This window comes from Phalangium opilio, unplaced genomic scaffold, assembly GCF_054372755.1.
Source record: "Phalangium opilio isolate 3A_F unplaced genomic scaffold, DU_Popi_V2 ptg000013l_1, whole genome shotgun sequence".
Lineage (NCBI taxonomy): Eukaryota > Metazoa > Arthropoda > Arachnida > Opiliones > Phalangiidae > Phalangium > Phalangium opilio.
Window position 1 is genome coordinate 5,620,661 of NW_028324148.1, and position 1,083,682 is coordinate 6,704,342.

A 1,083,682-nucleotide genomic window follows, 5' to 3' on the forward strand; every position below is an offset into this window, starting at 1 on the left:
ATAAAAACGCAGGGCGCTACGCGATTGGTCGGAGGTCCTTATTTAAAATTATTCATGAAATTTCAAACTAATCGTATGGTTCGGTGTTATTTCCTGGAGGTTTCACTATGCAGATTGGTCTTATAGAAGAATCAATAAAAAATTACTTTATTTTCCACTTCACCATCCCTTTAATGAACGTCTGATTTGTTTCAGAGTATTGCGCCACAAGACCAATCATATATATACGCATAAGGTGCCATAACATCTAACAAGCATTATTACGACAAAGATTCGATACTCGATTATGAATTATCGCCACTCTAACCAAGTTTGTCAGATTTTGAATAAAGGCTGTTTACTCGTGACCTATTCATCCGAATTGAATTTGGTGAAAACTTTTCAAATATGAATCGACCCCAAGCAATCCGAAAATTGCCTTTATATCCTCGAGAAATCAATATTTTCAAAGTTGATAATTTTGACATTTCCGGTTTCCGGTATAAGAATGCAAAGGACAACTTTGGAACGGGTAAAATATGAAAGAGAAATGCAAAACTTTTATAACGCACTTTATTCCAGAGCGCTAGCTTGAATAGTTTTTGAAATATGGTAAAATATGTGCGAAAACGCAACGCGCAAAGACTTTTTTAACAGTCTTTACATAAATTATATACAAAATTTGGAATTGCAGCTACAATTAAACTATATATTTTGGTTTCTATTTAGGTTTGGACTAATGAGCAAAGAATGTTACTGGACTCTTTGAAAGGAAAAAACCTAGTTATTGGTGCTGATGGAAGATGTGACAGCCCTGGTTTCTGCGCCAAATATGGCAGTTACTGTTTTTTAGAAAGTGGAATTTAAAAAGTGGTACACCTTGTTATGCTGCAAGTATGTGTTGGATTTTTTAGGTGTTCGTAAAACAATTAATTTACATTTTGATTTAACTAACAAATACGTAGAGCAATGCAGTAAAGAACAGCGTAGCAATGGAGTTAGAAGGCTGTAAACGTGGACTGAATTATTTAAAAGATCAAGGTTTGAAAGTCGCTTACATGGTGACTGACAGACACAAGCAAATCAGATGCTATTTACGAAACCACCATAAGGAAATTGTTCACCTCTTTGATGTTTGGCATTTGGTGAAATGTAAATTCATTTTGGGGCAGTTGACAAGTTACATCACGTAAAAAGTTTGATTTTTTGACCTCCCTCGTCACATGTATCTAAACCTTTACCCTAAAATTGCATAACAAAAATCTTACCCCCTCTATCAAATTGAACTAGCCAAAACTAGTGGTCGGCGTTTGGACAAGATAATCCACAGAATTTTGGTTAATCAGTTATTCATGAATAATAATCAGATAATTATTCGTGATTACATTACATTAATCATAGACTTCCCGTGGATAATTTCAAATTATGAATAAAGATAAAACAAACAGATATTATCCTATCCAAATGCCGACCACTAGCCAAAACTATCAAAATGTGGAATTTTTCCAAAAAATTACTCTTCTTTTCAGTATGAACATGAATTAGTGAAGGCCCCCTCAAGCCCTGCACGCGTGACGTAATTTATGAAGGGCCCCTGATAATTAAGATGAAATTTTAAAAAACGAGTGGGATCACAATTTACTGTTCATTATAGCTGTGAAAAGCAAAATTGCAGCAGCGTGTGGAAAAAAGACTATGGCAATTTTATTAACTTGGAGTAAAAGTATCCAAAATCATCTTTATTGGATAGCTAATTCAAGTGGAGGGGTCAGTGAACTCATGCAAGCTAAATGGCAATCGATTTTACGGAATGTCTTGAACTTACACGAGGGACATGAACCACCTTTTGAGGCTTGTGCTCATGAAGAGTTGATTGGGGAAGGACCCAGAAAATGGATGAAGGCAGCGAAAAAGCCATATATTGCATTATCAGCCATTGTTAAAGACCTCAAAACAGACATTGGTCAACTGGCTTGGGTATGCCAAACTTCATCAGTTGAAGCTTTTCATGCTGTAGTTATACTATTTGCACCTAAACATACATATTATTCTTTTCATGGCATGAGAGCTCGGTAAGAATTAAATTTTAGAAAGTAACTTAAAAATACAATGAAAAGTACCATTATTTGTAGGCTTCTGTTAGCAGCGCTACACTACAATGAAAATTCAACCAAAATGCAGGCTATAACAAAGAATGGGAAACGCAGTTGGAATATTTTCTTTCCAAAATTTAAACCTGGAGAATACTCTGTAAGACCAATCATGACAGCATCAACCTTTGGTAAATATACATTTAATCATAATTGAAAATTAGTAATGTAAACTTATTTCAGAATATGTTGAAAATCTTATGGAAATGGTGAGTATATCGGCAATAGCAGAAACGTATCAACAAGGGAACGGAAGGAGTTGATTGGAACTAGGTGAAGCACCAGAACCATTAACTTCTAAATATGTGAAACCTAACAAAGATGATGCGGTGAAAAGCTATGCAGACGCTAAAAGATTTTGAAGGAAACATTTGTATCATTTTTAAGATTAAAAAATATGTGATACTCGTAAATAAATAATTTGATATTTTAATCAACAAAATAAACGAAGTCCCAATAAGCCAGCATGAATTCATCAATAAAGTCTTTGTCTTCGTCGAAGGGCAGGAATAGGTTGGAAACCACATTACTCGTCGGAGGGAAAAGCAGATCTAACTTTTACAACCACACAGCTCGGTATCGGTATTCTTCTATTTGGTAAAAACCAATAGATCCATCTCATGAATCGACGATAAGCAAGATATCTATATGTTCTATAAACATTTAAGCATACAGTTATGGCATGACAAGGAATTTAATAATGTTAACTTACTCGTGTATCAAACCTTGAGGGGGTTCATTTATTTCTCTTCCTTCGGGATTAACGAATTCCAAGTACGCAAGCCTTAATTGCGGTTGATGGATACATGTACCATAAAATTCATCATGCTGGGTTATACATGTACCATGGATAATCTCTTCGTTTTCTTCTTCCTGCTCTCTACAACACACACTTTCCACTATTGTGTCCATCCTTTGGCAAGATCCGCATGTACACCTATAATGGCCAAATTTTTAGCACAACCAACAAACCTAGCTAATGTACCAGTCCGTGTTTTCAAGTCCATTAATGTGAGCTTCATTTGGTTGTAGGCCTATTTCTTCATTTTCATCTATCTCTGACGATGCTAGAGGTTCAAATTGATATGGTCTTATACCATGAATTTGACCAAGGCCTAACGTGCCACCCATTGCTTCGGCATCATCAGAACTCTGAGACGATGAAAATAAGTTTTCATAAGGGTCTTCTTCATCTTCCGACCGATTAGAATAATATATATAGGAGCCCGAATCAGTTTCAGAATCAGACATTATTATAATCACGCTAAATAACTGATTTTAAGTGAAGAAATGAGTCAAATGACACTGGAAAAATCTTAGAAGCCACCGTGACTCCGTGAGTCACGTGCCAAAAACAACCTATCAAAATAGAGAAAGAAGCAAACCAATCGTGTTTAGTTTGATCACATACGTCATTTTAAACCACGCCTACAACACTGAATTCAAATTGACCCAAACGTTGTACTAAATTTAATATCGCTTATTCCCTAAATTAATAATATTAAAACATAAAAAAAATCGCACAGGATATTTAAATCTTATGAAACTATTATTTAGACAAGAAAGAAACAACTTTGAAAAATGACTGTCAGTATTCCTTTAACTGTATTTTATTACTTTTACTTCTTTTATTGAATCAGCTAGGAGCTACTACCCTACTACATTACACTGGCATTATAATCTAAACTACCCATTGCAGGGCCAAATTAATTGGGGGCGAGGGACACCCTCCATAGGAAAAGCATTACACCTAACTTTGGATGCTCATAACTTTGGTTCTACTAGAGATTGGGAGATGCCCTTTGAGTAGTCCTATTTGCCCCCCCATCCTACCATAGCAAAAACTTGGGGATCGAGTAGAAACGAGCCGAGTAATTTAGAAAAATGTACTTAAACATACCCTCCATAGGAATAGCATTACACCCAACTTTGGAGGCTCATAACTCTGGTTCTACTAGAGATCCGGGAATGTCTTTTGAGTATGTTATAGTCCTATATATATAATTAAATAATAGTATCTGAAAATTATTGGGTGTTTTCCAAAATGGGAGGGTAATTATAAGACTGAAGAACATGAAGTGGGATTGTTCTATGGGACTTCAGTCAATCTCGAGTCGAAAATGTTCAATACTCCTCTGCCCATTTTGTTCTACTTGTCATCGCTTACGAGTTACGAATTCGCTGTTCTACCGATGACCCCTTAAAATTAAGTAATAAACCTTAATATAATGCTGATTTAATAAAGGGGTCATCCATAAAACACTACAATTACAACTTGTAAACCCGTTTCCCTTAGGGGCAAAATGTCATCGAACATTTTCGACTCAAGTCTCAAAATTTTGAATAAAATCCGCCTTACTTCTACCATCCTTTATAAGAACAATCTCTATTTGTGGTCTGTATTATTTAAATATTTTCTAAACTAATTAATTTCAATTTAGATTATGAAAATTTTGAGTAATCACTATTGAGACGCTTTCCGATTATAATTAAATAACATTCACATTATAGGGTTATCTCGCTTCACTTATTTCTAAAATTCCATGAGTCATAATTTTTATTAAACCAATTTTCATTTGAGGAATATTTTACGTTTCAAAAACCGCAACTACTTTATACTCAATTTAAGATTAGTTTAATCATTTTTGGAGAAAACGAAGGTGTTGTTCAAGATGGAAGACTGCATAATGAAGGGGTATTTTCCATCCATTTCACGTAAAAATGTTTTACCTTCTACGCAAGTCCCTTCTGAGTCAAGAGTTCAAGGCGTCATACTGGGGTTATGAGAATTTTGGTTTGAGAAACATTTTCCTTCCAACAAATCTAAATTTGTAACATTTTGTGACCCCCGATGTTTTTCTCTTTAAATGAGTTCATAATTATCAGTATTTTTTAATTAGTGTGCTGATATCGCAGAAAAAATGATTGACATATTTCCATGTAATACTGAATATACATTAATATTTTGAATTATATAATTGTAATGTTATAAAAGGAATCTCCGTAATATTAAATTTAAATATATGCTGCGTGAACCCTTCAATATTGATCCCATAATGCCTCAGTTTCTTTGAAGATTCCAGTTTCCATTGCCATTTCGAGCAGCTGTAATTAAATTAATGTATGTTAGAAGATCTTATAACGTCTTGTTCTGAAAAAAAAACTGTTGAGTTTGCTATAAATATATCTAGGGTTACTTGTACTTAATACAAGTCGGTATGTAGTTATTAAAATAAAAGAAGGAATGAACCTAAGGAACCGGAGTCGTTTCATTTGAGTATTAAGGCCCGTTCAGATTACCCACCTTTAGCCAGCTGACAAATCATAGACTTGTCCGGCCGACTTGTCAAGCAAATAAGTCAAGTCAGGTCACTCGTTCACACCACCCAACTAGTCGGGTTGACTAAATTTGAACCACAAGAGGGCGCACAAAGCGGTAGATAATACTAGGAGTGATTGTTTTGGATTATAAATGAACTCATCCTCTCAAAGAAATTCGGTTAATTTAAGAGCATCAGAGCTATTCCAACAAAATTTCTGCAGTTCAGAACATAATAACGGTCAATAACATCAGAAGTATTATTTTTTGATGAAAAAGCATAAAAACGTAATAATTAACACATGTTAAAAATGACCAAGGCTCGAAATCGTTTTTAAGGATTTCAGCGACAATTAAATAATGGCCGCTACTCTCGGTTCACTCTCTTGAGCTAAAAAAAATCGACAGGTGTCCCATGACGTAGTAGTTCGCCTATTGTGATCGGTTTGCTCCGTATCTGACTTTAGTCGGTCCGACTCCAATCGCCTACCTGCCCGATTAAAATCCGAGCTTCGACCTGGCAATAGCACAGTTGGGTGAAACGTTCATATTTCCTGACAATCTGTCCTGACTGGTCAGTCCGGCTTTGTCAGCTGACTAAAATTGGGTAATCTAAACGGGCCTTAAGAAAGATTAAAGCTTTTTTAAGTAAAAATTATTTTCCAAGGCCAAAATGATGATATCTTCGGATCTACTGATACCAGGAGCAGATGACAAAGGAGTCTCGGACGCTAGCTTCCTTAATGTAGAGGGCAATGGGATCCGCGAACGTCACGGTTATTAACCAAAATCATTACGCCAGTGCCACCTCTCGTAGGAAATTTGAGCTTTATTTTCCAGCCAATAGCGTGGCTGCAAAGTCTCGAAAGGAGATCTGGGAAATCGCGTCTGGAGCCTCTCTTTAAAAATACGTATCATCTGCTTATAATTAGCCTAGGCTTAACGAGTATTAGAGTTTAAAAATGGATTTCAACGGCTTTTTAATCTTTTTTTTTAGACTAAAATTGATAATGAAAAGCCCAGCGAGTAACGTATGTACACCATTAGAAAACTAAAATGTGTTTCAGTGCCAATTTTTCTAAATTTTTTCTTGAATTAATTCATAGCTACAAGAGGCTGGGAAAAGAAATCGCTCACGATCTTTTAAAACCCAACAAGTTGGGAAAACCAAAATATTACCTCTCTGTGTCGAGAAGATTATACAGGGTGTTTCTGGAAAGTCTGGCACAAATTAACAGGCATGTTCCTTGGGTCAAAAGGAGACCGAAAGGTCCTATGACGTTTTGGGGTAAAGCGCTCCGTTGCGACGTTATGGGCTCTCAAAAGTAAGCCGAAAAACAAGGAGATTTTGCAGAATTGTAGCACTAGTATTGTGGTTTTGACCCAATTGTTTTCGATTATTGAGCATAAGGCAATGATCGAAATAAGTTCAAACCTAGTGGAAGACAATGAACGTGTTAAACGGCCAAAAGCGTTAATCACTTTGTTTTTATTAATGATTGTAATTAAAGGTAAGGAAAGTAGCTCAGATATCGGTTACTTGTTTGTTCAGATGTACTGGTAACTGACCAGTCTTTTATTCTTTATTTGAATTGGACACATTACTTTTACAATATTAATTCGAATGAACCCCTTAAGTTTTACAATATTACTTCGAATGAACCCCTTAAGTTTTACAATAATTCGAATGAACCCCTTAAATTTTACAATAAATCGAATCGAACCCATTAATTTTACAATAATTGGAATCGAACCCATTAATTTTACAATAATTGGAATCGAACCCATTAGTTTTACAATAATTGGAATCGAACCCATTAATTTTACAATAATTGGAATCGAACCCATTAATTTTACAATAATTTGAATAGAACCCATTAATTTTACAATAATTCGAATCGAACCCATAACATTTACAATAATTCGAATTGAACCCATTACATTTACAATAATTCGAATCGAACCCATAACATTTACAATAATTCGAATTGAACCCATTACATTTACAATAATTCGAATCGAACCCATTACATTTACAATAATTCGAATCGAACCCATTACATTTACAATAATTCGAATTGAACCCATTACATTTACAATAATTCGAATCGAACCCATTACATTTACAATAATTCGAATCGAACCCATTACATTTACAATAATTCGAATTGAACCCATTACATTTACAATAATTCGAATTGAACCCATTACATTTACAATAATTCGAATGAACCGCATTACTTTTACAATAATTCGAATGAACCGCATTACTTTTACAATAATTCGAATCGAACCCCATTACTTTTACAATAATTCGAATCGAACCCCATTACTTTTACAATAATTCGAATCGAACCCCATTACTTTTACAATAATTCGAATGAAACCCAATTACATTGTTCTACAAAAATTGTTCAAAATGGGCACCATCAACGTTTAAGCAAACTTGCGCGCGTACGCCATGAAGCACGTTAAATTACACACATTTAAGCCGTCTGTAAAAAACCTACAACTTCTGACGTTGAAAACTACCCTAATGTTTAGACCAACACAGCAGGGGGGAAATTCGAATTATTGTAAATGTAATGGGTTCAATTCGAATTATTGTTAATGTAATGGGTTCAATTCGAATTATTGTAAATGTAATGGGTTCAATTCGAATTATTGTAAATGTAATGGGTTCAATTCGAATTATTGTAAATGTAATGGGTTCAATTCGTATTATTGTAAATGTAATGGGTTCAATTCGAATTATTGTAAATGTAATGGGTTCAATTCGAATTATTGTAAATGTAATGGGTTCGATTCGAATTATTGTAAAATTAATGGGTTCGATTCGAATTATTGTAAAATTAATGGGTTCGATTCGAATTATTGTAAAATTAATGGGTTCGATTCAAATTATTGTAAAATTAATGGGTTCGAATCGATTTATTGTAAAATTTAAGGGGTTCTTTCGAATTATTGTAAAACTTAAGGGGTTCATTCGAATTATTGTAAAACTTAAGGGGTTCTTTCAAATTATTGTAAAAGTAATGTGTCTAATTCAAATAAAGAATAAAAGACTGGTCAGTTACCAGTACATCTGAACAAACAAGTAACCGATATCTGAGCTACTATCCTTACCTTTAATTACAATCATTAGTTAAAACAAAGGGATTAACGCTTTTGGCCGTTTAACATGTTCACGGTCTTCCACTAGGTTTGAACTTATTTCGACCATTGCCTTATGCTTAATAATCGAAAACAATTGGGTCAAAACCACAATACTAGTGCTGTAATTCTGCAAAATCTCCCTGTTTTTCGGCCTACTTTTGAGAGCCCATAACGTCGCAACGGAGCGCTTTACCCCAAAACGTCATAGGACCTTTCGGACTACTTTTGACCCAAGGAACATGCCTGTTAATTTGTGCCAGACTTTCCAGAAATCCAATGAAAACGTCGACCTTTTTGCCCTCATCCTTTCCCGCGCTTTACGCTTCCGCATTTCATCCTTACTCTCAACATTATCTTCCTCCATTTTACATACAAAAATTAAAGGCCGCGTCTATTTTGGCCCGGTTTCCGGGCGAAATTAGGCACAGACTATTTTGGCCCGGTTTTCGGGCCTAAATAGCTGGCATTGTAAAGATTGATATTTTGGCCCGGAAACCGGGCCAAAATAGCTGACGATTGAGGGTCAGCTATTTAGGCCCGGTTTTCGGGCGTCAAATTTTCCAGGTTATTAAAATAGTCGTGGTTCGAGCTACAACTATTTTGGCCCGAAAAACGGGGCTACCTTTTTCCAGGCCTAAATAGACTCGGCCGCGCGGGCCAACTATTTTGGCCCGGTTTCCAGGCTTAAACACTCTCTGTGATATAGGCCATATTTTAGCCCAATTTCTGGGCTAAAATATCTTCCAAATGCTTTTCAGTTATTTTGGCCCGGTTTTCAGGCCCAATGGGCACCACATTTTTGGGCCCAGTTTCCGGGCCTAAATAGTTACTCTTCAAAAAGATAGTTAATTTGACCCGAAAACCGGGCTAAAATAGCTTTTAGGCATTTGATAGCTATTTTAGCCCGGTTTCCGGTCCAAATTAACTCCTATTAAAAAGAGGGCTAAATTGGCCCGGAAACCAGTTTTAAATAGCTAAAAAATGTCTGAACGTCTGTAAACTATTTTTGCCCAGTTCCGGACCTAGCTAGTCCCAATTCAAAAGATAGTTAATTTTGGCCCGGAAACCAGCCTAAAATAGCCATTAAGTACCAGCCTTTTATAATAGAAATACTTTGGTGAAGATTGTCGGGATTTGAGATTTTGGTAAGGCTCGTATCATAGCCCATTTAATCAAGCGCTGTAGTTCGTAAAATCTGCCACTTTTTTTTTGCTCTGCGTCCGGGACTTGGCTATAGGGCTTAAAGCCATATAGCCAGATTATCGGCGGGAAATTCAAAGGAGCCGAAACTTGAAATGTTCTTTTGAAGGAGCTAAAATAATTTTTGTCAACATCTAAATTTCTTACAATGAACTTCATTTATTTACACCCTGTATAAGTGGTCTAATTTTTCGTATGTTGACGTCATCCAATGGCAATATTGGGGGCCGTGCACAAAGGGAGGTGTTTGGTCTGATCTTTTCCTCACTGTATAACGTTTGATAATGAAAACATCGGCTTCTGAAAAGGCCTACAATATTTTTAAATAATTTTTTCGTGACTTTGGCTATAATATTAAGTATTATACTCCCTTTGCTCCCTTGTATGACAAAAGGATCTCTGTGATACATTTACTTCTTGAACGTGCCCAAGGTCTCTGAGGAGGTAGGAAGGTGTCTAAATGCTCTTCTTGTAAAATTAGCAAATTGGCCCAAAAAGGTTTATAATTATTGGGCAACCCATTGTAACCAAACCTAACCTAACCTTAATTAGCACGAAGTGCCGTACTAGAGTATTTTATGGAATTGGAATATTGTGAAACTAAAAGAATGACCGTCAGAGACGACACAAATCGTAAATTAAAAGAAGTGTTCATTTGTAAACTTTGTTAATTAGCTTGTTCGAGCGTTACATCTTTTACCAATAAGACTAAATCCTTCAGTTAATATGTTAGTGTAGTGACTAAATATATTTATTTTCAGTTTTTACAGAAATAGAAAAGAACATGATAATTTTATCTTATTGATGAATTAATTCAATTCAACCGTTTCAGTATCACAGCGGAATTCGCAATACCATTCGTAGCCCTTCATGGGTTTTTTTTCGAAGTGCTAAGTGCTAACGCATGCTTCATGAAACCATTCGGAGCATCTGTCACATTGCATCATTCGGTCTCCGGTGTATGGTTTTCGGCAAACACAATAAACAAGACTGTGTGTGCTTTCGTGGCACACCTTTAAGGAACTTGGGTGCTTCGCTCGAATCAGGAATAGCGATAAATACTTCTTTTCCAGACAATCATGGAGATGTTTCCTCATAACATCATTTGCCGTATCGTATTGAATGCAGTCGGGCTCAGCATGTAAGCACATATTAAGAGCATTCAGCTACAGCGTGCGCCCCGCATTCTACCTCCAGTTGCTCGGTAACTTCGATGAATTTTGATCTCCAAGCTTTCAACGAGTGTATTTTTAAATTGTGCGCTTAATAGCGATACAAATTGTGGTAATCTCGAGATTCTGTGACTTAAGGATAGATATTTCAAAGAATCATATATGGAAATCGTAGCCACTTCGTCTTTGTAAAATCCCGCTGCGCAAATGAAATGTGAAGAAATGTTATAAATTTGGACAAAATATCCTTCGTTTTGCACCGTATTTTGAATGAAAGGAATGCGATATTTTCCAAAATCGACATTGGTCTTAAATAAAGAGTTTAAACCGGCAGTAACGTTCTTGAATTGAGATTTAAGAATTAATTGCGCAGCATCTAGAATCTCATTGTGCATATATGATCTCGAAATCAATGCTGCTCTGTGCTCTTCAGTTAAAATTATCGGTTTTTAAGCCATATTTTTGCTTCTTTAATTGTTTCCTCATTGTCAGGATAATCTTCATCTTTTATCTTAACTGGTGATAGAGAATGTCAGTTGTTTTTTACTCTCACAGGACTTTTTTCTTTAATTGACGGGACTCTTCTTAGCCTACCCTTACAAAAATCTTCTTAAGAACTCTTAAGAAAATTCCTTGGGAAATTTCTTTGGAAATCCTTAAGGCGTTCTTTAGGAAATTGGGGAATATTGGCCTTTTTTTCTTTGGAAATTACTTTGGAAATATCTTTGGAATTTTCTTGGGAAATATCTTTGGAATTTTCTTGGGAAATATCTTTGGAATTTTCTTGGGACATGTCTTTGGAATTTTCTTGGGAAATGTCTTTGGAATTTTCTTGGGAAATGTCTTTGGAATTTTCTTGGGAAATGTCTTTGGAATTTACTTGGGAAATGTCTTTGGAATTTTCTTGGGAAAAATCTTTGCAATTTACTTGGGAAATATCTATGGAATTTTCTTGGGGAACATATAGAAGGTTATGGGGTAAATTAATTTGGCCACTAGAAACGAGGATAGTTCTCACATGGAAAACCATATCCCAATACAGGGAGTGCAGTTCTTATATGCTGAACTACAACCTTTATGGCGAGGGAAGTTCTCGCATGCAGTGTGAAACTGCTTATAAAGTCAGACATTTAATCGACTTTAAAACATCCGGCAGAAAGTTTTAACCTTGTGCAATTGTATAGGGTACTAAGTGGGTTTTGGAGGCTTTAATGGTCAAGCAGTAGATACGGACGTTGTTGTTAAATTTAATAATGTATATTCATTGAGAGTTTTTCGAGTATCAGAGACGTGTTTAACCTAATTTTCTCTACAATATTTTTAAAAAAATATTTATTTTGGACTCTAAATACGCTCGAAATAAAGATACAACATGCCATAAGAGAATTAAGCAACAATTCCGACTGCCAGCTAATATTCCCTGTAAATCTAAACATAGCTATTTTAATTACTCTTATTTTACTTTTAATCTATTTTATCCTTTACATAAACATTTCACGGAATATTAAAGGCAAAAAGAAAAATAAAAAAAATTGGTAAATATAACATTCCATTTCAGCGCTTGCTGAGCCTTAGCTACGGGACAAGCCTTCGTGAAACGTTTTTAAATTTTTTAAACCATCAAGTTAATGTCTAACTAGGAAAACCTTAGCTAAACAATTTGGGTAAAAATGTTTTGAGATAACTATATGTAAAGCATAATTGCAATATATCTGGCCCTTTGAAATTCATCTCTAAAATTCTTAACTAATTTCGTTGTAAAATAAACCCTAGATCTTCTTTGGAAATTTATCTCTGGAATTCTTATCGAATTTCTTTGGAAAATAAACCCTAGAGCTTTTTTGGACATTTATCTCAATAATTCCTAACGGATTTCTTTGGAAAACAACCCCAAGCCATTCTTTGGAAATTTAGCTCTAGAATTCCTAAAGAATTTCTTTAGAAAATAATCCCTAGACCTTCTTTGGAAATTTATCTCTAGAATTCCAAAATAATTTCTTTAGAAAATAATCCCAAGACATTCTTTGGAAATTTATCTCAAGAATTCTTTAGGAAATTCTAAGGAAGTCTTTGGAAATAGTTTCTTTACAAAATAATCCCAAGGGCTCCGTAGGGTTCCAAAGAAATTCCTTTAGAACTCTTAAGAAGATTTTTGTAAGGGATATTTCTTTTCAGACCAATAACTGTTTGAAAAATTCCCTTAGGCCTTCCCACGACACTAAGTTTCATAGGTTCTTTAACTTCAGGCAATTTGAAGTCCTCTTTTCCATCGTCATCTTTTTGATGTTCTTTTCTGGGGAGTGTGATTTTACCTTTCTTTTCGGTTTTAGTGAAATCTTCTGTTAGGTTACTCTTAATCTCGTTAGGGTCTAGTTTTCGTTTTCTTCCGTGGCTCTGGTTTCTTTTGTGACTTTTCTCTATCCTTCCATATGGATTCTCCTCTTCGTCCCTATCTTCACTCTCCTCTTCGTCCCTATCTTCACTCTCCTCTTCGTCCCCATCTTCATTCTCCTCTTCGTCCCTATCTTTATTCTCCTCTTCGTCCCTATCTTCACTCTCCTCTTCGTCCCTATCTTCATTCTCCTCTTCGTCCCTATCTTCATTCTCCTCTTCGTCCCTATCTTCATTCTCCTCTTCGTCCCTATCTTCATTCTCCTCTTCGTCCCTATCTTCCTTCTCCTCTTCGTCCCTATCTTCAGTCTCCTCTTCGTCCCTATCTTCAGTCTCCTCTTCGTCCCTATCTTCAGTTTCCCTTTTCGACCCTATCTTCAGTCTCCTCTTCGACCCTATCTTCAGTCTCCTCTTCGACCCTATCATCAGTCTCCTCTTCGTCAGTACTCGACCTTTCGTCTTCATCTTCAGTCTTATTTTCGTCTTTATCTTGGTCTTCATTTTCACTCTTATTTCCGTCTTGATCTTCTCTTGCTTTACTATCTTCGGTCTCGTCATCGTCAGTGTTTTCGTCAGGATCATAATCTACATTATCAATAACAATTTTGAAATCTTTTCTTTCCGCCCAAGTTTTGCATATTTTATTTATCATTTTCAATCTCCTTTGAAACGTCTTTTGGCCACAGCAAGACAAAACATTTCCTAGAGCTTGGAGCGCTGGCATTGCCTTGCTATAGTTTTCCTGTGATGTCTTACATTTATTTGGTCTCGGAGGGTGCCGATTATGAAAATCCTTTCGCTTTTGATTAACACTCCATCCAAAAATCTTTGGATATTCTTTTTGAAATAATTTCCTCTGTGAAAATATCCTTTTCCAAATATCTCCTTGAGATAAAAATATGGGGGCACGGGATTCCTTTAGTGACAAAAGTGGAACAAGAGCAAGTAATGCCATTAGTGATTGCATCCGGAAACTTGTCAATGTTGACGATAATAGAGTCACAGTTGTCAACTGGGCTGGAAATACTTTTACAGGACACTGCTTTTGAGAAATTTTGAATAATCTGTTCAGCATAGGCTGGGACAACTTTATCGTAAATACTCCGAGCCGCATCTCGTAAATCATCATCATCAATTGTGGTAACACTGAATGCTTTCTTAGTTTTCGCCTTAAACTTTTCATGATCATTTAGGTTCTCAATATAGGCACAAAAAACTTTCATGTCCCTGTAGAAATCGTCTAAGGCAGCGTTTCGTCTGCATATACCTTTTATTTTTTGATTGTATGATTCCAACCGGTTGTTCGTTGCTTCACCTAAATTGAAATGTTGAGGGCGATAGGCTGCCACCCACATCTCTTTGATTGATATCCAGTTATCAAGCATATATTTTATAAATTCGGGGTAACTAGCTAGTTTCTCGTTGGCCAGCATTGCTTCAACATTTTCTTTAAAGGTATTTATTGTGAAAGAATATGCCAGTTTTTGAGCGTGAATTCGCGCTGATTGACTAGCGATTGATGTCATCTTAAGAGATGATATTTTTGACTTCATGGCCTTTAAGACGTGAAACAAGCAAATTTCAACGTCAGCTTCAGGGAAAAGTTGTTGGAGCAGGGATATCTCGCCTAAATCTTTATTTACCATGACCGTTTTTGTGCCTTTCCAGTTTTCATTGTAGGTCTGAAAAGTCTGGAAGAGCTTTTAGACGTACTCTTTTATTCCATTTTTTGTTAAGCATAAGCCAACTATTTCACTTTTGAGATTGCCATCTACAGCCATTATTATGTATAACGGCATGCCACATCGATTTAAGCAAAACGTCGCGTCACAAAGCAAGTGCTCAGGATATTTTTCAAATATTTCTCTCATGCGACCGGTTTGCCAAAATACGAATTCTAAGCACTTGGTCGAAGCATCTGTAGATACATTGACCACCTATATGCAAAGAACATAGGAATCTCTATACAGGGTGTTTCTGATAAGTCTGCCATAAATCAAGGGGCGTGTTCTTTGGGTCAAACTGAGTGGAAAGTGTCAAAGAACATGGGGTGTACAAGAATTTGCAACGAAGATATGGCCCCCCAAACATTGGCCCCTAAAACAAGAAAATATTCGAAAATGTAGACTAAAACAAATTCAGCCTTATCAACTTGTTTAGAAATATGAGACAATTTCAATAGTTTCCCTCTAACATCGTTATTGAACTTTCACCTGGCAGAAGTGTATTAAATGAGTAGAAGTATGCCTACTCTAGTTAAGTAAATTCAAAGTATCATGGTACCTTTCGGTTGGTATTACTTTTATTCTTAACAAGTTAACATGGACGTTACAGGTATTGTTCAAAATGTCCACCAACGGCGTTAAGACAAACATGAACCCGTCTTTCGAAAGATTCTTGGACATGTTGGAAGATTCCTGGCATGTTCCTGATTGTTTGATAACCTTCAATAATTCGTCTTCGCAAGTCTTCCTCATCACGGACTTCATTCTTGTACACGATGTCTTTGAGATGACCCCAAAGATAGAAATCGCACGGATTTAAATCCGGAGATCTGGCTGGCCACGCAACTGGTCCTCCACGCCCAATCCACCTCAAATTAAACGTAGCATTAAGATGTTCTCTAACTGCACGGCTGAAATGTGGGGGTGCCCCGTCGTGCATAAACCACATGTCACGAAGTAATGCTAACGGTATGTCCTCGAGTAGTTCAGGTAAAGTGTCTCTTAAGAACGTGAGATATGCTTCACCATTTAGTCTGGGTGGAAGAAAATGCGGACCTAGTAAATGATTACCGACAATGCCGCACCATACGTTTAAAGAAAATTGCTGATGGTGACTTCTAACACTAGTTGCGTGTGGGTTTAATTGGCGCCATTCGTGGTGGTTGTGATAGTTCAGAATTCCATCCCGGGAAAAATGTGCCTCGTCGGTTACTAAAAGGACCCGTGGAAATTGATTGTCCTCTACTCTGGCCAAAAACCACTCGCAAAAGTCGATGCGTCTTGGATAATCTGCCGGGTTAAGAGCTTGCACCTTTTGAATATGATACGGGTGAAACTGATGTCCGCGGAGAATTCGCCAGACCAAAACGTGATTAACATGTAATTGTCGTCCAACTTGTCTGGTACTTGTCGAGGGGTCCTCATCGAACATGGCAAGGACGTCTTCCTCGATTTCCTCCATGTCTTCTGGAATGTCTCGCTCTCGAATGTTGTTGGGTTGTACTTGTCCGATGTCCCTCAAGCGCCTGTCAACAGCCTCGAACGTACGACGATTTGGTATGCGTCGTTGCGGAAATTGTTCCTGGTATCGCCGCTGTGCTTCCACTGAATTGCCCTGCGCCAGTCCATACATGAGATGCATGTCTGCATATTCTGCATCGGTATACGCCATACTGTACTACCACACGTTCGTTCGAAGTGATACTGTGACGTTATCAACAACATCGCGTTACTTTATAGCAAACCACCGTTTAGTTTTTACGTTTGCGTCATGACTGTCAGCATTGTTTTTTATTCACGGACTTCATTCTTGTACACGATGTCAAAAAAATCTTTGAGATGACCCCAAAGACTTTTTAGCAAACCACCGTTTATTGTTTACGTTTGTGAATAAAAAACAATGCTGACAGTCATGACGCAAACGTAAAAACTAAACGGTGGTTTGCTATAAAGTAACGCGATGTTGTTGATAACGTCACAGTATCACTTCGAACGAACGTGTGGTAGTACAGTATGGCGTATACCAATGCAGAATATGCAGACATGCATCTCATGTATGGACTGGCGCAGGGCAATTCAGTGGAAGCACAGCGGCGATACCAGGAACAATTTCCGCAACGACGCATACCAAATCGTCGTACGTTCGAGGCTGTTGACAGGCGCTTGAGGGACATCGGACAAGTACAACCCAACAACGTTCGAGAGCGAGACATTCCAGAAGACATGGAGGAAATCGAGGAAGACGTCCTTGCCATGTTCGATGAGGACCCCTCGACAAGTACCAGACAAGTTGGACGACAATTACATGTTAATCACGTTTTGGTCTGGCGAATTCTCCGCGGACATCAGTTTCACCCGTATCATATTCAAAAGGTGCAAGCTCTTAACCCGGCAGATTATCCAAGACGCATCGACTTTTGCGAGTGGTTTTTGGCCAGAGCAGAGGACAATCAATTTCCACGGGTCCTTTTAGTAACCGACGAGGCACATTTTTCCCGGGATGGAATTCTGAACTATCACAACCACCACGAATGGCGCCAATTAAACCCACACGCAACTAGTGTTAGAAGTCACCAACAGCAATTTTCTTTAAACGTATGGTGCGGCATTGTCGGTAATCAATTACTAGGTCCGCATTTTCTTCCACCCAGACTAAATGGTGAAGCATATCTCACGTTCTTAAGAGACACTTTACCTGAACTACTCGAGGACATACCGTTAGCATTACTTCGTGACATGTGGTTTATGCACGACGGGGCACCCTCACATTTCAGCCGTGCAGTTAGAGAACATCTTAATGCTACGTTTAATTTGAGGTGGATTGGGCGTGGAGGACCAGTTGCGTGGCCAGCCAGATCTCCGGATTTAAATCCGTGCGATTTCTATCTTTGGGGTCATCTCAAAGACATCGTGTACAAGAATGAAGTCCGTGATGAGAAAGACTTGCGAAGACGAATTATTGAAGGTTGTCAAACAATCAGGAACATGCCAGGAATCTTCCAACATGTCCAAGAATCTTTCGAAAGACGGGTTCATGTTTGTCTTAACGCCGTTGGTGGACATTTTGAACAATACCTGTAACGTCCATGTTAACTTGTTAAGAATAAAAGTAATACCAACCGAAAGGTACCATGATACTTTGAATTTACTTTACTAGAGTAGGCATACTTCTACTCATTTAATACACTTCTGCCAGGTGAAAGTTCAATAACGATGTTAGAGGGAAACTATTGAAATTGGCTCATTATTTCTAAACAAGTTGATAAGGCTGAATTTGTTTTAGTCTACATTTTCGAATATTTTCTTGTTTTAGGGGCCAATGTTTGGGAGGCCATATCTTCGTTGCAAATTCTTGTACACCCCATGTTCTTTGACACTTTCCACTCAGTTTGACCCAAAGAACACGCCCCTTGATTTATGGCAGACTTATCAGAAACACCCTGTATATGTTCATAAACTCCTTGTTCCTTTCGTCGGACCAACCGTATTCACCTTCGTATGACATGCAACCGTTAAGAATCGAGCATGTTTGCTATGAAGTTTTCACATTCAAACTCCCGGACTATTCCAAGTTTTCCCTGGCCCTTTCCCTGACGGTTTGAACCCTAAACTTTAACGTTAAAGTTAACGGAACGTTTTCACTTTCTAAACTTTCCTAAACGAGCGAGTAGAGCTCCTAAATTTCGATGTCTGGTTAAGTAAGCAGTTTCGTTCTAATCATTTTTACAATGTCACATGACTCGAGACTCTTAACATAATCACATGACCTCCCAAGTCATGTGATCCGAGTTTAGATAGAGGCTCCGGTATATTGAATCTAGGCAGTAACGTCGTAACCTCTTAAAAGACTAGGTCTTTATTTAGACTGTAATAGATTTTAATGTAGCTCAATAAAGTATATTTAAAACTTTACAACATGGTGATAGAGGTGGGATGCCTTTAACCCACGATCCGAAAACAACGCCAAAGTATATTACCCAAGTTACTCCACTCGCCAAGGCCCAGCAGCTACAGTACCTCAATACAACAATACAGTTAGTACTACGCAGCCGCAACGATGACGTCATTTAAAAGTCCTCCGCAATTCGTACCTGGATCGGATCCCGCCACAACTTGGAAAGAGTATAAAGAAGGTTACGAGATATTTGCCACTGCCGCTAAACTAGATAAGGAAACCATTGCGACCCAGAGAGCCACGTTTCTCCACATACTGGGCCCAGTTGGACGAAAGATCTACAATACTCTACAAATTGCAGAAGTTGATGATGCAAGAACAGTCAAGGTGATTATAAAGGCTTTTGATACCTATTATAAACCTTATCACAACTTGCTATATTCAAGATATGTATTCCTCACTACAAAACAACTAGAGAATCAAACCTTTGATAATTTTTTTACGGACCTAAAGGCCAAGGCTTATGAGTGTGATTTCGCTCCACTGACAGATCAGCTTCTCGTCACGCTTATAGTAGTCGGAATAAATAATGAGAAATTACGAAAACAACTTCTCGCCATTCCCAACTTAACACTGAACATAGCAGCAGCACACTGCCAGGCCGAAGAGACTTCTAGTATACACGCAAACATGATGAGCACTACACCGACAATCCAACTGAATACAGCTCTTGAACCTGCCAACATCGACGCAATGAGCCGCCAAAGACATCATAAGCAACGACCTCGTGACAGGGGACCTCCCAACGTACCACGTTACCAACATCCTCAAAGATCACTGACACGACCGTACAATAATCGACGCAACCACAACCAAGCCTCTACCTATGAATCTCAACGTCAGCACATGTGTCCCAATTGCGGCACTAGTCACCTTGACCGCCCTTGTCCTGCCAGAAACACAAAATGTTTAGGCTGTAATACCAGGGGTCACTGGCGCGCCCAATGCCGGAAGACCTGTTCCCTTCAAGAAACCGGTCGTTATACAGAGCAGTATACCCCAGATGTAGAGTACTATCAAGATCCGGAATACGAAGACCACACGCATCATCTGGATGCTCTTACCTATTGCATCACTTTGGAAACTGACTCTCTTCACGTTCCACAGGAACGTTCACCGCGCTCACTTCGATGTCACGCCGAAGATGAAATTTATGACCAACTTTACTTATTCGATAAACCCACAACGTTTAAAGTGGACACCGGGTCGCAAGTTAATATTATTATGACACAAATGTTCAATACGCTGCCCAAACGCCCCACCATGCGTCCATCCACTCATACAGTAATGGCCTATTCAGGCCACCCGGTCCCAATTGAGGGTATAGTGGATCTCCCCTGCACATCCTATAACGCAACAGCCATCTGCCCATTCTACATCGTTAAAGAAGATCGCACCCCTATATTGGGAGCTGCAGCAGCGTTCCATTTAGGACTTATCGAACACCATCGCCAACCGCTGGGTCCACCACCAAGATATATCGATGTATCACCACCGGATCAGAAGTTTGCCAAGCTACGCTTCAGCGCATCTATCCTAAAAACACTTTCCTGAGGTCCACATCTCCACAGATGATTTCTTAATCGGCACCACGGATTTGCAATCCCACAATCGTTCATTAATCAAGATCCTAGAACGTGCCTATCAAGTGTGTTTGTGTTTCAGCCACAAAAAGATCCAACTGGCCGTCTCTAGAACAACCTACATCGGCCACGTCCTCACGTCAATGCCCATGATGGCTCATCCAATACCCGCACGACCATGGGAAACGGCGGGCACCGACATATTCACGATCGCATCACAAAAGTATATCATCCTCGTTGATTACTTCTCGCACTACGTCGAATTACAAGAACTACAACATACCAACAGTCACGCTGTAATACAATTCTTAAAGCCAATTTTTGCTAGACACGGCCCACCACAGCGATTAATTTCGGACAATGGCCCACCGTACAACAGCAACGATCTAGCCCTATTCCTGAACAGTTGGGGCACAAGCCACATTACATCATCTCCCTACTATCCACAATCCAACGGATTAACGGAAAGGATGATACAGACTATGAAAAAAGCTATCATCAAAGCGCAGCAAGACGGAAAGGATCTAGAAACGGTATTATTAGAACATAGAACCACACCAAAGGCGAACTGTCCGTCGCCAGCTGAACTATCGATGGGTCGGAAGCTACGAACGCCGCTGACAATGATGAGCAAACACTTAGAACCTCAATATCCTATTCAACGGGCTAAAGAGACCATAACAAAACAACAACAAGAAATGGTAAACCGATTCAACGCAAAACGAACAACAGCATTGGCCCCACTCAACCCAGGCCAAGCCATTTACGTCCAGAAGGGACGACGAGATTGGGTACCAGCGACAATTACAGCCAAAGCGCACGAACCACGTTCATACCGAATAAAGACCACCAACGGAAAAGAGTACCGACGCACAAGAATGCACCTCAGACCAAGATACGACCTTTTCCCCAACAACAAAACTTCATTACATCAACTTCCAGACCTCAAAGCACAAAGCAACAATAACGCAGCTACCTACCATACTAGAATTTTTCAACGTAGACGGTCCCCACCACGTCCTGCACCTTCAACACCTATGCTAAACCCGATTGATCAATATCCACCGAGGACAGGAACAACACCGACTCAGACAAAAACATCTATGACAACTAACAACACATCGCCACCACCAGAGGGCTTACAGAGAACCAACCCAAGCGACAACAGCCACGTTACCACGTCACCACCAGTACATCACGCAATCACCACTAACCATAACAACGACATCCCAAAAACCTTTCACACATACGAAAGAATTCAACGCCCAGATAACAACTCAACCTTAGCCGTATCTGACAAACCTGCAACACGCCACATCAACATCCTACCAACCCAACATACGGCAGTGCAGCCACATCGAACCACCCAACGTGGACGACCCATTATACCAGCAAAGAGATTCCAATAGACTTTAAAAAAAAAAGAAAGATGTTACAATGTCACATGACTCGAGACTCTTAACATAATCACATGACCTCCCGAGTCATGTGATCCGAGTTTAGATAGAGGCTCCGGTATATTGAATCTAGGCAGTAACGTCGTACACTGTTAGTGTAAAAAGTTCAGAATTGAACCTTTTCGGGTTCAAAGACATGCAACCCATTCTGAACCTTAAAAGGCGCAAGGATGAACCTCAAAAAAAGGTTCAGTGAAGAACCCTAAAAAAAGGTTCAAATAAGCTCCATCCAAAGGTTCAAACAAGCTCCCTCTATAGGTTCAAATGCGATCGGTCTGAAGGTTCAAATGCGATCCACCTAAAGGTTCAAATGCGATCCACCTAAAGGTTCAAATACGATCCGTCTAAAGGTTCAAATAAGATCCGTCTAAAGGTTCAAATAAGATCCGTCTAAAGGTTCAAATAAGATCCGTCTAAAGGTTCAAATAAGATCCCTCTACAGGTTCAAATACGATCCCTCTACAGGTTCAAAAACCATCCCTCTACAGGTTCAAATACGATCCCTCTACAGGTTCAAATACCATCCCTCTACAGGTTCAAATACGATCCCTCTACAGGTTCAAATACGATCCCTCTACAGGTTCAAATACGATCCCTCTACAGGTTCAAATACGATCTGTCTAAAGGTTCAAATACGATCCCTCTACAGGTTCAAATACGATCCCATACAGGTTCAAATACGATCCCATACAGGTTCAAATACGATCCATCTAAAGGTTCAAATACGATCCATCTAAAGGTTCAAATACGATCCATCTAAAGGTTCAAATACGATCCATCTAAAGGTTCAAATACGATCCATCTAAAGGTTCAAATACGATCCATCTAAAGGTTCAAATACGATCCATCTAAAGGTTCAAATACGATCCATCTAAAGGTTCAAATACGATCCATCTAAAGGTTCAAATACGATCCCTCTACAGGTTCAAAAAAGCTCAGTCTAAAGGTTCTAATCCGAACCATGGAAATATTTATGTATGAGCTTTTGAAAAGTTTAAATAGGAACAACTGACAGGTTGAAATAAAAGCCCTTGAATGGTAGAATACATAAGTAAAAACTTTTTATTCTGCACAAGATACAGCTTACACTCTAACACCCAGAGAGTGAATTGACAATAATTTAAAAAGAGGCTGGGATGCGTTTTGGAGGATCAATTTTTAAAATTGCAAATTGCACGAACTCTAAAGTTCTCTTCACCTTAGTATTGTATTCTAAATTGAACACATAGTAACAGGAGAAGTTCACAGCTATGGCATGAAGTACATCACTACATTGAATTCTTTCCTCTCCTATTGTAACACTAACTGGTTTAGTGAAATAACTGTCGTGAACAACTCTGACCAAAGGGCTTGCTGATGCGTCATCCTTGCATAAGATATTTCAAGGAGATGCATATTCAAAAAAAAAACTATAATCACAACTAATTTCAAAACATGTACCTTTTCAGAAACCCAAGGAGTTATTTCCTCATTGAATAAATAAGGCAAACCAACCATAGCTGCAGAGATCCTAACATCTAAATTTAATGAGGGTTGACTAATTTTTCAACAGTATAAATTAAAGTAATAAATAGTACCTTTAGTCTTTTCGCTACTTAAGGCATCACAGTAGTCATCCAATTTTTTGATAAAATGTTTCCTTTTCGGCTTTTTACCAATTAAAGTTAAAATTTTCTCATGGTGAAGTTCAGCAAACTTGATAACAATTTTTTCTATAGGGCTACTAAGATTTGCCCGTCGGTTCATTTCTTTATACATCTGTAATATAATTTAATTACATAAAAATTTATAATAGTTTTAAAATAATTTTCACCCACCTGTTTTTCACAAAACAAAGTTGGAAATTGCGCAAAAATATCTGATATCAGGACATTTTCGTCAGCAGCTAGGGCTTCCCTATACACCAGAGTTACGGACATCTTTAGATCTATTGTGATATCATCTGGTTGACTTTTGCTCCACTCTTTTTGGAGTTGGGAAATATGAGCTTTCACACTCTTTTCGTCTTCGCCCCTATAATCACCATTTGACGGATTCTGTAGTAGAATATGCATATTAGATTAGTTTTATATTAAATATGATTTTTTTTTCAAGCGGAAAGCATACCCCAAGTCGTTTTCTCTTTGGTAAAATTGCATTCATATTTAAACCATCTGAATCGCCTGGTTGCGAGTCATCTGGTTGCAGATCTTTAGCTTTTCTTTTTTTTTGTACCGAGGCCCCATGGTTTAATTTTGCCTTCGCTATTTCCGAATCCCCAATTAGTGGAAATCTTTCATGCTTAAATTTATTTTTTAGCGACTGCCACCATGTTGTCTGTGTAATAACAATTAGCATCATAAATATAATCCCAGTGACCAGTGTTCTTACATATGCCTTTGTGAGTTGATGTGCGTTTCCGTGTTCATCACGATCACTCAAAAATTTGTGTTTTTGAATAAGTCTTTTCACAACTTCAATATATTGTTCATGTGAAGGATACCTGTAAATAGACATTATTATAACCAGGGAAAAAGCCTCTCCAAGGGTATACAAGATCATACTTCGTATAGCGGGACAAATCTTCATACAAAGTGTTTATGATTTTTGATCTCATCTTTCTTGAAAAGACATCTTCGTCTTTTTTAGAAATCATATTTTCAACGTCCACAGCAAACCTTGGCACAGAATACACAAGAGGAAATATCGGCCTCGTTTGCAAACATTTTCAATTGAGGTTAAATTATTTAAAGCACCTTGAGCATCCATTAACTGATTCTACAGCTTCATTGTCGTTGATTTCAGGTGTACTGGGACTACATTCAGCTGCCGCGATGTCATCGGTTTGAGATTTAAGTGTAACTTTCAGACGTGAGCCATCTTCAGGTAATTCGTGTTCTATGTCCAACCAATCGTCATACTTAGTTTGAAAAACTTGTAACAAGAGGCTGTCGCTCGAGTTACTTATTTTGAATGAATTCAAAATATGCTCTAATAAATCAGAGTAATCAGCATTCTCTACCAGTTTTAGCAATTTTTTGGACAAACCATAAGTAACATGGTACTCCGGCATCTATAAGAGGGAATTAACTAGTTATTTGAAGGAAAAACATAAAAACTGGAGTTTGAAATATAATAAACATTCAAAGGAACACACATACAATATACGCAACATTTACAAATTAGTCCATTTGCTCAGACAGTGTCGTAGTGGAATATATAGCTTTCCATCTTTTGAATAGATTTCGAGAGAGTAGAAACCATTTCTTTCACAACCCGGTTCTATGATTTTCCAGTATTTCGCATCATATAATTCATATGAGTTGTAATGACTGTTAAATCGGCTTGGAACAAAAACTCTTCCACAGAGAAGCCATATATTGCAACATTGTATGATATTTGTGATTTTGAAAAATAATGGGATATCTTCACTGTGCAATAGGTCCATGACTACAACTGTTTCTTTTTGGTATTTAACTCCGTTAAGTTGAAGCGTTGGCGATTGATAAAGGTTCTCAACAATTTTCGATGGATAATTAGCTTGCATGTGTAGTTTTACCTTTTCCAAAAGGCTTTTTGGTAACACTGAGTTCTTTATTAAAACTGATTTGCCGTCATCTATTGAATCTTGTATTAGACCGTTAAGTCCACTTAATTCATAACACTGCAGAAATTGGTGACGTTTAGCAGCTGTTCTTGGGACGTTAATGAAATTTCGGCACCGCTTAATAATTTCTTTAAAATATTGGTGCTTTGCTTCATATCTCATACACCACAATTTAATAAGAGGTCCGAATTCAGCCAATAGCCGTGGATAATGGATCAGATAGTGTAACTTGGGAATGAAAATATCTAATTCTTGTTCTACCGCTAATGCTAGGAAATCATCTATAATTATCTTAAGATATGGAAGCCAAGATTTTTCTACTAAGGGGGAACAAATAATTTCAATTATCTCGCTTAAAAGTAATATACACTTCCATGTCTCGTTTCCTTCACTAACTAAATCCCCAAACATTAACGGAAATAACTGAAACAAGCACTGCTTTTGGGAAGCTGAGCCACTTATATTCGATTTCCCTTGAATAACGCCGTCCGAGATGGTACTCGGAATTTTTGATTTAGTTATTGGCCCGTATTTGAAATTAAGAATTCTTTCGTTTATTAGTTTTAGAGTGAGAGATTCGTCCCTAATTAATTTAACTATTAAAACGCGGAGGAATTTTGGTACAATACCCTCGAATAAATCGTGCATGCAGTCAGGAGGGAAAGATTGAGAGACTTTAAAGTCTAGTAGTTGTTTGAAGCAACATTTGTTTTTAACCCCATATATGGAGGAATTTTGAAAATTATCTTCGACATTTTTAACATGGTAATTTATGATTTCTTCCGTTCTTAAAACGTATTGACTCTCCTTAAATTTCCTGGAAATTTCCTCGTGCGAGGCCATACAGAACCTACAGACCCGCCCTTTCGAAAATGATTGTGTAAAGCCAGCAATAGCGTGACTTGATAAGTTATCACCTGACAAAGTGAGTACAGTTCCATGAAAGGTCTCAGTTATTGAGCCATTTGATACGGTTAAGCCTTCTGTTTCTAGTTTAGAAATATCATCTATTAAAGGCTGATAAACTTTCCCATACCCATATTTTTTCAGATGCTTATCCAAAACTGCCACCAACAAATAAATACTCGAGAGTTTACTACGATATCTAGAGCTTATATTTCCAAGTGTCATGTAGGTCATGCTCAACTTATGTGTACCCTTTTCAGCCCCTATTGGATTAGCTACTTCTATTTCGTCTGTGTAGAGCTGTATTTGCAGGGCTTTCCGATTTGTTGAAAAAAGCCAGTGAGATTGAAAATTTGACCCATCTTCTATATCAGAAAGATATTCTTTTTCTTTTGCAGACGTTCCGTTTTTGTCTTTTGTTACTTCTTCCCAAATGTCATTTTTGCTAAGCAACAGCTCTAGAAGCTCTAATATAGGGACATACTGAAAGGTTTCCATTCTGAGCTTTCCACTTTTTGCTGTTTTATTTGAAAAACCAAGATTGTATTCAACGGGTGCAATCATGCGTAAATTGGTTAGGCAATACTTTTCCAAAGCTTCGGGATTTTTTATAGTTTTAGTGAAGCTTTCTACAACATCAATAGGGTCCGAAAAGCTACTGGTTGGAATTTCTAAAGCTTGCGCTAGTAGACTGGCAACCCCTTTTGAAATTTGACCAGCAACTGACACGGGTAGTTTGTGAACTTCTCGCACTTGTAAAAGAAACCGAACAGCACTGTTACTCAATTCGTTTAAACTAGTACAAGTACCCTTGTATAACTCATCATGTGACTGGAAATAGTTATGATTTTCCTCCTGAGTTATTTCGTGATCAACGTCTATCGTTTCAACTGCCAAATTTGGTACTACTTTTAGGTTTTTGTTCTTTTTAATTTCTACCTTGTGCCCTCTGTATATATGCGATTTAATAGCTGAATAGCTTTTGAACTCTTTAGGACAGCCTGACACACAACACTGTATTTTCATATTTGGTTGGTGGTTGTGAAGGTTTCGTAAATGGGCTAAATAAGTTGAAAGTGATGGTCTTTTTGTGTGACAATAAGAACATTGAAAAATCTCCTGTTCCATCGTGATTATTCAATAACTTTCGTTGCAACAGAATGATAAAAAGCTATTTAAAAGCATTTGCAAAAAATTAGAACCTTAATCATGACTGGCTGAATATGGGATATAAGAAAACAGTCATGCCCGCAGGGAATTTGGGTTAAAATATTTTTCAATGCTGAAGATATTCCTATTTAGGAAAAGTTAAGAATTGTCCTAGGACTCTTTAGTTTATGGAGGAAGAACTTGGTTCCAAAAACTGAAACTGAGTATGGCGTTCTAGTTTTACTTTTTTTTTTTTGGAAAACCTAACTGTCGATAGCTAACTGTTGAGAAAGAGGTAAAGGTAGTATGACGTCATTCAGCGCCCTCTCTGCAGGCGAAATAGGGTTTCCAACCAGTGGAAGGAGTCAAACACCAGTAATTGCTGTGACGTTGCAATGTCTGAACTGTTAGCTTCCTATCCCCACTTTCTGCTGGAGCCGCCTTTCTTAACCGTTAAAGGGATATTTCAATGGTGAAAAAAGTGATTTTCAATTTATTCAGGCTTGTAAAATAGTGTTTAAAACCATGATTCGAATTAATTTGCCGTAATTAACGAAGTTATGATCTAAACTCCCTAAATATATCTCTAGTAAAAGTTGAATTATAAATCAACAAAAAATATAGATTTTCCTAACTTCCAATCAGATAAGAGTAATCATTGCGCCTATATAATTAAAAAACGTATTGTAGCAGAGAACAGACTAATTTTATTCCCGTTACTATCCTCAATGAATCCCGAGGTAAGCCTAACTTCTGGCGATAGGGAGTAGGTTTGATCAAAGAAGTTAAAAGTAAGGAATGGAAACTATGCCTCAAGACTTCGGGTTGATATCACGTGGTACGATTATCGCAATATAAAAGCCTCCACAATGGACCAATCACAGTCTACTGGAAATCAGGCGACAAAACCCCCTAACATACTCCCATCAGATGATTTCCATATACCATGGATGAAGGATGCGCGTGAGGAAATTTGTTTTCACTCTACAGGATAGGCAACTCCCTATCTCGAGCGACAGAATATTCTGTATACACTCTGTTACAACGTCGGTTGTCAGCACGCGCAAAGCTATTTCTCTATGTAACGTAGCTTTGTACGTGCTGTCAAGAGACAAAAAACTTCAGGATCTTCAGGATTTAAAATATCCGCGAGTTTTTTAGCTCGAGTGCACGGACCTCTAGGCCTTAGTTTCAAATACGTGTGAAATTGCATACAGTCTACTACACGCATTTGAAACTTAGGTCTAGAGGTCCGTGCACTCGAGCTAAAAAACTCGCGGATATTTTAAATCCTGAAGATCCTGAAGTTTTTTGTCTCTTGACAGCACCAAAAGCACTTTATGGTTTTCTATACGCTTTTGACAGCACGTACAAAGCTACGTTACATAGAGAAATAGCTTTGCGCGTGCTGACAACCGACGTTGTAAAAGAGTATATACAGAATATTCTGTCGTTCGAGATAGGGAATTGCCGATCCTATAGCGTGAAAACAAATTTCCGCACGCGCATTCTTTATCCATGCATATACTGTGGAAGGCAGAGGGACGGGAGAGTTTCCATTCCTTACGTTTATATTTTTTGGTTGGATTATTTCAAATCACACGCTCCTGATCACGTTTTAAAACGGTGAGGCTTAATACTTGAATTGGATACCAGAAGGGTTCTCTGATTAGCCTCAAAGGAAATCATATATATATATTTTTTTAATTTTTCAATTTACAATATCATTTCTAAAATAGATTTGCTTAGGGAGCTTAGATCAGAGATTGTTAATTAATTGCAATTTAACACGAAATATTTGGTAAGTCAAAGTATGGTTTTTAATTTTACACGGAATTTTAATTCCTGTAAAATTTAAGAAAGGGCCCAAGCGCGATTTGAAGGGAGAAAAGCGAGGGGAAAGCGCCTCTCCCTCGTACAAGTGAGAGGGGGATTCCGCTCGGAGAGAATAGAGAGAGAGAAAGAAAGAAATTTATTTTAGATTTCGCGGGCTTTTTCAGCGAGGGAACACCAAACATTTCTGTGCACTTCGCGCACGTGATAGAATGCCGCAGAAGAAAACTTTCCATTAAAAAATTCCCAGTAAAATCTAGAGCTGCTCTGGATGGGGATTTCCAGAGAACTGGCCATCAGAGCCACTGCCCCGCCCCGTTTCTCTAAGCTTTAACACTTAAATTTGTTTAAAACAAATACGTTTAACGGTAAATATTTTCATGCAGGGTTTTCTTATATAAGGATTTTCATTACAGATTTAGACAGAAAATATCGTACTCACGTTAAGGATATTCGTTGATTCCCTTGGTGAAGTTGATGTTTTATAACTATATTAGAGGCGGCGACCCGAATCTCTGAATTTGAAGCTCCTCAGTAGCCAGTACCAAAATATGGCGATGTTCATAAACCTCGCTACGGCGGGGTCCTTTTGTTTTCGAGACACTAAACTTAATTCTGTAAAACAGATATTGCCTTAATTAGGAATTAAACGGTTTCATAATATAAATATTGATATGTTAAAAGTACTCACTAAGTTCTTCGTGTTCTTCTTTCTTTCATACGCAAATAGTTTGTTGAAAAACGCTTAGCCGTTTAGACTTCGTAAAGTAATTAATTATGAACAAACTAAAAAAATTCCTAACCCTTTTTAAACACGCGGTCTCACTGGCCGATCGCGTTGTCCCTATGGGTCCCGACTCCCGAGAAGGCGAGAAACTTTGGTACAGTGTAGGCACGGAGCCGTTTTTAGGTAGGGAGGGGAATTTTACTAGTTTCTGTGCAAGAGAGGTGTAACCTGGGGGTCAACGGTCAACACTTTAGCGGGGGGGATCTTGTTCTTTTGAATATAAAGAAAACCGGTTTTGAAAATGCTCTCTTGTACATTTCAAAAGCATAGTGTAGCGAAAATGTCAAACAGGTGTGTGATGTTGTGTTAGATTTTTACAGATAGAAATATAAACTGTGAAAGTACATAAAGTAATTAAACACTGTTAAAGTAAGAAATAAAATTGTATTTGAAGGCCTCTATAGGCACGTTTTTAAAAATTTGGAGGCCCTCCAAGTAGGCCAAAATTTTCCAACGTAGGCACGTACCTACCCGTGCCTACTACTGGCAGCACTTTTTAATGTTTAATTGCTATAATAATTGGTACAATTTTAAAAATTAAAATGGATTGCGATTACAATCAGTTAGTAAAAGGGAAGAAGAAATGTGTTTACGGAAGCATAAATATAACATTTCTTGACACACTCAAGCAAACTTCAACACCTTCAACGGAATTTCCTGGTGGAATTGAAAATTTTCTCTTTTACAAAAATAAATAAAAATATTGTATTTAGGAAAAATGTAATGAGCCCGCTTAATTTCCTCACACTAAATAAAAAAAGGGTATCTAGGATTTATTTGGTATTGTTAAAAATTGGAATTTCAGCGTTTAATTAAATATAACTCCAAAGTTTTTTCTATTATTTTGCCATAATTATAGTACTATGCGTGTATATCACGCGCATATTTTTGCAGTAATATTGAACCATCATGGGATGATAATCCTTACGTTGTTCATACTGGAACCATCATTGAACATTCTTAGAAAATTGAACCAAGCAAGGTTCATTCTTGAACCACCATTGAACCTTCTTAGAAAATTAGGCCTAGCAAGGTTCATTCTTGAACCATCATTCAACCTTCTTAGAAAATTGAACCTAGCAAGGCTCATTCTTGAACCATCATTCAACCTTCTTAGAAAATTGAACCTAGCAAGATTCATTCTTGAGCCCCATTGAACCTTCTTAGAAAATTGAACCTAGCAAGGCTCATTCTTGAACCATCATTGAACCTTCTTAGAAAATTGAACCTAGCAAGGCTCATTCTTGAACCATCATTGAACCTTCTTAGAAAATTGAACCTAGCAAGGCTCATTCTTGAACCATAATTGAACCTTCTTAGAAAATTGAACCTAGCAAGGCTCATTCTTGAACCATCATTGAACCTTCTTAGAAAATTGAACCTAGCAAGGCTCATTCTTGAACCATCATTGAACCTTCTTAGATAAATGAACCTATCAAGGTTCATTCTTGAACCACCATTGAACCTTCTTAGAAAATTGAACCTAGCAAGGCTCATTCTTGAACCATCATTGAACCCTCTTAGATAAATGAACCTAGCAAGGCTCATTATTGAACCATCATTGAACCTTCTTAGATAAATGAACCTTATGAGGTTCAGAATTTAACCTTATTTTTCATTGAACCTCTACTGGTGCAAATTCCAACCCCAATTGAACCTTTTTCAATAACAGTGTAACCTCTTAAAAGACTAGGTCTTTATTTAGTCTGTAATAGATTTTAATGTAGCTCAATAAAGTATATTTAAAACTTTACAACAATCATATGTTATTAACTCGACTTGTCCTAGATTCCCTCACTTTCCCTGACCTCTTTCAGCCATTTTTAAGTTCCCTGACGTTTCCATGCCTCCTCTGTGCTAACCTTGTCGGGGTATTTCAAAAGCAAAGCCTTAGCGAGTTCTGACTAATCATGTGACATATTGTATTGGTTAAAGCCGGAAGACTAAACTAAAAACTCATACTCTTTCCTAGTTATACAGAATATCTCAAAAATCATGGTAGGACCGGACTAGTGTGATGTGTTCTGAGTCGAAAAGGCGCTACGACGTTTTACATTTCTTTTCGGGCCAATTTTTGAACAAAGTGGTTTACATTGAAAGTAACATATTGAAAGATAATGCATTTACTGTTTGGGGGGGGGGGCTTGTGCTATGAATATCATATTCTACAGTATTTTATTCTGGACTTTCAAAAGTTTTTAGTCTGTATACTTTCTTTTGAGTTTCATTGGGGTCATCTGTAAATCACTTAAGTCATAACCCCGAAGCTTTGGGCCGGAAAATAAAATTTCATAGCATATTTTCAACTGAAAATAGCCAGTGTACCCACACTACTGCAGTTCTAACACCAGCTTTTATGGAAATCTTTCATATAGGAGAGCCGCAAAATGTTCCTTCTTACACCCTTATTATTAGTCCGTAAATTCAGTGTTTGAACAAGAAAAATACGAAGGTGAACAATGTTACGGACCACCCTTTTAGGGTGATAAGGTCCAACACTCTTAAGTAATGTCAGAAGAAAATAATATATAGCTCCCTATAAGTATGAAAAGCCCCAATGAAACCATATAAACAGCATTTTCTTCCATCGAAATTTACAGATAGTTTCTAGTTTAATTTAAAAAGAGATGTTATAATATTATGTGTTTTAAATAGTAGAATCTTAAATTGCAATTAAATCGTTCAGCATCTTAAAGTTGCTAATATATAATAATTACAGGTTTTTAAATGCCCAAACCCACTGGTCTCTACACTAAAATCGGAGGGTAGGAGGAGTCTAGCCTTTCGCTCCCTCTTTATCCGTATAGGCAGAAGTAATGTAACCCATAATTATGGGTTACGTCACTTCTGGTAGAGCCAAAATATCTCCCACGGGAGCGCAAAAGCGTGAGCGCTCCAAAATCGGAAGGAAACGCTGTGGTGTGAAAATTTACGTTTCATACTTATAGGGAGCTATATATTATGTTCTTATGGTAATGTATATAATAATAAGTTCATAAGATATGTTCCATAAGTTTGTCACTGTTGTGAAGTGATAAGTGTATTTGAAACGTCATAGATTCTCGTAAAACAACGTACGCCTGGTGAGGCGTTGTCAGAATAAATAGGAAGATGAAATGCAAAACCCTCTATGTATAGTATCGCTTTTCGTTCTCTAACTAGCTCTCAGTAAGTCTCTAGAATGACGTAGTATAAGAAGAATCATACTTATGGAACATATCATATAATCTTATGATTATATAAACTGCTTACGAAAGTGAATAATAATTTAAGGATCAAATTTACCATTTGCGAGTCATCCTTTTGGTCTTTTTGTAATTTTAAAATTAGTCTCTGTGCTGAGTCTACAACTGCTCTATCCCCGCTTTTGAGCGACTGTTGTGCTTTAAAGTTTTGTAATGATTTCGGTATTTCGTACCTCCCGGTTGTTTTTCTAATTTCATCAAGAACGAGTTTGTTATCACCTCTAACTCTAACGAAATCTAAAACTTTAGCTTTTTGTTCCCAATTTGCCTGGCGCAGTGCTCAGTTAGCTGGATAGTTTTCGTAAAGCTCGGGTCCGATGTCATGATTATGATTTAGCTCGATAGAGGATATGTACAGGGCTTGAACTTTAGCATTTGCTGAGTATGTCACATGGGCAGGGCAAGAATTGGCAAATGTTGACGATTTTCTGTGCCGTTTCGCTTTGGTCTCATACTGGCCATAATGTACACAAACCATTTTTACTTTAGAGTACTTAAGTTTTTCTTCCAATGGCGTATAAACCTTTTTTTCGTTTTTTAACAAGCAGTTTTGTTGTGACATTCAACGGATGTGGCATGTTTGTATTTACTTAATATTGGTGAAAAGTTCTTATTACAGTAATCATAATGGTTTTTTTCGCAAGAAATCCAGTCTTCAAATTGTTGTTTTAATTTTAACTCCATAATAATATTTTCTCAGCCGTCTCATCTACTGAGTCTGAGAAGGATGATGACACCCAAAGAGAACCAATGAATAAGTGCCGGAAAACAATATATTTAAAACGAGACGGGCTTCGGCCCAGAAATTGCAACAATAACGCTAAAGGTTAAATAGTAAAAATTGTGGACGAATTTCACACAATATACTCTAATATAAATAGAAATGGTCAAAAAACTTTTTAGAATTGTTCTGACTTTAGCTACAGGGATCGTTCCTCACTTGACACGAGTAAGAAAAGGTCTGCTAGCCATGACGTTTTAACCGCGGTGCCATGAGCCCGAAAAGTCATAATGAGGTCTTATCTAAGAGAGCTACCGCTCTCTCAAAATTTATCATCTTTTGGCTACCATAAGTTTATAAGATATGTTCCATAAGTATGACACTTCCTATATTTCGTAATGCTACAGACTTTCCGAGAATATCTAGTTCAAGAATGACGCCAGAATTGATACTACACGCGGATGGTTTCCCAATCTGTCAATTCCTATTTGTTCTGTACCAAGTCTTTGACAGCGTATCAACAGGCGTACGTTGATTTACGAGAATCTATGACTTTTCACCTATGACAAGCTCTCAGTAACTAGTAGGACAAACTTATTTCCGATTAACATCGGCGAAGTTTTTAGAGAGGAGCAGCGCAACAGTAAAAGTCAGGTTGTTTTTATTTAGCCAGGGGAAATATGCTACCCAGGGGATATGACTATCACCGGTTCCATTGTGTAAAGATGATACTTCGAGAAGTGGGCGAGTATAACGATTGAAACCGTGTCACTGACCCTTTCCTTTCGTGTCAGTTCCCCTTTTGTTTTCCATCCCGTTTTAACTTTTATTGCTTTGCTAAAAGCGTCCCCTTATTTCCGATTTCACCCGTCACTGTAACCCCAGCGGCTCCTTTATTATAGTTCATAGCCTTCGCTCTCCTATTGACCTTCACTCCTTGTATCCCCTCTTTTAATAGGCTCTATAGTGTTAATTTTTGTTTTCGTTTCCCTTTCTTAGCCGAACTCTCCTTTCCTTATCTGAAATTCTCAGTTTTGGTTTTATGTTAAAACATAAGTATGTTAGAATTATCGGCTAAGAAAAGACACAACCCATCTTTATGACAGCAAAAGAGAACTAGAACTTATTTATTATATACAAGAGGGGCAAAACAATATAAAGACTACAAAAATAAGGAGGACGTGTTGCCATCTATTGGTAAATGTTATTGGCGGCATGTTTGAATATCGTAGGCTATGTCTTGAACGAGTATTCGCGACTGTTAATCCAATAACAAAGTATATAAGACATGTTCCATAAGCATGACCCTTCTTAATGCTACAGACTAACTAAATCTCTAGTTCGAGAACGAATCGAGAATTGATACTTAACAGTATTCACCTTCAAAATGTTTCTTCTTCAAACACTGAATTTACGGACTAATAATAAGAGTGTAAGAAGGAACATTTTGCAGCTCTCCTATATGAAGGATTTCCAAAAAAGGTTTTAGAACTGAAGTAGTGTGGCTCTATTTTTATAGTCTCGAAAAAATGCTTTAAAAATATTGTTGACATTTTCTTAAGCCGATGTTTTCATTATTAAACCATGGATAAAGAATGCTCGTGAGGCAAATAGTGTTCGCGCTTAGAGGATACGCAACTCCCTATCTCGGACGACAGCTTATTCGATATCTACCACGTAACGTGGTCCACGTTAAAGCGTTGGTTGTTAGCACGGGCGAAGCTAGGTCCCCTATCTCGGATCATAATAAAGATAAACTATAAAGCAGCTTTGTTCGTACTGACAACGGAACTTGAAAAATTACAGTAGCGCCACCTGAGAACCAGCGCTGGAAACCTGGCGAAGCTTAGCATTATAGAGCAACGCTGCAACGTGATATATATCGAGTATTCTGTCGCTCGAGATAGGGAGCTGCATATCCTCTAAGCGTGAACACTATTTGCTTCAAGCGCATTCTTTATTATTACCATCTCAAATTCTTACAATGAACTTCATTTATTTACACCCTGTATAAGTGGTCTAATTTGTCGTATGTTGACGTCATCTGAAGGCAATATTGGGGGCCGTACACAAAGGGAGGTGTTGGTCTGATCTTTTCCACACTGTATATTATTAAACTTAGAATAGTGGGACGAAATTGAAATAAGACATTGGTTGTCAAGTTTATGTATACTTGAAGATCAAATGATCGCGCCATTCTATAATACCAGACGAACGTAGTAATTTTACGCATAAAATAAGCAGCATAAATTGAATACAGTGGGGAATGGCGCACTCTCTCAGAGAAATGTCGGCCATATGTGAGCCTCTAAAGATGCATATCTCATAAAATCTTCAGATCATTTGCATAATTGCATCAATAGAAAGAGATATGTTGGCCAAAATTATTTTAGCTCCTTCAAAAGAACATTTCGAGTTTCGGCTCCTTTGAATTCCCCGCCGATAATCGAAGGCCGATTTTACGAACTACGGCGTGATTGTGGCGCGTGATTAAATGGGCTATGATAAGAGCCTTACCAAAATCTCAAATCCCGACACTCTTGACCAAATATTTTTATTATAAAAGGATGGTACTTAATGGATATTTTAGGCTGGTTTCCGGGCCACAATAAACTACCTTTTGAATTAGGACTGCTAGGCCCGGAAACTGGGCAAAAATAGTTTTCAGGCATTTAATAGCTTTTTAACACTGGTTTCCAGACAAAATTAGCCCTCATTTTGAATAAGAGCTAATTACGCCCGGAAACCGGCCCAAAATAGACACTTCGAAAATTAAATACAATAAGAAGCGGCAAAAACCTGCTGGCTCTTTACAACCACTTAATTTGACTAAATATCCAACTTCCAAACACAAATATTTACTGGTAGATAAATTGACAACCTACAAGCAAAGAAAATTTCTCAAGAATGGCTCCCGCAAAGTTAAAAGGTCTATTTTCAACTAGGTGGGCGTATCTGACTAGATTTAAAATATATATTTTTGAAATTTTTGGTCTGACTGTTATCTATACCTAGCTGGTTATCAGTCAAACAAACAAGGACCATAAACACAATAGTGGAAAATTCAGTCTTATTTAAAACATGTAAAACAATTATCATCTCTGCAAATAGCTTACACATGTCTTTTTTACCAATGCTTAACCGTTTGGATTTTTCTAAAGCAATCTCAGCACCAAAAAATATTTTTGCATACAAAATAAATGTTTTATATTCTTATTCAGAATAAAACGAGAGGATAAAAAAGGTCTGTTCTCTCGTAATTTTTTAAGCTTTTATAATGATTACTCTATACAACAGTAACATTAGTGGAAGCAGTATATTTTTTTCCGAAACAATCTCGCTTATGTTTATCCTCTCTAGACTTCGCTAAAAACGTATTACTCCTACGTAAAATATTAATAGACAGGCAAGGATTCATACCATTAAAGAAGGAGCGCAATATTATCCATATTTTCATTTCATATACAGAGAAAAGAAATTATTATGTTTCTGAGAGGAGCTTCCCATTTTTGTTGTTGTTTTGAAAATATATCGCAATGCACGGGCCTTGATAGATATAGGAGGCAATCAATGAAATATATCAAAATGCACGGGCCTTGATAGATATAGGAGGCAATCAATGAAATATATCACAATGCACGGGCCTTGATAGATATAGGATGCAATGAAGGAAATATATCGCATGCACGGGCCTTGGTAGATATATAGATATAAGAGGCAATGATAATCTCTCGCTTTGCACGAGAGGTTTATCTTTAATATTTAAATAAATATAATTATTTTTAATTATTTTAATCTTCAATAATTATCATTAATAATAGTTAAGTCGTTCAAAATAAAGTTATACCTATTATCTTCTCAAACTTTGCTAATATTGACGTTTAAATTGAAGCGTACCCCTCTTACCCGATTCTTTTAAAATTTTGGTATATATATTGTCGCGCAGCCCAGCGCAGAGCCAAGCTAATTTAAAACTCGCGCCAAAATAGTTAGAGAACTCCCTCCAGGGGCCCACCAACAAAGGCGCGCGGCTATAAATCGGCGAGATGCCCGCCGCGCCGCCCGTACACCGATAATCCCTTCGTCCCCTTGCCGGCTCGCCTCGCCATGCGTTCCCGCTGATGTTCGAACCGCAAGCCCTCTGACGAAGTATGGTATATCGCTACCAGCCCACGACCTTCTGACCTTCCGGGATCTCCCTCACGCTGCCGCGGAACTCGGTCCATCAGCACTTCCGTCCCTTGTCTTGGATTTCTATTTACAACACCGCGCCCACAACCTAGCGATGTTCACAGCGTTCACGTATCCCTCCAAGTTTGCTGGTTTTCTCACTAGCCACTCGCCATCCAGCGCCAAGTGTTTTACGTCTCACGTGCCCAAACTCTTCGCTCACAAAATCCTGGCTTTCCCGTACCTCGAAAATAATCGTTGGAACCTCGTGGTCCTCGATCTTTCCCTCTGCCGCCGCCATCTTGTGGGTCCCACACCGCAACACCCCTTCCCAGCTTTGGTATTCGACTATCTTAGCACGGAAGCCCAATTTCGCGGCGTTCTGGACTTCGATCCCGACTCATTCGTGACCCTTGCGTCAGCCCAACCCCCCGACAACGACATTTGTTGGAATTTGTATACCCCTGTTTCGAGAACAACGCTCACTCCAGGGGTCATAAGAGCGGCCGCTTAACTTCATTAGAAAAGACGGCTTTGAATAAAGTGGTATATATGTGTGCGACTTCGCCTCTCAGTGTTTTCAGGCCGTCGACCCGTACGCTTACCCATTCGAGGCGCTCATCAGTCGCCGCCGCATCCTCCACGAAATCACATCCGACTCCATCGTTCCCTTTTAATTTATGTATTAATTTTTTTTTCAAGTCAATTTGTCATTAAATTCGCGTTTTCGTTATTTTAGTCTCCTTAATTGTAGTGTTCGCCGGGACGCCTTATTCCTAAGGGGGAGTTGTCGCGCAGCCCAGCGCAGAGTAAGCTAATTTAAAACTCGCGCCAAAATAGTTAGAGAACTCCCTCCAGGGGCCCGCCAACAAAGGCGTGCGGCTATAAAAGGCAAGTTAACGGAGAGAGAAAGCGAACTTTTAGTGGGATCTCAAGACTGAAAAGTCCAGCCTACGAACGGTTCGCTTCACCTCTCACGGTGATCACAAGGCTGAAAAGCCCAGCTTCGTGAGAGAAACTTCTCCGGCAAAACCATCGCGTCGCCCGGCCAATATATCTAGTTCTCCCGCCGTTCTTACGTTCTATTTTCTATATATTTTCAACGACCAATAAAATAAATTCATTACTACTCCAAATCCACCGTCTCGTACTTTACATACGTGACAAAATAGAAATCGTTTCCCAAATAATAGTAAGGAAAAAGCGCAATTGCGAAAACCTTTGGTGGCCGATCCCACCTTAGGGAGGCTAGACGTTTCTCGTAACCCTAGCTGATCGCCGCTTATATCCTAAAACCAAACGATGATAATGGAGTAGAAGCCAATGATACAGATTGCTGTCTAGGTGGAATAGACGGAAGACCAGTGGATGGTGGTGTTAGAAGCCAGTGTAAGTGCAGACTGGTGTCAATGTGGGATTGACAAAGAACAGAAGATGGTGGGGTTGGAAGAAGACCAAACATGGTGGTGTGAGAACTCAGGTATAGAGTAGTCAACGGAGAGAAATACAATTTTCCAAATTTCTGTGAACTGTCAATGCGGTCCGGAAATTGGGAACACGTTTGCTCCGATACGCAAACTGCGAACGCGGTCACGTGGGTGTAACAACGGACAGACAGACACACAGACACGGCCGTTACAGAACCTCTCCTGGACTACGTCACACGGAGAGGTAAAAAGTAAGAGACAGTGATTTCGTTTCCAACCTCTTGTAGCAGACAATTAATTCAAAAGAAAAACGGAATATTTTGGCCCTAAAACACATATATAACACTGTGTATCGGCATCTTTTAAAACCTTGCTTTTATCTTTTCACAAGTTGGAAAAACCAAAATATTACCTCTCCGAGTCAAGAGGAGCACTACTTTTACAAACTTATTAACCTTGATATAGAATTATTTCTCTTTTTTGAAGTTAACATTTACGAATTATTAAAGCAGTATTCCAAGAATAGCGAGTATACAGTAAAGCAGACGACATTTACATCCAATAAAGATATGTCTTGGACACATGGAAATCAGTAAATGGGAAAGAGCGGAAAAAGAAGTGTATAAATTTTGGAGAGATATAACCTTTGTGTTTGCTCGGAGGAACCAACTTAACTGGAGGGGAAAAGCGTATACCTTTTACAGAGAGGTCTTACACCCACGGTTGTCAGTATAAAACACCCAGCATGCATCTCGCGTAAAGTGGGCCTACTCTTTAGGTAGCACCTCGTGGACAAAATTGTAAATAAGTTCCACCAGAGAGGTTTTTTTTATAATTTACTGGCGTCTGCTAAATTTTAAATTTTTGGAAGAGGTTCAACTTTCAAGTTTCAACCGTCGGGATTAGTCGTGTCACTTGTGTGCTTATTATGTGGTAGAATTAATTTGAAAATAAGTATTACCACTTATTTAAACTACTAATTAATAATGAATTATTGCTGTTTCCAAAAATGTAAAAGTGATTCAAGGTATCACAAAGATCGTAAATTTTATCCCATACCAAAGCCTGGTAGGAATCCCCTAAATTATGATAAATGTCTTAAATGTCTTAAATGAATTGAGGCTATTAACCGTGATGATATAACGGTGGATAATGTAAAACCACATCATCGTGTATGTAATCTACATTTTGCTGACAGTCAAGGTCCATCACTACAAAATCCATATCCAAGTTAAGGTCTTTGTGAACACACGGTAAGATTGAATGTTCGTGAGCCGTTACAAGAATTTCAAGTTAACAAAACTAATGACACTAATTACTCAAAAACAAGGGTAAATGCTTATTTATATGTATTATTTCATCTTGCAAAGTTTATTTAGTTTCAAAATTTCTAGGAGATATTGAAAAACGTGCAATCACATTTAGTTCCTAGCAACTTGACAACTTTTAGTTTTTTGGACACGGAAATGGATATTGAGCAAACTCCACCAATAGAAGCGAATTCCGACTTTATTCAAGGGTCGTGCTTAAATACAACTATGGTAAAGTATTAAAAATAAATAAGCAAACCAATTTCAAATAGTATTTGATTAAATAGAGAGTGAATGGTAAAGAGGAGATCGCAACTAAAGAAATACCTTTCTTGCCTTCATTTCTAACAATATAACTATGGTAAAGTATTAACATTAAATAAGCAAACCAATTTTAAATTATATTTGATTAAATAGAGAGTGAATGGTAAAGAGGAGATCACAACTAAAGAAATACCTTCCTTGCCGTCATCTTCAAACAATATTAACGCTGATAGCAATTCTGTTGAAAAATGTCAAAAACCATTAAGAGAATTGAAAATTTTACTTTTGAAGAACTAAGTCAAAAGATCCGAACACACCATGAAAAAAATAAGACAACCTTTGAATGGTCAATATCCTTGGAAACAGATAAACTTATTTTATCAAAACAAAGCACAATTACTACAGCAATTAGGATTGAAATTGATAAAACAATAGCTTTTGATATAACCGTATTTGAGAAGAAAATTGATAGAAGACATGAAGTTTATGCAAGTGAAAACCTTCGCGTGAAATCATTTGAAGAGCTTGTAGACTTACTAAGTAATTTTGATAAGAATTGGAATGTGTGCTTGGGTGTTTCTGGAAGTAGTTTTGAACCTTATTTTCGTCATAAACTTAAAACAGCATACTATTGCTCAAAATCCAACAGCCTACGCTCTAATAAGTGTGAGTTTTTGAAAAGTAAATCTCACAGTTGGTGTGCAAAATGTTTTCTACTTCGAAATTGCCTCCTAAAACGAATACGTCGAAAATCTAAAAATGTCCATTGCCCGAAAAGTACTAATATTCGCTACTTGAACCTTGAAGAAATAAGACGAGCAATAGCTGCCAGAAAACAGAAAAATAAAGCCCTTTAAAACAGAGAATTCAGAACCTAATTCAGAAAGATGGAGTTCAGGTAACTCCTGAAGAAAGTGAAGATTTGAAAAAGGTTATAGATGAGAATCCTTTTGAAACGCCAAGCAAGTTTCAAAGATTTTTCCTACAACAACAGTTGAAATATATCGATTCTAAAACCAGACGACCTCAAAAGTGGCATCCAGCAATAATACACTGGTGTTTATATTTGAAGAGCAAATCTACAACAACATACGAAGCTCTGCGTCAAGTTTTCACACTGCCAACCAAAAGAACGCTCTACAGTTATTCCGCAAATTTGAGAGCAGAGAGTGGTTTTCACCCAGAAACAATTATCGAAATGAAGGAAGATATAAAATTTGACACGTTAAAACCACACCAAAAATATATCTCAATCATGATAGATGAAATGACCATAAAAAAAGATTTAATGTATCGAGTTAGCACCGGGGAAATAGTTGGACTTACTAACTCAAATGATAGCCAAAATAAAATAAAGACCCTAATGAATAACGTGGGAAATAACACAGTGGAAACTCCAGAGCTCGCTACTCACGTGATGCAATTTATGATTCGGGGTTTAACTACAAGTTTTAAGTATCCATACGCTTATTTCCCATGCGACAATATGAAAGCCGATGAACTTTACAGTCTTTTGTGGGAGGCTGTGGAAAATTTGCAACTCGGAGGTTTTAACGTTCTGACAGTCGTGTGTGACAAGGCTGGAATTAACCAGAAACTTATTAAAATGTGTTGTGCTTATGATGGAAACCGTTTCCAAGTTGGATATAAAACTAAGAATCTCTTTTCTAAAGGAGAGTATATTTATTTTATATCAGATGTGCCACATTTGATTAAAACAATTCGCAATGGATTAGAAGCCAGTGGTAATTGTAAAAATACACGGTTTCTCAAGAAAAATGGGAAACACATGCTATGGTCTCACGTTGAAGAAGTCTTCAAAAAAGACTGTGAACTGGAATCTGGTTTAAAATTAGCATCGAAAATAAAATATGACCATATATACCTCACATCTTTTTCAAGAATGAAAGTGAACTACGCAGCGGAGGTTTTAAGTAAAACAATGGCAAGTGCTATGAAAATGCTGGTGGGAGACGAGGCCTCCGAGACTATCACTTTTATTGAGCTCGTAAACAACTTTTTTGATGCTGTAAATGTTACAAATCTCACCGATGGGAAACATAACCGCGACCATTTCAAAAATCCATATACAAGCATATACGATTGGCGTTTTAAGGTAAATATTTAATCCTATCACTAAAAAAGGGTCAATTCCTTTTTTTATTATTAATTTATTGAAATATATATAATTGATTATTTTTGGTAGTGGCTCAAAGAAACCTTTTTGGGATACTTTGAGGAATGGCAAGTTGAAGTTGAAAACCTAGTTGTGCCCAAAGGCTTTGATAAATCAAAAATGCTTCTAAGCCGTGACACTCGAGATGGTATAACGATTACAGGTAATTTAATTTCCCTCCTTGAACCCCAAGTGTGTAAATGGAAGAAGTTTAAAAGTCTAATTGTTTGTGTAGTTAATTCAATAATTGAAGCAACTCAGACCTTGCTAAAACAAGGAGCGGACTTTGTTTTGACTGAAAGATTCAACCAAGATCCACTGGAAAGATACTTCGGAAAACAAAGAGCAGCATCAGGAGCCAATGATAATCCAAATGTCCTGAGTTATCAACAAAATATCCCAAACATTAAATGCCTGAGAAAGAGTTTTCCAAATGTTAGAAATGGAAACATCTCAGTAAAATCAAAAAAGGTCAAAATACTCCGAAGGCTCTTGATTGAAAATATTAAAGAATGAGATAATAAAATTCAACATTGAACTTTTGTTTTACTGAAACTATTTTTGTTCATATTTACACTTTTGTGCCCTTAAATGTGACACGAAATTAATGTTTCTATAATTCATTAGAATAAGTTTTAACATTCACAGTCTGATAATATCACATTTTAACTTTTTAAGGACCTAGAAATCATTTCTGAAACTTTTTAAACATATCATAAACTCTTTTCGGAACATTTGTACCTTCAAATCATGAGATTCAGATTTAATACTATCAGTAATTAATGATATCACATTTTAAGGAGCTAGAAAACATTTCTTAGTTTTCTTAACTCGAGGAACTTTAACTTTGTTTTCATTTGGCACATCCTTGCATTTATCACAAGCCTTTTGATTTTTCATTTGCTTTCGCAAACTACTTGACTTAAGAGAAGCTTTTTTATCAATTTGTACATTTGTTTTAATTTTTCCCACATATCCCTTCCCCAGACAATTTAAAAATATTTGGTATGCCTTTTTCTTCGCAGCTTGCGAAACTTTACCATCCCCTCAAAGCTCTAACCATGTTTTCTCTAGAAAATCATTACTTTCTAAATCTTTAAAAGCTTTCGCTAATCTATATTTCATGGTAGCATTTCCATTCTGAAAATTCACTTTTGAAAGAACATTCAGCTTAAACATAAAGTTAAATGCTTTGGGTTTTAACTTAATTAAGCGGCCATTGCTTAACAGCTGTGTCCATTTTGAGTAATTTTCAGTTTCTTCACTTGCATTAGCAGGTGTAGTAATGGAATTTCTTACAAACAAACGTGCATCGTTCCCGTATTGTAGAATCAGCTCGTGAGCAATGTAACCACCAATATGGTGAACCACATTTTCTTCCTTCTCAAGAGAATCTTTTATGGACATAAGAGGATATGGCCGGACTAGATTTGATTTTTTTGGTAATAACGAGCATTCTATTTCGACTTTCCTAACCAAAGCTTCATTTAGGAACCTTCTATTAAAGCATTGAACGAACTGATACCTTTCCATTTCAGACATTGACAAAAATCCCTGTTTAAAGACCATTTGACATGATTTAGAGTCCTTGTCCTATTTTTGGTCAAATCGTAACATACCTTAATATCTTTAAATACTATTTCCATTGCATCAGTAAACTTATCGTTGCTCATCAGTTTGTGAATGGAATGGATGAAAGTTGGTCTATCACTAACGTTCTTTTCACTGAATATATCAAGAAACATGTAAATATCTTCACTGAACGTAACTCTCTCTGGAAACTCTGCGATGTCTATTACACATCCCTTTAAAATATATATATTGAATATTGGCCCAATTAATTCATAAATATTTCAACTTCATGAGCCTTGTTTTATGGTCGTCACAAGTCGTTACTGGCTTATTGTACCAAACTCTCAAATAAATAAATAAATAAATGATTCGAATACTTACTTTAAACTCCTCGCTAACATTTTCTGAAATAGCACTTTTCATTTCCTGAGTGATTTTCTTTAATATAAGATTCCCGTTTTCAAGAAAGAACGAAGAATGTATTACTTGACTACCCTGACTAGGTTCAGCTTTTCTTTTTACAACTCCTTTGGTCACATCTTAAATTATAACAGTGTTAATCTTTTTAACAATATGAATATATTATTCATATTCTTCAAAATTTATGAAACAAATGTAGTCACCTTTTCTTTCCTTAGTAGGCATTTTCGAATTCTTCGTGTAATTATGATCATGTAAATGATGAATTTCCATTATCATCGACCAAGGCCCGACAAGCTGAGCTCGGCTGACGGAACCTCGAGAGTCGAGACTGACCCTGAACCGTGAAAATAAATAACTCCTGACCCGAAGTCCCGAGGCTCGCAATAGAAGGCGCTGCAATCTTAGGCCCACGTAAACTAAAGCATCATGGGTAACTTATACTGCCGAGCGCGACGCACGAGATTCCGGCATATTTTCCCCTCCAGTTAAGTTGGTTCCTCCGAGGTGTTTGAAAAGGCCCAACTGTTAACACTATATTCTCATAGCTACATTCACAACTGGTTTTCAGTATAAAGACTACTGTCTCGTTTCACCTCAACGATATTCTTAGTTTGCTAACATGAGTGTTAACGTTAAATATGCCAAAAATGACTTGTGGTTAGACGCACCAAAGAGGGGGAGTTGAAGCTAGCGGCTTTGGCAAAGCATTTTGGGTGTTCTCGCTTTTCTTCTTTATTTATTTGTTTTATTTCCCTCCTCATATCTGGTTCACTGTAAGAGGGCAGAGAAAGGTGCGCGCGCACACCGTAAGCTCAGATGTAAACTTTCGAGGCGAGAACACTCCAGCCAAGCCTTCTACTCCCCCTCTTTCGACGCACTGAAAGTCAATGCGCACCATAACAAGAAGGAAAACTTCAAAGCTATAACCCGATAACGATTAGCCCTTTCACTGATCTAATTGCTACCATGGTGCTTTCTTCTATTATAAAATCTACATCTGATTAATTAATCGTGTATTTAACTTTCGGCTCACTCTGAACCGTTAATGTCCCTTCATTACAGGCACGATAATCAAAACCCAAAGTTTACTCCACCTCAGGTCTCAATTATTTACTCTTTAGTTCACTAAGCCTATTGCGGATCAAACTTGATTTACCCGACAGAATCCAGGCCTTAGCTTTCTTCAAGAAATAACTTGAACCAAGGATTATTCTATATACAGATGTAGTATAGCTTAAGTAATATATAAACAGCCAGTTCAAATAATAATATTAAAAAACATCCTTGGAATATCAAAATGAAACAGAGCTTTAAAGCTACAAAAGTACTAAATGCATCGTAATTACGAAAATGATTTCCACATATTCACTTTATATTATGGAAAAAGTGAATATTAAAGGGAGACTCTCAGCTCAAAATCTTAGTGCCATGTTTTATTTTTTCCTGGTTCGTTTCAATTAAATATGAAGTCTCAAATTTTTTTCTGATTTTTCAAACAATTTTTTCAATGAAAATTAAATTTTTTAAAATTTGTTAGGCTTAGCAATGGGTCTCGATTTTAGCGCACTTACCTACCGGCCAATAAAAACCTCTTTAGAGATAGAGCCAAATCAGCCAATCCCGTGAGGGTTAGAAAATATTAAGAGGTATGTTGTCTGCTTCAAACAGGAAAAGCCGAGTTCCCAAGGGCGGGAAATAAGTATTTTTTTAGAGTGGCCTCGTTACCAGTGACTCCACGGGGCCCGTCGTCTGCTAAAGTTTGAGGAGGATAGTAATTGTGTTGCAGCTTGACTCTGCTGAAGTGTAAAAGATGGGTTTTTAATTTTTTCCATCTCGAAGATCAGAAAAAATAATGGTAACAATAATCTAAGAACACAGATCTTCCCATTCCAAAGGCTAATAACTAGACACTCAAGATATACAACAAAATACGATCCGTCACATTTTAATATAATAAGATTACGAGAGTAATTTGAGTTTAAGTGAAGCGTATAAAAGCATAAACCTGCTGATTACTAAAGTTCCTAATCCGCTTATCGTTAGACGATCGAAAAAGCGTCTTTCTTTCGAGTGCTAAAAAGTAGAATACATATTTCTGAGAATCTGAACCAAATGCAGACGACGCAAATGAGACTCGCCCAAGAAAACCTTGGGGGGTTGAACTTGACTCTTATAAATCGCGGGCGCTGATTGGCCGGTAGGTCGCTTTATCAAAATTCAAATGCATGTTTTGGATACAGAACTTCAAATATTGTTTAATACTATAAATAGCGCTTCAAAAAATCAGAAAAAATTCAAGGCGGCATATTTTAACATAAGGAATCAGAATAAAAATACTTAATTTTTGCCAATAGTGTCCCTTTAAGGTTCTGTAGGATTTCTTAACACATCAAACCAAAGACAACTGCTAACGCGGCGCACTAGTGTGACAACGGACAGACACACAAAGACAAAAAATAGACTGCTTTTTAACTCTTTCCGTATTAAACTTGAATTGAAAAACAAGATTATCTTAAATATTAAAATAAATATAATTAATATTGAATATTTTCTTCGTTAGTTGTTCGCCTTATTGAGCGTTTCATCGTTTTAAGAAAGAATAATTAAACAACCTTGAGAGACTTGACTATTATTGACGTTTGAATTGAAGCATCCTCCTGTTGCTTCGCCTTACTCAAATAGGTAGTATATGAAGGATTCGAATCGCAGCTGTAGATAAGAACATCGCAATTGCGTGAACCTTGGAGGAAGACCCCTCCATTGGAAGGTTAGACGTTTCTCGTAACCCTAGCCGATCGCCGCGTATGGTTTAACCTCAAGGATGATGATGGAGTAGAAGCCAGGTGTACAGACTGGTGTCCATGTGGGATGGACAAAAACAAAGTAAAGAAGAATAGAAAATGGTGGTGTTTAGAAGCCAGCAAGTACAGACTGGTGTCCATGTGGGATGGACAAAAACAAAGTAAAGAAGAATAGAAAATGGTGGTGTTTAGAAGCCAGCAAGTACAGACTGGTGTCCATGTGGGATGGACAAAAACAAAGTAAAGAAGAATAGAAAATGGTGGTGTTTAGAAGCCAGCAAGTACAGACTGGTGTCCATGTGGGATGAACAAAAACAAAGTAAAGAAGAATAGAAAATGGTAATGTTTAGAAGCCAGCAAGTACAGACTGGTGTCCACGTGGGATGGACAATTGAGCAGAGTTGTTAGAGTAATAGCCTGTAAGTGGAATACAATTTCCGGGAACTGAAAATACGTTTGCTCCGATTTGCAAACTGCGAACGCGGTCAAGTGGGTGTAACAACAGACAGACAGACACACAGACACGTCGAAATTAGAACCTCTCCGTGACATACGTCACTCGGAGAGGTAAAAACCCGAGTTAAAATCCATTAAAGCATTACAATAACACTAACTAGTTCCGCGTCATTTTTCCAGAGTGATCTCTAAAGGCTATATCTAGAGATCCCTGACACGCCCCTATAGGTCAACTCCTGAACTAAGTCTTATCAAATGTAGGTGTAATCTGTAGGTATAATTACGTTGTTACAACAAATAAATCTTGTATTTTAGGTTTCTACCTCTTCTAGACGTACCTTAGAATTTTCATGATCGGTCAGGAAGCGAAATAATGAAAATTTGACTTAAGGTATTTCGTAAACTATACAGGGTGGAAGAAATCAGACCAACAGCTACCTTTGTGGACGACCCCCAAAACTGCCGAAAGATACCGTGAATATACTACATTTAGACCTATTAAACAGGGTGTAAATAACAACGCCTTGGGATTCACATCAAACAGGGTGTAAATAACAACGCCTTGGGATTCACATCAAACAGGGTGTAAATAACAACGCCTTGGGATTCACATCAAACAGGGTGTAAATAACAACGCCTTGGGATTCACATCATTTTATTGAAGTAAGACAGTACAAACGTGATAATGGGGAGTATGTCCGAATGCTTCACATATTGAATTGTCATACCCCTACACTTTAGCCTATGAACTTAGGCCGCACACTGAAACGTACAGTACAATCTGTTTAGCAAACATATCAGCGTAGATGTTCAATGTGTCTTCCATCGTGGTGAAGGCACTCTTCAAGGCGGCTGTCCAGGTCCTGCAACACATTTTCCAGCATTTGTGGTGTGATACTGTTAATTGCCGCTCGAATCCGGTTCTTCAAATCGTCTACATTTAACGGTTCGATGCTGTACACCTCGCCCTTGACATAACCTCATAAGAAAAAGTCAAGTGGAGTAAGGTCAGGAGACCTTGCCGGCCACGGAATTGGTCCGCCTCTGCCGATCCAACGATTGTGAAAGTGTTCGTCTAGCCATTGAAGAACTTGAACCGCCCAATGTGCTGGTGCTCCGTCAAGCTGAAGCCACGGGTCTCGAAGCACTGCTAATGGTAACTCGTCAATCGTTTCACTAAATTCGCGACGCAGGAAGTCCAAGTACGTGTTCCCGGTGATGTTCTCATCGAAAAAGAACGGACCGATAATTCTAGTTTCAATAATGCCCACTCAAACATTTACTTTCCATCGAATTTGATGGTAATGTTGTCGTAACCAGTGGGGATTTTGTTGGGTCCAGTAATGGACGTTATGCCGGTTAACCGTACCATTCCTATGAAATGTCGCCTTGTCGGAGAAAAGGACCTTACGCAAGAATAACGGATCGGCTTGAATTAATTCACGCATGGTCAGACACACATCTTGCCATCTTAAGTAATCATCGTCCGTTAAGGGTTGATGGAGATGGATATGATATGGCTGATAGTGGTGACGATGTAAAATAGCAAGAACGGTGAAATGGCTCAGTCCGACCTCTTGTGCGACCGCTCTACTACTTGTGTGAGGATTACCTTCAAACTGTGCTAGGATGTCCGCCTCCCTACCTTCATCACCGACTATACGGCCTCGTCTACGTGCACGGTTGTGCACGACGAAAGTACCGACATCACGAAGATTGTCTCTAATGTTAACGAAGGTGCTACAAACCGGATGTTGGCGTTCTGGGAAACATCATGTCCAGTTTATCGCTGTTAGAATAGGCTGGCATTCTTCTACGTGACAGAATGAACAACACTAATAAGATACTAGCGGCACTGTAACTCGCGCACTTGTGATTACAGAATGTGTGTATGTGTCCTTATCTAGGCCACACCACGGGCTATGGGCATAGACATAGCCCGTAGATAAGGATCCCATACGTGGGATCTTTAAAATAACCCGTAGAGAACTGTAGGTCAGAATTGCCTGTGTAACTCTGATCTACAGTACTCCTTTCTAAAGAAACCTCGTATGGATGTCTTATCTACTGGTATGCTTTTTACAGTAATGTTACACTGAATGGCGAGGTATAGCCGGCCCTTTAGAGATACAACGTCGGCCGTGATAGTATTATTGTATCAAACACCCTGTTAAAGATAAATTAGTGTACACAACATAGCAGTAATGATTTCGTCGTGCAGGACCGTGAACGTAGGAGATCCGTGTAATCGGTAATGAAGACAGAGAAGAGAATATTCTAGCACGTTTTGAAAAAAATCCTCGTAACAGTGGTAGATCGGTTGGACTAAGCCATACAGATATTCTTGCCATATTAATCGACACCATTTCCTACCCTATCGTATCCACCGCCATTAAGCCTTAAAAGAGCACGATTTAATAAGACGGCATTACATTTGTCTTACCATGCGTGAACTATTAATTGCAGCCGATCCACTATTCCGGCAAAAGGCGCTACGTATTTTCTGACGAGGCGACATTTCACAGGGATGGTACGGTAAACCGTCTTATCATGCATTACTGGTCCCATCAAAAAGCCTATTGGTTACGACACAATTACCATCAACTACGATGGAAGGTAAATGTGTGGCTTGGCATTCATGGGTACCGACTTAACGGATCCTTCTTCTTCGGTGAGAACATTACTGGTCGAACGTACTTGGACGTCTTGCGTCACGAGTTTAGTGAAGCGATAGACGCATTACCATTAGCAGTAATTCGTGAGCTTTGCCACCACATTGGACAGTCAGTGTTCGTTAATGGCTGAAAGAACTTTTACATAACTGTTAGATAGGTAGAGGTGGACCAGTTCCGTAGTTAGCAAGGTCTCCTGGCCTTACCCCACTTGATGTCTTCGTAAGGGGTTATGTTAAGGGAATATCGTAGTATTAACGTTGTTAAATAAGGTCGCTTGGGGTTCCGAGGCTGGTAGCCTTCAGACATGTTCCAAAATAAACTAGAAGGCGTCCAACGCAAATTTGTTGAGTTTTGCCATACTTTCTTTAAACCACGTTCAAACTATAATTATACTTCATTGTTATCCATTCTTGATATTCTAAAAATTTCTGATTATGTTAGTATGAACGATTTTACCTTTCTCTTTAAATTATTACATAACATAATTCCCCTATCTGATCTATTAATGACACTTCAGTTTTCAACTCACCAAAATTTGCGTAGCCCGGCCACTTTCTACATAAAACGAAATAGTATAAACCCATTAGTTAGAATGCAAATTACATGCAATAAATTTATAAACATAATTGACATTTTCTCTGACACCCTGCAAGATGCCAAGCGCCTTATCCGTCTCGAGTTTTTAAATCAATATTAAATAGAAAGTTAAACTTTAGTATTGTAAAGCGTAATTCCATGTTGCTTTGTACATTCATGTTTTTTATATAATTTTATATAGTTTCGTTTTATTCTCCATAATCTTGTTTAGTTCCGTTTGCTTGTCCATAGTTTTCATTGATTCTCCATAATTCTGTATAATTTCGTTTAATTCTGTATCCTGTAGTATAATTTGAATTTTGTGTTTTTGTATTATCCAAACTGTGTATAATCCCGTGAGTTGTTAACCAACTTTTATTATGCACATTAAACTTCTATTTCATTCATATTAAACCATCTCTTTTGCCTACAATGCTACGTAATTATTTACACCCTGTATACGAGGTCTACTCTGCAGTATTGTGACGTTACCCGACGGCAATATTGGGGGCCGTCATCAAAGGTAGCTGTTGGTCTGATTTCTTCCATCCTGTATTATGTACATGTACAGGTACAAACTTGTAATTTGCAATAGAGGTAGGCTCTGTAAGCAAATATTAGTTAATGAAATTTCAGACTTTAGCCTTTAACTGAAACGAAGATACCGGGTCTTAAAAGTGCCTAAACAGCTACGAGAAAAGAGTTTAGTTTTTTTTGTTTGGAGTGCTTTTGGCCAGTGCACGGAGCGCTAAATTTGGCGGACCCACTGCTGTGCACCCAGATATTATCCGCCCAATGAGTTGGTGAGTTTTTCAAGGGGCCCGACCCACAACTTTTCCCGGGGCCCGCAAAGTCTCTCGACGGCCCTGAAGGCCAGTGAGTGTAGGTTTTTTTAATGTTGAACAATTGCCCGAAAAAATCACAGCATAGCTATCAATTTAATCACAAGTAGAATAATCTTACACCAAGTTCCTATGTAAGATTTTTTGCCGTAGCCTCTGTGTCTGAAAGTTCTGACGTTAAGCTTTTTAAAGTTCCCAACGGAGCTCGCGTGAATGATGAGATAAAATTTCTAAAATATCGGCCACGACCGAGAACGAGCTTTTGAAGCAGCGCTCCACAGCAGTGGAGAGTGAAGTAAAACAGGCGGGGTTAATTTTTTTATCCGAGTAAGTTCAAGCATGGAGGGTTCATCCAAGTGCACGGTGTTTGCGTTTTTTATGGCAACGGTGTATCGTGTACGTGGAGTGCAAACGTTTTTAAAGAAAGCCGACGAAATTATATTTTTCTGTCGCGGAAATACTCTGAGTTGGTTTTGAGAGCCTATTATCCATTTCTAAATTAAAACATTTACACCCGATTCGTTATATTCGTAACTTGCTCCGCCATAATGTGTAGCAAAATACTATACTACATTTATTATTAAGGCTAAATTATATTGATTTTTACCTCAAGTTATTTACTTCACCCTAGTTTAAATATAGTTCGTTACTATGGGTTTTCAATAGGCCTCGTGATAAACATGTTTTTCACTCCACACTCAATATAGTAGAATAGAAAGTTGACTATAGCCTATCCTTTTCCCTTTTCACGTATTTATTTTCAAAACCACAAAAACTGCCATACCTAGGGTCATAGGAATTCTTTACGGGTATTGATATTTTGCATGCTATAAAAATATACCTTTAGAAAGTACGCTTTGCCAGTACGATGCCAGTAGAGTTAAAAATTAGACACGGTAACAAGTGCACGTGCAAAACCCTTTACAATATTATCGAAAGGTCACAAGTGCACGTGCATCGCAAGAGAGAGAGAAACAAATCCTTTACAATATCATAGAAGGGTCACGAGTGCGGGTCGTGACCTAGCAAACACTCGGAGAGAGGATGTCAACCCGAAAATTATAGAAAGAGGAAAGGGGTAAACAAGCGCCTCTTGTGGACTGGTTGATGATTGGCCAATAAGTTCATCCGGAGGTCCTAGAAGCCCAAGAACCGACCAGATACCATATGATAAAAAAGCGAGATGAAGCGGCTAACAATAATCACTCTTGGAATTGGACTTGAACTCTTAAGTTCTTAATCGCTCGCTCCGGCCGGACACGACTACCTGACAATGCCGAGTTCCTGAAGATAACCCTAAAACCCAAGCGCTGGTCGCCAACCTTTATCCGGGTTCCCGAAGGTTCCTTGCCGTCTGACCATGGTCCAACTGCCGTCACCAACTGCGAGCCGAATACTACAGTTCCTAAACTTCTAAAACTAGCCAAGATGCCGCAACTACTCGCCACTCAACACCAAGATGCCGCAACTACTCGCCACTCAACACCAAGACACCGCCTCTCTCTCTAACACGAAACAGTGATGAGTACTCATTAATTTAATTACCGTTAAAGACAATAACAGAACAATAATAGTAGTTAATAATAGTATAAAGAATAGTAGATAAAACTGGCATCGTTAGCTTAGGGTTGCATGATATTTTGGGGGATTGTGTCGCGCCAAGTTTATCATTTTTGTCGCGTATACACGTAATCATTATGTCGCGTATATTATATATTGTTAAGTTTAAGTTAAGATATTAGTCCACTAGTTGTTAGGGACTAGTTAAAACCAAAACCTATGCGCATAGAAACTCCGGCCAATAGAACGCCGAAATAGTAAATAGTAGCATAGTAATAGTTAATTCATTGTTTTAAATAAAAATGACTCACTAGGTATGGCAAATTACGTTTCCGAGTTCATTTTTACAATCTACACTCTAAGAAATCGAAGTGTTAAAAAGGTGTTAAAACGGTGTAAGCACCGTAAAAACACCCAAAAGAGAGTTTTATTACCTTGAGTTTTTAGGGTCCAATTTAAAGTGTAAATTCGGTGTAAAATAACACTATTAAAACACTGTTCGAAATTAAACATGAAAAATTATAATACTGCGGGTTTCTTAAATAAGGTCTTTCATTTAGTTTTCATTAATGTTTTAATATCAAAGTCAATACAAACAGTAAAAAATTATTGAAAAACGTACTTGTTAAACCTTTTTTAAAGATGATATTTATGAAAGAAAACAGTTTTATCCTTTAAATAAAATTAACAAAGAAATTGGTAATCTGGCGGTGTTGTACCTTCATAAAACTATACTAAACGTGTTAGGCGACACTCTTACAGGTGTTAAGCGATACTCTTAAAAAACGAGACTAGGTTAGATACTGGCCTCACAGTAGGGCCAGCTTGAGAAGCCAAAGTGGGGCACTTGCTTTTGTGACATGTTTTATCATTATTTAGAGAAGAATTAGAGTACTAAATGGATTTTTTTTTGTAAAATCTGTAGTGCAAATTAGATTAAACGCGTTTCTGGTGCTCGAAAAACTCTTAGTGAAAAGAGATTATTAAATTTAACAAGAACGTCTATATCTACTGCTTGAATATTATAGCCTCCAAAACTAATTTAATACCCTATGCATTTGGACGAATTGAAAACTTTCTGCCTTTTTCAGAAGTTTATAAACCCGTAAAAATGACTTTATATGCAACAACTCTCGCTTAAAGAGGTATAGTTCTGCATGTGAGAACTTTCCTCCCTATAGGTGATGAAGTTCTCTCAAGATGGAACCCTGCTATGAATATAGCATTAATTGCTAATAATACTGCGGAATGGCGAATAATCAAAATTTAATTAAACAGGAAAACCATACTCGATATTTGAGTTATGCCTCATGAGTGGTCAAAATGTAGCTACTATAGTGTTTTTTACGTCATCGGTTTTGCTCTTAAGTCTAGGAAAAGTACTAGAATTTCCACTACTATCCTACCAAAACATTTCCCCCTCTTAAGGGTGTTACGCGACACTCTTAAAGGTGTGAAGCGACACTCTGAAAGGTGCTATGCCGCACCCTTTAAGGAGTTGCACAACACTAATATGAGAGTAAAAATTCACTTTCAGTGCGATATAAGAGTTAAAAAGGTGTTAAACTGCACCTCTGTTGCACAATTTTATACTTATCTTTTCCACCAATTGCTCAAATAAGTGTTATTAAACCCTTTCAGGGGTGTAAATGAACACCTGTAACGGTGTCAAATTTGGACCCATATAAACTACTTTTAAAGGTGTTAAAGCACACCCCATTTCCTTAGAGTGTAAGTGTGATTAAATCCCTTCAGGGGTGTAAATGTACACCAGTAACGGTGTCAAATTTGGACCCATATAAAGTACTTATAAAGGTGTTAAATCACACTCCAATTTCTTAGAGTGTAGGGTTAAATTTAAAACCCAACTTAATAGTAGTAGAATGTTAACGGGGAATAAGCGTTTAGTAGAAAAATACCGTTACAAACGTAAACTCCGATCGTCTTATAAGATCTCCGTCTCTCAATTGGCTGAGTAACTCACCACAAGCGGACCCAACCTCCAATCCAAAAATTGAAGTTTCGTACATTTTTTAAGGGGGGTGGAATTTTTTAGTGAGACCCAGCTTTCCGCGGCTGATGTTAGTTGGCGCCGAGAAAAAATGTTAGTAGAGAAAAACTTTGGGTGTTCAACTACCATTTACTCTACAGTAAATACATTCGGCCTAGCCTCGGGATATCAAGTTTTAGGAACACTCGAGATGAGACGTTCGTTAGAGAGAACCTGACACACAATACCCTCATTCCTAGGCTGGAAAGCTATGTCCTTTTAGATCATCTCCTTTTGATTTAATTGAAAGGTGCGTTTGAAGGTATGGTCCCATTTCTCCCAATTCTGTGTTTCCCAAAATACATTTTTATCCCAAACTTTCCGATTCCCAGTTCTCCCAATCTTATATTTCCCAATCGGAATTTTTATCCCAAACTATTTAATTCTCATTTCTCCCAATCGAATGGTTTCGTCTAATATTTTATGCTGCAAAGGGTTGCTTTCAAAACGACTTTGATTATTTTTAATGCGAATAGGTTAGGTTAGGTTAGGTTAGGTTAGGTTTGGTTAGGTTTGGTTAGGTTTGGTTAGGTTTGGTTAGGTTTGGTTAGGTTTGGTTAGGTATGGTTAGGTTTGGTTAGGTTTGGTTAGGTTTGGTTAGGTTAGGTTTGGTTAGGTTAGGTTAGGTAAGGTTAAATAATTTTCCTACCAATTAATGTGAAGTGTTATTCTATATGTATTATATTTTTCTGCTAGATCCACGAGAAAGTTCGTGTTTTATAAATCATTTAACTATGGTACGCCTTTTACAAAATATTAATGTTTAACTTCATTGACTTCTCAAATAATATGCCTTTTCCAAAACATTACTGTTAAGTTATGTTAGGTTTGGGTTGGTTAGGTTGGTAATCTTTATAGATCATTTAACTATGGTACGCCTTTTCTAAAATATTGATGTATAGCTTCATTGACTTCTCAAATAATATGCCTTTTCCAAAACATTACTGTTATGATAGGTTAGGTTAGTAATATTTTATAAATCATTTAACAATGTTACGCCTTTTCCAAAATATAACGTTTAGCTTTATAGACTTCTCAAATAATATGCCTTTTCCAAAGCATTACTGTTATATTATGTTAAGTTACGTTTGGTTTGGTTAGGAGGACGTCTCTTCCTCTTTGGAGTGGTTATACACTTCAAGTAAGTGTATCCCTTATGAAATGAAAAAATAAATAAATAAAACCATCAAATTCTACTCTATTTGAGTCTTTTTGTGTATGCAATATTGGGTTAATTGGAATAGGAGAACTGGGAATTGGGTTGAATGATGTTTGGGTAAATAGGAATTGGGTGTTTTAAATTGGGTGAAAGGTGGGGTAACCTGTTCGACCACCAAACAGAAAATACAAGATTCAGGAGGAAAAAATAAAACCACTAAAAAGGGAACTGGATGCGGGGAGAAAAACTCCATTTGAATATCTAGAAATCATAAAGTGGAAATTCAAACTAAACTGAATATGTAAAACTTATCATTGTTAATAAAACAAAAAAATTCTCTTTGAACTTATTAACATATGTTTTATACTGAATTGGGAGAAAAGAAATTGGGGGAAAACACATAGTGTTGGGTCAAATGGGATTGGGAGATATGGGAATTGGGAGAAACGGTTTGGGTTAAATGGGAGTAAATCCGTTTGAAAAGTAATAAAAATAAGATTTTTCTACAGAAATTACTTTTCCATATCCTATTAACTCTTTTTCCTAGATCTCTAGTTAAACAGTTTTCTTTTTTTTTTTGAATATTAAGGAGTTTGGTCAGTCATTTTGATGTCCCAATATAAAAAAATGCCTAATGCAGCAGAGCTCTATAATATATCTTTTCCCCTTTTTCATGCACTCAAAAATTACAATGAATTTCACTTATGAAATACGTCATATTCTTATCGTTGTGAATTAAAAGGTACATGTAAAACGTAATTGAAATTAAAATTTTCAAGCGAAATTTTCGATATTGTTTCTTCAAATTAGTAACATGATAGGATCGTTAATTTAACTGTTGAATTTGATAAAAGTGTTTTGATAATAATGACCAATATAGAGAGTCCAAGAAAATCAAAGCATTCTCGTTATTAGTCATAAGACTAGTTTCCGGGATTAACGTAGATAATAAAATCACGTAGTAAAATAAAACTCCTTCGCAATTTGAAGCGGAAATTAAATACAACGTTTATTACGAATGAAATGTGAACTAAAATTTTAATTGTTTTCATTCGTGCCATCATCAAAATTGGAGTATTTTTAGACCGACTATCGTAAATAGACCAAAAATAACGCCGAAGTCCTGTATTTTGGAAATGAAATGTTTCCGCTTATTGCCTATAGGTGGCGCTACTAGTATCTCCAACTCAGTCGTGAATCTGGTTCTGAGAAGCATGCGTCGACAAACCGTTCAAAATAGTGCCAGCTATCGCCACTAAGTTGAATCATAATGCGTTTCCAAATTCTTTTCCCCCATAATTTACTTGACGTAATTTTTGGCCTTTGGACGACACTCGGTCTTTAGATACTCCGATCAAAATGAGTAAATTACCCGATGTCGCTACCTGATATCGAACTGTTTCTGCAACCGATACTGATTTTAACTTAGAAAAAGTTTTATTGAAGAGCGTCGACTTCCAAGTGGACGCTTAAGTTCTCCAAAAATGGAATGATTTTTACGTCCGCAAAATATGGCCTTTAATGCAATGTTGTTCGAGAGAGATGGTGATAAATTTTATTATTACAAAATGTTTTCCTTATTTTCGAAAATTTCTTCTCCATCTACAGGCCATTATTAGATGGTGCTAGAACATATGTGCCACTGTGTTGAAAAACTGAAAGGAGATTATGGTACAGTACCTAAGAATAAATACACGATTACACTATCAAGTCTCCATAATTTGAAACATTTTGCGAACCAGCAATTTTCTTCCCTTAAATGGGTTTTAGGAATGTTCATAATTATCAGTACTTTAATGCACTATAATCGGTTCAAAGACGATTAACAAACTTGCGAATAATGCTGAATATATTTTTATATCGAAGTGCATTATAATGTTTTAAAAGGAATCTTCATAATATTAAATATGTGCTGCGTGTCCCCTTGAATATTAATCCCATGGCTTTAGTGTCTTTGAAGATTCCAGTTTCCAATTAGCGTAACTTTTCAGTTTATCCACTTCTACTTTGACTATCTGTAATTAAATTAGTATAGTAAAAATATTAACAAATCATGCCGCGTCTTGTTCTGGACTCAACGTTGCGCTTTCATTATAGGGTCATTGCACACCGATTCGAACGACCATGCCACCATGGGTCGGCCTATCTTAATGAAATTTTAACCACATTAACTAGCAACCATCTTATCATTGTGAAATTAACGATGCGTGTAAAAGATACTCAAAAGTAAAGTTTCCCCCTCGTTTTTAGTCACGTAATCTTATCATTGTAAATTAAAAAATGTGTGCAAAAGATATATAAAACTAAAGCTTTATCCGTTTTTTAGCGTTTGATGAAAACATTGAGGTTCACTTACTCGCTCCTTATCACAGAGATTTTAAAGGTGCGTGTAAAAATGATGAAAATTAGAGTTTGTCCGCGTATATATAAATATCACTTACCCCCGCCTTATCATTGCGAATTAAAGAATGTGTGAAAAGATATCTAAAACTAATGCTTAATCCGGTTTTTTGCTCTTAATGAAAAGATGGATACAACTTACCAGCATCTTTTCATTGTGAATCAAAATATGCGTGTAAAAATATTAAAAATTAAAATTTTCTCCGCGTTTTTATGCTCTTCCTGAAAATTATGAATATCACTTACTACCACCTTATCATTGTGAATTAAAAAATGTGTGTAAAAGATAAAACAAAAGCTTTATCCGATTTTTTGCTCATAATAAGAAGATGAAGTTCACTTACCAGCACCTTATCATTGTGAATTAAAAAATGTGTGTAAAAGATAAAACAAAAGCTTTATCCGATTTTTTGCTCATAATAAAAAGATGAAGTTCACTTACCAGCACCTTATCATTGTGAATTAAAAAATGTGTGTAAAAGATAAAACGAAAGCTTTATCCGATTTTTTTGCTCTTAATAAAAAGATGAAGTTCACTTACTAAAGCCTTATCATTGTAAACTAAAAGATGCGTGTAAAAGATAAATAAGACTAGAGTTTTCTGGGCGTTAAAATTAAAGTTTTCTCGCTTTTTATGCACTTAGAGAAAAGGATGAATTTCACTTACCAAAACCAACTTATCAATGTGAATTAAAAGGTGCATGTAAAAGATAAGATTTTCTCCACGTTTTTAAGCACTAAATGAAAAAGAAAAATATCACTTACATCCACCTTATCATTGGGATTTTAAAGGTGCGTGTAAAAATGATAAAAATTAAAGTTTAGTCCTTGTTTTCATGCACCTAATGAAAACGATAAATATCACTTACCCCCCATGCCTTATCATTGCGAATTTAACGATGTGTGAAAAGATAGTTAAAAGTAAACTTTATCCGGTTTTTTTCCTCTTAATAAAAAGATGAAGTTCACTTACCAGCACCTTCATTATGAATTAAAAGATGCGTGTAAAAGATAATTATAATCAAAATTTTCTTCGCGTTTTTATGCTCTTACTGAAAAATATGAATATCACTTACCTTGATCTTTTCATTGAGAAATAAACGTTGCGTGTAAAAAATACTCAAAATTAAAGTTTTCCTCTCGTTTTTATGCACTTAATCAAAATGATGATTTTCACTTACTAGGACCTTATCATTGTAAATTAAAAGATGCGTGTAAAAAATAATTAAAACAAGAGTTTTCTCCACGTTTTATGCACTTAATGAAAAAGTTCATTTTCTCTTACTTGCACCTTATCAAAAATAAGAATCGTGTAAAAATAGTTTAAATTAAAATTTTCTCTACTTTTTTATGCACTTCATCAAAAAGATGGATATCACTTACTGCCATCTTATCATTGTGAAATTAACGATGCGTGTAAAAGATTCTCAAAATTATAATTTTCCCCTTGTTTTAAGTCACTTAATCAAAACAATGGATATCACTTACCGCCATCTTATCATTAAGAATTAAAAAATGTGTAAAAGATAATTAAAACTGACACTTAATCCAATTTTTTTTGCACTTGATAAAAACTATGAAGTTTACTTACATGGTCCTTATAATTGACATTTTAAAGGTGCGTGTAAAAATGATGAAAATTAAAACTTTCTTCGCGTTTTTATGCACTTAATTAAAAAGAAAAATATCATTTACCTCCATCTTATCATTGTGAAATAAAAAAATGTGTGTAAAGATAATAAAAATTATGCTTAATCCCGTTTTTTTTCTCTTAATGAAAAGATGGATACAACTTACTAGCACCTTATTATTAAAAATCAAAAGAAGCGTGAAAAAATATTTAAAATTAAAATTTTCTCCGCGTTTTTATGCACTTAATGAAAAAGATGAAGTTCACTTACCAACACCTTATCATTGCAAATTAAAGGATGCGAGTAAAAGATAATTAAAACTAGTTTTTTCTCCTCGTTTTATGCACTTATTGAAAAAGTTTATTTTTTCTTACTTGCACCTTATCAAAAATTAAAAGGTGCGGGTAAAAACTGGTTAAAATTAAAGTTTTCTCAGCGTTTTTATGCACTTTGAGAAAGGATGAATTTCACTTACTAAAACCAACTTATCAATGTGATTTAAAAGGTGCATGTAAAAGATAAGATTTTCTCCGCGTTTTTATGCATTAAATGAGAAAGAAAAATATCACTTACGTCCTCCTTGTCATTGTGATTTTAAAGGTGCGAGTAAAAATGATAAAAATTAAAGTTTGGTCCTTGTTTTTATGCACCTATTGAAAACGATAAATATCACTTACCCCCCTTGCCTTATCATTGCGAATTAAACGATGTGTGAAAAAATAATTAAAAGTAAACTTTATCCGGTTTTTTCCTCTTAATAAAAAGATGAAGTTCACTTACCAGCACCTTCATTATGAATTAAAAGATGCGTGTAAAAGATAATTATAATCAAAATTTTCTTGGCGTTTTTGTGCTCTTACGGAAAAATTTGAACATCACTTACCTTGATCTTTTCATTGAGAAATAAACGTTGCGTGTAAAAAATACTCAAGATTAAAGTTTTCCTCTCGTTTTTATGCACTTAATCAAAATGATGAATTTCACTAACTAGCACCTTATCATTGTAAATTAAAAGATGCGTGTAAAAATAATTAAAACTATAGTTTTCTCCGCGTTTTATGCACTTAATGAAAAAGTTCATTTTCTCTTTACTTCTACCTTATATCATTGTGAATTAAACGTGCGGATAATAAATTAAACACTTCAAAATCCATACACAAATAATTTACGGGACAAAATTAAGTAGAATGTAAACCGTTTTTTTGGAGGGAGGGGGCTGATCTCTAATGTTTCCGGAACTCTTTGACGGATTTATTTTCGTATCTTCAAGGAGCAGTCACCCCAAAAAAACGTTGTTAATTTCCGAAACAAGGGAAATCGGGTATAACATTTTAAGAATAAAATAATAACTCAAAAGTCAAAACTCGAAACTTGGTGAAGTTGCTTGTGATAAGGAAACATTTCCTTCATTTCGCCTTTGACTCTAGTTCTGAAATTTACGACGTTAAGGTTGCGTAAAGAACCCCACTGAAAGTGTTCAAATAAGGAGAATACATTTGGCCAGTAGAACACTGGAGATGAGACATTCGACCGAGAGGATCTGACACAATATACCGTGAGTTAAAACATAACCCTATATTTTGTTTTTCTCGTATCAAAAAATCGTTCCCCAAGTTTTTCTTCAGCATCCACTTTTCATACAAAATTTTATTAATTAGAATCGCTTAATATTTCCTGAGCTATGTTGTTAATTTTAACAAATGGTCCATTGAGAAAAGGCTATGCGAATAGTCATATTCCTTAACCATTTTCTTAGTCTTTGTAGCGTACACGCAGAGTAGTTGACAAAATGCCCTAATGCATCAGAGCTACACTACCATGCAAGTTTTTTCCCTCTTTTACGCGCTCAAAGATAAAGATGAATTTCACTCATTCGATTCATTCGTTCCATCACAAATTAAACGAATTTTTTCATATCTTAGGGTATAAAGTGAGTAACATGTCAATGGACGAGTTACACGATTTATTCTAAGCTCCTAGGAAAGAACCTCTCCACACACGGAGGAAAATAATTCGGTAACGTGACTCCTTACGCCTTCTCTACCTTGAGAACCGATTTACCAGGTGCATGAATTTGAGAACTACTATAAAGACCGAGTAGGGTTTCTAATATTCTTTAGTTAAAACTATTCACAATAGCAAAATTATTTGGGAGTAAGGCACGAAGATCTTATCCATCTGGGTAACTCTTGCTTAGACTATTTAAGACGCCGTGAATTAGAGTCCGACGCCGCCGATAGTACGCCGGCGCGCCGCCACATTTCTAGTTTTTAACCCCGCCGCCACCGTATGTACTTTTAAACAGCGCGCCGCCGCGCCGCGACGCCGAAATATCACCGGCGTACGCCGGCGTGCCAACCAGTCTTGGAAATAGCACAGGTCCAAAACCAGTTTATTAATTGCTCGGACCAGTTTTTTTATTCTAAATCTGGGGGTTACTGGTCCTTGGGATCAGTTTATTAATTGAGAACTTTTAAGAAAATTGAAGAGGGACCAGTTTAAAAATTCTAGTCATTATAAATTTGTACTCCACGGATCTAGACTCCTAGCCTTGCCTTCCTTGCTACAACCACAGCCCACTCGATCACTCTTAGGCTTTACACGCCAATGTTTTTCCTGTGTAAAAGCGCGTGTTGGTAATTTTGGGCTTTATCGCTCGAAATCGAAGGAGCCATTTTTAGCATAGTCGGCCATGGGAGGAACGCAGTTATTTAGCTAGAATTTTGAAACTACTGGTTCAAATCTCTTGAAATTTTAAAGAGATGTGTAAAACAACGTTTGCTAGTTTTTGGAAATTTTCCAAACATTTCCTTTTATAGTTTTTTTTATAAATATTAGAACGAAAATTAGCCCTAATTAAATCAAATCTCTTGAAATTTTAGTGAGAGGCATATTGCACGGTTTCAAATTATGATGCAATGTTTCAAAGTTTTCAAACGAACAATTTTCTTCACAAAATTCATTAAACTTTTGTTTGTGCATAATCCTACAACCTATTTAGTCGCTTAGGAAAATTTTAGGAAAAGAACTATTCGTTTCAAATTTTTGAAATTTTGTACGATAATTTAAAGTCTTTCAATATGCCTCTCACTAAAATTTCAAGAGATTCGAACCAGTGAAACTGAAGGAAACAAATTTAAACTGTTTGAGACAAGGCCGTGGTTAATTTTCGTTTTAATGTTCTTACAAAAAGCTAGGAAAGAGAAACATTTTAAACTTCGCACAAAAATACCAAACATTATTTTCCAAATCTCATTAAAATTTCAACAGATTTCAACCAGTATTTTCGAACATGGACTGATCTTGTGCACACCACCACTTCACAACTGAGAACTACATACGACATTAATCACTCGTTGTGAACATACACGCCTCTAACGCCGCCGCCGCCATTAAAATTGTATGTAACGCCGCCGCCGGCTTATAGAACGGCGCGCCGGCGGCGCGCCGTCGCCAATATGCCTAAACTGTGCAAACGCCGCCGCCGACAACTTTTTGGCGGCGTCGGACTCTACCGTGAATCTGTTTTTTTAAAGGAATTTTTACTGTTCTCGCGGCTGCAGCGGGCCCGGCAGCAGGCGACTCAAGATGGACCGCTCAGGCTCAGTCGCTGATACCCAGCCAAGGCTTAGTATAGTTTTCGAGTATAATTTTATTCTTGGAGCTACTTTTCTGTTGATATTACACTAAAGAAATCTTAAAATATTTAGTTGAAGACTTATTAAATGACTCGAAAATTTTCGAAACTTGAGCTTTAAAACGTTGAATATTTTACGTCTACCGAACGATACCGCAAATTATCCTTCCGAGCCCAATGCAAGGTTATCTACGGTTAGAGGCTTATGATTGGTTTAAAGCTCTTTTGTTCGTCTACTAGTTTTTACTTTAGGAAAGTCATAAAATTCATGACCAAAGCTATGGAAAAGTTAGACTCACGTACTTCATGTGTGAAGCCTAATCATTATATTAACTCTTTTTCTTAGATCTCTAATAAATTAGATTTATCCCCTTTTCAAAATAAATACGAGTCTGATCGGTCATTTTGATGTTCCAATATCAAATAAGTTAAAGAAAAAAGGCCTAGTGCGGTGAGTTATATAATATAGTTCCCCACCTCATTTTTTTCTCGCGCTCAAAGAACATGAATTCCACTTACGAACTGCACCCTGTCATTGTAAATTGAGATGTGCGTATAGTAAGTGATAACAAGTTGGGAAAACCAAAATATTACCTCTCCGAGTCAAGACGACTACTTACAAACTTATTTACCCAGATATGAAAATGTTTCTTAAGTTAAAATTTATGAAATATTAAAGCAGTATACAAAGCATAGCAAATATACTGTAAATCAGACGACATTTTACATCCAATAATGATATACTTGTACACATTAAAATCATCCGATGGGGGAAGAACGGGAAATGAAGAGATAAAACTTTGGAGGGATATTACCTTTACGTGTTTGTAAAGGCCCAATTTTCTACTCCTCAACTGTATGTTCTAAGCCATATTCACAACAGGGTTTCCATATAAACACTATCCTCTCGTTTCACCTCAACGATTTTCTAAGTTTGTCAACATGACTGTTAACGTTACATAACACCAAAGCTTATTTGTGGCTACACACACTGAAAGTAAATGCGTACCATAAAAAGCATGAAAACACGAAGCTATTATTATCAGACCTTTCACTGGTCTGGGCTGCGTTCAGCAGAGCTCACCAAAAAAGACAGCGGAATATGGAAATTTTACCGGTGAGCTCTGTCGTCATAGCTTTTCTCCGGTCATCGGCGTTTTATAAATGACGCTAGCGCAATAAAGCGTGCAAGGTACCAAGGCTTAACAAAAATTGTATGATAACATATTTATAGAGATAGATAACAACTTTTTTAATTAAAATTAGAAACTAACATATCCCTTAAAATTCTCGCGTGATCAACTGGTTTCACGCCAATTAAATAGCTGTAGTCCCATCAAAGAAGATACACGCCCCAGGAATGGAAAGTGTAGCTTCCTCTAGTGTAAATTTTAGTCTGGCCCCTCCTAGTACGCTCCAAAGGCAGGCTCGGTTGACCGAGGTATTTCCGGCTACATTGAAATAGCATAGACCGGAAGTTCCTTGGTCAACCCAACCCCCAGACATAGCTTCCATTCCTGGAGCGTATATTTTCTTTGGTCCCATAGAGCTATTCGTATTAATTCCTCCATGGTTTTTCTTCAAGCTGAGAAATACGCGTTTTACGTCACGTTATCCAAAGAGCCGACTATTTTCTTTGAAGACCGCGCTAGCTAAGCGCTAAGCGCTAAGCACCGTGACGTCAAAATTCAAAAACAAAATCCCGTTATATAGGACACTGCTAACAGCGCTGGGCTCTGCTGAACGCGGCCCAGATTTCCACCATGATTATAATATCTAAGCCTAAAGTGTATTTAACTTTCGGCTCACTCTGAACCGTTAATGTCTCTGCATTACAGAAACGAAATCCAAACCCAAGCGTTTACTTTTTGGTTCACTAGGCCTATTGACAAATAAAAGTTCAATTGACCAACATAGTATCGTTGTGCTTGTATTCACTTTAGAAAGGATTATGCTATAAACAGATGTAGTATAGCTTAAGTAATATATAAACATCCATTTTAAATAATAATATTAAAAAAAATCTTTGGAATATCAAAATGAAATAGAGCTTTAAAGCTACAAAAGTACTAAATGCATCATAATTACGAAAAATATTTCCACATATTCACTTTATATTAAGGATAAAGGGAATATTATGGTTCTGTAGGATTTCTTTACACATCAAAACAAAACGAACTTCTAACGCAGCGCACTACTGTAACAACGGACGGACACACACAGACAAAAACATAGACTGCTTTTTAACTCTTTCCGTATTAATTTTGAATTGAGAAACAAGATTATCTTAAATATTAAAATAAATATAATTAATATTTAATATTTTCTTCGTTAGTTATTCGCCTTATTGAACGTTACATCGTTTTAAAAAGAACAATTAAAAATTCTTGAGAGACTTGACTAATATTGGCGTTTGAAATGAAGCATACGCCGGTTGCTTCGCTTTACTCAAATAGGTAGTATATAAGGGTGTCGAACTACAGTTAAAAGCAAGAACAACCGCAATTGCGAAAACCTATCGTGGACAACCCACCCTAGGGAGGCTAGACGTTTCTCGTAACCCTAGCTGATCGCCGCGAAAGTCTTAAACCAAATGATGACGATGGAGTAGAATAGAGAGCTGCAACTCCGTGGAAGAACTCCGAAACCCACTGGGTTCCGCGTTTAAGCGATGGGAACTCCAGGAGTTGGAAATGTTTTTCTGAGATAAAATTGGATTGGGTGGCAGTGGAAGTTTTCGTGTGCGGAGTTGGGAGGCACTGGGAATAATGATATTTATAATTGCGGAGTTGGGAGGCAATGGAAAATTATCTTAAAACATGGAAATCTACGGAGTTGGAAAACTTAAGTCTGCCAAGTGGCAGGGCTCCAATTTAAAAGCGGACCTTAGCGTTGTTTGTCTTTTGAAGCTTCGTACGAAATTCTTTTTTCACCCTTAACCCCACGTGACACGCCCCCTCAGTGAGTCTCTCACACAATGGGGCCGCGGGCGCTTTCCTTTTCTCTTAAACCCATTGACAAGAGTCTCCTTTCTAGCTTTGAGGCATATTAAAGTAAGGCAGTAGGCATATTAGCAGGCACAACTTATAACAGAATGAACTCTAGTGTTAGTATTTCTTGATTCGTGAAGTTTGTGGACTTGTCCTTTAAAATAGCATTTGCGAAGCGAATCAGTCCAATTTTAATTAAGTAGCTAATTTAAGAAACTAAGCGTAAAATATGACTCAACGACAACGCGTAGCGCCTTTTTCCCCAAATCTTAAGTTTTAAAATCTAAATATTATTCCTTATTTGAAAATCATAATTTATAAGCACTCGTGATATCAATCTCAGGCCAAGTTTGAAAGAAAACTAATGAGCTACACGTTTTACTTGAACTTTCTATTTTTCCAATTCTAAAGAGTAAAGAAATCTTCCAAAGTCTAGAAACTAGAAAGGTTTTAATGGACGAAGTTAGGAGTTGGGAGGAGTTTAAGAAATTTTAATTTCCATGGAAGGAATTAGGAGGTGTTTAAGAAATTTTATTTTTCATGGAAGGAGTTGGGAGGAGTTTAATAAATTTTAATTTTCATGGAAGGAGTTGGGAGGAGTTTAAGAAATTTTAATTTTCATGGATGGAGTTGGGAGGAGTTTAAGAAATTTTAATTTTCATGGAAGGAGTTGGGAGGAGTTTTACATTTCGCTTGGCGGAGTTCTGCGGAGTTGAAACTTTTGATTATGGCATTGGGAGGAATTGGAGTCATTGTTGTGTATCGCCTTGGAGTTGGAAGGAGTTGGAGGTTAATATTTTCATTTTGCAGCTCTCTAGAGTGGAAGCCAGGTGTGCAGACTGGTGTCCATGTGGGATGGACAAAAACAAAGACCAGAAGATGGTGGTGTAGAAGCCAGGTGTACAGACTGGTATCCATGTGGGATGGACAAAAACAAAGACCAGAAGATGGTGGTGTTAGAAGCCAGTGTGTACAGACTGGTGTCCATGTGGGATGGACAATGACCAGAAGATGGTGGTGTTAGAAGCCAGTAAGTACAGACTGGTGTCCATGTGGGATGGACGAAAACAAAGACCAGAAGATGGTGGTGTTAGAAGCCAGTGTGTTCAGACTGGTGTCCATGTGGGGTGGACAATGACAAGAAGATGGTGGTGTTAGAAGCCAGTAAGTACAGACTGGTGTCCGTGTGGGATGGACAAAGACCAGAAGATGGTGGTGTGAGAACTCAAGTAGAGTAGCCATTTCTGTGACTGTGAAAGCAGTTCGGAAATGGCGAACACGTTTGCTCCGATTTGGATACTGCGAACGCGGTCACGTGGGTGTAACAACAGACACACACAGACACCCAGACACACAGACACACACGATCGTTACAGAACCTCTCCGTGACATACGTCACTCGGAGAGGTAAAAAATAAGGGACTGTAATGAAGTCGGCGGACGGTTATTTTTTCTTTTTTGAAAAAAGCAAACTAACCCCCCCCTCCCAACAATCGTTGACATGTGTAAAACGCGTCAAAGAGAAATTATTTCGCGACTGTAAAGCGGTTGCTCACATCCGGTTAATCTCTCTTGTGATTTGGTGTGATTAGCCCAATTGTATCACCGGCCGGATGATGCTGAATAACACAAAAATAGGAAATTTCTAGGCCTGTGAGAGTCCAGATTTTCGTGGTTTGAGTCGAGTCTGGAGTCCTAAAAGAAGCTCTTATAGAATCTCGAGTCGAGTATTTTAATTGGTATCGAGTTGAAGGTAAATATTTTTGGACTTGATAAGGCGCGAATTCTCGTTACTACCTTCTAAAGTTTTCAACAGTAACATCTTCCAACACAAAAGGTATCTCTATCACAATAGCTTCTAAGAACTCGTTTGCCCATGAACAGTGCGTTTTCATTGTTTCGAAATTAATTTCATTCGTAGCGGTCATTTTATTGATGGCGAAGTATCATAATTAATGCCGCTTATATTTTATCTATACTAATACTAATTTTTTTCTTACTGTAAAGAATTATTTGGTCAATTATTTTACCAGGGGGCTGGGGCCCATGGCAACACCGGGGAGTAAGCCAAAGATTTTAATTCCTTATAGGATAATATGAATTATAGGATTTTATACGAGAAAAAGTGGTGTCCCCCCATATCACCCAATCTCATTTGTCCCAATCAGAAGAATTTAACCCAAATCATATATTCCTGATTCACCCAAATGTATTTCTTCCAATTCCCGTTTGCCACAAAAGGCGATAACACAGGAATTTGGCACGAATAACATACCCGTTTTATTAATTCGTATTTTCCATTAAAAAAAGCAATATTTTAAAATTATTATATAAGAGACTGTTGATCAGTGTAATTTATTAAATATGGAAGTCGAATGGCTGTAAACTTCGGAAGGGAAATATGCCCCCGTAATTCTGAGTTTGGGTTAGGTAGGTTAGGTTTGGTTAAGTTAGATTAGTAATATTTTATAAATCATTTAACTATGGTACGCCTTTTCCAAAATATTGATGTTTAGGTTCATTGACTTCCCAAATAGTATGCCTTTTCCAAAACATTACTGTTATGTTAGGTTAGGTTAGGTTTGGTTAGGTTTGGTTAGGTTAGATTAAGTTTGGTTAGATATGGTTAGGTTAGTAATATTTTATAAATCATTAAACTATGGTACGCCTTTTCCAAAATATTGACGTTTAGCTTCATGTACTTGTCAAATAATATGCCTTTTCCAAAACATTACTTTTATGTTAGGTTAGGCTAAGTTAGGTCAGTAATATTTTATAAGTCATTTAACAATGTTACGCCTTTTTCAAAATATCGATGTTTAGCTTCATTGACTATTCAAATAATATGCCTTTTCCAATTCATTACTGTTATGTTAGGTTAGGTTTGGTTTAGTTTGGTTTGGTTTGGTTAGGAGGACGTCTCTTCCTCTTAAAAGCGGTTATACTCTTCAAGTAAGTGTATCCTTTATGGAATGAAAAAATAAATAAATAAAACCATCAAATTCTACTCTATTTGAGTCTTTTTGGGTATGCAATATTGGGTTAATTGGAATAGGAGAACTGGGAATTGGGTTAAATGAGGTTTGGGTAAATGGGAATTGGGTGTTTTAAATTGGGTGAAATGGGGGGTAACCGAAAAGGTGTTTTTTATAGGAAATATAGTACTAAAAAGTCTCATATGTAACCCTATTTTAGCCCAAACTATGTAGAAAACAAACTAATCGGATTTTACTTTGAATACAAAAACCTAATGAAAATATTATGTATAAAAAATCCAGAGCGAGCGAAGAGAGCTCCGCTATTCCACTGTCTATAAATTTCATCTCGATAAAGTAATGACAAGAAGTATTATCAAGTTTATTAGGGAGAAGCTATAAGATGCCTAAGTATTCGCGGGCCATTGTCCCAGTCCCGTTTCAAAATACAAGGGGGGGGGACGTAAAAGGAGGCCAGGCTCTTTGCCTCTGCTCAGTCGGAAAAGACGTAATTTTCGTCATTCGCGTCGTGCTGACGTGAGTTTTCAAGAACCAATGTGATGTTGGCTGTAATTTAGAGGCGGCGATTAACTCTGAACCTACGTTTGGACTGGAGATAAAGCTGGAAATGTGGCGAATTTATACATTCTCCCTAATAAACTAGATACCACTTCTCGGTAATGAATATTTATAGAATATAGGAAAAGAGCAAAGGGATGGGCTTCACGAAGGGCAATAACTATTTGTAATAATTCCGCCATGTTTTTTTCGCCAAGCTAAGAATTACGAATTACGTCACGCGATCCAAAAAATCGACTCCTTTCTTGGTGTCCGCGCTGGCTCAGCGCTGAACAGCGTGACGTCAAAATCAGTTTTAAACAACAAATCTGGATTTAAACAAGGAAAACCACAACATTTGTATTTTTTCTTTAAATAAATTTTTGCCAACCCTGACGAAGGCTCCTCCTTTTTACCTCTACATTGGGATTTCTGTCGCTCTGAACTTCTGTAATAAAAATTACTTGAGTTTGAGTATTGAAAATTTAATTGGTCTTAAAAACGATAACCGCCATTGATTTAGTGGTGTCTGCTAGTCAGACTCTCTTATCCCTATGGGATTGGTTGAATTCTCACAGACTGAAAATTGTAAGGGTAAAGGTTCTGGCTAGCAGACGCCACTAAACCAATGGCGGCGCAGAAATTGTCGTTTTTAAGACTAATCAAATGCAAATTATTTTGTAAAAGAGATCACTTAAAATTTTTTAATAAACGTTTTCTGACATGTCCTTGCATATTTTGAAAAAGGTTGTTCTGTTAAGATATAATGTTATGTTACCTTAAAGGGTATGGGAATTTACAATTTCATATCATATTTTAGCACGAAAGTGGTATTATATTACACTTTCAAGTCTCTACTTTCAAAATATAAAGTTTTTAATATAATTGAACCAAAGTTTCTATTTTAAAAATCCATTGGAATATCACGAAAACTCAGTTTCGATATATAAATCATTTTGTATTGTCAGCTTGTTCGGTTGGTTTATGCAGGGAGCACATTATCCAAAGGAGAGTCAGAGATAGAAGAGGGAAGGTACTTTATAACGGCCGGGCACCCTGGCTCTTACGCGCATCTACCTCGGCGCACATCCGAGGAGTAAGACGTCACGTGATCCTTTGAGAGGGAAATTCAAAAAGGGTAAACCCGAAAATACGGTTAGAGAAAGGCTAACATTACACACAAGAGATCAGCATTCAGCGTGGTTACTGTAGCTTTGTCTACGGTTAATTTACAATTTTTAATAATTTGTAAGCCTAATAATGGTTTCCTATAAGAAATGTTGTTACAAAAACTGTTACAATAATACGAAAAACTGTAGCCCCGATATTATATTCTTTTCATTCCGGCATTCCCCAAACATAAAACCATATTTGACCTATGTAAAAGATGGATTATTTCGTACGGTAGAGCAGTGTCCCAATGCCTCGAATTATTGCGACAGCCACGGTAATAACAATACTTTATTATAACCATATTTATTATTTTTCTTTGAATATTGAGAGGTTATAAATAAAACACTGGAAAGGGTCAGTAGATTAAAAACAAGAAACAAATTTGATAAGTTTCGTCGCCGAAGCACTGTAGGCACGCACGATTCGCGAAGCGGCTCGAGTATCGGAGTATCGCCGAGACCCCGACACCGTAAAACTCAAGCCTCGGCCGTAATAATGTATACAAACTTCTCTGACTTTTTTCTCTCTCGGTTGCGCCGATTGCGCATGTGCGCCACGCTCCTAGAGAGCCACTGGCACTGGTAACGTTTTTGAAAGGGGTGCTGACGGAGAATTCGGTCTCTCCGACTCTCCTTTATTTTCGTACTCACTGGTTTATGACATCACACGGGGAAACCCATACGCGCGAGAGCGAGCTATACGCGTCTCGAGCTCTGTCCATGCTTTGATAGCGGAGAGAGTGACGTCAAAAACAAGAAAACGTTGTAAAACGTTGTAGCGGCTGTAGCCTTTCTTAAAAAGTGGATTTTAAATAATTTCATATGAAGCATTTTCAAATGCATATTGCCAAATAACTAGAAATCGGAGAATTAAAAGTTTGATATTTTTGAATTCACAGTAATTAATTCTATCTTTTGCTATATAAATCAGGGGTTTTTCAATCGTAGCTTCTGAAACCCTTTAAATTCAATAAAATCCAGAGAAATTAAGTGTGAAATTTTGGTTCAATTAACAATTACTCTTCCTTAGATTATTTTTGTGAGTAACAATTACTTTTATGGTTACGTTTACCATTTTACATTTAACATGGATGGATTCCAAAGAGCGTGTCATGTGAAAAAATAGTCTCGAAGACTCTGACAGCATTGAAGTAACCCCCACCCTACATCTAAACCGATGGAGGTTTTTTCTTTAAAGCTTACCGCACATTTAACCCTAAATCAAGCAGACGACACTGAACACCCTCCCTCTAAAAGGCCCCGTCAATTTGACCCTGGAATGATGACCTATCCATCTATGTCTAAATGTGTGGAAACTATATTTTAATATAAAAAAGCTAATTGTATCTTTTATTTAACATTTGATTTCATTAAAGGCGCTAGAGCTAAATCCGTAGACGGTAAAGAAATATGTGAGTTATCAGTTTTTAAATAAATCTAAAAGCACAATAAGCCTCTTCGATGTTGGGAATGGGCAACCCTCAGTATCGGGATATACAGAGGGGTTGATCCATGACCGTCACTGTGCACTCTCATGACACAAAGCGCCTAGAGCGCAGGGGACAAAAAGTGAGATGGAAGGCACAGTTTTACCCCTTGGTTAACATCGAAGAGGTTTATGCCATAGAAGATACACAATTGAGGAGTAGACAGTTGTTGTATTCAGTTCTTGTTAAATCTTATGGGGCTACTTCCGGCATTCTGTTTCTTGGTAAACACATGGCTACCTTAGTCTAAATATCACTTTTCGCCTCTGTTGTGTTCGTAGGTCTTGAGAGATGAAACTTAATCGACTAGTTCATTAAAAATTGATACTTTATTTACATTCTAAATCAGAAAGTGCTACATCGTCAAGAGCGCGGGTCGGACTGAATGCGGAGATATGGAGTAAACGGCTCTTATAACAATAATGTAGTTTTTTCCTAACCGACAGCTATGGTATTTTTATGGCGAAAAATAGGCGTCGTATTATCTAATGTCTATATACAACAATTTACCTAGTGCTCGACATTTTTTGTCCTTTATCCACAAATTGGTGGATAACCGATTATTTATAAACAAAGTTGTGGTTATAATACGATTTAACATGTTAGTTTTGAGGATAATTTTCGAGTATGGATAAAGATAAAATTACGTGGATAATGGATAGATAATGCCGAGCTCTATCCATGGCCCAATGGGTAAAAAATGGAAATGAATTGCAAACATTTGGCGTTATATTCCATTATGTAATGCTAAAGGCTATAGTGTCTACTCCTCTATGCTTATTAACGTTTTCATAATAAAAAGGAGTGTAAAATTCTAGTGTATCAAAAAAGAACGACATTATTTTACTTTTTGTTCACGAATAAACTACTATTACCAGAAGCTGATTAGGCTTTACACATGAAGTACGTAACATGTGCCTGGGTGAGCTACACGATATTCTCTAAGCTCCTAGGAAAGAACCTCCCCTTACGCGGACGAAAAAATTGGGGAACGCGGCTCTTTCGGATCTGATTCCTTGCGATCCTTCCGCCTTAAGAACCAATTTACCAGGTACATAAATTAAACTACTATAAAGACTGAGTAGGGTGTCTAAGATATTCTTTAGATAAATCTATTCACAAGTCAATACCAAAGATTATTTGGGAGTAAGGAACAAAGATCTTATCAATCTGGGTAGCTTTTGCTGGGACTATTTAAGACGCCGTGTATCTGGTTTTTTTTTCTTACGAGGAATGTATTCTGGTCTCGCGGTTACGGCGAGCTCAGCCGCCGGCAGCTCGGGAATCGGGATACCGCTGATACCTAGCCAAGGCTTATAGTAGTTTTCGAGTCTACTATTATTCGCAGACCTGTCCACCATCGCTTGGGCTCAGCTCAGCTCACGTTACTTTATAGAAATTGACAACGAGCTCACCTCAAGCTCAAAATTGAAACAATGTTCCCTTAGAGTTCAATGTGAGCTCAAGCTCAGTTAGTTTTTATAAATGAGCTCGCCTCGGGCTCGGGTTCATTCGCATAATTTTGATGGGCTAAGCTCGAGCTCAAGCTCTCTAATATCTTTCGCGGGCTCAGCTCGGGCTCAAAATCGCAAGAATTTAAGGCTCACCTCGAGCTCGGGCTCATTCAATTTAGTAAGCTCAAGCTCGAGCTTGGTCTCATATTTCCGGAGAATATTTCTTCCAAACAGTGTAGATGTTGAAATAAATAATTTTGCAGCTATTTATACGCGATAAATGCAAAACTACAATACATATTTACTATCCAAATGACTTGCACTACATTTGTATTATAAAAATTTCAAAACTTCATCTACCAATGAGTTACGCTAGTTTCTGTTGGCACTGAATACGGCGTTGAGCCAAGCTGAGCGCAGTCTCAAAACAGTGAGCGCCCTTTCAAAATGAGCGGTCTCATAGTTTTCAGTTGGCCTCGCTCGAGCTCAGGAAAGCCAAAACATTTGTAAGAGAGCTCATCGCAAGCTCTCGTTGATTTTACAGTTGAACCTGGGCTCAGCTCAAGGCTCACTTTGTTTGTGACGTATTGTGAGCCCGGGCTCAAGCTCAGAAAACTTTTTCATAAACTTTCGGGCTCGGCTCGGGCTCGTGACTTTATCAATTATTTCGAAGAGCCTCGCTCAATTCGCGCTCGGGCTCGCTAAATTGAGGTGAGCGCGGACAGCTATGTTCGCAGAGCTATTTTTTTTTGTTGAAACTAGGGAACTACTATAAATATTGAGTAGAATTTCTGAAATATTCTTTGGTTAAAACTAGTCACAATACGAAAAGATTATTTGGGAGTAAGGCTTGAATATCTTATCAATCTTGGTAGCTTTTGCTTGAACTATTTAAGACGCCGTGTATTTGTTTTTTACGAGGAATGTTTTCTATTCCCGCGGCTACGGCGAGCTCAGCCGCCGGCGGCTTGGGAATCGGGATACCGCGGATACCTAGCCAAGGCTTAGTGTAGTTTTTGAGTCTACTATTATTCGCAGAGCTATTTTTCTGTTGAAATTAAAAAATCTTATAATATTTAGTTGAAGACTTATTAAATGACTCGAAAATTTTCGAAACTTGAGCTTTAAAACGTTGAATATAATATAACGACTAAATCCTTACTTTTTTAACATGCCCTACATCATCCTATAATTTCCTGAAAGGTCCTATAATATCCTATATTTTTGACTTAGTTTGGGATGTTTTCGTATAGTTTAGCATCAAATTTACAAAAATTTAGTTCGCTCTTTTATCGAGATCACAATTGACTAGATAGCGAAATGTTTTGAGATTTTTATGTATGGTTTAAGCGAAAATAGTAAAATATATGAGCATTTTTGGTCCTATATTTTCCTATAAAAACACATATTGTACTATAAAATTCTATAAAGAAATAATTTTTTTCTGGGTTCCTCCAAGTTGAAATTTAACAAAAATATTATTCAAATTAGTGCAGATAAGCTGCTTCATTTTTGGCTTTTGATTTTGATTAAAATATTTTGATAATAATGACCAAAAATTAGAGTGTTGATAAAAAACAAAACATTTTCGTTATTAGTTGGTTACTTTCGGTTCACTATTTTTAAAATAATTAGTCACTTTTTCACTAACTAGTATTATCAGGCATGCGTATTTTACAATTATTTCGACAATTATTTATAATAACTAGTTTCAAAGTTCGCCTTGTAAGTTATTGCTAATGGTCAAATAAATTTGATGATTTAAGACAAGGAAATTTGATGAATTTAGATAAGGAAAATTGTTGAAATTAGACAAAGAAATTTGATGAATTTGGTCAGGGAAATTTCATGAATTCGGTCAGGGAAATTTGATGAATTTGGTCAGGGATATTTGATGAATTTGGTCAGGGATATTTGATATATTTGGTCAGTGAAATTTGTGGAATTGAGTCAGTAAAATTTAATAAATTTGGTCAGGGTTTGAAATTTGGGGGGGCTAAATCTGGGCAAACTAGCTATTATAAGAATTTAATAAAAAAAATTGCATAATGGGTTCATTGGATAATGTGTAGACCTTTAAAACCACGTAATTTTGTGTCAACGTGAAATTATTATGAAGGATTTTCACTCGCCTTAAGTTTATATTGGGTTTTGGTTAGCTTTTAGTCCACACTATTGGGACTCCTTTCGAAAGAACATGAAACATTTTACTTGTCTCCATCTGTTCTTTTCTTCAAAATTGTACTGTTTGATATTGAAATTCATCTCTGCAGAGATGAAACTTAACGAATCTATCATTATAATTTTTTATATATTGCTACAGAGTACAGAATTTTAGGATGCTAACAGCATTTTTTTGGTAGGGTTTACGGATATTTTTTTGGGGGGGGGGGGCTAAGTTTGGAATTTGGGGGGGCTATAGCCCCCCAAAAAAGGCCTAGACACGCCACGGTGTAACGCGACAATTTGGTCTCGCGGATTTGGTCTTGGGACAAATTAGTCTCAGGACAATTAGGTCTAGAGACAAATTTTTCCCGGTTCCCATTGGTTCTCGGGACAAATTAGCCCCGGAACAATTTGGCCACTGGACACGAAAGTATCGTTTTAAAAAATATCAGCCCTTAATCATGTTTTTAACCAGCCAAATTTAACCGAACCAAACCAAGGCTTACCTAACCAAACCTAACCTAACCCAACCCATTCAAATCAAACCTAATATAACGAAACCTAACCGAATCTAAACTAACCAAACCAAACTTTGTTTGGATGTAAGAAGATTATTTATATGAGTATTAAAAGCTCGCCTCTTAGCACGAACAATTTATTAGCAATAATAGAAATATTTTGGAAAAGGTGACAGCTAATTAATAGGAAAATATTTTGGAAAAGATGGCAGCTAATTAATAGGAGAATATTTTGGAAAAGGTGGCAGCTAATTAATAGGAGAATATTTTGGAAAAGGTGGCAGCTAATTAATAGGAGAATATTTTGGAAAAGGTGGCAGCTAATTAATAGGAGAATATTTTGGAAAAGGTGGCAAGAATTATTGGAACCATTGTTTTGCAAAAGGTGGAAACGAATTATTGGGACCATTGTTTTGGAAAAGGTGGCTACTAATTAAGTGGCTAGTGCCAGTGGGGTGGCGTAGCGGTTAGCGCTTTCGCCTCGCAGCAAGAGGATCCCGGGTTCGATCCCGGACTGTGGCACCGGGTGAAAATCTGAGAACAAATCCTTCTGCGTAGAGTTTGCAAGTTCTCTCCCCACTTGGTAAAAGGAGTTTTCCTCCGCGGTCTAACCCGGTTTCTCCTTTCCATCAAAAACTTGCCGAGGTTAACGGTAATAGTTAGTATAGGGCGCTGTAGGTTAGCTGTGGCATAGGGGCTAGCCACCACCCCTCTATGCATTGTAAAGGGACCCACCTGTAAACAAGCCACAGGCTTAGTGTGGAAATCCCTTCTTAGACAAAGCTTAGATTATTATTATTAAAAAAAAAAAAAAAAAGGTGGCTACTAATTAGGAAACCAAATAATCACGAGACAAACCGTCCTGAGACCAAATAATCACGATACCATATAGTCCCGAGACAAAAAATCACGAGACCTAATATTTCCGAGACCGTAAAGTCACGAGACCAAATAGCACCGAAACCAAAAAGTCGCGAGACCAAAGAAATCAAGAGACCAAGAAATCACCGAAACCAAAAAGTCGCGAGACCAAGGAAATCACGAGACCAAAAAATCACGAGACCTAATGGTTCCGCGACGAAATCGGTGAGACCAATTAGTCCCGCGACCAAATCAGCGAGACCAATTCAGCTAGGACATATTTTCCTGTTCAGGTTTGATGAATTTTGACAAAGAAATTTGATGAATTTCGTGAGGGAAATTTGTGGAATTTAGTCAGGGAATACCTGAAAAAGTCAGGGAATTACATTCCAAAAGTCTTTTACGAACCCTGAGTAACATGATACTGCATTACTACGTGTCGCTAGGCAAAATTTGGTTTCTAGTTGGAAAAATTTGGTCCCCCCCCCCCAAACCTTGTCCCTTCGGAACGCCCCTGGCCTCCTTGCTCTGCTCTAGCCTCAGGAGTTTGTTTATAATTTTGAATATATCTCGTTTTCAACAACGATCATTTCGAGACGACCATTATACATGCTCCTTGACTAGACGAAATATCTCAAGCTCTCCAAACAAACTAAGTTCAGACTAGCGTAACGTTTTTCAAGTGTTGAATTTTGAATTGTATTTTAAAACTAAGTTTTCTACTTACTTTCGTATCCTGAATGGGCAAACTGCACGAGAGTGGCAATAGTGAAGACAGCAAAGAGGAGAAACATCTTTGAAATATTTTCCATTACTGTGATCGACTCTAATAACTAATATATAAATAATACCCTGTATTAAAAGTATTGTGTGACGTTACTAGTTAGCACTTGGATTAGAGTGATATTTGCTGATCTGGCCGGGTTTTATTTAAAAAAAAAAAGCCCAGCTCAGCCCAGCGGGTTTTATTGCGTGTATCTTTAAAACTAAATTATTTTGCACTTTATGTTATCAAAATTGAAGATGTAAGTGTTGCGTTTTTATTAAGCGGGTTTTTTTGTGGGTCAAAACCAATAAACCCGAGGGTTTTGGGCTGGATTTTATTTATTTATTTTTTTTTTGTTTGAGAAATTTTATTCAATGTTTTTCTATAAAATCTAATTCTTAAAGGAATAGCGACGTGATTTAAAAATTATCTCAAATCTAAAGAAAACCATACTTTTTTGAGAGTTTAAACTCTTCTGATTCCAAAAATATGCTTGATTAATATTTAAATATGAAGGAAAACACAGAAAAAACACTTTGAAAACTTGAAATTTGGAGGGCAAAAGCAAATTTGCAGAGAAGATTTTTGGCGGGTTTTCTCCTTGCTACGTCACTCACGGCATCTCGCGGAAAAGCCAAGCGCGTGCGCCCGAGACTCCCGAGTCTACTAATGCCGCGCGAATCTGAATAAAATAGGCTTAACGCGGCGCTGAGACACTTATAGGCCTCACGTGAGCGACATCTAGAGTGAAAGTTTCTCCTTACTACGTCATCAAGCGAAACAAAATTTTAACTAGGCCTTTTCCAAACACAAAACTTTGATTACAATTTTACAAATTTCTACGAAACCAAATTCAAAAGTAGACATATCATAATAAACTAGATTTTTCAAGGATTTTTTTAGCATTTTATGTTTGTGGGTGACGAAAATTATGTCGCTAACACTTTAATACTTTGAAATAAACAAATTGTACTATTTTTCTTGTATTAAATATAAATTTTTGGACAGAGCTTTAGGTGGGTGTGTTTAAAATCACTAGTGATGGCCGATTTAGTAAATTAAACGATATCGAACTTTTACTGGAATCGATACTGATTCTAACCAATTATTTAAGCTCGGCAAGATAACCGATTCTTTAACCCAATGAAACCGATATCGACAGGATTTTTACCGATTAACAAAAGCTTTTTACCGATTATCGACCTTTTTTCAACGATCATCAAGCATTTTTTACCGATAATTATCCGATAAATCGGTAAATCAACCTCGAACTGATTATTGGTAAAAATTGAAAAATTATGCTCGATCCGATACATCGGTTTATGCCCATCTCTAAAAATCACTAACGTAAATGCTTGGCTAGCCGCCCGACTAATATTTGGACACACGAAAAAAAGTCAGTTTTCTTACCGGCAACTAGTTGCAGAGCGTAGAGTTTCAAGTTGATGTTGAAGGGTTCTCCAAAGATGAAATTACTTTTCCATCCACGAAATATAACCTTTTATACTATGGTCTTGTTGACGACAAATGGTGGTTCTTTTTATTATATAAAATTTTATTGCTTAGTTTTCTAAATTTTCTTGTCCATCTACAGTTAATTAGCCTAGAATTTAATGTTACAGAGAGCGCATTTGCCGCCGCTGTGTTGGAGAGGACATTAACGTACACTTACTCTGTATATTACATGGTCTAGTCTGCAAAACCAACTCGTGAATAATTACATTTACCTCTATGTACTATTATCGTTTCCACAATAACAAACAAGTTGGGGAAACAAAATTAACCTCGCCAAGTCGAGTCGAGGGCAATCTACCCAATTAAGAGGTTTTTCTTAAATAAATAAATATAATTAATATTATTCATTTCAATTTACCTTAATTCTAGTTAAGTCGTTTTATGAAACTTAATTTCTAAAATCAATTTCAAAATAGCTATTGTTGACGTTGGAATTCTAGCGTACGCCTCTTTCACAATTTTTGGAAATTTAGAATACATAAGTTCGTCGCAATTGAGAACCTTTTCCATTGGGAAGCTTAGCTCGGCATTATCTGTCCATTATCCACGTTATTTTATCTTTATCCATACTCGAAAATTATCCACATAACTTATATATTAAATCGTATTATAATCCACAAATTTGTTTATAAATAATCCGTTATCCACCAATTTGTGGATAATGGATAGAAAATGCCGAGCTCTAGCCGAAGCTAGATGTTTCTCTAACCCAAGCCGATCGCTGTGTACATCTTAACCCTAACGATGATAATGGAGTAGTAGTCAATATTGCTTACCCCGAACGCGGTTTGGATATTGCGAACACGTTTGCTCCGATTTGCCAACTGCGAAGGCGCTTACAGACAGACACACACACAGACTGATCCAGTGTAATACCTCTCCGTGATTTCATCGTCATTCGGAGAATTGAAAATCAAAATAAAAGTACGTCTTTCAAGTACAGGTTATAATCTCCACAGTATATTGTGCGAGCCTTGAGTTATTCGATTCGAGACGAGCCTCGAGTATTGAAATTTTCCCTTATCGAGTATCGAGCCGAGTCCCCAGTACTCGAATCAAGTATCGAATAATTGGAAAATTTGTTTCGAGTATTTATCGAGTAATTGGGAATCGGTTTTCTAGTATTTCCAGACTTTCTGTTAATTTATCGCTCTCATAATAGACATTTTGAGTAATTTTGATGATTGAAAACTACTTCAAACAACTCCCAGACTGTATTAGTCTTCTTCTCTTTCAATTTAACAAACTTAATTCCTCATAAATATCTTCTTCGGAATCTCATTCCTCACCGAAGTCACTTCTAGCCGTTGTTATACTTCGCTCAAGTCCCAAACGAAAATTACTGTGCTGAACTTCAAAAACAAAAGCAAAGAAAAATTATAATTACATTAATAAAAAAAAATAATAATAATAGTCAACGCGCCTTTAACTGTATTTTATTACTTTCACTTCTGTTATTGAATCAGCTAGGAGCTACTACCCTACTACATTAAACTGCCATTATGATCTAAACTACCCATTGCAGAGCCAAATTAATAGGGGGGCGAGGGGACACTGGCCCCCGGGCGCAATACTTGATGGGGGCGTATTCAATTCCCCATCCAAGCATACTAAAATCTTGGGGATCGAGTAAATAGGGGCCAATTATTTGAGGAAAGTGTTCACTAACAGACCCCCTCCATAGGAATATCATTACACCGAACTTTGGAGGTTCATAACTCTGGTTCTATTAGAGATACGCGGATGTCCTTTGAGTATGTTATAGTACTATTTGACACCCATTCCAACCATACTAAAAACTTGGGGATCGAGTTAAACGGGGACAAGTAATTGAGAGAAATGATCATAAACAGATACTCCATAGTAATAGCATTACATCTAACTTTAGAGGCTCATAACTCTGGTTCTACTAGGGATTGGAAGATGCCCTTTGAGTAGGTTATAGTCCTATTTGCCCCCATCCAACCAAAGTAAAAACTTGGGGATCGAGAAGAAAGGGGCCGAGTAATTGAGAAAAATGTACTTAAACATATCCTCCATAGGAATAGCATTACACCCAACTTTGGTGGCTCATAACTCTGGTTCTACTAGAGATCCGGGAATATCCTTTGAGTATGTTATAGTCCTATTTGCCCCCCATCCAACCATGCTAAAAACTTGGGATTGAGAAAACAGTGGCCTAGTAATTGAGGAAAATATTCACAAACATACCCCCCTCCATAGGAACAGCATTACACTCAACTTTGGAGGCTCATAACTCCGGTTCTACTAGAGATCCAGGGATGTCCTTTGAGTATGTTATATTCCTATTTGCCCCCATACAACCATACTAAGACCTTGCGGATCGGTTAATCAGTGGCAAGCAATTGAGGAAAAAATTCAAAAACATACCCCCTCTATAGGAATAGCATTACACCCAACTTTGGAGGCCGCGACAAATTGTATCAAATTTTAGAAAAGTGCGTCACTTTCAGACGATACAACTTTTAGACTCATTTAGACGAGTCAGCTTGAGTAAACTAGCTGCGACGTGTTAAAAGTTGAATCACAAAATTATAAATTGATCACTGACCAATTTTTGCTGTCTGAACATTTTCACCCATATAGTTGAGTCAAAAGTTGTATTAATTTATAATCTATATCTACATAAATCAACGTCCTGGCTGACTGACTGATTGACTGATAATCAACGCCCAGCCCAAACCGCTTGCCCTAGAAGGCTGAAAATTTGCAGGAACGTTACTGAGAAAGATTTTTCAAATCCGCCGCCATCTTAAAAAATGGCGCCCAGAAATGTAAAAATTCTTCTCTATGCAACAAAGTCCGCGCGTTTAGCCAATTTTGCAAATATTTAGTACACTGATTTCCTTTAACCTATAGACGGGTTGAATGGTCTTTCGGGTTCAATTTGTTGCCATCTTTTTAAATGGAGGCCAAAAACTTAAAACCCTTCTTTATAGAATAATGTCCGCGTTAAAAATAATATAAAAATGTCCCAACGGGCTGACGGGCAACGTAGAGTGCCTTCGCTTAAACAAAATATATAAGTCATCAGTAAAATCTACCCATTCTTTATATCATTTTGATGGTACCATAAGTGGATCATATAACAGCTCCCTATAAGTACTGGACGTAGGTTGTGCTTTTGTAAACAGCGTTTTCTTCCAAGACATCCCAGCCCGCCATCTATAGCTCAGTTTTACAAGTATAGTGTTCCCGTTAACCCGGATCTGGAGTTACGTTAACTTACGGAAGTTCCGGTTAATGGTAATGGCTGTCAGACAGCCATCAGTGTCGTGATTAGTGTGAAGCGTTATAATTTTGTTTAGAATGGCTTATGTTCCTTTGCTAATTAGGAAAAACACCTAGGCACCTTGGATCAATGTAACTAATTACAATCGTCGCATGCCCAAATGAAAGACGCATCTGAACACGATTTGTGTGATATTAAAAGCGACTAAAAGGTTTTGTAAAGCTGAAAAATATTGATGCCATTTTGAGCATTTGAATTCATATTAATGTCCTTTTCAACACAAGCGTTTAAAAATTGCGCGAAATACCTATAGACCGCCAGTTATTTTTTAAAATCGGAAAAATGAAGTGGACTTCTACTATTACATTCACAACCCAACACTATATATGGAACAACTTGTTTCCTTTCGCGCTCTTCTCTCTCAAACCTTTTCTTATTGGCTACGATATAGTCCCATTGGACCGAATCCCATTCGACCGCAACCGCTTTTTGGTTTTTTATGGAGAATATATTTAAATTTCCAGCCCAATGGCGGGCTTCTGCTGAATGGAAATTTATTAGTTAATTAAATGTCTGTGAGGATTTCGAATCACCGCAGCAGCATGGTAGAATATCAGGCTTTTAATTCAGAGGATCGGGTTCAAACCGCGAGAAGGAAATTGTAAGATTGGTTAGGTTAGGTTAGGTTAGTAATATTTTACTATACTATGGTACGCCTTTTCCAAAATATTCATGTTTAGCTTCATTGACTTCTCAAATAATATGCCTTTTCCAAAACATTACTGTTATGTTACGTTAGGTTTGGGTTGGTTAAGTTAGGTTAGTATTATTTTATAAATCATTTAACTATGGTACGCCTTTTCCAAAACACTCATGTTTTGCTTCATTGACTTCTCAAATAATATGCCTTTTCCAAAACATGACTGTTATGTTACGTTAGGTTTGGGTTGGTTAAGTTAGGTTAGTAATATTTTATAAATCATTTAACTATGGTACGCCTTTTCCAAAATATTCATGTTTAGCTTCATTTACTTCTCAAATAATATGCCTTTTCCAAAACATTACTGTTATGTTATGTTAGGTTAGGTTTGGTTTGGTTAAGTTAGGTTAATAATATTTTATAAATCATTTAACTATGGTACGCCTTTTCCAAAATATTGATGTTTAGCTTCATTGACTTCTAAAGTAATATGCCTTGTCCAAAACATTATAGTTCTGTTAGGTTAGGTTTCGGTTGCTTAAGTTGGGTTAGTAATACTTTATAAATCATTTCACTAATGTACGCCTTTTCCAAAATATTCATGTTTAGCTTCATGGTCTTCTCAAATAATATGCCTTTTCCAAAACATTACTGTTATGTTAGGTTTGGTTTGGTTAAGTTAGGTTAATAATATTTTATAAATCATTTAATTATGCTACGCCATTTCCAAAATATTTATGTTTAACTTCATTGACTTCTCAAATAATATGCCTTTTCCAAAACATTACTGTTATGCAAGGTTAAGTTTGGTTTGGTTAAGTTAGGTTAGTAATATTTTATAAATCATTTAACAATGTTACGCCTTTTCCAAAATATTGATGTTTTATACCTTCAATGACTTCTCAAATAATATGCCTTTTTCAAAACATTTCTGTTATGTTAGGTTAGGTTTGGGTTGGTTAAGTTAGGTTTGTAATATTTTATAAATCATTTAACTATGGTACGCCTTTCCAAAATATTATTAATGTAAAGAAAGCCGCCATTATTAGCAATTCTCTCCATTATCAATCACTCTTAAAATTAAATTTTGCATTTCAAATATCAACATACATACAACGAAAACTGTAGGGTAAAAAAAATTCCTTAAAAAAAGTGGAAACGTTTGCCTGTTAAATTTTGATATATATTTTCCCAAAACCGCACATTTGGGCTGTTTTCGGTTGAATGGAAAACGCGTTCGATCGAATGGGATTCGGTCGAATGGGACACAAGGTTGGCTACCACTTACTTCCGTTTGCTAGCCCCGCTTTTAAAAATTCTTTTGCGCCAAAATTATTCCTCTGGTTTAGTTCACAAATTAGCCGCTGCGTTTCGCAAATACCCTTTTCCTTTCAGTGCTGGGAGACAATGCCGATGCACAGCGATGTTATATCGTCCTGTACTTCTAGGGAGCTGTAATATGATCTACTTCTGATGGTACTTCTTATTACACGCGAGCGACGCCGCGGGTATCAGCTAGTTAACAAATAAGGGTCCGCGACTAATTCAGTCTCTAAGAACCAGTTAATAAAATAAATGAATCTCGAGAATTATAATTAAATAATAGTATTTGAAAAATTATTGGGTGTTTTCCAAAATGGGAGGGTAATTATAGGACTGAAGAACATGAAGTGGGATTGACCTATGGGACTTCAATCAATCTCGAGTCGAAAATGTTCGATACTCCTCTGCCCATTTTTGTTCTACTTGCCATCGTTTACGAGTTACGATTACGCAATTTTACCGATGACCCCAGTAGTGATAGCTATACAAATACGCATGAATCCAAGATGGCCGCCACCCCAAGATGGCCGCCCTCTCCCCATCCACCAGACTCAAACCAAACTTTTCAGACAAGTCTAGACTAGCCCGAGCTGTTAGTTTCATCCCTCCCATGACATCATCTTCTTAACTTAAACTAAAACTAAAACTATAGTCAACCTTGACGTCATCCCTGGCTTGCTAACATTGGGTGTTACCCTTTTTTCTCTGTAAGCCTAAAGTTAATAAAAACACAGATTTTAAGACATCAAATATTTACTTTTTATAAGATGTACAGATATGGGTGATAAATAAATACAGAATATATATTACAAAATAATCAACAACCAACAAGGATAAACAAACATGTTTTAAAGAGTTCATTTTTCACGTTGACCCTGTATCGTTATTTGACTCGGAAGTGCAATCGGCGGAGGGACGTTTGGGCTTATTTTCTAATTGTTTTCTGCTTCGCCGTTCAATTTCGTAAAGAGTTAACAAAACGTTGACTATTAACCCGTAAACAAAAAAGAAAATGAGGCACAACATATTGCGAGGGCTATGATAGCAAATGATATTTAAATAGCTAGTACATGCTATATGTAACATACTAGAGAGTTAAGCGGCAGTTGTAATTGGATCCTATTTGTCACATTAGGCGGAGCGTAAGTAAAGAGCTAATATCATTGGATAGGCTAATTAAGGTGGAGTTAGAAAATAAGCCTATAATTATAAGTCTGACAAGAATAACAAATATAGAAATAAAGATTTTTTAATAACAAACAATATAATATATACAATAACAAATATTTATATGAAAAAAACCCACCACCATTTAAAAAGATTAAACACCGGTCGACCCAAACCCCCCACTGCCGCGTGACGTCGGGGTCAAAGTCTAGAAACAACATAAAAATGTGTTACGTGCTGAAACCTAAATTAAAAACTTGAAAATATTTACCGCCGTTTCCACCGGTCTTAGCAATATAACCGGGGTCACTATCAATTGGGCAAGCCTATTGCCCCGCCGAATATTGTAGGCGGTGTCCCCGACGTTGGCTATGACGACTTTTATGGGTCCCCGATAGTCGGCGTCTATTATTGTTAAGAATTATTATACTTTTAAGCACTATAAAATAACTAATAAACATACCTATCGTCCCCTCGGCGACAAACAGCCCTTGGGCTGTTAAGCTGCTACGGCCAACAAGGCGGCCGTAGCTGTTCTCGGGCAGCATCACGCCTAACCCAGTCGACACGATTTTGATACCGTGAGGGTCGATTACGGTATCCACTGGACAATATAAGTCCAGTCCGGCCGACTGGGGGGTGGCACGACGGGGAGTAAGCGCTGCCGGATGGATTTTAATCACGGGCAGGCAGGGCAAACGAGGAGCGGTAGAGAAAGACATCTTAAAGTTTTTGGGACTGGTGTTTCAGAAACAGAAGTTAAACAACTGATAACTTTCATTTTGAAACCTGGGGCTTATATACAAAATTAGCGAGGTCAAATCTAATAGTGTCTAGGCAATACTTTCAAGATTCTTAAAATTCAATAAATAGCCAAAAAGTTAATTAGATATATAGGCATAAAATTACAAAATCTCTCCGAGGTCTAAGTTTTTTTTCGTATGCAAAAAAGTTGTCTAGGTGTGTTTTAAATAATTCAAACGAGATCGTGTTATATAAAAAACCCTTTAGCGAAGGTTAAAAAGAAGTTACTTTGATAAATGCCTAAGGGGACAAATATTATTCGTATGCAAAAGCTTGTTTAGGCGTGTTTCGAATAATTTGAATAATTCTCACGAGATCGCTTTATATAAGAAAAACAATTTATTAGTGAAGGTTAAAACTAATTACTTTGGGAGGGACGGAAATTGTTTTTTTGACATGATTTAAATCTAAATAAATGTATATTAATATTAAACTATAGAGGTATTTTTTATATAGATAGATATCCTAATGTCTTCTATAATCTTTAGTACCAACTCCACAATAAAAAAATGTTTTTAGGTCAAATTAAAAATAGCGTATCAGACATAATTATATTTTTTAAATTCTTAATAAAAAAAACCATGTCTAAGCCTGTATTCTAAAAAAAATGGCCCTGAGATTTTGGGTATAAAAGCTTGAGCATGGGTATTGGATTCTCACAATCGATCCAGCCATGAACAAGTACCAAGAGTCTCAATCTATGTTTGAATCTCCACCTTCTTCTCCTAATAATCGACAAGGATCCAGCAGCGGTCAACGAACGCTGAGTCAATTTGTAAAACCCGACCCCGTTGAGATCCTCCTCGATTCTGACGACGAGGAGTTTGTCCAGGACGTGTTGCAGAAACACGTTGTCGGCGTCAACGGGGTTGAGGGGTCCTATCGCTTGAGAAGCGACGGGCAATATTTCGAAACTAAAATCCCCCCGCGAAAAGGGGACTATTTTGTAGACATAAGTGTCTACAAATTTAAAGACATCAAAGACGCCCAGGCGGACAAACTGTGGGAGTGTAGACATAAGCGGCTAAAAAGAGTCGTTGACGCTAAAAACAAAGACGCCATCAAACTTCTAAACGCTTTCCATCGCTTGGTGGACGACGTGAAGAACGACGCAGAAGCCGCTCAGCAGCCGCCAAGCAAAGTAAGTATCTTATTAACAATAAATTTACAAACCAAAAATTTTGTTCCAATTTTTTTTTATTTCTGATAGAGATTCAAAAAATGAGTTCGAGCAGCGGCAGCAGCGGGAGTGACTCGGAGGGTAGTGGCGGAGAGGAACACGCACAGGTAAACCGGTACTACACAATTGAGCGGCAGATTGACAAAACGAGTCGCAAGTGGCATTGTAAACAAATCGATTTGCGTATAGCTTTTAAAAATTTGAATGACATTCCAACGCGAGATTTTTTTCGAATTTTTCGAAAAATTCTCGACGAAGTTATACGTAAATTAGTAACCGAGAATCCCGGGTATAATCGGGTTCGATTTGTTTTAAGCTCCCCCGGATTGACGACCCCTGTTAATATTAAATTTATAAAAATTGACAAATTCACCAGTAAGCGAATTATGCGCACCATCTATAGAGTAACGCAATCTAGTCGGGACTTTGTCTTTAATGGGGAAGATTTTCAGTTTGACATTATTTTTTTAAACCTCGACGCGAATATAGGAGTTTATTATAAGTCCATAAAAAATAGAACTTTGGTTAATTTGGATTATTTCGTTAAACAAAATAACCAATTTATTTTTATGGAGAATAATGATAACCTTTGTTTTGCTCGGAGTTTAGTTTTGGGTAAAGAGCTGGCCGATCGCAATTTTTATCGACAAAAAAAGCAAGGTCAACCATTTAACCGGAACAATTTTGACAAACTGAGACGCAATAGCGACCTTCAAGGTAATATTGCAAAAATCTTGCACAGGAAAGCCGGAGTCCCCGAAGGTTTCGTTACTCTAGAAGATATTCAAAAATTTCAAAATTATTTAGCTCCCCATTATCGAATCGTAATCGTTGATGCTACGAATAATTTTACCATATTTTTCAAAGGCCCCCAAGCTCCTAAATTTATCTATTTATTAAAAATTGGCGACCATATCCACCCCGCGAAAACTTGGCACGGCATGATGGGGGGTTGTATCTCTTGCGATTTATGCTTGAGATCTTTTTACAAATACGAATTGTTAAAAGAGCATAAATGCCCCGAGGATACAAAACCCTATATATGCTTTCGGTGTCAAGGAGAAGCTTTTCATTTAACCAACGACGACGATATTCTAAAACGTTGCGACGAATGCCACCGCTACTTTTTCCCGGGCCCCTGCTACGAAACTCATTTACTTAATGGCACCTGCGCGAGCCAAAAACGATGTTTAGAATGTGGGCGACTGATGGGTGACGATCACGACTGCAATCCCAAATGCTCTCAGTGTAAAATAGTTCATCCGCCAGGTGAACATTTTGTTATGCCTTTGGAAACCAAAATGAAAGCCTCGCGGTTTATTTATTACGACATTGAGACTATTCTTAGAAATAATATCCACGTCCCCATTTTACTAGTTTGCGACGTAGAGACTGAAGCCGGCTTTGAAACCAAAATTTTTTACGGCGCCAATTGCGTCGAGCAATTTTTAAATTATTTATTTAGCGTAGAGCAGGTAGTTTTGACTGGACAGAAACGTAAAACGTACCAACCGCGCTTTACTAACACTCAAGTCGTAGCTCATTACGCGAAAGCTTTTGATAACTTCTTAATTCTTAACGCTTTAGTCCATAGACACGTCACCCCTGCCGTTATTTTTGACGGCAGTAAAATTCTCATGATTCATCTTGAGGGACCGCAAATTAGATTCCTCGATAGCTTTAATTACATTAGTCAACCTCTGCGTAATTTCACTAGCATGTTTAGCCTCGGCGATGTGGCGAAAGGATTCTTTCCATTTGATTTTCATACCGAAGAAAATCTTAATTACATTGGCGTCATCCCTGAAGCTTCGTACTTTAATGTAGCTCAAATGAAAGCCAATGATTATCGAGATTTTCAAACTTGGTACGCGTCAATGGAAGGATCTATTTACAACATCAAAGAGGAGCTTATTAAATATTGCATTCAAGACGTCAAAGTCCTAAGACAAGGCGTCGAAGCTTTTAGAAAAATTTACGTAGATCTAACCAAATTAGACCCTTTTTGCTTGAAAAATATTACTTTGGCGGGTGCTTTAACCACTATTTATCTTAACAATTACTATAAACCTTACAGCATGGGTATTGTTCCTTCTAACGGCTATAACGCAAAATTTAATCACAGTCAAATTAGCTTAAAATATCTCGCTTGGGTGGAGAAAACGGAAAATATAAAATTGCGAACGGCTTTAAGCTACGGGGGCGAGTATCGGGTGGGGCGCTATTTAGTCGACGGCTATAGCGAAACTCCGCCCAAAATCTACGATTTCCACGGTTGCTACTTTCACGGTTGTCCATGCCAAAAACTCAATGCCTACAATACCCAACTCAAAGCCAGCAACAGATTTCTGTACGAACGGACTCTAGATAGAGAGCTGTTTATTAAAGAGAAAATGGTCGGGTATGAATATACCTCGATTTTTGAGTGTCAATTTGCTAAGCTTTTAAAAGAAAACGCCGAAGCAAAGGCTTTCTGCAAAAGTTTAACTTTTCGACCTCAAATATCAGCCCGTAGCGCTCTCTATGGGGGACGAACGGAAAATTTTGTTCTTAACTGCCACGTGCAAGGTGAGGAGAAAATTTTCTACAAGGATATTATTTCTTTGTACCCAAAAGTTTGTCGCGATTGTCCGTATCCTAGCGGCCACCCCATAATCTATAACAGAGATTTTGACAAATCGCCAGGGTGGTATTTTGGCGTTATGAGTTGTCGTCTGCTGCCCCCTCAAGATCTCCACATCCCCTTAATTCCCTTCCGCAGCGGTGGTAAATTAGCCTACGCCCTCTGTCGCACGTGCCTAGAATTGCGAGCGGAAATCTGCGATCACACTGTCAACGAAAGGGCTTTCGAATCAGTCTGGCCAACGGTCGAAGTCTATGCCGCTATGGAACATGGTTATAAACTCCTCGATATATTCGAAGTGTACCATTATCCAAAAACGGAATATTTCTTTGCCCAGTACATGACTGATTTTATCGCCCTAAAAGTGAAGAATTCCGGATTTCCCGCTCACGCGCAAACGCCTCTGCAAAAAGAGGCGTATATCGCCGATATAAACAAGAATGAAAAGCTTTCTCTGACCGTGGCGGATATTCAATCAAATCCTTCCCTGCGTAATATCGCTAAAATTAATTTAAATTCTCTTTGGGGTCGCATGGCTCTGAATACGGGAAAGATTCGCAGCATCTTTATCAACAATTATTACGAATTGATACGATACGCGAGCGATTACACTCTGGAATTAGTCGACTTACGGCCAGTTACGGAGTCGATCGCTCTCTTATCGTACAAAGCCAAAAGCGATTACATTCTAGACTACAAACTGGGGTCGGCCATTGTGGGGAGCTTCGTTTCTTGTTACGGGCGACTCGAATTGAACAAGATGCTGCTTCAATTAGACCGCGCAGCTTTGTATTGTGACACCGACTCGATAATCTACCTCCATCTACCGGGAAAGTTTGACATTCCAACTGGCAATCATATTGGTTGCTGGGCGGATGAACTCGGCGGTGATTATATAACTTCCTTTTGTAGTACCGGTGCCAAAAGTTACTCGTTTCGCACTAGCAAAGGAAAAGAAGTCAAGAAAATTAAAGGGTTGACGTTAAATCGAGAAAATCTTGAAAAACTTGACTTTGAAACCTTTGAAAGTGTAGCGATGAACCCGGAAAAGGAAGTTACAGTCAATGTCCCTTTTAATTTTAAACGGGATAAATACAAGCTGCAGCTAGAGGCCGTTAAAATCACCAAAAGATTTCGCCAAACCTCGAATAAGAGATTGTTGAACGCCGATTTGACAACCAGTCGACCCTACGGTTTCAAAGAGGCAACACCCGCTTCAACATCTCTCTCGCATGAATTACGAGGCTAGGCGAAGGCATACTTTTGAGGGCTTGTGGGAATCTTGCGTTCCCATCGAAGCCCTGGCCAAAGACGGTTTCTATCTTGCAGATGTAGAAACACAGACGACGCGCTGCGCCTTTTGCGGCATCGCCTTGTACCAGTGGCGTTGCACGGACCATCCATCGAGGGAACATCGGAAACACAGCCCATCGTGTCCGATGGTTTCCAAAAAACCGTGCAACAACAAACCACTGCGTCAGGGGTTTTCCGAATTCCCGACCAGCGAGGGCGAGGATGTTTGCGAGCCTCTAATCCAAACATGCCCAGCCACCAACAAAGAGCGGTCGGGAAACGAAAAAGTGCGCGTGCGCATAAATCCGTCGTGTTTTCTTCTGTAGTGCGTGTGTACCAACTACCCTCCGAGTCTCGCGTCAACTTTAACCTCCTCAACGTTCAACGCTTCCGCCAGCGTTGTCTGGAATTAGAAGAGAAACTTTTTAAAAAAACAATTACTTCATAGGGGATTTTTTTTTGGGTAAAAGGGTTTCGTTTATATTGTTTAAATATTTTCTAATTTGTGTTTATTAAGGGTCTTTGGGTTTTGGGTTAATTGTATTTTTGATTATATATATAAACTGTCAATTAAAATAAAAATGTTTATTAATCAAGATGAATCCAACCGAGTCAGTCTCGCATTCTTTAAAGTTCCAAACACCCGCCCAGTTTCTAATCGTGGGGCCAACGCAAGCGGGGAAAAGTTTTCTTTTAAGTAACTTATTGCAAAATCATCAGCTTATGTTTGACCCACCACATAAAAAGGTTATTTATTGCTACGCCGCCTGGCAGCCAAACTATGAAAAATTGAAACAATTGATTCCGGGAATTCAATTTATTCAAGGCTTGCCAACGGCGGATCCGGACTTTTGGGAAATGAATCGCGACTCCTACTTGATACTAGACGACTTAGCTAGCCAATTATTTAAACAAGCTCATATTGCCGATTTAGTGTGCGTGACGTCGCATCATTTAGGGTATACGGTTATTATTATTACTCAACAACTGTTTCCCAAGGGTAGCCAATCGCGGATAATTTCTCAAAACTCTTCCTATTTTATAATAATGAAAAATCCTCGAGATGTCGCCTCTATTAGATATTTGGCGCAACAAATAAGTCCAGATAACCCGAAGCGTATTACGGAGGCGTACAGACTAGCCACTAGAGAACCCTATAGCTATTTGTTAATTGATTTAAAACAAGAAACTCCGGAAAATTTACGATTAAGGTCGCGAGTTCTACCTCACGAATCACCTATGTATGTCTATGTCGATTAAATTTAATTGTCATTTGAATAATGGCCCCACGCGTTAAACGTCGATCAGCAAAACGCTCCCGGCTCGTCGTAGCGCGTCCCTCAGCCAAGTTTGCCAAATTTGTCCCTTATTTACAGAGCTTGCGTCAAACTAGCTGTAAACAACGGCGAACCCTCTTAAACAATAGTAGTGCGCCTCAATTAAAGAGCATTCAGACAATTTGTAAGAATTTAAAGGGAGGGGGTATTTTTTTGAGTAAAGACCGCAAGAAAAAGCTAGCAAAGTACAAGAAAATTATTAGACAACTCGGATCAAGTACCTTGTCGCAGAAAAGCAAAAAAAAGCTGTTGTTGCAGCAATCAGGTGGTTTTCTTACGACGTTGCTTGCCGCAATCTTGCCTTCGATTGTCCAAGCCATAGCTGCTAAACTATGAAACAAATGGTTCTTGTGCCGGCTAGCGCAGTAACTTCAACAGCTGCCCAAGAGCACTCGGCTTTGGACCGAGAGATTGAGGATATTTTAAAATCGCCATTGAATGCCTACGATAAATTATATAAATATTTAGACGCTTTTAAGAAATATTTAAGTATCGAGAAACAAATTCCTTTACCTAAATTTGAGGTCGTAACACAGGCAATGTCTAATGTCCCCACGCCGCCATTACCGGTCACCCCTAAAATGCCCCCGCGAAAAAAACAATTGTCATGGCCGAGCTATGCCACGTCATCACCGACAACAAGCGCTTCGGGCAGTTCTTTTACTACGCCTAAACGAGCCGAGCCTCGGCAAAAGGTTTTCAAAAGCGAAACGGCTGCGGGGACACCAACGCCCGAAGATTTTTACCAACAATTTGGGCCGACTTATGTTGGAGATATGGTGAAACGGCAAGCCGAAGTTCTTGCAAATCATTTGCAAAACACATTTTTCACGCCAAAAAGAGAGCTAGAAGAAGGAGCTGTCGGTTATGCAAATCGTGACGACGATTTACAAGAGGAAATTGTCGATGAGCAAGAGAATTTAGCGGAGGAAAACGGGGACAATTTAACGGACTTGGAAAACTTGTTTGAGACGGCCTCCGCTAAACAGAAAAACAAGAAAAAAAAGAAAAAACCTCGGAAAAAGAAAGACGAGCTTCAAAACTTAGGACCGCTGGTTCCATCTAACGAGAGGAGAAAGAGGCATAATAAATGGCGCGATATTGATTAATAAAAAAAAATGTAATATTTAGACAAATAAAAAATTGTTTTATTGCGAACAATATCTGTGTACATGTTTTTTTAAATGTAAAGATAAATATAATAAAGCGACATAGTCGTTAAGTTTAAGATTCTGGTCATAGATGGCGTCTAATATCGTCTTTCTAGCTACGCCCTTACAGCGGAGTGATAGGTACAGACAACAATGGACGCCACACAGTTGAAAAAATGGATGTTGAATTTGTTGTTTATTGTAAACAACTCGTTTCCCGTATCGTTTTAAATTAACTTTATAGTATCGCGGCGACTTTCCGTAAGTGCAAAACATTTCCACCGTGTCATTGTTAGAAAAGCACGCTATCCAATGTTCTCCAGCCTCTCCAGCTGCTTCATTATTGAATATAAAGCAAAATTTGGACCTTTTTGGCCGTTCTGGGAGTCTGTTTACTGGGAAGCATCCTAAATAGTAGGGTCGCGTTCTTTTGTCGCAAGTTAAGAGAGCGTTTATTTGCGAAGTGTTCATAATTTATTCTTGACAAGGCCCGTCTCGGGTAACGAGACTTTTTGTAATTCGGCGCTGTAGAAAACACCCAGAATTTGCTCCCCCTTTAAATCTGCTACGCGATAGACGGGTGGTGACCTGGGTATGACGTCAACAACGCGAAATATTTCGTCAGTAAACGTGCCTCCCGAGCTGGTTTTTCTAAATACTCTACTAGCTATAGAAAGACGCACGTGATCGCCAACTTTAAGCCTCGGTGCGTATCGAGTAATGCCGTTTGATTTCCCGTACAGTTTATTCCAAATGATTGATTCGTTATCTATATTAACATGAACCGGTGCAATTCCAGTAGTTGAATGAACCCGTTCATTATAGGCTTGAGTAATTAAAGGTAAATATTTAACGTAATTTTTATTCCCCGTGGCCGTAATAACCCGGGCAATTTGTTCCTTAATTGTTCTAATAAAGCGTTCCGCGAGACTGGCCTTATGCTGACTCCGGGCAAAATGTATTTGCACATTGTTTCGTTTCAAGAAGGAGGCAAAGTTGCGCGAACTAAATTCCCCACCGTAGTCCGTGTATATTTTTAAAGGGATCCTCTCTCGAAATATTTTTTTAAAAGCTTCGATAACCTCGCCAGATGTTTTGTTTCTAAGAGGTACTGTCCATCCGTAGCGGCTTAAGACGTCAATGACGCACAAAACATAGCGAACATTTTTATTAAAACGTTTTAATTTCGGTAGATCCAACAAATCAGCTTGAAAAACGTCATCGATAGTTGAGGCGTACACTTGGTTAGTTTTGAATCGGAAACGTCGAAATCGATGTTTCGTATAGGCGGGCTGTTTCTCGAGAAAGGCGATTAATTTTGCTTTTGGCACGTCCGGTAAGGCCTTTTGTAATCTGGCTAGCGACCCATAAGCGGCCGGATTAGCCACGTCGTAATAAATTTTTCTAATTTTAGCATCCATGTCTTGACAAGTATAAATAACGACTAAATGGTTTCCCAATAAACAACTTTATTTAATACACGCAAAGGTATTTTATAAAAACAATATCAGTTAAACAAATACGATATATCAATACATTTATCTTAATAGCCATAAATCAAGGCATTCTTTAAATCGGCAAAACTGTTGACAAAATAAGCGTAAATATCCTCTTGGTCCTCGATCCATCCGTGTTCGGTCTCAAATTGATGCAAAATTTTCTCACGATCCAGTTGAGGCAGCGCTTCGTGCAAATTACGCTCGACTCGATCGCTGAAATTTGTGTCAAATTCCGAGCAGCTTTGAGAGTGGCATATTTGTTTTCGACACTCGACGTTGGCGCAAGTGGAAGTGACGTCAAACAAGGTGGTAGTGAGCTCGTTTAAAATTAATTCGCGCATGCGACAGACAGCTATCCCTTTAGCCTTGAGATCCTCGTCAATCAACGGCTTTAAGTCGATCAACGTCTGCCATCCTGTTTTGTTCAGGCTAAATCCTTCGCTGGTGCTAAAGTTGAGGAAATAACGACTGCCGCTGCCTCGTTCATAGTATCGAAGATCGATTAGACGTTCATCTTTCGAGTTGACGAAGCATTCCAGCTTGATGCGCTCTTTGACGGGCAACCAAATATGATAGCGAGGTATTTTTCCGTCAAAAAAGGACGTGAGTTCATTTTGAAACCGAAACAAAGCGTACCAGGCGTTAGGTTTTAATATAGTTTTTGTACGCGTATCCGATCTTTGAATTAATATTTTAGGTTCAATAGATTCAATGACGCAAATGTCGAGCTTTGGCGTAACGGTGTGTACTTGGTGCATCTTGGCTCTCGACTGATATTGTATTTATAAAGTTTTAGTCTTTTATACGTTGGGGTGATTATAAATAATTTCTCTGTTTTTAGATATTATTAATTGGTTGTTTGGAAATTCGGCCATGACAATGCACGTGACGTTTTCGGTTAGCGGAGAGCTAAATCTTAACGATAATCGCAAGTTACCAGTCTGGGGCATGGAATTTAGACCTAACGAAGCGAGATGCTCTCTACTCAAATCAAAAACAACGACAAAAAAGCCCTTCTTATATAAATCGTAAGAAATAATATTTCCTCGGTCAAGACCTAATATCTCGAGACCCTCGAATAAAGAATTGTAACATCTAACGTACTGGTCGTCGTCAAAATTGGGCGTAAAGGGGATATCGGGATAATTTTGCGAATTTAAAGAGAATTGCATGAAATCGAGTTTGAAGTGTTGGAGATCCAGGGGGTTGGAAGTTGCTTCCCCTACAAATTTTTTATTAGTAACGAAAGCCACGACAGTTCGCGAGGGTAATTGCCCCGTAAACAAGCTGTCCCTAATAAAATCTTGCGTTCCGGTGGTTATTAAGAAATTTTTCATAACAATAGAGTTTACTTCGTAGCGAGCGTTTATTCCCGAGTTTAACATCTGGGCGTGAGCTAGTTGCAGTTCGGGATTAACCTCAATTTCGCGCGTAAACAAAGTGCATTCCGTTAAATCAATCTTATACTTTTTGCCCTGCTCATTGTGAATAATAGCGAAATCCGTGGAGCTTCGATGAAGTCTAATTCGCACCTCGATATTATCTAGTAAGAATTTGGGCGTTTTGAACATATCCAAAAATAATTCGCCAATTACATCGCACGTCTTTGATTGGGCCACGCGTTTAGCGCGACGACCAATACCATTATCTTCTTTGTTAATATTGGCGTTATCTAAAGCCGTCGCCGGTTCGATAATGGTATCCAAATAATATAACATAGAAGTTAACCAGGAATTGGCCGCCGTTTGTCCATAATTTAAAAGTATTTTAAAATAGGCCATATATGGGTACATATTATTAGGTTGCTGGACAGCGACGCCATTGAGAAATAATTCTACTTGACAAAATAGCGAGGCAATTATTAAATTTGTCACCGAGACTTTCTTTTCCGCATCTGGAACGGCCGTGCCGTCCTCGTGCAAAACGCGAAATTTTACTCTCAAAAGAGTTTTAGTCAAATCATGATAATTGTTAGAGGGGGGAATGATAAATTCTACATATTTAGCATTAGTTAGTGGGGCAATGGGATAATGAGCAGTCGTTTTAGTCCCAACAATATTATTATTCACCACTGGCTTTTCAAATACTTCAAAGTCGGAAAGAACACTTTCGTAGGTCGACATGTTTAGTCTAGAAAATCGCGTTTAGTGCGTCGCTTAACACGTTTGCTCCGGCTTGTTTTAGCAGTCCTCTTTCGTTTTCGGCCCGTCCCGCTTTGAGTGTTGACGAACCGGTCCACGCCTTTATGTAGTAGGGAATTTATAGATTGTTTGACATTTCTTTTAATCGATTCTCGAGGTGATATTCCGGGGTTTTGGGCATCGCTAATTACTCTACTCGTTAACCCAACAGCTTCGGACGCTAAAGTACTAATGGCCGGCCTAATAAAGGGTGTAATTTTGCGCAATAAAGAATTAAAGATACCGCCAACACTAAAACGACCTCCGGATTGGAAAACGTTTGCGTGTAAAGCCGGAAGGGAGGATCCTCTTTGGAAATACAGAGTGTATCTATTAGGTACCATTGCTTCTGGGCTATTGACGTCGACGCCTAAAAAACAGTTTAATATATACTTTGCCCAAATTAAACGGAATATTTTCCCCGTAATCGGATTTCAATTCAATTTCAATTTCTTGTATATCGCTGGTTGAAATTGGATAAAAGTCGATATTATTAAATATTTCCTGGTTCTCCTCGTCTAGCAGCGAAAAAGCCGGCATTTTTATGAAACGTAGCAGAGGAGCTTGACCACCACCCACTACTTGTTGACGGATAATATTGGTATAAACAAACATGGCATCGACGCCTCTCATGATATCAGCGGGATACTCCGAAGTCTCGTTATTGATATACCGATCCAACTGATTACTACTAAAACCTAGCAATCGTCCCAGTCCTCGGCCGGGTGTTGTTTTGGGAAACAAAATGGAAACCGTATCGTTCAGTTTTGAAACCGTCACGGTTCCGTCTACATTCTGCGTAAATTTTAGACTTTTCCTATGCGCCGGGGACATAGCTTCGCTCATAGCACTTAAAACATCGCTAATATGATAATAAACCCCGGGAGGAATTTCACATGCAAAATTGTCAACTCGTTTGCCTTGAGGGTTATCCTGTTGATATCCGGGTAGGGACGGCTGGTCAGCCATATTTGGGTCTTCTGGAAATCTATCCACATCGTATTCGCTAGTCCAAAAATTATTATCCGCTGTCAGGGTCATTATTCTTAATCGAGGATTTACCAGAGCCACTCCCGAATGACTGTGTTGAAAAAATTCTCCCTCTTCGGGAATGTTAAATAACTTGGCCATTGGTCCAGCTACCGAGACGCGAACACCTGGCTCTATTTCGATACGAACATAAAATCTATCTTCCAGAGCATTTTTGAGAATGTACATTTTAAAATACTGGCGAGGCATATATTCTTGAACCCCCAATAACTGGTTTATGATTTTTAAATGTAAAGAGAAGGGAATTACGGCCCCGCTTGCCGTAAAATCGCAAATATAATCGCCCGCGGGTATTTTGATTTTTGCGACACTAGTCTTAGTAAATAGATGCATTAGTGAGTCATGAACGCGATAATTTACAAATGTGTCATTAGTTGTTTTGAAATGCGTAAAATTACGCTCTAAAGGTTTAGTGGATAGAAACGTCCCACCAACGTATTCAGCTTCTAAATTTAATATATCACGCAATTCCTTTGGGAAGAGCATTTCAATTTTTGCCGGACAATGGATTCTAAAATAATGCTCCGCTCCTTGCTTAATAACGCTAAATTCGGCCTGATGTAATCTTAAAGGGTCAAAATTGCGCGCAGTTATTTGGAGGTTTTCGGCAATTTCTTCATAAATCTTATAATCATCTGTCGATCTAAACTCGCCTGACACTTTAAAAAAGAAATAAAGCCAGGGTTCTTCCCAGGGGGTATAGCGCTTTATGGTTCTATTGACTCGATATTCTATGTATGCATTGTCTTTGTCTATAGTATATTCTTCTAACGTCATGCTCAAGGGTCCTAGTTGGTGTTTTCCGGAGTAATATCTATCGGGGTCAGCGCCAAGCAATTTAGCTACTTGGGGAGAAAATTTAATTTCCACCCATTCTGGTGTTTTGAAATTATACACGATAGCATACCCCCAATTATCTACTGTGTGGTATGTTACTTGAATTTTTTTAAATACTAATTTTTCTAAAGTGTTGGCTACGGCTCGATAAAGCCCTTCGGCGTTTTTCTCTGGCGTTTTACTGGCTTTAAAAGTTTGAGGTAAGAACAATACTGTGTAATTGTCATAATCTTCAGGGTTAATAGGCTTAGGCTCTTCGGGAATAATTGGTTCAGGCTTTTTTTTCGGCGGATCAACCGGCTGCGGAAACAAGGGTTTTTCATCAACCGGTGGTGGGGAGGGAGTCGGTAATACGGGTAGCTCTGGAGATGAGGGGGGTGTGGGCGAAGGTGTGGGTGTTAATGGTTCAAAGGGGGCGAGGGGTCTTGAGCGTGGGGGCGGTGGTGGAGTGGAGGGTTTTGGGGGTGGTGGCGGAGAAGAGGCTTTCGGGGGCGGTGGTAGGGTTTGTTTCGGGGCTGGTGGTGCTGGTGCCGGTGGAGGAGAGGGAGGTTTTGGGGGTGGTGGCGGAGAAGAGGCTTTCGGGGGCGGTGGTAGGGTTTGTTTCGGGGCTGGTGGTGCTGGTGCCGGTGGAGGAGAGGGAGGTTTTGGGGGTGGTGGCGGAGAAGAGGCTTTCGGGGGCGATGGTAGGGTTTGTTTCGGGGCTGGTGGTGCTGGTGCCGGTGGAGGAGAGGGAGGTTTTGGGGGTGGTGGCGGAGAAGAGGTTTTCGGGGGCGGTGGTAGGGTTTGTTTCGGGGCTGGTGGTGCTGGTGCCGGTGGAGGAGAGGGAGGTTTTGGGGGTGGTGGCGGAGAAGAGGTTTTCGGGGGCGGTGGTAGGGTTTGTTTCGGGGCTGGTGGTGCTGGTGCCGGTGGAGGAGAGGGAGGTTTTGGGGGTGGTGGCGGAGAAGAGGTTTTCGGGGGCGGTGGTAGGGTTTGTTTCGGGGCTGGTGGTGCTGGTGCCGGTGGAGGAGAGGGAGGTTTCGGGGGTGGTGGAGGAGAGGAGCGTCTCGGGGGTGGTGGAGGAGGGGTTATTTTGGGTGGTGGTGAAGGTTTTCGTTTTGGAGGAGGGGTTATTTTGGGTGGTGGTGAAGGTTTTCGTTTTGGAAGAGGGGTTATTTTGGGTGGCTGTGGTTGTACAAATACTACGGGTTCAGTCGTAGCAATAGGTATCGGAAGAAAAGGCGTAGTTCGCGGTAAAATAGGTATAGATGGCGGTACAGGTCTATATTCTGGCTGGGGCTTTTTTCTTATCGACGGAACCTCGTGGCTTGTTTTACGTTTAATGGCAGCTTTAGGAATGTACTTGTAGTCAAATTTTTTTTTAAAACTATCTCCAACATTATCAATTTCGATTTCCACGTAATTATTAGTGTAATTTAAACTTATATTTTTAGCATGCTTTGATACAGGATATTTGGATATATATGGAACATCTTCGTAATTATTCTCTTTAAATTCAAATAGCGTGGTCAAGGGGGAATCAGCTGGTATTTTGAACCGTATGTTCTCCTCTCCTAAAACTTGCAGGTAAACGGGAAAGTTTGTATCTAACTGTTTTCCCAGGGCCCCGTCCTTATATTTATTGACTAATTTAAAAGATAATTTGCCTTTTAAATACGGATGACTGTTTACATCATCATTTAACAGCTCGACAAAATTTTGGGGTAGTTCGTACTCTTTGGTCTTGGTATAACGATTGACAGGTATCTCTATTTTTTGATATTCAACAGGCTCTCTAACAGCTGCATCGTTGCCATGGTTTGGGTCACTTACAACCTGAATTTCAAACTTGTTAAACTCTTCGCTTATATTCACCCAATGATTTGGAAATATGATTTCTGCCAACCCAACTTCATAATCGCTACTCAAGTTAAGAGGTTGATGCAAATAATTTTTAAAACTTGATTGGGTATTGTTTGGGTATATATCTAAACACGTATTAGACGCTAAAGTTAAAAAGAAGTCGTCATTCATGACTAACGCCTGTTTATCAACTAACCCCAACTTCTTAAACAAACCTTATTTTATACATAAATTTCATAAAAAGATCGGCCATAGCTCGGTAGACTGGCCGGGATTTGAACTCGCCACCTTTTTAGGTATTACATTAGTAGACCCTGCCTTTAACCACTGAGCTATGGACGATCTTAAAATACACGCCGTTTATCTTCATCAAAAAAAAACTTAAATTCTTAAACTTTTAAAAGTCGTTACCCTTGAAAAATCTACGTAGCTAGGTAATTGACCTTACCCGATTCCGATAAAAAAGACAACGCCCTGGTTAGATTGAGCCGGTTTCAACCTGTTTTCAAGCGGTTATTATATAAGACGTCGGGCTTTAATAGTACGTTTCAGGGTGTGGTCGACAGGGTGTGGTCGGTAAAAAATAATTTTTTTATCTAGAGAAATTGTTTAATATTAAATCTGCTCTCGGTCATTTAGTATATAAGCTCTGTGTTTCGCGGAGAAAGTTATCAGTTGCCCAGCTATGCTCTTAAAAGTCCAACTAAAGATGTCTTGCTTTAACTCGTGCCGCTTTTGTTGGGTGAGTAAAGACCAAACTCAATTTTCCAACGGAAAAGGGACCAATTTCGATTTTTCTAGCTGTCTCTTCTCAGGCATTGCCTGAAAAGGGACCAATTTCGATTCATGGGCTAGATTTACGTAGCTTTTCGGTGCAATCTCTGCTTTGCTACATGTGGCTGCACAAAAAGTTGCGTAAATTTGTGTGAAGTCGCATTTTTTTTTCGCGGCCCACCACTCAACGTCGGCCATAGTTCGCGACCAAATGCAAGAGATTTACGTCAGAAATCCAGAAAATTTGGTCCCGGATGATGTTGAGGAGGTTCATGAATCGCCCTTCATTGCAGTGTGATATGCGTCCACACAACGGACTATACTATTGCAATGAAGGAAAATCGAGTTTAAGTTAAGTCCTGCTACTTCTTCCGTGGCAAGACTTAATTTGACGTGTTTTCCATTGGTCTCTTGAAAGTTGCGTAAAATTTGTGTGAAGTCGGCTCAGCCATAAGAATGCACGAGCAAAGCTTTTTGGTTGTGGTTCGATTTCATTCGCAAGGTCGGGCTGACACTGCAATGAAGGAGAAGTTCTGGCTCAAACAACCAGACCAGAACAAGACGACCAGACCCCACAGTGGCTCGGATGTAACTTCCTTCGGGAGGTAAAGGGTCAACGAAGAATTTTATAGGACATGGCCCGTACAACCCGACAAGCCCTGCCACCGCATAAGGTTCTGCGTACCCTGCACCAAATGGAGCACGTTCTCTTCAGTGAGGCCTTGACTTCGATGTCCTTCTCAAACTTAACAGCTGTTCGCTCGATCAACGTGGATAGGATTCGGAGCCGAAAGGCCCAAGATCTTCATGAATCAATGGAGGCATGTACCACCAGAGTGCCTGAAAAAAAGCTAGTGGCCAACGCCCCGCTAGAGTGAATGCCACGTTGATGTCGTGAAATTGTTAATAAAACGCGGCGCTAATTACGATTTAAAGAGCGGCTTTCAGTTAAGATTTTGACTAAAATATCAAGTTTTGAAAATCAAAATGTCACTTTGAGCAAGATGCTTTTTACGCCAGAGATAAAAACAACTACCTTCAAAATTTCGATTTAAAGACATTAGCGGTAAAAGTAGCGGTAAATATTTCTGGTTTTAATTTAATTTTTGTTTATATTTATATTCTTGTTATTCTCTATTTATATTCTTGTTATTCTCTATTTTATTGTATATATTATTTGGTATTTGTTATTAAAAAATCTTTATTTATATGTTTATCTTTGTTTCTCAGACATACTTTAAAGGTTTTATGGCGGGAAATTCAAACAAGAATCTTACAAAATAACTAGACTGGTTTATTAAAAGAACTACAGCTTGTTTTGGGGGAAAAATGGGTAAAACCCCTCTAAAGAGTCATAGCATGCTGGAAGGTAGGGTTGGTCAGGTAGGAGTTTAGCTTAATCTTTGTTTGCAAGTTTGGTGGATGAGGAGAGGGCGGCCATCTTGGGGTGGCGGCCATCTTGGATTCATGCGTATTTGTATAGCTATCACTACTGACCCCTTAAAATTAAGTAATAAACTTTAATATAATGCTGATTTAAAAAAGGGGTCATCCATAAAACACTACAATTACAACTTGTAAACTCGTTTCCCTTAGGGGCAAAATGTCATCGAACATTTTTGACTCAAATCTCAAAATTTTGAATAAAACCCGCCTTACTTCTATCATCCTTTTTAAGAACAATCTCTATTTGTGTTTTGTATTATTTAAATATTTTCCAAACATATTAATTTCAATTTAGATTTTGAAAATTTTGAATAATCAGTATTGAGACGCTTTCCGATTATAATTAAATAACATTCACATTATAGTTAGGGTTATCTCGCTTCACTTAATTCTAAAATTCCATGAGTCATAATTTTTATTAAACCAATTTTCATTTGAGGAATATTTTACGTTTCAAAAACCGCAACTACTTTATACTCAATTTAAGATTAGTTTAATAATTTTTGGAGAAAACGAAGGTGTTGTTCAAGATGGAAGACTGCATAATGAAGGTGTATTTTCCATCCATTTCGCGTAAAAATGTTTTACCTTCTACGCATGTCCTTTCTGAGTCAAGAGTTCAAGGCGTCATACTGGGGTTATGAGAATTTTGGTTTGCGAAACATTTTCCTTCCAACAAATCTAAATTTGTAACCCCCGATGTTTTTCTCTTTAAATGAGTTCATAATTATCAGTATTTTTTAATTAGTGTGCTGAAATCGCAGAAAATATGATTGAGAAATTTCCATATAATACAGAATATACATTAATATTTTGAATTATATAATTGTTATGTTATAAAAGGAATCAAAATAATATTAAATTTAAATATATGCTGCGTGAACCCTTCAATATTGATCCCATATGCCTCCGTGTCTTTGAAGATTTTGGGGAAAAGAACAGGAAATGAAGTGTATAAATTTTGGAGAGATAAAACCTTTATGTGTTTGTAAAGGCCCAATTGTCTACGCTTCAGCTGTTTACCCGATATACTCATAGCTACATTCACAACTGGTATGCAGAGTAAACACTATCGTCTTGTCTCACCTCAACAATGTTCTTAGTTTGCCAACATCCGTGATAAGGTTAAATAATACCAAAGCTGATTTGTGGCTAGACGCACTGAAGGTCTTGCGCACCATAAAAAGAATGAAAACTCCGTAGCTAAGACCTGTTTACCATTTGCCCTTTCACTGGTCGAATTGCCACCATGATCTTTTCATCTATTATAATATCTACACCTGATTATTTAAACGTGTATTTAACTTTCGGCTCACTCTGAACCGTTAATGTCTCTTCAATACAGACACGAAAATCAACACCCATAGTTTACTACACCTTGGGCCTCAATTATTTACTCTTAAGTTCACTGGGCCTATTACGGATAATACTTGATTTAACCGACAAAGTGTAAGCCTCAGCGTTCTACTTGATATAACTAAAGCAAGGATTATTCTATATACAGATGTAGTATAGCTTAAGTAATATATAAACAGCCATTTTAAATAATAATATTAAAAAATGTCTTTGGAATATCAAAATGAAACAGAGCTTTCAAGTTACAAAACTACTAAAGGCATCGTAATTACGAAAAATACTTCCACATATTCACTTTATATAATGGAAAAAGGGAATATTAAGGTTCTGTATGATTTCTTAACACATCAACACAAGGCAAACTGCTAACGCGACGCACTAGTGTAACAACGGACGGACACACACAGACAAAAACATAGACTGCTTTTTAACTCTTTCCGCATTAATTTTGAAATGAGAAAAACGATTATCTTAAATATTAAAATAAATATTATTAATATTAAATATTTTCTTCGTTAGTTGTTCGCCTTATTGAGCGTTACATCGTTTTGATAAAGAACAATTAAACATTGTTGAGAGACTTGACTAATATTGGCGTTTGAAATGAAGCATACGCCGGTTGCTTCGCCTTACTCAAAAAGGTAGTATATAACGGTGTCGAACTACAGTTAGAAACAAGAACAAAGAAAAACCTTTGGTGGAACCCTCACCCTAGGGAGGCTAGACGTTTCTCGTAACCCTAGCTGATCGCCGCGAATGTCTTAAACCAAACGATGACGATGGAGTTAGAAGCCAATGAGACAGATCGGTGACTATTTGGAATAGACGGAAGACCAGTAGATGGTTGTGTTTAGAAGTCAGTATGTACAGACTGTTTTCCAAGTGGGATGGACAAAGACCAAACATGGTGGTGTGAGAATTCAAGTATAGAGTAGCCAACGGAGAGAAATACAATTTTCCAAATTTCTGTGAACTGTCAATGCGGTCCGGAAATTGGGAACACGTTTGCTCCGATACGCAAACTGCGAACGCGGTGACGTGGGTGTAACAACGGACAGACAGACACACAGGCACACAGACACGGCCGTTACAGAATTTCTCCTGGACTACGTCACACGGAGAGGTAAAAAGAAGGAATGAACTAGAGAGCTGCATGGAAACGGTAAATTTCCATTTCCCGGGGTAACCATGGAAATCCGTGGGAATGGATGGTTTTTCTAGTAATATCACATATTCGGATCGGGAATGGATGGAAAACAACCAATATGGATTGGAAGTGGTTAAATTGATATACTTTTGAGTTTGGAAATGGTTGGTAAATGGATGGAACCTATTTTCTACGGAATATCCTAAAATAGAGTAATTTCAGTTCTACGTATGCAAACGTCATATCCTTCTATCTCTTAGCTCAGTGTCATCCCCCTACCCGGCGCGTACAGTATCCCCTCTTACAAAAGCGTGCCTAGAGGGAGGGATACACAGTCTACTCGCCTCTCTACCGACACTACTCTATTCTAAAAAGACTTAAAAAGGTTTTCGCCACTGAGTAATGGCAGCTCTCTGCCTTTGACTGTATTAGACGATATATGGCAACATAATATTGGTACCTCTACTACTCATGTCACTTAGTTTGTTGTAGCCTAGCTGGCTAAGCTAACAGTACCGTCTTCTAGCTCATCCTCCTATTACTTTAGCACACAAGATTCACAGTTATTGTAGCTGTCAATCAGTCCATTGTAAGTTTTCGCGCTAAATTCTCGGAATAAATATTTTGGGAAGTGATTCATGGTACTTGGCGACGGGCGAGCAGGAGTCCCTCAGTCCAGTCAGATCTTAGTACAGTTGCTCAGACCCCTTATTTTTACTAAAATTCCCGATGAAGAACCTGTATTTCAGTGGTAGTTCTGGGCCAAACCAAGACGCTCAAGGGTTATATTCTTTCGAACACTATGGTAGGGAAATGGTTTTTTACTATTGTTCATTTCGGTAATGGTTGGAAATGCAATAACGTTTCTTAATAGGGAATGGGAATGGTTGGTATTTGGAAACCACGGATCGGTAACGGATGGGGACTCTTGGGGAGGTTGATGAAATCTATGGGTGGAATTGGTAAACAAAAATATGAACAAAAATGGTATGGAAATGGTAACGTTTGAAACTGAAATGCAGCTCTCTAGAATGAACCTAAGGAACCGGAGTCGTTTCATTTTAGCCAAGGCTTTTATGGCCACGTGGCGGGCAAGTTTAGAAATCTAGCAAGCGCGGTTACAATATTTTTGCTTTTGTGCCATCTTGCGGATGCGCAAAAGGTTTAGTCCGACTATTGGTAGAAACGGCTGGGCGTCTTTTTCCCCCATTCCCCCCTTTTTTCCTGTGCGGAATTGGGAAATTTTTAAATAGTACTCAGAACCACACTTGGATGGCTCTGCAACTTGAAATAATTTAATTTTTTTTATGAAATTATCTTCCTCCTCCACCGGGTATCGATCCCGCACCATCTCACAGAGCAGGTGACGCCTTTACGCTCTCGGCTGTCTAGACCTATTACCAAGCTCGAGTTATGTTGCTTAAACATAGCATCTCTTGCACGTCGGCGCAGTGAGCTCACTGGTCGGCGGCCGGCGTGTTCCTCTCACCTCTTGCTTAGTTGGGGAAGGGAGGAGGGAACTTTGTTCAAGCCGGTGAGTCTCGCGTTTTCATGGTAACGCGCGTATACATGCCGAGAATTGAGAGGTAAACTGACGAGCAGCGGCTCTAGCGGACTGAATTGAAATCTCTTGGCGGGAAATTCGCAAATGGTAGATTGGCAGTTTAAAATTGGGGAGCGGTACAATTATAAAATACGTCGCGTTTTTAGCATTAGATGGATTACAAAATTATTTTAAGAATTGTACTCGTCGGAAAGTCTAAAATATAATAAAAACTAAACACATTTTTAACGTAAGAGATAATTGATTTCGAAACCAAAAGAAGTTAATACCGTAGTCTCTGGAGAGTGTATCGGGGAAACTTCCATAACTAAGCAAGTTTATGATATTACCATCTCTATAAGTGTTCGAATTAAATAAATATGTTTATATTGTAAATTAAAAACACATTTTTAACGTAAGAGATAGTTGATTTGTAAACCAAAAGAAGTTAATACCGTAGTCTCTTAAGAGTGTAACAGGGATACTTCTGTAACTAAGCAAGTTTATGATATTACCATCTCTGTAAGTGTTCGAATTAAATAAATATGTTTATATTGTAAGATAAAAAAAAACACTTTTAACGTAAGAGATAGTTAATTTGTAAACCAAAAGAAGTTAATGCCGTAGTCTCTGGAGAGTGTAACAGGGAAACTTCTGTAACTAAGCAAGTTTATTAAATTACCATCTCTGTAAGTGTTCGAGTTAAATAAATATGTTTATATTGTTAGTTAATTAAATTAACTTGCAAGTGCTTCTAGACAGACACATTTTTGAGGTATAATAAACCTGTACATTTAATTTGGGTTTTGGGATTAAATAAGCTAAAGTCTAAAAACTTACAATTTGGACAAAAAAAGTGATAATTTGATGTTTAAATTCAAGTATTGGCATTCGCAATAAAATCTTTCAATTAACGTTTGATTACTCAAACAATCCTAATTATAAATTTTACAAAGCACAAGCACTTTCTAAGGTTCTTTTCACTTTTCAGTAACAAGTTTTGACAAAGAAAAATTATCATTTCAAGTTTAAATTTGCCTAAAAACGATAATGATAATTTATTTAATTAACTCTTAATTGGGTTCTTGTCAGTTACATATTTGCCAAAGACAAAAGTATCGTTTCGAGTTTAGATTTACCTAAATACGATAATGATAATTTATTTAATAAACTCTTAATTTTAACTAATAAGAGTAATCAATTACTAATCATCACTTATGATCACTAACTTTAATAAAATAAGTTCAATATTATTTTTATAAACGCAATCAAAACAAGCATTGGTAATATAATAATTAAAAACCTAATACTACAACTTCACATTAAGTAATGAGTTCAGAAGCAAATGTACTTATTTGGGTCTAGGACATCTCGGTGTAGGACATTTTGGTGTGGGACATATCGGTGCGGACAATTTGGTGTGTGGACAATTCGTAGTTAGGACAAATCGGTGCGGACATTTCGGTGTACTAAGTAATTTGTATGGGTTAGACGCAAAAACTTTATTTGTCATAATAAATAAATATATAAATAAATAATAACTGAATAATACAATAATAATAACACTAATAATAATGGTTAAAATGAAATGTTGTGAGCCACTCCTTTCAAGTACCGAATGATGTTATCTTCGTCGAAATTACGCGCAGCTTCTTGTAGTCTCTCAGCGCATTTGTGGTACTTGTTTCTTCGCTTTTCAATGATTCCTTTGGACAGATGTTCGATTCGCATGGATGATAGAGATTCTTGTTCTTTTATAACTTTGAGCAATTTCCGAATGCTGGGGTGGTGACACGACACGTGCGCGAGCATTCCGCGATGCCAACCTTCGACTGCGTTGTTTGTTTTGTTTCCGCCGGACCGTTTCGTAGTGATTCCACTGTTCCATTGGGTATCTTGCTGTTGTTCTTCGTTTTGCTGCTCGTAACCTGCCTATAAAGTTATCTTCAAAATAATTAAGTACTGGCTCCAAGTTTTCTGGCAGTGTTTCAACAAGGGCTTCAAATCCAGCAACTGCATATTCCTTAGGCACTAAAGCTACTGACGGGATCATCTGACACTTTAAGGCAAACTCCGGGTCGCTGATGTATGCTTGTTGCAAGCCCTCCGCTTGTATCCTCCGATAAATGCACTGAGTAAGGTGAAAGAAGCAGCCTTGAATTTTAGCTTCGGGATAAACTTCTTTAAAGGCAGCTGTGTGAGCCATCTCGAAGTTGGCCATAACTGACTTTGGATTTGCAGTTGGACAAAGATCCTTCACTTTCCTTATGACACGGATGTACTGCTCTTTGGTCTTGCTGTGCATAAGGACGTAAAGGACTGGAATGACAGCGTTATTTATTTGCGAATGGATGGAATAAAGCTGAAAAAAGAGTTGTGGCACGATTTTAAAAGTCCCGTCAGCATACCAACACTTTGAGGAAGATAGAGCCTGTAATGAGCTATCTCCGCTGAATATAAGAAACCGGTTAGAGTCTTCTTTGCCCGAATCATAGTACAAAAATCTGCCGCCCAATTCAGTTCTCTGATATATTTCTGGTACATCCATGGTTGAAAATGACACATTAGAGGAAGGCGTGTCAGAATGTTCATGTAGCTTTTGTCTAGTCCTTCGCAGAGTTCGCTTAACGGTATTCGATGGCGGTAGTTGGGCCCTTGATGTTTCTGTCATCTGAACAAAAACCGTCCCAAGAATCTTTTTGTTACTTGAGTCTGTGGTTTTTGCCTGAATTTTCATCTCATTATATGCAAATTTAGCCTCGACCATGGCTGCGGTTGCAACGTGTGTGTGGTCATTTACTCGTTTTACAATTTCGTTCCCAATTGTGTGTATCCTGGCTTTGCACTCTTTTTTTAAAAAGCACTGCCAATACACCTGTGAAGTGAAATTATTATTAATAAAATTATTTACAATGTTATATCTGATATAACAATTTTACCTTTTGTTTTATTTGTCTTTCTCTGACATATTCAAAATAGTCGTCGTCAATTAGTTTCTTACCACCACGCGAACTATCTAGAAACAGCGGTATAATTAATATACGTGAGACTGCGGTTGCGTCTTAAATATATAATAGAGTTAAAAAACTCAGGTAAGTTTTTTAAAAGAAAGGTTTTTTACGTGAGTACACCGAAATGTCCTGACTACGAATTGTCTACACACCGAATTTCCCATACACCGAAATGTCCCCACCGAACTGTCCATACACCGAAGTGTCCACACCGAAATAGCCGGTTCCACTTATTTCTATCGCCAGAAGGAAAATAATTATCTAGACATCAAGAAACAATATCAATATCATCATCCCATTCTTAAACGCAACAGTTGTGAACCAAATTTCAAAATTTGAACAAACCATCTTCGAATTCACTTCCTTGCAGATTGCAGACGCTTTTCTATGCTTACCGGCGTTACCCTAATGTACCGTCAAAGAGGAGAGAAAAGGGGAGATTATTTTTATTATTATTATTGAGGTGGGGCTCACGCCCTGGCACCGATGCCAAAGGCATATTGTGCAACCTCATAGTCAGGCCTTGAATAGGCCCGTAGCCGCCGCGTAGCGAAGAATTCGTTCCACCGTAGAAGAGGAGACCCGCGAAGGCTCCACAGTGTGTGAATCAAAATGTTCTAGTCTAAGCGAGGCGAAGCAGTCGCACTCGCAAAGTACGTGAGCGGATGTTTCTTCCTTCTCCTGGCACGACCTGCAGATGGGGTTGTCAGCAAGACCCATCAGATGGAGGTGCCTATTAAGCCGACAGTGTCCGGTCTGAAGACCGGTGGCCAGCCTAATATCCCATCTGCTGAGCGAAATTAGGTCTCTAGCGCGACACCTGCAGGGGCCATTGACTAACTGTTTTGTCTGTCTCTGGCCCTCCATGTTATGCCAGAGCTGGTTTTGTATGACAGTCAGCCAGTCATGCAGACTCCGTTTGACATACCCGTAGGGGATGGGGACGGCCGGCACCGACCCCAAGAGCTTGGCCTCCGCGCCCCTTTTCGCAAATCTATCGGCTTGCTCATTGCCATAATATCCGCTATGCCCTGGCACCCAGTACAACAGAACCCTGTTGCAGGACGCCAGTCGCGCTAGCAGATCAAGGCAGCTACGCACCAGTTGAGAGGTAATCGGACACTGATTCAGCGCATTCAAGGCGGCCTGACTGTCAGAGTAAATTCTCACAGTCGTTCGGTATACCCTTTGTTAATACAGTAATCTGCACACAGATCGCGGCAATTTCCGCCTGGAACACACTAGCAAAGGTGCCCAGGCAAGCAGAAAAACCGACCCTTGTGGTTTGGCAGTAATAGCCGGCGCCAGCGCCGGAATCAGTCTTGGAACCGTCGGTGAACCAAATAGTTTCACTCCCAGTGCCAAGAGGCAGCAGGTAACTCCACCTGGGAAAGTGGATGCTGAATGGCTTACTGAAATCAAAACTGGTAACGGTTTTTTCAGAGCACATCGTAAACGACGGCTCGAGTGCGGCGTACTCCCGAAAGAGCTTCGTATGGCTGTAATCTCAAAGTCTAAGAACCCAACAGCCATTAATGGGGAGCCTGTAGGCCCCCATGACAGCTTCCTCTTCAATGAAAAGATGAAGAGGAAGCATGTCAAGGAGCACCTCCAGGGAAGCAGTTGGGGTCGATCTCATGGCCCCCGTAACACCGATGCAGGCAAGCCTTTGAAGCTTGCGCAGGGCAGCCTGCACCGTCTTGAGCCGGACCCTTGTCCACCAGACAAGTGCCCCGTAGGATAATATGGGTCTGATGATCCCAGTATAGAGCCAGTGTACAGCCTTGGGGTTGAGGCCCCAAGTCTGTCCGACAGAGCTCCTGGTCCTCCAGAAAAGCATTTTGGCCTTCTTGATGCACCGATCATGATGCGGCTTCCATGTGATTCTGCAATCAAAAGTCACCCCCAGGTATTTCACCTCGGTGGACTTTGTCAGGACCTGGCCAAAGAAAGAGATATCATTGAACAGATCCTTCGTATTCTTCCTCGTAAAAGGAACAAGGACAGTCTTATCGGGATTAGCAGTGAGGTTGACCGCCTGACACCAATGCTCCACGTTAGAGAGAGCAGATCTCAAAAGTGCGGTGACAGTAGCCGGTAACCTCACGGTAAAGACTATCGCTACATCGTCCGCTTACCGGAAGCAGCGACAGCCCCCAGCACCCCCGAGCCTCCCCAAGAGTTCGTCCATTACCAGGCACCACAACAGGGGGAGAGCAATCCACCCTGAGGACAGCTCCTGCTGATAGTCACCCCTAGAGAGTCCCCAAGGAGGGACGCCGACACCTCGCGGTCGGTGAGCATGGACTTGATCCAGCGCCCAAGAGTGTCGCTGATGCCAAATCTCTTAACAGCTTCAGTAATAACCGAGCTAGAGATCTTATCAAAGGCCCCCTCTATAACGACGAAGATGGCCAGTGAAATTTCCTGAAACTCGAATGCCCTGTCCAGGCAATTCGTAAGGCCGTGAAGGGCCGTCTCAGTGGTTTTACCATTTGGTAAGCGAATTGTGAAGAAGATAGAGGAGTTACCAAAAGTACCTCGTCTCTAATGTACCTGTCCACCAGCTTCTCCAGAGTTTTGAGGAAGAAGGAGGTCAGGCATATGGGCCTAAATGCCTTCGCCTCGAGATAGGAAACCTTCCCGGGCTTGGGAATAGAGATGACCCAAGAGCGCTTCCAGTCACGAGGTATGTGACCGAGAGCAATGCAAAGTCTATAGATCTTGCATAACGGAGAGGCGATGTGGTCTAAACTCTCCTGCAAAAGCAGAGGGAATACCCCATCGGGTCCCGGAGACTTGTAGGGCTCAAAACAGTTGACAGCCCACCGAAGCTTGGGAATCGTAACAGCCTGTCTGGCTACAAGCCAGTCATCCCTCTTCGCCCTGTGCAGAACAGGGTAGAGAGAGTCAGGGTTTGTTGGATTGATTAAAGTAGAGTCAGGAAAATGGACCTCCAGCATATGCTTGTGTTAACGTTGTTTTCGGGTTAAATAATGAGGCTTCATTGAATTTAATTAAATAGTTTAATGATTAAAGTAATATAAAGTAATAGTCGTTACATTGTGTCGTCGCCGTTTCCTACGTCTCGTACCAACGTCTCGGGGAAAAAGTATGTTGCCTCTGTAACGGTAAAGCTCGCCTAACCTCTATCGTGTATCTATCTCGTGTTACCTGGGGTACTCGCGCCATCTAGGGGAAAATATGGAGGTGGCTATGGGCGCCGTTAACATTCGGCTACCCTGAAAAATTAGGCTCCTGACTAACGTAGGGGGTACGTTGTTACGAGAAATCGTTAGTAATATCCATAAACAAAAGAAATCATATAACATTGACGTGGATAATACTGAAACATTGGTTTTAAGAACCTTCAAATTGTGCGTAACAAACGTGGTTTTAGGAACCTTAAAAATTGTACTAACAAACGTGGTTTTAGGAACCTGAAAAAAATTGTACTTTAGAGCGTTTTGCAAATCATTTTACGATAGTTCATAGTCCTTTAAGTGGGCAGGCATCTGTCGACGTCGGGAACTGGTACGGTTCTGGGGTTCGGTGATATCGTCTGCTTCCGTGGCTGAGGAGCAGGGTTCCATTGGCTTCGGGAGATTATGTTTTGGCGGGTCGTCGCTAACATCTTTCTCTGGGGCCGTGGCATCGTCTCTGTCAGACTCGTCGCTTCAAGCTGCCGTCGCGTTACTGTTCGGAATATCGTCGGTTTCGTCTTCATCAGAGGACGAAGCTAAATCGTCATGACCATCAAAGATAATCCATCGTTTAAGTTTATCTGCTGGTGCGGTGTTACGGTAGAACCGCTGGCTGCGTTGGATCGTAAGGGAGTTTCTGTGCGATGACGTAGGGTCTCTTATATTTCGCGTTAGTTTTGTATGGTTGTCCCGTTGCTGTCTGATCTCTTTCAACCACTACCATGTCGCCTACTTCATACGTGGGAGCCTTTGCTCTTTTAGCATTGTAACGCTGGCGTTGTCGTGCTTGGTCTACCTTGATGTGCTCTAGGGCTTGGTCCCTCTTCCGTCGGAGCGTTTCATCAACTGGCTGATCTAGTGCGTCGATCAGTGCGTGTCCTCTTGGGTGTCGTGACGGGAAGTTGAAGAGAACGGAGAATGGGGTACATTTCGTAGCTCTATGCATCGTATTATTGACGCCCCACTGGATTTGCGTGAGATGGGCGTCCCAATCCTTCTCGTCAGCACGAGTGCATGAACTCGCTATGGCTGGCGTTATGGTCCTGTTATATCGTTCGACTTGGCCATTCCCCAGGGGAGTGGCTGTTGCGTTTTTGACGTGGACGATATTGGTCTCCTTGCAGAAGGTCTCGAAGATTCTGCTCGTGTAACAGGTGCCTTGGTCTGTTATAATTCGTCTGGGAGCTCCAAAATTTCCGATGACGTCGTCCAATACCCTTCGTGTTGGTCCGGCGCCCGTATTTCGTACCGGACGCAGGATGGTGAATTTCGTAAAAGCGTCGACGATGACGATGAGATACGCGTTCCCTTTTGTGCTGGTTACAAATGGGCCTAAATGGTCAACATGTAAGGTGTCCATGGTTTTCCCTATTTTGTCGATTGAGTGTAGAAGGCCTGGTTTCTTGCCTCCTGGATATTTGTGGTAAAGGCACTCCAGACAGGACGTGATATACCTTCGGACGTATCGTTTCATTCGTGGAAACCAAAATCTTTCTTGTAGTTTCGCATACGTCTTGTCAAGGCCAAAGTGACCGATGTCGTCGTGGTTTCGTTTCACTATTTTCCAACGGGCCTTGTCTGGTACCACCCAGCGCAATGTTGCAATTGCAGTATCGTCGTGGTACGCGAGTCGGTAGAGTCGCCCGTCCTTCATCGTGAAGTCCTTTTGGGTCTGAAGTTCGCTTTTCGTTAGGTTAGTTTTCTTCGTGACCTGACGAATCATTTCCTGTATCTTCGGATCTTGTTTCTGGGCTGTTACTAACCAGTCTTCAACCGTGAGTGACATGTGTCAAATTTGAAGTCCGCTGACTGTGTCGACTTCTTCGGGTTCGCCAAATGGGGCGCGGCTAAGTGCGTCGGCGTGCATCATGGACGTACCAGGGCGGTGAATGATATCGTAATGTATGTCTTCAAGTTTCAAACACCATCGTCCTATTCGTGGGACGATATTTTTCTTGCCAAATGTGTTCCTGACAGCGTTGCAATCTGTTATAATCGTGAAGTGTCTTCCCAACAAGTACACTCGAAACTTCTCTATCGCCCAACAGATTGCGAGGGTCTCCATCTCGTAGGAGTGATATCTGGCTTCGTCTGGGGTAGTCCCGCGGCTTGCATAATAGACAGGGTGCGTTCTTCCGTCTTGCCCCTTCTGCATTAGGACTGCTCCCAGTCCCAATTGGCTTGCGTTAGTATGCAGTTCCGTTTCCGCCTTGGGGTCGTAAAGTGCCAGAATTGGTCTTTCAATCAGTCGTGATTTTAACGTGTCGAATGCTCCTATCTGTTCCGTATCCCAGACCCACGTGGCGTCCTTCCTTAATAATTGATTCAAGGGTCCGGCGATTCGGGCGAAGTTTTTGATAAACTTCCTAAAATATCCAGCTAATCCCAGAAACCGTCGTACTTCGTGGACGTTTCTTGGCGTTGGGAACTTCTGAACGCATACGATTTTGGTCAGTCCGGGTTTCACCCCATCGTAGCTGACTTCCGAACCAAGATAATCGATCTTGTCCATTAAAAAGTGGCATTTCTTTCGATTGAGCGTTAGTTTTGCTTTTCGGAGTACGTCGAATACTTGGCGCAAATGACTGAGGCTTTCTGGCACCGTGCTCGCTGGTACCAGGACGTCATCCATATGCCATTGCTATAGTGTATCGTAGTTGTCCCAAAATCCAGTTGATCATCCGCTGAAATACTGCGGGACCGTTAGTGAGGCCGAATGGCATTACCTCGAATTGGCAGTGGCCATCTGGTGTCACAAATGCAGTTTTCTCCTTTGATGAAGGGTCTAGCGGGATCTGGTAGTAGTATCCTGACGCTAAGTCTAAACTTGAGAAGAATTTGTTTCCTTGCAAGCGCTCCATTTGATCTTCTATTCGTGGAAGCGGGTAAGCGTCGCGCTTGGTGATTCGGTTCAGAGCCCGGTAATCTATACATAGACGTTCGTCCCCATTTTTCATTTTAACGATTAAAATTGGGCTCGCGTAAGGGGACTCTGATTCCGTGATGATTCCCATCTGAATGAGTTCCTTCATTTGCTCGGCCACCTTTTCTCTTTCCGAATGGGAGAGGCGATATGGGCGAAAAGTGACTGGCTTCGTGTTCTCCAGCTCGATTTTCATCGTTGCCCGATCCGTTCGTCCTAAATTAGCCATCCCGTCAGAGAAAATGTCTCGGTATTCGTTGATGAGTTCGATTAGTAGTTTCTTCTCTTCGTTCGTAACGCTGGGTCCAATGGTTAGTTCTTGTTCTACGATTGGCGTTAATGTTCGTTTTTTCGTCCGCAAGACTCTCAGGGGCAAGTTTCCTTCCTCTGCCATGCAAATCTCTGCCTGGACAATCTTCTGTCCTCGTTGAAAGGTTAATTCCTTATCCGACAGATTCATTATAGGTATCGCTGATTGTCCTAGAGCGTTTATTCGGGTGATGCTTCTGGGGATGCAATGTTCGTAACCGGGCGTTTCGCGCCTGTGCATTTCAACGAAAAGGTTGGCTTCCGGTTCTTTCCGCTCTCCGACGTGAACATCAATAAATCCTACGTATTTTGGAGGTATGATGTTTGCTTCTTTGGCCCAAAGCTTCAAACGCGGTTTTGGGAGGTCTGGTATTTGCAGTTGCCTTAGGCAGTCATCTTCTTCCTCGACTGGTTTATTTTCTTCAAAGATGCGAACCGTGTTCTGGCGACGGACGATTACGATGTGTGGCTGTTCCGAAAAGGGTTGCCCGACCAAGAGTGGAATTTGCCGAGATACGTCGGGAACTACGTGGACTTCTACTTCAGCCGTTGCTTGATCAAGTTCTAGGGTTGCCGTGAAAACGCCAAAATCTTCGTGACTCCTGAGCCGTAACCTTCAATCACCGCTCCACCTTCCGGCGGGTTATGATCTATGCCAAGTCTGTGGGCATCGCTGGCTCTTAGGGCAACGCATTTGCTGCCAAGATCTAAATATGATCTTACTTCGTGTCCGTTAAGGATAGCATCTTGGAAATACTTTTCGTTAGCATCGTCGTTAGTCTTATAGTCTACGTGACCGATTGTTTTCGTCTCGGTTTTGCGACAGTCCTTCGATTCGTGGCCAGTTTTGTTGCATTTCTCGCAACGTTGTCTACTCTGGGGCTTCGGACAATCTCTGGAGACATGTCCGTATTCTCTACAATTGAAGCATAGGATCTCGCCTGTGCCGTTTCGATCTGGCTTCCTCCTGAATTTCATTCGTTCGAGTTCCTTCTCGTTTGCGTAGCCGTGCGTTGGCTTCGGGTTCAGGCTCGATTGTTGGAAGTTACGGGGTCTGAAATCCCTTTTATCCTTGTCAAATCGTTCAGACTTACTTCTGTCCTTATTTTCTTGAGCCAGGGTTAATCTTTCTTCCATGGTCTTAATGCATTTCAGCAGTTCTTGTGGCGTGTTGTAGTCTCGATTGCTGAGGGACGTGATCAAACGGTCGTCGTTAAGGCCCGTGATGATATAATCTATCATGTCGTCTTCTCGTAGCCCGCTTAGTCTAGCCTTGGCTACTTTATCGTGGTAGTAGGCTTCGATGGTTTCGTTGGGCTGTTTCATTCTTCTCTCCATTTCACGGTGAAGAGACTGATTGCCTTTCACGACGGGAAACCATTCCCTTAGCAAACGCTTCCATTCGTCCCAGGTATGGTTTACTGTGGCCAAGCCTTCATACCATACCTTGGCCGTCCCTTGAAATTTCGGAATTGCGTGGTTTATCTTCATCGTTTCATTCCAGTTGTACGCGTCACCCGTGTCGTCGACTTTATTGATCCAGGAATCGACGGTTTGATGCGGAGATTTGACTGGGTCGAAGTCGGGAATTAATTTGCTCCCATCTTTGTAATGGTGGTGTTGTACTGGATTTGCCGCAGGCACGTTTCGAGGACTATTGGCTTGAAGAGGTTCTAATTGTAACTGATGAGCGTTCATAAGTTGCGTTTGTTGTGCGAGGTGCGCTTCCGACATGGCAGAAATGAATCGTTGTACCGCCGCCTCAACTGCTCTCTGTACGGAGTCTGAGAAGTCGTTTATGGAAATGAAACCCATAGGAGCAACCTGCTCACTCTCAGCTCCCGTTCGCGGCATGCTGTTATCTCGTGTCTCGTGAGTATGCAAAAACGTGGTTCCTCGCGATTCACCTTCGCGTATTTCCGCCAAAGGTTCGTCTTGGCTGTTGATTTCGCTTGCGATGTCTTGATTATCGTGTAATGATCGCTGGTCTTCGTTTTCGTTGGAAAAGTCCCAAGTTACGTTTAGAAAATTTCGTTCGTTGAAATTATCTGGATGGTTTTCTGTTACGCTGTCGTAGGATGAGTCAGAGTCGTTATCGCAGACTTTGTTTCCCTTTTCCTCCATATCGTTGGAATAATATAGATTCTCGTCGTTTTGCTGAATCGCGGCTTTATCTACGTCGTCCAGGGTGTTACCGATATCGTTGGTCACTTCGTCTAAGGTATCGTTAGTCTGCAGATCAGCTTCCCGAAAACGTTGGGGCTTCTAAGACTTTCCTTTGTTAGTTTCCCGGCTTATTGGTAATTCTGGATTTTCGCCTTTCAGTCGTCTACTTCGTCGTGTTGAATCTTCGTTATATTTGTTTCCTTTCACGGAGGTTATCATGGGCGTCGGCGTCGTTGTTGGTTCATAGGAAAACTTCCGTTGTTTTCTCAACCGATTGTCTATACATGGCTAGTATCGGCAACGAGTTCGTTAGGCTTAGCAGAGCAAGCCTCGTGCGTGTTAGGGCCGGTGCCGTTCTCGATCTCGCGTGGGGTACGGGTTAGGCTTAGCGAATAAAATCCTCGCGCGGCGTTAGGGCCATTAAAGTTCGTAGTTTTCGCGTATTTTACGGGTCAATCCCACTTCTGAATTGTTAACGTTGTTTTCGGGTTAGTGAGGCTTCATTGAAGTTAATTAAATAGTTTAATGGTTAAAGTAAAATAAAGTCATAGTCGTTACATTGTGTCGTCGCCGTTTCCTACCTCTCGTACCATCGTCTCGGGGAAAAAGCATGTTGCCTCTGTATCGGTAAAGCTCGCGTAACCTCTATCGTGTATCTATCTCGTGTTACCTGGGGTACTCGGGCCATCTAGGGGAAAATATGGAGGTGGTTATGGGCGCCGTTAACACTTGAGAGTCTCAGCCCCAGACTTAGTGTACACACCCTCCTGCAACTTAATAGTATTAAGTCGATGTGTGTTATCGTGCGCTTGGATCTTCATGACCCTAGCCGTGGCAGGGACATTGGAGACTTGCTCACAGAAGGTCCGCCAGGAGTCCTTCTTAGCAGCTCTAATGGCCCTGTTGTAGGTATTAAGGGACTGCCTATAACCAGTCCAGTGACCCGTACGCTTGGCTTTGTTAAAGAGCCTGCGCGTGTATTTCCGAAGCCGGCTGAGATCCACGATCCACCAAGGGACAAGCCTCGAGCGGTTAACGGTCTTAAGTGGGCAGTTCCGGTGAAACGACTCAATAATGGAGCGCTGTAAGTCACCAGCAGCCCCATCAAGATCCTTAGGTGAAGTAAGTTTAGGGGTGTGACCATCTCCGTAGCGTAGGATTAGGTCTTCCCTATAGCCGGCCCAATTAGTCCGTTTTGGGTTGCGTATCTCCGTCCCCGCTGGGACAGAGGTAATCGCGACAGTGAAGCAGATATGCCTATGATCCGACAGAGACGGCTCCTTAGACACATGCCAAGTTAGACACGGAAGACGCGAGGTTTTCTGTGGCTAGCGTGAGGTCAATTACCTCCCTTCTATTAGAAGTAAAAAAAGTAGGTTCATTGTTTTGATTGAGAATATACACAGAAAAAAAAAGTGTTTAGGTTTGCAACATCTGAACATGCTATAAAGTTAAACATTGGTGTGAGGTAATGTTTATTTCTTCAATGTTGATGTCTAATTACATCTCTGTTTCTCTAAGGATCCTTAAAATGTGTTCCAAATAGAAACACCTCTTATTTTATCACGTTTAAGAGGTAAACACAGAATAATCTTAACACTAAGCTAAACATCAACGCTTACCAGGTGTTATTTAATACGTTGGTATATAGCTTAAATTTTTTTAAATCTTTATTTTAAGAAGAATTATAATATTTTGGAAAAACAACTTAAAAGTGGAGGTATATTTTACCACAAGGTGAATAATCTAACACCTTGTGGCTATATTCATAATGTATATCCCATGGCTTTCATTTTATATTGAGAAAAGGACTTCCTTGACTCAAATTTTGAGCAAAATATATGCTTAAAGTGATGGTTCGACATGAAGAATAAATAAGCTTTCTTGGCTTTAATACTAGAACAACATTTCCAATAGATCGGCTAGATTTGATTAAATAGGTATATTCCCATTGGTTAGAATTCCATTAGGCCGAATCCCGCCAAAGTTTCTAATGAATTTAGCCCAACCGCGGGTGTTGGTATTTACAATTCAAACGATTTCATATGTTGCTGATTTATTACTATTTCGTTCTTATAATCCTTAGTTCTAAAATAATAATTTAGAAAATGTTTGGATCTAGTGTTCATTTTACGTAGGCCGTGAATTGTTTTAAGTTAATTTAATTTCGATCGGGAAAACCCGAAGTGAAGGTTTTTCGGTGCAATCGAATTGTCCCATTTTACAGCATCGTAAATCCTCCGAAGTGAGAGTTTTTCAGTCGAATGGGGTTGGTTCGGTTGAATGGGACTCGGCACAATGTTACTAAAGTGTTTAAATTAAGCTAAGTTGAAGTTCACCGGAAATTGTGTTTTCCCACGAGGAGCGGCACGGGTTTTTCTGAAAACAATGTGTTTTCCCACGAGGAGCGGCACGGGTTTTTCTGAAAACAATGTATCTTATTTCGCAGCAATTATTTCACCCTATGTATTTAAAGCGACGCAGGTCGTAACATCATTCAAAATATTTCAAGATAAACCTGCAAATATCTTTAAAACTAAGCTTATAAACCCTTAAACATGATAGGAAGCTAAGCTTATAAACCTTTAGTCATGTTTAAAACCTAAACTTATAATCCTGAAAACATGTTATACAACTAGGCATATAATCGTGTAAACACGTTTTGTTACTAAGCATTATAGCACAATAACATGACAAATACCACCTTAAACATGTTTAAATACTAGATATGACAAGCGATCAACACATTTTGAACCTAAACATAAGGTGTTGCAAACCTAAACACCATTCTTATTTAAACATGCGTGTTTTTAAACATGATAAAATATCTGTTGCATTTTCGTGTTTAGGCAAGTGTTTAGTTTCTAAACACTTTTTTTTCTGTGTAGTTTATAATGAGTTGAATGAGCCCCCCTCTCCCTCTGGCCCTAGAGCGACACCAGCGACCTCCACAGCGAGATCCCCCATCTCGCTAGTCCCACCCCCTGCCACAGACTCGGCTGCAGTGGTTTTTGTGGTTTTCGTGTTTGACGGAACCCTTGTCCACTCCAGTAAAGCCCACGAAACCAGCATTCTTAATGGCTTCCAATGAGGAACCATCAATGGACAGTACCCAGTACCGTACGGCCCTGTCCACGTACGTCCGGATACATTTCCAACGTTCCGTGGCAAAACCAAGGTTAAGGGCCTTTAGGCGCCGGAACAGCTTCGCCGACTCTTTAGTGATCTGGTCCCTGGTGCGGAACATTACCTTAAACGGCTTAGGGAGTTCGCTAGCTCTCATTACTGAGAGCACCGTATCCCCCACCACCGAGTAGGCTAAATTATCCTTCAACCATTGCCCAGTGAACGAATCCTCACAGGAGAATACTAGGGCCCCGGCCGTCAGGCTAGAATTCGCAAGGCGCGGTAGAGGGATCCCCGAAGGTATCCCATCCAGCGCCCCTAGAATTGCCTTCTGGATTGGGCCCACGTCTTCCTCCGCGATGACTGCCGTCGTATACCCTTTTTTAATAATGACCATCTTCTCTGAGCTGGCGGCGTCTCTATAGAACTTAGCCTTTTTCGAAGCCGCCTGCAAGAGGGAGATAGAAACGCGTTTTATAAAAGCCGCCGAAGAATGGGGAAAAAATGGGGTGGTAAAAACAATTTTCGGAACGTTTAGTTTTAGGACGCACATCCTTTGCGCAAGGGGGATTGACCTCCTCGCCTTATCTCTGTCATCCACTACGTCAACTGTGCGCGAGAAAGCAGCGCTGAGGCACCGCGGTGTACCGTAGATTTACCCCCGTTTTCACCACGCATGGATCACGACTGATCACGACTGCCTATAATGATTCTCTGATTTCTCTCTCCCTCTTTCTCTCCTCTTTGGTAGCGTCATCTACGTAAACTACTATTTTAGCAACAATTTGGAATAAATAGTTATTTTTGTTAACTCTCTATTAAATTTAGTTTTTTAATTGTAAATATTATGTATGATCAAAACAGTTTAAAAATACTTCATATGTATTTAAAATTAGGCCTACATGATGGCGCTAAATATAGCCTAGAATCCCTAGATCTGACTTAGATAACCCGCCTTCATTCCGACTCTCCGAGTATTCCACCCCTATTTTTGCTTACATTACTCCCCCAGTTCAGCGCGACTTTTGAAGAAAATTCGAAGGAACCGAAAATTAACATTAAGTTTTATGGGAGGATGTAGGTTTTTTTGCCAGATCTTTTGTCCTATTGATCCAAATGACCTTAAATTGTAGTGAGACGTGTCTTCCAATGAGTTTTATTATACTAAGAAAGATTAAAGCTTTTTTATGTAAAAATTATTTTCCAAGGCCAAAATGATGATATCTTCGGATCTACTGATACAAATGTCCTGAAATTTTACTAGAGCTCGGCATTATCTATCCATTATCCACGTTATTTTATCTTTATCCATACTCGAAAATTATTCACGGAGCTTACATGTTAAATCGTATTATAATCCACAACTTTGTTTATAAATAATCGGTTATCCACCAATTTGTGGATAATGGATAGATAATGCCGAGCTCTAAATTTTACCCTGAGGTGTGTTTACAATCTATTCTATTATATTAAATTGGATTCAAGGTTTTAGCGTGGATAAATATTTTAATAAAAATTAATGTCTAATGTAAAAATATTTAATTCAGTATTTAATCCACAATATCGTTGGATTTAATGGTCTAAATACCCTGAAATGTAAATGAGAGGTATGTTACAATATATTCTATTCTACTAAAAAGGAGTCGATAGATTTTCTAAATAAAAATTTATTTCCAATGTCAAAATTGTAAATTCAGTACTGACAACCGTTTTCCAAGAAAAAAAAACCCATCCCCATCGTTGCCAAAACAGGTCTTTTAGAGAGTAATAGATTATACTGAATTTTCAATTTTGACATTGGATATTATTTTTTAACAAGTGGAAAAAAAATTATACTTGAACTTCATATGATATTATTTTTGTTTTGCTTTTGCGCTTCGAGTTGCAAAAGTATTGGTCTGACCCTTGCTGGCAGGCTGGCTGGGTGCCTTTCCCCCCTTTTTCACGTGCAAAATTAGATTTAAATTTATGTATAGCATTTAGAACCATACTTAAGTGGCTTTGCAACGTCAACGTATTTTATTTATTTAAGAAACTATTAAGATTAGTCATGGTAAGTAATTGATTACTCTTATTATAAGTTAAAATCAACAGATAATTAAATAAATTATTAAGAACGTTTACAGGCAAATTTAAACTTCAAATAATAATTTTGGTTTGTCAAAAATTGTATGTGAAAAGAACCGTTAATAGAACGTTTTTGTTGCGAATACTAATGCTAATAATTAAATCTTCAAATTATCATTTTTGTTTATAAAAATTGTAACTGAAAATAACCGTTGAAAATGCCTTGTTGAAACTATCATTAAGTTTATCAAACCGCAATAGAAAGATTTTATTGTGAATACTAATCCAAAAAAAACTTTGTATAATATAAAAGCAACTGTAATTGTTTTGTTAAAGAATTTATTTTAAGATAAAATGATCAGTGATGTTTATATTAAACTAAAGCCATACTAAATTCATTTTGTTCATAATCGAAAGGATATTTGATAAAGAAGAAGAGAATACCGAAGAAAAATTTGCCGGAATCATACCAGTTCTAGCCACTAGAGGGCGCCGCAAAATTATAATATGGCCGGGGCCATCTTGTTAAAAATAACATCCTATAATTCACTTTACGTGACTCCGCGGCCCATACAAAGTTTGAACTCTGATATTGAAATATCAGCAATGTTTTACTTATAACTTTTTTAGGAAACGCTCACCTGTTTTGCTTTAAACTAGCCTGGCAGCTTACATTAGCCCCTGACTGTGGATTTTGATTTTTAAATGTAGAAAATGCACACCATATGAGGCCGCGATGAGACTTTTTATTACGTGATCTTAAAGGGATAGAATCAATTTTTTCCGACTAGTACAAGATGAGGGCAGTTTTAGGTAAAAAAATGTGTCTAAAATTATGTGTGCCAAAAAAAATCGAATTAAAACGTTTAAAATTAAGAAAAGTACGTTAGATATTTTGAAATTCAAACTAACCGCGAAATACCGCCCAACTTGTTTTTCACACAATGACGTTGCAAATGTCTCTTGATTCATTGGTTGTTTGGAAATAGGAGAATGAAGGGAGCTCTAGACCACTGTATAGTAGGTAGGGTGGCGTAGTGGTTAGCGGTTAGCGCTTTCGCCTCGCAGCAAGAGGATCCCGGGTTCGATCCCGGACTGTGGCACCGGGTGAAAAATCTGGGAAGAAATCCTTCTGCGTAGAGTTTGCAAGTTCTCTCCCCGCTTGTTAAAGGAGTTTTCCTCCGCGGTCTATCCCGGTTTCTCCTTTCCAACAAAAACTTGCAGAGGTTAACGGTAATAGTTAGTATAGGGCGCTGTCGGTTAGCTGTGGCATAGAGGCTAGCCACCACCCCTCTATGCATTGTAAAGGCGTTAGATAAGTGGCAATAAGTCGCAAGATGACTTGGTCCAATTAGCTAGCTGAACTTTTCACCGTCACTATTACTGGGGAAGCGGCGCATATTTGAGAAGACCTTTGTAAACATAATTCTGATTTTTCATGTTTATTATCCTTTGTTCTCTTAACTCTCGGTTACGTTGTAGAGTAAGGATGATAGAGATTTGTCAAAATTGTTACAGGTAATGTCCAAAACACCACATTTTTGCGCTATTTTGGCAAAGGCTTAGCTTCCATGTATAATAATGGTATGGCCATATTTTAGCCTAATGGCCCTAATCTAAGCTTTAACATGTTTTAAATTGTAATTAAACATAGTAAAACTATTACTTTGAACACCAAAATCACAGTGAAACTATTTACCTTCCTTTATAACTTTCAAAGCATCCCCGTATCGAAATGAATTAAATTAATTTGGCGAAAATGCAGAATAGTATGAAAACTACTTTTAGGAGTAAATCTACTGTACCTCCGAGCGAGAGGAAAGTCCCTGGAGTAATTTAGATTTTTCGCTCGTGTTTTTGCAAACGCCTGTAGAGGGGGCAGTGATCGGAGCGGCGCCGAAAACTAATACTTTTAAAAATTAATTAAAAATAGTTAAGTTATTAAAACTATCAATATCTATATATTTTTGAAAACGTAATTTTAGGTTCTATCTGATTTAAAAAAGAAAGCTTTTCATTTGTAGTCAAAAGATTGATTCTATCACTTTAAAGGTTTAAAATTTAAATCTTGGTCATATTCTTTTACAGAGGAAGCGTAATTATTAATTAAATTGGAGCTTGTATTTCACATTTAATTGCTCATCATATTATTGAAATTCAATGGTAGAATTAAGGGATTTAATAAGCAAGAAATGGCTATACTTACGAATCCTTACTAAGGAAGCATATTTGTTGATTTATATAAGCGTGTAAAAGAGAAATTTCACAGTTAAATTAGGTTGGTCTTATAATTAGTATAAGAATTGACCAAAAAAACATCACCTAATTTTCCTTTTTCACCCTCCCATTCAGACATGTGGAAATTGTTATTCTTATTGTTATTTTATTGTCTACGCAAAGAGTTACGATAAATTTGTCATTTTTCCTTTCTCTGAGAAGTATGTAGTTTTTTAAAAGTTCCAAAAAAAGACTTAAGGCGACTCGCTTAAGGCACTTTAAGACGTAGATCAAATAAAGTGGATAATTGATCGAAAATGCCGTGCTCTATCAAACGATCCAACATTTTGACTCATCTTGAAGGGTCAACTCGAGTTGAATCAACTAGTTGGATCGTGTGAAGAGACGCTGGATGAGTTGAGTCACCAAAAAAGTTGGCTAGGTATAATTGGATCAGTGATCCAACTTTGCTGACTCAACATTTTAATTCCATTTTTTCAGCCAATCAAAATTAATTACAAAAAAGCCTTTTTCGCGGGTTATTTCGTAAGTTCCAAGGTAGGTGGCGCTGAAAAAATTCCATTTCACGGTAAAAGTTTAGTCGTGTGAAAAGAAGGATTTACTTTACTTTTACCTTCAAAGGTTGGGTTAGTTGATACAACGTTTTGAACCATCAAGCTGAGTCAAAAAGTTGGATCGTCTGAAAGAGCCTTTAGTGTATTCAGTGCACTTATTTAGTTTGTATTTGGGGGCACAAACCAAACCCCAAGCATTTTAGGCTTGTTAGCATAGCGTTTATCACTATTGCACTTAGGGAATATGCAATGCTTCATACCCAATGTAATAAAACGGTTAAACTAAAACCCTGAACACGTAACACTATACTCCTGGGTAAAAATTTAAATAACTAAGCGCGCAGGACCAGTGGACCACACTATAAACTGTAGCGGAAGACCAAGTCAAAGTTCACGGATTAAATCTCTTTCAGGGTAGATGGCGCTGAGGTTCGTGTTACTAGTTCCAGTTCAACCCCCTTTCCCCTCACAACTCACATAGAAGCCCGTTATTTATTAGATACTGTTAGTCACGTGGAAATAACTAAAGGTGGGTCTGCATAAAACAGGTGATTTGCAGTGAAATCGTCATGACAAGTGTTTACGTAAATTTAACATGAATAATATCTTTTAAAACTACGATTTTTTTTCTCTCAGTACATATCTTGGCCCTTGCCAAATTCTTCATTGCCACTATGCCTTGATGCGAGCTGTGTAATTCTGTTACCATCTCTGCTTGACAAGCTTTCGGAATTATAATTCGGTTTCCTCGTAGTATTATGTTTTCGTAGTTTGACAATTCCAGTCTTGCTCGATGGTAGGTCTCTAGGTTTGTCGGAATCTTCCTGCTCGGCCATCCTTCCCTCATGTATTTTGCTACCAGCTTTAGGTCGGGATCTTGTTGTGTTGCAAGTTCGAGTTCCTTAACCGATAAGGGACCCTTATCCATCTCTCTTAGTAATAGGACATACTCCATTGGTACTGGCGTAATATTTTGTTCCATCGGTAGAGGTAATCGAGCGTCGGCATTTCCGTTTAGCGAACCCTTCCTAATTTTTAACTCATAGCTATATGACGATAGCAAAAGAGCCCAACGCTGTATTCGAGCTGCTGCCATTTGTGGAATTTGCGTCTTCGCTCCGAATAGCGTCACTAGCGGATGGTGGTCCGTATGAAGCGTGAACTTCTTCCCATACAAATATTTACGAAATTTAATTACTCCAAAAATTATTTCCAAAGCTTCCTTCTCTATTTGTGAGTAGTTGCGTTCTGCCGTCGATAGACTTCTAGAAGCGAATGCGATCAAAAATAAATAGGGGAAAGTGTCGGACTCTCTCCTTCGTCTGTGACATGCATTTGGAGGGGTGAATGCATACTCGCGAAATCTGTTTCATCCCCCTCGCCTATTCACCATGTACCTAAGATAATTTGTGATATTGCGCGTGAAGAAATAGTGTGGTTTTATTTTACATTAGTTGCTTTTGACTGAGGCTAACCGTGGCCACAATTTAATTTGATGATGTACATGATTGTATTAATTTAGTTTGCTAATATTGATGTTATTTACTAATATTAAAACCATTTAGCTTATAATGACAACCCAGGGCCTAAGTTTGAACGAAATTCTGAAGGATTTTACCCATGAGTTTTTTGAAATAAATGATGATTTTCGGCGTGCTAACGTTTTAAACAAATTTTAACCTCGTTCAAACGCGAAAATAACACTAAAGAAAATAGAACAGAGCGCTGAGGTCCGAGGTTGTGACTCTTCCTTGAGATACGCCTATGCCAAATTGTCCCGTTTGGTGGCGTACGAGCGTTATTTTCGGGAAGAATGACATCATCAACTTCAAATTTGATTGGCTAAACACCTCTCGCGCGCTTGAGCATCTCGAAATGCATGTCAAGCTAAGGCAAAGGCAGGAAAATATGGCAGTCCGACACTTTCCCCTATTTATTTTTGATGCGATTCGTTGATCTTCCCCCTTGTCGTTCAGGTGAGAGATCACGGCTCCTAAACCTACCGGCGAGGTGAACTTCTCGTGAAACGTCGTAGTGTACCAGCAGATTCGAGGTTAAGATAGATGTTCCATTTTTCTTCCTTTTGTAATAACTCGTAGAATGGTGCTAATTTTGTAGCGTTGTTTGGTAAAAATTTGGAGTAATAACTGAATAGTCCCAAGAAAGCGCGAAGTTGTTCAACGTTTTCTGGTAGGGGTGCTCTTTTGATTGTTGTTAATTTGCTTTCTTGTGGATGCAATCCGTCTTTAATTGACTAGGAGGTGTCCTAAGAATTCGACATCTGTTTCTAGGAATTTGAATTTCTCTTTCTTTAACTTCAGTCCACTTTCCCGTATTGTTGTCAGAACGGCATCGAGGCATTTTAGATGTTCTTCGCCGTTTTGCCGCCAAGCAATATGTCGTCCAAAAATGGCGAGACATTACGGTGATGTTGTAAGATTCTTTCCATGTGTCGCTGGAAAATTGCTGATGAGGAAGATATTCCTTGAGGTAATCGGGTATATCTGAATAGACCCTTTGTCGTGTTTATCACCGTGAATTCTCTAGAGGGTTCGTCGAGCTCAAGTTGGCTATATGCTTCATTTAAATCTAATCTGGAGAAGTATTGAAAACCCCACATATTCTTATGGAGTTCCTTTTTGCTGTTATACGTTGGCCTTCATTGTCTTTTTTCTGTGTCTGAACCTTCTGGACTGGTACCATTGGTGACGCATACTCTGAAAAGGCTACTGGCTCCAGAATTCCAACTTTGACCATTCTTTGAATTCCCTCTTCTACATCCTCTTTCATTGCATACGGTATCGACCACGATTTTCAATATTTCGGTATCAGGCTTCAATTGTAGATGAGCTTGCACGTCCTTTAACTAGCCGAGTTCCGGCGTGAAAAGGTCTGTGTTCTTGTCCAAAATGGTCTGTAATGACATTCTTGGTCTCATCTATAGATTTTCTCCTGTCTCGAGGTCTGGTTCACTCTAGCGGAATGGAAGATCGATGGGAGAATGTTCAATGACGAGTATAACCACTTCCTTCCACATTGGTTTGGTCCGGGCCCATGTACTATTAAGACTGGAAGATCAGCCGTTTTTCCGTTGGATTTTACTGCAACCTTTCGTTTCGCCTGTAATTTTTAGGCTATGTCCGGTGTAGGCTTGCAGCGGTGCTCGATTAAAAGGCTGAACCTTATTCTTGTACCTCATTTTGTCGAACCAAGCCTTTACTTCTTTAATCTTGTATTAAAGTTTTTTCTAAGCTTTCGTAAGACGTAAGACTTGACTCCACTAATTTAATTTCCTTTGTCAGACGTCCTTAAATATAGTTGTAACTTGTAACTCACGAGCGTGTTGTTGAAAAAGTTCTAAAATCCATTAAAGCATTACAATAAAACTAACTAGTTCCGCGTCATTTTTCCAGAGTGACCTCTATCGGCTCTAACTAGAGATCCCTGACACGCCCTCATCGGTCAACTCGTGAACTAAGTCTTATCAAATGTAGGTGCAATCTGTAGGTGTAATTACGTTGTTACAACATAAATAAATCTTATATTTTAGGTTTCTACCTCAGAATTTTCATGATCGGTCAGGGAGCGAAATAATGAAAATTTGACTTAAGGTATTTCGTAAACTATATTAGGTACAAACTTGTAATTTGCGATAGAGGTAGGGTCTGTAAGCAAATATTAGTTAATGAAATTTCAGACTTTAGCCTTTAAATGAAACGAAGATACCGGGTCTTAAAAGTGCCTAAGCAGCTACGAGAAAAGAGTTTAGTTTTTTTTTGTTTGGAGTTAAATTTAACGGACCCACTGCTGTGCACCCAGATATTATCCCTCCCAATGAGTTGGTGAATTTTTCAAGGGGCCCGACCCATAACTTTTCCCGGGGCCCGCAAAGTCTCTCGACAGCCCTGAAGGCCAGTTAATGTAGGTTTTTTAAATGTTGAACAATTGCCCTAAATTATCACAGCTTGGCTATCAATTTAATTGAAAGGTGCGTTTGAAAAGTAATAAAAATAAGGTTTTTCTACACAAATGACTTCTCCATATCCTATTAACTCTTTTTCCTAGATCTCTAGTTGAACAGTTTTAACTTTTTGAATATTAAGGAGTTTGGTCAGTCATTTTGATGTCCCAATATAAAAAAAAAATGCCTAAATGCAGCAGAGCTCCCCCCCCCCTTCATGCACTCAAAACTTACAATGAACTTCGAGTCCTGTATTTTGAAAATGAAATGTTTCCGCTTATTGCCTATAGGTGGCGCTATTAGTATCTCCAACTCAGTTGCGAATCTGGTTCTTAGAAGCATGCGTACACAAACCGTTTAAAATAGTGCCACTTATCGCCACTAAGTGGAATCATAATGCGTTTTCAAATTCTCTCCCCCCAAAATTTACTTGACGTAATTTTTGGCCTTTGGACGACACTCGGTCTTTAGATACTCCGATCAAAATGAGTAAATTACCCGATGTCGCTACCTGATATCGAACTGTTTCTGCAACCGATACTGATTTTAACTTAGAAAAATATTTATTAAAGAGCGTCGACTTCCTAGTGGACGCTAAAGTTCTCAAAAAATGCAATGATTTTTACATCGGCAAAATATGGCCTTTAGTGCAATGTTGTTCGAGATAGATGGTGATTAATTTTATTATTACAAAATGTTTTCCTTATTTTCGAAAATTTCTTCTCCATCTACAGGCCATTATTAGATGGTGCTAGAGCATATGTGCCACTGTGTTGAAAAACTGAATGGAGATTATGGTACCTAAGAATAAATACACGATTACACTATCAAGTCTCCATAATTTGAAACATTTTGCGAACCAGCAATTTTCTTCCCTTAAATGGGTTTTAGGAAATGTTCATAATAATCAGTACTTTAATGCTCTATAATCGGTTCAAAGGCGATTGACAAACTTGCGAATAATGCTGAATATATTTTTATTTCGAAGTGCATTATAATGTTTTAAAAGGAATATTCAAAATATTAAATATGTGTGAAAATTAATCCCATGGCCTTAGTGTCTTTGAAGATTCCAGTTTCCAATTAGCGTAACTTTTCAGTTTATCCACTTCTACTTTGACTATCTGTAATTAAATTAGTATAGTAAAAATATTAACAAATCATGCCGCGTCTTGTTCTGGACTCAACGTTGCGCTTTCATTATAGGGTCATTGCACACCGATTCGAACGACCATGCCACCATGGGTCGGCCTATCTTAATGAAATTTTAACCACATTAACTAGCAACCATCTTATCATTGTGAAATTAACGATGCGTGTAAAAGATACTCAAAAGTAAAGTTTCCCCCTCGTTTTTAGTCACGTAATCTTATCATTGTATATTAAAAAATGTGTGCAAAAGATAAATAAAACTAAAGCTTTATCCGTTTTTTTGCGCTTGATGAAAACATTGAGGTTCACTTACACGCTTCTTATCACATGGATTTTAAAGGTGCGTGTAAAAATGATGAAAATTAGAGTTTGTCCGCGTATATATTAAATATCAATTACCCCCGCCTTATCATTGCGAATTAAAGAATGTGTGAAAAGATATTTAAAACTAATGCTTAATCCGGTTTTTTGCTCTTAATGAAAAGATGGATACAACTTACCAGCATCTTTTCATTGTGAATCAAAATATGCGTGTAAAAATATTAAAAATTAAAATTTTGCTCATAATAAAAAGATGAAGTTCACTTACCAGCACCTTATCATTGTGAATTAAAAAATGTGGGTAAAAGATAAAACGAAAGCTTTATCCGATTTTTTTGCTCTTAATAAAAAGATGAAGTTCACTTACCAGCATCTTATCATTGTGAATTTAAAAATGTGTGTAAAAGATAAAACGAAAGCTTTACCCGATTTTTTTGCTCTTAATAAAAAGATGAAGTTCACTTACTAGCACCTTATCATTGTAAATTAAAAGATGCACGTAAAAGATAAATAAGACTAGAGTTTTCTGGGCGTTAAAATTAAAGTTTTCTCGCTTTTTATGCACTTAGAGAAAAGGATGAATTTCACTTACCAAAACCAACTTATCAATGTGAATTAAAAGGTGCATGTAAAAGATAAGATTTTCTCCACGTTTTTAAGCACTAAATGAAAAAGAAAAATATCACTTACATCCACCTTATCATTGGGATTTTAAAGGTGCGTGTAAAAATGATAAAAATTAAAGTTTAGTCCTTGTTTTCATGCACCTAATGAAAACGATAAATATCACTTACCCCCCATGCCTTATCATTGCGAATTTAACGATGTGTGAAAAGATAATTAAAAGTAAACTTTATCCGGTTTTTTTTCCTCTTAATAAAAAGATGAAGTTCACTTACCAGCACCTTCATTATGAATTAAAAGATGCGTGTAAAAGATAATTATAATCAAAATTTTCTTCGCGTTTTTATGCTCTTACTGAAAAATATGAATATCACTTACCTTGATCTTTTCATTGAGAAATAAGCGTTGCGTGTAAAAAATACTCAAGATTAAAGTTTTCCTCTAGTTTTTATGCACTTAATCAAAATGATGAATTTCACTTACTAGGACCTTATCATTGTAAATTAAAAGATGCGTGTAAAAGTTAATTAAAACTAGAGTTTTCTCCACGTTTTATGCACTTAATGAAAAAGTTAATTTTCTCTTACTTGCACCTTATTAAAAATAAGAAGCGTGTACAAATAGTTTAAATTAAAATTTTCTCTGCTTTTTTATGCACTTCATCAAAAAGATGGATATCACTTACTGCCATCTTATCATTGTGAAATTAACGATGCGTGTAAAAGATACTCAAAATTAAATTTTCCCCTTGTTTTAAGTCACTTAATCAAAACGATGGATATCACTTACCGCTATCTTATCATTAAGAATTAAAAAATGTGTAAAAGATAATTAAAACTGAAGCTTTATCCAATTTTTTTGCACTTGATAAAAACTATGAAGTTTACTTACATGGTCCTTATAATTGAGATTTTAAAGGTGCGTGTAAAAATGATGAAAATTAAAACTTTCTTCACGTTTTTATGCACTTAATTAAAAAGAAAAATATCATTTACCTCCATCTTATCATTGTGAAATAAAAAAATGTGTGTAAAGATAATAAAAATTATGCTTAATCCCGTTTTTTTTCTCTTAATGAAAAGATGGATACAACTTACTAGCACCTTATTATTAAAAATCAAAAGAAGCGTGTAAAAATATTTAAAATTCAAATTTTCTCCGCGTTTTTATGCACTTAATGAAAAAGATGAAGTTCACTTACCATCACCTTATCAATGTAAATAAAAGTATGCGAGTAAAAGATAATTAAAACTAGAGTTTTATCCTCGTTTTATGCACTTAATGAAAAAGTTTATTTTCTCTTACTTCCTCCACCTTATCAAAAATTAAAAGGTGCGGGAAAAAAGTAGTTAAAATTAAAGTTTTCTCAGCGTTTTTATGCACTTTGAGAAAATGATGAATTGCACTTACCAAAACCAACTTATCAATGTGAATTAAAAAGTGCATATAAAAGATAAGATTTTCTCCGCGTTTTTATGTACTTAATGAAAAAGAAAAATGTCACTTACATCCTCCTTATTATTGTGATTTTAAAGGTGCGTGTAAAAGTGATAAAAATTAAAGTTTATTCCTTGTTTTCATGCACCTAATGAAAACGATAAATATCACGTACCCCCCATGCCTTATCATTGCGAATTAAACGATGTGTTAAAAGATAATTAAAACAAATTTTATCCGGTTTTTTCCTCTTAATAAAAAGATGAAGTCCACTTACTAGCACCTTCATTATGAATTAAAAGATGCGAGTAAAACATAATTATAATCAAAATTTTCTTCGCGTTTTTATGCTCTTACTGAAAAATTTGAATATCACTTACCTTGATCTTTTCATTAAGAAATAAACGTTGCGTGTAAAAAATACTCAAGATTAAAGTTTTACTCTCGTTTTTATGCACTTAATCAAAATGATGAATTTCACTAACTAGCACCTTATCATTGTAAATTAAAAGATTCGTGTAAAAAATAATTAAAACTAGAGTTTTCTCCGCGTTTTATGCACATAATGAAAAATTTCATTTTCTCTTGACTTCCATCTTATCATTGTGAATTAAACGTGCGGATAATAAATTAAACACTTCAAAATCCATACACAAATAATTTACGGGACAAAATTAAGAAGAATGTAAACCGTTTTGGGGGGGGGGGGTCTGCTCTCTAATGTTTCCGAAACTCTTTGACGGATTTATTTTCGTATCTTCAAGGAGCAGTTACAGCACCCCAAAGAAAAAGCTGTTAATTTCCGAAACAAGGGAAATCGGGTATAACATTTTAAGATAAAATATTAACTTAAAAGTCAAAACTTGGTGAAGTTGCTTGTGATAAGGAAACATTTCCTTCATTTCGCCTTGGACTCTAGTTCTGAAATTTACGACGTTAAGGTACTCCTTACGCCTTCTCTACCTTAAGAACCGATTTACCAGGTACATGAATTCGAGAATACTATAAAGAACGAGTAGGGTTTCTAATGTTCTTTAGTTAAAACAGAAGTCCATTAAATTAGCCTAGGAAGTAACCAAAAGCGGGGTTTGGGACTCCCCTCTCTTGTGTAGCAATACTGAAGAGGGGCGACACACTCGCCACCTCGCGGTAATTTTTCTCAGATCTCCGGTTTAGGTGCGACTCGTACGCCAAAATTTGCCCTATCGAGAGAGAAAAAACTATTGGCCGAAAACGCCCCCTTCCACTGTAAAACCGAGCCCTCTTTAGCATAGGAGAAGGGATGAGGGTGTGAATTTTGGAACAGTCAAGGTCATTCAGTTTTTTGTGACTCTTCATAAACCTATTGAAAAAAAACTATTTAAAGGGAGGGTGAAGTAGAAAATCAAGTGATTTTTTATCGATTCTTCTACTAATTACAAGACCAGTCTGCATAGTCAAACATTCAGGAAATACTTCCCAATGATTTTAAAATTCAAATTTGGTTCAGATTTAAAGGATAATTTTAAATAAGAACGTCCGACCAATCGCGTACCCCCTGCATTTTTATTAACAAAATTCTCGTGGCACGTTCCGTGTCGATTGAAATTTATCACGAGATTTGATAAAATTTGGGCGTGAGACATGGAGCGTGCCACGAGAATTTTGTTAATAAAAAGGCGAGGCGTTACGCGATTGGTCGGAGGTTCTTCTTTAAAATTATCCTTAAATCTGAACCTAATTTGAATTTTAAAATTATTCGGAAGTATTTCCTGAATGTTTTACTATGCAGACTGGTCTTATAATTAGTAGAAGAATCGATAAAAAATCACTTGATTTTCTACCTCACCCTCCCTTTAACAACCGTGGCAGTTCCTTTTTATTTTTTTATAAAGCAAACAATCCAGCGTTCATGGGCTGAAGAAGTCACGCCCCGCTCACGTCAAGAAAGACTTCCTAGAGAGGAGCTCGAGATTTCTAACAGTGTTAGGAAAGGGGGAAAAAATTTAACCCCCTATCCATGAAGTTAGAAGGAGTTCTTATCCCAGCAGAGACGTACGCCATACCAGCTATAGTAATTGTTCACTTCCAATGCTAATTTAATGGACTTCTGGTTAAAACTATTCACAATACCATAATTATTTGGGAGTAAGGCACGAAGATCTTATCCATCTGGGTAATTTTTGCTTAGACTATTTAAGACGCCGTGAATCTGTTTTTTTAAAAGGAATTTTTACTGTTCTCACGGCTGCAGCGGGACCGGCAGCAGGCGACTCATGATGGACCGCTCAGGCTCAGTCGCTGATACCTACCCAAGGCTTAGTATAGTTTTCGAGTCTAATTTTATTATTAGAGCTACTTTTCTGTTGATATTACACTAAAGAAATGTAAAATATTTAGTTGAAGACTTATTAAATGACTCGAAAATTTTCGAAACTTGAGCTTTAAAACGTTGAATGTTTTACAACGACTACCGAACGATACCGCAAATTTGCCTTCCGAGCTTCGCGGTTAGGTCTCGATTTGAGGTCCAATGCAAGAAAATAGCATTGGAGCCGTCGCCGATTGGTCTGGTATTAAAGAAGTTATCTACGGTTAGAGGCTTATGATATGTTTAAAGCTATTTAGTTCGTCTGCTAGTTTTTACTTCGATAAAGTCATAAAATCCATGACCAAAGCTATGGAAAAGATAGACTCACGTACTTCATGTGTGAAGCCTAATCTTTATATTAACTCTTTTTCTTAGTTTTCTAATAAATAATATACACAACTGGTATTTCGAATAAAATGCCAAGTTGCCAACTGAAGTTCAAATTTGAGTTAAAGGTGTCACTAGCCCTGCCATCAAAATTATTACTAGGATATATAAGAGGGGAATATATCGAAGTCAGAAAAAATGCACGTAGTCACCCGTTAATGAAATGGTACTGTGCCTTTTCCCGGTTATCATGGTTTCCGCTACCCCTTCGCGGCAAGAGTGTCCGTTCTCTCGCATGCGTTCAAGCCTCCTTCAGGGACGATCCCTTAGGGGTCAAGGGGGAGGCTCCCCCCTCAAAATTTTGTTGAGTTGGCAAATTGAGGCGCACTTCGCAAAATCAAAATCAGGGAAATTAAAAATGGACCTAAAAGGTCAGGGAAAAATATTTTGGAGTGAAACTGAGAGTCTGGATAACAGTATCAGAGTGACCGGAAAATGTGTTATCTGAGATTGGAGCAGAGCCCAACAGTGCCGTCGAGAGAGGGGGTCAATTCGGTCAATTTTCCCGGGGCCCGTACCTCTCGGGGGCCCGGCCGGGTCTCGACCTTTGTTAACTCTAGTGGATAATGGTTGTGAAAATATAAATATAGAAATAAAATTTTTTTTTCTTCAACTGAGGTTAAGGGTGGACAGTTGAATTAGTTGTGAAAGAAACACCCGACCCCCTCCCTTCACAATCTTTGACGTCAGCAGCTGATGAAAACGCTTCAAAGAGGAAAGATTTCGCGATTCTTTAGCAATTCCTCACATCATGTTAACTTCTCTTGTGATTGGCTGTGAGCCACTCCGCACCGGCGTTTCCCCAGTCCCTACTTCCAAGAGTCCGAAACCCCTGCTGCGTTTGTACCAGCGATCGTACCAATAGCAAAGGAGCAGGGATTGGCCCAATAGCTCGATCCATAAAATTATGTCATAGACGTAACATGGAGGCTGTATCCTATTCAATGTTGGACGGGAAACTGTTGTTACTCATGTAGTCCTTGCTTTTTAAGGGAATTTTATTAAACATGGCTGCCAGTCAACGTAAGATTCATTTATGTCGTCTGATCGCGGGTCATAGGTCGGGGGACTCGGGGTTTGTTTTGTTTTCATCGTTTCGAACTTAGAAGAGCTTATTTTTAAAAATTATTAATAAATCTAATAACAGAAAGACGGGTAATTCTTAGGGTTCTAAATCGGTAAATTACCATGGTAATTTACACGGTAATTTACCACGGTAACTGTACCATGGTAATTTACACGGTAATTTACCACGGTAACTGTAATTTACGATTATCTCGGGTAAATTACGAAAACGGTAATTACCCTGGTAATTACCGTGGTAATTTACGCTGGTAAATTACCACGATTGTAATTTACCACCGAATTTTCATTTCTTTCACTTGGAAAACGGTCTAAAAGCTCCATATTTTGCTCTACCCGTGCATGCACACATTTCTTCCCATGAGACATGAGTAAGTCATAAAAGGTCGAACGGCAAGCGTGGGAAAAATTTGATTAAGGAAATGAAATTTGATTTTCTCGTCTATTATTGTTGTCGAGTTCGTTTACGTCAGCTGGAAAGCTGTAGTTGTTAGAAATTTCTAGAGATGGGCCAATACCAATATCGGTACCGAAATTTGACTAAACCGATATATCGGTATCGGTTTAAACTGGTTTCGGCCCTTCTCTAGAATTTTGTTCTAACATCGTGAAATAGCAATAATTCGCAAAATTGGTAAGAAGAAGCAAGTGGATGTTGCTGTTCAAAAGTATTTGGAGCTGCAAACATCAAAACTCGGTTTTTAAATAATGTACGATACTATGCTATAAAAATAATAGCAGTTCAAGTGATATTTTTCATTATTTAGCTTAAAAACGATCAACATAATTTAATTTTTGAATTTCGTAAATTACCGTGAACGGTAATTTACGCGGTAAATTACGGCGTAATTTACCATTTTCCAAAATTACCGTAATTTTCGAACCCTAGTAATTCTACAGGGCCGGTAGGCCCTTGTAGATATGACTTGATACTCTTTTGTAACGTTAAAGCAAAATTCACATGCTTTTACCAATTTTCCTATGGAGATTAACATGGGGTTTTTCGTGATACTTAACCACCTCTAACTGAATAACTGAAAAACTAGAGAGAAGTTACTTTTCGGAATACTCTTCATTTAACAATTAAGTATTCAGGGTGTGCGATCGGCTAGTCTAATCAGAAAAAATTAAGTCTATGTTAATTTTAGTTAATCACGGAAGTACGGCTCTTGAGTTAAACGTCAGGTTAACCTGTTAGCGCGCTGATACCCATTTCTTCAATTTTCAACCAGATTGAGAACAAGGGAGGACCTAGCTTTGTGCCTGATAACAAGTTAAGTTGACATTTTCAGTTTGCTTCATTCTGTGGAAGTTGAACCTATAGCGCGAGCAGCCTGCGTCCGCGAGTCGCGTGATCCAGGATCAAGAAGTTATATCAGTATCTCAGAGAGAAGATATAAATTCGCCAGATTTCCAGCTTTATCTCCAGTCCTAACGTAGGTCCGCAGTCAATCCCCGTCTCTAAATTACAACCAGCATCTCATTGGTTCTTGAAAACTCACGTCAGCGCGACGATGCGAGTGAGGAAAATTTCCGACTGACGAGAGCGAAATAGCCCAGCGCCTCCTTTTACGTCCCCCCCTTGTATTTTGAAAGGGGGACTGGGACTATGGCGCGCGAATACAAAGGCATCTTATATCTTCTCTCTGAGATACTGATATAACTTCTTGCCAGGATGCTATGATCTTAAGAACTTGTTTTTGAGCAGTCGACGCTTGTTTAGTATTTTCCGAGCTTGAATAACTTTATTTGGATTTTCTAACTAACTATAACACCCTTAGAAACAAATACTTATCAGGTCGAATTTTCGTCTAAAAAAGTAATTCAGGTAAATAATTACAGTTAATAGAGGTTTTTATATCGTTTGAAATACGTTTTTCGACGTTCTTTACGGCCAAGGCTTAGTAAGTCTCTGTGAAGACTGTAATATAGTATTTATAGCAGGCTGGGAAATAGCACACTTCCTCTGGTCCAAAACCAGTTTATTAATTGCTTGGACTAGTTTTTTTAATTCAAGAAGTGGGGGTTACTGGTCCTCGGAACCAGTTTATTAATTGTAAATCTATTGGAGAACAAAGGCTGAGACCAGTCCGGAGACCAGTTTATTATTTAGGACACTAGGGGACTAGTTTAAAAAATGTCCTTATTTCCCATACTGCTTTATAGTGTCATTCCTCTTTAAAGATTATTAAAAAAAGCTAATTTCCAGCTCCTTTTTGGAATTCTGTTATCTGTAGTCTGCTTCGTTTCCTGCTAGAAACATATCCTAGTAAGTTATGTGGCGAGGTATCGCTACATAAGTTTTTTTTATCGCGGGAAATAAGGAGAGCGTTTTAAATATAACATCTTTATTCCATCCAAGCCAAAACTGAAGTGACCTTTTTTCTCTCTTTCGACCGATCACCCCTTTAATCCCCAAAAAACCCCAAAATTTCCCCAAATACATCTCCGGTGGTCGAAAGCCCGGCGTCAGTCTTTTTACAGAAGGTTTACCAAATAAGGGCATAAAGTGCAAAGAGGGACTTTCACTAAAGTAAGAGGGACTTTCACTAAAGTCCCCGTTACAACACCCCCCCACCAAAATTGGAGCACCACTGCGACAATAATAAACAAAATGCAACAGTATACAATAAAAAGAGTAATGGGCTGAACAAGCCAATAAAACAACAAATACAAATACAGTATACAAAAAAAAAGTATTAAAAAAAAACAAAAAAAAACGTAACTTATGGTAACAAATCGTGGTGTTTTTTTTTTCTTGAAATAGATTGAAAACAAGTTATACAAACAAAACAAACGCGTTACATTAGAACACTGATCATAACATTATAATATTTAAGGGAAGCCATATCTTTCGGGTGCCTTAACGTGCCGTTTTGGTCTAGAATAAAGTTCAGCATCAGTCTCACGGTTATTAACGTCATTAAGTTTTCCGTCAATCTGATCTTTTTCCCTCCCCTCATAATAGAGTTTTAAATTGGTCACGTGGAAGGTACCAATGCTAGAATTATCCGATACGTCTTGCAATTCGTAATTGACGTTTGATTTCTTTTTTGAGATTATAAATGGACCGTCCCATTTCGGTGCCAATTTCTAAGTGAAATGCTTGGCTTTATTTGATTGAGGATGCGTTCGAACTAACACTTTATCCCCCACATTATACAATACTTCCCGATGATTTTTATCATAATAGAACTTTTGTTTCGCGAAAGCGTCCTCTTTGAAAGCAACGGAATCTTTTATTTGGCGCGAAATCTTTTCCTTTAGATTTGTGACATATTCGTTCACATCAGAGGTTACCACTGGGTTTCTACCCAAACTTCGCTCGATTGGCGTTATCAATTCCCGACCAGTTATAATTTGGTTTGGGGTATATTTATTGGTTGCCTGGGGGGTACTGTTCATGGCCATAGCAACAAAATGTAAATTTTTATCCCAGTGTCGGTGTTCCTCACCGACGTAACATGCAATAATGGTCTTAATAGTTTTGTTTTCTCTTTCAACAAAGTTTGTTTGAGGGTGATACGCGGTCGTATAGGATACCTTTGATCCCCAATCATTTACTATACTCCTAAATTGATCCGAAATGAACTGTGGCCCGTTATCGCACAAGACAGCTCGCGGGACACCGTGACGTGCAAAGACTTGCTCTACTAGTTTGCTAACTATAGCTTTAGCCGTAGCCTTCCTAAGGGGAAACAACTCAACGTATTTTGAAAAGTGGTCTACTATCACTAAAAGATATTCATTCCTGTTATAACTCAGGGGAAATGGACCCTGTAGATCGAGAGCAACGAGTTCCCATGGCTCAGAGGGGGGTATGGTCTGCATTAACCCAGCGGGTTTCTGTGTAGGACTTTTATACCTTTGACAAACTTCGCACGCCCTAATATAATCTTTGCAATCAGAAAACATGCCATCCCAGTACGCGCTCTTTTGTAGCTTCCAATAAGTTTTTTCCACCCCCAGATGGCCAGAAATAGCAACGTCATGGCAAATTTCAAGCATCTTTAGCCTTAGTTTCTCGGGTATAACCGGACGGTAAACAATTTGACTTTCTGCCTTGCCTTCTCTACGACATGGTCTAGTTTCTATTAATCGGTATAAGACGTTCTCCGATAGTACATATCGATGGGCTTTTCGTTTAACTTTTCGCGCTAATTTATCAATTTTTGGTAGCTGGGAATTTGTCAGGTATCTTTTTAAATCGGAGATTTCTTGATCGTTATCTTGACACTGGACAAAAAAATCTCTATCGAAAGTGAGAGCCAAGTTCTCGAAACTTAACCCTCGGTTTGTGGCCCGAATACTTAAGACATATTGGGTTGATTCTACAAAATCGGGACTCATGACCTCTTCGAAATACGTTCTATTTGACGTATCATCGTCTTCTCCTTCTCCACTTAAGGGGTCCACAGGAGCCCTTGACAACGCGTCGGGAACCACATTATCCTTCCCTTTTCGATGCACCACCACGAAGTTAAATTCTTGAGTTTGGATAGCCCAACGAGTCAATCTAGACGACAAATCTTTCATTTTGTGCAGCCACTGCAAGGCGCTGTTGTCGGTTATAAGCGTGAACTCTACCCCCTCTATATATTGTCGTAACTTCGAGAGGGCCCACACTAATGCTAACAATTCTCTTTCCGTAGCGTGGTATCTTTGTTCGGCATCTTTCAATTTTCGGCTAACAAAAGCTACTACCCTCTCTTTCCCTTCCTTTGTAATTTGATATAAAACCGCAGCTATACCAATTAAACTCGCATCCGTTTGGACAAAAAATTGTGATCCTGGGATTGGGTACCCTAAAATCGGAGCCGTCACTAAACAGTTTTTTAAGTTCACGAAAGACTCCTCGCATTCCATAGTCCAGTCCCATTTTTGATTTGACTTTGTCAGCTCCGTTAGAGGTTGAGCAACCTCCGAGAAGGCCGGAACAAACTCTCGATACCAACCCGCTAGTCCTAGAAAAGCGCGAATTTCTTTGACCGTCTTTGGCCGGGGGTAATCTATTATTGCTCTTATCTTTTCTGGATCCGCGGCAATACCCTTCGCGCTGAGTACATGACCTAAATATTTGATTTCTTCTTTTAAAAAGTGGCACTTCGCTGCCTTACAGGTAAAACCCCCCTCTCCTAAAACTTCCAACACCACGCGCAGGTGGTTCATGTGATCCTCTAATGATTTTGAATAGACTAATATGTCGTCGATGTAAACTATTACAAATTTGCCCAACTGTTCCCTAAAAACATACGCCATACACCTTTGAAATGTAGCCGGACTATTCCTTAAGCCAAAAGGCAGCACATTAAATTCGTACAACCCTTTGTGCGTGACAAATGCTGTATACTGCTTTGACTCTTCCTCTAAACCTATTTGCCAAAACCCATCCTTGAGATCGAGTATCGAAAAATAACACGATCCAGCTAACGAGTTTAATTCTTCCCTAATATTGGGCATGGGATAAGCGTCTGGTACAGTTACCGAATTGATTTTTCTATAATCCCCGCAGAACCGGTGCGTGCCATCCTTTTTTGCCACGACAACTATGGGTGACGCGTATGGAGAATGACTGGGACTTATGATTCCCTTATCTAGCATTTGCTCAATTTGAACATTAACGATCTCCTTTTTGTAAGGAGACAAAGGGTAAGGTCTCGCCCGAATGGGAACATCGGTGTTCAATTTAATCTTGTGCTTTACTACGCTTGTATGGGCCGGTTGACCCGAAAAAACAACCTGAAATTCGTCTATCAATTCCTGAACACCAGAAGGAATATCTCTGTTTGCTACATTTGCTATTTCCCTATCCAAATGTGCGGCTTCTAGTTCTACTGAAGCGACAGCGCTCCCCTCCCCATCTCTATTTTTCAGTGGATAAAGCGTTTCATCCGATCCAAAACAATAAGACGAAAGATGGGGTTTGACGTACAACCCGGTGTATAAACGAAAATCCCATCCTAGTATAAATTCACTCTCTAACATTGGCGTAACTATTACATCAAACCTCCATGATTTATCTTGTATCTTTACAATAACACTAGCTTTCCCAGAGATCTCCAAATTACCTTTATTTGCTACCTGCACTGTACCCCCATTCCAAGGTTTCAATTTGCAATTACCCTTCGCCTTGTCCCACACATCTTTGGGCATCACTGTTACGTCCGAACCACTATCAAGGACCGCAAATCCATCCCATGAACCCACTGACACGGGAATGTTTGGTCTACCCTGTTCTTTTATCAGTTTTCTCACTGCTAGAATATTCAAGTCAACGTCCTTTGAAAGGTTTAACGCCGGAAATGGCGTCATTTCATCCCATATTTGGTCACCCATTTCTCTACATTCACTCATTTCACGCGGGGAAACCTCAACGACCCTTATCAGGCTAGAGTGAAATTGATGACCCTCGTATTCCACCTCCTCCGAAGCCATTTGGTTCTGAAAACGTTGCTCTTCATGGTCTACTTCTACCGCATTATCGGGTTGATTGTCATGGTCCCGCCCTTGACCGATGGAAGATACTTTGGGCATAGGTGGTCTTTGGTTATTGTTAATCCTAACAGGGCAACTAAAAGATCTATGCCCGAACCTGTTACACTTATAACACTGTAAGCCCGAATCTGGTTTTCTCTGTGAATAATTATTCGCTTTAATTTGATTATTTCGATTAACAGGATTAGGTTTTCCATAATGTCCTGAGTTTTCGCTCCCCGGCAAATTTTGCCTATTTTCGTTATACCTTTGATTTGGTAGAGCATTAAGTCTAAAATTTTGAGTGTTTCTATACGTTGAGCCACTTCCATTAGCAGACAAAGACGTAGGTCTAGGAGTGAAAATTCTATCATATTCTGAAACTTGTTCATTGAGCCTTTGTGCCCTTTGAGCTGCCTCCTGCACTTCCGAAATTGACGGGCTATGCGATAACCGCATTGTTTGCAATAAGTGCGGGTTCATCCCACTTAATATTTTACTAGCAATACTAGTTGAACTCATCTTCGGATCAATTTGGCGACATAAGCGCTCTTTTTCTAACATATACGTCAGAACGCATTCATTTGGCTTTTGCCTCCTACGCGCTAATTTACCTTCAAGTTGATATCGGTAGTCGATACCAACAAAAGCCCTGCAAAAACGGTCGCGAAATTCCTCCCACGTACCCAAATCGACGTTTGCCCTATCCCACCAAAGTACTAGATCCCCCTCTAACATGCATTCCATTTTTTGAAAAATTTCCTTATCACTAAATCGAGATAGTCTTCTATACCTTTCCACGTCGTTTAGAAAACCCAGAGCATCTTGTCCAATGGAGAACCTGGGCATCGTTACATTTGCACTTGCTGGAGTCAGAGTTGAAAAGTGTCCAGCTCCATTCTCAGGATTAGGTCTCGCATGGTGAAATGGCTCGACGCTAGACCTCGCAGTGTTGAATGGTTCGGCACCAGCGTTCAATTCACTATTAAGTTCATAAATTTGGGTACCCGAAGTCGACGAGTTGTGGGCTTCGCGTACCGTCTCGAAGTTCGGTGGTTCTGAATCCGCGGTCCCGTCCTTTTGTATCGAGGTGGCTAAACTTTCCAGTGCCACAGTGTTTAGATCTACGAGCTTTCTTTGTTCGTTCATCACTTGCTTCATCATTTCACCCATTTGTTTGGTGACCTGGGTAGTTACGGCAGTTAATATGCTGGTCAAATCGTTTGGGGTAAAACTCGAATTTGTTGGGCTTCTAGCCGTACTAGTCTCTTCATTATTAGACTGACTACCGTCTTCGTCTGTCGCTCTAGGATCATCACCCACTTTTGAAGATTGATTTCGCGTCATCATTATTAACCCTTTTTCTTTTACTTTTTTTTTTTTTTTGTCGCACCGTCTCGTTCCAATTTTTTTTTTCTTCCAACGCAACGTTCTTCCTATAGTCTTCGGTATTCAAGGTTTGAATTTCCCCAACTCTCGGCTCAGAGATCACCGCTTTTTGGCTATGAAATTCCTCTTGGCTTTCCTTTTGATGATTTCTTTGTATTGTTCCAACTATCGGCTCTGAAGAAACCTCGGTATTCTTCCCCGCTTTTTGGGTCGTGAAAATTTCCGCTTTCGCGACTTCAGTTGTTTATATCTTACTGGCTTATTACTGTTTTTCCTTTCTATCCTATTAATTTTTTCTTCGGTACCGTCCTAATACAAATTTGCCCCGCGCCTCCACCAAGTTATGTGGCGAGGTATCGCTACATAAGTTTTTTTTATCGCGGGAAATAAGGAGAGCGTTTTAAATATAACATCTTTATTCCATCCAAGCCAAAACTGAAGTGACCTTTTTTCTCTCTTTCGACCGATCACCCCTTTAATCCCCAAAAAACCCCAAAATTTCCCCAAATACATCTCCGGTGGTCGAAAGCCCGGCGTCAGTCTTTTTACAGAAGGTTTACCAAATAAGGGCATAAAGTGCAAAGAGGGACTTTCACTAAAGTAAGAGGGACTTTCACTAAAGTCCCCGTTACAATAAATCATGAAATAATTAATTTCATGATAGAATGTTTTCGGAAAATGGAATTGTTCTTGAAAAAGCGTAGATATGCAATTTTTTGAATAAATTTAGAGGGAATAAATCGATTAACAGTAAAATCAGTTGATAGAAATAAATTGCGATTAAGGATTAAATTAATAATAATAATAATAATAATAATAATAATTAAAGAAAAATTGCAATATCTGAAACTTCAGTCAATTGATAAACCTCACTCATATCGTTTGTTTTTCGGCCTTGGTTCAAACCAATACATTTTTGTATAATACATATTGACGTTGGTAGTTAAATTATTAAAATTAAATTGTTACATAGATTTTCAGTCTAAGACTGTCAATTTGAGTTACTAAGCCTCGGACTTAAGCAGCCGAACTAGACCGTTGAAAATCTCTCCCGCCCAAGTAGGCACCACCCACTTTTAAAACGGGGAAATTTGGAGATTCAGTCGGGAAATATTTTCTACGAAAATACGCTAAATCTATGGCAGCCCTGTGACTCAGTTTTGTCATAGATTCTCACCTTGCCTCAAACAGGGATGGAAAACACTTCTGCCGCATTTTATGGATCGAGCTATTGTATCACCTGCCGGATAAGGCTCAATAACACAAAAATAGGAAAATGCCTTAACACTGTTTTCTCCCGGGGGGTTGTGACATCAATAACGATATTTCCCAAATAAAAATTCAACGGTCCGCTGGCTATTTTACAGACCCTTTAAACAGTAAAAGGCCAAAAAGAGAATGAAGAGTGGTAGTTTTATAACAGCTTCCTACGTTCAAAGCTGATGGTTATGGGTTTAGGTTTAAGCAAAGTAGTCTAATAATTTAACAAGACAAAAAGTAGTACGGACAGCGTCTCGCAGTCACTCATAAATGGGTTGCTTAAAGGAATAGCGACGTTGTTTAAAAATTATCTCTAATCTAAAGAAAACCTTATTTTTGAGAGTTTAAACGCTTCTGATTCCAAAAATATGCTTAATCAATATTTAAATATGAGGGAAAATACAGAAAAAACACTTCAAAAACTAGAAATAGGGGGGGGCAAAAGCAAATTTGCGGAGAAGATTTTTGGCGAGTTTTTCTCCTTGATACGCCACTCACGGTATCTCGCGGAAAAGCCAAGCACGAAAGCCCGAGACTCCCGAGTCTACTAATGCCGCGTGAATCTGAATAAAATAGGCTTAACGTGGTGACATTAACAGGCGTAACGTGAGCGACATCTAGAGAGAAAACTTCTCTTTACTAAGTCATCAAACGAAACAAATTTTAACTAGGCTTTTTGCAAACAGAGTACTTTGATTGCAATTTTATATATTGCTATGAAACCAAATAAAGAAGTAAACATATCATAATAAACTAGATATTTCAAGTATTTTTTTCGCATTTTAAGTTTGTGGATGACTAAAATTTTGTCACTAACACTTTAATTGTAACTTGATATTTTGTGGGTTAGCCAAAAGAGTATCATATATGAACTTCTGAACTAATTATCCGTACAAAAACAATAACTTGTAAAAATATGCGAAGATTCGCTTTCGACCTGCTACACGTAAAATGTTCTGAGATCCCATCCACAGCGAAGTTTTAAATAAAATTTTCTACAGTTCCTTTGTATAATGCATATCTTCACTTGGTTATAATATTGTTATTATTATCTCATTTTTGCTGTGTTATAACCAAGTGATAATAATTTTTATATAAAGAGTATAAAATTCAAAAATATTTATATGAAACTTGGTCGTACATGGGATCTCGGAACTTTTACGGTGTAGCATATTTTTGCACGTTAGTGTTTTTGTTATGATCTGACTTCTTTTCATAGGTTTAGTTTTTGAAGTGAGAACTTGAAAAATGTTTAAAGAAATTTCAGTATTTTTAAATTTTTTCTAAATATTTATATATTTAATACTAAATAAATCCGAAATTTTAGGTTTATACCTCTTCTAGAAGTGCGTTGGAATTGTCATGATCGGTCAGTGAGTGAAACAATGAACATTTCACCTAAGTTATTTTGCAAACTATATTAGGTACATACAGGGATCGATAAAATTTTAGAAGAAGGAATGGAGAACGGTTAGTACTTACTTCAGTCCGACTCATAGCTCAGTATAGAGCCCCTCCCTCCAACGCGTAACGAAAATTTTTATTTATCCCTCGAATATATCTTATTGGCTCACTTAAACTACGTTTTGATGACGTTGCTGACGGGGACGGCGAACAATGCAGTATTCCTTTTTACCCCTGCCGCTATGACCCGCCTCTTCTTTCATAACCCCCCTTCCCGGGGAAGGAGGTCCGGAACTTTGACGCGCGCCCAAATTACTCTGTTCTCCATTCCTGCTTCAAAAATTACATCTTTCCCTGGTTTAAATTTGTAATTTGATGATAGAGGTACGCCCAATAGGTTCCATTAGTTAGTGAACTTTCAGAATTTTACCTTTAACCAGAAAGAAGATACCGGGGCTTAAAAGTGCCTAAGTTGCTACGGGAAAAGTGTTCGGAAAGCTTTTGGCGAGCGCAAGGAGTGCTTAATTTTGCGGACCCGCAGCTGTGCACCCAGATATTTTCCCTCTCAATGAGTTGGTGAATTTTTCTAGGGGCCCGACTCATAACCATTCCCGAGGCCCGCAAAGTCTCTCGACGGCCCTGGAGCCCAAAATAGCGGAGCCCACTCCGAATATAACTTTGATGTAGTTTAATTCCAACAAAATAGCTTTCTTATTTCTGTAATAATAATCACTTTTGTCAAAATGATTCGAGTGATTTTATTAATATTCGTTGTATGAGCGAGCATTTGTTCTAAAAATCTCGACCCATACACTGTGTTTTATTACGAGAAACATTTTATAACGTCTTTAAATACTTTCGGTTCGCTATTTTTAAAATAATTAGTCACTTTTTCACAAACTAGTATTATCAGGCATGCGTATTATCAGAAGTTCATAATAACCCCCTTCGGGGGGGGGGAAAGTACGAAACTAGTTAAAAAGCCCGTAACAACAAAGTTTCGCCGTAAAGCTCAGCGGATTTATACACCGCTTAACTCCCAAAGAAATAGTTACCCCACGCGCATTAATTTCCCATATTCCGGGTTAGCACTATTTTTATCTTGTGATTTTGGGAGCGAAAATGGCTCACGAGTCGCGTCTGTCGGCGCTGTCAGCCGCGGTGTACTGTACATTAAGCCTTGGCTAAGAAGTTGGCTTTGCGTTTTCTACAAAACATTTAAACGATCGTCAATGATGTTTTGTTGTGATATGTGTGAGTGAGAATTCCGTGGTTAAATTAAAACGGTATGGACAAATTTATTCGCAGTATCTTTAATATAAGAATTCCATCGTGTTTCTACGTCCACATACTCGCCATTTTTCTTAACGACGGATATCCCAGGCTCCCAGCCAAGTTTTGGAACGAAAACCAAGGAGTATAGATACTACTACAATCTATTGTAAAGTTGTATGTCCATCAACAGGCTAGTCCTTTCTATGCGCAACGACAAAATCTTGTTGTTCGCGATTTTTACCATTAGCTCTATGGCAAGTTTCGTACTTCCCCGAAGGGGGGTTATTATGAACTCCTGGTATTATGCTATTATTTCGACAATTTTACATCATAACTAGTTTCAAAGTCTATGTTCGCCATGTAAGTTATTGCAAATGGTCAAGGAAATTTGGTGAATTAAGACAAGGAAATTTGATGAATTTAGACAAGGAAATTTGATGAATTTAGACAAGGAAATTTGATGAATTTAGACAAGGAAATTTGATGAATTTAGACAAGGAAATTTGATGAATTTAGACAAGGATATTTGATGAATTTGGTCAGGGAAATTTGATATATTTGGTCAGTGAAACTTGTGGAATTGAGTAAGTGAAATTTGATAATAATTTGGTCCGGGAAATTTGATATATTTGGTCGGTGAAATTTGTGGAATTGAGTCTGTGAAATCTGATGAAGTTTGATGCGGTACGAGACAATTTGGTCTCGCCGTTATTTTGTCGCCGATTTGGTCTTGGGACAAATTGGTCTCAAGACAATTGTGTCTTAGGGCAAATGGGTCTCGGGACACTTTGGTCTAGAGACAAATTGGTCCCGGTACAATTGGTTCTCAGGACAAATTGGTCCCGGAACAATTGGGTCTCTGGACACGAAAGTGTCGTTTTTAAAAAATATCACACCTTCAGCATGTTTTTAACCAGCCAAATTTAACCGAACCAAACCAAAACTTACCTAACCACACCAAACCTAACCTAATATAAACAAGCCAAACCTAACCTAGTATAACCAAACCTGACCGAACCTAAACTAACCACCCCTAACCTAACCACACCTAACCTAACCCAACCTTGTTTGGAGGTAAGAAGATTATTAATATGAGTATTAAAAGCCCGCCGCTTAGCACGAACAATTTATTAGCAATAATAGAAATATTTTGGAAAAGGTGGCAGCTAATAAATAGAAGAATATTTTGGAAAAGGTGGCAGCTAATTAATAGGAGAATATTTTGCAAAAGGTGGCAGCTAATTAATAGGATACTATTTTGGAAAGGTGGCAGCTAATTAATAGGAGAATGTTTTGGAAAAGGTGGCAGCTAATTAATAGGAGAATATTTTGGAAAAGGTGGCATCTAATTAATAGGAGAATATTTTGCAAAAGGTGGCAGCTAATTAATAGCATACTATTTTGGAAAAGGTGGCAGCTAATTAATAGGAGAATGTTTTGGAAAAGGTGGCAGCTAATTAATAGGAGAATATTTTGGAAAAGGTGGCATCTAATTAATAGGAGAATATTTTGGAAAATGTGGCAACGAATTATTGGAACCATTGTTTTGGAAAAGGTGGCAACTAATTAGGAAACCAAATAATCACGACACCAAACCGTCCCGAGACCAAATAATCACGACACCAAACCGTCCCGAGACCAAATAATCACGATACCATATAGTCCCGAGACAAAAAAATCACGAGACCTTATAATACCGAGACCGTAAAATCACGAGACCAAATAGCACCGAGACCAAATTGTCCCAAGACCAAATCGGTGAGACCAATTAGTCTTGCGACCAAATCAGCGTGACCAAATAGTCTTGCGACCAAATCAGCGAGACCAATTAGTCTTGCGACCAAAATCAGCGAGACCAATTAGTCTTGCGACCAAATCAGCAGGACTAATTAGTCCCGCGACCAAATCAGAGAGACCAATTAGTCCCGCGACCAAATCAGAGAGACCAATTAGTCCCGCGACCAAATCAGAGAGACCAATTAGTCCCGCGACCAAATCAGAGAGACCAATTAGTCCCGCGACCAAATCAGAGAGACCAATTAGTCCCGCGACCAAATCAGCGAGACCATATTTTCCTATTCCGGTTTGATGAATTTAGACAAAGAAATTTGATGAATTTCGTCAGGGAAATTTGTGGAATTTAGCCAGGGAATACCTGAAAAAGTCAGGGAATTTCGTTCCAAAACTCTTTTACGAACCCTGAGTAACATGACATTACTACGTGTCGCTTGGCAAAATTTGGTTCCCCCCCCCCGAAACCTTGTCCCTTCGGAACGCCCCTGGCCTCCTTGCTCTGCTCTAGCCTCATGAGTCATGAGCTTGTTTATAATTTTGAATATATTTCGTTTTCAACAACGATCATTTCGAGACGACCATTATACATGCTCCTTGACTAGACGAAATATCTCAAGCTCTCCAAACAAACTAAATTCAGACTAGCGTAACGTTTTTCTAGTGTTGAATTTTGAATTGTATTTTAAAACTAAGTTTTCTACTTACTTTCGTATCCTGAATGGGTAAACTGCACGAGAGTGGCAATAGTGAAGACAGCAAAGAGGAGAAACATCTTTGAAATATTTTCCATTACTGAGATCGACTCTAATAACTAATATATAAATAATACCCTGTATTAAAAGTATTGTGTGACGTTACTAGATAGGACTTGGATTAAAGTGATATTTGCTGATCTGGCCGGGTTTTATTTAAAAAAAAAAAGCCCAGCTCAGCCCAGCGGGTTTTATTGCGTGTATCTTTAAAACTAAATTATTTTGCACTTTATGTTATCAAAATTGAAGATGTAAGTGTTGCGTTTTTGTTAAGCGGGTTTTTTGGTGGGTCAAAACCAATAAAACCGAGGGTTTTGGGCTGGATTTTATTTATTTCTTTTTTTTCTGGATACCCTAGTATACAGGGTGTTTCTGAAAAGTCCATCACAAATTAAGGGGCGTGTTTATGGGACCAAACTGAGCGGAAAGTACCAAAGAACATGGGGTGTACAACATTTTGTTACGGAGATATGGCCTTCCAAACATTCGCCCCTAAAACAAGGAAATATCCAAAAATGAGGAGTAACACTTAAGACCGACTAACCAGCTTGTTTAAAATTACTAGACAATTTCAATAGCCTTTAATCGAACAATTGATTTCTACCTTTACTAATCAGAAGCGTATAAATGAGTAGAAGTATGCCTACGGTGGTAATGTAAAATTAATCCCAAGTGACATGATGTTTCAAGATCTTCCCAGCACCAAGTAAAATGGTTCTGATTGAAGGGACTTTTATTAGCACAGCGTAAACAACGTTATTTTCAGGAATTAGTCCAAATGTCCACGGGCGGCATTACAAAAACGAGGCAGTCTTTCGAATGATACTTGGACATGTTGGAAGATCCCTGGCTTGTTCCTGTTATCTCAAACCGTAAAAAGCTACGCAAATCTTCATCATCACGGACAACACTCTTGTACGTTAGGTATGACCTTGAGAAAACCTAAAAGGACATCTCGAATGTATTTGAAAAACCCATCGCCAATTAAGGGGCGTGTTGTTTGTTTCCAACAGAGTAAACTCGCCCAGAGAACAATTACAATGCAGAGCCACGTTTCGGCGTTAATGGCCCACAAAGGTGGTCCCAAAAACAAGAACAAACTTTAATTTGTTTCGTTCAGTAAGTGTTTCATGTGTCATAGATAAAACGCCATGATTAATGCACGAAGAAAATGAATTTATTGACAAGTTTTAACATTTAATTGCAACTAGTTACAAAAATTGTTCAAAGTGTTCACCACCCGCGTTAAGGCACACATTAGCACGTCTTACAAATGATTCCCTTACACGTTGAAAAATGCCTGGAGTTTCGCGAATTGTTTGACAGCCGTGAATTATTCGTCGACGTAGCTCTTCAACATCGGGCACTTCAGTCTGATAAACTAAGTCTTTCAGGTGGCCCCAAAGAAAGAAATCACAAGGGTTCAGATCGGGTGATCGAGCAGGCCACTCCACAGGTCCACCTCGACCTAACCACCGCAAAGGGAAGGTCGCGTTAAGATAATTTCGGACCGCGATGCTGAAATGTGGTGGTGCACCATCGTGCATGAACCACATTCTGTTTACCAAACCTAAGGGTACGTCTTCGAGTAGTTCCGGTAAATCGTCCCGTAAGAACTGCAAGTAAGCCACACCGTTTAACCTGGGCTCTAGGAAATATGGCCCAATTAAATTGTCACCCACAATACCACACCACACGTTTAAACTGAATTGTACTTGGTGACTTCTAACGCAAGTTGCGTGGGGGTTTAGCTGGGACCATTGATGTTTATTATGTAAGTTAATAATACCATCCCGTGAAAAGTTAGCTTCGTCAGTAACCAACAAATCCCGTGGGAAATCGATATCGTTTACTTTAGCCAGAAACCACTGACAAAACGCCGTGCGTCGTGGGTAGTCCGCTGGATTCAAACCTTGAACTTTTTGAACATGGAAAGGATGAAACCGGTGGCTTCTGAGGATTTTCCACACGAGCGTGTGGTTTACGCCTAATCGGCGACCAACTTGGTTGGTACTTGATTCAGGCTCGTCCTCGAAAATGGTGAGAACTTCGTCTTCTACGGCCTCTGGGATGGCTCTCGCTCTAGGTTGAGGTCCAGCCGGTTGGATTCGTCCATCTTGCCTCAAACGTCTGTCCACAGCCTCGAACGTCAGTCGATTTGGTAGTCGCCTCTGCGGAAATCTTTCCTGATACAAGCGTACAGCTGCAGCGGCATTCCCCTCGGCTAGTCCATACATTAGGTGCATATCCGCATATTCGGCATTTGTGAAGAAAGGCATTGTAACAGACTTCGTTGAATTATGAGTTTAATAAAACAAACACATGTACGTGAAACCTCTTTTATTCCTTTCTTAAAAAACATAGTGCTCTGTTTTAGTGCTCTGTTTTTTAAGAATAGGCGAAGTTCTCACTATTTTCGAGGACGATCCAAAAACAAGCAGCCGCCAATTGGTTTGCTGATTAAGAAAAAACCACACGCAACTTGCGTTAGAATTCACAAAGTACAATTCAGCTTAAACGTGTGGTGTAGTATTGTGGGTGACAATTTAATTGGGCCATATTTCCTAGAGCCCAGGTTAAACGGTGTGGCTTACTTGTAGTTCTTACGGGACGATTTACCAGAACTACTCGAAGACGTACCCTTAGGTTTAATAAACAGAATGTGGTTCATGCACGATGGTGCACCACCACATTTCAGCATCGCGGTCCGAAAACTTGTCAATAACATTTTCTTTGTGCATTAATCATGGCGTTTTATCTATGACACATGAAACACTTACTGAACGAAACAAATTAAAGTTTGTTCTTTTGTTTGGGACCACCTTTGTGGGCCATTAACGCCGAAACGTGGCTCTGCATTGTAATTGTTCTCTGGGCGAGTTTACTCTGTTGGAAACAAACAACACGCCCCTTAATTGGAGATGGGTTTTTCAAATACATTCGAGATGTCCTTTTAGGTTTTCTCAAGGTCATACCTAACGTACAAGAGTGTTGTCCGTGATGATGAAGATTTGCGTAGCTTTTTACGGTTTGAGATAACAGGAACAAGCCAGGGATCTTCCAACATGTCCAAGTATCATTCGAAAGACTGCCTCGTTTTTGTAATGCCGCCCGTGGACATTTGGACTAATTCCTGAAAATAACGTTGTTTACGCTGTGCTAATAAAAGTCCCTTCAATCAGAACCATTTTACTTGGTGCTGAGAAGATCTTGAAACATCATGTCACTTGGGATTAATTTTACATTACCACCGTAGGCATACTTCTACTCATTTATACGCTTCTGATTAGTAAAGGTAGAAATCAATTGTTCGATTAAAGGCTATTGAAATTGTCTAGTAATTTTAAACAAGCTGGTTAGTCGGTCTTAAGTGTTACTCCTCATTTTTGGATATTTCCTTGTTTTAGGGGCGAATGTTTGGAAGGCCATATCTCCGTAACAAAATGTTGTACACCCCATGTTCTTTGGTACTTTCCGCTCAGTTTGGTCCCATAAACACGCCCCTTAATTTGTGATGGACTTTTCAGAAACACCCTGTATTTGAGAAATTTTATTCAATGTTTTTCTATAAAATCTAATTCCTAATCCTTTGAATTAAACAAATTATACTATTTTTCGTGTATTAAATACAAATTTTGGTGGGTGTGTTTTAAATCACTAGTGATGGCTGATTTAGAACGTTTACTGGAATCGATACTGATTCTAACCAATTATTTAAGCTCGGCAAGAAAACCGATTCTTTAAACCAATGAAACCGATATCAACAGGATTTTTACCGATTAACAAAAGCTTTTTACCGATTATCGACCTTTATTCAACGATCATCAAGCATTTTTTACCGATTGTTATCCGATAAATCGGTAAATCGGTAAATCAACCTCGAACTGATTATTGGTAAAAATGTATAAATTATGCTCGTTCCGATATATCGGTTTATACCCATCTCTACAAATCACGAACGAAAATGCTTGGCCAGCCGTCCGACTAATATTTGGACCCACAAAAAAAAGTCAGTTTTCTTACCGGCAACTAGTTGCAGAGCGTAGAGTTTCAAGTTGATGTTGAAGGGTTCTCCAAAGATGAAATTACTTTTCCATCCACGAAATATAACCTTTTATACTATGGTCTTGTTGACGACAAATGGTGGTTCTCTTTATTATACAAAATTTTATTGCTTTGTTTTCAAAAATTACTTCTCCATCTACAGTTAATTAGACTAGAATTAGTTGTTACAGAGAGCGCATGTGCCGCTATGTATAGAGGACATCAACGTACACTTACTCTGTATATACGAATAAATTCACTATTACATGGTCTAGTCTGCAAAACCAACTCGTGAATAATTACATTTACCTCTATGTACTGTTATCGTTTCCACAATAACAAACAAGTTGAGTCAAGGGCTATCTACCCAATTAAGAGGTTTTTCTTAAATAAATAAATATAATTGATATTAATCATTTCAATTTACCTTAATTCTAGTTAAGTCGTTTTAAGAGACTTAATTTCTAAAATCAATTTCTAAATGTTGACGTTGGAGTTCTAGCGTACGCCTCTTTCACAATTTTTGGAAATTTAGAATACATAAGTTGGTCGCAATTGGGAACCTTTGGTAGATACTTTGCCATTGGGAAGCTTAGCTCGGCATTATCTATCCATTATCCACGTTATTTTATCTTTATAAATACTCGCAAATTATCCACAGAACTTACATGTTAAATCGTATTATAATCCACAAATTTGTTTATAAATAACCGGTTATCCACCAATTTGTGGATAATGGATAGAAAATGCCGAGCTCTAGCCGAAGCTAGATGTTTCTCGTAACCCAAGACGATCGCTGCGTACATCTTAACCCTAACGATGATAATGGAGTAGTAGTCAATATTGCTTACCCCGAACGCGGTTTGGATATTGCGAACACGTTTGCTCCGATTTGCCAACTGCGAAGGCGCAAGTTACAGACAGACACGCACAGTCGCACACACAGACTGATCCAGTGTAATACCTCTCCTTGATTTCATCGTCATTCGGAGAAGTGAAAAACCATAAAAAGTACGTCTTTCAAGTACAGGTTATAATCTCCACAGTATATTGTGCGAGCCTTGAGTTTTTGGATTCGAGTCGAGCCTCGAGTATTGAAATTTTCCCTTATCGAGTATCGAGCCGAGTCCCCAGTACTAGAATCGAGTAACGAATAATTGGAAAATTTGTTTCGAGTATTTATCGAGTAATTGGGAATTGGTTTTCTGGTATTTAAAGACATTCTGTTAATTTATCGCTCTCATAATTAGAGCTCGGCATTATCTATCCATTATCCACGTTATTTTATCTTTATCCATACTCGAAAATTATCCACAGAACTTATATGTTAAATCGTATAATAATCCACATATATGTTTATAAATAATCGGTTATCCACCAATTTGTGGATAATGGATAGAAAATGCCGAGCTCTACTCATAATAGACATTTTGACTCTTTTGAGTAATTTTGATCATTGACATCTACTTCAAACAACTCCCAGACGGTATTAGTCTTCTTCCCTTTCAATTTAACAAACTTAATTCCTCATAAATATCTTCTTCGGAATCTCATTCCTCACCGAACTCGTTTCTAGCCGTTATTATACTTCGCCAACGTACCAAACGAAAATTATGCGCTGAACTTCCTAAACAAAAACAAAAAAATAAAAAAAATATAAATATATTGATAAAATAAAAATAAAATAATAATAATAGTCAATGCGCCTTTAAATGTATTTTATTACTTTTACTTCTTTTATTGAATCAGCTAGAAGCTACTACCCAACTACATTACACGGGCATTATGATCTAAACTACCCATTGCAAGGCCAAATTAATAGGGGGCGAGGGGACACTGGCCCCCGGGGCGGAATACTTGTTGGGGGCGTATTGAGTTCCCCATCCAAGCATACTAAAATCTTGGGGCCAATTAATTGAGGAAAGTGTTCATTAACATACCCCCTCCATAGGAATATCATTACACCTAGAGCTCGGCATTATCTATCCATTATCCGAGTTATTTTATCTTTATCCATGCTCGAAAATTATCCACAGAACTTATATGTTAAATCGTAAAATAATCCACATATATGTTTATAAATAATAGGTTATCCACCAATTTGTGGATAATGGATAGAAAATGCCGAGCTCTAATTACACCTAACTTTGGAGGCTCATAACTCTGGTTCTATTAGAGATTAATAAAAAATGTCTTAGTAGACAAAGACTAGAAAAAGTAAATGATAAGAGAACAAAATGGAATGACCGAAGTACAGATATTCAATTTTTTTCAGTTTAAAGACATGATTATAAAACATCAATTATTTGAAAGAAATACTTATCTTCGTTTTTTTTCACCAAAATTACATTTGCATTGTTTTCGAAAGACAGATTATTCATTCTATATATCCTTTTTGGTATTAACAGTTTTCGAATGAAAAGTATAAGAGTAAATATCCTAGTATGGATTAGGGTTATTTTTAAAGGTTTCTCTTTTCGAACTATAAGAGAACGTTGTTTAAACCGACTAAAAGGAACCGAATGATGAAATTTTATCTTTCATCATGATTGACATTTTAAACGTCGCTTTAGGGTGCTTTGGTTTTGCGTCTGCATTTATACGACCACGATTTGATTGGGTCCCATTTTTTGGGTCGACGATTTAAAATGTTTTATAAATCAATCATTAAAATTTGGATAAAAGATATTAACAATAAACCTTTGGTATATTATTCACTCTTAAAACTCATGAGTTGAATGAGTTGGGCTATTTGAATTTGAACTACAATTTGGTTAAAAAATAACCCAGTAGCAGTTGAAGAAATATTTCCTGGTAGTTTGGAATGGGGTTGTTTCAAACCCAAAAAATGTGGTTATTGCAGTAACCCAAATTGGATCATTTGCAATTTTACACTAGATAGATGTTTAGACAACTTTGCAATACCAGTTATTTAAGTAATATATAAACAATTATTTGAAATAATAATATAAAACAATTATTTGAAATAATAATATAAAACAGTTATTTGAAATAATAATATAAAAATGATTCTTGGAATATCAAAATGAAACAGCTTTATAGCTACAAAACTACTAAAAATATTTCAATATATTCATTTTATATTATGAGGACAAGGCAAACTGCTAACTCGGTGCACTAGTGTATCAACAGTTTAAGATTATCTCAAACATTAAATTAAATATAATTAATATTATATATTTTCTTCGATAGTTATTAACTTTATTGCGCGTTACATCGTTTAAAAAATAACTATTGAACATTCATGATAGACTAGACTAATATTGACCTTTGAAATGAACCATACGCCTGTTGTTGTCTTTCTCAAATTGGTACATAAGGTTTCGAATCGTAATAATGGATAAGAACAGCGCAGTTACGTGAACCTTTGGTGGAAGCCGCACCATTGGGAGGCTAGACGTTTCTTGTAACCCAAGCCGATCGCCGCGTACATCTTAACCTTAACGATGATGATGGAGTAAAAGCCAGTAAGTACACACTGGTGTCCATGTGGGATGGACAAAAGACCAGATGATGGTGGTGTTTAGAAGCCAGTAAGTATAGACCGGTGTTAATGTAGAATGGACAAAATAATAGTGGGTTATTTTTCAACTGTTTGCTTTGTCAGTATTTAACCGACCCATTTTTTGGGTTGTTGTTCCTTGACCCTAGAATTGTTTGTTTATTTAACCCAACGTTGAGTCAACGTAAACGATATCTCAGATTTGGACTAAACAGTAACCCCATTACTGGTTAAATTGTAAAATTACATTTGGTTAAGAAACAACCCTAGTAAGGGTTAATTGTAATTTTGACGCAACTTTGGGATAAAAAGTAGCCACAAATTGGTTTAAATTCTTACATAATTTTGAGTTGAAAAAACTTGTTTGTGTTGTTTAAAACCTCACAAAATAGAACAATAATTTGTTTTGTTTAAAACATCTCAAAACAGAACCCAAATTGCTGTTTACTACATAGCTAAGCGTTTTTTCCCCAACCTTGCGTTCCTTATTTCAGCCTCAACGATATTGTAAGATCGCTGCTTAATTTTACCTGACGTATGTCACGGAGAGGTTCTAATTACGACGCGTTTGTCTGTATTTACACCTCAGGGGACCGCGTTCGCAGTTGGAAAATCGGAGCAAATGTGTTCTCAATTTCCGGACCGCATTTACAGTTCCCGAAAATTTAGAAAATTGTAATCCACTTATTCTGGCTACTACTCCATTGTCTGTCTAACACCACGATCCTTAACTCATATGTCCATCCCACATGGACACCAGTCTGTAGTTACTGTCTTCTAAACACCACCATCATCATCTATTATTTTGTCCATTCTACATTAACACCAGTCTACACTTACTGGCTTCTAAACACCACCATCATCTGGTCTTTTGTCCATCCCACATGGACACCAGTGTGTACTTACTGCCTTTTACTCCATCATCATCGTTAAGGTTAAGATGTACGCGGCGATCGGCTAGGGTTACAAGAAACGTCTAGCCTCCCATTGGTGCGGCTTCCACCAAAGGTTCACGCAACTGCGCTGTTCTTATCCATTATTACGATTCGAAACCTTATGTACCAATTTGAGTAAGACAACAGGCGTATGGTTCATTTCAAAGGTCAATATTAGTCTAGTCTATCATGAATGTTCAATAGTTATTTTTTAAACGATGTAACGCGCAATAAAGTTAATAACTATCGAAGAAAATATATAACATTAATTATATTTATTTTAATGTTTGAGATAATCTTAAACTGTTGATACACTAGTGCACCGAGTTAGCAGTTTGCCTTGTCTTCATAATATAAAATGAATATATTGAAATATTTTTAGTAGTTTTGTAGCTATAAAGCTCTGTTTCATTTTGATATTCCAAGAATAATTTTTTATATTATTATTTCAAATAATTGTTTATATATTACTTAAATAACTGGTATTGCAAAGTTGTCTAAACATCTATCTAGTGTAAAATTGCAAATGATCCAATTTGGGTTACTGCAATAACCACATTTTTTGGGTTTGAAACAACCCCATTCCAAACTACCAGGAAATATTTCTTCAACTGCTACTGGGTTATTTTTTAACCAAATTGTAGTTCAAATTCAAATAGCCCATCATTCAACCCATGAGTTTTAAGAGTGTAAAAGTCATGAGAAGTTTTTTGGATAAACGCCTGCCTGAACGTCTTTTAAGTGTTCAGCATATGAAAATGTTAAGTACCTCTCTCATTCTACAGTCCAAGAGGGATATGTACGGGAATTTCTTACTGGTCGTTAATAATTAATAGGTATTGCCATGAATTTATTCATTTAACATGAATATATATCTGCATTGACTAGTTAAACTACATATTCTGGGATGGGAGGGGCTTAGTTTGAGTGACGTCAGAGAATTTCAAGCGGCTTGTTTTTGAAGCTAAAGCTCTTGTCATGCGAAAGGCTAATTATGCTTATAAATTGATCAACTACTGCATTAATTTTAACTCCAAAAGCAAGGAAAAAAACCAGAAAGATAAATTCTCACCATTTCATATGTTGGTAGTTAATTTTCATTCGTTTCATTTTCTTTATGGCCAAGGCTTAACACCAACAGTTTTCAGTTTTAGGTTAGGAAAAAAATTGTACGCACTTAATATTATTTCCTTTAAAAGATCAATATCACCTTCGGACATCGAGTTGAGATATTTATTCACGTATCGGCGATCACTTTAAATATTCAGTTGATGCAGTTTTGAAAACCTAACCGAAAATTTAATACCTCATACAATTTTTATTAAACTGGTCGTCAGCTTTTCGAACTTCCAGGTGTCTCGATTTTGATTGGTTACCGCGATGACGTTAAACGCGTTAGTAATAGAAAGGTCCCTCCCATCCCTGAATAACATGATAGAAAGGCTAATGACTATAACAGTTTTAGTTCTAAGATTTTGGTTCCCATGCCATGAACCACTTTTCCAAAAACTTTCTCATACATTTTCTTAGAACTGATTTTTATCTATGGCTCTCATCAACTATATACTATATTGTTGTCCGTTCCCTCTCTGCGTGGACCGCACCTTAGGCGGCGCGACAGAGAGGAACCTTTCTCTTACTGCTGGTAACCCGTAACCCCTTTAAGCTGGTACCCGAAAATGGGCGCCAGGATACCTGGACGCCAGAGTGTCCCATTAATAACACTTTGACAGTTGTTGGGACATAATTGCTTCGGCGTGTGTGTGCTCGGCCCTGTAGGGTCGAGACACCAAAATTTCAAGAACAGAAAGAGTTCAGATTTGAAAGTAGCACCGGCCAGAAGACCTTTCTCGACCTCCGGGAAAAACGCTTGCGATATGCGAATGCATAAAAGAGTTAGTGCGGTCAGCCGGTGACTCCCGCGGTTACCACGCGCCTCCGAAGAGTATCTCCTGTCGGGTGATGGACGCTACGCGGTGAGTTTGAACACTCTAATTAAAACCAGGGTACCAGCAACCCCAGTTATTAATTTACTAGTTATGAAATAGCCCCATGAGGTGCACCATGGGTTTTACCAGAAGTAATATAAGAAACCTGCCTACGGGAGAGAAGTATACAAGACGCCAACGTTAAAACACGCGAGACATCCTCGAACCGCCAAATACCATACTCTGACACTATTGCGCATGGACAAGGTACGGTAGATCTTAGTCATTTGATATGGTCGTTGGAAAGGGAAAGAGCAAAAAGAGCAGTGTAGTCTGCTAAGCCGTCTGTCGTAAGAAATAGAGGATTCCTGATTTTACTAATAAATATTCACAAACGGTTATTTAGAAGAGAAAATCTAGTTTTTTGTGAAGCCAAGAAGATGAAAATGATGAATACAAGAATAAAATTTCGAGATAGATGATAACACCATTTTAAAATCTATCTATGCACAGTGTTAGGTATATACCTTGGCAAGGTAAGGGTTTAATTCAAATTTTATGCAAAGACCGATGAAAATCCTATAATTTAGTCACTTCCTGATTATTAATGATTGATTATCATCAAAATCTAAGAATGCAGCATGAATTCCTTCTTTGGAAATGTTTAAAATTACAATGAGTCTGTGAGATTCACTAACACTAACTTAAGCAGCCGACGCAATCGCGAGATCATAGAATGTATTCCTACGCTCTACGCGCCGCGGGCGCGGCCCTATTTTTTGAAACATTGTTTACGACCGTATAAGTGCGCGGGGACATTCGCGGTACGAGGATGTATCGGCAAAAGTTCGCCTTTGTACACTTTCCTCCCGTAGGGAGGTTCTTATATTACTTTTGGTTTTACGTATGTAAATTACAAAAGTTGATGAGTAGCCAGTTGTTTAATTAATTTTACGTTAAATAATTAAATACTGTTTAAACAATTCTACACATGTCTATTTTTATTAAACCTATACCCAATGGCAACGATTCTCCCTCTGCAATCCTAATTATTTCCCCTAGACTGTATTGACTTTAATGGACCACTACCCCACGGTAGCTTTACCTATAAGATTTAAAGGACCGAGTGGAGAAACGTTTCATTTTTGGGGGTCCGTCCGGGATATTATTCCCATTTAAATAATTAAAAGAACCCGTAATTAATTTTTTTTAATAATGATGCATAGGTGTAGCGCAGTGCACAACTGTTTGCCATTATTAATATATCTCTTTTAATTTCCTTTAACCCCTACGATATATTGTTCATTTTGATCGATGCATGTTTTTATGGTCGTAGAAGTTAAGGTAATGAAGTAATGATAAGTTAAAAATACATTATTTTCTGTAGCTCTTCGGTTAATTGTTAAATTTTGACTTATTTGGTACGTAATTCTTAGGGAAGGTTACCGAAATTTAATTTGTTTAACCGTCGAGTTCGAATTTGTTTTTCTTATCATAAATCAGAAACTATTTGTTTTGAAGGGTCAGAACGTTTATTAGTTTCTAAAGTATTTCTTTTTGTTTATTTTGAAGGGTCAAAATCCTAACTTTTATGTTAATTTTATTTTGAAGGGTCAAAATAACTACTAACAATTTTTTACCTCTCCGAGTGACGTATGTCACGGAGAGGTACTAATTTCGACGTGTCTGTCTGTCTGACTGTGTGTCTGTTTCTGTCTGTTGTTATTGACTTACACCCCAGGGGACCGCGTTCGCAGTTTTCTAATCGGAGCAAACGTTTTCCCAAATTCCGGACCGCATTTACAGTTCCCGGAAATTTGGAAAATTGTATTCCACTTACCAGAGCTATTATCCATTACCTGACTAACACCACAATCCTCTGGCCATTTGTCCATCTCATATGGACACCAGTCTTTACCCACTGGCTTCTATAGTCCACCATCATTTTGGCTCTTTTTCCATGCCACATGGACACCAGTCTGTACACACTGGCTTCTACTGTAACGGCCATATCGCAAACGCGAAATGGCGTTACCCCTGGTAGGCCGTTGCTCCTCATAACGTTAAAATTAGCGAGCTTGGGGTGCCAGCGGAACGAGCATACGCTTGTAAAACTATCAGGGGGGTCTAAGAAAGTCCTATTGCACCGCACAACTGTCCTCGTCGGAATCCCGACAGAGACTTAACCCCTTGACCAAAAGTCATGGGGGAAGGAACTCTTAGACCCGACTCGAAACCCTGTGTCTATAAAAGGAGGGGCCGGGAACCAGGAGGAGCTTTATTTTTTGGCTGCTCACCGAAGAGAGGAAGCTCTGCTTTTTACCTTGTATTTTATTTTGTACATTTTATTTTAAACTTTAAACGATGACTGGGTGAGTGAGAATAAATTATTGGTTGCTAAAACAGTGCTGTATTACTCTAGGGTAAGCCTACCAGTTTTGTAGGGCTTACAAACTGGCGCCCAACGTGGGGCTTTGAGAACATAGAGTAATACATGTACTTAGTTTAATTTTTCTCTAAGTTTAATTTAAAAGCGTGTTGTGGTCGCGAGCCGATTTAGTTGATTGAAAGTTAGTTTAGTTTAGAAATTAGTGATTTTAGTATAGTGATACCACTATATTGAATTATGCCGGAAACTAGATCCGGGGTTTCCACTAATAATGACGAAGGCGCAGTGTCCGGAGATCCGGCGCTACAAATGAGTCAACTTATTAGTGATGCCCTGCGTCAAGCCCTCCAAGGTTTTGGCTCAGGTAGTGGGGCAGCTAACGTTGGAAATCCAACGCAAACTCCCCAGGTAAGGTTGCGAGTAGACGCTCCAACCTATTTAGGACCCGCAGATGAGAAATCTCCGATGGATTTCCTCGAGGCTCTTCTGCGGTATCAATCAGCGACCGGCTATAGTGATAAGGATATCCTTTTTCAAGTGATCCCTTTTTCTTTACAAGGGCCGGCCGATCGCTGGTTTAAATTTGTGGGGGGTTCAGCCGCTTTCAAAAAGCTTTCGGAATTCCGAGATTGTTTTAGAAAAGAGTATCAGGCTACTGATTACTCTAGGCGCATTCAAATTGAGTTGGATAACCGAACTCAAGGAGAAAATGAACCATTGACTCAGTACATCCATTGTTTATCGGAGTATTCTCACCGATTAGAAACGCCGGAGTCTGAGTCGGTACAAATTCAGCGCGTCCTACGGCAGTGTCATCCGACATACCGTAGAATGCTAAGGGGGAAAGCTTTCGCTACCCTAGCTGAATTGGCTGAGGAGGCTAAGATTATTCAATCTGACCTCCTAGCCGAGGTAATGTACAGACCCCCACCGTCAATGGCGGAATCTTTAGAGCCTGGTCTGGCATATGGGGCAGGTATTTCGATTGAGCAATCGCTTCAATCGGTTAATAATGCCGTTAGTATGTCAGTTTCCTCAAATGTAAACGCATTTTCGGAAAATCAGGTGGGAGTAGGTTTATGGGAGAAGTTATTTGAAGTTTTCTGTCGATTTGGATTCCCAAAGGAACTGATTACTGATAATGCTTCTGTGTTTTCGAGTCCGAAATTCAAGGAGACATGTAAAAGATTGGGTATACGCCCGAAAAATACATCTCCGTATCATGCTCAGGCAAACATTACTGAGCGCATGAATAGGAATATCAAGCCTATGATTATTTCTTATATTGAGAAACATAGGGATTGGGATGCTCGTATTCCTGAGTTGGGCTTCGCCTTAAGGTCAGCTGAAAACAGCTCGACTGGGTTCACGCCCGCGGCGATGAATTTCGGTAGGGAGCTGTGCGCTCCGTTAGATTGGGAATTGGAACCGGTAAATACTTACCAGAACCGAGACCCAGATCTGTTTGCTGAGAGACTGAAGGTTAGACTTCATGATGTGATCGATCATGCAAGGCATAACCTGCAGGACTCGAAGCTGAAGCAGAAACTGCACTGCGACAAGCGTCGGAGACACGTGTATTTTCGACGTGGCGACCTTGTTTTGCGCCGTACGCACCCACTTTCCGATGCGAGTCGTGGTTTCACGGCTTCGCTCGCGAAAAAGTACGACGGCCCATTCGTAGTGCAGGAAAGAACTACCCCGTTGACGTACAGGTTGGAGGAGAAAACTACGCGAAAATTCGCTGGTATCTCTCACGTATCAAACCTGAAACGGTACACTCCACCTTGGACGGGAGACTCTCCGCAGGATAGCGAAATCGCAGGTGAAAACTCACCCATCGATATAGCTAAGCCTAAACGTAGGAGGAGAGAGCGGAGAGAGAGCGAAAAGAGCCCCCCTAGGCATTCGTACCATTTAAGTTCTAACAGAAGAAACCCTTTGTAAAGTTTTTGGGTGGGGGAACACTCTTTTGATTTGCGATTTCCGTGTTTTATAGGAACCCCTATAAATATTCGATGACTAATTTATTTGGCGCATACGCGCAATTTAAATTGAGTGAGGGGAATGGGGGGGGGCTGCAGCCGCGGTTCCCCGGTGGTCGGAGACGTCATCGGTCCCGTCGAGTTCGTCCGAATTCTCGGACGCGTTGGAATAGCACAGCCCTACCCATTAAGTATTTTTTGGGTGGGGGAGTTGTAACGGCCATATCGCAAACGCGAAATGGCGTTACCCCTGGTAGGCCGTTGCTCCTCATAACGTTAAAATTAGCGAGCTTGGGGTGCCAGCGGAACGAGCATACGCTTGTAAAACTATCAGGGGGTCTAAGAAAGTCCTATTGCACCGCACAACTGTCCTCGTCGGAATCCCGACAGGAACTCTTAGACCCGACTCGAGACCCTGTGTCTATAAAAGGAGGGGCCGGAGACCAGGAGGAGCTTTATCTTTTGGCTGCTCACCGAAAAGCGGAAGCTCTGCTTTTTACCTTGTATTTTATTTTGTACATTTTATTTTAAACTTTAAACGATGACTGGGTGAGTGAGAATAAATTATTGGTTGCTAAAACAGTGCTGTATTACTCTAGGGTAAGCCTACCAGTTTTGTAGGGCTTACACTACACACCACCATTTTCTGGTCATTGTCCATCCCTTTTGGACACCAGTCTGTACACACTGGCTTCTACACACCACCATCTTCTGGTCTTTGTCCATCCCACATGGACACCAGTCTGTACACACTGGTTTCTACTCCATTATCATCCTTAAGGTTAAGACATACGCGGCGATCGGCCAGGGTTACGAGAAACGTCCGGCCTTCCTAAGGTGGGGCTTCCACCAAAGGTTCACGCAATTGCGCTGTTCTTATCCATAGGTGCGATTCCAAACCCTTATATACTACCTATTTTAGTAAGGCGAAGCAACCGGCGTATGCTTCATTTCAAACGCCAATATTGGTCAAGTCACTCAGGAATGTTTATTTGTTCTTTTTTAAAGCGAAGTAACGTTCAATAAGGCGAATAACTAACGAAGAAAATATTAATTATATTTATTTTAATATTTAAGATAATCTTTTTTCTCAATTCAAAATTAACACGGAAAGAGTTAAAAAGCAGTCTATGTTACTGTCTGTGTGTGTCCGTCCGTTATTACACTATTCTGATTGCTTCGCTCTGCACAACGACTTACTTTTACTAAACCATTGGTGAACCTCAAATAAAATACCAATTAACGCCGACAGAACGGTCGTAGTATCGTACACTAGGAAAACAAACCCGATATACTTCAATTACAGGATGGACCAGAACATATTGCAGCGGCGAGGCGTCATCAAAGATCTGGGGTTCCACTTCGACAGTAAATTACTATTCTCCCGCCAAATCACAGAGATAGTCAACAAAAGTAACAAAATATTAGGAGCGTCAGTCAAACTATCAAAGCAAATAAAGTCAGGATCCTGCTTCTTACAATTATATCGCTCACTAACACTCTCAGTTATATTATATGGTTCTATAATTTATGGCAATACCTGTCCCACCAACACCTCAAAACTGGAATCCATACAGAAAAAATTTATATATCTATACAAAATACTATTCGACAAAAACTCCACAAAGGAGTACAGACTGTTAAAAAAGTCTTTGCGCGTTGCAGTTTTCGCACATATTTTACTATATTTCAAAAACTATTCAAGCTAGCGCTCTGGAATAAAGTGCGTTATAAAAGTTTTGCATTTCTCTTTCATATTTTACCCGTTTCACAGTTGTCCTTTGCATACTTATACCGGGAACCGGAAATGTGAAAATTATCAACTTTGAAAATATTGGATTCTCGAGGATATAAATGCGATTTTCGGATTCCTTGGGGTCGATTCATATTTGAGAAGTTTTCACCAAATTCAATTCGGATGAATAGGTCACGAGTAATCAGCCTTTATTCAAAATCTGGCAACTTCGATTTAAATGGCGATAATTCATAATCGAGTATCGAATCTTTGTCGTAATAATGCTTGTTAGATGTTATGGCACTTTATGCATATATAAATGATTGGTCTTGTGGCGCGATACTTTGAAACAATTCAGACGCTCATTAAAGGGATGGTGAAGTGGAAAATTAAGTAATTTTTTATTGATTCTTCTATAAGACCAATCTGCATACAGTTCATAGTGAATTATCCAGGAAATAACACCGAACGAATTTTATACGTCAATTAGTTTGAAATTTCATGGATAATTTTAAATAAGGATCTCCGACCAATCGCGTCCTTTTATGAACAATTTTCTCGTGGCACGTTCCGTGTTGAATCAATTTATCGCGAGATTTGAAAAAATTTGCGCGATGTGACAATTGTGGCGCGAGACATGGAGCGTGCCACGAGAATTTTGTTAACAAAAAAGCACGGCGTTACGCGATTGGTCGGAGGTCCTTATTTAAAATTATTCTTAAAATCTTAGCCTAATTTGAATATTAAAATCAATGGGATGTATTTCCTAAATTTTTCATTATGCAGACTGGTCTTATAAGAACCGATAAAAAATCACTTTAATTTCTACTTCCCCCTCCCTTTAAGAGAAAACTCGCGTCTTTTGAAGAGGATAAGCGGTTTGAAAATATTGTTATTTGGGCCATGATATCATAATATTTAGAACTCATTAATTACGTCTAGGTCTTCAGCCCGACTCATTGCAGCCTAGTGAAAATCTCACTCATGATGGCATATGCGCTTCACGAGATCCCTTCAAATAGACATATTCGACTATTCCATTTAAGAAACAACTTCAGAGGAGATGGCTTCTATGCTAGGAAGGTTCTCTAAGCGATTGAGCTTCGCTAAACGGAGCCTGGGGTTGCCTATAGCCTCATGCGTATAGAGCAAATGTCAGGCCATTGAAAGATTTTATTTAAGAGGTAGGAATAGGGAACAGAGTAATCTAGGCGCGCGTCAAAGTCCCGGACCCCTTCCTCGGGACGGTGGGATATGAAAGAAGAGGCGGGTCATAGCGACAGAGGTAAAAAATAATTACGTATTTTTTGCCGCCCCAGTCAGTAACGTCATAAAAACCTAGTTTAAGTGAGTCATTCTGAAATTTTAAACTTTTTATTACGTATTGGAAGGAGGGGCTCTATACTGGGCTATGAGTCGGACTGAATTAAACACTAACCGTTCTCTATTCCTACTTCTAAAATTAAATATATCTCTGGTGAGGCTTAATAATAAAGCCGACCACAACCAAAGCATGGGCAAAGGCGTATTTCACAACTGACGTTCAAAGCTACCGATGGAAAAGCCTAAAAATTAAATGAAAAAAAAATGAATGCCGGTAAGAATGATCACAACTGAAAATAACAGCTAACAGCTAAAACGAACCCGAACGGTAAAAACTTGAAGTTAGTCTCTGCGCTGCTGGTCTGCTACTCCTTTTGTTTATTTTCTATGGCAAAAACACTAACTTAGGGAGGTATTGGGATATTAGGGCATTTTGTGTTTTAAAAAATTTATTGTGAAGGAAAGAAAACAAGCCTGTTTAAAGATAACTTTTAATATCTTTAAAAGTTGAAAAATATCTATAAAATTATTTGGACGAAAATTTTCAAATAACAAGACTTCCTTCGAGTTTCAAATTGAAGAATGTTCGTGTGCTTTATTGAACTATTTTTTACAAACAAGGCCGTCACTTTCAGTTTTAATTATTGCTTGATTTTTTATTGGACCTCCCCTAGCCTTTAAAGGGAGGATGAAGAGGAAAATAAAGTGATTTTTTTATCGATTCTTCTTCCAATTATAAGTCCATTTTGCATAGTGAAACTTCCTGGAAATAAAGTCTCCGAATGATTTTAAAATTCAAATTAGGCTCAGATTTTATAGATAATTTGAAGTAAGCAAGTCTGACCAATCGCTTAACGCCCTGCCTTCCTGCTAACAAAATTTCCGTTGCCCGCTCTATATCACGCACCACGATTGTCACATCGTGAGAAACTTTTATTAAATCTCGCGATAAATTCCATTGGGCATGGAGAATTTTGTCAATAGGAAGGCAGGGCGTTACGCGATCGGTCGGAGGTTATTACTTTAAATTATCCATAAAACCTAAACCGAATTTGAATTTTAAAATCATTCTGAGATATTTCCTGGATGTTTCACTATGCAGAATAGTCTCATAATTAGTAGTAGAATCGATAAAAACACATTTTTTCACTTCACCCTCCCTTCAAAAACATTCTTAGTCTTATTCTTAAAGAGAGACATAAAGTCTAGTTAATAAAGCAAACGAACTATCTTTAATTTAAAACTCGAAGGAAGTCTTGTAATTTGAAACTCGTAGGAAGTATTGTTATTTGAAAATTTTCCTCCAAATTTTATTAATATTTATCAGCTTTTAACTAATTATTAACAAAGATAATAAAAGTTTTCGAAAAATTCTTCAAAAAAGGCATGTCTTCTTTCCCTCATAATAAAAGTCTTAAAACACAAAATTGCCTAATATCCCCATTACTCCCTAACTGCATTTATCACGCCCGAAGTAATATATTTATATAAATGATCGAGCAAGTAACTGCATTGATGTTCTTTTTTTCACTACCCCTCGATGCCCAAAAATAGTGTTTTTGCCATAGAAAATAAACAAAAGGAGTAGCAGACCAGCAACGCAGAGACTAACTTCAAGTTTTTACCGTTCGGGTTCGTTTTAGCTGTTAGCTGTTATTTTCAGTTGTGATCATACTTACCGGCATTCATTTTTTTTTTCATTTAATTTTTAGGCTTTTCCATCGGTAGCTTTGAACGTCAGTTGTGAAATACGCCTTTGCCCATGCTTTGGTTGTGGTCGGCTTTATTATTAAGCCTCACCAGAGATATATTTAATTTTATAAGTAGGAATAGAGAACGGTTAGTGTTTAATTCAGTCCGACTCATAGCCCAGTATAGAGCCCCTCCTTCCAACACGTAATAAAAAGTTTAAAATTTCAGATTGGCTCACTTAAACTAGGTTTTTATGACGTTACTGACTGGGGCGGCAAAAAATACGTAATTATTTTTACCTCTGTCGCCATGACCCGCCTCTTCTTTCATATCCCACCGTCCCGAGGAAGGGGTCCGGGACTTTGACGCGCGCCTAGATTACTCTGTTCCCTATTCCTACCTCTAAAATAAAATCTTTTGATGACCTGACATTTGCTCTATACGCATGAGGCTATAGGCAACCCCAGGCTCCGTTTAGCGAAGCTCAATCGCGTAGCGAACCTTCCTAGCATAGAAGCCATCTCCTCTGAAGTTGTTTCTTAAATGGAATAGTCGAATATGTCTATTTGAAGGGATCTCGTGAAGCGCATATGCCATCATGAGTGAGATAGGCTGCAATGAGTAGGGCTGAAGACCTAGACGTGTAATTAATATGAGTTCTAAATATTATGATATCATGGCCCAAATAACAATATTTTCAAACCGCTTATCCTCTTCAAAAGACGCGAGTTTTCTCTTAAAGGGAGGGGAAGTGGAAATTAAAGTGATTTTTTATCGGTTCTTATAAGACCAGTCTGCATAATGAAAAATTTAGGAAATACCTCCCATTGATTTTAATATTCAAATTAGGCTAAGATTTTAAGAATAATTTTAAATAAGGACCTCCGACCAATCGCGTAACGCCGTGCCTTTTTGTTAACAAAATTCTCGTGGCACGCTCCATGTCTCGCGCCACAATTGTCACATCGCGCAAATTTTTTCAAATCTCGCGATAAATTGATTCAACACGGAACGTGCCACGAGAAAATTGTTCATAAAAGGACGCGATTGGTCGGAGATCCTTATTTAAAATTATCCATGAAATTTCAAACTAATTGACGTATAAAAATCGTTCGGTGTTATTTCCTGGATAATTCACTATGCACTGTATGGAGATTGGTCTTATAGAAGAATCAATAAAAAATTACTTAATTTTCCACTTCACCATCCCTTTAATGAGCGTCTGAATTGTTTCAAAGTATCGCGCCACAAGACCAATCATTTATATATGCATAAAGTGCCATAACATCTAACAAGCATTATTACGACAAAGATTCGATACTCGATTATGAATTATCGCCATTTAAATCGAAGTTGCCAGATTTTGAATAAAGGCTGATTACTCGTGACCTATTCATCCGAATTGAATTTGGTGAAAACTTTTCAAATATGAATCGACCCCAAGGAATCCGAAAATCGCATTTATATCCTCGAGAATCCAATATTTTCAAAGTTGATAATTTTGACATTTCCGGTTTCCGGTATAAGTATGCAAAGGACAACTGTGAAACGGGTAAAATATGAAAGAGAAATGCAAAACTTTTATAACGCACTTTATTCCAGAGCGCTAGCTTGAATAGTTTTTGAAATATAGTAAAATATGTGCGAAAACTGCAACGCGCAAAGACTTTTTTAACAGTCTGTACATCTACTCAAGCTAAAAATGGACACCATACAGGCGCTATTCTTCAAAACAGACATAAAATTTTTGCACAAGCTCCTGACTGGTAGAGTCGACTGTAGTGAAATACTACAGACGGTCGCATTTAACTGCAAAACAAGAACGCATAGGACCCGTCACCTCTTTTACCCCACAGCAAATACTCCTCCCAGTATGCTCAGAATGATGAAAGTTTATGATAAACATGGTAGTGATAATGACCTTTTAGACTCGAGAAAATTAAAATATTCTGATATTATCTTAAAATTTTAAAATTTTAAAAATGTAATAACTAAAGCAAAAAAAAAAACAGATAAAACTTTCATGCAGTGTTCCGATCTAATTTAATCATCCCCCCACACTGTATTGTATACATGACCTATGTCCCCTGTTCGCCAACCAGCTGGTACCAATGTACTGTTTTGGGAACATTAAACAATTATTATTATTATTATTATTAATTATTATTATTATTATTGCCGCAGTGCGCTGCATTAGAAGTTCGTTTTGTTTTGATGTGTAAAGAAATCCTACAGAACCATAATATTCCCTTTATCCTTAATATAAAGTGAATATGATGAAAAAATTTTCGTAATTATGATGCATTTAGTGCTTTTGTAGCTTTAAAGCTCTGTTTCATTTTGATATTCCAAAGATTTTTTTTAATATTATTATTTGAAATGGCTGTTTATATATTACTTAAGCTATACTACATCTGTATATAGAATAATCCTTGGTTTAGTAATTTCATGAAGAATGCTAAGATTTAGACTCCGGCGGGTATATCTAGTACTACTTGCAATAAGCTTAGTGAAATATAGAGTAAATAATTGAGGCCTGAAGTGAAGTAAAGTTTAGGTTTTGATTTTCGTGTCTGAAAATGAAGAGACATCAACGGTTCAGAGTGAGCCGAAAGTTAAATACACTCTTAAATAATCAGGTTAAGATTTTATAATAGAAGAAAAGATCATGGTGGCAATTAGATTAGTAGGGCTAAGCTACAGAGTTTTTATTCTCTTTATGGTGCGCATATTGACTATCAGTGCGTCTAGCTACAATTTAGCTTTGGTATTATTTAACGTTAACACTCATGTTTGCAAACTAAGAATATTGCTGAGGTGAGACGAGACGATAGTGTTTACACTGCCAACCAGTTGTGAATGTAGCTATCAGAATACAGGGAAACAGCTGAAGCGTAGACTTCATTTCCTGTTCTTTTTGCCATTAACTGATTTCCATGTGTCCAAGATTTATCCTTATTGGAAGTAAAATGTCGTCTGCTTTACTGTATATTCGCTATGCTTGGAATACTGCTTCAATGTTTCGTAAATTTTTACTTCAAAAAAGAGAAATAATTCCATATCTAGGTAAATAACCTTGTAGTAGTAGACCTCTTGACTCGGAGAGGTAATATTTTGGTTTTCCCAACTTGTTTTTATATAAAGTCAATTTACGGTGTAATTTGATTTTTGAGTTTCGATCTTGGGTTTATATATTCGTGCCACTCACATGCGTTTCAAGCCCAAGCACGATTATTGTTTTCCCCAATTTAACCGAGATCTAAGCTGTGCGATTTGCTACAGGGATTTTAAGAATTTTGAGAGAAGCGAACGAAAAGAGCGTAGGTCGAAGTTTCCTTTGTTGTACCTTCTAAGGCTAATAGGCAGAAGTTATCAAAACGTAACATGACGTCAACAAGTAGGCCTAATTCTGCTGCTTCCAATGGTGGAAACCAATCAGTTGCGAGCACTCCGCAACCTTTACCCACTAATTCGCGTCCGCCTTCCCCTGTAGTAAACCCAACGGTACAAAACCCTGTACCGGCTAGCGACCCTGCAATAGTTGCAATGCAGGCGCAAATGCAAGCCCTTATACAACAAGCCTCTTTGTTGACTCAGCAGATGGCTTCATATCAACAAGGTAGCGCTGCACCTCCAACTGTGGCACCCCTCGTACAGCCCTTGGCGCAAGCGCCTAACTCGCCAATTTTAAATTCAAACGCGAATGTTCGCCCAAACACACCAAATAGTGTTTCGAACGCGTCGGTGGTACCCCCAGCGGTAACTACTCCAATTTTTAATAGTTCTGGTGCGAATGGGTCAACCATTTCGCATAATCAGAATAACATGATTAGTAGCCAAGAGCCAGCACAAGCACAATCTAACATGACAATCCCAAGTTCGTGGGTTCCCTCTGTTTCAATGCCCAACTTTTCAGGCGCCACTAGTGGGTTGGGAACAAAAGAATTTTTGTTAAAAGCGCGTCAAATTTTAATAAGTAGAGACTGCCTAGAAGGTCTATTTATAAAGCGTTGGGTCCCGACTATGTTAACGGGAAGTGCTTTAGAATGGTTGGATACTCAACCTTCATTTGCCACTTTTAGGGAGTTTTCTGATGCTCTGAAAGACGAGTTCCTTAGAGAGTCTGATGAAGACTTTTTATTGGAACAAATAGATGGTAGGTTCCAAAAACCTGGAGAATCATCCAGTACCTACGCGGAGGCAATGCAAGCCTTAATGCGAAAATTGTCAGAGCCCCTCTCAGTGCGCGAACAGATTCGTTTAATTAAGCGAAATCTTCGCACTGATATCAGAAAACCCCTGGCATTAAAAAAATATTCACGTGTACGTGAACTAATTGCTGACGCAGTAGCGGTCGAACAAGTCGATCAAGACCCACGTGGCAGAGACGCGGGGTCTTCTAGTCAGAAAACTTCAGCTCCTAAGAGAAAACCTGAAGTAATCTGCATGAAATGTGGAAAACATGGCCACTATCAAAATTTTTGCCCCGAAAGGCGCGAAAATTCAAAAGCCTATAGCCCACCCGTGAGCTCTTTGGACCCAAAGGCAAAACCCTTTTTGCCAGTTTGTATCCGCTGTGGTGTAGAGGGCCACATCAAGCCAAATTGTCCCAAAAGACACCATAGTAAGGGAAACGCTCACACCGGGGGAAAAGAGAAGGCCGTTCCCCCCGGAAATCGTCAATAGCCATATTGCGGGAGAGTCAATTCTTCCCCAATTGGCATGGATTCTAATTAAAGTAAATGGTCAGGAGAAAATCGCACTGGTCGACCCAGGATCCTCTGTGACGTTAATAGATAGTAGTTTTAAGGGAAAGATAGCCCCCCTATCTAAAACCCGTCAGCGGCATCGCTTAGGATTTAGACTAGCCAATAAAACTCGCGTGACGTCAGCTGGGTCGGCGAAAGTTTCATTCTCCTTTCCTGGTTTAACAGAATCCACCCTTGTATATTTTGTAAATAATTTAGTTTATCCTGTTATTATTGGTATGGATTTTATCCCAAAATGTGGCATGGTTGTCAATTATCGTGATATGCGGTTTTACTGGTGCGATGAGCCCGGTGTAAAATACTTCTTAAAAAGTCCTATTTCTGACCCACATTTGAAAGAGTTACCGAGTCCCCTACTTTGTGTCCCGTGGAGATTGACGGCGACGATCTAAAGAAAGCCTTATCGGTAGCCAAAGTATCGGAGGAAGAGAGAGACGCTTTAGAAAATCTAGTCTATAATTACCAAGAACTTTTTGCCTCCGTACCAGGTCGGACAAAAACCGCTTCACACTATATTGACACTGGCGATGCCAACCCGATAGGGTGTGCCCCCTACCGCTATTCTTCTTGGAAAAAGGAGAAAATAGATGAGATAGTTAAGGAAATGCTTGTGGACAATTTGATAGAACCCAGCAATAGTCCTTGGAGCGCACCTTGCATTTTAGTAACGAAGAAAGACGGTGGTTATCGGCTGTGCATTGATTACCGGAAGCTGAATTCTGTAACTATTAAAGATTCTTATCCGCTTCCGAGAATTGATGACATATTAGAATCAATTAAAAGACCGAAATTCATAACCACCCTCGATCTTAAAGCGGGATACTGGCAGGTTCCTTTGGACCCCTCTAGTCGCGACAAGGCCGTATTCGTTACCCATAAAGGCTTATTTCGCCCCAAGGTACTTATGTTTGGCTTGTGTAACGCCCCCGCCACATTCCAACGCATGATAGACCGATTGTTCGGTCCCCTCAGACAGGAAGGCGTTAGTGCCTACCTAGACGATTTGGTAGTTATATCTGAAAGTTTTGAAAAGCATTTAGCTACCCTAGAAAAAGTTTTTAAAATACTTTTAGATGCGGGTCTTACTGTAAAAGCTAGTAAGACTAAGTTTTGTTTAAAAGAGGCTCCACTCTTAGGTCACATTGTAGGACCGGAGGGTATTAAAGTGGACCCCGCCAAAACCACCGCACTGAGCAAGTTACCACCTCCAACTTCTATTAAAAAGTTGCGCTCATTTTTAGGTTTAGCTAATTACTACCGACGCTTTATTAAAGGGTTCGCAACGTTGGCAACTCCTTTAACAACTTTATTACATAAAGATGTCGAGTGGGTTTGGACAGAAACCCAAGAAAATGCTTTTCAGACTATCAAGACTGCTTTAACATCTGCACCTATCCTAGCTGCCCCCGATTTTACTATCCCCTTTATTGTCCAGTGTGACGCTTCAAACACCGGTCTTGGTGCCGTTTTGATGCAAAAGAGGGACGGTAAATCACATGTAATTCAATATGCTAGTCACACACTATCTCCCACGGAACGCAAATATGGCACCACTGAGCGCGAAGCCATGGCTGCAGTATTTGCAGTTGAGCAATTCCGTCCATATATAGAAGGTACACATTTTGACCTTTATACTGACCATTCCGCATTAGTTTGGCTATTAAAAACTCCCGATCCAACCGGTAAATATGCCCGTTGGTATGCTAAACTTCAGGCATTTTGCTATACGGTTCACCATATTCCAGGCGCTAAAAACGAGGTAGCGGACGCGTTATCCCGTTTAACCTCGGCTACAGAAGACGATTCGCTGGCGATTCCGATTCTGGAAACCGAGGGTGTAACAGCCGCGCTCTTAAACACCGAACCTGAACCCATTGCCTTTGATAGGGAAATTTTAGTAAGCGAGCAGGCTAAGGACGATCGACTTGGCCCCATCGTTAGTTATTTATCGAACAACATCTTGAATTCAGACGATACGTCAGAAGAAATAGCCAAATTAGCGAAACAATGTAAATTAATTAATGGAATTCTCCACCGTGGTATTTCAAATAAAGCCGATGTTTCCGAGGAAAATTTTAAAATTTGGGTACCAAAAGCCTTATATAAGACCGTACTCGCGTTAAATCACGATATACGCTCCTCTGGACATTTAGGTAATTTTAAAACCTTAAAGCGTGTGCGCCAAAGATACACCTGGGACGGTATGATTCGCGATACGCGAGAATACGTTCGTTCGTGCGAACTCTGCCAAATGCATAAAGTCTCCCAACAACCCCCTGCCGGTCTATTGAAGTCAGCCACTATCAGCGACCCATGGACCGTTATAGGGATTGATTTGAAGGACCCGTTCACACCCAGTAAACGGGGTATGACACAACTTTTAGTTGTAACAGATATTATGACAAAATGGGTGGAGGTTTTCCCACTTCGGCACGCCACAACTAAGAACGTAGTAAATGCCCTCGTGGACAACGTTTTTAGTCGCTTTGGGTTGCCACTGACTGTTGTAAGTGACAACGGTAAACAATTTGTCAGCAAAATTATGCGTGACACATTTAAACTTTTAGGCATTCGTAACCGGTATACGTCATTTTATTCCCCCCAATCTAATGCTCACCCCGAACGTACTAACCGTACCCTCGGAACTATGATTGCGACATATGTCCAAAATAACCATAGGGATTGGGATATTGGAATACAGCAGTATGCTATGGCGTTACGTACAGCGACCCAAGAGTCTACAGGATTCAGCCCCGCCTTTTTAAATTTCCGTCGCGAAATTCGCACTGCTGCCGATATTGGCGACGCAGTCCCACCTGATAGCGTTGGTGACGTTAAGAGTCTCAACTCTTACGCGCTATCTCTTAAAGAGAGAATGTCAACTGCCCTTGCCTCAGCCAAAGCGAACATAGCCGCTCAGCAGGCTCGCCAAGCTAGCTACTACAATAAACACCACCGTGATGTCGATCTAGCTGTGCTTCAGTTAGTATGCAAGCGAACTCATTTTCTCTCATCCGCTGGAGCCCGTTTCTCTTCAAAACCTGCCCCACGTTTTGATGGTCCCTTTGTAATCGCACAGAAATTGTCCCCCTTAACTTATCGTTTAAAGCGTGTTAAAGGTGGAAAGCTGTTGAAGGGTACTTTTCATATAACCCAGTTGAAACCATTCGTCGCGCGTCAGGCCGACGTTACACCGTCTGTTGATAGTAAAGACAATATCATTTCAGACGATAAGGTTGCGCGTACTGCCGACCAGATTGATAGGCCAGATAGCGTTTTAAGTGAAATTAGCGATGATACGACCGATGGTCAAAATGAACACGTCCCTAATGCACGTAACCTTAGGCCTCGTGATCCCGTTACCGGTAGGGTCACTTTAAAGAAATAACTATATTTCATTAATTTGGGCGAGTTATCCCCAAAATGGACTTAGTCCCTAGTTGTTTTAAACACTTGTGCACACATTATTTTTGAATTTGCTTTGTTTTGATTTGTTGAACATTTGTATTATAGTTAATTACGATCTACTTAGTCAATGTTCATTGTCAATGTCAAATGATACTTATTTGTAGCTACAATTTACATATTGCGATCGCTGTATATAAATTAATCAAAACGCGTCTAAAAAGTATCGATAAGAACAAGGTTAATCACTTGACTGAATGCGCAGATATTGAAACTTTTTTTTTAATCAAAACTTACATGCTTGAGAAAGTATGTTCCATCACCCTATTCCATTGAATAAACTTACTTTACTGGTACTAATTTTTTCCCTCTCAATAATTTGAAAAATTTACTTATCTCGGGTTTTCGAGCACAATTCCATTCCCCGAAAACATTTTATAACTACATTTATTATCACTTTTAAGAGAGTACGTGTATGACATTGTGTCGTTAATAGGTTGCTAACATATCCCCGTTCATGCCTTGAACGCTCCATTGTGAAACCTTTTGTTAATTTTAGTGCAAATTTCAACAATGGCAGCACATTCAATAGGGACGTTATGATTTTTACTCTTTGTTAAACTGAATCCTATGAAAAACATTAACATGTACAAAAATGGGCCAAGGCTCGCCTCGTGCCCTTTCCGCCGTAAAACGTTCTGAGATCCCATGAAGAGCCAAGTCTGCCTTTTTGTTCTTATTCAATCGCCAATTGAACAATTATGTTATAAATTAAGTCCTTTTACTAATTAATAACCAATATTCTTTGACTATCATTTTTATACATCTTTGTTCGTATCAAAAATATCGTGACTTGGCAATCGCAGATAAGTAATATTAAAAGGGAGTCGAGGGGATATTCACTAAATCGTTTATGGTCGAGTAGATATGTACAAGTTTATAAGGCGAGTTATGCTTAACCCTATTTAAAAGTCTATAAGGCGAGTTATGCATAACCCTATATGCAAGTTTATAAGGCGAGTTATGCATAACCCTATGTACACGTTTATAAGGTTAATACATGCGATTAAGCGTGGTCGTAGCCTGAAAATTATGACTTGGTTATTTTGAAAATAGCCTGCGTTCACCGAGTCGGGTGATCTACGACGCTGTGGCTCGACTCTGCTACTTAGTCTGTATATCTTCAGGAACAAGGATAATGTATTAACGGTTTTTAAAGGAATATGGGATTTTTAAACTTGTCGCTGCGAATCTTCCTATAGTAAATGTAGTATTTCTAGTAGCCCCAGAGACTTCTGGTAGCCCTCTGTATGCATTTGGTAGAACAGTTTTATAGAAATTGAAATGGTAGAAGATATTTATAAAATAAGATTTGTTCGAATATTTAAACTTCAATTTGGTCTAATTATTTTGTAGTTGTCCTATTTCAAGGCGAGGAATGCTCTCAAAAACAATTACTATTTGCTGACCTTAAAAAGTAATTCACACAGAATTCTCGAGCAGCTTAACGCGTAATTGAGTGGGCTATTGCCTTGGTGACAAGGTCAGCGAAAGACAAGGCATGAGAATGGCACAAGGCGTACTTCTATCAAGGGGGTATACAACTATACATCCTCCTTGTTCGTATCGGGCGCAGCAGAGACTAAAGCAGACTACCCTAAATCGTTTTGTCAAATTTGTCATTGTTACCGTTACGTGTAGTTACTAGTTATATGGTATTTTTCCTCACGAAAACTCTTAAAAGTGATAATAAATGTAGTTATAAAATGTTTTCGGGGAATGGAATTGTGCTCGAAAACCCGAGATAAGTAAATTTTTCAAATTATTGAGAGGGAAAAAATTTAGTACCAGTAAAGTAAGTTTATTCAATGGAATAGGGTGATGGAACATACTTTCTTAAGCATGTAAGTTTTAATTAAAAAAAAGTTTCAATATCTGCGCATTCAGTCAAGTGATTAACCTTGTTCTTATCGATACTTTTTAGGTCTTGGTTTAATCCAAGACGCGTTTTGATTAATATCTGTTACTTCGGTCTTAATTTTTATTAATTTTGCGTACATGTGGTGGTGAATTTATTTCAGTGCTCATTCCCGCATGCTGCAGAAAAGGAAATAGTTTGTCTTTCAATAGACTGAGAGCTAGTAGCTAAGGGGACGTCACATCAATATTTTTATCTTAATTTGAGCTGATGAAGTAAGATATACGAGGATGTGATGTCATGACAAAGATTTTAGTTTGACTTTCTGATGAACCCAGACCAGAATGTACCAGTTGCTTTCAGGCTAATTTTGAACCCCATTTCCAATGTCATTGTGTCAACAACATCTTATTCAGAACGGATATTTCTCTTAACCTTTACACGAGATTCAACATTTAGAATACCATATTTTGTGGTGCTCTAACTTTAACCTAATTTAAGAAACTAAAATATTAATTGTTTTTGTTAAAAATGACATTAAATAAGACAACTAGCAATAATTTGGCAATATTTCGGGGGAAAAGAAATACAATTTTGTAGTATTTTGGAAAAGATGGCAATTTCATAATAATTTGATATACAATAACAGGAATGCATTTAGCCATTCACTTTTAATGCAAAGGGCCCCTCCTTTGGCGCGTCTTAAAAAGATCTTCTCTTGTGTGGTAGTTTGGCATATTTTATTTTTAGCTCTGACCTTAAGTACAATCTTAATTGGATTTAGCCATGATAAATGATTAGCCAGCATACTAGGGGAGTCTGGCAATGGAACTGTGCTTAGATTTATCATTGAATATAGGAAATACCAGGATCAACAAATTATTTACTAGTATTTATGAAACTAATGGTAACTATTTTACCTTTGATAAATAAAGTCAAATGAGAGTTACAGTAGTTTATTGATGACAAAGTTAGGGTTAATAATATTATTTATTTTATATAATAGTTAAAATATAAATTGTATTTTTTTAAAGTTATGGCTGTTCAATAATTACTTATCATTAAAACAATAAATTGCTTTAAGAATATTTTGGTTAAACTTTTTGTCAAGGTTTAAACACGCATGATTATTATTGTTATGTGCTAAATATTTATTTTAAAAACACATTTGGATTGATAATTGTTTTGTTTATTTATAGCACGCAATTTGGAATTGAATTTCCCTGGTTGTTATTTATTTATGGTATTCATTATAATTATTTTCCAGTAAATAAAAATTTTGTTTTTCACGTTTAAAGCTAATAGTTGCGTATTTTTTAAAGGGTTTCATTCATAACTTTATAAGGAAAATTATTTTGGACACCAGAAAGGCTTTTGAGGATAATTAGTGATTGTGTCCTAACTGGCAAAAAATAGACCTTAACAAGGAAAAGCTATGAATAACTATAATTAATTTTAACTGAATCTAAAATGTAAGTTTCACTTTGAATACATGAGAGGGATTAAAAAAATGTTCAAAGACAGTCATACGTGAAGGTTGGACTTAAAAAGTGTGAAAAGTTCAACATTAACGTTAGAGCACCAATAATCATTTTGTTAATCTCTCAAGTGAATAATTCAATGATGAAAAAATATTTATACACATTTAATCCTAGGACTGTAAAATTGAGAATATATAATAGCCAGAAAAATAGTAAGCATGGGTTTTAATGTTAAATTATTTTAGGTATAAAAAAGGGAAGGGGGAGTTTGTTAAAATACTGCTAATATACTTAAAGATGCTTTTTAAAATTGGTGGTGATTTGTTGGTGTAGAATCTGCAGTTTAGCTCAGAGAGTTAATGAAGCGCCTTGTATTTCGTTAGTGGCATCTTCAATCCAGTTGATTTATTTTTTTTTCTATATTTAATACTATTGAACTAAGATGGCGTAAGTGGTTAATGTCATTAATTGGTAGCTTTTTTACTGGTTCCATCGCGCTTCGTTTTGTTTTATTGATGTAGAGTCTGCAGTTTAGTTCACAGTTAATGAGTAGCCTCGTGTTTCACTATTGAACTAAGATGGCGTTAGTGGTTAATGTCATTAATCGGTAGCTTTTTTACTAGCTCCATCGTGCGTGATTTTGTTTTGATAATGTAGAATCTGCAATTTAGTTCAGAGATTTAATGATGTGCCATGTGTTTGGTAGCGACATCTCCAGTCCATTTTTCTTTTTTTTATATATATATATCTATTACTTTTGAACTCAGATAGCATTACTGCTTAACGTCATTAATTGACAGCTTTATTTTACTAATTCCATCGAGCTTGTTTTGTTTGGCAAACGTCCGTAAAATAACGTTCATAAGGCGTTTCGATGGAAATTTAAATTGAAGTCCAAGGTGATTATGCGGTTAATCACAGTTGGGTTTTTTTGAGTTACGAGTGAAGTACTTGAGGTTTAATCGGGTGGTGAAGGAGGGGGGATTTGGGGTATTTCACCAGCCGCGGACACGGGGTAGTCAGTTCCTGTAGGGTAGGCATGCTGACAAGTCCCTTATTCCCTCAAAACTTTGTCGCCCAGAAGCTTGGCTTACAGGAGTGCGCCCAAACTCCCAACATAGTAAAGTATATAATTTTAGTAACAAACCATTGCTGTTCTAAATTTTAAAAACGTTGAAGCAACTTTTGTTCAAAAAAGCTTTTTTTAGCGAATTCATATCTGTTATGAACTTCTATTGTGTTGATGAACTTGAAGGCAAGGCTTGCCAAGCCGTTATATAATTATGCAGGGAAACCAAATAATTGACATGTATTGTTTGGCCTTGGTACAGCTTGAAGTTCTATAGACACTCGCTTAACCAATACGAGGGTTATTTCTTTGATATCTTTGCTTTTTTAATCCAAAGTCGCTCTCATTCTTTGAACACGCCAGTCTAAAGTGTCTGTTGTTTCGGCATAGAAGTTGAATATTTATATTTCTTGATCTGTCTATCGAAGTCTTGTGGTGTTGTTTTTTGTAATGATGATGATCATATTTTTTAGCTGTGTAGTTTTAAACTTTTAATTTACTGGTAAAGGCTATGATGAATTATCTTTCTGTTGAAGCTTAGCAGCTGGCACGTGTTGAAACAATACGCTTGTAATTGTACGAAAATAGTCTTTAAAGGTAGCGTCGGCGAGGTTTATTACCGATGTAGAACGCTGGATGGCGCTCGCGTTGGGGGCGGTGGCCTAAAATTTGAAAAAAGGACCATACCCTACGAGTGGATGAATCGCGTCACGTGGGTTACAAAGACTCTATTTGCCCCTCAACCTGGACTCCACGTATCAATATAAATGAAGCTCGCCTAGAGCGCAAAACCTTGCAGTCCATTTTGCACCCCTTTTCCTCATTCTTTCGTGACAGCGAGGAGCGGTTTTTCTTTTTCGCACCTGGGAACTTCTTTTATTCTTGGAATTTTTCTTTTTTTTTTGTACTATGCTGTTATAGTCATAGGAGAGGGGAAATTCGCGGAATTGAGAAATCATTCGACTTGGTTTGGTTGGGGGCTTGGGGCCGGGCGCGTTTAGCGATCGGTTAGGTATCTTTCTTAGGGACGGGATTTCAGAAAGACGGTTAGTAAGAAACGAATTGAGCTTTCTTCATATCGCATGAAGTCAATTGTGTTCGGAACTGTTTTATATGAAGGTGATAGGTAACTATTAATAAAAGAATCAAAACTATATCCATGCCTGGTTTTAATTCATGCTTTGTTTTATCAGGATAATTATTTTAGTGGTGTTTGGTAATGAACATCAAAAATAAAATGAGGTAAAAATCGAATGTTAAGTTTGTCCAATCTAAAAGATTAGTGACTAAACATTTTGTGACTTTTATATAGTACGTATACACCAGGACGTTACTGATAATTTAACAGGACGTGTGAATAATGTTTGAAATTATTGAGGTGGGAGAAGTTTCTCCCTCTCAGCTTTATCTTCAGTGCCATGTTTTGATTGTGAGGCATTCTACGTCAGCCAAGATGGTCAAACTGAACTGTAGCCTTTCTCCCTGCAGCCTCTTGGCTTAGTAACACTGGGAGAACCAAAATGAAATTGAACTGGGTTACTGGACGCTTGGCAAAATTTAAATGGACGCTCGCGATATTTTTAATGGACACTCGCGATATTTTAAATGGACACTCGCGATATTTTAAATGGACACTCGCGATATTTTAAATGGACGCTCGCGATATTTTAAATGGACGCTCGCGATATTTTAAATGGACACTCGCGATATTTTAAGTGGACAGTCGCAATAGTTAGAATATTTTTTCAAACTTCGTATTTATAAAAACTTTTTGAGGATACAGTGTATAGGGTGTTTCCGCGAGAGTAAAAAGGGAGAAGAAATAGGGGGCGAAAACCGGTTTTCAGGGGATGTCAACATGGCTTGCTAACGTGGCCAGAGCGGGCAGCCGGCAAGGGGAGAGGAAAGGGGGTAGGTAACTTGACGTCACGCGCAAAGACCCTATAGACTAATGGTGGTAGAGAGGGGTGAAAACCGTGTATCCCTCCCTCTGGGCGCGCTTTTGTAAGAGAGGATACTGTACGCGCCCAGTAGGGGCATGACACTGAGCTAAGAGATAGGAGGTATGCCGTTTGCATAGGTAGTACTGCCATTACTCTATATCGGGCCTGACTTCAGTCTTACAACATCAGAACCAGTTTGTGTACCTGTACATGTATATAGACAAGCCTTTAGCAACTAGGGTTTTCTATACAATGTTGTGATTCTTTCTCGTATAACCGTGTCTAATCATAGAGCTGTTAAACTGGCAGCTTCAAGAGGGAAAGGGTGTAGCGCTTCAAACTATTGTATCTATAAATCGAGACAGGTTTGGGAGAGAATAGGTAGGCTAAAGACATTTTCTACGATTTAGGAAAGGAGAAAAAACTTATGCGTCATGCACTGCACAGCCTTAGACCATTGTTGGGTATTGTACAACCTTAACACATTGCAAAATAATTTTGGTCTTTGTTAGCAACACCGAATGATAGATAATACCAGGTGGTAATTAGCAAAGGAGATGTATGTATTCATCCTTATTGGCATTAAGGGGTAGTATGGACTGGTACTTGCTTCGTTACTTTGAGTGGGGTAAGGGTGTGATGGTGTTGGAAAATTTTTGTGCCGGCTCGCTAAAAGCAAGGAGGATGAAAAAGAGAGAAGACTCGTTTTGGAAATGTGGAAATAAAAACATGCATCGGCGCGTAAGCCGTTGGTAAAGGCGCACGTCACGTGATCGTTCTTGCAAACGAGGAATATTCAAAATTATAAACAAGCTGATGAGGCTAGAAAAAGGGGGCTTGAACGCATGGGCGAGAACGTACGCCCTCTTGCCGTGAGGGGGTCGTGGTAATCATGGTAACTGGGGAACGCCACAGTGTAATTTTATGAACTGCGGACTACGTGTATTTTGTCTGACTCTGAACCTCCTCTCTTTTAAATCCGCCTTGTTACCTACCGTATAGACCATTTCGGAAATTAAATACGGTACCATTGCGGTATCCTCCTTGGCGCCAAGAAACCCCGCTAGATTCAGTGCGAGTTGGCTAGCCTCCCGCGAGCAGTGAACTCGGGCTCATTCTGGCGTCTCTTCTTGGCGCGAGGGAAAATACCCCAATGGCCGCCTCTCCCTTGTGGGTTGGTTACTCAGTATTTATATTCCGAAATTTTCTATAGTTTGTAGGTAAAGGGGCTCTGTAAACCAGAAATGTGGTTTTATTTTTGTTTGGGTTCTAAGAATTCCCTCCAGATCCATGAATGTATACCATTTCTCAGTCTTGGCGGATGGTGTTAATTTCGGGAGGGTAATTGAGGTTTTCCTACCCTTTTCTTAGTATCAACTCTGCTTTAAAGTGAAATTCCGGGTGGCTAGTGCTTCCCAAACACACCCATAATATCGGCCGGTTCTGACATTTCTACCTTGAATACAAGTTCATTCGTTCATTATTTTAAAAGGAGATAAAAGAAATGTTTAGGTGCATTGGAATGTGGTCACCGAAAAAATGGAGATAGAATTCAGTCTCGTCGAGGGGCTACTCACTATTATGGTTACTGCAGTGATTATAACATTATTTAATCGCCACTTGTACCCGGAACAACTCGCCAATTACACATGGCAAAGGTAATTGTAAAGCGATTAACGAGTCATTTCATTTCAGAAAGAAGTATGTTCGAAACACTTCGCAATTATCACACGATATAAGGAATTAGATCGAGATAACCAAATCATTTCACGTCAGGTGTTCACAGGATATAAAGAAGGATCACGTCCCTTTCGTTTGAAGAACGTTCAAACCAATGTACTTTTTCAGTTTTTCCAAGAAATAAATAAAAATGATCATTATATACTCTTATTCAACCTCACTTGACAGTATTGTAAAAGTTGAGGAGCATTAGCCAATATATAATGACAAGTACGGTTTCTCAAGTGCGGATAAACAGGAGTATAGATATTTGCCTCCATAGTTTCATTTTAAGTTAAAAATATCGAATCGAAAAAAATAGTGAATCTTTATAAAAGACCTTTCTATTCAAAGCTACTAGCCTTTAGCACATAGAGAGTGAGAAAATGGATTGAAAGGCGTGTGTATGGCATTGGGAAAAGGGAATAAAGGAATCAACTATAGGTGATTGGTTGTCAAACTATTCAGGTGGTCAAAGCTACCCTGCCCTTATTTGAAAAAAAGGGGGGGAGGTACCTCCTTCTTACAGAGAAAAAACTTAATAGTATTGCAATGTTAGGGGGTTTCAGTTTAAACCTTTGCCCTCTTAAAACTCCGAACCCCTTCTTGGTACCGCAGTCCCCAGGATAATCATGGCAGTAAGACTATAGAGTAATGGCACCTCCCTGCCTTTGGCTACGTTACGCTCTATGAGAAATTAACATGGAGTGCCACTACTCCATATAGGGGCAAAAAGAAAACCCAGTCTGGCGTTTTTCGTCCCCCCGTTTAACATTCTTAAGCTATCCCTACCATCAACGGTCACGTGGCGCGGGCATCATCCATGGGGGAGGGGGGTTTGGCGAACCTAAAGGAAGCGTGGCTTCGTCGTTGGTGCGGTAACGGATGGGGGAAAGGGGGGAGTAGAAAATTCGTTAGAAATAAACTGAGTTGCAAGCTTTTTCGCCTAGGCGGCAGCACATTTTCTCGGCGTTTGGAGCTACACAGGAAAGTTTCACTAAAGGGGCGCCAACCGAGCAGAGTTCCCCTTTAAGTATTGTTTTTAATAGTTTTAAGTACCTGCTCCGAATTACGTGGTTTACCTTTAAACTGTGGAACTTAAGATTTTTTTGCTTGGGTTAAGTAATAAAGAAAGTCATTCTAGGACTTACGTCGTTTTACTGCGGATAATTAAATTGGTAGGGCAATTAGCTAGCTTAATTGTCATTATAACTATTGCGCGTCCAACTAATTTAGTTGCGAAGTACAGATTAAACTTAATTAAACCAAATAAGCAATTAAAGATAATTAAGCAAAATAAGCAATTAAAGATAATTAAGCAAAATAAGCAATTAAAGATAATTACCGAATTCACCTACACCAAGCGTTAACCGGGGATGACTATCTTAGGCGTCAGGACTTTTGTATGGCAATGCGGTTCCTCGATGAAGAAATGCCAGGTTTCCTTATAGCAAGGTTATGTTCTATGACGAAGCTACATTCCATCGAGATGGAACAGTCAACCGACATAACCTTCACTATTGGTCTCAGCAAAATCCTCACTGGCTTCGGGAGCATTACCATCAGGTGCGTTGTAAAACCAATGTGTGGGTTGGCATCATTGGCGACAGAATCAGTGGGCCATTCTTTTTTGATGAGAACATCACCGGGCAACGTTACTTGGAGTTTTTGCGTCAAGAATTTACTGATGCCATTAATGATTTACCATTGGCAGTATTGAGGGATATGTGGTTCCAACAGGATGGCGCGACACCGCACCTCGCCGTACCCGTAAGAGAGTGGCTGAATTTTTGAAATTACATTAAGTTAAATGACATTAAATTTAAAGTTACTAATTCCAATATATCTTGTCTTTCCGTCGTTTAAATTGCATAAAATTTTGCATACACGCGCATTTACACCTACGCTAGTGGTTAATCGAGACATTTTTGCAAAATGTCAATTATGTAACTAATTAAGCGAATAAATTAATTTAATTAGTGACTTAATTAGTTAAATAATTGACATTTTCCAAAACTGTCTCGATTAACCACTAGCGTAGGTGTAAATGAGCGTGTATGCAAAATTTTATGCAATTTAAACGACGGAAAGACAAGATATATTGGAATTAGTAACTTTAAATTTAATGTCATTTAACTTAATGTAATTTCAAAAATAAAAGTTTTTCACAATTTTGTTGTAATCTTTGAAATGTTGTCTTTCGGTTTGTAAAGTCTTGAAATTTTTTAATTGAAACACTTGCTTGGAAATGAGCAGAAACTAAAGGCATATGAACAACCCCTCCCTCCTTCCCAACTTGGCTTTAGCTCGACCTTAAATTACAAAATATTACGCTAAAAGTTAGACTTCAAAGCATGTGGATTTTATAACATGAAATATTTTTAATTTAACCGATCGTAGAGTACGTCCCTTTTTTCTACATAATTTTTTTTCGAAAAATTTTGTCGATTGCATACATTTGTCGGTTAAAATCTCACTAAGATTATTCAATCTCAAGAAATATCATCTAAAATGGTTTAAACGAAAAAACTTCTGAATAGTTTTCGATTATTTGTAGTTAATCGTATTTTTCGAAAAAATCAACCAAAAAACCCCGAGCCCTAAGTAGATGGAGAATACCGATATGGGCCCACTGGCGTCAGACAGTGCCAGATCTGGCACATGGCACATGTAAATATGGCGTCAATGGACGCCCACATCATTTTTCTTCTTATGGCGCCAGTGAATCAAACATTTTTCTCACAATCCTGTTGTGACGTCAGTGAAACGTACATGATGTGTATGGCGTCAGTGAATCAGACGTCAATGTTAGACCTATTTGTCATATTACCTTTCGGATATATTGGTTCAAACGTATATGACGGTAGAACCGATATCGTAACTAACACTGTATTTATGTTCAAGTGTATACAACTCTAAAAAATCCGTGTAATACACAAATTTACAATCAATACAAATTTAATACTTTTTCATTTACCTAAATATAAGCATATTTCAATATATTTAAATTTAATACTATTTCAGCTTAATACTTCTAAATATAAACTTTAGAAATTATTTCAACTTTAACCAATTCCTCTTTATTGATAGACCTATTTCAAGGATAGGAAATGTAAATAAAGAGGTCGGTGAACGGGGATAGAGAAACTCGGATGGTAAATAAACGTATTATGTCAATAATTTGAAATCATGATAAGCGCTTTAAGGAAACTTGTAAGTAAACAAACTAGATTGAAACTCAGTGTGAATTTCGAAACATGGCGCGAATTTTCGACTTGGCGCCAATGGAAAAAACCCATATGATAGCTCGGGCAAAGATTAAATGTACGACGTTAATAGTACAAAAGCCCGGCACGTGTTCAAACTCAGTCACTTCTGTTCCTGACTTCAGACGAGTTACAACCTGCTCCTTAGTTGCTTTATAGTATTTTTCAATACTTGGTAACATTTGCTGTTGCAAGTTATTTTGCAGAGGGTAAGAGAAAATTTACGGGCTAGTACCGAAATTACTTGTGATTTTTACAAGTACTTGCGATTTTTTACAAGTACTTACGTATTTTTTTACAAGTACTTGCGTATTTTTACAAGTACTTGCGATTTTTCTGAGATTGTCTTTATCTCATTCATTCTTTGAGAATGTTTAAGTGTAATATTTGTGAGCGTTCCTACCAAGGGAACATGGAACTTTTGAGACATAAAAGGGAGAAACACGGGGATGTTAAATACCCATGCTCGCAATGTCCGGCCGTTTATACCAGACTTGCGAATTTAACGTTGCATTTGGCTGCCCGACACTCTACCTTTAAGGTTCCACTCCCCCTCATGAACAATGCGGGTCCATCAACTTCTACCTTTGTCCCATTCTTGGGTCCATCTACTTCTACCTTTGTTCCTCCTTCTATCCCATTCTCGGGGCCATCAACCTCTACCTTTGTTCCTCCTTCTATCCCATTCTCGGGACCATCAACCTCTACCTTTGTCCCATTCTTGGGTCCATCAACCTCTACCTTTGTTCCTCCTGTTATCCCATTCTCGGGTCCCTCAACCTCCACCTTTATCCCTCCTGGGACGCAGAGGCCGAAACGGTCCACGTCCGACCCATCCACTCCTGAGACGAAGCGGCCGAAACGGTCCACGTCCATCCCTATTCCTTCCCTAGATGAACTGTCCGACGATGAGAATCGTGCCCTGGACGCGTTCATGAACCGAGAGGAAGGTCTCATCTATGGATCTCTACTGGGAACTCCTCCACCTACCGTTTGCGAAAATCTGGATGAACTGTCCGACGATGGAAATCGTGCCCTGAATGAGTTCATGGACCAGGAGGATGACTTCCCAGCCCTTTCCAGCCAGGAGAATCGCGACATCCATCGCTTTATGGATCAGCAGGAGGGTGGCGGTGGCCAAGAGCAGGAGGAGGAACCCATCGTTGCGTCACCGGAAGTTCCTCTTCACGACGAGCTAGAGGAACTGGAAGTACTCGGTAGGGCTATTTTTTGTGCACGTTTCACACCCGTAGCGACTGAGACAGACGTAGAGCTGTACGTGGGTAGACATAGGGCAGCGATTGAAAATTACTTACGTAATAAACTGGCTAGAGATAGAGGGATTAAGTGGTATTTAACTGTCAGGGCTCGCTACACCCGTCAGTTAGCCGACACTGACGAGGAAGTAGAAAATTTAATTTATCACAGAACCCGAAACCTCGCTATTTTGAACTCCGACGTTATCCCCGGACAGATAGATTTTAGTATTAGGACTCTGAAACGTTTAATGGAGGAGTACGAAGCGCAAGGTAGTGGGTGGGTTCTAGATAAAATTCTCTTCCTGCAAATTAATATCATAGCGTACCTCCCGCTTCACGGGGGTACGTACTTTGAAACCCCTAAAAATCTCCTAGCTAAGATGGCCCTTTTAAATGTGCAAAATACGGACAATAAGTGTTTCCTATGGTCAATTTTGGCGCATTTACACCCTAAAAACAATAACCCACAACGTGTAACAAAGTACCTAGAGTATAGTAACGAATTGGACATGGCCGGTATTACGTTCCCCGTGGAAGTAAATACCGGTAAATTAGAGAATTTCGAACGGGTGAATAACCTTTCGATTAATGTATTCGGATATGAGAAAGAGGTCTTCCCCCTTTACGTGAGTTCCAATAGAGTTGAGGAACCACGTCAAGTAGATTTATTGCTACTAACCGAGGGTGAGAAGAAGCATTTCTGCTTAATCCGAAGCATGAGTCGACTTCTAGCAAAGGCGTTCACCGCATACGGACACAGGGACTATTACTGCCGTTATTGCTTGCATCGATTCTCCGGTGTAAACTCGGAGAAGAACTAAAGGGAACACATCAAGGAGTGTAGTATACACGGACCCCAGAAGATCGAGATGCCGGTAAAGGAACCTATTCTGGAATTCAAAAACGTCGCATGGCAACAGAAGGTAAACTAAAACTTTCGTTTTTATCAGGGTATTTTGAATATCGCGCCAAAATAGTTTACTGAGGGTAACGTTAGACGGCGCCCATAGCAAGATAAATAAAGCAGACGATAAGATGCATGGAGAGTGAGAGAATGTTTTGTTTACATTTTATCTAATATAGTTTTATTTCTATTTTTCACAGGTTAAATACGTCATCTATGCCGATTTCGAGTCTATTCTCCGTAAAGTTCACAGATGCGATCCCGATGTCGACCTCTCTTCAACCACGAAAACTTCGCAGCATATCTCCTGTGGGTTTAGTTATGTCATCGTTAGTCACGACGGTACAGTCTCTAAACCAGTTACTTATCGAGGGATAGATGCCACGGAAAAGTTTTTAGAAAACCTTTTGCGTGAAGACGCGATTATTCAGCGTAAGATTAAAGATAACGCCCCCATGAATCTATCAAACTTAGAAAAGGCGCAATTTACCTCGGCCCAATCCTGTTACTTATGTAACAAGCCCTTCACTGTAAATGACTGTAAAGTTCGTGACCACGACCACACTAACGGAGCCTACAGGGGAGCTGCTCATAATTCGTGTAACCTGAAACTGAGGACCCGGAATTTCGTTCCGGTCTTCATGCATAACTTATCTCGTTACGATGCACATCTTATCATGGACAAAATTGGATTGGTCAAAGATCACAAGATTACGTGTATCCCCACGAATTCCGAAACGTACATTTCGTTTTCTTTGGGTAATTTACGATTCTTAGACTCAATTAGGTTCATGCCGGCATCGCTAGAGACACTCGTATCGAATTTGGCTCGGGGAGGAGCCGATAAGTTCAAGTGTTTAAACTCTGCCTTCAGCGCTGACGAAGTTCCGCATCTGCTGAGGAAGCAGGTTTACCCCTATGACTACTTCGACTGCGAGACTAAATTCGACGAGACCGAGTTGCCACCCAAGGATGCCTTCTTCAATTCCTTAACTGACGAAGAGGTTAGTGAGGAAGATTATTCTCAAGCTCAAAAGGTTTGGGAAAAATTCCAACTCACTAACCTCGGTGAGTACCATGATTTATACGTTAAGACCGACGTTCTGCTCCTAGCGGATGTTTTTGAAAGTTTCAGGGCTATGTGTCTAGAATATTACAAGTTAGATTGCGCGCATGCATATACAGGTCCTGGTTTCGCTTGGCAAAGCGCACTTCACATGACCCAAGTGAAATTGGAACTACTCCAGGATCCTGATATGCATCTCTTTATTGAGAAGGGTATAAGAGGGGGCGTTTCTTTAATTACACATAGACTAGCCATAGCCAATAATAAGGATCTCCCCGAAACATTCAACCCAGCAGAACGTAGCTCTTACATTACCTACCTAGACTGTAATAACCTTTACGGCACCGTAATGTGTCATCACCTGCCGATGAGAGGATTTCGATGGATTCAACCATGTCAAGATTTCACTCGTGAAATTATCTTGAATCACCCAGACGATGATCCTCAGGGATTTATCCTGGAGGTTGATCTTGAGTACCCGGAAAGTTTGCACGAAGAACATAACTGTCTACCCTTAGCACCCGAACGTAGAGTTATTAACGCGGATGAGCTTTCACCGTATTCGATTGAACAGTTGAATAAACTGAAAATTAACGTACATGATAGCCTTCCAAAGTTAGTTCCCTCGCTCTACAATAGGGAAAAATATGTTCTCCACTACCGGAACCTCAAGTTTTACATCGCTAAGGGGATGAAATTGGGGAAAATCCATCGAATACTCACATTCGAGCAGGGTGCGTGGTTAAAACCATTCATCGAGTTCAACACGGAGAAGAGGAAGCAGGCAGTGAACGACTTTGAGAAAGATTTTTTCAAGTTGGCCAACAATAGGTACGCATCTACGCTACGCTAAGTTATTATTTCACACGTAAATTAATGAAATTTTTTATCTATTAACAGTGTTTTCGGGAAGACGATGGAAAACCTCCGCAACAGGATCAACTTCGACCTTGTCCAGACCCGGGAGATGGCAATCAAGAAGGCCAGTTCACCGACATTCCAGAAGTTCACCATCTTTAGGAACGAGCTGGTCGGGATCCATCGTCTGAAGAAATCCCTCAAGTTGGACCGACCCATTTATACCGGTTTCGCCATCTTGGATCTCTCAAAGTTGGTCATGTACGACTTCCATTACAACACTATGAAGGCTAAATATGGCGACGGCCTCAAACTTCTTTTTACCGACACAGGTATGATTTTTTTTTAAAAACGTTTACTAGATTTAAATCGTTTTTCTACTTTCAATTTTAACTAATTAAATGTTTTTACGTATAATTGCAGACAGCCTGACCTATCAGATTTTCACCGACGATTTGCCTCGGGACTTTGCCCAGATGAAGGAGATGTTTGACTTTTCCGCCTACCCCAAGGAACATCCACTCTTCAGCGAGGAGAACAAGAAGGCCCTCGGAAAGTTCAAGGACGAACTCAACAGCGTCCAGATTCAAGAGTTCTGCGGCTTGCGACCGAAAATGTACAGCATCCTGTCGGCAAAAGGTGAAAAGAAGACGGCGAAGGGAATCTGTCGTCGCGTAGTCAAAAAGAAGATACGTCACGCCCAATACAAGGAATGCCTGCTTCAACGTAAACTCACCACTGAGGAGATGAAGAGGATAGTCAGTGTTAAACACGAACTATTTTCCATCACTCAGAAGAAACTCGCTCTTAACCCCTGCGATGATAAGAGATTCATCATCGATGGGGTGTCTACATACGCTCATGGTCATTTTAAAATTAAGGAATAATTCCAAATGTATAACTTTCTGTAACCCTATCCCCTCCCACTCCCTCCTGGGGGCGAAGTGGCCGAACCGGTCCACGCCCTCCTCCCATACCCTTTTGGTGCGAAGTGGCCGAATCGGTCCACGCCCAATTTCCCCTCCCATACCCTTTTGGTGCGAAGTGGCCGAATCGGTCCACGCCCAAACCTTTTCCTTTAAAATTTCATAGTTCTATGTATAGTTTAATTTAATGTATATATATTTTCAATGTTTAATTGTATAGTTTTAAGTTGTTTTTTCTGGAATGAGTTTTACTCCGTGATTCTACGGTTTCTCATTCAAAATAAAAATTTTTAAATACAAATTTTCTCCCTCTTATTTCATACAACTTAGGCAAATTTCTTTTTTTTTTATTTTTCCCATTTAAAGGTGCAGCGCGAGGGTCCAGCCGCGTACGCGTGTTTGAATTTCCCGCGTGTAGGAATAAGTTCGCGCGCGATTTAAAGAATCACTTATAGATGTGGGTATTTATAGGATTTTCATGCGAGGGGTTTCAGCCCTCGACCAATGACAGGGCTACTATTTTTGGTGAAGTTGAGTTCAACCATACTTGTCCTCGACCTGTAGGGTGGGTATATGGGTTTTACTTACAAGTTTCCTAACATAAACAAACATTGTAACTCCGACTATCATCCCATGTCAACACTCAGCGACGAAGTTTCCTGCAAACACCTATCATGATTTCGAATTATTGACTTAGGATGTTTATTTTCCATCAGAGTTTCTCTATTCCCGTTCTAAAGTTTGAAACATGCGTATAATTGGAGGAATTAAATTTTAATAATAAGTTGAACTCCTAAAATTTGGGGTACACACATATTTTGTGAAATAGCATTAAATTTGTATATTAAGTAGAAATAACTCCTAAAATTTGGGGTACACACATATTTTGTGAAATAGTATTAAATTTGTATATTAAGAAGAAATAACTCCTAAAATTTGGAATATGCCTACATTTAGATAAATGAAAGAAGTATTAATTTTGAATATTTATTATTATTTATATTCAATGTATTATTTACGTGAATTTTTAGAGTAGCATACACTTAGAGAAACCATTTGCATACAGAATTCTAGTACACTGACCCCGTTTCCACATTTCCTACACCTGAAACGGCGAATTAAATATCAATAAAGAGAGATTGATGAATTTGAATATTTAGGTGAAAATAATACCTGAAATTTGAAATATGCCTATAGGATTTTGAATATATATGTCTAAGTTGTATGAAGTAAGAGTGAAAGAAAATTAGTATTTAACGGAATTTTATTTTAAATGAGTAAAACTCATTCGAGAAAAACATAACTTAAAACTATACATTAAATGATTTAAACATTATACATGGGGAAAACTAACTAATATTTAACGAAATTTTATTTTGAATGAGAAACCGTAGTGTCACGGAGTAAAACTCATTCGAGAAAAACATAACTTAAAACTATACATTAAATGATTTAAAAATTATACATGGGAAATACTAACAAACTTTGAAATTTTAACTAACTATTAAACTTTGTGGTGGGAAGAGGGGTTTCCGATGGATCGACGATAGGATCGGGCTCATCCAACTATTGTCCACCGACTTCCTGTCGGTCCATAATTCGGTGAATGTCGCGGTTCTCTTGGCTGGAAAGGTCCGGAAAGTCCTCGCCCTCTTGGTCCATAAAACGTTGAAGATTACGCTCCTCCTGGCTTGTCATGGTATCCATCTCGTCATCTTCAACGATCGGGAAATGTTCGCGCATGTGGAGACTCGATTCATCCGGACCGTCGAACCATTTGTCGCAAATACTGCATGCAACCCTCGGAGGTGGTGGTGTAGGTCCATCCAGCGAAGAACCGTCCAACGTGATGACGACAGGACTGTCCACTTCTTCCTCTTCTTCAAGGTCCATGAATTCGTTAAGGACGCGATTCCCATCGTCAGACAGTTCACCTAGATGAAAGGAAGAAAGGTCCGACGACACCCTACGGGTGACGGCGGAAAGAGAGCCAAAAACAGAGGGAGGGGTGGGGAAAATAGGGTTGGGTGTGGAGTGGTGAAGTTTCGGCCCTTTCGTCTCGGGAGGGGATGGGTCGGACGTGGACCGTTTCGGCCTCTTCGTCACGGGAAGGGGTGGGGAAATAGGGGCTGACGTGGACCGTTTGGGATCCTTCACCTCGGGAGGGGAAGGAGATGGAGTTGGAGGGGTCAAACGATTTCCTCTACATATCAGGTCGTTTATAATTTGGCTCTCCGTACTATTCAACTTTTCTACACTAATAGAACCCTCGGAGAAATTAAGGGATAGTCTACTATCGTACTCAGTAAAGTGTTGGGTTGGGGAAACAAGAGGAATAGAGATTGATGGACTCGAAGTTGGGACAGCTGGGGTGATAGTGGGTGGGGTTGAGGAACCTGAAATTGAGACAACATGCGAAAAGAAAGAAGAGGTTGAAGAGTCCGAAGTTGGGGTAACAGGGGGAGGGGATGGGTCGGACGTGGACCGTTTGGGATCCTTCACCTCGGGAGGGGAAGGGGATTGGGTTGGTGGAGTCAAACGATTTCCTCTGCATATCAGGTCGTTTATAATTTGACTCTCCGTACTATTCAACTTTTCTACACTAATAGAACCCTCGGAGAAATTAAGGGATAGTCTACTATCGTACTCAGTAAAGTGTTGGGTTGGGGGAACAAGAGGAATAGAGATTGAAGGACTCGAAGAGATAAGGGGAGAGGAAGAGGGACCCGAAGTTGTGGTAACATGCGAAAGAAAGGTAGAGAATGATGAACCTGAAGTTGGGGTAGCGAGAAGACCCTCTTCACGGTTCATGAACGCGTTCAAGGCACGATTCTCATCGTCGGACAGTTCATCTAGGGAAGGAATAGGGCTGGACGTGGACCGTTTCGGCCGCTTCGTCTCAGTGGGGATAAAGGTAGAGGTTGAGGGACTCGAGAATGGGATAGCAGGAGGAACAAAGGTAGAAGTTGACGGACCCAAGAAAGGGACAAAGGTAGAAGTTGATGGACCCGGGGATGGGATAAAGATAGAGGTAGATGGACCCGAATTGTCCATGCGGGGGTGTGGAACCTTAGGGGAAGCTTTAGAGTGTTTGGTATACATATGTATCTTTAAATTCGCAAACCGGGTATAACTAGCTGAACACTCCGTACACGGGAAGGAAACACCCTCATGTTTCTCCCTCTTGTGCCTATAAAGTTCCTTCTTCCTGAGATACGCGCACTCACACATATTACACTTAAACATCCTCAAAGAATGAATGGGATAACCTTAATCTCGGGAAAAAAAAAATCGCAAGTAACTTAAACTCGGAAAATTTAGTAATTTCGGTACTAGCCCGTAAATTTTCTCTTACCCTCTGCAAAATAACTTCCAACAGCAAATGTTACCAAGTATTGAAAAATACTATAAAGCAACTAAGAGGCAGGCTGGAACTCGTCTGAAGTCAGGAACAAAAAGTGATTGAGTTTGAGCACGCGCCAGGCTTTTATACTCTTGGCGTCGTCCATTAAATCCTTGTTTCAACCATCATACAAGTTTTACATTGACCTCACGTTGAAATCCTCATCATGTTTCGAAATTCGCGTCAAGTTCAATCTAGTTCGTTTACTTGCAAGTTTCCTAACAAAAACAAATATTGCAACCTCAACTATCATTCCATGTCGACACTAACCGCTTTCTACAAGTGTGTATCACGATTTCAAATTATTTACTTGGATCGTTTATTTACCATCCGTGTTTCTCTATTCCCGATCACCGACCTCTTTATTTACATTTCTTATCCTTGAAATAGGTCTATCAATAAAGTGAAATTGGTTTAAGTTGAAATAATTTATAAAGTTTGAAATTTAATTAGAAATATTAAATGAAAATATTTAGTTGGAATATGTCTATATTTAGTGGGATAGTATTAAATTTGAATATAAATAACTCCTAAAATTTGAAATATGCCTATATTTAGATAACCTACGCCTCTGTTTCGGCTTACGTTAATGATACGGGATTTGAAGCGTGTGTCGGGAAACTATTTAAGATAGCGGTACCGCTGTCATATTCAAGAAATTCGAGCCAATATACTTCAACTTAATACTTCTAATATAGTATTAAATTTGCATATAATAACACCTAAAATTTGAAATACGCCAATATTTAGATAACTGACACCTCTGTTTCGACCTACGTTAATGATATGGGATTTGAAGCAGGTGTTGGGATACTATTTAAGAAAACGGTACCACCATCATATTTCAAGAAATTCGGGTCAATATACTTCAACTTAATACTTCTAATATAGTATTAAATATGTATATAATAACTCCTAAAACTTTAGAAATTATTTCAACTTAAACCAATTTCACTATAGACCTATTTCAAGGATAGGAAATGTAAATAAAGAGGTCGGTGATCGGGAATAGAGAAACACGGATGGTAAATAAACGATCCAAGTAAATAATTTGAAATCGCGATACACACTTGTAGAAAGCGGTTAGTGTCAACATGGGATAATAGTTGGGGTTGCAATATTTGTTTTTGTTAGGAAACTTGCAAGTAAACGAACTAGATTGAACTTGACGCGAATTTCGAAACATGATGAGGATTTCAACGTGAGGTCAATGTAAAACTTGTATGATGGTTGAAACAGGGATTTAATGGACGACGCCAAGAGTATAAAAGCCTGACGTGTGCTCAAACTCAAATCACTTTTTGTTCCTGACTTCAGACGAGATCCAGCTCAATCACTTTTTGTTCCTGACTTCAGACGAGATCCAGCTCAATCACTTTTTTGTTCCTGACTTCAGACGAGTTCCAGCCTGCTCCCTAGTTGCTTTATAGTATTTTTCAATACTTGGTAACATTTGCCGTTGGAAGATATTTTGCGGAGGGTATGAACCGAGAAATGGATGACATCATGAATATGAACTCTCAAGGGTGAGTAGAAATTAAACCTTATTATTTTTTTTCTCCTGCATGAATTTACTCTACCAGTTTGTCAGAGTTTACTAATTTATATTTATGTTTATATTTATATTTAGGCCGAACACCCTTTCAAATCCTCCTCAACCTCTACGCATCAGGCTGCCACGCGCAGGCTCGGCGAAACGGCGGGAAAAGAAGATGAAGAACGTTTCGGCGTCGCCACTACCTCCTCCGCGTCCAAACTCCGAGTCATCGGGGTGGGATGCCCGACCACCACCACCACCGGCGTCGAAAACAACGTTGATGCCACCTCCACCGCTCGACCCTATACCTTTGGATCTGCCGACAACACCAAGAGGTGCACCTATGTGCGAGAGGGAGCTCGGCATGGGTGCATCGATAGCTTACCGCGATGGATTCGAGGAGGACGTTACGATCGGCAAACTATTGTCCGAGTTTGAGGGACTTTACGAGGAAGTTAACCGGAGACTTCCTCGTAAAGTTTTCTACATTTGCGAAAACCGAAACTTTTTAAATTACTCCTATGGGACGACATCCCATAGGAGTATAGCTGAGTGACCTAAAAGCCTGCGAGGCTTAAAAGAAAAAGTGGAGACGCAGTGCGGGGTGCAATTCAATGCCGCGGTTGTGAATTTGTATCGGAATGGGAGGGATAGTGTTGGGTGGCACTCCGATGATGAATATGGAGTGCACTCAACTATCGCCTCCCTATCCTTCGGTGCTGAAAGGACATTTCAGATGCGGCCTAAAGGCGCATCTCGGGCAACCATTTCGGTTGTTTTAAAAAACGGTTCCCTTCTTTTAATGAGGGGTTTGAAGTGTCAAAAAGATTGGGAGCATTCCGTTCCCAAGGATTTCAACCCCTCATTAAAAGAAAGGGTAAATGTTACCTTTAGGTACATGGGGGACATAAGACGCGGATATGCGAAAGAAAATCCCTCATGCGTGTGATTTTTTTTTTTTCATATAATAATATGCTGTAATATGTCTATATATATATATATTTAAATAATGAGAAAGTATTAAATTCGAATATTTATTATTTAAATTCAAAGTATTATTTACAGGATGAGTTACATACACTTTTAGAGAAACCATTTGCCTACAGAATTGAAAACTTAAGTACAATTATTAAACATCTATTTTAACCAATAAGTTAAATAAAGTCTGCGAAATAATTATTGGCGAAATAATGATTCGAACCGTTGGATCTCATATGATAATGAACTTCGTAAAACATTAAACTGTGGGTGTTATCATACAGACACTCGGCTAACTTGCAAATATACATGGCCTTGTACATATAATGCATGGCCGTCTCGTTTTTATCCTTATAGTTTTTTCTAACTGCCTTGTTAGTTTTATAAACCATAAACATACACATATGAAGAGCTAAGTTCAAAACTCTTAAGTACTGATAGGGGCAATGAAATTCGTATCCCCCGTAGTAAAAGGTGCGAAATTTACATTCCTCCTCATTGCGAGGATGGCAACTACCTAACTGACAAATATTTGGGTTGGGCATTCCGTACATTTTGTGGGGGGAGAGATGTACATAATGTGCATAGATAGAATCCCCCTCGAATTCTTCCAATTTGAAATAATGAGTCCTATTATTTATGATACATGGAAACTGTCTAGCAAACATGTCGATTAATGTCCCTGGTGGGAGTTGGGCGGAGACAGTTAGTAACTTGTACAACGCTAAGTGCTTCAAACCTAAATTTATGTGGGGGGCATTAACGTATTGTAATGTGTAATATTCGCCACAATCATGTAAATTAAAGACTTCATTCGGTATGGGGTTTATCACTAAATCCCCCGTTTCTGAATCTATAGTACGTTCGGCTCTCCCGTAATCCTTATCCCGTCCGATGGTTTTGAATTCTTTAATTCTTCTTAAGTTCTTTCGTCTTACGGTAGATTCTACAATAATCGGATAATTCTTTCTCGGATCCACATTACACCGATTAGAGTTGGAAAGCCCGTTCTGTGTATTACTGGTTTCAAAGGATGATAAAGGTTCAACCCTGTTGTGGTAGAAACCCATATTCATAAATACGGGCGAAATTAACTACCATAAATATATGAAAATAATTATACTTACATTTTTCGGATCTGGGTCGGTACTTCAAGGAAGGATATAGAATGTCTTATCTTTAAACCGTCCTCGTCTTTTATACTTTAATGTCACGTGACTTTCTGACCATGTAAACATGACGCTCTTTTAGACCAATCACGTTCTTATAGTGAACATGGCGTTTAAACCGCGTGTTGATAGAACATAATTACAGTGTTAATTGCGATAACGGTTCTACCGTCATATACGTTTGAACCAATATATCCGAAAGGTAATATGACACATAAGCCTAACATTAGCGTCTGATTCACTGACGCCATACACATCATGTACGTTTCACTGACGTCACAACAGGATTGTGAGAAAAATGTTTGATTCACTGGCGCCATAAGAAGAAAAAGTGCTGTGGGCGTCCATTGACGCCATATTTACAGGTGCCATGTGCCAGATCTGGCACTGTCTGACGCCAGTGGGCTCATATCGGTATTCTCCATCTACTGCCCTAATAAGCGAAACCAAGAAAACAATGAAAGCTTTAATTCTACCTTTGTTATTTTAAATAAGAAAATGCTATTTCGTTGTGTTTCGCTTTAAAAACAGAATGTGTGCGAGGGTAATATCGTAGGAAACTACTTTTAAAATTAGTTTAATTATTTATGTAGAACACTAGAGTGTTTGTTTGTTAATGTTCAAGAGTTAACACTGTACAAAGAAGCTGTATTTTCTATTCATTTCTTGTAAAAATGTTTCTCTCTCTGAGCATGCCCGTCCTATCTGGGTTAGGACGTCCTGCTGGGGCAACGCTCTTTTTCGTTTTGTGCAATATTTCCTTAGAAACATTTTTGAAGTCCAAATTTATGTTTTTCTCTTAAAGTGTTTTAGGAAATGTTCATAATTGGCAACACTGTTAATTAATGTACTGGACTCGATGACATAATGATTGACAAATTTGTGTAAAATGCAGAGTATATTTTATATTTCTAACTGTATAATTATAATTTTATAAATGGAATCTTCATAATGTTAAAAATGTGCAATTGAATATTTATCCCATGGCCTTAGTGTCTTTGAAGATTCCAGTTTCCAATTAGCGCAATTCATCAGTCACTGCCACTTTTATTACCTGCAATTAAATTAATATTGAATAAATATTAGCAAATTATGCCACGCCTTATTCTGGAGTCTACGTTGAATTCGTATCTAGGATTATACTGAATTATATATATTTTCATCTTGATAGAAAGAACAAAAATCTAACAGAATGAGAACGGGTGTTTGCTCCATCAGTGAGGACGTAGAACTCAAGGAGAGTCGAAGGGAGAAGGTAACTATAACGGCACAGCCTGATATTTGTCTCAAGCGCATATACCGCGGAGCCAGAAGTCACGTGATCCGTTAAGAATACTGGCCTTAAACAATATGTTTTCCTCCCTTTGGCGCGGATTGCGCATGTAAGTAACTGTGATACCGGTACCGGTTTTGAAAGGGAGGCCGTCGTAGAATTTGGTCTCTTCTATTCTCCTTCCCATACGTGCTCACCTAGTCCATTAATTGTTGCGCACAAAACTTTCTGGGCGAAGACACTGTTGTGATTATAAAAGCATCAAGCAAATAGTAACAAAAGCAAACTTCAACGATTGCTTAGACAGAAGTTGACTTAGCATATTTTTCACAATCTTATATAGAATGTATTTCATTTATAATAACATTTTATACGTTTGTCAAGACCTTGATAGTAGAAACCTTTTTATAAAGTTAGGATAGGTTAGCGTACCAAAAGTATATAGAATAAAAACAAAAAGTAGAATTCGTTGAAACTTGCTCGCGCCGTGTAATATGAGAAGCCGTTCTTTATCCCAGAATAGTGTCGACCCCCCTCGGCGTATGATTACCTTCCTGGCCGTGGCACAGAGAACAAGCCTTGAATAGGCTCATAAAGTAGCAGATTCTAGCTCTAGTACCAAAAATGAACGATCTGATCGCCATCATCATGTACTTTCTATTCTTCTTCTTAGATAAGACTTCATACTGCCTTTGATGTATAAGGGAGGTTTTTGATTGGATGTAAGTTTTTAATATTCTTTTTACTAAAACCTATGACGTCAAGAAGCTCCTCCTGAGCGGAGGGTAGTTTGTTTCTCAGTTAACAGCCAAAGGATGGGAATTGTAATGAAGTTTACTTTTTGTTTTATATCTTTACACTTTTGGTTGTTCTTAATAGGTTAGGTACACTATATGGTTAAGAATAATTCAAAACTCAGCTAAAATCTGTAATTTCCCAAAAACAGCAGCCGCTATGTCTAAAACAGCAGTTTTTGCAACCCCACTGCTTTTATGGAGTCGCGGTTGCTATTTCGGGAACTGCTCTGTATATGCATATTTTAAAATTTCCAGTTTCATTAGAAATAGTCTGAAAATAGGGAGGAAGCAATGCTCCTAATAACTGTAAATATGGGATGGAATATAAACAATTGACAGCAATCATTGAGCCCCCGTGTGACGCACATCAATTTCAATATTTTCACTTTTTCAAATTGAAATATGGTTCTGATCGGTCTCTTCAATGACCCATTATTAAGATCGTCATTCAAATAAGTTAAAAAATGCCTTAATTCAGCAGAGCTATAAAATATAATTTGCCCCTTTTTTGCGCGCTCAATGAACAAAATTAAAATTCACTTACCTTATCATTAAGAATTAAAAGGTGGGTGTAAAAATAATTAAAAATTAAGTTGTCTCCACGTATTTATGCACTTATAATGAAAAAAAATGAATTTCACTTACTCAAAACTTATAATTGTGAGTTAAAAAGTGGGTATAAAAGATAATTAAAATTAAAGCTTTCACCGTGTTTTATGCACTTAATGAAAAAGGTGAATTTCACTTACTCGGTACTTATCATTGTGAAGTAAAAAGTGCGTGTAAAGATAATTAAAATCAAAGTTTTCACCGCGTTTTAATAATGAAAAAGATGAATTTCACTTACCATTAACTAATCATTGTGAATTAAAAGATGCGTGTAAAAGATTTAAAATTAAAGTTTTCTCTGCGCTTTTATGCACTTAATGAAAAAGATGAATTTCCCTTACCATCTTATCATTGTGAATTAAAATGTACGTGTAAATGTATATAAAATTATATTTTTCTGCACATTTTTATGCACTTAATGAATTTCACTTACCCCCAGCTAATCATTGTGAAATAAAAGTGCATATAAAATATAATTAAACATAAAGTTTTCTCCGCGTTATATGCACTTAAAGGAATGACTCCCCCATAAACATTTCTCTCTTAGCGTCAATAGTACTTTTATAAAGATAGTGGTACTACTGATATTAAATTTTTAGCGATAGTTTTCATTTTATAATTAAAATAAAATATTATATGGACATCACCATTAACCCCTTCACTGTCTTGCTTGGCAAGACCTGCCAGATGGTTGGCTGGTTTAAATAGACGTTTAGCCAAAGAGATTTTAGCACTCCAAGCAGAAGAATTTAGGTCGGTTTTTTTTTAATGTGACAACTTTGTCTTCAAGTATGTTTAGCTCTCGTTTGTCGATTTTGAATCAAAATTAATTGCCGAAATTCCAAGTTGTATTAAAAAAGACTGTCAGTGTTAACTCTAGGTGTGCGGTTAGTTTTTATACTGTTCACGATCACTTTAAGTACGCTGATATTGCATCAAAATGGTTACGATATGCCACGATTCGCTAGGCCTTGGCTACGGCGCTCTGCGGCGCTATCATAATATCTCTACGGGCGCTACCAACGTAACTTGTCGACTGTCTAGCGCTCAAGCGCGCTTAATAGTCGAGTTTACTTTTTAGTAGAAGCGTGTCCTATAGATACCTGGGCTAATAAGATGGAGGGCTGAACTAATATATGAGAGTGACGTATCGCACTCTCTCTGACTTTGCGGAAAGCACCATACAGGCGTCATAAGGTCCTCAATGCAATTAGTTTTTCTGGTTTAATTTAAAATATACTTAAAGTAAATTTTTTTCAACTCTCGAAATCTTGGTTTTGGGTGAAATTAAAGGGATTACGTTTATGGGTCAACCATTCCTTTAAGGAAAAAGATGAAATTCACCTACCATCAACTTATCATTGTGAATTAAAAGGCGCATGTGAAAGATAATAAAAATTTAAGTTATATTGAAGTTCGTATGCATTTAATGAAAAAGATGAATTTCACCAGGAGTTCATAATAATCCCCCTTCGGGGGGGGGGAAGTATGGAACTGGCCATAGAGCTAATGGTAAAAATCGCGAACAACAAGATTCTGTCGTTGCGCATAGAAAGGATTAGCCTGTTTATGGACTTACAACCTTACAGTATATCGTAGTGGTATCTATGCTCCTTGGTTTTCGTTCCAAAACTTCCGTTGGCTGGGCTCTCCGTCGAAAAGAAAAATGGCGATATGGTGGACGTAGAAACACGTTGCAATTCTTATATTAAAGATACTGGCAATAAATTTGTCCAAAACGTTTTAATTTAACCACGGAATTCTCGCTCACACATATCACAACAAAACATCATTGACGATCGTTTAAATGTTTTGACTAAAAGCCAACTTCTTAGCCAAGGCTTAATTTACACCGTTCCGACAGAAGCAGACGTGAGCCATTTTCGCTCCCAAAATCACAAGATAAAATAGTGCTAAACCAGAAGTGTGTAAGTTAATGCGCGTAGGCGCTAAAAAATGGGGTAAGTATTTCTTTGGGAGTTAAGCGGTGTATGAATCCGCTGAGCTTTACGGCGAAACTTTGTTGTTACGGGCTTTTTAACCAGTTTCGAACTTCGGGTTATTATGAACTCCTGATTTCACTTACCCTTAACTTATCATTGTGAATTTAAAGGTGCGTGTAAAAGATTGTTAAAAATAAAGTTTTCTCTAAGTTTTATGCACTTAATGAAAAAGATGAAATTCACTTACTCGGAACTTATCATTGTGAATTTAAAGGTGCGTGTAAAAGATTGTTAAAAATAAAGTTTTCTCTAAGTTTTATGCACTTAATGAAAAAGATGAAATTCACTTACTCTGAACTTATCATTGTGAATTTAAAGGTGCGTGTAAAAGAATTAAAAGTAAAGTTTTCTCCGAGTTTTATGCACTTAATTAAAAAGAAGAATTTTACTTACGCACTTGTCATTGTGAATTAAAAGGTGCATTTGAAAAATAATTAAAATTAAAGTTTTCTGCAGAGATACTTCAAAATTATAATTAATGCCGCTTATATTTTTTGTTAATATAACTAGATTTCTTTTCATTTTGAATAGTACCAATTATTTGTGCAAACAGAATTGCAAATCGAACCTTTTTTGAAGTTGTTTCCATTTTCAAAAATGGTTTGCATCTCCTTCTGCCAGGGTTCAGAAAACCTGAATTTTTTTAAAAAAATAAACCCAGCCCACCGGGTTTTATTGGGTTTTTGGATTTTATTATCTTTAACAGTTGCGTGCATTGTATAAATTTTCATTCAAAAGTAACCACTTAATATAAACAGTCTTAAAATGTTTCATAAAAATAATAAATGTTATTAAGTAATACTTTTGAAGTTGAAACAACAAATATTCTTTAAAATCAAAATTATTCTAGCATTCAAATTCATCCAAATGAATATCTTAGTGATGGGTTTTAAGTGGGCTTTTTTTGGTGGATAAAACCCGTAGGCTTTTTTGGGCTGGGTTATTTTAAATTCGAACCTGCTTTCTTCTCTCTGTCACTCGTAAATTGACCGTACAGACGTGAAACAGCATTTTTAAACTAGGGTTATTTCACGGCTTTCTTACCCATAGGAAGTGAATACGCCAACTGCGGTATCATGAGAATGGCAATAGTGAATACAGCAAAGAGGAGAAAAATCTTGTTGGAATGCATCTTGGAAACAATTTATATTTCTAATCGTCTAAATTAACTATAAGATTCCCCGTATTAAAAGGATAGAGTTACGTTCGTTAGTCAGCACTTGGATTAAAGTGATATTTGTTAGGCTTAAGGGCGCTTTTATACTCTTTAAAGTTCAAAACTAGGCTATGCAAAATAGCGAGAGCTCACGCAATGGCCCATTTTCATATCTCTCTGACAAGGTTCTCGATCCCATGGAGAACCTATGCAGGAGAGTTGTAGTTCAATTTAACACTTTATTTGCCCCTATAGTTCGCTGGGAAAATATTGTTGGCAAGTTTCATAAAATTCCTCTCCATTAGTAGATTATCGTAAATTATATTACAAGGTACGTTTCATCGAAATGGGGCTATATTTTCAAATAAATTGCGTTCCACATATTTTCATTTTAGTGTGTTGTTGTTGTGGATAAAATAATCGTGCCACGGCTCTCTACTGTCAAATATGGAGCACAACCCTATATTATAATTTGAGTTCATTGAGCTAACGAAAAGCAAAATTGGGACCTATTTTCGCCTATAATTTTTAATTTTAAGCGTAATTTCATATTTTTAATTACGGTGGTTTTCATCGAAAGGAAAAGTTCAGGTAACAACATTTTTTTTTAAATATAAATTTAAATTTAATTTAAAAAAAATTAAATCATCTGTTATTACAAAATAATTAGCTTCTTTGATTTCGCGATTTCGCCAAAGATTTCATGATTTCTTCTTTGATTTCGCGATTTCGCCAATGATTTCTGGATTTCTTCTTTGATTTCGTGATTTCGCCAAAGGTTTCGTGAATTGTTCTTTGATTTCGCCAAAGATTTCGTGATTTATTCTTTGATTTCGTGATTTCACCAAAGGTTTCGTGAACTGTTCTTTGATTTCGCCAAAGATTTCGTGATTTATTCTTTGATTTCGTGATTTCACCAAAGATTTCGTGATTTAATAATAATAATAATCTAAGCTTTGCCTATGAAGGGATTTCCACACTAAGCCTGTGGCTTGTTTACAGGTGGGTGACCGTGGGTCCCTTTACAATGCATAGAGGGGTCTTTGATTTCGCTATTTCGCTAAAGATTTCGTGATTTCTTCTTTGATTTCACGATTTCTCCAAAGATTTCGTGATTTCTTCTTTGATTTCGCAATTTCGCCAAAGATTTCGTGATTTCGCCAAAGATTTCATGATTTCTTCTTTGATTTCGCGAGTTCGCCAAAGATTTCGTGATATCGCCAAAGATTTTGTGATTTTTTCTTTGATTTCGCGAGTTCGCCAAAGAATTCGTGATTTTTTCTTTGATTTCGCGATTTCGCCAAAGATTTCGTGATTCATTTACAATTTATACCTGTTTGTTGAAGATTCATTGATGTTTTTTTCGTGATCATTAAATGAAAGACGCGATTACTTTTTTTACTGCTATATAACCAAATGTTATTTAATATTCATTTAGTCAGTCATGTTATTGAGTTAAGAATAAACGTTTAAGTTCTTCTTTTAAACGGCCGTGTCTTACCTGTTTGATTAGAAACTTCATCCCTGTTTTATTTTGTTAATTAACTACCGTAGGAATTAGTAATAATTAATTTAAAATTATTACAAAGGCATTTTGGTTTATATCATGTTTCTATTCTAGTATTTTCACAGTACTTCTCTAATTTTGAACGCTCTGTATTATTTAGAAGCCTGCTTATTAGCGTATAGTATAGTTCAACAAGTTGGGAAACCAAAACAAACCTCTCCGCGTCGAGACGAGGGCTGTTTACCCTCTTATAGTTTCTGAATATGCAACTATCGCTATTTATAGATAAGCAATTACAGGCATTAAAATTTTAAATAATGAATTATGCAAGCATAATTAAGAGTTGTATTGACAAAAATTTAGGTCTTGTATGAATTAGAAATATCAAAAGATATGTTCCATAAGTATGACAATAGTCACAATACCCATACTGTGAGCTAGTTCGCGTACGACAAGCGAGAATGAACTACACTCGGTGGTTAATTCTGCAGTTCATCTTCCTATTTATACTGCACTCGAGTCTGCAATACTAAGCCTTTGACAGCGCCACACCAGTCCTCGCTTTACCCTGAATCTATGACCAACGTCACTTCATGACAAGTTCTCAGTAACCAGTGACAAACTTGTGGAACATATCTTACGAATTTATGGTGTAAGTAATTTATTTGAGTATCAAGAAGCGAAACCAATAAACAATGAAATCTTTAATTCTATCTTTGTTATTTTAAATAATAATAATCCAAGCTTTCTCTATGAAGGGATTTCCACACTAAGCCTATGGCTTGTTTACAGGTGGGTCCCTTTACAATGCATAGAAGGGTGGTGGCTATAACCCCTATGCCACAGCTAACCTACAGCGCCCTATACTAACTATTACCGTTAAGAAACTGCTACTTCATGGAATTCGTTAAAATTATATGTTTATTTACAAACTTAAAATTATTTTGGGAGCTTTCGGACCACGGTCCTTTTTCAGCCAAGTTTTAAATCTACGTTTTTAACGTTAAGTGCGTCATAGACTCATAGTTTTTATTAAACCAATTTCATTCGAGGACTGTTTCGCTTTAAATAAAGAATGTGTAAGAGGGTATTATCGTAGGAAACTACTTTATTCTGCTTTTAAAATTACTTTAATTATTTATGTAGAACACTAGAGTGTTTGTTTATTAATGTTCAAGAGGGAACACTGCACAAAGAAGATGTATTTAGTATTCATTTCTTGAAGAAATGATTCTCCCTCTGAGCATGTCCTTTCTGGGTCAAGGCGTCCTACTGGGGCAACGCGCTTTTTCGCTTTGTGCAATATTTCCCTTCAAACATTTCTAAAGTCCAAATTTATGATTTTCCCTTGAAATGTTTTAGGAAATGTTCATAATTGGTAATACTTTTAATTAATGTACTGGAATTGAAGACATAATGATTGACAAAGCTGGGTATAATGCTGAATATATTTTTATTTTCTAACTTTATAATTATAATTTTATAAATGGAATCTTCATTATGTTAAAAATGTGCTGCGTGTGCATTTCCCCTTGAATATTGATCCCATTGCCTTAGTGCCATTGAAGATTCCAGTTTCCAATTAGCGCAATGCATCAGTTTATCGACCTGTAATTAAATTAATATTGTATTAATATTAGCATATCATGCCACGTCTTATTCTGGAGTCTACGTTGAGTACGTTTCTTGGATTGTATTGAATTATAAATGTTCATGTTGATTGAAAGAACAAAAATATAACAGATTAAGAACGGTTTTTTGTCCCATCAGTGAGCACGTGGAAGGACTCAAGGAGAGTCGAAGGGGGAAGGTAACCATAACGGCACAGCCCAGTCAGGGTCGGAAATAAGGAAAAATTCTTATAGGACATCTGTCCAGTGACGCCCCCTTTGACTGGAAAAATCATAGAACATTGTCCACTGGAGTGAGCAAAAATAGTGTCGCATCTTCATAGTCAAACTATTAAAACTCCGAAAACTTTATAGGTCAAAATGTCCAGTGACCCCCATAGCTTTTACGGGACATTTTAAAATTTTATTGGACAATGTCCAGTGTCCTGTGCTTATTTCCGGCCCTACAGCCCAATATCGCTCTAGTACAGCCGAGAAGCGAGACGTTACGTGATCCGTTAAGGATACATCTCCATTTTTTTCCCTCTCTGTTGCGCTGATTGCGCATGTGCAAAACTCTGATGTCGAGCTACAGATCGGTAGTGGTCTAGCGGTAGAGGTGGTGTAGACGGTGTATCCCTCCCTCTGGTCGCGCTCTTGTATGAGGAACTACTTTGCGCGTCCAGTAGGGGGATAACACTGAGCTAAGAGATAAAAGGGTGTGACGTTTGCATACTTAGTGCATTACTCATAGAGTAATGTCAGTTCTACGTATGCAAACGTCATACCCTTCTATCTCTTAGCTCAGTGTCATCCCCCTACCAGGCGCGTACTGTATCCCCTCTTACAAAAGCGCGCCTAGAGGGAGGGATACATCGTCTAATCCTCTCTCTACTCTATACAGTGGCTCGCATACACTATACAGTTTCGAAGAGTGCCACATAAACTTGAGGAATTCATGCCCAATTCAATGCACGCAAAATACAGTGACCACGACACTATAAAGTGCCATTTCTAGTTTAGCTTACATTTTTTCTCTTTCTGTAAATCGTAGAAAATCAACACAATCAGAAATAAACCCTCGCAGTAACCAATTTCAGATTTTCTTGCCAAAAAAAAAAAAAAAAAATCAATCCATCAACTTACGGGTCTATTGAACGTGTACCTGATGTCTATGTAATTTAGAAAGGAACCCCACCGTATCGAATCACCCCTCAGTCAGAGAAGGCTTTCTATACATGTATATGCATACAAAAACTGGTTCTAGTGGAAGTCAGGGACAATATATACTCATATACGGGACTATCAAAAAATGCGAAATTATTCATTTCTAGGACGAGTTTAAAAATCATTCTACACTTCTGTAAACTATTAAAAGATACGTTTCGCAACTCCTTTTAGAACCCAAGCTTTATAATTAAATTCAAAACCGTACTCTTGCCAAGATTTTTGAACTATCAAAACTAGAGATGGGCCGATACCAGTTTAAACCGATACCGATATGATCCGATACTTGGGAAACCGATACGTACCGATACCGATATTTTACCCGATCCTTCGATTAAACCGATATCAAACCGATACCGATATGGTATCGGTATCGGCCCATATCTATTGATGATTCTCGATCCAATTTCGGTACTTGAAACTATAAAACTGGCTTATCATACGAAAAACCCATTTTAGACACTATAGTCTGTCAAACGAAAGAAGAGCCCTGAGAAATTTGTCCAAATTGGTGTCGCCACCATCGACCCCATAGTACTTTATCAACTTGTTTTGTTTTGTCAATAGTCGTCTGTAATATAGTCTGCTATAAACAGATAGGCTTAATCGCAATAGAACCAATAAATTTTGCTATATATATTTAATATGTTTATGTTTCATGATTTTTTACGATCATCGAGTATTAAAGAATAAAAAACAAAATTAACGACAAGACACCAGTTTTATCTTTGTTGAACTAGCATTGCAATATATTTTAATGACATAAGTTAAAGTACTTGTCCATAAGTAGCTCAGCATCAAAGCGTCTTCAGTCCACGTTTTCATCAGATTCTTCGCTGTTTTCTTGCATATTAATTTTAAGAGGTTCAATTGTGGTTTCGATGATGGGATCTTTTTCCCAATACTCATGCATTATATTCTCGACGTGCTCTATTGCCTTACGCCAATTCTCTGGTGTCACACGTTCAATGGCCCTTAATGTTGCATCTTTGACCGTCGAGAGTTTGAAACCAGAATTATGCTTCGCAACGTCGTTCTTCACTTGTGCCCATATTAGTTCAATCGGGTTAAACTGGCAATGGTACGGTGGAATCCTCACTACCGTGTGACCTCTACTTTTAGCAACCTCGTCAATTTTGTACTTCAGGGTTCTGGACTTGTGACGCTTTATTATTTCATAAAGTTCACGTCGAGAATATAATGCATGAGTGTTGGGAAAAAGATTCCATCATCGAAACCACAATTGAACCTCTTAAAATTAATATGCAAGAAGACAGCGAAGACTGATGAAGACGTGGACTGAAGACGCTTTGATGCTGAACTACTTAGACTTATGGACAAGTACTTTAACTTATGTCATTAAAATATATTGCAATGCTAGTTCAACAAAGATAAAACTGGTGTCTTGTCGTTAATTTTTATTTATATTCTTTAATACTCGATGATCGTAAAAAACCATGAAACATAAACATATTAAATATATATTGCAAAATTATTGGTTCTATTGCGATTAAGCCTATCTGTTTATAGCAGACTATATTACAGACGACTATTGACAAAACAAAACAAGTTGATAAAGTACTATGGGGTCGATGGTGGCGACACCAATTTGGACAAATTTCTCAGGGCTCTTCTTTCGTTTGACAGACTATAGTTACGTTATCCAAAAATAGATGAAAAACTGTGCTGTCTCAGAGTTTAGGTCTTATGGCGTCATCAACTCTCAACATAAGTATTTATTTTCTTCAAAAAATATCGGGTAGAAATATCGGTTCATTTTTAACCGATACCGATATATCGGTTAAGGCCAAATATCGGTACCGATACCGATATGGGACCATCTCTAATCAAAACGGTCTCTTTTACCAGTCCCCTTTACGATTGCAATAACCATGTAATCGCGTGCATTTGTCAACCACATAAGCAGTCGTTCAGAGACAAATAACAAGGTGATGGACACTCCCAAAATACTTGTACACCTGAATTTCTTTCTACACTCTACACACACTACAATAAATCTAAGCTTTCGTTGTAGGATTTTCTTTTCAGTGTTTTGTCTTCGAAGTTATAAATATCATTAGATTTTTAACATAATTTAATAATCATGGGTTTAAAAAGGTTTTGAGTGGGAGGGTGAAGTAGAAAATCAAGTGATTTTTTATTGATTCTTCTACAAATTATAAGATCAGCCTGCATAGTGAAACATTCAGGAAATACTCCCGAGTGGTTTTAAATTAAAATTAGGTTCAGTTTTTAAGGATAATTTTAAATACGGACTCCGACCGATCGTGTAACGCTCGCCTTTCTGTTAACAAAATTCTCGTGGCACGTTCCGTGTCGAATGAAATTTATCACGAGATTTAATAAAATTTCCGCGCGACGTGACAATCGTGGCGCGAGACACGGAGCGTGCCACGAGAATTTTGTTAACAAAAAGGCAGGGCGTTACGCGATTGGTCGGACGTCCTTATTTAATATTATTCTTAAAATCTGAACCTAATTTTAATTTTAAAATCACTCGGGAGTATTTCCCGAATGTTACACCATACAGACTCTTCATATAATTAGTAGAAGAATCGATAAAAAATCACTTCATTTTCTACTTCACCCTCCCTTTAAAGGTTAAGCATAATCCTTATATTGCAGTAAAAGGTACAGCGTCTACACCGATTACTTTTTCCTTATCCATTGGTTATTAGGCACGAAACCAAAAGTGATCACCCCCTTTGATTTTAACGCCAACATGCTAAAATTGCTCGCTTCACTTTTTCCCACGGCCGAATCAGGCATGCCGCATAACCAACACTTCATTTCATTTTAAAACTTGTGTTCTTGAGAGTAGAAAGTTAAAAAAAAAATGGAAGACTTCCCAATTCCTATGAAATCTGGTTCATCCGACCCGTTTTCTAATTGTTGTTCGTGTCGGTCCGTGTGTACTCGAGCCCATGGGCGCCTAGGGTGCCCATGTAAGGTAAATGGTGTCGAGTGCACCGATCGCTGTGGGCAAAAAGGTGCTAGTTTGCACGAACCAGCAAATTCCTAGCACCTCACGCGCCCAGACTCCCAAATAATTGTCGGAAGAGCAGGGGAGCCAACTCGGGATCTCATCGAAGAATTGGAAAGAGGTATCGAGGATTCGCATTCTCAAGATGAGGATCCCAAAGAAGTTACCTCCTCAGAAGAACTTCCCGAGCTGGAGGTTAGGTTTTTGAATTTTTAAAATTAATATAAAATAAGGCCAGTTTGACGGTCCGGGACATTTAGTGTTGCGACCGCCGCATCAAGCGTGGCATAGCGTAAAATTAGCCTAAGTCATTCTTTGTTAATTGGCCAGATTTCTTAAAAGACCATTTTAACATAAAGCATCTGAGGATAAATATTGCATGCACGCATGATTTGAATGACAGCCCTATTTTTTTAGTTTTCATATGATGTAAAGGACAAAATATAAATTTTATAGCCCACCCCTGCTGAGGCGCGGTGACCGTTCAAGACGCGAACCAGACTCCGTGACTCAACCGGCTCAAAAAAGGGTGCGACAAGCCCAAGACCCGGCGATGAGGGGGGCATTTTCAGCTTTGGTAGTGTCTGCCGAGGCAGGGCCGTCTATTAGTGAAAATATATCTAGAGCCGTTGATGTACGTGTAAATATGTATATATCTTTTTTAAATTAAATCCAAAGGTAAACGACATTTTTTGTATGTTATCGACGGTCTAGATATTACCACTAAAGTTAGACTTCTTCGAAGATTGGCCCGGTTGATTCCGGAAACGGAAGCCATTTTAAAAGAAAGTAAGACATTTTCTAATTGTCTAACAACAGAGACTTTCCGTGTCTCTTTCCACAGACATTTATAGCTGTGTTCAATTGGACTTCAGTAGTATTATTTTCTATACTTCTGACGGTCTTTGCGTGAAAAAATGGGATAAGAAGTAGGGGTCAAAAGCCGGTTTACGGGTTAGTGAATATGGCGTTGAAAGAACATACTCCTGTAAACAGCAAGGGGACAAGAAAGGGAGAATGAAATGACGTCACAGGCGAGGACCCTATACTATAAACGAAGAGGATAGAAAGAAGAGAAGTAGAAGCTAACGGCTTTGACAAGGCATTTTTAGAGTTCTCGCTTTTCGTTATTAATATTACACTGAATTATAATTACGGTAAAATTTAACAGAGGGTCCAAGCGTCTGTCCTTTCCCGGACGCGCGCACGATTTGGAGAGAGAGAGAGAGGTAAAGCGCTGGCGCGTGCTGGCGCTCCGAGTGAGAGAAAGTTACTCTACCTTACTCTCCGGTTATTATATTTCAACCAATGTGAGGGCAAAGAAAGATACGCGTGCGTGCTGCAAAATGCACAAAGCGAGAACTCTCAACCTCAGCCTTCTACCCCTCTTCATGATACCCTCCTTGCTTTGAATAAGCTTCCCGAACCAAGGGTAAACGCTCATTGACCAACCCTAAGTAACACGCACACACTTCTACTAAAATCAGTTTCAAACTTCCATGTTTCTTTCATGCAATTTTAGTTGCAAAGCCTAAAATATGAATGGTTGATAATATTCAATGTTTTAATGAAATAGTTTTACGTGAAAACGACGACCCTGGCCTCGGAGACGCACCACAAACAGACGCACAAACTAGCGATAGATTGCGGGAATGTCCCCCTCCTTCCTCACCTCCCGCGCAGGGGCAACAGTTCTGCCTAAGCGGAATCTGTATGCAGGGCCGGATTAAGCCGTTTTGCGCCCGGGGTCTGAGATAATGTGCGCCCCCCCCCTAAGCCAGGAAAATAGGAACCTCAATTGTTGTTTATTATAAAATGAAATGCAATTTATTAAAAATTACGTTTTCGCGCTTTCGATACAGAAAATTTGTTAATAGTTTCCTCCCAACTAAGGCTATTTAAAATATCTGACTCTATAGAAAGTATAGATAGAGAATTAAGTCTTTCCTGATCGATTGTAGAACGCAAGTAGTTTTTTACTCTCTTCAGTGTTGAGAAAGATCTTTCTCCCGAACAGTTAGAACAGGGAAGGCATAAATAAATCCTTAAAGCAATTTCGACATTGGGAAAGGAACTACTTAACTGTTTCTCTAATAATAGCTTTAAAATTTGCTAAGCTGTAATATTATCAGTCTTCAAACCGAAAGCAGGAAGTAATCCTTTTAACTGTAGTAACTCGTGGTAAATGTCGGGCTCAATATCGCTAGAATAATACTCTGCAAGCAATGTGGGACCGCCTTCAATTTCGTCGTTAGTGAGCATAGGCGCTTTAAGCAATACCTTGAAACGACTTTGCAGGGAATGATAGGCATTAGCCCTATTAGAAAGTTCATTCTTGAATGTATCAATTATGACTAGAAATGTCTGAATTTTCATTTTGTCTTTCCCAGTTAATACAACTTCCAGAGCTTTACCTTCATCAACTGCTCTTTTTCGTGTTTTCGTCCTACTTATTTCCCATTTGTATATGCTTTTTCCACACAAAGCTTCGGCTTCGGCTTGAAAGCGATCAAACTCATCCCGCAATGAACTTATGTACACCATCAAGGAGTTATACAGACATGTTACAGTTGATAACTCTATTTTTTCTTCTTGAAGAGTTTTGCTAGTTGAATTTATTCGATTTAAGACAGGAGTCCAAAATGCGATCATAAAGGCGATTTCCAAGGTACACATTTTTTCAAGAAGAGATTTAGCTTCATGAAGTGTGGCCGATTTTTGCATTGTGTCCTTTGATATTTCAAGTAATGCTTCCTTAATTTCACCATATCCACACGATAGTGAATTGCACGCGTCTTCTCTGACTGACCACCTTGTGTCCGAAAGTGATTTTATGGTTTTAGTTTCTTTTTTTTTCTTTAAATGACTAGATAGAACTTCCCATCGGTGAGTTGAGGAGGAAAAAAACACGAAAATGGCCTGAAGAAACATGAAAAAATCTGTAGATATGGTGGTACAGTCAGCGGCGCATGTTCCAACCAGATTCAAAGAGTGTGCAGCGCATGGAATGTAGTCGGCAAATGGAGCTTTCTCTCGAATCAATGCTTGAAGTCCGGCATACGCACCTGACATATTCCGAGCATTGTCATATGACTGACCTCTACAGTTTTTGATGTCCGTTCCTTGCGCTTCTAAATCTAAAATGATTGCATCTCGCATTTCTGCGCTTTTGTGTCCAACTGAAGGGAGGAATTTGAAAAATCTCTCTACTGGGTCGCCATTGGGAAGAACATATCGAAATATCAACGTTAGTTGATCTATCTTTGAGATATCAGGAGTGGAGTCTACGCTTATAGAAAAATATTTCGCGGACTTAATTTCATTTACGATTACTTCTTGTACTCTCTTGGCCATCAGTTCTATAAATTCATTGCAAATGGAAGAAGACAAATAAGAAACATGACCACGACCTAAATTTCCCCTATCAGATAGGTGTTTGGCTAAAAACGGATCAAACCCTCCTATAAGTTCTAATAAACCCAGATAGTTTCCGTTGGATTTTGATCCAATGATTTCATTTTGTCCTCGAAAAGCTAGGCCTTTTGTGGCTAAAAACTTAATAGTCGCGACAACTCTTCGTAAAACATTTCTCCAATAATCAATTTCGGTTTCAAATTGTTTTTTTAAATGCATGTCAATCGCCGTCTCAGAGTTTACGCTATTAACTCGTAAAATTAATTTATATTGACTCGATAAATGACTAGCACTCTTTTCGTGCGATTCAACTTTCTCAAACTGTTTTTTTCAGTTGGTAAATCCGTCTTTCAGAGTGGCAAACGGAGACTTTACACAATTAGGGTTCGTATCTGTCGCAAATAAAAGACATGGAAAACAATACAAAGCATTTGCAGTTTTCGAGTATAATAGCCATTCTCTTTTGATTTTTTCACCATTGACTAGATCTCTCTCGAAAATGTTTTTCGATAAATATCTGATTTTTTCTCCAAATTTTCGTTCTGTTCTGCCAAAATCGATATCATCAACATTTTGTTTTACAGGATTGGCCAAAAGCAACTTTTGAGTTTCCGAATTCATTTCCCAAAGAGCTGGATCATTTCCAATGTGTTTATATTAAGACAAGAATCGGGCAGCTTTTTGGATTGGTGTAAGGCTTCTATATGTTCAGGTGGTTTTTCTTCGGAATTGGAATTGAATATCGTTTTTGTTGATTTTGAACAACAAGCGAGAAGAGGATGTGGTTCTTCACATTCTTCTTGTGCATCCTATTATGTTACGCAAATCACAAATCCGGAATTAAAATATAATATTACCAAGCGAAAAGCAGCGGTAAGAGATAAGGGCACTGACGTGACCGTCGTGACGTCATTAAACTAGTTGCCTCTTACTCTTGGCAGCTTGGTCAGTAGTACAAATAATAGATCCAATTTAAAATCTTGTCTCTAAAAGTATGATATCTCAAATAATCCTTTACCATTAACGGCAATAATATTTCGCCATCCCTTGGAGCTCCTTCATTTTTTTGGCACTGGCCCCCCCCCTTAATCCGGCCCTGTCTGTATGCCTATGCCAACAGCTCTTGAGAATGTGTGCTGTCGCACCATCCAGGGCACCATTCAATGCGAAACCCTCGGGCCACAATTTCAATTATTTTAATTGGAACGAATGGTACGTACTCATATTGACGATGCGCCTCAGGGGCGAGTTAATCCTAGAGAGGAATAATGCACGACTATGCAGTGCAAGAAGGGTGGTAGAAAATGCATTTGGCATACTGGCTCAAAAATGGCGCATTTTTTACCGACCCATAGAAACAAAGGTGGCGACTTCAATTCTTATTGTAAAGGCCGCATGCGTCATGCACAATTATATACGTACTAAGGACTGCAATAGTGCCTTGCTTACACCTTTGAATCCTCCTGAGGCAGAACTTGGCGCTTTTGGTGCTGTTGAAAATGATCCCAGACGTGCCACTACCATTGCATTTGCAGTTCGAGACGCATTTGTAACCTATTTCAATGCCACGGTCACAGACCCAAATGCCACATAGGTGTGTTATTACGAACTTTCTGTAGTAAACCGACAACATATTTCACACTTGCAAAAGGATATCGCGTGCTTTTGTAACCACCAACTGTAATTATGCTTACTCATTAACTTTTAACTATGCCTGAAAAAAAGAGTCTTGATACGCTAACTGCAGTCTCATTCCCCAATATATTTCCATACATCCACCTTAGGCTAATCAGGAAGTTAGGCTTACCTTAGGATTCATGGCGGCAGACCCGGGCAGAGTGAATTTACAAATTTACAATTTGTAAATTCTCTCTGATGGCGGCGAATAACGAGAAAAAGTCTGTCGTCTGCTACAAATTGATTGAATCTTCCCGTTACTCCTGTCCCATCTGCTCCATGAATCACGAGATTAGCCGCACTTCTGGGGATAGGAAATAATATGGATTAGACAGTGAATTTGTTTGACGTTCAACCAATGGACTTATCCACTTCCAACATCTAGGCCTACTCCTAGTAAGCTACGTTAAATTACCAGTAATACCAAAGGATATGTCAATTCTACTTTGGTGCTTGCTTACAATACAAAACATACTACTTACCACTTTCATTTAACGTAACGCCTATATCGCGCCATATTTTGTCCTTTTTGCGTATGTTTTTATAGTCCTCGTGTGACAAATCGTAAAGGCAGTGGTGTCCTCTGACCAATTCTATGAGTTGTTCGGTTTTTGCCGTCGTCATTTGACATGCAGATGCTAACTTCACTTGGTAACGTTCTTTGGTTTATGAAACGGTTCTTTGCCGCGTCGTTCGCAGCGCGACATTAATTTCAGTAGATGGCGCTGTTTAATGTCCTTTGGTCGTCCAATGGGGAGCGCGCCCGTTCACGTGACTTTCTTTGAGGCTGCGGCAAAAACGGACGTTGGTGTGGGCAACTACGCGAATTGAGTTGCCGCGTCGATCGCGATTTTTCCGTCGCCGCCACCGCTGCGACACTTTCGTCTTGGAGTGGGGGAACCTTTATTCTTTGATATCTCTTTTGTCCAGACGGATCAATATATCATGTGAACTTAGAACTCGTTTTTAAATTCCGAGTTTTAAATTTCACCTTTCTCTTCAAGTAGTTATGAACCTTCCAATATTCGAGCTTGAATCGACTTTCTATCGATTAAATCATAGAGGGAATCAATGTAAGAATAACTCTCTGCCATCAGATCTGATTGCATATACGATGTCATGAAGATGACAATAATGACAGAACCCAAGAGCCAAAACAAACAAATGATGCAATCCAGAACTCGATTCCTGATTAGTGGATAAGCTGGAATGGAGAAATATTATACCAGAAGTAGGATAAGGGACTAGCAGTAAAGAGCTATAGCATTGGTAAAAGATCCTGGCACTAGTGAACAAATTTGAGGATTTTATGCCGCTAACATCGCGCCTACACTAGAGTGAAAAAATTGGTTGAGTTCCAAAAAAAATCCCAATCCCCTTCCCCTCAAAATAAAGTGGCGGAACACGGACGCCGGTGCTTGAATCTAGTTCGGCCGTATACCGCCGCCAGCGTCTGACGTTTTGGAGGGAAAATCCAGAAACCGCTACCAGAGGGCCAACCGTTGGTGTGTTATCAAGAATATTCACTTTCGCCAAGTGAAGAATTCTGTTGCCTAGATACTTCTAGTCCCTTATCCTACTTTTGATAATACTGAATGGTGCATTTGCCTCATTTTAATAAGACTTTCCGATGTGAAAAGGGGGATAGGCAACCTTCAGTATCGAGACTAGGTCGAGACGTACAAGGGTGTTGACCCATAGCTATCCCTGCGCACTCTCTGGACACAAAACGTCTAGATCGCAGGCACTAAAAGGAACATGGAAGGCAGAATTTTACCCCTGGTTTTTCCCTCTTAGTTAGACCGAAGAGGCTTATTGATGCTATTCAAATACTCACGTTCAGCGAAAAATAAGAGACAGTGTCCCATAAATGAATGACGAAACGATAGGTCAGTGTTAGCAGACATTGTTGGCTAGGAATTAAAGGGAATTCCCCGTAAATTACGCGACTTGCCGTCAAAATGAAAGCCACTGTCATCAGAGCAGCCAATATGAGGTGTTTCAGCTAATTATTAAATTCATTATTACACGTGATGTTTTGGGCGGAACAGGAAAATTTTCTCTCGCCGATTTGGTCGCGGGACTAATTGGTCTCGGAACTATTTGGTATCGTGATTATTTGGTATCGTGATTATTTGGTCTCGGGACTATTTGGTATCGTGATTATTTGGTCTCGGGACTATTCGGTATCGTGATTATTTGTTCTCGGGACTATTTAGTATCGTACACTCAAAAAAAATGTAGTGTTTATTCAGTGTGAAAATGGTGTAATTTTTAATTACACCTTTAATACACCTAACAATTTCACGTGAACAGCCAAAAGGGTGTTACATAGGTGTTTTAAAGGTGGCCATTATCTTCGAAAAAAAGCTTAGTTAATAAAGGTGTAAAATCTATCTGGAATTACGCCATTTTTTCGGATAGGGTGTTGTTAGGGTAGATTTCAGACTTTATATTTAAATGCCATGAAAAATTGATAAACTGTTATTATTTGCAAAATTCGGTAAATTTTTCATTGCCACATATAATGAAAATGACTTGTTCTCATCCAGTACCATACACAAACGTAACAGAAAAATTTCGCAAAATACATCAATCTTTTTTCCATATATGAAATACTTTGGGGGAGATTAAACCACTTTTTTTGCAAGAGATAATGCAATTTTATATAATATAAATGATAACTTTGCTTTTGTTAATTTTTAAAAAAATTACGTATAGTTCTTTAAAAGCATCGTAATATTTTTAGTTTATTTTAAGTAAGAATTTAGGTGATGCTAAGAATGCGAATAATAACTAGATGGACGAATGATTGGAAGGGGTCCTTTATGATGGAATTTCACTGCTTACGGACCGATGATCTTTTATTTTTACCACAGAATATACAGTTTTCTGTTGCGAAGAAGTGAGTGGGAGAGAAGAATAGACCATTCCATTACTGACATTGGTCAAGAGAACTTTACACAGAGTGTAGGGGTCCGCCAAGAAGCACCGCTAGAGGCAGTTTAAGTTGGCTAGCCTCCCGCGTATAGTACTGAACTCTGGCTCCATCTGGCGTTGCCTCTTGGCGAGTCGGAAAAGACACCACCGCCCCTGCGCGTCGGTTTGTCTACAAGTAATTACAGGAATGGTCTATAATAGAAAGCTATATATTATTTTCTTATGTTTATACGGAGCCTACGTTAATAACGTAGGCTACGGTTTATACCTGTAGCTATCTTCTACAGTGCATTGATCCTATACATTTATTATTTTATTCCTGTAACAAATGTATCTTATAATACTTTAAAAACATTGATTTTACTATTTCTTTTCACTTCACTTCTGAGCTTTATTGCGTATACAGCCGTAATTAAGTTACAAATATACATTTACTTTAGAATACAGTACATCTTGGTGAGACATAAAATTTACTGTTAATTTTATACTTGTCAAGGATATGATAATGTAGCTCTTTACCAGCCGGAAAAAGCGCCCAGCGGTCTGAAGTAGTTTCAACTTCAAATGAATGTAGGTTCACATCAAAAGATTTGGTTTTTAATATTATACCACATATAAATAGTTCTGAATTAACAGAAAATATGTATCTGATTTCAAGAAACCAAGTTTTGTCGTCGGTAACCAATAAAAATAATATACCCCCTTTGGTGTAAGTTACATTATCATAAGTGGCTGTAGAAACTACATACAAATAAGGGCTATGAGGAAATTTCTCGTCTAAAATGTTTTGTAAGTTATTTGGAAAATCTCCCCGATTTACAAATTTTCCATTTGAGGTTTTTTGGATACCATTAATTTTAGTTGTCATAGAATTATAACATTCAAACATTTGCTGTCTTACAAATAAAGTTTTAGTTATATTTTTGAAGTTTCGACTATTAGCGGCAATGGTTTTGAAAAAAAGCGTGCTTGGCTTCGAATCTCATGCAAGATATTGGAAATAATGGACCGCATTTGCGAATGTAGCTAGGGTAGTGTATCAAATAATGAAACTTTGGAGTTAGACTCGAAGGCCCAAATAGATCTATAACACTTTTTAGGAATTCAGGAATTTGATTTTCCAAAGACTCAATTTGCGCCATTGAAATTTTTTCAGTGAAAAGGAAATCACAAAGCTTACGCAATTTTAGGTAAACGAGCCAATATTCATTTTCGGGATTAATGTGATTATAGAACATTAACGGAAAGAGTCTGAAAAGGCAAAATAACTCACTAGCCGATCCCTTTAAAGTTCCATTACCACAAATTGCATTTTTAATTTGAGGCTGGGGCCTACTAGTTTCGCTTTTTTCGTAATTGAAATTTGAAATTACACAGTTAATCTCGTCCATAGTTAACTTATGCTCTGAAACATAATTGCATACAACTTGTTTTAAAACAAATGGTATAATTCCTTCCATAAGGTCGTGCATTATATCGGGTGTAAGTTGTTGAGTTAAATCAAAATACGACAATTTCAACAATGGGCTTTCACTTTTAACACCATAAAGTGAAGATTCCCTAGGATCCCTTACAACATTAGATATATGGTATTTATGTCTTTTCATCGTCCTCAATACAACATCTTTTTCTGACATTTTTTCTGGGATCTCAGTTTTGTCTGTCATACAGAATCTACAGATTCTACCCGAATTAAAAGAAGCCGTAAAACCTCCAACTTTATGTTGACCGAGATTATCACCTGTTATTATAGACGCATACCCTTTTATATTACGGTTTAAACATTTTACATAAACTCCTTCTTTAGCTAAAGTTTCTAATTCAGAAATAAGCGGTTGAAGAATCTCAGACCAGCCAAAATCGTCAACATCTTGAGATTTGGAAAGTGATATTAGATGAATATCTTCGAGTTTAGACCGATATTTATATTTTCGGTTTAGAACTGAAAAATAGCAGCCTAAAACTTTATGTTTCCCGCGTTTGGAACCTAACGGATTGACAAGTTCGAATTCATCAAAATAGATCTGTAAGTGAAGGGCGTCCGGTGCTACTTTCTTGCAAAAGGAGCCATTTAAAAAATGGGAAAAAAATTGTCCTTCCGGTTCAGGGGTAGTATTTTCATGATAATCAAACGCCTCTAACTCCTGGTATATATTTTCAATTGTTCTTAATATTGGAACATAATGAAAGTAATGTTTTTTAGTGCTTTCTGCAGTTTGTGCAAATGTCATTTGTGTCGGTCCAATCATTCCCATTTCCGTGATGCATGCGCGTTTCACCTTGTGAATAGAGTTTAAGCTGTCAAAAACTCCTGCTAGAGCTTCAATGTCGTCTGTTGTTGCTTTCTTTCTGGATTCATAGCCCAAAGTCTCGTCAAACATTTTGTTCGCTTGAGCCGTCAACATTTCTTTGCATAACTCCAGTAAATCGTTACACAAGTCCTGGACAGTTGAGTGTGCCAATTTATTTTGCTCACAATATTTTAATAATATTAATAATATTGCATTCTTCAAAACAAATGGACGTGTTTGGCGTGTGGTCGTTTCCTCATTTGACCGAGTGTCAGGGTCTGAAAAATCATGCTCAAGATCCATTAGGATTTCAGCTTGATCGTTAGGCCCAGGTGATTCATTGCGAAATTCGTCCAACAGTGCCGTTGGATGATTATTTCGAAGATGACGTCGATAATATAACACTTTCTTGTATGTTTTACCACACCCTCCTATGTTTACCACACCCTGCTGGAAATCAGATTCGTCTGAGCTGGATATCCCATAATAAAGCCATCTTATTATTATTATTATTATTACATATAATCCGATGATGAGGTTGGTTTTCGTGGTTCAGCTGAATGTGTGTTAGCAATAGAGAAAGTTTTTTGCAGTAGTAAGTACACTTATCACAACTATAAAGCTTTACATTTTGGTCGTCCATTTTGTGGCTATTATTAAAATAAATAATCTACTTATGAAGTTATGATATTAACTCTTGCTATAAAAATTATTTCTAACGTTTTAACTTAAAGGATTCTATTGAAGACATTTTTTTTCTAAAAACGTTCTACATGCATACCAATGTGGCAGAAACTTCATTTTATAACTGTCGTCCACTCCCCTCTCCTATTCCACCTTTCGAATAAAAAACACAAGAACCCAGTAAAGGGGGAGAAGGGCGTACGAATATCTTTTTTGTTATGAATTTTTTTAATGTTTTATACGGTGGTTAGGAAAACCGAGATAAGAATCTTTAACGCAAAAACCTTTTAAAAAACACAGAAAGTGACCGAAGTTCAAAGATGTAACCGTTTTTACGAGCATTAACCTCGCCAAAGTAAAGGTTGAATCACTTAATTGGAAGGTGTTGGACCCCTTAGATATCGGATCACTCTGTAGCAAAAGTATGAAATGTATACTTATTAAAAAATAATTCACTTCTCAGAAGATATTGGACATGTAAGATGCGCAAGCTTTCTTTCTAAAGAAAATGTACCAATGTTTTTTTGTTAACCCTAATATTTCTTGCATATTTTAAGAGCCAGTTAATTTTAAGTAACACCCGAATTCGCATACCAAAAAATAAATTTAAGGTTGAAATCTCTGGCAGACTCGCAGTTGCATCGCGCCGGGCTCCAAATAGCATGTAGAAAGGAAGGAAAGATGCCGGGAGTGTGGCGCACTCCTGTAAGCCAAGCTTCTGGGCGGCAAAGTTTGAGGGAATACGACACATGTCGGCGTTCCTACCCTATAGGTGCCGACTGTCCCGTGTCCGCCGGAGGTGACTTACCCCAATGCCACCTTCCGTCACCTCCCAAGTAAACCTCATTTCCTTCCCTGCTTACACACATACGACCTAGCGGCCCCCGTCAGTGCTGGGCCGCGTAGGGTCTCCCGCTCAATTCTTCCTGGTGCTCAAGGCCTAACGGCTAAGCACTAGTGCTAGTAGGTGGAAAAAAAAAAAAAAAAGGAAGGAAAGATAATTCATGAATAGTGCTAATTTAAGATTTGGAAATAATGGCATCAGACTTCACCGAGGTTCTTCTATGTAAAGGAGATGATAGAACCATCATTAATTTTAATGGAAATACATTAGACAATCTAAAAGATTATATTGCTCGAAACAAAGACGAGCTCTCTCAATATCATGGAGGAAACGTTGTGTATCAGGTGAGTCATTCAAACAAACTAGAGTTAAGTACTAGAGAACCTGACATAATAGGGAAGCTTAACTGTGGTATAAATTAAAATTAATAAGAATTCTTATTATATCATTTTGGTTTTTGATGATAATTACAAAGTGAATGTTAATATCACGAAGAACACAGCGCTCAAAAATAAAATGATAATTCAAGTTGTTGAAAAAGTGAATCAGGTAAATATTTTTAATTTATTATAAAATCGAACTCCCCCAACAATGCCTTCCATCTCTGCTTTTTCCGTGTCTCACTTTAAAGGGCAAGTCTCATTTAAAATATATTTTCTAAATCCAATTTAATGATGCAGGGAGTAATAAACGTTTTTACTAACGTACTTAAAATTTACAATTTAAATGGGCCCTGCTCTTTTCATCGACCATTGTCTAGGCATTTTTAAAACATAAAAATCGTCCACTCCCGGGTAAACACTCACGTCAGTGAGCTCGTATAAGCGATAAGAGGGCACAGAAAAGTGCACACATACAGCGCAAACTTAGAGAAAAACGTTCAAAGCGTGAACACTCCCCCTCACCTCTTCGACTTTACTAACGTATTTAGCTCACAAAGGGCCTGGCAACACTGCTCCGAATGTAACGCTGATATACTAATGAACTATCTCTAGCCTCTTTAGTGACACTATCTATAAGCCTATGTGGTGAAGTGAATATATCTTTCTACAAAAAAAAATATTTAGTATCCTTATTTCTTTACATGCACGGTATCATTAATGTAATGATAAAATGTTTTGGGGGAATGGAATTGTGCCCGAAAACCCGAGATAAGTAAATTTTTGAAATTGATTACCTGTAAAATAAGTTATTTCAACGGAAAACGGTAATGGAACGTTGTTTTTTCTTAAGCATGCCTTTAAGTTTCAATTAAAAAGAAAAATTAATATCTGATCCTTCAGACAAGTGATAACCTCAGTCTTATCGATACTTTTTAGGACTTGATTCTAATCAAGACATTTTTGATTAATATCTGCTCCTTCAGTCTTCATTTTAATTAAGATTGTTAAGAAACTGTTTTACATTTTCAAAATCTACACTAAGCAGAAACATATAAAAAGGGGACCGTAACTTTAGCTCAATCAGTCATTTATTTATAATGATACTCCAAAAAATAAAAACGAAACTCATTGAAAAATTGTATTCTTATTGTAATTAACATAATACAATTTTTTACAACCCTTTATTGAAACGCGAGGCGCTCCCCTAAAAATTCCACAAATAGGACCAAATTGACAGTTTTACACAATTTTTTAAAACGCTGATTTATGTCTGTTTAACCTTTAGCTCAAACTTTTCAAAAGCCCAATATGAAATTCGGATATCCTTAAAACTTCTCAAAGACGATCCGAGATTATCAATTTCGAACTTTTTTTGTAGCATTAACTAACGTCTGTTTGATATTAAGCTTATAAACCTTAAACACAAAATAGTCAGGGCAATGCCGACTCAGTTTATAAGGGCTACCCTAAAAGTCCACAAAGGTGATCCAAGATTGTTAATAAATACGCCTAAAAAGTGCCCTCTTCAAAATATGTAGCCGGGGAAAAGAGAGCGTGATCGAGTGGGCTATGCTAGTGGATATTTTGGTAGTAAGTAACGGGGGTTGGGACTCCAGGCATAGCCCGCTCCATCACGCACTCGACAACGCAAAGCAACTCGCGCCAGCGTGGGAAATAAGGCGGTAACACAGGGCAAATGACGAGTTTAAAAATTGCCTGGTACAGTTCAAAAATTAAATCGGAGGGGGGTCAGAGGTCCACGAGACTACTAAAAAATTCAAGGGTAACCAGAGTCCACACATTAAAATTCTAATATTTTAATTATCCACTTCCTTAGCTTAGCAGACGACGTGCTCTGGCCAATTGTCACGGACCAGTTTATTTATTCCAAGTCAGGAGGGTCTCTGGCCTAATGTCCAGTTTAAAAAAATCCTTATTTCCCACCCTGACTCGCGCTATAGCCAGGGCCGGATTAAGCCGTTTTGCGCCCGGGGTCTGAGATAATGTGCGCCCCCCCCTAAGCCAGGAAAATAGGAACCTCAATTGTTGTTTATTATAAAATGAAATGCAATTTATTAAAAATTACGTTTTCGCGCTTTCGATACAGAAAATTTGTTAATAGTTTCCTCCCAACTAAGGCTATTTAAAATATCTGACTCTATAGAAAGTATAGATAGAGAATTAAGTCTTTCCTGATCGATTGTAGAACGCAAGTAGTTTTTTACTCTCTTCAGTGTTGAGAAAGATCTTTCTCCCGAACAGTTAGAACAGGGAAGGCATAAATAAATCCTTAAAGCAGGAGCAGATGACAAAGGAGTCTCGGACGCTAGCTTCCATAATGTAGAGGGCAATGGGATCCGCGAACGTCACGGTTATTAACCAAAATCATTACGCCAGTGCCACCACTCGTAGGAAATTTGAGCTTTATTTTCCAACCAATAGCGTGGCTGCCAAGTCTCGAAAGGAGATCTGGGAAATCGCGTCTGGAAACTCTTTTTAAAAATACGTATCGTCTGCTTATAATTAGCCTAGGCTTAACGAGTATTAGAGTTAAAAAATGGATTTCAACGGCTTTTTAATCTTTTTTGGGGCTAAAATTGATAATGAAAAACCCAGCGAGTAACGTATGTACACTATTAAAAAACTAAAATGTGTTTCAGTGCCAATTTTTTCTAAATTTCTTCTAGAACTGAATGATAGCTACAAGAGTTTGGGAAAAGAAATCACTCACGATCTTTTAAAACCCAAAAAGTAAGAGACAGTGATTTCGTTTCCAACCTCTTGTAGCAGTCAATTAATTCAAAAGAAATACGGAATATTTTGGCCCTAAAACACATATATAACATTGTGTTTCGGCATCTTTTAAAACCTTGCTTTTATCTTTTGAAAACCCGACCCCAATCATTCCAGTGGGTACAGATTGTTAATTAAGCCTTGGCTTACCTGGGTTTCTCTGCTAGTTGGGACTTAATTTGACTATTTAGTAGGTTGAAGTCACAAAATGTAGTTTCTTTTATCTTAATACCAACGGTTACAGCTGTTTGAATAATGTAATTATATTGTGTATATTTATGTCGCGATCGGATAAGACGAACCTCAGTATCCACCGTTAGTCCGTTCATAGCCCACTAGCTATAGCGCGAGCAGCTTGCGTCGTGACGCGCGTGATCGAGTGGGCTATGGTCCGTTATTACAAAAAAAAATTCCCAGCAGACTTTGGTGCCAGAAATAGTCCACCAAAAACATCGTCTGCTATAATGTCTGACAGCGCCTCTATGGCAAACGATACCGCTACAGCTGTGACGTACGCGGGTGCCATTGCCCTCTATATTGGGGAAGCTAGCGTCCGAGACTCCTTTGTCATCTGCTCCTGCTTAAAGCAGGAACTACTTAACTGTTTCTCTAATAATAGCTTTAAAATTTGCTTAGCTGTAATATTATCAGTCTTCAAACCGAAAGCAGGAAGTAATCCTTTTAACTGTAGTAACTCGTGGTAAATGTCGGGCTCAATATCGCTAGAATAATACTCTGCAAGCAATGTGGAACCGCCTTCAATTTCGTCGTTAGTGAGCATAGGCGCTTTAAGCAATACCTTGAAACGACTTTGCAGGGAATGATAGGCATTAGCCCTTTTAGAAAGTTCATTCTTGAATGTATCAATTATGACTAGAAATGTCTGGATTTTCATTTTGTCTTTCCCAGTTAATACAACTTCCAGAGCTTTACCTTCATCAACTGCTCTTTTTCGTGTTTTCGTCCTACTTATTTCCCATTTGTATATGCTTTTTCCACACAAAGCTTCGGCTTCGGCTTGAAAGCGATCAAACTCATCCCGCAATGAACTTATGTACACCATCAAGGAGTTATACAGACATGTTACAGTTGATAACTCTATTTTTTCTTCTTGAAGAGTTTTGCTAGTTGAATTTATTCGATTTAAGACAGGAGTCCAAAATGCGATCATAAAGGCGATTTCCAAGGTACACATTTTTTCTAGAAGAGATTTAGCTTCATGAAGTGTGGCCGATTTTTGCATTGTGTCCTTTGATATTTCAAGTAATGCTTCCTTAATTTCACCATATCCACACGATAGTGAATTGCACGCGTCTTCTCTGACTGACCACCTTGTGTCCGAAAGTGATTTTATGGTTTTAGTTTCTTTTTTTTTCTTTAAATGACTAGATAGAACTTCCCATCGGTGAGTTGAGGAGGAAAAAAACACGAAAATGGCCTGAAGAAACATGAAAAAATCTGTAGATATGGTGGTACAGTCAGCGGCGCATGTTCCAACCAGATTCAAAGAGTGTGCAGCGCATGGAATGTAGTCGGCAAATGGAGCTTTCTCTCGAATCAATGCTTGAAGTCCGGCATACGCACCTGACATATTCCGAGCATTGTCATATGACTGACCTCTACAGCTTTTGATGTCCGTTCCTTGCGCTTCTAAATCTAAAATGATTGCATCTCGCATTTCTGCGCTTTTGTGTCCAACTGAAGGGAGGAATTTGAAAAATCTCTCTACTGGGTCGCCATTGGGAAGAACATATCGAAATATCAACGTTAGTTGATCTATCTTTGAGATATCAGGAGTGGAGTCTACGCTTATAGAAAAATATTTCGCGGACTTAATTTCATTTACGATTACTTCTTGTACTCTCTTGGCCATCAGTTCTATAAATTCATTGCAAATGGAAGAAGACAAATAAGAAACATGACCACGACCTAAATTTCCCCTATCAGATAGGTGTTTGGCTAAAAACGGATCAAACTCTCCTATAAGTTCTAATAAACCCAGATAGTTTCCGTTGGATTTTGATCCAATGATTTCATTTTGTCCTCGAAAAGCTAGGCCTTTTGTGGCTAAAAACTTAATAGTCGCGACAACTCTTCGTAAAACATTTCTCCAATAATCAATTTCGGTTTCAAATTGTTTTTTTAAATGCATGTCAATCGCCGTCTCAGAGTTTACGCTATTAACTCGTAAAATTAATTTATATTGACTCGATAAATGACTAGCACTCTTTTCGTGCGATTCAACTTTCTCAAACTGTTTTTTCCAGTTGGTAAATCCGTCTTTCAGAGTGACAAACGGAGACTTTACACAATTAGGGTTCGTATCTGTCGCAAATAAAAGACATGGAAAACAATACAAAGCATTTGCAGTTTTCGAGTATAATAGCCATTCTCTTTTGATTTTTTCACCATTGACTAGATCTCTCTCGAAAATGTTTTTCGATAAATATCTGATTTTTTCTCCAAATTTTCGTTCTGTTCTGCCAAAATCGATATCATCAACATTTTGTTTTACAGGATTGGCCAAAAGCAACTTTTGAGTTTCCGAATTCATTTCCCAAAGAGCTGGATCATTTCCAATGTGTTTATATTAAGACAAGAATCGGGCAGCTTTTTGGATTGGTGTAAGGCTTCTATATGTTCAGGTGGTTTTTCTTCGGAATTGGAATTGAATATCGTTTTTGTTGATTTTGAACAACAAGCGAGAAGAGGATGTGGTTCTTCACATTCTTCTTGTGCATCCTATTATGTTACGCAAATCACAAATCCGGAATTAAAATATAATATTACCAAGCGAAAAGCAGCGGTAAGAGATAAGGGCACTGACGTGACCGTCGTGACGTCATTAAACTAGTTGCCTCTTACTCTTGGCAGCTTGGTCAGTAGTACAAATAATAGATCCAATTTAAAATCTTGTCTCTAAAAGTATGATATCTCAAATAATCCTTTACCATTAACGGCAATAATATTTCGCCATCCCTTGGAGCTCCTTCATTTTTTTGGCACTCGGTTGCTTCAGTCGGAGTCCCTTTTTCTTCAAGCTGGGCAACTTGGGCAAGCTCACAATTTTTTTGCTTCCCGATGAAAAAGTTGTCTATTTTTGAAACTTTAGTTAAAAGGTCTTTTTCCCGTTTTGTTTTCTCCAAAAGTCTTTTCCTATTTTGCGCACCACTTGATTTCTTTCCGAATTCACTCATTTTTAAATGAAAAAATTTAAAAATATTGAAACAGTCTTATTTCTTTGGGTGCTACCGCACTGCACCTGCACTCGAAAAATATGGATAGAGGGTTTTGAAACATAGTCACGGGGTCTTACGCCCTCCAATCAACAATCGTATAACGATATAAGCGTTAGCTGAGTCTCTCTCCTCTCTTAGGGGAGTCAAAGAGGGAAGGTAACTTAAACGGCAAGGTTTACTGTATGTCATACGCGCCTGCCTCGGCGCAAAGCCGAGATCATCGTGGTTTTTGATTTTTTTTCTCTCTCTGTTGTGCTGAAGAGAATGGCTGAAATCCTCTGCTATAAGTTATAACTCGATATTTTAGCCCTCACTATCATTCTTAATGGGCTCCAGTTTTCGTATTTACAGGGCCCGTCTCCCACATACCTCCAAAATTCTGACGGAACACGAGAGGAACATAATTTAATTTAATAATAAACTGAGGAAATTGAAATTCAAAAATTTAACTCTATGCAAAATTTAGGAAGCCCTAGCTTGAACTCAATGCGCCCCCAACAAGCCTTGCGCCCGGGGGCCAGTGCCCCCCTGCCCCCCCCTTAATCCGGCCCTGGCTATAGCGCAAGCAGCTTGCGACGTGTTGCGCGTGATCGAGTAGGCTATGGTCCGGTCAAAAGAAATCTTCAGTTCAGCGTTGCAAATAAGGCGGTGGCACAGGGAAAATGACCAGTTTAAAAATTAAATCGAAGGGTGAGCAGTGGTCCACAGGACCACTAAGGAAATTCTAGGGTAACCAGGGTCCAGACATTATCTCAACTATTTTAATTACCCACTTCTTTAGTTTAGCAGACGCCGCGCCCTGGTCAATGGTCATGGACCAGTTCATTTATTCCTGGGCAGGGGGTCGCTGGCCCAATGTCTAGTTTTAAAAAAATCCCTATTTCCCACCCTGATTCAGTTGGGAGTCCTGGAGCTCCTAAAGTCCAGAGATGCATATGACAAGGATTCATTTCTCATAAGCGAGAATGGCCAACTCTGTTGTGTAAAGAGACAGCCTGGCAGCCTGGTATTTGTTTACTTCTCAGTCAGCTGGGTTTTCACCTTTAAAAGTTAATACAGCCCTTTGAATTTAAATAATTAGAAATCAGAAATGTTAGTAAATGAATAAATCTATACGGTTGCAGTTGTGTCGAAATGAGAGCAATTAAATATGTCTTTGATATTTAGCTCTGATAATTTCAGAAACTTAATAAAAAGTAGTGTTATGTATTTAACCAGAATTTATTTTATTGAAATTTATTAATAATTATTTAATTAAAAAAATTGTAATACTATTTTATTTTTTAAATTTTACAAATAAAATTCAAAACAGTAAACATAGGGCAAAGGCTATATTGTATTATAAATAGCCAGTGGGATTGATTTTAGCTATATCGCAATTAGAGCTCGACATTTTCTATCAATTATCCACAAATTAGTAATTAATTTGAATGAAAATAGGTGGATATCTTTTATTAATTGGGAAATAATGCACACACTTTACATTTAAATTTTAGAAGTTCATTTATTATTTACTTTGTGTATATAATATTCAGCATTAATTTCACTAAGGAAATAAACTAATTACCTACGAGGAATTAACTAGTATATATGTTTAAAATTATAATTTAATCGTTTCAAAACTAATATGGTTTTGAACCGGTCTTTGTAATTTAGTTATTAAAATTTTTGATTGTCGATTGGTCAATATTGAAAATTAACCAATGGTGGAACTAATTTTTTTTAAACTCAATGAAACTGAAATATGAATGAATAATCTACTGAAAGAGGTATCAACCTATTATTTTTTTTCAAAAGAAGGTAAATAAGGATTAGATGGCTTGCTGCTTCAAACAAGATTTTTAACCATGAATAGAATATTTTGTTAATTTTAGTCAAATTTAGATATTCGGTAATCGAGTTGATATGAATAACGCCCTTTTTGCTCATGTCTATTTTAAACTTTAATCACAGATTTCGCTTACCATTTCACAAGCATAATAAACACTACTGAAGGGCGCAAATCTATCTGTGATCGGTAATGGTGACCAATATAGCAATTTGCCCAATTAATCAGTTTGAACTTCAATTGCACATTTCTATTCGTTAATTTGAAATGTTGCGAGAAATTTGAATGGAATATAAGTAGATATCTCTTTCAGAAGATAATTTTTGATGTTGATATTTAAGATTCATTGAGTTAAAAAAATTGGTATTGGTATTTCAAGTAAGCTTAGATATGAACATCGGTGAATTTACGATATGGGCTTATGATGTTAGTCTGTTTATAAGATTAAGTCGTTACTTTAAGTGTCACTAGACAGTATCTACCTCCAAAATCGAGAGTTAGTAACTTTATAACCATCTCCTAGTCAGAGGATATCCGAGGGTCAATTTCTTATATCATTGACTGACGAAGGCTCACTATAGCAGCTTAGTCAACTTCTGGCAAGGCCTAATACCGTTTTTGCATGACTGTCGCCGTCAAATTCCTTTTAAAGCATAGATCATTAGATCATATAGTATCCACCCTTGATTTTCATTACGCAACACACGTTGGATTCGTAAACCTCGACGTGCACCACGATTAGAAGCATTAAAATGCAAAAACAACACACTGACCGCATACATTTTTGGTAAATAACAGACTCAAACAGAGTCACTACAGCTGTTTTCAGGGCTGAACGAGCGACCGAGAGGGCTTTAAAGAAAAAGCCTCCGGCGGCCGGTCTCTTAAAGGGGGTAGTTTCGAGGGAACGAAATTCAAATGCAAGGCGCGTCCCTTTGACGCATTGAAACATTGAATTCGTTAATACGGACGTTTTAGGCAATTATAATATTGAAATTTTATACAATTAAGTAATATTTAAGAAAACTAAGCACTACTTTCAAAGTCTAAACTTTAAAAACACGACGATACGAGAAGGCGAAGTAACAACAAGAGGTAAACATTTTTATAAATGGCAAAAATTAAAGGTAAGCCAAGGCTTAGCGCAATTTCACCGCCTTAAAGAAAGTGCCAAGTTTAGAAATAGATTGTGGGACAATAAAAAGGTGGAAAATTATGAAATTAGGCTTATATTAAAGCTTGAAACCTACTTTATATTATATTTAAATTCCATCCATGAGCAAATCCTCAAAAAATATGAAAATGGCAACGAAAAAGGACCCACTCTCAAAATTTTTTTCCCCTTAAAAAAATGGCGGCCACAAACGGGGTAATTTGTCACGGCGGCAATATTAAAGCAGTCTTATCTCACTATCGATAGGCCATTTCAACCAAAAGGCATTAAGAAAAAACAATCGGATTATTATGACGCAACTATACGTAAAAAAAGGCCAATATCCATGCTAAAATATCGCAGATTGGGGTAGTTTTTAAAATTTAAAATTAAACATACTTAAAATTAATTTTTCTCAAAAACCTTAAAAATGGTCCTAGAAAAAGGTCCTAGAAAAAGGTTTAAATTTTGATATAAAACCGTTCCCAAACGTAACAAACGAATATTTCATTTCAAAAGGGTGGCGACAAAATGGCTAAATTTGAAAAAAACTCCATGTTATTTCTATGGGAAAATTTAACTTTTTCACCAAAAGGGCTGATTAATTTTATGGAAATGAAAACCACCCTTAGCAACTTCATTTCTTATACAATAAACTAATGGGTGGATCTTCTTGAAATTTTAACCACATATTGAGGGCCCGAATTGTAGTTCTGTGGAATTTTTTCAAAGCAGTTAATACGATACAAAAAAAGTTATAACCAATCAAAAAACCATCCTTATACATTAAAGTCGGTATGAGGTCTTATCTAAGAGAGCTATCGCTCTCCTAGAATACAGTCCCCAAACTCGTTTGTGTCCTGTTAGAAAAAGAAATTGCACGTATCACATTAATATTGTAGAGAGGCACAAATTTCCAGTTGTAAATATAAATTTTTTGTGCTTTTTCTAATTAAAAAAACCAGGTGCTTAAATTTAACAACCTCTCACAAACATAACAATTCCAATAATTTAATCAATACTTCCATGCTTTGGATTAAAACAAACTTTTGCAATTAATTCTTGTGTGTCAGTGTGTGAAAATCAATAGTGTGGGAACCAACCAAATGTTTCTGGTTTTATTTCGTTTCATGGCAAGAAAGTATGGATTTGCTTACTGTATAAATTATATTTCTATTTTTTTTTTCATACAAGTGGGTTAGGTCAATTAAAGCAAGACTCTGCAGAGGTTTAGTTTAAACAATTGCCACAAGATACTTCCGTAGCCGAGGGTTGGAATTAACTGGCCCGCTAAATTTAGCGACGACTATGTTTTAGCTCCGCCTTCGTGGGCAATTTCTAATTGGATGCCATCATGTTTGGGCAAAGAGGGGAAGTATAAGGTTTGGCTGGAGTGTTGAAAGTTTAACTCTGAGCTTGCGGTGTGCGCGCGCACCTATTTCTGCCCTCTTTTTGATTGAAATGGGCGAACCGGAAAATAGGAGGAAATTATAACAAATAAATAAAAAAGAAAAGTGAGAAAATGCCTTACCAAAGCTGCTATCTTCAACTCCCCTCTACATACCCTCTTTGGTTAGAGGGAAGCCGACATTTTCTTTAAATGCATTTGAATACCTCAACCCTTCAATTTGTTTCTGGTGGCTTGACTCCACTAGGCTTCGTGCGAACCTAAACTTAAATGGGTCCATTATTTATAGTTAAAGCTAAACTTGTCAAAGGTAGTTGACGTTAAAGGTCTGTATTTGGATAAACTCAGAGTTATCATAACTCAGTTATGACTTAACCAGATCGAAAATAGAAACGACAAAAAAAGGGAATTACTGGTGTTGTTTCCCAAAAACAACTGGATAAAGCCACGCGTTGTCGTCGATATAGCCAGTGCTAAATCATTCCGTTAGAAACTGTTATAAGTTTAAACATTTACTGATTTCCTTCTTTTTCAAGTGTTGGGTAATTAGGTCTTATGTTAATATTTTTCGTAACTAATTGTCTGCGAAACAATTCAAAGGCAGTAGGCGTTTAATTTCATTTACTCTTCATTTTAAACACGACTTGAGATAGTGGAAATTAAGCCCGTTAATAGGATAGATACACAGCGCATTTGAATATATTTTCTACTGAAGATTACATCCAGAAATTCAATACTTTCTCATTTAGCAAAAACACGCAAAGATATTTTCTACTTAAGATTACATCCAGAAATTCAATACTTTCTCATTTAGCAAAAACACGCAACGTTTGTTTGGATAGATCCGCCCTAGATATTTATTCTCTGTATTATTTGAACGCCAGTGTTCAAATTTGATAAAAGCCTTTTCAAGTATGTCGAAATTCGTTTCCAAACACCCATGATTTTCGCGGTTGACCAAAACACACAATGGTTATTTCGATATTATTGCGATAGATACTTCACTCAAAAGTTAACTCAGAAAAGGACTCGAAATAATTGTACTCTGGCAGAAAATATTTTATTAATTTTCGGTAATTTTTCACATTTTTGCGTTGAAGTGAAAACTTTTAATCTACAGTATTTTTAGTTTTAGACTTTGGTTTGAAAAATCCTCGATGAATCACCATTCAATGCGAATAGTAATCTCATTAACAATAATATTATTAATGAAAGGTAAGCATGTTGTGTTTTGACGTCTATAGTGGTTGATTTCTGCTTACCGAAAGCCCTCGTTATATGTATTCAACCCCTCATTGTCGTGGTGAAAGTGATGCAAACAATGTTTTCTTCTCCCTTTCATTTCCATAAGATCTGTGTTGTACAGTTCTTTTCCCATTATTCACCGTTACGTCTCAACATACTGGCAAGCATAAACGACCGAGTACTCATCGTAATTCTGTTATCATTAATAATAATTATGTAATCACACGATAGTAAAGGGAGTCAAGATAATACGACGACGGTCGAGAATGTTCATATAATGACATCAAAAGTCTGAACAGAACAAGATATTATAAATCCAGATTTAACGAAGTTATTTTAACGGTTTTCTCATAAATGAGCTCTTTAAATTTATAGAAAATAAATTAAAACTTTAAAACTCAAAATAAAAATTGCTTTTGCGATTGAACATGCCTTTATAAAATGGTGGAGAATAAAGTAAGAACCATGTTCTGATAGGCAACCCTGGCTGGCTACATCTCATACTAGCAATAAAGGAGATCGGCGTTGTGCATCGGCATTTGGATTATTTTTATTACTTTTCTTGAAACCATTTAGAAAGATTCCTGCAAATCGCCCTAAAATGTCATCCCGTCTATAACATATAGAAACCTGTGAACTAAATATTAGTGAAATCACTTGAGACACGTTGAAATTATTTCAGAAAGGTGTATTAATTTGTATTAATGTTCATTTAATTTGTTGTAATATTCATTTAATTTGTTGTAATATTCATTTAATTTGTTGTAATATTCATTTAATTTGTTGTAATATTCATTTAATTTGTTGTAATATTCATTTAATTTGTTGTAATATTCATTTAATTTGTTGTAATATTCTTTTAATTTGTTGTAATATTCATTTAATTTGTTGTAATATTCATTTAATTTGTTGTAATATTCATTTAATTTGTTGTAATATTCATTTAATTTGTTGTAATATTCATTTAATTTGTTGTAATATTCATTTAATTTGTGTGATTTTCATTTAAGTTGTGTTAATATTTATTTAACTTTTGTTAATATTTATTTAATTTGTGTTAATATTTATTTAATTTGTGTTAATATTTATTTAATTTGTGTTAATATTTATTTAATTTGTGTTAATACTTATTTAATTTGTGCTAATATTTATTTAATTTGTGTTAATATTAATTTAAAAATTTGTTGATATTCCCGAACGTTATTTCATAAAGGTTTTTTTTTACATTTTGGGCGGCGGTTTTCAAGATGGCGGCGAATTGTAAAAAAAAACCTTTGTGAGCGCATGCCTACTACTTAAAAGTAACATTCCTGCAAATTTTACATAACAAACTTCCCGTACATTCACAAACACTTAGCTTTTGATATGGATTTTCTAAAGACGGACCTTGATCGTCAGCTACATGTATATTACATATACGACGATGGGGTTTTACATTATCCACCGTTATATCATAACGGTTAATTGCATCAATCGGCAATATTTCAGTATTACAGAATTATTGTTGTAATTCTAGCACATTAAAATAACAAGAGCTTAAGCCGTTAAAAAATTCAAAAACTTAGCAGAAGCCATGATTATGCGTGACTATTTCACGAAATTTGTGATTACAAAAGATTACTAGTAAAACATGTGATAAGTTCTGATTTTCTCAAGATTTTACGTGATTTCCAGAGATTATCGGAGATTTCTGATAACCTTCGATTACCCACAAAAATGAATGTGATCATTTTCTAAGTATTCTAGAAATCAAATAAACGATTTCTGCGGTTTTGTGCACCTGGTTATTCAAGTGTCTACCTCCTAGCACTTTTGCAAAAAATTCTGGAAGGCACATATTTAGTTGTAAATATAATTTTTTTGTGCTTTTTTCAATTAAAAAATAACCAGGTGCTTAAATTCAACAACCTCTCAAAAACATAACAAATTAAAACGAATTAAATAAAACTTTTGCAATGAATTCTTGTGTGTTAGTGTGTGAAAATCTATAGTGTGGGGACGAACCAGATGTTTCCGGTTTTATTTCGTTACATGGCAAGAAAGTATGGATTTGCTTACTGTATAAATTGTATTGCGTTCCATAATTATTGGTTAGGTCAAATAAAGCAAGTCTCTGCTGTCGTTTAGATTAAACAATTGCCACTAGATGCTTCCATAGCCGACGGTTGGAGTTAAATTAAGCGAAGGCTAGTTTTAGCTCCTCCCTCGTGGGTAATTTCTAATTGGTTCATGCCTTTGGCAAGGAAAATTAGTTGCGTAGAAAATTAACCATCATGTTAGAGCAAAGAGCGGAAGTACAAGGGGTAACTGGAGTGTTATCGTTTGAAAGTTTACCTCTAAGGTTCCGGCGCGCGCGCATCTATTTATCTGCCCTCTTATTGGTTGAAATACGGCGAACCCGATATATATATATTACAAATAAATAAAAATGTCTTGTCAAAGTTGCTATTGCTATCTACAACTCTTCCTCTTCATACCCTCTTTGGTTAGTGTTATGTATTCTATTCTCATTATATATGTATACTTGCACAACCTACAGGTGGCGCCTAAGTCACGTAAATAAAGAATGTTTTTGTCTAGAACTTCAGTAGTCATGACGTGTAGAATTCTAGTCTCGATATTCTGATTAACTTCCACTTAAATTACTCAAGACTAATATATAACATGGTGTCAGAATAGTGATAATGAACCCTGCCTTCTCGCCTACTGTGTTTTCGCTCGCTCCCTGGGTTTTTTTTTCTCGCTTTGCGGGTAATGGACTTCGTCTAGCCTCGCCCTAACTAAGGCTTAACTTTTCGATCTCACGCCGTACCTCTCTGAGCGTCGTGCTCGATTTGACTCAATAAAAATGGCAGCGAATATCCCCACAATTAAACCGTTTCTGGTGGGAACTAATCCATCCGAGTCTTGGCGTTTTTGGAAGCAGGACTTTCAGGACTATTTACAAGCTCTAAAATACGATACTGAATCTGCTGCGACACAAACGGCTTTATTCCGTTACGTCTGTGGTGACGAATTGAAACAACAATACTGTGGTTTTGCACTTGCTCCTATTGCACCTGCTACTGATATCACTTTGAAGCAAATACTGGATGAATTTGACAAGCACTATAAGGACTATCAGAATGAAATCTTTGCGGCATTTGTCTTTCTTGAAATCAAACAAAACCCGTACAAAATTTTAAGCTGTAATTCATCTGCATACGCGCTTTTTTTATCGCTACCACGCTGTAATATGTATACATTAAGGCTACATTTTCTGCAGCTCGAAAAACGCGAACATTTCACAGTAATTCCAGAACTGCAAATTGGCTGCCGTTTCTACATTTTCTGTTCATTAACTGTTAATTGTCTGTACTGGCAGAAATATGCAGCGCGATTCTGCAAACGCGATGCAAAAGTAGAAATAACAGCTGCTAGTTTAAAACTGTAATTTGACCACAGTTATAGACATGTTACAGGTCTGCAAAAGTGATGAAAAAGTAGAAATACCAGCTGCTAGTCTAAAACTGCAACTTGACCACATTTATAGACATGTTACAGGTCTGAAAAAGTGATGGAAAAGTAGAAATCCAGCTGCCAATTTAAAACTGTAATTTGACCATATTTATAGACATAATACAGGTCTGCAAAAGTGATAGAAAATTAGAAATCCAGCTGCTAATTTAAAACTGCAATTTGACCATATTTATAGACATGTTACAGGTCTGCAAAGTGATAGAAAAGTAGAAATCCAGCTGCTAATTTAAAACTGCAATTTGACCACATTTATAGACATGTTACAGGTCTGCAAAAGTGGTGCAATGACCCGGCAAAGTATCTGAAACGCGCCTGCAATGACCCTGCAAATTATCTGAAACGCGCCTGCAATGACCCTGCAAAGTATCTGAAACGCGCCTGCAATGACCCTGCAAAGTATCTGAAACGCGCCTGCAATGACCCTAAAAAGTATCTGAAACGCGCCTGCAATGACCCTGCAAAGTATCTGAAACGCGCCTGCAATGACCCTAAAAAGTATCTGAAACGCGCATGCAATGACCCTGCAAAGTATCTGAAACGCGCCTGCAATGACCCTGCAAAGTATCTGAAACGCACCTGCCATGGTCCTGCAAAGTATCTGATACGAGCCTCCAATTATCCTAAAAATATCTGAAAAGCACCTGCAATTATCCTACAAAGTATCTGAAACGCGCCTGTAATTATCCTACAAAGTATATGAAAAGCGCCTGCAATTATCCTACAAAGTATCTGAAAAGCACCTGCCATTATCCTAAAAAGTATCTGAAACGCGCCTGCAATGATCCTAAAAAGTACCTGAAAAGCACCTGCAATTATCATACAAATTAAAGTATCTGAAACGCGCCTGTATTGGCCCTTAAAAGTATCTGAAACGCGACTGTATTGGTCCTTAAAAGTATCTGAAACGCGCCAGTAATGATCCTGAAGAATTAAAGGAGGAAGAATTAAAAAGTTATAAAGGTGCACTATTAAAATATCTAAGTCGCGAATGCGGCGAAACGTCAAGTGGCACTGCTCCGGATACTGTTGTTGTTTCACCTGTTCCTGATAATGAAGCAATATTCGAGGAGCCCAAAGCCAAATCATCGTCAGGGTCAAATGATTCTTCAACATCAAGCGACGAGCTGTGTAACATAGCAAAAATTCCAGCAACTATCACTGACTTAAGGGATGTTGGTCTTTGGCCAATTAAAATTAACGATGATACACGAGTATTATTGGTACGACAAGGTTCGTCTGTGGTTCAACATCTAGATTCTGATTTTGGTGAAGTCATTCGTGAAGGTGCGTCAGTGAAAGGACAACATAGAAAACTTACACGTGATTGGTTTTTTCGAATTTTACAAAGTAAAGAGAAAATGCTGAGGTCGTGGTTGGTGTACTCTCCATCTAAGAGAGCTCTTTATTGCATTTGTTGTAAACTTTTTTTGGACAAAAGTCATTCAAAATTTGATTCTTCGGATGGATTCACAACGTGGTGGAAACTTAATCCTAAAATTGGCGATCATGAAACTAGTGTGACCCATATTCGATGTTTCACACGATGGAAGGAATTGGAAATTCGACTCCGAAGTGGAGAAACGATTGATAAAAAGAAGCAAGAACAAATGCTAACAGAAGTACAGAAGTGGAGGGCGATACTTTCAAGGCTGTTAGATATCATTCGTTTCCTTGCTAAACAAAATTTGGCTTTACGAGGCCACCGAGAAGTAATGAACGTAGATGAAGCTCAATCATCAACGGGAAATAGAGGAAATTTTTTGGAATTGGTCCATTTGTTGGCGAAGTACGATCCAGTGCTACGTGAACATATTCTGAGAATCAATCTGGGGAAAAAGTATGCTAAATCTTATTTTTCGCCAACAATTCAAAACGAATTCATCGAAATTTTTGGAGAACAAGTAAAAAGCAAAGTTATCGAACAAGTTAAGGAAGCCAAGTATTTTTCAATGATGTTCGACAGCACCCCTGATATTTCTCATATGGATCAAACGAGCCAAGTTTTACGCTATGTCATGATTGTTGGAAATGAAGTAAAGGTAGTGGAGTCGTTTGTCGATTTCATTAAAACAAAAGGTAAAACAGCCGAGAATATTTCAACAATGATCTTGCAAAAACTACAAACAGACGGAATTGATATTCAAAATTGTAGAGGACAAGCATACGATAATGCAGCTGTCATGGCTGGTCAACATACTGGCGTTCAAAAACGCATCAAGGAAATTAATGGAAAAGCTGATTTTAATAATAATAATAATAATAATAATTTTTATTTTTCAGTAAAAAAAAATACATTTTACTGATGGCAACTAGGTAAAGGACAAGTCCCATTTTTTCACTAGTTACCAGTACACACACACAAAAAAAAGAATAATAATTTAATTTAACATAAAAAAAGTGCATTAGACCTGATATGGCTGCGCTTTAAAGTGTATACTGAGGTCATTTTTAAAAGTATACACCGACGTACAACATCTTATTTTAGCAGGAAGTACATTCCATTGTCTTATAGTGCGACTAAAAAATGAATATAAAAACGCGTCACATCTACATTTGGGGATATAAAAGTTTAAAATTTCATGCCGTTCATTGATTTTAACATAGTATAATAAAGGTAGATAATAAAAACCATTAATGATTCTAAATAAAAATGTGAGACAGGCTTTTTGTTGTAAAAGATACATAGGTAAAATGTTCAAATGTTTAAGACGCGTACAATAATCCATTCTGTTATTTAAACTATTAACAGGCAAGTTTATACAAGGCTGTCCAACAAAAAATGAAGTAAAATGCCGCAGTACTCTCTCCACCGAATTTTTATCTTTCACCAAATAGGGTGACCATACCTCGACCCCGTATTGTAGTAAAGGTATAACAAGAGCGTTAAATGAAATCAAACTAGCCTTGGAACGGCCGAAAATTCTGCGTATCATACCCGAAATACGACGGGCTTTCGCAGTTATGTAAAAAACATGATTCGCCCATTTAAGGTCACTCGTAAAAATAATACCTAGTAATTTACAATTAAAAACACGAGGCAAGACAGTGTCACTTATCCTATAGTCAAAATTAATTACTTGTCTCCTTCTAGTGAAAATAATATAGGAGCATTTTTTAATATTCAAGTTCAAAAGATTAACCGTGCCCCAATCAACGATTGCATCAATGTCCTTTTGTAAATTAAGGGAATCCTGTTGGCAAGTAACCGCACGAGATAAAAAAGAATCGTCCGCGTACTGCCAAAGAGTGCTATGCGGGGATATATTATGTGGTAGGTCATGTGCATATAGGTTAAAAAGTAGCGGACCAAGTATTGAACCCTGAGGGACTCCAGAGGTAACAGGAAGAAAACAGGAGGATTTACCCTTATAAACTACACGCTGTGTCCTTTCCCTAAGAAAATCAGCTACCCAACGTAAAGTATTCCCCTTAATTCCCAAGACTTTAAGTTTCATCACCAGTCTATCATGAGGTACCGAATCAAAAGCTTTTTTCCAATCGAAAATGACCACATGTACGTCGGGCGGGTTTCTTTTGTCTAAGATAGAGGCCCAAGAGTGAAAGGCTTGAACTAGTTGCGTTGAGCAACTGAACCCCTTGCGGAACCCAAATTGACGTTGCGGAAGGATCTCATTTTCAGAGCAATAACTTCCAATTTGATCACTTATTATTGACTCCATATCCTTACAAAATACCGATGAGAGAGAGATTGGCCTATAAGAGGCCAGCTCGGACCTACTGAGGGAGCTACCTTTAAAAAGGGGGACCACATTAACTCTTTTCCAGGCTAAAGGGAGTTTACCCAATCTATAAGAGTAGTTGAAAAAATCTGACAAAGGTTCTGCAATACTCGTAGCACACAACTTAATTAATTTAGAGGACACGCCATCAGGACCAGCTGAAGAGCTAGACTTAAGGCGCGCAATAGCCGCAGCCACCAAACTGGGAGTAAAGATAAAGTCAGCATCAGCAGTGTTGTTAAACTCACTGTCCGTTAAAAAAGAACTGGACTTAGTAAAACAAGACTGAAAAAAAGAATTGAACATTGACGCAATCGTTTGCGCGTCAGTGATAGGCGTATTATCAATATTCATAAAGTTAGGAATTGGGATTTTAGTTTTTTGTGCAACGAATTTCCAAAATGTTTTAGGTTCCGTTTTGAGCTGAGAGGACAAGCCATTAACATAATCTTTGTAATTCGAACGAGTTTTAGCTTTAATCCTGTTACAAACTCTTCTATATTTGTATCTATTGACACTAGTTGGTTTTGATCTGTATATTTTGAACAAAGTTCGCTTGAGATTGGCGAGGTGAACAATGTCTCCAGAAATCCAAGGCTGCCTAGACCTTCTTGAATAAACCATCTTTGAGGGAATAGCGTCTTCCACACAAGACCAAAATAAATCCGACCAAAAATCCCAACTTTCATTAATATTTCCACCAAAGGCAAGATGCCAAGGTGCATGGTTAATTAGCCCATTTAAAGAAGTTGCATCCGCTTGCTTCCACTGCAAAACACGCATAGGAGCACGCATAGCCCTTACGTACTCACAGGAAATTCTACCGCTAATCGCATGGTGATCACAACCGGGAAGATTATCAACTACCTGAATATCATTGATAAATCGGCGCTCATTAATGTAAACCAAGTCGAGGATTTTGCCGTTTCGAGTTACATCGGATACAATTTGAGTAAGTCCAAGATTAGAAATACATTCGAAAAAATCCATAGCAGGAAGACTGTCCGGGACAGGTCTAGTTAAACCCAAACATGCCATGTTAAAATCACCAAACAAAATAAAAATATCATGACCGTTGATAATATCAGTTATAGCGTTAAGTAGAGAGCATAAGCTCATTATATAGTCTTGAGTGACCGGTGGCGGAACATAAACGCACCCAAAAAGAATTGTTCGAGATTCACATTTAGCAGAAGAAAAGACAATCTCAAGACTTTTCCCTAAGGCAGTTTTAAAAAGTTCAGTGTTGATTACGGTTTCTACAGGCGAGAGATTTTGATTAATTGCCAAAAGAGCACCACCACCCCTTATAGATTCTCTGTCATTTCTAAAAACGACATAATCGTCATTAAAAAACTCTGTACTAGACACGTCACGATTAAGCCAGGTCTCCGTAAGACCGATAACGTCCGGTAAATTCTGCTCCACAAAAACCGAAAAGTCGAGAGATTTATTTTTTAAACTACGCACGTTCGCCACATGAAACGAAACTAGTGACCGGGATAACTTTTTTCCCACTGTGTGGTCCGCAACCTTTCTTGGCTTACAAGAAACACTATTTTCCGTAAAGAATGAGTCGCTAAAAGGTGGTAGTCCGCAACTAAGACACACGAAAGATGAGTCTAGTAGATGAAAAGATTTCTTTAAGACATTAGGGTATACACACTTCGCGTGAAATTCAAACAAACAGACACAGCAGCGAAAACGTTTTTGATTCTTACGAATCAGTTTTTGGCAAGCTTTGCATTGTCTTTTAGGCAAAGGCCCGGGATTCAACTCAACATCACCAGAGAGTAACAGCACGGAGACGGAAAAAAGCTTACCGCAAAAGTCATAACCCTGCTTAACCGCCGGAGACTTCCTTTTGATAAAATACCGTCCATTGAGAGTTAAGCTAAATAAAAAACTCGACGGCAAAAAGCAACCAGCAAAAAGAGACGAGACGCGATCGTATAACTGTAATTCAAAAGAAGCACTACACGACAAAAACAGTAGCGAAAATAATCCAAAGAAATAATTTCCAGCGAAACCCGTTTCACGATATAACATACTGATAAGATAACGCTTATCGGAGAGAAAATTAAATGCGACCGCACGGCACGAAAACAAATCTTAATTTTCACGTGTCGCGTGTACAAATCACTCGCTGAATTTGGCGGGTGTTCACGCGGCTTCGGTAGCGGTAGATTCTGTTACCTTTTTTGGAACCTTAGAGCGTGTTTACACTTATTTTTCTTCCTCAAACCATCGCTGGGATATTCTGATTTCAACCACTGGACAAAGTGTCAAACGTATTGTAGAAACTCGATGGAGTGCGCGGGGAGATGCAGTGAGTGTTGTTAAGAATAATTACAGGAAAATCTTAACTGCTTTAGAAAGTTTAACTGGTGAAGCAGAAAATAACCTTACCCGATTAGATGCTGGCGTGCTGCTTGTTTCATTAGAATCGTTTTCCTTTTTGTGCTTTCTTGGCGTGTGGGCCCCTGTCCTTGTAGAAATTAACGACACACAGTCATACCTCCAAACCCAAGGATTGAATATCGAGCAATGTAACACTAAAGTCGGGGCTTTAAAAGTATTTTTAACTGATAAAAGGGGAGAATTAGTAAACAATGCAGTAAGATATGCCAAGGAAATTTGCGAGGATTTAGGTATAGCCATGAATCGTCGGTGTAGAAAAAAGAAACGGATGGCAGGAGAAAAGTCACACGATGCATCGTTGTCGTACGAAAATGAGTTAAGAAGAGAAATGTTTCTTTCAATGGACAGAGTGATCGAAGAGATAAACACTAGATTTAAACAGCTCAATATTCTTGCGGAAAAATATGCCTTCCTTACACCATCAAATCTTTTGAGTGATAAGTACGAATGCCGACTAAAAGATGATCATGATGACATTAACAAGGAAGAGTTCGTTTTGGAGAGAAAAAGACTTCAGAGCTTTATTTCTGTTGCTCACGAAACAGAGACGTGGAAAGACGGTCGTCACGGGCCCCTTGAACTTTTGAAATTTATTGTTAGATTTAGTCTTCAGAACTCAGTTCCAAATATTGTAATCCTACTGCGAATTTTTCTCACAATTGCTGTAAGCGTTGCTAGTTGCGAGAGAAGTTTTTCAAAACTAAAATATATTAAAAATTATCTAAGATCAACAATGAGCACTTTACGCTTAAGAAATCTTGCCATTCTGTCTATAGAACAGCAAATGGCTGACGAAATTGATTTTGACGATGCAATAAATACTTTTGCAAACCGAAAAGCCAGAAAAATAACAGTTTAAATTTCGGAATTAAATTTAACTTGAAAACAAAAAACTAAAACTTGAAAATAAAAAACTAAAAAAAAACAAGTGTTTAAAATTTTTTCTTTAAGTTATTTGGACTCTTTTATTTAATTCCAGCATTGCAGCGCACCCAATGGTATACCAATTTAAACGTGAGAGTATAAGGGGGCGGCAAACTCAGACACCGCCCCGGGCAGCAAAACCTCTAGCTACGCCACTGCTGTTCCTCAGTATTAAAATTCATTATTGTTCTAAACTATGTATATTGATTAACCTACAAAAATTAAACATAACACAAATCAAAGAGAATATACCAAGAGGAGCGGAAGCTCTAGCATTTTTGGTAGCCCTGAGTTTTAGGGTTCTAGTTCCGGTGAGTCACGTGATCGAGAAATTCGCGTCCTATATTCCGTAGTCTGCTAAAGTAGGGTTAGCTTTCTTAGATCAGACAACGATGTCGTTAACACTATGGGATGGTTTAAAAAATGTTGAAGGTAAGTTAATAATACAAAAATATTACAATTTAAAAAATGTACCTACTTTTCTCTCGAATACTAGCGCATTTGAGCGCATTAATCAACTGTTCTGTAGCTTCTGTTAACACTAAGACTCGGCTCTAAAGTTTTGTCGATACGCAGACGACATATTCTAACCAATGAGAGGTGTAGCGAATAAGCCAATCACGAGAAACCGGATGTAGTTCCCTAAAACTCAAAGCCACCAATTTTAAAAGCCTTGGCAAAGGCTAAAGCTTCCGCTCCTCTTGGTATATTCTCTTTGCACAAATGTACCTGAAAACTCCGATATCTATTACATTGGAGAACTCAAACACGTCAATTACCTCCACACTACTGACTCTAATTCAGAATGGTTCCAAGATCTTTCCTTGAATGGCAACACGGTCTCTGTCAAGCTTGATACCGGAGCTCAAGTGAACGTCTTGCCAGCAGTGATTTTGGCCAATTGGCCAGGAGCGACAGTGTTCTTCACTATTCTTCGATCCGACGAGAGTGTCATCAAAATAAGGATTGACTAGTGGTTCCGATTCGAACGTTTCATTCATTGCTCGCTGAAATTCTTCAGGGGCGTTCACTAGCCCAAATGGTAATACTAAAAAGCGATAGCGGCCCCAGGGAGTCGCGAATGTTGTTAAATAAGTCGAATCTTCATCCAAAGGCAAATGCCAAAAGCCATTTTTTGCGTCCAATAGAGTAAAAACCTTGCTACCTTGAAAGCTTGCGAAGAGTTTGTTTGGACTTGGAATGGGATAGTATGCTCGCTTAATTGCTTCATTTAAAGGCCGAGGATCCAGACAGATTTTAAGTTTTGTGTCTTTTCGGATCTCATTGTCTTGTCAGTCTCATGTATTTCATCTTTACAATGCCAATAAACCCGTGTTGAGAGATGGGCTCGGCTTTTAGTAAGTGGCCATCCGTTTCGTACAGACTGTTAAAAAAGTCTTTGCGCGTTGCAGTTTTCGCACATATTTTACTATATTTCAAAAACTATTCAAGCTAGCGCTCTGGAATAAAGTGCGTTATAAAAGTTTTGCATTTCTCTTTCATATTTTACCCGTTCCACAGTTGTCCTTTGCATACTTATACCGGAAACCGGAAATGTCAAAATTATCAACTTTGAAAATATTGGATTCTCGAGGATATAAATGCGATTTTCGGATTCCTTGGGGTCGATTCATATTTGAAAAGTTTTCACCAAATTCAATTCGGATGAATAGGTCACGAGTAATCAGCCTTTATTCAAAATCTGGCAAATTCGATTTAAATGGCGATAATTCATAATCGAGTATCGAATCTTTGTCGTAATAATGCTTGTTAGATGTTATGGCACTTTATGCATATATATATGATTGGTCTTGCGGCGCGATACTTTGAAACAATTCAGACGCTCGTTAAAGGGATGGTGAAGTGGAAAATTAAGTAATTTTTTATTGATTCTTATAAGACCAATCTGCATAGTGAATTATCCAGGAAATAACACCGAACGATTTTTATACGTCAATTAGTTTGAAATTTCATGGATAATTTTAAATAAGGATCTCCGACCAATCGCGTAGAGCCCTGTCCTTTTATAAACAATTTTCTCGTGGCACGTTCCGTGTTGAATCAATTTATTGCGAGATTTGAAACAATTTGCGTAATGTGACAATTGTGGCGCGAGACATGGAGCGTGCCACGAGAATTTTGTTAACAAAAAGGCACGGCGTTACGCGATTGGTCGGAGGTCCTTATTTAAAATTATTCTTAAAATCTTAGCCTAATTTGAATATTAAAATCAATGGGAGGTATTTGCTAAATTTTTCATTATGCAGACTGGTCTTATAAACCGATAAAAAATCACTTTAATTTCCACTTCCCCCTCCCTTTAAGAGAAAACTCGCGTCTTTTGAAGAGGAGAAGCGGTTTGAAAATATTGTTATTTGGGCCATGATATCATAATATTTAGAACTCATATTAATTATGTCTAGGTCTTCAGCCCTACTCATTGCAGCCTATCTCACTCATGATGGCATATGCGCTTCACGAGATCCCTACAAATAGACATATTCAACTATTCCATTAAGAAACAACTTCAGAGGAGATGGCTTCTATGCTAGGAAGGTTCGCTACGCGATTGAGCTTCGCTAAACGGAGCCTGGGGTTGCCTATAGCCTCGCGCCTATAGCCTCCCGCGTATAGAGCAAATGTCAGGCCATTGAAAGATTTTATTTTAGAGGTAGGAATAGGGAACAGAGTAGTCTAGGCGCGCGTCAAAGTCCCGGACCCCCTTCGTCGGGACGGTGGGATATGAAAGAAGAGGCGGGTCATAGCGACAGAGGTAAAAAGGAATTACGTATTTTTCGCCGTCCCAGTCAGTAACGTCATAAAAACCTAGTTTAAGTGAGCCAATCTGAAATTTTAAACTTTTAATTACGTGTTGGAGGGAGGGGCTCTATACCGGGCTATGAGTCGGACTGAATTAAACACTAACGGTTCTCTATTCCTACTTCTAAAATTAAATATATCTCTGGTGAGGCCTAATAATAAAGCCGACCGCAACCAAAGCATGGGCAAAGGCGTATTTCAAAACTGACGTTCAAAGCTACCGATGGAAAAGCCAAAAAATTAAATGAAAAAAAAAAATGAAAGCCGGTAACAATGATCACAACTGAAAATAACAGCTAACAGCTAAAACGAGCCCGAACGGTAAAAACTTGAAGTTAGTCTCTGCGCTGCTGGTCTGCTACTCCTTTCGTTTAGTTTCTATGGCAGGATTACTAGCTTTGGGAGGTATTGGGATATTAGGCCATTTTGTGTTTTAAGACTTTTATTGTGAAGGAAAGAAAACAAGCCTGTTTAAAGATATTTCGAATAACTTTTAATATCTTTATAAGTTTAAAAATATCTATAAAATTAATTGGACGAAAATTTTCAAATAACAAGATTTCCTTCGAGTTTCAAATTCTACAGGGCCGGTAGGCCCTTGTAGATATGACTTGATACTCTTTTGTAACGTTAAAGCAAAATTCACATGCTTTTACCAATTTTCCTATGGAGATTAACATGGGGTTTTTCGTGATATTTCGCCACCTCTAACTGAAAAACTAGAGCGAAGTTACTTTTCGGAATACTCTTAATTTAACAATTAAGTATTCAGGGTGTGCGATCGGCTAGTCTAATCAGAAACAATTAAGTCTAAGTATGTTAATTTTAGTTAATTACAGAAGTACTTGTTTCGACCATCGTGATTGGACATAATAATAATGCTAGAGCTCTTCGAAAACTCAAAATAACCAAGTATCTATGGTGTAGTGGTTATCACGTCCGCTTTACACTCGGAAGGTCCCAGGTTCGAGCCCTGGTAGATACGTGACTTGACTATCGTTATTGGACACAATAATAAGCTAGATCTCTTCGAAAACTCAGAATAACCAAGTATTCATTGTGTAGTGGTTATCACGTCCGCTTTACATGCGGAAGGTCCCGGGTTCGAGCCCTGGTAGATACATGTTTTGACCATCGTGATTGGACATAATAATAAGCTAGATCTCTTAGGAATCTCAGTATTACCAGGTATGTGTAGTGTAGTGGTTATCTCGTCCGCCTAACACGCGGAAGGTGCAACGTTCGGGCCCTGCTAGATGCATGTTTTGACCATCGTAATTGGACATAATAATAAGCGGTAAAGAAAACATAATTACTCAAAATTTAATTACATTAAGACTGAAGCGACAGATATTATATATAAACGTCTTGGTTTGGACCAAGGCCGAAAAAACAAACGATATGTGTGAGGTTTATCCAGGGGTAAATAACGAAAGGAGTTAGAGACGCTAGCTTCCGTAGTGTAGAATACATTGGGACCTTGAAACGTCATAGAATTTGTAACTAACGTAGTGCCGTCTTTGGAACTGTACTGTAAATAAGACCAGAACCTTAAAAGTTTTGCCTTAAAATCTCGCGCCGCAAGGTATTCTGGGTAAAGTAAAATGGCGGGTGTCGATGTTGTGAAGTCATCTCATAAATCAACCCAATAAAATTATTATATTCAATCGCGAGTTAACAGCGATTTAAAGAAGAAAGATAAGTCAACAATTTGCAATTTGAAGCCGGGGAAATCCTCAAAATGTGTTCAAACTTGTTTTGCCGTAAGTGCGTGGTTACAGAGTCGGTCCAGTGAGCCAAGGCTTAGTGATTTTTCCGAGTCAGTGCCAGTGGAACTGTGGGATCAGGATCATCGACTGTATCTGTATCTGTGACTAAAGAAATTAAAACAACTAAAACTGTATTGAAGGATGCAAAAACGACATTTAATTCCATTTCATTATCGAATAAGGAATTTACCAACTTAAAAGTTGCCTGTTTCTAATTCAAGTGCACATTAATGAATAAACTTTACTCTTAGCCTAATTGTCACTTAGTCGTAAGCAGACGAACACTAGCAGACGAAAACTAGCAGACGAAAACAAGCAGACAGGAGAAAATCGATATCCCAGCATGACTTTCGAATATTTGCTGCCACGCTATTGGTTGGAAAATATCATACTTATTTTGAATTATAGACGGCGCGACCGAGGCGCTTTCTCTTTTCTGTGTCTACGTTTGAAAGTCCCACTGTACTCTACACTACGGAAGCTAGCGTCTCTAACTCCTTTCGTTATTTACCCCTGGTTTATCAATTGACTGAAGTATCAGATATTGAAATTTTTTCTACTTATTTTTATACACTCAATCCTTAATCAATATTTAATTCAATCAACTGATTTTACTGTTAATCGACCTAGTCCCTCTAAATTAATTGAAAAAATTACATATCTACGCTTTTTCAAGAACAATTACATTTTCCGAAAACATTTTATCATGAAATTAATTATTTTGAAGGGATTTCGTGTCGATGCTCACTAACTTGTGAGCATCTTGACCGACATAGTTTTAATTGTTGCTGGCTTGTCAAATTTTCAAGTTTGCACCAAAAGAAGTTTAAATCTGTTTTAAGTTGTTGATAAGACTGTCGTTTAGAGTGAATGTCGTCTACTTAAGACAAAGCAACAAAGTTTTATCCTGTGTGGTAAAGGGTAAAGATCACATAAACAGAAATACTTCTCAGACTTGTTATATTCATTTCCCGCGGAAATAATATGGTTAAAAACATCATTCATTACTAGTTATGCCAAGAAGGTCACATTTAACTCCGACACCCCCTCCCTTCCTCTATTTTCAAAATATATGGCATTTTATAATCACCAGTGGTTTCAGTGTATGGGTCATCTGAGCCGTCGCAACACACTCAGCCAATATTACCATAGACTGAGTTATGACCAAGAAATTCTTAAGTACGGAAAAGGAAGTTCCAGTGCAACTTTACCATCAAAGAGGCGACAATAGAAATGTAGCATTTCGATATACGAAATTAAATGTATAAATTCGCGCAACACCCTTGTTTGGCATCCACGATCAAATATTTACATTTTCCATTCGAGTTATGCCAAAGTTCGCTTGCTTTTTTTAGACATCCAGTAGAACACTTCAAATTTTCAATACTGTATCCTCAACATGATAAATTAATTTCACGATAAAATGTTTTCGGAAAATGTAATTGTTCTTGAAAAAGCGTAGATATGTAATTTTTTCAATTAATTTAGAGGGACTAGGTCGATTAACAGTAAAATCAGTTGATTGAATTAAATATTGATTAAGGATTGAGTGTATAAAAATAAGTAGAAAAAATTTCAATATCTGACACTTCAGTCAATTGATAAACCTCACACATATCGTTTGTTTTTTCGGCCTTGGTCCAAACCAAGACGTTTATATATAATTGAAGAGTGTTCGTGTGCTTTATTGAACTATTCTTTTACAAACAAGGCAGTCACTTTCAGTTTTAAATGTTGCTTGATTTTTTATTGGACCTCCCCTAGCCTTTAAAGGGAGGATGAAGAGGAAAACAAAGTGATTTTTAATCGATTCTTCTTCTAATTATAAGTTCATTTTGCATAGTGAAACCTCCAGGAAATAAAGTCTCCAAATGATTTTAAAATTCAAATTAGGCTCAGATTTTATAGATAATTTGAAATAAGCAAGTCTGACCAATCGCTTAACGCCCTGCCTTCCTATTAACAAAATTTCCGTTGCCCGCTCTATATCGTGCACCACGATTGTCACATCGTGAGAAACTTTTATTAAATCTCGCGATAAATTCCATTGGGCATGGAGCGTGCCACGAGAATTTTGTCAATAGGAAGGCAGGACGTTACGCGATCGCTCGGAGGTTATTATTTTAAATTATCCATAAAACCTAAACCGAATTTGAATTTTAAAATCATTCTGAGATATTTCCTGGATGTTTCACTATGCAGAATAGTCTCATAATTAGTAGAAGAATCGATAAAAACACATTTTTTCACTTCACCCTCCCTTTAAACACATTCTTAGTCTTATTCTTAAAGACAGACATAAAGTCTAATGAAATTTGGAGGTAAAGCATTGTAATATTCAACAGATCCGCCCGGTTCGCTGGTATTCTTTTCTGCGTAAGATTAACCAGCCCTAATCGTGACCGGTATTAATATAATTAATAAGCTAACAATTATTCTTATCTAACATAAAAAATTGTTTTAGTGTATGGTTTCAGGCTATGAAGGACAATTGGCCAGCCCATGCGTCCCGACTAACTTTAATTTTTACCGTTCGGGCTCGTTTTAGCTGTTAGCTGTTATTTTCAGTTGTGATCATTGTTACCGGCTTTCATTTTTTTTTTCATTTAATTTTTTGGCTTTTCCATCGGTAGCTTTGAACGTCAGTTTTGAAATACGCCTTTGCCCATGCTTTGGTTGCGGTCGGCTTTATTATTAAGCCTCACCAGAGATATATTTAATTTTAGAAGTAGGAATAGAGAACCGTTTGTGTTTAATTCAGTCCGACTCATAGCCCAGTATAGAGCCCCTCCCTCCAAAACGTAATTAAAAGTTTAAAATTTCAGATTGGCTCACTTAAACTAGGTTTTTATGACGTTACTGACTGGGACGGCGAAAAATACGTAATTTAAGCCAGTCGACAGACTGGCTGATATATACGGGTCGTTCGAGTTTCCTGCCTTTGTACGGGCAAATTTTTGGAACGGGAGAGTAGATAATTTTGACGCCAGAAATGGCAGGCCTATGGCTTCAAGCGAATAAACGCCAATTCATTTTTAACCGTTGTGTTGCAAACAGGACCCCTCAGCGTAAGTATTTTTGAGGTGCAGAAATGGCAACCCTACGACTGCACGCGAATAAACGACAATTCGTTTTCAACCCTTATGCTGCCACGAGCGTATAGGTCGCGTAAGTCGCGTAGGTTTTTCTCGAGGGTAGGCTCTATCTATCTCTCATCATGGTGGGGGATCTTTTAACGACGTACTTGAGTTCAAAATTCTCCTAACTCCAAGGCATTGAGGTTAAAATGCACGTATCTTCGATTCGTTTATTGAGACTTGGACTCTCTTTGAGTTACAATGCACGTATCTCTGTCGTTCTCCGATTCGTTTCATTATCAGTAAGACCAAGCCTTTCATGAAAGGGACACATAAATATCCATTCCGTTTGAAATTAATCATTTCATATTTCATTATTAGTAAGACCAAGCCTTTCAAGGAAGGGACACATATTATAAAAAAACCGTTTTTACAAACGGAAAAAACCTGATATATACTACATCGTTGATTTTGGGTCGCCACTCACTGTTCTTGTCACGGCTTCTAAGGGACAGATATTATTTATTCTAACCGTTTCATATAACACCACCATTTATTAAAGCGGTAACATTGCGTCATGACAATTAATATCACATGTCATGACAGCACCAACTATTAATGCGGTAATCTTAACACATTTTCTTTACTTTTTATTTCGGCTGACATTTTTACCATAACTTCGTTGTTATGGTAAAAATTATTTATTTTTAGCTTCAAAAAATGTCAGCCGAAATAAAAAGTAAAGAAAATGTGTTCAGATTACCGCATTAATAGTTGGTGCTGTCATGACATGTGATATTAATTGTCATGACGCAATGTTACCGCTTTAATAAATGGTGGTGTTATATGAAACGGTTAGAATAAATAATATCTGTCCCTTAGAAGCCGTGACAAGAACAGTGAGTGGCGACCCAAAATCAACGATGTAGTATATATCAGGTTTTTTCCGTTTGTAAAAACGGTTTTTTTATATTCCTTTTTACCTCTGTCGCTATGACCCGCCTCTTCCTTCATATCCCACCGTCCCGACGAAGGGGGTCCGGGACTTTGACGCGCGCCTAGATTTCTCTGTTCCCTATTCCTACCTCTAAAATAAAATCTTTCAATGGCCTGACATTTGCTCTATACGCGGGAGGCTATAGGCGCGAGGCTATAGGCGCGAGGCTATAGGCAACCCCAGGCTCCGTTTAGCGAAGCTCAATCGCGTAGCGAACCTTCCTAGCATAGAAGCCATCTCCTCTGAAGTTGTTTCTTAATGGAATAGTTGAATATGTCTATTTGTAGGGATCTCGTGAAGCGCATATGCCATCATGAATGAGATTTTCACTAGGCTGCAAAGAGTCGGGCTGAAGACCTAGACATAATTAATATGAGTTCTAAATATTATGATATCATGGCCCAAATAACAATATTTTCAAACCGCTTCTCCTCTTCAAAAGACGCGAGTTTTCTCTTAAAGGGAGGGGGAAGTGGAAATTAAAGTGATTTTTTATCGGTTCTTATAAGACCAGTCTGCATAATGAAAAATTTAGCAAATACCTCCCATTGATTTTAATATTCAAATTAGGCTAAGATTTTAAGAATAATTTTAAATAAGGACCTCCGACCAATCGCGTAACGCCGTGCCTTTTTGTTAACAAAATTCTCGTGGCACGCTCCATGTCTCGCGCCACAATTGTCACATTACGCAAATTGTTTCAAATCTCGCAATAAATTGATTCAACACGGAACGTGCCACGAGAAAATTGTTTGTAAAAGGACAGGGCTCTACGCGATTGGTCGGAGATCCTTATTTAAAATTATCCATGAAATTTCAAACTAATTGACGTATAAAAATCGTTCGGTGCTATTTCCTGGATAATTCACTATGCAGTTTGGTCTTATAGAAGAATCAATAAAAAATTACTTAATTTTCCACTTCACCATCCCTTTAACGAGCGTCTGAATTGTTTCAAAGTATCGCGCCGCAAGACCAATCATATATATATGCATAAAGTGCCATAACATCTAACAAGCATTATTACGACAAAGATTCGATACTCGATTATGAATTATCGCCATTTAAATCGAAGTTGCCAGATTTTGAATAAAGGCTGATTACTCGTGACCTATTCATCCGAATTGAATTTGGTGAAAACTTTTCAAATATGAATCGACCCCAAGGAATCCGAAAATCGCATTTATATCCTCGAGAATCCAATATTTTCAAAGTTGATAATTTTGACATTTCCGGTTTCCGGTATAAGTATGCAAAGGACAACTGTGGAACGGGTAAAATATGAAAGAGAAATGCAAAACTTTTATAACGCACTTTATTCCAGAGCGCTAGCTTGAATAGTTTTTGAAATATAGTAAAATATGTGCGAAAACTGCAACGCGCAAAGACTTTTTTAACAGTCTGTACATAGTAAAGTACATGCTGAAGTGTTGGATCGGTGGAGGTAGCCGTACTCAGTTCGGTCCATTTAGATGGCGTAGCCTGTACTAAAAGACAGTTCTTTGTAGCAACAGTTCGCTCAATGGGAATGTCAAAAACCATGTCCTGTAATTGAGCGCGAGATAGGGCATCCGCAATGACTAGATTTTTTCCCGGAACGTACGTGAGCGTTACGTTGTAGCGATTCATTCTTAGCAGTAGGCGTTGTAACCGTGGAGAAATGGTGTCATAGGGTTTTTTACTTAGTCCCAGTAATGGTTTATGATCTGTTAGAATTTCAACTGGACGTGCGTAGACATAGTAATTGAAGTGTTCTAACCCATATATGACAGTGAGTAATTCCTTTTCGATTTGCGCATACTTTTGTTGAGTTGTAGTTAAAGCTGCGGAGCCATATGCGACAGGGCGATCATCCTGAAGGAGTACAGCACCAAGACCATTCTTGCTAGCATCAACAGCGACTGTGACGCTTTTCTTGTCATCAAAGAGCTGAAGACAAGGAGTTTCAGCTAGGACGTTCTTCAACGCCTGAAAATCTCGGTCCATATTTTCATCCCAGATCCATGCAGTGTCTTTTCTCAGGAGTTGTCTGAGATTGTGTGTCTTGTCCGAAAGATGCGGAGTGAACTAAGAGTGATACGTAATCATTCCAAGGAATCGAGAGAGATCATTTTGGTATTGTGGGGTAGCATATTCGAGTATAACTTTGACTTTAGACGGATGAGGAGTGATTCCATGTTCATTAATTACATGTCCAAGAAAGGAAAGCGACGACTTGGCTAATTGAAGTTTGTCGAGATTGAATTTCAGATTAGCTTCACGCGCTATTGTCAAGGTACGTCGAACTCAAGGGTCAACATTATTTACTTATGATTGATTACTTCTCAAAATACAACAGCTCCAGCTGTAATTAGTATTATGAAAACGATCTTTGCCCGCCATGGCATCCCCAACGAATTAGTCACTGATCAAGGTCCGCCGTTTACCTCTGCACTCATGGCTGCCTTCTTTCGGTATTGTAACACTCAACATAACCCAACATATCCACATTATCCACGCTCCAATGGACAGGTTGAACGCGCTGTCGGTACCATGAAAGCTTCATTACGCAAGGCTTTGGACGATGGTCATGATCTCAATATAGTCCTCCTGGACTATCGCATCACCCCGTCAAATGGACTCCCGTCCCCATCAAAACTCTTAATGGGACGTCGTCTACGCTCATTAATTCCCAGTCACCCGGATAACTTTCAACCGGCTTTCGATGTCTCCGTCACGTCACGCGAACTCCGCCGTCGCCAGCTTCACCGAGCGAACCACGCAAACATTGGTTCCCGACCTCTCCCTCCAATAGCGGAAAACTCGTCCGTCTGGTTTCGTCACGACCCTCACGCCAAATGGACTCGCGGAACCATAATCAAAATTGGTCCTGGTCCACGCTCGTACACGATCCGTTCTTGCCAAGGTCGTATTTATACGCGCAATCGTTTTCACATACGCGTTGATGCTACCGCTCCCAATACTGCACCACGCGGCGTACCCACCGATATCAAACCACCAATACGCACTGCTGAACATTACTCATCAATACGCACTGCTGAACACTACTCTCCCAGCACGCATTCCGACTCCACCGAATCTGTCAACCCCACCGTATCTGTCAACCCCGCACCAGCCTCCACCATGCCAACAACTACCCGCTGCTGTCGCGTTGTCAAGAAACCTTCTCGTTTTGAGATCATTCCACTCTCAATTACCTCATTGTATTAAATTAAGTATTACTGTTTATTCGTTTAGCTTAAAGCAAAACGTCTTACTGTTTTTTAAGTTTAAAAAAAAACTTTTTGTTTAATGAAAAGGGCGTGTTATGTATTCTATTTTCATTATATATGTATACTTTCACAACCTACAGGTGGCGCCTAAGTCACGTAAATAAAGTATGTTTTTGTCTAGAACTTCAGAGGTCATGACGTGTAGAATTCTAGTCTCGATATTCTGATTAACTTCCACTTAAATTACTCAAGACTAATATTTAACAGTTAGAGCCAAGCCGACATTTTCTTTGAGTGCAATTCAATATCACAACCCTTTCCTTTGTTTCTGGTGGTTTGACTTCACTAGGCTTCGTACGAACCTAACATTGAATGGGTCATATAATTATAGTGTAAACTACACTTATTTACGTTATGCGTCTGTGTTTGGGAAAACTCAGTGTTATGGCTTAACCAGATATAAATACCAACGACAAGAACGGGAATAACCTATTCGTTGTTTTCCAAAAAGAACTGGACAAATCGTTGGGTTCAAGCCAGTGGTAAATCATTTGGTAAAAAACTATCACAAGTTTATACACTTACTGATTACCTCGTTTTGAAGCTTTGACAAGTAAGTGGAGGGTAATTTGCTCTAATTTTAAGTAAAACTTTGAATGCTAAACAATTCAAAGGCAATAGGCGTTTAATTTCACTTACCACTCATTTTAAATACGACTAGAGATAGTGGAAACTAAGCCCAATAATGAAATAAATACACAGTCCGCTGTTTGTCCAATTGTCGGTGTAAACTATGTGTTTCGTAATTGACATTTGCTCTACAGCGTGTTACTCGCAAAATAGCTAATCAACGTCTAACTGGCGTCACATTCCTCTTGGGAGGTAACTTTTTTTAATTGTCTCTTTTATTCAAATTTGAATGATCGATTTATAAGTCGATATTAAAACCAGTGGAAGTACATTCGCGAAACGAAAGTACAACGCAGCGGGTAGTAATTAATTTTGTTAACTCTAACACTTTTAATATCAAAAGTGAATGTGAAATGAATACTGTCCTCTCACGAAAATAATGCAAAATTCGGTGATAAAATATTAGGGAAAATGGATATTTGGAAAAAAAGAACACAAGAAATTTTCTCAAATAGTTGATGTGCTATAATTATGTCTCTAAACCGAAAATTTCGAAAATATGGAATATCAATCATTCACTTTTGTTCACTTATCATTTACTTTTTCTTGTCTTTTTCCACATAGTTTTTAATAATAATTATTAGGTTATTGATTTTGAAGATATTTTCTACTGAATACCTTTTCCAGAAATTCAATACTTTCTCATTTGGGAAAACACGCAGCTTTTATTTGGATAGATCCGCACTATTTATTTATTCTTTAAATTATTTTAGCGTTAGTGTTTAAATTTGAAAATAGCCTTTTCCCGTATGACGAAATTCGTTTCCAAGCACCCAATATTTTCGCGGTTGACCAAAACACACAATGGTCATTTCGATATTATTGCGATAGATACTTCACTGAAAAATTAACTCACAAAAGGACTCGGAATAATTGTACTCTCCCAGCCAATATTTATTAAATAGCGGTAATTAATCAACGTCTAACCGGCATCGCATTTCCCTAAAATTTCTTGGGAAATAAGTTTTTTTAAATTATTTCTTTTAAAATTTCTTGGGACATAAGTTTTTTTTAAATTATTTCTTGGGACATAATTTTTTTTTAATTATTTCTTTTATGAGAATTTGTAAGTCGTTGTTAAAACAAGTGGAACAATATGACCGTATAAGAGCATTCGCGGGACGCAAGTACAGTGCAGCGGGTAATAAATAATATTTTCCATTCTAACACTTTTAATCTCAATAAGTAAATGTAAATTGAATACTCAGTCCTCTGACGTGATATTTCGAAAATAATACAAAATTCCGTTATAAAATATTTCGAGAAAATGCAACTGAGTCTAATCTGAAAAGTTTAAAAATATGGTATTTGAGTCATTTCTATTAATTCTTTTATATTTTTCTCGTCTTTTCCCACACACTTAGACCGCATTTAATAATTATTAGTAAATCATTGATTATAAAGATATTTTCTACTGGAGGCTACTTGCACATAAGACCATTAACAATGTTGTTTATGGTCTTTGCTTGCTCAAACTAAATTTTTTCTCATTTAGAAAAACATGCAACTTTTATCTGGAAAGTTTTGCGCTAGACATTTATTCTTTGTTTTAGGCTTATTTTAACGTTAGCGTTTAATTTTGCAGAAAGCCTTTCCAAGTATGTCTACATTCGTTTCCAAACACCTAATATTTTCGCGTTGACCAAAACACAATAGTCATTTCGATATTATTGCGATAGACACTGCCGTGACAAAGTTTCTTATAAAAGGATTCGAAAAAAAACTGTACTCTCAAAGCGAAGGTTTTATTAAAACGCGGTAATACTTCACATTTTCCCCTTGAAGTGAATATCTTTCATCCACGTTTACTTTCAGGCTTCAATTTGAAAAACTTACGATGAATCATGATTCAAGGAGAACTATAATTTTACTAACATTATTAATGAAAGGTAGGCATGTAGAGTTTTAGTAGCCATATGGGTGGATTTATGTTGACCAAAGGCCCTCGTTAAATACATTCAACCCATTAGTATCGTGGTGAAAATGATGTCCACAATCTTGATTTCTGTCTTTCATCTCCATAAGAACTGTGGTGTACAGTTTTTTCCCAATTAATCTCAGTTACGTCACCAGATACTGGCAAGCATATGACCTAATATGATAGCTATGACCATGACTAAACATATTATATGTAATCCTTGGTGCTCATTCGTAATGCTGTTATCGTCGTTAATCACGCGTTATCATTCGTAATTATTGTGTAATCACTTCACATGTACTCAAGCCTAATATACATGTGTATATAGTTCTACACGAGAAATCAATATTGTCACCGTACTCATCGTAATCACTTCGTACACATAGAAATCATACCTAATTACTTCATACTCATAATCAAAAACATTTCGAAATCATTTCATACTCACAATAGAAAACATACAGTACTCATTCATTTCGTAATCATAATCGAATGCATACCGAAATCGGTCCGTACTCATTCATTTCGTAATCATAATCGAATGCATACCGAAATTGGTCCGTACTCATCACCGAAATCATTTCGTACTCGTCGAACGACTTTGTAATCAGTATAATAATTTTTACTCATTTTCTGCTCAATGATTATGAAATCAGAGTACAGCCAAATTCTTACTGGCTAAATATTCATGCGTTCTCAGGTGTTATTCTTGATTTAACAAATAGGTATCATGGCTGATGACATCTTCCCAAACGTTAAAATATCTGACACTCAATTTATTAAATACTCGTATGAGTTATTTTTATGCACAATAAACTTCCATTTCATTTCATTTCATTACAAGTAAGTGGTACATCGTCTTTCTGTCCTTCAATTATGAAACAGCAATTGTTTATTACAAAAGGTTTTCAAACGTAACAAACCTAAATCTGGGTACCATTTCCGTGAGTATAGATGAGCAAATGATAGATATTAGTAAATGCGTTCATTCACTACAGGAACTCACCTTAGTAGACGCTTTGCGATTTGAGATTAACGGCATGCTGCAGTACTTAGAGAGAATGCACAATATCCAGTAAGTTTAAACGCATCATCAGGTTATTTCATTTGCATTGTCAGACTTTAATGAAATTCATAACTATTCACATCTCGAAGCTTTCAATGGGATTTAATCAATTTAGATACCGTTCTTGAAATATATAAAAACCCGCAAAAATATAACGTACGTTTGCCAAGAAAAGGTCTCACAGAAAAGTCTGATTCTAAGAAACGTTCCCATATATTTAATTTCTCTTCAGCATCCACATTTCGTGGCAATACCATGGGAACTAAGTCTGTTCGAGAATGAAACATTCTGGGCTTCGTCTGGTTTGGCCGGAGCGACGGAAACCATCATCATGTCCAGTGCGCCTCGCAAATGCATCACGACCAATCTTGATATTCTGCAAATGGATTGCACGGCAAGTTGCAACTACATCCCAAAACACGGTACGCGACAATTTGGTCTCGCCGTTTTGGTCTCGGGACAAATGGGTCTCGGGACAATTTAGTCTCGGGACAATTGGGTCTCGGGACAAATGGGTCTCGGGAAAATTGGGTCTCGGGACCTAACCCAACCCAACCTTGTTTGGAGGTAAGAAGATTATTTTATGAGTATTAAAAGCCCACCTCTTACCACGAACAATTTATTAGCAATAATAGAAATATTTTGGGAAAGGTGTCAGATAATTAATAGGAGAATATTCTGGAAAAGGTGGCAGCTAATTAATTGGAGAATATTTTGGAAAAGGTGGCAGCTAACTATTAGGAGAATATTTTGGAAAAGGTGGCAGCTAACTATTGAGAGAATATTTTGGAAAAGGTGGCAACGAATTATTGGGACCATTGCTTTGGAAAAGGAGGCAACTAATTAGGTAAGCAAATAATCACGAGTCCAAATAGTCCCGAGACCAAATAGTCACGTACACTCTTAAAACCAAAGGTGTGATTTAGCACCTTTTTTCCTAATTTTTATGGGTCCAAAAACAGCACCATTAATGTGGTTAAATAACACCTTTGAAAGCGTTAAATGGCCCATTTTCAACACTTTGGATCTTAAAAATATTTTCTACCGACACATTTATTACACCTTATTGAGCTTTATCTTACACCTTTTAAGAACCATATTTTTAAAAGGTGTTCTTAAAGTGTCTGTATGTTCTTCTAATATTCTTTAAATGGTGTGAATTTGGGCTATTGAAGTGTGAAATAGTGCAGAAAAGGAGTATTATAGTGTGACATTGTTGCAGTTTGACACCTTTAACACACCGTGCTACTCTAAAAAACGGTGTTATTTACACTTTTAATTGTATGCAGTTAAAGCAAAAAGTGTGATTAAGCACCTTTTGTCCTAATTTTGACTGGTTTAAAAACAACACCATTAATATGGTTAAATAGCACCTTTGAAAGTGTTAAATGGCCCATTTTTAACACTTAAGTGTTAAAACCAAAGGTGTGATTTAGCACCTTTTGTCTTAATTGAGACGGGCCCAAAAACAGCACCATTAATATGGCTAAAGAACACCTCTGAAAGCGTTAAGTGGCCCTTTTTCAACACCTTGCATCTGAAAATATTTTCCACCGACACATTTATTAAACCTTATTGAGCCTTTTCTTACACCTTTTAAGGACCATATTTATAAAAGGTGTTCTTAAACTGTCTGAATGCTCTTCTAATATTCTTCAAATGGCGTGAATTTCAGCTATTGAAGTATGAAATAGTGCAGAGAAGGTGTATTATATAGTGTGATTTTGTTACAGTTCGACACCTTTAACACAACATGCTACTCTCAAAAAAGGTGTAATTTACACTTTTAACTGTAGAATTAAAACATTCTGAGAGTTAATTCAAAATATCTTGTTTATTAATCATTGAATTTATCTAATGTTTTTTTCACTGGTTTACAAGGCTTTGTATCATTTAAATTTAAAAACAAATGTTCTATGAAGGGCAGGGTCTTGAATAAAGTTTTAATGTACGCCACATTAAAAATCCAATAGCTACACATGTAGCTAACAATGGCGGTAATTATGTCGTTGCACGTGTTTACAGCAACACCATCAACGAACACGGTAAATTCTGATGACTCTAGAATTTTGACACCATTATAAACAATAATGGGCTCCACTGGAATATTTTTGACGTCCTATTGTTTGAAATTGATAATAAATGAATTCCCAAACATATTAGTTAATTCAAAGTCGGAAAAATTGCATTTAATTCGGAAATACTTGGCTCTAATTTGGAGCAGGTTGGTTTTAAATCGGAACTAGTGATTTTAAATCGGTACACAGGCTTTGAAAAGCCGAAAACTGACTTTCAATTGGATGAGTGAAATACAAATAACGAAAAGGCCAAGCGGTGTATTTGACACTGTTCCGAATTAGACGTCACCACCCTACGTTTTAATCTAGTTATTAACTTACTTTAAACGAGCAAAAGAAGTTTTGATAATTTTCTTTAAACAGGGCTGGAATCATCAACAACGAAGCGCTATATTTAAGCCCTGTGAAAGATAATATTGTTTTTAGTTAGATAATATTGTAAAATCTCTTAAATTTACGTTTTTTCTCGCGTTTGGAGTCTTCTAAGATTATTTTTCCCGTAATTTCAGCCTTTAGATCTTTAGTACTTTTTTTGGGTACTTTTTCCCAAATTGTATTGCTATGCGTTTTCAGTGATTTAATGATTTTCTCATCCGCATTTACATCCGTAATTCTTTGAAACTCCAAGTTTAGCTGTAATAAGAAAACCATTTGTATAAAATAACATTGAGGAAAATGCGTGTGAATAACATAATTTCAAATTTATTTCCTTAGAGAGATAGTGATAGCATAAGTGAATTTATGGTGGTAGTAATGTCATAATTTAGGACTAAATTGAATCTAATTACAGACATATTCACTCTAACTCATTAATTTCCTGTCTGACAAGTTATTCTGGCTGAATTTCGTGTCATTTTAACGTTTTTTTAGTTGCTTTTAATAAGATAGTAATGTACTAATAATGCACAGCTAAACCGTTTCTTAACAATTCAGAGTGGATTTAAACCACCGACCACAATCACCACTTCTCTTTTCCCTTTGAACTGCTGTAATGGTTAGGCCTAATACGAATTTGAAAATAAAATTACTTGTCTATAGTCCTTAAAAGCTGGATAGTCTTCCATGATCTCCAATACGCTTGTTCCTTCACGAATAGCTAATGCCCTGGCCGAAAATGTTCTTTCCATTCGGGAGTCCACCGCGGCTATATCTACTGTTTTCTTTTTAAGTTCAGCTTCCATGAACTTAATATGGTTTCTAATACTAATTTCGTCCTCCATGCTTTCTTCTATCTAAATGGCATAATTGTAAAAAATGTTAATATAGGGGTAAATTTAGATTGCTAATTAAATGAAAAATATACTTCAAATCTGATCTTTTTTTTTCATCGTTTTGGTGTGGATTCATTTGTTTTTGATTTCAAAATTTTAGGAGAATCCATTTCTTTCAAGGAGTCTCCCTCATGATTCGTTTTGGGCGTGGAATCGGTTTTTTCAGAACGAGCCCTTTCAAAAGAATCCATTTCATCTGAATAGTGCTCTGTTAGCGGCTCGTCCACTTCTAAGTGTGGAATTTCATCCCGGTTCATCTCTTGTGTTGCGTCACACTTTTTACGCGATGCCTTTCTTTTGGCATAAATTTGTCGTTTCTTTTCTACAGTCTTTGTATTTATGTTTCTTCTGAAATTCTTGAATTTATGGATTAACCTTTTGCTCCATTTTTCCTGAATCATGAAACGAATTAAGTTATACGTTTCTCAAAATCGACAAATAGTATATAATAAAATAACTAATTATTATTAATAATGAATAACAACAATTAATAGTTAATGAATAACAACAATTAATAGTTAATGAATAACAACAATTAATAGTTAATGAATAACAACAATTAATAGTTAATGAATAACAACAATTAATAGTTAATAAATAATAATCATCACAATTAATAACATTAATAAAAAATTAAGCAACTTGAATATCCACATCCTGGCTCATCATCCAAATGAGGATATTTCCTAACTAGTAATTTTGATGTCCACACGTGAGAAGGCGGATATCTATAAAATGTTTCTCAAATCTGTATAGTATTTATAAAAAAACTTAAATTTAACTATAGCTTATTTTGACATCTGATGATTGAAAATTATTGAAGTAACTTCTTTACGAACTTGATTTTTGATTTTGGCGGAGAGTTCGTTATATATATTAGGATCAGAAATATGATTTGGAAATACAGGAAGGACGTATTCCAGCATAAAAGTAGATCTCGATGCATATTCCTTAACGGTTTTCCTTTGCATTCCAATTTACATTAAAACAATAATATATTTTTAAATTTTTTCTCTATATTTACTGATTTGATATTTCACTCCCCCTTTAAGTATGTTTCATTTAGAAAGAAATTTCCTACCACGTTGGTTCCGGCTCCTCTAAAATAAAGCTAGGTGGTGATAATTCAGAAGAACTGAAGCTTGGGGATATTGAACCAGAATTAATCAATCCAATTGTTGATGAACCAGATGAAATCAAGCTGGGTTGTGGTACAGCGTTTTGAACAGGGCCGGATTAAGGGGGGGGGGCAGGGGGGCACTGGCCCCCGGGCGCAAGGCTTGTTGGGGGCGCATTGAGTTCAAGCTAGGGCTTCCTAAATTTTGCATAGAGTTAAATTTTTGAATTTCAATTTCCTCAGTTTATTATTAAATTAAATTATGTTCCTCTCGTGTTCCGTCAGAATTTCGGAGGTATGTAGGGCTCGGGGATCGGTTAACTATTATTCAAACATATTAACATACCACAAGTTGGGAAAGCCAAAATATTACCTCTCCGAGTGGTGATGACTATCACTACCCCTTAAACAACCTAAATATATGCATCTATCGCTTTTTTTAATTCTTTGCAAGTGCAGGAATTCAATTTTAAAATAGTCAATTGTTCAAGCCTTTTCAATATCTCTCAATTGCTGTGGAAACTCTACTCTCTCGCTATACCTCAACCGTATTCTTAGTCTACCAGTATGATTTGTAACATTTGTCCATATCAAAGCTGAATCATACCTCGCCACACAAAAAGCAAATGTCCCCAAAACATGGAAGCCACAACCCAATCACACATAAGCTAGGCTCGTACTTGTTCATCGCTTTCGATGATTTCACTAATATTAGCATTAACATTTTGTACATTATTGGGTTCCTTATTAATAGATATGCCTACGCCTACAGTGTTTTCAATAGAACATTTATTTAATGCATTATCTTTCGTACGATCATGGCCAACTGGCCTCGTGGTAGGACCAACATTTTGCGTGCTAGAACCTGTTCCAGAAACAGCCTTTTTTACCGCGGCTAACGCTCTTCTCCTTTCATTTTCGCGTTTCCTAAATTCGGGATCTGACCTTTTTGCCCTCATTCTTTCCCTTGCCTTTCGTTTTCTGATTTCCTCTTTACTTAAATTATTATCTTCCTCCATTTTATTATTCAGTTAAATACTCACAAATGATGGCAAAATCAATCTCCTTAAATACTCACGCAGGTTGGCAAAATCAATCTCCTTCAGTAATACGTAAGGCTTAATTATATTATTTGCCGAACAAAATTAATCGAGCAAATCTAACACTTAACTTCTTCCTTCGAAATTCTATCAAAAGAATGAATCAACTGTTTAAAAAAAGGTTTTTTCGCAAATAGGGCGCTATCATACCAACAGCAATTCCGTCATATTTAAAAAATATACATTGCCAACACTTTTTTCAAATAAAGAATGATAAAAGTGCGTAAAAAAGGTCTTTCACAAATAGGCCTAGGGGGCGTATAAACTAAACAGCAACAACGCTCTACAGCTACACTAATCTTACACAAACAAGGAGTACTATAAACCCACTACTGGAAGCGGTATTTTTATTCAAACGTAAAACAATTTCGCTTAAGCTTAACATCTCTAGACATCGGTAAAAATGTCTCTATCACTCCTAGGTAACTGTATGCACAGGATTTTACGACATTATAACTCAAATTCATCTGATTATGTTTTAACAAGGTTAAATCTAACTGGGAGTAAGATGAAAGGAGTAGAAGCTTATCTGTCTTAGGAAATATGAAATTTTATCTTAACAGTTCGTTAAATCATAAGTTTATAACGAAAAAACGCGGAAGGGGAAAACGAGCAGACAACAGCGATTTTTGGGGGTAGAAGGTTAAGAGCGCCATCTGTCGTCCGTGCCAAAGTTGAACTTCCACTCGAAACGCAATGAGAAAGTGGATAAAATAATGCCATCAGCTATTTAACTGCGTCGATATATTTAACGACTTGACTGATGACATGCCCATAACACTGGCTTCTATGAATCCTATTTATTCTTGGATGCTAGGAAACTTGGTAGACGTAACAGTCTGTACCAAGTACCCAAGCATCCTTCAATAAACGCCTGGCAACATTGTATTACGCATGGTACAACTAAAAAATAGGATGTGTATCTATCTTTCCAGTCACTCCAAGTCGTTAAGCGCTCATTACAGAGGATTTGAAACACTATCGTAATTCCAAGTGTCTCGAATCTCTACGTTCCTGTCCATTATGAACAGTGCTGAGAGAATGATACATCAGAAAGAGCCATTCAAATAGAATTGCCGAAAATATTATCCATATTTTCATTTCATATAACAGAGAAAACAAATTATTATGGTTCTGAGAGGAGCTTCCCATTTTGGTTGTTGTTCTCAAAAATATATCGCAATGCACGGGCCTAGATAGATACAGGAGGCAATGTAGGAAATATAACGCAATGCACGGGCCTAAAAAGATATAAGAGACAATGTACGAAATATAACGCAATGCACGGGCCTTGATAGATATAGGAGGCAATGATTTAACGACTTCGGTACTTGGGTTTATCTTTAATATTTAAATAAATATAATTATTTTTAATTAATTTAATCGCCAGTAAATAACTTTAAAAATAGTTAAATCGTTTAAAATAAAGTTGTTCCTATTATCTTTCGAAACTTTGCTAATATTGACGTTTAAAGTGAAGGGTACCCCTCTTGCCCGCTTTTTACCTCTCCGAGTGACGTATGTCACGGAGAGGTTCTGTAACGATCGTGTGTGTCTGTGTGTCTGTGTGTCTGTGTGTCTGTCTGTGTGTCTGTGTGTCTGTGTGTGTGTCTGTTGTTACACCCACGTGACCGCGTTCGCAGTTTCCAAATCGGAGCAAACGTGTTCGCCATTTCCGAACTGCTTTCACAGTCACGGAAATGGCTACTCTACTTGAGTTCTCACACCACCATCTTCTGGTCTTTGTCCATCCCACATGGACACCAGTCTGTACTTACTGGCTTCTAACACCACCATCTCCTGGTCATTGTCCATCCCACATGGACACCAGTCTGTACACACTGGCTTCTAACACCACCATCTTCTGGTCTTTGTTTTTGTCCATCCCACATGGATACCAGTCTGAACACCTGGCTTCTACACCACCATCTTCTGGTCTTTGTTTTTGTCCATCCCACATGGATACCAGTCTGTACACCTGGCTTCTACACCATCATCTTCTGGTCTTTGTTTTTGTCCATCCCACATGGACACCAGTCTGTACACCTGGCTTCTACACCACCATCTTCTGGTCTTTGATTTTGTCCATCCCACATGGACACCAGTCTGCACACCTGGCTTCTACTCCATCGTCATCGTTTGGTTTAAGACTTTCGCGGCGATCAGCTAGGGTTACGAGAAACGTCTAGCCTCCCTAGGGTGGGTTGTCCACGATAGGTTTTCGCAATTGCGGTTGTTCTTGCTTTTAACTGTAGTTCGACACCCTTATATACTACCTATTTGAGTAAAGCGAAGCAACCGGCGTATGCTTCATTTCAAACGCCAATATTAGTCAAGTCTCTCAAGAATGTTTAATTGTTCTTTTTTAAAACGATGTAACGTTCAATAAGGCGAATAACTAACGAAGAAAATATTAAATATTAATTATATTTATTTTAATATTTAAGATAATCTTGTTTCTCAATTCAAAATTAATACGGAAAGAGTTAAAAAGCAGTCTATGTTTTTGTCTGTGTGTGTCCGTCCGTTGTTACAGTAGTGCGCTGCGTTAGAAGTTCGTTTTGTTTTGATGTGTAAAGGAATCCTACAGAACCATAATATTCCCTTTATCCTTAATATAAAGTGAATATGTGGAAATATTTTTCGTAATTATGATGCATTTAGTACTTTTGTAGCTTTAAAGCTCTATTTCATTTTGATATTCCAAAGATTTTTTTTAATATTATTATTTAAAATGGATGTTTATATATTACTTAAGCTATACTACATCTGTTTATAGCATAATCCTTTCTAAAGTGAATACAAGTACAACGCTACTATGTTGGTCATATGAACTTTTATTTGTCAATAGGCCTAGTGAACCAAAAAGTAAACGCTTGGGTTTGGATTTCGTTTCTGTAATGCAGAGACATTAACGGTTCAGAGTGAGCCGAAAGTTAAATACACTTTAGGCTTAGATATTATAATCATGGTGGAAATCTGGGCCGCGTTCAGCAGAGCCCAGCGCTGTTAGCAGTGTCCTACATAACGGGATTTTGTTTTTGAATTTTGACGGAACGGTGCTTAGCGCTTAGCTAGCGCGGTCTTCAAAGAAAATAGTCGGCTCTTTGGATAACGTGACGTAAAACGCGTATTTCTCAGCTTGGCGAAAAAACCATGGAGGAATTAATACAAATAGCTCTATGGGACTACAGCTATTTAATTGGCGTGAAACCAGTTGATCACGAGAGAATTTTAAGAGATATGTCAGTTTCTAATTTTAATTATAAAAGTTGTTATCTATCTCTATAAATATGTTATCATACAATTTTTGTTAAGCCTTGGTACCTTGCACGCTTTATTGCGCTAGCGTCATTTATAAAACGCCGATGACCGGAGAAAAGCTATGACGACAGAGCTCACCGGTAAAATTTCCATATTCCGCTGTCTTTTTTGGTGAGCTCTGCTGAACGCAGCCCAGACCAGTGAAAGGTCTGATCGTAATCGGATAATAGCTTCGTGTTTTCATGCTTTTTATGGTACGCATTTACTTTCAGTGTGTGTAGCCACAAATAAGCTTTGGTGTTATGTAACGTTAACAGTCATGTTGACAAACTAAGAAAATCGTTGAGATGAAACGAGAGGATAGTGTTTACATGGCAACCCTGTTGTGAATATGGCTTTGAACATAGAGGGCATACAGTTGAGGAGTAGAAAATTGGGCCTTTACAAACACGTAAAGGTAATATCCCTCCAAAGTTTTATCTCTTCATTTCCCGTTTTTCCCCCATCGAATGATTTTAATGTGTACAAGTATATCATTATTGGATGTAAAATGTCGTCTGATTTATAGTATATTTGCTATGCTTTGTATACTGCTTTAATATTTCATAAATTTAAACTTAAGAAACATTTCCATATCTGGGTAAATAAGTTTGTAAGTAGTCGTCTTGACTCGGAGAGGTAATATTTTGGTTTTCCCAACTTGTTTCAAATTTTGGGGTATATATACGTTTCGATTCCATTATAATAATAGATAAAAACGCATTCGCGTGAACCATTGGTGGAAGCCCTGCCATTGGGAGGCTAGACGTTTCTCGTAACCCTAGCCGATCGCCGCGTATATCTTAAAACCAAATAATAGATAAAAACGCATTTGCGTGAACCGATGGTGGAAGCCCTGCCATTGGGAGGCTAGACGTTTCTCGTAACCCTAGCCGATCGCCGCGTATATCTTGAAACCAAACGACGGAGGAAAAGAAGCCAGAATGTACTGACTGGCGTCCATGTGGAATGGACAAAAGACCTGAAGATGGTGGTGCATTGAAGCTGGTGTCAATGTGGAATTGACGAAGAACAGAAGATGGTGGTGCATAGAAGCTGGTGTCAATGTGGAATTGACGAAGAACAGAAGATGGTGGTGCATAGAAGCTGATGTCAATGTGGAATTGACGAAGAACAGAAGATGGTAGTGTATAGAAGCTGATGTCAATGTGGAATTGACGAAGAACAGAAGATGGTAGTGTATAGAAGCTGGTGTCAATGTGGAATTGACGAAGAACAGAAGATGGTGGTGCATAGAAGCTGGAGTCAAGGTGAAATTGACGAAGAACAGAAGTTGGTGGTGCTTGGAAGCAAGCACGTACAGACTAGTGTCCATGTGGGATGGACAAAGACTACCTGATTGTGGTCCTTAGAAGCCAGTTAGTAAAGACTGGTGTTGGTAGATGAATGACCAAATTTCCGTGAACCGCGAACGCGTTCCGGAAATCGGGTATTTGTTTGCTCCGATTTGTAAACTGCGAACGCGGTCACGTGGGGTCTGACAGACAGACAGACACACAGACACACAGACAGACACGGCCGGTGTAATACCTCTCACGTGACATACGTCACTCGGAGAGGTAAAAATTTGTTAAACGAAGATTATATAAAAGTATTTCGTCTCGATTTGTTTTGAAAAAAGGTAGGGTGATGCAATTATTAATCGTTAGTATTTTTTCCGAAAAACTAAACTTTTCAACATAATCAGAGGAATTTTACTCAAAAAAGATTTTTTGCGATACGTTTTATTCGATTTCGAATAAAAAATTATGATCCATACGATTCTTGATACAAATGTGCTTTTCGTTTCTTTTATCGATTAGTATTTCCACGAGTAACCGGCACTATAATTTTTTTTACGATAAACTTTGATCTTTTTTAAATTTTTCAAGGTCTATATTAACGAAAAAACGCAAAGTTTTAATCATTGACAAGTATTAGTATTTAAAAACCTGATAATGGTAAGAACTATCAATAAAAACATTGTGATTGTCAATACTATCAGAAGTATATAATACTTCTCTTCGAGAGAAGTGTACCACAAAGCGTGGTAACATGAGAACATTAAAAACAAGGTTACATATCGAATCACATACACGATAAATAGTACCCTCATCATTACTCTATTAGCACTTGAATATTTCCCAAGGCGTGCACTATTAAAAAATGTTGTCCAAAATTGGATGTAAATGGATCCACACGGCTGACTCTGAGACAGCACAGTTTTTCATCTATTTTTGGGTAACGTAACTAGTGTCCAAAAAGGGATTGTCGAATGATAAGCCAGATTTGGAGTCTCATCCAAAATTGGATTTAGAATCATCTATTAAGGGATCAGTTATTACCCAGAAATGGTCAGGATATTATTCACACATCAATCAAGCCCACATTGGACAAATTTCTAACCGATATAAGACTAAAATCAAACCCTCATTTGGAATGTAGGACATAATCCCCCGGACATAATCCCCCCATTTGAGAAGAAAAGGACATAATCCCCTCAGGTAGGAGACAAAATCCCCCGGACAATTTCCCCCCGAATGGATGCCAAAGACAAAATACCCCCAGCCCCAGGACAAATTCCCCCTAGCCCCAGGACAAATTCCCCCCAAACTGTGTTTATGACAAAATACCCTAGAGAACGATTTCAATTTATATGAAGATTTATAAGGAAAAAAAAAAACATCAATTCATGCGTTTAATAATTATATTCTTTAATATTGAAAGTAGATTTTCTTAATTCCAAAGCCAAATTATTTCCGATACAGTTCAAGAACTCTTGCATGTCAACCCAACCCAACCCAACCTACCCTAACCTAACCTAACCTATCCTAACCTAACCTAACCAAACCTAACCAAACCTAACCTAACCTAACCTAACCTATCCTAACCAAACCAAACCTAACCTGGTTCACGGGTAGTTGAGCGGTTTTCAAAAGAGCGTTTTGGAATAAAGCGGTGCCCAAAACAGCGGTTTGCAAAACCGCGTGGAAGCAAAACCGCGGTTGCTGTTTCCGCGTTTCTCAATACAGCGCTATTTCCCAAAACAGCGGTTGCTGTTTCCGCGTTTCTCAATATAGCGCTATTTTCCCAACCAGCGGTTTAGCACTACAGCGTTTCATAACCGTTTGCGATCCTCAGGTTATGGACTGGTTCGCGGAATATATTTTGGAAAAGGTGGCAGCAAATTAATAAGAGTATATCTTGGAAAAGGTAGCAGCTAATTAATAGGAAAATATTTTGGAAAAGGTGGCAGCTAATTAATTGTAAAATATTTTGGAAAAGGTGGTGCTAATTAATAGGAGAATATTTTGGAAATGGGGGCAGCTAATTAATAGGAGAATATTTTGGAAAAGGTGGAAGCTAACTATTAGGAGGATATTTTGGAAAAGGTGGCAGCTAATTATTAGGAGGATATTTTGGAAAAGGTGGTAGGTAATTAATAGGAGAATATTTTGGAAAAGGTGGCAGCTAATTATTAGGAGGATATTTTGGAAAAGGTGGCAGCTAATTATTAGGAGGATATTTTGGAAAAGGTGGTAGGTAATTAATAGGAGAATATTTTGGAAAAGGTGGCAGCTAATTAATGGGAGAATATTTTGGAAAAGGTGGCAGCTAATTAATAGGAGAATATTTTGGAAAAGGTGGCAGCTAAGAGGAGAATATTTTGGAAAATGTGGCAGCTAATCAATATCAGAATATTTTGGAAAAGGTGGCAGCTAATTAATAGAAGGATATTTTGGATAAGGTGGAAGGTAATTTATAGGAGTTCAAATAACCCATCCCAACCAAACATTAAAACGCATTAACACACTAGACCACGAAACTGTTTGTTTGACAACCATTAAAATTCAAACCTAAACCTGAAATCAATACTAATTAGAGCTCGGCATTATCCATCCGTTATCCGTAAATAAGTGAATAATCGATTATTTATGGATAAATGTTGTGGACATAATTCGATTTAATATACAACTTCTGTTGATAATTCTGGATTATGGATAAAATAACGTGGATAATGGATAGATAATGCTGAGCTCTAATACCTTCAACAAAACGAAACAACGCTCAAGATATAAACGCTGTAATCAAAATGCGCTGAAACGAGAAATGGCTATAATGACAAACGCGTTTATGAAAAAGCCATTTTGGACAATGCTGTTTTGATAACACGCCCAATCGATAACATACCACCTAACCTAACCTAACCAAACCAAACCTAACTAAACCTATCCTAACCAAACCTAACCTAACCAAACCAAAGCTAACCTAGCCTAGCCTAACCTAACCTAACCTATCCTAACCTAACCTAACCAAACCGAACCAAACCAAACCTAACCAAACCTAACCAAACCAAACCAAACCTAACCAAACCAAACCAAACCAAACCAAACCTAACCAAACCAAACCAAACCAAACCTAACCAAACCAAACCTAACCTAACCTAACCAAACCAAACCAAACCTAACCTAACCTAACCTAACCTAACCTAACCTCACCTAACCAAACCTAACCTAACCTAACATAACCTAACCGGGGATTATGACCGGGGAATTTTGTCTAGAGCGTAGGTGGATTTTGACTAGAGTACGGGGATTTTGTCTACAGAGTGGGGGGATTTTGCCTTGATTGTGGGGGAATTTTGCCTTGATTGTGGGGGGATTTTGCCTTGATTGTGGGGGGATTTTGCCTTGATTGTGGGGGATTTTGTCTTGATGGTGGGGGGATTTTGTACTCTTAACTTGGATGGGGGGAAAATGACCGGGGAATTTTGTCTTGAGAGAGGGGGGATTTTGTACGTTTTTAAAAATGGGGGGATTATGACCGGGGGTCTTTTGTCTTGGGGGTATTTAGTCCGTATACCCCTCATTTGGGCAAATTTCTAACAGATATATTGGACTCATATTAAAGCCAATATAGAGGCTAGATTTTTTACTTCACTGAGTGAAGATTGTTTTTGAAACGTTCTGTTCTCGACGTATCCATCTGTCTGTGTTTTAGTTGGTCTGTCTGAATGTTGTTACACCCCAGGGAATCGCGTTCGCAGTTTCCTAATCTGAACAAAAGGGTTCGCAATTTCCGGATCGTATTCACAGTTGACGGATATCTGAAAAACTGTACTGACCACTATTCTATTAACTGTCATCAACAATCTAACTACACAAATTAATTAATCTATGTCTATATAAATCAAAGTACTGACTGACTGACTGACTGACTGATTGACAGACTGACTGATAATCAACGCCCAGCCCAAACCACTTGCCCTAGAAGGCTGAAAATTTGCAGGAACGTTACTCATAAGTAGCAGGCGCGTACTACGAAAGATTTTTCCAATCCGCCGCCATCTTAAAAATGGCGCCCAGAAATGTAAAACATTTTCTCTATGCAACAAAGTCCGCGCGTTTCAACCGATTTCAAAAATATTTAGTACACTGGTTTTCTTTAACCTATAGATGGGCTGAATGGTCTTTCAGGTTCGATTTGTTGCCATCTTTTTAAATGGCGACCAAAAACTTAAAAACCCTTCTTTATAGAATAATGTCCGCGTGAAAAGTAATAAAAACTATCCCTAGGGGCTGACGGGCAACGCCGAGTGCCTTCGCTCCTAGGGTGCTACAAAATATTAGTCATCAGTAAAATCTGCCCATTCTTTATATCCTTTTGATGGAAGTTCTTATTACACGCGAGCGACGCCGCGGGTAACAGCTAGTATCATATAATTTTAATAAATTAGTTGAGAAAAACCTCTCTTAACTGAAAAATCTGTAGTCAAAGTTTATAAAGGACGAGTAACGAAGATTGGGTATGAAGTCGAAAGACTGGATACATTTAATAGTTTGTATAAAGCGAGATATTGAGACTTTACTCCACTGTACCATGAAACTCTTTCCAAAGTTAATAAAGGATGAGTATTGATATCATTAGTTAATAAAAACGGAATAGAGAAGTCTTTTAGAAGTAAATGATCAAAAGATGTTTCAAGTGTGTGACTCTCTGAAATATCACTGCCTTCTCTAATACTAGGCCTTGAAATGTACAACAGAAGCATTTTTTATGTGACATTTTGAATTTGCGCTTAGTATCCGTTAGATGGCTCTTTTCTGAGGCAAATTTTCCGGATGACGAAAGTAAATTCGTACTGCGCACTCTCGCATGATGTCACGTCTTTCGCTTATGGCGGACCAGGAAGGGAAATAAGGCTTTTTTAAACTGGACTAAATAACCTGGTCCATGACCATTGACCAGGGCACATCGTCTGCTAATCTAGAGAAGTGGATAATTAAAATATTGGAGATAATGTCTGTGTCCGAATTCAGCCGCCAAAGAAATCTCCTCCTATCTCTCCTAAGCTCGCTCATTGGGCAATCCAAATCAAACTTAAGGTATTTCATTGGCAGTGGCAGTTTTTGGGAAAAACTTAAGGGCTGTGATGGGTTGAAATTTCCATGCATGCGCCATTGACACCTGTCAAAACATACACCAAATTTAAACTAGTATTTTTCGAACTTGGAAACCGTTCAGCATCATGAACCGATTTATTGACCGGTTTTTTGCTTTCTTTTTCGAGACGAACTTAGGAGATTACACTTCGTCGTAGCTAACAATTTCCCATAGTTTTAAATTTTCCGCCAGTTTGAAACGTCAGTAAAGCGACATCTAGTGCCATTTGTGAAATCCTAACATCCACCCCCCCCCCTTTTATTCCTATCGCAAGGCCTAGTATTAGAGAAGGCAGTGGAAATATAGTAGGCGGTAGGGACGAGTGCATTTCTACTTCTCCTGAGAGACAGGCTATAGAGAATAGGTGTGTTGGTGATCCTCAAATATTGTTTCACTTCCCATTTTTACCTTGACCCTTTTATAATACACTAACCCCTCTTTGTTCGAGTCTCGGACGTTTATGTTTAGATAATATGGTTGGGTTTCGCAACAAGAATCGAAGGCATCCAATTTCGAATTAAAAAGATAGCATTATCTATTATTGCCTTCTGATGTTACACATTAATTGTTGCTTTTATCGCCATTTCGACGATACGATAAGGAAAAGTAATTTTCAAGCCCGGTAATCAAAGACGTTAAGTTCATATAAACCATGAGTTGATAATATGTTAGTTCCCTAGGGAGCTAACATATTATTAACTCATGTAAAAACTTAATTCAGTTTGACCACTAAAACCTGTGTAATTTTGCTACTAGTTTAAGGTGGTATCGCGAGATCCCTATGGCGAAAATATCACAGATATACGCTTTTGATTCTTGGAGGAAAGTATTTTGCTATAGAATCCACTAACGTAATAACTATGGCTTTTTGGAATTGATGGAATTGGGTTTTATCGAAAAGATAGTAACAATAAGCGAGTTAGGCAATCTTATCGTAAATAACTGATACGGAGAAAAACGTTAACATGTTAAATTCTAATAAAAATAATAGTGACAATATTCCAGATGAATGTCTACTACAAAAAAAATGATTTTGATATTTTTTACAAAGCTTAAATTTCAAAATATTACGCTTAAAGTTAAACTTCAAAGCAAGTGGATTTAGAAAATAGAAAATATTTTTAATTTAACCGAACGTAGAGTACGACCCTTTTTTCAACATAATTTTTTTTTTCGGAAAATTTTGTCGATTGAATATATTTGTCAGTTAAAATCTTACTAAGATTATTCAATCTCAAAAAATGTCATCAAAAATTGCTGTATTGTTTAAACGAATAAACTTCTGAATAGTTTTCGATTATTTGTAGTTAATCGTATTTTTCGAAAAAATCGATCAAAAAACCCCGAGCCCTAGAGGTATGTGGGAGAGGGGCCCTGTAAATACGAAAACTGGAGCCCATTAAGAATGATAGTGAGGGCGAAAATATCGAGTTATAACTTATAGCAGAGGATTTCAGCCATTCTCTTCAGCACAACAGAGAGAGAAAAAAATCAAAAACCACGATGATCTCGGCTTTGCGCCGAGGCAGGCGCGTATGACATACAGTAAACCTTGCCGTTTAAGTTACCTTCCCTCTTTGACTCCCCTAAGAGAGGAGAGAGAGTCAGCTAACGCTTATATCGTTATACGAATACGATTGTTGATTGGAGGGCGTAAGACCCCGTGACTATGTTTCAAAACCCTCTATCCATATTTTTCGAGTGCAGGTGCAGTGCGGTAGCACCCAAAGAAATAAGACTGTTTCAATATTTTTAAATTTTTTCATTTAAAAATGAGTGAATTCGGAAAGAAATCAAGTGGTGCGCAAAATAGGAAAAGACTTTTGGAGAAAACAAAACGGGAAAAAGACCTTTTAACTAAAGTTTCAAAAATAGACAACTTTTTCATCGGGAAGCAAAAAAATTGTGAGCTTGCCCAAGTTGCCCAGCTTGAAGAAAAAGGGACTCCGACTGAAGCAACCGAGTGCCAAAAAAATGAAGGAGCTCCAAGGGATGGCGAAATATTATTGCCGTTAATGGTAAAGGATTATTTGAGATATCATACTTTTAGAGACAAGATTTTAAATTGGATCTATTATTTGTACTACTGACCAAGCTGCCAAGAGTAAGAGGCAACTAGTTTAATGACGTCACGACGGTCACGTCAGTGCCCTTATCTCTTACCGCTGCTTTTCGCTTGGTAATATTATATTTTAATTCCGGATTTGTGATTTGCGTAACATAATAGGATGCACAAGAAGAATGTGAAGAACCACATCCTCTTCTCGCTTGTTGTTCAAAATCAACAAAAACGATATTCAATTCCAATTCCGAAGAAAAACCACCTGAACATATAGAAGCCTTACACCAATCCAAAAAGCTGCCCGATTCTTGTCTTAATATAAACACATTGGAAATGATCCAGCTCTTTGGGAAATGAATTCGGAAACTCAAAAGTTGCTTTTGGCCAATCCTGTAAAACAAAATGTTGATGATATCGATTTTGGCAGAACAGAACGAAAATTTGGAGAAAAAATCAGATATTTATCGAAAAACATTTTCGAGAGAGATCTAGTCAATGGTGAAAAAATCAAAAGAGAATGGCTATTATACTCGAAAACTGCAAATGCTTTGTATTGTTTTCCATGTCTTTTATTTGCGACAGATACGAACCCTAATTGTGTAAAGTCTCCGTTTGTCACTCTGAAAGACGGATTTACCAACTGGAAAAAACAGTTTGAGAAAGTTGAATCGCACGAAAAGAGTGCTAGTCATTTATCGAGTCAATATAAATTAATTTTACGAGTTAATAGCGTAAACTCTGAGACGGCGATTGACATGCATTTAAAAAAACAATTTGAAACCGAAATTGATTATTGGAGAAATGTTTTACGAAGAGTTGTCGCGACTATTAAGTTTTTAGCCACAAAAGGCCTAGCTTTTCGAGGACAAAATGAAATCATTGGATCAAAATCCAACGGAAACTATCTGGGTTTATTAGAACTTATAGGAGAGTTTGATCCGTTTTTAGCCAAACACCTATCTGATAGGGGAAATTTAGGTCGTGGTCATGTTTCTTATTTGTCTTCTTCCATTTGCAATGAATTTATAGAACTGATGGCCAAGAGAGTACAAGAAGTAATCGTAAATGAAATTAAGTCCGCGAAATATTTTTCTATAAGCGTAGACTCCACTCCTGATATCTCAAAGATAGATCAACTAACGTTGATATTTCGATATGTTCTTCCCAATGGCGACCAAGTAGAGAGATTTTTCAAATTCCTCCCTTCAGTTGGACACAAAAGCGCAGAAATGCGAGATGCAATCATTTTAGATTTAGAAGCGCAAGGAACGGACATCAAAAACTGTAGAGGTCAGTCATATGACAATGCTCGGAATATGTCAGGTGCGTATGCCGGACTTCAAGCATTGATTCGAGAGAAAGCTCCATTTGCCGACTACATTCCATGCGCTGCACACTCTTTGAATCTGGTTGGAACATGCGCCGCTGACTGTACCACCATATCTACAGATTTTTTCATGTTTCTTCAGGCCATTTTCGTGTTTTTTTCCTCCTCAACTCACCGATGGGAAGTTCTATCTAGTCATTTAAAGAAAAAACAAGTTGGGAAAACCAAAATATTACCTCTCCGAGTCAAGACGACTACTTACAAACTTATTTACCCAGATATGGAAATGTTTCTTAAGTTAAAATTTATGAAATATTAAAGCAGTATACAAAGAATAGCAAATATACTGTAAATCAGACGACATTTTACATCCAATAATGATATACTTGTACACATTAAAATCATCCGATGGGGGAAAAACGGGAAATGAAGAGATAAAACTTTGGAGGGATATTACCTTTACGTGTTTGTAAAGGCCCAATTTTCTACTCCTCAACTGTATGCCCTCTATGTTCAAAGCCATATTCACAACAGGGTTGCCATGTAAACACTATCCTCTCGTTTCATCTCAACGATTTTCTTAGTTTGTCAACATGACTGTTAACGTTACATAACACCAAAGCTTATTTGTGGCTACACACACTGAAAGTAAATGCGTACCATAAAAAGCATGAAAACACGAAGCTATTATCCGATTACGATCAGACCTTTCACTGGTCTGGGCTGCGTTCAGCAGAGCTCACCAAAAAAGACAGCGGAATATGGAAATTTTACCGGTGAGCTCTGTCGTCATAGCTTTTCTCCGGTCATCGGCGTTTTATAAATGACGCTAGCGCAATAAAGCGTGCAATGTACCAAGGCTTAACAAAAATTGGATGATAACATATTTATAGAGATAGATAACAACTTTTTTAATTAAAATTAGAAACTAACATATCTCTTAAAATTCTCGCGTGATCAACTGGTTTCACGCCAATTAAATAGCTGTAGTCCCATAGAGCTATTTGTATTAATTCCTCCATGGTTTTTTCGCCAAGCTGAGAAATACGCGTTTTACGTCACGTTACCAAAGAGCCGACTATTTTCTTTGAAGACCGCGCTAGCTAAGCGCTAAGAACCGTGACGTCAAAATCCAAAAACAACATCCCGTTAAGTAGGACACTGTTAACAGCGCTGGGCTCTGCTGAACGCGGCCCAGATTTCCACCATGATTATAATATCTAAACCTAAAGTGTATTTAACTTTCGGCTCACTCTGAACCGTTAATGTCTCTGCATTACAGAAACGAAATCCGAACCCAAACGTTTACTTTTTGGTTCACTAGGTCTATTGACAAATAAAAGTTCATTTGACCATCATAGTAGCGTTGTGCTTGTATTCACTTTAGAAAGGATTATGCTATAAACAGATGTAGTATAGCTTAAGTAATTTATAAACATCCATTTTAAATAATAATATTAAAAAAAATCTTTGGAATATCAAAATGAAATAGAGCTTTAAAGCTACAAAAGTACTAAATGGATCATAATTACGAAAAATATTTCCACATATTCACTTTATATTAAGGATAAAGGGAATATTATGGTTCTGTAGGATTCCTTTACACATCAAAACAAAACGAACTTCTAACGCAGCGCACTACTGTAACAACGGACGGACACACACAGACAAAAACATAGACTGCTTTTTAACTCTTTCCGTATTAATTTTGAATTGAGAAACAAGATTATCTTAAATATTAAAATAAATATAATTAATATTTAATATTTTCTTCGTTAGTTATTCGCCTTATTGAACGTTACATCGTTTTAAAAAAGAACAATTAAACATTCTTGAGAGACTTGACTAATATTGGCGTTTGAAATGAAGCATACGCCGGTTGCTTCGCTTTACTCAAATAGGTAGTATATAAGGGTGTCGAACTACAGTTAAAAGCAAGAACAACCGCAATTGCGAAAACCTATCGTGGACAACCCACCCTAGGGAGGCTAGACGTTTCTCGTAACCCTAGCTGATCGCCGCGAAAGTCTTAAACCAAACTATGACGATGGAGTAGAAGCCAGGTGTGCAGACTGGTGTCCATGTGGGATGGACAAAAACAAAGACCAGAAGATGGTGGTGTAGAAGCCAGGTGTACAGACTGGTGTCCATGTGGGATGGACAAAAACAAAGACCAGAAGATGGTGGTGATTAGAAGCCAGTATGTACAGACTGGTGTCCAAGTGGAATGGACGAAGACCAGAAGATGATGGTGTTTAGAAGCCAGTATGTACAGACTGCTGTCCAAGTGGGATGGACGAAGACCAGAAGATGGTGGTGATTAGAAGCTGTATGTACAGACTGGTGTCCAAGTGGAATGGACGAAGACCAGAAGATGGTGGTGATTAGAAGCCAGTATGTACAGTTTGGTGTCCGTGTGGAATGGACAAAGACCAGAAGATGGTGGTGTGAGAACTCAAGTAGAGGAGCCATTTCCGTGACTGTGAATGCAGTTCGGAAATGGCGAACACGTTTGCTCCGATTTGGAAATTGCGAACGCGGTCACGTGGGTGTAACAACAGACACACACACAAACACACACACAAACACACACACAAACACACACACAAACACACACACAAACACACAAACAGACACACACGATCGTTACAGAACCTCTCCGTGACATACGTCACTCGGAGAGGTAAAAAGAAACTAAAACCATAAAATCACTTTCGGACACAAGGTGGTCAGTCAGAGAAGACGCGTGCAATTCACTATCGTGTGGATATGGTGAAATTAAGGAAGCATTACTTGAAATATCAAAGGACACAATGCAAAAATCGGCCACACTTCATGAAGCTAAATCTCTTCTAGAAAAAAATGTGTACCTTGGAAATCGCCTTTATGATCGCATTTTGGACTCCTGTCTTAAATCGAATAAATTCAACTAGCAAAACTCTTCAAGAAGAAAAAATAGAGTTATCAACTGTAACATGTCTGTATAACTCCTTGATGGTGTACATAAGTTCATTGCGGGATGAGTTTGATCGCTTTCAAGCCGAAGCCGAAGCTTTGTGTGGAAAAAGCATATACAAATGGGAAATAAGTAGGACGAAAACACGAAAAAGAGCAGTTGATGAAGGTAAAGCTCTGGAAGTTGTATTAACTGGGAAAGACAAAATGAAAATCCAGACATTTCTAGTCATAATTGATACATTCAAGAATGAACTTTCTAAAAGGGCTAATGCCTATCATTCCCTGCAAAGTCGTTTCAAGGTATTGCTTAAAGCGCCTATGCTCACTAACGACGAAATTGAAGGCGGTTCCACATTGCTTGCAGAGTATTATTCTAGCGATATTGAGCCCGACATTTACCACGAGTTACAACAGTTAAAAGGATTACTTCCTGCTTTCGGTTTGAAGACTGATAATATTACAGCTAAGCAAATTTTAAAGCTATTATTAGAGAAACAGTTAAGTAGTTCCTTTCCCAATGTCGAAATTGCTTTAAGGATTTATTTATGCCTTCCCTGTTCTAACTGTTCGGGAGAAAGATCTTTCTCAACACTGAAGAGAGTAAAAAACTACTTGCGTTCTACAATCGATCAGGAAAGACTTAATTCTCTATCTATACTTTCTATAGAGTCAGATATTTTAAATAGCCTTAGTTGGGAGGAAACTATTAACAAATTTTCTGTATCGAAAGCGCGAAAACGTAATTTTTAATAAATTGCATTTCATTTTATAATAAACAACAATTGAGGTTCCTATTTTCCTGGCTTAGGGGGGGCGCACATTATCTCATACCCCGGGCGCAAAACGGCTTAATCCGGCCCTGGTATCGTGTGATTACATAATTATTATTAATGATAACAGAATTACGATGAGTACTCGGTCGTTTATGCTTGCCAGTATGTTGAGACGTAACGGTGAATAATGGGAAAAGAACTGTACAACACAGATCTTATGGAAATGAAAGGGAGAAGAAAACATTGTTTGCATCACTTTCACCACGATAATGAGGGGTTGAATACATATAACGAGGGCTTTCGGTAAGCAGAAATCAACCACTATAGACGTCAAAACACAACATGCTTACCTTTCATTAATAATATTATTGTTAATGAGATTACTATTCGCATTGAATGGTGATTCATCGAGGATTTTTCAAACCAAAGTCTAAAAGTAAAAATACTGTAGATTAAAAGTTTTCACTTCAACGCAAAAATGTGAAAAATTACCGAAAATTAATAAAATATTTTCTGCCAGAGTACAATTATTTCGAGTCCTTTTCTGAGTTAACTTTTGAGTGAAGTATCTATCGCAATAATATCGAAATAACCATTGTGTGTTTTGGTCAACCGCGAAAATCATGGGTGTTTGGAAACGAATTTCGACATACTTGAAAAGGCTTTTATCAAATTTGAACACTGGCGTTCAAATAATACAGAGAATAAATATCTAGGGCGGATCTATCCAAACAAACGTTGCGTGTTTTTGCTAAATGAGAAAGTATTGAATTTCTGGATGTAATCTTAAGTAGAAAATATCTTTGCGTGTTTTTGCTAAATGAGAAAGTATTGAATTTCTGGATGTAATCTTCAGTAGAAAATATATTCAAATGCGCTGTGTATCTATCCTATTAATGGGCTTAATTTCCACTATCTCAAGTCGTGTTTAAAATGAAGAATAAATGAAATTAAACGCCTACTGCCTTTGAATTGTTTCGCAGACAATTAGTTACGAAAAATATTAACATAAGACCTAATTACCCAACACTTGAAAAAGAAGGAAATCAGTAAATGTTTAAACTTATAACAGTTTCTAACGGAATGATTTAGCACTGGCTATATCGACGACAACGCGTGGCTTTATCCAGTTGTTTTTGGGAAACAACACCAGTAATTCCCTTTTTTTGTCGTTTCTATTTTCGATCTGGTTAAGTCATAACTGAGTTATGATAACTCTGAGTTTATCCAAATACAGACCTTTAACGTCAACTACCTTTGACAAGTTTAGCTTTAACTATAAATAATGGACCCATTTAAGTTTAGGTTCGCACGAAGCCTAGTGGAGTCAAGCCACCAGAAACAAATTGAAGGGTTGAGGTATTCAAATGCATTTAAAGAAAATGTCGGCATCCCTCTAACCAAAGAGGGTATGTAGAGGGGAGTTGAAGATAGCAGCTTTGGTAAGGCATTTTCTCACTTTTCTTTTTTATTTATTTGTTATAATTTCCTCCTATTTTCCGGTTCGCCCATTTCAATCAAAAAGAGGGCAGAAATAGGTGCGCGCGCACACCGCAAGCTCAGAGTTAAACTTTCAACACTCCAGCCAAACCTTATACTTCCCCTCTTTGCCCAAACATGATGGCATCCAATTAGAAATTGCCCACGAAGGCGGAGCTAAAACATAGTCGACGCTAAATTTAGCGGGCCAGTTAATTCCAACCCTCGGCTACGGAAGTATCTTGTGGCAATTGTTTAAACTAAACCTCTGCAGAGACTTGCTTTAATTGACCTAACCCACTTGTATGAAAAAAAAATAGAAATATAATTTATACAGTAAGCAAATCCATACTTTCTTGCCATGAAACGAAATAAAACCAGAAACATTTGGTTGGTTCCCACACTATAGATTTTCACACACTGACACACAAGAATTAATTGCAAAAGTTTGTTTTAATCCAAAGCATGGAAGTATTGATTAAATTATTGGAATTGTTATGTTTGTGAGAGGTTGTTAAATGTAAGCACCTGGTTTTTTTAATTAGAAAAAGCACAAAAAATTTTTATTTACAACTGGAAATTTGTGCCTCTCTACAATATTAATGTGATACGTGTAATTTCTTTTTCTAACAGGACACAAACGAGTTTGGGGACTGTATTTGTCTTAGACTTAAACCCGAGAGGGCGTATGTGACCAAGAAGTGTAAGCAAACGTTTTATTTAGTGCACATTAACTAGGTGTTTGTGAATGTACGAGAAGTTTGAATATAATCTTGTAGGGACGTTACTTTTAAGTAGTAGACACGCATTAAGAAACGTTTTTACAAATCGCCGCCATCTTGAAAAACGGCGGGCCAAAATGTAAAAACCTTTATAAAACAACGTCCGTGAAATTCAACAGATTTTTAGATGAATATTAACACAAAAAATGAATATTAACACAAAAAATGAATATTAACACAAAAAATGAATATTAACACAAAAAATGAATATTAACACAAATAAATGAATATTAACACAAATAAATGAATATTAACACAAATAAATGAATATTAACACAAATAAATGAATATTAACACAAATAAATGAATATTAACACAAATAAATGAATATTAACACAAATAATATGAATATTAACACAAATAAGATGAATATTAACACAAATAAGATGAATATTAACACAAATAAGATGAATATTAACACAAATAAGATGAATATTAACACAAATAAGATGAATATTAACACAAATAAGATGAATACTAACACAAATAAGATGAATATTAACACAAATATGATGAATATTAACACAAATAAATGAATATTAACAGAAATAAATGAATATTAACACAAATAAATGAATATTAACACAAATAAGATGAATATTAACACAAATAAGATGAATATTAACACAAATAAGATGAATATTAACACAAATAAGATGAATATTAACACAAATAAGATGAATATTAACACAAATAAGATGAATATTAACACAAATAAGATGAATATTAACACAAATAAGATGAATATTAACACAAATAAATGAATATTAACACAAATAAGATGAATATTAACACAAATAAGATGAATATTAACACAAATAAGATGAATATTAACAGAAATAAGATGAATATTAACACAAATAAGAAGAATATTAACACAAATAAGATGAATATTAACACAAATAAGATGAATATTAACACAAATAAGATGAATATTAACACAAATAAGATGAATATTAACACAAATAAGATGAATATTAACACAAATAAATGAATATTAACACAAATAAGATGAATATTAACACAAATAAGATGAATATTAACACAAATGAAATTAATGTTAACACAAATTTAACATGTTAAATTAATGATAGCACGTATTAAATGAATATTAACACAAATTAAATGTAAATTAACAAAAATAAAACCAGAATTAACACAAATTAAATGAGTATTAACAAAAATTAAATGAATATTTACAAACATATGAAAATATAGCTTTTTGAAACAATGTCTACGTGTCTCAAGCGATTTCACTAATATTCAGTTCACAGGTTGTCTATATTATTATTATGTCTTTCCGGGGCGATTTGCAGGAATTGTTTCCCGAAAAGTAATACAAATAATCCGAATGCCGATGGACAGCGCCGAGTGTCTTTGCTGCTAGTATGAAAGGTACCCTGGTTGCCTATCAGGGACATGGTTCTTACTTTATTCTACACCATTTTATAAAGGCATGTTTCAACCGCAAAAGCCATTTTTATTTTGAGTTTTTAAATTTTCTTAGGAGAAAACCGTTAAAATAACTTTGTTAAATTTTGATTTAGATTAGCTGGTTCTTTTTAGATTTTTGATGACATTATATGAACATTCTCGACCGTCGTTGTATTTTCTTGACTCCCTTAAACTGGCCAATGATGCACGCCACGAAAATTTCCAAGACGAAAATCACAATGCAAAACAGATATCCAATAAATAAAATGTGGAAAAAGAAAGCCAGTGAAGTCAAATTCAGCGTGAAATCTTCCTTTTGAGATTTTCACCAAGTTTCGAAATCCACAGATGCGTGAATGAGATGGTACAAGTACGCGAAAGGCTGGGTTTCGAAGAGTACTAGCATTCTGAAAGTCAAGTGTGCGTTAATATTGGGTCGGGCTTTAATGTACAAATGGTTAGTTCCCGGAATAATTGCAATTCAATTTGTAGCGGCAAAGGCAAAGGAAGGCCGTAATCCAGCTTGCTAGTAAACGTACGTATCGCGAGATTGAGAAAAATATGCTAAACATGTGACAATATTCATAGAGATAAATATGAACAACATAAATTATTAAATAGGTAGTCCCATCAGCATCAGCAAGGGCTATTTGTAACAATTGCCCCATTTTTGTTTTTCGTCAAACTGAGAACTACGCGTATTACGTCACGTGATCCAAAAACCCGACTATTTTCTTGGTGACCGCGCTGGCTCACCGATAAGCAGGGTGACTCAGCGGCGAGCTCTGCTGAACAACAGCCTTTGCAAACACTTTTCAGACACACCAAATCTTTTCTGAGCACCAACCACGGAGTCTGTGTTTTAAGAAGAGCGGTCAGCATTAGCATTCCACTGTTCAATTTTTCTCTCCCCAATTATCGCTGATGTATTGGAAACTAAAGCAACAATCCTACTGACTTAGGATAAACCGTAGCTTTCCTGAAACAATGGGATGTTATTCTGAAAAGATTTGTTGACGAGGTAAGCAGTGTATTCATGACCACTGGGTTTTGAAAAATACACTCCTTAACAAAGTTCCTTCATTTGGAATCTTTCCTCAGCATTCTCCGCCAACAATCTGCCGATGCTCCACAAAAAAGTTTGTTTATCGAAAATGAACGATTTCGTTCCGTCGCAAATTTCCATGAAATACTTGAGATCAATATAGTCGACGACACTTCCGTAATTCGACTCGTTTAATCTACTCATCTAGTATTTTATTTTGTCGTCTTCTAACGCCTAAGTCCCAAAATCCAAGGGTTGAGTTAATTAGACTTAAAATTGAGCGACGGACCGAAACATTTCCAAGTTATTATTTGCTATCTCGTTTCCCCACACTGATCAATATATTATCTGAACTTTGAATTGTACGACTCCGACACCCAATGAAGTTTTTCATTAAAATTCCAAGTCTTTAAATTTCACAATTCTCTTCAAGTAGTTATGATCTATTGAACCTTCCAATATTCGGGCTTGAATCGATTTTCTATCGATTAAATCATAGATGGAATCGATGGAAGAATAACTCTCTGCCATCAGATCTGATTGCATATACGATGTTATGAAGATGACAATAATGACAGAACCCGAAAGCTAAAACAAACAAATGATGCGATCCAGAACTCGATTCCTTATTAGTGGATAAGCTGCAAATGAGAAATATAATACTGAATGGTGCTTTTGTCTCATTTTAATTAAAGCGATTCAAATGCCCACGTTCAGCGAAAAATACAGAAACAGTGTCCCATAAATGAATCACGAAACGATAGGTCAATGACAGTAGACAATGTCGGTTAAAAGTTAATGGAAATTCCCCGTAAATAACGGGACTTGCCGTCAAAATGAAAGCCACTGTCAACAGAGCAGCCAATATGAGGTGTTTGACCTAATCATAAACTTGATTATTACAAGTGATTTTTGGGGTGTAATTGCAACTTGCTGTGGAATCCAGTGGCAGAATAACAAGATTGGTCGTGAAGTATTTGCGAGGCGCACTGGACATGACGATCGTTTCCGTCACTCCGGCCAAACCAGACGATGCCCAAAAGTATACGATAGGCTTTTAGTTTGACACGAGTCGTAGTAGTAGTGGCCGGGGTTGTCGCTTTCTTTATCGTTAGATTTTAGCTTAAAAGGAACTCGACAGTACCTCAACCCACCCATAGGGGTAACTGAGCTCGGTTAGAGATTTTATTTAAATTGAAATTTTTTTTGGTCGCAGCCGTGATTTGAACCCTGGTCTCTCACGCAGAAGTCAGACATTCTACCACTGAGCCATATAGACTTGATAGCAATCGCGAGGTTTTATCGTTTAGTTTTATCTCTAAAATGTCGGGGTGATGTGGGGGGGTACCTCTTAATCTGTGGGGTCGGACTTTTTTTTATTTTTTTAGGGTCTTTTGATTTTTTTTTCTTTTTATTTATGTACTAATTAAATAGATAACGATGTGGCTACTATTAAGGACCTTGGGCCATCTTGTTTTAATATGATGTAACGCTCAATAAGGTGAATAACTAACGAACATATATAATATCAATTATATTTATTTTAGTATTTAAGATATTCTTGTTTCTCAACTCAAAATTAATACAGAAAGAGTTAAACAGCAGTCTATTTTCTTGTCTGTGACGGCTAGATATTCATGCGTTCTCAGGCGTTATCCATGATCTAACAAATAGGTATCATGGCTGATGACATCTTCCCATACGTTAAAATATCCGACACTCAATTTATTAAATAGAAGTAAGTGGTACATCTTTTTTCAATTAAATTCGGTTATTTTCTGTTCCTCAATTATGAAACTGTAATGATTATTATGAAAGGTTTTCAAACGTAACGAACCTAAATATGGATGTTGTTTCCGTGAGTATCCTCGTAAAGATGTGAAAATAATAGGTTTTAGTAAATGCGTTCATTCACCACAGGAAGTCACAGAAAGAAACATTTTGGGCCAAAATGTTTCTTTCTCGAATAGACTTAGTTCCCATGGTATTGCAACGAAATGAAGATGCTGTGTGATATCAAATGTATGGGACCGTTAGTTAGAATCAGACATAGCAGAGAGACCTTTGTTGACAAACTTACGCTATATTTTTGTGGGTCTTTACATATTTCAAGAACGGTATCTAAATTGATCAAATCCAATTGAAAGCTTGGAGATGTGAAAAATTATGAATAACTTAAAAGTCAGACTTTGAAAATGAAATAACTTGTTGATAAGTTAAAACTACGTACTGCAGCACGCCGTTAATCTCAAATCGCCTAACGTCTACTAAGGTGACTTCCTGTGGTGAATGAACGCATTTACTAAAACCTATTATTTTCACATCTTTACGAGGATACTCACGGAAACAACATCCATATTTAGGTTCGTTACGTTTGAAAACCTTTCATAATAATCATTACAGTTTCATAATTGAGGAACAGAAAATAACCGAATTTAATTGAAAAAAGATGTACCACTTACTTCTATTTAATAAATTGAGTGTCGGATATTTTAACGTATGGGAAGATGTCATCAGCCATGATACCTATTTGTTAGATCATGGATAACGCCTGAGAACGCATGAATATCTAGCCGTCACAGACAAGAAAATAGACTGCTGTTTAACTCTTTCTGTATTAATTTTGAGTTGAGAAACAAGAATATCTTAAATACTAAAATAAATATAATTGATATTATATATGTTCGTTAGTTATTCACCTTATTGAGCGTTACATCATATTAAAACAAGATGGCCCAAGGTCCTTAATAGTAGCCACATCGTTATCTATTTAATTAGTACATAAATAAAAAGAAAAAAATCAAAAGACCCTAAAAAAATAAAAAAAAGTCCGACCCCACAGATTAAGAGGTACCCCCCCCCCCCACATCACCCCGACATTTTAGAGATAAAACTAAACGATAAAACCTCGCGATTGCTATCAAGTCTATATGGCTCAGTGGTAGAATGTCTGACTTCTGCGTGAGAGACCAGGGTTCAAATCCCGGCTGCGACCAAAAAAAATTTCAATTTAAATAAAATCTCTAACCGAGCTCAGTTACCCCTATGGGTGGGTTGAGGTACTGTCGAGTTCCTTTTAAGCTAAAATCTAACGATAAAGAAAGCGACAACCCCGGCCACTACTACTACGACTCGGGTCAAACTAAAAGCCTATCGTATACTACCAGTGGCGTAGCTAGAGGTTTTGCTGCCCGGGGCGGTGTCTGAGTTTGCCGCCCCCTTATACTCTCACGTTTAAATTGGTATACCATTGGGTGCGCTGCAATGCTGGAATTAAATAAAAGAGTCCAAATAACTTAAAGAAAAAATTTTAAACACTTGTTTTTTTTTTAGTTTTTTATTTTCAAGTTTTAGTTTTTTGTTTTCAAGTTAATTTTAATTCCGAAATTTAAACTGTTATTTTTCTGGCTTTTCGGTTTGCAAAAGTATTTATTGCATCGTCAAAATCAATTTCGTCAGCCATTTGCTGTTCTATAGACAGAATGGCAAGATTTCTTAAGCGTAAAGTGCTCATTGTTGATCTTAGATAATTTTTAATATATTTTAGTTTTGAAAAACTTCTCTCGCAACTAGCAACGCTTACAGCAATTGTGAGGAAAATTCGCAGTAGGATTACAATATTTGGAACTGAGTTCTGAAGACTAAATCTAACAATAAATTTCAAAAGTTCAAGGGGCCCGTGACGACCGTCTTTCCACGTCTCTGTTTCGTGAGCAACAGAAATAAAGCTCTGAAGTCTTTTTCTCTCCAAAACGAACTCTTCCTTGTTAATGTCATCATGATCATCTTTTAGTCGGCATTCGTACTTATCACTCAAAAGATTTGATGGTGTAAGGAAGGCATATTTTTCCGCAAGAATATTGAGCTGTTTAAATCTAGTGTTTATCTCTTCGATCACTCTGTCCATTGAAAGAAACATTTCTCTTCTTAACTCATTTTCGTACGACAACGATGCATCGTGTGACTTTTCTCCTGCCATCCGTTTCTTTTTTCTACACCGACGATCCATGGCTATACCTAAATCCTCGCAAATTTCCTTGGCATATCTTACTGCATTGTTTACTAATTCTCCCCTTTTATCAGTTAAAAATACTTTTAAAGCCCCGACTTTAGTGTTACATTGCTCGATATTCAATCCTTGGGTTTGGAGGTATGACTGTGTGTCGTTAATTTCTACAAGGACAGGGGCCCACACGCCAAGAAAGCACAAAAAGGAAAACGATTGTAATGAAACAAGCAGCACGCCAGCATCTGATCGGGTAAGGTTATTTTCTGCTTCACCAGTTAAACTTTCTAAAGCAGTTAAGATTTTCCTGTAATTATTCTTAACAACACTCACTGCATCTCCCCGCGCACTCCATCGAGTTTCTACAATACGTTTGACACTTTGTCCAGTGGTTGAAATCAGAATATCCCAGCGATGGTTTGAGGAAGAAAAATAAGTGTAAACACGCTCTAAGGTTCCAAAAAAGGTAACAGAATCTACCGCTACCGAAGCCGCGTGAACACCCGCCAAATTCAGCGAGTGATTTGTACACGCGACAAATTCAGCTTTTCCATTAATTTCCTTGATGCGTTTTTGAACGCCAGTATGTTGACCAGCCATGACAGCTGCATTATCGTATGCTTGTCCTCTACAATTTTGAATATCAATTCCGTCTGTTTGTAGTTTTTGCAAGATCATTGTTGAAATATTCTCGGCTGTTTTACCTTTTGTTTCAATGAAATCGACAAACGACTCCACTACCTTTACTTCATTTCCAACAATCATGACATAGCGTAAAACTTGGCTCGTTTGATCCATATGAGAAATATCAGGGGTGCTGTCGAACATCATTGAAAAATACTTGGCTTCCTTAACTTGTTCGATAACTTTGCTTTTTACTTGTTCTCCCAAAATTTCGATGAATTCGTTTTGAATTGTTGGCGACAAATAAGATTTAGCATACTTTTTCCCCAGATTGATTCTCAGAATATGTTCACGTAGCACTGGATCGTACTTCGCCAACAAATGGACCAATTCCAAAATATTTCCTCTATTTCCCGTTGATGATTGAGCTTCATCTACGTTCATTACTTCTCGGTGGCCTCGTAAAGCCAAATTTTGTTTAGCAAGGAAACGAATGATATCTAACAGCCTTGAAAGTATCGCCCTCCACTTCTGTACTTCTGTTAGCATTTGTTCTTGCTTCTTTTTATCAATCGTTTCTCCACTTCGGAGTCGAATTTCCAATTCCTTCCATCGTGTGAAACATCGAATATGGGTCACACTAGTTTCATGATCGCCAATTTTAGGATTAAGTTTCCACCACGTTGTGAATCCATCCGAAGAATCAAATTTTGAATGACTTTTGTCCAAAAAAAGTTTACAACAAATGCAATAAAGAGCTCTCTTAGATGGAGAGTACACCAACCACGACCTCAGCATTTTCTCTTTACTTTGTAAAATTCGAAAAAACCAATCACGTGTAAGTTTTCTATGTTGTCCTTTCACTGACGCACCTTCACGAATGACTTCACCAAAATCAGAATCTAGATGTTGAACCACAGACGAACCTTGTCGTACCAATAATACTCGTGTATCATCGTTAATTTTAATTGGCCAAAGACCAACATCCCTTAAGTCAGTGATAGTTGCTGGAATTTTTGCTATGTTACACAGCTCGTCGCTTGATGTTGAAGAATCATTTGACCCTGACGATGATTTGGCTTTGGGCTCCTCGAATATTGCTTCATTATCAGGAACAGGTGAAACAACAACAGTATCCGGAGCAGTGCCACTTGACGTTTCGCCGCATTCGCGACTTAGATATTTTAATAGTGCACCTTTATTACTTTTTAATTCTTCCTCCTTGGCCTTTTTCTTTTTCCTAAAGGCTGCACCACTTTCTTTAACTCGCTTCATTTTATTATTTTTATTTAATAATTATTAATAAATGTTAAGTGACTAAAGTAAAAGACAAATAAAGACTAGTTCTTCTGACCATAAAGTATAATAAACTAAATGTTTCAGTTGACTTACGGGGAAGTCTCGGGTTTAATGCCACTCAGAATTACTACCAGTTCAAAGAGTAGACCACTTTTGGCGAAACTAAACCAAAACTAAAACAAATTCCCAATAATCTCTCTTTTGAGTCTTTTCTACAACACAAAGTCCACTTTTATCAATACAAGGGGTTATAGTGCGATCCCCCATCCCCAAGTCACCACTCCTATGTTTTATGACTTGACTATATTTAACACCCCAGTATCAAGACCCATTAGTCTAATGCCGTAAATATTACTAATACTTTCACAACAGTACAGTATATCTTTGCAAATAGAAGCGGCGCCATACGACAGTTCTAATATTGGTTTGTAGTACCTTGTTATTCCTAAACTTAGGGTAGCACAATCAAAGGCAACCTTTCTTAGCATGACTCTTAAGCAAAACCAACATAATCGTTCAATATTGTCACGCTGAGCACGCTCATTTTTTTAACAGGGGTCGGTATCTCCTCCCTCCTATTTTATAAAGACCTAAACTCTTTCTACTCTCCCCCTCTGGAGTGGAAAATAACCTGGGCCACACAGGAGACTAAAAAAATAACCCAACTGTACCGAAATTCGGAAAACTACTTCACTTGTATTTTTGATTTTAAGAAAGATGGTCGTAGAAATAAATCGTGTTCTTAATAAGTGCTAGTCTCTCTCTAATTCTTAAAAAACCCGCGTAACAATATAAGTAAATCATATGCAAATTCCAACCATAAACACCCATAGCTTATACGGAAGAAAAGGTTGTGGGAAAGCCGATATTTCTGCTAAAAAATATACTTAAAACCATATAGATTTTGTGGACCTTCGAAAGGATTTAATGGTCTCACACAGAAAATGCCGCCCCTAAAAATATGCCGCCCGGGGCGAACCGCCCCCACCGCCCCCCCTTAGCTACGCCACTGTATACTACGATGTGGCTGAAAAGAATAATTAGACATTCTTGAGAGACTTGAATAATAATGATGTTTGAAATGAAGGAAAGGCCCGTTGCTTCGCCTTACTCACGTCGGTAGTATATAAAGGTTTCAAATTTTAGCTATGGATAAGAACAGCGCAATTGCGTGAACCTTTGCGCGGCTAGACGTTTCTCCTAACCTTAGCCGATCGCCGCGTATATCTTAACCTTAACGATGATGGTGGTGTTTAGAAGCCAGTAAGTACAGACTGGTGTCCATGTGGGATGGACAAAAGACCAGATGATGGTGGTGTTTAGAAGCTAGTAAGTACAGACTGGTGTCCATGTGGGAGGGACAAAAGACCAGAGGATGGTGGTGTTAGACAGACAATGGAGTAATAGCCATCATAGGTGGAATACAATTTTCCAAATTTCCGGTTCGGAAATTGAGAGCACATTTACCCCGATTTGCCAACTGGGAACGTGGTCCCCTGGGGTGTAGCAACAGAGAGACAGACACAGACAGACACGTCGAAATTAGAACCTCTCCGTGACATACGTCACTCGGAGAGGTAAAAATTATTTAATAACTTATTTTAAAGATGATATTCATGAAAGAAAATATTTTAGCCTTTAAATTAAATTAACTAAGAAATTGGTAATCTGGTGGTGTTGTACTTTTATAAAACACTGCTAAACGTGTTGTGAGACACTCTTACAGGTGTTAGGCGACACTGAAACGTGTTAAGTGACACTCTTAAAAATGTTATGCGACACTCTTACAAAACGAGACAAGGTTAGGACGTTAGGTACTGGCCTCACAGTAGGGCGACTATAGAATTGAGAGGCCAACATGTGAGGCACTTGCTTTTGTGAGATGTTTTATCTTTATTTTGAGAAAATTAGAGTAAAACATTATTTTACTTTGTAAATATTGCAGAATAAATTAGGTTAAACGTATTTCTGGTGCTCGAAAACGCCCGAGTGAAAAGAGATGATTCAATTTAACAAAAACGTCTATATCTACTGGTTGAATACTATGGGTCCAAAAACCAATTTAATATCCCATGCATTTGTACAATTTGAAACTTTTCAACCTTTTTCAGATGCTTAAAAGTCTGTAAAAAGGACTAACTTTTCATGTAGTTTCACACTGCATGCGAGAACTACCCTCCCTTAGTGGGGTATAGTTCAGCATGTAAGAACTTTCCTCCCTATAGGGGATTAAGATCTCTCAACATTAACGTTATCTGCATTGAAAACGTTTGCTTTATATTTCTACCCTTTATTGATTGCTTTGTTGCATGCCAAAAATATAAAACTATTACTGAAACAATACACTCGCCGTCCACTCTATATTTATATATTCAATTAAAAACTCAATTAACTCAAACCAGCCTCGAAAGGCTTTCTTAGTACAATACTTTTCCAGAGATAATGTTTTCCTTAATTATCTTCACTATCATGAGTTACATAACAGCAATAAGTATAACAACCAAATACGCTAAACGGAGGGTGAAATGGAAAATCCTACTATTTTTATCAATTCTATCCTAATTATAAGACCAATCTGCATAGTGAAACATGCAAGAAATAAAACCCAATGATTTTAAAATTACAATTAGTTTGTAATTTCATGGATAATTTTACATAAGTATATCCGACCAATCGCGTAACACCCTGCTTTTTTATTAACAAAATTCTCGTGACACGCTCCGCGACGAAAGAAATTTATCGCGAGATGTGATAAAATTGGCGCGCGATATGTGACAATTGTGGCCCGAAAAATGGAGCGTGCCACGAGAATTTTGTTTGATCGGAGGAACTTATTTAAAATTATCCATGAAATTTCAAACTAATTGTAATTTTAAAATCATTCGGTTTAATTTCTTGCATGTTTCACTATGCAGATTGGTCTTATAATTAATAGAATCGATAAAGAATCACTTGATTTTCTGCTTCATCATCATCATGTGTGTTCCGACTAAAATATGATTTCCTTCGACAATCTTGTTATGTGTTGAAACGTTCATAGGAGCAGAAGTGAGATGAGACTGGAAAAGAATTGCTCTATACTAGCATTGATAATAGAACCTGGCTCTAGTGAACAAATTTGAGGATTTTATGCCGCTTCCATCTCGCCTACAATAGAGAGAAAAAAATTGGTTGCGTTCCAAAAACATTTCCTATCCCCTTCCCCTCAAAATAAAGCCGCGGAACACGGACGCGGGTGTTTGAATCTAGTTCGGCCGTCTACCACAGCCAGCGTCTCACGTTTAGGAGGAGGGGAAATTCTGAAACCGCCACCAGAGGGCCAACCGTAGGTGTGTTATCAAGAATATTCACTTTCGCCAAGTGAAGAATTTGGTTAGCCCAGTACTTCTAGTCTCATCTCACTTCTGATAGAAGCAAAGAGAATATACCAAGAGGAGCAGAAAGTCTAGCCTTTCATAAGGCTTTTGAAAAGTCCGGCCAAAGTTTTGGAGTAACTAGATCTGGTTTTTGTTGATTGACTTAGCAGCGGCGCCTTTTATTGGTTAAATTATGTCAGATAGAAGCCACCGCTGGTGTGAGTATCATATATTAATATATCTTCAGAATCTCCTGGAACTTGCCCATTTCGTTTTCACATAAATACTATCTCGATAACATGGAAACAACCGACCTTAAGAACAATATTACGGCACTGGTAAATGTCATACCTTTCGCTATAATGTTACCTATGATATTGCAGCAAAATCAAACAAGGAATATGTTTAATTCAACTTTGGATATGATATATGAACGTGGACCAATATTATCTAGCTTTTTAGCCACATCGTATATACGATGGGCTATTAGTTTGACCTGGTGTGTAGAAGAAGAAGTTTCGTTCGTTATTTTTAAATAGTACTTCGTGAAACCACTTCTAAGTGGTGGTGGCTCCATAATTTTTATTCAACTATTTTTAAATTTATAATATTTATTTCCTTCTCCACGACCACCGGGATCCGAACCCCGGCACCTACGGAATGCCAGCCTGATACTATACTTCATCCTCTACAGTCGCTTGGTGAAATAGGGTTGCAGAGATGGTGGGAGAGAGAAAGAAAGTATATAGGAGCTGTGCTTAGTGACTCGCGAGCTCCAAGAGAGAGAGAGGAATGGGAAGGATGTAGAACCGGTCCGAGTGGGCGAGAATTCTAGAAGCGCGCTTGTCAATTTTTTGGTTTCTACTTAGCTACAAGGTATCGATGGGACTAATAGTTTTACCCGAAGAGTAGTATTAGTAATTAAAATTTAATTAACGGGCGTTGGCGATACGTGATTCACTTTGCCAAGCAGCCATTGAAAAATTATTCCCCCTGACTGGTATATTAGGGGATATTTCACTACAAGTATATTTATTGTGGTAGGGATAGCGAGCGTACGTAAACGATGTGGCTTAATTATGGGCTACACTGTAAAAAAAATAAGCGTGCTTTTGGCATTCAAAAATGATAGTGAATGTTCAATTTTTGAAATAGCCTCTATTGACGCGTTTACATTTAACAATTGACATTCAATTTTGAACAAGGAGTGTTTTAGGCGTTCAAATTCAACCATGAGCATTCATTTTGGATTTTGAACAGCTTATATATTACCATTCAAAAATGAATCCTTATCCCATTCAATGAAGCGTTTTGGCGTTCTAATATGTTTGTATTAGTATTAGTTTTAAAACAAGAGCGTTTTAGGCTTTCAAATAAGAACTTTTTTGCTTTCAAAACGAGATTGCTTTTGACGTTCAAATAAGAACTTTTTGACTTTTAAACGAGATTTTTTGACGTTCAAACGAGTGCATTATGGGCGTTCAAACGAATACAATATGGGCATTCAAACGAGTGCGATATGGGCGTTCAAACGAGTGCGATATGAGCGTTCAAACGAGAGCGATATGGGCGTTCACACGAGAGCGTTATGGGCGTTCAAATGAAAGTGTTTTTGGCTTTAAAACAACATTCTAAGAAAAAAGCGTTTAATGGGTATTCAAACGTGAACGAAATTGTTCAATCGCAAAAGGTGTGCAAAACAAAATTAATACTGCCCTAAAATTACTTGATTCCGCTGCTGTAAATTTGTACTGCAAACAAAGCTTTCATTAAAAATACAATAATATCTCAACAATTGACTATAACTTGATTATTTACCGTGAATTAAATATATATTTGTCTGTATGAACATCATTATACAATAATAGAGTGCTGTCAGAAGCGCCGGTGTGACGTCACCCATGCTGTTTTCCCATAAAGAAAAAACGGTAACTGTCATGGCCGCCTATTGCTAAACGCAGACTCGTGATGTTTAACCTTGGATCTGACGTCACAACTGACAGCACTCTATATGAAAGGAAATGTTACGGATTATTGCGTATTTCACTTTTCCCTTATATTTACATAGGCCTTCAAATAGTTTGATTACCTACAACGTTATAATAGGCAAGAACTTGATAATGAACACTTTCCTTAAGTGCAGACTTTCTTCGTATAACTGAATTATTATTTAACACAACGATTATAGTTTGTGTTTCAAATTCACCCGCCCTCAGAAGATGTATAAGCTTTAAACACCATAGATTTCTTCCATATCAGTGCGTATATTTAATATAGTGTGCCCTACCATAAGGCATTCAGCGATGAAATTTGAAATCAAATTTCACTATTCAAAATTTAACGCTATAACTGTCAAATTTCAATGCTTCATCAAACGCTTGTCCACCATGTATTATTAACTGCTCAATTTTGAATTTAAGCAATTGAATATGAAAGCTGGATCAAACTCTCCGAGGTAGCTCAAAAATGAATGCAATCAATGCATAAAGATACAATATTAAACGTTTAATTTTCCAATTAAATTTGAGCGGTTTCGTGCTTAAATTTACACGATATACTAACCTCTTACGAACCGTTCAAATATGAATGCGTGAGCGTTTAATTTTGAAAAATAGTGTTCTGTTCAAATCTGAACGCAAAGAAAATATTCAAATTTGAACGCAAAGACGTTATTCAGATTTGAACGCAAAGAAGTTATTCAAATTTGAACGTTAAAGCGTACCACCACAGTGTCGGGGCTATGCACGCCTAAGCATTCAAAGATGAGCGTCACTTTTTTACAGTGAAGACCATCTTGTTTTTTATTGCGTGCCCCTATTCCACAGAAAACCGGCAGCGCCCTATGCTAATAAATATTACCATTAACATCGGCAAGTTTCAATGGAAAGGAGAAACCGGGTAACACCGCGGAGCAAAACTCCTTTAACGTAGAAGGGTTTGTTCCTAGGTTCATTATTATGGTTGAAGTGAATAAAGACGCTCAAGCCATGTAATAAATATTTCTACATTATTGTTACCACCACTGTCTCTGCAATTCTGAAAAGCGATTGAACATTTTCACGCAGTTCTTAATGTTTTACCGAAGGACGCGGGTGAATCAAACTTGGATATTATACAAAATGTTGACCGAATTTAAGAATAAACTTATCATTTATCTCGGCATTAAGCCAAAACCAATTGTTCTCCGAGATAGAGGACAGTTTCGAGTGGTGAAAAACAACTTCATGTTTAACTTTGCGTTCAATTTCCTACATTTTGTCGGTTTGCTTAACGTAAACAGACAGATGAACGCCAAAAAGTGCATCACCCTCTTGCTACTCAACTCTTACTGTGGAATTCAAACGTACCTTTTTATCTTTGACGTGTACAAACTATATAGAAAAGGTACACTCACAGACTTTCTTGACCCGTTTGGAAACATGATACGACTATACGCCATCACGTTTTTCGCCAATTTATTTATTTTTCGCAAGACCACAGTGCAAAAATGGTTAAAAGCGTTACGTGTTTGTTCTGATGTCGAACTGAAGTTACCAACTTTACTTAATTTTGTATTCGCTTTGGAAGTAGTATTATTTATTGTTCTAGTAATAATTTCGTTCAAAAGTGCATGGACCAGTCAATATATCGACTTTTACGTTAAGCGTATATTATTCGATTGGGAATATTTAAAACCTCCTTGGTTTCTCACATATTTTTTAATTAATTTAGACACACTTATGTGGAATTTTATCTTATTACTAACCTTGGTTGCTAAAGGAGTTTTATCTTTTACGGTAGAATGTATTAGAATGAGGGTTAAATATTTATCGTTGGATTTGGTTAATAACCATGATATTAAAGCATTTAGCCAAAAACATACGCAAGTTTTGGTTGTGTTGGAAGGGTTAAACGACACGTTCAAATACGTCTTTTTTCTGTGGATGATTGAATGGGTAACCACTTTCTGTTTACAAATACCAGTTATGATAGAACTTATGGCAGACCCTGAAGTATTGAATATAATAATATTTACATTCGACCCAATATTAGTCTTATTGAGTGGCGCAACTTTGTTTTCAACAATGAGCATCTTGGGTGGCGCCAAAGATTTGTTATTATCAGCCTGTCACCTAAGATTACTCAAAACATCAAATGATTTATCCGACGAAGATAGGGCTAAGGAAAACTATTTATGGGTTAAGATTAACAATGGATGTTTCCATTTTACAATTTTGAAATGTGTCTTGATCAACCAGAGTTCACTCGGTAGTGTTTTCTTTGGTGTCATATCGTACTTGCTTTTCATTTTATCTTATACTCAAGTGCAGACTAACACTAACGGTACAAATTTTACATCTACAGATGTAAACATGTAGTAAACGTTACTGATATAACATAAATGGTTATTAAAGGGAGGGTGAAGTAGAAAATAAAGTGATTTTTTTTCGATTCTTCTACTAATTATAAGACCAGTCTGCATAGTGAAACATTCAGGAAATACTTCCCAATGATTTTAAAATTCAAATTAGGTTCAGATATTAAGAATAATTTTAAGGACCTCCGACCAATCGCGTAACGCCCTGCCTTTTTATTAACAAAATTCTCGTGACACGTTCCGTGTCGAATGAAATTTATCACGAGATTTGATAAAATTTGCGTGCGACGTGACAATCGTGTTGCGAGACATGGAGCGTGCCATGAGAATTTTGTTAATAAAAAGGCAAGGCGTTAAGTGATTGGTCGGAGGTCCTTAAAATTATCCTTAAAATCTGAACCTAATTTGAATTTTAAAATCATTCGGAAGTATTTTCTGAATGTTTGACTATGCAGACTGGTCTTATAATTAGTAGAAGAATCGATAAAAATCACTTGAATTTCTACTTCACCCTCCCTTTAATGTAACTAATTAACATTATTATTAGAGCTCGGCATTATCCATTATCCAGGTTTTTTATCTTTATCCATACTCGAAAATTATCCACAGAACTTACGTGTTAATCGTATTATAATCCACATATTTGTTTATAAATAATCGGTTATCCACCAATTTGTGGATAATGGATAGTAAATGCCGAGCTCTAATTATTAATGTTAATATATTACTTTTCCGTGCTCAGTGTCATCTTATGACACTCCTTACACCAAAACTCTAGCTTTAAATGAAAAATAAGTTCGTATTTCAAATAGTTTGAATGTTGAAATTATAAATCTTTGGTGTAAAAGGGTTCTGTTCTCAACCTCAGCCTGTGTTTTAATATGGCGAGCCAAAGCGGACAAAATTCGAAATTCGCTCTCCCTCCTTAGATATTTCGCGCTCTCCCTCCTTATAATACCCTCGCTCCCTCTCTTTAAACCTCGCACCCTCCCTTCAAAACCTTCCCTCTCTTTCAAAACCTCGCTCCCTCCCTTCAAAACCTTCCCTCTCTTTCAAAACCTCGCTCTCCCTCTTTTTAATACCCTCGCTCCCTCTCTTTAAACCTCGCTCCCTCCCTTCAAAACCTTCCCTCTCTTTCTAAACCTCGCTCTCCCTCCTTATAATACCCTCGCTCCCTCCCTGCAAAACCTTCCCTCTCTTTCTAAAACTCGCTCCCTCTCTTTAAACCTCGCTCCCTCCCTTCACAACCTTCCTTCTCTTTCTAAACCTCGCTCTCCCTCCTTATAATACCCTCGCTCTCCCTCTTTATAATACCCTCGCTCCCTCTCTTTAAACCTCGCTCCCTCTCCTTATAAAAGCCTCGCTCTCCTTCCTTATAATACCCTCGCTCTCTCTCCATATAAAAGCCTCGCTCCCTCTCCTTATAAAAGCCTCGCTCTCCCTCCTTATAATACCCTCGCTCCCTCTCCATATAAAAGCCTCGCTCCCTCTCCATATAAAAGCCTCGCTCTCCCTCCTTATAATACCCTCGCTCCCTCTCCTTATAAAAGCTTCGCTCCCTCTCCTTATAAAAGCTTCGCTCCCTCTCCTTATAAAAGCTTCGCTCCCTCTCCTTATAAAAGCCTCGCTCCCCCTCTTCATAATAGACTCGCTCCCCCTCTTTATAATAGACTCGTTCCCCCTCTTTATAATAGACTCGCTCCCCCTCTTTACAATAGCCGCGTTCTCTCCCCTCAAGATAACGGTCGCTCTCTCCCCTCAAGATAACGGTCGCTCTCTCCCCTCAAGATAACGGTCGCTCTCTCCCCTCAAGATAGCGTCCAGCCTTGCTTGTTTTTTATCGTTGCCTTCCACAGTACATTTTTTTGTTGGGATGCGCTATTTTGCAAAGCCATGCAGTTGCGGTGAAGATATTCAAACAGCTCGTGCTACTATGCAGACCGTAGTTCAGGAGACTCATACTGCAGACTCTGTATAGGTTGGAACTATATACAAATTATTACGGATAATTACAGATAATTATAAAATAAAGTGCAAAATAAACTAAAATCGTATTATCAATAATTTTTTCATGTAATACCATGCCAATTTTCTGGGTAATTTTAAAATAAAGTGACGTAGTTTATGTTTAAAAAGACATAGCTCTGGTGCTTAACTATGTAAACGTTAGCTCACACGATTGTCAGATATTGAAGAGGTAATTTCGGAAATTACTCGGGTACAAGCATGCTTGTTGTAGTGTTTTTCGACAGTCATTTAGGCGGTCCAATACAGTCCGAAAATTAGTGAGTGCACTTTTTGGCAAATTGCAAAATGAATTAATTAATCTTCATTAACAAATTAATTCTAATATCAATTTTGTCTGTAAGTTGTACTCAAGCATTTATTGTGCAACTTTAGAAATAATTGCTTTTGTGTTATGAATTTAATTAACTTTAAGGTATGTTTCCATTTCTCCCCATCTCAGATTGGTGGTTGCCCTTTTCCGCAAAGTTTTATTTTTCACACCTTAAAAACCCATAGCCCGTTTCCGCACAATTTTTCATAACCCATTTCCGCAAAGTTTAATAAAAAAAAAACCATTTTTACTTTCTTTTAGAAACCTTAAGCTTGGGCTGCTGACTCATTGGAACGTAAATAGGAAAAAGATGAGGCTTTATGATTATAAAATTTTCGATACTATTTAACGATAGATTTAATTTTGATACAGATTTTACAAACGGTATTTAAAAAATGCTCCTTTTACTTCTATTTTTTTTTAACAAAAACACACTTAATTTAATGCTAACATCTATCAATACACTTTTCTTTATAGATAGTGATATTGCAATGGTCAAATCACAAGTTTAATAGGATACCTCTATTGTAGCATGACCTAACTGAACCAAACCGAACCCTAACCCCAACCGAACCAAACCTAACCTAACCGTAACCGAACCGAACCAAACCTAACCCTAATCGAACCTAACCCCAACCGAAGCCGAACCAAACCGAATCCAACGCTAAACGAACCGAACCTAACCTAGCCAAAACCTAACCGAACCAAACAGAATCTAACCTAACCTAGCCAAAACCTAACCGAACCAAACAGAACCTAACTGTGTGGGAATGGGTTATGGTAAAAGATGGTGAACTAAAATTTTAATGTAGAAATGGGTTATAAAAAGTGTGCGGAATTGGGCTATGATTCTCGAAAATTGTACGGAAATGGGCATCCTCGCTCAGATTTCCCAATCGGATTTTTTCTCCCAATTTTTCAGATTCCCATTTTCCCCGAAACCACATTCCTCCCAAAGCGCTTAGATACAGAATTTAGTAAGGTGGAATTGATTAGGTTCGTTGCAGTTGTAATTGATTACTTTAGGCTATGTTTGGTTGTAATTGATTAAATTAGGTTAGATTTGGTCGGAATTGATTAAATTTGAAAAGGTTGGATTTGGTTGGCATTGATTAAAGTAGATTTGGTTATCTTTGGTTGGAATTGAACAAATTAGATTAGTATTGGTTTGATTTGACTGGATTTGATTTATTGAAGTAATGTATCACTGGGTTTGAATAAATAAATTCAGGTTAGGTTTGGTTGAAATTGATTAAATTAGGTTAGGTCAGGTTTTTTTAAATTGATTAAATTCGTTTAGGTCAGGTTTGGTGGTAAGTGAATAAATAAGGTTAGATTTGGTTGGAATTCATTATTATAAAATTTCCGTCAGATGCGCGGCGCTCGAGCCCTGGCGGTGATTCTGCAAACCCGTGTATGGCGCCCTAGACTTAATGGGAGTAGTTTTCAGACCGTCCGCAAGTGGCGCGGATTAGAACTTGCAAGAAACTCTTTGGAATTCAATAGAACACGCAAGAAACTCTTTGGAATTCAATGGAACTCGCAAGAAACTCTTCCGAATTCAATAGAACTCTCTCGTATTCAGAAGATCTCTTGCGAACTCAGAAAAATTCGAACTCAGGGTTACACAAAAAAATGAAGTGTCTACCCCCTCGCAATTAAGATTGTACGAACTGTACTTCTTTTTGTTCTAATATCTTTATACTTTTGGTAATACCATAAGTTTATTATCCTCCTCTAAGTACACAAAACGCTATGCTTCCTATGGCAATAGTGTCTGTCTGGATTCCTTTACAAAGACCCTATACCCTATCCGTAACATGTATCAACTCAACATTAATACAAAATTGTGCTGTATGAGCTAGCGCTTCCTACATATTCTTTACTACGCTTTAGGCCTGAAACCTGCTTCGAACTCGCCAGAGAGAAGAATTTTTGGGTTCTGTTTGAAAAATGCTTTCCCCCCAATACCCTACGCGAGAGATAAAAATACGAAGTTTTGAGATAGCGGGAGGGAAGGTTCACCTGCCAGCTTGACTACTAACAGAAATACTACTAGTGAACTCTCCCAAAATATAGCTCCACACATTTAGTAACCGTCTCGGCCGTTCGGTGGCTGCACCTCGACAGAATTTTCTCTCTTTCGATCTTAGAGCCATACAAGTTCTGACGTCACGCTACCCTGCCGAAGATAAACAGCCGAACCCCCGCATTTGTGTACTTAGAGGAGGATAATTAACTTATGGTAATACACAGGTTTTTTCTTCGTACTCGGAGAATCTTTTTATATCCAACTATGTTCAGTTACCTTTTCGTCGGTATTTGAAAATTTTGGGAAAAAATGTAACGGAAATATACCGGTAAATTAAGTTTTATAGGATACGGCCCGCTAAAATGATCTGCTCTACGGATTCAACGGTTCAAATATCTTGAAAATTTACAGAGACGTGTAATGAAGGTTTCTAAATTGTCGTCCAAAGTTTCAAAGTTTAAAACCAATAGTTATTTTTCCCGAAATTCCTAAAAATTTGGTTTTTGAGTGAGCGCAACATTATTAATTGTATCAATTCCAACCTAACGAAACCTGCCCTATAAAAGAAGCAATATTTTGCTAAAGAAGGTGTATTCGACCAAAATAATGACTTTCCAAATATAGTTAAAAACGTATAGAAAACATTTCCAATAAGAAAGCGGCCTAACCTAACCTATTTTTTCAATTCCAAACTAAATTAATTAATTAACCTTATTAACTATAATACAACCAAACCTAACGTAATTTAATCAATTCCAATTAAACGTAACCAAACCAAATTTAATCAATGCCAACCAAATCCAACCTTTTCAAATTTAATCAATGCCAACCAAATCCAACCTTTTCAAATTTAATCAATGCCAACCAAATCCAACCTTTTCAAATTTAATCAATTCCAACCAAACCTAAGATAATGTAATCAATTACAACTGCAACGAACCTAATCAATTCCACCTTACTAAATTCTGTATCTAAGAGCTTTGGGAGGAACGTGGTTTTGGGGAAAATGGGAATCTGAAAAATTGGGAGAAAAAATCCGATTAATAAATTAAAACACAATCGTGTGAGCTAACGTTTGCATAGTTAAGCACCAGAGGCTCAGAGCTTTGTCTTTTTAAACATAAACTACGTCACTTTATTTTAAAATTACCCAGAAAATTGGCATGGTATTACATGAAAAAATATGGATAATAAGATTTTAGTTTATTTTGCACTTTATTTTATAATTATCTGTAATTATCCGTAATAATTTGTATATAATTCCAACCTATACAGAGTCTGCAGTATGAGTCTCCTGAACTACGGTCTGCAAAGTAGCGCGAGCTGTTTGAATATCTTCACCGCAACTGTATGGCTTTGCAAAATAGCGCATCCCAACAAAAAAATGTACTGTGGAAGGCAACGATAAAAAACAAGCAAGGCCGGACGCTATCTTGAGGGGAGAGAGCGACCGTTATCTTGAGGGGAGAGAGCGACCGTTTTCCTGAGGGGAGAGAGCGACCGTTTTCATGAGGGGAGAGAGCGCGGCTATTGTAAAGAGGGGGAGCGAGTCTATTATAAAGAGGGGGAGCGAGTCTATTATGAAGAGGGGGAGCGAGGCTTTTATAAAGAGAGGGAGCGAAGCTTTTATAAGGAGAGGGAGCGAAGCTTTTATAAGGAGAGGGAGCGAAGCTTTTATAAGGAGAGGGAGCGAAGCTTTTATAAGGAGAGGGAGCGAGGGTATTATAAGGAGGGAGAGCGAGGCTTTTATAAGGAGAGGGAGCGAGGCTTTTATATGGAGAGGGAGCGAGGGTATTATAAGGAAGGAGAGCGAGGCTTTTATAAGGAGAGGGAGCGAGGTTTAAAGAGAGGGAGCGAGGGTATTATAAAGAGGGAGAGCGAGGGTATTATAAGGAGGGAGAGCGAGGTTTAGAAAGAGAGGGAAGGTTTTGAAGGGAGGGAGCGAGGTTTAAAGAGAGGGAGCGAGTTTTAGAAAGAGAGGGAAGGTTTTGCAGGGAGGGAGCGAGGTTTAAAGAGAGGGAGCGAGGGTATTATAAGGAGGGAGAGCGAGGTTTAGAAAGAGAGGGAAGGTTTTGAAGGGAGGGAGCGAGGTTTAAAGAGAGGGAGCGAGGGTATTAAAAAGAGGGAGTGCGAGGTTTTGAAAGAGAGGGAAGGTTTTGAAGGGAGGGAGCGAGGTTTAAAGAGAGGGAGCGAGTTTTAGAAAGAGAGGGAAGGTTTTGCAGGGAGGGAGCGAGGTTTAAAGAGAGGGAGCGAGGGTATTATAAGGAGGGAGAGCGAGGTTTAGAAAGAGAGGGAAGGTTTTGAAGGGAGGGAGCGAGGTTTAAAGAGAGGGAGCGAGGGTATTAAAAAGAGGGAGTGCGAGGTTTTGAAAGAGAGGGAAGGTTTTGAAGGGAGGGAGCGAGGTTTTGAAAGAGAGGGAAGGTTTTGAAGGGAGGGTGCGAGGTTTAAAGAGAGGGAGCGAGGGTATTATAAGGAGGGAGATCGCGAAATATCTAAGGAGGGAGAGCGAATTTCGAATTTTGTCCGCTTTGGCTCGCCATATTTTAAGATATAGATAAAGTTTAGTACTTTGCCTTACTTGTTTCTTTGCACATCTATAATAGGGCATCATTTAATTGTTGCTATTATAACTTGATATAATGAAATTAAAGTAATTTATTGATTAAATAAATCGCTTCATAAGTCTTTTTTCTGTATCTAAAAATAAGAATCAAATATTGTTTTAAAAACTCATTCGTACGCATCATTTGAAAACAAACTTTTGTAGTGCAATTTATGATTCCACTCCTTATAACGAAGCTTGAAACCAGTGGACTACAGAACTCATACTCAAGGCTAATAAATCATAAACAAAACACCCCGTAACACCCGTGCAATGTACTCAACAAGAAAGGACCTTTTATTTTATAACTAGTTATCGAAAATTGCAATGATCCAATACCTAATTAAAACCCACACAATTTTCTTTCCAAGTTTTTGAGTTATGTTAGGTACGTTTATGCTGAAGTAGGATGAGGACTAAAAGTAAAGGACTGTAGATCCTGGCTATACTAACAAAATTTCGGTACACTAGAGGGCCGGTAGATGAGAACCCACCCTCTTGTAATCTTAAAGAAAACAAGGTGGTCTAGCCTTAATTAAGCCAGATCGTTTTGGTACTCTCTCTATCCCAACTACTATAAATATACTTGAGAGGTACCGGGATCGATACCCGGCGCCTCCAATCGAAATTTATCATTCGTAAAGCGGCAAAAATTAAATTAATGAGTGTCCAAACCCTTCAAAATAATGTAGAAGGGGGCGTAGCTCAGATGGTAGAGCGCTCGCTTAGCATGCGAGAGGTACAGGGATCGATGCCTGGCGCCTCCAATCGAAATTTATCATTCGTAAAGCGGCTGAAATTAAATTTATGAGTGTTCAAACCCTTCAAACTACAGGGGAGGGGGCGTAGCTCAGATGGTAGACCCCTCGCTTAGCATGCGAGAGGTACCGGGATCGATGCCCGGCGCCTTCTATCGAAATTTATCATTCGTAAAGCGGCTGAAATTCGATTTATGAGTGTCCAAACCCTTCAAACTACAGGGGGCGTGGCTCAGATGGTAGAGCGCTCGCTTAGCATGCACGCTTGCAAGAACTGTTACGGTATATTACGGGCGCCGACGCGCAACGTACGTACGAACTGGCTCAGTATATGTTGAGTCCTTCTTTTCATGCCTCGGACCCGGGATTTGACATTTTGCAGTCCACGCCCCCTGTCTCGTATGTCGCGAGGCTCTCACCCCGGTATCGTGAGCTTTGGCTGGCTTGGTCTGAATTCTGTGCCACTCAGAATCTCCATTTTCCGGACCGGCCCGATTTAATAAATTCGGTTTTATTCTTCAACCCGCGTATTGACATCTCCGGACTTAGTCAGCGTGCTCGTGCGGTTTTTCTTTCTCGCGGTCTGTATCGCTTACGGGATTTTCCATACGAAGTGGTTCCGGGTTTTTTACCCAGCCCCGCGATTGCTGAACTGTGTGGGCTTACAACTGCGGTTCAATATATCCAATCTGTTCTCCCGGAGTCTTGGCTTTCTCGCGTTCGGTCGCGGCGCCGTTTCTGTCGTACGGTCGGAGTGACGTTAGTCGATCATACGGGTGCGAATTTCGACTTGACTGCCCTGACTAGCAAGGTCATCTACGGTCGTTTTGCGCTCACCACAGTTGCTGAGTCCCCAGGTGAGCATGCCTGGCGCCGCTTATTTGAGGGTCCCCTGCCTCGCCCTGCCTGGTCAACGTTACATTCGTCTTTGCTTCGTCCTTCTCATCGCGACGTCAACCTTCAAGTGGTGCATGTGCACCATGTTGCTATCTTTACGTCTGAGCGTCTTTTCGCCATCGGCCTTTCGTCTAACCCCACTTGCGTGTTTTGCATTCAAACTGTCGAAACTTAAGAGCATATTTTCTTGCGCTGCCCCTTTTCGATTCCGCTCTGGCAGTCCCTAATTGTCACTAAATTAGGCTTGGCCCTTGACAGTGTGCTGGGCAGTTGTACGCCCGGTAGGGACTCTTATATCGTCTTTCAACATTGTTCGGCTGGCATTCGCCCTAAATCCCGGGTGAAATTCGTACATTTCTTAACGTCACTCTTTAAATGTCTGGTTTTAAATGCACGTTCCTTTTTAATTAGTACTGCCAAAGTCTCGTTAAATATTTAAGAAAAACGATGTTACGCCATTTTAAAACGCGAACTACGACTCACCTACAGCTCCCATTTTTTGTTATTGAATCGTGATGAACATTTGTTAAAGCATATAAAAGAATTCTTAAACTGGTTATAATTGTTCGATAAGTGCTTATTTGTAAAATGTGGCATTGATTAACTTTGACGTTTGTATCAATTTTGTTTTATATAAAATAGAAAAAAAGCGCTCGCTTAGCATGCGAGAGGTACCGGGATCGATGCCCGGCGCCTCCAATCGAAATTAATCATTCGTAAAGCAGCTGAAATTCAATTTATGAGTGTCAAAACCCTTCAAACTACAGGGGAGGGGGCGTAGCTCAGATGGTAGAGCGCTCGCTTAGCATGCGAGAGGTACCGGGATCGATGCCCGGCGGCTCCAATCGAAATTTATCATTCGTAAAGCGGCTGAAATTCAATTTATGAGTGTCCAAACCCTTCAAACTACAGGGGAGGGGGCGTAGCTCAGATGGTAGACCCCTCGCTTAGCATGTGAGAGGTACCGGGATCGATGCCCGGCGCCTTCAATCGAAATTTATCATTCGTAAAGCGGCTGAAATTCAATTTATGAGTGTCCACACCCTTCAAACTACAGGGGAGGGGGCGTAGCTCAGATGGTAGACCCCTCGCTTAGCATGTGAGAGGTACCGGGATCGATGCCCGGCGCCTTCAATCGAAATTTATCATTCGTAAAGCGGCTGAAATTCAATTTATGAGTGTCCAAACCCTTCAAACTACAGGGGAGGGGGCGTAGCTCAGATGGTAGACCGCTCGCTTAGTATAAGAGAGGTACCGGGATCGATGCCCGGCGGCTCCAATCGAAATTTATCATTCGTAAAGCGGCTGAAATTCAATTTAGGAGTGTCCAAACCCTTCAAACTACAGGGGAGGGGGCGTAGCTCAGATGGGAGGAGGCGTAGCTCAGATGGTTGAGCGCTCGCTTAGCATGCACGCTTGCAAGAACTGTTACGGTATATTACGGGCGCCGACGCGCAACGTACGTACGAACTGGCTCAGTATATGTTGAGTCCTTCTTTTCATGCCTCGGTTCCGGGATTTGACATTTTGCAGTGCACGCTCCCTGCCTCGTATGTCGCGAGGCTCTCACCCCGGTATCGTGAGCTTTGGCTGGCTTGGTCTGAATTCTGTGCCACTCAGAATCTCCATTTTCCGGACCGGCCCGATTTAATAAATTCGGTTTTATTCTTCAACCTGCGTATTGACATCTCCGGACTTAGTCAGCGTGCTCGTGCGGTTTTTCTTTCTCGCGGTCTGTATCGCTTACGGGATTTTACATACGAAGTGGTTCCGGGTTTTTTACCCAGCCCCGCGATTGCTGAACTGTGTGGGCTAGCTTCGGACGCCCCTTGCCCGTCGTGGCTTACAACTGCGGTTCAATATATCCAATCTGTTCTCCCGGAGTCTTGGCTTTCTCGCGTTCGGTCGCGGCGCCGTTTCTGTCGTACGGTCGGAGTGACGTTAGTCGATCATACGGGTGCGAATTTCGACTTGACTGCCCTGACTAGCAAGGTCATCTACGGTCGTTTTATGCTCACCACAGTTGCTGAGTCCCCAGGTGAGCATGCCTGGCGCCGCTTATTTGGGGGTCCCCTGCCTCGCCCTGCCTGGTCAACGTTACATTCGTCTTTGCTTCGTCCTTCTCATCGCGACGTCAACCTTCAAGTGTGCATGTGCACCATGTTGCTATCTTTACGTCTGAGCGTCTTTTCGCCATCGGCCTTTCGTCTAACCCCACTTGCGTGTTTTGCATTCAAACTGCCGAAACTTTAGTGCATATTTTCTTGCGCTGCCCCTTTTCGATTCCGCTCTGGCAGTCCCTAATTGTCACTAAATTAGGCTTGGCCCTTGACAGTGTGCTGGGCAGTTGTACGCCCGGTAGGGACTCTTATATCGTCTTTCAACATTGTTCGGCTGGCATTCGCCCTAAATCCCGGGTGAAATTCGTACATTTCTTAACGTCACTCTTTAAATGGCTGGTTTTAAATGCACGTTCCTTTTTAATTAGTACTGCCAAAGTCTCGTTAAATATTTTAGAAAAACGATGTTACGCCATTTTAAAACGCGAAATACGACTCACCTACAGCTCCCATTTTTTGTTATTGAATCGTGATGAACATTTGTTAAAGCATATAAAAGAATTCTTAAACTGGTTATAATTGTTCGATAAGTGCTTATTTGTAAAATGTGGCATTGATTAACTTTGACGTTTGTATCAATTTTGTTTTATATAAAATAGAAAAAAAAGCGCTCGCTTAGCATGCGAGAGGTACCGGGATCGATGCCCGGCGCCTCCTATCGAAATTAATCATTCGTAAAGCAGCTGAAATTCAATTTATGAGTGTCAAAACCCTTCAAACTACAGGGGAGGGGGCGTAGCTCAGATGGTAGAGCGCTCGCTTAGCATGCGAGAGGTACCGGGATCGATGCCCGGCGGCTCCAATCGAAATTTATCATTCGTAAAACGGCTGAAATTCAATTTATGAGTGTCCAAACCCTTCAAACTACAGGGGAGGGGGCGTAGCTCAGATGGTAGACCCCTCGCTTAGCATGCGAGAGGTACCGGGATCGATGCCCGGCGCCTTCAATCGAAATTTATCATTCGTAAAGCGGCTGAAATTATATTTATGAGTGTCCAAACCCTTCAAACTACCGGGGAGGGGGCGTAGCTCAGATGGTAGACCGCTCGCTTAGCATACGAGAGGTACCGGGATCGATGCCCGGCGCCTCCAATCGAAATTTATCATTCGTAAAGCGGCTGAAATTCAATTTAGGAGTGTCCAAACCCTTCAAACTACAGGGGAGGGGGCGTGGCTCAGATGGTAGAGCGCTCGCTTAGCATGCACGCTTGCAAGAACTGTTACGGTATATTACGGGCGCCGACGCGCAACGTACGTACGAACTGGCTCAGTATATGTTGAGTCCTTCTTTTCATGCCTCGGACCCGGGATTTGACATTTTGCAGTCCACGCCCCCTGTCTCGTATGTCGCGAGGCTCTCACCCCGGTATCGTGAGCTTTGGCTGGCTTGGTCTGAATTCTGTGCCACTCAGAATCTCCATTTTCCGGACCGGCCCGATTTAATAAATTCGGTTTTATTCTTCAACCTGCGTATTGACATCTCCGGACTTAGTCAGCGTGCTCGTGCGGTTTTTCTTTCTCGCGGTCTGTATCGCTTACGGGATTTTACATACGAAGTGGTTCCGGGTTTTTTACCCAGCCCCGCGATTGCTGAACTGTGTGGGCTAGCTTCGGACGCCCCTTGCCCGTCGTGGCTTACAACTGCGGTTCAATATTTCCAATCTGTTCTCCCGGAGTCTTGGCTTTCTCGCGTTCGGTCGCGGAGCCGTTTCTGTCGTACGGTCGGAGTGACGTTAGTCGATCATACGGGTGCGAATTTCGACTTGACTGCCCTGACTAGCAAGGTCATCTACGGTCGTTATATGCTCACCACAGTTGCTGAGTCCCCAGGTGAGCATGCCTGGCGCCGCTTATTTGGGGGTCCCCTGCCTCGCCCTGCCTGGTCAACGTTACATTCGTCTTTGCTTCGTCCTTCTCATCGCGACGTCAACCTTCAAGTGTGCATGTGCACCATGTTGCTATCTTTACGTCTGAGCGTCTTTTCGCCATCGGCCTTTCGTCTAACCCCACTTGCGTGTTTTGCATTCAAACTGCCGAAACTTTAGAGCATATTTTCTTGCGCTGCCCCTTTTCGATTCCGCTCTGGCAGTCCCTAATTGTCACTAAATTAGGCTTGGCCCTTGACAGTGTGCTGGGCAGTTGTACGCCCGGTAGGGACTCTTATATCGTCTTTCAACATTGTTCGGCTGGCATTCGCCCTAAATCCCGGGTGAAATTCGTACATTTCTTAACGTCACTCTTTAAATGGCTGGTTTTAAATGCACGTTCCTTTTTAATTAGTACTGCCAAAGTCTCGTTAAATATTTTAGAAAAACGATGTTACGCCATTTTAAAACGCGAAATACGACTCACCTACAGCTCCCATTTTTTGTTATTGAATCGTGATGAACATTTGTTAAAGCATATAAAAGAATTCTTAAACTGGTTATAATTGTTCGATAAGTGCTTATTTGTAAAATGTGGCATTGATTAACTTTGACGTTTGTATCAATTTTGTTTTATATAAAATAGAAAAAAAAGCGCTCGCTTAGCATGCGAGAGGTACCGGGATCGATGCCCGGCGCCTCCTATCGAAATTAATCATTCGTAAAGCAGCTGAAATTCATTTTATGAGTGTCAAAACCCTTCAAACTACAGGGGAGGGAGCGTAGCTCAGATGGTAGAGCGCTCGCTTAGCATGCGAGAGGTACCGGGATCGATGCCCGGCACCTTCAATCGCAATTTATCTTTCGTAAAGCGGCTGAAATTAAATTTATGAGTGTCCAAACCCTTCAAACTACAGGTGAGGGGGCGCAGTCCAGATGGTAGAGCGCTCGCTTAGCATGCGAGAGGTATTGGGATCGATGCCCGGCGCCTCGAATCGAAATTTATCATTCGTAAAGCGGCTGAAATTAAATTTATGAGTGTCCAAACCCTTCAAACGACAGTGGAAGGGGGCGTAGCTCAGATGGTAGAGCGCTCGCTTAGCATGCGAGAGGTACCGGGATCGATGCCCGGCTTCTCCAATCGAAGTTTATCATTCGTAAAGCGGCTGAAATTAAATTTATGAGTGTCCAAACCCTTCAAACTGCAGGGGAGGGGCCTAGCTCAGATGGTAGAGCGCTCGCTTAGCAAGCGAGAGGTACCGGGATCGATGCCCGGCGCCTCCAATCGAAATTTATCATTCTTAAAGCGGCTGAAATTAAATTTATGAGTGTCCAAACCCTTCAAACCACAGGGGAGGGGGCGTAGTCCAGATGGTAGAGCGCTCGCTTAGCATGCGAGAGGTACCGGGATCGATGCCCGGCGCCTCCAATCGAAATTTATCATTCGTAAAGCGGCTGAAATTAAATATATGAGTGTCCAAACCCTTCAAACTGCAGGGGAGGGGGCGTAGTCCAGATGGTAGAGCGCTCGCTTAGCTTCGAGAGGTACCGGGATCGATTCCCGGCGCCTCCAATCGAAATTTATCATTCGTAAAGCGGCTGAATTAAAATTTATGGGTGTCCAAACCCTTCAAACTACAGGGGAGGGGGCGTAGTCCAGATGGTAGAGCGCTCGCTTAGCATGCGAGAGGTACCGGGATCGATGCCCGGCGCCTCCAATCGAAATTTATCATTCGTAAAGCGGCTGAATTAAAATTTATGAGTGTCCAAACCCTTCAAGCGAGAGTGGAAGTGGGCGTAGCTCAGATGGTAGAGCGCTCGCTTAGCATGCGAGAGGTATCGGGATCGATGCCCGGCGCCTCCAATCGAAATTTATCATTCGAAAAAGCGGCTGAAATTAAATTTATGAGTGTCCAAACCCTTCAAACTGCAGGGGAGGGGGCGTAGCTCAGATGGTAGAGCGTTCGCTTAGCATGCGAGAGGTACCGCGATCGCTGCCCGTTGCCTGCAATCGAAATTTATCATTCGTAAAGCGGCTGAATTAAAATTTATGAGTGTCCAAACCCTTCAAACTACAGAAGAACGGGCGTAGCTCAGATGGTAGAGCGCTCGCTTAGCATGCGAGAGGTACCGGGATCGATGCCCGGCGCCTCCAACCGAAATTTATCATTCGTAAAGCGGCTGAATTAAAATTTATGAGTGTCCAAACCCTTCAAACTATAGGGGAGGGGGCGTAGTCCAGATGGTAGAGCGCTCGCTTAGCATGCGAGAGGTACCGGGATCGATGCCCGGCGCCTCCAATCGAAATTTATCATTCGTAAAGCGGCTGAAATTAAATTTATGAGTGTCCAAACCCTTCAAACTGCAGGGGAGGGGGTGTAGTCGAGATGGTAGAGCGCTCGCTTAGCCTGCGAGAGGTACCGGGATCGATGCCCGGCGCCTCCAATCGAAATTTATCATTCGTAAAGCGGCTGAATTAAAATTTATGAGTGTCCAAACCCTTCAAGCGAAAGTGGAAGTGGGCGTAGCTCAGATGGTAGAGCGCTCGCTTAGCATGCGGGAGGTACCGGGATCGATGCCCGGCGCCTCCAATCGAAATTTATCATTCGTAAAGCGGCTGAAATTAAATTTATGAGTGTCCAAACCCTTCAAACGGCAGTGGAAGGGGGCGTAGCTCAGATGGTAGAGCGCTCGCTTAGCATGCGAGAGGTACCGGGATCGATGCCCGGCTTCTCCAATCGAAGTTTATCATTCGTAAAGCGGCTGAAATTAAATTTATGAGTGTCCAAACCCTTCAAACTGCAGGGGAGGGGGCGTAGCTCAGATGGTAGAGCGCTCGCTTAGCATGCGAGAGGTACCGGGATCGATGCCCGGCACCTCCAATCGAAATTTATCATTCGTAAAGCGGCTGAAATTAAATTTATGAGTTTCCAAACCCTTCAAACGAGATAGGAAGGGGGCGTAGCTCAGATGGTAGAGCGCTCGCTTAGCATGCGAGAGGTACCGGGATCGATGCCCGGCGCCTCCAATCGAAGTTTATCATTCGTAAAGCGGCTGAAATTAAATTTATGAGTGTCCAAACCCTTCAAACTACAGGGGAGGGGGCGTAGCTCAGATGGTAGTGCTCTCGCTTAGCATGCGAGAGGTACCGGGATCGATGCCCGGCGCCTCCAATCGAAATTTATCATTCGTAAAGCGGCTGAATTAAAATTTATGAGTGTCCAAACCCTTCAAGCGAGAGTGGAAGTGGGCGTAGCTCAGATGGTAGAGCGCTCGCTTAGCATGCGAGAGGTACCGGGTTCGATGCCCGGCGCCTCCAATCGAAGTTTATCATTCGTAAAACGGCTGAAATTAAATTTATGAGTGTCCAAACCCTTCAAACGACAGTGGAAGGGGGCGTAGCTCAGATGGTAGAGCGCAAGCTTAGCATGCGAGAGGTAACGGGATCGATGCCCGGCGCCTCCAATCGAAGTTTATCATTCGTAAAGCGGCTGAAATTAAATTTATGAGTGTACAAACCCTTCAAACTGCAGGGGAGGGGGCGTAGCTCAGATGGTAGAGCGCTCGCTTAGCATGCGAGAGGTCCCGGGATCGATGCCCGGCGCCTCCAATCGAAATTTATCATTCTTAAAACGGCTGAAATTAAATTTATGAGTGTCCAAACCCTTCAAACTGCAGGGAAGGGGGCGTAGCTCAGATGGTAGAGCGCTCGCTTAGCATGCGAGAGGTACCGGGATCGATGCCCGGCGCCTCCAATCGAAATTTATCATTCGTAAAGCGGCTGAAATTAAATTTATGAGTGTCCAAACCCTTCAAACTGCAGGGAAGGGGGCGTAGCTCAGATGGTAGAGCGCTCGCTTAGCATGCGAGAGGTACCGGGATCGATGCCCGGCGCCTCCAACCGAAATTTATCATTCGTAAAGCGGCTGAATTAAAATTTATGAGTGTCCAAACCCTTCAAACTACAGGGGAGGGGGCGTAGTCCAGATGGTAGAGCGCTCGCTTAGCATGCGAGAGGTACCGGGATCGATGCCCGGCGCCTCCAATCGAAATTTATCATTCGTAAAGCGGCTGAAATTAAATTTATGAGTGTCCAAACCCTTCAAACGACAGTGGAAGGGGGCGTAGCTCAGAAGGTAGAGCGCTAGCTTAGCATGCGAGAGGTACCGGGATCGATGCCCGGCGCCTCCAATCGAAGTTTATCATTCGTAAAGCGGCTGAAATTAAATTTATGAGTGTACAAACCCTTCAAACTGCAGGGGAGGGGGCGTAGCTCAGTTGGTAGAGCGCTCGCTTAGCATGCGAGAGGTCCCGGGATCGATGCCCGGCGCCTCCAATCGAAATTTATCATTCTTAAAACGGCTGAAATTAAATTTATGAGTGTCCAAACCCTTCAAACGACAGTGGAAGGGGGCGTAGCTCAGATGGTAGAGCGCTAGCTTAGCATGCGAGAGGTACCGGGATCGATGCCCGGCGCCTCCAATCGAAGTTTATCATTCGTAAAGCGGCTGAAATTAAATTTATGAGTGTACAAACCCTTCAAACTGCAGGGGAGGGGGCGTAGCTCAGATGGTAGAGCGCTCGCTTAGCATGCGAGAGGTCCCGGGATCGATGCCCGGCGCCTCCAATCGAAATTTATCATTCGTAAAGCGGCTGAAATTAAATTTATGAGTGTCCAAACCCTTCAAACTGCAGGGAAGGGGGCGTAGCTCAGATGGTAGAGCGCTCGCTTAGCATGCGAGAGGTACCGGGATCGATGCCCGGCGCCTCCAACCGAAATTTATCATTCGTAAAGCGGCTGAATTAAAATTTATGAGTGTCCAAACCCTTCAAACTACAGGGGAGGGGGCGTAGTCCAGATGGTAGAGCGCTCGCTTAGCATGCGAGAGGTACCGGGATCGATGCCCGGCGCCTCCAATCGAAATTTATCATTCGTAAAGCGGCTGAAATTAAATTTATGAGTGTCCAAACCCTTCAAACTGCAGGGGAGGGGGCGTAGCTCAGATGGTAGAGCGCTCGCTTAGCATGCGAGAGGTCCCGGGATCGATGCCCGGCGCCTCCAATCGAAATTTATCATTCGTAAAGCGGCTGAAATTAAATTTATGAGTGTCCAAACCCTTCAAACTGCAGGGAAGGGGGCGTAGCTCAGATGGTAGAGCGCTCGCTTAGCATGCGAGAGGTACCGGGATCGATGCCCGGCGCCTCCAACCGAAATTTATCATTCGTAAAGCGGCTGAATTAAAATTTATGAGTGTCCAAACCCTTCAAACTACAGGGGAGGGGGCGTAGTCCAGATGGTAGAGCGCTAGCTTAGCATGCGAGAGGTACCGGGATCGATGCCCGGCGCCTCCAATCGAAGTTTATCATTCGTAAAGCGGCTGAAATTAAATTTATGAGTGTACAAACCCTTCAAACTGCAGGGGAGGGGGCGTAGCTCAGTTGGTAGAGCGCTCGCTTAGCATGCGAGAGGTCCCGGGATCGATGCCCGGCGCCTCCAATCGAAATTTATCATTCTTAAAACGGCTGAAATTAAATTTATGAGTGTCCAAACCCTTCAAACTGCAGGGGAGGGGGCGTAGCTCAGATGGTAGAGCGCTCGCTTAGCATGCGAGAGGTACCGGGATCGATGCCCGGCGCCTCCAATCGAAGTTTATCATTCGTAAAGCGGCTGAAATTAAATTTATGAGTGTACAAACCCTTCAAACTGCAGGGGAGGGGGCGTACCTCAGTTGGTAGAGCGCTCGCTTAGCATGCGAGAGGTCCCGGGATCGATGCCCGGCGCCTCCAATCGAAATTTATCATTCTTAAAACGGCTGAAATTAAATTTATGAGTGTCCAAACCCTTCAAACTGCAGGGGAGGGGGCGTAGCTCAGATGGTAGAGCGCTCGCTTAGCATGCGAGAGGTACCGGGATCGATGCCCGGCGCCTCCAATCGAAATTTATCATTCGTAAAGCGGCTGAATTAAAATTTATGAGTGTCCAAACCCTTCAAACTACAGAAGAACGGGCGTAGCTCAGATGGTAGAGCGCTCGCTTAGCATGCGAGAGGTACCGGGATCGATGCCCGGCGCCTCCAACCGAAATTTATCATTCGTAAAGCGGCTGAATTAAAATTTATGAGTGTCCAAACCCTTCAAACTACAGGGGAGGGGGCGTAGTCCAGATGGTAGAGCGCTCGCTTAGCATGCGAGAGGTACCGGGATCGATGCCCGGCGCCTCCAATCGAAATTTATCATTCGTAAAGCGGCTGAAATTAAATTTATGAGTGTCCAAACCCTTCAAACTGCAGGGGAGGGGGTGTAGTCGAGATGGTAGAGCGCTCGCTTAGCCTGCGAGAGGTACCGGGATCGATGCCCGGCGCCTCCAATCGAAATTTATCATTCGTAAAGCGGCTGAATTAAAATTTATGAGTGTCCAAACCCTTCAAGCGAAAGTGGAAGTGGGCGTAGCTCAGATGGTAGAGCGCTCGCTTAGCATGCGGGAGGTACCGGGATCGATGCCCGGCGCCTCCAATCGAAATTTATCATTCGTAAAGCGGCTGAAATTAAATTTATGAGTGTCCAAACCCTTCAAACGGCAGTGGAAGGGGGCGTAGCTCAGATGGTAGAGCGCTCGCTTAGCATGCGAGAGGTACCGGGATCGATGCCCGGCTTCTCCAATCGAAGTTTATCATTCGTAAAGCGGCTGAAATTAAATTTATGAGTGTCCAAACCCTTCAAACTGCCGGGGAGGGGGCGTAGCTCAGATGGTAGAGCGCTCGCTTAGCATGCGAGAGGTACCGGGATCGATGCCCGGCACCTCCAATCGAAATTTATCATTCGTAAAGCGGCTGAAATTAAATTTATGAGTTTCCAAACCCTTCAAACGAGATAGGAAGGGGGCGTAGCTCAGATGGTAGAGCGCTCGCTTAGCATGCGAGAGGTACCGGGATCGATGCCCGGCGCCTCCAATCGAAGTTTATCATTCGTAAAGCGGCTGAAATTAAATTTATGAGTGTCCAAACCCTTCAAACTACAGGGGAGGGGGCGTAGCTCAGATGGTAGTGCTCTCGCTTAGCATGCGAGAGGTACCGGGATCGATGCCCGGCGCCTCCAATCGAAATTTATCATTCGTAAAGCGGCTGAATTAAAATTTATGAGTGTCCAAACCCTTCAAGCGAGAGTGGAAGTGGGCGTAGCTCAGATGGTAGAGCGCTCGCTTAGCATGCGAGAGGTACCGGGTTCGATGCCCGGCGCCTCCAATCGAAGTTTATCATTCGTAAAACGGCTGAAATTAAATTTATGAGTGTCCAAACCCTTCAAACGACAGTGGAAGGGGGCGTAGCTCAGATGGTAGAGCGCAAGCTTAGCATGCGAGAGGTAACGGGATCGATGCCCGGCGCCTCCAATCGAAGTTTATCATTCGTAAAGCGGCTGAAATTAAATTTATGAGTGTACAAACCCTTCAAACTGCAGGGGAGGGGGCGTAGCTCAGATGGTAGAGCGCTCGCTTAGCATGCGAGAGGTCCCGGGATCGATGCCCGGCGCCTCCAATCGAAATTTATCATTCTTAAAACGGCTGAAATTAAATTTATGAGTGTCCAAACCCTTCAAACTGCAGGGAAGGGGGCGTAGCTCAGATGGTAGAGCGCTCGCTTAGCATGCGAGAGGTACCGGGATCGATGCCCGGCGCCTCCAATCGAAATTTATCATTCGTAAAGCGGCTGAAATTAAATTTATGAGTGTCCAAACCCTTCAAACTGCAGGGAAGGGGGCGTAGCTCAGATGGTAGAGCGCTCGCTTAGCATGCGAGAGGTACCGGGATCGATGCCCGGCGCCTCCAACCGAAATTTATCATTCGTAAAGCGGCTGAATTAAAATTTATGAGTGTCCAAACCCTTCAAACTACAGGGGAGGGGGCGTAGTCCAGATGGTAGAGCGCTCGCTTAGCATGCGAGAGGTACCGGGATCGATGCCCGGCGCCTCCAATCGAAATTTATCATTCGTAAAGCGGCTGAAATTAAATTTATGAGTGTCCAAACCCTTCAAACGACAGTGGAAGGGGGCGTAGCTCAGAAGGTAGAGCGCTAGCTTAGCATGCGAGAGGTACCGGGATCGATGCCCGGCGCCTCCAATCGAAGTTTATCATTCGTAAAGCGGCTGAAATTAAATTTATGAGTGTACAAACCCTTCAAACTGCAGGGGAGGGGGCGTAGCTCAGTTGGTAGAGCGCTCGCTTAGCATGCGAGAGGTCCCGGGATCGATGCCCGGCGCCTCCAATCGAAATTTATCATTCTTAAAACGGCTGAAATTAAATTTATGAGTGTCCAAACCCTTCAAACGACAGTGGAAGGGGGCGTAGCTCAGATGGTAGAGCGCTAGCTTAGCATGCGAGAGGTACCGGGATCGATGCCCGGCGCCTCCAATCGAAGTTTATCATTCGTAAAGCGGCTGAAATTAAATTTATGAGTGTACAAACCCTTCAAACTGCAGGGGAGGGGGCGTAGCTCAGATGGTAGAGCGCTCGCTTAGCATGCGAGAGGTCCCGGGATCGATGCCCGGCGCCTCCAATCGAAATTTATCATTCGTAAAGCGGCTGAAATTAAATTTATGAGTGTCCAAACCCTTCAAACTGCAGGGAAGGGGGCGTAGCTCAGATGGTAGAGCGCTCGCTTAGCATGCGAGATGTACCGGGATCGATGCCCGGCGCCTCCAACCGAAATTTATCATTCGTAAAGCGGCTGAATTAAAATTTATGAGTGTCCAAACCCTTCAAACTACAGGGGAGGGGGCGTAGTCCAGATGGTAGAGCGCTCGCTTAGCATGCGAGAGGTACCGGGATCGATGCCCGGCGCCTCCAATCGAAATTTATCATTCGTAAAGCGGCTGAAATTAAATTTATGAGTGTCCAAACCCTTCAAACTGCAGGGGAGGGGGCGTAGCTCAGATGGTAGAGCGCTCGCTTAGCATGCGAGAGGTCCCGGGATCGATGCCCGGCGCCTCCAATCGAAATTTATCATTCGTAAAGCGGCTGAAATTAAATTTATGAGTGTCCAAACCCTTCAAACTGCAGGGAAGGGGGCGTAGCTCAGATGGTAGAGCGCTCGCTTAGCATGCGAGAGGTACCGGGATCGATGCCCGGCGCCTCCAACCGAAATTTATCATTCGTAAAGCGGCTGAATTAAAATTTATGAGTGTCCAAACCCTTCAAACTACAGGGGAGGGGGCGTAGTCCAGATGGTAGAGCGCTAGCTTAGCATGCGAGAGGTACCGGGATCGATGCCCGGCGCCTCCAATCGAAGTTTATCATTCGTAAAGCGGCTGAAATTAAATTTATGAGTGTACAAACCCTTCAAACTGCAGGGGAGGGGGCGTAGCTCAGTTGGTAGAGCGCTCGCTTAGCATGCGAGAGGTCCCGGGATCGATGCCCGGCGCCTCCAATCGAAATTTATCATTCTTAAAACGGCTGAAATTAAATTTATGAGTGTCCAAACCCTTCAAACTGCAGGGGAGGGGGCGTAGCTCAGATGGTAGAGCGCTCGCTTAGCATGCGAGAGGTACCGGGATCGATGCCCGGCGCCTCCAACCGAAATTTATCATTCGTAAAGCGGCTGAATTAAAATTTATGAGTGTCCAAACCCTTCAAACTACAGGGGAGGGGGCGTAGTCCAGATGGTAGAGCGCTAGCTTAGCATGCGAGAGGTACCGGGATCGATGCCCGGCGCCTCCAATCGAAGTTTATCATTCGTAAAGCGGCTGAAATTAAATTTATGAGTGTACAAACCCTTCAAACTGCAGGGGAGGGGGCGTAGCTCAGTTGGTAGAGCGCTCGCTTAGCATGCGAGAGGTCCCGGGATCGATGCCCGGCGCCTCCAATCGAAATTTATCATTCTTAAAACGGCTGAAATTAAATTTATGAGTGTCCAAACCCTTCAAACTGCAGGGGAGGGGGCGTAGCTCAGATGGTAGAGCGCTCGCTTAGCATGCGAGAGGTACCGGGATCGATGCCCGGCGCCTCCAATCGAAGTTTATCATTCGTAAAGCGGCTGAAATTAAATTTATGAGTGTCCAAACCCTTCAAACTGCAGGGAAGGGGGCGTAGCTCAGATGGTAGAGCCCTCGCTTAGCATGCGAGAGGTACCGGGATCGATGCCCGGCGCCTCCAACCGAAATTTATCATTCGTAAAGCGGCTGAATTAAAATTTATGAGTGTCCAAACCCTTCAAACTACAGGGGAGGGGGCGTAGTCCAGATGGTAGAGCGCTCGCTTAGCATGCGAGAGGTACCGGGATCGATGCCCGGCGCCTCCAATCGAAATTTATCATTCGTAAAGCGGCTGAAATTAAATTTATGAGTGTCCAAACCCTTCAAACGACAGTGGAAGGGGGCGTAGCTCAGAAGGTAGAGCGCTAGCTTAGCATGCGAGAGGTACCGGGATCGATGCCCGGCGCCTCCAATCGAAGTTTATCATTCGTAAAGCGGCTGAAATTAAATTTATGAGTGTACAAACCCTTCAAACTGCAGGGGAGGGGGCGTAGCTCAGTTGGTAGAGCGCTCGCTTAGCATGCGAGAGGTCCCGGGATCGATGCCCGGCGCCTCCAATCGAAATTTATCATTCTTAAAACGGCTGAAATTAAATTTATGAGTGTCCAAACCCTTCAAACTGCAGGGGAGGGGGCGTAGCTCAGATGGTAGAGCGCTCGCTTAGCATGCGAGAGGTACCGGGATCGATGCCCGGCGCCTCCAATCGAAATTTATCATTCGTAACGCGGCTGAAATTAAATTTATGAGTGTCCAAACCCTTCAAACTACAGGGGAGGGGGAGTAGTTCAGATGATAGAGCGCTCGCTTAGCATGCGAGAGGTACCGGGATCGATGCCCGGCGCCTCCAATCGAAATTTATCATTCGTAAAGCGGCTGAATTAAAATTTATGAGTGTCCAAACCCTTCAAGCGAGAGTGGAAGTGGGCGTAGCTCAGATGGTAGAGCGCTCGCTTAGCATGCGAGAGGTACCGGGATCGATGCCCGGCGCCTCCAATCGAAATTTATCATTCGTAAAGCGGCTGAAATTAAATTTATGAGTGTCCAAACCCTTCAAACGACAGTGGAAGGGGGCGTAGCTCAGATGGTAGAGCGCTCGCTTAGCATGCGAGAGGTACCGGGATCGATGCCCGGCTTCTCCAATCGAAGTTTATCATTCGTAAAGCGGCTGAAATTAAATTTATGAGTGTCCAAACCCTTCAAACTGCAGGGGAGGGGCCTAGCTCAGATGGTAGAGCGCTCGCTTAGCAAGCGAGAGGTACCGGGATCGATGCCCGGCGCCTCCAATCGAAATTTATCATTCTTAAAGCGGCTGAAATTAAATTTATGAGTGTCCAAACCCTTCAAACCACAGGGGAGGGGGCGTAGTCCAGATGGTAGAGCGCTCGCTTAGCATGCGAGAGGTACCGGGATCGATGCCCGGCGCCTCCAATCGAAATTTATCATTCGTAAAGCGGCTGAAATTAAATTTATGAGTGTCCAAACCCTTCAAACTGCAGGGAAGGGGGCGTAGCTCAAATGGTAGAGCGCTCGCTTAGCATGCGAGAGGTACCGGGATCGATGCCCGGCGCCTCCAATCGAAGTTTATCATTCGTAAAGCGGCTGAAATTAAATTTATGAGTGTCCAAACCCTTCAAACTGCAGGGAAGGGGGCGTAGCTCAGATGGTAGAGCGCTCGCTTAGCATGCGAGAGGTACCGGGATCGATGCCCGGCGCCTCCAATCGAAATTTATCATTCGTAACGCGGCTGAAATTAAATTTATGAGTGTCCAAACCCTTCAAACTACAGGGGAGGGGGAGTAGTTCAGATGATAGAGCGCTCGCTTAGCATGCGAGAGGTACCGGGATCGATGCCCGGCGCCTCCAATCGAAATTTATCATTCGTAAAGCGGCTGAATTAAAATTTATGAGTGTCCAAACCCTTCAAGCGAGAGTGGAAGTGGGCGTAGCTCAGATGGTAGAGCGCTCGCTTAGCATGCGAGAGGTACCGGGATCGATGCCCGGCGCCTCCAATCGAAATTTATCATTCGTAAAGCGGCTGAAATTAAATTTATGAGTGTCCAAACCCTTCAAACTGCAGGGGAGGGGGCGTAGCTCAGATGGTAGAGCGCTCGCTTAGCATGCGAGAGGTACCGGGATCGATGCCCGGCGCCTCCAACCGAAATTTATCATTCGTAAAGCGGCTGAATTAAAATTTATGAGTGTCCAAACCCTTCAAACTACAGGGGAGGGGGCGTAGTCCAGATGGTAGAGCGCTAGCTTAGCATGCGAGAGGTACCGGGATCGATGCCCGGCGCCTCCAATCGAAGTTTATCATTCGTAAAGCGGCTGAAATTAAATTTATGAGTGTACAAACCCTTCAAACTGCAGGGGAGGGGGCGTAGCTCAGTTGGTAGAGCGCTCGCTTAGCATGCGAGAGGTCCCGGGATCGATGCCCGGCGCCTCCAATCGAAATTTATCATTCTTAAAACGGCTGAAATTAAATTTATGAGTGTCCAAACCCTTCAAACTGCAGGGGAGGGGGCGTAGCTCAGATGGTAGAGCGCTCGCTTAGCATGCGAGAGGTACCGGGATCGATGCCCGGCGCCTCCAATCGAAGTTTATCATTCGTAAAGCGGCTGAAATTAAATTTATGAGTGTCCAAACCCTTCAAACTGCAGGGAAGGGGGCGTAGCTCAGATGGTAGAGCGCTCGCTTAGCATGCGAGAGGTACCGGGATCGATGCCCGGCGCCTCCAACCGAAATTTATCATTCGTAAAGCGGCTGAATTAAAATTTATGAGTGTCCAAACCCTTCAAACTACAGGGGAGGGGGCGTAGTCCAGATGGTAGAGCGCTCGCTTAGCATGCGAGAGGTACCGGGATCGATGCCCGGCGCCTCCAATCGAAATTTATCATTCGTAAAGCGGCTGAAATTAAATTTATGAGTGTCCAAACCCTTCAAACGACAGTGGAAGGGGGCGTAGCTCAGAAGGTAGAGCGCTAGCTTAGCATGCGAGAGGTACCGGGATCGATGCCCGGCGCCTCCAATCGAAGTTTATCATTCGTAAAGCGGCTGAAATTAAATTTATGAGTGTACAAACCCTTCAAACTGCAGGGGAGGGGGCGTAGCTCAGTTGGTAGAGCGCTCGCTTAGCATGCGAGAGGTCCCGGGATCGATGCCCGGCGCCTCCAATCGAAATTTATCATTCTTAAAACGGCTGAAATTAAATTTATGAGTGTCCAAACCCTTCAAACTGCAGGGGAGGGGGCGTAGCTCAGATGGTAGAGCGCTCGCTTAGCATGCGAGAGGTACCGGGATCGATGCCCGGCGCCTCCAATCGAAATTTATCATTCGTAACGCGGCTGAAATTAAATTTATGAGTGTCCAAACCCTTCAAACTACAGGGGAGGGGGAGTAGTTCAGATGATAGAGCGCTCGCTTAGCATGCGAGAGGTACCGGGATCGATGCCCGGCGCCTCCAATCGAAATTTATCATTCGTAAAGCGGCTGAATTAAAATTTATGAGTGTCCAAACCCTTCAAGCGAGAGTGGAAGTGGGCGTAGCTCAGATGGTAGAGCGCTCGCTTAGCATGCGAGAGGTACCGGGATCGATGCCCGGCGCCTCCAATCGAAATTTATCATTCGTAAAGCGGCTGAAATTAAATTTATGAGTGTCCAAACCCTTCAAACGACAGTGGAAGGGGGCGTAGCTCAGATGGTAGAGCGCTCGCTTAGCATGCGAGAGGTACCGGGATCGATGCCCGGCTTCTCCAATCGAAGTTTATCATTCGTAAAGCGGCTGAAATTAAATTTATGAGTGTCCAAACCCTTCAAACTGCAGGGGAGGGGCCTAGCTCAGATGGTAGAGCGCTCGCTTAGCAAGCGAGAGGTACCGGGATCGATGCCCGGCGCCTCCAATCGAAATTTATCATTCTTAAAGCGGCTGAAATTAAATTTATGAGTGTCCAAACCCTTCAAACCACAGGGGAGGGGGCGTAGTCCAGATGGTAGAGCGCTCGCTTAGCATGCGAGAGGTACCGGGATCGATGCCCGGCGCCTCCAATCGAAATTTATCATTCGTAAAGCGGCTGAAATTAAATTTATGAGTGTCCAAACCCTTCAAACTGCAGGGAAGGGGGCGTAGCTCAGATGGTAGAGCGCTCGCTTAGCATGCGAGAGGTACCGGGATCGATGCCCGGCGCCTCCAACCGAAATTTATCATTCGTAAAGCGGCTGAATTAAAATTTATGAGTGTCCAAACCCTTCAAACTACAGGGGAGGGGGCGTAGTCCAGATGGTAGAGCGCTCGCTTAGCATGCGAGAGGTACCGGGATCGATGCCCGGCGCCTCCAATCGAAATTTATCATTCGTAACGCGGCTGAAATTAAATTTATGAGTGTCCAAACCCTTCAAACTACAGGGGAGGGGGAGTAGTTCAGATGATAGAGCGCTCGCTTAGCATGCGAGAGGTACCGGGATCGATGCCCGGCGCCTCCAATCGAAATTTATCATTCGTAAAGCGGCTGAATTAAAATTTATGAGTGTCCAAACCCTTCAAGCGAGAGTGGAAGTGGGCGTAGCTCAGATGGTAGAGCGCTCGCTTAGCATGCGAGAGGTACCGGGATCGATGCCCGGCGCCTCCAATCGAAATTTATCATTCGTAAAGCGGCTGAAATTAAATTTATGAGTGTCCAAACCCTTCAAACGACAGTGGAAGGGGGCGTAGCTCAGATGGTAGAGCGCTCGCTTAGCATGCGAGAGGTACCGGGATCGATGCCCGGCTTCTCCAATCGAAGTTTATCATTCGTAAAGCGGCTGAAATTAAATTTATGAGTGTCCAAACCCTTCAAACTGCAGGGGAGGGGCCTAGCTCAGATGGTAGAGCGCTCGCTTAGCAAGCGAGAGGTACCGGGATCGATGCCCGGCGCCTCCAATCGAAATTTATCATTCTTAAAGCGGCTGAAATTAAATTTATGAGTGTCCAAACCCTTCAAACCACAGGGGAGGGGGCGTAGTCCAGATGGTAGAGCGCTCGCTTAGCATGCGAGAGGTACCGGGATCGATGCCCGGCGCCTCCAATCGAAATTTATCATTCGTAAAGCGGCTGAAATTAAATTTATGAGTGTCCAAACCCTTCAAACTGCAGGGAAGGGGGCGTAGCTCAGATGGTAGAGCGCTCGCTTAGCATGCGAGAGGTACCGGGATCGATGCCCGGCGCCTCCAACCGAAATTTATCATTCGTAAAGCGGCTGAATTAAAATTTATGAGTGTCCAAACCCTTCAAACTACAGGGGAGGGGGCGTAGTCCAGATGGTAGAGCGCTCGCTTAGCATGCGAGAGGTACCGGGATCGATGCCCGGCGCCTCCAATCGAAATTTATCATTCGTAAAGCGGCTGAAATTAAATTTATGAGTGTCCAAACCCTTCAAACGACAGTGGAAGGGGGCGTAGCTCAGAAGGTAGAGCGCTAGCTTAGCATGCGAGAGGTACCGGGATCGATGCCCGGCGCCTCCAATCGAAGTTTATCATTCGTAAAGCGGCTGAAATTAAATTTATGAGTGTACAAACCCTTCAAACTGCAGGGGAGGGGGCGTAGCTCAGTTGGTAGAGCGCTCGCTTAGCATGCGAGAGGTCCCGGGATCGATGCCCGGCGCCTCCAATCGAAATTTATCATTCTTAAAACGGCTGAAATTAAATTTATGAGTGTCCAAACCCTTCAAACGACAGTGGAAGGGGGCGTAGCTCAGATGGTAGAGCGCTAGCTTAGCATGCGAGAGGTACCGGGATCGATGCCCGGCGCCTCCAATCGAAGTTTATCATTCGTAAAGCGGCTGAAATTAAATTTATGAGTGTACAAACCCTTCAAACTGCAGGGGAGGGGGCGTAGCTCAGATGGTAGAGCGCTCGCTTAGCATGCGAGAGGTCCCGGGATCGATGCCCGGCGCCTCCAATCGAAATTTATCATTCGTAAAGCGGCTGAAATTAAATTTATGAGTGTCCAAACCCTTCAAACTGCAGGGAAGGGGGCGTAGCTCAGATGGTAGAGCGCTCGCTTAGCATGCGAGAGGTACCGGGATCGATGCCCGGCGCCTCCAACCGAAATTTATCATTCGTAAAGCGGCTGAATTAAAATTTATGAGTGTCCAAACCCTTCAAACTACAGGGGAGGGGGCGTAGTCCAGATGGTAGAGCGCTCGCTTAGCATGCGAGAGGTACCGGGATCGATGCCCGGCGCCTCCAATCGAAATTTATCATTCGTAAAGCGGCTGAAATTAAATTTATGAGTGTCCAAACCCTTCAAACCACAGGGGAGGGGGCGTAGTCCAGATGGTAGAGCGCTCGCTTAGCATGCGAGAGGTACCGGGATCGATGCCCGGCGCCTCCAATCGAAATTTATCATTCGTAAAGCGGCTGAAATTAAATATATGAGTGTCCAAACCCTTCAAACTGCAGGGGAGGGGGCGTAGTCCAGATGGTAGAGCGCTCGCTTAGCATGCGAGAGGTACCGGGATCGATTCCCGGCGCCTCCAATCGAAATTTATCATTCGTAAAGCGGCTGAATTAAAATTTATGGGTGTCCAAACCCTTCAAACTACAGGGGAGGGGGCGTAGTCCAGATGGTAGAGCGCTCGCTTAGCATGCGAGAGGTACCGGGATCGATGCCCGGCGCCTCCAATCGAAATTTATCATTCGTAAAGCGGCTGAATTAAAATTTATGAGTGTCCAAACCCTTCAAGCGAGAGTGGAAGTGGGCGTAGCTCAGATGGTAGAGCGCTCGCTTAGCATGCGAGAGGTATCGGGATCGATGCCCGGCGCCTCCAATCGAAATTTATCATTCGAAAAAGCGGCTGAAATTAAATTTATGAGTGTCCAAACCCTTCAAACTGCAGGGGAGGGGGCGTAGCTCAGATGGTAGAGCGCTCGCTTAGCATGCGAGAGGTACCGCGATCGCTGCCCGTTGCCTGCAATCGAAATTTATCATTCGTAAAGCGGCTGAATTAAAATTTATGAGTGTCCAAACCCTTCAAACTACAGAAGAACGGGCGTAGCTCAGATGGTAGAGCGCTCGCTTAGCATGCGAGAGGTACCGGGATCGATGCCCGGCGCCTCCAACCGAAATTTATCATTCGTAAAGCGGCTGAATTAAAATTTATGAGTGTCCAAACCCTTCAAACTACAGGGGAGGGGGCGTAGTCCAGATGGTAGAGCGCTCGCTTAGCATGCGAGAGGTACCGGGATCGATGCCCGGCGCCTCCAATCGAAATTTATCATTCGTAAAGCGGCTGAAATTAAATTTATGAGTGTCCAAACCCTTCAAACTGCAGGGGAGGGGGCGTAGTCCAGATGGTAGAGCGCTCGCTTAGCCTGCGAGAGGTACCGCGATCGATGCCCGGCGCCTCCAATCGAAATTTATCATTCGTAAAGCGGCTGAATTAAAATTTATGAGTGTCCAAACCCTTCAAGCGAAAGTGGAAGTGGGCGTAGCTCAGATGGTAGAGCGCTCGCTTAGCATGCGAGAGGTACCGGGATCGATGCCCGGCGCCTCCAATCGAAATTTATCATTCGTAAAGCGGCTGAAATTAAATTTATGAGTGTCCAAACCCTTCAAACGACAGTGGAAGGGGGCGTAGCTTGATGGTAGAGCGCTCGCTTAGCATGCGAGAGGTACCGGGATCGATGCCCGGCTTCTCCAATCGAAGTTTATCATTCGTAAAGCGGCTGAAATTAAATTTATGAGTGTCCAAACCCTTCAAACTGCAGGGGAGGGGGCGTAGCTCAGATGGTAGAGCGCTCGCTTAGCATGCGAGAGGTACCGGGATCGATGCCCGGCGCCTCCAATCGAAGTTTATCATTCGTAAAGCGGCTGAAATTAAATTTATGAGTGTCCAAACCCTTCAAACAACAGAAGAACGGGCGTAGCTCAGATGGTAGTGCTCTCGCTTAGCATGCGAGAGGTACCGGGATCGATGCCCGGCGCCTCCAATCGAAATTTATCATTCGTAAAGCGGCTGAATTAAAATTTATGAGTGTCCAAACCCTTCAAACTACAGGGGAGGGGGCGTAGTCCAGATGGTAGAGCGCTCGCTTAGTATGCGAGAGGTACCGGGATCGATGCCCGGCGCCTCCAATCGAAATTTATCATTCGTAAAGCGGCTGAAATTAAATATATGAGTGTCGAAACCCTTCAAACTGCAGGGGAGGGGGCGTAGTCCAGATGGTAGAGCGCTCCCTTAGCATGCGAGAGGTACCGGGATCGATGCCCGGCGCCTCCAATCGAAATTTATCATTCGTAAAGCGGCTGAATTAAAATTTATGGGTGTCCAAACCCTTCAAACTACAGGGGAGGGGGCGTAGTCCAGATGGTAGAGCGCTCGCTTAGCATGCGAGAGGTACCGGGATCGATGCCCGGCGCCTCCAATCGAAATTTATCATTCGTAAAGCGGCTGAATTAAAATTTATGAGTGTCCAAACCCTTCAAGCGAGAGTGGAAGTGGGCGTAGCTCAGATGGTAGAGCGCTCGCTTAGCATGCGAGAGGTACCGGGATCGATGCCCGGCGCCTCCAATCGAAATTTATCATTCGAAAAAGCGGCTGAAATTAAATTTATGAGTGTCCAAACCCTTCAAACGACAGTGGAAGGGGGCGTAGCTCAGATGGTAGAGCGCTAGCTTAGCATGCGAGAGGTACCGGGATCGATGCCCGGCGCCTCCAATCGAAGTTTATCATTCGTAAAGCGGCTGAAATTAAATTTATGAGTGTCCAAACCCTTCAAACTGCAGGGGAGGGGGCGTAGCTCAGATGGTAGAGCGCTCGCTTAGCATGCGAGAGGTACCGGGATCGATGCCCGGCGCCTCCAATCGAAATTTATCATTCGTAAAGCGGCTGAATTAAAATTTATGAGTGTCCAAACCCTTCAAACTACAGAAGAACGGGCGTAGCTCAGATGGTAGAGCGCTCGCTTAGCATGCGAGAGGTACCGGGATCGATGCCCGGCGCCTCCAATCGAAATTTATCATTCGTAAAGCGGCTGAATTAAAATTTATGAGTGTCCAAACCCTTCAAACTACAGGGGAGGGGGCGTAGTCCAGATGGTAGAGCGCTCGCTTAGCATGCGAGAGGTACCGGGATCGATGCCCGGCGCCTAAAATCGAAATTTATCATTCGTAAAGCGGCTGAAATTAAATTTATGAGTGTCCAAACCCTTCAAACTGCAGGGGAGGGGGCGTAGTCCAGATGGTAGAGCGCTCGCTTAGCATGCGAGAGGTACCGGGATCGATGCCCGGCGCCTCCAATCGAAATTTATCATTCGTAAAGCGGCCGAATTAAAATTTATGAGTGTCCAAACCCTTCAAGCGAGAGTGGAAGTGGGCGTAGCTCAGATGGTAGAGCGCTCGCTTAGCATGCGAGAGGTACCGGGATCGATGCCCGGCGCCTCCAATCGAAATTTATCATTCGAAAAAGCGGCTGAAATTAAATTTATGAGTGTCCAAACCCTTCAAACGACAGTGGAAGGGGGCGTAGCTCAGATGGTAGAGCGCTAGCTTAGCATGCGAGAGGTACCGGGATCGATGCCCGGCGCCTCCAATCGAAGTTTATCATTCGTAAAGCGGCTGAAATTAAATTTATGAGTGTCCAAACCCTTCAAACTGCAGGGGAGGGGGCGTAGCTCAGATGGTAGAGCGCTCGCTTAGCATGCGAGAGGTACCGGGATCGATGCCCGGCGCCTCCAATCGAAATTTATCATTCGTAAAGCGGCTGAAATTAAATTTATGAGTGTCCAAACCCTTCAAACTGCAGGGAAGGGGGCGTAGCTCAGATGGTAGAGCGCTCGCTTAGCATGCAAGAGGTACCGGGATCGCTGCCCGTTGCCTCCAATCGAAATTTATCATTCGTAAAGCGGCTGAATTAAAATTTATGAGTGTCCAAACCCTTCAAACTACAGAAGAACGGGCGTAGCTCAGATGGTAGAGCGCTCGCTTAGCATGCGAGAGGTACCGGGATCGATGCCCGGCGCCTCCAATCGAAATTTTTCATTCGTAAAGCGGCTGAATTAAAATTTATGAGTGTCCAAACCCTTCAAACTACAGGGGAGGGGGCGTAGTCCAGATGGTAGAGCGCTCGCTTAGCATGCGAGAGGTACCGGGATCGATGCCCGGCGCCTAAAATCGAAATTTATCATTCGTAAAGCGGCTGAAATTAAATTTATGAGTGTCCAAACCCTTCAAACTGCAGGGGAGGGGGCGTAGTCCAGATGGTAGAGCGCTCGCTTAGCATGCGAGAGGTACCGGGATCGATGCCCGGCGCCTCCAATCGAAATTTATCATTCGTAAAGCGGCTGAATTAAAATTTATGAGTGTCCAAACCCTTCAAGCGAGAGTGGAAGTGGGCGTAGCTCAGATGGTAGAGCGCTCGCTTAGCATGCGAGAGGTACCGGGATCGATGCCCGGCGCCTCCAATCGAAATTTATCATTCGTAAAGCGGCTGAAATTAAATTTATGAGTGTCCAAACCCTTCAAACGACAGTGGAAGGGGGCGTAGCTCAGATGGTAGAGCGCTAGCTTAGCATGCGAGAGGTACCGGGATCGATGCCCGGCGCCTCCAATCGAAATTTATCATTCGTAAAGCGGCTGAATTAAAATTTATGGGTGTCCAAACCCTTCAAACTACAGGGGAGAGGGAGTAGTCCAGATGATAGAGCGCTCGCTTAGCATGCGAGAGGTACCGGGATCGATGCCCGGCGCCTCCAATCGAAATTTATCATTCGTAAAGCGGCTGAATTAAAATTTATGAGTGTCCAAACCCTTCAAGCGAGAGTGGAAGTGGGCGTAGCTCAGATGGTAGAGCGCTCGCTTAGCATGCGAGAGGTACCGGGATCGATGCCCGGCGCCTCCAATCGAAATTTATCATTCGTAAAGCGGCTGAAATTAAATTTATGAGTGTCCAAACCCTTCAAACGACAGTGGAAGGGGGCGTAGCTCAGATGGTAGAGCGCTAGCTTAGCATGCGAGAGGTACCGGGATCGATGCCCGGCGCCTCCAATCGAAGTTTATCATTCGTAAAGCGGCTGAAATTAAATTTATGAGTGTACAAACCCTTCAAACTGCAGGGGAGGGGGCGTAGCTCAGTTGGTAGAGCGCTCGCTTAGCATGCGAGAGGTCCCGGGATCGATGCCCGGCGCCTCCAATCGAAATTTATCATTCTTAAAACGGCTGAAATTAAATTTATGAGTGTCCAAACCCTTCAAACGACAGTGGAAGGGGGCGTAGCTCAGATGGTAGAGCGCTAGCTTAGCATGCGAGAGGTACCGGGATCGATGCCCGGCGCCTCCAATCGAAGTTTATCATTCGTAAAGCGGCTGAAATTAAATTTATGAGTGTACAAACCCTTCAAACTGCAGGGGAGGGGGCGTAGCTCAGATGGTAGAGCGCTCGCTTAGCATGCGAGAGGTCCCGGGATCGATGCCCGGCGCCTCCAATCGAAATTTATCATTCTTAAAACGGCTGAAATTAAATTTATGAGTGTCCAAACCCTTCAAACTGCAGGGGAGGGGGCGTAGCTCAGATGGTAGAGCGCTCGCTTAGCATGCGAGAGGTACCGGGATCGATGCCCGGCGCCTCCAATCGAAATTTATCATTCGTAACGCGGCTGAAATTAAATTTATGAGTGTCCAAACCCTTCAAACTACAGGGGAGGGGGAGTAGTCCAGATGATAGAGCGCTCGCTTAGCATGCGAGAGGTACCGGGATCGATGCCCGGCGCCTCCAATCGAAATTTATCATTCGTAAAGCGGCTGAATTAAAATTTACGAGTGTCCAAACCCTTCAAGCGAGAGTGGAAGTGGGCGTAGCTCAGATGGTAGAGCGCTCGCTTAGCATGCGAGAGGTACCGGGATCGATGCCCGGCGCCTCCAATCGAAATTTATCATTCGTAAAGCGGCTGAAATTAAATTTATGAGTGTCCAAACCCTTCAAACGACAGTGGAAGGGGGCGTAGCTCAGATGGTAGAGCGCTCGCTTAGCATGCGAGAGGTACCGGGATCGATGCCCGGCTTCTCCAATCGAAGTTTATCATTCGTAAAGCGGCTGAAATTAAATTTATGAGTGTCCAAACCCTTCAAACTACAGAAGAACGGGCGTAGCTCAGATGGTAGAGCGCTCGCTTAGCATGCGAGAGGTACCGGGATCGATGCCCGGCGCCTCCAATCGAAATTTTTCATTCGTAAAGCGGCTGAATTAAAATTTATGAGTGTCCAAACCCTTCAAACTACAGGGGAGGGGGCGTAGTCCAGATGGTAGAGCGCTCGCTTAGCATGCGAGAGGTACCGGGATCGATGCCCGGCGCCTCCAATCGAAATTTATCATTCGTAAAGCGGCTGAATTAAAATTTATGGGTGTCCAAACCCTTCAAACTACAGGGGAGAGGGAGTAGTCCAGATGATAGAGCGCTCGCTTAGCATGCGAGAGGTACCGGGATCGATGCCCGGCGCCTCCAATCGAAATTTATCATTCGTAAAGCGGCTGAATTAAAATTTATGAGTGTCCAAACCCTTCAAGCGAGAGTGGAAGTGGGCGTAGCTCAGATGGTAGAGCGCTCGCTTAGCATGCGAGAGGTACCGGGATCGATGCCCGGCGCCTCCAATCGAAATTTATCATTCGTAAAGCGGCTGAAATTAAATTTATGAGTGTCCAAACCCTTCAAACGACAGTGGAAGGGGGCGTAGCTCAGATGGTAGAGCGCTAGCTTAGCATGCGAGAGGTACCGGGATCGATGCCCGGCGCCTCCAATCGAAGTTTATCATTCGTAAAGCGGCTGAAATTAAATTTATGAGTGTACAAACCCTTCAAACTGCAGGGGAGGGGGCGTAGCTCAGTTGGTAGAGCGCTCGCTTAGCATGCGAGAGGTCCCGGGATCGATGCCCGGCGCCTCCAATCGAAATTTATCATTCTTAAAACGGCTGAAATTAAATTTATGAGTGTCCAAACCCTTCAAACGACAGTGGAAGGGGGCGTAGCTCAGATGGTAGAGCGCTAGCTTAGCATGCGAGAGGTACCGGGATCGATGCCCGGCGCCTCCAATCGAAGTTTATCATTCGTAAAGCGGCTGAAATTAAATTTATGAGTGTACAAACCCTTCAAACTGCAGGGGAGGGGGCGTAGCTCAGATGGTAGAGCGCTCGCTTAGCATGCGAGAGGTCCCGGGATCGATGCCCGGCGCCTCCAATCGAAATTTATCATTCTTAAAACGGCTGAAATTAAATTTATGAGTGTCCAAACCCTTCAAACTGCAGGGGAGGGGGCGTAGCTCAGATGGTAGAGCGCTCGCTTAGCATGCGAGAGGTACCGGGATCGATGCCCGGCGCCTCCAATCGAAATTTATCATTCGTAACGCGGCTGAAATTAAATTTATGAGTGTCCAAACCCTTCAAACTACAGGGGAGGGGGAGTAGTCCAGATGATAGAGCGCTCGCTTAGCATGCGAGAGGTACCGGGATCGATGCCCGGCGCCTCCAATCGAAATTTATCATTCGTAAAGCGGCTGAATTAAAATTTATGAGTGTCCAAACCCTTCAAGCGAGAGTGGAAGTGGGCGTAGCTCAGATGGTAGAGCGCTCGCTTAGCATGAGAGAGGTACCGGGATCGATGCCCGGCGCCTCCAATCGAAATTTATCATTCGTAAAGCGGCTGAAATTAAATTTATGAGTGTCCAAACCCTTCAAACGACAGTGGAAGGGGGCGTAGCTCAGATGGTAGAGCGCTCGCTTAGCATGCGAGAGGTACCGGGATCGATGCCCGGCTTCTCCAATCGAAGTTTATCATTCGTAAAGCGGCTGAAATTAAATTTATGAGTGTCCAAACCCTTCAAACTACAGAAGAACGGGCGTAGCTCAGATGGTAGAGCGCTCGCTTAGCATGCGAGAGGTACCGGGATCGATGCCCGGCGCCTCCAATCGAAATTTTTCATTCGTAAAGCGGCTGAATTAAAATTTATGAGTGTCCAAACGCTTCAAACTACAGGGGAGGGGGCGTAGTCCAGATGGTAGAGCGCTCGCTTAGCATGCGAGAGGTACCGGGATCGATGCCCGGCGCCTAAAATCGAAATTTATCATTCGTAAAGCGGCTGAAATTAAATTTATGAGTGTCCAAACCCTTCAAACTGCAGGGGAGGGGGCGTAGTCCAGATGGTAGAGCGCTCGCTTAGCATGCGAGAGGTACCGGGATCGATGCCCGGCGCCTCCAATCGAAATTTATCATTCGTAAAGCGGCTGAATTAAAATTTATGAGTGTCCAAACCCTTCAAGCGAGAGTGGAAGTGGGCGTAGCTCAGATGGTAGAGCGCTCGCTTAGCATGCGAGAGGTACCGGGATCGATGCCCGGCGCCTTCAATCGAAATTTATCATTCGTAAAGCGGCTGAAATTAAATTTATGAGTGTCCAAACCCTTCAAACGACAGTGGAAGGGGGCGTAGCTCAGATGGTAGAGCGCTAGCTTAGCATGCGAGAGGTACCGGGATCGATGCCCGGCGCCTCCAATCGAAATTTATCATTCGTAAAGCGGCTGAATTAAAATTTATGGGTGTCCAAACCCTTCAAACTACAGGGGAGAGGGAGTAGTCCAGATGATAGAGCGCTCGCTTAGCATGCGAGAGGTACCGGGATCGATGCCCGGCGCCTCCAATCGAAATTTATCATTCGTAAAGCGGCTGAATTAAAATTTATGAGTGTCCAAACCCTTCAAGCGAGAGTGGAAGTGGGCGTAGCTCAGATGGTAGAGCGCTCGCTTAGCATGCGAGAGGTACCGGGATCGATGCCCGGCGCCTCCAATCGAAATTTATCATTCGTAAAGCGGCTGAAATTAAATTTATGAGTGTCCAAACCCTTCAAACGACAGTGGAAGGGGGCGTAGCTCAGATGGTAGAGCGCTAGCTTAGCATGCGAGAGGTACCGGGATCGATGCCCGGCGCCTCCAATCGAAGTTTATCATTCGTAAAGCGGCTGAAATTAAATTTATGAGTGTACAAACCCTTCAAACTGCAGGGGAGGGGGCGTAGCTCAGTTGGTAGAGCGCTCGCTTAGCATGCGAGAGGTCCCGGGATCGATGCCCGGCGCCTCCAATCGAAATTTATCATTCTTAAAACGGCTGAATTAAAATTTATGAGTGTCCAAACCCTTCAAGCGACAGTGGAAGGGGGCGTAGCTCAGATGGTAGAGCGCTCGCTTAGCATGCGAGAGGTACCGGGATCGATGCCCGGCGCCTCCAATCGAAGTTTATCATTCGTAAAGCGGCTGAAATTAAATTTATGAGTGTCCAAACCCTTCAAACTGCAGGGGAGGGGGCGTAGCTCAGATGGTAGAGCGCTCGCTTAGCATGCGAGAGGTACCGGGATCGATGCCCGGCTTCTCCAATCGAAATTTATCATTCTTAAAACGGCTGAAATTAAATTTATGAGTGTCCAAACCCTTCAAACTACAGAAGAACGGGCGTAGCTCAGATGGTAGAGCGCTCGCTTAGCATGCGAGAGGTACCGGGATCGATGCCCGGCGCCTCCAATCGAAATTTTTCATTCGTAAAGCGGCTGAATTAAAATTTATGAGTGTCCAAACCCTTCAAACTACAGGGGAGGGGGCGTAGTCCAGATGGTAGAGCGCTCGCTTAGCATGCGAGAGGTACCGGGATCGATGCCCGGCGCCTAAAATCGAAATTTATCATTCGTAAAGCGGCTGAAATTAAATTTATGAGTGTCCAAACCCTTCAAACTGCAGGGGAGGGGGCGTAGTCCAGATGGTAGAGCGCTCGCTTAGCATGCGAGAGGTACCGGGATCGATGCCCGGCGCCTCCAATCGAAATTTATCATTCGTAAAGCGGCTGAATTAAAATTTATGAGTGTCCAAACCCTTCAAGCGAGAGTGGAAGTGGGCGTAGCTCAGATGGTAGAGCGCTCGCTTAGCATGCGAGAGGTACCGGGATCGATGCCCGGCGCCTCCAATCGAAATTTATCATTCGTAAAGCGGCTGAAATTAAATTTATGAGTGTCCAAACCCTTCAAACGACAGTGGAAGGGGGCGTAGCTCAGATGGTAGAGCGCTAGCTTAGCATGCGAGAGGTACCGGGATCGATGCCCGGCGCCTCCAATCGAAGTTTATCATTCGTAAAGCGGCTGAAATTAAATTTATGAGTGTACAAACCCTTCAAACTGCAGGGGAGGGGGCGTAGCTCAGTTGGTAGAGCGCTCGCTTAGCATGCGAGAGGTCCCGGGATCGATGCCCGGCGCCTCCAATCGAAATTTATCATTCTTAAAACGGCTGAAATTAAATTTATGAGTGTCCAAACCCTTCAAACGACAGTGGAAGGGGGCGTAGCTCAGATGGTAGAGCGCTAGCTTAGCATGCGAGAGGTACCGGGATCGATGCCCGGCGCCTCCAATCGAAGTTTATCATTCGTAAAGCGGCTGAAATTAAATTTATGAGTGTACAAACCCTTCAAACTGCAGGGGAGGGGGCGTAGCTCAGATGGTAGAGCGCTCGCTTAGCATGCGAGAGGTCCCGGGATCGATGCCCGGCGCCTCCAATCGAAATTTATCATTCTTAAAACGGCTGAAATTAAATTTATGAGTGTCCAAACCCTTCAAACTGCAGGGGAGGGGGCGTAGCTCAGATGGTAGAGCGCTCGCTTAGCATGCGAGAGGTACCGGGATCGATGCCCGGCGCCTCCAATCGAAATTTATCATTCGTAACGCGGCTGAAATTAAATTTATGAGTGTCCAAACCCTTCAAACTACAGGGGAGGGGGAGTAGTCCAGATGATAGAGCGCTCGCTTAGCATGCGAGAGGTACCGGGATCGATGCCCGGCGCCTCCAATCGAAATTTATCATTCGTAAAGCGGCTGAATTAAAATTTATGAGTGTCCAAACCCTTCAAACGACAGTGGAAGGGGGCGTAGCTCAGATGGTAGAGCGCTCGCTTAGCATGCGAGAGGTACCGGGATCGATGCCCGGCGCCTCCAATCGAAATTTATCATTCGTAAAGCGGCTGAAATTAAATTTATGAGTGTCCAAACCCTTCAAACGACAGTGGAAGGGGGCGTAGCTCAGATGGTAGAGCGCTAGCTTAGCATGCGAGAGGTACCGGGATCGATGCCCGGCGCCTCCAATCGAAATTTATCATTCGTAAAGCGGCTGAATTAAAATTTATGGGTGTCCAAACCCTTCAAACTACAGGGGAGAGGGAGTAGTCCAGATGATAGAGCGCTCGCTTAGCATGCGAGAGGTACCGGGATCGATGCCCGGCGCCTCCAATCGAAATTTATCATTCGTAAAGCGGCTGAATTAAAATTTATGAGTGTCCAAACCCTTCAAGCGAGAGTGGAAGTGGGCGTAGCTCAGATGGTAGAGCGCTCGCTTAGCATGCGAGAGGTACCGGGATCGATGCCCGGCGCCTCCAATCGAAATTTATCATTCGTAAAGCGGCTGAAATTAAATTTATGAGTGTCCAAACCCTTCAAACGACAGTGGAAGGGGGCGTAGCTCAGATGGTAGAGCGCCTGCTTAGCATGCGAGAGGTACCGGGATCGATGCCCGGCTTCTCCAATCGAAGTTTATCATTCGTAAAGCGGCTGAAATTAAATTTATGAGTGTCCAAACCCTTCAAACTGCAGGGGAGGGGCCTAGCTCAGATGGTAGAGCGCTCGCTTAGCAAGCGAGAGGTACCGGGATCGATGCCCGGCGCCTCCAATCGAAATTTATCATTCGAAAAAGCGGCTGAAATTAAATTTATGAGTGTCCAAACCCTTCAAGCGAGAGTGGAAGTGGGCGTAGCTCAGATGGTAGAGCGCTCGCTTAGCATGCGAGAGGTACCGGGATCGATGCCCGGCGCCTCCAATCGAAATTTATCATTCGTAAAGCGGCTGAAATTAAATTTATGAGTGTCCAAACCCTTCAAACGACAGTGGAAGGGGGCGTAGCTCAGATGGTAGAGCGCTAGCTTAGCATGCGAGAGGTACCGGGATCGATGCCCGGCGCCTCCAATCGAAATTTATCATTCGTAAAGCGGCTGAATTAAAATTTATGGGTGTCCAAACCCTTCAAACTACAGGGGAGAGGGAGTAGTCCAGATGATAGAGCGCTCGCTTAGCATGCGAGAGGTACCGGGATCGATGCCCGGCGCCTCCAATCGAAATTTATCATTCGTAAAGCGGCTGAATTAAAATTTATGAGTGTCCAAACCCTTCAAGCGAGAGTGGAAGTGGGCGTAGCTCAGATGGTAGAGCGCTCGCTTAGCATGCGAGAGGTACCGGGATCGATGCCCGGCGCCTCCAATCGAAATTTATCATTCGTAAAGCGGCTGAAATTAAATTTATGAGTGTCCAAACCCTTCAAACGACAGTGGAAGGGGGCGTAGCTCAGATGGTAGAGCGCTAGCTTAGCATGCGAGAGGTACCGGGATCGATGCCCGGCGCCTCCAATCGAAGTTTATCATTCGTAAAGCGGCTGAAATTAAATTTATGAGTGTACAAACCCTTCAAACTGCAGGGGAGGGGGCGTAGCTCAGTTGGTAGAGCGCTCGCTTAGCATGCGAGAGGTCCCGGGATCGATGCCCGGCGCCTCCAATCGAAATTTATCATTCTTAAAACGGCTGAAATTAAATTTATGAGTGTCCAAACCCTTCAAACGACAGTGGAAGGGGGCGTAGCTCAGATGGTAGAGCGCTAGCTTAGCATGCGAGAGGTACCGGGATCGATGCCCGGCGCCTCCAATCGAAGTTTATCATTCGTAAAGCGGCTGAAATTAAATTTATGAGTGTACAAACCCTTCAAACTGCAGGGGAGGGGGCGTAGCTCAGATGGTAGAGCGCTCGCTTAGCATGCGAGAGGTCCCGGGATCGATGCCCGGCGCCTCCAATCGAAATTTATCATTCTTAAAACGGCTGAAATTAAATTTATGAGTGTCCAAACCCTTCAAACTGCAGGGGAGGGGGCGTAGCTCAGATGGTAGAGCGCTCGCTTAGCATGCGAGAGGTACCGGGATCGATGCCCGGCGCCTCCAATCGAAATTTATCATTCGTAACGCGGCTGAAATTAAATTTATGAGTGTCCAAACCCTTCAAACTACAGGGGAGGGGGAGTAGTCCAGATGATAGAGCGCTCGCTTAGCATGCGAGAGGTACCGGGATCGATGCCCGGCGCCTCCAATCGAAATTTATCATTCGTAAAGCGGCTGAATTAAAATTTATGAGTGTCCAAACCCTTCAAGCGAGAGTGGAAGTGGGCGTAGCTCAGATGGTAGAGCGCTCGCTTAGCATGCGAGAGGTACCGGGATCGATGCCCGGCGCCTCCAATCGAAATTTATCATTCGTAAAGCGGCTGAAATTAAATTTATGAGTGTCCAAACCCTTCAAACGACAGTGGAAGGGGGCGTAGCTCAGATGGTAGAGCGCTCGCTTAGCATGCGAGAGGTACCGGGATCGATGCCCGGCTTCTCCAATCGAAGTTTATCATTCGTAAAGCGGCTGAAATTAAATTTATGAGTGTCCAAACCCTTCAAACTACAGAAGAACGGGCGTAGCTCAGATGGTAGAGCGCTCGCTTAGCATGCGAGAGGTACCGGGATCGATGCCCGGCGCCTCCAATCGAAATTTTTCATTCGTAAAGCGGCTGAATTAAAATTTATGAGTGTCCAAACCCTTCAAACTACAGGGGAGGGGGCGTAGTCCAGATGGTAGAGCGCTCGCTTAGCATGCGAGAGGTACCGGGATCGATGCCCGGCGCCTAAAATCGAAATTTATCATTCGTAAAGCGGCTGAAATTAAATTTATGAGTGTCCAAACCCTTCAAACTGCAGGGGAGGGGGCGTAGTCCAGATGGTAGAGCGCTCGCTTAGCATGCGAGAGGTACCGGGATCGATGCCCGGCGCCTCCAATCGAAATTTATCATTCGTAAAGCGGCTGAATTAAAATTTATGAGTGTCCAAACCCTTCAAGCGAGAGTGGAAGTGGGCGTAGCTCAGATGGTAGAGCGCTCGCTTAGCATGCGAGAGGTACCGGGATCGATGCCCGGCGCCTCCAATCGAAATTTATCATTCGTAAAGCGGCTGAAATTAAATTTATGAGTGTCCAAACCCTTCAAACGACAGTGGAAGGGGGCGTAGCTCAGATGGTAGAGCGCTAGCTTAGCATGCGAGAGGTACCGGGATCGATGCCCGGCGCCTCCAATCGAAATTTATCATTCGTAAAGCGGCTGAATTAAAATTTATGGGTGTCCAAACCCTTCAAACTACAGGGGAGAGGGAGTAGTCCAGATGATAGAGCGCTCGCTTAGCATGCGAGAGGTACCGGGATCGATGCCCGGCGCCTCCAATCGAAATTTATCATTCGTAAAGCGGCTGAATTAAAATTTATGAGTGTCCAAACCCTTCAAGCGAGAGTGGAAGTGGGCGTAGCTCAGATGGTAGAGCGCTCGCTTAGCATGCGAGAGGTACCGGGATCGATGCCCGGCGCCTCCAATCGAAATTTATCATTCGTAAAGCGGCTGAAATTAAATTTATGAGTGTCCAAACCCTTCAAACGACAGTGGAAGGGGGCGTAGCTCAGATGGTAGAGCGCCTGCTTAGCATGCGAGAGGTACCGGGATCGATGCCCGGCTTCTCCAATCGAAGTTTATCATTCGTAAAGCGGCTGAAATTAAATTTATGAGTGTCCAAACCCTTCAAACTGCAGGGGAGGGGCCTAGCTCAGATGGTAGAGCGCTCGCTTAGCAAGCGAGAGGTACCGGGATCGATGCCCGGCGCCTCCAATCGAAATTTATCATTCGAAAAAGCGGCTGAAATTAAATTTATGAGTGTCCAAACCCTTCAAGCGAGAGTGGAAGTGGGCGTAGCTCAGATGGTAGAGCGCTCGCTTAGCATGCGAGAGGTACCGGGATCGATGCCCGGCGCCTCCAATCGAAATTTATCATTCGTAAAGCGGCTGAAATTAAATTTATGAGTGTCCAAACCCTTCAAACGACAGTGGAAGGGGGCGTAGCTCAGATGGTAGAGCGCTAGCTTAGCATGCGAGAGGTACCGGGATCGATGCCCGGCGCCTCCAATCGAAATTTATCATTCGTAAAGCGGCTGAATTAAAATTTATGGGTGTCCAAACCCTTCAAACTACAGGGGAGAGGGAGTAGTCCAGATGATAGAGCGCTCGCTTAGCATGCGAGAGGTACCGGGATCGATGCCCGGCGCCTCCAATCGAAATTTATCATTCGTAAAGCGGCTGAATTAAAATTTATGAGTGTCCAAACCCTTCAAGCGAGAGTGGAAGTGGGCGTAGCTCAGATGGTAGAGCGCTCGCTTAGCATGCGAGAGGTACCGGGATCGATGCCCGGCGCCTCCAATCGAAATTTATCATTCGTAAAGCGGCTGAAATTAAATTTATGAGTGTCCAAACCCTTCAAACGACAGTGGAAGGGGGCGTAGCTCAGATGGTAGAGCGCTAGCTTAGCATGCGAGAGGTACCGGGATCGATGCCCGGCGCCTCCAATCGAAGTTTATCATTCGTAAAGCGGCTGAAATTAAATTTATGAGTGTACAAACCCTTCAAACTGCAGGGGAGGGGGCGTAGCTCAGTTGGTAGAGCGCTCGCTTAGCATGCGAGAGGTCCCGGGATCGATGCCCGGCGCCTCCAATCGAAATTTATCATTCTTAAAACGGCTGAAATTAAATTTATGAGTGTCCAAACCCTTCAAACGACAGTGGAAGGGGGCGTAGCTCAGATGGTAGAGCGCTAGCTTAGCATGCGAGAGGTACCGGGATCGATGCCCGGCGCCTCCAATCGAAGTTTATCATTCGTAAAGCGGCTGAATTAAAATTTATGAGTGTCCAAACCCTTCAAGCGAGAGTGGAAGTGGGCGTAGCTCAGATGGTAGAGCGCTCGCTTAGCATGCGAGAGGTACCGGGATCGATGCCCGGCGCCTCCAATCGAAATTTATCATTCGTAAAGCGGCTGAAATTAAATTTATGAGTGTCCAAACCCTTCAAACGACAGTGGAAGGGGGCGTAGCTCAGATGGTAGAGCGCTCGCTTAGCATGCGAGAGGTACCGGGATCGATGCCCGGCTTCTCCAATCGAAGTTTATCATTCGTAAAGCGGCTGAAATTAAATTTATGAGTGTCCAAACCCTTCAAACTACAGAAGAACGGGCGTAGCTCAGATGGTAGAGCGCTCGCTTAGCATGCGAGAGGTACCGGGATCGATGCCCGGCGCCTCCAATCGAAATTTTTCATTCGTAAAGCGGCTGAATTAAAATTTATGAGTGTCCAAACCCTTCAAACTACAGGGGAGGGGGCGTAGTCCAGATGGTAGAGCGCTCGCTTAGCATGCGAGAGGTACCGGGATCGATGCCCGGCGCCTAAAATCGAAATTTATCATTCGTAAAGCGGCTGAAATTAAATTTATGAGTGTCCAAACCCTTCAAACTGCAGGGGAGGGGGCGTAGTCCAGATGGTAGAGCGCTCGCTTAGCATGCGAGAGGTACCGGGATCGATGCCCGGCGCCTCCAATCGAAATTTATCATTCGTAAAGCGGCTGAATTAAAATTTATGAGTGTCCAAACCCTTCAAGCGAGAGTGGAAGTGGGCGTAGCTCAGATGGTAGAGCGCTCGCTTAGCATGCGAGAGGTACCGGGATCGATGCCCGGCGCCTCCAATCGAAATTTATCATTCGTAAAGCGGCTGAAATTAAATTTATGAGTGTCCAAACCCTTCAAACGACAGTGGAAGGGGGCGTAGCTCAGATGGTAGAGCGCTAGCTTAGCATGCGAGAGGTACCGGGATCGATGCCCGGCGCCTCCAATCGAAATTTATCATTCGTAAAGCGGCTGAATTAAAATTTATGGGTGTCCAAACCCTTCAAACTACAGGGGAGAGGGAGTAGTCCAGATGTTAGAGCGCTCGCTTAGCATGCGAGAGGTACCGGGATCGATGCCCGGCGCCTCCAATCGAAATTTATCATTCGTAAAGCGGCTGAATTAAAATTTATGAGTGTCCAAACCCTTCAAGCGAGAGTGGAAGTGGGCGTAGCTCAGATGGTAGAGCGCTCGCTTAGCATGCGAGAGGTACCGGGATCGATGCCCGGCGCCTCCAATCGAAATTTATCATTCGTAAAGCGGCTGAAATTAAATTTATGAGTGTCCAAACCCTTCAAACGACAGTGGAAGGGGGCGTAGCTCAGATGGTAGAGCGCTAGCTTAGCATGCGAGAGGTACCGGGATCGATGCCCGGCGCCTCCAATCGAAGTTTATCATTCGTAAAGCGGCTGAAATTAAATTTATGAGTGTACAAACCCTTCAAACTGCAGGGGAGGGGGCGTAGCTCAGTTGGTAGAGCGCTCGCTTAGCATGCGAGAGGTCCCGGGATCGATGCCCGGCGCCTCCAATCGAAATTTATCATTCTTAAAACGGCTGAAATTAAATTTATGAGTGTCCAAACCCTTCAAACGACAGTGGAAGGGGGCGTAGCTCAGATGGTAGAGCGCTAGCTTAGCATGCGAGAGGTACCGGGATCGATGCCCGGCGCCTCCAATCGAAGTTTATCATTCGTAAAGCGGCTGAATTAAAATTTATGAGTGTCCAAACCCTTCAAGCGAGAGTGGAAGTGGGCGTAGCTCAGATGGTAGAGCGCTCGCTTAGCATGCGAGAGGTACCGGGATCGATGCCCGGCGCCTCCAATCGAAATTTATCATTCGTAAAGCGGCTGAAATTAAATTTATGAGTGTCCAAACCCTTCAAACGACAGTGGAAGGGGGCGTAGCTCAGATGGTAGAGCGCTAGCTTAGCATGCGAGAGGTACCGGGATCGATGCCCGGCGCCTCCAATCGAAATTTATCATTCGTAAAGCGGCTGAATTAAAATTTATGGGTGTCCAAACCCTTCAAACTACAGGGGAGAGGGAGTAGTCCAGATGATAGAGCGCTCGCTTAGCATGCGAGAGGTACCGGGATCGATGCCCGGCGCCTCCAATCGAAATTTATCATTCGTAAAGCGGCTGAATTAAAATTTATGAGTGTCCAAACCCTTCAAGCGAGAGTGGAAGTGGGCGTAGCTCAGATGGTAGAGCGCTCGCTTAGCATGCGAGAGGTACCGGGATCGATGCCCGGCGCCTCCAATCGAAATTTATCATTCGTAAAGCGGCTGAAATTAAATTTATGAGTGTCCAAACCCTTCAAACGACAGTGGAAGGGGGCGTAGCTCAGATGGTAGAGCGCTAGCTTAGCATGCGAGAGGTACCGGGATCGATGCCCGGCGCCTCCAATCGAAGTTTATCATTCGTAAAGCGGCTGAAATTAAATTTATGAGTGTACAAACCCTTCAAACTGCAGGGGAGGGGGCGTAGCTCAGTTGGTAGAGCGCTCGCTTAGCATGCGAGAGGTCCCGGGATCGATGCCCGGCGCCTCCAATCGAAATTTATCATTCTTAAAACGGCTGAAATTAAATTTATGAGTGTCCAAACCCTTCAAACGACAGTGGAAGGGGGCGTAGCTCAGATGGTAGAGCGCTAGCTTAGCATGCGAGAGGTACCGGGATCGATGCCCGGCGCCTCCAATCGAAGTTTATCATTCGTAAAGCGGCTGAATTAAAATTTATGAGTGTCCAAACCCTTCAAGCGAGAGTGGAAGTGGGCGTAGCTCAGATGGTAGAGCGCTCGCTTAGCATGCGAGAGGTACCGGGATCGATGCCCGGCGCCTCCAATCGAAATTTATCATTCGTAAAGCGGCTGAAATTAAATTTATGAGTGTCCAAACCCTTCAAACGACAGTGGAAGGGGGCGTAGCTCAGATGGTAGAGCGCTCGCTTAGCATGCGAGAGGTACCGGGATCGATGCCCGGCTTCTCCAATCGAAGTTTATCATTCGTAAAGCGGCTGAAATTAAATTTATGAGTGTCCAAACCCTTCAAACTACAGAAGAACGGGCGTAGCTCAGATGGTAGAGCGCTCGCTTAGCATGCGAGAGGTACCGGGATCGATGCCCGGCGCCTCCAATCGAAATTTTTCATTCGTAAAGCGGCTGAATTAAAATTTATGAGTGTCCAAACCCTTCAAACTACAGGGGAGGGGGCGTAGTCCAGATGGTAGAGCGCTCGCTTAGCATGCGAGAGGTACCGGGATCGATGCCCGGCGCCTAAAATCGAAATTTATCATTCGTAAAGCGGCTGAAATTAAATTTATGAGTGTCCAAACCCTTCAAACTGCAGGGGAGGGGGCGTAGTCCAGATGGTAGAGCGCTCGCTTAGCATGCGAGAGGTACCGGGATCGATGCCCGGCGCCTCCAATCGAAATTTATCATTCGTAAAGCGGCTGAATTAAAATTTATGAGTGTCCAAACCCTTCAAGCGAGAGTGGAAGTGGGCGTAGCTCAGATGGTAGAGCGCTCGCTTAGCATGCGAGAGGTACCGGGATCGATGCCCGGCGCCTCCAATCGAAATTTATCATTCGTAAAGCGGCTGAAATTAAATTTATGAGTGTCCAAACCCTTCAAACGACAGTGGAAGGGGGCGTAGCTCAGATGGTAGAGCGCTAGCTTAGCATGCGAGAGGTACCGGGATCGATGCCCGGCGCCTCCAATCGAAATTTATCATTCGTAAAGCGGCTGAATTAAAATTTATGGGTGTCCAAACCCTTCAAACTACAGGGGAGAGGGAGTAGTCCAGATGTTAGAGCGCTCGCTTAGCATGCGAGAGGTACCGGGATCGATGCCCGGCGCCTCCAATCGAAATTTATCATTCGTAAAGCGGCTGAATTAAAATTTATGAGTGTCCAAACCCTTCAAGCGAGAGTGGAAGTGGGCGTAGCTCAGATGGTAGAGCGCTCGCTTAGCATGCGAGAGGTACCGGGATCGATGCCCGGCGCCTCCAATCGAAATTTATCATTCGTAAAGCGGCTGAAATTAAATTTATGAGTGTCCAAACCCTTCAAACGACAGTGGAAGGGGGCGTAGCTCAGATGGTAGAGCGCTAGCTTAGCATGCGAGAGGTACCGGGATCGATGCCCGGCGCCTCCAATCGAAGTTTATCATTCGTAAAGCGGCTGAAATTAAATTTATGAGTGTACAAACCCTTCAAACTGCAGGGGAGGGGGCGTAGCTCAGTTGGTAGAGCGCTCGCTTAGCATGCGAGAGGTCCCGGGATCGATGCCCGGCGCCTCCAATCGAAATTTATCATTCTTAAAACGGCTGAAATTAAATTTATGAGTGTCCAAACCCTTCAAACGACAGTGGAAGGGGGCGTAGCTCAGATGGTAGAGCGCTAGCTTAGCATGCGAGAGGTACCGGGATCGATGCCCGGCGCCTCCAATCGAAGTTTATCATTCGTAAAGCGGCTGAAATTAAATTTATGAGTGTACAAACCCTTCAAACTGCAGGGGAGGGGGCGTAGCTCAGATGGTAGAGCGCTCGCTTAGCATGCGAGAGGTCCCGGGATCGATGCCCGGCGCCTCCAATCGAAATTTATCATTCTTAAAACGGCTGAAATTAAATTTATGAGTGTCCAAACCCTTCAAACTGCAGGGGAGGGGGCGTAGCTCAGATGGTAGAGCGCTCGCTTAGCATGCGAGAGGTACCGGGATCGATGCCCGGCGCCTCCAATCGAAATTTATCATTCGTAACGCGGCTGAAATTAAATTTATGAGTGTCCAAACCCTTCAAACTACAGGGGAGGGGGAGTAGTCCAGATGATAGAGCGCTCGCTTAGCATGCGAGAGGTACCGGGATCGATGCCCGGCGCCTCCAATCGAAATTTATCATTCGTAAAGCGGCTGAATTAAAATTTATGAGTGTCCAAACCCTTCAAGCGAGAGTGGAAGTGGGCGTAGCTCAGATGGTAGAGCGCTCGCTTAGCATGCGAGAGGTACCGGGATCGATGCCCGGCGCCTCCAATCGAAATTTATCATTCGTAAAGCGGCTGAAATTAAATTTATGAGTGTCCAAACCCTTCAAACGACAGTGGAAGGGGGCGTAGCTCAGATGGTAGAGCGCTCGCTTAGCATGCGAGAGGTACCGGGATCGATGCCCGGCTTCTCCAATCGAAGTTTATCATTCGTAAAGCGGCTGAAATTAAATTTATGAGTGTCCAAACCCTTCAAACTGCAGGGGAGGGGCCTAGCTCAGATGGTAGAGCGCTCGCTTAGCAAGCGAGAGGTACCGGGATCGATGCCCGGCGCCTCCAATCGAAATTTATCATTCTTAAAGCGGCTGAAATTAAATTTATGAGTGTCCAAACCCTTCAAACCACAGGGGAGGGGGCGTAGTCCAGATGGTAGAGCGCTCGCTTAGCATGCGAGAGGTACCGGGATCGATGCCCGGCGCCTCCAATCGAAATTTATCATTCGTAAAGCGGCTGAAATTAAATATATGAGTGTCCAAACCCTTCAAACTGCAGGGGAGGGGGCGTAGTCCAGATGGTAGAGCGCTCGCTTAGCATGCGAGAGGTACCGGGATCGATTCCCGGCGCCTCCAATCGAAATTTATCATTCGTAAAGCGGCTGAATTAAAATTTATGGGTGTCCAAACCCTTCAAACTACAGGGGAGGGGGCGTAGTCCAGATGGTAGAGCGCTCGCTTAGCATGCGAGAGGTACCGGGATCGATGCCCGGCGCCTCCAATCGAAATTTATCATTCGTAAAGCGGCTGAATTAAAATTTATGAGTGTCCAAACCCTTCAAGCGAGATTGGAAGTGGGCGTAGCTCAGATGGTAGAGCGCTCGCTTAGCATGCGAGAGGTATCGGGATCGATGCCCGGCGCCTCCAATCGAAATTTATCATTCGAAAAAGCGGCTGAAATTAAATTTATGAGTGTCCAAACCCTTCAAACTGCAGGGGAGGGGGCGTAGCTCAGATGGTAGAGCGCTCGCTTAGCATGCGAGAGGTACCGCGATCGCTGCCCGTTGCCTGCAATCGAAATTTATCATTCGTAAAGCGGCTGAATTAAAATTTATGAGTGTCCAAACCCTTCAAACTACAGAAGAACGGGCGTAGCTCAGATGGTAGAGCGCTCGCTTAGCATGCGAGAGGTACCGGGATCGATGCCCGGCGCCTCCAACCGAAATTTATCATTCGTAAAGCGGCTGAATTAAAATTTATGAGTGTCCAAACCCTTCAAACTACAGGGGAGGGGGCGTAGTCCAGATGGTAGAGCGCTCGCTTAGCATGCGAGAGGTACCGGGATCGATGCCCGGCGCCTCCAATCGAAATTTATCATTCGAAAAGCGGCTGAAATTAAATTTATGAGTGTCCAAACCCTTCAAACTGCAGGGGAGGGGGCGTAGTCCAGATGGTAGAGCGCTCGCTTAGCCTGCGAGAGGTACCGCGATCGATGCCCGGCGCCTCCAATCGAAATTTATCATTCGTAAAGCGGCTGAATTAAAATTTATGAGTGTCCAAACCCTTCAAGCGAAAGTGGAAGTGGGCGTAGCTCAGATGGTAGAGCGCTCGCTTAGCATGCGAGAGGTACCGGGATCGATGCCCGGCGCCTCCAATCGAAATTTATCATTCGTAAAGCGGCTGAAATTAAATTTATGAGTGTCCAAACCCTTCAAACGACAGTGGAAGGGGGCGTAGCTTGATGGTAGAGCGCTCGCTTAGCATGCGAGAGGTACCGGGATCGATGCCCGGCTTCTCCAATCGAAGTTTATCATTCGTAAAGCGGCTGAAATTAAATTTATGAGTGTCCAAACCCTTCAAACTGCAGGGGAGGGGGCGTAGCTCAGATGGTAGAGCGCTCGCTTAGCATGCGAGAGGTACCGGGATCGATGCCCGGCGCCTCCAATCGAAGTTTATCATTCGTAAAGCGGCTGAAATTAAATTTATGAGTGTCCAAACCCTGCAAACTACAGGGGAGGGGGCGTAGCTCAGATGGTAGTGCTCTCGCTTAGCATGCGAGAGGTACCGGGATCGATGCCCGGCGCCTCCAATCGAAATTTATCATTCGTAAAGCGGCTGAAATTAAATTTATGAGTGTCCAAACCCTTCAAACTGCAGGGAAGGGGGCGTAGCTCAGATGGTAGAGCGCTCGCTTAGCATGCGAGAAGTACCGGGATCGCTGCCCGTTGCCTCCAATCGAAATTTATCATTCGTAAAGCGGCTGAATTAAAATTTATGAGTGTCCAAACCCTTCAAACAACAGAAGAACGGGCGTAGCTCAGATGGTAGTGCTCTCGCTTAGCATGCGAGAGGTACCGGGATCGATGCCCGGCGCCTCCAATCGAAATTTATCATTCGTAAAGCGGCTGAATTAAAATTTATGAGTGTCCAAACCCTTCAAACTACAGGGGAGGGGGCGTAGTCCAGATGGTAGAGCGCTCGCTTAGTATGCGAGAGGTACCGGGATCGATGCCCGGCGCCTCCAATCGAAATTTATCATTCGTAAAGCGGCTGAAATTAAATATATGAGTGTCGAAACCCTTCAAACTGCAGGGGAGGGGGCGTAGTCCAGATGGTAGAGCGCTCCCTTAGCATGCGAGAGGTACCGGGATCGATGCCCGGCGCCTCCAATCGAAATTTATCATTCGTAAAGCGGCTGAATTAAAATTTATGGGTGTCCAAACCCTTCAAACTACAGGGGAGGGGGCGTAGTCCAGATGGTAGAGCGCTCGCTTAGCATGCGAGAGGTACCGGGATCGATGCCCGGCGCCTCCAATCGAAATTTATCATTCGTAAAGCGGCTGAATTAAAATTTATGAGTGTCCAAACCCTTCAAGCGAGAGTGGAAGTGGGCGTAGCTCAGATGGTAGAGCGCTCGCTTAGCATGCGAGAGGTACCGGGATCGATGCCCGGCGCCTCCAATCGAAATTTATCATTCGAAAAAGCGGCTGAAATTAAATTTATGAGTGTCCAAACCCTTCAAACGACAGTGGAAGGGGGCGTAGCTCAGATGGTAGAGCGCTAGCTTAGCATGCGAGAGGTACCGGGATCGATGCCCGGCGCCTCCAATCGAAGTTTATCATTCGTAAAGCGGCTGAAATTAAATTTATGAGTGTCCAAACCCTTCAAACTGCAGGGGAGGGGGCGTAGCTCAGATGGTAGAGCGCTCGCTTAGCATGCGAGAGGTACCGGGATCGATGCCCGGCGCCTCCAATCGAAATTTATCATTCGTAAAGCGGCTGAAATTAAATTTATGAGTGTCCAAACCCTTCAAACTGCAGGGAAGGGGGCGTAGCTCAGATGGTAGAGCGCTCGCTTAGCATGCAAGAGGTACCGGGATCGCTGCCCGTTGCCTCCAATCGAAATTTATCATTCGTAAAGCGGCTGAATTAAAATTTATGAGTGTCCAAACCCTTCAAACTACAGAAGAACGGGCGTAGCTCAGATGGTAGAGCGCTCGCTTAGCATGCGAGAGGTACCGAGATCGATGCCCGGCGCCTCCAATCGAAATTTATCATTCGTAAAGCGGCTGAATTAAAATTTATGAGTGTCCAAACCCTTCAAACTACAGGGGAGGGGGCGTAGTCCAGATGGTAGAGCGCTCGCTTAGCATGCGAGAGGTACCGGGATCGATGCCCGGCGCCTAAAATCGAAATTTATCATTCGTAAAGCGGCTGAAATTAAATTTATGAGTGTCCAAACCCTTCAAACTGCAGGGGAGGGGGCGTAGTCCAGATGGTAGAGCGCTCGCTTAGCATGCGAGAGGTACCGGGATCGATGCCCGGCGCCTCCAATCGAAATTTATCATTCGTAAAGCGGCTGAATTAAAATTTATGAGTGTCCAAACCCTTCAAGCGAGAGTGGAAGTGGGCGTAGCTCAGATGGTAGAGCGCTCGCTTAGCATGCGAGAGGTACCGGGATCGATGCCCGGCGCCTCCAATCGAAATTTATCATTCGAAAAAGCGGCTGAAATTAAATTTATGAGTGTCCAAACCCTTCAAACGACAGTGGAAGGGGGCGTAGCTCAGATGGTAGAGCGCTAGCTTAGCATGCGAGAGGTACCGGGATCGATGCCCGGCGCCTCCAATCGAAGTTTATCATTCGTAAAGCGGCTGAAATTAAATTTATGAGTGTCCAAACCCTTCAAACTGCAGGGGAGGGGGCGTAGCTCAGATGGTAGAGCGCTCGCTTAGCATGCGAGAGGTACCGGGATCGATGCCCGGCGCCTCCAATCGAAATTTATCATTCGTAAAGCGGCTGAAATTAAATTTATGAGTGTCCAAACCCTTCAAACTGCAGGGAAGGGGGCGTAGCTCAGATGGTAGAGCGCTCGCTTAGCATGCAAGAGGTACCGGGATCGCTGCCCGTTGCCTCCAATCGAAATTTATCATTCGTAAAGCGGCTGAATTAAAATTTATGAGTGTCCAAACCCTTCAAACTACAGAAGAACGGGCGTAGCTCAGATGGTAGAGCGCTCGCTTAGCATGCGAGAGGTACCGGGATCGATGCCCGGCGCCTCCAATCGAAATTTATCATTCGTAAAGCGGCTGAATTAAAATTTATGAGTGTCCAAACCCTTCAAACTACAGGGGAGGGGGCGTAGTCCAGATGGTAGAGCGCTCGCTTAGCATGCGAGAGGTACCGGGATCGATGCCCGGCGCCTAAAATCGAAATTTATCATTCGTAAAGCGGCTGAAATTAAATTTATGAGTGTCCAAACCCTTCAAACTGCAGGGGAGGGGGCGTAGTCCAGATGGTAGAGCGCTCGCTTAGCATGCGAGAGGTACCGGGATCGATGCCCGGCGCCTCCAATCGAAATTTATCATTCGTAAAGCGGCTGAATTAAAATTTATGAGTGTCCAAACCCTTCAAGCGAGAGTGGAAGTGGGCGTAGCTCAGATGGTAGAGCGCTCGCTTAGCATGCGAGAGGTACCGGGATCGATGCCCGGCGCCTCCAATCGAAATTTATCATTCGTAAAGCGGCTGAAATTAAATTTATGAGTGTCCAAACCCTTCAAACTGCAGGGAAGGGGGCGTAGCTCAGATGGTAGAGCGCTCGCTTAGCATGCAAGAGGTACCGGGATCGCTGCCCGTTGCCTCCAATCGAAATTTATCATTCGTAAAGCGGCTGAATTAAAATTTATGAGTGTCCAAACCCTTCAAACTACAGAAGAACGGGCGTAGCTCAGATGGTAGAGCGCTCGCTTAGCATGCGAGAGGTCCCGGGATCGATGCCCGGCGCCTCCAATCGAAATTTATCATTCTTAAAACGGCTGAAATTAAATTTATGAGTGTCCAAACCCTTCAAACTGCAGGGAAGGGGGCGTAGCTCAGATGGTAGAGCGCTCGCTTAGCATGCGAGAGGTACCGGGATCGATGCCCGGCGCCTCCAATCGAAATTTATCATTCGTAAAGCGGCTGAAATTAAATTTATGAGTGTCCAAACCCTTCAAACTGCAGGGAAGGGGGCGTAGCTCAGATGGTAGAGCGCTCGCTTAGCATGCGAGAGGTACCGGGATCGATGCCCGGCGCCTCCAATCGAAATTTATCATTCGTAAAGCGGCTGAATTAAAATTTATGAGTGTCCAAACCCTTCACACTACAGGGGAGGGGGCGTAGCTCAGATGGTAGTGCTCTCGCTTAGCATGCGAGAGGTACCGGGATCGATGCCCGTTGCCTCCAATCGAAATTTATCATTCGTAAAGCGGCTGAATTAAAATTTATGAGTGTCCAAACCCTTCAAACTACAGGGGAGGGGGCGTAGTCCAGATGGTAGAGCGCTCGCTTAGCATGCGAGAGGTACCGGGATCGATGCCCGGCGCCTCCAATCGAAATTTATCATTCGTAAAGCGGCTGAAATTAAATTTATGAGTGTCCAAACCCTTCAAACTGCAGGGAAGGGGGCGTAGCTCAGATGGTAGAGCGCTCGCTTAGCATGCAAGAGGTACCGGGATCGCTGCCCGTTGCCTCCAATCGAAATTTATCATTCGTAAAGCGGCTGAATTAAAATTTATGAGTGTCCAAACCCTTCAAACTACAGAAGAACGGGCGTAGCTCAGATGGTAGAGCGCTCGCTTAGCATGCGAGAGGTACCGGGATCGATGCCCGGCGCCTCCAATCGAAATTTATCATTCGTAAAGCGGCTGAATTAAAATTTATGAGTGTCCAAACCCTTCAAACTACAGGGGAGGGGGCGTAGTCCAGATGGTAGAGCGCTCGCTTAGCATGCGAGAGGTACCGGGATCGATGCCTGGCGCCTAAAATCGAAATTTATCATTCGTAAAGCGGCTGAAATTAAATTTATGAGTGTCCAAACCCTTCAAACTGCAGGGGAGGGGGCGTAGTCCAGATGGTAGAGCGCTCGCTTAGCATGCGAGAGGTACCGGGATCGATGCCCGGCGCCTCCAATCGAAATTTATCATTCGTAAAGCGGCTGAATTAAAATTTATGAGTGTCCAAACCCTTCAAGCGAGAGTGGAAGTGGGCGTAGCTCAGATGGTAGAGCGCTCGCTTAGCATGCGAGAGGTACCGGGATCGATGCCCGGCGCCTCCAATCGAAATTTATCATTCGTAAAGCGGCTGAAATTAAATTTATGAGTGTCCAAACCCTTCAAACTGCAGGGAAGGGGGCGTAGCTCAGATGGTAGAGCGCTCGCTTAGCATGCAAGAGGTACCGGGATCGCTGCCCGTTGCCTCCAATCGAAATTTATCATTCGTAAAGCGGCTGAATTAAAATTTATGAGTGTCCAAACCCTTCAAACTACAGAAGAACGGGCGTAGCTCAGATGGTAGAGCGCTCGCTTAGCATGCGAGAGGTCCCGGGATCGATGCCCGGCGCCTCCAATCGAAATTTATCATTCTTAAAACGGCTGAAATTAAATTTATGAGTGTCCAAACCCTTCAAACTGCAGGGAAGGGGGCGTAGCTCAGATGGTAGAGCGCTCGCTTAGCATGCGAGAGGTACCGGGATCGATGCCCGGCGCCTCCAATCGAAATTTATCATTCGTAAAGCGGCTGAAATTAAATTTATGAGTGTCCAAACCCTTCAAACTGCAGGGAAGGGGGCGTAGCTCAGATGGTAGAGCGCGCGCTTAGCATGCGAGAGGTACCGGGATCGATGCCCGGCGCCTCCAATCGAAATTTATCATTCGTAAAGCGGCTGAATTAAAATTTATGAGTGTCCAAACCCTTCACACTACAGGGGAGGGGGCGTAGCTCAGATGGTAGTGCTCTCGCTTAGCATGCGAGAGGTACCGGGATCGATGCCCGTTGCCTCCAATCGAAATTTATCATTCGTAAAGCGGCTGAATTAAAATTTATGAGTGTCCAAACCCTTCAAACTACAGGGGAGGGGGCGTAGTCCAGATGGTAGAGCGCTCGCTTAGCATGCGAGAGGTACCGGGATCGATGCCCGGCGCCTCCAATCGAAATTTATCATTCGTAAAGCGGCTGAAATTAAATTTATGAGTGTCCAAACCCTTCAACCTGCAGGGGAGGGGGTGTAGGCCAGATGGTAGAGCGCTCGCTTAGCATGCGAGAGGTACCGGGATCGATGCCCGGCGCCTCCAATCGAAATTTATCATTCGTAAAGCGGCTGAATTAAAATTTATGAGTGTCCAAACCCTTCAAACTACAGGGGAGGGGGCGTAGTCCAGATGGTAGAGCGCTCGCTTAGCATGCGAGAGGTACCGGGATCGATGCCCGGCGCCTAAAATCGAAATTTATCATTCGTAAAGCGGCTGAAATTAAATTTATGAGTGTCCAAACCCTTCAAACTGCAGGGGAGGGGGCGTAGTCCAGATGGTAGAGCGCTCGCTTAGCATGCGAGAGGTACCGGGATCGATGCCCGGCGCCTCCAATCGAAATTTATCATTCGTAAAGCGGCTGAATTAAAATTTATGAGTGTCCAAACCCTTCAAGCGAGAGTGGAAGTGGGCGTAGCTCAGATGGTAGAGCGCTCGCTTAGCATGCGAGAGGTACCGGGATCGATGCCCGGCGCCTCCAATCGAAATTTTTCATTCGTAAAGCGGCTGAAATTAAATTTATGAGTGTCCAAACCCTTCAAACTGCAGGGAAGGGGGCGTAGCTCAGATGGTAGAGCGCTCGCTTAGCATGCAAGAGGTACCGGGATCGCTGCCCGTTGCCTCCAATCGAAATTTATCATTCGTAAAGCGGCTGAATTAAAATTTATGAGTGTCCAAACCCTTCAAACTACAGAAGAACGGGCGTAGCTCAGATGGTAGAGCGCTCGCTTAGCATGCGAGAGGTCCCGGGATCGATGCCCGGCGCCTCCAATCGAAATTTATCATTCTTAAAACGGCTGAAATTAAATTTATGAGTGTCCAAACCCTTCAAACTGCAGGGAAGGGGGCGTAGCTCAGATGGTAGAGCGCTCGCTTAGCATGCGAGAGGTACCGGGATCGATGCCCGGCGCCTCCAATCGAAATTTATCATTCGTAAAGCGGCTGAAATTAAATTTATGAGTGTCCAAACCCTTCAAACTGCAGGGAAGGGGGCGTAGCTCAGATGGTAGAGCGCTCGCTTAGCATGCGAGAGGTACCGGGATCGATGCCCGGCGCCTCCAATCGAAATTTATCATTCGTAAAGCGGCTGAATTAAAATTTATGAGTGTCCAAACCCTTCACACTACAGGGGAGGGGGCGTAGCTCAGATGGTAGTGCTCTCGCTTAGCATGCGAGAGGTACCGGGATCGATGCCCGTTGCCTCCAATCGAAATTTATCATTCGTAAAGCGGCTGAATTAAAATTTATGAGTGTCCAAACCCTTCAAACTACAGGGGAGGGGGCGTAGTCCAGATGGTAGAGCGCTCGCTTAGCATGCGAGAGGTACCGGGATCGATGCCCGGCGCCTCCAATCGAAATTTATCATTCGTAAAGCGGCTGAAATTAAATTTATGAGTGTCCAAACCCTTCAAACTGCAGGGAAGGGGGCGTAGCTCAGATGGTAGAGCGCTCGCTTAGCATGCAAGAGGTACCGGGATCGCTGCCCGTTGCCTCCAATCGAAATTTATCATTCGTAAAGCGGCTGAATTAAAATTTATGAGTGTCCAAACCCTTCAAACTACAGAAGAACGGGCGTAGCTCAGATGGTAGAGCGCTCGCTTAGCATGCGAGAGGTACCGGGATCGATGCCCGGCGCCTCCAATCGAAATTTATCATTCGTAAAGCGGCTGAATTAAAATTTATGAGTGTCCAAACCCTTCAAACTACAGGGGAGGGGGCGTAGTCCAGATGGTAGAGCGCTCGCTTAGCATGCGAGAGGTACCGGGATCGATGCCCGGCGCCTAAAATCGAAATTTATCATTCGTAAAGCGGCTGAAATTAAATTTATGAGTGTCCAAACCCTTCAAACTGCAGGGGAGGGGGCGTAGTCCAGATGGTAGAGCGCTCGCTTAGCATGCGAGAGGTACCGGGATCGATGCCCGGCGCCTCCAATCGAAATTTATCATTCGTAAAGCGGCTGAATTAAAATTTATGAGTGTCCAAACCCTTCAAGCGAGAGTGGAAGTGGGCGTAGCTCAGATGGTAGAGCGCTCGCTTAGCATGCGAGAGGTACCGGGATCGATGCCCGGCGCCTCCAATCGAAATTTATCATTCGTAAAGCGGCTGAAATTAAATTTATGAGTGTCCAAACCCTTCAAACTGCAGGGAAGGGGGCGTAGCTCAGATGGTAGAGCGCTCGCTTAGCATGCAAGAGGTACCGGGATCGCTGCCCGTTGCCTCCAATCGAAATTTATCATTCGTAAAGCGGCTGAATTAAAATTTATGAGTGTCCAAACCCTTCAAACTACAGAAGAACGGGCGTAGCTCAGATGGTAGAGCGCTCGCTTAGCATGCGAGAGGTCCCGGGATCGATGCCCGGCGCCTCCAATCGAAATTTATCATTCTTAAAACGGCTGAAATTAAATTTATGAGTGTCCAAACCCTTCAAACTGCAGGGAAGGGGGCGTAGCTCAGATGGTAGAGCGCTCGCTTAGCATGCGAGAGGTACCGGGATCGATGCCCGGCGCCTCCAATCGAAATTTATCATTCGTAAAGCGGCTGAAATTAAATTTATGAGTGTCCAAACCCTTCAAACTGCAGGGAAGGGGGCGTAGCTCAGATGGTAGAGCGCTCGCTTAGCATGCGAGAGGTACCGGGATCGATGCCCGGCGCCTCCAATCGAAATTTATCATTCGTAAAGCGGCTGAATTAAAATTTATGAGTGTCCAAACCCTTCACACTACAGGGGAGGGGGCGTAGCTCAGATGGTAGTGCTCTCGCTTAGCATGCGAGAGGTACCGGGATCGATGCCCGTTGCCTCCAATCGAAATTTATCATTCGTAAAGCGGCTGAATTAAAATTTATGAGTGTCCAAACCCTTCAAACTACAGGGGAGGGGGCGTAGTCCAGATGGTAGAGCGCTCGCTTAGCATGCGAGAGGTACCGGGATCGATGCCCGGCGCCTCCAATCGAAATTTATCATTCGTAAAGCGGCTGAAATTAAATTTATGAGTGTCCAAACCCTTCAACCTGCAGGGGAGGGGGTGTAGGCCAGATGGTAGAGCGCTCGCTTAGCATGCGAGAGGTACCGGGATCGATGCCCGGCGCCTCCAATCGAAATTTATCATTCGTAGGGCGGCTGAATTAAAATTTATGGGTGTCCAAACCCTTCAAACTACAGGGGAGGGGGAGTAGTCCAGATGATAGAGCGCTCGCTTAGCATGCGAGAGGTACCGGGATCGATGCCCGGCGCCTCCAATCGAAATTTATCATTCGTACAGCGGCTGAATTAAAATTTATGAGTGTCCAAACCCTTCAAGCGAGAGTGGAAGTGGGCGTAGCTCAGATGGTAGAGCGCTCGCTTAGCATGCGAGAGGTACCGGGATCGATGCCCGGCGCCTCCAATCGAAATTTATCATTCGTAAAGCGGCTGAAATTAAATTTATGAGTGTCCAAACCCTTCAAACGACAGTGGAAGGGGGCGTAGCTCAGATGGTAGAGCGCTAGCTTAGCATGCGAGAGGTACCGGGATCGATGCCCGGCGCCTCCAATCGAAGTTTATCATTCGTAAAGCGGCTGAAATTAAATTTATGAGTGTACAAACCCTTCAAACTGCAGGGGAGGGGGCGTAGCTCAGTTGGTAGAGCGCTCGCTTAGCATGCGAGAGGTCCCGGGATCGATGCCCGGCGCCTCCAATCGAAATTTATCATTCTTAAAACGGCTGAAATTAAATTTATGAGTGTCCAAACCCTTCAAACGACAGTGGAAGGGGGCGTAGCTCAGATGGTAGAGCGCTGGCTTAGCATGCGAGAGGTACCGGGATCGATGCCCGGCGCCTCCAATCGAAGTTTATATTTCGTAAAGCGGCTGAAATTAAATTTATGAGTGTACAAACCCTTCAAACTGCAGGGGAGGGGGCGTAGCTCAGATGGTAGAGCGCTCGCCTTGCATGCGAGAGGTCCCGGGATCGATGCCCGGCGCCTCCAATCGAAATTTATCATTCGTAAAGCGGCTGAAATTAAATTTATGAGTGTCCAAACCCTTCAAACGACAGTGGAAGGGGGCGTAGCTTGATGGTAGAGCGCTCGCTTAGCATGCGAGAGGTACCGGGATCGATGCCCGGCTTCTCCAATCGAAGTTTATCATTCGTAAAGCGGCTGAAATTAAATTTATGAGTGTCCAAACCCTTCAAACTGCAGGGGAGGGGGCGTAGCTCAGATGGTAGAGCGCTCGCTTAGCATGCGAGAGGTACCGGGATCGATGCCCGGCACCTCAAATCGAAATTTATCATTCGTAAAGCGGCTGAAATTAAATTTATGAGTTTCCAAACCCTTCAAACGAGAGAGGAAGGGGGCGTAGCTCAGATGGTAGAGCGCTCGCTTAGCATGCGAGAGGTACCGGGATCGATGCCCGGCGCCTCCAATCGAAGTTTATCATTCGTAAAGCGGCTGAATTAAAATTTATGGGTGTCCAAACCCTTCAAACTACAGGGGAGGGGGAGTAGTCCAGATGATAGAGCGCTCGCTTAGCATGCGAGAGGTACCGGGATCGATGCCCGGCGCCTCCAATCGAAATTTATCATTCGTACAGCGGCTGAATTTAAATTTATGAGTGTCCAAACCCTTCAAGCGAGAGTGGAAGTGGGCGTAGCTCAGATGGTAGAGCGCTCGCTTAGCATGCGAGAGGTACCGGGATCGATGCCCGGCGCCTCCAATCGAAATTTATCATTCGTAAAGCGGCTGAAATTAAATTTATGAGTGTCCAAACCCTTCAAACGACAGTGGAAGGGGGCGTAGCTCAGATGGTAGAGCGCTAGCTTAGCATGCGAGAGGTACCGGGATCGATGCCCGGCGCCTCCAATCGAAGTTTATCATTCGTAAAGCGGCTGAAATTAAATTTATGAGTGTACAAACCCTTCAAACTGCAGGGGAGGGGGCGTAGCTCAGTTGGTAGAGCGCTCGCTTAGCATGCGAGAGGTCCCGGGATCGATGCCCGGCGCCTCCAATCGAAATTTATCATTCTTAAAACGGCTGAAATTAAATTTATGAGTGTCCAAACCCTTCAAACGACAGTGGAAGGGGGCGTAGCTCAGATGGTAGAGCGCTGGCTTAGCATGCGAGAGGTACCGGGATCGATGCCCGGCGCCTCCAATCGAAGTTTATCATTCGTAAAGCGGCTGAAATTAAATTTATGAGTGTACAAACCCTTCAAACTGCAGGGGAGGGGGCGCAGCTCAGATGGTAGAGCGCTCGCTTAGCATGCGAGAGGTCCCGGGATCGATGCCCGGCGCCTCCAATCGAAATTTATCATTCGTAAAGCGGCTGAAATTAAATTTATGAGTGTCCAAACCCTTCAAACGACAGTGGAAGGGGGCGTAGCTTGATGGTAGAGCGCTCGCTTAGCATGCGAGAGGTACCGGGATCGATGCCCGGCTTCTCCAATCGAAGTTTATCATTCGTAAAGCGGCTGAAATTAAATTTATGAGTGTCCAAACCCTTCAAACTGCAGGGGAGGGGGCGTAGCTCAGATGGTAGAGCGCTCGCTTAGCATGCGAGAGGTACCGGGATCGATGCCCGGCACCTCAAATCGAAATTTATCATTCGTAAAGCGGCTGAAATTAAATTTATGAGTTTCCAAACCCTTCAAACGAGAGAGGAAGGGGGCGTAGCTCAGATGGTAGAGCGCTCGCTTAGCATGCGAGAGGTACCGGGATCGAGGCCCGGCGCCTCCAATCGAAGTTTATCATTCGTAAAGCGGCTGAAATTAAATTTATGAGTGTCCAAACCCTTCAAACTACAGGGGAGGGGGCGTAGCTCAGATGGTAGTGCTCTCGCTTAGCATGCGAGAGGTACCGGGATCGATGCCCGGCGTCTCCAATCGAAATTTATCATTCGTAAAGCGGCTGAAATTAAATTTATGAGTGTCCAAACCCTTCAAACTGCAGGGAAGGGGGCGTAGCTCAGATGGTAGAGCGCTCGCTTAGCATGCGAGAAGTACCGGGATCGCTGCCCGTTGCCTCCAATCGAAATTTATCATTCGTAAAGCGGCTGAATTAAAATTTATGAGTGTCCAAACCCTTCAAACTACAGAAGAACGGGCGTAGCTCAGATGGTAGTGCTCTCGCTTAGCATGCGAGAGGTACCGGGATCGATGCCCGGCGCCTCCAATCGAAATTTATCATTCGTAAAGCGGCTGAATTAAAATTTATGAGTGTCCAAACCCTTCAAACTACAGGGGAGTGGGCGTAGTCCAGATGGTAGAGCGCTCGCTTAGCATGCGAGAGGTACCGGGATCGATGCCCGGCGCCTCCAATCGAAATTTATCATTCGTAAAGCGGCTGAAATTAAATATATGAGTGTCCAAACCCTTCAAACTGCAGGGGAGGGGGCGTAGTCCAGATGGTAGAGCGCTCCCTTAGCATGCGAGAGGTACCGGGATCGATGCCCGGCGCCTCCAATCGAAATTTATCATTCGTAAAGCGGCTGAATTAAAATTTATGGGTGTCCAAACCCTTCAAACTACAGGGGAGGGGGCGTAGTCCAGATGGTAGAGCGCTCGCTTAGCATGCGAGAGGTACCGGGATCGATGTCCGGCGCCTCCAATCGAAATTTATCATTCGTAAAGCGGCTGAATTAAAATTTATGAGTGTCCAAACCCTTCAAGCGAGAGTGGAAGTGGGCGTAGCTCAGATGGTAGAGCGCTCGCTTAGCATGCGAGAGGTACCGGGATCAATGCCCGGCGCCTCCAATCGAAATTTATCATTTGAAAAAGCGGCTGAAATTAAATTTATGAGTGTCCAAACCCTTCAAACGACAGTGGAAGGGGGCGTAGCTCAGATGGTAGAGCGCTAGCTTAGCATGCGAGAGGTACCGGGATCGATGCCCGGCGCCTCCAATCGAAGTTTATCATTCGTAAAGCGGCTGAAATTAAATTTATGAGTGTCCAAACCCTTCAAACTGCAGGGGAGGGGGCGTAGCTCAGATGGTAGAGCGCTCGCTTAGCATGCGAGAGGTACCGGGATCGATGCCCGGCGCCTCCAATCGAAATTTATCATTCGTAAAGCGGCTGAAATTAAATTTATGAGTGTCCAAACCCTTCAAACTGCAGGGAAGGGGGCGTAGCTCAGATGGTAGAGCGCTCGCTTAGCATGCAAGAGGTACCGGGATCGCTGCCCGTTGCCTCCAATCGAAATTTATCATTCGTAAAGCGGCTGAATTAAAATTTATGAGTGTCCAAACCCTTCAAACTACAGAAGAACGGGCGTAGCTCAGATGGTAGAGCGCTCGCTTAGCATGCGAGAGGTACCGGGATCGATGCCCGGCGCCTCCAATCGAAATTTATCATTCGTAAAGCGGCTGAATTAAAATTTATGAGTGTCCAAACCCTTCAAACTACAGGGGAGGGGGCGTAGTCCAGATGGTAGAGCGCTCGCTTAGCATGCGAGAGGTACCGGGATCGATGCCCGGCGCCTAAAATCGAAATTTATCATTCGTAAAGCGGCTGAAATTAAATTTATGAGTGTCCAAACCCTTCAAAATGCAGGGGAGGGGGCGTAGTCCAGATGGTTGAGCGCTCGCTTAGCATGCGAGAGGTACCGGGATCGATGCCCGGCGCCTCCAATCGAAATTTATCATTCGTAAAGCGGCTGAATTAAAATTTATGAGTGTCCAAACCCTTCAAGCGAGAGTGGAAGTGGGCGTAGCTCAGATGGTAGAGCGCTCGCTTAGCATGCCAGAGGTACCGGGATCGATGCCCGGCGCCTCCAATCGAAATTTATCATTCGTAAAGCGGCTGAAATTAAATTTATGAGTGTCCAAACCCTTCAAACGACAGTGGAAGGGGGCGTAGCTCAGATGGTAGAGCGCTAGCTTAGCATGCGAGAGGTACCGGGATCGATGCCCGGCGCCTCCAATCGAAGTTTATCATTCGTAAAGCGGCTGAAATTAAATTTATGAGTGTACAAACCCTTCAAACTGCAGGGGAGGGGGCGTAGCTCAGATGGTAGAGCGCTCGCTTAGCATGCGAGAGGTCCCGGGATCGATGCCCGGCGCCTCCAATCGAAATTTATCATTCTTAAAACGGCTGAAATTAAATTTATGAGTGTCCAAACCCCTCAAACTGCAGGGAAGGGGGCGTAGCTCAGATGGTAGAGCGCTCGCTTAGCATGCGAGAGCGCTCGCTTAGCATGCGAGAGGTACCGGGATCGATGCCCGGCGCCTCCAATCGAAATTTATCATTCGTAAAGCGGCTGAAATTAAATTTATGAGTGTCCAAACCCTTCAAACTGCCGGGAAGGGGGCGTAGCTCAGATGGTAGAGCGCTCGCTTAGCATGCGAGAGGTACCGGGATCGATGCCCGGCGCCTCCAATCGAAATTTATCATTCGTAAAGCGGCTGAAATTAAATTTATGAGTGTCCAAACCCTTCAAACTGCAGGGGAGGGGGTGTAGGCCAGATGGTAGAGCGCTCGCTTAGCATGCGAGAGGTGCCGGGATCGATGCCCGGCGCCTACAATCGAAATTTATCATTCGTAAAGCGGCTGAATTAAAATTTAGGAGTGTCCAAACCCTTCAAGCGAGAGTGGAAGTGGGCGTAGCTCAGATGGTAGAGCGCTCGCTTAGCATGCGAGAGGTACCGGGATCGATGCCCGGCGCCTCCAATCGAAGTTTATCATTCGTAAAGCGGCTGAAATTAAATTTATGAGTGTACAAACCCTTCAAACTGCAGGGGAGGGGGCGTAGCTCAGTTGGTAGAGCGCTCGCTTAGCATGCGAGAGGTCCCGGGATCGATGCCCGGCGCCTCCAATCGAAATTTATCATTCTTAAAACGGCTGAAATTAAATTTATGAGTGTCCAAACCCTTCAAACGACAGTGGAAGGGGGCGTAGCTCAGATGGTAGAGCGCTAGCTTAGCATGCGAGAGGTACCGGGATCGATTCCCGGCGCCTCCAATCGAAGTTTATCATTCGTAAAGCGGCTGAAATTAAATTTATGAGTGTACAAACCCTTCAAACTGCAGGGGAGGGGGCGTAGCTCAGATGGTAGAGCGCTCGCTTAGCATGCGAGAGGTCCCGGGATCGATGCCCGGCGCCTCCAATCGAAATTTATCATTCTTAAAACGGCTGAAATTAAATTTATGAGTGTCCAAACCCTTCAAACTGCAGGGAAGGGGGCGTAGCTCAGATGGTAGAGCGCTCGCTTAGCATGCGAGAGGTACCGGGATCGATGCCTGGCGCCTCCAATCGAAATTTATCATTCGTAAAGCGGCTGAATTAAAATTTATGAGTGTCCAAACCCTTCACACTACAGGGGAGGGGGCGTAGCTCAGATGGTAGTGCTCTCGCTTAGCATGCGAGAGGTACCGGGATCGATGCCCGTTGCCTCCAATCGAAATTTATCATTCGTAAAGCGGCTGAATTAAAATTTATGAGTGTCCAAATCCTTCAAACTACAGGGGAGGGGGCGTAGTCCAGATGGTAGAGCGCTCGCTTAGCATGCGAGAGGTACCGGGATCGATGCCCGGCGCCTCCAATCGAAATTTATCATTCGTAAAGCGGCTGAAATTAAATTTATGAGTGTCCAAACCCTTCAAACTGCAGGGGAGGGGGTGTAGGCCAGATGGTAGAGCGCTCGCTTAGCATGCGAGAGGTACCGGGATCGATGCCCGGCGCCTCCAATCGAAATTTATCATTCGTAAAGCGGCTGAATTAAAATTTATGGGTGTCCAAACCCTTCAAACTACAGGGGAGGGGGAGTAGTCCAGATGATAGAGCGCTCGCTTAGCATGCGAGAGGTACCGGGATCGATGCCCGGCGCCTCCAATCGAAATTTATCATTCGTAAAGCGGCTGAATTAAAATTTATGAGTGTCCAAACCCTTCAAGCGAGAGTGGAAGTGGGCGTAGCTCAGATGGTAGAGCGCTCACTTAGCATGCGAGAGGTACCGGGATCGATGCCCGGCGCCTCCAATCGAAATTTATCATTCTTAAAACGGCTGAAATTAAATTTATGAGTGTCCAAACCCTTCAAACTGCAGGGGAGGGGGCGTAGCTCAGATGGTAGAGCGCTCGCTTAGCATGCGAGAGGTACCGGGATCGATGCCCGGCGCCTCCAATCGAAATTTATCATTCGTAACGCGGCTGAAATTAAATTTATGAGTGTCCAAACCCTTCAAACTGCAGGGAAGGGGGCGTAGCTCAGATGGTAGAGCGCTCGCTTAGCATGCGAGAGGTACCGGGATCGATGCCCGGCGCCTCCAATCGAAATTTATCATTCGTAAAGCGGCTGAATTAAAATTTATGGGTGTCCAAACCCTTCAAACTACAGGGGAGGGGGAGTAGTCCAGATGATAGAGCGCTCGCTTAGCATGCGAGAGGTACCGGGATCGATGCCCGGCGCCTCCAATCGAAATTTATCATTCGTAAAGCGGCTGAATTAAAATTTATGAGTGTCCAAACCCTTCAAGCGAGAGTGGAAGTGGGCGTAGCTCAGATGGTAGAGCGCTCACTTAGCATGCGAGAGGTACCGGGATCGATGCCCGGCGCCTCCAATCGAAATTTATCATTCTTAAAACGGCTGAAATTAAATTTATGAGTGTCCAAACCCTTCAAACTGCAGGGGAGGGGGCGTAGCTCAGATGGTAGAGCGCTCGCTTAGCATGCGAGAGGTACCGGGATCGATGCCCGGCGCCTCCAATCGAAATTTATCATTCGTAACGCGGCTGAAATTAAATTTATGAGTGTCCAAACCCTTCAAACTGCAGGGAAGGGGGCGTAGCTCAGATGGTAGAGCGCTCGCTTAGCATGCGAGAGGTACCGGGATCGATGCCCGGCGCCTAAAAGCGAGATTTATCATTCGTCTAGCGGCTGAATTAAAATTTATGAGTGTCCAAACCCTTCAAACTACAGGGGAGGGGGCGTAGCTCAGATGGTAGTGCTCTCGCTTAGCATGCGAGAGGTACCGGGATTGATTTCCGGCGCCTCCAATCAAAATTTATCATTCGTAAAGCGGCTGAAATTAAATTTATGAGTGTCCAAACCGTTCAAACTGCAGGGAAGGGGGCGTAGCTCAGATGGTAGAGCGCTTGCTTAGCATGCGAGAGGTACCGGGATCGATGCCCGTTGCCTCCAATCGAAATTTATCATTCGTAAAGCGGCTGAATTAAAATTTATGAGTGTCCAAATCCTTCAAACTACAGGGGAGGGGGCGTAGTCCAGATGGTAGAGCGCTCGCTTAGCATGCGAGAGGTACCGGGATCGATGCCCGGCGCCTCCAATCGAAATTTATCATTCGTAAAGCGGCTGAAATTAAATTTATGAGTGTCCAAACCCTTCAAACTGCAGGGGAGGGGGTGTAGGCCAGATGGTAGAGCGCTCGCTTAGCATGCGAGAGGTACCGGGATCGATGCCCGGCGCCTCCAATCGAAATTTATCATTCGTAAAGCGGCTGAATTAAAATTTATGGGTGTCCAAACCCTTCAAACTACAGGGGAGGGGGAGTAGTCCAGATGATAGAGCGCTCGCTTAGCATGCGAGAGGTACCGGGATCGATGCCCGGCGCCTCCAATCGAAATTTATCATTCGTAAAGCGGCTGAATTAAAATTTATGAGTGTCCAAACCCTTCAAGCGAGAGTGGAAGTGGGCGTAGCTCAGATGGTAGAGCGCTCACTTAGCATGCGAGAGGTACCGGGATCGATGCCCGGCGCCTCCAATCGAAATTTATCATTCTTAAAACGGCTGAAATTAAATTTATGAGTGTCCAAACCCTTCAAACTGCAGGGGAGGGGGCGTAGCTCAGATGGTAGAGCGCTCGCTTAGCATGCGAGAGGTACCGGGATCGATGCCCGGCGCCTAAAAGCGAGATTTATCATTCGTAAAGCGGCTGAATTAAAATTTATGAGTGTCCAAACCCTTCAAACTACAGGGGAGGGGGCGTAGCTCAGATGGTAGTGCTCTCGCTTAGCATGCGAGAGGTACCGGGATTGATTTCCGGCGCCTCCAATCAAAATTTATCATTCGTAAAGCGGCTGAAATTAAATTTATGAGTGTCCAAACCGTTCAAACTGCAGGGAAGGGGGCGTAGCTCAGATGGTAGAGCGCTTGCTTAGCATGCGAGAGGTACCGGGATCGCTGCCCGTTGCCTCCAGTCGAAATTTATCATTCGTAAAGCGGCTGAATTAAAATTTATGAGTGTCCAAACCCTTCGAAGTACAGAAGAACGGGCGTAGCTCAGATGGTAGAGCGCTCGCTTAGCATGCGAGAGGTACCGGGATCGATGCCCGGCGCCTCCAATCGAAATTTATCATTCGTAAAGCGGCTGAATTAAAATTTATGATTGTCCAAACCCTTCAAACTACAGAAAAACGGGCGTAGCTAAGATGGTAGAGCGCTCGCTTAGCATGCGAGAGGTACCGGGATCGATGCCCGGCGCCTCCAATCGAAATTTATCATTCGTAAAGCGGCTGAATTAAAATTTATGGGTGTCCAAACCCTTCAAACTACAGGGGAGGGGGAGTAGTCCAGATGATAGAGCGCTCGCTTAGCATGCGAGAGGTACCGGGATCGATGCCCGGCGCCTCCAATCGAAATTTATCATTCGTAAAGCGGCTGAATTAAAATTTATGAGTGTCCAAACCCTTCAAGCGAGAGTGGAAGTGGGCGTAGCTCAGATGGTAGAGCGCTCGCTTAGCATGCGAGAGGTACCGGGATCGATGCCCGGCGCCTCCAATCGAAATTTATCATTCGTAAAGCGGCTGAAATTAAATTTATGAGCGTCCAAACCCTTCAAACGACAGTGGAAGGGGGCGTAGCTCAGATGGTAGAGCGCTAGCTTAGCATGCGAGAGGTACCGGGATCGATGCCCGGCGCCTCCAATCGAAGTTTATCATTCGTAAAGCGGCTGAAATTAAATTTATGAGTGTACAAACCCTTCAAACTGCAGGGAAGGGGGCGTAGCTCAGATGGTAGAGCGCTCGCTTAGCATGCGAGAGGTACCGGGATCGATGCCCGGCGCCTCAAATCGAAATTTATCATTCGTAAAGCGGCTGAATTAAAATTTATGAGTGTCCAAACCCTTCAAACTACAGGGGAGGGGGCGTAGCTCAGATGGTAGTGCTCTCGCTTAGCATGCGAGAGGTACCGGGATCGATGCCCGGCGCCTCCAATCAAAATTTATCATTCGTAAAGCGGCTGAAATTAAATTTATGAGTGTCCAAACCCTTCAAACTGCAGGGAAGGGGGCGTAGCTCAGATGGTAGAGCGCTCGCTTAGCATGCGAGAGGTACCGGGATCGATGCCCGGCGCCTCCAATCGAAATTTATCATTCGTAACGCGGCTGAAATTAAATTTATGAGTGTCCAAACCCTTCAAACTGCAGGGAAGGGGGCGTAGCTCAGATGGTAGAGCGCTCGCTTAGCATGCGAGAGGTACCGGGATCGATGCCCGGCGCCTAAAATCGAGATTTATCATTCGTAAAGCGGCTGAATTAAAATTTATGAGTGTCCAAACCCTTCAAACTACAGGGGAGGGGGCGTAGCTCAGATGGTAGTGCTCTCGCTTAGCATGCGAGAGGTACCGGGATTGATTTCCGGCGCCTCCAATCAAAATTTATCATTCGTAAAGCGGCTGAAATTAAATTTATGAGTGTCCAAACCGTTCAAACTGCAGGGAAGGGGGCGTAGCTCAGATGGTAGAGCGCTCGCTTAGCATGCGAGAGGTACCGGGATCGCTGCCCGTTGCCTCCAGTCGAAATTTATCATTCGTAAAGCGGCTGAATTAAAATTTATGAGTGTCCAAACCCTTCGAACTACAGAAGAACGGGCGTAGCTCAGATGGTAGAGCGCTCGCTTAGCATGCGAGAGGTACCGGGATCGATGCCCGGCGCCTCCAATCGAAATTTATCATTCGTAAAGCGGCTGAATTAAAATTTATGAGTGTCCAAACCCTTCAAACTACAGAAAAACGGGCGTAGCTAAGATGGTAGAGCGCTCGCTTAGCATGCGAGAGGTACCGGGATCGATGCCCGGCGCCTCCAATCGAAATTTATCATTCGTAAAGCGGCTGAATTAAAATTTATGGGTGTCCAAACCCTTCAAACTACAGGGGAGGAGGAGTAGTCCAGATGATAGAGCGCTCGCTTAGCATGCGAGAGGTACCGGGATCGATGCCCGGCGCCTCCAATCGAAATTTATCATTCGTAAAGCGGCTGAATTAAAATTTATGAGTGTCCAAACCCTTCAAGCGAGAGTGGAAGTGGGCGTAGCTCAGATGGTAGAGCGCTCGCTTAGCATGCGAGAGGTACCGGGATCGATGCCCGGCGCCTCCAATCGAAATTTATCATTCGTAAAGCGGCTGAAATTAAATTTATGAGCGTCCAAACCCTTCAAACGACAGTGGAAGGGGGCGTAGCTCAGATGGTAGAGCGCTAGCTTAGCATGCGAGAGGTACCGGGATCGATGCCCGGCGCCTCCAATCGAAGTTTATCATTCGTAAAGCGGCTGAAATTAAATTTATGAGTGTACAAACCCTTCAAACTGCAGGGAAGGGGGCGTAGCTCAGATGGTAGAGCGCTCGCTTAGCATGCGAGAGGTACCGGGATCGATGCCCGGCGCCTCAAATCGAAATTTATCATTCGTAAAGCGGCTGAATTAAAATTTATGAGTGTCCAAACCCTTCAAACTACAGGGGAGGGGGCGTAGCTCAGATGGTAGTGCTCTCGCTTAGCATGCGAGAGGTACCGGGATCGATGCCCGGCGCCTCCAATCAAAATTTATCATTCGTAAAGCGGCTGAAATTAAATTTATGAGTGTCCAAACCCTTCAAACTGCAGGGAAGGGGGCGTAGCTCAGATGGTAGAGCGCTCGCTTAGCATGCGAGAGGTACCGGGATCGCTGCCCGTTGCCTCCAGTCGAAATTTATCATTCGTAAAGCGGCTGAATTAAAATTTATGAGTGTCCAAACCCTTCAAACTACAGAAGAACGGGCGTAGCTCAGATGGTAGAGCGCTCGTTTAGCATGCGAGAGGTACCGGGATCGATGCCCGGCGCCTCCAATCGAAATTTATCATTCGTAAAGCGGCTGAATTAAAATTTATGAGTGTCCAAACCCTTCAAACTACAGAAGAACGGGCGTAGCTAAGATGGTAGAGCGCTCGCTTAGCATGCGAGAGGTACCGGGATCGATGCCCGGCGCCTCCAATCGAAATTTATCATTCGTAAAGCGTCTGAATTAAAATTTATGGGTGTCCAAACCCTTCAAACTACAGGGGAGGGGGAGTAGTCCAGATGATAGAGCGCTCGCTTAGCATGCGAGAGGTACCGGGATCGATGCCCGGCGCCTCCAATCGAAATTTATCATTCGTAAAGCGGCTGAATTAAAATTTATGAGTGTCCAAACCCTTCAAGGGAGAGTGGAAGTGGGCGTAGCTCAGATGGTAGAGCGCTCGCTTAGCATGCGAGAGGTACCGGGATCGATGCTCGGCGCCTCCAATCGAAATTTATCATTCGTAAAGCGGCTGAAATTAAATTTATGAGTGTCCAAACCCTTCAAACGACAGTGGAAGGGGGCGTAGCTCAGATGGTAGAGCGCTCGCTTAGCATGCGAGAGGTCCCGGGATCGATGCCCGGCGCCTCCAATCGAAATTTATCATTCTTAAAACGGCTGAAATTAAATTTATGAGTGTCCAAACCCTTCAAACTGCAGGGAAGGGGGCGTAGCTCAGATGGTAGAGCGCTCGCTTAGCATGCGAGAGGTACCGGGATCGATGCCCGGCGCCTCCAATCGAAATTTATCATTCGTAAAGCGGCTGAAATTAAATTTATGAGTGTCCAAACCCTTCAAACTGCAGGGAAGGGGGCGTAGCTCAGATGGTAGAGCGCTCGCTTAGCATGCGAGAGGTACCGGGATCGATGCCCGGCGCCTCCAATCGAAATTTATCATTCGTAAAGCGGCTGAATTAAAATTTATGAGTGTCCAAACCCTTCACACTACAGGGGAGGGGGCGTAGCTCAGATGGTAGTGCTCTCGCTTAGCATGCGAGAGGTACCGGGATCGATGCCCGTTGCCTCCGATCGAAATTTATCATTCGTAAAGCGGCTGAATTAAAATTTATGAGTGTCCAAACCCTTCAAACTACAGGGGAGGGGGCGTAGTCCAGATGGTAGAGCGCTCGCTTAGCATGCGAGAGGTACCGGGATCGATGCCCGGCGCCTCCAATCGAAATTTATCATTCGTAAAGCGGCTGAAATTAAATTTATGAGTGTCCAAACCCTTCAAACTGCAGGGGAGGGGGTGTAGGCCAGATGGTAGAGCGCTCGCTTAGCATGCGAGAGGTACCGGGATCGATGCCCGGCGCCTCCAATCGAAATTTATCATTCGTAAAGCGGCTGAATTAAAATTTATGGGTGTCCAAACCCTTCAAACTACAGGGGAGGGGGAGTAGTCCAGATGATAGAGCGCTCGCTTAGCATGCGAGAGGTACCGGGATCGATGCCCGGCGCCTCCAATCGAAATTTATCATTCGTAAAGCGGCTGAATTAAAATTTATTAGTGTCCAAACCCTTCAAGCGAGAGTGGAAGTGGGCGTAGCTCAAATGGTAGAGCGCTCGCTTAGCATGCGAAAGGTACCGGGATCGATGCCCGGCGCCTCCAATCGAAATTTATCATTCGTAAAGCGGCTGAAATTAAATTTATGAGTGTCCAAACCCTTCAAACGACAGTGGAAGGGGGCGTAGCTCAGATGGTAGAGCGCTAGCTTAGCATGCGAGAGGTACCGAGATCGATGCCCGGCGCCTCCAATCGAAGTTTATCATTCGTAAAGCGGCTGAAATTAAATTTATGAGTGTACAAACCCTTCAAACTGCAGGGGAGGGGGCGTAGCTCAGATGGTAGAGCGCTCGCTTAGCATGCGAGAGGTCCCGGGATCGATGCCCGGCGCCTCCAATCGAAATTTATCATTCTTAAAACGGCTGAAATTAAATTTATGAGTGTCCAAACCCTTCAAACGACAGTGTAAGGGGGCGTAGCTCAGATGGTAGAGCGCTAGCTTAGCATGCGAGAGGTACCGGGATCGATGCCCGGCGCCTCCAATCGAAGTTTATCATTCGTAAAGCGGCTGAAATTAAATTTATGAGTGTACAAACCCTTCAAACTGCAGGGGAGGGGGCGTAGCTCAGATGGTAGAGCGCTCGCTTAGCATGCGAGAGGTCCCGGGATCGATGCCCGGCGCCTCCAATCGAAATTTATCATTCTTAAAACGGCTGAAATTAAATTTATGAGTGTCCAAACCCTTCAAACTGCAGGGGAGGGGGCGTAGCTCAGATGGTAGAGCGGTCGCTTAGCATGCGAGAGGTACCGGGATCGATGCCCGGCGCCTCCAATCGAAATTTATCATTCGTAACGCGGCTGAAATTAAATTTATGAGTGTCCAAACCCTTCAAACTGCAGGGAAGGGGGCGTAGCTCAGATGGTAGAGCGCTCGCTTAGCAAGCGAGAGGTACCGGGATCGATGCCCGGCGCCTAAAATCGAGATTTATCATTCGTAAAGCGGCTGAATTAAAATTTATGAGTGTCCAAACCCTTCAAACTACAGGGGAGGGGGCGTAGCTCAGATGGTAGTGCTCTCGCTTAGCATGCGAGAGGTACCGGGATCGATTTCCGGCGCCTCCAATCAAAATTTATCATTCGTAAAGCGGCTGAAATTAAATTTATGAGTGTCCAAACCGTTCAAACTGCAGGGAAGGGGGCGTAGCTCAGATGGTAGAGCGGTCGCTTAGCATGCGAGAGGTACCGGGATCGATGCCCGGCGCCTCCAATCGAAATTTATCATTCGTAACGCGGCTGAAATTAAATTTATGAGTGTCCAAACCCTTCAAACTGCAGGGAAGGGGGCGTAGCTCAGATGGTAGAGCGCTCGCTTAGCAAGCGAGAGGTACCGGGATCGATGCCCGGCGCCTAAAATCGAGATTTATCATTCGTAAAGCGGCTGAATTAAAATTTATGAGTGTCCAAACCCTTCAAACTACAGGGGAGGGGGCGTAGCTCAGATGGTAGTGCTCTCGCTTAGCATGCGAGAGGTACCGGGATCGATTTCCGGCGCCTCCAATCAAAATTTATCATTCGTAAAGCGGCTGAAATTAAATTTATGAGTGTCCAAACCGTTCAAACTGCAGGGAAGGGGGCGTAGCTCAGATGGTAGAGCGCTCGCTTAGCATGCGAGAGGTACCGGGATCGCTGCCCGTTGCCTCCAGTCGAAATGTATCATTCGTAAAGCGGCTGAATTAAAATTTATGAGTGTCCAAACCCTTCAAACTACAGAAGAACGGGCGTAGCTCAGATGGTAGAGCGCTCGCTTAGCATGCGAGAGTTACCGGGATCGATGCCCGGCGCCTCCAATCGAAATTTATCATTCGTAAAGCGGCTGAATTAAAATTTATGAGTGTCCAAACCCTTCAAACTACAGAAGAACGGGCGTAGCTAAGATGGTAGAGCGCTCGCTTAGCATGCGAGAGGTACCGGGATCGATGCCCGGCGCCTCCAATCGAAATTTATCATTCGTAAAGCGGCTGAATTAAAATTTATGGGTGTCCAAACCCTTCAAACTACAGGGGAGGGGGAGTAGTCCAGATGATAGAGCGCTCGCTTAGCATGCGAGAGGTACCGGGATCGATGCCCGGCGCCTCCAATCGAAATTTATCATTCGTAAAGCGGCTGAATTAAAATTTATGAGTGTCCAAACCCTTCAAGCGAGAGTGGAAGTGGGCGTAGCTCAGATGGTAGAGCGCTCGCTTAGCATGCGAGAGGTACCGGGATCGATGCCCGGCGCCTCCAATCGAAATTATCATTCGTAAAGCGGCTGAAATTAAATTTATGAGTGTCCAAACCCTTCAAACGACAGTGGAAGGGGGCGTAGCTCAGATGGTAGAGCGCTAGCTTAGCATGCGAGAGGTACCGGGATCGATGCCCGGCGCCTCCAATCGAAGTTTATCATTCGTAAAGCGGCTGAAATTAAATTTATGAGTGTACAAACCCTTCAAACTGCAGGGGTGGGGGCGTAGCTCAGATGGTAGAGCACTCGCTTAGCATGCGAGAGGTACCGGGATCGATGCCCGGCGCCTCGAATCGAAATTTATCATTCGTAAAGCGGCTGAATTAAAATTTATGGGTGTCCAAACCCTTCAAACTACAGGGGAGGGGGAGTAGTCCAGATGATAGAGCGCTCGCTTAGCATGCGAGAGGTACCGGGATCCATGCCCGGCGCCTCCAATCGAAATTTATCATTCGTAAAGCGGCTGAATTAAAATTTATGAGTGTCCAAACCCTTCAAGCGAGAGTGGAAGTGGGCGTAGCTCAGATGGTAGAGCGCTAGCTTAGCATGCGAGAGGTACCGGGATCGATGCCCGGCGCCTCCAATCGAAGTTTATCATTCGTAAAGCGGCTGAATTAAAATTTATGGGTGTCCAAACCCTTCAAACTACAGGGGAGGGGGAGTAGTCCAGATGATAGAGCGCTCGCTTAGCATGCGAGAGGTACCGGGATCGATGCCCGGCGCCTCCAATCGAAATTTATCATTCGTAACGCGGCTGAAATTAAATTTATGAGTGTCCAAACCCTTCAAACTGCAGGGAAGGGGGCGTAGCTCAGATGGTAGAGCGCTCGCTTAGCAAGCGAGAGGTACCGGGATCGATGCCCGGCGCCTAAAATCGAGATTTATCATTCGTAAAGCGGCTGAATTAAAATTTATGAGTGTCCAAACCCTTCAAACTACAGGGGAGGGGGCGTAGCTCAGATGGTAGTGCTCTCGCTTAGCATGCGAGAGGTACCGGGATCGATTTCCGGCGCCTCCAATCAAAATTTATCATTCGTAAAGCGGCTGAAATTAAATTTATGAGTGTCCAAACCGTTCAAACTGCAGGGAAGGGGGCGTAGCTCAGATGGTAGAGCGGTCGCTTAGCATGCGAGAGGTACCGGGATCGATGCCCGGCGCCTCCAATCGAAATTTATCATTCGTAACGCGGCTGAAATTAAATTTATGAGTGTCCAAACCCTTCAAACTGCAGGGAAGGGGGCGTAGCTCAGATGGTAGAGCGCTCGCTTAGCAAGCGAGAGGTACCGGGATCGATGCCCGGCGCCTAAAATCGAGATTTATCATTCGTAAAGCGGCTGAATTAAAATTTATGAGTGTCCAAACCCTTCAAACTACAGGGGAGGGGGCGTAGCTCAGATGGTAGTGCTCTCGCTTAGCATGCGAGAGGTACCGGGATCGATTTCCGGCGCCTCCAATCAAAATTTATCATTCGTAAAGCGGCTGAAATTAAATTTATGAGTGTCCAAACCGTTCAAACTGCAGGGAAGGGGGCGTAGCTCAGATGGTAGAGCGCTCGCTTAGCATGCGAGAGGTACCGGGATCGCTGCCCGTTGCCTCCAGTCGAAATGTATCATTCGTAAAGCGGCTGAATTAAAATTTATGAGTGTCCAAACCCTTCAAACTACAGAAGAACGGGCGTAGCTCAGATGGTAGAGCGCTCGCTTAGCATGCGAGAGTTACCGGGATCGATGCCCGGCGCCTCCAATCGAAATTTATCATTCGTAAAGCGGCTGAATTAAAATTTATGAGTGTCCAAACCCTTCAAACTACAGAAGAACGGGCGTAGCTAAGATGGTAGAGCGCTCGCTTAGCATGCGAGAGGTACCGGGATCGATGCCCGGCGCCTCCAATCGAAATTTATCATTCGTAAAGCGGCTGAATTAAAATTTATGGGTGTCCAAACCCTTCAAACTACAGGGGAGGGGGAGTAGTCCAGATGATAGAGCGCTCGCTTAGCATGCGAGAGGTACCGGGATCGATGCCCGGCGCCTCCAATCGAAATTTATCATTCGTAAAGCGGCTGAATTAAAATTTATGAGTGTCCAAACCCTTCAAGCGAGAGTGGAAGTGGGCGTAGCTCAGATGGTAGAGCGCTCGCTTAGCATGCGAGAGGTACCGGGATCGATGCCCGGCGCCTCCAATCGAAATTATCATTCGTAAAGCGGCTGAAATTAAATTTATGAGTGTCCAAACCCTTCAAACGACAGTGGAAGGGGGCGTAGCTCAGATGGTAGAGCGCTAGCTTAGCATGCGAGAGGTACCGGGATCGATGCCCGGCGCCTCCAATCGAAGTTTATCATTCGTAAAGCGGCTGAAATTAAATTTATGAGTGTACAAACCCTTCAAACTGCAGGGGTGGGGGCGTAGCTCAGATGGTAGAGCACTCGCTTAGCATGCGAGAGGTACCGGGATCGATGCCCGGCGCCTCGAATCGAAATTTATCATTCGTAAAGCGGCTGAATTAAAATTTATGGGTGTCCAAACCCTTCAAACTACAGGGGAGGGGGAGTAGTCCAGATGATAGAGCGCTCGCTTAGCATGCGAGAGGTACCGGGATCCATGCCCGGCGCCTCCAATCGAAATTTATCATTCGTAAAGCGGCTGAATTAAAATTTATGAGTGTCCAAACCCTTCAAGCGAGAGTGGAAGTGGGCGTAGCTCAGATGGTAGAGCGCTAGCTTAGCATGCGAGAGGTACCGGGATCGATGCCCGGCGCCTCCAATCGAAGTTTATCATTCGTAAAGCGGCTGAATTAAAATTTATGGGTGTCCAAACCCTTCAAACTACAGGGGAGGGGGAGTAGTCCAGATGATAGAGCGCTCGCTTAGCATGCGAGAGGTACCGGGATCGATGCCCGGCGCCTCCAATCGAAATTTATCATTCGTAAAGCGGCTGAAATTAAAATTATGAGTGTCCAAACCCTTCAAACGACAGTGGAAGGGGGCGTAGCTCAGATGGTAGAGCGCTAGCTTAGCATGCGAGAGGTACCGGGATCGATGCCCGGCGCCTCCAATCGAAGTTTATCATTCGTAAAGCGGCTGAAATTAAATTTATGAGTGTACAAACCCTTCAAACTGCAGGGGAGGGGGCGTAGCTCAGATGGTAGAGCGCTCGCTTAGCATGCGAGAGGTACCGGGATCGATGCGCGGCGCCTCCAATCGAAATTTATCATTCGTAAAGCGGCTGAAATTAAATTTATGAGTGTCCAAACCCTTCAAACTACAGGGGAGGGGGCGTAGCTCAGATGGTAGAGCGCTCGCTTAGCATGCGAGAGGTACCGGGATCGATGCGCGGCGCCTCCAATCGAAATTTATCATTCGTAAAGCGGCTGAAATTAAATTTATGAGTGTCCAAACCCTTCAAACGACAGTGGAAGGGGGCGTAGCTCAGATGGTAGAGCGCTTGCTTAGCATGCGAGAGGTACCGGGATCGATGCCCGGCGCCTCCAATCGAAATTTATCATTCGTAAAGCGGCTGAAATTAAATTTATGAGTGTCCAAACCCTTCAAACGACAGAAGAACGGGCGTAGCTCAGATGGTAGAGCGCTCGCTTAGCATGCGAGAGGTACCGGGATCGATGCGCGGCGCCTCCAATCGAAATTTATCATTCGTAAAGCGGCTGAAATTAAATTTATGAGTGTCCAAACCCTTCAAACTACAGGGGAGGGGGCGTAGCTCAGATGGTAGAGCGCTCGCTTAGCATGCGAGAGGTACCGGGATCGATGCGCGGCGCCTCTAATCGAAATTTATCATTCGTAAAGCGGCTGAAATTAAATTTATGAGTGTCCAAACCCTTCAAACGACAGTGGAAGGGGGCGTAGCTCAGATGGTAGAGCGCTTGCTTAGCATGCGAGAGGTACCGGGATCGATGCCCGGCGCCTCCAATCGAAATTTATCATTCGTAAAGCGGCTGAAATTAAATTTATGAGTGTCCAAACCCTTCAAACGACAGAAGAACGGGCGTAGCTCAGATGGTAGAGCGCTCGCTTAGCATGCGAGAGGTACCGGGATCGATGCCCGGCGCCTCCAATCGAAATTTATCATTCGTAAAGCGGCTGAATTAAAATTTATGAGTGTCCAAACCCTTCAAACTACAGGGGAGGGGGCTAGCTCAGATGGTAGAGCGCTCGCTTAGCATGCGAGAGGTACCGGGATCGATGCCCGGCGCCTCCAATCGAAATTTATCATTCGTAAAGCGACTGAAATTAAATTTATGAGTGTCCAAACCCTTCAAACTACAGGGGAGGGGGCGTAGACCAGATGGTAGAGCGCTCGCTTAGCATGCGAGAGGTACCGGGATCGATGCCCGGCGCCTCCATTCGAAATTTATCATTCGTAAAGCGGCTGAATTAAAATTTATGAGTGTCCAAACCCTTCAAACTACAGAAGAACGGGCGTAGCTAAGATGGTAGAGCGCTCGCTTAGCATGCGAGAGGTACCGGGATCGATGCCCGGCGCCTCCAATCGAAATTTATCATTCGTAAAGCGGCTGAATTAAAATTTATGAGTGTCCAAACCCTTCAAACTACAGGGGAGAGGGCTAGCTCAGATGGTAGAGCGCTCGCTTAGCATGCGAGAGGTACCGGGATCGATGCCCGGCGCCTCCAATCGAAATTTATCATTCGTAAAGCGGCTGAATTAAAATTTATGGGTGTCCAAACCCTTCAAACTACAGGGGAGGGGGAGTAGTCCAGATGATAGAGCGCTCGCTTAGCATGCGAGAGGTACCGGGATCGATGCCCGGCGCCTCCAATCGAAATTTATCATTCGTAAAGCGGCTGAATTAAAATGTATGAGTGTCCAAACCCTTCAAGCGAGAGTGGAAGTGAGCGTAGCTCAGATGGTAGAGCGCTAGCTTAGCATGCGAGAGGTACCGGGATCGATGCCCGGCGCCTCCAATCGAAGTTTATCATTCGTAAAGCGGCTGAATTAAAATTTATGGGTGTCCAAACCCTTCAAACTACAGGGGAGGGGGAGTAGTCCAGATGATAGAGCGCTCGCTTAGCATGCGAGAGGTACCGGGATCGATGCCCGGCGCCTCCAATCGAAATTTATCATTCGTAAAGCGGCTGAAATTAAATTTATGAGTGTCCAAACCCTTCAAACGACAGAAGAACGGGCGTAGCTCAGATGGTAGAGCGCTCGCTTAGCATGCGAGAGGTACCGGGATCGATGCGCGGCGCCTCCAATCGAAATTTATCATTCGTAAAGCGGCTGAAATTAAATTTATGAGTGTCCAAACCCTTCAAACTACAGGGGAGGGGGCGTAGCTCAGATGGTAGAGCGCTCGCTTAGCCTGCGAGAGGTACCGGGATCGATGCGCGGCGCCTCTAATCGAAATTTATCATTCGTAAAGCGGCTGAAATTAAATTTATGAGTGTCCAAACCCTTCAAACGACAGAAGAACGGGCGTAGCTCAGATGGTAGAGCGCTCGCTTAGCATGCGAGAGGTACCGGGATCGATGCCCGGCGCCTCCAATCGAAATTTATCATTCGTAAAGCGGCTGAATTAAAATTTATGAGTGTCCAAACCCTTCAAACTACAGGGGAGGGGGCTAGCTCAGATGGTAGAGCGCTCGCTTAGCATGCGAGAGGTACCGGGATCGATGCCCGGCGCCTCCAATCGAAATTTATCATTCGTAAAGCGACTGAAATTAAATTTATGAGTGTCCAAACCCTTCAAACTACAGGGGAGGGGGCGTAGCCCAGATGGTAGAGCGCTCGCTTAGCATGCGAGAGGTACCGGGATCGATGCCCGGCGCCTCCAATCGAAATTTATCATTCGTAAAGCGGCTGAATTAAAATTTATGAGTGTCCAAACCCTTCAAACTACAGAAGAACGGGCGTAGCTAAGATGGTAGAGCGCTCGCTTAGCATGCGAGAGGTACCGGGATCGATGCCCGGCGCCTCCAATCGAAATTTATCATTCGTAAAGCGGCTGAATTAAAATTTATGAGTGTCCAAACCCTTCAAACTACAGGGGAGGGGGCTAGCTCAGATGGTAGAGCGCTCGCTTAGCATGCGAGAGGTACCGGGATCGATGCCCGGCGCCTCCAATCGAAATTTATCATTCGTAAAGCGGCTGAATTAAAATTTATGGGTGTCCAAACCCTTCAAACTACAGGGGAGGGGGAGTAGTCCAGATGATAGAGCGCTCGCTTAGCATGCGAGAGGTACCGGGATCGATGCCCGGCGCCTCCAATCGAAATTTATCATTCGTAAAGCGGCTGAAATTAAATTTATGAGTGTCCAAACCCTTCAAACGACAGTGGAAGGGGGCGTAGCTCAGATGGTAGAGCGCTAGCTTAGCATGCGAGAGGTACCGGGATCGATGCCCGGCGCCTCCAATCGAAATTTATCATTCGTAAAGCGACTGAAATTAAATTTATGAGTGTCCAAACCCTTCAAACTACAGGGGAGGGGGCGTAGCCCAGATGGTAGAGCGCTCGCTTAGCATGCGAGAGGTACCGGGATCGATGCCCGGAGCCTCCAATCGAAATTTATCATTCGTAAAGCGGCTGAATTAAAATTTATGAGTGTCCAAACCCTTCAAACTACAGAAGAACGGGCGTAGCTAAGATGGTAGAGCGCTCGCTTAGCATGCGAGAGGTACCGGGATCGATGCCCGGCGCCTCCAATCGAAATTTATCATTCGTAAAGCGGCTGAATTAAAATTTATGAGTGTCCAAACCCTTCAAACTACAGGGGAGGGGGCTAGCTCAGATGGTAGAGCGCTCGCTTAGCATGCGAGAGGTACCGGGATCGATGCCCGGCGCCTCCAATCGAAATTTATCATTCGTAAAGCGGCTGAATTAAAATTTATGGGTGTCCAAACCCTTCAAACTACAGGGGAGGGGGAGTAGTCCAGATGATAGAGCGCTCGCTTAGCATGCGAGAGGTACCGGGATCGATGCCCGGCGCCTCCAATCGAAATTTATCATTCGTAAAGCGGCTGAAATTAAATTTATGAGTGTCCAAACCCTTCAAACGACAGTGGAAGGGGGCGTAGCTCAGATGGTAGAGCGCTAGCTTAGCATGCGAGAGGTACCGGGATCGATGCCCGGCGCCTCCAATCGAAGTTTATCATTCGTAAAGCGGCTGAAATTAAATTTATGAGTGTACAAACCCTTCAAACTGCAGGGGAGGGGGCGTAGCTCAGATGGTAGAGCGCTCGCTTAGCATGCGAGAGGTACCGGGATCGATGCGCGGCGCCTCCAATCGAAATTTATCATTCGTAAAGCGGCTGAAATTAAATTTATGAGTGTCCAAACCCTTCAAACTACAGGGGAGGGGGCGTAGCTCAGATGGTAGAGCGCTCGCTTAGCATGCGAGAGGTACCGGGATCGATGCGCGGTGCCTCCAATCGAAATTTATCATTCGTAAAGCGGCTGAAATTAAATTTATGAGTGTCCAAACCCTTCAAACGACAGTGGAAGGGGGCGTAGCTCAGATGGTAGAGCGCTTGCTTAGCATGCGAGAGGTACCGGGATCGATGCCCGGCGCCTCCAATCGAAATTTATCATTCGTAAAGCGGCTGAAATTAAATTTATGAGTGTCCAAACCCTTCAAACGACAGAAGAACGGGCGTAGCTCAGATGGTAGAGCGCTCGCTTAGCATGCGAGAGGTACCGGGATCGATGCGCGGCGCCTCCAATCGAAATTTATCATTCGTAAAGCGGCTGAAATTAAATTTATGAGTGTCCAAACCCTTCAAACTACAGGGGAGGGGGCGTAGCTCAGATGGTAGAGCGCTCGCTTAGCATGCGAGAGGTACCGGGATCGACGCGCGGCGCCTCTAATCGAAATTTATCATTCGTAAAGCGGCTGAAATTAAATTTATGAGTGTCCAAACCCTTCAAACTACAGGGGAGGGGGCGTAGCTCAGATGGTAGAGCGCTCGCTTAGCCTGCGAGAGGTACCGGGATCGATGCGCGGCGCCTCTAATCGAAATTTATCATTCGTAAAGCGGCTGAAATTAAATTTATGAGTGTCCAAACCCTTCAAACGACAGTGGAAGGGGGCGTAGCTCAGATGGTAGAGCGCTTGCTTAGCATGCGAGAGGTACCGGGATCGATGCCCGGCGCCTCCAATCGAAATTTATCATTCGTAAAGCGGCTGAAATTAAATTTATGAGTGTCCAAACCCTTCAAACGACAGAAGAACGGGCGTAGCTCAGATGGTAGAGCGCTCGCTTAGCATGCGAGAGGTACCGGGATCGATGCCCGGCGCCTCCAATCGAAATTTATCATTCGTAAAGCGGCTGAATTAAAATTTATGAGTGTCCAAACCCTTCAAACTACAGGGGAGGGGGCTAGCTCAGATGGTAGAGCGCTCGCTTAGCATGCGAGAGGTACCGGGATCGATGCCCGGCGCCTCCAATCGAAATTTATCATTCGTAAAGCGACTGAAATTAAATTTATGAGTGTCCAAACCCTTCAAACTACAGGGGAGGGGGCGTAGCCCAGATGGTAGAGCGCTCGCTTAGCATGCGAGAGGTACCGGGATCGATGCCCGGCGCCTCCAATCGAAATTTATCATTCGTAAAGCGGCTGAATTAAAATTTATGAGTGTCCAAACCCTTCAAACTACAGAAGAACGGGCGTAGCTAAGATGGTAGAGCGCTCGCTTAGCATGCGAGAGGTACCGGGATCGATGCCCGGCGCCTCCAATCGAAATTTATCATTCGTAAAGCGGCTGAATTAAAATTTATGAGTGTCCAAACCCTTCAAACTACAGGGGAGGGGGCTAGCTCAGATGGTAGAGCGCTCGCTTAGCATGCGAGAGGTACCGGGATCGATGCCCGGCGCCTCCAATCGAAATTTATCATTCGTAAAGCGGCTGAATTAAAATTTATGGGTGTCCAAACCCTTCAAACTACAGGGGAGGGGGAGTAGTCCAGATGATAGAGCGCTCGCTTAGCATGCGAGAGGTACCGGGATCGATGCCCGGCGCCTCCAATCGAAATTTATCATTCGTAAAGCGGCTGAAATTAAATTTATGAGTGTCCAAACCCTTCAAACGACAGTGGAAGGGGGCGTAGCTCAGATGGTAGAGCGCTAGCTTAGCATGCGAGAGGTACCGGGATCGATGCGCGGCGCCTCTAATCGAAATTTATCATTCGTAAAGCGGCTGAAATTAAATTTATGAGTGTCCAAACCCTTCAAACGACAGTGGAAGGGGGCGTAGCTCAGATGGTAGAGCGCTTGCTTAGCATGCGAGAGGTACCGGGATCGATGCCCGGCGCCTCCAATCGAAATTTATCATTCGTAAAGCGGCTGAAATTAAATTTATGAGTGTCCAAACCCTTCAAACGACAGAAGAACGGGCGTAGCTCAGATGGTAGAGCGCTCGCTTAGCATGCGAGAGGTACCGGGATCGATGCCCGGCGCCTCCAATCGAAATTTATCATTCGTAAAGCGGCTGAATTAAAATTTATGAGTGTCCAAACCCTTCAAACTACAGGGGAGGGGGCTAGCTCAGATGGTAGAGCGCTCGCTTAGCATGCGAGAGGTACCGGGATCGATGCCCGGCGCCTCCAATCGAAATTTATCATTCGTAAAGCGACTGAAATTAAATTTATGAGTGTCCAAACCCTTCAAACTACAGGGGAGGGGGCGTAGCCCAGATGGTAGAGCGCTCGCTTAGCATGCGAGAGGTACCGGGATCGATGCCCGGAGCCTCCAATCGAAATTTATCATTCGTAAAGCGGCTGAATTAAAATTTATGAGTGTCCAAACCCTTCAAACTACAGAAGAACGGGCGTAGCTAAGATGGTAGAGCGCTCGCTTAGCATGCGAGAGGTACCGGGATCGATGCCCGGCGCCTCCAATCGAAATTTATCATTCGTAAAGCGGCTGAATTAAAATTTATGAGTGTCCAAACCCTTCAAACTACAGGGGAGGGGGCTAGCTCAGATGGTAGAGCGCTCGCTTAGCATGCGAGAGGTACCGGGATCGATGCCCGGCGCCTCCAATCGAAATTTATCATTCGTAAAGCGGCTGAATTAAAATTTATGGGTGTCCAAACCCTTCAAACTACAGGGGAGGGGGAGTAGTCCAGATGATAGAGCGCTCGCTTAGCATGCGAGAGGTACCGGGATCGATGCCCGGCGCCTCCAATCGAAATTTATCATTCGTAAAGCGGCTGAAATTAAATTTATGAGTGTCCAAACCCTTCAAACGACAGTGGAAGGGGGCGTAGCTCAGATGGTAGAGCGCTAGCTTAGCATGCGAGAGGTACCGGGATCGATGCCCGGCGCCTCCAATCGAAGTTTATCATTCGTAAAGCGGCTGAAATTAAATTTATGAGTGTACAAACCCTTCAAACTGCAGGGGAGGGGGCGTAGCTCAGATGGTAGAGCGCTCGCTTAGCATGCGAGAGGTACCGGGATCGATGCGCGGCGCCTCCAATCGAAATTTATCATTCGTAAAGCGGCTGAAATTAAATTTATGAGTGTCCAAACCCTTCAAACTACAGGGGAGGGGGCGTAGCTCAGATGGTAGAGCGCTCGCTTAGCATGCGAGAGGTACCGGGATCGATGCGCGGTGCCTCCAATCGAAATTTATCATTCGTAAAGCGGCTGAAATTAAATTTATGAGTGTCCAAACCCTTCAAACGACAGTGGAAGGGGGCGTAGCTCAGATGGTAGAGCGCTTGCTTAGCATGCGAGAGGTACCGGGATCGATGCCCGGCGCCTCCAATCGAAATTTATCATTCGTAAAGCGGCTGAAATTAAATTTATGAGTGTCCAAACCCTTCAAACGACAGAAGAACGGGCGTAGCTCAGATGGTAGAGCGCTCGCTTAGCATGCGAGAGGTACCGGGATCGATGCGCGGCGCCTCCAATCGAAATTTATCATTCGTAAAGCGGCTGAAATTAAATTTATGAGTGTCCAAACCCTTCAAACTACAGGGGAGGGGGCGTAGCTCAGATGGTAGAGCGCTCGCTTAGCATGCGAGAGGTACCGGGATCGACGCGCGGCGCCTCTAATCGAAATTTATCATTCGTAAAGCGGCTGAAATTAAATTTATGAGTGTCCAAACCCTTCAAACGACAGTGGAAGGGGGCGTAGCTCAGATGGTAGAGCGCTTGCTTAGCATGCGAGAGGTACCGGGATCGATGCCCGGCGCCTCCAATCGAAATTTATCATTCGTAAAGCGGCTGAAATTAAATTTATGAGTGTCCAAACCCTTCAAACGACAGAAGAACGGGCGTAGCTCAGATGGTAGAGCGCTCGCTTAGCATGCAAGAGGTACCGGGATCGATGCCCGGCGCCTCCAATCGAAATTTATCATTCGTAAAGCGGCTGAATTAAAATTTATGAGTGTCCAAACCCTTCAAACTACAGGGGAGGGGGCTAGCTCAGATGGTAGAGCGCTCGCTTAGCATGCGAGAGGTACCGGGATCGATGCCCGGCGCCTCCAATCGAAATTTATCATTCGTAAAGCGACTGAAATTAAATTTATGAGTGTCCAAACCCTTCAAACTACAGGGGAGGGGGCGTAGCCCAGATGGTAGAGCGCTCGCTTAGCATGCGAGAGGTACCGGGATCGATGCCCGGCGCCTCCAATCGAAATTTATCATTCGTAAAGCGGCTGAAATTAAATTTATGAGTGTCCAAACCCTTCAAACTGCAGGGGTGGGGGCGTAGCTCAGATGGTAGAGCGCTCGCTTAGCATGCGAGAGGTACCGGGATCGATGCCCGGCGCCTCCAATCGAAATTTATCATTCGTAAAGCGGCTGAAATTAAATTTATGAGTGTCCAAACCCTTCAAACGACAGAAGAACGGGCGTAGCTCAGATGGTAGAGCGCTCGCTTAGCATGCGAGAGGTACCGGGATCGATGCGCGGCGCCTCCAATCGAAATTTATCATTCGTAAAGCGGCTGAAATTAAATTTATGAGTGTCCAAACCCTTCAAACTACAGGGGAGGGGGCGTAGCTCAGATGGTAGAGCGCTCGCTTAGCATGCGAGAGGTACCGGGATCGATGCGCGGCGCCTCCAATCGAAATTTATCATTCGTAAAGCGGCTGAAATTAAATTTATGAGTGTCCAAACCCTTCAAACGACAGTGGAAGGGGGCGTAGCTCAGATGGTAGAGCGCTTGCTCAGCATGCGAGAGGTACCGGGATCGATGCCCGGCGCCTCCAATCGAAATTTATCATTCGTAAAGCGGCTGAAATTAAATTTATGAGTGTCCAAACCCTTCAAACGACAGAAGAACGGGCGTAGCTCAGATGGTAGAGCGCTCGCTTAGCATGCGAGAGGTACCGGGATCGATGCCCGGCGCCTCCAATCGAAATTTATCATTCGTAAAGCGGCTGAATTAAAATTTATGAGTGTCCAAACCCTTCAAACTACAGGGGAGGGGGCTAGCTCAGATGGTAGAGCGCTCGCTTAGCATGCGAGAGGTACCGGGATCGATGCCCGGCGCCTCCAATCGAAATTTATCATTCGTAAAGCGACTGAAATTAAATTTATGAGTGTCCAAACCCTTCAAACTACAGGGGAGGGGGCGTAGCCCAGATGGTAGAGCGCTCGCTTAGCATGCGAGAGGTACCGGGATCGATGCCCGGCGCCTCCAATCGAAATTTATCATTCGTAAAGCGGCTGAAATTAAATTTATGAGTGTCCAAACCCTTCAAACTGCAGGGGTGGGGGCGTAGCTCAGATGGTAGAGCGCTCGCTTAGCATGCGAGAGGTACCGGGATCGATGCCCGGCGCCTCCAATCGAAATTTATCATTCGTAAAGCGTCTGAAATTAAATTTATGAGTGTCCAAACCCTTCAAACTACAGAAGAACGGGCGTAGCTCAGATGGTAGAGCGCTCGCTTAGCATGCGAGAGGTACCGGGATCGATGCCCGGCGCCTCCAATCGAAATTTATCATTCGTAAAGCGGCTGAAATTAAATTTATGACATCCAAACCCTTCAAACGACAGTGGAAGGGGGCGTAGCTCAGATGGTAGAGCGCTCGCTTAGCATGCGAGAGGTACCGGGATCGATGCCCGGCGCCTCCAATCGAAATTTATCATTCGTAAAGCGGCTGAATTAAAATTTATGAGTGTCCAAACCCTTCAAACTACAGGGGAGGGGGCGTAGCTCAGATGGTAGAGCGCTCGCTTAGCATGCGAGAGGTACCGGGATCTATGCCCGGCGCCTCCAATCGAAATTTATCATTCGTAAAGCGACTGAAATTAAATTTATGAGTGTCCAAACCCTTCAAACTACAGGGGAGGGGGCGTAGCCCAGATGGTAGAGCGCTCGCTTAGCATGCGAGAGGTACCGGGATCGATGCCCGGCGCCTCCAATCGAAATTTATCATTCGTAAAGCGGCTGAAATTAAATTTATGAGTGTCCAAACCCTTCAAACTGCAGGGGTGGGGGCGTAGCTCAGATGGTAGAGCGCTCGCTTAGCATGCGAGAGGTACCGGGATCGATGCCCGGCGCCTCCAATCGAAATTTATCATTCGTAAAGCGTCTGAAATTAAATTTATGAGTGTCCAAACCCTTCAAACTACAGAAGAACGGGCGTAGCTCAGAAGGTAGAGCGCTCGCTTAGCATGCGAGAGGTACCGGGATCGATGCCCGGCGCCTCCAATCGAAATTTATCATTCGTAAAGCGGCTGAAATTAAATTTATGACATCCAAACCCTTCAAACGACAGTGGAAGGGGGCGTAGCTCAGATGGTAGAGCGCTCGCTTAGCATGCGAGAGGTACCGGGATCGATGCCCGGCGCCTCCAATCGAAATTTATCATTCGTAAAGCGGCTGAATTAAAATTTATGAGTGTCCAAACCCTTCAAACTACAGGGGAGTTGGCGTAGCTCAGATGGTAGAGCGCTCGCTTAGCATGCGAGAGGTACCGGGATCGATGCCCGGCGCCTCCAATCGAAATTTATCATTCGTAAAGCGGCTGAAATTAAATTTATGACATCCAAACCCTTCAAACGACAGTGGAAGGGGGCGTAGCTCAGATGGTAGAGCGCTCGCTTAGCATGCGAGAGGTACCGGGATCGATGCCCGGCGCCTCCAATCGAAATTTATCATTCGTAAAGCGGCTGAATTAAAATTTATGAGTGTCCAAACCCTTCAAACTACAGGGGAGTTGGCGTAGCTCAGATGGTAGAGCGCTCGCTTAGCATGCGAGAGGTACCGGGATCGATGCCCGGCGCCTCCAATCGAAATTTATCATTCGTAAAGCGGCTGAAATTAAATTTATGAGTGTCCAAACCCTTCAGACGGCAGTGGAAGGGGGCGTAGCCCAGATGGTAGAGCGCTCGCTTAGCATGCGAGAGGTACCGGGATCGATGCCCGGCGCCTCCAATCGAAATTTATCATTCGTAAAGCGGCTGAAATTAAATTTATGAGTGTCCAAACCCTTCAAACTGCAGGGGTGGGGGCGTAGATCAGATGGTAGAGCGCTCGCTTAGCATGCGAGAGGTACCGGGATCGATGCCCGGCGCCTCCAATCGAAATTTATCATTCGTAAAGTGTCTGAAATTAAATTTATGAGTGTCCAAACCCTTCAAACTACAGAAGAACGGGCGTAGCTCAGATGGTAGAGCGCTCGCTTAGCATGCGAGAGGTACCGGGATCGATGCCCGGCGCCTCCAATCGAAATTTATCATTCGTAAAGCGGCTGAAATTAAATTTATGAGTGTCCAAACCCTTCAAACTGCAGGGGTGGGGGCGTAGCTCAGATGGTAGAGCGCTCGCTTAGCATGCCAGAGGTACCGGGATCGATGCCCGGCGCCTCCAATCGAAATTTATCATTCGTAAAGCGTCTGAAATTAAATTTATGAGTGTCCAAACCCTTCAAACTACAGAAGAACGGGCGTAGCTCAGATGGTAGAGCGCTCGCTTAGCATGCGAGAGGTACCGGGATCGATGCCCGGCGCCTCCAATCGAAATTTATCATTCGTAAAGCGGCTGAATTAAAATTTATGAGTATCCAAACCCTTCAAACTACAGGGGAGGGGGCGTAGCTCAGATGGTAGAGCGCTCGCTTAGCATGCGAGAGGTACCGGGATCGATGCCCGGCGCCTCCAATCGAAATTTATCATTCGTAAAGCGACTGAAATTAAATTTATGAGTGTCCAAACCCTTCAAACTACAGGGGAGGGGGCGTAGCCCAGATGGTAGAGCGCTCGCTTAGCATGCGAGAGGTACCGGGATCGATGCCCGGCGCCTCCAATCGAAATTTATCATTCGTAAAGCGGCTGAAATTAAATTTATGAGTGTCCAAACCCTTCAAACTGCAGGGGTGGGGGCGTAGCTCAGATGGTAGAGCGCTCGCTTAGCATGCGAGAGGTACCGGGATCGATGCCCGGCGCCTCCAATCGAAATTTATCATTCGTAAAGCGTCTGAAATTAAATTTATGAGTGTCCAAACCCTTCAAACTACAGAAGAACGGGCGTAGCTCAGATGGTAGAGCGCTCGCTTAGCATGCGAGAGGTACCGGGATCGATGCCCGGCGCCTCCAATCGAAATTTATCATTCGTAAAGCGGCTGAAATTAAATTTATGATATCCAAACCCTTCAAACGACAGTGGAAGGGGTCGTAGCTCAGATGGTAGAGCGCTCGCTTAGCATGCGAGAGGTACCGGGATCGATGCCCGGCGCCTCCAATCGAAATTTATCATTCGTAAAGCGGCTGAATTAAAATTTATGAGTGTCCAAACCCTTCAAACTACAGGGGAGTTGGCGTAGCTCAGATGGTAGAGCGCTCGCTTAGCATGCGAGAGGTACCGGGATCGATGCCCGGCGCCTCCAATCGAAATTTATCATTCGTAAAGCGGCTGAAATTAAATTTATGAGTGTCCAAACCCTTCAGACGACAGTGGAAGGGGGCGTAGCTCAGATGGTAGAGCGCTCGCTTAGCATGCGAGAGGTACCGGGATCGATGCCCGGCGCCTCCAATCGAAATTTATCATTCGTAAAGCGGCTGAAATTAAATTTATGAGTGTCCAAACCCTTCAAACTACAGGGGAGGGGGCGTAGCCCAGATGGTAGAGCGCTCGCTTAGCATGCGAGAGGTACCGGGATCGATGCCCGGCGCCTCCAATCGAAATTTATCATTCGTAAAGCGGCTGAAATTAAATTTATGAGTGTCCAAACCCTTCAAATTGCAGGGGTGGGGGCGTAGCTCAGATGGTAGAGCGCTCGCTTAGCATGCGAGAGGTACCGGGATCGATGCCCGGCGCCTCCAATCGAAATTTATCATTCGTAAAGCGGCTGAAATTAAATTTATGAGTGTCCAAACCCTTCAAACTACAGGGGAGGGGGCGTAGCCCAGATGGTAGAGCGCTCGCTTAGCATGCGAGAGGTACCGGGATCGATGCCCGGCGCCTCGAATCGAAATTTATCATTCGTAAAGCGGCTGAATTAAAATTTATGAGTGTCCAAACCCTTCAAACTACAGGGGAGGGGGCGTAGCTCAGATGGTAGAGCGCTCGCTTAGCATGCGAGAGGTACCGGGATCGATGCGCGGCGCCTCCAATCGAAATTTATCATTCGTAAAGCGGCTGAAATTAAATTTATGAGTGTCCAAACCCTTCAAACTACAGGGGAGGGGGCGTAGCTCAGATTGTAGAGCGCTCGCTTAGCATGCGAGAGGTACCGGGATCGATGCGCGGCGCCTCCAATCGAAATTTATCATTCGTAAAGCGGCTGAAATTAAATTTATGAGTGTCCAAACCCTTCAAACGACAGTGGAAGGGGGCGTAGCTCAGATGGTAGAGAGCTCGCTTAGCATGCGAGAGGTACCGGGATCGATGCCCGGCGCCTCCAATCGAAATTTATCATTCGTAAAGCGGCTGAAATTAAATTTATGAGTGTCCAAACCCTTCAAACGACAGAAGAACGGGCGTAGCTCAGATGGTAGAGCGCTCGCTTAGCATGCGAGAGGTACCGGGATCGATGCCCGGCGCCTCCAATCGAAATTTATCATTCGTAAAGCGGCTGAATTAAAATTTATGAGTGTCCAAACCCTTCAAACTACAGGGGAGGGGGCGTAGCTCAGATGGTAGAGCGCTCGCTTAGCATGCGAGAGGTACCGGGATCGATGCCCGGCGCCTCCAATCGAAATTTATCATTCGTAAAGCGTCTGAAATTAAATTTATGAGTGTCCAAACCCTTCAAACTACAGAAGAACGGGCGTAGCTCAGATGGTAGAGCGCTCGCTTAGCATGCGAGAGGTACCGGGATCGATGCCCGGCGCCTCCAATCGAAATTTATCATTCGTAAAGCGGCTGAATTAAAATTTATGAGTGTCCAAACCCTTCAAACTACAGGGGAGGGGGCGTAGCTCAGATGGTAGAGCGCTCGCTTAGCATGCGAGAGGTACCGGGATCGATGCCCGGCGCCTCCAATCGAAATTTATCATTCGTAAAGCGACTGAAATTAAATTTATGAGTGTCCAAACCCTTCAAACTACAGGGGAGTTGGCGTAGCTCAGATGGTAGAGCGCTCGCTTAGCATGCGAGAGGTACCGGGATCGATGCCCGGCGCCTCCAATCGAAATTTATCATTCGTAAAGCGTCTGAAATTAAATTTATGAGTGTCCAAACCCTTCAAACTACAGAAGAACGGGCGTAGCTCAGATGGTAGAGCGCTCGCTTAGCATGCGAGAGGTACCGGGATCGATGCCCGGCGCCTCCAATCGAAATTTATCATTCGTAAAGCGGCTGAATTAAAATTTATGAGTGTCCAAACCCTTCAAACTACAGGGGAGGGGGCGTAGCTCAGATGGTAGAGCGCTCGCTTAGCATGCGAGAGGTACCGGGATCGATGCCCGGCGCCTCCAATCGAAATTTATCATTCGTAAAGCGACTGAAATTAAATTTATGAGTGTCCAAACCCTTCAAACTACAGGGGAGGGGGCGTAGCCCAGATGGTAGAGCGCTCGCTTAGCATGCGAGAGGTACCGGGATCGATGCCCGGCGCCTCCAATCGAAATTTATCATTCGTAAAGCGACTGAAATTAAATTTATGAGTGTCCAAACCCTTCAAACTACAGGGGAGGGGGCGTAGCCCAGATGGTAGAGCGCTCGCTTAGCATGCGAGAGGTACCGGGATCGATGCCCGGCGCCTCCAATCGAAATCTATCATTCGTAAAGCGGCTGAAATTAAATTTATGAGTGTCCAAACCCTTCAAACGACAGAAGAACGGGCGTAGCTCAGATGGTAGAGCGCTCGCTTAGCATGCGAGAGGTACCGGGATCGATGCCCGGCGCCTCCAATCGAAATTTATCATTCGTAAAGCGTCTGAAATTAAATTTATGAGTGTCCAAACCCTTCAAACTACAGAAGAACGGGCGTAGCTCAGATGGTAGAGCGCTCGCTTAGCATGCGAGAGGTACCGGGATCGATGCCCGGCGCCTCCAATCGAAATTTATCATTCGTAAAGCGGCTGAATTAAAATTTATGAGTGTCCAAACCCTTCAAACTACAGGGGAGGGGGCGTAGCTCAGATGGTAGAGCGCTCGCTTAGCATGCGAGAGGTACCGGGATCGATGCCCGGCGCCTCCAATCGAAATTTATCATTCGTAAAGCGACTGAAATTAAATTTATGAGTGTCCAAACCCTTCAAACTACAGGGGAGGGGGCGTAGCCCAGATGGTAGAGCGCTCGCTTAGCATGCGAGAGGTACCGGGATCGATGCCCGGCGCCTCCAATCGAAATTTATCATTCGTAAAGCGTCTGAAATTAAATTTATGAGTGTCCAAACCCTTCAAACTACAGAAGAACGGACGTAGCTCAGATGGTAGAGCGCTCGCTTAGCATGCGAGAGGTACCGGGATCGATGCCCGGCGCCTCCAATCGAAATTTATCATTCGTAAAGCGGCTGAAATTAAATTTATGAGTGTCCAAACCCTTCAAACGACAGTGGAAGGGGGCGTAGCTCAGATGGTAGAGCGCTCGCTTAGCATGCGAGAGGTACCGGGATCGATGCCCGGCGCCTCCAATCGAAATTTATCATTCGTAAAGCGGCTGAAATTAAATTTATGAGTGTCCAAACCCTTCAAACGACAGTGGAAGGGGGCGTAGCTCAGATGGTAGAGCGCTCGCTTAGCATGCGAGAGGTACCGGGATCGATGCCCGGCGCCTCCAATCGAAATTTATCATTCGTAAAGCGGCTGAATTAAAATTTATGAGTGTCCAAACCCTTCAAACTACAGGGGAGTTGGCGTAGCTCAGATGGTAGAGCGCTCGCTTAGCATGCGAGAGGTACCGGGATCGATGCCCGGCGCCTCCAATCGAAATTTATCATTCGTAAAGCGTCTGAAATTAAATTTATGAGTGTCCAAACCCTTCAAACTACAGAAGAACGGGCGTAGCTCAGATGGTAGAGCGCTCGCTTAGCATGCGAGAGGTACCGGGATCGATGCCCGGCGCCTCCAATCGAAATTTATCATTCGTAAAGCGGCTGAATTAAAATTTATGAGTGTCCAAACCCTTCAAACTACAGGGGAGGGGGCGTAGCTCAGATGGTAGAGCGCTCGCTTAGCATGCGAGAGGTACCGGGATCGATGCCCGGCGCCTCCAATCGAAATTTATCATTCGTAAAGCGACTGAAATTAAATTTATGAGTGTCCAAACCCTTCAAACTACAGGGGAGGGGGCGTAGCCCAGATGGTAGAGCGCTCGCTTAGCATGCGAGAGGTACCGGGATCGATGCCCGGCGCCTCCAATCGAAATTTATCATTCGTAAAGCGACTGAAATTAAATTTATGAGTGTCCAAACCCTTCAAACTACAGGGGAGGGGGCGTAGCCCAGATGGTAGAGCGCTCGCTTAGCATGCGAGAGGTACCGGGATCGATGCCCGGCGCCTCCAATCGAAATCTATCATTCGTAAAGCGGCTGAAATTAAATTTATGAGTGTCCAAACCCTTCAAACGACAGAAGAACGGGCGTAGCTCAGATGGTAGAGCGCTCGCTTAGCATGCGAGAGGTACCGGGATCGATGCCCGGCGCCTCCAATCGAAATTTATCATTCGTAAAGCGGCTGAAATTAAATTTATGAGTGTCCAAACCCTTCAAACGACAGTGGAAGGGGGCGTAGCTCAGATGGTAGAGCGCTCGCTTAGCATGCGAGAGGTACCGGGATCGATGCCCGGCGCCTCCAATCGAAATTAATCATTCGTAAAGCGGCTGAAATTAAATTTATGAGTGTCCAAACCCTTCAAACGACAGTGGAAGGGGGCGTAGCTCAGATGGTAGAGCGCTCGCTTAGCATGCGAGAGGTACCGGGATCGATGCCCGGCGCCTCCAATCGAAATTTATCATTCGTAAAGCGGCTGAATTAAAATTTATGAGTGTCCAAACCCTTCAAACTACAGGGGAGTTGGCGTAGCTCAGATGGTAGAGCGCTCGCTTAGCATGCGAGAGGTACCGGGATCGATGCCCGGCGCCTCCAATCGAAATTTATCATTCGTAAAGCGGCTGAACTAAAATTTATGAGTGTCCAAACCCTTCAAACTGCAGGGGAGGGGGCGTAGCTCAGATGGTAGAGCGCTCGCTTAGCATGCGAGAGGTACCGGGATCGATGCCCGGCGCCTCCAATCGAAATTTATCATTCGTAAAGCGACTGAAATTAAATTTATGAGTGTCCAAACCCTTCAAACTACAGGGGAGGGGGCGTAGCCCAGATGGTAGAGCGCTCGCTTAGCATGCGAGAGGTACCGGGATCGATGCCCGGCGCCTCCAATCGAAATTTATCATTCGTAAAGCGGCTGAAATTAAATTTATGAGTGTCCAAACCCTTCAAACGACAGTGGAAGGGGGCGTAGCTCAGATGGTAGAGCGCTCGCTTAGCATGCGAGAGGTACCGGGATCGATGCCCGGCGCCTCCAATCGAAATTTATCATTCGTAAAGCGGCTGAAATTAAATTTATGAGTGTCCAAACCCTTCAAACGACAGTGGAAGGGGGCGTAGCTCAGATGGTAGAGCGCTCGCTTAGCATGCGAGAGGTACCGGGATCGATGCCCGGCGCCTCCAATCGAAATTTATCATTCGTAAAGCGGCTGAATTAAAATTTATGAGTGTCCAAACCCTTCAAACTACAGGGGAGTTGGCGTAGCTCAGATGGTAGAGCGCTCGCTTAGCATGCGAGAGGTACCGGGATCGATGCCCGGCGCCTCCAATCCAAATTTATCATTCGTAAAGCGGCTGAAATTAAATTTATGAGTGTCCAAACCCTTCAAACGACCGTGGAAGGGGGCGTAGCTCAGATGGTAGAGCGCTCGCTTAGCATGCGAGAGGTACCGGGATCGATGCCCGGCGCCTCCAATCGAAATCTATCATTCGTAAAGCGGCTGAAATTAAATTTATGAGTGTCCAAACCCTTCAAACGACAGTGGAAGGGGGCGTAGCTCAGATGGTTGAGCGCTCGCTTAGCATGCGAGAGGTACCGGGATCGATGCCCGGCGCCTCCAATCGAAATTTATCATTCGTAAAGCGGCTGAAATTAAATTTATGAGTGTCCAAACCCTTCAAACTGCAGGGGAGGGGGCGTAGCTCAGATGGTAGAGCGCTCGCTTAGCATGCGAGAGGTACCGGGATCGATGCCCGGCGCCTCCAATCGAAATTTATCATTCGTAAAGCGGCTGAAATTAAATTTATGAGTGTCCAAAACCCTTCAAACTGCAGGGGTGGGGGTGTAGCTCAGATGGTAGAGCGCTCGCTTAGCATGCGAGAGGTACCGGGATCGATGCCCGGCGCCTCCAATCGAAATTTATCATTCGTAAAGCGTCTGAAATTAAATTTATGAGTGTCCAAACCCTTCAGACTACAGAAGAACGGGCGTAGCTCAGATGGTAGAGCGCTCGCTTAGCATGCGAGAGGTACCGGGATCGATGCCCGGCGCCTCCAATCGAAATTTATCATTCGTAAAGCGGCTGAAATTAAATTTATGAGTGTCCAAACCCTTCAAACTGCAGGGGAGGGGGCGTAGCTCAGATGGTAGAGCGCTCGCTTAGCATGCGAGAGGTACCGGGATCGATGCCCGGCGCCTCCAATCGAAATTAATCATTCGTAAAGCGGCTGAATTAAAATTTATGAGTGTCCAAACCCTTCAAACTACAGGGGATGGGGCGTAGCTCAGATGGTAGAGGGCTCGCTTATCATGCGAGAGGTACTGGGATCGATGCCCGGCGCCTCCAATCGAAATCTATCATTCGTAAAGCGGCTGAAATTAAATTTATGAGTGTCCAAACCCTTCAAACGACAGAAGAACGGGCGTAGCTTAGATGGTAGAGCGCTCGCTTAGCATGCGAGAGGGACCGGGATCGATGCCCGGCGCCTCCAATCCAAATTTATCATTCGTAAAGCGGCTGAAATTAAATTTATGAGTGTCCAAACCCTTCAAACGACAGTGGAAGGGGGCGTAGCTCAGATGGTAGAGCGCTCGCTTAGCATGCGAGAGGTACCGGGATCGATGCCCGGCGCCTCCAATCGAAATTTATCATTCGTAAAGCGGCTGAAATTAAATTTATGAGTGTCCAAACCCTTCAAACTGCAGGGGAGGGGGCGTAGCTCAGATGGTAGAGCGCTCGCTTAGCATGCGAGAGGTACCGGGATCGATGCCCGGCGCCTCCAATCGAAATTAATCATTCGTAAAGCGGCTGAAATTAAATTTATGAGTGTCCAAACCCTTCAAACTGCAGGGTTGGGGGCGTAGCTCAGATGGTAGAGCGCTCGCTTAGCATGCGAGAGGTACCGGCATCGATGCCCGGCGCCTCCAATCGAAATTTATCATTCGTAAAGCGGCTGAAATTAAATTTATGAGTGTCCAAACCCTTCAAACTGCAGGGTTGGGGGCGTAGCTCAGATGGTAGAGCGCTCGCTTAGCATGCGAGAGGTACCGGGATCGATGCCCGGCGCCTCCAATAAAAATTTATCATTCGTAAAGCGGCTGAAATTAAATTTATGAGTGTCCAAACCCTTCAAACTGCAGGGTTGGGGGCGTAGCTCAGATGGTAGAGCGCTCGCTTAGCATGCGAGAGGTACCGGGATCGATGCCCGGCGCCTCCGATCGAAATTTATCATTCGTAAAGCGGCTGAAATTAAATTTATGAGTGTCCAAACCCTTCAAACGACAGAAGAACGGGCGTAGCTCAGATGGTAGAGCGCTCGCTTAGCATGCGAGAGGTACCGGGATCGATGCCCGGCGCCTCCAATCGAAATTTATCATTCGTAAAGCGGCTGAAATTAAATTTATGAGTGTCCAAACCCTTCAAACGACAGAAGAACGGGCGTAGCTCAGATGGTAGAGCGCTCGCTTAGCATGCGAGAGGTACCGGGATCGATGCCCGGCGCCTCCAATAAAAATTTATCATTCGTAAAGCGGCTGAAGTTAAATTTATGAGTGTCCAAACCCTTCAAACGATAGTGGAAGGGGGCGTAGCTCAGATGGTAGAGCGCTCGCTTAGCATGCGAGAGGTACCGGGATCGATGCCCGGCGCCTCCAATCGAAATTAATCATTCGTAAAGCGGCTGAATTAAAATTTATGAGTGTCCAAACCCTTCAAACTACAGGGGATGGGGCGTAGCTCAGATGGTAGAGCGCTCGCTTAGCATGCGAGAGGTACCGGGATCGATGCCAGGCGCCTCCAATCGAAATCTATCATTCGTAAAGCGGCTGAAATTAAATTTATGAGTGTCCAAACCCTTCAAACGACAGAAGAACGGGCGTAGCTCAGATGGTAGAGCGCTCGCTTAGCATGCGAGAGGGACCGGGATCGATGCCCGGCGCCTCCAATCCAAATTTATCATTCGTAAAGCGGCTGAAATTAAATTTATGAGTGTCCAAACCCTTCAAACGACAGTGGAAGGGGGCGTAGCTCAGATGGTAGAGCGCTCGCTTAGCATGCGAGAGGTACCGGGATCGATGCCCGGCGCCTCCAATCGAAATTTATCATTCGTAAAGCGGCTGAAATTAAATTTATGAGTGTCCAAACCCTTCAAACGACAGAAGAACGGGCGTAGCTCAGATGGTAGAGCGCTCGCTTAGCATGCGAGAGGTACCGGGATCGATGCCCGGCGCCTCCAATCGAAATTTATCATTCGTAAAGCGGCTGAAATTAAATTTATGAGTGTCCAAACCCTTCAAACGACAGAAGAACGGGCGTAGCTCAGATGGTAGAGCGCTCGCTTAGCATGCGAGAGGTACCGGGATCGATGCCCGGCGCCTCCAATAAAAATTTATCATTCGTAAAGCGGCTGAAATTAAATTTATGAGTGTCCAAACCCTTCAAACGATAGTGGAAGGGGGCGTAGCTCAGATGGTAGAGCGCTCGCTTAGCATGCGAGAGGTACTGGGATCGATGCCCGGCGCCTCCAATCGAAATTAATCATTCGTAAAGCGGCTGAATTAAAATTTATGAGTGTCCAAACCCTTCAAACTACAGGGGATGGGGCGTAGCTCAGATGGTAGAGCGCTCGCTTAGCATGCGAGAGATACCGGGATCGATGCCCGGCGCCTCCAATCCAAATTTATCATTCGTAAAGCGGCTGAAATTAAATTTATGAGTGTCCAAACCCTTCAAACGACAGTGGAAGGGGGCGTAGCTCAGATGGTAGAGCGCTCGCTTAGCATGCGAGAGGTACCGGGATCGATGCCCGGCGCCTCCAATCGAAATTTATCATTCGTAAAGCGGCTGAAATTAAATTTATGAGTGTCCAAACCCTTCAAACTGCAGGGGAGGGGGCGTAGCTCAGATGGTAGAGCGCTCGCTTAGCATGCGAGAGGTACCGGGATCGATGCCCGGCGCCTCCAATCGAAATTTATCATTCGTAAAGCGGCTGAAATTAAATTTATGAGTGTCCAAACCCTTCAAACGACAGAAGAACGGGCGTAGCTCAGATGGTAGAGCGCTCGCTTAGCATGCGAGAGGTACCGGGATCGATGCCCGGCGCCTCCAATAAAAATTTGTCATTCGTAAAGCGGCTGAAATTAAATTTATGAGTGTCCAAACCCTTCAAACGATAGTGGAAGGGGGCGTAGCTCAGATGGTAGAGCGCTCGCTTAGCATGCGAGAGGTACCGGGATCGATGCCCGGCGCCTCCAATCGAAATTAATCATTCGTAAAGCGGCTGAATTAAAATTTATGAGTGTCCAAACCCTTCAAACTACAGGGGATGGGGCGTAGCTCAGATGGTAGAGCGCTCGCTTAGCATGCGAGAGGTACCGGGATCGATGCCCGGCGCCTCCAATCGAAATCTATCATTCGTAAAGCGGCTGAAATTAAATTTATGAGTGTCCAAACCCTTCAAACGACAGAAGAACGGGCGTAGCTCAGATGGTAGAGCGCTCGCTTAGCATGCGAGAGGGACCGGGATCGATGCCCGGCGCCTCCAATCCAAATTTATCATTCGTAAAGCGGCTGAAATTAAATTTATGAGTGTCCAAACCCTTCAAACGACAGTGGAAGGGGGCGTAGCTCAGATGGTAGAGCGCTCGCTTAGCATGCGAGAGGTACCGGGATCGATGCCCGGCGCCTCCAATCGAAATTTATCATTCGTAAAGCGGCTGAAATTAAATTTATGAGTGTCCAAACCCTTCAAACGACAGAAGAACGGGCGTAGCTCAGATGGTAGAGCGCTCGCTTAGCATGCGAGAGGTACCGGGATCGATGCCCGGCGCCTCCAATAAAAATTTATCATTCGTAAAGCGGCTGAAATTAAATTTATGAGTGTCCAAACCCTTCAAACGATAGTGGAAGGGGGCGTAGCTCAGATGGTAGAGCGCTCGCTTAGCATGCGAGAGGTACCGGGATCGATGCCCGGCGCCTCCAATCGAAATTAATCATTCGTAAAGCGGCTGAATTAAAATTTATGAGTGTCCAAACCCTTCAAACTACAGGGGATGGGGCGTAGCTCAGATGGTAGAGCGCTCGCTTAGCATGCGAGAGATACCGGGATCGATGCCCGGCGCCTCCAATCGAAATCTATCATTCGTAAAGCGGCTGAAATTAAATTTATGAGTGTCCAAACCCTTCAAACGACAGAAGAACGGGCGTAGCTCAGATGGTAGAGCGCTCGCTTAGCATGCGAGAGGGACCGGGATCGATGCCCGGCGCCTCCAATCCAAATTTATCATTCGTAAAGCGGCTGAAATTAAATTTATGAGTGTCCAAACCCTTCAAACGACAGTGGAAGGGGGCGTAGCTCAGATGGTAGAGCGCTCGCTTAGCATGCGAGAGGTACCGGGATCGATGCCCGGCGCCTCCAATCGAAATTTATCATTCGTAAAGCGGCTGAAATTAAATTTATGAGTGTCCAAACCCTTCAAACTGCAGGGGAGGGGGCGTAGCTCAGATGGTAGAGCGCTCGCTTAGCATGCGAGAGGTACCGGGATCGATGCCCGGCGCCTCCAATCGAAATTTATCATTCGTAAAGCGGCTGAAATTAAATTTATGAGTGTCCAAACCCTTCAAACGACAGAAGAACGGGCGTAGCTCAGATGGTAGAGCGCTCGCTTAGCATGCGAGAGGTACCGGGATCGATGCCCGTTGCCTCCAATAAAAATTTGTCATTCGTAAAGCGGCTGAAATTAAATTTATGAGTGTCCAAACCCTTCAAACGATAGTGGAAGGGGGCGTAGCTCAGATGGTAGAGCGCTCGCTTAGCATGCGAGAGGTACCGGGATCGATGCCCGGCGCCTCCAATCGAAATTAATCATTCGTAAAGCGGCTGAATTAAAATTTATGAGTGTCCAAACCCTTCAAACTACAGGGGGGCGTAGTCCAGATGGTAGAGCGCTCGCTTAGCATGCGAGAGGTACCGGGATCGATGCCCGTTGCCTCCAATAAAAATTTGTCATTCGTAAAGCGGCTGAAATTAAATTTATGAGTGTCCAAACCCTTCAAACGATAGTGGAAGGGGGCGTAGCTCAGATGGTAGAGCGCTCGCTTAGCATGCGAGAGGTACCGGGATCGATGCCCGGCGCCTCCAATCGAAATTAATCATTCGTAAAGCGGCTGAATTAAAATTTATGAGTGTCCAAACCCTTCAAACTACAGGGGATGGGGCGTAGCTCAGATGGTAGAGCGCTCGCTTAGCATGCGAGAGATACCGGGATCGATGCCCGGCGCCTCCAATCGAAATCTATCATTCGTAAAGCGGCTGAAATTAAATTTATGAGTGTCCAAACCCTTCAAACGACAGAAGAACGGGCGTAGCTCAGATGGTAGAGCGCTCGCTTAGCATGCGAGAGGGACCGGGATCGATGCCCGGCGCCTCCAATCCAAATTTATCATTCGTAAAGCGGCTGAAATTAAATTTATGAGTGTCCAAACCCTTCAAACGACAGTGGAAGGGGGCGTAGCTCAGATGGTAGAGCGCTCGCTTAGCATGCGAGAGGTACCGGGATCGATGCCCGGCGCCTCCAATCGAAATTTATCATTCGTAAAGCGGCTGAAATTAAATTTATGAGTGTCCAAACCCTTCAAACTGCAGGGGAGGGGGCGTAGCTCAGATGGTAGAGCGCTCGCTTAGCATGCGAGAGGTACCGGGATCGATGCCCGGCGCCTCCAATCGAAATTTATCATTCGTAAAGCGGCTGAAATTAAATTTATGAGTGTCCAAACCCTTCAAACGACAGAAGAACGGGCGTAGCTCAGATGGTAGAGCGCTCGCTTAGCATGCGAGAGGTACCGGGATCGATGCCCGGCGCCTCCAATAAAAATTTATCATTCGTAAAGCGGCTGAAATTAAATTTATGAGTGTCCAAACCCTTCAAACGATAGTGGAAGGGGGCGTAGCTCAGATGGTAGAGCGCTCGCTTAGCATGCGAGAGGTACCGGGATCGATGCCCGGCGCCTCCAATCGAAATTAATCATTCGTAAAGCGGCTGAATTAAAATTTATGAGTGTCCAAACCCTTCAAACTACAGGGGATGGGGCGTAGCTCAGATGGTAGAGCGCTCGCTTAGCATGCGAGAGGTACCGGGATCGATGCCCGGCGCCTCCAATCGAAATCTATCATTCGTAAAGCGGCTGAAATTAAATTTATGAGTGTCCAAACCCTTCAAACGACAGAAGAACGGGCGTAGCTCAGATGGTAGAGCGCTCGCTTAGCATGCGAGAGGGACCGGGATCGATGCCCGGCGCCTCCAATCCAAATTTATCATTCGTAAAGCGGCTGAAATTAAATTTATGAGTGTCCAAACCCTTCTAACGACAGTGGAAGGGGGCGTAGCTCAGATGGTAGAGCGCTCGCTTAGCATGCGAGAGGTACCGGGATCGATGCCCGGCTCCTCCAATCGAAATTTATCATTCGTAAAGCGGCTGAAATTAAATTTATGAGTGTCCAAACCCTTCAAACTGCAGGGGAGGGGGCGTAGCTCAGATGGTAGAGCGCTCGCTTAGCATGCGAGAGGTACCGGGATCAATGCCCGGCGCCTCCAATCGAAATTAATCATTCGTAAAGCGGCTGAATTAAAATTTATGAGTGTCCAAACCCTTCAAACTACAGGGGATGGGGCGTAGCTCAGATGGTAGAGCGCTCGCTTAGCATGCGAGAGGTACCGGGATCGATGCCCGGCGCCTCCAATCGAAATCTATCATTCGTAAAGCGGCTGAAATTAAATTTATGAGTGTCCAAACCCTTCAAACGACAGAAGAACGGGCGTAGCTCAGATGGTAGAGCGCTCGCTTAGCATGCGAGAGGGACCGGGATCGATGCCCGGCGCCTCCAATCCAAATTTATCATTCGTAAAGCGGCTGAAATTAAATTTATGAGTGTCCAAACCCTTCAAACGACAGTGGAAGGGGGCGTAGCTCAGATGGTAGAGCGCTCGCTTAGCATGCGAGAGGTACCGGGATCGATGCCCGGCGCCTCCAATCGAAATTTATCATTCGTAAAGCGGCTGAAATTAAATTTATGAGTGTCCAAACCCTTCAAACTGCAGGGGAGGGGGCGTAGCTCAGATGGTAGAGCGCTCGCTTAGCATGCGAGAGGTACCGGGATCGATGCCCGGCGCCTCCAATCGAAATTAATCATTCGTAAAGCGGCTGAATTAAAATTTATGAGTGTCCAAACCCTTCAAACTACAGGGGAGGGGGCGTAGCTCAGATGGTAGAGCGCTCGCTTAGCATGCGAGAGGTACCGGGATCGATGCCCGGCGCCTCCAATCGAAATTTATCATTCGTAAAGCGGCTGAAATTAAATTTATGAGTGTCCAAACCCTTCAAACTACAGGGGAGGGGGCGTAGCCCAGATGGTAGAGCGCTCGCTTAGCATGCGAGAGGTACCGGGATCGATGCCCGGCGCCTCCAATCGAAATTTATCACTCGTAAAGCGGCTGAAATTAAATTTATGAGTGTCCAAACCCTTCAAACTGCAGGGGTGGGGGCGTAGCTCAGATGGTAGAGCGCTCGCTTAGCATGCGAGAGGTACCGGGATCGATGCCCGGCGCCTCCAATCGAAATTTATCATTCGTAAAGCGGCTGAAATTAAATTTATGAGTGTCCAAACCCTTCAAGCGACAGAAGAACGGGCGTAGCTCAGATGGTAGAGCGCTCGCTTAGCATGCGAGAGGTACCGGGATCGATGCCCGGCGCCTCCAATCCAAATTTATCATTCGTAAAGCGGCTGAAATTAAATTTATGAGTGTCCAAACCCTTCAAACGACAGTGGAAGGGGGCGTAGCTCAGATGGTAGAGCGCTCGCTTAGCATGCGAGAGGTACCGGGATCGATGCCCGGCGCCTCCAATCGAAATTTATCATTCGTAAAGCGGCTGAAATTAAATTTATGAGTGTCCAAACCCTTCAAACTGCAGGGGAGGGGGCGTAGCTCAGATGGTAGAGCTCTCGCTTAGCATGCGAGAGGTACCGGGATCGATGCCCGGCGCCTCCAATCGAAATTAATCATTCGTAAAGCGGCTGAATTAAAATTTATGAGTGTCCAAACCCTTCAAACTACAGGGGATGGGGCGTAGCTCAGATGGTAGAGCGCTCGCTTAGCATGCGAGAGGTACCGGGATCGATGCCCGGCGCCTCCAATCGAAATCTATCATTCGTAAAGCGGCTGAATTAAAATTTATGAGTGTCCAAACCCTTCAAACTGCAGGGGAGTTGGCGTAGCTCAGATGGTAGAGCGCTCGCTTAGCATGCGAGAGGGACCGGGATCGATGCCCGGCGCCTTCAATCCAAATTTATCATTCGTAAAGCGGCTGAAATTAAATTTATGAGTGTCCAAACCCTTCAAACGACCGTGGAAGGGGGCGTAGCTCAGATGGTAGAGCGCTCGCTTAGCATGCGAGAGGTACCGGGATCGATGCCCGGCGCCTCCAATCGAAATTTATCATTCGTAAAGCGGCTGAAATTAAATTTATGAGTGTCCAAACCCTTCAAACTGCAGGGGAGGGGGCGTAGCTCAGATGGTAGAGCGCTCGCTTAGCATGCGAGAGGTACCGGGATCGATGCCCGGCGCCTCCAATCGAAATTTATCATTCGTAAAGCGGCTGAAATTAAATTTATGAGTGTCCAAACCCTTCAAACTGCAGGGGTGGGGGCGTAGCTCAGATGGTAGAGCGCTCGCTTAGCATGCGAGAGGTACCGGGATCGATGCCCGGCGCCTCCAATCGAAATTTATCATTCGTAAAGCGTCTGAAATTAAATTTATGAGTGTCCAAACCCTTCAAACTAAAGAAGAACGGGCGTAGCTCAGATGGTAGAGCGCTCGCTTAGCATGCGAGAGGTACCGGGATCGATGCCCGGCGCCTCCAATCGAAATTTATCATTCGTAAAGCGGCTGAAATTAAATTTATGAGTGTCCAAACCCTTCAAACGACAGTGGAAGGGGGCGTAGCTCAGATGGTAGAGCGCTCGCTTAGCATGCGAGAGGTACCGGGATCGATGCCCGGCGCCTCCAATCGAAATGTATCATTCGTAAAGCGGCTGAATTAAAATTTATGAGTGTCCAAACCCTTCAAACTGCAGGGGAGTTGGCGTAGCTCAGATGGTAGAGCGCTCGCTTAGCATGCGAGAGGTACCGGGATCGATGCCCGGCGCCTCCAATCGAAATTTATCATTCGTAAAGCGGCTGAAATTAAATTTATGAGTGTCCAAACCCTTCAAACGACAGTGGAAGGGGGCGTAGCTCAGATGGTAGAGCGCTCGCTTAGCATGCGAGAGGTACCGGGATCGATGCCCGGCGCCTCCAATCGAAATCTATCATTCGTAAAGCGGCTGAAATTAAATTTATGAGTGTCCAAACCCTTCAAACGACAGAAGAACGGGCGTAGCTCAGATGGTAGAGCGCTCGCTTAGCATGCGAGAGGGACCGGGATCGATGCCCGGCGCCTCCAATCCAAATTTATCATTCGTAAAGCGGCTGAAATTAAATTTATGAGTGTCCAAACCCTTCAAACGACAGTGGAAGGGGGCGTAGCTCAGATGGTAGAGCGCTCGCTTAGCATGCGAGAGGTACCGGGATCGATGCCCGGCGCCTCCAATCGAAATTTATCATTCGTAAAGCGGCTGAAATTAAATTTATGAGTGTCCAAACCCTTCAAACTGCAGGGGAGGGGGCGTAGCTCAGATGGTAGAGCGCTCGCTTAGCATGCGAGAGGTACCGGGATCGATGCCCGGCGCCTCCAATCGAAATTAATCATTCGTAAAGCGGCTGAATTAAAATTTATGAGTGTCCAAACCCTTCAAACTACAGGGGAGGGGGCGTAGCTCAGATGGTAGAGCGCTCGCTTAGCATGCGAGAGGTACCGGGATCGATGCCCGGCGCCTCCAATCGAAATTTATCATTCGTAAAGCGGCTGAAATTAAATTTATGAGTGTCCAAACCCTTCAAACTACAGGGGAGGGGGCGTAGCCCAGATGGTAGAGCGCTCGCTTAGCATGCGAGAGGTACCGGGATCGATGCCCGGCGCCTCCAATCGAAATTTATCACTCGTAAAGCGGCTGAAATTAAATTTATGAGTGTCCAAACCCTTCAAACTGCAGGGGTGGGGGCGTAGCTCAGATGGTAGAGCGCTCGCTTAGCATGCGAGAGGTACCGGGATCGATGCCCGGCGCCTCCAATCGAAATTTATCATTCGTAAAGCGGCTGAAATTAAATTTATGAGTGTCCAAACCCTTCAAACGACAGTGGAAGGGGGCGTAGCTCAGATGGTAGAGCGCTCGCTTAGCATGCGAGAGGTACCGGGATCGATGCCCGGCGCCTCCAATCGAAATCTATCATTCGTAAAGCGGCTGAAATTAAATTTATGAGTGTCCAAACCCTTCAAACGACAGAAGAACGGGCGTAGCTCAGATGGTAGAGCGCTCGCTTAGCATGCGAGAGGGACCGGGATCGATGCCCGGCGCCTCCAATCCAAATTTATCATTCGTAAAGCGGCTGAAATTAAATTTATGAGTGTCCAAACCCTTCAAACGACAGTGGAAGGGGGCGTAGCTCAGATGGTAGAGCGCTCGCTTAGCATGCGAGAGGTACCGGGATCGATGCCCGGCGCCTCCAATCGAAATTTATCATTCGTAAAGCGGCTGAAATTAAATTTATGAGTGTCCAAACCCTTCAAACTGCAGGGGAGGGGGCGTAGCTCAGATGGTAGAGCGCTCGCTTAGCATGCGAGAGGTACCGGGATCGATGCCCGGCGCCTCCAATCGAAATTAATCATTCGTAAAGCGGCTGAATTAAAATTTATGAGTGTCCAAACCCTTCAAACTACAGGGGAGGGGGCGTAGCTCAGATGGTAGAGCGCTCGCTTAGCATGCGAGAGGTACCGGGATCGATGCCCGGCGCCTCCAATCGAAATTTATCATTCGTAAAGCGGCTGAAATTAAATTTATGAGTGTCCAAACCCTTCAAACTACAGGGGAGGGGGCGTAGCCCAGATGGTAGAGCGCTCGCTTAGCATGCGAGAGGTACCGGGATCGATGCCCGGCGCCTCCAATCGAAATTTATCACTCGTAAAGCGGCTGAAATTAAATTTATGAGTGTCCAAACCCTTCAAACTGCAGGGGTGGGGGCGTAGCTCAGATGGTAGAGCGCTCGCTTAGCATGCGAGAGGTACCGGGATCGATGCCCGGCGCCTCCAATCGAAATTTATCATTCGTAAAGCGGCTGAAATTAAATTTATGAGTGTCCAAACCCTTCAAACGACAGAAGAACGGGCGTAGCTCAGATGGTAGAGCGCTCGCTTAGCATGCGAGAGGTACCGGGATCGATGCCCGGCGCCTCCAATCCAAATTTATCATTCGTAAAGCGGCTGAAATTAAATTTATGAGTGTCCAAACCCTTCAAACGACAGTGGAAGGGGGCGTAGCTCAGATGGTAGAGCGCTCGCTTAGCATGCGAGAGGTACCGGGATCGATGCCCGGCGCCTCCAATCGAAATTTATCATTCGTAAAGCGGCTGAAATTAAATTTATGAGTGTCCAAACCCTTCAAACTGCAGGGGAGGGGGCGTAGCTCAGATGGTAGAGCTCTCGCTTAGCATGCGAGAGGTACCGGGATCGATGCCCGGCGCCTCCAATCGAAATTAATCATTCGTAAAGCGGCTGAATTAAAATTTATGAGTGTCCAAACCCTTCAAACTACAGGGGATGGGGCGTAGCTCAGATGGTAGAGCGCTCGCTTAGCATGCGAGAGGTACCGGGATCGATGCCCGGCGCCTCCAATCGAAATCTATCATTCGTAAAGCGGCTGAATTAAAATTTATGAGTGTCCAAACCCTTCAAACTGCAGGGGAGTTGGCGTAGCTCAGATGGTAGAGCGCTCGCTTAGCATGCGAGAGGGACCGGGATCGATGCCCGGCGCCTTCAATCCAAATTTATCATTCGTAAAGCGGCTGAAATTAAATTTATGAGTGTCCAAACCCTTCAAACGACAGTGGAAGGGGGCGTAGCTCAGATGGTAGAGCGCTCGCTTAGCATGCGAGAGGTACCGGGATCGATGCCCGGCGCCTCCAATCGAAATTTATCATTCGTAAAGCGGCTGAAATTAAATTTATGAGTGTCCAAACCCTTCAAACTGCAGGGGAGGGGGCGTAGCTCAGATGGTAGAGCGCTCGCTTAGCATGCGAGAGGTACCGGGATCGATGCCCGGCGCCTCCAATCGAAATTTATCATTCGTAAAGCGGCTGAAATTAAATTTATGAGTGTCCAAACCCTTCAAACTGCAGGGGTGGGGCGTAGCTCAGATGGTAGAGCGCTCGCTTAGCATGCGAGAGGTACCGGGATCGATGCCCGGCGCCTCCAATCGAAATTTATCATTCGTAAAGCGTCTGAAATTAAATTTATGAGTGTCCAAACCCTTCAAACTAAAGAAGAACGGGCGTAGCTCAGATGGTAGAGCGCTCGCTTAGCATGCGAGAGGTACCGGGATCGATGCCCGGCGCCTCCAATCGAAATTTATCATTCGTAAAGCGGCTGAAATTAAATTTATGAGTGTCCAAACCCTTCAAACGACAGTGGAAGGGGGCGTAGCTCAGATGGTAGAGCGCTCGCTTAGCATGCGAGAGGTACCGGGATCGATGCCCGGCGCCTCCAATCGAAATGTATCATTCGTAAAGCGGCTGAATTAAAATTTATGAGTGTCCAAACCCTTCAAACTGCAGGGGAGTTGGCGTAGCTCAGATGGTAGAGCGCTCGCTTAGCATGCGAGAGGTACCGGGATCGATGCCCGGCGCCTCCAATCGAAATTTATCATTCGTAAAGCGGCTGAAATTAAATTTATGAGTGTCCAAACCCTTCAGACGACAGTGGAAGGGGGCGTAGCTCAGATGGTAGAGCGCTCGCTTAGCATGCGAGAGGTACCGGGATCGATGCCCGGCGCCTCCAATCGAAATTTATCATTCGTAAAGCGGCTGAAATTAAATTTATGAGTGTCCAAACCCTTCAAACGACAGAAGAACGGGCGTAGCTCAGATGGTAGAGCGCTCGCTTAGCATGCGAGAGGTACCGGGATCGATGCCCGGCGCCTCCAATCGAAATTTATCACTCGTAAAGCGGCTGAAATTAAATTTATGAGTGTCCAAACCCTTCAAACTGCAGGGGTGGGGGCGTAGCTCAGATGGTAGAGCGCTCGCTTAGCATGCGAGAGGTACCGGGATCGATGCCCGGCGCCTCCAATCGAAATTTATCATTCGTAAAGCGGCTGAAATTAAATTTATGAGTGTCCAAACCCTTCAAACGACAGAAGAACGGGCGTAGCTCAGATGGTAGAGCGCTCGCTTGGCATGCGAGAGGTACCGGGATCGATGCCCGGCGCCTCCAATAAAAATTTATCATTCGTAAAGCGGCTGAAATTAAATTTATGAGTGTCCAAACCCTTCAAACGACAGTGGAAGGGGGCGTAGCTCAGATGGTAGAGCGCTCGCTTAGCATGCGAGAGGTACCGGGATCGATGCCCGGCGCCTCCAATCGAAATTAATCATTCGTAAAGCGGCTGAATTAAAATTTATGAGTGTCCAAACCCTTCAAAATACAGGGGATGGGGCGTAGCTCAGATGGTAGAGCGCTCGCTTAGCATGCGAGAGGTACCGGGATCGATGCCCGGCGCCTCCAATCGATATCTATCATTCGTAAAGCGGCTGAAATTAAATTTATGAGTGTCCAAACCCTTCAAACGACAGAAGAACGGGCGTAGCTCAGATGGTAGAGCGCTCGCTTAGCATGCGAGAGGGACCTGGATCGATGCCCGGCGCCTCCAATAAAAATTTATCATTCGTAAAGCGGCTGAAATTAAATTTATGAGTGTCCAAACCTTTCAAACGACAGTGGAAGGGGGCGTAGCTCAGATGGTAGAGCGCTCGCTTAGCATGCGAGAGGTACCGGGATCGATGCCCGGCGCCTCCAATAAAAATTTATCATTCGTAAAGCGGCTGAAATTAAATTTATGAGTGTCCAAACCCTTCAAACGACAGTGGAAGGGGGCGTAGGTCAGATGGTAGAGCGCTCGCTTAGCATGCGAGAGGGACCGGGATCGATGCCCGGCGCCTCCAATAAAAATTTATCATTCGTAAAGCGGCTGTAATTAAATTTATGAGTGTCCAAACCCTTCTAACGACAGTGGAAGGGGGCGTAGCTCAGATGGTAGAGCGCTCGCTTAGCATGCGAGAGGTACCGGGATCGATGCCCGGCGCCTCCAATCGAAATCTATCATTCGTAAAGCGGCTGAAATTAAATTTATGAGTGTCCAAACCCTTCAGACGACAGTGGAAGGGGGCGTAGCTCAGATGGTAGAGCGCTCGCTTAGCATGCGAGAGGTACCGGGATCGATGCCCGGCGCCTCCAATCGAAATTAATCATTCGTAAAGCGGCTGAATTAAAATTTATGAGTGTCCAAACCCTTCAAACTACAGGGGATGGGGCGTAGCTCAGATGGTAGAGCGCTCGCTTAGCATGCGAGAGGTACCGGGATCGATGCCCGGCGCCTCCAATCGAAATCTATCATTCGTAAACCGGCTGAATTAAAATTTATGAGTGTCCAAACCCTTCAAACTGCAGGGGAGTTGGCGTAGCTCAGATGGTAGAGCGCTCGCTTAGCATGCGAGAGGGACCGGGATCGATGCCCGGCGCCTTCAATCCAAATTTATCATTCGTAAAGCGGCTGAAATTAAATTTATGAGTGTCCAAACCCTTCAAACGACAGTGGAAGGGGGCGTAGCTCAGATGGTAGAGCGCTCGCTTAGCATGCGAGAGGTACCGGGATCGATGCCCGGCGCCTCCAATCGAAATTTATCATTCGTAAAGCGGCTGAAATTAAATTTATGAGTGTCCAAACCCTTCAAACTGCAGGGGAGGGGGCGTAGCTCAGATGGTAGAGCGCTCGCTTAGCATGCGAGAGGTACCGGGATCGATGCCCGGCGCCTCCAATCGAAATTTATCATTCGTAAAGCGGCTGAAATTAAATTTATGAGTGTCCAAACCCTTCAAACTGCAGGGGTGGGGGCGTAGCTCAGATGGTAGAGCGCTCGCTTAGCATGCGAGAGGTACCGGGATCGATGCCCGGCGCCTCCAATCGAAATTTATCATTCGTAAAGCGTCTGAAATTAAATTTATGAGTGTCCAAACCCTTCAAACTAAAGAAGAACGGGCGTAGCTCAGATGGTAGAGCGCTCGCTTAGCATGCGAGAGGTACCGGGATCGATGCCCGGCGCCTCCAATCGAAATTTATCATTCGTAAAGCGGCTGAAATTAAATTTATGAGTGTCCAAACCCTTCAAACGACAGTGGAAGGGGGCGTAGCTCAGATGGTAGAGCGCTCGCTTAGCATGCGAGAGGTACCGGGATCGATGCCCGGCGCCTCCAATCGAAATGTATCATTCGTAAAGCGGCTGAATTAAAATTTATGAGTGTCCAAACCCTTCAAACTGCAGGGGAGTTGGCGTAGCTCAGATGGTAGAGCGCTCGCTTAGCATGCGAGAGGTACCGGGATCGATGCCCGGCGCCTCCAATCGAAATTTATCATTCGTAAAGCGGCTGAAATTAAATTTATGAGTGTCCAAACCCTTCAAACGACAGAAGAACGGGCGTAGCTCAGATGGTAGAGCGCTCGCTTAGCATGCGAGAGGTACCGGGATCGATGCCCGGCGCCTCCAATCGAAATTTATCACTCGTAAAGCGGCTGAAATTAAATTTATGAGTGTCCAAACCCTTCAAACTGCAGGGGTGGGGGCGTAGCTCAGATGGTAGAGCGCTCGCTTAGCATGCGAGAGGTACCGGGATCGATGCCCGGCGCCTACAATCGAAATTTATCATTCGTAAAGCGGCTGAAATTAAATTTATGAGTGTCCAAACCCTTCAAACGACAGAAGAACGGGCGTAGCTCAGATGGTAGAGCGCTCGCTTAGCATGCGAGAGGTACCGGGATCGATGCCCGGCGCCTCCAATCGAAATTAATCATTCGTAAAGCGGCTGAATTAAAATTTATGAGTGTCCAAACCCTTCAAACTACAGGGGATGGGGCGTAGCTCAGATGGTAGAGCGCTCGCTTAGCATGCGAGAGGTACCGGGATCGATGCCCGGCGCCTCCAATCGAAATCTATCATTCGTAAAGCGGCTGAATTAAAATTTATGAGTGTCCAAACCCTTCAAACTGCAGGGGAGTTGGCGTAGCTCAGATGGTAGAGCGCTCGCTTAGCATGCGAGAGGGACCGGGATCGATGCCCGGCGCCTTCAATCCAAATTTATCATTCGTAAAGCGGCTGAAATTAAATTTATGAGTGTCCAAACCCTTCAAACGACAGTGGAAGGGGGCGTAGCTCAGATGGTAGAGCGCTCGCTTAGCATGCGAGAGGTACCGGGATCGATGCCCGGCGCCTCCAATCGAAATTTATCATTCGTAAAGCGGCTGAAATTAAATTTATGAGTGTCCAAACCCTTCAAACTGCAGGGGAGGGGGCGTAGCTCAGATGGTAGAGCGCTCGCTTAGCATGCGAGAGGTACCGGGATCGATGCCCGGCGCCTCCAATCGAAATTTATCATTCGTAAAGCGGCTGAAATTAAATTTATGAGTGTCCAAACCCTTCAAACTGCAGGGGTGGGGGCGTAGCTCAGATGGTAGAGCGCTCGCTTAGCATGCGAGAGGTACCGGGATCGATGCCCGGCGCCTCCAATCGAAATTTATCATTCGTAAAGCGTCTGAAATTAAATTTATGAGTGTCCAAACCCTTCAAACTAAAGAAGAACGGGCGTAGCTCAGATGGTAGAGCGCTCGCTTAGCATGCGAGAGGTACCGGGATCGATGCCCGTCGCCTCCAATCGAAATTTATCATTCGTAAAGCGGCTGAAATTAAATTTATGAGTGTCCAAACCCTTCAAACGACAGTGGAAGGGGGCGTAGCTCAGATGGTAGAGCGCTCGCTTAGCATGCGAGAGGTACCGGGATCGATGCCCGGCGCCTCCAATCGAAATGTATCATTCGTAAAGCGGCTGAATTAAAATTTATGAGTGTCCAAACCCTTCAAACTGCAGGGGAGTTGGCGTAGCTCAGATGGTAGAGCGCTCGCTTAGCATGCGAGAGGTACCGGGATCGATGCCCGGCGCCTCCAATCGAAATTTATCATTCGTAAAGCGGCTGAAATTAAATTTATGAGTGTCCAAACCCTTCAGACGACAGTGGAAGGGGGCGTAGCTCAGATGGTAGAGCGCTCGCTTAGCATGCGAGAAGTACCGGGATCGATGCCCGGCGCCTCCAATCGAAATTTATCATTCGTAAAGCGGCTGAAATTAAATTTATGAGTGTCCAAACCCTTCAAACGACAGAAGAACGGGCGTAGCTCAGATGGTAGAGCGCTCGCTTAGCATGCGAGAGGTACCGGGATCGATGCCCGGCGCCTCCAATCGAAATTTATCACTCGTAAAGCGGCTGAAATTAAATTTATGAGTGTCCAAACCCTTCAAACTGCAGGGGTGGGGGCGTAGCTCAGATGGTAGAGCGCTCGCTTAGCATGCGAGAGGTACCGGGATCGATGCCCGGCGCCTCCAATCGAAATTTATCATTCGTAAAGCGGCTGAAATTAAATTTACGAGTGTCCAAACCCTTCAAACGACAGAAGAACGGGCGTAGCTCAGATGGTAGAGCGCTCGCTTGGCATGCGAGAGGTACCGGGATCGATGCCCGGCGCCTCCAATAAAAATTTATCATTCGTAAAGCGGCTGAAATTAAATTTATGAGTGTCCAAACCCTTCAAACGACAGTGGAAGGGGGCGTAGCTCAGATGGTAGAGCGCTCGCTTAGCATGCGAGAGGTACCGGGATCGATGCCCGGCGCCTCCAATCGAAATTAATCATTCGTAAAGCGGCTGAATTAAAATTTATGAGTGTCCAAACCCTTCAAAATACAGGGGATGGGGCGTAGCTCAGATGGTAGAGCGCTCGCTTAGCATGCGAGAGGTACCGGGATCGATGCCCGGCGCCTCCAATCGATATCTATCATTCGTAAAGCGGCTGAAATTAAATTTATGAGTGTCCAAACCCTTCAAACGACAGAAGAACGGGCGTAGCTCAGATGGTAGAGCGCTCGCTTAGCATGCGAGAGGGACCGGGATCGATGCCCGGCGCCTCCAATAAAAATTTATCATTCGTAAAGCGGCTGAAATTAAATTTATGAGTGTCCAAACCCTTCAAACGACAGTGGAAGGGGGCGTAGCTCAGATGGTAGAGCGCTCGCTTAGCATGCGAGAGGTACCGGGATCGATGCCCGGCGCCTCCAATAAAAATTTATCATTCGTAAAGCGGCTGAAATTAAATTTATGAGTGTCCAAACCCTTCAAACGACAGTGGAAGGGGGCGTAGGTCAGATGGTAGAGCGCTCGCTTAGCATGCGAGAGGGACCGGGATCGATGCCCGGCGCCTCCAATAAAAATTTATCATTCGTAAAGCGGCTGAAATTAAATTTATGAGTGTCCAAACCCTTCTAACGACAGTGGAAGGGGGCGTAGCTCAGATGGTACAGCGCTCGCTTAGCATGCGAGAGGTACCGGGATCGATGCCCGGCGCCTCCAATCGAAATTTATCATTCGTAAAGCGGCTGAAATTAAATTTATGAGTGTCCAAACCCTTCAAACGACAGAAGAACGGGCGTAGCTCAGATGGTAGAGCGCTCGCTTAGCATGCGAGAGGTACCGGGATCGATGCCCGGCGCCTCCAATCGAAATTAATCATTCGTAAAGCGGCTGAATTAAAATTTATGAGTGTCCAAACTCTTCAAACTACAGGGGAGGGGGCGTAGCCCAGATGGTAGAGCGCTCGCTTAGCATGCGAGAGGTACCGGGATCGATGCCCGGCGCCTCGAATCGAAATTTATCACTCGTAAAGCGGCTGAAATTAAATTTATGAGTGTCCAAACCCTTCAAACTGCAGGGGTGGGGGCGTAGCTCAGATGGTAGAGCGCTCGCTTAGCATGCGAGAGGTACCGGGATCGATGCCCGGCGCCTCCAATCGAAATTTATCATTCGTAAAGCGGCTGAAATTAAATGTATGAGTGTCCAAACCCTTCAAACGACAGAAGAACGGGCGTAGCTCAGATGGTAGAGCGCTCGCTTGGCATGCGAGAGGTACCGGGATCGATGCCCGGCGCCTCCAATAAAAATTTATCATTCGTAAAGCGGCTGAAATTAAATTTATGAGTGTCCATACCCTTCAAACGACAGTGGAATGGGGCGTAGCTCAGATGGTAGAGCGCTCGCTTAGCATGCGAGAGGTATCGGGATCGATGCCCGGCGCCTCCAATCGAAATTTATCATTCGTAAAGCGGCTGAAATTAAATTTATGAGTGTCCAAACCCTTCAAACTGCAGGGGAGGGGGCGTAGCTCAGATGGTAGAGCGCTCGCTTAGCATGCGAGAGGTACCGGGATCGATGCCCGGCGCCTCCAATCGAAATTAATCATTCGTAAAGCGGCTGAATTAAAATTTATGAGTGTCCAAACCCTTCAAAATACAGGGGATGGGGCGTAGCTCAGATGGTAGAGCGCTCGCTAAGCATGCGAGAGGTACCGGGATCGATGCCCGGCGCCTCCAATCGATATCTATCATTCGTAAAGCGGCTGAAATTAAATTTATGAGTGTCCAAACCCTTCAAACGACAGAAGAACGGGCGTATCTCAGATGGTAGAGCGCTCGCTTAGCATGCGAGAGGGACCGGGATCGATGCCCGGCGCCTCCAATAAAAATTTATCATTCGTAAAGCGGCTGAAATTAAATTTATGAGTGTCCAAACCCTTGAAACGACAGTGGAAGGGGGCGTAGCTCAGATGGTAGAGCGCTCGCTTAGCATGCGAGAGGTACCGGGATCGATGCCCGGCGCCTCCAATCGAAATCTATCATTCGTAAAGCGGCTGAAATTAAATTTATGAGTGTCCAAACCCTTCAAACGACAGAAGAACGGGCGTAGCTCAGATGGTAGAGCGCTCGCTTAGCATGCGAGAGGGACCGGGATCGATGCCCGGCGCCTCCAATCCAAATTTATCATTCGTAAAGCGGCTGAAATTAAATTTATGAGTGTCCAAACCCTTCAAACGACAGTGGAAGGGGCGTAGCTCAGATGGTAGAGCGCTCGCTTAGCATGCGAGAGGTACCGGGATCGATGCGCGGCGCCTCCAATCGTAATTTATGATTCGTAAATCGGCTGAAATTAAATTTATGAGTGTCCAAACCCTTCAAACTGCAGGGGAGGAGGCGTAGCTCAGATGGTAGAGCGCTCGCTTAGCATGCGAGAGGTACCGGGATCGATGCCCGGCGCCTCCAATCGAAATTTATCATTCGTAAAGCGGCTGAATTAAAATTTATGAGTGTCCAAACCCTTCAAACTACAGAGGAGGGGGCGTAGCTCAGATGGTAGAGCGCTCGCTTAGCATGCGAGAGGTACCGGGATCGATGCCCGGCGCCTGCAATCGAAATTTATCATTCGTAAAGCGGCTGAAATTAAATTTAAGAGTGTCCAAACCCTTCAAACAGCAGGGGAGGGGGCGTAGCTCAGATGGTAGAGCGCTCGATTAGCATGCGAGAGGTACCGGGATCGTTGCCCGGCGCCTTCAATCGAAATTTATCATTCGTAAAGCGTCTGAAATTAAATTTATCAGTGTCCAAACCCTTCAGACTACAGAAGAACGGGCGTAGCTCAGATGGTAGAGCGCTCGCTTAGCATGCGAGAGGTACCGGGATCGATGCCCGGCGCCTCCAATCGAAATTTATCATTCGTAAAGCGGCTGAAATTAAATTTATGAGTGTCCAAACCCTTCAAACTGCAGGGGAGGGGGCGTAGCTCAGATGGTAGAGCGCTCGCTTAGCATGCGAGAGGAACCGGGATCGATGCCCGGCGCCTCCAATCGAAATTTATCATTCGTAAAGCGGCTGAAATTAAATTTATGAGTGTCCAAACCCTTCAAACGAGAGTGAAAGGGGGCGTAGCTCAGATGGTAGAGCGCTCGCTTAGCATGCGAGAGGTACCGGGATCGATGCCCGGCGCCTCCAATCGAAATTTATCATTCGTAAAGCGGCTGAATTAAAATTTATGAGTGTCCAAACCCTTCAAACTGCAGGGGAGGGGGCGTAGCTCAGATGGTAGAGCGCTCGCTTAGCATGCGAGAGGTACCGGGATCGATGCGCGGCGCCTCCAATCGAAATTTATCATTCGTAAATCGGCTGAAATTAAATTTATGAGTGTCCAAACCCTTCAAACTGCAGGGGAGGAGGCGTAGCTCAGAAGTTAGAGCGCTCGCTTAGCATGCGAGAGGTACCGGGATCGATGCCCGGCGCCTCCAATCGAAATTTATCATTCGTAAAGCGGCTGAATTAAAATTTATGAGTGTCCAAACCCTTCAAACTACAGAGGAGGGGGCGTAGCTCAGATGGTAGAGCGCTCGCTTAGCATGCGAGAGGTACCGGGATCGATGCCCGGCGCCTCCAATCGAAATTTATCATTCGTAAAGCGGCTGAAATTAAATTTATGAGTGTCCAAACCCTTCAAACTGCAGGGGAGGGGGCGTAGCTCAGATGGTAGAGCGCTCGCTTAGCATGCGAGAGGTACCGGGATCGTTGCCCGGCGCCTTCAATCGAAATTTATCATTCGTAAAGCGTCTGAAATTAAATTTATGAGTGTCCAAACCCTTCAGACTACAGAAGAACGGGCGTAGCTCAGATGGTAGAGCGCTCGCTTAGCATGCGAGAGGTACCGGGATCGATGCCCGGCGCCTCCAATCGAAATTTATCATTCGTAAAGCGGCTGAAATTAAATTTATGAGTGTCCAAACCCTTCAAACGAGAGTGAAAGGGGGCGTAGCTCAGATGGTAGAGCGCTCGCTTAGCATGCGAGAGGTACCGGGATCGATGCCCTGCGCCTCCAATCGAAGTTTATCATTCGTAAATTGGCTGAAATTAAATTTATGAGTGTCCAAACCCTTCAAAATACAGGGGATTTGCGTAGCCCAGATGGTAGAGCGCTCGCTTAGCATGCGAGAGGTACCGGGATCGATGCCCGGCGCCTCCAATCGAAATTTATCATTCGTAAAGCGGCTGAATTAAAATTTATGAGTGTCCAAACCCTTCAAACTACAGGGGAGGGGGCGTAGCTCAGATGGTAGAGCGCTCGCTTAGCATGCGAGAGGTACCGGGATCGATGCGCGGCGCCTCCAATCGAAATTTATCATTCGTAAATCGGCTGAAATTAAATTTATGAGTGTCCAAACCCTTCAAACTACAGGGGAGGGGGCGTAGCCCAGATGGTAGAGCGCTCGCTTAGCATGCGAGAGGTACCGGGATCGATGCCCGGCGCCTCCAATCGAAATTTATCATTCGTAAAGCGGCTGAAATTAAATTTATGAGTGTCCAAACCCTTCAAACTGCAGGGGAGGGGGCGTAGCTCAGATGGTAGAGCGCTCGCTTAGCATGCGAGAGGTACCGGGATCGTTGCCCGGCGCCTTCAATCGAAATTTATCATTCGTAAAGCGTCTGAAATTAAATTTATGAGTGTCCAAACCCTTCAGACTACAGAAGAACGGGCGTAGCTCAGATGGTAGAGCGCTCGCTTAGCATGCGAGAGGTACCGGGATCGATGCCCGGCGCCTCCAATCGAAATTTATCATTCGTAAAGCGGCTGAAATTAAATTTATGAGTGTCCAAACCCTTCAAACGACAGTGGAAGGGGTCGTAGCTCAGATGGTAGAGCGCTCGCTTAGCATGCGAGAGGTACCGGGATAGATGCCCGGCGCCTCCAATCGAAATTTATCATTCGTAAAGCGGCTGAAATTAAATTTATGAGTGTCCAAACCCTTCAAACTGCAGGGGAGGGGGCGTAGCTCAGATGGTAGAGCGCTCGCTTAGCATGCGAGAGGAACCGGGATCGATGCCCGGCGCCTCCAATCGAAATTTATCATTCGTAAAGCGGCTGAAATTAAATTTATGAGTGTCCAAACCCTTCAAACGAGAGTGAAAGGGGGCGTAGCTCAGATGGTAGAGCGCTCGCTTAGCATGCGAGAGGTACCGGGATCGATGCCCTGCGCCTCCAATCGAAGTTTATCATTCGTAAAGCGGCTGAAATTAAATTTATGAGTGTCCAAACCCTTCAAAATACAGGGGATTTGCGTAGCCCAGATGGTAGAGCGCTCGCTTAGCATGCGAGAGGTTCCGGGATCGATGCCCGGCGCCTCCAATCGAAATTTATCATTCGTAAAGCGGCTGAATTAAAATTTATGAGTGTCCAAACCCTTCAAACTACAGGGGAGGGGGCGTAGCTCAGATGGTAGAGCGCTCGCTTAGCATGCGAGAGGTACCGGGATCGATGCGCGGCGCCTCCAATCGAAATTTATCATTCGTAAAGCGGCTGAAATTAAATTTATGAGTGTCCAAACCCTTCAAACGAGAGTAAAAGGGGGCGTAGCTCAGATGGTGGAGCGCTCGCTTAGCATGCGAGAGGTACCGGGATCGATGCCCGGCGCCTCCAATCGAAATTTATCGTTCGTAAAGCGGCTGAAATTAAATTTATGAGTGTCCAAACCCTTCAAACGACAGAAGAACGGGGGTAGCTCAGATGGTAGAGCGCTCGCTTAGCGTGCGAGAGGTACCGGGATCGATGCCCGGCGCCTCCAATCGAAATTTATCATTCGTAAAGCGGCTGAAATTGAATTTATGAGTGTCCAAACCCTTCAAACGACAGGAGAACGGGCGTAGCTCAGATGGTAGAGCGCTCGCTTAGCATTCGAGAGGTACCGGGATCGATGCCCGGCGCCTCCAATCGAAATTTATCATTCGTAAAGCGGCTGAAATTAAATTTATGAGTGTCCAAACCCTTAAACGACAGTGGAAGGGGGCGTAGCTCAGATGGTAGAGCGCTCGCTTAGCATGCGAGAGGTACCGGGATCGATGCCCGGCGCCTCCAATCGAAATTTATCATTCGTAAAGCGGCTGAATTAAAATTTATGAGTGTCCAAACCCTTCACACTACAGAAGAACGGGCGTAGCTCAGATGGTAGAGCGCTCGCTTAGCATTCGAGAGGTACCGGTATCGATGCCCGGCGCCTCCAATTGAAATTTATCATTCGTAAAGCGGCTGAAATTAAATTTATGAGTGTCCAAACCCTTCAAACTACATGGGGGGCGTAGTCCAGATGGTAGAGCGCTCGCTTAGCATGCGAGAGGTACCGGTATCGATGCCGGGCGCCTCCAATCGAAATTTATCATTCGTAAAGCGGCTGAAATTAAATTTATGAGTGTCCAAACCCTTCAAACGAGAGTAAAAGGGGGCGTAGCTCAGATGGTGGAGCGCTCGCTTAGCATGCGAGAGGTACCGGGATCGATGCCCGGCGCCTCCAATCGAAATTTATCGTTCGTAAAGCGGCTGAAATTAAATTTATGAGTGTCCAAACCCTTCAAACGACAGAAGAACGGGGGTAGCTCAGATGGTAGAGCGCTCGCTTAGCGTGCGAGAGGTACCGGGATCGATGCCCGGCGCCTCCAATCGAAATTTATCATTCGTAAAGCGGCTGAAATTAAATTTATGAGTGTCCAAACCCTTCAAACTGCAGGGGAGGAGGCGTAGCTCAGAAGTTAGAGCGCTCGCTTAGCATGCGAGAGGTACCGGATCGATGCCCGGCGCCTCCAATCGAAATTTATCATTCGTAAAGCGGCTGAAATTAAATGTATGAGTGTCCAAACCCTTCTGATAAGGTCGTAGACCAAATGTTTTTTATATAAATTAATAGACTTTCATAACTGTAATACTTTTTTATGACATGGTACATATACGTACCCGAGTGTAAATATCGCGAGACGTTGCGCGGACGCGCATGATAAAACTCAATAAAGATTTACCCCATTATTAACTTGAGTCTCGAGTTTGCTTATTGCTAGGCCTTAACATTGGCGACGGAACGAGGCGAGATCTCACGCGGGCATAGCAGATAACAACAATATTAATAAAAACAAAACACTACAGTCACTGTCATCAACATTGGACAATCACAGACTTCTACCGACCAGCATGGCTCGCTCTTCCTTTGGGCAATTACCGCCTTTTGACGCTAATTCCGATAAATGGACGATATATACTGAACGATTGGATTTGTTCTTCACCGCCAACGGGATTCAAGAAAACCCCGAGGAAACTGCTGCAGCCAACCTGGCAGTGGCCGATCAAAAACGCGCCATCTTATTAACCGTCTTGGGCACCTCAACCTATACGTTACTGCGTACCCTCATCGCTCCTGTCAAGCCATGCCAAAAAACCTACAGCGAGATTATAGACATCCTAACCAAGCACTTCGAACCAGTACCGACGGAAATAGTAGAGAGGTGCAAATTCTATAAGCGAGACCGAAAATTCGGAGAATCCGTTGCCACTTACGTCGCGGCCTTGAGAAAAGGAGCTGAATTCTGCAACTTTGGCGCTACCCTAGACGTAATGCTGCGTGATAGACTGATTTGCGGAATCAACAACGATCATGTCCAGAAACAGTTGTTAGCCGTCAAGAACATAGACCTCCAACTCGCCATCAGCACTGCCCAAGCTCACGAAACAGCAGAACAGGACGCTAGAGAGCTGAAAAACCACAATCATACTGACGATGTGATCAACAGAATATCCACCAATCAGTACCAATCAAGCAGAAACAACAGGGGACGTACGGTCAATACACAACGACAGCAGCCCTACACCAGATATGTCGACACAGCAAGGAAACCATGCATCCGTTGCACATCCACAACTCATCCAGAATGGGAGTGCCCATATTCAGCTTACGCATGTCGAGGCTGCGGAACAAAAGGTCACCTGGAAAAAGCCTGTCGTCGGCGAGCAAGAACAGAGAGTCGAAACTGGCGACAACCACGACCGTCCGGGCAAGACACACAAACTGACCCGAACCACATTCAAGATAGTGACAACGACCAGGAATCCAACGCACAACAGGATCCATACGAACCTAACGCGCCCCAGTACCTACCGGAATATGACATATTCAACATAGAAGATCAGCATCAATCACAACGTCACCAGACAACCCGTCGGGTGAAACCCTCCCCACCGTTGATCGTATCACTTCTAATCAACGATACACCGATGTCATTTCAAATCGACACGGGCTCAGGATACACCATTATATCAGAAACACGTTATTCCGAATTACAAATATCAGAGCCTCTCCACCAAGGGCCCAAGCATCTATCAGCCTACACCGGACATCCTCTAGACATCAAGGGTGAAGTTACCGTTGACGTAAAGTACAAACAACTTACGCTTAAATTACCGCTAGTCGTAGTAGCCGGGAACGCCAAAAGCATCATGGGACGAGACTGGATTTTTTCCGACCTGCAAATGCTTCCATTGCCAGATCAAATGGTCAACCACGTCGAGGTACCACCGCATGAATTGACGAACTTGCTCGACAAATATGAAGCCATCTTCTCACCGGGAATGGGCTGTCTCAAGAACGTGAAAGTGACGCTACACATCCGGGAGGACGCACCAACACCGAAATTTCACAAAGCCAGATCTATACCATACCATTTAAAAGAGAAAGTGGAGGATGAAATACGGAGACTAGAAACGGAAGGAATCATAACACCTGTGCCATATGCGGAATTCGCCACACCGGTGGTCCCAATCTTGAAGAAAAACAACACCATAAGAATCTGCGGAGATTACAAAATCACGACCAACAGGATCATCGACACGGAAAGATACCCTCTACCGAAAGTCGACGACATATTCGCGCAGTTAGCGGGCAGCACGTTGTTCGCGCGGATCGATTTGCGTAATGCATATAATCAATTGGAATTAGACGAGAAATCCAGGAACTACGTCGTTATAAACACTTCTAAGGGACTATACCGGTACAATCGACTTCCATTTGGCGTTTCATCATCGGCAGCAATATTCCAAAGGCACATGGAAACGCTTCTTCAGGATCACCATGGCACAGCACCATTCCAAGATGACGTTATCATTGGAGGCAAAAATGCAAAGGATCTGTTACGCAAATTAGACCGGCTGTTCGCAACGTTCACCAATGCCGGACTCAAATTGAACAGAGAAAAATGTCAATTCTTGAAAACATCAGTTGATTTTCTTGGGTATCGCCTCGATTCGCAAGGACTGCATCCGCAAGTGCAAAAATTATCAGCCATTCGAGATGCTCCAGAACCACAAAACATAGATGAGCTGCGTTCCTTTCTCGGGTTAATGAACTATTACTCCCGTTTTATTAAGGACTCGGCGACTTTGCTGTCACCGCTATACGACCTTTTGAAGAAGTCAACACCATGGAAATGGACCGAAGCTCATCAAGAAGCCTTCAACGCAGCCAAGAATGCAATACAATCCTCGGACATGCTGGTGCTCTTCGATCCCAAGAAGGAAGTCATCCTAGCATGTGATGCCTCTCCCGTGGGCGTGGGGGCCATAATTTCACACATCGTCGAGGGAATAGAAAGACCAATAGCCTTTGCTTCACGCACCTTAACCACCGCCGAAAGAAATTACGCACAAATCGAACGTGAAGCGTTATCACTAATATTTGGAATTACGCGATTCAGAGATTACCTTCTTGGGAAACAATTCACACTCATTACTGATCACAAACCTCTAATAGCCATCTTCGCTGAAAATAGACCAGTACCGCCGACAGCCGCAGCGAGACTTCAAAGATGGGCATTGATGTTATCGGCTTATAATTATAAGATAGTCCACAAGAAAGGATCTCTACACTGCAACGCAGACGCTCTCAGCCGCCTACCACTAAAAATGCCGGACACGGAACCACCAATTCCTACGGAAATAGTACTATTAATCGGTACTAAATCGAACACACCAATAAACGTGCCAGAGATGTCTCGACATACACTAAAGGATCCCATCCTATCGGAAGTCCTTAAATATATCAAGTCTGGTTGGCCTAGAAATCAACACTTGCTTCCATCTCACCTGAGGACATATCACCGACGATCTTTGGAACTTTCCACGGCTAAAGACGTACTTCTAATCGGAAACAAAGTAGTAGTTCCCGAATCATTACGCCACAAGATCATGCAAGAGCTACACGCCACGCATCAGGGTCTTCGTTCAATGAAGGAACTAGCTAGATCAAAAGTATGGTGGCCTGGTATAGATAACGACCTTCAAACGCTCTCTCAGTCCTGCACGACATGTCGCATGCACGCTTCAATGCCAGCACAACGGTTCTCGTCATGGCCGCAAGAGACCACTCCATGGACAAGGGTGCACGTCGATTTTGCCGGGCCGATCGAGAATCAATACTTACATGTGACGGTAGACGCCTTTTCAAAATGGATGGAAGTTGACATCACTAAATCCACTTCATCAGCATCCGTGATACGATGCCTAAATCAACACATCGCCCGTTTCGGAATCATGTCGACATTAGTTTCAGACAACGCAACATGCTTTACGAGCGAAGAGTTCAAAGCATTTACCCGTGAAAACGATATTGAACATTTAACGTCGGCACCTTATCATCCATCCTCAAACGGCCAAGCAGAGAGATCAGTTCGAACAATTAAAACATCTTTAAGGAAGCTCTCAGGCGATTCCACACCGCATATCGACGTTATTGGAACGGGTCTCGACGATCATCGCGAAGGCTCTCTGGAGACACGAATAACAAAAATTCTGATGAATTATAGAAGAACACCGGTAAATGGCGGACATTCACCAGCAGAAAGCATGCTGAACAGACCAATAATCACTCGATTGGACGTCTGCAACCCGAAGAGAAAACCAGCAACAACCCACCCTACCATCGAAACAAACGACCACGAGGAACCAATGGTATATGCAAAAAATTTCGGACGAGGAGAACCATGGATCTTGGGTCGTGTAACACAAAAACTTGGACAAATGATGTACAAAATCGACACATCTCTAGGCTTGGTGCGGCGACACAGAAATCAAATCCGTTTCATCAAAAACCACAGTGAAACAAAAGCCATGACATCACCTCAAAGCCAACGGAAACCAACTCATTACGCATCACAGTTCCCTCTGGATTTGCAAAGTCACTTCGAGAAAAAACCACGCGCCCCATTAAACTCAGCCAATCAACCAACACATGAATCACCGCCGCACAGCAGAACGTATCATCAAAACAAAAACAGCGTGCCAAACCAGCCCAACTTGGAGATAACACCGCAGGAGGAAGATGTTAATGCCCAAACCAGACGCTCAACACGCCACAGAAGACCAACCGAGTTCTTCGGATGTTAAAAAAAAAAAAAAAAAAAAAAGGGGGAAATGTAATGATAAGGTCGTAGACCTGTAATACTTTTTTATGACATGGTACATATACGTACCCGAGTGTAAATATCGCGAGACGTTGCGCGGACGCGCATGATAAAACTCAATAAAGATTTACCCCATTATTAACTTGAGTCTCGTGTTTGCTTATTGCTAGGCCTTAACACCTTCAAACGACAGTGGAAGGGGGCGTAGCTCAGATGGTAGAGCGCTCGCTTAGCATGCGAGAGGTACCGGGATCGATGCCCGGCGCCTCCAATCGAAATTTATCATTCGTAAAGCGGCTGAATTAAAATTTATGAGTGTCCAAACCCTTCAAACTACAGGGGAGGGGGCGTAGCTCAGATGGTCGAGCGCTCGCTTAGCATGCGAGGTGTACCGGGAGCGATGCCCGGCGCCTCCAATCGAAATTTATCATTCGTAAAGCGGCTGAAATTAAATTTATGAGTGTCCAAACCCTTCAAACTACAGTGGAGGGGGCGTAGCTCAGATGGTAGAGCGCTCGCTTAGCATGCGAGAGGAACCGGGATCGATGCCCGGCGCCTCCAATCGAAATTTATCATTCGTAAAGCGGCTGAAATTAAATTTATGAGTGTCCAAACCCTTCAAACGAGAGTGAAAGGGGGCGTAGCTCAGATGGTAGAGCGCTCGCTTAGCATGCGAGAGGTACCGGGATCGATGCCCGGCGCCTCCAATCGAAATTTATCATTCGTAAAGCGGCTGAAATTAAATTTATGAGTGTCCAAACCCTTCAAACTACAGTGGAGGGGGCGTAGCTCAGATGGTAGAGTGCTTGCTTAGCATGCGAGAGGTACCGGGATCGATGCCCGGCGCCTCCAATCGAAATTTATCATTCGTAAAGCGGCTGAAATTAAATTTATGAGTGTCCAAACCCTTCAAACGAGAGTGAAAGGGGGCGTAGCTCAGATGGTAGAGCGCTCGCTTAGCATGCGAGAGGTACCGGGATCGATGCCCGGCGCCTCCAATCGAAATTTATCATTCGTAAAGCGGCTGAAATTAAAATTAATAAGTGTTCAAACCCTTCAAACTACAGAAGAACGGGCGTAGCTCAGATGGTAGAGCGCTCGCTTAGCATGCGAGAGGTACCGGGATCGATTACCGGCGCCTCCATTCAAAATTTATCATTCGTAAAGCGGCTGAAATTAAATTTATGAGTGTCCAAACCCTTCAAACTACAGGGGAGGGGGCGTAGCCCAGATGGTAGAGCGCTCGCTTAGCATGCGAGAGGTACCGGGATCGATGTCCGGCGCCTCCAATCGAAATTTATCATTCGTAAAGCGGCTGAATTAAAATTTATGAGTGTCCAAACCCTTCAGAATACAGAAGAACGGGCGTAGCTCAGATGGTAGAGCGCTCGCTTAGCGTGCGAGAGGTACCGGGATCGATGCCGGCGCCTCCAATTGAAGTTTATCATTCGTAATGCGGCTGAAATTAAATTTATGAGTGTCCAAACCCTTCAAACTACAGTGAGGGGCGTAGTCCAGATGCTAGAGCGCTCGCTTAGCATGCGAGAGGTACCGGGATCAATGCCCGGCGCCTCCAATCGAAATTTATCATTCGTAAAGTGGCTGAAATTAAATTTATGAGTGTCCAAACCCTTCAAACGAGAGTGAAAGGGGGCGTAGCTCAGATGGTGGAGCGCTCGCTTAGCTTGCGAGAGGTACCGGGATCGATGCCCGGCGCCTCCAATCGAAATTTATCATTCGTAAAGCGGCTGAAATTAAATTTATGAGTGTCCAAACCCTTCAAACTACAGGGGATGGGGCGTAGCTCAGATGGTAGAGCGCTCGCTTAGCATGCGAGAGGTACCGGGATCGATGCCCGGCGCCTCCAATCGAAATCTATCATTCGTAAAGCGGCTGAAATTAAATTTATGAGTGTCCAAACCCTTCAAACGACAGAAGAACGGGCGTAGCTCAGATGGTAGAGCGCTCGCTTAGCATGCGAGAGGGACCGGGATCGATGCCAGGCGCCTCCAATCCAAATTTATCATTCGTAAAGCGGCTGAAATTAAATTTATGAGTGTCCAAACCCTTCAAACGAGAGTGAAAGGGGGCGTAGCTCAGATGGTAGAGCGCTCGCTTAGCATGCGAGAGGTACCGGGATCGATGCCCGGCGCCTCCAATCGAAATTTATCATTCGTAAAGCGGCTGAAATTAAATTTATGAGTGTCCAAACCCTTCAAACTACAGTGGAGGGGGCGTAGCTCAGATGGTAGAGTGCTTGCTTAGCATGCGAGAGGTACCGGGATCGATGCCCGGCGCCTCCAATCGAAATTTATCATTCGTAAAGCGGCTGAAATTAAATTTATGAGTGTCCAAACCCTTCAAACGAGAGTGAAAGGGGGCGTAGCTCAGATGGTAGAGCTCTCGCTTAGCATGCGAGAGGTACCGGGATCGATGCCCGGCGCCTCCAATCGAAATTTATCATTCGTAAAGCGGCTGAAATTAAAATTAATAAGTGTTCAAACCCTTCAAACTACAGAAGAACGGGCGTAGCTCAGATGGTAGAGCGCTCGCTTAGCATGCGAGAGGTACCGGGATCGATTACCGGCGCCTCCATTCAAAATTTATCATTCGTAAAGCGGCTGAAATTAAATTTATGAGTGTCCAAACCCTTCAAACTACAGGGGAGGGGGCGTAGCCCAGATGGTAGAGCGCTCGCTTAGCATGCGAGAGGTACCGGGATCGATGTCCGGCGCCTCCAATCGAAATTTATCATTCGTAAAGCGGCTGAATTAAAATTTATGAGTGTCCAAACCCTTCAGACTACAGAAGAACGGGCGTAGCTGAGATGGTAGAGCGCTCGCTTAGCGTGCGAGAGGTACCGGGATCGATGCCCGGCGCCTCCAATTGAACTTTATCATTCGTAATGCGGCTGAAATTAAATTTATGAGTGTCCAAACCCTTCAAACTACAGTGGGGGGCGTAGTCCAGATGCTAGAGCGCTCGCTTAGCATGCGAGAGGTACCGGGATCGATGCCCGGCGCCTCCAATCGAAATTTATCATTCGTAAAGTGGCTGAAATTAAATTTATGAGTGTCCAAACCCTTCAAACGAGAGTGAAAGGTGGCGTAGCTCAGATGGTGGAGCGCTCGCTTAGCATGCGAGAGGTACCGGGATCGATGCCCGGCGCCTAAAATCGAAATTTATCATTCGTAAAGCGGCTGAAATTCAATTTATGAGTGTCCAAACCCTTCAAACTACAGGGGAGGGGGCGTAGCCCAGATGGTAGAGCGCTCGCTTAGCATGCGAGAGGTACCGGGATCGATGTCCGGCGCCTCCAATCGAAATTTATCATTCGTAAAGCGACTGAATTAAAATTTATGAGTGTCCAAACCCTTCAGACTACAGAAAAACGGGCGTAGCTCAGATGGTAGAGCGCTCGCTTAGCGTGCGAGAGGTACCGGGATCGATGCCCGGCGCCTCCAATTGAAGTTTATCATTCGTAATGCGGCTGAAATTAAATTTATGAGTGTCCAAACCCTTCAAACTACAGTGGGGGGCGTAGTCCAGATGGTAGAGCGCTCGCTTAGCATGCGAGAGGTACCGGGATCGATGCCCGGCGCCTCCAATCGAAATTTATCATTCGTTAAGTGGCTGAAATTAAATTTATGAGTGTCCAAACCCTTCAAACTACAGGGGGGGCGTAGTCCAGATGGTAGAGCGCTCGCTTAGCATGCGAGAGGTACCGGGATCGATGCCCGGCGCCTCCAATCGAAATTTATCATTCGTAAAGTGGCTGAAATTAAATTTATGAGTGTCCAAACCCTTCAAACGACAGTGGAAGGGGGCGTAGCTCAGATGGTAGAGCGCTCGCTTAGCATGCGAGAGGTACCGGGATCGATGCTCGGCGCCTCCAATCGAAATTTATCATTCGTAAAGCGGCTGAAATTAAATTTATGATTGTCCAAACCCTTCAAACTGCAGGGGAGGGGGCGTAGCTCAGATGGTAGAGCGCTCGCTTAGCGTGCGAGAGGTACCGGGATCGATGCCCGGCGCCTCCAATTGAAGTTTATCATTCGTAATGCGGCTGAAATTAAATTTATGAGTGTCCAAACCCTTCAAACTACAGTGGGGGGCGTAGTCCAGATGGTAGAGCGCTCGCTTAGCATGCGAGAGGTACCGGGATCGATGCCCGGCGCCTCCAATCGAAATTTATCATTCGTAAAGTGGCTGAAATTAAATTTATGAGTGTCCAAACCCTTCAAACGAGAGTGAAAGGTGGCGTAGCTCAGATGGTGGAGCGCTCGCTTAGCATGCAAGAGGTACCGGGATCGATGCCCGGCGCCTAAAATCGAAATTTATCATTCGTAAAGCGGCTGAAATTCAATTTATGAGTGTCCAAACCCTTCAAACTACAGGGGAGGGGGCGTATTCCAGATGGTAGAGCGCTCGCTTAGCATGCGAGAGGTACCGGGATCGATGCCCGGCGCCTCCAATCGAAATTTATCATTCGTAAAGCGGCTGAAATTAAATTTATGAGTGTCCAAACCCTTCAAACTTCAGGGGGGCGTAGTCCAGATGGTAGAGCGCTCGCTTAGCATGCGAGAGGTACCGGGATCGATGCCCGGCGCCTCCAATCGAAATTTATCATTCGTAAAGCGGCTGAAATTAAATTTATGAGTGTCCAAACCCTTCAAACGAGAGTGAACGGGGGCGTAGCTCAGATGGTAGAGCGCTCGCTTAGCATGCGAGAGGTACCGGGATCGATGCCCGGCGCCTCCAATCGAAATTTATCATTCGTAAAGCGGCTGAAATTAAAATTTATGAGTGTTCAAACCCTTCAAACTACAGAAGAACGGGCGTAGCTCAGATGGTAGAGCGCTCGCTTAGCATGCGAGAGGTACCGGGATCGAAGCCCGGCGCCTCCAATCGAAATTTATCATTCGTAAAGAGGCTGAAATTAAATTTATGAGTGTCCAAACCCTTCAAACGAGAGTGAAAGGGGGCGTAGCTCAGATGGTAGAGCGCTCGCTTAGCATGCGAGAGGTACCGGGATCGATGCCCGGCGCCTCCAATCGAAATTTATCATTCGTAAAAGGCTGAAATTAAATTTATGAGTGTCCAAACCCTTCAAAGTACAGTGGAGGGGGCGTAGCTCAGATGGTAGAGCGCTTGCTTAGCATGCGAGAGGTACCGGGATCGATGCCCGGCGCCTCTAATCGAAATTTATCATTCGTAAAGCGGCTGAATTAAAATTTATGAGTGTCCAAACCCTTCAAACGAGAGTGAAAGGGGGCGTAGCTCAGATGGTAGAGCGCTCGCTTAGCATGCGAGAGGTACCGGGATCGATGCCCGGCGCCTCCAATCGAAATTTATCATTCGTAAAAGGCTGAAATTAAATTTATGAGTGTCCAAACCCTTCAAAGTACAGTGTAGGGGGCGTAGCTCAGATGGTAGAGCGCTTGCTTAGCATGCGAGAGGTACCGGGATCGATGCCCGGCGCCTCCAATCGAAATTTATCATTCGTAAAGCGGCTGAATTAAAATTTATGAGTGTCCAAACCCTTCAAACGATAGTGAAAGGGGGCGTAGCTCAGATGGTAGAGCGCTCGCTTAGCATGCGAGAGGTACCGGGATCGATTCCCGGCGCCTCCAATCGAAATTTATCATTCGTAAAGCGGCTGAAATTAAATTTATGAGTGTCCAAACCCTTCAAACTACAGGGGAGGGGGCGTAGCCCAGATGGTAGAGCGCTCGCTTAGCATGCGAGAGGTACCGGGATCGAAGCCCGGCGCCTCCAATCGAAATTTATCATTCGTAAAGAGGCTGAAATTAAATTTATGAGTGTCCAAACCCTTCAAACGAGAGTGAAAGGGGGCGTAGCTCAGATGGTAGAGCGCTCGCTTAGCATGCGAGAGGTACCGGGATCGATTCCCGGCGCCTCCAATCGAAATTTATCATTCGTAAAGCGGCTGAAATTAAATTTATGAGTGTCCAAACCCTTCAAACTACAGGGGAGGGGGCGTAGCCCAGATGGTAGAGCGCTCGCTTAGCATGCGAGAGGTACCGGGATCGATGTCCGGCGCCTCCAATCGAAATTTATCATTCGTAAAGCGGCTGAATTAAAATTTATGAGTGTCCAAACCCTTCAGACTACAGAAGAACGGGCGTAGCTCAGATGGTAGAGCGCTCGCTTAGCGTGCGAGAGGTACCGGGATCGATTCCCGGCGCCTCCAATCGAAATTTATCATTCGTAAAGCGGCTGAAATTAAATTTATGAGTGTCCAAACCCTTCAAACTACAGTGGGGGGCGTAGTCCAGATGGTAGAGCGCCCGCTTAGCATGCGAGAGGTACCGGGATCGATGCCCGGCGCCTCCAATCGAAATTTATCATTCGTAAAGCGGCTGAAATTCAATTTATGAGGGTCCAAACCCTTCAAACGAGAGTGAAAGGGGGCGTAGCTCAGATGGTAGAGCGCTCGCTTAGCATGCGAGAGGTACCGGGATCGATGCCCGGCGCCTCCAATCGAAATTTATCATTCGTAAAGCGGCTGAAATTAAAATTTATGAGTGTTCAAATCCTTCAAACTACAGAAGAACGGGCGTAGCTCAGATGGTAGAGCGCTCGCTTAGCATGCGAGAGGTACCGGGATCGAAGCCCGGCGCCTCCAATCGAAATTTATCATTCGTAAAGTGGCTGAAATTAAATTTATGAGTGTCCAAACCCTTCAAACGAGAGTGAAAGGGGGCGTAGCTCAGATGGTGGAGCGCTCGCTTAGCATGCGAGAGGTACCGGGATCGATGCCCGGCGCCTCCAATCGAAATTTATCATTCGTAAAGCGGCTGAAATTAAATTTATGAGTGTCCAAACCCTTCAAACTTCAGGGGGGCGTAGTTCAGATGGTAGAGCGCTCGCTTAGCATGCGAGAGGTACCGGGATCGATGCCCGGCGCCTCCAATCGAAATTTATCATTCGTAAAGCGGCTGAAATTAAATTTATGAGTGTCCAAACCCTTCAAACGAGAGTGAAAGGGGGCGTAGCTCAGATGGTAGAGCGCTCGCTTAGCATGCGAGAGGTACCGGGATCGATGCCCGGCGCCTCCAATCGAAATTTATCATTCGTAAAGCGGCTGAAATTAAAATTTATGAGTGTTCAAATCCTTCAAACTACAGAAGAACGGGCGTAGCTCAGATGGTAGAGCGCTCGCTTAGCATGCGAGAGGTACCGGGATCGAAGCCCGGCGCCTCCAATCGAAATTTATAATTCGTAAAGAGGCTGAAATTAAATTTATGAGTGTCCAAACCCTTCAAACTACAGTGGAGGGGGCGTAGCTCAGATGGTAGAGCGCTTGCTTAGCATGCGAGAGGTACCGGGATCGAAGCCCGGCGCCTCCAATCGAAATTTATCATTCGTAAAGAGGCTGAAATTAAATTTATGAGTGTCCAAACCCTTTAAACGAGAGTGAAAGGGGGCGTAGCTCAGATGGTAGAGCGCTCGCTTAGCATGCGAGAGGTACCGGGATCGATGCCCGGCGCCTCCAATCGAAATTTATCATTCGTAAAAGGCTGAAATTAAATTTATGAGTGTCCAAACCCTTCAAACTACAGTGGAGGGGGCGTAGCTCAGATGGTAGAGCGCTTGCTTAGCATGCGAGAGGTACCGGGATCGATGCCCGGCGCCTCCAATCGAAATTTATCATTCGTAAAGCGGCTGAATTAAAATTTATGAGTGTCCAAACCCTTCAAACGATAGTGAAAGGGGGCGTAGCTCAGATGGTAGAGCGCTCGCTTAGCATGCGAGAGGTACCGGGATCGATGCCCGGCGCCTCCAATCGAAATTTATCATTCGTAAAGCGGCTGAAATTAAAATTAATGAGTGTTCAAACCCTTCAAACTACAGAAGAACGGGCGTAGCTCAGATGGTAGAGCGCTCGCTTAGCATGCGAGAGGTACCGGGATCGATGTCCGGCGCCTCCAATCGAAATTTATCATTCGTAAAGCGGCTGAATTAAAATTTATGAGTGTCCAAACCCTTCAGACTACAGAAGAACGGGCGTAGCTCAGATGGTAGAGCGCTCGCTTAGCGTGCGAGAGGTACCGGGATCGATGCCCGGCGCCTCCAATTGAAGTTTATCATTCGTAATGCGGCTGAAATTAAATTTATGAGTGTCCAAACCCTTCAAACTACAGTGGGGGGCGTAGTCCAGATGGTAGAGCGCTCGCTTAGCATGCGAGAGGTACCGGGATCGATGCCCGGCGCCTCCAATCGAAATTTATCATTCGTAAAGCGGCTGAAATTAAATTTATGAGTGTCCAAATCCTTCAAACGAGAGTGAAAGGGGGCGTAGCTCAGATGGTGGGGCGTAGCTCAGATGGTGGAGCGCTCGCTTAGCATGCGAGAGGTACCGGGATCGATGCCCGGCGCCTCCAATCGAAATTTATCATTCGTAAAGCGGCTGAAATTAAATTTATGAGTGTCCAAACCCTTTAAACTACAGGGGGGGCGTAGTCCAGATGGAAGAGCGCTCGCTTAGCATGCGAGAGGTACCGGGATCGATGCCCGGCGCCTCCAGTCGAAATTTATCATTCGTAAAGCGGCTGAAATTAAATTTATGAGTGTCCAAACCCTTCAAACGAGAGTGAAAGGGGGCGTAGCTCAGATGGTAGAGCGCTCGCTTAGCATGCGAGAGGTACCGGGATCGATGCCCGGCGCCTCCAATCGAAATTTATCATTCGTAAAGCGGCTGAATTAAAATTTATGAGTGTCCAAACCCTTCAGAATACAGAAGAACGGGCGTAGCTCAGATGGTAGAGCGCTCGCTTAGCGTGCGAGAGGTACCGGGATCGATGCCGGCGCCTCCAATTGAAGTTTATCATTCGTAATGCGGCTGAAATTAAATTTATGAGTGTCCAAACCCTTCAAACTACAGTGAGGGGCGTAGTCCAGATGCTAGAGCGCTCGCTTAGCATGCGAGAGGTACCGGGATCAATGCCCGGCGCCTCCAATCGAAATTTATCATTCGTAAAGTGGCTGAAATTAAATTTATGAGTGTCCAAACCCTTCAAACGAGAGTGAAAGGGGGCGTAGCTCAGATGGTGGAGCGCTCGCTTAGCTTGCGAGAGGTACCGGGATCGATGCCCGGCGCCTCCAATCGAAATTTATCATTCGTAAAGCGGCTGAAATTAAATTTATGAGTGTCCAAACCCTTCAAACTACAGGGGATGGGGCGTAGCTCAGATGGTAGAGCGCTCGCTTAGCATGCGAGAGGTACCGGGATCGATGCCCGGCGCCTCCAATCGAAATCTATCATTCGTAAAGCGGCTGAAATTAAATTTATGAGTGTCCAAACCCTTCAAACGACAGAAGAACGGGCGTAGCTCAGATGGTAGAGCGCTCGCTTAGCATGCGAGAGGGACCGGGATCGATGCCAGGCGCCTCCAATCCAAATTTATCATTCGTAAAGCGGCTGAAATTAAATTTATGAGTGTCCAAACCCTTCAAACGAGAGTGAAAGGGGGCGTAGCTCAGATGGTAGAGCGCTCGCTTAGCATGCGAGAGGTACCGGGATCGATGCCCGGCGCCTCCAATCGAAATTTATCATTCGTAAAGCGGCTGAAATTAAATTTATGAGTGTCCAAACCCTTCAAACTACAGTGGAGGGGGCGTAGCTCAGATGGTAGAGTGCTTGCTTAGCATGCGAGAGGTACCGGGATCGATGCCCGGCGCCTCCAATCGAAATTTATCATTCGTAAAGCGGCTGAAATTAAATTTATGAGTGTCCAAACCCTTCAAACGAGAGTGAAAGGGGGCGTAGCTCAGATGGTAGAGCTCTCGCTTAGCATGCGAGAGGTACCGGGATCGATGCCCGGCGCCTCCAATCGAAATTTATCATTCGTAAAGCGGCTGAAATTAAAATTAATAAGTGTTCAAACCCTTCAAACTACAGAAGAACGGGCGTAGCTCAGATGGTAGAGCGCTCGCTTAGCATGCGAGAGGTACCGGGATCGATTACCGGCGCCTCCATTCAAAATTTATCATTCGTAAAGCGGCTGAAATTAAATTTATGAGTGTCCAAACCCTTCAAACTACAGGGGAGGGGGCGTAGCCCAGATGGTAGAGCGCTCGCTTAGCATGCGAGAGGTACCGGGATCGATGTCCGGCGCCTCCAATCGAAATTTATCATTCGTAAAGCGGCTGAATTAAAATTTATGAGTGTCCAAACCCTTCAGACTACAGAAGAACGGGCGTAGCTGAGATGGTAGAGCGCTCGCTTAGCGTGCGAGAGGTACCGGGATCGATGCCCGGCGCCTCCAATTGAACTTTATCATTCGTAATGCGGCTGAAATTAAATTTATGAGTGTCCAAACCCTTCAAACTACAGTGGGGGGCGTAGTCCAGATGCTAGAGCGCTCGCTTAGCATGCGAGAGGTACCGGGATCGATGCCCGGCGCCTCCAATCGAAATTTATCATTCGTAAAGTGGCTGAAATTAAATTTATGAGTGTCCAAACCCTTCAAACGAGAGTGAAAGGTGGCGTAGCTCAGATGGTGGAGCGCTCGCTTAGCATGCGAGAGGTACCGGGATCGATGCCCGGCGCCTAAAATCGAAATTTATCATTCGTAAAGCGGCTGAAATTCAATTTATGAGTGTCCAAACCCTTCAAACTACAGGGGAGGGGGCGTAGCCCAGATGGTAGAGCGCTCGCTTAGCATGCGAGAGGTACCGGGATCGATGTCCGGCGCCTCCAATCGAAATTTATCATTCGTAAAGCGACTGAATTAAAATTTATGAGTGTCCAAACCCTTCAGACTACAGAAAAACGGGCGTAGCTCAGATGGTAGAGCGCTCGCTTAGCGTGCGAGAGGTACCGGGATCGATGCCCGGCGCCTCCAATTGAAGTTTATCATTCGTAATGCGGCTGAAATTAAATTTATGAGTGTCCAAACCCTTCAAACTACAGTGAGGGGCGTAGTCCAGATGCTAGAGCGCTCGCTTAGCATGCGAGAGGTACCGGGATCAATGCCCGGCGCCTCCAATCGAAATTTATCATTCGTAAAGTGGCTGAAATTAAATTTATGAGTGTCCAAACCCTTCAAACGAGAGTGAAAGGGGGCGTAGCTCAGATGGTGGAGCGCTCGCTTAGCTTGCGAGAGGTACCGGGATCGATGCCCGGCGCCTCCAATCGAAATTTATCATTCGTAAAGCGGCTGAAATTAAATTTATGAGTGTCCAAACCCTTCAAACTACAGGGGATGGGGCGTAGCTCAGATGGTAGAGCGCTCGCTTAGCATGCGAGAGGTACCGGGATCGATGCCCGGCGCCTCCAATCGAAATCTATCATTCGTAAAGCGGCTGAAATTAAATTTATGAGTGTCCAAACCCTTCAAACGACAGAAGAACGGGCGTAGCTCAGATGGTAGAGCGCTCGCTTAGCATGCGAGAGGGACCGGGATCGATGCCAGGCGCCTCCAATCCAAATTTATCATTCGTAAAGCGGCTGAAATTAAATTTATGAGTGTCCAAACCCTTCAAACGAGAGTGAAAGGGGGCGTAGCTCAGATGGTAGAGCGCTCGCTTAGCATGCGAGAGGTACCGGGATCGATGCCCGGCGCCTCCAATCGAAATTTATCATTCGTAAAGCGGCTGAAATTAAATTTATGAGTGTCCAAACCCTTCAAACTACAGTGGAGGGGGCGTAGCTCAGATGGTAGAGTGCTTGCTTAGCATGCGAGAGGTACCGGGATCGATGCCCGGCGCCTCCAATCGAAATTTATCATTCGTAAAGCGGCTGAAATTAAATTTATGAGTGTCCAAACCCTTCAAACGAGAGTGAAAGGGGGCGTAGCTCAGATGGTAGAGCTCTCGCTTAGCATGCGAGAGGTACCGGGATCGATGCCCGGCGCCTCCAATCGAAATTTATCATTCGTAAAGCGGCTGAAATTAAAATTAATAAGTGTTCAAACCCTTCAAACTACAGAAGAACGGGCGTAGCTCAGATGGTAGAGCGCTCGCTTAGCATGCGAGAGGTACCGGGATCGATTACCGGCGCCTCCATTCAAAATTTATCATTCGTAAAGCGGCTGAAATTAAATTTATGAGTGTCCAAACCCTTCAAACTACAGGGGAGGGGGCGTAGCCCAGATGGTAGAGCGCTCGCTTAGCATGCGAGAGGTACCGGGATCGATGTCCGGCGCCTCCAATCGAAATTTATCATTCGTAAAGCGGCTGAATTAAAATTTATGAGTGTCCAAACCCTTCAGACTACAGAAGAACGGGCGTAGCTGAGATGGTAGAGCGCTCGCTTAGCGTGCGAGAGGTACCGGGATCGATGCCCGGCGCCTCCAATTGAACTTTATCATTCGTAATGCGGCTGAAATTAAATTTATGAGTGTCCAAACCCTTCAAACTACAGTGGGGGGCGTAGTCCAGATGCTAGAGCGCTCGCTTAGCATGCGAGAGGTACCGGGATCGATGCCCGGCGCCTCCAATCGAAATTTATCATTCGTAAAGTGGCTGAAATTAAATTTATGAGTGTCCAAACCCTTCAAACGAGAGTGAAAGGTGGCGTAGCTCAGATGGTGGAGCGCTCGCTTAGCATGCGAGAGGTACCGGGATCGATGCCCGGCGCCTAAAATCGAAATTTATCATTCGTAAAGCGGCTGAAATTCAATTTATGAGTGTCCAAACCCTTCAAACTACAGGGGAGGGGGCGTAGCCCAGATGGTAGAGCGCTCGCTTAGCATGCGAGAGGTACCGGGATCGATGTCCGGCGCCTCCAATCGAAATTTATCATTCGTAAAGCGACTGAATTAAAATTTATGAGTGTCCAAACCCTTCAGACTACAGAAAAACGGGCGTAGCTCAGATGGTAGAGCGCTCGCTTAGCGTGCGAGAGGTACCGGGATCGATGCCCGGCGCCTCCAATTGAAGTTTATCATTCGTAATGCGGCTGAAATTAAATTTATGAGTGTCCAAACCCTTCAAACTACAGTGGGGGGCGTAGTCCAGATGGTAGAGCGCTCGCTTAGCATGCGAGAGGTACCGGGATCGATGCCCGGCGCCTCCAATCGAAATTTATCATTCGTTAAGTGGCTGAAATTAAATTTATGAGTGTCCAAACCCTTCAAACTACAGGGGGGGCGTAGTCCAGATGGTAGAGCGCTCGCTTAGCATGCGAGAGGTACCGGGATCGATGCCCGGCGCCTCCAATCGAAATTTATCATTCGTAAAGTGGCTGAAATTAAATTTATGAGTGTCCAAACCCTTCAAACGACAGTGGAAGGGGGCGTAGCTCAGATGGTAGAGCGCTCGCTTAGCATGCGAGAGGTACCGGGATCGATGCTCGGCGCCTCCAATCGAAATTTATCATTCGTAAAGCGGCTGAAATTAAATTTATGATTGTCCAAACCCTTCAAACTGCAGGGGAGGGGGCGTAGCTCAGATGGTAGAGCGCTCGCTTAGCGTGCGAGAGGTACCGGGATCGATGCCCGGCGCCTCCAATTGAAGTTTATCATTCGTAATGCGGCTGAAATTAAATTTATGAGTGTCCAAACCCTTCAAACTACAGTGGGGGGCGTAGTCCAGATGGTAGAGCGCTCGCTTAGCATGCGAGAGGTACCGGGATCGATGCCCGGCGCCTCCAATCGAAATTTATCATTCGTAAAGTGGCTGAAATTAAATTTATGAGTGTCCAAACCCTTCAAACGAGAGTGAAAGGTGGCGTAGCTCAGATGGTGGAGCGCTCGCTTAGCATGCAAGAGGTACCGGGATCGATGCCCGGCGCCTAAAATCGAAATTTATCATTCGTAAAGCGGCTGAAATTCAATTTATGAGTGTCCAAACCCTTCAAACTACAGGGGAGGGGGCGTATTCCAGATGGTAGAGCGCTCGCTTAGCATGCGAGAGGTACCGGGATCGATGCCCGGCGCCTCCAATCGAAATTTATCATTCGTAAAGCGGCTGAAATTAAATTTATGAGTGTCCAAACCCTTCAAACTTCAGGGGGGCGTAGTCCAGATGGTAGAGCGCTCGCTTAGCATGCGAGAGGTACCGGGATCGATGCCCGGCGCCTCCAATCGAAATTTATCATTCGTAAAGCGGCTGAAATTAAATTTATGAGTGTCCAAACCCTTCAAACGAGAGTGAACGGGGGCGTAGCTCAGATGGTAGAGCGCTCGCTTAGCATGCGAGAGGTACCGGGATCGATGCCCGGCGCCTCCAATCGAAATTTATCATTCGTAAAGCGGCTGAAATTAAAATTTATGAGTGTTCAAACCCTTCAAACTACAGAAGAACGGGCGTAGCTCAGATGGTAGAGCGCTCGCTTAGCATGCGAGAGGTACCGGGATCGAAGCCCGGCGCCTCCAATCGAAATTTATCATTCGTAAAGAGGCTGAAATTAAATTTATGAGTGTCCAAACCCTTCAAACGAGAGTGAAAGGGGGCGTAGCTCAGATGGTAGAGCGCTCGCTTAGCATGCGAGAGGTACCGGGATCGATGCCCGGCGCCTCCAATCGAAATTTATCATTCGTAAAAGGCTGAAATTAAATTTATGAGTGTCCAAACCCTTCAAAGTACAGTGGAGGGGGCGTAGCTCAGATGGTAGAGCGCTTGCTTAGCATGCGAGAGGTACCGGGATCGATGCCCGGCGCCTCTAATCGAAATTTATCATTCGTAAAGCGGCTGAATTAAAATTTATGAGTGTCCAAACCCTTCAAACGAGAGTGAAAGGGGGCGTAGCTCAGATGGTAGAGCGCTCGCTTAGCATGCGAGAGGTACCGGGATCGATGCCCGGCGCCTCCAATCGAAATTTATCATTCGTAAAAGGCTGAAATTAAATTTATGAGTGTCCAAACCCTTCAAAGTACAGTGTAGGGGGCGTAGCTCAGATGGTAGAGCGCTTGCTTAGCATGCGAGAGGTACCGGGATCGATGCCCGGCGCCTCCAATCGAAATTTATCATTCGTAAAGCGGCTGAATTAAAATTTATGAGTGTCCAAACCCTTCAAACGATAGTGAAAGGGGGCGTAGCTCAGATGGTAGAGCGCTCGCTTAGCATGCGAGAGGTACCGGGATCGATTCCCGGCGCCTCCAATCGAAATTTATCATTCGTAAAGCGGCTGAAATTAAATTTATGAGTGTCCAAACCCTTCAAACTACAGGGGAGGGGGCGTAGCCCAGATGGTAGAGCGCTCGCTTAGCATGCGAGAGGTACCGGGATCGAAGCCCGGCGCCTCCAATCGAAATTTATCATTCGTAAAGAGGCTGAAATTAAATTTATGAGTGTCCAAACCCTTCAAACGAGAGTGAAAGGGGGCGTAGCTCAGATGGTAGAGCGCTCGCTTAGCATGCGAGAGGTACCGGGATCGATTCCCGGCGCCTCCAATCGAAATTTATCATTCGTAAAGCGGCTGAAATTAAATTTATGAGTGTCCAAACCCTTCAAACTACAGGGGAGGGGGCGTAGCCCAGATGGTAGAGCGCTCGCTTAGCATGCGAGAGGTACCGGGATCGATGTCCGGCGCCTCCAATCGAAATTTATCATTCGTAAAGCGGCTGAATTAAAATTTATGAGTGTCCAAACCCTTCAGACTACAGAAGAACGGGCGTAGCTCAGATGGTAGAGCGCTCGCTTAGCGTGCGAGAGGTACCGGGATCGATTCCCGGCGCCTCCAATCGAAATTTATCATTCGTAAAGCGGCTGAAATTAAATTTATGAGTGTCCAAACCCTTCAAACTACAGTGGGGGGCGTAGTCCAGATGGTAGAGCGCCCGCTTAGCATGCGAGAGGTACCGGGATCGATGCCCGGCGCCTCCAATCGAAATTTATCATTCGTAAAGCGGCTGAAATTCAATTTATGAGGGTCCAAACCCTTCAAACGAGAGTGAAAGGGGGCGTAGCTCAGATGGTAGAGCGCTCGCTTAGCATGCGAGAGGTACCGGGATCGATGCCCGGCGCCTCCAATCGAAATTTATCATTCGTAAAGCGGCTGAAATTAAAATTTATGAGTGTTCAAATCCTTCAAACTACAGAAGAACGGGCGTAGCTCAGATGGTAGAGCGCTCGCTTAGCATGCGAGAGGTACCGGGATCGAAGCCCGGCGCCTCCAATCGAAATTTATCATTCGTAAAGTGGCTGAAATTAAATTTATGAGTGTCCAAACCCTTCAAACGAGAGTGAAAGGGGGCGTAGCTCAGATGGTGGAGCGCTCGCTTAGCATGCGAGAGGTACCGGGATCGATGCCCGGCGCCTCCAATCGAAATTTATCATTCGTAAAGCGGCTGAAATTAAATTTATGAGTGTCCAAACCCTTCAAACTTCAGGGGGGCGTAGTTCAGATGGTAGAGCGCTCGCTTAGCATGCGAGAGGTACCGGGATCGATGCCCGGCGCCTCCAATCGAAATTTATCATTCGTAAAGCGGCTGAAATTAAATTTATGAGTGTCCAAACCCTTCAAACGAGAGTGAAAGGGGGCGTAGCTCAGATGGTAGAGCGCTCGCTTAGCATGCGAGAGGTACCGGGATCGATGCCCGGCGCCTCCAATCGAAATTTATCATTCGTAAAGCGGCTGAAATTAAAATTTATGAGTGTTCAAATCCTTCAAACTACAGAAGAACGGGCGTAGCTCAGATGGTAGAGCGCTCGCTTAGCATGCGAGAGGTACCGGGATCGAAGCCCGGCGCCTCCAATCGAAATTTATAATTCGTAAAGAGGCTGAAATTAAATTTATGAGTGTCCAAACCCTTCAAACTACAGTGGAGGGGGCGTAGCTCAGATGGTAGAGCGCTTGCTTAGCATGCGAGAGGTACCGGGATCGAAGCCCGGCGCCTCCAATCGAAATTTATCATTCGTAAAGGGGCTGAAATTAAATTTATGAGTGTCCAAACCCTTTAAACGAGAGTGAAAGGGGGCGTAGCTCAGATGGTAGAGCGCTCGCTTAGCATGCGAGAGGTACCGGGATCGATGCCCGGCGCCTCCAATCGAAATTTATCATTCGTAAAAGGCTGAAATTAAATTTATGAGTGTCCAAACCCTTCAAACTACAGTGGAGGGGGCGTAGCTCAGATGGTAGAGCGCTTGCTTAGCATGCGAGAGGTACCGGGATCGATGCCCGGCGCCTCCAATCGAAATTTATCATTCGTAAAGCGGCTGAATTAAAATTTATGAGTGTCCAAACCCTTCAAACGATAGTGAAAGGGGGCGTAGCTCAGATGGTAGAGCGCTCGCTTAGCATGCGAGAGGTACCGGGATCGATGCCCGGCGCCTCCAATCGAAATTTATCATTCGTAAAGCGGCTGAAATTAAAATTAATGAGTGTTCAAACCCTTCAAACTACAGAAGAACGGGCGTAGCTCAGATGGTAGAGCGCTCGCTTAGCATGCGAGAGGTACCGGGATCGATGTCCGGCGCCTCCAATCGAAATTTATCATTCGTAAAGCGGCTGAATTAAAATTTATGAGTGTCCAAACCCTTCAGACTACAGAAGAACGGGCGTAGCTCAGATGGTAGAGCGCTCGCTTAGCGTGCGAGAGGTACCGGGATCGATGCCCGGCGCCTCCAATTGAAGTTTATCATTCGTAATGCGGCTGAAATTAAATTTATGAGTGTCCAAACCCTTCAAACTACAGTGGGGGGCGTAGTCCAGATGGTAGAGCGCTCGCTTAGCATGCGAGAGGTACCGGGATCGATGCCCGGCGCCTCCAATCGAAATTTATCATTCGTAAAGCGGCTGAAATTAAATTTATGAGTGTCCAAATCCTTCAAACGAGAGTGAAAGGGGGCGTAGCTCAGATGGTGGGGCGTAGCTCAGATGGTGGAGCGCTCGCTTAGCATGCGAGAGGTTCCGGGATCGATGCCCGGCGCCTCCAATCGAAATTTATCATTCGTAAAGCGGCTGAAATTAAATTTATGAGTGTCCAAACCCTTTAAACTACAGGGGGGGCGTAGTCCAGATGGAAGAGCGCTCGCTTAGCATGCGAGAGGTACCGGGATCGATGCCCGGCGCCTCCAGTCGAAATTTATCATTCGTAAAGCGGCTGAAATTAAATTTATGAGTGTCCAAACCCTTCAAACGAGAGTGAAAGGGGGCGTAGCTCAGATGGTAGAGCGCTCGCTTAGCATGCGAGAGGTACCGGGATCGATGCCCGGCGCCTCCAATCGAAATTTATCATTCGTAAAGCGGCTGAAATTAAAATTAATGAGTGTTCAAACCCTTCAAACTACAGAAGAACGGGCGTAGCTCAGATGGTAGAGCGCTCGCTTAGCATGCGAGAGGTACCGGGATCGATGTCCGGCGCCTCCAATCGAAATTTATCATTCGTAAAGCGGCTGAATTAAAATTTATGAGTGTCCAAACCCTTCAGACTACAGAAGAACGGGCGTAGCTCAGATGGTAGAGCGCTCGCTTAGCGTGCGAGAGGTACCGGGATCGATGCCCGGCGCCTCCAATTGAAGTTTATCATTCGTAATGCGGCTGAAATTAAATTTATGAGTGTCCAAACCCTTCAAACTACAGTGGGGGGCGTAGTCCAGATGGTAGAGCGCTCGCTTAGCATGCGAGAGGTACCGGGATCGATGCCCGGCGCCTCCAATCGAAATTTATCATTCGTAAAGCGGCTGAAATTAAATTTATGAGTGTCCAAATCCTTCAAACGAGAGTGAAAGGGGGCGTAGCTCAGATGGTGGGGCGTAGCTCAGATGGTGGAGCGCTCGCTTAGCATGCGAGAGGTACCGGGATCGATGCCCGGCGCCTCCAATCGAAATTTATTATTCGTAAAGCGGCTGAAATTAAATTTATGAGTGTCCAAACCCTTTAAACTACAGGGGGGGCGTAGTCCAGATGGAAGAGCGCTCGCTTAGCATGCGAGAGGTACCGGGATCGATGCCCGGCGCCTCCAGTCGAAATTTATCATTCGTAAAGCGGCTGAAATTAAATTTATGAGTGTCCAAACCCTTCAAACGAGAGTGGAATGGGGCATAGCTCAGATGGTAGAGCGCTCGCTTAGCATGCGAGAGGTACCGGGATCGATGCCCGGCGCCTCCAATCAAAATTTATCATTCGTAAAGCGGCTGAAATTAAATTTATGAGTGTTAAAACCCTTCAAACGAAAGTGGAAGGGGGCAAAGCTCAGATGGTAGAGCGCTCGCTTAGCATGCGAGAGGTACCGGGATCGATGCCCGGCGCCTCCAATCGAAATTTATCATTCGTAAAGCGGCTGAAATTAAATTTATGAGTGTCCAAACCCTTCAAACGAGAGTGGAAGGGGGTGTAGCTTAGATTGTAAAGCGCTCGCTTAGCATGCGAGAGGTACCGGGATCGATGCCCGGCGCCTCCAATAGAAATTTATCATTCATAAAGCGGCTGAATTAAAATTTATGAGTGGCCAAACCCTTCAAACTACAGGGGAGGGGGCGTAGGTCAGATGGTAGAGCGCTCGCTTAGCATGCGAGAGGTACCGGGATCGATGCCCGGCGCCTCCAATAGAAATTTATCATTCATAAAGCGGCTGAATTAAAATTTATGAGTGGCCAAACCCTTCAAACTACAGGGGAGGGGGCGTAGGTCAGATGGTAGAGCGCTCGCTTAGCATGCGAGAGGTACCGGGATCGATGCCCGGCGCCTCCAATCGAAATTTATCATTCGTAAAGCGGCTGAATTAAAATTTATGAGTGGCCAAACCCTTCAAACTGCAGGGTAGGGGGCGTAACCCAGATGGTAGAGCGCTCGCTTAGCATGCGAGAGGTACCGGGATCGATGCCCGGCGCCTCCAATCGAAATTTATCATTCGTAAAGCGGCTGAAATTAAATTTATGAGTGTCCAAACCCTTCAAACGAGAGAGGAATGGGGCATAGCTCAGATGGTAGAGCGCTCGCTTAGCATGCGAGAGGTACCGGGATCGACACCCGACGCCTCCAATCAAAATTAATCATTCGTAAAGCGGCTGAAATTAAATTTATGAGTGTTCAAACCCTTCAAACGAGAGAGGAATGGGGCATAGCTCAGATGGTAGAGCGCTCGCTTAGCATGCGAGAGGTACCGGGATCGACACCCGACGCCTCCAATCAAAATTAATCATTCGTAAAGCGGCTGAAATTAAATTTATGAGTGTTCAAACCCTTCAAACGAGAGTGGAAGGGGGCAAAGCTCAGATGGTAGAGCGCTCGCTTAGCATGCGAGAGGTACCGGGATCGATGCCCGGCGCCTCCAATCGAAATTTATCATTCGTAAAGCGGCTGAAATTAAATTTATGAGTGTCCAAACCCTTCAAACGAGAGTGGAAGGGGGCGTAGCTTAGATTGTAAAGCGCTCGCTTAGCATGCGAGAGGTACCGGGATCGATGCCCGGCGCCTCCAATCGAAATTTATCATTCGTAAAGCGGCTGAAATTAAAATTAATGAGTGTTCAAACCCTTCAAACTACAGAAGAACGGGCGTAGCTCAGATGGTAGAGCGCTCGCTTAGCATGCGAGAGGTACCGGGATCGATGTCCGGCGCCTCCAATCGAAATTTATCATTCGTAAAGCGGCTGATTTAAAATTTATGAGTGTCCAAACCCTTCAGACTACAGAAGAACGGGCGTAGCTCAGATGGTAGAGCGCTCGCTTAGCGTGCGAGAGGTACCGGGATCGATGCCCGGCGCCTCCAATTGAAGTTTATCATTCGTAATGCGGCTGAAATTAAATTTATGAGTGTCCAAACCCTTCAAACTACAGTGGGGGGCGTAGTCCAGATGGTAGAGCGCTCGCTTAGCATGCGAGAGGTACCGGGATCGATGCCCGGCGCCTCCAATCGAAATTTATCATTCGTTAAGCGGCTGAAATTAAATTTATGAGTGTCCAAATCCTTCAAACGAGAGTGAAAGGGGGCGTAGCTCAGATGGTGGGGCGTAGCTCAGATGGTGGAGCGCTCGCTTAGCATGCGAGAGGTACCGGAATCGATGCCCGGCGCCTCCAATCGAAATTTATCATTCGTAAAGCGGCTGAAATTAAATTTATGAGTGTCCAAACCCTTTAAACTACAGGGGGGGCGTAGTCCAGATGGAAGAGCGCTCGCTTAGCATGCGAGAGGTACCGGGATCGATGCCCGGCGCCTCCAGTCGAAATTTATCATTCGTAAAGCGGCTGAAATTAAATTTATGAGTGTCCAAACCCTTCAAACGAGAGTGAAAGGGGGCGTAGCTCAGATGGTAGAGCGCTCGCTTAGCATGCGAGAGGTACCGGGATCGATGCCCGGCGCCTCCAATCGAAATTTATCATTCGTAAAGCGGCTGAAATTAAAATTTATGAGTGTCCAAACCCTTCAAACGAGAGTGAAAGGGGGCGTAGCTCAGATGGTAGAGCGCTCGCTTAGCATGCGAGAGGTACCGGGATTGATGCCCGGCGCCTCCAATCGAAATTTATCATTCGTAAAGCGGCTGAATTAAAATTTATGAGTGGCCAAACCCTTCAAACTACAGGGGAGGGGGCGTAGCTCAGATGGTAGAGCGCTCGCTTAGCATGCGAGAGGTACCGGGATCGATGCCCGGCGCCTCCAATCGAAATTTATCATTCGTAAAGCGGCTGAATTAAAATTTATGAGTGGCCAAACCCTTCAAACTACAGGGTAGGGGGCGTAACCCAGATGGTAGAGCGCTCGCTTAGCATGCGAGAGGTACCGGGGTCGATGCCCGGCGCCTCCAATCGAAATTTATTATTCGTAAAGCGGCTGAATTAAAATTTATGAGTGTCCAAACCCTTCAAACTACAGGGGAGTTGGCGTAGCTCAGATGGTAGAGCGCTCGCTTAGCATGCGAGAGGTACCGGGATCGATGCCCGGCGCCTCCAATCGAAATTTATCATTCGTAAAGCGGCTGAAATTAAATTTATGAGTGTCCAAACCCTTCAAACGAGAGTGGAATGGGGCATAGCTCAGATGGTAGAGCGCTCGCTTAGCATGCGAGAGGTACCGGGATCGATACCCGACGCCTCCAATCAAAATTTATCATTCGTAAAGCGGCTGAAATTAAATTTATGAGTGTTAAAACCCTTCAAACGAAAGTGGAAGGGGGCAAAGCTCAGATGGTAGAGCGCTCGCTTAGCATGCGAGAGGTACCGGGATCGATGCCCGGCGCCTCCAATCGAAATTTATCATTCGTAAAGCGGCTGAAATTAAATTTATGAGTGTCCAAACCCTTCAAACGAGAGTGGAAGGGGGCGTAGCTTAGATTGTAAAGCGCTCGCTTAGCATGCGAGAGGTACCGGGATCGATGCCCGGCGCCTCCAATAGAAATTTATCATTCATAAAGCGGCTGAATTAAAATTTATGAGTGGCCAAACCCTTCAAACTACAGGGGAGGGGGCGTAGGTCAGATGGTAGAGCGCTCGCTTAGCATGCGAGAGGTACCGGGATCGATGCCCGGCGCCTCCAATCGAAATTTATCATTCGTAAAGCGGCTGAATTAAAATTTATGAGTGGCCAAACCCTTCAAACTGCAGGGTAGGGGGCGTAACCCAGATGGTAGAGCGCTCGCTTAGCATGCGAGAGGTACCGGGATCGATGCCCGGCGCCTCCAATCGAAATTTATCATTCGTAAAGCGGCTGAAATTAAATTTATGAGTGTCCAAACCCTTCAAACGAGAGAGGAATGGGGCATAGCTCAGATGGTAGAGCGCTCGCTTAGCATGCGAGAGGTACCGGGATCGACACCCGACGCCTCCAATCAAAATTAATCATTCGTAAAGCGGCTGAAATTAAATTTATGAGTGTTCAAACCCTTCAAACGAGAGTGGAAGGGGGCAAAGCTCAGATGGTAGAGCGCTCGCTTAGCATGCGAGAGGTACCGGGATCGATGCCCGGCGCCTCCAATCGAAATTTATCATTCGTAAAGCGGCTGAAATTAAATTTATGAGTGTCCAAACCCTTCAAACGAGAGTGGAAGGGGGCGTAGCTTAGATTGTAAAGCGCTCGCTTAGCATGCGAGAGGTACCGGGATCGATGCCCGGCGCCTCCAATCGAAATTTATCATTCGTAAAGCGGCTGAAATTAAAATTAATGAGTGTTCAAACCCTTCAAACTACAGAAGAACGGGCGTAGCTCAGATGGTAGAGCGCTCGCTTAGCATGCGAGAGGTACCGGGATCGATGTCCGGCGCCTCCAATCGAAATTTATCATTCGTAAAGCGGCTGATTTAAAATTTATGAGTGTCCAAACCCTTCAGACTACAGAAGAACGGGCGTAGCTCAGATGGTAGAGCGCTCGCTTAGCGTGCGAGAGGTACCGGGATCGATGCCCGGCGCCTCCAATTGAAGTTTATCATTCGTAATGCGGCTGAAATTAAATTTATGAGTGTCCAAACCCTTCAAACTACAGTGGGGGGCGTAGTCCAGATGGTAGAGCGCTCGCTTAGCATGCGAGAGGTACCGGGATCGATGCCCGGCGCCTCCAATCGAAATTTATCATTCGTTAAGCGGCTGAAATTAAATTTATGAGTGTCCAAATCCTTCAAACGAGAGTGAAAGGGGGCGTAGCTCAGATGGTGGGGCGTAGCTCAGATGGTGGAGCGCTCGCTTAGCATGCGAGAGGTACCGGGATCGATGCCCGGCGCCTCCAATCGAAATTTATCATTCGTAAAGCGGCTGAAATTAAATTTATGAGTGTCCAAACCCTTTAAACTACAGGGGGGGCGTAGTCCAGATGGAAGAGCGCTCGCTTAGCATGCGAGAGGTACCGGGATCGATGCCCGGCGCCTCCAGTCGAAATTTATCATTCGTAAAGCGGCTGAAATTAAATTTATGAGTGTCCAAACCCTTCAAACGAGAGTGAAAGGGGGCGTAGCTCAGATGGTAGAGCGCTCGCTTAGCATGCGAGAGGTACCGGGATCGATGCCCGGCGCCTCCAATCGAAATTTATCATTCGTAAAGCGGCTGAAATTAAAATTTATGAGTGTCCAAACCCTTCAAACGAGAGTGAAAGGGGGCGTAGCTCAGATGGTAGAGCGCTCGCTTAGCATGCGAGAGGTACCGGGATTGATGCCCGGCGCCTCCAATCGAAATTTATCATTCGTAAAGCGGCTGAATTAAAATTTATGAGTGGCCAAACCCTTCAAACTACAGGGGAGGGGGCGTAGCTCAGATGGTAGAGCGCTCGCTTAGCATGCGAGAGGTACCGGGATCGATGCCCGGCGCCTCCAATCGAAATTTATCATTCGTAAAGCGGCTGAATTAAAATTTATGAGTGGCCAAACCCTTCAAACTACAGGGTAGGGGGCGTAACCCAGATGGTAGAGCGCTCGCTTAGCATGCGAGAGGTACCGGGATCGATGCCCGGCGCCTCCAATCGAAATTTATTATTCGTAAAGCGGCTGAATTAAAATTTATGAGTGTCCAAGCCCTTCAATCTACAGGGGAGTTGGCGTAGCTCAGATGGTAGAGCGCTCGCTTAGCATGCGAGAGGTACCGGGATCGATGCCCGGCGCCTCCAATCGAAATTTATCATTCGTAAAGCGGCTGAAATTAAATTTATGAGTGTCCAAACCCTTCAAATGAGAGTGGAATGGGGCATAGCTCAGATGGTAGAGCGCTCGCTTAGCATGCGAGAGGTACCGGGATCGATACCCGACGATTCCAATCAAAATTTATCATTCGTAAAGCGGCTGAAATTAAATTTATGAGTGTTCAAACCCTTCAAACGAGAGTGGAAGGGGGCAGAGCTCAGATGGTAGAGCGCTCGCTTAGCATGCGAGAGGTACCGGGATCGATGCCCGGCGCCTCCAATCGAAACTTATCATTCGTAAAGCGGCTGAAATTAAATTTATGAGTGTCCAAACCCTTCAAACGAGAGTGGAAGGGGGCGTAGCTTAGATTGTAAAGCGCTCGCTTAGCATGCGAGAGGTACCGGGATCGATGCCCGGCGCCTCCAATCAAAATTTATCATTCGTAAAGCGGCTGAAATTCAATTTATGAGTGTCCAAACCCTTCAAACTAGAGGGGAGGGGGCGTAGCTCAGATGGTAGAGCGCTCGCTTAGCATGCGAGAGGTACCGGGATCGATGCCCGGCGCCTCCAATCAAAATTTATCATTCGTAAAGCGTCTGAAATTAAATTTATGAGTGTCCAAACCCTTCAAACTAGAGGGGAGGGGGCGTAACTCAGATGGTAGAGTGCTCGCTTAGCATGCGAGAGGTACCGGGATCGATGCCCGGCGCCTCCAATCGAAATTTATCATTCGTAAAGCAGCTGAAATTAAATTTATGATTGTCCAAACCCTTCAAACTAAAGGGGAGGGGGCGTAGCTCAGATGGTACAGCGCTCGCTTAGCATGCGAGAGGTACCGGGATCGATACCCGGCGCCTCCAATCGAAATTTATCATTGGTAAAGCGGCTGAAATTAAATTTATGAGTGTCCAAACCCTTCAAACGAGAGTGGAAGGGGGCAAAGCTCAGATGGTAGAGCGCTCGCTTAGCATGCGAGAGGTACCGGGATCGATGCCCGGCGCCTCCAATCGAAATTTATCATTCGTAAAGCGGCTGAAATTAAATTTATGAGTGTCCAAACCCTTCAAACGAGAGTGGAAGGGGGCGTAGCTTAGATTGTAAAGCGCTCGCTTAGCATGCGAGAGGTACCGGGATCGATGCCCGGCGCCTCCAATCAAAATTTATCATTCGTAAAGCGGCTGAAATTAAATTTACGAGTGTCCAAACCCTTCAAACTAGAGGGGAGGGGGCGTAGCTCAGATGGTAGAGTGCTCGCTTAGCATGCGAGAGGTACCGGGATCGATGCCCGGCGCCTCCAATCGAAATTTATCATTCGTAAAGCAGCTGAAATTAAATTTATGATTGTCCAAACCCTTCAAACTAAAGGGGAGGGGGCGTAGCTCAGATGGTACAGCGCTCGCTTAGCATGCGAGAGGTACCGGGATCGATGCCCGGCGCCTCCAATCAAAATCTATCATTCGTAAAGCGGCTAAAATTAAATTTATGAGTGTCCAAACCCTTCAAACTTGAGGGGAGGGGGCGTAGCTCAGATGGTAGAGCGCTCGCTTAGCATGCGAGAGGTACCGGGATCGATGCCCGGCGCCTCCAATCAAAATTTATCATTCGTAAAGCGGCTGAAATTAAATTTATGCGTGTCCAAACCCTTCAAACTCCAGGGGAGGGGGCGTAGCTCAGAAGGTAGAGCGCTCGCTTAGCATGCGAGAGGTACCGGGATCGATTCCCGGCGCCTCCAATCAAAATTTATCATTCGTAAAGCGGCTGAAATTAAATTTATGAGTGTCCAAACCCTTCAAACTACAGGGGAGGGGGCGTAGCCCAGATGGTAGAGCGCTCGCTTAGCATGCGAGAGGTACCGGGATCGATGTCCGGCGCCTCCAATCGAAATTTATCATTCGTAAAGCGGCTGAATTAAAATTTATGAGTGTCCAAACCCTTCAAACTACAGGGGAGGGGGCGTAGCTCAGATGGTAGAGCGCTCGCTTAGCATGCGAGAGGTACCGGGATCGATGCGCGGCGCCTCCAATCGAAATTTATCATTCGTAAAGCGGCTGAAATTAAATTTATGAGTGTCCAAACCCTTCAAACTACGGTGGAGGGGGCGTAGCTAAGATAGTAGAGCGCTTGCATAGCATGCGAGAGGTACCGGGATCGATGCCCGGCGCCTCCAATCGAAATTTATCATTCGTAAAGCGGCTGAAATTAAATTTATGAGTGTCCAAACCCTTCAAACGAGAGTGAAAGGGGGCGTAGCTCAGATGGTAGAGCGCTCGCTTAGCATGCGAGAGGTACCGGGATCGATGCCCGGCGCCTCCAATCGAAATTTATCATTCGTAAAGCGGCTGAAATTAAATTTATGAGTGTCCAAACCCTTCAAACTACAGTGGAGGGGGCGTAGCTCAGATGGTAGAGCGCTTGCTTAGCATGCGAGAGGTACCGGGATCGGTGCCCGGCGCCTCCAATCGAAATTTATCATTCGTAAAGCGGCTGAAATTAAATTTATGAGTGTCCAAACCCTTCAAACGAGATTGAAAGGGGGCGTAGCTCAGATGGTAGAGCGCTCGCTTAGCATGCGAGAGGTACCGGGATCGATGCCCGGCGCCTCCAATCGAAATTTATCATTCGTAAAGCGGCTGAAATTAAAATTAATGAGTGTTCAAACCCTTCAAACTACAGAAGAACGGGCGTAGCTCAGATGGTAGAGCGCTCGCTTAGCATGCGAGAGGTACCGGGATCGATTCCCGGCGCCTCCAATCAAAATTTATCATTCGTAAAGCGGCTGAAATTAAATTTATGAGTGTCCAAACCCTTCAAACTACGGTGGAGGGGGCGTAGCTAAGATAGTAGAGCGCTTGCATAGCATGCGAGAGGTACCGGGATCGATGCCCGGCGCCTTCAATCGAAATTTATCATTCGTAAAGCGGCTGAAATTAAATTTATGAGTGTCCAAACCCTTCAAACGAGAGTGAAAGGGGGCGTAGCTCAGATGGTAGAGCGCTCGCTTAGCATGCGAGAGATACCGGGATCGATGCCCGGCGCCTCCAATCGAAATTTATCATTCGTAAAGCGGCTGAAATTAAATTTATGAGTGTCCAAACCCTTCAAACTACAGTGGAGGGGGCGTAGCTCAGATGGTAGAGCGCTTGCTTAGCATGCGAGAGGTACCGGGATCGATGCCCGGCGCCTCCAATCGAAATTTATCATTCGTAAAGCGGCTGAAATTAAATTTATGAGTGTCCAAACCCTTCAAACGAGAGTGGAATGGGGCATAGCTCAGATGGTAGAGCGCTCGCTTAGCATGCGAGAGGTACCGGGATCGATGCCCGGCGCCTACAATCGAAATTTATCATTGGTAAAGCGGCTGAAATTAAATTTATGAGTGTCCAAACCCTTCAAACGAGAGTGGAAGGGGGCAAAGCTCAGATGGTAGAGCGCTCGCTTAGCATGCGAGAGGTACCGGGATCGAATCCCGGCGCCTCCAATCAAAATTTATCATTCGTAAAGCGGCTGAAATTAAATTTATGAGTGTCCAAACCCTTCAAACTACAGGGGAGGGGGCGTAGCCCAGATGGTAGAGCGCTCGCTTAGCATGCGAGAGGTACCGGGATCGATGTCCGGCGCCTCCAATCGAAATTTATCATTCGTAAAGCGGCTGAAATTAAAATTTATGAGTGTTCAAACCCTTCAAAGTACAGAAGAACGGGCGTAGCTCAGATGGTAGAGCGCTCGCTTAGCATGCGAGAGGTACCGGGATCGATGCCCGGCGCCTCCAATCGAAATTTATCATTCGTAAAGCGGCTGAATTAAAATTTATGAGTGGCCAAACCCTTCAAACTACAGGGGAGGGGGCGTAACCCTGATGGTAGAGCGCTCGCTTAGCATGCGAGAGGTACCGGGATCGAATCCCGGCGCCTCCAATCAAAATTTATCATTCGTAAAGCGGCTGAAATTAAATTTATGAGTGTCCAAACCCTTCAAACTACAGGGGAGGGGGCGTAGCCCAGATGGTAGAGCGCTCGCTTAGCATGCGAGAGGTACCGGGATCGATACCCGGCGCCTCCAATCAAAATTTATCATTCGTAAAGCGGCTGAATTAAAATTTATGAGTGGCCAAACCCTTCAAACTACAGGGGAGGGGGCGTAGCTCAGATGGTACAGCGCTCGCTTAGCATGCGAGAGGTACCGGGATCGATGCCCGGCGCCTCCAATCGAAATTTATCATTCGTAAAGCGGCTGAATTAAAATTTATGAGTGGCCAAACCCTTCAAACTACAGGGGAGGGGGCGTAACCCTGATGGTAGAGCGCTCGCTTAGCATGCGAGAGGTACCGGGATCGATGCCCGGTGCCTCCAATCGAAATTTATTATTCGTAAAGCGGCTGAATTAAAATTTATGAGTGTCCAAACCCTTCAAACTACAGGGGAGTTGGCGTAGCTCAGATGGTAGAGCGCTCGCTTAGCATGCGAGAGGTACCGGGAACGATGCCCGGCGCCTCCAATTGAAATTTATCATTCGTAAAGCGGCTGAAATTAAATTTATGAGTGTCCAAACCCTTCAGACGAGAGTGGAATGGGGCATAGCTCAGATGGTAGAGCGCTCGCTTAGCATGCGAGAGGTACCGGGATCGATACCCGGCGCCTCCAATCAAAATTTATCATTCGTAAAGCGGCTGAAATTAAATTTATGAGTGTCCAAACCCTTCAAACTTCAGGGGAGGGGGCGTAGCTCAGATGGTAGAGCGCTCGCTTAGCATGCGAGAGGTACCGGGATCGATGCCCGGCGCCTCCAATCGAAATTTATCCTTCGTAAAGCGGCTGAAATTAAAATTTATGAGTGTTCAAACCCTTCAAACTACAGAAGAACGGGCGTAGCTCAGATGGTAGAGCGCTCGCTTAGCATGCGAGAGGTACCTAGATCGATGCCCGGCGCCTCCAATCGAAATTTATTATTCGTAAAGCGGCTGAATTAAAATTTATGAGTGGCCAAACCCTTCAAACTACAGGGGAGGGGGCGTAACCCAGATGGTAGAGCGCTCGCTTAGCATGCGAGAGGTACCGGGATCGATGCCCGGCGCCTCCAATCGAAATTTATTATTCGTAAAGCGGCTGAATTAAAATTTATGAGTGGCCAAACCCTTCAAACGAGAGTGGAATGGGGCATAGCTCAGATGGTAGAGCGCTCGCTTAGCATGCGAGAGGTACCGGGATCGATGCCCGGCGCCTCCAATCGAAATTTATCATTGGTAAAGCGGCTGAAATTGAACTTATGAGTGTCCAAACCCTTCAAACGAGAGTGGAAGGGGGCAAAGCTCAGATGGTAGAGCGCTCGCTTAGCATGCGAGAGGTACCGGGATCGATGCGCGGCGCCTCCAATCGAAATTTATCATTCGTAAAGCGGCTGAAATTAAATTTATGAGTGTCCAAACCCTTCAAACGAGAGTGGAAGGGGCAAAGCTCAGATGGTAGAGCGCTCGCTTAGCATGCGAGAGGTACCGGGATCGATGCCCGGCGCCTCCAATCGAAATTTATCATTCGTAAAGCGGCTGAAATTAAATTTATGAGTGTCCAAACCCTTCAAACGAGAGTGGAAGGGGGCGTAGCTTAGATTGTAAAGCGCTCGCTTAGCATGCGAGAGGTACCGGGATCGATGCCCGGCGCCTCCAATCAAAATTTATCATTCGTAAAGCGGCTGAAATTAAATTTATGAGTGTCCAAACCCTTCAAACTAGAGGGGAGGGGGCGTAGCTCAGATGGTAGAGCGCTCGCTTAGCATGCGAGAGGTACCGGGATCGATGCCCGGCGCCTCCAATCAAAATTTATCATTCGTAAAGCGGCTGAAATTAAATTTATGAGTGTCCAAACCCTTCAAACTAAAGGGGAGGGGGCGTAACTCAGATGGTAGAGTGCTCGCTTAGCATGCGAGAGGTACCGGGATCGATGCCCGGCGCCTCCAATCGAAATTTATCATTCGTAAAGCAGCTGAAATTAAATTTATGATTGTCCAAACCCTTCAAACTAAAGGGGAGGGGGCGTAGCTCAGATGGTACAGCGCTCGCTTAGCATGCGAGAGGTACCGGGATCGATGCCCGGCGCCTCCAATCAAAATTTATCATTCGTAAAGCGGCTGAAATTAAATTTATGAGTGTCCAAACCCTTCAAACTTGAGGGGAGGGGGCGTAGCTCAGATGGTAGAGCGCTCGCTTAGCATGCGAGAGGTACCGGGATCGATGCCCGGCGCCTCCAATCAAAATTTATCATTCGTAAAGCGGCTGAAATTAAATTTATGAGTGTCCAAACCCTTCAAACTTCAGGGGAGGGGGCGTAGCTCAGATGGTAGAGCGCTCGCTTAGCATGCGAGAGGTACCGGGATCGATGCCCGGCGCCTCCAATCGAAATTTATCCTTCGTAAAGCGGCTGAAATTAAAATTTATGAGTGTTCAAACCCTTCAAACTACAGAAGAACGGGCGTAGCTCAGATGGTAGAGCGCTCGCTTAGCATGCGAGAGGTACCTAGATCGATGCCCGGCGCCTCCAATCGAAATTTATCATTCGTAAAGCGGCTGAATTAAAATTTATGAGTGGCCAAACCCTTCAAACTACAGGGGAGGGGGCGTAACCCAGATGGTAGAGCGCTCGCTTAGCATGCGAGAGGTACCGGGATCGATGCCCGGCGCCTCCAATCGAAATTTATTATTCGTAAAGCGGCTGAATTAAAATTTATGAGTGGCCAAACCCTTCAAACGAGAGTGGAATGGGGCATAGCTCAGATGGTAGAGCGCTCGCTTAGCATGCGAGAGGTACCGGGATCGATGCCCGGCGCCTCCAATCGAAATTTATCATTGGTAAAGCGGCTGAAATTGAATTTATGAGTGTCCAAACCCTTCAAACGAGAGTGGAAGGGGGCAAAGCTCAGATGGTAGAGCGCTCGCTTAGCATGCGAGAGGTACCGGGATCGATGCGCGGCGCCTCCAATCGAAATTTATCATTCGTAAAGCGGCTGAAATTAAATTTATGAGTGTCCAAACCCTTCAAACGAGAGTGGAAGGGGCAAAGCTCAGATGGTAGAGCGCTCGCTTAGCATGCGAGAGGTACCGGGATCGATGCCCGGCGCCTCCAATCGAAATTTATCATTCGTAAAGCGGCTGAAATTAAATTTATGAGTGTCCAAACCCTTCAAACGAGAGTGGAAGGGGGCGTAGCTTAGATTGTAAAGCGCTCGCTTAGCATGCGAGAGGTACCGGGATCGATGCCCGGCGCCTCCAATCAAAATTTATCATTCGTAAAGCGGCTGAAATTAAATTTATGAGTGTCCAAACCCTTCAAACTAGAGGGGAGGGGGCGTAGCTCAGATGGTAGAGCGCTCGCTTAGCATGCGAGAGGTACCGGGATCGATGCCCGGCGCCTCCAATCAAAATTTATCATTCGTAAAGCGGCTGAAATTAAATTTATGAGTGTCCAAACCCTTCAAACTAAAGGGGAGGGGGCGTAACTCAGATGGTAGAGTGCTCGCTTAGCATGCGAGAGGTACCGGGATCGATGCCCGGCGCCTCCAATCGAAATTTATCATTCGTAAAGCAGCTGAAATTAAATTTATGATTGTCCAAACCCTTCAAACTAAAGGGGAGGGGGCGTAACTCAGATGGTAGAGTGCTCGCTTAGCATGCGAGAGGTACCGGGATCGATGCCCGGCGCCTCCAATCGAAATTTATCATTCGTAAAGCAGCTGAAATTAAATTTATGATTGTCCAAACCCTTCAAACTAAAGGGGAGGGGGCGTAGCTCAGATGGTACAGCGCTCGCTTAGCATGCGAGAGGTACCGGGATCGATGCCCGGCGCCTCCAATCAAAATTTATCATTCGTAAAGCGGCTGAAATTAAATTTATGAGTGTCCAAACCCTTCAAACTTGAGGGGAGGGGGCGTAGCTCAGATGGTAGAGCGCTCGCTTAGCATGCGAGAGGTACCGGGATCGATGCCCGGCGCCTCCAATCAAAATTTATCATTCGTAAAGCGGCTGAAATTAAATTTATGAGTGTCCAAACCCTTCAAACTTCAGGGGAGGGGGCGTAGCTCAGATGGTAGAGCGCTCGCTTAGCATGCGAGAGGTACCGGGATCGATGCCCGGCGCCTCCAATCGAAATTTATCCTTCGTAAAGCGGCTGAAATTAAAATTTATGAGTGTTCAAACCCTTCAAACTACAGAAGAACGGGCGTAGCTCAGATGGTAGAGCGCTCGCTTAGCTTGCGAGAGGTACCTAGCAGGGTTGGCAAAAATTGAGTTTTTTTAAAAAAGAACAAAATTTGTGTTTTTTATTGTTTAAAACACGATTTATTGTTTTAAACTGTTTTTTAAACAAGTAGAAAAAAAAACAGTAAAAAACACAAAAAAAAACCTAGTTTTAAACATGTTTAAAATCACTCTTGCAGATCTAATAGTCTATATATTATACATCGCGGCTCTCCATTTAAGCCACTACTCCCGCTAGCGCAAGGCGCTTATTATCACAGCCTGCTTGATTAAACAAAATGGTCTTGGTTTGGACCAAGACAGAAAAAACAAACGATGAGAGTGACGTTTGTCAATTGACTGAAGATCCGACATTGCGATTTTTCTTTATTTATATTAATTTATTCCTTAATCACAATTTAATTCAATCAACTTATTTAATTTTTAATCGATTTGAGCTTTTTCAAGAACAAATTAGATTTTCCGAACTTATTTTATGATATTAATTATTTTGAAGGGAGTGCGTGTTAAGCGATCAATACAGAATATGTGAAATATTCTACTGACTGTTTAATAAGAGCAAGAGCTCCTTAAATTTAGAATATTAAGGTGTAAGAAATTGTCCGTGTGGAATTAGAACCAGGGACCACTTGAACCCAAAGCGAGTATCATAAAGCTTGACCAACGGACCACGAAAACCTATTGAGAAGAAAAACACAAAAAGACGAAATCAAGAGCTCCTAAAATTTACAATTTGAAGGTGTAAGAAAGGGTCCTTGCCAGGGTTGGCAAAAATGTAGTAAAAAAAAGTTGTGTTTTTATTGTTTAAAACACGATTTAAAATTAGATTTTCCGAAAACATTTTATCATGAAATTAATTATTTAAAATGGAGTACGTGTTGAGGGATCAAATTTGAATATTTGAAATGTTCTACTGACTGTTTAAAAAGAGCGCAAGAGATCTTTTTGAAACGAAAGTGTAATTTTTTAATAGCGCATACAAAATGAGGGTGATGGGTAAAATTGTTCATTTAACCCCAAATGTCCAAATGCTTGATTTCTTTTGTGGCCACTATTAAGGAATTTTCGCTTCCATACTGCAGAGTTTCTTGGTCAGAACTCATCCATTTGAAACTTCACCACCCCTTTCTACTTTGTAGGCGCTTCATGTTTTCCGTTTACGGATTAAGCGTATTATTTTAGCACTGTCGAGGGCCTGGCTTTAAATATTACGCGTAATCACTTTAGAACAGTAAAATGTACCAACAGTGTAGAAAAACGTTGTTCCTTTACCTTAGGTAGACGACAAAATAAGTTATTCTTAATCAAATTATTGAATATCAGTCTTCAATACAGATTGGTAACGAATAAATCAACTGGTAAGGTTTCCAAACAATTAAACACTCATATGAAACAGTCAAATTATTGCAAGGTTTTGACTGAAGCTTATTATTTCTATTATTATTCTGTTATTTTCGCTCATTTTCAAATAAAACGAGTTAAAAATATTCGAAATTCCTCTCCATAAAAAACATGTTTTAAACTGTTTGTTTAAAACGTTTTAAACAAATTAATGTTTATTTTTCATGGCTGTTTAAAACAAGTTTTAAACAAAAGTTTAAAACAAATTGTTTAAAACTTGCCGACCCTGGTACCTAGATCGATGCCCGGCGCCTCCAATCGAAATTTATCATTCGTAAAGCGGCTGAATTAAAATTTATGAGTGGCCAAACCCTTCAAACTACAGGGGAGGGGGCGTAACCCAGATGGTAGAGCGCTCGCTTAGCATGCGAGAGGTACCGGGATCGATGCCCGGCGCCTCCAATCGAAATTTATTATTCGTAAAGCGGCTGAATTAAAATTTATGAGTGTCCAAACCCTTCAAACTACAGGGGACTTGGCGTAGCTCAGATGGTAGAGCGCTCGCTTAGCATGCGAGAGGTACCGGGATCGATGCGCGGCGCCTCCAATCGAAATTTATCATTCGTAAAGCGGCTGAAATTAAATTTATGAGTGTCCAAACCCTTCAAACGAGAGTGGAAGGGGCAAAGCTCAGATGGTAGAGCGCTCGCTTAGCATGCGAGAGGTACCGGGATCGATGCCCGGCGCCTCCAATCGAAATTTATCATTCGTAAAGCGGCTGAAATTAAATTTATGAGTGTCCAAACCCTTCAAACGAGAGTGGAAGGGGGCGTAGCTTAGATTGTAAAGCGCTCGCTTAGCATGCGAGAGGTACCGGGATCGATGCCCGGCGCCTCCAATCAAAATTTATCATTCGTAAAGCGGCTGAAATTAAATTTATGAGTGTCCAAACCCTTCAAACTAGAGGGGAGGGGGCGTAGCTCAGATGGTAGAGCGCTCGCTTAGCATGCGAGAGGTACCGGGATCGATGCCCGGCGCCTCCAATCAAAATTTATCATTCGTAAAGCGGCTGAAATTAAATTTATGAGTTTCCAAACCCTTCAAACGAGAGTGGAAGGGGCAAAGCTCAGATGGTAGAGCGCTCGCTTAGCATGCGAGAGGTACCGGGATCGATGCCCGGCGCCTCCAATCAAAATTTATCATTCGTAAAGCGGCTGAAATTAAATTTATGAGTGTCCAAACCCTTCAAACTAGAGGGGAGGGGGCGTAGCTCAGATGGTAGAGCGCTCGCTTAGCATGCGAGAGGTACCGGGATCGATGCCCGGCGCCTCCAATCAAAATTTATCATTCGTAAAGCGGCTGAAATTAAATTTATGAGTGTCCAAACCCTTCAAACTAAAGGGGAGGGGGCGTAACTCAGATGGTAGAGTGCTCGCTTAGCATGCGAGAGGTACCGGGATCGATGCCCGGCGCCTCCAATCGAAATTTATCATTCGTAAAGCAGCTGAAATTAAATTTATGATTGTCCAAACCCTTCAAACTAAAGGGGAGGGGCCGTAACTCAGATGGTAGAGTGCTCGCTTAGCATGCGAGAGGTACCGGGATCGATGCCCGGCGCCTCCAATCGAAATTTATCATTCGTAAAGCAGCTGAAATTAAATATATGATTGTCCAAACCCTTCAAACTAAAGGGGAGGGGGCGTAGCTCAGATGGTACAGCGCTCGCTTAGCATGCGAGAGGTACCGGGATCGATGCCCGGCGCCTCCAATCTAAATTTATCATTCGTAAAGCGGCTGAAATTATATTTATGAGTGTCCAAACCCTTCAAACTTGAGGGGAGGGGGCGTAGCTCAGATGGTAGAGCGCTCGCTTAGCATGCGAGAGGTACCGGGATCGATGCCCGGCGCCTCCAATCAAAATTTATCATTCGTAAAGCGGCTGAAATTAAATTTATGAGTGTCCAAACCCTTCAAACTTCAGGGGAGGGGGCGTAGCTCAGATGGTAGAGCGCTCGCTTAGCATGCGAGAGGTACCGGGATCGATGCCCGGCGCCTCCAATCGAAATTTATCCTTCGTAAAGCGGCTGAAATTAAAATTTATGAGTGTTCAAACCCTTCAAACTACAGAAGAACGGGCGTAGCTCAGATGGTAGAGCGCTCGCTTAGCTTGCGAGAGGTACCTAGATCGATGCCCGGCGCCTCCAATCGAAATTTATCATTCGTAAAGCGGCTGAATTAAAATTTATGAGTGGCCAAACCCTTCAAACTACAGGGGAGGGGGCGTAACCCAGATGGTAGAGCGCTCGCTTAGCATGCGAGAGGTACCGGGATCGATGCCCGGCGCCTCCAATCGAAATTTATTATTCGTAAAGCGGCTGAATTAAAATTTATGAGTGGCCAAACCCTTCAAACTACAGGGGAGGGGCGTAACCCAGATGGTAGAGCGCACGCTTAGCATGCGAGAGGTACCGGGATCGATGCCCGGCGCCTCCAATCGAAATTTATCATTCGTAAAGCGGCTGAAATTAAATTTATGAGTGTCCAAACCCTTCAAACGAGAGTGGAATGGGGCATAGCTCAGATGGTAGAGCGCTCGCTTAGCATGCGAGAGGTACCGGGATCGATGCCCGGCGCCTACAATCGAAATTTATCATTGGTAAAGCGGCTGAAATTAAATTTATGAGTGTCCAAACCCTTCAGACGAGAGTGGAAGGGGGCAAAGCTCAGATGGTAGAGCGCTCGCTTAGCATGCGAGAGGTACCGGGATCGATGCGCGGCGCCTCCAATCGAAATTTATCATTCGTAAAGCGGCTGAAATTAAATTTATGAGTGTCCAAACCCTTCAAACGAGAGTGGAAGGGGCAAAGCTCAGATGGTAGAGCGCTCGCTTAGCATGCGAGAGGTACCGGGATCGATGCCCGGCGCCTCCAATCGAAATTTATCATTCGTAAAGCGGCTGAAATTAAATTTATGAGTGTCCAAACCCTTCAAACGAGAGTGGAAGGGGGCGTAGCTTAGATTGTAAAGCGCTCGCTTAGCATGCGAGAGGTACCGGGATCGATGCGCGGCGCCTCCAATCGAAATTTATCATTCGTAAAGCGGCTGAAATTAAATTTATGAGTGTCCAAACCCTTCAAACGAGAGTGGAAGGGGGCGTAGCTTAGATTGTAAAGCGCTCGCTTAGCATGCGAGAGGTACCGGGATCGATGCCCGGCGCCTCCAATCAAAATTTATCATTCGTAAAGCGGCTGAAATTAAATTTATGAGTGTCCAAACCCTTCAAACTAGAGGGGAGGGGGCGTAGCTCAGATGGTAGAGTGCTCGCTTAGCATGCGAGAGGTACCGGGATCGATGCCCGGCGCCTCCAATCGAAATTTATCATTCGTAAAGCAGCTGAAATTAAATTTATGATTGTCCAAACCCTTCAAACTTGAGGGGAGGGGGCGTAGCTCAGATGGTAGAGCGCTCGCTTAGCATGCGAGAGGTACCGGGATCGATGCCCGGCGCCTCCAATCAAAATTTATCATTCGTAAAGCGGCTGAAATTAAAGTTATGAGTGTCCAAACCCTTCAAACGAGAGTGGAATGGGGCATAGCTCAGATGGTAGAGCGCTCGCTTAGCATGCGAGAGGTACCGGGATCGATGCCCGGCGCCTCCAATCGAAATTTATCATTGGTAAAGCGGCTGAAATTAAATTTATGAGTGTCCAAACCCTTCAAACGAGAGTGGAAGGGGGCAAAGCTCAGATGGTAGAGCGCTCGCTTAGCATGCGAGAGGTACCGGGATCGATGCGCGGCGCCTCCAATCGAAATTTATCATTCGTAAAGCGGCTGAAATTAAATTTATGAGTGTCCAAACCCTTCAAACGAGAGTGGAAGGGGCAAAGCTCAGATGGTAGAGCGCTCGCTTAGCATGCGAGAGGTACCGGGATCGATGCCCGGCGCCTCCAATCGAAATTTATCATTCGTAAAGCGGCTGAAATTAAATTTATGAGTGTCCAAACCCTTCAAACGAGAGTGGAAGGGGGCGTAGCTTAGATTGTAAAGCGCTCGCTTAGCATGCGAGAGGTACCGGGATCGATGCGCGGCGCCTCCAATCGAAATTTATCATTCGTAAAGCGGCTGAAATTAAATTTATGAGTGTCCAAACCCTTCAAACGAGAGTGGAAGGGGGCGTAGCTTAGATTGTAAAGCGCTCGCTTAGCATGCGAGAGGTACCGGGATCGATGCGCGGCGCCTCCAATCAAAATTTATCATTCGTAAAGCGGCTGAAATTAAATTTATGAGTGTCCAAACCCTTCAAACTTGAGGGGAGGGGGCGTAGCTCAGATGGTAGAGCGCTCGCTTAGCATGCGAGAGGTACCGTGATCGATGCCCGGCGCCTCCAATCAAAATTTATCATTCGTAAAGCGGCTGAAATTAAATTTATGAGTGTCCAAACCCTTCAAACTACAGGGGAGGGGGCGTAGCTCAGATGGTAGAGCGCTCGCTTAGCATGCGAGAGGTACCGGGATCGATGCGCGGCGCCTCCAATCGAAATTTATCATTCGTAAAGCGGCTGAAATTAAATTTATGAGTGTCCAAACCCTTCAAACTACGGTGGAGGGGGCGTAGCTAAGATAGTAGAGCGCTTGCGTAGCATGCGAGAGGTACCGGGATCGATGCCCGGCGCCTCCAATCGAAATTTATCATTCGTGAAGCGGCTGAAATTAAATTTATGAGTGTCCAAACCCTTCAAACGAGAGTGAAAGGGGGCGTAGCTCAGATGGTAGAGCGCTCGCTTAGCATGCGAGAGGTACCGGGATCGATGCCCGGCGCCTCCAATCGAAATTTATCATTCGTAAAGCGGCTGAAATTAAATTTATGAGTGTCCAAACCCTTCAAACTACAGTGGAGGGGGCGTAGCTCAGATGGTAGAGCGCTTGCTTAGCATGCGAGAGGTACCGGGATCGGTGCCCGGCGCCTCCAATCGAAATTTATCATTCGTAAAGCGGCTGAAATTAAATTTATGAGTGTCCAAACCCTTCAAACGAGAGTGAAAGGGGGCGTAGCTCAGATGGTAGAGCGCTCGCTTAGCATGCGAGAGGTACCGGGATCGATGCCCGGCGCCTCCAATCGAAATTTATCATTCGTAAAGCGGCTGAAATTAAAATTAATGAGTGTTCAAACCCTTCAAACTACAGAAGAACGGGCGTAGCTCAGATGGTAGAGCGCTCGCTTAGCATGCGAGAGGTACCGGGATCGATTCCCGGCGCCTCCAATCAAAATTTATCATTCGTAAAGCGGCTGAAATTAAATTTATGAGTGTCCAAACCCTTCAAACTACGGTGGAGGGGGCGTAGCTAAGATAGTAGAGCGCTTGCATAGCATGCGAGAGGTACCGGGATCGATGCCCGGCGCCTCCAATCGAAATTTATCATTCGTAAAGCGGCTGAAATTAAATTTATGAGTGTCCAAACCCTTCAAACGAGAGTGAAAGGGGGCGTAGCTCAGATGGTAGAGCGCTCGCTTAGCATGCGAGAGATACCGGGATCGATGCCCGGCGCCTCCAATCGAAATTTATCATTCGTAAAGCGGCTGAAATTAAATTTATGAGTGTCCAAACCCTTCAAACTACAGTGGAGGGGGCGTAGCTCAGATGGTAGAGCGCTTGCTTAGCATGCGAGAGGTACCGGGATCGATGCCCGGCGCCTCCAATCAAAATTTATCATTCGTAAAGCGGCTGAAATTAAATTTATGAGTGTCCAAACCCTTCAAACTTGAGGGGAGGGGGCTTAGCTCAGATGGTAGAGCGCTCGCTTAGCATGCGAGAGGTACCGGGATCGATGCCCGGCGCCTCCAATCAAAATTTATCATTCGTAAAGCGGCTGAAATTAAATTTATGAGCGTCCAAACCCTTCAAACTTGAGGGGAGGGGGCGTAGATCAGATGGTAGAGCGCTCGCTTAGCATGCGAGAGGTACCGGGATCGATTCCCGGCGCCTCCAATCAAAATTTATCATTCGTAAAGCGGCTGAAATTAAATTTATGAGTGTCCAAACCCTTCAAACTACAGTGGAGGGGGCGTAGCTCAGATGGTAGAGCGCTTGCTTAGCATGCGAGAGGTACCGGGATCGATGCCCGGCGCCTCCAATCAAAATTTATCATTCGTAAAGCGGCTGAAATTAAATTTATGAGTGTCCAAACCCTTCAAACTTGAGGGGAGGGGGCTTAGCTCAGATGGTAGAGCGCTCGCTTAGCATGCGAGAGGTACCGGGATCGATGCCCGGCGCCTCCAATCAAAATTTATCATTCGTAAAGCGGCTGAAATTAAATTTATGAGTGGCCAAACCCTTCAAACTACAGGGGAGGGGGCGTAACCCAGATGGTAGAGCGCTCGCTTAGCATGTGAGAGGTACCGGGATCGATGCCCGGCGCCTCCATTCGAAATTTATTATTCGTAAAGCGGCTGAATTAAAATTTATGAGTGGCCAAACCCTTCAAACTACAGGGGAGGGGCGTAACCCAGATGGTAGAGCGCTCGCTTAGCATGCGAGAGGTACCGGGATCGATGCCCGGCGCCTCCAATCGAAATTTATTATTCGTAAAGCGGCTGAATTAAAATTTATGAGTGTCCAAACCCTTCAAACTACAGGGGACTTGGCGTAGCTCAGATGGTAGAGCGCTCGCTTAGCATGCGAGAGGTACCGGGATCGATGCCCGGCGCCTCCAATCGAAATTTATCATTCGTAAAGCGGCTGAAATTAAATTTATGAGTGTCCAAACCCTTCAAACGAGAGTGGAATGGGGCATAGCTCAGATGGTAGAGCGCTCGCTTAGCATGCGAGAGGTACCGGGATCGATGCCCGGCGCCTACAATCGAAATTTATCATTGGTAAAGCGGCTGAAATTAAATTTATGAGTGTCCAAACCCTTCAGACGAGAGTGGAAGGGGGCAAAGCTCAGATGGTAGAGCGCTCGCTTAGCATGCGAGAGGTACCGGGATCGATGCGCGGCGCCTCCAATCGAAATTTATCATTCGTAAAGCGGCTGAAATTAAATTTATGAGTGTCCAAACCCTTCAAACGAGAGTGGAAGGGGCAAAGCTCAGATGGTAGAGCGCTCGCTTAGCATGCGAGAGGTACCGGGATCGATGCCCGGCGCCTCCAATCGAAATTTATCATTCGTAAAGCGGCTGAAATTAAATTTATGAGTGTCCAAACCCTTCAAACGAGAGTGGAAGGGGGCGTAGCTTAGATTGTAAAGCGCTCGCTTAGCATGCGAGAGGTACCGGGATCGATGCGCGGCGCCTCCAATCGAAATTTATCATTCGTAAAGCGGCTGAAATTAAATTTATGAGTGTCCAAACCCTTCAAACGAGAGTGGAAGGGGGCGTAGCTTAGATTGTAAAGCGCTCGCTTAGCATGCGAGAGGTACCGGGATCGATGCGCGGCGCCTCCAATCAAAATTTATCATTCGTAAAGCGGCTGAAATTAAATTTATGAGTGTCCAAACCCTTCAAACTTGAGGGGAGGGGGCGTAGCTCAGATGGTAGAGCGCTCGCTTAGCATGCGAGAGGTACCGGGATCGATGCCCGGCGCCTCCAATCAAAATTTATCATTCGTAAAGCGGCTGAAATTAAATTTATGAGTGTCCAAACCCTTCAAACTAGAGGGGAGGGGGCGTAGCTCAGATGGTAGAGTGCTCGCTTAGCATGCGAGAGGTACCGGGATCGATGCCCGGCGCCTCCAATCGAAATTTATCATTCGTAAAGCAGCTGAAATTAAATTTATGATTGTCCAAACCCTTCAAACTTGAGGGGAGGGGGCGTAGCTCAGATGGTAGAGCGCTCGCTTAGCATGCGAGAGGTACCGGGATCGATGCCCGGCGCCTCCAATCAAAATTTATCATTCGTAAAGCGGCTGAAATTAAATTTATGAGTGTCCAAACCCTTCAAACGAGAGTGGAATGGGGCATAGCTCAGATGGTAGAGCGCTCGCTTAGCATGCGAGAGGTACCGGGATCGATGCCCGGCGCCTCCAATCGAAATTTATCATTGGTAAAGCGGCTGAAATTAAATTTATGAGTGTCCAAACCCTTCAAACGAGAGTGGAAGGGGGCAAAGCTCAGATGGTAGAGCGCTCGCTTAGCATGCGAGAGGTACCGGGATCGATGCGCGGCGCCTCCAATCGAAATTTATCATTCGTAAAGCGGCTGAAATTAAATTTATGAGTGTCCAAACCCTTCAAACGAGAGTGGAAGGGGCAAAGCTCAGATGGTAGAGCGCTCGCTTAGCATGCGAGAGGTACCGGGATCGATGCCCGGCGCCTCCAATCGAAATTTATCATTCGTAAAGCGGCTGAAATTAAATTTATGAGTGTCCAAACCCTTCAAACGAGAGTGGAAGGGGGCGTAGCTTAGATTGTAAAGCGCTCGCTTAGCATGCGAGAGGTACCGGGATCGATGCGCGGCGCCTCCAATCGAAATTTATCATTCGTAAAGCGGCTGAAATTAAATTTATGAGTGTCCAAACCCTTCAAACGAGAGTGGAAGGGGGCGTAGCTTAGATTGTAAAGCGCTCGCTTAGCATGCGAGAGGTACCGGGATCGATGCGCGGCGCCTCCAATCAAAATTTATCATTCGTAAAGCGGCTGAAATTAAATTTATGAGTGTCCAAACCCTTCAAACTTGAGGGGAGGGGGCGTAGCTCAGATGGTAGAGCGCTCGCTTAGCATGCGAGAGGTACCGTGATCGATGCCCGGCGCCTCCAATCAAAATTTATCATTCGTAAAGCGGCTGAAATTAAATTTATGAGTGTCCAAACCCTTCAAACTACAGGGGAGGGGGCGTAGCTCAGATGGTAGAGCGCTCGCTTAGCATGCGAGAGGTACCGGGATCGATGCGCGGCGCCTCCAATCGAAATTTATCATTCGTAAAGCGGCTGAAATTAAATTTATGAGTGTCCAAACCCTTCAAACTACGGTGGAGGGGGCGTAGCTAAGATAGTAGAGCGCTTGCATAGCATGCGAGAGGTACCGGGATCGATGCCCGGCGCCTCCAATCGAAATTTATCATTCGTAAAGCGGCTGAAATTAAATTTATGAGTGTCCAAACCCTTCAAACGAGAGTGAAAGGGGGCGTAGCTCAGATGGTAGAGCGCTCGCTTAGCATGCGAGAGGTACCGGGATCGATGCCCGGCGCCTCCAATCGAAATTTATCATTCGTAAAGCGGCTGAAATTAAATTTATGAGTGTCCAAACCCTTCAAACTACAGTGGAGGGGGCGTAGCTCAGATGGTAGAGCGCTTGCTTAGCATGCGAGAGGTACCGGGATCGGTGCCCGGCGCCTCCAATCGAAATTTATCATTCGTAAAGCGGCTGAAATTAAATTTATGAGTGTCCAAACCCTTCAAACTACAGTGGAGGGGGCGTAGCTCAGATGGTAGAGCGCTCGCTTAGCATGCGAGAGGTACCGGGATCGATGCCCGGCGCCTCCAATCGAAATTTATCATTCGTAAAGCGGCTGAAATTAAATTTATGAGTGTCCAAACCCTTCAAACGAGAGTGAAAGGGGGCGTAGCTCAGATGGTAGAGCGCTCGCTTAGCATGCGAGAGGTACCGGGATCGATGCCCGGCGCCTCCAATCGAAATTTATCATTCGTAAAGCGGCTGAAATTAAATTTATGAGTGTCCAAACCCTTCAAACTACAGTGGAGGGGGCGTAGCTCAGATGGTAGAGCGCTTGCTTAGCATGCGAGAGGTACCGGGATCGGTGCCCGGCGCCTCCAATTGAAATTTATCATTCGTAAAGCGGCTGAAATTAAATTTATGAGTGTCCAAACCCTTCAAACGAGAGTGAAAGGGGGCGTAGCTCAGATGGTAGAGCGCTCGCTTAGCATGCGAGAGGTACCGGGATCGATGCCCGGCGCCTCCAATCGAAATTTATCATTCGTAAAGCGGCTGAAATTAAAATTAATGAGTGTTCAAACCCTTCAAACTACAGAAGAACGGGCGTAGCTCAGATGGTAGAGCGCTCGCTTAGCATGCGAGAGGTACCGGGATCGATTCCCGGCGCCTCCAATTAAAATTTATCATTCGTAAAGCGGCTGAAATTAAATTTATGAGTGTCCAAACCCTTCAAACTACGGTGGAGGGGGCGTAGCTAAGATAGTAGAGCGCTTGCATAGCATGCGAGAGGTACCGGGATCGATGCCCGGCGCCTCCAATCGAAATTTATCATTCGTAAAGCGGCTGAAATTAAATTTATGAGTGTCCAAACCCTTCAAACGAGAGTGAAAGGGGGCGTAGCTCAGATGGTAGAGCGCTCGCTTAGCATGCGAGAGATACCGGGATCGATGCCCGGCGCCTCCAATCGAAATTTATCATTCGTAAAGCGGCTGAAATTAAATTTATGAGTGTCCAAACCCTTCAAACTACAGTGGAGGGGGCGTAGCTCAGATGGTAGAGCGCTTGCTTAGCATGCGAGAGGTACCGGGATCGGTGCCCGGCGCCTCCAATCGAAATTTATCATTCGTAAAGCGGCTGAAATTAAATTTATGAGTGTCCAAACCCTTCAAACTACAGTGGAGGGGGCGTAGCTCAGATGGTAGAGCGCTCGCTTAGCATGCGAGAGGTACCGGGATCGATGCCCGGCGCCTCCAATCGAAATTTATCATTCGTAAAGCGGCTGAAATTAAATTTATGAGTGTCCAAACCCTTCAAACGAGAGTGAAAGGGGGCGTAGCTCAGATGGTAGAGCGCTCGCTTAGCATGCGAGAGGTACCGGGATCGATGCCCGGCGCCTCCAATCGAAATTTATCATTCGTAAAGCGGCTGAAATTAAATTTATGAGTGTCCAAACCCTTCAAACTACAGTGGAGGGGGCGTAGCTCAGATGGTAGAGCGCTTGCTTAGCATGCGAGAGGTACCGGGATCGGTGCCCGGCGCCTCCAATCGAAATTTATCATTCGTAAAGCGGCTGAAATTAAATTTATGAGTGTCCAAACCCTTCAAACGAGAGTGAAAGGGGGCGTAGCTCAGATGGTAGAGCGCTCGCTTAGCATGCGAGAGGTACCGGGATCGATGCCCGGCGCCTCCAATCGAAATTTATCATTCGTAAAGCGGCTGAAATTAAAATTAATGAGTGTTCAAACCCTTCAAACTACAGAAGAACGGGCGTAGCTCAGATGGTAGAGCGCTCGCTTAGCATGCGAGAGGTACCGGGATCGATTCCCGGCGCCTCCAATTAAAATTTATCATTCGTAAAGCGGCTGAAATTAAATTTATGAGTGTCCAAACCCTTCAAACTACGGTGGAGGGGGCGTAGCTAAGATAGTAGAGCGCTTGCATAGCATGCGAGAGGTACCGGGATCGATGCCCGGCGCCTCCAATCGAAATTTATCATTCGTAAAGCGGCTGAAATTAAATTTATGAGTGTCCAAACCCTTCAAACGAGAGTGAAAGGGGGCGTAGCTCAGATGGTAGAGCGCTCGCTTAGCATGCGAGAGATACCGGGATCGATGCCCGGCGCCTCCAATCGAAATTTATCATTCGTAAAGCGGCTGAAATTAAATTTATGAGTGTCCAAACCCTTCAAACTACAGTGGAGGGGGCGTAGCTCAGATGGTAGAGCGCTTGCTTAGCATGCGAGAGGTACCGGGATCGATGCCCGGCGCCTCCAATCGAAATTTATCATTCGTAAAGCGGCTGAAATTAAATTTATGAGTGTCCAAACCCTTCAAACGAGAGTGGAATGGGGCATAGCTCAGATGGTACAGCGCTCGCTTAGCATGCGAGAGGTACCGGGATCGATGCCCGGCGCCTACAATCGAAATTTATCATTGGTAAAGCGGCTGAAATTAAATTTATGAGTGTCCAAACCCTTCAAACTAGAGTGGAAGGGGGCAAAGCTCAGATGGTAGAGCGCTCGCTTAGCATGCGAGAGGTACCGGGATCGAATCCCGGCGCCTCCAATCAAAATTTATCATTCGTAAAGCGGCTGAAATTAAATTTATGAGTGTCCAAACCCTTCAAACTACAGGGGAGGGGGCGTAGCCCAGATGGTAGAGCGCTCGCTTAGCATGCGAGAGGTACCGGGATCGATGTCCGGCGCCTCCAATCGAAATTTATCATTCGTAAAGCGGCTGAAATTAAAATTTATGAGTGTTCAAACCCTTCAAACTACAGAAGAACGGGCGTAGCTCAGATGGTAGAGCGCTCGCTTAGCATGCGAGAGGTACCGGGGTCGATGCCCGGCTTCTCCAATCGAAATTTATCATTCGTAAAGCGGCTGAATTAAAATTTATGAGTGGCCAAACCCTTCAAACTACAGGGGAGGGGGCGTAGCTCAGATGGTACAGCGCTCGCTTAGCATGCGAGAGGTACCGGGATCGATGCCCGGCGCCTCCAATCGAAATTTATCATTCGTAAAGCGGCTGAATTAAAATTTATGAGTGGCCAAACCCTTCAAACTACAGGGGAGGGGGCGTAACCCTGATGGTAGAGCGCTCGCTTAGCATGCGAGAGGTACCGGGATCGATGCCCGGTGCCTCCAATCGAAATTTATTATTCGTAAAGCGGCTGAATTAAAATTTATGAGTGTCCAAACCCTTCAAACTACAGGGGAGTTGGCGTAGCTCAGATGGTAGAGCGCTCGCTTAGCATGCGAGAGGTACCGGGATCGATGCCCGGCGCCTCCAATTGAAATTTATCATTCGTTAAGCGGCTGAAATTAAATTTATGAGTGTCCAAACCCTTCAGACGAGAGTGGAATGGGGCATAGCTCAGATGGTAGAGCGCTCGCTTAGCATGCGAGAGGTACCGGGATCGATACCCGGCGCCTCCAATCGAAATTTATCATTGGTAAAGCGGCTGAAATTAAATTTATGAGTGTCCAAACCCTTCAAACGAGAGTGGAAGGGGGCAAAGCTCAGATGGTAGAGCGCTCGCTTAGCATGCGAGAGGTACCGGGATCCATGCGCGGCGCCTCCAATCGAAATTTATCATTCGTAAAGCGGCTGAAATTAAATTTATGAGTGTCCAAACCCTTCAAACTAAAGGGGAGGGGGCGTAACTCAGATGGTAGAGTGCTCGCTTAGCATGCGAGAGGTACCGAGATCGATGCCCGGCGCCTCCAATCGAAATTTATCATTCGTAAAGCAGCTGAAATTAAATTTATGATTGTCCAAACCCTTCAAACTAAAGGGGAGGGGGCGTAGATCAGATAGTACAGCGCTCGCTTAGCATGCGAGAGGTACCGGGATCGATGCCCGGCGCCTCCAATCAAAATTTATCATTCGTAAAGCGGCTGAAATTAAATTTATGAGTGTCCAAACCCTTCAAACTTCAGGGGAGGGGGCGTAACCCAGATGGTAGAGCGCTCGCTTAGCATGCGAGAGGTACCGGGATCGATGCCCGGCGCCTCCAATCGAAATTTATTATTCGTAAAGCGGCTGAATTAAAATTTATGAGTGTCCAAACCCTTCAAACTACAGGGGACTTGGCGTAGCTCAGATGGTAGAGCGCTCGCTTAGCATGCGAGAGGTACCGGGATCGATGCCCGGCGCCTCCAATCAAAATTTATCATTCGTAAAGCGGCTGAAATTAAATTTATGAGTGTCCAAACCCTTCAAACTTGAGGGGAGGGGGCGTAGCTCAGATGGTAGAGCGCTCGCTTAGCATGCGAGAGGTACCGGGATTGATGCCCGGCGCCTCCAATCGAAATTTATCCTTCGTAAAGCGGCTGAAATTGAAATTTATGAGTGTTCAAACCCTTCAAACTACAGAAGAACGGGCGTAGCTCAGATGGTAGAGCGCTCGCTTAGCATGCGAGAGGTACCGGGATCGATGCCCGGCGCCTCCAATCGAAATTTATCATTCGTAAAGCGGCTGAATTAAAATTTATGAGTGGCCAAACCCTTCAAACTACAGGGGAGGGGGCGTAACCCAGATGGTAGAGCGCTCGCGTAGCATGCGAGAGGTACCGGGATCGATGCCCGGCGCCTCCAATCGAAATTTATTATTCGTAAAGCGGCTGAATTAAAATTTATGAGTGTCCAAACCCTTCAAACTACAGGGGACTTGGCGTAGCTCAGATGGTAGAGCGCTCGCTTAGCATGCGAGAGGTACCGGGATCGATGCCCGGCGCCTCCAATCGAAATTTATCATTCGTAAAGCGGCTGAAATTAAATTTATGAGTGTCCAAACCCTTCAAACGAGAGTGGAATGGGGCATAGCTCAGATGGTAGAGCGCTCGCTTAGCATGCGAGAGGTACCGGGATCGATGCCCGGCGCCTCCAATCGAAATTTATCATTGGTAAAGCGGCTGAAATTGAATTTATGAGTGTCCAAACCCTTCAAACGAGAGTGGAAGGGGGCAAAGCTCAGATGGTAGAGCGCTCGCTTAGCATGCGAGAGGTACCGGGATCGATGCGCGGCGCCTCCAATCGAAATTTATCATTCGTAAAGCCGCTGAAATTAAATTTATCAGTGTCCAAACCCTTCAAACGAGAGTGGAAGGGGCAAAGCTCAGATGGTAGAGCGCTCGCTTAGCATGCGAGAGGTACCGGGATCGATGCCCGGCGCCTCCAATCGAAATTTATCATTCGTAAAGCGGCTGAAATTAAATTTATGAGTGTCCAAACCCTTCAAACGAGAGTGGAAGGGGGCGTAGCTTAGATTGTAAAGCGCTCGCTTAGCATGCGAGAGGTACCGGGATCGATGCCCGGCGCCTCCAATCAAAATTTATCATTCGTAAAGCGGCTGAAATTAAATTTATGAGTGTCCAAACCCTTCAAACTAAAGGGGAGGGGGCGTAACTCAGATGGTAGAGTGCTCGCTTAGCATGCGAGAGGTACCGGGATCGATGCCCGGCGCCTCCAATCGAAATTTATCATTCGTAAAGCAGCTGAAATTAAATTTATGATTGTCCAAACCCTTCAAACCAAAGGGGAGGGGGCGTAACTCAGATGGTAGAGTGCTCGCTTAGCATGCGAGAGGTACCGGGATCGATGCCCGGCGCCTCCAATCGAAATTTATCATTCGTAAAGCAGCTGAAATTAAATTTATGATTGTCCAAACCCTTCAAACTACAGAAGAACGGGCGTAGCTCAGATGGTAGAGCGCTCGCTTAGCATGCGAGAGGTACCTAGATCGATGCCCGGCGCCTCCAATCGAAATTTATCATTCGTAAAGCGGCTGAATTAAAATTTATGAGTGGCCAAACCCTTCAAACTACAGGGGAGGGGGCGTAACCCAGATGGTAGAGCGCTCGCTTAGCATGCGAGAGGTACCGGGATCGATGCCCGGTGCCTCCAATCGAAATTTATTATTCGTAAAGCGGCTGAATTAAAATTTATGAGTGGCCAAACCCTTCAAACGAGAGTGGAATGGGGCATAGCTCAGATGGTAGAGCGCTCGCTTAGCATGCGAGAGGTACCGGGATCGATGCCCGGCGCCTCCAATCGAAATTTATCATTGGTAAAGCGGCTGAAATTGAATTTATGAGTGTCCAAACCCTTCAAACGAGAGTGGAAGGGGGCAAAGCTCAGATGGTAGAGCGCTCGCTTAGCATGCGAGAGGTACCGGGATCGATGCGCGGCGCCTCCAATCGAAATTTATCATTCGTAAAGCGGCTGAAATTAAATTTATGAGTGTCCAAACCCTTCAAACGAGAGTGGAAGGGGCAAAGCTCAGATGGTAGAGCGCTCGCTTAGCATGCGAGAGGTACCGGGATCGATGCCCGGCGCCTCCAATCGAAATTTATCATTCGTAAAGCGGCTGAAATTAAATTTATGAGTGTCCAAACCCTTCAAACGAGAGTGGAAGGGGGCGTAGCTTAGATTGTAAAGCGCTCGCTTAGCATGCGAGAGGTACCGGGATCGATGCCCGGCGCCTCCAATCAAAATTTATCATTCGTAAAGCGGCTGAAATTAAATTTATGAGTGTCCAAACCCTTCAAACTAAAGGGGAGGGGGCGTAACTCAGATGGTAGAGTGCTCGCTTAGCATGCGAGAGGTACCGGGATCGATGCCCGGCGCCTCCAATCGAAATTTATCATTCGTAAAGCAGCTGAAATTAAATTTATGATTGTCCAAACCCTTCAAACTAAAGGGGAGGGGGCGTAACTCAGATGGTAGAGTGCTCGCTTAGCATGCGAGAGGTACCGGGATCGATGCCCGGCGCCTCCAATCGAAATTTATCATTCGTAAAGCAGCTGAAATTAAATTTATGATTGTCCAAACCCTTCAAACTAAAGGGGAGGGGGCGTAGCTCAGATGGTACAGCGCTCGCTTAGCATGCGAGAGGTACCGGGATCGATGCCCGGCGCCTCCAATCAAAATTTATCATTCGTAAAGCGGCTGAAATTAAATTTATGAGTGTCCAAACCCTTCAAACTTGAGGGGAGGGGGCGTAGCTCAGATGGTAGAGCGCTCGCTTAGCATGCGAGAGGTACCGGGATCGATGCCCGGCGCCTCCAATCAAAATTTATCATTCGTAAAGCGGCTGAAATTAAATTTATGAGTGTCCAAACCCTTCAAACTTCAGGGGAGGGGGCGTAGCTCAGATGGTAGAGCGCTCGCTTAGCATGCGAGAGGTACCGGGATCGATGCCCGGCGCCTCCAATCGAAATTTATCCTTCGTAAAGCGGCTGAAATTAAAATTTATGAGTGTTCAAACCCTTCAAACTACAGAAGAACGGGCGTAGCTCAGATGGTAGAGCGCTCGCTTAGCTTGCGAGAGGTACCTAGATCGATGCCCGGCGCCTCCAATCGAAATTTATCATTCGTAAAGCGGCTGAATTAAAATTTATGAGTGGCCAAACCCTTCAAACTACAGGGGAGGGGGCGTAACCCAGATGGTAGAGCGCTCGCTTAGCATGCGAGAGGTACCGGGATCGATGCCCGGCGCCTCCAATCGAAATTTATTATTCGTAAAGCGGCTGAATTAAAATTTATGAGTGGCCAAACCCTTCAAACTACAGGGGAGGGGCGTAACCCAGATGGTAGAGCGCTCGCTTAGCATGCGAGAGGTACCGGGATCGATGCCCGGCGCCTCCAATCGAAATTTATTATTCGTAAAGCGGCTGAATTAAAATTTATGAGTGTCCAAACCCTTCAAACTACAGGGGACTTAGCGTAGCTCAGATGGTAGAGCGCTCGCTTAGCATGCGAGAGGTACCGGGATCGATGCCCGGCGCCTCCAATCGAAATTTATCATTCGTAAAGCGGCTGAAATTAAATTTATGAGTGTCCAAACCCTTCAAACGAGAGTGGAATGGGGCATAGCTCAGATGGTAGAGCGCTCGCTTAGCATGCGAGAGGTACCGGGATCGATGCCCGGCGCCTACAATCAAATTTATCATTGGTAAAGCGGCTGAAATTAAATTTATGAGTGTCCAAACCCTTCAGACGAGAGTGGAAGGGGGCAAAGCTCAGATGGTAGAGCGCTCGCTTAGCATGCGAGAGGTACCGGGATCGATGCGCGGCGCCTCCAATCGAAATTTATCATTCGTAAAGCGGCTGAAATTAAATTTATGAGTGTCCAAACCCTTCAAACGAGAGTGGAAGGGGCAAAGCTCAGATGGTAGAGCGCTCGCTTAGCATGCGAGAGGTACCGGGATCGATGCCCGGCGCCTCCAATCGAAATTTATCATTCGTAAAGCGGCTGAAATTAAATTTATGAGTGTCCAAACCCTTCAAACGAGAGTGGAAGGGGGCGTAGCTTAGATTGAAAAGCGCTCGCTTAGCATGCGAGAGGTACCGGGATCGATGCGCGGCGCCTCCAATCGAAATTTATCATTCGTAAAGCGGCTGAAATTAAATTTATGAGTGTCCAAACCCTTCAAACGAGAGTGGAAGGGGGCGTAGCTTAGATTGTAAAGCGCTCGCTTAGCATGCGAGAGGTACCGGGATCGATGCGCGGCGCCTCCAATCAAAATTTATCATTCGTAAAGCGGCTGAAATTAAATTTATGAGTGTCCAAACCCTTCAAACTTGAGGGGAGGGGGCGTAGCTCAGATGGTAGAGCGCTCGCTTAGCATGCGAGAGGTACCGGGGTCGATGCCCGGCGCCTCCAATCAAAATTTATCATTCGTAAAGCGGCTGAAATTAAATTTATGAGTGTCCAAACCCTTCAAACTAGAGGGGAGGGGGCGTAGCTCAGATGGTAGAGTGCTCGCTTAGCATGCGAGAGGTACCGGGATCGATGCCCGGCGCCTCCAATCGAAATTTATCATTCGTAAAGCAGCTGAAATTAAATTTATGATTGTCCAAACCCTTCAAACTTCAGGGGAGGGGGCGTAGCTCAGATGGTAGAGCGCTCGCTTAGCATGCGAGAGGTACCGGGATCGATGCCCGGCGCCTCCAATCAAAATTTATCATTCGTAAAGCGGCTGAAATTAAATTTATGAGTGTCCAAACCCTTCAAACGAGAGTGGAATGGGGCATAGCTCAGATGGTAGAGCGCTCGCTTAGCATGCGAGAGGTACCGGGATCGATGCCCGGCGCCTCCAATCGAAATTTATCATTGGTAAAGCGGCTGAAATTAAATTTATGAGTGTCCAAACCCTTCAAACGAGAGTGGAAGGGGGCAAAGCTCAGATGGTAGAGCGCTCGCTTAGCATGCGAGAGGTACCGGGATCGATGCGCGGCGCCTCCAATCGAAATTTATCATTCGTAAAGCGGCTGAAATTAAATTTATGAGTGTCCAAACCCTTCAAACGAGAGTGGAAGGGGCAAAGCTCAGATGGTAGAGCGCTCGCTTAGCATGCGAGAGGTACCGGGATCGATGCCCGGCGCCTCCAATCGAAATTTATCATTCGTAAAGCGGCTGAAATTAAATTTATGAGTGTCCAAACCCTTCAAACGAGAGTGGAAGGGGGCGTAGCTTAGATTGTAAAGCGCTCGCTTAGCATGCGAGAGGTACCGGGATCGATGCGCGGCGCCTCCAATCGAAATTTATCATTCGTAAAGCGGCTGAAATTAAATTTATGAGTGTCCAAACCCTTCAAACGAGAGTGGAAGGGGCAAAGCTCAGATGGTAGAGCGCTCGCTTAGCATGCGAGAGGTACCGGGATCGATGCCCGGCGCCTCCAATCGAAATTTATCATTCGTAAAGCGGCTGAAATTAAATTTATGAGTGTCCAAACCCTTCAAACTTGAGGGGAGGGGGCGTAGCTCAGATGGTAGAGCGCTCGCTTAGCATGCGAGAGGTACCGGGATCGATGCCCGGCGCCTCCAATCAAAATTTATCATTCGTAAAGCGGCTGAAATTAAATTTATGAGTGTCCAAACCCTTCAAACTAGAGGGGAGGGGGCGTAGCTCAGATGGTAGAGTGCTCGCTTAGCATGCGAGAGGTACCGGGATCGATGCCCGCCGCCTCCAATCGAAATTTATCATTCGTAAAGCAGCTGAAATTAAATTTATGAGTGTCCAAACCCTTCATACTTGAGGGGAGGGGGCGTAGCTCAGATGGTAGAGCGCTCGCTTAGCATGCGAGAGGTACCGGGATCGATGCCCGGCGCCTCCAATCGATATTTATCATTCGTAAAGCGGCTGAAATTAAATTTATGAGTGTCCAAACCCTTCAAACGAGAGTGGAAGGGGGCGTAGCTTAGATTGTAAAGCGCTCGCTTAGCATGCGAGAGGTACCGGGATCGATGCGCGGCGCCTCCAATCAAAATTTATCATTCGTAAAGCGGCTGAAATTAAATTTATGAGTGTCCAAACCCTTCAAACTTGAGGGGAGGGGGCGTAGCTCAGATGGTAGAGCGCTCGCTTAGCATGCGAGAGGTACCGGGATCGATGCCCGGCGCCTCCAATCAAAATTTATCATTCGTAAAGCGGCTGAAATTAAATTTATGAGTGTCCAAACCCTTCAAACGAGAGTGGAAGGGGGCAAAGCTCAGATGGTAGAGCGCTCGCTTAGCATGCGAGAGGTACCGGGATCGATGCGCGGCGCCTCCAATCGAAATTTATCATTCGTAAAGCGGCTGAAATTAAATTTATGAGTGTCCAAACCCTTCAAACGAGAGTGGAAGGGGCAAAGCTCAGATGGTAGAGCGCTCGCTTAGCATGCGAGAGGTACCGGGATCGATGCCCGGCGCCTCCAATTGAAATTTATCATTCGTAAAGCGGCTGAAATTAAATTTATGAGTGTCCAAACCCTTCAAACGAGAGTGGAAGGGGGCGTAGCTTAGATTGTAAAGCGCTCGCTTAGCATGCGAGAGGAACCGGGATCGATGCGCGGCGCCTCCAATCGAAATTTATCATTCGTAAAGCGGCTGAAATTAAATTTATGAGTGTCCAAACCCTTCAAACGAGAGTGGAAGGGGGCGTAGCTTAGATTGTAAAGCGCTCGCTTAGCATGCGAGAGGTACCGGGATCGATGCGCGGCGCCTCCAATCAAAATTTATCATTCGTAAAGCGGCTGAAATTAAATTTATGAGTGTCCAAACCCTTCAAACTTGAGGGGAGGGGGCGTAGCTCAGATGGTAGAGCGCTCGCTTAGCATGCGAGAGTTACCGGGATCGATGCCCGGCGCCTCCAATCGAAATTTATCATTCGTAAAGCGGCTGAAATTAAATTTATGAGTGTCCAAACCCTTCAAACTAGAGGGGAGGGGGCGTAGCTCAGATGGTAGAGTGCTCGCTTAGCATGCGAGAGGTACCGGGATCGATGCCCGGCGCCTCCAATCGAAATTTATCATTCGTAAAGCAGCTGAAATTAAATTTATGATTGTCCAAACCCTTCAAACTTGAGGGGAGGGGGCGTAGCTCAGATGGTAGAGCGCTCGCTTAGCATGCGAGAGGTACCGGGATCGATGCCCGGCGCCTCCAATCAAAATTTATCATTCGTAAAGCGGCTGAAATTAAATTTATGAGTGTCCAAACCCTTCAAACTTGAGGGGAGGGGGCGTAGCTCAGATGGTAGAGCGCTCGCTTAGCATGCGAGAGGTACCGGGATCGATGCGCGGCGCCTCCAATCAAAATTTATCATTCGTAAAGCGGCTGAAATTAAATTTATGAGTGTCCAAACCCTTCAAACTTGAGGGGAGGGGGCGTAGCTCAGATGGTAGAGCGCTCGCTTAGCATGCGAGAGGTACCGGGATCGATGCCCGGCGCCTCCAATCAAAATTTATCATTCGTAAAGCGGCTGAAATTAAATTTATGAGTGTCCAAACCCTTCAAACTTGAGGGGAGGGGGCGTAGCTCAGATGGTAGAGCGCTCGCTTAGCATGCGAGAGGTACCGGGATCGATGCCCGGCGCCTCCAATCGATATTTATCATTCGTAAAGCGGCTGAAATTAAATTTATGAGTGTCCAAACCCTTCAAACGAGAGTGGAAGGGGGCGTAGCTTAGATTGTAAAGCGCTCGCTTAGCATGCGAGAGGTACCGGGATCGATGCGCGGCGCCTCCAATCAAAATTTATCATTCGTAAAGCGGCTGAAATTAAATTTATGAGTGTCCAAACCCTTCAAACTTGAGGGGAGGGGGCGTAGCTCAGATGGTAGAGCGCTCGCTTAGCATGCGAGAGGTACCGGGATCGATGCCCGGCGCCTCCAATCAAAATTTATCATTCGTAAAGCGGCTGAAATTAAATTTATGAGTGTCCAAACCCTTCAAACGAGAGTGGAAGGGGGCAAAGCTCAGATGGTAGAGCGCTCGCTTAGCATGCGAGAGGTACCGGGATCGATGCGCGGCGCCTCCAATCGAAATTTATCATTCGTAAAGCGGCTGAAATTAAATTTATGAGTGTCTAAACCCTTCAAACGAGAGTGGAAGGGGCAAAGCTCAGATGGTAGAGCGCTCGCTTAGCATGCGAGAGGTACCGGGATCGATGCCCGGCGCCTCCAATTGAAATTTATCATTCGTAAAGCGGCTGAAATTAAATTTATGAGTGTCCAAACCCTTCAAACGAGAGTGGAAGGGGGCGTAGCTTAGATTGTAAAGCGCTCGCTTAGCATGCGAGAGGTACCGGGATCGATGCGCGGCGCCTCCAATCGAAATTTATCATTCGTAAAGCGGCTGAAATTAAATTTATGAGTGTCCAAACCCTTCAAACGAGAGTGGAAGGGGGCGTAGCTTAGATTGTAAAGCGCTCGCTTAGCATGCGAGAGGTACCGGGATCGATGCGCGGCGCCTCCAATCAAAATTTATCATTCGTAAAGCGGCTGAAATTAAATTTATGAGTGTCCAAACCCTTCAAACTTGAGGGGAGGGGGCGTAGCTCAGATGGTAGAGCGCTCGCTTAGCATGCGAGAGTTACCGGGATCGATGCCCGGCGCCTCCAATCGAAATTTATCATTCGTAAAGCGGCTGAAATTAAATTTATGAGTGTCCAAACCCTTCAAACTAGAGGGGAGGGGGCGTAGCTCAGATGGTAGAGTGCTCGCTTAGCATGCGAGAGGTACCGGGATCGATGCCCGGCGCCTCCAATCGAAATTTATCATTCGTAAAGCAGCTGAAATTAAATTTATGATTGTCCAAACCCTTCAAACTTGAGGGGAGGGGGCGTAGCTCAGATGGTAGAGCGCTCGCTTAGCATGCGAGAGGTACCGGGATCGATGCCCGGCGCCTCCAATCAAAATTTATCATTCGTAAAGCGGCTGAAATTAAATTTATGAGTGTCCAAACCCTTCAAACTTGAGGGGAGGGGGCGTAGCTCAGATGGTAGAGCGCTCGCTTAGCATGCGAGAGGTACCGGGATCGATGCCCGGCGCCTCCAATCGATATTTATCATTCGTAAAGCGGCTGAAATTAAATTTATGAGTGTCCAAACCCTTCAAACGAGAGTGGAAGGGGGCGTAGCTTAGATTGTAAAGCGCTCGCTTAGCATGCGAGAGGTACCGGGATCGATGCGCGGCGCCTCCAATCAAAATTTATCATTCGTAAAGCGGCTGAAATTAAATTTATGAGTGTCCAAACCCTTCAAACTTGAGGGGAGGGGGCGTAGCTCAGATGGTAGAGCGCTCGCTTAGCATGCGAGAGGTACCGGGATCGATGCCCGGCGCCTCCAATCAAAATTTATCATTCGTAAAGCGGCTGAAATTAAATTTATGAGTGTCCAAACCCTTCAAACTTGAGGGGAGGGGGCGTAGCTCAGATGGTAGAGCGCTCGCTTAGCATGCGAAAGGTACCGGGATCGATGCCCGGCGCCTCCAATCAAAATTTATCATTCGTAAAGCGGCTGAAATTAAATTTATGAGTGTCCAAACCCTTCAAACGAGAGTGGAAGGGGGCGTAGCTTAGATTGTAAAGCGCTCGCTTAGCATGCGAGAGGTACCGGGATCGATGCGCGGCGCCTCCAATCAAAATTTATCATTCGTAAAGCGGCTGAAATTAAATTTATGAGTGTCCAAACCCTTCAAACTTGAGGGGAGGGGGCGTAGCTCAGATGGTAGAGCGCTCGCTTAGCATGCGAGAGGTACCGGGATCGAGGCCCGGCGCCTCCAATCAAAATTTATCATTCGTAAAGCGGCTGAAATTAAATTTATGAGTGTCCAAACCCTTCAAACTTGAGGGGAGGGGGCGTAGCTCAGATGGTAGAGCGCTCGCTTAGCATGCGAGAGGTACCGGGATCGATGGCCGGCGCCTCCAATCGATATTTATCATTCGTAAAGCGGCTGAAATTAAATTTATGAGTGTCCAAACCCTTCAAACGAGAGTGGAAGGGGGCGTAGCTTAGATTGTAAAGCGCTCGCTTAGCATGCGAGAGGTACCGGGATCGATGCGCGGCGCCTCCAATCAAAATTTATCATTCGTAAAGCGGCTGAAATTAAATTTATGAGTGTCCAAACCCTTCAAACTTGAGGGGAGGGGGCGTAGCTCAGATGGTAGAGCGCTCGCTTAGCATGCGAGAGGTACCGGGATCGATGCCCGGCGCCTCCAATCAAAATTTATCATTCGTAAAGCGGCTGAAATTAAATTTATGAGTGTCCAAACCCTTCAAACGAGAGTGGAAGGGGGCAAAGCTCAGATGGTAGAGCGCTCGCTTAGCATGCGAGAGGTACCGGGATCGATGCGCGGCGCCTCCAATCGAAATTTATCATTCGTAAAGCGGCTGAAATTAAATTTATGAGTGTCCAAACCCTTCAAACGAGAGTGGAAGGGGCAAAGCTCAGATGGTAGAGCGCTCGCTTAGCATGCGAGAGGTACCGGGATCGATGCCCGGCGCCTCCAATCGAAATTTATCATTCGTAAAGCGGCTGAAATTAAATTTATGAGTGTCCAAACCCTTCAAACGAGAGTGGAAGGGGGCGTAGCTTAGATTGTAAAGCGCTCGCTTAGCATGCGAGAGGTACCGGGATCGATGCGCGGCGCCTCCAATCGAAATTTATCATTCGTAAAGCGGCTGAAATTAAATTTATGAGTGTCCAAACCCTTCAAACGAGAGTGGAAGGGGGCGTAGCTTAGATTGTAAAGCGCTCGCTTAGCATGCGAGAGGTACCGGGATCGATGCGCGGCGCCTCCAATCAAAATTTATCGTTCGTAAAGCGGCTGAAATTAAATTTATGAGTGTCCAAACCCTTCAAACTTGAGGGGAGGGGGCGTAGCTCAGATGGTAGAGCGCTCGCTTAGCATGCGAGAGTTACCGGGATCGATGCCCGGCGCCTCCAATCGAAATTTATCATTCGTAAAGCGGCTGAAATTAAATTTATGAGTGTCCAAACCCTTCAAACTAGAGGGGAGGGGGCGTAGCTCAGATGGTAGAGTGCTCGCTTAGCATGCGAGAGGTACCGGGATCGATGCCCGGCGCCTCCAATCGAAATTTATCATTCGTAAAGCAGCTGAAATTAAATTTATGATTGTCCAAACCCTTCAAACTTGAGGGGAGGGGGCGTAGCTCAGATGGTAGAGCGCTCGCTTAGCATGCGAGAGGTACCGGGATCGATGCCCGGCGCCTCCAATCAAAATTTATCATTCGTAAAGCGGCTGAAATTAAATTTATGAGTGTCCAAACCCTTCAAACTTGAGGGGAGGGGGCGTAGCTCAGATGGTAGAGCGCTCGCTTAGCATGCGAGAGGTACCGGGATCGATGCCCGGCGCCTCCAATCGATATTTATCATTCGTAAAGCGGCTGAAATTAAATTTATGAGTGTCCAAACCCTTCAAACGAGAGTGGAAGGGGGCGTAGCTTAGATTGTAAAGCGCTCGCTTAGCATGCGAGAGGTACCGGGATCGATGCGCGGCGCCTCCAATCAAAATTTATCAATCGTAAAGCGGCTGAAATTAAATTTATGAGTGTCCAAACCCTTCAAACTTGAGGGGAGGGGGCGTAGCTCAGATGGTAGAGCGCTCGCTTAGCATGCGAGAGGTACCGGGATCGATGCCCGGCGCCTCCAATCAAAATTTATCATTCGTAAAGCGGCTGAAATTAAATTTATGAGTGTCCAAACCCTTCAAACTTGAGGGGAGGGGGCGTAGCTCAGATGGTAGAGCGCTCGCTTAGCATGCGAGAGGTACCGGGATCGATGCCCGGCGCCTCCAATCGATATTTATCATTCGTAAAGCGGCTGAAATTAAATTTATGAGTGTCCAAACCCTTCAAACGAGAGTGGAAGGGGGCGTAGCTTAGATTGTAAAGCGCTCGCTTAGCATGCGAGAGGTACCGGGATCGATGCGCGGCGCCTCCAATCAAAATTTATCATTCGTAAAGCGGCTGAAATTAAATTTATGAGTGTCCAAACCCTTCAAACTTGAGGGGAGGGGGCGTAGCTCAGATGGTAGAGCGCTCGCTTAGCATGCGAGAGGTACCGGGATCGATGCCCGGCGCCTCCAATCAAAATTTATCATTCGTAAAGCGGCTGAAATTAAATTTATGAGTGTCCAAACCCTTCAAACGAGAGTGGAAGGGGGCAAAGCTCAGATGGTAGAGCGCTCGCTTAGCATGCGAGAGGTACCGGGATCGATGCCCGGCGCCTCCAATCGAAATTTATCATTCGTAAAGCGGCTGAAATTAAATTTATGAGTGTCCAAACCCTTCAAACGAGAGTGGAAGGGGGCGTAGCTTAGATTGTAAAGCGCTCGCTTAGAATGCGAGAGGTACCGGGATCGATGCGCGGCGCCTCCAATCAAAATTTATCATTCGTAAAGCGGCTGAAATTAAATTTATGAGTGTCCAAACCCTTCAAACTTGAGGGGAGGGGGCGTAGCTCAGATGGTAGAGCGCTCGCTTAGCATGCGAGAGGTACCGGGATCGATGCCCGGCGCCTCCAATCAAAATTTATCATTCGTAAAGCGGCTGAAATTAAATTTATGAGTGTCCAAACCCTTCAAACTAGAGGGGAGGGGGCGTAGCTCAGATGGTAGAGTGCTCGCTTAGCATGCGAGAGGTACCGGGATCGATGCCCGGCGCCTCCAATCGAAATTTATCATTCGTAAAGCAGCTGAAATTAAATTTATGATTGTCCAAACCCTTCAAACTTGAGGGGAGGGGGCGTAGCTCAGATGGTAGAGCGCTCGCTTAGCATGCGAGAGGTACCGGGATCGATGCCCGGCGCCTCCAATCAAAATTTATCATTCGTAAAGCGGCTGAAATTAAATTTATGAGTGTCCAAACCCTTCAAACTTGAGGGGAGGGGGCGTAGCTCAGATGGTAGAGCGCTCGCTTAGCATGCGAGAGGTACCGGGATCGATGCCCGGCGCCTCCAATCGATATTTATCATTCGTAAAGCGGCTGAAATTAAATTTATGAGTGTCCAAACCCTTCAAACGAGAGTGGAAGGGGGCGTAGCTTAGATTGTAAAGCGCTCGCTTAGCATGCGAGAGGTACCGGGATCGATGCGCGGCGCCTCCAATCAAAATTTATCATTCGTAAAGCGGCTGAAATTAAATTTATGAGTGTCCAAACCCTTCAAACTTGAGGGGAGGGGGCGTAGCTCAGATGGTAGAGCGCTCGCTTAGCATGCGAGAGGTACCGGGATCGATGCCCGGCGCCTCCAATCAAAATTTATCATTCGTAAAGCGGCTGAAATTAAATTTATGAGTGTCCAAACCCTTCAAACTAGAGGGGAGGGGGCGTAGCTCAGATGGTAGAGTGCTCGCTTAGCATGCGAGAGGTACCGGGATCGATGCCCGGCGCCTCCAATCGAAATTTATCATTCGTAAAGCAGCTGAAATTAAATTTATGATTGTCCAAACCCTTCAAACTTGAGGGGAGGGGGCGTAGCTCAGATGGTAGAGCGCTCGCTTAGCATGCGAGAGGTACCGGGATCGATGCCCGGCGCCTCCAATCGATATTTATCATTCGTAAAGCGGCTGAAATTAAATTTATGAGTGTCCAAACCCTTCAAACGAGAGTGGAAGGGGGCGTAGCTTAGATTGTAAAGCGCTCGCTTAGCATGCGAGAGGTACCGGGATCGATGCGCGGCGCCTCCAATCAAAATTTATCATTCGTAAAGCGGCTGAAATTAAATTTATGAGTGTCCAAACCCTTCAAACTTGAGGGGAGGGGGCGTAGCTCAGATGGTAGAGCGCTCGCTTAGCATGCGAGAGGTACCGGGATCGATGCCCGGCGCCTCCAATCGATATTTATCATTCGTAAAGCGGCTGAAATTAAATTTATGAGTGTCCAAACCCTTCAAACGAGAGTGGAAGGGGGCGTAGCTTAGATTGTAAAGCGCTCGCTTAGCATGCGAGAGGTACCGGGATCGATGCGCGGCGCCTCCAATCAAAATTTATCATTCGTAAAGCGGCTGAAATTAAATTTATGAGTGTCCAAACCCTTCAAACTTGAGGGGAGGGGGCGTAGCTCAGATGGTAGAGCGCTCGCTTAGCATGCGAGAGGTACCGGGATCGATGCCCGGCGCCTCCAATCAAAATTTATCATTCGTAAAGCGGCTGAAATTAAATTTATGAGTGTCCAAACCCTTCAAACTAGAGGGGAGGGGGCGTAGCTCAGATGGTAGAGTGCTCGCTTAGCATGCGAGAGGTACCGGGATCGATGCCCGGCGCCTCCAATCGAAATTTATCATTCGTAAAGCAGCTGAAATTAAATTTATGAGTGTCCAAACCCTTCAAACTTGAGGGGAGGGGGCGTAGCTCAGATGGTAGAGCGCTCGCTTAGCATGCGAGAGGTACCGGGATCGATGCCCGGCGCCTCCAATCGATATTTATCATTCGTAAAGCGGCTGAAATTAAATTTATGAGTGTCCAAACCCTTCAAACGAGAGTGGAAGGGGGCGTAGCTTAGATTGTAAAGCGCTCGCTTAGCATGCGAGAGGTACCGGGATCGATGCGCGGCGCCTCCAATCAAAATTTATCATTCGTAAAGCGGCTGAAATTAAATTTATGAGTGTCCAAACCCTTCAAACTTGAGGGGAGGGGGCGTAGCTCAGATGGTAGAGCGCTCGCTTAGCATGCGAGAGGTACCGGGATCGATGCCCGGCGCCTCCAATCGATATTTATCATTCGTAAAGCGGCTGAAATTAAATTTATGAGTGTCCAAACCCTTCAAACGAGAGTGGAAGGGGGCGTAGCTTAGATTGTAAAGCGCTCGCTTAGCATGCGAGAGGTACCGGGATCGATGCGCGGCGCCTCCAATCGATATTTATCATTCGTAAAGCGGCTGAAATTAAATTTATGAGTGTCCAAACCCTTCAAAAGAGAGTGGAAGGGGGCGTAGCTTAGATTGTAAAGCGCTCGCTTAGCATGCGAGAGGTACCGGGATCGATGCGCGGCGCCTCCAATCAAAATTTATCATTCGTAAAGCGGCTGAAATTAAATTTATGAGTGTCCAAACCCTTCAAACTTGAGGGGAGGGGGCGTAGCTCAGATGGTAGAGCGCTCGCTTAGCATGCGAGAGGTACCGGGATCGATGCCCGGCGCCTCCAATCAAAATTTATCATTCGTAAAGCGGCTGAAATTAAATTTATGAGTGTCCAAACCCTTCAAACTTGAGGGGAGGGGGCGTAGCTCAGATGGTAGAGCGCTCGCTTAGCATGCGAGAGGTACCGGGATCGATGCCCGGCGCCTCCAATCGAAATTTATCATTCGTAAAGCAGCTGAAATTAAATTTATGAGTGTCCAAACCCTTCAAACTTGAGGGGAGGGGGCGTAGCTCAGATTGTAAAGCGCTCGCTTAGCATGCGAGAGGTACCGGGATCGATGCGCGGCGCCTCCAATCAAAATTTATCATTCGTAAAGCGGCTGAAATTAAATTTATGAGTGTCCAAACCCTTCAAACTAGAGGGGAGGGGGCGTAGCTCAGATGGTAGAGTGCTCGCTTAGCATGCGAGAGGTACCGGGATCGATGCCCGGCGCCTCCAATCGATATTTATCATTCGTAAAGCGGCTGAAATTAAATTTATGAGTGTCCAAACCCTTCAAACTAGAGGGGAGGGGGCGTAGCTCAGATGGTAGAGTGCTCGCTTAGCATGCGAGAGGTACCGGGATCGATGCCCGGCGCCTCCAATCGAAATTTATCATTCGTAAAGCAGCTGAAATTAAATTTATGAGTGTCCAAACCCTTCAAACTTGAGGGGAGGGGGCGTAGCTCAGATGGTAGAGCGCTCGCTTAGCACGCGAGAGGTACCGGGATCGATGCCCGGCGCCTCCAATCGATATTTATCATTCGTAAAGCGGCTGAAATTAAATTTATGAGTGTCCAAACCCTTCAAACGAGAGTGGAAGGGGGCGTAGCTTAGATTGTAAAGCGCTCGCTTAGCATGCGAGAGATACCGGGATCGATGCGCGGCGCCTCCAATCAAAATTTATCATTCGTAAAGCGGCTGAAATTAAATTTATGAGTGTCCAAACCCTTCAAACTTGAGGGGAGGGGGCGTAGCTCAGATGGTAGAGCGCTCGCTTAGCATGCGAGAGGTACCGGGATCGATGCCCGGCGCCTCCAATCAAAATTTATCATTCGTAAAGCGGCTGAAATTAAATTTATGAGTGTCCAAACCCTTCAAACTTGAGGGGAGGGAGCGTAGCTCAGATGGTAGAGCGCTCGCTTAGCATGCGAGAGGTACCGGGATCGATGCCCGGCGCCTCCAATCAAAATTTATCATTCGTAAAGCGGCTGAAATTAAATTTATGAGTGTCCAAACCCTTCAAACTAGAGGGGAGGGGGCGTAGCTCAGATGGTAGAGTGCTCGCTTAGCATGCGAGAGGTACCGGGATCGATGCCCGGCGCCTCCAATCGAAATTTATCATTCGTAAAGCAGCTGAAATTAAATTTATGAGTGTCCAAACCCTTCAAACTTGAGGGGAGGGGGCGTAGCTCAGATTGTAAAGCGCTCGCTTAGCATGCGAGAGGTACCGGGATCGATGCGCGGCGCCTCCAATCAAAATTTATCATTCGTAAAGCGGCTGAAATTAAATTTATGAGTGTCCAAACCCTTCAAACTAGAGGGGAGGGGGCGTAGCTCAGATGGTAGAGTGCTCGCTTAGCATGCGAGAGGTACCGGGATCGATGCCCGGCGCCTCCAATCGATATTTATCATTCGTAAAGCGGCTGAAATTAAATTTATGAGTGTCCAAACCCTTCAAACTAGAGGGGAGGGGGCGTAGCTCAGATGGTAGAGCGCTCGCTTAGCATGCGAGAGGTACCGGGATCGATGCCCGGCGCCTCCAATCGATATTTATCATTCGTAAAGCGGCTGAAATTAAATTTATGAGTGTCCAAACCCTTCAAACGAGAGTGGAAGGGGGCGTAGCTTAGATTGTAAAGCGCTCGCTTAGCATGCGAGAGGTACCGGGATCGATGCGCGGCGCCTCCAATCAAAATTTATCATTCGTAAAGCGGCTGAAATTAAATTTATGAGTGTCCAAACCCTTCAAACTTGAGGGGAGGGGGCGTAGCTCAGATGGTAGAGCGCTCGCTTAGCATGCGAGAGGTACCGGGATCGATGCCCGGCGCCTCCAATCAAAATTTATCATTCGTAAAGCGGCTGAAATTAAATTTATGAGTGTCCAAACCCTTCAAACTTGAGGGGGAGGGCGTAGCTCAGATGGTAGAGCGCTCGCTTAGCATGCGAGAGGTACCGGGATCGATGCCCGGCGCCTCCAATCGATATTTATCATTCGTAAAGCGGCTGAAATTAAATTTATGAGTGTCCAAACCCTTCAAACGAGAGTGGAAGGGGGCGTAGCTTAGATTGTAAAGCGCTCGCTTAGCATGCGAGAGGTACCGGGATCGATGCGCGGCGCCTCCAATCAAAATTTATCATTCGTAAAGCGGCTGAAATTAAATTTATGAGTGTCCAAACCCTTCAAACTTGAGGGGAGGGGGCGTAGCTCAGATGGTAGAGCGCTCGCTTAGCATGCGAGAGGTACCGGGATCGATGCCCGGCGCCTCCAATCAAAATTTATCATTCGTAAAGCGGCTGAAATTAAATTTATGAGTGTCCAAACCCTTCGAACAAGAGTGGAAGGGGGCAAAGCTCAGATGGTAGAGCGCTCGCTTAGCATGCGAGAGGTACCGGGATCGATGCGCGGCGCCTCCAATCGAAATTTATCATTCGTAAAGCGGCTGAAATTAAATTTATGAGTGTCCAAACCCTTCAAACGAGAGTGGAAGGGGCAAAGCTCAGATGGTAGAGCGCTCGCTTAGCATGCGAGAGGTACCGGGATCGATGCCCGGCGCCTCCAATCGAAATTTATCATTCGTAAAGCGGCTGAAATTAAATTTATGAGTGTCCAAACCCTTCAAACGAGAGTGGAAGGGGGCGTAGCTTAGATTGTAAAGCGCTCGCTTAGCATGCGAGAGGTACCGGGATCGATGCGCGGCGCCTCCAATCGAAATTTATCATTCGTAAAGCGGCTGAAATTAAATTTATGAGTGTCCAAACCCTTCAAACGAGAGTGGAACGGGGCGTAGCTTAGATTGTAGAGCGCTCGCTTAGCATGCGAGAGGTACCGGGATCGATGCGCGGCGCCTCCAATCAAAATTTATCATTCGTAAAGCGGCTGAAATTAAATTTATGAGTGTCCAAACCCTTCAAACTTGAGGGGAGGGGGCGTAGCTCAGATGGTAGAGCGCTCGCTTAGCATGCGAGAGGTACCGGGATCGATGCCCGGCGCCTCCAATCAAAATTTATCATTCGTAAAGCGGCTGAAATTAAATTTATGAGTGTCCAAACCCTTCAAACTAGAGGGGAGGGGGCGTAGCTCAGATGGTAGAGTGCTCGCTTAGCATGCGAGAGGTACCGGGATCGATGCCCGGCGCCTCCAATCGAAATTTATCATTCGTAAAGCAGCTGAAATTAAATTTATGATTTTCCAAACCCTTCAAACTTGAGGGGAGGGGCGTAGCTCAGATGGTAGAGCGCTCGCTTAGCATGCGAGAGGTACCGGGATCGATGCCCGGCGCCTCCAATCAAAATTTATCATTCGTAAAGCGGCTGAAATTAAATTTATGAGTGTCCAAACCCTTCAAACTTGAGGGAAGGGGGCGTAGCTCAGATGGTAGAGCGCTCGCTTAGCATGCGAGAGGTACCGGGATCGATGCCCGGCGCCTCCAATCAAAATTCATCATTCGTAAAGCGGCTGAAATTAAATTTATGAGTGTCCAAACCCTTCAAACTAGAGGGGAGGGGCGTAGCTCAGATGGTAGAGTGCTCGCTTAGCATGCGAGAGGTACCGGGATCGATGCCCGGCGCCTCCAATCGAAATTTATCATTCGTAAAGCAGCTGAAATTAAATTTATGATTGTCCAAACCCTTCAAACTTGAGGGGAGGGGGCGTAGCTCAGATGGTAGAGCGCTCGCTTAGCATGCGAGAGGTACCGGGATCGATGCGCGGCGCCTCCAATCAAAATTTATCATTCGTAAAGCGGCTGAAATTAAATTTATGAGTGTCCAAACCCTTCAAACTAGAGGGGAGGGGGCGTAGCTCAGATGGTAGAGTGCTCGCTTAGCATGCGAGAGGTACCGGGATCGATGCCCGGCGCCTCCAATCGATATTTATCATTCGTAAAGCGGCTGAAATTAAATTTATGAGTGTCCAAACCCTTCAAACTAGAGGGGAGGGGGCGTAGCTCAGATGGTAGAGCGCTCGCTTAGCATGCGAGAGGTACCGGGATCGATGCCCGGCGCCTCCAATCGATATTTATCATTCGTAAAGCGGCTGAAATTAAATTTATGAGTGTCCAAACCCTTCAAACGAGAGTGGAAGGGGGCGTAGCTTAGATTGTAAAGCGCTCGCTTAGCATGCGAGAGGTACCGGGATCGATGCGCGGCGCCTCCAATCAAAATTTATCATTCGTAAAGCGGCTGAAATTAAATTTATGAGTGTCCAAACCCTTCAAACTTGAGGGGAGGGGGCGTAGCTCAGATGGTAGAGCGCTCGCTTAGCATGCGAGAGGTACCGGGATCGATGCCCGGCGCCTCCAATCAAAATTTATCATTCGTAAAGCGGCTGAAATTAAATTTATGAGTGTCCAAACCCTTCAAACTTGAGGGGAGGGGGCGTAGCTCAGATGGTAGAGCGCTCGCTTAGCATGCGAGAGGTACCGGGATCGATGCCCGGCGCCTCCAATCGATATTTATCATTCGTAAAGCGGCTGAAATTAAATTTATGAGTGTCCAAACCCTTCAAACGAGAGTGGAAGGGGGCGTAGCTTAGATTGTAAAGCGCTCGCTTAGCATGCGAGAGGTACCGGGATCGATGCGCGGCGCCTCCAATCAAAATTTATCATTCGTAAAGCGGCTGAAATTAAATTTATGAGTGTCCAAACCCTTCAAACTTGAGGGGAGGGGGCGTAGCTCAGATGGTAGAGCGCTCGCTTAGCATGCGAGAGGTACCGGGATCGATGCCCGGCGCCTCCAATCAAAATTTATCATTCGTAAAGCGGCTGAAATTAAATTTATGAGTGTCCAAACCCTTCGAACAAGAGTGGAAGGGGGCAAAGCTCAGATGGTAGAGCGCTCGCTTAGCATGCGAGAGGTACCGGGATCGATGCGCGGCGCCTCCAATCGAAATTTATCATTCGTAAAGCGGCTGAAATTAAATTTATGAGTGTCCAAACCCTTCAAACGAGAGTGGAAGGGGCAAAGCTCAGATGGTAGAGCGCTCGCTTAGCATGCGAGAGGTACCGGGATCGATGCCCGGCGCCTCCAATCGAAATTTATCATTCGTAAAGCGGCTGAAATTAAATTTATGAGTGTCCAAACCCTTCAAACGAGAGTGGAAGGGGGCGTAGCTTAGATTGTAAAGCGCTCGCTTAGCATGCGAGAGGTACCGGGATCGATGCGCGGCGCCTCCAATCGAAATTTATCATTCGTAAAGCGGCTGAAATTAAATTTATGAGTGTCCAAACCCTTCAAACGAGAGTGGAAGGGGGCGTAGCTTAGATTGTAGAGCGCTCGCTTAGCATGCGAGAGGTACCGGGATCGATGCGCGGCGCCTCCAATCAAAATTTATCATTCGTAAAGCAGCTGAAATTAAATTTATGAGTGTCCAAACCCTTCAAACTTGAGGGGAGGGGGCGTAGCTCAGATGGTAGAGCGCTCGCTTAGCATGCGAGAGGTACCGGGATCGATGCCCGGCGCCTCCAATCAAAATTTATCATTCGTAAAGCGGCTGAAATTAAATTTATGAGTGTCCAAACCCTTCAAACTAGAGGGGAGGGGGCGTAGCTCAGATGGTAGAGTGCTCGCTTAGCATGCGAGAGGTACCGGGATCGATGCCCGGCGCCTCCAATCGAAATTTATCATTCGTAAAGCAGCTGAAATTAAATTTATGATTTTCCAAACCCTTCAAACTTGAGGGGAGGGGCGTAGCTCAGATGGTAGAGCGCTCGCTTAGCATGCGAGAGGTACCGGGATCGATGCCCGGCGCCTCCAATCAAAATTTATCATTCGTAAAGCGGCTGAAATTAAATTTATGAGTGTCCAAACCCTTCAAACTTGAGGGGAGGGGGCGTAGCTCAGATGGTAGAGCGCTCGCTTAGCATGCGAGAGGTACCGGGATCGATGCCCGGCGCCTCCAATCAAAATTCATCATTCGTAAAGCGGCTGAAATTAAATTTACGAGTGTCCAAACCCTTCAAACTAGAGGGGAGGGGCGTAGCTCAGATGGTAGAGTGCTCGCTTAGCATGCGAGAGGTACCGGGATCGATGCCCGGCGCCTCCAATCGAAATTTATCATTCGTAAAGCAGCTGAAATTAAATTTATGATTGTCCAAACCCTTCAAACTTGAGGGGAGGGGGCGTAGCTCAGATGGTAGAGCGCTCGCTTAGCATGCGAGAGGTACCGGGATCGATGCGCGGCGCCTCCAATCAAAATTTATCATTCGTAAAGCGGCTGAAATTAAATTTATGAGTGTCCAAACCCTTCAAACTAGAGGGGAGGGGGCGTAGCTCAGATGGTAGAGCGCTCGCTTAGCATGCGAGAGGTACCGGGATCGATGCCCGGCGCCTCCAATCGATATTTATCATTCGTAAAGCGGCTGAAATTAAATTTATGAGTGTCCAAACCCTTCAAACGAGAGTGGAAGGGGGCGTAGCTTAGATTGTAAAGCGCTCGCTTAGCATGCGAGAGGTACCGGGATCGATGCGCGGCGCCTCCAATCAAAATTTATCATTCGTAAAGCGGCTGAAATTAAATTTATGAGTGTCCAAACCCTTCAAACTAGAGGGGAGGGGGCGTAGCTCAGATGGTAGAGCGCTCGCTTAGCATGCGAGAGGTACCGGGATCGATGCCCGGCGCCTCCAATCAAAATTTATCATTCGTAAAGCGGCTGAAATTAAATTTATGAGTGTCCAAACCCTTCAAACGAGAGTGGAAGGGGGCGTAGCTCAGATGGTAGATCGCTCGCTTAGCATGCGAGAGGTACCGGGATCGATGCCCGGCGCCTCCAATCGATATTTATCATTCGTAAAGCGGCTGAAATTAAATTTATGAGTGTCCAAACCCTTCAAACTTGAGGGGAGGGGGCGTAGCTCAGATGGTAGAGCGCTCGCTTAGCATGCGAGAGGTACCGGGATCGATGCCCGGCGCCTCCAATCAAAATTCATCATTCGTAAAGCGGCTGAAATTAAATTTATGAGTGTCCAAACCCTTCAAACTAGAGGGGAGGGGCGTAACTCAGATGGTAGAGTGCTCGCTTAGCATGCGAGAGGTACCGGGATCGATGCCCGGCGCCTCCGATCGAAATTTATCATTCGTAAAGCAGCTGAAATTAAATTTATGATTGTCCAAACCCTTCAAACTTGAGGGGAGGGGGCGTAGCTCAGATGGTAGAGCGCTCGCTTAGCATGCGAGAGGTACCGGGATCGATGCCCGGCGCCTCCAATCAAAATTTATCATTCGTAAAGCGGCTGAAATTAAATTTATGAGTGTCCAAACCCTTCAAACTTGAGGGGAGGGGGCGTAGCTCAGATGGTAGAGCGCTCGCTTAGCATGCGAGAGGTACCGGGATCGATGCCCGGCGCCTCCAATCGATATTTATCATTCGTAAAGCGGCTGAAATTAAATTTATGAGTGTCCAAACCCTTCAAACTTGAGGGGAGGGGGCGTAGCTCAGATGGTAGAGCGCTCGCTTAGCATGCGAGAGGTACCGGGATCGATGCCCGGCGCCTCCAATCGATATTTATCATTCGTAAAGCGGCTGAAATTAAATTTATGAGTGTCCAAACCCTTCAAACTTGAGGGGAGGGGGCGTAGCTCAGATGGTAGAGCGCTCGCTTAGCATGCGAGAGGTACCGGGATCGATGCCCGGCGCCTCCAATCAAAATTTATCATTCGTAAAGCGGCTGAAATTAAATTTATGAGTGTCCAAACCCTTCAAACTAGAGGGGAGGGGGCGTAGCTAAGATGGTAGAGTGCTCGCTTAGCATGCGAGAGGTACCGGGATCGATGCGCGGCGCCTCCAATCAAAATTTGTCATTCGTAAAGCGGCTGAAATTAAATTTATGAGTGTCCAAACCCTTCAAACGAGAGTGGAAGGGGGCAAAGCTCAGATGGTAGAGCGCTCGCTTAGCATGCGAGAGGTACCGGGATCGATGCCCGGCGCCTCCAATCGAAATTTATCATTCGTAAAGCGGCTGAAATTAAATTTATGAGTGTCCAAACCCTTCAAACTAAAGGGGAGGGGGCGTAACTCAGATGGTAGAGTGCTCGCTTAGCATGCGAGAGGTACCGGGATCGATGCCCGGCGCCTCCAATCGAAATTTATCATTCGTAAAGCAGCTGAAATTAAATTTATGATTGTCCAAACCCTTCAAACTAAAGGGGATGGGGCGTAGCTCAGATGGTACAGCGCTCGCTTAGCATGCGAGAGGTACCGGGATCGATGCCCGGCGCCTCCAATCAAAATTTATCATTCGTAAAGCGGCTGAAATTAAATTTATGAGTGTCCAAACCCTTCAAACTAGAGGGGAGGGGGCGTAGCTCAGATGGTAGAGTGCTCGCTTAGCATGCGAGAGGTACCGGGATCGATGCCCGGCGCCTCCAATCGATATTTATCATTCGTAAAGCGGCTGAAATTAAATTTATGATTGTCCAAACCCTTCAAACTTAAAGAAGGGGGCGTAGCCCAGATGGTAGATCGCTCGCTTAGCATGCGAGAGGTACCGGGATCGATGCCCGGCGCCTCCAATCGATATTTATCATTCGTAAAGCGGCTGAAATTAAATTTATGAGTGTCCAAACCCTTCAAACTTGAGGGGAGGGGGCGTAGCTCAGATGGTAGAGCGCTCGCTTAGCATGCGAGAGGTACCGGGATCGATGCCCGGCGCCTCCAATCAAAATTTATCATTCGTAAAGCGGCTGAAATTAAATTTATGAGTGTCCAAACCCTTCAAACTAGAGGGGAGGGGGCGTAGCTAAGATGGTAGAGTGCTCGCTTAGCATGCGAGAGGTACCGGGATCGATGCGCGGCGCCTCCAATCAAAATTTGTCATTCGTAAAGCGGCTGAAATTAAATTTATGAGTGTCCAAACCCTTCAAACTTGAGGGGAGGGGGCGTAGCTCAGATGGTAGAGCGCTCGCTTAGCATGCGAGAGGTACCGGGATCGATGCCCGGCGCCTCCAATCGATATTTATCATTCGTAAAGCGGCTGAAATTAAATTTATGAGTGTCCAAACCCTTCTAACTTGAGGGGAGGGGGCGTAGCTCAGATGGTAGAGCGCTCGCTTAGCATGCGAGAGGTACCGGGATCGATGCCCGGCGCCTCCAATCAAAATTTATCATTCGTAAAGCGGCTGAAATTAAATTTATGAGTGTCCAAACCCTTCAAACTAGAGGGGAGGGGGCGTAGCTAAGATGGTAGAGTGCTCGCTTAGCATGCGAGAGGTACCGGGATCGATGCGCGGCGCCTCCAATCAAAATTTGTCATTCGTAAAGCGGCTGAAATTAAATTTATGAGTGTCCGAACCCTTCAAACGAGAGTGGAAGGGGGCAAAGCTCAGATGGTAGAGCGCTCGCTTAGCATGCGAGAGGTACCGAGATCGATGCCCGGCGCCTCCAATCGAAATTTATCATTCGTAAAGCGGCTGAAATTAAATTTATGAGTGTCCAAACCCTTCAAACTAAAGGGGAGGGGGCGTAACTCAGATGGTAGAGTGCTCGCTTAGCATGCGAGAGGTACCGGGATCGATGCCCGGCGCCTCCAATCGAAATTTATCATTCGTAAAGCAGCTGAAATTAAATTTATGATTGTCCAAACCCTTCAAACTAAAGGGGAGGGGGCGTAGCTCAGATGGTACAGCGCTCGCTTAGCATGCGAGAGGTACCGGGATCGATGCCCGGCGCCTCCAATCAAAATTTATCATTCGTAAAGCGGCTGAAATTAAATTTATGAGTGTCCAAACCCTTCAAACTTGAGGGGAGGGGGCGTAGCTCAGATGGTACAGCGCTCGCTTAGCATGCGAGAGGTACCGGGATCGATGCCCGGCGCCTCCAATCAAAATTTATCATTCGTAAAGCGGCTGAAATTAAATTTATGAGTGTCCAAACCCTTCAAACTAGAGGGGAGGGGGCGTAGCTCAGATGGTAGAGTGCTCGCTTAGCATGCGAGAGGTACCGGGATCGATGCCCGGCGCCTCCAATCGATATTTATCATTCGTAAAGCGGCTGAAATTAAATTTATGATTGTCCAAACCCTTCAAACTTAAAGAAGGGGGCGTAGCTCAGATGGTAGAGCGCTCGCTTAGCATGCGAGAGGTACCGGGATCGATGCCCAGCGCCTCCAATCAAAATTTATCATTCGTAAAGCGGCTGAAATTAAATTTATGAGTGTCCAAACCCTTCAAACTAGAGGGGAGGGGGCGTAGCTAAGATGGTAGAGTGCTCGCTTAGCATGCGAGAGGTACCGGGATCGATGCGCGGCGCCTCCAATCAAAATTTGTCATTCGTAAAGCGGCTGAAATTAAATTTATGAGTGTCCAAACCCTTCAAACTTGAGGGGAGGGGGCGTAGCTCAGATGGTAGAGCGCTCGCTTAGCATGCGAGAGGTACCGGGATCGATGCCCGGCGCCTCCAATCGATATTTATCATTCGTAAAGCGGCTGAAATTAAATTTATGAGTGTCCAAACCCTTCAAACTTGAGGGGAGGGGGCGTAGCTCAGATGGTAGAGCGCTCGCTTAGCATGCGAGAGATACCGGGATCGATGCCCGGCGCCTCCAATCAAAATTTATCATTCGTAAAGCGGCTGAAATTAAATTTATGAGTGTCCAAACCCTTCAAACTAGAGGGGAGGGGGCGTAGCTAAGATGGTAGAGTGCTCGCTTAGCATGCGAGAGGTACCGGGATCGATGCGCGGCGCCTCCAATCAAAATTTGTCATTCGTAAAGCGGCTGAAATTAAATTTATGAGTGTCCAAACCCTTCAAACGAGAGTGGAAAGGGGGCAAAGCTCAGATGGTAGAGCGCTCGCTTAGCATGCGAGAGGTACCGGGATCGATGCCCGGCGCCTCCAATCGAAATTTATCATTCGTAAAGCGGCTGAAATTAAATTTATGAGTGTCCAAACCCTTCAAACTAAAGGGGAGGGGGCGTAACTCAGATGGTAGAGTGCTCGCTTAGCATGCGAGAGGTACCGGGATCGATGCCCGGCGCCTCCAATCAAAATTTATCATTCGTAAAGCGGCTGAAATTAAATTTATGAGTGTCCAAACCCTTCAAACTAGAGGGGAGGGGGCGTAGCTCAGATGGTACAGCGCTCGCTTAGCATGCGAGAGGTACCGGGATCGATGCCCGGCGCCTCCAATCAAAATTTATCATTCGTAAAGCGGCTGAAATTAAATTTATGAGTGTCCAAACCCTTCAAACTAGAGGGGAAGGGGCGTAGCTCAGATGGTAGAGTGCTCGCTTAGCATGCGAGAGGTACCGGGATCGATGCCCGGCGCCTCCAATCGAAATTTATCATTCGTAAAGCAGCTGAAATTAAATTTATGATTGTCCAAACCCTTCAAACTTTAAGAAGGGGGCGTAGCTCAGATGGTAGAGCGCTCGCTTAGCATGCGAGAGGTACCGGGATCGATGCCCGGCGCCTCCAATCAAAATTTATCATTCGTAAAGCGGCTGAAATTAAATTTATGAGTGTCCAAACCCTTCAAACTTGAGGGGAGGGGGCGTAGCTCAGATGGTAGAGCGCTCGCTTAGCATGCGAGAGGTACCGGGATCGATGCCCGGCGCCTCCAATCGATATTTATCATTCGTAAAGCGGCTGAAATTAAATTTATGAGTGTCCAAACCCTTCAAACGAGAGTGGAAGGGGGCGTAGCTTAGATTGTAAAGCGCTCGCTTAGCATGCGAGAGGTACCGGGATCGATGCGCGGCGCCTCCAATCAAAATTTATCATTCGTAAAGCGGCTGAAATTAAATTTATGAGTGTCCAAACCCTTCAAACTAGAGGGGAGGGGGCGTAGCTCAGATGGTAGAGCGCTCGCTTAGCATGCGAGAGGTACCGGGATCGATGCCCGGCGCCTCCAATCAAAATTTATCATTCGTAAAGCGGCTGAAATTAAATTTATGAGTGTCCAAACCCTTCAAACTAGAGGGGAGGGGGCGTAGCTCAGATGGTAGAGTGCTCGCTTAGCATGCGAGAGGTACCGGGATCGATGCCCGGCGCCTCCAATCGAAATTTATCATTCGTAAAGCAGCTGAAATTAAATTTATGAGTGTCCAAACCCTTCAAACTTGAGGGGAGGGGGCGTAGCTCAGATGGTAGAGCGCTCGCTTAGCATGCGAGAGGTACCGGGATCGATGCCCGGCGCCTCCAATCGATATTTATCATTCGTAAAGCGGCTGAAATTAAATTTATGAGTGTCCAAACCCTTCAAACTAGAGGGGAGGGGGCGTAGCTAAGATGGTAGAGTGCTCGCTTAGCATGCGAGAGGTACCGGGATCGATGCGCGGCGCCTCCAATCAAAATTTGTCATTCGTAAAGCGGCTGAAATTAAATTTATGAGTGTCCAAACCCTTCAAACGAGAGTGGAAGGGGGCAAAGCTCAGATGGTAGAGCGCTCGCTTAGCATGCGAGAGGTACCGGGATCGATGCCCGGCGCCTCCAATCGAAATTTATCATTCGTAAAGCGGCTGAAATTAAATTTATGAGTGTCCAAACCCTTCAAACTAAAGGGGAGGGGGCGTAACTCAGATGGTAGAGTGCTCGCTTAGCATGCGAGAGGTACCGGGATCGATGCCCGGCGCCTCCAATCGAAATTTATCATTCGTAAAGCAGCTGAAATTAAATTTATGATTGTCCAAACCCTTCAAACTAAAGGGGAGGGGGCGTAGCTCAGATGGTACAGCGCTCGCTTAGCATGCGAGAGGTACCGGGATCGATGCCCGGCGCCTCCAATCAAAATTTATCATTCGTAAAGCGGCTGAAATTAAATTTATGAGTGTCCAAACCCTTCAAACTAGAGGGGAGGGGGCGTAGCTCAGATGGTAGAGTGCTCGCTTAGCATGCGAGAGGTACCGGGATCGATGCCCGGCGCCTCCAATCGAAATTTATCATTCGTAAAGCAGCTGAAATTAAATTTATGATTGTCCAAACCCTTCAAACTTAAAGAAGGGGGCGTAGCTCAGATGGTAGAGCGCTCGCTTAGCATGCGAGAGGTACCGGGATCGATGCCCGGCGCCTCCAATCGATATTTATCATTCGTAAAGCGGCTGAAATTAAATTTATGAGTGTCCAAACCCTTCAAACGAGAGTGGAAGGGGGCGTAGCTTAGATTGTAAAGCGCTCGCTTAGCATGCGAGAGGTACCGGGATCGATGCGCGGCGCCTCCAATCAAAATTTATCATTCGTAAAGCGGCTGAAATTAAATTTATGAGTGTCCAAACCCTTCAAACTAGAGGGGAGGGGGCGTAGCTCAGATGGTAGAGCGCTCGCTTAGCATGCGAGAGGTACCGGGATCGATGCCCGGCGCCTCCAATCAAAATTTATCATTCGTAAAGCGGCTGAAATTAAATTTATGAGTGTCCAAACCCTTCAAACTTGAGGGGAGGGGGCGTAGCTCAGATGGTAGAGCGCTCGCTTAGCATGCGAGAGGTACCGGGATCGATGCCCGGCGCCTCCAATCGATATTTATCATTCGTAAAGCGGCTGAAATTAAATTTATGAGTGTCCAAACCCTTCAAACGAGAGTGGAAGGGGGCGTAGCTTAGATTGTAAAGCGCTCGCTTAGCATGCGAGAGGTACCGGGATCGATGCGCGGCGCCTCCAATCAAAATTTATCATTCGTAAAGCGGCTGAAATTAAATTTATGAGTGTCCAAACCCTTCAAACTAGAGGGGAGGGGGCGTAGCTCAGATGGTAGAGCGCTCGCTTAGCATGCGAGAGGTACCGGGATCGATGCCCGGCGCCTCCAATCAAAATTTATCATTCGTAAAGCGGCTGAAATTAAATTTATGAGTGTCCAAACCCTTCAAACTAGAGGGGAGGGGGCGTAGCTCAGATGGTAGAGTGCTCGCTTAGCATGCGAGAGGTACCGGGATCGATGCCCGGCGCCTCCAATCGAAATTTATCATTCGTAAAGCAGCTGAAATTAAATTTATGAGTGTCCAAACCCTTCAAACTTGAGGGGAGGGGGCGTAGCTCAGATGGTAGAGCGCTCGCTTAGCATGCGAGAGGTACCGGGATCGATGCCCGGCGCCTCCAATCGATATTTATCATTCGTAAAGCGGCTGAAATTAAATTTATGAGTGTCCAAACCCTTCAAACTAGAGGGGAGGGGGCGTAGCTAAGATGGTAGAGTGCTCGCTTAGCATGCGAGAGGTACCGGGATCGATGCGCGGCGCCTCCAATCAAAATTTGTCATTCGTAAAGCGGCTGAAATTAAATTTATGAGTGTCCAAACCCTTCAAACGAGAGTGGAAGGGGGCAAAGCTCAGATGGTAGAGCGCTCGCTTAGCATGCGAGAGGTACCGGGATCGATGCCCGGCGCCTCCAATCGAAATTTATCATTCGTAAAGCGGCTGAAATTAAATTTATGAGTGTCCAAACCCTTCAAACTAAAGGGGAGGGGGCGTAACTCAGATGGTAGAGTGCTCGCTTAGCATGCGAGAGGTACCGGGATCGATGCCCGGCGCCTCCAATCGAAATTTATCATTCGTAAAGCAGCTGAAATTAAATTTATGATTGTCCAAACCCTTCAAACTAAAGGGGAGGGGGCGTAGCTCAGATGGTACAGCGCTCGCTTAGCATGCGAGAGGTACCGGGATCGATGCCCGGCGCCTCCAATCAAAATTTATCATTCGTAAAGCGGCTGAAATTAAATTTATGAGTGTCCAAACCCTTCAAACTAGAGGGGAGGGGGCGTAGCTCAGATGGTAGAGTGCTCGCTTAGCATGCGAGAGGTACCGGGATCGATGCCCGGCGCCTCCAATCGAAATTTATCATTCGTAAAGCAGCTGAAATTAAATTTATGATTGTCCAAACCCTTCAAACTTAAAGAAGGGGGCGTAGCTCAGATGGTAGAGCGCTCGCTTAGCATGCGAGAGGTACCGGGATCGATGCCCGGCGCCTCCAATCGATATTTATCATTCGTAAAGCGGCTGAAATTAAATTTATGAGTGTCCAAACCCTTCAAACGAGAGTGGAAGGGGGCGTAGCTTAGATTGTAAAGCGCTCGCTTAGCATGCGAGAGGTACCGGGATCGATGCGCGGCGCCTCCAATCAAAATTTATCATTCGTAAAGCGGCTGAAATTAAATTTATGAGTGTCCAAACCCTTCAAACTTGAGGGGAGGGGGCGTAGCTCAGATGGTAGAGCGCTCGCTTAGCATGCGAGAGGTACCGGGATCGATGCCCGGCGCCTCCAATCAAAATTTATCATTCGTAAAGCGGCTGAAATTAAATTTATGAGTGTCCAAACCCTTCAAACTTGAGGGGAGGGGGCGTAGCTCAGATGGTAGAGCGCTCGCTTAGCATGCGAGAGGTACCGGGATCGATGCCCGGCGCCTCCAATCGATATTTATCATTCGTAAAGCGGCTGAAATTAAATTTATGAGTGTCCAAACCCTTCAAACTTGAGGGGAGGGGGCGTAGCTCAGATGGTAGAGCGCTCGCTTAGCATGCGAGAGGTACCGGGATCGATGCCCGGCGCCTCCAATCAAAATTTATCATTCGTAAAGCGGCTGAAATTAAATTTATGAGTGTCCAAACCCTTCAAACTTGAGGGGAGGGGGCATAGCTCAGATGGTAGAGCGCTCGCTTAGCATGCGAGAGGTACCGGGATCGATGCCCGGCGCCTACAATCGATATTTATCATTCGTAAAGCGGCTGAAATTAAATTTATGAGTGTCCAAACCCTTCAAACGAGAGTGGAAGGGGGCGTAGCTTAGATTGTAAAGCGCTCGCTTAGCATGCGAGAGGTACCGGGATCGATGCGCGGCGCCTCCAATCAAAATTTATCATTCGTAAAGCGGCTGAAATTAAATTTATGAGTGTCCAAACCCTTCAAACTTGAGGGGAGGGGGCGTAGCTCAGAGCGTAGAGCGCTCGCTTAGCATGCGAGAGGTACCGGGATCGATGCCCGGCGCCTCCAATCAAAATTTATCATTCGTAAAGCGGCTGAAATTAAATTTATGAGTGTCCAAACCCTTCAAACGAGAGTGGAAGGGGGCAAAGCTCAGATGGTAGAGCGCTCGCTTAGCATGCGAGAGGTACCGGGATCGATGCGCGGCGCCTCCAATCGAAATTTATCATTCGTAAAGCGGCTGAAATTAAATTTATGAGTGTCCAAACCCTTCAAACGAGAGTGGAAGGGGTAAAGCTCAGATGGTAGAGCGCTCGCTTAGCATGCGAGAGGTACCGGGATCGATGCCCGGCGCCTCCAATCGAAATTTATCATTCGTAAAGCGGCTGAAATTAAATTTATGAGTGTCCAAACCCTTCAAACGAGAGTGGAAGGGGGCGTAGCTTAGATTGTAAAATGCTCGCTTAGCATGCGAGAGGTACCGGGATCGATGCGCGGCGCCTCCAATCGAAATTTATCATTCGTAAAGCGGCTGAAATTAAATTTATGAGTGTCCAAACCCTTCAAACGAGAGTGGAAGGGGGCGTAGCTTAGATTGTAAAGCGCTCGCTTAGCATGCGAGAGGTACCGGGATCGATGCGCGGCGCCTCCAATCAAAATTTATCATTCGTAAAGCGGCTGAAATTAAATTTATGAGTGTCCAAACCCTTCAAACTTGAGGGGAGGGGGCGTAGCTCAGATGGTAGAGCGCTCGCTTAGCATGCGAGAGGTACCGGGATCGATGCCCGGCGCCTCCAATCAAAATTTATCATTCGTAAAGCGGCTGAAATTAAATTTATGAGTGTCCAAACCCTTCAAACTTGAGGGGAGGGGGCGTAGCTCAGATGGTAGAGCGCTCGCTTAGCATGCGAGAGGTACCGGGATCGATGCCCGGCGCCTCCAATCAAAATTTATCATTCGTAAAGCGGCTGAAATTAAATTTATGAGTGTCCAAACCCTTCAAACTAGAGGGGAGGGGGCGTAGCTAAGATGGTAGAGTGCTCGCTTAGCATGCGAGAGGTACCGGGATCGATGCGCGGCGCCTCCAATCAAAATTTGTCATTCGTAAAGCGGCTGAAATTAAATTTATGAGTGTCCAAACCCTTCAAACGAGAGTGGAAGGGGGCAAAGCTCAGATGGTAGAGCGCTCGCTTAGCATGCGAGAGGTACCGGGATCGATGCCCGGCGCCTCCAATCGAAATTTATCATTCGTAAAGCGGCTGAAATTAAATTTATGAGTGTCCAAACCCTTCAAACTAAAGGGGAGGGGGCGTAACTCAGATGGTAGAGTGCTCGCTTAGCATGCGAGAGGTACCGGGATCGATGCCCGGCGCCTCCAATCGAAATTTATCATTCGTAAAGCAGCTGAAATTAAATTTATGATTGTCCAAACCCTTCAAACTAAAGGGGAGGGGGCGTAGCTCAGATGGTACAGCGCTCGCTTAGCATGCGAGAGGTACCGGGATCGATGCCCGGCGCCTCCAATCAAAATTTATCATTCGTAAAGCGGCTGAAATTAAATTTATGAGTGTCCAAACCCTTCAAACTAGAGGGGAGGGGGCGTAGCTCAGATGGTAGAGTGCTCGCTTAGCATGCGAGAGGTACCGGGATCGATGCCCGGCGCCTCCAATCGATATTTATCATTCGTAAAGCGGCTGAAATTAAATTTATGATTGTCCAAACCCTTCAAACTTAAAGAAGGGGGCGTAGCCCAGATGGTAGAGCGCTCGCTTAGCATGCGAGAGGTACCGGGATCGATGCCCGGCGCCTCCAATCGATATTTATCATTCGTAAAGCGGCTGAAATTAAATTTATGAGTGTCCAAACCCTTCAAACTTGAGGGGAGGGGGCGTAGCTCAGATGGTAGAGCGCTCGCTTAGCATGCGAGAGGTACCGGGATCGATGCCCGGCGCCTCCAATCAAAATTTATCATTCGTAAAGCGGCTGAAATTAAATTTATGAGTGTCCAAACCCTTCAAACTAGAGGGGAGGGGGCGTAGCTAAGATGGTAGAGTGCTCGCTTAGCATGCGAGAGGTACCGGGATCGATGCGCGGCGCCTCCAATCAAAATTTGTCATTCGTAAAGCGGCTGAAATTAAATTTATGAGTGTCCAAACCCTTCAAACTTGAGGGGAGGGGGCGTAGCTCAGATGGTAGAGCGCTCGCTTAGCATGCGAGAGGTACCGGGATCGATGCCCGGCGCCTCCAATCGATATTTATCATTCGTAAAGCGGCTGAAATTAAATTTATGAGTGTCCAAACCCTTCTAACTTGAGGGGAGGGGGCGTAGCTCAGATGGTAGAGCGCTCGCTTAGCATGCGAGAGGTACCGGGATCGATGCCCGGCGCCTCCAATCAAAATTTATCATTCGTAAAGCGGCTGAAATTAAATTTATGAGTGTCCAAACCCTTCAAACTAGAGGGGAGGGGGCGTAGCTAAGATGGTAGAGTGCTCGCTTAGCATGCGAGAGGTACCGGGATCGATGCGCGGCGCCTCCAATCAAAATTTGTCATTCGTAAAGCGGCTGAAATTAAATTTATGAGTGTCCGAACCCTTCAAACGAGAGTGGAAGGGGGCAAAGCTCAGATGGTAGAGCGCTCGCTTAGCATGCGAGAGGTACCGAGATCGATGCCCGGCGCCTCCAATCGAAATTTATCATTCGTAAAGCGGCTGAAATTAAATTTATGAGTGTCCAAACCCTTCAAACTAAAGGGGAGGGGGCGTAACTCAGATGGTAGAGTGCTCGCTTAGCATGCGAGAGGTACCGGGATCGATGCCCGGCGCCTCCAATCGAAATTTATCATTCGTAAAGCAGCTGAAATTAAATTTATGATTGTCCAAACCCTTCAAACTAAAGGGGAGGGGGCGTAGCTCAGATGGTACAGCGCTCGCTTAGCATGCGAGAGGTACCGGGATCGATGCCCGGCGCCTCCAATCAAAATTTATCATTCGTAAAGCGGCTGAAATTAAATTTATGAGTGTCCAAACCCTTCAAACTAGAGGGGAGGGGGCGTAGCTCAGATGGTAGAGTGCTCGCTTAGCATGCGAGAGGTACCGGGATCGATGCCCGGCGCCTCCAATCGAAATTTATCATTCGTAAAGCAGCTGAAATTAAATTTATGATTGTCCAAACCCTTCAAACTTAAAGAAGGGGGCGTAGCTCAGATGGTAGAGCGCTCGCTTAGCATGCGAGAGGTACCGGGATCGATGCCCGGCGCCTCCAATCAAAATTTATCATTCGTAAAGCGGCTGAAATTAAATTTATGAGTGTCCAAACCCTTCAAACTTGAGGGGAGGGGGCGTAGCTCAGATGGTACAGCGCTCGCTTAGCATGCGAGAGGTACCGGGATCGATGCCCGGCGCCTCCAATCAAAATTTATCATTCGTAAAGCGGCTGAAATTAAATTTATGAGTGTCCAAACCCTTCAAACTAGAGGGGAGGGGGCGTAGCTCAGATGGTAGAGTGCTCGCTTAGCATGCGAGAGGTACCGGGATCGATGCCCGGCGCCTCCAATCGATATTTATCATTCGTAAAGCGGCTGAAATTAAATTTATGATTGTCCAAACCCTTCAAACTTAAAGAAGGGGGCGTAGCTCAGATGGTAGAGCGCTCGCTTAGCATGCGAGAGGTACCGGGATCGATGCCCAGCGCCTCCAATCAAAATTTATCATTCGTAAAGCGGCTGAAATTAAATTTATGAGTGTCCAAACCCTTCAAACTAGAGGGGAGGGGGCGTAGCTAAGATGGTAGAGTGCTCGCTTAGCATGCGAGAGGTACCGGGATCGATGCGCGGCGCCTCCAATCAAAATTTGTCATTCGTAAAGCGGCTGAAATTAAATTTATGAGTGTCCAAACCCTTCAAACTTGAGGGGAGGGGGCGTAGCTCAGATGGTAGAGCGCTCGCTTAGCATGCGAGAGGTACCGGGATCGATGCCCGGCGCCTCCAATCGATATTTATCATTCGTAAAGCGGCTGAAATTAAATTTATGAGTGTCCAAACCCTTCAAACTTGAGGGGAGGGGGCGTAGCTCAGATGGTAGAGCGCTCGCTTAGCATGCGAGAGATACCGGGATCGATGCCCGGCGCCTCCAATCAAAATTTATCATTCGTAAAGCGGCTGAAATTAAATTTATGAGTGTCCAAACCCTTCAAACTAGAGGGGAGGGGGCGTAGCTAAGATGGTAGAGTGCTCGCTTAGCATGCGAGAGGTACCGGGATCGATGCGCGGCGCCTCCAATCAAAATTTGTCATTCGTAAAGCGGCTGAAATTAAATTTATGAGTGTCCAAACCCTTCAAACGAGAGTGGAAAGGGGGCAAAGCTCAGATGGTAGAGCGCTCGCTTAGCATGCGAGAGGTACCGGGATCGATGCCCGGCGCCTCCAATCGAAATTTATCATTCGTAAAGCGGCTGAAATTAAATTTATGAGTGTCCAAACCCTTCAAACTAAAGGGGAGGGGGCGTAACTCAGATGGTAGAGTGCTCGCTTAGCATGCGAGAGGTACCGGGATCGATGCCCGGCGCCTCCAATCAAAATTTATCATTCGTAAAGCGGCTGAAATTAAATTTATGAGTGTCCAAACCCTTCAAACTAGAGGGGAGGGGGCGTAGCTCAGATGGTACAGCGCTCGCTTAGCATGCGAGAGGTACCGGGATCGATGCCCGGCGCCTCCAATCAAAATTTATCATTCGTAAAGCGGCTGAAATTAAATTTATGAGTGTCCAAACCCTTCAAACTAGAGGGGAAGGGGCGTAGCTCAGATGGTAGAGTGCTCGCTTAGCATGCGAGAGGTACCGGGATCGATGCCCGGCGCCTCCAATCGAAATTTATCATTCGTAAAGCAGCTGAAATTAAATTTATGATTGTCCAAACCCTTCAAACTTAAAGAAGGGGGCGTAGCTCAGATGGTAGAGCGCTCGCTTAGCATGCGAGAGGTACCGGGATCGATGCCCGGCGCCTCCAATCAAAATTTATCATTCGTAAAGCGGCTGAAATTAAATTTATGAGTGTCCAAACCCTTCAAACTTGAGGGGAGGGGGCGTAGCTCAGATGGTAGAGCGCTCGCTTAGCATGCGAGAGGTACCGGGATCGATGCCCGGCGCCTCCAATCGATATTTATCATTCGTAAAGCGGCTGAAATTAAATTTATGAGTGTCCAAACCCTTCAAACGAGAGTGGAAGGGGGCGTAGCTTAGATTGTAAAGCGCTCGCTTAGCATGCGAGAGGTACCGGGATCGATGCGCGGCGCCTCCAATCAAAATTTATCATTCGTAAAGCGGCTGAAATTAAATTTATGAGTGTCCAAACCCTTCAAACTAGAGGGGAGGGGGCGTAGCTCAGATGGTAGAGCGCTCGCTTAGCATGCGAGAGGTACCGGGATCGATGCCCGGCGCCTCCAATCAAAATTTATCATTCGTAAAGCGGCTGAAATTAAATTTATGAGTGTCCAAACCCTTCAAACTAGAGGGGAGGGGGCGTAGCTCAGATGGTAGAGTGCTCGCTTAGCATGCGAGAGGTACCGGGATCGATGCCCGGCGCCTCCAATCGAAATTTATCATTCGTAAAGCAGCTGAAATTAAATTTATGAGTGTCCAAACCCTTCAAACTTGAGGGGAGGGGGCGTAGCTCAGATGGTAGAGCGCTCGCTTAGCATGCGAGAGGTACCGGGATCGATGCCCGGCGCCTCCAATCGATATTTATCATTCGTAAAGCGGCTGAAATTAAATTTATGAGTGTCCAAACCCTTCAAACTAGAGGGGAGGGGGCGTAGCTAAGATGGTAGAGTGCTCGCTTAGCATGCGAGAGGTACCGGGATCGATGCGCGGCGCCTCCAATCAAAATTTGTCATTCGTAAAGCGGCTGAAATTAAATTTATGAGTGTCCAAACCCTTCAAACGAGAGTGGAAGGGGGCAAAGCTCAGATGGTAGAGCGCTCGCTTAGCATGCGAGAGGTACCGGGATCGATGCCCGGCGCCTCCAATCGAAATTTATCATTCGTAAAGCGGCTGAAATTAAATTTATGAGTGTCCAAACCCTTCAAACTAAAGGGGAGGGGGCGTAACTCAGATGGTAGAGTGCTCGCTTAGCATGCGAGAGGTACCGGGATCGATGCCCGGCGCCTCCAATCGAAATTTATCATTCGTAAAGCAGCTGAAATTAAATTTATGATTGTCCAAACCCTTCAAACTAAAGGGGAGGGGGCGTAGCTCAGATGGTACAGCGCTCGCTTAGCATGCGAGAGGTACCGGGATCGATGCCCGGCGCCTCCAATCAAAATTTATCATTCGTAAAGCGGCTGAAATTAAATTTATGAGTGTCCAAACCCTTCAAACTAGAGGGGAGGGGGCGTAGCTCAGATGGTAGAGTGCTCGCTTAGCATGCGAGAGGTACCGGGATCGATGCCCGGCGCCTCCAATCGAAATTTATCATTCGTAAAGCAGCTGAAATTAAATTTATGATTGTCCAAACCCTTCAAACTTAAAGAAGGGGGCGTAGCTCAGATGGTAGAGCGCTCGCTTAGCATGCGAGAGGTACCGGGATCGATGCCCGGCGCCTCCAATCGATATTTATCATTCGTAAAGCGGCTGAAATTAAATTTATGAGTGTCCAAACCCTTCAAACGAGAGTGGAAGGGGGCGTAGCTTAGATTGTAAAGCGCTCGCTTAGCATGCGAGAGGTACCGGGATCGATGCGCGGCGCCTCCAATCAAAATTTATCATTCGTAAAGCGGCTGAAATTAAATTTATGAGTGTCCAAACCCTTCAAACTTGAGGGGAGGGGGCGTAGCTCAGATGGTAGAGCGCTCGCTTAGCATGCGAGAGGTACCGGGATCGATGCCCGGCGCCTCCAATCAAAATTTATCATTCGTAAAGCGGCTGAAATTAAATTTATGAGTGTCCAAACCCTTCAAACTAAAGGGGAGGGGGCGTAACTCAGATGGTAGAGTGCTCGCTTAGCATGCGAGAGGTACCGGGATCGATGCCCGGCGCCTCCAATCAAAATTTATCATTCGTAAAGCGGCTGAAATTAAATTTATGAGTGTCCAAACCCTTCAAACTAGAGGGGAGGGGGCGTAGCTCAGATGGTACAGCGCTCGCTTAGCATGCGAGAGGTACCGGGATCGATGCCCGGCGCCTCCAATCAAAATTTATCATTCGTAAAGCGGCTGAAATTAAATTTATGAGTGTCCAAACCCTTCAAACTAGAGGGGAAGGGGCGTAGCTCAGATGGTAGAGTGCTCGCTTAGCATGCGAGAGGTACCGGGATCGATGCCCGGCGCCTCCAATCGAAATTTATCATTCGTAAAGCAGCTGAAATTAAATTTATGATTGTCCAAACCCTTCAAACTTAAAGAAGGGGGCGTAGCTCAGATGGTAGAGCGCTCGCTTAGCATGCGAGAGGTACCGGGATCGATGCCCGGCGCCTCCAATCAAAATTTATCATTCGTAAAGCGGCTGAAATTAAATTTATGAGTGTCCAAACCCTTCAAACTTGAGGGGAGGGGGCGTAGCTCAGATGGTAGAGCGCTCGCTTAGCATGCGAGAGGTACCGGGATCGATGCCCGGCGCCTCCAATCGATATTTATCATTCGTAAAGCGGCTGAAATTAAATTTATGAGTGTCCAAACCCTTCAAACGAGAGTGGAAGGGGGCGTAGCTTAGATTGTAAAGCGCTCGCTTAGCATGCGAGAGGTACCGGGATCGATGCGCGGCGCCTCCAATCAAAATTTATCATTCGTAAAGCGGCTGAAATTAAATTTATGAGTGTCCAAACCCTTCAAACTAGAGGGGAGGGGGCGTAGCTCAGATGGTAGAGCGCTCGCTTAGCATGCGAGAGGTACCGGGATCGATGCCCGGCGCCTCCAATCAAAATTTATCATTCGTAAAGCGGCTGAAATTAAATTTATGAGTGTCCAAACCCTTCAAACTAGAGGGGAGGGGGCGTAGCTCAGATGGTAGAGTGCTCGCTTAGCATGCGAGAGGTACCGGGATCGATGCCCGGCGCCTCCAATCGAAATTTATCATTCGTAAAGCAGCTGAAATTAAATTTATGAGTGTCCAAACCCTTCAAACTTGAGGGGAGGGGGCGTAGCTCAGATGGTAGAGCGCTCGCTTAGCATGCGAGAGGTACCGGGATCGATGCCCGGCGCCTCCAATCGATATTTATCATTCGTAAAGCGGCTGAAATTAAATTTATGAGTGTCCAAACCCTTCAAACTAGAGGGGAGGGGGCGTAGCTAAGATGGTAGAGTGCTCGCTTAGCATGCGAGAGGTACCGGGATCGATGCGCGGCGCCTCCAATCAAAATTTGTCATTCGTAAAGCGGCTGAAATTAAATTTATGAGTGTCCAAACCCTTCAAACGAGAGTGGAAGGGGGCAAAGCTCAGATGGTAGAGCGCTCGCTTAGCATGCGAGAGGTACCGGGATCGATGCCCGGCGCCTCCAATCGAAATTTATCATTCGTAAAGCGGCTGAAATTAAATTTATGAGTGTCCAAACCCTTCAAACTAAAGGGGAGGGGGCGTAACTCAGATGGTAGAGTGCTCGCTTAGCATGCGAGAGGTACCGGGATCGATGCCCGGCGCCTCCAATCGAAATTTATCATTCGTAAAGCAGCTGAAATTAAATTTATGATTGTCCAAACCCTTCAAACTAAAGGGGAGGGGGCGTAGCTCAGATGGTACAGCGCTCGCTTAGCATGCGAGAGGTACCGGGATCGATGCCCGGCGCCTCCAATCAAAATTTATCATTCGTAAAGCGGCTGAAATTAAATTTATGAGTGTCCAAACCCTTCAAACTAGAGGGGAGGGGGCGTAGCTCAGATGGTAGAGTGCTCGCTTAGCATGCGAGAGGTACCGGGATCGATGCCCGGCGCCTCCAATCGAAATTTATCATTCGTAAAGCAGCTGAAATTAAATTTATGATTGTCCAAACCCTTCAAACTTAAAGAAGGGGGCGTAGCTCAGATGGTAGAGCGCTCGCTTAGCATGCGAGAGGTACCGGGATCGATGCCCGGCGCCTCCAATCGATATTTATCATTCGTAAAGCGGCTGAAATTAAATTTATGAGTGTCCAAACCCTTCAAACGAGAGTGGAAGGGGGCGTAGCTTAGATTGTAAAGCGCTCGCTTAGCATGCGAGAGGTACCGGGATCGATGCGCGGCGCCTCCAATCAAAATTTATCATTCGTAAAGCGGCTGAAATTAAATTTATGAGTGTCCAAACCCTTCAAACTTGAGGGGAGGGGGCGTAGCTCAGATGGTAGAGCGCTCGCTTAGCATGCGAGAGGTACCGGGATCGATGCCCGGCGCCTCCAATCAAAATTTATCATTCGTAAAGCGGCTGAAATTAAATTTATGAGTGTCCAAACCCTTCAAACTTGAGGGGAGGGGGCATAGCTCAGATGGTAGAGCGCTCGCTTAGCATGCGAGAGGTACCGGGATCGATGCCCGGCGCCTCCAATCGATATTTATCATTCGTAAAGCGGCTGAAATTAAATTTATGAGTGTCCAAACCCTTCAAACTTGAGGGGAGGGGGCGTAGCTCAGATGGTAGAGCGCTCGCTTAGCATGCGAGAGGTACCGGGATCGATGCCCGGCGCCTCCAATCAAAATTTATCATTCGTAAAGCGGCTGAAATTAAATTTATGAGTGTCCAAACCCTTCAAACTTGAGGGGAGGGGGCATAGCTCAGATGGTAGAGCGCTCGCTTAGCATGCGAGAGGTACCGGGATCGATGCCCGGCGCCTACAATCGATATTTATCATTCGTAAAGCGGCTGAAATTAAATTTATGAGTGTCCAAACCCTTCAAACGAGAGTGGAAGGGGGCGTAGCTTAGATTGTAAAGCGCTCGCTTAGCATGCGAGAGGTACCGGGATCGATGCGCGGCGCCTCCAATCAAAATTTATCATTCGTAAAGCGGCTGAAATTAAATTTATGAGTGTCCAAACCCTTCAAACTTGAGGGGAGGGGGCGTAGCTCAGAGCGTAGAGCGCTCGCTTAGCATGCGAGAGGTACCGGGATCGATGCCCGGCGCCTCCAATCAAAATTTATCATTCGTAAAGCGGCTGAAATTAAATTTATGAGTGTCCAAACCCTTCAAACGAGAGTGGAAGGGGGCAAAGCTCAGATGGTAGAGCGCTCGCTTAGCATGCGAGAGGTACCGGGATCGATGCGCGGCGCCTCCAATCGAAATTTATCATTCGTAAAGCGGCTGAAATTAAATTTATGAGTGTCCAAACCCTTCAAACGAGAGTGGAAGGGGTAAAGCTCAGATGGTAGAGCGCTCGCTTAGCATGCGAGAGGTACCGGGATCGATGCCCGGCGCCTCCAATCGAAATTTATCATTCGTAAAGCGGCTGAAATTAAATTTATGAGTGTCCAAACCCTTCAAACGAGAGTGGAAGGGGGCGTAGCTTAGATTGTAAAATGCTCGCTTAGCATGCGAGAGGTACCGGGATCGATGCGCGGCGCCTCCAATCGAAATTTATCATTCGTAAAGCGGCTGAAATTAAATTTATGAGTGTCCAAACCCTTCAAACGAGAGTGGAAGGGGGCGTAGCTTAGATTGTAAAGCGCTCGCTTAGCATGCGAGAGGTACCGGGATCGATGCGCGGCGCCTCCAATCAAAATTTATCATTCGTAAAGCGGCTGAAATTAAATTTATGAGTGTCCAAACCCTTCAAACTTGAGGGGAGGGGGCGTAGCTCAGATGGTAGAGCGCTCGCTTAGCATGCGAGAGGTACCGGGATCGATGCCCGGCGCCTCCAATCAAAATTTATCATTCGTAAAGCGGCTGAAATTAAATTTATGAGTGTCCAAACCCTTCAAACTAGAGGGGAGGGGGCGTAGCTCAGATGGTAGAGTGCTCGCTTAGCATGCGAGAGGTACCGGGATCGATGCCCGGCGCCTCCAATCGAAATTTATCATTCGTAAAGCAGCTGAAATTAAATTTATGATTGTCCAAACCCTTCAAACTTGAGGGGAGGGGGCGTAGCTCAGATGGTAGAGCGCTCGCTTAGCATGCGAGAGGTACCGGGATCGATGCGCGGCGCCTCCAATCAAAATTTATCATTCGTAAAGCGGCTGAAATTAAATTTATGAGTGTCCAAACCCTTCAAACTTGAGGGGAGGGGGCGTAGCTCAGATGGTAGAGCGCTCGCTTAGCATGCGAGAGGTACCGGGATCGATGCCCGGCGCCTCCAATCGATATTTATCATTCGTAAAGCGGCTGAAATTAAATTTATGAGTGTCCAAACCCTTCAAACGAGAGTGGAAGGGGGCGTAGCTTAGATTGTAAAGCGCTCGCTTAGCATGCGAGAGGTACCGGGATCGATGCCCGGCGCCTCCAATCAAAATTTATCATTCGTAAAGCGGCTGAAATTAAATTTATGAGTGTCCAAACCCTTCAAACTAGAGGGGAGGGGGCGTAGCTCAGATGGTAGAGTGCTCGCTTAGCATGCGAGAGGTACCGGGATCGATGCCCGGCGCCTCCAATCGAAATTTATCATTCGTAAAGCAGCTGAAATTAAATTTATGATTGTCCAAACCCTTCAAACTAGAGGGGAGGGGGCGTAGCTCAGATGGTAGAGTGCTCGCTTAGCATGCGAGAGGTACCGGGATCGATGCCCGGCGCCTCCAATCGAAATTTATCATTCGTAAAGCAGCTGAAATTAAATTTATGATTGTCCAAACCCTTCAAACTTGAGGGGAGGGGGCGTAGCTCAGATGGTAGAGCGCTCGCTTAGCATGCGAGAGGTACCGGGATCGATGCCCGGCGCCTCCAATCAAAATTTATCATTCGTAAAGCGGCTGAAATTAAATTTATGAGTGTCCAAACCCTTCAAACTTGAGGGGAGGGGGCGTAGCTCAGATGGTAGAGCGCTCGCTTAGCATGCGAGAGGTACCGGGATCGATGCCCGGCGCCTCCAATCGATATTTATCATTCGTAAAGCGGCTGAAATTAAATTTATGAGTGTCCAAACCCTTCAAACGAGAGTGGAAGGGGGCGTAGCTTAGATTGTAAAGCGCTCGCTTAGCATGCGAGAGGTACCGGGATCGATGCGCGGCGTATCCAATCAAAATTTATCATTCGTAAAGCGGCTGAAATTAAATTTATGAGTGTCCAAACCCTTCAAACTTGAGGGGAGTAGCGTAGCTCAGATGGTAGAGCGCTCGCTTAGCATGCGAGAGGTACCGGGATCGATGCCCGGCGCCTCCAATCAAAATTTATCATTCGTAAAGCGGCTGAAATTAAATTTATGAGTGTCCAAACCCTTCAAACTAGAGGGGAGGGGGCGTAGCTCAGATGGTAGAGTGCTCGCTTAGCATGCGAGAGGTACCGGGATCGATGCCCGGCGCCTCCAATCGAAATTTATCATTCGTAAAGCAGCTGAAATTAAATTTATGATTGTCCAAACCCTTCAAACTTGAGGGGAGGGGGCGTAGCTCAGATGGTAGAGCGCTCACTTAGCATGCGAGAGGTACCGGGATCGATGCCCGGCGCCTCCAATCGAAATTTATCATTCGTAAAGCGGCTGAAATTAAATTTATGAGTGTCCAAACCCTTCAAACTAAAGGGGAGGGGGCGTAACTCAGATGGTAGAGTGCTCGCTTAGCATGCGAGAGGTACCGGGATCGATGCCCGGCGCCTCCAATCGAAATTTATCATTCGTAAAGCAGCTGAAATTAAATTTATGATTGTCCAAACCCTTCAAACTAAAGGGGAGGGGGCGTAGCTCAGATGGTACAGCGCTCGCTTAGCATGCGAGAGGTACCGGGATCGATGCCCGGCGCCTCCAATCAAAATTTATCATTCGTAAAGCGGCTGAAATTAAATTTATGAGTGTCCAAACCCTTCAAACTAGAGGGGAGGGGGCGTAGCTCAGATGGTAGAGTGCTCGCTTAGCATGCGAGAGGTACCGGGATCGATGCCCGGCGCCTCCAATCGAAATTTATCATTCGTAAAGCAGCTGAAATTAAATTTATGATTGTCCAAACCCTTCAAACTTAAAGAAGGGGGCGTAGCTCAGATGGTAGAGCGCTCGCTTAGCATGCGAGAGGTACCGGGATCGATGCCCGGCGCCTCCAATCGATATTTATCATTCGTAAAGCGGCTGAAATTAAATTTATGAGTGTCCAAACCCTTCAAACGAGAGTGGAAGGGGGCGTAGCTTAGATTGTAAAGCGCTCGCTTAGCATGCGAGAGGTACCGGGATCGATGCGCGGCGCCTCCAATCAAAATTTATCATTCGTAAAGCGGCTGAAATTAAATTTATGAGTGTCCAAACCCTTCAAACTTGAGGGGAGGGGGCGTAGCTCAGATGGTAGAGCGCTCGCTTAGCATGCGAGAGGTACCGGGATCGATGCCCGGCGCCTCCAATCAAAATTTATCATTCGTAAAGCGGCTGAAATTAAATTTATGAGTGTCCAAACCCTTCAAACTTGAGGGGAGGGGGCATAGCTCAGATGGTAGAGCGCTCGCTTAGCATGCGAGAGGTACCGGGATCGATGCCCGGCGCCTCCAATCGATATTTATCATTCGTAAAGCGGCTGAAATTAAATTTATGAGTGTCCAAACCCTTCAAACTTGAGGGGAGGGGGCGTAGCTCAGATGGTAGAGCGCTCGCTTAGCATGCGAGAGGTACCGGGATCGATGCCCGGCGCCTCCAATCAAAATTTATCATTCGTAAAGCGGCTGAAATTAAATTTATGAGTGTCCAAACCCTTCAAACTTGAGGGGAGGGGGCATAGCTCAGATGGTAGAGCGCTCGCTTAGCATGCGAGAGGTACCGGGATCGATGCCCGGCGCCTACAATCGATATTTATCATTCGTAAAGCGGCTGAAATTAAATTTATGAGTGTCCAAACCCTTCAAACGAGAGTGGAAGGGGGCGTAGCTTAGATTGTAAAGCGCTCGCTTAGCATGCGAGAGGTACCGGGATCGATGCGCGGCGCCTCCAATCAAAATTTATCATTCGTAAAGCGGCTGAAATTAAATTTATGAGTGTCCAAACCCTTCAAACTTGAGGGGAGGGGGCGTAGCTCAGAGCGTAGAGCGCTCGCTTAGCATGCGAGAGGTACCGGGATCGATGCCCGGCGCCTCCAATCAAAATTTATCATTCGTAAAGCGGCTGAAATTAAATTTATGAGTGTCCAAACCCTTCAAACGAGAGTGGAAGGGGGCAAAGCTCAGATGGTAGAGCGCTCGCTTAGCATGCGAGAGGTACCGGGATCGATGCGCGGCGCCTCCAATCGAAATTTATCATTCGTAAAGCGGCTGAAATTAAATTTATGAGTGTCCAAACCCTTCAAACGAGAGTGGAAGGGGTAAAGCTCAGATGGTAGAGCGCTCGCTTAGCATGCGAGAGGTACCGGGATCGATGCCCGGCGCCTCCAATCGAAATTTATCATTCGTAAAGCGGCTGAAATTAAATTTATGAGTGTCCAAACCCTTCAAACGAGAGTGGAAGGGGGCGTAGCTTAGATTGTAAAATGCTCGCTTAGCATGCGAGAGGTACCGGGATCGATGCGCGGCGCCTCCAATCGAAATTTATCATTCGTAAAGCGGCTGAAATTAAATTTATGAGTGTCCAAACCCTTCAAACGAGAGTGGAAGGGGGCGTAGCTTAGATTGTAAAGCGCTCGCTTAGCATGCGAGAGGTACCGGGATCGATGCGCGGCGCCTCCAATCAAAATTTATCATTCGTAAAGCGGCTGAAATTAAATTTATGAGTGTCCAAACCCTTCAAACTTGAGGGGAGGGGGCGTAGCTCAGATGGTAGAGCGCTCGCTTAGCATGCGAGAGGTACCGGGATCGATGCCCGGCGCCTCCAATCAAAATTTATCATTCGTAAAGCGGCTGAAATTAAATTTATGAGTGTCCAAACCCTTCAAACTAGAGGGGAGGGGGCGTAGCTCAGATGGTAGAGTGCTCGCTTAGCATGCGAGAGGTACCGGGATCGATGCCCGGCGCCTCCAATCGAAATTTATCATTCGTAAAGCAGCTGAAATTAAATTTATGATTGTCCAAACCCTTCAAACTTGAGGGGAGGGGGCGTAGCTCAGATGGTAGAGCGCTCGCTTAGCATGCGAGAGGTACCGGGATCGATGCGCGGCGCCTCCAATCAAAATTTATCATTCGTAAAGCGGCTGAAATTAAATTTATGAGTGTCCAAACCCTTCAAACTTGAGGGGAGGGGGCGTAGCTCAGATGGTAGAGCGCTCGCTTAGCATGCGAGAGGTACCGGGATCGATGCCCGGCGCCTCCAATCGATATTTATCATTCGTAAAGCGGCTGAAATTAAATTTATGAGTGTCCAAACCCTTCAAACGAGAGTGGAAGGGGGCGTAGCTTAGATTGTAAAGCGCTCGCTTAGCATGCGAGAGGTACCGGGATCGATGCCCGGCGCCTCCAATCAAAATTTATCATTCGTAAAGCGGCTGAAATTAAATTTATGAGTGTCCAAACCCTTCAAACTAGAGGGGAGGGGGCGTAGCTCAGATGGTAGAGTGCTCGCTTAGCATGCGAGAGGTACCGGGATCGATGCCCGGCGCCTCCAATCGAAATTTATCATTCGTAAAGCAGCTGAAATTAAATTTATGATTGTCCAAACCCTTCAAACTAGAGGGGAGGGGGCGTAGCTCAGATGGTAGAGTGCTCGCTTAGCATGCGAGAGGTACCGGGATCGATGCCCGGCGCCTCCAATCGAAATTTATCATTCGTAAAGCAGCTGAAATTAAATTTATGATTGTCCAAACCCTTCAAACTTGAGGGGAGGGGGCGTAGCTCAGATGGTAGAGCGCTCGCTTAGCATGCGAGAGGTACCGGGATCGATGCCCGGCGCCTCCAATCAAAATTTATCATTCGTAAAGCGGCTGAAATTAAATTTATGAGTGTCCAAACCCTTCAAACTTGAGGGGAGGGGGCGTAGCTCAGATGGTAGAGCGCTCGCTTAGCATGCGAGAGGTACCGGGATCGATGCCCGGCGCCTCCAATCGATATTTATCATTCGTAAAGCGGCTGAAATTAAATTTATGAGTGTCCAAACCCTTCAAACGAGAGTGGAAGGGGGCGTAGCTTAGATTGTAAAGCGCTCGCTTAGCATGCGAGAGGTACCGGGATCGATGCGCGGCGTATCCAATCAAAATTTATCATTCGTAAAGCGGCTGAAATTAAATTTATGAGTGTCCAAACCCTTCAAACTTGAGGGGAGTAGCGTAGCTCAGATGGTAGAGCGCTCGCTTAGCATGCGAGAGGTACCGGGATCGATGCCCGGCGCCTCCAATCAAAATTTATCATTCGTAAAGCGGCTGAAATTAAATTTATGAGTGTCCAAACCCTTCAAACTAGAGGGGAGGGGGCGTAGCTCAGATGGTAGAGTGCTCGCTTAGCATGCGAGAGGTACCGGGATCGATGCCCGGCGCCTCCAATCGAAATTTATCATTCGTAAAGCAGCTGAAATTAAATTTATGATTGTCCAAACCCTTCAAACTTGAGGGGAGGGGGCGTAGCTCAGATGGTAGAGCGCTCACTTAGCATGCGAGAGGTACCGGGATCGATGCCCGGCGCCTCCAATCAAAATTTATCATTCGTAAAGCGGCTGAAATTAAGTTTATGAGTGTCCAAACCCTTCAAACTTGAGGGGAGGGGGCGTAGCTCAGATGGTAGAGCGCTCACTTAGCATGCGAGAGGTACCGGGATCGATGCCCGGCGCCTCCAATCGATATTTATCATTCGTAAAGCGGCTGAAATTAAATTTATGAGTGTCCAAACCCTTCAAACGAGAGTGGAAGGGGGCGTAGCTTAGATTGTAAAGCGCTCGCTTAGCATGCGAGAGGTACCGGGATCGATGCGCGGCGCCTCCAATCAAAATTTATCATTCGTAAAGCGGCTGAAATTAAATTTATGAGTGTCCAAACCCTTCAAACTTCAGGGGAGGGGGCGTAGCTCAGATGGTAGAGCGCTCGCTTAGCATGCGAGAGGTACCGGGATCGATGCCCGGCGCCTCCAATCAAAATTTATCATTCGTAAAGCGGCTGAAATTAAATTTATGAGTGTCCAAACCCTTCAAACTAGAGGGGAGGGGGCGTAGCTAAGATGGTAGAGTGCTCGCTTAGCATGCGAGAGGTACCGGGATCGATGCGCGGCGCCTCCAATCAAAATTTGTCATTCGTAAAGCGGCTGAAATTAAATTTATGAGTGTCCTAACCCTTCAAACGAGAGTGGAAGGGGGCAAAGCTCAGATGGTAGAGCGCTCGCTTAGCATGCGAGAGGTACCGGGATCGATGCCCGGCGCCTCCAATCGAAATTTATCATTCGTAAAGCGGCTGAAATTAAATTTATGAGTGTCCAAACCCTTCAAACTAAAGGGGAGGGGGCGTAACTCAGATGGTAGAGTGCTCGCTTAGCATGCGAGAGGTACCGGAATCGATGCCCGGCGCCTCCAATCGAAATTTATCATTCGTAAAGCAGCTGAAATTAAATTTATGATTGTCCAAACCCTTCAAACTAAAGGGGAGGGGGCGTAGCTCAGATGGTACAGCGCTCGCTTAGCATGCGAGAGGTACCGGGATCGATGCCCGGCGCCTCCAATCAAAATTTATCATTCGTAAAGCGGCTGAAATTAAATTTATGAGTGTCCAAACCCTTCAAACTTGAGGGGAGGGGGCGTAGCTCAGATGGTAGAGCGCTCGCTTAGCATGCGAGAGGTACCGGGATCGATGCCCGGCGCCTCCAATCGAAATTTATCCTTCGTAAAGCGGCTGAAATTAAAATTTATGAGTGTTCAAACCCTTCCAACTACAGAAGAACGGGCGTAGCTCAGATGGTAGAGCGCTCGCTTAGCATGCGAGAGGTACCGGGATCGATGCCCGGCGCCTCCAATCGAGATTTATCATTCGTAAAGCGGCTGAATTAAAATTTATGAGTGGCCAAACCCTTCAAACTACAGGGGAGGGGGCGTAACCCAGATGGTAGAGCGCTCGCTTAGCATGCGAGAGGTACCGGGATCGATGCCCGGCGCCTCCAATCAAAATTTATCATTCGTAAAGCGGCTGAAATTAAATTTATGAGTGTCCAAACCCTTCAAACTAGAGGGGAGGGGGCGTAGCTAAGATGGTAGAGTGCTCGCTTAGCATGCGAGAGGTACCGGGATCGATGCGCGGCGCCTCCAATCAAAATTTGTCATTCGTAAAGCGGCTGAAATTAAATTTATGAGTGTCCAAACCCTTCAAACGAGAGTGGAAGGGGGCAAAGCTCAGATGGTAGAGCGCTCGCTTAGCATGCGAGAGGTACCGGGATCGATGCCCGGCGCCTCCAATCGAAATTTATCATTCGTAAAGCGGCTGAAATTAAATTTATGAGTGTCCAAACCCTTCAAACTAAAGGGGAGGGGGCGTAACTCAGATGGTAGAGTGCTCGCTTAGCATGCGAGAGGTACCGGAATCGATGCCCGGCGCCTCCAATCGAAATTTATCATTCGTAAAGCAGCTGAAATTAAATTTATGATTGTCCAAACCCTTCAAACTAAAGGGGAGGGGGCGTAGCTCAGATGGTACAGCGCTCGCTTAGCATGCGAGAGGTACCGGGATCGATGCCCGGCGCCTCCAATCAAAATTTATCATTCGTAAAGCAGCTGAAATTAAATTTATGATTGTCCAAACCCTTCAAACTTGAGGGGAGGGGGCGTAGCTCAGATGGTAGAGCGCTCGCTTAGCATGCGAGAGGTACCGGGATCGATGCGCGGCGCCTCCAATCAAAATTTATCATTCGTAAAGCGGCTGAAATTAAATTTATGAGTGTCCAAACCCTTCAAACTTGAGGGGAGGGGGCGTAGCTCAGATGGTAGAGCGCTCGCTTAGCATGCGAGAGGTACCGGGATCGATGCCCGGCGCCTCCAATCGATATTTATCATTCGTAAAGCGGCTGAAATTAAATTTATGAGTGTCCAAACCCTTCAAACGAGAGTGGAAGGGGGCGTAGCTTAGATTGTAAAGCGCTCGCTTAGCATGCGAGAGGTACCGGGATCGATGCCCGGCGCCTCCAATCAAAATTTATCATTCGTAAAGCGGCTGAAATTAAATTTATGAGTGTCCAAACCCTTCAAACTAGAGGGGAGGGGGCGTAGCTCAGATGGTAGAGTGCTCGCTTAGCATGCGAGAGGTACCGGGATCGATGCCCGGCGCCTCCAATCGAAATTTATCATTCGTAAAGCAGCTGAAATTAAATTTATGATTGTCCAAACCCTTCAAACTAGAGGGGAGGGGGCGTAGCTCAGATGGTAGAGTGCTCGCTTAGCATGCGAGAGGTACCGGGATCGATGCCCGGCGCCTCCAATCGAAATTTATCATTCGTAAAGCAGCTGAAATTAAATTTATGATTGTCCAAACCCTTCAAACTTGAGGGGAGGGGGCGTAGCTCAGATGGTAGAGCGCTCGCTTAGCATGCGAGAGGTACCGGGATCGATGCCCGGCGCCTCCAATCAAAATTTATCATTCGTAAAGCGGCTGAAATTAAATTTATGAGTGTCCAAACCCTTCAAACTTGAGGGGAGGGGGCGTAGCTCAGATGGTAGAGCGCTCGCTTAGCATGCGAGAGGTACCGGGATCGATGCCCGGCGCCTCCAATCGATATTTATCATTCGTAAAGCGGCTGAAATTAAATTTATGAGTGTCCAAACCCTTCAAACGAGAGTGGAAGGGGGCGTAGCTTAGATTGTAAAGCGCTCGCTTAGCATGCGAGAGGTACCGGGATCGATGCGCGGCGTATCCAATCAAAATTTATCATTCGTAAAGCGGCTGAAATTAAATTTATGAGTGTCCAAACCCTTCAAACTTGAGGGGAGTAGCGTAGCTCAGATGGTAGAGCGCTCGCTTAGCATGCGAGAGGTACCGGGATCGATGCCCGGCGCCTCCAATCAAAATTTATCATTCGTAAAGCGGCTGAAATTAAATTTATGAGTGTCCAAACCCTTCAAACTAGAGGGGAGGGGGCGTAGCTCAGATGGTAGAGTGCTCGCTTAGCATGCGAGAGGTACCGGGATCGATGCCCGGCGCCTCCAATCGAAATTTATCATTCGTAAAGCAGCTGAAATTAAATTTATGATTGTCCAAACCCTTCAAACTTGAGGGGAGGGGGCGTAGCTCAGATGGTAGAGCGCTCACTTAGCATGCGAGAGGTACCGGGATCGATGCCCGGCGCCTCCAATCAAAATTTATCATTCGTAAAGCGGCTGAAATTAAGTTTATGAGTGTCCAAACCCTTCAAACTTGAGGGGAGGGGGCGTAGCTCAGATGGTAGAGCGCTCACTTAGCATGCGAGAGGTACCGGGATCGATGCCCGGCGCCTCCAATCGATATTTATCATTCGTAAAGCGGCTGAAATTAAATTTATGAGTGTCCAAACCCTTCAAACGAGAGTGGAAGGGGGCGTAGCTTAGATTGTAAAGCGCTCGCTTAGCATGCGAGAGGTACCGGGATCGATGCGCGGCGCCTCCAATCAAAATTTATCATTCGTAAAGCGGCTGAAATTAAATTTATGAGTGTCCAAACCCTTCAAACTTCAGGGGAGGGGGCGTAGCTCAGATGGTAGAGCGCTCGCTTAGCATGCGAGAGGTACCGGGATCGATGCCCGGCGCCTCCAATCAAAATTTATCATTCGTAAAGCGGCTGAAATTAAATTTATGAGTGTCCAAACCCTTCAAACTTGAGGGGAGGGGGCGTAGCTAAGATGGTAGAGTGCTCGCTTAGCATGCGAGAGGTACCGGGATCGATGCGCGGCGCCTCCAATCAAAATTTGTCATTCGTAAAGCGGCTGAAATTAAATTTATGAGTGTCCTAACCCTTCAAACGAGAGTGGAAGGGGGCAAAGCTCAGATGGTAGAGCGCTCGCTTAGCATGCGAGAGGTACCGGGATCGATGCCCGGCGCCTCCAATCGAAATTTATCATTCGTAAAGCGGCTGAAATTAAATTTATGAGTGTCCAAACCCTTCAAACTAAAGGGGAGGAGGCGTAACTCAGATGGTAGAGTGCTCGCTTAGCATGCGAGAGGTACCGGAATCGATGCCCGGCGCCTCCAATCGAAATTTATCATTCGTAAAGCAGCTGAAATTAAATTTATGATTGTCCAAACCCTTCAAACTAAAGGGGAGGGGGCGTAGCTCAGATGGTACAGCGCTCGCTTAGCATGCGAGAGGTACCGGGATCGATGCCCGGCGCCTCCAATCAAAATTTATCATTCGTAAAGCGGCTGAAATTAAATTTATGAGTGTCCAAACCCTTCAAACTTGCGGGGAGGGGGCGTAGCTCAGATGGTAGAGCGCTCGCTTAGCATGCGAGAGGTACCGGGATCGATGCCCGGCGCCTCCAATCGAAATTTATCCTTCGTAAAGCGGCTGAAATTAAAATTTATGAGTGTTCAAACCCTTCCAACTACAGAAGAACGGGCGTAGCTCAGATGGTAGAGCGCTCGCTTAGCATGCGAGAGGTACCGGGATCGATGCCCGGCGCCTCCAATCGAGATTTATCATTCGTAAAGCGGCTGAATTAAAATTTATGAGTGGCCAAACCCTTCAAACTACAGGGGAGGGGGCGTAACCCAGATGGTAGAGCGCTCGCTTAGCATGCGAGAGGTACCGGGATCGATGCCCGGCGCCTCCAATCAAAATTTATCATTCGTAAAGCGGCTGAAATTAAATTTATGAGTGTCCAAACCCTTCAAACTAGAGGGGAGGGGGCGTAGCTAAGATGGTAGAGTGCTCGCTTAGCATGCGAGAGGTACCGGGATCGATGCGCGGCGCCTCCAATCAAAATTTGTCATTCGTAAAGCGGCTGAAATTAAATTTATGAGTGTCCAAACCCTTCAAACGAGAGTGGAAGGGGGCAAAGCTCAGATGGTAGAGCGCTCGCTTAGCATGCGAGAGGTACCGGGATCGATGCCCGGCGCCTCCAATCGAAATTTATCATTCGTAAAGCGGCTGAAATTAAATTTATGAGTGTCCAAACCCTTCAAACTAAAGGGGAGGGGGCGTAACTCAGATGGTAGAGTGCTCGCTTAGCATGCGAGAGGTACCGGAATCGATGCCCGGCGCCTCCAATCGAAATTTATCATTCGTAAAGCAGCTGAAATTAAATTTATGATTGTCCAAACCCTTCAAACTAAAGGGGAGGGGGCGTAGCTCAGATGGTACAGCGCTCGCTTAGCATGCGAGAGGTACCGGGATCGATGCCCGGCGCCTCCAATCAAAATTTATCATTCGTAAAGCGGCTGAAATTAAATTTATGAGTGTCCAAACCCTTCAAACTTGAGGGGAGGGGGCGTAGCTCAGATGGTAGAGCGCTCGCTTAGCATGCGAGAGGTACCGGGATCGATGCCCGGCGCCTCCAATCGAAATTTATCCTTCGTAAAGCGGCTGAAATTAAAATTTATGAGTGTTCAAACCCTTCCAACTACAGAAGAACGGGCGTAGCTCAGATGGTAGAGCGCTCGCTTAGCATGCGAGAGGTACCGGGATCGATGCCCGGCGCCTCCAATCGAGATTTATCATTCGTAAAGCGGCTGAATTAAAATTTATGAGTGGCCAAACCCTTCAAACTACAGGGGAGGGGGCGTAACCCAGATGGTAGAGCGCTCGCTTAGCATGCGAGAGGTACCGGGATCGATGCCCGGCGCCTCCAATCAAAATTTATCATTCGTAAAGCGGCTGAAATTAAATTTATGAGTGTCCAAACCCTTCAAACTAGAGGGGAGGGGGCGTAGCTAAGATGGTAGAGTGCTCGCTTAGCATGCGAGAGGTACCGGGATCGATGCGCGGCGCCTCCAATCAAAATTTGTCATTCGTAAAGCGGCTGAAATTAAATTTATGAGTGTCCAAACCCTTCAAACGAGAGTGGAAGGGGGCAAAGCTCAGATGGTAGAGCGCTCGCTTAGCATGCGAGAGGTACCGGGATCGATGCCCGGCGCCTCCAATCGAAATTTATCATTCGTAAAGCGGCTGAAATTAAATTTATGAGTGTCCAAACCCTTCAAACTAAAGGGGAGGGGGCGTAACTCAGATGGTAGAGTGCTCGCTTAGCATGCGAGAGGTACCGGAATCGATGCCCGGCGCCTCCAATCGAAATTTATCATTCGTAAAGCAGCTGAAATTAAATTTATGATTGTCCAAACCCTTCAAACTAAAGGGGAGGGGGCGTAGCTCAGATGGTACAGCGCTCGCTTAGCATGCGAGAGGTACCGGGATCGATGCCCGGCGCCTCCAATCGAAATTTATCCTTCGTAAAGCGGCTGAAATTAAAATTTATGTGTGTTCAAACCCTTCAAACTACAGAAGAACGGGCGTAGCTCAGATGGTAGAGCGCTCTCTTAGCATGCGAGAGGTACCGGGATCGATGCCCGGTGCCTCCAATCGAAATTTATCATTCGTAAAGCGGCTGAATTAAAATTTATGAGTGGCCAAACCCTTCAAACTAAAGGGGAGGGGGCGTAACTCAGATGGTAGAGTGCTCGCTTAGCATGCGAGAGGTACCGGGATCGATGCCCGGCGCCTCCAATCGAAATTTATTATTCGTAAAGCGGCTGAATTAAAATTTATGAGTGTCCAAACCCTTCAAACTACAGGGGACTTGGCGTAGCTCAGATGGTAGAGCGCTCGCTTAGCATGCGAGAGGTACCGGGATCGATGCCCGGCGCCTCCAATCGAAATTTATCATTCGTAAAGCGGCTGAAATTATTTTTATGAGTGTCCAAACCCTTCAAACGAGAGTGGAATGGGGCATAGCTCAGATGGTAGAGCGCTCGCTTAGCATGCGAGAGGTACCGGGATCGATGCGCGGCGCCTCCAATCAAAATTTGTCATTCGTAAAGCGGCTGAAATTAAATTTATGAGTGTCCAAACCCTTCAAACGAGAGTGGAAGGGGGCAAAGCTCAGATGGTAGAGCGCTCGCTTAGCATGCGAGAGGTACCGGGATCGATGCCCGGCGCCTCCAATCGAAATTTATCATTGGTAAAGCGGCTGAAATTAAATTTATGAGTGTCCAAACCCTTCGAACGAGAGTGGAAGGGGGCAAAGCTCAGATGGTAGAGCGCTCGCTTAGCATGCGAGAGGTACCGGGATCGATGCGCGGCGCCTCCAATCAAAATTTGTCATTCGTAAAGCGGCTGAAATTAAATTTATGAGTGTCCAAACCCTTCAAACGAGAGTGGAAGGGGGCAAAGCTCAGATGGTAGAGCGCTCGCTTAGCATGCGAGAGGTACCGGGATCGATGCCCGGCGCCTCCAATCGAAATTTATCATTCGTAAAGCGGCTGAAATTAAATTTATGAGTGTCCAAACCCTTCAAACGAGAGTGGAAGGGGGCGTAGCTTAGATTGTAAAGCGCTCGCTTAGCATGCGAGAGATACCGGGATCGATGCCCGGCGCCTCCAGTCAAAATTTATCATTCGTAAAGCGGCTGAAATTAAATTTATGAGTGTCCAAACCCTTCAAACTAGAGGGGAGGGGGCGTAGCTCAGATGGTAGAGCGCTCGCTTAGCATGCGAGAGGTACCGGGATCGATGCCCGGCGCCTCCAATCAAAATTTATCATTCGTAAAGCGGCTGAAATTAAATTTATGAGTGTCCAAACCCTTCAAACTAAAGGGGAGGGGGCGTAACTCAGATGGTAGAGTGCTCGCTTAGCATGCGAGAGGTACCGGGATCGATGCCCGGCGCCTCCAATCGAAATTTATCATTCGTAAAGCAGCTGAAATTAAATTTATGATTGTCCAAACCCTTCAAACTAAAGGGGAGGGGGCGTAACTCAGATGGTAGAGTGCTCGCTTAGCATGCGAGAGGTACCGGGATCGATGGCCGGCGCCTCCAATCGAAATTTATCATTCGTAAAGCCGCTGAAATTAAATTTATGATTGTCCAAACCCTTCAAACTAAAGGGGAGGGGGCGTAACTCAGATGGTAGAGTGCTCGCTTAGCATGCGAGAGGTACCGGGATCGATGCCCGGCGCCTCCAATCGAAATTTATCCTTCGTAAAGCGGCTGAAATTAAAATTTATGAGTGTTCAAACCCTTCAAACTACAGAAGAACGGGCGTAGCTCAGATGGTAGAGCGCTCGCTTAGCATGCGAGAGGTACCGGGATCGATGCCCGGCGCCTCCAATCGAAATTTATCATTCGTAAAGCGGCTGAATTAAAATTTATGAGTGGCCAAACCCTTCAAACTACAGGGGAGGGGGCGTAACCCAGATGGTAGAGCGCTCGCTTAGCATGCGAGAGGTACCGGGATCGATGCCCGGCGCCTCCAATCGAAATTTATTATTCGTAAAGCGGCTGAATTTAAATTTATGAGTGTCCAAACATTTCAAACTACAGGGGACTTGGCCTAGCTCAGATGGTAGAGCGCTCGCTTAGCATGCGAGAGGTACCGGGATCGATGCCCGGCGCCTCCAATCGAAATTTATCATTCGTAAAGCGGCTGAAATTAAATTTATGAGTGTCCAAACCCTTCAAACGAGAGTGGAATGGGGCATAGCTCAGATGGTAGAGCGCTCGCTTAGCATGCGAGAGGTACCGGGATCGATGCCCGGCGCCTCCAATCGAAATTTATCATTCGTAAAGCGGCTGAAATTAAATTTATGAGTGTCCAAACCCTTCAAACGAGAGTGGAAGGGGGCAAAGCTCAGATGGTAGAGCGCTCGCTTAGCATGCGAGAGGTACCGGGATCGATGCGCGGCGCCTCCAATCAAAATTTGTCATTCGTAAAGCGGCTGAAATTAAATTTATGAGTGTCCAAACCCTTCAAACGAGAGTGGAAGGGGGCAAAGCTCAGATGGTAGAGCGCTCGCTTAGCATGCGAGAGGTACCGGGATCGATGCCCGGCGCCTCCAATCGAAATTTATCATTCGTAAAGCGGCTGAAATTAAATTTATGAGTGTCCAAACCCTTCAAACGAGAGTGGAAGGGGGCGTAGCTTAGATTGTAAAGCGCTCGCTTAGCATGCGAGAGGTACCGGGATCGATGCCCGGCGCCTCCAATCAAAATTTATCATTCGTAAAGCGGCTGAAATTAAATTTATGAGTGTCCAAACCCTTCAAACTAGAGGGGAGGGGGCGTAGCTCAGATGGTAGAGCGCTCGCTTAGCATGCGAGAGGTACCGGGATCGATGCCCGGCGCCTCCAATCGAAATTTATCATTCGTAAAGCAGCTGAAATTAAATTTATGATTGTCCAAACCCTTCAAACTAAAGGGGAGGGGGCGTAACTCAGATGGTAGAGTGCTCGCTTAGCATGCGAGAGGTACCGGGATCGATGCCCGGCGCCTCCAATCGAAATTTATCCTTCGTAAAGCGGCTGAAATTAAAATTTATGAGTGTTCAAACCCTTCAAACTACAGAAGAACGGGCGTAGCTCAGATGGTAGAGCGCTCGCTTAGCATGCGAGAGGTACCGGGATCAATGCCCGGCGCCTCCAATCGAAATTTATCATTCGTAAAGCGGCTGAATTAAAATTTATGAGTGGCCAAACCCTTCAAACTACAGGGGAGGGGGCGTAACCCAGATGGTAGAGCGCTCGCTTAGCATGCGAGAGGTACCGGGATCGATGCCCGGCGCCTCCAATCGAAATTTATTATTCGTAAAGCGGCTGAATTAAAATTTATGAGTGTCCAAACCCTTCAAACTACAGGGGACTGTGCGTAGCTCAGATGGTAGAGCGCTCGCTTAGCATGCGAGAGGTACCGGGATCGATGCCCGGCGCCTCCAATCGAAATTTATCATTGGTAAAGCGGCTGAAATTAAATTTATGAGTGTCCAAACCCTACAAACGAGAGTGGAAGGGGGCAAAGCTCAGATGGTAGAGCGCTCGCTTAGCATGCGAGAGGTACCGGGATCGATGCGCGGCGCCTCCAATCAAAATTTGTCATTCGTAAAGCGGCTGAAATTAAATTTATGAGTGTCCAAACCCTTCAAACGAGAGTGGAAGGGGGCAAAGCTCAGATGGTAGAGCGCTCGCTTAGCATGCGAGAGGTACCGGGATCGATGCCCGGCGCCTCCAATCGAAATTTATCATTCGTAAAGCGGCTGAAATTAAATTTATGAGTGTCCAAACCCTTCAAACGAGAGTGGAAGGGGGCGTAGCTTAGATTGTAAAGCGCTCGCTTAGCATGCGAGAGGTACCGGGATCGATGCGCGGCGCCTCCAATCAAAATTTATCATTCGTAAAGCGGCTGAAATTAAATTTATGAGTGTCCAAACCCTTCAAACTTCAGGGGAGGGGGCGTAGCTCAGATGGTAGAGCGCTCGCTTAGCATGCGAGAGGTACCGGGATCGATGCGCGGCGCCTCCAATCAAAATTTATCATTCGTAAAGCGGCTGAAATTAAATTTATGAGTGTCCAAACCCTTCAAACTTCAGGGGAGGGGGCGTAGCTCAGATGGTAGAGCGCTCGCTTAGCATGCGAGAGGTACCGGGATCGATGCCCGGCGCCTCCAATCAAAATTTATCATTCGTAAAGCGGCTGAAATTAAATTTATGAGTGTCCAAACCCTTCAAACTAGAGGGGAGGGGGCGTAGCTAAGATGGTAGAGTGCTCGCTTAGCATGCGAGAGGTACCGGGATCGATGCGCGGCGCCTCCAATCAAAATTTGTCATTCGTAAAGCGGCTGAAATTAAATTTATGAGTGTCCAAACCCTTCAAACGAGAGTGGAAGGGGGCAAAGCTCAGATGGTAGAGCGCTCGCTTAGCATGCGAGAGGTACCGGGATCGATGCCCGGCGCCTCCAATCGAAATTTATCATTCGTAAAGCGGCTGAAATTAAATTTATGAGTGTCCAAACCCTTCAAACTAAAGGGGAGGGGGCGTAACTCAGATGGTAGAGTGCTCGCTTAGCATGCGAGAGGTACCGGGATCGATGCCCGGCGCCTCCAATCAAAATTTATCATTCGTAAAGCGGCTGAAATTAAATTTATGAGTGTCCAAACCCTTCAAACTAGAGGGGAGGGGGCGTAGCTAAGATGGTAGAGTGCTCGCTTAGCATGCGAGAGGTACCGGGATCGATGCCCGGCGCCTCCAATCGAAATTTGTCATTCGTAAAGCGGCTGAAATTAAATTTATGAGTGTCCAAACCCTTCAAACGAGAGTGGAAGGGGGCAAAGCTCAGATGGTAGAGCGCTCGCTTAGCATGCGAGAGGTACCGGGATCGATGCCCGGCGCCTCCAATCGAAATTTATCATTCGTAAAGCGGCTGAAATTAAATTTATGAGTGTCCAAACCCTTCAAACGAGAGTGGAAGGGGGCGTAGCTTAGATTGTAAAGCGCTCGCTTAGCATGCGAGAGGTACCGGGATCGATGCCCGGCGCCTCCAATCAAAATTTATCATTCGTAAAGCGGCTGAAATTAAATTTATGAGTGTCCAAACCCTTCAAACTAGAGGGGAGGGGGCGTAGCTCAGATGGTAGAGCGCTCGCTTAGCATGCGAGAGGTACCGGGATCGATGCCCGGCGCCTCCAATCGAAATTTATCATTCGTAAAGCAGCTGAAATTAAATTTATGATTGTCCAAACCCTTCAAACTAAAGGGGAGGGGGCGTAACTCAGATGGTAGAGTGCTCGCTTAGCATGCGAGAGGTACCGGGATCGATGCCCGGCGCCTCCAATCGAAATTTATCCTTCGTAAAGCGGCTGAAATTAAAATTTATGAGTGTTCAAACCCTTCAAACTACAGAAGAACGGGCGTAGCTCAGATGGTAGAGCGCTCGCTTAGCATGCGAGAGGTACCGGGATCAATGCCCGGCGCCTCCAATCGAAATTTATCATTCGTAAAGCGGCTGAATTAAAATTTATGAGTGGCCAAACCCTTCAAACTACAGGGGAGGGGGCGTAACCCAGATGGTAGAGCGCTCGCTTAGCATGCGAGAGGTACCGGGATCGATGCCCGGCGCCTCCAATCGAAATTTATTATTCGTAAAGCGGCTGAATTAAAATTTATGAGTGTCCAAACCCTTCAAACTACAGGGGACTGTGCGTAGCTCAGATGGTAGAGCGCTCGCTTAGCATGCGAGAGGTACCGGGATCGATGCCCGGCGCCTCCAATCGAAATTTATCATTGGTAAAGCGGCTGAAATTAAATTTATGAGTGTCCAAACCCTACAAACGAGAGTGGAAGGGGGCAAAGCTCAGATGGTAGAGCGCTCGCTTAGCATGCGAGAGGTACCGGGATCGATGCGCGGCGCCTCCAATCAAAATTTGTCATTCGTAAAGCGGCTGAAATTAAATTTATGAGTGTCCAAACCCTTCAAACGAGAGTGGAAGGGGGCAAAGCTCAGATGGTAGAGCGCTCGCTTAGCATGCGAGAGGTACCGGGATCGATGCCCGGCGCCTCCAATCGAAATTTATCATTCGTAAAGCGGCTGAAATTAAATTTATGAGTGTCCAAACCCTTCAAACGAGAGTGGAAGGGGGCGTAGCTTAGATTGTAAAGCGCTCGCTTAGCATGCGAGAGGTACCGGGATCGATGCGCGGCGCCTCCAATCAAAATTTATCATTCGTAAAGCGGCTGAAATTAAATTTATGAGTGTCCAAACCCTTCAAACTTCAGGGGAGGGGGCGTAGCTCAGATGGTAGAGCGCTCGCTTAGCATGCGAGAGGTACCGGGATCGATGCGCGGCGCCTCCAATCAAAATTTATCATTCGTAAAGCGGCTGAAATTAAATTTATGAGTGTCCAAACCCTTCAAACTTCAGGGGAGGGGGCGTAGCTCAGATGGTAGAGCGCTCGCTTAGCATGCGAGAGGTACCGGGATCGATGCCCGGCGCCTCCAATCAAAATTTATCATTCGTAAAGCGGCTGAAATTAAATTTATGAGTGTCCAAACCCTTCAAACTAGAGGGGAGGGGGCGTAGCTAAGATGGTAGAGTGCTCGCTTAGCATGCGAGAGGTACCGGGATCGATGCGCGGCGCCTCCAATCAAAATTTGTCATTCGTAAAGCGGCTGAAATTAAATTTATGAGTGTCCAAACCCTTCAAACGAGAGTGGAAGGGGGCAAAGCTCAGATGGTAGAGCGCTCGCTTAGCATGCGAGAGGTACCGGGATCGATGCCCGGCGCCTCCAATCGAAATTTATCATTCGTAAAGCGGCTGAAATTAAATTTATGAGTGTCCAAACCCTTCAAACTAAAGGGGAGGGGGCGTAACTCAGATGGTAGAGTGCTCGCTTAGCATGCGAGAGGTACCGGAATCGATGCCCGGCGCCTCCAATCGAAATTTATCATTCGTAAAGCAGCTGAAATTAAATTTATGATTGTCCAAACCCTTCAAACTAAAGGGGAGGGGGCGTAGCTCAGATGGTACAGCGCTCGCTTAGCATGCGAGAGGTACCGGGATCGATGCCCGGCGCCTCCAATCAAAATTTATCATTCGTAAAGCGGCTGAAATTAAATTTATGAGTGTCCAAACCCTTCAAACTTGAGGGGAGGGGGCGTAGCTCAGATGGTAGAGCGCTCGCTTAGCATGCGAGAGGTACCGGGATCGATGCCCGGCGCCTCCAATCGAAATTTATCCTTCGTAAAGCGGCTGAAATTAAAATTTATGAGTGTTCAAACCCTTCCAACTACAGAAGAACGGGCGTAGCTCAGATGGTAGAGCGCTCGCTTAGCATGCGAGAGGTACCGGGATCGATGCCCGGCGCCTCCAATCGAGATTTATCATTCGTAAAGCGGCTGAATTAAAATTTATGAGTGGCCAAACCCTTCAAACTACAGGGGAGGGGGCGTAACCCAGATGGTAGAGCGCTCGCTTAGCATGCGAGAGGTACCGGGATCGATGCCCGGCGCCTCCAATCAAAATTTATCATTCGTAAAGCGGCTGAAATTAAATTTATGAGTGTCCAAACCCTTCAAACTAGAGGGGAGGGGGCGTAGCTAAGATGGTAGAGTGCTCGCTTAGCATGCGAGAGGTACCGGGATCGATGCGCGGCGCCTCCAATCAAAATTTGTCATTCGTAAAGCGGCTGAAATTAAATTTATGAGTGTCCAAACCCTTCAAACGAGAGTGGAAGGGGGCAAAGCTCAGATGGTAGAGCGCTCGCTTAGCATGCGAGAGGTACCGGAATCGATGCCCGGCGCCTCCAATCGAAATTTATCATTCGTAAAGCGGCTGAAATTAAATTTATGAGTGTCCAAACCCTTCAAACTAAAGGGGAGGGGGCGTAACTCAGATGGTAGAGTGCTCGCTTAGCATGCGAGAGGTACCGGAATCGATGCCCGGCGCCTCCAATCGAAATTTATCAGTCGTAAAGCAGCTGAAATTAAATTTATGATTGTCCAAACCCTTCAAACTAAAGGGGAGGGGGCGTAACTCAGATGGTAGAGTGCTCGCTTAGCATGCGAGAGGTACCGGAATCGATGCCCGGCGCCTCCAATCGAAATTTATCATTCGTAAAGCAGCTGAAATTAAATTTATGATTGTCCAAACCCTTCAAACTAAAGGGGAGGGGGCGTAGCTCAGATGGTACAGCGCTCGCTTAGCATGCGAGAGGTACCGGGATCGATGCCCGGCGCCTCCAATCAAAATTTATCATTCGTAAAGCGGCTGAAATTAAATTTATGAGTGTCCAAACCCTTCAAACTTGAGGGGAGGGGGCGTAGCTCAGATGGTAGAGCGCTCGCTTAGCATGCGAGAGGTACCGGGATCGATGCCCGGCGCCTCCAATCGAAATTTATCCTTCGTAAAGCGGCTGAAATTAAAATTTATGAGTGTTCAAACCCTTCCAACTACAGAAGAACGGGCGTAGCTCAGATGGTAGAGCGCTCGCTTAGCATGCGAGAGGTACCGGGATCGATGCCCGGCGCCTCCAATCGAGATTTATCATTCGTAAAGCGGCTGAATTAAAATTTATGAGTGGCCAAACCCTTCAAACTACAGGGGAGGGGGCGTAACCCAGATGGTAGAGCGCTCGCTTAGCATGCGAGAGGTACCGGGATCGATGCCCGGCGCCTCCAATCAAAATTTATCATTCGTAAAGCGGCTGAAATTAAATTTATGAGTGTCCAAACCCTTCAAACTAGAGGGGAGGGGGCGTAGCTAAGATGGTAGAGTGCTCGCTTAGCATGCGAGAGGTACCGGGATCGATGCGCGGCGCCTCCAATCAAAATTTGTCATTCGTAAAGCGGCTGAAATTAAATTTATGAGTGTCCAAACCCTTCAAACGAGAGTGGAAGGGGGCAAAGCTCAGATGGTAGAGCGCTCGCTTAGCATGCGAGAGGTACCGGAATCGATGCCCGGCGCCTCCAATCGAAATTTATCATTCGTAAAGCGGCTGAAATTAAATTTATGAGTGTCCAAACCCTTCAAACTAAAGGGGAGGGGGCGTAACTCAGATGGTAGAGTGCTCGCTTAGCATGCGAGAGGTACCGGAATCGATGCCCGGCGCCTCCAATCGAAATTTATCATTCGTAAAGCAGCTGAAATTAAATTTATGATTGTCCAAACCCTTCAAACTAAAGGGGAGGGGGCGTAGCTCAGATGGTACAGCGCTCGCTTAGCATGCGAGAGGTACCGGGATCGATGCCCGGCGCCTCCAATCAAAATTTATCATTCGTAAAGCGGCTGAAATTAAATTTATGAGTGTCCAAACCCTTCAAACTTGAGGGGAGGGGGCGTAGCTCAGATGGTAGAGCGCTCGCTTAGCATGCGAGAGGTACCGGGATCGATGCCCGGCGCCTCCAATCGAAATTTATCCTTCGTAAAGCGGCTGAAATTAAAATTTATGAGTGTTCAAACCCTTCAAACTACAGAAGAACGGGCGTAGCTCAGATGGTAGAGCGCTCGCTTAGCATGCGAGAGGTACCGGGATCGATGCGCGGCGCCTCCAATCAAAATTTGTCATTCGTAAAGCGGCTGAAATTAAATTTATGAGTGTCCAAACCCTTCAAACGAGAGTGGAAGGGGGCAAAGCTCAGATGGTAGAGCGCTCGCTTAGCATGCGAGAGGTACCGGGATCGATGCCCGGCGCCTCCAATCGAAATTTATCATTGGTAAAGCGGCTGAAATTAAATTTATGAGTGTCCAAACCCTTCGAACGAGAGTGGAAGGGGGCAAAGCTCAGATGGTAGAGCGCTCGCTTAGCATGCGAGAGGTACCGGGATCGATGCGCGGCGCCTCCAATCAAAATTTGTCATTCGTAAAGCGGCTGAAATTAAATTTATGAGTGTCCAAACCCTTCAAACGAGAGTGGAAGGGGGCAAAGCTCAGATGGTAGAGCGCTCGCTTAGCATGCGAGAGGTACCGGGATCGATGCCCGGCGCCTCCAATCGAAATTTATCATTCGTAAAGCGGCTGAAATTAAATTTATGAGTGTCCAAACCCTTCAAACGAGAGTGGAAGGGGGCGTAGCTTAGATTGTAAAGCGCTCGCTTAGCATGCGAGAGATACCGGGATCGATGCCCGGCGCATCCAATCAAAATTTATCATTCGTAAAGCGGCTGAAATTAAATTTATGAGTGTCCAAACCCTTCAAACTAGAGGGGAGGGGGCGTAGCTCAGATGGTAGAGCGCTCGCTTAGCATGCGAGAGGTACCGGGATCGATGCCCGGCGCCTCCAATCAAAATTTATCATTCGTAAAGCGGCTGAAATTAAATTTATGAGTGTCCAAACCCTTCAAACTAAAGGGGAGGGGGCGTAACTCAGATGGTAGAGTGCTCGCTTAGCATGCGAGAGGTACCGGGATCGATGGCCGGCGCCTCCAATCGAAATTTATCATTCGTAAAGCCGCTGAAATTAAATTTATGATTGTCCAAACCCTTCAAACTAAAGGGGAGGGGGCGTAACTCAGATGGTAGAGTGCTCGCTTAGCATGCGAGAGGTACCGGGATCGATGCCCGGCGCCTCCAATCGAAATTTATCCTTCGTAAAGCGGCTGAAATTAAAATTTATGAGTGTTCAAACCCTTCAAACTACAGAAGAACGGGCGTAGCTCAGATGGTAGAGCGCTCGCTTAGCATGCGAGAGGTACCGGGATCGATGCACGGCGCCTCCAATCGAAATTTATCATTCGTAAAGCGGCTGAATTAAAATTTATGAGTGGCCAAACCCTTCAAACTACAGGGGAGGGGGCGTAACCCAGATGGTAGAGCGCTCGCTTAGCATGCGAGAGGTACCGGGATCGATGCCCGGCGCCTCCAATCGAAATTTATTATTCGTAAAGCGGCTGAATTTAAATTTATGAGTGTCCAAACATTTCAAACTACAGGGGAGGGGGCCTAGCTCAGATGGTAGAGCGCTCGCTTAGCATGCGAGAGGTACCGGGATCGATGCCCGGCGCCTCCAATCGAAATTTATCATTCGTAAAGCGGCTGAAATTAAATTTATGAGTGTCCAAACCCTTCAAACGAGAGTGGAATGGGGCATAGCTCAGATGGTAGAGCGCTCGCTTAGCATGCGAGAGGTACCGGGATCGATGCCCGGCGCCTCCAATCGAAATTTATCATTGGTAAAGCGGCTGAAATTAAATTTATGAGTGTCCAAACCCTTCAAACGAGAGTGGAAGGGGGCAAAGCTCAGATGGTAGAGCGCTCGCTTAGCATGCGAGAGGTACCGGGATCGATGCGCGGCGCCTCCAATCAAAATTTCTCATTCGTAAAGCGGCTGAAATTAAAATTATGAGTGTCCAAACCCTTCAAATGAGAGTGGAAGGGGGCAAAGCTCAGATGGTAGAGCGCTCGCTTAGCATGCGAGAGGTACCGGGATCGATGCCCGGCGCCTCCAATCGAAATTTATCATTCGTAAAGCGGCTGAAATTAAATTTATGAGTGTCCAAACCCTTCAAACGAGAGTGGAAGGGGGCGTAGCTTAGATTGTAAAGCGCTCGCTTAGCATGCGAGAGGTACCGGGATCGATGCCCGGCGCCTCCAATCAAAATTTATCATTCGTAAAGCGGCTGAAATTAAATTTATGAGTGTCCAAACCCTTCAAACTAGAGGGGAGGGGGCGTAGCTCAGATGGTAGAGCGCTCGCTTAGCATGCGAGAGGTACCGGGATCGATGCCCGGCGCCTCCAATCGAAATTTATCATTCGTAAAGCAGCTGAAATTAAATTTATGATTGTCCAAACCCTTCAAACTAAAGGGGAGGGGGCGTAACTCAGATGGTAGAGTGCTCGCTTAGCATGCGAGAGGTACCGGGATCGATGCCCGGCGCCTCCAATCGAAATTTATCCTTCGTAAAGCGGCTGAAATTAAAATTTATGAGTGTTCAAACCCTTCAAACTACAGAAGAACGGGCGTAGCTCAGATGGTAGAGCGCTCGCTTAGCATGCGAGAGGTACCGGGATCAATGCCCGGCGCCTCCAATCGAAATTTATCATTCGTAAAGCGGCTGAATTCAAATTTATGAGTGGCCAAACCCTTCAAACTACAGGGGAGGGGGCGTAACCCAGATGGTAGAGCGCTCGCTTAGCATGCGAGAGGTACCGGGATCGATGCCCGGCGCCTCCAATCGAAATTTATTATTCGTAAAGCGGCTGAATTAAAATTTATGAGTGTCCAAACCCTTCAAACTACAGGGGACTGTTTGTAGCTCAGATGGTAGAGCGCTCGCTTAGCATGCGAGAGGTACCGGGATCGATGCCCGGCGCCTCCAATCGAAATTTATCATTGGTAAAGCGGCTGAAATTAAATTTATGAGTGTCCAAACCCTACAAACGAGAGTGGAAGGGGGCAAAGCTCAGATGGTAGAGCGCTCGCTTAGCATGCGAGAGGTACCGGGATCGATGCGCGGCGCCTCCAATCAAAATTTGTCATTCGTAAAGCGGCTGAAATTAAATTTATGAGTGTCCAAACCCTTCAAACGAGAGTGGAAGGGGGCAAAGCTCAGATGGTAGAGCGCTCGCTTAGCATGCGAGAGGTACCGGGATCGATGCCCGGCGCCTCCAATCGAAATTTATCATTCGTAAAGCGGCTGAAATTAAATTTATGAGTGTCCAAACCCTTCAAACGAGAGTGGAAGGGGGCGTAGCTTAGATTGTAAAGCGCTCGCTTAGCATGCGAGAGGTACCGGGATCGATGCCCGGCGCCTCCAATCAAAATTTATCATTCGTAAAGCGGCTGAAATTAAATTTATGAGTGTCCAAACCCTTCAAACTAGAGGGGAGGGGGCGTAGCTCAGATGGTAGAGCGCTCGCTTAGCATGCGAGAGGTACCGGGATCGATGCCCGGCGCCTCCAATCAAAATTTATCACTCGTAAAGCGGCTGAAATTAAATTTATGAGTGTCCAAACCCTTCAAACTAAAGGGGAGGGGGCGTAACTCAGATGGTAGAGTGCTCGCTTAGCATGCGAGAGGTACCGGGATCGATGCCCGGCGCCTCCAATCGAAATTTATCATTCGTAAAGCAGCTGAAATTAAATTTATGATTGTCCAAACCCTTCAAACTAAAGGGGAGGGGGCGTAACTCAGATGGTAGAGTGCTCGCTTAGCATGCGAGAGGTACCGGGATCGATGCCCGGCGCCTCCAATCGAAATTTATCATTCGTAAAGCAGCTGAAATTAAATTTATGATTGTCCAAACCCTTCAAACTAAAGGGGAGGGGGCGTAGCTCAGATGGTACAGCGCTCGCTTAGCATGCGAGAGGTACCGGGATCGATGCCCGGCGCCTCCAATCAAAATTTATCATTCGTAAAGCGGCTGAAATTAAATTTATGAGTGTCCAAACCCTTCAAACTTGAGGGGAGGGGGCGTAGCTCAGATGGTAGAGCGCTCGCTTAGCATGCGAGAGGTACCGGGATCGATGCCCGGCGCCTCCAATCAAAATTTATCATTCGTAAAGCGGCTGAAATTAAATTTATGAGTGTCCAAACCCTTCGAACTTCAGGGGAGGGGGCGTAGCTCAGATGGTAGAGCGCTCGCTTAGCATGCGAGAGGTACCGGGATCGATGCCCGGCGCCTCCAATCGAAATTTATCCTTCGTAAAGCGGCTGAAATTAAAATTTATGAGTGTTCAAACCCTTCAAACTACAGAAGAACGGGCGTAGCTCAGATGGTAGAGCGCTCGCTTAGCATGCGAGAGGTACCGGGATCGATGCCCGGCGCCTCCAATCGAAATTTATCATTCGTAAAGCGGCTGAATTAAAATTTATGAGTGGCCAAACCCTTCAAACTACAGGGGAGGGGGCGTAACCCAGATGGTAGAGCGCTCGCTTAGCATGCGAGAGGTACCGGGATCGATGCCCGGCGCCTCCAATCGAAATTTATTATTCGTAAAGCGGCTGAATTAAAATTTATGAGTGTCCAAACCCTTCAAACTACAGGGGAGGGGGCGTAACCCAGATGGTAGAGCGCTCGCTTAGCATGCGAGAGGTACCGGGATCGATGCCCGGCGCCTCCAATCGAAATTTATTATTCGTAAAGCGGCTGAATTAAAATTTATGAGTGTCCAAACCCTTCAAACTACAGGGGACTTGGCGTAGCTCAGATGGTAGAGCGCTCGCTTAGCATGCGAGAGGTACCGGGATCGATGCCCGGCGCCTCCAATCGAAATTTATCATTGGTAAAGCGGCTGAAATTAAATTTATGAGTGTCCAAACCCTTCAAACGAGAGTGGAAGGGGGCAAAGCTCAGATGGTAGAGCGCTGGCTTAGCATGCGAGAGGTACCGGGATCGATGCGCGGCGCCTCCAATCAAAATTTGTCATTCGTAAAGCGGCTGAAATTAAATTTATGAGTGTCCAAACCCTTCAAACGATAGTGGAAGGGGGCAAAGCTCAGATGGTAGAGCGCTCGCTTAGCATGCGAGAGGTACCGGGATCGATGCCCGGCGCCTCCAATCGAAATTTATCATTCGTAAAGCGGCTGAAATTAAATTTATGAGTGTCCAAACCCTTCAAACGAGAGTGGAAGGGGGCGTAGCTTAGATTGTAAAGCGCTCGCTTAGCATGCGAGAGGTACCGGGATCGATGCCCGGCGCCTCCAATCAAAATTTATCATTCGTAAAGCGGCTGAAATTAAATTTATGAGTGTCCAAACCCTTCAAACTAGAGGGGAGGGGGCGTAGCTCAGATGGTAGAGCGCTCGCTTAGCATGCGAGAGGTACCGGGATCGATGCCCGGCGCCTCCAATCAAAATTTATCATTCGTAAAGCGGCTGAAATTAAATTTATGAGTGTCCAAACCCTTCAAACTAAAGGGGAGGGGGCGTAACTCAGATGGTAGAGTGCTCGCTTAGCATGCGAGAGGTACCGGGATCGATGCCCGGCGCCTCCAATCGAAATTTATCATTCGTAAAGCAGCTGAAATTAAATTTATGATTGTCCAAACCCTTCAAACTAAAGGGGAGGGGGCGTAACTCAGATGGTAGAGTGCTCGCTTAGCATGCGAGAGGTACCGGGATCGATGCCCGGCGCCTCCAATCGAAATTTATCATTCGTAAAGCAGCTGAAATTAAATTTATCATTGTCCAAACCCTTCAAACTAACGGGGAGGGGGCGTAGCTCAGATGGTACAGCGCTCGCTTAGCATGCGAGAGGTACCGGGATCGATGCCCGGCGCCTCCAATCAAAATTTATCATTCGTAAAGCGGCTGAAATTAAATTTATGAGTGTCCAAACCCTTCAAACTTGAGGGGAGGGGGCGTAGCTCAGATGGTAGAGCGCTCGCTTAGCATGCGAGAGGTACCGGGATCGATGCCCGGCGCCTCCAATCAAATTTTATCATTCGTAAAGCGGCTGAAATTAAATTTATGAGTGTCCAAACCCTTCAAACTTCAGGGGAGGGGGCGTAGCTCAGATGGTAGAGCGCTCGCTTAGCATGCGAGAGGTACCGGGATCGATGCCCGGCGCCTCCAATCGAAATTTATCCTTCGTAAAGCGGCTGAAATTAAAATTTATGAGTGTTCAAACCCTTCAAACTGCAGAAGAACGGGCGTAGCTCAGATGGTAGAGCGCTCGCTTAGCAGGCGAGAGGTACCGGGATCGATGCCCGGCGCCTCCAATCGAAATTTATCATTCGTAAAGCGGCTGAATTAAAATTTATGAGTGGCCAAACCCTTCAAACTACAGGGGAGGGGGCGTAACCCAGATGGTAGAGCGCTCGCTTAGCATGCGAGAGGTACCGGGATCGATGCCCGGCGCCTCCAATCGAAATTTATTATTCGTAAAGCGGCTGAATTAAAATTTATGAGTGTCCAAACCCTTCAAACTACAGGGGACTTGGCGTAGCTCAGATGGTAGAGCGCTCGCTTAGCATGCGAGAGGTACCGGGATCGATGCCCGGCGCCTCCAATCGAAATTTATCATTGGTAAAGCGGCTGAAATTAAATTTATGAGTGTCCAAACCCTTCAAACGAGAGTGGAAGGGGGCAAAGCTCAGATGGTAGAGCGCTCGCTTAGCATGCGAGAGGTACCGGGATCGATGCGCGGCGCCTCCAATCAAAATTTATCATTCGTAAAGCGGCTGAAATTAAATTTATGAGTGTCCAAACCCTTCAAACTAAAGGGGAGGGGGCGTAACTCAGATGGTAGAGTGCTCGCTTAGCATGCGAGAGGTACCGGGATCGATGCCCGGCGCCTCCAATCGAAATTTATCATTCGTAAAGCAGCTGAAATTAAATTTATGATTGTCCAAACCCTTCAAACTAAAGGGGAGGGGGCGTAGCTCAGATGGTACAGCGCTCGCTTAGCATGCGAGAGGTACCGGGATCGATGCCCGGCGCCTCCAATCAAAATTTATCATTCGTAAAGCGGCTGAAATTAAATTTATGAGTGTCCAAACCCTTCAAACTTGAGGGGAGGGGGCGTAGCTCAGATGGTAGAGCGCTCGCTTAGCATGCGAGAGGTACCGGGATCGATGCCCGGCGCCTCCAATCAAAATTTATCATTCGTAAAGCGGCTGAAATTAAATTTATGAGTGTCCAAACCCTTCAAACTAAAGGGGAGGGGGCGTAACTCAGATGGTAGAGTGCTCGCTTAGCATGCGAGAGGTACCGGGATCGATGCCCGGCGCCTCCAATCGAAATTTATCATTCGTAAAGCAGCTGAAATTAAATTTATGATTGTCCAAACCCTTCAAACTAAAGGGGAGGGGGCGTAGCTCAGATGGTACAGCGCTCGCTTAGCATGCGAGAGGTACCGGGATCGATGCCCGGCGCCTCCAATCAAAATTTATCATTCGTAAAGCGGCTGAAATTAAATTTATGAGTGTCCAAACCCTTCAAACTTGAGGGGAGGGGGCGTAGCTCAGATGGTAGAGCGCTCGCTTAGCATGCGAGAGGTACCGGGATCGATGCCCGGCGCCTCCAATCAAAATTTATCATTGGTAAAGCGGCTGAAATTAAATTTATGAGTGTCCAAACCCTTCAAACGAGAGTGGAAGGGGGCCAAGCTCAGATGGTAGAGCGCTCGCTTAGCATGCGAGAGGTACCGGGATCGATGCGCGGCGCCTCCAATCGAAATTTATCATTCGTAAAGCGGCTGAAATTAAATTTATGAGTGTCCAAACCCTTCAAACGAGAGTGGAAGGGGCAAAGCTCAGATGGTAGAGCGCTCGCTTAGCATGCGAGAGGTACCGGGATCGATGCGCGGCGCCTCCAATCGAAATTTATCATTCGTAAAGCGGCTGAAATTAAATTTATGAGTGTCCAAACCCTTCAAACGAGAGTGGAAGGGGCAAAGCTCAGATGGTAGAGCGCTCGCTTAGCATGCGAGAGGTACCGGGATCGATGCCCGGCGCCTCCAATCGAAATTTATTATTCGTAAAGCGGCTGAATTAAAATTTATGAGTGTCCAAACCCTTCAAACTACAGGGGACTTGGCGTAGCTCAGATGGTAGAGCGCTCGCTTAGCATGCGAGAGGTACCGGGATCGATGCCCGGCGCCTCCAATCGAAATTTATCATTGGTAAAGCGGCTGAAATTAAATTTATGAGTGTCCAAACCCTTCAAACGAGAGTGGAAGGGGGCAAAGCTCAGATGGTAGAGCGCTGGCTTAGCATGCGAGAGGTACCGGGATCGATGCGCGGCGCCTCCAATCAAAATTTGTCATTCGTAAAGCGGCTGAAATTAAATTTATGAGTGTCCAAACCCTTCAAACGATAGTGGAAGGGGGCAAAGCTCAGATGGTAGAGCGCTCGCTTAGCATGCGAGAGGTACCGGGATCGATGCCCGGCGCCTCCAATCGAAATTTATCATTCGTAAAGCGGCTGAAATTAAATTTATGAGTGTCCAAACCCTTCAAACGAGAGTGGAAGGGGGCGTAGCTTAGATTGTAAAGCGCTCGCTTAGCATGCGAGAGGTACCGGGATCGATGCCCGGCGCCTCCAATCAAAATTTATCATTCGTAAAGCGGCTGAAATTAAATTTATGAGTGTCCAAACCCTTCAAACTAGAGGGGAGGGGGCGTAGCTCAGATGGTAGAGCGCTCGCTTAGCATGCGAGAGGTACCGGGATCGATGCCCGGCGCCTCCAATCAAAATTTATCATTCGTAAAGCGGCTGAAATTAAATTTATGAGTGTCCAAACCCTTCAAACTAAAGGGGAGGGGGCGTAACTCAGATGGTAGAGTGCTCGCTTAGCATGCGAGAGGTACCGGGATCGATGCCCGGCGCCTCCAATCGAAATTTATCATTCGTAAAGCAGCTGAAATTAAATTTATGATTGTCCAAACCCTTCAAACTAAAGGGGAGGGGGCGTAACTCAGATGGTAGAGTGCTCGCTTAGCATGCGAGAGGTACCGGGATCGATGCCCGGCGCCTCCAATCGAAATTTATCATTCGTAAAGCAGCTGAAATTAAATTTATCATTGTCCAAACCCTTCAAACTAACGGGGAGGGGGCGTAGCTCAGATGGTACAGCGCTCGCTTAGCATGCGAGAGGTACCGGGATCGATGCCCGGCGCCTCCAATCAAAATTTATCATTCGTAAAGCGGCTGAAATTAAATTTATGAGTGTCCAAACCCTTCAAACTTGAGGGGAGGGGGCGTAGCTCAGATGGTAGAGCGCTCGCTTAGCATGCGAGAGGTACCGGGATCGATGCCCGGCGCCTCCAATCAAATTTTATCATTCGTAAAGCGGCTGAAATTAAATTTATGAGTGTCCAAACCCTTCAAACTTCAGGGGAGGGGGCGTAGCTCAGATGGTAGAGCGCTCGCTTAGCATGCGAGAGGTACCGGGATCGATGCCCGGCGCCTCCAATCGAAATTTATCCTTCGTAAAGCGGCTGAAATTAAAATTTATGAGTGTTCAAACCCTTCAAACTGCAGAAGAACGGGCGTAGCTCAGATGGTAGAGCGCTCGCTTAGCAGGCGAGAGGTACCGGGATCGATGCCCGGCGCCTCCAATCGAAATTTATCATTCGTAAAGCGGCTGAATTAAAATTTATGAGTGGCCAAACCCTTCAAACTACAGGGGAGGGGGCGTAACCCAGATGGTAGAGCGCTCGCTTAGCATGCGAGAGGTACCGGGATCGATGCCCGGCGCCTCCAATCGAAATTTATTATTCGTAAAGCGGCTGAATTAAAATTTATGAGTGTCCAAACCCTTCAAACTACAGGGGACTTGGCGTAGCTCAGATGGTAGAGCGCTCGCTTAGCATGCGAGAGGTACCGGGATCGATGCCCGGCGCCTCCAATCGAAATTTATCATTGGTAAAGCGGCTGAAATTAAATTTATGAGTGTCCAAACCCTTCAAACGAGAGTGGAAGGGGGCAAAGCTCAGATGGTAGAGCGCTCGCTTAGCATGCGAGAGGTACCGGGATCGATGCGCGGCGCCTCCAATCAAAATTTATCATTCGTAAAGCGGCTGAAATTAAATTTATGAGTGTCCAAACCCTTCAAACTAAAGGGGAGGGGGCGTAACTCAGATGGTAGAGTGCTCGCTTAGCATGCGAGAGGTACCGGGATCGATGCCCGGCGCCTCCAATCGAAATTTATCATTCGTAAAGCAGCTGAAATTAAATTTATGATTGTCCAAACCCTTCAAACTAAAGGGGAGGGGGCGTAGCTCAGATGGTACAGCGCTCGCTTAGCATGCGAGAGGTACCGGGATCGATGCCCGGCGCCTCCAATCAAAATTTATCATTCGTAAAGCGGCTGAAATTAAATTTATGAGTGTCCAAACCCTTCAAACTTGAGGGGAGGGGGCGTAGCTCAGATGGTAGAGCGCTCGCTTAGCATGCGAGAGGTACCGGGATCGATGCCCGGCGCCTCCAATCAAAATTTATCATTCGTAAAGCGGCTGAAATTAAATTTATGAGTGTCCAAACCCTTCAAACTAAAGGGGAGGGGGCGTAACTCAGATGGTAGAGTGCTCGCTTAGCATGCGAGAGGTACCGGGATCGATGCCCGGCGCCTCCAATCGAAATTTATCATTCGTAAAGCAGCTGAAATTAAATTTATGATTGTCCAAACCCTTCAAACTAAAGGGGAGGGGGCGTAGCTCAGATGGTACAGCGCTCGCTTAGCATGCGAGAGGTACCGGGATCGATGCCCGGCGCCTCCAATCAAAATTTATCATTCGTAAAGCGGCTGAAATTAAATTTATGAGTGTCCAAACCCTTCAAACTTGAGGGGAGGGGGCGTAGCTCAGATGGTAGAGCGCTCGCTTAGCATGCGAGAGGTACCGGGATCGATGCCCGGCGCCTCCAATCAAAATTTATCATTGGTAAAGCGGCTGAAATTAAATTTATGAGTGTCCAAACCCTTCAAACGAGAGTGGAAGGGGGCCAAGCTCAGATGGTAGAGCGCTCGCTTAGCATGCGAGAGGTACCGGGATCGATGCGCGGCGCCTCCAATCGAAATTTATCATTCGTAAAGCGGCTGAAATTAAATTTATGAGTGTCCAAACCCTTCAAACGAGAGTGGAAGGGGCAAAGCTCAGATGGTAGAGCGCTCGCTTAGCATGCGAGAGGTACCGGGATCGATGCCCGGCGCCTCCAATCGATATTTATCATTCGTAAAGCGGCTGAAATTAAATTTATGAGTGTCCAAACCCTTCAAACGAGAGTGGAAGGGGGCGTAGCTTAGATTGTAAAGCGCTCGCTTAGCATGCGAGAGGTACCGGGATCGATGCGCGGCGCCTCCAATCAAAATTTATCATTCGTAAAGCGGCTGAAATTAAATTTATGAGTGTCCAAACCCTTCAAACTTGAGGGGAGGGGGCGTAGCTCAGATGGTAGAGCGCTCGCTTAGCATGCGAGAGGTACCGGGATCGATGCCCGGCGCCTCCAATCAAAATTTATCATTCGTAAAGCGGCTGAAATTAAATTTATGAGTGTCCAAACCCTTCAAACTTCAGGGGAGGGGGCGTAGCTCAGATGGTAGAGCGCTCGCTTAGCATGCGAGAGGTACCGGGATCGATGCCCGGCGCCTCCAATCAAAATTTATCATTCGTAAAGCGGCTGAAATTAAATTTATGAGTGTCCAAACCCTTCAAACTAGAGGGGAGGGGGCGTAGCTCAGATGGTAGAGTGCTCGCTTAGCATGCGAGAGGTACCGGGATCGATGCCCGGCGCCTCCAGTCGAAATTTATCATAAAACATCAATATTTTGGAAAAGGCGTAACATTGATAAATGATTTATAAAATATTACTAACCTAACTTAACCAAACCAAACCAAACCTAACATAACATAACAGTAATGTTTTGGAAAAGGCATATTATTTGAGAAGTCAATGAAGCTAAACATATGTATTTTGAAAAAGGCGTAGAATAGTTAAATGATTTATATAATATTATTAATCTAACCTGACCTAACCAAACTTACAATTTCCTTCTCTGGGTTTGAAGCCGAGCCATTGAATTAAAAGCCTGATATTCTACCATGCTGCTGCGGTGATTCGAAATCCTCACAGTCATTTAATTAACTAATTCTTTCAAATAAATCTATTCAGCAGAAACCCGCCATTGGGCTGGAAACTTAAATATATTCTCCATAAAAAACCAAAAAGCGGTTTCGGTCGAATGGGATTCGGTCCAATTGGACTATACCATTGACGTCCTCGCCTTATCTCTGTCATCCCCTACGTCAACTATGCGCGAGAAAGCAGCGCTCAGGCGCCGCGGTGTACCGTATATTTAACCCCGTTTTCACTACGCATGGATCACGGCTGCCTATACCGATTCTATCTCCATCTTTCTCTGCTCTTTGCTGAATTTTTACGACGATTGCTTTTAATTGCCATGAACAAGTTAGTTAAAGGTTTTGAACATACATAACTTGATGGATTTTGAATATGTGTCTCTATGTGAAAATCGTTTGTTCTGTAATTGTTTCTAAATCGAATCAAGTGTACCTATGATTTCGCGAGTTCCAAAAACCAAACCAAGGCTTAACGAAAAGGTAAAAGAAATAGATGGTGGAAAACATAAAGCGTTTTCCTTTGCGGTAAAAACGAGCTGCTCCGAGACGGCGGCGCGTCTTACAATGACCCAGTCGCTCACTCCCGGTTTCCTCCCGGATTGATCCCAACCGCTCCGAGTCAAGAGCCTGAAGACGTCACAAAACCGCTCTGAAAAAACTTTTGTCTTTCATTCGGAGCAACTACATTCGGTCCTCCGAGCTAGAGCGATGACGTAACACGTAAATTTGGAGCGATCTCGGAGCGCTCTCAGGCAACCCAAAAGAAAAACGGTATAAGATAAAATATTAAGTCCCGGCTTCTTTTCCACCCCCCTACCCATTAAGGGGGGATTGTCGACTATCACGCGCTCACCGGACGCTATTTTAGGCCTTCTTATATAAATTCCTTCTTACAACTACGATTTAATTTTAATATCTTGAGTTTGGGGGCCCCAAAATGGTTACCGCTTGGGGCCTCCACTTGACTTGAGCCGCCACTCTTGAGTAGCTAGGTTAAGTACCAACCCTGATTTACTATTGACAACCATCGTACCAGTTTTAACCGTTGTTAACTCCGATTTGGTAGAAGGCCACTTTTGCATAGTCTCTAGAGCAGACAGGCTCCCACCCTGAGTTTCAAGCTCATTTATCCGATTTTTTATCGATGATACCCTCGCGATTGTGCCACATGTTGTCGATCCTGTCTCTACAGTAAACGAAACGAATAATTTCACATCATATTCATAAGTGTAACTATATGAATAAGACTGGGACAGAACAATCATTGAAATATAATATAGAAAATAGACTATGGTGATATTAAAGGGGCAGTAAAACTTGAATAAAAATTTGACAGCTAGTTACAGACAATTTAATAAACTCCTCGAGAGAATTAAACACACCGCTAGAGGCAGTGCGAGTTGGCTAGCCTCACGCGTGTAAAAAACTCGTTTTATGTCTGGTGTTGCTTTTGGCTCGAGGGAAATAACCTAATGTGCTTTTCGAGGGCCCCGTAAGCGGTGGTTTCAACTTTCAACCCCCTTTTAATCTGTAGTGTCAAAACCACTCACATAGGCTGTAAAAGCGCCAAATTTGGAAGCAAATTCTGTAGTATGAAAGTACTACGTTTCATACTTTTATTTTAATTTTTAATAGGCAAGGTAAGGGTTGGGTTTACGTTGGGCTAGGTCAGGGTTGGGTTTACGTTGGGCTAGGTTAGGGTTGGGTTTACGTTGGGCTAGGTTAGGGTTGGGTTTAAGTTGGGCTAGGTTAGGGTTAGGTTTAAGTTCATCCGTGAATATTCGGTTTGACTCCAAACTCTTGTTTTCATCACCGGAAGAGCTGAAAAGATCCTCATTGAATTCTTTCTTTTTCAAATGTCTTGGTATACCAATTATTTTCAAATTGGTTTCAGATTTTGAACGCCAGAGGCTATTATGACGTTGTTTACTGAATAATCATGAATTAAATGTTAGATAACTGAACATTTTTAAAAATATTAAAAGGACTGAAAAGAACTCATCAGCGGTTGGGAAAAATTATTTTAAGTTTCTTTCAAGAACGCCATTTCTCAGTCACGCGTCTATGACGTATTTCAAATAATGTTTACCCACGCACCGATGCCTTCTTTACGTCCCTTTAGATCGAGTATGCAACAATGGCTTAATTTTTTAAAATACATTAATGCATGTGGTATCAATACAAATAACGGTCTGGGAAGGCACTAAAAATTTTCGTTAATTCATTCCCAAACCAGAGGTGGTACGAAACTGTATCACTGACATTTCTATGTTACACTGGATAAATATCCTAGACTAGCTATGGCAAAATCCTAGACTAGCAATTGCTATTTAGTAATTCTCTACACACTGTAACGTTTAACCCCCTTGTTAATGAAGTACTGACATGAATCTATATAACTATGAATATACAGCTCTATCATATGCCCCTTCTATCATGTCGAATTGGTTTGGGTGTTACCTTCCTAGCTTTGACGCGTTTTGCGTAGCTCTAATAGCCATTCACAAGACAAGAGGAAGTGACGTTTCGAATTTATACCCCCCCCCCCGGATCCCCCTCCCTTCTCCCGCTCCTAACACTAGCAGACACGTTGCTGATGTCTCCTTTCGCTAAGCCCCGCCCAAACCTTATCGAGAGGTTAGACAGCATAACGCAGCTGTATATTCATAGTTATATAGATTCATGGTACTGGCCGGTCGTTTTGGGGGATTTCGATACAGTTATCAAAAAAAGTCAAAGAAACGTTCCAGAGCAGGATCCAAAGGCAACTAACTTTTACAACCAAAACAGGCGTTTCTTTTCGGCTCGGAGAGGGGAGCAGGTGACATAGACTGCGGTTGGCTGAACATCCATCTGTGGAATATGTTCAGTCCTACGCCGTCCATGTCACCTCCTCCCACCCTTTCCAAACCGAGCCGAAAAGAAACGCCGGTTTTGGTAGTAAAAGTTAGTTGCCTTTGGATTCTGCTCAGGAACGTTTCTTTGACTTCTTGTGATATCTCGTGAGATTTTGTATCGAGATCTCTCAGAGTGGAACTAAGTCAACGGTTTATTGAAGCCTTTCAGGGGTGTAAATGAACACCTGAAACAGTGTCATATTTGGAGCCAAATAAACTATTTTTAAAGGTGTTAAAGCACACTCCATAGAGTGTACAGGAAATGTCCTACCTTTAATTATAATATAATATATGATATTATACCTCACAAAATTGTGATATGTTACCTGCATGCACGCTATACCTTTGGTATCGGTGCTTGAAGCGTCACCCCTTTCAACATCAACGTTACCTGCATTGAAAACGTTGGCTTTATATTTCTACCCTTTATTGATTGCTTTGTTGCATGTCAAAAATATATCTGAAACAATACACTCGCCGTCCACTCTATATTCATATATTTAATAAGAAACTCAATTAAGTCAAACCAGCCTCGAAAGGCTCTCTTAGTACAATACTTTTCCAGAGAAACCATTTTCCTTAAATATCTTTACTATCATGAGTTACATAACAGCAATAAGTATAACAACCAAATACGGTAAAGAGAGGGTGAAATGGAAAATCAAGTGATTTTTATCCATCATTTCCTAATTATAAGACCAATCTGCATAGTGAAACATACAAGAAATAAAACCGAAAGATTTTAAAATTACAAATAATTTGAAATTCCATGGATAATTTTAAAAAAGTACCTCCGACCAATCGCGTAACGCCTTGCCTTTTTATTAACCAAATTCTTGTGGCACGCTCCGTGTCGAAAGAAATTTATCGCGAGATTTGACAACAGTGGCCCGAGACATGGAGCGTGCAACGAGAATTTTGATTGGTCGGGGGTACTTAAAGGGTATGAGAAGCTTCGTTTGAAAAACCTCTGATTTATATTGCAAAAGATAGAATTAATTACTGTGAATTCAAAAATATCAAGCTTTTAATTCTCCGATTTCTAGTTATTTGGCAATATGCATTTGAAAATGCTTCATATGAAATTATTTAAAATCCAGTTTTTAAGAAAGGCTACAACGTTTTCTTGTTTTTGACGTCACACACGCGAGATGGTGCCACTCTCTCCGCTATCAAAGCATGGACAGAGCTCGAGACGCTTATAGCTCGCGCTCGCGCGTATAGGTTTCCCATGGGTTTCCCGTGCTCCCGTGCTTTTTTCCTCAACGTCATAGTGATGTCATAAACCAACCGAACAAGCTGACAAGACAAAATGATTTATATATCGAAACTGAATTTCGTGATTTTCCAATGGATTTTAAAAATAGAAACTTTGGTTCAATTATATTAAAAACTTTATATTTTGAAAGTAGAGACTTGAAAGTGTGATATAATACCACTTTCGTGCTAAAATATGATATGAAATTGTAAATTCCCATACCCTTTAAAACATTATCCACGAACTTTGAAACTAATTGTAATTTTAAAATCGTTAGGTGCTATTTTTTAGGTGTTTCATTATGCTGATTGGTCTTATAATTAGTAGAAGAAACCACCAGATTTTCCATTTCACCCTCCCTTTAATAAATGTGTGCTCTGACTAAAATATGATTTCCGTCGACAATCTTGTTATTTGTTGAAAGGATCATAGAAGCCACCACTGGCGAGATATACTCCATAGGTGTAAGCATCATATATAAATATATCTTCAGAATCTCCTGGAACTTGCCCATTCCGTTTTCACATAAATCCTATCTCGATAACATGGGAACAAACCGTCCTTAATAACTTCATCATTACGACATTGGTAAATGTCATACCTTTAGCCTATATGTTACCTATGATATTACAAGGCAAAAATAAATGAAACATCTTTAATGCAACTTTGGATATGATATATGAACGTGGACTAATATTATCTAGCATTTTTTTTTATTGCTTGCCCCTATGACACAGCCAACCAGCAGCGCCCTATACTAATAACTATTACCATTAACCTCGGCAAGTTTTGATGGAAAGGAGAAACCGAGTAACACCGCGGAGGAAAAGTTCTTTAACTAGTGGCAAGTTCTGCGTAGAAGGGTTTGTTCCTACGTTCTATAATATGGTCGAAGTGAAATAAGACGCTCAAGCCATGTACTAAATATTTTTATATAATTGTTACCATCACTGTCTCTCCAATTCTCAAAAGCGAATAAAATTTTTCACCGTTCTTAATTTTTTACCGCGGATGAATCTAACATAGATATTATCAGAAGTATAATGTTGACCGAATTCAAGAATAAACTTCTCAATCTTGGCATTAAGCCTAAAACTATTTTTCTCCGAGAAAGGGAACACTTACGAGTTGTGAAAAACAACTTCACGTTCAACTTTGCGTTCAATTTCCTAAATTTTGTCGGTTTGCTTAACGCAAACAGACAAATGAACGCCAAAAAGTGCATCACCCTCTTGCTACTCAACTCTTACTGCGGAATTCAAACGTACATTTGTATCGTTGATGCGTGCAAAATATATAGGACCGGTAAATTCACAGACTTTCTTAACTCGTTCGGAAACATAATACGACTATACAGCATCATGTTTTTCGTCAATTTAATTTCTTTTCACCAGACCACAGTGTTAAAATGGTTAAAAGCGTTACGTGTTTGTTCTGATGTCGAACTGAAGTTGCCAACTTTACTTAATTTTGTGTTCGCTTTGGAAGTAGTATTATTTATTGTTCTTGTAATAATATCGTTCATAAATGCATGGATCAGTCAATATATCGACTTTTACGTTAAGCATATATTAGGCGATTGGGAATATTTAAAACCGCCTTGGTTTCTGACCTATCTTTTAATTAATTTAGACACACTTTTCTGGAATTTTAATTTATTATTAACCTTGGTTGCTAAAGGACTTTTATCTTTTACGGTAGAGTGTATTAGAATGAGGGTTAAATATTTATCGTTGAATTTGGTTAATAACCATGATATTAAAGCATTTAATCAAAAACATACAGAAGTTTTGGCTGTGTTGGAAGACTTAAACGACACGTTCAAATATGTCTTTTTTCTGTGGATGATTGAATGGGTATCAACTTTCTGTCTACAAATACCAGTTACGATTGATATTATGGCTGACCCTAAAGTATTGAGTATATTAATATTTACATTCGACCCAATGTTAGTCTTATTGAGTGGCGTACTTTTGTTTTCAACAATGAGCCTTATGGGTGGCGCCAAAGATTTGTTATTATCGGTCTGTCATCTAAGATTACTCAAAACATCAAATGATTTATCCGACGCCAATAGGGCTAAGGAAAACTACTTATTGGTTAAGATTAACAATGGATGTTTCAATTTTACATTCTTGAAATGTGTCTTGATCAACCAGAGTTTACTAGGTAGTGTCTTCATTGCTGTCATATCGTACTTGCTTTTCATTTTATCTTTTACTCGAGTGCATACCAACGATAATTGTTCAAATTTTACGTGTACAAATGCTAACATTTAAATATGTACTAAACGGATATTGATGTGAAGTAAATGATTATTTTCTCTGATTAACAATAGTAACGACAATATATTGAATTTCCTTGCATTACACCAAAACTCCAGTTTGTTTGTATTTTAAATGGGGAAATTACCATCTCTTTGGTGAAAAGGTTCTGCTCTGAGATAAAGTTTAGTAATTTGGCTTATTTGCTACACATTTTAATTGTTACTATTAAAGTTAATATAATGAAATTAAAATTCATTATTCGTGTAATAATTCGCTTCAAAAGTTGAATATAGGAGTCTTTCTTGTATCTAAAAATAAGAACCCCATTTATTTTTATCTACGTGTGATGTAGAATATAGGATAGAGAACGCCGATGGCCTTGAATGTGTCGTTTGTTGTTGGTGGAAAATTAGTCCTGTACTTGACTCGATACTCGATAAGAGATTTTCTGAGACTCGGAAAAGTTTCGAGTATCAAACCAAGGCTCGATAAATACTCGAACATGCTTTTAGAAGGCCTTTAACTCTGAAAATGGGATGTAGTAGCTATAAAAATCTACTAGAAAGTCACGCTTAAGTCAAGTTTGCGCTGATTGGGTAGTTTACATCACAATTCCAGTGTAATGTAGTAGGGTAGTAGCTCCTAGCTGGTTCAATAGTGGAAGTAAAAGTAATAAAATACAGTTAAAAGCGCGTTGAATATTAATATAATTATTGTATTTTAATTATTTATTTTTTAAGTTCAGCTTAGTACTTTTAGTTTGGGACTTCGCGCGAAGCATAACAATGGCTTGAATTGACTTCGGTGAGGAATGAGATTCCGAAGAAGATATTTATGAGGAATTAAGTTTGTTAAATTTAAAGGGAAGAAGACTAATACCGTCTGGGAGTTGTTTGAAGTAGTTGTTGATGATCAAAATTATACTAAATGTCTATTATGAGAGCGATTAATTAACATAAATTGTGGAAATGCTAGAAAACCAATTCCCAGTTACTCGATAAATACTCGAAACAAATTTTAAAACTACTCGATACTCGAGACTCGGCTCGATACGGGAAAATTTCAATACTCGAGACTCGACTCGAAACCAAAAATTCAAGGCTCGCACAGCCCTATGGAAAATACACCAAAAACAAGATAGTCTAGCCCATAATTAAGCCACATCGTTTACGTACTCTCGCTATCCTTACTGCAATAAATATACTTCTAGTGAAATATACCGGTCAGAGGGAATAATGTTTCAATGGCTGAATGGCAACGTTAATCACATGTCGCCAATGCCCGTTACTAAATTAATTACTAATACTACAACTACTACCACTACTACTCAGGTAAAACTATTAGTCCCACCGATACCTTGTAGTTAAGAAGAAGATAATAGGTGGTAAAGAAAATATCAGCTACCGGGTCGCATTGAGAAAGAAAGTGTTTGTAACTTTTTAATATTCTGTTTACTGTTTTGAAAATATTCCACAGAACGGCAATTCGGTTCATTAAAGTGTGGTTCAAATTTCAAAAAGATCTATCTATTAGTTTATATCATAAAAAAAAAAGTTGCTAAGGGTGGTATTCATTTCCATAAGATTAATCATACCTTTTTAAGTAAAATTGAAAATTTTCTCATAGAAATAACATGGGAATTTTTTGGTAAAAAACAAATTTGTTACTCGAGTTTTAGAAAAATTATACGTTTTTTTAGGTTTGGAAACGGTCTTAAATTAAACTTAACACTTTAAACTAGGATCATTTTTCAAGTTATTAAGAACAATGTTCAATTTTAAATTTTCAAAGGTTTCCTCGATTAGCGAGTTCTTACAATGGATGTGCTATTTTATTCGGATAGGTCAGCACAATCAAATTAAGCCATTTTCAACATTTATTATCCAAATAATAATTCCAGTAATTCTACTTGATAAGTTTTGAATGAAATGCCCAATCGAAGGTTAAAGAAGCTTGAGTAATCCCACCGCCAGCCTGCTAAAACCATCGAGTCTAACAAAACAGCATTTATGAAGTTAGTAAACAAAAGGTAGGGTATTTTGGTCTCTATTTACTATATTTCGTTGCAAAAGCTCAATGATATTGAAATATGAAACACTTTGAAGGTAGGTATTAGAATTAAGCGTTAATTTGTGTTATAATTAATTGCTTTTGTTAAGCCTTGGTCAAAATAAAATTTTCAAAATTCGAAACTGATGCCGTCCTGACTATCTCGGGACAGTAACAATTAAAGATGATTAAACTAGATTACCGATTACAGGAAATTAAACTAGATTACCGATTACAGGAACTTAAACTAGATTACCGATTACAGGAAATTAAACTTGATTACCGATTACAGGAAATTAAACTAGATTTCCGATTAAAGGAAATTAAACTAGATTTCCGATTAAAGGAAATTAAGCTAGAATACCGATTACAGGTAATTTAGCTACATTACCGATTACAGGTAATTTAGCTACATTACCGATTACAGGTAATTTAGCTAGATTACCGGATACAGGTAATATGGCTTGATTGCCGATTGGAGGAAGTTAAGCTAGATAACCAATTACTGGCTATTAAGATAGATTACCGATTACAGGCTATTAAGATAGATTAACGATTACAGGAAATTAAACTAGATTACCGATTACAGGTTATTTACCTAGAATACCGATTACAGGTAATTTACCTAGAATACCGATTACAGGCAATTTCGCTACATAACCGATTACAGGAAATTAAACTAGATTACCGATTACAGGAAATTAAACTAGATTACCGATTACAGGAAATTAAACTAGATTACCGATTACAGGAAATTAAACTAGATTACCGATTACAGGAAATTAAACTAGATTACCGATTACAGGAAATTAAACTAGATTACCGATTACAGGAAATTAAACTAGATTACCGATTACAGGAAATTAAACTAGATTACCGATTACAGGAAATTAAACTAGATTACCGATTACAGGAAATTAAACTAGATTACCGATTACAGGAAATTTAACTAGATTTCCGATTAAAGGAAATTAAGCTAGAATACCGATTACAGGTAATTAAACTAGATTACCGATTACAGGAAATTAAACTAGATTACCGATTACAGGAAATTAAACTAGATTACCGATTACAGGAAATTAAACTAGATTACCGATTACAGGAAATTAAACTAGAATACCGATTACAGGTAATTAAACTAGATTACCGATTACAGGAAATTAAACTAGATTACCGATTACAGGAAATTAAACTAGATTACCGATTACAGGAAATTAAACTAGATTACCGATTACAGGAAATTAAACTAGATTACCGATTACAGGAAATTAAACTAGATTACCGATTACAGGAAATTAAACTAGATTACCGATTACAGGAAATTAAAGTAGATTACCGATTGAAGTAAATTAAACTAGATTACCGATTACAGGAAATTAAACTAGATTACCGATTACAGGAAATTAAACTAGATTAAAGATTAAAGTAAATTAAAGTAGATTACCGATTGAAGTAAATTAAACTAGAATACCGATTAGAGTACATTAAACTAGATTACCGATTAGAGTAAATTAAACTAGATTACCGATTAGAGTAAATTAAACTAAATTACCGATTAGAGTAAGTTAAACTAGATTACTGGTTATTTAGCAAGATATCCCGGCATATCGGACTACTGGTTATTTAGCTAGATATCCCGGCATATCGGACTACTGGTTATTTAGCTGAATTGCCGATTACTGGTAATTTAGCTAGATTGCCGATTACAGGCAGACTATTCGTTTCAAAACGATCCATCATTTTTCAAATACACCTAGCAGTACATTTTTTTAAAAAATGAATGCTCGAAAATTCGATTACTCGGTTTTTCCAGACTGATCGTTCTCTAAGTAAACGCAGCCTTCCAAAAATTTTCGAATACTATTCGAAAGTTCCGAGCTTTCGCACAGCCCTATAACCCCCTGTTTAATTCCTTACTGAGAGTAAAAATATCGCAATATGGGTGCTGCAATTTCAGAAATTTTCTTGGAAAGGATGGCGGTTTGTAAGCCAGGTGTGGTTATATGTATAGTATGCAGACGAGCTATTCTGTTACATAAAACACCACGGGAAACGTCGGGTACTTAGTTTCTGCAGGAATACAAAGATTTAGTACTTGGAATCTTTAAGAGGCCTTAGACCCCACACAAATATCTGATTGACTGTGAGGGGAAGCGCCAAAAACTTTTAAACCACCTGCTCCTCCTTCCTCGCGTCTCATTGGTTATGCGAATGTGTGGGACAGATCGAGATCATGACCTTTTAAGCTGTCGTCTGCATCAGTTTCGGCTCCGAAATGGTCGGAAAGTGCGAGAACTTGGAACAGTTTGACGTTAGCGACGTTTTTGAGGCGGAAATTTCTCTAACTGTAACTAAAGTCGACGATTTAGAAGTTAGTGTAGCTCGAAATTCAGTATTGAAAACGAATGCTGTAATAATTTCGAGAAAAGATGACGTTACCTCCCCTTAAACCCTAAGCCTTTGCATAGGGATACTGATGTTTTGTTTTTGTATAACTTTGGTGAATTAAATTTTTACTCCACCCAGTGAGAATAGTAATATCGAGTTTTTAACGGAAAGCAAGTCTCGCCTTTTTTTTAGAAACGTAATCCTTGGTCTACTTGTTCAGACGACATATCATGTTTACATTCGGGTTCACCGCACATAGGTCGCGGGAGTCGCGGCGCAGGTCGCAAAATACGGGAAATAAATTTTGCATGACGTCACCTCCTCCCCTTTCAGTCAGACATCCAGGCCCATAAAATGGCCTCTTAAGGATTCCAAGTACTAAAACTATGTATTCCTGGTTTCTGATATAGAGAAAATTACAGCCGCGACTGTCTAAATTAGATCACAAATTACTAAAAATTAAAACTAGAATTTAAAAACTTCAATGAGGAAAACCACCTTAAAACTTATTATTCTTCAAATTCATTTTCAATAAAACTAGCCAATTACTTAATTCAAGAATTTGTGACTGGTCTTAGGTTCAAATACTGAAATCATATCACACAAAATTTATTAAGTAAAAATAAGAGAAGAACATTCAATTTCAATTCATCAATTTATTGCTCTCTTTCTGGCTCTCATGTACATGTGCAACTTAAAGTCTATTTATAAATCTATGCTTCCATTTTTTTTAAATTATTTTATTCTTATTGTACAACACTGGCTGGCTTGTAGAGGAAAATACAGATAGATTTAAACAAATTATACTGAGAATTTTTCTCAACCAAGTAATAGGTCTTTGAGCGCGACTAAATGAACGTAATTAAGATTAATAGCTGGCAGCAAACTTTATCACAAATCCCAACATTAATTAAACTGCCTTTTAAAACAGACGCGTGAATGCCTAAGTAAACCCGTTCCTCGATAAACTGCATACCGGTAAAGTTATAGATAAGAGGAAGTGGCTTAAAAATTCATAGGTTTTTACATTGTATTGTAGAGAGGATTTGGGTGCCTTTGTTTTGGAGTTAATTTACTAAGAGGGTGAGTCTTTCCTTGTTGTTTGCGGCACTTTTTTTCTTGGCTAGGGGTATCTAACGATGTAGGGGACATAGCAGCCTGATTTAAGGGAAAGGCCTTTGGGGCTCCGGGTGGTGGCCTTCCAGTCGAAGTGATACGGTTTGTTAAATTTGTTGCAACAGGTGTCTGTCTTTCGACAACCACGGGTGGTTTGCTATATTTAGAACACGTACCCAGTATTTCTTTCTCGGACAACTGACCATTAACATCCCAGTTGAAATCGGAATTATTGTCGGTCGGTTTGGTAATCGTATCCATATCGAGGCTAGATTTTCTTCTACTAGAGTTCACTAGACTTGAACTAGAAGAATCTAACAACAAAGAATTAGTTTCGGAACCATCGGATCTAGCGCGAACTTTTCTTAAAAAGCTGGTGGTAGTATCCAAGGGTAAAGGAGACGAACTACTTTTGGCACCTTGTACACAGGGGGATAGTGGTGATTTAGGGGCCAGTATCGGTAAATTTGTCTTGACAAAATCAGAGGCGTCTTTCTTACTACCGCTACCACTTTCTTTATCTATAATTACAATTTTTTCTTTCCGACCGCCAGATGGTGAGCCAGATTTAGCTTCAAGTTCTTTCGTAAGTCTTTTAACAACACCTTCCGAGTTGGACTCGACTGAATAACTAATCATTGCAGTTTCGGTATCGGCTAGATTATGTCCTATATCTTTTGTGACCAATTTTGCTTGATCCATTTGTCCTATACAATCGTAATTACTACCCAAATCTTTCTTTAAATCCGAATTTTCAGAAAAATATTGATTTTGTTTAAACTGATTAGACGATTGATTTTTTATCACCTGTTGATCCGAATCAACGTTACTCGATACATTTGGGCTGATAAGCGAGGAGAGAGTCGAAGCGTCTTTGTTTTGAATTGTTCCTAAAGTGACAGAAGTAGCGGACTCGTTCTTTTTACAAGGGAAAGAACTTGGTTTAATATTTGAGTTGTAAGCTTCAACTAAATTTGCTCCAGTAGCCAGGGTAGATGGCTTAGAAAAGTCACGTTGATCGGGATTAATTTTTGGTTGACCTAGATCTAGTTCTAAACAGTTTTTAGACAAATTTAGAAGTAAGGAATTTGATATATCTAAATGAGAATTTTGGGACGGCAATGACTGGATGGCACTGTTTAGAATCTCTCTCGTTCCGCAGAGTACTTGGTTGACCGCTTCCACAACGGAAGGTGTGCTACGGCTATGATGCATCCTACCACTCTTGAAACATTTGGTGGAGTTCTCCGTTGGGGTTCTTGGCTGTCGAAACAAATTCTGCGGAACTGGAGCGCAATTCGTGGCAGGTGGGGTGGCGTGCCAATTACTGGGAAATACTCCAGCCATTGATCTAGGTCTGTGTTCGGTTCTCAAGCTCTTTGACCTTGCAACGGGAGACTGTCTGGAACTGCTTTTTTCATTGTGTATTGCCTCTGGTGGTGTAGATGGCGTCGACCTAGTTTTTTCAATGTAAACAAAATTATGCATTTAATCCAAGTCCGCATAAAATATTAAAATATATTAAAACACACTTCTCAACCATCAAGCAGCCTCGGTGTTAACCCGACAATAGAGTAATTTCTTTCCTATATATGGAGCTTTCGGTTGGGGGAGGAGCTAAGATCGTATTGTGGAGGTTTCAATGTAAGTAGGGCACATACGTCCGCGACAAAGATGCGATTAGTCAGGGTTCAGTATGTGTTTAAGCAGGGAAGAAAATGAGGTTTACTTGGGAGGTGACGGAAGGGGTGTGGGGGTCAAGTCACCTCCGGCGGACACGGGGCAGTCGGTACCTATAGGGTAGGATCGCCGACATGTGTCTTATTCCCTCAAACTTTGCCGCCCAGAAGCTTGGCTTACAAGAGTGCGCCACACTCCCGGCGAGGAGCTAAGATTCGTGAGATAGTTTTCACGGCCATACTGGTGGGTTGAATACAGAAGGAAAGCTGATACCCACCAATATGGCTGCGAGAACCTGGCAAGACTTAGGAAGGTGTGACGTACAGTACTACTCAGCCAACTGAAAGCTCTCTATATGGCAACGTCATAAACCTTTATCTCTTAACTTTGTAATAACCTCCCTTCTGGTGGCATATAGTATTCCCTCTTTCAAAGGAGCCCCCAACGTTGGGGATACACAGTTCACTCCCACTCTCTACCGAAATTATTCTATTCACTCGAATGTTAGATTAGAGTTCGTTATTAAAAGGGAATTCCCTAGTGCATATCATAGCCCACTCGATCACGCTCCACGGTCACAGCCCTGGCGTTTTTCCGAGGGCAATATGACTGACTTGCTAGTAGGATAGGGTATGCAAGGGGGTGCTCTGAAACGAGCCATTAACAAAAGTGGTGTTTCTCAGCGCAAAGTCACCACCTCTGACCGCCATCAAATCAGCATATAAGCTGGCTCCATTGCCACACCCATGGCATATTTTTCGAGAACATTAAGGCGGAATTTCCTATCATAGCACACTCGATCACGCGTCTACGCCCTACGGTCACGACCCTGGCGTTTTTCCGAGATATAAGGGATTAAGCAGGGCCGCAAATAAGAAATAATTCTTATAGGACATGTGTCCAGTGACCCCCTGTTTGACTGGAAAATTTGTAGGACATTGTGTGCAAAAATCGTGTCGCTTCTCCATGGCCAAGCTATCAAAACTTCGGAAAATTTATCGGTAAAGCTGTCCAGTGACCCCCTTAGTTTTTAAAAAACATTATGGGACATTTTAAAATTTTATTAGACGATGTCCAGTGTCCCGTGCTTATTTCAGGCCTTGAGATTAAGGGCAACGCACTGCGATATCTCATGTTCATACATCCAGAGAATGCATAGTTTACAGGTATGGAGTATTCCTACCATTAACACAAGGAGACCAAGCGAAAGTGTAAAATCGTCTGCTATTTTACACTCTAAGTTGCCCGATCTCCTTGTGCAAACGGTATGAATCCTCCTTGCGTGTAAACTGTGCATAGTCCTTCATATAGTGCTAAACCGAACTAAAAAATAATTCGCAATATTTTGACAGGTCAGAATTTTTGCAGCAATTTATATACCCCACTCAAGGCCCGTGCATGGTGATATTTTAGGGGAACATTTGGTTGTGCAGGACTGAATATCTTTTAACCTAGATGGCACTGTTTATCAGCAGCTCCCCGCGTAATTTGAAATACGAGCGCTTTAACAACGATGGCAAAATTTTAAAAGTGACATTATTTCATTGGAACTCGTGCCCAAAAAAATCTGAGAAACAGCACCTCTAGCGGCAAACAGTGGCAAAGTAAAATTTCACTTTTGAGAAGGAAAAATATCAATCACCATGAACGGGCCTTGATAGATTAAGGTGGCAGTGCCCCAGTAGAAGGGGGAACCAGACCAGGCTGGGAAATAAGGATATTTTTAAACTAGTCCTTTGGGCCAGTGACCCCCTAGTGTCTGAAATTATTTACTGGTCTCCGGACTGGTCCCAGCCTTTGCTCTCCAATAGATTTGCAATTTATAAACTGGTCCCGAGGACCAGTAACCCCCACTTCTTGAATTAAAAAACTAGTCCAAGCAATTAGTAAACTGGTTTTGGACCAGAGGAAGTGTGCTATTTCCCAGCCTGAACCAGACTCACTCAATAACCAGGGCTGATACTCACTCATACGCTCAATTTTAGTTGAATAAGTGAATAATTAATTTAAAAATAGTAAACAAAAAGTGACTGAATAGGGCAAACTAATCTATTTGAAGCGCTACTTGAGATGACTGATTTTCCTAATTATTTTCTACATTTAAAGATATTTTAAAGGTCGGTGTCGTAATTACGCCCAATATATGGGCTTAGATATTTCCAGTCAAAGGAAAGGTCACCTCATAAAAGGTCTAGGGCGAAATTCAATTCATTCATTTTGGAGCACAGCTCAGAATGCAAAGTAATTGATGTCGTTTTAAATCAAAAACCAAAATATTCATTTGAATTGGATTGACTTTTAAGTACTAAGTTGAGCGAGCTCCACGATTTTAGGGTTTGATCAACTGTGATCCCGCTATTTTGCGTTTAAACCGTCATACAGTCAAATATATTACGTTTAACGTTGTGGTGGAGAAGATAAATAACACCGACAATCCCAAAAATCCAAAAAAGTGACAAATAGTAACTAATTTTTGGAAATGTGACTTTTAGTAACCGAATTTGAAAAAGTCACTTAGTATCAGCCCTGAATAACTCATGAATCCGCGAAGTAAAAGCCTTATAAACCAAAACATTTACTCAAATTGTCACTACCAACATCTCCAAGAACATAAAACATAAAACAAATACCTTGAATGTGCAGGAAAACTGCTATCAAATGAAGCGGTCCGTTTAAGCGTGTTGCTTTCAAGTTTTTGCTTCGTTCGCCTTACAGTACCTGGCGTAAACGGAATTTCTTCCCTGTCATATACAATATCCTTGTTCAAAGCCACACACTCGTTTTTCACTGAACTGTGCGTTTTTTCTAAATGCATCAATCGCTGTTGTATCGCTTTGACATCGGTGTAAGGTTCACTTTCAACAGAATTTTGTCTATCAGGTGTGGAATCAACTCGTTCCTCCGTAAGATGCTCGGCTGCTTGTTTCGGTACATTATGCGGGTTCAGTTGGCTTTGTGATATGCCAATAATTTTTGGCCAACGCTGGGATATAGGCGGACTTGATATAGTTGAAGGGGAAGAGCAGGAACTTTGCCTCGACCATGAGAATGGCATGTCGACACTCTTCGGAGTGCTAATGCATGAACTGCTTGAACTCTGCCGAGAAAACCCTTCCCTTACGTTTGTTTGACTAGGTAGTATTGAAGGAAAATTTGTAGTGTCTATTACAGTAACGCCGCCAAAAGACTGTTCGCCACCAGAGTTCACCGTCATAGAACTTTGGGTCGAGCTATCAGGGTAAATCAACGAACCAGACTGATTTATATCGGGAGAAGCAAAGTTCCTAGGCCTAGTCTCATAGTTCCAATTTTCCGTTTTTGTTGTTGAACTTGATATGCTAGACGTACTAGACAAGGCCGAAGCGTTGCCAGTATCACGGGGATAGGTATTAGGTTTGACTAAAATGGCTTGATGCTTCGAGGCCGGTTGCTTAGTTTGGGAAATAACCGGTTCCACAACACTAGCTGTAAGGTCCGATGATAATGTAAGGTTGCTTTTACGCGCGTTGTCAGATGTTTCGCAATGTTGATCTGTACTCAAAGCTTCGGGTGATGGCGTGCTAGGCTTGGATCCCGCTTCAAACTGAGTAGCTAGGTTAAGTACCAACCCTGATTTGCTATTGACAACCATGGTACCAGTTTTAACCGTTGTTAACTCCGATTTGGTAGAAGGCGACTTTTGCATAGTCTCTTGAGCAGACAGGCTCCCACCCTGAGTTTCAAGCTCATTTATTCGATTTTTTATCGATGATACCCTCGCGATTGTGCCACATGTTGTCGATCCTGTCTCTACAGTAAACGAAACGAATAATTTCACATCATAAGTATAACTATATGAATAAGACTGGGACAGAACGTTCATTGAAATATAATATTGAAAATAGACTATCGTGATAATAAAGGGGCAGTAAAGCTTGAATAAAAATGCTGTAGTATGAAATGTAGGTTAGGGTTGAGTTTACGGTGGGCTAGGTTATGGTTGGGTTTACGTTGGGCTAGGTTAGGGTTGGGTTTACGTTGGGCTAGGTTAGGGTTGGGTTTACGTTGGGCTAGGTTAGGGTTGGGTTTACGTTGGGCTAGGTTAGGGTTGGGTTTACGTTGGGCTAGGTTATGGTTGGGTTTACGTTGGGCTAGGTTATGGTTGGGTTTACGTTGGGCTAGGTTATGGTTGGGTTTACGTTGGGCTAGGTTATGGTTGGGTTTACGTTGGGCTAGGTTATGGTTGAGTTTACGTTGGGCTAGGTTAGGGTTGGGTTTACGTTGGGCTAAGTTAGGGTTGGGTTTACGTTGGGCTAGGTTATGGTTGGGTTTACGTTGGGCTAGGTTAGGGTTGAGTTTACGTTGGGCTAGGTTAGGGTTGAGTTTACGTTGGGCTAGGTTAGGGTTGGGTTTACGTTGGGCTAGGTTAGGGTTGGGTTTACGTTGGGCTAGGTTAGGGTTGGGTTTACGTTGGGCTAGGTTAGGGTTGAGTTTACGTTGGGCTAGGTTAGGGCTGGGTTTACGTTGGGCTAGGTTGGGGTTGGGTCTACGTTGGGCTAGGTTAAGGTTGGGTTTACGTTGGGCTAGGTTAGGGTTGGGTTTACGTTGGGTTAGGTTAGGGTTGGGTTTACGTTGGGTTAGGTTAGGGTTGGGTTTACGTTGGGCTAGGTTAGGGTTGGGTTTACGTTGGGTTAGGTTATGGTTGGGTTTACGTTGGGTTAGGTTAGGGTTGGGTTTACGTTGGGCTAGGTTAGGGTTGGGTTTACGTTGGGCTAAGTTAGGGTTGGGTTTACGTTGGGCTTGGTTAGGGTTGGGTCTACGTTGGGCTAGGTTAGGGTTGGGTCTACGTTGGGCTAGGTTAGGGTTGGGTCTACGTTGGGCTAGGTTGGGGTTGGGTTTACGTTGGGCTAGGTTGGGGTTGGGTCTACGTTGGGCTAGGTTGGGGTTGGGTCTACGTTGGGCTAGGTTGGGGTTGGGTTTACGTTGGGCTAGGTTGGGGTTGGGTTTACGTTGGGCTAGGTTGGGGTTGGGTCTACGTTGGGCAAGGTTGGGGTTGGGTCTACGTTGGGCTAGGTTGGGGTTGGGTCTACGTTGGGCTAGGTTGGGGTTGGTTCTACGTTGGGCTAGGTTGGGGTTGGGTCTACGTTGGGCTAGGTTGGGGTTGGGTCTACGTTGGGCTAGGTTGGGGTTGGGGTTGGGTCTACGTTGGGCTAGGTTGGGGTTGGGGTTGGGTCTACGTTGGGCTAGGTTGGGGTTGGGGTTGGGTCTACGTTGGGCTAGGTTGGGGTTGGGGTTGGGTCTACGTTGGGCTAGGTTGGGGTTGGGGTTGGGTCTACGTTGGGCTAGGTTGGGGTTGGGGTTGGGTCTACGTTGGGCTAGGTTAGGGTTGGGTCTACGTTGGGCTAGGTTAGGGTTGGGTCTACGTTGGGCTAGGTTGGGGTTGGGTCTACGTTGAGCTAGGTTGGGGTTGGGTCTACGTTGAGCTAGGTTGGGGTTGGGTCTACGTTGGGCTAGGTTGGGGTTGGGTCTACGTTGGGCTAGGTTTGGGGTTGGGTCTACGTTGGGCTAGGTTGGGGTTGGGTCTACGTTGGGCTATGTTGGGGTTGGGTCTACGTGTGGGCTAGGTTGGGGTTGGGTCTACGTGTGGGCTAGGTTGGGGTTGGGTCTACGTTGGGCTAGGTTGGGGTTGGGTCTACGTTGGGCTAGGTTGGGGTTGGGTCTACGTTGGGCTAGGTTGGGGTTGGGTCTACGTTGGGCTAGGTTGGGGTTGGGTCTACGTTGGGCTAGGTTGGGGTTGGGTCTACGTTGGGCTAGGTTGGGGTTGGGTCTACGTTGGGCTAGGTTGGGGTTGGGTCTACGTTGGGCTAGGTTGGGGTTGGGTCTACGTTGGGCTAGGTTGGGGTTGGGTCTACGTTGGGCTAGGTTGGGGTTGGGTCTACGTTGGGCTAGGTTGGGGTTGGGTCTACGTTGGGCTAGGTTGGGGTTGGGTCTACGTTGGGCTAGGTTGGGGTTGGGTCTACGTTGGGCTAGGTTGGGGTTGGGTCTACGTTGGGCTAGGTTGGGGTTGGGTCTACGTTGGGCTAGGTTGGGGTTGGGTCTACGTTGGGCTAGGTTGGGGTTGGGTCTACGTTGGGCTAGGTTGGGGTTGGGTCTACGTTGGGCTAGGTTGGGGTTGGGTCTACGTTGGGCTAGGTTGGGGTTGGGTCTACGTTGGGCTAGGTTGGGGTTGGGTCTACGTTGGGCTAGGTTGGGGTTGGGTCTACGTTGGGCTAGGTTGGGGTTGGGTCTACGTTGGGCTAGGTTAGGGTTGGGTCTACGTTGGGCTAGGTTAGGGTTGGGTTTACGTTAATGGTGTGGTTCCTTTTAAATTTTGTTAATGGGTATTATGCTAGGTTTAGATAAGATTTCGACTTATGTTAGGTTCAATTGGGGGTCAGACTACTCTAGTAGTAGTTTAGCCCTCGTTTTGATAAATATTTCATATTTATTATTGAAAATAATATTACTTACCAACTGGACACGGCACCATTTTACTATCTTTATCATCTTTAACAACCACTAATGGGTGAATGCGTCGACCAGCTTCCAAGTTCAGATAGTAAGAAGGATCCGTAGTTGACTGTTGTCCTCCAAATTGACAAGCCTTGTTCAATAGTAAAGGGCTGCTAGAGAATAAGCATTCAACAGCAGAGTCATCTGGTGACCAAGATTTCGGTCGTGAAATGCAACCGGGAAGTTTTAGTTCATCCGTGAAGATTCGGTTTGACTCCAAACTCTTGTTTTCATCACCGGAAGAGTTGAAAAGATTCTCATTGAATTCTTTCTTCTTCAAATGTCTTGGTATACCAATTATTTTCAAATTGGTTTCAGATTTTGAACGCCAGAGGCTATTATGACGTTGTTTACTGAAAAATCATGAATTAAATGTAATTAGTAATTCTCTACACATAGTTTCATAGTCCCCCGCTTTACACATGTCATATTACTAGAATGCCCCACGTTAAAATTTGCCTAACGTAATTCGAACGCGTACGTTGATACTGCCATTAACTCAAAAAAGCCAAAAAAAAATAGTCACCTGGCGTCTAATATGCCCTGGTAAATTTCCAATTGCTTGACAAAACCCTGATTGGGTTTGATACAACTTCTTTTATTTCGAACAAAATCCAAGGCTTGTTCAAAGTTCCAGTCGTAAGCTTTCATAACATAGGCAATGACAACTGAAGCTGAACGACTAATCCCCATTTTACAGTGTACCAGCACTTTAGAGCCTTCACTCCTGAAAAGAGATCAACACAATTAAACTATATCAATAACACTCAGATGAAGCGCTTGAAATAGGGGTTCACGGGCAAACCGCAATTTAAGGCAAATAATGCGAGAAATAAATGGTTCAGTAGACTTGAAATAAACCACTAATTAAAAAACATAACATTTGTGATTTCCCAAGCATTAAGCAAGTGCACTCAAGACGACGAGCATGGAACATGGATGGCACGGTTCCGACTGTCACTTTGTAAGATATGTTTCTTAAAGCGAATGTCAGCTCCCGTGGCCCGCACCTAACATGCTAACTAATCTTCTAGTCACCAATTTTAGGCAATAGAATTAATAAGAAATCTTACAGGAGGGCGGAGCCAAAACTAGCACAAATCACGCCTAACTCACTATACAGAAGAAAAAGCAATAGTTAAAGGGAGGGTGAAGTAGAAAATCAAGTGATTTTTTATCAATTCTTCTGCAAATTACAAGACCATTCTGCATAGTGAAACATTCAGGAAATACTTCCCAATGATTTTAAAATTCAAATTAGGTTCAGATTTTAAGGATAATTTTAAAGAAGGTCCTCCGACCAATCGCGTAACGCCCTGCCTTTTTATTAACAAAATTCTCGTGGCACGCTCCATGTCTGCGCCACACGATTGTCACATCGTACGCAAATTTTATCAAATCTCGCGATAAATTTCATTCAACACGGAACGTGCCACGATAATTTTGTTAATAAAAAGGCAGGGCGTTACGCGATTGGTCGGAGGTCCTTATTTAAAATTATACTTAAAATCTGAACCTAATTTGAATTTTAAAATCATTCGGAGACTGTATTTCCTAGATCATGTTTCACTATGCAGACTGGTCTTATAATTTGCAGAAGAACCGATAAAAAAAATCACTTGATTTTCTACTTCACCCTCCCTTTAAATCGGCCGGATAGTGCTTTGATTTAAAGTGAGCAAACTTGAAATAGGAAAAAGACTTACTTGACTTTCCTAATGTATTTGAAAGTCTTGTCCCAGTGTTTCAACATTTCAGTAGATTCATCATCATAAACACGAACATTGAGGTAGTCGAACATTCCAGGGAAGAAATTGTCAATCTCCCTCGTAACATTCAGTATATGATCAACGCTACAACAAAAACGTTCAAGTTACAATTCTGTTCGGACACCGCAGGCCATAAGCTATACACTTCAAATATAACTAACCCTTTGACTTTAAGCTCTTCCAGATTGGAGGCATTCCATTCAGAGCCAAGATAAAGGTATTCAAATATCTCCGTCGGAGCATCCATTTGACCTAATATCATAAGCATTTCTTGATCTATGAAAGATTTGTACTCATCGAGGTTCATGTCTAATTGCTCTTCTAAACTTGTGCGAATCTAAGGCGAAAGATAATATAGTTTTTTTTTCAATTCATAGAGCATTACTGAACTGTAGATGGCGACAAGATGAGGGTAAATTTTTCAAATAAGTCACTGCACATGAAACGGCGGCAAAGCGTTACACCGTGAGGTGGTCAGTGACAGGGACGGCCTAAGGCAGCAGAAGGCTCAATCTTCAACACACAAAATTTTTCTTTGCCTAGGCAAAAACCAATCAGAACTATTCCACGAAGTCGGATCTAAAACTAGCCTTTGCTAATCATAAGGCTATTTCAGACGATCCAACTTTTTGACTCAGCTCAATGGGTCAAAGTTAACTTGCTCAACTTTTGAACTCAGCTCGATGGGTCAAAGTTAACTTGCTCAACTTTTGAAGGGAAAAGTGAAGTAAATCCTTAATTTTCACACGACTAAACTTTTACCGCCAAATGGAACTTTTTAAGCGCCACCTACCTTGGCACTTAAGAAATAACCCGCGAAAAAGGCTTTTTTTTGTAATTCATTTTGATTTGCTGAAGAAATGAAATTAAAAAGTTGAGTCAGCAAAAATTGGATCACTGATCCAATTTTTCCTAGCCAACTTTTTTGGTGACTCAACTCGTCCAGCGTCCATTCACACAATCCAACTAGTTGATTCAACTCGAGTTGACCCATCAAGATGAGTCAAAAAGTTGGATAGTCTGAAAGAGCGTTCTACATATGCAAACGTCATACCCTTCTATCTCTTAGCTCAGTGTCATCCCTCCTAACAGGCGCGTACAGTATCTACTCTTACAAAAGCGCGCCTAGAGGGAGGGATACACAGTCTACTCCCCCTCTCTACCGACACCACTCTATAGGGGGCCAGTCAACTCCACCCCTCGACAATGAGAGCATCTAGTGGCATTTGTTTAAAATGAACCACACAGCCAAGAGCCCAAGATGTACTTTAAAAATACACTTCCAAATAATAACCCAGTTTACTACCCTCTTTGGTACTAAAACTGTCGTTGCGCTTACCCAAACTTGTTTTCGACACTGACTGAAAACCACACGACACGCAGTGACGCATTTCAAAAATTTAATCGCGCTTCGAAAATGAAAATGAAACTAATTCTTACACATTTGCTCGTAACTTCGTCAAGATCTACAGACATCATTACTTCCTTTAATTTCACTCTAATTAAATTTTCTGTCGCTTCTCGTTCCGTGGGTCTAGAAAAATGGAAATAATCGGCATTAAAAGGCAAACACTCTCCCAAATTATGCTGGTCAACATACTTTGATCGAATGGAATCTGGTGACGGAGGCCGCCTTGAAACCAAATCATCCATTGCATGCCTATCAAAAATTCAAATGATACTTTAAACATTACCTTTAATTAGTAATTAGGGATTTCAAATAAATGTCCTTGCGAAACAATTCATACAATTGTAATGGACCAATTCAAGTAAAACTTATGATACAGGGATAGATTTAATTTTAGAAGTAGGAATGGAGAACAGAGTAATCTTGGCGCGCGTCAAAGTCCAGGACCCCCTTCCTCGGGACGGAGGGGTATGAAAGAAGAGGCGGGTCATAGCGACAGAGGTAAAAAGGAATTACGTATTTTTCGCCGTCCCCGTAAGCAACGTCATCACAACGTAGTTTAAGTGAGCCAGTAAGATAATTTAAACTTTCCGTTACTTGTTGGAGGGAGGGGCTTTATACTGGGCTACGAGTCTGACTGAAGTAAATACTAACAGTTCTCCATTCCTACTTCTAAAATTAAATCTATCACTGCAAACATTCAATATACATGTAAATTAAGAAGTAGCTATCCAATGTTTAACTTTTGAAGATTCATTAAGAACAATTAAGTCGAACCCTTTCAAACAAATTATTTTTGGAAGTATGGCAAAAGGTTTGTGACAATATATTTTTTAGGTTTAATCCTATAAACAACATTTTAAAGAATGGAAATTTGGTCCGCTCTGAAAACTGAACGTACTACATTGGCACAATCTGGAAATTTCGATAATTTTAGTGGAGAGTTAAAAAAAATTGGTTAGAAAATAATGTGCCGACATTAGTTGGCCAAAAACTCTCTTGAAATATCAAAACGAAATGTAACAACTCCCTTAAGACATTGAAACATGCGCTCGGAAATTATAAAGCATTTGGGAATTAAACATACCATTCATTGAGGCAAGATCTATCTGATTCGATCCGCTTTTCATAGTACTCAACCCATTGATGCGATCCGCCAGTAGTGAAATAATTACTTTCCCTAGCTTTGGCACTACACCGGTGTAGTGTCTGAAGAGCAGACCTGTAATGCAAAAACAAATATTTAAAGGTTTAGAATCTAGTTTTAACTTCAGAACTTAAGTAATTCAAATAAAATTAGAAATACACTCCAAAAGACGAAACGCACTACCCCTTTTTGTTGAAGAAATTATATAATTTAGTTTGTTGCAAGTATTTTGGAGAATAGAACGTCGTTATTCCGACACGGGCAAGTTTCTACAAGGGGTCCAACTTGTAAATTTATATCAAGAAGTGATATCTAGTTTATTAGGGAGAAGGTATAAATTCGCGCCACACTCCTAGCTTTATCTCCAGTGCAAACGCTGGTCCGGAGTTAAACCCCGCCTCTAAATTACAACCAGCATCTCATTGGTTCTTTCATTGAAAACTCACGTCAGCGCGACGCGAATGACGAAAATTACGTATTTTCCGACTGAGGAGAGGCGAAACAGCCCAGCCTCCTTTTACGTCCCCACTTGTATTTTGAAAGGGGGATTGCGACTATGGCAGCGGAAATACTTAAGCATCTTATACCCTCTCCCTAGTAAACTAGATATCACTTCTTGTTTATATGCAATGTTAGGAATTAAACGATAATTTGACAATTTTGGCTATGCTTACTTTTAGCCGAAGTACGTTCTAATGTATGAACCGGCACCGATACTAGGGGTTTCCTGATAGTATCGGATCGGTTGGTTGAATACGATACTAAACCGATACTAGTTTAAAATGCGTTATATGGCACTACATGCCATTTTTAGGTCTTTCAGTAACGTATTGATGGTGATAATATCTCATTTCTATGAATGTCAATAAGCCGTGATGTTATTTTGGAAGTACCTCTAAACATTGTACTTGGTAGAATAATTCATGAAATTGCTCAATAATTAGTTCCCAGTATTTTTCAATACATATGTAAATGGCCAGAGTAATACTAAAAATATCGGTATCGGTTGAAGTATCGGGATTTGGATCATAGTGAGTAAATATCGGTATCGGGTTAAGCCTGGTATCGGCCCATCTTTAGAATTTTGTTCTAAAAACGTGAAACAGCAATAACACGCAAAATGGGTAAGAAAAGGAAGTGAATGTTGCTGTTCAAAAGTATTTTGAGCTGCAAACATCAAAACTCTGTGTTTAAATAATGTAAGATGCTATGCTATATAAAGTATAGCTATGTTCAAGTGATATTTTTCATTATTTAGCTTAAAAACTATCAATATAATTTATTTTTGAATTTTCGTAAATTACCATGAACGGTAATTACGGCGTAATTTACCATTTTCCAAAATTACCGTAATTTTCGAACCCGAGCTAGATCTCACCTTTATCTATCGATTATTCATAAACAAAGCTGTGGATATCAAACGATTTAACGAACAACTTTTGTGGATAAAGATAAAAAGAAGTGGATAATATATAGAGATGTGAGTCGGTAATTTACCATCCGTAAAATACCTGTAATTTACCAAATACCGCGTAAATTACCGATTTATATCTTACCCGTAATTTTAAAATGAGTAATTTACCGGTAAATTACCGCGGTAATAAGCCTGTGAAAGTACAAAATACCATAAATTACGGTAATTTTTGTTATTACAAAATTTTAATCGGTAATTAACCGATAATTTTTCAGTAATTTACCCGGTAAATTACCATTTTTAAAAATTACGGTAATTTCACATCTCTAATAATATATATACAAAATGCCGGGCTAGTTCCAAAATTTCCACTGAAAAACTAGTTCTTGAAGCTGTTTCACTCCATCCGTGGCAACGGTGGCATCCCACGAATACACACTTCAAACTAACGCATTAAATTGAATGGAAGGGTCATTAAAACCTAATTAAATTCACTGTTGAGTAAATTCATATCAACTGCTATTATAAAACACAGTTCGACCCTAAGTGAAAAAATCCACAGCAATACACGAACATAAATAATTGGCAACAATAAACATACATCGCAATTTCTCGGAATGTTATAATTTTGACTGAAGCACACGAGCTTATAGTTCAGAAAAATACATAAAACTCACCACAAACAAGAAAAGCACATTTTAATGCATGGTAGCATCTGTTGAAATGCAACGCGATATTTCATCAAGGCGAGTAAAGTGAATAGAGAACTAAGTGAAATTTATTCCGACCGAAATATGCACGGGCGCAACCCTGAAAACTTCCAAGGAAATGAAACGGATGTGCGCGGCGCGATAACAAACAAAATGTGTAGAAGAACACGCTGTTTTATAACGATAAACCTTTCTTTCTTCCGACTTATTTTAGTCCTTTAAAAAAGCTGCATGTTAATTGGAACATAATTTCGATAGCTAGCAACGGCTCGCGCACTGCACAAATATCCCATTCTAGCCAAGAACCTCGAAGCGCCTAGCTGCCTATGCAGCCTATTAGAACCAGTACGATTGGAATATTACCAATTGTGGAACCGAAGAGTTTTCAAAGCGCCAACCCACACACGGAAACAACAAACGTCGCGAGACAAAAAGCGTGGGCAAGGACGTTGAAACACCTTAGGGGGTTTTCATCCTGTCAAAAATGGACTGTTTGTAGTCTTTTAATTTTATGGATTTTCCCCCTAGCTCTTAAAGGGTAGGCGAATTTACAATTTCATATCATATTTTACCACGAAAGTGGTATTATATTACACTTTCAAAATATCAAGTTTTTAATATAATTGAACCAAAGTTTCTATTTTTAAAATCCATTGAAAAATCACGAAAACTCTGCAGTTTCAATCTATCAATAATTTTGTCTTGTCGAGCTTGTTCGCCCGTTTGATGACATCACTATCACGTGAGGGGGAAAAAAGCGCGGGAATAATATAGGCGTCTCGAGCTTCTCGCCAGTCTAAACTCTGGGTCTAATAGCGGAGAGAGTGGCACCATCTCACGTGAAAAATATATCTGTGACGTCAGCCTACGGGAAACGTTTCAGCCTTTCATGAAAAGTGGATTTCAAATAATTTCATATGAAGCATTTCCAAATGCATATTGCCAAATAACCAGAAATCGGAGGGAGAATTAAAAGCTTGATATTTTTGAATTGACAGAAATTAATTCCATCTTTTGTTATAAAAATCAGAGCTAGTTTTTCAAACTAAGCTTCTCATTCCCTTTAATAGTCTTCAATACATCGTCACATTTATGGCAAATTGCGTAATCCAAGATTAACAAACATTATTCAAATTAATGTTAATATTTGACAACGGCGAGAAAATGTTTCGAGTAGGTTTCTATAAACGATTTTTTTATTTTTTTCGTAAGGGTGTTTTAGAAGCTGGCGAAAAGTAAGGACTATCATCCTACTGATTTATAAGCCCACAATTTGATACTGCCAAGTCCTCGTGTCTCTTACAGCTTTTAAAATTATTTATTTTTGTATTTTTATATATTTTAAATTCGGACTATACTAACTGAATAACACCACGACAACTCGAAATGTCTTTTAAAATAGGCCTAGCCGTATATAGCTTTTATTAAATTCTGCACTACCCGATAGTAAGCATTTTATAACACCTTCAAACGCATACAAGATTTACGAGTGGCGCGCCTTTGTTAGTGGCTTATATTCAAGTCAACGACTATTGACCTTCATTACGTTCTGAACTGCAGAAATTTAGATGGAATAGCTCTGATACTCGTAAATTAATCGAATTTATTCGAGAATATGAGTTGATTTATAATCCAAAACAAATCACTTCTATTGTTATGTACCACTTTGTACGCCTCTTATGGCTGGCTCAAAGGTAGTCGGCCCGACTGGTTGGGTAATGTGAACGAGTGACCTGACTTGACTAAATTGGGTGACAAGTCAGCCTGACAAGGCTTTGATATGTCAGCTGCCAAGGCTTTGATATGTCAGCTGACTAAAGTTGGGTAATCTGAACGGGCCTAATGCCTAGGGCTGGACTATAAGCAGATGAACAACCAATTAAATCAGTTAGAAAGACGTCACAATTATGAAGCTTGACGGAGAGCATTCAATCCCCGCCAACAAGACTCGCGTAGAAAATATGGGGAAACAATGACTACTATTAGCCGAATGCATTCCTGATAGAAACCCATAACGAGCTCAACTCTGGTTAAATATTGTAATAGTATTTCCTTAGGGTTCCAGCCAATGTATCTATTTTTTATAAATGAGCTCATCTCAGGCTCGGGCCCATACAAATAATTGGGTGGGCCCACCTCGGGCTCAATATCCATAGTACCAGAAGGTGATAATAGAAGAAGGATGACACTCTGTATCCTCTTAATACTTTAGTTATATAACACGATTCTTCCAAGGCTGGCCGTTTTGTTTGCACTCTTGCTCATCAAACTTCATACAGGCATCGCACCGTGGGGTGAATTCCATAACTGTTTGGAACTAAATCCTCAGAAATCAACCCAAAAAACCTCGTCTTGACGTTGGACAAAAACACCACAATGATTTTTGGCTGTAACATGTCTTTAGGCAATCTCAACTTGCCATCCCTTCCCAAAACTGTCGTCGTGCCGTTTTATGTCGTGAAGGGGTTGAGAGTGTAAGTTGCATCACGGATAGATGAAATTTTAGAAGCAGGAATGGAGAACGGTTGGTATTCTCATAGCCCAGTATAGAGCCCCTCCCTCTAACACGCAACGAAAATTTTAAATTATCTTATTGGCCCATTTAAACTTCGTTTTGATGACGTTGCTGACGGGGACGGCGAAAAATGAGCAATTCCTCCCTATGTCCCGCCTCATCTTTTACACCCCCCCTCCCCGTCGTGGGAAACGGTGTCCGGGACTTCGACGCGCGCCCAGAGCACTCTGTTCTACATTCCTGCTTTTAACATAACATCTATTCCTGGTTGCATTAATTAAATGAAATTTAATGAAGCTACGTTGTGAAATGGAATCAAGCTATTCACACTGCAGCAGACAACGTTAGTGGAGAGTTAAAGTGGCGTCGCAAAGGCCTAGCGATTTTCGAGTTCAGTTTGTTTTTACGCACCATTTTTCAGGGTATTATTGAGGTTGTTCAGACTCACGTTACATTCCCGTTTCTGAGACGAAAATTTCAATCCCACCCCTACGCGTGTGTGATAGGGTGAGTGGTACGTGGCGCCCCTATCGGCGAGCGAAGGAGCTATTAATTTTGAACAAAAAATAAATACCGCAATGTTTCATCTTGCAAATGTTTTAATTCTCTGTTAATAATCTCTGCATCCTACAAACACTTTTCCTGTCATTAAATAATACGGAAATTAATAAAAATTAATAAAAACTAATTAAATATAAACCGTCCCAGGCGGCTTTCAAACCCGCGTGTTCTCCTTCGCAAGTACTGCTTAACTTAGAGTGTTAACATGGGGATAGTAATATTTTAGTTTACCTGGCCGCGTGTAGATGGCGCCACAAGTGACTCACCCTATGACACACGCGAAGGGGTGCAAAGCTCTTATCCTCTTTCGAGGGCGTGGGTTCGAACCCCACTTCTGACATGATTCGCTCTTACTTTCAAAATCATCCGTCTCGGGATAAAATTACGAATACCATCTGCTGTAGCGGCCTAGTCGAGGGGTCGGACGTTTTGGAAAAAGTGTACGGGATTTCGAAATCCAATTTGATTTCTTCGGATTTGGTTTGATTTCGTCGGATTTCATATGATTTCATTTGATTTCACAGGATTTCGTTAGAATTCGTCGGATTTCACTTGATTTTGTCGGATTTGGTTTGATTTCGTCGGATTTTGTTTGATTTCAGAATTCGATAAAATCCAATGGATTTCGTCTAATTTTGAGATTTTTACCGTGATTTCGACAGATTTTGCGATTTCCCCTGTGATTTCGTGATTTCTTTTAATTTTATATTTCATGAATTTTGTAATGGATTTCGCGATTTCTTTACTGATTTTATGATTTCTTTACTGATTTTGTGATTTGCTTACTGAATTCGGATTTTTTATGGGATTTCGAAATCAGCATTGATTTCGGATTTCTTAAGTTGAATTTCGCGGGTAGCGTACGGGATTTCATAAATGACCGACCCCTCGGGCCTAGTGCTGTGCGAGTACTCGATAAGAGTCCAGTACTCGATCGAGTATCGAGCCGAGCACTCGACTCGATAAGAGATTTTCTCAGACTCGGGAAAGTTTCGAGTATCAAACAAATAAATGGAAGGCCTTTAACTCTGAAATGGGATGTAGTAGCTACAAAAAATCTACTATAAAGTCACTCTTATTGGTTAACAGACGCAAGATTATTGCTGATTGGCTAGTTTAGATCATAATGCCAGTGTAATATAGTAGGGTAGTAGCTCCTAGCTGGTTCAATAGTGGAAGTAAAAAGTAACAAAATACAGTTATAAAGGCGCGTTGACAATTTTATTGCTATTTTATTTATTTACTTGAAGTTTAGCTTAGTAATTTTGGTTTGGGACTTGCGCGAAGTATAACAATGACTAGAAGTGACTTCGGCGAGGACTTGTCTATTACGAGAGCAATAGATTAACAGAAAGTGTATAAATACTAGAAAAAAATTACTAATTACTCGATAAATACTCGAAAGAGTTTTTCCCAATTAGTCGATACTCGATTCGAGTACTCGAGACTCGGCTCGATACTCGACAAGGGAAATTTTCAATACTCGAGACTCGAAACCGAAAAAGGCTCGCATCACAGCCCTGTTGTGCCCGGGGGTCAGTATGGCCGAGTGGTCTAAGGCGTCAGATACGATATCTGTATCCTCTTTCGAGGGCGTGGGTTCGAACCCCACTGCTGACAAAATTCGTTTTTAGATCCAAAATTAGCTATCTTGGGGTAAAATTAAGGATACCATCTGCTTTTGTCATAATTAGTTTTTAGTTTCAAAATTATCTATCTAGGGATAAAATTAATCCGCTATAACCGGGTCAGTATGGTTGAGTGGTCTAAGGCATTGACATTAGAACACTTTTAAGAACTTAGACAAACAGCAGGGCCGGAAATAAGAGCAGGACACTGTACAGTGTCCAATAAATATTTAAAATGTCCCATAGTTTCTCTAAAAATTTAAGGGGGTCACTGGACAGTTTGACCAATAAATTTTCCGAAGTTTTGATAACTTGGCCATGGAGAAGCGACACCATTTTTGCACACTTCAGTGGACAAAGTCCTATAAATTTTCCATTCAAACAGGACACTTGTCCTATAAGAAATTTTTCCTATTTCCGGCCCTGCCAGTAACCACATGTTCAGTTCTCTTCTGATATTAGTAATTCTGAACTGTTCCAAAACACATTTAAAGCAAGATTCCGCAATATTGCTCCAAGTTTAATTTTGAAGTTGCGACATCTTTGCTCTAACAATGTGAATTCTTTATGGATTCCATAAAACTTTATTTTCAAACAGCTCTATATTTGGCTTTGCCTTATGCAACTAAGATGTTTGGTAAAAGTATCTTGATTTTATAGTCTGCGTTAAACAAGGTCACAATACTTCGAGAGAAAGTGCGATTACTTGTAAGGTAATAATGACTTAAAACCGCCAAAGAAGTTTTCAGAAATATCGGAAGTTCATAAAATATACTAAATCAGGGTTGGCACGGAATTTTTAGAACCAAATTCCCTGACTTTTCCAGGTTTTCCCTGACCTTTTTCTGAGATTTTCCTTGACCTTTCCAGGTTCTCCCTGACCTTTTTCTGAGATTTTCCTTGACCTTTATAGGCCGAAAGTGTAAATGTTTGCAGCACGTTTTAATTCCCTGACTTTGCTAAAACTTTTAAAATTCCCTGACCTTTTCGGCCCATTTTAAAATTCCCTGACTTTTCCAGGTTTTTCCCTGACCCGTGGCAACCCTGTTGTCGTTATTTCAAAAATAGTTTTCAGATGGCTGCATTGCAAAGGTTGAAACCAGTGAGCATGTGTAAGAAGGAGAATCAAAGAGGGATTGAAAACGGGTAAACGCGATAAAACGGTTCGAGGCTCACACCAGAGATCAGAGTGCTTAACTGTAGCCTCGGCCGTTAACAAACTTAGCCAATTTTTTTTCCTATTTGCGCATGTGCGGAACTCTAATACCGATTTTGAAAAGGGGGGAGGGGGGCTGACGCGGAATTTGGCCTCTCCGAGCCTCCTCATGTGCTCACTGTCAAAACAAGAGTTTGTAAACCAGAGAGCTCTATAGCTCCTAGGCTTTGAGAAAATGTAATTATTATTTCTGAAAATGGTAAGCGACGTTTTCAAAATTTTATGAAACGGTTTCAACATGTCTAGTGTAAATACGGCATAAATGTTCGTTAAAGGACTGCGAAGAAGATATTGGCGGGCGGGTAAAACTTATTTGAAATACGTCACAGGCACCATGTGACACCAAGGTACAAAGACTCCACATAAAGTGGGACTGGACACCTAGTCCTTGTTTTTCGAGAGATTGCAGCACCATGCAATTCCCCAAAGTTCTTGTTTTCGAAATAAAACGAACTGAGCTTCTTTAAACCACGCCTCTCTTCGGTCACGTGACTGACGTCTTTTAAATAATTTTTACCCACCTGCCGATGCATACTTTAAGATAAAAGGGAAGAATAGCTTACCACATTGCCTGAACTGAAACTGGCTTGAAAATGTGATGCCGCAAACTGGAACTAACACTGAAACCACTATAAAACAATAATCTTAAGTTATATATAGTATTTATATAGTATAATATATATCGCAGCTAATTATAATTATGCAGGGTTCATACAACTTTTGGAAAACAAATTTCCCTGAGTTTTCCAGGCTTTTCCCCATATACTTCCCTGAATGTTCCAGGTTTTTCCCGTATATGGATCAAATGTTATCGAAAGAGGGGGGCAAATATGACTATTACATAATCAAAGGACATCCCCGTATCTCTAGTAGAACCAGAGTTATGAGCCTCCAAAGTATAGTGTAATGTTAATCCTATGGAGGGAATGTTCATGAAGATCAATTACTCGGCCCCTGTTGGACGCAAATTTCCCTGATTTCCCTGAATTTTACATTCCCTGAGGTTTTTGTCAACTATTTATTTCCCTGTTTTCCCAGGTTTGTATGAACCCTGTTATGATAAATATACATTTAGTTCCAAAAAGGGTGGTAGAACCGCAGTACAGTGGATTCTACGTGCGATTCGGAGTTGAAAATTTACCATGACACTTTGCCCTAATGCAGGGTTCGTACGAAATTTTTGTATTGAAAATCCCTGACTTTTCCAGCTTATCCCTGATCAAATTATGCCAACATCCCTGACCAGTTTAAGGTGTTTATCAGAGCCCACTTCAACACACCTAGCCATTGGTAGAAGCATGGATTGATGTACCCAACTAAATCCCTGACTTATCCTTGACATTTTAGGAAAATACTTTTAAATCAGTGACTTATCCCTGACTTTTTCTTTCATTTTAATAATCCCTGACTTATCCAGGTTCCGTACGAACCCTGTTAGGGTAAAAGTTCATAGAACATTTAAACTCAAAATCGCCAGTCACTGTACTTCGTTCCTACCAACCTTTTTGGAACATCCTTTACAAGAATTGCGTAAAATGAACTAACAAATTAGCAAATTAAAAAAGAAATAGGGAACGCACCCATCGCCATCCAGCGTGATCATGGTATCCGCAAATACTGGGAGAACTAATCCAATAGTCGTTCGATTGCTGCAGTCAATTCCTAGTAAACAGCTTTCTTCGTTGTTTTGGGGTCCAATGCAGGAAACCACAACCAAATACCTTGCCCGCCCTGGATGCATGCTCTCCAACTTCACAGCCTAATTAGTGTCAAACGAAAGAAAGAAATAATTATAATTATTTTTAAAAGTGAATGGTAATTTAAACCAGCTTGTTAAAGGGAATGAGAAGCTTCATTTGAAAAACCAGCTCTGATTTATATAACAAAAGATAGAATAATTTCTGTGAATTCAAAAATATCAAGCTTTTAATTCTCCCTCCGATTTCTGCCGCTTATTTGGCCGCAATATGCATTTGAAAATGCTTCATTTCAAATTATTTGAAATCCACTTTTTACCAAAGGCTAAAACGTTTCCCGTAGTCTGACGTCACAGATATATTTTTCCCCTTAGAGATGGTGCCACTCTCTTCGCTATCAGAGCCAGAGTTTAGACTGGCGAGAAGCTAGAGACGCCGCGTATAGGATTCCCGCGCTTTTTAAATTCCCCCTCGCGTCATAGTGATGTCTTCAAACGGGCGAACAAGCTCGACAAGACTAAATTATTGATATATCGAAACTGATATATCGAGTTTTCGTGATTTTTCAATGGATTTTAAAAATAGAAACTTTGGTTCATTTATATTAAAAACTTGATATTTTGAAAGTAGAGACTCGAAAGTGTAACATAAAACACTTTCGTGGTAAAATATGATTGTAAATTGTAAATTCCATTCCCTTTAAATACATGTTTTCAAATTACAGTATGAATAGGATACTTGAAAAACACCCTTTAATGAAACTACTTAAATTGATAAGCTATTCGTTGTCGCTTTTCTTAAAAATCGGTAAGAATTTCATAAAAATACAATTTTTTTTTAAATAATTTAAAAATCTGGTTCCCCGTAAAGTAATTGTGATATTCGATTTGCGTCGGAATAAATGTTTTTTTAACCTTCTGCGTCATAATTTAAAGTTTCAAACTAGGTTTAGCCATTGCCTACTTAAACGTAGGCAGCGTCTTAGCAACAGCATTGTGGATAAGAATATTCTTATCATAAGATTCAGCTTAAGCCTAAGCTTTCTTTCTTGTATGCTTTTCACCTTTGACGCCACAGGTAAATAACATCAACTTCCGGTAAGGAACAATTTTGAATATTCATTTTGAGTGGAAAAAACCAATCTTTCGATATGTTCAACACTTTAGAATGGACTATTTTTAAACTTTTTTAAAAACTACATAGTATTATTATTACGTTCAAAATAATACACATGTTTAATGCAATGTTCAAAATTTTACGATTTAAACGGGACTTGCGCTTTAAAGCAAATGTCGGCTCCTGTCACCTGTAGCACCCCTAAATATTGAGTTGAGAAAAGTACCACTAGAGTAGCCTTTCATCCGCTACGATATAAGACCCAATTAACTATATCACGCGTTTGTGGCGCCATCCCAGTGCAACCAAGGGAACTAAAAGAAAAGGCGGGAAATTTGTCTGATTTCAAGAATACATTTCTTATCTAGGCTTCGAGATGATCGCGTGATAAACTTGGTAGCTGTCCGTCCGTCCCGATGTTTTCAAAAGAGTCCCACGTACCCCAATAGGCAGGTTGACGGAAAGGCCACTCTAGTGGTAATTTTCTCAACTCAATGCCCCTAAAATTCTGGCTGATCTACTACACATAAATTTTACATTGTCAAATGCAAGAGCCCATCAGAACTCGTCCAAGAGGGCGGAGCTAAATCTAGCCTTTGCAAATTAGCATTGAGGGCCAATCAACTCTACCCTTGATTATGGGCGCATGGATAAAGGATGCGCGTGAAAAACATTCGAGTTTTCGACACTCTATAGGAGTACAATTCCCTACACTAAAAAGTAGACAAGTCGATACTAGCGCCGCCTGGCTACCAGCGCTGGAAACCCTCGTGCGAAAAATAAAAAATACTGGACATAAGAAAAAAAAAACACGCGCTACAGTTGATTTTTTCCTTAGCGTCTTCTGCAAGAAGCAAAACAGTGTTTTTCTCTCTCTTATGTCCAGCACATTTTATTTTTCACACTAGGCTAATATCTCGAGACCCGGCCCTGTTTGTCCAAGTTCTTAAAAGTGTATGACCACTCGGCCATACTGACCCGGTTATAGCGGATTAATTTTACACCGAGATAGATAATTTTGAAACTAAAAACTAATTTTGTCAGCAGTGGGGTTCGAACCCACGCCCTCGCAAGAGGATACAGATATCGTATCTGACGCCTTAGACCACTCGGCCATACTGACCCCCGGGCAAAATAGGGCTGTGATGCGAGCCTTTTTCGGTTTCGAGTCTCGAGTATCGAAATTTTCCCTTGTCGAGTATCGAGTAGTTGGGAAAATTTGTTTCGAGTATTTTTCGAGTAATTGGGGATTTGTTTTCGAGTATTTACACATATTCTGTTAATTTATGGCTCCCATAATAGACAATTCCTCGCCGAAGTCACTTCTAGTCATTGTTATACTTCGCGCAAGTCCCAAACGAAAATTACTAAGCTGAACTTCAAATGAATAAATAAAATAGTCAACGCGCCTTTATAACTGTATTTTATTACTTTTTACTTCCACTATTGATTCAACCAGCTAGGAGCTACTACCCTACTACATTACACTAGAAATATGATCTAAACTACCCAATCAGCAATAAACTCGCGTCCGTTAACCAATAAGAGTGACTTTATAGCAGATTGTTTATAGCTACTACATCCCATTTCAGAGTTAAAGGCCTTCCATTTATTTGTTTGATACTCGAAACTTTTGCAAGTCTGAGTAAATCTCTTATCTCTTATCGAGTGCTCGGCTCGATACTCAATCAGCACTAGGCCGCTACAACAGATGGTATCCGTAATTTTATGCCGAGATGGATGATTTTGAAACTAAGAGCGAATTATGTCAGAAGTGGGGTTCGAACCCACGCCCTCGTTAGAGGATCGGAGCTTTGCACCCCTTGGCGTAAGCGATAGGGTGAGTCGTTTGTGGCGCCATCTACACGCGGCGAGGTAAACTAAAATATTACTAATCCCATGTTAACGCTCGAAGTTAAGCAGCAGCCTCGAGTGTGGTCAGTACTTGGAAAGGAGAAGACGCGGGTTCGAATCCCGCCAGGGACGGTTTATATTTAATTAGTTTTTATTAATTTCCGTATTATTTAATTGAAGGAAAAGTGTTTGTAGGATGCAGAGATGTTTATTAACAGAGAATTAAAACATTTGCAAGATGAAACATTACGGTATTTATTTTTTGTTCAAATTTAATAGCTCCTTCGCTCGCCGATTGGGGCGCCACGTATCAAAAACCCTATCACACACGCGAAGGGGTGGGATTGAAATTTTCGTCTCAGAAATAATCAGGGCTGGAAATAAGAAAATTTCTTATAGGACAATTGTCCAGTGACCCCTAGCTGTTTGAATGGAAAATTTATAGGAAATTGTCCATTGGAGTGTGCAAAAATAGTGTCGCTTCTCCATGGCCAAGCTATCAAAACTTGGGAAAATTCATTGGTCAAACTGTCCAGTGACCCCCTTAAATTTAAAAAAAAAAAATATGGGACATTTTAAAATTTTATTGGACAATGTCCAGTGTCCTGTGCTTATTTCCGGCCCTGGGCTTTCCAGAGCTGGTAGCCAGGCGGCGCTTGTATCGACTTGTCTACTTTTTAGCGTGGAATGTTTTTCTGGCGCATGCTTTATCCATGATGCGAGAATCTAGTGGCATTTGTTTAAACTAAACCACAGCCGAGACTTGCTTTAAAGGGAGAGTGAAATGGTGCGTCAAACAACAATTTTTTTTAATTGATTTAGGTTGATAAAACAAGATGAAAATCATCAATAAAACTTTCCAAAACCTTTAAATTAACTTCACATCATTTTTCGAAGTCTCAAAAGTTGACATCCTAAGCCAAACTCATATTTTTGAAAAACGAAAACTGGATTTTACATAAAACACAATCAAACCCAGTAACCAGTCAGAACTCTAACCTCACATGATTTACAGCTAATTTCTAGGCCTTTGCGCGCCTTTAATAAATCACATGAGGCGATTATAAAAAACTGTTTACATTTTTCAAAAATGACTTGGCACGTCAACTTTCGAGAGACTGAAAAATCACATAATATCAGAAGTGAGATGAGACTAGAAGTACTGAGCTAACCAAATTCTTCACTCGGCGAAAGTGAATATTCTTGATAAGACACCAACGGTTGGCCCTCTGGTAGCGGTTTCAGAATTTTCCCTCCAAAACGTGAGACGCTCGCGGTGGTAGACGACCGAACTAGATTCAAGGAGCCGCGTCCGTGTTCCGCGGCTTTAGGTTGAGAGGAAGGGGGTAGGAAATTTTTTTGGAACTCGACCAATGTAGGCGCGATGGAAGCGGGATAAAATCCTCAAATTTGTTCACTAGCGCCAGGATCTACTATCAATGCTAGAGCTCTTCACTTCTAGTCTCATCTCACTTCTGATAATATTAATGGAAACATAGGTTTGTTAAGTTTTTTTTATAAAGCTAAATCAATAAAAAAATTGCTGTCGGACAATTTCATTCTCCCTTTAAATTGAAGCGTTTTTTCATAATAATTAAGCAGCACTGTAATTATTAAATTCCCTTAATTGCTTGTAAGGTGAATTTTGCATTCGAATTTTTAATTAATGCGAAACACTTAATTTGGATAACTTCCCGATGAAGCTTTGTCATGGTCAATTATAATCAAAAAACACCCACCATTCTTAAAGTGTCTTCTTCCCGTAGTAAATAAAACATGGACTTGAGATGGTTTTGAATATCATTTGCTAAAAATACAAAAAAAAAACCAGAGAGATGGATTAAATTTAATCAGTAAAATTAAAGAAAATTTCAAGTAACACTTTGACATTTATTATAACGAATGTCATGACGCTCCTGAGAGTCGCCCCTAACATGCGGGCTAATCTTCTACACACTTTAACATTGCTCCAATCAGAACTCATCCACGAAAGTGGAGCTAAAACAAGCCTATGAGCCAGTTAACCCCCGCCCCTCGACTATGAAAGCATCATCTAGTGGCATATATTTAAACTAAACGATAGCCAAAACTTGCTTTAACGATGTAAAGGTGACAAATTTTAAAGTAAAGTTTCAGGTAACATAATTATACCTTAGAAAAACGGCCTTTTTCTAAATATAGACAGAAAAATATTTCCAAAAAAAAAATAAATAAATCATCTCTCATTAGAAAATAATTAGCATTTAAATAGCCTAAAAAACTAGGACTACTGTGCCCAGGGTTCATACAACTTTTGGAAAACAATTTTCCAGGTTTTTTCCCCATATACTTCCCTGAGTTTTCCGGGATTTCCCCGTCTATGGAGTATCCTATGGAGCAAATGTTAACGAATCAGAGGGGGGGCAAATTTGACTATTACATAATCAAAGGACATCCCCGTATCTCTAATATAACCAGAGTTATGAGCCTACAAAGTATAGTGTAATGTTAATCCTATGGAGGGAATGTTCACGAAGATCAATCACTCGGCCCCTGCTTGACGCAAATTTCCCTGATTTTTACTAAAAATTCCATAATTTGATTAATTTCCCCGATTTTTCCCTGAGGTTCTTGTTAACTATTTATTTTCCTGATTTTTCCAGGTTTTCCAGGTTTGTATGAACCCTGTGTGCCATCCGCTACTGCTTTAGAGGCGTCAGCTAAACCGAATCTGTTACCCCTAAGGGATGGGTTGAATGGTAAAAGGTTCGGTTTAGTAGACGCCACTAAACCAATGGCGGCACAATAGTCCTCATTATTAAGACTAATTAAGTGTTAATTATTTATTAATACGAGATCATTTTTCCATGTTCAGAAAAAGGCCGTTCTTTTAAGGTATAATGTTACGCTACCTGACTCCTGAGCTTTTCCTTTAAACGGTGAGTTACCATTCTACAAAGGCAGTAAGTAATTGAAATGTCAAAACTTTCATATGTTGTGGTCTTTAACATTCACTTGAAAATTAAAGAAATGTCTCTCACAAACTGCCATTAAATAACACATCTCAGAGAAAAATAATCCGTTTCCTTAAAATCAAATCCAATAGACCTTGATAGATGATGAAGAAAGTACTTTAACGCGACGCGGGTATCGGAAAGCAAGGTTATAATTTTGTCAATCCAAATGACAACAAGCAAGCGTCCGAGATCTCCTTCATTTCTGACAATAAGTCTCTTTCCAAAAAGGATCAGGCTGAGTTTCGGGGTCAATTTGTTTTAAAGCAAAGCGCGGGTTCAATGGTTCCCCACAAACTCCAGCTTTGACTTGGCGATGGCATTTGTGGGCGGCATTTACAAGTGCACTTACGAATCTCTATCACTAGCCTTCACGACAGCGTTGCCAGATAAAATTACCAAATTATCGTGCCAAAGCCAAAAATTATCGTACGCTCTAAGTGCCTCCAAAATAGCGGTAAAACCTACGCAGGTGTTCCGATTCACCTTGTATTTGTACTAAAATCAGTACTACAAGGGTCCTGAAGGAGATGGGTACATCTCCAAGCGTTTCTCAAATCCTACCTTGCGAAATAGGATGAATGATTTCATCCTATTTCGCAGTAATTTTCGTCATTCGCGTCGCGCTGACTTGAGTTTTCAAGAACCAACGAGATCCTGGTTGTAATTTAGAGGCAGGGATTAGCTCCGGACCTACTATACGTTTGGACTGGAGATAAAGCTAGAAATGGGGGCGAATTCATACCTTCTCCCTAGTAAACTAGATATCGCTTCTTGGTTCAACATAGTGAAGTGGTAATTTTTGAAAAATACGTACGTTAAAATTACGTGGTCATAATCGCGTATTTGAAAATAATATACTTACTGCCACCATTGACATTTGGTGATTTTCGATAAACATGCATGCATTCGTCATGTGGCAAGATTAATGCAGCCCCTTTAACCACGAAGTAGCATTCACTGACACTACAATAAAAAATGTTAAAATCTATAAACTACGGTTAGTATCAGGGCGATCTTCAGTCGAAAATGATTCACTATGTTTTACTTTTAAGTCCACTATAAAACAAAGTTATGATAGGAGTGTTTTTGGAATGACCCTAGAGTTTGTAAATTTTTAACTTCCCTGACTTTTCCAAGTTTCCCTGACCCGTGGCAACTCCGTTCTTGGCGAGAGGGAGAATGCCCCAATAGCCAGCCAACTCGCCCTGTGTGTAATTTCTGAATTGGTCTATTGCCCTATACTGTCCCTGAGACAGTAAAAACTAATATCCCTACACCTGTACAAACATTAGCTGACGCCTTCCTATAATTAGCATTTCTTTCTTTCAGCTTCTTGCATAAATTTAAGGGGTCACCCGTAAAACACTCCAACCATAACTCGTATATGGAAGCAAGTATGGCAAAATATGATAGAAAATTTTCGACTCAAAGTCGCCTACAGAACCCACTGTACAATTTTATCTACTGATCATGAAACATGTCACATCTAATTTCTTACACTAATTTATAACTATTGAAACGTTATTTAGACACAAGCTAGTTAACGTATTTCATGTTAATATTAGTAGTAGAGCAAAAAAACAAATATAAAGTGGGACACTGCAAAAAAATTTATACCTTCTTTGCTTCTTGACACACTGTTCAACATCAACATCGTGTTTGGCATCAACTTCATCCTACATTAAATCATTTATTTTAGATTAATTAGTATTTTTTAATCTATGCGCAGGAATAGATTTAATTTTAGAAGTGGGAATGGAGAACAGAGTAATCTGGGCGCGCGTCAAAGCCCCGGACCCCCTTTAACGGAACGGAGGGGTATGAAAAAAGAGGCGGGTCATAGCGACAGAGGTAAAAAGGAAGGAGGTTAACGGTAATAGTTAGTATAGGGAGCTGTCGGTTAGCTGTGGCATAGGGGCTAGCCACCACCCCTCTATGCATTGTAAAGGCGTTAGATAAGTGGCAATAAGTCGCAAGATGACTTGGACCAATTAGCTAGCTAGCTGAACTTAATTACGTATTTTTCGCCGTCCCCGTCAGCAACGTCATCAAAACTTAGTTTAAGTGAGCCAATAAGATAATTTAAACTTTTCGTTACGTATTGGAGGGAGGGGCTCTTTACTGGGCTATGAGTAAGACTGAAGTAAATATTAACTGTTCTCCATTCCTGCTTCTAAAATTAAATCTATCCCTGGTATGCGTAAACTAAAAAAAAAGGGTTAGAAAACAAATCCCCGTGCTAAGCTTTTACGGTGATCTGTGGACCATATATAAACTATAAAACCGAAATTAAGAACTACTTTTGAAGTGCAACTATTTTCAGTTTAAAGCTGTTAGTGTGACGCCTTTAACTTTCTAGGAACCAATTTTACCATTCCAAAGAAAGGAACCAGGGGCGGAGCTAAAACTAAAGTTTTCTAAACTTGGTCGGCCAGTTAACGCTATGGGGGCATCTAGTGGCATTTATTTGAACTAAACCACAACGAGACTTGCTTTAAAACTTCTACCCTTACGGCATACTGGTTTAGAAGCATTACTAATTAAAGATATTGGTTTATTAAACGTAAGAGTACAGGACAATATTCTAGGCTTTCATTTAATCTTTAATTAGCCTTATTCCTGATCAGCGCCACCTACCCATAGCGGCGACTTTGAGAACTACTGTAATCGGCAAGCCAACCAGATGTCGCTAAAATCTGGTGACGTCATTTTTGGTAAGACCCCAACTCCCCGAGAGTGCCCGTCAGTGACGTCACCAAATTTTAGCGACATATGATTGGCTTGCCGATTACAGTAGTTCTCAAAGTCGCCGCTATGGGTAGGTGGCGCTGATCAGGAATAAGGCTAATTAAACTATAATTATTGCTAGTATTCATAAAAAAATGTAAGCTTTTAATGTGCTTTTCTTTTTATTTTGAGGATGGGTGAACAATTTGAACCTGAATCCCAGGGCACGAGCAGACGACGTGTTCAGGTTCTACCGTTCCGTATTGGAGCGCCGTCTGGTGGTGAACCCTTGTAACGGGCTCCTTGTTACAATTATTTATGCTAGAAAGTAGAACTGTCCACGAGCTGCACAAGCTTGTACCAAGCAATCTGAGCTTGAGCCAAGGTGACTCAGTAACAGCTTAGTTCACGCTTTTAGTAAGCCAAGCCGAGACTCGTTAAACGAGTACGGAGAGAACTTGGAAACTCTAAGTATGCAGAAAGTTTTTCACCCAGTGCCACTGTCCGGGATTGAACCTAGAACAGTCTTAAGCAAGTAGTCCACTAAGCCTTGTGAAACCGTATCGTTAACGTAACGTCACGTATCCAAATACAAACAGAACGCCATCTGATAACATTTCTTAAACGATTCTTTCGGACTTAGGTAATGGGCGCCCTCTTTCGGATGATTTACGAACTTAAAACGGTAACGATACGGTTTCGCAAGACTAAGTGGACTACAAGCAATAACCGCTACACCACACCAATTCCCGGACCTCCCATTTTGACCCTAACGTAACGTAACCCAGCCCGAACCTAAACCCATCCTAAGCCTAAATTCAACGATTATTTGTTAACATGTCAGCTTGGCCTTTGCTTTTCTATAGGAACCAAATCAGGCTTTCAAAACGCTACTCAGCTTGGCTCATGTGCAATTGTACTGGGAAATAGATAAAACATTGACCACACATGCACACAACTGCCTTCATGGGGGTTTGCAGTTTAAGTTTGACCTAACACTATGTAGGGGTCAGTTAATGGTAATATCGCCAATAAAACCTTTAATTTCCTATGCTTATCATTAAACTGCACACATTTTCCTTTATTGAACATGTGCACAACATAAAATAAACTCACTCCATATTCATAGGCCTACCAAATTAATTACTCTTACTATCACCACAAGTTCACAACTAGTGACTAAACAAACTAGAACACAGTGAAAAGCAAACCCTCTATGGGTGTAGTTCATAAATAAGTTCCTATTAAACATCCTGGCCTAAAAATTGAACACACATACGCAACGCTTGAAATATCCTACCAAATATTTCGTTCCTGGGTTTGTATCAGCTGTACCACCAAGACTCGGAGTATGATCATCAGATGAAATGGAGGGATTAAGCCTTGGCTTGGTTGACAATTCTCGTTGAACTGTAACAAGAGCCATGAAAAACCCTCTCTAGGAACACTTTCCAAGTCTTTAAAGCAACATTTAAGTTTTAATTCCGACGAATAATATTATTAATATCAATTAAAAGCTACATTTTTTTGATAAATCGCACCGTTCGTTTTAATACTAAATCACAACATATAAATCGCACTATTTTGCAGCATCAAAATGGGATTGGGGAAGTCCGATTCCGAAAAACGCAGTTAACACTGTTAAAAGAGTTGACTGACTTCTTCCAGATTTGTGAGATCACTGTCTCCAATAATTTGAACTAGAAGCAAAAACATCATAATGACACAGGACTGGCCACTATGGGTTTGGCCTTTGGGCTACTGGGCTAGTAACGATTCACTTATTTCACTATCGAAGTTTTGCTCCAGCATAGCCACCAAGGTGAGAAATAAGGCGGTGGCACTGGGAAAATGACCAGTTTAAAAATTGCTTTGACCAGTTTATTTATTAAATGCCTGGGGGTCCAGTGGTCACCGTGATCACTTTTTAAATTCCCCTTCTTTAGTGAAAAATAAATTCCCAGTAGTGGGTTATAGAAATTAATCCATTTTGTGCAGCTCATACAGTATGTAGAAATATTAAGTGGTCATTGACCAGTTTTTTAATTAAAACCCTTGAGCTCTACTGGCCAAATGACCAGTTTAAAAAATTTCCTTATTTCTCACTCTGATAGCCACTATTGGCGCGTGATAGAGTTGGCTACAGTCTGGGAAATAGCACACTTCCTCTGGTCCTAAACCAGTTTATTAATTGCTTGGACTAGTTTTTTAATTCAAGAAGTGGGGGTTACTGGTCCTCGGGACCAGTTTATTAATTGCAAATCGATAGGAGAACAAAGGCTGGGACCACTCCGGAGACCAGTTTAATATTTAGGACACTAGGGAGTCACTGGTCCCAAGGACTAGTTTAAAAATATCCTTATTTCCCAGACTGGTACCAAACTACCAACCCATGGGTGCGTTCAGTAACGAAATTCTCAAGGAAATCGCCGTTTTCTTGATGTTTGGTTGATGGGCTCGAGACGTCACAGTGACGTAGAAGGTTGTTGAACGGTAAAGTGACATTTTGAAGTTAGCGCTGTTTTCGAAAATGGACTTGGGGGAAACGTATTACCCTCAAAGCGCAAATGGCTCATCTCAATTATTAACAGGCTCGCAAATAATGAATTTTTTTAAGAAAATTATGTCTATTTGATTGGTAGAAGTAGTTTTGTAAAGAAAACTTATACAATTACTGTAGGAATAGCATCATTGGAATTTATATTTTAAATCCCGCGCCAAATTTTCGTCTGTCAAGTGTTCAACAGTCAAGCGCTACGTCCCGCCATCAAAAAAACCATATCGATTAGATGTTTTTTTTGATGGATAAGCGCTGAGCATCATGACGTCAAAACCGGAAACGCGAAAAAGCGTACAGTAAAGAAAATCTGACATCGCTTAGTAAGCGCTGTCATCATAGAGACTATAACCCCAAGGAGTGGAAGGAATGCCTCAACTTGTTGCCCATTAAACCGGTTTTTCCTGGTACAAGGCGACTTCCGCTAAGCAAAATTAAACGGGCCGGAAGCTCTCATGTACCAATTAATTTAGGAGCAACATCATTATTTGCGCTTGTAGAGCGGGGGACCTGCCACTCCTTGGGGTTTATAGTCTCTATGTTGTCATCAAAGAGGGTTACTGAACATACCCCATGTTTTCCTCCTAATGCTTTTTCTATAAGAAGAAAAATTCGGAAGTGGACTTAGTTTTGGAGCATTTTTAATATATTTACCTATTTTTTTCGTGGCCGAATTTTAAATGAGAAGTCAAGTAAGTTCTAATCTATATTGAGACCTATTTCATAATTTTCCGTCCGTTATTTGACGAGCAATCAACGTTCAAAGTTAAAATAGCCTAAAAGGATTTGCTTGTTTCCTACCCTGTTTTTCAAGTTTGAAGGGTTTGGTTTCGTCTGCTCCGCGTTCTGTTGTAAAAACGTGTTTTTACTTTTTAGAGGAAAAGTACTTTGGAACTACTTATAAGCGTATTAAAACATTATCTTAGAACTTAAAATTTAAGGTAATTTTGATTGTTTGAATATTAATTTTTAAATTGGTACCTAATTCGCGAAGACTCATGGAAATTCCTCTTTGGCTGTCATTTTTGCATGATTAGCCAACACACCTCATTCAACTTACGTGAATATTAAGTGTTTTCGTGAGATGTTTATGTTATTTCAGCTTTAATGACAATCTCGCTCAATATCTACTGTTCAACAATGATGTAAAATTTGCAACCCGATTCAGATTTCGATCAAAAAGACCTTTGGATGTTAATGTGAAAACCGGTATGCCCATAAAATAAAGTATCTTTCCTATCAAGTATTTACATTGAGCTCTTAAGCGTTGCTATTGAATCACTTTTTGGTTCATTAGGGAAATATGAAGTTCAAGTGCGATCAGTGCGGTTTCAAGACAGGGAAAAGCTCAGTCTTTAAGAATCATCAATTAATTCACAGTGAAGATCGTACATTCAAATGCGATATTTGCGATTACCGCACCCGACATCGCGGGAATTTAAAGAGACATGTCTCGACTCACAGTGATGAGCGTCCATTTAAATGCGATATTTGCGATTACCGCACCCGACATCGCGGGCATTTAAAGAGACATGTCTCGACTCACAGTGATGGGCGTCCATTCAAATGCGATATTTGCGATTACCGCACCCGACATCGCGGGCATTTAAAGAGACATGTCTCGATTCACAGTGATGAGCGTCCATTCAAATGCGATATTTGCGATTACCGTACCCGAACTCGCACGAATTTATACATACACGTCACAACTCACAGTGATGAGCGTCCATTCAAATGCCATATTTGCGATTACAGTGCCCGAAAACGCGGGCATTTAAACATACACGTCACGACTCACGGTGATGAGCGTCCTTTCAAATGCGATATTTGCGAATATCGTGCCAAAACACGCTGCAATTTAAGTAAACATCTTCACAATCACAGTGATGAGCGTAACTTCAAATGCGATATTTGCGATTACCGTACCCGGAAACGCGGGAATTTAAAGATACACAATGTGACTCACAGTGACGAGCGTCCCTTTAAGTGTAATTTTTGTGTTTTCGCAGCCAAATTAAAGCATGTACTAAAAGATCACATTGCTAGACTTCATCCATCAAAATCTGGAATTGAACGAATAATTCCAAAAAGTGTTTCGTCAAAACGGAAAAACCAATACTATCAGTCGACAAGCAAGCGGAAACGTGCTTCTGCGAAAGATAATGCTAGAAAACCCGATCAGGCAGACAGGGAATCGAATTTGTCAGATTCTAAAGAAGTTCAATCTGGAAGTAGATCAACTGTTGTTGCAGACTTTGTGTTCCCATTAAAACAAAAGGTAGACGACAAACGAAGAAGTTCGCAGCTAGAACGAAGTGGGCCAAATACAAACCACGATTCTCTTAATGAAATTCCTCAGCCAAAGGAATTGGAAATTCATTCTGAATCAGATCCCGATGAACCCAGAAACGCAACAGAGTCTCATTCTACTCTTTCAGAATCTGTCGGTTCCAACTTGAAACAAGGGATTTCATTATTGGGCGAATTTAATACCATATGTCCAACCATAGGCTCTGAAAAAATTAAGAAAGAACCCGAACCTTTATCGAACGATAATTTTAGTTCTGAATTTGACTTAAATTGTGTCAAATTGGAAAACGAAGCTGCAACGCCTTTTCCATCTAATGAAGTGACATACGACCTAGACGCATCGAGGCTGTTTTCAAATGTAAAATGGGAAGAACCAATTGATCACCTGAAGAATGAGTTTGGTTTTCATAACAATGACGCTGTTGACCAAGACTCTCAGTTAACCAACAAACGATGTTCTATTATTCTGACAAGATTGGAAGATTCGGGGAATTATCTCGGATGCTATTACATCAGAATGAAAGAACCACCTTATCTTTACGAGGCTGTTAAAGTTAATTTGAATAATGTTATTTAGTTTAATTTTGACGAAAGAGTCTATGTCTGTTTTCCAAGTGTTGAATTGCTTTACAAACTTTTGAAATGCCTTCAGGATCAATATTATAAGGATATTCTACGAAATAAAGTACGGCTTTTTAAAGACATTGTTTCTTCTTAATCTCTCTATTTGGAAACAAACGGCCTAAACTTTAAAGTGAAAACCGAATGTATAGGCATCCGGAAATTGATTTGAAAATTCGCCTTTTTCTAATGTTTAAAGCAATTTATTCCTCTTTATTTTGTTAAAAGCAGCTTGTGAAAGAATATTCGGGGTAAAACGTTCGAAATGCGTTTCAAGGGGTTAAAAGAAGAGTTTTAACATATTCCATAATATTTTACATTGGCTCTTATGATAGTTTTAGAAGTGTTTTTTGACTTACAAGTACGGGATAATAGGAAGTTTATTATGTTTTATTAGTGGTACATAGAAACGGGAAATGAAAGAGAAGATTTAGCGGCTTTTTAGATTTTTATTATTAACTATGACCAAAATTAAATATATTATAATCCATCTAGTTTTGCTATGACAAAATTCTGTTTACTTTTTCCTACCTTGCATCATAGTTATTTATCTCGAGTCCAATAACTTTACTTGTTGGTATTAACCCTATCCTTTGGATACCAATATACCAAATCATTAATTCGAATTAGAAATACCGTGTACTCTTAACGTATTTAGGTCAACTAACTTAAAGAAATAAATGGTTGCACAGATTCCTTATAGCCTTAATTTTTTACTTATCTTACTAAACAGTCACATTGCTTGACTTCATCCGTCAAGATCAGGAATTGAACGAAAAATTACAAAAAGTGTTTCGTCAAAACGGAAAAACCAATACAATCAGTCGACAAGCAAGCGGAAACGTGCTTCTGCGAAAGATAATGCTAGAAAACCCGATCAAGCAGATAGGGAATCGAAATTATCAGATTCTAACGAAGTTCAATCTGAAAGTAGATCAACTGTTGTTGCAGACTTTGTGTTCCCATTAAAACAAAAGGTAGACGACAAACGAAGAAGTTCGCAGCTAGAACGAAGTGGGACAAATACAAACCACGATTCTCTTAATGAAATTCCTCAGTCAAAAGAATTGGAAAGTCATTCTGAATCCGATCCCGATGAACCCAGAAACGCAACAGAGTCTAATTCTACTCGTTCTCAATCTGTCGGTTCCAACTTGAAACAAGGGATTTCATTATTGGGCGAATTTAATACCATATGTCCAACCATAACCTCTGAAGAAATTAAGAAAGAACCCGAACCTTTATCGAATGATAATTTTAGTTCTGAATTTGACTTAAATTGTGTCAAATTGGAAAACGAAAATTAACATTACGTTCTATGGGAGGAGGTCGGTTTTTTGGCCAGATCCTTTGTCCTATTGATCGAAATGACCTGAAATTTTAATGAGACGTAAAGTTCGACGCGTTTTATTATTCTAAAAAGGATTCAAGCTTCTAGAGTCGATAGTTTTGTTTATAAAAATTATTTTCAAAATCAAAATGATGGGTTCAGTGCTAAAACTGATTATATCTTCGGATCTACTGGTCCAAATGTCCTGAAATTTTAATAAAAGGTGTGTTACAATCTATTCTCATAAAAATTTCAAGTCATTTGGATCAATAGGACAGAGGATCTGGCCAAAAAACCGACCTCCTCCCATAGAACGTAATGTTAATTTTCGCAGACTTGGATTTTTTTTCAAAAGTCGCGCTTATACATGTAAACTGAATTCTTTGATCGGGCTTCTATAGCGCGAGCAGCTTGCGTCGTGAAGCGCGTGATCGAGTGGGCTATGCTTTATAACAAAAATTAAAACAAACGAACAGACGACGCCCGATGACGATGAACGCGGAAGCGGAACAAGGTGCGCGGCTAAGAATCTCCCAGAACGGACGCTAATCTGCAAGCGCGTTTCAATGGGAAAACGGGCAGTCGAAGACTCCTTCACCCCTATATCCTCCTAGACTTGTCTTACGAAAAGTTGGCGCGGGATTTAAAAATTAAATTCCAATAATGCTATTCCTACAGTAATTGTATTCGTTTTCTTTACAAAACTACTTCTACCATTCAAAGGGACATAATTTTCTTAAACAATTTCATTGTTTGCGAGCTCATTAATAATGGAAAAGAGCCATTTGCGCTTCGATCGTAACGTCAGGGATCGTTTTGAGGGTAGGTTATAGCAGGAGTTCATAATAACCCCCCTTCGGGGGGGAAGTACGAAACTTGCCATAGAGCTAATGGTAAAAATCGCGAACAACAAGATTTTGTCGTTGCGCATATAAAGGACTAGCCTGTTGATGGACATACAACTTTACAATAGATTGTAGTAGTATCTATACTCCTTGGTTTTCGTTCCAAAACTTGGCAGGGATCTCCGTCGTTAAAAGAAAAATGGCGATATGGTGGACGTAGAAACACGATGGAATTCTTATATTAAAGATACTGGAAATCAATTTGTCCATACCGTTTTAATTTAACCACGGAATTCTCACTCACACATATCACAAGAAAACATTAATGACTATCGTTTAAATGTTTTGTAGAAAACTAGAAACCATCGCAAAGCCAACTTCTTAGCCAAGGCTTAATGTACACCGCGACCGCGGCTGACCGCGCCGACAGACGCGACTTGCGAGCCATTTTCGCTCCCGAGAACCAAAATCACAAGATAAAAATAGTGCTAGCCCGCAATATGGGAAATTAATGCACGTGGGGTAACTATTTCTTTGGGAGTTAAGCGGTGTATAAATCCGCTGAGCTTTACGGCGAAACTTTGTTGTTACGGGCTTTTTAACTAGTTTCGTACTTCCCCCCCGAAGGGGGGTTATTATGAACTCCTGGTTATAGCAAAAGCGTATAGAAAACCATAAAGTGAAGGTCTTTACCGCCTGGGCTGACCGTGTAAAAGTAGGAGCCCCCTCTCTATCGCGTTGTTCCGACCCCCCTCCTCGCTAGAGCCGGTACGATGCCGCTTCGTCGTGGCGGAAGATTAAATTCGCGTAGTGTTACACAAGGTACATGAGTGAGTTGGCTACAAAATATAGCTCCACTAAATTTCGTAGGAGTTGCGTCGGCTGCTTATATTATTAGGCCTAAAGACGAGTGTGCCGTTCTGTGACATCCTTAGGCTTTTGGTGACATTTTAACGAGATAAATAATGACTGAAGGTTTAGAGTTAACAACATTGTTACAAGATTATGATAAAGACGATATTTTCGTTACCGATAAAAATGGGAAATTGAAAGAGGCCATAGAATTTATGATCGAAAATGGTAGTTTGAAAGAGTTGTTTGAGGACATGTGCGCTCAGCACGACTTATTATGGAAAAAATATAGTGAAGAAGTGTGTGGGTATTCCTCATTCTTGTTCAACTGGAACAACTGGCTTCACTCATTAATATTTAAGGATGAAAAACCAGACCCTGTAATCGTTGTTGATGAACTCCATTTGCCTCAAGTTGGGAAATTAGTGCACTGGTTTGCATGGAAGGTTTTAGATGCAAAGGGAAAAATTAACAGGGAGAGGAATTTTGAAAAAAATGCAGTATGTAACAACCCAAGAAAACACGAAAGGCCTTACGATCTAATTATCCCCCATGAGCAAGCACTTAAATGCAAAACGAGACATTTACAGTCTGATAATGAATAGACTAATTGGTGGTGCTTTAGGAGAAATGTGGGCAGTGAATAAAGAGGGAAAAACGCTCAGACCTTTAACTAGTCAACAGAGGGATCAAGCACATACATTTTACAAAATTAGCCTTTCTCTCCGCAACAAAGATCTTTTAAAAAAAGACATACCACCAGCATTGGAAGCCATCAATAAAGGCGGTTTATTCGTTGCCGATGTTGGACTAATCCCGTATGTCAACAAAATATGTAAAATTGTTGTCGAAACGTACCGAAAATTTAGATTTTCTACTGTTCCGGGCATAGCAATAAGTAGGTTAACTTTTTAAAAAAAATTTACATTTTATCTTAAATACATTGCTTTTATATAGAAGAAACAACAAATTTAGTGCGGAATGATCAGGGTTTGAAAATGCAATTTCATCAAGCCGTGAAAAACATTCCTACCATTATTGATCATGGCTTTGATGAGGATAGCTTGGAAAAATTCAGAGTTATTTTTCAAAGGAAAATAATGCATGCCAAAATAGCTGATTTGATCCGGTCAGGAACAAGGAGAAGAAACGAAAGAAAAGGGCAACGAAGAAGAGGAGGTCAAAATCTTCGTTGCATGTCATACGGATTAAAGAAAAAAAAGAAGTCAAAGCTACAACTGTTAAATTTTTTCAACAAAAAGCCAAAGTTCCTAAGAATAAGAAACCCATAAAAACTACTAGTCGTCCACTGAAGAAATTCAAAAAGGCAGAAAGTCTCGGCTCAGGGACATCTGCGGAAAGCCCATTGCCAGTTCCTTTAGAAGAAAGCCAAAGATCTCCAAAGGCAAACAGTCCTGAAAAAACCTCAAAACAACCTAAGTCATTAACACCGCTTTACCCAAATGTTTACTCTCAAAAAGGGGAAGAGTTTGTAGCGGTTCAGCTACTGAGCCTACACACACACTTAAATAAATTAGGCTTACCGTTTAGGCTCCTGTCTATTGAACTTATGACTAGGCCTATATCATTAACTAATTTTGAGTCTCCTCACTTGAGGGCGCGCTATTGCAGTCCTTGAGCGCCCCCTTGTGAGGATAGGCCGAACTATTATGATTCTATATATAGTCAAAGCAATAGAGAGTTAGTTGATTAATTAGCAGTGAGAGAGCTAGTTAGTAGTCAGGTCAACTGACGTAGTCCAAGGGAATCGGTCGACACCCGTCAAGTTAATATCTACTTTACGGCGAGGTTGAGGGTACGACTACCACGTCCCTCTAGTAAGTTAGTGAGTTCTCGCGAGCTACTTATACTAGGCCCGCTTACTCCGAAGACCATTACACATTGAACAATATGGCTCTTCATACCTCGGTGAGTGTACTAATTTGCAATTAAGAAGAAACCCTATGGCGCTACCCCCATTATGACTTGGCATTGTAAATACTTCATAGATTAACTTATTTAACATTATTTAATTATTTATCATTTTTGTATAACCTTTATTACTAACAAAATTAAGAACCTGGACAATAAAAAGAATTCAAGCATAATATCTGTCTTGAGTTCATTATTTCACCTTGTAACCCGCTTTTAAGCCTAATCGGTTACAAGTTCTTCGAAAGAAACTTTGTGATGATTTTGAATACAATAGATTGTGATATTTTAAATTTAAACTTTTTTAATTGTTATGAAAAATAGTCAATAAAAAAGTAACTTCAGTATTAATTAATTACAGGGGAAGAAAAGGTAATAATCTGAATTGTTAATCAAAAGATTTGTTTCGCAAATAATCGGTTTATAACGATAAAAAAAGGTCAATAACCGGCAAATAATCAGTGTGTATCAGAAATTTATTGTTGGTGGAGATTTTCATAATTCAAATATCCAATCCAACTTTGCGATATGATGTCTCGGCATTCTGCGCAGTTTTAGTACATCCTTTAATTAACAGAGCTCTGCGGGCGCTACTATAGTTTAAGCTAGTGAGTTTGCTTCCGGTTACATATTTCATTTGGCTAAATAACGTTTCCACTGCCGATCCATTAATTCATACGGGGTAAACATAACGCTTTGGGTGTCTAGCAGTGAAATCCTGAATATAGTCGACAAATCCATAAACTGAAACACGAAGTAGCTCCCAGGTTTGCCAAGCCAAAAATTTTGGATTGTTAGTCATGGAAACATTTTTGTCTTCCTAATCCGTTCAGCAGACCATTCTTCAAAATACTTAAGACCCTTAAGCATTGATTTCACTGGATCAGAGTCCACGCAATACACTCGCTTGTGAGAAAGCAATCCTTCCTCAAAAATATCATGGCATGCTCTGAGGTAGTCGTAGCAGGCCATTACTTCGGGGCGATCAGGAGGCTTAGCTTCAAACATAGGGTTTGCGTAATTACAAAGTTCTCCTAAAACTGCCATTTGTTGCATAATACTAGCAGGTGTCATGTTCAACTTGGTCCAGGAATCTCGATCAACATACGACTTCAGAAGGCCTTTCACTCGCACCAATTCGTCAGAATCAGCGCGATGATCCTCTCTCTTCTTCATATCTTTAATTTGAGCCCAGCCAAACCGAACACCATTTCTTGTGAAATCTCGGGTCCCGTCTATTTGGGAGTTATGCAACGCATTAATCAAATTTTTTAATTGGTGGGTAGGGCATACGATCCAATATATCCAAGAGTCTTTAAGGTGAGGATTTCTAAATTTGGTACTGAATCGAAAATCTAAAGATCCATCTTCATTCACTAACGGTGATTGAGCTCGAGATATTCCTAGACTTTTCCTCATTGTTGTCATGTTGGCACTCCCTCCATCACACACTAATACTCCTACTTGAAAACCAACATTATGTAACGCAAAAATGCACTTAAGTGTGCAACTTGTAATTGCAGCGTGTGATGCTGGTTTTTCAAAGGTAAAATAGGGTCCAATAACGTCAAATTTCGTGGCTGTACAACGCCATAAATACTGCAGCGCATATTCCGCCTCCAGAAGCTCAGAAGTAGTTTTGCTTTTGAAGAGGAGAAGCGAAGTTCGTCGAATCCACAGCACATCCAACAAATTCACCATTTTTGGAGTTCCACATCATTTTTCCGATAATTTTAACTTCATCAAAAATGAGTGCTCCTTCTTTTGGAGGACTAAAGTGTAACCGTAAAATTAGAACGTAGGAAAGGGGGCCTAATTTCACGATCCACAAAGAAATTAAATAAAACTAGCAATTGTAGAAGTTCCCAGGTTACCCGTTTAAAGGACTTATTGTCCATGACTTAATAATTACCAGATGATCCATTGTTGCAGGAAGAATAACGCAGTTTGTAGAATACAACTATTACTTATTTATTAAACACGTCTGAGCTTGTCCGTGAATACAAAACTAACTGCTGAGACTGACTTCGGAGACTGACTACTGAGACTGACTCTCTTACAGCGGTGGCGGGGGTTTTTATCCCCGCCAAAATATATTTTTTTAACAAAAAGAGCTAGTGGCGCTTAAGGCGCCACTTGTGGGGAAAAATATATATAAAAAACGTCTGAAGCAGACGACGCCAAAGGAGCTGAGGGTGCCACGGTTACAAAAGTATCCAGGATTTTCGGTGATGAAATTATCAAATCTCTCAGATTCTATTTGAAGATGAACGTAATCGATACCACTTTTAATTGGATATTGACGAATTTTGTCGCGCAAAGTATGAACGCTTGGTAGCTTCAACACATCAAAGCATTCAAGGGCTTCATAAGCTGCTGGCGAGCGTGAATACACTGCTAATGCAATTCTGTAAGTCAGTGGGCTCCATCTGTTTCCTTTAGATCCTTTAACGCATTTTTCTTGATCATTGTGAAAGCCATTATCCGCGCCTCTCTAACTATTCATTTGCCAAGCTTTTTTTAACGCCAATCCAACAATTTTGTTTTTCTTCATTGCCAGTTTGAAAATTTCGTTTAATTCTTCCTCTCCATTTGCGTTTATTTCATTTACAACTTGAGCCATCTTCTTGTCTTGGTTTTCACTTAAGTTCAAGACTTGATTCTTTTATTTTATTTTCAAGGAATTTAATTTTCCGCGTTAGATTAAACCGATGTAGCTTGTTATTTTGAGTTCGCTTATTCTTGGATTTTGGTGTTAGAACACTGATCCGACATTTTGAACTTGTCGCTTGTCTTTTCAGTTTAGTTTTGGGAGTTACTTGTTCCAACTTCTTAGCACGATCTCTGATATACCTTTTATTACAGGGGAAACAAATTTAAATACATAGTTGCATAATGCCTTTGAGCAAAAAGGGATAAGCCTCGGAGTCCAAGATGCGGAATGTATCCCCTTTTGTTATGAGTAACTTATTGGTAAATTCAAACCATTTTAGAGCACGGCATTTAGAACATTGATATGTGTATTCTAGAAGCTTATCTTTAGGCGCATTAGGTGGGGGAACAAACCAAACAGAACATTCCGTGGATTGAACACGTTCAAAAGGAAAGGAATGTTTCTGTAGTTTTTTCGGGTCCTTCATAGTCCCCAATTCATCCTGTGAACAGTTTTTTTTTTTATAAAAATTTGCTGTACGTTTTCACATTAACTATATTTAATACTGGTACCTTTTTTAACCCCGGGCAAAACACATGGTCTTCACTTAACTCCTGCAAAGCCATTTTAACAGCATCGAAATTTAACAACTTTGAGTTATTGTTGAAAAACTCTAGCTCAGTTGTAGATTTGAACAATGTCACAATAGCAACTCTTCCATTTGAGGAAAAAAATAATTTGGTTGGACAATCGTGATACGTTGAGACAGCTATCAATCCATTGCTTCTCGTTACTTCAATATGTCTGACGCTATCTTTATGATTCGTAATTTCTTTAAAACATAAATTCATTAAATCATCTAAAATGAAAGAAGGGTTCTCTTTTTAATAATTTCTAATTATTTGATGGAGTTTCTTCGAATTTTTACTTGTATTTAAGCTTTGGAAATAAAATTTCAAAGCCGTCAGTGCTGAGGTTGAGCTGTCACATTCCTTCATTAATGCTAATTGTTTGGGAACAGTCTCATCAGAAACTAAATCAACCAAGTGGAGTTCTTTGGTCTCCGAGACAGATGACATAGCTTGTCTTAGCGGAATACCCTCATCATTACTAGCACACGTTTGTTTCTGACTTATCTTTCTTTTACGTGAACAAGAATTAGCAAAAGAGTTTAATTCATCCCATTTTTCAGGTGGCACGTAGTTTCCGAAGATTTCAGTTTGTGTTTGTGACACATTTGTACAGTTCTTTTCAGTTTGTATTCCAGTATCAACACTGAGGCTGTTTGTTTGAGTTCCAACGTCATTTTTTGGTTGGTTTTCACTTCCAACACCAATTTCGGTAGTTGGAGAAACAACTTTCTTATCGGTTTCCGTTTGAATTGATATGTCCTTATTTAGTTTAGGAATGGGTATATTTATGATCGTTTGTACACCAAAAGTACGGCTTTCTTTCACGTAAAAATTGTATTGCGTACTTTGGTTTTTTGGCTTTAAAGCTAAAAGAGCAATCTGCTCTGTGGTTTTTTTCCGAGGCATTTCAAAAACGAATAATAATAATAACGGCTTTATAATATTTGTATCATTAAAAGAACTACCACGACAACTACATATTCTAAACTAAACTTAGTAAACTAGTCTACTTTAAATCCTATTTATATAACAATCACCTTGGGAAGTTAGGAAAAAAGTCGGGGTACTTTAGGCCTTGCCGCCTGACTTAGCGTGCCGTTAACGCGGTGACCGAAGAGGCGAAGAACCGAAGCGCTCCTGACTCCCGTTCCGGGGTTGTTTAAAAAAAGCAGACGACATTTTAGTCTTTCTATTTTTGCCCTGAAGTAGCCGCTAGCGTCGCAAAACTACTTTTTGCTTGAGTATGACGTCCAGGGTGGGAAATAAGGCACTGGCACAGGGCAAATGACCAGTTTAAAAATTGCCTGGACCAGTTTAAAAATTAAATCGGAGGGGGGGTCAGTGGTCCACGGGACCACTAAGAAAATTCTAGGGTAACCAGGGTCCAGACAATGTCTGAACTATTTTAATTACCCACTTCTTTAGTTTAGCAGACGACGCGCCCTGGTCAATGGTCATGGACCAGTTTATTTATTCCAGGGGTACGTTCAGTAACGAAAATCTCAAAGAAATCGCTGTTTTCTTGATGTTTGGTTGATGGGCTCGAGACGTCACAGTGACGTAAATGGTTGTTGAACGGAAAAGTCACATTTTTAAGTTAGCGCTGTTTTCGAAAATGGGGTTGGGGAAACGTCTTACTGGCCCTCAAAACGTTACGAAGCGCAAATGGTTCTTGTCCACTATTAACGAGCTCGCAAATAATGAAATTGTTTAAGAAAATTATGTCCATTTGAATGGTAGAAGTAGTTTTGTAAAGGAAACTAATACAATTACTGTTGGAATAGCATCATTGGAATTTAATTTTTAAATCCCGCGCCAACAACAGTCAAGCGCTACGTCACGCCATCAAAAAAACCATATCGATTAGATGGTTTTTCTGATGAGCAAGCGCTGAGCATCATGACGTCAAAACCGGAAACGCGAAAAAGCGTACAGTAGTGAAAATCTGGCATCGCTTAGTAAGCGCTGTCATCAAAGAGGGTTACTGAACGTACCCTTAGATCCCGCGAGCTTCTCATTTTACATGTTAACCAAAGCCAAAGCCTAGGATAAGTTACTGACCTTCACTTTATGGTTTTCTATACGCTTTTGGTTATAGACGTTTCCCCAACTCCATTTTCGAAAACAGCGCGAACTTCAAAATTTCACTTTTCCGTTCAACAACCTTCTACGTCACTATGACGTCTCGAGCCCATCAACCAAACATCAAGAAAACATTGATTTCTTTGAGATTTTCGTTACTGAACGTACCCAAAGTTAAGCTCCAGCATAGCCCACTTGATCAAGCAGCCGACAACACAAGCTGGGGGTATTCCAAGGGTCAGATCGAGTGGGCTTAGGCTCCAGAGCACCGCTCGGCGCTCACTCGTTCACTTTTTGGGTTCAAGCGCTACAGAAGCCCCTCCAAAAAACTTTTTCCTGTGTATGGGTATTTTCGGCTTTTTCGCCCAAAAAAATCAAAGGAGTCAGCTTTTAGCATGGCAGTCTATTGGAGGAACACCGTTCAAGAGATTTCAACAAATGTTTTAAAAATTAGGGCGAAAAAACGAGGGTTCTCCCATAGACGGCCATGTTTAAAGCTGGCTCCTTTCATTTTTGGCTTAAGCGCGTGAAGACAAAGCGTGATCGAGTGGGATGTGCCATGACAGTAACTCCAGTGTCCTGTGCTTATTTCCGGCCCTGATTATAGTAATCTGCTTCAAACGCTGTCTGCTATAGGTTATGTTAACATAGGCTTATGAGTATTCGTGATTAACATTAACTCCTCTTACTGCTCAAATTGATCTATCAATATAACGTAATTGTTTTAATTATGATTATTTAATATAAGCAAGGATCTTAAGCTTTGAATGAAGTTTGTCATGTGTAGGCCTAGCCAAATAATGATATCGATGTTCATCAACAAAGAAGTAATTCGGGTATGTAATTTTTGTAAGATATTCAGTTGTAATTAGTGTTATTTGTATGGCAAAAATTATAGTATCGTTCGAGTTTAACGATTTATGTTTAGCAGCAAGATAGGGCATAAAGAAAGAATCAAAGTTCACAGGAGATTCATAGACATTAGAACATGTATTAAGAACCTAGACAAACAATTGCTAGGGGGGTCTTGCAAAATTCTGACACAAAAATATCAATCCCACCCCTTTGCATGTGTGATAGGGTGAGTGGTACGTGGCGCCCCTATCGGCGAGTGAAGGAGCTATTAAATTTGAACAAAAAGTAAATTCCGTAATGTTTCATCTTGCAAATGTTTTAATTCTCTGTTAATAAACACCTCTGCATCCTACCACTACCAACGAGATATACGCTCGCTTCGAAAGGGGGGGGTCCCTCACCAATATATATTTGACTTGTGTGTGGTTGATAGATAGCGCTTCTTAGTCTCTTTAATACACTTACTAATTAGCCTTATTCCTGATCAGCGCCACCTACCCATAGCGGCGACTTTGAGAACTACTGTAATCAGCAAGTCAACCAGATGTCGCTAAAATCTGGTGACGTCATTTTTGGTAAGACCCCGAGACCGAGAGTGCCCGTCAGTGACGTCACCAGATTTTAACGTCATCTGATTGGCTTTCCGATTACAGTAGTTCTCAAAGTCGCCGCTATGGTTAGGTGGCGCTGATCAGGAATAAGGCTAATTCACATGAAATCCCACCGCACGGTCCCGCGCTCGAGATTCGAAACTTAACTTAGAGCAGACAGATGGTCACGTGAGGTTTACGTAATTACTTTAGAGTTAAACGCGCCTCTAGCGGAGAATCGTGGCGATCTAAAAGGTCCGGAAAAAAATAAAAAAAATATTGGCGCCCGCATGGGCCTTGTATATCTCGTTGGCTGCTTAATTTCGAGTGTTAACATGGGGTTAGGAATATTTTAGTTTACCTCGCCGCGTGTAGATGGCGCCACAAGCGACTCCCCCTATTACTTGCGTGAAGAGGTGCTTCCATTGAGCCGAAATCAACGCTGAAAATTCAACTTCTCCTCTTGCATCTCTAAGGGGGGAGCCAGCTTACGCCCATGGCTTAGAAGTAAGAGATGGGAGAGGATAAGAATGTGCAATAAATTATTTACGCAGCAAAGAATCTCCCAGATCGAGTGAAAGTGTGTGGGACCTAGTAGTAGCTGGATAAAACCATGACTTGTAATCTGTTAGCGCGTTTCAGTTGGGAAACGGACAGTCGAAGTCTCTTTAACACCGCCAGGGTTGCCACGGGTCAGGGAAAACCTGGAAAAGTCAGGGAATTTAAAAATGGGCCGAAATGGTCAGGGAAAACTCAGGGAATTTTAAAAATGGGCCGAAATGGTCAGGGAAAACTCAGGGAATTTTAAAAATGGGTCGAAAAGGTCAGGGAAAAGTCAGGGAATTTTAAAAATGGGCCGAAAAGGTCAGGGAAAACTCAGGGAATTTTAAAAATGGGCCGAAAAGGTCAGGGAAAACTCAGGGAATTTTAAAAATGGGCCGAAATTTTCAGGGAAAACTCAGGGAATTTTAAAAATGGGCCGAAATGGTCAGGGAAAACTCAGGGAATTTTAAAAATGGGTCGAAAAGGTCAGGGAAAAGTCAGGGAATTTTAAAAATGGGCCGAAAAGGTCAGGGAAAACTCAGGGAATTTTAAAAATGGGCCGAAAAGGTCAGGGAAAACTCAGGGAATTATAAAAATGGGCCGAAATTTTCAGGGAAAACTCAGGGAATTTTAAAAATGGGCCGAAATTTTCAGGGAAAACTCAGGGAATTTTAAAAATGGGCCGAAAAGGTCAGGGAAAAGTCAGGGAATTTTAAAAATGGGCCGAAATTTTCAGGGAAAACTCAGGGAATTTTAAAAATGGGCCGAAAAGGTCAGGGAAAAGGTCAGGGAATTAGGAAAGATAAAATACCCAACAAAACCCAGTGGGCTGTTTTTTTTTAACCAGCCTCTAGAGAACTTTGTGGTTAAAATCAAAAACTTCTAACATTGAAAAATTTATTTTGTTTTTGATGCATTGCAAAATTAATAGTAAGTATTATTAATACTATTTCAGGTGTTGTGCGTTGTTGCCTTGGCCATATGCGTACTCCACTTTTGGGGCTATCTAAGCGCCGTTTCGAAACTGACCATGTACACCTGCGCCATATTCATCGGCTTCTTATTCGGTTGCCGAACGGTTCTCTTTACTAAGTGCAAATACGAATTAAATCTCAAGGAGTATTACGATAATCCTCTCTTGAAACGAATGTTAATGGATCACCTTCAAGACACGGCAGCAGCGACCTCGACAAATCGAATGTCAACTCTCATCTCTCGGAGTGTCGATAACGTATTAAAGGAGATTATTGATTACGTAATTAGGGACCATGTCAGCTGGTGGTATAAAGATCTTGTCATGGACGATGAGAAGGTCTACAAGATTTTAAGGTATTCAACCTAATCCACCTTATTCCCTTTCGCCGGAAGTTAGGCTTAGCTCGGGATTCATGGGGTGTGAATAACGGGAAGAAATTAGTCTGTCGTCTGCTACACAAGCCAAAAATATGTACCATAGCAGACGACAGACCAATTTCTTCCCGTTACTCACCCCCATGAATCCCGAGCTAAGCCTAACTTCCGGCGAAAGGGAATAAAGTGGATTAGCGCCACCTACCCATAGCGGCGACTTTGAGAACTACCGTAATCGGCAATCCAACCACTCCAGATGTCGCTAAAACATCTGGTGACGTCACTGACGGGAACTCTCGGGGTCTGACCAAAAATTAACCCGGCGGCTTTAAAGCTCGTTGAAGTTAATTTCAGCGTCATTATTTGAATTAAAGGAACCGCAAAGAAGCTTAGGCATCGGCACGGCGGGTGGGTAAAATTTATTTGAAATACGTCACAGACATCACGTGATGCCAAGATACAAAGACTCCTCATGGAATGGAACTAGTTAACATCTAGTCCTTGTTATTCGCGAGATTGCAGCGCCAATTCCATCCATGTAGTGGTAGTTTTTGAAATAAAACAAACTAAGCTTCTTTGAACCACGTACGCCTCTCCTCGGTCACGTGCCTCTGACGTATTTGAAATAATTTTTAGCCACCCGCTGATGCCCTACTTTACAGCCCCTTTAAATTATGAATTATGACTCCAAACATCTTGCCCTACTTTACAGCCCCTTTAAATTATGAAATAGAACTCCAAACATCTTACCTAAAAGTAAAAACTAATTTTACGGCGTTTTCGGAGCTTTTAAAGTAGCGCTACTCGCTAAGCCTTGGCGTGCTACTTAAAATAAAATAAAGCGGGCTAATATTTGGTCAGAGAGTGGCCGTCAGTGACGTCACCAAATTTTTAGCGACATCTAGTTAGCTTGCCGATTACAGTAGTTCTCAAAGTCACCGCTATGGGTAGGTGGCGCAAATCAGGAATAAGGCTAATTCGCGAAGAAAAAAAAACTGAAAACTGAACTGAACTCGTATATTGCAGACAAGAAATATGGATTATACTTGGAAATTTCAAAGATAGGGTTAGAAAAATGGATGATGTGAAGTTTTTCACTCATGACATTGTTCTGAAGACACACCAGCATCTACAAAGAATTAAAGATTCATCAAATGGGTTAGCGTTGTTTTATTTTTATTTGGTAGAACTTCACATGGAAAATGAATAAATTCATAGGAGACTGACTAACAGCGAATTCCATTGTACTGAGCACTCGGAGTGCACCTAGATCAGCAGTGCACATTGCACAAGGTCGGTTTTACAATTTCCTCGGGCTCGCCCCCAGATCCGCTCTGTATGAAAAGACAGATCAGTACGGATTGCTCGGTAAATTAGCATAAACATTTTCAAGGGATAAAAATTAGCGTTAAAACTGCTCCTCTAATGAGGCGTGTTTTCTTCAAGGTATCGTTTTTTTGTCAGATTTTATTAAAAAAAAAACAATTGAGCAAATCCTGACCAATCTCGAAGCAGTCCAAAGGAATTCGCTATAAAAAAAAACAATTTTGACTATGTTTGATTCTTGAATCAAACAAAGGGAGAATGAAATGGCGTGACATCCTTTTTTTAATCATTTAACATCGAAAACTTACCAAATGCTTTCCGTTAATTTAAAGGAATAGCGACCTTGTTTAAAAATTATCTAAAATCTAAAGAAAACCTTACTTTTCTGAGAGTTTAAACTCTTCTGATTCCAAAAATATCCTTGATCAGTATACATAGTTTACAGGCGTGGAGGATTCATACCATTTGCACATGGAGACCTGGCAACTTAGAGTGTAAAATAGCAGACGATTTTACACTCTAAGTCGCTTGGTCTCCTGGTGTTAATGGTAGGAATCCTCTACGCCTGTAAACTATGTATTTAAATATGAGGGAAAACACAGAAAAACGCTTCGAAAACTTGAAATTTGGGGGCAAAAGCAAATTTGCGGAGAAGATTTTTGGCGGGATTTTCTCCTCACGGCATCTCACGGAAAAGCCAAGCGCGTGCGCCCGAGACTCCCGAGTCTACTAATTCGTAATTCCGCGCGAATCTGAATAATATATGCTTAACGTGGCGAAACTAACAGGCGTCACGTGAGCGACATCTAGAGAGAAAATTTCTCCTTACTCAAATGAAACAAAATTTTAACTTGGCTTTTTCCAAACACAATACTTTGATTGCAATTTTATAAATTGCTACGAAACCAAATACAAAAGTAAAGATATCATAATAAACTAGATTTTTCAAGCATTTTTTTTTTTCGCATTTTAAATTTGTGGATGACGAAAATTATGTCACTAACACTTTAAAATAAAATTTAACGGTCTAAATACTTTCAGGACAACCGTATCCACGGAGGGAGAACCTTTTGAGCTCAGTATCTATTTCGAAAGTCCAGAGGCTGAAATTGAACACTTAAGAACGCTGACTGACTTCTTTCTTGTACTTGTCTTACCCGTTAAATACGCTCAATGCAAACCACTTAGACATTTACTTCGGGAAGTACTCGCTTGCTTAGGTCAGTTGAATAACTTAGTCACCCACGGGTTGTTAATTGTCAACTTTTCATTTAACATCGCTTCGTACCATCTTCATGCAGTGTTTTATCCAGCTATTGAAATGGTATGTGATCCCGATTACATCAATCAAAAGTTTGTGGCTTACGTTCAGTGGCAACAAGAAGAAATGGCTAAACACTCGCGTCCTTATACATATGCCAAGAATTTCAAAGACTTTGTTCAGTTGATAAACAAATCGTCCAATATTGAATCTCTTAAGTGCATGAGGCAAGTTTTTACCAGGGTTCATACAAACCTGGGAAAAGAATAGTTGAGAAAAACCTCAGGGAAATTTCGAATTTTTAGTAAAATCAGGGAAATTTGCGTCAAACAGGGGTCGAGTAATTAAGCAAAATGTTCGTAAGGATTAACATTACACTATACTTTGGAGGCTCATAACTCTGGTTCTAAAAGAGATACGGGGATGTCCTTTGAGTACATTTGCTCCATAGGATACTCCATACACGGGAAAAACCTGGAAAAATCAGGGAAGTATATGGGGAAAAACCAGGAAATCTCAAGGAAAAATGTTTTCCAAAAGTTTTATGAACCCTGTTTACTTCTTTGTCACTTAGTGCATTGCCTCGTCTATGCTTTCAAGGCTCGACGTGCATGGTGTTTTTCATTTTTTTCTGAAATCCCATCCCTGTTTCCAGCTAGATTCACTGTTTCTCAGAACCATTGAGGTGCATTGTAGGAGTAATAGCGATTTCCTTTGTGGTCGCCCGAGATCGCTCCGTATTTTCGTGTTACGTCATCGCTCTAGCTCGGAGGACCGAATGTAGTTGCTCCCAATGAAAGACGAAAGTTTTTTCAGAGCGGTTTTGTGACGTCATCAGGCGCTCCATTTCGGTCGCTTCGTCTCTAGAGTCGGAGCGGTTGGGATCAATCCGGGAGCAAACCGGGAGGGAGCGACTGAGCCTATGTAAGACGCGCCTCCGTCGCGGAGCAGCTCGTTTTTTCCCAATGAAAGACGATTTTTTTTTCCGGAGCGCTCGGATCACCTCAAAGAAAAACGCTATAAGATACTAGGCGTACTAGTGTAACGCGCATACCTAGCCCGGAGCGCTCCGAAAAATTATCTTTCATTAGGAAAAAAAACTAGCTTCTACATAACGGAGGCACGTCTTCCACGACGCTAAAGCAAATATGAATTCAATTCATGTAAAAATTATAAAAGTTACAACTGCACTACGTGTAACGGGCTGGGCCTGTTCAATTCATGCAATGTGTCGGGCCGGGCCAGAAAACCAACTACATACTCGGACTCGGGCTGGGTTACGGACTTTTTCTAAATGCTAAATCCCGGGCCTGGCTCGGGTCGGCCTGAAAAACTCGGCCCGTGCAGGTCTCTGGCCCTTTTAGACGGTATATTATTTTCGAAAATTCAAAAACAGCAATACCTTGTTAGAAAGTTTGGAAATCCTATACAACCTAAAGTCCGTCCTTAAAAATAACACTATGCACTTATCTTGATGGCATAGAGGAGGCAGTGCATTCTCAGTGTGACAATATTAATCATGATGTTAATGTTATCAGTTTTCATTTGTAGATACTGCATAGTGACTGAAATTATGCACGCAACTACCATTAACAATTTAAAACGTTCTAAAGGAATTGATGTGGGTGAGTTAACAATCCAGTTTTATTATTGAAAATGTACGAATGCAATTAGTTCTGAACTGTTGAGTTGCATATGGTCACAAAAAAGGGGTCGTCATGCTAATTGACCCCCAAATCAGGTATCAGGGGATGCGCCATACCAACACGCAAGGGTGAGCTTTCGAGCTTTGTTCTGGCTTGTTAATTTGCCAGCAACAAGGGCAACATCCCCATCCCCTATAGTGATATCAAATGCTTTGTGATAACCCTCATTAATATCACCAAAAGTGCATGGGAAACACCAATGAGATAGAATATATGTATTAAACCTAGAGTTACAATTCAAATCGACTTACCTCGAACCACATTGCTTTTATCAAGCACGTTTATCAAAACATGACAGCGCCATCTGCGAGCCTCTATCGGAACTAATTCCAACTTTTACTAGTTGCTTATTTGCAATCTGAAACATCGTTATGAATTTTATTTCATCTATTTATTAGATTAAAAAGGACTAGAGTTTTTATTATTTTAACTCGCGTTTTTTATTTAACACGTTTAAAAAACTATCTTGACAGCTTGTTACGCAGATTATAGCAGCAGACGGTAATGAAAAAGTTCTTCGAGTGATTAATAGGTGGCGCCACCCGTATTTGATAAGGATTCATGCTCGACAAAAAGTGTATCGCGAAACGTCGATCTCAAGATCCCACATTGTGACTCTAGCTTTAATATAATCTATCTCATTGGGAAACACTTTGTTTAACTGAATTTGCTCAAACTTTGTCAAAAACACTTCCAACGCCCTTGCCTATTCACCCGCTACGAATTTCGTGGTAGAAGGAGCGAGACAAAAGTCCCGCATTTTAATTCTCCATCATGTCAAGCTGTGCCACACTGCTACCATATTTCTTGTTTGACCACTTGGAGGCGCAGGCCTGATTTTACCGAAACAATTGCCTTATCAATTGGCTTAAACGACTAGCGTGTCATAAAGTATGCTAGGAGCTTGCAAAGGATAGCTAAACTCCCCCGTTCACACTGTGTTTTTTCCTAAGTACTTTTGATACTGCAAAGATCGTTCAATCCACTGGGGAAGTGGGGATACAAATCAGATCTTGCCTATAAACAGTGAAATTAAACCTTCGTTTGAGATACTTATCCTAACACGGGATTGTGTGTAAGGGAATTACAGATGGTAGTAGAGATATTGCATTGAGTATAATCGCAATACCTCTAATTGATATGGGATTACTTCAATTTTGTGCTTTCAATCAATTAACGTAACACTTGTTATCAAATGGGTTACGAACAGTGATTTTTTTAAATATTCGTTTGCAGACAAAGAGTTTAAACCTCAGACATCCGCCAAAGGTGACCTTCTTCAAGCGCGTAATCTGAAGCGATATATAAATCAGGTTGGTTTTCAATTAATTTATTTTCGCTTTAAGTTACAGCAACGCTCTGATGTAATTTTCTAAGTACTGGATACTTACTTTCAAAATAGAGCAAATTGTATAATGTCTCAACGCCCTTTGCTTAATTACCAAGAAATTAAAATGTTATGTGTGCCACAGCGTATTTCATAACGCTGATTAGAACTGAATCTAACGCTAGTTATTGCTCTACATGGGCATGCATAGAATTTTTTTATCGTGGTTTAGATTAAACAAATGCAGGGCTCCCACCAGGTGCCTAAAAGTCCCTATTTTCCTGCTAGGTCCGCAATCTACATCAAAATAGGTATTTGATCCTTAAATCGCCCTATTTTCCAAAAAAACCGGTTTGCTACTATCTACCGCTAGAAGGCGAATTAACAAGTATTTTTTGACTTTCTCCCTCTGCCATCAGTCCTTCAGTATTGCTTTGTCCATGGTTTCGCGATACACTTTTTGTCGAGCATGAATCTTTATCAAATACGGGTGGCGCCACCTATTAATCACTCGAAGAACTTTTTTATTACAATCTGCAGCTATAATCTGCGTAACAAGCTGTCAAGATAGTTCTTTAAACGTGTTGAATAAAATACGCGAGTTAAATAATAAAAACTTTAGTCCTTTTTAATCTAATAAATAGATGAAATAAAATCATAACGATGTTTCCGATTGCAAATAAGCGAGTAAAAGTTGTAATAAGTTCCGCTAGAGGCTCACAGATGGCGCTGTCATGTTTTGATAAACGTGCTTGATAAACACAATGAGTTTCGCGGTAAGCCGATTTCAATTGTAACTCTAGGTTTAATATATATATTCTATCTCATTGGTTAAAACTTTTTAACTTAAAAGTCCCTTATTCTTCTATTTATTTTTAATGTCGAGGGGTGGAGTTGACACCTGACGCGAGTTATCACTTTACAGGGGCGTGCTTAGAATACAGGATAAAATTGATGTATAGAAGATTAGCTAGCATGTTATGGCCGCCATGGGACCCGACATTTGTTTTAATAAGACTTCACCAATGTATGAATATTTCCGGGCTCTGAATGATGATCGCGATAAATAAAAATTAAGGATTGAGGGAACCCAGAGCTTTTCTTAGGTAGAACTACCCCACCGCTTTCAAAAATATTCGCATAGAAAATATTCATTGCTCAAATTTGCTCATTTTACTAACGTAATTTTTGACCTTTTACAAGTCCTTTGAAATCTTCATTTCCAATGTACCGTATACATATTTTACCAGGAATACATACAGCTAATAGGAATCATTGTGTAGCCATTTTCACTCAACATATATGTAGGCGGATTTTATTGGAAGAGCTGGCTAGACTAATCATTATGTATGACGAATTTTTCCTATTGGATAATCTATCTCGCTGGCTGTTGCACCTTACGCGCGCATGACCTTCACCTTGCGTCGCTAAAACCAATGCAGGGTTGCCACTGGTCAGGAAAAACCTGAAAGAGTCAGGGAATTTAAAAATGGCCCGAAAAGGTCGGGGAATTTGATTTTAGTGGGTAAAATTTCTGGGGATAAGTCTTTATTGAAAGAGTAATGAAAGTTTCTCCTCATCCTAATCTCTTAACACAGAGTGAACTCCAGAGCAATCCTTAAAAATGTCTAGGATTGTTTCTATAAAGTAAATGCCTTTAAAAAGATCTCTTGGACTGTTATTTATAGTTAAATGTTTCTTATTCATTTTGGTGCAACAATTACATTGGAAAACTTAATGTAGAGAGTTTATTTAATTATAAGCACTTAAAACATGCTGTAAACATTTACACTTTCGGCCTAAAAAGGTCAGGGAAAATCTCAGAAAAAGGTCAGGGAAAAGTCAGGGAATTTGGTTCTAAATATTCCGTGGCAACCCTGCAATGTAATCATGAAAAGAAATATGAGGCGTGGCACAAAACCCGCATAGAAATATACATTTGATGTATGGGCACAAAATGATTTGTAATAGCTGTATATAGTCCTGATTTTACTATAATTACTATATAAATATATGCATTTCGTCAATGACCTCTGAACTATATTTTAGCTCGATCAAGCGAGACGTCTTTGTGAAAGGAGGATGAAGTTGTTATCAAACTCTGTTGGATCTCCATATGGTTCGGGCGAGATTATAGGGAGCCCAGTTGACGTAGTTAATGCGGACAAGAGTATTAAGAACAAAGAGTATGATTCTGATAAAAGTCAACCGGGAAAACAAGTTCTGTCGTTCTCGGTTATTATGGAATCCGATCTGTGCAGAAAGTACTTCTCGGAACATTTACAGAAACATGAACAGAAATCACTTTTAGGGTGTGTGACGTGCATTTTTGAACTGAAAATTTTTCATTAATTGGGTTTTTTTCTCTTTAGATTTTGGGAGATGGTGCAAGAAATGAAAACCACTGATAAGGTTTGAACACGACTTTTTAATTGTTTTAAAGGGACTGTAAAGTTGGCATCGGCGGTTGGGTAAAATTATTTGAAATACGTCAGAGTCAGGTGACCGAGGGGTGGGGGCGTCGTTCAAAGAAGCTTAATTCGTTTGTTTTATTTCGAAAACTATCTCTTCTGGGAATAAGCGCTGCATTCTCCCAAAAAACAAGGACTAGGCATCCAGTCTCACTCTAGTTGGCATCGTCGGTTGGGTAAAATACTAAAATTATAATAAATACGTCAGAATCACGTGACCGAGGAGGGGGCGTGGTTCAAAGAAGCTTACTTGGTTTGTTTTATTTCAAAAACTACCGCTTCCGGGAATTGGCGCTGCAATCTCGCAAAAAACAAGGACTAAGCATCCAGTCTCACTCTATGTGGAGTCTTTGTATCTTGGCATCACGTGATATCCGTGACGTATTTCAAATAATTTTCACCCGCCCGCCGATAAATAAAACAAACGAAGCTTCTTTGAACCACGCCTCCCCTCGGTCACGTGACTGACGTATTTATTATAATTTTACCCAACCACCGATGCCAACTTTACAGTCCCTTTAAAGGGACTGTGAAGTAGCCATCGGCGGGCGGGTAAAAATTATTTGAAATACGTCACAGGCACCACGTGACAACAAGATACAAACAAAGAGTCCACATAGAGTGAGACTGGATGCCTAGTCCTTGTTTTTTGCGAGATTGCAGCGCCAATTCTCAGAAGCGGTAGTTTTCGAAATAAAACAAACAAAGTAAGCCTCTTTGAACCAAGCCTCCCCTCGGTCACGTGACTGACGTATTTATTATAATTTTACCCGCCCGCCGATAGCCTCTTTACAGTCCCTTTAAAATGTTCATGTTTTAATATTGATCGAGTTAGTGTTAAAATTGTTTACAGTCCTATAAGCATAAAATAGCCAATGAAATCATCCAGATCTACGTTAATATTGCGAATCCATTGGTTAAATCCAAACCAATTCTGAAAGGGATGGAAGCTTATCTAATGGCCAATAAGGCAAGTAATTTGAAACCTCGCTCATATTATGCGCAAGTTTAATGTTAATAGGCCTATTTGTTTGTTTTTTAAAAAGGGTCCTGAAGCTTTTTATCAGGCTCAAGAAGGCATTTATAAAGAATTGGAAGAAAGGTTTTACCCGACATTCATAGTCAGTTCCATGTATCATAAAATGCTTATCAAAGCTGAGAAATTGGGTCTCAATTTTGCTGAGGGTAAATACTGTAAACTCATCATAACATGTGATTGTGTTAAAACAAAGCGTGGGTCCAGTGATCTAGTATGCTCTTTGCTTTAAATGGGTCTGTAAAGAAGGAATCGGCGGGTGGGAAAAAGTTATTTGAAATACGTCACAGGCACTCGACTGAGAAAAGGCGTGGTTAAAAGAAGCTTAGTTGGTTTTATTTCGAATACTACCACTTCAGGGAATTGGCGCTGCAATCTCACGAAAACCAATGACGAGGTGTCCAGTTCCACGTACTCCATTTAGAGTCTTTGTAACCTGGCGTCACGTGATGGTTGTGACGTATTTCAAAAAATTTTAACTAACACGGCGATGTGTTCTTTGCAGTCGCTTTAAGGACTACTCAATCCGTTAAACGAATAGTATCAGAAATTAGACTACTTTAAACCAATCAGAACTCGTCCGCGAGGGTGGAGCTAAATATTACCCTTTTTCCAAGCTTGAGGGTGGAGCTAAAAATTACCCTTTTGCCAAACTTGAGGGTGGAGCTAAAAATTACCCTTTTGCCAGGCTTGAGGGTGGAGCTAAAAGTTACCCTTTTGCCAGGCTTGAGGGTGGGGCTAAAAATTACCCTTTTGCCAAACTTGAGGGTGGAGCTAAAAAATTACCCTTTTGCAAAGCTTGATGGTGGAGATAAAAATTACCCTTTTTCCAAGCTTGAGGGTGGAGCTAAAAAATTACCCTTTTGCCAAGCTTGATGGTGGAGATAAAAATTACCCTTTTTCCAAGCTTGAGGGTGGAGCTAAAAAATTACCCTTTTGCCAAGCTTGATGGTGGAGATAAAAATTACCCTTTTTCCAAGCTTGAGGGTTTAGCTAAAAAATTACCCTTTTGCCAAGCTTGATGGTGGAGATAAAAATTACCCTTTTTCCAAGCTTGAGGGTGGAGCTAAAAAATTACCCTTTTGCCAAGCTTGATGGTGGAGATAAAAATTACCCTTTTTCCAAGCTTGAGGGTGGAGCTAAAAAATTACCCTTTTGCCAAGCTTGATGGTGGAGATAAAAATTACCCTTTTTCCAAGCTTGAGGGTGGAGCTAAAAAATTACCCTTTTGCCAAGCTTGATGGTGGAGATAAAAATTACCCTTTTTCCAAGCTTGAGGGTGGAGCTAAAAAATTACCCTTTTGCCGAGCTTGAGGGTGGAGCTAAAAAATTACCCTTTTGCCAAGCTTGATGGTGGAGATAAAAATTACCCTTTTTCCAAGCTTGAGGGTTTAGCTAAAAAATTACCCTTTTGCCAAGCTTGATGGTGGAGATAAAAATTACCCTTTTTCCAAGTTTGAGGGTGGAGCTAAAAAATTACCCTTTTGCCAAGCTTGATGGTGGAGATAAAAATTACCCTTTTTCCAAGCTTGAGGGTGGAGCTAAAAAATTACCCTTTTGCCAAGCTTGATGGTGGAGATAAAAATTACCCTTTTTCCAAGCTTGAGGGTGGAGCTAAAAAATTACCCTTTTGCCAAGCTTGATGGTGGAGATAAAAATTACCCTTTTTCCAAGCTTGAGGGTGGAGCTAAAAAATTACCCTTTTGCCGAGCTTGAGGGTGGAGCTAAAAAATTACCCTTTTGCCAAGCTTGAGGGTGGAGCTAAAAAATTACCCTTTTTCCAAGCTTGAGGGTGGAGCTAAAAAATTACCCTTTTGCCAAGCTTGAGGGTGGAGCTAAAAAATTACCCTTTTGCCAAGCTTGAGGGTGGAGCTAAAAGTTACCCTTTTGCCAAGCTCGAGGGTGGAGCTAAAAATTACCCTTTTGCCAAGCTCGAGGGTGGAGCTAAAAATTACCCTTTTGCCAAACTTGAGGGTGGAGCTAAAAATTACCCTTTTGCCAGGCTTGAGGGTGGAGCTAAAAGTTACCCTTTTGCCAGGCTTGAGGGTGGGGCTAAAAATTACCCTTTTGCCAAACTTGAGGGTGGAGCTAAAAAATTACCCTTTTGCAAAGCTTGATGGTGGAGATAAAAATTACCCTTTTTCCAAGCTTGAGGGTGGAGCTAAAAAATTACCCTTTTGCCAAGCTTGATGGTGGAGATAAAAATTACCCTTTTTCCAAGCTTGAGGGTGGAGCTAAAAAATTACCCTTTTGCCAAGCTTGATGGTGGAGATAAAAATTACCCTTTTTCCAAGCTTGAGGGTGGAGCTAAAAAATTACCCTTTTGCCAAGCTTGATGGTGGAGATAAAAATTACCCTTTTTCCAAGCTTGAGGGTGGAGCTAAAAAATTACCCTTTTGCCGAGCTTGAGGGTGGAGCTAAAAAATTACCCTTTTGCCAAGCTTGAGGGTGGAGCTAAAAAATTACCCTTTTTCCAAGCTTGAGGGTGGAGCTAAAAAATTACCCTTTTGCCAAGCTTGAGGGTGGAGCTAAAAAATTACCCTTTTGCCAAGCTTGATGGTGGAGATAAAAATTACCCTTTTTCCAAGCTTGAGGGTGGAGCTAAAAAATTACCCTTTTGCCAAGCTTGATGGTGGAGATAAAAATTACCCTTTTTCCAAGCTTGAGGGTTTAGCTAAAAAATTACCCTTTTGCCAAGCTTGATGGTGGAGATAAAAATTACCCTTTTTCCAAGCTTGAGGGTGGAGCTAAAAAATTACCCTTTTGCCAAGCTTGATGGTGGAGATAAAAATTACCCTTTTTCCAAGCTTGAGGGTGGAGCTAAAAAATTACCCTTTTGCCAAGCTTGATGGTGGAGATAAAAATTACCCTTTTTCCAAGCTTGAGGGTGGAGCTAAAAATTTACCCTTTTGCCAAGCTTGATGGTGGAGATAAAAATTACCCTTTTTCCAAGCTTGAGGGTGGAGCTAAAAAATTACCCTTTTGCCGAGCTTGAGGGTGGAGCTAAAAAATTACCCTTTTGCCAAGCTTGAGGGTGGAGCTAAAAAATTACCCTTTTTCCAAGCTTGAGGGTGGAGCTAAAAAATTACCCTTTTGCCAAGCTTGAGGGTGGAGCTAAAAAATTACCCTTTTGCCAAGCTTGAGGGTGGAGCTAAAAGTTACCCTTTTGCCAAGCTCGAGGGTGGAGCTAAAAATTACCCTTTTGCCAAGCTCGAGGGTGGAGCTAAAAATTACCCTTTTGCCAAACTTGAGGGTGGAGCTAAAAATTACCCTTTTGCCAGGCTTGAGGGTGGAGCTAAAAGTTACCCTTTTGCCAGGCTTGAGGGTGGGGCTAAAAATTACCCTTTTGCCAAACTTGAGGGTGGAGCTAAAAAATTACCCTTTTGCAAAGCTTGATGGTGGAGATAAAAATTACCCTTTTTCCAAGCTTGAGGGTGGAGCTAAAAAATTACCCTTTTGCCAAGCTTGATGGTGGAGATAAAAATTACCCTTTTTCCAAGCTTGAGGGTGGAGCTAAAAAATTACCCTTTTGCCAAGCTTGATGGTGGAGATAAAAATTACCCTTTTTCCAAGCTTGAGGGTGGAGCTAAAAAATTACCCTTTTGCCAAGCTTGATGGTGGAGATAAAAATTACCCTTTTTCCAAGCTTGAGGGTGGAGCTAAAAAATTACCCTTTTGCCAAGCTTGATGGTGGAGATAAAAATTACCCTTTTTCCAAGCTTGAGGGTGGAGCTAAAAAATTACCCTTTTGCCAAGCTTGATGGTGGAGATAAAAATTACCCTTTTTCCAAGCTTGAGGGTGGAGCTAAAAAATTACCCTTTTGCCAAGCTTGATGGTGGAGATAAAAATTACCCTTTTTCCAAGCTTGAGGGTGGAGCTAAAAAATTACCCTTTTGCCGAGCTTGAGGGTGGAGCTAAAAAATTACCCTTTTGCCAAGCTTGAGGGTGGAGCTAAAAAATTACCCTTTTTCCAAGCTTGAGGGTGGAGCTAAAAAATTACCCTTTTGCCAAGCTTGAGGGTGGAGCTAAAAAATTACCCTTTTGCCAAGCTTGAGGGTGGAGCTAAAAGTTACCCTTTTGCCAAGCTCGAGGGTGGAGCTAAAAATTACCCTTTTGCCAAGCTCGAGGGTGGAGCTAAAAAATTACCCTTTTGCCAAGCTTGAGGGTGGAGCTAAAAAATTACCCTTTTGCCAAGCTTGAGGGTGGAGCTAAAAAATTACCCTTTTTCCAAGCTTGAGGGTGGAGCTAAAAAATTACCCTTTTGCCAAGCTTGATGGTGGAGATAAAAATTACCCTTTTTCCAAGCTTGAGGGTGGAGCTAAAAAATTACCCTTTTGCCAAGCTTGATGGTGGAGATAAAAATTACCCTTTTTCCAAGCTTGAGGGTGGAGCTAAAAAATTACCCTTTTGCCAAGCTTGATGGTGGAGATAAAAATTACCCTTTTTCCAAGCTTGAGGGTGGAGCTAAAAAATTACCCTTTTGCCGAGCTTGAGGGTGGAGCTAAAAAATTACCCTTTTGCCAAGCTTGAGGGTGGAGCTAAAAAATTACCCTTTTTCCAAGCTTGAGGGTGGAGCTAAAAAATTACCCTTTTGCCAAGCTTGATGGTGGAGATAAAAATTACCCTTTTTCCAAGCTTGAGGGTGGAGCTAAAAAATTACCCTTTTGCCAAGCTTGATGGTGGAGATAAAAATTACCCTTTTTCCAAGCTTGAGGGTGGAGCTAAAAAATTACCCTTTTGCCAAGCTTGATGGTGGAGATAAAAATTACCCTTTTTCCAAGCTTGAGGGTGGAGCTAAAAAATTACCCTTTTGCCAAGCTTGATGGTGGAGATAAAAATTACCCTTTTTCCAAGCTTGAGGGTGGAGCTAAAAAATTACCCTTTTGCCGAGCTTGAGGGTGGAGCTAAAAAATTACCCTTTTGCCAAGCTTGAGGGTGGAGCTAAAAAATTACCCTTTTTCCAAGCTTGAGGGTGGAGCTAAAAAATTACCCTTTTGCCAAGCTTGAGGGTGGAGCTAAAAAATTACCCTTTTGCCAAGCTTGAGGGTGGAGCTAAAAGTTACCCTTTTGCCAAGCTCGAGGGTGGAGCTAAAAATTACCCTTTTGCCAAGCTCGAGGGTGGAGCTAAAAATTACCCTTTTGCCAAACTTGAGGGTGGAGCTAAAAATTACCCTTTTGCCAGGCTTGAGGGTGGAGCTAAAAGTTACCCTTTTGCCAGGCTTGAGGGTGGGGCTAAAAATTACCCTTTTGCCAAACTTGAGGGTGGAGCTAAAAAATTACCCTTTTGCAAAGCTTGATGGTGGAGATAAAAATTACCCTTTTTCCAAGCTTGAGGGTGGAGCTAAAAAATTACCCTTTTGCCAAGCTTGATGGTGGAGATAAAAATTACCCTTTTTCCAAGCTTGAGGGTGGAGCTAAAAAATTACCCTTTTGCCAAGCTTGATGGTGGAGATAAAAATTACCCTTTTTCCAAGCTTGAGGGTGGAGCTAAAAAATTACCCTTTTGCCAAGCTTGATGGTGGAGATAAAAATTACCCTTTTGCCAAGCTTGAGGGTGGAGCTAAAAGTTACCCTTTTGCCAAGCTCGAGGGTGGAGCTAAAAATTACCCTTTTGCCAAGCTCGAGGGTGGAGCTAAAAAATTACCCTTTTGCCAAGCTTGAGGGTGGAGCTAAAAAATTACCCTTTTGCCAAGCTTGAGGGTGGAGCTAAAAAATTACCCTTTTTCCAAGCTTGAGGGTGGAGCTAAAAAATTACCCTTTTGCCAAGCTTGATGGTGGAGATAAAAATTACCCTTTTTCCAAGCTTGAGGGTGGAGCTAAAAAATTACCCTTTTGCCAAGCTTGATGGTGGAGATAAAAATTACCCTTTTTCCAAGCTTGAGGGTGGAGCTAAAAAATTACCCTTTTGCCAAGCTTGATGGTGGAGATAAAAATTACCCTTTTTCCAAGCTTGAGGGTGGAGCTAAAAAATTACCCTTTTGCCAAGCTTGATGGTGGAGATAAAAATTACCCTTTTTCCAAGCTTGAGGGTGGAGCTAAAAAATTACCCTTTTGCCGAGCTTGAGGGTGGAGCTAAAAAATTACCCTTTTGCCAAGCTTGAGGGTGGAGCTAAAAAATTACCCTTTTTCCAAGCTTGAGGGTGGAGCTAAAAAATTACCCTTTTGCCAAGCTTGAGGGTGGAGCTAAAAAATTACCCTTTTGCCAAGCTTGAGGGTGGAGCTAAAAGTTACCCTTTTGCCAAGCTCGAGGGTGGAGCTAAAAATTACCCTTTTGCCAAGCTCGAGGGTGGAGCTAAAAATTACCCTTTTGCCAAACTTGAGGGTGGAGCTAAAAATTACCCTTTTGCCAGGCTTGAGGGTGGAGCTAAAAGTTACCCTTTTGCCAGGCTTGAGGGTGGGGCTAAAAATTACCCTTTTGCCAAACTTGAGGGTGGAGCTAAAAAATTACCCTTTTGCAAAGCTTGATGGTGGAGATAAAAATTACCCTTTTTCCAAGCTTGAGGGTGGAGCTAAAAAATTACCCTTTTGCCAAGCTTGATGGTGGAGATAAAAATTACCCTTTTTCCAAGCTTGAGGGTGGAGCTAAAAAATTACCCTTTTGCCGAGCTTGAGGGTGGAGCTAAAAAATTACCCTTTTGCCAAGCTTGATGGTGGAGATAAAAATTACCCTTTTTCCAAGCTTGAGGGTGGAGCTAAAAAATTACCCTTTTGCCAAGCTTGATGGTGGAGATAAAAATTACCCTTTTTCCAAGCTTGAGGGTGGAGCTAAAAAATTACCCTTTTGCCAAGCTTGAGGGTGGAGCTAAAAGTTACCCTTTTGCCAAGCTCGAGGGTGGAGCTAAAAATTACCCTTTTGCCAAGCTCGAGGGTGGAGCTAAAAAATTACCCTTTTGCCAAGCTTGAGGGTGGAGCTAAAAAATTACCCTTTTGCCAAGCTTGAGGGTGGAGCTAAAAAATTACCCTTTTTCCAAGCTTGAGGGTGGAGCTAAAAAATTACCCTTTTGCCAAGCTTGATGGTGGAGATAAAAATTACCCTTTTTCCAAGCTTGAGGGTGGAGCTAAAAAATTACCCTTTTGCCAAGCTTGATGGTGGAGATAAAAATTACCCTTTTTCCAAGCTTGAGGGTGGAGCTAAAAAATTACCCTTTTGCCAAGCTTGATGGTGGAGATAAAAATTACCCTTTTTCCAAGCTTGAGGGTGGAGCTAAAAAATTACCCTTTTGCCGAGCTTGAGGGTGGAGCTAAAAAATTACCCTTTTGCCAAGCTTGAGGGTGGAGCTAAAAAATTACCCTTTTTCCAAGCTTGAGGGTGGAGCTAAAAAATTACCCTTTTGCCAAGCTTGATGGTGGAGATAAAAATTACCCTTTTTCCAAGCTTGAGGGTGGAGCTAAAAAATTACCCTTTTGCCAAGCTTGATGGTGGAGATAAAAATTACCCTTTTTCCAAGCTTGAGGGTGGAGCTAAAAAATTACCCTTTTGCCAAGCTTGATGGTGGAGATAAAAATTACCCTTTTTCCAAGCTTGAGGGTGGAGCTAAAAAATTACCCTTTTGCCAAGCTTGATGGTGGAGATAAAAATTACCCTTTTTCCAAGCTTGAGGGTGGAGCTAAAAAATTACCCTTTTGCCGAGCTTGAGGGTGGAGCTAAAAAATTACCCTTTTGCCAAGCTTGAGGGTGGAGCTAAAAAATTACCCTTTTGCCAAGCTTGAGGGTGGAGCTAAAAAATTACCCTTTTGCCAAGCTTGAGGGTGGAGCTAAAAGTTACCCTTTTGCCAAGCTCGAGGGTGGAGCTAAAAATTACCCTTTTGCCAAGCTCGAGGGTGGAGCTAAAAATTACCCTTTTGCCAAACTTGAGGGTGGAGCTAAAAATTACCCTTTTGCCAGGCTTGAGGGTGGAGCTAAAAGTTACCCTTTTGCCAGGCTTGAGGGTGGGGCTAAAAATTACCCTTTTGCCAAACTTGAGGGTGGAGCTAAAAAATTACCCTTTTGCAAAGCTTGATGGTGGAGATAAAAATTACCCTTTTTCCAAGCTTGAGGGTGGAGCTAAAAAATTACCCTTTTGCCAAGCTTGATGGTGGAGATAAAAATTACCCTTTTTCCAAGCTTGAGGGTGGAGCTAAAAAATTACCCTTTTGCCAAGCTTGATGGTGGAGATAAAAATTACCCTTTTTCCAAGCTTGAGGGTGGAGCTAAAAAATTACCCTTTTGCCAAGCTTGATGGTGGAGATAAAAATTACCCTTTTGCCAAGCTTGAGGGTGGAGCTAAAAGTTACCCTTTTGCCAAGCTCGAGGGTGGAGCTAAAAATTACCCTTTTGCCAAGCTCGAGGGTGGAGCTAAAAAATTACCCTTTTGCCAAGCTTGAGGGTGGAGCTAAAAAATTACCCTTTTGCCAAGCTTGAGGGTGGAGCTAAAAAATTACCCTTTTTCCAAGCTTGAGGGTGGAGCTAAAAAATTACCCTTTTGCCAAGCTTGATGGTGGAGATAAAAATTACCCTTTTTCCAAGCTTGAGGGTGGAGCTAAAAAATTACCCTTTTGCCAAGCTTGATGGTGGAGATAAAAATTACCCTTTTTCCAAGCTTGAGGGTGGAGCTAAAAAATTACCCTTTTGCCAAGCTTGATGGTGGAGATAAAAATTACCCTTTTTCCAAGCTTGAGGGTGGAGCTAAAAAATTACCCTTTTGCCGAGCTTGAGGGTGGAGCTAAAAAATTACCCTTTTGCCAAGCTTGAGGGTGGAGCTAAAAAATTACCCTTTTTCCAAGCTTGAGGGTGGAGCTAAAAAATTACCCTTTTGCCAAGCTTGAGGGTGGAGCTAAAAAATTACCCTTTTGCCAAGCTTGAGGGTGGAGCTAAAAGTTACCCTTTTGCCAAGCTCGAGGGTGGAGCTAAAAATTACCCTTTTGCCAAGCTCGAGGGTGGAGCTAAAAATTACCCTTTTGCCAAACTTGAGGGTGGAGCTAAAAATTACCCTTTTGCCAGGCTTGAGGGTGGAGCTAAAAGTTACCCTTTTGCCAGGCTTGAGGGTGGGGCTAAAAATTACCCTTTTGCCAAACTTGAGGGTGGAGCTAAAAAATTACCCTTTTGCAAAGCTTGATGGTGGAGATAAAAATTACCCTTTTTCCAAGCTTGAGGGTGGAGCTAAAAAATTACCCTTTTGCCAAGCTTGATGGTGGAGATAAAAATTACCCTTTTTCCAAGCTTGAGGGTGGAGCTAAAAAATTACCCTTTTGCCAAGCTTGATGGTGGAGATAAAAATTACCCTTTTTCCAAGCTTGAGGGTGGAGCTAAAAAATTACCCTTTTGCCAAGCTTGATGGTGGAGATAAAAATTACCCTTTTGCCAAGCTTGAGGGTGGAGCTAAAAGTTACCCTTTTGCCAAGCTCGAGGGTGGAGCTAAAAATTACCCTTTTGCCAAGCTCGAGGGTGGAGCTAAAAAATTACCCTTTTGCCAAGCTTGAGGGTGGAGCTAAAAAATTACCCTTTTGCCAAGCTTGAGGGTGAAGCTAAAAAATTACCCTTTTGCCAAGCTTGAGGGTGGAGCTAAAAAATTACCCTTTTTCCAAGCTTGAGGGTGGAGCTAAAAAATTACCCTTTTGCCAAGCTTGATGGTGGAGATAAAAATTACCCTTTTTCCAAGCTTGAGGGTGGAGCTAAAAAATTACCCTTTTGCCAAGCTTGATGGTGGAGATAAAAATTACCCTTTTTCCAAGCTTGAGGGTGGAGCTAAAAAATTACCCTTTTGCCAAGCTTGATGGTGGAGATAAAAATTACCCTTTTTCCAAGCTTGAGGGTGGAGCTAAAAAATTACCCTTTTGCCGAGCTTGAGGGTGGAGCTAAAAAATTACCCTTTTGCCAAGCTTGAGGGTGGAGCTAAAAAATTACCCTTTTTCCAAGCTTGAGGGTGGAGCTAAAAAATTACCCTTTTGCCAAGCTTGAGGGTGGAGCTAAAAAATTACCCTTTTGCCAAGCTTGAGGGTGGAGCTAAAAGTTACCCTTTTGCCAAGCTCGAGGGTGGAGCTAAAAATTACCCTTTTGCCAAGCTCGAGGGTGGAGCTAAAAATTACCCTTTTGCCAAACTTGAGGGTGGAGCTAAAAATTACCCTTTTGCCAGGCTTGAGGGTGGAGCTAAAAGTTACCCTTTTGCCAGGCTTGAGGGTGGGGCTAAAAATTACCCTTTTGCCAAACTTGAGGGTGGAGCTAAAAAATTACCCTTTTGCAAAGCTTGATGGTGGAGATAAAAATTACCCTTTTTCCAAGCTTGAGGGTGGAGCTAAAAAATTACCCTTTTGCCAAGCTTGATGGTGGAGATAAAAATTACCCTTTTTCCAAGCTTGAGGGTGGAGCTAAAAAATTACCCTTTTGCCAAGCTTGATGGTGGAGATAAAAATTACCCTTTTTCCAAGCTTGAGGGTGGAGCTAAAAAATTACCCTTTTGCCAAGCTTGATGGTGGAGATAAAAATTACCCTTTTTCCAAGCTTGAGGGTGGAGCTAAAAAATTACCCTTTTGCCAAGCTTGATGGTGGAGATAAAAATTACCCTTTTTCCAAGCTTGAGGGTGGAGCTAAAAAATTACCCTTTTGCCAAGCTTGATGGTGGAGATAAAAATTACCCTTTTTCCAAGCTTGAGGGTGGAGCTAAAAAATTACCCTTTTGCCAAGCTTGATGGTGGAGATAAAAATTACCCTTTTTCCAAGCTTGAGGGTGGAGCTAAAAAATTACCCTTTTGCCGAGCTTGAGGGTGGAGCTAAAAAATTACCCTTTTGCCAAGCTTGAGGGTGGAGCTAAAAAATTACCCTTTTTCCAAGCTTGAGGGTGGAGCTAAAAAATTACCCTTTTGCCAAGCTTGAGGGTGGAGCTAAAAAATTACCCTTTTGCCAAGCTTGAGGGTGGAGCTAAAAGTTACCCTTTTGCCAAGCTCGAGGGTGGAGCTAAAAATTACCCTTTTGCCAAGCTCGAGGGTGGAGCTAAAAATTACCCTTTTGCCAAGCTCGAGGGTGGAGCTAAAAAATTACCCTTTTGCCAAGCTCGAGGGTGGAGCTAAAAATTACCCTTTTGCCAAGTTTGAGGGTGGGGCTGAAAAGTTACCTTTTGCCAAGCTCGAGGGTGGAGCTAAAAAATTACCCTTTTGCCAAGCTCGAGGGTGGAGCTAAAAATTACCCTTTTGCCAAGTTTGAGGGTGGGGCTGAAAAGTACCCTTTTGCCAAGCTTGAAGCATGGAACCAACTAACGCGTTACTTGGTTCCATGAAAGAACCCACTGTGCTTCTGTCCTACTACTCTTTTGGGCCACTCTGTATATCGAATTCCTTTGATTTATCGATGCCAAAAACCACATAGAATACACGAACAACCTGTCATAAGTCTAGGCTTACTTTCATAAGTGGATTAGTCTGGACCTTCAGTGTCGAAATATCTAATCTAGTTGTAACATTTTAGGAAGTACAGGAATAGATGAACCCGATTTAAACAATACAGCAGACTCCAGTGGGGATAGCGAAAATCCTCCCACAACAATTGCAAGCATGAACATGTCCAACCATCCTTCGTTAGCTGTCAGTTTGTTACGCCAAACCGAAGAGAAACTTTCAGACAAGAAGCAAGCGCTTCAAACATTTTCAAACTCCAACAACGATTCAAAGGTTTGGCTATTTTCTACTCTACATGTTAAATTAAAGGGAATGAGAAGCTCTGATTTATATAACAAAAGATAGAATTGATTTCTGTGAATTTAAAAATATCAAGCTTTTAATTAATTCTCCGATTTCTGCTGCTTATTTGGCCGCAATATGCATTTGAAAATGCTTCATTTCAAATTATTTGAAATCCACTTCTTATGAGTCTAAAACGTTTCCCGTAGACTGACGTCACAGATATAATTTTCCCCTTAGAGATGGCGCCACTCTCTCCGCTATCAGACCCAGAGTTTAGACTGGCGAGAAGCTCGAGTCGCGTATAGGATTCCCGCGCTTTTTAAATTCCCCCTCGCGTCATAGTGATGTCATCAAACGGGCGAACAAGCTCGACAAGACAAAATTATTGATATATATCGAAACTGATATATCGAAACTGCAGTTTTCGTGATTTTTCAATGTGTTTTAAAAATAGAAACTTTAGTTCAATTATATTAAAAACTTGATATTTTGAAAGTAGAGACTCGAAAGTGTAACATAATACAACTTTCGTGGGAAAATATGATATGAAATTGTAAATTCGCATTCCCTTTAAATGAAAATTATTATTCAACATTTTAGATGGTATCCACACTCAAAAGCGAGATAAAAGAACTTGAATCAGTTGTGGAGGAACTTCATCGTTACATAAACAGAACAAATATATGGGCTAATTATCTAGGTCTTTGGAGAGCCGCTATTGTAGAAATTAGAGTAAGTATCATTTGAAGCGAGACTTGGCTGTGGTTTAAAAATGCCCCTAGATGCTCCGATAGTCGAGGAATGGATAAAGAATGCGCGTGAGGAAATTTGTTTTCACTCTACAGGATAGGCAACTCCTAATCTCGAACGACAGCTTATTCTGTATATGCTCTGTTACAACATTGGTTGTCAGCACGCGTAAAAGTGGGTCTCTATGTAACGTAGCTTTGTACGTGCTGTCAAGAGACCAAAAACTTCAGGATCTTCAGGATTTAAAATATCCGCGAGTATTTTAGCTCGAGTGCATGCAAGGACCTCTAGGCCTTAGTTTCAAATGCGTGTGAAATTTCCTACAGCCAACTACACGTTTTTGAAACTAAGGCCTAGAGGTCCGTGCACTCGAGCTAAAAAAACTCGCGGATATTCTAAATCCTGAAGATCCTGAAGTTCTTTGTCTCTTGTAAGCAGGCACAAAGCTACGTTACATAGAGACCTAGCTTTGCGCATGCTGACAACTGATGCTGTAACAGAGTATATACAGAATAAGCTGTCGTTCGAGATTAGGAGTTGCCTATCCTGTAGAGTGAAAACAAATTTCCTCACGCGCATTCTTCATCCATGGTCGAGGGTTTAAACTGCACATATTTCTTAGAGTAACAAAATTACACATTTTTTGTTCAATATGTTTTATATCAAGTGCAATAAAACCAAAAATCTTTTTTGGTCTTAGGCTCGTGAAAATGAGCGGCCCCTTGACGTAATCCTTTTTGTCAAGCAAGAGCGTTCAAGCCCATCTGATCTTTCAGTTGAAAATTGGAACATCACTAGAACAATTAGTGATTTTCATTCCCTACATCAAAAACTTATAATTGTAATTATCCTTCTACCAAAAGTTCATAAGATATGTTCCATAAGTTTGTCACTGGTTACTGAGAGCTTGGTGAAACTTCATAGATTCTCGTAAAGCGACGCCTGGTAAGGCGCTGTCAAAGGCTTAGTACAAACTAAATAGGAAGATGAACTGCGAAACTGAGTGTAGTACTTCAATTCTCGCGTTGTTCTCTAGTAACTAGCTCAAGCTGTAAGTCTCCAGCATTACGAAGTATAGGTCAATGAGATACAATATATGTATTAAACCTAGAGTTACAATTCAAGTCGGCTTACCGCGAAACACATTGTTTTTATCAAGCACGTTTATCGAAACATGACAGCGCCATCTGTGAGCCTCAAACGGAACTAATTACAACTTTTACTTATTACTTATTTGCAATCCGAAACATCGTTATGATTTTTATTTCATCTATTTATTAGATTAAAAAGGACTAGGGTTTTTATTATTTAACTCGCGTATTTTACTTAACACGTTTAAAAAACTATCTTGACAGCTTGTTACGCAGATTATAGCAGCAGACGGTAATAAAAAAGTTCTTCAAGTGATTAATAGGTGGCGCCACCCGTATTTCATAAAGATTCATGCTCGACCAAAAAAGTGTGTCGCGTAAACGTCGATCTCGAGATCCCACGTTGTGACTCTAGCTTTAATACATATATTCTATCTCATTGGTATAGGTAGTGACATATACTTATGGAACATATCTTCTATACTTTCAAAAATAAAATCCTTTATTAAAACATTTTTCTTACAAATAGGCTGCACCATGGCTTAAGAAATACGATTTACCCAGCCCTAATAAACCTCGTTTTATGCTATTTGATCATGACACATATTTAAAGAAAGTGGAAGATCAGCTCCAAGCTTTCATATCAGTGAGTACATTGAAACGTTTTTATATATATTTAATTCTTATATATTAGAATATTTAGGTCAGTAGTATGCTAATGTATAGTCCCCTGGCATGGATTAACTAACGCTAGGGATTGTTAACCAACGTGTGTTGCTATGGCCAACTACATGTTCCGAATTATTCCTTGATTCCCCTCTTTATTCCCCCAATTTATTGGACCAAAACGGATGTAGATACAGCGCCATCTCTGGGAAAAAAAAATATTGTTTTTACGGATTTTAAAGATTTTGGTAGGATTTTAATTTTGACGTCATAGGACACGTGATATTTGGTCCAATTTTCTTATAACTTCCTGTTAGGGATAGTAGCTGCTGCTAGGGGGCGTTTGGAACATGCATGCGTTATCTTTTAGGAGGGAACTAACAATCCCTGCGTTAGTTCATACATGCTTAGTCTAGGGATTATTTTTCATGCTAGTTGGTTTTACCAAAAGTGGATGAGAGGAAAAGTATGAAAATGGCCAAAAGTCGCGAGTCATCAGAGTTTCGCCCTACGTAGTTGACCGTTTTATTGGCGTAGCTATACTGGGTCTGTTCACTCCCTTAAAATAGGTCTTGTGTTAATTCGCGATTACGCGGTTACCGTCGTCTGCTATTGCGTATGCTAGAACTTCCTCGATTTGTGTTTGGAGTCAGGACAGAGTAGCTGGTAATGTTTTAAAAGGTATTTGAAGGTATAATATGGATTTGAGTAAGGTTATCGAAGCAATAGAAGAGCACATAAAACTAGATACGTTTAAAACAAATCTCGGTAATTTAGCTATAGCGCGAGCAGCTTGCGTCGTGGTGCGCGTGATCGAGTGGGCTATGGTTAGACCAAGGAGGATAAATGTCTAAACTACTTTTAGTCGCGAGTTTGCAAGTCCATCAGTCACTAGTAAACTAAATAGTTATTGGCGAAACTTTGATGTCCGCGTTTTTTAACACAGGCTCTATGGCCATTGTCATACTTTCCCTCTCATCCACATTTGGTTTTACGTTCTGTAGTCACGAACTCATATTATAATTCCCTTCTGGTGAAATCTACTTGACTTGTATTTGATAGTCTTTCTTGCGGCGATGCGTACAAGTGCTGCTAAGTAATGGCGCTTTATTTGTATTTATCATGCAGGCAGTCCTAGATGATGAGAAATTGAGTACGAGTGAAGCTGTGTACGAATTTTTGGTCACTCTACCAGAAGTTGTCAAGAATGCGCTTCCACAGTCCAAAAAAACATCCAAATTTTCTATAATGCAATTTTTTAGAAGGTATATAATTTGAGTCTTAGTTAATTGCTTTCGGGAAATTATTATTATACTTTTAATTGAATAATTCCTGTTTTAGTTCTCAGGGAAGCGGACCCGATGACAGTAGTGATGATGAGCTCTTATTTCTAGATGAAGTGGACAGGTAAGATCAAGATGCTTAAAACCCCTTTAAATGTTCAATTAAATTTCTAGTCAGAATCTTGTGTCAGGGAGCCCTACAATTCCTATAAAATCCTATATTTTTGAATCTGTCCCATAATATCCTATATTTTTGAACTTGTCCCATAATATCCCATATTTTTGAACTTGTCCCATAATATCCCATATTTTTGAACTTGTCCCATAATATCCCATATTTTTGAACTTGTCCCATAATATCCCATATTTTTGAACTTGTCCTATAACAGCCTATATTTTTGAACCTGTCCCATAATATCCTATATTTTTGAACCTGTCCCATAATATCCTATATTTTTGAACCTGTCCCATAATATCCTATATTTTTGAACCTGTCCTATAATATCCTATATTTTTGAACCTATCCTATAATATCCTATATTTTTGAACCTGTCCTATAATATCCTATATTTTTGAACCTATCCTATAATATCCTATATTTTTGAACCTGTCCTATAATATCCTATATTTTTGAACCTGTCCTATAATATCCTATATTTTTGAACCTGTCCTATAATATCCTATATTTTTGAACCTGTCCTATAATATCCTATATTTTTGAACCTGTCCTATAATATCCTATATTTTTGAACCTGTCCTATAATATCCTATATTTTTGAACCTATCCTATAATATCCTATATTTTTGAACCTGTCCTATAATATCCTATATTTTTGAACCTATCCTATAATATCCTATATTTTTGAACCTGTCCCATAATATCCTATATTTTTGAACCTGTCCCATAATATCCTATATTTTTGAACCTGTCCTATAATATCCTATATTTTTGAACTTGTCCCATAATATCCTATATTTTTGAACCTGCCCTATAATATCCTATATTTTTGAACTTGTCCCATAATATCCTATATTTTTGAATCTGTCCCATAATATCCTATATTTTTGAACTTGTCCCATAATATCCTATATTTTTGAACCTGTCCTATAATATCCTATATTTTTGAACCTGTCCTATAATATCCTATATTTTTGAACCTGTCCCATAATATCCTATATTTTTGAACCTGTCCTATAACATCCTATATTTTTGACGTAGTTGAAGTTTCGTATAGTTAAGCATCAAAAAAGCTGACTTGCCAGTTTGATTAAATCAGATACATAGAGTAATTTAATGACTTTTTTTGGTAAACCTTATTAAATTTAGTAAAGATGACAAGAAGGACTCCATTGCCGAACCTCTTTACTCTCTCATTGGAGAAATTTTTGAACTCAAAGGGTTATTCAGCCTCTTCCGAAGAACTCTTATCACATTTGTTCAAATATCATTCGGAAAAACAATCAACAAGTTGGTACCATTCTCTAAGTTTCATTAAACATTTCCGCCTCAAAATCTCCCATAGAATCCACTGTACTTAAAGCCCACTACCCTTTTTGGAACACCCTGTAAGCATTTGTAGTATTGTCAAAAAAAAAAAGAAACGCTGGATTTAAAGGGAATGGGAAGCTTCGTTTGAAAACCAGCTCTGATTTATATAACAAAAGATAGAATTAATTCAAAAATATCAAGCTTTTAATTAATTCTCCGATTTCTCGTTATTTCGCAATATGCATTTGAAAATGCTTCATTTGAAATCCGCTTTTTATGAAAGGCTAAAACGTTTCCCGTAGGCTGACGTCACAGATATATTTTTCCCCTTAGAGATGGCGCCACTCTCTCCGCTATCAGACCCAGAGTTTAGACTGGCGAGAAGCTCGAGACGCGTATAGGATTCCCGCGCTTTTTAAATTCCCCCTCACGTCATAGTGATGTCATCAAACGGGCGAACAAGCTCGACAAGACTAAATTATTGATATATCGAAACTGATATATCGAGTTTTCGTGATTTTCAATGGATTTTAAAAAATAGAAACTTTGGTTCAATTATAATAAAAACTTGATATTTTGAAAGTAGAGACTCGAAAGTGTAACATTACGTAATACCACTTTCGTCATAAAATATGATATGAAATTGTAAATTCGCATTCCCTTTAATGTTATGCCATACTGCGGGATTTAGTCGTATCTCATTTGACAGTGAGGTACCCAGAGCTATAGCATGAAAATACTGTCCTGCATATGCATTATCTCACGCGATCATTTAAATCATGCGTGTTAAATTTATTTTAGGCAACTCCGCGAGACTGTGTCTTGGATCTCTTCCGAACCAATGTTGCACTACTACTTAACCCTTTTTAGGGATTCCCTCTGGAAGAATGGAAGGCCAGTTAGTCGAAGACCCGATCGTTCTCCCCAAGAAAAAGATGCTACTAAAAACAAAGCCAAAGCTGAACTCTTTAACAACATTCCTGGTACGTTTCAATATTATATAGAGAGCTTTCAGTTGGAGGAGGAGCTGAGTCTCGTGACATAATTTACGCCGCCATATTGGTGGGTTTGAAGCACTAAAGCAGCTGAGACCACCCAATATGGCTACGAGAAATGCGGTAAGACTTGGGAGGGTGTGACGTACTACTATCCCACCTGAAAGCTCTCTATTGTCCATGTATAAAGACAGGGTTCGTGCACGACCTCAGGGCTCCCAGCGCTTAGTGCACAAAAAATAATAGGTATTATAGGTCTAAAAGGCTAAAATTATAGGATATTTATAGGTCCAAAAATCATCAATTTATAGGTTCAAACTTATGTTATGTAAATTTTATACGTTTAAAATTACGAATTATTGGAGTTTTACAGGAAGTAACGAAGTATATTATATATTCGAGAGTAGACTACAACTTTTAAACATATTTATAAAAATATGATCATTATTTAATTTACTTGGGACTAGTAGTTAATAGTGTAGCAACTAAACTACCATGCATGAAATTTTTTATAGATAAGTACCTTACATTTTTTAATTATTTTAAATGTCAGGTACTTTTTTTTACTTTGGACTAATTCAGGGTTACCACGAAATTTTCAGATTCAAATTCTCTGACTTTTTCAGGTTTTGTCGGACTTTTATTACGATTTTCATTGACATGCTGTAACCTTCCGTAGTAATTAGGGAACCTCCTGAGTTTCTACTCCAGGGGTGTAAGGTTACATAGAGGATTAACACCCTGTGTTACCTCTGACCTTTCCCCGTACTATATAAGCATCGACTGCTTATCCTATTAAGTCAGTCATTCTCCACTACTAGAATGTAGTAGTATGCTCGAGCATAGGGCGTATTGCCCTGGTATTGGACTTCATCCATTAATAGTAATTATGTTAAGTTCTTTAATTGTATAATGCAAGTCGGCATTTAGTTATAATTTATTTATGATTTAGTTAGTTAATAAAGTATGATTGAATATAAGGAACAGTAGTAGTTATTCTTAGTATTAGCCAAGGCTTTTATGGCCACGTGCAAATGGGGCGAGTTTACAAATCTCGTAAGCGTGGTTACAATGCTTAGGCCCAACTGTCATTATTCTAAATAACTAGAGCGTTTAAATCTCCTTCTTGAATATATAACTTAAACCTTGAAGCGAGCTCCGCGATTTTTGTCAAACGTAATCTCGCTAAAATTTTGAAAAAAAATGAAACATTTTGGATTGTTTTTGAAGTTTCTCAGTGTTTTTAAACCAACATATCCAAAATATAGGTATTATAGGATAAATTTACGAATTATAGGTTTTTATAGGACCATCTCAGAATTATAGGTATTTATAGGTATTATAGGTACTCTGGGAGCCCTGCGACCTGGAAAACCTGGAAAAGTCAGGACTCGGGGAAATTTAAAATGGGCCTAAAAGGTCAGGGAAAAATATATGGGAGGGAAATTTTAATGGATAACATAATATCGAATGTGGATGAGAGGGAAAGTATGACAATGGCCATAGAGCCTGTGTTAAAAAACGCGGACATCAAAGTTTCGCCAATAACTGTTTAATTTATTAGAGACTGATGGACTTGCAAACTCGCGATTGAAAGTAGTTCAGACATTTATGCTCCTTGGTTTAACCATAGCCCACTCGATGACGCGCATCTCGACGCAAGCTGCTCGCGCTATAGCTAAATTACCGAGATTGTTTTAAACGTATCTAGTTTTATGTGCTCTTCTATTGCTTCGATAACTTTACTTAAATCCAAATTATACCTTCAAATACCTTTTAAAACATTACCAGCTACTCTATCCTGACTACAAACACAAATCGAGGAAGTTCTAGCATACGTAATAGCAGACGACGGTAACCGCGTAACCGCGAATTAACACAAGACCTATTTTAAGGGAGTGAACAGGCCCAGTATAGCAACGCCAATAAAACGGTCAACTACGGCGAGACTCTGATGACTCGCGACTTTTGGCCATTTTCATACAGGATGGTGATTCATTGCTATATGTTATGGTTCATATATTTCCAGAGGTTCTGATTAATTTGGTGGGCCAGCAAAATGCGAGGACAGGGATGACTAAAGTCTTCGATGCATTGCAGGACGTGCGGTTAAACAAACAGCTATTCCATGTAAATAAAATGTTTTATTTATTACTAGAAGAGATTTTAGATCCTGAAAGTCAGTATATTTCTTTCGTCTCTTGTCAGCACGCACAAAGTTACGTTACATAGAGTCCTAGCTTTGCGCGTGCTGACAAACGATGTTGTAACAGAATGTATATCGAATAATTGCCGTCGGAGATAGGGAGTTGCCTATCCTATAGAGTGAAAACAAATTTCCTCGCGCGCATTCATTATATCCATGGTAATACCCTTCAATCAGATTGATGTAAAAATCCTGATATCAACTCGGAATTTTGATATTGGTATGAAATGGATGCGCAGATGGATACCGCGCTGAGCGTTTAGGTCAAAGATATTTCATACGCTGAGAAGTTATAAAGTCTTTATGGAAAAATTTAAACTGGGTAGAGTGTCCCACGCTCTGAGTCCTGCACGGGTCGGGTTTGGTTAATGCATGTAACGGGCCGGGCCGGGCCAGACAACCAAATTTATACTCGGACTCGGGACGGGTTTCGGACTTTTTCAAAATGTTAAATACCGGGCCGGGCTCGGATCGGGCCTGAAAAACTCGAACCGTGCAGGTCACTGCCCCTGCTATCCTAACTCCCTGTTTTAGTACTACCACCTCTAGTAACAAGCAGATTTCGTAATCGCGAATTACAAAACCGATTTCATGCACGAAAGACACGTTGCTATCTCTTCTTTGAGAATAGTCCATCTCAGAAAGCCTAATTCCTAGTTTTTGCATTGTAAAAATTGGCGTGTAGGACATGCTCAGACCATCAAACACGAACGCCTAGGAATTGAGGTATGGCGCGTGGTTCTTTTAGGGCAGCGCGTCTCTAGCGCCACACCGCTACCAATATTGAAACTTTATCGACTCAAATCATAGCCATAACATGATATATGAGTCAAAACGTTTTGGGGCGACGAGAGGCGATGTCATTGGAAGGTTTTAGCTTGTCATTCCAGTCCATCTGTGTTTAATGGTATTAGTTTTCAGTAAAATTATCGAAATTACTAGATTGTGCCAATGTAGTAGGTTCAATTTTCAGAGCGGGCCAAATTTCCATTCTTAGGTTCATGTGTTCCATAGTAGTTTTACCAGAAGGGGATAATAGTAGAAGGATGACACCCTGTATCCTCTTAATGCATAAGTTATGCAACATGATTCTTCCCAAGCTCACCCTTTATGTTTGCCCTCCTGCTCATAAAATTTCAGATGGGCAGCACCGTGGGGTAAATTCTATTACTGTTTGGTACTAAATCCTCAGCAATCAACGCACAAACCTTGATTGACTTGACGTGGGATAAAAATCCACAAGCGCATGCGCCTTGGCAAATAGTTCAGCGCTAATAGAGTAATGATGAGGGAACTATTTATCGCGTATGTGATTCGGTTTAGTAACCTTGCTCCAAATTTTGCTGATGTTGGGAAGAATCATGTTACAATTATCCCGCTTTGTGGTACACTTCTCTCGAAGAGAAGTATTATTCTGGTTTTACTTAAAGTTTCATTACTGATTTTTGCAGGATTTGCTAGAAGCTTTCTTTTATGAATTTGCACCGGAATTGAGGCAGAAGAAAAATGGACAGTGAATTTTTAAAAAATTATGTTTATAACATTCCTGTAAATAACTATAATTGAAAAGTGTATAATATATGTACCGTCATATACAAGATCAGTATTAAATAAATTTTACGTGTTTGAAATGTATTCATTCGATGTACACAGACCTTTGACACACACCCTGAGTAGGAAAGATTTATTATGCAGGAATCCTTGGAGCTAAGCTTCAGGAAAACGAAACCTCACTGGTACTTAAAGGGAGACTCTCAGCTGAAAATCTTAGTGCCATGTTTTATTTTTTCCAGGTTCGTTTCAATTAAATATGAAGTCTCAAATTTTTTTCTGATTTTTCAAACAATTTTTTCAATGAAAATTAAATTTTTTAAAATTTGTTAGGCTTAGCAATGGGTCTCGATTTTAGCGCACTTACCTACCGGCCAATAAAAACCTCTTTAGGGATAGAGACAAATCAGCCAATCCCGTGAGGGTTAGAAAATATTAAGTGGTATGTTGTCTGCTTCAAACAGGAAAAGCTGAGTTCCCAAGCGCGGGAAATAAGTATTTTTTAGAGTGGGCTCGTTACCAGTGACTCCGCGGTTCGCCCGAGAAAACCTTTGGGGGTTGACTCTTATAAATCGCGGGCGCTGATTGGCCGGTAGGTCGCTTTGTCAGAATTCAAATGCATGTTTTGGATACAAAACTTCAAATATTGTTTAATACTATAAATAGCGCTTCAAAAAATCAGAAAAAATTCAAGTTGGCATATTTTAACATAAGGAATCAGAATAAAAATACTTAATTTTTGCCAATAGTGTCCCTTTAAAGGAAAGCGCGGCTCCATGATCACCCCTAGCATTCTGGCTAATCTTCTGCACAAGAATTTTACTTTGCCAAAGGCAGGAACCAATCAGACCTAATGCACTAGTTCCCATTGGTTCCTGCCTTTGGCTTAACTAGCCTTCAGCAAGCTTAGCCACTGTGTAGCAGAAAAGCCATCTATAAGGGGCATCAACGGAGCCGCGGTTTCCTTTAAGTGGCTACAAATTCTTCCCAGGATATCTAGGTATTCTTAAGTGGAGCTAAAAAATATGATTCCAGAGCATTTTCCTATATTGAGTCAAGATGTCTATCTAGATGTGGCTAAAGCCTTTCATCGCCTTGCTTAGGTATTGGTGGCAACCATAGAGAGAGGAACAGTTGAATTTTTAGCGTTGAGTCCACATCAATGATAGCACCCCTTCCGTCGCGTGTGTGATAGGGTGAGTCTCTTGTGGCGCCATCTACATGCGGCGAGGTAAACTAAATTATTACTAACCCCATGTTAACACTCGAAGTTAAGCAGTATCGAGCTCGGTAAGTACTTGGGAGGGAGACAACGCGGGTTCGAATACCGCCGGGGCCGTGTTATATTTAGTTAATTTTTTTTATTAATTTCCGTTTTATTTAAAGGAAAGCGCGGCTCCGTTGATGCCCCTTATAGATGGCTTTTCTGCTACACAGTGGCTAAGCTTACTGAAGGCTAGTTAAGCCAAAGGCAGGAACCAATGGGAACTAGTGCATTAGGTCTGATTGGTTCCTGCCTTTGGCAAGGTAAAATTCGTGTCCAGAAGATTAGCCAGCATGCTAGGGGTGATAATGGAGCCGCCTGTTACTTTAATTGAAGGAAAAGTGTTTGTAGGATGCAGAGATGTTTATTAACAGAGAATTAAAATCTTTGGAAGATGAAACATTACGGTATTTATTTTTTGTTCAAATTTAATAGAGATGGGCCGATACCAGTTTTAACCGATACCAATATCATTCGATACTTGGGAAACCGATACGTACCGATACCGATATTTTACCAGATCTTTCGAATAAACCGATATTTAACCGATATCAATAATAACAATAAATAAGAAAATAGATATAGGTTGTAGAGATGGGCCGATACCGATCCCATATCGGTACCGATATTTGACTTTAGCAGATATATCGGTATCAGTTGAAAATGAACCGATATTTTTCCGATACCGATAAAGTCAAATATCGATACCGATATCGGATCGGTATCGGGCATCGGCCCATCTCTAAAATAGTTGGTCTAGGTTCTTAATAGTGTTCTAATGTCTTCTTGAATAGTAGGGAGGGTTAATGTTATAAAATTTACCAGGGACTTCTCTTTAGTTTATTACCCAGTTACATGTTGGACCGTAATTATTTAATATCTACAGTTTTGACCTTCAGTACTTGGTGATTAGTTCGAAACTTATCCAGTGTGCAGACAATAATAAAGTATGCACCCTTTGATATCACTTCATTGTGTATGCGCAAAAACATACCAATAAATCCCGCCAAAACAGCCCATATGTCACGTCATGGATTAACTAACGCTAGGGATAGTTCGTTCCCCCAAAAAGATAACGCATGCATGTTCCAAACGCCCCCTAGCAGCAGCTACTATCCCTAACAGGAAGTTATAGGAAAATTGGACCAAATATCACATGTTCTATGACGTCAAAATTGAAATACTGCCTAAATTGGGCAAAAACGATTTATTTTGCCTAGAGATGGCGCTATATCTACATCCGTTTTGGTCCAATAAATCGGGGAAATGAAGAGGGGAATCAAGGAATAATTCGGAACATGTAGTTGGCGATAGAATTACATGGGAAACCCAGTTAGTGAACAATCCCTAGCGTTAGTTAATCCATGGTCACGTACACTGATGTTATGATCACCTCTCACATCAATGGTTCAAATTCTGTACCCGGCAAATTTGTCATAAAGAACTCATGCGCATTATTGACTGATTGTTATTTATAGACCAGGTTTAAGGGATTGTAATCGCCCTTTGGGACTTTGGGTAAAAATTGCTTCCAAAACGTCACTGGCACCACGTGACACATGATACTTGGTAATGTTTATTGCGAGATTGCAGCGCCTATTCCCAGAGTTGCTTGATTTCAAAATAAAACGAACTAAGCTTCTTTGAACCACGCCTTTCCTCAGTCAAGTGTCTATGACGTATTCACCGCTCATGATCATAGAGAAGTTAGAAAGAAAAGAGAAGCAAAACAAACAAAAGGGTCTCTTTCATGATTTAGTGGTAAAATTATGGAATTAGCCTTATGCCTGATCAGCGCCACTAGGGTGTAGCATAGCCCACTTGATCACGCACGCTGACTGCACGCGCTCTAGAAGCCCGTCCAAACGATTTTTTTTTACATGTTAACTCGCAAATGCGGCGCGTCACATAGGTTCGGTCTAAACTTTCAAACCCGTCTGGTTTTAACATGGGCGTCTATGGGAGGGGACCAGTTTTTTTAACGTTTTTGGCCCAAATAGCTAGTGCATCCACTGGTTCAAATCTCTTGAATTTTTAATGAGACGTGTATTGAAAGGTTTGAAATTATCCTGTAAAATTTAAAGTCTTCAGCTATAATAGTTTTTTTTATAAAAAATAAAAATCATCACATAGTAGAGAAATTGAAGGATAAAGGATTTGTTTTAGCTCTTTCAATTTCTCTACTATGTGATGATTTTTATTTTTTATAAAGAAAACTATTATAGCTGAAGACTTTAAATTTTACAGGATAATATCAAACCTTTCTATACACGTCTCATTAAAAATTCAAGAGATTTGAACCAATGTCAGTGGATGCACTATTTGGGCCAAAAAGGTTGATAAAACTGGTCCCCTTCCATAGACGCCCATGTTAAAACCATACGGGTTTGAATTTTAGACCGAACCTATGTTATTTTCATTCTTAGGGTCGATTGAGGGGGCTTCTACAGCGCGTGCAGCCAGCGTGATCAAGTGTGCTATGGGTGTAACGGTGAATTTTCGAACTGTCGAATGACCATAGCCAATCAGAGGGCGCCAAAAACGGGAAGAACATTTTTTTTTACAATTACATTTCTGCTTGGTTTTACGAGTTAGCGGGCGAAAATCGTCGGTAAACGAGTTTTACGCGAAATTATTTAGTCGTAGAAGAGAAAACAGCTTTGAAATGTCTGCTTTAAGGTATTTTTAACGATTAAGAACGATTTTCAAATGATTGAAAATAAACTTTCGCCTTTAAAAACAGGAAAAAAGCGAGTTAACACGTTAAGCCTTGGCTCAATACTTAAAAGCTGACTTGAGTGTAGTATATTGCCACAGTTTGCAGAAACTGCATTATATAATGTAAAATTCGTAAGATTTAGTTTAAATATAATAGTTGTAACTCAAGATTAGTCAAAATGTCCAAGATTAACAACCGTTGTATCATAGAAGCCTGTAGAAACAGTCAAAGTTACCTTTCTTACCACTCCTACCCTCGAGATAAAGTTATGAGACAGAAATGGTTAGGCGCTATAGCAGCTGGGGTGGGAACTAAACCACTAGACCTGAATAGTTCACGAATTTGCTCCAAACACTTTCTACAGACAGACTATTTTCCAACTAGGCCTATTGGTTCTCAACGTAAACGTCTCAAGCCATTCGCGATTCCATCAATATTTGAAAATACAAAAGTTTTGGATGCAATGCCGCATTCCCCTACTGGTAGCCTAACAGTTCCTAAAGAAGCATTTGGACATACGAGTCCAGAAGATAGAACACAGGGAGCATTACATGTTGATCTAGAGGAACTTAATCAATCGCGTACCTATCCTAATCATCCTGAAGAAATACTACCAACTCCGGAAGTTCAACCCCAAGTTGGTGCGGTGTCATCATCAACCGCGAGTAGTGGAATATCATTGAAATCCACTTATACACCATATAGGCCTACACCACGTAAACAAAAACTCCAAAGAAATGAACTTGAGTTATTGTCATTGCGTAGTAAAGAGAAGTTTACCGTAACAAAGTTTATTAATAGCGATAAATCAATAAAATACTACACGGGATTCGGTTCTTACGGAGCGTTTTGGTCATTTTACCAACTTTTACTGCCAGAATGTTCTAAACTCAATTATGTTGGACAAGATGCTTCTCAAACTACTGACAACCGTGATAAAGAGTTTTTTGAATTGGTGATCGAACCGGGTAAAGTGAGAAAACTGAATCCGATGGAAGAGTTCTTTATGACGCTAGTAAGGCTGAGGCGAGGAATAGAGGAACAGTTCCTAGCTGATTTGTATAACCTGTCTCAAGGCTATGTTTCTAAAATCATAAACACTTGGATATTGTTTCTTTTTAATCGTGTTCCACAATTACCAATATGGGCTTCTAAGGAAAGAGCGAACGAGCTAACATCAAAGAAAATTAAAGAAAAATATCCAGGCTTAAGACTCATTGTTGACTGTACAGAATTTACTCTACAAAGACCTTCGGCTTCAGAAGCGCAGAGAGAATCGTTCAGTGCGTATAAACACAGCAACACAGCGAAAGCTCTTATTGGAATATCTGGCGCGGGACATATTACATACTGTTCTAATCTGTACACTGGAAGAACGTCTGATAAAAAGTTAATACTTCATTGTGGTGTTCTAGACATGCTAGAAGAAGGCGATGCTATAATGGCAGACCGTGGATTTGACATTGCTAAAGAGCTAGCTGCAAAGAAAATTAAATTAATCATTCCCGAGTTTCTTAGGCAAAGGGAGCAGTTCACTTCAACTGAACTGTCTGAGAGTCGTAGCGTTGCTGTGGCCAGAATTCACATTGAAAGAGCCATTGGTAGGATTAGAGAGTTCGAAATATTAAAACGAGACATTCCATTAACCTTGGCACCGATGCTTCAGAAAATTTACATTCTTTGTAGCTATTTGTCAAACTTCACAGGACATTTAGTAGCGAATGTGGACTAATAAATGAAGAAAAAAATGTCATAGCTTAAAAATTATATTCAATGTACAAAATAATGTCAAAACAGAGCACCCATATGCTAAACCTTTAAATATGTTGACAAACTTGATATAAACAGTCATTAAAGAAGTATTTTATAACCAGAAAAGATTTATTTTGTTCATAGGATCAATATATCAAAAATTCGCGCTGGAATATTTCAAGCGGAATACAAATGCTCCTAGCTTCTCAATATCCACATTGCAACTGTAGACAGTGAATCCAACTTGACTGTCAAGAGTTTGAATCAGCTTGACGTGTTGTAATTGTCTCCGACTTAAAAGATATAACAAACACATAACACCAATCATCACTTAGAGGTTGTCGAAGGCTTATTAAATAATTCTATTGCAAAATAGGGTAAGAGAGTCATAAAATATTTGCTGGTGAGTTTAGGAAATAACTCCTGGTTGATGATGTTGTTATCTCTCTCTATGAGCAGTATTTCCATGTCCTCCGGTGGCACATAAACTACAAGAAAACACACTGGAAGGTTGCATATCAAGAGTTGGCCTTGAATCTGGTGGTAGACATCAGACGTTTTGCGCAATTCAATTTCATTCGTCTCATTGTTCACAAAAAGATAAAAACCCCCAGCAATCGCTTTGTCTCTTATGCATTCCTTATTTTTGAAGATTGCGTATGGGCACTTAATTTCAAAAATGTAGAGCTGATCTTCTATGCTTACTAGACGATCTGGGCTGGCACCTAGGAAACTGAACTGTGGGTTTGAGCATGATATCCATTTGAGTCTATTGGGCTCTTCATCAATAATGAAACAACTAAATAAGTTATAAGAAGTTGGTCTTCTATCAGCATTACAAGTTGCTCAGAAGTAAAGCAAGTTTCCTAAATCAGAAAATCGTGTTATATACATTATTCATAATTTTGGGGCTAAATATTTTCAGGCTAGAAGGTTCATATCATTGGCACAAGTTTACATGTAGAAGAAAAGTGAAGACTACTTTTTCCTCGGAGTAGCCTGGTCTCCTGTAAATGGTATGAACCCTCCTACCCTGAAAACAATGTATATAAACAAGCATGTGTATGTATTATTTATGGTAAATTACTTCACATTTTATTTTATATACAAACCTTGAAGATTTGATTCAATGCCTAAAATCTTGTCCTCTTTATAAAGCATGACAACACGCTTTGTTGTAGCATGAGTTTCCGCTATACTATCAGACAAGTTGGTCAGCTCTAATTTTTTACCCCAACCATTCTTAGGCGTTACTCGGCCTTGAAGTCTAAGCAAACCTAATTAAAAAAACTGCATAATAAAATGACCAATTACCTTTAAGGCGTAATTATTGCCCTACCTTCTTTCGACATATTTGGATTAACCGCCATTACATCAATACATGCTTGACATAACCATTCATCTTGCATTAAATTAAGTCGTACTTCTTACTCTAAATTTACGCATTTTGGATGATACCATTCCAAGCACGTCCCACATTGTAACATCTTTTCTGTAACGTCTTTTGGTTGCTTACATATACAGAATAAGCGCCTCGAAGATTCCTCAGCGAAACACGTTGAAGCAAAAAGTCCACTTCGCTTCTTAGCCCTCACACACACACTCTCTTCGGCGTTTCGTTTTGACATTTCTTAACTAAATTTTAGGATTAAATTTCACGGTCTTGTTTGAATGAGAAAAAATACGAGCTTTCTAACTAAAATTTAAAAAGAGCTACACCCTAGTGGCGATGATCAGGCATAAGGCTAATTCCTCATTAAATTTGGATCTTTTTTTTTTTCAAATATAATACAGCTAGTTTAAATAATATTTCTCAACATCCTTCAGAAAAAGACAGTTCTAACGTTGCACAGGTACTTTGGTTTTGGCATGCTTTATGGAGCCTTGGTCTAATAATAGAATATAACGATTCCACTAATAGGTCAAGAATCAAGGCTGAGAAAACACCAGTCACGAGCATCGATCGAGCTAAAAATCTGTTCGTTGTAATGATAATGATTCAACACGGCAGTGATTCAACTGTTTTTTACAATGTTACAATTTTTCCTTCATATTCATTCGTTGGATCTTGTCAGATTCCATACTGGAAAGAAGTATAATTTGGGGACGACCGGACGAGAGCAGTGATGGCTGTGTAAGCGATGTATACCTAAGACATAAGGGCCAAGACTACCAAGGTAAAGTTCGAATCTTTTTCAAACGATGGCGCTGTAGTATACGGGGGTCGAGACCTTTCGAGCCCCTTTTGCAGCAGGAGCTATAGGGGAAATATAGAAGCTTTCCTACTGCAAACGATCCCAATGCCAGAAGTAAACTTTCTCTTAACTAGGATCTAACGCTATTCAATGCGAATGGCTTTATAAGTGGTGAAGCCTTGTATATACTGAATATTAGTTGAGACAAGAATGAGTCAAAATAAAGTTGCCCATTTTAAAGTAGGCGACATGGTAACTTGTCATCCGAAATGGATGTTAAAGTGGGTCCATATGCTTTCCATTTTATAGCCTTTTTTAACTGGCATAAGAATGGGGAGTCTTAGAGTCGGGCCCATTGACAAAAGCAGGAATACATAGATTTAGTACTTGCAGGGCCGGATTAACCACTAGGCAAGTTAGGCAATTGCCTAGGGCCCGGATATCTGAGGGGCCCGAGAAACATCTAGAACATTTTTTTAACCCTTAAACTGACCAATCCCAATTTGGTCCCAGATTTAAAAGTTATGTCTATTCGCTGATAACATGAATCCGCCCGGCTACGTCACAAATATGGTCCACTATTCGCCAAACCGAAGTCAATCAAAAAACGTCATTGTCCCAGAGATCTTCGCGAAAACTAGAAGTTATATATACGAAGTCCCTCCTGTCCCACCCTCAGTCGATACCTGAACTGTCTAAACGAAACCCTGTCGGCTCACCCTTAAGAAATCCAAAGACGTACGGAGAAAATTTTATATCGAAACTTTTATTTTATTAATTTTGATACCTTTATTTTTCATCAATTTGAATCCCTAATTTTTCGGAACAGAATCGGAGATTTTATTTTATTCATTTTGATAACTTTATTTTTAATCAATTTTAATCCTTAATTTTTCAGAGAAAACTCGGAGATATTTTTTTAACCCCTAAAAAGAAGAGAAGGAGCGCGAGTGCGCGAAATATTAAAAGAATAATAATAATTAACCCTTAAATCGCGAGAAAAGAAAAAATTCATAATTATCTCTTAACTCGAGAAAGAAGAAAAAAGAACCCTTAAAGGGACTGGAAACAGGTCATCGGCGGGGGGGTAAAAATTATTTGAAATACGTCAGAAGCACGTGACTGAGACGAGGCGTGGTTCAAAGAAACTGTGTTCGTTTCATTCCGAAAACCACCACTTCAGTGAATTGGCGCTGCAATGTCGGGAACACAACTACTTTTAAATATCCCTCCGCAGTAACGCGTGACATCAAATCGCCTGCCACATGACCATATTCTTCCAATCAGATTGGCAAGGGATCCGGAAGAGTCTTTGTTTTGTCTTTAGTGCTCTCTCTCGCTCTGCCATTTCTATTTTTATACGGATACTTTGATGTTCAGAATGAGATAACAAGGTATTTGTGGAATATTTACAGACTGTAATCTGTTTTTTAATTCTGATTACTTATTTCTATTATTTCACATAGCGTGCATAATAATTCTTCAGTTGCTCATGCAATTGAACTATCAGATATACCGGAAGAGTCATATTCTACGCCTTATCTAATGGGGCAAAATGAAGCGACGTCTAATAAATCCAGGTTAGTATCAGTGTTCAAATTTAGTGAGTCTTTTGTAATGTTTGGAATTTTTCAGTGCTGACAATTCTTCACCACCGGAGGAACTTAATGAAAGCGTTCCAAGTTTTGAAACAAAGTAAGGCTTGAACTAGGCTTCTTGTTTTCAATTAAGTTACTAAAGTTGACATTAATTCATTCATAGCGCTACACTAGGAAGTTCTCATAATATGGAATTTGAAGAATTTTTCCTTGAGAACATAGAGCCCCCGGAATCAAAATTGTCAATGGCGAAATTTTGTTTTGTCGATACGGAAAAACTTATTTCAATCCTTGAAAAACAAATTCAACCTTTTTGTGAAAATAAAAGTTGCGGAAAAAGAATAGAAACAAAAAAGTATTTCAAAGGGGCCCATTTTCACTATACTTGGAAATGTAAGGCACGTCCTGCACATACAGGGTCGTGGGTTGCTGCAACTCCAGATTTGAATCTAAGAATTGCTTCGAGTGTATTGTACTCGGGAAGCTCATTTTCTAAGGTAATTATTTTTTCTGAAGTTATATTTATGGTTAGTAACATTTGCCCCATACTTAGCTGGAGACCTTTTTCTCAATGATGGGAGCTCAAATTATGAGTGATACCACGTTATATAAACTCCAAGATCAGCATTGCTATTCCAGCGTTTTGCAATTATGGGATTCGGAACAAGTTTCTTTGTTAAATCAATGCAGGGACCCGTTATTAATTGCCTGTGATGCCCGTAATGATTCTCCTGGGTACTGCGCGAAGTATTGTACCTATACTGCTATAGATATGAAAACGAGCAAAATAGTTGCCATAGAGTTTGCCGAAAAATCGGAAACTAACAATAAAAGCCCGAATATGGAGGCTCTTTGTCTAAGGAAGCTACTAACAAAACTGGAAAAACATTGTACCGTCAGAGAAGTGGTAACAGATGCTCATCCTCAAGTAAAATGCATTCTAAGTAAGTGTTAATAATTTTTAGGCATGGGGCGAATAGTGATTTTTGTCTTATTTGTTCGATTTCGCCAATTCAATTTTAGGAGACGAATATCCTCACATTATACATTCTTTTGACATATGGCATGCATCAAAGAACTTAAGAAAACGCCTAGAAAAAGTATGAATAATTTGATAGGGCCAAAGGTTTACTAGCGATTGTTGAGTCAAAAATAATTTAACTTCTATTCACCCCCCCCCCCAAATGTACACCCCTAATAAAGGTTATGATTCAAGAGGTTTACGGATGATCTCTTAGCTAAAATAGCAGTCTTTTAGTTTCTTACTTAACCCACTATACTACGATCCTAACATCATGTATCAATTTTTATCTCAAACAGACAGCAAAAAAGGCAAATTGTTCGGATATAAAAGACTGGGTAAATGACCTTGTTAATCATTTTTGGTTTTCATCTGAAAATTGCTATGGTGACGCTAATGAGATGAGAGTGCGTAGAAATTCAAATAGTTTCGAAAAAAAATTAAAATTATTTCATCAATTAGAGGCTCTGGCTGTCAGCATTACACCATATCACAAACGAGCATGAGTGGGGTAGCGATCAATGCTATCACGAAGAAATAAGTGAAGAAGAAGAGAGAGGAAAAAATTGGATAAACTACGAAAGTGTCGCCTACGAAGAAATGCACAATATAATATGTGACAAAGATTTTCTAAATGGGTTCGAATATTACGCCAACTTCCGGTTAGTAACTTCATAATGTGTCAGACTTCAAACATATATTTAAATTACAATGAATTGTTTCAGACACACTGGAGCGTTGGAATCTTTCCACTCGGTTATTTTAGCTTATGCTCTAAAGAAATTGCCATTCGGGTAAATAAACATTATCTAAGTTAAGTATACGTACAGGGTGTGCCATAATCATAACTTGTAAACAGTTGCCCATAGGGTAAAGCGTTTTGGAACACCCTGTATATATATATCTATTTGTGTATATATAATTGAATTATTCCTTCTGTTAGTTTTAAGTCTTACGTTACAAGAAACTTATTGGCTGTGCTTGATCACAATTCAAACGTTCATCGTCCACAAGCTACAACTAAAGATGGAAGTCTAAGGCAAGCCTGAGCTTATTTATAAATAACTCTAGTTGAAATTAAAATTCCCCCATTTATAGGTTCAAGCCTAAGCTTTCCAAATCAACGTCAAAATGGACCGTGGTTCCAGTTAAAGTACCTAAGAGAACATCCATCTTTAAAGAACTCCTTGAATTAACACTTGCAAAAGAAGTTGTAAGGGAGAACAAGGACATGTTTCCTGACAATGTGATTGATCCAAAAACTGTTAAAATTAAATGCCCACCTAAACCAGAATTAATTAAATTAAGAATGGAAAAATCAAGATTTTCTCTACCAACAGAAAATTTCAACTTGGAAGAATTGCTACCTATTTCAGTTTGTGAAACTAAAGCATAAAAATTAAAAATCATTTCTGCAAATGCCTAAAGGTTTAAAAATCATTTCTGCAAATGCCTAAAGGTTTAAAAATCATTTCTGCAAATGCCTAAAGTTTAAAAATCATTTCTGCAAATGCCTAAAGGTTCTAAAAATCATTTCTGCAAATGCCTAAAGTTTAAAAATCATTTCTGCAAATGCCTAAAGGTTTAAAAATCATTTCTGCAAATGCCTAAAGTTTAAAAATCATTTCTGCAAATGCCTAAAGGTTCTAAAAATCATTTCTGCAAATGCCTAAAGGTTTAAAAATCATTTCTGCAAATGCCTAAAGTTTAAAAATCATTTCTGCAAATGCCTAAAGGTTTAAAAATCATTTCTGCAAATGCCTAAAGGTTTAAAAATCATTTCTGCAAATGCCTAAAGTTTAAAAATCATTTCTGCAAATGCCTAAAGGTTCTAAAAATCATTTCTGCAAATGCCTAAAGTTTAAAAATCATTTCTGCAAATGCCTAAAGGTTTAAAAATCATTTCTGCAAATGCCTAAAGGTTTAAAAATCATTTCTGCAAATGCCTAAAGGTTCTAAAAATCATTTCTGCAAATGCCTAAAGTTTAAAAATCATTTCTGCAAATGCCTAAAGGTTTAAAAATCATTTCTGCAAATGCCTAAAGGTTTAAAAATCATTTCTGCAAATGCCTAAAGGTTCTAAAAATCATTTCTGCAAATGCCTAAAGTTTAAAAATCATTTCTGCAAATGCCTAAAGGTTTAAAAATCATTTCTGCAAATGCCTAAAGGTTTAAAAATCATTTCTGCAAATGCCTAAAGGTTCTAAAAATCATTTCTGCAAATGCCTAAAGTTTAAAAATCATTTCTGCAAATGCCTAAAGGTTTAAAAATCATTTCTGCAAATGCCTAAAGGTTTAAAAATCATTTCTGCAAATGCCTAAAGGTTTAAAAATCATTTCTGCAAATGCCTAAAGTTTAAAAATCATTTCTGCAAATGCCTAAAGTTTAAAAATCATTTCTGCAAATGCCTAAAGGTTTAAAAATCATTTCTGCAAATGCCTAAAGGTTTAAAAATCATTTCTGCAAATGCCTAAAGTTTAAAAATCATTTCTGCAAATGCCTAAAGGTTTAAAAATCATTTCTGCAAATGCCTAAAATTTAAAAATCATTTCTACAAATGCCTAAAATTTAAAAATCATTTCTACAAATGCCTAAAATTTAAAAATCATTTCTACAAATGCCTAAAATTTAAAAATCATTTCTATAAATGCCTAAAATTTAAAAATCATTTCTGCAAATGCCTAAAATTTAAAAATCATTTCTACAAATGCCTAAAATTTAAAAATCATTTCTACAAATGCCTAAAATTTAAAAATCATTTCTGCAAACGCATACAAATCAAAGTTTAATAACAATAGTTTACATTACATCCTTCCACCACGGCCCCTTCCTCTACCAGCGCCCCTTGCAACAACGGCTCTGAAACCAGTGTAAAGGCCATTAGCACTTGGATATTGTGCCCGTATTTTACGAACAGCGCAAGAAGGTACAACCTTTCGGTTGTGTTTCCCGAGTGGGCCATTGCACCAGGCAGTGAAAGCCTTGTACGCCGCATGCCTGTAACATCTGGTAACGTCTAGGTAACGGAAATTGGCCACTTCCCTCAACAACTGCATTTGAAGGTATAATCTTTCGCGATCGAGAATCAATTCATTGAATCGCCCATCAGTTACGCATCCTACACCTCTGAAACGTAATTATCAATAGCAATGTTTTATGCAAAAAATAAGGTTTATTACCTTCTTGTGGCACAGCAGACTCTTTCAACTGGCGTTGGCATTTCTGTACAATTTTCACACAAACACCAATCTGGTGCAGCTTGTACAGGTGTAGCGCTAGGAGAAGGCTCAGGTTTTTCACCATCTGGAATTACATCAGCATTATCTGAGCTTTCTTTCGGGGATTCCTGCTCTGGCATTTTAAATACCACTGTGGGATTGTTTTCTATTATGTCTTTTAAAACTGCGACTAATTGAGAATGGCTAAGTTTTGTAATCTAAAGGTAATGAAAATCGTTTATAAAAAAAAAAACAAGAAACAGTTTGGTTCGAAAATTTTATTTCCTTACTTGATCATTGTCGACTTTTGTGAGCTTTCTACCCGTCTTCGCGACAACAGCGTTTTTGGTCCTCTTTTTAGCAATACCACCGTTAACAGTGGTTAACTTAACACGCGCGATTTTAGGCTCTTTAGGCCTTGGCTCCACTTCTCCATAACCATAACTTTTGCCATTTGTGCAACCAACACAATTACCACATTTACACAGTAAAGTACATTTTATACTTGCTGCGCGACATGGACAAACATTACGTCCGCCTTTACTCAAACAATTACCTTTGCAGGTACAATATTGTTCATTATCCATGACACAAAATATAGCTTGGGTTACTCCTACAGACAGACCAAAACATAAAATGGCGTCGAATACTCGAAGTGCTAAGGAGTGGTTTCCCTTTTCCTCGTGTTGGCCTAATCACTGCCTGCAGGTCAAAAAAGAAGTTCCTAAATACAAAGACTAAGTGCCCAGTCCTACTCCATACGGAGTCTTTGGATCTTGGTGTCACGTGGTGCCTCTGACGTATTTCAAATAATTTTTACCCCCCCGCCGATGACCTGTTTCCAGTCCCTTTAAGAAGAATATGGAAGAGGAGCAACTTGATAAACTGACTTGAAACTATGGTTAAAGAACTTAGATTATGGTTGACGGATTGATTCATTTTTTTTAAATCTTAACTTTCTATTTTTGAACATTATTATTTTAGTCAAAAACGGATTTATGTGCTAAGAACGTGGGATCATAGCTTTAGCCTCTGGTACCATCCTCGCATACTTTATTGAGAAACTTCGTCTGCTTATATTTTGACTCCACCTACAAATTCTGTATATAGCGACTTCTAAAGATCGAAAATGTCATTCTTATCTCTATTTTCGTGGTTAAATATTTTTTTCCGAAATTGCGCCAGTGGTAAAAAAGCAAAGTGGATAACAATGCTATATAACTCCCGATTTAGTGGAATTAAGATTTAAAGTTAAGAATATTAATAATTGATGTTTCTTTTTTAAGCATCTAGTTTTTCTTTCTTTGTATATTTAACCACGAAAATAGAGATATACAGAATTTGTGGGTGGAGTTAAAATATTAGCAGACGACGTTTCTCAATAAAGTATGCGAGGATGGGTAGTGAATTTGCTACCTTCAACGTTCTTCACACATAAATCAGTTTTTGTTTTAGTGCATAACTGCACGATTTTAACCCAAACACCCCTAAATTTGAAATTTAAAGGAGACATTCCATAGAGGTTTTAAAGTATAAACCTCCCTTAGATATAAGTTAGATTTTTTGTTTAATTACTTTATTTTAACCCCTATAAAAGGTTGTGAAAATTTATGAATAAGATTGAATATTGTGTTGAATATTAAAAATTGGATTAGAAACTATTTTGACTCTTAATTGACACAAACCATCAAACGCGGTCACTTTTGATTCAGAAATTTTATAAGCCCCTCGCTCCCGTTAAAAGGCCTTAACTCTCTCTACAACTGACTGCATTCTAACATCTTGTCTAGCGTTAGCGAGGTTGAATCATAAGTGAAAAGAGGTAGGTGTTTGTCTTGCATCTTAACCCCTCTTGTAAGACGTCTAACACCTAACCCCACCCCCATAAACAACAAATGAAGAAAGGCAGGTAAAGGCTTATACATTCTTTAACAGTGGTTAAACGAAATATCCATAAATGCCCAATTAAAGGAGTCGAGAAAATGAGGGTGATGCCCTAACAAAAATAATAACCCTGAATCCTTACTTCAATAAATATTACGTTATAATTGTAATATTTAGGGCCATAAGCTAGTACTTCCTTTTAAAATTCTTCTCGAATTGTGGTGAAATACACGTAACTTCTAATAATAAACATCACCTTAAACCATTTCTAAATATAACGTCGGAATATACTTCCTTTTGGTTTTTAAAAATTCCCTTCGATTTCTTTGAATTTTGAAATAGGGGAGCGGGATTGAAAGCGTGAAACCTTTACTGTCGACGGATGACAGGGATTTTAAAGGGAGTATTAAACCTTCCATTTTGATTAAGGAAACACCATAATCCTCTATCTCGCATTAAATATGTCGAGCAGTCGTAAAACACAATTCAAAATGCTTAACCTTACTGGTGCAATTAAATGCAATGCTTAAAGTTACTATTATAATCCCCATCCTCTTAAAATACACGAACGTAAAAATCACATCTCAAATCTGTCCCATTCACTCTCCCTTAAATGACGAACGAAAATTCTATACTCCCAAACGCGCTACTCTTTCACGTCTACTGGTACTATTACTAGTACGAGTACGAGTACAAAAGGGCAGGCCAGACTAAGAGCCTCATCGTAGATGTACATCATACGATGTGGCTAAAAACGATGATAACACACTGAGTGTTTTACGTTTTATGTGACAATCTAATGACAAATACTAAAAAAAACAATCTGAAGTTAACAAGGACACTGATGAAAAGATCAAACCTATTTTTAACATTAATGCCCCCAATGAATCTTTCTCTGGAGCTTTCCAAGAATTGGCAGAAACGTATTGCAATGATTTAAACTTTGAAGAGCTTGAAAACGAACTGCTACATTTCAAGGATTTCGTGAATAATGAAGAAAGCAAAAACCCAGAATTATTTCATTCCCTCATTCGTACCAATAATGTCATTTCTACTTTTCGAAACTTTGAAATTAATTTGAGAATTTACTTGTGTTTGCAATGCAAGTGGCGAAAGATCCTTTTCAGCTTTAAAAAGAGTGAAAAACTACTTAATAGCCACATTAGCCCATGAAAAATTAAGTTCTTTATCTTTGATATATATTGAATAGGATTTACTAAACGACTTCATAGACTATGAAGAGATAATTGATAAATTTCTTGAGTTAGAAAGAAAGAAATTTAACTATTGAGTTCAAAAAGAAATTTAAATATGCAGTTAAGTTTTAAGTCAATTAAAGATATAAAAGATAGTATGTCTCTTAGATTCTCTTAAACTGTGGTCTGTTGGGGGCTGGGGGCCCGGAACTAAGGCCTTGCCTAGGGCCCAAAATATTGTTAATTCGGCCCTGTTCCTTATCTTTGCCGATGAAAGTAAAGAGGTATGAAAGCTCCAGCTACACGCGGCGCCGAAGGCCGTCTTAAAATTTCAAAATAGTAATTGAACTTAGGGAAGATTCGAGCCCTTTTCAAAAACCAATACCATAGGAAATGAGGGGCGTTTCGCGCGTGTCAACATCGGAGCGATCAGTACTAAGGCGCGTGGTCGAAAAGTTTCCTGAAATCAGAAATTATACCAAAAGAGCTGAGAAACCACTAAAAACGGTAGTATGGAATTTGAATTAAGTTCGAAATAATGTCCGACCCCGACTTTCTCACTGTCCTAGCTTTTTTATGCGTTTTTCTCACCCCCTACCCAGAATTTAATTTTTGGAAGCTTTGAAAACTTGTTTTGGAAGCCAGTATTTAGAGTTTCTGTTTCTGACCTACATATCGGACGTGCAATTGTCCTTAGTTTTCTTGATAATTTTGAATATTTAAATCGCTTCGATTTGATTTGAAAATGGGTAGAAATTCCAAACCACATCCGTCTAAAGTGATCCTGATCACGATGTATAAAACTGATCAAACAACAGCCCTTTTAAGGGCTACCCACTTTTTGAATTGAAGGTAATCTCAAAATGTTTACAAAACGAATAACACACGTTCAACTCAGGCTATTCTTACATAACAATCCCAAGGTGAAATAAAAGTACTATAAGAGAAAATTGTAGGCATACTATACGGGACTTACGAGGTTACCGCCCCCTTTTCGGAGAGTTGTTCTGCCAAGGCTACGGAGCGCCTTCGACGACAGGCAATGTCAGCCACTAACTAAAGGCCGCCGACAGGTTATGGCAGCGCCCACAGAAAACATCTCGTAAATCCCGTATAGCCTGAATCGATTTGATTTACAGGACGTTCAAGAATAAACTCCTCTCTTTATTTATTTATTATAAAAAAAAACCGTTTTTACAAACGGAAAAAACCTATACTACATCGTTGATTTTGGGTCGCCACTCACTGTTCTTGTCACGGCTTCTAAGGGACAGATATTATTTATTCTAACCGTTTCATATAACACCACCATTTATTAAAGCGGTAACATTACGTCATGACAATTAATATCACATGTCATGACAGCATCAATATTACCGCTTTAATAGTTGATGCTGTCATGACATGTGATATTAATTGTCATGACACAATGTTACCGCTTTAATAAATGGTGGTGTTATATGAAACGGTTAGAATAAATAATATCTGTCCCTTAGAAGCCGTGACAAGAACAGTGAGTGGCGACCCAAAATCAACGATGTAGTATATATCAGGTTTTTTCCGTTTGTAAAAACGGTTTTTTTATAATATGTGTCCCTTCCTTGAAAGGCTTGGTCTTACTGATAATGAAACGAATCGGAGAACGACGGAGATACGTGCATTTTAACTCAAAGAGAGCCCAAGTCTCAATAAACGAATCGGAGATACGTGCATTTTAACCTCAATGCCTTGGAGTTACAAGAATTTTGAACCCGAGTACGTCGTTAAAAGATCCCCCACCATGATAAGAGCTAGATAGAGCCCACCCTCGAGAATGACCTACGGTCGTTGCAGCTTTTAGCAGCACAAGGGTTAAAAACGAATTGTAGTTCATATTCTCTTGAAGTCTTAGGGTTGCCATTTCTGCACCTCAGAAATACTTACGGTAAAGGGGGCTGGTTGCAGCACAAGGGTTAAAAATGAATTGGCGTTTATTCGCTTGAACCCATAGGCCTGCCATTTCTGGCGTCAAAATTATCTACTCTCCCGTTCCAAAAATTTGCCCGTAGAAAGGCAGGAAACTCGAACGACCCGTATATATCAGCCAGTCTGTCGACTGGCTTAAATTTATGCCTATTGGTGGAGAAAAAAATAAATATTATAAATTTAAAAATCGTTGTCAAAAAAAAATATGGAGCCAGCGCCACCTAAAAGTGGTTTTACGAAGTACTAATTAAAAATAACAAGCAAAAAAGAGAATAAGAAACTAACGAAGATGCATTTAGAAACAATTTCTTATTTTAATGATGAAATGTGAACCATTAACATTTGTCTTTTAGACTCGCTTTCTTGCTTTAGTGCAAAGTTTTTGTGATTTATTGTAAACCATTTATTTATTTATTTATTTTTTGCTTTATTGTAAACTGCTTTTTATGCCAGTGCTTGCAAGGCTCCTTTATATTTAGTATTCAAGATCAAATGGATAAAACTTGTGTCCTTTAATCCTGTAAAATTGCAATTTAAATTAGAAAGAAGATATTGAAAAGTACAATACAATATTATTTAATATATTACCAATCCAAGGCCACATATCTGAACCTAGGCAAAGAATTCAAAGTATCCATATCTTCTTTAGTTAACTCAAAGTCAAAGACCTAACGAATAATAAAGGCAATGATTGTCAGTTTACAAATTTATTAAACAAATAAGAACTAGTGTAAATGCCACTAGATCAGGGATAAGGGAGGTCAGATGGATTGGAAATGATGATGGGCGACGTGCGGCACCGTATCTCTCCCAGTGTACCTCGCGCACGCCCCTACCCTTCCGTAGGCGATTGCTAAGTGCTGCCGCGTAGCGCCATTTTATTTGAATGAGAACTAGCTTCTATTTTTGAGATAGAGGGAGCGTCCTTTACAATTTTGTCCGGCACGACCCTACCTAACCGCTGGGGATGATGGGAGGACTACGGTGCCGTAGGTGGGGGTACAAAGGCAAAGCTATAGGTATGGGGGTTTCCACTCCATTACTCTCTCCTTCAAGACTAGATGCTCCCATAATCGAAGGGGGAAGTTGACTGCCCCACTAAGCTTAGCAAAGGCTAGTTTTAGCTCCGCCCTCGTCGACGAGTTCATTTAAAGGGACTCTAAAGAGGTCGGCGGACCGTTGAATATCTTATTTTAAAAAAACTCTCCCGACCCATCCTCCCCTCTCTTGTGATTGGTTGTGATCCGCCCTGCTTCGGCGTTTCCCCAGTTCTGACCCGCTGCGTTTGCTAGAAGGAAAGACTTTCGTTTTGCTCACCCCCGGGATTGTGACGTCAATAACGACGTTTTCAAAAATATTTCCAACGGTCCGCCGACCTCTTTAGAGACCCTTTAAAGCATAGCGCGGCTCCAGTGGATCCCCTACAAGGGGACTTTCCTCCTAAACTGGGGAAACACTTTTTGGAATTTTTCGTTCAATTCCTGATCTTGACGGATGAAATCTAGCAATGTGATTGTTTAGTAAGATAAGTAAAATATTAAGGCTATAAGGAATCTGTGCAACCATTTATTTCTTTAAGTTAGTTGACCTAAATACTTTAAGAGTACACGTTATTTCTAATTCGAATTAATGATTTGGTATATTGGTATCCAAAGGATAGGGTACCAGAACTAAATATGAAAGTTAATACCAACAAGTAAAGTTATTGGACTCGAGATAAATAACTATGATGCAAGGTAGGAAAAAGTAAACAGAATTTTGTCATATGCAAAAGTAGATGGATTATAATATATTTAATTTTGGTCATAGTTAATAATAAAAATCTAAAAAGCCGCTAAATCTTCTCTTTCATTTCCCGTTTCTATGTACCACTTATAAAACATAATAAACTTCCTATTATCCCGTACTTGTAAGTCAAAAAACACTTTTAAAACTATCATAAGAGCCAATGTAAAATATTATGGAATATGTTAAAACTCTTCTTTTAACCCCTTGAAACGCATTTCGAACGTTTTACCCCGAATATTCTTTCACAAGCTGCTTTTAACAAAATAAAGAGGAATAAATTGCTTTAAACATTAGAAAAAGGCGAATTTTCAAATCAATTTCCGGATGCCTATACATTCGGTCATAAGTTAATTATACCTCTAAGTACACAAATTCGGGGAACGACTGGGCATCTTTGGCAGGCTACTGTGACGTCAGAACTCGTATAGCGCTAAGATCCGAAGAGAGAAAATTTTAAAATTTCTGTCGCGGTGCAGCCACCAAGCGGTCGAGACGAAAAATAAAATCATCCAGTGGAATAAAGGAGAGTTTTACGTTTCGTATAGGCAGGCACTGGGGGGGAACGAATTTTACTTAAGCAACCCCAAATCCCTCTCTCTCTCGTGAGATAGAGGCGGTTTCAGTCCTGAAACATTCTAAAAGGGATAAAAGAAACGCTAGGCTAGGCAGTACAATTTTGTATTGAAGTTGAGGTGATAAATGATACGGAGAGAGTATAGGGTTTCATTAAAGGGACTGGAAACAGGTCATCGGCGGGGGGGTAAAAATTATTTGAAATACGTCAGAGGCACCACGTGACACCAAGATCCAAAGACTCCGTATGGAGTAGGACTGGGCACTTAGTCTTTGTATTTAGGAACTTCTTTTTTGACCTGCAGGCAGTGATTAGGCCAACACGAGGAAAAGGGAAACCACTCCTTAGCACTTCGAGTATTCGACGCCATTTTATGTTTTGGTCTGTCTGTAGGAGTAACCCAAGCTATATTTTGTGTCATGGATAATGAACAATATTGTACCTGCAAAGGTAATTGTTTGAGTAAAGGCGGACGTAATGTTTGTCCATGTCGCGCAGCAAGTATAAAATGTACTTTACTGTGTAAATGTGGTAATTGTGTTGGTTGCACAAATGGCAAAAGTTATGGTTATGGAGAAGTGGAGCCAAGGCCTAAAGAGCCTAAAATCGCGCGTGTTAAGTTAACCACTGTTAACGGTGGTATTGCTAAAAAGAGGACCAAAAACGCTGTTGTCGCGAAGACGGGTAGAAAGCTCACAAAAGTCGACAATGATCAAGTAAGGAAATAAAATTTTCGAACCAAACTGTTTCTTGTTTTTTTTTTTATAAACGATTTTCATTACCTTTAGATTACAAAACTTAGCCATTCTCAATTAGTCGCAGTTTTAAAAGACATAATAGAAAACAATCCCACAGTGGTATTTAAAATGCCAGAGCAGGAATCCCCGAAAGAAAGCTCAGATAATGCTGATGTAATTCCAGATGGTGAAAAACCTGAGCCTTCTCCTAGCGCTACACCTGTACAAGCTGCACCAGATTGGTGTTTGTGTGAAAATTGTACAGAAATGCCAACGCCAGTTGAAAGAGTCTGCTGTGCCACAAGAAGGTAATAAACCTTATTTTTTGCATAAAACATTGCTATTGATAATTACGTTTCAGAGGTGTAGGATGCGTAACTGATGGGCGATTCAATGAATTGATTCTCGATCGCGAAAGATTATACCTTCAAATGCAGTTGTTGAGGGAAGTGGCCAATTTCCGTTACCTAGACGTTACCAGATGTTACAGGCATGCGGCGTACAAGGCTTTCACTGCCTGGTGCAATGGCCCACTCGGGAAACACAACCGAAAGGTTGTACCTTCTTGCGCTGTTCGTAAAATACGGGCACAATATCCAAGTGCTAATGGCCTTTACACTGGTTTCAGAGCCGTTGTTGCAAGGGGCGCTGGTAGAGGAAGGGGCCGTGGTGGAAGGATGTAATGTAAACTATTGTTATTAAACTTTGATTTGTATGCGTTTGCAGAAATGATTTTTAAATTTTAGGCATTTGTAGAAATGATTTTTAAATTTTAGGCATTTGTAGAAATGATTTTTAAATTTTAGGCATTTGCAGAAATGATTTTTAAATTTTAGGCATTTATAGAAATGATTTTTAAATTTTAGGCATTTGTAGAAATGATTTTTAAATTTTAGGCATTTGTAGAAATGATTTTTAAATTTTAGGCATTTGTAGAAATGATTTTTAAATTTTAGGCATTTGTAGAAATGATTTTTAAATTTTAGGCATTTGCAGAAATGATTTTTAAACCTTTAGGCATTTGCAGAAATGATTTTTAAACTTTAGGCATTTGCAGAAATGATTTTTAAACCTTTAGGCATTTGCAGAAATGATTTTTAAACCTTTAGGCATTTGCAGAAATGATTTTTAAACTTTAGGCATTTGCAGAAATGATTTTTAAACTTTAGGCATTTGCAGAAATGATTTTTAAACCTTTAGGCATTTGCAGAAATGATTTTTAAACCTTTAGGCATTTGCAGAAATGATTTTTAAACCTTTAGGCATTTGCAGAAATGATTTTTAAACTTTAGGCATTTGCAGAAATGATTTTTAGAACCTTTAGGCATTTGCAGAAATGATTTTTAAACCTTTAGGCATTTGCAGAAATGATTTTTAAACCTTTAGGCATTTGCAGAAATGATTTTTAAACTTTAGGCATTTGCAGAAATGATTTTTAGAACCTTTAGGCATTTGCAGAAATGATTTTTAAACTTTAGGCATTTGCAGAAATGATTTTTAAACCTTTAGGCATTTGCAGAAATGATTTTTAAACCTTTAGGCATTTGCAGAAATGATTTTTAAACTTTAGGCATTTGCAGAAATGATTTTTAAACCTTTAGGCATTTGCAGAAATGATTTTTAGAACCTTTAGGCATTTGCAGAAATGATTTTTAAACTTTAGGCATTTGCAGAAATGATTTTTAAACCTTTAGGCATTTGCAGAAATGATTTTTAAACTTTAGGCATTTGCAGAAATGATTTTTAGAACCTTTAGGCATTTGCAGAAATGATTTTTAAACTTTAGGCATTTGCAGAAATGATTTTTAAACCTTTAGGCATTTGCAGAAATGATTTTTAAACCTTTAGGCATTTGCAGAAATGATTTTTAAACCTTTAGGCATTTGCAGAAATGATTTTTAATTTTTATGCTTTAGTTTCACAAACTGAAATAGGTAGCAATTCTTCCAAGTTGAAATTTTCTGTTGGTAGAGAAAATCTTGATTTTTCCATTCTTAATTTAATTAATTCTGGTTTAGGTGGGCATTTAATTTTAACAGTTTTTGGATCAATCACATTGTCAGGAAACATGTCCTTGTTCTCCCTTACAACTTCTTTTGCAAGTGTTAATTCAAGGAGTTCTTTAAAGATGGATGTTCTCTTAGGTACTTTAACTGGAACCACGGTCCATTTTGACGTTGATTTGGAAAGCTTAGGCTTGAACCTATAAATGGGGGAATTTTAATTTCAACTAGAGTTATTTATAAATAAGCTCAGGCTTGCCTTAGACTTCCATCTTTAGTTGTAGCTTGTGGACGATGAACGTTTGAATTGTGATCAAGCACAGCCAATAAGTTTCTTGTAACGTAAGACTTAAAACTAACAGAAGGAATAATTCAATTATATATACACAAATAGATATATATATACAGGGTGTTCCAAAACGCTTTACCCTATGGGCAACTGTTTACAAGTTATGATTATGGCACACCCTGTACGTATACTTAACTTAGATAATGTTTATTTACCCGAATGGCAATTTCTTTAGAGCATAAGCTAAAATAACCGAGTGGAAAGATTCCAACGCTCCAGTGTGTCTGAAACAATTCATTGTAATTTAAATATATGTTTGAAGTCTGACACATTATGAAGTTACTAACCGGAAGTTGGCGTAATATTCGAACCCATTTAGAAAATCTTTGTCACATATTATATTGTGCATTTCTTCGTAGGCGACACTTTCGTAGTTTATCCAATTTTTTCCTCTCTCTTCTTCTTCACTTATTTCTTCGTGATAGCATTGATCGCTACCCCACTCATGCTCGTTTGTGATATGGTGTAATGCTGACAGCCAGAGCCTCTAATTGATGAAATAATTTTAATTTTTTTTCGAAACTATTTGAATTTCTACGCACTCTCATCTCATTAGCGTCACCATAGCAATTTTCAGATGAAAACCAAAAATGATTAACAAGGTCATTTACCCAGTCTTTTATATCCGAACAATTTGCCTTTTTTGCTGTCTGTTTGAGATAAAAATTGATACATGATGTTAGGATCGTAGTATAGTGGGTTAAGTAAGAAACTAAAAGACTGCTATTTTAGCTAAGAGATCATCCGTAAACCTCTTGAATCATAACCTTTATTAGGGGTGTACATTTGGGGGGGGGGGGTGAATAGAAGTTAAATTATTTTTGACTCAACAATCGCTAGTAAACCTTTGGCCCTATCAAATTATTCATACTTTTTCTAGGCGTTTTCTTAAGTTCTTTGATGCATGCCATATGTCAAAAGAATGTATAATGTGAGGATATTCGTCTCCTAAAATTGAATTGGCGAAATCGAACAAATAAGACAAAAATCACTATTCGCCCCATGCCTAAAAATTATTAACACTTACTTAGAATGCATTTTACTTGAGGATGAGCATCTGTTACCACTTCTCTGACGGTACAATGTTTTTCCAGTTTTGTTAGTAGCTTCCTTAGACAAAGAGCCTCCATATTCGGGCTTTTATTGTTAGTTTCCGATTTTTCGGCAAACTCTATGGCAACTATTTTGCTCGTTTTCATATCTATAGCAGTATAGGTACAATACTTCGCGCAGTACCCAGGAGAATCATTACGGGCATCACAGGCAATTAATAACGGGTCCCTGCATTGATTTAACAAAGAAACTTGTTCCGAATCCCATAATTGCAAAACGCTGGAATAGCAATGCTGATCTTGGAGTTTATATAACGTGGTATCACTCATAATTTGAGCTCCCATCATTGAGAAAAAGGTCTCCAGCTAAGTATGGGGCAAATGTTACTAACCATAAATATAACTTCAGAAAAAATAATTACCTTAGAAAATGAGCTTCCCGAGTACAATACACTCGAAGCAATTCTTAGATTCAAATCTGGAGTTGCAGCAACCCACGACCCTGTATGTGCAGGACGTGCCTTACATTTCCAAGTATAGTGAAAATGGGCCCCTTTGAAATACTTTTTTGTTTCTATTCTTTTTCCGCAACTTTTATTTTCACAAAAAGGTTGAATTTGTTTTTCAAGGATTGAAATAAGTTTTTCCGTATCGACAAAACAAAATTTCGCCATTGACAATTTTGATTCCGGGGGCTCTATGTTCTCAAGGAAAAATTCTTCAAATTCCATATTATGAGAACTTCCTAGTGTAGCGCTATGAATGAATTAATGTCAACTTTAGTAACTTAATTGAAAACAAGAAGCCTAGTTCAAGCCTTACTTTGTTTCAAAACTTGGAACGCTTTCATTAAGTTCCTCCGGTGGTGAAGAATTGTCAGCACTGAAAAATTCCAAACATTACAAAAGACTCACTAAATTTGAACACTGATACTAACCTGGATTTATTAGACGTCGCTTCATTTTGCCCCATTAGATAAGGCGTAGAATATGACTCTTCCGGTATATCTGATAGTTCAATTGCATGAGCAACTGAAGAATTATTATGCACGCTATGTGAAATAATAGAAATAAGTAATCAGAATTAAAAAACAGATTACAGTCTGTAAATATTCCACAAATACCTTGTTATCTCATTCTGAACATCAAAGTCAATTTTAGTCTTTTTACAAGAAGAGTATTCATTCAAAGCAATCGTAAGTCTGCGTCGACATCTCTCAGATTTTGGGGTACTATGAAAAAATGTGTATAAAAATATTGTTAATAATACGAAATAGCTAAATAACCCTGCCGGAAAATGCATTGGCGAATTTCGGTCAATTTCTTAACAAAACATCCAAACTTTACCTAGTTTTAGATGAGCCCCTTGGCGTAATTCTTTGGAGATTAGGAAATCTAAAAGGACAAGAATTAACAGTGTGAAAACAATAGCAAAAACAAAGTCTTACCTTAAATCTGCATTATCAAACTGTCGGTTACAGTCAGCATTATCTCTCTCCTCTTCCAATGCATTTTCTTTAAATTTAATAGGAGATGGAACTAACGTTCCAAATTCATTTTGTTCATTACTCCTAAATTCAATACTTGCGGAGCATTGAACAACTTCATCACGTGGAGTATTAAACTCTTGATCATCAACAGAACATTGAATTTCTTGGTTGCAAACATTTATCCTGTCAGTTTGATTTGCCTGATTTGAAACTTCTACCCGATCAGTTTGATTTGACTGGTCCGTTTGAGTTTCTTTACCGTCAAGACTACACCCCCCATAGCAAAATTTGCAGTACTTTTCATGAATATAAAGTAAATGCTTAATGAAATGTTCATTGCATCGAAAATCACGCTTGTTATTCCTTGCTTGATTTCTCATGAAAATTGTGGAGCCATCCATATCTTCGAAATGACAAGTTCCAACAGGAGGAGGACCGACACAAACACTAAGCCTTGGCCTAGGGTTAGGACTACCACAAGTGGCAGTACATCTAACGCACTGATCAACCCAGTATAATTTTTCTCTTTGAAAACTCTCAAACGACGTTAACAAACTGATTTGAGTCCTATTACTTTCCCTGACTTTCACATTTTGGGCTTTAATTAGATTCACAGGCTTCATGTTTGATGTTACTAACAAGTATCCGTATAAAAATAGAAATGGCAGAGCGAGAGAGAGCACTAAAGACAAAACAAAGACTCTTCCGGATCCCTTGCCAATCTGATTGGAAGAATATGGTCATGTGGCAGGCGATTTGATGTCACGCGTTACTGCGGAGGGATATTTAAAAGTAGTTGTGTTCCCGACATTGCAGCGCCAATTCACTGAAGTGGTGGTTTTCGGAATGAAACGAACACAGTTTCTTTGAACCACGCCTCGTCTCAGTCACGTGCTTCTGACGTATTTCAAATAATTTTTACCCCCCCGCCGATGACCTGTTTCCAGTCCCTTTAAAGGGAGCCAGACAAACACTATTGCCATAGAAGTGGAAGCGATTTGTGTACTTAGAGGTATAATTAACTTATGATTCGGTTTTCACTTTAAAGTTTCATTGCCGCCTCTATTGTTTTTCACTTTAAAGTTTCATTGCCGCCTCTATTGTATAAGGCCGGAGCGCGCGATATTTCCCCTCTCAAAATCTAACATTTCAATTCGCCGCTTTCTGTCGCGAGAGGCGCTCGTTTGGACAAAAATGTGACGTCATAATTTTTAAACCTGAGGCTTTTCGCGGGGCTTCAACCGTTCAACGGCAGGGCCGGTTAGCTTGTTGGGTCTCTGGGGACGTCAGTACAAGGAGTGTGCGAAGTCTTTTCGTTACCGGTTACCGTTCCTCAATTCATTAAATGGTAAGATTAATTTAAATGTTTAAAACTTGCGTGATTGTAAAATCAATGTATGGAATTGGGCAATATAGATTATGGAAAAACTTTACTTTAGCTCGCGCATTCAAAATACAGTTTTTCCAATAAATATCATTTCTTGGAGGTTAATTATATGATAATTAATTACATTTAAGTCGCGGAAACTATTTTAATAAATATTTTCACGAACCTAACCTAACCTAACCTAACCTAACCTAACCTAACCTAACCTAACCAAACCAAACCAAACCAAACCAAACCAAACCAAACCAAACCTAACCAAACCTAACCAAACCTAACCTAACCTAACCTAACCTAACCTAACCTAACCTAACCTAACCAAACCTAACCAAACCTAATATTGATTATAATAGTTTCCGCAAACCTAACATTTCTTGAAGTTGACAATATTTAGTAATATTTTGGAAAAGGTGATATTTATGCAGTTGATAAGCCTTGGCAATAACAAAAACAGGCGCACATTAGCCGCTCATTAGTCATTAGCCGCTCATGGAAGGGAATAAGAGGGAATAAATTACAAAAAACATGGAAAATATTGATGTAAGTTAGTTTCCGCACCTTAAATTTAACTAATTATCGTATAATTAACCTCCCAGAAAAGATATTTATTGAAAAAACTGTAATTTGAATGCGCGAGCTAAAGTAAAGTTTAGCCTAGATTATAACCTAATTATTTGTTAACCTTGTCTTGCTTCGGGTTAGGGTAGCTATTATTCACATTTAACCAAGGCTTAAAATTTACTAATTTAGTTTTAATTCAATGTTAGGATGTAATTCAAAGGAGTAATTAGTATTTGAAAAATAACTACAAAATGGTGAAATGCGCTGCACCAGATTGCCATCAGAAGGGAAGGAAGAGACTTAGTGATAATATACGCATTACCTTTCATTCATTTCCGAAAGACCAAACATTAAGGCAAAAATGGATATATGCAATATTTGGAGGGAATTCGGCTTATCTTGAAACCTTCCTGCACGGAAGTTCTGAACCGAAAATTTGTAGCAAGCATTTTAAAAGCACCGACTTCAGTATTTCAACTAGTCAAAGACGTCTCCTTAAAGGGACTACAAAGAAGGCATCGGCGGGTGGGTAAAAATTATTTGAAATACGTCACAGACATCACGTGATGCCAAGATACAAAGACTACTCATGGAGTGGAACTGGACATCTAGTCCTTGTTTTTCGCGAGATTGCAGCGCCAATTCCATGAAGTGGTGGTTTTCGAAATTAAACGAACTGAGCTTCTTTGAACCACGCCTCTCCTCGGTCACGTGCCTCTGACGTATTTCAAATAATTTTTACCCACCCGCCGATGCCTTCTTTGCAGTCCCTTTAATGGCGCAGTTCCTTCTTTGATTTATAACAAAGACGAAAATAAATGTGATGCTTCGGAAAACTGTGATGCTTCGGAAAACTGTGATACTTCGGAAAACTGTGATACTTCGGAAAACTGTGATACTTTGGAAAACTGTGATACTTCAGGGAACGTCAAAGCACTTTCGAGAAATATCACCGACCTTCAACCTCAAAAACGAGTTGCACTATCTCCTATTGGCAATAAACCAAAGAATAAGTGTGTTTTAAACGCTAGGGAGAATCTCAGAAGAGCACTTTTTAATGTACAAGAAAATATTTATAATCATATTGAAAAACCTTCAGTTCCTAATTTTGACCAAGCCCAAGCCGAGGCAGTTCCTAATTTTGCTCAAGCCCAAGCCGAGACAGTTCCTAATTTTGACCAAGCCCAAGCCGAGGCAGTTCCTAATTTTGCTCAAGCCCAAGCCGAGGCAGTTCCTAATTTTGCTCAAGCCCAAGCCGAGACAGTTCCTAATTTTGCCCAAGCCGAGGCAGTTCCTAATTTTGATAAAAGTGATGATCCCAAACCTATTGCCAGTTCAAAAGTGTTTAAAGATATTTCTACTCAAGCTTCTCCTTGCATTAGAAAATAGAGCTCGGCATTTTCGATCAATTATCCACAAATTGGTGGATAACCGATTATTTATAAACAAATTTGTGGATTATAATACGATTTAACATGTAAGTTCTGTGGATAATTTTCGGGTATGGATAAAAATAAAATAAAGTGGATAATTGATCGAAAATGCCGAGCTCTATTAGAAAAAGACGCTGTATGGTGTCAACTCGTAAACTTGGAAGACACAATTTTAAACTAAAAAGGCAAGTACAGTCTCTGAAGCGCAAAATCTCTGAACTTTCTTGCACAGTCAACACGCTCAAAAAGGAGGCTCGACAGAAAGAATTTCTACAATTTAAGAAAATCATTGAAGCTAGTTTAAATAAGGATGTGAAAGCAAACTTTTTAATGGAACAAATCATGGCATTTGGAAAAAAATCTCGACCATACGAACATTCTACATTGAAAATTTGTTGCTTGATGTACAAGAAATCCCCTGCTTGTTACAATTTCATTAGAGATCTAGATATCCTTCATTTACCTCACAAAAAGACTCTCAAACGTTTTATTGGACATTCTTCTGGGGAAGAAGGAATAACGCCGCTGGTTAAGGAACGCTTAGCAATCGAATTTTCTAAAATCAAAAACCCAAATGAACGTCTCGGATCGATAATGTTTGATGAAATGAAGATAAAATCTCGACTTTTGTACGACAGGAATCTTGACAGATATTTTGGGGAAACAACTCTAACGGAAAAGGAAGGAAATGGTGATAAACTCGCAACTCATTTACTTTGTTTCCTTTTTCAAGGACTCTCTACTCATTTCCGACTACCAGTCGCATACTTTTTTACCTCCAACTTAACCGGGATTGATTTGAAAGAAATAATTTTAAAGGTTATAACCACTGTCGAAGAGAGTGGTTTTTTAGTAGTTAGACTTGTTGCAGACAATGCAAAGACAAATACATCAGCATACAAGCTGCTTGGCGGTGGCACTCTTAAACATGAAATTGTTCACCCTAATGACCCTGATCGAAAAGTTTTCATATCATTTGACCAAAGCCACATAATTAAAAACCTTCGTAATCAGTTTTTAGCTAGAGAATTTGTTTTTATCGGGTTGCTAATCAAGTCAGAATTTGTAAAAAAGTTGTATAATGTTCAAAAAGGTAGTTTAGTAAGACCTGTTAGATTTTTAACTAGAAAGCACGTGTATCCATCTGGCTTCGAAAAGATGAACGTTTTGAGAGCTATTCAAATTTTTTCACTACCGGTCACTGCTGCCTTAAAAGCTTTAATCAGATTACGTATGGTTGATGACGAAGATATTGAAAATTTACAAGCAACTATCTACTTCATGGAAATGATACGGAAGTGGTTCGAGTTACACGACATCCACAATAAAACTTACGCTATTCATTCTCGTAATGAGAACAAGATGCCCTTTGAAAATATCGACGATGAGCGGCTCGACTGGCTAACCGAGGACTTTTTACCATTTATTGAAATTATTCAAGGTAACGCAACCAATAAAATGGAACGCTTCACAGATGAAACTTTTGAAGCAGTCCAATTAACTACCAAGGCAACAGTTGGGGTTGTAAAATACCTGCTGAACAACGGTTTTCATTACATCTTCACTAGAAAACTATCCAGTGATGGTGTAGAAGAAACCTTTAGCCACATGAGGCGATCAGGAGGATTTAACGACCAAATGGACGTTCGAGCCTGTGTCCTTAGCTTAGAGCATCACCTAAAAATTGGAATACTTAAAGCTTCCGGATCATCCAACTGCAGCCGGCGATCAATTTCAAGGCCAGTTATAACCAACGAAGGTCGAGGAGAACTGTGTCAATCACAAGCTGTTGTAGGAAGTGAAGGTGGCATGCAAGTTATTGTCTTGACAAATTCTTTAAAAATGATATTAATGAGAATGGGGAAGCTAACTATTACTGACAACACGGTAGTAACAATAAAATCAATTTCAACCGCCATGATCGGAGGATACATTGTTCGGATTGCCGAAGAAAATTCCGAGTGCTGGGATTGCCTCAATAAAGTTATTACTGCAGCATCTAATTCACCACAGCACGCGCTTATAAGTGCACAGGATCGAGGAGGGCTTAAATACCCCACGAGACTGTTGATTGCTTTATTAGCTAGTGTCGTAGAATTTGTTGAGTTGTCTTTACATTTATTCCCACGGAGCCATGTTCTAGAGAGTTACATGGATATTTTACTGCCTTATTTCTGTCAACCATTACAGTGCAATTGTGGCAATATAAAATTTGCAAAGGTATTGTTAGAAAAATTTCTAAGACCACTTTTAAATAATTATGCTAAAGATATTACTGACCAATACGGAGCTTTTAAGAAATTAAATTCAAAACCTTTATCCAGAAAAGTAATCAAAGTTTAAAATGTACTCTTATAAAACAAAATAAAAATTGTCACTCTTATAAATAAAAATAAAAATTGTTACTCTTATAAAACAAAATAAAAATTGTTACTCTTATAAAACAAAATAAAAATTGTCACTCTTATAAATCAAAACAGAAATTGTCACTGTTATAAATCAAAACAGAAATTGTCACTGTTATAAATCAAAATAAAAATTGTCACTTTATAAATCAAAATAAAAATTCTTGTTACTCCTATAAAACAAAATAAAATCTTTTAAAGCTACTCTGTTTATATTTAGATTTCTAATTCCTAGAGAAGATAAGCCAAAAACTTATATAATTCTATAATTCGTCATTCTTGCAAAGGAACTATTACAAGACTTTGAATTTACGCGCCATTTAATTTTTTAAATTCTTTCCAAACGAGCTCCGTCTAGCGGAGAAGTGAGGTTTCATCCCCCCCGCGAATGTTCCCTACCTCGGGAGCCGCGCGCTCCGGCCTTATACAATAGAGGCGGCGGCCGGGAGTGTGGCGCACTCCTGTAAGCCAAGCTTCTGGGCGGCAAAGTTTGAGGGAATACGACACATGTCGGCGATCCTACCCTATAGGTCCCGGCTGTCCCGTGTCCGCCGGAGGTGACTTACCCCAATTCCACCTTCCGTCACCTCCCAAGTAAACCTCATTCCTTCCCTGCTTCTACACATACGACCTAGCGGCCCCCGTCAGTGCTGGGCCGCGTAGGGTCTCCCGCTCAATTCTTCCTGGTGCTAAAGGCCTAACGGCTAAGCACTAGTGTTAGTAGGTGGAAAAAAAAAAAAAAAAATAGAGGCGGCAATGAAAGTTTAGACCGTTTGTTTCCAAATAGAGAGATTAAGAAGAAACAACCGACCCATCTCTCTGACGTCTGTGGTTGGCAAGCTTTTGGAGTCCATAATCTCAGTGAAATTGATAGACTTCCTTGAAGAGAATGATGTTCTTCCGCCTTCTCAGTTTGGTTTTCGCCGTCATCGATCTTGTACACATCAGCTACTACAATCATTCCACTACTGGGCAACCCTCTTAGATGAACGTGATCCTCCAGATGTTCATGTGGTTGGTTTCGACTGGTCTAAAGCGTTCGATTCCGTGTGCCATAAGAGACTTTTTTTCAAGCTTCAGAACGTGGGTGTTTCCGGTGCTATTCTTCTGTGGCTCAAAGATTTTCTAGCGCAGCGCTTGCAACGAGTGGTGTATCGTGGGGAGTATAGCAATTATTTGCCAGTGACCTCGGGCGTACCACAAGGTTCGATTTTGGGACCTTTGCTTTTCAATATCTTCGTGGCTGATCTGCCTTCGGTACTTACGGAAGGTTGTACGATGTCCCAGTACGCCGATGACTCCTACATCTCTATCCCCATTCGCTCAAACGCCGACAGTATGACATTGCAGGATAATATCAACAGAGTTTCTGATTGGGGTCTCTTAAACAACTTAAAACTCAACGTCAGGAAGTGTACCTTTCTTGTGTTAACCAGACGTCGATGCACTGATCACGCCAGTTATACTTTAAATTCGTTGCCGCTAACTCGAGTTTACACCATGCGCATCTTGGGCGTAATTATATCGAGTGATCTGAAGTGGACCTCACAAACAAGAACTGTTGTCAACAAAGCTAGGCGGATCTGCGGCTTAATTAGGCGTACTACTGGGCATACGCGTGCCTCCTTGACTCTGTACCGGACTCTCTGTCTCCCATTATTGGATTACGCTTCCCCAGTTTGGAGCCCCTCCCTCAACAAAGATGTCTACTTACTCGAGTCTGTCCAAAGAGGATTTACCCGGTACTATCTTAAATCATCACGGCCGCATTTACCTGGTCATATCCCATACGCGTCGCGTCTCCAAACTTTGAATCTCCAGCCCTTGTGTGTTCGTCGCGATGTGACGGATCTTACGACCTTTGTCCGCTTACGCCGCTTAGATTACTTTCATATAGACCGTTTTGTCACCGTCAATCCTCGACACTCTGTGCTCACATATGCTCTAAACTATGCCAGGTGCACTGCACTGAAGGAGTCATTTTTCTTTCGTACTGTACGATTGTGGAACTCCCTTCCCGTGGACATAAAAACTTCGGCTAACGGTGTTTCTTTTTTTGTATTTCGGTCCTCCATTTTAAAATTTATAATCGACAATTGGACGTCTATTCAAAATTAATTTCTGATTTGTGTATCTTATTTCTTATTAATGTATTGTTTTGTCCCGGTAACCACATTATATAGGCTCATGCCTCTGTGGTTGCCAGTAGCTTTGGGTTACGAAATAAATATTATTATTATTATTATTATTATTAATGTATTTAAAAAGCCGTACTTACGCGGAGTTATTTCGTAGAATATCCTTATAATATTGATCCTGAAGGCATTTCAAAAGTTTGTAAAGCAATTCATCACTTGGAAAACAGACATAGACTCTTTCGTCAAAATTAAACTAAATAACATTATTCAAATTAACTTTAACAGCCTCGTAAAGATAAGGTGGTTCTTTCATTCTGATGTAATAGCATCCAAGATAATTCCCCGAATCTTCCAATCTTGTCAGAATAATAGAACATCGTTTGTTGGTTAACTGAGAGTCTTGGTCAACAGCGTCATTGTTATGAAAACCAAACTCATTCTTCAGGTGATCAATTGGTTCTTCCCATTTTACATTTGAATCCAGCCTCGATGCGTCTGGGTCGTATGTCACTTCGTTTGATGGAAAAGGCGTTGCAGCTTCGTTTTCCAATTTGATACAATTTAAGTCAAACTCAGAACTAAAATTATCGTTCGATAAAGGTTCGGGTTCTTTCTTAATTTCTTCAGAGCCTATGGTTGGACATATGGTATTAAATTCGCCCATTACTGAAATACCTTGTTTCAAGTTGGAACCGACAGATTCTGAAAGAGTAGAATGAGACTCTGTTGCGTTTCTGGGTTCATCGGGATCGGATTCAGAATGAATTTCCAATTCCTTTGGCTGAGGAATTTCATTAAGAGAATCGTGGTTTGTATTTGTCCCACTTCGTTCTAGCTGCGAACTCCTTCGTTTGTCGTCTGCCTTTTGTTTTAATGGGAACACAAAGTCTGCAACAACAGTTGATCTACTTCCAGATTGAACTTCGTTAGAATCTGACAAATTCGATTCCCTGTCTGCCTGATCGGGTTTTCTAGCATTATCTTTCGCAGAAGCACGTTTCCGCTTGCTTGTCGACTGATTGTATTGGTTTTTCCGTTTTGACGAAACACTTTTTGGAATTTTTCGTTCAATTCCAGATTTTGATGGATGAAGTCTAGCAATGTGATCTTCTAGTACATGCTTTAATTTGGCTGCGAAAACACAAAAATTACACTTAAAGGGACGCTCGTCACTGTGAGTCACATTGTGTCTCTTTAAATGCCCGCGTTTCCGGGTACGGTAATCGCAAATATCGCATTTCAAGTGACGCTCATCACTGTGACTGTGAAGATGTTTACTTAAATTGCCGCGTGTTTTGGCACGATATTCGCAAATATCGCATTTGAAAGGACGCTCATCACCGTGAGTCGTGACGTGTATGTTTAAATGCCCGCGATGTCGGGCACTGTAATCGCAAATATGGCATTTGAATGGACGCTCATCACTGTGAGTCGTGACGTGTATGTTTAAATTCCCGCGTTGTCGGGTACGGTAATCGCAAACATCGCATTTGAATGGACGCTCATCACTGTGAGTCGAGACATGTCTCTTTAAATGCCCGCGATGTCGGGCAGTGTAATCGCAAATATGGCATTTGAATGGACGCTCATCACTGTGAGTCGTGACGTGTATGTTTAAATTCCCGCGTTGTCGGGTACGGTAATCGCAAATATCGCATTTGAATGTACGATCTTCACTGTGAATTAATTGATGATTCTTAAAGACTGAGCTTTTCCCTGTCTGGAAACCGCACTGATCGCACTTGAACTTCATATTTCCCTAATGAACCATTAAAGCTGAAATAACATAAACATCTCACGAAAACACTTAATTTTCACGTAAGTTGAATGAGGTGTGTTGGCTAATCATGCAAAAATGAGGAAATCGTACATCATTCTAATTTGAGTAATCTATCCAGCTTACCATAAGATTGCGAAAAGGAGGGGTCCAATTAATTACGTAATCAGCCCTGACAGCCAAAGAGGAATTTCCATGAGTCTTCGCGAATGAGGTACCAATTTAAAAATTAATATTCAAACAATCAAAATTACCTTAAATTTTAAGTTCTAATATAATGTTTTAATACGCTTATAAGTAGTTTTTTTTTTTTTTTTTTATTAGAAGAGAGAAAGGCCAAAAGGGAAATATTCCGCGGGCCCGCCCAATACACAGTGTGTTTTTTTTTTTTTTTTTTTTTTTTTTATATATATAATATATACAGTGTTATGTACACAAGTAGTTAGTATTAGTTTTTTTGTTTGTTTTTTTCTTTTTTTTTTTTGTTGGGTCGTTTGAACATGGGTGGTTTTTTTTTTTTTAATGACAAATTTTTTGTTAGAAATGTTGGCCGCAATAATCCGTGTAAGTCGTTATTTGTAGAGCCCGGTATCGTGGTCCGAGGAGCCAAAGCCCCGGTCAGCCCGGTCTGTTGAGTCGAGGCGGGTAGTCTCTTCTGTGGGGCCCCGAAATAGAGGAGTAACAATCAGTTTCGCGATTTTGGATCCAGGCTGGAGCTGCAGAGTGGTGGAGGAGAGGTTGTAAAGGATGACCTTCACATCGCCTCTATAATCCTCATCAATGATCCCACCTCCGATATGGATGCCTCGTTCCAGGAAATGGTAGAGACCTCTGATAGTGCCAACATGATTAGGCGGTAGTGCGAGTGCAATATTGGTGGGGACGGCGGCTTTATCACCCGGTAACAGAGCGACAGGTGAGACGCAGTAGAGGGGGTAGCACCCAGGTCTGGTGCCGCGAGGTGAACGGGCGGCCGGAGAGAGACGGGTGAAAAACATGGTAGAGGCGGATGTGTCCGGCGTGGGCGGGGGTGAAGATGACGGCCGGTCAGGGAAGGAGGAGTTACCATCGGCCATGATGAGTGGAATACTGTTTCCAGATAGTCAGGACCAGTCGGATTACTTCTAGATTGTGAAGGTTGATTTGTTGAAGGATGTTAGGAAATTGTAGTGGACGTTGTGGGATATGGGTGCGGAGTTGAGCATGGAGAGGAGCATATAAAGGACAAGCGGTGAAGATATGGTCTGGTGTGTCAGGGAGTTGACAGGGGGGACATAGATCGGAGGGGAGTTTGCCGTATCGATGCAAGAGGACCCCAGTGACCAGGCGGCGGCAGAGGAGGCGACTGAGAGTAACCTCTTCTGCACGGTGTAGGGCAACGGGTGGTGCCGGACGTAGAAAAACTTGCGGGCGGTAGAGGGATTGCCGTAGGCCTTCCGCCGATGTTTGCCAAGTGGTTTGATAATGAGACGCTAGGCATTGCTTGAAGACCCTTGTAAGAGTAAGTCGGGAGTAGGGGATCCAGAGATCAAGCTGCTGGGGTGCGATAGTTAGAGCGCGGCGGGCTGCTTGGTCGGCCAACTCGTTCCCCTGGATACCCGTATGTCCAGGGCACCACAGGAGGGAGATTTGTTGAGGAGAGGCCACAGTAATTTCTTTATAGGTCATGGAGACCAGAGGGTCTTCGGAGGTACTTTTCAGCATACGTAAGCTCGATTGCGAGTCGGTACAAATAATCAATTGAGAGTGAGGGAAGGTTTGGCCAAGTCGTACGGCTTCCCAGATGGCAATTAGCTCACAGCGAGTGATATCATGATGGACGTTAATCGTTTTTGCGTAAGTCCAGCCAAAATTCTGGACATGGAGTCCAATGGCATTAACAGGAGCTGTAGGTATTTTTGAGGCGTCAGTATATATGATTAGGGGGTTATCGGGATCACAGAGCGTTGCTAGATGGCTGTAGAATTCCTGGCGGAGTTCTTCGGGGGTGAGATCTGCCTTTGGGTGGTTAATATAGTTGTCGATGATATTGACGGACGGATTATCCCACGGTGGGCGTGGGAGGTGTACTGGCGGGAGTATAGTAACACCCCCGCAGTCGAGGTGTAGGGCGCGAAGAGTAGTAGTAAGGTGATGTTGAAGTCTAACAGACAGTGAACGACGGGAGAGGGGAGGTAAGGTCCGATGAAGGAGGGGCGGCGCGGCGGCGAGGAAACCGTGGACCGAGAGGAGTTTGGCCAAGTGATTGAGCTCTAACGAAAGCCTGCGAAAGTCTAGTGGGTAAAGTTGGCTTTCGACCGTCATGGCCGCAATAGAAGTCGAACGGGGTAAACCAAGGATCGTTCGTAAGGCAGAGTTTTGAATTTTGTCCAGTTTGCGAAGATTGGTGTGGCAGGCGGTACCATAGAGGAAAGCTCCATAGTCCAGAACAGCACGGATAAAGTGGGTGTAAATTCGCAGACCGATAAGCCGCCGAGCGCCCCATTTAAGGCCCATAACGGCGCGAAGAACGTTAAGACGTTTCGAGCATTTGTTAGCGAGTTCATTGATGTGATTAGTCCACGTGAGCTTAGGGTCCAACCAGAGCCCTAAGTATTTGTAGGTATGAACTTCGTCCAGAAGATTCCCATCTATATGGAGGGAAATATCGTCATCCTTGCGGTGTTTACGAGTAAATACCATGTATTTGCATTTGTTATATTGTAAATGAAAGTCCCATTGTTCTATGAAAGCGGCAGCTAGGTTGAGACAGTCTTGTAGGATTTGTCGGGCAATGGCGAGGGTGGCTCCGGTGGGCCATATAACTACGTCATCAGCATGGAGGCCTCTGGCGCTCTGAGTGGGAAAGTCCTGACCGAAGTCATTTATGGCAATTAGGAAAAGAGTGGGGCTCAGGGGGCTCCCCTGGGGGACGCCTGTGTTAATAGGGACGTAGTGAGAGACTTGGTTATTAATCTTGACACGTAAGCGACGTTGCAGTAGAAAATCAGTAAGCCAGGACATTATGTGGCCTGACAGGCCAAGTTCTGTTAGACGACGTAAGAGGTGGTCAGAGTGGACGCTACCAAAAGCGTCCTTAAGGTCTAAGAAGACTGCAACTACACAGGTCTGTGTGGTGAGAGCCGTGTGTACATCATCGACGAGGCGAATAGGGTGTTCCATAGTGGTGCGACCCTTACGGAATCCGCTTTGGTAGGGCTGTAAGAGATTGTGCATTTCCAAGAAGTACAGTAGCCGACGGTTGACCAGTCTATCAAATAACTTTTTCAGGGTCAGGAGTAGTGCTATGGGGCGATAGCTTTCCGGTGATGTGGGGTCTTTGCCAGGTTTTAAGAGAGGGATGATGGTAGCATCATTCCAGTGGGCGGGGAAGTCATGGTGGGTCCAGTGATGATTTAGGGTTTGGAGAATTTTAGGGAGGAAGGTGTGCGGCAAGCGACAAAGCATTTTGTTTGAAATCTTGTCGGCCCCCGGGGCCGTTTTTTGTAGTTTCGGGAGTACATGATAAAGTTCACCTAGGGTGAAAGGGTCATTTAGATCGAGGGGAGAATCCGATAGAGGAGGTGGTACGGCCTCCAAAGTAGATGTGAAGTAGATTTGATGGTAATGCTGTGCCAGGATTGTTGCTCTTTGGAGGTCGGCGGTGTTGTTTGGCGGTGGTGTATAGGTGACGCGAGGTCTCGTTGCCCATTTGAGTTTTTGCCATATGTCCCCACTAGGGGTAGATGGTTGTAGCGTATCGCAAAATTCCCGCCAGCATCGGGTTTTCTCCCGTTTTAGAGTAAGGCGAAACAAGGCACGGGTATGATGGTACAGTCTATAGTCAGTTTGGTTGTGTTGCTTAGAGTATCGATTACGGTGCCAATTGGCCTTTTCGTGAAGCTGGCGGAGTCTAAGGTTCCACCAGTAAGGAAGCCGCGGTTTATGGGGAAGCCGATCGTTACAACGAGGCGGGGTTGGGGGGTGGGCAAAGGATAGAATGAGGGACTGTAGTTCAGAGAATGTTAGTGGTGTGTCCGGATCGTGGTCTAGATAGGCATCAGCGGCAGTGCGAAAGGAAGTCCAGTTAATTGGTCGGCATATTGTGGGGTGGGAAGGTATCGGGGGGTGGCCATGTCTTATGGGGGTGGGGAGAGTAATGAGGATGGGAAGATGGTCGCTACCTCCCTTTGGTAGAGGGACCCAGGTTAGTCTAGGAGCAAGGGATGAGCTGGCAAACGTGGTGTCAGGAGCCGTATTGCGCGCTTGAAGAGGACGCCGGGTATGTGTGCCATCATTGATACAGCATATGGAAGGGTTGATATTGAGCCAGCTTGTGATATGCATTCCCTGCGTATTACAAAGGGCAGTGTCCCAAGTTGGATGATGGCCGTTTAAATCCGCGCCGAGTATCATAGGATGCGGTATTTGACGAGACAACATATTGAGATCTTGGTCAGAGCTGGAGCCCGATGGATCATAGAGGGAGGACAATTGGAGAGGTTGGCCTCTCCAAGATATAGAAATCGTGATACCTTCAACTGTGGGCGGGGGTGTCACAGTAAGTTCGGTTGGTGAGAGGTGTTTCGCAGCAAAAATCGCTACGCCACCGCCACGGGGTGGGAGGAGAGTTGGGTCAGAGGGGCGATCTTTTCGAAAAATCGTATAGTAATCGGTATAGGCGTTGAGGGTTGCATGTTTGGGTTGTAGCCAGGTTTCTTGTAGAAGGATGATATGTGGAGTATATGTTTGGATTAGGGCGACAAGGTCACCTTGATTGGCCAGAATGCTACGAGCGTTCCATTGAATGATAGTGAGATTGGGATATGGCGTATTATTGGGCAAAACAATTTCTGAGGGCGTGTTGTTTGTCTTCCGGAAGTTTTTTAAGGATATCTTGCCGGTTGATGGTAGTCTTCAGAGTGCGGTTGAGGAGGACAGTGAAAAGGGAAATTATTTCGTCAAAGGAGGGCGGAGTCGGTTTGGCTAGGGTAACTACGATGTCGCAAAGCACATTGAGGATATCTTCGGGCTGGCAGGAGGGAAGGATGGGGCCGGAGGGGGGGCGGGTAGGGGGGTGGAAGGGGAGACGATTGGTTGGGGGAAGGTGGACAGGGGGAAGGGGTGGGAAGTCTGTAGCCGAGAAGGTCGGAGTGGGGTTAAGTTTATTAAAGGCCTGTATAGCGGCATAGCGAGAGAGATTTTGTTGCTCTTGGAGTCTGATGATTTGAACTTCTTTTAGTCGTTGAGGGCATTTGATAGAAGACGCAATGTGATCGGAATTTCCACAGTTAGCACAGTGTTTCTGTCCTTGACAATCCTGGCCATCCGGGTGATTAGCTCCACATGTAACACAGCGGAAATTACTTTTACAGTGTTTTTGAGTATGTCCAAAGTGACGGCATCGTTTACATTGCATTGGTTGACGAACATAAGGAGCAACCTTATAAATTTGATAATACATTCGCACTTCTGTGGGAAGGTCTGCGGATCCGAAGTTGAGGAGATAGGTGGAGCTAGTGGCCCCTAGTCGGGTTATTTTTTTGCAGGGAAGGCCTTGCCGTTCCAAAGCATCCGCTATTAAAGGTTCCGTTAGATTTTCGGGGACTCGATAAATTACCCCTTTATTTCCTGGTTCCTGCGGGTGGCCGGGTGTAGTGATTGAAAATTTGATTTTGTCCATATGATCCCACTTCATTAATGTGGCATGTTGTTGGGAGGTTAATGGTGCAACCAGTAAGGCTCCACCACGTAGTACTCGCAAATCCTTAACTTCTCCTACAGTATGTTCGATATGGTGGCAAAGTTTTATAAAGTCCGTATCATGGAACGTTGGGCCTTGGCCCTGTTTGGTCTGTTCCGGCGTAATCTTTCCTTCTCGGGTGTCTTTTGGTTGAAAAATAAGCGGTTTAATTACTTCAGTAGTGGCATTTAGATCCATGTCCTCAGATTGTCGTGGTTGAGAGTTCGTGGTAGGTTGTTCGTCATCGTAATTGGGTGAGTTAGGAGGGTCGCTTGACTCTTTTTTCCGTTTTTTAGGGGAGTTCATAGCAGAACAGAAAGGGAGGGGGAAGGGGAGAAAGCAAGAGGGGAGGGAAAAGCTGATACACTTACACAGAAACCAGAGCACAAAGAACGTGACTGGCAAACGCACTGTCAAAAGTCAGAGTGTCAATGCTTATAAGTAGTTCCAAAGTACTTTTCCTCTGAAAAGTAAAAAACAAAAAACACGTTTTTACAACAGAACGCGGAGCAGACGAAACCAAACCAAAGATACACGCCCCAGGAATGGAAACAGGCTGGGAAATAAGCCTAATTTTTAAACTAGTCCTTGGGACCAGTGACCCCCCTAGGGTCCGAAATAATAAACTGGTCTCCGGACTGGTCCCAGGCTTTGTTCTCTTATAGATTTGCAATTAATAAACTGGTCCCGAGGACCAGTAAGCCCCACTTTTTGAATTAAAAAACTAGTCCAAGCAATTAATAAACTGGTTTTGGACCAGAGGAAGTGTGCTATTTCCCAGACTGAATGGAAACTGTAGCTTCCTCTAGTGTAAATTTTTGTCTTTCCCCTCTTAGTACGCTCCAAAGGCAGGCTCGGTTGACCGAGGTATTTCCGGGCTACATTGAAATTGCATAGACCGGAAGTTCCTAGGTCAACCCAACCCCCAGACATAACTTCCATTCCTGGAGCGTATATTTTCTTTGATCAAACCCTTCAAACTTTAAAAACAGGGGAGGAAACAAGCAAATCCTTTTAGGCTATTTTAACTTTGAATGTTGATTACTCGTCAAATAACGGACGGAAAATTATGAAATAGGTCTCAATAGAGTGCTGTCAGAAGTGCTGGTGTGACGTCACCCATGCTGTTTTCCCATAAAGAAAAAACGGTAACTGTCATGGCCGCCCATTGCTAAAGGCAGACTCGTGACGTTTAACCTTGGCTCTGACGTCACAACTGACAGCACTCTATATAGATTAGAACTTACTTGACTTCTCATTTAAAATTCGGCCACGAAAAAAATAGGTAAATATATTAAAAATGCTACAAAACTAAGTCCACTTCCGAATTTTTCTTCTTATAGAAAAAGCATTAGGAGGAAAACTGGGTTGGTAGTTTGGTACCAGTCTGGGAAATAAGGATATTTTTTAAACTAGTCCTTGGGACCAGTGACCCCCTAGTGTCCTAAATATTAAACTGGTCTCCGGAGTGGTCCCAGCCTTTGTTCTCCTACAGATTTGCAATTAAAAAACTGGTCCCCCCCCACTTTTTGAATTAAAAAACTAGTCCAAGCAATTAGTAAACTGGTTTCGGACCAGAGGAAGAGTGCTGCTATTTCCCAGACTGGGACTCGCCAATGCCCGTTACTAATTTAATTACTAATACTACTTCTACTACCACTACTACTCAGGTGAAACTATTAGTCCCATCGATACCTTGTAGCCAAGAAGAAACTAAAAAATTGATGAAGCGCGCTTCTATAGAATCCTCGCCCGCTCGGTCAGGTTCTATATCCCTCCCATTCCTCTCTCTCTTGGAGCTCACTAGTCACTAACCACAGTTCGGACCAGGGTTGGAAATAAGGTGAATTTTGTTAGTGGTCCTCGGGACCAGCGACCCCTCTTGTTCGAATTATTAAACTGGTCCTTGGGACCAGTGACCCTCGCATTAATTATTATTTTACCGGTCCCACTATAAATGAAATTTCTAAAATGGTGAGAATAAAAAGCAGTAAAGACACAAAAGTAAAGAAGCTGAAAATTCTAATTAATTTTGAATTATTTACTGTAGGAAAAAGTACCGTATCAAAATTAAAAACAGTTAACTTTTATTTCTTATCACAATTTTTCAACTAGTTGCCACTAAATATCAAATCAACATGTCTAATGATATTTAAAGTGCTTAATCCTTTTCTGAACTATTCTTATTCCTTATTGCATTTTACATAAATTCGGTGGCAATATCATCTCTCGCTATCAGTAAGCCAGATCAAAATCCTGTAATGTGACCATACACTACTGCCTATTACGACTACTGACAACTAGTACTGGCTATGGTCTAGACTGTCGACTACAAGACACTAATTCTAGAGTATAGACGCTAGACAAGATCAATAGTCAATAGACTACAAAACTTTTGTAGGGAAGTTGTAGCTAAGGAGTACTAACTGCCTATGAGTGGTAGAATTGGTAGAAAATGTGTTGAGCTAGAAAAATTCTAATAAGGAACCCCGAATTTATAAACTGGTCCCACCGTCTATTTTTTCTAAAAACGATAATTAATAAAGTGGTCCCTGGAACCACTTACCCCAGATTTTTGAATAAATAAACTGGTCCCAGCAATTAATAAACTGGTTTTGGACTTGTAAACCTGTCTTATTTCCAACCCTGGTTCGGACCGCTCCTCTATACTTTCGTTTTCTCTCCTACTATCTCTGCAACCTTCTTTCAACAAGCGACTATAGAGGAGGCAGTATAGTATCAGGCTGGCATGCCGTAGGTCCCAGTGGTGGTGGAGAAAAAAATAAATATTATAAATTTAAAAATCGTTGTCAAAAAAAAAATATGGAGCCAGCGCCACCTAGAAGTGGTTTTACGAAGTACTAATTAAAAATAACAAGCAAAAAGAGAATAAGAAACTAACGAAGATGCATTTAGAAACAATTTCTTATTTTAATGATGAAATGTGAACCATTAACATTTGTCTTTTAGACCTCGCTTTCTTGCTTTAGTGCAAAGTTTTTGTGATTTATTGTAAACCATTTATTTATTTATTTATTTTTTGCTTTATTGTAAACTGCTTTTTATGCCAGTGCTTGCAAGGCTCCTTTATATTTAGTATTCAAGATCAAATGGATAAAACTTGTGTCCTTTAATCCTGTAAAATTGCAATTTAAATTAGAAAGAAGATATTGAAAAGTACAATACAATATTATTTAATATATTACCAATCCAAGGCCACATATCTGAACCTAGGCAAAGAATTCAAAGTATCCATATCTTCTTTAGTTAACTCAAAGTCAAAGACCTAACGAATAATAAAGGCAATGATTGTCAGTTTACAAATTTATTAAACAAATAAGAACTAGTGTAAATGCCACTAGATCAGGGATAAGGGAGGTCAGATGGATTGGAAATGATGATGGGCGACGTGCGGCACCGTATCTCTCCCAGTGTACCTCGCGCACGCCCCTACCCTTCCGTAGGCGATTGCTAAGTGCTGCCGCGTAGCGCCATTTTATTTGAATGAGAACTAGCTTCTATTTTTGAGATAGAGGGAGCGTCCTTTACAATTTTGTCCGGCACGACCCTACCTAACCGCTGGGGATGATGGGAGGACTACGGTGCCGTAGGTGGGGGTACAAAGGCAAAGCTATAGGTATGGGGGTTTCCACTCCATTACTCTCTCCTTCAAGACTAGATGCTCCCATAATCGAAGGGGGAAGTTGACTGCCCCACTAAGCTTAGCAAAGGCTAGTTTTAGCTCCGCCCTAGTCATTTAAAGCATAGTGCGGCTCCAGTGGATCCCCTACAAGGGGACTTTCCTCCTAAACTCCGGGTTTGGCTTGGCAAAGGCCAGTGGGCGGGATTTATACATGCACGTATAAATCCCGCCCACAAATGCCTCTAGCTTCGCAAGCCAAAACTGGAGTTCGCAAGGAAAGTCGACTTGTAGGGGAACCAGGAGACCCGCGCCATGCTTTAATAATATAATAACACTTTCGTGGTAAAATATGATATAAAATTGTAAATTCACATTCCCTTTAAAGTTGATAGACCACTTCCCATCCTCATTTAGAAAAAAATAGTATTTCTTTTCAGGAGTACGTGATTATGGTACTTGTGAATATAAGTTGCGGAGCCAAAACCCAACCTTCCAAACTTAATAAATATGATGAAAGCATTAATCTTATCAGCCAAAGGCGAGATTAAAAATGAAGGTTAAAAGCTTAGGACATTCATTCCTCAAAACACAATGGTGTGATAATAAAAAGACCGCAGTAATCTAATGAATTGCCTAAGTAAGATAACACTCAATACACAGCAACTATCTCTTTTCACTTAAGATAACAATTTAGGTCAAAGTATTTTGTACAATTGGAAGTTATCAATGAAGCTTAAATTCAAACTATCGCTAAAACATCTTAAAGGGAGGGTGAAGTAGAAAATCAAGTGATTTTTTAACGATTCTTCTACTAATTATAAGACCAGTCTGCATAGTGAAACTTTCAGGAAATACTTCCGAATGATTTTAAAATTCAAATTAGATTCAGATTTTAAGGATAATTTTAAAGGTCCTCCGGCCAATCGCGTAACGCCCTGCCTTTTTATTAACAAAATTCTCGTGGCACGCTCCGTGTCTCGCGCCACGATTATCACGTCGCGCGCGAATTTTATCAAATCTCGTGATAAATTTCATTCAACACGGAGCATGCGTGCCACGAGAATTTTGTTAATAAAAAGGCAGGGCGTTACGCGATTGGCCGGAGGTCCTTCTTTTAAAATTATCCTTAAAATCTGAACCTAATTTGAATTCTAAAATCATTCGGAGACTGTATTTCCTGAATGTTTCACTATGCAGACTGGTCTTATAATTAGTAGAATAATCGATAAAAATCACTTGATTTTCTACTTCACCCTCCCTTTAAGACGTTGTTAAGACGTTAATTTTAAATATCAGTGACTCAGCAAGGTTTAATCACCAATTACACAAGCATTTAAATACCAATTTCCTCCAAAACCACTTCTATCTATTTACGCATATTTAGAACAAAATAGAAGCATCAGTTTTTGGTTAAATACAAAATAAATTTTCCCCCAACTTTTTGTGCCCATTTAATTCAAGATGTATAAAATCTAGTTTATGGTTAGTACTGACATCCAGTTATACTTACGTTTAAGTTGGCAGCAATTCTTTCCTTATTTACACTCTTTGGAATTACGATAACCCCACGTTGAACTTGATACCTAATTAATACCTAATTAAGAAAAAAAATTACTAACCTTTGCAGATAAAAAAGACCAAATAAAACAAATTTGATAAATACCTGGGCTACAGATTTTTTATGCTTGTCAGCAATTTCCTTCACTTTAGGGTCTTCCATCAAAACAGGGTCAGCTGGTTTACCCCTTTCCCGTAAAAAAAAAAAAATTAAAACGTAGTAGTCGCCCCAGCCAAATTTAAGCATTTTTTGACAATTGTAGCATGGATAATGAATGCGCGTGAGGAAATTTGTTTTCACTCTACAGGATCGGCAACTCCCTATCTCGAACGACAGCTTATTCTGTATATACTCTGTTACAACATCGGTTGTCAGCATGCGCAAAGCTAGGACTCTATGTAACGTAACTTTGTACGTGCTGTCAAGAGACTAAATACTTCAGGATCTTCAGGACTTAAAATATCCGGGAGTTTTTTAGCTCGAGTGCATGCAAGGACCTCTAGGCCTTAGTTTCAAATACGTGTAGTAGGCTGTAGGTAATTTCACACGCATTTGAAACTAAGGCCTAGAATTCCGTGCGCTCGAGCTAAAAAACTCGCGAATATTTTAAATCCTGAAGGTCCTGAAGTTTTTTGTCTCTTGACAGCACGTACAAAGCTAGGTTACATAGAGACCTAGGTTTACGCGTGCTGACAACCGATGTTGTTACAGAGCATATACAGAATAAGGTGTCGTCCGAGATAGGGAGTTGCCTATCCTGTAGAGTGAAAACAAATTTCCTCACGCGCATTCTTTATCCATGCCTGTACTAATAATAAATTGGAAAATTACTAATTACATTGGTCTGTCTGGAGAGCCAAGAGGACTGTAGGCTGTGACAACGATTCCATTTTCTTCACAGAATTTGATTAGTTTATTTTGATTCAGATATGGATGGCATTCAACCTATCAGAAATAAAATGTATATTTTCCATTATACTAAACATCTAACGCCACGCAAATATTAATAGTAGAATACCAACTTGCAATGCGGCTGGCTTAACAGTAGCTTCTTTGAGGACTCTGCTAATTTGTTCACTATTGAAGTTGGACAAGCCAATGGCTTTGGCTAAACCCGCGTTGTAAACATCTTCCATGCCCTGAATAAATTTTTTTATCCATGTAAATTACATAGAATAGACAGCAAAAAACACTCCTCCCCAATATCAAACCCATTATAAAAGATTCTAGCAATTAATTATAAAATATATTTGATCCCGGGTAGCTATATATTCTGTAACTTCGACTGAACAACCTCAGATTTATATAACAAAAGATAGAATTGATTTCTGTGAATTCAAAAATATCAAGCTTTTAATTCTCCCTCCGATTTCTGCTGCTTATTTGGCCGCAATATGCATTTGAAAATGCTTCATTTCAAATTATTTGTAATCCACTTTTTATGAAAGGCTAAAACGTTTCCCGTAGTCTGACGTCACGGATATATTTTTCCCCTTAGAGATGGCGCCACTCTCTCCGCTATCAGACCCAGAGTTTAGACTGGCGAGAAGCTCGAGACGCGTATAGGATTCCCGCGCCTTTTTTCCCCCCTCACGTCATATTGATGTCATCAAACGGGCGAACAAGCTCGACAATCTGAAGTTCATCATTCAATTTGGGAGGGCGGGTATTATCACTAATTCGGAGATATTTTTGTAGTTAAAGGGACACGTTCAGGTAACATTATACCTTAAAAGAATGGCCTTTTTCTAAATATAAAGGGAAAAACATTAAAAATAAATGATCTCTTATTACAAAATAGAAAATAATTTGCTTCTAATTAGTTTTAAAAACGAGTACTACTGCACCAGCATTGGTTTATTGGCGTCTGCTAAATCGAACCACTTACCCCGACGTGATTATTAGTATTATGACATTCTGGGAAAGGTAAGGGGTAAGAGGTTTGAGCCACTAAACCAATGGCAGCGCAATAGTCCTCGTTTGTAAGCCTAATAAATTGCTAATTAGCCTTATTCCTGATCAGCGCCACCTACCCATAGCGGCGACTTTGAGAACTACTGTAATCGGCAAGCTAACCAGATGTCGCTAAAAATCTGGTGACGTCACTGGCGGGCACCCTCGGGGTCTGACCAAAAATTAGCACGCTTTAAAGCTCGTTGATGTTAATTTCAGCGTCATTATTTGAATTAAATTACGAAATAGGACTAAATCGGGCTCCAAACTTCTTTGTCAACGATATCCAACACTTACCTAAAGGTAATAACTAATTTTACGGCGTTTTCGGAGCTTTTAAAGTAGCGCTACTCGCTAAGCCTTGGCGTGCTACTTTAAATAAAACAAAGCAGGCTAATTTTTGGTCAGACTCCGAAAGTGCCCGTCAGTGGCGACATCTGGAGTGGTTGGCTTGCCGATTACAATAGTTCTCAAAGTCGCCGCTATGGGTAGGTGGCGCTGATCAGGAATAAGGCTGCTAATTATTTTGTAATAAGAGATACTTTGTTAAATTTATTTTTTTAATATTTTCCCTTGTATGTTTAGAAAAGGGCCGTACTTTTAACGTTATGCTACCAGTCATTATCCTTAAAAATTCCTTTATTTCTTGTAAACTTGGACGCATATTACGAACTATAGTACAACTGGTAGTGGGAAGTGATTTGAGGCTGATATACATACCTTCCAAGTATCAAGAAAATCTGTTTCTTCAGTAATAATTTGTCCGTCTTCCCCTCTTGGAAACTTATCATCTCCATCCTAACGTGGAAAAGAAATTAAATCAATATTAAACTTGAAATAAATCTTACTATCTCATTACCTTGAAGGCGAATGGCCAGTGCACCAGGTAAAGATCTACGTAATCAAGGCCGAGCAAACTAAGGGTCTTCTTGCAACATTCCGTAACTCTTTCCCTTCTATGGTAAGTGTTCCAGCACTAAATAAGAATCATGGTTTCAATTTAAGATGTTAACGAAGTAAGTATTAATTTAAATTAATACTTTAGAAGTGATAAAGATATCCTCTCTTTTCACTTTTCCAGACGCAAAGACTTCCTTCAGAGCTTCTCCGACCTCATTTTCATTTTCATAGACTAGGGCGCAGTCAATGTGTCGGTATCCAATATCAATGGCATCAATTACAGCGGCCTTAACCTCACCAGGCTTGGACTGTAAATTTTGCGAAATCGTTTATAAGTGGTACAGTAAGATCTCTCATTTAATTAAAGCAAATGTCGGTTCCTGCACGCTCTGACATGCAGCACTAATCTTGAACCAGGGTTCATACGAAATTTCGAAACCCAATTTCCCTGATATTTCCAGGTTTTCCAGAGTACTTCTTATAAATTTCCAGGTGCATTTTTTGCATTGGAGGAGTGTTATAATTTCAAATAGGGTAACCAGACTACACCTACAACCACATTATATAGGCTCATGCCTCTGTGGTTGCCAGTAGCTTTGGGGCCACTTGAAATGAAATGTTTTCAGAGATGACCGATTTAAAAGATATTTTGAAGGTCAGTGTCGTAATTTAGCTCTATGGTCTTAGATATTTCCAGTCAAAGGAAAGGTCACCTCATAAAAGGTCTACGGCGAAATTCAATTAGAGAAATCAAAGTAATTGATGCCGTTTTAAATCAAAAACAAAACATTCACTTGAACTGGATTAATTTTAAATAATAAGTTAAACATTTGCTATTTGCTGAGCGAGCGAAGCGAGCTCCACGATTTTGGACTTTGATCTCGCTATTTTTGCGTTTAAACCGTCATAAGACGATTTTTTGGTGCACCAAATTAGATTATGGGTCCCACTGAAGTGTATTTGTTTCACTTTATTTCATTTCCCTGATTTTTTGGGAAAAAATTTATTTTCCCTGATTTTTCGAAGAAATTTTCATTTTCCCTGATATTTCCCTGATTTTTTTCCTCTACACCAATTTCCCTGATATTTCCAGGTTTTCCCTGTTTTCCATGTTCGTATGAACCCTGATTGAACCCACCAAATTTACCTTAAACGGTAGTTTTGGACTCTTCTAAAACAATAGACCGATAAAAATATTCGCCTACTAGTTGTTTTTACTGCAATACACACCGCCTCGAGAGGCTCAAAAGTGTGGTCCATCATGATTGGTCGGAATATGTGGTCAACTTAGTAGAGCGTTTTATACTAATAATGCAATAACATTTTCCGATCAGGCAGGGAAATAAGGTTTTAAGTATTTTTCTGAATAAAGCAGACTGGTCACCACTTTTCTTGTAGTATTATATTATACTCGTTAGTCGAGTAGAGCTGGAGGCCGGCGCGTCCGAGGCTAAGCCTCTATTTTGAAAAAAATATTTAAAAACTAAAATAACAATAGAAAAAGTACTAAGCCTTAACTGCGTTGTTGATAACAACAAGAACTCTAAGCAGACGACAACTAAGAGCAATGAAAAGACTCTTCGTAGTTAAGGATTTCAAGTAGAATTGAGAATAATATGAACCGATCCGAAATGACTTCAATAGGGACTTGGCAGTACTACGTCATGCAACGTCAGGCTACCTTCCACTAGTGCTAAAAACATACCAGGAGGAGGGGCTTATATAGCTTTCATTCTGTAAAAAAAAACATACCATAATGGCGCTGGGGGCGGAGTTAAGCCCGAATTGCCAAGTCCCTATTAAAAAATCCAGTACTACTGAAGGAAAAATAACTTGCAAGCGAATTTTTTTATCGGTCTATTTACCGGTAAATTATAAAACAATACGCCAATAGCTTTGGGTAATTTACCGGTAAATTATAAAACAATACGCCAATAGATTTTGGTAATTTACCGGTAAATTATAAAATAATACACCAATAGATTTTGGTAATTTACCGGTAAATTATAAAATAATACACCAATAGATTTTGGTAATTTACCGGTAAATTATAAAATAATACGCCAATAGCTAATTTTGGTAATTTACCGGTAAATTATAAAATAATACGCCAATAGATTTTGGTAATTTACCGGTAAATTATAAAATAATACGCCAATAGATTTTGGTAAATTACTGGTAAATTATAAAATAATACGCCAATAGATTTTGGTAATTTACCGGTAAATTATAAAATAATACGCCAATAGATTTTGGTAATTTACCGGTAAATTATAAAATAATACGCCAATAGATTTTGGTAATTTACCGGTAAATTCTAAAATAATACGCCAATAGCTTTTTGTAATTTACCGGTAAATTATAAAATAATACGCCAATAGCTAATTTTGGTAATTTACCGGTAAATTATAAAATAATACGCCAATAGCTTTTTGTAATTTACCGGTAAATTATAAAATAATACGCCAATAGCTTTTTGTAATTTACCGGTAAATTATAAAATAATACGCCAATAGCTAATTTTGGTAATTTACCGGTAAATTATAAAATAATACGCCAATAGATTTTGGTAATTTACCGGTAAATTATAAAACAATACGCCAATAGCTTTTGGTAATTTACCGGTAAATTATAAAATAATACGCCAATAGCTTTTGGTAATTTACCGGTAAATTCTAAAATTATACGCCAATAGCTTTGGGTAATTTACCGGTAAATTCTAAAATAACACGCCAATAGCTTTTGGTAATTTACCGGTAAATTCTAAAATAATAAGCCAAAAGCTTTTGGTAATTTACCGGTAAATTCTAAAATAATAAGCCAAAAGCTTTAGGTAATTTACCGGTAAATTCTAAAATAATAAGCCAAAAGCTTTAGGTAATTTACCGGTAAATTCTAAAATAATATGCCATTAGCTTTTGGCAATTTACCGGTAAATTCTAAAATAATAAGCCAAAAGCTTTAGGTAATTTACCGGTAAATTCTAAAATAATATGCCATTAGCTTTTGGCAATTTACCGGTAAATTCTAAAATTATACGCCAATAGCTTTGGGTAATTTACCGGTAAATTCTACAATAACACGCCAATAGCTTTTGGTAATTTACCGGTAAATTCTACAATAACACGCCAATAGCTTTTGGTAATTTACCGGTAAATTCTAAAATTATACGCCAATAGCTTTGGGTAATTTACCGGTAAATTCTAAAATAATACGCCAATAGCTAATTTTGGTAATTTACCGGTAAATTATAAAATAATACGCCAATAGCTAATTTTGGTAATTTACCGGTAAATTATAAAATAATACGCCAATAGCTAATTTTGGTAATTTACCGGTAAATTATAAAATAATACGCCAATAGATTTTGGTAATTTACCGGTAAATTATAAAATAATACGCCAATAGATTTTGGTAATTTACCGGTAAATTATAAAATAATACGCCAATAGATTTTGGTAATTTACCGGTAAATTATAAAATAATACGCCAATAGATTTTGGTAATTTACCGGTAAATTATAAAATAATACGCCAATAGATTTTGGTAATTTACCGGTAAATTATAAAATAATACGCCAATAGATTTTGGTAATTTACCGGTAAATTCTAAAATAATACGCCAATAGCTAATTTTGGTAATTTACCGGTAAATTATAAAATAATACGCCAATAGCTTTTTGTAATTTACCGGTAAATTATAAAATAATACGCCAATAGATTTTGGTAATTTACCGGTAAATTATAAAATAATACGCCAATAGATTTTGGTAATTTACCGGTAAATTATAAAATAATACGCCAATAGATTTTGGTAATTTACCGGTAAATTCTAAAATTATACGCCAATAGCTTTGGGTAATTTACCGGTAAATTCTAAAATTATACGCCAATAGCTTTGGGTAATTTACCGGTAAATTCTAAAATTATACGCCAATAGCTTTGGGTAATTTACCGGTAAATTCTAAAATAATATGCCATTAGCTTTTGGCAATTTACCGGTAAATTCTAAAATTATACGCCAATAGCTTTGGGTAATTTACCGGTAAATTCTACAATAACACGCCAATAGCTTTTGGTAATTTACCGGTAAATTCTACAATAACACGCCAATAGCTTTTGGTAATTTACCGGTAAATTCTACAATAACACGCCAATAGCTTTTGGTAATTTACCGGTAAATTCTACAATAACACGCCAATAGCTTTTGGTAATTTACCGGTAAATTCTAAAATTATACGCCAATAGCTTTGGGTAATTTACCGGTAAATTCTAAAATAATACGCCAATAGCTAATTTTGGTAATTTACCGGTAAATTATAAAATAATACGCCAATAGATTTTGGTAATTTACCGGTAAATTATAAAATAATACGCCAATAGATTTTGGTAATTTACCGGTAAATTATAAAATAATACGCCAATAGATTTTGGTAATTTACCGGTAAATTATAAAATAATACGCCAATAGATTTTGGTAATTTACCGGTAAATTATAAAATAATACGCCAATAGATTTTGGTAATTTACCGGTAAATTATAAAATAATACGCCAATAGATTTTGGTAATTTACCGGTAAATTATAAAATAATACGCCAAAAGATTTTGGTAATTTACCGGTAAATTATAAAATAATACGCCAATAGATTTTGGTAATTTACCGGTAAATTCTAAAATAATACGCCAATAGCTAATTTTGGTAAACAAAACATATTGCTAATTTACCAGTAAATTGCAAAATCATTATTAAAATCGTTGACAAAAAGTATTGATAATTTAGTTATACGACACGTATGCCTAATCAATTTCATGGAAAGTAGAATAAGTATTTGTCTATCACGTACTAATAAAATCCTACAAAGCTGTATTTAGTTGGCATTCTTAGCTTATTCCCGAATCTTCACCATCAGTAATTAAGTAAATACCTATCAAAGTAAAGAAACCGGCAATATTACCTTCCAGGTTCCAAGGCCAATAATTGGCATAGTTCTTCCATTTGTAAGTTTCAAATCGTTAACTGCCATGATAAAGATTCTTCGAATTCAATACACGCGCACCTAGCCCTGTGTTGTGTGTTGCTCGAATGGAATAAGTGTAACCAAATCCAGGCAAGTGACTTGTTAGTGACTGAGTGACAGACTGTAAGAGAGACTTTGATTTCTACTTCAGCCGGTACAGGCCCGCCATCTATAAGAGCGACGATTATTTACGGCGTTTTCACATTGTCTACTGATAAGGAGCAATATTAAAGGAGACCTAGGTGGGATCATATAATGTATTTTTTTAGGAACGGTTCTAGCTCCGATAAAACTGCTCCATGGAAAATTCCTACGGAAAACGGCATAAAACGTCTTATCAAGAAAACAACTTTTATATTATTTATGTGACGGCAGTCAATTTGCTGAAAAAAAAGATAATACCTAATTCACAGCCCACTCGATCTTGCGCACGTGAGCGCAAGCTGTACTCGCCATAGTGTCTATGGTGCTCGCTAAAGATGCACATGTAATCGGTTAAACACAACTTATAGGCGGGAATTTCAAAAGTTACGAAAAATTAAGGTGGTGTTCTAAGGTAGGAAGTAGGCTTTTATAACAGGGAGGAAAGATGGAGTCGAAATCAATGAAAAAAACAAATTCATCGAAATCAAGCTAACATACGTATGAAATCATCCAAATAGCATAAGTATGACCATATGTTCATAATATCAAATGTGGATGAGAGGGACAGTATGACCAAATGGCCATAGAGCCTGTGTTAAAAAACGCGGACATCAAAGATTCGCCAATAACTATTTAGTTTACTAGTGACTGATGGACTTGCAAACTCGCGATTGAAAGTAGTTCAGACATTTATGCTCCTTGGTTTAACCCACTAGATCACGCGAATCACGACGCAATTAAGCTGCCCGCGCTATAGCTAAATTACCGAGATTTGTTTTAAACGTATCTAGTTTTATGTGCTCTTTTATTGCTTCGATAACCTTACTTAAATCTATATTCAAATACCTTTTAAAGCATTATCAGCTACTCTGTCCATAGCCCCCTGGATCACGCGACTCGCGGACGCAGGCTGCTCGCGCTATAGAAGCCCGCCCAAAGATTAATGGCGAATTCCACTGGGTCCTCCCGGAGCGCTCCCATGGAGCAATAAAAATAAGAGACCCTAATTACGGAAAAACAGTCTTTAACGATCCGGCAACTACTCCTCCCATGTTTATTGCTCCATGGGAGCGCTCCGGGAGGACCCAGTGGAATTCGCCATTATTTTCCTATGCTAAAGCGCGTATCGGGGATTTTGCTCGAAAAATCAAAGCCGTCAGCTTTTAACATGGTCGTCTATGGGAGGAACACTGTTTTTTGGCCCTAATTTGGCAAATAATGGCTCAAATCTCTTGAAATTTTAATCGGATGTGTAAAATAAGGTTTGTGATTTTTGTGCAAAGTTTCAAAAGATTACATCTTGTAGTTTTTTTGTAAAAAAATGAAAACTTAGCCAAAAATCAAAGCCGTCAGCTTTTAACATGGCCGTCTATGGAAAGAACACCATTTTTTCGCCCTAATTTGGCAAATACTGGTTCAAATTTCTTGAAATTTTAATGAGAGGTGTACTGAAGGATTTTTAATGATCGGGCAAAGTTTTAAAGCTCTAAAACCAATAGTTTCGTGCCGAAACCTTACCGGGAAATTTAAAATGAGTAATGGTTGTGCTCATGTACAAACAAAGCTTTATTTAATTTCAGGGGAAAAATATTGGTTTTAGAGCTTTGAAACTTTGCTCGGTCATTAATATTCCTTCAGTACACCTCTCATTAAAATTTCAAGAAATTTGAGTCAGTATTTTCAAAATTAGGGGCAAAAAACCTGGTCCCCCATAGACGGCGATTGTTAAAGCTGACGGATTTGATTTTCGGCTAAGTTTATATTTTTTTACAAAAAAGACTACTAGATATAGTCTTTTGAAACTTTGCACAAAAATCACAAACCTTATTTTACACCTCTCATTAAAATTTCAAGGGATTTGAGCCAGTATTTGCCAAATTAGGTCCCTCATAGACGGCCATGTTAAAAGCTGACGGCTTTGATTTTCGGCTAAGTTTTAATTTGTTTTTACAAAAAAACTACACGATATAATCTTTTGAAATTTTGCACAAAAATCACAAACCTTATTTTACACATCCCATTTGAGCTATTATTTGCCAAATTAGGGCCAAAAAAGGGTGTTCCTCCCATAGACGACCATGTTAAAAGCTGACGGCTTTTATTTTCGGCTAAAAATGATTGATAGGCGGTTTTGGGCCCATTGGGCGGGCTTCTATAGCGCGAGCAACCTGCGTCCGCGAGTCGCGTGATCCAGGGGGCTATGCTCTGTCCTTACTACAAACACAAATCGAGGAAGTTCTAACATACGCAATAGCAGACGACGGTAACCGCACAACCGCGAATTAACACAAGACGTGTTTTAAGGGAGTGAACAGGCCCAGTAAAACGCCAATAAAACGGTCAACTACGGCGAAACTCTGATGACTCGCGACTTTTGGCCATTTTCATACTTTTCCTCTCATCCACTTTTGATAATATGTGTTCCATAAGTCTGTCACTGGTTACTGAGAGCTTGTCATTAAGTGACGTAAGTGAAACGTCATAGATTCTCGTAAAGCGACGCTTGGTGAGGCGCTGTCGAAGCTTAGTACAGACTAAATAGGAAGATGGACTGCAAAATCGAGTGTAGTCAATTCTCGCGTCGTTCTCAAACTAGCTCTCAGCCTGGATGAATGATAGTGCCTGTGGATTTATTAATTTCCCTTTGGCCAAGCCTTCCAAAACACTATAGAAAAGGCGCGGAAAAAGGGGGGATGAAATCGTGAATTCCCAAAAAATGAGAAAAGATTTTAGCGCGAGTTCCGGTTGAGAAAGTACTTTCCGAGCATGAACGCAAATGCAAACAAAGGAGTCTGATATAGAATGTGAACTTCAACTCTTTGAGAGTCAAGACAAAGCCCACTCGATCATGCACTCCACGACGCAAACTGCTCGCGCTGTAGAAGCCCGTTCAAAGAATTCTATTTACATGCATATGAGCGACTTTTTAAGAAAATTCAAAGGAACCCAAAATAACATAAGTTCTACGGAAGGAGGTAGACTTATTTGGCCAGACCAAGTCCTATTGATCGAAATGACCTGAAATTTTAATGAAACATGTGTTTCGATGTATGTTATTATTTTAAAAAAGATTCAAGCTCCTAGAGGGGATAGTTCTTTATATATATAAAAGTTATTTTCCAAAGTCAAAATGATGGGTTGTCAGGGTTGAGTGCTAAGACTGAATGTATCTTCGGATCTACTGGTCTAAATGTGTTGAAATTTTAATGAGAAGTGTGTTACTATCTATTCTATTATATTTAAAATTATTCAAGCCTTTAGAGAAAATAACCATTTTTTAAATAAAAATTAATTTCCAATGTCAAAATTTTAAATTCAGTACCTAGGGACCGCCCATAAACTACGTCACGTAAAAATGGTATTTTCTGACCCCCCGTCCCCCAGATCACGCTTCGTCACGTTTTCTAAGACCCCCTCCCCTGAAAACCACGTTACATTTCTTTAACCCCCCCAACGGACTATGATTTTTCTTAATTTACAAATTTAATTTGATTAATTTAGAAAGAGATTCTTTCTTCTTTTCCACTCAGAAATGTTTTTGCTCGACTTGATAGTCAAAGTTCATTTCCGTTTAAAGTTTTTACAAATATCTTTTGTCTCTGAATGAGCTTTAGAACTTTAATGTCTAAATGTGCTTTTTTAGAACCTTCCAAAATATTTCCATAAAGCTTAGTTAGAGGGGCACACTTAATAGTTTTCGACATTGTCACTTGAAAACCTTAGGCTAATCGAGCTTGAGATTCAGATTTTAAAAATGTGCGAAATATTAATATTTGAAATGGCTGTTTATATATTACCAGAAGTTTGATATTACTTAAGCTATACTACATCTGAATATAGAATAATCCTTGCTTTAGTGATTACAAGAAGAACGCTAAGGCTTAGACTCTGTCGGTTAAATCAAATATTATCCGTAATAGGCTTAGCAGCCGTAGGTGAAATAAAATATGGGGTTTGGCAACTAGATCAGTGAAAGGGCTAATCGTAATAGGAGTTTTCATTCTTTTATGGTGCTCATTCACTTTCATTGCGTCTAGCCACAAATCAGCTTAGGCACAAGTAGAATAATCTTACACCAAGTTCCTATGTAAGATTTTTTGCCGTAGCCTCTGTGTCTGAAAGTTCTGACGTTAAGCTTTTTAAAGTTTCCAACGGAGCTCGCGTGAATGAAGAGATAAAATTTCTAAAATATCGGCCACGACCGAAAACGAGCTTTTGAAGCAGCGCTCCACAGCGGTGGAGAGTGAAGTAAAACAGGCGGGGTTAATTTTTTTATCGAGTAAGTTCAAGCATGGAGGGTTCATCCAAGTGCACTGTGTTTGCGTTTTTTATGGCGTGTGGTGTGCAAACGTTTTTAGAGAAAGCCGACGGAATTATATTTTTCTGGCGCGGAAATACTCCGAGTTTATTTTGAGAGCCTTTTATCCATTTCTAAATTAATACATTTACACCTAACTTGCTCCGCCATAACGTAAACTCCGATCGCCTTAGATCTACGCGAGCGGATCTACGTCTCTCTATTGGCCGAAAAGCTCATCACAAGCGGACCCAACCTCCCATCGAAAAATTTAAGTTTCGTACATTTTTTAAGGGGGGTGGAATTTCTTTAGCGAGACCCAGCTTTCCGCGGCTGATGTTAGTTTGCGCCGAGAAAAAATGTTAGTAGAGAAAAACTTTGGGTGTTCAACTACCATTTACTCTACAGTAAATACATTCGGCCTAGCCTTGGGATATCACGTTTTAGGAACACTCGAGATGAGACGTTCGTTAGAGAAAACCTGACACACATTACCCTCATTCCTAGGCTGGAAAGCTATGTCCTTTGGATCATCTCCTTTTGGCTTAGGTTATATGTAACGTTAACTCTCATGTGGGCAAACTAAGAATATCGTAGAGGTGAAACTGGAGGATAGTGTTTACACTGCAAACCAGTTATGAATGTAGCTTTCAAACTAGGGTAAACATTTGAGGCGTAGACAATTGGGTCTTTACATACACATAAAGGTTATGTCTCTCCAAAATTTATTCACTTCATTTCCTGTTTTTTCCCCATCGACTGATGTCCATGTGTCCATTCCAAGACATATACTTATTGGATGTACAATGTCGTCTGCTTTACTGTATATTCGCAATGCTTTGAATACTGCTTTAATAATTCGTAAATTTTTACATCAAAAAAAAGAGCGAAATAATTCCACATCAAGGTAAATAAGTTTGTACCTCGAGTTTGTAGTAGTAGTCCTCGTCTAGACCCGGAGAGGTAATATTTTTTTTTCCAACTTGTTGACTTCTACTCCCATCGTCAACTGACGATTAAGAAGTACGCTGCTAAGGTTACGAGAAACGTTTAACCTCCCAATGGCAGGGCTTCCACCAAAGGTTCACGCAATTGCGGTTTGGTTATCTCTTATTGTAAATCAATTGCCCTATATGCCTTAAATCTCCAAACCATAGCACATTGAAAACCACACGGAGTATAACAAAATTATTTTTGTACTCGTTTTTAGATGTGCTTTTCAGTGTTAGTGTACACACAACCATTAGTTTCAAGAAACGTGCGATTTGCAAGAAAACGATTAATAGCAATAATCCAAACCCAGTTTTTTTAGATCTCAATCATTAGTTTCAGTTTTATTCACTTTCATTGACAAATTAAAACAAACATTTTTTGCTTTAAATGGAGAAATATCGAGATAAAGTGGTCAGCTACATTTCATAGAACAGTTGTAAGAATAACCGTAGAAGTTTTTTAATTGGTCCATCAAATAAGATATAGCAACAGAAAGCAAACCCGTACGAAGTTGTTATAACGCCAATTGTGAGCCACATCTAAAAAAATTCTAAAACTGTTAATGAAACTTGTATGACGTTTATATTTAAGCTGAATTTGTTTACCATTAGGGTATAGCTGACATCGAAAACTCCGTGAGGAATCGACCATAAAGTTATAACTAATACAAAATGGACAAGGAATGCGAGATATGTCAATCTACTCAATGGAAGAAAAATTTTCGATCCGAGAATGGAGTTTATAACGCCTGAGAAGAAAATAAATTCAGTTTTCAGAAATGATTTTCAGGTCGACGATCACCCCATAATATTAAAAAATTACTCCAAAAATATTAAAAAAATATACTCAGTATTAGAAATTAATCTACTGATATTGAAAAATTTACCCCATAATATTTAAAAATTTCATCAGTAATATTTAAAAATTTCTGCAGTTATATTTTAAAAATTTCTGCAATAATATTTTATAAATTTCTGCAATAATATTTTAAAAATTTCTGCAGTAATATTTGAAATTTTCTCCAAAAGTATTGAAAAATTACCCCATTAATATTAAAAAAATAACCCCATTAATATTAAAAAATAACCCCATTAATATTAAAAAAATAACCCCATTAATATTAAAAAAATAACCCCATTAATATTAAAAATAACCCCATTAATATTAAAAAAATAACCCCAATAATATTAAAAAAATAACTCCATTAATATTAAAAAATAGCCCCATTAATATTTGAAAATAGCCCATACAGTAATATTTAAAAATTACACCATAAATATTAAAAATTACCCCGTTAATATTGAAAATTTACACCATTAATATTGAAAAATTACCTCGTAAATATTGAAAACTTACCCCATAAATATTGAAAAGTTACTACAATAATATTAAAAAATAACTCCAAAATATAAAAAATAACGCCAATTGATAATATTAAAAAATTACCTCAACAATTTTGAAAATATTAAACATAGCTCAGGAATTTGTTGGAGATGCTCTTAAAATAATACCGATTTTGGTATTGCAATGATTATCTATTATTTCTATTATTTGCAAAACACAGTGCACTGGGTGCCAAAATAATGAATTAGTAAAGATATTTTTTGAAATGCGGCACCATTATTCGAAAAATTTTGATGTGAAAATAAGTTACACCACCGCGAATTCTATGCCAAACTCAGCCAATGCATTCTCCCTTTGTACCCAATAGCTTCTCGTTTTGGCCATAATGTAGGTTCCTACTCACATTAATAGAGTTCTATATTTATTTTATCCCTTCTCAACTTTAATTCAGATATAAATATTATCATAAGCATATCAAACTACCCGTAAGCGTGAATCGTCGGGAAATTAGCCACAGGCATTGTCTAGGTAAAACTCGGGAGACAAGTCTTCCTGGTGGCACAAAAGGGAAACTTTATTCAAATCGCGCAAGGGATGCTACCGGAAGCTTGGGAATAAATACAAGGATTAATATATATCTTATTCTTACCTATTATAAGCTCTACCTCTATTAATACTTGTAATCATAACAAACATTGTCGTGTGCTAGTGGGGCTAAATCGTGGATTTTGAAGTTCGCGTAATAAAGGCATGCGGAAGGGCCCGAGGCAGGCGCAAAGCCAAGCCCACAAGGTCCATATATTTTTTAATAATAAAAAAAAAAGGCATGCGGAAACCTACACTTTTCTCTTTTGTACTTATCCTATTCATAAGAAACCAGTTGTACTGTGTACACTCATCACTAAGAGTTTTTCCCATTTTCTTTAAAAATTCGAGATAATTTGCTGTTCCTAATCTTAAACAACTTAAGTCTTAAAAGCCCGTACTAAACCGATTACCGCTGCCATTTATTGCAGAAGCAGACGACTGCTTAGATTTCCGGGTTATAAGGTGGTAGGGGGAATTGGGAAGGAGAGAATTGCTTCGTTTTCCCTCTAGGTGGCGTAGAACCTCAAATTTCTCTCTGGCTCCCTTGTACAATGGTGATTACCCGTAATCATGTTGTGAATTCACGCTTACGGGTGGTTTGATATGCTTATGATATTATCCGTTTGTTAACAGTATAAAAGGCAACATCAATAATTACCTCCTTTACCAGTTGCACACATGTAACTTAACCAGCCCAAGCCAAGTGCCCAAGTAGTTCTATGAATAGAGCCGTATATTAAATTTGACACAATCGTAATAGGTGCACCGTTACTCCACCAGTAGATGATAAATACGGATGCGAAACTGCTAATTGCGGCAACACTCCAACCAAATATAATTTTCATCTGGAAAATAATGCATCTTACATTCACTTTAGTTCCATGTGGCGCTTAATTTCAGCGCGAATCGAGAAAAATCAAGCACCCCTCATATTATTACTAACTACTCCAAAAAAGAAAATTCAAATTCTCGTACTTACTTTGGATAGTTTCAAATCATAGTATTTGATAATTAAATGCCCAGTTAGCAAGCCAACAACGAAAGGACCCAAATGAGAAGATGGGAGGAAGTGAATGAAGAGGTTTTGACCGAAGGCCCTAAATTTCAATAAGTTCTGAATGAGTCTCGATAGTATCACCAACCAGAAGCTTATAACCCCACCCCCCCTTTCGAAGTTCACATCAGACTCCTTTCCTAGCTCGGCGTTGGCGAATCAAAGAGGAGGGAAATAAGGAGAGAGAATCAGCATAGGCAGCCGTGATCCATGCGTAGTAGGAAGAGGGGAAAATGTACGGTACGTCGCAGCTCTTAACGCGCAACTTATTCGCGCACAGTTGACGTTACAGGTTCTCCTCTTTCGGGCTACCATACTAGAGAGAAATTTCAGTTACGTAGGGGATGACAGAGACAGAGGCGGTTAGGTCCCCCCTTGCGCGAAAGAAGTGCGTCCTAAATCTTATCGTACCAGAAATTTTTGTTACCACCCCCCCCCCCCCCATTTTTTCCATTTTTCGGCGGATTTTATAGAGCGCGTTTCTATCTCCCTATTTCCCTCCTCTTTGGGCGAATAGCGATGAACTTTTCTATCGCTGCGACGTCAGCAAGCTTACGCGGAACTTTTCAGTCTTGGTCTTGTCCTCCGAAATAAAATAATTTAAAAACAAGCTTCCCCAGCAGAAAGGACACTCCTGTGGGATATGTAAGATAATAAAAAAGTGAAAGAATAGAGCAATACTCGTGCGAGGGGGGCACGGCTTTCGAAGAGCTTTCATCGCCAACGCTGGACACAGTAAGAAGCATTGCTCTTAATATCTCCCATGTGAATTATTTCTTATATCAAATATATTTTGAAGTCACAAGTGCCTCTATTTGACAGAATAGTAAAGGAGTGTAGCTTAAATTGCATATAACAATTGTGCCTTGTCGTGAAGGTTCAGATATAGAGAGAAGATAGACCATTTATGATTTCAAATCTTTTTCTTTACCCAAATAAAAAATGTTTGATCAAAACATGATATTATTTGTATTAAAATCTTTAAGCTTGTTTCTTTATCGACCGTAAACACGACGGAAACTCTGTTAGTTTCTCAACTTAAGAATTAAATCAATAAAACTGAAGTTCATTATTTCGCTCTAATACAGCATATAAGGCTTTCAGTTTTACCAATACGAACGAGTCGTCAAATACATCAGTAATGACGTATGTTTCTCTGGTAAACTACGCACTGTTAGTATTTATACATCGCAGTCACTTGAATTCAAAACTCAGCTTACGTCGCGACCAAAATTCAGAGAAGGGAAAATTAATAAGCGCAGGTAAATCGAAACCCTCCACCCTGATCGTTAACGAACATTGACCGAGTAGAAATTCAGATTTATCTCAAAAATATTTTTATAATAGACCATTCCCGTAATTACTTGAAGAGAAAAAACGAGGAGGGGCATTCCGACTCGCCAAGAGGGAACGCCAGATGGAGCCAAAGTTCACTACACGAGGGAGGCTAGACAACTCGCACTGCCTCTAGTGGTGCTTCTTGACGCACCGCTACGACCTGTAATGTTTTCTGCACCCATGTCAAAAATGGAATGGTCTATTTTGTGGTCTCATTATGTTTGATAAAATCTAAATTGCTTAATGGTCGATAGCCAACAAAAAGGGTTCTAGCGAAATGAAAACCAACCATCGAACTATTTTTATATAAATCAAATTCTCACAAAACGTTAAAGTAATGCATTTTAACTCTCAAACAAATTTGGTCGCGGATTAATTATTTCATCATTTGCGACTTTTAACAACCAAATGTTATACAGGGAATTTTTAACTGGCATTCTCGTTGCTAGTTAGAGGAGAATATGCATTCAGTTAAACCAAAATAGTTAGAAACTAATGGTTTACTTTTTATCCATGACGGTCTTTGCTGTAAAAGGTTCAACATCGTATAAATAGATCAGTCCTGCGGAGGTCAAAATACTAATAAATATAAGAATAACACCAAAGGCAACTGCAGAAGCTGGTTTCCTAAAAACAAAGGACACGAGTTTAAATTTCCTTCGGAGTAACTTAAAAATTTCAAGCTTTTCAAAATACGTACTTAAAATATATGAAAAGAAATAATACGCCAATTACAGAAAATTGAATGTCACAGGCTATGTACCAGTAGTGAATTATTGGCTGCAATAAGTATAGTAATTTTTATTAGTAAATGAATACCGAAAGACATGAAACTAATGTATTTTTTTTCCAAACGCATCTACATCACCTTAAACATTACTTAGCGTCTAGTCATATTGTATGTCGTTCTGTTAGTATTATGTCAGTTAAGATATCAGTTAACAGGTTACCATTTTTGGCACTGGTACGACGTTGTTGGTAAATGTTAAAATCCTCCACCAGTTGGCTTTTATGAGATGGGTGAAGGTGGGAAATAATTTGTTCCAGAAGGGGCCTCTACCAAACAGAGGAAATAGAAGATATATGCCTAGTACAATCATAGCTGAAGGCAAAAGTCTGAAAGAAAATAGTAATGGACTTATCAATGTTACGAATTATTATTACTCCCTAATAACAGGGTTGTTTGATTTAACCAAATAGGAAAAAAAGTCGTTTTTGACTTTGCATTGCCCAATGAGTTGTACTTAGCCCAAACTGCAATTAAATTATTATTAGTATTATTATTAAAACAGTTGGATTTAAATCACTGATTTAAATCTTGATTTAAATATTGATTTTTTTGAAAAAATCAACAACCCTGCAGGCTAATACAGAATAACACTAGTGTAAAAGGAAGTCTCGCGTTCATAAGGCTAGTCAGTTTTCAGATTTCTTGGAAAGCTATATCTGGGTGCACGGCAGTGCACCCGCCAAGTTGTCGTGCACTACCAGCAATCCTTTACCCGAAACATTTCAGCCTCATTTTCACCCCCTCGTAACTCGGTACTGGGGAATAGTACACCACTCATATTTGCACCTCAAGGGCACAGTGTTAATCCTAGTAAATAAATTTATTTACTCATTTCCTTTTCATTTCGTCTGAAATGGTTCTAAGCGTGTTTTGATTCATTTAGTTTTTCTTAAATCTATTCTGTTGATTAAAAGTGTTACTTGCCACAATATAGTGTTCTTCGAATAGAAATACGGTTAACAACTGTGATTATAATGTTCTTCGAATAGAAATACGGTTAACAACTGTGATTATAGTGTTCTTCGAATAGAAATACGGTTAACAACTGTGATTATAGTGTTCTTCGAATAGAAATACGGTTAACAACTGTGATTATAGTGTTCTTCGAATAGAAATACGGTTAACAACTGTGATAAGTGTGGTAATGTGGTAAAACTCTTGGAAAGAAAAAATAAAAATCTAAAAGTAAAAATGTTTATTTCACTTCATAATCCTACTTCTATAAATCTACAAGAACATGCACGTACAAAAAGGAGTGAAATCCCAACAAAAACATCTCTGTAAAAATATGCCAAGTTGTTTGGCCGTAAAAAGAAGTGAGATCTAAAATACGGCCGAGTTATTATCTCCAGGTGAACCAACATTTTATTCGACTTAAAACTTCTCAAGAATGTTTTTCTGACTTGGCCATTAGCATTCCAAACTTGCATCCTTCTTCTTTGCGCCCGTGAAGGTGAAGAACGGAAGTTACAAGTTTAACCACAAAGGCTATTCAAGAATATTTAACCAATTTGATTTAATATTTTAATTTCAATCCATATCTGGAATTAAACGAATCTTTGAAATGCTAATGGCCAAGTCAGAAAAACATTCATGAGAAGTTTTAAGTCGAATAAAATGTTGGTTCACCTGGAGATAATAACTTGGCCGTATTTTAGATCTCACTTCTTTTTACGGCAAAACAACTTGGCATATTTTTACAGAGATGTTTTTGTTGGGATGGCTTCTTTCTCTAAATTAATCAAAACGCGTCTTGGATTTAACCAAGACCTAAAAAGTATCGATAAGAACAAGGTTAATCACTTGACTGAATGCGCAGATATTGAAACTTTTTTTTTAATTAAAACTTACATGCTTAAGAAAGTATGTTCCATCACCCTATTCCATTGAATAAACTTACTTTACTGGTAGTAAATTTTTTCCCTCTCAATAATTTGAAAAATTTACTTATCTCGGGTTTTCGAGCACAATTCCATTCCCCGAAAACATTTTATAACTACATTTATTATCACTTTTAAGAGAGTACGTGTATGACATTGTGTCGTTAATAGCTTGCTAACATATCCCCTTTCATGCCCTGAACGCTCCATAGTGAAACCTTTTGTTAATTTTAGTGCAAATTTCAACAATGGCAGCACATTCAACATGGACGTTATGATTTTTACTCTTGGTTAAACTGACTTATGTTAATAGACCACTTCGACATGGAAAGACACGGGGGTAAAACTTTGCCTTCCATCTCGCTCGAGTGAGTCGAGTCGATGGAAATATCATAAATAGAGCAGAGACGGCGAGGGGTCAAACCCCCCCCCTCCCATATGTCCCGATACTAAGGATTGACATCTCTTTTTTACGTAAAAAGGGTCTATAGCAACGGTACGACAGACAATGGTCAAACGGTTCTGCCATGGCGTTTCTATGGTTCGCAAGCAGTAGGGGCGTGCATGATATTCGTTATTTTTTTGATTTTCTTTGTTGTAATTGTTAACTTAAGCGTGGTCGTAGCCTGAAAATTATGACTTGGTTATTTTGAAAAATAGCCCGCGTTCACCGAGTCGCGTGATCAACGACGCTGTGGCTCGACTCTGCTACTTAGTCTGTATATCTTCAGGAACAAGGATAATGCATTAACGGTTTTTAAAGGAATATGGGATTTTTAAACTTGTCGCTGCGAATCTTCCTATGGTAAATGTTGTATTTCTAGTAGCCCCAGAGACTTCTGGTAGCACTCTTTATGCATTTGGTAGAACAGTTTTATAGAAATTGAAATGGTAGAAGATATTTATAAAATAACATTTGTTCGAATATTTAAACTTCAATTTGGTCTAATTATTTCGTAGTTGTCCTATTTCAAGGCGAGGAGTGCTCTCAAAAACAATTACTATTTGCTGACGAATACCTTAAAAAGTAATTCACACAGAATTCTCGAGCAGCTTAACGCGTAATTGAGTGGGCTACTGCCTTGGTGACGAGGCCAGCGAAAGACAAGGCATGAGAATGGCACAAGGCGTACTTCTATCAAGGGGGGCATACAACTATACATCCTCCTTGTTCGTATCGGGCGCAGCAGAAGCTAAAGCAGACTACCCTAAATCGTTTTGTCATTGTTACGTGTAGTTACTAGTTATAAGGTATTTTTCCACACGAAAACTCTTAAAAGTGATAATAAATGTAGTTATAAAATGTTTTCGGGGAATGGAATTGTGCTCGAAAACCCGAGATAAGTAAATTTTTCAAATTATTGAGAGGGAAAAAATTTACTACCAGTAAAGTAAGTTTATTCAATGGAATAGGGTGATGGAACATACTTTCTTAAGCATGTAAGTTTTAATTAAAAAAAAAGTTTCAATATCTGCGCATTCAGTCAAGTGATTAACCTTGTTCTTATCGATACTTTTTAGGTCTTGGTTAAATCCAAGACGCGTTTTGATTAATATCTGTTACTTCGGTCTTAATTTTTATTAATTTTGCGTACATGTGGTGGTAAATTTATTTCAGTGCTCATTCCCGCATGCTGCAGAAAAGGAAATAGTTTGTCATTCAATAGTAGCTAATAGGACGTCACATCAATATTTTTAATCTTAATTTGAGCTGATGAAGTAAGATATACGAGGGTGTGATGTCATGACAAAGATTGACTATTTGTGATGAACCCAGACCAGAATATACCAGTTGCTTTCAGGCAAATTTTGAACCCCATTTCCAATGTCATTGTGTCAACAACATCTTATTCAGAACGGATATTTCTCTTAACCTTTACACAAGATTCAACATATAGAATACCATCTTTTGTGGTGCTCTAACTTTAACCTAATTTAAGAAAATAAAATGGTAAATTTTTTTGTTAAAAATGACATGATTAAATAAGACAACTAGCAATAATTTGGCAATATAATATTTTGTAGTATTTTGGAAAAGATGGCAATTTCATAATAACTTGATATACAATAACAGGAATACATTTAGCCATTCAGTTTTAATGCAAAGGGCCCCTCCTTTGGCGCGTCTTAAAAAGATTTTCTCTTCTGTATAGTGTGGTAGTTTGGCATATTTTAATTTTAGCTATGTCCTTAAGTACAATCTTAATTGGATTTAGCCATTGGGATAGATGATAAATGATTAGCCAGCGTACTAGGGGAGTCTGGCAATGGAACTGTGCTTAGATTTATCATTGAATATAGGAAATACCAGGACCAACAAATTATTTACTAGTATTTATGAAACTAATGGTAACTATTTTACCTTTGATAAATAAAGTCAAATGAGAGTTACAGTAGTTTATTGATGACAAAAGTTAGGGTTAATAATATTATTTATTTTATATAATAGTTAAAATATAAATTGTAATTTTTTAAAGTTATGGCTGTTCAGTAATTGCTTTAAGAATATTTTGGTTCAACTTTTTGTCAAGGTTTAAACACGCATGATTATTTTATTGGAATGTGCTAAAGATTTATTTTAAAAACACATTTGGATTGATAATTGCTACGTTTATTTATAGCACGCAATTTGGAATTGAATTTCCCTGGTTGTTATTTATTTATGGTATTCATTATAATTATTTTCCAGTAAATAAAAATTTTGTTTTCACGTTCAAAGCTAATAGTTGCGTTTTTTTTAAGGGTTTCATTCATAACTTTAGAAAGAAAATTATTTTTGACACCAGAAAGGCTTTTGAGAATAATTAGTGATTGCGTCCTGGCTGGCAAAAAATAGACCTTAACAGGGAAAAGCTATGAATAGCTATAATTAATTTTAACTGAATCTAAAATGTAAGCTTCACTATGAATACATGAGAGGGATTAAAAAAATGTTCAAAGACAGTCATACGTGAAGGTTGGACTTAAAAAGTGTGAAAAGTTCAACATTAACGTTAGAGCACCAATAATCATTTTGTTAATCTCTCAAGTGAATAATTCAATGATGAAAAAATATTTATACACATTTAATCCTAGGACTGTAAAATTGAGAATATATAATAGCCAGAAAAATAGTAAGCATGGGTTTTAATGTTAAATTATTTTAGGTATAAAAAAGGGAAGGGGGAGTTTGTTAAAATACTGCTAATATACTCAAAGATGCTTTTTAAAAAGGGTAGTGATTTGTTGGTGTAGAATCTGCAGTTTAGCTCAGAGAGTTAATGAAGCGTCTTGTATTTCGTTAGTGACATCTTCAATCCAGTTGATTTTTATTTTTTCAATATTTAATACTATTGAACTAAGATGGCGTTAGTGGTTAATGTCATAAATTGGTAGCTTTTTTTGCTGGTTCCATCATGCTTGGTTTTGTTTTATTGATGTAGAGTCTGCAGTTTAGTTCACAGTTAATGAGGAGCCTTGTGCTTCACTATTGAACTAAGATGGCGTTAGTGGTTAATGTCATTAATCGGTAGCTTTTTACTAGCTCCATCGCGCGTGATTTTGTTTTGTTAGCGACGTCTCCAGTCCATTTTATTTTTTTATATATTTTTTACTTTTGAACTCAGATAGCATTACTGCTTAACGTCATTAATTGGCAGCTTTATTTTACTAATTCCATCGAGCTTGTTTTGTTTGGTAAACGTCCGTAAAATAACGTTCATAAGGCGTTTCGATGGAGTCCAAGATGATTATGCGGTTAATCACAGTTGGGTTTTTTAGAGTTACGAGTGAAGTACTTGAGGTTTAATCGGGTGGTGAAGGAGGGGGGATTTGGGGTATTTCACCACCCGCGGACACGGGGTAGTCAGTTCCTGTAGGGTAGGCATGCTGACAAGTCCCTTATTCCCTCAAAACTTTGTCGCCCAGAAGCTTGGCTTACAGGAGTGCGCCCAAACTCCCAACATAGTAAAGTACATAATTTTAGTAACAAACCATTGCTGTTCTAAATTTTAATAACGTTGAAGCAACTTTTGTTCAAAAAAGTTTTTTTTAGCGAATTCATATCTGTTATGAACTTCTATTGTGTTGATGAACTTGAAGGCAAGGCTTGCCAAGCCGTTGTATAATTATGCAGGGAAACCAAATAATTGACATGTATTGTTTGGCCTTGGTACAGCTTGACGTTCTATAGACACTCGCTCAACCAATACGAAGGTTATTTCTTTGATATCTTTGCTTTTTTAATCCAAAGTCGCTCTCATTCTTTGAACACGCCAGTCTAAAGTGTCTGTTGTTTCGGCATAGAAGTTGAATATTTATATTTCTTGATCTGTCTATCGAAGCCTTGTGGTGTTGTTTTTTATAATGATGATGATCATATTTTTAGCTGTGTAGTTTTAACCTTTTATTATACTGGTAAAGGCTATGATGAATTATCTTTCTGTTGAAGCTTAGCAGCTGGCACGTGTTGATACAATACGCTTATAATTGTACGAAAATAGTCTTTAAATTGCATGTTTCAAAGTTGAAAATATGCACTGCTTGTAGCATTTATGTCGAAATAATTTTGTTCTTCGTTATATTAGTTATGTAAAGGGGGGGAGGGGGAGGAGGCGAAAGAAAACTTTACTATTTACTGGCTATTATATGTTAATTTAAAAATAGATTTTGAGGGTCAATTTTTTAAAATTTTGTTAGCTTTAAGATTGGAAACAGTGCTGCTAGGACATGAGAATTATTGTTTTGCGCGTGGGTTACCAAAGGGACAATGAAAAGGTTATTAAATTTTGAAGAAAAAAAAGGTATTCCAGAAAGCTTTGCACATTCTACCCCTGTTGGTTTTACTCAATGCCACCCGTCACTCAGACTACTCCAGCTGGTGAGAAACACATAGAGAATATGCAAAACTTCCTGGAATATTAATTGTAAAAAAAAATGGTTTAGTTATTTATTTACAAGGGTAATGTAATATATATATATATATTGGTAAACGCAATTGGGGAAATAATTCTCAAACTTTATAAAAACAAATTCTCCAACAATAGTAGGATATTAGTTAGTGGGACAAATTAATTAGTTCATATGGCCATTAAATAGTTTAAAAATGGATTTTTGTAAGTGGTATTAGATTGGGTCGGGTACACATTATTGATAAGTTATACAAAGAAAAGGTTATATTAATAAATAATATTTAAACACAAAATCTTCGCTACAGGGGGTTGAAATTAAAACAGTATAATATTAGATTAAATTAATTTAGTTTATAAAATCTCGTGGATTTTTTTGGAACGGTTTGAAATTGTTAATGCAAAAAAATTTATAAGCGTCTTAATGTAAAAAAAATATAGCGCGCTTAAAAGAGAAAATATGGTAGTTGCGAAACTGATATTTAGAGAACTCTTCGAATATATTAATTTTAATCAGTATTTATTTAATATTTGGTTACGAGTGTCTAAATCTCAGTTCCAAAAATCTGTTCAATGTTAACTAATAATATGAGTTTGTCTCAATAGTTTCACCAGCTTATTAAAGAATTATATTTAATCACATAGCATTACCAACAGGGGCTACGTTTTTAACTTGTTTTTACATAAAATACCATTGGGGCAAAACTAACACAGAGTATTAAAAACCCTTCACTAGAAAATTTAAAAATTAATGCAAGAATCATCGCCTTTTTTCATAACAATAGCATGGCCCTACAATCCTCCCTCCTCTCCCATTCACGGTTATTATAGTCTGGGCAACATCAAAATTAATCTCTAATCATTGTAAACCTTAAACATGCTCGAGGGCCAACAATCTTACCCAAGCATAAATTACTTAAAAGGGAATATGAAACTATTAGAATATCTTCGACAGATATGATGCTCCTCTCTGGTACGATTATTGAAATTTTAGGCTTTACTCGGGGTAAATTTAATATGGACTTCAGGCACGTTAGTTCCCCTTTAAAGTGTTTAGACTCTTTCCAAGAGCAAAACAGTGACGTCAGTCAAGCTACTGACGAATCTCTCCTTTTTTCTGATCATTGCATCGCTGACCTCGTACCAGCCGTTGTCTTTTCTCACAAAGTTCACATAATGTCCCTCGGCCAACGATTGACCTTTATGAATAATCACCCCTTTAGTTTTAAAGAGAATCTTGCTCAAAGTGACATTTTGATTTTCAAAATTTGATATTTTAGTCGAAATCTTAATTGGTCGACCATCTCTGTAATCGCCCCGTAGAAGGCACAGAAAAACGTACTTTCCGCTGGATATCAATACATCACGCTCTTGTATTGTTGGATTATTACAATAAACGCACCGCATCTCTGTTAATCTCATCCTTTTTTCTAGAGATTTCCAATCAATTTTATCTCGGTTTTCTAGTGGAAGATTGAAAATGTTGCTTTCAACAATATTTTCCGAATTTTGTTCAACTTGACATTTGGGGCATTTGGTAACGTTTCGCGACTTTGACCAAAAAAGTTCTTTTAGAACCTTAGAGTAATCGGCTTCCATTTCTTGGCTTAGTGTCGTCAAGAGGACCATCAAAAATTCACTGGCGTCCTGTTGATCGTTTTGCGTAAAATGATTTCCAACAGCCATTCTCAGTTCCAACCCTTTAAGGCTTGTCCAGACTATATGATTTTCTTCGCTTTGCTCGTTACGTAACGCTCGCGCGCGTGGTACGCCTTTGGCGAATATCGTTCACACATCAAAAATACGCCTCTAAGCTGAAAGCGTAGATCTCTGCGAACGAAGCAAAAATCTTTGGCGTGTCAAAGATTTTCGCACAGATCGCGCCCGCGCGACCATTTGAAGAGCTTCCGCGCAGTTTTCGCGCACCTCACTATATCCGGCTTCCGGTCTGCGATCTCTCTTCTAAAAAATCGTAGAACTTTTGGAAAATTCCGGGCGAGAAAATGAGTTGCCGTGATAATTTAGCAATCAACGAGGAAGAAATAATTAATGAAGTGAGAAGTTTTCCCGAGCTGTGGGATACTAAACTGCAGATCTACAAAAATACTAGAAACAAAGACGCTGCATGGATTAGAATTTCGGAAAGGATGAAATATCCTAGTAAGTATGACCAAGGCTTAGATACAAATTTGTTGTTTGAACTATAATCTAAGTATTATTTTCGTCTTTTTAGTTGAGGAATTGAAGGCAAAATGGAAGCAGCTTAGAGATAAATATGTTAGAGAGAAAAAGTCTATAACCGCTTCACAGTTAAGTGGAAGTGGAATATCAACAAGGGACAAATGGGAACTGTTTGAGTTAATGGAATTTCTGAAGGATACCATCAAACCCAGAAAGTATGTAAAACTGATTGTTTCTACATTTGCCGTTTGATTTAAAGGAACTCTATTTTTGTTTTAGAACAACAAGTAGCATGACTAATCCAAAAAAGAATAGTGTACAAATATGTGAAAATGGCAAGTCGACTGAAGTCGAACCCGAATTGGTGATAGAAACCAACGTGGGAGATTTTGTTATTAATCAAATTCGAGAATCGGAGAACGAGGAAGAATTAGAAAGTGTATCTAGGAAAACCAGTGTGTCAGACAACCTATCGAGACCTTCAACAAGCTCAAGTACCTCTGTCTTCGCAAATGAAAACATCAATGAAGAAAAACCTGCATCCAAGAATAGTAATAACAATTTAAATGACACTGCGGTTCATTCCCGCAAAAAGCCAAGAATAAGCAAAAGTGACCCATACGAACAAACTTTACTCAAAATATGGAAAGAAAACACAAAGATTTTGAGCAATGATTGTGAGAACAAAGTTAAGTCATCAGAAGAATTATTCCTTTTGAGCTTGGAAGATGACTTAAAATCTTTAGAGCCCAAGTATCAAAGAAAAGCGAAACAAGGCATTTTAAAATTACTTGATGATTTAATTACTGAGCAAGAAGAAGAAAAGAGGGCTAGAGATTTAAATGATTGAATAATTAGTATGTTTTACTTTTAATGGATACCAATAAACCCTTGTTCATAAACCTATTCGTCGTTTGTTGTCAAAATAAACAATATTACAAACATACTGGAATGTTTAATTACACAAGCATTTAATGAATTAAACTATTAGTACTTTTTAGTTTCAGTTTAGACATAACAATAACTTTATCCAGATTAATCTCTGAGCCGACTTTGCCAGGAGACTTTCCCAGTTCCGTTAAAATAGGTTTTAAGATAATCTCTAATTACTCTATTTATTTGTTTGTGTCCTCTAGTTCCCTGACGTGAAAGCTTGGTTAAACTATCATTGACTAGGTCTTTCCTCCAATCTCCTTCTTGCAGTTTTCCGTTTTCATCGATGTAATCTGAGAATTTATGCGGACAGTAGGTTTTCACACTTAATTCGTTGTCGTTCTGCATTAAAAAATTATGCAAGCAGACAATAGCTTTAACTATTTCGCAACAATTTTCAGGATCTAGGCCAATTGAGTTTCTTAAAACCCTAAACCGAACACTTGAAATACCAAACGCATTCTCAATGCAGCGTCTTGCCCGAGATAGCCTATAATTGAATATATCCTCATCATCAGGGAGATATCTTCCAGGATAGGGTCGCATTAAATGGGTTTGGAGTGGGAAAGCTTCATCCCCCACAAAACAGAAAGGAAGATCAAGGCCATCTTTCTCCACTTTCCTTGGGCTCGGGAAAAACTCGTCGTCTAGAATAGCTTTTCCCAAATCACAAGCAGCAAATACTCCACCATCACTTATCCGTCCAAAATTTCCAATATCAACGTAATTGAATTTATAATTTGCATCACATGAAGCCATTAAAACAATACTGTGGTGCCCTTTATAGTTAAAGTATTGTGATCCGGCATTACGAGGAGCTACTAATTGCACGTGTTTGCCATCAATGGCACCAACACAATTGGGAAAGTTCCACTTTTTAAAAAAATCTAGGGCTGTGTTTAGCATTGATTCTTTCGTCATTGGTGGTAAATATGTTGGCTGGAGGACATCCCATATGACCCTGCAAGTTTCTGGAATGATTTCGGCGACAGTTGACTTTCCCATACGAAACGCCAAAGAGAGAGATCGATAATTATCACCAGTCGCTAAATATCTACAATTCCAAATGTGTAAATTAGCGGATTAAATAATGCCTATTTCATTTAAGTAGTTATTTTACCTTAAGGTTAAGTACAGCCTTTCTTCAGCTGATATACTTTTTCGTAAATGCGTTTCTTGTTTTGTGAGATGTACCTTTAGCAAACTCAACAAATAATCAAATTGTGCTGGAACCAGTCGGCAATATTGAACATAGAGAGGGTCCGCATAAAGTTCATAATAAAGTCTAAGTTTGGGAATTAAGTTATGATAATCTCCGACGTTTTCTCTCTCCAAGAATACTTCCCTGACCCAAATCCTTCTTTTCCTTTTCAATCGTTTTCGGTGATTAAGTAATAACAGCGAGAATATTGCTAAATTATTTATTTGTAAGCGCCTTCGTAAAGTACTGCAAACACGAGCCATTTTCTTTTGCAGACAGCGGAATTACCGGATATTGACGAAAATGACCCGGAGCTCTCTATTGGTTGATATGCTGCGTAATAAGCGAAGGAGCAAAGCAACGTTTTGATGTGTGAACGATGTTCGCCAAAGGCGTACCACGCGCGCGAGCGTTACGTAACGAGCAAAGCGAAGAAAATCATATAGTCTGGACAAGCCTTTACGACTGAAACTTCCTTGAGAACTCTCGATGTCGTTTATCGTGTTATGAAGGCACCGTAAAACTGGTTTTTCAACGAACGATCCATTGTAAGACTTAACCAATTCTCTTAATTCCGGCACTAATAAGAGCAGTTGCAAAACGCTATTAGAATAGCACGTTACTTGATCATCGTTAGCTAAACCCTTCAAGGGAAAACTATCCAAACTCTGTTGGGCTTTCCTTTTCTTCTTCGGTGTTTCTTCACATCTCTCTTCCTCGCCTTCTAAAAGGCTTTTAGATAGTGTAGGCGCACTTCTTTTCCCACCTCGCCTTTCTTTCGACTCCGTTATTTTCAAAACAGGCAGATCTGGCCTATATTTTTTGCGAAGCCTGTTATACTCCATTATGGCTCGTCCATCCGCCTTAATTTTAGTCGGATCGAACTGTAATAGATGAAGTCCGGCTAAGGACGTCACTCTCGATAAAGCGACGTACGCCATGCCCGTTCCAAATAAATTCGGACCCAAATCCATAATGGCGCATTTTAAACTCATTCCTTGGCTTTTGTGTATCGTGATAGCGTACGCCAGGATGACGGGAAACTGCGAGCGCTTAACGTAAATGTTTGTCATGAGCAAAAATTTGACGCAAATTTTCTCAACTAAAAAGTCAGTGTTAGCGTCGTCGTTATTCGGTTCGCGATCTACTCTGAGAAAAATGCCAACAACGTTTCCTTGTTCGTCCTTCTTGAATCCAGTTACGAAACCCATCGTACCATTTACAACGCCTTTTTCAAAACTAATATTCCTTCTGACCATTATACGGCAGCCAACGCAAAGAATTAACTCGCTCTCCAAACCGCCAGTTTTGGACGGTTCGTTTTGTAGGCTTTGCAGTCTCCTGAGAATGTTTTTATTCATTTTTTTGCCGTAGTCAGCGAGTCTATCCTGGCAAGGAATGACTTCAACTTTCTCGCCGTTTTTTCGCAGCATTTCACAGTTGAATTTTTCGCACATCGCTAATTTTGGCATCAAACAAATTGGGTGAAACCCTTCATTGGACAGCTTAATGAAAAGATCCATAGCCACCTCGATGTGTTGTCCGTCAGCAACCAATCTACTTTTTAAGGTTGCAACATCAGCTTCGGAAATATTTCCAATTCTAACTCTGCTTAAAATGTCGCCGTAACTTTGGTCGTTGGCTTGTCTAACATTTTGCGTTAGTTCATCGTATTTAAAAAACTTCCAAAGATCACTTCCTCCGATGCAATTGAATCTAAGTCTGGCTTCTTCGGAAGTGATTTTGATAAACGCGGGATTCCCTTGAACCGGAGGCAATTGGAAAAAGTCTCCCAAAACAAGGATAGAGACCACTCCACCAAATGGTTGGTTCATTTCCCAAAATTCGTTCAGTCTCAAGTGAACGTGAGTCAGTAAAACCGATGAGACCATAGAAATTTCATCAATAATTAACAGTTTTAAGTTTCCCAAAGTTTCTTTCATAATGCTCATATTGTCTGAACTCAGGGAATGGTATTCGGCGATACGCCCATGATCTACCGGTAGCATTAGTAATCTGTGTAACGTTACGCCATTAACATTCAGAGCTGCCAAACCCGTTGGCGCGGCAATGGCTACGCTAGCAGGATTTTGAAAGCGACGCCTTACGGCATTGGCGAGAGTGTCTATGAGAAACGATTTCCCAGTGCCACCAGGTCCTGACACAAAAAGGCACTTGTTTCCAGATTTTTCTCCCTTTTTGGAGAAGTGATCCATGATGTTATCATAAATTCTCTTTTGATCCGAGTTTAGTGACGCCACATTGTCAACATCAGCCTCGAAATTCATTTCCATGGCAGCTTCCACATCAGCCATTGCATGCTCGGTTTCGATAACAATTTCTTTCCCTTGCAGAGCATTTTCATCGTCGTCGCTTTCCACATCCGAAATGATGGTTTCTGACTCTTTCGCCTTTTTAGAAGCCTTCCGTTTCTTTTCAACTTCTTTGGAAACAGAGAGCTTCGCGTGATATTCTCTCATTTCTTTTAACACTGAAAGAGAGTTTTCGAAAGCATCGGCGTAGGTTTCAAACTCGCCCAATAACTCAGTTTCGTCACGCCACGGTTTGAACAGGATCAGTAGGGCGTGACAATACTGTTCTTTCTCCTCTATCGGGTCGTGAATAAAGTGCTCTATTATGTACGGCTTAATTCTCTTTCTCATGAAACCCAGATTGTTTTTCAACTGGATTACATTCGCATTTTTCTCGACACCCTCAGAGCGCATCGCATAATCGTAAAACTGACCAAATTCCCGCAAACTTAGATTTTCCAAGCTGTCAGGACGATTCGGATATTTGTCGTCGACGAACCCTTTTAGGCAAGTGTCCTTGCTTTCGGGGTCAGTTTCCCTCAAACGAGCGAGTTCCTTGAAACCTTTCAAAATTCTCGATCGGTTTTCTTTCAAGTTAGTGTTTATAAATTTAGTGCTGTCAGACTTGTTGTAAAGGTCTTGGCCCAGCATCATATCGAGAGCTTCATAAATTCCTATTTGCTTGCACGTCAAAGATTTCAATCTATAGGCAAATAATTTTTTGGACAAACTTTCGTTGCCTAACTCGGCAAAAGTTTGGTCCATGTCAGCCCGGTCTCCCTTTGTCACGTAAGCCGTGACATAGTTTGCCACTATTTCCGATTTGTCAGCGACAAATTGCAAATCCATGTTGGCTTTGGAAGCCAAAAGTAGCGTGGGATTGTAATCATTGATTAAAACTTCGTGCTGTTTTCTCGGCAAGTCGTACAGTCGTTTCTGCACCTTTTTCATTTTACGGTGACGAGTAACTGATCTAACAGAATTCATAGTGGCAATGTTTGTTACGTTTCGAGGGAAACCGTAACGACACACTTTCAATCCTTTTTTAGAATTTTTTACCTTCTTATAACAACTGGAGGTGCATTTGTGAGTTTGGAATTTTTTTACCAGCCGGTGTAGTTCCGGACTTACCGATGCTCTTGGCATCGAACACGTGACGTGTTTTTGCACGTAATCCAAAATAGTCTCGGTCGAAGAAGTTCCAATCTTTGGAGCGTCCTTGGCCCACAAAAGCATATGGTAGTGAGGTAAACCTCGAGATTGGTATTCAACCCTCCAAAAATGATGTTCTATCATGCCAAGAACTGGATTTTGCTTACACAAGACAAAGTTGTTTAACAGCGACCGCACTTTGTTGTGAAAGTGCAAATTGACGCTAAGTGGGTCTAAATTCAACAATTCAGCTACCGTCATCGACTCTACTCCTGGAACGTCTGAATTCACTTTTCTCAAGTGATCGTGCAGTTCCATATCATCGTACTCGGCCGGATTAAAAGTTAAAAGCCAGGTTGGAGGACCGAATTCCCGAATCATCGCTAGAACGTCCCTAAGAACTTTATACCAGTAGTCCTTCGTTCCTCGAATATGACCCAAGAAAGTAGCTAAATTACTCTCAAGTTCTTTATCGCCAGATTCAACTCGATTGAGCAAATTTTCAACACCAATTGGCATGGGTTTTTTAACACGAAGAACGTAGTTCAAACTGCTAGAAATCGCTTTCATTTCGCATTCTTGATAAGAATGGAACAAATAGGCGTAATCTCGTCTAAAAATTGGACTTTTGTTCAAAAGACGGGATAAACGATACTCGGTTTCCGTTATTTTCCCAAATGGTCTATCATCGTGCTTGCCAAAGCGACCCCGAGGGAACAAATGAACGAAGCTCATGTATTCCAGTTTTTTGTCCCAAGTGCTAACCGGCTCGGCCTCGACGCGCTTCATTTGGTAAGCACCCAATAAATCCTTCGGTGGTTGAACGTTCACTGGATGAATAGAGTAATGATCGTACAGATCATTGGCTTCACCCTCAGATAGTTTTCGCAACAAAGCCTCGGGCTGTGTTAGGATTTTGTAGGCGTCGCCTGGTGCAAGACTAGACTGATTTTCATCCTGCTTCTGCATGTTCGAAGCGTTTTGGTCAACTTGGACGTCGTGACTACTATCCGCTGGTCCTTCTGTTGGAAGCGCAGCGGAAGCACGTGTCAACGCATCAGATCCATCATTAATTAACGCAAGTGGATCTGTTACGCTCAGTAATTCTTCGGGAGTCAATGAATTTTCATTTCCATCAATTTCTTGCGTGCCACAAATATATTCCTCATTCATTGTCGAAATATCAATGTCTTTGTAAAAAGGGTTTATCTTTTTCAGCACACTGAACGCTTTCAACACTTTTTCCAGGCAAACAACCTGCTGCCAAACCTTTTTGTCCGCTGTGGGAACGCCATTCACCAAGATATGCAGTTCGTGGTTTTTAGGCAACGTCTTGGGAATCATTTTCAAATTTTTTTCCACTGGTATTGGAAGATAAATTACTCTTCCCTTTAAAGCTTTAACAGTACCAAACTTCACGTTCGAATTGGTTTTAGTGCCTAACCGCACCACAGTGTGGAAGGGCTTCACAAGTTGAATTAAAACTTTCTCGAACATGTTTAAATTAGTGACATCTGGCGGAGGATTGTCAACCGCCAAGTTGTTCAAAAAACATCTAATGGGAACTTTACCCTTTCCCAAATCCGTAGCGCAGTAACGACATAGAAGCATGTCCGCTTCTCTAGCGTCCGAATTATTCATTATCCAGCCAGCTCTTAAAATCAGATAGGCCTCGTTATCAAAAACAGCACTGTTAACTAGTTTTTCTACAGCTCTTAAATCAGTTTTTTTCAGTAATCTAAAACAGCAGTCGCAGGGCGTGTCGTGAAACTCGTTGGTGTTTAGCATTGCCCGAGCGAATTGATTCTCGTAAAGACTCAAGATTTCACTTTCATCGAGAGTCGGTCGAGGAGCGTTAATGCTTCCTGTGGGAGCATTATTTTGTTCGTTATTTAAATTTTTCCCACGTGTGGCCAAGATTTTTCTCGACTTCGCCATGACAGTTGTCAGAGAATCGTAATCACCACTTTCAATTTCAGTTGAAATTTTAGTTAACGCGTTGAGCAACGCTTTGATTTGATAGATCTTATTCAGAATACTTCTAATTCCCGAATAATGTGGAGCCAATTCAGCGAAAGAACGCAAATTACTTTGGCACTCTTCGCTATCAGCGCAGTAAGAGGTGTGTCCTAGGAACGGAAGTATTCTCACCACTATTTCGTCTCCATCTGGTGGTATAAACACGTTTGATTTTTTGCAAAATTCTTTTCTTAATTCGCAAAGGTCCAAATCAGACTCAAAAATTTTAGTCAAAGATTTTTCATTAGCATTGGCAACTGTGTTTATGAAAGCTAGTACTTTTGCAATGGCTCGAGTTCGAACATTACAAATATCACTGCATTCCCAATAAACTGTTTTGGGTTGGGTTTCAATGAACCCATCTTCGTTGATAACTAAATTTGCTTTGGGGTTCTTCTCCTCATTCTCAACAACGTTGAAAAGATTCGTAACAACCCCCGACTCATTAATTTGTAAGACTCGTTCAATGACATGAGTTTTGTCATTGTTTCTTATTTCAACGAAATTTCCCATTTCATCAACAAACAGTTCTTTAGTCGAATTGGAAGCACGGTCTCTCAGAACCTTCCGTACACTACCATCAGAATTCAATTGAAAAATTTTGGTATAGCGTGACTCTTCGTCATTTTTCAGTATTCTGCCATTATTCCCAATTGCATAATAGGTAATTTCATGAAAATAGGCTTCTTTTAGGCTACTGTGAAGCCTTTTCCCACCCACAACTTCCGTCAAATTGTCACAAGTGACTGACCCAATTTCTTTGATTTTTTTGACAAAATCCTTAAATTCGCTAACCATCCCTGATAGTTGGGCGTGGTATGCCGAATACATTTGCCTTTTCAAATGCAATATTTTACCAGCTAACAATTGGCATTTTAGCTTGTAAGAGACAAATTTGGTGCATCTTTTACTAGTCTCACCGTCAAAAGACTTCAATACTGCCAGCCTTTCAGTTAAACGTGTGACTAGAAACCGTTTGTAACTTTCGGCTATAAATTTTTTGTTTTTCGTCTTGAAAATCCCCGCATTAAGGAGTCTTTTCGCAAAGACAAATTTATCCCGTTTGTTTGGTTTTCTATTTTTTGAGCGCAAATTAGCGTCTCCACCTGGCGGCATAGTTCTCTTAGGTTTTTTCCCTGTCTCAAGTAGAGATTTACGCTCCACATAGTTTCTCTTAAACAACGCCTTGTTTTTAAGATAGTACCGTTTACACTTAAGTTTGTTAGTTTTATCATCTTTCAATGATTTACTCTGAACTTGCGATTTTAACTTGGCTTCCGCTCTTCTTTTTTGCATTACTAAGCGCATATATATTTTCTTTTGCTGTTTTCGAGAAACCATTTCGAATATTCATAAAGAAATATAACACAGTTCTGTATTTTTGAAACAGTTCTTAATTCCACACAGCAATTTTCAACTTGTGTTTGCAAAGAACCCGAATTAGCTATTGCACAAAGAACACCTTTGATCCGGAAAGAAATCCAATATAGCGTTGCACAAAGAACGCTTTGGAACCACAAAGCTATCCGGAAAGAAATCCAATATAGCGTTGCACAAAGAACGCTTTGGAACCACAAAGCTATCCAATAAAGCGTTGCACAAAGAACACTTTGGAACCACAAAGCTATCCAATAAAGCGTTGCACAAAGAACACTTTGGAACCACAAAGCTATCCAATAAAGCGTTGCACAAAGAACACTTTGGAACCACAAAGAAGTACAATTATATACACTCTTAAATAAAAACAACATACAGTGAAATGTAATAAAAAGTAATAGGCTTAACGTGAAGGGAAAAAAAGAGTAAAAATTAAACAAGGGAAAAAATGTAAATAATTTAATACAGACGTTGTAAAGTAAAGGGACTAATAAAAGCAGCTATTAACCCTTAAAAGATTAATTAGAAATGAAATTAATTGTAAGTCTTAGTAGTAGCAGAGGAAAATGTGTTGGAGAATACGTACCAAAACACCGAAAGGCGCCCGAAAACGTGGCGCTTAACATAAAAAAGGCTTAGTTAAAAAGTCAAAGTTGTGTACAGGACCGAAAATAAGCACAAGAACATTTATAGGCTGGGCCGGAAATAAGCACAGGACACTGGACATTGTCCAATAAAATTTTAAAATGTCCCATAATAGTTTTAAAAACACAGGGCGGCTCCTTTATGGAGCTCAGCATTCACACAAATATTTAAATTTTTAATTATTATTATTATTCCTCTCTTTTATTTAACACTATCAGTGCTTAGCCCACTCGATCACGCGCTCCACGACGGTGGAGTGCGTGATCGAGTGGGCTATAGTCAGTGTCTCAACATTCAAATTTTAAGGAACGAAAGTGAGTTCTATGCCAAAATTTATTTAAGAATTATTTTGTTTTTAATTTGTTTTTAAGCTAAGTCATATATTTAACAACTTAAAAGTTTATTTATATGATCTAGTTTGAAAATTGATAGGGAGCACTTTTTGTTGTTAAATTGTGATTTTTTTAATTCCTTGTTAACCGGCCAAGGCTTAGAAAATGGACAACTGGAAGATAGGCGGTAACGTTTATGTAACAAACAATGGAATTCGAGGTGGACGCGGCGGTCGAGGTGGTAAAGGCGGTCGCGGCGGTCGAGGAGGTCGTGGTGGTCGAGGAGGTGTTGAAAAACGTGGGGGGAGGCGTCCGCGAGTGTGTTACTCGTGTAAAAAACCAGGGCATTTTATAAGGGATTGCCCTGCTCTCAAAGGTACGGGATCCTTTTTATAGAAGCTGTTAGTGTGACCATGGATAAAGAATGCGCGTGAGGAAATTAGTTTTCACGCTATAGAATAGGCAACTCCCTATCTCGAACGACAGCTAATACACCACTTCGACATTCTGTTGTGCGCATGCCCGATGCCCCGCGCTCGAAGCGCCTCAAGGGGAAAGACTGGAAACTGCTCTTTGTTACCCCTACTAGCAAAAGCGCAACCCCACGCGGTTTTTTCCCTGCCCATCTTAATAAGTACTAGTTCGCAGTAGCCCGCTGTGGCGCCCTAGGTAATGTCAAAGTGGTGTATTCTGTATATACTCTGTTACAACATCGGTTGTCAGCAACCGCAAAGCTTGGTCTCTATGTAACGTAGCTTTGTACGTGCTTTCAAGAGACAAAAAACTTCAGGATCTTCAGAATTTAAAATATCCGCGAGTTTTTTAGCTCGAGTGCACGGCCCTCTAGGCCTTATAGCGTTTTCCTTTGGGTCCTCGCGGAGCGCTCCCATGGAGGAATAAAACTTGGAGATCCTATTCTTCAAAACAGTCTTTAACGAAGCTGAAAACTACTACTACCATTTTTATTGCTCCTTGGGAGCGCTCCGCGAGGACCCAAAGGAAAACGCTATTAGCTGGCGATCTTTAAACGGAAGCTCCGACTCCACCTGATCTAACTACAAAAAACTGGCTATATGGCACCAAGCCCTAGCCTTGTCCCGGACCCAGAGCAAAAAAAAAAAAAAAAAAAAAAAAATAGCCTCAAATACGTGTAAAATTGCCACAGCCTACTGCACGTATTTGAAACTAAGACCTAGAGGTCCGTGCACTCGAGCTAAAGATACTCGCGGATCCTGAAGATCCTGAAGGTTTTCGTCTCTTGACAGCACGTACAAACCTACGTTACATAGAGACCAAGCTTTGCGGTTGCTGACAACCGATGTTGTAACAGAGTATATACAGAATAGGCTGTCGTCCGAGGCATGGAGTTAATTATTTGCCCTATATGTGTCGTTTAAATATTATAACAAGTTAGAGCCAACTAATCAATATGAACAATTCACTCTTGATACTTCCACGGAGATGTATTTTAAGAAATGATACAACTCCGTGGGTGCAAGACTGGCAGCATAACACTTTTTATCCCGTCCTCTACTCTCTCATGACTAGTTAATTCTAAACACCCGGCCTTTTTCTATCCAAAGTCTAGTCCCTAAACTATATTTAGTTTTCACAAATGGAGGATTTACACCATTTTCGCCAGGAGGCCTGGCTACTTGGAAGACAAAAAGCCCTTTCGCTTTTTTTCTCTACATAGCTCTTTGCCTTCTGGTGTAATGGTATGAATCCTCCATGTGTGTAATAATTGTTAAACCAAATCAATGGCTTAACAAACAAGCAGATAGTCTAAATTCATTAAAGATAGTTAATAGCCTATTTATATTATTGGAAAAGAAAAAAAGGAGGAGAAAACGCCTGAGGGCATGGAGGTCGGTGAGGGGGCGCAACCAAAGCCCCCACAAGATGTCGTCATCGATATCGATGACGATAAAAAGGATGCGCCAGTGACAGTTTAATTTTTATTTTGTAAGTAAGATAAATAATTAAAGTTATTACAAAAATGTGATGAATTATATTAAACCCGGGGCACAGGAAAAAATGTTAACAGTTTTAATGTGTTAGACATGAATACCATATAACATGGTAAAATTTGGGAACAAATATAATTAATGACGAAATATAGATAGTTTTCACACATGGAGAATTCAAACCATTTACTACAGGAGGCCGGGCTACCTGGAGGACAAAAACCTGTCTGCTTTTGTCCTCCAGGTAGCCTGGCTTCCTGGTGTAAATGGTATGAATCCTCCATGTGTGAAAACTATCTATAGTTCCTTAAGCATAAGGAACTTACATTGGCGCCCTATAAATATGAGCAAAGTATACATAGTTTACACGCAAGGAGGATTCATACCATTTGCACAAGGAGACCACGCAACTTAGAGTGTAAAATAACAGACGATTTGACACTCTAGGTGGCTTGGTCTCCCTGTGTTAATGGTAGGAAGCCTCCATGCTTGTAGTTTCCAAGTTAAATTGGTGGGTTATAGATTAGTAGCCTTATTATGTATTTGTTACTTGCTTTTCTGCCGGTATTGTATAGTTAAATTAATTTCCTGTGTTCCAATAACATTCTTATTAGAGTATAATTTTGTCATTTTGTTTCATATAGCATCATCACAATTATCTTTTCTCGTTTTTTTTTTATGTAGATTTTTTCTTTTTTTTTATGTAACTAACATAAATAATTTTTTGTAAAAATCATTATTTTCTTTTTTTAAAATCATAACTTCATTACCTAAAAATAATAAATATTTCATTTTTTAAAAATAATAAATATTTCATTTTTTAAAAATCATAATTTCATTTTGTAAAAATCAATTATTTCATTCCCTAAAAATAATAAATAAAACATTTTGCGAAAATCATTAAAATCCAAATATCACTTTTTATTTATCATTTAAATCTTGTCTATCTGCATGCCATTTTTTAATTCATACAAAGGGGGGGGGGGGATTTTTCAAGATTTAATGTGTTTTTTAAGTGCCGTTAAAATTCTATTTAATATGTTAAAATTCTATTTAAAATAAAATTAATTTATTTGGTTTGATCCCGGGTGGTAGCACTGAGTTCATCAAACTTGCAACAAACCCTTGTAGAGTAGAACTCTACGGTTGATTGCTGACTTAATGTTTATTACTTCTATGCGACTTAGCTGTGGTACTTATTTGACATAAACCAAAATTAATACCATTTAATTAAGCAAAATAGTGTTATAAACGTCTTTAAAAAACGCAACCTCAAATTCAATCTATACGGTTACAGTTGTGTTGAAATGAGATTTTTGGTAAGGTCAGGTAACGTACATTTGCATCTAAAAAACATTTTTTCCCAATATTTTCAGAATAAATTAATAAATTATTTATAAATTTGCGTTAACAATTTTGTCCACATAATTAATTTCCACACATATCAAAGCAAAATATCTGTTAGGGTTAATTTAACCCGATGGCACTAGATGGTCCTGTAATGGAGTAGTTTATTTCCCCGCAAACCTTGGCAAAATAAACAGTTTTTCTGGAAATCAATAATTTTACAACAGTAGGAACATTGGTTTTTTTAAAACTGAGTTATAAACAGTGACTGGACACGCAAACAATTTAATTATAATTCAATTTTTACCTAATAACAAATGTTGGGCATTAAATACTGATTTCAACATCCCATTATTCGATGTTCAGAAAACTATGTTAACGCTAAAGGTCAATTTTCTCCCCCAAACTGATGCAAGTATTTTATGTTGAAATAAAAGAAAAATACTTTTAGCATTCTAGGAAATTATTTACTTTAATTGATTTACTCACAATAGTCTATTTAGTTAGAAGCCATTGTTTGTTGGTTGGCTCACGTAAAGTGGCATCGTAACAAACTGAGCTTCATCGATCAAACGAACATTTATATTACCACAATTAATAAAACTTGTTAAAAGCGTGTCAATTATAGCACTTTGAGCTAAAATTATAATAAATGAGGACTATTAGCTAACAAAATAAGGTGTGCAGTCATTACTTATTTCATTGGAAAATCACCGTTAAAGGCAGTGCTATTTCTTGTGTTTAATAGTTTACAATGTAAACAAAGATGTTACGTTGGTTGTTCTGTAGTAAGCGTGGCCTTCCATAAAGTATTACCTAATTAAATATTTCAATTATTTGGGTAGAAATGCTATTTTTTAATTAATACAATGGAGATATGGAAATAGCGGTAACGGACTACATTGTTTTTTACCCTGATTTGAGCAAATTAGATAACGGTATCCAGAATTAACTAGCGCTACTGTTACCCATGTTAAAGAGATAAACAAAGCATAAAATCATAGCATAATTACGACTTCGAAGTTAAGAACAGAGGATTTGAGGAAACCTGGGTAATAATAAGCACCGTGCTTGTTTAGCCTTGCTACTAACTGAAATTGTTTTGACCAAGGCTTAGTGAAATGAAATAGATTAATTTACAATAATTTTCAAATTTAATGATAATCCTTACCTTAAGCGTTTAATATTTAAATAATATTAAGTTTTAGCAACTAAAAATACTAAAATTAGACCAAATTACTTTCCAAAAGCTTCATAAAGTTCATAAACGCTATTTAAGGCGACGATTTAGACTCGAGTATTTGATGGCGCCGCCGACTATCGCCGTTTCAACCATGGATGAAGGATGCGCGTGAAAAACATTCGACGCTCAACAGGATGTGCAACTCCCTATACTAAAAAGTAGACAAGTCGATACTAGCGCCGCCTGGCTACCAGCGCTGGAAACCCTCGCGGGAAAAATAAAAAATACTGGACACGAGAAAAAAAACACGCGCTACCGTCTATTTTTTTTCCTTAGCGTCACGTGCTAGAAGCAAAACAGTTGTTTTTTTCTTATGTCCTGTATTTTTTATTTTTCCCGCGAGGGCTTCCAGCGCTGGTAGCCAGGCGGCGCTAGTATCGACTTGTCTACTTTTTAGTATAGGGAGTTGCACATCCTGTAGAGCGTCTAATGTTTTGCACGCGCATCCTTCATCCATGGTTTCAACGTCACGGGACTCACGGCGGCTGCGCGGAATTATTAAAGCCGTCTTATCGCGCTCTCTATAGGCCATTTCATCCATAAAGCATTATGAAGAAACTCTCAAATTATTATGAGGCAACTAAACGTTAAAATACCCCAATTTTGGTCGCGCTGATATTTTCTAGTAAATTAGTGTATCCATGATATAAAATCGCAAATCGAGTTATGTTCTAAATGTTATCAAAATTAATACTTAAACTTAATTATTTTCCATGAAAATCGCTTAGCGCCATGAGAAATGTTGTACCTTTCATTTAAGACCGTTCCCAAAACTAACAAACGTATAGTTTTTCTAACATCGAATTAACCGGACGGTTCTTTTCAAAAAATTTCCCATGTTATTTCTATGGGAAAAATTCCTGTTTTTCATAAAAAGGTGTGAAAAATTTTATGGAAATGAAAACCACCCTTAGCAACTTTATTCTTTATAAAAAAAACTAATGGATGGATCTTTTTGAAATTTTAACCACACATTAAGGGCCCAAATTGTAGTTCTGGGGTATATTTTCAAAACAGTTAACGTAATACAAAAAAAGTTACATCCAATCAAAAAACCACCCTTATACATTAAGGGCAGTATGAAGTCTTATCTAAGAGAGCTACCGCTCTCTCAGAATAAAGACATGGCTTGTCTCAAACACGTTGAAGAATACGAATGAAAATATAATAAAATATTATCCTTTGTTGTTTACAGTCTCCTGTCTTAAGGGGCAAGGAGGATAAATGATATATAGAGATCTCTCCTGCGTTAGTCGGACGTGAACCGCGCTAACACTGAAGTCATATGAGAACTGGCCGGAAGACACTTCTTGCATAATTTTTCTGCGAAGGCGACACTTCTTTAAAGGGACTGTAAAGCAGGCATCGGCGGGTGGGTAAATATTATTTGAAATACGTCAGAGGCACGTGACCAAGGACAGGCGTGATTCAAAAAAGCTTAGTTCGTTTTATTTCGAAAACTACCACTTCGTGGAATTGACGCTGCAATCTCGCAAAAAACAAGGACTAGATGTCCAGTTCCACTCCATGAGGAGCCTTTGTATCTTGGCATCACGTGATGTCTGTGACGCATTTCACGCCGATGCCTTCTTTGCAGTCCCTTTAACGTGTGTTTCTCTTCTCCTCATAAGTCTAAATTTTCCTTGCTTCTCTTCATTCACAATCCAAAAAACTCAACTTATCGTGTTAGGTGATTAATTCTTCATAAACCCAGCGAATTCAATATAATATAAAACTTGGCATAAGCAATGCTCATATATCTTACAATTTCTCATGTCTCTTAAAGCCAGCCTTTCAGCTCTATTGTCTCTAAGGTTGTCGCAGATCGTAAACAATAGACCATTTTTAAAAGTCAGGGGTAAAATATAGTCTGGCGTCACTGTTTAACCAGCTGGTTCTCTTATGACGCAACACCCGATATATGGATACAAAGACAGTAGATATGGCTTCAAGCAAAGCCTTTGGTGGACTGGTAACGTTGAAGCAATATCTAACGTCTGTAGATATACTAACCAGATGTTCCGTCCCAGGGGCGGACTGGCAAGCTGCACAGCCATCTGCCACCGTTTTAAAAAGGCCCCCCCAAGCCGATCCCTAAAATGAGAGGGGAGTATGTCGTTATAATGCACACGGCCGTCGAGAGAGGGGGCAGTAACTATTTTGAGTTAGTAAAGGACCAATTTTGAGTTATATGCCCTATGGCCAGTCCGCCCCTGTTCCGTCCAAATCCAATATCAAGCGGCCGATGTATGGACCCCCAATTTGAAAATGATCTATTTCATGGAACAAGATTGTTTTTTAATTATTCCACACATTTGTTATAATGGTGTCTTAGCTTTTGCTAATTATTTCATTAATAATGAGAAATGTGTTCGATCAATTGAAGATGCCCTTTCAAAACTTCATTAAAAATAGCGCGGCCATTTTGATTACAGCAGAAAATGTTCGACATCAAGATATTTTACCTGGCTATTCGCATAAGAATTAAATACAGTGGATTGAACTTCTTCCTTTTCAGAATTTCATTGTGTTTCAGTGACAAGGCGGTTATAAGGAGTCCACTGAAAGAGAAATTTCCCTTTGAAATTACAATACGCAAAATAAATTGAAACCACTGATCTATTACGAGTTATCTGTTTTATTAATTAACTAAAGCATCTTTCTTTACCTGACAAAGAAAAATGAATCCACCGACAAAAACCCATTAATAATTGCTTGAAAGATCAAGGTTCTTGATGCACATTCGCTCAAATATATGTCGCCTAAAGAGAGTTTTAAATTTTTAAAAATGTGTCGTAAAATATAACGAGTGAATGAAGTAACCCTTACGAAGTACGTTGATATTGAAATCGCCTACACAGTGACCTAAAATGACCCAAAACATTGAAATGACTTTGATTCCATGGAGAAAACTTAGGTTTTCGTTGGCAGAACTGCTCAATTCGAAAATACTCCGAGTATTATTAAATATGCAGAATGCTTGAAACACTTCCAAACTAATTTTTGAACCTGTTAAACAAATTTTCGTAAACTGATTTAAGCAGTACTGTTAAAGGTATGGTAGCGTAAAAAGCAATCACCAAATTTTTGTTTGAAAAATTCTTTCAAATAGAATACAGAATGCTCAAGAAATTTCTCATAACGCTTTTGTGTTACGCGGGGATACTTAAGTTAGAGATGGGTCGATACCAATTTAAACCTATACCGATATATTTATTTAGCCAAATATCTATAACGATATCGTTATCAGTATCGGTTACGGCGCATCTCTAATACCAGAAGTAGGATAAGGGATTAGAAGTAAAGAGCTCTAGCATTGGTAATAGATCCTGGCACTAGTGAACAAATTTGACGATTTTATGCCGCTTCCATCGCACCTACACTAGAGAGAAAAAAATTGGTCGAGTTCCAAAAACATTTCTTACCCCCTTCCCCTCAACCTAAAGCCGTGGAACACGGACGCGGGTGCTTGAATCTAGTTCGGCCATCTACCGCCGCGAGCGTCTCACGTTTTGGAGGGAAAATTCAGAAACCGTTGGTGTGTTATCAAGAATATTCACTTTCGCCAAGTGAAGAATTTGGTTGCCACGATAATTCTAGTCCCTATCTTACTTCTGGTATTACTTAGACGGGATTCTTAGGCGATAGTAAAGTTCCATACCTTTTATTGAAGAAATATAATTAGTGATGGCCAAAACCGATCCGAGATCGGTATCGGTCTTACTCAAAAAATCTTCTTACTAACACTTTAAATGTTCGAGATGTAGTTGGTTGACTTTGCTATAATCCTGACTGAGTAACATTTTCCCTTGTAATAAAGATAGCCTTGTCCCATGTTATGAGAATTAGCAAAATCGTTTTGATTACTTCTTAAAGATAATCTTAAAGATAACGAAGTCTAACTAATGCTATAATTTATGGTGTCATGCTCTGCTTTAACAAACAACAGTAGCGAGCTTTTCCATCTGATGACGACACCGTTAATACGTCATCACAGAATATGAAACGACGGGTTGTGTGTCTAATTTACTTTTAATTTTCGATCTATTTTCTGTTCAATTAATTTATTACGCTGAAATTTTCACATTTTCAAGTATTTTTCAAGTAGTCGGAAATAAAGCTATACTATCTCTTTAAAGAATAATATTTCGTAGTGATATGGGTTTTGATTAGGTCTTACATAAACTATTTTTGAAATCGATCTCGTTTTAAAAATGCTTCGATTTTCAGATAGTTGTAATTTTTGGAAATGTTTTATTTTTACCTCTGATTGACGCATCTTTTATCGGTTTTCGGATAGAAATATAAATTGTAGAGATGACAGCAAATAGCGCAAACAATCCCAACATTGAACTAAATAAGAGAAATAGATTAAAATTGATAAATAGTCGACTGCACAGTAAACATTGTACTCACAGGACCGCTATTTGAATATTATTTAAAGTTTTAATTTCAGACTTGTTAGTTTCACACCTAACAACGACCGGTTTAATGGGGAGGTTCTTTAAATCTAAAACAGGAAAGAAATCGGCAAATTATCTCACTTTTCTATTTTATTCCTAAATCAATTTTCTTCAATTGGAAAAAAAAATGTCCAAGAATTCTTACTCATATTACGGGTGTTTTGTTAGTTTACTTAGAAGGGTAGTTTTAAAGTACCACTTACAAAATTTTGCTATAGAACTTGTATCATTTTTGCTGCATGTTGATGGAAGGCATACTCCTAGTGTTGGTGCTGTCCTGTACAGAAATCGGACAAACTGTTTCCAATGCTCAAATACCTTAAAAAGCAATGCATTTACAGTTACTGAAATGTCTAATCTCAATTCGATTGTATTAAATCATTTCAAGAAAAAATCGTTCATTTAAGATATGCTTTACATTAATTACGAACTAAAGAAATTTGTCTGGTGTACGCACTCACAAAAATTGGAGTATGTTTTAACACGTTTAAAAGTAGTTTTATGGGTTCAATTTGACACAGTTTCAAGTGTTCATTTGCTTTGGTCCCATTGAACCGAATTCCCATTCGGCAGAACGGGTTTTTTTGTGGTGTCCCATTCGACCTAACGTAGCCAAAAGGTGCGATTTTATTATAGTCCCATTGGACCGAAATTCTATTGAACTGGAAGAAGACATACTGTGTGGTTTTGCATTAAATATATTTTTAATTAATAGGAAAATCTTTTGGAAAAGGTGGCAGCTAATTAATAGGAGAATATTTTAGAAAAGGTAGTAGCTAATTAAAAGGATAATATTCTGGAAAATGTGGCAGCTAATTAGTAGGAGAATGTTTTGGAAAAGGTTGCAGCTAATTAATAGGAGAATATTTTGGAAAAGGTGGCAACTAATTAAAAGGAGAATATTTTGGAAAATGTGGCAGCTAATTAGTAGGAGAAGTTCTGGAAAAGGTTGCAGCTAATTAATAGGAGAATATTTTGGAAAAGGTGGCAGCTAATTAATAGGAAAATCTTTTGGAAAAGGTGGCATCTAATTAATAGGAGAATGTTTTGGAAAAGGTGGTAGCTATTTAAAGGGAGAATATTTTGGAAAAGGTGGCAGCTAATTAAAAGGAGAATATTTTGGAAAATGTGACAGATAATTAATAGGAGAATGTTTTGGAAAAGGTGGTAGCTAATTAATAGGAGAATATTTTAGAAAAGGTGGTAGCTAATTAAAAGGATAATATTCTGGAAAATGTGCCAGCTAATTAGTAGGAGAATGTTTTGGAAAAGGTTGCAGCTAATTAATAGGAGAATGTTTTGGAAAAGGTGGTAGCTATTTAAAGGGAGAATATTTTGGAAAAGGTAGTAGCTAATTAAACGGAGCATATTTTGGAAAGGTGTCAACGAATTATTGGCACCCAACCAAACCAAACCAAACCTAACTTAACCTAACCTGACCTAACCTAACCCACCCGAAACCAAAATATTAAAATTTTAATTTAAAACTTAAAGACATTGATGGAACTACCATTAAGACTGTACTTCATTTTAAGCACAATTTGTTTATTAATTCTATATATCTCTTGCCTTGAATGGAATGAAAGTGAGCGTTTTAATTAGTGTCACGAAACATTTACTTTTAATACTATTAACATACCTTTCGGAGATTCGAACCAACAACCTATCGCTTCGCAGTCCAACATCGTATACACTACACCACCGAATCGCTGACGGCTACAGTGTTTCAAGTTATATTTGTGTATATTTTAGGGGCATATTCGGACGATTGGGATTTCGGTCCATCGGGAATATAGCCATTGGGCTGGAAATCTAAAATCATTGCGGGATATTCGGTCGAATGGGATTTCGGTCCATTGGGAATTCGGTTGAAAGGGACGATACCGTTCATTTACACCCCTGAAAGGACTTAATCGCAGTTCTTTGAGTGTTTCTACCGATTTTTTCTCACGAGTAGCATTGAGCGCGGATTGGTAGTTATAGTACTGATTGGTCGCCAACCAAATGAAAATTTAAATGCATTCCGTCCATATGTTTTTGTAGCAGACCAAATGTGGTCTTACAACCTTTTTTTCGTATTTTCGAGATTGTAAAAAAATTTTTTTTTCTAAAATTTATAATATTCACTCGAAAAACAAAAATTGCATGTTGAAGGCAGCTCTCTTTTTCCACTTTAAGGAAACATTCGATAAGTCCGATCACATCGCTCTTATCTGGCCTAATTTATAATATTGTCTTTTGTCTCTTAAAAACGAGGGCATCTGCGCCGCCATTGGTTTAGTGGCGTCTGCTAAATCGAACAACTTACCCCTATGGGATTGGTTGAATTCGCGGTGAAAGTCATCGTTTTTAAGACTAATTAAATGCTAATTATTTTGTAATAGAAAATCATTAATTTTCTTTTTATATTTTTCCTTTTATATAAAGGGCGTTATTTTTAAGGTTCAATGTTATGTTATCTTTAATATAAGCGGAAATAGCTAAGTCAGATACCAGCTATTTCTTTCATAAAATGTGAATACTTCATATACTGAATTTCTGCATAGGATTAATAGCCATTCTTCTAAAAACTGAATCTACTAATCATCTCAAGCTTGGAACAGACAGTTTTTGTACGCTTTGCCTTTGCATATAAAAATTATCTGTGCATTTTTTTACTATTATTAAAGGGTATTTAATATAAGATTTATTGAAAAAATATAATGTTTACGTTGAATAAAAAGCGAAGTATCTGAATTTCAAACTAACCGATGTGTTAAAAGTGTGTTCTGCGAAAGGATAAATATTTCCAAGTGGAAGTGATTTCTTTGTTTTTTCTGGAAGGGGTAAAATGAACTTTAGCAGGCAATACTGCCCTTCGATAGATTTCGCGGAGATTGAACTGGTAGGCGCCGAAATGCGAAGACATTGCTCGTACGATCCTAATTCACTCGTTGAAAAGGAAAGAATGCCAGATGGAAACTTTCCCGTTGCGTCGAGCACTAAATGAAAATTAATTTAATCATTATTTTTCATTAAAAAGAGTTTTATTCAAATATCACTAAGCATTAATAATTTAGTTTCAAAAATGCTATAATAGAGTGTCACAATTATTGATAATGTTCCTGTCTAAATAATGCGAGATCCAAAAAAAATAAATTTGGTAATGGTATTATCAAAAAGGAATTTACTATAAGAAGAGATAAGTAGCGAGATTTTACGTTTCTACTCTTACGCCGGTGTTAGTGGACAAATAAGCCCCATGCCTTTCATGTCCGTCATTGCTCTGTGCTTTCCAATTGGATCATGTGGGGATAGGTCATACAAACGCGTATGACGTATTCCGACTAGAGAAAAAAAAACCTCGAAAAAAGTAAACAGAAAATGGAGGCTGCCAGCGGTGCTGAAACGGTTCGCGAATGTTTTTAATTGCCATTAACAAGTTAGTTAAAGGTTTTGAACCAAACTTGATGAATTTTGGATATGTGTCTCTACGTGAAAATCTTTCGTTCTATAATTGTTTCTAAATCGAATCAAGTGTACAATACTTATGATTTCGTGAGTTCCAAAAACCAAACCAAGGCTTAACGAAAAGGTAAAAGAGATAGATGGTGGAAAACATAGAGTAAGATCAAATATTTAGTCCCGCCTCCGTTTCCCATGAGGGGGAATTGTCGACTCTCACGCGGGCACCGGACGCTTTTTTTAGGCCTTCTTATACTAAATTCCTTCTTGGAAATATCTACTTTAGTTACTGAGCGGTATTGAAAAAATACTGAGCACAAACAATATTTCGAGCTATTTTGGAAATTTGGATTAGGAATTTCACCAGATGTACAGTACCATCAAACCGGCTTCCGCTACATTCTCAAAAATAATTGTTTTCAAGATTTTTGGCTGAACAATACAGCCGATAAGACTTAACACATAAAGTCTAACGTTTCCATAGCGAGATGAAGCTTCTATTCTGTTAGTCAAGGTTAGATTGTTTACAGGTGGGTCCCTTTACATTGTAACTAACTATTACCGTTAAGCTCTGCAAGTTTTGATGGAATGGAGAAACCAGGTTAGACGGCTGAGGAAAACTCCATTTAACAAGCGGGGAGATAACTTGCAAACTCTACGCAGAAGGATTTGATCCCAGATTTTCACCCGGTGCCACAGTCCGGGATCGAACCCGGGTTCCTCTTGCTGCGAGGCTAAAGCGCTAACCGCTACGCCACCCCACATAATGTCGATCTATTTTTATAGTATGAAGGTTTTAGGAAATGTTTTTATGATAAATTAAGACTTCAATGGTGTGATGACGATGATTTGTTTCGTATCGCTTTAAAGGACCCTAATCCTCATTTAGTAACAATTGGTAGGCCTAACATACTTTCAAAACCCCCTCCACTTTATGTTATTTGTGAAAATTTCTTTTCCCGAAGTCTATAGGGTACATTAAGAGTATTATTTTGGTTTTACTAACTTATTTTGATTTTTAACACTTTATTCGAGTTAAGTCTTCCTTCGAATAATATTATCAAAGGTTCACAGTTTAAAACAAAATGTACGCTTCACTGAAGCCTGCTCGTGCCATGTATTATGAGAAACCCCTTTTACCAGCAAAACAATGTCGACCCCCCTCTGCGTATGATTACCTTCACGACCGTAGCACCAAAGAGAATATACCAAGAGAAGCAGAAACTTTGTAAATAGGGACCAGCTCTGAATTTGGAAGAACTAGTTCCGGTTGTTCACGTGACCTTGTCGTCTACTTAAAAATTACCTTTAGTACGTCAACGATCAACCCAGAGATCAACCCTTTGCCACCACCAAAAATAAGCAGCCGACATAATTTAACCAATAAAAGGCGTCGCTGCTTAGCCAGTCAACAAAAACCTGATCTAGTTACTCCAAAACCGTAGCCGGGCTTTTCAAAAGCTAGACTTTCTGCTCCTCTTGGTATATTCTCTTTGGTAGCACAGGGAAGAAGCTCAATATAGTAGCCGATTCTAGCTATAGTACCAAGAACTTTAGCCGTTTGGAACACCACATTAGAGTACTATTTTTTATAAACCTTTTACCTCCAAAAACATCTTAATGGTTCATGTAGAGGTTGAGAGGAGGGTGATTTGCTTCTCATTTTACATGGCGTCTACAGCCAAGGGCTAGGAACTGTGAACGAAGTACACTTTGGTTTTATCTACGAACTTTTGATATTATTTTACCACTACGAATATTTTTCTTTAAGGTTTTAATTCCACTTTCTACATTTGGCCTCATGGAAGAAATTTCACCGGAAAATATCATTATCAATTTGAATCATAACCATTGGGATTGGAGTTTAGGAAAACGGAGCACAATGGAGAAATGCACCAAATATTAAACGCTAGATGAGTTAATCACTCTCAAATTTTTTCAACACAGATTACCGGTTACATCTAATTTCTTCGGCATAAACTAAATTTATCTAAATTGCCGAAGGGCTAGTAGTGCTAGGACCGACTTTCTTACTTGGAACACACCTCAATAAAATATTAATGGCTACTACCATATCATGCTTTGCATAATAATTAGTTCAACCGGAGCCATTGGTATCACCACTAAAGATTTAGTACATACATACCCCAATATCACAGATTACGTAACGCGGAGTCGGTAGGGGTTTTGAGTGAGTGTTACAGAGGGAGAAGAGGTGTAATGAAAATGTTATGTAACAATTTATACAGGGTGTTTCTGAAAAGTCCATCACAAATTAAGGGGCGTGTTTATGGGACCAAACTGAGCGGAAAGTACCAAAGAACATGGGGTCTACAACATTTAGTTTCGGAGATATGGCCCCCCAAACATTTGCCCCAAAAACGAGAAAATATCCCAAAATGTGGAGTAAGGGTTATTGCCATTACCCAACTTGTTTCGAAGTCATAGACAATTTCAATAGCCTTGAATTTGAGAAACACTACTGTAACTTTAGATAGCAGAAGGGTATAAATGGGTAGAAGTACGCGTACGGCGGTAATGTAAAGCTAATGCCAAGTGTCATAGTGTTTTAAGATTTCTCAGCACCCAGTAAAATGGTGGACCTCAACCTAGAGGGCAAGAAGTCCCAGAGACCGTAGAAGACGAAGTCCTTACTATTTTCGAGGACGAACCAGAAGCAAGTACCCGCCAGGTGAGTAAGCGATTAGGCGTTGGTCACGTGCTCGTGTGGAAAATCCTCAAAAGTCACCAGTTTCATTCTTACCATTTTCAAAAGGTTCAAGGTTTGAATTCCGCGGACTACCCACGACGCATTGATAAACGCCATTGATTTCCCGCGTAGTCTGTTAGTCACAGACGAAGCTAATTTTTCGCAAGATGGTATTATTAACCTGCATAATAAGCATCAATGGTCCCAAAGAAACCCTCACGCAACGCTCGTTAAATCTCACCAAGTACAATTTAGTTTAAACGTGTGGTGCGGTATTGTAGGTGACAATTTAATTGGATCTTATTTTCTACAGCCCAGGTTAAACGGTGAGGCGTACCTACAATTCTTACAAGACGTTTTACCGGAATTACTTGACGACGTGCCCTTAGGTTTGGTGCGGAGAATGTAGTTCATGCATGACGGTGCACCACCACATTTCAGTCTCGCTGTCCGAGCTCACCTTAACGCGACGTTCTCTTTTCGGTGGATAGGTCGAGGTGGACCCGTGAAATGGCCTGCTCGATCACCCGACCTTAACCCGTGCGATTTCTACCTTTGGGGCCACTTGAAGGACATAGTTTATCAGAGTGAAGTACCTGATGTGGAAGAGCTTCGTCGACGAATCGTTAATGCCTGTCAAACTATTCGCGATACTCCAGGCATTTTGCAACGTGTTAGGGAATCGTTTGTAAGGCGTGTTCAAGTTTGCCTTAACGCGGGTGGTGAACACTTTGAACAATTCTTGTAGTAGTTATTTGTTACAGATTAAGAATGAAGAACTAATAAAAAATACATTTACATTGGGATCGTATCATGGCGTTTTCTCTGTGACACATCAAACACTAACGTAATGAACAAACTCAACCTTCAATCGCAACCATTTTACTGGGTGCTGAGAAATGTTAAAACACTATGACACTTGGTATTAGTTTAACATTACCGCCGTACGCGTACTTCTACCCATTTATACCCTTCTGCTATCTAAAGTTACATTAGTGTTTCTCAAATTCAAGGCTATTGAAATTCTCTATGACTTCGAAACAAGTTGGGTAATGGCAATAACCCTTACTCCACATTTTGGGATATTTTTTCGTTTTTGGGGCAAATGTTTGGGGGGCCATATCTCCGAAACTAAATGTTGTAGACCCCATGTTCTTTGATACGTTTCACTCAGTTTGGTCCAATAATCACGCTCCTTAATTTGTGATGGACCTTTCAAAAACACCCTGTATTTTATTACATCAATCCCATTCTAGCATAATTAAAAATATAGTTGCGGTTCAATTTTGTCATATTTTTGATCAGTTATGTTTAATTTATCAAATAATTGTTGTTATTCTGTATACAGAATATAGAATCTCACATAAAGACGTAGACGAATTCTATCGCGAACAAACACAATGCTAAGGAACATAATTCACATAAATACTTGTTTAACAATTAACAATGAGCAAGCAATTCTTAAAGGGAGGGTGAAATGGAAAATCAAGTAATTTTTTTTCGATTCTTCTACTAAGACCAATCTGCGTATTGAAACAGCCAAGAAATAACACCGAATGATTTTAAAATTACAATTAGCTTGAAATTTTATGGATAATTTTATTTAAGTACCTCCGACCAATATCGTAACGCACTGCCTCTTAGTTAACAAAATTCTATTGGCAAGTTCCGTGTCGAATGACATTTTACAGCCGATGTGACAATCGTGGCACGAGAATCTTGTTACGAAAAAGGCGGGGAGCTAAGCGATTGTTCGGAGTTACTTATTCAAAATTATCCATAAAATCTCAAACAAATTGTAATTTTAAAATCATTGATCATTCAGAGATATTTCCTGTCAGGGATTTTCTATTTATACTCAATCCGAAATCGTAATGTTAAACTCTATGGAGCTTAACATTATGAGGTGGAAAAAGTTAGACCCAAGGTTTTGCGACCAAGGGGATTCACTTTTTTCACAGCCTAACTTTACAGCACTAGCAAAGGCTGAAAAGGTATAGTATCTCATTTCTCGTAGTGTAAGTTTAACTTGGCCTTTTTGTATAGATTTCAAAAAAAAAATATATATTTTTCAACCACACGCTAGCTCACGCGCCAGCACGCAAAGTTTCAATTCAAATCACGCGCTTAATTTCACCATTTTGATTCTCTAATTATGTTCACGTGATTTTTTTAAAACGTTTTGGGCCTATTTTTTGTCTTTCTAAGCCTAAGGTTAAATGATCATAAAGAAATAGTTGGAGAATTTTTATAATTTTCACATTGTTTCAACGAATATTTAGCATAGTGTGTTTTTATACAGTGCATCCGACAGTTCCAATTTCCAAATGTAAGTTACGATTTAGTGAAGTACTATATGATTAGTCTTAAAAAATTGGACGATTGAGTTTGACTATTCCAGAACTAATTTATTCCCAAATAACGTTTCTCCCCAAAAAGGAACAGATATTATACAAAAACGAGTTTTGCTTCGCAGTCCTTAAAAAAACTGCATTTATACACAATCCGCGATACTTTTTCAAACCCACAAAGGGCCAGAAACTAGAAATTATTTTAATGTATTGCAATTTGAAATGAAGTTTAATCGTTATGAGAAATTTGCTTTTAATTGCGTAGTTCAAACATTTGTTATGATTAGAAATTTTACAACAAAAACGGGTATAAATGCGGCGTTTCGGAACAAAGAGCTAAATCAAGGAAGATTATGACTCGAGTTCGAATTGTAACTTATACAAGATGTAACAACACACATATGAAGTTATTATGAACACCTTTTCTGAATGTATGATAAATGTCAGAAATACGACACTGCTTTTAAAGCCACAAATGAGAATGAGGGACCTCATTTTAGGAGTAGTAAAGCGACATTTTTCGAAATAAGTGTTCTTATCTCTTCCACCCTGAAAAATTAAAATGCTAAAAGCTCATTTTGTATTTTTTCGCCTTAATTATTTGACAGGGATAAGTTTTTACGGGAACAGATTCTATATAATTTCATACGTGAAAATCTAAGCTCCCTTTATCTCGAAACGCCGCATTTATACCCGTTTTTGTTCAGCTAGCTAGCTAATTGGACCAAGTCATCTTGCGACTTATTGCCACTTATCTAACGCCTTTACAATGCATAGAGGGGTGGTGGCTAGCCTCTATGCCACAGCTAACCGACAGCCTGTTGTAAAATTTCTAATCGTAACAAATGTTTGAACTACGCAATTAAAAGCAAATTTCTCATAACGATTAAACTTCATTTCAAATTGCAATACATAAAATAATTTCTAGTTTCTGGCCCTTTGTGGGTTTGAAAAAGTGTCGCTGATTGTGTATAAATGCAGTTTTTTAAGGACTGCGAAGCAAAACTCGTTTTTGTATAATGTTTCTTATAATTAGTAGAATAATCGATTAAAAATCACTTGCATTTTTTATCAAGTAAACTATACTTAACACTTACTTGCATAGGCCCATAATTTGAATTCTCTCAATGCAGAAACCATTTCCGTTAAGGTCATCAAACAAGGATTTGAAACGGTAACATTGTTGGAGTTAATAGCGTCAACGGTTGATAGGAAATCATTAGCCAAACTGTTACCATAATCCTTAAAGGCATCTTCGAGAGATTTCCATTTTTCTAAAACTAATATCGGCTGATGTATATCAAGAGGCAAGTCGCTTGAATAATGCGCGTTTCCTTGCCATACTATCAACAAATTAATAAAAAAAAGTTTTATAATAATTTTTAGCATAATCTTAGCAATATTTTCGGGCTCCTTCCAAACGTGGACTTAAACTTCTATACAAGTAAAGAGTTTATATATATTTATGTTATATATGTAAATACGCTGTTTTCTAGTGGTTGGCGTTTGGACAAGATAATACACAGAATTTTGGTTAATCAGTTATTCATGAATAATAATCAGATAACTATTCGTGATTACATTGCATTAATCATAGACTTCCCGTGGATAATTTCAAATAAAGCTTTTTATTATTATTATTATTATTATTATTATTATTATTATTATTATTATTATTATTATTATTATTATTATTATTATTATTATTATTATTATTATTATTATTATTATTATTATTATTATTATTATTATTATTATTATTATTATTCCAAAACTTAAAGGGATTGTAGCGTTAATTTTTACTACCATCAATTTTGAAATTTTTAAAGGAAACGTTTATAGGTATAAAATTATACCTAAATATAAAAAGGAAAAATCTTAACAAAATGATAAGCATATAGCTAGTCTTAAAATTAGGGATGAACCGGTACCGATACCATATCGGTATCGGCACCGATACTCAGGGTTTCCCGATAGTATCGGATCGGTTGGTTCGATACCGATACTAAACCGATACTCGTTTAAAATGCGTTTCATGTCGCTACATGACATTTTTAGGTCTTTTAGTAACGTAATGATGGTGATAACATCTCATTTCTATGAATTTCAGTCGTGACGAGTTCTCATTTGTATAAAAAGTACCTGAATTCAGTTTATCTAACAACTAATAAGCGAAAATCTTTCTTAGTACGCGCCTGTAGGGATGAACCGATACCATATCGGTATCGGTTCATGTTGGTACCGGTATCGATCGGTGTCGGGTTAAGCCTGGTATCGGCCATCTCTACTTAAAATCGTGGACTACTAAGATTTTAGATGCGATTTAGCAGACGCCACTAAACCAATGGCGGGTGGCACAGTAGTCCTCGTTTTTCAGATTAAATAAATACTAATTAATTTGCAATAAGAGAACATATACTTATTTAATATTTTATATTTCGAAAAAAAGCCGTTATTTTAAAGTATATTGTTATGTTACCTGAAAATGTGAAAATTGAGACAAGGATGTTAAATACTTGAGAGTTCAATGGAAAATAAAAATAAAGGCCGTTTGACTGTGTTATCCTTCTGGTGTAATATTTCTTTAGTTCATGTCTGAATATATATATGAATTTTATTAAAAAATGTTTTTCGATACAAAATGTAATGGTAAATCGATACGCTACAATCCCTTTACATAAAAATATAATATAATATAAGTTATAAAACAAAAAATTTAAATCACGTCATAAAAGGAAATATTAAATAAAATATTTGAGCTTGTGAAGTAAATTATCAAAAACGATATGTTCAAAATTGAAATCATTAATGTTAAATTTTCTGTTATTTCTTCCTTATTGCGTATTATACTGCTTTTCGCAATATGGAACTATAAGGCAGATAATTGTTTTGGCAGCAGTAACTAATCAACAAAGGACGTTTCACGCGTACAAGATGGCCCCGGCCAGATTAAAGCCCCATCGTATGAATTTAGTACATTTAACTATTAAACTACTCCATCATTTTTGAAATCACCCAATGGTAAGCGATACCCTATTCATAAATATATGAATATACTCACAGTTTATTGGAATTGTGAATTTTAATAGCATAAATACGAAAGATATACCAGAAGGGCTTGAAAAAAGAACGAAATCGAAAAAAAAGAGAAAATTTTAAATGAACCTCAATGTGGGTGTAACTGGAAAAATACAGACATATAGGTAGATCGTTATAAAAAAGATACTTTGCAGCACGCTAAAAATAACCTCCGTTTATACTTGGTTTCGCTTTTAAATTTTCTTATTTTTTCTTTTTTTTTTTTGCTCATACTTCATACTGCCTCTAATGTATAAGGGTGGTTTTTTGATTGGATGTTGCTTTTAACCACACCTTTTTACGAAAAACAGTCAATTTTCTCATAAAAATAGCATGGGAATTTTTGGAGAAAAAAAACTGTTTCTCGTATGTTAATTCTATATTTTCAAAAATACCTTGATTTGCAATTTTTACCATGGATGTGCTATTACACTCGGATAGGCCAGCACAATCAAATTCAGCCTTTTACAAGGTTAATATTCCATATTATAAATCCAGAAATTCTACTTCAATAGTTTAAAATGAAATGCCCTAACGAAGGTGTATTAACTATTAAGCTTGAATAATGCCACCTTCAACCTGCTAAAATCGTCCAGTTACCGATGTCTGGTAAAAAGTTACACGAAATTAGGCTAGATTACCGATTACAGGTAATTAAACTAGGTTACCAGCCATCGGTAATCTGGCTTATTTTCCAGCCACTGGTAATCTGGCTTAATTGCCAGCCACCGGTAATCTAGCTTAATTACCAGCCACCGGCAATCAAGCTTAATTACCAACCATCGGTAATCTAGCTTAATTACCAACCATCGTAATCTAGCTTAATTTCAAACTATCGGTAATCTGGCTTAATTACCAGCCATAGGTAATCTGGCTTAATTACCAGCCATAGGTAATCTGGCTTATTTTCCAGCCACTGGTAATCTGGCTTATTTTCCAGCCACTGGTAATCTGGCTTAATTACCAACCATCGGTAATCTAGCTTAATTACAAACTATCGGTAATCTGGCTTAACTACCAGCCACCGGTAATCTAGCTTTATTACGAACTATCGGTAATCTAGCATAATTTCCAGCCATAGGTAATCTGGCTTATTTTCCAGCCACTGGAAATCTGGCTTAATTACCAGCATCGGTCATCTAGCCACCGGTAATCTACCTTAATTTTCTAGCTTAACTGGCTTCGGTAATCTAGCTTAATTACCGGCAACCGGTAATTTAGCTTTTTTAAGCCAGATTACCTATGGCTGGTAATTAAGCTGGATTACCGGCGGCTTTGTAATTAAGCTGGATTACCGATAGCTGGTTATTAAGCCAGATTACCGGCGGCTTTGTAATTAAGTCAGATTACCGATGGTTTGTAATTAAGCTAGATTACTGATGGCTGGTAAATAAAGCTAGATTACCGGTGGCCGGTAATTAAGCAAGATTACCGATGCCAGTTAAGCTAGATAATTAAGGTAGATTACCGGTGGCTGGTAATTAAGCTAGATTACAGGTCACTGGTAAAAAGGCTAAATTACCGGTGGCCGGTAATTAAGCTAGATTATCGATGCCAGTTAAGCTAGATAATTAAGGTAGATTACCGATGGCTGGTAATTAAGTTTTTACCTCTCCGAGTGTTGTATGTCATGGAGAGGTTCTAATTTCGACGTGTGTGTGTCTGTGTGTCTGTCTGTTGTTATTGACTTACACCCCAGGGGACCGCGTTCGCAGTTTTCAAATCGGAGCAAACGTTTTCTCAAATTCCGGACCGCATTTACAGTTCCCGAAAACTTGGAAAATCGTATTCCACTTACAATGGCTATTATGCGTTGCCTGTCTAACACCACTATCCTCTGGCCATTTGTCCATCTCATATGAACACCAGTCTTTACCTACTGGCTTCTATAGTCCACCATCATCTGCTCTTTGTCCATCCCACATGGACACCAGTCTGATACACACTGGCTTCTACACACCACCATCTTCTGGTCTTTGTCCATCCCACATGGACACCAGTCTGTAAACACTGGCTTCTACTCCATCATCATTAAGGTTAAGACGTACGCGGCAATCGGCTAGGGTTAGGGATCGTCCATAAACTACGTCACGCAAAAAAAAGCATTTTCTGACCCCCCCGTCCCCCCTGATCACGCTTCGTCACGTTTTCTCAGACCCCTCCCCTAAAAACCACGTCACATTTCTTTAACCCCCCCCCCCCACCGCACTATGATTTGTCTTAATTTACAAATTTAATTTGATTAATTTCTTGAGTGATATGCCGCCCTCAGAAATATTTTGCTCGGCTGAAAATTCAAAGTTCTCTTCCGTTTGAAGCTTTTCCCCTCTGACTGACCTTTAGAATTTTAATGTCTCGATGTGCTTATTTATAAGCTTCGAAAAAGTAAAATAATATAATTCCATAAAGCTTAGTTAAAGGGGCACATTTTATAGGTTTCGACATCGAAAACAGACTAATCGAGCCTGAGATTTAGAAAATTTGCCAAGGAAACGAAACAATTTTAATCGACAGCGGGATTTGATTCATCCTCACTAATATTAGGGGCGAATAAACAGAGACACAAGAGAGTTTAAGCTGTTCATTTTAAATGCGCTATTTAAATTGGCTATACAAAGGTGTAAATAGTAGATAATTGCTTAAATTTTCTACTATTTAAGCGATGATGGAATAACAATTTTGGTAAATAATTGTAACGGTGGACTTTGGAATGTTGTTTTTCTTCTTCTATAACATCGGCCTCTTACTGACTTCGTAACAAAATCAATGCTAAATGTGACGTCACGCATCGAAGAACCCCTCCCTCCCCCTTGTCACGGACCGTCACAAATTTAGAAACCTCCTCCCCCCCACAAGAGTGTGACGTAGTTTATGGACGGTCCCTTACGAGAAACGTCTAGCCTCCCAATGGCGGGGCTTCCACCAAAGGTTTACGCTGTTGCGCTGTTCTTATCCATAGCTGCTATTCGAAACCTTTATACACTACCTATTTGAGTAAGGCGAAGCAACCGGCGTATGCTTCATTTGAAACGGCAATATTAGTCAAGTCTCTCAAGAATGTTTAATTATTCTTTATCAAAACGATGTAACGCTCAATACGGTGAACAACTAACGAAGAAAATATTTAATATTAATAATATTTATTTAATTATTTAAGATAATCTTGTTTCTCAACTCAAAATTAATACGGAAAGAGTTAATAAGTTGGAAAAACCAAAATACTACCTTTCCGAGTCAAGAGGTCTACTACTACAAACTTATTTACCTAGTTATGGAATTATTTCTCTTTTTTTGAAGTAACAATTTACGAATTATTGAAGCAGTATTCCAAGCATTGCGAATATACAGTAAAGCAGACGACATTTCACATCAAATAAGGATACATCTTGGACACATGGAAAGGGACCGTCCATAAACTACGTCACACTCTTGTGGGGGGGAGGAGGTTTCTAAATTTGTGACGGTCCGTGACAAGGGGGAGGGAGGGGTTCTTCGATGCGTGACGTCACATTTAGCATTGATTTTGTTACGAAGTCAGTAAGAGGCCGATGTTATAGAAGAAGAAAAACAACATTCCAAAGTCCACCGTTACAATTATTTACCAAAATTGTTATTCCATCATCGCTTAAATAGTAGAAAATTTAAGCAATTATCTACTATTTACACCTTTGTATAGCCAATTTAAATAGCGCATTTAAAATGAACAGCTTAAACTCTCTTGTGTCTCTGTTTATTCGCCCCTAATATTAGTGAGGATGAATCAAATCCCGCTGTCGATTAAAATTGTTTCGTTTCCTTGGCAAATTTTCTAAATCTCAGGCTCGATTAGTCTGTTTTCGATGTCGAAACCTATAAAATGTGCCCCTTTAACTAAGCTTTATGGAATTATATTATTTTACTTTTTCGAAGCTTATAAATAAGCACATCGAGACATTAAAATTCTAAAGGTCAGTCAGAGGGGAAAAGCTTCAAACGGAAGAGAACTTTGAATTTTCAGCCGAGCAAAATATTTCTGAGGGCGGCATATCACTCAAGAAATTAATCAAATTAAATTTGTAAATTAAGACAAATCATAGTGCGGTGGGGGGGGGGGTTAAAGAAATGTGACGTGGTTTTTAGGGGAGGGGTCTGAGAAAACGTGACGAAGCGTGATCAGGGGGGACGGGGGGGTCAGAAAATGCTTTTTTTTGCGTGACGTAGTTTATGGACGGTCCCAAATCAGTCAATGGGGAAAAGAACAGGGAATGAAGTGTATAAATTTTGGAGAGATATAACCTTTATGTGTTTGTAAAGGCCCAATTGTCTACGCTTCAGCTGTTTACCCGATTTATTCATAGCTACATTCCAGAGCTGTGCTAATTAGCTGACAACTAATTGAATTATAATTAGCAATTAGGTAAATATTAAGAACTAATTAATTATCCAATTAGCAATTAGACACAGAAACTAATTAAATTCAATTAGAAATTAGGCATTTATTTATCAAACTAATTAATTAGAATTGCTAATTTCTAATTAATTACTTGTCTAATTAAGGTAAAAAAGAAACCATAAGTAAACATAAAAGTTTAAAAGTGTCCATGGATTTATTACTTTGGTAATGCAAAGTTCAATGTTTTCATGCCATTGAAAAACGGGTACGGATGCCGTGAATTATTCTCGAAAAATGAGATTAGCCTCGAGCCTTCCGTCATGTTAAAATTTGTTCTATTTCTTCATTTTCTTGCCACAGTTCCTATAATGGACTCCTGAGTAGTAAATCCATGGGCACTGCTATTAATTCGAGAAGGAACAAGACGGCCCAAGGGCTCGTAATAGTAGCCACATCGTACGAGTGAATAGCCCCTCTATACCCTACCCAAACGAGTGGATAACTCATCTATACCCTACCCAAACGAGTGGATAACTCCTCTATACCCTACCCAAACGAGTGGATAACTCCTCTATACCCTACCCAAACGAGTGGATAACTCCTCTATACCCTACCCAAACGAGTGGATAACTCCTCTATACCCTACCCAAACGAGTGGATAACTCCTCTATACCCTACCCAAACGAGTGGATAACTCCTCTATACCTTACCCTACTGAGTACAATGCTGAAATGATTTACCCATGCTGTAATTGTAATATTACGGCGAAAAAATTAGAGATTATTAATGGTTATTTTAAGAATTAAATTCGCCACTTTAATTTTTATTAATGAAGTCTGGTGGATAATACGACCCCAAAGATACTATGTGGCTAAAAACCCCAAAGATACAAATTCAGAAGTACCCGACCCCAAAGATACAAGTTCAGAAGTATCCGACCCCAAAGATACAAGTTCAGAAGTATCCGACCCCAAAGATACAAGTTCAGAAGTATCCGACCCCAAAGATACAAGTTCAGAAGTACCCGACCCCAAAGATACAAGTTCAGAAGTATCCGACCCCAAAGATACAAGTTCAGAAGTATCCGACCCCAAAGATACAAGTTCAGAAGTATCCGACCCCAAAGATACAAGTTCAGAAGTACCCGACCCCAAAGATACAAGTTCAGAAGTACCCGACCCCAAAGATACAAGTTCATTAAAGTGATTACCCATTTTAGTGATTATCCCCTCGAATTACCTTTAGCAATGCTAAAATGATCAAACGCATTACGCTCATTTAACACTATGTTAGCTCTATCTAAACCCACATTTGAATTAACCGCCAAAACGTTCCAATCATAACATAGATGGCGATAGCTACCGAACGAGAACGAAACAGGGAAAAATCGTTATCTATTTAATTAGCACATAAATAAAAAGAAAATAAATATAAAAACCTAAAAGAAAATAAATATAAAATCCTAAAAGAAAAAAAGAAAATAAATATAAAAACCTAAAAGAAAAAAAGAAAATAAATATAAAAACCTAAAATAAAAAAATGAGAAGTGTCCGACCCCACAGATAAAAATTCAAAAGTATCCGACCCCACAGATAGAGAGGTACCCTCCCCCTATCCCCGACACTTTAGAGATAAGGATAAAAACTCGAGTGTTTTATCGAGTCTCTATGGTTCAGTAAAGCCTTACTGCTGCGCCAGCGACCCGGGTTCAATTCCCGGGTGCGACGTGAAAAAATTTTAATTAAAATAAAATCTTTAACAGAGCTCAGCTACCCCTATTGGTGGGTTTAGGTACTATCGAGTTCCTTTTAAGCTAAAATATAACGATAACGATAGCGGAAATTCCGGCCACTACTGTTACTACTACTACGGCTCGGGTCAAACTAAGAGCCTCATCGTATACTACGATGTGGCTAAAAACAGTCGAAATTTTGAAATGGGGCAGTTAGGATTTACTATTTACGAAATTTTCTACTAGTATTTCTCTCATGTTTCGAGGAGCTGAAAAATTTAGAGTAGCACTAAGGTTTCCTCATCGATATAATAAGGCCTTTATCATATTCAAATAGATGAATCAAGAGCAAATTCCTCCATTTTTAATTTTTCCTACAAATTGGCGTTAAAAATTAATTGAAAATTAAAATTGGCTAATTAGTTAATCCTAAATCTAAATAAATTTTAATTAGATAATTACCTTTCCGATGCATACTAATTAATTAGAATTACTTCTCAATTAGCACTAAGGTAATTAAAATTCAATTACCATTTTCAATTAGTAAATGATGCTAATTAATTAGAAATTCAATTAGCTAACTAATTAATTCTCACAGCTATGCTACATTCACAACTGGTTTGCAGTGTAAACACTATCGTCTTGCCTCACCTGAACAATGTTCTTAGTTTGCCAACATGCGTGTTAAGGTTAAATAACACCAAAGCTGATTTGTGGCTAGACGCACTGAAAGTCTTGCGCACCATAAAAAGAATGAAAACTCCATAGCTAATACCCGTTTACCATTAGCCCTTTCACTGGTCTAATTGCCACCATGATCTTTTCTTCTACTATAATATCTACACCTGATTATTTATACGTGCATTTAGCTTTCGGCTAACTCTGAACCATTAATGTCTCTTCAATACGGACACGAAAATCAACACCCATAGTTTACTACAGCTTGGGCCTCAATTATTTACTCTTTAGTTCACTAGGCCTATTACGGATAATACTTGATTTAACCAACAGAGTGTAAGCCTTAGCGTTCTTCTTGATATAACTAAAGCAAGGATTATTCTATATACAGATGCAGTATAGCTTAAGTAATATAAAAACAGCCATTTCAAATAATAATATTAAAAAATGTCCTTGGAATATCAAAATGAAACAGAGCTTTCAAGTTACAAAACTACTAAAGGCATCGTAATTACGAAAAATACTTCCTCATATTCACTTTATATTATGGAAAATAGGAATATTAAGGTTCTGTATGATTTCTCAACACATCAACACAAGGCTAACTGCTAACGCGACGCACTAGTGTAACAATGGACGGACACACACAGACAAAAACATAGACTGCTTTTTAACTCTTTCCGTATTAATTTTGAGTTGAGAAACAAGATTATCTTAAATATTAAAATAAATATAATTAATATTAAATATTTTCTTCGTTAGTTGCTCGCCTTATTGAGCGTATAAGCTGAGCTATGCTAAGCTAGGCTAAGCTATGCTAAGCTAAGCTAAGCTATGTTAAGCTATGCTAAGCTATGTTAAGCTATGCTAAGCTAAGCTATGTTAAGCTATGCTAAGCTATGCTAAGCTATGCTAAGCTAAGCTACGTTATGGTAAGCTATGCTAAGCTATGCTAAGCTAGACCTACGGTTCCAAATTTTAAGCTATAAATTGAATTTTTTTTCAAAAATAAGAAACTTTTTATCGTCGGCAGCGACATGAGAACATTACAAGTTGGGAAAACCAAAATATTACCTCTCCGAGTCAAGAGGTCTACTACTACAAAGTTATTTACCTAGATATGGAATTATTTCTCTTTTTTGAAGTAAACATTTACGAAATATTGAAGCAGTATTCCAAGCATAGCGAATATACAGTAAAGCAGACGACATTTTACATCCAATAAGGATAAATCTTGGACACATGGAAACCAGTTAATAGCAAAAAGAACAGGAAATGAAGTATACGCTTCAGCTGTTTACCCTATATTCTGATAGCTACATTCACAACTGGTTAGCAGTGTAAACACTATCGTCTCGTCTCACCTCAACAATATTCTTAGTTTGCCAACATGAGTGTTAACGTTAAATAATACCAAAGCTAAATTGTAGCTAGACGCACTGATAGTCAATGCGCACCATAAAGAGAATAAAAACTTTGTAGCTTAGCCCTACTAATCTAATTGCCACCATGATCTTTTCTTCTATTATAAAATCTTAACCTGATTATTTAAGAGTGTATTTAACTTCCGGCTCACTCTGAACCGTTGATGTCTCTTCATTTCAGACACGAAAATCAAAACCCAAAGTTTACTTCACCTCAGGCCTCAATTATTTACTCTATATTTCACTAAGCTTGTTGCAAGTAATACTAAATATACCCGCCGGAGTCTAGATCTTAGCTTTCTTCATGAAATTACTGAACCAAGGATTATTCTATATACAGATGTAGTATAGCTTAAGTAATATATAAACAGCCATTTCAAATAATAATATTAAAAAAAATCTTTGGAATATCAAAATGAAACAGAGCTTTTAAGCTACAAAAGCACTAAATGCATCATAATTACGAAAAATATTTCATCATATTCACCTTCTATTAAGGATAAAGGGAATATTATGGTTCTGTAGGATTTCTTTACACATCAAAACAAAACGAACTTCTAACGCAGCGCACTGCGGCACTAGTGTAATAACGGACGGACACACACAGACAATAACATAGACTGCTTTTTAACTCTTTCCGTATTAATTTTGTATTGAGAAACAAGATTATCTTAAATATTAAAATAAATATAATTAATATTTAATATTTTCTTCGTTAATTATTCGCCTTATTGAACGTTACATCGTTTTAAAAAAGAACATTTAAACATTCTTGAGAGACTTGACTAATATTGGCGTTTGAAATGAAGCATACGCCGGTTGCTTCGCCTTACTAAAATAGGTAGTATATAAGGGTTTCGAATCGCAGCTATGGATAAGAACAGCGCAATTGCGTGAACCTTTGGTGGAAGCCCCACCTTAGGGAGGCCGGACGTTTCTCGTAACCCTGGCCGATCGCCGCGTATGTCTTAACCTTAAGGATGATAATGGAGTAGAAGCCAGGTGTGCAGACTGGTGTCCATGTCGGATGGACAAAATCAATGACCAGAAGATGGTGGTGTGTAGAAACCAGTGTGTACAGGCTGGTGTCCATGTGGGATGGACAAAGACAAGAAGATGGTGGGGATTAGAAGCCAGTGTTTACAGACTGGTGTTCCATGTGTGATGAACAAAGACCAGAAGATGGTGGTGTATAGAAGCCAGTGTGTACAAACTGGTGTCCAAGTGGGATGGACAAAGACCAGAAAATGGTCGTGTATAGAAGTCAGTGTGTACAGACTGGTGTCCATGTGGGATGGACAAAGAACAGATGAAGGTGGATTATAGACGTCAGTAAGATGGACAAATGGCCTGAGGATAGTGGTGTTAGATAGGCAATGGATATTAGCCATTGTAAGTGGAATACAATTTTCCATATTTCCGGGAACTGTAAATGCGGTCCGGAATTTGGGAAAACGTTTGCTCCGATTTGAAAACTGCGAACGCGGTCCCCTGGGGTGTAAGTCAATAACAACAGACAGACACACACACACCCAGACACGTCGAAATTAGAACCTCTCCGTGACATACGTCACTCGGAGAGGTAAAAAACAAGGTTACTAAACCGAAGCACATACGGGATAAATAGTACCCTCATCATCTTAAATATTAAAATAAATATAATTAATATTAAATATTTTCTTCGTTAGTTGTTCGCCTTATTGAGTGTATAAGCTAAGCTAAGGTATGTTAAGCTATGCTAAGCTATGCTAAGCTAAGCTACGCCTGTATACGGACAAGATTGCCCGTATAATGACGGCATATATGGAGCCATCACTAGGTGTTTACCCTTACTCCATTAGTTACTTCCCCCTTTTCGTTCTTCTCTCTAGGTGGTGGCGTGCCAGAGGGGGGCAGCATGGCGGGGGGGGGGGGTTGATGCCGTCACATATCACGTGACGGTGATGGCGCGAAATTTGAATTTATATTTTAGTATATTGGTATGACGTCACGTGACTTATTGGTGTTGAAGGCATTCAATGTCCTTTTACTTTAGTGGTATTATTTTGGTTAATTTTTAGGATATTGTGCACAATTAGGGTATAATTTGTTGGTAATTCCATAGGTTTTGTAGACCCTTTCTACACCCGCCCTTCCAGTAATGCTATACTGTGTATGATTTTGAGGTCTCTCTATGTATGTTTATGTTATTTTTATACTGAAGACACAGTGTGGTCATTTAATTGAGATAAGGTTTACGTAGTTTATTGAAAAAGGTACAAATTAAGCTACGATGCGGTTCTACAGTACGGTCTACGCAAATATTGTATTGGTTAGTAAACGAGTTACTGGGTTAGAACAATAGTACATTTTGGTATCATAAAAGTAAATTACGGTAGTTTTTACACAATTTTGTAGCAGATCAATAAGCTATAATCAAAAGTAAATAGATATCAAAAAGTTAATAGCTTTAAGTCAATCATACCTTCCCGCCTGAATGCTATGTAAAATGAGTATCGAGTATCACGTGGCTTGCTTGTAACCAATAGGATGTTCGCATGACGTCATAGAAGCGACAAGAGATATTGGAAAGCAGTACAAATTACTGAGCATCATGGGAGTAAATTTAGGGCAATATCATTGGTAGCCGCGCTTACGTGATGGAAAATGGCGCCGTAGTAGTGCGGGTAATTGCTGAATTATGGTAAATTATATTAAAATACTAAAGTCTAAAACTGTAATTAGTTTCATAATGCCGCGAAAAAACGATTTTAGTTTCGCCTTCGGTATCGACCTAGAGCAATTTTTATCTGAAACCTACGAATAATACCGCATACTCTTCCATCATGTTGCAAACAAAAGTTTTCAAACGTCCTTGGCTCTTCCAACATTGTAGTATTGTTTTACGTTCATCTTTCTGTTTCACGAATTCGTCATAATCATATTCCTTATCCATTTTTCATATTACTATTTTATCACATTCATAGGCAATCACATGTAGTCTACACAGATTTTGTACTAGGCCTAGGCTATACTGTCACAGTCTCACAGCAGACAGCTGATTGAAATTACCTTTAGAACGCATGCGCGTCGATTAAACCTTCAACAACCCGCAGTACTTTGTCTGAGCGGCGCGACACTAGATACGTTAGGTACATGTCAAGTGGTTCGCTAGGTGCTACGCCATTTGTGCGCTGCCGCGGAATAGGAGCGGGAATCTCAACTTTCATAACGCGCCCATGCCGGGGAGATATTAACTTCTTGTTTATAATCTATTTACTTCTGCTATAATTAGTTAAAATGAACAAATATTATCATAAAACATCATTAGATTTACACTAGCTTTGATACGATAGGGCGGAGCCTCCGAAATGAACTAGGCCCATGCATGTCAAATTTTATGTGGGGAAATATCCAGTTTGTTAAGGAAAATATTTTCACCATATATGTGTACGAGATGGCGCTTATATTACCGTTGTGACAGGGGTCTTCCTTAAATTATCGTTGATATTTTAGGGATCAGTCATAAAATTTTTATGTTAAAGAAAAGTTTCATCCTAAAATTAACGTAAATGTTTTTGGGACTATTCACTTTTTATTGAATCATTCGGCTAGATTGTATTGATGACAACAAAATAAATTATTTCAATTCAAATAATTCAGTAAGAGTAATAAAAACGTATGCTTACAATCCCCGACCTTGGCCCAAATACTTAAGCAGTCGACAGGGTCACGGGGTTGAACTTTGTTTATTTTACGGTAATATAAGCGCCCCCAAGCTTAAAATCACGGCGAACTAAATTGGTTAAAAAATATTCTCGCTTCGCGACACGCATGGGCCTAGTTCATTTCGGAGGCTCCGGATAGGGAGAATAAGTACATTACCAAGTGACTAAAATACAAGCGTACTTTTATAAGTGCACTACTAACTTGAGATGATTAAGCATAATTATTACGCATGTACTGTACACTTTGGTTTTATCTACGAACTTTTGATATTATTTTACCACTACGAATATTTTTCTTTAAGGTTTTAATTCCACTTTCTTCATGGAAGAAATTTCATTATCATTATCAATTTGAATCATAACCATTGGGATTGGAGTTTAGGAAAACGGGGCACAATGGAGAAATGCACCAAATATTAAACGCTAGATGAGTTAATAACTCTCAAATTTTTTCTACACAGGTTACCGGTTACATCTAATTTCTTCGGCATAAACTAAATTTATCTAAATTGCCGAAGGGCTAGTAGTGCTAGGACCGACTTTCTTACTTGGAACACACCTCAATAAAATATTAATGGCTACTATCATATCTTGCTTTGCATAATAATTAGTTCAACCGGAGCCATTGGTATCACCACTAAAGATTTACTACATACATACCCCAATATCACAGATTACGTAACGCGGAGTCGGTAGGGGTTTTGAGTGAGTGTTACAGAGGGAGAAGAGGTGTAATGAAAATGTTATGTAACAATTTATATTTTATTACATCAATCCCATTCTAGCATAATTAAAAATATAGTTGCGGTTCAATTTTGTCATATTTTTGATCAGTTATGTTTAATTTATCAAATAATTGTTGTTATTCTGTATACAGTACTATATAGAATCTCACGTAAAGACCAGAAATGTGTCTTCACGTAAACGAATTCTATCGCGAACAGACACAATGCCAAGGAACATAATTCACATAAATACTTGTTTAACAATTAACAATGAGCAAGCAATTCTTAAAGGGAGGGTGAAATGGAAAATCAAGTAATTTTTTTTCGACTCTTCTACTAAGACCAATCTGCTTATTGAAACAGCCAAGAAATAACACCGAATGATTTTAAAATTACAATTAGTTTGAAATTTTATGGATAATTTTAATTAAGTACCTCCGACCAATATCGTAACGCACTGCCTCTTAGTTAACAAAATTCTATTGGCAAGTTCCGTGTCGAATGACATTTTACAGCCGATGTGACAATCGTGGCACGAGATTCTTGTTATGAAAAAGGCGGGGAGTTAAGCGATTGTTCTGAGTTACTAATTCAAAATTATCCATAAAATCTCAAACAAATTGTAATTTTAAAATCATTGATCATTCAGAGATATTTCCTGTCAGGGATTTTCTATTTATACTCAATCCGAAATCGTAATGTTAAACTCTATGGAGCTTAACATTACGAGGTGGTAAAATTTTTGCGAGTTAGGCCCAAGGTTTCGCGACCAAGGGGGTACACTTTTTTCACAGCCTAACTTTACAGCACTAGCAAAGGCTGAAAAGGTATAGCATCTCATTTCTCGTAGTGTAAGGTTAACTTGGCCTTTTTGTATAGGTTTCAAAAAAATATTTTTAAACCACGCGCCAGCACGCGCTGCATTTCAATAAAAGTTTCAATTCAAATCACGCGCTTAATTTCACCATTTTGATTCTCTAATTAAGTTCACGTGATTTTTTTAAAACTTTTTGGGGCTATTTTTTGCGAGGGGGTAGACACTTTGGATCTCTTTGTACACCTGAGTTCAAAAGAGTTCAGCTTTGACCTTGCATTGATTTCAAAGCCTTCGGAACTCAGAGTTCAGCTTTGACAGTGCATTGAGTTCAAGACATATTGTACACCTGAGTTCTCAAGTGTCTACCTCCTCGATTTTTTGTCTTTCTAAGCCTAAGGTTAAATGATCATAAAGAAATAGTTGGAGAATTTTTATAATTTTCACATTGTTTCAACGAATATTTAGCATAGTGTGTTTTTATACAGTGCCTCCGACCATTCCAATTTCCAAATGTAAGTTACGATTTAGTGAAATACTATATGATTAGTCTTGAAAAATTGGACGATTGAGTTTGACTATTCCAGAACTAATTTATTCCCAAATAACGTTTCTCCCCAAAAAGGAACAGATATTATACAAAAACGAGTTATGCTTCGCAGTCCTTAGAAAACTGCATTTATACACAATCCGCGACACTTTTTCAAACCCACAAAGGGCCAGAAACTAGAAATTATTTTATGTATTGCAATTTGAAATGAAGTTTAATCGTTGTGAGAAATTTGCTTTTAATTGCGTTGTTCAAACATTTGTTATGATTAGAAATTTTCCAACAAAAACGGGTATAAATGCGGCGTTTCGGAACAAAGAGCTAAATCAAGGACGATTATGACTCGAGTTCGAATTGAAGTTTAAAACTTATACAAGATGTAACAACACACATATGAACACCTTTTCTGAATGTATGATAAATGTGAGAAATACGACACTGCTTTTAAAGCCACAAATCAGAATGAGGGACCTCATTTTAGGAGTAGTAAAGCGACATTTTACTCGAAATAAATGTTCTTCTTATCTCTTTCACCCTGAAAAATTAAAATGCTAAAAGCTCATTTTGTATTTTTTCGCCTTAATTATTTGACAGGGATAATATTTTACGGGAACAGATTCTATATAATTTCATACGTGAAAATCTAAGCTCTTGAAACGCCGCATTTATACCCGTTTTTGTTGTAAAATTTCTAATCATAACAAATGTTGAACTACGCAATTAAAAGCAAATTTCTCATAACGATTAAAGTTCATTTCAAATTGCAATACATATAATAATTTCTAGTTTCTGGCCCTTTGTGGGTTTGAAAAGTGTCGCGGATTGTGTATAAATGCAGTTTTTTAAGGACTGCGAAGCAAAACTCGTTTTTGTATAATGTTTCTTATAATTAGTAGAATAATCGATTAAAAATCACTTGCATTTTTTATCAAGTAAACTATACTTAACACTTACTTGCATAGGCCCATAATTTGTATTCCCTCAATGCAGTAACCAATTCCGTTAGGGTCATCAAACAAGGATTTGAAACGGTAACATTATTGGAGTTAATAGCGTCAACGGTTGATTGGAAATCATTAGCCAAACTGTTACCATAATCCTTAAAGGCATCTTCGAGAGATTTCCATTTTTCTAAAACTAGTTTCGGTTGATATATATCAAGAGGCAAGTCGCTTAAATAATGCGCGTTTCCTTGCCATACTATCAACAAATGAATAAAAAAAAGTTTTATAATAATTTTTAGCATAATCTTAGCAATATTTTCGGGCTCCTTCCAAACGTGGACTTAAACTTCTATATAAGAGTTTATACATATATGTTCAATATATATACGCTGTTTTCAATTTGTGAGGAAAAAAAAGGGGTGAAATTCAAGTTTTCACATATTTGACTCACATTCTAAAACTTAAAGGGATGGTAGCGTTAATTTTTACTACCACCAGTTTTGAAGTTCAGAAGGAAACTTTTATAGATATAAAATTATACCTAAATATAAATGGAAACATCTTAATAAAAAATAAATGACCTCTTATTACAAAATAAGCATATAGTTAGTCTTAAAATCGTGGACTACTAAGATTTTAGATGCGATTTAGCAGACGCGACTAAACCAATGGCGGGTGGCGCAGTAGTCCTCGTTTTTAAGAGTAAATAAATACTAATTAATTTGTAATAAGAGATCATATACTTTTTTAATATTTTATATTTAGAAAAAGACCGTTGTTTTAAAGTATAATGTTATGTTACCTGAACTTTTCCTTTGAATTCATGAAAATGTGAAAATTGAGACAAAGATGTTAAATACTTGACAGTTCAATGGAAAATGAAATTAAAAGGCCGTTTGACTGTGTTAGGACGTCATAACGGTATATCCTTTTGGTGTAATATTTCTTTAGTTCATGTCTGAATATATATATGAATTTTAATTAAAAATTCTTTTTCGATAAAAAATGTAATGATAAATCGATACGCTACAATCCCTTTACATAAAAACATAATTGAGCTTATTAAATGAAATTCAAAAAATTAAAATCAGGTCATAAAAAAAATATTAAAACAAATATTTGAGCTTGTGAAGTAAATTATCGAAAATGATATGAGAGAGTATATACTGCCGTATACGCCAGTAAATATACGCCAGTTCGCTGACGTATATTCACTGGCGTATACGGCATTGGGTGTGGCGGATGGGAGGGGGGTTCATTATTCCCCCTCTTTTTATTCTTCTCTCTAGGCGGTGGCAGTCTGCAGGCAGGGGAGAGGCGCATTGCTATGGGGGGGGGGAATTGATAACGTCACGTATCACGTGATGGTGTTGGCGAGAATTTTGAACTTATTTTATAGTGTATTGGTATGACGTCACGTAATTTATTGGTGTTGAAGGCGCACAGTGTCCATAGTGGTATTATTTCGGTGTATTTTTAGGATATTGTGTCTATTTAAGATATAATTTACGGGTAATTCTATAGGTTCATTATGCCCTTGCTACACCCAACCTTCCCGCAAAGTTATTCTTTGTTTGATTTTGAGGTCTCTGCATGTATGCTTATGCTTATGTTATCCTAAAGAACTAGTTTTGATTGAGATAAGGTTTACGTAGTTTATTGAAAATTAAGCTACGGCTCGGTTCTACGGTGCTCATGTTTTGTATTGTTATTATTTGGTGTATCTTTAGGGTATTGTGTTCATTTAGGGCATGATTTATATAGGTTCAGTAGGCCCTTTCTACACATACCCTTCTAGTACTGTTATTCTTTGTATGATTTCGAGGTCCCTCCATGTATGCTTATGTCATACTAAAGAACTAGTTTTAATTGAGATATGTTTACATTGCAAAAGGGTACAAATTAAGTTACGACGCGGTACTACAGTAGGGTGTTATAGTTAGTAAACGAAATACAGGGTTAAAACAATAATACAATTTAATACCATAAACGTGGTATTACGGGAGTTTTTGCACAATTTAGTAGTTGATTAGAAGCTAAAATGAAGCAGTACTGCTAAAACATCATAAATAAAATTTGATTCACATTAGTTTTAATACGAATTTGGAGAATAAGTACAATTACTTGAGTTAAAATGCGAAATATTACTAATAAAACATCAGAAAATACGAATTACATAGAATACAAGGTAAATAAGCACAATACTAGTATTTAAATTAAAAATTCTCATAGGATTGACTGAACGATATATTTTTTCATACGCGCTAAAATATTGATATACAGTTAAAATGCGCAATCACTACTAAAAAACATAAAAAAATACGAATTACAATGGTTTTGATAACAAACAAATTTACTAAAGTGTAAAATTAATACTACTTCAAAAAAATCGTACTTTTATACGTATATTACGAGATGATTAAGCACCTATATTGACATATACCTTCATAGAAAATAGAACAATATTACTACACGAGAGATTATTAAGTACATATATACCCATGTACCTTCATAGAAAATATAGAAATACTACATTTCACGATGATTAAGCAAATGTATTGACATAAACATGTACCTACAATACTCGTAAAAAACTACAATGGTCATTATATGATTTTAGTACAAATATTAGGCTAGTTATTAAACTAAAATGTTCACAGGATTGACGAAAAAATATATTTTTTCATACACGATTAATTACTGATATACGATTAAGGATAAAAATATGGAAATATTACTAAAAAAACGTTACTATAATTATCATCAAAAACTAAAAATTACACTTATACAATAAGTATACTAATTTTTAAACTAAAGTGCTAACATATACTAATTAAAAAAAAGCTTACTAAATGCAAAAATATTACCAAAAATGATGCGTATTCTTTAAAATATTGTTACATGTTAATAGTTGAAATACGTTAATATTACTATAAATAATACTTGAGATACTAATTAAAAGCAGCTATCGAAATATACACAAGTAACTTATGTGGAAAATGTCAACGATTCTAGTTAATATAACCGTAGGGGGTAGTTTTATAGTCAGATATTATTCTAATTTTATCCACTACGACCTGATATGTTTTGGTCTGATCGATAGTGATCAGAGTGTGATCTTGCAGACGTCTGATTTGTGGGCCAATAGGCACTTGAACCGAGTTCAGTAGAGGTTCACCTTCATTGTTTACTCCCAGTAGTTTCTTCATAGTTTCAAAATTTATATAATTTTCAGTAGAGGCGTTTAAATAAAAGCCTTTAACTTTGATAATGTTAGTTTTTTTGCCCGTTTTAGGGTCGAGAATGTCCATAGAATAGTTCTTGGGTCCAGCACTCCCCCATTCACAAATATAGGCATCCTGTCCATAAGATTCTAATTCATTTTTGAGCTCCCCTAAATAATCGCCAGTGGGTAGCAAATGAGTGCCATCTGGTGAGAGGTACACTAAACTATCCGTGTTATAATAAAAACAAAGGTCACCGACCTTTTCAAGATGTTTTAGTAAATGTAATCGTGCCATAGCTGTTGTGAAACAAGCGATAACTACGTTTGTGTGTTTGTGTACGATCTCATTTTCGAGAATGTGTTCGTATTTTACTAGTACTGTGTTTTCGTTGATTGTTAGTAGACTTTTAACCTCTATATCCGGATTTAGTTTTAATCCGTATAATCGGCAAGCATCTTTGATTATTTCGGTAGAGGTGTGTCTTGTTTTTTGGCCGAATTTACCCCAAAAAGAGTTGAGCATAAGTTTGCTAAGGCATCTCAGGCCTTAATTTTTCTCTACTTTAGTGATATCTAGTTCGACGCCCTCTTCGTCTTTGAAACTTTTGACATAGTTCTCCTTATCTTCTTGAGTCTGACAATCCGGCGCGAAGCCGCTAGCTTGGGTTTTATACTCTAAAAAGGTATTAACGTAATCTTTAAACAGTCCTCCCTGTTTTGTTTTGGGATCGTACTGTGTGACTTTGTATGACCAAGCCTCGTACATTCGTGTGATTGTGTAACCATTCTCTACTGCATGACGTAACTCGTCGACTACCCATGTGCCTCGCAATTCTCTTTTTTCAGGAGTATGTTCGCAATCACCTTGGAACTGGGTTTTACAACAGGTGTAGCATAATGGAAATGTTAATTTTCCATTAATTCGAGCAGGCAAGACAGGATGAATTAGGTTTGGCGCCGGTAAGACGTCACATTTAAGAAGTCCATCAAACGAAAATACATCAGGAAAGTTGTCTAGTATGATTTCGGGATGTCCTATAGGTATCTTGGTGGTTTTGTTAATGAAAGGGTATAAACTCGTGAAATCGACGTAATGAATACGCTCTGATCCTGTTGTTTTATGGTATAATTTTGTAGCGCAACATCTTCCTCCGAAGAATGCCTCGCGAGGGTCCAATCTTTTTACTATTTTAGGCTTAATTGTAGAAAGTCGTATTTATTATACTTTGCCATTAGGCCTAAAACCCATAATTTCCCTCAGCCAATCAGAGCGTGATTGGTCACGTGCTTTCTGTTAGGAGAAAACCCGTCTCCTTTTTCTTTCCTCACTCCTCCGAAAGATACTATACGAGTCAGATCATTCATCACCCGGTCCATAATTATGTATAACTATTTTTGTTAACATACCTCCGAATAAAAGAATCATGCAGTAAGCTAGACCTTTATTTCTTAAATAACCACAACAAATGGTAGCAGAGCGTGGTTAACGCGTAATTAGTAATCACGTACGGAAGTCAAGGCCTAATTTGCCACGAGGGAGCCGAGGCCCAAAAGAGGGTACACCACGTGGAAGCCAAGGCCCGATCAGTTCCTAATGAAAGAAGAGAATGGCAGAAGCAAAGCAGCCTATAGTCAAGTTAACAGCAACTAATTACAAAAGTTGGAGGTATGAAGCAGAATTAAAATTGCAGGAAAAAGGATTATGGGAAATAGTCACCGGGACAGAAACGCCACCAGCCACAACGGCTGCGGCAGATGTGATAGCGAACTACAAGTTAAGAGTAGCAAAAGCGAATTCAATCATCAGACTATCAGTTAGTGAGGAGCACAGAGATTTGGTAGGAGAGTGTACAACCCCGAAAGAAACATGGGATACTCTGAAAGACAGATTTCTACCAACATCAAGAGCAAGGGTAGCGGCTCTACGAGAAGCCTTCTACACAGTGAAGTGTAAAGCGGATGAGAGTATACCAACGTTTATGGGAAGGGTATACGCCCTCAAACGTCAGCTAGTAGAAGCCGGTGAAACTGTTGAAGATAAAGATGTCACTTATCAATTAATTCACAAGTTACCAGAAAGTTACGAAGCTATCGTACAACAAATATACCACTATGATGACGCTTCTTTCACATCGACCGTTGTTCACAAGACACTATTGGCGGAATATAATAGACAAACTCATAGGGATGAAGAACGAGAAGAAGAAACTGACGCTTTCATGGCTCAGTCCCGCAACAAAGCAACGGAAGCGAGAAGATCACCATTCCAAGGCAGATGCTATGCTTGTCATAGACAAGGACATTTCGCTTCTGAGTGTCGAAGTCAGTCAATACAAAGAAAGAAAATAAACGTGAAAGAAACAACAGATCAAAAGAAGAGGTCCGACAGGAAGAGGAATTTCTTCGTCTCTGCACAATGTTTGTCAGTAATCAATGAAGGATGGATCATAGATACAGCAGCCACCCATCACTTTTGTAACAAACGAGAATATTTTAGTACGTTATAAGGGAGTAATCAAGAATTCTCGATATACAGTATATGATGAAGAAGGAAGTGTCGCTTTCGTCGCCCCACTCTCTGGCGATAACCTGTACACATTAAAGGACGTCGAAGTCGTGATTGAAGAGACAGAAGATGGTACAGAAGACAAAATGGAAGTAAACGCCACAAACCCAGAAGTAGCTATTAAAGACATAGACTTATGGCACAGACGTATTGGACATCTGAATGAGGGAGACCTGAAACATATGGCACGTCATCAAATGCTACAAGGAATGGAAAAAGTAAACGGCAACTTAAGTACCTGTATCCCCTGCAACCTCAGCAAGAGCGTGAAAACATCACATAAGTCACTTGGGAAAATCCACAGTAAAGGGATACTGGATCTTATCCATTCGGATGTTTGGGGACCAGCGACGGTAAATTCAATTGGAGGCGCTCGTTATTTCGTAACATTCATAGACGACCACAGTCGATATATATGGATTTTCGTTTTGAAAAGAAAGAATGAAGTCTTCGACAAATTCAAGATATTCCAGAGAAGAGTTGAAAGAGAAACCGGAAGAAAAATAAAAGCCATTAGAACAGACAATGGAGGGGAATATTGCTCCGATGATTTCGACAAGTACCTAAAAACAGAAGGAATCAGACATGAACTAACAAACACTTACTCACCCCCTATGAACGGAGTATCCGAAAGAATTAACAGGACGTTATTGAACATGACACGTACCCTGATAGAAGAAGCGAAACTCCCACTCACCATGTGGGCGGAAATCGTAAGAACCGCGGTGTACCTCAAAAACCGATCGAGACACTCCATACTCGGGAACAAGGTCCCTGCGGAAATAATGATGGGAAGGACACCAAGTGGCAAGCACCTCAAAAGGATTGGTAGCCTCGCATTTGTGCACATCCCAAAGCAAAAACGCAAGAGCAAGTTAACTAACCGGTCGAAAACGGGCGTACTTGTTGGATATGCATTTAACACCAGAGGATATCGAATATACCACCCATCAGAAGGAAAAATCAAAGAAACCAAGCACGTCAGATTCGACGAGAACATTTTGGGTATGGAATATGAAAGACCTCAAGATCGAGAGCAGGAAACAACCGTCTTTTCATGGCCAGACGATGATGAAGACGAGGATGATGATGACGGGGACATACAACCCACTATTGCACAACCATTACCTCACACACCATCGACACAAAGGACAAAAGAAAAAGAAGCAGGGGGAGCGATAGACATTACCCAGCCAGAAGAACAAGAAGCAGAAGAAGAGGAAGAAGACGCAACGGAACAAGCAACAGGGGGAGCGCAAGGAGGAACCCTAAAAGGCTGGAGACGCGAAGTTAAAATCAGGCAATCAGGAAAAACGAAAGGCATGGCGGACATCTTTTTTTTTGATCCCAACGGAAATAGTTTCCGCTCAAGACCTGAAGTTGAGACGTATATAGAGGAACACAACCTCCCAATCGATATTAATTTATTCGATTTCTCAAGGAAGAACAAGGCATCAGAAGTACTGGCAACAATAGCACAAAACGACGTAGACGAAGTATTCGCTGCGCATCGTACAGAGGTTAATATACCTCAAACGTACGAAGAAGCCGTAACCTCACCGCAGGAAAAGGAGTGGAGGACGGCAATGGATGAAGAAATATGTACCCTAGCAGAAAGAGAAGTAACCACCCTAGTAGAAAAACCCAAAGAACGTAAAGTTGTCGGATGTCGTTGGATATATACCCTCAAGAAAGACCCTCAAGGGAAGATAATTCGGTACCGAGCTCGCATAGTAGCAAAAGGTTATAGTCAAGTCGAAGGGATTGATTATGAAGAAACTTTTGCACCAGTTGTAAATTTTGCTCTGATTCGTTTCTTTATCGTACTGTTTGTTGTCATGTTGGGTTGGCAAAGTTGCCATATGGATGTAAAGAACGCCTATCTTTATGGAGACTTAGATCGTGACGTCTATATGAGTCAAATTCCAGGCTATACCGATGGAAATATAGCAACCCACTGTTTAAAAGTACGAAAAGCGCTGTATGGCTTACAACAGAGCGGGCGTCTCTGGTTCAAAGAACTGGACAATACATTTGACGAACTCGGGTTCAAGAAATTTAGCGGTACTAACTGTGCTTATTATTTACCAAAACAAGCGATTGTTTTGGTCTACGTCGACGATATAGTCATCCTCGCAAAGGACTTGGACATTGAAGAAGATATCAAGAACAAACTATCAAGAAAGTACGAACTCAAGTTGTTAGGACCATTACAAAAGCTACTGGGTGTCCAATTCCAAAGATACGAAGACGGCTCTATGAAACTACACCAAACATCCTACGTTCAAGAAATAGGACGAAAATTCAACATAAAGTTAGAGACCCCCGTTAGCTTGCCTATGAAACCTAATGTTTCTTATCAAGACTGGATAGCCCGACAACTGATGAAGAAAAGAAACGAATGGAAGTATACCCATACAAATCGTTGATTGGCAGCTTACTATTCGTAGCCCAAAGAACAAGACCTGATATTCTGTTCTCAGTCGTCTCACTTTCGCAATACAGCAGCAATCCTGGCTACACTCATTGGAACACACTGCTCCAGTTAACAAGGTATGTCCTAACCACCGATAGTCATGGATTATTCTACAAACAGAAACCAAGTCAAGAACTCCGAATCTACTGCGATAGTGATTGGGCGTCAGACCGTGATACAAGAAGATCGAATTGTGGATACGTCACATTCCTTGGATCAGCACCAATCACATGGCGTTCCCTGAAACAGAAATCGGTATCCCTATCCAGTATGGAAGCAGAGTACGTGGGCATGTCTGAAGCAGTGAAAGAAATAATGTGGCTGTCGCCTATTATTAATGACCTAAGACAATTTAACATTAGGTTAACGCAACCAGTATTATATTGTGATAACCAATCCGCGATTTATTTTGCTAAAAATACTATAGAAAACCAAAAATCCAAACACATTGATATAAGATTTCACTTTGTTAGAGAGCAATTCGAGAACGGTTTAATGTCTATACAGTATGTCGCATCAAAAGATAATGTCGCGGATATTTTCACAAAAATCCTAAATAAGACTAGTTTTGGAAATTGTGTAAAAGCTTTAAACTTAAAAGAAAACTAATGTCAAAGTAGGGGGAGTGTAGAAAGTCGTATTTATTATACTTTGCCATTAGGCCTAAAACCCATAATTTCCCTCAGCCAATCAGAGCGTGATTGGTCACGTGCTTTCCGTTAGGAGAAAACCCGTCTCCTTTTTCTTTCCTCACTCCTCCGAAAGATACTATACGAGTCAGATCATTCATCACCCGGTCCATAATTATGTATTACTATTTTTGTTAACATACCTCCGAATAAAAGAATCATGCAGTAAGCTAGACCTTTATTTCTTAAATAACCACAACATTAATGTCATGACATTTTAAAAACTCTATTATTTCTGGTTTATTCGCTTTTTCATTCTGCCATTCGCACTCCCATTTGATATTTACTTTATAATTGAGGGATTCTAATTTAGCTAACAAATGAATGCTACTAAAATATCTAGAGTTCAAAGTCTGAGCAGGGTCTCCATGCAAAGCCTTGTTTCTGTTTAAAGGAAAGTGTATTTTGCACCCATGATAGAAACACCCCCAGTATTCGAATATTTCCTGGTTGATTTCGCAAAAACCGTCTACTTTAAGTTTTTGGATTCTGGTTTCTTTACCTCGAAAGGAGGATTGGATAGATATATTTCGTTTGTGTGCGGTCCACTCAAGCCACTCTATAGCCCCTATTGACTGATTTTCACTAAGTCTATAATAGTTTGCCGGTATCGGGTTTAAGATAATTTCGGCGAAACACGTGAGAGCACACGCCAGGAAGAGTAATTGCGCCGCAATTAAATGGATCAACGCCTGTTACTTTAAGCAGTAGTGTACGGAAAGTTAAACATCCTAGGAATTGTGTCGTTCTCACAATAATAATTGAGTTCCTTCAAGAAGTCGAAATCGCGACCTTTACTATCTTCTGAGCTATGCCATTTTAAGAAGGTATCTAAATTCTTCCTTGTAAAATATTGACAACCATAAGCTTCGATAGGGGGCAGATTACTTTCTATAACATAGTTGGTTTCGCTTTGATTATTAACATCAAAATTATGTTCTATTACATTGAATAAAAAATGTGGAAAATACCCTTTGGCTGCATCAGGTATACCAAAAGTAGCTGGAAACTTTGCTAAGGCTACAGGGATGAAATTATAAGAATCCAGAAATAGCAGGTCAAACAATTTCATTTCTAATATTCGAGTTCCGTTAATTTTCAAAGATGGAACGAATTTTTCATCCCTATTAATGATTTCTCTAATTATTAATTGATTATAATAATTACTGCCATAGTGAGACAGTATGATGACGTTCCTGACATCGTGTAATTGCATTAAATAATCTAAAAATAAAGCTATGGGATTTCCGCCTGAAAAGCGTTGTTTACGCTTACCAAACTGACTACACATAATGCATTAAAAATTTAGGGATGTTTCATCTACGCAATGCTCACAGACTGTTATGCTAACTAACAGGATAGCCTGGTGTTCATAGGCACCTGACTTTTCCTGACACACCTTCGTTTGTATACATTCTACGTCAAAGAAAATATACATAAGGTTAGGCTGATTGGGTCTAGGCTTCTTAACAGAGGACACTTTCAGGGGTTTATCTTTGATAACCTGGATATAGCATAAGTGATTGCTCGGTTGGTATTTCTTACAGATCTGACAAAATATCTCCCCACACATATGCGTCTCAGTTCTTCGGGAAAAATCGATAATATTTAAACAGTCTTTACAGTGAAAAAGGCGTTCACATAGCGACTTTTTATTGCTAGAAGTTTCGAAGTGACTTTGATAGCAATCGTCGCCTAAGAATTTCCGTAAACAAGACCCACAAGCTATAGGGGGGCCTTGGCAAATAGAGGGTCTCATGCAACTAAAACAAAAGTCATTACATTTATGTGACTGTATTCGCCAATAGGGTACGAGGCATTTTTCGCAGAATAGGTCGTGATTGAAAAGTGGTCTTAATTTTGTAATAACATTATAATGGTTATTTTCATTCAACAAAAAGAGGCGGGGCCTAGTATCATCGGGATCATTTTCGCCGAAAATCAAAACAGGGACGCTATTTTCGAATTTGTATACGAAAATCGAATATTGACTTAAATAAATTTTGAACTTTTGAAACGATTCGGCAGTTCCACACTCACTAGCCCTTACTCCTGCCTTATAACAAAGTTCTAAAGCAGCTTCTTTTTGCGCTTTATTTCCTGGTCTTGCCCTAGATATAGCTTCGTAACGGATCTTTAGAGCTTCGGTTGTATCATTAGCATAATTTCTATGATTTATAGCCACACAAAGCGATCGGGCTAAACACAGGTTATCAGAATTGACTATACGTACAATACCTCGCCTATCTCTACAGAAAAGATTGAAAGGTTTAATGCCTCGGGCTGCAGCGAGGGTATTGCCCTCCGGCAGTCGTACAATGCTAAAAATCATTTTAACAGGACCTAGGAAAAATGCTTCCATTTCGTCATCATATAACGTAACACTAAGCTGGTCGAAAAGAATATTGGGGTCGACTTGATCTAATCGTCTAAAGGATAATTCTAGTTCGGACCTACAAATATTTGCCGCACTCTTTAAAGTAATTTGGACATGGTCTGTAGGTCTGTACTTGCTAAGGATGCATTTGGTTACGGTACAAATACTAGCGACGGGATCTGCAGTAACTCTAAGAACTACCTCTCGACCATACATGTTAAAATGTTTGTAAAATTTCTCACTTTGTCCTAGTATCTCGCAAGAGGGTACGTTGTCAATAGGTGCGGGCTGGTCCGTTTCTCCTCCTCCCCATTGTACGTCGATATCATCGTCAGAAATCGCCTCTGTAGAACCGTTCTCCCTAGGTAAGGAATCGTTCAATAGTATCTCCTCTACGGGTGGTCCTGGATCCGTTCGGTCTAAAAACTCGGCTATCTCTTTGTCATATTGTGAGTTGTTGAAGTCGGTGATTAGTGCTTCTTCGTGTATACCCCGTTCAATTTCTTCTTGTCGTTTCGCCATGCGATCTACATATTGAGTTCTTAAGGGACTAGGCATTAGATCCCTTAGGTTTTCCAATTCTTCTAAGGTATTACAGTCCTCTGGTGTTCGAGCAACTGTTTTCATATACTCGAGTAAGTCGAGGCAAGCTTGAATAGCGTTTAAGCCACCATGTAATACGAGTTGTGGTAGAGTATGAGGTCCGTACAAAGGATCTATTCGCAGATAGGCGCATAGGTAGAAATAAAACTCATATATTAAACGTAATGGCCAAGGTCTATTTATATTCAGTTCGTTCAAAGTTGTACTAAGAGTTTCAGGATCCATGTTTATCTTTCGGCGTTTGAAGATCGACTGTGTATTTTGATCATTTCCTCAGCCGCTTTTATACTAAATTTCTTAATAGACACGCCCTCATTTCTCAATACTTTAACAATAGCCTGATTTATTGCTTACCAGTCACCAGATGTTTTGCTCTCAATGCATTTCTGACACACGCTTGTTAATAGTTTACAAACTAAAGAACATTGGATTTGCTTTATGTCAAATAAATTATCAACAAAAGAGCGGCCTATAAAGAATTTTGTTATAAACACTGCAAATAAGAGACAATTTTATTGGGGTAATAAAATAAAAAAACATGGTGTGTAAAAAGTTTCTAGTGATTCTCAATTGTGAAAATATCCTTTATTATCTTCAAGTCTGATAAATAATAGCGTTCCGAATTTTTCTAACAGGTCATAAAAACCATTGTATATTTTCCAAAAAATGCTACCTTGAGCTAACGAAATTTCTTAATAGACACGCCCACATTCCTCAATAATTTAACGATAGCCTTTATTACCTGATCCCATCAGTCACCAGATGTTTTCACACAATGCATTTCGGACCCATGCCTGTTAATAGTTTACCAATTTTATAACGTTGGATTTACTTTATGTCAAAAAAATTGTCAACAAAAGAGTGGCCTATAAATAGATTTTTGTTACAAACACCGCAAATACTTGTAATAAATCAATTAAAAAACAGGGTGCGTAAAGCGTTTCTAGAGATTCTCAATTGTGACAATATCCTTTGTTATCTTCACGTCTGTTAAATAATAAGGTTCCGAATTTCCCTAATAGGTCATAAAAACCATTGTACACTTTTCAAAAAAGTTCTACCTTAAGTTAACCTATGACCAGATAGTTTCTTACGGTCATGAATCACAGTATGATTGTGTAGGAGAGATGTCGATTTGTCGCCTACTCAATTAAAAAATAAATAAATCACAAAATAAATTCCAATGATAACAATGCAATAGCACTGGTCAACCACCTCCTAAAGCCCTTGCCTGAACGTGTTTACGGAATAAGTAATAAAATATTTCATCAGCCCGGTAGCAACTAAACACTTAAATACAGGGTGATTCTAAAATGGTGGTATAACCGAACTACTGCGGGTTCTATGAGCGATTTTAAGTCGAAAATGTTCTATGGCATTTTGTCATCCAGGCCACCGTTTAAAAGTTATGATAAGAATCATTTACGGATGACCCCTTAAAATTAATTAAATTAATCAAAAGCCCAGCGGGTTGAATACATTTTTTAAGGGGACTCACGTGTTTAATAATCGCGCGCGCGATTTACTTCCCCGTGAACTCCATAAAGAAGTCCTCCACCAATGTAAGCTTGAAAATGGGTTCAAATGGGAAGATTCATGCCGAATTGAGAAAAACCTAACCCAATGGGGAAATGCATTGAAAATTTAATAAAAAAGGACCAAATGGGAAGATTCTTGCCGGATTGAGAAAAACCTAACAAACAATCAACAAAGGTTTAATGTTCTGAGAATCGCAAAAAGAAGTGAAGCTTTTCAAGCAAAATTGTTTAAAGCGGATCAAAACTTAATTTTAACAATTTGATCGTCAATGGAGTAAGAAGTTACGGAACACATGGGCTCTACTGCAATGTAACGTAAAAATTGTAAAGTCAGAAGCCAAATTAAGAAATCAACTAAATGTCAGTTTTTGGCGGTGTAGCGTGTTTTTCCTCATGGAATGAGAGTCTGACTAGATGTTCTCACATTCGATTCTCAAAACTTGATGAATCGCTGGCTTTTGTTTGCTTTCTTGGCCGGATTGCATTTAACTGTAAAGTCAGTTGGAATTTGGAAGGGTATTAAAGCTGCAAAACGCGCAAGAGTTCAAATTGTAGTGGTTTTCTTTCATCTTTGGCGGTAATTTGGAAATGTTTATGAATTTGGAAAGTTTATGAAGAGTGGACGTAATAACCCGCCAATGTTTTTCTGTGGTGAATCCAAGAGTAAAAGTAGCATCGCAACGACCTTGACGACAAGTGGCCATTATCAGTTTAGTTTTTGATTAAGCGTTGTAATTAGTGGAGGGCCATACCAGCGCCCTCGAATCGCTTTTTACTCTCTGTCCATCGGGCGCAATACAGCAGTCTCATATGGTTCCAGTAATGTAACCCACAGTAACCGCGGCAATCAGAAGTAATGCAGGAAGCATTTCCTAGGCGAGGGCGAAGTGGTCGAGCATACCTCTTGCGGATTCTTATCCATCAGTCGTTCTAGGCTCAAAAAGCGTTTAACTAAAAATTGGTTTTTAAAAAAGCGGGTTGGTTTCGTTCACTGTCTGCGCTGTTCAAAATCTAATTTGAAATTAGGCTTAAGAATTTTTGGGAAGATCGTAGTCACGAGACTTTAGCACAGTAAAAGGCTGCACGTGCCATTACAAAATTTTTAAATGTTGGCGCTCTTTTGTTTTCGAATTTAATTAATTTTAAGGGGTCATCCGTAAATGATTCTTATCATAACTTTTAAACGGTGGCCTGGATTACAAAATGCCATAGAACATTTTCGACTTAAAATCACTCATAGAACCCGCAGTAGTTCGGTTATTCCACCATTTTAGAATCACCCTGTATAACATAAGTCTTAATTTCTTATGCGACTAAAGCCAAATTTCGAAACTTTTGAAGAAGAGACAGTGCCAACTGAGCTAGTATTCGTTATGAAAAGGTTTATCAACGGGATGAAATTCTCAAAACAAGTCGAATAGTAAACATTAGGCGTCTTTCGCAGGATTAGAACATTAAATCCTTTCTGCACCGATGTGTATACAAAACTCGCATAACAAAAGGCGTAAATGCGTATAATAATTGAGATTGATTGGGTTAATTTCACAGTACAATGATAATTTTCGCTACTTACTAATATAGCGATTGACTGTAGTACCTTGAAAAAAGGACACAATTGATTGTGAAAGGTTTGTAAATAAAGGAAGCTAAACCCAGAGCAATTTGGTCCTATATGGACAAAGAATTCTAGTGCTCCAAAATAAAATTATAATGGTTTGGTACAAATATTAGGCTAGTTATTCTAAAAAGGTCACTGTCCGTCTAACGAGGGATTAAGGCTTTGAATAGAGCTCGGCATTTTCGATCAATTATCCACTTTATTTTATCTTTATCCATACCCAAAAATTATCCACAGAACTTACATGTTAAATCGTATTATAATCCACAAATTTGTTTATAAATAATCGGTTATCCACCAATTTGTGGATAATTGATCGAAAATGCCGAGCTCTAGCTTTGAAGCACTTAATTTTAAAAATGTTAACTCGTATCATGGGGTCGATAGAATCAAGGGATTTCTCTTATCATTCAGTAATAAAAACGGCACACACCGTTTCGTCTTTTAACGTTTATTTGTAAACCCTACTTAAATAAACCTGTTAACCTCACTAAAAAATCAGAGACTTTGTGAGAATGACTGAAACAAACAAGGATTTGAGCATGATTTTTCTACAAAATCAATCTTAATCTCGTCAAAGTTCTGTATAGGCGTAAATATCTGACAAGAAATAATAAGATACACCCGCCAACTTGTTAACAATGTTGAACCCCCAACTATTTAAGATCGGTTTAAGAGACTTCATCGGGCGGGGAAAATCACAATATATTGTATGGTTGCGATAAAAAGGTTAAAAAAGTACTCTTTTTTTTAACAAATGTTTTGATTAATCCTAGATTGATACAGCGTTTACTTGAGATGTAAGCACTGAAAGTTTTTGATTTAGCTGCCAGATTGAAGGTAAAATGGAGTATTTAGGATAGCTTTGATACATTATTTGCTACGTTAAAGATGATAAAAGAGCGTTATTTCCTTTAAAAAAAGAACGAAATTAGTCTCCTAGTCTATAGTTCTGGCAAAATACTCATATATTTTCCTGGTTTCGGTTAGCGCACCAAAAATATCTTAAACATGTAGAGACTTGTCAGGATAATGCCTTCAAGGCAAACCCCTCGAATCAAATGTTTCGTGGTAGGAAGAGTCACCAACTAACAAAGCAATAAATCACAAAATAAATTCCATTCATAACAACACAAATGGTTCGGCCATGCCCCTAAACCCATTAAGACACGTCTTTATAGTAAAAATAAAAACGGATGAGGATAAATCCTTTTGTTATGGATCAAGTTCGACCTCTTCCCCCTAACCCTCATAAAACCAGGTGGGTGGTTAAATTAAAGAAAGGACAAATTCCAATGTAACTAAAAAATCTATGAGCATCAGACAACAATCGAGGAAAGCACCACCCTAAAGTCTGAACATCTCAATAATAAGCGACCCTAATACTAGTGTTACCATATGAAATTTAGTCAAAGCAGGCGTCAAATTGTGTAACTATTGGTGTAAAAACCAGTATTTTTCATGATATTCAAATGTATTATTAAGGAACATTTTTAATGACGTAATTGAATGTTTAAACTTAACCATTTCGTAAGATTTCTCTCTTTTGTTAGTTCATTTGTACGTTTCTGTTTGTAATATTCCCCGTCTGTATATACTCTCGTATTGTGCCATGAAAGGGGGGGGTCGTACCCAAGCCCTGGCGGATTCACGACCCTATCCCTCGAGCCTTGGTTAATAAATAAATAAATAAATTGCAACTATAAGAGTAAAGCTAGTTTTGAGGTATAGAGAATTAAATTCCTTAAGTCTGCAACACCATCTAGTTATGTATTGAAATTAATGATTCTGAAATAAATGAAAATATGCTTTTCATCAAATCATTTTGATAAATATTGCGAAAATCATCGCAACGTTTTTAGTCGTGTGAACTGTTTTTCAAATGACTCGTTTCGTCATTTTAAGGCAACTAAAGAAACAAAGTGAGTTGGATTAACTGAAGTCAGTACTTTTTCAAATTTTGTATGCAATTCTTTGGGGAATTTAGGAAACCCAAATAAGCATTTTTATATGTTAGAAAAATGTTGCGTTCAATATTTCTTTCTATTGCTAGAAATCCACGATTCATGCACTGACATTAGCTAAATGACACTCTGTGTTGTACTTTGAACTTTTCGCTGGTCCTATATTCTGCTTTAGTATATTGGGATGTATGTCTTTTCTAAAGGTGTTAGTTAAAATATGTGTTTTTCCCTAGAACATTGTAAATAGCAGTGAAATTCTAGTGTGAAACTATGTAAATGATTCGGCATTGTAAACATATACAATACTCGTGCTCGAATTGATTGACGTTTCCCTAGAAATACTTAATTAACTTAGTCTTTGTTATAGTAAAAGATTGTTATACTAGTTTCTGCTAAGAGGGGGGGGGGTCAAGAGGTAATAAATTTTTATTTAAATAGAATAAAATTGGTGGAATTTTGCTAAATCAAAAGTGTTTTTGGTGAAACATAGAGTAATTTTGATAAATTTAGCTAAAATTTATCAAAACGTTTTTAACAATTGAAATATTTTTTCAAATGACTCGTTTCGTGTTGCTAAAATGCAATGTACATGACTGTTTTCGTTTCGGTGGATTATTCATTTCCCCATGTATTCCTATGGGATTTTAGGAATTTGAAATGATCGTTTTGGTATCGGTCAATTGTAAGGTAGTTGATCAAAAACGTTTCGATTGTTTTTTACTTCTAACACGAAATGAGTTATGAATGATGCTTCTTTCATTACCGTTTTACGTTTTCCACAGATTTTTGATTACGTTGCCGATAATTTTGATAAATATAGTACGTATTAGGTTAATGTTTCGATTTAATGATCTATTGCCTTTCTGTTAACGCAACGGAAACATCTTAAACTTGTTGAGACTTGTCCGTTTAATGCCCTCAGGGCAACCACCTGTAATCAATTAAATGTTTGAACCCCATTGTAGGATGTGTCACCGCCCCGCTCAATGACATAAACTTGGACATAACACATTTGTGTGAGTTATAAATCATTCCAAATATAAATTCCATTGATTCAATACAAATGGTACGACCACCACCCCAAAGCCCTTAAGATACGTCTGAACGTGTTTACTTATAAATAAAAAACAGATGGGGATAAAGGTTCACCCTCGCCCCCTTGTAATGTCATGTAACCTACACCTGCTGGGTTGCCAAAAGGGGATTTTGTAAACTATATAGAGAGTCATTTCACTTCCGAACTCTGGAGAGAAAGGTTGGTGACAAGGCTAGTAAGAAATCATGTGTTACGGTATATGTAATTCTTTCTTGATTAAAATGTCGCTTAAAATGTGTGCTAATTAGAAAATATATGAAGCAGTCTAGCTATATTCGTGTATACTTTATTTATTTATTTATTTGAGAGAGACATGAGGTAAAGGGTCGTGAAGCCATGGGCTTATGTACAACCTCCCTCGTCGGTAAAGTGTGAAGGATTACAACAAGAAATAAAAAAAATTAAATGAAAAAACTACAAATATGAAATTATATATAGAGGAAAATAAAGAAAAATATTGTTAATACGGCAGATCAAATTCGGTATAGCCTGAATTAAAAGTCAAATAGCGCCGTTACGGCAGTGCGAAATGAGTTTCGCCCCGGAAGGGCAAGGGTAGCGATAGGAAGCCCATTCCAGTCGTTCAATACCCTGTATGTAAAGTGTTGCAAAGAATACCGGGTACGCGCACGTGGCTTTCGAAGTTTTTGGCGATGGCCGCGAGTACGTGTCTCAGGATTAGACTCGAAGAAATCGGTGACCGGAATATCGATGGCGCCTTTGAGAAGGTCATAAAGGTACAGAAGATCATTAACGCGGTGACGCAGCAAGGGCGAAATGACGCGAAGTTTAGCGTCTCGTTGAATCGGTGGCAAGTGACCGCATCCTTGGGTTAACTTTGTAAATCGGTTATGGGCTTTGACGAGCAAATTTTTATGGCCCATCTGGGGAGGACTCCAAATAACAGAAGCAAAGTCAAGCGATGGCAGTAACAGGGAGTTGTAAACTGTCCGCATAAAACGGAGCGATCGAAAGTAAAAATTCCGTTTCACTAGACCCGAGATGGAATTCAAGCGTCCAGCAATTTTGGAAGTGTGATTGCCAAACGTAAGGCCCTCATCAATAAGAGTACCCAGATCAGTGGCACACGTGGTAGCAGGAATCAGTTCCCCGTTAATAAAGTAATGATGGCGGAGATTCCTTGTGCCAAGATGTAACACTTCACATTTCCCTGTGTTGAATTGCAGGCCATAAGCCGTAGCCCAAGAGACGACCGCGTTCAAGTCCTCTTGCAACTCGAGGCTGTCTTGTAGACTAACTATACGATGGGATAGTTTGGAATCGTCAGCAAATAAGAGGAGGTGTGAAGTGCGAACGGCATCAGGCAGGGAGTTAATGAAAATTCCAAACAGTAGTGGGCCCAGAACTGAGCCTTGGGGAACTCCACTGGAAAGAGGCAAACATGAAGAGCGGTGGCCTCGCAGAACTACTCGTTGTTGGCGATCCGAGATGAACGACGAAAGCCAGTTTAGGGCTAGATCGGTGATTCCAGCGGTAGCAAGACCGTCAACGATTCCTTGCGTCGGGATGGTGTCAAACGCCTTCGATAAGTCAAGGTAAACTATATCCACTGATCCCCCGTCATCCAGCCAGCGAACCCATGAATGGGATGCTTCAAGGAGGTTTGACGTGCAAGAACGTTGAGCACGGAACCCGTGTTGTGAAGGGTGGAGAATTGCAGGCCATAAGCCGTAGCCCAAGAGACGACCGCGTTCAAGTCCTCTTGCAACTCGAGGCTGTCTTGTAGACTAACTATACGATGGGATAGTTTGGAATCGTCAGCAAATAAGAGGAGGTGTGAAGTGCGAACGGCATCAGGCAGGGAGTTAATGAAAATTCCAAACAGTAGTGGGCCCAGAACTGAGCCTTGGGGAACTCCACTGGAAAGAGGCAAACATGAAGAGCGGTGGCCTCGCAGAACTACTCGTTGTTGGCGATCCGAGATGAACGACGAAAGCCAGTTTAGGGCTAGATCGGTGATTCCAGCGGTAGCAAGACCGTCAACGATTCCTTGCGTCGGGATGGTGTCAAACGCCTTCGATAAGTCAAGGTAAACTATATCCACTGATCCCCCGTCATCCAGCCAGCGAACCCATGAATGGGATGCTTCAAGGAGGTTTGACGTGCAAGAACGTTGAGCACGGAACCCGTGTTGTGAAGGGTGGAGAAAGGCAATGGCGGCCAGATGGGTGTCAATTAAGCTTTTGACTATATGCTCGCAAACTTTACAAGCCACAGCATTTTATGATGTTTTATAGTAATATTTGTTCATTTTAACTGATTACCAGCTACCAAGGTGTGTAAAGACTGCCGTAATTTCCTTTTATGATATTAAAATGTGCTATTGTTTTAACATAATAACTTGATAACCATTACACAAAAGGAGTACACCTAGCACATCATCGTAGTTTAGTTTTCAATGAACTACGTAAACTTTAGCTCAATTAAAACTGGTTCTTTAGGACAACATAAGCATAAGCATACATGCAGAGACCTCAAAATCAAACAAAGAATAACATTGCGGGAAGGTTGGGTGTAGCAAGGGCATAATGAACCTATAGAATTACCCGTAAATTATATCTTAAATAGACACAATATCCTAAAAATACACCGAAATAATACCACTATGGACACTGTGCGCCTTCAACACCAATAAATTACGTGACGTCATACCAATACACTATAAAATAAGTTCAAAATTCCCGCCAACACCATCACGTGATACGTGACGTTATCAATTTCACCCCCCCATAGCAATGCGCCCCTCCCCTGCCTGCAGACTGCCACCGCCTAGAGAGAAGAATAAAAAGAGGGGGAATAATGAACCCCCTCCCATCCGCCACACCCACTGCCGTATACGCCAGTGAATATACGTCAGCGAACTGGCGTATATTTACTGGCGTATACGGCAGTATATACTCTCTCTGATATGTTCAAGATTGAAATCATTAATGTTAAATTTTCTACTAATTCTTCCTTACTGCGTAGGGCGGTTAACAAATTATACTGCTTTTCGCAATCTGAAACTAAGGCAGATAATTGTTTTTGTAGCAGTAACTAATCAAGGAAGGACGTTTCACGCGTACAAGATGGCCCCGGCCAGATTAAAGCCCCATCGGATGAATTTAGTACATTTAACTATTAAACTACTCCATCAATTTTGAAATCCCCCAATGGTAAGCGATACCCTATTCATAAATATATGAATATACTCACAGTTTATTGGAATTGTGAATTTTAATAGCAGAAATACGAAAGGTATACCAGAAGGGCTTGAAAAAGAACGAAATCAAAAAAAAAGAGAAAATTTTAAATGAACCTCATTCTGGGTGTAACTGGAAAAATACAGACATATAGGTAGATCGTTATAAAAAGAGACTTTGCAGAACGCTAAAAAATAACCTCCGTTTATACTTGGTTTCGCTTTTAAATTTTCTTAATATTTTTTTTTTGCTCATATTTCATACGGCCTCTAATGTATAAGGGTGGTTTTTTGATTGAATGTTACTTTTAATCACACCTTGTTACGAAAAACTAAATTTTCTCATAAAAATAGCATGGGAATTTTTTGAAAAAAAATTTTTTTTCACCTATGTTCATTCTATATTTTCAAAAATACCTCGATTTGCAATTTTTACCAGGCCAGCACAATCAAATTCAGCCTTTTACAAGGTTAATATTCCATATTATATATCCAGTAATTCTACTTTATGAGTTTACAATGAAATGCCCTAACGGAGGTGTTAGAACCAGCGATCGTAACTTTAGCTAAGGCGCTGGAATTAGCCCTTTGCCGGATGAGGCTCAATAGAGTAATATTTGCTGAGGGGGGTGAGACGTCATTGGTTTTTCAGCCAATGAAATTAACAAGCCAACAGATGGAGTCACCTTCAGGTGGCTATAGAGCTCATGTTAAATTCTGCCGCCAAAATGGCGAATGGGCGGAGTTTAATGTCACCCTCCCCGTAACCGATATAAATCTATAGCACAAAAATAGGAAAATACCTTAATACAGTTTTCTCCGAGGGGGGGGGGGCTGTGACATCAATAACGACTTTTTCAAAATAAAAATTCAACGGTTCGCTGACTTTTTTTTATAGCCTTTAAACTAGAGGTGTGCGGTTAACCGAATAATTCGATCGAATACCGAACCGAATAATTCGATTCGGTATTCGATAAGCCTATTTTCACTATTCGATTCGAATATCGAATACCGAACTGACTATTCGGTTAAAGTTCGACTACCATAAATTTTGGTCCTTGGCACTAGAGAGACCCACCTTATTTAATAAAATAGCATCCCAATTTTATTTGTCTCCCATCAAAAACTACCAGCCAGTGCATAGGAAAATTTTAAGAAATACTTGACCACCAATGAGGAGAGGTATTTTGAAATTTAGGAGCTTCTAAATGTTCTTCTCCTTGCTTTGTAATTTTATTGGCGAATATTAGGGTTACTACCCGATTAACGGCGAATAGTTGGCCTAGAATTCGCGAATATTAGGGTTAAATATTCGCGGTTATTAGGCTTAACTATTCGCGATTAATCGGGAAGGAAAAAAATTACCAAGGCCCAACTATTCGGTATTCGATTTGGAATAAACTATTCGATTCGGTATTTGATAAGGAAAATTTTTTGGTATTCGATAACCGGTCCGATACCCAAAAAGTAGTATTCGCACACCCCTACTTTAAACAGTAAAAGGCCAAAAAGGTAATGAAGATTGGTAGTTTTATAACTTGATAATTCTCTATAACTGCTCTCAGTCCCTTTACTCGCTAACGAGGGGTCGGACGTTCGGCATTTTAGTGTACGGGATTTTGAGATATCAAGATTTTGAGATTTTGCCCCAGATTTGATATTCTGACTCAGATTTTAGAAATCCGGAAATCTAGTCCAAGATTTTAAGATTTCGGGATTTTAAAGGAGATTTTCAGATTTTGAACGTGATTTCGAAGAAGATTTCGGGATTTTGTTCAGGATTTTCAGATTTTGAAGGAGATTTCGGGATTTGGAATAAGATTTTCAGATTTTGAGGAGATTTTCAGATTTTGAAGGAGATTTTCAGATTTCGAGGAGATTTTCAGATTTTTGATGAAATTTTGGGAACTTGCAGGGGATATCAAGATTTACTATTAACTTCCGGTGTTCAAAGAATATGTTTCGAGATTTTGAAATGTAGGTTTAGGTTTTAGACTTTAAATTTGTTTTAATTTACCGTAATGAATACTGGAGAAAAATAGTCTAATTTTTAATACAAAACTCTTATATAGCGCAGGTGCCAAAAAGGGAGATGGAAGGCAGAGTTTTACCCCCGTAACTTCCCCTCTTAAATAGATGCAAAACGTGTATTTTAAGCGTGGTTTTCAGATTTTGATATTTTAGGCTGAGATTTCGGGATTTTACGTTAATATTTCGGGATTTCTAGATTTAAATGTGAGATTTCGGGATTTTCAGATTTTAAAATAGGGATTTCGGTATTTTCAGATTTTGACATGATATTTGGGATTTTTAGATTTTTACGTAAGATTTCGGGATTTTAAGGGTAAGATTTCGGGATTTCGAGAGAGATTTTAAAGAGATTTCAAGCGAACTGTACGGGATTTTGACAAACGTCCGACCCCTCGCTCACTTAGCATGAATGACTGAAAGTAAAATGTAAACGGAGGTTTAAGTTTTGTATCTCGCGAGAATCCGCCTAGGCCACGGAAAAACTTTCACATTTTTACAGTTGTTTCATTGCTGTGGACGATCGGGCAAGCATAAATATTATTAAATAGATAATAAGCTAATTGGTCATATACCAAAAGCTTTCTAAGTTCAAAGCTGATGGTTATGGGTAGGCAATGTCGTCTAATACTTTAACAACACAACAAGTACTACAGACAGCGTCTCGAAGTCGCTCATAAATGGGTTGCTTATTTGTAACTTGATATTTTGTGAGTTAAAATTTAAGAAGCCAAAAGAGTATCATATATGAACTTCTAAACTAGTTATCCGTACAAAAACAGTAACTCGTAAAAATATGACAAGCTTCGCTTTGGACCTGCTACACGTAAAATGTTCTGAGATCGCATTCACAGCCATGTTTTAAATAAAATTTTGTCATTTCCTTTTTATAATGCATATCTTCACTTGATTATAATATTGGTATTATTTTTATTACTATTCCATATTTGCAGTGCTATAGCCAAGTGGCAATTTTATTTATATAAAGTGCATAAAATTCAAAATTATTTATACGAAACTTGGTTGTACATACATGGGATATCAGAACTTACACGGTGTAGCAGTTCCAAAATGAAGCTTTAAATATTTTTCAACGCTAGATTTTTCGTTAGGTAGATTTAGGCCTAAAGTGAGAACTAGAAAAATATTTAAAGAAATTTCACTATTTTTAAAATTTTCCTTACTTAAAAAGTATTATTTAAAAGTAAACAATAACATTTTGCAAAAAGGCGTAATGTTATTTCGGAAGTAAATGAACTTAACCACAATATTTTGGAAAAGGAGTAATAACATATCGGAAATAGACAGACGAAAACGTCAATAATTTTTTGCAAAACGGAACATCAATTGCAGAAATTTTGGACAATATTTGCGTAACAAACTGAACATATATATTGATTGAGTTTTTTATTACTCAAAATGTTATTCAAACAGTTAAGGCTCATTTACATGCACGATTGTAGCTCGTAAAAACAGGATTTTGATTGAAATATTGTGAAACGTTTCTGCACAAGCTCAAGCTCGGCCATTTACATGACTGCTTGTAGCTTCGCTTTTTCCTTGGTTTGGCTTTTAACACGCTCAATCCGCAACCAAAACGAATTTGGTTGTTTTCTAGCAAGCGCCAAAAAAAGCTACCGCCAAAAATGAAATATCCGTTTTTAATCATTTTGACTAAATTTTAACTGGATATTAGTTATATATCTGGCCTCTTTGAAATGCCAAATGTACCGAATTGACGTTATGAATATCAAACACATATTTGAATAATTAGTCCAAACACGTATTTATAAAATTCGGCTTAAGAAAAGTTTGAAACGAAAATCGGAACTATTTCAAGTTATATCTTAAAGTATATTTTTAAAAGCATGTAAATCAAAATGCTTGAAGCTTGCGCTTGAGAATGTAAAAACGTAATTAAAAAAATCTCGAGCTCTGTCACTAGTGAAAAGATCACGCACAAGCAGATTTTTAGAAAACATGTAAATCAGCCTTTAGGCCTTCACTATATTTCGCATTCGAATAACTTTAAAGTCAGTGTATTCGACACTTTTTATGTAATGTTTGGAAAATAAAATTGTACCCAGAGTATGGACTCAACAACTTTATTATTGTGACAAAAATATATTCAATATAATTGTATAAATCATGTCATATATTTTTCCAATAAAGTTTTAAGGTTTTTTTCCTAAATATTAGGCATTCAACAACATGATAGATTTTTTGGACGATTAGTGAAAAAGCCTTGGGGCTAATCTATAAGATGGTTAACTTCATAGATGGCTCCCATTTAATTTGTGCAAAACATTGAGCATGTAAAGGCCGCACTAATCCTTAAAAGATTAGTATTCAAAGTAAAAATTAGGCCTGCTCGATAAGCTTCAAAATCTCGAGGCCAAGATTTATGATTATCGAGCTTAAATCTTAGTTCGGTGAGATTCTAGGTTAGGTTAAAGGTCAGGAATTACCGTCTAACACAATCTGATGAACGTTGAGACGCTTCAGTTGCACGTGAAATAGTAAATTATTCCGGTTTTTTATTGCTAAGATTTCTATCCTATTTGTATGTCCACATTTTATTGGCTTTTCTTAACTTATGACAGTATTGAAAGTATAAAAAGGAATAGCATTGCAAATTAAGAGTTAAAATTAATAGTCTTTAAGGTTCGCCATAGAAATTGGCGGCTCGATAAAAGCTCGAAATCTGATTTTCAAAATGCAGCATAAGGGTCGAAGCTCGATATGAAACTCGAGGCTCGACTCGAAGCTCGATAACCGAAAGAAGCAAGGCTCGAAGCCAAAAAATCAAGGCTCGCACTGCCCTAGTAAAAATCATGGTGGTCGCGTAAAATGATTGGAAACTCGTGATTCTGTTCAATTATCCTGTTTTTCCCAAGCTATCGTTAATGTTTTAACCGCGTTAAATCTGGAAATGAAACAAAGTGTCATTTAAAATGCCAAGGTTAATTTGATTTTCATAACCAGTGGAGCAGGACAAAATAATAATTGTTATTTGGCGCGTTACCAAGAATTATTAATTAATTACCATGGGTCTATAGCAATAAAATCCGTGAATTGGGAAACCGATATTTTTCCCGACTTTCCATTTGAAAGATATTTAGACCATACCAACAAATTGTCGATATGAGTGCCAAAATACAACAAGTGCTTTGCTTATATTAACAAGTTTGGAAGCAAAAATAAACCTCTCCGAGTCGAGACGCAATTAAGAGGCTATTCTAAAATAATTAAATAAAAACAATTGATTTTAATTGTCATTAATTTACCTTAATTCTAGTTAAATCGTTTTAAGAAACTTTATTCCTAAAATCATTTTAAACAGAGCTATTGTTGACGTTTGAATTCAAACGTTTGCCTCTTTAACAATTTTTGGAAATTTAGGGTACATAAGGCGACTGATTACAATAATTGATAAGAAAACCTGCATTTTCGTGAACCTTTGGTGGAAGCCCTGCCACTGGGAGGCTAGATGCTTCTAGTAACCCTAGCTGATCGCAGCGTACATCTTAACCTTAACGATGGTAATGGAGTAGATGCCTATATTGTTTTCAGCGAACACGTTTGTTCCAATTTGCCTACTGCTAACGCGGTGACAGACACACATACACAGACCAGCGTGGGAAATAAGGCGGTGGCACAGGGCAAATAACCAGTTTAAAAATTTCCTGGACCAGTTTAAAAATTAAATCGGAGGGGGGTCAGTGGTCCACGGGACCACTAAGAAGATTCAACGGTAACCAGAGTCCAGACATTATCTCAACTATTTTAATTACCCACTTCTTTAGTTTAGCAGACGACGGGCCCTGGCCAATGGTCATGGACCAGTTTATTTATTCCAGGCCAGCGGGGTCGCTGGCCCAGTGACCAGTTTTAAAAAAATCCTTATTTCCCACCCTGACACAGACACGTCCAGTCAGTGACGTCATCGTCACTCGGGGAAGTAAAAAAGTCTCCCATAATTATTTATTTAGCTCTATTTGTTGAGGTAATTTTTCATAATTGGTGAAGCACGACGCACGAGTACTTTGATGGTTCAAAATAACCTTCTACTTTTGAAAACAGCCAGCTAGCTCTTTTGAAGTAAGCGTAGTACGCGATATTTTCACATATCCCTTTACCAATACATTCCCACATTTCGCTAGCTATATCGAACCTCCAGCGTGTGAAGTCGTCCTTGGCCTTCTATGTGAGAACACCAGACTGTTTTCACTCTAGGTTTATACGCTCTTCGAAACAACTGTTTTACTTGAAAGAGAAATCGAGCTGCATCACTCTCGTGAAAGCTAAACACACTATTGAGTCGAGAACTTTTGTTTTCAAGCTTTAATCGAAATACAAATTTATAATTATATCTGATATGGAGTTGGAATCTAATTTAACGGAGCACATTGTAGACAATGACAAGCTATTATTTTCATGGCATAATGTAAGGGCAAGCACTATACCTTCAAAACCTTTGATGAAGTTTTCCCGAAATGAAGACGGAAACACGATTCTTAATAATAGTGAGTAAAATAAGTACTTAATAAAAATGTTAAAAATTCGTTATCAATCCAAATAAAAGTCACCAAACAAGCGCAAATAAAACTTTTTTTTTTATTTTTTAGACCCTTTTCAAAAGTAAAATTAGAGATTTTTATCACCTTTTTTTTAAGACAAAACATCCGATATATGTATCAAAAGACGTTAGATATGGCTTTAAAATAAGACTCTTTTTGGTCTGGTAACTTTGAAGCCCTTTCTAACATTTTTGGATCCACACGCGGAATGCCCCGTCAAGCAGACGATACTGTCCTCTTTTGAAAATGGTCATAGGTCGTTGGTACAGTGGGTTCTATCAAGCAGTCTGGGAAATAACGATATTTTTTAAACTAGTCCTTGGGACCAGTGACCCCCTAGTGACCTAAATAATAAGCTGGTCTCCGGACTGGTCCCAGCCTTTGTTCTCCTATAGATTTGAAATTAATAAACTGGTCCTGAGGACCAGTAACACCAACTTCTTGAATTAAAAAACTAGTCCAAGCAATTAATGAACTGGTTTTGGACCAGAGGAAGTGTGCTATTTCCCAGACTGCTATCAAGTAGCCCGTAGGAAAATAATTTATTTTGTTCCTATTCTGATTTTATTTATGCGGTTATGTATGGTTTAAGTAGCTCTATTGATGATACAATTTTATGTTCCCCGTTAAATGAGTCGATTCAGTTATACGTAATGCTAAAAGTTTACTGAAAAAGCTAATTACTCAAAAGTAGTCAAAAACCTAGAGACATTCTTCTTATGACTCGGGGGATTAAACTTGGAGTCAAAGTGTTTTTTAATAATTACCAACCAGAGTTAGTGTAGCTTAATTACCAGCCGGATTTAGTGTAGCTTAATTACCAACCAGCGGTAATCTAGCCTTATTACCTGTCATTATAATCTAGCTTAATTACCAGCCACTGGCAATTTAGATTAATTACCAGACACCGGCAATCTAGCCTTATTATCAGTCATTGGTAATCTAGCTAAATTAACTAGCAACCGGCAATTTAGATTAATTACCAGCCACCGGTAATCTAGCCTAATTACCAGCCACCGGTAATCTTAATTAATTACCAGCAGTCGGTCATCCAGCTTATTTACCAGTAGTCGGTAATCTAGCTTAATTACCTGTAGTCGGTAATCTAGCTTAATTACCTGTAGTCGGTAATCTAGCTTAATTACCTGTAGTCGGCAATCTAGCTTAATTACCAGTAGTCAGTAGTCTAGCTTAATTACTAGTAGTCGGTAATCTAGCTTAATTACCAGTAGTCAGTATTCATCTGAAATAATTTTATTTTTACTGTCCCGAAGGCCGTTGGTAACTTAATATATTTGTGTGGGGGTCCTTTTCCAATTTAACTTGTTACCTTTGTTTTTCAACGACCTCGAAAATCGGAAAAAATTTGCTTTAAATGTTCTAACTTTCATCATAAACTGACTCTATACAATGCTAAAATTACGCAGATTGGAATGGTTTTAAAAATTTAAAATTAAACATACTTGGACTTAATTATAGTCAATTAAAATCGCGTAGCGCCTATAGTAAAATGTTGTACCTTTCATTTAAAATCCTTTTCAAGTCTGGCAAACGTATAGTTAAGTCTATAAGGTACAGGACAAAAAGGATGTATTGGAAAAAAATCCCATGTTATTTCTATGGGAAATATCGCGTTTTTCGTAAAAAGGGCTGATTAATTTTAAGCAAATGAAAACCACCCTTAGCAACTTTATTTTTTATAAATTAAACTATTATGTGGATCACTTTGAAATTTTAACCACATATTGAGGACCCAAATTGTAGTTCTGTGGAATTTTTTTAAAACAGCTTATACAATACAAAAAAAGTTACATCCAAACAAAAACCTTCCTTCGAGCTACCGCTCTCATAGAATTCAAATAATAAAAGATGAAAATTGTAATTTTTGCCTCGCATGAGATTTAACATAATAATTCATAATTCTAACAGTTAACTTTTAAATAGTTAATAATAACTTTAGGCTGGTTAAACCCTGCAGATTTCAGAGTTTTTGCACATTATTGTTCGAACGCATGAATTGGTCAAGGTGATGCGGGGGCACCATCGTTCCGGCAATTGGTCATGTACGGTCCTCGAGATAAGCTCGGCTGGAGTTAGGATTAGCGTCAGCGTTTTATTCAAGGTACCTTGTTAGGCTGTAACATAGCATCGTCCTTCAGGCTACTTTTGGACAGCCATCGGTTGTTAGAGTCCGAGCTCCGAGCTTTAGAGATCCAAGAGGTCTTAGCTAGTGAGTTAGAGACTTCCGAGATCTAAACTGATGTCCATTGTTTGTACCGGCTTTTAAAGCCGGGACCATTCACTTTTCCACGAAAAGCTCGACGGTGGCTGGTTGTAGTTCTTTGCGCTTTCCTCAGAAAGCTTGATTTTTTTACAAAAACCCGAATATTCCGTGTGCGACCTTTGACCAGATGTCGAGGGTCATACAACTCTGCAGGTGCGAAAGTTGGCATCGCGTATCACGAACAAGCACTTGACCACAGGAGCCCGTGATAAACGATGGGGTTAACCAGAGGGGGGGGTGTAACCAGTCAAAGGGAAGTTTTTAAAGCATTTCTTAAAGGTTAAATATAAGTTCAAAAGTGGGTATAAGATTGAGTAAAATTTGTCACAACCTTTCAAATATTCCCTAAAATCACCCAAAAATATGGTTCAATAAACGTGTGGTATTCGAGAATCGGTAGCAGCTAGTAGGCCTAATTACTTCACGCTTCTGAAAATTCCCTTTCAATAACTAATTGCGAGAATATCGCAGCTCCCTTGCCATCTTAAGCATCATCACTAAAATTACTTCTTAGAAAATCCTTTGGCCACACCCTGATGTTATGCATACCTATGTCAGAGAGAATTTATGATAGGGAGTAGAAACTGAGGAATATTATGTAGCTCAAAAATCACGTGATCAACAAAACTGGCCAGGTCTATTTCCGGTATAGTTTTTGTGGCCCCTCCCTCTAGGGTGGTTCTAGAATGTTGCGGGAGGGTCTCTAGAGGAGATGGGCACTACCTTTTTAGGGAAAGGGAAACATCTGACTTAAAATAACTCCAAATGGTGCCAGTCGCAGTGTCGCACTCGAAATCGCGAACCCGTATTGGGTAATTGTACACGAATAGTGATTGAGGGCAAACTTTAAAATTAAAGGACTGTCATGTGGCCGGAAATTTACCTGGCCAGTTTCAGCGTCGCAGCCTAATTGTTGGAGCTACATTGTATTTAGCACTGCCAAGGGCAGGAGCTTCCACTCCCTATTATAAATTCTCTCTGCCTATGTGGCCTGACCTTCGTCATAATAGGGCTGGGGACCGTCCATAAACTACGTCACACTCTTATGGGGGGGAGGGGGTTTGTAAGTTTGTGACGGTCCGTGACGAGGGGGGAGGGAGGGGTCCATCAATGCGTGACGTCACATTTAAAAATTTATTTTATTACGAAGTCAGTAAGAGATCGATTGACCATTTTTTATAAAAGAAAAAAAAACAAAGTTTCAAAGTCCACCGTGAGACCGACCTCTACAATAATTTAACAAAATTTTATTCTATCATCGCTTAAATAGTAGAAACTGTAAGCTAAGATCACATACTTACTCTTGACGTGTAGTCAATTTAAGCAGCGCATTTAAAATAAAGAGACCCGTTCACTGCAGAACTAAATACACGTACGCATAAGGACTTCTAAATGTAGTGTCAGCTTAAACTCTCAAATGTCACTGTTTATTCACCACTAGCATTAGCAAGGATGAATCGGATCCTCCATCGGAAGTAAATGGTATCGTTTCTTTCGCACATTTTTAAAATCTGAATACCAAGCTCGATTAGCCTAAGATTTTCATGTGACAATGTCGAAAACTATTAAGTGTGCCCCTTTATCTAAGCTTTGTGGAAAAATATGGAAGGTTATAAAAAAGCACATCCAGACAATAAAGTTTTATAGTTCAATCAGAGGCAAACGATATTTGTAAAAGCTTAAAATGGAAATGAACTTTGACTTTCAAGTCGAGGAAAAAATTTCTGAGTGGAAAAGAAGAAAGAATCTCTTTTTAAATTAATCAAATTAAATTGGTAAATTAAGACAAATCATAGTCCGTTGGGGGGGGGGTTAAAGAAATGTGACGTAGTTTTTAGGGGAGGGGTCTGAGAAAACGTGACAAAGCGTGATCTGGGGGGACGGGGGGGTCAGAAAATGGCATTTTTTGCGTGACGTAGTTTATGGACGGTCCCCTGGTTGTTAGTTTTTAAGTAATTTGATGGGCTATAAGCCAATACTTTATACAATGTTTACCGGTAAAAAATTCACGATAATTGGGTAACCAAAAACATAAAAGAGTATAGTGTTTACCCGTTAAAGCCCTTTAACGTTTGGACGACAAGATATTTTCAAAGTGTATGAAAACTTGCAATAACGAAGGACGTTAATCTACGAGACTTTATGCTGGGCAGAGTAAGACCCACAATACCCCTTCGTGACCGTAAAAGCTGCGCAAACCACTTTCCTGAACCCTGGAACCCGTTGTGCCTGACTAACAACAGTAGACCAACCACATTGCCGCATCTTCCCTAGCGCAGTATCGTTCTTTTGTTTTATTATATTTGATTTGCTAATAAGGCCTTTAGCGCCTCTTAACATTTAACCCCTCTCCAATTGAGAAATTTAGAATTATAAAACTTAATTTTATTAATATTAAAACTGTTCTATTTTAATATCATAACTATACAATCATACACATTATTCATAAATGATATTAACGTTAAGCCTCTCCTCAATAGTGAAAGGATATTGAAAACTCAGGCTGACCAAATCTAACATATAGTGAAGTGGTCTATTCTTTGTGTGGCATAATAAAAATAAACCACATAGAGACTACTTTGGGTTTTTTTCTAAGCATTATTAACTATAGTTGCTAGGAATGGTGTTCATTAGGACATACTTTTCAAAATCCATATGTTTTACTAAATGATGTAATTTTAAAGTTTCAGGGGAAGCCTTCAGTGGTGAAATGTTGGCAATAATGGGTGCCAGTGGAGCGGGGAAAACGACCTTATTAAATATTTTGTCTGGTAGAAAGAGTGAACAAATTGATTCAACTGGAAAGTTCAAGCTAAATGGACAAAATCTGTCCCTATCCACTGTCTTGAAACTCTCGGCTTTCGTAAAACAGTTCGAAAATTATTTACCATTCCTCACCGTAAAGGAACATCTGTTATTTTACGTAAGTTGATGTTTAATGAACCGTATGGAACAATATCGCTTATTTATAATTTTACAAGCGATTAAAATTTCATAAGAAAAGAAATTCATATCTTTCATGATTGTAAGAAATTAAATTAAAATAAAGCACCGTACAACTTGACCTAATAGAAAAGAAGAAGTTGTGAAAGTGGGGGGCTAAAAATACACCAGGTTGAAACTAGTAGAGGAAAACCCTTGAATATGAAAATGCTAAGGTTAAAAGACCTTCCACATGACATTCGACTTAGGCAGTTGTTGAGAAGAGAAAAAATATGAGTTGTAATCCCCCTACCTTGTGAGTAAGGCTAGGGAATTTCATATGGTAAAAGTTTCAAATCGACAACGTATGATTGTCGTTACTCGTGAGAGCTATAGTTCCTCTTTTGCACATGATCTAGATACTATAATGACTCAATTTAAAGCCACCTACAATCCGCTGGTGTATCCTATTTTTGTAGGCCAGCTTCTGGTTCAAGTTGGGAATCCATAATAAATTTGTATAATTACATAATCGTGATATCATCAAAGGAAAATTGTCTTGGCCTTAAGCGAAATTAAAAGAGAGGGGTAAAACCCCGTCCAAGTTGTACGTTGAGAGTCCATTTTGAATAAGCCTACTGTCTACACAAAAATGGAAAACATACCCCTTGGTAGAAGCTGATGATAATAGTCATGGTTATTTGCCTCACTGTAACTTATATTATGATAGAAAAGGATCTTTAAAGACATTTAGAAATATCAAACAATTTGTACATGTAAGCAAAACCTTCTTTAGGCACGACTTAAACTCGGTAATGAAATGACGGTAGCAGCCATAGAAGAAAGGGTTAATTTAATAATTCAAAAGGTAACAATTTTTCCCATTCATGATAGTTGAATTTATTTCAATTCGTAATGGAAATTTGTTTTTTTATATCTATTAGTTGCAGCTTGGTAAATGTGCCGCATCTTATATCGGAATGCCAGGTTTCATGAAGACTCTCTCGGGTGGCGAATACCGCAGACTAGTTCTAGCAACTGAAGTATGTCCGTAATTGATCCAACCAAGCATTCATATGCAAATTAAGCACATAGACCAAATAGGGCCAATTAAATTATAGATAATTTACCTCTTGGCCTTAAGACAATCACTATAATAGTGTCTGTATTTCGACTCTAGAAATTCATAACTATAAAACTCATTGCAAACTAAATCACTGTAGCATTCCAGCTTTTATTAATTTTGATGTTGGCTGTATTTTTGTCAGATAATAACGGACGTTCCTCTCATTTTATGCGACGAACCAACCACGGGATTGGACAGTAACATGGCAGCGGGAGTTCTATGTGCTTTAAAAGAATTAGCAAACGCTGGTAAAGTGGTTATTTGCACGATACATCAGCCATCATCTGGACTTTTTGCCATGTTCAACCGTGTGTTACTCCTAAGTTCTGGAAAAGTTGTCTATTCCGGAAAGACTCCAGATGCCCTCATGTTTTTTGACAAGTGAGTTGTAGCTCGGGAACTTAAAGGTGTGACCAAGAACATTTCAACAAAAAGAGGAAAGTTGTTACACTGGTAACATTTGATCCCCAAAAATATATAATAAAATTCCGCGGCTCTAGAGCGCGAGGTTTCACCGCCATCTTGGAAAATGGCCGCCGGAAATTCTAGCTATAATGTATGACATAGTCTTCTTCAAATATTATGACATTTAGTACATATTATAAATGGAACCACGTTCACATTATTATGCTCTGCGTTTGATAGTTTGGTCTCCATTTTTAAAAATGACCTTCGGCAATGCCACGTGAAATATATTCAACCACGTTGTTGAGAAACTAAATATTACTACACACTATGATTAGCATTATTTCGAATCGTCATTATCGGGGGTCTTTACTTTCTTCGGTTTTACTAACGTTCTTTTAACGCAACTCGGTAATTTTTCATTGCAAAATAATTTCGTGAAGTCAACCTATCAGGGAAACCCTTTCTTATATTCTAATTAAAACAGAAACAAAATGGCAGCCAAATGAAAATGTACAGAACCTTTTGCCACGGATTGTACTTTCGTTTACTTTTGTTTCGAAGTACGAGTTCGAGGATGGTGGCTTTTTCTGTCTTAGGGACCGTCCATAAACTACGTCACACTCTTATGGGGGAGGGGGTTTGTAAAATTGTGATGGTCCGTGACGAGTGGGGAGGGAGGTGTCCTTCGATGCGTGACGTCACATTTAAAATTAATTTTATTACGAAGTCAGTAAGAAGAAACACGTTTCAAAGTCCACCGTGAGAACGACCTCTACAATAATTTAACAAATGTTTTATTACATCATCGTTTAAATAGCAGAAACTGTAAGCAATGATCACATACTTACTCGTACGTGTAGCCAATTAAAACAGCGCATTGAAAATAAAGAGACCGATTCATTGCAGAACTAGCTACACGAACGCATAAGGACTGCTAAATGTAGTGTCAGCTTAAACTCTCAAGTGTCACTGTTTATTCGCCACTAGCATTAGCAAGGATGAATCGGATCCTCCATCCGATTTAAATGGTTTCGTTTCTTTCGCAATTTTTCAAATCTGAATATCATTATCGATTAGACTAAGGTTTTCAAGTGCCAAGTTCGAAAACTATTAAGTGGGCCCCTCTAACTAAGCTTTATGGAAATATTTTGGTTATAAAAAAAGCACATCCAGACAATAAAGTTCTAAAACTCAATCAGAGGCAAACGATATTGGGAAAAGTTTAAAACGGAAATGAACTTTGACTCTCAAGTCGAGCAAATATTTCTGAGTGGAAAAGAAGAAAGAATCTTTTTTTTAAATTAATCAAAGTAAATTGGTAAATTAAGACAAATCGTAGTCCGTTGGGGGGGGGGTTAAAGAAGTGTGAAGTGGTTTTCAGGGGAGGGGTCTTAGAAAACGAGACGAAGCGTGATCTGGGGGGACGGGGGGTCAGAAAATGCCATTTTTTTGCGTGACGTAGTTTCAGGACGGCCCCTTACCTAGTTTCTAGACATATTTGTTTTAAAGAAACAATAAAAAAAATTTAACACTTCTTCACATAACTATTTTAATTATCAGTTTTAAATCATAAAAACCTCCGCAGCGCAGATACTTATTTTCTCCTTCACGTTATTATATCCAACACGGCCACTATTAAATTAAACCAAAATACTTTTTAGGCTAGGATTCAGAATGCCAGAGAATACAAATCCTGCAGACTTCTTTATTAAAGTAATTTCACTTGTCCCTGGACATGAAGAAAACTGTCAAGATAGAATTGATGTAAGTTCGAAAATTTATTCTGTTGGAACCATTTATGAGGGACACTTGCTTAAATTGGATAAAATAAAATACAATCGATAATTTTCAAAAAGTTTCATTATACAATTTGTTCATGATAAGGGTGTGTTCTTCAGGCCTGTCCAGAATGACACATTTTGCGCGTTCGCATCTTCGCTTTGCTTGCTTGCAAGATTGCACTACTGCGCACATTGGGTTTTCGCTGCTTTGCGTCATCACTTCGCAAAGATACAAATTCCTTACAACTAGGCGAAGAATTTTGCGCGTTCGCAAGGAAAGCACCAATCACAGACGAGAGGAAGCTTGGGGTGTGGAGGGTGTCGATTAGTTTCGTTTTCGGCACTTTTCTTATAATGGTGCAGCTCAGTCGAGTCACTATTAATAAATATGGGCAACGGAGATGGCGCAATGATTGCTCAAATTTCATTGGCTCTCAGAATAGGAAAAGCAATATATTTGCGTGTATCTAAACAGTAGCGCAAATGGTTTTCGTGATGTGATGCAAAGTTGCTAATAGACGAAGGCGCGAAGACGCGAGCGCGAGCCTAATGGGGACAAGGTTTCTTGGTCAAACTAAGTGGAAACTGTCAAAACACATTTAGTTCGGCAGATATGGCCTGTAAAACAAGAAAATAGCCATGCATAATTAACTGTACCAGCGTACGCACACTTCTACCCAATTTCATTTAAAGTAATTTTTTTCTATAAATGAAGGTTCTATAACGTTCTTAGATTGAAGACTATTTAGTATTGAAGGCTGATGTGTCGTACGTCTCCATGTGTGACAATTTCCATGTTTTAGGGGCCAATCTTAGGAATCACATATAGTCGTAGCTAAATGTTGTAGACCCCATGTTTTTTGACACTATCCACTCCGTTTGACCCAAAAGACCACACTCTTTAATTTATAGCAGACTTTTCAGAAATACCCCGTATAATGGTATTAATTTAAATAATACGTACCCCGATTGTACAGGACGCATTTTCATTTAATTTAACTTGCCGATTGAAGTCTCTCATAATTAATTTTTGTAGATGTTCTGTAGAACGTTTCAAGTGTTTCAAGTCATTCAAGAAGACCATTCAGCTACTGTGCCAGCTGTAGAACAGAGACGGAGTTTTAAGAAGGTAAATTTTTACAAATATTTTTTTTTTTCAATTTGAGGTGATATTTAACACTGAAACAATTTGCTTTTCATGCTATACAGTATATTGCGAAAACATATTCTTTAAATGGGTAAGCTATTTATTTACACAAGAGTATTCAAAAGATGTAAATGAAGGTCGAATTAACAGTTTTGGTAGAGTTTTAGTTGCTTTTTAGTGAAAATTTCAAATTAATTTTAATTGTTTCATATCTTAATCGTGGGATTTCTTCGTCCCTTTTTAAGGGAAGAACCCCCACTTTAGCCTAATAATTTAAGTAAAATGGTCAACAACTAGTAATTTCACAATAATTTGACGAATTTCCCAAAATGTTTTTCCATACAATTGGTTACATCCGCAATAATTTGACGCCTTTGTCGAAGATTTTTTTGTTAAAATTACTTAATTCCCACATTAATTTTTCGCCATTTCCAAATTCCCCAAATATTTGACGCCTAAGAAATATGGAGGTTTGGTTAGAATATACTAAATTTAGAGAAACGATAAATAATAGAATCTTTCCGTAATAGTGCTTAATAGGTATTAATATGAAAATATGGAATAAATATTAAATATATACTATCAACGGTTTACTTCAGTAAATTTATTTGTTGAATAATTGTATTTTCTTAATCTCTTATACCAGTAAACGTAATATCTAATGAAGTTTTTGAAGTACGGCTTATTTTACATTACCCATAAAGTTATACAAGCCTTTATTTCTTGACTGAATGATTCTATCATTACGTCTCCAGGACCAGGTTTGAATATGCGGGTATATAAGCCATGTTAAACTTTCGTTAAGTGCCGTCACCGCCTGCATTCAGTACCAATAAATGTCTCACAAACACATTTGACGCTCAAGCCCAAGATTTTTGTCAGGTGGCTTCCATAGCTCGTTGGTTAATCTGCCATGATTAAGATTAGGGCGTCTTTAAAGCAATAAAATGTACCTTTGTAAAGCCAATTTTTAATTTAGGTGGAATGAGTAAATTAATGTTAAGTGGAGTTTTAGCGAATTTCATTTTAACGTATTTAAATTTTTTCAGCATTCGCACTTCATTCTGGACTCAGGTTATGGTTTTAATGTCAAGAGAAATCAAAATGAAAATACGAGCTAATAAGTCATTTATTGGACCATCTGCCACAGTGATGGTTAGTATAACAACGTCCGTTACACTTTTCCAACGTTTGCCAATTTTATTGGTTAAAGACTTAAAAGTGATTTACGAAAGATATTTCTGTGTTCTCTGTATCAAATGTGGATGAGAGGGAAAGTATGACAATGGCCATAGAGACCGTGTTAAAAAACGCGGACATCAAAGTTTCGCCAATAACTATTTAGTCTACTAGTGACTGGTGGACTTGCAATTTGCCTGTATGAAAAATTGTCGGTTAGGGGAGTGTGCCTGTGGTTAGTTTATAGACATTCACTGTCGATGTTCGCGCTCCGTAGCATTCACAGAACAGCTCTCCGAAAAGGGGACGTGAGCTCGTGAGTTCCGTGTAGTGCGACTATTTCGTAGAGATAAGAATGGTATTCGATTAGTAGTGTAGTTTTCAATTTTACGATGCTTTGCAATCTGCATAGGATATGGGTGGGTGTAAAACTTCTTCAGCGACAAGTCTAGATACTTGGCGTTGATGTTAAGTTTGGATATTTTGCAAGAGATTTACAGACGCTAGTACATAAAATAAAATAAAAATGAGTTGTCTTAGTACCTTGACTGTAGAAACTAGACGCACAGTGCTAATTTAACACCCTTGAGGGCCCTAGGCACTAGGCGCCTGACAAAAGCTGGAACCTCGGGGCTCCCTGAGCCTCTAAGCATTTGACTAGTCGATAATTCGGCACTATAAATATGGCAATTTCACTGGAAACCAGACTTACAAAGGATATGTTCGTAACCGAAAATATTAAATGCTCGAAATTAGAAACTTATTCCGTCCACAATGATATATTGATGCCAACCATGATGATTGAGTTCGGTTCATTTGGTGTCTTCAATTTATGTTCTTTGGACTATAAGAATAGCAAAAATAAATCGTGAACTTAAATTTCGTTTTTACATTGGTTATTTACTGTAACGTAGAACTAATTAATGTAGGAAGAACGACTGAGTACAGTTTTAGCCTCTGGTACCATTTTCACGTATTCATTGAGACACCTCGTCTGCTCATGTTTTTGCTACACCCATAAACTTTGTTTAACACAACTTGACATATAACTCCCGATTAGTTAAATTCGTTTTTAAACTGCCGATTCAAGGAACTGATGTTTTTTCAATGGTAGTTCTTTTAAAGCAACAGGTAGCTCCATTATCACCCCTAGCATGCTGGCTAATCTTCTGGACACGAAATTTGCCTTGCGAATGGCAGAAACCAGTCAGGCCCAATGCACTAGGTCCCATTGGTTCCTGCCTTTGGCTTAACTAGCCTTTACCAAGCTTAGCCACTGTGTAGTAGAATAGCCATCTTTAAGGGGCATCAACGGAGCCGCCCTTTGCTTTAACTGTAGTTTTTCGTGTCCTGGTACTGAAATATTTAACTTGCTTTCTACCTTATCCATCTTTGAAGCTGAAAATATAAGGCCAATAAATGGGGAGCAAGAGTATTAAAAACCTACAAAGTAATTGAGGGAATTCGCTGCGTCCGACGTTCTACTTTCATTTTTGTAGTAACTGTAATTGCCTGTGTTTGATACGAATATTTTATCAAAATTTTCATGAATAAAATAGATATATGCAATTCTGCTTGCCGTATGCTTTGGGAAACAAGAAATGACTGATGTAGGAGCTGCGAATCTTGGTGGAGTCGTATTTAGCACTGCTATGGGCATTGGATACTTTCCTGTTATATTTGAATCAGTGGTAAGAATTATCGCTTGTATTTGCCTGAATTGCTCTCTTTCACTCCTTTTTTTAAATACTTAACAGAGTTTGTGTTGCCAATTGCAACTTGCCTACAAGGAGGAAAAAAAATTTCTATACAGTCCAGTGGCGTTCCTTTTTTCCATAATTACTGTTTCGGTACATGTGATATTTGACTTAAAGGGGATCAGAAAGGAAGTGACTAAACTCCTAAGATTCAGCTTTGAGAAATATTTTAGGCAATCAATACATCTCCGCAAATTATTGAAACAAGAGGGATTTTCTAGGGTTCCTAGCGTACAATGCTGTTATAAATACATAGCATGATAATGTATAACTGCACAGAGAAAGGCTTATCATGTCACAGAATCACTTCCTATACGATCTGCTTCTGACTTAAATCTCTAGTTATATAATTTTTGAAACATTTCAGTTTTTTTGGAACTTAATATTGAGTAGTGCATTTTTAGTCATCGTTTACTTCAGCACGGGTCTTCCATATATAGTATCGACATTTTTCTGGCAAATTTTAATATTTATGGTAGGCATTTTTACCAGCATATCATTTGGTGAGTAAATATCTTTAGTTTAATATAACATCGGTAGATAGAAAGCATCCTTATGTTGCGTCTTCGTGAAATAGGTATTTTGTACGCTGTATTTTTCAATAACTTGATGGTAATAACTGAGATGTTTAACGTGTTGATGGTACTACTTGTGACTACATCTGGATTTTTCTTTAACATTAGGTATTTAATATTTTACTGTTTCAACATAGTCAAACTAATAAATATCAACACGTTTTTCAGATCAACTCCCATTTATTTCAAATGGCTGGGAGATGTTTGTTTTTTAACCAAGTTAATTGAAACGACTTTCGACAATGTGTATGGTTCCATAGGGCACTTAGGTATGATATCAAACGATAAACTGCAACCAACGTTGAATCAGGCTATTAAGGAAGCACTGTTCTTGTTACAGAATGTCTTAATAGCATCAACACAACTTGCCTTGACACTGGAGACAAATATCTAGAGGCTCATGGTTATGTTAAGGTAATAAAACTTAAATAAAGCACCTACTTGTGCTTGAAGTGTAGTAGTGCATTGTCGTATCTCTTAACGACCGATGATGTGCGAGACTGATTTTTTTGGTTTAATTTCGAGTCTCTAAAAGCCTTTGGAGTTTCGAATATTCAAATTAGGAGTTCTCGAGCTTGCGACCCATTAAATTTAAGTACGGAACTCAAACGCAATACTAGTTTAATTAAGCGATCACTCTTATAACACTTACATCATAACTTGGAAAGTGTCATCACCTATAGGACTAACTGAACTTTGGTCCTACCATCCTTTTTGAAACACCTGGTTTTAAAAAGTATTTTATAAACAATAACATCTTTTTGCAGAGAAATATTTATCCCTAACATTTACACACTCTTGTGATAGCATCCGTTTTAATCCAGAAAAAGGTCCTAGATAAATAGTTGCTTTGGAAGAACAAGTTTTAACCAACCATTTTGGAACACACTGTATATTGCTCCTGCCAGAAGTCCATTAAATAAGTCAAGGCCAATTTAATGGACTTCTGCCCCTGCTTACGTCCTGATACTTAGGACCTGTTAAGCTTTGCAAATCAAGGTTAAAATATCAGGCTGGATAACTAAGGATATGTACCTCTGCGGTAAAACATCTTCCGCAGAACGCGACCAAAACAGCTTTCGGTCGGACAGAATTGGTGTTCTATTTTTGACGCAGAGGCCGACGTAAAATTATTTTCATAACCAATCAAAATTCGTTTCGGGATGAAGCTTCTGTTGACGTCATAATAGGGGAGTTTTTCATCGCCGCTTTGAGTTTTTTTTAACTCGCCAGTCGCCATTGCCACATTTGCATGTTATGAACTTTTGAGTCTGAATTCTCTTATCTGATTTGATCGAGAGTCGATATTCCCGTATTTGTACATAATAAACCTTTGATTTGATTGTCTCTGACCTTAATTTAGTAGAAGTAGGCTCCCTAATTAAGATACCATAAAGGGAAAATCAAAGGCCAAGGCTTAAGTTCTCCTGGCTCCGAGTCGCAATTCTAACTCATGCCACGTGACTACCTGTCGACCGCCCATTTCTGTCTGAATTCGGTCGTATGTGTGAACCGAACTAAAATCTTGCCGTCGAAGGCATGCGTAAAACTCAATTTTTTGACGCAGCGTTAAAGTTTTCGGTCGTTATTTTCGGTATAGTGGGAAATTAGCTTAAGTATTTAAAATTTTTAAGCCTGTAGCTCCTTATCAAGAAAACAACAACAATAGTTGCATAAAAACCCGTTTATAGTTAGTCCTCGATTCCCAACTTGTTTAGAAACCGATTTTTTCGAATTATCAAATTCAAGAAAACGAAGCTTTTTGGAGATCAACCATAAAGCTAAACTGTTACTAGAATAAGAAAATCTTTACAGGCTTAATGGACCCCTTTTACTAACTACCAAACCACTTGTAAAACGTGATGTTCATAGGCATGGTCATCAGTAACTCATCGCAATCGCGTCAATGGTAGTTGAAAGCATAAGGGCCAAACATAGAAAAAATATTTTTCACATATATGTTGCTGCATCGCCTAGGGAAAAATTCAGTGCAATGAATGTCAGACCTATGGCACGGCATTTAAAATAAGACATAGGATTGAATGATCTGACTTCACGAGTATTTAATATTTATCATCTCATTGGTACATTTTACAGCATGTACCATTTCATTTTAATGAAACAGGAAGGAAAACTCTTTTTTTAACACTTTTAATGTGGAGCCATAATAACCCCTCTCAAGATTCAAAATTTCCAACTAAAAACAGAATTTCGACTTGAAGAGTATCTCCACCAAGAAGGAAGGTACTTCGAGCATATAAGATGGTGTTTTTTTATCAAATATATATTTTAGTTTGGTAAGGCAGCACATATCTACCGTTAAAACCAAGGGTTTTCTTTTCGTGTTTGGTTTTTAATTCGTCGATATCCAATGAGATTATGAACAATACTTAACTAGTGAAAGCGGTTACTAGTTTTAAACACTGTTTCATAGGCCTGGCATTTTATTAGACCAATTATTTCCCGTCGGCAGCTCTGCGAATTTTTGTCACAATAAGTCACCTTCATATCTAAGTAAACTGCAACGAATGGGTAAAACCAGAAGGGGATAATAGGATAATAGAAGAAGGATGACACTCTGTATCCTCTTAATGCTTTAGTTATGTAACGTAATTCTTCCCAGGCTCACCCTTTTAGTTTGCTTTCCCGCTCATCAAAATTCAAATGGGCATCGCACCGTAAGGTGAATTCTATAATTGTTTGGCACTAAATCCCCAGCAATCATCCCACAAACCTCGTCTTGACGTGGGACAAAAATGCACAAGCGCGTCTTGCCAAATATTTAAACGCTAATAGAGTAATGATGAGGGAACTATTTATCGCTCTAAATGTTCCGATGTTGGGAAGAGTGACGTTACACTTACCCCGATTTGTGGTACACTTCTCTCGAAGAGAAGTATTATATACTTCTGGTAAAACGTACTTCTTTATCGAGCGCAATGAAGGTCACCCTCAGGCGTGCTGTGAACGTTATGTCAAATAGGGTAACTAATGATTTATTAATATACTTTTCATTGTTGCAGGATAATTTCTACAAAGATTTGTGGGTCATTGTTTTGTGCGGAGTAATCTTCTTTTGCACTGCGAATCTGATTCATTATGTTAGAGCCAAGAAGTTTAAAGAATAATATGTAACATTAAACTGCTAAATAAAGTTGCGTTAAACTGTAATTTTAATATCAAATTTCTTTAATCTTACTATGTCCAGGGGCGTTCCGAAGGCACTAGGATTTGGGAGGGGGGGAATCCACTTAATTTTGCCAACTAGAAACCAAAATTTGTCAGGTGATACGTAGTAATGTAGTATCATGTTACTCAGTGTTCCTAAAATATGTTGGAATGAAATTCCCTGACTAAATTAAACAAATTTCCCAGACCATTTGCAATATCTTACGTGGCGAACATGAATTTTGATACTAGTTATTATACCCTGTATGTATAAAATGGTCGAAATTACAGGATAATACGCATGCATGATAATTATATACTATTAAGTGAAAAAGTGGCTAATTATTTAAAAAGTATATAGATATAAAAACAAAAAGTACACTACATTAATAATTCCCTACCTCTAGCTGTAGACGCGGGTATTGTGTAACAGACAGTGACATTATTGAGGCAAACAAGTGATACAGAGCAAAGTGCAGGGCCGTCGATAGACTTTGCGGGCCCCGGGAATGGTTGTGGTTCGGGCCCGTCAAAAACGTCTCCAAATCATTGGGAGGTAAAATATTTGCGTGCACAGTGGCGGGTCCGCACTCCGATTACTCTTTTCTCGTAGCAACTTAAGCACTTTTAAGCCCTGGTATCTTCGTTTTCATTAAAAATTTTATTAATTAATAGTGCTTACTACCTTCATAGCCTAATTACAAGTGTGTACCTAATTTGGTTTACGAAATACCTCAGCTCAAATGTTTATTATTACAGTCACTGGCCGATCATGGAAATTCTAAGGTAGAAACATAAAATTTGGGATTTATTTATTATTTAAAAATACTGAAATTTCTTTGAAATGAACTTTAGTTCTATCAGGGATAGATAGACTTTTTTAAGACGGAATAAACAATGTTTGGCCTTTACTTCAGTCCGACTCATAGACGAGTATATAGTCCCTTCCTTCAACACGTAACCAAAAAATTAAATTATCTTATTGGCTCACAAAAACTACGTATTGGTGACGTTTCTGACGGGGAGGGCCAAAAATACGTAATTCCTGTTTACCTCTGTCGCCATGACTACGACCCCTCTTGCGTTGTACCATAGCCCACTCGATCACGCGCGTCACGACACAAGCTGCTCGTGCTATAGCTATAGAGCGCGGATCGAGTGGGCTATGGTTGTACAGATAAGCGTCTTCACAGGGGTTCAAAATGGAGCCGTCTAAATGCGAGGGTCCGGTAATTATTCGGGAATTGTTTTTAATAGCAATTAAGAAGGTAGTTAGTGAATTTGGTGCCGGTGTTTTGGATTTGGAGTACATCTGTAAAGGTGAAAAGTGTTCGCTAATTCTTTCTTAAGCCAATCATTTCTACTATCCTCATGATTTTGTAAACGAATTTGATGAAGTTAACCAAGGCTTAGTGAATGGTCAGGAGTTTTGTGAGCTTAGTGTTTGGTTAAAACCTGTTCGTGCTGTAATATCTATGAAGACTTTTACTCAATTCTAACTCACTTTTAATTTTCTTGGGTCTTCCCCGTTTTTTTTTCAGTTGCAAGCTCTATGTCTTGTGTAACTTCCATTTATAAACAATGTTATTTCAAAAATTAAAATCCGAACCCATTCCAACTTGGCAGACGAAGGGGCAGACGACGTTTATTTGACCCGGATATACATACAACGCCATAACAAAAATAAGACCCGCCTCTTCTTTCATACCCCCTCCGTCACGGGTAAGGGGGTCGTGGACTAGGACGCGCACCCGAATAACCCTGTTACCCATTCCGTCTTAAAAAAGTCTATCTATCCCTGGTTCTATAAAGTGAGATCCTAAAAAAACACTGAGGTTTAAAAAATATGCCAAGCTTCGCTTTGGAACTAATACACCGTAAAAGTTCTGAGATCACCGTCCTGAACGATATCTTCCCAATGAAACAAATTCCCATTTTACCGAAATGCGCCAAATAAGAAACAAATTTAGCGGGACAGCAGGATTTACGTAAAACGCCGCTTTAACCTCTCCGAGTGACGATGACGTCACGGAGAGGTATTACACTGGACGTGTCTGTGTGTGTGTCTGTCTGTGTGTCTGTCAGACCCCACGTGACCGCGTTCGCAGTTTGCGTATCGGAGCAAACGTGTTCCCAATTTCCGGACTGCATTGACAGTTCACGGAAATTTGGGAAATTGGGTTTGTCTCCGCTGGCTACACCACCAGTTTTGGTTTTCGTCCACTCCACCTGGACACTAGTTTGTACTTGCTGGCTTCCAAGCACCACCATCTTCTGTTCTTCGTCTTTCGTCTATACCACATAGACACCAATCTGTAATATTGGCTTCAAACACCACCATCTACTGGTCTTTCGTCTATACCACATAGACACCAATCTGTGACAATGGCTTCAAACACCACCATCTACTGGTCTTTCGTCTATACCGCATAGACACCAATCTGTAACATTGGCTTCAAACACCACCATCTACTGGTCTTTCGTCTATACCACATAGACACCAATCTGTAACATTGGCTTCAAACACCACCACCTACTGGTCTTTCGTCTATACCACATAGACACCAATCTGTAACATTGGCTTCTACTCCATCATCGTCGTTAGGTTTAAGATGTACGCGGCGATCGGCTAGGGTTACGAGAAACGTCTAGCCTCCCAATGGCAGGGCTTCCACCATAGGTTCACGCGAATGCGTTTTTATCCATTATTATAATGGAAACGAATCGTATATATACCCCAAAATTTGAAGAAAGCGGGCAAGAGGGGTACCCTTCACTTTAAACGTCAATATTAGCAAAGTTTCGAAAGATAATAGGAACAACTTTATTTTAAACGATTTAACTATCTTTAAAGTTATTTACTGGCGATTAAAATAATTAATATCATATATATTTAATTAATTATTTAAGATAAACTTATGTCTATGTACTGACACAAGTGAGAGTTAATATAGAACGAGTAATGAAGATTGCATCTGAATCGAAACACTACACGCATATCAAAGTTAATATAAAGCGAGTATGATGATAAGATCTCTTACAAAACGATAACATTTCCTTTTTGCAGAATATTAAATGGAAATATTTTAAATATTTTTCGGCATTACGATTCTTTAAGTAGTTGTGTAGCTATAAAGCTCTGTTTCATCTTAATATTCCAAGAACACCTTTCGATATTAACATTTCAAATTTGGTGTTTACTTTTTAGTTCAGCTTTACTTCATTTATATATAGTGTAATCGCATTTTTAATATTCATTATATAATATGGGTGTTAATTCTTCATCTATCCCAAAGTGTTGAAACGATTGGGTCTGTGAAATAAGATACCCTAGATTTAAACTAGAAATGACCTTGTTTCGCCTTCTCTTATAGGAGGTGTTAACGGTTCAGAGTGAGCCGAAAGTTAAATACACCCTTCAGTGATACATTTAGGTCCTCATTAGAATTATTGAGGATACAAAGGAAATTGTTAAAGACCTTGGCAATATTTCGCCAATTTGAACTATGTATTTCCGGTTTTTCTCATTGGCTGGTGGACCTGTGTTTAGAAAGTAAATTCGTCTCGGCTCGGACAGGTTTATTTTGGTTTTCCAACTTTGTTTTATTATTTTCTCTTGTGCTGAAAGTCGTGTTAATCTAGGTTATGTAATTTATCTCTTACGCATCATTTACAATAAATCAAAGAAAATTATTATTATGGCATATATCACCTTTCCCTTAAAGAAATCAAATCGATTGAAAATGTAACTCCTTGCTACTCCGGTATTATTGGAGAGAAGTTAGCAATGAACGCTTTCGTTAAGTGCAGTCTTTTTAGGCTATTTTCCCTTTTTCGCTCTCTCTGAAATATGAAAAAACCTATTCCCCGCAGTAATGCCAATTGCAGAAGTAGATCAAGGTGTGTTTATATAGTACATTCGCTATATAGGTTGGCTTACCGACCTTATCCGAGAAAGGCAGTTTTTCACTATAGAAGTCGGGTGGCAATAAAGGCTTTTCCCCTATCTATGACGTGGGTGGTTACAGCAAACAAGTCGTTGCCGATTGAGCGACAAAATATTTCCGCACCCGCTCTCATACCGTTTTTACTCGTGCGGGGTAGAATCCCCCCTCGCACGAGTATTATTCCGACTTTTCAAGGTCTTTCTAGCATAGCTTTGGCAATGCATGGCGACAGGAATACCGTGTGTTCGGGGTTTTTCATCCCCATCATTCAGATTTCGATTTTTTAAAGTAAACACTTATTTGGTGACTCCACCAGAACGAACTCTAGTTGAAGTCACAAAAAAAAATAAATAGACTCCGCCTCCTCCGAAGCACGCAATTGTGCCTTGGTTTAGCGTTGGTGCGGTGTTTAAAAGGTCCGTCCACACTAGAGGTATTTTTCAGTTTCGCTCGCGCGCGCGCCTCGCACGCCAGTTACGTACCTCGTTCACACACAAAATATTTGCTTCGCACGCGAGATCGCTCTGTACCGCAGCACCAAGAAAATTTGTTTGAAATTTCAAACATTTTCGCGCCGTGAGCGTCTACGCAGCCAATTAGGAGAAGCAATGAATCACGTGATCTTTTTAAGATGGCGTTGATCGGTGAAACACACCGCAAGCAGAGTTTAGAAATGAATAATCTCGTGATATTTTGTCTACTTTTAATAAATCGTAGAAATAATATGAAAAATAAAAATAAAAGAAGAGTATGGGTTTTGGGAAGTATTCGCTGACCGTGAGATAGACGGAGATTTTCGTAATTTAGTCCCGAAATTAAGGATGTGCACAACAGAATACATAAAGCTGAGAAAGGCAAAAGAGCAAACTAGACTTCGAAGCTCCAGCATTGGTTGAAACAAACAGGCGTGGCGCTTGCGCTCCTTACAATGGAAAATACACTTCGTGTGTGTGTACGAGATGCGAGCGAAGCGCGCCAAGCTAGCGATCGGGCAACGCGTGCGAGGCGTGCGAAATATCTGTAGTGTGGATGGACCTTAAGTATGGTGGCGTGCGGTGGTTTAGGCGTGGTGCTAGAGGATAGCTTAAGTTTAGGAAGGAAAGCTATCTGCTGCGAGTTCTACTGTTAGGTTAATATTTGTCAGTCTCGCTTAGAACTGGCGGTATGGCGTCTAGTAAAGAAATTTTCATCTCATGCTCGCTTTTTTAGCCCCTATTTTTTTCACTTTTTTTATTATCTTACATATCCAGCACGAGTGTCCTTTCTCCTGGGGCAGCTTTTTTGGGAAGGGATAGGGGGTCCGATGGGCGTATGAGATTCCGAAAGGCGATTACTGTCTGTTGGGCAGTTTGACATGAATAGGTTCAAGCTATATCGGGGGGGGGGGTGAGTTTCTTACCTTCCCACCAAGGCGAAGAAGGTATTAGCAGGGTTGGCAACCACCTATCCAGTCCGGTTTAAACCACCTGGTTTAATCCGGATTAATCCACTTAAAAAAATCCACCTAAAATATCCGGCTCAACTATGAATGGGGGAAAATCAATTTTGTGCCATAAAAATAATTAAAATACAACCAGAAACAAGGCAAAAATACATGAAGCGATAACTAAAGATTATTTATTATAAATTCTAAAACTAATAGTTATGTTACCAGTTAATGTCCAGTTACAGCTTACAATATTTTACCAGTATTACTCGAATTTAAGCCACTGTTAGTGGTAGGCTCGCGCACTCGGGAAAGAAATAGATTTCATGAAAACATTTTAGCAGTTAAAAGTAGCAGACAATTTTATACAGAAACCGCGGCTAGGGGAGAAGTCTGGGAAATAAGAATTTTTTAAACTAGTCCTCGGACCAGTGACCACCAATGGTTTGAAATAATAAACTGGTCTCCGGACTGGTCCCAGCCTCTGCTCTCCTAAAGATTAGGAATTACTAAACTGGTCCCAAGGACCAGTAACCCCCACTGTTTGAATTTAAAAACTTGTCCAAGCAATTAATAAACTTGTTTTGGACGAGAGGAAGAGTGCTATTTCCCAGACTATAGGGTAGTGCCCCAAAACTCAAAAAAAAAAAGCTAGACAGAAGTACTTTGCCTTCAAGAAAATCTAAAATGACTCGTTTTTTTAAAATCCGGATAAATCCTATAAAAACCATTGGTCTGGATTTTATTCAAATTATCCGGATTTTTGCCAACCCTGTTGCCGGACATCCATTTGGTCATTGTAGCCACCTGAGCCACGGATATGGCAAAAAGTGAGTTCAACTATATCGCTTGAAAACTTTCTCGTCAGAACGTAGTGAACACCACCTTCAAGAAGATACCTGATTAAGGCTACTGTGGACTTGGTTGTAATTGTCAATTCTTGGAATATTTCTTTTGTCAGTTTCTCCATTTGATTGCTGGCGTTGTCCTGGATTTGGTTAATAAATGGAAGGAACTCATACTCAAGCCATTCCAAACGCTCGTCATTGATGTTATAAAAAGGCATTTTATTTTCATTCCTTGAATGAATTTCATGCGTGAGATTCGAAATGTCATGAATTTGATTGATAATTCTTATTCCGTAGGCAACGATTGATACCACTTGTAGACCATTTCCATAAAGTATATTGTTACTTCCAAATCTTTTTGGACATCTTTATCACATAAATGGAGTTTTAGGATGGTTTTTAAGGCTGCAGTCAGTGGTTCTGAAAATATTTGCACAGCCCTCAATACGTTCATCTTCTCAAAGTTAGTGGGATAAACCAACTTTCTTGTCAAAAATCTCACAGGCTTGACCAGATTTCCCTTTTGAATGTTATAGAGCCACCTTATAAATTCTGAGTTAATAACGCAGGCAATAAAAAAAAACTCCCTGGCGAGAAACTGGTTCCTGAGATTTTTTATGATATGACTTTGATCAAATGCGATGAATAGCTTTCTTTCTGGAACATTTGGATGAGGAACTGAGTGGGATAGTGTACCATTTCCAAAATGACTAAATGCAGCGGTGTTTGTTCTGGCATTATCAGCTACTATTCTCAAGACTACAAATCCTGTACTTTCAATAGCTTTAATTACATTTAGTGCTAGTTCATAGAGCTCTTTTCCCGATAAATTTGCTGTATAAAAATAACCTACTGGCATACGAAAATTAGTAGACAGACCTTGAAAGACAAAACATAGAAGGTGCGTAGCCAATTGGTCTCCATCGGTGTTAGGATTTCAACGCTGTGCTAATTAATTAGTTAGCTAATTAAAATTCTAATTAATTGGCATTTTTTACTAGTTGAAAATGGTAATTGAATTTTAAATACTTTCCTGCTAATTGAGAAGTAATTATAATTAATTAGTATGCGTCGTAAAGGTAATTACCTAATTAAAAATTAATTAGATTTAGTTTCGGCTGACACATGAAAAAGAAAGGGAGGGGCAAATTCGAAGGGGACTGGGGTAACAGACACATTAAAGAGAAAGAGAGGGGAAATTACAAAGTGCTTTACACTAAATGATACCTTTAAAGAGAATAAGAGGGGCAAATACCCAAGGCATTAGGGTTCACCAGAGATATATTCAATTTTAGAAGCAGAAATGGAGAACAGAGTAATCTGGGCGCGAGTCAAAGTTCCGGACCCCCTTCCACGGAACGGAGGGGTATGAAAAGAGAGGCAGGGTCATAGCGACAGAGGTGAAAAGGAATTACGAATTTTTCGCTGTCCCCGTCATAAACGTCATCAAAACGTAGTTTAAGTGAGCCAATAAGATAATTTTAACTTTTCGTTACGTGTTGCAGGGAAGGGCTCTATACTTGGCTAGGAGTCGGACTGAAGTAAATACTAACCGTTCTTCATTCCTAATTCTTAAACTAAATATATTCCTGGCTCCACTCAATGTGAGTGTTTTGACTTCTATGTAGCAAGCTATGCCAGGTTTTTTATGGATTCGAGCCCTGAAATTTAGAATTCTACGTGATTATAAAATAAAATCGTACACTTTATTGACAAAAGTTACAATGCGTGTGTATACTTTTGATTCCAGTATCTGTATTTTAGTTACTATTTATTTTTAGTAACTATTGCGTAATTTAAATATAATCGCATTTCTGTATTTAGTAATATTTGAATTAGTGTTTTTTGTAATATTTGAATTAGTGTTTTTAGTAATATTTGAATTAGTGTTTTTAGTAATATTTGAATTAGTGTTTTTAGTAATATTTGAATTAGTGTTTTTAGTAATATTTGAATTAGTGTTTTTAGTAATATTTGAATTAGTGTTTTTAGTAATATTTGAATTAGTGTTTTTAGTAATATTTGAATTAGTGTTTTTAGTAATATTTGAATTAGTGTTTTTAGTAATATTTGAATTAGTGTTTTTAGTAATATTTGAATTAGTGTTTTTAGTAATATTTGAATTAGTGTTTTTAGTAATATTTGAATTAGTGTTTTTAGTAATATTTTAATTAGTGTTTTTAGTAATATTTGAATTAGTGTTTTTAGTAATATTTTAATTAGTGTTTTTAGTAATATTTGAATTAGTGTTTTTAGTAATATTTGAATTAGTGTTTTTAGTAATATTTGAATTAGTGTTTTTAGTAATATTTGAATTAGTGTTTTTAGTAATATTTGAATTAGTGTTTTTAGTAATATTTGAATTAGTGTTTTTAGTAATATTTGAATTAGTGTTTTTAGTAATATTTGAATTAGTGTTTTTAGTAATATTTGAATTAGTGTTTTTAGTAATATTTTAATTAGTGTTTTTAGTAATATTTGAATTAGTGTTTTTAGTAATATTTTAATTAGTGTTTTTAGTAATATTTTAATTAGTGTTTTTAGTAATATTTGAATTAGTGTTTTTAGTAATATTTGAATTAGTGTTTTTAGTAATATTTGAATTAGTGTTTTTAGTAATATTTGAATTAGTGTTTTTAGTAATATTTGAATTAGTGTTTTTAGTAATATTTGAATTAGTGTTTTTAGTAATATTTGAATTAGTGTTTTTAGTAATATTTGAATTAGTGTTTTTAGTAATATTTGAATTAGTGTTTTTAGTAATATTTGAATTAGTGTTTTTAGTAATACTTGAATTAGTGTTTTTAGTAATATTTGAATTAGTGCTTTTAGTAATATTTGAATTAGTGTTTTTAGTAATATTTGAATTAGTGTTTTTAGTAATATTTGAATTAGTGTTTTTAGTAATATTTGAATTAGTGTTTTTAGTAATATTTGAATTAGTGTTTTTAGTAATATTTGAATTAGTGTTTTTAGTAATATTTGAATTAGTGTTTTTAGTAATATTTGAATTAGTGTTTTTAGTAATATTTGAATTAGTGTTTTTAGTAATATTTGAACTAGTTTTTTTAGTAATATTTGAATTAGTGTTTTTAGTAATATTTGAATTAGTGTTTTTAGTAATATTTGAATTAGTGTTTTTAGTAATATTTGAAGTAGTGTTTTTAGTAATATTTGAAGTAGTGTTTTTAGTAATATTTGAAGTAGTGTTTTTAGTAATATTTGAAGTAGTGTTTTTAGTAATATTTGAAGTAGTGTTTTTAGTAATATTTGAAGTAGTGTTTTTAGTAATATTTGAAGTAGTGTTTTTAGTAATATTTGAATTAGTGTTTTTAGTAATATTTGAATTAGTGTTTTTAGTAATATTTGAATTAGTGTTTTTTGTAATATTTGAATTAGTGTTTTTAGTAATATTTGAATTAGTGTTTTTAGTAATATTTGAATTAGTGTTTTTAGTAATATTTGAATTAGTGTTTTTAGTAATATTTGAATTAGTGTTTTTAGTAATATTTGAATTAGTGTTTTTAGTAATATTTGAATTAGTGTTTTTAGTAATATTTGAATTAGTGTTTTTAGTAATATTTGAATTAGTGTTTTTAGTAATATTTGAATTAGTGTTTTTAGTAATATTTTAATTAGTGTTTTTAGTAATATTTGAATTAGTGTTTTTAGTAATATTTTAATTAGTGTTTTTAGTAATATTTGAATTAGTGTTTTTAGTAATATTTGAATTAGTGTTTTTAGTAATATTTGAATTAGTGTTTTTAGTAATATTTGAATTAGTGTTTTTAGTAATATTTGAATTAGTGTTTTTAGTAATATTTGAATTAGTGTTTTTAGTAATATTTGAATTAGTGTTTTTAGTAATATTTGAATTAGTGTTTTTAGTAATATTTGAATTAGTGTTTTGAGTAATATTTTAATTAGTGTTTTTAGTAATATTTGAATTAGTGTTTTTAGTAATATTTTAATTAGTGTTTTTAGTAATATTTTAATTAGTGTTTTTAGTAATATTTGAATTAGTGTTTTTAGTAATATTTGAATTAGTGTTTTTAGTAATATTTGAATTAGTGTTTTTAGTAATATTTGAATTAGTGTTTTTAGTAATATTTGAATTAGTGTTTTTAGTAATATTTGAATTAGTGTTTTTAGTAATATTTGAATTAGTGTTTTTAGTAATATTTGAATTAGTGTTTTTAGTAATATTTGAATTAGTGTTTTTAGTAATATTTGAATTAGTGTTTTTAGTAATACTTGAATTAGTGTTTTTAGTAATATTTGAATTAGTGCTTTTAGTAATATTTGAATTAGTGTTTTTAGTAATATTTGAATTAGTGTTTTTAGTAATATTTGAATTAGTGTTTTTAGTAATATTTGAATTAGTGTTTTTAGTAATATTTGAATTAGTGTTTTTAGTAATATTTGAATTAGTGTTTTTAGTAATATTTGAATTAGTGTTTTTAGTAATATTTGAATTAGTGTTTTTAGTAATATTTGAATTAGTGTTTTTAGTAATATTTGAATTAGTGTTTTTAGTAATATTTGAATTAGTGTTTTTAGTAATATTTGAATTAGTGTTTTTAGTAATATTTGAAGTAGTGTTTTTAGTAATATTTGAAGTAGTGTTTTTAGTAATATTTGAAGTAGTGTTTTTAGTAATATTTGAAGTAGTGTTTTTAGTAATATTTGAAGTAGTGTTTTTAGTAATATTTGAAGTAGTGTTTTTAGTAATATTTGAATTAGTGTTTTTAGTAATATTTTAATTAGTGTTTTTAGTAATATTTGAATTAGTGTTTTAGTAATATTTGAAGTAGTGTTTTTAGTAATATTTGAAGTAGTGTTTTTAGTAATATTTGAAGTAGTGTTTTTAGTAATATTTGAAGTAGTGTTTTTAGTAATATTTGAAGTAGTGTTTTTAGTAATATTTGAAGTAGTGTTTTTAGTAATATTTGAAGTAGTGTTTTTAGTAATATTTGAAGTAGTGTTTTTAGTAATATTTGAAGTAGTGTTTTTAGTAATATTTTGGTACTTTAACTAAAATCAGTATTTCTTCCTGTATAATTCGTATGAAGTGTGGTATTTTATTGATAATCGCATAAAAATTTTATTTTTAAAAATCTTGCCAATATTTGTTCATATTCACCAAATAGTATGTTTAAAATCCTTGCCAATATTTGTTCATATTCACCAAATAGTATGTTTAAAATCCTTGCCAATATTTGTACTTAATCACCAAATAGTATGGTAACCAGTATAATTCATCATTTTCACCTCTCGGAGTGACGTGTGAAGAAAAGAGAGAGCGAGGGAGAGAGAAATAATGCCATATCTTGGTAAATAAGTTTGTAAGTAGTCTTCTTCACTCGGAGAGGTAATTTCTTTGTTTTCCCAACTTGTTTATGTTAAAACGTTGCCTACGGGACTACGGGATTAGAATTAAGGCCAGTTCTCCGTAGGGTTTTCAGACTGTATTTCTAACATTTTAGTTCGCCTTTAATATCCGCTAGGTGCGCTCTTAGCTATCCCTTCGGTGACGCGACGCTACGATTTGAATTTTTTTCCCGCCGAGCCGTCGCGTAGTCACGCGCTACAGGCAGACTGACTTGAAGCAACACGCCCGAAGCTGAAGGGGTGGATTTTTTTCCTATCCTCTTCTCACCCGTTTTGACTGCTTTCCCCAACATATGTGTGTTAACTATAAAGAGACGAATAGAATGTAAAACCGTTTTAAAAAAAGTAGAGGGTGGTGTTTGGGGGCCTTTCAAACAGAAATTTCGGTTGGCGTTCGTTGCCTAGAAAGCTATTCGGCTTTTGTTCTCGCGCTGTGTACGATTGTCGATTCACCAGTAAAATTGTTATACTTAAATTTCGTGTTATTTAAATCAGAATACATCTACATGTCTGCAATATAGTTATGCAAGATAAAATCTAAGAACAATAATAAAATTCTTAAAACCTCAATGAACCAAAGCAAATTTAATTTTATGAATGACCCCTTTAAAGAAGGATAGCTAAGAGCGCCAGCACGCGAGGAAATATATCAAAGAACGATTCTTCCCGATAGGTTAAAGTCCCCCACCTTCAGCCAAGCTTGAACTGGCCTTAATTCTAATCCCGTAGGCAACGGTTAAAAAGTACTTAAGTAAGGTGTTTAATAAAAAGTCAATATTTGTGTTGATTAGGGTGTTACTTGATCACAGATCCCTTCGTACAAACATCTTAACAATAACAGTGTATATTTTTCAATTGACATTCTATTCAATGTAAAATTTTGTGTAACTCAATTAAATGTTCTTGAAAAACTGGTTCTTTTAGTATATTAATCTTGTAAACAGATAAATAATAATGAGCAATGAATCGCACTATATCCAAAATACTACACTAAAAAATACCATCACCGCAAAGGGGGCGCTGTAGCTTACCAAAATGTATATATGCCTCTACGATGGAGGATTCGGGGAGGAGTAGAGCTCGGCATTTTCTATCCATTATCCACAAATTGGTGGATAACCGATTATTTATAAGCAAATTTGTGGATTATAATACGATTTAACATGTAAGTTCTGTGGATAATTTTCGACTATGGATAAAGATAAATAAACGTGGATAATGGATAGATAATGCCGAGCTCTAGGGAGGAGAAGAACTATAAATTAACAGAGAACTCTATTGTGTGTATGATAATAATAATAATATAAAATGATAAGGTTATTGCTTAGACTGATAATATACTGAAAGCAATGGTTAAAATAAAGCTGATCTAGAGTATTTTGGCATCTTTGGCTAAATTGTAGAACATTGATTGCACATTTTTCAAAAGAACACGTGGAGAGTCGAATTCTGTAACTCGACCTTGATCGAGAACCATCACCCTAGGAAAAGTTAAATGACAAAAAATTCGTCAATAATTTTATGCTAATTTAATAGGTTGTTAAACTAACTTGTCGTAGTCCAAGATGGTGTTTATTCTGTGCGCGATGGTGATGATGGTGCAGTCGGCGAATTCTTTCTTGACGGTCTCTTGAATGAGATCGTCGGTATCCATGTCGACCGAGGCAGTCGCTTCGTCCAAGATCAAGATCTTGGTGTTCCTCAATAAGGCGCGAGCCAAGCAGACCAATTGACGCTGCCCGACGCTCAGGTTCTGTCCTCCTTCGGTCACGGGGTAATCCAGTCCCTGCTCGAGTGACGCCACGAAGGACTTCAGGTGCGAATGTTCCAGGGCGGCCCACAGTCGCTGGTCATCTTGTTCACCAAAGGGGTCCAGGTTGAGTCTGAGTGTTCCCGAGAAGAGAATGGGCTCTTGGGGGATAATGGTCAGCCTCGACCTCAAATAGGACAAGCCCAATTTCTCCACCACCACCCCGTCTATGACGATCTGACCTCGTACCCCCTCGATGAGACGGAAGAGCGCTAGCGTCAGTGACGACTTTCCTGCGCCCGTCCGCCCAACCACGCCCACCTTCTCCCCAGCTTCAATCCTGACATTTATGTCCTTCAAAACCAAATTCATTCCTTCTCGGTATCTGGTGCTGTAGTTGTGGAATATAATTTGTCCTCGTTGAGGCCAGTCAGCAGGCGGTTGACATTCTGGTTTCTCGCACTCGGCCTCAGACTCCAAACGGCAGTATTCGTCAACTCTTTCTATAGAGACTATATTTGATTCCAAAGCCGTAGCGGAAGTGACAAAGACTTTTAGATATTGGAGAAGCTGTTAATTCAAAATATTAAATTAGTATAGTGTATTTGTATTGCTAAACGTGACAAAAGCCTGCGCACTTTCCTTTCAAAATTCAGGGAAAATTCTTCTTAGTCAATTAGATTATTTAAAGAATATAATAACGTTAAAAGAGATAAGACGAAGATACTCTTTTTATTCTGTATAACTATTGGTACTTTTTGTATTATCCCAGTTTAGCCACGATTCACTTTCTCGCTAATAAAAACCTTCAATATATAAAGGGTTAAATGAAAAACCAGCAGAGAATATGCTTTACTCGCTTCGAATTCATTAGCAGATTATATTGTTATTTCAGATTAATGAGTTAAAAAAATTGGTATCGGTATTTCAGTTAAGCTTTGATATTGACATCGGTTAATTTACGATATCGGCTTACGATGCTAGTCTGTTTATAACATTAAATCGGAAGTGTCACTAGACAGTATATATAACTTCAAAATCTAGTCTTTCATAATAATAACATCCAAAATTCAATAGGCTCGAAGACTTTGCTTATTAAACAACACTTTTGTCAAAAACCTTAAATTTGTTCCTAGAAAAAGGTTTATATTTTGATATAAAACCGTTCCCAAATGTAACCAACGAATATTTCATTTCAAAACGGTGGCGACAAAATGAGTAAAATAGAGAAAAACTCCCATTCTACCGCTCTCTCAGAATATTGAAATAAAAATTGTAAAAAGTAATCCCGAGTGTATTTCCGCGTTATACGAATACGGCGTAATACGCTTCCCTTCGTACACCCTCAGAAAGACTTTATTACAGAGTCGCTTACCCCTCGTCAAATTTTCCGTATAGAGTATTATTTTTGCTAACGCCATGTATGATGTCGTGTGCAAAAATAAAAAGGATTTGTCAATGCCACGTCATGAAACGACTATTAAACGTTTTCTTGTAAACGTAGTAGAATGATGGCCAAACTAGCTACTTTTCTAAAAAAAGGATCGCAGCTATAGGTGTATCTCTAGCCTAACCTAAAATTACATCGTCCCAAAACTTGATTTCAGTGATACATTTGCTTCACTATATCAGAAGTAAGATGAGACTAGAAGTAAAGAGCTCTAGCATTGGTAGTAGATCCTGGCACTAGTGAACAAATTTGAGGATTTTATGCCGCTTCCTACACTAGAGAGAAAAAAATTGGTCGAGTTCAAAAAACATTTTTTACCCCCTTCCCCTCAACCTAAAGCCGCGAAACACGGACGCCTGTGCTTGAATCTAGTTCGGCTGTCTACCGCCGCGAGCGTCTCAGGTTTTGGAGGGAAAATTCAGAAACCGCTACCAGAGGGACAACCGTTGGTGTGTTATCAAGAATATTCACTTTCGCCAAGTGAAGAATTTGGTTAACTCGATACTTCCAGTCTCATCTTACTTCTGGCTATATCATTCTCCCACTGTATACAATCAAAAGTAAATAGATATCAAAAAGTTAATAGCTTTAAGTCAATCATACCTTCCCGCCTGCATGCTATGTAAAATGAGTATCGAGTATCACGTGGCTTGCTTGTAACCAATAGGATGCTCGCATGACGTCATAGAAGCGACAAGAGATATTGGAAAGCAGTACAAATTACTGAGCATCATGGGAGTAGATTTAGGGCAATATCATTGGTAGCCGCGCTTACGTGATGGAAAATTGCGCCGTAGTAGTGCGGGTAATTGCTGAATTATGGTAAATTATATTAAAATACTAAAGTCTAAAACTGTAATTAGTTTCATAATGCCGCGTAATAAACGATTTTAGTTTCGCCTTCGGTATCGACCCAGTGCAATTTTTATCTGAAACCTACTAATAATACCATAATACCGCATACTCTTCCATCATGTTGCAAACAAAAGTTTTCAAACGTCCTTGGCTCTCCCAACATTGTAGTATTGTTTTACGTTCATCTTTTTGTTTCACGAATTCGTCATAATCATATTCCTTATCCATTTTTCATTTTACTATTTTATCACATTCATAGGCAATCACATGTAGTCTTCACAGATTTTGAACTAGTCCTGGGCTATACTGTTATAGTCTCACAGCAGACAGCTGATTGAAATTACCTTTAGAACGCATGCGCGTCGATTAAACCTTCAACAACCCGCACTACTTTGTCTGAGCGGCGGGACACTAGATACGTTAGGTACATGTCAAGTGGTTCGCTAGGTGCTACGCCATTTGTGCGCTGCCGCGGAATAGGAGCGGGAATCTCAACTTTCATAACGCGCCCATGCCGGGGATTTATTAACTTCTTGTTTATAATCTATTTACTTCTGAAGTTCTGATACAATTCCATCTCGAGACACTCTTTGTTAATTCAGTAACTATATGACCATTTTGTTACACCACACTTTAGCAACGTTTAAAGAGTTAAACGGAAAACCAGCAGAAATTTTAGCTTGTGGAAAAGATTTATATTTACTCGCTTCGTCTTAATTAGTAGCACTTACCCGATCGGCATTAGACAAGATCAATCCTACAAAATCAGCTGACAGAGTCCCTTTGTTCATAATTATGAAAATTGCGGTACAAAACATCAAGCAATTGCCCAAAATATTGTAGCGTAATGTCAGCCATCTGTAAAGAAATTGCATTTTATTGAATAGGAGGAATGAGTAGCGACTTGCAATGCCTGTTTTTCTTCGTCTCCACAAAAAGCAAAGACAAATAAAAGAGCGGCTTAAATGACGCAATTCCAAAATTCAGTGAACGAGATACCTTTGCGCCATGTTCATCATGTAGTTAGCGCCAGTGCATTCGTCGATCAGTTTCAGGAAATGTTTTTCGAAATTCTTTACGGCGCCACACGCCCTGATGACAGTGCTGCCAGCCGCTGACCCACCCACATGCGAAAACAAGAAGGAATTTCTCAAGCTTGTTATCCGCTTGAATTGACGATTGCTAGACATCAAGAAACGCTGCAAAGACATTGCACATTCTTCAGTTTAAAAGCAATATTACGAAGTACTCCCCCACAAGAGTGGGAGTGAGTACGCCTCGAGTAAGACTTGAGTGCCTTCTACAACATTTTGCAATAAAATATGTTAGTGCCAAAACACTTTAAGCAGTTCAATATTTCAAAGATTTGTAGCTATTATAATTTCGTGGGGGAAGTGATGGTTGATGAATTCTCAGTTAGGACAGTCTTTGCCCAACACCTCTTTCCCTTCGCCATCAGGGCTTTTCTACGCTTAGTAAAACTTTCTTAAAAACAAAATCTCATACAATATCGGTTAACTTTAGGAAATGTCGATAATAATCCTGACATTTTTTTATGTTTTATAATTTTCAATAAAATTAGTTGAATTGCTTCAAGTCAACTAGTAGATTATTGAAGATCAAAAGCGGCTATCCATCACTAGATACGAATTCCGTGTTTAACCACGACAATTAAAAGTTAAGAGTGATACTGAATAATTACTTATGAATGGAGACGGAAATCAAATTCCTACCTGAAGTGAAAGGTATCCAACGGCAACAACAATGCAGGGAATTATGAATAATGGTAAATACATTGTAATTCCTAACGGGTAAATAAGTAAAAACATCAATCCAAAATGAGTAAGACTTAACATTCCGGGTAATTGCTGGTCGAGGGCGTCGATATCTTGGGAGAAACGATTGAGTATCCTTCCAACGGGAGTCGTGTCGAAGAAGGACATAGGAGAACGCGATACGCTGTAGAGCATTTTCCCATGTAGCCAGTTTGCCGCTCTTAGACAGCGAAAGGCGTTGCTAATTACGTTAAGAAACCCCGCAAATGCTTGGCTCAGCCCAAGAACAACTAAGACCGCTATACGAGTTGCCTTTAGGTTTGGGTTTGCTTTAAAATCTCCCTTGGAGTCCGCGCACCAAAGAGATAACCAGTGCATTGTCGCGAAATTAAGTACAACAGTACTGGCAGCTGTTACTGCGAATATAGCCCACCATGTTATACCATAGGCCTTAAAATATTGTTTGAATTGTGATACGGATATCTGAAAAGTCATTATCAAGAGGAAAAATTTGTGCAGAGAGTTTTACTTCTCACGATACAATTAAAGTACAAACTCTCCTAATATATGAAAGACCACATACGTTTCCTTCTTTGAGCGTCTCTTTGGTCATGAGTTTTGCCTCATCTTCATCTGACACTTTTCCTTTCGAGGCGAGATGAAATCTCTCAACTTTGTTATGTAACGTACTACAAAAATTTAATTACCAAAATTCATAAATTACCAAAGCGTGTTCTGTATCTTAAGAAGAGCAGTAAACTAGCCAGAACCAATCACAGGTGCAATTCAAGGTCAATTTCGAAAAAAACCGCTCTACTAATGCAGTTTTTACGAGAGGTATTTCTGTTGGCGCTTCCATGTCCTGTCGGTAACTCGCGTGTGCCTTTTGTCAGTGGCTAACTTTCACTATCGGAGATCGTGCGTCGTAACATTGACAAAACAACTGCCCAAAATTATGGCGGAAACCTCATAAACACCTCAAATATGAAATTTTATGGCCCCGACCTTGTCTACTCGGCCAGTCGCTCGAGCTGATCGAGAAGCGTGGAGAGACAAATTGTACAGTGGAAGGCTAGTGCTTACTGCTCCTCTTAAAATAAGCCTCCATGGTTAAACTTGAAAGGTTTTATTCAAAAAATTTCTAGTAAGGATTATCTCTACAAACAGTACACGCCACATGGCCGTCGAACGAGTGACAGTTATGTAGATATAGCTCGAAATTTACTCACGACGGTTCTTCTTTATTTTCGTCGCTCATGTGTTGTGCGAAGTAATCTCTGGCCATTCCCTGACGATTCATGATTTCGTCATAGCTTCCCCTCTCGATGATTCGTCCGTTGTTCATGAAGAAGATCTCGTCCACTTCTCGGAGGAAGTTCAAATTGTGTGTCACCAAAACTCTCGTCTGAAAAACATTTTATTTATATTTGTCGCGCGAGCAAGTAACTACCAAACAGAAGCAACTTTCAAAAGCGAGCGACTCTAAAGGGTTGTTTTGCGATAGCTAATCACTTACAGCATCAACGTATTTTGATAAATTTTTGAAATTGCACGTATTTAAATTAAAATGTCCGTTTATTTCACAGTAAAGACACCTATTACTTCCGGTAACTACTACCGGCATTTAACCGAAACAACACGTTGAGCACTCATTAATGGAAGCTTTGAGCTTTCGTAGTAAGTATAAGAAAAGCCTTATTTACTTTCGTTCGAAGTAATCCCTTTGGTCCGATGACTTCGTTGAAGAGATGTTTGGCCACGTGTGAGTCAACTGCCCCCAAAGGGTCATCAAAGAGGTAAACATCGTCATTGCGATAAATTGCTCTGGCAACGTTAACCCTTTGCTTCTGACCACCACTCAAGTTGATTCCCTATCGTGTAAAATAAGTAAACGAACACATTTCTATGGAAAGTAGCCATATGGTACTAAGAATGAAACGTTGCAACGCCACGTTTTTCGAGTACAGCGCGTTATATTTTTCAGTCTTTTTCCACATCTCGAGAAAAAGAACTAATATGAATGGTGTTCCTCGGGCATGTGTTCGATAACATCCACTTTCTTTTTTAAGCGTATGGAAGCGCGACATCATTCATGCTTATTAGCGTATCCAAGGACGTTTTAGTGAAGGATGAGTCCACCCACCCCATGCACTGCTCTTTTAAGCGGTTTGTGACTTGGTGGGCGGTGGCGTTACTACTAGGGAAATAAAAGTCTCTCCTGTGGATTTTAGACGCCCGATCTCTCTTCGGTGCTCATGTTAAGGAAGGGGGTAGGAGGCGTTCCATGAAAGAACTAATAATGTTCCCTTAAAGAAGAAGATTATCTTTTTATGACAATACATACTCTTTCTCCGATCTCCGTTTCATCGTCAGCGGGTAGCTGGTCGAGGTCCGGATGTAGTGCACATGCGCTTATCACTTTACTGTATCTTTCCTGGTCCATTTCGTCGACGAAGAGTATGTTCTGTTTGAGTGAGGCGTTCTGGATCCAGGGTTGTTGAGTGACGTATCCCACCCTCCCGATCACTCTCACCTCCCCCTCCACCTTCTGCATCTCGGAAACTAGAGCAGACAAGAGGGAAGATTTTCCACAGCCCACTGGACCCACCACGGCCACTAACGAGCCGCGTGAAACTTTCAAATTGATGTACTGAAGAGACGCTGCTGCTTCGTCTTCCAAATTCCAATGAAACTTTCCCTTATGAATCTCAATTGCTGAAATTTTTTAAAAGAAATAAATTGTTGTTAAAATTGGTCAAAATTTACCAATTGTGAGTCCTCTTTAAGAACGATATGTTTATTTGACTATTTTAAAAATAAGGGGATAGTTGAGTGTTTGCGGGGTCTACTTCTAAAATTCCTTTGGACAGCAGTGTAAAGCTACCATTAAGAATAAACCTGATAATTATTGGAGGATATTTTCCGTTTGTTGTTCAAGTTTTAAAGAGTTACTTTAATGGTCTCTTTCTCAAGGCTCAAGTTCGCGCTTCCACCTTTTGACCACAATTGGTTAATTTAAATACCTGACGGAATTAACAACCGACCTTCTCGTTTTTTCAAGTCCGTTATTAGTTAACATACCATTTTTGGCGTCGCTTGATATTTTCTCCACGTAAGGCTTGGTTTCTCCACGATTCAACAAGTTTGCAATTCCTCTTACCGAGACGTGTGTCTGTAAAGAATTACTAGGAGGATTTGCATAATTTTGAGATGCTTTAACTATAGGGAAGGTCAATATGAAAATTGTCTACGATTCTTTTTCAAAATACAATACCTCTTTGTCGTGAAAATGTTATCTAGTAAAACATGAAATTAGTTACCGTTATTAATGCTATAATTTTGAACCTTTCTTTTTTCAGTAGGACGATGACAATCGAATGATACATACTATCAAAAGTTTCACAAGGAGATAATCAACATCAAGGAGATATTTCTTCAAGTCAGGTTCTCGCTGACGAACGTCTCGTCACGAGTGTTCATAAAAGTTAACATCCCAATGCAAGGCCGAACGTGTTTACTGTAGAGTAAACAGCAGTTGAACAAGCAAAGTTTTTCTCTCCTAACATATTTTCTCCGACCCAACTAAAGTTTGCCACGGAAAACTGGGTCCCCCTAAAAATATTATCCCCCTCTCTGAAACGCACGAGACTTCAATTTTTGGATTGGGGGTTTGTTACGGCCAAAAGGTTTCACTTTCTTAAATGGGTTTTTATAATTTGAATTTCGAATTTTGCTTTATCTTTAATCTCGTTATCTAAGGCTTCTAGTTTATCCATTATGTTTAATTAAATACCGTCTTTAGAAAAATAATAGAAGGCCAAAGGATAGTACGATACGCCGTCGCCGTAAAAATCGAAAACATCGTCGACATGGATGAACCCTCCATGCTTGAACTAACTGGGGCTAAAAATTAGCCCCGCCTGTTTTACTTCACTCTCCACCGCTGTGGAGGGCTGGTTCAGAAGCTCGTACTCGGTCTTGGCCGAGATTTTAGAAATTTTTCTCTCCATTCACCCGAGCTCCCTTGGAAACATAAAAAATCTCAACGTCACAATTTTCATAACAAGAGGCTACGGTAAAAAGTATGAGATACAGTGGCGTCGCTAGGCCTTTTTGGGGGGGGGGGCTATAGCCCCCCCCCCAAATTCCAAACTTAGCCCCCCCAAAATAATCCGTAAACCCTACCAAAAATTGCTGTTAGCAACCTAAAATTCTGTAGCAATATATAAAACATTTTCAATATCAAACAGTAAAATTTTGAAGAAAAAAACTAGGGTTGTAAGTCGGAAAATTTTCCGGAAAATGACCGAGCTATATTTTTCCGGAAAATTTTCCGTATTTTTCCGCTACCGGTTTCTAAATTAAAAAGTTGAAACTTTAAAATTTTTCAATTGCTTTTCTTTTCAAAACATTCATTATTTTGTTTTCGGTGAATTCGGAGGGAGAAGAATTGTTTGTTAACCCTGTTTAAAGTCACAAATTATGGGAAAATCAACCACTAATATTTGGCGGTACTTTAATAAATCTACTAAAGATGGCAAAATAACTAGAGAATGTATATATTGTAAACAATGTTATGCAAATAACGCAACGTGGATGAAACGCCACTTTTCATCTGGTATGTGCAAAAAGTGTTTCCCATCTTGTATTGAAAAGTTTTAAAATTAACTGCACGAAAAATGAGTCATCTCATGATATGCAACTACATTTGGTAAGTCAGCGAGGTGTAATTAGTTAAATTCGTAATTCAATTATATAAAAAGGCTGCAGTTTCTATTTTGAAATGTATCTATTATATTAATTTCGAACTCAGGACAACAAAACTGAAGAAGCTATCGAAATATCTTCAAAAGGTTGATAAATTGGCTCAAAGCTCACTTAATTGCTAGTTTTATATTTTTCCGATTAGCGGAAAATTTTCCTCTTCGCGGAAAATTTTCCGCGTTTTATTTTTCCGGAAAATTTACAACACTAAAAAAAACAGATGGAAACAAGTAAAATGTTTCATGTTCTTTCCCAATAGTGTGGACTATAAGCTAACCAAAACTAAAAATAAACCTAAGACAAGTGAAAATCCTTTATAATCGGTTCCGTCAGGGATAGATAGACTTTTTTAAGACGGAATGGGTAACAGGGTTATGTCGGGTGCGCGTCCTAGTCCACGATCCCCTTACCCGTGACGGAGGGGTATGAAAGAAGAGGCGGGTCTTATTTTTGTTATGGCGTTGTATGTATATCCGGGTCAAATAAACGTCGTCTGCCCCTTCGTCTGCCAAGTTGGAATGCGCTCGGATTGTAATTTTTGAAATAACATTGTTTAAAAATGGAAGTTACACAAGACATAGGGCTTGCAACTGAAAAAAAAACTAGGAAGACCCAAGAAAATTAAAAGTGAGTTAGAATTGAGTAAAAGTCTTCATAGATATTACAGCACGAACAGGTTTTAACCAAACACTAAGCTCAAAAAACTCCTGACCATTCACTAAGCCTTGGTTAACTTCATCAAATTCGTTTACAAAATCATGAGGATAGTAGAAATGATTGGCTTAAGAAAGAATTAGCGAACACTTTTCACCCTTACAGATGTACTCCAAATCCAAAACACCGGCACCAAATTCACTAACTACCTTCTTAATTGCTATTAAAAACAATTCCCGAATAATTACCGGACCCTTGCATTTAGACGGCTCCATTTTGAACCCCTGCGAAGACGCTTATCTGTACAACCATAGCCCACTCGATCCGCGCTCCAAAGCTATAGCGCGAGCAGCTTGCGTCGTGACGCGCGTGATCGAGTGGGCTATGGTACAACGCAAGAGGGGTCGTAGTCATAGCGACAGAGCTAAACAGGAATTACGTATTTTTGGCCCTCCTTGTCAGCAACGTCACCAATACGTAGTTTTTGTGAGCCAATAAGATAATTTAATTTTTTGGTTACGTGTTGAAGGAAGGGACTATATACTCGTCTATGAGTCGGACTGAAGTAAAGGCCAAACATTGTTTATTCCGTCTTAAAAAAGTCTATCTATCCCTGGTTCCGTAGTCCTTATCAATAAAAGGTTGTACATCTTTAAAATACGAATAATTTCTCTTTGACACAAATTTACGGATAGTTTAAAAGGTCTACACATTTTCCAAAGAACCCATTATGCAATTTTTAGCCACATCGTAGTATACGATAGGATCTTAGTTTGACCCGAGCCGTAGTAGTACTGGCCGGGGTTTTCGCTTTCGTTATCGTCAGATTTTAGCTTAAATGGAACCAATTGTGGTAGCTGAGCTCAGTTAGAGATTTTATTTTAATTAAAAAATTTTCACACCGCACCCGGGAATTGAACCCGGCTGGCTGGCGCAGCAGTAAGACACGCTACCACTGTGGGGTCGGACACTTCTGATTTTTTGCTTAGGGTCTTTGAATTTTTTTCTTTTTATTTATGTGCTAATTAAATAGATAATAATGTGGCTACTATTAAGTCACAGCCCTTAAGCCATCTTGTTTATATTAAATTCTTATAATATCTTTAAAATAGTTTGCCCAGATTTAGCCCCCCCAAATTTCAAACCCTAGCGACGCTACTGATGAGATATGACCTTGATCTTACATTATTCTCCTTGTGAAAGTCTAAATATTATGTACCAAAACACCCCAAATAATTTAAAACCTTTCAAAAATCTAGGAACATTCAAATCTTTCACTACCGATTAACAGTTGATATATTTAGTTAATGAAGCAAATTGTAGATTTATATTTTGACCCTCCCTGACACCGTTCTTACCATAACGAGGATATTTATTAAAGTCGGAAACGTAAGCATTGACGTCGCTATTAATCGTACCAACTGAAAGGACACGAAAGCTTTCCTCGAGGTGAGAACGTTATCGTCGTCAATTAATACGAACATGGCGAAACACGGTGTTGTAATCTGAAATTTTAGAAACAATATTTGTAGGAACTGAAAATTAATATGGAGGTAACAGATTAAGTAAACCCGGAAGCTGTATAGTTATTTCATCGCTGAGAGTGGAGTCATCGCCTTTCTTGAGATTGCAAAAGTGTAGAGATTTCAGGGTCGTCTACCTTTTTGAGTCGAGTGAAAACGCTTGGAGAAGAAACTGACACGGAGCTGAAATCTCTACAGCTTAATGTGCCCCCATTATCGATAATAACAGTATACGGACTAAATAGCACCCAAGACAAAAGACCCCAGGTCATGCTCCCCCCATTTTTGAAAACGAACAAAATCCCCCCTCTCTAATGACAAAATCCCTCGGTCATTTTCCCTCCATCCAAGGAAAGAGTACAAAATCCTCCCACGCTCTAGACAAAATCCCCCCACGCTCTTGACATAATCCCACCACGCTCTAGACAAAATCCCCCTGCTCTAGACAAAATCTTCCGGTAATAATTCCCGACAGTATATAATCATAAGAAAATAAGTATGAAACGTAGTACATTTTCATACTACAGCATTTGCTTCCAAATTTGGGGCACTTACGCTTTTACGTCCCGTGGGAGAAGTTTTGGTACTACGAGTAAAAGGGGGGCAAAACGACTGCCGCCACCGAAGGTGTCCGCGAAAAGCACGATGGGCCGGGGAAATGTGGTCGTGCCCGTAGAGACACAAGGCACTCCTAACCTCGTACAAGTGTTGGCGCTACCCTCGGTCTCTCAAAATCTCGCGCCATCTATTAATTTATTATGATATTTTTGACATGCACTTAAATTAGTTCTAAATATAATTAATAATAATAACTTCTAGACCTTCAACAATTTAATTACAATATAAAATTTTAAAATTTTCTAAATAAATATTTCTTCTTTTTTAACGCCATATATTCTTAATAGGTGGTATTAGAAACTTTTTACAAATTTCAATGAAAGAAAATGCTGTTTACATGGCCTAAATTTCATACTTATAGGATCCTTAAATTATTTTCCTATGGTATAATAAAAAGGTCGTAAAAATACAATATCAAAATTATCAAAAACACTAGAGGCCTCAGCGATCTGGTAGCATAATGGATAAAGGTACCTTCGCAAACGAGCGGAATTGGCTGTACAGAAGCTTAAACTGATTGTGCACTTTCTGCTTTCGAGTTCAGCTTTGTGCTTCAGAATCGGAAATCCGTTTCTGATTGTTCCCTAGAATCCCTACACCTATCGCATAGGCGCACTTAATTAATTCCAAGAATATTAAAGTTTGTCTTCCAACGCGCCATCTAGTTTAAGAACATAGTTTGTAAACATGGCTATTGCAAGAGATATGCTTTTGTTAATGTTAACGTTCCTTTTAAAAAGAAACGCACTGTATTAAAAACATTGAAAATTAGGAACAGTTCTCGTTGGTGGGTTCATCCCACTTAACGAAATACAAAAAAAGAAGTGGATTTCCATACTATATAATATATTCTCTACTATGCAAGGTTTTGTAAATGCATACATGTATGCACATATTACTTTCGTTTAGCTAGAAGCAATGAAGAAACACGATCCTGGGTACTTTCGCAATCACGCAAGGATGTGTCCCATACAATTGACAAGCTTTTAGCAATGGTTCAGAACTCATTGAAAAAGTATCCCACATCACGGGAACCCACACCTCCTGCGCCCAGATTGGCAATAACATTAAGGTGCAATGACTATACTATGTTTGTCGTTGTATAGACCTAGGTCCAACTCTCGTCTACAGCTTGTTTATCTTTACGTTTTTTATCAAATTTATTCCATATTCTATACTTGGAAATTGTCTAACTCCCTCGATTAATTTTTTCCCCATTTTTCCACAACCCATGGCGAAAAAATAGCTCTACTAACTAAATATAGACTAAATTGAAGAGTAAACAAAACGACAAGATAATAAAATGACGTAAATCGGATGTGGGTTTCCTAAATTAACTCTTAGTTGGTCAACATATATCACGTGGCCCCAAGAGGAAACTGGAATATCTAATTGAAACAGATATAAGCTAAAAATGGGATTCGGCGCCTGTTTGCACAACCATTAAAACAAATCTGCGTTATTCTAGTATGCAAAAGGCCACGCTGAAACTGAACACTTCAATCTGCTTCAGCTACAGCTTTCAGTTTTCCTTTTACGCTCGTTTGCGAAGGTACCTTAAGGCGTTGAACAGCTGAGTGAAAGATGGTGGGTTCGATGACCTGAAGGTAAGTAAATATCATTAATTTGACTTATTTCTAATCAATTTGTTGACCTTCATTCAGTTTTAGGGAAAAAATAGGTTTACGTAAAAGTTATTAGCCTAAATATGGTGAAAATTTGCAAATATGAAACAATTTTTGCTTTGTAATTGTTAATTGGTGATGTCAATGAAATTCAATGTTTACGATCAGTTTGTCAATACTTTAATTTTTTTCGGGTTCGGTTGGGTTAGTTTAGGTTGCGTTTGGTTGGGCTTGGTTAAATTGGGTTTGGTTAGGTTAGATGGGGTTAGGTTAGGTTAGGTTAGGTTGGAATAGGTTAGGTTGGGTTGGATTATTTTAGGTTAGGTTGGGTTGGATTATTTTAGGTTAGGTTGGGTTGGATTATTTTAGGTTAGAGTTAGGTTAATAATATTTTATAAATAACTTTACATCCGATATAACATTACATCATTTTGCAAAATATTGTTCTTAATTTTATATACCTCTTATAATAGAGATTTCCCTCCCTATCAATCACAGCTTGGGGGGGATTTGTCCTTGGGCTGGGGGGAATTTGACCTGGGGCTGGGTGGAATTTGACCTGGGGCCGGGGGAATTTGTCCTCGAAATCTATTCGGGGGGAAATTGTCCGGGGGATTTTGTCGCCTACGTGAAGGGATTATGTCTATTTCGTCTCTGATGGGGGATTATGTCCTACATTCGATAATAAACACAAAGTAAAAATTATCTAACACAATAAAAATAATCCACTTCCATTAATTTTTTATATTCGTACCAAAACGGGTATGAGAGCAGATATGAATCCATTTATTCCTCGGAAGATATCTTGTTTCTTCATGAGTGCAATTTCTTTGTTCCTGATTTCAATAACTATTCTCTGGAATGATCTCTCCCAGGCGTAAAACTTCAAGACACGGATTCCGTTCAAAATTTCACTCATCTGTTTCATTCTGCTGTCCTTCAGTTTCATCAGCTCAATCTAATAAACGACATAATTAAATGAATCGTTCACAGAAACTCCGCCGGTCGTGATATTGTTGAAAAATATATAATTCGGTTGACGTAGCTAACACGCGATTTCGAAGAACGTAGGTATTTACAAGAAACCTTGAGAAATACTGTCTGCTCTTCGCGATTATAGGTACTATAATCAAGGCCCACTACCGCTTTACCCTCCGCTCTTGTTTGAAATTTGTGTTAGAGAGAGAGAGCAATAAGTAGTAACTCAATATGGAAGTAGTAACTCTCGTAACCAGAAGAAATCAAATGACTAGCATTAGACCATCTTTCTCCCACTGTGCATGCTTTCCGAGTAGAATACAAGTTCAACCCACACAATCCTTCTACATTTCTTTTCTTCACTGACTGTACTAAGCGCGAGTTTCCTCTCTCTACTGTTGGCACTGTGATTACTATATAGAACGGAACAAGTTTGAGGAGTTGGTTTATTCGAATGCTAGTTAAGTGCTCTATGATATCCTGAGGCATTTTGGTTTTTTCTTCCCCTGAATATAAAAGACGATTTTACAAATTACTTTAGTTGTATAAAATTTACCTGCAATTCTTTGAATTTCTTGGTGCTGAGATAGTTCAGTGGAAGAAGAATGACAATAGGTATGATGCCAGCAAAGGCTGAATAGCCCAGTTCTTGATACATGAAGGCGAAGCAAAGTACTAATTGTACCGGGACCGACCACAGGAGGCCCAGTTGTGGCGACAGAATTTGGAATCTGTTCGTGTCAACGTACATCGTGTTTAGTATTTCGCCCATTGTCAGGTCACGTCGATCGCTGCTCGTCAAACGAAACGTCTGCTTCGACGAATCTCATTAATAAGCTATCGTTCCGCTATCACGATAACACTAACTTACTTTTTTGTACAGAACGTGCATGGTGGCGGATTTGAGTCTCAGTCCTAGTTTGATGTGAAAAATGGCACTGCCTTCTTGCAACAATGATTGCGCAAGACCAGCCAAACCGTAGAGGCAAGCGTAGAAAATCCCCTTCCATAACGGATCTTTGCTCGTCGAGTAATCGATAATGGAACTGGAAACATAAGTTTGTAAACTGGTTAACTAGGTTCCAAAGTTTACTTAATTCATTGCAGCGCGGCCAACCACTTGTAACTTCAATCTCGGTTAGAATCAGTTTTAAAGAATATTCAGAGGAATGAAAACATTCAGACGGCTCACCCACACAAACAAAATATATAATTGGACGTTTCTCAACGCCTCAGAATGAGCCAAGAACCCTCTGACAGGATCAAAGGAACAGAATTTCACCCATAAAATGAAACCATTTGCAATCTCGCTATTTCTAATTGAATTTAATCTTATATTCTTGATTTCCCATAAATTCTGAGAGAGCGTTTAATGTATAAGGGTGATTTTTTGATTGGTTGTAACGTTTTTCGTACCATGGTTACCGTTCTGAAAACATTCCACTGAACTAAAATCCGAGCCCTTAATATGTGGTTGAAATTTCAAAGATATCCTTCCAATAGTTTTTCTTGTAGAAAATAAAGTTGCTAAGGGTGGTTTTCATTTCCATAAAATTATTCAGTCATTTTGGCAAAAACAGGGAAATTTTCCCATAGGAATAACATGGGAAATGTTTGCTGTGATAGCGAAACTTTCTCGACCATTTTTTGAAGAATATATGTTCGATAGGTCTGAAAACGGTTTTAAATGAAAGGTATAACACTTTTTGGTGCCTTCCGAAGTTTTATTGAAAACAATTAATATTAAGTATTCCTTTTTAAACTTTTAAGTACATAATTAAACCTACGACCTTTTATTCTGTTGAACTTACATGGTTTCATCCTGGCTAAAATCATAGAGAAACGTACTGTTGGACTTACGCTGTTTTACCGCTAATTGAGCGAAGTTTTTTGTTTAGACAACGCGTCGTCCGCTCTGTCTATTCTCGAGCTTAAGGTGAATTTTTTCTCTTTTCATATAAAAGAAGGGGTTAATTAGTCCCAATTTTATTTTATTCTCGTAAGATAAAATTTATTATAATTTAATACAAAAGAATTCAAAGTTAGGATTTAGCCGATAATTTTTAAATTCACTGATTTCACTAAGTCTCGGTCAAAAGTTCAAGACAACTGATTGTAGAGACTAGAGATCAATTGGCCGTGTTGCGTTCGTTTTAAAGTGTTTCACCTGGTGCCATCGGCCAACGATAGCCGCTTATTAGGTAATTTGTTTAAATTAAATCAATTTTTGTTGTTTAAAGTAGATAAATGCAAACTAGGCACAAGGGTTCGTTCCCTGGTTTCTCGACTGGTGCCATCAGCCAACGATAACCGCTATGAAGATAAGTTTTTCTTTAAATTGCTTGTAAAATAAATGATAGATTCAATCACACTATCACAAAACCCTGTCTCCAAATCAACCAATATTTTTAATTCAGGTACTTTCAATCATTTGTACTAGGTAACAATTGAATTATTAATTATTTTGTGCCCATTCTAACGTTACCTAAGAAAACAATAAACAATGGCCGGTTTCCCAATGATGAACGCTACAGAGATTGTATCTGGTGCAACGGGCCAACGATAACCACTGCGTAGATCATTTTCTTTGTTTAAATTAGTTTTATCAGACGAATATTCTTTTCAAAACGATTCATCTTTTTCTTAATTCAAGTTGCAGTCCAAAAATATTGTAGTTCCCTCATAGAATGGAATTTTTCATTTCTCTCTGGTTCCCACGTTAAAACTGAGTATTTCGAGAGAGAAAAATAAAACACAGCAAACTGGCAACAGCGCATTGGCGTTGAAATTCCAAAAATATCCCTTTCATATATGTCATGTGACCATAGTCCCTCCCATTTCAATCGAATACTCGTTTTCAATTCGAATTTATCCCATTGGAAACGATTACTCGGTTTAGGGAACTGTATTCGTATCTAAATCGGTTATTCGAATTTCTCTTCAAATAATTGTTTAGTGATTCGAATGCTCGTTTTTCTCCAAACGGCAAATTTGATTCGAATTAAACGAATACTATTCGAAAATCCGAGTATTCGCACAGCCCTACTAATGGAGCTCTCGCACTCTGGCTTACTGATAGCGAGAGAAGATATAGCCACCGAAAGGATGTAAAACGCAATAAGGATAGTTCAGAAAAGGATGAAGAACTTCAAATATCATTAAACATATTGATTGATATTTAGTGGCAACTAGTCGAGACGAAAAATTGAAAATTGTAATAAGAAATAAAAGTTAACTGTTTTGGATTTTGATATGCTACTTTTTCCTACATTAAAAAAATTCAAAATCAATTAGAACTTTCAGCTACTATTACGTGCTTTTTATTTTCAACAATTTAGAAATTTAATTTATAATGGGACCAGTTTAATAATTCCAACATGAGGGGGTCACTGGTCCCGAGGACCACTAACAAAATCAACCTTATTTCCAACCCTGGCCAGCCATGGAAATAAGACAGGTTTACAGGTACAAAATCACTTTATTAATTACTCAGACTAGTTTTTTTTATTCAAAAACGGAGGGTCACGAGTCCTAGGGACTTGTTTATTAATTCTAAACTTTGATAAATATTGAAAGGGGACCATTTTATTAATCCTAGGTTTTCGTCAAATTTCGACTCCTTTCTCATTGCAAGGAGTCTTAATCTTATTTCCGAATTATCTCTACTCCTAGTCGTAGTGTCAGGTTCGTACTAATCAGTACAGCATTGCCAGACGTACGATAATTATTTTACAAAGCGATAATTTAAAGAGTTTTTTCGAAGCGTATCATAATTATGACGCTGTACTATATCGTACGCTAAATTCTATAATTACGCTTCGGCGTACGATAGTTGTACGATAATTTAGCGGGAAATGTAACTAATCTGGGCACAAAAGGCTCGCTAGGGGTAGAAAAAAGGTGAAATAGGATGAAATTATTTATGTTTTTTCCATAAGAATAATACACTTAAGTCCAAAGGCAGGATGTGAGAAACGTTTGGAGACGTACTTTGTCTATCTCCTTCAGGACCCTTGTACCGATTTTAGTATAAATACAAGTTGAATCAGAACACTTGCATAGGTTTTACCGCTATTTTGGAGGCGCTCGGTGCGTACGATAATTTTGGTTCAAAATCGATAGTTTTTTGGCTTGTGTACGATAATGTAGTCAAAGATGGCTAAATAAAATGGTTAAAAATGATTTGGGACCATGTAATTTTATAATTATAAATAATTTTGAAATGGGACCAGTAGTAAAATTAATAAAATCTGTCATTGTAGACAAAGACTGGAAAGTGTAAAAGATAAGGTTTGAAAATGAACTGCCTGAAGTAACAGATATTAAAATTTTCACTTTTGAAGACATCATTATAAAACATCAATTATTTTAAAAAGTTCTTATCTTACTTTTTTTCACCAAAATTACTTCGGGAAAGTATTTTAAAAAGGAACATGCGCGTTATTTTAAAAATACTACGGCTTTACATTTTATTTTTTATCAAAAATTTAAAATTAGGTAGAAAATTGACCCTATAACGTGAGAAAATCGTTGAGAGCTTACAAAATATAAACCGTATTAAAACTTTACAAAACGTATTCTTAAATTGTAAAGTTTTCAAAGTATTAAATATTAACGTGCTGTGTTGCTCTCAAAGATCACGATCAATCTACAGATCTTTTCGACACTAATAACTAAATCACAAAGAAAAGGCCTATATTATTTTCCGCTTCGCAATATTTTCAATTTTAAAATATAAAAATTTAAACTCTTCAAGAGAAATCTTTTCAGATATCCAAGCATTTGAATCTCCTAGAATCAAATGTTAGTTGAAAGTAAAACCAGTACCAAGCTAGTATCCCTTAAACCCTTCTAGGTGACAACTACTATTGAGGACAAAATACTTGGTAAATATTGCTGAAAAATATTTTGGGAAAATGAAATTTTGGTGAAAAAAAGTAAGATAAGAATTTTTTAAAATAATTGATGTTTTATAATGATGTCTTCAAAAGTGAAAATTTTAATATCTGTTACTTCAGGCAGTTCATTTTCAAACCTTATCTTTTACACTTTCTAGTCTTTGTCTACAATGACAGATTTTATTAATATCTGTCACTTCAGTCTTCATATTAATTAAAATTCTTTAGAAAATATGGGAGAAAAAGTCCTAGGGCGTTGCGCGTCCATCGGTAATCTAGCTTAAATACCAGCCGTCGGTAATACGGGTAAATTACCAGTCGTCGGTAATGCGGCTAAATTACCGGTCGTCGGTAATGCGGCTAAATTACCGGTCGTCGGTAATGCGGCTAAATTACCGGTCGTCGGTAATCTAGCTTAATTACCGGTCGTCGGTAATCTAGCTTAATTACCGGTCGTCGGTAATCTAGCTTAATTACCGGTCGTCGGTAATCTAGCTTAATTACCGGTCGTCGGTAATCTAGATTAATTACCAGTCGTCGGTAATCTAGCTTAATTACCTGTCGTCGGTAATCTAGCTTAATTACCTGTCGTCGGTAATCTAGCTTAATTACCGGTCGTCGGTAATCTAGCTTAATTACCGGTCGTCGGTAATCTAGCTTAATTACCGGTCGTCGGTAATCTAGCTTAATTACCTGTCGTCGGTAATCTAGCTTAATTACCTGTCGTCGGTAATCTAGCTTAATTACCGGTCGTCGGTAATCTAGCTTAATTACCGGTCGTCGGTAATCTAGCTTAATTACCGGTCGTCGGTAATCTAGCTTAATTACCGGTCGTCGGTAATCTAGCTTAATTACCGGTCGTCGGTAATCTAGCTTAATTACCGGTCGCCGGTAATCTAGCTTAATTACCGGTCGTCGGTAATCTAGCTTAATTACCGGTCGTCAGTAATCTAGCTTAATTACCGGTCGTCAGTAATCTAGCTTAATTACGAGCCGTCGGTAATCTAGCTTAATTACGAGCCGTCGGTAATCTAGCTTAATTACCAGTCGTCGGTAATCTAGCTTAATTACCGGTCGTCGGTAATCTAGCTTAATTACCAGTCGTCGGTAATCTAGCTTAATTACCTGTCGTCGGTAATCTAGCTTAATTACCTGTCGTCGGTAATCTAGCTTAATTACCGGTCGTCGGTAATCTAGCTTAATTACCGGTCGTCGGTAATCTAGCTTAATTACCTGTCGTCGGTAATCTAGCTTAATTACCGGTCGTCGGTAATCTAGCTTAATTACCGGTCGTCGGTAATCTAGCTTAATTACCGGTCGTCGGTAATCTAGCTTAATTACCGGTCGTCAGTAATCTAGCTTAATTACCGGTCGTCAGTAATCTAGCTTAATTACGAGCCGTCGGTATTCTAGCTTAATTACCAGTCGTCGGTAATCTAGCTTAATTACCGGTCGTCGGTAATCTAGGTTAATTACCGGTCGTCGGTAATCTAGCTTAATTACCAGTCGTCGGTAATCTAGCTTAATTACCGGTCGTCGGTAATCTAGCTTAATTACCGGTCGTCGGTAATCTAGCTTAATTACCAGTCGTCGGTAATCTAGCTTAATTACCTGTCGTCGGTAGTCTAGCTTAATTACCTGTCGTCGGTAATCTAGCTTAATTACCGGTCGTCGGTAATCTAGCTTAATTACCGGTCGTCGGTAATCTAGCTTAATTACCGGTCGTCGGTAATCTAGCTTAATTACCGGTCGTCGGTAATCTAGCTTAATTACCGGTCGTCGGTAATCTAGCTTAATTACCTGTCGTCGGTAATCTAGCTTAATTACCTGTCGTCGGTAATCTAGCTTAATTACCAGTCGTCGGTAATCTAGCTTAATTACCTGTCGTCGGTAATCTAGCTTAATTACCTGTCGTCGGTAATCTAGCTTAATTACCTGTCGTCGGTAATCTAGCTTAATTACCAGTCGTCGGTAATCTAGCTTAATTACCAGTCGTCGGAATTCTTGCTTAAATACCAGTCGTCGGTAATCTGGTTTATTACCAGTCGTCGGTAATCTGGTTTAATTACTCTTAATTGGTAATCTAGATTAATTACCCTTAATTGATAATCTAGATTAATTACCCTTAATTGGTAATCTAGATTAATTACCCTTAATTCGTAATCTAGTTTAATAACCTCTAATTGGTAGTCTAGTTTAATTAACTCTAATTGATAATTTATTTTAAGAACGTTTAATTGGTAAACTACTTTAATTATTTAAATTCGTAATCTAGTTTATTTATCTTTAATTGGGAGTCTAGTTTAATTATCTTTTATTGGTAATCCAGAATAATTAGCAGGGAAAAGTTAAAATGTCCATTAAGCTAGTTTGAATTTGACTATATCCGCGACAATTTAGACCCGTGTGTTTTGATGGCGTCGCTGTAGCGGCCGCGTCAACGTCACTGCAGCAATATTAAAGCCGTCTTATCTCACTATCGATAGGCCATTCCAACCAAGAGGCATTAAGAAGAAACAATCGGATTATTATGAGGCAACTATACGTTAAAAAAGGCCAACATTGGTCTCGCTGATATTTCCTAATAAAACAGTGTATAAATGCTAAAATATCGCAGATTGGGGTATTTTTAAAATTTAAAATTAAACATCCTTAAAATTAATTTTTCTCAAAAACCTTAAAAATGGTCCTAGAAAAAGGTTTAAATTTTGATATAAAACCGTTCCCAAACGTAACAAACGAATATTTCATTTCAAAAGGGTGGCGACAAAATGGCTAAATTTGAGAAAAACTCCATGTTATTTCTATGGGAAAATTTAACTTTTTCACCAAAAGGGCTGATTAATTTTATGGAAATGAAAACCACCCTTAGCAACTTTATTTTTTATAAAATTAACTAATGGGTGGATCTTTTTGAAATTTTAACCACATATTGAGGGCCCGAATTGTAGTTCTGTGAAATTTTTTTAAAGCAGTTAATACAATACAAAAAAAGTTATATCCAATCAAAAAACCATCCTTATACATTAAAGTCAGTATGAGGTCTTATCTAAGAGAGCTATCGCTCTCCTAGAATAAATTGCACAGGGGTAACTGGTCTTGGGGACCAGTTTGAATTTTGTTGATGTCGGGGTCACTGGTCCCGAGGACTAGTTGAAAAAAAAAACCTTATATCCATGGCTGGTGGGTACTAGGGGGTATCCATGGCTGGTGGGTACTAAGGGGGACGTCACACACACACCATTGAAACTTTGTCTCAGTTTAGTTAGACTGCTTCAACGAAAACCGAAAACCAGTAACATAAAGCCAAGCCAGTCATCTGAAAGACTCAAAACGATCACTCTGATTCTTCTAAATTTGAAATATCAGTAGAAATTATTCTAGATAATCCTCAGAGTTATTTTAAATATTTTAATACTCAAAGCCATGGCTGGTGGGTACTAGGGGGACGTCACACACACACCATTGAAACTTTGTCTCAGTTTAGTTAGACTGCTTCAACGAAAACCGAAAACCAGTAACATAAAGCCAAGCCAGTCATCTGAAAGACTCAAAACGATCACTCTGATTCTTCTAAATTTGAAATATCAGTAGAAATTATTCTAGATAATCCTCAGAGTTATTTTAAATATTTTAATACTCAAAGCCAGGGGATAAAGAAAGGCCAAAATAATTTTAGTATGGAAATTTGATGTGTTCAGTGATAAATTAATCTCATTGGTGATAACTGATTAACTGGTCTGGTACCTGAAAGCATTAAGAACTAACTAGCAATATTACGTCCCTTATGCTTACTCAACCCTTTATTTACGTTTCTGCGTTGTGCAGATTTTAAAAATGCAACAGTTTCTTAACAATCATAATTAAAATGAAGACTGAAGGAACAGATATGAACAAAAAATGTCTTAGTGGACAAAGACTAGAAAAAATAAATGATAAGAGAACAAAATGGAATGACCGAAGTTCAGATATTAACTTTTCCAGTTTAAAGATATGATTATAAAACATCAATTATTTGAAAAAACTACTTATCTTCGTTTTTTCACCAAAATTACATTTGCCCAAAAATTTTGTATCATTAAATTTTCCATTCTTTTCAAAATGGTTCGTGTCAAAGATTTACTATATAACAGAAACATGCGACATCGTTTATATTTACAGCTAGATTTCCAGTGTAGTCCATGATAGAAACAGTTCCTCGTTAGTGATATTTAAAAGGATTGCAGTTATTAATTTGAACTAAAATACGTTTTAATACTGGAAAAGCTAAGCCCAATAGTGAAATAAAGACACAGCCCACCATTTGTCCGTGTCTATTTACGTGTTTCGTGTTATACGTTTGCTCTACAATGTGTTCCTAATAAATAGCAAGTCGAAGTCATACCAAACTAATTCAATCGCAACTTTTAAAACAGTTCTCACGCACTCAATAATATACCAAAGGCTTTTTGTTAATAAAATTTTTTATCCAAATTTTAATGATTGATTTATAAAACATTTTAAATCGTCGACCCAAAAAGTGGGACCCAATCGAATCGTGGTCGTATAAATGCAGGCGCAAAACCAAATCACCCTAAAGCGACGTTTAAAATGTCAATCATGATGAAAGATAAAATTTCATCCTTCGGTTGCATTTAGTCGGTTTAAACAACGTTTTCTCTTACAGTTCGAAATGAGAAACATTTAAAATAGAGGTGTGCGGTTAACCGTTTCAATCGAATAATTCGATCGAATACCGAACCAAATAATTCGATTCGGTATTCGATAAGCCCATTTTCACTATTCGATACGAATATCGAATACCGAACTGACTATTCGGTTAAAGTTCGACTACCACAGATTTAGGTCCTTGACTAGAGAGACCCACCTTATTTTAAAAAATTTCATCCCAATTTTATTTGTCTCCCATCAAAAACTACCAGCAAGTGCATAGGAAAATTTTAAGAAATGCTTGTCCACCAATGAGGAGAGGTATTTTGAAATTTAGGAGCTTCTAAATGTTCTTCTCCTTGCTTTGTATTGACTATTGGCGAATATTAGGGTTACTACCCGATTAACCGCGAATAGTTGGCGTAGTATTCGCGAATATTAGGGTTAAATATTCGCGGTTACTAGGCTTAACTATTCGCGATTAATCGGGAAGGAAAAAAATTACCAAGGCCCAACTATTCGGTATTCGATTTGGAATAAACTATTCGATTCGGTATTTGATAAGGAAATTTTTTGGTATTCGATAACCGGTTCGATACCCAAAAAGTGGTATTCGCACACCCCTACTTTAAAATAACCCATATCCATACTCGGATATTTATTCTAATACTTTTTATTCGAAAACTTTTAATACCAATAATGAATAATCTGTCTTTCAGAAACAATGCAAATGTAATTTTGGTGAAAAAAACGAAGATAAGTATTTTTTTCAAATAATTGATGTTCTATAATCATGTCTTTAAACTGAAAAAATTTAATATCTGTTACTACGGTCATTCCATTTTGTTCTCTTACCACTTACTTTTTCTAGTCTTTGTCCACTAAGACTTTTATTATTAATAATCAGATATGATGTTATGAAATTTCTTGTATTGATGAAAAGAAGAAAGTACTTACCCTGTCAAGATGGCAGGGCCGAATGATGCTACGTCAGACAGAACTTGTAAGACCACTCCAGCAATTAAGCAAGGTCCAACTGTCCTCAACAAGGGCCAACCGATGGATTTGCTATATTTGGTTGTGTTTCGTTCTTCCGAAAATCTTTTCAAATCCATTTCATCGCCGTCACTCTTGGTCTCAGCTTGGGGCTTCCAGTGTTTTTCGAAAAGGCGAGAGACAGTCAGTGCTCGCTCCGCGTCATTCAAGTCGTACACATCCGATGGCTCCAGATTTTTCTTCCATCCTTTCCAGAGGGCGCTGTAATTTGTTAAAAATACAATGAGCTGTGATGTAATAACTTCTTCAAGTAACAACAATTTAGAAGAACGCAAGAATAGGAAAAGGTTTACCAGGTAAGCCAGGAATGAACCAAGCGTGAACAAAACGATGCATCATCTTCCTTTGACTTCTTAATGTTTGAATTTAAACATATTTAGGATAAAGAATTTTTAATAGAATAATATATCTCACTGCATGTTGAACATTGCCAGGGGCGGGCCAACATTTTCTACTGGAGCGGGGGCGAAATGGCTGCCTAATGTTAAAGTCCCATAGAGCCAAAAGTTGGAGCGGGTTCCTTCGCCCCCGCTGCCCCTGAGGTAGGCGCGCCCCTGAACATTGGACATGGCGCACCCGACCTTACGTTACTACGATACAAGAACGTAGCACAGTTTGAAAGACGTCAGAATTATGAAGCGAGACGGATAGTACTTGAGCCCAGCCCACATAACCCTCATAGAAATTAACATGCGATATAAAGGAGCACAAATATTCCTATTAGCTGTATGCATTTCTGTCCATAAGTATGACGCTAAAACTTTAATGAGAGTTAAATAGATAACGACGAGCAAGAAGGCAAGAGCTAAACAACAAATTGTGAAGTATTACCATTTTGACTTCGATTCCGTACGTAGGTTTTTCGTATTGCGGTGAGTTGTTGCTCAGTGTGTGTAATACCAGGGTAACTACTACTATAGGGTAAATTAGCGACTCAATTACCAACCCAAAAAAGTCATCTTTTTCGTTCTGAAATATTTGACGATTTTATTTTGCCGTAATATTATTATAAAATGGAATAAATTTATTCGCCTACATGTAAATAGTATTTAATGATGGTCGATCTTAGTGTGATGGTTTGCGTTAGTGTTAAGAGGAACCAAAACATTGTAAGGGTTCCGGATAACTCCGTGTCATCACGTTTGCCGTAAATTATGTAGAATAAAGCCAGGATCTGCAACACGCGTGTTCAAAATATTACAACAAAAAGTTACAGATTTTTTAAATTGTCTTACATAAGTTGCAAACTGAAGGACAACCGCCAAATTGTCAACGACTTGAATATCACCGTGGTATATTTGTTTACCAATTTTTAAAAGGCTAATTGCGGCAAGTAACAAAACCAAGAGCTGAAAACACAAAGTAAAAGTAATACCTACTTAGCATCCTGATAAGTCAGATGCACAATGCGTAAAACTTGAGCATTGATGCTCCGTGCTCGTTATGTGTAAAATGACTTACACTTTTCGTAATGGAAAGATGAGAACAACGAAAGCTTTGCCGTGGCGATTTGGCTATGAACGCAGCTTCGAATGGCAGGAACACCCAGAGCATCGCGCATGGCACCCAGACCAGGATGGTCTTTTGAAAACAAGGGGTGAAATCCGGATTATCAGTGTACCAAGTCAAATTGGCGTCCTGCTTTGAATAATGTATACTAACAAAAAGTAAACGCAAATCAGAAACCTGGTAAAGTAAATAATGAACATACCCAAAATGGAGATTCGCAAAAGTATTCCATTTGAAGAAAATTACAGCTAAAATAAATTTGAGGACTAGTTGCTGCGATGTTGTCGAGCTTCTAACTATAGTCTGTCAAACGAAAGAAGAGCCCTGAGAAATTTGTCCAAATTGGTGTCGCCACCATCGACCCCATAGTTCTTTATCAACTTGTTTTGTTTTGTCAATAGTCGTCTGTAATATAGTCTGCTATTATGTCATTAAAATATATTGCAATGCTAGTTCAACAAAGATAAAACTGGTGTCTTGTCGTTAATTTTGTTTTATATTCTATACTACTCGATGATCGTAAAAAACCATGAAACATAAACATATTAAATATATATTGCAAAATGTATTGGTTCTATTGCGATTAAGCCTATCTGTTTATAGCAGACTATATTACAGACGACTATGGACAAAACAAAACAAGTTGATAAAGAACTATGGGGTCGATGGTGGCGACACCAATTCGGACAAATTTCTCAGGGCTCTTCTTTCGTTTGACAGACTATAATGCTTCTACCGTAACGCTGACAGCGTAAAACTGTCAAACCGTACATCGAAAGACCTTTATCGATGTTCGCTCGAAAAATAAAAACAGATGTGCATTTAGATCAAATTCATCTACATTAGATATGAATATAGAAATACCAGACGTCATTATAAACCGTAAATTTTCTCGACGAAAGATTGTCTTTAGTATTAGTAGGAAAAACTACATAATAATCTCATGATGATATGCCGTCTTTGATAACAAAAAATATATTTATTACCCAAACAGTAAAATGTTTATAAAAAATTATCTTTCTCGAGAATTGCCTAATCCTTAGTGAATTGGAGCCTTCATTTAAAATTGAGAAAAGAAACATCACATAACGGAGAAAGAAACAATATCAAGGCTTTATCGAATTAATAAAAAACTGTCATTGAAGAAAAAGACCGGAAAGTGTAAAGGAAAAGTGTAGAAAATTAACTGCCTGAAGCAGAGATATTAAAATTTAACTTTTGAAGACATGATTATAAAACATCAATTATTTTAAAAAAATTCTTATTTTACTTTTTTTCAACAAAATTACTTCATTAAAATATTTTAACAAGAAACATGCCCATCATTTTAAAAATAGTACGCGTTCACATTTTATTTTCTATCAAACTTACAATAAGGTAGAGAATTTGGCCATATAAAGATAATACAAGTTGGGAAACCAAAATAAACCTCTCCGAGCCGAGACGAATTTACTTTCCAAACACAGTTCCGCAAGCCAATGAGGCAAACCGGAAATACATAGTTCTAATCGGCGAGATATTGCCATGATCATTTAGTTTAAAGCGTTTTAATAATTTCCTGCCTATCCACAATAATTCTAATGAGGACCTAATATCTATCACTTAAATGTGTATTTAACTTTCGGCTCAATCTGAACCGTTAAGACCTCCTATAAGAGGACATGAAACAAGGTCAATTATGGTTAAGATCTAGGTTATCTTATCTCATAGACCCAGTCGTTTCAACACGTACGGAGAGATGAAGTATTAACTTCCTTATTATTTAATGAAGCTAAAAGTTACGTTTACACTATATATAAATGTAGTAAAGATGAATTAAAAAGTAAACACCAAATTTTAAATGTTAATATCAAAAGATGTTCTTGGAATATTGAGATGAAACAGAGCTTTATAGCTACACAACTACTAAAAGAATCGTAATGCCGAAAAATATTTAAGTATTTCCATTTAATATTCTGCAAAAAGGAAATGTTATCGTTTTGTAAGAGATCTTTTCACCCTACTCGCTTTATATTAACTTTGATATGCGTGTACTGTTTCGATTCAGATGCAATCTTCATTACTCGTTCTATATTAACTCTCACTTGTGTCAGTACATAGAAATAAGTTTATCTTAAATAATTAATTAAATATAAATGATATTAATTATTTTAATCGCCAGTAAATAACTTTAAAAATAGTTAAATCGTTTAAAATAAAGTTGTTCCTATTTTCTTTCGAAACTTTGCTAATATTGACGTTTAAAGTGAAGGGTACCCCTCTTGCCCGCTTTCTTCAAATTTTGGGGTATATATACGATTCGTTTCCATTATAATAATAGATAAAAACGCATTCGCGTGAACCGATGGTGGAAGCCCTGCCATTGGGAGGCTAGACGTTTCTCGTAACCCTAGCCGATCGCCGCGTATATCTTGAAACCAAACCATGACGAAGGAAAAGAAGCCAGAATGGAATGACTGGCATCCATGTGGAATGGACAAAGATCTGAAGATGGTGGTGCATAGAAGCTGGTGTCAATGTGGAATTGACGAAGAACAGAAGGTTGTGGTGTATAGAAGCTGGTGTCAAGGTGGAATGGACAAAGACCTGAAGATGGTGGTGCATAGAAGCTGGTGTTAATGTGGGATTGACGAAGAACAGAAGATGGTGGTGCTTAGAAGCTGGTGTCAATGTGGGATTGACGAAGAACAGAAGATGCTGGTGCTTACGAGCCAGCAACTACAGGCTAGTGTCCATGTGGAATGGACAAAGACTAGCAGATTGTGGTCCTTAGAAGCCAGTTAGTAAAGACTAGTGTTGGTAGATGAATGGCCAAATTTCCGTGAACCGCGAACGCGTTCCGGAAATCGGGTATTTGTTTGCTCCGATTTGTAAACTGCGAACGCGGTCACGTGGGGTCTGACAGACAGACACACAGACACGGCCGGTGTAATACCTCTCCGTGACATACGTCACTCGGAGAGGTAAAAATGGACAGAAAATCGTTGAGAGCTGATAAATAAAACCGCATGAAAACTTAACAATACCTATTCTTCAATTGTAAAGTTTTCTAAGCATTAAATATTAACGTTCTGCATAGCTCTCAAAGATAACGATCAATCTACAGATCTTTCCGACACTGATAACTAAATCACAATGAAAAGGTCTATGTTATTTTCCGCTTCGCAATATTTACAATTTTAAAATATAAAAATTTAAACTCTTCAAGAGAAATCTTTTCAGATACCCCAGTATTTGTATATCCAAATACCATGAGTTAATAATATGTTAGCTCCATGTTATTAAAGCGTCCGGTCCCGAACTTGTACCGACGTTCCGTACCGATTACTTAACCGCTCGTCCGCGCTCAGTCAGACCGAAAGACGAGAGTGTGAATAAAACTGCTGTTGCTAAGACCACAGACTAAAAATATTAGAGACTGACATCTGTCCCTCCCTGTATTTCCAACGTGAATTGAAGTCTCGTCGCTCAAAATTGTAAAATTGTTGTTTTTTATTCATTATGCAGACTCTTTGAATCATTATTCAGACCCTTTGAATGATAATTCAGAGCTTTTGGATCATTATTCAGTCCCTTTGGATCATTATTCAAACCCTTTGAATCATTATTCAGGCCCTTTGGCTCATTATTCAGACCCTTTGGATCATTATTGAGACCCTTTGGATCATTATTGAGACCCTTTGAATCATTGTTCAGACCCTTTGAAACATTTTTAGTCATTACGCGTTCTTATTTAGACTAGAATCGATAACAAATTGAGAAACCAAAATAATAGCTCTCAGTGTCGAGAGAAGGTCGACCTTCAAACTCTTTTACCTTAATATGAAATTATGGCTCTTAATTGACAAGCAAATGCCACACTAACACAATGTGCTCAAAAAGAATGGATTGTTCGTCTTTACAATCCGACTACGATCAGACCTTCGGCATCCACGATCTAGCTGAAGTCATGACACGTAGTTCTACATATAAACTTACCTATTAAATTCAACAGTGGATTTTTTATATTTTATAGTAAGAAAATAATAAATAGTTCCCTATAAGACGAAATGAACATATTTTTCCACATTTCTCTAGTCCAGCATGCTTTTTGTGGATCCCTTAGGCGGCGGCGGTCTTGCCCCATTTTACTCGTAGGTAAATTTTAGCCAATAATGAAATTGGTCTTCTCAGCGAGCTGATGATCGTTTAATAGCCCTAACTTAAAGAGACATTGTGGCCGCAGAAGCTTACCAACACAAATCATGCTACAAAGATTACACCCGCAAAATCAGTCCTTCAACCATGAAGTCAGGCTGTGAACTAATAGACGCGTACAGTGTTGCTGAAAAAACTGCTATCTCTGCATTGCTTTACGAATTACGTCACCAAATATTTCCTTATTTCATCTAAATTCGATGCCAGTGTCACTAACTGGTCCAGAAATATAAGAGTCCACCATGAAACATCTCCGTCGAAATATTGAATCCGAATTCGGTGATTTCGTACAATTTTTCGACGTTAATGGCAGAGTTAAGACAATATAGCCTGTCTCTGGACTCACTATTGCAATCTTAATGGAATTTAAAACTTAGTTATGAAGAACGTCAAGAAGAGAAAAATTCCAAGCCCCGCCAGGCTGTATTTTACTATGAGATGATTTAAAAAGTACTGTTCAGGATCAGCCACCTCAACCTCTAGCGCTCTGTTCAACGTACTTAAACATACACTCGAGCCTTTCAAAGTGGAAAAACACAAAATTTAAGACTTTTAATTTCCCATATAAACCACCCGTAGTTACAATAAAAATATACTGTTGTATAAGTTGAATGTTGCTTTTGGGGTTGGTATTGTGACAGTATTTACTAAAATCCTAATAAAGCCTTAAACAACCACGCAATGCATATATCATACAAAAACTGTAGTGCCGCCAGGTTGCATAAATTCTCCACATATTACTAAATTAATGTGAGAAGGTAAGTAATAGCCTAAAATACAGCTAGTTTAGTGTAGATATCATATATGGAGTTGAATATTTTGCAAGTGTTAATGTTTTCCATTAATAAAAGAAAACCTTGTATCTTTGGCAGGTCAAAATCCCTTTTTTGGTGATTTTCTGTAACAATGTGAAACACTAGTGTACATAAATTATAGAACTGTCTAAAATCTACCATTTGAGGTATAAAACATGGCAATACGATTAGTAGTTCATTAGATACTGCCAATCTAAATTTACCTTAAGCCGCCATTTTGAAACCGGCGCCATCTTGAATAGCTGTGTAACACGGTTTCGTAAACCTTAAGCAGCCATATTTCTGAAAATTACATTCCTTTTTAGTCCCTAGAGTTGGTACTCGAAACTTTATTATTGTTACTTCTTTTCAATATCTGGCCTTCTCTTCCATAGAAGTGGCTGTTAGTGATTTTTCATTGTTATTATGGAAATTATTGACAAATCGACGATTTGAAACCAGTTCTAGTAAATAATGTTGCTTTTGTCTCACTAATGGACTGTAGAGGCTGAGAATTTTACCTTATGTCTAAATCTAAAAGTAGCGTCAAATAACGCTAGCCTTACCTAGAAAACAACAGGTTTGATATGTTTTTCGGTCGATTGGCTTACCTGTTCAATGGGAAGCTATCATATTGTTCTACAAATAGTAATGAGAGTGTGGTTTTTCGTGCTTTGCTATATTACAGATTCATACGTTATCAATCCTTTCCATAAGCGACTTGGTTTATCTTGGGGATCCGCCAAATATTTTTGATATGTATGTAAATGAGTAAATTTTAAACAGATTCTTATAGCGTCGAAAAGCTATCAAGAATTTTCTATAATTCAACTTTTGAAAGTATTATATTATAAAATACCTAGTTTTGGAGTTATTTCAATGAGCAACTGAGTTTACAAAATGGATATAAAAAACATAACAGTACTTGCCGTAAGTATTCAGTCTTCCTGGTAGAAGCAGTACTGTACCAAATATAGGCTGTATAATTGAGGGAATGAAGGGCCGAAATTTATTTTATTCTTCGTGAAAAGCAAATTGGTCCGGCTGTATCAGGATATTTATATGGGGTGTTTTAAAGGTTTTTTCATAAGTGTGACTATAACAATATCATGCTGAGGCGTTGTCATAAGTTTAAGCATGGTTTTCACTTGACTGAAAAAAAAACTACTTCGCAGATGGACGTCAAACGTCAGAATGTTTTTTACGTTGTCGCCCAGCGTTATTGCGTTTTCACTTAGCGTAGTTCCCGCAAATAATATAACCAAGGCGTAACAGATAAATTGAACACTGCACCAATTGCGGCCCATTTATTGTCTTTGTAATCTTTGTGTCCAATATCATAAAGATCTCGATAGTTACCGCAAATAATATAACCAAGGCGTAACAGATAAATTTAACACTGCACCAATTGCGGCCCATTTATTGTCTTTGTAATCTTTGTGTCCAATATCATAAAGATCTCGATAGTTACTAACCTCTTCGGTAAAACTTTCAGCTTTGAACTTCGGCATTCTCATGGATTTGTACTAGTAACAGACTGAATTTTTTTAAACACAAAAATTTACAGTTAGGTTTGAGTATTCGGCCCTATAAGAATAAAAATGGGCAGAAAATCGTTGATAGCACACAAAATAAAATGCAATCCTTTGACAGAAGTCAAAGAATTGTACACAAACAAATATCATACTCTTGTGCAAAACGAAATGGCGTAGACTTATGCACAATCATTGGTCATAGAAAATATTGCATAAACCTGTACTCAAAACTTTTCCATAGACCAGTGCTTAAAAATATTCCATAGACCTCTGCTTAGAAAGATTCCATAGAACTGTGCTTGGAAAGATTCCATAGACCTGTGCTTGAAAAGATTCCATAGACATGTACACAAAAGGGTTCCATGCACCTCTCACAAAAAAAAGATTAAACAGAGCTATGCACAAAAATATTTCATACCCCTTTGCACGAAGATATTCCTTAGACTTGTGCACAGACAGATTCCGTAGGTCTGCGCACGAAGATTCCATAGACCTGCATGCAGGAATATTCCATAAATCTGTGCACGTGAAGATTTCTTACCCTTTTGCGGAAAAATGTTCCGTGGGCCTGTGGACGAAAAGATTCCAAAGACCTGTGCACATAAAGATTTCGTACCCATTTGCACAAAAATACTTCGAAGTTCTGTGCACAAACAGATGCCATAGAATTGTACACAATCTAGTTTAATTACCATTAATCAGCAATCTAGTTTAATTACCATTAATCAGCAATCTAGTTTAATTACCATTAATCAGCAATCTAGTTTAATTACCATTAATCAGCAATCTAGTTTAATTACCATTATTCAGCCATCTATTTTAATTACCATTAATCAGATTTCTAGTTTAATTACCAATAATTAGCAATCTAGTTTAATTATTTTTAATTTTTAATCAAGTTTTCTATATCTAGTCGTTAAACTAGTTTATTTATATTTAATCGTTAGTCTTGTTTAATTAACTTAAATTGGTAAACTAGATTAATTAATTTTAATTTAATCGTTAGTCTTGTTTAATTAACTTGAATTGGTAAACTAGATTAATTAATTTTAATTTAATCGTTAGTCTTGCTTAATTAACTTGAATTGGTAAACTAGATTAATTAATTTTAATTAAATTGGTAAACTATTTTAATTAATTTTAATTAAATTGGTAAACTAGATTAATTAATTTTAATTAAATTGGTAAACTAGATTAATTAATTTCAATTAAATTGGTAAACTAGATTAATTAATTTTAATTAAATTGGTAAACTAGATTAATTAATTTTAATTAAATTGGTAAACTAGATTAATTAATTTTAAAATGTCAATTAAGCTAGCTAATTGCTCTAACAATTTGACTATAACCGCGGTAAAACGATGTCCAAGAGTGGCTTTCTACACTACTTAACCCATGCTAAAAAGTCTTAAGCTCCACAGTTTGAGGGTAAACCACTAAGCCAGAGCATGTAATTAAAATTATGAAAAACGATACTTTAACTTAATTTTCCTTAATGAAAAAATAGGCCCCAAATATGAATATCGTTCTTTCATTTAAGACCATTTTCAAATTTATTAACGTATAGTGATTTTTGTAAGGTCATAGACAAAATGGGTAAGTTTGAAAATTTTCCCATGTTATTTCTATGGAGATTTTCCAGTTTTTCGTCAAATCCGTCAAAATCTGTGATTAATTTTATGGAAATGAAAACCACCCTTAATTAATAAAATAAACTATTAGAAGGATCTTCTTGAGGTTTTTACCACGCATTAAGGGCCCGGATTTTAGTTTAGTGGAATTTTTTCAAAACCATAGGCCTAAGCATAGTGCGAAAAAAGTTAAATCCAATAAAAAACTTATACATTAGAGCCGTCATCAGGGAGAGGCTTGCTTTTAATTGAAAACTCCTTATGTGTTTACTCTTTCCAAAAAATATTAAACACCTTATTCCTGAGACTTTTTTGGGGTTTTATTTAACATTTCCTGTCTGTCTGTTAAAATAGTGGCTGCATCGCTGCTGTAAGACAAGTAATAAAGACGCTAAACTTAAACTATATAATTCTGATACATTTTCAGGAACATAACATGGGAGAAAAGTTCGCTAATTTGCGAATAATGCAACTCATACAAAAATTGAAAGATTTATATTGGTATGTAGCCCGTTGTATATCGTTCAAAGCAAAAGTTTAGCTTGGCATAGCAATCTTATAGCGTGAATATCTTAATACGGACCTTAATATTATAGTCAACTATGCTGAATATTTGAGATAGAGCAAATTTAAATTGATATTTCGTATTAGAAATTTATGAGAACAGTTTCAGACACACTTTTCACTAAATGAAAGTATTGGATCTTCTTTCTTCATCTACATCATGGAGAAAGGGTGGAGAGTTGAAATCTTGAGCCGAGTTCTGCCCCGACCCGTGAAATAATTTCCCACCAAAGCGGGTGGATGGGGTGGGTTGAAATAGTAGGGGTAGCATCATCCACATCGTGGTAAACACACGTGACCTAGTTAGCTGGCACTGTCTGTGGCACAATGGACGAAGCAATACTAAAGGACCGATGGCAGCGCACAGAGCCCCATACTGTTCTTATCTAGTTATAAAAATTTTCTGTAGAAATTTTGAAAGTGGTCATTTGTTACAGGGTTACCGTCGTCGACGAGTGGACTTGTAAAGATCCGGTTTGTAATGATTGTTATACATTTAAGAAAGAAAAATACGTTGTTTGCTTTAAAACTTGAAGCCTTCCGTGTATGAAAACGCAGTTTTTAATATACAAACTATTGGGTTAATTCTTAAATTAAATGGTTTCTAAAACGCTCTTGTAGCGTAAGCTTCTTCTTGGCAATTGAGCTCGAGGTTTTACTGTTCATATTTTTACAGGCTCAAGCACAATCTTCAAGCATTTTATTCGCGTGCTTTTAAAAGTATTTGCAGGAAAAGATGGGACTAGTGCCATAGAATAGTTTTAATTCTAATTTTTGTTTGTGAAATAATGGTTCAGTGCAAGGGGTAGCGAATAAAAATTAACAAGAACTTCTATAAAAAGGCTGAGGAAAAAATAAATTTCCCCCTTTCGGTCCTACCCCACTTGGCCTCTTTCAATATCCTAAGCCGAGGTCAACAAAGGGCGGAGAAAGAACCCCAAAAATAAGGAGCGGTCTAGTATGGTGGTCCTAATCCAAGCTCACGAGCATTGCATTAAGAATAAACTCTACACAAATGTTTGTAGTTTTACAAACTCTCTATGAATATTAAAGACACATTTATATCACGTTCGCCCAATCAACCTTTAGAAGTTTATCACTAAATTCCAATTAATAACTTATTCCTAAAGGAAATAAATCTAAAGAAAATAATCAAATTATCCAAAAAATTAAACATACTTTTTACAAATAAGACACAATTTAAATACTAACTCTATAAGGCAACTTTCCAGCCTTTTCATAATTTATGATTTCCATTTCCAAACAGTACGAAAAGAATATAAGGCTTAACGCTAGCCTAAAAAAATCTCTGGCGCCCGAGCGATCGATTCAAAATTCGCACCAAATGGGAACGGAGGCTCAGGCGAATAAATTATCGCCAAGAAATTTCGCCTAGCGAAAAATTATTTCACCTACTTTTATTCGTAGCCATGTACAAAAATACAAGAGAAACCATTTTATAGCCCTCCCATTCAAAACACTACCAAAGTGTGAAAAAACTGATACTTCAGAAACTAATTACAAATGCAGTTTCATTAATTTTCTTACTGAACCAACTTAATGTAGGTTTGGGAGGCTTGTTTCTAGTTTTAGGGCTTTACCGCGGGGAATGAGACCAGGGCCGGTGATAACCACAGGACACTGGACATTGTCCAATATAATTTTATAATGTCCCATGATTTTTTTAAAAGTTAAGGGGGTAACTGGACATTTTGACCAATAAATTTTCCGAAGTTTTGATAGCGTCTATGAAGATGCGACACTATATATGCACACGCCAGTGGACAATGTCCAATAAATTTTCCAGTCAAATAGGGGGTCACTGGACACATGTCCTGTAAGAAATTTTTCTTATTTCCGGCCCTGGATGAGACTAGTCTAAGGAGTATTTTCACTTAGCTTAGCAGACCACAACACTAAAGGAAGTCGTAGAATACAGCACTTAAAAAACCATAGTAAAGTGTGAACCGAGGCTGTTGAAAATTTCAAATTGATTTGAATTGGTAACAGAGAGGTTTCAAAACTAGTTGGGAAAACAAGCTCTGAACCGATTCCGGTGGAAGTGTGAACATAGATTAAGAGTAATTTTTTTAGTGTTGTATCAGGATGCGTCCAGCGTCTTTACATTTGGTTATGAAAGGAAACAGGACAGAAACTCCATCAATCTACAGTACAGTGTCACGATATTTAGTAACCATTAATCCACCATGGGTTAATGCCTCAGAATCTTTAATGTTGATCGATACTTCGGTAAGTAAAATGGTTTTATTACTACAATTGAACTAAATGATATAAAATGAATTATTCACAATTTTTAGTCAGCTATTTGTTTTCTCTTGCTTCTGTTTGTGATTTCTAATTTGGATTATTTATCTGTGAAAAGTCGTCATCCGAAGGAATGTTCAAACTGGTCAAATTATCTATCCGCAATATACAAAAATGTCTGGAATTTATTGGCTTCTCTATTATACGAACGTAAGTAACAAGATTTTAATTTTATCTTAATGGTAGTTTGGATTGACGAACTTATATTGTTTATTGTAAATTTATAAGTTAAACTTCGGACACTGAATCCATTTTGCCATTTACCTGAACCACGGAGTAACAAATTATAAGCAGTGCAAGGGTAGAATTTGAGGGTTTTAAATAATTTTAACTTTTCCACTTCCGATGGCTTGAAGTTAAAACTGCTTTTTTCTCCGTGATTGACTAATCTGTAAATTACAAACCTGTTGAAAATAGCAAAATTCCTACTATAAAAGAATGAATTTTAATCACTGTAGTGAAATTAGTATGCGATAGAGACGGTCCCTATTTTCAAATGCTTTGCTAAAGGCTATTCCTTCCACTCCCTGTATGAAAAATTTTCCCTACCTGATTCAAGAGAGATAATGAAACGTTAATCTTAATTACAGAGCTTCCAGTTAATTTGAAGATTTTGTCTAGACGAATAATGCAATACTTTTGGCTTCTGGGAATAACTCTGCTTTGCATCGAGATCATTGGCACCTTCAAGGGAAAGCTCACCTTTAAAAAATACCTGGTGGTCATGAGTCACGATAATTTGGATTTTTTTCAAAACAAATATGTGTGTGAAATTTTCAAAATATTATCTTTACAGAAGAAAAGCTTCCTCTTCCAAAAAATCCCTCTTTCTTATAATCCTTGCTCAAAAACCGATCAAATAAGCAAATTTTACGGCTAAGATATAAATAGTTTTTCTGTTTCCTGAATTTGAAATTTTGTTACAACATTTAAATGTACAAAGTGATACTATACAAGGACAAACCAAGCTTCTTTAATGTATGGTGCAAGGGAGTATGAAGCTCGAAGTTTCGTGTGAATCACCTAATTACCCATTTTAGGGGAAAGTGCCACTTGTTAGTGTAATAAACAAAAGGAGATAGTTCTGACACATGCGCTTTTTCCAGAAATGCCCCTCACCTCGAATCGTTGCAATTAATAATTTGTCTTTAAAACTAATAAAGCATTGAAACTTTAACCCTAAATTTCAATAAATATCCCTTTTAAAGTTATAACAAAAGAGCTTTATGACCATGCAATAAGGAACTCTGGGAAATAAGGAAATACACGGAAAATATTTTAATGCATTAAAAAATATTCTAAAATACGTCTTAAATCGCTTTTGTATTTCTTTAGGGCAAGGAGGTTTACACTGAAATTATGACTTTGGCTACTATCAGCTCGAATTTCATTACGTCTAACTTTTACATTGCGAAACAACCTGTATCCACTTCACTGATGTACGTTGATATTGCCAAGCACTGTCACGAAGACATTTTTAAAACAGTTCAAATGACGTAAGAATTAATGAAGTTAATTAGTGGTATGCTTGTGGGAGATACTTAGAAAACTAATCTAAAAATTTTAAATCATGAACATTAGATTGGAATACCACGCTGGCTACATAGTAGTTAAGTCTATTTGAGATAAGTTCTAAATATTCAGGGGTTATCTTTATAGATTAAGCAGTGTTATACCTCAAGAAAAATACCGTCTCTCTCAAAATAAGGGTTGCAGCGAGTTGCAAGAGAAAGCAGGAAAATTTATTGTTCTCTAGGATATAACAGAGTGATATTATATAACTAATCTTTCACTTTCTTACAAACTACTGTTGGTAGAGCGGTGTTTGAACTAGATGGATTTACAGTTCGAATAACATAACCACAAATGACTCGTGATTTATTCATTTACAGAACAATACGGTTATTTGAAGCGTCAAGGGGAGAAGACTATGACTACTTGGGTCCGAACCGTATTCATCCAATGAAACTCAACGATCGATTTGCCTTTTCCAATTTTGAGCTAACTGACGTAGCGGTGACCTTAAAAATATACGGCTGTGGAATTGTCATGGCCTCGCTATGCGCAGCAATAGAAATAATACTGTTCTTTATCGGAGTCACAAAATAAATCTGCAACAATGTTTCGTTCATCACTAAATTTACCAATAACAAAGAGAATTTGTAAAGATGATAGTCTTAATAAAATTGCATATAAATAATTTTGCTCGCTAAAAACAAAATAGTGTTAAATCCATTTTCCTAATTTAAAAATTTATTTAAATGGACTTTTATAGATGCAATTTAAAACCATGTATCGATGAAATTGTAACGTGGCTCACGGCCTTATCCTATCCTGTGGGTCAGTTTTTACCTCTCCGAGTGACGGATGTAACGGAGAGGTTATAACTTCGACGTGCCTGTCTGTTGTTACACCCCAGGCGATCGCGTTCGCCGTTTACAAATTGGAGTAAACGTATTCTCAAATTACGGACCACATTCACAGTTCCCGGAAATTTTGAAAATTGTATACCTCTTACACTAGCCATTATTCCATTGTCTGTCCAACAGCACCATCTTATGGGCTTTGTCCGTCCCACACAGACACAGTCTTTCCTGACTTCCTACTAAACTCCACCATATTCTGGTTTTGTCCATCCCACTTGGACACCAGTCTGTACTTACTGGCTTCTATTCACAACCAATTTCCGGTTTTTGTCCATCCCACTTGGACACAAGAGTCTACTTACTGGCTTTTAAACACCATCATCTGCTCCTTGTCCATCCCACATGAACACCGGTCTGTACTTACTGGCTTCTAAACACCACAATCATCTACTCTTTGTACATCCCACATGGACACCAGTCTGTACATATTCGTAAAGTTCATTAAAATATTTTTTAAATTAAACCCTAAAAACCATGTGAAGGAAAATTCCCAAATATAATAAAGGATATAGGCACAATCTTTCCTTCACACAAAATATCTTGCATACCTTTCAATAACACCTTCTATATAGGGCAGTGTACGTATTTCTATGCTACTCACAAGTAATCCACTTGTTCAAGAACGTTGCGAGGAAGTCGTTTGTTGAAATAAAAATGTATCCATGTGCTTTCATAAATCTCTTTACCATAGTATACTTTTCGATTTAGTTTATCGATTTCACCTACGACATTGACCCGCAGCAGGTTGAAAGTTATGGTTGGGTATAATCATCGAAGTAAATTCCGTTCTGATTCATTTTAGTTGAGAGCCGGGAATATTCCATGTTTCTCTTTTCATTTAAAGAAAAATCGACATATTATATTGCAGCACTTAAACTGCCAAAAGTGTAAGGTTTGTCTAAATAGTGCTTTTACACTTTTAACGTTCTGTGCAGAATCATAAAATTGTGAAAAATGATGGGCTACATTAAATGTTATGTCCCATAAACAGCCAACAAATGAAAGAAATGGTGAAAAAAGTAAGATAAGAATTTTTTATAATAATTGATGTTTAATAATTATGTCTTCAAAAATGAAAATTTGAATATCTGTTACTTCAGGCAGTTAATTTTCTACACTTATCTTTTAAACTTTCCGGTCTTTGTCTACAATGACAGTTTTTATTAATATCTGTTACTTCAGTCTTCATAAGTTCCCTCCCGTGATTGCCGTTACTGCGACTCCAAAGAAGCTGGACTGTCATCGGATTCAGGTTTTTCAAAGCGACTCCTTGTTCTTCGAAAATCCGTAACCAAGCGCGTCACGCAACAGGGAATACACCGTTTTCTTGCCCCCCGACGATTTTGAAAATTTTCCTCTCTACAAACCGCTTTACAAGGTAACCTAAATAGAGCTTTGCGATTTTAAGGACCTTGATCTAACTCTTTTACCTTTTCGTTAAGCCTTGGTTTGGTTTTTGGAACTCACGAAATCATAAGTATAGTACACTTGATTCGATTTAGAAACAATTATAGAACGAACGATTTTCACGTAGAGACACGTATTCAAAATCCATTAAATTAGGTTCAAAACCTTTAACTAGCTTGTTAATGGAAATTAAAAACCATTCCCTAACCGTTTCAGCACCGCTGGGAGGCGGAAACCTCCATTTCTGTTTACTTTGCTCGAGTTTTTTTTTCTCTATTCGGAATCGCCTCTGTATGACCAATCCCCACGGGATCCAATAGGAAAGCGCAGAGCAATGACGGACATGGAAGGGGTGGGGCTTACTTCGGTACGCGACATTTGGTCTCGCCGATTCGGTCTTGGGACAAATGGGTCCCGGGACAAATTGGTCGTAGGACAATTGGGTCTTGGGACAAATGGGTCTCGGGACACTTTGGTCTCGAGCCAAATTGGTCCCGGTACAATTGGGTCTCGAGCCAAATTGGTCCCGGTACAATTGGGTCTCGAGACAAATTGGTCCCGGTACAATTGGGTCTCGAGACAAATTGGTCCCGGTACAATTGGGTCTCGAGACAAATTGGTCCCGGTACAATTGGGTCTCGGGACAAATTGGTCCCGGTACAATTGGGTCTCGTGACAAATTGGTCCCGGAACAAATTGGTCCCGGTACAATTGGGTCTCGGGACAAATTGGTCTCTGGACACGAAAGTCTCGTTTAAAAAAATATCACCCCTTCAGCATTTCTTAAAACAGCCAAATTTAACCGAACCAAACCTAACCTTACCTAACCTAACAAACCTAACCTAAACTAACTAAACCTAACCCAACCCAACCTTGTTTGGAGGTAAGAAGATTATTTATATGAGTATTAAAAGCCCGCCTCTTAGCACGAACAATTTATTAGCAATAATAGAAATATTTTGGAATAGGTGGCAGCTAATTAATAGGAGAATGTTTTGGAAAAGGTGGCAGCTAATTAATAAAAGAATATTTTGGAAAAGCTGGCAGCTAATTAATAGGAGAATATTTTGGAAAATGTGGCAGCTAATTAATAGAAGAATATTTTGGAAAAGGTGGCAGCAGGTTAGGTAGGAGCAGGGAGCCCACCGGTCCTGTAATTCCTATAAATATTTTTGAACCAGTCCTATAATATCCTATATTTTTGACATAGTCCAAGTTTTCGTATAGTTTAGCTTAAAATTTATCAAAATGTAGCTGTTTTTATCGATATGACAATTGAATAGACACCGAAATTGCGGAGCTCGCGTGGGATTTTTTTATATATTACATTATAATTTAAATTAAGGTCTTTTGAATTTTCGAAGTAAAATCCAATTAGTTTTTTTTTTCTTTTTTGAGATTTTTCTACATAGTTTAATCCCCAAAATTGTATTATATATGAGCATTTTTAGTCCTATATTTTCCTATAAAAACACATTTTTTCTCCTATAAAATCCTATAATTCCGGGAAAAAATTCCTATTTTTCCTATAAGGTATTTAAATTTCAGAGTGGGCTCCCTGTAGGAGAATAATTTGGTAAAGGTGGCAGCTAATTAATAGGAGAATAATTTGGAAAAGGTGGCAGCTAATTAATAGGAGAATAATTTGGAAAAGGTGGCAGGTAATTAAAATGAGAATATTTTAGAAAAGGTGGCAGCTAATTAATAGGATAATATTTAGGAAAAGGTGGCAACTAATTAATAGGAGAATATTTTGGAAAAGGTGCCAGCTAATTAATAGGAGAATATTTTGGAAAAGATGGGAACGAATTACTGGAACCATTGTTTTGGAAAAGGTGGCAACGAATTATTGGAACCATTGTTTTGGAAAAGGTGGCAACGAATTATTGGAACCATTGTTTTGGAAATGGTGGCAATGAATTATTGGGACCATTGCTGTGGAAAAGGAGGCTACTATTTGGGTAATCAAATAATCACGAGACCAAACCGTCCCGAGACCAAATAATCACGATACCAAATAGTCCCGAGACCTAAAAATCACGAGACTTAATAGTACCGAGACCGTAAAATCACTAGCCCTAATAGTACCGAGACCAAAAAATCACGAGACCAAATCGGTGAGACCAATTAGTCAGCGAGACCAAAATGGCGAGACCAATTCAGCGAGACCATATTTTCCTGTTCCGGGCTTACTTGTCCACTAACACCGGCGTAAGAGAACAAGCGTAAAATCTATTGACTCAGGCATTATAGTTAATTAATTCTTGGTTTAAGCAATATTAATTTTTAATTTTACACAGAATTTTAATTCCAGTAAAATTTAAGAAAGAGCCCTAGCATCTGTCCCTGTGCCGAACGTGTTCACGATTTGGAGAGAGAGAGAGAGAGAGATAGAAGCGAAGGTAACTCCCATTTCCTCTCAAAGGTCAAAGTCGGCTTCGCTTTCGCAGGTGTACATCACGAAATTGTCCGAACTTCCTTCTCAAAAAGCCTGGCCACAACAGTAAGCGTATCGCTAAGGTAAAAATATTTTACGCATTTATAATGCCCGCGATTCATGTACTGGTAGTGCTACAAATGTTCTTAGTGTTTACGATATTCGAGTTAGATAAACTTAAGAGTGCTGCGGAAATAATAGAGCTTGGCCAGCATCAGAATGACAAAGACACACTTAAGAATTATTTTACACTGTTGTAAAGATGGAATTTCAAATCTGAAATCAGCGCTTATTCGAGTCAAAAGCTTTCAAACAAAACAGTAAAATAAAAAGTTTAAAGAGAAATACAATTAAAATGTGCGTGAATGCTCCAGACTCGTTTAAATTTTTTGCCTTCAAAGATGGACAACCATTTAAATAAACATAACTCAAAATGGAATGACTTCGTGCACCGTTAATTTAAGGAAGAATATCCTTAACCGTCGAGAAATATTGGTTTGTGAGGTGTTAAAGAGCTCGCGGTAATATTTCTTCAGACACTATCGAATCGTTTCACCTCAACGATATTCTTAGTTTGCCAACATGACGTTAAATAACACCAAAGCTGATTTGTGGCTAGACGCACTGAAAGTCAATGCGCACCGTAGCTTCAACCCGATAACGATGAGCCCTTTCACTGATTTAATTAACACCATGATCTTTTCCTTCTATAATAAAATCTAAACCTGATTATTTAAACGTGTATTTAACTTTTCTACTCATTCTGAACCGATAATTTGTCTTCATTGCAGACATGAAAATCAAAACCCATAGTTTACTTCACCTCGGGCCTCAATTAGTTACACTTAGTTTATACGGATAATGCTTGATTTAACCGACAAGGTGTAAACCTTAGTAATCAATAAAGCAAGGACTATTCTATACACATATGTAGTATAGCTTAATTAATATATAAACAGCCATTTCAAATACTAATATTAAAAAATGTCCTTCGAATATCAAAACGAAATAGAGCTTTAAAGCTACAAAACAACTGAAGGCATCGAAATTACGAAAAATATTTCCACATATTCACTTTATATTATGGAAAATGGGAATATTAAGGTTTTGTAGGATTTATTTACACATCAACACAAGGCTAACGCAGTGCACTAGTAAAACAAGTTGGGAAACCATAATAAACCTCTCCGAGTCGAGACGAGGGCCTACATTTTCAAACAAAAATTTACTTTCTAAACAGAGGTCCATCAGCCAATGAGAAAAGCCGGAAATAAATAGTTCAAATTTGGCGAGATATTGCCAAGGGTACTATTTGTAAATGTTAAAGCTTTTAATCTTTTTCTATATACCCTCAATATTTCTATTGAGGCCCTAATATCTATCACTTAAATGTGCATTTAACTTTCGGCTCGCTCTGAACCGTTACGACCTCCTAAAGGAGAACATAAAACAAGGTATATTTTGGTCTATATCTAGGATATCCTTTTTCATAGACACAATCGCTACAACACTTATGGAGAAATGGAGTATTAACATCCATATTACCTAAACAAGGTAAAATTTACATTTACACTATATATAAGTGTAGTAGCTGAATTAAAAAGTAAACCCAAATTTGAAATATTAATATCAATAGATGTTCATGGAATATTGAGATGAAACAGAGCTTTATAGCTACACAACTACTAAAAGAATCGTAATGCCGAAACATATTTAAAATATTTTCATTTACTATTTTGCAAAAAGAAAATGTTACCGTTTTGTAAGAGATCATTTCATCCTACTCGCTTTACATTAACTTTGATATGTGTGTAGTGCTTCGATTCAGAAGCAATCTTCATTACTCGTTCTATTTAAACTCTCACTTGTATCATTCCAAAGAAAGAAGTTTATCTTAAATATTTAAATAAATATAACTGATATTAATTACTTTAATCGTCAGTATTTTACGTTAATTATAGTTAAGTCGACTTTATTCCTAGCGAACACCTATATCAGAACTTTTGTAAAATTAGGGTATATAAGGCGATTGGTTCACACCAAGAGATAAGAAAATGCGCAATTGCGTGAATCTTTGGTTAAAGCCCTGCCATTGATTCTCGTAACCCTAGCCGCTCGCCGCGTACATCTTAAACCAAACGACGAATCGACGATGATGGAGTAGAAGCCAATGTTGCAGATTGGTGTCTATGTGGTATAGACGAAAGATAAGTAGATGGTGGTGTTAGAGGCCAGTAAGATCAGATTGGTGTGTATGTGGTATACAAGAAAGACTAGTGCATGGTGTTATTTTTAGAAGCCATTAAATACCGGTTGGTACTGAGTGAAACAATTGGCGGTTAGACAGCTGATGAAGGTGTAAGGGCTAGTTAATGATTGGCATTGAATAAGGTAGATAAAGCAACGAAGTAAAATTTTCCGAATTTCTGTCTACCGCGGACGCGTTCCGGAAATTGCGGACACGTTTGCTCCGATTTGCCAACTGCGAACGCGGTGACAGACAGACACACCCACAACACATCCAGTGTAATACCTCTTCGTGACGTCATCGTCACTCGGAGAGGGGACAACGGACGGACAAACACATAGACTGTTTTTAAACTCTTTCCGTATTAATTTTGAGTTGAGAAACAAGATTATCTTAAATACTAAAATAAATATCATTAATATTAAATATTTTCTTCGTTAGTTATTCGACTTATTGAGCGTTAGTGCGTTACATCGTTTCATAAAAATTAAACATTCTTGAGAGGCTTGACTAATATTGACGTTTGAAATGAAGCATACGCCTGTTTTTCGCTTTACCTAAATTGGTAGTTTATAAAGGTTTCGAATCTTAGCTATGAATAAGAACAGCAAAATTGCGTGAACCTTTGGTCGAAGACCCCGCCATTGTGAGGCTAGACGTTTCTTGTAACCCTAGCCGATCGCCGCGTACGTCTTAACCTTAATGATGATGGAGTAGAAGCGGCGGGAGTAACGGTAATAGTTAGTATAGGGCGCTGTCGGTTAGCTGTGGCATAGGGGCTAGCCACCACCCCTCTATGCATTGTAAAGGCGTTAGATAAATGGCAATAAGTCGCAAGATGACTTGGTCCAAATATCTAGCTAGCTTATTATTATTAAAAAAAAAAAAACAAAAAAAAAAAGCCAGTGTGTACAGTTTAGTGTTCATGTGGGATGGACGAAGACCAGAAGATGGCGGTGTGTAGAAGCCAGTGGCCATATTGGATGGAAAAAGAGCAGTTGATAATTAGAAGCCAGTAAGTACAGACTGGTGTCAATGTGGGATGGACAAAATACCAGAAGATGGTGGTGTTAGACGGGCAATGGTGTAATAGCCATTGTATGTGGAATTCTGTAAATGCGGTCCGGAAATTGAGAACACGTTTGCTCCAATTTGAGAACTGCGGACGCGGTTCCCTGGGGTGTAACAACAGACAGACAGTCAGACTCACAGACAGAAACGTCGAAATTAGAACCTCTCCGGAGAAGTAAAAATGGAAGGGTATTTACCCTTATCAGAAATTTGTGAGAAGTTCGATTTAAAGGTTATGTAAAGTTAGCGCACCGTTGAATTTTTCTTTTGATAAAGTTCTTGTTGACGTCACAGCCTTGCCCCCCCCGGGGGTAAGCATAACGAAAGTCATGTAATTTTCGGGAAATTTTCTATTTTTGTGTTATTCAGTCTATGCGAGGAACCGCTTTACAACCACGAAATAATTCCTGATTGACGCGTTTTACATCAACTGCTGACGCCAAGGATTTGGGGGGGGGGGGTCCGGTAACTTATTAAAGAAAAAAAGACTAAACGGTTCGCCGACTACTTTACAGTCCCTTTAAAGGGATAAATAAAAAGTAAGTATTTGCATGGAGGAAAAATATAATGTAGAAATAGATTAAGTAATAAAATTTCTTAATTAAAATTGAAATTAGCTATTCATTCAACGTTTTTTATTTCATCCGCTCAAATATAGACCATTCCATAAAATACTTTCACAGAAACCAACGCACAGGTCAGGAGCCGTCATATTAGGCTAGTTCCCTCGAGCCAAGAGACAACGCCAGACGGAGCTCGCGTTCGCTACACCTGGGAGGCTAACCATCTCACACTACCGCTTGCGGTGCTTCTTGGCGCGAGGGAGATGGACTCTCATGGTGGCCCGGCTTCTGTGCGGTGAAGGGCATCAGAGGAGTGATCTATACAAACGGAGTCTATGTGAGGGGTGCGTCAAGAAATGCCTCTAAGGCAGTGCGAGTTGGTTACCCTCCCGTGTGCAGTGAAATATGGCTCCATCTTGCGTTGCCTCTTCCCGATTAAGAAGAGACCCCTCCACGATGGTTTCTCTACCAGTAATTACAGGAATACTCTATAGTCTTTGACTAAAATTGTTGTGCCATGTCATTAGCATAAACGGCACGTTTTGAATTTTCCTTATAGAACTTCAAGGTTTTAAGTGGTTAGAGAAGTTAGAAACTTAGCGGATAATGGTATATAATGTTCCGTTATACCAATTTATGTTCATTTTATTCAAAAATTAACGTCGAGATGGATCATCATTCCCAAGTGGGAGAGTTTTATCGAGATCAAACTGTGTTCGTCACCGGAGCTACGGGTTTCATTGGAAAGGTAAAACTCGATATTTTATTAAAGGGTGCATCTGATAATTGTCCCTTTCAATATGGGTTTGTTTGAAAGCCGAGTTTGTTCTTGTTTATCAGTACTTTTCGTTCAGCTCAATTTTAGTCTTAAAATGTACTCCTAGAAGTAAGAAATGTTAAACGTTTAGTTCACATGAAACGTTGGGAAGTAATTTTTATCCTATTTCACGCGATTCTCTTCTCCAATAAATCAATGATTAATTTCACGAGCTAACATTCAATGAATCGAAAATTAAATTCACTAGCTATTATTAATAAGAATCTAAGATTAATTGCACGAGCTAATCTTCAAAAATTCAAAGATTAATTTCAAGAGCTAGTCTACAAAAAATCAAAGATAAATTTCACGGGCTATTCTTCAATAAATCAAAAATACATTTCACGAGCTATTCTTTGTTCTATACGTCAGACCTAAAATCACAATAGAAGTCATCTTTATAAATGCCAGATAAGGTAAGTTTCAGTTTATTGTGTGATCTTAGAATGCATAGACACGAAAAGAAGTCTTGAGTATATTATCAACAAGATGGCCCCGGCCAGATTATACTTTTGCGCGCCCTCTATTGGCTAGAACTGGTATGATTCCGGCAAATATTTTTGGCGGTATTCTCTTTTTCCTTATCAAATATCCTTTCGATTATGAACAAAATCATTTTAGTATGACTTTGGTTTAATATAAACATCACTGATCATTTTGACCTTAAAATAAATTCTTTAACAAAAACAATTACAGTTTTTTTATATTATACAAACTTTTTTTGAATTAGTATTCACAATAAAATCTTTCTAGTGCGGTTTGATAAACTTAGTGATAGTTTCGACAAAGCACTTTCAATTTTCAGTTACAATTTTTTATAAACAAACATGATAATTTGTAGATTAAATTATAAGCATTATGTTGTTGTTTGACGCAAGAACGACTCTGGGTTTAACTGGTTATAAACTCTTTATTAATTTAAGTAAAACATTAGTATTAATTTCCGGGAACAATACACAGCTATCTGAGAACTGATAACAGGGAACTGATAAACTGAACTGACAAACGTTATCGGAATGTTATCCGGTTATATAGTTAAGGCATCGCGATAAAAAATAAAGATTACAAGAATGACCGCGATGCATAAAAAACACAAGTATAGAAAATAGAATCTGGATATAGATAAAAAACAACCGGTATTATCTCTAATTTCCAACAGTCCCTCTTAATATCGGTGGTTTCAATCTTCTATCCAGGGGGTGGTCATTTAATTATTTCCAGTCCAAGGGCTTTGACGCAGAAGAGGTGCTTCGGACGGAACAGGCTCTTCGTACAGATGTCAGCTGGCATTTCCTCTGTTGGTAGATACCGCAAGGCTATATGTCCCTGGTCGTAGGTGTCTCGAATGAAGTGGTGCCGGATATCAATGTGCTTCGTTCTGGCATGGAAAACAGGATTCTGAACGAGTTTCTGGGCACCCTGGTTGTCGTTGTACAGCTCGATCGCCGGAACTGATACTCCAAGTTCATTGAGAAGTCCCCTGAGATATATGGCTTCTTTGGCTGCTTCGGACATTGCCATATATTCTGCTTCTGTACTAGACAAGGCAACGGTTCGCTGTTTCCGGGCTTCCCAGGATACTGCAGCGCCGGCTAGTTTGAAGACATATCCAGTATATGACTTCCTATCTTTCGGACAGCCTCCATAGTCTGCATCAACGAAACCTTGGATTGGCAATCCGGTCTTCCGATAAAGCAACCCATGATGAAGAGTTCCCTTCAGGTATCTCAGAACTCTTTTCCCGGCAATCCAATGAGTTTCGTCATAACGTGTGTTGAACTGGCTCAATGCGCTGACTGAATACGCCATATCCGGTCGTGTTGACACTACCAGGTACATGAGAGAGCCGACCAGAGATTGATACGGGATACGACTGATCTCTTCTGCTACTGGGTGTTCTGGACTTTGCAACTTGTTGTTGGCATCCATTGGAGTCGCTATTGTTTTGGAATCTTGCATGTTGAAACGTTCCAGGACCGTTTCTGCATATTTCGCTTGGGAAATCCGGATGGTATTTTGTTTTAGATCTTGGTGAAATTCCATTCCGAGACAGTGATGGATTGGCCCCAGGTCCTTCATATCGAATTTTCTCCCAAGTTCAAGCTTTACTTCAGTCATCCAATCCGGGTTGTTGCTTGCGAGGATCAGATCGTCGACATAGACTCCAATGATCATAATATCTTCCGCGACTCTTAAAACGTATAAGCAGGGGTCGCTCTTCAATGGTGTCATTCCAATTTCCGAAAGTCTTTGATGTAACTTCTTGTACCATTGACGGCCCGATTGTTTTAGGCCGTAGAGGGATTTCTTGATGCGACAGACTTTATGTCCCTCTTCTTCCAGGTCCCGGGTCCATTTCTTTGCTCTGGCAATGATCGATTTGTCGAACCGGGTTGACTTGACGATTTCTTCGAGAGATTCTGTTAATCCTTCCGGGACGACCATATATATTTCCTCCTCGAGTTCGCCATTAAGATAGGCCGTAACGACATCCATTTGGTGGACTTCCAAACCGATTTCCACAGCAAGGGCCATAAGCAGTCTTATTGAGCTGGATCTAATGACGGGTGCGAACGTCTCTTGGTAGTCGATCCCTGGTCTCTGGGCAAAACCTTTCGCTACGAGCCTGGCTTTCCTTTTCTCTACTTCTCCGCTGGGTAAGTACTTCGTTCGGAAGACGAGACGATTTCCAAGGACCTTTTGGTTTTCCGGACATTCAACGATGTCCCAGGTTTCGCACTTGATAAGCGAAACGAACTCTTCCGTTACTGCTTTCCTCCAATCGTTCGCGTACGGAGAAGCCAGGGCTTGCTTCATGGACAAAGGTTCTGATAAGATGGCTAGGTTTGCTGACTCATCGGACAGGGTTTCTAGCTCGTCAGTAGCCTCTTCAGTAGACTCTTCTGAGACGCTCGGAATCATGTTGAATGATTTCTTCGGTCTTCCGGGTACTCCAGTTCTTATTTTCTTCGGTCTTCCAGGACCTTTCTTCAGAACGAGGGTTTCTGAGGGTTCTTCAGAGACGTCGTCGTTTTCCTGGGCATTAGATTCTACCGGGGTTTCATCTTTGAACTCCTTTTTGACTTCTTTGAATTCTTCTCTGCCTGACGGTTTTGCAGCGTGTGTAGTGGCCGGGACTTCGATTTCGCCTTTAGCTTTGCTTCCGTATTTTAGGTTGACTTCTGGAGTGACGAAATCATCATATCCGCCTTGTGCATTAAATTCTCCCAGGAACTTGACATTTCGACTTCGGTAAATTTGCTTCTCGGACGGAACCCAGAGTCGATAGGCCTTCGAAACTTGAGAATATCCGATGAAAACGCATTCTTTGCTCCTGGCCGCAAACTTCCCCTTCCTTTTATCTTCGTCCAACAGCAAAGCTTTGTTGCCGAAAATCTTCAAATGTTGCAGGGATGGCTTCTTTCCGGTCTATCTGGTAAATGGTACTTCTCCATTTATGCTCCGGGAAGGACAACGGTTTCGAATGTAATTAGCCGTGGCCATCGCTTCTGCCCAGAATGATGGTGGAAGTTGCGCTTGTATCATCATACATCGGGACATATATCCAGGAGTGTTCTGTTCTTTCTTTCAGCAATGCCATTCTGTTCCGGGGTGTATGGTACGGTGAGTCTTCTCTTTATCCCAGAGTCTTTCAGGAATCTGTCGAATTCATTGTTGCAGTATTCGGTTCCGTTGTCGGATTGCAACGTCTTGATTTTTCTCCCGGTTTCCACTTCAGCTCGATGCTTGAATTCTTTGAAGGCTTTCAACACTTCGCTCTTGTGTTTTAAAAAGCTGACTTCACTCCACCGGGAATAATCATCAGTGAAAACGACGATGTACTTGGCTCCGCTCATCGACGTTACTCTCATCGGCCCGCATACGTCAGAGTGTACTATTTCCAGGACATGCGAGGTTCGGCTGTCTTCGGTTTTCGGGAACGGCTCCTTCGATTGCTTTCCTTTGATACAGATTTGGCAGATTCCCAGACTCCCATCTTTTTCAATGTTGAGTCCCGTGGCCAAATTATTCCGGGCCATTTCCTTTAAACTTCTCTCGTTCAAGTGACCGAGTTGGAAATGCCACTTCTCCAGGTTGCTTCTAGGCTTTATTTCCGCTTGCACTGCATGGACAGTTTCTTCAGCCTTTCTCAGGAAATAAAGGTCTCCAACTCTGTCAGCAACTGCAATGACTTCCCCGGTTGCCGTTTTAATCCAGGCTTGCGACTTCTTGAATGTGACCTCATGTCCTTTGTCTGTCATCTTGGCAATGGATAGGAGATTTGTTCTTAAATCCGGGACATGAAGGGCTCGTTCCAGGCGAAGAACTCGATTGTCGCTGCCATTCGTTGCGGGTACTTTTACTTCGCCAACACCTCGTATCTTCGTTGACTCTGCAGTGGCCAGGTTTAGAGATTTCGTGGTCTCTTCGTAAACGTTGAAGCAGTCTTTGCTGGAAGTCATATGCGAGGTGGCTCCGCTGTCCAGGCACCAGGAATCGTGATAAGCCTTCAGGTGCAATGCGAATTCTTCCTCGGCCAAATTTTCTGCCAGTACATGATGGGCGTTTTCTTTCTTTCTGGTTCTTACGCCTGAACCATTGTTTCTGTCGGGGCAATCGGCTACCTTGTGGCCGGGTTTCCTGCATCCATGACACTTGTACTTGAAGGTCGTGCTTCCTCGTCCACGTAAGCCTCTTCCTCTACCCCTACTGCCCATCATCGCATTCTGCACGGGTTCGTCTTCTTTAGACTGCTTGGCGTCCGATTCCTCCAGGATCTTTATTTTCAAGGCTTCCGGATCAGGTAACGCATCCCTGGACTCTATTGCGCACCGGAAGTTCTCGTACGATTCTGGTAGACTGTATAACAACATAATGGCCAGTAGGTCGTCGTTTACAGCTACTCCCATGTCAGCCAACTTGTCTACTGCGTCGAAGAATTCTCGGACGTGGTCCCGGACATCTTCTCCCTCCTTCATTTTCTTGAGGGTCAGTTTCTTCAGCAGCGTGGCCTTCCGGGCAGGTCCACTGGACTGGTAGATGGATTCGAGCTTCTTCCATAGTTCCCGTGAGGTGGTGCAATTCTTTACTTGCTTCAACTCCGACGGACTGATCGACAAGATTAGGTCCGCTCTTGCCTTCCGATCATTACTGTCCCAGGTAGCGACCGCCTGGGCGTTGCCTTCCGTTCCCCGCACCGGAGTTGGCCTCGTTGAAGTTCCATCTACGTACTCCCAGAGATCGTTCTTTTGAAGCAGGGCTTCCACTTGCATTTTCCAGGTATCATAATTATCCTTAGTTAACGTCTCGATTCGTCCCAGGTGATTTCCGGCCATTCTCCGTCTGACTCCGCACCTTCAAGGATAATCTTCCCGGCGTTGAACTTCTTATAACTTCTAAACCTCTGCGCAGTGGAAGCGTGCTGGGCCCATAACCTGTTGTTGTTTGACGCAAGAACGACTCTGGGTTTAACTGGTTATAAACTCTTTATTAATTTAAGTAAAACATTAGTATTAATTTCCGGGAACAATACACAGCTATCTGAGAACTGATAACAGGGAACTGATAAACTGAACTGACAAACGTTATCGGAATGTTATCCGGTTATATAGTTAAGGCATCGCGATAAAAAATAAAGATTACAAGAATGACCGCGATGCATAAAAAACACAAGTATAGAAAATAGAATCTGGATATAGATAAAAAAACAACCGGTATTATCTCTAATTTCCAACAATTTGACCTTAAAATAAATTCTTTAACAAAAACAATTACAGTTTTTTTATATTATACAAACTTTTTTTGAATTAGTATTCACAATAAAATCTTTCTAGTGCGGTTTGATAAACTTAGTGATAGTTTCGACAAAGCACTTTCAACGGTTATTTTCAGTTACAATTTTTTATAAACAAACATGATAATTTGTAGATTAAATTATAAGCATTAGTATTCGCAACAAAATCGTTCTATTAACGTCTGATTTATAAACAAACATGATAATTTGTAGATTAAATGATAAGCATTAGTATTCGCAACAAAATCGTTCTATTAACGTCTGATTACTCAAATAACCCTTAATAATAAATTGGACCACGCAGTTTGTAAGGTTCTTTTCACATACAATTTTTGACAAACCAAAATTATTATTTGAAGTTTAAATTTGCCTGTAAGCATTCTTAATAATTTATTTAATTATCTGTTGATTTTAACTTATAATAAGAGTAATCAATTACTTACCATGACTAAGCCACCTAAGTATTGTTCTAAATGCTATTAATAAATTTAAGTCTAATTCCGCACGCGAAAAAGGGCGGAAAGGCACCCAGCCAGCCTGCCAGCAAGGGTCAGGCCAATACTTTTGCAACTCGAAGCGCAAAACCAAAAACAAATAATATCATATGAAGTTCAAGTTACATTTTTTTTCCATTTGTTGATAAATAATATCAATGCCAAAATTGTAAATTCAGTATTCAATCCACAATATATTTAGATCTAATGGTCCAAATGTAATGAAACTTTAATGAGAGATGTGCTACAATGTATTATATCTAAAAATGGTTGAAAACTTTCAAATTAATTAGCTTTGTCAAAATGATAAATTAAGTACTTTCAGGCCCTTTCCAAGATTAAACATATCGCTTACACATGGCACTAAAAATCCTGTAACTAAACCAAATTACAGGCCATAAAGCTTACAACACACCTAAATGGGAAAGTTCAGAAGAGCCCTTGTGTTTCTACCAAGTAAACGTTACTATGTAAACGCAACGCAATTTTAGTTCAAAACTGTATTTATTGGAAATATTACATATTTTGAAAAACAATGAAGAGTAGAAAAATCATGATTAAGAAACTAGCTGTAAGGGTGGGGGAAAAGTATCACAATATCAGTTACTGTGGGTAAAAAAAACCAGGATTTACTTGAGATATAGTTTTAAATTATACTTGGTTGTCAAGGAGGTCCAATAAGAAAAAATCTTCCTCGTAGCGGTACTCTGCTTTTTCGATGACATTCTGAAGCTTCTTGCGAGGTAGACCTTACATTTTAATGCAATAATTTTTTATCAGTATCATTTGGTAACGAACGCAGAACGTTCTCATTATAAGTTATTCAACTGATCAGGTTTCGCAAGACCTGCCCCTCTGCACGTTTACAAATCTAAGAATATTGGTTCAAGAGGTCTTGGTTTTATAATCTGTTACTCTCTAAAAGGCCTGTTTTGGACAAGGATGGGGATGGGTTTTTTTCTTGGAAAATGGTTGTAAGTACTGAATTGTGGATTAAATACTGAATTTACAATTTTTACATTAGAAATTCATTTTTATTAAAATATTTATCCTATTTAATATAATAGAATAGATTGTAACACACCTCAAGGTAAAATTTCAGGACATTTGGATCAGTAGATCCGAAGATATCATCAGTTTGGCCTTGGAAAATAATTTTTACACTAAAAAGCTTTAATGTTTCTTAGTATAATAAAACACATTGAAACACACGTCCCACTACAATTTAAGGTCATTTGGATCAATAGGACAAAGGAAGGATCTGACAAAAACCTACCTCCTCCCATAAAACTTAATGTTAATTTTCGGTTCCTTCGAATTTTCTTCAAAAGTCGCGCTTATACATGTAAATCGAATTCTTTGAACTGGGGGAGTAGTTATAAGGAAAAATGGGGGTGAATACTCTGAGAGTCGGAATGAAGGCTAGTTATCTAAGTCAGATCTAGGCTCTATTTAGCGACATCATTTCGGCCTAATTTTAATACATATGCCAAAGTAATTTTAAACTGTTTTGCTCATACATAAAATTTACAATTAAAAAACTAAATTTAATAGATAGTTAACAATGAATAATTATTTCTTCCAAATTGTTGCTAAAATAGTAGTGTACGTAGATGACGCTACAATAGGGAAACGCCGGTAGGTGTAGCATGGACAAAGCAATACTGCATTGGTTCGTCCATGGGTGTAGGCATAGAAAAGCGTCTGAAATCTGCAAGGAAGTGAGCTCGAAGATAGTTTGTGCAAATTTTGAAATTTGGTTCATAACTGTTGCGTTTACGAATGGGATGATGATATTGATATTGTTTCTTGATGTCTAGATAATTGTTTTCCTTCCGGTGAGAAAATCAAGTACATTTATTTCTGAACTCATTACTTAATGTGAAGTTGTAGTATAAGGTTTTTAATTATTATGTTAACAGTGCTTATTTTGATTGCGTTTATAAAAATAATATTGAACTTTTTTTCTTAAAGTTAGTGATCATAAGTGATGATTAGTAATTGATTACTCTTATTAGTTAAAATTAAGAGTTTATTAAATAAATTTTTATTAACGTTTATAGGTAAATTTAAACTTGAAACGATATTTTGTCTTTGGAAATTATGTAACTGAAAAGAACCCAATTAAGAGTTAATTAAATAAATTATCATTATCGTTTTTAGGCAAATTTAAACTTGAAATGATAATTTTTCATTTTCAATATTTGTTACTGAAAAGTGAAAAGAACCTTAGAAAGTGCTTGTGCTTCGTAAAATGTATTATTAGGCTCATTTGAGTAATCAAACGTTAATAGAAAGATTTCATTGCGAATGCCAATACTTAAAATTAAACATCAAATTATCAAAATTGTAACACGCTTAAAGAGAAAAAATAAGTTTTTAGACTTTAGCTTATCTAATCCCAAAACCTAAATTCCCAAATTAAATGTACAGGTATAGTTAACCTCAAAAATGTGTCTGTCTAGAAGCACTTGCAAGTTAATTTAATTAACTTACAATATAAATATATATTTATTTAATTAGAACACTTACAGAGATGGTAATATCATAAACTTGCTTAGTCACAGAGGTTTCCCTGATACACTCTCCAGAGACTACGGTATTAATTTCTTTTGGTTTACAAATCAAATATCTCTTACTTTAAAAAGGTGTTTAGTTTTTATTATATTTCAGACTTTCCGACGAGTACAATTCCTAAAATAATTTTGTAAACCTTCTAATGCTAAAAACGCGACGTATTTTATAATTGTAGCGCTACCCGTTTTAAACTGCCTATCTATCATTCGCGAATTTCCCGCCAAGAGATTTCAATTCTCGGCATGTATAGTTGTATAGGCGCGCTACCATGGAAACGCGAGACTCGCCGCCTCGAACAAATTTCCCTCCTCCCTGCCTAAGCAAGACGTGAGAGGAACGCGCCGGCCGCCGACGTGAGAGAGATGCTAGGTTTAAGCAACATAACTCGTGCTTGTTAATAAGACTAGACGGCCGAGAGCGTAAAGGCGTCAATCCGTGGAGTGAAAGCTCTGTGCGTTGGTGTGTTCGGGTCTCTTCGGGGATTTGGAAATTTACGAAATAAAATAAATTGAAATTCAACTACGCAGCTCCATCTGTTCGCATTTTACTTCAGAATTTGAATTGCGCACGCGAAAAAAAGGGGAAAAAGAGGGAAAAAAAGGAGGGAAAGGGGGAAAAAAAGGCGCCCAGCGTTCCAGCAAGCATCAGGACAATACTTTCGCTGCTCTAAAGAGCGCAAAAGTAAAAATCAATGACTAATTTCACGCGCTATTCTTCAAAGATCTAAAATATTTCACGCCGAAATTAAACAAACCAAAACAATTAAAATTACAAATTGGATACTTTACTAAAGTATTAAAGCAAGACGCAGAATTAATTATATTTTTTGTTCTCTTATATATTCAGTAATTTAATATTTTAATTTAAAATATAGGCTCTTGTAGAGAAGATACTTTATTCGTGTCCAGACGTGAAAAGAATATACATTCTAATTCGTCCGAAAAAAGGCGATAAAGACTCCGAAACCAATAACCGGTTCCAAGAATTCTTAAACTCTCAGGTAACATGCGTTATCTTATGAGTAGACTTTTCATTGTTAGTTTCTTTATCATGCCTCTGAGTCTTAAGAAAGAAGTATGTTTATTCATTTGAAATGCAGGCTTTCGAAAGATTGAAGCGAGAAAGACCGAATGATTTGAAGAAAATTGTCCCCGTTTGGGGGGAACTCGGTCAATCGAACTTGATCATTTCAACCGAAATCGAAAAGCAATTAATGGATGAAGTTACAATTGTTTTTCACAGTGCCGCCACCGTTAGACTCAACGAACCTCTAAAGTAAGAACATCTTAAATTGTATTAAAGATCTAGGTATATCAGGTCTAAACACACTCCGCCATAGGCGTAGAGTTCTATAGGCCCGTGGGGCCCGAGCCCCCCCCAAAAATTTTAGAAGTGGCCACGGGCCCCTCCAAAAATTTGTCATCCATAATACCGAAATCATGAAGATAGTGACCTCATAAAAATTATTTTTGCGTTTAACTAACTGCAAAAAAAAAAACATTAAAACCACTACAGAGCATTGTTTTCCGAACACAATAGTTTTATTTTGTTCTGTAATATGTAAACAAGACGACCCAAGGGCTGGGCCATAATAGTAGCCTTAATGTTATCTACTTAATTATTCTTATTTCAATAAATTCACTTATGTCATAATTGAAATAGTGCGACATAAACAGAAAGCTTATTTTATAATTGTAATAACCCGGTTCCGAGAAGCTTTTGCTTTTAAAATTTCTCACGATTTCTTTCAATGTTGAAATAGGGGAGTGGGATTTAAAGCGTCAAATACTTGTCGACCTTCCATTTTAAGGCTATATCATAATCCTCTCTCTCTCGCTTGAAACATAGAGGAAATGTGAAACAAACAATGCTCAGTCTTACTAGTACAATTTAATGCAATGCTTAATCCTCTCATATTAACTCTTACTTCAATGACGAACGAAAAATATAACCTCACCACAATCCTCTCCCATCAGCTCCCATTGACTCTCCCTTCAATGAGGAAAGAAAAATTTTATACTGCCAAAGGCAGTACAGAGATACTCCTACAATGCCACCGCCAACAGGGCAGGTCATACTAATGTCCACATCGTAGGTGTACATCATACGATGTGGCTAAAAAGTGTAGTTTCTAAGAGATTTTTTTGTTTCCCTTTCGTTGAAAAAGTGAGTTGACCGGTCAAGGCAGCAGCGGCTGGCAGCCCATCCTAACCAGATTGGCTAGTTTTCATGGTTTTCACGTCAATTAAATTTAGATACTACAACAATTTCGTTGACCGTTGACACAAATAATGCAAGGAATGAGGGATGGGATTGAAAAGTGCAACTGATCTTCTGAAAATAACCCATTTTAGCATGCTCTAGTCTAGTATAGTCAGAAGCCGATTAGGCTATACACATGAAGTACGTAACATGTGTCATTGTGCCTGGAGGAGCTACACGATATTTTCCAAGCTCCTGGGAAAGAACCCCCCTCCCTTATGCGGACGAATGTAAGGCCAGGGATACTAGATGCATTAAGAGTGATTCGAAGGGAGACGGAAATTGCGACAGAGTTATCGGCGTGTCATGCGCAGTAGAGTCTACCAGACTTGTAGATTTTAGTGTAATTCAAAGCCAAATCAAGGATGATGGCGGGAGGATGCGAAATCTGAGAGAAATAGGCGCGCTGTGGAACGGCCTAGGTCCGGTGGAACGCAAAAAATGGGGGAATACTCGGAATAAGAATTCAATTTGTCCTTGATAGGGAAAAACAAGACGGCGCGCGTTATAGATCCCCGTTAAAAAACCCTCTGCCGCAGTCTCGTCTGAACGTACGTGAAAGGCTCAAGCTGATAATCCCTCTTTAAACATCTAGTATCCCTGGTAAGGCGCGGCGCTGGTGAAACTCCATAGAGTAGATAAACAAATTTCAAAATGTTTTTCGAAGCACAAGTATAAATTAGTCTTATGGGTTAAGTCGCTCTCATAGTTTCCTAATTTGGTGATTTTCCCGAGTTTTGAAAGTGGTCTCGAAAATTTTTGTAAGGATTTTTACATTCGCATTGCATTGCGCAAATACGGATAAATTTGTTTTAAAACGGCCTAGATTATCTTTAGAGGAAAACATAGTACATGGATATACTTAATAAATATACTATATAACGTAGTATATATAAATTTAGTACTTAATATTCGTTAGGAATTTATATACATCATATGCATGCATCATGCATGATGCTATCTATGTATTGGTCCGGGCCGGTTGGGCCGGGCCCCACCAAACATTTACGAAACTCTACGCCTATGCACTCCGCCTGACGTCGTTCTTTTAATATCTCATTGCAGAGTCGCGATTGAAATAAATTTGATAGGAACCAAAAATGTTTTTGAATTATTCAAGAAATTGAAGAGGCCAACGTCTTTCGTCTACGTTTCGACGGCCTTCTGTCACTGCCAAAGGGACTTGATCGAAGAAACCGTTTACCCTCTGCGTCTCGAACCCGACTTCTTAATTAAACTGCACCAGTAATACCTCCCTCCTCTAAATCATTATTCGTATCGTTTTAATTAAAATTTGATAAATCAGGAAACTTGACGCAAAAAGTCTGGATTGTTTATCGGAAAATGTTTTGGAGGGAAGACCAAACACGTACACGCTGTCGAAAGCCGCGGCGGAGGATTACTTGGAAAAACATTCTGCAAATCTACCCATTGCCATTGTCAGACCCTCCATGGTCGAGAACGCCCTTAAAGAACCCTTTCAGGGTTGGAGATATGGTCAAAGCTCATTTAGCAGATTTGTTATCGTGGTAAGAGACACGGTTTTAAAACGCATTCGGTGATGTAATATTCTTCATTCACAAAATCCTGTTACGTGTTATTAAAGATCGGTAAAGGCCTGATTCATAACTTCCCTGCCAAAGAAGATGCACTAGTGGATGTGGTTCCCGTGGATATGTTTGTCAATCTCTCTATTGTCGTCTCTTGGTACACCGCCATTAAAAAGTAAATATTCTAACAATTAGACAAGAATGGACTTGTACCTTAAGTGATTTTCATTTCAATTGATGTAGTAATTGGAGTGGAAAACTGTCTGTTTATAATTTTGTCTCGGGCAATCGAAATGCAATTTCCTTCAGAAAATTCGTGAACTACTCTGTAGCATACGGTTATTCGTATCCAATATACAGCGCCCTCAACATGGTTTTCGTTTCATGTACAACGAACCAATTACTTTTGACGATCGGGAAAATTCGAGATCATTACATTCCCGCACTTTTCGTCGATTTCATTCTCATGCTCACTGGGAAAAAACCGACGTGCGTATTATCATCATAACTCTTTCATACTGCGCACTTTTACTTTGATACAGTTCGTTTGAAGCTAGATGAAAGTCAAGGTTTCACTGTGGATATGTATAAATTCTAACGTATTGTGTATGAATTACCAACTAGGCCAAAAAGTTGGCCACCAAATATGCGTAACTCACACTCTTGGATGTAAATGTAGGCGGAATCAATAGTCACGTGTGAAAAAGGAAGAATTCTGAGTGGTGGGTTTGAAATTTCGCCCATGCGCTCTCTCACAAGTTTGTGGTTGTGGTCTTGAAAGTCATATTACTTCTTTACTGAAGTACCGGCACCTAAGCGAAATGCTTCGTAGAACGTAAGAGATGGGAATCCACTATACGTTAGTATTTATACATATCCACGGTTTTAGACCGATGCTTTTTCCTACACATTACAACAGAAGGGGATAATAGAAGACGGATGACACTGTGTATCCTCTTAATACCTTAGTTATGTAACGTCATTCTTCCCAGGCTAACCGCTTTTAGTTTTCTTTCCCGCTCATCAAACTTCAGATGGGCTGGGCATAGCTCCGTAAGGTGAATTCGATAATTACTGTTTGGTACTAAATCCTAAGCAATCAACCCACAAACCTTGATTGTCTTGACTTGGGTCAAAAACCCGCAAGCGCGTCTTGCCAAAAAGTTAAACGCTAATAGATTAACGATGAGGGAACTATTTATCGCGTATGGGATTCGGTTTACTAACCTCTTTCCAAATGTAAAATGATGTTAAGAAGAATGACGTTACACTTACCCCGGTTTGTGGTACACTTCTCTCGAAGAGAAGTATTATATACTTCTGATTACATTGAAATAGTCGGCATTGTCCACTCTCGGAGGAGTGCGGTGGAGTTGTAATGTCGATCTGTCTCAGTGAACGTCTCGAACAGGATACAACTCCATGCTCACAGTACCTCGCGATTCGATAAGGGTAGCTATAGGGATTTCTATTCCTTGCCAACCGTCTCCTCCAAGGTCTTCGCGAGAATTAGAATACTAAAGATATGTCGCCACATCTTTGTTTAAAAATCGTCTCAAGATCCTAAATTGAAACAGTATTAGAAGCGTGGCCAACGTGGATTTCCTTACTTGGTCAAGTAGGGTTAGAATATAGAGACAGAGATACTAATAGACGATGGTTTAGATTTTCGGTAAATTCACGGCCTGGAAACGCCCTCAACCCTTTTATAAATCATTAAGGATATGCGCAGGTAGCAGGCTTATGGTTTCAAATTGTTTTTGCTGTTTACAACTTACAAGGTATTTCAAGATGTATCGACGCTATTTCACGGCAATTCCCGCCTTAACCTATTTCGCGGCTAAAACGTTCCGTTTCAAGAGCGACAACGTTGATTCTCTTCAAGGCGAACTATCGCATCTTGATCAGCGAATGTTTAACTTTGACATTGCTTCATATAAATACGAAGATTACATACCAATTTTTATAGACGGAACAAGAAGATACGTTTTGCCCGATGATTGTAGTTTCAGTGTCAATTTGAAGAAACGAAAGCATAGAATGTGAGTTGGTAATTTTTAGTTGTTTATTGGAAATAGCGGATAAAGTAATGCATATTTAGGAACGGAACCATGTATCCAACTACAATGTTGAAGAAAATACAAGAAATGAAGTTTTATAACTGGGCACGACGCGTTAGGTATCTTCGAAGATGACGGTCCTATTGGATGAATCCGTCAGGTGTTATTAGTCGTCCAATAGAATTTTTTAGTCCTCTGTCGTCATCTTCGCAGTGAGGCTTAACGTGTAGGTTACTATTGGAAAAAATAATCGCTAGTATCTTCTTTAATATCGTACATGGATGCATGGTTCCATTTCGAAATAATCCATTTTCCAATAACAATTTCTAGACTGGAATTTCATTAAATTTATTTAGTCATACTGATGAAGTCAATTTGTTTTAGGTTATTCTGCCAATACTATTTATTCAATGTTGGATTTTCTTTGTTAATTCTATATTTAGCGTACCTCTTTTTTAAGTAATAGGCACTTAATTACAGTATTTAAATGAGTTAAATATTATTTAAGATAGTTCTTCAGTGATGAAATGTAGATTTATTTCTAAGTGGTAAAGTATCACAAGTCTTAACTTTCATTATTGCGATTAAAAATAACGTTTCTGTATAATAAAAGCGTGTTTTTCCACTAATCAAGTGATATCACTCAATACACCAATTTGAAAACCAGGGCTTATAGCCTATTCTTTTTAACGGCACACAATTTGCCCCCATCTTGCTAATGTCTCCACACATAGTCCCTTCCAATAGAAATTCTGTTCAAGTGTCATACGTTTTACATGTTTGTTATCAAGAATATATTTAGCGACGTGATTTAGCTAATAGGAATCATTGTTTCAACGTTTTCTGAGGTATAATAATATTGCTACTCTGTAACTTCAAAAGATCGAAGCCAGAAAGACCAAATGGTTTGGATAAAATTTGGTCCCGTTTGAGGGGGGGGGGAGACTCGTTCAATCGAACTTGAACATATCAACAGAAATCGAGAAGTAATCAATGGATGAAGTTACAATCGTTTTTCACAGCGTTGCCACCGTCAGATTCAACGAACCTTTAAAGTAAGAACGGTTTAAATTTTAGTAATTAATTAAACTACAACAGTAATATTTCACTTCTCTAAAATATTTTTCATAACCAGTTTCGCTTTCCAGCCTTGAAAAGCGATGACAAAGCGCAGGTTCGGAGTTTGTCGTTGGTTAGTAGTCGTCGAGTTGGCAACGGCTCCGCCGAAGTGTGTTTTTATAGCAGTCGTTTTGAATTAAAACAAGATGATCAAAGGTCTGGGCCATAATAGTAGCCACATCCCTATCTATTTAATTAGCACATACATATAAAGAAAAGAAATATAAAGACCCCATAGCTACAAATTCAGAAGTATCCGACCCCACAAAAAAGAAGGTTCTCCCCATCCCCGACTCTTTAGAGATAAACTAAAGGATGAAAACTCGACGCTTCTATTGAGCCTTTATGGTACAGTGGTAGACAAAACAATACTTCGTCCATGGGTTCTTTATAAGCTAAAAACTTACGCTAACGAAAGCGAGAACTCCAGCCACAACTACTACTATTACTATTAGCTCGGGTCAAACTAAGAGCCTCTTCTTATACTGCGATGTGACTAAAAAATGGGAGGGTAGACACATGGAGGAAAATTAGAATCCTGGTGAAGATTTTCTATTAACTATTCATTTAACGTTTATTATTTCAACCGCACTATAGACCATTTCATGAAATACATGCAGAGAAACCAACGCACAGGGAAGGGGTCACCTTATTAGGCTAGTTCCTTAGCGCCAAGAGACAACGCCAGACGGAGCTAGCGTTCGCTACACGCGGGAGACGAGTCGACTCACATTGCCGCTTTTGGAGCTGCTTGGCGCGAGGGAGCTAGACTCTCCTGGTGGCCTCTGCACTGTGCTCTTTGCTTTGCCTAGAGGCAGTGCGAGTTGGCTACCCTCCCGCGTGTAGTGAACTCTGGCTCCATCTGGGGGTGCCTCTAGGCGAGTCCGAAGAGACACCTTCTCCTTTGCGCGTTGGTTTCTCAACAAGTAATTATACGAACGGTCCATATTCTTTGGCTAGAGCTATTTTTCCAAGTCATTAGCATAAGTGGCAATTTTTAAATTATAATTAAAAAAATTAAAGGTTTTAAGTGGTTAGAGAAATTGGAAAATAAGGAGATAACAGAATATAAAGTTTCGTCATTCCAATTAATTTTCATTTTATTAACTAATAAACTTACAGAAATTGTCCATAATCTTTGGCAAAAACTGCTTTGCCAAGTCATTAGCATAAGTGGCACGTTTTCAATTTTAATTAAAAACTTCAAGGTTATAAGTGGTTAAATAAATTAAGAGGATAATGGTATATAATGTTTAGTTATTCCAATTAATTTTCACTTTACAAGAAGTATCGAGATGGATCATTCCCAAGTGGGGAAGTTTTACCGAGATCAAAGTGTGTTCGTGACCGGGGCTACGGGTTTCATTGGAAAGGTAAAACTTGATATTTTATGAAGAACTGTATCTGAAAATTGTCCCTTTCAATATGGGTTTGTTTGAAAGTCGAACTTGTTCTTGATTATCAGTACTTTTTGTAAAATGTACTGTTAGTAGTATCCTTTTTCACGCGCTCCTCTTCTTCAAATAAATCAAAGATAAATTTCACGCGCTTTTCTTCAATAAATCAAATATTAATTTCACGCGCTTATCTTTAATAAATCAACGACTATTTTCACGAGCTATTCTTCAACAAATCATAGATTAATTTCACGCGCTTTTCTTCCAAGATCCAACAAACAGTTAATACATGCTCAGTAATGCAGTATCTTATTCTGATCTTCATTTATTTAAATTACAGGCTCTTGTAGAGAAAATACTTTATTCGTGTCGAGACGTGAAAAGAATATACATTCTAATTCGTCCGAAAAAAGGCGATAAAGACTCTGAAACCAATAACCGGTTCCAAGAATTCTTAAATTGTCAGGTAATAACAGAAGCCGATTAGGCTTTACACATGAAGTACGTAACATGTGCCTGGGGGAGCTACGCGATATTCTCTAAGCTCCTCCTCCCCTTATACGGAGGAACATAATTCGGTAACACGGCTCCTTCGGATCCTTGCGATCCTTCCGCCTTGAGAACCGATTTACCAGGTACATAAATTAGGGAACTACTATAAAGACTGAGTAGGGTGTCTAAAATATTCTTTAGTTAAAATTATTCACAATACCAAAGATTATTTGGGAGTATGGCACGAAGATCTTATCAATCTGAGTAGCTTTTGCTTGGACTATTTAAGACGTCGTGTATTTGTTGATTTTAGGAGGAATATTTTCTGTTCTCGCGGCTACGGCGAGTCCAGCCGCAGGCGGCTCGGGAATCGGAATTCGGGATAACGCTGATACCTAGCCAAGGCTTAATGTAGTTTTCGAGTCTACTATTATTCGCAGAGCTATTTTTCTGTTGAAATTAAAAAATGTCTTATAATATTTAGTTGAAGACTTATTAAATGACTCGAACCTTGAGCTTTAAAACGTTGAATATAATATAAAGACTAACGAACCATAATGCAAATTTGCTTTCCGTGTTTCCTGGTTATGTCGACAGCGAGCTCTCTACTCGAGTTCTCAAGCAAGAAAAAAGTAATAGCCGTCGCCGATTGGTATTAAAGATGTTGTCTTCGATTCGGGGTTTGTGAACGGTTACAAGCTTTTTTTACAAGCTTAGTTTTTACTTCGGGAATGTCATGAAATCCATGGCCAAAGCTATGGAAAAGTGGGACTTACGTACTTTATGTGTGAAGCATAATCCGCTTTTGGTTATAACAAGAAGTAATATCAGTATCTCAGAGAGAAGGTATAAGATGCCTTTGTATTCGCGCGCCATAGTCCCAGTCCCCCTTTCAAAATACAAGGGGGGACGTAAAAGGAGGCGCCAAGCTATTTCGCCTCTGCTCAGTCGGAAAATACGTAATTTTCGTCGTCGCGCTGACGTGAGTTTTCAAGAACCAATGAGATGCTGGTTGTAATTTAGAGACGGGGATTAACTCCGGACCTACGTTTGGACTAGAGATAAGGCTGGAAATCTGGCGAATTTATACCTTCTCTCTGAGATACTAGATATAACTTCTTGGTTATAACGATAAACTTTTGCTGCTAATTGCTAATTGAAAATAAGTATCATGACTCTTTTTTCCAAAAAAGAATATTTATTTATTTAAAATTCAGGTTTTCGAAAGATTGAAGCGAGAAAGACCGAATGATTTGAAGAAAATTGTCCCCGTTTGGGGGGAACTCGTTCAATCGAACTTGAATATTTCAACCGAAATCGAGAAAGAATTGATAGATGAAGTTACAATTGTTTTTCACAGCGCCGCCACCGTCAGATTCAATGAACCTTTAAAGTAAGAACATTTTAAAATGCATTAAAGATCTAGGCAGATCAAGTATAAACACACTCTGCCTGACATCGGTCTTTTAATATCTCATTGCAGAGTCGCGATTGAAATAAATTTGATAGGAACCAAAAATGTTTTTGAATTATTCAAAAAATTGAAGAGGCCTACGTCTTTCGTCTACGTTTCGACCGCCTTCTGTCACTGCCAAAGGGACTTGATCGAAGAAATTGTTTACCCTCTGCGCCTCGAACCCGACTTCTTAATTAAACTGCACCAGTAATACCTCCCTCCTCTGAATCATTATTCGTATCGTTTTAACTCAAATTTGATCAATCAGGAAACTTGACGCGAAAAGTCTGGATTGTTTATCGGAAAATGTTTTGGAGGGAAGACCAAACACGTACACGCTGTCGAAAGCCGCGGCGGAGGATTACTTGGAACAACACTCTGCAAATCTACCCATTGCCATTGTTAGACCCTCCAGTGTCGAGAACGCCCTTAAAGAACCCTTTCAGGGTTGGAGATATGGTCAAAGCTCCTTGAGCGGGTTTGTTATCATGGTAAGCTTTGGGCCACTGTTTAAAAGAGCAGTCGTAGCACTCTAGAGATCAATTGTCTCATTGTTTATATCCCCTCTTGTTAACAAAACCCTCTTACGTGTTTTTAAAGTGCAGTAAAGGCCTGCTTCATAACATTCCTCTTAATGAAGACGCACCCATGGAAATGGTTCCCGTGGATTTGTTGACCAATTTGTTGATTGTTGTCTCTTGGTATACCTCTATGAAGTAATTATTCTAACAATTAGATAAGAATGGATTTGTATCGTAAGTGCATGATTTTCATTTCAATTTATGCAGCAATAGGAGGGTAAAACTGCCCGTTTATAATTTTGTCTCGGGCAATCGAAATCAAATTACCTTCAAGAAACTCATGGACTACTTTTTGGCAGACAGTTATTCACATCCACTCTACAACGCCCTCAACATGGTTTTCCTTTCGCTTACTACGAATGAATTCCTTCTGACGATCGGGAAAATTCGAGATCATTACATTCCAGCACTATTCGTTGATTTCATTCTCATGTTCACCGGAAAGAAACCGAAGTGCGTATTATTATGACACTTGGATACTTTTGCTTTGATACGTCATGGGTATACATACTTGGCCACATAGATGGCTACCAAATACGCGCTACACCTGCGAATGCGAAGTAGCTCGAAAATAGCTAGGTCTCGTAGGTATAGCTACCCGGATTATTCTGATTGGTGAGTTAGAAATCTCGCTCATGCGCAAAGAGAAAAAATACGAATTTTCCTCTTACTCACAAGGTTGGGGGTGGTTGGAAGACATATTTTTTCTCTGCTGAAAGGGCGTCAAAGCCTTGTGGAAGTTAAGAGATGGGAATCCATAATACATTAGTATTTATCCATATCCATGATTGATTTTAGCCCCGTGCCTTTTGCTATTAGCATAAGTTTAGAAGTTACATCACATAAGGATGACACTTTATACACTTCATAATGCTCAGGGTTTCAAATTGTTTTTTTCCTGTTTACTCGTTTCAAGGTATTTCAAGATGTATCGACGCTTTTTTACTACACTTCCCACCTTAACCTACTTCGCTAGTGAACGATTTCGATTCAAGAGCGACAACGTAGATTCTCTTCAAGGCGAACTATCCCACTTTGATGGGCAGATGTTTAATTTTGACATCGCTTCATTCAAATATGATGATTACTTACCGATTTTATTTGACGGAATAAGAAAACACCTTATTCCCGATGATTGTAATTTCAGTGTCAAATTGAAGAAACAAAAGCATAGAAGGTGAGTTTCTTTTTAAAAGGTAATTTCCATGTTGGAAATTTTTAGTTTTTTGGAAAGAGCGGATAAGGCAATTAACATTTGGAAATGGAACCATTTGTCCATCTACAATGTTGAAGAAGATACAAGCAATGAAGTTTTATTGCCGAACACGACGCGTTAGGTCTCTCTTCGAAGATGACGACAGAGGGCTATACGATCCTATTGGATGAATCCTTCAGATGGTATTAGTCGTCCAATAGAATTTGTTAGTCCTCTATCGTCATCTTCGCAGTCAGGGTTATTAACTTGTAGGAAACTTAAATCGCTGGTATCTTCTTTAAATTCGTACATGGATGCATGGTTCCATTTCGAAAGGAGGCATTTTCCAATAAAAATTTCTGGCCTAGATTTTACATTAAATTTATTTAGTTAAATTAATAAATTCAATTTGTTTTAGGTTATCCTGGCAATACTATTTATTCAATGTTGGATTTCCTTTGTTCATTTTATATTTAGCTTACATATTTTTTAACTAATATGATCATAATTATTGTACTTAACCGAGTTCAATATTATTTATGACAGTTCTTCGGCAATCAAAGGTAGATTTATCACGAGTCTTAACTTTCATTATTGCGATTAAACTTAACACTTTTGTATAATGAAAGTGTGTTTTGTTTCAATTATCACGTGGTATCTCTTAATACACTCAGCACGTTCAATAAAAAAACCCAAGGCTTATAGTGTAATCTATTTAACGGCTCGCAATTTGCCCACATCTTGCTAATGTCTCCACGCATAATCCCTTCCAATAGAAATTAGTATTACGACAATGTTCAAGTGTCATATTATACGTTGGACGGATTGGTAATTGCTCATGAAGGGCTACAGACGAACCAATTACAATTGAGTCTGACTATTCCTCCTTCATTTTTGGCTTCCCCCCCCCCCAATCTGAGCCGTTCCACAGTCAGCGCGCCTATTTATCTCCGATTTAGCACATTCCTGCTTCTTTCCACGTATTTTAAGTAGTTAAAGGGAGGGTGAAGTAGAAAATCAAGTGATTTTTTATCGATTCTTCTATTAATTATAAGACCAGTCTACATAGTCAAACATTCAGGAAATACTTCCAAATGATTTTAAAATTCAAATTAGGTTCAGATTTTAAGGATAATTTGAAAGAAGGACTTCCGACCAATCGCGTAACGCCTTGCCTTTTTATTAATAAAATTCTCGTGGCACGCTCCATGTCCCGCGCCACGATTGTCACGTCGCGCGCAAATTTTAACAAATCTCGTGATAAATTTCATTCGACGCAGAACCTGCCACGAGAATTTTGTTAACAAAAAGGCAGGGCGTTACGCGATTGGTCGGCGGACCTTCTTTAAAATTATCCTTAAAATCTGAACCTAATTTGAACTAGTACTTATATGGAGGAAATATATAATCCTTTTCAAGATATAGCAATTGAAATTTCCTTATTTAAATTCAAATTAATTATTCATTTAATGTTTATTATTTCAATGGCACGGTAGACTTTTACATAAAATATTTGCAGAAAAACCAACAGACAGGGGAGGGGCCGCCATATTAGGCTAGTTACAACGCCAGATGGAGCTCGCGATCGCTAGACGCAGGAGGCTAGTCGACTCACACTGCCGCGTGCAATGCTTCTTGGTGCGAAGGATATGCCCTCTTTTTGTGCACAGATTTGTGACATCTGTTTGTGCACGAATCTATGACACACGTAAGGGTATCAAGATTCCTTATGATCATAACACACGATCTAGGTTTTGAAGAGGTAAAATAACAGGATATATTTTTCAGAGCAAGGTTTTTTTCCCTATTTAAACCTAGACTCATGGGTCGGGAGTAAATTAGGAACTGAATCTTTTGGTATTTAATGGTCACTGAAAACTATTAAGTAAAAAGCACAATTTAAACAAAAGCACTTCTATGGAAATATGAGATGTACTCCAATAATTTCACTGTGTTAAGTTCTTAGGTGAAGGATAAATCGTAGTGGGTGGCTTTCAAACACCGTCTCAATAAGTATGCCTAGCAGCTTTAAGGACAAATAGTCGCGGGCATCTTTCAAATATTATAGTAGTTTATTATATTATAGTAGGATAAGGGCAAAATATAAACATACTTCTTCCCTTGCAACTTAACTCGGATTTTTGTACCCTTCAAAATTTCCGACGATAATACGCTCTTCGCGTTTTTTGCTGATTAAACGAGTTTCTATAGCGCGAGCCGAATGCGTCCTTGAGAGCGAGATCGAGCTATTTTTCTTCCAGATTGACGGTACTAGTTTTATAAACTATTAAAATTAAGTTCTCTCGACAAGAATATATATATGCTTTTATCCACAAAAACGGATTAATTTAATTTCAATTAGAATGATATTTTTTAAAAATTGATTACATTGTAACAAGATCTGTAACACGGTTCGAGATTGCTACCACTTAATGAAAAACGTCACCATGACGAACTCCTGTAGATGGCAGGCCTTTACTCGCTGACATAGATAACCCAATATGTGAGACCTTGAGCCGTAACTCGTTTCCTGTTTTTAAACATTTAACGCTTTCATTTCAATAGAGGATCTTTGCGGTAGTTGCGCCTGTTGAATTCACTGAGACTGTACTCAATTAGAAGAATCATGGCAGTTAACGACTTGAAGCTTATAAATGGAAGAACTATGCCAATTATTGGCCTGGGAACTTGGAAGGTAATAGTAACTTTCTTATATTTTTGATTTTACCTTCATATATAAGCAAGGTTGCCAATGGTTTAAAACTTCGGCGAAAATACCACTATATTTTTCATTCCCGTGCTAAAGTTAATCGAACTGCTTTCAGTGGTTTATAAAATCGTGTTGGCTTTTGGCGTACACTAATTATATATATATTAGTTAAAATTAGTGAAGATATAGGTTCTGTGAATAGATAAATTAGGGGTCAACTTACAACAGCTTTGTTGCTGCCAGAGTATTGTTGCAATAGACAAATAGCACATAATAAGTATCATCAGTGCCATTTAAAGAATCTGTTCAGATATATTTTGCTAAGGATAATGAACATCATAACGAAGCCAAATTGTCATTAAAAGTTTTAGTTAATCATTTCATATTATAATTTTTTAAACCTAACTTGTGACCTTCTTAAAAATTAAACCAAACCGTGAGTGCATGAAATTTAAACTTAAACTTATTTTTAAAATGGGTAAGCATAGTCCATTTTTCGATAGACGCATAAAATAATAAAAAAAACACACTTGCTTGAATAGAACCAAGAATAATATAAATTTTAGGGGCAGCAACGTAAGCGTCAGCATTAACCCAGTTTGATCTCAATTAACTACGATGAAATTGCTGAACTTATGAAAAGCATTTTGATATTAAAGTGAAGCATTACTATCCTTCTTCAAGACATTATTCCATATCCCTTTAGACCCCCAGGTAGAATTTAGATAACATTAGTAATAAATCATTAATGAGGAACCCTGAATTTAAAAGAGTTGGATATATTTGAAATTGCCCTTAATGGGTTTTGTGTTGAAAACTACCCCTGAAATTTAGTAATGATACGATTTTTGTAGGCTATAGTTTTTCATTGAAATGTTACTTCCTAGCTTCCCATTTCGTATTGAATATTATTTAGGTTACATGGCTTTTATTTGTTTCGACTCAATTTGTTACCGGTTGTTTGTTTCCATAAGGAAACAGTGATAAATTACTGTTAGATGCGAGTCAGTAATTTACAATCCATAAATTACCAAATACAGATGTGAACTATAAGTTCATATCAAACAGTTGTTGGAGCATGGTAATTTTTTATCAATGGTTTTCGAAAATTGGCACTAAAGAGTCAAAAGTTTCCATGTTACATAAAAACTCACTCTATTTAGAAAATATAAAATTTTGGCTTTGAGATAATTGGAAGTAAATCTGTGTGAAGGGCTTAAATTTAATATATTTCACAATCAAAAATATCACATAGCTACTACATAATGGTGTTTAAACGTTGATTGACCATGTTTTCTTGCACAGACGCTAAAGACTTGTCATATTTCCCAGCCAATATAACCTCGTATAACCGTTCTTTAATAACTGTGATATTATAATAATTCTTAGTTAAGAATGAGTCCATGGTTTTACTTGGCATGATTCTTTTCACTGCAATTACGGAAAAGTTTATTCTTTAATACCAGAAAAACGAACATTTGAATATGATATTAATCCTTAAAAAAATTTATTAATGAATTAAAATTTTACCAAAGTTCGATCCGTGAGAAAAAATTTTAATTGCTGGATATTTATTATTAAATGGTTATCTTAAAATTTTCATATTTCTATCCTAACCATTAGTCATAACTATGAGGTATTTTTACTTTATCCTTTGTAAACCATTTCACAAACTTTGCTTGCAATATGTTTTACTTAAAGTCGAAGCCCGGTGAGGTTAAGGCCGCCGTGATTGACGCCATCGAAATTGGATACCGACACATTGACTGCGCCCTAGTCTATGAAAATGAAAACGAGGTTGGAGAAGCTCTGAAGGAAGTTTTTGCCTCTGGAAAGGTGAAAAGAGAAGATATCTTCATCACTTCGAAGGTTAGTAGTTTAAATTAATAACAATTCTAGTTGACAACCTAAATTGAAACCATGTTTCTTGTATAGTGCTGGAACACCTTCCACAAAAGAGAAAGCGTTATGAAAGGCTGCAAGACAACTCTGAGTCTGCTTGGCATCGATTATGTAGATCTTTACCTTGTGCACTGGCCATTCGCCTTCAAAGTAATGATATAACACTTCAAGTGTAATATTGAAATACTGAACAATTTTATTTCTCGTTTACATTAGGATGGTGATGACAAGTTTCCAACAGGGGAGGATGGAAAATTTATAACCGAAGAAACAGATTTTCTTGATACTTGGAAGGTATGAAATATCAGCCTCATTGAACTTCAATATGGCAAAAATTATGAAATAAAAATATCTCACTTAGTTCGCTCTGTTGTTATACTTGAGAGTTAGCTTAAGAATGGAATAAAAATTGTAGTTTAACTTCATCTACAGTGTGGACGTGATCACACCAACACCTTCCTTTTGGACAAAGCCAAATACTGCCAAATAAATACGTTTTGATCTTCAGGTTTTATTGTGTGCAAATGAAAAGAAACAAAAGGAATATGGGGGAATATGTTTGAATTGAACAAAAGGTTTTGAAGAACAGTCCTACGATTAGCCCTAGAACTTAGGCCTCGAATTACAACCAATTTTCTGTTTGGTAAACACATTAAAGAAAATGATCGATGTGTCTACCATCATGGTGGAGGCACTCCTCAAGACCGCTGTCCATGTCTTGCAATACTTTTGCAAGTACTAAACTCATGGCGCAGGAAGTCCAAGTAAATGTCTCAAGTGATGTTTTTATCGCAGAAGGGTCTGATAATTCGGTTTCCAAGAATGACCACCCCAAACACTTTATGCTAATGGAGTCGTAACCAGTTAGAGGAGGCTGGCATTTTTCTAAGACATGAGATTAACTACTCTAAAACGAACTTAGCCGCTACACTACAGATCTTGTATCTCTAAAGGGACCAGCAATACGCTGAGTGTATAAAGATTGCCGGCTTGAGGCTTGAGATTTATTGTGCTGAAGCACTTTAACGTTCAACCCGTGGCACAGCTGGATGTTTCGACCTCAGTTGTCGTGACGCAACAGGTCGAAACATTTTCCATCCTGGTTTTTATGCTGATCGTTGCGTTATTGCTTGACCCCAAAGAAATAGAAGGTCTGTAGTGATACAATTGTAACATTACGCCTGTTAAAAAGACACAAATACTGTAAAAAAATGCCAATAATGGTTGGCCAATAATAAAACACCCCTAACCTAGTACTTTGGACTAAATAAGGAATGTATACGAGGTTTCTCTGGAAATAACTTTGAAGTAGTAGGTCAGAGCTAGTTGTCTGTGGAACCAAGAAATATGCCTGTTGTTTAATCTAACGTGCTCGTCGTTACGTAGCATCTAAATTCAATTTACAGTAGTTAGTCTCGTGTCTTAGCAAAATGTCTATTAAAACTAGGAATAGTTGGACATAATGTTTATTTTGGGTGAATGCCGCGTTAACGTTCGAAAAGCGGCATTATGCCGAATGCTTACCACACTGATGACATCCGTTGCGAAATGGCTTTACCGAAATTATCGACAATCATCGAGATTTCGGAAGTTTCATTGTGCAAGACCGGAAATGTCGGTCAGAAAAGTAGAAAAACCATCTTTATGGAATAACCTCCGGGGGTTTCAACCGATTTCACTAATATTTAGTACGCCGTGTCACTATAACCTTTAGACGCGTTTAATGGCATTTGAGGGTCGATTTTCCGAAATATTTTAAAATTACGGCCCCAAAAATTAGTAAAAAATGGTCCCGACGAGCAACGTCGGTTGTCTTTGCTGCTAGTAATACTTTAGAGCTATTATAAATAATTGTAGATGTATAAAAATTCTTTAGAAGCAGAGTAACTAGATGTCTAATTTAATATATATGCATAAATAAATATTTTTATACAGGGTATGGAAGATGTTTACAACGCTGGTTTAGCCAAAGCGATCGGCTTGTCCAACTTCAATAGTGAGCAAATAAGCAGAGTCCTCAAAGCAGCTACTATTAAACCTGCAGCGTTACAAGTTAGTACTTTGCAATATTTAAATGGCGTTAGATGTTTAGTACAACAGCATATATATATATATATATATATATATATATATATGTATATAAATAATTTACTTTTGATAGGTAGAGTGCCATCCGTACCTCAACCAAAATAAACTAATCCAATTCTGCAAAGAAAATGACATCGTCGTAACAGCCTACAGTCCTCTTGGCTCTCCAGACAGACCGATGTAAATTTCAAAATTATAATTACTAGAAACGAATTATGCAAATACTTTGATGTTTGTGCGGAAAAATGACTTTGTTTTCATGATTGTTACGTTATAGGGGTAAACCAGCTGACCCTATTCTAATGGAAGATCCTAAAGTGAAAGAAATTGCGGAAAAGCATAAAAAATCTGTAGCCCAGGTATTTATCGATTTGTTTTATTTGATCTTTTTTCGGGAAAAGGTTAGTAATTATTTTTTCTCAATTAGGTATTAATTAGGTATCAAGCTCAACGTGGGGTTAGCGTAATTCCGAAGAGTGTCAATAAAGAAAGAATTGCTGCCAACTTTAATGTAAGTCTATCGAAAGGTCAATTTAAACAATAAACAGTAATAGATGGTATACAATTAGAATAACTCTCAAGCTTATAATAAGAATAAGTCTATGCTTAAGTGATACTCATGTGTATAATTACATAAAAATATGTTGATTAGAAAGGACTGTTTTCAAAAATGGTGTGGAAAACTAAATTTAAGGGTCAGGTAAAATTTGCAAAGTCAAGGAAATTCATTTCAAACATTTCCAACAAGTCCGGCAGAGTAACTGAATTTACACGTTATTTTATAAGAAGGTGTGACGATGTAGTTCGAATTGTAGTTTGGTTGATAATTTCCAATTGTTTAAAATAACTAGCTTATAGACTGAACGAAAGTCATTTTTGATGCAATATATATCAGTGACCTATAATAGTATCTTAATTCAATTTATAAAGTGATATCTAACTTGCGCAGTTCAGTAGATTAATATAATGTTTCTTCACACTATTGTGTTTTGTATTTGGATATTTTTTTAACCTTCATCGTTTATGTCCTTATGGCAGATTAGATAAATTCAATCGTCTCGTTTGTTAACTTTTGAAGGTTGCATTTTGGAAACTCAAAAGCATATCATCTTCATTTTCGAAAAAAAAAGAATAATTTTGATAAGATAAATAAGAGCGTCATCGTCAAACACCCGAATGAGATGGCCCTGTTAAATGTTATAACCTTCAAAGATTACCGTTGAGGCGCGTGTTATAGCTGGGTCATTTCAAGCATGTTGGACACCATGGGTTAGCCGATCTTAATGACATTTTAGGAGTGTTAATCTGCAGCAGTGACATTGTGAATTCACATTGTCTAGTCTTAAATATTAAATAGAACTTAATAACCCAGTGGGTTTAGAAAATGACCCTCTTTTGAGGTGTCCGCTTAGCTCTAAACATTATATTGCACGGCTACCTCTAAACGTTATGTAGAATAATCTTTCTACAACATAATCAAATGTTTAAACATTTTCAGATTACGTGTAGTATTATAACTTAGATTTCAATGGTTTAACGACTGTAGATAAGCCAGAAGTTTATTAATTTTTTCCTTCGAGAGTATTTTACGACCAAGCCATTTTAAATTTCTGCCCCTGCCAAGCTAAGCTTCTCATCGGAGCACGGGACTTTATGTTACTAGGCAAAGATATTTTATTTTCTGTCGAGCGTTGGCTAAAAGGGCTAGTAGAACGTTTAAATTTTATAAATATTAGGGATGAACCGGTACCGATACCAAATCGGTATTGGCACCGATACTCGGGGTTTCCCGATAATATCGGATCGGTTGGTTTAATCCGATACTATACCGATACTCGTTTAAAATGCGTTATATGGTCCTACATGAAATTTTTAGGTCTTTCGGTAACGTATTTATGGTGATAAAATCTCATTTCTATGAATTTCCATCGTGACGAGTTCTCATTTATATAAAAAGTACCTGAATTCAGTTTATCTAACAACTATTAAGCGAAAATCTTGCTTAGTACGCGCCTGAAGGGATGAACCGGTACCGATATCATATCGGTATCGGTTTAAGTATCGGGTTTTGGATCTTAGGGAATAAATATCGGTATCGATCGATATCGGTTCATGTTTGCACCGGTATCGGGATAAGCCTGGTATCGGTCATCTCTAATAAATATATTCAGAGCAATTTATGTGTAAAGCCACCCTTAATATTTTAATAACGAATAGAATTAGAAGAAGACTCAAACGTTATCGAAAAATACCAAATCTCTTAAAAACAAGCTCAATGAATTTTTAGTAAGTTATTTATATCTAGTTACCAAACCAATGTGACAATACTTTTTGACTTTCGTTGAGATTTATTCACCGGGCTTTACCTTAATTTTGTAACGTCAGGTGAATCCTAACTGAAGAAATTAGCGCAAAACTTCATCACATTATTGGTTGGTTTAAATTAGTCCCTCGGAAAACGCTTCGTATTACAGCCACAATGTATCGTCGCATTTTTTATGTGCGAAATTTCTATTCGCTTGGGATTTAATTTAATATCAGATTTGTTTTTCTGATATTTTGTTCCTAAGACCTAAAACATTAAAAAAATTATTTGTAAGATAAATAAATTTTTGAGAAGGAAATAGTTATTTTTTTTTCATGTTTTTCCTCGCCGAATAATGAAAACAAGATTGGGATAAATGCGTTTTTACGTTTTTTGGCATTAGTAACCAGATATCACGAACAATATTTTTAATTTAGTTTCTAGGCGTTTTGGTCCTTAACATTAAAATATCACAAACAAATGTGTTATTTTTAAATTAAAGCTAATAGGCTCTTTAAAGTGAATCTTTATAAACGCTTGAAGCTTGAAAAAATCTCTTTAGAGCTAGAAATGAATCTTGCTCCTAGCATTAGTATTTTCATAGGCGCTTGAAGCGGTTTCTAGACGCGAGAAAACAGGAAACTAGAGCGAAGAAATGACGCTGACTGAGACATATTTAGTCTCCCGCTTAGCGAGCAGCTAAATGCAAGCCAATCATAACGACACATTAAAAATCACCCATGGTTTTTGTTTAGAGAAACAATTTTTTCTATACTATCAACCCAAGAATAAATGTTTACTCTGTGTGATGACCATTGAAAATGATTTGAATTAAAAATTGAAAAGAGGAAAGAGATACATTAGATAGACATAGTGCTTTTTCCGTTTGAAATGCCTCTTCATTTCAATGCTTCTTATTTCTGCCAAATTAGAATTAGGTGGTTTCGCCTGAGTAACTTAAAGCTAATTTAGTACTATTTTAAATTCAGTAATTATGGCTGATGATGCAAAGCATCAAGATACAAATTTCCCTCTTCGATGAAAACCCACCAGCAATAACTAATTCGTGAGAACACGCCTTGCTTCTCCCTATGAAAAGAAGGCTTTGTAACCTATAGAATATTGTAACCGCACTTGCGAGATTTCTAAACTCACCCCCCCCCCGTGGCCATAAAAACCTTGGCTAATACTAAAATTGAACTACTCTCGTACCTTAGGTTCATTCATAATTTTATTAAACTAAATATTAAAAATCAAATAATAATTAAATACCGACTTGTATTTATTACAACAAAAGAAATCCAATGATAATTACTAATGAAGTCCAATATCAGGGTCAAAGCTCTACGCTCGAGCGAACTACTACATCTTAGTAGTGGAGAATGACTGACTTATTGTCATAAGCAGTCGACCCTTATATAGTTCGGGAAAGGTCAAAGGCAACACTGGGTGTTATTCCTCTATATTAACATTTCAATCCTGGAGTAAAAACTCGGAAGGTTACAATATAAAAAATCGTAGTGGTGATTTGTTCATCTTGTAAATTTTGGGAAGAACCCCTACTATAGAAAAAAAAGCTAGTCAGCCTTATCTTATCAACATGAGCAAATGGCATCTTTGCGGAAGGAGTTTTATTTTCTTAAGTACCTTGGCAAATGCGAGATCATCTATTCTTTTAGTTCTGGAAAAGATTTGCAACTTACCCTGGAATATTCTTTTTTTTCTTTAGATCTTTGACTTTGAATTAACTAAAGAAGATATGGATACTTTAAATTCTTTTCCTGCGTTTAGATACGTAGGCTTGAATTGGTAAATATATTTAAAATTGGGTATTGTATTCGATATGTTTTTACTAAAATTTAACTTGAACTTTTGCAGGAATAAAGAGCACAAATTCTACCCATTTGATCTTGAATACTAAACGCATAGGAGCCTCGAAGCCAGTTCCATAAATGAAACTGTGAAATAAAGAAAAATAAATCCAAAACTAGTTATTGGAAGTCAATTCAGTGTTAATTTAAATACATTTATATAGGTGTTTTTCTTTCCTGTTTGGGTTGTGGGATACGTCATAGTGTGGCCAAAGACTGAAAACCAGACTCAGATTAACGATAACCAACAAGACAAAGTCATAACCATGTGTTTTTGTTTACTATCTGGCCAAAGGATTTTTAAACTGCAATTTTTGTAACATTAAATAAGAGCTGTGTCTCCACTTTTCGGCGAAAGGTCCGTTTTCGGCGAAAATTTAGTCTCCGAGTACCAAAATATTGGGGAGCGGGGAAAAAGGTGAAAATGAGGCGGCAGTTCATTATTCAGTTTTTTTCTTTGGTTCAGTTCGTTTTAACTTACATTTTTTGCTCAGTTTTCATAATATCAAGTAGGCTCTGGGCTTAGGGGCTGACTAGGCTCACATTAGCGGTAGTGCTTGGTGCCATTGTCAGGTGGGTAGCGGTCTTAAATTCTTATGAACAACAAGAAGCGTGATGACGGGTGCAATTAGTATTCATGGAGGTAAAAAATTACATTTAACAATATTAAAAAAAAAATGAAATAATTATCGCTCATATACAGGGTGTTTCTGAAAAGTCCATCACAAATTAAGGGGCGTGTTTATGGGACCAAACTGAGCGGAAAGTACCAAAGAACATGGGGTGTACAACATTTTGTTACGGAGATATGGCCTTCCAAACATTCGCCCCTAAAACAAGGAAATATCCAAAAATGAGGAGTAACACTTAAGACCGACTAACCAGCTTGTTTAAAATTACTAGACAATTTCAATAGCCTTTAATCGAACAATTGATTTCTACCTTTATTAATCAGAAGCGTATAAATGAGTAGAAGTATGCCTACGGTGGTAATGTAAAATTAATCCCAAGTGACATGATGTTTCAAGATCTTCCCAGCACCAAGTAAAATGGTTCTGATTGAAGGGACTTTTATTAGCACAGCGTAAACAACGTTATTTTCAGGAATTAGTCCAAATGTCCACGGGCGGCATTACAAAAACGAGGCAGTCTTTCGAATGATACTTGGACATGTTGGAAGATCCCTGGCTTGTTCCTGTTATCTCAAACCGTAAAAAGCTACGCAAATCTTCATCATCACGGACAACACTCTTGTACGTTAGGTATGACCTTGAGAAAACCTAAAAGGACATCTCGAATGTATTTGAAAAACCCATCTCCAATTAAGGGGCGTGTTGTTTGTTTCCAACAGAGTAAACTCGCCCAGAGAACAATTACAATGCAGAGCCACGTTTCGGCGTTAATGGCCCACAAAGGTGGTCCCAAAAACAAGAACAAACTTTAATTTGTTTCGTTCAGTAAGTGTTTCATGTGTCATAGATAAAACGCCATGATTAATGCACGAAGAAAATGAATTTATTGACAAGTTTTAACATTTAATTGCAACTAGTTACAAAAATTGTTCAAAGTGTTCACCACCCGCGTTAAGGCACACATTAGCACGTCTTACAAATGATTCCCTTACACGTTGAAAAATGCCTGGAGTTTCGCGAATTGTTTGACAGCCGTGAATTATTCGTCGACGTAGCTCTTCAACATCGGGCACTTCAGTCTGATAAACTAAGTCTTTCAGGTGGCCCCAAAGAAAGAAATCACAAGGGTTCAGATCGGGTGATCGAGCAGGCCACTCCACAGGTCCACCTCGACCTAACCACCGCAAAGGGAAGGTCGCGTTAAGATAATTTCGGACCGCGATGCTGAAATGTGGTGGTGCACCATCGTGCATGAACCACATTCTGTTTACCAAACCTAAGGGTACGTCTTCGAGTAGTTCCGGTAAATCGTCCCGTAAGAACTGCAAGTAAGCCACACCGTTTAACCTGGGCTCTAGGAAATATGGCCCAATTAAATTGTCACCCACAATACCACACCACACGTTTAAACTGAATTGTACTTGGTGACTTCTAACGCAAGTTGCGTGGGGGTTTAGCTGGGACCATTGATGTTTATTATGTAAGTTAATAATACCATCCCGTGAAAAGTTAGCTTCGTCAGTAACCAACAAATCCCGTGGGAAATCGATATCGTTTACTTTAGCCAGAAACCACTGACAAAACGCCGTGCGTCGTGGGTAGTCCGCTGGATTCAAACCTTGAACTTTTTGAACATGGAAAGGATGAAACCGGTGGCTTCTGAGGATTTTCCACACGAGCGTGTGGTTTACGCCTAATCGGCGACCAACTTGGCGGGTACTTGATTCAGGCTCGTCCTCGAAAATGGTGAGAACTTCGTCTTCTACGGCCTCTGGGATGGCTCTCGCTCTAGGTTGAGGTCCAGCCGGTTGGATTCGTCCATCTTGCCTCAAACGTCTGTCCACAGCCTCGAACGTCAGTCGATTTGGTAATCGCCTCTGAGGAAATCTTTCCTGATACAAGCGTACAGCTGCAGCGGCATTCCCCTCGGCTAGTCCATACATTAGGTGCATATCCGCATATTCGGCATTTGTGAAGAAAGGCATTGTAACAGACTTCGTTGAATTATGAGTTTAATAAAACAAACACATGTACGTGAAACCTCTTTTATTCCTTTCTTAAAAAACATAGTGCTCTGTTTTAGTGCTCTGTTTTTTAAGAATAGGCGAAGTTCTCACTATTTTCGAGGACGATCCAAAAACAAGCAGCCGCCAATTGGTTTGCTGATTAAGAAAAAACCACACGCAACTTGCGTTAGAATTCACAAAGTACAATTCAGCTTAAACGTGTGGTGTAGTATTGTGGGTGACAATTTAATTGGGCCATATTTCCTAGAGCCCAGGTTAAACGGTGTGGCTTACTTGTAGTTCTTACGGGACGATTTACCAGAACTACTCGAAGACGTACCCTTAGGTTTAATAAACAGAATGTGGTTCATGCACGATGGTGCACCACCACATTTCAGCATCGCGGTCCGAAAACTTGTCAATAACATTTTCTTTGTGCATTAATCATGGCGTTTTATCTATGACACATGAAATACTTACTGAACGAAACAAATTAAAGTTTGTTCTTTTGTTTGGGACCACCTTTGTGGGCCATTAACGCCGAAACGTGGCTCTGCATTGTAATTGTTCTCTGGGCGAGTTTACTCTGTTGGAAACAAACAACACGCCCCTTAATTGGAGATGGGTTTTTCAAATACATTCGAGATGTCCTTTTAGGTTTTCTCAAGGTCATACCTAACGTACAAGAGTGTTGTCCGTGATGATGAAGATTTGCGTAGCTTTTTACGGTTTGAGATAACAGGAACAAGCCAGGGATCTTCCAACATGTCCAAGTATCATTCGAAAGACTGCCTCGTTTTTGTAATGCCGCCCGTGGACATTTGGACTAATTCCTGAAAATAACGTTGTTTACGCTGTGCTAATAAAAGTCCCTTCAATCAGAACCATTTTACTTGGTGCTGGGAAGATCTTGAAACATCATGTCACTTGGGATTAATTTTACATTACCACCGTAGGCATACTTCTACTCATTTATACGCTTCTGATTAGTAAAGGTAGAAATCAATTGTTCGATTAAAGGCTATTGAAATTGTCTAGTAATTTTAAACAAGCTGGTTAGTCGGTCTTAAGTGTTACTCCTCATTTTTGGATATTTCCTTGTTTTAGGGGCGAATGTTTGGAAGGCCATATCTCCGTAACAAAATGTTGTACACCCCATGTTCTTTGGTACTTTCCGCTCAGTTTGGTCCCATAAACACGCCCCTTAATTTGTGATGGACTTTTCAGAAACACCCTGTATTACAGAATGTAGCGTAAATTCTCCATTAAGGACAGCGACTGATGATTGTTTCGAATGATCTCAAATTATTTGATAAAATTTAATACAGAATATGTCAGTTAGCACTGAGGGAGTTGCAGGGTCGTTGGATTCAAATTATGGGGTTCAAAGTAAAAAGAGAGTCCAAAAAGGGTTGCTGGTGACGCCCAGAGCGTGGCACACGAAATTTGATATTAGCTAGTCCCAGTAGTATATCCTATCCGTTTAGTAGTTGGTTTATTGTCGGTACACTTGGCTAGTTGTCCGAATCGGTTAATTGTCGGTAAACGTCTTCAAACACTCTAAAGTCGTCAAAACACGACGTGGAATCCCCAGCAGCAAAAACCAGTCAGGCCTTTAAAAATCTGATCAATCAACCAGATAGAGTAATCCTACTGTCGGTTCGTAATATTTAATGTCCAGGGACTGAGTAGTCAATGAGAGAGTATGATCCCAGTAGGATCCAAGATTGCGGCCACTCAAAGGGGGAGATGGGTTTTTCGGTCTCTTCCCCCCTTTTCGTTGATAACAATGGATGACTGCGTGGGCTTATAATGAGTTTGTAAGCTTGTAAATTAAGACCATAAAGAAATTTTTTCACAATGATGACAAATTTATTCTATTTTTTACAAATAGCTTAGTGCAATTAAAATTCAAAAATTGGATTGTTAAATTTTAAACAAAATATATAGAATTTCACAAATTGAAAATTTATTTGATATACCCGTATGGGGAGGTGGAAAAAAACTTAATTTTATCAGTAACTACTTGATATGTTTTTGTCTGATTTATTGTGATTAAAGTATTATTGGGTAGACGACGTATTTGATAGCAAATCGGTACCTGTACAGAGTATATTTCGGGTTCGCCTTGATTATTGACGCCTAACCGTTCGGATGTTTTTAAGTCGATAAAATGTCTGACTTTATAAGCAATTTCGCACTGCATGCGAGAACTGCCCGCGCTATAAGGGGTGTTGTTCAGCATATAAGAACTGCACTCCCTGCATTGGGATTTGGTTCTGCATGTGAGAACTATCCTCGTTTCTAGAGGGCTAAATTAATTTACCCTATAATCTTCCCTATATTTCCCAAGAAAAATCCATATTTCGGAAGAAAATTCCAAAGATATTTCCCAAAAAAATTCCAAAGATATTTCCCAAAAAGAATTCCAAAGATATTTCCGAAGAAAACTCAAAAGATATTTCCCAAGAAAATTCCAAAGATATTTCCCAAGAAAATTCCAAAGATATTTCCCAAGAAAATTCCAAAGTTATTTCCCAAGGAAGTTCCAAAGTTATTTCCCAAGGAAATTCCAAAGATATTTGAAAAGAAAAAGAGGCCAATATTCCCCAATTTCCCAAAGAACCCCTTAAGGATTTTTAAAGAAATTTCCCAAGGAATTGTCTAAAGAGTTCTAAAGAAGATTTGGGGAAGCAGTTTCAAAATGAACCTTTGCATTTTTTTGCACGTCAGTGTTTTTGTTAGGATCTCACTTCTTTTTACAGAATGTTTTTAAAGTGAGAAATAAAAAACCATTTGAAGAAATTTCAGTATTGTTAAACTTTTCATGCACTAGAAAAATCCCAAATTTTAGGTTTCTAACTCTTCTCGAATTGCCTTAGATTTTTCATGATCGATCAGTGAAAGAAATATTGAAAATTTGACTTCAGGTATTTTTTAAAGTATATTAGGTACAAACTTGTTTTTTTGGAGATAGAGATAGGAACAGTAAGTACTATCAGTTTATGAAATTTCAGACTTTTACCTTTAACCAAAATGAACATACCGGCGCTTTAAAAACCCTAAGTTGCTACGAGAAAAGAGTGTTTGAACTTGAAGTGCTTTTGGCGAGTTCACGGAGTGCTTTATTTAGCAAACGCACCACTGCACACCCAGATATTTACCCACCCAATGCCTTGGTGAATTTTTCTAAGGGCCCGACCCATAACCTTTCCCGGGGCCCGCAAAGTCTCTTGACGGCCCTGACAATACTCCATACAATGATCTTCAAATATCTTAAATCTATACATACATAAATATCTTAAAAAACAATTCATCGCCATTTCACATTTTCCCGCGCTGCTTTTCTTAATAAGTAATAGTGCAATCGATTCTAGCGTCGTTCTCAAACTATGCTCTCATTAAACCTCTAGTAATACAAAGTATAAATATAGTCATACTTATGGAACACATCTTATAAACTTATGCATAAAGTTATAAAGAAGAAATTAAATTCTAAATTCCTCGCTACATTTATTATTTACATGAAGGTTTTAACTTTGATGGCTATTTTACTTTTTACCTCTTCGAGTGACGTATGTCACGGAGAGGTTCTAATTTAGACGTATCTATGAGTGTCTGTCTGTCCGTTGTTATACTCCAGGGGAGCAAATCGGAGCAAATGCGTTCTCGATTTCTGAACCGCATTTACAGTTCCTAAAAATTTGGAAAAAAGTATTCCACTTACACTGGCTATTACTCCATTGTCTGTCTAACACTACAATCCTCTAGGCATTTTACTTGCTGGCTTATAAACGCCACCATCATATGTACTTACTCGCTTTTACACAACACCATCTTCTGACCTTTGTCCATCCCACATGGACCCCAGCCTGTACTTACTGGCTTCTAATCACCACCATCTGATCTTTGTCCATACCACATGGGCAACAGCCTGTACTTACTGGCTTCTACACACCACCATCTTCTGCTCTTTGCCAATCCCACTTCGACACTAGTCTGTAGTTACTGGCTTCTAATCACCACCATCATCAGCTCTTTGTCCATTCTACATAGACACCAGTCTGCACACATTGGTTTCTCCTCCATCATCATTAAGTTTAAGATGTGCGCGGCGATCGGCTAGGGTTACGAGAAACGTCTGGCCTCCCAGTAGCGGGGCTTTCACCAAAGGTGCACGCAATTGTGCTGTTCTTATCTGTAGCTGCGATTCGAAACCTTTATATAAACTCCGCAATTTCATTGTCTAATCAAATGTGATCACGACAAAAGAGCTAAACTTGCATAAATTTGATGCTAAAGTATACGTAAACTTAAGACTCAGTCAAAAATATAGGCTATGGTAGGATCTTTCATCAAAATATAGCATATTGTTGTATCTTTCATAAAAATATAGGATAATATAGGACAGGTTCAAAATTAGGGATTTTATAGTAAATATATGAACACCGGGCTCTCTTGTACGAACTACAAAGATGATTCAAGAACAAAATAAGAAAAAGAATTTAATCAAAATGTTTCTATCATGTTACATTATATGCAGAACGTTTCAAAAATATTCTCTGAAGTTTTCCAATTGGTCCATCGAATAGAACATAGCAAGCAAATGCGAATCCGTAGGACATTACAACCATGCCGAAAAACAACCAAGTCTAATAGATATTAAAAAAAAAATAAGTATTTCTTTTCTGTAAATGTACGTAATAACAATTCACCATCAACATAAAACTGCCATCGATGACACCATGGAAATTAGACCAAAAAGCTATGACCAACATGAAGTGGCCTAGGTATGCCAGATATGTCAATCTACTCAAAGGAAGTAGCATTTTCCACGATAGGATAGCATTGACTAAACCTGTAATTATAATAAAAAGCATGTATTTATTGGAATCCTAAAGGTGTAGAACCAAGGGATTAATATGTTGATAATTTATCTATTAGCCCAGTTCTAACTCAACCGGGTCATTGAACCATGTGCATAATACCACGTAATATTTATGTCTCAACTACTTTATTCATATTAGCTCCTTTCCCACTAGCAGGTCACGAGCTACCTCTTAAAATACTTTTTTTTGCACATTTTCCCTCTGCAATCCAATAAATGTTCCTACGCCCCCTATTAAGCAACACTGTTACGTCGTTCTTCAAAACATCACACGTTTTAGCTACGAACTATCTGTTGGATCATAACGACAATAAGTTTGACAATGTAATATGTCAATGAAGGTGTTTCCGAGTAAAATTTGATTTCCGGAAACCGAACTCGTTTTTTTGAAAATTATCTTTCGTAGAAGTGACCCTAGTGAGGCAGAACCAAGTATAAACACCACATAACATGGTAACTAGAATTCTTTAGGGCCATGGAATTTCATACACATTGTTGATTGATATACTAGTTCTAAACCCAACTTACCTCCTTTACCAGTTGCACACATAAAGCTTAACAAGCCTAAACTAAGTGCCCAAGTTGTTCTGTGAATGGAGCAATATAACAAGCTTGGTGACATTGTAATAGGTGTACCATTACTCCACCAATAGACTCCAAAAAGCGAAGAAACACCAAAAATTGAAGCTATACTCCAGATGAATACTATCTTCCACTGTAAGGATAAAACATAATGGATTTTGTTTATATCATGCATTTCATGCCTTGCATATAAAATAAAACATTTAGTTCTTAAAGCAACAATTAAATTATAATAATTTCAAATTCATCATGACCTTATTTTTTTCGTCAAGGTCATGATTTAAATTTTTACATCATCTGAGTAAAATGTTGCAAAGTTGCGACGGATTTTGTGTTTATTATTTGTTTTGTGCAACTTGATATGTTAAGGAATAAAAAGTAAATCTTACATTGGATATTAGTAGATCATTCTTGAATTTTATAATAATGTGTCCAGTTAGCAGTCCAACGGCGAAACCACTCAAATGCGTTGATGGATAGAAATTATAGAAGATATTATCGATGTAAGTACTATAATTTCAAAAATAAAGTGGAATGAATTGAAATAGCTATCATTTTTGAATTAACGTACGTGCTATCGAAGGCGGTAACTGATGTAAATGGTTCAACATCGTATTTGTAAGTTAGTCCAGCCGTAGTTAAAATGCTAAGAAATATAAGGAAAATAGCAAAGGCGACTGCAGCATCCGGTTTTCTTAAACGAAATATGCATGAAATATTAATGTATGGCAACATGAAAATGCGACTTGGCTATTCTTACTTGAAATATATGTATAAGAATATCATGGCAACAACGAAGAATTGAACGTCACAAGCGATATACCAGTAGTGAACCATAGGCTACAATAAAAATATAATAGTAGTATGTACAGTACTACGGCGTTATACTCCTGATATTTTTTCCAATAATGTAAGTCTTACATACCCCCCCCCCCCCACTATTCTTAATCATTCTTGGGTTTGTTAGAATATTAAGGAAAAAATAATGATTTCCTTCTCAGGTGTTGTTCACAATTTACGTAAAACAAAAAAGGTAATTTTTCGACAACATCGTCCCTTGTAACAAAAGTATCAATCAAAAAGATCTAATATACTTAACAAACACTTCTGACTTCTGGAATACTATCACTTTGAGTCTGCGAACCTGTTTCTCTAAAGCCAAGAAGCGAACCTGTTTCTCTAAAGCCAAGAGGGAATTTACTATAAGTAACGAGACTTTACGCTTCAACTGTTACGCCGGTGTTAGTGGACAAGTAAGCCCCACCCTTTTCATGTCCGTCATTGCTCTGCGTTTTCCGTGGGGATAGGTCATACAGACGCGAATGACGTATTCCGACTAGAGAAAAAAACCTTGAGAAAAGTAAACAGAAAATGGAGGCTGCCAGTGGTGTTGAAACGGTTCGCGAATGGTTTTTATTTGCCATCAACAAGTTAGTTAAAGGTTTTGAACTTAACTTGATGGATTTTGAATATGTTTCTCTACCTGAAAATCGTTCGTTCTATAATTGTTTCTAAATCGAATCAAGTGTACTATACTTATGTTTTCGTGAGTTCCAAAATCCAAACCAAGTCTTAACGAAAAGGTAAAAGAGACATATGGTAGAAAACGTAGAGTAAGGTAAAATATTGAGTCCCGCCTCCGTTTTCACCCTCTCTCCTCCCATTAAGGGGTAATTCCGACTATCACGCGAGCACCGGACGCTTTTTTAGGCGGGCTTCTTTATATAGTAAATTCCTTCTTGCTAAAGCTTGGGAAAATATTCCAAAAAATACTGGTAATCATTTTTGGTTTTTGGCTAAGTAATCAGAAATGCCTATCATAAAAAAATTGGACAATCTTAGGTTGATGTGTCTCAGTAGACGAAAACGTACTACAGGATTGAAAAGTTTAAGAAAAAAACAGCTCGGTTTGTTCTACGTTAGAGAACAAAAATGAAACTGTTGAAATGATTAAGTAACAAGTTGGGAAAACCAAAATATTACCTCTCCGAGTCAAGAGGTCTACTACTACAAACTTATTTACCCAGATATGGAGTTATTTCACTTTTTTGAAGTAAAAATTTACGAAATATTGAAGTAGTATTCCAAACATAGCAAACAGTAAAGTAGACGACATTTTACATCCAATAAGGATAAATCTTGGACACATGGAAATCAGTCAATGGGGAAAAGAACAGGAAATGAAGTCTACGCTTCAGCTGTTTACCCTATATTCTGGTAGCTACATTCACAACTGGTTTTCAGTGTAAACACAATCGTCTCGTCTCACCTCAACAATATTCTTAGTTTGCCAACACGAATGTTAACGTTAAATAACACCAAAGCTAAATTATACCCAGACGCACTAATAGTCATAGCGCACCGTAAAGAGAATAAAAAGTCTGTAGCTACTCGTTTACCACTAGCCCTTTTACTAATCTAATTGCCACCATGATCTTTTCTTCTATTATAAAATCTTTACCTGATTATTTAAGAGTGTATTTAACTTTCGGCTCACTCTGAACCGTTAATGTCTCTTCATTTCAGACACGAAAATCAAAGCCAAAAGTTTACTTCACTTCAGGCCTCAATAATTTACACTTTGTTTCACTAAGCCTATTGCGGATAATACTTGTTTTACCCGCCGGAGTCTAGGTCTTAGGTTTCTTCATGAAGTCACTAAACCAAGGATTATTCTATATACAGATGTCGTATAGCTTAAGTAATATATAAACAGCCATTTCAAATAACAATATTAAAAAAAATCTTTGGAATATCAAAATGAAACAGAGCTTTAAAGCTACAAAACTACTAAATGCATCATAATTACGAAAAATACTTCCACATATTCACTTTATATTATGTAAAAAGGGAATATTAAGGTTCTGTATGATTTCTTAACACATCAACACAAGGCTAACTGCTAACGCGACGCACTAGTGTAACAACGGACGGACACACACAGACAAAAAAATAAGCTGCTTTTTAACTCTTTCCGTATTAATTTTGAGATGAGAAACAAGATTATCTTAAATATTAAAATAAATATAATTAATATTAAATATTTTCTTCGTCAGTTGTTTGCCTTATTGAACGTTACATCGTTTTGATATAGAACAATTAAACATTCTAGAGAGACTTGACTAATATTGGCGTTTGAAATGAAGCATACGCCGGTTGCTTCGACTTACTCAAATAGGTAGTATATAAGGGATTCGAATCGCGGCTGTAGATAAGAACATCGCAATTGCGTGAACCTTGGAGGAAGACCCCTCCATTGGAAGGCTAGACGTTTCTCGTAACCCTAGCCGATCGCCGCGTATGTCTTAACCTTAAGGATGTTGGTGGTGTTAGAAGCCAGGTGTACAGACTGGTGTCCATGTGGGATGGACAAAAACAAAGACCAGAAGATGGTTGTGTTAGAAACCAGGTGTACAGACTGGTGTCCATGTGGGATGGACAAAAACAAAGACCAGAAGATAGTGGTGTTAGAAGCCAGGTGTACAGACTGGTGTCCATGTGGAATGGGCGAAAGACTAGAAGATGGTGGTGTTTAGAAGCTAGAAAGTTCAGACTGGTGTCCATGTGGGGTGGACAAATGAACAGTTGTTAGACAGACAATGGAGTTATAGCCTGTAAGTGGAATACAATTTCCGGGACTGTAAATGCGGTCTGGAAATTGAATACACGTTTGCTCCGATCTGCAAACTGCGAACGCGGTCACGTGGGTATAACAACGGACAGACAGACAGACAGACAGACACGTCGAATTTAGAACCTCTCCGTGACATACGTCACTCGGAGAGGTAAAAATGTCAAAAAACAATGTTCTAAAATCGTTAACTGATCCCACAGAAACAGATGCCATATGATAAAAGTACGAACAAATAAAATCATATAGCTTAAAAGTAGGAATAGGAATTTGAGACCTAATAGCGCAAAACCTTCGAAAATAACAGACGGAAACATACTACCGCGATAAAAGTGTTCTACATGCAATTCTACTTTATCTGCATGCCACATTTCATCCAAATACGTTCAACCGTTTAAGCGGGATTTAGAAACAACATCCAAACTCACAAACTTTCACATTTGTCAAGATAACTAAGAGGGAAAGACACGGGGTAAAACATCACCACCGATCTCGATTATCGGCACCTGCGCTCTAGGAGCATTGGGTTCAGAGTGTGCGTGGAGACGGCTATGAGTCAAACCCCTTGTAGGTCTCGACACTGAGGGTATCCTATCCCTTTTTATACATCGAAGAGGCTTATTAGTAGGAAGTAAGAATAGGATAGGACCGGAAGTTTATGTTAGATCCCTGTCACGAAAAGTACACAAGACCTTGTGCAAAGGGCCTAATATATTGTGCAATGTTGTCGCTAAGCCTAGTTTGAAAATTTAAGCTCAAGACATTCCGTTTCCCCTATTTGCCTTAACCAAAGGTTTCCCACTGAGTGTTTAAAAACATTACCATTTTGTTCAACGCTATAAGATTATTGGTGAAAGTTAAAATCCTCCACCAGTTGTTTTTTATACCAGCTACGTAAATTGGAAAGAACTCGTTCCAGTACGGCCCTCTACTCAATAGAGGAACAATTAGATGGATTCCTAACACAATCATGGCCGAAGGCAAAAGTCTACGAAAATATATTAATTATTCACATTAGGAAAGGATTTTGGAAATTTTGCAGAATAATTTAAATTAATCATAATAAATCTATTGCCTCGCTTAACTTAATTACCTTGCTATTCTCATAGAAATTAGCAAAAGTGGATTAAACTGCTTCGTTCCATGTGTTTGAAAGTGTTTCAAAGACAGAGTTGCTATAAGAAGTCCGCTATACATTTTGAAAAAAATACAAGGATGTCTCAATTAACACTGATGAAGAAATATTTTCGCGATATGCGTCCCTTCTTAGAGTCAAACTAAATAGACCATTTCGATGGTAAAAAAAGAAAATAGGCAACCTCTAGGGTCTTGAATTACTATGAGGTAGTAACATCGCTGACACATTCTCATGACAAAAAATGTCTATAGTGCAGGTGCCAAAAATCGAAATGAAATGCAGTTTTACCCCCTGCCTTTCTAAATTGCTCTTTCACGCCATCGAAATGGTCGGTACTTTTATCCAGTCAGTCCCTAAATCATACCCCCATTTAAATATTTTTCAAACGTCGAAAGCAATTGCTTTTCGAAGCAATAAAATTAAAGTTGGAGTCATAGTCTTACTTACCTGACAAAGAAAAATGTATCAACCGATAGAAATCCATTTATAATTATTTGGAAGAAAAATGTTCTTACTGCCTCTTCGCATATAGCAAAGTCGCCTAAACGTTTCCAAAATCAACGTTGAAATCAGTTTATAATATAAACAACTTAAGAACAATAGCCCCTATGCCACAGCCAATGCACACTTCCCTACACTAAATATTAGAGTTAAGCTCAACAAGTTTTAATGCGCGGTCAAAGTCCTTTAACAAGTGCGGATAGAACATGCAAATTCATTGTTCGAGGGTCTGTTCACTGGCTTTTCACCCATTGCCACGGTCCGGTTCGAATTCGGGACCCTCTTGCCACGGAGCGAAGGCATATCCGTTACACCACCCCACCTTATAAGGAAAATCTTTCTTCGTGGCAATGGTAGTGTCATCAGAGCTGTGCTATGAATTAGCTAATTAAAATTCTAATTAATTAGCATAATCACAAGTAGAAAAATCTTACACAAAGTTCCTATGTAAGATTTTTTGCCGTAGCCTCTGTGTCTTAAAGTTTTGACGTTAAGCTTTTTAAAGTTTCCAACGGAGCTCGCGTGAATGGAGAGATAAAATTTCTAAAATCTCGGCCACGACCGAGAACGAGCTTTTGAAGCAGCGCTCCACAGCGGTGGAGAGTGAAGTAAAACAGGCGGGGCTAATTTTTTTTATCTGAGTAAGTTCAAGCATGGAGGGTTCATCCACGGTGTTTACGTTTTTTATGGCAACGGCGTATCGTGCGGAGTGCTAAGGGGGGTGGAATTTTTTTAGTGAGAGCCAGCTTTCCGCGGCTGATGTTAGTTGGCGCCGAGAAAAAATGTTAGGAGAGAAAAACTTTGGGTGTTCAACCACCATTTACTCTACAGTAGATACATTCGGTCTAGCCTTGGGATATCAAGTTTTAGGAACACTCGAGATGAGACGTTCGTTAGAGAGAACCTGACACACAATACCCTCATTCCTAAGCTGGAAAGCTAGGTCCTTGGTGTTAGATTATTCACCTTGTGGCATCATTTACTAATTGAAACTGGTAATTGATTTTTAATTACCTTAGTGCTAATTGATAAGTAATTCTATTTAATTAGGGTGCATCTAATTAAAATTTAATTAGATTTAGGATTATAGCCGATTCGATTTTGTATTAATCTTTTACGCCAATTTGTAGTAAAAACTAAAAATAGAGGAATTTATTCATGATTCATCTATTTGGATATGAAAGAGGCCTTATATTATCGACGAGAAAACCTTCGTGCTACTTTTCAGCTCCTCAAAACAATAGAGAATACTAGTACTAGTACTTTCTCTTCGTGAATGAAATTCCCGCACAGTGATGTCTAAGAAAATTTGGTAAATCGTAATTTTTAATTTTCTCGAATTAATAGCAGTGCCCATGGATTTACTACTCAGGAGTCCATTATAGGAACTGTGGCAAGAAAATGAAGAAATGAGCCAAATTTTAACATGACGGAAGGCTCGTGGCTTGATTCATTTTTCGAGAATAATTCACGACTTCTGTACCCGTTTTTAGAGGGCATTAAAACATTAAACCATGGATAAAGAATGCGCGTGCGGAAATTTGTTTTCACGCTATAGGATCGGCTCCCTATCTCGAGCGACAGCTTATTCTGTATACACTCTGTTACAATATCGGTTGTCAGCACGCGCTAAGCTATTTCTCTATGTAACGTAGCTTTGTACGTGCTGTCATGAGACAAAAAACTTCAGGATCTTCAGGATTTAAAATATCCGCGAGTTTTTTGGCTCGAGTGCACAGACCTCTAGGCCTTAGTTTCAAATACGTGTGTTGCCTACAGCCTACTACTACTACAGCCTAGAGGTCCGTGCACTCGAGCTAAAAAACTCGCGGATATTTTAATTCCTGAAGATCCTGAAGTTTTAGTCTCTTGACAGCACATACAAAGCTACGTTACATAGAGAAATAGCTTTGCGCGTCCTGACAACTGTAGCATTTTCAATCAGTAAAATTAAAACACCCGCCAAAAGCAATAACATAGGTACTATACCGCCATCTAGGCAAAGATATGTAAAAGAAAAGAAACTGTAAGGGCCAAGCCCGAGGAAAATATTTTAGTCAGTCATCGTCACGCGATCTCAATAGTCATGTAGACAAACCTTCTCAAAGTGTATCAATAAATACGTTTTTATATCTCTTTCATATCTCATTAATCGGAAGGTAGATATTACATTAATGGCGACGGAGATGGGATCGCGATAGCCCTCTTATTTTTTTCGTACCTCGTGATAATTAACGGAGTTAATTATGTCTGTACCACCACCACCTCCGAAGGACTTTGTCTCTTTACCTTTGTTTGAGCCCTTCGCCGTTTATGGCGCAGCCGCGGAAACGGCGACTCGTTGGAAAACATGGCTCCGACGATTCGAAAATTTGTTGACGGCAACCGCTGTCACCAATGATTCGCAGCAGAAAGCGTTATTACTCCATTATGCTGGCGCTGAAGTCGAGGAGATCTTTGAAAATATCAACGTACCAACCGATCCTAAACCTACCCAGAGGCTAAATCAAAGCTAAGCAACCACTTTGCGCCTGCTTGCAATCATGATTATGAAATCATAGTTTTCCGCGCGGCTAAACAAAGACAAGGCGAAACCATGGACCAATATCATACCCGCTTACGTCATTTAGCTGCCACATGTAATTTTACGGATATCGCTCGAGAAATCAAGATCCAAATCATCCAGAGTTGTCGATCATCAACTCTTAGAAACAAAATCTTACGGGATGCAAGCCTAACCCTAACTCAGGTACTCGATACAGCTCGTGCTGACGAACTGGCATCTGCCCAATCTAAAGGTATCGAAGATAGTACGCTCCTCCACCAGACGGCACAGAAACCTCTTTTCGCGCTGACGCAAACCAAGCACAAATCATCGCCTACCAACGCTCAGCCAACCAGAGTCTGCGGACTGTGTGGCGGCACCTATCCACACAAAGACGGCAGAAGTGGCTGTCCAGCATATGGCAAGACTTGTCATACCTGTGGGAGAGAAGGCCATTTTGCTCAATGCTGTCGTTCTGGCAAACCGCCATCATACCAAAGCGCAAGCGTTTCTGCACCGACACGAACCAATCAGAAAAAGCAACCACATCGACAACAACCACATCGACAAATTCGATCCGTTTTACCAGCGTCTACGGAAACAACCGCTTCCGCGTCCCACAACCGAGAAGATTCAGATGAATCCATCTTTTATCTTGAAACCCCAGAAACAACTATCTCACCAGTTCTAACCGAACCCGAACCTATCTGGGATCCACCACAAGTCAAGATCGCTATCGGAAACACCAATATCAAATGGATTGTAGACACCGGCGCCACGGTTAATATCCTTGATCGAGCTGATTATCTTTCTCTCGACCCTGTACCACCTCTACACGAACCGACTACCAAGGTCTTTGCCTATGGTGCTAATACAGCCTTGAACATAATAGGTTCCTTTGGTACCCGGCTGACGCACAAAGAGAGAACCATTCAAACCTCGATAATGGTCGTCTCCACTGTTGGACCACACACCAAACCAATTCTGGGTTACAAATCCAGTGTAGACCTGGGCTTAGTCTTTGCGGTGAACAACAATACGCTCATCGACTCTACCAAGATCCTGTTGTCACGATATCCGGAAGTATTCCAAGGCATAGGGAAGCTCAAGTGCAAGCCGATCACGCTTCACATTAATCCCAATATACCGCCCGTGGCTCAACCAGCACGGCGCGTGCCTTTTCACCTAAGGGATGCTCTGGATGAAGAACTCCGAAACTTAGAACACCAAGATATCATTGAAAAGGCTACCGGCCCGACCTCTTGGATATCGCCACTGGTAATCGTAGCGAAACCGCCGCGGAACGATTCCCTAAAACCAAACATAAGAGTTTGCGTTGACATGCGAGCACCAAACGCTGCAATAATCCGTGAACGCTATCCTACACCAACCATCGAAGACATAGTAGCGACTCTGAATGGATGTAAAGTCTTTTCCAAATTGGATCTACGCAGTGGTTATCATCAACTAGAGTTAGACCCATCATCAAGGCACATAACCACCTTCGCCTCTCACAACGGAATCTATAGATACAAGCGTTTGAATTTTGTCATCTCATCTGCCGCCGAGGTCTTTCAACATGCCATCCACGAAGTCATACGACACATACCTCGCACGCTAAATCTGGCGGACGACATTGTCTTGGGTGGACCTGATCAGGCCGCTCATGATAAAACCTTGGATTTTCGGAAAGCGGGATAACGCTAAACCAAGAAAAATGTGAGTTCAACAAGACCTCACTCTCATTTTTTGGCATGATCATCAGTGCCCAAGGTTTACAACTGGATCCTGGCAAAGTAACAGCATTAGTCCATGCTGCTCCCTCGAAAACAGCGAAAGACGTTCGCAGCTTCTTAGGGATGGTAACATTCTGCTCTCGCTTCTTACCACATTATTCCACATTGGCTGAACCACTACGACGCCTTACCAAGGCAGAAGCCATCTTCGAATGGAAGACACCACAAATAGAGGCATTTAAGCAAATCAAGACCGAACTGACCTCCGCGCGCAGCCTGGCCTTCTTTAACCCAAATTTACCGCTAAAGGCTACACCGACGCTAGTCCTGTCGGCTTGGGCGCCATTCTCACTCAAGTTGACCGACAGAGGAAGCGCCTGATCATCGCTTTTGCCAGCCGAACCTTAACGTCCTCCGAGAGGAATTACTCTCACATCGAGAAAGAGGCCCTGGGCATTTTTTGGGCCTGCGAAAAGTTTCATATCTACCTTTTTGGCAAATCCTTTACCATCGTGACTGACCACAAACCGTTGGTTTTTGTCTTCAACTCTACCAATCCGCATTCACCGGCTCGAATCGAACGTTGGCGCTTACGCTTACAACGGTATGACTACGTCACCCGCTACGAAGCCGGCGATACCAACCCTGCAGATTTTCTCTCGCGCTCCCCTGACGTCCAAGCGGTACCATACCAGAATGCACACTTGGCTGATGTGTATGCCCTCCACATCTTAACCAAAGCCATACCTCACGCCATGACGTACGATCAGGTTGTCCTAGCCTCACGGGAGGATGCAGCCATTCAGAAAATCAAGACGCTTTTGACCTATGACTCGTGGCGTAAATCTCGCACATCCGATCGTAATGCTAGCGTAGCTCAGGAACTTCTAGCTATGGAACCAATCAAACATGAGTTGTACATGGCCGAGGAGGTCCTCATGCGTAACTCTCGCATCGTCCTACCGACATCGTTGCGGGAAGCTGCTGTAACCCTTGAACATGAGGGTCACCAAGGTATTACGAAGACCAAACAATTGTTACGAGCAAAGGTGTGGTTCCCTGGGATGGATCTAATGGTGGACAAGATGGTCCAAGACTGTCTCGCTTGCCAAACCACCGCATTACCAAGCAATCGTGGACCCCTCAATCATTCCCCCTTACCAGAAGCGCCGTGGAAGTCACTATCAATTGACTTTGCCGGTCCACTTCCTACAGGCGAATACCTTCTCGTCTTGGTGGATGACTATTCGTGTTTTCCCCTTGTGGAACTGGTCCGCTCCACAGCAGGAGGATACGTTATTCCCATCTTACACCGTCTCTTCTGCACATTCGGTATTCTGACCACGGTTCGCTCCGATAACGGACCCCCCTTTAACGGCTATCAGTTTTCGGATTTCGCGAAAGAAATGGGTTTTACGCATCGTCGTGTAACTCCTCTCTGGCCACAAGCTAATGGTCTAGTCGAAAGGATGAGCAGAACCTTGAAGAAATCGCTCCAAACGTCTTCAATCGAACGATCTAAATGGCAAGACGCCTTGAATACATTTCTACTAAACTACCGCGCAACACCACACTCGTCAACAAACCTTGCACCAGCGACGTTGATGTTTGGTCGTGATTTACAATGCAAGTTACCTCAATCTCCAAAACAGATCGAAATACTGCCCAACAATATTCAAGAAAACGACGCCGCAGCTAAGGCGATAATGAAATACCACGCTGATAAACGTTTCATTATACATGCGACACCTTTCTCAATAGGCGATTCAGTATTAGTCCAGACCCGAAAGAAAGGCAAACTTTATCCGACATATGATCCAGAGATTCTGGTAGTCACGAAAATAAAAGGTTCAATGATTACAGCTACTAATAGAGAGTTTAAGCATCCCCTAAACGCGTACGTGTAGCTACCTTCCACAGTGCATTAGACCAATGCATTGTCAAAGGTGGCTACACGTACGCGTATAGGGGATGATTAAACTCTCTAATAACCATCGCACGATAACGCGTAACCAAAGCTTCTACAAGTCGTATAAAGGAGTATCTGCTCAGCGTTGGAGTCAACCTAACAAGGACACTCCCGTGCCTCTGCCACAACCGACCACGACCTTGCCCAGCCAAGAGGCATGTCCAAGGGATGTTCCTATAACAGATAGCACAGATCCTATCCACCCGAATCAAATCTTGATCCACCTATCCGAGAACGTCGCTATCCTCAGCGCGAACATCGACGTCCCCCTCGTTACTTGATAGATGAAATGTGATATTTCTACAATTCCTGAACATTTAACCATTTGGACTTTTATTTTGTTTTCGCGTTACCTTAGTTTAAAATATAATAATAAATAAAAATCCCAAGGGGAGGATTGTAGCATTTTCAATCAGTAAAATTAAAACACCCGCCAAAAGCAATAACATAGGTACTATACCGCCATCTAGGCAAAGATATGTAAAAGAAAAGAAACTGTAAGGGCCAAGCCCGAGGAAAATATTTTAGTCAGTCATCGTCACGCGATCTCAATAGTCATGTAGACAAACCTTCTCAAAGTGTATCAATAAATACGTTTTTATATCTCTTTCATATCTCATTAATCGGAAGGTAGATATTGTAACAAAGTATATACAGAATAAGCTGTCGCTCGAGATAGGGAGTTGCCGATCCTGTAGAGTGAAAACAAATTTCCTCACGCGCATTCTTTATCCATGATTAAACTTTGCATTACCAATGTAGGAAATCCATGCGCACCATTATACTTTTGTTTACTTATGGTTTCTTTTTTACCATAATTAGACAGTAAGTAATTAGAAATTAGTAATTCTAACTAATTAGTTTGATAATGAGATGTCTAATTTCTAATTGAATTTAATTAGTTTCTGTGTCTAATTGCTAATTGGCTAATTAATTACTTCAAAAATATTTATCTAATTGCAAATTGGCTAATTAATTAGTTCAAAAATATTTATCTAATTGCTAATTGGCTAATTAATTAGTTCAAAAATATTTATCTGATTGCTAATTGGCTAATTAATTCATTCAAAAATATTTATGTAATTGCTAATTGGCTAATTAATTAGTTCAAAAACATTTATCTAATTGCTAATTGGCTAATTAATTAGTTCAAAAATATTTATCTAATTGCTTATTCTAATTCAATTAGTTGTCAGCTAATTAGCACAGCTCTGTGTCATACTCTACTTAAATTTATAATGATGATTCATAATTGTATCGTACGAATAACGTCGATGTTAAATTGGACGAACATATGACATAAAGTGACCCAAATCCCGGAGATAGCTTTGATTCCGTGAATAAAGTTGAGAGTCTCATCGCTTGAACTGCTCACATCAAAAATACTTCGTGCATTATTAAACATGCAAAATGATTGAACGATTTCAAGACGAAGTTTCGAACCTGTTTTTAATATTTTCGGAGTTATTTCGAGTGAGTTTGATGTACAGAAAATTAAGCGTAGTTAACAATCCTTACTTTCAGTTGTTGCGCTTTTTACCGGTTTTATCCAAGAAATATAAATAGTAGAGGAGACAACAAGTAGCAAAAATACACCCAAAATGGAACTGAAAATAAAATAAGAAAATTTATGAACATTGCAGTGCTCTTGGATAAATCTTAAGGGCATGGACCATGTGTTTCTTCCTCGTAAGTCCGATTCAAATAATACGGTTTCATCGTTGGACTTTTGTCAATTTGAAATTTTATAATGCCACGCTGATTCTCTGGAGATTTTAACTCGTCACTTTCATTGATTCACATTGTCCACTTGACTTATTCTACTTCTCATTCTTATGTTTTTATACCATGATGAACAAAACACTCACAGAATAAATAGTTGAGGTTTCTCTAAAGTTTTGAACTGTGATATTTTTGTTTCACACCTTTCGACGACCGGTTTTATTGGCAGATCCTTTAAAACTAGAAATTGCAAACAAATTAAGAAATTAGACAATGCAATTAATAAAACAATTCGAGAGCAATTAAAATATATTTCTGTCGAAGAACTTACAGAATTTCGCAATTGAACCAATATCTTCTTTGGTGCAAAATGATGGAACACATATCCCTAGACTTGGGGCTGTGCTGTACAAAAATCTGGCAAACATTTTCCAATGTTCAAAAACCTTAATGAAATAAAATTGTTTGTTATATCTTTTTGAATCCGTATATTGGAAGAACAGTTTTCGAGGGAAATTTTCCAATCATCTTTGGCTAACAGTGTTTTAAAGGCAAACAGAATTAACAGAAAGTGAAAACACGAGAAATTTCTTTTCTCGTATATCGGAAATCGACTTCTTTACGGTGTTTCATCTCTCCAAGTGACGATGACCTCATGGAGAGGTCATCATCTATACCACAATGACACCAACCTGTATTAATCGGCTTCTACCAACACCATCACATACCAGTCTTGAGTCTTCTGTACAATATAGACACCAATCTGGAAATTAGGCTTCCACTCCACACTGATAAAAATGAGCGTGCTTTCAGCATTCAAAAATGATAACTACGGTTCAATTTTGAACAAACCTCTATTGACGAATTCAGATTTTACCAGAAACATTCAATTTTGAACAAGGAGTGTTTTACGCGTTCAAAACTAACCACGAATATTCATTTTTGAATAACCTACCGTCATATCGATCAAAACTTAACATTAGCATTCATTTTTGAACAGCTTATATATTACCACTCAAAAATGTATCTTTATTCCATTAAATTTTGAATAACTGCCTTGCGCTAATGAAATGTTCAGACATGGTCGTTTTGGCGTTCTAATAGGATTGTATTAGTATTCAAACTAGAGCGTTTTAAGCGTTCAAATAAGAACATTTTGGCGTTAAAATGAGATTGTTTTTGGAGTTCAAACAAGAGTGTTTATGGCTTTAAAACAAGAGCATTATGTGTGTTCAAAGGCGACTGTTTTTGATATTCAAATGATAGCGATTTTGGCTTTTTAACGAGAGCGTTATAAGTGTTCACACGGGAGCTTTTTTCTGTTCAAAGGTGATCTTTTTGGGCGTTTACGGGAGAGTTTCTTGGCGAGTTTTTTTTTTGGGTGTATTATTTACAATGGTATAAATACAGGTTTATTTAATCAAAATTTTAATGTTATAATTCAACAAATAATTTTTATTATATTTTGATATTCAAGAACATAATAATTTGCCAATTTTTCTTTACCATTAATCCATTATTCAGTCGATTTTCTAGGCTCGGAATATTGATTTTTCCAGGAACACAAGCACTCACACCCACAAATTACGAAATATTATTAGAAAATGGAAGTTAAAGCTAAACTAAATTGCTTGCTTAACTGCCCGATTAATTACATAACTAAGTTGATAGGCGATCGTCCTCTAAATAATCGTGAAAACTACTAGCTAAGTTTATATACAATAAACACCTGCCTTTTTCAAAATATTGTTGGTTTAATAGGTCAAGTCAGGTAAGACTTAGTTTAGGTTAGTTGTCTTTAAGACCTACGGGTCCAAATTAGAGCTCAGCATTTTCGATCAATTATCCACTTTATTTTATCTTTATCCATACCCGAAAATTATCCACAGAACTTACATGTTAAATCGTATTATAATCCACAAATTTGTTTATAAATAATCGGTTATCCACCAATGGGTCTCGTACATAATCCCCCTGGACATAATCCCCCCGGACAAAATCCCTCTATTTTGGATTTGCCAAGACTTTTTCCCCCAGATTTTAGACGTGTTTGTACAAAATCCCCCCCGAGAAAACGTCCAGGACAAAATCCGGTAAAATAGTAGTATAACGCCTCCACGGATTTTTAAAAGTTTATAGTCGTTTCCTATAGTAAACGAGGTGGGGAACACGATGCCGTCAAAATTTTTCACCGCAAATGATTATGAATTTTTTTTTTTTTATGAAAATTGCAATATTTTGGAAAAGGACAAATCTAATAGAAACTGAACCTAACCTAACCTAACCTAACCTAACCTAACCTAACCTAACCTAACCTAACCTAACCTAACCTAAAACTAACCTAAAACTAACCTAAAACTAACCTAAAACTAACCTAACCTAACCTAACCTAACCTAAAACTAACCTAAAACTAACCTAAAACTAACCTAAAACTAACCTAACCTAACCTAACCTAACCTAACCTAACCTAAAACTAACCTAACCTAAAACTAACCTAACCTAACCTAACCTGAACCTAAAATATCCCAAACATAATCTAAACAAGTGTATGCGCCCCAAATATCAAATATAAAAACAACCATAAGTAATATGTGCTACCTTTTTTTTTTTTTTTTTTTTAAAAATCATTTGCGGTGAAAAATTTTGACGGCATCGTGTTCCCCACCTCGTTTACTATAGGAATCGACTATAAACTTTTAAAAATCCGTGGAGGCGTTATACTACCATTTGGCCCAAAATCCTACCGAAAGGATCATTTTATTGAAAATCCCCCAGATAATAGGCATTTAGAAGTAAAGGTAAACGGAAGCCCAAATCCAAAGATTATCTTTAATAATAATGCAAAAGTACAATTCACAAGAGTGAAAAGTATTGCAAACAATGTTCCTAAACCAAAAGAAGTAAACTAAATTCCAATATTTTGGAAAAGGCGGAAATTTATGGTTAGTCAGCAATATTTTTGAAAAGGCGGCAATTTATGGTTAGTCAGCGATATTTTGGAAAAGGCAGAAATTTATGGTTAGTCAGCAATATTTTGGAAAAGGCGGAAATTTATGGTTAGTCAGCGATATTTTGGAAAAGGCAGAAATTTATGGTTAGTCAGCAATATTTTGGAAAAGGCGGAAATTTATGGTTAGTCAGCGATATTTTGGAAAAGGCAGAAATTTATGGTTAGTCAGCGATATTTTGGAAAAGGCGGCAATTTATGGTTAGTCAGCGATATTTTGGAAAAGGCGGAAATTTATGGTTAGTCAGCGATATTTTGGAAAAGGCGGAAATTTATGGTTAGTCAGCGATATTTCGGAAAAGGCGGAAATTTATGGTTAGTCAGCGATATTTTGGAAAAGGCGGAAATTTATGGTTAGTCAGCAATATTTTGGAAAAGGCGGCAATTTATGGTTAGTCAGCAATATTTTGGAAAAGGCGGCAATTTATGGTTAGTCAGCGATATTTTGGAAAAGGCAGAAATTTATGGTTAGTCAGCGATATTTTGGAAAAGGCAGAAATTTATGGTTAGTCAGCGATATTTTGGAAAAGGCGGCAATTTATGGTTAGTCAGCGATATTTCGGAAAAGGCGGAAATTTATGGTCAGTCAGCGATATTTTGGAAAAGGCGGAAATTTATGGTTAGTCAGCGATATTTTGGAAATGGCGGAAATTTATGGTTAGTCAGCGATATTTTGGAAAAGGCAGAAATTTATGGTTAGTCAGCGATATTTTGGAAAAGGCAGAAATTTATGGTTAGTCAGCGATATTTTGGAAAAGGCAGAAATTTATGGTTAGTCAGCGATATTTTGGAAAAGGCAGAAATTTATGGTTAGTCAGCGATATTTTGGAAAAGGCGGAAATTTATGGTCAGTCAGCGATATTTTGGAAAAGGCGGCAATTTATGGTTAGTCAGCGATATTTTGGAAAAGGCGGAAATTTATGGTTAGTCAGCGATATTTCGGAAAAGGCGGAAATTTATGGTTAGTCAGCGATATTTCGGAAAAGGCGGCAATTTATGGTTAGTCAGCGATATTTTGGAAAAGGCGGAAATTTATGGTCAGTCAGCGATATTTTGGAAAAGGCGGAAATTTATGGTTAGTCAGCGATATTTTGGAAATGGCGGAAATTTATGGTTAGTCAGCGATATTTTGGAAAAGGCAGAAATTTATGGTTAGTCAGCGATATTTTGGAAAAGGCGGAAATTTATGGTTAGTCAGCGATATTTTGGAAAAGGCGGCAATTTATGGTTAGTTCGCAATTCATACTATTTTCTCCATCATTGGTTCCGCTTTTCCTCGTTCGGGGAATACTACTATTTTTACTACTATCCTACTAAAAAATTTTCCACTGTGGAAAAAGACCTCTAAAATAGGAATGACCCCTGAAGGGTTCGTCTCCAAGCTGGGGATTTTGTTCCGTAAGCGGGGAATTTTGTCTCCAATTTGGGGGATTTTGTCTGCAAATGGGGGGATTTTGTCTTATGCCCATTTGGACGGGGGGAAATTTTTGGAGGGATTATGTCCAGGGGGATTATGGGAGTCACCCATCCACCAATTTGTGGATAATTGATCGAAAATGCCGAGCTCTAGTCCAAATTTTAAGCATTGAACCTCTTAATACTAGACGTGTGCATATACACATACCCTATAAAAGCTATAAATTGATTTTTTTTTCAATAATAAGAAACTTTTTATCGTAGGCAGCTTTTGGAGATCACGTCCAAATTTAAAGCAGTCATTAGTCGATCCAGAAAAGCCCCAGAAAATCGATATCGTACTTGGTCTTTCGTCAACCCCAAGACCAAGCTCACTTCCTGTTATTTCTTTTCACTTTGATAAGAGTGGCAATTTTATCTCACCTCTGTTTCAAAAGTGTAATTTTGAAATGGAAAAATAGTTCCAAGTGGAAGTGATTTAGGTTTTCTTGGAAGCGGTAAAATGAACTTCAGCAGACAGTATTGTCCTTCAATATTTGTTTTGTTTAAAAATGGAGAAACAGGCGCAAAAATGCGAAGACATTGCTCGTACGATCCAAATTCACTCGTTGAAAAGGAAAGAAATCCGGATGGAAACTTTCCCGTTGCGTCCAGCACTAAAATGGCAAAATAAAGATTTTTGTTTTAAAACGCTAAAAATCTGAAATCATCCATATTTTCCAATAAATTATTAATATGAGCTTAAATATGGCGGATATTAGACCAAAAATAATTCCCTCAGTACGAGGAAATATACTTTTGTTACAGATGGGTCCATTTTTAATCCAAAGAGCGGTGGAGGCTAGTCCAAATGCTATAGATCCTGATCCTAACTATTACCATGAGTGAATCATATACTAGCTTCCTATAAGTTACTCAGTCAAACTGGCCTAATGTATCCAGCATTTTCTTCCGAATAGTCGAGAGGATGGCAGGCGGGTGAAAGTGATAGTAGACGGCGCCCTCTCTTAGGGCTTTCAAATTAATGTATCGAGAACTTAAAGTGACGATAGTTCCAAATGGTATTAACGGTTTTGGGGTTTTAGTTTCTTTGCGTCACAATCATTCTTTTGCTTATTTAAAAATAATTTGGGTTTCACAACAGGCTTCGTTAAAAATGGGTTGAGTCTTTTTTTAAGTTTATCTATTAGTTCTTTAGACGCATTATTAAAAAGTTGAGTAAGGTTTATACGAGATAACTATTAAGTTGTTGTTTTTCTTATTTTTTGATAAAGTTTGGTTCTCTCGCCATAAATAGTTCCTGCCTCTGAACGTTGCCTACCAAACAAGTTGGGAAAACCAAAATATTACCTCTCCGTGTCGAGAAGATTATATAACCTTAGTATCCAATGAAAACGTCGACCTTTTTGCCCTCATCCTTTCCCGCGCTTTGCGCTTCCGCATTTCATCCTCATTCTCAACATTATCTTCCTCCATTTTACATACAAAAATCAAATACTCACAAAAAGAAGTGGCAAAAACCTGCTGGATCTTTACAACCACTTAATTTGACTTAATATCCAATTTCCAACAACAATAATATACCGGTAGTTTAATTGACAACCTACTAGCATCGAAATTCTCATTAAAAATGGCTCCCGCGGATAAAAAAGGGCAATTTTCAACTAGGTGGGCGTTATCTCATTAGATTTGAAAAATATCATCATGCCTAACCGTTTGGATTTTTTTAAAGCAATCTTAGCACCAAAAAATATTTTTTGATACAAAATAAATGTTTTATATTCTTATTAAGAATAAAACAAGAGGAAAAAAAAGGTCTGTCCTCTCGTAATTTTTTAAGCTTTTATCATGATTACTCTATACAACAGTAACAAGGAGTATAAACCCATTAGTGGAAGCAGTATTTTTTCCGAAACAATCTCGCTTATGTTTATCCTCTCTAGACTTCGCTAAAAACGTATTACTCTTACGCAAAATATTAATAGACAGGCTAGGATTCATACCATTAAAGGAGCGCAATTTTATCCATATTTTCATTTCATATACAGAGAAAAGAAATTATTATGTTTCTGAGAGGAGCTTCCCATTTTGGTTGTTGTTTTGAAAAATATATCGCAATGCACGGGCCTTGATAGATATAGGAGGCAATGAATGGAATATATCACAATGCACGTGCCTTGATAGATATAGGAGGCAATGAATGAAATATATCACAATGCACGGGCCTTGATAGATATAGGAGGCAATGAAGGAAATATATCGCATGCACGGGCCTTGGTAGATATAGGAGGCAATGATAATCTCTCTCTTTGCACGAGAGGTTGATCTTTAATATTTAAATAAATATAATTATTTTAATCTTATAAAGTTATACCTATTATCTTCTCAAACTTTGCTAATATTGACGTTTAAAGTGAAGGGTACCCCTCTTGCCCGCTTTCTTCAAATTTTGGGGTATATATACGATTCGTTTCAATTATAATAGTAAGGAAAAAGCGCAATTGCGAAAACCTTTGGTGGCGATCCCACCTTAGGGAGGCTAGACGTTTCTCGTAACCCTAGCTGATCGCCGCGTATATCCTAATCAAACGATGATAATGGAGTAGAAGCCAATGATACAGATTGGTGTCTATGTGGAATAGACGGAAGACCAGTGGATGGTGGTGTTAGAAGCCAGTGTAAGTGCAGACTGGTGTCAATGTGGGATGGACAAAGACCCGAAGATGGTGGTGATTAGAAGCCAGTAAGAACTCAACTCAGGTGATGTGAGAACTCAAGTAGAGGAGCCATTTCCGTGACTGTGAAAGCAGTTCGGAAATGGCGAACACGTTTGCTCCGATACGCAAACTGCGAACGCGGTCACGTGGGTGTAACAACGGACGGACGGACAGACAGACAGACAGACAGACACACAGACAGACACGGCCGTTACAGAACCTCTCCTGGACTACGTCACACGGAGAGGTAATAAAAATTCTTAATCCGTAGGCAACGCTCTGAATTTAAATGAGTTTCTTTCATTTAAGCTTTGTCAAAAATATCCAAAATTCTGCCATTTTAATGAGAAAAATAAAACTTCCTATTGCGCCAATTACCCATTAAAATAATTTCAAAGATAAAATACGACTGTGAACCGTCCGCAAGCAATCACAACATTTCTAAAACGTCGTCTGCTTATACTAACTACCTTTCGGTTCAAAGTTTCATTGGTTGATCCCCTTTTCCGGTTTTTTACCGGAAATACGTAAGCGCCGAGAGTATAGTGTTATTTTCTCTCACTGGCGGTCGCATATAGGTAACACTTTTTTGGCGGGAAGAAAACGATGGATACATTGGCCAGTGTGGCTGAGTAACTTATAGGGAGCTAGTATATGATTCACTCATGCTATTACCGTTAACATTAGGAAGTTTAAGTATAAACTTGATAATAACATACAGGAAACTGAAAATTTAATAACAAGTGGAGGGAGAACTTGAAAATTCTACGCGGAAGGGTTTATTCCCAGGTTTTTCACCCGTTGCTACTGCCAGGGATCTAACCCCACAAGACTTGTTGCACAAGTGCAGAAGCGGTATGCTCTACGACCCCTAATTCACATCAAAAAATAAATTCATACTTTACAGATTTTACAATCAATGTGTATATGTATAATCTTATTTTTTTAATTACCATAAAATCGTAATAATTCTTAGCTTCAAACATTTGATTGGATTTTCTTGTTCCTATTCAAAGTTTTATAATACAGGGCAGAAATCTAGGGAAGCAGTTCCCGTCTGAGCGAATTTCATAATAGTGGTCCTCATAACAGCAGTTCCCTAAATTGCGGTTCCCGAAATGGCAGTTTGCCCGATACAGCGGTTCTCGTAAACGCGGCGTACCGTTACAGCAGATCTCTAAAGAGCGGAAAAACAGATATGCGAAAAACGATAGTTGTTTATTATGGTGTAAGCTGGCCCAGCTGGATTATATGAACTCAAAAAGAACTAGGTCAGATATGGATAATTTGGTTAGGTTAAAGTTGATTTTTTCAACTAAATAGTATTAGGTGAGGTCAGGTTAGGTTTTGTTTCGTTTGGTGAGACTTAGGTTAGTAATATTTTGCAAATAGTGGTACAATGTTACGCCTTTTCCAAAAAATTACTGTTTACAATTATCTACTTCCGAAATAAAATAACCTTTCTTAAATTATAATATGCCTTTTCCAAAAAATTACTGTTTACAATTATCTACTTCCGAAATAAAATAACCTTTCTTAAATTATAATATGCCTTTTCCAAAAATTACTGTCTACAATTATCTACTTCCGAAATAAAATAACCTTTCTCGAATTATAATATGCCTATCCAAAAAAATACTGTTTATAATTATCTACTTCTGAAATAAAACAACCTTTCTCGAATTATTTTTCTATCCTGGTATGAGAATTTTAAACTGATACAGTCTGAAGAATAGTACAATATTTAAGTGTACTTTCAAAAAAATCATGAACGCGAGCCGTTAGTAGGTCACATTACTGATTAAATGATCACAGAAAAAGGTGGTTTTTGAAACCAAAGAATACAACTGTTTTGTTAAGAAATGCGCAAAACTCAACACAAACAATACTATTTCTAAAACAGCAGTTTTGAAAAAAACCCGCTGTTTTTTTTGGAATCGCGGTTGCTATTTCGAGAACTGCTCTACCGGTAATGCTCTATACGAGGTACACCCGAAATCTATATACTAAAACTAAAGTATACTGGTTATACATGCGAAGTAGAGAAATTAATTGAGTTGAAACAATAATTTTAAATGTGCAGAATGAAATGAGTCAAATACTTGCTTGTTGCTGTTGTAAATGCATAAATGTCGATGAACGGCATTTCGAAAATTTGGTTACAATCATTGCAAGTATTGAGTTATAAAAACATTCTTTGTAAGAACAGTGGCGAAAGACTTTGGTAAGGTTTACTTTTGTCCAATTAAAGGTATTGTAAGCCTTGAATTTTTGGTTTCGAGTGGAGTCTCGAGTATTGAAAAGTGCTATTATCGAGTTTCGAGTAGTTGAAAAATTTGTTTCGGGTAATTGAGAATTTGTTTTCTATATATAGTACCTCTACACTTTCTGTTAATTTATCGCTCTCATACTAGACATCCAGAGTAATTTTGATCATCGACAACTAGTACAAACAATTCCCAGACTGTATTAGTCTTGTTCCATTAAGAATACTTTCTTCAGAATCTCATTTCTCACCAAAGTCACTGGTATGCCATTGATAAAAGTCCCGAACGAAAATTTACTAAACTCAACTTCAAAAAAGGTCAACTGTCTTTTATTACTTTTACATTGAAGAATGATATAAAATTTCTTCATAAATTAATTAATAATAAGATTGAACTAAACGATTTACTTGCAAAACTGAACAGTTTAATTCCCCTTTCTCTACGTCATAACGTGACCTTTTATGTACATACCTCCGAAAGATCTCAATCCCATTAATGGCATTCAAAAAACGTAGAATAAATATTCCCATACACTCGATATATTTTCAGTCTCAAAAGAAACTATTCGACAGTACATCGAAAATTGCCGTCCATAAATATAATTAACCAGGTCATGCATGGTGATTTACGAGTTTAGGACATCACCTTTCAATACTGAATGAATAAATGAAAAACATAGGAATCTTACTTTCATATACCCATAACCGATATTCTTTCATAGCTCTAATCATTTCTGACAAGGTGTCCGAACAAAGATTAGAAATGGTCACGTTGTTGGATTCAATGGCGTCAAATGTTAATTTGAAATCATCAGCCAAGCGTTTACCGAAAGCCTTGAAAGAATTTTCGATGAAATTCCACTTTTGTAGGATCAATTCAGGCTCATAAATCGTGTGTGGTAAGTTGCTTAAGTAATGCGCGTCGGCAATCCATATAAACCACAACATAAACACTAAAATCTTTAACATAATGCCGTTTAAAGTATTGTCTTCTGTAGAACACTGAAAATTTTGATTTTTATGAAAGCAGATAGCAACGCTTTGCTTATCTAGAGTTGCTACTGCTCGAGAAGAATGACAACTCTTATTTAGTAAGGTGTTTTAAACTCTTAACACGCTGTGGAGAACTATTATCTTTAAAGGGATAGAGTCAATCTTTTGACTACTAATGAAAAGCTTTCATTTTTTAAATCAGATAGAACCTAAAATTACGTTTTCAAAAATATATAGATATTGATAGTTTTAATAACTTAACTATCTTTAATTAATTTTTAAAAGTATTAGTTTTCGGCGCTGCTCCGATCACTGCCCCCTCTACAGTCGTTTGCAAAAACACGAGCGAAAAAACTAAATTACTCCCGCGACCCTCCTCTTGCTCGGAGGTACAGTAGATTTACTCCTAAAAGTAGTTTTCATACTATTCTGCATTTTCGCCAGTTAATATGACTCATTTCGATACGGATGCTTTGAAAGTTATAAAGGAAGGTAAATAGTTTCACTGTAATTTTGGTGTTCAAAGTAAGTTTGATTACAATTAAAAATATGTTAAAGCCTAGATTAGGGCCATTAGGCTAAAATAAAGTCATACCATTATTATACATGGAAGCTAAGCCATTGCCAAAATAGCGCAAAAATGTGGTGTTTTGGACATTAACTGTAACAATTTTGATAAATCTCTATCATCCTTACTCTACAACGTAACCGAGAGTTAAGTGATCAAAGGATAATAAACATGAAAAATCAGAATTATGTTTACAAGGGTCTTCTCAATAATGCGCCGCTTCCCCAGTGAAGGTGAAAAGCTACTGTACAGTGGTCTAGAGCTCCCTACATTCTCCTATTTCCAAACAACCAATGAATCAAGAGACATTAGCAACGTCACTGTGTGAAAAACAAGTTGGGCGGTATTTCGCGGCTAGTTTGAATTTCAAAATATCTAACGTACTTTTCTTAATTTTAAACGTTTTAATTCGATTTTTTTTAGCACACATAATTTTAGGCACATTTGTTTACCTAAAACTGCCCTCATCTTGTACTAGTCGGAAAACATTGATTCTATCCCTTTAAGTCCTTGAGACATCTTATTTATTTGCCAAGCTTATATAGAACTATGTTAGCCGTTTTTGAATATAATCAATCAAAACAAATGAAAACATGATCGATCATTATGTTAATTAATTTTAACCGTAAGTAACAAAAACAAATTAAATATGACCTTTCGAAAATATTTTAATGTGTTTATGATTAAAACAATTTTCGTCAAGGTCGACAGTAGTTTCTTTAAAGCTAGAGCTCGGCATTTTCTATCCATTATCCACAAATTGGTGGATAACCCATTATTTATAAACAAATTTGTGGACTATAATACGATTTAACACATAAGTTTTGTGGATAATTTTTGAGTATGGGTAAAGATAAACTACGTAGATAATGTATAGATAATGCCGAGCTCTATTTAAAGCCACATCGTCTTCTGCTGAGAAAGTATGAAAAAGTGTACAAATTTGCGCTATTAAGAAAAATTTACATCAGTGTATAAAATTGTTTTTGTACAACCCTTTTTAATATGGGTTTTTCCTTTCTTCTAAATTTGTACCCAAATCTTTACAAATTTTTCAAGTTTTATAGCTTAAGCCCACAAGGGAGAGTTCTCAACGTCATTGGGTTTTTAGAACGTTAGGCACGTTGAGAAACTTTCCATCAAGTATTATTAAATAAAGTGTTACGTTTATAATTAAAGAGGTCTCTTAAGAAGTTACTTAATTTAATTCGCTAGCCTTAAGGTTTGTTTCAGTCCGAACCTTAAGTTAAAACTCGCTATCCCAAAAAGAGCCCTAGGTTAGGGGACGATAAAATACCGATTCACCTCTCTACCCGTGACCTCAATTACGTATATTAATTACCTTACACATGCTATAAAGTAGGATTGTGTACCATTGGGTCGAATCCCTTTGGATCGAATGTCTTGTTCGACCGCATCCCATTGGACCGCATATCGCAATTTGTCGGATTTCCAATCATGAATATTCCTTTCAATTCTGGTTTGGTTTTCAAATTGTTGTTTTTTAAGTTAGTATTTATTCGTATGATCAGAGCTAATGGTTTCATTTGTAATGCGAATATCTTAGTTTAAAAATAAAGAGCAATATTTTTCAAAAAGGAGTAACGTTATATCGGAAGTGAATATTAAATGTAATTTTTTGGAAAAGGCATATTAATTTGGAAAGTCAATGAAGATAAACTTCAACATTTTGGAAAAGGCGTAACATTTTAGACTTTTATTAAATATTACTAACCTAACCTAATCTTTGGAAAAGGCATGTTAATTTGGAAAGTCAATGAATATAAACCGATATAAACTTCAATATTTTCGAAAAGGCGCAATATTTTAGTTTTTTTTATAAAACATTACCAAACGTGGATGAGGGAAAGGTATGAAAATGGCCATAGAGACCGTGTTAAAAAGCGCGGACATCAAAGTTTCGCCAATAACTATTTAGTTTACTAGTGACTGATGGACTTGCCACTTGCAAACTCGCTATTGAAAGTAGTTCAGACATTTATACTCCTTGGTTTAACGTTCGGCGTTGAAACGATTACAAAACAAAATGGAGGCGATAGTAACGTCGGTTGATTTCTCATCACAATATGCACCAGAAACTAAAAAAATTGCCGAAAACAATTGTGAAATACAATGCATTACTGTAAAGAGGGCATTTATGCATTTTCCAGGAAGTAAGTGACCACAATGATAAAGTTAAAAATAGAAAATTAGAAGAGAATCCAGATAAAATGTTAAGCCTTTGCCAAAATAAACCAAGCGATCCTTTAATAATAAAGATAAAACAAATTCTCTTTTAATCCTGGAAAAGAGTCCTCTGTAGAAATCAGGGATAACTGTTTTTCTACTACTAACCTTACTTAAAACCATATTATAACTTAAAATATTTTAAAACCTAACCAGTTACCAACTCTGTCCAGACTGCAAGCACATTCGAGGAAGCTCTAGCATACACAATAGCAGACGACGGTAACCGCGTAACCGAGCATTAACACAAGACCTACTTTTAGGGAGTGAATAAGCCTAATATAGCTACGCCGATTCAACGGCCAACTACGGCGAAACTCTGATGCCTCGCGACTTTTGGCCATTTTCATACTTTCCCCTCATCCAGTTTTGATATTACTAACCTAACCTTTGGAAAAAGCATATTAATTTGGATAGTCAATGAAGATAATACCATAAAGATTGGGTTGATTTATAGTATTATAATATGTATATAGTCGCCAAGGTACTAGGCATATATTAGCATTAATATTTAAGTAGTACTTTTTCATGTACCCGCTGAAGTATGTAAATTTGCGTTTTATATCCTACCGTAATTTTACAATGGTAGTTTACCGGAAAAATTACCAAACATGTTTATTACCAATTAAAAGTTCGTTTTACTTTTAAATGATCAATTATTTATGTTTCAAAGTTTATTTGGCTTAGTTTTTTACATTAGCTCTTGAGGAGGGACCAATTCTTCAAGCGACTTATTGCCCTCCTTAAATTTCTTAAGATTAACGTGAATTGGATAACAAAATGGAATAAAAATTATTCAAAGAACATTAAAAGAGAATAAACATAAAAAATATAAACTAAAATTATAATAAAGTTTTGAAAGTACATGAATAGATTTTTATATCTCTTGGAAAGCATGACTTTTTAGCCACATCGTAGTATACGATGAGGCTCTTAGTTTGACCCGAGCCGTAGTAGTAGTAGTAGTAGTGGCCGGGGTTGTCGCTTTCGTTATCGTCAGATTTTAGCTTAAAAGGAACTCCATAGTACCTCAACTCGCCAATAGGGATAACTGAGGTCGGTTAGAGATTTAATAATAATTAAATTTTTTTCAGGTTAGACCCGGAAATCGAACCCGGGTCGCTGACACAGAAGTAAGACACTCTACCACTGAGCCGAAGAGACTTGGTAGAAAATCTGAGTTTTTATGTTGTAGTCTTATCTCTAAAGTGTCGGGGTGAGGTGGCGTGGGGTACCTCTTAATCTGTGGGGTTGGATACATTTCAATTTTTATCTGTGGGGTCGGATACTTCTGATTATGTATATTTGGGGTTTTTATATTTATTTTCTTTAGATTTATGTGCTAATTAAATAGATAACGATTTTCCCCGTTTCCTACCGCGCTCCTCATGTATTTCGTTCTCGTTCGGTAGCTATCGCCATCTATGTTTTGTTTGACTGGAACGTTTTGGCGGTTAATTCAAATATGGGTTTAGATAGAGCTAACATAGTGTTAAATGAGCGTTATGCGTTTAATCATTTTAGCATTGCTAAAGGTAATTCGAGGGGATAATCACTATAACCAGGGTGAGAAATAACGCGGTGGCACTGGGCAAATGACCAGTTTAAAAGTTGCTTTGACCAGTTTATTTATTAAATGCCTGGGGGTCCAGTGGTCACCGTGACCACTTTTTAAATTCCCCTTCTTTAGGAAAAAATAAATTCCCAGTAGTGGGTTATAGAAATTAATACATATAAAACAAATAGACAGTATATAAAACCTAGAACCATTTCAGCGCAGCTCTGACACTATGTAGAAATATTAAGTGGTCATAGAACAGTTTTTTAATTAAAACCCTTGGGCTCTACTGGTCAATGACCAGTTTTAAAAATTTCCTTAGTGTTAAATGAGCGTTAGGCGTTTGATAATTTTAGCATTGCTAAAGGTAATTCGAGGGGATAATACCTAAAATGGGTAATCACTATAACTAAACTTTCTCTTTCAAAGGTTTCTGGGCATAAGCCCTTGTTATAAATTTATTAGCCGCGATAAGTGTGCATCGGCATAAGTCTATGTTGTAAACTCATCGAGGGGATTATCACTAAAACTATCTGTTCTTTGATTCGCCGCAATATTAGAATTACAGCATGAATAAATTTATACGGTTATAATTTTATCACTGTTTAGAGTATCATTAGGGTAAGTTATGGAGGGGTTGTTCACTCATTAGGGTAGGGTATAGAGGGGCTATTCACTCGTACGATGTGGCTACTATTACGAGCCCTTGCGCCGTCTTGTTTTACTTGATTTAATATAAAATACGAAACGAGTTATTGTTTTTCTTCAAATTAAACATAATCAAAAAAGGAAAAATAAATAAACAAATATATAAATAAAAATAAATAAACAAATATATAAATAAAAATAAATAAACAAATGGTTCAAAGATGGCTACACACTGCCATTAATTATATGTATTTTAACTGTTTTTTTAACTAAAGCGAAGGATTTGGTTTCATTTATAAGTAAATAAATTTGGTTGTAGTGCTTTACTCCTGCATAGAAGATTGAGTTTATCTTTTTTGAGGCTTACTTCAAAAATAACTCGCCAGACGCTACCCAGTTCTTAAATAGTAGAGCTAGAAATTAGTCACGTAGCAAATAGAAAAATTGGCTAATATACTTAAAAACACTTATTTTCCAACGACAGTAACGGCATGAAAACAAGTTGGAAAAACCAAAATATTGCCTTTCCGAGTCAAGTGGAGGACTACTACTACAAACTTATTTATCTAGATATGGAATTATTCCTCTTTTTTTTACGGTAAAAATTTACGAATTATTAAAGCAGTATTCCAAGCATTGCGAGTATACAGTAAAGCAGACGACATTTTACATCCAATAGGATATGTCTTGGACACATGGAAATCAGTCATTGGGGAATAAAGTTTCTTAAAACAATTTAACTATAATTAAGCTAAATTAATGACGATTAAAAGAATATCAATTACATTTATTTAATATTTAAGAAAAACCACTTAATTGCGTCTCGACTCAGAGAGGTGGATTTTGGTTTCCCAACTTGTGATCATTATAAGGTCATGCATGGTGATTTTCGAGTTTTGGACCTTATAATACTGAATGAATAAATGAAAAAAATAGGAATCTTACTTTCATATACCCATAACCGATATTCTTTCATAGCTCTAATCATTTCTGACAAGGTGTCCGAGCAAAGATTAGATATAGTCACGTTGTTGGATTTAATGGCGTCAAATGTTAATTTGAAATCATCAGCCAAGCTTTTACCGAAAGCCTTGAAAGAATTTTCGATGAAATTCCACTTTTGTAGGACCAATTCAGGCTCATAAATCGTGTGTGGTAAGTTGCTTAAGTAATGCGCGTCGACAATCAATATAAACCACAACATAAACACTAAAATCTTTAACATAATGCCGTTAAAAGTATAGTCTTCTGCAGAACACTGAAAATTTTGACTTTATACGAAAGCAGATAACCCCTCTTGGTTTATTTAAAGTTACTACTAGTCGAGAAGAATGACAACTCTTATTTAGTAAAATTTGTGTTTTACTCTCTTAACACGCTGTGGAGAACTATTATCGTCCTTGAAACATGTTACTAAGTTGCAGAGCTGATAAGTACTGCATTAGCCGTTATAAAATATAATTGAAAAAATAAAAACTTGAACGATCATAAAATCGGTCATTAATTTTAACCCTAAGCTACAATTAAATATGGAGTAATATTAAATGTGGGCCAAAAAGTCGCTAGTTGACTAAAGGCTCGTTTACATGTGCGAGAGAAATGGAAAAAGGTCGAAGCGTAAAGCTGAGAGGTGAGTTGTATATGGGGGTTTGCGTTCCCTAGGCGTACCGTTTACAAACAAGCGAGAACTTTTTAAGTCGCGCTTGTTGCTCATAGATGAAGCGGGTGTTCCGAAAAAGCTCCGATCGGCCGTGGTAGATTTTTCAGCTAATGTTTGCTTGTCGCAAAGAGTCACGTGATTTCCTAAGCCCATAATAGCCAAGGACCAAATATTGTTTGATATTTTTGCGTTTCTTTTTCTCGCGAAATAGGCCTAGGCACCCCCATTGAGAATGTCTTTAAAAAGAAGAAAAGAACAAGATATAATTTTTGAAATACTTGTAATCACATTTCCTCATCCTTTCAAGCTAGACAATTAAATCAACATTATTCTAAACTCAAGTAGAGAAAATATACGCACCTTGACAAATTATATCAAATAACGTTCCGAAGTGCGAAAATAGCCTTCTTTGTTTCTATTTCTCCATACAGGATGTCCCCACCAACGATGTTCCATTCTAGTTTTCTGTTTGTTTTTCGTTTTGTTTTGTTTTTGTTATAAATGTCGAATGTTTTTCAAAGGCAATAGTTTCTTTCAAGCACAAGCAAACTAACGACAGTCGTCGCCATTTTAGTTGTTTACTTCCGACTGAAAGGCAACTCTGCAATCTAGGCTCATGCTACCGCCCAGCTCGTATGTAAACGAAGGAGCGGGTGGAGCAGCGGGAACAATGGCTTTTGGCAGACGCGATTTTTTTAGGCGCGAGAAAAAGTTTAAACTTCTACTCTCCGCTTTAAGCTTAATTCTCGCGCACATGTAAACGAGCCTTTAGGCCCTTACGAAATGTAACTAATGTAATCATGAATTTGAATTTGAAATTGAAATATGGACCGTTAATGTCTCTTCATTACAGACACTAAAATCAAAACCCATAGTTTATTTCACCTCGGGCCTCAATTGTTTACTGTTTGGTTCACTAGCACTTTTACGCGTAATACCTGATTTTAATCTACAGAGCCTAAGGCTTAGCGTTTTTCTTGTAATCAATAAAGCAAGGAATAAGGATTATATTATATGCAGATGTAGTATAGCTTAAGTAATATATAAACAGCCATTTCAAATAATAATATTAAAAAATGTCCTAATAATATTAAAATGAAACAGAGCTTTAAGGCTAAATAACTACTAAAGGCATCGAAATTACGAAAAATATTTCCATATATTTACTTTATATTATGAAAAATGGAAATATTAATGTTTTGTAGGATTTCTTTACACATCAACACAAGGCGAACTGCTAACGCAGCGCACTATAGTGTTAAAACGGACGGACACACTTAGACTACTTTTAACTCTTTCCGTTGGCGGTGTACAAAGAGTAGATGATGGTGGTGATTAGAAGCCAGTAAATACAGACTAGTGTCCAAGAATATAGTCGAGTTTAGAAGGCAGGCGGGACAGACAAAGTGCTTAAGGTGGTGCTGTTAGCCAGTGTAAGTGGAATACATCTTCAAAATTTACGGCAACTGAAAATGCAGGCCGGAATTTGAGAACACGTTTGCTCCAATTTGCAAATTGTTAACGCAGTCCCCTGGGGTGTAACAAAAGGCAGACAGACGCACAGAGAGACACGTAGTAATTAGAACCCCTCCGTGACATACGTCACTCGGAGAGATAATTACTATTAATCAGCTTAGAACGGCGGATGTTATACCAAAAATTGCTCATTCAATTAGTGGTTAAAAATAATCGACGCCTTATCTAAGCATGAATCCATAGTGAATTTCAACCACGCCGAAATGATGGTGAGAAAAAAAGTCAATATCTTTTAAACTTAAATAACTCTGGTAGCCGTATTAAAACACTAGCTCTTTATATAGTTATCGACATATAAAGTACAAGCTAAGATTCTTGCTCGATCGTTTTCAGAAGTTGAAAACTGTGAAGGGTTTCCTATCGACGAATATACTAACACTAAATAGCCTTTGGACCCGCAAATATGAAATATCTGCATAATTTATTTTAGGAACTTATTTTTTACAACTTTTATATTCAATAAAACGATGTTGAACTACGGGTTATCCATTAAGTTAAAGTGTTACGGGTCTGTACTTTGATGTTCATTTAACCATTAATGGCTAGGAGTTTGCGAACTCTACCATAAGTGAATCATATTACAGCTCCCTATAAGTACTGGACGTAGGTTATGCTTTTGTAAACTGCGTTTTCTTCCAAGACATCCAAGCCCGCCATCTATAGCTCAGTTTTACAAGTATAGTTTTCCCATTAACCCGGATTTTGAGTTAGGTTAACCTACGGAAGTTTCGGTTGATGATAATGGCTGTCGGACCGCCATCAGTGATTAGTGTGAAGCTTATTACCGCGTTATAATTTTGATTTAGAATGACTTATGTTAGGATCAATGTAACTAATTGCAATGGTTGCATGCCCACATTAAAGACACATCTGAACACGATCTATGTGATATTAAAAGCACTTAACCGTAAGCAACTAAAAAAACGTTTTGTAAAACTGAAAAATATTGACCAGCATCTTTCGCTAACGGAAAACGTTAAAGGATTGAAAAAATTTGTTACACTTAAAAAAGGAAAACAAATTTCTATGTCGACGCAAATAACCTTTAATTAGTAATAAATCGGTCCAACTATCCCCGCTAAAAACCTTTAAATCGATCGGTGGAAGCTTAGCTCAGTGCTGTACTGTACTAGGGATACATTAGAAATATTCTAGCATGATGAAGGCTATTTTGATAATTTTAATTCATATTAATTTCCTTTTCAACACAAGCGTTTAAAAAATACCTATAGACCGCCAATTATTTTTTAAAATCGGAAAAATAAAGTGGACTTCTACTATTATATTCACAACCCAACACTTTGTATGGAACAACTTGTTTCCTGCCGCGCTCTTCTCTCTCAAACCTATCCTCATTGGCTACCAGCCTACCACTTACTTCCGTTTGCTTCGCCCGCTTATTAAAAATTACTTTCGCGCCAAAATCATTCCTCTGGTTTAGTTCACAAATTCGCCGCTGCGTTTCGCATATACCCTTTTCTCTTCAGTGCTAGGAGACAATGCTGAAGCACGGCGATGTTATATCGTTCAGTACTTCTAGGGAGCTGTAATATGATCCACTTCTGACTCTACCAAATTACACTAAAGCCTTGCTTTGGTGTACTGATATCAACCACGCAGTTTGGTAAAATTCAGCAACGAATAGTGACAAATCACGAACTTCGCCAAAAAGTTTAGAACATGAATAACATTTATTTACTTATTTTGAATTTATAACCACTTTTCTTACTATAATATTATGATATATTGCCAATAATCTTAACGATTTTGTTTCCTTAAACTTATACATATACTTTCACTATTTAATACTTGCCTCTTAGCAAAATTCTTATATGGGGTAAACAAGACATTTATTTTATCCTACAAAATTTAAACAGGTTTTTGGAATTCAAGTCTAAGTTTATAAGTGGTTTATAAGTGGTTAATACGCACTTAGCTTTCAATTATCTCATTAATAAAATTTTGCTTCGTCCAAATAACCTTGGTGGGAAAATAACCTTGGTGGGAAATGTGCTTTCCTCGTTTCACTCTCTCCTCTCTATATTGGCTATTCCACTAGCAACTGGTCTGCATATTTAAATTTAAACAACAAAACGTACCGAGGGGTCAGTCATTCACGAAATTCCGTACGCTATACCCGCGAAATCCGACTGAAACAAGTTGGAACAAGTTGGGAAAACCAAAATATTACCTCTCCGAGTCAAGAGGTCTACTACTACAAACTTATTTACTAGATATGAAATTATTTCACTTTTTTGAAGTAAAAATTTACGAAAAATTGAAGCAGTATTCCAAGCATAGCGAATATGCAGTAAAGAAGACGACATTTTACATCCAATAAGGATAAATCTTGGACACATGGAAATCAGTCAATGGGGAAAAAAAAACAGGAAATGAAGTCTACGCTTCAGCTGTTTACCCTATTTTCTGATAGCTACATTCACAACTGGTTTGCAGTGTAAACACTATCGTCTCGTCTCACCTCAACAATATTCTTAGTTTGCCAACATGAATGTTATCGTTAAATAACACCACAGCTAAATTGTAGCTAGACGCACTAATAGTCAATGCGCACCATAAAGAGAATAATAAGTCTGTAGCTACTACCCGTTTACCAATAGCCCTTTTACTAATCTAATTGCCATCATGATCTTTTCTTCTATTATAAAATCTTAACCTGATTATTTAAGAGTTAAGTGTATTTAACTTTCGGCTCACTCTGAACCGTTGATGTCTCTTCATTTCAGACACGAAAATCAAAGCCAAAACTACTACTACAAACTTATTTACCTAGATATGGAATTATTTCTCTTTTTACCTCTCCGAGTGACGTATGTCACGGAGAGGTTCTAATTTCTATTGGAATTATTTCTATTACTTAGGTAATTCCTATGCTAGAAAGCAAAAAATACTGGCACAACATGTTAGTGTACAACAAGACGGCCCAAGGGCTCGTAATAGTAGCCATATCGTACGAGTGAATAGCCCCTCTATACCCTACCCTAATGAGTGGATAACCCCTCTATACCTTACCCTAATGAGTGAATAGCGCTATCTTTTTCAATGCTTAAATGATTTACCGTGCATAAAATCGGAGTGAATAGCCCCTCGATTCCCTACTCTAAACAGTGATTAAATTATAACCGTATAAATTTACTTATGCTCGGCGAATCGAAGAACAGATAGTTTTTAGTGATAATCCCCTCGATGAGTTTACAACATAGACTTATGCCGATGCACACTTATCGCATCTTATAAATTTCTAACAAGGACTTATGCCCAGAAACTTTTGAAAGAGAAAGTTTAGTTATAGTGATTACGCATTTTAGTGATTATCCCCTCGAATTACCATTAGCAATGCTAAAATGATCAAACGCATAACGCTCATTTAACACTATGTTAGCTCTATCTAAACCCACATTTGAATTAACCGCCAAAACGTTCCAGTCAAACATAACATAAATGACGATAGCTACCGAACGAGAACGAAACGGGGAAAATCGTTATCTATTTAATTAGCACATACATAAAAAGAAAATAAATATAAAAACCCCAAACATAAAAATTCATAAGTATCCGACCCCACAGATAAAAATTCAAAAGTTTCCGACCCCACAGATTAAGAGGTACCCCACCCCATATCACCCCGACATTTTAGAGATAAAAATAAATAATAAAAAACTCGGAGTTTCTATCAAGTCTCTATGGTTTAGTGGTTAGAACGTTTGTCTACTACGCCAGCGACCCGGGTTCGATTCCCGGGTCTGACCTGAAAAAATTTTAATTATAATTAAATCTCTAACCGAGCCCAGGTAACCCCTATGGGTGGGTTGTGGTAATATAAAGTTCCTTTTAAGCTAAAATCTGACGATAACGAAGCGACAACCCCGGCCACTACTACTACTATTACGACGACGGCTCGGGTCAAACTAAGAGCCTATCGTATACTACGATATGGCTAAAAAGGACAAAGAATAAGTTTATTTCCGAAGGTTACAAGAGTAAAAAATCAATAACAAATATGGGATAAACTGGCGCCATCTATAACGGCTTGTTTGGGCGCGAACTTTAACTTTGTTTCTACACCCTCTCTCAAAGTTATAGAATATTAGTCTCCCTTTACTCAGTTAGTCCAAGCGACGTTGACAGGTCTTTCGTTTTAATTCGCTCTAATGGTTTAGTAAGTCAATCTGCGAGCATTAATTCTGTTGGGCAATACTCAAAACTAAAAACAGTTTTCAAATCCTTAACAAAATGGTGCCTTGTGTCAATGTGTTTGGTCCGTTGCGTAACACTTTCATTTTCAACCATTTTCAAACAACTTTGGTTGTCCTCCAATATTTTAGTTTTGCCGCATTCTTGCTTCAGGTCTTTTAGTACCTTTTCCAACCAGAGTGCTTCTCGACAGGTTTCAGCTAAAGCTACATACTCAGCTTCGGTAGAAGAGAGTGCTACGTTTGTTTGTTTTCCACAAGTCCCGCTTATAGTACCACCGAGCCACATGAAAACATAGCCCGTGTTTGATTTTCTATCAACGCTGTTTCCAGCCCAGTCGGCGTCCGCGTATCCCGTTAGATTTTTGGATTTAGCGTTCTTTCATCCAAGCATCAGTTTAAAACCTTGGGTTCCTTTCAAATAACGCATCACGCGCTTGACAGCGGTCCAATCTGTTGAACTTGGATTGGTGATTTTTCGGCTTAGAATCGAAATGCTTGCCGCGATATCTGGGCGCGTGCACGTGGCTACGTACAACACACTACCGATCGCTTGCCGATATATTTCTTTATTTGGCATTTCTTGGTCTTCTAGACGCGCTTCTGCATCCTTTAAATAGCCCATGTCTAATGGTGTTTTCGCTGGGTTTGCATTTTCCATACCGAATGTCTCTAGAATGCGAGAAATATAGCCCGATTGGTGGATTTTAAAAATCCCGTCCGCATCGCGTTCGATTTCAACGCCGAGGTATAGTTTCAATTCTCCTTGATCTTTAATGGCGAATTCTTTCTTCAAATATTTGTAGACTTTATCCACGATGCCATCATTTGGTGCAATTACAATTATGTCATCGACGTAGACAAAAACATACATGTACGTGTTTCCAACTTTCTTAGTGTAAAGACACTTGTCAGACAACCCTCTCTGAAAACCATCCTCCACAGCACCGCATTTATCCGTTCATTCCAAATGCGTGCTGACTGTTTCAAGCCATAAAGACTTCGTTGAAGTCTGCATACTTTTTTCCGGTGAGTCTTTATCAACAAATCCAGGAGGTTGCATCATGTAGATTTCTTCATCTAATTTTCCATTGAGGAAAGCCGTCTTTATATCAAAATGACGTACAGTCATCTTTTGGTGACCCACTAGGACTAACAACGTCCGTAACGTTGAGTGTTTTCCTACGGGAGCAAAAACTTCGTCATAATCGGTTCCGAATTTTTGCGTAAAGCCTCGAGCAACAAGGCGTCCCTTGTGTTGACTGACGTTTCCCTTGGAATCTGTTTTGGTTTTATAAACCCATTTGCAGCCTACGGCTTTCTTGCCAGGTGGTAAATCTACCAAGCTCCAGGTTCCCATTTCGTTTAAAGACGTGATCTCTTCATTCATGGCTTCCATCCATTCATTTTTATGAGGACTTGAGAGTGCTTCATCTAATGAACGAGGATCTCCGCTTTGCTTATCTTGTTTCGTCATCATAGTGGTAATTAGCCTCTCTGGTGGCTGGCCTTTGTTGTCTCGTACCGATCTTCTAACCTGTCTTTGATCGTCGTCAATTATTTCTTGATCAACTTGCCTTTGATCGTCAACTACTTCTTGTTCAACTTCACCTCCATCGCTTCTGTCATCACTGCCGTTTCCTTCGCTTTCGTCATCATTATTAGACGTTTCTACGATAGGTGGATTTTCTACAGATGCTGGTTGAAGTTCCACTTCAATGGTAATACTTTCATTTTCAGGGTGCAGTGTTCCTGCTGTGCGTATACCTTGACAGTGTTCTTCCATAAACCGGACGTCTCTGCTGACAGTGACTTTGTCCGTTGCAATATCGACAAGCCTGTAGGCTTTTGATCCATCTTCATATCCCAGAAAAATTAACTTAGTGGCTTTACCATCCAGCTTCCTACGTTTTTCATCGGGAACATCCGAATGTTCGGATATGACGCAAATCGGGTGTGTTTCCAAACCATAGTTGAAAAGGGGTTTTATCCAAAACTCTACTTGGTAGTCGGTTTTGCAGGTAGCAGGCGTTCATTACGGCCTCTCCCCAAAACCGATTGTGTAGTTGAGCGTCCATTAGCATACAGCGTGCCATTTCCATTAAGGATCGGTTCTTCCTTTCTGCTATGCCATTTTGCTGTGGTGTGTATGGTGCAGTTAGCTCCCATTCGATTCCTTCTTACTTTAGGAACACCGTAATCTCTTGATTCACGTACTCTCCACCTCTGTCCGATCGGAAACATTTCGGCTTTCTTTGGTATTTCGTTTCACATAGCTTAACGAAATTTCTTATCTGTTCAGCGACTTCGTTTTTGTTTTTCAACAGCTTAACTGTCGTGTACCGACTGTAGTCGTCGATAAGCGTGAGGACATATTTTCTTCCTCCTGGCGTCACCGTCTGCATAGGCCCACAGAGATCGGTATGAATTAGATCCAACATTATGCTTGATCTAGTTTCTGAAGTAGGAAATGGTAAACGTACCATTTTTCCCTTCGCACAGGTCTCACAAACCGTCTCTTTGCAGATGCAGTTTGACATCTTGATTCCTGTTCCTAACTCTTTATTGACTAGCGTCTGAAGAGCTTTTGGGTCTCTATGACCTAATCTACGGTGCCAGACGTGAATACAGTCTTTCGCTACTCCAAGGTTCGCCAACATAGCCGTTTCTGGTTGATCTAGTTGATAGAGATCTCCAATGCAATTCGCAATTGCTAGAATCTGGTTATTCTCAGAAATCGTGCAACGTGTGCTTTCAAAATTCACACGTAAGCCATTCTCGGTCAGTTTTCGAACTGATATTAGACTTCCATTGAGATGTGGTACATACAAGACATCTGTAACTTTTATCTCAATGCTCTGGTTGTTCATTTTACGGCACTGTAAAATACCAAAACCCTTTCCGGCTACTTCTAACGTTGAATCATCAGCCGTGTAAACTACGTCTTTAAAAGTTTCGCCCAGATGGGTGAAAAATATTCTATCATTCGTCATATGGCATGTGGCCCCTGAATCTATGTACCAACCGTTTCTTGAGGGTTTCTTTGTGATTTTAAAAATAGCATAACTATTTTTGGGTGGATCCTGTGTGGCTAAGCTCGCGTGTTCTTTCGTGTTTCTTTGATTTTCATTCACGCGTCTTGCTTTATACAGTGTGCAATCCCGTTGGAAGTGGTTTGCCTTCCCGCACTCATAACAACCTGTTTTTCTTCTCGGCTGAGAGCCTTTAGCTCCACCGCCTTTTTTCTTGCCCGAACCAGCGTAAGCTTGTAGCGCTGTTTGCCGTTCGCCATTATGAGTCTGCTTCTCCATAGAGCCTTCCCGTCTTTTAAATTCTTCAATCAATTTCCCTTTGACTAGCTCTAACGTTAGTCTCTAATGCCATCACTAGCGTGTCGTAGCTTTCAGGTAAGCTACACAGCAGGAATGCCATCACTAGATTTTCTTGGATGTTTTGTCCTAATCCCCTTAATCTGTCTACGAGATCCAGTAGAGCATCGATATGTGCCTCCATATTTCCAGATTCGCTAAGCTGACTTCTACAAAGCCTCTTTAACAGAAATACCTTGGATGATAAGGTACATTTCTGGTGGTAGTCCTTTAGAGCTGTCCAAACGGTTTTTGCTGTCGTTTTGTTTCTGATATGCTGCAGTTGATTGTCTTCGACGAGTAAACTAATTGATGCTCTCGCCTTTCCATCTGCCTTTGTCCAAGCATCCGTAACGGGCTCCGGTGCTGCGTCAGATACGACATGCCATAACTCGTCTTTAATAAGGCACATTTCCATTTTAAATTTCCACGTCTGATAATTGTTATTATTCAGTTTTGCGAACTGAACCTTCATTATCTCCGACGCCATTCTTTGTTCTTACTAACGTCCCCGCCCTATTATACTGGGAACACCTAACCTGATAATCCTTTGATTACTTAGTTTCTGTTTAATTTGATCAGCACCTTTTACTTTCTTCCGCGTACGAGGCCCATAACCTATTGGAATTATTTCTATTACTTAGGTAATTCCTATGCTAGAGAGCAAAAAATACTGGCACAACATGTTAGTGTACAAAAAGGACAAAGAATAAGTTTATTTGCGAAGGTTACATGTACTGAAATAGAAGAGTAAAAAATCAATAACAAATATGGGATAAACTGGCGCCATCTATAACGGCTTGTTTGGGCGCGAACTTTAACTTTGTTTCTACAATTTCGACGTGTCTGTGTGTGTGTCTGTGTGTCTGTCAGGATGTTGTTATTGACTTACACCCCAGGGGACCGCGTTCGCAGTTTCCGAATCGAAGCAAATGTGTTCGCTATTTCCGGACTGCATTCACAGTTCCCGGAAAATTCAAAACTTGAATCTATCCACAAATCAACTGGCCACTATTACTTCATCTGACCATACAATTGTCCATTCCACATGAATACCAATCTGTACTTATTGGCTTCAAACACCACCATCTTCTGGTCTTTGTCAATTCCACATGGACACCAGTCTGTTCACCTGGCTTCTAACACCACCATCTTCCGGTCTTTGTTTTTGTCCATCCCACATGGACACCAGTCTGTACACCTGGCTTCTAACACCTCCATCTTCTGGTCTTTGTCTTTGTCCATCCCACATGGACATCAGTCTGTACACCTGGCTTCTAACACCACCATCTTCTGTTCTTTGTTTTTGTCCATCCCACATGGACAGCAATCTGTATACCTGCCTTCTAACACCACCATCTTCCGGTCTTTGTTTTTGTCTATCCCTCATAGACACCAGTCTGTACACCTGCCTTCTAACACCACCATCTTCCGGTCTTTGTTTTTGTCCATCCCACATGGACACCAGTCTGTACACCTGGCTTCTAACACCACGATATTCCGGTCTTTGTTTTTGTCCATCCCACATGGACACCAGTCTGTACACCTGGCTTCTAACACCTCCATCTTCTGGTCTTTGTCTATCCCACATGGACATCAGTCTGTACACCTGGCTTCTAACACCACCATCTTCTGTTCTTTGTTTTTGTCCATCCCACATGGACAGCAATCTGTACACCTGCCTTCTAACACCACCATCTTCCGGTCTTTCTTTTGTCCATCCCACATGGACACCAGTCTGTACACCTGGCTTCTAACACCTCCATCATCTGGTCTTTGTGTTTGTCCATCCCACATGGACACCAGTCTGTACACTTGGCTTCTAACAGCGCCATCTTCTGGTCTTGGCCTTTGTCTTTGTCCATCCCACATGGACACCAGTCTGTACACTTGGCTTCTAACAGCGCCATCTTCTGGTCTTGGCCTTTGTCTTTGTCCATCCCACATGGACACCAGTCTGTACACTTGGCTTCTAACAGCGCCATCTTCTGGTCTTTGTTTTTGTCCATCTCACATGGACACCAGTCTGTACATCTGGCTTCTACTCCATCATCATCCTTAAGGTTAAGACATACGTGGCGATTGGCCAGGGTTACGAGAAACGTCCGGCCTCCCAATGGTGGGGGTTCCACCAAAGGTTCACGCGATTGCGCTGTTCTTTTCCATAGCTGCGACTCGAAAACCTTTGTTTTTGTCCATAACACATGGACACCAGTCTGTACACCTGGCTTCTAACACCACCATCTTCTGGTCTTTTCTTTTGTCCATCCCACATGGACACTAGTCTGTACACCTAGCTTCTAGCACCACCATCTTCTGGTCTTTGTTTTTGTCCATCCCACATGGACACCAGTCTGTACACCTGGCTTCTAACACCACCATATTCCGGTCTTTGTTTTTGTCCATCCCACATGGACACCAGTCTGTACACCTGGCTTCTAACACCTCCATCTTCTGGTCTTTGTCTATCCCACATGGACATCAGTCTGTACACCTGGCTTCTAACACCACCATCTTCTGTTCTTTGTTTTTGTCCATCCCACATGGACAGCAATCTGTACACCTGCCTTCTAACACCACCATCTTCCGGTCTTTCTTTTGTCCATCCCACATGGACACCAGTCTGTACACCTGGCTTCTAACACCTCCATCATCTGGTCTTTGTGTTTGTCCATCCCACATGGACACCAGTCTGTACACTTGGCTTCTAACAGCGCCATCTTCTGGTCTTGGCCTTTGTCTTTGTCCATCCCACATGGACACCAGTCTGTACACTTGGCTTCTAACAGCGCCATCTTCTGGTCTTGGCCTTTGTCTTTGTCCATCCCACATGGACACCAGTCTGTACACTTGGCTTCTAACAGCGCCATCTTCTGGTCTTTGTTTTTGTCCATCTCACATGGACACCAGTCTGTACATCTGGCTTCTACTCCATCATCATCCTTAAGGTTAAGACATACGTGGCGATTGGCCAGGGTTACGAGAAACGTCCGGCCTCCCAATGGTGGGGGTTCCACCAAAGGTTCACGCGATTGCGCTGTTCTTTTCCATAGCTGCGACTCGAAAACCTTTGTTTTTGTCCATAACACATGGACACCAGTCTGTACACCTGGCTTCTAACACCACCATCTTCTGGTCTTTTCTTTTGTCCATCCCACATGGACACTAGTCTGTACACCTAGCTTCTAGCACCACCATCTTCTGGTCTTTGTTTTTGTCCATCCCACATGGACACCAGTCTGTACACCTGGCTTCTAACACCACCATATTCCGGTCTTTGTTTTTGTCCATCCCACATGGACACCAGTCTGTACACCTGGCTTCTAACACCTCCATCTTCTGGTCTTTGTCTATCCCACATGGACATCAGTCTGTACACCTGGCTTCTAACACCACCATCTTCTGTTCTTTGTTTTTGTCCATCCCACATGGACAGCAATCTGTACACCTGCCTTCTAACACCACCATCTTCCGGTCTTACTTTTGTCCATCCCACATGGACACCAGTCTGTACACCTGGCTTCTAGCACCTCCATCATCTGGTCTTTGTGTTTGTCCATCCCACATGGACACCAGTCTGTACACTTGGCTTCTAACAGCGCCATCTTCTGGTCTTGGTCTTTGTCTTTGTCCATCCCACATGGACACCAGTCTGTACACTTGGCTTCTAACAGCGCCATCTTCTGGTCTTTGTGTTTGTCCAACCCTCATGGAAACCAGTCTGAACACTTGGCTTCTAACACCGCCATCTTCTGGTCTTTGTTTTTGTCCATCTCACATGGACACCAGTCTGTACATCTGGCTTCTACTCCATCATCATCCTTAAGGTTAAGACATACGTGGCGATTGGCCAGGGTTACGAGAAACGTCCGGCCTCCCAATGGTGGGGGTTCCACCAAAGGTTCACGCGATTGCGCTGTTCTTTTCCATAGCTGCGACTCGAAAACCTTTGTTTTTGTCCATAACACATGGACACCAGTCTGTACACCTGGCTTCTAACACCACCATCTTTTGGTCTTTTCTTTTGTCCATCCCACATGGACACTAGTCTGTACACCTAGCTTCTAGCACCACCATCTTCTGGTCTTTGTTTTTGTCCATCCCACATGGACACCAGTCTGTACACCTGGTTACTACTCCATCGTCATCGTTTGGTTTAAGACATTCGCGGCGATCAGCTAGGGTTACGAGAAACGTCTAGCCTGACTAAGGTAGGATCGGCTACCAAAGGTTTTCGCATTTGCGGTTGTTCTTGCTTTTAGCTGTAGTTCGACACCCTTAAATACTAACTATTTGAGTAGAGATGGGCCGATACCAGTTTAAACCGATACCGATATGATCCGATACTTGGGAAACCGATACGTACCGATACCGATATTTTACCCGATCCTTCGATTAAACCGATATCAAACCGATACCGATATGGTATCGGTATCGGCCCATCTCTATTGATGATTCTCGATCCAATTTCGGTACTTGAAACTATAAAACTGGCTTATCATACGAAAAACCCATTTTAGACACTAGTTACGTTATCCAAAAATAGATGAAAAACTGTGCTGTCTCAGAGTTTAGGTCGTATGGCCTCATCTACTCTCAACATAAGTATTTATTTTCCAAAAAATATCGGGTAGAAATATCGGTTCATTTTTAACCGATACCGATATATCGGTTAAGGCCAAATATCGGTACCGATACCGATATGGCATCGGTATCGGCCCATCTCTATATTTGAGTAAAGCGAAACAACAGTCGTATCCTTCAAATCAAACGTCAATATTAGTCAAGTCTCTCAAGAGTGTTTAATTGTTCTTTTTAAAAAGGATGTAACGCTGAATAAGGTGAATAACTAACGAAGAAAATTTATTATAATAATTATATTTATTTTAGTATTTAAGATAATCTTGTCTCTCAACTCAAAACTAATACGGAAAGGGTAAAACAGTAGTCTATGTGTTTGTCTGTGTGTGTCTGTCCGTTGTTACACTAGTGCACTGCGTTAGCAGTTCGCCTTGTGTTGATGTGGAAAGAAATCCTACAAAACCTTAATTTGGTTTTCTCATAATGTAAAATTAATATATGGAAATATTTTTCGTCTTATGTCTTTATCTTTAGTAGTTTTGTAGCCTGAAAGCTCTGTTTCATTTTGATATCCCAAGAATATTTTTTATATTATTATTTGAAATGGATGTTTATATATTACTTAAGCTATAATACATCTGTTTATAGCATAATCCTTTCTTTAGTGATTACAAGAAGAAGGCTACTCTGTCGGTCAAATGAACTTTTATTAGTCAATAGGCCTAGTGAACCATAAAGTAAACGCTTGGGTTTGTTTTTCGTTTGTAATGCAGAGACATTAACGGTTAAGAGTGAGCCGAAAGTTAAATACACTTAAATAATCAGGCTTAGATTTTATAATTGAATAAAGCATCATGGTGGAAATCTGGGCCGCGTACAGCTCAGCGCTGTTAGCAGTGTCCTACAGAATGGGATATGGTTTTTGAATTGTGGCGTCACGCTGCTCAGCGCTGAGCCAGCGCAGTCACCAAAGTAAATAGTAGGGTTTTTGGATAACGTGACGTAAAACGCGTAGTTCTCAGCTTGGCGAAAAGAACCTGGAGGAATTATTAGAAATAGCCCTTGCTGATTCTGATGGGACTATACCTATTTAATAGGCGTGAAACCAGTTGATGACGCGAGAATTTTAAGAGACATGTTTGTCTTTCTAATTTTAATTATAAAAGTTGTTCTTATCTATCTCTATAAATATGTTATCATACAATTTTTACTAAGCCATGGTACCTTGCACGCTTTATTGCTCTAGCGTCATTTTTAAAACACCGATGACCGGAGTAAAGCGTTCAGCAAAGCTATGACGACAGAGCTCCCCGGTAAACGTTTTCCAAAATCCACTGTCTTTTTTGATGAGCTCTGCTGAACTCAGCCCAGATCAGTGAAAGGTCTGATCGTAATCGGATTGTAGCTTCGTGTTTTCATCATAGAGATACATAGAGTCACTGTTGAATTCCCGCAATTGAGGCCGATTGTTGCTGACGTCACAGCATTTATGTATTTTACGTCATTATGGGGAAAAAAGGCCATGCGACACTCTGCGGCGGCGGCGGTAACTAAAATATATTTTTTTTTAATTTAATGCTGGAATATGATTGGTTAACTTATTTAAGTCATGCGCACCAGCGTCACGAACGAAAAATGCGGAGAGACGAAACGGATCTTGGAACACGTGGAGTTTAATTATGCTGTTGGCCCGGGTATTATTTATTTTAATTAAATTTTCGAATTAATTTATATATTTATGTTCAAGATAAAAATGAAATCAATGGAAAGCAACTATAATAGTGTTTCTCTGGGGAGAGAGAGGAATATATATTTTATTCTTTAACAAACTGTTAGCCTTTGCAACATTTACTGCCCTTGAAAAAGGATTAATTTGGTAAGTTTTTTCCTTACAGCTTCTATTTTAAGTTCATTGTTAATGTCTTTGCTGATTTTATGTAAACGAATTTTTAAGTAAATTTTGACAATTCGTTTTATTAAAGCGTTGACATGATATTGGGAGCCCAATTCATCGTCAAACATATGTTCGGCTAATGATGAAAATATATCTGTATTGAGGAGTTGCCTCAAAACCAAGCACTCAATTCTCAAGTCAATGTTTTTTGCCGCAGTTTTAATTGGACCAAAATACCGCAACGCTTTCTCTGTTAAACCACAAATCTTTACTACATCAGCTGAGGGATGGCGAAGCCCACCGTTGTCTTTCAAATGTAAGAAAAGCTTGTATGGGTTATTTGGTTCAATTTCACTTTCAATTGTGGCGCCTAAGCATATTTTGCAATTTAGTTCTTTTTGCAATTTCTTTACTACGAAACCACTCATATAGTAAACTATATTTTCCCTAAATACGGTTGATGTTGATTTTTCATCATTTAGAAATGCAATAAAGACATCAGGGTCATCTAAATCATTGGCATCATCTGAACCAACATTGGTTTCTCTGTTCGGAGTTAAACTCTCACATAGATTTGGAACGTGAGTGTTGTCTAAAGCAACAACATTTCCACTTTTTGATGATTCAATTTTTGTCACAAGGGTGTTTTTGTATGCTGCAGTGAATTGACGACAGCTTGGATTATTGTTCCAGCCTCCTCTTTGTCGAATTGTATTGAAATACAATTCAAGATGGTCTTGGGACAGTTTGTAAGTTAAAAGGTACCTTCAAAAGGAATGAGTGGTTTTGATATTGATCAAAAGAGATTTAGTGTTTTAACAAATACTTTAGTGGTGTAATATATTTCTCCGCAATTTCTAACACACTGTGAATTGTAACTGTAAATCCCAAAATGCCGGTTTTCCTGGCACTTTCTAGAATTAAGTTGCCTTCGGTGTCAGTCAAATTTAGAAGAAGTTCCTTTGTCTTTAAAAGATCCCTTTTTTTAATTTCGAAATTTGAAGGTCCAATTGCTGCCTTAAAACCTTTACTCATAGGGTTTCTCGATTTTAAAACATCAAACAATCTGTGGAAGTCCAAGAGAGGAAAGATATGTCGAAGGTCTCGAGACATAATAAAGGTAAAAAATTCTATCTACCTATCAATACATGATATAAATTTTGATGTTGGGCCACTTTCTTGGAATACTGGATCCCCAGCCTCCTTCAAAAACTCTATACCCTTCGATACAGAGCTGCTAATGGTTTGCGCTGCCAAGTTTACTTTCATTTTTTGGCTTTTAAAATTTATGTGAAATTCAGTAAGCTTGTTTGCCAAGGTTAAACCCTCGTAATCTTGGTAGCTTTGTAAGATGGCTACATATCCCCAGTCAATTCGCTAAATAAATACGCATTGTTAACATTATATAACTTTAGAAAAGAGTTGATTTTTTTGTACTTCGCCAGTGCGTTGGTCAAGCAAAACACCATAGTGCTCCCATAAATTTCTCATAAGTTTCAGCATGTGGCATGCGTCGAGAATAAAATATACCTTCTCACTAGTATCTGCTGAATGGTGTAAAATAACTGAGTCAGAAACAGTGTACACCTAAAGTAAAGTCAAAAACAATATAGTACCAGGGTTCGGGAAACTGCTCTGTATAAAATCTTTCGAGATTATAACTCCAAGTAATTGAGCCATTGTGAGGTTGCGTTTTAGCCCATCACAGACAAGAGCGACACATTTAGCCCCGGTTTTGTGTATATTGAAAATACACTCTGTTACCAGAGTTTTCAACATGGAGCTGGGGGTTCCATGAACCAGGAAATAGCCTACTGGCAATTTCCAATGTGCATTTATAGCAACGGCCATAAAAACTAGGGCTGATGTTGCAATCTCGTCTGAATCTTGAGCGCAATGGCCTAACCCCAAGTTAACATAGCCGGAAAACTCTTTTCCTGTCCATTCCGTATGTTTTTAATAGACATTTCATCCAAGGAGAGCGCTATTAATATTGGATGTTTTGATTTTTCCACCTCAGATTTGATAAACCCGAAGCTTTCGGCAGTGAACCCGGGTTGGCCATAAATTTTATTTGTCCATTCACGTAAGGTGTTTGGATGGGGCAAACAAAACGTTTTCCTTAAAAATTCATACGCTTTAGGCGAATAGAAGTGGACCGTCATGGCAAAGCTTCGAATTTCTTGAGTATCCAGTATTTTTGCTTGGTTTTGTTTTTTAATCCTGAATGTCTTAAAATTTTAAACATTTCTTTTGCAGTAGGTCCGAATCGTTCTTGAATGTCCAGTGCATTTTCTTCTAAAAGAAGATTTTGCTTTTTCAATTCGCGGAGCACATCTTTAAGTGAAGAAAGCTTCAAATCCTTTCGCCGCCTTGTCTGATAAGCCATCTTAAGTTTTTTGCGAAGTGATAGATTCTTTTTTTTCTCTTTTTGTAGTGCATAATCGAGGGCCATTGAGTGCATGGATGTTTGACTAGATTTCTATTAAGTAATATTTAATTTTAAGTGAATTTAATGTTATTATTTAACCACAAGTTTCATATAGTTGAGTTTTCTAACATCTGTTTTTATTATTTGATGACCCGATGAAGATTGAACACTACTGCGGTTCCTGAAATATGTCTTCAAAAACCCATAAAAGAGACTTACTAAATGAACTAATAGAGTAATTATTCGAAGCTCAGCCACCTACATGATCGTCATTGTCTGTTATTCTTGGCATCTCCTGATTTTCACTATATATATCTTCTTGTGCATACATTGCATCATCGATATTCTCAATTATATCTATGCTTATATGAGAAGCTTCATTTATCGCGACCTCATTTGAAGTGTTCTCCGCAATTCCCGCACACTTTTCATTTCAAATAACATTAACAAAACTGACATTAAATATTGTGAAAATATTTACTTCTGGGTGATTGCTAGCTTGACTAATGACTACTTCATTGCTATAGAAACAGATATCAGGGATTGATGTATTTGGTGGTGGGAGATGTTGGGTCACGACTGAACTAGACAATGCATGGCTCTGTGCTAAACCTCTCTTGTCATGTTTGCTATAGGTGCGCTATTAGATCACGTATAATGTAATGGAATTCCGAATTACACTTTATACAATCATTATGTATACTTTTGAACCAGATTCATTAAATCTTAAGTAAAACAATGAAGGTATTGCGTCTTCCTTTAGAAATTTCCGTTTGTTACTGTCTCCACGTACGCGAAAGTCACTTTCCCGAAAGTGATCACCGCAAACGAAATTATTACTACCGGGGGCTAAGTCTGACCGTTTGATGGCAGCAAGCCATTTACGGCATAGCAATTTGTTTGAAAGTGGGAATCTTAATAACAGTAAAACAGCGAGTATTAATTATGAAATAAAACACACAAAAATTAAAAAACATGTGAAATGATGTTTTATTTGATGTTGAAATGCTTCTACATTCGGGAACCAAGCAAATTTTAACCATTTTTAAACTAACTTTCACATATGTGCCAAAATTCAGGTTTTTATTTAATTGAAATGTACAAAATAAATCATTAATCTTTAAAAAAACAAAAAAATTTCAAAGTAAATCCAGTAAATCATCTATTTTTACGATGCGAAAAGCGTTAAAAGTTTGAAAATGCTGAAAACGCAACTTAAATTTCCCGCCTTTTTGAATTATTTCGATTTTTAGTTTCTCCGTCCGCCGCTAGGTGGCCAACGTCTTGTTTTTCCCCATAGCATATAAAATGGGTAAATAGCGTAAAATCGGCATCCAAAAAGCGCGTGTTTCTCTTCCGATAAGTGTGTCTAGGCCAGGGACACGTGGCAAAAAGTGGAAAAAACCGGCAAAAACGGAAAAAACCGGCAAAAAGTGGCAAAAACCTTTTCCCTATTGAAATTAGAAATGCTAACTTTGGCTTTGTATTTGTCATTCGTGTTATTATAGGTCTTCCAACAGCTAATATGTCTCAATCTTAATCAGTTTTATAACATTTATTGTGTTTTAAACCAACGCCGCCGCCTATATTAATATAGGCGGCGTTGTTTAAACGTTCGAGCTAAATCCACTTTAAACTTACAACTTGTGAAATTTTGCTCATATTACAATGATCCTGGTTGCTTCGCATTTGATAACTAAACAATCATTTTTAAGCAGTTTCTAGCTTTAATCTGTTTCGAAAACTCAAAATTAGCGAGTTGAAAAAAATAGTGTTGAGCGAAAAATAAGGACTGATTTTTCATTTATTTGTATAACAAAGCCAAAACGTTCTTTGCCACGCGGTTTTTTTCTCCATTTTATACTGAGAATGTAACCCACTTCATAAGCCTAAACAATTATGGTAGAATTTTGGACGTTTTATTTTCATTTCAAATCCGAATTTTTTTTTGTTTTTAAAATTTAGTTCGTTATTTCCACATAAAGTGGAAAAAACCGTGGCAAAAAGGTTTTTGCCGCGCGGTTTTTTCCACCCCTAGGTTATTAATAGTATTCTAATGTCTATGGTTTTCATGCTTTTTACGGTGCGCATTTACTTTCAGTGCGTGTAGCCACAAATAAGCTTTGGTGTTATGTAACGTTAACAGTCATTTTGACAAACTAAGAAAACCGTTGAGGTGAAACGAGAGGATAGTGCTTACATGGCAACCCTGTTATGAATATGGCTTAGAACATAGAGGGCATACAGTTGAGGAGTAGAAAATTGGGCCTTTACAAACACGCAAAGGTAATATCCCTCCAAAGTTTTATCTCTTCATTTCCCGTTTTTCCCCCATCGGATGATTTTAATGTGTACAAGTATATCCTTATTGGATGTAAAATGTCGTCTGATTTACAGTATATTCGCTACGCTTTGTATACTGCTCTAATATTTCATAAATTTTAACTTCAGTATTTATTCATAAAAAAAAAGAAACATTTCCATATCTGGATAAATAAGTTTGTAAGTAGTCCTCCTCTTGACTCGGAGAGGTAATATTTTGGTTTTCCCAACTTGTAATATAAATATTTCAAATTGGTTGTTTACTTTTACATTTAGCTTCTGATACGTAAGCTGAACGTAAAGAACAATCGGAGCCTCCGAGATGATCTAGGCCCGTGCGTGTCGATTTTTATGTGGGGAAATACCTAGTTTTATTAAGGAAATATTTTCACCCTTTATGTCTACTAGGTGGCGCTTTTATTACCGTTGCGAATGGGTTCTTGCATAAATTATCGTTGACATTTTATGGATAAATTAAAAAAATTTATGAAAGAGAAAGGTTTTACTCTTAAATTAACGTTATTGTTTTAAGGGATATTCCCTTTTCATTGAATCTATTGGTTCGATTGCATGGACAGCAAAACTTTTATGAGATTTTATTATTGTGGTTTTTTTTAGTAAAAAAATATCATTCCTAATTCAGTTTTAATATACCATAAGAGGAATTTTTTTACCCCTTCATAACCTTTAATATTTTTAACCTTAACATTTTTATAACTAATTTCTTTGACATGATTGTTTAATAAAGGTCTTCGGAAATTTTCTAAAACATTTTTTTAGTATACGCGACCTCGGCTTCACCGCTCTACGTCTACGCCTTGACCTAATATTATAGCAGTCAACGGGGTCACGAGGCTGAACTTGTTTTTATTTTACGAAACTAAATGCGCTACCAAGCGAGAAAACACGGCGAACTAAATTAGGTATCACTAAGAATGTTAAATATTCTTAAATTTTGGCCCCGGTCCGAGACCTGCGAGACTAACGTCATTCGATAGGAAAGTCTCTACTCGTTCCATTCGTATAGTTGATGGGAAGTTCGCTCAAACATCCTTGGAAGATGGAACTATTTTACAGGTGGGTGGCTTTCCGTTAAAGCACCAATTCTATCCACAGGTTGTATTATCACAGGCGCTACTTATGAACCGAGTTTCAATAGTTCACAAGATATATGATAACTATATTTTGGATTATAAAAAAGCAAACGTTTAGAATTGAAGTTGGATTTTCAATGTGTAGATTTCGTTTTCTTATTTAGGCGATTCCTTCGGGGTTTTTTAAATTTCAAGATTTTTACAGGTAACGGCTGCAAAATGGTGGCGGGGTCTTCAGAATGCCAAAATGTTCTTCTTTCGTCGAGATAATGTAACGCTTCTTCAACTATTTGCACAACCTTTTCGCTGGTATTGTTTCTTTCCTTTATGACAGCTACAAAAAAACGAATCCATTTAATTATATATTATTTTAAATGCAATTAAATGGTATGCATCCATTTAGATTTTTGAAAGAGTAGGGTTCCCCCTCCCAAGAAAGCATTTAGGATAATATTTAAGAGAAGCATAAATGTCAAGAACGTTGTTGAGTATAGTATCCTAGCAGCTAAAATTTCTTAATCTCTGTATGAGTACAGTGGTGCGCGCATCTAATAATGCAGGCGAGTTTCATTAGGTAACGTTTCATGTTTGCTTATCTCTTAACAGTTTGAATCAGATTTTCATAAATGTAGCTAGGAATTAAAGTGGTTCTGGGTATCAGGTAAGAGTGGTTTCCTGGTTGCATTGGAAATGCTTTGAAAACCAAATTAATTTTGAATTTTATAGCTGTTACTTGTTTGAAACGTTTCAACTTTGGTGGTGTTTTGTAATCGCGAAAAACCTCAATTTGTTGCGAAAGCTTACCACAATCACTCTGAAAATACATTACTGTAGAGCTCGGCATTATCTATCCATTATCCACGTTATTTTATCTTTATCCATGTTATTTTATCTTTATCCATACCCTAAAACTATCCACAGACCTTACGTGTTAAATAAATAATCAGTTATCCACCAATTTGTGGATAATGGATAGAAAATGCCGAGCTCTTCATGACTGTATCTTACACTCTATCATTTTTACCAAATACCGTTTTACCAAAGCAGACAACCAAAGTACGAGACGTTTCACTTTAACACGATACTTAGTTTCGTTCAAAAATAATCACTACTTGCAGTATTTACCGCCATTTTAATAACAGAATTATGACTGTAAACATTGAACTACTGCTTCTACAGTACAAAAACGCAGTTAAAACAAGTAAACGCGCACTCACTGTTAGAATAGGAGCATTTTCTGGTCAGAAAATACATTACTTTACTTATACTTTATATAACTAACTTAAGTAACAGCGGTTTCTGACTAATTACAACATGGGCAGTTCGAAAAAAAATAGTCAAAAAATTATTGGCCCGCCGCAAGTATTTTGAAAATTAGAAAATTGCATATATTTACCGCTATAGAATAAACGCATTATGCACTCAATCTTTGACAATATGGACACTTTTGATCAGTCGACTAAGCTTAGAATTAAATGTCAATTTCACAAAAATCCGTAGAAAGCCATTTGCCATAGAAAAATGAGGGGTTCTATTATTCTTAGTTTGTTTGTAGATAAGAAATTCATCGCTTCAAAATAAATAAGGCTACAATATTGCTGACACGCATATCGAGTATTCTATTCAAGGAAAAAGCTTACCTCTCTCTTTAAGCAAGTTGCTTAAGTAAACTACATCATCGTTAATAGATTTCGTAGATGAAACTAGGCTGGCTCCAACTGATCCCTTAGAACTCTTACTCGTCTGCTTCTTAGGCCCTTTACATTTTCTGTAGCACTTCCTTCCTAAAAGGTTATGCAAAAAGCAAGTTAAGAATACTTTAGTCATTTGCAACTTTAGCGGTTTAATTTCTGAATTCGCATTTGAATCATTATTCGCCCCAAATTTAAGAACTTTCTATATAAGCTAAAACGGATTAATGTAGGAAGAACGTTGAAAACATTCATGTATAATAAATAATAAATAAATCTATATTTATTGCGCGTACACAACGGAAAGGGGCTGCTTTTACAATGACTAACGATTTACATTGCATGGAGGAGTGGGGACTACCCCTATACTAACTACTACCATAACCTAAGCCATCTTTAATGGAAAGAAGAAACCGGATAAAATGGTGTTTACGTAGTCTCCATTTAGCCAGTGAGAAGGGTGCTAACTAAATTTACACTGGTTTTTAAACTTATGTTTTTCACCCCGTGTCGAACCCGGGAGCCTCTTGCTATCACGCGAATGCACTAACCATTAATAATGGATAGTTTAAGGGCCCTAATGTTACAGAAGCGTGAGTTCGAATGATCAGGAAAATGAAAAGGAAGAAGACTACTTACTTGCTACCGCATTACAAATGGCCCTTTTACACTTGGCTACACCCAAAACGTATTTCTCATCATCAGGCCGAACGGCAGCTGCTCTATGGTAATGTAACAGTGCTGCCTCAAAATCACCTAATTGATAGAAACATTCTGCGATCAATCCTAGAGCCTGTGGAAAAGAAAATGTCTTAGTAAATTTGAGGCTCAAGAGTTAAAATATTGCACGTTGAGATAAAATGTAATAAAATGTCATACAATCTCTTTGCTGTTTACCATATTTTTGAGCGCGGAAGGTAGAGGGATACATTTTAAAATATTGACAGTACATAAGAAAATAGGCCAGCAAGGAACTCATGAATGGAGTAAAGCAAAGAGACGGCAAAGTATCCATAATTTCACCTTTGGAGATCGTGGGTCGGAAATAAGAACTATGTTGGCATCTTCTAAAGCCCTTTTAGCGTCACCAAGTTCTAAGAAACATCTTGCACGCGCTAAGTAGCAAATTGAACTCTGAGGTTGCATTGATAGAGCCTAAAAACAGGTAAAATTTTAAAATACTCTTATCCATCTTTATCATAAGTGAATCATATTACAGCTCCCTATAAGTACTGGACGTAGGTTATGCTTTTATATACAGCGTTTTCTTCCAGGACATCCAAGCCCGCCATCTATAGCTCAGTTTCACAAGTTTAGTTTGCCCATTAACCCGGATCTGGAGTTACGTTAGCCTACGGAAGTTCCGGTTGATGGGAATGGCTGTCAGTGTTGTGATTAGTGTGAAACTTGTTATCGCGTTATAATTTTGATTTAGAATGGCTCATTTTTCTTTTGCTAATCAGGAAAAAGGCCTAGGATCAATGTATTTAATTACAATGCCCAAATGAAAGACACATTGAACACGATTTATGTGATATTAAAAGCACTTAACCGTAAGCGACTAAAACGTTTTGTAAAACTGAAAAATATTGACCAGCATCTTTCGCAAACGGAAAACGTTAAAGCATTGAAAAAATTGGTCAGACTTAAGAAAGGAAAACAAATTTCTAACCCATAATTAGTAATAAATCTGTCCAACTATTCCCGCTAAAACCTTTAAATCGGTCGAAACTCTGTTCTGTATTAGGAATGCATGAAAAATGTTCTAGCATGATGAAGGCTATTTTGATCATTTGAATTCATATTAATTTCCTTTCCAACACAAGCCTTTAAAAATTGAGCGAAATACCTACAGACCAGCCACTTATTTTTTAAAATCGGAAACATAAAGTGGACTTCTACTATTATATTCACAACCCAACACTATGCATGGAACAACTTGTTCCCTTCAGCGCTCTTCTCTCTCAAACCTTTTTTCATTGACTACCACTTACTTCCGTTTGCTTCCCCACTTTTTAAAAATTTCTTTCGCGCCAAAATCATTCCTTTGGTTTAGTTCACAAATTCGCCGCTGCGTTTCGCATTTACCCTCTTCCCTTCAGTGCTGGGAGACAATGCTGATGCACAGCGATGTTATATCGTCCTGTACTTCTAGGGAGCTGTAATATGATCCACTTATGTCTTTATCGATTAAAAATATTGTGACAGATCTTTGTTTTTATTCCGAATATCTATCTTTTAAGACGTTCTATTTCCACTGGTATACCTCGTATCAGCAGTTCCCGAAATAGCAACGGCTATTCCAACGGCCGCTGTTTTGGGAAAGTTTTGAACAATTCTTAACCCTATAGTTTGCCTTGCCATTTAAGATCAAAACGATCTTCATAACCTAACCTTAACTCACCTATTTTAAATATGCTAGTACTTTTGGGGTTCAAGTAACAAAATGAAACCTAAAATAACCTTTCCTGACCTAATGCTATTGGAGTTTAAATAACCAAATCTAATTTAACGTTTCCTGAGCTTATACTATTAGGGTTATAATAACCAAACCTAACCTTACCCGAGTTATGAGGAATTCTATACTCTACAATTTACCTTAAGTTCATATAGATCTTCAGACGCAAACCTCACCCCACCTGACCTAATACTACTGGGGGTTCAAATAACCAAACCAACCTAATCTAATACAAGTAGGGTAGAAATAACCAAATGTAACCTGATTCAATTAACTGACCCAGTACTTTGAGCTCAAATAACCCAACATAACCTGTTATAGCAATTGGGGTTCAGATGACAAAATATGGCTTAATACAATTGTTGTTTAAATAACATGACTTGAACTGACCTAATACTATTGGGGTTGAAATATCCAAATCAAACCAACCAAATTTAGCCTCACCAAACCAAATTTAACCTAATACTGTTGGGGTTAAAATAAACATATCTAACCAAAGCAACCTAACGTATCCTAACACTATTGGAGTTCAAATAAAGAAATCTAACGAAAGAAACTTGACCTAACCAAATACTATTGGGGTTCAAATGAACTAATCTAACCAAAGAAACCTAACCTAATACTATTGGGGCTCAAGTAAACAAATCAAACCAACCAAACTTATCCTAACCTCACCCAACCTATTTGGGTTCAAATAACCAACTTCATCGTGACTTAATTAACCATACCTATCGAAGTTCAACTAACCTAACTAAAACCATCATAAACCACTATTCCTTTTCTAATCCTTGTTGTATTGCTCTTCAGGGAACTGCTGTAAAGGTACGACGCGTTTACGAGAAACGCTGTATAGCGAACTGCCGTATAACAGGTAAACTATGTTTACGTGAAATCGTAGTTTAGAGAACCACGGTCATGAGGACCGCTATTATGGGATCCGCTCATATGAGGGCTTCCCGAAATATCTGCTCTCTTGTCGAAAAGTATATCTTAATTGTTAACTAGTTTAGTTAAAATTCGTCGTTGTGCTGCGAGTTTCTTATCAAAAATTCTGTCCATGGAATCCGCAATAGGTAGGCCTAACAAGTCGCGTGTCTTAAACTTTCTCAAATGTTATAAATTCGTAACCTATACCGTGACTTTGATGGCGTACTCGTCGTTTGGCACCATATAATTTTAAGGAGTTTAAAATAACGATTATTCTTAATTTCATTTAAAATTTAACTATTATAAACCTTCGACGACACAGAAAATATACGAAGTATATTTCATTAGATAAAAATCAAAGCCAGTAAATTATAATTAAAACGTTAACAAGCGAGTGAGTTTCTATAAGCTACATTTGGCGCATTTTTCAATTAAAATCAGTATCTTCGCTATTGTTAGAGAAGGGCTTAATATTTGCAAACTATAAAGTTGTTATAAGAAATTATAACTAAATTTTGTATAGGACGATAACGTCACGGAGAGGTATTACACTGGACGGGTCTGTGTGTGTGCGTCACGGCGTTCGCAGTTGTCAAATCGGGGCAAAGGTGTTCGCTTCATTGCAGAAAGCAATTAAGAAAAACGTATGTCACGGAAAGGTTCTGTACCTAACGTGTCTGTCTCTCTGTATTCCGTTTTAACTTCTGCAATTGCTTCTCATTAAATAGTAGTTAGCGAGACTTTTGACTCAAGAGAGACAATAAATTGGTTTTCACAACTTTTTCTTAAATAATCTATATCTATAAGTCCTGACTGACTGATAATCAACGCCCAGCCCAAACCGCTTGCCCTAGGAGGCTGAAAATTTGCAGCAATGTTACTCATAAGTAGTAGGCACGTATACTAAGAAAGATTTTACCACTCCGCCGCCATCTTAAAAAATGGCGTCCAGAAATGTAAAAATCTTCTCTAAGCAACAAAGTCCGCGCGTTTCAACCGATTTCACAAATATTTTGTACACTGGTTACCTTTAACCTATAGACGGGCTGAATGGTCTTTTGGGTTCGATTTGTTGCCATCTTTTTAAATGGCGGCCAAAAACTTAAAAAGCCTTCTTTATGGAATAACGTCCGCATGAAAAGTAATAAAAAATTGTCCTGCCGGGCTGAGGGGCAACGCCGAGTGCCTCCGCTCGTAGGGTGCTACAAAAATATCAGTCATCAGTAAAATCTACCCATTCTTTATATCATTTTGATGGAAGTTCTTACTACACGCGAGCGACGCCGCGGGCAACAGCTAGTTAAATATAATAATTATTGTGTTTACTGTTCAGTGATAAATCAAAAGGGCGATCTTAAAATAGTTACGGCCTAATTAGGGAGTCAAAAGAGTCCTCAAATAGTATTTCCTTGCCCCCTTTTTTAAATTTACCCTTTCGTATTATACTAATTCCTTTGTTTGAGTTTCAGGCGTTTATAATGAGTTAGAAGGATAGTTTTAGCACCAAGAATCGAAGGCATCAATTTTCGGATTAAAGCTAGCATTTTTGGACTCTTATATCACCTTCCATCCAAATATGTATGGCGATTGGACTCTGTTTCTCTAACAGTGTATACTTCATAAAGCTAGAGAATTAATTAGAGCTAGTTCAAGAACGACGCGAGAATTGACTAAACGCGCTTTTGCAGTCCATCTTCGTATTTAGTCTGTACTAAGCCTTTGACAGCGCCTCACCAGGCGACGCTTTAAAAGAATCTATGAAGTTTTACCAACGTCACTTCATGACAAGCTCTCAGTAACCAGTGACAAACTTACGGAACATATCTTGTGAAATTATGCTAAGATATATAAATTGAAGAAACCTTACGTCTTTTCGATTGAGACGTAAGATAAGAAATTTAAGAATTACAATGTATATAATTTTCAAATTACAGTATCGAAATACTTCGTTGCACTTGGTCCAGGTCCGTGACGAGTGTGTTGAAAAATCCCCTGGCCGTAGAAGACTCTAGCCCCCTTTTCTTCGGGCATCATCCTCCTAATTTCTTCTTTTCGCTTCATGAGAAGACTAACTTTTATGTCCTTTGTGCCCTTCACCACCGCAGCGGCTCTGTCTTTGTCCGTGTAAGTATTATCCCACCTAGAATATGAAATTTTTTCATTAACTATCGGTATTTTATTGTGAGCCTTGAGTCTTCCCAACGGAATTTTAGGTTACAGCTAGCAAAGTCATCCCGATTTTGGCTAATTCCCAGGAAAACCAAAGGTACGAGCCATTCGTAAGAAACCAAAAGCGCAGTGCATTTCATGCAAACTCTGGCTCGATTTCTGAATATAGATATCACTCAGGCTCGTAGCCACGGGGGTCACCAGATGGCAATGCTATCTCAAATAATATTTAAGTCGGCCCCTAAATGCCCCTGAAAATTTTCCAATGCCCCCTTATCAATTTCACAACGCCCCTGTAATTAATATTTCTATTTTGGAACACAAATATTAAAAATATTTATTATTTATATTAAAGATTTTATACTTAACGGTGCTTACACTTAATGTATATCCCTGACACACTTGGATTTTTTACTCAATGTCTTTATCCTTAAGAAATATCCTTGATTTGATGACATGGATGTTTTTACTTTAATAAACTAGAATTTTTAGTTTCATGTCTTTATCCTTAAAATAAATCCCTGCTATTTTTTCTTTTAAAGAAATCAATCTTTTGACTACTAATGAAAAGCTTTCATTTTTAAGCTTTTTGCCTATAGCAAAAGCTTTATACGGAGACCCCTGGAAGCAGGCTGGCTGGCTAGCTGGCTGGCTAGCGGGCAGGACGGCTGGCTAGCTGGCAGGACGGCTGGCTGTTTCGCGTTCGCGTATATTTTCGTAAATTTAAATTACGCGGCAGGGCTCGCCGGAATTTGATTCTCCACCGCACTAGCGACATCTATACTAAATTCGATCATATTTTCGACGAGAAAATGCGGTCTCTCGGAGGTAGCGGGAACCGAACTGGAGTCGCCGGTGTGGGATGCGGATATTTTACGTCTGCGCCACTACGGATTGTTGTTAAGCTATCGATAATTTTCCTATACTTTTCCACGCCTTTGCTTCGAACTGACGTTGCCGGTGTGAATATCCCTAATTTCGGGTTTCGTTAAAGACAATATCACACTGCAAAAAGCGTTAATATGCCTTGGGGCATATCTTGTTTATCATTGCTCCCTCTACAGGCGTTTGCAAAAATACGAGCGAAAAAACTAAATTACTCCCGCGACTTTCCTCTCGCTCGGAGGTACAGTAGATTTACTCCTAAAAGTAGTTTTCATACTATTCTGCATTTTCGCCAAATTAATATAACTCATTTCGATACGGGGATGCTTTGAAAGTTATAAAGGAAGGTAAATAGTTTCACTGTAATTTTGGTGTTCAAAGTAATAGTTTTACCATGAATTTATTTATTAACATAATAAATTCATGGTTTTACTATGTTTAATTACAATTAAAAATATGTTAAAGCTTAGATTAGGGCCATTAGGCTAAAATATGGCTATACCATTATTATACATGGAAGCTAAGCCTTTGCCAAAATAGCGCAAAAATGTGGTTTTTTGGACATTACCTGTAACAATTTTGACAAATGTCTATCATCCTTACTCTACAACGTAACCGAGAGTTAAGAGAACAAAGGATAATAAACATGAAAAATCAGAATTATGTTTACAAAGGTCTTCTCAAATATGCGCCGCTTCTCCAGTGATAGTGACGGTGAAAAGCTACTATACAGTGGTCTAGAGCTCCCTTCATTCTCCTATTTCCAAACAACCAATGAATCAAGAGACATTTGCAACGTCATTGTGTGAAAAACAAGTTGGGCGGTATTTCGCAGTTAGTTTGAATTTCAAAATATCTAACGTACTTTTCTTAATTTTAAACGTTTTAATTCGATTTTTTTGGCACACATAATTTTAGGCACATTTTTTACCTAAAACTGCCCTCATCTTGTACTAGTCGGAAAACATTGATTCTATCCCTTTAAAATATTGTAATGTCAGGCTAACATTTGGAGCCTCAAAAGCGACTCGAAGGGCTAGCTTTTCTTGCCTTACTCGCGTATTTTCACTTCAACGACGAGCTATGTCGCATGAGAGAAAGACCAACCTATCTAGCTCATGAAAAAGATCTGACTAGAAATCTAGTTTTAGAAATGTTTATTAACAAATTTACTCTAGAAAAACCTCGTCGGCTATCATTGTAATTTTTGTCAATATTAAAAATTTGTTCTATTCTTGGTGTGGAATGAGGGTTAATAATGAAATACCCGCAGAAATATTGATTTTTTGACAATTGTGAAATTTATGTTATTCTATAAAAAATGCCATTTGTCATGCCCCTTTACAGAAATACACTGCTCCCTCAACGAAACTCTTCTGGCTACGGGCCTGATACCACTATCAAATGGAATTAAAGATATTGCGAAGGGCTTCTTTCAAACTTATTTGGTTTTAAAGAATAGTCCCAAACAGTAATCAATAGTTTTGGATATTAAAATACATCTTAAATATAAGCAAATAATTGATAATAGTACATCAATAGTTTTAATACGTGGGTTCAAGGATGCTCACGTGTTATTTTCTTTTTAGTTTTCAATAAAAGCCTCACCATTGCCAATACCCCTACATTTTTAAATTTTATACTACAATTGTAGCATGACTTCCGAAACAAAATTAAGTACTTGTCATGGTAAGGACCAGTTGGTTTTATCTTTACCACAATAAATTCGTTAATTCGTTAATTCACGTCTACGATTAAGATGATAGACATGTCAATATATTGCTCTTAAAATGCATACATACCTGGATGTGGAAGCAAGCTGGTGAACTCCAGGAATAGTAGAATCTGTCATTGTTGGTGGTGGTGTCAGAAACGATAAACCTGTTGAGGTGACTGCAAATTTTGTCTTTTTCACTATCATGTCTTCAGCCGACATTGTCATATCTGTGATGTCAGTTGTTCCTTCTTCAGAGTCTGATCCGGATGTCGAAAGACCAGACGTGGCTAGCCGTCTTGCAAATCTGGAACTTATATGGAGATTGTTCGGACTAGGAGGGCTTCCTAAAGAATCCATGATATTTTCTCTGTGTTCAGACATTTGGATTTTCTTCAAGCTAGTAGCACTGAAATCGAAGGTATTTTTTCCACCACCATCTTCGACCATGATTTCGTCTCCTTCTGAACGCCGGAGAACAATACTTGGCCTTTTAAATAGAGTTGACTTTTTGATAGACGAGTGTTTTTTGCTCATCTCTCTATTTTCCCTCTTTTTCATTGTGCTAATTTGGCATGTAGCTTAATTATAGAAAATAAAATGATAACTTTATTAAACTAGAAAATTTGTCCAAGTTCTATTAATACACATGCTCTATTTTAAGCTAAAAGATAATTTGTCGCAGCTTAATTAAACTGAGTATTAAGTTAGTTGCCTAATTCTATGTCGAGGTAAAATGATTGGTTAGTTAATAAAATTTTTAAGTCCATTCTTTTCTGTTCTGTTTGCATCCATTAGCTATTTCCAAAACTTATTTCATTACTTCAGACGAATTATTTTCATTTATGCCTACGTCAAAACATTTCTATTTGAAATTTTCTAGAACTTGGTTTGACACCTTTTCTAGTTTTGAATCTCGTTCCAAATTAAAATTTCGTCAATTCAACCTCTATCATTGATTTAGTCTAAGAGATCCACTTTAGCCCTTCGCAGTTCACTGTTTTGTCAGTGTCACTTTAAAATCAGTTTGGTCAAGTTTGGTTTTGTTAGGTTTAGGTACGTAAGGTTACGTTTTAGGAGGTTTTTTTAGGTTAGGTTTCGATTTGCTGGGTTATGTTAGGTTAGGGATTGATTTTCTTAGCCAACTTGTATTTTAGCTTTTAGGTTCGTTAATTTTTGAGACTTTTGAAATAATTTTAACACAAAATATTTGAAATATTATTCTAAAACATCGTATGAATCTCTAAAAAAATCATAACATTTAGATCTAAGAAAGCTTTTATTTTAAATCGGGGCAAAATGGAATTAGTCAAATAGGTTTAGGAGAAGTGGGAATTGATAGAAACGGTTTTGAAAATGTGGATATGTTCGTTGCTCAATTAAAAAAATAACGAAGCTCTTGGCGGCCTTATTTCCAAAATTATCTTTAAATTACTTCATACTAGCGAAATTATATTTGTTCTTAAACTATTGATTTGCTATCGTCCCTGTTTAATTGGAATATAGAAGTCACGCACGATAGGTCTGACATTCTACTGGGGTTAGAATATAAATTCGAGAAATATTACGAGCTTTACTCTTTCTAAGGTATGTTAAACATGGTGGGGAAATAGTGAAATTGGACGGTCTAAAGTTTCTATTCTATGAAATGAGGTGGTTTTCTTTCTATGCATAGTTACACAGTGTAGTAACATATTGAGGGACTTCCAATATGGATTTATTTATTTATTTTTTTTTGGCCGTCAGTGCATTATTTGGTAATAGTTGAAGGCTGTACATTTATAGACTAAAATGTTCAGCTTAAAGAAATTGCTGAGGTTTCTCTTAATTCACGAAAAATTTCCTTCATAAGTAATTTGAAAATGCGAACTTTGGTTCTGATCTCGAAACGTCTGGGCTTATTGATTTTTATCGCTAGCTAGTCACTAGAGGCACAACAGTGCCATGTGACGGATAATTCACGTAATAACCTTTCATTCAGGAATTCCAAGGAGGCGAGAACTTTCAATAACATAAAGGAGGGTTAGATTTTTCTTTCTATTTGAAATTAACACTCAAAAAACGAATACTATTGAAATGTTCATACTCTGCAACACCACCTGATAGTAATATGAATATACCAAACTTAATCTTCCAAATAAGGACAAATATTTAGATAATCACTGTAGTGATAAAATCTTACCTTTTTGCAAGAAAGTGCTATTAAAACGTTCGTCGTTATATTACAACCAACAAACTACAAAAGATGATAAGTCAATACCTTACGAAAACATTAAAAAATTAATTTCCTGACCTTTCTAAGATTAAACGAAGAAGCCAGAATAATTTCGACTAAAACCGTTGTATTAAACCTAACTAATAAACATCCTTTCTAAAAAAATGACTCGAAGCGGCGTCGGTATCGAACGTCAGTTGCCATGGCGACGCATTTCCACGCTTCTTTGCGTGAACCTTCTGCCTTTCATTTACACGATCCCTACTTGTATTCACGAATTAATAGGAACCTGGACGGAAAGCCCGTTTTTATTCGATCAAAAATCTTAATGGTATTCTCGTAATATTAAGGTATAAATTTGTTATAGGAATATAACTGCAATATAAACTAAAACTTTCAACATAATCAGAACAATTCTACTCAAATACGTTTCTTTGATTGCGAATAAAAAACAAGTTGGGAAACCAAAATTAACCTCTCCGAGTGCTATCTACCCACTTGACTTTCTGAATATGCAACTATCGCTATATATTGATAAGCAACTACAGTCCTTAAAATTTTAAATAATCTATATCTATATAAATCAAAGTCCTGACTGACAGACTGACTGATAATCAACGCCCAGCCCAAAACCGCTTGCCCTAGAAGGCTGAAAAGTTGCTGGAACGTTACTCATAAGTAGTAGGCGCGTACTAAGAAAGATTTTTGCAATCCGCCGCCATCTTAAAGAATGGCGACCGGAAATGTAAAAATACTTCTCTATGCAACAAAGTCCGCGCGTTTCAACCGATTTCCCAAATATTTAGTACACTGGTTTCCTTTAACCTACAGATGGGCTGAATGGTCTTTTGGGTTTGATTTGTTGCCATCTTTTTAAATGGCGGCCAAAAAGTAATAAAAAATGACGGGCAATGCCGAGTGCCTTCGCTCCTAGGGTGGTACAAAAATATTAGTCATCAGTAAAATCTACCCATTCTTTAAATCATTTTGATGGAAGTTCTTATTACACGCGAGCAACGCCGCGGGTAACATTTAGTGTATTATATAAGCGTTATTAATAGTTCCCTGGACAACTCTATTGCCCTGTAAACATTACCTTCTTGTATTTCAATGGGAGGCGTCTTACTCGCTTGAAATTAGCTATGAAATGCGTGGTGTTTCTACTTCAGGTGTAATATTCGTTACTCGCTTTATAAAAACTTTGACGGGTGTCTTTCTGAAGAAGATGATTTTTCTTAAATAATTAAATTAATGTAATTGATATTGATTATTTTAATTTTCAGTATTTTTAGTATTTTTCCATAATTATAGTTAGGTTTGTTGCAACTAACTCTGAACTTGTTAAAGACCTTTGGTTTCATTACTCTGTCACTATAGTCTCTGTTTTATCGATAGATGTTTTTTAATTGTTTAATTGACAACGAACGATTCAGTTTTTTATATTGTCTATAAAAGCACTGTACCTAATCTCGTGTATACTCACTGTCGTCCTGCACAATAAACTGAATAGTTTTAAAGAAATTGCTGTCGTTCCTCAATAACAACAGGTTATGGGGCCAACACGCTGTCACTGCGCGGCGTTTTAAAGACTCGGAACCCTTTGAGTGTGTGATCGAAATTAATTGTTACGAGTTCGGAAGTAAAGTCGCGTTATTATCAATTAACATAGTAACATCGACAAAATGGCTGGAGTTCACCACGTCAGAATCGAGGCTCTAACAAAAGAAAATTACGACACATGGAAACTTCAAATGGAAGCCCTTCTTATAAAGAACGACGCTTGGGCTTACGTAGATGGAAGTAAGCCAAAGCCGAGACTTTTAGAAAGTAATGCGACGGCAGTTGCGGAATGGGAGAAAAATTACAGGAAGGCGAAGTCAGACTTGATCCTGGCCATCAGCCCTTCAGAACTAAAGCAAGTAAAACATTGCGTCACCTCTCAAAATGTTTGGCAGAAACTGGAATCAATCTATCAGTCAAGGGGTCCCGCTCGAAAAGCTACGCTCCTGAAAAGATTAACGTTAACCAAAATGAAAGAAGATGACGACGTTCGACAACATGTAAATCAGTTCTTCGACGCTGTCGACAAACTCGATGAGATGGATCTAGAAATCAATGAAGATCTCCTAGCCATTATGTTATTGTACAGTCTACCTGAAAGTTTTGAGAATTTTCGATGTGCCATAGAGTCCAGAGATCAGTTACCAGACCCAGAAGCGTTGAAAGTCAAAATACTTGAAGAAGCAGAAGCCAGGAAAGTCAAAGAAGACGACCTGATCCAAAATGCAATGTTTGCCATGAAGCGTCAACCACGAAGGAAGTCAAGCAAGCCACATGCAGAAACTGGGTTAAGAAGTGAAAAATCAACCGAAGCTTTCAAATATAAGTGCCATTCTTGCCGGAAACCTGGCCACAAGGCCGCGAATTGTCCATTAAAGTCAAGTGACAAGAAGCAACTAGCTGGAATGGCGGAGGAGAAAGTGCACATAGTTACGGAAGCAACGACTCAGCCCGAGGAATTCGCATTTCACATATCCAGGAAAATTGAAAACCACTGGTGCTTAGACAGCGGAGCCACGTCACACATGACTCCCAACGCAAAGAATTTTGATGACCTAGAAGAAATGAAGAAACCACTGAACCTGGCGAACAAAGAGTCAACCAAGATCGAGGGAATCGGAGAAGTAAAAATCCAAGCAACGGATGGGAAAACTACAAGAACGCTAAAACTGGAACGCACCCTTCACGTACCAGACCTTCGTATCAACTTAATGTCTGTTTCGAAAATCACAGACAAAGGCCACAGCATTCTCTTCAATAAATCCCACGCCCTCATCACAAAAGAAAATGGTGAAGTAATCTCTATCGCTGATCGAGTAGGAGACTTATATTTCATAAGAAAAGGTGGTGAAGAAGCCAACATCGCTCAAAATTTGAAAACAACGCAATCCAGTTTGAAGAATTTACATTTTCGACTTGGGCACCTTAACGAGAGGAATATCAAGGACATGGTTCGAAACAACTTGGCAAAGGGCTTAACTTTGGATAGAGTCGAGGATCTTGGGCCATGCGAGATTTGCGTCAAAGGAAAGCAAACCAGAACGCCGTTCCCCAAGCCCGATCCCGAAAGAACCACGGAAGTACTCGAAATAATTCACACCGACGTTTGCGGACCCATGCGAACTGCGACCATGAGCGGAGCCAGATATTTCGTGGTATTCACAGACGACAAATCTCGTTGGAACGAAGTCTTCTTCCTTAAACACAAGAATCAAGTCCTTGAGACCTTCAGAGATTTCAAGAAGAAAGTCGAACCGGGAAGAAGATAAAGATGCTTCAGTCGGACAATGGGACGGAATATTGCAACAGAGAATTTGACCGGTTCCTAAAAGACAATGGGATACTTAGAAGACTAACCGTGCCACAAGCGCCGCAACAGAATGGAGTCTCTGAGCGTAAAAATAGGACTTTGGTAGAAATGGGCAGATGCATGTTGCTGCAATCAAAATTACCACCATCATTTTGGGGAGAAGCAATTGCAACGGCAAACCATATACGAAATAGATGCCCATCCAGAAGTTTAAACGGACAGCTACCGTTCACGATATGGACTGGAAAACTACCAAATTTGACCAACTTGAGGATCTTCGGTACCAAGGCCCTAATAATGGATCAGAACGCTGCCAAAGGAAAGTTTGACTCTCGAAGCAAAGAATGTGTCTTTGTTGGCTATTCCGAAGAGTCCAAAGCGTATCGAGTTTGGCTACCAGATGAAAGGAAGATCATCAGAAGCAGAGATATTAAGTTCCTCGAAGAATTCAACAGCCAAGACCATTTTGAAGATTTTGCTTCCCCAGAAGTTGTCAAAAAATATGGAGTAGAAGAGCGCACAGACACATCCCCCATCGAAATAAAAGTCGTTTTAACACCAGTTGAAAGCGAAGAAGACCACGATGAGACACCTGGAACAAAGAGGGGACCCGGTAGGCCGAAATTCATCAAGACAGGAAAGCCCGGAAGACCCAAGAAATCTTACAACATGGTACCACTAATACCAAGTTCCGGACCAGAACTACAGGGAACGATCAAAGCGAGTCCGTGAATCTAATAGGACTTCAAGACCCTTGCACTATGAAAGAAGCTCTGAAAACGGAACACGCAGAAGATTGGAAAAAGGCAGCATTAAATGAGTACCTCTCGCAAATAAAATGTAAATCATGGGAAATCGTCGGCAGACCAACGAATCGAAGAATCATTGGGAACCGCCTAGTCTTTCGTACGAAGTACTCCATAGATGGGCAAGTCGAACGAAGGAAGGTCCGCCTGGTTGCAAAGGGTTTTGCGCAACAACCTGGAATTGATTTCCAAGAAACTTTCGCGCCCGTCGTAAGGTCAAGTTCCATAAGATTGGTCATGGCACTGGCAGCAAAAATGGATCTACACGTACATAAGATGGACGTAGTAACTGCTTACCTCAATGGAGAAATAGATGAGGAAATCTTCATGGAATTACCAGATGGACTGCAGGAAGCTCTCGCTGAAATCACCCACAGCAACACCAGTGAAGACATTACCACAACGTCACGAAAATGGCTTGAAACACTTAAAGAAGATGGAAACAAAGTGTGCCTTATAAAGAAGTCTCTATATGGGCTCAAACAATCAGGACGTCAATGGTACAGAAAACTTGATCAGCGATTGAGGGAAGTTGGAATAAAACCTACAAACGCTGACCCTTGTATCTACATGTCACGAAAGAATGAAGATATTATGCTTATCGCAGTTTACGTCGACGACATCATCATCGCATCTAATAACATAATATTGATGACGAAGACTAAAGCCGACCTACAAGACAAATTTGAAATGAAGGACCTGGGAAATATACACCATTGCTTGGGGATCGAATTCCACCAAGACATCACTGGAGGAACCATTTCAATGAAACAGAAGAAATATATAGAAGCCGTTCTACAACGTTTTGGTATGGAACATTGCAAGGCCATCGCAACTCCACTAGATGCCAATACCAAGCTAAAGAAACCGGAAAACCCTAACAAAGAAGAAATGGAAAGCATCCCATATCAAAGCCTCGTCGGTTCGCTGATGTACCTCGCTACTTCCACCCTACCTGATATCGCATACGCAGTGAGCGCCCTTAGCCAATTTAATTCCAGTTTCAATGATGAACATTGGACAGCGGGAAAGAGAGTGCTACGTTATCTAAGAGGAACGACTGAACATGGACTCGTCTTTCAGAAAAATAGCAAGGAAATCGAAGGATTTGTTGACGCTGACTGGGGAGGCTGCGTAAACGATAGAAGATCGTACACCGGATTCACCTTTATACTTTCCAATGCCGCCATATCATGGGAAGCTAAAAAGCAAAGGACAGTAGCCCTCTCAAGCACGGAAGCAGAATACATGGCCATAGCCGATGCAACGAAAGAGGCCATATACCTTCGTGAATTTCTGGGAGAAATTGGAGTTCATTTGGAGAAAATTAAAATCCACAACGATAACCAAGGCGCACAGAAGCTCGTAAAGAATCCCATTTTCCACTCCCGAACCAAGCATATCGACATCAGACATCATTTCGTCCGCGAAACTTTCGAAAGAGGAGTCATTGCCCTGGAGTATATGCCCACGGATCAGATGCCAGCGGATGTTCTGACTAAAGGATTATTCAGCCAGAAACACACGTCGTGTATCAGTAGCTTAGGCGTTCGGTCTACTCATGACACAAGCAAAATTAAAACCTCGGACTTTAAGGGGACTGTTGCAACTAACTCTGAACTTGTTAAAGACCTTTGGTTTCATTACTCTGTCACTATAGTCTCTGTTTTATCGATAGATGTTTTTCAATTGTTTAATTGACAACGAACGATTCAGTTTTTTATATTGTCTTTAAAAGCACTGTACCTAATCGCGTGTATACTCACTGTCGTCCTGCACAATAAACTGAATAGTTTTAAAGTAATTGCTGTCGTTCCTCAATAACAACAAGGTTGATTTACGAAACTTTATTACCAAAATAACTTTAAACATAGCTATTATTCACGCTTGACTTGAAGCGTATCCCTCTTAAAGAATTTTTGTAAATTTAGGGTATATAAGGCAATTGATTCACAGTAAATCATAAGAAAAGTCGCAATTGCGTGAACCTTTGGTGGTAGCCCTGGAGGTTAGACATTTCTCGTAACCCTAGCCGCTGGCCTCGTACGATGATGATGGAGTAGAACCCAATGTTGCAGATTGGTGGCTATGTGATATAGACGAAAGACCAGTAGATGGAGGTGTTAAAAGCCAATATGTACCGATTGGTGTGTATGTTGTATACACGAAATACTAGTGCATGTATAGTATACATAGTGTTGTTGTTAGAAGCCAATTATATAAGATTGGTATTGGGTGAAAGTATGGGCGGTTAGCCAGCAAATGAAAGCGTAATGGCTAGTTAGTGATTGGCATTAAGTAAGATAGATAAAGCAATGAAGTTCAATTTTCCGAATTTCTGTGAACTGCGAACGCGGTCCGGAAATTGCGAGCACATTTGCTTCGATTTGCCAACTGCGAACGCGGTGACAGACACACACACATACGTCCAGTGTAATACCTCTCCGTGACGTCATCGTCGCTCAAAGTGGTAAAAACAAATGAAAATTCTTTCGAGCCCAACTTTTATCGCATGTTGGATTCAGAAACCACCATTTAGGTCAACCAAAATCAATTAGGCATTCCAAGTTAGAAAAGCGAATAAGAAATTAGAGATCCATTATAAACCTTAATGCGCTCAAACCTTGTACTGCGGCGAAGAAAATTACTGCTTTGAATACCCCATTTCTATAAGGACCGTTTAAATCTGCTCTCTGTTTTGGTAGAAAATAAATCTTTTCGTGCACTTTGCAACACCATTTTATACTTGACTGATCTTGATTATAAAAGTCCATTATACGCTTTAAGCTTTTTTATACGAAGTCAGTTCTTGGATAGCCAATGAGTAACTGAATCATTTCTGCGTAGACAAAAACGAAACAAAATGCACATTTAGGAGATTTCTTTTTAATCATGACTTGCACACGATCTAATCTTACAGCATTTTTAATCTTTCTACACTATTGGAGTTATTCTTGCTCAGACCCATTTGATGTTACGTAAGTATACCGCATAAAAAACTTCAATAGTCTCAATTGTTTTTTCTTTCAGGATAGACGCCTCACGTGGAATTAACGACTCTACTTTAGAAACCTGTTATTTAAGAACAGATCCTACAACAACAGGTTTGTTAAATAGTTAAACCTACAAAGAAATATTTATTATAACGTTAAATATTTGTTATCAGGCATTTTACAGCATATAAATGTCAGTATTTTAGTGCTTGACATAGATCAAATCAGTGAAAGCTTAATGGTGTAAAACATTTATACAACTTTTTTCACAAAACTTGTCCCGTTTTTAGCTAGGTGTGGTTATATAATCACACCTAGGTATTGGGTGTGTGTCTGTGTGTGTGTGTTTGTGAGTTAACCCCGGGTACACGAAAAGCAAGCGTGGATAGAAATCGATTAAGGCAAGATCCGCTACCACGTTGGAGCTCGTAATGTGAAAGAATTGCGAGAGGAAATACATTAGCGCTATGGTATGAGTTAACAGCACTTTTCCGACTTCGGATGGACGTAAAACAAGTTTGCCTGGACCTATAGTTAAGAAAAGATACTCTTTAGGCTCTTCAAAGTATTGGGAAAGAAATAAAATCGGCATCGTCAAAGTATTCACCCGGTTAGATTGCGGCATCCCTTAAGTTTACGGTTCATTTGACGGACGGCCGTATTGAAACGCATTAAAATATTTTCTCCTTACTCCGGTTTTTGGGGTTAGCGAAGGAGGATGGGGAATACGGGCACGGTAGCTAGAATGAGAGATTCATTTTCATATGGATAGGGCACTGTGTGAAAAGGCTGGCTATTTATTTATAGTTGTCGTTGAAAATATCTCCTGACCCTTCAATGTGTATTTGTTATAGGTTTTTATCTAAGTTGTGAAAGACATACTGGCTTTACGATTATGATCTGTGAGTGTGTATGTTTGTGGATTGTCTGTGGAGGTTGGATAGGCGAAAAGACCTTTTTATCTAGATGTGGTAAGAACTTAATATACACCAAACGTTGGGCCAACTCGAATATTAAGTTAGCGAGTTACTAAACATGAATACTGTACTACATTCGCACATAAGAAACTAACACGCCCTTCCCACCTCAACCACACCTAGCTAATACGTAAATGTTTTTACGTGACTTGTTAAATATGGCAATGTTGTGCAGAGCTTTCGCTTGGACTGTTACTTAAATGCTTGGTGGAAAAATCATCGAATGAATATCACAGTTGTTAACCAAACTGGCTTAGTTCCAATACCACCTAAAATCATTAATTGCATGTGGAAACCAGATTTTTGTTTTTCAAACAGCGTTGACGTCAAAGATTTCACGATACCTGTTCCAGTTCATTCATATAAATATCATGTATCTGAAGGCTATATTTCCTATTACCAAAGGTTGTTGAAATGACAATTGTCACAAGTACAGCTCGTAATAACTCGCTTCATTTTAGGTTCATTTTTCGTGTATCTTGTCCGATGCATTTTGCTATGTTCCCATTCGATACGCAACATTGTGTGTTCAAGATCGGCCTGGGTATGTCATTGGTTTTTACTAATTTGATATACTACGATTATACTTATTTCACGTCATAGTGGCAAATACCAACAACAAGGTCATGCTACATTGGAGAAAAGATATCGGTAATGATGGTGTTATGTACGTTTACGAGATGCTTCCTTTGCAATTTAGCATTTCTAAACCGACAGTAGATATATTGACAGAAACGTTCGTCAATGGTAAAATATTTTATACATTGTACGTTTCCAAACTCCAATTCCTGTTTTAATTCCGATTGGTTTTCAATTCTAGATTCTTACACGTCATTGCGTACTAAAATCAATTTCTACAGACTTTTAACTGGCAGTTTCCTCAATTATTACATACCGAGTAGTTTGGTAGTAATTTTATCTTGGATATCATTCTACATTGATGTGGAAGCCGCTCCAGCCAGAGTCACACTCGGAGTGACGGCTGTTTTGACAATTAGCACTCAAATGATACAAGCAAGGAACTCGTTGCCGGCGGTTCAATACGTCACCTGCATGGATGTTTGGTTATTCTTCTGTCTCACTTCGGTTTTTGCCTCAATCATCGAATACAGTATCGTCTACTCTTACCAAAGTCAATGTAAAAAAAAGCCAACCGTTATCCCCAAACCAAGGGTAGGCTAAAAGATTGCGTTTTATTTTATAATTGACTAATTTATTGCCTTTAGAGAAACACAATCAAAGTTATTGACAATAAGAGAATCGCTGGTTGGTCTTCAAAGGACGAAACCGTCCAAAACATTTCAAATCTAGCTTCAACATCTGCAAAAATGGATAGAGTATCTCAGTGGCTTTTCCCGATCGTCATGTTCATATTTAGCATAAGCTACTTTGCATTTGCTTATTACAAAACTGAAATTAAACTAGGATAAGGAAGAAAGCAGTTAAAAAAGAGTAATCTTTAATATAATAATATTTAGGCACAGAACTTAAATTTTAAAGGTAAATTATTAAATGCCGTTTAATTACTATTGACAATAACTCAAAGTAAAAACACACATATAAATATTACAACTATAGAAACATGACATCGCACTGAATAACAACTGCTTTAGTTATAAGTAGGCATAAAAGGCTAAGCTTAACAATTTGAATACTCAAAAGAGGCTTCACTACCATTGCGACGAATCCCAATCAACCGAAACCAATACCATTCGACCGAAAAAGCCGCACTTTGGCGGATTTACGATTCTGTCCAATGGGACAATCCCATTGCATGGAAAAACCCTCACTTCGGGTTTTTCCCGATGAAATTGAAATAAAATTAAAACAATTTAAGGCCTACGTAAAATGAACACAAGATCAAAAAATTTTCTAAATTATTATTTTAAAACTAAGGATTATAAGAACAAAATTGTAATAAATCAGCAAAATATGACATGATAAAACCAATTGCTAATATTGATTTATTATTATATGTTATATTTATCATGAAAATACTTTAAGCCAGCAGTTTTACTGTACTTGAAGTGAATAACCGCTCCTAAGAGGATAAACGTCCTCCAAAACAAACCAAACCTAACCCTAACCTAACAGTAATTTTTTGAAAATGCATATTATTTGAGAAGTCAATGAAGATAAACATCAATATTTTGGAAAAGGCGTAACATTGTTAAATGATTTATAAATATTGCTATCCTAACTTAACCAAACCCAACCTAACCATAACCTAACAGTAATTTTTTGGAAAAGCCATATTATTTGAGAAGTCAATAAAGATAAACATCAATATTTTGGAAAAGGCGTAACATTGTTAAATGATTTAGAAAATATTACTAACCTAACCTAACAGTAAATTTTTGGAAAAAGCATATTATTTGAGAAGTCAATGAAGATAAACATCAATATTTTGGAAAAGGCGTAACATTGTTAAATGATTTATAAATATTGCTATCCTATAACTTAATCAAACCCAACCTAACCCTAACCTAACAGTATTTTTTTGGAAAAGCCATATTATTTGAAAAGTCAATAAAGATAAACATCAATATTTTGGAAAAGGCGTAACATTGTTAAATGACTTAGAAAATAATACTTACCTAACCTAACAGTAATTTTTTGGAAAAGACATATTATTTGAGAAGTCAATGAAGCTAAACATCAATATTTTGGAAAAGGCGTAACATTGTTAAATGATTTTTAAAATATTGCTAACCTAACCCTAACCTAACAATAATTTTTTGGAAAAGGCATATTATGGAAAGGAGAAACCGGGTTAGACCGCGGAGGAAAACTCCTTTTAACAAGCGGGGAGAAGATATTGCTAACCAAACCCAACCTTACCTAACCTAACCTGGTTTTGAACAATAATAATAATAATAATAATAATAATCTAAGCTTGGTCTATGAACGGATATCAACACTAAGCCTGCGGCTTGTTTACAGGTGGGTCCCTTTATAATGCATAGAGGGGTGGTGGCTAGCCCCTATGCCACAGCTAACCTACAGCGCCCTACACTAACTATTACCGTTAACCTCTGCAAGTTTTGATGGAAAGGAGAAACCTGGTTAGAGCGCGGAGGAAAACTCCTTTTAACAAGCGGGGAGAAGATATTGCTAACCAAACCCAACCTTACCTAACCTAACCTGGTTTTGAACAATAATAATAATAATAATAATTCTACAGGGCCGGTAGGCCCTTCTAGATATGACTTGATACCGTTTTGTAACGTTAAAGTAATATTCACCCGCTTTTGCTAATTTCCTATGGAGATTAACATGGGTTTTTCGTGATTTTTCCCCACCGATAACTTAAAAACTACAGCGAAGATACTTTTCGGAATTATCTTAAATTAACAATTTAGTATTCAGGGTGTGCTATCGGCCAGCTTGATCAAAACAATTAAGTCTAAGTATGTTAATTTTACTTAATTACAGAAGTACGGCTTTGACTATCGTGATTGGACATAATAATTAGCTAGATCTCTTGGAAAACTCAGTGTTACTACGTATCTGCAGTGTGGTGGTTATCACGCCCGCTTCACACGCGGAAGGTCCCAGGTTCGAGCCCTGGTAGATACATGTATTGACCATCGGGATTGGACATAAGAATTATCTAGATCTCTTGGAAAACTCAGTGTTACTACGTATCTGTAGTGTGGTGGTTATCACGCCCGCTTCACACGCGGAAGGTCCCAGGTTCGAGCCCTGGTAGATACATGTATTAAACATCGTGATTGGACATAATAATTAGCTACTCCTGGAAAACTTAGACTTACCACGTGTCTGTGGTGTAGTGGTTATAATAAATATTTAACAATTATTTCACTTCAATTGGTTTTATAATGTGACATAGGTAGCTTACTTTTTCCCTATTTTTAAAACCATTAAACTAAGTAATATTAGAAGTTCAACAGATTGTCTAAAAAAATGTTAAAAGCCACTGTAAATGGTGCTTAAATGCCTAATATTTCCTTAATACTTGCAAATAATCTTAGTAAATGGCGTGAATTGATCATAGAAATGGGGTTAAAGTACACCCTAAATGATGTCTTTTTTTGGCACTGGAAAAAACAGCATATATGGTGTTTGAATGCACCATTATATTTTAGAGTGCAAATGTATGACGGTAAAGCAAACATAATTATTCAAAATTTAATTACATTAAGACTGAAGTGACAGATATTATATAAAAACGTCTTGGTTTGGACCAAGGCCGAAAAAACAAACGATATGTGTGAGGTTTATCAATTGACTGAAGTTCAGATATTGAAATTTTTTTCTAGTTATTTTTATCCACTCAATCCTTAATCAATATTTAATTCAATCAACTGATTTTACTGTTAATCGATCTAGTCCCTCTAAATTAATTGAAAAAATTACATATCTACGCTTTTTCAAGAACAATTACATTTTCCGAAAACATTTTATCATGAATTTAATTATTTTGAAGGGATTTCGTGTCGATACTCACTAACTTGCGAGCACCATGACCGACATAGTTTTAATTGTCGCTGGCTTGACAAATTTTCAAGTTTGCACCAAAAGAAGTTTATATCTGTTTTAAGTTGTTGATAAGACTGTCGTTTACAGTGAATGTCGTCTACTTAAGACAAAGCAACGAAGTTTATCCTGTGTGGTAAAGGGTAAAGATCACATAAACAGAAATACTTCTCAGTACTTGTTATATTCAATTCCCGCGGAAATAATATGGTTAAACACATCATTCATTACTAGTTATGCCAAGAAGGTCACATTTAACTCCGACACCCCCTCCCTTCCTCTATTTTCCCAATATATGGCATTTTATAATCACCAGTGGTTTCAGTGTATGGGTCATCTGAGCCGTCGCAACACACTCAGCCAATATTACCATAGACTGAGTTATGACCAAGAAATTCTTAAGTACGGAAATGGAAGTTCCAGTGCAGCTTTACCATCATAGAGGCGACAATAGAAATATAGCATTTCGATATACGAAATAAAATGTATAAATTCGCATAACACCCTTGTTTGGCATCCACGATTAAATATTTACATTTTCCATTCGAGTTATGCCAAAGTTCGCTTGCTCTTTTTAGACATCCAGTAGATATTATTGATAATATTGATTAAGGATTGAGTGGATAAAAATAACTAGAAAAAAATTTAAATATCTGAACTTCAGTCAATTGATAAACCTCACACATATCGTTTGTTTTTTCGGCCTTGGTCCAAACCAAGACGTTTTTATATAATCTAAGCTTGGTCTATGAAGGGATATCAACACTAAGCCTGTGGCTTGATTACAGGTGGGTCCCTTTATAATGCATAGAGGGGTGGTGGCTATCCCCTATGCCACAGCTAACCTACAGAGCCCTACACTAACTATTACCGTTAACCTCTGCAAGTTTTGATGGAAAGGAGAAACCGGGTTAGACCGCGGAGGAAAACTCCTTTTAACAAGCGGGGAGAGAACTTGCAAACTCTACGCAGGATTTGTTCCCAGATTTTCACCCCATGCCCAAATAGTCAAGAGCTATTTTCACTTTTTCTGTATACTATTATATTATACTTTTAGAACACACGGTAATGAAAATTTCCAAAGGTCGTTTTTAATTATCATCTTGTTGTATAGTCGTCAAATAATGGCGTTTCCAAGGCAATAAAAATGTATTTAAAACGCTTTCATTAATAAACGACATAAATAGAAATTAAACTACATAACATTTTTGGGGTCGCTTAATTCGACAAATAGCGTCGTTTGAATTGTAAATACCAAATCCGCGGTTGGGCTAAATTCATTAAAACCATTGGCGAGATTCGGTCTAATGGAATTCTGCGCAATGGGAAGATACCCTCGAGCGAGTATAGCTTTCTGGATCAAAACTATATTTCAGGGTGTTACAAAAAGATGTGTTACAAATTCAGGGGCGCATTCTACGGGTCAAAACAAGACTAAGTCACCAAAGAACTATGGTCCAAAACTGAACACCCGCGGAGATACGGGCCATCAAAGTATCACGTAAAATGCGATGAATTTTCCCTTCAAGTGAAGCGACGAATATGGCTTGACCATATTGTTTTCAATTAATTGGTCATAATTGAAAAAGATTCGATATTTAAGAAACGATCGATTCTGGGGGCAGAGCTTAAAGCATTTTAGACCAAAAAATTAAACATTTAATTTGGTAAAGTGTTTTAATTTGGCCTAAAGTTACAACGGCGTTTCCAGATCGCTGTAGTTGCTGAGTGGCTTGGTTTTTCATTCATTAAAACGATGGCCTATTCAACTTCTTTGTCAAGCCAACAAAGTAAAGCGCATTTACGTGTAAGCAAGAGCGCCTAGTTATTGGAAAGATGTCGTGACAACGGCATGAACCTAGTGAAACCGGCGTTTTTAACCATACCGTGGTAATATTACCCAATCTCGCATGTCTGTTATTGAACCCCTGTGGAAGTTACGTTTGCCATCGAACATTCGTGGATATCTGTGTCGTGGGACATTCTTCTAAGACAGATTCACTATCGGCCACGTATGCAATAAATGACGCATACGGCGACAAACGACCAAAGCTTATTTCTCACGTGATTGTAATACTGTATGACGCGTAATCCTTCGAAAAGTAGTCGCTTAAGTACATTGCTGCTAGTAATGATTGATAACTACACCTGCTAGATAAAACGTCAACTAGTACATAACAATGTTTTTTAAAGGTTGCAATGAGCATCGAGATAGTATTTTATTAATTAAATTTTACAAAATTTGTTCAAAATGTTGTCCTTGAGCTCTTACGCAAGCTTCGGCCCTCTTAACGGAAGACCCACGAACTCGTTCAAAGATTCCTGGTGTATTTCTGATGGTTTCGCATGCCTTAATGATCCGTCGACGTAAATCTTCGATGTTTGGAACTTCCGTTTGGTAAACCATGTCCTTCAAATGACCCCAAAGAAAGAAATCCAAAGGGTTGAGGTCGGGCGAACGAGCTGGCCAAGCAACAGGTCCTCCACGACCGATCCACCTTCCAGGATAGGTGGCGTCCAAATGTGCCCGAACGTCGCGCCTGAAATGAGCGGGAGCGCCATCGTGCATAAACCACATGTCGCGCCACTGAGTCAAGGGCACATCTTCTAAGAGTTCCGGTAGCGTTTCAGTTAGAAATTGGAGATAATGTTGACCGTTAAGTCTTTGTGGGAGGAAGTGCGGTCCGATTACCAACAATACCGCACCAAACATTTAAACTAAATTTGACTTGATGACTTGATACCACGATGGCGTGCGGGTTCTCTTGGCTCCATTGATGCAAACGTGGCCTCGTCGGTCACTAAGACCATGCCTGGAAATTGGGGGTTCGCAACACATCGGTGGATAAACCAGTTTGAAAACTGTAGCCTCCTTGGATAGTCATCTGGATTTAAACCCTGAACCTTCTGGTAGAGGTGCGGGTGAAATCCGTGATTGTTTAGGATTCTCCAAACCTTTACATGATTTACATGAAGTTGATCTGCCACCTTGCGGGTACTGGTTCCGGGATCATTTTGTAAGATTTGCAGGACTTGGTTTTCTAAGTTTTCGGGTACATCTTGAGGTCTTCCAGCTCCACCCCTTCGCCGTAGTTGCCCTTTCTCTCGCAAACGTCGATCTACCGCCTAAAGAAGTTGAATGGGCCATCGTTTTAATGAATGAAAAACCAAGCCACTCAGCAACTACAGCGATCTGAAAACGCCGTTGTAACTTTAGGCCAAATTAAAACACTTTGCCAAATTAAATGTTTAATTTTTTGGTCTAAAATGCTTTTAGCTCTGCCCCCAGAATCGATCGTTTCTTAAATATCGAATCTTTTTCAATTATGACCAATTAATTGAAAACAATATGGTCAAGCCATATTAGTCGCTTCACTTGAAGGGAAAATTCATCGCCTTTTACGTGATACTTTGATGGCCCGTATCTCCGCGGGTGTTCAGTTTTGGACCATAGTTCTTTGGTGACTAAGTCTTGTTTTGACCCGTAGAATGCGCCCCTGAATTTGTGACACATCTTTTTGTAACACCCTGTATAAATATACTTAACCAAATGACCTTAGAGAAACATATTTGTAAACGGAACAGAATTAAGAAATATCGGTGTTGTGCAACATATCATATTTAATTTGTTGAGCTTTGTTATCTTAAACTAGTTATGTAGGAAACAAATGAAAAGATTTTCGGGCCTAACTTTTATGGCATGTTGGAATCAGAAACCAGACCATCTAGGTCAGCCAAATTCGATTAGACATTTCAAGTTAGGTTGAAAAGTGAATAAGAAATAAGAAATAAGTGATCCATTGCATAATTTCATGCGCTCAAATCTGAAAGACCTTAATTGTACTGCGGTGAAAAAAAATTGAGGGTTTAAATATACCACAACCGTTTAAATCTTCTCTTTGGTTATACATATAACAACTGTATTTTTGGCAAAAATATTCTATTCGCGAACTTTGCAACACTATTTCATACTTGACAGTGTGGTTGGTACTTACCAACTAACTTACCAAATCCACGGCCATATTGAAAATGGTGAGAAATGTGAAATCTTCTTTACGGAATGACGTCTGTATCATTCAACCGATTTCATTAATTTTTACTACAGTGGTCCGCAATGGGTCTCGTACATAATCCCCCTGGACATAATCCCCCCGGACATAATCCCCCCGGACAAAATCCCCCTATTTTGGATTTGCCAAGACTTTTACCCCCCCCCCCCCCCGATTTTAGACGTGTTTGTACAAAATCCCCCCAGAGAAAACGTCCAGGACAAAATCCCCCAAAAGGAAAACTGTTCAACAAAATCCTACCGAAAGGATCATTTTATTGAAAATCCCCCAGATAATAGGCATTTAGAAGTAAAGGTAAACGGAAGCCCAAATCCAAAGATTATCTTTAATAATAATGCAAAAGTATAATTCACAAGAGTGAAAGGTATTGCAAACAATGTTCCTAAACCAAAAGAAGTAAACTACTGATTTTGTTTTAACTTATTTCCAAAATTCCAATATTTTGGAAAAGGTGGCATTTTATGGTTAGTCAGCAATATTTTGGAAAAGGCGGAAATTTATGGTTAGTCAGCGATATTTTGGAAAAGGCGGAAATTTATGGTTAGTCAGCAATATTTTGGAAAAGGGGGAAATTTATGGTTAGTCAGCGATATTTTGGAAAAGGCGGAAATTTATGGTTATCAGCAGTATTTTGGAAAAGGCGGAAATTTATGGTTAGTCAGCGATATTTTGGAAAAGGCAGAAATTTATGGTTAGTCAGCAATATTTTGGAAAAGGCGGAAATTTATGGTTATCAGCAGTATTTTGGAAAAGGCGGAAATTTATGGTTAGTCAGCGATATTTTGGAAAAGGAGGAAATTTATGGTTAGTCAGCGATATTTTGGAAAAGGCGGAAATTTATGGTTAGTCAGCGATATTTTGGAAAAGGCGGAAATTTATGGTTAGTCAGCGATATTTTGGAAAAGGCAGAAATTTATGGTTAGTCAGCAATATTTTGGAAAAGGCGGAAATTTATGGTTATGAGCAGTATTTTGGAAAAGGCGAAAATTTATGGTTAGTCAGCAATATTTTGGAAAAGGCGGAAATTTATGGTTATCAGCAGTATTTTGGAAAAGGGGGAAATTTATGGTTAGTCAGCGATATTTTGGAAAAGGCTGAAATTTAGGCTTAGTCAGCGATATTTTGGAAAAGGCGGAAATTTATAGTTAGTCAGCGATATTTTGGAAAAGGCGGAAATTTATGGTTAGTCAGCAATATTTTGGAAAAGGCGGAAATTTATGGTTAGTCAGCAATATTTTGGAAAAGGCGAAAATTTATGGTTAGTCGGCAATTCATACTATTTTCTCCATCATTGGTTCCGCTTTTCCTCGTAGGGGGAATACTACTATCCTACTAAAAAAAATTCCACTGTGGAAAACGACCTCTAAAATTGGAATGACCCCTGAAGGGTTCGTCTCCAAGGTGGGGATTTCGTTCCGTAAGCGGGGGATTTTGACTCCAATTTGGGAGGGATTTTGTCTCCAGTTTGGGGGGATTTTGTCTGCAAATGGGGGGATTTTGTCTTATGCCCATTTGGACTGGGGGAAATTTTTGGGGGGATTATGTCCAGGGGGATTATGGGAGTCACCCGTCCGCAATATCCAATAAACGGGCTTTACGGTTTTTAGGGAAAACACGCATCCATATTTTAATATTGCATTAGAAAAAATAAAGACTTACTGACAGACAATGCCATGTCCCTTTGCTGCAAGTTTTCATTAAATTTATATGCTAAATGTGTGAAGCCATATCCGCTTTTGGTAGTACTTGTTATGTATTTTATAAATAGTTGTATAAGCGTCTAAAAGATGTCGCTACTATGTTAAAGATTACCTATACCATGACAAGAGAAATAAAAGACAGACAGACTATGACCTAGCATAAAACGTGTCACGTTATTTCGTAGCTCTATAAAGTTATCGAATCTAAACTCTTAATTGCTAACCCTCAATAAACATAACATGGTGTCAGATTAGCTATAACGAACCCCCGTCTTCCCGTTCTTCCTTTTTGTCGTTTCTGGTCTCTCTCGCTGTTTTATTTAGGCTTTCCTTTTTGTGTTTTCGGGCGTTGTCAGGCCTAGGCTTAACTCCACCGCGCGCTATCTCTTGCTCGCGCTTTGGCTCCTACGTCGTAACATGGCAGCGAATCTCCCAACACTAAAACCTTTTCTGGCGGGCCCTAACCCGTCCGAATCGTGGAGATTTTGGAAGCAAGATTTTCAAGATTATCTCCAAGCCTTAAAGTATGATCAAGAATCGGAAGCTACTAAAACAGCATTATTTCGTCACGTCTGTGGCGACACTCTGAAACAGCAATATCGGGGCTTTACTCTAAACCCTGTTGCTCCTGCAACTGAAGTTTCCCTGACTCAAATTCTTACTGCCTTTGACACGCACTACAGCGATTATCAAAATGAAATCTACGCAGCGTTTGTTTTTCTCGAACTAAAACAAAAAGAAGGTGAGAAGTTTGAAGATTACTATGCTCGTTTGCGATGCTCTGTCGAAGATTGCAATTATGGTGCCTTACAAGATCGACTCCTACGCGATAAAATAGTCCAAGGCCTCCGTGATGGACCCTTAAGGGAAAGACTGTTACGTGAATATGGAAAGAAAGCTACTAATTTACAAGACCTGATAAGTTCTTGTAAAGCTGCTGAGCACTCTCGTGCCCATGCTGATGCAATGAGTGATTCTAAGATGCATCTGCATGCTATGAATTGGAGACAAAATAATACTAAGCCTAAGTCAAAGCCCAAGTTTCAACCTCCTGTGCGATCGGCACATGGAAATTCCATACAACACGTTAAAACTCCCTCGCAACCTTCCTGCAAATTTTGTGGACTCTCCCATGTGTTTGGAAAAAACACTTGTCCTGCTTTTGGGCAAACTTGCGCTAAATGTGGCGGAAAAAAATCATTGGGCTAACTACTGCGAAACAAAAGGCACTCATAGACAACAGAATAAACCCCAGACTACTAAATCTGGTCGTAAGCTACATACTCTTACTTCTACTGACAACAATGCCGCTCAAAATACCTCAGATGTCTACTTTATCGGCGAATTAAAACAAGTTGACGAACTTAATACTATCACAGATGAAACTGAATGGTTTCAAGACATATCCTTGAATGGCAGCAAGGTCACATTCAAGCTAGATACTGGAGCGCAAATCAATGTACTTCCTGAAGTAGTATTTGCCAATTGGCCTACTCAACCTTCCATTAATCCGACAACACAAATGGTGCAAACCTATAACGGAAAACGCGTACCAATTTCTGGATCCTGTACGTTCTCTACTAAACTAAACGAAGAGGGCACACCCGAGATGTTAGAATCCTTTCTAGTCACCCCTCTGAATTCAGTTCCTATACTTGGTCTGCCAACTTGCGTCAAGTTCGGTCTCATACAACGACTTTATAACTCAAGTGATACCTCACGTGATACGGAGATTTCTACCTTGATCTCACAACCACCAGAAACTCCTGATGATATAATAAAAGAGTTTCAAGATGTCTTTACTGGAACTGGCCGTTTCACCAGACAAGTCAAAATTCATCTCGAAGACAACGTCGTTCCTCACGTTGCAGCGGCCAGAGAAATCCCGCTGGCGCTTCATGATACTGTCAAGACGGAACTCCAACGCATGCTCGATGAAGGCATCAGAGCCAAAGTGGACACTCCCACCGAATGGGTTAGTGCCATAACAGTTGTCGAGAAACCTGTCAAGGATCTTAATCACGACAACGGTAACTCAGAAAAGACGAAAATCAGAATCTGCCTGGATCCGAGACCACTGAACAGTGCCATAAAGCGTCCACATTATCCTATACCCAGTCCTAATAAACTCTTCGCTAACTATCAAGGGTGCAAAGTCTTTACCCTTCTGGATGCGAAGAATGGGTTTTGGCATCTACCACTCGAGGAAGAGTCAACATATTTGACAACATTTGCAACCCCCTGGGGTCGTTACCGATACTTGGTTTTGCCATTTGGATTGATCAATGCTCCTGAAGAATTTCAACGCGCGATGAACGAAACATTTGAATCGGAACCTCAGGTAGAACCTTATTTCGATGACATACTACTTGGCTCATTGAATACCGAAGAACACTGCCAGCTTCTTCGACGCACTTTGACGATCGCGCGACAAGCGAATTTAAAATTCAACCCTGACAAACTTCGTTTGGCCAAGTCTTCCATCACGTATCTTGGCCATAACATTGACGCTAATGGAATAACCCCTCATCCTGATAAGATCAAAGCCATCCTCGAATACGCTACGCCTACGTGCCAAGCTGATCTAACACGCTTTCTTGGAATGATTACCTACCATTCGAAGTTCACCTCCAATCTCTCCAGCCGCACACACAACCTCCGGCAATTACTGCGTAAAGATAATGTCTGGCTTTGGGATGCGAATATGGATCGCGACTTCCAAGCTTTGAAAACCGCACTCGCTGAGTCGCCTTGTCTACAACTCTTTGATGATAAGAAGCCTGTTACAATCTCAGTTGACGCTAGTAAATCGGGACTTGGAGCTGTACTGCTTCAAGACGAGCGACCAGTAGCATATGGTTCTGCTGCTCTAACGTCCGCTCAGCAAAATTACGCACAGATTGAAAAAGAACTTCTCGCTGTAATTTTTGGCCTGGAACATTTTAACTATTATACTTATGCGCGTCCTGTTCAAGTTCAAACTGACCATAAACCACTCCTCGGTTTAAGCAAGAAACCCTATGATACCATAACTCCACGACTACAGAGGCTGTTACTCCGACTTAACCGATACAACGTTTCACTTACGTTCGTCCCTGGGAAAGAGTTGGTTATTGCTGATGCGTTATCCCGTGCTCAATTGAAAGACAGTACTTTTGATATTCCTATTGAAAACCCAGCACCGGCGCAATTTTGCCTCTTAGTACGGGCTTCACAAGCCAAATGGTCAGAGCTCCTTGTGGCTACTACAGCTGATCCCACACTACAGGATGTCCTTGCCTACGTGCGACACGGATGGCCGGCACACAAAAGTAACGCCACCCCTCGTGCTCGTCCGTACTGGCAATGTAGAGAAGAATTGCACGAGTCCGATGAAGGACTTCTATGCAGAGGCCAACGTCTTGTTGTACCCTCTAGTCTCCACCAAGATTTCTTGAACACATTACACATAGCCCACCGTGGAATAGTCGCCAGTAAGGCTAAGGCGCGAGAATACTTTTACTGGCCGAATCTAACCAAAGATATTGAAGCTGATGTTGCTAAATGTTCCATTTGTCAAGAACATCAACGTTCTAATCAACGTGAACCGCTTCTCGATAGAGAACTTCCCTCCCGACCATGGGAAAAAGTCGCTTGTGATTTTTACGAACTCTTTGGTCAACATTACCTATTGATAGTGGATTATTTCTCCAAATATATTGAGATTCAGCACATGCATGGCACTGGCGCTCCAGCCGTCATCAATGCCATGAAAACCATCTTCGCGCGTCATGGCATCCCTGAAGAGATGGTCTCCGACCAAGGCCCACCTTTCAACTCCGCGCTCATGGCCGAATTCGCTCGCGACTGGAAGATTTTCCACAATAAAAGCTCTCCTCATTATCCGCGTTCAAACGGGCAAGTTGAGCGTGCTGTCGGCACAATGAAAGCAACGTTACGAAAAGCCTTAGAAGACGGCAAGGATCTGAATTTAGTCCTCTTGGACTACCGAATTACTCCTACTCATGGCCTTCAGTCCCCTTCCGAACTCCTAATGGGTCGCCGTATCCGCTCACTAATCCCCAGTCTACCTGGTCAACTGAAACCGCATTTCGACACAAGTGAAGCTTCTCTCGAACTACACCGCCGCCAGACTTCACAATCAACGTACGCAAACGTTGGTTCCCGGCCTCTTCCACCCTTACAAGCCAATACCTCCGTCTGGTTTCGACTCCATCTTAACGAACCATGGCAGCGAGGAACTATAATCAAAATCGGCCCCGGATCACGCTCATACGCAATTCAATCCGAACACGGTCGCATTTATACGAGGAATCGATTCCACATTCGTGTTGATACCACGAAGGAACTCAACAAGGAATCAAACGACGACATAGAAAACCCCAAAACTATCGATCGCTCAAGAACAGTAGAAGACTATTATCCAATCTCACTTCCCAAACCTGTTTCCATTCCCTCTTTTGTTTCTCAACCCTTACCCAGTAGCACTCCGTCCACTGATGTTGCTACCTCAAATGACACAACAATGTCCAACTCCAGACCTCCGCTAACAACCCGCTCTGGACGATCAGTCAAGCCGCCTGCTCGCTTCCAGATCAACTCCCTGGTTGCTTAAGATCATCTCATCATCATTCTATACACGTTCATCATTGTTAAATGTCCATTTTTACTTTGTTCTTAAAACGGGGCGTGTTATGTATTTTATAAATAGTTGTATAAGCGTCTAAAAGATGTCGCTACTATGTTAAAGATTACCTATACCATGACAAGAGAAATAAAAGACAGACAGACTATGACCTAGCATAAAACGTGTCACGTTATTTCGTAGCTCTATAAAGTTATCGAATCTAAACTCTTAATTGCTAACCCTCAATAAACATAACAGTACTCATCCGAGGTAATTTCATTTCAATTGAAATCACTTTTGATTTCGTGATTTCGTGTTTTTCACTTAAAAAAAGAGGTGAACAAGTTGGGAAAACCAAAATATTACCTCTCCGTGTCAAGAAGATTATATAAACTTAAGTATCCAATGAAAACGTTATTACGTTCTTGAGTTGGGGTTTCCCATTTTTGTTGTTGTTTTGAAAAATATATCGCAATGCACGGGCCTTGATAGATATAGGAGGCAATGAATGAAATATATCACAATGCACGGGCCTTGATAGATATAGGAGGCAATGAATGAAATATATCACAATGCACGGGCCTTGATAGATATAGGAGGCAATGAAGGAAATATATCGCATGCACGGGCCTTGGTAGATATAGGAGGCAATGATAATCTCTCTCTTTGCACGAGAGGTTTATCTTTAATATTTAAATAAATATAATTATTTTTAATTATTTTAATCTTCAATAATTAACATTAATAATAGTTAAATCGTTTAAAATAAAGTTATACCTATTATCTTCTTAAACTTTGCTAATATTGACGTTTAAAGTGAAGGGTACCCCTCTTGCCCGCTTTTTTCAAATTTGGGGTATATATACGATTCGTTTCCATTATAATAGTAAGGAAAAAGCGCAATTGCGAAATCCTTTGGTGGCGATCCCACCTTAGGGAGGCTAGACGTTTCTCGTAACCCTAGCTGATCGCCGCGTATATCCTAAAACCAAACGATGATAATGGAGTAGGAGCCAATGATACAGATTGGTGTCTATGTCACACGGAGAGGTAAAAATGCATTCGACCAGAATTGCAAAAACTTACAACACGATTCCATAAAGCATGGACGAACCAAAACTGAAGGACGGATGGCAGAGGGAGAAAGTTGAAAAATACTTCTTAATTCGCCTTCTAGCGGCAGATAGTAGCAAACCGGATAGTGGGGGAATCAACGTTCTAACGAGGGAAGCAGTTAACGTATTATTTTGTCTAGATGGCACGAGCTTTTTCTGGGATAGGACTGGGTATTTTTCATAACTCCCCTCCATTTTGGGGCTAAAAAGGGGGAGGTAAGGTAACATTAGTTATTTAGTCGCTTAGTATGGGGATCTATGGGCTGCCATCGGTCCTTTAGTATTGCTTCGTCTATGCATAAAGGTACACGATGAAAATCAGCGATATCAATATTAATCTCAGGCTCAATTTTTTTGCGTCTTGTAATTGTTTTTTTTTCCGTATAAAGAACTTGCCGGTGATCAAGGAATGTCCTTCTCGTCCTGGGTTCAAACGGACTTGTTTCCACCCTTCGTCCAAGGCTATCAATGGTTATTTAAAACAATGGTAAGTCGGTATTTACTATCGTCAAGCTGACGGCCAATTAGACCTAATACTGTTTCCAAAAAACAATTCTATGAATAATTGATACAAACTAGGGGTGTGCAACCCTTGATTTTTGGCTTTCGAGCTAAGTCCGAGCCTTAACGGCTCAGAGTGAGCCGAAAATTAAAAAAACATTTAAATGATATGTATTAGGCCCTTAAATAGAAGTATTGATGATATAATAGTAAAGGATAAGATACTAATGCACTAGGCAATATCTTGCCAAATTTCTCCTTTTTATTTCCGGTTTTCTCATTGGCTGATTGACCTATGTTTTAAGAAGTATAATTTTGGGAAGAAAATGTTAGCCTTCGTCTCGACTCGGAGAGGTTTATTTTGGTTTCTCAACTTCTTTTTTTAGAAACAGTGAATATAACCATTTCACACGCTTTCCCCTTCTTACACGGTTGTAAGACTTGCAACTGAAAAAACGTTTATCCTAAAGTATCTACTGGATTTGAGCAGTATATTTCGAGTAGATATTTTGAAAGACAAATCTATGGTTACTCAGTTTTTTTGAAAAAATTAATTTCAAGAAACACCTTTCACACAGAGTCTATGAACACCATTCTGGTATAACTATACACCTTTATTTAGGGTGATGTTTAACACCTAACAGGAATTAAGAAGCAATAACGTCAATGGAATTTAAAAACACCAAATTAGTCTCGAAAAAGCACCTTTTCTCAAAGGGTTTATAAACACTTTTTTTTGGTATTAATATACACCTCTCTTCAAAGTGAGTTATAACACCAAACAGGATTTAAAAAGCACATTCATTCAGTGAAGATATTATTTCGCACCATTTTCAAAGGCGACTATTGACATCCTCTGGAAGGGTGCTTTTCAACACCAATAGGGGTGCTACTGGAGTACTGGGGATACATTATGAAACGCCTCTAAAGGTGTCAAATAGATCCATTATTTTCAACAGTGTAATTTACTTAAGTTTTTGGAGTTTGACACGAATACTTTCAACTTAAACAACGCGTCAGCAAGCTTTTGTCTTTTAAAGTTTCTGCCATGAAGCATAACAGGTTCGCACATTTGCAATAGCATAAGTTATAATGCCTCTAAGTAGAGAAATGGCTGCTACTCCTATGGCAATAGTGTTTGTCTGGCTCCCTTTAATGAAACCCTATACTCTCTCCGTATCATTTATCACCTCAACTTCAATACAAAATTGTACCGCCTAGCCTAGCGATTCTTTCATCCCTTTTAGAATGTTTCAGGACTGAAACCGTATCTATCTCACGAGAGAGAGAGAGGGATTTGGGGTTTCTTAAATAAATTTCGTTCCCCCCCAATGCCTGCTTATACGAAACGTAAAAATCTCCTTTATTTCATTGGATGATTTAGTAATCGTCTCGACCGCTTGGTGGCTGCACCGCGACAGAAATTTCAAAATTTTCTCTCTTCGGATCTTAGCGCTATACGAGTTCTGACGTCACAGTAGCCTGCAGAAGATGCCCAGTTGTAACCCGTATTTGTGTACTTAGAGGCATTATAAACTTATGGCAATAGTATATTATAGCATGAATGTCTATCACATTGAAACCAACACTTCTTTTACCCTTAGATGAGACCATCAAATCAAAAGCATAATTACGTTTCAAACATGGATAAATATATGTTTAATTTTAACATAATATACAACAAATTATATTTCATAGTTGCGAAATTTATTTAGGAGCGATACTGAATCAGCATTTTCTCTCTTCCACTTAGGACTGCAGTTTGATTTTGGCTTAGCTGAACAAGCGCTGCTACTTGTGTCTCCTTGGCACGAAGATTGGCTTGTGCTACCGCAGAGCATTGGTTCTTTTTGTTTCTTACCTGCCCAATGCATAGACTAAAAATGATTGAAAATACATGAAATTTTTAATAATATATCCATGTTTTGTTACATTCGAGCAACGTCTTGTTTTTGACCTCACCAAGGAGAACATGCGATTAGCACTGGACTTCTTTAACATTACAAGCAGATAAAAGGGGATTTATTTCAACTCAAAAATGTCTATGAAACTGTTCCGGATATCTAATTACGGCATAAGTTTATAAGATATGTTCCATAAGTATGTCACTACCTCTACTTCGTAATGCTAGAGGTTTAATGAGAGCTAGTCCAAGAACGACGCGAGAATTGACTACACTCGGTTTTGCAGTCCATCCTCCTAGTTAGTCTATACTAAGCCTTTGATAGCGCCTCACCTGGCGTCGCTTTACGAGAATCTATGACGTTTCGCCTACGTCACTTCATGACAAGCTCTCATTAACGAGTGACACACTTATGGTACATTGCTTATAAACTTATGTTACGGTGATATGCTTGGTAGAACTTGCCTTTTCTTGGCAGAAATGGAACTTTTTCTACACATCATCAAATTGAATAAGGCGGTAGAGATATGTCTGTTTGCAGATGCAGCTAAGTATATTAGAAATATACTGTAAATATCAGCTTTAGCTCAAGCTGAAAGTGCCTCCTCGTGACTTATTTTTAGAACAATATAATTATTTTTGAGAGTTCGAAAATTAATAACAAAGTGAAAAAACAGAAAAATATAGGAGAAAACATTCGATTATAGGAATTTATAGGAAGGCATTGAAAAACTTGGAAATATACGAAGTCTGGTCACTCTGATCTTGTCTTATCTAGAACTTATAATTCGAACACTAATTTTAGTAAGATAGTAGTAGTTAAGAGAAAACAAATTCACCAATCTAGATATGGATTCCTCAAATGAGAAATTTATCTAAATAGTGGTTCATTGTACAGATGAAACAAGGTTGCCGCTTATCATAACAGCATCAGTGCAAGTTGGTTACCAGTACCCACAATGTGAAAGATTTTGTTAAAGCTTCATAATATAAATTTGTTTAAACCGCTTACAAAATGTTTTTAGTGAGAAGGTCGAGAAAAGATTTCATTTTCTATACACCAAAATTTTCAACGTCGAACCCAAGACGTTGCATGAATTTGATCTATTGATCCGCTCTAATGATGTTAATTTTTAAAATGCAAGTGCATAACATACCGTATGTGCTGCTTTGCTAAGATTGCACCATTGTTCGTATGTCATGGAAATTCCACCGTTGCGCCATTTGTCGTAGGAATGTCTTTTTTCTGGATCAGTTAAAATCTCTTTTGCCCTAAGTAACCGCTGAAAGTTTGATACTAGAAAAAAAATTAAACCACATTTCGAATTGAATACCTGAAGTCGTTGAAACACGAAGAAACGCATGATTGTAACTCTTCATTAAGGGTACTGTTACATTTGTAGAAATTAATGGGTTTTATTCTCTCAAGGCACGTCCCTTGAGATAAAGGGTTTTAACAACTTGTTGTCGGTATTATCTTTAAGTTTTCAAACAACTCTGGTTTGCGCTTTGTCGATTTTTATATTACATAACCTGGGACCCTATTCCCTAAAAATCTAAATCATTTGGACGAAGATCCAAATCTAAACATTAGGATCGGTTCCATTTGGACAGGGCGCTTAAAACCGTATTCTCTAACCCGAATCCAAATCGACATTTGGATCTCTCGCCAAACCTTTATCCAAACCAAATGTACGTCACTTCCTCTTTCATTCATTAATTTTACTTATTGTTTACTGGTCAATTCTTTCGCAGCGGTGTAATATGTTTTAAGCCTTGCATTTTTGCATGCTAGATTGTAATAATTTTGTAAAATTAAGAAACCTATTGATTTGATAGTTTAAGCTTATTAGGCCTAATTAATTGGGGAATTAAATTTGAATGAAAAAATAGGTGGATATCTTTTATTAATTGCGTAAAGATGCACAAAATTTACATTTAAATTTTGGAATTAAATATGGATTTTGTGTATATAAAATTCAACATAAATTTCACTAAGGCAATAAATTAATTACCCACAAGAAATTAGCTAGTGCATATGTTTAATATTAGAATATAACTCGTTTCAAACCTAAGAAGGTTTTGAACAGTTTTATTGGAATTTAGTTAAACAAATTGTCGATTGGTGAATATTGTAAATTAACTAATGGTGCAACCAATTTTTTAAAAACTCAATGAAACTAAAATATCAATCAATCATCTACTGAAAAAGTATCGACGTATTTTGTTGGATTTTGTCATAATTTAATCATAAAGAGAATATTTCGCTAATTTTGGTGAAATTTAGATATTTGGTAATTGAGTCGATATGAATAAAGCACTTTTTGCCCATGTCTATCTTAAACTTCAATCTCAGATTTCGCTTACCATTTCTCAAGTATAATAAACAATACTAAAGGGCGCAAATCTATCTGTGATCGGTAACGGTGACCAATATAGCAATTTTAAAAATTAGAGCTCGGTATTTTCGATCAATTATCCACAAATTGGTGGATAACCGATTATTTATAAACAAATTTGTGAATATAATACGATTTAACATGTAAGTTATGTGGATATGTTTCGAGTATGGATAAAGATAAAATAACGTGGATAATTGATAGATAAGGCCGAGCTCTATTCAAAATTAATCGTTTTGAGCTTCTTTTGCTGATTTTTATTCGTTAATTTGAAATGTTACAATTCAGAACCACTTACCACTAGTTTCATCACTAATGTTTTTATCGGGATGTAAGTCCAAAGCTTTCGCTTTATACTCGGCAAGTATTTGTTCCGTCTGTTCAAAAAATAAATTAGTCTAGCAAAAATATGCTGAAGTAGCGCGGTTGGAGGCTGGGTTGTTAATAGGTACACCAGCAACCCCTTATATACATAAGAAAATAATATATAGCTCCCTATATATTATTTTCTTATGCTTATATCGAAATATAAATAGCTTCAACAAACAAAGCTATAGTATCATGCTCTAGTGAGGTTCGATGTTAAAAAAAATTACACTACTACTACACTGAGAAAACTACTTACACTAGCAACACTCCATATCTATGATAACATAGTGCAACGTTTTAGAGCTATCGTTGCAGACGACAGCGTACAGAAATCTTTAATTTTTAGACCTTTTGTTCAGTCCACTGCCGTCAACTACCCCGACCACAAACATCTAGTTCTTTCCTTTTACCACCCTTCCCCTTTTGTGGAAGAGAGTTAGCATCTCACAGGAAATGAATAAAAATAAAATATTCTATTGTTAGGACACACATTAGCATTCGAATTGCATTCGCATTAAAATGTAGTCATCCTCATTGTGCTGAACCGTCAGGTTCAGTTCTGATCATGTTTATTTTATTTTAATAAAAAGTTCAATACGTTTTTGATCTATGAAATTAAGTTAAAGTTAGTCTCCAACAAGGGCCGAAATATAGCGGCACAACCAAGAAAGTTATATGCTAGTTTTTAACACTTGGCGTTGTGACTATACGGTCCTGAGTCCTGACTGAACGCCTTTGTAATCGGATTGAGTTTACAAGTGGACGGGACTTCACGACGTTAAATTAAATTAGGTAACAATAGAAAACAGCGGTGGAAGTCGTTACGGAACACATCGGTAATTCCTACTTCTGCAGACCGCAGTAGAAACGGTTACTCCTTTTAAACATTCGAAATAGAAGTATGGCGCTTCACACTGCCGTAATGTTTTCTTAAAGTAAGAATGATACGGCCAGAGAACCATTTTTTAAATCGATTATAGCAAAGCATTCCAAAACGCTATCGAATTTTTCATTAAGCTAAAGCTGGCATGCAATATTTTCAAAGGCATTCCATATATCTTACAGCTGATAAAGAGAAATTGCTAACAATGCAAAACTATTTTTAAAGGGGCTGTCAAATTGTTTTACATACACTTGATGTTTCGTCACAACCTAAAATAGCGTACAGATCATCCTCTTCATTCCTCTGAAAGTTCATAATTTCATCCATTTCTGTAAAAGATAAAAAACATAAAAGATGTTTTCATGTAAACCCGAAATTGAGCTTAAAATGTATCTTCGAAACATTGAATTGAATTGAATTGAATAGGTGGTTTATTGTGCAGTGAAGAAAGCTGGTTACATCTTACGAGATCATGAACATAGTTAATACCATAGCAAAATTGCAAATATATACAAGACTAACAAGGGGAATATTACCAGATATGTATGTTAACACTAAGAATGCGAATATTCCAAAATTTTAATTCTATTAAAATTTAATGTATTTGGTTAATACGGACGGAAGATATGTCAAAAGTCTCTCTTAAGTAGCATTATGTTTTAAGAACTTTAAACAGTAGGGATTCCAAGGAAATTAAGGATATTTTCATAGTTATATTTAGAGGTGTACGGTTAACCGTTTCAATCTAATACCGAACCGAATTAAGGCTCTTTCAGACGATCCAACTTCTTGACTCAGCTTGATGGGTCAGCTCGAGTTGAATCACTAGTTGGATCGTGTGATGAGTTGAGTCACCAAAAAAGTTGGCTAGGAACTATTCGAGATTAATCGGTTAGTAAAAAATTTACCAAGGCCTAACTATTCGGTATTCGATTCGGTATTTGATAAGGAAAATTTTTTAGCATTCGATACCCAAAAAGTGGTATTCGCACACCCCTAGTTATATTCTAAGTTGTTAAGACTGTTCCTAAAACAATATTCGAGAAACGTTCTTTAGACATAGACACCCTCTATTTTGGCACGAAGTAAGCGTTACAACCCCCCTCCCTCCCCTAGCGACTCATCCTAATGTCAGTCGTGATCTTACCAGACCAGACTTGGATATTGAAACTGAAAGTGCATAATGGAATGCAGCTTCCTAGTTACTTTATATGACACTGCAATTGTTCGCCGACAACGGTTGACATATTGCTCATAAAAATTAAGTTAGTAATCAGACAGTACACCCAGATCTTTAATAAAGTTTATTCAAGGAATAATTGAAGAATCGAAGACGTAATTAGTGATAATCATGCTTACTACTTAGCATGTTAATTAGCTGCCACCTTTTCCAAAATATTTCTATTATTGTTAATAAATTTTTCGTGCTAAGAGGCGGACTTTTTAGACTCATTATATAAATAATCTTCTTACCTCAAAACCAGGTTTGGGTTGGATTGGTTTGGTTAAATTTGGCTTTGTTAAGTAAATGCTGAAGGGGTGATAATGTTTTCATAACGAGACTTTCGTGGCCAGAGACCAATTTGTCCCGAGACCCAATTGTTCCTGTACCAATTTGTCTCGAGACCCATTTGCCCTGACACCCAATTTTCCTGAGTCCAATTTGTCCCAAGACCAAATTGTCGCGGACCGTTTTTACCTTATCTTCTCTGATATCACGACAGTATTAACTGTCGCGATATCAGGCTCCTCCTCCCTAGTACCTCAATCCTCCTAGCCAGTACCACCACTTTCCTCATTCATCACCATAGTATTGGCAAGCTTAAAACAACCCAGTGAAAAATATTAAGGAAGATGGGTATTCATAATTCTCATGTCCTATATGGGTTCTTGGAGAAGTCCATTTTTCAATAGACGATATTTAAAATTGAATCGCGCGCGCTCAGAGCAGCTCCAGTGCAGACACAGTGCAGAGCAGCCGCTAGGGTGCAGTCAAGGTATTGTCGGTCCCCAGCAAAACGTACGAGAAGAGTGTTAAATTTAAAAATTAAATCTAAACTTATGATAGGGTTTAAGAAATAAATTGTAAATGCCTACTGTTTGTTGCGTTCCCTTGTGTACCCAGCGAGGGTATAAAAAGGTTTTGGCAGATGGATCAGCAACAAAAGTAAATAAATAAACCCAACCGAGGCTTAGACCGTCAAGATCGCGATAACACGGGCACGTTAAACTGATAAAATTTGAAATCATTATGTTAAAAATTGAATACCTGTAGCGAAAACCCATGATTTAATATGCAATAATACCGCAAAAAAAGAAATCGAACCCCTAAACTAATTTGTATAATTTATAATTAATCTCAAAGTTTAATATACTGCCATAGACTTTACATTAGCTCCATTTTTTTTGACTGCACCCCTCCCCGACAGAGTACGCTAAGTTCTCAGTGCAGCTCGCGCGCCAATTTTAAATATTGTCTATTGCAGCATCTAGGTGGCGTTTCTCTTACATAAAATTCTTATTTTTTAAATATTCACCACATTGAACCCAATAATTATTTATATGTATGTTGAAAAAATTGGGTTTTCTAGTGGAGTCCGAAAACACCAATAACGAAATATCCCTCTACGGACCGGAGTAACTTTCGGCTAGGATCGATTTTTATAAAGAGACAGGGGCCAGGGCTACTCAAACTACTTCATCTGTACATGGATGATAAAATACTGCTTTAACATCCTCATTTTTGACATCCATTAATAATTTTCAGTCTAGTCAAAACTGAAATTTCAAATTCAATAATTGGCGGTTTAATTTTGTTCATATCGATTTTATCCAACCTCTTATCAACTCAGGTCCAACTTAGAAGCACTGATAACTATAAATCGTGTAGAAAATGGGCAATTGAAATAAATATATTCACTTACCTTGAACCAATTTTATTATATATTTCTGTTTCTATTAGCGTATCTGAATAATTCTAATTATGTTGGACAAAATGTCGTTAATTTATACCGCTACACTAGACCCGACACCGCCATCAATCTGGCATAAAACTCTATTCGAAAGAAAATATTTAACCAGGAAAATCCGTTAAACTAGCGAAGCGAAATATACATATGACAATTTTCAGACCACACAATAGGGACTTGGCAATTCAGGCTTAACTCCGCCCCCAGCGCCATTATGGTATGTTTTTTTTTAACAGCACGAAAGCTATATAAGCCCCTCATCCTGGTATATAATTTTTAAGCACTAGTGGAAGGTAGCCTGACGTTGCATGACGTAGTACTACCAAGACCCTATTTTGTATTTCAGGGTTAGTTAAGGATAATGGGATAGAGGAAATCACTTTGTGAAGTCATAACTTTATTCCAAGAGAGCTACCGCTCTCTTAGATAAGACGTTATACTGCCTTTAAGGTATAAGGAAGGGTTTTTGATCGTATGTAGGTTTTTTTGTATTGTATTAATTGTTTTGCAAAATTTCCACAGAACTACAATCCGGGCCCTTAAAATGTGGGTAGAATTTTGAAGAGATAAATCCAATAGTTTATTTTATAAAAATAAAGTTGCTATGGGTGGTTTTCATTTACATAAAATTAATCAACCTTTTTGACAAAAAACTCCAAATTCCCATAGAAATAACATGGGAATTTTTACAAAAAAGGCAAATTGTGGAACGTACTTTACAGACATCTGTTAATGAACAAGTCTATGACACCTGTTAATGCATAAGTCTATGACACCTGTTAATGCATAAGTCTATGACACCTGTTAATGCATAAGTCTATGACACCTGTTAATGCATAAGTCTATGACACCTGTTAATGCATAAGTCTATGACACCTGTTAATGCATAAGTCTATGACATCTGCTTGTGCATAAGTCTATGACACCTGTTTGTGCACAAGTCAATGGCTTCTGCTTGTGCACAAATCAATGGCATCTGTTTGTGCACAAGTCAATGCCATCTGTTTGTGCACAAGTCTATGACATATGTTTGTGCACAAGTCTATGACATCTGTGTGTGCACAAGTCTATGACATCTGTTTGTGCACAAGTCTATGACATCTGTTTGTGCACAAGTCAATGACGTCTGTTTGTGCACAAGTCCATGACTTCTATTTGTGCACAAGTCTATGGCATTTCTTTGTGCACAAATCTATGATATTTGTTAGTGTTCATGTCCATAGCATCTGTTTGTGCACAAGTTCAAGGCATCTGTTTGTGCACAAGTCTATGATATATGTTAGTGTTCACGTCTATTGCATCTGTTTATTGCCTATATACATATGTTTACAACGTTGATAGAGTATAAAATTCTATCGTTTCTACTGTGAAAACCAAAATCATGGTGAAAACTATGTCCCAAACCAACTATCGCTTCCCCTGCGATCTGCGTGTAAAAAAAGCGGGGAAGCAATTTGAATTTCAAGTCAAGCAGTCTGGATTGATGTTTAAATGTGTATAAAAGATGATAGATAGTTTTAACGCTTTAGAAAATGGACGGGCAACGCCCCTAGACTTAAAAGGAGAGCCTTTTTTTCTCTAAATTCTTAAAACACAAGTTTCTTTCTAAACCATATTAATTAATTATACAAAAAAGTCTTGGTTTGAACCTAGGCCGAAAAATAAACGATATGAGTGAGTCTTATCAATTGACCAAAGTTCAGATATTGCAATTTTTCTTAAAGTATTTTTATTAATTTAATCCTTAATCACTATTTAACGGTATCGTTCCTTTCAACCGAATTCCCAATGGACCGAAATCCCATTCGACCGAATATCCCGCAATGATTTTAGATTTCCAGCCCAATGGCTATATTCCCGATGGACCGAAATCCCAATCGTCCGAATATGCCCCTAAAAAATACATGAATATAACTTGAAACACTGTAGCCGTCAGCGATTCGGGGGTGTAGTGGATACGATGTTGGTCTGCGAAGCGATAGGTTGTTGGTTCGAATCTCCGAAAGGTATGTTAATAATATTAAAAGTAAATGTTTCGTGATACTAATTAAAACGCTCACTTTCATTCCTTTCAAGGCAAGAGATATATAGAATTAATAAACAAATTGTGCTTAAAATGAAGTACAGTCTTAATGGTGGTTCCATCAATGTCTTTAAATTTTAAATTAAAATTTTAATATTTTGGTTTCGGGTGGGTTAGGTTAGGTTAGGTTAGGTTAGGTTAGGTTAGGTTAGGTTAGGTTAGGTTTGGTTAGGTTAGGTTAGGTTAGGTTAAGTTAGGTTTGGTTAGGTTTGGTTAGGTTTGGTTTGGTTTGGTTTGGTTTGGTTTGGTTTGGTTTGGTTTGGTTAGGTTTGGTTAGGTTTGGTTTGGTTTGGTTTGGTTCCAATAATTCGTTGACACCTTTTCCAAAATATGCTCCATTTATTTAGCTACCACCTTTTCCAAAATATTCTCCTATTAATTAGCTGCAACCTTTTCCAAAACATTCTCCTATTAATTAGCTGCCACCTTTTCCAAAATATTGTCCTATTAATTAGCTGCAACCTTTTCCAAAACATTCTCCTACTAATTAGCTGCCACATTTTCCAAAATATTCTCCTTTTAATTAGCTACCACCTTTTCTAAAATATTCTCCTATTAATTAGCTGCCACCTTTTCCAAAAGATTTTCCTATTAATTAGCTGCCACCTTTTCCAAAAGATTTTCCTATTAATTAGCTGCCACCTTTTCCAAAATGTTCTCCTATTAATTAGCTGCCACCTTTTCCAAAATATTCTCCAATTAATTATCTGACATCTTTTCCAAAATATTTCTATTATTGCTAATAAATTCGTGGTAAGAGGCGGGCTTTTAATACTCATGTAAATAATCTTTTTACCTCCAAACAAGGTTGGGTTGGGTTAGCTTAGGTTAGGTTAGGTTACGTTTGGTTAGGTTAGGTTAGGCTAGGGTAGGTGAGGTTCGCCGTAATTAAAACGTAGTTAAAATAAGTGCAGTAATACATTTTCAACTCACATTTATTTTAACAATAATAAGTTGTGAAATTAAAAATATATTTAATGCAAAACCACACAGTATGTCTTCTTCCAGTTCAATAGAATTTCGGTCCAATGGGACTATAATAAAATATGGAACGCCGTTTCGGCCAAAATTATGTACTTGCCAGGTTGTTATATAGTACGAGGAAAGTTGTTATATAGTATACGGAAAAGGCAAGTTGTTGTATAGTACGAGGCAAGTTGTTGTATAGTACGAGGCAAGTTGTTGTATAGTACGAGGCACGTTGTTGTATAGTACGAGGCAAGTTGTTGTATAGTACGAGGCAAGTTGTTGTATAGTACGAGGCAAGTTGTTGTATAGTACGAGGCAAGTTGTTGTATAGTACGAGGCAAGTTGTTGTATAGTACGAGGCAAGTTGTTGTATAGTACGAGGCAAGTTGTTGTATAGTACGAGGCAAGTTGTTGTATAGTACGAGGCAAGTTGTTGTATAGTACGAGGCAAGTTGTTGTATAGTACGAGGCAAGTTGTTGTATAGTATGAGGCAAGTTGTTGTATAGTACGAGGCAAGTTGTTGTATAGTACGAGGCAAGTTGTTGTATAGTACGAGGCAAGTTGTTGTATAGTACGAGGCAAGTTGTTATATACGTGGACTTATTTTTTCGAAAAATTGGGAGAGGTGACGACAGTAATGGCATCACTATATATATGAAAATAGCTACGGTAAGGAAAGAAATGTCATTTCCCTCGTGAGCTTGGAGGGGGCAAAAAACGAGCGAAGCCGGTTTTAGGGGGACGAGAAGCAGCAGTATATATGGGTGAAATTTCAGGGGTATTGTAGCAATGTAACTCATTTACACTCAAGTAAAGCAGTCTCTTCGTTATTTAGATTTGCAATTAAGTAGCTTCTTATAATACAACAGTGACCTTCTAATCGTCTATGATAAAGTTCCAAAGCATTTAAATCTAGATTGTATCGGCACCTTAGAAGAGACTCATAAAATCCATAAAGCTCACTCAAATATTCCAAAACACCATTACAGTGACGAACGTGAAATAATAGTATTAAGACTATTAACAGAAAAGTCAAAATGGCACTCGCATTAATTTTTCAATAGATACAGTATGAATAAATGTATCGTCGAGGCTGTTATTATCACAAAAACATTTAACAAACAATTCCATAAACCATTGGGCCTTTGAAGTTATAGGGAAAAATGAAAATAAGTAGTTAAATTCACCACCCTCCATCTGCATACCCCCTGACTCCATACATCCTTGGTTTTCCCAACTTTAAAAAGAGAGACCATCTAGTCAACAGAGCTAGGTATGCTCGAATTTTAGACTGCCAACTATAGAGTGCTGTCAGTTGTGACTTAAGAACCAATGTTAAACGTCACCACAGTCTGCCTTTAGCAAAGGGAGGCCATGCTTGTTTCCGTTTTTTAGCCACATCGTATGATGAACATCTACGATGTGAGTCTTAGTTTGACCTGGCCTGTTATTGGTGGTGGTGGTGGCGGCGTCGTGAAAGGGAACTGCCTTAGACAGTATAAAATTTTTCGATCGTCATTGAAGGGAGAGTGAATGGGAGAGAATTGTGGTGAGGTGATTTTTTTCGTTCGTGTATTTTAAAAGGAAGGGAATTATAACAGTAAGTTTAAGAATTGGATTTATTTGTACTAGTAAAGTAAAACATTGAGAATTGTGTTTTACGTTTGCTCGATATTTATTTAAAGCTAGAGAGAGAGAGAGAGGATTATGGTATTGCCTTAATTTAAATGGACGGTTTAATACTCCCTTTAAAATTCCTGTCATCCGTCGACAATAAGGGTTTCACGCTTTTTATCCCACCAAGATCCCACTCCCCTATTGCAAAATTCAAAGAAATCGAGGGGAATTTTTAAGAAGCAAAAGGAAGTATATACCGACGTTATATTTAGAATAGTTTTAAGGCGGTGTTTATTATTGGAAGTTACGTCTATTTCTCCAAAAATCGAGAAGAGTTTTAAAAGAAGGTACTAGCTTTGGGCCTCAGATATTACAATTATAACGTAAGTAAAGGATTAAGGGTTATAATTTTTTGTTAGGGCATCGAGTGGCTATTCACTCTGATCTTCAGTACTTATTTTAATGGGTGTTTTCTGGTATATCGTTTTACCACTGTTAAAGGATGCGCATCGTGGGGGTACTCACTCACGTTTTCCGTTCGTGTCACACTATTATAATTATAACAGAAGTAAAAAAAATTCAGTAATAATTTTACAATAGTTAAAGGTAGCGCATCGAGGGGCTATTCACTCAAATTTTTTCTGTACGCCTGTTAATTACGGTACGATGTGGCTACTATTACGAGCCCTTGGGCCGCCTTGTTCTTTATGGGAACATAGTGGGTGACGTCAAACCGGGGCTTCTGACAGCACTCTATAGGCGTTGGACCTCTTTACAAACGGTATAGACTTTACCACTCCATATAAAACTAAGTTCAATAGAAAACCACCCAATGGGGGCGGGGGCGGTACAATACCCCTGAAATTTCACCAATATATACTCCTGCTTCTCGTCCCCCTAAAACCGGCTTCGCTCGTTTTTTGCCCCCTCCAAGCTCACGAGGGAAATGACATTTCTTTCCTTACCGTAGCTATTTTCATATATATAGTGATGCCATTACTGTCGTCACCTCTCCCAATTTTTCGAAAAATGCCATTACTGTCGTCACCTCTCCCAATTTTTCGAAAAATAAATCTAAGTCCACATATATAACAACTTGCATCGTACTATATAACAACTTGCCTCGTACTATATAACAACTTGCCTCGTACTATATAACAACTTACCTCGTACTATACAACAACTTGCCTCGTACTATACAACAACTTGCCTCGTACTATACAACAACTTGCCTCGTACTATACAACAACTTGCCTCGTACTATACAACAACTTGCCTCGTACTATATAACAACTTGCCTCGTACTATATAACGACTTGCCTCGTACTATATAACAACTTGCCTCGTACTATATAACAACTTGCCTCGTACTACATAACAACTTGCCTGGTACTATATAACAACTTGCCTGGTACTATATAACAACTTGCCTGGTACTATATAACAACTTGCCTGGTTCTATACAACAACTTGCCTGGTACTATATAACAACTTGCCTCGTACTATATAACAACTTGCCTCGTACTATATAACAACCTGGCAAGTACATAATTTTGGCCGAAACGGCGTTCCATAATAAAATCGCACCTTTGGCTACGTTCGGTCGAATGGGACCCCAAAAAAAAACCCCTTCTGTCGAATGGGAATTCGGTTCAATGGGACCAAAGCTATTTAACTCAATCAACTGACTTTACTGATAATCGATTTATTCTCTCTAATTTTTTTTTCAAAAAATTTCATATCTCCGATTTTTCAAGAACAATTCCATTTTCCGAAAACATTTTGTCAAGGAATTAATTATTTTGAAGGGTGTATGTTTTGAGGGATCAATAATGAATATTTGAAATATTCTGTTGACTGTCTAAAAAAGCGAACGATCTTTGACATAATTCGAAAGGAAAATGAAATTTATTTTAATACCGGATGGAAAATTAGGGTGAAGCGCGAATTTATGCATTTAAAGTTGGATATCGAAATACCACATATAAATTGTCGCCACTATCAAGGAATTTCCGCCTCCGTACTTTTGAGTTTCTTGGTCATAACTCATCCTACATTTGAAACGACACCACCTCTTGCTAATTTGTAGGCGCTTCTTGTTCACAGGCTACGGATTACGCATAATAATTTTAGCACTATCAAGGGCTATATTTTATGGAATCGCTTTCTAATGTACCGCCGTGCACACCGATCACACTAAAGCTAGATTCCCACTCGACCGACGGTAGAAAATTTAACTTACGCCGGCGAGCGGCGGTAGGCCGTTCACACTACGACTGAATTTTCAGTTTGGCGGTAGACATTTTTGTGTCACATGAGAGATTTGAGTGGTTTCCACAACATCTATTTCGGACTGCATTGGTTCTTTGTCCCTTTGTCGCTTAGATCGTACAAGATGGGATATTTTCTAACCCCCTCAATAAATGAATATAGAGCTCGGCATTTTCGATCAATTATCCACTTTATTTTATCTTTATCCATACCCGAAAATTATCCACAGAACTTACATGTTAAATCGTATTATAATCCACAAATTTGTTAAAAAATAATCGGTTATCCACCAATTTGTGGATAATTGATCGAAAATGCCGAGCTCTAAATGAATAAAGTCTTCCTTGTTGACATCTAATACTCTGTTTCTTGGTGGCATGTTTCCGATAAGCCTTGGTTAACCACAAAAAATGGCGGCTATCAATCTATCTCGCGTATGCGTGCGCTCTTGAAATTTATGACGTAGTCAGTGGGGTAATTTCATTGGCTGAGACACCGGTGTAACGCCGAACACGACCGAAAAAATAGAACACAACTATTAAATTTTTAGGTCGAACCCCATTCTGCCGGGTTTCCGTCGTGTTTTCCATCGAGTGGGAATCTAGCTTTAGCGATCGGCCCTTCGGCGCTAGCGGGTGTCAAGCCATAATCACCCTCCTTCATGTAAACGAATATATTTTATAGTGTTAGGTTATTATGGTTGGCGGGCAAGTCCGGAGAGTCACGTACCGTTTACAATGTGGAAAGATTTGGATCTGACTGCGTGCTTTACGACGGCCCATACACTTCAAGCACTGATGATAAAAAATTTTATATATTAGGTTATGGTTTTGTCTATATAATCTTTCCTTTGTCCAAATTAGTAAACGACATTATTTTATTAATTAGTCCGAGCAAAATAAATTTTATCGAATATCAGTCTTCTCAACAAATTGTAACATTTGAAAAAACCACTTTTGGTGCAAACTTGAAAATTTGTCAAGCCACTATGTCCGTCAAGGTGCTTACAAGTTAGTGAACATCAATACGAAATTTCTCAAAATAATTAATTTCATGATAAAATGTTTTCGTAAAATGGAATTTTTCTTGAAAAAGCGGAGATAAACAATTTTTTTGAATAAATTTGGACGGAATAAATCTATTAACAGTAAAATCAGTTGATTGAATTAAATAGTGCTTAAGGATTAAATTAATAAAAGGAATTAAAGAAAAATTGCAATATTTGAAACTTTAGTCACTCGTCGTTTGTTTTTCGGCCTTGGTCCAAACCAAGACTTTTTTTATAATATCTGTCACTTCAGTCTAAAGGCGTTTGTCAACTCTTAACAGGCTGAAAAGGGTAATTTGCCGTCCCAAAAATGCTATTAGTTAGCAGCGGTTTTGAATAAAATATAAATATAAATGTTCTTCAGTTCATGATATATTATTGATAATGATGGCATGAGAGATTAGGGAATATTAATTAAAAATTAATCGCCTTACACTAGGTGTTTCCTTAAATATTATCTCAAGTAAATAATTAATAAAAACTGTCAGTGTAGACATAAACTTTACTTCTGACGAAGTATAAAAATCAGGCGTAATTTATGGTATAATTTAGGATTTTTAAGTTAAATTACTATACGAAATGTACATTCGAACAGTGTTTTAAGCCTAAACTCGAAGGTGTCGCTACAAGCAACCTCTTATATAAAGATCTCAGGCTGGGGTTCGGAATTTCATACCGCGTTACCCCTCAGGGGAATTTTATTCAAATCCAACATCATGGGAAAAATTCATGTTAAAGCTATTTCCACCCCCACAAAAACTGAGATCCCTGTTACGAAAATCAGTGTCATCTGGTGTTTTTCATCGTACTAGAAAAACGTTTACTAGCGCCTTAAATTTAATTCTTTTCTTTTTAATTACGTAAAATTGTTTACTATTTAACTTTGTAGAATTATTAAGTGTGTTGAGAACTAAAGCTTCAACTGTGGTTTGAACTCTAGAAGTCAAAGTATAAGTTTCCAAACTCTGTATGTATCGTATCTCTGCTCATTAATTTAGTTCGACAGTTACAGTTTACCAACCAGAGGATCAAGTAGATTAAAATTCCGATAATCTTGCCTTCGAAGATATTGCCATCGGTGACTTGCATAGACTATATAAAAGTGTTTTCCAACTATGTCGTTTAACCAAGTCCTTCATACGTCAGAATGTATCAGTTTCAATACCATGCAAGAAGATAACTTAGGCCTTTGAACTTGCTGGATATTTTCCCCGATCTCCATGAGCACATGTTTGATGCTGCAGTGGGTAATGAACACCATGAAACCACTTTAATTTAAAAAGTTAATAAACTATTCACTTGTACTGCAAAGTCAGACTTCACAAATTGTCAAAGGATAAGAATCTGGAATTGAAGGGCCAACCCATCAGGCATAAAGTATCAGAGCTAATTTTCTTACAAGGACAGTAACCACTTACCAAGCAACCACCCTAGGAAGTAACGAACAGTTGGGTTTGGGACTCCCCTCTCTTGTGTAGCAATACTGAAGAAGGGCGACTCATTCGCCACCTCGCGATAACGTTTCTCGGATCATCGGTTTAGGCGTGACTCGTATGCCAAAATTTGCCCTATCGAGACAGCAACAAACTATTGCCTGAAAATGAACGCTGGATCTCTAAAGGGACCGGAAAACGCACCCTTCCACTGTAAAACCGAGCCCTCTTTAGCATAGAATCAGGAGAAGGGATGGGGCTGTGAATTAGGGAGTATTCGAGGTCATTGGGTTTTTTATGATTCTTTATAAACCTATTGGAAAAAACATTAACGACCGTGGCGAATAATTATAATAATAATAAAAGAAATTATCTATGTCCTTAGCTGTTAAATAAAGTGAAATAAAACCAAAACTATACATATAGATTTATCAATCTATACACTTTTGATAAAACAGAGCAAAAGGAAAAATAATATCAATATTAGTAGTCATTACACGACACATGTGACTTTAATACCTAATTTAGTTTCGAAAGTTACCGATAGATGTCGATTTATACGGGTACCTCCAGAAAATAGCAGCTGTCTGCTATTTGCCCCTTCCGCGTCCACCTTTCTTGAATAGTGTATTTTTCTAGAGTAACCTTGTTCCGCGTCGACCTCCCATTGAATTGTGTATCAACCCTTTTAACATATCTATGGATAAATCTCGCCACCTATTAGGAGAAAATGGTATTCTATACAACATAAAGTTTCCGTGAAAATAGGACCATGCACGGGCTTTGATAGTGGTGATCCTACTATGTGGCTAAAAAGAAGAAAGAAATCAATACTTTTATTGATTTGATAGAGACATCTATGACAACTATTATTTTTAGACGGAATTCTAACTTTCCATTCCTCAACACTCTATCTCAGTGTTCTACATTTCTTTTTATTTACAAAAATACGGATCTCATCATTAAAATAAAGCCAATTAACAGTGAATGGTCCTTCATCTCCACACGCTGTAGTAGTTTGGTTATTAAATCTGCAGACATGGTTGGACAGAAATCGAAAATAAACACATTTTGAAGTTCTTTCACGTAATGAAATCTGATGTAGATGTATTTTTGTTATTTTACGTGATGTTTTCGTTCGCTACCATTGTGAAACAGCTTTGACTGTCTTAACAATTTTAGTTGGAAAACTTTCTTCTTTAAAATGTACTTAGTGCTTTGGTTGCCAGAGTGCTTTTCTACATTTTTCCTTGAGTTCTTCGTATGTAGGTTTCGTCATTTGGCAGGTTTAATAGACAAGAATTTTCTTCTTTGAATTTTACATCTCTGCTTATAGTAACAAGATACGTCTTTCGAGTCTATACGCTTTCGATCCTTCCTCGTATCCGATAAAAAGTAATTTTGCAGCCTTTCTGTGATTTTCGACTGGGATATGAGCGAAAGCAGTTGCTTCAAATAAAACAATTAACAGAAAATCCTTTTTGTTTCCATACTAAACTCAAAAAGTATATTTCTAGCACTCTACTGAATACTTTATTATTTATTTATTTATTTTTTTGCAAATAACAACCACTTGTGACCGCATAGATTAAATAACGATTTGTGAATCTTTTGTTAGGCAACATAAATCGAAACATTTCGGTTCGCGTCCTTTTCTCTCTGCAGCTACGCCATTTTGTTGCGGCGTATAAGGTGTTAGTAACTGCCATTCTATACATTCGTGCTTTAGGCTTTCAATTCCTTTTTAACATATTCACCAACTCTCAGATCGAAATGTGTTCAGTTGTTATCTGCATTAAGTTTCACAAAGTTTTTTTGTGTTTCTAATCTCTTCTGGTACTTTATTTTTGTTTTTCAGCAGTGCTGTAATCGTTATTCAAAGTAAGAGATATCGTTTTTCATTTAAAATAACGATTTGGATCGATTCCTCAGCTTTCTTCCACTTACGACAAGTGCGCCATCTTTCCCTTCACATAAGTTTCACAAATCTGTGTTTTGTCACATTTTGAAAGAGCACACTACCCACACATGATTAAAAAACTTTCCGTACTAATCAAAAGTGATTTATAAAAGGAATGCGTTAAATTGACTGCATTTGGCGCATTGCCAAGTATGAAGTATCTGGCTTTTTATTGGAGTTGTACAAAGAGGTGTAGAGCTGGGTAACTTGAACTTCAGAATATTCTCAAGTACCGCAGATCCAAACAGGGCGATAAGGGGACTTGATTGGCTATTATATCATCACTAGTTTTTACTCCCAAGCTGGAGACAAATTTCGCTGTTTTAGGCGTCCAAAATTGGCTGTGAATTTTTAGAAAGTTGCGTATAGTTTGTTATTCATAGTTACTTTAGAAATGTTTAAATGGTTCTAGAATTTTTCTAAAAAGTATCCAAGTATATTTGATTTATTGGAATATATTTAATATTTTAAGCCTAATATATATACAGAAACATTTACATATATCGTTAACCAACAATAATAGAGCAAGAGTATTGTTTATATTTTTGAGTTGAAAATTATAAACGGTTTCCAGATTTAATTTAAAAATCCGAATTGTTAAACTCCCTAAAACCAAGAAAACCTTTCTTTGAAGTTATGGGTAAAAATAATTCTTTTTTTAAAAAGAAATTTAATAGTTGGGTGTGTCACAACTTTTAAGATTTATTTATGATAAAAACACATGTGCGCATAAAGAATACTTGTAAAAATTTGCTATTGGCTTAGTCGGTAATATTGGTGTAATTTTTAAGTGTAATAAAGGATTTAATTTATTAAAACTGGCTCGAATGTTTTGTAATTTGAGGGTTGAAACTAATAGTTGAACTTAAATAACCCACGAAAAATTAGATTCTTGTATACCACTTGAACGTAATTAGTAGGTACCGAAAATATAACATCCCTTTTAATTGGCATCTTGAAAAGCAGCGCAGAATTAGTATTTCACCCGGTTTATAAAAGCTCGAATTCAAAGTATTCCCCTCTTCCTATGTCTTTCATCCAAGCACTATAAGAGAGCAGGGATGAGAGATTCGCCTTGCGCCTGCTCCGTAACGATCGAAAAGGTTAAAACGCGAAGCGTAAGCGTGCACCACCGACTAGATCTTCCCCAAACTCTTTTCCTAAATAAAATCCGTCTTAATGGCGGAAGGCTCTTAGAATTTTCCAAACGCGGGTAAAACCGTGTTCGGTGTAACTTCAATGTAGCTTCGGCTATACATAAGTTCGTGAATTGTTAAAAGTAATAGTGTTGCACTGTGCTGGCCAGGATGGATATAAGGAACGCGAAATAATCTAAACAGATGTAAGACTGCGTCAGTAAATGCGGTTTATCTCAAGTTTCGTGAGCGTAAGTGCTAAAAAAAGAGGGAGGTTTCTTCAGTCGAAAACGGTGAAATAAAAATAATTTCTTATCCTATCGGTAGTATATTTTTAGGGCGGCTGCATCTTTTAAACGCTAGCGACACCTATACTCGCCCACATTCTTCGTTTTATGTGCCCTGGTTGTTTTTGTGATGCTCAATGTTTTTAAATCACGCTTAAAAAGTTAAAGAAAATTAAACAGCTTTGACTTAGGAGATAAATTGTGTATTTATAAACATTTTTGACGTTAGTTTCCATTGCGATTCTCTTCTTCCTGTATTTAAAGAAATAGCCCGGGTTATCTTAAGATCGGTAGTTCCGGTCTCTCGCCTAACTCCAAGTTAGCCTTGCTCTAGAATGTTTCGACTCTCAACTAGCTACGAAATTTAGTGATGGCTGCAGAGATGTCTTCCTAAAATCGGATCAATTTCAAAGCTTAGATTTTTTTTCTCTATTACAACGAGCGTTCTCCATCACATAATTTAGAGTAGTTGGCGAACGTCAAGTTTTTACCGTTTCCCCCAATAAACACTTACGATGTTGGAATACAAAAACAACAAATTAAAAGAATTTTGCTCAGTCTATTTACCAATAACGTATTTATGAAAAAGAGGCATGATGATTTGAAGAATGGTGGCTCAAATAAAGGTAAATAATTGTTAACTTTTATTTTGTTGAATTGGTTATACTGTATTATATCCTTTGATTGTGTAGTTAGTAAACCCTTCAATCTTTAAATGCCGGGTTAATGTTTTGTTATATTTAGCACAGAGTAGCCAAGATCAATCTGACACCAGGGATAGATTTAATTTTAGAAGTGGGAATGGAGTATAGTATTTACTTCAGTCCGACTCATAGCCCAGTATAGAGCCCCTTCCGCCAACACGTACCGAAAAGTTTAAATTATCTTATTGGCTCACTTAAAGTACGTTGTGATGACGTTGCTGACGGTGACGGCGAAAAATACGGAATTCCTTTTTACCTATGTCGCTATGACCCGCCTCTTCTTTCATACCCTCCCGTCACGGGGAAGGGGATCAGGGACTTTGACGCGCGCCGACATTACTCTGTTCTCCATTCCTACTTCTAAAATTAAATCTATCCCAGCTGACACTAAATGAGTATCCATTAACTCCGTGAAACGATAACAGGATTATAGTAGTTTTTTAAGGATTTTTTCAAGGCAATTATATAGTATTTTTAGTATATAATGTTAGCAAACGACAAATCTCATTCGTATGCAACTAACACTGGCAACTTCAAAGAGTTATAAGTATCTAAGACTATAAACCAAACGTAGTTTTTCTTATTGAAACAGCGATGCTAAAACTATTTTATACATAATGCGATACAATTCTTCTAAAACAAGTTTAATTTAATTGGCCCTATGCCAGAAAGTATTTGATTTTCCAAAATTAATAAAAACTGCATTTTTTTTCGCTGGGCCAAAGCTGAAAAGAAAGAGGAAATATGAATATTAATGTAAGTCATACAAAAATACTTTAAATCAATAAATAAAATAATTTGAAATTAACAAAAGCCTTATTAGCCACAACATTTTCTTAAGATTTTAACTTTTACCAATTAAGAAAATGATCTGAGTTAGAAAAATAGTTAAACATAAAACTGAGGAAACATCTCTACAAATAATGCCAATTGTTCCTGAGAATATTTTGACTGTTGATTGATTGTAGTTTAGTAAAGATTTATTGATAAATGGAGAAGTGACTCATTCTGAAAAGAAGAAATGCTACGCATATTTGATTCCAAACATTTACAGTAGCAAAACCAAATTTCCAGGTCGTGATCATCAGAGTTTTGTTCCGAAACGGCTATTTTAAGGGAAATTTTAAATAATCAAGTAAGTCGAGAATACCACAGTGCCTGAAAAGTTTAGGACTACGATGATGGCTGAGAAATGTTAGAAATTTTCATACCAGCACGAACTAATATAAGCTTCTAGTCATTTTAAAACAACACATACCAATTCTTTTTATATTCAAAGTTGAAAAATTGGTCATTAAAAAGCTTTAGAATGCCTTCAAAACGTTAGTAATTTGTGTAATGTCAAAATTTGTAAACGAGTTTCTAATTTCTTTACTTTTCTGCTTTGACCCAGCTAAGTTTTAAAACAAAACAATACACACATCTATCGATTTTTTTACATATTCGATTAGCTGTGAGTTTGACTTTTCTTTCCGATTAAGAAGTGTGTAAATTCCAAATGGCCATTTTATAACTGTTCGTGATGATTACAAAATTTCTGTTGCGATTTAGGCTTAACAAAAGAAACTATACCTGAAACGATTTTAAAATATCGCGAGATAGCCTACCTGTATTAAACGAAAAGGGAAAATTGACTATAAACGTTACGCGGTATTGAAAATTTGTTTAAGCTTAATAGCTTTCATTTCGTTATGTTTCTACCAAAGCTTTCGCGAAATTTCTCCTGAAGTATAAATGGGATTTAAATAATAGTATTAAATGGAGTGGGAAATGTTTTCGAATTTAAGATTTGGATGGAATTAAAGAGCCTGCAGTCTATCGATTTCTTATGTAGTTGTGGATCCAGCGCCTAGAGGTTGAAATAAGTATAATATGACGGAGAGTCGAAACACAAAGCCTTATTTGTTCAATTAAGTGGAAATTGTGAGCAGAGACCCTAGACTTCTTTAAAAAGGACCTTTACCACTTCTGTTATCTCGTGTTGCCGGTTTGGTCTTCGAAATAATGGAACGATAGAGGTTTGAGATAACGTAAAGGCAGGCAGCCGAGGTATCTAGGTAATCGAAGAATTGTAAAGCAGGTATTCTATAGCCAAGCACTATTCTTCATCGATAATAAAGAGAAAGAAGAAGCCTTCGATCCTTCTAAATTCATACTGAGAATTACTTAGTCTAAATATTTAAGGAATACAAATATATCGTCTTTGAATCGACTCTGTTCATAGGGATATCAGTATTATCAAGCACAGATTTAAGTTCTGAGAAAGTTCAATGACCGGTCCCTCATATCACGGTCATATTGGAACGCCTATAACGAACCAATGCAAATGTATTAGCTCATGGAAAGCCAAGATGGAAGCTATAGTCATTTTCCGAACTTTAATTATTTCCGTAATATACATTTTTAAAGTTTTGAGAATAAAATAAACCTCTTCGAGAAGTTCGAGTCGAGACGAGGGCTATCTACGCACTAAATTATCTGAATTTGCAACTATCACTAATAATCTATAAGCAACTTCAGGAGTTAAAGTTTTAAACTTATGAATTATTCAAGCTATATTAAAAGTTCCATTGACACTACCCTCTCGTTACACATCAAGAATATTCTTAGTTATCCAGCATGATTTTCAACGTTTCTGCATTCTAAAGATAAATTATCTCTGAAAAAGAGAACATGCAACAACGAACGGAAGCTTGCCCGATCAGACCTATAATGGCGGAGTTCTAATTAAGGTCATGACTCCTATCATAGAGGATATACAAAAGAGGACTAGACAGTTCTCTAAATCAGTTTTTTTATTTTGTCGCCATCTATGATGGAGTCAAAATATTACGGACATTTATGGGACATAAAACGGAAAATTAGCTCCGCCTTCGTCGTCACGTTTTTTCGTCGTCGTCTCGCCTTCGCCCTCTTTAAACTACTCCCCTATCACAAGCAACTTTGTCGCCATCAATGATGGAGTCAAAATATTACGGAGCGGCGGTGCTCTAGCTTAGTGGTAGGTTGTAGTAAGTGGGTTCGAGCCCAACTGCGGGAGATTTTATTATTTTCTTTAAAAATAGTTATTAAATTATTTAAATATTTACATAATTTCACTCAGTAAAAATTATTTGAATATTCATGTAAATTCACTCATTATTTTACAGAAGAAAAACTATTAAAACTAAATATATAATTCATTGCACATAGCTATTACAAGGGAATTTAAGGCAGTACTTACATTAGAAAGCGCGACAAAATTGTAAGGGTTTCCCTCGGAACCTCTTGTTTTTTATATTTTGAAACTATTTCCGACATTTGGTGTCATGGTTTTCACGTGATTACATCTGCCTAAATTCCACTCTCTGCCTCCATAAAGTGTATGTAGTAATGCAGACGACATCTAAGTCAGATAAATAGTAAACATTTGGCAAGATATTGACTTATGCATTGGTATAAAGTTTAAAGTGTTTATTCATTTACTACATATCCGGTTGGTTCAATTGAAAGACGTAATTTTAGCCGTTTAAATGTGTGTTTAACTTTCGGCTCCCTCGGAACCGTTAAGACCACAGAGGACACGAGACAACGCCAATGATAATCTTATTCATTTTAGCTTGTGCCTATAGTGTCTTCAATTATCCGTAATCTTTACTACAATAATTGTAATAGTATGACACAAACAGAAAAATTTAATGAGTAGCCCCACAATTCGAAGCCTTTAATAGTGGTAAAACCAGAAGTCCATTAAATTAGCCTAGGAAGTGAACAATTACAATGGCTGGTATAGCGTACGTCTCTGCTGAGATAAAAACTCCTTCTAGCTCCATGGATAGGGGGTTATATTTTTCCCCCTTTCCTAACACAGTTAGAAATCTCGAGCTCCTCTCAAGGAAGTCTTTCTTGACGTGAGCGTGACTTCTTCAGCCCATGAACGCTCGATCTCTAAAGGGTAGATTGTTTGCTTTATAAAAAATTAAAAAAAGGAACGGCCACGGTTGTTAATGGGAAGGTGAAGTAGAAAATCAAGTGGTTTTTTTATCGATTCTTCTACTAATTATAAAAAAAGGCAGGGGGTTACGCGATTGGTCGGACGTCCTTATTAAAAATTATCCTTTAAATCTGAACCTAATTTGAATTTTAAAATAATTCGGAAGTATTACCTGAATGTTTGGTAAGCAGACTGGTTTTGTAATTGGTAGAAGAATCGATAAAAAAATCACTTGATTTTCTACTTCACCCTCCCTTTTAAATAGTTTTTTTTATGAAGAGTCATAAAAAAACAGAATGACCTTGACTGTTCCAAAATTCACACCCCCATCCCTTCTCCTATGCTAAAGAGGGCTCGGTTTTACAGTGGAAGGGGGCGTTTTCGGACAATAGTTTTTTCTCTCTCGATAGGGAAAATTTTGGCGTACGAGTCGCACTTAAACCGGAGATCTGAGAAAAATTACCGCAAGGTGGCGAATGTGTCGCCCTTCTTCAGTATTGCTACACAAGAGAGGGGAGTCCCAAACCCCGCTTTTGGTTACTTCCTAGGCTAATTTAATGGACTTCTGGTAAAACGAATAACCGTAACGCATACCTAACCCTTAATAGAAATGCAGAAAATCAGAGTTGTTAGCCCCTCGATGCCCTGTCCTAAATATAATTAACCGTAATGCTTCCTTTAATAAATTTACTAGTAATAGCCCGGATTTTGGGATTTCTTTTGACCTTGGATTTCGTGAATTTTGTAATGGATTTCGCGATTTCTTTACTGATTTTGTGATTTCGCTTCTGATTTTGTGATTTCTTTACTGATTTCATGATTTCTTTACTGATTTAGTGATTTCTTTACCGATTTTGTGATTTCGTTGCGGATTTCGGATTTTTTATGGGATTTCGAAATCAGCATTGATTTCGGATTTCTTAAGTTGGAGTTCGCGGGTAGCGTACGGGATTTCATGAATGACAGACCCCTCGCTAAAAACGCTATCGAAGCAAACGGCGTGTCATTGAACGTTTTCTGTAAATTGGCTGAAAATCATAAAAGTAACTTCTTTGCTTCATAAAAAATAATGAAAGGCGAAGTTACAAAATGGGTACACATAATATATACGTAAGTAAATTAAATACTCTAGTATAAATAACGATAACGATTCGGTTAGGTTTATCAACGAAAATAAGTTTCTTGAAATGGTTCATTTCTAAAATTAATTTAGCTACAATATTTTCATTTTCAAAGTATATTATGTTTCTGAATTTAGTATGCATAACGATTACGTTTCAATTATTATTATGAGCGAAGTGATTAGACTAGTTTTGTGATGTGAACTCGCCTTCGCGTAGACCTTTTCTCTAATATGTTGCCACCTTCTTCAAAATCTATGCCCAAATACCTTTTCCAAGTAAAATGGCCCTAATCATTAGTTGCCAACTTTTCCATTTGTTCCTAATAATTAACATATTTTATTATTTTATTAATTTCTTTTGACAAACCGTGACCAATTTCCAGAGGAAGAATTTTTTTTAACCAGTTTTTCTGAATTCCTGTGTTAGTTTGTCAGGCAACACTGTTATTTTATGTAAATTGCCATCTTACCTAAAACATTTACGAAAATTATTATTATTATTTTTAGGTTCATCCTTAGATACTCTATAGCCAATCTTATTGATTTATTACTCGATAAACAATATCAATAGTTCAGTGGGCGACAATTCAATTTAGCGAAAGTAATTTAACTTCAACAAAAAATATCTCCCCAGTGTGCAAAGTTTAGGAATCTGGTAAAAGGCCAGCAGTTTTTGAGATCCAGATCATGTTGAATTATTTAATTAACAAAGTGGACGAAAACAATTAAAACTTTTCGAGCCGTTACACTGATAGATGTCATCACTTAATATCAGCCAACAAAATAAAAGGGTGGCTTTTTTCAGATAAAAGATGTTACCGAAAACTTTACCGAGGAATGTCTTAGATCAGATCAGATTTGTACTTCACCATCATAATTGAAAAAATGGGAAAAAGATGAGCAAATCAAAGTCCTTGTATGTGGAGCTTAAAGAAAATCCAGCTGCATACAATTGCCACGTATAGAGAGAGACATGTTGGGACTACAATATTAGGGTTTCACAAAGTTTGCTCAAATGGTAAATACAACCACAATTCTAAAACGAACTAATTGGGACCGGTATTTTGAAATTTTGTGTGGTTTTTTCCGCGCATGTCCATGAGCGGAGCTTTACGTTTCCTCACTTGGTTCATATTCCACTCTGGTTTAACCTAATTGAATAAATGACTGTATTTCTGAAGTCAATTACTCGATTTTCATGTTTTAGTTTTAAGTTTCTCTTTCATGTCTAGCAAAACGTTTTTACCATTGAAAGAAATACGATAGGGCCAACCATAGGCAAACTCAACTATAAAAATATTATAAAAAAACCGTTTTTACAAACGGATAAAACCTGATATATACTACATCGTTGATTTTGGGTCGCCACTCACTGTTCTTGTCACGGCTTCTAAGGGACAGATGTTATTTATTCTAACCGTTTCATATAACACCACCATTTATTAAAGCGGTAACATTGCGTCATGACAATTAATATCACATGTCATGACAGCACCAACTATTAAAGCGGTAATCTTAACACATTTTCTTTACTTTTTATTTCGGCTGACATTTTTTGAAGGTAAAAATAAATAATTTTTACCATAACAACGAAGTTATGGTAAAAATGTCAGCCGAAATAAAAAGTAAAGAAAATGTGTTAAGATTACCGCATTAATAGTTGGTGCTGTCATGACATGTGATATTAATTGTCATGACGCAATGTTACCGCTTTAATAAATGGTGGTGTTATATGAAACGGTTAGAATAAATAATATCTGTCCCTTAGAAGCCGTGACAAGAACAGTGAGTGGCGACCCAAAATCAACGATGTAGTATATATCAGGTTTTTTCCGTTTGTAAAAACGTTTTTTTATAATATGTGTCCCTTCCTTGAAAGGCTTGGTCTTACTAATAATGAAATATGAAATGATTAATTTCAAACGGAATGGATATTTATGTGTCCCTTCCATGAAAGGCTTGGTCTTACTGATAATGAAACGAATCGGAGAACGACAGAGATACGTGCATTGTAACTCAAAGAGAGTCCAAGTCTCAATAAACGAATCGAAGATACCTCAATGCCTTGGAGTTAGGAGAATTTTGAACTCAAGTACGTCGTTAAAAGATCCCCCACCATGAGCCTACCCTCGAGAAAAACCTACGCGACCTACGCGACTTACGCGACCTATACGCTCGTGGCAGCACAAGGGTTGAAAACGAATTGTCGTTTATTCGCGTGAAGTCGTAGGGTTGCCATTTCTGCACCTCAAAAATACTTACGCTGAGGGGTCCTGTTTGCAACACAACGGTTAAAAATGAATTGGCGTTTATTCGCTTGAAGCCATAGGCCTGCCATTTCTGGCGTCAAAATTATCTACTCTCCCGTTCCAAAAATTTGCCCGTACAAAGGCAGGAAACTCGAACGACCCGTATATAACAGCCAGTCTGTCGACTGGCTTAAATTCGACAAATGATAAAAAACTGTGGCTTTTTATCGATGAACAAAGGTCATAGAGTAATTAAAAAAATGTACTTTTTACAAAACTTAATGGTTAACAATTAAAAAACGCTTTTTATACAAATCTCATAATTTCATTACAAGATTGCATTCTATTCTGTAAAAAATATCTATGATTTGAAAATGAAGAGCGAAAACTTATCGATCAAGATGACGAATCAAGTCATCCAAATATTTAAATTGGAACGAAATAGATACATCTTATTTATCCCCGACAAATCTTCAGTTCTTGGAACATTGGGATTTTTACGTGTATTGTATACTTCGTCAAGCTCATGAGTAGTCACCTCTTTCGCCTTCTTTTCTTAAGTGTTCTTTTTTAGTTCTTTAATTCCAATTTCCGTCAAATTCATCAGACAAGAAAACAACCTTCTATATAACATCTTTATTAAAAGATTTTAGAAAACTACATTTTCGTTTAGTGCGTTTAGAGATAAATCGTTAGGAGAGGATAGTGTTTACACGCCAAACCCACTTATGAACCGAGAGAGAGGATTATGGGTATTGCCTTAATTTAAATGGACGGATTAATACTCCCTTTAAAATTCCAGTCACCCGTCGACAATCAGGGTTTCACCCTTTTTATCCCGCTCCCCTATTTCAAAATTCAAAGAAATTGAGGGGAATTTTTGTGAAGCAAAAGCAAGTAAATACCGGCGTTATATTTAGAATGGTGTTTATTATTCGAAGTTACTTGTATTTCTCCTCAAATCGAGAAGAATTTCAAAAGAAAGTGCTAGCTTGGGACCCCAGATATTACAATTATAACGTAAGTAAAAATATTGGTGTCCTCCCATTGGATCGAATCCCATTCGACCGAATTCCCAATCGACCGATTTTATCTGAAATATGATTTTAAATCCCGCCGTTTGTGCGGTTTCTGCCTATTGGGATTTTTTTATTAAGAATATTATTATTACTTATAAGGCTATATAAGTTAATTTAGCGATAGGAACTTTCGTCTCACCGTGGCGCAGTGGAAGAGTATCAGACTACCGTGCGACAGTCCTTGGATCGATTCCCCGAGAGAAAATGTAAACTACGTAATAGTAGTTTTATGCAATTGATTATTAATTTCATTTGAACTAAATTGCAGTTACGTTAGACAGTGTGGGAAACTATAAAGTAATAAAAAATACTATTGCAATAATGGCCTTTGAGTATTTGAAATATTTTGCGTAAATTTTATTAAAATTACGGTAATATTTTAGAGGGTTAAGGTTAGGTCAAATCAGGTTAGGTTAGGTTTGGTTGGGTTTGGTTTGGTTAGGTTTGGTTGGGTTTGGTTGGGTTTGGTTTGGTTAGGTTTGGTTGGGTTTGGTTTGGTTGGGTTTGGCTTGGTTAGGTTAGGTTAGGTTAGGTTTGGTTGGGTTAGGTAAGGTTTGGTTAGGTTAGGTGTGGTTAGGTTAGGTTAGGTTTGGTTAGGTAAGGTTTGGTTGGGTTAGGTTAGGTTAGGTTTAGGTTAGGTAAGGTTAGGTTTAGGTTAGGTAAGGTTAGGTAAGGTTAGGTTAGGTTAGGTTAGGTTAGGTTAGGTTTTGTTAGGTTAGGTTAGGTAAGGTTAGGTAAGGTTAGGTTAGGTTAGGTTAGGTTGGGTAGGGTTGGGTAGGGTTGGGTAGGGTTGGGTAGGGTTGGGTTAGGTTAGGTTAGGGTTAGGTAAGGTTAGGTTAGGGTTAGGTAAGGTTAGGTTTGGTTAGGTTAGGTTTGGAAGTGGTAGGATAACCGATTTTCCAAAATATTTTTATTTTCATTGAGGTCCTTGCATAATAAAAGGGGGCCTTTTCCAACTAATTATTTTTATAAAGATTCTGGAACAATTAACGCTGCATTTATTAACTTCCTTTAACAATAAATATATGCCTTTTCCAAAATATTGATTGTTTTACGGGTCATTTCAGGTTGGCTTTGATTCGGCTCGGTTACAATAGAGGCATCCTTTTAAACTTGGGATTTGACCATCACAGTATCATTTTTTATATAGGAAAGTGTATTGATAGACGCAAGCTTAAGGACAAGGGTATTTTGTTTCATCCAAAAGAGGTATTTTTTAATTTGGTTTTAAAATACGGCGTTAAAAATAACTCGTTTAATAGCAATGAAAATTTTAAGATAATAAACCCGCACATTTTGGCTATATTGGGTCCAACGGGATTCGGTTCATTGGGACATTCGGTCTAATGGGATTCGGCCCAATGGGCCAGCAGCAAAATATTGAAGTAAAGATTAAGGGTTATAATTTTTTACTAGGGCATCGAGGGGCTCTTCAGTCTGATCTTCAGTACTTTTTTAATGGGTATTTACGGGTATTACGTTTTACCACTGTTAAAGAATGCGCATCGTGGGGGTACTCACTCACGTGTTCCGTTCGTATCACACTATTATAATTATAACAGAAGTAAAAAAAGTATTACTTTTGACTCAGACTGGTAATATCTTGGTTTTCCCCACTTGTTTATACTGCAATTCTCAATCGGATGATAACTTGGCTCCATGTACGCAAAGAAAAATTGTTGAAAGAATATGGTTTTTCTGAAAGAGATTTTGTAAACAGAAGCATTCCTTAAAGATGGCTACTTACCATTTTTATATTGGAATATTTTGTTGCTTAGCGTTTCATAATAACTCAACGATATTTTGTCAGAATTATTTCTTTAAATAAATCTTCTTGTCACAAATGGGTTTGGAAAGATGCTCGTCTTATATGATAGGCCTACACTTAAAGCAAGCGTGTATAACATAAATGAAATTTCAACCATTGGCAGTATTTTCCTGTTTTTGATGTTCAAATCTTCTCTTAAAAGTAATTTTTCTTTTTTAGAGCCATTACTTACCGAAAAACCAACATTTTCCGATGGACTCCGTTTTACCAGAGGAAGATAAAAATTATCGCCGTTTTGCCCTCACATTTCGAAATTTTTTCTACTCAAGCCAACGTACAAAATTTTGGTTGCATTCTCAAAGTCATCCTCAACGTTTAAATCCATCCATGTTCTAAACATTTGTCTCCTGATTCGTCGAGTCACAGACCCATTGCTTCGAATTGTACGCCAACAAGACCAAAAAAAACTTTCTGAACTCCTCCTCAAAGTTACCAAAACCAAGCGTGGTCCTATAAACTTCCAACTCCCTTTAAATGGCCCAGATTTCAATTTTTTTGAAATACTGCATTATTTTACTTTCGGTGGCGTCATTCAAGTGGAAAAAAAACATAACCGCTGCAGTCCTATCCTTAGACGTAAATGAAGTATATTGGAATACAGTGTCCGAGTCAAGCACCATCACCATGACCAAATCAAACTTACCTGTTCGCAGTCTCCTCGGAAACGGAGGAAGACACACGTCACCATTCCCGATAACCACTAAGGATTCTTTAAATCATCAAACTCAGGTAAATGCTTTACGTTTACGAATACAGTTTATTCTTTGTTTTCTTTTTATATAATAAGCGCTGACTAAAAAGGTATGCACTAGTTAGTGAAATATTCTGATGACTCGTTAGAAATCAAACTAACTTGTTTTAGATAGAAAAGAAAAACAAGTCGTTTGACGTTTAAGGGCGGAATAATTCTTTAAATTTGATCACGCGTTATTCTCGTGCAAACCTCTTAGCCATTTAAAAAGAAGAAATGGTGCCGTTTGGTTGCCGCCGTAGCTCTCATAGCGACATAACCGATGATATAAAGTAAAATTTCAAAGAATTGCTAGACGATTTCTAAGTTTTAAAGTTTGCTTCTCAAAAGTTTTTCATGGAAGGCATTTTAAAGGGTATGAGAAGCTTCATTTGAAAAACCTCTGATTTATATAACAAAAGATAAAATTAATTATTGTGAATTCAAAAATATCAAGCTCTTAATTCTCCGATTTCTGGTTATTTGGCAATATGCATTTGAAAATGCTTCATATGAAATTATTTGAAGTCCACTTGAAAGGCTACAAGGTTTTCTAGTTTTTGACGTCACACACGCGAGATGGTGCCACTCTCTCCGCTATCAGACCCAGAGTTTAGACAGGGGAGAAGCATGGACGAAGCTCGAGACGCGTATACCTCGCGCGTATAGGATTCCCGCGCTTTTTTTTCCTCACGTCATAGTGATGTCACAAAATAGACGAACAAGCTCGACAAGACAACATTGTTGATATATCGAAACCGAGTTTTCGTGATTTTCCAATGGATTTTAAAATTAGAAACTTTGGTTCAATTATTTTGAAAACTTGATATTTTGAAAGTAGAGACTTGAAAGTGTAATATAATACCACTTTCGTGCTAAAATATGATATGAAATTGTAAATTCCCATACCCTTTAAGATAGTCAGATATGGGAGCTTTTAGTCCCCCTTCAATCGAGCCCCTTCATAATGGCCAAGAAATGGGCTTAGAGGTTCGAAACAATTTACTAGGAGAGCCGGTTTAAATAGGGGGTCACGGAAAAAAGAGTGAGCTACGACCAGATGTTCTATTCTTCGACTTTAACGTGATTTGTGGTCGCACCCTAGTTTCTCTCTCGGTTCGAAAACTGAAACTAGAGACAATTTAAATAGTTGTGTTGGTTGTGCTAAGTTAAAAGAGAAAATCTTTAAAGAATTCTACAAAAAACTGTTTTATGGTTACATATGTAACAGTTCTTTTAAAACGCCGCTTTAACGTGTATGTGAAGAATTATCTATTATTAGAATTTGTTTCAATTTTGAATGTTATGGTAAACAAAGGGCTTGGGATTTTATTGCCAAAACTTAAATTTAAAATTTTTTCCTTCATTTTTTGTGATCTAATTAATCAAAACTAGAGCTCGGCATTTTCGATAAATTATCCACTTTATTTTATCTTTATCCATACCCAAAAATTATCCACAGAACTTACATGTTAAATCGTATTATAATCCACAAATTTGTTTATAAATAATCGGTTATCCACAAATTTGTTTATAAATAATCGGTTATCCACCAATTTGTGGATAATTGATCGAAAATGCCGAGCTCTACAAAACTGTCTTGATTAGAATCAAGAATTTAAAATAATGATAAGACTGAGGTTATCACTTGACTGAAGGATCAGATATAAGTTTTTCTTTTTAATTGAAACTTAAAGGCTTGCTTAAGAAAAACTCGATCACGACCTCTGCTGCTCGCCTTTTAGGTATAGCGCGAGAAGCTGATCGCTTGATCGAGTGGGCTTTGGCCTTGATGACAAAGCCAGCGGGTTAAGTTCTAGCTTGTTAGTCTCTAAAAGGCTGTATGCTTTTAGTAATATTACATTTTTTAAAGAGTATTTCGACACGAAATCTCTCAAAGGTAATTAATATAATGATAAAATGTTTTTTGGATATTGGAATTATGGTCGAAAAGCCGAGATAAATAAGTGTCACATCAGTCAAAATTGTTTATTAATAATATTTTCGTGTTAACACTGTGGTTATTTTATAGTCATTATTTCATGTCGTATTCCCTAATATCGTAGAATACGAGTTAATAATCAGTTATCATTCAATTTCCAATGTAGATTCACCAAAAAATACCACATGATCCTAGGCTGATAATTTTTTAAGCCTTTTCAAATGCAATTATTTTATCGAGAACTGATTCAAAACGGATATTTCTCCTAATTTTCACATGCGATTCAACGTATAGATATATATGGCTTTCTTATCCCCATAATTGGAACTAATCGAGGAAGAACAGAAAAATAGGGCATTACATCTTTCGTGGCTAAAATATCCACCCTCATATTAGGGTGTCAAGAAACTAAGATAGCAAGGATTTCGAAAGGTAGCAATATTTTGTAGTAAAAATATGTCCAATTTATTAATATTTTAAGAAAGGTAGCATCAGAGGGGAGGCAATGGAACCGCTCTTGGCGTTAACATTGAATATAGGAAATAACAGCATAAAAACTATTTACTCGCACTTCTGATATTAATAGTAATTTAATGTCAAACTTATACAGCTGCTCTGTAGGAAAATAATCTTAGTTAATGTTAATTAATTTTCATTCCTTGAAAAAGTAGAGGAAAAGAGGCAGAAAAGCCTCAAATGAAGCGGAGAAACTAATCAGTAGTTTTAAATGTTAGTCACAGCAGAAGTAATATAATAAACCTCCCTACGGGAGGGAAGTATACAAGACGCCATAGGCATAACGTTAAAACACGCGAGACATCCTCGAACCGCCAAATACCATATTCAGACAATATTGCTCATGGACAAGGTACGGTAGTCCTTCGATATGGTCGTTGGAAAAGGAAAGAGGAAAAAGCGCTTCAAACTAGTGTAGTCTGCTTAGCCGTCTGTCGTAAAAAACAGATGATTCCTGATTTTACTAATAAATATTCACATACGGTTATTTCGAAACGAAAATCTAGTTTGTTGTGAAGCCAAGAAGATGAAAATGATGAATACAAGAATAAAATTTCGAGATAGATAATAACACCATTTTAAAATCTATGTATAGTGTTAGTCATATACCTTGGCAAGATAAGGGTTTAATTCAAATTTTATGCAAAGACCTATGAAAATCCTATAATCTAGTCACTGCCTGTCTATTAATGATTGATTATCATCAAAATCTAAAAATACTGTATGAATTATTTCATTGGAAAAGTTTAAAATTACAATTAGTTTGTGAAATTGACAAACTTAAGCAGCCGACGCAATCGCGAGATCAGAGAATGTATTCCTTCGCTCTACGCGGCGCGGCCCTATTTTTTAAACTTTGTTTACGGCCGTATAAGTGCGCGGGGACATTCGCGGTACGAGGATGTATCGGGAAAAATTCGCCTTTGTACACTTTCCTCCCGTAGGGAGGTTTCTTATATTACTTTTGGTCACAGTTAGTTTTTTACTGGAAAGCAATTCAACTTTTCTTTACAAAATAATTAAGTTGAGATTGTTTTTTATTTAGGTTCAAAAAGCAACATTTTTTATCATTTAAAAATTATTACCAACAAAATATTTGTTTCATATTTTTTAAAATAAAAGTTGATTTTGAAAGGAAAGCTTTAGATCTTCCTAGATTTATTTCAATTTTGTTGCAACTGTAAAAACTGGCTCAGACTATATCAGTTCTTGGAATTTGCCTCGATCTTCCGTCATATCCATAAAATCCCTCTAAAAAATCCCTCTTTCAAGGATTTCAACTTCGGGTCCTTTTTTGTAGTGTTTTTTAATTAAAAAGTTTTAATAATAAGTTATTAATTTCGTTTGGTTTATGGAAAAGAATGGGAAAGTAAATCCGAGAAATTGACCAATATTATTTCAGTATGTTAGACTTCAGGGTATTATTATCGTTAAGACTTTCTCAAGCTATGCTTACATACTGTGCAAATCTACAAGACCACTAAGAAAATTCAAGGGTTTCCAGAGTCCAGACATTAGCTAATATATTTTAATTATCCTTTTCTTCAATTTAGCACACGACGCGCCCTGGTCAGTGGTCATGGACCAGTTTATTTATTCCAAGTCTGAGGGGTCGCTGGCCCAATGTCCAGTTTAAAAAAAATTCTTATTTCCCACCCTGGCGCAGTCTATTTACCCTTCTTTGTGGTTTCAACTGGAGTTCGTTCTGGTGGAGTCACCAAATAAGTGTTTACTTTTTAAAAATGGAAATCGGAATGATGGGGATGAAAAGCCCCGAACACACGGTATTCCTGTCGCCATACATTGCCAAAGCTATGCTAGAGAGACCTTGAAAAGTCGGAGCAATACTCGTACAAGGGGGGATTCTTCCCCGCACGAGTAAAAACATTACAACTAATCAAAACCATCCTTATGCATTTGAGGCAGCATGAAGTATTATCTAAGGAAGCTAGCATGAAAATTAGCGGTAGAATGCGTGTCTCAAACCGTGGTAAAACTGCGTAACTTCAATATTCAAAACAATGCAAGTCGAATTATGTAGTTAAAATGATAAAAATCAATACTTAAACTTCATTATTTTTCATGAAACTATTTAAACTCTCTACCCTAAAGTTGTATCTAACATTTCAGATAATTTCCCAACAGCTCCCTTTGAATATTTTCACAATTCGACAAGCGCCGCTAAAAAAAGATCAGAGTCGATGATTAGCAAAACAAACGCACCGAAATACATAAACAAAATAATGTTTATAGAAGAATAGAGGCCTTTAAGTTATTTTTGACAATGCGATCGCCTGATTTTAAAGGTTGTGGAAATTACGAAACGCTTGATAAGAAATTGAAAATCTCACGCTTTTTTTTCATTTAGCATTAAGATAATTATGTAGGGATGAATTTAAATTTGAATTTAAGGTCACAAAAAACGTGTGCGTATCGTGTATAAACCAAAACGATATGCATGCTAAAATTATAAAAGTCGTATGTCTTAAAACCTACGCGAAAAGGGAAGAACTTGAAATAGAGCTAAATATTTGTCTTCAAAGGATAAAGATTGTGCTAGACAAAAGCGTCTTAAGAAAAAGTGTAGAAAGTGAGCTTCTTCGCAGATCACACTCTGGTACAGATTGTTAATGTAACGTCATACATAGAGTTATAACGAATTGCATTATAAACCAATAATGGTGAAGTGTGGACGTAAGGAAACCAGCACGGTTTTCTTTTAACGAACTTTTTAATTTTCTACTTAGTACATTTCTCTCTAAGCCTAACACTGTTCTTGAAACTTTACTTTTTAAAAAACAACACAAAACAAAAAAACACGCGACCATACTCAACGGTCAAAAATCTACTCTCTCACTTCTCGTGACCTCGCGCATATATCTATCACCTCTCTCACGTTTCTTCACTAAACAGCCTATCTCACGTTTCTTCACTAAACAGCCTATCTCACTTGTCCTCACTAAACAGCCTATCTCACTTGTCCTCACTAAACAGCCTATCTCACTTGTCCTCACTAAACAGCCTATCTCACTTGTCCTCACTAAACAGCCTACCTCACTTGTCCTCACTAAACAGCCTATCTCACTAAATTTATTAAATATTGTTACACATCTCCCCTTTCAGTTGAAAGACATGTCCTCATGTCTCAATTAAAAAAAAAGAATTTTAAAGTATATACGGCCTAAAAGTAATCATATCCAGATTTAGTAATCATTAAGATGACAAGTTAATTGTCGTTGCTCAGCGTCCCGTCGGTCGTCAAATAATCGTTTGAAACAGTTTCTAGCGTAATGGCCATTCCTTTCACAATAGTAGCAAGATTCACGAGCAGGGGTAGCTTGCTGATAATAACCGCGGTAATCATTGTTAATACCTTCTCTCGGGCGTGTTCAGTTGTGAGGCTGTATTTCATTCCTTGGTGGGTTTCTAGAGTACATGTCCAGTCTAATTTGACTTATCACGTTAGTCAATTGAGACACCACTTCTTTTAGCTTGCTGATTTCATTATTTCCAGCCCCAGATATACAATGCGGTTGGCTTTCAATCTTATCATACGTGTATATTGGTGCAAGCTTCTTTAAGTCCTGAAATGCTTGTAATCGTTTCGTGGTCGATAGAGCTTCCGCCATCGTACGTGGATTGGCTTGAAAAACTGCATCCTTCAGGCTTGGGTGTAAACCAAACAGGTATTGCTCTAAGATGAGGGCTTCGTAGGCTTCTTCGTGAATTCCAGGAATAGCGAGCACCACCAACCTTCTTAAATCTTGTGCATAATCGTCTAGATGTTCATTAGGCTCCTGCATACGCCCGCGGAATCCGGCCATAAAAACCCGTTGTCGTTCTGGTTGAACAAATGCTTCTTTCAAAGAAGTTGTCAGATGGTCATACGTATCTTTAGCATTTTGTGGTAAGAAATCGTATGTGTTGAACGCTCATTTTGTAGGGAACGTAGAAAGAATACGCAATTTCTTGTCCTCGTCCCAGTCGCTAGCCAGGGCACAGACCTCAAAGTATTTGAGCCACAGGTTGAAGTCCCCTTCGCCACCATATTTTTCTGGAGAAGCGACGGTATGAGTTCGCAGAATGGGTACATTACCAGCATTGTTGGCCATGATATGAGCACCGTTATTATTATTTTTTTTTGTGATTCTTCTAAGAAAATGGGTCCGATACGGGGGTATCCCACCGCTGTCACCAAAATGTAGTGTGGACGTAAGGAAACCAGCACTGTTTTCTTTTAACGAACTTTTTAATTTTCTACTTAGTACATTTCTCTCTAAGCCTAACACTGTTCTTGAAACTTTACTTTTTAAAAAAACAACACAAAACAAAAAAACACGCGACCATACTCAACGGTCAAAAATCTACTCTCTCACTTCTCGTGACCTCGCGCATATATCTATCACCTCTCTCAAGTTTCCTCACTAAACGGCCTATCTCACTTGTCCTCACTAAACAGCCTATCTCACTTGTCCTCACTAAACAGCCTATCTCACTTGTCCTCACTAAACAGCCTATCTCACTTGTCCTCACTAAACAGCCTATCTCACTAAATTTATTACATATTGTTGGAAAGGTGCCGGCTCGCTCTAGTCAAAACAACCGGCGGTTACATGCTGGAATTCTTCTCTCCGCCTAAGTCACTGAAACCTCGGAGTGGAGTTTTCTGTTTTCTAATCAACGAAGCGAGAGAAACGACGGCCCTGGAAATGCCCGATCACGAAAATACTTTTGTACTCAAGGCGGAAAACCATATGGAATACGTAATTGAAGCTCACGATTCGGGGGACATGAAGTCCTGGTTGTCGACTCTCAGGTACTGCATGAGGCATCTTGGAGACACTAGCGAGGAAAACTCGCCTCGCCTGCAATCAAATAACTCCAACAGTTTACCTCGGTTACGGGATCGACAAGTTTCTTCCAATACCACCGCTAAAAAAACGGAAGATAGGACACCGGATGCGAGTCCGGACCCTCCACCGGACTTACCGCCCAGGGGCGCCGTCTTCACCGGCACTTCCGGCGGAACTAACGGGTCGGAAGTGGGCTCCTCCCCTCACAGCGTCAGAGACTTAGACGTGACTTCGACCTCACTAAACAGCCTATCTCACTTGTCCTCACTAAACAGCCTATCTCACTTGTCCTCACTAAACAGCCTATCTCACTTGTCCTCACTAAACAGCCTATCTCACTTGTCCTCACTAAACAGCCTATCTCACTTGTCCTCACTAAACAGCCTATCTCACTTGTCCTCACTAAACAGCCTATCTCACTAAATTTATTACATATTGTTACAATGGGTATAGCTTTGAAAAATCATGAAGTATACTTTAGAAAAATTTTATTTAAATCTTACGTGAATATAATTTTAAGTTTTCCTTAGCCTAAGAAACCTGGTAGCTGTGTATCACCATTTGGCACGTAACTGTACGCATACGTACACACTATACTGTAATATTCCTAAAAGAAGTAGTTTATTTGAACTAAAATAAGAGGTATATGTCAAGGAAAGGATACACCTGGTCTTTTAGTGTGGAAATAAAGGAAAATGGATTCAGAAACGTTTAATGTAATAGCAAATACACGACCGTCAAATAACATCGTTCGTCGTAAAACGATTTTGCCAATAACGAAGACTAATGTTAACTTGATTCTCTGGCCGCTCGGTGATGTTTAGCCATATCGTAGTATACGATAGGCTCTTAGTTTGACCCGAGCCGTCGTCGTAGTAGTAGTAGTAGTAGTAGTAGTGGCCGGGGTTGTCGCTTCGTTATCGTCAGATTTTAGCTTAAAAGGAACTTTATATTACCACAACCCACCCATAGGGGTTACTGGGCTCGGTTAGAGATTTAATTTTAATTAAAATTTTTTCAGGTCAGACCCGGGAATCGAACCCGGGTCGCTGGCGTAGTAGAAAAACATTCTACCACTCAATCATAGAGACTTGATAGAAACCCCCAGTTTTTTATCATTTATTTTTATCTCTAAAATGTCGGAGTGATGTGGGGTGGGGTACCTCTTAATCTGTGGGGTCGGATACTTCTGAATTTTTATCTGTGGGGTCGGATACTTATGAATTTGTATGTTTGGGGTTTTTATATTCATTTTCTTTTTATGTATGTGCTAATTAAATAGATAACGATTTTCCCCGTTTCCTACCGCGCTCCTCATGTGTTTCGTTCTCGTTCGGTAGCTATCGTCATCTATGTTATGTTTGACTGGAACGTTTTGGCGGTGAATTCAAATGTGGGTTTAGATAGAGCTAACATAGTGTTAAATGAGCGTTATGCGTTTGATCATTTTAGCATTGCTAAAGGTAATTCGAGGGGATAATCACTAAAATGCGTAATCACTATAACTAAACTTTCTCTTTCAAAAGTTTCTGGGCATAAGTCCTTGTTAGAAATTTATAAGATGCGATAAGTGTGCATCGGCATAAGTCTATGTTGTAAACTCATCGAGGGGATTGTCTTGTTTTTGACAATTTGTAAACACCCTAAAATCAAAGGATTATTCCGACCGGAATCGTAAATGGTGTAGATAAATAACGAAAATTTGGTCATAAGATATTGATTAATGGTTGTGTCTTACCTGAAAATTAGTTAGGATTTTAAAAATTTGCAAATTTTTGTGCTAGATTGCAAAGTAAATTTTCAAGTTGGTTTCGAAATAAAAATCACTGCATTATGAAAGGGAAATTTGGTTTATCAAATGATTATTTTGACATTTTATGCACATATTTTGTCACTTCTATTCTTAGTTAAATATAATTACAATTGATTATCAGTTGTTTTAATTAGAAGTGCACTATTTTTTTAGCTGACTGTGCCAACATACTAAAATACATATTCGGAGACACAATTATTATTGTCATGAACATTTCATGTAAACCGTTACCGTATATTGAAATTTGTGAAAATTATGAGAAATAATTTTATGAGAGAGAAGTTGCGTTGAACAAAATAACACCTCGTCTCGCATCTAATCATACTGAAAGAATTGACAACGTGTTTCTTATAGTACATATATTTCATTAAAACATGAAATTTAAACGTCTTCAAACTGAATAAAGCTTATAACATTGTGATTAAATTAACCTCCCTAGTAGCATTTCCGATCCGTTTGTGGTCGGTTTTTTTGTCGATACAGAACTGTAGTTGTCGTAATTGGTTAGCCGTTGGTAAAGGTCTTTAAACCACCTAAATTCGGATATTCAACTCAAATCCGACTAAAGGGATATTTTTTACGTAGGCCTATACCAAGTTTCGACTTTCGAGACGATTTACTCGCGTAGAAATATAGTATCCAAGTATTGGCTATCGTACTGTCGGTCCATAATATCTCATGTCCAAGCCATTGAATAGTCGATGAGCACTCGGATAAAAATCCAGCGACCTTCAAGCCGACTCAAAACTAACCTGCAGTCAGAAAAGGAGATGCACGTCACTGAACTGACTAAATATAGTTGCTACATAGATAGCAAATCTTGTTGCTGTTGGTTTAGTGACGCCAATCCAATATTCCGACAGTCACTCTTTAAGTTACTTTGAGTCGGCTTAAAGACAGCTTGATTCTTTCCGAGTGCTAATTGACTACTCAATGGTTTGGCCATGAAGTATTTCGGACCGACAGTCTGATAACTCCACGGGGCCGACTGATCAGATTTGTTGTGTGGTTTAAATAATGTTTATTGTACCTAACCATTTTACCATATTTTTTTAAATTTATTTTTTCAGGATCCGGATATCAGAAAACTACTTGAACGGGATGATGTTGTTTCGGCTGCTTTGCATTTTTTGGAACTTAGCGCTTACAGCAACAACAATTCTCGCAGTGAAAACCACCGATGCGTTAGGACTTCCTTGAACTATTTAGGGTACAAATTGTCACCAACAACATATGCTCAGTTCGATCGACAGGCAGCAAGCGCTGTGAAAATGGCCAACGTTTTAACAGGACTCTTTTCAAAAGTCAAAAACGAGAGCGATCCTCTCTTTTCACTCTACACCTCTAGCTCTTTCCTTTATTCAATGGCTAAACTCAATCTTAAAAGCGACCCCATTCTCTGTGGAAGTGGCATCGCTTTTCAGAGAGGAGATCACAGATTTTCAGGTAAACCACCTTTATTAAAGGTAATTAACATATAGCTCCTATAGGCAAACAGTGAGAAGACCACTTTCTACTAGAGTGAGCCAAAACGAAACGAATGTTTTACAACGATATCCATTAAATTCATATCTGATTTCTGTTTAAATCGCGTGACTTGACGTACATTACATAGGTGGGATATATAAGTTACAAACAACTCGTTTATAACCATATCGGTTTGGAAAAAGCCTATATTGGAATATTTTTCATAGTTTGGCTAGATTTTTGGACGTGTAAATATAATAGCTAATCTTGGCACTTTTTTGTAAAACCAGTAAAATATGAAGGTAGAATAGACTGTCAGATTGACAATTATTTTAAAATTTTGATAACTAGAGGCATAACCAGTTCTTTAGATAGTTTGACACACTTATTTGTCAATATATCATTTTAATTTTTGCAACTTTCTTAAGCCTTTTACTTCTTATTTTTCTGATTTTAGGTGGAAGTTTGTTTTATCCATGTGCTTTAAGACGCGGTCGTCGTATAGTTACGAGAAATCTTGCGGAAGCGTACAATTTTTCGTACGACGATCCAACAGTACCTGGGACAGAGTGGTTCTGGAAACAGGCTCTAAAAAACATGTCTGATCTCCTTACTGTTCCCAGCGGTACCACTTCATCCGGAAGTACTAGCAATATATTACCTTCAAACGACGAGGTTGTCGAAGAGGACGATTTGTCCGAGTCCATTGACGACGGCACTGAAGTCAACGCCAGTACGGGTGTGTGGACTTCTCCTTATTTTGATTGCGGAGGAACCTATACCTGGCTCATCACCTATTCCGTGCCATTTTTTGGGAGAAGAAATAACTATTTCTTGGATTTCAGGTAAAAATTAATTGCATCGCATATGGTACTATTTCTCGCAAAACTTTATTCTAGAGGACCGTTAGGCCCTCCCAGATAAGACCCCACACCATCCCGTAATATTAAAGAAAAAAAAACAGATTTTAGGCTTAGCTTCCCATGAAAAGGCCAGAACAAAAATTAGCCAAAATAACGGTCGGGTATTGAGAATGGGTAGGAGTAGTTCCCGAAATAGCAACCCCCAAAACTGCCAACGGATGACGTCACTATACTAAATTATACAGGGTGTAAATAAATGTTTGGAATTAATTTTTTTATTAAATGTTATGCCGGTTTACCGTGCTATCCCTGTAAAATTTAGCCTTGTCAGAAAACTGTACCTTACTCTAAAATAATGGATCGGCTTCTATTAGATCACGCATAGTAAAACTAAGGTCTTGCCGTCTTAGGTAATCCTCGTCCGTTAAGGCTTGATGTAGGGTGTATGATAATGCCGGTAGTGATGCTTTTGAAAACAGGCAAGAATTGTAGAATGCCTTAGTGCAACGTCTTGTTCCACCGCTCTAAACTACTAGCATGAAATTGGCTTCAAAACTTCCTGCGATGAAAAATTCTCGATCCTCATTACAGACTGTACCGTCTCTTCAACCATGGATTTATATAAATACTACGTATTATGGATTTCCAACTCGTACCTTCCACAAGGCATTTCTCTCTGGCGCGCGTTGCGGAGAGAAAGCAGACAATTTGATTCCTCTTTCCCCCCTCTCGGCCCTCTAAATTGGGACCGAAGTTCGTATCATTTTTATCACTGCGCATGCGCGAAATGCCAAATTCGCGGCCACTAAAATGCATACCGTGACCTTAGAATGGTAGTCGGATGCGTCCGTTCATCTGTGTGCCAGAGTGCACAGGAATAGGGCTGTGCGAATAGGAAATAGCAATGTTTTTGGTAGAAATTGTAAGATTGCAATATTAAAAGTACCTTAATATATGGATTTGAAAATTTGGAAGAAAATAAATATCCTGAATTTTCACCAATTTGTATCGACAAGTTTAATGGTTAAAAAAACTTGCACCACCCAATTTTTAAGTTTGCACTGCTAATTGAAGGTGCACAGCTTCGAAATATATTAAGTATTATTATAAATAACATGTGCTACTCTCTTGTTTGAAGTCTGTCAAAGTGTCAAAATGGTTTATTTTCTTTTTTATCCCGCTTAATAGTTAGCATATAGCGTTTTGAGACTTTCTAGTTTGCTGTTACAAGTTTTAGTATTTTGGTTACTTTCAAACCGTTTGAAATATGGGCATAGGTATGCGTTTAGTGATTTGCCTGCAAACCGTTTAAAATTGGTCAACCATATAGAATAAAAGTTTGTATTATTCAGTGGCGTAACTACAGGGGTGCAGAGCCCGCAACTGCGGGCGGGCCCAAGGCTTTTGGGGGCCCTTTCCAAATTTTGCTTATAGACTGATTGTCCCATATTTTTTAAAATGTCCTATAATTCTCCAAATAAATAAAGTCCTATATTTTTGAGATTTCAAAGTAATTTTTTATAATCCCAGCTGTATGACGTTTTAAACGCAGAATTAGTGATATCTCATTTGGTCATATCAAAAAATCGCGTCGCTCGCTTCGCTCGCTCAGGAATTTTTACCTCTCCGTGTGACGTAGTCCAGGAGAGGTTCTGTAACGGCCGTGTCTGTGTGTGTGTCTGTCTGTGTGTGTGGGTGTGTGTCTGTGTGTCTGTCCGTTGTTACACCCACGTGACCGCGTTCGCAGTTTGCGTATCGGAGCAAACGTGTTCCCAATTTCCGGACCGCATTGACAGGTCACAGAAATTTAGAAAATTGTATTTTTCTCCGTTGGCTACTCTATACTTGAGTTCTCACACCACCATGTTTGGTCTTCGTCCATCCCTCATGGACACCAGTCTGTACATACTGGCTTCTAATCACCACCATCTTCTGGTCTTCGTCCTTCCCACATGGACACCAGTCTGTACATACTGGCTTCTAATCACCACCATCTTCTGGTCTTCGTCCATTCCACTTGGACACCAGTCTGTACATATTGGCTTCTAATCACCACCATCTTCTGGTCTTCGTCCATTCCACTTGGACACCAGTCTGTACATACTGGCTTCTAATCACCACCATCTTCTGGTCTTCGTCCATCCCACTTGGACACCAGTCTGTACATACTGGCTCCTAAACACCACCATCCACTGGTCTTCCGTCAACTCGACATAGACACCAATCTGTATCATTGGCTTCTAACACCACCATCCACTGGTCTTCCGTCTATTCCACATAGACACCAATCTGTATCATTGGCTTCTACTCCATTATCATCGTTTGGTTTTAGGATATACGCGGCGATCAGCTAGGGTTACGAGAAACGTCTAGCCTCCCTAAGGTGGGATCGCTACCAAAGGTTTTCGCAATTGCGCTTTTTCCTTACTATTATAATGGAAACGAATCGTATATATACCCCAAAATTTGAAGAAAGTGGGCAAGAGGGGTACCCTTCACTTTAAACGTCAATATTAGCAAAGTTTGAGATGATAATAGGTATAACTTTATTTTAAACGATTTAACTATTATTAATGTTAATTATTGAAGATTAAAATAATTAAAAATAATTATATTTATTTAAATATTAAAGATAAACCTCTCGTGCAAAGAGAGAGATTATCATCGCCTCCTATATCTGCCTAGGCCCGTGCATGCGATATATTTCATTCATTGCCTCCTATCTATCAAGGCCCGTGCATTGCGATATATTTTTCAAACCAACAACCTAAATGGGAAGCTCCTCTCAGAAACATAATAATTTCTTTTCTCTGTATAATGAAAATATGGATAATATTGCGCTCCTTCTTTAATGGTATCAATCCTTGCCTGTCTATTAATATTTTACGTAGTAGTAATACGTTTTTAGCGAAGTCTAGAGAGGATAAACATAAGCGAGATTGTTTCGGAAAAAAATACTGCTTCCACTAATGGGTTTATACTCCTTGTTACTCTTGTTGTCTGTGTGTGTCCGTCCATTGTTACACTAGTGCGTCGCGTTAGCAGTTAGCCTTGTGTTGATGTGTTAAGAAATCATACAGAACCTTAATATTCCCTTTTTCCATAATATAAAGTGAATATGTGGAAGTATTTTTCGTAATTATGATGCATTTAGTACTTTTGTAGCTTTAAAGCTCTGTTTCATTTTGATATTTCAAAGATTTTTTTTAATATTGTTATTTGAAATGGCTGTTTATATATTGCTTAAGCTATACTACATCTGTATATATAATAATCCTTGGTTTAGTGATTTCATGAAGAAAACTAAGACCTAGATTCCGGCGCGTATAACAAGTATTATCCGCAATAGGCTTAGTGAAACAAAGAGTAAATAATTGAGGCCTGAGGTGAAGTAAACTCTTGGCTTTGATTTTCGTGTCTAAAATGAGAGACATCAACGGTTCAGAGTGAGCCGAAAGTTAAATACACTATTAAATAATAATAATAAGGTTAGTAAAAGGGCTAATGGTAAACGGGTATTAACTACAGACTTATTATTCTCTTTATGGTGCGCATTGACTATTAGTGCGTCTAGCTACAAATTAGCTTTGTTGTTATTTAATGTTAGCATTCATGTTGGCAAACTAAGAATATTGTTGAGGTGAGACGAGACGATAGTGTTTACACTGCAAACCAGTTGTGAATGTAGCTTTCAGAATATAGGGTAAACAGCTGAAGCGTAGACTTCATTTCCTGTTCTTTTCCCCATTGACTGATTTCCATGTGTCCAAGATTTATCCTTATTGGATGTAAAATGTCGTCTGCTTTACTGTAAATTCGCTATGTTTGGAATACTGCTTCAATATTTCGTAAATTTTTACTTCAAAAAAGTGAAATAATTCCATATCTAGGTAAATACGTTTGTAGTAGTAGACCTCTTGACACGGAGAGGTAATATTTTGGTTTTCCCAACTTGTTTATTTTCAATTCACACATAATTGAATTTCTGAGATTTTTTTAGGTATTTATATGATATGATAACAATTACTTTACATTCCAAATAACAACATAATTTTGCATCAGACCTTGCATTTAAATATATAATCCCACTGATTAAACTGATTTATTGCACATATGTTTAATTGTAAAGAATAGTTTTGAAAATCTGTTTTCTCTGAAAACTTCTCTTCCTACCCGACCTTTTTAAACAACTTGATTTGGTCATTTGGTCTCTTTTTTACTTACAGTTTGTCACTTTTTCAAGTAAATCTAAATGTATGTCTGTGCGAGTCATTCAGCATTTGTTTAGATCTAGGTGCGAGGTATACGTTCAATTGAAGAATCTTTCGTTCTCAATAAAATAAAATTATCTACACTCTAAATGGTCCAATATAATGCTATAATTTTGCGAAGAGAATCCTATTTTTAGCCACATCGTATATACGATGGCCTATTAGTTTGACATGGTGTGTAGAAGAAGAAGATGATGATGTTTCGTTTGTTATTTTTAAATAGTACTTCGTAAAACTACTTCTAGGAGGCGCTGGCTCCATAATTTATTTTGAACGATTTTTAAATGCCAGCCTGATACTATACGGCTTCCTCTACAGTCGCTTGTTGAAAGAGGGTTGCAGAGATAGTAGGAGAGAGAACGAATGTATGTAGGAGCTGTGCTTAGTGACTCGTGAGTTACAAGAGAGAGAGGAATGAGAGTGATTTAGAAGAGGTCCAAGCGGCCGAGAATTCTAGCAGCGCGCTTTGGCAACTTTTTTGTTTCTTCTTAGCTACAAGATATCGATAGTACTAATAGTTTTACCCGAAGAGTAGCGGTAGTAGTAGTATTAGTAATTAAATCAGTAACGGGCGTTGGCGATATGTGATTCACTTTGTCAAGCGGCCATTGAAAAATTATTCCCCTGACCGGTATATTAGGGGATATTTCACTAGAAGTATATTTCTTGTAGTAGAGTACGTAAACGATGTGGCTAAATTATGGGCTAGACCATCTTGTTTGTCTTAAAAATGCTCCAAAGTAGTTAAAGGAATAGCGACGTGGTTTAAAAATTATCTCAAATCTAAAGAAAACCTTAATTTTTTGAGAGTTTCAACTCTTCTGATTTCAAAAAATAAGCTTGATAAATATCTAAATATGAGGGAAAACACAGAAAAAACACTTCGATAACTTGAAATTTTGGGGGGCAAAAGCACATTTGCGGAGAAGATTTTTGGCGGGTTTTTCTCCTTGATACGTCACTCACGGCATCTCGCGGGAAAGCCAAGCGCGAGCGCCCGAGACTCCCGAGTCTACTAATGCCATGCGAATCTGAATAGAATAGGCTTAACGCGGCGCTGAGACACTAACAGGCGTCACGTGAGCGACATCTAGAGTGAAAATTGCTCATTTTAACTAGGCCTTTTGCTTTGATTGCAATTTTATAAATTGCTACGAAATCAAATAAAGAAGTAAATATAATACAATAAACTAGGATTTTCAAGGTTTTTTTTTCGCAATTTAAGTTTGTGGAAGACAAAAATTATGTCACTAACACTGTAAGGCCCTGCATTGCAGTTTAGCGGAGTGAGCCATGTATGTGCCAGGAATTTTAGTCGAGAGCTGCAACAAGACGCATTGTTATAAATTATGAAAGGGAAAAGTTGTAACGTTCGTGATGCTTTCATACTTTTTGAAAGTTCGACACTCAAGAAGGGGCCCTAATTGTCGAACTGCGGGCGGGCCCAACAAACGTCGTTACGCCACTGGTATTATTATTACGCATTTTATTATTATCTGTGCAAACCTTTTGAAAAGGCCCTGTATGCATAAATAGTTTGCAGCAAACCGTATGCATTTAGTGGCCGCCCCAAAGCCGTGGACCACGTTTTGGAGCAGACGCCGCATGCACCACTACTTCCTTTTTCCCACGTGACCTAAGCTCTCTGGAGTCAAATTGGCAATAGCTCTAGCGCGTCACATCCGCCGGTGTCGCACATATTTGGTGGCCGCCTTTTTGGCCAAGTTGGATATCCATAATACGTAGTATATATATATATATAAATCCATGCAAAATCCAACATATTTTCTTCGATTTGCTGACTGCGAACGCGATGATAGACACACACACAGAAACGTCCAGTGTAAAACCTCTCCGTGACGTCATCGTCACTCCTTCCCCTGCGTGCTATCCCCTTTTGTCATTTCTCTTATTGGCTACAAAAGAGCACCATGATGTGCGGCTGAAGCTGGAAGATAGTATTCATTTACAAAAATGGACTTGCATTTAGCGTCAGCTCTGGGTTTCAGCTTGGAAAACCAGTTCAGTCGCAATGCGTAATGCGTAATTCAGTTTCAGCTTCATTGTGAAGCTACCTTAAGCTAGGGAAATAAGATTGTAAAAACCAAAAATGGTTTATCACATAGCTGGTATTACGCTTACATTTTGTTGTTAGTGTCCATAATTTATTATTTATTTCTCTTTCTCAGGGGTGTAGCGACAGTCAGTATAGATCTGCAGCAAGTAGGAGTTAATCAATGTGCCAAAGACGGTTCCTTATTCTCAGATACACATAAATGCCCAAAGATATCGACAAAAGTGAGTAATTTTAAATTTTTCCTGATCTACTGAGTAAAAACAATGGATTAGAGATATAGTGTTTCCACTAGTTGGGTTCTTGCTGTAACTTTCTTATTTCGTTGGTTACGTAACGTTAATCTAAGTTGGATAAATAAGATTTTGAAAAGTAGAAGTGTAAATTAGTTACTCAGTTTCATTTGGTGCGTTTCCTCAAAATAAATCGACCAAGTTTTTTCAAAATTTCCTTAGGCCTAATTCATGTTTCTTTACCATGTATTTTCTAAAACTTGGATTTTTCGTAGATATCTATCGATTATTTATTATCGATTTCTTATGCATGTTAAAACTCTTCCTTCGTAAATTTTGTGACGTACAGTCGCGATCAAAAGTTTCCGGCCGTTTTCATTCGGTCGCCATTTTTCTTCTATAATAGCTAGAGCGACGAGTAAGACGTTTTTGGAAAGGCTGAACCCTTGAAAACCCGATGCCATCGAAATTAATAGAAAATCTTGAAAGGAGCACGAGCAACACACGAATGTGTAAATTATCGCAAAATGACGTCACGAAATATTTCTTCGAATTTGTTGTGGTTGGTCTCATTTTATGCATAACGTTACCCAGAAACCGAATCTGTTTTCAAAATTAAAATCGGATTTGAACTTCAAAGGTTATTAAGGAAATAGTGATGCAAAAAAAACACTTTTTCAATAATTATAATTTAATTAGAGTCAACCCGACTATGCTTAAGCTATAGCTGGGAAAAACAAGTTGGGCCACACCGTATTAAAATCTAGCTTCACCCTAGAACGTAAACTTATACAATTGTAATGGAAATGTTCACTAGTTGTCTAAATCGCGGATATTTGTTTAGACATGTGAAGGTGGAAGGGTAGACTAATGGGAGACGTCTGGAAACTTGAATTTCGTTTTGGTGGCGCTTATTCACGTTTTCGACATTAAAGTCTCAAAGAGTCATGTTGGTAGGTGATTCGCAAATTTGAGAATCATCCACGCTTTGGATGACTGAAGGAGAATTGAGTGCTTACCGATTCATGATCGACAGTGTTTCATAATGGCCGGACAGAATCTGAATGATTTTGTTTGGGTGACTACTGTTCAATAACAGTGATAGAACTGGACAGGGCGAATGTTTATAGAATGGTGTAATTGACGAAGGACGTTTAATGTCGGGGTTGGGCAGGGAATGTGGAGTTGTGGCTGATATTGATCCTCAGCATGACAAAATATGCACACGGCAACGTTGAAACCTCATTGCCAGCTTTTTCCCCAGGGAAAAACTACGTGTGTGACACGTGATATTATTTAAGCAGACAGTGTCTGTTGCATTTGGACAACCGCCATTTGTTTTTGGAGCGCCTAGAATGTTGTTGCGCTAAGATAGGGCAAAATTTGTATACCCGCGCGTTCAAGTTTACTTGCCATATCAACAAGAAAAGTCGAAAGCACTCACTCACTGTGTTTGTAACGCGTAAGAGAATTTAGAAATAAGAGAGAAGCAACGGTTTTAGGTTTTTACCGGCTTTACGTGTTTTTCTCTTCACATTGAGTTCCGATTTTAATTTTTTTGCCTTAGACAATATAAGGAAGGAATAGCAGATAGACCAATTTTTTAAAGGTTTACTGTTAATTTCAACCTCTCACGGCTTATACAACTCTGCTGCTGGAAAACGACTCTTATACTACTTAAGAAACTGTGTTTCACGTTTTTACCAGTGGGCAGCTGTCCGAATAGAGCAGGGCGGCTGAGCCGCTCCCAAACAAATTACCTTGAAAGATAATAGGCCTATTTCATGTTTTTATAGTTTGACTTTTCAGAAACAGTACGAATCTGTTTGAAAATCCTTGTTGATGCAACTCTACTATCTGACGCCTAACTTCAATTCGATCGCCCATTTTTCGCGTTAGGATTCCAAGATTGAACTGTGATCTATCATGGGTTTCATTCGCTTTTATACTTTAATTTTCTTACTAGTTTTTTATTCCTGACCTATTGGCAACGGAATAAATACAGCTAATTTTTTACCTAAAAAGTAAGCGATAAAAATTAGTAAGAAAATTAAAGTATAAAAGCGAATGAAACCCATGATAGATCACAGTTCAATCTTGGAATTCTAACGCGAAAAATGGGCGATCGAATTGAAGTTAGGCGTCAGATAGTAGAGGTGCATCAACAAGGATTTTCAAATAGATTAATTGCAAGGCAGTTGAACGTTTCTCGCGCTGCAGTAGCTACGTGGGTAGATAGATTCCGCAACAATGAGTTTAATGGTGGGGCGGACTTGGAACGAGCCGGAAGACCTAAGGTTTTGTCTGCCAGAGATTCTCGTCGTCTAGTTAGAACCAGTAGAGCGCAACCATTTCTGACCGCCAGAGGCCTGCGAACGGAACTAGAACTCCAAGCGTCCTTACCAACTGTGAGAAGGGAGTTGATCAGGCATGACCTTCACGGACGCATTGCCTGCAAGAAAGAGAAGTTAAGCGCAGAAAACCGACGAGGGAGACTAGAATTTGCACGAGACCATTTAAACTGGACGCCCGAGCAGTGGGCGCGAGTGATATTCACGGACGAAAAAAGCTTCGTTGTCGGGCACAATGGCCAGGTAATGAGTGTTTTTAACGAGTAATTAGAATAATAGTTTAAGCATTCGTCAATATTTTATATTTAAGATCTGGGTTAGAAGACCAATCGGTACTCGCTTCGACGAACCATACGTAACCAAGGTTCAAAGAAGCGGTCGGTTTGCCGTAAACTGTTGGGGCTGGCTATCGGCAGCTAACTCCGGATGTCTTGTTCACATCCAAGGGAGAAATACCGCGCAACGATACGTCGAGCTATTGGAGAACGATGGCCTTCCAAGCATCCTGGAAAGGTTTCCGAACGGGGACTTCGACTTTATGCACGACAGAGCCCCGATTCACACGGCAAGAATCGCAACCCAAGCATTGGAAAGGCTTAGGGAAATCCATGGATTTAGAGTAAGTTATGTTGTTTACTTTTGTATAAGTATTTAAATCAAATGGACATTGAGACTTTGTAGTTAATGGTTTATTTTATTTGAAGGTCATGAATTGGCCTGCTAAGGGATGCGACATGAATCCAATTGAGAATCTTTGGGCGGAAATGGTTCGTGTTATTGATCACAGAAACGTGAGAAATGTCCAAGAGTTGTTGGAGGCTGTGCAAAATGCTTGGCGAGATCTAAAGCTGAAGGAGGAATTATTTCAATCCTACAATGAGTCAATGCCCAGTCGAGTAAGAGAAGTGTTCGATAATGGCGGTTACTGGTCGCATTATTAAGTGTAAATTGTAGTATTAGTTAATTATTAAAACTGATTCCTTTAAAATGTGCCGAATGATTATCTTTGAAGTAGAAAACAAAACAAAAATTGAATAAACATTATCATTATTTTCCAACTGTGTTATTTTTTCGGTCTATATATAAATAAAGCATGCCCACAGAACCGGAATTAATTAATTAAAACAGATTCCACCAAAATGATTTTACACATTATAAATATATAGCGGCCACATTAAATTCTGCCAAAACCGAATTGAGTTCGATTCGGCCAACGGTATTATCACCGTTTCTTCTAATCATTGAACCACGAAAACACCCTACTGATAAACATAGAAAGGCGGGTCAAAAGGAGCCGCCACTGACTTGTAAGAAGGGATCCGTTTTGAAAGCGGAATACTACACCAGCGGAAACTCAATCCTACAACTCTGCAACCGCATGCGAACCTTCTTTTGAAATTAATCTATATCCTTAATTCAAGTAGCTTTGACAACAGACTAGTTGTTGCCTAACAATTGAAAATTTAGTAAGCAAATAGTGAAGATTAACGAGGAAAAATCGGGCTTCGAAAAGGGAAATCTACCCCATCTAGAGGCGATTCAACACTATACTCTTTCAAACAGATTCGTACTGTTTCTGAAAAGTCAAACTATAAAAACATGAAATAGGCCTATTATCTTTCAAGGTAATTTGTTTGGGAGCGGCTCAGCCGCCCTGCTCTATTCGGACAGCTGCCCACTGGTAAAAACGTGAAACACAGTTTCTTAAGTAGTATAAGAGTCGTTTTCCAGCAGCAGAGTTGTATAAGCCGTGAGAGGTTGAAATTAACAGTAAACCTTTAAAAAATTGGTCTATCTGCTATTCCTTCCTTATATTGTCTAAGGCAAAAAAATTAAAATCGGAACTCAATGTGAAGAGAAAAACACGTAAAGCCGGTAAAAACCTAAAACCGTTGCTTCTCTCTTATTTCTAAATTCTCTTACGCGTTACAAACACAGTGAGTGAGTGCTTTCGACTTTTCTTGTTGATATGGCAAGTAAACTTGAACGCGCGGGTATACAAATTTTGCCCTATCTTAGCGCAACAACATTCTAGGCGCTCCAAAAACAAATGGCGGTTGTCCAAATGCAACAGACACTGTCTGCTTAAATAATATCACGTGTCACACACGTAGTTTTTCCCTGGGGAAAAAGCTGGCAATGAGGTTTCAACGTTGCCGTGTGCATATTTTGTCATGCTGAGGATCAATATCAGCCACAACTCCACATTCCCTGCCCAACCCCGACATTAAACGTCCTTCGTCAATTACACCATTCTATAAACATTCGCCCTGTCCAGTTCTATCACTGTTATTGAACAGTAGTCACCCAAACAAAATCATTCAGATTCTGTCCGGCCATTATGAAACACTGTCGATCATGAATCGGTAAGCACTCAATTCTCCTTCAGTCATCCAAAGCGTGGATGATTCTCAAATTTGCGAATCACCTACCAACATGACTCTTTGAGACTTTAATGTCGAAAACGTGAATAAGCGCCACCAAAACGAAATTCAAGTTTCCAGACGTCTCCCATTAGTCTACCCTTCCACCTTCACATGTCTAAACAAATATCCGCGATTTAGACAACTAGTGAACATTTCCATTACAATTGTATAAGTTTACGTTCTAGGGTGAAGCTAGATTTTAATACGGTGTGGCCCAACTTGTTTTTCCCAGCTATAGCTTAAGCATAGTCGGGTTGACTCTAATTAAATTATAATTATTGAAAAAGTGTTTTTTTGCATCACTATTTCCTTAATAACCTTTGAAGTTCAAATCCGATTTTAATTTTGAAAACAGATTCGGTTTCTGGGTAACGTTATGCATAAAATGAGACCAACCACAACAAATTCGAAGAAATATTTCGTGACGTCATTTTGCGATAATTTACACATTCGTGTGTTGCTCGTGCTCCTTTCAAGATTTTCTATTAATTTCGATGGCATCGGGTTTTCTGATAGATTTTCATAGCCTAACTTATATTAAAGAGATAATCCATAAGGAAGAGAGAGACCAAAAAAACTTAACGAACTGTTTATTAAACAAGTGAGAGAGTAAGACTGAAGTGATTAAATGATAACATTACATTGCTATTTATAGCAGTTACTAAATAAACAGTATTAAGATATTAACCGGTTAAAAAACATATCGCCTTAATTAAATTACAGAGTTAATATGTTCCGAGTAGATAGGAGTCGCTTTCTCCAACACCCCTTCTCGACGAGTATCGGATAATCCGGCTTTGGACATCAAGTGCTTTAGTTTTTCTTTGGTTAAAGGCTTGGTTAACATGTCAGCGGTCATTTACTCGGTTGGACAATAGGTGATATCGATGATGTGGTTTTCTCTCATATCCTTGAGGAAGTGGTATCGTACGTCAATGTGTTTCGTCCTAGCGCTGATCCGTTCGGAAAGACTCATCTTGATGCATCCTTGATTGTCCTCAAATAGGTAGGTTGGCGTGGTAGCCGGGAATCCAACATCTTCGAGAAGCTGTCGTAGCCAAATGACTTTTTGGGCGGCATGAGCTGCTGCGACGTATTCGGCTTCTGTCGATGAGAGCGCGACAGTTGATTGTTTCCGACTTAACCATGCGATCGTTCCCTGTCCGAATTGGAATAGGTATCCGCTCGTTGATTTCCGGTCTTGATGATCACCGGCCCAATCTGCATCGACATAGCCGACAAGTTCTGGTGTTTCCTTCAAAGCTGGGAAATGAAGGCGGACCTCTTGTGTTCCTTTGAGATAACGCATTACTCGTCTGACGGCCGTCCAATCTCTTTCTCTCGGCTTTGAGACTCTTCGGCATAGGTAGCTGATGCTAACTGCAATGTCTGGTCGTGAAACGGTAGCGATGTGTAGAAGTATTCCAATTGCTTCTCGATATTGGTTGTTGTTAGGTAGAATATCTTCGTCTCCAGACAATTTTGGATAAGAGGGATCCATAGGAGTTTTGGATATCTTCGCATCTTGCATGCCGAAGTCTTCGAGCATGAACGCTATTTTAGTTCCTTGATGGATTGTAAAACTTCCGTCAATTCCTCGCTCAATCTGGATACCGAGGTAATACGAGGCGTTTCCTAGGTCCTTTAGCTCAAAGTGCTTATTTAGTTTCTCGTACAGATTGTTGATGGTGGCTTCATTCTCGTTCAACACCAACAGATCATCTACGTATAGTAGGATATACGTCCAGGTACCGTCTTGTTCCAATTTCGAGTAAAGTCCTGGATCGGCTTTGCTACGATTGAATCCTTCATCAAGTAGAATTTGATTGGCTTTGGCGTTCCAGGCCCTTGCAGATTGCTTCAATCCGTATAAGCTGCGCTTGAGTCTGCAGACCTTCTCTTCATTTCCAGGTTGGATGAAACCCGGAGGCTGTTCCATATACAGGTCCTGGACTATGTCTCCATGCAGGAATGCGGTTTTGACGTCATAGTGTTTGACCGGTAAGTTCTTGGCTGCGGCGATACTGAGTAGAAGTCGTACGGTCTCGTACTTCACGACAGGTGCAAACGTCTCGTCAAAATCTTCGCCAAACTTCTGAGAATAGCCTTTGGCGACTAATCGGGCTTTATATTTGCTGAGTGATCCATTTTGATCATGTTTGGCTTTGAAAACCCAACGACAACCAATGGCCTTTCGATTTGGTGGTAGGTCTGTTAACTCCCAGGTGCCTTTTTCATGCAAAGATGATATTTCTTCTATAGCAGCATCTGTCCAGTTCTTCCTTTCTCTCGGATTTAAGTCGGCGAGTTCCTCCCATGAGCTTGGTTCGCGAGGATATTGAACCGTTGCCTTGTACGTCAATCTCTTTGGTGGAATGCCCTTATTATCCCTTTCCGATCGTCTTGGAAGAATAGGAACTGATGGTCTTTCTTCAGATTCTTGTTCTCCATCAGATGATGATTCTGATTGTTCCTTTTTCGGATGTGACGTGATCAAGGAGTCAGCTGAATTAGTCTCCTTTTCCCCTTCTGGCTCTGATATGATGCTTTCTTCAAAGGTGTTGTCTCCTGTTCCTTCGTCGAAAGTGACAGAACGGCTGAAGTGAACTTTGGCAGTCTCAGGATTGAGAATACGATAGCCTTTCGTTGCTAAGCCATATCCGACCAGGACTCCTTTAAAAGCTTTGTCTCCGAATTTTACTCGTTTCTCCTTGGGAATGTACGAATAGGCTTTACTTCCGAATACACGGATGTGTCCAATACGTGGCTTTGAACCACTCCAAAGCTCATAAGGTGTTACGTCAATGGCTCTTGTTGGCAGACGATTTTGAAGATAGGCGGCGGTCATGACAGCTTCACCCCAGTAACGGTTCTCGAGTTGTGCGTCTAACAGCATGCATTTGGCCATTTCCGTCAAAGATCGATTCTTGCGTTCCGCAACTCCGTTCTGTTGTGGATTATACGGTACGGTCAACTGGTGTTCGATGCCAAGTTCCTTGAGATAATCTTCAATTTCATGGCTGATATATTCTCCACCATTGTCTGATCGAAGAGCTTTCGGGTATCTTCCGAATTTGGTCCTTACGGATGCAATGAAATCCTTGAATGCAGTTAGAACGGAGTTCTTGGTCTTCATCAGATAGAGCTGTGTAAATCTTGAGTAGTCATCGATGAATGTTAGTATGTATCGATTACCGCCAGGTGTCACTGTCGGCATCGGCCCGCATACGTCCGTATGGATTAGTTCCATTGGCTCCTTGGTCTTCGATGTAGATGTTGGGAATGGTTTAGCTGTCATCTTTCCCTTTAGGCAACATTCGCAAATAAGCTTCCGTTGACATTCGGATAGCTTGATACCATCGGCAAGATTCTTCGATGAAAGAGACTTCACGGCATCTATGTCCCGATGCCCTAGCCGTCTATGCCAGAGGTGAATGCAATCGGCTGTATGCGAGTTGCTGGCAACTTTTGCTATTTGCTTGGTTTGAAGTCGATAAAAGAATCCATCCATCTTGGCGAAAGCTGCAACGTTTTGACCTTCCATGATTCTGCATTCGTCGCCTTCAAAAATGACAGTGTGTCCTGTCTGCGTCAAACGGTGTACAGAAAGTAAGCTGCCTCCTAGTTTTGGAACATAAAGGATGTTCTTCACAGCTATACTTTGTACTTCTCCGTTTGGAGCGAGGCAGTCAATCATGCCATCGCCAATCCCTTCCGCCATTATGATTGAGTCGTCGGCGAGATGAATCTTCTCTGATTTCGGCGTTATGAATTTGAAATTCTTCCGATCGCTGGACATGTGACTGGTGGCCCCTGAATCCACATACCATGAGTTCGCTTGTGAGCCATTCGAAGCCTTGAAGGCTGTATACTCCCCGCTCGTTCTCTTTTCTACCGCTGCTTTACTTCGCTCACTTCGGGATGCAGCATGTTCTCGATCCAGCTTATCTTTGTAGCTTCGGCAGTCCTTCATATAGTGCCCTGGTTTGTTACAATGATAACAGACTCCTCTGCTTGGACGACGCCGTTGATTATTGAATCTTCGACCTTTGCTTTGACTTGAAGTCTGCAACGCTGTGTCATTCCTAGAGGAAGCTGCTCTTGTCTCTTGACGTCGATTGAATTCGTCCAGTAATTTCGCTTTCACAAAGTCTAGTGTCAGATCTGCTTCCGGTCTCACTTCGAGGGCTGTGACCAAGACATTGTAAGATTCCGGTAGACTGCAGAGTAGCATGGCAGCGACGTGTGTATCAGGCAAATTTTCTCCGATTCCTCGTAACTTCTCGACGATCTCCAACATGGACCCTATATGGTCTTGCATACTTTGGTCATCGTCCTTGAAGCGCATTTGATGCATCTTCCGTAGCAGGAATAATTTGCTAGTGATGTTCGCTTGCTCATGTAACTTCTGAAGTGTTTTCCACATGGAACGGGCAGTCTTCTCGTGAACGATATGAATTAGTTGATCGTCTTCCACAGACAGTGCTATAGCAGCTTGGGCTTGCTTGTCTCTCTTATCCCAGTCAGCAGGAGGTTCCGACGTAGGCTTCGGTTTCTCTACGACTTCCCATAGATTGTCTCTGGTCAGTACCATCTTCATTTTGAATTGCCATAGTTGATAGTTAGTATTGATCAACTTCGTGACAAGAGATTTAAAGTCGCTTGAAGCCATCTTGTACGTGTTGACCGAAGACTAAGTCTAGTTATACTACTATACTAACTGGTACCCGACTGTCCTTAATATAAGTATTTATCCGTGGCTGAGCCCATAACCTGATAGATTTTCATAGCCTAACTTATATTAAAGAGATAATCCATAAGGAAGAGAGAGACCAAATAAACTTAACGAACTGTTTATTAAACAAGTGAGAGAGTAAGACTGAAGTGATTAAATGATAACATTACATTGCTATTTATAGCAGTTACTAAATAAACAGTATTAAGATATTAACCGGTTAAAAAACATATCGCCTTAATTAAATTACAGAGTTAATATGTTCCGAGTAGATAGGAGTCGCTTTCTCCAACATTTTCAAGGGTTCAGCCTTTCCAAAAACGTCTTACTCGTCGCTCTAGCTATTATAGAAGAAAAATGGCGACCGAATGAAAACGGCCGGAAACTTTTGATCGCGACTGTACACTCTATTAAAAAGGTTTTGCGCGTTGCAGTTTTCACATATATTTTATGATATGTCGAACACTATGCAAGCTAGCGCCCTGAAATAAAGTGTGTTATAGTAGTTTTGCATTCCTCTTTCCAATTTTATACCTTTCAAGGTTGTCCATTGCAACCTTATACAAGAAATGTCAAAACTAACAACTTTCACAATTTTTCATTCTCGCCCAAAGAATTTTATAACAGATTGCATTACGCAGGTTTTTTGAAAGGGCGCATCCATTAAGGCTAGGTGAGGCATTGCTCCAACATTAAGCTTTATGCTTTCATTATCTTATTTTATCTTCAAATCCTTACAATTTTAAAATCTCCAAGGTCTACTTGATATTTTCAAGCCAGAGGAATTTGTTATGAGTGCCAATGATAACGAAATATCGGCCTGTTTGAATGAATCCTTTCGATGCTATTATGACCCTTTACTATTCTCAAATATTTGATGCTTTTAATGTTCAGTTTCGTTAAGAACATGTCTTATGTAGTCAATTGGTCGTTATTTGAAATCGCCGAAAGTACAGCTCGTACTCCATAGCAGGGTGCGCCCATTTTTCACTGAAAATTCGTCGTTGAAGTTGAAATTTTCCTCAACAATTTATTATTCCATTTTTTTCTGAAGAACTTGAAATCATGAGAGAAATTTGGTTATGATGTGTTGCATAAATATCGCCAAATTTAGTCGAAGCAGTACTTTTGCAGCATTAAGGTGCAGGAGTAAAAACTCCTAGTTTTTTTAAATATTTAGGATATTGGTATTTGTTCATATCTCCTGTAATAAATACTTTTTCAATGAACATTTCCGTTAAACTAATAAATATTATAGAATATCTTCAGTCTCAAATAAGATTTCTTTATTTTCAGTGTGTTCCAATAAGAAATTTAAGGACGGGCTTCAGGAGAGGTAATTACAAGTGTATTTGCCGCCCAGGCTTCTATTTCCCTACTCCTGAAAACCAAACGACCAGCAAAGTGACGTACTTCAGAGGAGCCGAAGCCGAAGCGGCTTTTCTTAGAAGAATTCTTGAAGGTGATACCACAACAAAACCCTCAGCCAGAAGTGTTATACCGTACTATCCGGTAGACTTTCGGTGTCTACCGTGCAAAAAAGGCTGCGGTTCCTGTGTGGATGATTCCCCCTGCCAAAGTGAAACCAATCTACTCCTCAAGAGCATTATCCTTGGTTTACAAAGTTTTGCTACGACACTCAACGTAGTTCTAATTATTGTAATATTTCGTTTAAGAAAATCCAAGGTATGTTAATATCTATGAGCGTTGCCTACGTTAATCAAGGCCAGTGCGCGGTAGTTTCGAAGGAGGCGACTTTTAAGAAACGTGACTTCTTATTTTCTCCCTATTTTACCGCGATATGGCATTGATAGCTGGACCGAAACGCGCGCAAAAATGAGTATTTAAAATTCCAAGCGCGCGAAAATAAGTATTTAAAATTCCAAGCTCGAGAAAATGAACATTTCAAATTCCAAGCGCGAGAAAATGAGCATTTCAAATTATTTAAGTCCAGCTAATAGCGCCTCAGGTGAGAGAATTTGGCAACTAAAACTGCCAAACGAAAAATAAAAATCGGCGCCGCGCACAGGCCTTGATTAAAGTAGGCAACGCTAAGAGAGTTATTTAACAATATGTAAATAGATTGACGAAAAGCTCTGCTATATCACCATTTCATCACACTTTTGAATATCCCTTATAACATTTTTTAAAATTTTTGTATCATGATAAACACAGAAGTGTGATATATTGTTCTATTTCATTGTAGTAAAGTTGCATTGGGCTGACTCTTTCTTAGTAAAAATTAGTTACTATTTTCGTCCCCATTTTCTTGGTATATCAGAAGACCATATTTTACCCTCTTGTTTATGATGCAAAATTTCTGAAAATCATACTAAATCCCAGAGAACTTGGATTTTTTAAATTTAAAGGGGTTTTTTTATTGCCAAAACTCAGAGGCTTGTGTTACAATTTTAAATTTTGGTAATATTAAAACTTTCGTCATCAGTACGCCCAAAAATTCTAGAAATCGCAGGCACAGTAAATAAACCTCGGTGTAGTTCTAGTGATTGTATTGCGGCTTGAAGTGCGACGGCTTCCTCGAGACCCTTTGTTTTAATATATATACTTTTTTTAATAGAGATTAACTTTGTAGCCTAAAATTTCAAATTGTTTTAATATTAGTTTTGACATAATTGAGGCGTGATCTTCTCAATGCACGGAATTAATAGCTCATAATTGAGCACTTCTAGTTTTTCTAATACTTTTTCTCTAAATTTTTATACTGCAGGCAGTGGCTAATGCTATGTGGATAATGCTTGAAACTGTGCTAATCGGATCACTTTTAATTTATCAAACTGTAAGTGTGTAAGACTGTCAATAATTTCCATGATGTCAATGCCAATTTCGTAATGTAATGTTTTTATTCACCAGGTTATTATTCGTTATTTTGAACCGGGTATGATCACTTGTCTTCTTGAACCTTGGTTTAGAGAGTTGGGCTTTGCTGTTTGTTACGGAGCCATCATTCTCAAAATTTACAGGTAACTCATTCAAATCCTTCAGATTAAATTCTACATCCACTTACAGTTTCTGCTAGGTGTGGTTATGTAATCACACATAGCATTGCGATGGTGTTTTGTCTGTGTGTGTGTGTTTGTGGCCGAAATACACGAAAAACAAGCAAGGATCGAAACCGATTAAGGCAGGATCCAAATTAGAAATCGTAATGTGAAAGAACTGCGAAAGGATATACATTAGTTCTATAGTATGAGCAGAAGGGAATAAGAGAGAAGGAACACACTTTATATCTCCATAATGCTTTACACTCGTAACAACAGTCTTACCAACCTCAAATCAAGTACCCTTCACTGATTGGCCATCTAACTTCTGTCGTAGCTGTGACGTCAGATAAGAAGGTGACGTCTCGGTTGACGTATAAAAAGTAGTTTTGTTTACAACTTTACATTGATTGAAGGAGATAAAAATGGCCGAATTTCATGTTGATATACGAAATCAAGCTGCAATTAATTTAGATGCACGGGAATTGAGAACATACCAAAATCAGATAATTTGAAGGTAATAAGTAGATGAAAACTAATTATTCTGAATTAATATTATAAAATAAAAATTATTTTCAATAAAATACATACTTGAGGTTATAATTACACAAGATCAAAACATCGACGGCCCTAAGCCTTTGGAGAATGAAAATCTAGCAGACAATTAGGCAGCCTGATACCGCGGAGAACTTAAAGAAATAAAGAACTGTATTTGCAGTTAATTGGTTAAAAGCTGTGTACTTGCGCAACGTTTTCGCGGTTTTCTTGAGGTTGGTTGGACTCTTGTTACCATAGCAGGCTCTAATGTCTCCCTTTTCTCTTCTGGTATGAGTTAACAGCATTTTTTTGACATCGGACGGACGTAAAATTAGTTTGTCGAGACCCTTGTTAAGAAAAGATGCTCTTCCGGCTCTTGGAAGTATTGGGGTAGAAATATGTTTGGCATCGTCAAAGAATTCACCCTGCTATTTTGCGGCAACCCTAAAGGGTGAATTTGATGGATGGTTGTATCCAAACGGATTTATTGGAAACTTGGAAAGCGAAAGATTCTCTTTAGAGACCCGTTTGTTGGGCTGGCGTGGGGGGATGGGGAATGCTGGTATATATATACATATATATATATATTTAATTCGTAGAAGAATCGATTGAAAATCACTTCGTTTTCGATATTTCCTTCTCTTTACGAAGTGATTTTGCGACTTAAAGAACGTACAATTCCTTTTGAGTCTATGGCAGCCTCGTAAAACGGAAGAACATGTATCCGTTCGACAATAATAAATTCAGTACTATTATGCGAAATCTTTAAGTCAGCTTTGTTAAAGATTATTGTAAATTTAAGGGTCGAATATAAATTTCATGATTCGCTAATTTCTCAAATTAAAAATTTGAATAAGTGAAAAACCCTCCGGTAAAAATAACTGTTAAAATAATGACTTGTACTGCCTCTCAGAATTCTTGCAGAGTTTCAGACTCGAAAAGCACACAGAGTCTGCGTCAGAGACAAAGACCTCATGAAATACCTGACGGCAATTATCTTGGTTGTGGCTGGTTATATGGCAGCGTGGACAGCGGTAATGACCGAAAATTTTGAAGATGGTAGAGGAATCGTTGACCATGGCATTACCAAGGATGGCCTTCGATATACTGTCTGCAAAGCCCTGTGGTGGGATTATATCACTGAAACTGGTAGGAACCAAAACTATTCTTTATTTGTAGTGTATTTTTTCAAGGATCCTTTCAAACTAATTTTATACACAGGTGAGATAATATTTCTTTGCCTTGGTATATATTTGACCTACTGCATTAGAAACTCCAAACGTGACTGCTATCACGAAAAATGTGCTTTGTGCTCGGCTGTTTACATCGAATTTCTATTTTCATTGGTACTATATTCCATCAGGTTTGTGGGAAAGTACACAATTATTTGTAACACGGTTATCAAAATAATTCGTCGTTTTTTCAGGCATGTAGTTTGGCTTCAAATGGATCCTGATTACATATTCTTCATATACTTCCTAAGATGTCAAATGACAGTCTCCATGAATCTCTTCCTTATTTTTACACCAAAAGTGAGTACATGTTGCATTTCCACCTAAAAACCTTAATAAACTAAGTAGTATAATATAAGACGGGTAAATTCTTTCGAGTTCAGTATTGTAATTTTCTACTTGCACCACTGAATATTAGGAGTTTCAAACATGAAAATGACTAAAGCGACTAAATTATATGATTAGTTTTAAATATGTTAGTAAAAGACTTACTCGTGACTTATCTAAGGTAACAATTTATTTTTTGTTCCGACTTCGGTTTTGTTCAGGAAGAGACCACAAAAATCAGTGGTTAACAAATTCCTTAGGTTTATTACATACAATAATTGAAATATGACAATCCAGTCTCGGCTATAACATAGGTGTGGTTTCTTTTGTATGATGAAGTAATTGAGCGATATCAACCAAAACTTATCAAAATCATTGCTATGATCTCCTTTTGCAAGCTCTACGAAATTGAATCATTTTGAAAATAAGTTATGACATTAAAATTCCAAAAGTCAAACACTTCGTTTCAAATTTCATCTCGTTACGCTCCGAGCAGAAATTAATTTAAGAAAAGAGGTTAGAAAAAATGATTTTCTATTAGGTCTAGGCTAGAAGAGATCAATGAAGCAGAACAAGCACTAATACTAACCTATATGAATACTGGCTGCGCCCTAACAAAAGCCTGAACACCTGAGAATAGGCAGTTCTTTTGCTTTCCACTTTTATTTCACATAACTTAAATTCTAGAATCGCGTGTTGGCTTTAAACTCATTCCATCAAATCCCTATTTAAAGTACACGAATGAAATGAAAATGCGATCCGAGTCAGATCTCGGCTTCTAAAAATAAAAATGCTATGTAACACTTCACTGTCCTCAAAAGAAAACGTCCGAAAGAGCACATAAAGTTTGAGTGTCCTCGATGACTCTCATTTCTAGCATCGTTTATATAATTGCGCGACGCTTTTAACACGAGAGGTTTCGGAACACATATGCTTGCCTTACATCCTCACTTACGCTGTTGGAAGGGAAAAACCCTACTTTATAAAAAAAAATTAGTCACCTGTATTTGCTATTGCTTGCGTCTAGTGACTAAAATAAACTTTCACCCTCTATAAGCCTTAGAAATGTGAGTCGGTAATTTACCAAACACCGCGTAAATTACCGATTTATATCTTACCGTATGGTAATTTACCGCGATGTAAAAATTGAGCGTGCAACGCAAATTTTGTTAAAAGGAAGGCAGGGCGTTATGCGATTGGTCGGAGGTGCTTAAATTATCCATAAAATCTCAAGCTAATTTGAATTTTAAAAACATTCGGAGATATTTCCTGGATGTTTCACTATGCAGAGTAAAAAATTCATTAGTACTTCATTAGTAAAAGAATCGATAAAAAGTACTTGATTTTCCTTTTCACCCTCCATTTAAATCACCATTTTTAAAAATTACGGTAATTTCACATCTCTAGAAACGCTTTAAACCCCTTAAAAGGGTCAGATGCAAATGGCTTAGGCAAGTCTTAAGTAGTATAGCAGAATTATATAAGACCACGAGTTAATTATATGTTAGCTCCCTATAAGTTACACAGGCTCCATAGGCGTAATGTATCCAGCGATTTCTTCTCATTTCGCCCGCGCGGGAAAAAAATTCGAATGTTGCGCTCTCTCTTGTCGAAAAAAAATCCCGCTCGTACGGCTCCTCGACCTCGAGTCGTCGGCTGCATTTTCACCAAGGGAGTGTTTTAGTCGTGAATTTTTATGTTTTAACAATTTAACATTAGATCATGGAGTTTGTGTCAGTACTGAGACAAATAAATGCAGGCACTCAATACAATTTGCCGATATTGATAAAGAATGCTAAAGATAAGAGTTGTTATTGTGACTAGAAACCAGAAAATTATACAACTGAGCTAAATCCAATCCACTGATCTCCTCTTAACGGTTTTCTTAACCGAGGCTACTGAGCGAAATATTCGGCTGCTTAAATAGCTCCGATATCGTTGGCTAGATTCCACTACACGCACTTCCGGGGAAAAACCGGAAAGAAGAGTAAATAAGATTTTCGTTCACGTGGCGGCCGCAGAGCGTCGCATATAATTGGGAAGCCGGCGGCGCGGGAGAAAACGCTGGAGTATAAAAATGAATTGCCTGAGTAACTTAGGGAGCTAACATATTATTAACTCATGATAAGACATGTTCCATAAGTATGACATTCCCTATGATTCATAATGCTAGAGACTTACTGAGAGCTAGTTCGAGATCTACAAGAGAATTGACTACACTCGGTTTTCCAATCCATCTTCGTATTTAGTCTCTATTAAGCCATTTTACAGCGCCTCACCAGGCGTCACTTTAAGAGAATCTATGACGTTTCACCTACGTCACTTCATGGCAAGATCTCAGTAACCAGTGACAATCGTGTACAACATATGAACTTACGATTATACTTTATCTCATACTCATTTCAGCTATGGTATCATCACCGACCTCCAGAGGCAGTAGATGCTCGAAACCGTCATTTTTCCACTACTGGTGTTGCGGACTCAAGCCATGATCATATTCCTGAAGCCATGAAATTGCACGAGGCTATTGTCTCAAACGGGGAGCTAGACTTTTCGGATGTTAACTTGGCTGATATGGATCCTGAGGATATAAGGGTAACATAAGAGGCAGTTGTTATAACAACCAAATTGGTTAAAATTACATACTTGTAAAAGCACACGTTACACATAAGTCAGATCTAGCCTACCACAGAAATGCTCGAGAATAGATAGGCCTACATAGATCTGGCTAAACTACCTGAACTGTTTAAGGACTCTTCAGTTTTTTGTAGAAGCCCGTACAATTCATAAATAAGGGACATGAAATTGGAGCCAGCGTTCTATATGTATTTGTTGAAGAATTTTCTAAAAGCATCCCTAATACAAGGTTGAAACTAGGAATTAATTGATAACCATAGTTTTCTGTTGAAGCATCCATTTTGGTAAGGAACATAGGCGCAAAATCAAAGAGAAAGACACTAACCCGTTTTCGATAAATGAAAACCCAATGTTTGTAAAAAAACGATGACACAAAAAAACTAATATTACTGAAACGGGAGTTTACGTTTGCCATGTATTATTATTTTAAAATAGGCCAAAGTGTTCATGAATAATTTCTTCGTAAAATTATAATGACACTAAAATTTTTTTTCTTTGTTTGAATTATACGCGTGCAATCGACGTTTGCGAGTAGTCCGAATTACGTCGAGTTTATACGCAACTGCAAGTGCTACGCAACAAAACTATGCGAAAGGACAATCCGCATATCTCTAAACGTCGTGGCGGTAGAAAGGTAACGCACAGGCGCTTCAGTCTCCAGCCCTTTCACCATAAGCATAAGCACAATTATCCCTCTATTGATCCCTCTGAAATAACCGAAATCTCCAAAACTCCCGAAGACTCAACTGCGAGTGTCGAAGGTGTCAACCCCGTAACCCTAGCACCCAACGATTCCGCTCCGGGAATGGCCCCCTTAGCCACGGAAGAGAGTTCCGGAACCTTCAATGGCAGCGGAGGAGGCGCTGATCGAGCACAAACACCCCTATCTTCACCAAGTGGCACTAAAAGCAACAAGCCAAAAGCCTCAAAGAAGACATAGCTCAGAATCCTCTCGTTAAATAATTAAAAAACTAACACGAGATTGTAAAAACGATCTAAAAATACTGTTGTAATCTCTTCAAAATTGAGGTTAATTTTAGATCACCAAAAAGTATAAAAGTGTTTAAGAAAAAGGATTTCATGTAGTTTAAATTATTTTATTGTTTTTGGTTTTAGTCAAAACGTTATGTGCCACACCAGGAATATATTTATATACTTGGATTATGAACGATCCCATATCTAATATGAAAGATAATCGTCACGGTTTAGTGATTTACTATCGAAAATTTACCAGTTAACAATCCCACCAAGGGCGACCATGATATTCATTCCAAGTATAATATTTCTTCCTGGCCCTGGAATTAATAGACTATTTAACGATTACTATTTAAGATCTACAATTTGTCATTTGATTATCTTTCTCTAGTTTTTTAACATAAGTTATAGACATATGTTTAATTAACAAGAAGGAATTTGCAAAATATCATAACTAACTCAATTAGTATTTTGTGGTTCAATGCAAAGAATCTAACTCTTAAAAGAACGACATAGGTGTCTTACTTAAAAACAATATTGAGTAGATATCTGAAAATAGCTGAAGGTGTTTTTTAAAATACCCTCTTTCATATAGTACGTTTTGGAATAAAGTTATTACATAACTTTAGTATACAATAATTATTTATCTCTGTTGCTAAACCAATAAATTCTGGATCATTGTTCTTGACTTAACAGAATATTTATTTGAAGTAAATCTATCATTAATTAAAGGCTAAGACGTGGTCAATAGGTGGCACAGTTATGAAAAAGTAGGTTTCTTATGACAATATTAAATCTTTTGTCTCAGGCCCATATGTCTGCATCTTATGAAATTTATTCATATTACTAGCTTTATATCAGTGAAGTTTGTAAACTTTGCTGAATAGGCACACAATTTTTTTACGTGATCAATCTTAATAAAAAAAATCAATTCAACTGAACAATTTTATGAAATTAATGTAGCTTTTTATACTGATCTATGTTGTTTTGATTTTGTAATGATCACGCGTTATTTGCTCGAAAATGTGAAGATTTTAAAAAGTACTGTCTTAATAATACAAAGAAGTAAACATGATAACGAACAAAATGTATACTTTATAGTAGAATTTAAAAGAGTTAAATTTTAATAATAAAGAGTGTATGATAATTAATTAAATTTGAGGATAGAAAGAGAAATATAAAGTCAATTTGCAATCAGAACTCCTGAGAAGGAAATTGCTGTACCATTTAAGTTCATCTTCTGGGCAATATTCTGGTTTTATAAACACTGGTTAGTGAGTTGGTACGTTCACTGTATAAAATTGTTTGACCTAAGAGGGTGCTTAAAGTTGACTTGAAATTAATTATGCCAACCATGGAGAGACCAAATTAAAAATAGTAATAATAATTGATTTGTTACATTACGAACGAGTATCCTGGGTCCTGGAAAAGTTGACTAGAAGGGAGTTTTCTATGCTATACTGATAAGTTTAATAGGCATATTAATAATTTGGACTAAATGTGCGAAACCTTGGTTGAATCAAGTTCTGTTACGATAACACTGTGCGTATGGGGAAATTAAATTTTAAGGCTATATATTCGTCATGCGAAAAAAATTGCAGAGTGAAAATAAAAATTATAAACTAATAAATAGTTCAAGACCCATGAAGAGATATTTTAAGCGACATATACCGGTGCAATATGTAGAAACCTGAATAATAAAGCTTGTTTCTAAAATTCTAGTAAAAAAATAGGTATTGATTGTGCTTTTCAGGTTTAAAGACTTCGAAAGTGAAGGACAATGGCTCGAAACTGCAATTGATATATTTTGATGGTATTCTAATTGATTGGAAATGTGTTCAGCATTATAGTTCAGTTAACCTGCAGTTCATAATTGAGGTAACATCACAGAAGACGAGAAAATGTACATCTTATATTAAACCATAGTTGAAATTCACCAATAACCTGCTGTTTTTCTGATAGAATAGATAACATATATATAAATATATGTTTATAAATATATATATTTATCACAAAGGGGTACAAACTCTTCTTTTTTATTTGTTTGTATACAAGGCGTAGTTTCTGAAACTACCGAAGCGATTCTTAAAATTGTTTCACCAATAAAAAACTACGCTATCTATTAGCCATAATTTATATTTTATAAAGTATTTAATAACATTTTCAAAATTAGGAATTGCATTCGATGAATTTGGTACTTCGTTGCACTATGGTTTAATTTGAAACACGTGGTTTTGCGTCGCATTATTCTCTTCGATCAGCACACAAGTGAAAAGCAAATCTTCGATAAAATTGTGTACTGAAACAGTGTTGTTTTACTTTTGCTATCCTATTCGATCAAAGGTTTATCTAGTCCTCTCTCATTAGTTTTAATATAACCGTAACGGGCATATCGTATTTTACTAGATTCCAGTCAAAATACTGCACCATGAAGGGTGCTGCAGATTCCTGGCACTCATGTGGCTTATAAGACCAGTAGACTGAGAATCCTGGCACTCATGTGCCTTATAAGACCAGTAGACTGAGAATCCTGGCACTCATGTGGTTTATAAGACCAGTAGACTGAGAATCCTGGCACTCATGTGGCTTATAAAACCAATAGACTGAGAATCCTTGCACTCATGTGGCTTATAAGACCAGCACTATCTATTGCAAAAAAATTCCACAAAACCGGTACTCGTACCATCAATTAAGAGCAACTAATGAATATGACTTTGTGACAATTATAGGACCAGCACTGTCTGCAAGTTCTCTATTAAAATTATTCATTATTAAGCATATGGTCTTTGCAGGTCAAATGATCGAAACTAAAGAATCTAACCTTGTGATAATTAAGACTTTATCAAAGCGTTTGTAAACAACTCTATGAACAATGTAATAAGTGAGAGTATTACTCCATAGAGTTGAACCAAGAAAACTGAAGAAAGAAATCCAAAACTCGTTGCTTTTGGTCCATTGATATAATTGTCTTTTTCCTTGTGAAGTAAGTCTCCAAATCCAAACAAAATGACCTTCCGTCTGGGTTCGTTTTTTCGAGTTTCAATAAATCTGCATATGCTTTGATATAACAGTGACAATTAATTTTAATCAAAGGCCCTAAAGTGGTACATTTATAATCCTTTTATATAAAGACATTAAGTTTGGATTTAAACTATTTAATCGGAACACACGCTGTGTTGACATCACTAAAGGTGCATTTTCATGCTCGCTAGTAGCGGGTAAACCACCCCGAAAATCCGCTACCAGCCAATTAAGACGAAGAGTTTGTTTAACTTTCAATACTGCAATTTTCTTATGTAAAATGAGCAAGCATGAAAATAAAAGTGGAAATGCAAATTTTCTAGCCAAGGGTTAATCTAGTTTAATTACCTTCAATGGGTAATCTAGTTTAATTACCTTCAATGGGTAATCTAGTTTAATTACCTTCAATGGGTAATCTAGTTTAATTACCTTCAATGGGTAATCTAGTTTAGTTACGTATAATGGGCAATTAAGTTTAATTACCTTTAATGGGTAATCTAGTTTCATTTCCTTTAACAGGTAAGTAATCTAGTTTCATTTCCTTTAACGGGTAAGTAATCTAGTTTCATTTCCTTTAACGGGTAAGTAATCTAGTTTCATTTCCTTTAACGGGTAAGTAATCTAGTTTCATTTCCTTTAACGGCTAATCTAGTTTCATTTCCTTTAACGGCTAATCTAGTTTCATTTCCTTTAACGGGTAAGTAATCTAGTTTCATTTCCTTTAACGGGTAAGTAATCTAGTTTCATTTCCTTTAACGGCTAATCTAGTTTCATTTCCTTTAACGGCTAATCTAGTTTCATTTCCTTTAATGGCTAATCTAGTTGCATTTCCTTTAACGGCTAATCTAGTTTCATTTCCTTTAACGGCTAATCTAGTTTCATTTCCTTTAAGGGCTAATCTAGTTTCATAATCTTTTAATGGTAATCTTCTCTAATTATCTTTTAATGGTAATCTACTCTAATTATCTTTCAAGACATGAAAAACGGGAAGATCATCGTGCTGATTCCTATGAACTGGTTCAAGTCAAAGGTCTTTTGCAATCACACATCGATCGAGATTCCTGGACTAAATTGAACGTGACTCCAGCCACTATAATGCAGCAAATGCCAGTTTTGGGAGAAATTTATAACTACGCAAACCCTATGTATGAAGCACCGCCTGTTGATCGACCGGAAGTAATGGCCTGCTACAACTACCTAAAAGCCTACCATAACATCTTTGAAGAGGGTTTACTTTCCCATAAGCCTGTTTATGGCGTAAACTCGGATCCTGTAAAATCCATGATGATGGGCATGAAGCTCTTTGAAGATTGGGCCACTGAAAGAATTAAGGAAGATACAAATGTATCGATGACGTAGAATCCCAAATTTCTGGCTTGGCAAACTTGGGAGCTTCTTCGAGTTGCAGTTTATGGATTTATAGACTACATTGAAGACTTTACCACTACTCACCCAGGACGTTATGTTTACCCAGTTCGGATCAGTGGCTCTGCAGTGGAGACATTGTTCAGCCAAATGAAGTACGTAGCCGCTGGAAAACTCAGAAGCATAAATTATAGTAGCGCCAGAAGATCTCTGTTGATTAAAGGGTGTACAAAGACATCCCATAATGCCGAGGCATCGTATCGTAAAGTAGGATTAGATATTTGCGATAAATAAATTTAGCGTATAAATAAAATCAATAAAAGTTACCAATTGAAACAAAAATTTTACTATTGACCATTTTCAATTTCAAATAATCTCAGTTTTGACAGATTTGTTTTCAGATAAGAACTTAATTAAACTTTTAACAAATGAAATCTAATATTGACGAATTTAAATTTGAAATAATCACAGTTTTGTTTTAAGATATTTCTCATATAGGAACTTCGTAACAATTTGAACAAATTCATTTTAATTTGAAATAATCAGTCTTGTTTTAATATAGGAACTTGTTATCACAAATGTAACGA

General features: G+C 40.3%; 40 protein-coding genes, 9 long non-coding RNA genes and 731 other non-coding genes across 816 annotated transcripts in view; 758 read left to right on the forward strand and 22 right to left on the reverse strand.

Annotated features, from left to right (window-relative positions):
* Positions 1–2,626: 2,626 nt before the first annotated feature.
* LOC149707943 (uncharacterized) lies at positions 2,627–3,281 on the reverse strand. The gene is made up of 2 exons (XM_089862658.1): positions 2,842–3,281; positions 2,627–2,782 (listed from the first exon to the last, which is right to left on the reverse strand). The coding sequence occupies exons 1-2, from the start codon at positions 3,039–3,041 to the stop codon at positions 2,656–2,658; spliced, it is 327 nt and encodes a 108-aa protein (XP_089718784.1). The 5' UTR covers positions 3,042–3,281; the 3' UTR covers positions 2,627–2,655.
* Positions 3,282–23,122: 19,841 nt separating this feature from the next.
* Positions 23,123–24,757, reverse strand: LOC149707944 (sterile alpha motif domain-containing protein 3-like). The gene is made up of 7 exons (XM_089864187.1): positions 24,630–24,757; positions 24,457–24,568; positions 24,193–24,402; positions 23,904–24,122; positions 23,664–23,844; positions 23,527–23,603; positions 23,123–23,452 (listed from the first exon to the last, which is right to left on the reverse strand). Exons 1-7 carry the CDS (start codon positions 24,719–24,721, stop codon positions 23,207–23,209), a joined length of 1,137 nt encoding a protein of 378 aa, XP_089720313.1. The 5' UTR covers positions 24,722–24,757; the 3' UTR covers positions 23,123–23,206.
* A 180-nt stretch (positions 24,758–24,937) lies between these two features.
* Positions 24,938–30,680, reverse strand: LOC149707945 (uncharacterized). 3 transcript variants are annotated; one of them, XM_089864185.1, is made up of 5 exons: positions 30,252–30,680; positions 30,003–30,175; positions 25,227–27,749; positions 25,114–25,138; positions 24,938–25,056 (listed from the first exon to the last, which is right to left on the reverse strand). In XM_089864185.1, exon 3 carries the CDS (start codon positions 27,704–27,706, stop codon positions 25,241–25,243), a length of 2,466 nt encoding a protein of 821 aa, XP_089720311.1. In that variant the 5' UTR covers positions 27,707–27,749; positions 30,003–30,175; positions 30,252–30,680; the 3' UTR covers positions 24,938–25,056; positions 25,114–25,138; positions 25,227–25,240. The 3 variants fall into 3 exon arrangements, with proteins under 3 accessions (XP_089720311.1, XP_089720310.1, XP_089720309.1); XM_089864184.1 differs by having other exon boundaries at positions 24,999–25,138; positions 25,223–27,749; XM_089864183.1 differs by having other exon boundaries at positions 25,002–25,138.
* Positions 30,681–44,455: 13,775 nt separating this feature from the next.
* LOC149707946 (uncharacterized) lies at positions 44,456–46,126 on the reverse strand. Its single transcript, XM_089863846.1, has 7 exons — positions 46,097–46,126; positions 45,856–46,048; positions 45,614–45,771; positions 45,280–45,465; positions 45,186–45,214; positions 44,746–45,131; positions 44,456–44,694 (listed from the first exon to the last, which is right to left on the reverse strand). Exons 1-7 carry the CDS (start codon positions 46,124–46,126, stop codon positions 44,456–44,458), a joined length of 1,221 nt encoding a protein of 406 aa, XP_089719972.1.
* Positions 46,127–89,824: 43,698 nt separating this feature from the next.
* Positions 89,825–94,343, forward strand: LOC149707947 (uncharacterized). The gene is made up of 3 exons (XM_089864188.1): positions 89,825–90,292; positions 90,362–90,438; positions 94,284–94,343. Exons 1-2 carry the CDS (start codon positions 89,825–89,827, stop codon positions 90,374–90,376), a joined length of 483 nt encoding a protein of 160 aa, XP_089720314.1. The 3' UTR covers positions 90,377–90,438; positions 94,284–94,343.
* Positions 94,344–96,360: 2,017 nt separating this feature from the next.
* Positions 96,361–100,914, forward strand: LOC149707948 (uncharacterized). Of its 3 annotated transcripts, XM_089864190.1 has the most exons (9): positions 96,361–97,576; positions 97,654–97,843; positions 97,929–98,071; positions 98,150–98,223; positions 98,286–98,335; positions 98,408–98,837; positions 98,932–99,012; positions 99,076–99,262; positions 100,587–100,914. In XM_089864190.1, the coding sequence occupies exon 1, from the start codon at positions 96,361–96,363 to the stop codon at positions 96,691–96,693; it is 333 nt and encodes a 110-aa protein (XP_089720316.1). In that variant the 3' UTR covers positions 96,694–97,576; positions 97,654–97,843; positions 97,929–98,071; positions 98,150–98,223; positions 98,286–98,335; positions 98,408–98,837; positions 98,932–99,012; positions 99,076–99,262; positions 100,587–100,914. The 3 variants fall into 3 exon arrangements, with proteins under 3 accessions (XP_089720316.1, XP_089720317.1, XP_089720315.1); XM_089864191.1 differs by having other exon boundaries at positions 98,286–98,540; positions 98,663–99,012; XM_089864189.1 differs by having other exon boundaries at positions 98,408–99,012.
* Positions 100,915–188,505: 87,591 nt separating this feature from the next.
* On the forward strand, positions 188,506–191,695 carry LOC149707949 (uncharacterized). Its single transcript, XR_016380750.1, has 2 exons — positions 188,506–189,104; positions 189,175–191,695. It is a non-coding gene; the product is annotated as an uncharacterized LOC149707949 (long non-coding RNA).
* Positions 191,696–196,871: 5,176 nt separating this feature from the next.
* Positions 196,872–199,967, forward strand: LOC149707950 (uncharacterized). Its single transcript, XM_089864192.1, has 4 exons — positions 196,872–196,972; positions 197,154–198,850; positions 198,920–199,209; positions 199,301–199,967. Exons 1-4 carry the CDS (start codon positions 196,919–196,921, stop codon positions 199,762–199,764), a joined length of 2,505 nt encoding a protein of 834 aa, XP_089720318.1. The 5' UTR covers positions 196,872–196,918; the 3' UTR covers positions 199,765–199,967.
* A 58,344-nt stretch (positions 199,968–258,311) lies between these two features.
* TRNAV-UAC (transfer RNA valine (anticodon UAC)) lies at positions 258,312–258,384 on the forward strand. Its single transcript has one exon. It is a non-coding gene; the product is annotated as a tRNA-Val (tRNA).
* Positions 258,385–271,965: 13,581 nt separating this feature from the next.
* On the reverse strand, positions 271,966–273,896 carry LOC149707952 (sterile alpha motif domain-containing protein 3-like). The gene is made up of 5 exons (XM_089865000.1): positions 273,510–273,896; positions 273,235–273,438; positions 272,665–272,839; positions 272,528–272,607; positions 271,966–272,247 (listed from the first exon to the last, which is right to left on the reverse strand). Exons 2-5 carry the CDS (start codon positions 273,424–273,426, stop codon positions 271,966–271,968), a joined length of 729 nt encoding a protein of 242 aa, XP_089721126.1. The 5' UTR covers positions 273,427–273,438; positions 273,510–273,896.
* A 15,272-nt stretch (positions 273,897–289,168) lies between these two features.
* On the forward strand, positions 289,169–654,732 carry LOC149707953 (sorting nexin-25-like). 2 transcript variants are annotated; one of them, XM_089864197.1, is made up of 22 exons: positions 289,169–289,181; positions 621,245–621,335; positions 623,443–623,816; positions 624,864–624,995; positions 626,205–626,383; positions 626,465–626,651; positions 627,976–628,049; positions 629,367–629,443; positions 631,507–631,769; positions 631,830–631,869; positions 632,782–632,898; positions 632,975–633,113; positions 644,403–644,605; positions 645,218–645,349; positions 646,068–646,208; positions 646,988–647,104; positions 648,253–648,389; positions 648,466–648,531; positions 649,735–649,875; positions 650,698–650,879; positions 652,921–653,021; positions 654,549–654,732. In XM_089864197.1, the coding sequence occupies exons 2-22, from the start codon at positions 621,267–621,269 to the stop codon at positions 654,612–654,614; spliced, it is 2,937 nt and encodes a 978-aa protein (XP_089720323.1). In that variant the 5' UTR covers positions 289,169–289,181; positions 621,245–621,266; the 3' UTR covers positions 654,615–654,732. The 2 variants fall into 2 exon arrangements, with proteins under 2 accessions (XP_089720323.1, XP_089720322.1); XM_089864196.1 differs by lacking the exon at positions 289,169–289,181 and having other exon boundaries at positions 621,110–621,335.
* Positions 291,693–292,470, forward strand: LOC149707954 (uncharacterized). The gene is made up of 2 exons (XM_089863847.1): positions 291,693–292,388; positions 292,456–292,470. Exons 1-2 carry the CDS (start codon positions 291,693–291,695, stop codon positions 292,468–292,470), a joined length of 711 nt encoding a protein of 236 aa, XP_089719973.1.
* On the reverse strand, positions 300,690–303,206 carry LOC149707955 (zinc finger MYM-type protein 1-like). The gene has a single exon (XM_089863849.1). The coding sequence runs from the start codon at positions 303,204–303,206 to the stop codon at positions 300,690–300,692; it is 2,517 nt and encodes an 838-aa protein (XP_089719975.1).
* TRNAA-AGC (transfer RNA alanine (anticodon AGC)) lies at positions 320,342–320,414 on the forward strand. The gene has a single exon. It is a non-coding gene; the product is annotated as a tRNA-Ala (tRNA).
* TRNAA-AGC (transfer RNA alanine (anticodon AGC)) lies at positions 322,420–322,492 on the forward strand. The gene has a single exon. It is a non-coding gene; the product is annotated as a tRNA-Ala (tRNA).
* On the forward strand, positions 324,623–324,695 carry TRNAA-AGC (transfer RNA alanine (anticodon AGC)). The gene has a single exon. It is a non-coding gene; the product is annotated as a tRNA-Ala (tRNA).
* TRNAA-AGC (transfer RNA alanine (anticodon AGC)) lies at positions 326,220–326,292 on the forward strand. Its single transcript has one exon. It is a non-coding gene; the product is annotated as a tRNA-Ala (tRNA).
* On the forward strand, positions 326,365–326,437 carry TRNAA-AGC (transfer RNA alanine (anticodon AGC)). The gene has a single exon. It is a non-coding gene; the product is annotated as a tRNA-Ala (tRNA).
* TRNAA-AGC (transfer RNA alanine (anticodon AGC)) lies at positions 326,511–326,583 on the forward strand. The gene has a single exon. It is a non-coding gene; the product is annotated as a tRNA-Ala (tRNA).
* On the forward strand, positions 326,802–326,874 carry TRNAA-AGC (transfer RNA alanine (anticodon AGC)). The gene has a single exon. It is a non-coding gene; the product is annotated as a tRNA-Ala (tRNA).
* Positions 327,093–327,165, forward strand: TRNAA-AGC (transfer RNA alanine (anticodon AGC)). The gene has a single exon. It is a non-coding gene; the product is annotated as a tRNA-Ala (tRNA).
* TRNAA-AGC (transfer RNA alanine (anticodon AGC)) lies at positions 327,238–327,310 on the forward strand. The gene has a single exon. It is a non-coding gene; the product is annotated as a tRNA-Ala (tRNA).
* On the forward strand, positions 327,383–327,455 carry TRNAA-AGC (transfer RNA alanine (anticodon AGC)). The gene has a single exon. It is a non-coding gene; the product is annotated as a tRNA-Ala (tRNA).
* Positions 327,819–327,891, forward strand: TRNAA-AGC (transfer RNA alanine (anticodon AGC)). Its single transcript has one exon. It is a non-coding gene; the product is annotated as a tRNA-Ala (tRNA).
* On the forward strand, positions 328,110–328,182 carry TRNAA-AGC (transfer RNA alanine (anticodon AGC)). Its single transcript has one exon. It is a non-coding gene; the product is annotated as a tRNA-Ala (tRNA).
* On the forward strand, positions 328,255–328,327 carry TRNAA-AGC (transfer RNA alanine (anticodon AGC)). The gene has a single exon. It is a non-coding gene; the product is annotated as a tRNA-Ala (tRNA).
* TRNAA-AGC (transfer RNA alanine (anticodon AGC)) lies at positions 328,545–328,617 on the forward strand. The gene has a single exon. It is a non-coding gene; the product is annotated as a tRNA-Ala (tRNA).
* On the forward strand, positions 328,690–328,762 carry TRNAA-AGC (transfer RNA alanine (anticodon AGC)). Its single transcript has one exon. It is a non-coding gene; the product is annotated as a tRNA-Ala (tRNA).
* On the forward strand, positions 328,980–329,052 carry TRNAA-AGC (transfer RNA alanine (anticodon AGC)). Its single transcript has one exon. It is a non-coding gene; the product is annotated as a tRNA-Ala (tRNA).
* TRNAA-AGC (transfer RNA alanine (anticodon AGC)) lies at positions 329,125–329,197 on the forward strand. Its single transcript has one exon. It is a non-coding gene; the product is annotated as a tRNA-Ala (tRNA).
* Positions 329,270–329,342, forward strand: TRNAA-AGC (transfer RNA alanine (anticodon AGC)). Its single transcript has one exon. It is a non-coding gene; the product is annotated as a tRNA-Ala (tRNA).
* TRNAA-AGC (transfer RNA alanine (anticodon AGC)) lies at positions 329,415–329,487 on the forward strand. The gene has a single exon. It is a non-coding gene; the product is annotated as a tRNA-Ala (tRNA).
* On the forward strand, positions 330,142–330,214 carry TRNAA-AGC (transfer RNA alanine (anticodon AGC)). Its single transcript has one exon. It is a non-coding gene; the product is annotated as a tRNA-Ala (tRNA).
* On the forward strand, positions 330,287–330,359 carry TRNAA-AGC (transfer RNA alanine (anticodon AGC)). The gene has a single exon. It is a non-coding gene; the product is annotated as a tRNA-Ala (tRNA).
* On the forward strand, positions 330,433–330,505 carry TRNAA-AGC (transfer RNA alanine (anticodon AGC)). The gene has a single exon. It is a non-coding gene; the product is annotated as a tRNA-Ala (tRNA).
* On the forward strand, positions 330,724–330,796 carry TRNAA-AGC (transfer RNA alanine (anticodon AGC)). The gene has a single exon. It is a non-coding gene; the product is annotated as a tRNA-Ala (tRNA).
* On the forward strand, positions 331,015–331,087 carry TRNAA-AGC (transfer RNA alanine (anticodon AGC)). The gene has a single exon. It is a non-coding gene; the product is annotated as a tRNA-Ala (tRNA).
* TRNAA-AGC (transfer RNA alanine (anticodon AGC)) lies at positions 331,160–331,232 on the forward strand. The gene has a single exon. It is a non-coding gene; the product is annotated as a tRNA-Ala (tRNA).
* Positions 331,305–331,377, forward strand: TRNAA-AGC (transfer RNA alanine (anticodon AGC)). Its single transcript has one exon. It is a non-coding gene; the product is annotated as a tRNA-Ala (tRNA).
* TRNAA-AGC (transfer RNA alanine (anticodon AGC)) lies at positions 331,741–331,813 on the forward strand. Its single transcript has one exon. It is a non-coding gene; the product is annotated as a tRNA-Ala (tRNA).
* On the forward strand, positions 332,032–332,104 carry TRNAA-AGC (transfer RNA alanine (anticodon AGC)). Its single transcript has one exon. It is a non-coding gene; the product is annotated as a tRNA-Ala (tRNA).
* Positions 332,177–332,249, forward strand: TRNAA-AGC (transfer RNA alanine (anticodon AGC)). Its single transcript has one exon. It is a non-coding gene; the product is annotated as a tRNA-Ala (tRNA).
* TRNAA-AGC (transfer RNA alanine (anticodon AGC)) lies at positions 332,467–332,539 on the forward strand. The gene has a single exon. It is a non-coding gene; the product is annotated as a tRNA-Ala (tRNA).
* TRNAA-AGC (transfer RNA alanine (anticodon AGC)) lies at positions 332,612–332,684 on the forward strand. Its single transcript has one exon. It is a non-coding gene; the product is annotated as a tRNA-Ala (tRNA).
* TRNAA-AGC (transfer RNA alanine (anticodon AGC)) lies at positions 332,902–332,974 on the forward strand. The gene has a single exon. It is a non-coding gene; the product is annotated as a tRNA-Ala (tRNA).
* On the forward strand, positions 333,047–333,119 carry TRNAA-AGC (transfer RNA alanine (anticodon AGC)). Its single transcript has one exon. It is a non-coding gene; the product is annotated as a tRNA-Ala (tRNA).
* Positions 333,337–333,409, forward strand: TRNAA-AGC (transfer RNA alanine (anticodon AGC)). The gene has a single exon. It is a non-coding gene; the product is annotated as a tRNA-Ala (tRNA).
* TRNAA-AGC (transfer RNA alanine (anticodon AGC)) lies at positions 333,482–333,554 on the forward strand. Its single transcript has one exon. It is a non-coding gene; the product is annotated as a tRNA-Ala (tRNA).
* On the forward strand, positions 333,627–333,699 carry TRNAA-AGC (transfer RNA alanine (anticodon AGC)). Its single transcript has one exon. It is a non-coding gene; the product is annotated as a tRNA-Ala (tRNA).
* On the forward strand, positions 334,063–334,135 carry TRNAA-AGC (transfer RNA alanine (anticodon AGC)). Its single transcript has one exon. It is a non-coding gene; the product is annotated as a tRNA-Ala (tRNA).
* TRNAA-AGC (transfer RNA alanine (anticodon AGC)) lies at positions 334,208–334,280 on the forward strand. The gene has a single exon. It is a non-coding gene; the product is annotated as a tRNA-Ala (tRNA).
* TRNAA-AGC (transfer RNA alanine (anticodon AGC)) lies at positions 334,499–334,571 on the forward strand. The gene has a single exon. It is a non-coding gene; the product is annotated as a tRNA-Ala (tRNA).
* On the forward strand, positions 334,645–334,717 carry TRNAA-AGC (transfer RNA alanine (anticodon AGC)). The gene has a single exon. It is a non-coding gene; the product is annotated as a tRNA-Ala (tRNA).
* TRNAA-AGC (transfer RNA alanine (anticodon AGC)) lies at positions 335,079–335,151 on the forward strand. The gene has a single exon. It is a non-coding gene; the product is annotated as a tRNA-Ala (tRNA).
* TRNAA-AGC (transfer RNA alanine (anticodon AGC)) lies at positions 335,224–335,296 on the forward strand. Its single transcript has one exon. It is a non-coding gene; the product is annotated as a tRNA-Ala (tRNA).
* TRNAA-AGC (transfer RNA alanine (anticodon AGC)) lies at positions 335,515–335,587 on the forward strand. The gene has a single exon. It is a non-coding gene; the product is annotated as a tRNA-Ala (tRNA).
* TRNAA-AGC (transfer RNA alanine (anticodon AGC)) lies at positions 335,660–335,732 on the forward strand. The gene has a single exon. It is a non-coding gene; the product is annotated as a tRNA-Ala (tRNA).
* On the forward strand, positions 335,950–336,022 carry TRNAA-AGC (transfer RNA alanine (anticodon AGC)). The gene has a single exon. It is a non-coding gene; the product is annotated as a tRNA-Ala (tRNA).
* On the forward strand, positions 336,095–336,167 carry TRNAA-AGC (transfer RNA alanine (anticodon AGC)). The gene has a single exon. It is a non-coding gene; the product is annotated as a tRNA-Ala (tRNA).
* Positions 336,240–336,312, forward strand: TRNAA-AGC (transfer RNA alanine (anticodon AGC)). The gene has a single exon. It is a non-coding gene; the product is annotated as a tRNA-Ala (tRNA).
* On the forward strand, positions 336,676–336,748 carry TRNAA-AGC (transfer RNA alanine (anticodon AGC)). Its single transcript has one exon. It is a non-coding gene; the product is annotated as a tRNA-Ala (tRNA).
* TRNAA-AGC (transfer RNA alanine (anticodon AGC)) lies at positions 336,821–336,893 on the forward strand. Its single transcript has one exon. It is a non-coding gene; the product is annotated as a tRNA-Ala (tRNA).
* On the forward strand, positions 337,112–337,184 carry TRNAA-AGC (transfer RNA alanine (anticodon AGC)). The gene has a single exon. It is a non-coding gene; the product is annotated as a tRNA-Ala (tRNA).
* Positions 337,258–337,330, forward strand: TRNAA-AGC (transfer RNA alanine (anticodon AGC)). The gene has a single exon. It is a non-coding gene; the product is annotated as a tRNA-Ala (tRNA).
* TRNAA-AGC (transfer RNA alanine (anticodon AGC)) lies at positions 337,692–337,764 on the forward strand. Its single transcript has one exon. It is a non-coding gene; the product is annotated as a tRNA-Ala (tRNA).
* On the forward strand, positions 338,128–338,200 carry TRNAA-AGC (transfer RNA alanine (anticodon AGC)). Its single transcript has one exon. It is a non-coding gene; the product is annotated as a tRNA-Ala (tRNA).
* Positions 338,274–338,346, forward strand: TRNAA-AGC (transfer RNA alanine (anticodon AGC)). The gene has a single exon. It is a non-coding gene; the product is annotated as a tRNA-Ala (tRNA).
* Positions 338,708–338,780, forward strand: TRNAA-AGC (transfer RNA alanine (anticodon AGC)). The gene has a single exon. It is a non-coding gene; the product is annotated as a tRNA-Ala (tRNA).
* On the forward strand, positions 339,144–339,216 carry TRNAA-AGC (transfer RNA alanine (anticodon AGC)). Its single transcript has one exon. It is a non-coding gene; the product is annotated as a tRNA-Ala (tRNA).
* TRNAA-AGC (transfer RNA alanine (anticodon AGC)) lies at positions 339,435–339,507 on the forward strand. Its single transcript has one exon. It is a non-coding gene; the product is annotated as a tRNA-Ala (tRNA).
* TRNAA-AGC (transfer RNA alanine (anticodon AGC)) lies at positions 339,580–339,652 on the forward strand. The gene has a single exon. It is a non-coding gene; the product is annotated as a tRNA-Ala (tRNA).
* Positions 340,015–340,087, forward strand: TRNAA-AGC (transfer RNA alanine (anticodon AGC)). The gene has a single exon. It is a non-coding gene; the product is annotated as a tRNA-Ala (tRNA).
* TRNAA-AGC (transfer RNA alanine (anticodon AGC)) lies at positions 341,033–341,105 on the forward strand. The gene has a single exon. It is a non-coding gene; the product is annotated as a tRNA-Ala (tRNA).
* On the forward strand, positions 341,323–341,395 carry TRNAA-AGC (transfer RNA alanine (anticodon AGC)). Its single transcript has one exon. It is a non-coding gene; the product is annotated as a tRNA-Ala (tRNA).
* TRNAA-AGC (transfer RNA alanine (anticodon AGC)) lies at positions 342,049–342,121 on the forward strand. The gene has a single exon. It is a non-coding gene; the product is annotated as a tRNA-Ala (tRNA).
* On the forward strand, positions 342,341–342,413 carry TRNAA-AGC (transfer RNA alanine (anticodon AGC)). Its single transcript has one exon. It is a non-coding gene; the product is annotated as a tRNA-Ala (tRNA).
* On the forward strand, positions 342,922–342,994 carry TRNAA-AGC (transfer RNA alanine (anticodon AGC)). The gene has a single exon. It is a non-coding gene; the product is annotated as a tRNA-Ala (tRNA).
* On the forward strand, positions 343,214–343,286 carry TRNAA-AGC (transfer RNA alanine (anticodon AGC)). Its single transcript has one exon. It is a non-coding gene; the product is annotated as a tRNA-Ala (tRNA).
* Positions 343,940–344,012, forward strand: TRNAA-AGC (transfer RNA alanine (anticodon AGC)). Its single transcript has one exon. It is a non-coding gene; the product is annotated as a tRNA-Ala (tRNA).
* Positions 344,377–344,449, forward strand: TRNAA-AGC (transfer RNA alanine (anticodon AGC)). Its single transcript has one exon. It is a non-coding gene; the product is annotated as a tRNA-Ala (tRNA).
* On the forward strand, positions 344,668–344,740 carry TRNAA-AGC (transfer RNA alanine (anticodon AGC)). The gene has a single exon. It is a non-coding gene; the product is annotated as a tRNA-Ala (tRNA).
* Positions 344,959–345,031, forward strand: TRNAA-AGC (transfer RNA alanine (anticodon AGC)). Its single transcript has one exon. It is a non-coding gene; the product is annotated as a tRNA-Ala (tRNA).
* Positions 345,104–345,176, forward strand: TRNAA-AGC (transfer RNA alanine (anticodon AGC)). The gene has a single exon. It is a non-coding gene; the product is annotated as a tRNA-Ala (tRNA).
* On the forward strand, positions 345,395–345,467 carry TRNAA-AGC (transfer RNA alanine (anticodon AGC)). Its single transcript has one exon. It is a non-coding gene; the product is annotated as a tRNA-Ala (tRNA).
* Positions 345,541–345,613, forward strand: TRNAA-AGC (transfer RNA alanine (anticodon AGC)). Its single transcript has one exon. It is a non-coding gene; the product is annotated as a tRNA-Ala (tRNA).
* On the forward strand, positions 346,122–346,194 carry TRNAA-AGC (transfer RNA alanine (anticodon AGC)). Its single transcript has one exon. It is a non-coding gene; the product is annotated as a tRNA-Ala (tRNA).
* Positions 346,413–346,485, forward strand: TRNAA-AGC (transfer RNA alanine (anticodon AGC)). The gene has a single exon. It is a non-coding gene; the product is annotated as a tRNA-Ala (tRNA).
* On the forward strand, positions 346,704–346,776 carry TRNAA-AGC (transfer RNA alanine (anticodon AGC)). The gene has a single exon. It is a non-coding gene; the product is annotated as a tRNA-Ala (tRNA).
* On the forward strand, positions 346,849–346,921 carry TRNAA-AGC (transfer RNA alanine (anticodon AGC)). Its single transcript has one exon. It is a non-coding gene; the product is annotated as a tRNA-Ala (tRNA).
* Positions 347,286–347,358, forward strand: TRNAA-AGC (transfer RNA alanine (anticodon AGC)). The gene has a single exon. It is a non-coding gene; the product is annotated as a tRNA-Ala (tRNA).
* TRNAA-AGC (transfer RNA alanine (anticodon AGC)) lies at positions 347,864–347,939 on the forward strand. The gene has a single exon. It is a non-coding gene; the product is annotated as a tRNA-Ala (tRNA).
* TRNAA-AGC (transfer RNA alanine (anticodon AGC)) lies at positions 348,304–348,376 on the forward strand. Its single transcript has one exon. It is a non-coding gene; the product is annotated as a tRNA-Ala (tRNA).
* TRNAA-AGC (transfer RNA alanine (anticodon AGC)) lies at positions 348,595–348,667 on the forward strand. Its single transcript has one exon. It is a non-coding gene; the product is annotated as a tRNA-Ala (tRNA).
* Positions 348,741–348,813, forward strand: TRNAA-AGC (transfer RNA alanine (anticodon AGC)). The gene has a single exon. It is a non-coding gene; the product is annotated as a tRNA-Ala (tRNA).
* On the forward strand, positions 348,886–348,958 carry TRNAA-AGC (transfer RNA alanine (anticodon AGC)). Its single transcript has one exon. It is a non-coding gene; the product is annotated as a tRNA-Ala (tRNA).
* On the forward strand, positions 349,467–349,539 carry TRNAA-AGC (transfer RNA alanine (anticodon AGC)). Its single transcript has one exon. It is a non-coding gene; the product is annotated as a tRNA-Ala (tRNA).
* On the forward strand, positions 349,758–349,830 carry TRNAA-AGC (transfer RNA alanine (anticodon AGC)). Its single transcript has one exon. It is a non-coding gene; the product is annotated as a tRNA-Ala (tRNA).
* Positions 350,049–350,121, forward strand: TRNAA-AGC (transfer RNA alanine (anticodon AGC)). The gene has a single exon. It is a non-coding gene; the product is annotated as a tRNA-Ala (tRNA).
* Positions 350,194–350,266, forward strand: TRNAA-AGC (transfer RNA alanine (anticodon AGC)). Its single transcript has one exon. It is a non-coding gene; the product is annotated as a tRNA-Ala (tRNA).
* On the forward strand, positions 350,485–350,557 carry TRNAA-AGC (transfer RNA alanine (anticodon AGC)). The gene has a single exon. It is a non-coding gene; the product is annotated as a tRNA-Ala (tRNA).
* TRNAA-AGC (transfer RNA alanine (anticodon AGC)) lies at positions 350,922–350,994 on the forward strand. Its single transcript has one exon. It is a non-coding gene; the product is annotated as a tRNA-Ala (tRNA).
* TRNAA-AGC (transfer RNA alanine (anticodon AGC)) lies at positions 351,359–351,431 on the forward strand. The gene has a single exon. It is a non-coding gene; the product is annotated as a tRNA-Ala (tRNA).
* Positions 351,796–351,868, forward strand: TRNAA-AGC (transfer RNA alanine (anticodon AGC)). The gene has a single exon. It is a non-coding gene; the product is annotated as a tRNA-Ala (tRNA).
* Positions 352,087–352,159, forward strand: TRNAA-AGC (transfer RNA alanine (anticodon AGC)). Its single transcript has one exon. It is a non-coding gene; the product is annotated as a tRNA-Ala (tRNA).
* Positions 352,378–352,450, forward strand: TRNAA-AGC (transfer RNA alanine (anticodon AGC)). Its single transcript has one exon. It is a non-coding gene; the product is annotated as a tRNA-Ala (tRNA).
* On the forward strand, positions 352,523–352,595 carry TRNAA-AGC (transfer RNA alanine (anticodon AGC)). The gene has a single exon. It is a non-coding gene; the product is annotated as a tRNA-Ala (tRNA).
* TRNAA-AGC (transfer RNA alanine (anticodon AGC)) lies at positions 352,814–352,886 on the forward strand. The gene has a single exon. It is a non-coding gene; the product is annotated as a tRNA-Ala (tRNA).
* On the forward strand, positions 352,960–353,032 carry TRNAA-AGC (transfer RNA alanine (anticodon AGC)). Its single transcript has one exon. It is a non-coding gene; the product is annotated as a tRNA-Ala (tRNA).
* Positions 353,541–353,613, forward strand: TRNAA-AGC (transfer RNA alanine (anticodon AGC)). The gene has a single exon. It is a non-coding gene; the product is annotated as a tRNA-Ala (tRNA).
* On the forward strand, positions 353,978–354,050 carry TRNAA-AGC (transfer RNA alanine (anticodon AGC)). The gene has a single exon. It is a non-coding gene; the product is annotated as a tRNA-Ala (tRNA).
* TRNAA-AGC (transfer RNA alanine (anticodon AGC)) lies at positions 354,415–354,487 on the forward strand. Its single transcript has one exon. It is a non-coding gene; the product is annotated as a tRNA-Ala (tRNA).
* On the forward strand, positions 354,852–354,924 carry TRNAA-AGC (transfer RNA alanine (anticodon AGC)). The gene has a single exon. It is a non-coding gene; the product is annotated as a tRNA-Ala (tRNA).
* Positions 355,143–355,215, forward strand: TRNAA-AGC (transfer RNA alanine (anticodon AGC)). Its single transcript has one exon. It is a non-coding gene; the product is annotated as a tRNA-Ala (tRNA).
* On the forward strand, positions 355,435–355,507 carry TRNAA-AGC (transfer RNA alanine (anticodon AGC)). Its single transcript has one exon. It is a non-coding gene; the product is annotated as a tRNA-Ala (tRNA).
* Positions 355,581–355,653, forward strand: TRNAA-AGC (transfer RNA alanine (anticodon AGC)). The gene has a single exon. It is a non-coding gene; the product is annotated as a tRNA-Ala (tRNA).
* TRNAA-AGC (transfer RNA alanine (anticodon AGC)) lies at positions 356,162–356,234 on the forward strand. Its single transcript has one exon. It is a non-coding gene; the product is annotated as a tRNA-Ala (tRNA).
* On the forward strand, positions 356,599–356,671 carry TRNAA-AGC (transfer RNA alanine (anticodon AGC)). Its single transcript has one exon. It is a non-coding gene; the product is annotated as a tRNA-Ala (tRNA).
* On the forward strand, positions 356,890–356,962 carry TRNAA-AGC (transfer RNA alanine (anticodon AGC)). The gene has a single exon. It is a non-coding gene; the product is annotated as a tRNA-Ala (tRNA).
* On the forward strand, positions 357,182–357,254 carry TRNAA-AGC (transfer RNA alanine (anticodon AGC)). Its single transcript has one exon. It is a non-coding gene; the product is annotated as a tRNA-Ala (tRNA).
* TRNAA-AGC (transfer RNA alanine (anticodon AGC)) lies at positions 357,619–357,691 on the forward strand. Its single transcript has one exon. It is a non-coding gene; the product is annotated as a tRNA-Ala (tRNA).
* On the forward strand, positions 357,910–357,982 carry TRNAA-AGC (transfer RNA alanine (anticodon AGC)). The gene has a single exon. It is a non-coding gene; the product is annotated as a tRNA-Ala (tRNA).
* TRNAA-AGC (transfer RNA alanine (anticodon AGC)) lies at positions 358,202–358,274 on the forward strand. The gene has a single exon. It is a non-coding gene; the product is annotated as a tRNA-Ala (tRNA).
* On the forward strand, positions 358,348–358,420 carry TRNAA-AGC (transfer RNA alanine (anticodon AGC)). Its single transcript has one exon. It is a non-coding gene; the product is annotated as a tRNA-Ala (tRNA).
* TRNAA-AGC (transfer RNA alanine (anticodon AGC)) lies at positions 358,929–359,001 on the forward strand. The gene has a single exon. It is a non-coding gene; the product is annotated as a tRNA-Ala (tRNA).
* On the forward strand, positions 359,366–359,438 carry TRNAA-AGC (transfer RNA alanine (anticodon AGC)). The gene has a single exon. It is a non-coding gene; the product is annotated as a tRNA-Ala (tRNA).
* TRNAA-AGC (transfer RNA alanine (anticodon AGC)) lies at positions 359,657–359,729 on the forward strand. The gene has a single exon. It is a non-coding gene; the product is annotated as a tRNA-Ala (tRNA).
* On the forward strand, positions 359,948–360,020 carry TRNAA-AGC (transfer RNA alanine (anticodon AGC)). Its single transcript has one exon. It is a non-coding gene; the product is annotated as a tRNA-Ala (tRNA).
* TRNAA-AGC (transfer RNA alanine (anticodon AGC)) lies at positions 360,093–360,165 on the forward strand. Its single transcript has one exon. It is a non-coding gene; the product is annotated as a tRNA-Ala (tRNA).
* TRNAA-AGC (transfer RNA alanine (anticodon AGC)) lies at positions 360,384–360,456 on the forward strand. Its single transcript has one exon. It is a non-coding gene; the product is annotated as a tRNA-Ala (tRNA).
* On the forward strand, positions 360,530–360,602 carry TRNAA-AGC (transfer RNA alanine (anticodon AGC)). Its single transcript has one exon. It is a non-coding gene; the product is annotated as a tRNA-Ala (tRNA).
* Positions 360,964–361,036, forward strand: TRNAA-AGC (transfer RNA alanine (anticodon AGC)). Its single transcript has one exon. It is a non-coding gene; the product is annotated as a tRNA-Ala (tRNA).
* On the forward strand, positions 361,982–362,054 carry TRNAA-AGC (transfer RNA alanine (anticodon AGC)). The gene has a single exon. It is a non-coding gene; the product is annotated as a tRNA-Ala (tRNA).
* On the forward strand, positions 362,272–362,344 carry TRNAA-AGC (transfer RNA alanine (anticodon AGC)). Its single transcript has one exon. It is a non-coding gene; the product is annotated as a tRNA-Ala (tRNA).
* Positions 363,288–363,360, forward strand: TRNAA-AGC (transfer RNA alanine (anticodon AGC)). The gene has a single exon. It is a non-coding gene; the product is annotated as a tRNA-Ala (tRNA).
* Positions 363,580–363,652, forward strand: TRNAA-AGC (transfer RNA alanine (anticodon AGC)). The gene has a single exon. It is a non-coding gene; the product is annotated as a tRNA-Ala (tRNA).
* Positions 364,306–364,378, forward strand: TRNAA-AGC (transfer RNA alanine (anticodon AGC)). Its single transcript has one exon. It is a non-coding gene; the product is annotated as a tRNA-Ala (tRNA).
* TRNAA-AGC (transfer RNA alanine (anticodon AGC)) lies at positions 364,598–364,670 on the forward strand. Its single transcript has one exon. It is a non-coding gene; the product is annotated as a tRNA-Ala (tRNA).
* TRNAA-AGC (transfer RNA alanine (anticodon AGC)) lies at positions 365,324–365,396 on the forward strand. The gene has a single exon. It is a non-coding gene; the product is annotated as a tRNA-Ala (tRNA).
* Positions 365,759–365,831, forward strand: TRNAA-AGC (transfer RNA alanine (anticodon AGC)). The gene has a single exon. It is a non-coding gene; the product is annotated as a tRNA-Ala (tRNA).
* TRNAA-AGC (transfer RNA alanine (anticodon AGC)) lies at positions 365,904–365,976 on the forward strand. The gene has a single exon. It is a non-coding gene; the product is annotated as a tRNA-Ala (tRNA).
* On the forward strand, positions 366,920–366,992 carry TRNAA-AGC (transfer RNA alanine (anticodon AGC)). The gene has a single exon. It is a non-coding gene; the product is annotated as a tRNA-Ala (tRNA).
* TRNAA-AGC (transfer RNA alanine (anticodon AGC)) lies at positions 367,355–367,427 on the forward strand. The gene has a single exon. It is a non-coding gene; the product is annotated as a tRNA-Ala (tRNA).
* On the forward strand, positions 368,371–368,443 carry TRNAA-AGC (transfer RNA alanine (anticodon AGC)). Its single transcript has one exon. It is a non-coding gene; the product is annotated as a tRNA-Ala (tRNA).
* TRNAA-AGC (transfer RNA alanine (anticodon AGC)) lies at positions 368,806–368,878 on the forward strand. Its single transcript has one exon. It is a non-coding gene; the product is annotated as a tRNA-Ala (tRNA).
* On the forward strand, positions 368,951–369,023 carry TRNAA-AGC (transfer RNA alanine (anticodon AGC)). Its single transcript has one exon. It is a non-coding gene; the product is annotated as a tRNA-Ala (tRNA).
* Positions 369,967–370,039, forward strand: TRNAA-AGC (transfer RNA alanine (anticodon AGC)). The gene has a single exon. It is a non-coding gene; the product is annotated as a tRNA-Ala (tRNA).
* On the forward strand, positions 370,402–370,474 carry TRNAA-AGC (transfer RNA alanine (anticodon AGC)). The gene has a single exon. It is a non-coding gene; the product is annotated as a tRNA-Ala (tRNA).
* TRNAA-AGC (transfer RNA alanine (anticodon AGC)) lies at positions 370,547–370,619 on the forward strand. Its single transcript has one exon. It is a non-coding gene; the product is annotated as a tRNA-Ala (tRNA).
* Positions 371,273–371,345, forward strand: TRNAA-AGC (transfer RNA alanine (anticodon AGC)). Its single transcript has one exon. It is a non-coding gene; the product is annotated as a tRNA-Ala (tRNA).
* Positions 371,564–371,636, forward strand: TRNAA-AGC (transfer RNA alanine (anticodon AGC)). The gene has a single exon. It is a non-coding gene; the product is annotated as a tRNA-Ala (tRNA).
* On the forward strand, positions 371,710–371,782 carry TRNAA-AGC (transfer RNA alanine (anticodon AGC)). Its single transcript has one exon. It is a non-coding gene; the product is annotated as a tRNA-Ala (tRNA).
* On the forward strand, positions 371,855–371,927 carry TRNAA-UGC (transfer RNA alanine (anticodon UGC)). Its single transcript has one exon. It is a non-coding gene; the product is annotated as a tRNA-Ala (tRNA).
* On the forward strand, positions 372,291–372,363 carry TRNAA-AGC (transfer RNA alanine (anticodon AGC)). Its single transcript has one exon. It is a non-coding gene; the product is annotated as a tRNA-Ala (tRNA).
* TRNAA-AGC (transfer RNA alanine (anticodon AGC)) lies at positions 372,582–372,654 on the forward strand. Its single transcript has one exon. It is a non-coding gene; the product is annotated as a tRNA-Ala (tRNA).
* Positions 372,873–372,945, forward strand: TRNAA-AGC (transfer RNA alanine (anticodon AGC)). The gene has a single exon. It is a non-coding gene; the product is annotated as a tRNA-Ala (tRNA).
* TRNAA-AGC (transfer RNA alanine (anticodon AGC)) lies at positions 373,019–373,091 on the forward strand. Its single transcript has one exon. It is a non-coding gene; the product is annotated as a tRNA-Ala (tRNA).
* On the forward strand, positions 373,164–373,236 carry TRNAA-AGC (transfer RNA alanine (anticodon AGC)). Its single transcript has one exon. It is a non-coding gene; the product is annotated as a tRNA-Ala (tRNA).
* Positions 373,600–373,672, forward strand: TRNAA-AGC (transfer RNA alanine (anticodon AGC)). The gene has a single exon. It is a non-coding gene; the product is annotated as a tRNA-Ala (tRNA).
* TRNAA-AGC (transfer RNA alanine (anticodon AGC)) lies at positions 374,908–374,980 on the forward strand. Its single transcript has one exon. It is a non-coding gene; the product is annotated as a tRNA-Ala (tRNA).
* Positions 375,925–375,997, forward strand: TRNAA-AGC (transfer RNA alanine (anticodon AGC)). The gene has a single exon. It is a non-coding gene; the product is annotated as a tRNA-Ala (tRNA).
* TRNAA-AGC (transfer RNA alanine (anticodon AGC)) lies at positions 376,070–376,163 on the forward strand. The gene is made up of 2 exons: positions 376,070–376,106; positions 376,128–376,163. It is a non-coding gene; the product is annotated as a tRNA-Ala (tRNA).
* On the forward strand, positions 376,236–376,308 carry TRNAA-AGC (transfer RNA alanine (anticodon AGC)). The gene has a single exon. It is a non-coding gene; the product is annotated as a tRNA-Ala (tRNA).
* On the forward strand, positions 376,527–376,599 carry TRNAA-AGC (transfer RNA alanine (anticodon AGC)). The gene has a single exon. It is a non-coding gene; the product is annotated as a tRNA-Ala (tRNA).
* Positions 376,672–376,744, forward strand: TRNAA-AGC (transfer RNA alanine (anticodon AGC)). The gene has a single exon. It is a non-coding gene; the product is annotated as a tRNA-Ala (tRNA).
* TRNAA-AGC (transfer RNA alanine (anticodon AGC)) lies at positions 376,818–376,890 on the forward strand. Its single transcript has one exon. It is a non-coding gene; the product is annotated as a tRNA-Ala (tRNA).
* On the forward strand, positions 376,963–377,035 carry TRNAA-AGC (transfer RNA alanine (anticodon AGC)). Its single transcript has one exon. It is a non-coding gene; the product is annotated as a tRNA-Ala (tRNA).
* TRNAA-AGC (transfer RNA alanine (anticodon AGC)) lies at positions 377,108–377,180 on the forward strand. Its single transcript has one exon. It is a non-coding gene; the product is annotated as a tRNA-Ala (tRNA).
* TRNAA-AGC (transfer RNA alanine (anticodon AGC)) lies at positions 377,979–378,051 on the forward strand. Its single transcript has one exon. It is a non-coding gene; the product is annotated as a tRNA-Ala (tRNA).
* On the forward strand, positions 378,124–378,196 carry TRNAA-AGC (transfer RNA alanine (anticodon AGC)). Its single transcript has one exon. It is a non-coding gene; the product is annotated as a tRNA-Ala (tRNA).
* Positions 378,560–378,632, forward strand: TRNAA-AGC (transfer RNA alanine (anticodon AGC)). The gene has a single exon. It is a non-coding gene; the product is annotated as a tRNA-Ala (tRNA).
* On the forward strand, positions 380,592–380,664 carry TRNAA-AGC (transfer RNA alanine (anticodon AGC)). The gene has a single exon. It is a non-coding gene; the product is annotated as a tRNA-Ala (tRNA).
* Positions 380,883–380,955, forward strand: TRNAA-AGC (transfer RNA alanine (anticodon AGC)). Its single transcript has one exon. It is a non-coding gene; the product is annotated as a tRNA-Ala (tRNA).
* Positions 381,173–381,245, forward strand: TRNAA-AGC (transfer RNA alanine (anticodon AGC)). Its single transcript has one exon. It is a non-coding gene; the product is annotated as a tRNA-Ala (tRNA).
* On the forward strand, positions 382,189–382,261 carry TRNAA-AGC (transfer RNA alanine (anticodon AGC)). The gene has a single exon. It is a non-coding gene; the product is annotated as a tRNA-Ala (tRNA).
* Positions 382,480–382,552, forward strand: TRNAA-AGC (transfer RNA alanine (anticodon AGC)). The gene has a single exon. It is a non-coding gene; the product is annotated as a tRNA-Ala (tRNA).
* On the forward strand, positions 383,497–383,569 carry TRNAA-AGC (transfer RNA alanine (anticodon AGC)). The gene has a single exon. It is a non-coding gene; the product is annotated as a tRNA-Ala (tRNA).
* Positions 383,642–383,714, forward strand: TRNAA-AGC (transfer RNA alanine (anticodon AGC)). The gene has a single exon. It is a non-coding gene; the product is annotated as a tRNA-Ala (tRNA).
* TRNAA-AGC (transfer RNA alanine (anticodon AGC)) lies at positions 383,787–383,859 on the forward strand. Its single transcript has one exon. It is a non-coding gene; the product is annotated as a tRNA-Ala (tRNA).
* Positions 384,804–384,876, forward strand: TRNAA-AGC (transfer RNA alanine (anticodon AGC)). Its single transcript has one exon. It is a non-coding gene; the product is annotated as a tRNA-Ala (tRNA).
* TRNAA-AGC (transfer RNA alanine (anticodon AGC)) lies at positions 385,095–385,167 on the forward strand. The gene has a single exon. It is a non-coding gene; the product is annotated as a tRNA-Ala (tRNA).
* TRNAA-AGC (transfer RNA alanine (anticodon AGC)) lies at positions 386,691–386,763 on the forward strand. The gene has a single exon. It is a non-coding gene; the product is annotated as a tRNA-Ala (tRNA).
* On the forward strand, positions 388,868–388,940 carry TRNAA-AGC (transfer RNA alanine (anticodon AGC)). The gene has a single exon. It is a non-coding gene; the product is annotated as a tRNA-Ala (tRNA).
* TRNAA-AGC (transfer RNA alanine (anticodon AGC)) lies at positions 390,176–390,248 on the forward strand. Its single transcript has one exon. It is a non-coding gene; the product is annotated as a tRNA-Ala (tRNA).
* Positions 390,612–390,684, forward strand: TRNAA-AGC (transfer RNA alanine (anticodon AGC)). The gene has a single exon. It is a non-coding gene; the product is annotated as a tRNA-Ala (tRNA).
* On the forward strand, positions 392,495–392,567 carry TRNAA-AGC (transfer RNA alanine (anticodon AGC)). The gene has a single exon. It is a non-coding gene; the product is annotated as a tRNA-Ala (tRNA).
* On the forward strand, positions 394,236–394,308 carry TRNAA-AGC (transfer RNA alanine (anticodon AGC)). The gene has a single exon. It is a non-coding gene; the product is annotated as a tRNA-Ala (tRNA).
* On the forward strand, positions 394,817–394,889 carry TRNAA-AGC (transfer RNA alanine (anticodon AGC)). Its single transcript has one exon. It is a non-coding gene; the product is annotated as a tRNA-Ala (tRNA).
* TRNAA-AGC (transfer RNA alanine (anticodon AGC)) lies at positions 395,251–395,323 on the forward strand. Its single transcript has one exon. It is a non-coding gene; the product is annotated as a tRNA-Ala (tRNA).
* On the forward strand, positions 395,977–396,049 carry TRNAA-AGC (transfer RNA alanine (anticodon AGC)). Its single transcript has one exon. It is a non-coding gene; the product is annotated as a tRNA-Ala (tRNA).
* Positions 397,427–397,499, forward strand: TRNAA-AGC (transfer RNA alanine (anticodon AGC)). The gene has a single exon. It is a non-coding gene; the product is annotated as a tRNA-Ala (tRNA).
* Positions 397,863–397,935, forward strand: TRNAA-AGC (transfer RNA alanine (anticodon AGC)). The gene has a single exon. It is a non-coding gene; the product is annotated as a tRNA-Ala (tRNA).
* TRNAA-AGC (transfer RNA alanine (anticodon AGC)) lies at positions 398,297–398,369 on the forward strand. The gene has a single exon. It is a non-coding gene; the product is annotated as a tRNA-Ala (tRNA).
* TRNAA-AGC (transfer RNA alanine (anticodon AGC)) lies at positions 398,442–398,514 on the forward strand. Its single transcript has one exon. It is a non-coding gene; the product is annotated as a tRNA-Ala (tRNA).
* On the forward strand, positions 398,878–398,950 carry TRNAA-AGC (transfer RNA alanine (anticodon AGC)). Its single transcript has one exon. It is a non-coding gene; the product is annotated as a tRNA-Ala (tRNA).
* Positions 399,312–399,384, forward strand: TRNAA-AGC (transfer RNA alanine (anticodon AGC)). Its single transcript has one exon. It is a non-coding gene; the product is annotated as a tRNA-Ala (tRNA).
* Positions 399,457–399,529, forward strand: TRNAA-AGC (transfer RNA alanine (anticodon AGC)). Its single transcript has one exon. It is a non-coding gene; the product is annotated as a tRNA-Ala (tRNA).
* On the forward strand, positions 399,747–399,819 carry TRNAA-AGC (transfer RNA alanine (anticodon AGC)). The gene has a single exon. It is a non-coding gene; the product is annotated as a tRNA-Ala (tRNA).
* Positions 399,892–399,964, forward strand: TRNAA-AGC (transfer RNA alanine (anticodon AGC)). The gene has a single exon. It is a non-coding gene; the product is annotated as a tRNA-Ala (tRNA).
* TRNAA-AGC (transfer RNA alanine (anticodon AGC)) lies at positions 400,037–400,109 on the forward strand. The gene has a single exon. It is a non-coding gene; the product is annotated as a tRNA-Ala (tRNA).
* On the forward strand, positions 400,182–400,254 carry TRNAA-AGC (transfer RNA alanine (anticodon AGC)). Its single transcript has one exon. It is a non-coding gene; the product is annotated as a tRNA-Ala (tRNA).
* On the forward strand, positions 400,472–400,544 carry TRNAA-AGC (transfer RNA alanine (anticodon AGC)). The gene has a single exon. It is a non-coding gene; the product is annotated as a tRNA-Ala (tRNA).
* TRNAA-AGC (transfer RNA alanine (anticodon AGC)) lies at positions 400,614–400,689 on the forward strand. Its single transcript has one exon. It is a non-coding gene; the product is annotated as a tRNA-Ala (tRNA).
* On the forward strand, positions 400,762–400,834 carry TRNAA-AGC (transfer RNA alanine (anticodon AGC)). Its single transcript has one exon. It is a non-coding gene; the product is annotated as a tRNA-Ala (tRNA).
* On the forward strand, positions 400,904–400,979 carry TRNAA-AGC (transfer RNA alanine (anticodon AGC)). Its single transcript has one exon. It is a non-coding gene; the product is annotated as a tRNA-Ala (tRNA).
* Positions 401,053–401,125, forward strand: TRNAA-AGC (transfer RNA alanine (anticodon AGC)). Its single transcript has one exon. It is a non-coding gene; the product is annotated as a tRNA-Ala (tRNA).
* Positions 401,488–401,560, forward strand: TRNAA-AGC (transfer RNA alanine (anticodon AGC)). The gene has a single exon. It is a non-coding gene; the product is annotated as a tRNA-Ala (tRNA).
* On the forward strand, positions 401,778–401,850 carry TRNAA-AGC (transfer RNA alanine (anticodon AGC)). Its single transcript has one exon. It is a non-coding gene; the product is annotated as a tRNA-Ala (tRNA).
* On the forward strand, positions 401,923–401,995 carry TRNAA-AGC (transfer RNA alanine (anticodon AGC)). Its single transcript has one exon. It is a non-coding gene; the product is annotated as a tRNA-Ala (tRNA).
* TRNAA-AGC (transfer RNA alanine (anticodon AGC)) lies at positions 402,068–402,140 on the forward strand. Its single transcript has one exon. It is a non-coding gene; the product is annotated as a tRNA-Ala (tRNA).
* Positions 402,358–402,430, forward strand: TRNAA-AGC (transfer RNA alanine (anticodon AGC)). The gene has a single exon. It is a non-coding gene; the product is annotated as a tRNA-Ala (tRNA).
* On the forward strand, positions 402,500–402,575 carry TRNAA-AGC (transfer RNA alanine (anticodon AGC)). The gene has a single exon. It is a non-coding gene; the product is annotated as a tRNA-Ala (tRNA).
* TRNAA-AGC (transfer RNA alanine (anticodon AGC)) lies at positions 402,649–402,721 on the forward strand. Its single transcript has one exon. It is a non-coding gene; the product is annotated as a tRNA-Ala (tRNA).
* TRNAA-AGC (transfer RNA alanine (anticodon AGC)) lies at positions 402,794–402,866 on the forward strand. Its single transcript has one exon. It is a non-coding gene; the product is annotated as a tRNA-Ala (tRNA).
* Positions 402,939–403,011, forward strand: TRNAA-AGC (transfer RNA alanine (anticodon AGC)). Its single transcript has one exon. It is a non-coding gene; the product is annotated as a tRNA-Ala (tRNA).
* On the forward strand, positions 403,520–403,592 carry TRNAA-AGC (transfer RNA alanine (anticodon AGC)). The gene has a single exon. It is a non-coding gene; the product is annotated as a tRNA-Ala (tRNA).
* Positions 403,810–403,882, forward strand: TRNAA-AGC (transfer RNA alanine (anticodon AGC)). Its single transcript has one exon. It is a non-coding gene; the product is annotated as a tRNA-Ala (tRNA).
* Positions 404,100–404,172, forward strand: TRNAA-AGC (transfer RNA alanine (anticodon AGC)). Its single transcript has one exon. It is a non-coding gene; the product is annotated as a tRNA-Ala (tRNA).
* On the forward strand, positions 404,242–404,317 carry TRNAA-AGC (transfer RNA alanine (anticodon AGC)). Its single transcript has one exon. It is a non-coding gene; the product is annotated as a tRNA-Ala (tRNA).
* Positions 404,535–404,607, forward strand: TRNAA-AGC (transfer RNA alanine (anticodon AGC)). Its single transcript has one exon. It is a non-coding gene; the product is annotated as a tRNA-Ala (tRNA).
* On the forward strand, positions 404,680–404,752 carry TRNAA-AGC (transfer RNA alanine (anticodon AGC)). The gene has a single exon. It is a non-coding gene; the product is annotated as a tRNA-Ala (tRNA).
* TRNAA-AGC (transfer RNA alanine (anticodon AGC)) lies at positions 404,825–404,897 on the forward strand. Its single transcript has one exon. It is a non-coding gene; the product is annotated as a tRNA-Ala (tRNA).
* TRNAA-AGC (transfer RNA alanine (anticodon AGC)) lies at positions 405,260–405,332 on the forward strand. Its single transcript has one exon. It is a non-coding gene; the product is annotated as a tRNA-Ala (tRNA).
* Positions 405,405–405,477, forward strand: TRNAA-AGC (transfer RNA alanine (anticodon AGC)). Its single transcript has one exon. It is a non-coding gene; the product is annotated as a tRNA-Ala (tRNA).
* Positions 405,696–405,768, forward strand: TRNAA-AGC (transfer RNA alanine (anticodon AGC)). Its single transcript has one exon. It is a non-coding gene; the product is annotated as a tRNA-Ala (tRNA).
* TRNAA-AGC (transfer RNA alanine (anticodon AGC)) lies at positions 405,842–405,914 on the forward strand. Its single transcript has one exon. It is a non-coding gene; the product is annotated as a tRNA-Ala (tRNA).
* Positions 405,984–406,059, forward strand: TRNAA-AGC (transfer RNA alanine (anticodon AGC)). The gene has a single exon. It is a non-coding gene; the product is annotated as a tRNA-Ala (tRNA).
* Positions 406,277–406,349, forward strand: TRNAA-AGC (transfer RNA alanine (anticodon AGC)). Its single transcript has one exon. It is a non-coding gene; the product is annotated as a tRNA-Ala (tRNA).
* Positions 406,422–406,494, forward strand: TRNAA-AGC (transfer RNA alanine (anticodon AGC)). Its single transcript has one exon. It is a non-coding gene; the product is annotated as a tRNA-Ala (tRNA).
* On the forward strand, positions 406,567–406,639 carry TRNAA-AGC (transfer RNA alanine (anticodon AGC)). The gene has a single exon. It is a non-coding gene; the product is annotated as a tRNA-Ala (tRNA).
* Positions 406,858–406,930, forward strand: TRNAA-AGC (transfer RNA alanine (anticodon AGC)). The gene has a single exon. It is a non-coding gene; the product is annotated as a tRNA-Ala (tRNA).
* On the forward strand, positions 407,004–407,076 carry TRNAA-AGC (transfer RNA alanine (anticodon AGC)). Its single transcript has one exon. It is a non-coding gene; the product is annotated as a tRNA-Ala (tRNA).
* TRNAA-AGC (transfer RNA alanine (anticodon AGC)) lies at positions 407,146–407,221 on the forward strand. Its single transcript has one exon. It is a non-coding gene; the product is annotated as a tRNA-Ala (tRNA).
* TRNAA-AGC (transfer RNA alanine (anticodon AGC)) lies at positions 407,294–407,366 on the forward strand. The gene has a single exon. It is a non-coding gene; the product is annotated as a tRNA-Ala (tRNA).
* On the forward strand, positions 407,439–407,511 carry TRNAA-AGC (transfer RNA alanine (anticodon AGC)). Its single transcript has one exon. It is a non-coding gene; the product is annotated as a tRNA-Ala (tRNA).
* TRNAA-AGC (transfer RNA alanine (anticodon AGC)) lies at positions 407,585–407,657 on the forward strand. Its single transcript has one exon. It is a non-coding gene; the product is annotated as a tRNA-Ala (tRNA).
* TRNAA-AGC (transfer RNA alanine (anticodon AGC)) lies at positions 407,731–407,803 on the forward strand. Its single transcript has one exon. It is a non-coding gene; the product is annotated as a tRNA-Ala (tRNA).
* TRNAA-AGC (transfer RNA alanine (anticodon AGC)) lies at positions 407,873–407,948 on the forward strand. The gene has a single exon. It is a non-coding gene; the product is annotated as a tRNA-Ala (tRNA).
* TRNAA-AGC (transfer RNA alanine (anticodon AGC)) lies at positions 408,022–408,094 on the forward strand. Its single transcript has one exon. It is a non-coding gene; the product is annotated as a tRNA-Ala (tRNA).
* Positions 408,168–408,240, forward strand: TRNAA-AGC (transfer RNA alanine (anticodon AGC)). Its single transcript has one exon. It is a non-coding gene; the product is annotated as a tRNA-Ala (tRNA).
* TRNAA-AGC (transfer RNA alanine (anticodon AGC)) lies at positions 408,313–408,385 on the forward strand. The gene has a single exon. It is a non-coding gene; the product is annotated as a tRNA-Ala (tRNA).
* Positions 408,459–408,531, forward strand: TRNAA-AGC (transfer RNA alanine (anticodon AGC)). Its single transcript has one exon. It is a non-coding gene; the product is annotated as a tRNA-Ala (tRNA).
* TRNAA-AGC (transfer RNA alanine (anticodon AGC)) lies at positions 408,749–408,821 on the forward strand. Its single transcript has one exon. It is a non-coding gene; the product is annotated as a tRNA-Ala (tRNA).
* Positions 409,185–409,257, forward strand: TRNAA-AGC (transfer RNA alanine (anticodon AGC)). The gene has a single exon. It is a non-coding gene; the product is annotated as a tRNA-Ala (tRNA).
* Positions 409,330–409,402, forward strand: TRNAA-AGC (transfer RNA alanine (anticodon AGC)). Its single transcript has one exon. It is a non-coding gene; the product is annotated as a tRNA-Ala (tRNA).
* Positions 409,475–409,547, forward strand: TRNAA-AGC (transfer RNA alanine (anticodon AGC)). Its single transcript has one exon. It is a non-coding gene; the product is annotated as a tRNA-Ala (tRNA).
* TRNAA-AGC (transfer RNA alanine (anticodon AGC)) lies at positions 409,620–409,692 on the forward strand. Its single transcript has one exon. It is a non-coding gene; the product is annotated as a tRNA-Ala (tRNA).
* Positions 409,765–409,837, forward strand: TRNAA-AGC (transfer RNA alanine (anticodon AGC)). Its single transcript has one exon. It is a non-coding gene; the product is annotated as a tRNA-Ala (tRNA).
* Positions 410,201–410,273, forward strand: TRNAA-AGC (transfer RNA alanine (anticodon AGC)). Its single transcript has one exon. It is a non-coding gene; the product is annotated as a tRNA-Ala (tRNA).
* On the forward strand, positions 410,637–410,709 carry TRNAA-AGC (transfer RNA alanine (anticodon AGC)). The gene has a single exon. It is a non-coding gene; the product is annotated as a tRNA-Ala (tRNA).
* TRNAA-AGC (transfer RNA alanine (anticodon AGC)) lies at positions 411,073–411,145 on the forward strand. Its single transcript has one exon. It is a non-coding gene; the product is annotated as a tRNA-Ala (tRNA).
* On the forward strand, positions 411,364–411,436 carry TRNAA-AGC (transfer RNA alanine (anticodon AGC)). Its single transcript has one exon. It is a non-coding gene; the product is annotated as a tRNA-Ala (tRNA).
* TRNAA-AGC (transfer RNA alanine (anticodon AGC)) lies at positions 411,509–411,581 on the forward strand. Its single transcript has one exon. It is a non-coding gene; the product is annotated as a tRNA-Ala (tRNA).
* On the forward strand, positions 411,800–411,872 carry TRNAA-AGC (transfer RNA alanine (anticodon AGC)). Its single transcript has one exon. It is a non-coding gene; the product is annotated as a tRNA-Ala (tRNA).
* Positions 411,942–412,017, forward strand: TRNAA-AGC (transfer RNA alanine (anticodon AGC)). Its single transcript has one exon. It is a non-coding gene; the product is annotated as a tRNA-Ala (tRNA).
* On the forward strand, positions 412,236–412,308 carry TRNAA-AGC (transfer RNA alanine (anticodon AGC)). Its single transcript has one exon. It is a non-coding gene; the product is annotated as a tRNA-Ala (tRNA).
* Positions 412,527–412,599, forward strand: TRNAA-AGC (transfer RNA alanine (anticodon AGC)). Its single transcript has one exon. It is a non-coding gene; the product is annotated as a tRNA-Ala (tRNA).
* Positions 412,963–413,035, forward strand: TRNAA-AGC (transfer RNA alanine (anticodon AGC)). The gene has a single exon. It is a non-coding gene; the product is annotated as a tRNA-Ala (tRNA).
* TRNAA-AGC (transfer RNA alanine (anticodon AGC)) lies at positions 413,108–413,180 on the forward strand. The gene has a single exon. It is a non-coding gene; the product is annotated as a tRNA-Ala (tRNA).
* TRNAA-AGC (transfer RNA alanine (anticodon AGC)) lies at positions 413,399–413,471 on the forward strand. The gene has a single exon. It is a non-coding gene; the product is annotated as a tRNA-Ala (tRNA).
* On the forward strand, positions 413,686–413,758 carry TRNAA-AGC (transfer RNA alanine (anticodon AGC)). The gene has a single exon. It is a non-coding gene; the product is annotated as a tRNA-Ala (tRNA).
* Positions 414,122–414,194, forward strand: TRNAA-AGC (transfer RNA alanine (anticodon AGC)). The gene has a single exon. It is a non-coding gene; the product is annotated as a tRNA-Ala (tRNA).
* On the forward strand, positions 414,267–414,339 carry TRNAA-AGC (transfer RNA alanine (anticodon AGC)). Its single transcript has one exon. It is a non-coding gene; the product is annotated as a tRNA-Ala (tRNA).
* TRNAA-AGC (transfer RNA alanine (anticodon AGC)) lies at positions 414,558–414,630 on the forward strand. The gene has a single exon. It is a non-coding gene; the product is annotated as a tRNA-Ala (tRNA).
* Positions 414,700–414,775, forward strand: TRNAA-AGC (transfer RNA alanine (anticodon AGC)). The gene has a single exon. It is a non-coding gene; the product is annotated as a tRNA-Ala (tRNA).
* On the forward strand, positions 414,994–415,066 carry TRNAA-AGC (transfer RNA alanine (anticodon AGC)). The gene has a single exon. It is a non-coding gene; the product is annotated as a tRNA-Ala (tRNA).
* On the forward strand, positions 415,139–415,211 carry TRNAA-AGC (transfer RNA alanine (anticodon AGC)). The gene has a single exon. It is a non-coding gene; the product is annotated as a tRNA-Ala (tRNA).
* Positions 415,281–415,356, forward strand: TRNAA-AGC (transfer RNA alanine (anticodon AGC)). The gene has a single exon. It is a non-coding gene; the product is annotated as a tRNA-Ala (tRNA).
* Positions 415,575–415,647, forward strand: TRNAA-AGC (transfer RNA alanine (anticodon AGC)). Its single transcript has one exon. It is a non-coding gene; the product is annotated as a tRNA-Ala (tRNA).
* TRNAA-AGC (transfer RNA alanine (anticodon AGC)) lies at positions 415,720–415,792 on the forward strand. Its single transcript has one exon. It is a non-coding gene; the product is annotated as a tRNA-Ala (tRNA).
* Positions 415,865–415,937, forward strand: TRNAA-AGC (transfer RNA alanine (anticodon AGC)). Its single transcript has one exon. It is a non-coding gene; the product is annotated as a tRNA-Ala (tRNA).
* On the forward strand, positions 416,010–416,082 carry TRNAA-AGC (transfer RNA alanine (anticodon AGC)). The gene has a single exon. It is a non-coding gene; the product is annotated as a tRNA-Ala (tRNA).
* Positions 416,155–416,227, forward strand: TRNAA-AGC (transfer RNA alanine (anticodon AGC)). The gene has a single exon. It is a non-coding gene; the product is annotated as a tRNA-Ala (tRNA).
* On the forward strand, positions 416,446–416,518 carry TRNAA-AGC (transfer RNA alanine (anticodon AGC)). The gene has a single exon. It is a non-coding gene; the product is annotated as a tRNA-Ala (tRNA).
* Positions 416,591–416,663, forward strand: TRNAA-AGC (transfer RNA alanine (anticodon AGC)). The gene has a single exon. It is a non-coding gene; the product is annotated as a tRNA-Ala (tRNA).
* Positions 416,733–416,808, forward strand: TRNAA-AGC (transfer RNA alanine (anticodon AGC)). The gene has a single exon. It is a non-coding gene; the product is annotated as a tRNA-Ala (tRNA).
* TRNAA-AGC (transfer RNA alanine (anticodon AGC)) lies at positions 416,878–416,953 on the forward strand. The gene has a single exon. It is a non-coding gene; the product is annotated as a tRNA-Ala (tRNA).
* On the forward strand, positions 417,027–417,099 carry TRNAA-AGC (transfer RNA alanine (anticodon AGC)). Its single transcript has one exon. It is a non-coding gene; the product is annotated as a tRNA-Ala (tRNA).
* On the forward strand, positions 417,172–417,244 carry TRNAA-AGC (transfer RNA alanine (anticodon AGC)). Its single transcript has one exon. It is a non-coding gene; the product is annotated as a tRNA-Ala (tRNA).
* On the forward strand, positions 417,317–417,389 carry TRNAA-AGC (transfer RNA alanine (anticodon AGC)). The gene has a single exon. It is a non-coding gene; the product is annotated as a tRNA-Ala (tRNA).
* Positions 417,608–417,680, forward strand: TRNAA-AGC (transfer RNA alanine (anticodon AGC)). The gene has a single exon. It is a non-coding gene; the product is annotated as a tRNA-Ala (tRNA).
* TRNAA-AGC (transfer RNA alanine (anticodon AGC)) lies at positions 417,750–417,825 on the forward strand. Its single transcript has one exon. It is a non-coding gene; the product is annotated as a tRNA-Ala (tRNA).
* TRNAA-AGC (transfer RNA alanine (anticodon AGC)) lies at positions 417,899–417,971 on the forward strand. Its single transcript has one exon. It is a non-coding gene; the product is annotated as a tRNA-Ala (tRNA).
* TRNAA-AGC (transfer RNA alanine (anticodon AGC)) lies at positions 418,190–418,262 on the forward strand. Its single transcript has one exon. It is a non-coding gene; the product is annotated as a tRNA-Ala (tRNA).
* On the forward strand, positions 418,335–418,407 carry TRNAA-AGC (transfer RNA alanine (anticodon AGC)). The gene has a single exon. It is a non-coding gene; the product is annotated as a tRNA-Ala (tRNA).
* On the forward strand, positions 418,480–418,552 carry TRNAA-AGC (transfer RNA alanine (anticodon AGC)). Its single transcript has one exon. It is a non-coding gene; the product is annotated as a tRNA-Ala (tRNA).
* TRNAA-AGC (transfer RNA alanine (anticodon AGC)) lies at positions 418,625–418,697 on the forward strand. Its single transcript has one exon. It is a non-coding gene; the product is annotated as a tRNA-Ala (tRNA).
* On the forward strand, positions 418,770–418,842 carry TRNAA-AGC (transfer RNA alanine (anticodon AGC)). Its single transcript has one exon. It is a non-coding gene; the product is annotated as a tRNA-Ala (tRNA).
* Positions 418,916–418,988, forward strand: TRNAA-AGC (transfer RNA alanine (anticodon AGC)). The gene has a single exon. It is a non-coding gene; the product is annotated as a tRNA-Ala (tRNA).
* Positions 419,207–419,279, forward strand: TRNAA-AGC (transfer RNA alanine (anticodon AGC)). The gene has a single exon. It is a non-coding gene; the product is annotated as a tRNA-Ala (tRNA).
* TRNAA-AGC (transfer RNA alanine (anticodon AGC)) lies at positions 419,352–419,424 on the forward strand. The gene has a single exon. It is a non-coding gene; the product is annotated as a tRNA-Ala (tRNA).
* On the forward strand, positions 419,497–419,569 carry TRNAA-AGC (transfer RNA alanine (anticodon AGC)). The gene has a single exon. It is a non-coding gene; the product is annotated as a tRNA-Ala (tRNA).
* Positions 419,642–419,714, forward strand: TRNAA-AGC (transfer RNA alanine (anticodon AGC)). Its single transcript has one exon. It is a non-coding gene; the product is annotated as a tRNA-Ala (tRNA).
* On the forward strand, positions 419,787–419,859 carry TRNAA-AGC (transfer RNA alanine (anticodon AGC)). Its single transcript has one exon. It is a non-coding gene; the product is annotated as a tRNA-Ala (tRNA).
* Positions 420,078–420,150, forward strand: TRNAA-AGC (transfer RNA alanine (anticodon AGC)). The gene has a single exon. It is a non-coding gene; the product is annotated as a tRNA-Ala (tRNA).
* TRNAA-AGC (transfer RNA alanine (anticodon AGC)) lies at positions 420,223–420,295 on the forward strand. The gene has a single exon. It is a non-coding gene; the product is annotated as a tRNA-Ala (tRNA).
* TRNAA-AGC (transfer RNA alanine (anticodon AGC)) lies at positions 420,365–420,440 on the forward strand. Its single transcript has one exon. It is a non-coding gene; the product is annotated as a tRNA-Ala (tRNA).
* On the forward strand, positions 420,510–420,585 carry TRNAA-AGC (transfer RNA alanine (anticodon AGC)). Its single transcript has one exon. It is a non-coding gene; the product is annotated as a tRNA-Ala (tRNA).
* Positions 420,659–420,731, forward strand: TRNAA-AGC (transfer RNA alanine (anticodon AGC)). The gene has a single exon. It is a non-coding gene; the product is annotated as a tRNA-Ala (tRNA).
* Positions 420,804–420,876, forward strand: TRNAA-AGC (transfer RNA alanine (anticodon AGC)). Its single transcript has one exon. It is a non-coding gene; the product is annotated as a tRNA-Ala (tRNA).
* Positions 421,239–421,311, forward strand: TRNAA-AGC (transfer RNA alanine (anticodon AGC)). The gene has a single exon. It is a non-coding gene; the product is annotated as a tRNA-Ala (tRNA).
* TRNAA-AGC (transfer RNA alanine (anticodon AGC)) lies at positions 421,381–421,456 on the forward strand. Its single transcript has one exon. It is a non-coding gene; the product is annotated as a tRNA-Ala (tRNA).
* On the forward strand, positions 421,530–421,602 carry TRNAA-AGC (transfer RNA alanine (anticodon AGC)). The gene has a single exon. It is a non-coding gene; the product is annotated as a tRNA-Ala (tRNA).
* On the forward strand, positions 421,820–421,892 carry TRNAA-AGC (transfer RNA alanine (anticodon AGC)). Its single transcript has one exon. It is a non-coding gene; the product is annotated as a tRNA-Ala (tRNA).
* On the forward strand, positions 422,111–422,183 carry TRNAA-AGC (transfer RNA alanine (anticodon AGC)). The gene has a single exon. It is a non-coding gene; the product is annotated as a tRNA-Ala (tRNA).
* On the forward strand, positions 422,253–422,328 carry TRNAA-AGC (transfer RNA alanine (anticodon AGC)). Its single transcript has one exon. It is a non-coding gene; the product is annotated as a tRNA-Ala (tRNA).
* On the forward strand, positions 422,547–422,619 carry TRNAA-AGC (transfer RNA alanine (anticodon AGC)). The gene has a single exon. It is a non-coding gene; the product is annotated as a tRNA-Ala (tRNA).
* Positions 422,839–422,911, forward strand: TRNAA-AGC (transfer RNA alanine (anticodon AGC)). The gene has a single exon. It is a non-coding gene; the product is annotated as a tRNA-Ala (tRNA).
* Positions 422,985–423,057, forward strand: TRNAA-AGC (transfer RNA alanine (anticodon AGC)). The gene has a single exon. It is a non-coding gene; the product is annotated as a tRNA-Ala (tRNA).
* Positions 423,127–423,202, forward strand: TRNAA-AGC (transfer RNA alanine (anticodon AGC)). The gene has a single exon. It is a non-coding gene; the product is annotated as a tRNA-Ala (tRNA).
* On the forward strand, positions 423,272–423,347 carry TRNAA-AGC (transfer RNA alanine (anticodon AGC)). Its single transcript has one exon. It is a non-coding gene; the product is annotated as a tRNA-Ala (tRNA).
* On the forward strand, positions 423,421–423,493 carry TRNAA-AGC (transfer RNA alanine (anticodon AGC)). The gene has a single exon. It is a non-coding gene; the product is annotated as a tRNA-Ala (tRNA).
* Positions 423,566–423,638, forward strand: TRNAA-AGC (transfer RNA alanine (anticodon AGC)). The gene has a single exon. It is a non-coding gene; the product is annotated as a tRNA-Ala (tRNA).
* TRNAA-AGC (transfer RNA alanine (anticodon AGC)) lies at positions 423,711–423,783 on the forward strand. Its single transcript has one exon. It is a non-coding gene; the product is annotated as a tRNA-Ala (tRNA).
* Positions 424,002–424,074, forward strand: TRNAA-AGC (transfer RNA alanine (anticodon AGC)). The gene has a single exon. It is a non-coding gene; the product is annotated as a tRNA-Ala (tRNA).
* TRNAA-AGC (transfer RNA alanine (anticodon AGC)) lies at positions 424,144–424,219 on the forward strand. The gene has a single exon. It is a non-coding gene; the product is annotated as a tRNA-Ala (tRNA).
* Positions 424,437–424,509, forward strand: TRNAA-AGC (transfer RNA alanine (anticodon AGC)). Its single transcript has one exon. It is a non-coding gene; the product is annotated as a tRNA-Ala (tRNA).
* Positions 424,724–424,799, forward strand: TRNAA-AGC (transfer RNA alanine (anticodon AGC)). Its single transcript has one exon. It is a non-coding gene; the product is annotated as a tRNA-Ala (tRNA).
* On the forward strand, positions 424,869–424,944 carry TRNAA-AGC (transfer RNA alanine (anticodon AGC)). The gene has a single exon. It is a non-coding gene; the product is annotated as a tRNA-Ala (tRNA).
* TRNAA-AGC (transfer RNA alanine (anticodon AGC)) lies at positions 425,018–425,090 on the forward strand. Its single transcript has one exon. It is a non-coding gene; the product is annotated as a tRNA-Ala (tRNA).
* On the forward strand, positions 425,163–425,235 carry TRNAA-AGC (transfer RNA alanine (anticodon AGC)). The gene has a single exon. It is a non-coding gene; the product is annotated as a tRNA-Ala (tRNA).
* Positions 425,308–425,380, forward strand: TRNAA-AGC (transfer RNA alanine (anticodon AGC)). The gene has a single exon. It is a non-coding gene; the product is annotated as a tRNA-Ala (tRNA).
* TRNAA-AGC (transfer RNA alanine (anticodon AGC)) lies at positions 425,599–425,671 on the forward strand. Its single transcript has one exon. It is a non-coding gene; the product is annotated as a tRNA-Ala (tRNA).
* Positions 425,741–425,816, forward strand: TRNAA-AGC (transfer RNA alanine (anticodon AGC)). Its single transcript has one exon. It is a non-coding gene; the product is annotated as a tRNA-Ala (tRNA).
* Positions 425,890–425,962, forward strand: TRNAA-AGC (transfer RNA alanine (anticodon AGC)). Its single transcript has one exon. It is a non-coding gene; the product is annotated as a tRNA-Ala (tRNA).
* Positions 426,180–426,252, forward strand: TRNAA-AGC (transfer RNA alanine (anticodon AGC)). The gene has a single exon. It is a non-coding gene; the product is annotated as a tRNA-Ala (tRNA).
* Positions 426,471–426,543, forward strand: TRNAA-AGC (transfer RNA alanine (anticodon AGC)). The gene has a single exon. It is a non-coding gene; the product is annotated as a tRNA-Ala (tRNA).
* TRNAA-AGC (transfer RNA alanine (anticodon AGC)) lies at positions 426,613–426,688 on the forward strand. The gene has a single exon. It is a non-coding gene; the product is annotated as a tRNA-Ala (tRNA).
* On the forward strand, positions 426,907–426,979 carry TRNAA-AGC (transfer RNA alanine (anticodon AGC)). The gene has a single exon. It is a non-coding gene; the product is annotated as a tRNA-Ala (tRNA).
* TRNAA-AGC (transfer RNA alanine (anticodon AGC)) lies at positions 427,199–427,271 on the forward strand. Its single transcript has one exon. It is a non-coding gene; the product is annotated as a tRNA-Ala (tRNA).
* TRNAA-AGC (transfer RNA alanine (anticodon AGC)) lies at positions 427,634–427,706 on the forward strand. The gene has a single exon. It is a non-coding gene; the product is annotated as a tRNA-Ala (tRNA).
* TRNAA-AGC (transfer RNA alanine (anticodon AGC)) lies at positions 428,070–428,142 on the forward strand. Its single transcript has one exon. It is a non-coding gene; the product is annotated as a tRNA-Ala (tRNA).
* On the forward strand, positions 428,506–428,578 carry TRNAA-AGC (transfer RNA alanine (anticodon AGC)). The gene has a single exon. It is a non-coding gene; the product is annotated as a tRNA-Ala (tRNA).
* On the forward strand, positions 428,941–429,013 carry TRNAA-AGC (transfer RNA alanine (anticodon AGC)). Its single transcript has one exon. It is a non-coding gene; the product is annotated as a tRNA-Ala (tRNA).
* On the forward strand, positions 429,086–429,158 carry TRNAA-AGC (transfer RNA alanine (anticodon AGC)). The gene has a single exon. It is a non-coding gene; the product is annotated as a tRNA-Ala (tRNA).
* On the forward strand, positions 429,521–429,593 carry TRNAA-AGC (transfer RNA alanine (anticodon AGC)). Its single transcript has one exon. It is a non-coding gene; the product is annotated as a tRNA-Ala (tRNA).
* On the forward strand, positions 429,667–429,739 carry TRNAA-AGC (transfer RNA alanine (anticodon AGC)). The gene has a single exon. It is a non-coding gene; the product is annotated as a tRNA-Ala (tRNA).
* TRNAA-AGC (transfer RNA alanine (anticodon AGC)) lies at positions 429,957–430,029 on the forward strand. Its single transcript has one exon. It is a non-coding gene; the product is annotated as a tRNA-Ala (tRNA).
* On the forward strand, positions 430,102–430,174 carry TRNAA-AGC (transfer RNA alanine (anticodon AGC)). The gene has a single exon. It is a non-coding gene; the product is annotated as a tRNA-Ala (tRNA).
* On the forward strand, positions 430,538–430,610 carry TRNAA-AGC (transfer RNA alanine (anticodon AGC)). The gene has a single exon. It is a non-coding gene; the product is annotated as a tRNA-Ala (tRNA).
* On the forward strand, positions 430,972–431,044 carry TRNAA-AGC (transfer RNA alanine (anticodon AGC)). The gene has a single exon. It is a non-coding gene; the product is annotated as a tRNA-Ala (tRNA).
* Positions 431,553–431,625, forward strand: TRNAA-AGC (transfer RNA alanine (anticodon AGC)). Its single transcript has one exon. It is a non-coding gene; the product is annotated as a tRNA-Ala (tRNA).
* Positions 431,699–431,771, forward strand: TRNAA-AGC (transfer RNA alanine (anticodon AGC)). Its single transcript has one exon. It is a non-coding gene; the product is annotated as a tRNA-Ala (tRNA).
* TRNAA-AGC (transfer RNA alanine (anticodon AGC)) lies at positions 432,134–432,206 on the forward strand. Its single transcript has one exon. It is a non-coding gene; the product is annotated as a tRNA-Ala (tRNA).
* On the forward strand, positions 432,569–432,641 carry TRNAA-AGC (transfer RNA alanine (anticodon AGC)). The gene has a single exon. It is a non-coding gene; the product is annotated as a tRNA-Ala (tRNA).
* TRNAA-AGC (transfer RNA alanine (anticodon AGC)) lies at positions 433,002–433,074 on the forward strand. The gene has a single exon. It is a non-coding gene; the product is annotated as a tRNA-Ala (tRNA).
* TRNAA-AGC (transfer RNA alanine (anticodon AGC)) lies at positions 438,197–438,269 on the forward strand. Its single transcript has one exon. It is a non-coding gene; the product is annotated as a tRNA-Ala (tRNA).
* On the forward strand, positions 438,487–438,559 carry TRNAA-AGC (transfer RNA alanine (anticodon AGC)). The gene has a single exon. It is a non-coding gene; the product is annotated as a tRNA-Ala (tRNA).
* TRNAA-AGC (transfer RNA alanine (anticodon AGC)) lies at positions 438,633–438,705 on the forward strand. The gene has a single exon. It is a non-coding gene; the product is annotated as a tRNA-Ala (tRNA).
* Positions 438,778–438,850, forward strand: TRNAA-AGC (transfer RNA alanine (anticodon AGC)). The gene has a single exon. It is a non-coding gene; the product is annotated as a tRNA-Ala (tRNA).
* Positions 438,924–438,996, forward strand: TRNAA-AGC (transfer RNA alanine (anticodon AGC)). Its single transcript has one exon. It is a non-coding gene; the product is annotated as a tRNA-Ala (tRNA).
* On the forward strand, positions 439,790–439,865 carry TRNAA-AGC (transfer RNA alanine (anticodon AGC)). The gene has a single exon. It is a non-coding gene; the product is annotated as a tRNA-Ala (tRNA).
* TRNAA-AGC (transfer RNA alanine (anticodon AGC)) lies at positions 440,084–440,156 on the forward strand. The gene has a single exon. It is a non-coding gene; the product is annotated as a tRNA-Ala (tRNA).
* TRNAA-AGC (transfer RNA alanine (anticodon AGC)) lies at positions 440,229–440,301 on the forward strand. The gene has a single exon. It is a non-coding gene; the product is annotated as a tRNA-Ala (tRNA).
* TRNAA-AGC (transfer RNA alanine (anticodon AGC)) lies at positions 440,375–440,447 on the forward strand. The gene has a single exon. It is a non-coding gene; the product is annotated as a tRNA-Ala (tRNA).
* On the forward strand, positions 441,821–441,893 carry TRNAA-AGC (transfer RNA alanine (anticodon AGC)). The gene has a single exon. It is a non-coding gene; the product is annotated as a tRNA-Ala (tRNA).
* Positions 441,966–442,038, forward strand: TRNAA-AGC (transfer RNA alanine (anticodon AGC)). Its single transcript has one exon. It is a non-coding gene; the product is annotated as a tRNA-Ala (tRNA).
* TRNAA-AGC (transfer RNA alanine (anticodon AGC)) lies at positions 442,687–442,759 on the forward strand. The gene has a single exon. It is a non-coding gene; the product is annotated as a tRNA-Ala (tRNA).
* Positions 442,979–443,051, forward strand: TRNAA-AGC (transfer RNA alanine (anticodon AGC)). The gene has a single exon. It is a non-coding gene; the product is annotated as a tRNA-Ala (tRNA).
* TRNAA-AGC (transfer RNA alanine (anticodon AGC)) lies at positions 443,123–443,195 on the forward strand. Its single transcript has one exon. It is a non-coding gene; the product is annotated as a tRNA-Ala (tRNA).
* TRNAA-AGC (transfer RNA alanine (anticodon AGC)) lies at positions 443,269–443,341 on the forward strand. The gene has a single exon. It is a non-coding gene; the product is annotated as a tRNA-Ala (tRNA).
* On the forward strand, positions 443,413–443,485 carry TRNAA-AGC (transfer RNA alanine (anticodon AGC)). The gene has a single exon. It is a non-coding gene; the product is annotated as a tRNA-Ala (tRNA).
* On the forward strand, positions 443,559–443,631 carry TRNAA-AGC (transfer RNA alanine (anticodon AGC)). Its single transcript has one exon. It is a non-coding gene; the product is annotated as a tRNA-Ala (tRNA).
* TRNAA-AGC (transfer RNA alanine (anticodon AGC)) lies at positions 443,704–443,776 on the forward strand. The gene has a single exon. It is a non-coding gene; the product is annotated as a tRNA-Ala (tRNA).
* TRNAA-AGC (transfer RNA alanine (anticodon AGC)) lies at positions 443,850–443,922 on the forward strand. Its single transcript has one exon. It is a non-coding gene; the product is annotated as a tRNA-Ala (tRNA).
* TRNAA-AGC (transfer RNA alanine (anticodon AGC)) lies at positions 444,429–444,501 on the forward strand. Its single transcript has one exon. It is a non-coding gene; the product is annotated as a tRNA-Ala (tRNA).
* On the forward strand, positions 444,721–444,793 carry TRNAA-AGC (transfer RNA alanine (anticodon AGC)). Its single transcript has one exon. It is a non-coding gene; the product is annotated as a tRNA-Ala (tRNA).
* On the forward strand, positions 444,862–444,934 carry TRNAA-AGC (transfer RNA alanine (anticodon AGC)). The gene has a single exon. It is a non-coding gene; the product is annotated as a tRNA-Ala (tRNA).
* TRNAA-AGC (transfer RNA alanine (anticodon AGC)) lies at positions 445,008–445,080 on the forward strand. The gene has a single exon. It is a non-coding gene; the product is annotated as a tRNA-Ala (tRNA).
* On the forward strand, positions 445,299–445,371 carry TRNAA-AGC (transfer RNA alanine (anticodon AGC)). Its single transcript has one exon. It is a non-coding gene; the product is annotated as a tRNA-Ala (tRNA).
* TRNAA-AGC (transfer RNA alanine (anticodon AGC)) lies at positions 445,445–445,517 on the forward strand. The gene has a single exon. It is a non-coding gene; the product is annotated as a tRNA-Ala (tRNA).
* On the forward strand, positions 445,589–445,661 carry TRNAA-AGC (transfer RNA alanine (anticodon AGC)). The gene has a single exon. It is a non-coding gene; the product is annotated as a tRNA-Ala (tRNA).
* TRNAA-AGC (transfer RNA alanine (anticodon AGC)) lies at positions 445,735–445,807 on the forward strand. The gene has a single exon. It is a non-coding gene; the product is annotated as a tRNA-Ala (tRNA).
* On the forward strand, positions 446,622–446,694 carry TRNAA-AGC (transfer RNA alanine (anticodon AGC)). The gene has a single exon. It is a non-coding gene; the product is annotated as a tRNA-Ala (tRNA).
* On the forward strand, positions 447,197–447,272 carry TRNAA-AGC (transfer RNA alanine (anticodon AGC)). The gene has a single exon. It is a non-coding gene; the product is annotated as a tRNA-Ala (tRNA).
* TRNAA-AGC (transfer RNA alanine (anticodon AGC)) lies at positions 447,491–447,563 on the forward strand. Its single transcript has one exon. It is a non-coding gene; the product is annotated as a tRNA-Ala (tRNA).
* On the forward strand, positions 447,636–447,708 carry TRNAA-AGC (transfer RNA alanine (anticodon AGC)). The gene has a single exon. It is a non-coding gene; the product is annotated as a tRNA-Ala (tRNA).
* Positions 447,782–447,854, forward strand: TRNAA-AGC (transfer RNA alanine (anticodon AGC)). The gene has a single exon. It is a non-coding gene; the product is annotated as a tRNA-Ala (tRNA).
* Positions 449,228–449,303, forward strand: TRNAA-AGC (transfer RNA alanine (anticodon AGC)). The gene has a single exon. It is a non-coding gene; the product is annotated as a tRNA-Ala (tRNA).
* TRNAA-AGC (transfer RNA alanine (anticodon AGC)) lies at positions 449,522–449,594 on the forward strand. Its single transcript has one exon. It is a non-coding gene; the product is annotated as a tRNA-Ala (tRNA).
* On the forward strand, positions 449,667–449,739 carry TRNAA-AGC (transfer RNA alanine (anticodon AGC)). Its single transcript has one exon. It is a non-coding gene; the product is annotated as a tRNA-Ala (tRNA).
* Positions 449,813–449,885, forward strand: TRNAA-AGC (transfer RNA alanine (anticodon AGC)). Its single transcript has one exon. It is a non-coding gene; the product is annotated as a tRNA-Ala (tRNA).
* On the forward strand, positions 451,259–451,331 carry TRNAA-AGC (transfer RNA alanine (anticodon AGC)). Its single transcript has one exon. It is a non-coding gene; the product is annotated as a tRNA-Ala (tRNA).
* TRNAA-AGC (transfer RNA alanine (anticodon AGC)) lies at positions 451,404–451,476 on the forward strand. The gene has a single exon. It is a non-coding gene; the product is annotated as a tRNA-Ala (tRNA).
* On the forward strand, positions 452,125–452,197 carry TRNAA-AGC (transfer RNA alanine (anticodon AGC)). The gene has a single exon. It is a non-coding gene; the product is annotated as a tRNA-Ala (tRNA).
* TRNAA-AGC (transfer RNA alanine (anticodon AGC)) lies at positions 452,417–452,489 on the forward strand. The gene has a single exon. It is a non-coding gene; the product is annotated as a tRNA-Ala (tRNA).
* Positions 452,561–452,633, forward strand: TRNAA-AGC (transfer RNA alanine (anticodon AGC)). The gene has a single exon. It is a non-coding gene; the product is annotated as a tRNA-Ala (tRNA).
* TRNAA-AGC (transfer RNA alanine (anticodon AGC)) lies at positions 452,707–452,779 on the forward strand. The gene has a single exon. It is a non-coding gene; the product is annotated as a tRNA-Ala (tRNA).
* On the forward strand, positions 452,851–452,923 carry TRNAA-AGC (transfer RNA alanine (anticodon AGC)). Its single transcript has one exon. It is a non-coding gene; the product is annotated as a tRNA-Ala (tRNA).
* TRNAA-AGC (transfer RNA alanine (anticodon AGC)) lies at positions 452,997–453,069 on the forward strand. Its single transcript has one exon. It is a non-coding gene; the product is annotated as a tRNA-Ala (tRNA).
* On the forward strand, positions 453,142–453,214 carry TRNAA-AGC (transfer RNA alanine (anticodon AGC)). The gene has a single exon. It is a non-coding gene; the product is annotated as a tRNA-Ala (tRNA).
* On the forward strand, positions 453,288–453,360 carry TRNAA-AGC (transfer RNA alanine (anticodon AGC)). The gene has a single exon. It is a non-coding gene; the product is annotated as a tRNA-Ala (tRNA).
* Positions 453,867–453,939, forward strand: TRNAA-AGC (transfer RNA alanine (anticodon AGC)). Its single transcript has one exon. It is a non-coding gene; the product is annotated as a tRNA-Ala (tRNA).
* TRNAA-AGC (transfer RNA alanine (anticodon AGC)) lies at positions 454,159–454,231 on the forward strand. Its single transcript has one exon. It is a non-coding gene; the product is annotated as a tRNA-Ala (tRNA).
* TRNAA-AGC (transfer RNA alanine (anticodon AGC)) lies at positions 454,300–454,372 on the forward strand. Its single transcript has one exon. It is a non-coding gene; the product is annotated as a tRNA-Ala (tRNA).
* TRNAA-AGC (transfer RNA alanine (anticodon AGC)) lies at positions 454,446–454,518 on the forward strand. The gene has a single exon. It is a non-coding gene; the product is annotated as a tRNA-Ala (tRNA).
* Positions 454,737–454,809, forward strand: TRNAA-AGC (transfer RNA alanine (anticodon AGC)). The gene has a single exon. It is a non-coding gene; the product is annotated as a tRNA-Ala (tRNA).
* On the forward strand, positions 454,883–454,955 carry TRNAA-AGC (transfer RNA alanine (anticodon AGC)). Its single transcript has one exon. It is a non-coding gene; the product is annotated as a tRNA-Ala (tRNA).
* Positions 455,027–455,099, forward strand: TRNAA-AGC (transfer RNA alanine (anticodon AGC)). Its single transcript has one exon. It is a non-coding gene; the product is annotated as a tRNA-Ala (tRNA).
* TRNAA-AGC (transfer RNA alanine (anticodon AGC)) lies at positions 455,173–455,245 on the forward strand. Its single transcript has one exon. It is a non-coding gene; the product is annotated as a tRNA-Ala (tRNA).
* TRNAA-AGC (transfer RNA alanine (anticodon AGC)) lies at positions 456,060–456,132 on the forward strand. The gene has a single exon. It is a non-coding gene; the product is annotated as a tRNA-Ala (tRNA).
* TRNAA-AGC (transfer RNA alanine (anticodon AGC)) lies at positions 459,145–459,217 on the forward strand. The gene has a single exon. It is a non-coding gene; the product is annotated as a tRNA-Ala (tRNA).
* On the forward strand, positions 459,292–459,364 carry TRNAA-AGC (transfer RNA alanine (anticodon AGC)). The gene has a single exon. It is a non-coding gene; the product is annotated as a tRNA-Ala (tRNA).
* On the forward strand, positions 459,437–459,509 carry TRNAA-AGC (transfer RNA alanine (anticodon AGC)). The gene has a single exon. It is a non-coding gene; the product is annotated as a tRNA-Ala (tRNA).
* TRNAA-AGC (transfer RNA alanine (anticodon AGC)) lies at positions 459,724–459,799 on the forward strand. Its single transcript has one exon. It is a non-coding gene; the product is annotated as a tRNA-Ala (tRNA).
* TRNAA-AGC (transfer RNA alanine (anticodon AGC)) lies at positions 461,780–461,852 on the forward strand. Its single transcript has one exon. It is a non-coding gene; the product is annotated as a tRNA-Ala (tRNA).
* Positions 461,927–461,999, forward strand: TRNAA-AGC (transfer RNA alanine (anticodon AGC)). Its single transcript has one exon. It is a non-coding gene; the product is annotated as a tRNA-Ala (tRNA).
* TRNAA-AGC (transfer RNA alanine (anticodon AGC)) lies at positions 462,072–462,144 on the forward strand. The gene has a single exon. It is a non-coding gene; the product is annotated as a tRNA-Ala (tRNA).
* Positions 462,359–462,434, forward strand: TRNAA-AGC (transfer RNA alanine (anticodon AGC)). Its single transcript has one exon. It is a non-coding gene; the product is annotated as a tRNA-Ala (tRNA).
* Positions 462,945–463,017, forward strand: TRNAA-AGC (transfer RNA alanine (anticodon AGC)). Its single transcript has one exon. It is a non-coding gene; the product is annotated as a tRNA-Ala (tRNA).
* Positions 463,090–463,162, forward strand: TRNAA-AGC (transfer RNA alanine (anticodon AGC)). The gene has a single exon. It is a non-coding gene; the product is annotated as a tRNA-Ala (tRNA).
* Positions 463,235–463,307, forward strand: TRNAA-AGC (transfer RNA alanine (anticodon AGC)). Its single transcript has one exon. It is a non-coding gene; the product is annotated as a tRNA-Ala (tRNA).
* On the forward strand, positions 463,672–463,744 carry TRNAA-AGC (transfer RNA alanine (anticodon AGC)). Its single transcript has one exon. It is a non-coding gene; the product is annotated as a tRNA-Ala (tRNA).
* TRNAA-AGC (transfer RNA alanine (anticodon AGC)) lies at positions 463,817–463,889 on the forward strand. The gene has a single exon. It is a non-coding gene; the product is annotated as a tRNA-Ala (tRNA).
* TRNAA-AGC (transfer RNA alanine (anticodon AGC)) lies at positions 463,962–464,034 on the forward strand. The gene has a single exon. It is a non-coding gene; the product is annotated as a tRNA-Ala (tRNA).
* TRNAA-AGC (transfer RNA alanine (anticodon AGC)) lies at positions 464,107–464,179 on the forward strand. The gene has a single exon. It is a non-coding gene; the product is annotated as a tRNA-Ala (tRNA).
* TRNAA-AGC (transfer RNA alanine (anticodon AGC)) lies at positions 464,688–464,760 on the forward strand. The gene has a single exon. It is a non-coding gene; the product is annotated as a tRNA-Ala (tRNA).
* On the forward strand, positions 464,979–465,051 carry TRNAA-AGC (transfer RNA alanine (anticodon AGC)). The gene has a single exon. It is a non-coding gene; the product is annotated as a tRNA-Ala (tRNA).
* On the forward strand, positions 465,416–465,488 carry TRNAA-AGC (transfer RNA alanine (anticodon AGC)). The gene has a single exon. It is a non-coding gene; the product is annotated as a tRNA-Ala (tRNA).
* TRNAA-AGC (transfer RNA alanine (anticodon AGC)) lies at positions 465,561–465,633 on the forward strand. The gene has a single exon. It is a non-coding gene; the product is annotated as a tRNA-Ala (tRNA).
* Positions 465,853–465,925, forward strand: TRNAA-AGC (transfer RNA alanine (anticodon AGC)). Its single transcript has one exon. It is a non-coding gene; the product is annotated as a tRNA-Ala (tRNA).
* Positions 466,434–466,506, forward strand: TRNAA-AGC (transfer RNA alanine (anticodon AGC)). The gene has a single exon. It is a non-coding gene; the product is annotated as a tRNA-Ala (tRNA).
* TRNAA-AGC (transfer RNA alanine (anticodon AGC)) lies at positions 466,579–466,651 on the forward strand. The gene has a single exon. It is a non-coding gene; the product is annotated as a tRNA-Ala (tRNA).
* Positions 467,160–467,232, forward strand: TRNAA-AGC (transfer RNA alanine (anticodon AGC)). The gene has a single exon. It is a non-coding gene; the product is annotated as a tRNA-Ala (tRNA).
* Positions 468,179–468,251, forward strand: TRNAA-AGC (transfer RNA alanine (anticodon AGC)). Its single transcript has one exon. It is a non-coding gene; the product is annotated as a tRNA-Ala (tRNA).
* Positions 468,324–468,396, forward strand: TRNAA-AGC (transfer RNA alanine (anticodon AGC)). The gene has a single exon. It is a non-coding gene; the product is annotated as a tRNA-Ala (tRNA).
* On the forward strand, positions 468,469–468,541 carry TRNAA-AGC (transfer RNA alanine (anticodon AGC)). Its single transcript has one exon. It is a non-coding gene; the product is annotated as a tRNA-Ala (tRNA).
* Positions 468,614–468,686, forward strand: TRNAA-AGC (transfer RNA alanine (anticodon AGC)). Its single transcript has one exon. It is a non-coding gene; the product is annotated as a tRNA-Ala (tRNA).
* On the forward strand, positions 468,759–468,831 carry TRNAA-AGC (transfer RNA alanine (anticodon AGC)). Its single transcript has one exon. It is a non-coding gene; the product is annotated as a tRNA-Ala (tRNA).
* Positions 469,778–469,850, forward strand: TRNAA-AGC (transfer RNA alanine (anticodon AGC)). Its single transcript has one exon. It is a non-coding gene; the product is annotated as a tRNA-Ala (tRNA).
* On the forward strand, positions 469,923–469,995 carry TRNAA-AGC (transfer RNA alanine (anticodon AGC)). The gene has a single exon. It is a non-coding gene; the product is annotated as a tRNA-Ala (tRNA).
* On the forward strand, positions 470,068–470,140 carry TRNAA-AGC (transfer RNA alanine (anticodon AGC)). Its single transcript has one exon. It is a non-coding gene; the product is annotated as a tRNA-Ala (tRNA).
* Positions 470,213–470,285, forward strand: TRNAA-AGC (transfer RNA alanine (anticodon AGC)). The gene has a single exon. It is a non-coding gene; the product is annotated as a tRNA-Ala (tRNA).
* On the forward strand, positions 470,358–470,430 carry TRNAA-AGC (transfer RNA alanine (anticodon AGC)). The gene has a single exon. It is a non-coding gene; the product is annotated as a tRNA-Ala (tRNA).
* On the forward strand, positions 470,503–470,575 carry TRNAA-AGC (transfer RNA alanine (anticodon AGC)). The gene has a single exon. It is a non-coding gene; the product is annotated as a tRNA-Ala (tRNA).
* TRNAA-AGC (transfer RNA alanine (anticodon AGC)) lies at positions 473,002–473,074 on the forward strand. Its single transcript has one exon. It is a non-coding gene; the product is annotated as a tRNA-Ala (tRNA).
* On the forward strand, positions 473,292–473,364 carry TRNAA-AGC (transfer RNA alanine (anticodon AGC)). Its single transcript has one exon. It is a non-coding gene; the product is annotated as a tRNA-Ala (tRNA).
* Positions 473,437–473,509, forward strand: TRNAA-AGC (transfer RNA alanine (anticodon AGC)). Its single transcript has one exon. It is a non-coding gene; the product is annotated as a tRNA-Ala (tRNA).
* Positions 473,727–473,799, forward strand: TRNAA-AGC (transfer RNA alanine (anticodon AGC)). Its single transcript has one exon. It is a non-coding gene; the product is annotated as a tRNA-Ala (tRNA).
* Positions 473,872–473,944, forward strand: TRNAA-AGC (transfer RNA alanine (anticodon AGC)). The gene has a single exon. It is a non-coding gene; the product is annotated as a tRNA-Ala (tRNA).
* On the forward strand, positions 474,017–474,089 carry TRNAA-AGC (transfer RNA alanine (anticodon AGC)). Its single transcript has one exon. It is a non-coding gene; the product is annotated as a tRNA-Ala (tRNA).
* On the forward strand, positions 475,326–475,398 carry TRNAA-AGC (transfer RNA alanine (anticodon AGC)). Its single transcript has one exon. It is a non-coding gene; the product is annotated as a tRNA-Ala (tRNA).
* On the forward strand, positions 475,471–475,543 carry TRNAA-AGC (transfer RNA alanine (anticodon AGC)). Its single transcript has one exon. It is a non-coding gene; the product is annotated as a tRNA-Ala (tRNA).
* TRNAA-AGC (transfer RNA alanine (anticodon AGC)) lies at positions 476,781–476,853 on the forward strand. Its single transcript has one exon. It is a non-coding gene; the product is annotated as a tRNA-Ala (tRNA).
* TRNAA-AGC (transfer RNA alanine (anticodon AGC)) lies at positions 477,072–477,144 on the forward strand. The gene has a single exon. It is a non-coding gene; the product is annotated as a tRNA-Ala (tRNA).
* Positions 477,509–477,581, forward strand: TRNAA-AGC (transfer RNA alanine (anticodon AGC)). The gene has a single exon. It is a non-coding gene; the product is annotated as a tRNA-Ala (tRNA).
* TRNAA-AGC (transfer RNA alanine (anticodon AGC)) lies at positions 477,654–477,726 on the forward strand. The gene has a single exon. It is a non-coding gene; the product is annotated as a tRNA-Ala (tRNA).
* On the forward strand, positions 477,944–478,016 carry TRNAA-AGC (transfer RNA alanine (anticodon AGC)). Its single transcript has one exon. It is a non-coding gene; the product is annotated as a tRNA-Ala (tRNA).
* On the forward strand, positions 478,089–478,161 carry TRNAA-AGC (transfer RNA alanine (anticodon AGC)). Its single transcript has one exon. It is a non-coding gene; the product is annotated as a tRNA-Ala (tRNA).
* On the forward strand, positions 478,665–478,740 carry TRNAA-AGC (transfer RNA alanine (anticodon AGC)). The gene has a single exon. It is a non-coding gene; the product is annotated as a tRNA-Ala (tRNA).
* On the forward strand, positions 479,542–479,614 carry TRNAA-AGC (transfer RNA alanine (anticodon AGC)). Its single transcript has one exon. It is a non-coding gene; the product is annotated as a tRNA-Ala (tRNA).
* TRNAA-AGC (transfer RNA alanine (anticodon AGC)) lies at positions 479,687–479,759 on the forward strand. Its single transcript has one exon. It is a non-coding gene; the product is annotated as a tRNA-Ala (tRNA).
* Positions 479,832–479,904, forward strand: TRNAA-AGC (transfer RNA alanine (anticodon AGC)). Its single transcript has one exon. It is a non-coding gene; the product is annotated as a tRNA-Ala (tRNA).
* On the forward strand, positions 481,142–481,214 carry TRNAA-AGC (transfer RNA alanine (anticodon AGC)). The gene has a single exon. It is a non-coding gene; the product is annotated as a tRNA-Ala (tRNA).
* On the forward strand, positions 481,432–481,504 carry TRNAA-AGC (transfer RNA alanine (anticodon AGC)). Its single transcript has one exon. It is a non-coding gene; the product is annotated as a tRNA-Ala (tRNA).
* TRNAA-AGC (transfer RNA alanine (anticodon AGC)) lies at positions 481,578–481,650 on the forward strand. Its single transcript has one exon. It is a non-coding gene; the product is annotated as a tRNA-Ala (tRNA).
* TRNAA-AGC (transfer RNA alanine (anticodon AGC)) lies at positions 481,869–481,941 on the forward strand. Its single transcript has one exon. It is a non-coding gene; the product is annotated as a tRNA-Ala (tRNA).
* TRNAA-AGC (transfer RNA alanine (anticodon AGC)) lies at positions 482,306–482,378 on the forward strand. The gene has a single exon. It is a non-coding gene; the product is annotated as a tRNA-Ala (tRNA).
* On the forward strand, positions 482,596–482,668 carry TRNAA-AGC (transfer RNA alanine (anticodon AGC)). The gene has a single exon. It is a non-coding gene; the product is annotated as a tRNA-Ala (tRNA).
* TRNAA-AGC (transfer RNA alanine (anticodon AGC)) lies at positions 482,742–482,814 on the forward strand. The gene has a single exon. It is a non-coding gene; the product is annotated as a tRNA-Ala (tRNA).
* TRNAA-AGC (transfer RNA alanine (anticodon AGC)) lies at positions 483,033–483,105 on the forward strand. The gene has a single exon. It is a non-coding gene; the product is annotated as a tRNA-Ala (tRNA).
* Positions 483,470–483,542, forward strand: TRNAA-AGC (transfer RNA alanine (anticodon AGC)). The gene has a single exon. It is a non-coding gene; the product is annotated as a tRNA-Ala (tRNA).
* TRNAA-AGC (transfer RNA alanine (anticodon AGC)) lies at positions 483,615–483,687 on the forward strand. Its single transcript has one exon. It is a non-coding gene; the product is annotated as a tRNA-Ala (tRNA).
* Positions 483,907–483,979, forward strand: TRNAA-AGC (transfer RNA alanine (anticodon AGC)). Its single transcript has one exon. It is a non-coding gene; the product is annotated as a tRNA-Ala (tRNA).
* On the forward strand, positions 484,343–484,415 carry TRNAA-AGC (transfer RNA alanine (anticodon AGC)). Its single transcript has one exon. It is a non-coding gene; the product is annotated as a tRNA-Ala (tRNA).
* On the forward strand, positions 484,630–484,705 carry TRNAA-AGC (transfer RNA alanine (anticodon AGC)). The gene has a single exon. It is a non-coding gene; the product is annotated as a tRNA-Ala (tRNA).
* On the forward strand, positions 485,502–485,577 carry TRNAA-AGC (transfer RNA alanine (anticodon AGC)). The gene has a single exon. It is a non-coding gene; the product is annotated as a tRNA-Ala (tRNA).
* On the forward strand, positions 485,650–485,722 carry TRNAA-AGC (transfer RNA alanine (anticodon AGC)). The gene has a single exon. It is a non-coding gene; the product is annotated as a tRNA-Ala (tRNA).
* Positions 486,083–486,158, forward strand: TRNAA-AGC (transfer RNA alanine (anticodon AGC)). Its single transcript has one exon. It is a non-coding gene; the product is annotated as a tRNA-Ala (tRNA).
* On the forward strand, positions 486,814–486,886 carry TRNAA-AGC (transfer RNA alanine (anticodon AGC)). Its single transcript has one exon. It is a non-coding gene; the product is annotated as a tRNA-Ala (tRNA).
* On the forward strand, positions 486,959–487,031 carry TRNAA-AGC (transfer RNA alanine (anticodon AGC)). Its single transcript has one exon. It is a non-coding gene; the product is annotated as a tRNA-Ala (tRNA).
* Positions 487,977–488,049, forward strand: TRNAA-AGC (transfer RNA alanine (anticodon AGC)). The gene has a single exon. It is a non-coding gene; the product is annotated as a tRNA-Ala (tRNA).
* Positions 488,122–488,194, forward strand: TRNAA-AGC (transfer RNA alanine (anticodon AGC)). The gene has a single exon. It is a non-coding gene; the product is annotated as a tRNA-Ala (tRNA).
* TRNAA-AGC (transfer RNA alanine (anticodon AGC)) lies at positions 488,267–488,339 on the forward strand. Its single transcript has one exon. It is a non-coding gene; the product is annotated as a tRNA-Ala (tRNA).
* Positions 488,412–488,484, forward strand: TRNAA-AGC (transfer RNA alanine (anticodon AGC)). Its single transcript has one exon. It is a non-coding gene; the product is annotated as a tRNA-Ala (tRNA).
* Positions 488,557–488,629, forward strand: TRNAA-AGC (transfer RNA alanine (anticodon AGC)). The gene has a single exon. It is a non-coding gene; the product is annotated as a tRNA-Ala (tRNA).
* On the forward strand, positions 490,010–490,082 carry TRNAA-AGC (transfer RNA alanine (anticodon AGC)). Its single transcript has one exon. It is a non-coding gene; the product is annotated as a tRNA-Ala (tRNA).
* Positions 490,155–490,227, forward strand: TRNAA-AGC (transfer RNA alanine (anticodon AGC)). Its single transcript has one exon. It is a non-coding gene; the product is annotated as a tRNA-Ala (tRNA).
* Positions 490,300–490,372, forward strand: TRNAA-AGC (transfer RNA alanine (anticodon AGC)). The gene has a single exon. It is a non-coding gene; the product is annotated as a tRNA-Ala (tRNA).
* On the forward strand, positions 491,173–491,245 carry TRNAA-AGC (transfer RNA alanine (anticodon AGC)). Its single transcript has one exon. It is a non-coding gene; the product is annotated as a tRNA-Ala (tRNA).
* Positions 491,318–491,390, forward strand: TRNAA-AGC (transfer RNA alanine (anticodon AGC)). Its single transcript has one exon. It is a non-coding gene; the product is annotated as a tRNA-Ala (tRNA).
* TRNAA-AGC (transfer RNA alanine (anticodon AGC)) lies at positions 491,463–491,535 on the forward strand. Its single transcript has one exon. It is a non-coding gene; the product is annotated as a tRNA-Ala (tRNA).
* TRNAA-AGC (transfer RNA alanine (anticodon AGC)) lies at positions 491,754–491,826 on the forward strand. Its single transcript has one exon. It is a non-coding gene; the product is annotated as a tRNA-Ala (tRNA).
* Positions 492,482–492,554, forward strand: TRNAA-AGC (transfer RNA alanine (anticodon AGC)). Its single transcript has one exon. It is a non-coding gene; the product is annotated as a tRNA-Ala (tRNA).
* On the forward strand, positions 492,627–492,699 carry TRNAA-AGC (transfer RNA alanine (anticodon AGC)). Its single transcript has one exon. It is a non-coding gene; the product is annotated as a tRNA-Ala (tRNA).
* TRNAA-AGC (transfer RNA alanine (anticodon AGC)) lies at positions 492,772–492,844 on the forward strand. Its single transcript has one exon. It is a non-coding gene; the product is annotated as a tRNA-Ala (tRNA).
* Positions 493,062–493,134, forward strand: TRNAA-AGC (transfer RNA alanine (anticodon AGC)). Its single transcript has one exon. It is a non-coding gene; the product is annotated as a tRNA-Ala (tRNA).
* On the forward strand, positions 493,207–493,279 carry TRNAA-AGC (transfer RNA alanine (anticodon AGC)). The gene has a single exon. It is a non-coding gene; the product is annotated as a tRNA-Ala (tRNA).
* TRNAA-AGC (transfer RNA alanine (anticodon AGC)) lies at positions 493,498–493,570 on the forward strand. The gene has a single exon. It is a non-coding gene; the product is annotated as a tRNA-Ala (tRNA).
* TRNAA-AGC (transfer RNA alanine (anticodon AGC)) lies at positions 494,226–494,298 on the forward strand. Its single transcript has one exon. It is a non-coding gene; the product is annotated as a tRNA-Ala (tRNA).
* On the forward strand, positions 494,371–494,443 carry TRNAA-AGC (transfer RNA alanine (anticodon AGC)). Its single transcript has one exon. It is a non-coding gene; the product is annotated as a tRNA-Ala (tRNA).
* TRNAA-AGC (transfer RNA alanine (anticodon AGC)) lies at positions 494,516–494,588 on the forward strand. The gene has a single exon. It is a non-coding gene; the product is annotated as a tRNA-Ala (tRNA).
* On the forward strand, positions 494,661–494,733 carry TRNAA-AGC (transfer RNA alanine (anticodon AGC)). Its single transcript has one exon. It is a non-coding gene; the product is annotated as a tRNA-Ala (tRNA).
* On the forward strand, positions 494,952–495,024 carry TRNAA-AGC (transfer RNA alanine (anticodon AGC)). The gene has a single exon. It is a non-coding gene; the product is annotated as a tRNA-Ala (tRNA).
* Positions 495,097–495,169, forward strand: TRNAA-AGC (transfer RNA alanine (anticodon AGC)). Its single transcript has one exon. It is a non-coding gene; the product is annotated as a tRNA-Ala (tRNA).
* Positions 495,388–495,460, forward strand: TRNAA-AGC (transfer RNA alanine (anticodon AGC)). The gene has a single exon. It is a non-coding gene; the product is annotated as a tRNA-Ala (tRNA).
* Positions 495,533–495,605, forward strand: TRNAA-AGC (transfer RNA alanine (anticodon AGC)). The gene has a single exon. It is a non-coding gene; the product is annotated as a tRNA-Ala (tRNA).
* Positions 495,824–495,896, forward strand: TRNAA-AGC (transfer RNA alanine (anticodon AGC)). Its single transcript has one exon. It is a non-coding gene; the product is annotated as a tRNA-Ala (tRNA).
* TRNAA-AGC (transfer RNA alanine (anticodon AGC)) lies at positions 496,552–496,624 on the forward strand. The gene has a single exon. It is a non-coding gene; the product is annotated as a tRNA-Ala (tRNA).
* Positions 496,697–496,769, forward strand: TRNAA-AGC (transfer RNA alanine (anticodon AGC)). The gene has a single exon. It is a non-coding gene; the product is annotated as a tRNA-Ala (tRNA).
* Positions 496,842–496,914, forward strand: TRNAA-AGC (transfer RNA alanine (anticodon AGC)). The gene has a single exon. It is a non-coding gene; the product is annotated as a tRNA-Ala (tRNA).
* TRNAA-AGC (transfer RNA alanine (anticodon AGC)) lies at positions 496,987–497,059 on the forward strand. Its single transcript has one exon. It is a non-coding gene; the product is annotated as a tRNA-Ala (tRNA).
* TRNAA-AGC (transfer RNA alanine (anticodon AGC)) lies at positions 497,278–497,350 on the forward strand. Its single transcript has one exon. It is a non-coding gene; the product is annotated as a tRNA-Ala (tRNA).
* TRNAA-AGC (transfer RNA alanine (anticodon AGC)) lies at positions 497,423–497,495 on the forward strand. Its single transcript has one exon. It is a non-coding gene; the product is annotated as a tRNA-Ala (tRNA).
* Positions 497,714–497,786, forward strand: TRNAA-AGC (transfer RNA alanine (anticodon AGC)). Its single transcript has one exon. It is a non-coding gene; the product is annotated as a tRNA-Ala (tRNA).
* Positions 498,151–498,223, forward strand: TRNAA-AGC (transfer RNA alanine (anticodon AGC)). Its single transcript has one exon. It is a non-coding gene; the product is annotated as a tRNA-Ala (tRNA).
* On the forward strand, positions 498,296–498,368 carry TRNAA-AGC (transfer RNA alanine (anticodon AGC)). The gene has a single exon. It is a non-coding gene; the product is annotated as a tRNA-Ala (tRNA).
* Positions 498,441–498,513, forward strand: TRNAA-AGC (transfer RNA alanine (anticodon AGC)). Its single transcript has one exon. It is a non-coding gene; the product is annotated as a tRNA-Ala (tRNA).
* On the forward strand, positions 498,586–498,658 carry TRNAA-AGC (transfer RNA alanine (anticodon AGC)). The gene has a single exon. It is a non-coding gene; the product is annotated as a tRNA-Ala (tRNA).
* On the forward strand, positions 498,877–498,949 carry TRNAA-AGC (transfer RNA alanine (anticodon AGC)). The gene has a single exon. It is a non-coding gene; the product is annotated as a tRNA-Ala (tRNA).
* TRNAA-AGC (transfer RNA alanine (anticodon AGC)) lies at positions 499,022–499,094 on the forward strand. Its single transcript has one exon. It is a non-coding gene; the product is annotated as a tRNA-Ala (tRNA).
* Positions 499,167–499,239, forward strand: TRNAA-AGC (transfer RNA alanine (anticodon AGC)). Its single transcript has one exon. It is a non-coding gene; the product is annotated as a tRNA-Ala (tRNA).
* On the forward strand, positions 499,458–499,530 carry TRNAA-AGC (transfer RNA alanine (anticodon AGC)). The gene has a single exon. It is a non-coding gene; the product is annotated as a tRNA-Ala (tRNA).
* Positions 499,749–499,821, forward strand: TRNAA-AGC (transfer RNA alanine (anticodon AGC)). Its single transcript has one exon. It is a non-coding gene; the product is annotated as a tRNA-Ala (tRNA).
* TRNAA-AGC (transfer RNA alanine (anticodon AGC)) lies at positions 499,894–499,966 on the forward strand. Its single transcript has one exon. It is a non-coding gene; the product is annotated as a tRNA-Ala (tRNA).
* Positions 500,039–500,111, forward strand: TRNAA-AGC (transfer RNA alanine (anticodon AGC)). The gene has a single exon. It is a non-coding gene; the product is annotated as a tRNA-Ala (tRNA).
* TRNAA-AGC (transfer RNA alanine (anticodon AGC)) lies at positions 500,330–500,402 on the forward strand. The gene has a single exon. It is a non-coding gene; the product is annotated as a tRNA-Ala (tRNA).
* TRNAA-AGC (transfer RNA alanine (anticodon AGC)) lies at positions 500,767–500,839 on the forward strand. The gene has a single exon. It is a non-coding gene; the product is annotated as a tRNA-Ala (tRNA).
* TRNAA-AGC (transfer RNA alanine (anticodon AGC)) lies at positions 500,912–500,984 on the forward strand. Its single transcript has one exon. It is a non-coding gene; the product is annotated as a tRNA-Ala (tRNA).
* On the forward strand, positions 501,202–501,274 carry TRNAA-AGC (transfer RNA alanine (anticodon AGC)). The gene has a single exon. It is a non-coding gene; the product is annotated as a tRNA-Ala (tRNA).
* On the forward strand, positions 501,347–501,419 carry TRNAA-AGC (transfer RNA alanine (anticodon AGC)). The gene has a single exon. It is a non-coding gene; the product is annotated as a tRNA-Ala (tRNA).
* On the forward strand, positions 501,492–501,564 carry TRNAA-AGC (transfer RNA alanine (anticodon AGC)). Its single transcript has one exon. It is a non-coding gene; the product is annotated as a tRNA-Ala (tRNA).
* Positions 501,783–501,855, forward strand: TRNAA-AGC (transfer RNA alanine (anticodon AGC)). Its single transcript has one exon. It is a non-coding gene; the product is annotated as a tRNA-Ala (tRNA).
* On the forward strand, positions 501,928–502,000 carry TRNAA-AGC (transfer RNA alanine (anticodon AGC)). Its single transcript has one exon. It is a non-coding gene; the product is annotated as a tRNA-Ala (tRNA).
* TRNAA-AGC (transfer RNA alanine (anticodon AGC)) lies at positions 502,073–502,145 on the forward strand. The gene has a single exon. It is a non-coding gene; the product is annotated as a tRNA-Ala (tRNA).
* Positions 502,363–502,435, forward strand: TRNAA-AGC (transfer RNA alanine (anticodon AGC)). The gene has a single exon. It is a non-coding gene; the product is annotated as a tRNA-Ala (tRNA).
* TRNAA-AGC (transfer RNA alanine (anticodon AGC)) lies at positions 502,508–502,580 on the forward strand. The gene has a single exon. It is a non-coding gene; the product is annotated as a tRNA-Ala (tRNA).
* TRNAA-AGC (transfer RNA alanine (anticodon AGC)) lies at positions 502,799–502,871 on the forward strand. Its single transcript has one exon. It is a non-coding gene; the product is annotated as a tRNA-Ala (tRNA).
* TRNAA-AGC (transfer RNA alanine (anticodon AGC)) lies at positions 502,942–503,015 on the forward strand. The gene has a single exon. It is a non-coding gene; the product is annotated as a tRNA-Ala (tRNA).
* Positions 503,234–503,306, forward strand: TRNAA-AGC (transfer RNA alanine (anticodon AGC)). The gene has a single exon. It is a non-coding gene; the product is annotated as a tRNA-Ala (tRNA).
* On the forward strand, positions 503,962–504,034 carry TRNAA-AGC (transfer RNA alanine (anticodon AGC)). The gene has a single exon. It is a non-coding gene; the product is annotated as a tRNA-Ala (tRNA).
* Positions 504,107–504,179, forward strand: TRNAA-AGC (transfer RNA alanine (anticodon AGC)). Its single transcript has one exon. It is a non-coding gene; the product is annotated as a tRNA-Ala (tRNA).
* On the forward strand, positions 504,249–504,323 carry TRNAA-AGC (transfer RNA alanine (anticodon AGC)). Its single transcript has one exon. It is a non-coding gene; the product is annotated as a tRNA-Ala (tRNA).
* TRNAA-AGC (transfer RNA alanine (anticodon AGC)) lies at positions 504,396–504,468 on the forward strand. The gene has a single exon. It is a non-coding gene; the product is annotated as a tRNA-Ala (tRNA).
* On the forward strand, positions 504,538–504,612 carry TRNAA-AGC (transfer RNA alanine (anticodon AGC)). Its single transcript has one exon. It is a non-coding gene; the product is annotated as a tRNA-Ala (tRNA).
* On the forward strand, positions 504,830–504,902 carry TRNAA-AGC (transfer RNA alanine (anticodon AGC)). Its single transcript has one exon. It is a non-coding gene; the product is annotated as a tRNA-Ala (tRNA).
* On the forward strand, positions 504,975–505,047 carry TRNAA-AGC (transfer RNA alanine (anticodon AGC)). Its single transcript has one exon. It is a non-coding gene; the product is annotated as a tRNA-Ala (tRNA).
* TRNAA-AGC (transfer RNA alanine (anticodon AGC)) lies at positions 505,266–505,338 on the forward strand. The gene has a single exon. It is a non-coding gene; the product is annotated as a tRNA-Ala (tRNA).
* On the forward strand, positions 505,411–505,483 carry TRNAA-AGC (transfer RNA alanine (anticodon AGC)). The gene has a single exon. It is a non-coding gene; the product is annotated as a tRNA-Ala (tRNA).
* Positions 505,702–505,774, forward strand: TRNAA-AGC (transfer RNA alanine (anticodon AGC)). The gene has a single exon. It is a non-coding gene; the product is annotated as a tRNA-Ala (tRNA).
* TRNAA-AGC (transfer RNA alanine (anticodon AGC)) lies at positions 506,430–506,502 on the forward strand. The gene has a single exon. It is a non-coding gene; the product is annotated as a tRNA-Ala (tRNA).
* TRNAA-AGC (transfer RNA alanine (anticodon AGC)) lies at positions 506,575–506,647 on the forward strand. The gene has a single exon. It is a non-coding gene; the product is annotated as a tRNA-Ala (tRNA).
* On the forward strand, positions 506,717–506,791 carry TRNAA-AGC (transfer RNA alanine (anticodon AGC)). The gene has a single exon. It is a non-coding gene; the product is annotated as a tRNA-Ala (tRNA).
* Positions 506,864–506,936, forward strand: TRNAA-AGC (transfer RNA alanine (anticodon AGC)). Its single transcript has one exon. It is a non-coding gene; the product is annotated as a tRNA-Ala (tRNA).
* On the forward strand, positions 507,006–507,080 carry TRNAA-AGC (transfer RNA alanine (anticodon AGC)). The gene has a single exon. It is a non-coding gene; the product is annotated as a tRNA-Ala (tRNA).
* Positions 507,298–507,370, forward strand: TRNAA-AGC (transfer RNA alanine (anticodon AGC)). The gene has a single exon. It is a non-coding gene; the product is annotated as a tRNA-Ala (tRNA).
* On the forward strand, positions 507,589–507,661 carry TRNAA-AGC (transfer RNA alanine (anticodon AGC)). The gene has a single exon. It is a non-coding gene; the product is annotated as a tRNA-Ala (tRNA).
* TRNAA-AGC (transfer RNA alanine (anticodon AGC)) lies at positions 507,735–507,807 on the forward strand. Its single transcript has one exon. It is a non-coding gene; the product is annotated as a tRNA-Ala (tRNA).
* Positions 507,880–507,952, forward strand: TRNAA-AGC (transfer RNA alanine (anticodon AGC)). The gene has a single exon. It is a non-coding gene; the product is annotated as a tRNA-Ala (tRNA).
* Positions 508,169–508,241, forward strand: TRNAA-AGC (transfer RNA alanine (anticodon AGC)). Its single transcript has one exon. It is a non-coding gene; the product is annotated as a tRNA-Ala (tRNA).
* TRNAA-AGC (transfer RNA alanine (anticodon AGC)) lies at positions 508,314–508,386 on the forward strand. Its single transcript has one exon. It is a non-coding gene; the product is annotated as a tRNA-Ala (tRNA).
* TRNAA-AGC (transfer RNA alanine (anticodon AGC)) lies at positions 508,459–508,531 on the forward strand. The gene has a single exon. It is a non-coding gene; the product is annotated as a tRNA-Ala (tRNA).
* On the forward strand, positions 508,604–508,676 carry TRNAA-AGC (transfer RNA alanine (anticodon AGC)). Its single transcript has one exon. It is a non-coding gene; the product is annotated as a tRNA-Ala (tRNA).
* On the forward strand, positions 509,040–509,112 carry TRNAA-AGC (transfer RNA alanine (anticodon AGC)). The gene has a single exon. It is a non-coding gene; the product is annotated as a tRNA-Ala (tRNA).
* On the forward strand, positions 509,330–509,402 carry TRNAA-AGC (transfer RNA alanine (anticodon AGC)). Its single transcript has one exon. It is a non-coding gene; the product is annotated as a tRNA-Ala (tRNA).
* TRNAA-AGC (transfer RNA alanine (anticodon AGC)) lies at positions 509,619–509,691 on the forward strand. Its single transcript has one exon. It is a non-coding gene; the product is annotated as a tRNA-Ala (tRNA).
* TRNAA-AGC (transfer RNA alanine (anticodon AGC)) lies at positions 509,909–509,981 on the forward strand. Its single transcript has one exon. It is a non-coding gene; the product is annotated as a tRNA-Ala (tRNA).
* Positions 510,054–510,126, forward strand: TRNAA-AGC (transfer RNA alanine (anticodon AGC)). The gene has a single exon. It is a non-coding gene; the product is annotated as a tRNA-Ala (tRNA).
* On the forward strand, positions 510,490–510,562 carry TRNAA-AGC (transfer RNA alanine (anticodon AGC)). Its single transcript has one exon. It is a non-coding gene; the product is annotated as a tRNA-Ala (tRNA).
* On the forward strand, positions 510,635–510,707 carry TRNAA-AGC (transfer RNA alanine (anticodon AGC)). Its single transcript has one exon. It is a non-coding gene; the product is annotated as a tRNA-Ala (tRNA).
* Positions 510,780–510,852, forward strand: TRNAA-AGC (transfer RNA alanine (anticodon AGC)). The gene has a single exon. It is a non-coding gene; the product is annotated as a tRNA-Ala (tRNA).
* On the forward strand, positions 510,925–510,997 carry TRNAA-AGC (transfer RNA alanine (anticodon AGC)). The gene has a single exon. It is a non-coding gene; the product is annotated as a tRNA-Ala (tRNA).
* Positions 511,069–511,141, forward strand: TRNAA-AGC (transfer RNA alanine (anticodon AGC)). The gene has a single exon. It is a non-coding gene; the product is annotated as a tRNA-Ala (tRNA).
* On the forward strand, positions 511,359–511,431 carry TRNAA-AGC (transfer RNA alanine (anticodon AGC)). Its single transcript has one exon. It is a non-coding gene; the product is annotated as a tRNA-Ala (tRNA).
* On the forward strand, positions 511,504–511,576 carry TRNAA-AGC (transfer RNA alanine (anticodon AGC)). Its single transcript has one exon. It is a non-coding gene; the product is annotated as a tRNA-Ala (tRNA).
* Positions 511,941–512,013, forward strand: TRNAA-AGC (transfer RNA alanine (anticodon AGC)). The gene has a single exon. It is a non-coding gene; the product is annotated as a tRNA-Ala (tRNA).
* Positions 512,086–512,158, forward strand: TRNAA-AGC (transfer RNA alanine (anticodon AGC)). The gene has a single exon. It is a non-coding gene; the product is annotated as a tRNA-Ala (tRNA).
* On the forward strand, positions 512,231–512,303 carry TRNAA-AGC (transfer RNA alanine (anticodon AGC)). The gene has a single exon. It is a non-coding gene; the product is annotated as a tRNA-Ala (tRNA).
* TRNAA-AGC (transfer RNA alanine (anticodon AGC)) lies at positions 512,375–512,447 on the forward strand. Its single transcript has one exon. It is a non-coding gene; the product is annotated as a tRNA-Ala (tRNA).
* Positions 512,520–512,592, forward strand: TRNAA-AGC (transfer RNA alanine (anticodon AGC)). The gene has a single exon. It is a non-coding gene; the product is annotated as a tRNA-Ala (tRNA).
* Positions 512,811–512,883, forward strand: TRNAA-AGC (transfer RNA alanine (anticodon AGC)). The gene has a single exon. It is a non-coding gene; the product is annotated as a tRNA-Ala (tRNA).
* On the forward strand, positions 512,956–513,028 carry TRNAA-AGC (transfer RNA alanine (anticodon AGC)). Its single transcript has one exon. It is a non-coding gene; the product is annotated as a tRNA-Ala (tRNA).
* Positions 513,101–513,173, forward strand: TRNAA-AGC (transfer RNA alanine (anticodon AGC)). Its single transcript has one exon. It is a non-coding gene; the product is annotated as a tRNA-Ala (tRNA).
* On the forward strand, positions 513,537–513,609 carry TRNAA-AGC (transfer RNA alanine (anticodon AGC)). The gene has a single exon. It is a non-coding gene; the product is annotated as a tRNA-Ala (tRNA).
* TRNAA-AGC (transfer RNA alanine (anticodon AGC)) lies at positions 513,682–513,754 on the forward strand. The gene has a single exon. It is a non-coding gene; the product is annotated as a tRNA-Ala (tRNA).
* TRNAA-AGC (transfer RNA alanine (anticodon AGC)) lies at positions 513,827–513,899 on the forward strand. Its single transcript has one exon. It is a non-coding gene; the product is annotated as a tRNA-Ala (tRNA).
* TRNAA-AGC (transfer RNA alanine (anticodon AGC)) lies at positions 513,971–514,043 on the forward strand. Its single transcript has one exon. It is a non-coding gene; the product is annotated as a tRNA-Ala (tRNA).
* On the forward strand, positions 514,262–514,334 carry TRNAA-AGC (transfer RNA alanine (anticodon AGC)). The gene has a single exon. It is a non-coding gene; the product is annotated as a tRNA-Ala (tRNA).
* TRNAA-AGC (transfer RNA alanine (anticodon AGC)) lies at positions 514,407–514,479 on the forward strand. The gene has a single exon. It is a non-coding gene; the product is annotated as a tRNA-Ala (tRNA).
* On the forward strand, positions 514,698–514,770 carry TRNAA-AGC (transfer RNA alanine (anticodon AGC)). Its single transcript has one exon. It is a non-coding gene; the product is annotated as a tRNA-Ala (tRNA).
* On the forward strand, positions 514,843–514,915 carry TRNAA-AGC (transfer RNA alanine (anticodon AGC)). The gene has a single exon. It is a non-coding gene; the product is annotated as a tRNA-Ala (tRNA).
* Positions 514,988–515,060, forward strand: TRNAA-AGC (transfer RNA alanine (anticodon AGC)). The gene has a single exon. It is a non-coding gene; the product is annotated as a tRNA-Ala (tRNA).
* On the forward strand, positions 515,424–515,496 carry TRNAA-AGC (transfer RNA alanine (anticodon AGC)). The gene has a single exon. It is a non-coding gene; the product is annotated as a tRNA-Ala (tRNA).
* TRNAA-AGC (transfer RNA alanine (anticodon AGC)) lies at positions 515,569–515,641 on the forward strand. Its single transcript has one exon. It is a non-coding gene; the product is annotated as a tRNA-Ala (tRNA).
* Positions 515,714–515,786, forward strand: TRNAA-AGC (transfer RNA alanine (anticodon AGC)). Its single transcript has one exon. It is a non-coding gene; the product is annotated as a tRNA-Ala (tRNA).
* On the forward strand, positions 515,858–515,930 carry TRNAA-AGC (transfer RNA alanine (anticodon AGC)). The gene has a single exon. It is a non-coding gene; the product is annotated as a tRNA-Ala (tRNA).
* Positions 516,149–516,221, forward strand: TRNAA-AGC (transfer RNA alanine (anticodon AGC)). Its single transcript has one exon. It is a non-coding gene; the product is annotated as a tRNA-Ala (tRNA).
* Positions 516,294–516,366, forward strand: TRNAA-AGC (transfer RNA alanine (anticodon AGC)). Its single transcript has one exon. It is a non-coding gene; the product is annotated as a tRNA-Ala (tRNA).
* On the forward strand, positions 516,439–516,511 carry TRNAA-AGC (transfer RNA alanine (anticodon AGC)). The gene has a single exon. It is a non-coding gene; the product is annotated as a tRNA-Ala (tRNA).
* Positions 517,603–517,675, forward strand: TRNAA-AGC (transfer RNA alanine (anticodon AGC)). The gene has a single exon. It is a non-coding gene; the product is annotated as a tRNA-Ala (tRNA).
* TRNAA-AGC (transfer RNA alanine (anticodon AGC)) lies at positions 517,748–517,820 on the forward strand. The gene has a single exon. It is a non-coding gene; the product is annotated as a tRNA-Ala (tRNA).
* On the forward strand, positions 518,184–518,256 carry TRNAA-AGC (transfer RNA alanine (anticodon AGC)). Its single transcript has one exon. It is a non-coding gene; the product is annotated as a tRNA-Ala (tRNA).
* Positions 518,329–518,401, forward strand: TRNAA-AGC (transfer RNA alanine (anticodon AGC)). The gene has a single exon. It is a non-coding gene; the product is annotated as a tRNA-Ala (tRNA).
* TRNAA-AGC (transfer RNA alanine (anticodon AGC)) lies at positions 518,474–518,546 on the forward strand. The gene has a single exon. It is a non-coding gene; the product is annotated as a tRNA-Ala (tRNA).
* TRNAA-AGC (transfer RNA alanine (anticodon AGC)) lies at positions 518,618–518,690 on the forward strand. Its single transcript has one exon. It is a non-coding gene; the product is annotated as a tRNA-Ala (tRNA).
* TRNAA-AGC (transfer RNA alanine (anticodon AGC)) lies at positions 518,763–518,835 on the forward strand. Its single transcript has one exon. It is a non-coding gene; the product is annotated as a tRNA-Ala (tRNA).
* TRNAA-AGC (transfer RNA alanine (anticodon AGC)) lies at positions 519,053–519,125 on the forward strand. Its single transcript has one exon. It is a non-coding gene; the product is annotated as a tRNA-Ala (tRNA).
* On the forward strand, positions 519,198–519,270 carry TRNAA-AGC (transfer RNA alanine (anticodon AGC)). The gene has a single exon. It is a non-coding gene; the product is annotated as a tRNA-Ala (tRNA).
* TRNAA-AGC (transfer RNA alanine (anticodon AGC)) lies at positions 519,634–519,706 on the forward strand. The gene has a single exon. It is a non-coding gene; the product is annotated as a tRNA-Ala (tRNA).
* On the forward strand, positions 519,779–519,851 carry TRNAA-AGC (transfer RNA alanine (anticodon AGC)). Its single transcript has one exon. It is a non-coding gene; the product is annotated as a tRNA-Ala (tRNA).
* On the forward strand, positions 519,924–519,996 carry TRNAA-AGC (transfer RNA alanine (anticodon AGC)). The gene has a single exon. It is a non-coding gene; the product is annotated as a tRNA-Ala (tRNA).
* Positions 520,068–520,140, forward strand: TRNAA-AGC (transfer RNA alanine (anticodon AGC)). Its single transcript has one exon. It is a non-coding gene; the product is annotated as a tRNA-Ala (tRNA).
* Positions 520,213–520,285, forward strand: TRNAA-AGC (transfer RNA alanine (anticodon AGC)). Its single transcript has one exon. It is a non-coding gene; the product is annotated as a tRNA-Ala (tRNA).
* On the forward strand, positions 520,358–520,430 carry TRNAA-AGC (transfer RNA alanine (anticodon AGC)). Its single transcript has one exon. It is a non-coding gene; the product is annotated as a tRNA-Ala (tRNA).
* On the forward strand, positions 520,502–520,574 carry TRNAA-AGC (transfer RNA alanine (anticodon AGC)). Its single transcript has one exon. It is a non-coding gene; the product is annotated as a tRNA-Ala (tRNA).
* TRNAA-AGC (transfer RNA alanine (anticodon AGC)) lies at positions 520,792–520,864 on the forward strand. The gene has a single exon. It is a non-coding gene; the product is annotated as a tRNA-Ala (tRNA).
* Positions 520,937–521,009, forward strand: TRNAA-AGC (transfer RNA alanine (anticodon AGC)). Its single transcript has one exon. It is a non-coding gene; the product is annotated as a tRNA-Ala (tRNA).
* TRNAA-AGC (transfer RNA alanine (anticodon AGC)) lies at positions 521,374–521,446 on the forward strand. The gene has a single exon. It is a non-coding gene; the product is annotated as a tRNA-Ala (tRNA).
* TRNAA-AGC (transfer RNA alanine (anticodon AGC)) lies at positions 521,519–521,591 on the forward strand. Its single transcript has one exon. It is a non-coding gene; the product is annotated as a tRNA-Ala (tRNA).
* On the forward strand, positions 521,664–521,736 carry TRNAA-AGC (transfer RNA alanine (anticodon AGC)). Its single transcript has one exon. It is a non-coding gene; the product is annotated as a tRNA-Ala (tRNA).
* Positions 521,808–521,880, forward strand: TRNAA-AGC (transfer RNA alanine (anticodon AGC)). Its single transcript has one exon. It is a non-coding gene; the product is annotated as a tRNA-Ala (tRNA).
* On the forward strand, positions 521,953–522,025 carry TRNAA-AGC (transfer RNA alanine (anticodon AGC)). Its single transcript has one exon. It is a non-coding gene; the product is annotated as a tRNA-Ala (tRNA).
* TRNAA-AGC (transfer RNA alanine (anticodon AGC)) lies at positions 522,244–522,316 on the forward strand. The gene has a single exon. It is a non-coding gene; the product is annotated as a tRNA-Ala (tRNA).
* TRNAA-AGC (transfer RNA alanine (anticodon AGC)) lies at positions 522,389–522,461 on the forward strand. The gene has a single exon. It is a non-coding gene; the product is annotated as a tRNA-Ala (tRNA).
* TRNAA-AGC (transfer RNA alanine (anticodon AGC)) lies at positions 522,534–522,606 on the forward strand. Its single transcript has one exon. It is a non-coding gene; the product is annotated as a tRNA-Ala (tRNA).
* TRNAA-AGC (transfer RNA alanine (anticodon AGC)) lies at positions 522,970–523,042 on the forward strand. The gene has a single exon. It is a non-coding gene; the product is annotated as a tRNA-Ala (tRNA).
* Positions 523,115–523,187, forward strand: TRNAA-AGC (transfer RNA alanine (anticodon AGC)). The gene has a single exon. It is a non-coding gene; the product is annotated as a tRNA-Ala (tRNA).
* TRNAA-AGC (transfer RNA alanine (anticodon AGC)) lies at positions 523,260–523,332 on the forward strand. The gene has a single exon. It is a non-coding gene; the product is annotated as a tRNA-Ala (tRNA).
* On the forward strand, positions 523,404–523,476 carry TRNAA-AGC (transfer RNA alanine (anticodon AGC)). The gene has a single exon. It is a non-coding gene; the product is annotated as a tRNA-Ala (tRNA).
* On the forward strand, positions 523,695–523,767 carry TRNAA-AGC (transfer RNA alanine (anticodon AGC)). Its single transcript has one exon. It is a non-coding gene; the product is annotated as a tRNA-Ala (tRNA).
* Positions 523,840–523,912, forward strand: TRNAA-AGC (transfer RNA alanine (anticodon AGC)). The gene has a single exon. It is a non-coding gene; the product is annotated as a tRNA-Ala (tRNA).
* On the forward strand, positions 523,985–524,057 carry TRNAA-AGC (transfer RNA alanine (anticodon AGC)). The gene has a single exon. It is a non-coding gene; the product is annotated as a tRNA-Ala (tRNA).
* TRNAA-AGC (transfer RNA alanine (anticodon AGC)) lies at positions 524,130–524,202 on the forward strand. Its single transcript has one exon. It is a non-coding gene; the product is annotated as a tRNA-Ala (tRNA).
* Positions 524,274–524,346, forward strand: TRNAA-AGC (transfer RNA alanine (anticodon AGC)). The gene has a single exon. It is a non-coding gene; the product is annotated as a tRNA-Ala (tRNA).
* Positions 524,419–524,491, forward strand: TRNAA-AGC (transfer RNA alanine (anticodon AGC)). Its single transcript has one exon. It is a non-coding gene; the product is annotated as a tRNA-Ala (tRNA).
* Positions 524,710–524,782, forward strand: TRNAA-AGC (transfer RNA alanine (anticodon AGC)). The gene has a single exon. It is a non-coding gene; the product is annotated as a tRNA-Ala (tRNA).
* On the forward strand, positions 524,855–524,927 carry TRNAA-AGC (transfer RNA alanine (anticodon AGC)). The gene has a single exon. It is a non-coding gene; the product is annotated as a tRNA-Ala (tRNA).
* On the forward strand, positions 525,000–525,072 carry TRNAA-AGC (transfer RNA alanine (anticodon AGC)). Its single transcript has one exon. It is a non-coding gene; the product is annotated as a tRNA-Ala (tRNA).
* On the forward strand, positions 525,436–525,508 carry TRNAA-AGC (transfer RNA alanine (anticodon AGC)). The gene has a single exon. It is a non-coding gene; the product is annotated as a tRNA-Ala (tRNA).
* Positions 525,581–525,653, forward strand: TRNAA-AGC (transfer RNA alanine (anticodon AGC)). Its single transcript has one exon. It is a non-coding gene; the product is annotated as a tRNA-Ala (tRNA).
* Positions 525,726–525,798, forward strand: TRNAA-AGC (transfer RNA alanine (anticodon AGC)). The gene has a single exon. It is a non-coding gene; the product is annotated as a tRNA-Ala (tRNA).
* TRNAA-AGC (transfer RNA alanine (anticodon AGC)) lies at positions 525,870–525,942 on the forward strand. The gene has a single exon. It is a non-coding gene; the product is annotated as a tRNA-Ala (tRNA).
* On the forward strand, positions 526,161–526,233 carry TRNAA-AGC (transfer RNA alanine (anticodon AGC)). Its single transcript has one exon. It is a non-coding gene; the product is annotated as a tRNA-Ala (tRNA).
* On the forward strand, positions 526,306–526,378 carry TRNAA-AGC (transfer RNA alanine (anticodon AGC)). The gene has a single exon. It is a non-coding gene; the product is annotated as a tRNA-Ala (tRNA).
* Positions 526,451–526,523, forward strand: TRNAA-AGC (transfer RNA alanine (anticodon AGC)). The gene has a single exon. It is a non-coding gene; the product is annotated as a tRNA-Ala (tRNA).
* Positions 527,615–527,687, forward strand: TRNAA-AGC (transfer RNA alanine (anticodon AGC)). Its single transcript has one exon. It is a non-coding gene; the product is annotated as a tRNA-Ala (tRNA).
* TRNAA-AGC (transfer RNA alanine (anticodon AGC)) lies at positions 527,760–527,832 on the forward strand. Its single transcript has one exon. It is a non-coding gene; the product is annotated as a tRNA-Ala (tRNA).
* On the forward strand, positions 528,050–528,122 carry TRNAA-AGC (transfer RNA alanine (anticodon AGC)). The gene has a single exon. It is a non-coding gene; the product is annotated as a tRNA-Ala (tRNA).
* Positions 528,341–528,413, forward strand: TRNAA-AGC (transfer RNA alanine (anticodon AGC)). The gene has a single exon. It is a non-coding gene; the product is annotated as a tRNA-Ala (tRNA).
* TRNAA-AGC (transfer RNA alanine (anticodon AGC)) lies at positions 528,486–528,558 on the forward strand. Its single transcript has one exon. It is a non-coding gene; the product is annotated as a tRNA-Ala (tRNA).
* TRNAA-AGC (transfer RNA alanine (anticodon AGC)) lies at positions 528,631–528,703 on the forward strand. Its single transcript has one exon. It is a non-coding gene; the product is annotated as a tRNA-Ala (tRNA).
* TRNAA-AGC (transfer RNA alanine (anticodon AGC)) lies at positions 528,776–528,848 on the forward strand. Its single transcript has one exon. It is a non-coding gene; the product is annotated as a tRNA-Ala (tRNA).
* Positions 529,064–529,138, forward strand: TRNAA-AGC (transfer RNA alanine (anticodon AGC)). The gene has a single exon. It is a non-coding gene; the product is annotated as a tRNA-Ala (tRNA).
* TRNAA-AGC (transfer RNA alanine (anticodon AGC)) lies at positions 529,211–529,283 on the forward strand. Its single transcript has one exon. It is a non-coding gene; the product is annotated as a tRNA-Ala (tRNA).
* TRNAA-AGC (transfer RNA alanine (anticodon AGC)) lies at positions 529,356–529,428 on the forward strand. Its single transcript has one exon. It is a non-coding gene; the product is annotated as a tRNA-Ala (tRNA).
* On the forward strand, positions 529,501–529,573 carry TRNAA-AGC (transfer RNA alanine (anticodon AGC)). The gene has a single exon. It is a non-coding gene; the product is annotated as a tRNA-Ala (tRNA).
* Positions 529,646–529,718, forward strand: TRNAA-AGC (transfer RNA alanine (anticodon AGC)). The gene has a single exon. It is a non-coding gene; the product is annotated as a tRNA-Ala (tRNA).
* Positions 529,791–529,863, forward strand: TRNAA-AGC (transfer RNA alanine (anticodon AGC)). The gene has a single exon. It is a non-coding gene; the product is annotated as a tRNA-Ala (tRNA).
* On the forward strand, positions 529,935–530,007 carry TRNAA-AGC (transfer RNA alanine (anticodon AGC)). The gene has a single exon. It is a non-coding gene; the product is annotated as a tRNA-Ala (tRNA).
* Positions 530,226–530,298, forward strand: TRNAA-AGC (transfer RNA alanine (anticodon AGC)). Its single transcript has one exon. It is a non-coding gene; the product is annotated as a tRNA-Ala (tRNA).
* On the forward strand, positions 530,371–530,443 carry TRNAA-AGC (transfer RNA alanine (anticodon AGC)). The gene has a single exon. It is a non-coding gene; the product is annotated as a tRNA-Ala (tRNA).
* Positions 530,516–530,588, forward strand: TRNAA-AGC (transfer RNA alanine (anticodon AGC)). Its single transcript has one exon. It is a non-coding gene; the product is annotated as a tRNA-Ala (tRNA).
* Positions 531,680–531,752, forward strand: TRNAA-AGC (transfer RNA alanine (anticodon AGC)). The gene has a single exon. It is a non-coding gene; the product is annotated as a tRNA-Ala (tRNA).
* TRNAA-AGC (transfer RNA alanine (anticodon AGC)) lies at positions 531,825–531,897 on the forward strand. The gene has a single exon. It is a non-coding gene; the product is annotated as a tRNA-Ala (tRNA).
* Positions 532,115–532,187, forward strand: TRNAA-AGC (transfer RNA alanine (anticodon AGC)). The gene has a single exon. It is a non-coding gene; the product is annotated as a tRNA-Ala (tRNA).
* TRNAA-AGC (transfer RNA alanine (anticodon AGC)) lies at positions 532,406–532,478 on the forward strand. Its single transcript has one exon. It is a non-coding gene; the product is annotated as a tRNA-Ala (tRNA).
* On the forward strand, positions 532,551–532,623 carry TRNAA-AGC (transfer RNA alanine (anticodon AGC)). The gene has a single exon. It is a non-coding gene; the product is annotated as a tRNA-Ala (tRNA).
* On the forward strand, positions 532,696–532,768 carry TRNAA-AGC (transfer RNA alanine (anticodon AGC)). The gene has a single exon. It is a non-coding gene; the product is annotated as a tRNA-Ala (tRNA).
* Positions 532,841–532,913, forward strand: TRNAA-AGC (transfer RNA alanine (anticodon AGC)). The gene has a single exon. It is a non-coding gene; the product is annotated as a tRNA-Ala (tRNA).
* TRNAA-AGC (transfer RNA alanine (anticodon AGC)) lies at positions 533,129–533,203 on the forward strand. The gene has a single exon. It is a non-coding gene; the product is annotated as a tRNA-Ala (tRNA).
* On the forward strand, positions 533,276–533,348 carry TRNAA-AGC (transfer RNA alanine (anticodon AGC)). Its single transcript has one exon. It is a non-coding gene; the product is annotated as a tRNA-Ala (tRNA).
* On the forward strand, positions 533,421–533,493 carry TRNAA-AGC (transfer RNA alanine (anticodon AGC)). Its single transcript has one exon. It is a non-coding gene; the product is annotated as a tRNA-Ala (tRNA).
* On the forward strand, positions 533,566–533,638 carry TRNAA-AGC (transfer RNA alanine (anticodon AGC)). Its single transcript has one exon. It is a non-coding gene; the product is annotated as a tRNA-Ala (tRNA).
* TRNAA-AGC (transfer RNA alanine (anticodon AGC)) lies at positions 533,857–533,929 on the forward strand. Its single transcript has one exon. It is a non-coding gene; the product is annotated as a tRNA-Ala (tRNA).
* TRNAA-AGC (transfer RNA alanine (anticodon AGC)) lies at positions 534,438–534,510 on the forward strand. Its single transcript has one exon. It is a non-coding gene; the product is annotated as a tRNA-Ala (tRNA).
* TRNAA-AGC (transfer RNA alanine (anticodon AGC)) lies at positions 534,583–534,655 on the forward strand. Its single transcript has one exon. It is a non-coding gene; the product is annotated as a tRNA-Ala (tRNA).
* Positions 535,455–535,527, forward strand: TRNAA-AGC (transfer RNA alanine (anticodon AGC)). The gene has a single exon. It is a non-coding gene; the product is annotated as a tRNA-Ala (tRNA).
* Positions 535,745–535,817, forward strand: TRNAA-AGC (transfer RNA alanine (anticodon AGC)). The gene has a single exon. It is a non-coding gene; the product is annotated as a tRNA-Ala (tRNA).
* TRNAA-AGC (transfer RNA alanine (anticodon AGC)) lies at positions 536,036–536,108 on the forward strand. The gene has a single exon. It is a non-coding gene; the product is annotated as a tRNA-Ala (tRNA).
* On the forward strand, positions 536,181–536,253 carry TRNAA-AGC (transfer RNA alanine (anticodon AGC)). The gene has a single exon. It is a non-coding gene; the product is annotated as a tRNA-Ala (tRNA).
* On the forward strand, positions 536,326–536,398 carry TRNAA-AGC (transfer RNA alanine (anticodon AGC)). The gene has a single exon. It is a non-coding gene; the product is annotated as a tRNA-Ala (tRNA).
* TRNAA-AGC (transfer RNA alanine (anticodon AGC)) lies at positions 536,471–536,543 on the forward strand. The gene has a single exon. It is a non-coding gene; the product is annotated as a tRNA-Ala (tRNA).
* Positions 536,759–536,833, forward strand: TRNAA-AGC (transfer RNA alanine (anticodon AGC)). The gene has a single exon. It is a non-coding gene; the product is annotated as a tRNA-Ala (tRNA).
* On the forward strand, positions 536,906–536,978 carry TRNAA-AGC (transfer RNA alanine (anticodon AGC)). The gene has a single exon. It is a non-coding gene; the product is annotated as a tRNA-Ala (tRNA).
* TRNAA-AGC (transfer RNA alanine (anticodon AGC)) lies at positions 537,051–537,123 on the forward strand. Its single transcript has one exon. It is a non-coding gene; the product is annotated as a tRNA-Ala (tRNA).
* Positions 537,196–537,268, forward strand: TRNAA-AGC (transfer RNA alanine (anticodon AGC)). The gene has a single exon. It is a non-coding gene; the product is annotated as a tRNA-Ala (tRNA).
* Positions 537,487–537,559, forward strand: TRNAA-AGC (transfer RNA alanine (anticodon AGC)). The gene has a single exon. It is a non-coding gene; the product is annotated as a tRNA-Ala (tRNA).
* On the forward strand, positions 538,068–538,140 carry TRNAA-AGC (transfer RNA alanine (anticodon AGC)). Its single transcript has one exon. It is a non-coding gene; the product is annotated as a tRNA-Ala (tRNA).
* Positions 538,213–538,285, forward strand: TRNAA-AGC (transfer RNA alanine (anticodon AGC)). The gene has a single exon. It is a non-coding gene; the product is annotated as a tRNA-Ala (tRNA).
* TRNAA-AGC (transfer RNA alanine (anticodon AGC)) lies at positions 539,085–539,157 on the forward strand. Its single transcript has one exon. It is a non-coding gene; the product is annotated as a tRNA-Ala (tRNA).
* Positions 539,230–539,302, forward strand: TRNAA-AGC (transfer RNA alanine (anticodon AGC)). The gene has a single exon. It is a non-coding gene; the product is annotated as a tRNA-Ala (tRNA).
* TRNAA-AGC (transfer RNA alanine (anticodon AGC)) lies at positions 540,102–540,174 on the forward strand. The gene has a single exon. It is a non-coding gene; the product is annotated as a tRNA-Ala (tRNA).
* Positions 540,393–540,465, forward strand: TRNAA-AGC (transfer RNA alanine (anticodon AGC)). The gene has a single exon. It is a non-coding gene; the product is annotated as a tRNA-Ala (tRNA).
* Positions 540,535–540,610, forward strand: TRNAA-AGC (transfer RNA alanine (anticodon AGC)). The gene has a single exon. It is a non-coding gene; the product is annotated as a tRNA-Ala (tRNA).
* On the forward strand, positions 541,413–541,485 carry TRNAA-AGC (transfer RNA alanine (anticodon AGC)). Its single transcript has one exon. It is a non-coding gene; the product is annotated as a tRNA-Ala (tRNA).
* On the forward strand, positions 541,558–541,630 carry TRNAA-AGC (transfer RNA alanine (anticodon AGC)). Its single transcript has one exon. It is a non-coding gene; the product is annotated as a tRNA-Ala (tRNA).
* TRNAA-AGC (transfer RNA alanine (anticodon AGC)) lies at positions 541,848–541,920 on the forward strand. The gene has a single exon. It is a non-coding gene; the product is annotated as a tRNA-Ala (tRNA).
* Positions 543,013–543,085, forward strand: TRNAA-AGC (transfer RNA alanine (anticodon AGC)). Its single transcript has one exon. It is a non-coding gene; the product is annotated as a tRNA-Ala (tRNA).
* On the forward strand, positions 543,158–543,230 carry TRNAA-AGC (transfer RNA alanine (anticodon AGC)). The gene has a single exon. It is a non-coding gene; the product is annotated as a tRNA-Ala (tRNA).
* On the forward strand, positions 544,322–544,394 carry TRNAA-AGC (transfer RNA alanine (anticodon AGC)). The gene has a single exon. It is a non-coding gene; the product is annotated as a tRNA-Ala (tRNA).
* On the forward strand, positions 544,758–544,830 carry TRNAA-AGC (transfer RNA alanine (anticodon AGC)). Its single transcript has one exon. It is a non-coding gene; the product is annotated as a tRNA-Ala (tRNA).
* Positions 545,340–545,412, forward strand: TRNAA-AGC (transfer RNA alanine (anticodon AGC)). Its single transcript has one exon. It is a non-coding gene; the product is annotated as a tRNA-Ala (tRNA).
* Positions 545,485–545,557, forward strand: TRNAA-AGC (transfer RNA alanine (anticodon AGC)). Its single transcript has one exon. It is a non-coding gene; the product is annotated as a tRNA-Ala (tRNA).
* Positions 546,649–546,721, forward strand: TRNAA-AGC (transfer RNA alanine (anticodon AGC)). Its single transcript has one exon. It is a non-coding gene; the product is annotated as a tRNA-Ala (tRNA).
* On the forward strand, positions 547,230–547,302 carry TRNAA-AGC (transfer RNA alanine (anticodon AGC)). The gene has a single exon. It is a non-coding gene; the product is annotated as a tRNA-Ala (tRNA).
* Positions 547,375–547,447, forward strand: TRNAA-AGC (transfer RNA alanine (anticodon AGC)). The gene has a single exon. It is a non-coding gene; the product is annotated as a tRNA-Ala (tRNA).
* On the forward strand, positions 548,392–548,464 carry TRNAA-AGC (transfer RNA alanine (anticodon AGC)). The gene has a single exon. It is a non-coding gene; the product is annotated as a tRNA-Ala (tRNA).
* Positions 548,537–548,609, forward strand: TRNAA-AGC (transfer RNA alanine (anticodon AGC)). Its single transcript has one exon. It is a non-coding gene; the product is annotated as a tRNA-Ala (tRNA).
* TRNAA-AGC (transfer RNA alanine (anticodon AGC)) lies at positions 549,409–549,481 on the forward strand. The gene has a single exon. It is a non-coding gene; the product is annotated as a tRNA-Ala (tRNA).
* TRNAA-AGC (transfer RNA alanine (anticodon AGC)) lies at positions 549,554–549,626 on the forward strand. Its single transcript has one exon. It is a non-coding gene; the product is annotated as a tRNA-Ala (tRNA).
* On the forward strand, positions 550,429–550,501 carry TRNAA-AGC (transfer RNA alanine (anticodon AGC)). The gene has a single exon. It is a non-coding gene; the product is annotated as a tRNA-Ala (tRNA).
* TRNAA-AGC (transfer RNA alanine (anticodon AGC)) lies at positions 550,719–550,791 on the forward strand. The gene has a single exon. It is a non-coding gene; the product is annotated as a tRNA-Ala (tRNA).
* TRNAA-AGC (transfer RNA alanine (anticodon AGC)) lies at positions 551,884–551,956 on the forward strand. Its single transcript has one exon. It is a non-coding gene; the product is annotated as a tRNA-Ala (tRNA).
* On the forward strand, positions 552,029–552,101 carry TRNAA-AGC (transfer RNA alanine (anticodon AGC)). The gene has a single exon. It is a non-coding gene; the product is annotated as a tRNA-Ala (tRNA).
* Positions 553,048–553,120, forward strand: TRNAA-AGC (transfer RNA alanine (anticodon AGC)). The gene has a single exon. It is a non-coding gene; the product is annotated as a tRNA-Ala (tRNA).
* Positions 553,193–553,265, forward strand: TRNAA-AGC (transfer RNA alanine (anticodon AGC)). Its single transcript has one exon. It is a non-coding gene; the product is annotated as a tRNA-Ala (tRNA).
* On the forward strand, positions 553,338–553,410 carry TRNAA-AGC (transfer RNA alanine (anticodon AGC)). Its single transcript has one exon. It is a non-coding gene; the product is annotated as a tRNA-Ala (tRNA).
* On the forward strand, positions 553,483–553,555 carry TRNAA-AGC (transfer RNA alanine (anticodon AGC)). Its single transcript has one exon. It is a non-coding gene; the product is annotated as a tRNA-Ala (tRNA).
* TRNAA-AGC (transfer RNA alanine (anticodon AGC)) lies at positions 553,628–553,700 on the forward strand. The gene has a single exon. It is a non-coding gene; the product is annotated as a tRNA-Ala (tRNA).
* Positions 553,773–553,845, forward strand: TRNAA-AGC (transfer RNA alanine (anticodon AGC)). Its single transcript has one exon. It is a non-coding gene; the product is annotated as a tRNA-Ala (tRNA).
* TRNAA-AGC (transfer RNA alanine (anticodon AGC)) lies at positions 554,351–554,426 on the forward strand. Its single transcript has one exon. It is a non-coding gene; the product is annotated as a tRNA-Ala (tRNA).
* TRNAA-AGC (transfer RNA alanine (anticodon AGC)) lies at positions 554,937–555,009 on the forward strand. The gene has a single exon. It is a non-coding gene; the product is annotated as a tRNA-Ala (tRNA).
* On the forward strand, positions 555,082–555,154 carry TRNAA-AGC (transfer RNA alanine (anticodon AGC)). Its single transcript has one exon. It is a non-coding gene; the product is annotated as a tRNA-Ala (tRNA).
* TRNAA-AGC (transfer RNA alanine (anticodon AGC)) lies at positions 555,227–555,299 on the forward strand. The gene has a single exon. It is a non-coding gene; the product is annotated as a tRNA-Ala (tRNA).
* Positions 555,372–555,444, forward strand: TRNAA-AGC (transfer RNA alanine (anticodon AGC)). Its single transcript has one exon. It is a non-coding gene; the product is annotated as a tRNA-Ala (tRNA).
* TRNAA-AGC (transfer RNA alanine (anticodon AGC)) lies at positions 555,517–555,589 on the forward strand. The gene has a single exon. It is a non-coding gene; the product is annotated as a tRNA-Ala (tRNA).
* On the forward strand, positions 555,662–555,734 carry TRNAA-AGC (transfer RNA alanine (anticodon AGC)). The gene has a single exon. It is a non-coding gene; the product is annotated as a tRNA-Ala (tRNA).
* TRNAA-AGC (transfer RNA alanine (anticodon AGC)) lies at positions 556,095–556,170 on the forward strand. Its single transcript has one exon. It is a non-coding gene; the product is annotated as a tRNA-Ala (tRNA).
* On the forward strand, positions 556,389–556,461 carry TRNAA-AGC (transfer RNA alanine (anticodon AGC)). The gene has a single exon. It is a non-coding gene; the product is annotated as a tRNA-Ala (tRNA).
* TRNAA-AGC (transfer RNA alanine (anticodon AGC)) lies at positions 556,534–556,606 on the forward strand. The gene has a single exon. It is a non-coding gene; the product is annotated as a tRNA-Ala (tRNA).
* Positions 556,679–556,751, forward strand: TRNAA-AGC (transfer RNA alanine (anticodon AGC)). The gene has a single exon. It is a non-coding gene; the product is annotated as a tRNA-Ala (tRNA).
* Positions 556,824–556,896, forward strand: TRNAA-AGC (transfer RNA alanine (anticodon AGC)). Its single transcript has one exon. It is a non-coding gene; the product is annotated as a tRNA-Ala (tRNA).
* Positions 556,969–557,041, forward strand: TRNAA-AGC (transfer RNA alanine (anticodon AGC)). Its single transcript has one exon. It is a non-coding gene; the product is annotated as a tRNA-Ala (tRNA).
* On the forward strand, positions 557,114–557,186 carry TRNAA-AGC (transfer RNA alanine (anticodon AGC)). The gene has a single exon. It is a non-coding gene; the product is annotated as a tRNA-Ala (tRNA).
* On the forward strand, positions 557,692–557,767 carry TRNAA-AGC (transfer RNA alanine (anticodon AGC)). The gene has a single exon. It is a non-coding gene; the product is annotated as a tRNA-Ala (tRNA).
* On the forward strand, positions 558,278–558,350 carry TRNAA-AGC (transfer RNA alanine (anticodon AGC)). The gene has a single exon. It is a non-coding gene; the product is annotated as a tRNA-Ala (tRNA).
* Positions 558,423–558,495, forward strand: TRNAA-AGC (transfer RNA alanine (anticodon AGC)). Its single transcript has one exon. It is a non-coding gene; the product is annotated as a tRNA-Ala (tRNA).
* Positions 558,568–558,640, forward strand: TRNAA-AGC (transfer RNA alanine (anticodon AGC)). Its single transcript has one exon. It is a non-coding gene; the product is annotated as a tRNA-Ala (tRNA).
* TRNAA-AGC (transfer RNA alanine (anticodon AGC)) lies at positions 558,713–558,785 on the forward strand. Its single transcript has one exon. It is a non-coding gene; the product is annotated as a tRNA-Ala (tRNA).
* On the forward strand, positions 558,858–558,930 carry TRNAA-AGC (transfer RNA alanine (anticodon AGC)). Its single transcript has one exon. It is a non-coding gene; the product is annotated as a tRNA-Ala (tRNA).
* Positions 559,003–559,075, forward strand: TRNAA-AGC (transfer RNA alanine (anticodon AGC)). The gene has a single exon. It is a non-coding gene; the product is annotated as a tRNA-Ala (tRNA).
* TRNAA-AGC (transfer RNA alanine (anticodon AGC)) lies at positions 559,436–559,511 on the forward strand. Its single transcript has one exon. It is a non-coding gene; the product is annotated as a tRNA-Ala (tRNA).
* On the forward strand, positions 559,730–559,802 carry TRNAA-AGC (transfer RNA alanine (anticodon AGC)). The gene has a single exon. It is a non-coding gene; the product is annotated as a tRNA-Ala (tRNA).
* On the forward strand, positions 559,875–559,947 carry TRNAA-AGC (transfer RNA alanine (anticodon AGC)). The gene has a single exon. It is a non-coding gene; the product is annotated as a tRNA-Ala (tRNA).
* TRNAA-AGC (transfer RNA alanine (anticodon AGC)) lies at positions 560,020–560,092 on the forward strand. Its single transcript has one exon. It is a non-coding gene; the product is annotated as a tRNA-Ala (tRNA).
* Positions 560,165–560,237, forward strand: TRNAA-AGC (transfer RNA alanine (anticodon AGC)). Its single transcript has one exon. It is a non-coding gene; the product is annotated as a tRNA-Ala (tRNA).
* On the forward strand, positions 560,310–560,382 carry TRNAA-AGC (transfer RNA alanine (anticodon AGC)). Its single transcript has one exon. It is a non-coding gene; the product is annotated as a tRNA-Ala (tRNA).
* TRNAA-AGC (transfer RNA alanine (anticodon AGC)) lies at positions 560,455–560,527 on the forward strand. Its single transcript has one exon. It is a non-coding gene; the product is annotated as a tRNA-Ala (tRNA).
* Positions 561,037–561,109, forward strand: TRNAA-AGC (transfer RNA alanine (anticodon AGC)). The gene has a single exon. It is a non-coding gene; the product is annotated as a tRNA-Ala (tRNA).
* Positions 561,182–561,254, forward strand: TRNAA-AGC (transfer RNA alanine (anticodon AGC)). The gene has a single exon. It is a non-coding gene; the product is annotated as a tRNA-Ala (tRNA).
* Positions 561,327–561,399, forward strand: TRNAA-AGC (transfer RNA alanine (anticodon AGC)). The gene has a single exon. It is a non-coding gene; the product is annotated as a tRNA-Ala (tRNA).
* On the reverse strand, positions 573,237–606,451 carry ssh (Protein phosphatase Slingshot). 3 transcript variants are annotated; one of them, XM_089864194.1, is made up of 15 exons: positions 605,986–606,449; positions 603,576–603,634; positions 602,821–602,921; positions 600,702–600,769; positions 595,876–596,054; positions 594,859–594,924; positions 586,192–586,326; positions 585,297–585,356; positions 585,137–585,230; positions 583,858–584,033; positions 583,634–583,780; positions 582,454–582,654; positions 581,886–582,280; positions 578,027–579,185; positions 573,237–575,172 (listed from the first exon to the last, which is right to left on the reverse strand). In XM_089864194.1, the coding sequence occupies exons 1-15, from the start codon at positions 606,109–606,111 to the stop codon at positions 573,624–573,626; spliced, it is 4,515 nt and encodes a 1,504-aa protein (XP_089720320.1). In that variant the 5' UTR covers positions 606,112–606,449; the 3' UTR covers positions 573,237–573,623. The 3 variants fall into 3 exon arrangements, with proteins under 3 accessions (XP_089720320.1, XP_089720319.1, XP_089720321.1); XM_089864193.1 differs by having other exon boundaries at positions 585,137–585,356; positions 605,986–606,451; XM_089864195.1 differs by lacking the exon at positions 602,821–602,921 and having other exon boundaries at positions 585,137–585,356; positions 605,986–606,451.
* Positions 592,987–593,071, forward strand: TRNAS-CGA (transfer RNA serine (anticodon CGA)). Its single transcript has one exon. It is a non-coding gene; the product is annotated as a tRNA-Ser (tRNA).
* On the reverse strand, positions 598,147–598,231 carry TRNAS-CGA (transfer RNA serine (anticodon CGA)). Its single transcript has one exon. It is a non-coding gene; the product is annotated as a tRNA-Ser (tRNA).
* LOC149708686 (uncharacterized) lies at positions 608,043–610,256 on the forward strand. 3 transcript variants are annotated; one of them, XM_089864200.1, is made up of 3 exons: positions 608,046–608,183; positions 608,345–608,451; positions 608,540–610,256. In XM_089864200.1, exon 3 carries the CDS (start codon positions 608,546–608,548, stop codon positions 610,127–610,129), a length of 1,584 nt encoding a protein of 527 aa, XP_089720326.1. In that variant the 5' UTR covers positions 608,046–608,183; positions 608,345–608,451; positions 608,540–608,545; the 3' UTR covers positions 610,130–610,256. The 3 variants fall into 3 exon arrangements, with proteins under 3 accessions (XP_089720327.1, XP_089720326.1, XP_089720328.1); XM_089864201.1 differs by having other exon boundaries at positions 608,043–608,469; XM_089864202.1 differs by lacking the exon at positions 608,345–608,451.
* Positions 612,890–615,352, forward strand: LOC149708687 (uncharacterized). The gene is made up of 2 exons (XM_089864224.1): positions 612,890–614,098; positions 614,158–615,352. The coding sequence occupies exons 1-2, from the start codon at positions 613,753–613,755 to the stop codon at positions 614,490–614,492; spliced, it is 681 nt and encodes a 226-aa protein (XP_089720350.1). The 5' UTR covers positions 612,890–613,752; the 3' UTR covers positions 614,493–615,352.
* LOC149708688 (uncharacterized) lies at positions 615,588–619,604 on the reverse strand. Its single transcript, XM_089864213.1, has 4 exons — positions 618,714–619,604; positions 618,358–618,644; positions 618,118–618,287; positions 615,588–617,985 (listed from the first exon to the last, which is right to left on the reverse strand). Exons 1-4 carry the CDS (start codon positions 619,321–619,323, stop codon positions 617,772–617,774), a joined length of 1,281 nt encoding a protein of 426 aa, XP_089720339.1. The 5' UTR covers positions 619,324–619,604; the 3' UTR covers positions 615,588–617,771.
* A 3,592-nt stretch (positions 654,733–658,324) lies between the features above and the next one.
* Positions 658,325–660,719, forward strand: LOC149708689 (uncharacterized). Of its 2 annotated transcripts, none has more exons than XM_089864203.1 (2): positions 658,325–658,591; positions 658,656–660,719. In XM_089864203.1, the coding sequence occupies exon 2, from the start codon at positions 658,810–658,812 to the stop codon at positions 660,361–660,363; it is 1,554 nt and encodes a 517-aa protein (XP_089720329.1). In that variant the 5' UTR covers positions 658,325–658,591; positions 658,656–658,809; the 3' UTR covers positions 660,364–660,719. The 2 variants fall into 2 exon arrangements, with proteins under 2 accessions (XP_089720329.1, XP_089720330.1); XM_089864204.1 differs by having other exon boundaries at positions 658,326–658,591; positions 658,996–660,719.
* Positions 660,494–662,487, reverse strand: LOC149708690 (uncharacterized). The gene is made up of 3 exons (XR_016380794.1): positions 661,723–662,487; positions 661,496–661,660; positions 660,494–661,249 (listed from the first exon to the last, which is right to left on the reverse strand). It is a non-coding gene; the product is annotated as an uncharacterized LOC149708690 (long non-coding RNA).
* Positions 662,488–662,788: 301 nt separating this feature from the next.
* Positions 662,789–666,624, forward strand: LOC149708691 (uncharacterized). The gene is made up of 12 exons (XM_089863850.1): positions 662,789–662,830; positions 663,866–663,972; positions 664,045–664,158; positions 664,214–664,273; positions 664,340–664,673; positions 664,730–665,120; positions 665,200–665,276; positions 665,497–665,604; positions 665,660–665,859; positions 665,923–665,991; positions 666,141–666,236; positions 666,296–666,624. Exons 1-12 carry the CDS (start codon positions 662,789–662,791, stop codon positions 666,591–666,593), a joined length of 1,896 nt encoding a protein of 631 aa, XP_089719976.1. The 3' UTR covers positions 666,594–666,624.
* A 623-nt stretch (positions 666,625–667,247) lies between these two features.
* Positions 667,248–669,136, forward strand: LOC149708692 (uncharacterized). The gene is made up of 2 exons (XR_016380796.1): positions 667,248–667,366; positions 667,430–669,136. It is a non-coding gene; the product is annotated as an uncharacterized LOC149708692 (long non-coding RNA).
* LOC149708693 (uncharacterized) lies at positions 667,957–669,003 on the reverse strand. 4 transcript variants are annotated; one of them, XM_089864215.1, is made up of 4 exons: positions 668,707–669,003; positions 668,566–668,634; positions 668,378–668,501; positions 667,957–668,316 (listed from the first exon to the last, which is right to left on the reverse strand). In XM_089864215.1, the coding sequence occupies exons 1-4, from the start codon at positions 669,001–669,003 to the stop codon at positions 668,003–668,005; spliced, it is 804 nt and encodes a 267-aa protein (XP_089720341.1). In that variant the 3' UTR covers positions 667,957–668,002. The 4 variants fall into 4 exon arrangements, with proteins under 4 accessions (XP_089720341.1, XP_089720342.1, XP_089720343.1 ...); XM_089864216.1 differs by having other exon boundaries at positions 667,957–668,057; positions 668,132–668,324; positions 668,378–668,634; XM_089864217.1 differs by lacking the exon at positions 668,566–668,634.
* Positions 669,137–673,751: 4,615 nt separating the features above from the next.
* On the reverse strand, positions 673,752–691,454 carry LOC149708694 (uncharacterized). 9 transcript variants are annotated; one of them, XM_089864210.1, is made up of 6 exons: positions 691,406–691,454; positions 691,278–691,323; positions 689,515–691,150; positions 688,048–689,445; positions 674,050–674,129; positions 673,752–673,979 (listed from the first exon to the last, which is right to left on the reverse strand). In XM_089864210.1, exon 3 carries the CDS (start codon positions 691,125–691,127, stop codon positions 689,628–689,630), a length of 1,500 nt encoding a protein of 499 aa, XP_089720336.1. In that variant the 5' UTR covers positions 691,128–691,150; positions 691,278–691,323; positions 691,406–691,454; the 3' UTR covers positions 673,752–673,979; positions 674,050–674,129; positions 688,048–689,445; positions 689,515–689,627. The 9 variants fall into 9 exon arrangements, 7 of the variants coding, with proteins under 7 accessions (XP_089720336.1, XP_089720337.1, XP_089720331.1 ...); XM_089864211.1 differs by lacking the exon at positions 691,406–691,454 and having other exon boundaries at positions 689,515–690,505; positions 690,653–691,133; positions 691,278–691,398; XM_089864205.1 differs by lacking the exon at positions 691,406–691,454 and having other exon boundaries at positions 689,515–691,133; positions 691,278–691,398.
* Positions 676,243–677,289, forward strand: LOC149708695 (uncharacterized). Of its 4 annotated transcripts, none has more exons than XM_089864220.1 (4): positions 676,243–676,539; positions 676,612–676,868; positions 676,922–677,114; positions 677,189–677,289. In XM_089864220.1, the coding sequence occupies exons 1-4, from the start codon at positions 676,243–676,245 to the stop codon at positions 677,213–677,215; spliced, it is 774 nt and encodes a 257-aa protein (XP_089720346.1). In that variant the 3' UTR covers positions 677,216–677,289. The 4 variants fall into 4 exon arrangements, with proteins under 4 accessions (XP_089720346.1, XP_089720345.1, XP_089720344.1 ...); XM_089864219.1 differs by having other exon boundaries at positions 676,612–676,680; positions 676,745–676,868; positions 676,930–677,289; XM_089864218.1 differs by having other exon boundaries at positions 676,922–677,289.
* LOC149708696 (uncharacterized) lies at positions 678,435–682,409 on the reverse strand. Of its 2 annotated transcripts, none has more exons than XM_089864199.1 (13): positions 681,412–682,409; positions 681,311–681,358; positions 681,088–681,195; positions 680,902–681,015; positions 680,787–680,846; positions 680,387–680,720; positions 679,940–680,330; positions 679,784–679,860; positions 679,524–679,562; positions 679,200–679,399; positions 679,068–679,136; positions 678,823–678,918; positions 678,435–678,763 (listed from the first exon to the last, which is right to left on the reverse strand). In XM_089864199.1, exons 1-13 carry the CDS (start codon positions 682,074–682,076, stop codon positions 678,466–678,468), a joined length of 2,499 nt encoding a protein of 832 aa, XP_089720325.1. In that variant the 5' UTR covers positions 682,077–682,409; the 3' UTR covers positions 678,435–678,465. The 2 variants fall into 2 exon arrangements, with proteins under 2 accessions (XP_089720325.1, XP_089720324.1); XM_089864198.1 differs by having other exon boundaries at positions 679,455–679,562.
* Positions 688,048–689,354, forward strand: LOC149708697 (uncharacterized). The gene has a single exon (XM_089864223.1). It carries the CDS (start codon positions 688,515–688,517, stop codon positions 689,352–689,354), a length of 840 nt encoding a protein of 279 aa, XP_089720349.1. The 5' UTR covers positions 688,048–688,514.
* An 8,326-nt stretch (positions 691,455–699,780) lies between the features above and the next one.
* LOC149708698 (aldo-keto reductase family 1 member B1-like) lies at positions 699,781–710,041 on the reverse strand. The gene is made up of 10 exons (XM_089864225.1): positions 709,883–710,041; positions 705,068–705,235; positions 704,887–705,003; positions 704,748–704,825; positions 703,097–703,213; positions 702,913–703,019; positions 702,180–702,261; positions 702,027–702,110; positions 700,080–700,159; positions 699,781–700,009 (listed from the first exon to the last, which is right to left on the reverse strand). The coding sequence occupies exons 1-10, from the start codon at positions 709,949–709,951 to the stop codon at positions 699,967–699,969; spliced, it is 945 nt and encodes a 314-aa protein (XP_089720351.1). The 5' UTR covers positions 709,952–710,041; the 3' UTR covers positions 699,781–699,966.
* A 1,177-nt stretch (positions 710,042–711,218) lies between these two features.
* Positions 711,219–716,070, forward strand: LOC149708699 (uncharacterized). Its single transcript, XR_016380813.1, has 2 exons — positions 711,219–713,137; positions 715,991–716,070. It is a non-coding gene; the product is annotated as an uncharacterized LOC149708699 (long non-coding RNA).
* On the reverse strand, positions 715,690–787,141 carry LOC149708700 (nose resistant to fluoxetine protein 6-like). Of its 2 annotated transcripts, none has more exons than XM_089864228.1 (15): positions 786,537–787,141; positions 751,180–751,412; positions 748,635–748,749; positions 748,385–748,478; positions 748,233–748,321; positions 746,798–746,977; positions 746,637–746,730; positions 746,434–746,529; positions 720,654–720,819; positions 720,404–720,483; positions 720,208–720,330; positions 718,291–718,408; positions 717,970–718,156; positions 715,985–716,040; positions 715,690–715,918 (listed from the first exon to the last, which is right to left on the reverse strand). In XM_089864228.1, the coding sequence occupies exons 1-15, from the start codon at positions 787,120–787,122 to the stop codon at positions 715,796–715,798; spliced, it is 2,340 nt and encodes a 779-aa protein (XP_089720354.1). In that variant the 5' UTR covers positions 787,123–787,141; the 3' UTR covers positions 715,690–715,795. The 2 variants fall into 2 exon arrangements, with proteins under 2 accessions (XP_089720354.1, XP_089720353.1); XM_089864227.1 differs by having other exon boundaries at positions 715,985–716,127.
* LOC149708701 (uncharacterized) lies at positions 722,414–724,375 on the forward strand. 2 transcript variants are annotated; one of them, XR_016380824.1, is made up of 2 exons: positions 722,414–723,813; positions 723,992–724,375. It is a non-coding gene; the product is annotated as an uncharacterized LOC149708701 (long non-coding RNA). The 2 variants fall into 2 exon arrangements; XR_016380826.1 differs by having other exon boundaries at positions 722,414–723,764.
* On the forward strand, positions 729,138–730,386 carry LOC149708702 (uncharacterized). The gene is made up of 3 exons (XM_089864231.1): positions 729,138–729,419; positions 729,493–729,655; positions 729,720–730,386. The coding sequence occupies exons 1-3, from the start codon at positions 729,263–729,265 to the stop codon at positions 730,288–730,290; spliced, it is 891 nt and encodes a 296-aa protein (XP_089720357.1). The 5' UTR covers positions 729,138–729,262; the 3' UTR covers positions 730,291–730,386.
* LOC149708703 (uncharacterized) lies at positions 739,353–741,376 on the forward strand. The gene is made up of 3 exons (XM_089864232.1): positions 739,353–739,393; positions 739,568–739,787; positions 741,245–741,376. Exons 2-3 carry the CDS (start codon positions 739,577–739,579, stop codon positions 741,364–741,366), a joined length of 333 nt encoding a protein of 110 aa, XP_089720358.1. The 5' UTR covers positions 739,353–739,393; positions 739,568–739,576; the 3' UTR covers positions 741,367–741,376.
* LOC149708704 (uncharacterized) lies at positions 741,356–744,052 on the reverse strand. 5 transcript variants are annotated; one of them, XR_016380820.1, is made up of 5 exons: positions 743,897–744,052; positions 743,440–743,816; positions 743,215–743,362; positions 743,033–743,131; positions 741,356–742,927 (listed from the first exon to the last, which is right to left on the reverse strand). It is a non-coding gene; the product is annotated as an uncharacterized LOC149708704 (long non-coding RNA). The 5 variants fall into 5 exon arrangements; XR_016380821.1 differs by having other exon boundaries at positions 743,440–743,837; XR_016380818.1 differs by having other exon boundaries at positions 741,356–742,905; positions 743,440–744,052.
* LOC149708705 (uncharacterized) lies at positions 783,113–784,010 on the forward strand. The gene is made up of 2 exons (XM_089864226.1): positions 783,113–783,305; positions 783,384–784,010. Exons 1-2 carry the CDS (start codon positions 783,154–783,156, stop codon positions 783,835–783,837), a joined length of 606 nt encoding a protein of 201 aa, XP_089720352.1. The 5' UTR covers positions 783,113–783,153; the 3' UTR covers positions 783,838–784,010.
* A 14,384-nt stretch (positions 787,142–801,525) lies between the features above and the next one.
* On the forward strand, positions 801,526–819,260 carry LOC149708706 (protein white-like). The gene is made up of 17 exons (XM_089864229.1): positions 801,526–802,444; positions 802,507–802,869; positions 807,892–808,130; positions 808,926–808,997; positions 809,074–809,172; positions 809,398–809,636; positions 811,325–811,427; positions 812,481–812,573; positions 812,654–812,682; positions 813,641–813,746; positions 815,330–815,461; positions 815,528–815,620; positions 815,895–816,030; positions 816,105–816,210; positions 816,271–816,371; positions 816,443–816,516; positions 819,126–819,260. Exons 2-17 carry the CDS (start codon positions 802,722–802,724, stop codon positions 819,228–819,230), a joined length of 1,875 nt encoding a protein of 624 aa, XP_089720355.1. The 5' UTR covers positions 801,526–802,444; positions 802,507–802,721; the 3' UTR covers positions 819,231–819,260.
* Positions 819,261–830,937: 11,677 nt separating this feature from the next.
* On the reverse strand, positions 830,938–848,060 carry LOC149708707 (ATP-binding cassette sub-family C member 3-like). 2 transcript variants are annotated; one of them, XM_089864234.1, is made up of 14 exons: positions 847,746–848,060; positions 847,431–847,685; positions 846,651–846,854; positions 843,489–843,635; positions 839,794–839,884; positions 839,057–839,427; positions 838,416–838,583; positions 837,945–838,117; positions 837,296–837,401; positions 836,671–837,195; positions 835,937–836,136; positions 835,669–835,795; positions 832,433–833,202; positions 830,938–832,363 (listed from the first exon to the last, which is right to left on the reverse strand). In XM_089864234.1, exons 1-14 carry the CDS (start codon positions 847,764–847,766, stop codon positions 832,252–832,254), a joined length of 3,270 nt encoding a protein of 1,089 aa, XP_089720360.1. In that variant the 5' UTR covers positions 847,767–848,060; the 3' UTR covers positions 830,938–832,251. The 2 variants fall into 2 exon arrangements, with proteins under 2 accessions (XP_089720360.1, XP_089720359.1); XM_089864233.1 differs by having other exon boundaries at positions 837,942–838,117; positions 847,746–848,059.
* Positions 848,061–869,814: 21,754 nt separating this feature from the next.
* On the forward strand, positions 869,815–871,533 carry LOC149708708 (uncharacterized). The gene is made up of 4 exons (XM_089864236.1): positions 869,815–869,958; positions 870,027–870,183; positions 870,624–870,796; positions 871,369–871,533. Exons 1-4 carry the CDS (start codon positions 869,815–869,817, stop codon positions 871,531–871,533), a joined length of 639 nt encoding a protein of 212 aa, XP_089720362.1.
* A 9,319-nt stretch (positions 871,534–880,852) lies between these two features.
* Positions 880,853–896,368, forward strand: LOC149708709 (putative fatty acyl-CoA reductase CG5065). Its single transcript, XM_089863851.1, has 9 exons — positions 880,853–880,933; positions 890,742–890,867; positions 890,967–891,142; positions 893,195–893,374; positions 893,436–893,658; positions 893,736–893,854; positions 893,923–894,168; positions 895,461–895,721; positions 896,124–896,368. Exons 1-9 carry the CDS (start codon positions 880,853–880,855, stop codon positions 896,200–896,202), a joined length of 1,491 nt encoding a protein of 496 aa, XP_089719977.1. The 3' UTR covers positions 896,203–896,368.
* Positions 896,369–899,161: 2,793 nt separating this feature from the next.
* Positions 899,162–902,121, forward strand: LOC149708710 (putative fatty acyl-CoA reductase CG5065). The gene is made up of 8 exons (XM_089863852.1): positions 899,162–899,379; positions 899,965–900,140; positions 900,231–900,410; positions 900,472–900,694; positions 900,804–900,919; positions 900,992–901,237; positions 901,701–901,961; positions 902,007–902,121. Exons 1-8 carry the CDS (start codon positions 899,305–899,307, stop codon positions 902,119–902,121), a joined length of 1,392 nt encoding a protein of 463 aa, XP_089719978.1. The 5' UTR covers positions 899,162–899,304.
* Positions 902,122–904,184: 2,063 nt separating this feature from the next.
* On the forward strand, positions 904,185–912,989 carry LOC149708711 (aldo-keto reductase family 1 member B1-like). The gene is made up of 11 exons (XM_089864237.1): positions 904,185–904,482; positions 904,545–904,674; positions 906,391–906,558; positions 906,625–906,741; positions 906,808–906,885; positions 908,527–908,643; positions 908,753–908,859; positions 908,957–909,038; positions 909,107–909,190; positions 912,714–912,793; positions 912,863–912,989. The coding sequence occupies exons 2-11, from the start codon at positions 904,606–904,608 to the stop codon at positions 912,903–912,905; spliced, it is 945 nt and encodes a 314-aa protein (XP_089720363.1). The 5' UTR covers positions 904,185–904,482; positions 904,545–904,605; the 3' UTR covers positions 912,906–912,989.
* Positions 912,990–919,972: 6,983 nt separating this feature from the next.
* Positions 919,973–920,423, reverse strand: LOC149708712 (uncharacterized). Its single transcript, XR_016379974.1, has 2 exons — positions 920,209–920,423; positions 919,973–920,145 (listed from the first exon to the last, which is right to left on the reverse strand). It is a non-coding gene; the product is annotated as an uncharacterized LOC149708712 (long non-coding RNA).
* A 238-nt stretch (positions 920,424–920,661) lies between these two features.
* On the reverse strand, positions 920,662–921,798 carry LOC149708713 (uncharacterized). Its single transcript, XM_089863853.1, has 5 exons — positions 921,724–921,798; positions 921,535–921,657; positions 921,353–921,473; positions 920,910–921,096; positions 920,662–920,795 (listed from the first exon to the last, which is right to left on the reverse strand). The coding sequence occupies exons 1-5, from the start codon at positions 921,747–921,749 to the stop codon at positions 920,662–920,664; spliced, it is 591 nt and encodes a 196-aa protein (XP_089719979.1). The 5' UTR covers positions 921,750–921,798.
* A 5,624-nt stretch (positions 921,799–927,422) lies between these two features.
* On the reverse strand, positions 927,423–934,633 carry LOC149708714 (uncharacterized). Its single transcript, XM_089863854.1, has 5 exons — positions 934,537–934,633; positions 934,352–934,445; positions 934,002–934,090; positions 933,747–933,926; positions 927,423–927,532 (listed from the first exon to the last, which is right to left on the reverse strand). The coding sequence occupies exons 1-5, from the start codon at positions 934,631–934,633 to the stop codon at positions 927,423–927,425; spliced, it is 570 nt and encodes a 189-aa protein (XP_089719980.1).
* Positions 934,634–967,010: 32,377 nt separating this feature from the next.
* LOC149708715 (uncharacterized) lies at positions 967,011–967,648 on the forward strand. Its single transcript, XR_016379975.1, has 3 exons — positions 967,011–967,195; positions 967,362–967,460; positions 967,541–967,648. It is a non-coding gene; the product is annotated as an uncharacterized LOC149708715 (long non-coding RNA).
* Positions 967,649–968,958: 1,310 nt separating this feature from the next.
* On the forward strand, positions 968,959–970,053 carry LOC149708716 (uncharacterized). Its single transcript, XR_016379981.1, has 2 exons — positions 968,959–969,066; positions 969,139–970,053. It is a non-coding gene; the product is annotated as an uncharacterized LOC149708716 (long non-coding RNA).
* A 239-nt stretch (positions 970,054–970,292) lies between these two features.
* LOC149708717 (uncharacterized) lies at positions 970,293–983,136 on the reverse strand. The gene is made up of 6 exons (XM_089864238.1): positions 982,659–983,136; positions 979,735–979,942; positions 975,441–975,572; positions 975,057–975,210; positions 974,367–974,510; positions 970,293–973,060 (listed from the first exon to the last, which is right to left on the reverse strand). Exons 1-6 carry the CDS (start codon positions 983,129–983,131, stop codon positions 972,861–972,863), a joined length of 1,311 nt encoding a protein of 436 aa, XP_089720364.1. The 5' UTR covers positions 983,132–983,136; the 3' UTR covers positions 970,293–972,860.
* Positions 983,137–993,417: 10,281 nt separating this feature from the next.
* LOC149708718 (glycine receptor subunit alphaZ1-like) lies at positions 993,418–994,361 on the forward strand. Its single transcript, XM_089863855.1, has 4 exons — positions 993,418–993,475; positions 993,535–993,678; positions 993,752–994,104; positions 994,158–994,361. Exons 1-4 carry the CDS (start codon positions 993,418–993,420, stop codon positions 994,359–994,361), a joined length of 759 nt encoding a protein of 252 aa, XP_089719981.1.
* Positions 994,362–996,575: 2,214 nt separating this feature from the next.
* On the forward strand, positions 996,576–996,648 carry TRNAV-CAC (transfer RNA valine (anticodon CAC)). The gene has a single exon. It is a non-coding gene; the product is annotated as a tRNA-Val (tRNA).
* A 14,426-nt stretch (positions 996,649–1,011,074) lies between these two features.
* Positions 1,011,075–1,018,081, reverse strand: jdp (DnaJ domain-containing protein). Its single transcript, XM_089864239.1, has 5 exons — positions 1,017,923–1,018,081; positions 1,015,248–1,015,327; positions 1,014,045–1,014,123; positions 1,012,505–1,012,644; positions 1,011,075–1,011,321 (listed from the first exon to the last, which is right to left on the reverse strand). Exons 2-5 carry the CDS (start codon positions 1,015,323–1,015,325, stop codon positions 1,011,130–1,011,132), a joined length of 489 nt encoding a protein of 162 aa, XP_089720365.1. The 5' UTR covers positions 1,015,326–1,015,327; positions 1,017,923–1,018,081; the 3' UTR covers positions 1,011,075–1,011,129.
* Positions 1,018,082–1,030,313: 12,232 nt separating this feature from the next.
* LOC149708721 (metabotropic glycine receptor-like) lies at positions 1,030,314–1,080,453 on the forward strand. Of its 3 annotated transcripts, none has more exons than XM_089864242.1 (14): positions 1,030,314–1,031,398; positions 1,041,888–1,042,457; positions 1,052,653–1,053,028; positions 1,053,507–1,053,894; positions 1,060,373–1,060,481; positions 1,071,299–1,071,688; positions 1,072,731–1,072,799; positions 1,072,874–1,072,983; positions 1,074,452–1,074,687; positions 1,074,760–1,074,901; positions 1,074,965–1,075,070; positions 1,077,504–1,077,692; positions 1,078,270–1,078,368; positions 1,078,475–1,078,650. In XM_089864242.1, exons 2-14 carry the CDS (start codon positions 1,042,203–1,042,205, stop codon positions 1,078,508–1,078,510), a joined length of 2,505 nt encoding a protein of 834 aa, XP_089720368.1. In that variant the 5' UTR covers positions 1,030,314–1,031,398; positions 1,041,888–1,042,202; the 3' UTR covers positions 1,078,511–1,078,650. The 3 variants fall into 3 exon arrangements, with proteins under 3 accessions (XP_089720368.1, XP_089720367.1, XP_089720366.1); XM_089864241.1 differs by having other exon boundaries at positions 1,030,472–1,030,736; positions 1,030,813–1,031,398; positions 1,078,270–1,080,453; XM_089864240.1 differs by having other exon boundaries at positions 1,030,472–1,031,398; positions 1,078,270–1,080,453.
* Positions 1,080,454–1,083,680: 3,227 nt separating this feature from the next.
* LOC149708722 (uncharacterized) overlaps positions 1,083,681–1,083,682 on the forward strand; it is a 4,154-nt gene continuing 4,152 nt past the window's right edge. For all 3 annotated transcript variants that reach the window (XM_089864243.1, XM_089864244.1, XM_089864245.1), the window contains exon 1: positions 1,083,681–1,083,682. This exon is cut by the window's right edge and continues 1,559 nt beyond it. The gene's annotated coding sequence lies outside the window, so the exon portion shown is untranslated.

What these genes read in the sequence shown, in the direction of transcription:
- LOC149708702 (XM_089864231.1), top strand. Translation starts at nt 729,263, where the DNA reads ATGAGTTGCCGTGATAATTTAGCAATCAACGAGGAAGAAATAATTAAT. An exon ending in GGAAAGGATGAAATATCCTA is followed by an intron (nt 729,420 to 729,492) that starts GTAAGTATGACC and finishes TCGTCTTTTTAG; the next exon opens with TTGAGGAATTGAAGGCAAAA. An exon ending in GATACCATCAAACCCAGAAA is followed by an intron (nt 729,656 to 729,719) that starts GTATGTAAAACT and finishes TTTTTGTTTTAG; the next exon opens with AACAACAAGTAGCATGACTA.
- LOC149708687 (XM_089864224.1), top strand. Translation starts at nt 613,753, where the DNA reads ATGAGCAAGCACTTAAATGCAAAACGAGACATTTACAGTCTGATAATG. An exon ending in TGTTCCGGGCATAGCAATAA is followed by an intron (nt 614,099 to 614,157) that starts GTAGGTTAACTT and finishes GCTTTTATATAG; the next exon opens with AAGAAACAACAAATTTAGTG.
- jdp (XM_089864239.1), bottom strand. Translation starts at nt 1,015,325, where the DNA reads ATGGATGAAATTATGAACTTTCAGAGGAATGAAGAGGATGATCTGTAC. An exon ending in GTTGTGACGAAACATCAAGT is followed by an intron (nt 1,014,124 to 1,015,247) that starts GTATGTAAAACA and finishes TTTTTTGAACAG; the next exon opens with ACGGAACAAATACTTGCCGA. An exon ending in CATTAGTGATGAAACTAGTG is followed by an intron (nt 1,012,645 to 1,014,044) that starts GTAAGTGGTTCT and finishes TTTTTTTTCTAG; the next exon opens with TATCAAACTTTCAGCGGTTA.
- LOC149707947 (XM_089864188.1), top strand. Translation starts at nt 89,825, where the DNA reads ATGAACAAGTACCAAGAGTCTCAATCTATGTTTGAATCTCCACCTTCT.
- LOC149708714 (XM_089863854.1), bottom strand. Translation starts at nt 934,633, where the DNA reads ATGTTTGCCAGATTTTTGTACAGCACAGCCCCAAGTCTAGGGATATGT. An exon ending in TGGTTCAATTGCGAAATTCT is followed by an intron (nt 934,446 to 934,536) that starts GTAAGTTCTTCG and finishes TGCAATTTCTAG; the next exon opens with TTTTAAAGGATCTGCCAATA. An exon ending in ATTTAACATCGACGTTATTC is followed by an intron (nt 927,533 to 933,746) that starts GTACGATACAAT and finishes AAATTTTCTTAG; the next exon opens with ACATCACTGTGCGGGAATTT.
- LOC149707944 (XM_089864187.1), bottom strand. Translation starts at nt 24,721, where the DNA reads ATGATTTCTAAAAAAGACGAAGATGTCTTTTCAAGAAAGATGAGATCA. An exon ending in CTTTGTTTTGTGAAAAACAG is followed by an intron (nt 23,845 to 23,903) that starts GTGGGTGAAAAT and finishes ATTATATTACAG; the next exon opens with ATGTATAAAGAAATGAACCG. An exon ending in CTCCTTGGGTTTCTGAAAAG is followed by an intron (nt 23,453 to 23,526) that starts GTACATGTTTTG and finishes ATCTTATGCAAG; the next exon opens with GATGACGCATCAGCAAGCCC.
- LOC149708711 (XM_089864237.1), top strand. Translation starts at nt 904,606, where the DNA reads ATGGCAGTTAACGACTTGAAGCTTATAAATGGAAGAACTATGCCAATT. An exon ending in TTAAACCTGCAGCGTTACAA is followed by an intron (nt 908,644 to 908,752) that starts GTTAGTACTTTG and finishes TACTTTTGATAG; the next exon opens with GTAGAGTGCCATCCGTACCT. An exon ending in GAATTGCTGCCAACTTTAAT is followed by an intron (nt 909,191 to 912,713) that starts GTAAGTCTATCG and finishes TTTTTTCTTTAG; the next exon opens with ATCTTTGACTTTGAATTAAC.
- LOC149707955 (XM_089863849.1), bottom strand. Translation starts at nt 303,206, where the DNA reads ATGAAGCGAGTTAAAGAAAGTGGTGCAGCCTTTAGGAAAAAGAAAAAG.
- LOC149708696 (XM_089864198.1), bottom strand. Translation starts at nt 682,076, where the DNA reads ATGAAGCCTGTGAATCTAATTAAAGCCCAAAATGTGAAAGTCAGGGAA. An exon ending in GTGACGCTAATGAGATGAGA is followed by an intron (nt 679,400 to 679,454) that starts GTGCGTAGAAAT and finishes TTCATCAATTAG; the next exon opens with AGGCTCTGGCTGTCAGCATT. An exon ending in GAATATTACGCCAACTTCCG is followed by an intron (nt 679,137 to 679,199) that starts GTTAGTAACTTC and finishes GAATTGTTTCAG; the next exon opens with ACACACTGGAGCGTTGGAAT.
- LOC149707943 (XM_089862658.1), bottom strand. Translation starts at nt 3,041, where the DNA reads ATGGACACAATAGTGGAAAGTGTGTGTTGTAGAGAGCAGGAAGAAGAA. An exon ending in CCTCAAGGTTTGATACACGA is followed by an intron (nt 2,783 to 2,841) that starts GTAAGTTAACAT and finishes AAATGTTTATAG; the next exon opens with AACATATAGATATCTTGCTT.
- LOC149708706 (XM_089864229.1), top strand. Translation starts at nt 802,722, where the DNA reads ATGGAGTTGGAATCTAATTTAACGGAGCACATTGTAGACAATGACAAG. An exon ending in AAAACATATTCTTTAAATGG is followed by an intron (nt 812,683 to 813,640) that starts GTAAGCTATTTA and finishes AAATTTTTTCAG; the next exon opens with CATTCGCACTTCATTCTGGA. An exon ending in TTTTACCAGCATATCATTTG is followed by an intron (nt 816,031 to 816,104) that starts GTGAGTAAATAT and finishes TTCGTGAAATAG; the next exon opens with GTATTTTGTACGCTGTATTT.
- LOC149708717 (XM_089864238.1), bottom strand. Translation starts at nt 983,131, where the DNA reads ATGAAAAAGAGGGAAAATAGAGAGATGAGCAAAAAACACTCGTCTATC. An exon ending in CAACGAAGTATTTCGATACT is followed by an intron (nt 975,573 to 979,734) that starts GTAATTTGAAAA and finishes ACCTGTTTTTAG; the next exon opens with GCTCTATCAATGCAACCTCA. An exon ending in CAACTTGCTTAAAGAGAGAG is followed by an intron (nt 973,061 to 974,366) that starts GTAAGCTTTTTC and finishes GTTTTTTTGTAG; the next exon opens with CTGTCATAAAGGAAAGAAAC.
- LOC149708686 (XM_089864201.1), top strand. Translation starts at nt 608,546, where the DNA reads ATGAAGTTCAAGTGCGATCAGTGCGGTTTCAAGACAGGGAAAAGCTCA.
- LOC149708700 (XM_089864227.1), bottom strand. Translation starts at nt 787,122, where the DNA reads ATGGATCCTGAAACTCTTAGTACAACTTTGAACGAACTGAATATAAAT. An exon ending in TTGCGAGATACTAGGACAAA is followed by an intron (nt 751,413 to 786,536) that starts GTGAGAAATTTT and finishes ATTTTCATTTAG; the next exon opens with TGCTCGACGCAACGGGAAAG. An exon ending in GATTCATTTTTCTTTGTCAG is followed by an intron (nt 746,530 to 746,636) that starts GTAAAGAAAGAT and finishes TTTCTCTTTCAG; the next exon opens with TGGACTCCTTATAACCGCCT.
- LOC149708708 (XM_089864236.1), top strand. Translation starts at nt 869,815, where the DNA reads ATGCGTCCAGCGTCTTTACATTTGGTTATGAAAGGAAACAGGACAGAA. An exon ending in TAATGTTGATCGATACTTCG is followed by an intron (nt 869,959 to 870,026) that starts GTAAGTAAAATG and finishes CACAATTTTTAG; the next exon opens with TCAGCTATTTGTTTTCTCTT. An exon ending in GGCTTCTCTATTATACGAAC is followed by an intron (nt 870,184 to 870,623) that starts GTAAGTAACAAG and finishes TCTTAATTACAG; the next exon opens with AGCTTCCAGTTAATTTGAAG.
- LOC149708705 (XM_089864226.1), top strand. Translation starts at nt 783,154, where the DNA reads ATGGAAGTATACCCATACAAATCGTTGATTGGCAGCTTACTATTCGTA. An exon ending in ACACTGCTCCAGTTAACAAG is followed by an intron (nt 783,306 to 783,383) that starts GTATGTCCTAAC and finishes CTACTGCGATAG; the next exon opens with TGATTGGGCGTCAGACCGTG.
- LOC149707952 (XM_089865000.1), bottom strand. Translation starts at nt 273,426, where the DNA reads ATGGAGGACGAAATTAGTATTAGAAACCATATTAAGTTCATGGAAGCT. An exon ending in CTCCAAACGCGAGAAAAAAC is followed by an intron (nt 272,608 to 272,664) that starts GTAAATTTAAGA and finishes TATCTTTCACAG; the next exon opens with GGCTTAAATATAGCGCTTCG. An exon ending in ACTTCTTTTGCTCGTTTAAA is followed by an intron (nt 272,248 to 272,527) that starts GTAAGTTAATAA and finishes TTCAAACAATAG; the next exon opens with GACGTCAAAAATATTCCAGT.
- LOC149707954 (XM_089863847.1), top strand. Translation starts at nt 291,693, where the DNA reads ATGTGTACCTTGGAAATCGCCTTTATGATCGCATTTTGGACTCCTGTC.
- LOC149708707 (XM_089864233.1), bottom strand. Translation starts at nt 847,766, where the DNA reads ATGCACGTTCTGTACAAAAAA. An exon ending in AAACGGAGATCGGAGAAAGA is followed by an intron (nt 838,584 to 839,056) that starts GTATGTATTGTC and finishes TTTACACGATAG; the next exon opens with GGAATCAACTTGAGTGGTGG. An exon ending in ATGATGAACATGGCGCAAAG is followed by an intron (nt 835,796 to 835,936) that starts GTATCTCGTTCA and finishes ATTTCTTTACAG; the next exon opens with ATGGCTGACATTACGCTACA.
- LOC149708709 (XM_089863851.1), top strand. Translation starts at nt 880,853, where the DNA reads ATGGATCATCATTCCCAAGTGGGAGAGTTTTATCGAGATCAAACTGTG. An exon ending in TTCTTAATTAAACTGCACCA is followed by an intron (nt 893,375 to 893,435) that starts GTAATACCTCCC and finishes TTGATAAATCAG; the next exon opens with GAAACTTGACGCAAAAAGTC. An exon ending in AAGAAACGAAAGCATAGAAT is followed by an intron (nt 895,722 to 896,123) that starts GTGAGTTGGTAA and finishes AATTTGTTTTAG; the next exon opens with GTTATTCTGCCAATACTATT.
- ssh (XM_089864193.1), bottom strand. Translation starts at nt 606,111, where the DNA reads ATGGCTCTTGTTACAGTTCAACGAGAATTGTCAACCAAGCCAAGGCTT. An exon ending in ACGAAGTTACGAGCAAATGT is followed by an intron (nt 584,034 to 585,136) that starts GTAAGAATTAGT and finishes CTTTCGCCTTAG; the next exon opens with ATTCGCACAAGTTTAGAAGA. An exon ending in GAAGAGCTTAAAGTCAAAGG is followed by an intron (nt 583,781 to 583,857) that starts GTTAGTTATATT and finishes TTTTTGTTGTAG; the next exon opens with CGTTGATCATATACTGAATG.
- LOC149708698 (XM_089864225.1), bottom strand. Translation starts at nt 709,951, where the DNA reads ATGGCAGTTAACGATTTGAAACTTACAAATGGAAGAACTATGCCAATT. An exon ending in TTGGCCTTGGAACCTGGAAG is followed by an intron (nt 705,236 to 709,882) that starts GTAATATTGCCG and finishes CAAAATTTACAG; the next exon opens with TCCAAGCCTGGTGAGGTTAA. An exon ending in ATATCTTTATCACTTCTAAA is followed by an intron (nt 705,004 to 705,067) that starts GTATTAATTTAA and finishes ATTCTTATTTAG; the next exon opens with TGCTGGAACACTTACCATAG.
- LOC149708689 (XM_089864203.1), top strand. Translation starts at nt 658,810, where the DNA reads ATGTCCAAGATTAACAACCGTTGTATCATAGAAGCCTGTAGAAACAGT.
- LOC149707948 (XM_089864191.1), top strand. Translation starts at nt 96,361, where the DNA reads ATGGTGAAACGGCAAGCCGAAGTTCTTGCAAATCATTTGCAAAACACA.
- LOC149708710 (XM_089863852.1), top strand. Translation starts at nt 899,305, where the DNA reads ATGCAAATTTGCTTTCCGTGTTTCCTGGTTATGTCGACAGCGAGCTCT. An exon ending in AGTTCTCAAGCAAGAAAAAA is followed by an intron (nt 899,380 to 899,964) that starts GTAATAGCCGTC and finishes TTTAAAATTCAG; the next exon opens with GTTTTCGAAAGATTGAAGCG. An exon ending in AGATTCAATGAACCTTTAAA is followed by an intron (nt 900,141 to 900,230) that starts GTAAGAACATTT and finishes ATCTCATTGCAG; the next exon opens with AGTCGCGATTGAAATAAATT.
- LOC149708721 (XM_089864240.1), top strand. Translation starts at nt 1,042,203, where the DNA reads ATGGCCCAGATTTCAATTTTTTTGAAATACTGCATTATTTTACTTTCG. An exon ending in ATCATTCTCAAAATTTACAG is followed by an intron (nt 1,072,984 to 1,074,451) that starts GTAACTCATTCA and finishes ACTGCCTCTCAG; the next exon opens with AATTCTTGCAGAGTTTCAGA. An exon ending in TCCTTATTTTTACACCAAAA is followed by an intron (nt 1,075,071 to 1,077,503) that starts GTGAGTACATGT and finishes TACTCATTTCAG; the next exon opens with CTATGGTATCATCACCGACC.
- LOC149708703 (XM_089864232.1), top strand. Translation starts at nt 739,577, where the DNA reads ATGGACAACTGGAAGATAGGCGGTAACGTTTATGTAACAAACAATGGA. An exon ending in GGATTGCCCTGCTCTCAAAG is followed by an intron (nt 739,788 to 741,244) that starts GTACGGGATCCT and finishes TTATTGGAAAAG; the next exon opens with AAAAAAAGGAGGAGAAAACG.
- LOC149708693 (XM_089864214.1), bottom strand. Translation starts at nt 669,003, where the DNA reads ATGGATAATGAACAATATTGTACCTGCAAAGGTAATTGTTTGAGTAAA. An exon ending in CAAAAGTCGACAATGATCAA is followed by an intron (nt 668,635 to 668,706) that starts GTAAGGAAATAA and finishes CATTACCTTTAG; the next exon opens with ATTACAAAACTTAGCCATTC. An exon ending in GTCTGCTGTGCCACAAGAAG is followed by an intron (nt 668,325 to 668,377) that starts GTAATAAACCTT and finishes ATTACGTTTCAG; the next exon opens with AGGTGTAGGATGCGTAACTG.
- LOC149708697 (XM_089864223.1), top strand. Translation starts at nt 688,515, where the DNA reads ATGTCCCAGTACGCCGATGACTCCTACATCTCTATCCCCATTCGCTCA.
- LOC149707950 (XM_089864192.1), top strand. Translation starts at nt 196,919, where the DNA reads ATGCCGGTAAAGGAACCTATTCTGGAATTCAAAAACGTCGCATGGCAA. An exon ending in TTCAAGTTGGCCAACAATAG is followed by an intron (nt 198,851 to 198,919) that starts GTACGCATCTAC and finishes ATCTATTAACAG; the next exon opens with TGTTTTCGGGAAGACGATGG. An exon ending in ACTTCTTTTTACCGACACAG is followed by an intron (nt 199,210 to 199,300) that starts GTATGATTTTTT and finishes GTATAATTGCAG; the next exon opens with ACAGCCTGACCTATCAGATT.
- LOC149707946 (XM_089863846.1), bottom strand. Translation starts at nt 46,126, where the DNA reads ATGCCGGAATCTCGTGCGTCGCGCTCGGCA. An exon ending in TCAATGTCTGAAATGGAAAG is followed by an intron (nt 45,132 to 45,185) that starts GTATCAGTTCGT and finishes AGCTTTGGTTAG; the next exon opens with GAAAGTCGAAATAGAATGCT. An exon ending in AGCTTTTAAAGATTTAGAAA is followed by an intron (nt 44,695 to 44,745) that starts GTAATGATTTTC and finishes GGGATGGTAAAG; the next exon opens with TTTCGCAAGCTGCGAAGAAA.
- LOC149708688 (XM_089864213.1), bottom strand. Translation starts at nt 619,323, where the DNA reads ATGCCTCGGAAAAAAACCACAGAGCAGATTGCTCTTTTAGCTTTAAAG. An exon ending in TTTGCCCGGGGTTAAAAAAG is followed by an intron (nt 618,288 to 618,357) that starts GTACCAGTATTA and finishes AACTGTTCACAG; the next exon opens with GATGAATTGGGGACTATGAA. An exon ending in AAATGCCGTGCTCTAAAATG is followed by an intron (nt 617,986 to 618,117) that starts GTTTGAATTTAC and finishes CTGTAATAAAAG; the next exon opens with GTATATCAGAGATCGTGCTA.
- LOC149708713 (XM_089863853.1), bottom strand. Translation starts at nt 921,749, where the DNA reads ATGATATTCTTATACATATATTTCAA. An exon ending in GTTACCGCCTTCGATAGCAC is followed by an intron (nt 921,474 to 921,534) that starts GTACGTTAATTC and finishes TTGAAATTATAG; the next exon opens with TACTTACATCGATAATATCT. An exon ending in GTGTGCAACTGGTAAAGGAG is followed by an intron (nt 920,796 to 920,909) that starts GTAAGTTGGGTT and finishes CTGCCTCACTAG; the next exon opens with GGTCACTTCTACGAAAGATA.
- LOC149708718 (XM_089863855.1), top strand. Translation starts at nt 993,418, where the DNA reads ATGCATTTTGCTATGTTCCCATTCGATACGCAACATTGTGTGTTCAAG. An exon ending in GACAGAAACGTTCGTCAATG is followed by an intron (nt 993,679 to 993,751) that starts GTAAAATATTTT and finishes TTTCAATTCTAG; the next exon opens with ATTCTTACACGTCATTGCGT. An exon ending in CCGTTATCCCCAAACCAAGG is followed by an intron (nt 994,105 to 994,157) that starts GTAGGCTAAAAG and finishes TATTGCCTTTAG; the next exon opens with AGAAACACAATCAAAGTTAT.
- LOC149708691 (XM_089863850.1), top strand. Translation starts at nt 662,789, where the DNA reads ATGAGTCAAAATAAAGTTGCCCATTTTAAAGTAGGCGACATG. An exon ending in ATTTTAAAGTAGGCGACATG is followed by an intron (nt 662,831 to 663,865) that starts GTAACTTGTCAT and finishes TCTTCCAATCAG; the next exon opens with ATTGGCAAGGGATCCGGAAG. An exon ending in GAATATTACGCCAACTTCCG is followed by an intron (nt 665,860 to 665,922) that starts GTTAGTAACTTC and finishes GAATTGTTTCAG; the next exon opens with ACACACTGGAGCGTTGGAAT.
- LOC149707953 (XM_089864197.1), top strand. Translation starts at nt 621,267, where the DNA reads ATGAAGTTTGTCATGTGTAGGCCTAGCCAAATAATGATATCGATGTTC. An exon ending in GGGTCTCAATTTTGCTGAGG is followed by an intron (nt 633,114 to 644,402) that starts GTAAATACTGTA and finishes GTAACATTTTAG; the next exon opens with GAAGTACAGGAATAGATGAA. An exon ending in TACATCAAAAACTTATAATT is followed by an intron (nt 646,209 to 646,987) that starts GTAATTATCCTT and finishes TCTTACAAATAG; the next exon opens with GCTGCACCATGGCTTAAGAA.
- LOC149708695 (XM_089864218.1), top strand. Translation starts at nt 676,243, where the DNA reads ATGGATAATGAACAATATTGTACCTGCAAAGGTAATTGTTTGAGTAAA. An exon ending in CAAAAGTCGACAATGATCAA is followed by an intron (nt 676,540 to 676,611) that starts GTAAGGAAATAA and finishes CATTACCTTTAG; the next exon opens with ATTACAAAACTTAGCCATTC. An exon ending in GTCTGCTGTGCCACAAGAAG is followed by an intron (nt 676,869 to 676,921) that starts GTAATAAACCTT and finishes ATTACGTTTCAG; the next exon opens with AGGTGTAGGATGCGTAACTG.
- LOC149707945 (XM_089864185.1), bottom strand. Translation starts at nt 27,706, where the DNA reads ATGGAACAGGAGATTTTTCAATGTTCTTATTGTCACACAAAAAGACCA.